At 42.5% G+C, this 1,145,842-nt stretch overlaps 8 protein-coding genes and 2 long non-coding RNA genes across 22 annotated transcripts; 5 read left to right on the top strand and 5 right to left on the bottom strand.

Annotated features, from left to right (window-relative positions):
* Nucleotides 1-2,788: 2,788 nt before the first annotated feature.
* On the bottom strand, nt 2,789-100,609 carry MYOM1 (myomesin 1). 2 transcript variants are annotated; one of them, XM_014581523.3, is made up of 38 exons: nt 100,450-100,609; nt 93,957-94,575; nt 80,525-80,662; nt 73,281-73,491; nt 71,767-71,924; nt 68,675-68,767; nt 65,893-65,981; nt 65,700-65,762; nt 65,264-65,428; nt 64,494-64,655; nt 59,021-59,162; nt 57,413-57,612; nt 54,804-54,860; nt 54,181-54,305; nt 52,220-52,403; nt 51,385-51,559; nt 47,396-47,517; nt 46,090-46,416; nt 43,372-43,568; nt 41,663-41,789; nt 39,392-39,576; nt 38,239-38,353; nt 29,823-29,979; nt 28,729-28,835; nt 28,533-28,577; nt 24,893-25,029; nt 22,949-23,093; nt 21,607-21,666; nt 21,280-21,347; nt 19,135-19,248; nt 18,386-18,473; nt 16,958-16,996; nt 16,760-16,865; nt 15,108-15,271; nt 14,269-14,305; nt 13,635-13,657; nt 11,871-11,926; nt 2,789-3,778 (listed from the first exon to the last, which is right to left on the bottom strand). In XM_014581523.3, exons 2-38 carry the CDS (start codon nt 94,511-94,513, stop codon nt 3,485-3,487), a joined length of 5,232 nt encoding a protein of 1,743 aa, XP_014437009.2. In that variant the 5' UTR covers nt 94,514-94,575; nt 100,450-100,609; the 3' UTR covers nt 2,789-3,484. The 2 variants fall into 2 exon arrangements, with proteins under 2 accessions (XP_014437009.2, XP_075777044.1); XM_075920929.1 differs by lacking the exon at nt 46,090-46,416.
* A 36,334-nt stretch (nt 100,610-136,943) lies between these two features.
* Nucleotides 136,944-148,515, top strand: LOC102459140 (myosin regulatory light polypeptide 9). Of its 2 annotated transcripts, XM_075920928.1 has the most exons (5): nt 136,944-137,411; nt 142,370-142,413; nt 144,418-144,616; nt 144,845-145,006; nt 147,997-148,515. In XM_075920928.1, the coding sequence occupies exons 3-5, from the start codon at nt 144,433-144,435 to the stop codon at nt 148,167-148,169; spliced, it is 519 nt and encodes a 172-aa protein (XP_075777043.1). In that variant the 5' UTR covers nt 136,944-137,411; nt 142,370-142,413; nt 144,418-144,432; the 3' UTR covers nt 148,170-148,515. The 2 variants fall into 2 exon arrangements, with proteins under 2 accessions (XP_075777043.1, XP_075777042.1); XM_075920927.1 differs by lacking the exon at nt 142,370-142,413 and having other exon boundaries at nt 136,970-137,411.
* Nucleotides 148,516-161,471: 12,956 nt separating this feature from the next.
* Nucleotides 161,472-170,276, top strand: LOC102457934 (myosin regulatory light chain 2, smooth muscle minor isoform-like). Of its 3 annotated transcripts, XM_006139019.4 has the most exons (5): nt 162,590-162,606; nt 164,151-164,190; nt 164,289-164,487; nt 164,653-164,814; nt 169,749-170,276. In XM_006139019.4, coding segments are annotated over exons 1-5 (576 nt in total). In that variant the 5' UTR covers nt 162,590-162,604; the 3' UTR covers nt 169,922-170,276. The 3 variants fall into 3 exon arrangements, with proteins under 3 accessions (XP_075777045.1, XP_006139083.1, XP_006139081.1); XM_075920930.1 differs by lacking the exons at nt 162,590-162,606; nt 164,151-164,190 and adding an exon at nt 161,472-161,687; XM_006139021.4 differs by lacking the exons at nt 162,590-162,606; nt 164,151-164,190 and adding an exon at nt 162,263-162,354.
* Nucleotides 170,277-218,609: 48,333 nt separating this feature from the next.
* On the top strand, nt 218,610-230,695 carry TGIF1 (TGFB induced factor homeobox 1). Its single transcript, XM_006139018.4, has 3 exons — nt 218,610-219,490; nt 227,647-227,873; nt 229,658-230,695. The coding sequence occupies exons 1-3, from the start codon at nt 219,475-219,477 to the stop codon at nt 230,219-230,221; spliced, it is 807 nt and encodes a 268-aa protein (XP_006139080.1). The 5' UTR covers nt 218,610-219,474; the 3' UTR covers nt 230,222-230,695.
* Nucleotides 230,696-240,665: 9,970 nt separating this feature from the next.
* On the top strand, nt 240,666-275,664 carry LOC142827111 (uncharacterized). Its single transcript, XR_012901541.1, has 3 exons — nt 240,666-242,608; nt 273,893-274,101; nt 275,541-275,664. It is a non-coding gene; the product is annotated as an uncharacterized LOC142827111 (long non-coding RNA).
* DLGAP1 (DLG associated protein 1) lies at nt 255,423-852,525 on the bottom strand. The gene is made up of 13 exons (XM_075920931.1): nt 852,103-852,525; nt 726,554-726,702; nt 614,175-614,282; nt 437,922-438,939; nt 420,464-420,678; nt 381,288-381,465; nt 378,972-379,212; nt 295,201-295,574; nt 290,183-290,274; nt 275,488-275,909; nt 264,369-264,460; nt 259,793-259,945; nt 255,423-256,821 (listed from the first exon to the last, which is right to left on the bottom strand). The coding sequence occupies exons 4-13, from the start codon at nt 438,870-438,872 to the stop codon at nt 256,612-256,614; spliced, it is 2,928 nt and encodes a 975-aa protein (XP_075777046.1). The 5' UTR covers nt 438,873-438,939; nt 614,175-614,282; nt 726,554-726,702; nt 852,103-852,525; the 3' UTR covers nt 255,423-256,611.
* LOC112544026 (uncharacterized) lies at nt 290,817-319,354 on the top strand. 6 transcript variants are annotated; one of them, XR_012901539.1, is made up of 7 exons: nt 290,818-291,364; nt 292,710-292,849; nt 293,816-294,508; nt 294,636-294,684; nt 295,629-295,694; nt 310,199-310,246; nt 311,575-319,354. It is a non-coding gene; the product is annotated as an uncharacterized LOC112544026 (long non-coding RNA). The 6 variants fall into 6 exon arrangements; XR_012901537.1 differs by lacking the exon at nt 293,816-294,508 and adding an exon at nt 293,321-293,381 and having other exon boundaries at nt 290,826-291,364; XR_003087329.2 differs by having other exon boundaries at nt 290,817-291,364; nt 293,816-294,684.
* Nucleotides 852,526-855,591: 3,066 nt separating the features above from the next.
* On the bottom strand, nt 855,592-858,707 carry LOC142827112 (endogenous retroviral envelope protein HEMO-like). Its single transcript, XM_075920932.1, has one exon. It carries the CDS (start codon nt 857,920-857,922, stop codon nt 856,267-856,269), a length of 1,656 nt encoding a protein of 551 aa, XP_075777047.1. The 5' UTR covers nt 857,923-858,707; the 3' UTR covers nt 855,592-856,266.
* Nucleotides 858,708-1,082,065: 223,358 nt separating this feature from the next.
* Nucleotides 1,082,066-1,083,620, bottom strand: AKAIN1 (A-kinase anchor inhibitor 1). Its single transcript, XM_075919798.1, has one exon. The coding sequence runs from the start codon at nt 1,083,423-1,083,425 to the stop codon at nt 1,083,174-1,083,176; it is 252 nt and encodes an 83-aa protein (XP_075775913.1). The 5' UTR covers nt 1,083,426-1,083,620; the 3' UTR covers nt 1,082,066-1,083,173.
* Nucleotides 1,083,621-1,116,151: 32,531 nt separating this feature from the next.
* Nucleotides 1,116,152-1,126,256, bottom strand: ZBTB14 (zinc finger and BTB domain containing 14). 4 transcript variants are annotated; one of them, XM_075920935.1, is made up of 3 exons: nt 1,125,994-1,126,256; nt 1,120,162-1,120,244; nt 1,116,152-1,119,650 (listed from the first exon to the last, which is right to left on the bottom strand). In XM_075920935.1, the coding sequence occupies exons 2-3, from the start codon at nt 1,120,162-1,120,164 to the stop codon at nt 1,118,307-1,118,309; spliced, it is 1,347 nt and encodes a 448-aa protein (XP_075777050.1). In that variant the 5' UTR covers nt 1,120,165-1,120,244; nt 1,125,994-1,126,256; the 3' UTR covers nt 1,116,152-1,118,306. The 4 variants fall into 4 exon arrangements, with proteins under 4 accessions (XP_075777050.1, XP_075777049.1, XP_006139077.1 ...); XM_075920934.1 differs by having other exon boundaries at nt 1,120,162-1,125,372; XM_006139015.4 differs by lacking the exon at nt 1,125,994-1,126,256 and adding an exon at nt 1,122,283-1,125,950.
* Between the last annotated feature and the right edge of the window lie 19,586 nt (nt 1,126,257-1,145,842).

Below are 1,145,842 nucleotides of genomic sequence, written 5' to 3' on the forward strand. Positions count from 1 at the left end.
TAGCTTCATTCAAAATGAATATCAATGTCCTGAATCTTTTGGAGAGAACCTGAACTCAGCTTCAGATTTATACCATTCTCCTTTCTTCCTCCAAGTGGATAAATGTTGCATAGTGTGGTGTTTCATGCTGAATGTTTTATAGTGTTCTACTTTTCGAAAAAGAAATTTCTCTAATTTTAATGGTATCAAAATTACACTGTTACTTACTCATACATTAGAGCTGAGGAATCAATCCTGCATCCAATGGGCTCCTCACATGAAAAAGGGCTACACATTAACTCCAAATGGCAAGGATTTAATTACCATCACTACTTACCTGTTTGATCCTCACAGATCTGCCATTTCTACAGCAAGGGGAATTTTCTGGGAAACGCAGGATTTGTGGGCTCATAATAGTTGAGATGTTATAGGAGATAAAAGTGTGTGAAAAGGTGAGCACAGAACATGCTTAAATTAAATGCTAAAAATGTTAGTTCTGCAGATTCCAGTGTGACAAATCATGGTGCTGTGAGATCTATTCTGAAAAAATATAACACGGTATATTCCAAATTATATCAAGATAAGTTTGCTCTCAAAATTAGAAATTAAGTTGATAATAGTTTAAGGTGCTGGAAATACATATGAATTCCCTTACTCCAACTCATTTAATAATGAGCAAAGGCACTTTTGTAAATCACTGACATAAATATACAGTATTACCACTGCCAACACAGAAGGCTGTTGTTGCAAAGGATCAAAGATTTAGATTAGTGGTTATATAAAGTTTTCAGCTGAAAAACATGTTGTCTAGGATTTGATGAATACCTGCTTTGTGATCTTCATAAGAACCATGAGAAAAAATTAGAGAGAATGTGAATTAAGAAAAGTGCCCACGAAAGCTCATGATACCATCTACATGTTGTGTTAGTCTTTAAAGTGATACCAGACTATTTGTTGTTTTTTAAGTTTATCCTGTACAGACTAACTCGGCTATCCCCTGAAGCTTTTGAATTGAAGAAGTAAACTAACTTCATTGGCACTACATATTCTATGGCTTCTACCCTTTCTCTATTATATTATTAGAAAAAGGTGTAGGCAATAATATAGTTCAATGAATAAATTACCAGTTCATTCCTAGTTTTCACCCACAATGGCCACACGGCTGGAAGATTGTTGCAGAACAAAGGTTCCCTTTTACCAGAGGCCCATAGGAACCATTAGAGCCTCTCACACAGATGGCACTGGGGGTTAGGTGTGTGGTTCAGTGGAACTAGGTGTTGTGCTGATCCAACACATCCAGACTACAATGTCCCCGGGCAGACTTCTGGTCCTGGCCCCGAAACAAACATAGGCTGACCTTTCCTAGGACAAAACCCAGGAAGGGCAGTGAGGTTAAGAAGACCTGCCCTTCCCCATGGGTGAATCCCCTCCTGGAGTAGAGCAGGCCTTGCTGTCTCACACTGTAATGTTAATTATGCCCCTCTGCATTTCTTTGGCTGTGTCTAGCCATTAAGTTCTCTGCATCAGTAACAGGGGCTGGTGCTTACATATCTTCAAAAACAAATTATTAATAATCATAATGTCCCTTTCAGTTAAGTAGATAATACAGGTGCCACTTTATATGGGGGAAAACAAATTTAAGAGACTTGATTAAGTCCACTTCATTGGAGTCACAATAGGGTTAAATTTAGCTAGCAAATCAATAGTAGACCTGAGTTTAAGAACTCAGGAGTACCTAGAGCCGTGGTCCCCAACCCAGTGCCCGCGGGCGCCCGGCGCCCGCCGGGCCCTTTATGTGCGCCCGCAGAGCAATCTGGGCTGGCCCCGCCCCCGGGCATGCGGCAGGTGCCAGCCCTGGGCACATGGCCGGCCCCAGGTGCGCCGCGTGTGCCGGTGCCGACCCTGACCCCCGCCCCCGGGTGCGCCACGCGTGCCCTTGCCGACCCTGGCGCTGGCCTTGGCCCCGCCCCCGGGGGCACCGCGCATGCCCTTGCCGGCCCTTGGCCCCGGGGGTGCCACGCGTGCCCGCGCCAGCCCCAGCTGCGCAGAACCTGGGCAGCCCCTGCCCGGGATCGCAGCACATGCCGGTGCCGACCTCGGGCGTGCGGCGCATGCTTGGCCCCGCCCCCAGTCACGTGGCCTGTGAGCGGCTCCACCCCCGTACGCGCAGCACGTGAGCAGCCCCGCCCACAGGCGCCCAGCAGCCCCAAAACGTTGGGGACCACTGACCTAGAGCTTATTATCACCATGCTTAGTCCACTACTAGACCATGCTGCTTCTATATGATGTAATTGGCCAAAATTTCAGTCACCTCAGCTTATATCCCTTGAAAATAAATGTATACAAAACCAGTATTGAATTTCAGAACTGCATCAACTTACTTTACTTCTAAAACTCATACTATTATAATAATCTGCTAGTTTTCTGTGGTGCTAATATCCAATAACAGATGTTAATATGCTGAACTTTAAAACATTTTCAATGGCCTCAGTTAAGCAAAATATTTAAGCATGTGCTTAACTTTAAGGTCACAGGTAAAACTGTCAAAGTCAGTGGAACTACTCATATGCTTTAACTTGTGCATGTGCTTATGTGCTTTGTTGAACTGGGGTCTGAAGCTAGTGAAGATCAGAATTAAAATGTGGAGGTTTCAATGATTTCACTCTGTGTTTTACAGTAAAGGTGAAAGTGAAGATTACCACAGTCAAAAGGACCAGTTCAGGAAGTTGCAATGGTGCAGTTGTTAATTGGAAGGTACTGTGAACAAGGACCAAACCAGTGACCAATAAAAAAAGACAGTGAAACAAGGTGGAGGTAGAGATGAAAGGAACATGTTCCATTTATTTGTGACCATTGAGGAGGAGTCATACATAGCAAACACATACAACATATTTGTTGATTTAGCATCCTAGGGCTGATACTCATTTATACAGTGTCTTTACACTACTCAAGCCTTACAGAGGGTATAAATTACATTTACACCCAATCTACACCCATTTATACTGCCAAAACAGGATAAAAGGGCCTCGATGTAAATGAGAATCAGGACCTCTGTTTCTAAGAGCTATAGTACACTGCTTTACCAAATTCTGACCTAATCTAAATTGCTGCTGAGAAAGAATGTTTCTTTTAAACCTTGATCATTCTTAATCCTTTCAACCACCTCACTGATTTCTTCCCTTGAAACTCTCCTTCACTCTTCTTGTTTATGTTGTATGGAGGAAAAGGGTCAAATTTTGGACCTGAGTCTGTGTTCCATGGGAATTTGGCTAATTTAAGGTGTGCAGGGGTAGGCTCTGTGTGGTTAGCAATAAAAGGATGGTGTTTAAATATGAATTAGTAAAGACACTATTTTGCTTGGTGCAAATAAGTGTAGTAAAAACACAAGTGAAGTGAGTGGAAGGGTGCAAGGCTATTTGCTATGCATAAAACAATTTACACACATGAATTATGCCACTATATCATTCAACCTCTCCCCCTGAACTTGTAGTTCCTAGTTTCAAATTCACACTTTCTTTTTATCTCCTTTACTGGGCACAGGCTGAGATACTTCACCTTCTCCCTCAGGTATGAACACACTTACAGTGAAATCACTTCTTTCTGTGCCGTATTTGTTTTTCACCACAATGCTGTATTTCCCAGAGTCAACTGTGTTGACACCAGTAATAGTGAAGTTGGCACATTTTCCAGATTCATATTTCAGGATGCAGTGGGCATCTGCTATCAACAGCTTCTCATTCTTCAGCCATGTGACTTCTGGGACAGGATCTCCCCAGACATTGCAAGTAAGATTAAGCGCCTACAAAAACGTACAAATGTGTTATTAATAACCATTGTTAATTTATATTTTTGCATCCATTTGGATGAATAATTCTCGAAAGTCCACTCTTAGCTTCCTGTTATTAGACAATGGATACCCATAAGCATTCAAGATCAATAATTTCTGATGTAGTCTGATCCATCATGAAGTAAGAGAACAAATACAACTAATTACAAAGCTCCATTAAAAACCTTCAGTATTTTATGGACCCTCTTCCCTCATAATCATTACCACAACCCCCTCTGCACTGTTTAATACAAAATTAGACATTAGCACAGTGGTTCTCAGCCCACACACTGCACGATGCTCAATCAGCACACAGCTGAGGCCCAGTTTTGTGCTAAAATAGCAGGCTACAGTGGTAGGATCCGGGTTCCTGGCTGCCCAGACCCCACCTGTGGTGGGGGGAGATCAGGGTTGCTGGCTGATCCCACATGGCAGGAGTCTCAGGTCAGGTCTGCTGGCTGGCTCCACACAGTCCTGGGCCCAGAGCAACTGGCCGGCCCCGTGCAGTACAGGGTCAGTATGAAAGCTGTTAGCTGGCCCCACAGGGTCAAGTTTTGGATGGCTGGTTCCATGGTTGGGATTGTTGCTCATCCCTGCACAACAGAATCTGGGGTCCTCACCACCCAGGGCTCACTCTGTTGCATGGTCGTTGGGCAGAAGTCATGGAGATAGGAGTCTGTGGGAGGTGGGGAGGGCTGTTGTTCTCAACCTGTGGCTAGCTCACAATGATAAATAGGTTAAGAACTATTGCTTTAATCAGCCTCTGAATGTTAGGCCTTAAATGAGAGTTTGAAAAACCATCAGATGAATTTGTTCAGGTTAATTCTATAAGTGCACCCCAAAAATAAAGGCATATTTCCTTAAATATAATCAATGTTAACCATTAAACAACTACAAATTAATCCCAGCTTTAAAAATGGTCTAAATTACATCTTGACCGCTTCACAAACAGATCGAGATGTTTTACAGACTCCTATAAAACTGCATAACATCTAACTGCTACTATTTTTATCTGAAATCAATACAGTTTTCTGGGCCTGTTTCTTCCCTTAGATGTTCACACACATATTTCCTTTTGAAGTTAATCAGAGCTAAGTCTGCATGAGTGCTGAATTTGGTCCTAACATTAAGGCACCATCTTCATTAGCAAAGGACAGTTGTTAGAAAGATTAATTTGACAGTTCAATAGCTGCCGCAGGCCTGCAACTCTATCTCATGCATCAGTTGTCAGAGTTCCTTTAATTTTTCCCTTTCAATGCCACCCAGAAATACCTACAGGGAAGATATTTAGACATGTAGATGTATAGCATGCCATTCACTTTAACACAAAAGATGAAACTGGTTCTTATTTATTAAAGAAAGGAATAATAAAATGAAAACTCTCATGGCTGGCATTTCCTGACCCTTCCTTTTAGGAACATATAGAATGTCCAGGAATGGAACTTTATGTATCCGAGAACGTTGCACTAAGGGGAATTTCCGCTCTTTTTGATGCTGAGTCCACCAGGCAGAACTTCAGTCCTAACATTTTGAATAGAAAAATCCATCATCTTAATACAGGTTGAACATCTGTAAACTGGGACTCTCTGATATAACAACATGTTCCAGGGCCAGAGAATCCCAGTGGAGGACTGGTGCCTAGGAGCCCTGCGGACTGGCAGAGTTGCGGGCTGCTGGCAGCAAGCTGCCAGCAAGGCCAGCAGCCTAGATCACCACATCTGAAAAGCCAGGAGTGCCCCAGCTGGGCTGCTCGGCGGGGTTGGGAGCCTGGCGCGCTGCAGCAGGGCTGCTCAGCTAGGCTGCTCAGCGTGCACCAAGTGGGCTGCCCGGAGGGGCCGGAAGCCTGGTGCACCACAGCAGAGCTACTTGGAGGATCTTGGAGTGGTGTGCTGCAGCTGGGCTGCTCTGCTAGGCTTCCCAGCATGCCCCAGCTGGGCTGCTTGATGGGGCGGGAGCCTGGCACGCTGCGAGCTGGGTTACCTGGCATGGCAGGTAAGGGGGGCAAGGACTGGCAGGGCAGCAGGGCCTGCAGCTGATCTAGTGCTGGGGGAGGGAAGAGGCAGTAGCAGGCGGCCCAGAAATAACCTTCCCTGATCCAGTAAATCCCTCATCTGGGGATGATTATAAGAGCTGCATGAATTAAACAAAAGGTTGCTCCCATCTCTCCCAAACTCATACAAACACTGGAGAAAAATGAGATGCTGCAACCCTAACAAGTACTACAGATTGAACCTCTGAAATATGGGATTCTCAGGTCCGGCAACATCCATGGACCTGCCGGACCACAGATGTTTTTGGATCAGAGAGCCCCAGCTCCCGGGAGTGAGGCGGGGAAGAAGTAGGGCCGTATGGCTGTGGAGCTCCATCCCTGGGGAGCCCCAGCCAGCCAGAGAAGCAGCAGCATCAGCAGACCCTGTCCTGAGAAACTCCAGTCGGGTGGGGGAGAAACGGGGCCGTGGAGGCTGAGGAGTTCCACCCTGGGGAGCCCCGGCCGGGAAGAGTATCAGTGGGACCGGTGAGCAGCAAAAGCAGGGCAGCTGGCAAGCCCCATCCCCAGCTGAGCAGGGGAGAAGCAGGACCATGGCAGCTGGGGAGCTCTGTCCTGGGGAGTCCCAGCAGACCAGAGCCCAAGTCCAAGCCCTGCAGGCTAGAGCGCAATGGCAGTGGGACTGGAGTGTCCTGGGAGGCCAGTGGCAGGATACTTCCCCATATCCAGCAAATTCCCTAATTCCGGATGGGTCAGCTCCCGAGAGTGCTGGACAAGGGAGGTCCAACCTGTATTTGTTAGTAGACAATTCTATCAAAATGAAAATAAGCAGTTGTTGTAATTTCATTGTAGATGATAGATTAAAAGGCCTTAAATGTATATAATTTTATTTTGATGGGCTTTATTTTATTTTTTATTTTAAAACTTCCTGGCTCATGTTATAGGATGGTGTCTAGCAAAATTATATTTTTAACCAGGTCATTATTTAAGTTATACAATTACAATCCTGCATCATGTAAAAAGGCTATTTTTTTACGCTAGCTTCCTTTCAAAATGATGAGAACAATGTGTATAATTGTGTTTTTAATAGAAGAATAGATCCTTGTCTATGACCTGAATACCAAAATTCAATGTGCAGTGTGGGGCATAGGCTTTTGGCAAATAATGTAAGACTTCAACTCCCTGGGTGTACAGCATGCCTGGCAGCCCAAAGCAGGTGATAGGATACAAACTACTCTAGTCTCCAGTCTCTAAACTGGTACAGGTTGGACCTCCCTGGTCCAGCACCCTCAGGACCTGAGCAGTCCCAGATGAGGGAATTTACCGGGCCAGGGAATGTCTCCTGCCACCTCAGCCTGCCACCCCTCCTCAAGTCTGGCTCCTTCGGTCCCACTGCTGGCTGGGCTACACAGCTGCCCAAGCTCCGCTGCCGTAACTGCTGCTACAGCTGGCATGGCAGCTTGCAGCCTGGCCCCGGCCTGGGGCACCAGCCCCATTGTTGGCCAGTACACGGCCACTATCATGCTGCTGACCTGCCGTGGCCCCAGCTGGGTTGTCGGGCTGCCCCTGCCCCGCTACCACAGCCCCTCTACCACCATTGGGCTGCTGATGCCTGGCCCTACTTCCACCAGCCTTGCCTTACGTGGGGCTCTCAGCTGCTGGCCCTCCTGTCTCAGGGCTCTCTCGTTCAGCAACAGGACCACAGATGCTGCTGGATGAGAGAGTCCCTGTTTAGGGAGGTGCAACCTGTACTAACTATACTAAAACAGTAATTACTAAAAATGACTAAAACTTAGAAGAACTAAGCACTAAACTAAAGGAACACTTGAGAGCAAGGGAACACAATTCCAATGCTGGAGAGTAAGAAGGAAGAGGGATCAGGTTGACAGTGTCATATATTGAGCACCAGAGGCGCTACTCCAGGGGGCTCCCTAGCTCTCTAAACAACCTGATGGAAGCAGCGAGGGGGAAAAGTTTCCGATGACTGTGCATGCAGAGTGCATACAACTGACTGGAATCTTCATGACCAATCACTCAAAGAAGAACAGAAAATGCAGGAATTAATAAAAATTTAGTTACTGCATAAAATCTGTATTGCCCCCTTGATCGCTGGGTGACTTTCCCATTGTCCTACTCTAACCTCAATTCCTTCCTTCACTGACCCATAACATAGCACAGAGGCTCCAGGCCTTGACCTGCAATCAATATTCCCTGTCTGGATGTGAATTAATGAAGCAGGACAGATGTTTGAAATCAGCAAATAACAAACACAGCTACCTAGGCAAGAGAAATTGGAGGCAAAGTACCACACCTATTTGGTAGATAGCTGTAGCCAAAACAAAGATTTCTCTGTTTGAGCCATTATTTTATGTAAAAAAAATTTGAACAAGTCTTGGGCAGAGACTTCTCTGGTTTTTGGACTCACTCCACCAACTTAGATGACTCAATACAAATCCTGTATTATGCTAATTATAAAAGACTTTACAACTCATCAAGGCTATGTCTAGACTACAACTCTCTGTTGACAGAGAGATGTAGATTAGGCACGTTGAAATTGCTAATGAAGCGGGGATTTAAATAAAGCCTTTTTCAAAAGATCCTGTAAACCTTGAGGCTTTATTTTTCAAAAGATCTGCGTCTAGACTGCTGGGGTTTTTTCAAAAATGCTCCGTTTTGAAAAAAAGTGGAGGCCATGTTTATGCTAATGAAGCATGGGATATTTAAATCCCCACTTCATTAGCAATTTCAACATGCCTAATCTACATCTCTCTGTTGAGAGAGAGGTGTAGTCTAGACGTAGCCCTACACTTCTTGTCTCTTAACATTGTACTGATTCCATAATTATTGGGCCAAAGATAGTCATCTTGAGTGAATTTTTTAGTAACATCCAGCCTTCCTCTATTCACAACGTCACAAATATCCTTTTAATTTTGAGTAATGAATGTGCTAGGAAGTCTTTACAGCCTACTTTGTATAATTCCAACCAATCTCTCTCCATATATCACTGCATTTTGCTTCTGAACTCTCATACTTATCTGCAGGGCTCGACAAATAATGCAATCTACTCACCTGTGGCGAGTAGATTGCAACCCGGCGGAGCCGGCTTCGGGCGATCGGCACATGCGCAGAACGATCTGCATGCGCAGATTGCTGGACAGTGTGGCTGGCAAGCGGGGCTCGCCGCGGTTCGGCAAGCCCTGCTTATCTGTATTGTTTCATTTCAACTCTGATCTGGCAGAGAATTCTCAGCTCAAATAACCACCCAAGTTTTCCCATCACTTAGCAAAAGCAACTATTTCGGTTGAAAAATTGACAAATTCACTCACTTTCCTCCTGACTTCTTCCCCACTTTGTTGCAGCTACAAGAATTCTCTGTAATAATATCTAAATACTGTACTGTTCCCTTCAGCTATTAATCAACACTACATAAAATGCTTATACCAATTCCAACTACATTGTCTCTGGCAGATTGTAGGAATTAAATGGCAATATTTGATTCCAAATAATTAGTGTTTGAGAGCTGCAACATCACAGGCATCAAAGCTTTTATGGTGAGAGTATTGCTGAAATGGTGGGGTCCATTTAGAAGAACTTAGAAGAGAGGGAATAGTCAATATGGATTCACCACGGGCAAGTCATGCCTGACCAACCTGATTGCCTTCTATGACGAGGTAACTGGCTTTGGGGTCATGGGGAATATGATGGATCATGTGATATACCTTGACTTTAGCAAAGCTTTTGATACAGTCTCTCACAGTATTCTTGCCAGCAAGTTAAAGAAGAATGGATTGGATAAATGGATTGTAAGGTGAATAGAAAGCTGGCTAGATTGTCAGGGTCAATAGGTAGTGATAAATGGCTTGTGGTCTGGTTGGTGGTCAGTATCAAGTGGAGTTCCCCAAGGATCAGTTCTGGGGCTGATTTTGTTCAACATCTTTATTAATTACCTGGATAAGGGAATGGATTGCACCCTCAGCAAGTTTGCAGATGACACTAAGCTAGAGGGAGAGGTAGATATGTTGGAGGGTAGGCATAGGGTCCAGAATGACCAAGACAAATTGGAGTATTGGACCAAAAGAAATCCGATGAGGTTCAACAAGGACAAGTGCAGAGTCCTGCACTTGAGACAGAAGAATCACAAACACTGCTACAGGCTAAGGACTGACTGACTAAGCAGCAGTTCTGCAGAAAAGGACCTGGGGATTACAGTGGATGAGAAGCTGGATATGATTCAACAGTGTCCCTTGTAGCCAAAAAGTCTAACAGCATATTGGGCTGCATTAGTGGGAGCATTGCCAGCAGATCTGTGAAAGTGATTATTCCCCTTTATTTGCCACTCGTGAGGCACAATCTGGAGAATTGTGTCTAATTCTGCCCCTCTTTCCCAATTGCAGAAAGGATGTGGACACATTGAGGAAAGTCCATCAGAGGGCAACAAAAATGATTAGGGGGCTAGGGCACATGACTTATGAGGAGAGGTTAAGGGATTTGGGTTTATTTAGTCCACAGAAGAGAAAAGCGAGGGAGGATTTGATACAGCCTTCAACTACCCGAAGGGAGGTTCCAAAGAGGATGAAGAGAGGCTGTTCTCAGTGGTGACAGATGACAGAACAAGGAGCAATGGTTTCAAGTTGCAGTGGGGGAGATCTAGGCTGGATATTAGGGAAAAATATTTCACTCAGAGGGTGGTACTGGAATGGGTTACCTAAGGAGATGGTAGAATCTCCATTCCTAGAGGTTTTTAAGTTTTGGCTTGACATCATCATCTGGCTGTGATGATTTAGTTGGGATTGGTTTTGCTTTTAGCAGGGGGTTGGACTCAATGACCTCCTGAGGTCTCCTCCAGCACCATGATTCTATGTGGTCCATATGTGAGATGGTAGAAACCCAAAGACCATCTTTTAAGAAGAATTGAACTGGAGCTCATTTTAAGGGCAGAACAAGAGAATGTTACAAAGACACTCTCAAGGGCAACTTCCAGTCTTGCAATGCTGACCTCAACATCTTGGAGTTCTTAGCCCATAACAAGATTTGATCATGGCAGCTCTGCCACCTTGGGCTGAAAGACTTGGAGAGCTTGTGGACTGCTGCAGTTGAGGAGAGACATGTAAGGCACAAAGCTAAAACAGCTCACATTTATCTCTGCTTGGCTTCAACAGTGGCACTTGCAGATGGAGTTGCAGTTCCGGAATTGGTCTCTGGTCTCATCTCAGAACTCACAATAAGAGGCTGTAGCCTATCCATCAAACTCAATGGTAAATCCAGCAACAGCAGAATAAATCCAGAATAATTAAATTGACTTCAATTGGTTTATCTCAAATTTGCACTAATATAACAGAGAAGAATTTCTCCTTTGTTTTCTTGGGATGGTGAAGTAGGAGGTCATGTAGGTTTCTACCATACTTTACTACCCAAATTGTCAAATCTGACTGGTGCCATGTCTTGAGGGGCTTAACCAACATCAGTTCAGATTAACTGGCTGTCTTGGGTGTAAGGAATTAGCATTACTCAATAACCCATTAGAAAAATGCAACAATGAAATCTGTGCACATAGCATCAATTTTTAAAGATATGGCTGTATATGAATTTTCTAAGTAAAACAGGGGCATAGGCGAAGGGGGTGGGGGGAAGTAGGCCCCGGGCACCACGCTAGGACGATCTCAGGGAGAAAGATGCAGGTGGGTCTGAGATCACCCATCCCGCTTCAGCAGACGCAGCCACATCAGACCCCCCCCCCCCCCGCGCCATTCTCCCTGCGCTCGCCCTAGCATAGCGCCCGGGGGCAACTGCCCCCCTCCGTCCCTCTCACTACACCCTGAAGAAGTACAGTGTTCACATTTTAGCCCTGACTGGTATTGTCATCTCACTTTTATCTTATGCTTAACAAGTGAAACTGCCCCAAATACATAAACCTATCTGTCTAAGCAATTCAAATTATGGATAGAAGATAGAGAATGAATAAATAATGCAGCAGATTTTTAAAATGGAACCTTTGAAATAATTCTTATGTTTCCCCCTTCTCTGAAAGCTACATAAACTGTTCAGCTACTATATAACACTATAATTCATGTACTGTACCTTGCCTTCCTGGATGGTGACAACGTCAGGCAAACCTCCAATTACCCTGGCACGATCTGAAAATACATGAGTGAAGTTTCCTTTAATGTTTGCAAAAATAACTCTGTCCCAGATTTCATTTCCCCTCCAGCACTGTTCTTTTATCTTATTTTTGTACAAGTATCTGTATGTGCAAATGAAGAGTTATTCAGTATTCCTAGCACACTATTTGCACATGTAAAATCATGTCAACCTGCTACCAAAAGCAGACATCTTTATATCTGACTGTCAGTCACCTCCTCAGTGAAATTAAAGTATGATTAAAGTATGTTCTTTATCCTTAACACCACTGAATTCAGTCTGAGTTTTTCAAAGAATGTAGAATTGGGTCTGATGTTTCTAGATTTCCAAGATAAAAAACTGGCAATTCAGTGTTTATGAAAGTAGATGAGTTGCCTGTGGAAGAGATAAGCCTATGGAAAATACTATGAAAGAGACTGATCTAAATAAAAAGACAAATTCTGATCTTTGTTACACCGGTGTAAATTTAGAATAATTCCACTGTCTTCAGTGGAATTCCTCTAGATTAATTCTGGTGTATACAAACTCAGAATGTAGCCATTTGCATTTAGTTTGAAAAAGCTACTGCAATCCTAGATAAGTAAAGTGACACTGGCATGCACATTCTCTGCTACAGCTATTCCAGGAAATGGAATTCAGTCTTTGTTAGTAGTGAGGGAGCAATGAAGAGGCTGAAAGTGGCCACATGGAATGCTCTCCTCTTCAACACAGATGCTCTTCCCCCTCTGTATAATAAGAACTTTGTGGAGAAATTTGGTGAAGTCAGAGGCTGAAGGAGGACGAATGGAGACCTAAACTATACTAAGGGCTGTGCTTTTCCCCCACCATCCATGACCACCCAAAGTCAGAGTTAAAGTACAGCTGAAGAACAACATCCAGTGGCAGCATGTTTACTAATCCTGTAATACTGGTTTAGGAATGCATGGGGATGGGGCTGCAGCAGAATTTGGAGGAGCAGGCCAGGGTCTTTAGGGTGAGGGACCCTGAATGCTGCATATCCATACTTCTCCACTGCCTTATCAGACTTCACCTTTTCCTACACTATTTCTATGCTGGTCCCAAATACATAGGGAAAGGGGAGCTGTTGCATTAATTTGTTCTACCCCATGCACTTTTAAATAGAAGGGAAGGCATGGAGAACTTAATTTTTGTGGTTAATTTATAATAGCTTTGCTCATTAATCAAATGATTAAATACGTTTTTTCTTTTTTTAAATTACTCTGCTTTTTTGTCTTCAATATAATGGTTATGACTGAGATTTTTAAATGCATCGATGTCTGAAAGCCCAGATAACCTGTGACTTGGCTTAGTTATCCACATGTAATGTTTTTGATCAGTGCTCATGTGAAGCCATTTGCTACATAAGATAATTTAAATACAACTAAATGATTTTCTTCGAACTTTCAAAAACAAAGTAACTTGTGTTTTGAGAGTAGGCATGCTAAATTTCCATTTTAAAGGTAGTTTTTAGAGAAAGTTATTTGTGAAGAGAGAAGCTAAGACTGGAAAAAGTTAACACAATCATAACTATACTGACTTTAGCTTGTTGTTATAATATTAACTATTAAACAGGTCACTTTTCCTGTTTCTTCTTGGTGTAAGGATGAACTAGTTTTATCAAATACCCACTCCCCATAATCACGATGATTAAAAAAAAATCCATAGCCAATTCATGAAGAGCATTGTAAAAGAAAGCTCACTTACTTCTTTCTGCAATAGCAGCTTGTCTGTGGGGGAGGAAAACAAAAAGAAAATTCAATTTTAGTTGAGATTAATTTAGGATGACTAACACGTGGCTAATCTTTGAGACTGCTTTAAATCTACACACCACCCTAACCTTGAAATAAGATATGCAATTTGCTCTATGCAAATTTTGTATCTTATTTTGATTGTATTTCAAAATAGCTTATTTTAAAATTTGGCATATCTACACAGTGCCAAATTTCAAAATAATGCACTATTTTGAGACATCCCTTAGCCCTCATGAAATGAGAGTTACAGGGATGCTGGATTAGTGTACCTGTTATTTTGAAATATTTTTCAAAATAACAGGCTTGTTTAAAATACGTGGGGTAGCTATTTTGGGATACCTCCACTATCCTGAAATAGCCCCGCTGTCTAGACGTACCCTAAAGGAAAATCTTTCTGCTCTGTACAGTTCATCACTGTTAATCCTACTTTTTCCTTATTAACAAAGACTCAAATCTTCATCCCATAGGAGTCAATGGAAAATTTCTCAAAGGATTTTTTTAAGCGTTAAAGTGAACATGAGTACAGTGTCTTGCTTTATTAGAAGTATATGGTATTCATAACAATAACTGTCATGAGTAATACTTACTTTAATCTTTGGAATTCTGCAAAGGCTTCATCAAAGGCTTTTAAAAGAGAAAACTGATGTTAAAGGTAGTTTTCACAAACCAGTCATCACAAGAAGGTAATTTACATTTTAAGATATAGATTAAAATGTAATCAGTGAAAGAAAGCTTAACCTTTCAGTCTTTGCTTTGATACACTATAAGACTTGAAACGACTAAAGATTTAATTAAATGAAGCTGGTCTGTAGGTAGCTGAAGGCTGAACGTGTTAATAATAAAGTCGTCAGTCTTTAACACAGAGAGAGAGGCTGAGATTATCTCACTACAGATACCTCAGGAACAAAACTGCAGTGTTTCAAATTAATTATAGATTGCAGAATTTCATTTAAAATGTTTTAACAGGTATTTTCATTTCTACTGCAAAGTTTCACATTGATGTACAAGTAATGAACTGAACAACAAGATGTATTCTTCTTGTAGATTCTCCATACTTTGTTCGATGTTGACAAGCCTCCTCTTCCCTTAAGTGAGAAGAAGGGACAAAAACTTTGCCAGGAAATGAGCAAAGGGTAAAGAAAGGGAAACAATGATTTCACTAAATGATTCCCCTGTAACCTGTAGTTGGGGGAGTTGGGGCTTTGTGGGATGAAATGGCTGTGGAAGAAAAGGTTGATCCTCAGGAGCAGCCCATTTCTGGTACATATTCTCCTGAGGATTCACCCTTCTGGGAGAAAATATGTCCCAGAATTAATCCAAACACCATTTATTTGCCCTCTCTGCCTTCTTCTGTTCTGAATGCTAGTGAAAGGTACCAGTGTTGACAACTCTGAAGAATTAGGTATTTATAACGTGACTCCTTTACCTTGTCCTGAAAGATCCACCATCCTTGTATGCGTAGTTTTACCATCAAAGAGCTCCATTATATATTTGCCTTTATCCTGTGCAGCTGGCTCATTGATCTGTAACCAGATCTGCTCCCCAGTAACACCCGTCTTAACTCTATCTGTATACTTAATCTTGGTATCACTGGAAAATAAAAAAGAAACATTAGCTCTTCCTTTTTATCATATTATGAATGTGAATAACATTTGTGGCCTCACTGGCCATGTCTGTCCTAGACAATTTTTACAAATGGTTCCCATGGTGCTAATCTATGAATCCAAAATTTCAGGTTTTTTTAGACCAAATTCTGTCTGGAGACTGGCCATTCCTGGAAAGCTAAGGACTAAAGTGGGGAACAAGACAGAATGTTTCTGTTCCAATTCTAGTTCTCTTCTCAGCCCACAGAAAGATCATGGCATGTGTCCTCGATCACCAGAGGTGAAGACCCAAAGATCGGTTGGGGAGATGTATGCACTTCAACATGTAACCCAAGCATGCACCCCATATTCATTTCTTTATCTTGCTCCTGAATGAGAAGAAAAAGGGGGTTGTATACAGGGCGATATGAATAGGTAGGACATGAACAGACAACAAAGCTTCTTTTGTAGCAACAATGAATGTCCATTTAGGGGGCAATTTGGCACAATGCCACAATTTGGTCATTTCTGTATATATGTGCATACATTAGTATACCTCTTTCCACAAAACTATCCATTTCACTGCTATCTAGTCAAAGAATTAATTATCCTAGACAAGGGAGGAAGTTCTTTGTCAAATCAGTTGCCCGTTTTCTTTTTATCCTTAAATTAATGTCTTGGAATATACCAGGGAGCAATTTACTATCACTTGGTGAATTAATGTGATCATTCTAACATAAAATTAGTTTCTAAAAATGAAACATCAGAGTGAGAGCGAGCAACAAATCTGGAGCATCCGATATTAGCTTCCAGTTTTCAAATGTGGAAGACTCCTGGCAATACAAATTAACAAACAGAGATGGCACTAAGTAGATTTAAAATAATCCTAGTCATCCACTCCTCTTGATTTCCCAGTGCATCTTATCTGCTCTGGCTGAGATTTCAATGCTGCAAAAGGGATTCTGAGGTCCAAGTCCCATTAATTTAAATGGGGTCTGGAAATCTGTCTCTGTCTTGTTTTTTTGTAAGATCGCCAAGGTTTTATGGAGGGGTTTTCTGCCTCAAGCACATGTTGGAGTTTAATAGATAAGGAGTCTGACAAGGATGTATGCATCTATTAGGGAGATTTATTGCACCTATTAGTTCTATACCTGTACTGTACCTGCAATTTGATTTATAAAAAAGTGCAATCCAGGGAGACAGACTGACTGACCTCAAGGTACACATTCTGAACTATAGGCATTCTCCAGTTTCATTGTCCTTTTGACCATGAACTCTTTACTCACGTTCTTCCTCCAGGCTGCTACAAATTAATGGGTCCCCAAATCCCTCTGACGGACTGGTGTAACTCAGTTGAGTTCAATGGAGTTACATTTGATTATGTGGGAATAAATGCAAGGATGAACTAGGCCAAGTATTGTGTCATATCTGACTTCCTGTTGACTGTGTAAAAACAAAGAATTTATAGACTGCTGGCAAGCTCTCATACACTTACTTGTGTAACCAGCTCACTCTCAGATCTTCCAAGTAATAATTAACAAAAGAGAATAATCTGATACCCTCTGCTGTGCTCTGGATTTTCAATTCTGTTGCAGATACAGCTGAAAGAAGAGTACATGTTTTATGCAACCCTACTGCTGTTTATTAAGAAGCACAATGAGCCATTCATCTGAAGAGGGAATTAAATACTTACCAATCTTTCTACATACTTCATTCATCAGATCTGCAAAAGCTATGGAAACAAAATTCATAGACTGAAACTCAATGTCCCCAGCTCAAACATGTTCAATAATAGGTTGAAAATTGACATTTTATGACTCCAGTGTTATGACTCCAGAGCATTCCCTCAAAAGAGTTCCTAACAGACATCCGATTCACATTTTTAAATGTATCAGACTCTTATATTCCTCAGTTTCAAGCACAACAAAGCTATGGATTGTTTTCAGGGAGCCTGACTCTCTATCCCATAGCTTCAGGGGGTAGCCAAGTTAGTCTGTTAGAGAATGTCTACACTTGCCTCCTACTTCAAAGTAGGGAGGCAAATGAAGCATACCAAAGTTGCAAATCAAGCCCGGGTTTTAAATATCTCACGCTTGATTTGCATGTTCCCAGCCAGTCGCTATTTTAGAAATTCACTAGCCTGGAGTAACTGCCCGCGTCTACATGCGGCAGTGAAACGGGAGTCCGATTTAAAGCCCTAACTCGAATTAGCTAGTATTCCTCCTTAATGAGGTTTACGAGCTAATTCGAATTAGGGGCTTTAAATCCGATTAGGGGCTTTAAATCAGAAAAAAACAGCAAGCAAATGGTCTGATAGAACTTTATTGACTAACAAAACATGTAGATGGCATAATGAGCTTTCGTGGGCACAGGTCATCTGAAGAAGTGGGCTGTGCCCACAAAAGCTCATGATGCCATCTACATGTTTTGTTAGTCTATAAAGTGCTACCAGACCATTTGCTTGCTGTTTTTCTCTATCCCATAGTTTCAGCATCATGGTTAAGCCCTTCACCGATGAACAAGGCAACATTATTTTTTCTAAGGGTGACAGTATTCAACTGGAACATTGGCTTTTCCATATCAATGTATTATGCGCTGAATATGAATTTTGCTCCATGTGCTGGGCACAGTATGTAGCAATGAAATCTTTAAAATATACAAAATTCTTTGATTAGAAGTATCCTTAAATACATGTTTGGCCAAACAGATTAAAAAGCGTGAAAGTACTGCAGGAAACTAATTTATATCATGTTCATAAAACAGTCTAGATCCACAATATTCTTTGGCATTAATGGAATTACTTTTAGTATAGAGATCACCCAGTTTGAAAACTGATATCATCGTGAATAACCTCAACTGGGATATCTCGAGGAAATATTAAACATGAACTAATTAACTAAAGTATGTTGTAATGCTCTGTTACTGAAAAGTCACTATCAGGATGGGCTCATGGCATCTGCGACTAGCGTTTTGATTAGGATCCTATTTAACATGCAGAAAAAATAAAAACCTCTTGAAAAAGATACTGCAATTTGCCTATGCAAAACTCTTGTGCAGAGGAAACACTGGCACTTCAGATACTTATGACCCAGTATGTGATAAACCATTCAAATGTCCTGACCTGTTTCCACGAGCTTCAGTTTGCTTTTGTCCTTTCCTCTGTCATCCTTCAGTATTACTTCATAAATACCAGCATCTTTCTTGGAAAACTATACAGCAATAACAACAAACAATAACAGTATTCAACATTAGTTATTTCAGACAGTAAAATAGTTTCTAGCCTGGTGATTTATGCAGCTGGCAAAAAAACAACAACTGGGCATCAAATTAAACTTCTATCTATATATTACTGCTCCTCACGAAGTACTGCTCCTCACGAAGAAGAGTTAATTTTTTTCCTTTTACAGTTTAGGAACTGAGACAGAGAGACTAAGTGGCTTGTTCTAAACTATGCATGAAACCTGCAGCAAAGCTAGGAATTGAACCGATATCTCATTAATTTAATGTCTAGTGCCTTAACCACAAGATGAGGTTTCCTCTCGCTGATTGATAAGAGCACACATTACTGTTTAACCTTTTCCTAGTATAATCAGGATAGTACTCTGATGTAATCTTCCAGCTCTTTAAACTAATTTAAAAGGGAAATGTGAAACTCTTTAGCTCTTTCTCACAGTTTCCTGAAAATCTGAATTCATAGGTATTTAAATAGAAATTTGCTATAGCCAAAAAATAAATACAAGTTGAGCTTTTTTATAAACTATGTCCCAGTTCCTATCTATAGTGGATATTTTGGAATATCAGATTAGCTCACATCTATGAAATTAATAAAATACCGTGGAACTGTACATCAGAAAGCCAGGAGTCACTCACCTCTGATATCAGCAGAGTACATACGCCATCCTTAAAGTCATGCTCCTCATCCACCATTATCTCCCTTCCATCTTTGTACCAAACAATGTGTGTTTCCTTCTTGATATTAGCCACCTAAAATGTATGAAAAGGACAGTAGTATTATCCTGTTCTTGAAACTCAGTGAATTGAGTGTTACGTGCCTTAGCCTGTGTGAATCCTAGGCTCCTGGACAGAACTCACTAGAACAGCAAAAGGCCCAACCTCTCAGATGAGAAAGGGGCCACAGAATCCAGAATTTAACTGATACAGGAGACAAGAATATGAGAAACAAAGACAGTACTGTAGATCCCAGGGTCAAACAAGAGATGCAGGGGCAACACAGAGTAGGGAACCCTTGACAATCTCCACAACTTTGTGAAGAAGTCATGGACACCACCCAGAGGCACTCTGCCCAAATCAGAGCACAGACTAGGGACCAGAAAAAGGCCTCAGAGCATTCAGAGAGATATCCTCCACCACATACACATCTTGCTTACTCCTCCTGGAGTGATGGATGGTTCAAAGTGATGGAGAGCAAAGCCCTTTTATCCACTCCTGGAGTGGGTTGTTCAGTCTACTTGTCCATTATATTCTTGGACTTTTTTCTGAGACAGCCAATGAGAACATACTGGTTTTGTGACATGTATATGTATGCATTGATGCATACATATCACTGATGCATTTCAGAGATGACACAAAAGAAGTGCCAGATTAGAATAACATTGTGACCTAGAGGTAAAATGCTCTGTATCCTTTTAGAACAGAGTCTCCTTCTTATTCTCATCCATGCTCCCTGGCTCTCAAGTTCAGGGTATCATTGTGCTAAGCCCTGCACATCCCTGAGGAAAGTGGAATATGGAGTTACGCCATCCCACAGGGAGCACTATGGAGCCCAAAACAGACAGAAGAGAGTATGATGATGGAATCAACCTTAAATTCCAAATTACTCAGGCCCAATGGCATGATAGGGCTCATTAGTGATAGTGCTCACTTCCTCATGGCACTAGCCAATATGCAGATGGAGCAAGCCTGTTTGTGACATCTGTTAATAGCATGTGTGTTCTCTTCTGACCTGCTCTGCTCAGTGCTGCTCCTACTTCCTTCCCAAAGATCACCCTTTAAGAGCATTAAGAAGAAAGCAGTTTATGCTCAGGACAGCACAGATACATTAACAGGAGTGTTATGAGCAAGACATGAGAAGTCATTCTTTCGCTGTACTCTGCACTGATTAGGCCTCAATTGGAGTATTGTGTTCAGTTCTGGGCTCCACATTTTAAGAAAGATGTGGAGAAACTGGAGAGGGTCCAGAGAAGAGCAACAAGAATGATTAAAGGTTTAGAGAACATGAGCTATGAGGGAAGACTGAAAGAATTGGGCTTGTTTAGTTTGGAAAGGAGAAGACTAAGAGGAGACATGATAGCAATTTTCAAGTATCTAAAAGGCTGCATATTCTCTTTGGCTTCTGATGATAGGACAAAAAGGAATGGACTTAAACTGCAGCAAGGTAGGTTTAAGCTGGACATTAGGAAAAACTTCCTAGGTGTCAGGGTGTTTAAACACTCGAATAAATTGCCTAGGGAGGTTGTAGAATCTCCATCTCTGGAGATATTTAGGAGTAGGTTAGATAGACATCTATCAGGGATTGCCAGATGGTGCTTGGTCCTGCTGTGAGGGCAGGAGACTGGACTTGATGACTTCTCAAGGTCCCTTCCAGTTCTAGTATTCTATGATTCTATAGTGATAGAAATGTAGCCGTGTTAGTCTGGTGTAGCTGAAACAAAAAACAGGACTATGTAGCACTTTAAATAGTGGAAGAAAACTATTTTGTGACTATTTTCTTCCACTATTTGATCTGAGGAAGTGGGTCTGGCCCACGAAAGCTCATCATCTAATAAACCATCTTGTTAGTCTTTAAAGTGCTACATAGTCCTGTATTTTGTTTCAGCTATGATTCTATGAATCTGTAACTGTGTACAGACACTTTAAGGAAATACAAAGGAAAAGGAAACCTTTGCACTCTTCTCCACCTTGCACACCTGTGCAGTGACTGACCACAATCTAGGCCAGTAGATCTCTTGCTTTTATAACTATCTGAACAGTATTTAAAATCCAGCCAACTCTTACCTTACATTTCAACAACACATTGCAATCAGCAGTGACTTCCCATCCCAGATACTCAACAAAATGAGGACCTGTTTAAAATGAGTTTTTATAAAATCAGAAGAACAATAATCACAATACAAAAGACAAGTCAAATTAATTTTTCTTGCTAGAAATACTGTTATTTTTCTAATGTCAGAAATATAATCTTTTATGTAAAAATGAGATAAGCAAATTACTGTAATTAGAATTGGATAGCAATTTGTCTTTCAACATACCATATTTAAACATTTAATTGGCAAAAATAATCCTGTACTCCTTTCACTTGAACATTATTAAGCTGTTCATTACCTTGTTTCCTAAACCACTCTTGCCTCTGAAAGTCTGCTTCATTCTGGAGCTTCTTGAACACTAGGGATAAAAAACAGTCAGGAAAACTAATGTGAGCCTTCTAAACAGATTATCTCATTAGTAGGGAATGGGATACTGTATTATTATATTTGCAGGGGTGGCTCTGATGAAGTCAGTGGAAATTTTGCTATTAACTTCAATAGAGTCATCATTTCACCCCAAGTCGCTGATAGTAAATACCTCATGAGTTAAGTATTTCAGCTGTCATAATGTTATTACAGCTGATGCAGGCTCTCCTAGCCACCCACAGGCATTAAGCCTTTTACATGTATTAAATCTGTTTGAGGAAGTGTATGTTATTGATGGTGGTTCATTCAGGCCTTGTGGACCTTCATAAACTCATTTATTATAGTAAATATCAATATAATGCTACAATGAATAATATTTAACTACTGTAAAAGAAAAGATGAATAGAAAATGAATTGTAAATATATATGCATATATGCCACCAAAAGTAGAAGACCTTTGGTGTCACTCATATAATCACATTTGATCGTCTGAGGAAGGAAAACAAGAGTGGCAGCAAAATCATCAGCAGTTGAAATTTAGACAGCTCCAGGCAATGTTCCCTCTAATCTTTTCCATCTGTGGGAGGATATTTTTTCATCCATGTGCAGAATACATTTTATGTGCATTGAGGCATTTGCTAATATGAACCACCAGTAGAAACAAAAAATCTAGCTATGGGCATTCTGCTAATCAGCTGGGTAGCATTTGAATCTCTCCTGAATGGTCACACAAGTGCCCAGCTAACAGGGAACACTGGCTGCAGGTATATCTGAATATCTAACTTGAAATAAGAGAACAGTCCCAAGTATTCCAACAATATTTGCATCACATCATTGTGGGACATTTTCATTGCAGATATAGAACAACTAGCTAGACAGAGGTGAAAGAGACATAACAGGTAGTAATACTTACAATTAACATGGCACCTGCCACTTTCTAAGTGCTCTGCAAACATTTATCAATCCACACAATGCCCCTGTGAAGCACTTAAGCAATAGAACTGGTTGAAAAATGTGAATATTTTCCCTAGAGATTATAATGGAAAAAATGCCCTTTTTTCTCATTAACAAGATCTGAAACTTGACAAGATTTAGCAGGTATTACTATCTACAAGTATGCAAACTGAAGCATAGATGCTAAGATACTTGCTCAATGACATGATCGATAATTAAGAACTTAGTATGAGAGCACAGATCAACACGTACGAGCCACTGGCTCCTTAGTTCATCTCACTGCACACTAGTTGTAAAAGTGAAGTTAAGGATAAACTAACCATCACCAATAAGGACAAGACTGGATTGGTTCGTTGCTTTTCCATCCTGAATTTGGAAGGTGTAAGTCCCTTCATCATTGTCCTCAAGTTTATCCATTATCATTTCAATAAGGCCAGTATTACGATCCACCTTCATCTTATATTTCTTCAGGAACAAAAGAAAAGTGAGAGTAATAGTCTTCTTCAGAATCAGAAAAGACTCATCTATCTGGCCACAATCTGTGATATTCTTTAAAAAACTCTGTATTTTCTTTATTCAGATTTGTTCACTATGTCTGTCTCAGGATATAGGCACATAATTAAATATATATATAAAATGTATTAATCAAATACAATAGAAGCATGTTTATTTTTATAACATTTCATATGTTCTGTACTGAGCATGACATTCTGTTTCGTTAGAAAGAATTTTTTAAAATATATAAAAACTATTGCTCAGTTCTTCAAAACAATATTTTCCCTGAGACGATGTGTTCATATTTTTTTGACTACAGAATGCCCTATTCCTTCTAACCAATGGAGCGGAATGCTAGAGGCTTCATATGTTTGGAGATTAAAAGGAGTTCCTTGCCTGTTGCTTAAGGGAATTTGCACTTAACATTGGCCCTGATTTTGGATGACATGCAGAACTTTATTTAGTGGTGTAGTCGGCATTCAGGGGCCTGGAGGAATGAATGAGGGAATGTGGGGATGTGATGTGCTCTGGGAATGTTGGTCTCCTAAAATGGCCTACAGAGGGATATGGAGGGTAGCTAAATTACAGTAACCCACAGGACTGCCTTATTCTGAGGACTGGAATGGTCCCTGGCTGCTTACAGAATCTGGATGCCCATAAAGGTGGCCAGAAGCAATGGGGGTTGGGGTGGGGGGTGAAGGGGCAACCAGAGTCACATGCCCCACCAGATTTCTTATGCTGCCTCTCACCAGGCTGGCCAGCAGTGGCTCCCCCTGGCTGTGGTACTCACTGTGTGTCCATTCAGTGTGAGGCAGGAGAAAGCAGCAGGGCACCAAGCTGGCTCCCCAGGGTGGGATGAGCTCCCCTTCGCTACATGGGGCTGCTTCTTTTTCCCTGTGGCTGGAGTCCCAGCATTTCCCACTGCCTACTTTGCATCCTGCCCACTGAGGTAAATTGGGGGGGACCCTCTTTGAGATTAGGAAGAGAAACTGTGACATGGTGCTTGGTGTCAGGCAGCTCTGGAGGTGCACCATGGAGTTTGAGAGCCCTGGGGATGAGTGAGGTGCTGGGGGGCATAGGGGGAAAGTGGGGTGATCTCTGCTGTTGCTGCTCAAATGAACTCCATTGACACAGCAGCAGCAAGAAGAAGGTAAATTAGAGGCGTCATATTCCTCACTCCAACAAAAGTGACTGATAATTCTCCAACTTTTTGTTCACTAAGACAATACAGACCCCAAGCACCAGCCCACTCTAGTACCCTGCACCCTGATGGTGCATAGGGGTCTGTGTCTCCTGACTGTGTTGCCCCTTTTGTTGGTTTTGTTTTGAACACTGGCTAAACTGATTGAGGATCACTCAGGAACGGAGGGATGCCTGCAAACTCTGCAGAATGCTGGGTACTCATGGGACAGCAAGCAGGAGAACGAGGAGGTAGTTGCTGTTGTATGTTGTCTACAGGGAGTGGAAACATAGGCAACATATGGGGCAGTCATATGCCCCCACAGAATCTTTCAGTTGTTGCCCCTCCCCCACTATCCACAGCAAAGTGTCACCTCTGCAGGTGGCATAAAGCCACTGAGTTCACCCTTCTGCGCTGCATCCAGCAGTGCTCAACCACAGTGCAAAATGTGGGCACTGTCTTTGCATGTTATGTTTTCCATGTAAAAGCATTAAAATAGTGAGGTCTGATTATATTCATAGTGCTTAGCTGGAACCTTGATACTCATAGCTTATAAAAGTCAGAAAACCACAAGCAATAAATGTCTTACCTCTCCATTAACAATTTCCTTGTCATTAAATACAAAATTGACCTTTGCATTGCCAGACAGCTTTTCAGCCTGCAGCCAGAATCGCACTTGTCCCTTCTCCAGAAGTTCAGCTGCCAACTCAGACTTAAGTGGGACAGCTATGAAAAGGAAAGAAAAAGCTGAAGAGGAGCTTTCCTGTATTTCATAACTGTTCTTTTCCAACTTCAAACATCCATTTCTCCCATTGATATGTGTAGAATGTACTGAAGTACTGAAGTGTGTTGTCTGCCCCACCCTCTGTGTAGACAGGACATAAGACTAGTCTTAATTGTTCTCTTATTTAAATTCACTACTAGGCCTGTATAGAAATATTCAGCATTTGAGTTATGTTTGATGCCACTCCATTCTAAACCAAAGAAAAAGTTATCTCAAATACAAACTTAAAATATCTCTGCAGCATGATGTGCATGTGTCTGGCCCAGAACCAGGCTATATGACTCATTCTGTAGTGTTATAATAAAATGTCAAAATGACTCCGCAGAAAAATAATAGCCTGCAGGGTCTTGCCTTCAAGGGTAAGTAAACAGTTGAACCCTATGCTCACACTGCATTCCTAGAACTGATCTTGTGTGACATATGCCAAACATTTCAGCAGTACACTCAGTTTTCAAAGAGATAACCAGAAACACTGAAATTATGAGCCAAATTCATTGCTGACATAAGCAGGGTCAACACGATTGATATCACAGTACATTTAGCAATGGTTTTAGTTTTCTCATTATTGACAAGTTCAAGACTGAATCTTATTTTCATTCTAATTTTTCTTTAGGCTCTAGCTTACTTGGAAAACACAGTCAATTAGACCTGGTCATATAAGGGCTGCTTTTCAAAGATGTTGAACTATCTAACTCCCGTTGATTCTTACCTAGCCTCACAGAGCTAGGCAAACAGAATATGAACACTTCCATGCCCAGCCTACAGATATACATCATATATAAGCATAAGTATATGAGGAGCTCCCAAAATATAACAACTTGTCAGATTTGTACTCTGAATTAGTGAATCACTGTTTTTCATCTGTCAGAATACTGTAAGTATATACATAGAAGGGTGTGACATTGTCCCAAAGCTACTGAGATGCATGTACAAACATCTTTGGGAGACAATTGGGGGAGAGTCTTTTTATTCATTTATATAGTCAGGTAGTGGCTGTAGATCTACATGTGAAACTTTCTTACCATACAGATATTGGTAGATATCTCTTTCTTTAATTTGACATGTGTAAAGAACTCAACAACAGTAAAGTGGGGCTATGCATACTATTTTGTGAACAGAATATCTAAAGCATAAACAGCACAGCTCTGGGTTGTGAAATGGTTTCAGATACATGTCTGCACTGCATGGCACAGAGCACCTGTAATAGCAGAGCTAGTCTGGCATGTTTCTTTTGTCCTCTTCATTGCTCAGCTGTATTTGCCACCAGCAGGGAGTGAAACTGTCAAATCATTTTCACTTTTCTTCCCACTTCTCACTTGTGGAAATGTCTCTTTTAAAGATTTTCAGTTACCTCTTCACTTGCTTGCTCCTCCCAGAACCCTAGCACACTTTTTGGAGCAGGCAACTTGCCTGAAAGCAGTTGCCTTCAGTCCAGTCCTTGTAATTTTCTCTGAATCAGGCAGTGAAGCGTGCATGTACACACAGAGATGCACAAACATACACCACCTCTGCCATTATCCCGAGGAGCAGAGAGATGGGCCGCAGCTAGCAAGCTAGCAGGAAAAGGAGAAGGTGGCAGAAAAGGAGAAAGTGGCAGAAAAGGAGTCTGCAAAGGATTGGCTTAGCAACTGAGACACAAGCAGAGTACCACTACTTTCCCCTCATTTTGACTCCTGCATGTTAGTGCAATGCTGCTATAAAAAGCTTCCTCACTTAATATGAGAATTATCTTGGATCTTAGTTAATCTCTAAAAACAAAAGGAGTGAAATGCCATCTGTACTAATGTTTGCAACAGGATGTGGGTGTAAAAGAAAAAATTAGGTTGTGCTGCTTTTGTTTTACTGTCAAGGTTGTAGCAATTTTAAACTTCTACTTTGATTTGTATGTAATTAACTAGGAACATCTCAGCTTAAAATGGAAAGAAAAAACCCCAACCTTCCCAGAGGCTATAATATAAAGGACTAAAATAATCTAAAGACATCTTCTTGGGGAAGTCACTCCCCAGTCCATAGGAATCTGACTAACAAGACTGAGTCCTCGTGCTTCCCTACAAAAATGTTAATTTTAAAATGTGTCCATAATGACGCACTAACTGGTAGCTCTATTGGGAACGTCTAGCAATCATACTTTTAATTTTACTTCCTGTTCTATATAATGACTCAGTTTATCACAAGCACTTGATTAAACATCCATTAGCAGTTACTAAATTGAAGAGCAGCTGTACAGGAAACTTCCACATTATTTTTCCTTGGGCCTGTGCAGTGGCGCATTTCAGATTTTGGTGTCGGGAGAGGAGGGTGACCTGAGCCTGCCTCAGTAGTGGGGGAGGTGGCAAATGAGGCCATGGGGGACAGATTAAGGATAGCGGCTTCAGAAATGTTACTGAACATGCTCAGTACAAGCCAAACAGTGAATTGGGGTGGGGACACTAACACTTCCCCCCTCCCCACATCACCTCTTTCCAGGGGCTATTAAGGCACTTGAAAACTCTAGATTTTTGGCAGGTAACTTAGCAGTTAGCTGACAGGAACACTGTATCAGACATCAGGTATGAAATTCAGAGATTCAAACTCTGGGGGGCTACAGACCCTTCCTAGTTTCCTCAAAAGGTGTCCATGGCCCTATGTAGCTATTACATTTATGCACTATCTATATTAAGTAAGGATTTGACCACAGCAAAGAGAAACCTGTGGCTGGCCTATGCCAGCTGACATGGGTTGCAGGTCTACAACTGAGAGACTGTTTCACTGCTGGCCAGCCATGGGTTTTTCTTTGCTCTGCAGACACATCCTTTCTGTGGATTACTCACAAGCCCACTTACCAATAAACTTACCATCTGTAGCTATCTCGCATTTAAGCTGTGATTACTATGGACGGAGTGGCCACCAGGGCACTCTAACACTGGTGTGGAAACTCATAGGGTGTGTCTACACTGCACGACTTAACTCGAAAAAAGCTTCACAAATTGAGCTATATCAAATGTGTTGCTAATTTCGAAATAGCTTGTTTCGAGTTTTGATCCTGTCTACACAGCACTTATTTTAAAATAGAGCACTCTTCCTCTGACTTACCTGACTCCTCATACAATGAGGGTAACAAGAGTCGGAGTAAGGAGTCCTCCAGCTTGACAGTATTTCGACATTATGTCAAAATAACAGCCAGCTGTATAGATGAGGACTATGTTATTTTGACCCAAATCCATTGGGATGCTTACTGCACATCCAATATATGGACTATCCTATACATATAAAGAGCAGCATCCAGGCAAGCAGGAAAGTCATCAATTAATACATTAATGTTTCAGCGTCACACACTGTTTGCTTCTCATGTAAACCAGTGGAACAGCACCCCTAGCTGATGCTGGCAGGAACACTGTAATATATATCCCAGAACCTTCACACTACATGCCAGTATCTCTTCTATGAGTATGCTCCTTTCACTTACTTGGGAATTTATGCTCATGGCTGAGAGCGAGCAGACGTTTCATCTCTAAAAAAATATTAAAAAGAAAATATTATGTATGCATCTCTGTTTTATTAGTTATAGTGATTACAGAGTTTCTCACTTTTTCATGTTGTGCAGAAGAAATGAGATTCGAAAGAGAAAGTAGGCATGTATAAGAAATAGGTTTTGTTCTTACCTTCCTCGTCTATTGTGTAGCTTGATGAAACTCCATCAGTGTCTGTGACAGCACAAGAGTAAATGCCCAAATCATCTTCCCCCAGATTTTTAAAAGCAGCTTTTGACCTTCAGACAAAAACATTTTGATTAAAAGTCTTAACCAAAACCCTGACTCAGAACACCTCCTTTTTGCCCCTACTAGTGAGTGCTGAAACTGTTGTGGCTCCGGCTGAGCAGAAGAGTATAGGGGGCATAACCAATTAAATGTGGGTATATCCCATATTGTTTATCATATACGTTGAACACCACAGACTGTGTATCTGGTACATGAATGATCTGAATAAGTTCAGCTTATTCCTGCAGAGATGAGAAATGGGCGTCTACAGGGTAGAACATATGAGAGAGGGCATGAAGATGTCAGAAATGGTTCACATGCTGGCAGTATGGTAAATACAGTCAGGCTCTAGGGAACATCTTTCTGGACTTTGTCTTCATGTGAGCTGTCAGGGATATGTTATGGTTTGGTACAAACAGGGAGAGTATGTTGCATGGTTTCTGAGGCACCCCAGTTGGCAGGGTTCATACACCTATTGCTTCTCTCATACATGTTATGTGAAACAGGTGATCCAAACTATCCTGAAAGTTACAAAATCTGGGGTCTGGTGAAGAAAAATGTTCCAGTATTTACTGAGACTGCCCCATGACCAGCTTCATCCTGATCAAACCAGAGTGTTATTTGCTCCAGCACCTCAAATGACTGCAACTGTTGCAATATAATATGGGAAAGTGTTTGTGGCAGTCAGGACCCAAACAATTTAGGTTAAATTTGTTTAAAAATATTAAATTGCACCTGCAAATTTGATAGTGCAGGTCAGAGAGCACAACTATAGTGTGCTCTTTATGTGAAGCACAAGTGGGATGCATCACTGAGGGTGTGCTGCATTTTTTGAATAGGCTGAAGGTCGTCTACCATGTAGACAGCACTTTAATAATCTAACCTTCCAGTGACAATGACATGGATAATCTTGGTGAAGTCCACCTTCAAAGGGATGGATTTCTATGATTTCTGTGATTTCTAAACATAGTAGAGTTGCTATAAGCAAGGTTCCTTACTTTCCACCTTTGGTGTCAAAGGCTAATCGAGCTTCATCCTCAATTGGTTCATAATTCTTGGACCAGACAAACTTAGAATCTGGAGACATCTGGTCACATTCAAAGTTCAGGGAAATGACTCCATTATCATCCACATCTACCATCATTTCTTTAGTTCCTAGGAGATTAAAACAAAGCATGTTTTTAATAGAAAGCAGCATAAATTATTTCCATGGACATCATTCACACAGAGTAAATTAAGCAGATGCCTTTTCTTCCTTCTGCTCATACATAAAATGTTGCAGTAGGTTAGTGTCCTTGATCCTTTACTTGATCCTTGTAAAGGATCCTTATCTAGGTGCATAATTCAACTGAAATAATGGACAAATTAAAAAGGGTTCATAGGTTAATTAGAATACCTGCACATTATTAAGAATTATGCACACATGTAGCTTGCAGCATTGGGTCCTGAGCTGAAAGAAGCCTTATCTCAGACTTGAAGATAAAATTAAATGCATTGGAAAAACTGAACAGGAACAAATGAAAGTCTATTAAAATTTGTTAAATGTTGCAAATATTGGAAAACAATACCTTCCACAGTAATGGATATTCACTATTTTCTTTACACAGGGAAAACTTCTAATATTCTAGTAAATTACAAGTTCCCAACAGAACATCACATACCCATTTCCATTTCCACATGGAGTGGAAATCCATGATACCACCTACATGTTTTGTTAGTCTATAAAGTGCTACCAGACCATTTGCTTGCTGTTTTTTTCTGTAACAGACTAACTCGGCTACCCCCTGAAGCTCCTGAACATACCCCAGCGTATACTTTGGAAAGATGGAGAGGTGAATATGAAATCAAGAAACAATGAGTAGTCCTGTTTCACAAGTAAATTACTCTCAGCAGCTCATTCACACATACAGATATTAGATTAATCAAATCTGACATATTGCCCTGAAATGGCCTATGGAACACATCCTGTGCACACCAGTAGGGAATATATTTGTGATTGGCTGTCAAATGCAATACCTTGGTTCAAACCAAGAGCTGGTTTTGAATACTGTCTGTTATTCCATTGCCTGCAGTCCACTGATAGGGCACTGAAGGGTAAATAACAAGTTAAGGGCCAGAATATACCTAGTATCTGCCCTTCCTGCATACTTGTACAGCTACGAGACAACATTTTTGTATGGGTGCAGAGGTAGCTCTTTACCCTTGTGTCAAATGTAAAGGTAATTTTTATCTAACAGCTTGTTTGGTATCCTTACTGGAGGTACTGTTCTTTACGGAGACTTGGAGAATATCCATTATTTTTGCACAGCTCTCAACTGACCTGGACCTCACACTTCAAAAATGACTCTGGTGTTAACAGTATACAGTTTGAGAGTATCTTGAACTGCCTAAACTGTCAATGACACCAATTACCTTTAAGATGTTATATTTTAAAGAAAAGGACCTCATTCACAAAAAATGGTAATACATGCTTTATTTCCAGCATATTTCTTGAGTCCTGTTCCCATAATCCTAAAACAGGACTGTGAGCAGCAGCACATTTCTTTGTAATGAAGTGGTCTGAGAATCTGTAACTGTCTTATTGCTTATTGCTTGCCATAAATATTTAATAAAAGGAGAGATCATTACTTGTTGCTATACCAGTATTATCACTTATCAGCCCTTCCTGTAATGTAATATGCAGTTCAGAAAAATATATAAAGTACCTATGAATGATGAATGAAGTCTGAGGCGTACATACCTCTTACTTAGTGGGCAATAAAGTTAATTTGCCAGTGTAATCCATTATATGGAAATTCACCAATTGACATGTCATTAGTGTTGATTTCCACTGCAGATTGTTAGTGCATGAATCTTTTGATGACAGTATTGTGCAACAAAGTGTCATAAATACAATTCAACAGGCAATATGCTTCACACTTCATTAGCTTGTATTCATTATATATTACTACTTTCATTCAGCATTTATATCCGGGAGTAGTGATGTTTATACAGTTCAGGGTTTTTTATGAGCTCAGTTTTTTCTCTATTTGCTTTAACTCTACTATAAATACTTAAACAGGTCACAAAGAAACTGAAGCCTGTTTTTAGATTATGGGTTTTATCTACCAGAGGTACTCCCTAACCTTCCAAAAAGAAACTGGGGAGGTAGACATAACAATATCAGGCAAATTTCCTTATCCTCATAGCATGGCGGTTTCAACATTTCATTTTGAGTCTCAATGAAAGGCCCCAGAGGGGGAAAATACTTGGATTATATTCAAGACAGAGACTCTCATATCAAACATTAGTAATCCCAATTTTTCTGAAAGATTCATTACAATGAAAGGAAAGAATAAACTTTTTAATAAGATGAACAATTTGGAAAGATTGGAGTCACTGGCATCATTTCAAATTGAACTGGACAGAGAAATGGGTGAAGAGGGCACTTTCATTAATTTCTGAAACTTGGCTTTACAGCTCTCCAAAATGCAGCCAAAAATCCTCCTGTCAAGTTGTAAATTATCCATTGATCAGTTGCAATTACTGGAGTGGATAATCATGTGTGTGAGACTGGAATGAAATAGGAGAAATGTACTGTCTCAGTGGGCTCAGTTCCTGAGTTTGGCAAAGCTCAGGCACTGAGGTGGCATGGAAGAAAGGGCAAAAGCAACTTTATGCTAAAAGAAACTTTATGTTATTTTTATGTGTCCCTGAACCTTAGGCTGCCTGTGGTCAGTTCACGCTCACTCAATCCTCAGCTCAGGTATAACTTGGAGCAGCCTGTTCTAAGTTACCCCTAACTGCAAAGGCTCTCAAACAGTTGTTCCAGTAGTTGAGGACTGCCAGACCACAGCAACACTCTAGATAGGACCTTATTGAAAAGCCACTCTCCCAGTTTCCCCTGAATTGGCTCAACATAAGAAGAATCCTCAGCCGGAGACAAAGGTGAGGTTTAAGGCCCTGATCCTGCAATCTGATCCCTGTGGTAAACCCTTATGTCTGGGCAGAGTCCCATTATAGTTAACAGTGCTTCATGCAGGTGCAATGGTCCATCCACACAGATAATTTTGCATGACTGGGACCTAATTCTGCTTAGCACAGAGCAGCTCCAGGGTAATGACCTGACTAAGTTATAATAAAGATACAGATTTGTTTGGGGGTTTGTTGTTTGTGTGGACCAACTGTTTTATTTTATCTTTTAAAACATTGTAAGGCTGAATTGTACATAGTTGGCAAACTGGAAACAAAAAATACAAAATATTTCACCATATTACCCATACATGCTGAGAACAGGAGATTACCTCCTGACAGAAATAGTTCCTTTAAATACATTTATTTATGTTTCTGTTCCTCTTGGCTTAGAGATTTCATTCTCCTGCTGGTATTTCTGACTTGATAGCCACCTTGTGCAGTAACTGAGGTTCTCTTGAGACGTGTGTCCCAGCGGGTGCTTCACTTCAGGTGTCAGTGTGTCTCAGCACCACTTACCAGAGACTATTGGTACCAGTACCTGGTTGGGACGCACATGAACCATAGATGCTTTGTATGCTGTTAATGCTCACACATCTCCTCCCCCCATCCATTCCTTCTCTATCATGAAGCTGTGTTACAGAACTCTGGATTAGCGGGGAGATGGATGGGTAGTGGAGCACCCACAGGGACACACATCTTGAAGAACCTCAACTATTGCACAAGTTGAGTAACCTTCTCTTCTTCATTGAGTGGTGTCCCTGGGGGTCAGTGGGTCCCTGTGGGCTACCTGCAGCCCCGTGGCCCATGTGGCCCATGAGGGTTATATGTGTGGGCCACAAAACATTTTGTGTACTGTTGCCCATGTGCAGAGTTACTAGATTCTGCTGGTTACCATCCTTGTCATTTTTTTTCCTACTGGTATTACTAAAATGACTTGCATGTAAAGCAAGGGCACATGAAGTGAGGTGCATACTGATTTCACCCACTCTGCATGCCAATGTGATCACTACAAGGAATGTTACTTTCATTGACAGGTGTAGTAGTGAGGAGGTAGCAAGGTATTCAAATAGAGCCCATGTGAGACCCTTCAGAACTGAGCTTAAATCCCATTTTGGTGTTGGTTTGAGTACCTCTGGGTATATGTTCTGAATTCCTGTAAGAAACCATTTAGTAATTGGATGTGTGAAAGCTGTGAACCCATCAATCTTATGAAATGTGGATATGGCTGCTAGCAGTAATACCTCTTATGAGTGGGTTAAAAGCTCAATGAGGCTCATAGGGTATGTCTACACTGCCACCCTAGAATCATAGAACTGGAAGAGACTTCAGAAGGTCATCAAGTCCAGTCCCCTGCTCTAGGCAGGACCAATCCCAACTAAATTAACCTGGCCAAGGATTTGTCAAGCCAAGATTTAAACACCTCTAGGGATGGAGACTCCACTACTTCCCTAGGTAACCCATTCCAGTGCTTCACTACCCTCCTAGTGAAATAGTTTTTCCTAATATCCAACCTGGACCTCTCCCACCACAACTTGAGACCATTGCTCCTTGTTCTGCCATCCATCACTACTGTGAACAGCCTTTCTCCAGCCTCTTTGGAACCTCCCTTCAGGAAGTTGAAGGCTGCTATCAAATCCCCCCTCACTCTTCGCTTCTGCAGACTAAACAGACCCAACTCCCTCAGCCTCTTCTCAGAAGTCATATACTCCAGCCCCCTAACCTTTTTGGTTGCCCTCTGCTGGACTCTCTCCAATGCGTCCACATCCTTTTTGTAGTGGAGGGCCCAGAACTGGACACAATACTCCAGATGTGGCCTCACCAGAGCCAAATAAAGGGGAATAATGACATCTCTGGATCTGCTGGAAATGCTCCTCTTAATGCAACCTAATATGCCATTAACCTTCTTGGCTACAAGGGAACACTGTTTACTCATATCCAGCTTCTCATCCACTGTAACCCCCAGGTCCTTTTCTGCAGAACTACTACTTAACTGGTTAGTCCCCAGCTTGTAACTATGGTTGGGATTCTTCTGTCCCAAGTGCAGGATTCTGCACTTGTCCTTGTTGAACCTCATCAGATTTCTTGTGGCCCAATCCTCCAATTTGTCTAAGTCACTGTGGACCCTATCTCTGCCCTCAAGCATATCTACTTCTCCCCCTAGCTTAGTGTCATCCGCAAACTTGCTGAGGGTGCAATTCATCGCCTCATCCAGGTCATTAATAAAGATATTGAACAAAACCGGTCCTAGAACTGAACCTTGGGGCACTCTACTAGAAACCGACCGCCATCCTGACATCGAGTCGTTGATCACTACATGCTGGGCCCGGCCTTCTATCCATCTTCTATCCATCTTACCGTCCATTTATCCAATCCACATTCCCTTAACTTGCTGGCAAGAATATTGTGGGAGAACATATCAAAAGCCTTGCTAAAGTCAAGGTATATCACATCCACTGACTTTCCCACGTCCACAGAGTCAGTTACCTCATCATAGAAGCTAATCAGATTGGTCAGGCACGACTTTCCCTTTGTGAATCCATGCTGACTATTCCTAATCACTTTCCTCTCTTCCAAGTGCCTCAAAATGGATTCCTTAAGGATCCCTTCCATGATTTTTCCAGGAACCGAGGTAAGACTGACCGGCCTATAGTTCCCTGGATCATCCTTCTTCCCTTTTTTGAAGATGGGCACTACATTTGCCTTTTTCCAATCATCCAGGATTTCTCCTGATATCCATGACTTTTCAAAGATAATGGCCAAAGGCTCCTCAATGATATTTGCCAACTCCCTCAGTACCCTCGGGTGCATTAAGTCCGGACCCATGGATTTGTGTAGGTGTAGCTTTTCTAAATAGTTCCTAACCTGTTCTTTACCCACCAAGGGCTGTCCATCTTCATCCCATCTTGTGTCACTTAGCGCATTAGTCCGGGAGCCCACCTTGTCCGTGAATACAGAGGCAAAGAAAGCATTGAGTACTTCAGCTTTCCCCACATCATCTGTCAGTGGGTTACCTCCTTCATCCAGTAGGGGCCCCACACCCTCTCTTATCACCTTCTTCTTGTTAACATGCCTGTAGAAACCTTTTTTGTTATCCTTCACATCCTTAGCCAGTCGCAATTGCGTTTGCGCTTTCGCCTTCCTGATAAGCCCCCGGCATTCTCGAGCTATACATTTAAACCCTTCTCTGGTCATTTGTCCAAGTTTCCACTTTTTGTAAGCCTCCTTTTTGTGCTTAAGTTCACCAAGGATTTCCCCTGTAAGCCAATCCGGTCTCCTACCATGTTTGCTTCTCTTGCTATGCATCGGGATGGTTTCTTTCTGTGCCTTCAATAAGGCTTCTTTAAAATACTGCCAGCTGTCCTGGACTCCTTTCCCCTTCATGTTAGCATCCCAAGGGGATTCGCCCATCAGGTCTCTGAGGGAGTCAAAATCTGCTTTTTTGAAGTCCAAGGTGTGTATTTTACTACTCTCTTTTCTTCCTTTGGTCAGGATCTTGAAATCTACCATCTCATGATCACTGCTTCCCAGGTTGTCACCCACCTCTACTTCCCCTATTAGTTCTTCCCTGTTTGTGAGCAGAAGGTCAAGCTGCGCACAGCCCCTGGTCGGATCCTTCAGCACTTGTGTCAAGAAGTTATCCCCAACATTCTCCAAAAACTTCCTGGATTGCCTGTGTACTGCCGTATTGGTTTCCCAACAGATGTCAGGGTGATTAAAATCCCACACGAGAACTAGGGCCTGCGATCTGGAAGCTTCTCTCAGTTGTCTGAAGAAAGCCTCATCTACCTCATCCACCTGATTCGGTGGCCTGCAGCAGACACCAACCACAACATCACTGCTGTTGTTTGCACCTCTAAACTTAACCCATAGACTCTCAATGGGTTTTTCTCCCTCTTTATACTGGAGTTCAGAGCAATCGTAGTGCTCTCTTACGTATAGTGCAACTCCTCCTCCTTTTCTCCCCTGCCTGTTCTTCCTGAACAGTCTATACCCTTCCATGACAGCGTTCCAGTCATGCGAGTCATCCCACCAAGTCTCTGTTATCCCAATTAAATCATATTTCTTGGACTGGGCCAGGGCCTCCAGTTCTTCCTGTTTGTTGCCCAGGCTTCTTGCATTAGTGTACAAACACTTCAGATAACCAGTTGATTGCCCTATCTTCTCCATTCGAATCAGGGGTCCTCTTTTCTTGCTCGTTCCTCTCTGCATTTCTTCCCGGTATCCGACTTTCCCACTCCCTTCAGGGTTTTGGTCACTATCCCCCGACGAACCTAGTTTAAAGCCCTCCTCACTAGGTTTGCAAGCTTGCCCTCAAAGATGCTCCTTCCTCGCTTCGTTAGGGGGATCCCATCTCTTCCTAACAATCCTTGTGCCAGGAACAAGGCGCAAATTCGAACTAGGGTGGCTAATGTAGGCATTCAAAGTTGCAAACAAAGCCCGGGATTTAAATATCCCGGGCTTCATTTGCATGTTCCCGGGCGCCTCCTTGCAGGAGGAATAACGGTAGTTCGAATTAGGAGCTTTAATTTGAACTACCTAGTCCGTGCTGCGTGTAGCCGTGGGCAGGTAGTTCAAACTATGGGGCATTTAAAAATGGCGACGCCCGGGAACATGGAAATGAAGCCCGGGATTTTTAGCCACCCTAGTTTGAAGAAGGGTGGCAGTGTAGACATACCCATAGAGTTTCCTCCATGTTCTTCTAATTTCTTAAGGGCTATGTCCCCAGTGGAAATGGCAGGGGTGAAATGTCCAAAACAGCAGATATCTCTACAAAACCCATGGATCCACTGGAGTTCTGGATCCAGCGGGGTGGGGATTCTTTGCCTCCACAATATTTCTTGGGCTCCCTGCTTCTCTCCATATCTTTTTAGCATTGAAGAGTCACTGGAGCCATGTTGCAATCATTTCTCCAATCAGCAGTTGCCCTGGGAGCTCTACATAAAGGAAGTCTCCATAGCACAGATGGTGTCTGTATTAACTCGTGAAAAAAAATTAACTGTTGGCATCATTTGCCAATGAAGAAAAAGAGCATTCACCTTGGCTCATTTACAGTCTGTCCCCGCCCCAGGAACACTCTGTGAGTCAAGGAACAGAAAGGATACATGCTGCAGTGGCAGCTGATTTCCCTTCTATCTAAGGAAGAGTAAAACCTAATCACTTGATGTACACATTCCATGCATTGATCTACGGGAACAGTTGGACCCGCTATGTATTGATCTGCAACTGCATGCATTTGTGTGTATTTATAGTATGGGCATCCAAGCATATTCAAAAAATGTATTTTAAAAGCAGGTAAAGAGTCACACTCAACAACTGGTATTCTTTGTAGGAAACGGGCTTGGTGCATTGGTAATACGTTGAAGGAGTCTGTTCCTTTGTGTGCATTCTCTGCTTATGAGCATGTCTGATAAATAGGAACCTGTTTTAATCAGACACAAAACCACAAGAGTGTAAACAAACCTGGTCGTGTTTCTGCGATGACAGGGTCAGTGGTTTCAGAAGGTTTCCCAACACCAGCCTGATTTGTTGCTCGCACCCGGAATACATAGCTGACATTTTCCTTTAGTCCACTGATCTAGAATAAGCAAATAGAGAAGCAGGGTACATTACTGAGAACTTCATTTTACTCTTCCATATTTGTAACACTAGTTTGGAGACTTGACCATAATATATCTTCCTCTTTTGTTGTTCTCCTTTTTCACTTGGGAAATTCCACTTTCCTCATGTCCCTTCCTCCCCTCCAGCTGAGGCTAACATGATTGTAACTTGTTTTTGTTTGCTATTTGTGTCTGCTCGCCAGCATTTTTGATGGTGTCATCAGTGATGTCAGCATATTTCTGGGAACAGGATGTTTTGAACTCTTGTGCAGTCCATAAGCCTCTGCAGTAGCAGAGCAAAAATACTGTAGGTCAATTCTTGCTTTTAAAACAAATTATAGTCAGAGTGGATAATTCAAATCATAGATATCTAGAGTCTGAAGGACATTTACAATTGGATTATAATGATTTTAACATACAGTTTAAGGCTACACAACATTCCAGTGTCCTTTTAAAAATGCACATGAAAAGATCACATTTTAAAGTGAGTTTTTTTTAATAACCATTGAAATATACAGTACAAATTTCAAATGTATGTATACATTTATGCACTCCTAGAAGAGTGTTATGAATCAAGATCAGTTCATCTCATATTTAGAAATTGCTCCATGAAATTATGTAACCATCTAAATTACAAACTCATAAAAATGAGATGATGGGGTATTATTATATTAAAGCTAGTCATCCTATTATCTTTTCACAGCACACGCTTTTGTGATTTGCCACTTTGAGTCAGGAAATACAGAGAATACACCCTGTGATACAGCACTATTTTAGGAATGCCATTTCACTTTGGTAGTGTGTTCTTTTATTTTTAGACTAACTGGGCCAAATTTTCTTACAAGTTAAACTCAGATGCAAGTCTGCTAGGATTACATGGATGTAACTGAGGGTACAATATAGCTTAGTAAGTCTAAAACTATATGGAAGCACTGCCAAAATAGAATGGCTTACATAGAACTGATTTCACTGAAATGGCACTGATGTAACAGAATTTGGATCCAAAACTGATTTACCTTCAAGAATTTATTTGCAATTGGCTTCTTATTGGCACTCCTCCAATGTTCGTCTGTTGCTTCTGTTTCTTTCACATCAACATAATAACCAGTTACAGGACTACGGCCAATATAAACTGGTGGTTTCCACAGTAAAACCAAAGAGTCTTTTCTAATTTCAGTGCATGAGACATCATGGGGTGGTCCTAAAGAATAAAAAATAAGTTAGAATTTTGTTCATTAAATAAGCCACAAGCAGGCCATTCCATAAAACAAATGAAAAATGTACCATCTCAAAAAGACTGTGGACTAAATTAAAAGTAAGTAGATACATCTCCATTGTACCTGTGAACTTCTAGGCTGTGTCTACACTGGCACCCTTTTCCGTAAAAGGGATGCTAATGAGACACTTCGGAATTGCAAATTCTGCAGGGGATTTAAATATCCCCCGCGGCATTTGCATGAACATGGCTGCCGCTTTTTTCCGGCTCGGGGTTTTGCCGGAGAAAAGCGCCAGTCTAGACGGGATCTTGCGGAAAATAAGCCCTTTTCTGGAAGATCCCTTATTCCTACTTGAATAGGAAAGTAGGAATAAGGGATCTTGCGGAAAAGGGCTTATTTTCCGCAAGATCCCGTCTAGACTGGCGCTTTTCTCCGGCAAAACCCCGAGCCGGAAAAAAGCGGCAGCCATGTTCATGCAAATGCCGTGGGGGATATTTAAATCCCCTGCAGAATTTGCAATTCTGAAGTGTCTCATTAGCATCCCTTTTACGGAAAAGGGTGCCAGTGTAGACACAGCCCTACAGTACTGATCATGTTCAAAATGAAAGAGCTCACAAAATGACCCAATTTCCTTTTTCTTACCTGCAATATCCCAATCAAACATAAATGATCAGCCTCATCAAATGACAGGGAGAGAAGTTAATTATTAAACTCATTCATTTGCTGAGAGTCTGACCTAATGCTCACTGACGTCAATGAGAATTTTCATTTACCTCAACGGGCATTACATCTGACCCTGAACTGGCATGTTTGGGACAGGTCTAATGAGGCTGTTTCTTCACTGTCTTGCACCTTGCCTGGACATTTATATCAGGTACTGAAGAGATAGACGTAATATAGAAACCTAACTCAAAAAGAAATAAACAATCAGATGCAAAATGGACATAGAGGGTATGTCTAGACTACATGGCTCTGTCGACAGAGCCATGTAGATGAGTTTACTAGACATATGAAAATGAAGCGGTGATTTAAATAATCACCGCTTCATTTACATTAAAATGGCCGCCGCGCTGTAGCGATCAGCTGTTTGGGTATGTCTACACTACCCCGCTAGTTCGAACTAGCGGGGGGTAATGTAGTCATCCGCAGTTGCAAATGAAGCCCGGGATTTGAATTTCCCGGGCTTCATTTGCATGAAGCTGGCCGGCGCCATTTTTAAATGCCGGCTAGTTCGAACCCCGTGCCGCGCGGCTACACGCGGCACGGAGTAGCTATTTCGGATTAGGCTTCTAATCCGAACTAGCTGTATGCCTCATGGAACGGGGTTCGAACTAGCCGGCATTTAAAAATGGCGCCGGCCGGCTTCATGCAAATGAAGCCCGGGAAATTCAAATCCCGGGCTTCATTTGCAAGTGCGGATGACTACATTACCCTCCTAGTTCGAACTAGCGGGGTAGTGTAGACATACCCTGAGGCAGTACAGCGAGGCAGTCTGGACGCACCGCGGTCAACAAGAGAAGCTTTTGTGGACCACTCTGGTATGCCTTGTGAAATGAGGTTTACCGGAGCGGTCGACAAAGGCTTCCCTTATTGACTGTGGCGTGTCCAGACTGCCCTGCTGTACCACCAAACAGCTGATCGGCACAGCGCGACAGCCATTTTGATGTAAATGAATTGGCAGTTATTTAAATCGCCGCTTCATTTTCCTATGTCTAATAAACTCATCTACATGGCTCCGTCGACAGAGCCATGTAGTCTAGACATACCCTAAATGCTACCAAATCAGAAGAGCAATGTTTTAACACCCACTTTGCACTGGTGTAAACAACTCTGCAAGGCAGTGGAGAGTCAAGTCCTATGTGCTGAGCAACTTTATATCTTTTGGCCTCTGTTGGAACTGAGAGCACACAGCACTTGTAGAGCAAACTACAGCAGATCTCTGGATGCAGCCTGCTGAGAATAAGGACAGAACTGTGTTCCAGTCAACAGCATTCCTCTCTCATTTTGTGTAGGGGTTTGGTATGCTTCCCTGAGTGATGTTGAGCTTTTCTATCCTGTTTAGATTTTTACCTGGAACAGCAATGGTCCATTCTTCACATTTGAAGGATCGAGTAGGTGGAGAAGGAGTGCCAACCCCAGCTAGGTTAGCAGCAGCCACTTGGAATTGGTACACCATGTTTTCCTTTAAATTCTGAATCTGCAGGATCAATAAAGTGATGCCCATTAACTTTGCTTCAAAGTTGTAGAAGGAGGTTGTATTGATGACTATGTCATATATGAAAATTCTAGAACAGTGGTGGGCAATCTGCAGCCCATTAGGGTTCTCTGTGTGGCCTGCAAGACATTTTGTTTATTGTTGCGCACACACGGGGTTGCCAGATTCTGCTGGTTTTCATCCGCGTAGTTCAGTGAAGTGTGTGCTGATTGCACACAACATTGTGAGAGCTGTGTGCGCCATCTGCATCCAATCAAAGTGCTCCTACAGTTCAATTGGCACATTCCACAAATTCTAAGTGTGTTAGTGCAGTTAGTAAAACTATCCTATCCCAGGAGACCGTCTTGGTTCATCAATCTTGCAGCCCACTGACATGAAGGAAGGCCACTCATGTGGCCTGCTCACTAGCCTAGTTTGCCCTTCACTGTTCTAGAACAAAAATCCTCTTTATAAAGCCTATACAATGAACAGGTGAAAACAATATTAAAAATCAGTTATGTATGCTTTAATTTCTTTTCAATAGTTTAAGAATAAAAGGCACCACGGAAGCTACCTGTGTGCCCTGATGCCTTGCAAATGCCTACTATAAGCAGCTACTGCTGGGCAAACTGAGGAGGGCTTGTGACTAAGGGCTTGTCTTCATGTAGTGCTACAACGGTGCAGCTGCATGATTGAGGTACTTTAACGAAGACACTACTAGATCTGACAGGGTAAGTTCTCCCATCAGCATAATTGATCAACCCCACTATAGGCGGGAAGTGCATGCTGATTGCACACAACAATTGACAGTGGGAGAAACTATCCCGTTAATTCAATGCTGTCTGTGCCAAGGGATAGGTTGGTATAACTATATCTCTCAGGAGTGTGGATTTTTCACATCATTAAGCAACATAGTTATACCAATATTGGTCTGTAGTGTAGAATGTGCTACATGTGCATGTACTGTAAAAAACCTGTCTTTACTCGTAGACATTGTGCTAGGATAGAAGAACAGAGTGTCACAAGCCATTGGATAATTGCATAATTCAGCCTGCTGATGTAGGAGTTGTCCCTGTGTAACACCAACAGGCAGAAACAAAACTTGGGACCTCTGCAGCCTAGAACATGAGCCTGTACCGCATGGCTACGTCTACACTGGCCCCTTCTTCGGAAGGGGCATGCTAATTTTGAAAGTGGGAATAGGGAAATCCGCGGGGGATTTAAATATCCCCCGCGGGATTTAAATAAACATGGCCGCCGCTTTTTTTCCAGCTTTGGGAAAAGCTGGAAAAAAGCATCTAGACTGGCCCGATCCTCCGGAATAAAGCCCTATTCCGGAGGATCTCTTATTCCTACTTTGAATATCTACTTTGAATATCTTACAATATCTGTGGCATTTAAGGAGTAAACCAAGCACATATTAGACTTGCAATTGCTTGCTATTGAGTATCTCTGTCATAAAAAATCCCAATCCAATGAAAACAATGAATTAGAAGATGTTTTTTCTAATCTTGTTTTGAGGCATTGCATTTTGTTACATACATATTTCTGATGCATTCTCAACAGTATATAATTAATCTCTTACCCTGTATGCCCTCTCACTAACTGGTTTAATGTTGGCTTCATTCCACTTTCCAGGAACTCCATCAATCACTTCACGATAGTTCACATAATAGCCAATAATTTCAGCTCCACCAATGATTTTGGGCTGTTTCCATCCTAGCACCATTGAATCATGAACACTTTCAAGTACAGTGATGTCATAAGGAGGAGATGGGGCAGCTGTGTCGAAATGAGAATCGTGTGAGTAGACAGTAATCATTCTACTAGTTAAACGAGCATTTGTCTTTCTCATTTTTTACTTCTTAGTCAGAAAAAAATCCCTCTGTAATCAATGGAAATGTTGCTCGTGTAAGGAATGCAGGATGAAGGTCCCAATAAACCCAATAAAAAAGCAGCTACATAAGCATTAGCTACATAACAGGGTTTGGTATTTGACAAACAAGCTGATGTACAGTGAAAGTGTGTATTGCGACTGCAGCTCTCATTTAAGTGAGCAAGTTTTATTTTCAATTCAGTGAAAGATGAAAAAATAAAACAACACCATAGCAGACTTGCAAAATTTGGGAGATGCAATGATTTGTTTTCTTTTGCTGAAACCAAACTTTTCCCCACACTCAAATTTTTTCCTTAGCTCCTTTTTTTTTACCCCCACACTCCTCCAATGAGAACAGAGTTAATGCAGCACCCCACCTACTTCCTTATTTTTGGTGTCTTAATGTTATAATGATCATTGCACCCTTTGGATAAACTTACCTTACTGAAAGAAAACACGGTCATAGCCACAACTGTCTGATCAGAAATGGAAAAGCCTTGTCTCTGGAGCTTACTTGAAAAATATCTGGAGCACAATTCTTTTTTTCAACCCAACATAGAAGCATGAAACTTCAGTCAGCACCTGCACCCACTCTTTCACAATATATCCTAAATACAGACTAGTGGATTATTTGTACACAGACCATATACCACTTGGCAGATGCTGGCAATACTTAGGAATTCCTAGCCTCAGAAAGAATATTGAGTGACCTCATTGCTGAATGATCTTTCAGAATAATGTATCATCCTCACAGCAAAAATGTTATTTTAATTAAGAAAGGAAACCTGCAGAAAAAAACCTTATTGCCTTTGAAATCAAGAATAACTTTATCAATAATTAACTACATTTAATTTAATATATTGTGCAGGAAACTGTTGCTGAAGTGTATTCAACTGTCTGTAGGTATACATTTAGACAGGTACTCAGGTACTACAATGATGGGCATGAATAGCTTGATATGTATAAGAAAATTCTAATGGTGCATATATTACAGTAATTCCCCTTGTTTTCTTAGGGCTTATCTAGATTATGTGGAACAGTAGAGCAGAGTTTTCGAAAGTGAAAGTGGTTTAGACACGGCTTTTTCGACAAAGGGAGGGGATTCGCCGAAAAAGCCACATCTAAACTATTTTCACTCTCGAAAGTTCCGCTTTTGAAAGTGCGATCGGACTGTTCCATGTAGTCTAGATAAGCCCTTAGGGTATGTCTACACTAACCCACTAGTTCGAACTAGCGGGGTAATGTATGCATACCGCACTTGCTAATGAAGCCCGGGATTTGAATTTCCTGGCCTTCATTAGCATAAGCGGGGAGCCGCCATTTTTAAATCCCCGCTGCTTCGAACCCCGTGCAGTGCGGCTACACGGGGCTCGAACTAGGTAGTTCGGACTAGGGTCCTAGTCCGAACTACCGTTACTCCTCGTGAAACGAGGTGTACCGGTAGTTCGGAATAGGCACCCTAGTCCGAACTACCTAGTTCGAGCCCCGTGTAGCCGCGCTGCACGGGGTTCGAAGCAGCGGGGATTTAAAAATGGCGGCTCCCCGCTTATGCTAATGAAGCCCGGGAAATTCAAATCCCGGGCTTCATTAGCAAGTGCGGTATGCATACATTACCCTCCTAGTTCGAACTAGGAGGGTAGTGTAGACATACCCTTCTTGTCCTATTTAACAGACTGTATCAGCTGATGTCAGCATACCTCTAGATAACTAGTTTGTATCAGCTGAAGATCAAGTCCAGTGTCCTTAAATTTGGTAAATGCTAAACTGTTGTTTGCATATAACATAACAGCAGTATGTGCACTTACGAATCTGATTTTTTTTCATTAAAGTATTACTGTCGACTGATATACAATATATAATATGCACTATACAATATATAATATTCACTAGAATTATGCCTTATAGTATGCAAAATCTAAGCATAAATCCACAAAAGGAACTTAGTATATCTAAAAACAGTGGAGGAGTTCCCGACCCCTATTATCATGTAACAGTTAACTCATGAGATTTTGTTTCCTTTGTGTATAACCTAGAGTCTTGAATATCAAGATTGCTTATAGAGAATGCATTGCTGGCAGGTGTCAGAGGACTACGCAATATATGCTTTGTTGCTATCCCCCAAAAATACCGCCAAAATTGAGTTATTTATCCAAAAATATGACTTCTAAGTGTAAATACAAATTAAAGTCAAGCAAGCTCTTAAATTAGTAAATGATTTAAAATGTTTTGATGTCAACAGACACAATGTGAGATGGTCCCCCCTACCATTCCATGCATAATGACCCTTAATGAAAAGTTGAGCATGTAAATGGATTTGATGAAAGATGTATCATCGGTAAGAGTGTCCACTGTGACTTGGATGATAAGAGATGAAAATTGTCTGCGATGAACGTGCTGAAGTGGTTAAATCTATTTATTAGCTCTCACCTATATCCTTCTTCTTTTTCATTTTCTCCAGTGCCAAACGTTCCCCAAGCTGAGTCTTACTTGCCTGCTTAGCTGCTCCCTTCTGTGGTGAAGGTGTAGGAACATTCTTAACCGTTTCTCTTACTTCACTGACTCCTGTACTCTCCAGCTTATCAGAGCTACTGAGTAGCACAGGTCTGTTAAATTTAGCATTGCATTTTAGCAAAGCATCTGTGTCAAAGATAGGCTGGGAGGACTCATGCATGCCTTCCCAGGAGGTAGTGTAGTCTGTTAGTCGACCAGCTTTACCACTCAGTTCAGGACACACACCATGAAGCAATCCTCCCCCTGTAATTGCCAGAAAATAACAGACATTTTGAATTAGACATCACTCCTTTTTCTTCATTTATTCAACAGAATGAAGAAACAACCACATAGAACAACACAGGCAGAACATGAAAAAACATGATTTTTGCAAACTTTATGATATGCTTTGACTCACGAGAAACATGAAAAATGTACAGTACCTCTCCACCTTCTCACTACAAGTAACTCTTTTTTTAATGGTGCATATTTTATGGCACAGACAGGATAGTCCATAATATGGAAGACTAATAGAAGTAAAGTGATTGTCATGTGCCACATTTCTTTTTAAGATTAGACCCCTTTGGCCTGAAATGATGATTGTTTCAATTAATCTTTAGAAGTGCCAGTGCCAAACCTGTCTTCTAAGGTTGGGAGGTATGTCTGTTTGATACAAATAGAGTTAGCATGTTGAACACACACAATTTATTCGGGTCCAGTGAATTCATTAGACTTCTTGTGTTAGTTCAGGCCATGGTAAAACAGAAATAACTCATGGAGTGATGGAGGAGACACAGGATTTTAGGAGGTTTAGAGAAGAGAATGACAGCATTATTAGTAGGTTTACATGTGAAAACAAATCAAGCCTTTAGATGAGGAATTGATTTTATGCAGGTTAATGTGTATTAAAAGTGATTTATATCACACTGTAAAATCAGGCTAGCATGCTATTTTCAAGCATAACTATGAAGTGAACTTAACAGTGTTTTCATACAGTGGTTCATGAATAACATCTGAGGAAGCCTGGATGATGATGGTTAACAGCCTACAAGTGTGCAGTGAATATGTGACTGGAAAAGTATGGTTGTGAAGCATTACACATGATATAACCAATGGGAAAATCATTATCTGTAGACAATACTGTAAAACAATATAATTAGTTACAAATAATTGCTGAAAAAAACTTACTGGAATCATTCAATTTTTTGTTTAGGATTGACTATGGCAGTGGAACATAGCTTACCAATAGCTGCTTTGACTTCAATAGCTTCTGATTCCTGTGAATATTCACTGAGTCCAGCCGCATTAACAGCTCTGACTCGGAAAATGTAGTTTTCACCAGTGAGGAGTCCATGGCAAATGAATCTAAAGCAAAACAGTAAAGGAACACTTAGCAAACTCTTACTGCACTGTAGTGAATGGGTATTTGGCACTGACCTGAGTGGGGCCAGCATTTCACCTGGTATACTTGTACTGCAGTGAGACAATGCACAACAGAAACTTGGATATCAGCAGGAAGGCTGAAATGAAATTTAATCTCAAGGAAGCAAATAGATATGTTTCAACAGTAATTTCTGGAAATAACTGTCAAACTGATCTGCATGTAAGTCGATCTTATGCAGATTTAAGGGTTCTATCTTATAAAGGTGAGGCTTATGGAAGTGTGCAAACAGAGGTGAAATATGGAAAAATAAAATGATCATGTTGTTTTTTGTGAAGGAGTTAATGAATATTGCGCCTTTTAAAAATGAAATATTCATTTAATTGCCATATTAGCTCCCTACTATGGGACAGATTTTACAACAACCCAGATATAGAAAAAGGGGTTGAAAGAAACTTACTGGGCCCTTGGTCAAGGTGCAGGGGGCAGCTTTGCACTCCCAGAGGGGTGGGACCTCAGACAGAAGGGGTGGGGCTGAGGCAGCCAACCCTCAGCCTCAGAGTGTGCCATGCTGAGCCCCCCACCCCTGAGAGCTGCCCAGAGTGTGTCACGCAGCACTTTGGTGGTGATTTAAAGGGCTCGGGGCTCTAGCCACTGCTGCTTCTTCAGCAGTGGCAGCTGGGAGCCCGAGGTGCCCGTTTGAATCACAAGGCCTTGGGCAACTTCCCACTTTGCACCCACCCCTGGCCATCACTGGATCTGAGTATAAATAATGACGACACAAGTATAAGTACAAAATATAATGTGGTGAGCAGGATAAGAGGTGTTTCCTAAGCAATCAATTACTTCTGCCTATCGCAGGAGAAAGGTCAAAGAACAGAAGGCACAACTAAGCACCTGATTTGCATAAGGATCACACTCCCACCCTTGTCTCCTCTGAGGTATGTACATTCTCCACCAACACCTACCACTTCTTTTCCTGAGCTCATGAGTTTGGAACTTGCTGCATGAGGGGGTAGCTTACTTCTGCTCAGTGCAGAGGAGTACATAGACTTCATCACACCCACATGTAGCCTCTGCTCACACCTGTACTTTCCAATGGCTAAAACACAAAGATTTGCAAGACCTAGATTTATGCCTGTTTTAGTGCTATGCTTATAAAGCTAGGTTGGTATAAAGTTATTTGCTTAGTATGAGTTTCTACTATAATTTGTCCTCAAACATAATTGAAAAATTACAATAACGATGAAAGTTACAGTGAATACAGAGAATAAGAACAGAAAAGATGTCAGAATTTCATCTTTAATTTCTTACTTCTAAACATTTAAATAGAGGAATCAACAATGGACAGAAGGTTAATGTACATTTTTACCCAAGCAAATCTTCATTACATACAGAATAATTAATAATTATTGGTTGTAAGTGCATCATGGCAGAGACCATTTTTCACTCTGTATCTCTAGAGTCCTCAATACAATGAAGGGTCCCCAATGCCAACTGGAATCTAGGCACCCTAGTTATACAAATAAATAATAATTCTCTATCATGGTAGCTAATGATGATATAGTTAGCAATGTTAATAAGTTTATTTACTATGTTAATTGGCTTTCAATTAAAATTAAGATTCAATAACTCCTTTGAAATCAATAGAGTTTCTCTGGGTTTACAGCAGGGGACTGATGAGAATTTGCTAATTAAGAAACTGATTCTTAAATTCTTACTAAGGAGAAATTCCTATTGGGCCAAATTTTTTATTTAATTTATGAAAGTATAAATTTAGTAACTTCTTTGCCTGACAGAATGAATTTAGTATAAAAAAGGATGAGAGTTCTGTATGTAAGGAATTAGTATATCTGCAAGGTAATATGGAATTTTCTAATGTGCTCATGAGTCTCTGATGATGCATGTGAAAGAGCAGTGACAGGAAGGGCAGTCAGATGAAAAGCAGCCATATTTCCTGGTTTCATTTTAGTTATACATTCCTAGACATAATTACTATTGCCCTTCAAGATGGAGAGCTTTGCTCCCAAACACCATGCAATCTAGCTTTCTAAGTTTGCAAGCTCATTCATTTTTTATTTTACTATTTTCCCCAAACCACTAAGTTGTACAATACAGGCAGTCCCCGAGTTACGCGGATCCGACTTACGTCGGATCCGCAGTTACGAACGGGGCCGTTCCTCTCCCTGGTCTCCAGCAGACCAGGGAGAGGAAGCAAAGCGGCGGAACACGTGGGCAGCGGACAGGGCTGTCCGCTGCCCACGCGCTCCGAGGCTTGGCTCTGCTTTGCCCCCCCCCCATCCCCCTGGTCTGCAGACCAGGGGGACGGGGGGGGGGCAAAGCAGAGCCAAGCCGCGGAGCGCCCGGCCAGCTGACAGCCCAGACGTGTCTGGGCTGTCAGCTGATCGCGCGCTCTGCGGCTTGGCTCTACTTTGCTCTGCTTTGCCCCCCCGGCCCCCCGGCCCCCTGGTCTGCAGACTAGGGGGACGGGGGGGGGGGCAAAGCAGAGCCAAGCCGTGGAGCGCGCGATCAGCTGACAGCCCAGACGCGTCTGGGCTGTCAGCTGGCCGGGCGCTCCGCGGCTTGGCTCTGCTTTGCCCTGCCCCGCCCCCCCGTCCCCCTGGTCTGCAGACCAGGGGGGCGGGGGGGGGCAAAGCAGAGCCAAGCCGCGGAGCGCGCGGTCAGCTGACAGCTGTCAGCTGGCCGCGTCCTCTGCGGCTTGGCTCTGCTTTGCCCCTCCCCCCATCCCCCTGATCTGCAGACCAGGAGGACGGGGGGGCAAAGCAGAGCAAAGCGGCGGAACACGCGGGCAGCGGACAGCCCAGACGCGTCTGGGCTGCCCGCTGCCCGGCGTGTTCCACCGGTTTGCTCCCCGTCCCCCTGGTCTGCAGACCAGGGGGACGGGGAGCAAAGCAGAGCAAAGCCACGGAGCCCGAGGGCAGCAGGACAGCCATGGCGCGTCTGGGCTGTCCCGCTGCCCCCGTGCTCCATGGCTTTGCTCCGAACACCTGTGGTACAGCAGCTGGGGCACTGCCAGTTGGTCCCGTAGCGCCGCTCTGGGCGCTACTGGACCAACCGGGCAGCACCCCAGCTGTTCTGCCCCAGGCGTCCTGATTCAGCCACTGCTGGTCAGATTCAGCAGCGGCTGAATCAGGACGCCTGGGGCAGAGCAGCTTGGGTGCTGCTGGGTTGGTCCAGTAGCGCCGAGGAGCGGCGGCGCTACTGGACCAACCCAGCAGCACCCCAGCTGCTCTGCCCCAGGCGTCCCCAAGTCAGCCGCTGCTGAAACTGACCAGTGGCTGACTACAGGAAGCCCCTGCCCCGGGCTTCCTGGAATCAGCCGCTGATCAGTTTCAGCAGCAGCTGACTTGGGGATGCCTGGGGTTCTTAAGTTGAATCTGTATGTAAGTCAGAACTGGCATCCAGATTCAGCCACTGTTGAAACTGATCAGTTTCAGCAGCGGCTGAATCTGGACGCCAGTTCCGACTTACATACAGATTCAACTTAAGAACAAACCTACAGTCCCTATCTTGTACGTAACCCAGGGACTGCCTGTAGTTGTCTATTTGTTATGCTTGTTCTTCCCTTGTTTGCTGCCTCTTCCCTCTTTTTGTTTGTTTTGCCTCTGACTTGAAATTATATTATATGATTTTTAGGGTCAGAGACTGATTTAATACAGATTTGTATTACACCTAGTGCAATGTGGCCCCAGACTTGATTCAGACCTTAGTTTGCTATCACAATACTACTAGTAGTATTATTGCTATAAACATGAAGTATGTAAGCCAGCAAACAAACTTGCCATGTTTGGGGACAAGCAAACCTGCTTTCCATATTTTATGCCCACTACCTTGTGCCTTTCACTGGATTGTTGTTGCATGGTTCCCAATGGCCAGATCCAGCTATGCTTGATTCTATGTAGTACCCAACCAATTCCTTGGAGTCTTTAGATTCTGTCCAAGTGACAACCACTGAGGTATCCGTATTCCTAGTTGGCATAATACGGCCAGGGGCTTTGGGAACATCTGGGAGGACAAAAAAAAAAAAAAAATTAGTGATCAAAAGGGTAAAATTGACCAATATAAAAATAAGGATCACATTCTGCTCTTGATTATAAAAGTGTGAATTCAAGCAACTCCATTGACTTCATCTGAGTTTCTGTAATCCAGGGTTACACTAATATAACTCTGAATAGAATTCATCCCTCAACTTTTATAGAACTTCTGAAGTAGCCAAAGTTACTCTATTGGGGCTGCTATTTTGCATTTTTCTCTACTAGAAGTCCCTGTATAGACTTTAGAAGTATAAGCATTCATTTTTTGTTTTAGATTGCATAAAATAATTAGGGCTGGTCAAATTTGGATTCCTTTCTGTGAAAAATTTCAAATGAAACAAAACATTTTTATATTAAAAAAATGCCCCCTTTTTATTATTATTTGTTGTATTTGCAGTTATTTCCATGATTATTTACAGTCTTTGATGTCCTTGGTTAGTATCTGCTACCTCAATGTATACTAAAGGTCCACAATTAAGTAACAACAAACTATGAACAAAAAAACAAATCACTGTCTGCCATTCACAGTTGGGTTAATTATGGAGCATCCATGTGTCTGCTTCAAGCAAAATAACTACTTGAGTATCTTAAAGGATAGTCACAGATACAGGATAATATGTCTGAGACTCACCGAGTTTGTCACCCACCACAGTAGCTTCAGTTGCTTCTGAGGGCTCACCGATGCCAGCTGAATTACAACAGCGAACACGGAAACGGTAGGATTTCCCTTCAGCCAAGTCAAAAACAGCAAAGCGAGGAGACTTTACAGGGATCTCAGTGTTCACTCTCTGCCAGTTCTCTGTGTCTGCAGTACACTGCATTCAAAACAAGAAATGGCCATAGCTATTCAGTACACAGAACTTAGTAGACAATTCAGACCACCAAGAAGTTCCATCCGACTGCTGACTCCACAGTTATTGTGCAATATGGAAGGAGGCACGTTCCTCTTGGCCAGGCCTCAGAATGAATAATCAGACTTCCCACTTCATGAGTTCTCCAAGTGATCACCTTTTCCAGACTCCAAACCTAGTGACTTCCTGTTTTAACTATGGCTTAGTATGTAGCTTCCTTTGTATGTAGGAAGCACAGTAACTGCTAGAACTAATTCTGCATCATTTTCTGGGATGGGCATTCCAGTCCTTGCTCTTGCTGCTGAATTTTCAGAAGGGGAAAAGAACATCTTTCTCAGAAATGCCTCCAATATCATCGGGGGGCAAAGCAGTACCATCACCCCAATGCTTTTAGGCCACTCCAGAGCTTCCTTTGAGGATGGACTGTAGCACAGAGTGCATGGGCAATGTGCAGTCTCTGCTCCCTTTTAAAACCAGAGAATGTGAGTGTGGAAGGCTTCTACGAGAGACTACAAAGCAGAGGAGGTCCCTTACACTTTCTCACTTCTCTTATGTAGTAGTTCATAGCCATCCACAAACTGATCTTTATTTTTCAGGAAAAAATAACAAGTGCATTGAATTTGTGGCTGATGTTTATGTAAGGTGGCCAGAAATAATGCATATTAGGGACACTTCTGCTGCCAATATTACTGAGAAAACACAGAATATGTTCACTCCATGTGGGTTACTTAAATGGTCCTCAATTTGTTTGAAGAATTTCAGATAGTCCTCAGAAAAATGTTAGTAGCACACATCACATCTGCTGCCTGTCACCCAGCATTCAGTGGGCTAGTAAAACCCTTTCCTGTGCAGACACTTTAAAGGGCATCAAAGTAAACAATGGAGGGAGAACTCAGCCATGCTGTGTTGCAGACTTTCTTCTGTCATGTACACCACAGCCTGCTTTACAGAAAATTAATTCTTTAAATGGGCTTTGCTAATTAAATTTGATTTACCAGATTTCACAAGCTGAATGAGAAACAACCAAGAGAAACCATAAGGCATGTCTTCCCCCCAGCAGAGACCAGTAGGGGAATGAAAAGGGAAAAAGAGCATTGTCAGGAGGGTTGTGGGGAGCAGCAACAGATCTGGAAGCACTAGAGTGAGAAAATTAAGAATTCCACTGGCCAGGAGGTACAACATAAAGGATCAGAAAAGACAGAGCATTAAAATTAAGACTGATGCTTGTGTATGTAATGATTGGAAAAGAAATATGTTGTGCTTGTCATCAGCTTAAACCAGTAAGTCAATGAAAATGTTACTAAAGTAGATAAATAGAAGGATGCAAATGAAGACAGAAAAGAAGAGATCCTCTTCAGAAACATCTCCAGTCACAGTGTGAGCCCAGACCTCCCACAAGACTAGCCCTATTTAGACAAGTGAAGTATTTGTATCATTCTGCTTTCCTTATACTGCACCCTTATTGTAAAATGTCCACCTGCCTATTTGCTAGGAGGCAGGATCATGATGTGGTTCAAGTGAGAGGCATGCTCTGCTTTCACTTTTGTGGAGATCTTATCTTTGCTCTTTTTTCCCCTCTGTGGGTCCCCTTAATCAACAGTAAAAGTCACCTGGACTGTATGCACATGCATTGCTCTTTGAATATGGAAAAGACAATAGTATGTTGGGAAGATTACATAAGATGGCAAAGCAAACTTTTAAGTAGATGACACTTCACTTTGTTTTGCTGCTGCAACTTTACCTTTTCCACAAAGTACATGACACCCTCATGACCCCGCTCTCCAGGGGGTTTCCAGCTGAGCACAACATAGTTTTTGGTGGCTTCAATAACATGGAGGTCTGAAGGTGGGCCAGGAACAACACCCTCTGTAAAACAGGAGAGAAGAGAAGGAAGTTTATGTTTGAATCAGGAAGCTAGACTAGCAGAGACCCTGGTCTTTCCCCAGGTGCTTCTGTGAAAACATCATTATATTTATTTCTGTCAGGTCAGACAATTTCAAAGCTGAGTGATTTTAAAATTCCTCAATAGGTAAACTGACTTACTTGAAATTCTGAATGATTATCCTGATGAAAGCATAAAAAAGTATTTCATGTGGATCCCTCTGTTTAGGAGTCAGATTTCTTTAAAGAATAGCGGAGTTTAAAAAAATCTAAATACTGTGTCTTAATTTGCATAAATTGTAGTTATGTTTGTTTATTTATTTGAACCTTAATAATATAAACCATGACAGCTAAGCTCAGAGGTATTTTAAGCTAAGTGATTTTAACTGTAAAGGACTTTGGACCAGATCCAAAGTCAGCATGAATCTTTCCACTGACTTCAATCAGCTTCAGAGCAGGCCTTTTTAGAAGATATGTGTTTACCTGTAGGCTCTTCCTCAGTGACAATAATCTGTCCTGTCCAGGGAGCAGAAGGATGACCTGAAATAGAGTGGAGCTAATTATCAGAGGAGTGACACGGATCAGAAACTTGTTTTGAAAATTATGAAAAAGTAACTTGTTTACTATTCAAAGAAAATGGCTGGAATGACATGAGATTTACATCTAAGATACTGAATATCCTGGATAAAACTTGTAAAAAATTATTTTAGATCTTTCGAGTGGGGTATTTTTATCATCAGACCACAGTGCTGAGTGGTAACCCTTGTGGCACCACTCCTATAGCTTTGCATACCATTTGAACAACTAAGGACTAGGTTCAGTACAGCTCCCTCACTCTGACTTGTTTTAATTATAAAATTTTCAGAGTAGAGTGGGAAGAACAGCACTTCAGGCATCTTTTTTGGCATGGAGTGCATACTAGGAAGTAAAAATAAGCATTTAAATAAAAATCCACCATCAGTGATTGGAGGTCCTTTTTGTCACTGAAAGAGCAAAACTGACAGCCCACAGGGTAAGGAGTGTGACTCACAAAACATTAACTTTCAAGTAAATTCTGAGCTTGATTCGCCATTGGCTTATTCCAGTTTCATGCTGTTGTGACTCCCTAGCTTTGATAGAAACATCAGCACCTCCCCCCCTCCCCCCCATCTGCTATACAGGAAGAGATCTTTCATGGAATCCGACCAAGAATAAAACAAAAGCAGCACTCTCCAGGCAACTGCTATGCTCCTTTTTTCTATTTCCTGTACTTTGTACTTCAGTTAACAAAAGATAAGCTTTAGCAAGAAGATTCAGCCTTTGAGATGGGGGTGGAAGTGGTTCTTGGCAAATCTAAATTTACAAAGACACTAGGGAGTGGTGCCCCCTGCTCACTACGCTCACCAACCTCCCGTCTCATGGGAGCCCTGGCCTGCCCCCTCTTCTTTCCTGCTGGCCTTCAGATAAAGGCCAAGCCAGACCTGGCTCTTCCCCCCTCCCAGACATTGGTCAGGGCTGAGACCAGGCCAGCCCTGTCTCTCCCCCTTCCCCCAGCTGTCTGGCTGGGCCAAGACCAGGTCAACCCCAGCTCTCCCTCCCCCTCTGTAACCTGCATGTCAATTTGATCCCCCGACTCCATTCCTGCACTCATCATCCTCCCTAACCCTTCCCTTCATGCCCCACACTGCCTATACCTACCCCCACCTCCTTCCTCTATTCCTACACTCCCATCCTTTCCTAACCCCTCCCACCTCCTCACCACCCATCCCCCTGCCTCCATTCCTATATCCCCCTCACTCCCACCATCCCCCCTTATTGCACCGCCAATCCTCACATAGACCCAACTCCCTTTTCTCCCTCCCTACACACACCTTGCCCCTTCCCATGAATTCATCGAGCTGCGCTTCCCTCCTCCCAGGAGCACCACAGTGCTGGGCAGCAGGAGCCACAGCCCACCCCCAGCCCAGTCTTTTCACACAGGCTTGTTGGGACAGCTTTGCTCTGTGGTAAACCCAGGGAACCTGGAGCACAGAGCGGCTGCTCTGGAGAGCTATAGAAGCAGCCGGGGTGCAAGACCTGCCCAGCTCATAGCAGTCACATGATCAGGGCTCCTGGGGACACAGAGTGATGTGATGACGTCACTCTATTATCCTGCAGGAAATGTTTTTTTTATACAGAGAGGCTGTGTCTAGACTGGCCAGTTTTTACGGAAAATCAGCCACTTTTCCGGAAAAACTTGCCAGCTGTCTACACTGGCCACTTGAATTTCCGCAAAAGCACTGACTTCCTACTGTAAGAAATCAGTGTTTTTTGCGGAAATACTATGCTGCTCCCGTTCAGGCAAAAGTCCCTTTTGCGCAAAACTTTTGCACAAAAGGGCCAGTGTAGACAGCTGAGATTTGTTGTGCAAAAAAAGCCCCGATTGCGAAAATGGAGATCGGGGCTTTTTTGCGGAAAAGCGCGTCTAGATTGGCCACAGACGCTTTTCTGCAAAAAGTGCTTTTGTGGAAAAGCGTCCGTGCCAATCTAGACGCTCTTTTCCGAAAATGCTTTTAACGGAAAACTTTTCTGTTAAAAGCATTTCCGGAAAATCATGCCAGTCTAGACGTAGCCAGAGATTTTATTTTTGTATTACTCCCTCTTGTGGAAACTTTGAGGACTTACAAAACAAATGTGCATTTATTTCTTCAGGAGTTGAAATGTCATTAGCCACTTAGGGCAGTGGTTCTCAACCTTTCCAGACAACTGAATCCATTTTAGGAGTTTGATTAGTCTTCCATATCCCAAGTTTTGCCTCACAAACAACTACATAAAAATACAAAAGTGGCACAGCACAATCTTACCAAAATAGCTTACTCTGTCATTTTTCCCACTTGGAATATAAATATTATGCTTATGGTTCAGTGTATAGTACACAGAGCAGAATAAAAAAGTCATGAAATTTTAGATTGTACTGACTTTGCAAATCCTTTTCATGTAATCTATTGTAAAACTAGGCAGATATTTAGAGGAGTTGATGTACTCCATGCTGCCAGACTTCTATGTACCCCTAGCAGTATGTGTGCCACTGGTTGAGAACCACAGTCTCAGGGAATATACTGAAAAACTCTTACTTCTAAGCCTAGCTCTATCAGCAGGATCCAAAGCTGCCACAGGCTCAGAAACCCGGGATGGTATGCTTATTCCAGCTTTATTCACAGCCCGGACTCGGAATATGTAGGAGCGACCTTCTATCAAACCCGTAACAGGGAAACGAGCAAATTTCACTGGAGTCTCATTGCATTGGGACCAGTGAGTGGTGCCAACCTCACATCTGAAAAACAAACAAACAAACAAATCAAGTAGTACTGAAGATGGAAAGAGGAAGAGGACTCTGAACACACACCCTAATACTCCAAATAGCTGTTCATGTACGTTGATGATCCTACCAGCCAGCCCAGCAGCTTCACTGTATTGTCAGCATAAAAAAAGCCTCACAAAGCAGTCAAAGCTCCAGCACATTATGTGAATGCTGGCACTAAATCCCCTGCAGTTACACTGCTTCTTTCCTGAAGTAGAGAAGGAAAGAAACTTGACTCTATTCACTGATTAAATGCTGTACAGTGTGCTCCAGGATATTCTAGGAGAGATTCAGCAAGGGAAATGAAACACACAACTCCCCTTCCTGTTTATAGGAGATGAACTCCTCAGCCTTTACACTGTACAGCCAGAGTATATATACTTGGCTTCACGGGACATAAAAACATATGCTGTGCATTCTGTGACAAGGTGTATGGACCCCACACAGCACCTAGATGGGAAAGGGTAAAAAGCCTTCTGGCATACAGGTCAGATATGACAGCACATTGAAGGCTGCCAGGATCCTCAAGATAGGCCATGGCCACAAGCAGTTCATCTGGTGCGAGCCAGGAATCAGTTGTCGCGGCTTGTGCTCAGTCCCAGAAGCTGTGCCTCTGCTTTTGAAATGTAGCAAGAGTCGTCCACGGCTCTTGCTACATTTCAAAGGCACAGGCACAGGCACAGCCGGGAACCCGACAGGACAGGCAGAGGAGCAGTAGGGAACCAGGGGCAAGCAGAGATTGCTTCAGTGCCCACTCGCCCCGGGTTCCCCACTGTGCTTCCTTGTCGTCGCCCCCCCCCAAGGAGACGGTGCTGGGAGGAGCTGGCTCCCTCCAGCACCCACTCCAGCTCCCATCCTTGCTGCCTCTGATAGAGGCAGCAAGGGAGAGGGGAAGCAACTAGCTGAGTAGTGACTCAACTACTCGATAAGCATAATCACAATGTAGGTTCAAAGAATACAATATGTTTTATCTGAAAGCTGATATAATGATTTGGTGCCTGAAATGATTTTTGGATATATGTGGTTGGTGATATGCAGAAAGAACTCTAGGTTGACTCATTAAGGGCCTGATTCTGCAAATTACTGACCACTGTCTGCATGTTAGTGAGGGTTCAACTCTCACCGAAGTCAAGGAGAGTGTAGGATAAGGAACAATTCACAAGATTATTCCTAAATATTTAATCCAACTCCCTCTAAACTTAGTGGAAATAAAACTAGTCCCTAGGAGTCCGACTCTGAAATAGAAAAGCAGTATTCTTAGCTATTAAGAAGAACTACAAGTGACAATATCACATTTTATGCCACTAAATGATTATTAGACTGCTGAAAAACAAATATCAGCAATACAGTAGTAAGGATACAGTTTAACATAAATGCTGACTTATCAATGAAGTATCCTAGGACGGGGCTTCCTCCATCAACAGCAGGTTGTTTCCAAGAAATGATGACATAATCTTTGTTAGCATCCATGCATTCCACATCAAGTGGTGAAGCAGGCGCTCCTGGGATTTCAGCATCTGCATCTATGAATACGGAGATTGTACATGTTAAAATGTGAGTTCGTTTCTTCAAGGTTCCTCTTAAAGGGAAAACTCTGCTCCCATTGAAACCAATTCAATTTTTATCACTCACTTTAGTGGAACAAGGATTGAGTCCTATGTCATCCTTACTATTTTAGATTTCTTTTTCTTTTGTCAATATTTGCTAACACCCTGCTCCTACCAGCCCAGCCTATGTCAAGTGCTCCTCCACCCAAAGACTGTCCCCACAAACTCCTATACTGAGTGCTCTCTGGACTCACTATGCCCAATGCCCCCCCACCTAGAAACTTCTTCCACAGACCCCTCCTACAACCACACAGATCCTTACACACCACCCCCCACCCACTCTGATCCCTATTGTCCAATGCCCACACTCACGGCCCCACCACCACAAGTGCACAGTGCCCCACACAGAGCCCAAACACACAAAGACCTTCCTTACCTCCCTATCCAGCACAACTTAGGGTATGTCTACACTGCCACCCTAGTTCGAACTAGGGTGGCTAATGTAGGCATTCAAACTTGCAAATGAAGCCCGGGATTTAAATATCCTGGGCTTCATTTGCATGTTCCCGGGCACCATCATTTTTAAATGCCCCGTAGTTCGAACTACTTGCCCGCAGCTACACGCAACACGGACTAAGTAGTTCGAATTAAAGCTCCTAATTCGAACTACCGTTATTCCTCCTGCAAGGAAGTTTAACTGTAGTTCGAATTAGGAGCTTTAATTCAAACTACCTAATCCGTGCTGCGTATAGCCGCGGGCAGGTAGTTGGAACTACAGGGCATTTAAAAATGGCGGCGCCCGGGAACATGCAAATGAAGCCCAGGATATTTAAGTCCCGGGCTTCATTTGCAAGTTTGAATGCCTACATTAGCCACCCTAGTTCGAACTAGGGTGGCAGTGTAGACATACCCATAGACACTCTTATGCCTTGTGCCCCAAAACACACACACTTTCCCCTTTGTCCATTGCCCTCCGCCCCCACAGACTTTCCACTTCCCAACACTTCCCATAAACTCCCCATTGCCCGATGCCTCCCTTACCTTTCTACTGCCCAACGCCCCTTCACGGTCCCCCAGAGATCCTGCCCCTAGGCTGCACTTCAGTTCAGCTGAGTGAGCAGTGCAACTAGGGCCTGTCCCAGGTGGGGGATCACTCTGGCCTCTTGGGGACAGCCCAATCACCCAGGAGTAGGGCCTTCCCAGGCTGGGCTCCTTCAGGACCCACTTTCTTGGTGGGGTTTGGCCAAGTGCCAGTGCTGCCCCTCACTGGCCAAGACTGGGCTGGCCTCTGCACCAGTCCCAGCCGGCTTAGCTCCAGGGAGATGAGTGGTGCCCTGCAGGTAGTGGGCAGCAAAGACCACTTGGAGCCAAAGCTATGCTGGGGAACTGACCAGACTCCTGGGACACAGCTCCTGAGAGCCTGCCCAGCCGTACCCACTGTCCAGCAGCCCTTCCCAGCCCATATGATGATGAAGCCTGGCTACTGCACAGTGAGCCCCAGGCAGATGAACAAGACCTGTTAGCTGAGTCACTCACACAGCAAGGCCTGGATGCTGGATTGTCCTGAGTGAGAGGGCAGACCCAGAGGTATGGATAGGTTAGATGGGTCTGTAATGGGCCCTCTTCCAGTATGGGCCTGGCACCACAGCACCATTGGTGCCAATCACTAGCCTCCCCAGGAACTGAAATTAGGGGGAGGTGTTTGAATTGACAAGGGGGAGTGTCAGGGCCAATGAGGGGTGAGACCATGAAGGTGAAGGTGGGCTGTATGGCACCATAGTTCACAAAACTGGGGGGGTGTTGGGGAAATTCAGGGGGGGTATATACCACCATAGGAGGGCATGGGGGAAATCCCTGCCATTGTAAACTCAGTACTGATGGAAGGGGTGTGATTCTGGTCTCATTTCCACTGGTGTAAACAAGGAGTAAATACATGGAAGTCAACACTGCAAAGCCAGAATAAATGGGAGGACAATCAGGCTCAAGGAATTCAGATATGCTAGGATGCTTAACAAGACCCGTGAGGTCTCCCTATTACTACTTTAGCCAGACATTTTGGAAAATAAACTGGAGAAGGTTATATATGCACTTCCTGTCAAATGTTTATTACAAGTCTGGGGCCTATGTGTCAGAGAAACCCTGACTTGGATTCTGATGGGTATGTTTTTAGGCAACCCTGATCTAAAATTTGGAATGCTGAAATGCATTCCTAGAAGTAGGGGCTTGAAACTGGATCCTCATTTGTAGGACAGGACTAGCTTGTGTAACTGTATATTTATTAGCATATTTGTGGGAAAAATAAATATTTTGTTACTTTTCCAAGAAGTCTGTGTGACAGGTTTTCATAGAAAAGGCATTGTTTCTCTCTGGATCAACATCAGTTTGTCCAATTACTGCTGGCATTTTTCCAGTATTGTTGAGAGCTACTTCATAGGACAGGGGCGTGAGTTAGAGCTAGACAAAAAGAAGCCTCGTACTTGAAGTATACAGTACACCACCGCTAGTAAACTTTTTTTATACTCTATAATCAAAAGTTTTAAAACTGCTGAAACCCAGGGTATCATAGCATTTTATATTTGTTATTATAATGGTCTTTTTTACAGTAAATTTTCAACCCTTACTCTTTTAAGCTCCAAATTAACACTAAAAGATAATTCACTCAATGAAAGTTTTGGAAAAGACCATATTACACTGCAGAATCATTCTGAAGTTTTTGAGCTGTGCAAACATTACTGCATTTTGTTTCTATATCATTCTTTTCTTTTTTCTATTACAGCATTGATGTTATCTTTAAAAAACTGCTATTTACATCAAATATAATCCATATTAAATATAATTAATTAATAAAACTATTAATAGCAATAATAGTATATTTTCAATGTACATCCAGTGATCAACACTTAAAAGCCTTTAATTGCCAATATTTGCGGCCCTGCCAAATTCATCGCCATGAAAAATGTGTCATTTCCCTCATGAAAACTGGTCTTTTGTGTACTTTTACTTTAACTTTCAGATCTGGGCTTCTGGACAGTAGCAGCTACTGGCTAGACACCCTGTTCTTAATGGAACACCAGCAGTAGTACAGAAATAAGGGTGACAATATTGCTGCCACCACCATATCATGCTACCCATACCTTTCAGATGCTGCTGGTGGGGATAAAGTTTTCAGAGCTGGTTACCCAGTCAGCAGCAATCGCTCTCTGGCTGCTCAGCTCTGAAAGCAGTGCAGAAGTAATGGTGGCAATACTATGTCCCCTCCACAATACCTTTGCACCTCCCCTTTTTGTTTGGGACCCCACTTTGAGAAATGCTGAGTCTTAAGGGTTTATATTTTACTATTTTAAAAATGACATATTCATGGTTGTTACAATACCATGAAATTCAAGATTCTTAAAATGCTACAACTATGAAATTTACAAAAAAAAAAATGAATTTGGTAGGGTCCTGCACAAAGTAGTATCTGAGGTACCACACTTCCTCACAAATAGTTAAAGAAATAACTGTGATTAAACTCCCACAGATTTCAATGGAACCAGGATTTCACTCCTACTGACTCCTAGCAGACCACTGTACAGTAGCACAAAAAGTTCCCAAAACACTTCATAAACTTTATTAATGCAGTTACAATAGGGGTCTGACCACGTACAGTGGTCAGCTCCTTACAAATTGGGGGATTATCTATAAGGGCAACCATTTGACAGATGGGACTATCTATAAGGGCAACCATTTGAGAGTAAATAAGACAGTTGATGAAATGTATGTAGCATTATTACACAACTGTTTAGGATAGGAATTTAAGTAAGCAAAACTGTAATTCAACTAATTTGAATTTATGAGGATACCAAAGTTATACCCATACTCTTACAAAAAGTGCTACGTGAGCTTTAATGATCACAGTCATTTAAGATCTCAATTCTGTGACTCATTCAAAAGACGCAATAGTGACAAAAACAATCATTTATGTATATACCAATGCACAACTTTTAAAATGTCTTTCTAATTTGTTGGACGTCACAAACAAACATTTCAATGGGTTATTTCCAGGGATGAAAGTAACGTAACTAAAATTGTACAGGTTCTGTCATATTCACCCACCGTGGGGGGTCAGGGCAGGGAGTTTGTGCTAGGACTGTGCCAGAAATGTAAATGTGGGATAGAGTGCAGGGGGCTCTGGGCAGGGCCTGGGGAGTGTGGAGGGCTCAGGGCAGGAAGAATGTGATGTGGAAGGGGCTCAAGAAAGGCAGCTGGCTGTGTGTGGAAGGAGCCCAGGGCCACCAGATCCCAGGAGCTGGCCAGGGTGGTGGGGACCCCGTTGCCAGGTTACCTGTGCAACAGGGCTGGAGCCTGGGTGCGCTATGGGTGGCAACGGTATCCAGAGCCCCACCCCCAGCTGGCCAGTCTTTTACCGGTGCACTGCACACCGTCTTAGTTTCAAGCAGGCTGTTATCTGCATACTGCCGGGTTTTGCTATATTTGGCAAAGTGGTGCCATTCTGGGCATGTTCATACAGCCAAGAATGTCCAGTGCATTTAAGATTAGCATTACACACATCAGCTGTGTTCAGCAGCTGAGACAGATATAGAATCAGTGCATGGACCAGTGAAATGTGATAGTCAAGGCTCTTCTTAAAGTGACATTATCTGTAAAAGAAATTCTAGAAAGTTTATCATTATGTAAGAATATAAAACTGAGATACAGAGAAAATTAATCTTTTAGTGGGCTGTGAATTTTAAATAACTTCTGCAGTTTATTTGCCTCTTAAATTTAATAATGTATTTTAATCTATCAAATTGTATGTTAAAGACCACCATACAGTTATTGTACAGCATCCTGGTCAAAACACTGAATTGTAGTTAGCAACAAAATGGCCAAAATAATACATATGTAATTTGTTACGCAGGTTTCCCATCTTTATCATTAGTGCTCTTCACTGTCTGCAGGTTACTATGGTCAAAGAATTATATAACTGCATCAATACACTGAATTTCTTCATCTGAATAACACTGCTGTCAGTGGGATGCAGAGACACTCAAAAACACACAGCAATGCCACCCGGGTCTGAGGCATTTTATCAAGTTTTCCATGTGATAATAATGGTAAGTTATAATGATAACAAACTGACATTTCTTCAGTGTCATAGCATTTTGTCCGTGTTTGTGAGCCTGCTCTTTTTAAGCATCTCTCAATTTTCAATAATTACACTGTTTTCTTCTGAAATTAAAAAAGGCTGAAATTAGTGGGACTTCTTCCTCCTCACTTTGTTTAGTTATTTTGCTTTTTTCATAAGGGTGCATAACCAGATCTTACCTCGAACAAAGACATATGCACTGTATTGTTCATAGTAGTCCCCCATCACCACACGCAGAGTGTAAAGACCTTCATCCTCCTTGTTAGCATGAGCAAGAGTTAATGTAGCCCGCTCCCCACTCCAATGCATCTGGACCCATTTGGATGGTGTAATGAGAACACCTAGAAATTAGAGAGTTCCATAATGAAAGATGGCTGAACTGAATCTATTCCCCAATACAATGAAACCTGTTCAAGAGACCATCCTTATTAGACAACTTCCTGTCTTATAAGAAAACCACAAAAGTATTCCTAATTCTGCTCTCATACCAATTTCACACTGACTCCAGAGATCTAACTCTATTAAGCAACTGATTTTTTTCTGTTTCTGGAGTGATCCTTTAAGAGAGGTTTCAACATGTCAATGTAACACAATCACAAGCACTGAATGGCTAATACCATATGGATACTCCAGCTTGTTGAAAGGTTTCAGATTTTAAAATGTTGAAAAGAAATGGGAACAATTCAAATATATTTCCCCAAAATTTTCCCCTCATTTTTGACCAGTTGTAATGCTAACTGATATTTTTACATTTCAAAATTTGGCAATTTTTTAAATTTTAAATCATTTTTTAAAAAAAGCCCATGAACATGTTTCTCTTGCTGTAAGCTAGGGTATAAAAACAAGAGTGTAGCCCTATGTTTCTACCTATACATCTTCAATTGGATATGAACTTGAATGAAGCTCTATGTCAGTCAAGTTCAAAGTTAATCTTGTAATATGTGCTTACCATTCCTGTACCACTGGATCTCTGGATGGAAGCGCTTAATGTCAGGATGAACGATAACTGTACAACCCAGACTCATTGTCTCTCCTTCTCTCCCAAAGGATACTTCAAACTTGTCAACAAAGTGGATTTCAAACTTGGAAGCATAGCCCTGTGGGGTAACACCAACTGTGTAAAGAAAATTATCTGATTAGTTAATATTAATACCAGAAGATCTTTTAATACCAGAAGATAACATCAGTTATTATCATAAAGGTCTGGTTTTCAGAGATACTGAACATTTTCTGCTTTCATTACAGCAACTGAAATTGCAACTGCTGACAGCTTCTGAAAATCAGACCTTTTTAGTTTCTAAACAATGTGACCAAATAATCTTCTTGGTTGTTTTGATCACAATTTTAAATGGATTAGGCCAGGCAAACACATTTTTTGAACTTACAGCTGAGGGGCATGGTAATGATTCCAGCATGGAAATAACTTTCATCAAACTCTCCCTTATATCCTATTAAAAAAGAGAAAAACTCTAGTCATTAATTGCCTAGAAGTAATCAGCACTTTGAGCCATATAAACAGAATTTTGAATGTGCCCCCTCAAAGAAAAAAATCAAAGGAACTGTGTCCCGCAAACCTACTCTTTACCACAAGGGACGCATAAGCAGAAAGTTCTCCTTTAACATTCATGGCAGAAGCACGATACTGAGCAGTGTCTTCAAAATCACATCTGAAATGATGGAAATGATTAGCCAAGGTCCTGAGTGCACTTTGACATTTCTAGGATCTATGTCTGATACCCAACATTATTTTCTAAACCTTTTCCCAACACAATGTAGCAAATAGTTAGCCAGTGTCTATTTAAATTTTTTTTTTCTGATTTAGTTAACAAAGAGTCTAAACTTTACTCAGGTAAAACTCCCACTGAAGTCGATATTAATTACACCCAATTAAGAACATAGAGTCGACTGTCATTGATTTCAATGGATTTAAAAGCAAATCAGGAATGAAGACTGCAGGATGGGGCCTTATGAGGTTTGTAAAAGCACAAACCTCCTTTAGTTACTAACTGGAAGGTAAATTGGTCTTAAAAGTAGAATTTGCTTGAACTTTTACTTATCTCCATAATGTCTTGAATTTGAATGTTCATTATACTTGGATTCACTTGTATGACTTGCTTATATCCCTCCTTCATTTTCACCAAAAACCAGTAGTGCTGCTTTCTTTCCTATGACCCCTCATTAGATCCCCATTCCTCCTTTCCTTTTTCCAGCTCTTCAATAGCACCTATTCCTTCCATGAAAATCTCCAACTGGTTCCCCAATTCACTTTTAACCATCTTTTCTGATCATGTCCAAATCTCTATCATATTCCATCTGTTTGGTCCTTGTCTCTGCTAAATTCAAATGCCAAACTCTCTGGAGCACTGAGTCCCAGAGAACACAACACAGACTCTGGTAGAGGCCAGCAGCCCACAAAAAGGATGTGGCTGAGTGGTTACTGAAGGATATGAAGCATGGAAAGGTAGAAAGGTGGTCTTTATAGGGATTCTTTGTTTCTTAATTCTTTAAGCCTTTCCTTAGGTTCCTAATTAAATTTCTAACTAAAATTGTGCCTTGTTGACATATTTTTCTTCTTAGTAGAATTTCACTATAGTTAAGCACCATTTTGTTTTGCTAGTCAAAGCATTTCAGTAAAGAATCTATTAAATTGCACTCTAAGAAGTTCTGAGATGCAATCCTGAGGTCTTTACCTAGTATTTGGTAAATATTCACTCAGCTCATGCTCACACTGGGCCAAATGCTGTTGAAATCAAATGCAAATAAGATCAGGTCCTAGATTATTGCACAGAATGTAGATTATTGCACAGATTCTCCCCTCACTAGGTTTTACATCAATACAACACCATTTAACTAAATTGTCTCCCACCTGGTGTAATAAAAGAAGAATCAGATCCAATATTCCTTACAAATGGCTTGATACTGTGAAGAGCTAAATACTTTCAGCTTTCATTAAGAGGAGCTCAGCACCTTCCCAGATGTTATTCAGAAGTCAAAGAGCCCATAGAAAGGTTTACTTTTATTCAATCAAGAAAATGTGTGAATGTTTCTGTTATTAGCGTAGTAATACTTGTATCAATTACATGGATATGGAAGAGTAAAGACAAAGAAATAGAAAAACCTTACACAAACAATTGCTTAAGATTCAAATAAGTTCTTTTAAGAAGGAAGAAATAAAGCTAAATTAAATATATGAACAGCTTAACATTGTTAGGAACATAATGTTGAACAAATGAGTATTTTAACTGGTATCGTTAGCAGATATTAAGTCTCTTCAGGACTTAAATCCAATCTATAGGAGGAATGATTATTTTCAAATGTGTCTTTGAGATCCAGGATGAGGAGCAATGAATAGAAGTAGGGGGAAAAAATTGACTGCTATTTGTCATAGCAACATTGTCCAGTTCCTATAGCCCACCTAACGTGGGAGCTGTGGGAACTGTTTGGTAGGCTCTGTAAACTCCATTTTCAAATGTGAAAGTCTTACTGTGATGTCCAAATTTTATATTTGGATGCTCCATTGAGTACTTAGGCACCTAAACTAGGCATATGAATGCTGAAGGCAGAACTGATAACCCAAAGAGCCCAACGAGTTTCAATTTTCTTGACTACAGAAAAAAAATTCCCAATTTGGATGAGTTATATTGCTAAAAACATTCTTGTGTTTGTGTGGATGGTTCCCCAAACTATTCTTTTCTGTAAGACTAGCACTCAGGTTTTCCACTATATTTGAAAACAGAGCTTAATAAATCATCAAATCAGGCCTGCTGATGCAAAAGGAGGCAACTGCCCCAGTGCCTGGCCATTCTAAAGGGCCTGGGACTCCTAGCTGTTCTGCTGCTTTTGTGGCAGTAAGTGGCAGCCAGAGCATTGGGCCCTTTAAATCGTCACTAGAGCCCCGTCTGCCTTAGGTAGGTTTCCACTCGAGGCCCCACCGCTTCTAGAACACAGAGCCAGGACCCCTCCCCACTTTGCCCAGGGGCACAGCAAGGCTGTCAGCTCCATTGCTTCAAATATTTTACTAGTCACAACTATAAGATTTGTCAATATTATTTATCATGTTTATACAGTAAATGGAGGAGAAGGAGGTGGCAGAAGTATCAAAAATAGCCCAAGTATTTGTGACTCAACTATAAATCAAACTACAGTCTAGCTGTAATTCATTTAGGAAGACAACTTATCCTTGACAGATGAAAACCAAAGCTGCTTGCATTTTTAGGAGACACACTTCTGGTCAACTGTTACTAATTTGGTAGGTCTTATCCCTTAACTCCCAAGAGATACACACACTCATTAGGCAGCTCTAAATGAACAGTAACATTTCTACTGAAATCATCTCTTAAATTATCTAGTACTCCCTTACTTGTTAATCTCCAGCGAGTGCATCCCATATCGACTTTCAATGATGTACTTGCCAGGATGAGTATGCACATTGATGGGCACATTGTTTTTGTACCTATCGAACAATAAAAAGAGAGAGGAATATAGTAATCTGAAGTGTAATCATTTACAATAAGAAGGCCAACGTGTGGTATTTGGGTTACAATCTATATCATCTTGTGAGCATCTGGATGTCTCTCCCGTGTATCTAAATCTAAAAATCCTTTAAATTCATTCAGTTCAAATTATTTATTTTCTTGTAATTACAGAGAAAGATTAAGCTCTGAGTAGGGTGTAAATAATCTTTATATTGCCTCTCAGGGTAAAGTCTAAGGTGATGGGGATTGGTGTGAAGGAATTCTATCCCTCATATTGTACATAGCACCAAACTGTTTGATGGACATTATAACTCTGCTATTCTAGTATCCTGTCTTACAGGGAACAGTGATCAGAGGAGCTACATAACAGCTAATCCACCTGTCATCACTTCTTCCTTGGACTTGCCAGTGGTGCTCCTCAGATACATTGCATAGGGATGTGCAGGGAGTTGATGCAGAACTCATCTCTGACCACATGCGTTGGCTCCCTTGATGGTAACACTCACAACCCCAAATGAGGGACTTGATCCGGCAAACTACTAATCATTGTGGCAGAGTTCTGAGCACCAAATAAAGTTTGTAAGAACTGAGGTCACTCAGGTCTCAGCACTGGGTAGTATCACTTCCTAAAAGAATTATATCAGTTTTTAGAATTCTTGCACTTGATTTTTTTTTTCATGATCAGAGTGTAGAGAAAAATAAATGATTGCATTTTTGGCCAGTTTGTATTCCTCTGCCTCACACTTTTGAAGGACCACCTGTTATTTCTAATACATTCCAGAACAGCCACATCATTAGCAAATGTTGGATTGCGGTCATCCCACAATTATTACACACCGATAATTTTTACTTTTTACAGCAAGTCTAGTTGCTTGAGTTTTTATATCTTCTTTCCAATAGAGCCAATAAAACTGCATCCATTAATGACCCTGCATCACACAGTAAGGATTTCAAGAGTGAAAGCCCGTGACGCTTTTTAATTTGTCAGCCCCAGCATTCAAAAATTCTTCATTGTTCATATAATGAATGATGGATTGGTATACATGAATGACATTTGGTTAACAAATGCTGAATGAATGCTCTTCTGTATGTCTGAGCAAAACCACCTGTTGTGAGGGCTCTGAATTCATTATTTCCATTGGCAGCCAATTACAAACTGCAGAGTACAGTAAAATGATGTACTAAACCCCACCACCCAAATTTGACTACATGACTGTTTAAATGTATTAATGAATCAGTTTCTCTTTGAATGCATGTGGGATACTCTCACTGACTTCAATGAGAGGCAAGGACATATATCTGAAAGCTTCATGAATATGTCAGTCTTTTAGAATACATTTTAAAATGGGTCTGAGCAGAAGTTAAAAAGGTTCAAATCTGATATTTTGATTTGGATCTATCTTATAGGGCCGGACTCCAGCTATGAATTTTGATCCAAAATTGGATGTTTTCCTATGTTTGAAAGGAGTCAGATCTGAAGTACTGGTTTACATAGTCTCCAGAATGAAGTTGTGTAAAATGTATACACAACTGAAACAATTTGTTCACAGAGTACTTGCTCTGAATTCATTGGAAAGACTCTTATTAACTTCAGTGGGCGTTGGATTAGTCCCATATGTAAGTTTTTGGTAGCGAGATATTTGTCAAAAAACACAACTCTAAGAAGAGGTATATGGTAAATAAAATGACAAGTACAGCAGAGTTCCTGTAGGGTGCTAAATAATTCAGGCAGCAAACCCAAAAATGTTTATAATATTTAAATTCTGATCTGAGAGCATTTTTTTCTCTACAAAGGCAATTACAGATCTAGTTTAGTGATACTACTAATGCTTAGTACTAAACTGTCAGCTCTTAGCTGTAAACATTTATGGCTTGATAGACACAATCTCAAAATATCATATCAGATAAAGGAAAACATCAAATTCCATTTAAAGTCTGAAAAAATATAATTGTATTTCCATCTAATTGTTTCAATAACTGGATTGCATATCTATGTAGCCCAGGTCAGCTCAAAAGGTGATGAGACAGAAAGGCTCCACCGCTCAGCACTAATTAAGCATAAATTAAATTCCAGTCAGGAAAGACACTAATCCAAGAGGCTTAGACTTTAATCTGTGCCCCACACATCTCTAGGAGAATATTTGGGGATCCCTTAGACTAAGGCCTTGGAAAGAAAAGATTTCCACTGAGTTTAATGGACTTTGCATCAGGTCCTCAGTCTGTGTATGGCATATAACTTTAAATAATTATGATGTGGCCTCCATGAACATACTTGGGTCCTGAGACTTCATTTACATCCAAAGAGACTGCAACTGAATCAGCAGCTAAGCAGCTGCTCTTAACCACAGCAGTCATTAATGCCCCAGGGACAACAAAGACTCTCTGGTGTCTCAAAGAAAATGTTCTCTAAGGCTACATCTACACCTGCACTTAATTGACAAAACTTTTGTCTTCATGGATGTTTAACCCCACCTCCCACCCCCCAAGAAGATAAAGTTTTGCTGGCAGGGGCACTCTGCTGCAGACAAAATGAAATACCCTCATTGGAGGTGGAAGTATTTTGTCTACAGGTGCTGACAAACAGCATTCACACATACTTTTAGTGACAGGCCTGTGTAGTGTAGACATACTTTTAGAGACAGACTTGATCGTATATTTTTTTCTTTTAGTTAGTAGGGACATTTTTATAAAAACCAGCAATTTTGCACCATAAAAATAATCTGCAAAGGATTTTTTTTTTGTAAATTGGGCTCTTTCAACTTAATTTAAAGTATGTAAATACTGAAATCAGTGGGACCACTCATAAAGAAATTGCTTCTCATTAATTCCTTTGCTTTTTTCATTGTTGTTCTACTCAGATCACATATCTACACTGCACTTTCCTCAGTATTACCCATGTTGTTTTCCTGAGAATTTACAAATTGAGAATGCATATCTGCAATCAAGAACAATAATATTGATGAAAATACAAGCCTACCATGTAAGACGGGGTTCCGGCCAGCCAGTCACAGAACAATGTAATTTGACATTCTGTTTCTCCCAGATAGTATGGGAACGAGGCTTGATAACAAACTCAGGAGCATGTAAAAGTTTATCTTCATTCAACTTTCTGTGAAATTCCTCAGTCTCTTCTAACTAGAAAAGAAATATTTCATCATACAACTCACCATTTACATATATTACTGTTCCACATCTCAATAAAATATTAGGGATTTTTCTAGTGCAATATGCAGAATGATATTTTATTTTAAAATGCAGATAATTATACTTAATATATCCTTCTTACTTGGACAAACAGACAATGTTCTTATAAAACTTGTGTGGCCACCTCCAAGGCACAGACAAAACAGCTTGTGGGCGGGGCAAGGTGTCAAGGGAGTGGGGTGGGGTGGGTTTGGTTTGTGGGCAAGGCTAGGTCCCAGGGGTGGGGTGAACCTTGGTAAAGGCCTTAACTCTTGGAAAGTTATATAAAACTTGGAAGGATTTAAGGGCAGGAGTAAGGAACTGCTTTCTCATTGGCTAATGTCTACCTCGGCATGATGTAAGCATGCACAGTGGGACCTGGGTGCTGGCTAGAAAGCCCTGAGATGATCCCAGCTGTGGCCAATAATTTAGATTGTTGCATATGCAGCTACACATGCATCTAGCAAAAAAACACAATAAAAACCTGGCAACCAGCAAAGCACTAGACAAAGAGGCCAGGATGGTCAAAAGACCAAGCAGATGGCAACTTTAAAAACTACTAAATCAATATTTGTTTTCTTAAGATTCTATTGATTAAAGCATTTTCCAAAGTTTAGAAATATGATGTGAAAACACCTAGATGTCAAAGCTACTAGTAAGTCTAGATTTCATTTCTGATGCCTTTCATACTCCCCCTCCCTAATTTCTACACTGTGATTAGAAGTCATCAGTAAACACTTTTGAATAAGATTATGCTCCCCCAACTCCACAAAAGCAGCCATACTCCTTTCCCATTCCCCATAATTGCTGGCCTGCACAACTATCTAGCCATGCAGGAGGAAATATGTTGTACCTTGAAGGTGGGTACAACAAAATATTTTCCCCTCAGAGCAAATGGAGAGCTCCCATTGTTTCTCCTGGAGTACTACAACTCCTCTCTCACACACTCAACACAAGACAAAAAGATAAAAGCCACAATTTAAGCCTATGAAAATACATTTAGGCTATGTCTGCACTGGGAAGGTTTGGCAACAAAAGTGCTGTTGACATGCAAAAGTTGGCAAAAGTGAAAAAAGGTCAAGCAGTTTTTTCTGCCTCCCACTGTCAACATTTCATGGCCACATTGCTAGCTCCCCTGTCGATAGACAGAGCAAAGCAATGTGGGTAAGCATCCCATAGTACAGTGTTGAGGGAAGGCAGAGTTGATCCCCGAGCTTCTTGGAATGTTGTGCCAGACTCAATACAAACAAAAAATGGATCCCAGGACCAAAGTTCTTACAATCCATAGATTTATTTGTGTTTTATTACCGTTTTCTTCAGGGCCAAACGTTCAGCTGACTCTCGTATTGCTACTTTCCTTGACTTCTTTTCATACTGCTCTTCCTTAGAGGATGAAGTGGCCACTCTAGTTGCACTAACTCCTTCACCTGTTGCAAAAAGGTTCCTTCTGGCAATGTATGCAGCACTTTCCTTAATTCTTTCTTCTTCTGTATCAGTAATCCCGCTAACAAGCACTTGACTGAAGGAATTAAAAAAGCACAATCACACTGGAAAGAAGTGAGAAAACATTCAATATATAACAATTTATTTTAGGTTGACCCTCTCCGTTTAATATATAATGGCCTAAGACTCTTCAGAATCTGTATCTACTTTAAGGATCATTACCTAGGAAACAATTTTGTATCATATTAACAACAGATATACAGAACAGTACAGACTGAGTATATCATACTAGATAAGGACAATATAATTTTGGTGCATTTCTCTGTAACAAGCGTGTCATGCAATTTTTCATTCTAACATGTTTCCTGTTGTGCTTTCACATTTCCATGGAGGTAAAGATCAGTGCAAGCCATACCCATAGTACAGCTATCACAATAACACTTCAAATAGTGATTTGCTGTAGAGGCACTTAACAGAAGTAGTCTAACAAACTCCTCACTTATGATTTATATTTAAAAAAATCCCCAGGCACTACAAAAAGTTCTCCACTATCAAAGCAATGTTTTATTCTTTAAAGTTAGCAAAATAATTTGTTCTTCAAACTGTTTTTTTAAAGATGAGTAGTATTTCAAAAACACTTTAATCTCTTTTTAACATGCCCCTCAAGCATTTGAAAATGAAGCATACAATCAGCATCTCTCATAATATTGTCACATTCTGTGGTGCAATCCAGACTAACGAAGAATTGTATCACTTCTTATAATGTAACCCCAAGTGCCCCACGATGCCTTGCTACTGTGGTTCACTTCTGGAATGTCCACAGTCAGCAATAAGCATGCACTCTGTTTTACGTACTGGGGAGCCCCGCCTGCAATATTACAGATTTCCAGTGGCTTCCACCAGCCTTAGTTATCAACTGGCATGATGGCTTCACATTCTTCCCAGCCCTGAATTTTCCCAGAATCATATGTCCTGAAATATCCTGCCCTGTCCTGGAAAAATCAAGAGGAATATTATGATTTTTTGCCCCTCTAAGGAGGCAATATTCAACAGTTTGCTATTTTAACTGGAGTTACCAAACAGTTCATTTTAAACACAGCACTGGATTGGTTTAGATTAAAAATAAAACATGTTTAACAAAAGTAAATGTTTATTTCAGCAGAGAGAAAGGCAACATGGAATCTGGTGATGAAGGAAGCTCCATACTCTTTTTTCCCCACTTGTGTCTGCTGAAATGCAAAATGTTCTGTTCTCTGCCATCTTCTCTCCCTTTTCTCTTGATGAGCCTTTAATAACTTCCATGTACATTAAGGTAATTGATTATTTCTTTTCCTTTTTTTTCTTCTTTTTTCTCCCCATCCCCCCTCTGCTATTTATTGATTATGTCTTTCCCCCTTTTTTTTCTTCCCCCCTTCCCGTCCTCCTCTGCTATTTATTTGAAAACTGGACCCCTTAAACTCCATGAATAAGTGGATTAGCCCATGAAAGCGCATGATACGATCAACATTTTTTGTTAGTCTCTAAGGTGCTGCACGACTCTTTGTTGTTTTTAATTTTTTTGATGATTACCTGTTCTGTTCACTCCCTCTAGGGCACCTGGCATTGGCGTAGGAAGACAGGATACTGGACTATATGGACCATTGGTCTGACTCAATATGGCTGTTCTTATGTTCTTATGTTAATATGAAGCAACAGAAATAGCAATGGAGATTTCTAAAAATTGTTTTAAAAACTCATTTTTCAGACCATATCCACACTATAAACTTACATTGGTATAACTGTGTCACTCAGGCTCTGAAAAATCCATGCCCCTGAGCAATACAGTTATTCTGACCTAACCTACAATGCAAACAACACTGTGTCAATAGAAGGGCTTCTTCTGTTAACATAGCTACTGCCTTGTATGAGATGGATTAGCTATGCTGATGGGAGAAGTTCTCCCATTGGCATAGTAGCGCCTTCACTAAAGCTCTACAGCAGTGCAGCAGCACCAGTGTCACTTTTTAAGTGCAGATCTGCCCTAATATAAAAAATATAAATGAGGCTTTCTAAACATAGCTGAATCTATAACATTTTTATTTTAAGGCAAGCTCACTTTCTTTTCTTTTTCATTACAAATGGTTAAGATACCAAAATGTAATGGAACTTGGATTTGACACTCCAAGTTCTGAGCAACTTCTGTGAGGTAAATAGGAGCTTTAGCACCTTGCAGGATTGGGCCCTGGGCAGCTTAGAAATCATTCCAAAGACATTATTTTCCTCCTTTCCTTATATGCCCAGGCAAAAGATCAGGATTCAATGTTCCCAGCAAGGATGAATCACATAAAAAATAACAGAGCATTTAGGGACTGATTGCACATTTCTTATAAAGTTAAGGCTCGCATTGATTTCAGTTGGAACTTAACCTGTGTATAGACTGCAGGTGCAAGCCCATGGGCGGTGGGTGAAGGTAGTACTAGGGGAGGCAAGCCCCCAGCTCCACCCCTATTCTCACTCCTTCTGCCAAGGCCCTGCCCCCTAGAAGCTAGGCCCTCCCTCCCCCATGGAGAGGTGGTGCAGAGCCTTCTGGGGCAGCAACACTCTGACCCTAGTATGCCCACCGTAGGCATTCTTAAGGAGGAATATGGGTGAGGCCAGGCTGGTAGTTTGGGAAGGCGATGCCTTCCCCACCTATTATACCCGCAGCCCCTGTGCAAGCCTATAATGCAGTGGTGCAAGTGGGCTGGTACAGTCTGGTATGCCATACCTGCAAGTCATTTTCAGCCTGCATGGTTGACCAGAAATATTTTTTGCAGGACACCCCCCAGTCCCTCCACTGGCTGCCATGCCTCTGTGTACAGGGCTGGAGCCTGAGGGGTGGAACTGGGAGTGCTGGGGCAGCAGAGGAGCTGCCAGCTTTCTGCTCCTTTCCCCCCCTCCTGCTCTGTACACAGACCCAGTGGCTCTGTAGAAGGGCAGGGGGAAGGACTAGGAGTTTTCCTCTTTTCCCTGTTGGAAAAGGCATAAAGGAAATGAGCAGAACACAGACTGCTCCCAGCTCCACCCCTTAGCCCTGTCAGTCTGAAATGTGGCAGCTCTGTGAAAAGGGAGCAGGGCTTGGAGTTCTGCTGCTTTCCCCACTGGGAGGGTCAGTGAGGAAAAGAAAAGAACTGCCAGCAGCTACTCCAGCTGCCATCCCAGCACCATCTCCTACCCCCCACCTTGCCTCAGGTAATATGGGTTTGGGAAAGGAGAGGAGGGGAAGAGCATGGGGGTCCCAGGCAGGGGGCAGGGCATAGTATCATAGGGGCCACTTGGGTGGTCACATGCCCTCCCCCCCTTAGCTGGTGTGTCCACCCCCTCCCTACTGGTAAGATATTTTGTTTACTTGCACCCCTGCTAAAATTATACATTTAAAACACTTCCTTCAAGTATGGCACCTACAAATTTTCATCTGACATGTGTTGTTGGGTCCAGAGTTCCTGTCTATGAGCCAGATTCAGTAGCAGTTAACTATAGCAGAAATGACCTCATTAGATTCAGTAGTAATTGGATCAGCACTTGGTACTTTATATGCTGGAACAGCAACAGGATTTCCCAAATTTTATATTCCATGACCCAAATTCTGCATTGACTTATACCCTGTGCAGTTCCAGGGAAGTTGATGTTCACTCTATGGCTACGTCTACACTGGCACCCTTTTCCGGAAATGCTTAAAATGGAACAGTTTTCTGTTATAAGTATTTCCGGAAAAAGCGCAGCTACATTGGCAGGATGCTTTTCTGGAAAAGCACTTTTTCCGGAAAAGCGTCCGTGGCCAATGTAGACGCACTTTTCCAGAAAAAAGCTCCGATCGTCATTTTTGTGATTGGGGCTTTTTTGCGGAAAAGACTACTGTGCTGTCTACACTGGCCCTTTTCTGGAATAGTTTTTCCGGAAAAGGACTTTTGCCCGAACAGGAGCAGCATAGTTTTTCCGGAAAAACACTGACAATTTTACAGTAGATCGTCATTGCTTTTCCGGAAAAGCAAGCAGCCAGTGTAGACAGCTGGCAAGTTATTCCGGAAAAGCGGCTGCTTTTCCGGAATAAGTGGCCCAGTGTAGACACAGCCTTAATGTGTGTAAGAAAAAGAGTCACATGAATGTATTTTTACAGCAGAATTTGAAACCCATGAAAGCAGAGGGTTCTAATGGAAGCATTGATACATTATTGAAACAGTATCACAGACAATATAACAGCAGTGGTTAATGGCTAGAATGCTGACCTTTTCAAGTATCTATTTCTTGTACAAACTATCTGCACATGGGAAGCTGTGCACTCATTTCACAGGAGAATTTAGGTTTGATTTATAACATACACATGGTTCAATTATCCTTCAAGCAAGAATAAATATTTGACAGTGACGCATCATATCACTTCCACAATCCTGGCACACAAACATCAATATGATGCCAACAAATTCACAAAAACAAAACACATATGCTAAAAGGCCTACTTGGACATTCTAATGACCATCATGTGCATTTTAAAACTCTTAATCTAATTCAGGATCACAGTGTGTGCCAACACAATTGCCCAAAAGCATTCACAACATTTTGAATTGTCATGTGCAGGAGCTGGGTCAACAAAAGGTAGTAGTATAAGGCATCATAATAGTACTGATGATAATATTTTGGAATTCTACTGCATATTTTATTTTAGGATTTCGAGGTATTGTACAGACAGAAATTAATTAAGCTTCAGAATTCTTTGCTGAGTTAGGTAATATTATACTAATTTTATGAACAAGTTAAGTGAAGCACAGTGTAGTCATGACTTGCCCAAACCACACTATCCACTAGTAAAGCAAAACAGGAGTCATGTGATCCAACTGCCGGACAACATTTCCCTCCAAAAGGAGGAATTGTACAAATTGCATTTGTAAAGGCTTGGCATATCTAAAAGGAGACACTTTTGTCTTGGGGAGAAAGGGAAGCATAAGAACATAAGAATGGCTAAACTGGACCCAACCAGAAGTCAATCTAGTCCAGTGTCTTGTCTTCTGACAGTAGAAGCAGCTAATGGAAAATTGCAAATGCAACATTCTTTTAAACACCCCAATTAGCTAAAGGAAGGGCTGCATTACTGCTTAAATCAAGCTAACTCTGGCAGGGACAATTGCACAATCACTCTGAATGAAGCAAGCCCATAGGCCAGGAATTTCAGAACCCTGGCATAGTGTATCTTCACCTGTAGCCAATAAGAACTTCTAGTGTAGACCTGCCCTAAATCACTTAGTGCCACAAAACATAAATAACTTTAAAGGAGCTTTATTGCAAATTGTGTATGAGATTTCAAATCTATTTATGAGATTACACACACAGTAGAAGAGATACCATTTCCAAGTGTAAATTCAGTAGTAGCTCATAATACCAGTGAATTCCACATTTTCAGCCATAGGTGAACACTTTTCACACAGCTACTATTCCACATCTGACCTCATAATCCTCATTCTCAAAGGAAATAGGCACAAAACCTTCAAAAATTGAGACTGGTAACTTAAATTCATAATTTATGCAGGTCAATAACGTAGATTTAACAGAGACATTGGTTTTTATGGCCTTTTACAACAACTTGTAACACACACTACTGCCCACTAATCCTCTATAATCCTACAACTGTGAAAGTACTAATTGCCCACTTCATTTTATGCGGTCTCCTATCACATTGTGAACCCGTTGGCTATGTCTACACTGCCATTTTGCGCAAAAAATATGCAAATGAGGCAAAGCGTGAACTATCGCTGTGCCTCATTTGCATAATTAATGAGGCTCCATTTTTGTGCAAGAGGCTTTTGCACAAAAAGGAGCCATCTATACAGCTCCTTTTTGCACAAAAAAATCCTCTTGTGCAAGAGCCATTCTTCCTGACAAAAATGTGGAAGAACAGCTCTTGTACAAAAGCCTCTTGCGCAAAAATGGAGCCTCGTTAATTATGCAAATGAGGCACAGTGATAATCCAAGCTTCGCCTCATTTGCATATTTTTTGTGCAAAACAGGGGCAGTGTAAATATAGCCTTTATGTTTAACAATCTATCCCATCTTGTATTTGCCTTGGAGACTGTAGTTTGCTTTCTCAGACCTGAAGAAGCGCTCATAAAGCTCAGAAGCTTGTCTCTTTCACCAGCAAAAGTCGGTCCCATAAAAGAAATTACCTCAGCTACCTTGCCTCTCACATTTCATAAATGTCATGTGAAAAGCTTTGCAGGAGACACAAAAGCTAAACAGAGGTGTGTGTATTTGGCAGTAAATGGGCTTTTCTCCTGATCTCTAATCACGAGTTAGCTTTCCATTACATTAACCTGAACAAGTGACTATGCTTAGGCTGTCAATAACTCATAATAAATCTTTATGTCATATACCAGGAAAGTCTCCATGTTTGCCTTGGTTTTGGCTACTATGTAAAGTTCACATTGAGATTTACTGAGGACATTGCTGCAGCTGAAATGTATCACATCAATAGTGGACATGAAATAAGTATCACCAGTGCCTGGGAGCATTAGATTTAATTATATTGGACTTGAGATCTTAATTGCTTTTATTAATATTTTTTTCCTCTTCTAGTGCAAAACATGACCAAGGCTTTTTTTTCAGTTTTGCCATATTTAACACTGATTTGATATGAGACATTTAAATTACAGAGAAAAGCTTTTAAACAGGAAAACAAACAAACTTGATTCTCAGACTTCTAGGAAGTGGGGTACATGACCCTTCAAATTCACCACAGATTCATTGATGTCAAAAACCAGAAAAGACCATTATAATCTGAACTATTACATGGCTAAATGTTCATAATTCTTTTTCCTTCTCATAGGAAATAAGGCATGCATAGTCCAAATGGCAAGAGTACAAAACTAAATCAGAATAGATTCGTAGCTTGTCATTGACTCGTTCAGTGACCTTGGGCAAAACACTTAACTTCTCTGTGTCTTTGTTTCCCCATATGTAATGTGGGGGAAAACCAACCCATTTTTAAAAAATCATTTTGATAGATTAAATAAAATAGAAAGATTATTAATTATTATAATATTAAGTAATATTTTGTAAATAAATAATAACACCAAGAAAAAGGGAAAGGAAAACAAACATACCGTCCTGTGAACACTGGTACTACATAGTCAATGGCTTTATTTTCTTTTTCCTCAGACAGTAAACTCTGCTTTGCCCTCTTTGCTCTGGGACTCAACTTATAGGATTGATCTTCTATCATTATACTGGAATCTTTTAGTCTGAAATAAAAGTCACATAATTAGACTCACAAAGAAAATTGGCAAGCTGTTGAGAAAACATCCCAAAAACTAAAAGAAATACTAGGCATTTTATAATAATTTTAAGTTCTCAGATGTTTTCTTAGCAAGCAATTATGATGTTTCAATTAGCAAGTTTCCGAAATGCATTTTATCTCTGTTCATTAAAGGTGCCAAATTGATGGGCCTTGAAATTAAATCCCTCTATGTATGGAGAATGTCCAGTATACATACTAGCAATGCACATTTCACCACTCCTGTTAGCTGAGCCTTCTAGGGTTTCAAAGCCCCCATCCATGGCTAGTCTGTGTTAATCAAGTTTGGCAGGTTCCAACTCACGTAACTTATAATGAAATTTTTTGTGTTGTGGTTACCTCTCCACTAGATCCTGGCCTGTGACTGCCATCATCTGTCACCAAGGGCCATTGAGCATCTAACAAATCCTAATGGATTTTAATCCTCTGTACTCAATTTCAGCCAGTGAGCTATGGGTGAAAAGCTCTGTATTCTAAAATCAGCCATGAAATTATCTAGTTCCCCAAGCTGGAATATTTTTTGATATGCAAAACACTTGAGTGCTAATATTTTTAAAACCAAATGTATGCAAACTATATGGTAGTGTGAATTTCAGTGACTGATGAGACTTTGTACTACTATTATTCCATGCTACCCCACTACCATATAATAAAAAAAAGCAAACACAATGAATTAGTTTGTCATTTAATGAAGAAAAAGTAGAGGAGAGAAGAAACACAGTAAAAGGAAATGCCACAGTTGCCAAATCTTTGTCCCTTAACCTTGGACAAATTTCTGAAGACAGTTGGAACACATTTAAGGCCTGGGTAGCTGTACAGCATTCTGGTTTGTTTTTAAAAGTGTAATCATTCAGTTTAACAATGGAATGCCAAATGCCTCCCTCTTTCCAAAAGCACGGGTCCTCCTTACTAATATTTTCAGTATTATATAACAACAAGCCTTGACCTTATTATTAGTCATTTCCCCCTCATATTCATAATACACACCAATGGTATAAGTCCTAAATAAGCATCAGGCTTTTCTGAACCCTTGGCCTGTCTATCCACTTGCAATCTGAACATGCCACAAGAAATCCAAGGATATCCGGTTTTTACACTGTATGTCACCAAGATCCATGTCTACACCAGCTATAAATGGGTAGCCTGAAAGGTCTTGACTAGAATAATCAGTCACATCTTAAGTCCAGCTATTTGGTATGGGAAACTGAATGAAACTCAAGATAATCTTCAAATCTATACTGTTAGTACTAATACAGGAAATATTCAGGCATATATGGGCTTGTGCACTCTGTAGTAAGAAGCCTTAATCCAGAGAGTAACATGCTTTAGAGATGCAACTACCATAATTTGTGTTCCAAGATGGAACTTCTTGATATTCCAAAATATCTGCTAAATCCCACCCTTGTGATAGTCCATAAGGGGAAAAATATTACAGGCTGACATAAGCTAGGACCAAGCAGCATTGTTCCAAGTTTGATTGCCAGGCACGGTCTCTCCATAATGCTCAAGAAAGTGCAAGTAGTATGTCAATCTGTACATCTCATTCCTCTCTTCAGAGCAAAGGCTAGCACATCCGCTGCTTCAAGCAGTACATACTAACCAACACATGGTGATCACATCAATTGTAACATAAATTTGCCCCCTGGTGTGCATGCATTAAGCCACAAACTTTAATTACATGATCACATGCTTTGGACAACCTGAATAATAGGCAGTGCTACCAGCTCTGCCTATAATGAAATGGATAGCCATATATGAGATAGGAATGACTGCATCTTTGACTAAGGATGTTAAGTATTGAGTAATGACTAATCGTGTACTCGATACAATTTGTCGATAAGGGGCTGCTGCAGCTCTGCAGTTTAAATGTAGTAGGAGCTGGGTGTGCAGGCAGCCTGGTTCCTACTACATTTAAACTGCAGAGCCACAGAGAGTACCTGGCACGAGCTGGGTGGCTCTTACTACATTTAATAGGCAGAGCAGCAGTGCTGCTGTGCCTCTGCCTCCCATGCCCTCACTCCCCACTGAAGAGATGGTGTTGGGTGAACTGGCTTTTAAGCCATCTTCCCCCTCCCCCCCAGAACTGGCTCCTGCTTCTCCCACCCCTTTGCTGCCTCTGATATATAGGCAACAACAGTGGGGCAGGGAGAAATGAGAGTAGTTGACTCGCCTACTCTTTTACATCCCTATCTTTGATGATTGGATTTAGACTCTCTGCACTATTATACTATGTTTGGACTTCTCCTAATGTTTCTCCACATATGCACACATACAAAGCGGATTTATTGGATGAAGTCATTCTCTGTAGCAGAAAAGCCCAAAGAAGAAAAGGGCTAAAAATGTGGAGAAAAATTCCCTTAATAGAATTTTCCCAGTACCATTTCCTTAGATCTGAGACATTTAGAAGCTGGTTTCTGCTTCATCCTGTGACAATATGGCTCATTGAGGAGCTGTAGTGGCATTGGCTAGATATGCTTGCATTGCTCAGCAGCTGCCACATATTAGGAATTCCAAGCTCTATGACCTTCGGCACCAAAATCCAGGTATAAAGCAAGATGTGACCAATAATCTAGACAAGGCAACACAGAGCATGAGTGAGTGTGAAACAGGATATGCAGCAGTATAATGTTAGATAATGTACTTATCTTTAGGATTTGTAGATGATATAATATGTGCATTGCAGCCAACCACAAATACACTCTGACAAGTCACAAACAACTGGCAAAAATATGACAGCAACCCCAAAGCATGCTAGTTACTGTCCATAAATGAGCACTGCTCAGAAGGAAAACTAAGGTTTTTACCCACCCAAAAAGTCTTATTCGTGTACTATTTTAAAATGGTGCAAAATGGGCATCTTGAATTTGAACCCTTTCAAATTTCCTGTGGTTCACTACAGATTTTAAAACCTGGACGTGAACTTACCTTTTGATGCTGATTGTTTCCAAATCTAGAGAGACCAATTTTGTACTCTTTCTACATTGAACTGAAACATAGGGGGGGGGGGGGAAACACTGCAATGGGTTACCTAGGGAGATGGTAAAATCTTCATCCCTAGAGGTTTTTAAGTCTCGGCTTGACAAAGCCCTGGCTGGGTTGATTTAGTTGGGACTGGTCCTGCCTTGGGCAGGGGGCTGGACTTGATGACCTCCTGAGGTCTCTTCCAGCTCTGATTCTATGATCTGTGGTAGAAATAGTTGACTCAATTTTTCAGCACTGTTAAATCCAACCCATACTTTTCCACCCTTGATTCTTCTTGAAGCACAAACACAGAACCCTTGTGTGACAAAATGTTGGCCAATACCGATCTCTAAGGTGTAAACAGAACCATAGGGGTGTGTCTACACTGCACTGTAGCTTGAAATAAGATTGCGCAATTTGAGCTACACAAATTGCATATCTTAATTCAATCTTATTTTGAAATAGCTTATTTCGTACTTTGGCGCTGGCTCCTCATGGAATGAGGTTTACAGGAACAGTGGAATAGCAAGTCCATTATATTATGAATTAATGGGCTTGCTGTGAAGAAATGGGATGGCTAGTTTGGGATACTCTGGTATCCCGAAATAGTGCTGCAGTGTAGACGTAGCCTAGGGAAGGAGCAGCCAATTAGGGGCTGAAAGAAAAAGCCATTCAGGACCTGGTAGACAAATATAAGAAGAGCTACAGGGCAGAGGAATCAATTACTCCCTGGAGCTGGAAGTGCTGGATTCCCTGCAGGCAGAAAGAAGCTAGTACTCTGGACACAGCAGTGCTGCTAGCAGGGAGCTAGAGAGAGCTCCTAGCTGGCTGCTGGGATTTGAAGGCTGAGGCTCTGAGGCAAAGGCAAAGAAAGTGCTGGCATTATGGGAAAGTGGCCAGACCACTGGCTATAACTGCCACTGGCTCAACGGCGGGACAGTTGGACTGCAGCAGTCATCCCTGGAATGGGGGAACACAGATTGTGATATGGCCAGAGGGTTGTGTCATAAAGAGGATGACACAGTTTTTGGACTGGCATGGGTCCAAGAGCAGAAATGACAGAAGACAAGGCACCACCTGGAGAGGGTGTACCATCCTGCGAAGATAATCCTCAAGACAGCCAGACGGAGGTGCCATCATAGTGAGCGTAGCCCTGTCCCAGTACCATTTCCTTAGATCTGAAACACCTAACCTAACCCTAACCTTGATTCAGAACTGAACCTAACCTCCTTAGGCTCATATCTAGTTGTAGTCAAGTCTTTTCTCAGATCAGACTGTGCACCAGACTACAAGACAGACTCTACACCCACACAAGGAATTTGAGTGGAGTAGGGGAATAAAGAGCTTCCTTACTTCCCTGTGCAGGTTATTCACACCATGTGTCACAATGTTGTTGGGAGAATAAGCATCATTGGGCTGTTGCTCCTCTTCCCATGAAGTGGGTGGGAATGGATGGCTCTTGGTGGAGCCTTGATGTGGAAGGGAAAGTAATATAATACATGGCGCATCCTTCTTAAAAAGGTTCACAAAAGGCTTTAGAGCTATAGTAAAAATCCAGATCCAATTAATCTATGACTCCAAGCATTTTGCCAAGTGGAGTACAGTGATTGTTAAACAGGCAGAAAAGAAAACAACATTCGAAGACTGAATTAAATACATTTAAAAAGTGGTAAACAATTTTAAAAGGGGTAAAAATTACCATAGAATCATAGGACTGGAAGGGACTTCGAGAGGTCATCTATCCAGTTCTCTGCACTTATCACAGGACTAAGTATTCTCTAGACCACCCCGACTGGTGTTTGTCTAACCTGTTCATTGACATCTCCAATGATTCATAGGCTATTTATGCCAGTGCTTAACCTCCTTCAGTTAGAAAGTTTTTCCTAATGTCCAACCTAAACTACCCTTGCTTCAATTTAAGCCCATTGCTTCCTGTCCTATCATCAGAGATTAAGGAGAATAATTTTTCTCCCTCCTCCTTGTAACAACCTTTTATGTACTTCAAAACTGTTATCATGTCCCCTATCAGTCTTCTCTTTTCCAGACTAAACAAACCCAATTCTTTCAGTCTTCCCTCCCAGGTCATTGCTTTCTAGATTGTAATAATTTGTGTTGCTCTTCTCTGGACTTCTTCCTATTTGTCCACATTATCTCCTGAATTGTGGTGCCCTGGCCTGGACACAATAATCCAGATGAGGCCTAAACAGCATGGGGTAGAGTAGAATTACTCCTTAAAACACTTCTGCTAATACATCCCTGAGTGATGTTTTCCATTTTTGCAACAGTTGACTCATATTTAGCTTGTGTTCCACTATGACTCCAAGATCCCTTTCTGCTGTACTCCTTCCTTGGGAGTCATTTCCCATCTTGTCCCAACCAGGCATGCCGATGGGGGTATGAGGGAGGGAAAAGAGGGCAGTTGCCCTAGGGCCCAGCAATTCAAAGGGGCATAAGGCTCCTGGCTGCCGCAACTGCTACTGTGGCAGTGGTGATAGCCAGATCTCGGGGTCCTTTAAATCGACACCCGGAGTGCTGCGCCATGTGCTTCAGGTAGCGCTGAGGGGAGGAGCCACACTCTGGGCAGCATGGAGGGTCCATCCCCGCCCCTTCTACCGGAGGGATTTGAATTTCCCGGGCTTCATTAGCATAAAGCCAGCGCCGCCATTTTTAAAAGCCGGCTAGTGCGAACCCCGTGCCGCGCGGCTACACGCGGCACGGGCTAGATAGTTCGAACTACGTAGCCATTCCGAACTATCTGTACTCCTCGTGGATAGTTCGGAATGGCTACGTAGTTCGAACTATCTAGCCTGTGCCGCGTGTAGCCGCGCGGCACGGGGTTCGCACTAGCCGGCTTTTAAAAATGGCGGCGCCGGCTTTATGCTAATGAAGCCCAGGAAATTCAAATCCCGGGCTTCATTAGCAAGTTCGGTATGCATACATTACCCCGCTAGTTCAAACTAGCAGGGTAGTGTAGACATACCCTAAGAAAATAAGTGGGATTAATTTAGATCTCTCATTTACTCGGAGGGGGGGGGGGATTCATATGGCCCGTACTTTTGTGTATCCACCTTGCTCCCTTGCACATAAATGAGAAAAAGATCTGCTGGGGGACATATGGTTCTTCCCTGGGAGTCCAAGTAGCAAATCTGTTCCAGTGTGCCTTAAGTACGCTCAGAAACGAGGGAGGAGGGCTGGGTGAACGTGATGCCAACAAGCAGAAGAGAAACTGTTCCATCCTCTCTCTTGGGACTGTGGCTCCTGGACACTGGAGTGTAAGAGTAGACCTTTTTAATATGCAAGAGGCAGGTTAGAGGTATGAAACAGCCTGCCTGAGTTCACTGAGCTCATTCTAAAGTTGCAGTAATGTAGCCCCATGCCTATTGTTCCTATAGTTAACTGTTCCCTGTCTCAGTCAATTCCCCCCAGCAGCATAACACCTGTGAAAATGTTAAAGCCTCCTACATTGCCAGAGTGATGTAAAGGACTTTCCTTATAAATGATAATAAGGGAATCCTCAGTGAAAGACTTATGTCATGGGGAAGGCACAATACGATCCATGGGTCAGATCCAGCCCATCAAATAGGGCTGCCAGGTGTCCAGTTTTGAACAGGACAGTCCAGTATTTGAGCTTTCTGTTTGGGAAACAAACTGAGAAAATATAAATGTCCAGTATTTTCTAAATAAGATGTAATGTTGTAGATTGTGATGTAACGTCAAGTGTGTCTAATATTTTTGTTGAAACCATCTGGCAACCCTATCATCAAACCAGTGGCTGGATCCAGCCTGCCATCGTGCTGCAGCCCAGCAGGAGCTTTGGGCAGACTCTGTACCGTCCGTGCCTGTGCACTGCTCAAAGCAGCTGGATGCAGAGGCCATGTGTTTCTCTCAGTGCCATGAACCAGAGGGCGAGGGGTTTGTGCGCTGCCCCCGACACAACTGCTGGAATGGAGGCTATTAGTTACCAAGTGTTTGCAACTTAACTTTTATGTGCTTAGGAAATGTTGAATTGTTATTGTGACTTTGTTCTGTATTGTAGTTTAAATAAATTATGAAATCAATCAAATTATGATTATATTGCATTATCTTGACAATTATGTATACCGAATTTTGAATCTTTTGGTGCAGAATTTTGAATTTTTTGGCACAGAATCCCCTGTAGCCATTGTATAGATGTAAGGGGCAGAGCTGGTGGTAATGCCTATGGTAAAGTTGCCTAATACATTCCATTCTAAACCTTGGGGTTTAGTTGCTCATAATCAGGGGTGAGCAAGGCTAGCTCCTGAGCTGGCCTTCCTCTTCTACATGAGGCCCCGCCCCTTCTGCTCCCCTTTCCCCACAAGTCCAAATCTGCCCTTGCAGTCACCATCCCCCATTTCCCTAGAACACTAGGTGATGTGCAGCCACTCCTGCCAGAAGACCATCGAGTGAGTGTGCACCCCCCACCTTGGAGTGCCAGACAGTTTGTAGACCCCCCTCCTACCCAGTCCTGGAGCACTGAGTGATGTAGCCCCAATATCAGGAGCCCCCCACATTGTGCAGCTACCCAAGTCTCTTCACAGAAGAAGAGTAGCCTGCTTGAGCTGGGGATAACTAGCAGCAAGAGGAGGCCTCTGGCCAGAGCATGGGCAGGTCCATGTGGGTTTGTTTGGGGAGGCATATCCTTCCCCTGCATATTAGAATGCCGCCCATGCCTGTAATTCTGATAAACTGTAACCATCAGAGTGAAATTCTCCATGCTTGCCCACTGCTCAAGGCTGAATATCTTTGGATAGTTTCAATGAAAATGATTCAGCCAGTTCAAAAAATGATGCTAGCAAACAACAGACAGTTTTGCCAGTGTTAATTTTTTGCCTCTTCATTTCTTCAAAAAGCTCTAGCACATCCATACCTTGTATCAGTAACTTGCAATTTGGTGGTGCTTGGAGTGTCACTTGGATTTCTGATAGATGTCTTTTTTGTCCCCTCAAAATCCACACAGATTTGGATGAGTTAAAAGTTTAACTGATTGTGCTGTTGTGTGGTCAGGTGTAGGGGTGGAGATGAGAGTTGAGCCAACCAGTTACAGCTGGGTCCAACGTAGGCAGAGTACAGAGACTGAAGGTCAGCATTGAAGGGACAGAAGCCAAATGACAGTAGTGAAGGGTAAACCAAGAGTCATAAACCAGAAGCGGAGCCAGGGATAGGACTGGAGACAGAGGCCAAATACCAGAACCAAAATGTCAACCAGTCTCATAAGTCAGAGGCAGAGTCAAGGATCAAAGCTATTAGTCCAAAGTCAGAGGGGAGCAGGAATTGGAAGCAAGCTGGAGCAGGCACTGGAACAAAGGCAAGCACAGCTGACGGTGAGGTATGCATCAAGCAGCTACTGGGCTGCTGTGGGATGGGAAGGGAGAAAGAGATTATAAGCAGGCTTATTAAACCAGCAGCCAATCTGAAGTTGTGGCCATTCTGCCAGTTCCAAGGCATAAAACCATAAGAATATCTTCAGAGGTCCAACATTCATTCCCACTCACCGACAACCAGGGCCTGTCACCATTACAAGTCACAGCTTGGAGCTAATGCACAAGTCTCTGTTGGCTCTTAGCCAGGCTGTAACTGACTCATCAATCTCTAAGGGTATGTCTACACTACAGCACTATTTCGAATTAACTTAATTCGAAATAGTTAATTCGAATTAAGCTAATTCGAAATAATGCATCTATACACAAAAACTATTTCAAAATAGCATTTTGAACAGACAGTTCTCAGGGTTCCCCGCTTGCTTGTCTACCTCGATGAAGGACAGCAAAGCGGTCCTGTCTTGGAGTGCTCTGAGTGCCCACACTCGGGACACCACAGCACTCGGCCACATGGAGCCAGAGCTGCCCCTGGGCACGCTGGTGCATCTTGTGGGGACGTTGCCATCAGCCCGGCTGCACTTGCTGCAGGCTGCCATCTGGGACGTCCATCGGTGAGCTGTCAGGATCCAGGAGGCCCTGAGGGAGAATGTCCACTCTGAGGAGCCCTCAGAGCCTCCCCGGTCCTCCCCACCGGGGGCTCGTGCCCCATTCCTCTCTCATGTCCTTCCGCTTACCCCTCCCTAGATCCCCTACCTGATGTCAAATAAAAGACACGTATGTTCAAAAATAGAAACTGGGTTTATTGAACAAAACTGGGGGAAGAGGGGATGAGCCTCTGGGGAGACTGGGAAAAGGAGGTGGGAGAGGGGAAGAGAGAGGGTGGGAGATGGGCGGGGGAAACCTGGGAGGAGGGAGCTGGAAGGGGGAAGCAAAGAGAAGAAGGGGGAGGGGAAGCTCAGGGTTGGGGCTCTCGCCAGACCAACCTGACTTTCATGCAAACCTGCTCCTGGGTTTGCATGTGGCCTTTGGTGGCCAGGATGGCATGTGGCCTTTGGTGGCCAGTCTGGGCACAACGAGGAAAACTATGGCCAGGCTGGTAGCTATCCTACCATAGACGGCCGTGTTCCTCCGTCTAGGGCTGAGATCATGGAAGTTGGGGGCATCCCCCCAAACCTGAATAAGGTACATGATTTCCACCCTGGACCGGGAAGGCGCCCACCTTCTCCAGCCCCTGTCAGGCTCCTGGTAGCTGGCAGACTGCTCCTGGTGAGCGGTGGAGGGCTGGCTGCCAGTGGCTTGCTGGCTCATGTTTTGGGGCCACTGGATCAGGAGCCCCAGTGGCCACTGCTGGCTCTGGGCTGGCAGGCTTGGAGCTGGCACAGGCACTGTGGCCAGGGTCTACCCCTTTAAAGGCTCCAGGGCTGGAGGAGAAAAGAGTAGGTTTTCCTGGTTGTGCCCAGAGTGGCCACCAGCGCTCCTTGGGAAGGCTGGAGGCCCCCTATTTCGAATTAAGTGTTTACACAGCACTTAAGTCGAAATAGCTATTTCAAATTTGGTGTTACTCCTCATAGAATGAGGTTTACCAAATTCGAAATAAGTGCTCCACTATTTCGAATTTACTTCGAAATAGTGGTTTGGTGTGTAGATGCTATTAAAGTTAATTTGAAATAACTGCTGTTATTTCAAATTCACTTTGTAGTGTAAACATACCCTAACTGAACAAGGTGCCACAAGAGGACAGAGCACCACACCCAGAAGGCATTGGATACGTACTTCCCCTAGCTGGGGAGCGAATTCTAAGCTTCAGAGACTTCCTAGTTGGTATCCTGTGTGGGCCGAGTCAACATACATGAGTTCTGGACCAACATACATGAGTGGAAGGCCTGCGTATTGTCAGAGCTCAAGGGGCTGGCCTATGTTTATGACACTGCTCAGCAAGGCAGCTGTCAATTCTGCTACATCAGTTGATCAGATATGAGACAGTATGGCAGTTCAACCCACATCAGTACATCCTTTACATCATCATTCAGCACAATCTGAATTGGGTGATGTTGCCCAGTCTCATTCTACACAGTGTCCACAGAAAGAAGGTGGAATTTGAGTCTCTTATTAGAGTGCTTGTCTCAGCTTCAGCTGCAGAAGCGGTTATCAAGGAGAAGTAATGTGGCCTGAATGAACTGCTCCAGCTGGCCCAAGAGAGGGCTATATTGTTCCAGAGCAGGAAGCCCAAGCCAAGATTTCCCCAGTAAGTAGACTAATGATGAGCCCTTATCAGGCCTGCTCAGTGGAAAACAATTGGGGGTGTAATAAGAAGAGGAAAATGAATTGATTTAGGAAACTTCAGAGCTGACTAAAATCACCTCTCAACTTGTCTGGGAGTGGGACCTTTGGCTGCTGGGGGCAAAAGCCAGGGTTGCTAGAGCACTCTCCTGGGCTTGTAGGGTGGCCTTGTGCTGCCCCGCTAGGGAAAAACTGATCTCTGGGGGGCCCTTAACAGTAATGTGGGCCCATAGCCTTTGTATTAGGATGGCTCAAACTACAGTAGACAGGATCATGGATGGTCAGGCCTAGTGATTAAGCAAGAGTTCAGCCTACTAGTTAGAATTGGATCCAGGATTGGCAGAGTCCATAAAACAGGCCAAAAGTCAGTACAGAAATGACAGAAGCCAATTACCAGAACCAGGTCACCCAGAGGCAGAGTTAGGGTTCAGTACTGGAGAGGTGAAAGCCAAATGCCAGAACTGGAGTGTCAACCAGAGCTGTAAGTCATGCAGAGCTGAGGATTGAAGCCAGAAGGGATAAATAACACTTCCCTGACTCAGTTTCTCTGCACCATTCATGATTTCACAGATCTCTATGGTATCCCCACTTTAGTCATCTCTTCTCTAAGCAGAACTCCTTAATCTCTCCTCACATGGGACCTGATTCAGAGCCCTAATCCTTTTCATTGCCCTTCTCTGTACCTTTTCCAATTCAAATATGTCTGCTTTGTGCCACTGAGGCAGTGTAAAGAAGCCACAGAAGGGGTGAGAATCTGGTCCTGGGGCAGGGACCTAGGTGCTCTGCTTCCCGTTGCTGTGGTGAAAAGGAGTGCAGTAGACCGGGAGAAAATGGTGCAGTGAAGTGGAGCAGGCTGCTGTATAGCTCAGGCTCCCACTGCTGCAGTCAGTGGCGGGGGGACCGACCCCTGCTGCCCTGCCATGCCAGTCCCCCAGGTAATCCCTGGGCTTCATCCATGAGAATGAGGCAGCTGCCCTGGGGTCCCCTGCAAAGTCCAAGGCTTGGGCTGGCTGCCTATGGACGGGACGGCTGCCTATGGACGGGACGTCTGTCCTATGGACGGGACGGCTCTGTGTCCTGTCCATCTTGATTAATAGTCACTGATAGGCCTATCCTCCATTAATTTAGCTCACAATTCAAACTGCATGTTTTTTACTCAAGATGGGCTTAAGGTACACAATTAAAATCTAGCGTTGTTTTTTTTTAATTTAGAAGCAGGTGTCATCCCATTATAAGAATGGGGGCTATTTCAAAATATCTGATCTAGAACCGTATTTGAGTTTGGATTTCAAGCACCTACAAAAATGTGTGCTGTTCAAATATAGGGGTTTGATTCAGGCCCATATGTACTTTATAAAGTTTCAATAGTGACTGCATAATTTTTTTTTCTGGTTTGATTTAAACACACCTCCCCTGATCACAGAGTTGAAAGCAAAAGGGTCCAAAATGCACTTGTTATTTACAGCCCAGCTAGAAGTAGGAAGTACAGTTAATTTCCCAAGAAAATTTGTTTTTGCGAGATTTTCAACTCAATTTTGCATACCTGAATTTATTTGGATTAGTTGTATAGGATTTTGTATACCATGCTCTCCTAACCCCCAGCACAGTGATATGTGCACAGAGGAAAAGGGATGTGGTTGGGCTGCTCTTCCCCTTTGCTGATCCATAGGGGTTAGAGTGGCTTTTGAAAGCTGTTGGCAACTGGTATAAAATAGAGAAGCCTGGAAGTCATCATAAAATATATGACTTACAATAAAAAAATCAAATCTATGTACTCATATGAAAAATTCAGAATAACTGGAAATATAATAAGGTTGTGTCTTTGTAAGAAAACTGTTCAATGCATTAGGCCAAATTCATTACCTCTGGTATGGCACTATAGACCTCAGTGTAGAATTCATCCCTGGTGTAAGTACACTGGTGACTTTAATGAGTTTGCACTGGTCTAACTGAGAGTAGATGTTTTCTGCTATGACTTGATCCTTTTCTCTATTGCTAACTGAAGTACTAATCTTGCTTTAATACTACTCTAGCTGCTTTCATTATCACTGAGGTTATATACAAGGTTCCTGAGGCCAGGAAATCTAGCATATTCCACTAATGTAGTTGTTTAGACCATGTTTTATTATATTATGTAAATGTCAATTAGGACATGTTCTTCTAGCACCTGACAAAACTTCACATTTCTGCTTTGAAAATACCAAGCTTCTCAACTACTCTACAGGGTGGCAAGTTGACAGGGGGGCCAACAGCTTCGCCAGGCACCTGGGCAAGGTGAGGAGGAGCCAGATCCATGCTCCATGAACGAGTGGGACAACCAGCCCTCAGTGCCACCCAAACCACAGCACACCCTCATTGGCTGGCCTGAAAGTTGAACACTAGTATGAACTAACAAAGCCATTACACCTCACAAGAACTATCTAAGTTATATATGTTCTTGCAGTGGGTCCACCACCACAATACTTTCAACAAGCAGACTAAATTTCATCCACCGCCCCAAAACTAACTGAAAGCTGTAACTATGGAAAATATATTAACTACTGATTACAGTGACTGCTCCTGTTAAAGTCAATAGGAGGGTGGACACTGATCTAAGAGGGCAGTTGAGGCAAACAATTTCCTCTATCATTGTTCCCAAAAAGTAGCTGTGTTTTGTCCTACCCATGACTGTAGGCTTCAGATCCAAGACTGTAGTCCGCAGCGCTCTTATTCAGAGATCCAGATCCAAGACTATAGGCAGCAGACTTTTTACTGAGGGATTCTGATCCAAGTTTATAGCCTGCAGACATCCTACTTAATGATTCAGATCCAAGACTGTAGGCAGCAGACCTCTTACTGTGAGCTGCAGATTCATGATCATAGGCGTCAGACATTTGACTGAGGGATTCTGATCCAATACTGTAGGCAGCAGACCTTCTACTGTGAGCTGCAGACTCGTGATCATAGGCTGCGGATCCATGACTATAGATTGCAGACTCATGCCTAGAGGCTGCTGATGCATGTCTATATGCTGCTGCAGACTCATGACTGTAGGCTGCTGCTGACCCATGGCGGTAGGCAGCAGATCCACGAGCGTAGGCTGTAGACCCATGACTGTAGACAGCAGATTTACGTTTCTCCTCGTTTTGGTACTGGCTGAGAGTGGATTGCAGCTCTTTGTGACGATACGCACGGTCATAGTGTTTGTGATGTTTCTGGTAAAAAGGTAAAGCCATCATGGTGTCTCCTAACTCAGCTTCCACTGCACTTTTCTGACTGGAAATGCTACGATGTCCACTGTCTGAAATAGAATAGATTAAACAGATGAAAACTTAATTGAGGGAAACCTCTGAATTAACAATAATATAAAACCTAAAGCTTTTCCTTATGTCAGACCAACACTTAGGACTATCTTAATACAATTCTCTTAGGCTATGTCTAGACTGCAGGCTTCTTTCGAAAGAGGCTCTTTCGAAAGCATCTTTCGAAAGAGCCTCTTTCGAAAGATCGCGTCTAGACTGCAGGTGGATCTTTCGATAGAGGAAATCCGCTTTTTCGAAAGAGAGCACCCAGTGAGTCTGGATGCTCTCTTTCGAAGACGGCCTCTTTACATTGTAGAACGCCTTCTTTCGAAAGAGGAACTTTCAAAAGAAGGCGTTCTTCCTCGTGAAACGAGGTTTACCGCCATCGAAAGAAAAGCCGCGTTCTTTCGAAATAATTTCGAAAGAACACGGCTTGAGTCTGGACACAGGGGAAGTTTTTTCGGGAAAAGGCTACTTTTCCCGAAAAAAACCCTGAGTCTGGACACGGCCTTAGAGTATGTCTACACTACAGAGTTATTTCGAAATATCTTATTTTGAAATAGTTATTTTGAAATAATGTGTCTAGACACAAAATGCATTTTGCTATTTCAAAATAGCGTGTCCACACTGATAGGATGCTGAATCGCATTTAAGGCCGGCCAGAACCGGTTCTGCCAGGGCATCAGGTCAGGAGTTACCTTGTGTGGCTGCTGTCTGAGGCTATCTAAGATCTGTGCTTAAAGGGACCCCCCAGGACAGCCGGTTCTAAGGTTTCCCTGTTTGCTTGCCTACCTTGCTGAGGAACAACAAAGCATTTTTTTCTCTGTGTGCTCTGGTTGCTTCTCCTGGATGTGTTACTGCAAGCCTGGCAGCACATTCTGCAGGCAGTAACAGTCTCCCTGGTGTGCTCCACTGGGGGCTTGTGCCTCATTCCCCCCTCATGTCCTTCCACTTACCCCTCCTTATACCCCCCCTTCCTGCTGTACAATAAAAGACACGTGTTCATTACAACAAAGCCTCTTTATTGAACAAAACTGGGGTGGGGGGAGAATGAAACTGAGGTGAGACTGGGAAAAGAAGGTGGGAGAGGGGAGGGGGAAACCTGGGAGGAAGGAGCTGGCAGGGGGAGGCAAGCGGAGGAAGGGGGAGGAGAAGCTCAGGGCTATCTGTTGGGGGTCTCGCCAGCCCAACTGTCTCCCACCACCGTGGGTGCAGGGCCTCAGTGTCTCTGGGGGTGTGGGGAGGGTGGGGAGGAAGAAGCAGGAGGGGGAAAAGGAGTGGGAGGAGGAGAGGTAGCTGGGGAGGCAGCAGGGGCTGGAGCAGCAGGAGGCAGCAAGCTCTGCCCCAGGGTCAATGACCCCCAGGATGCGGTCCATGGCATCGAAATAGGGGCAGGCGTCTGGGTCTGCCCCTGTTTGGGAGCTGCCCCCTCTGGCCCTGGCATAGCCTGCTCCTAGGTTCGCATGTGGCCTTTGGTGGCCAGGCTGGCAGCCATCCACCTGTAGACAGTTGTGTTCTTCCATTTAGTGCAGAAATCATGGATGTTGGAGGCATCCCCCCAAACCTGAATTATGTCCCTGATCTCTGCACTGGACAAGGTAGGCACCTGCCATTTCTGTCCCCTGGCAGGCTCCTGAGAGCTGGCAGACTGGTCCTGGGGAGTGGTGGAGGGCTGGCTGGCACTGGCACTGTGGCACAGCTCATGCTGGGGCCACTGGGTCAGGTGCAGTGACTGCTGGCTCTGGGCTGGCAGGCTTGGAGCTGGCACAGGCACTATGGCCAGACTCTACCCCTTTAAGGGCTCCAGAGAGGAGGGGAGGGAGAGGAGTTTTCTTGATTGTGCCCAAGTGGCCACCAGGGCACCCTGGAAAGGGCTGGAGGCCCCCTATTTCAAAATAAGTGTCTGCACAGTGCTTATTTCGAAATAGCAATTTCGAAATTGGCATTATTCCTCATGGAGTGAGGTTTATCAATTTTGAAATAAGCCCTCCGCTATTTCAATTTAGTTTCGAAATAGCGGTTTGGCTGTGTAGACGCTGGTAAAGAATAACGGCTGTTATTTCAAAATAACTTTGCTGTGTAGACATACCCTTGGGCTGTGTCTAGACTGGCCAGTTTTTCCGGAAAATCAGCCGCTTTTCCAGAAAAACTTGCCAGCTGTCTACACTGGCTGCTTGAATTTCAACAAAAGTACTGACTTCCTACTGTAAGAAATCCGTGCTTCTTGTGGAAATACTATTCTGCTCCCATTCAGGCAAAAGTCCCTTTTGCGCAAAGCTTTTGCGCAAAAGGGCCAGTGTAAACAGCTCAGAGTTGTTTTCCACAAAAAAGCCCCGATTGCGAAAAGGGCGATCAGGGCTTTTTTGCGGAAAAGCGCATCTAAATTGGCATGGACGCTTTTCCACAAAAAGTGCTTTTGCGGAAAAGCATCCATGCCAATCTAGACGTTCTGTTCCGAAAATGCTTTTAACGGAAAACTTTTCCGTTAAAAGCATTTCCGGAAAATCATGCCAATCTAGACGCAGCCTAAGGGTTCAGGAAACTCATATGTCATTCATAGGATTCAGAAATCTTGCTCTGACCCAGGGTCAACCAGGCACTCCCCAGGATTAATCATACCATGAAAAAAGAACAGAGTTTCATGTTCCTATGCTCACTGATACAACTCAGCCGAAGTCTCACAGCTATATTATACTGATAACAAAACTGACAATTTCAATGGCAAAGCCAGCAGCATCATAGAGTATTCATTCAAAAGTTCTAAACTGTCACTAAATATTTCATAAACATCTGTCCCCACTGAAGTCAATAACTGTGTTGCTATTGATTTCTCTGGGGCTAGAATGTCCCCATTTTCATTTGTACCTTCAAAATGTGGCACTGGGGAGACACTTGCCTATTGCTCTCTTTGATGAAAACGGATAAAAACAAATCACTTAGCTTCTCTCCAATGTCTTTCTTTTTCTTGACTGCTCTTTTTACTTCCTAGAAATCTAGTGAACTGACTCTTGTGCAGGATCCCCAGTTCTAATATACCTTAAGGTTTTTTTAAATTCATTATTATGCCTTTAGCAATTTGCTCTTCACAGTTCCTCTTAACCTTCCTACATTCATCATACTTTTCCAGCTATATTTTATCTTCCATTACGGATCTCTAAGACATCAAGAATTGTTAGAACCAAAATGATCATTTAAATTGCAATTATATAACCTCACTGTAGAATATTCATTCAAGAGTTCTTAACTATCATTTTAAAAACTAGTTGCTATATCAAGGGGCTAGAAGTTAGCCAATACTGTACTTGTTTTTTTTAAAAGCTGCTTTGTGTGATCCTGTAAATAATAAACCAAAGATCTAACTAGTACCAGATGAACTGGACATTAGATAACTAAAAATGAAGAGCAGTGTTATTAAATCACTAGATGAATGTGATAGAATAGAGACAAACTAGTTTCTTTAAAGGAAAATCATGCCTCTCTAATCTGTTAGAATTCTAGGAAGGACCCAATGAATTATGGTAGTGTACAAAGGAAAACCAGTAGGTATATTTTATTTGAACTTTCAAAAAATGTTTGAAGTCCCATATAAGAAGCAATTAAATAACATGTTATGGGGTAAAAGAGTAACTTCTGATTTAAAGTTAGAACTTCTTATAAGAAAGAAAATAAAGATTAGGAATACATGAAGGGCATGTCTACACAGCAGGGCTAAACTCAAAATAAGCTATGCAACCTGAGCATTGTCTACACATCAGTTATTTCAAGATAGAGCACTCTTCCCCCGACATCCCTTACTCCTCGTACAATGAGGGTTGCACGAGTCGGAGTAAGCAGTTCTTCAGCTCAACATTATTTTGACATTATGTCAAAATAATTGCTTGTTTGTAGATATGGACTATGTTATTTTGAAATAATATCAGTTATTCTGAAATAATGCTGCTGTGTAGACATAGCCTTAATCTTCAACAAGGCTGTTGATTTGTGTAAACTGTCTTCATATTCATATAACACTAAGCATTGGAGAATGTGTCTTATTCTTTTCTTCTTTTCCACCTTCATCATCTACATTCCCACACATAAAACAGGTTTAAGGCTTGCAAGCTAGAGTGAATCCATGTCCACAGAAGACAGAGATGCAAAGAGATGAGTCTTGCTCTGTAGACTAAAAGGAAGGAAGCCACTTTGATTTCCTGTAGTAGAGAGTGCTACAGTTGATCTACCTGCATCTTCGCCAACTTTTTCTCCAGAACTGGCAAGCTTAATCATTCTGGATACTAGTAGTTGCATTGTTCCTATTGCTCAAGGTATGCTTTCATCATGATTACTTCAATGTTGAGATCTGGTCAATCCATCTCAAAAACGAGATGGAACAAACAGAAAAGGGCCAGCACAGGAAATCAAAAATCAGACAGACCTCCTTAAGAGGAGAAATTCAAAACTGGAACTGTTTAATTTAGAGAACAAGACAAAATAAGAGGAGGCATGATAGAAGAATATAAAATACTGCACACAATGCATTTTAGAGAGAAGTTAAGTCAGGCATTCCTATGTAGTCTCATAACATAAGAGCAAAAGAACTGTCACTGAATGTAAAGTCAGCATTATTTAAGCTTTTTAAAAGGAAACACTTTTTTCTACAATACTAAATTAATCTGTGAACCTCATTAGCAAAAAGTTCAACAGGATTCTTAGAAAGATTATACATTAATACAGATAAAATATGGACAATTATACTAACTAGTATAAAACTTATGAGATATCAAACATCATATCATAAGCCAACTGCTAATTACCTGATATTAGCTAGAAACCAATGTTAGGCACATTACTGCATAATTGTCCATTAGAAGGGTTTTACACTGTCCTCTGAGACAGTATTGACCACTAGTAGTATTACTATACATGAGGAACAATTAGTCTGAGCTGATACGGTGATTCCTGCGTTCCTTTGAAAATGCACAAGAAAATCTGGAAACCTTGCAAGGATTTTTTTAAACTACATTCTGCCTCCATTGAAAACAATGGGTATGTTGTCTTTGACTTCAATGGAGTAGGATGGAGTCCTGTATTTTAATTTTTATAACTTACTCAGTATATCCTGATGGTGCCCAGCTACGTATGAAGGTAGCATTTCCCCCTGGAATTTGTATATGCTTTTGTGACTGCAGAACTGGGCCTAGCCATGGGTGGCCAATGGTCCATGTCATAGTACCCAAAGGTCCAGCTTTTAGGTCCCTGTTTGTAAATGACTGTGGATTCCTAGATAGATAGATATTGAATAAACATCCCATATTCATTTGTACAATATAATATACACAATAGAAAGATTTTATATGTAACCTATCCATTGAGCTAGTAACAAGCATTACTAATCTACCCAAAATCATTAAAAAAATACTGAAATAGTAAAATGAAAATGTTGACAGAAGAAAAAATGAAAATGTTGACAGAAGAAAAAATACGAGATTTTCCTCTGAGCTTAGTCACTATCATTTCATCTGCTTCAAAATTCATCATAAACCCTATACAATTAGAAAATATTTAGAAGAAATTTACACATTCTCCCATCCAAGAGGAATTTATAAAACAGAAGTCAATAATAGAAGTCAGTACCTTCAATAACTCATGCCTCATTGAAAAGTCCTATAGCTATCTGTTCATATGGCTAAGCTGATAATAACTGAATCCCTGTACCGATTGGCTTTGTCTCTGCAGCTACACATTCAGATTTCTTCAACCTGTTACCACAATTCCCTCAACTAATTGCTGAACTCAGAAGACTAAAGGGGACTACTATCAATCCTTAGTGTACAGCTTCAAAATAAAGAGAGCTTACAAGTTAGATAGGCTTCCTGTCTAAGCAAAACACTTACCGGTAGCCAAATGAACACTGACAAATATAAAAGTCCTGAAGTGGATGAATGATAGAGAAAAAAATTCAGCAAAGATGAATTCAGCAAAGAGGTGTCTGGGCTGGGGCTTAGAACTGGACTCTAAGGTCCAGAACAAAAATAATGCCTGTAGTCAGTGGAATGTCAGAGCCACAGTCCAGACCTTTTATGGCCAGGAAGGCTGATAAATATAGCAGCAAAGAGTAAGAGAGACAGAGACAGATACAGGGTAGCTATCTCTATGCAAACACATAGTGACAGTAGCTTCAAGCTAAGAGTTCTCTCTTTTAAGTGTCCTCATTAAATTCTGTACAAAATGTGTGTATCAGTTCAGAATTATTGCTATGTATTTTTGTCATTGAAACACAATCAGATTTAGAACAAGGAAGAGAATGTTCTGTAGCATGATTTAAAAGTAGAGAAGAGAAGTCTCCATATTTGCAGAAGCCATCTGTAGCCTGAATTTTATAGGGACTTCCTGGGGTTTTTTATGTCCAAACTACACTACATGATGTTATCACCATAACATATATAGCAATGTACAGAACAGATGCCAACTAAATAAATATAAGGGAATTCAGTGAGGTAATTAATAGCAAATGTCCAAAGCAGAGAGGTTTAGTTAAATAGAAAGCATGATTTATCTGATCTGTTGACAGGCTGCCACATTTTTTATATTAGTCTTTAAGATAAGATTCTAAATTAAGGACATAACCTCATGCAAGGCATTCAACTAGATATAAACACCACAGTTCTAAGAGCCAACATTTTTTTTCTAAATTAATAGAGTATTATCTCTACTAAGCTATAATCAAGGAAAACTTCCCTTAGCTTTAGCCTAGAAATAATCAAATGGGATTTTCTTCTTCCTTCATATAAATCACAGAAACTTGACACAGATATTATATACAACTGAGATGACTGAATATAACAACAGATTAATCTTTGGAAATATCTGGGTATAATATATGGCATCTATTGCCCCTTTACAACACAAACAAGTATTTTCTCCAGCACTATTTTATTTAAGATACAAGCTATTAGATTATTTTATTTTGAGCATGTAGATTTATATGTAGGCCCTGATTCTTAAGTCTACTACGATTATTTTGCATCATCCAAACAGTGCAAAACAGTTGAAAATTCTGCTGAAAATCCCTTCCTTAGGAGATCCCTTTCTGAGGTAGAATCCTTGCATGGTGTAGATTAGATCCATCATAGTGGCTTATTGTCACGTGCTCCCCAGCAAAGAGAGCATGGCCAGTAAAAAGGTGCACAGCTGAGTAATCCCTCTTTTCTAGCTATATCTGGCTACTGGAATTGCTCCTTGGAGCTGCTGTCAGCTGGGTTTCAGGGGTTGGTCCAACCCTTTGTTGGCCTGGGGGAATTCCAAGTTGATGCTGTAAAGTCACCTTTTCTATCCACCCACAGTCTTGTGCTTCCCCTCGCTGTAGCTAAACCAGAAAATAGTGGGCAGAATATATGCTAATTTAGATAAAATATGGAATTGAGTGTCAGAACTTCTCCTATTGAAGAAGTGTGTTGTGCCCATGAAAGCTCATGATAAAATATATATATATATATATATATATATATATATATATATATATATATATATATATATATATATATATATATATATTTGTTAGTCTCTAAGATGTCACAGGACTACTTGTTATTTTTTAAAAGTTGTTTTTAAAGTTACAGATTAACACTGCTGTCCCTCTGAGACTTTTAAGTATGAGGCTTAGTTAGGCCTTGTTGACAGAGGAAGTTGTTCCTGTTTAAATGCATGTGCAGACACACCTATTCCAGAGTAAGAGTGCCTTGCTCCCCTTAGCCAAAAGCATTTTCATAGCTAAAATGGAAATAGAGTGAGAGTGTCTATAAATGGAGTTATCCAGGAACAGCCATTCACTTTAAATTCATACCCTTTCTTAATCAAAACCACTTTCAAGTGCAGACTAGATCTTATATGCAAAGCACATGGGAATTTTTCAGTAAAAGACAGTAACGAAGTACAAAATATTGTTATTTATTTAAGTTTATTATATGATAAATTGCCTACATGACAGATTAGATATTAAAATCTGCAAAAGATTATATTATTTATTATTATATGATGCCTTTACTATGCATGGTGCTTTATAGATATATAAGAAAACAGGATCCCTGTCCAGAATGGCTTACATCGTAAATAAGATCCATATAGGGAAGGGCTACTCAACATGTGTCCTGTGGGCCGCATGCGGTCCACAGCCTGTTTGTTTGTGGCCCGCGGTGCAGTTTGGGTTTACACGGGGCTCAACACATGGCCTGTGGGTGGGATCCTTTGAACATGGCCTCCCATGGAAACAGGCTTCACAATGGTGAGGAGTCTCCCAGGCAGGGTGAGCAGATGCAAGTGGATGGGCTGGCTGGAACAAAGGGATATAGGGTATCAGCATTTCTAGCCCCTAGGGAGGAGGTGCTGGAAGCGCCAGACATTGTGGGAAGTGCTGGCTGCTTAACCTTGTCAGAAGAGCCTGAGAGGTGCTGACTGGCTCACACTACGTTTGGGTCCAGCGCTGCGGCTTAATCTTTGTATTCATGCCCATCACTGTGAAAGAAGCTATTTGCATATATATTTGCATGTATATGCAACCACACTTAAGTTGTGGCCCTCGGCATGTGCTGTGAGTATTATTGTGGCCTCCAGGGCTTCAGAGTTGAGTAGCCCTGATATAGGGTATTAAGAGCAAATTCCTTCCTTACATCTGGCAGTTAAATTTAGATATTTCAAGGATATATAAGCAATTTAATGTATGAAGGGATGATATTCAGGCACTAATTTCAACCCATTTAAATACACAGTGCAAATAACAGAACATGCAAGGTGTAAAAACTCCTGCAATACTGTGTGTCAACATATATTTAGTTACCTTGACATTGGAAGATCATAATCATTGGAATTTTAACTCAGCTCCCTGCTAATTAGAATTTAAAAATGACAGACACTAACATAATTTTCTGAATGGGAAAGCTGGAAACCACATTTAGCGTGTGATTTGGCAGAAAAAGCTTCCTAGGCTGCTAATGCATTATAATTCCTAAGGCTTTCTGCAGCAGTGGGTACTAATCATTATGCTGTAGAGCAGCGGATTTCAACTTTTTTTCATTTGCAGTCTCATAAAAAGTGTCAAATGGAGGCGTGGATGGACCCCTCTTGAAATCTTAGACCACAGCTTGAAAAGGCAATCTTCTCCTCTTTCACTGGCTGTGGAATATCTCATAAAATATGCTGCACGCCCATCTCCCTAAGGTAGAGTCCCAGATTCCACTCATGATAATTATCATACAAAGCCAAGCTCCTGAGAGTGTTGTCAGGGACCTCACTGAACAAGATCAAGTGGTCCCTACATAGCCAAATGTTGGGGTAGGGTTTTCCTCATAACCAGACAGCTGGAGGAAAAAGGGATTACTGCCCAGATTTGCTGTTGGTCTTTTGCCAGCCATTTGCATTTATACCAACAATTGAGAGGGAGGTAATGGCAAATTGCATAATAGTTCTTCTCTCTGAGTTCATCAAAAGATCTGCTATTCAGAAAAGAGCGGTAGCGAGCTTATGCATCGAGCAAGCCAATGATCTGGTAGCTTTTAAATTTTCCAGTCAGACAGCAGTCCGAGGACATATTGCCTAACAATTTCAGATCACAGTATATGGTTTAATCTGCCATGTATACTACTTCAGACTTGTCATGGCAAGTGTGTCATGCATAGTCAAAGCACCAGCAGGTCACTAAAACTTTCTAGGCTGTTTACTTCACTCCCAAAGGTAACAGCCTCACTGCTGCCTGAAGACATAGACGCTGTGGATCTGATTCCCCATTGCTTTGCACCTTATCACATTTACCCGTGTATAAAACCATGACAAAATTAGTTTAACACCTCAATTTACATCAAATGCATGCCCTCTTTGGAAAGATGTGAATGACGGGGGTGAAAGTAACTTAAATTTCTGACAGGAACTGTTGTATTGCTCCTCCACCAAGGGAGCACAGGGCAGTGGATGGGGGGGGATTGCAATATGACAGTATCTGTTAGAAATGTAAATGTAAGGTGCAGTGCAGAGGGCTAAGGGCAGAGGGTTGTGGAGGTCACAGGAGGGCTCAGGACAGGTGTGGGGATGTGGGGGGGTATAAGAGTTAGGGTTTGGAGGGGAATGGGGTGCCAGAATCAGGACAGGGGAGGATGGGAGGGCTCAGGGCAGAGGGCTGGGATCTGACAGGGGGAGCAGGAGTCAGAGTTGGCTGGTGTGAGGAGGGTCTCAGGGAAGAGGGTGGGGTGGGGCATCAGGAATCTCGGCAGGGGGCTTAGCGTGTGGGGGGCTCAGAACAAGGGGTTGCCGTGTGTGGGGAGAGTAGAGGGGAGCAAGGATGCCCTTTAGGGATTGCAGGAGGGCTGAATCCCCCTCCAATTCCCACTAACACTGCTTGTTGCTTGCTCTTCCCCTTCCGTCACTGTCAGGGAGAACCTTGTTGTTCATAGGGGGAGGGGTTGTTATAGAGTCCTGAATGACAAACATTTTGTTGAGCAAGTGCAAGTGCAGACATAGCCTAATACATTTATTTGGGCATGTCATGGTCATGAGGGATGGCCAGCAGCCTGGGGACTAAGGGGTTAAATGTACCAAGCCAGGTGGCAGTCAGCCAATAGAAAAAATTTCAAACTGGGACAAAGAAATTTTGGGTTTTCCCTCCTTTGTCTTGTGCAAGTTTGCTCTAGATACTGAGGGGGACAGACAACATGTCTCTCTCCAAGAAAAGACTCTTCACCATCTGTAAGTAGGGTAAAGTTTAGATAAATCCATTGGGTTTTATTGTTTTATGGTTTGGGACTGTGGATCTGATGTCTGTGCTATTTGAAATGGGTTTTCCTCTTCTTTGTAACTAAGTTTTGGCCCATGGGAGTTCCTATGAGTATATTAATTGGTGACTTTTTCCATCTAGTCATTATGCTTGTAACATGAATATTGTTTTGATAATAAAAGTTCTTTCTTTTTTTATTAACCTGGTATTGGTTCAGTTCTGTGTCCTGGAAAAATCTGTCTGTGGGATCTGCATGCCTCTGACTAGGGGATAGCAGCCACAGACTACAATTTGTATTTTCTCTTTTCTTTTTCAAGCTCTCTGAGGAAAAGAGCTTAGGGTGCCCTGGGGTTGATTTCAAGTGCACTTGATGGTGGCAACAGATTTTTATCCCCAAAATCTAGGTTTTTAAAATGGGGGGGGGGGGGAGTTTTATCCCAAAGCCTGGAGAGATAAGGTTTTGTACTTTTGCAGGCCCCCACCACTTCTGCATTTATCATGCTAGAGTGGGGAATTAGCCTTGACATGACATTAGCTTTCGTGGACTGGAACTCACTTGGTCAGGTACAGCTAATGAAGTGGGCTCCAGCCCAAGACAGCTTGTGCCTAAATAAATGTCTTAGTCTTTAAGGTGCCACTGGACTCCTTGTTTTTATCAAATGGAAGGCAGTTAAGAAGCGGCTCCTCCTATCTTTGTGCTGGTTTAACAAGGTCAGCCTGTGATACATTACAGGCTGCTGCAAGTAGTTAGCACTAAACAGCACTTCAAATATTGTGCATTACTGCTGAGTATATTAATCACTGGACAGGACTTGTGATCCTTCCGCTTGGTTGAGAGGTTGGATCTTTAATTTTGGGCAGACTTAGATGCTCTTGTCTCAGTACAGGTTGAAACTCTCTTAACCGGGATTCTCTGGTCCGGCAACATCCATGGTCTGGCATGGATGTTGCAGGACCAGAGAGGCCCAGTCAAGGACTAGTGGCAAGGATCCCTGCAGGGCTGGCAGGGCAGTGGGCTGCCCACAGCAAGTTGATAGCCGGGCCATCCAGCGTGTGGCAGCAGGTTTGCTCACCAGAGTTGGGAGACTCATGCATGACTGCTCAATGGGATCCACGGCACACAGCTGCCCTGTGGGTCCTGGAACCCCAGCGTGGTGCATGCAGCTGCCTGCGGAACCCGGAGCCCCAGCGCAGCACATGCAGCTGCCTTATGGGTTCCAGAGCCAGGGCAAAGATGACTGCTCAGCAGGGGTGGCAGGGCAGTGGATCCAGGAGGAGGTGAGGAGCCAGCCAGGAGGCCAACGGGCACGGCCGGGGAGCCAGCAGCAGAGGGTCTAGAAATGATCTCCCTTGGTCCAGCAAAATCCCACATCTGGGACCAGTTAGGTCCCAAGGGTGCCAGACCAGGGAGGTCCGACCTGTATAAGCAAAAGGTTAGTTAAGTATATACATTAGATATGTAATTAAAGGAACATCTTAACTATCTTGAGGACATATTTCTGCCTCATTATTCATTCCTCTCCAGAATCATTTTTGCATTTCAAAAGTGAAATTGTAATGTAGTAGGGTGGCTGCTCTACTTCAGCTGGGAGGGGTTAAATCAGGCTAAAGGGAGCCTGTGCAAGACCCAGCCAATCAGGAAAGGGCTTATAGGGAGCCAATCAAATGGATGCTTACTGGGGGTAGCCCTGATATAAGAAACTGCTTAGAAAAGCAGAAAGCATTCGAGTCCTGACTAGTGAAGAGGAATGACTGGTTCCCTAGAAGAAGCACCATGTGTGGAGTAGCAGCAGTGGAGGACTTTGTCCCTAGGTCAGAAGTTTCTGTGGTATCACCCATTTCAGAAATTCTTGTTCTGTGCAGTTAGTAACCTCTTGATGAAGTGACTAGATTAGCTGACTTCTCAGACCTCGTCTACACTAGCATGTACTGTCTCCAAAAACAGCCTTTTGGTGACAAAACAGTAAGTGTTTATACTACAATGCAACTTTTGCTGGGAAAACACTCAGTTTTGGTGACAAAAAAATTCCAGCCCTTTGAGAGACTTTTGTCTTTTCCCCTCCTTTTATAGTCGACAAAGAGCCAGTATGAACTCAGCTGTTTGCTTTATTGAGAGAACTGGCTTCCACTAGTATCCCACAATGCCTGCCCTGATGGCTATGTGCAGTGTTTTGTGATCTCTGCTGCCCTGCAGGCATGCACTCCTGTGAATCCTACTCCCAAAGGCACTGCAAATTCTAAAACACCAAATAAACATGATTTAGAGGAACTATGCTAGTATCCACTGTTACTGTTAGACTAATACCAAAAAAATTTCCTCACCAAAAAAAATGTAATGTTTTACTATCATTTCCAGTTTTTGTATGTTTCTATACAACCAAATTTACTTAATTTCTGCTGGAAAAACATGGCTATTTAACTGGCAAAATGTCTCTGTAATTCTTTAGCACTGCTCTCACCACCAAAATGTGAGAATCTGGGCAGTTTGCCCAGTCTATCCCGATGTTATTCCAATGTATTTGTTGGCATAGACAAAACTCTCTTTGGTTCATATTTCTTTTACAAAGATTTTACTGTGCTTTTTAGGGGTGAGGAGGAGGTCAGGTGTAGTAGTCCAGTCCTTTTCCCTCTTTCATATTTTGTTTTTTACAGTATCAAAACAGTGCACAATTGCATGGAGCTCTTTCTAAATTTTTCCATATTCCACAGGGAATTACTGTTTCAAATGATGCACCCGTAGCAAAATATCTAAATCCAATTCGCCTTCACTTGTGGTTTTCAATCAAACTTATCCCCTTATGAAGCAGAGGAGTATCTTGAGCTACCATAATTATAACCCAAGTATTTTGAGCTACCATAATTATCTATAGCTTCCAGTCTGAACTAAAATAATAAGTGGTTGCTACCTGTGCTGGATTTTATTTGTACATTTCAACAAATAGGAAGTTTGGAGTAATATTTCAGTTGTAAAGAAAGTTATCACAGACTGGAAATAAAGGAAAATAAATGTTTTGCACAAAGAAAGACTGGATCTGCAGACTCTTGCAAGATTTATCAGATGCTATTTTAGAAGTTGCTTATTGCTGAAATTTCACTTAGTCATTCTCAGTCAAATTGTCCATTACTTATTAAGGCAAAACTCCCTGTAAAATCTGTGGTAATTTTGCTTGAATAAGTACTGCAGAAATTGGCACTGGGTGTTTAGGACAATAGGATGCCAATGCTAGACAATTACGTGGCAAGATACCTGCTATTTTAATAATACAGATTTTTTGCCATTATTTCTGTCTTCCTAGCCTTACATTTGCATAAATATGCATATTATTTTCCAAAAAAGCATACTTTAAATTCATTATGCAGTAACTAAAATTGTTATTATTGATAAATTGCAATGATATGTACATTTGTAGAGCAACCTTAAAGTACATTTTCATAATATGCTTTCCATATAGGCAATATCACTACCCCTTAGTGTTCAAAAATCAAAAAGTCTGTGTCTGAAAATTATTAGGTTTGTGTAAAAGAGTGGTTTTTAACCTTTTTTCATTTGCGGTCCCTAAAAAATTTTAATGGAGGTATGGACTCCTCTGGAAATCTTAGACATAGTCTGTGTACCCTCAGAGATCTGTGGACCACAGGTTGAAAAACACTGGTTAAAAATAAAAATGTTTCCCAGTTTGTGTGATTTTCTAAACTCCTCCTAGTTCAGCCCAGTATTAGTGGCCCCGTAAGGAGCTGTGCAGAAGACAGGGGGCAGGGAAGGGAATCCCCAGGCCCCTGGTGAAATAGGGTGGGGAAGGAAAAGGAGGGGAGGGAATCTCTAGGTCCCATAAGGAGGTGCATGGTGGGGAGGGAGCAAAGGGAATCCCTACATTTCAGGTGAAGTGGTGGGGAGAGAGGGGGAAATCACTACGCCCTGGAGGAGTCTCACAGTAAGCAGGGGAATCTTCATGTGCCCATGTGGAGCGTTGGGGGAGCAGGAATATGCAGGCCCTGTAGCTGCTGCAGGGCTGGGGGAGAAGGAGAACCATAGAAGGTAGCCATGCAGAGTCCTGTCCCCAGCTGGTCAGTTTTGTGCTAGTATGGCTGTCCCCAGTGCTCACTCTGCAGTATCCCGTCCCTGCTCACTGCCTCCAATGGTGAGTACACGGATTGCATCCCTCCTCTCTCTGCCCCTCCATTTCCATGTTGTGGAAAACAGCCCCATTTTGGCCACTTCCCATGTTCCCAGCACAACCAAATATTCACCTTGCTTTAAGTTAGGATAAGAGGAAGCTGAATACCAAATTTGGTGGTCCTTACTCTTACCATTTAGGAGGATTTCTTGCACAAACAGATGGTGGTGTTTCAAAGGGGCAGCACCGTGGAAGCCCGGGATCAGCTGGGGACTTCAACTGACTCCGGCTCCACTATGCACTGCCCCTTTCAAATGCCATGGCAGCGTTTCAAAGAGGCAGTGCCACGGAAATCAATTAACTTGTTAAAAAAATTAACGCGTTAATTGTTCCCTGTGTTAATCGCAGGTGTTAACGTGTGTTAATTGACAGCCCTAGTATACATAGATTATTACTATAAGCAGGGCTCGCCGAATCGCGGCGAGCCCCGCTCGCCAGCCACGCTGTCCGGCAATCTGCGCTTGCACAGATCGCCTGAACCCAGCTCTTCTGGGTTACAATCTACTTGCCACGGGCGAGTAGATTGTATTATTTGTCGAGCCCTGACTATAAGGAGGGTCTAAATCAATTCTTCCATTACAGCCAGCTGGAATGGGAAAGGAATCCTGGGTGTGGTATGTCCACTGAATTTGCTTAGACCTACTAGATATTCAACAGTTGTTATGTAAATACAGTTCATGCTGGAATGGGAAAGAAATCCTGGGTGTGGTTATGTAAATACACTTCATTCAGCTTGCTTAGGCCTGCTTGATAATTAACTGTTTTGCCCGTAGTAACCAACTTTACTGTTGTGGGGGGGTTACAAACTATGTTAACAGTAAATGCATGAATTGTAAAATATGACCACCACTGCTTCCAGTTATTGTGGGGATGCACAATGCAGAAAAGTCAGACTGTTTTTAGCTCAGTTAAAAGGAGAAACCCTAACAGTGTAAATACACTTGGATGGAAAGAGGCTGCTATAGATTAAGCGGGGGAGGGGGCCAGCAGGTTGTATGCCATCCAGGCATGAGCTGTAAAACTGGTCCAACCTGTTTCTCACCACTGTTTCAATGGTTCAGTTAAAGAGAGGCTCCAAGAGGTCTTTTTTGTACGTAAATGTTATTCCAGGGGATGCTGGAATCTCTTTTGGCTGGACTGTGCCTTGGGCCAAGAGCTGAAATCGCTAAGGGTACGTCTAGACTACATGGCTCCGTTGATGGAGCCATGTAGAATAGTTTACTCGGCATAGTCAAAGAATTGGGGATTTAAATAATCTCCACTTCTTTAAAATAAAAATGGGCGTTGTGCTGTGCTGATGATCAGTTGATCCGGCACAGCGCAGCAGTCTAGATGTGGTGCGGTCGACAAGGGAAGGCTTTGAAGACAGCTCCGGTATGCCTTGTGAAACATACTGGCATGAAGAGTGGCCAGTAGAGCAGCAACAGTGAGGGGCAACCAATGGAGAAGCATGAGGTGCAGCCAGCAGAGTGGCGGCAGCAAGGGGTGATGAATGGCCAGCAGAGCAATGAACAGGTGGATGGCGAGTGATTGGTGGAGTGGGTGATATGCCTTCTACCCCTCCCCTCCAACTCAGAAGGGGAGGTGAACTCTGCAGATGCTCCTCTGAACTCTGGTCTGTCCAAGGGCAGCGACTGACTGGCATGCAGGGAAGGGTTGGGCATATGAAGGGGACATTTACACTGCTGGACTTGAGAGCCACAGAGGAAAGGATACTGCCCAAATTACCTGAGCTGGGATGTTTACTTGTGGTTTTGGTTATGAACTCTGTGGTGTTTTTCCAAATTTATGCTACGTTTCTTTCCTCCCCTTTTATTAAAGGTTTCTTTTCTACACTGAGACTCTGTGCTTGCGAGTGGAGAAGCATCGCCTCCCAGAAGCACACAGGGGTGTTATGTGAATTTCCAGGTTACTGATGGGGGCTTGAGCCAGTTCTGTGTTGGAGAAGAACCCCTAGATATTGAACCTGGTCCTGGCTGCTACCAGTGCTACCTGGCAGAAGGGTTACATTACTAAAATGTTTTAAAGAACTATTTTTGTATTTAATTACTTTTCTTTGCGTACCTTACTCTACAGTCTGGATTATGTGTGTTTAAATTGTAGGGCATTCTACTGCCCCACATGAAAAAAAGCTGGCCATGTGGCAATCTTACTATAAATATGGATTCAGTGACAGACAAATCCTTAGTCCAGCACCCAGCCTGAATAGTTGAACATGAAAGGAATCTTCCCCCAGGCTATGGAGCAGCTTCTATGCTGCCCTACAGCAGCCAGTGCAGCTCTGAGGACTCAATAACTCCCAGAGAGGAAGGGTAATGTCACTAGCTTCAACAATTGCCAGAGAGGATTCGGCAGAGATGGCATGGCTGATGATGGTAACGATGTAAGGGGCCTATAAATGCATAATATTGCCAATGATATCCTTAGACTACTGAACTGAAATTGCAAACTGTAGAAATAGAGAGCTGTCACAATGAAAGCCACTTCAAATGTAGAACATTCTAGATGATTAGAAATTGAACAATGTTAATCTGAAAAGTGGCTGTGTCTTCAAATTATGCCTGTAATTAAAATCTTTCACACACATCGCCCTGTATCAATGGGTAATGCCGGTGACAATACTGTGATATCTCAGATCTGCAGTAAACATTGTAACACTTTCTTCATTGGATATTTTTTTTCTTTTCTAGTGTCAAATATGAGCATAAAATGTGTTTAAAATAATGAGCTAACATTCAAGAATCCTTGAAACTAAAAGCCATTAAGCTCTTCCTTAGCCACAGTGGTAAATAAAAGTTTTATCCAGTGAGCTGCATATGCCAGTAATCAATGGCTTGTGGCATGCAATAAGGGTTATGACTACTGATAAGGAACTGGATGAAGCCATAATTCTCCACTATATCCTAGCTGTGTGTGTGGACATTGTAGAAAGTAGTGGTGGCAATGTCCCACATCCCTTCCTTCTGTCTACTTTGTGCCATCTTTTCTTATGCTGACTAGTAAGGAGGAGGCAGCTGATGTAGGAGGCAAATGTGTTAAAAGTGGCCCTAGCACACCAGAGAATCCAGCCCTGAAACATTATTGTCTGATCCTGCTCACATGAGCTACATCTACGGTGGCCATACATCCCATTTTAGCTAGGATACTCCCTTTTTTAAGCCCTACCCTGGCCGTGCCAACTTTTTTGGCAAATGAGGCATTTGTCCTATTTGCTCTGGCCAATGATCATCAGTTGGCATGAGGAAATGGGATAAATACAGTTTTGCAAAAAAAAAAAAAAAAAAAAAAAAGTGTGGTGTAACCCTATGGCCAGGTTTCCCAGGCAGCAAGGTAGCCTAATACTTAGGTCCCAGAATTAGCTGGTGGCAAAGTACAGGCCCCTGACACTGGGGCCCCAGACCTAGGAACTCCAGCCTCTTATCTGAGTTATTAAGTTTGGAGCATGGCCCCAACAGTCCAAACTTAATAACGGGGTTCCTCAAAGGTTCTCCCACTTTGTGCCAGGGGAGGGGTTGGAAGCTTACATGCTCCTGTGGCTGACACAGTAGATGTCAGGAAAACTCCCTCTTTCAGAAGCCCCCTGTACACCTTGTTTTACGAGAAATAAGGGGCCTTCTGAAAGAGGGTTTTTTCTGATATTTGGCCCTGTGTAGATGGGCCAAATATCGGAAAATCTTCTTCTGGGGAAAAAAAAGGAAGAAGATATGCAAATGCGAGTGCAATTTGCATACCTTCTTCGACCCCCTCCCCCCCCCCCCCCCCAGTGTACCCTAGAAGTCTGTGAGGGAGTGAGAGAAGGGCCTGGCAGTCCAGGGACTAAACAAAGCCTTTTTGCCCAACTAGCCCTGCCCCATTTTACCTGCAGCCAATGCCAGGCCTGGAGGCAGGATAAAAGAGAGGAGCCTGACTCAGGGGCTGGCCAGTGAAGAGACAGGAGCTGGTTCTGCTGTCTGCAGGACCTGAATCAGAGCCATCTACTGTGTCAGCCACAGGAGCATGTAAGCCTCCAACCCCTCCCATGGCACAAAGGGGAAGACTCTACGAGGAACCCTCATTGAGGAGTGGGAAATTGGACTGTTGGGGCCATGCTCCAAACTTAATAACTCAGATAAGAGGCTGGAGTTCCTAGGCCTGGGGCCCCAGTGTCAGGGACCTGTACCTCTTTGCCATAGTGGGGCAAAGAGGAAAATGAAAGAGCATGGGGAAAGCCACAATGCCAGCCCTGAGCCAGTGGAAAAGCTTTGGACAGCAGTTTGGGCTTGCCTCATGTGTGGAAAAGAAAGCAGGGCCTTGGGCCACTCCTGCAGGCACAAGACAGGGAGTACTGGTAGGTGGCAGTGTTGCAGGGGGAGGCATAAGGGTGGACGTTGGGGCAGCCCTGTGCAGTGTCCCATTTTCCCTTTGGGAAAATATGGTCATCCTATCTAAGTCAAGTTGTAGTGTTTCCTTTTTTTTATTCAAATGAACATAAACCGTAACACCGGGCAAAAATAACAAGCCTAAAACAATCAGTCAGTATTTACAGTCTCTAAACTCAAATGGGTTTCTTATTACTTAGCCACTTGTCCTCAGATCAATTCTTTATGGAGTGTCCATCCACAACTGGAGTAAGTATTTTCTTTTGCTAGTCTTTTTTCATTCATCCTATTTGACATGGCCTAGTTTTTTTTCAGCTGACAGCATTCTGTACGTGCACCATACACAGTAAGAGCCAGTGTCCTCTTGGATTTGTTCAGATATTTTCTGCTCCTCCTTTAGGGACTGTCCTTTGGAGATTATGATCACGTATGACCTTAGTGCAGCTAGTAGAGCTGTTACATTGGCAGCATGTCAATCATTTTCTTTTTGGAGTCTGAAATTCTCGTCCACTTGTAATAGGATTTGTCATTCTGATCACAGAATTCCTTCTGCTCTAGTTCCCTAGCATTCACTTCTTTTGTGACTATTTGGGGTTAACTGTCTTTAGTTCAAGAAGTGTGCATTGGCACGAGGATTTGTCCTTTTGCCTATGAGTCTCTGAATTAAGAGTTTTGATAAACATTGCTTATGTGCATTTGTCCATTTAACAAAGGATCATATCAACCTCCCACATTTTTTTTCTTCCCATTGCAGGCAAAGATTTGGACAACTGGATGGACAAGTCTCTTCTTGCTAGTTATTAAATATTTATTGGAAGATGTCAGCAAATGTCAATTGTACCATACATGCACAAACTGACAATTTTAACACTAAAAATCTGTATGTAGACAAAGTAAGGAAAATGCTATTTGAGAACTTACTAATGGCAAAATACAATTGTTTAGACTTTGGAATTGGGATTATTGCAAATGGACTAGTCAATGAATAGTAAAAATAGGTATGATTTGTTGATTTTAAGGATATTTACTTTGTAAATTTTGACATGTGATGTTGATAATTTGTGTTAACTTTTTGTAAAACTTCAACTTGTTGAATCTCTGTGCCTACTGTAATTAAACAATCATCTGATCCTTATAATTTCCCATAATCATTAAAATTTAAATAGATAAAAACTGAAAAAATACTTAAAACTCATAATGTCATGCAACTGTAAACATTTAAATTGATACAAATCTGAAAAGTGCTTAAATGAAGTGATATTATTGATGAAAATGATAAAAATATAATTCTATCAAAACTAATTATTTCTCACTATTGTACTGTTTAGTCTATCAGTTCCTCAAAACTTTGCAATCTGCACATGAGAGAGAGCTGCACCAGTAATTTAGTTCCAGGGAATTACACACAGAGGAATCTGTTCTGTGTTGATAGGCATGCATTCACACAATCCCAGAATACCTAACAGCATAACTAGAACACAGTCTCTTTATCACAAAAGATATTCATGAAAATGACTCACTACATTTTAAACCTGACAATTAATGATGGTAAAAAGATATTTTTCAGATATATTGTCTGTAACTAGACACAGTTAAGATTAGTTCAATTGAAAACATTTACAGCTAACAGTATAATTTTTTAATACAGAGTAATTAGACCAATGACTAGGACAAGTAGCACTTAATAAAATATAGAACAAAGTTTTTAAAAAAATGTTAAAGTGGAACTTGTTTGTGTTATATTAAGAATGATATTGAATTCTAATGCAAACAATTCAAGAAAGAGAAATATATGCAGCCTATGTGAGAAACATGGCATGTGAATTTTTTTTCACTATTTATAGTCACAGGCAAAAAAAGGAGAGGAAAAAATTGATAATCACATACATGTTTTATTTTCTATCAGATGGCTCAAATTTGAACCCCCATCTGTCCCCCATTTGTCACCTAATGGCAGCTCTTTGAAGCTTAGCCATTGTTACTGTATTTGTACTTGCAACTAGGTTTCCTTAGCTAAGCATCACTTTAGCTCTGGATAGAGGCCAACATAACAGTTAACTAAAAGGAAGAGGCTAAAATGAATAGTTCATAAGCCTATTTTCACATTCCGTGGTTTCCTTAATTAAAGCTTCATCTTGGCTAATTTCTTGGAGAGGTTAAAATTAAGGCTGTCAAGTGATTTAAAAAATTGTGAATAATTGCACGATTAAAAAATTTAATCGTGATTAATCATGTATGCTGCCCCTTTGAAATGCTGTGGCAGTGTTTCAAAGGGGCAGTGCTGTGGAAGCCCAGGATCAGCTGGAGTCCTCAGCTGATCCCAGGCTCAGCGCAGCTGCCTCTTGAAATACAGAGAAGGAGTTTCAAAGGGGCAGCACCGCAGGAGCCTGGGATCAGCTGGAGTCCCCAGCTGACCCCGGCTCCGTGCTGCGTTGCCCCTTGGAAAGGTTTCCCCGGCATTTCCAAGGGGCAGCTCCATGGGAGCCCAAGGTCAGTTGGACTCTCCAGCTGACCCCAGGCTCCATGCAGCGCTGCCCCTTTGAAGCACCGGAGCGGCACTTCAAAGGGGCAGAGAATGCAGAGACAGATATCACCTGGACAGCTCTGTACTGTGCTGCCCCTTTGAAGTGCCACTCCAGCACCTCAAAGGGGCAGCGCAACACGAAGCCAAAATTAGCTGAAGTGCCCAGCTGATCCCCAGTGCTGCGTTGCTGCCCCTTTGAAGTGCCGCTCCAGTGCCTCCGTGTTGCTGCCCTTTTCAAGTGCTGCTCTAGCACCTCAAAGGGGCAGTGCAATGCCAAGCCAGGGATCAGTGTTGCTGCCCCTTTCAAGTGCCGGTCCGGGGCTTCAATGGGGCAGTGCTGCACGGAGCCTGGGGTCAGCTGGGGACTCCAGCTGATCCCAGGTTCCTAATGTGCTGCCCCTTTGAGTTGCTCTTCAAAGGGGCAGAGCAGCATTAACACCTGCGATTAACACATTCATTTTTTAATGTGTTAATTCTGCCCCCATGTTAATCGTAGGCGTTAATGCAAATAAATTGACAGCCCTAGTTAAAATTTATAAATACTATTCCATGGATTTCTATGGAAACTCATTATAGCTGGTCCATGTTAGGTTAGGGAAGATTGTTAAGATTTTGGGACCAAAGATATACATTATTCCTTTTTGCCATTGTTTTCTGAATATAATTATCAGTGTTGTGTGTAATTAAACATAAGCTAGTAAAGAAAAAACTTGAAATTACTCTAGATATCTATTTTTTGCAAATATGCAAAATCCATTAAAATAAATCAAAATTTACCAATTTAGATAAAATTTCACTAATTTTGCCTACTGGAAAAACATAGCACACTTATTAATGCTACAACAGTATTTATAGAGGTTTGAAAATTTCTCTAAAGATCATGAATGAAATTCATTTGCAGCTTCATTATGAAAGATTTGAACAGGTCTAACGATCGCAAAAAGCTGAATCCACAGCTGCACCCACTAAGTAAAGAGTTGTTTGTGGTTCCCCAATACTTGAGCTGATTCTCTTCTATCCTATACACTAAGGATGTTAAATTGCAGTTACCTAGCTAATTGTATAGTCAACACAATTTGTCAACTATATGATTAGTTAGTAGGACTGCTCTGAAGAGCCGCAGTGGAGGTAGCTCCAGCAGCCAGCTCGAGCCAGGACTGAGCAGGTGCTCTTGCTGCATTTCAAAAGCTGAAGCGCCGCAGTGGGAAACAACGCGAGCAAGGATTGTTTTAGTCTCCGCTTGCGCATTTCCCCGCTGTGCCTCTACCTCCCCTGCTCTCTGCAGAGACAATGCTGGGGGGGGGGGGACCGGCTTTTAAGCTGGCGACCCTCAGCACCAGCTCCTGCTCCTCTACCCCTTGCTGCCTCTCTCTGATAGAGAGGTTTATGCTTATGATAGTCGACTAGTCACTTAGGCTGTGTCTAGACTACATGCCTCTGTCGTCAGAGGCATGTAGATTAGACACATAGGCAAAGGTAAATGAAGCCGCGATTTAAATAATCGCAGCTTCATTTACATTTACATGGCTGCCGTGCTGAGCCGAGAAACAGCTGATCAGCTGTTTGTCGGCTCAGCGCGGCAGCCATGTAAATGTAAATGAAGCCGCGATCATTTAAATCACGGCTTCATTTACCTTTGCCAAAACAAGAAATCTACATGGCTCCGTCGACGGAGCCATGTAGTTTAGACGTACCCTTACATCCCTACTATACAGCTGGTCTAAGCTACCCCAGTTTGCAATGATCCTCTTGAGGCTTGTCCACATGTGGGGGATTTGTTTGCATTGAGGTAAGGCGCACTAGTTTGGGCATAATACATAAGCTGCACTAACACCTTCTATCACTTTTTTTATCTTTGTGTACCTATGGCAGGAGCCTGGTACACACTATGCATATTGAAATATCAGGTTGGTATCTCATGGACTTTTGCTTTACTGTTGAGTTGTGTGCAGTTTGGGAATTTTTTTGCTGTGCATTGTGGGATGCACAGTGGAAATCAGGTATCAGAGGGGTAGCTGTGTTAGTCTGGATCTGCAAAAGCGACAAGGAGTCCTGTGACACCATAGACTAACAAATGTATTTCCACCTAGTGGAAATCATGTGGAAATCAGTGGGATTCTGTAACTTAGAGGTCGAACTCCAAAAATCCGATGATTCCACTCTCTCCATCTCATGCTTTCTTTCTGGTTGGACAAGCACCACATTCAAATTCCTGTCAACAAGCATGGATGGAAGAAAGCTCTGCACTGGCATGCAGGCAGATGTGAACAAGGAGAGGTTCTTCAAGCTTTACAAGAGCTCTGGATGCTGGGTGAAAATTGGGTTTTGGAAGCCAACCAACCCACCACTGGACAAATGATGTGACAGACTATTACAGCATAAAGGGGGATTTCTTGTTGGCACTCCAATGCCTGGTCAACCACAATTACAGGTTTATAAACAAAAACATGGCAAGAGGTCTGGAAAGGCCCAAAATGCTAGGGACTTTCAGAACACACCTGTGTACCTAATGGAAAGTTTGTCCCTACAATTACTAGAAATATGAATGATTTGAAGATTGGTCCAGTTACTCCATGACACCTAGCTGATTTCAGGAGACCTAGCTTCCCTGGCTAATGAATTTACAGGTCAATTGGACAGAAGAAACTAAATGTTTATCACTTCAGTAGTGACAGAGTTAGCAGTGGAGTGGTGCTGGAATGCTCTGGAATGGCATTCTGGAGTTCTTTTTGAGAGCTGGAATGGTGTTTCAATATTTCTCACAGTGGTGCAATTAATAGGAGGAGTAGGGAGTACAGGCCTCTCCCACGGGCTGGCACTGAGGGGAGGCTCAGCAGCTACCATCTCCCTTCTCAACCATACACAAAACAAACAGGACTGCCCTGCATCCAGGAATCCACGGCCTATGCAGGAGGTAGTGTGCTGAGCTGCCCACATCCCCACTCACTGGGAGACTCCCTGCTGACATTCCAATGTTGTGGGCTTGGAGGGGAAACCTGGCACTTCCCCAGAATCTGTGTCCTGGATAGGGCAGCAGCAGGGAAGAGGTTCAAACCTGTATGCCGGAGCCTCCCACAGAGGGAGCAGAGGTGCTGGGGGCCCACAGAGCTGGTGGTACCTGTCCCTCCTTTCTATGGGCTATATCTTGCTCTGGCACCAAGGGGTGGGAGCCAATTGTGGCACATCTCAGAGCTTCCTTGACTCAGTATGTCCTCATGTTTCCTGCCTTACCTAGTGTCAGTGCTGTAGGCATGCCTGTCTTCCTGAAAATGCATGGGAGCTTTCACTGACCTGCCCCCTTTTACTGCCTTTGAGCAAGGCAATCCAGACCAGTCTCAGCAGGGCTCCAACTGAGAAGTGAGTTCCAGCACTTCTATTTTTAGGACTGAGGCACTATGCAGAATGATAGATGAGTATGCATTTGGCCATCTCAGAGTTAGAAGGCACTGTCTTGTGCCTAGGTTAGAAGCTGCAGAACAAAACTTGCTTGTAGTACAAGCTACATGTATGATAGCATCCCCAGAACCCTATTTCCAGCACCTATGTTTTTTCTTTCTTCCATGCTTCCTGTGAAATGCTGTCCCCAGCACTACCTTTTTCCTTCTTCATATCCCTCCTAAAGAGCCAGTGAATTAACTATTGTTATGTTTAACCAGTTAACCACTTAAGCGGGGCAGCCAGCCAGGTTGAAGTGGTCCCTGTCATAGGTGGGGCTGCTTCAGCTGTGCAAGGCCCACCATACTGCACCACATTAACCATTCACCTCCCTAGTACGTATCACCTTATTAATAAAATCAAAATTACAATTCAGTGCTCTGCTGCTAACATTTTAACAAGGTGCTTGTACAAAAAATGTCCCCCCTCTGAGAAAAATCTCCCAATACCATACTCCTTCCCCCCGGTCCAAAAAAAGTCCTGAATCTACTATCTCCTACCTCCAAAACCCACCCAGCCCATTCAACTACCATCCTTCAGCCCCAAAGCTAGGATTGCCAGGTGTCTGTTTTTTTTATAGGAGAGTCTGGACAAAAAGGGGACCTGACAGTGTCCAGTCAGATCTATTGACTGGACACTCAATGTCTAACAATGTCTAATTACCACAAACAGGGGAGGCAGGGAAGCTCATCACCTGCTAATGATGAGGCACTACTTGGCTAAGGCTGCCTCCTTCCTTTGTTAGGCTGCTGCAGCTCCCAACCCCAACTCTGCAGGCAAGTCCTTCCTGAACTGGGTTGGGTAAGGCTGGGAAAGCAGTGAACAACTGGGAGAAAAGAGAAGAGAAATGGACAAGGGCAAAAGACTATGGGTGAAGAGGCAGGGACAGAGGTTGGAGGAAGAGGTGGGGAAAGAGCAGGGCTTTGGGGGAATAGGCATGGGGCTTTGTGGGGAGGGAAAACGGGGCAAGGGAGTTTCTGGCACTCTTTGCTAGATGTGGTGGGGTACCGAGTCCCACACCGTTCAACCCTGGGGTTGAGACCTCCACCCACAGTCCCTGAGGCCTAGTCTTTCCCAAACAGGCCTGGAGGCCAAGTCTCTCATGCACAGGCCCTGAGGCCTAGTCCTTTATAAACAGGCCTGGAGGCCTAGTCTCTCACGTTATCCGCTCCTAATCTGGGATCCGGGAAGAGAGGGTAAAGGGGCCCGGGTCCGCCCTCTCCACTGGGCCCCAACCCAGAGCCATATCAGTGGTGGGTGGTTCCCACCACTGGCTCGGCAGGGAATTCTCCCTGAAACGCGCCAAGCCCGCTGGGGCTTTTCCTGCTCCCTGCCCTGGGTTGCTTCCTACCCCATCCCTCTGGCCGGTGGAGAGCCCACCTGTAGATGTGGGGCTGACAGCAGTAGCGGCATTGGCCGACCTGGTGTCTGGTGGAGTAGCGACCGTGTCTAGGGGGTGCTGCACGTCGTAGCCGGTGGTACAGTCGAGCTCGGCCCGGGGATGGTAGTGGCAGGTCAGCCGGTCCGATGCCTCTCGCTCCAGCTGCTGCGGTTGTAGCTCTGGTGGCTGGGCAGTAGCTCCTTCTCCTCTGGAGGTCAGTCCCAACTGGGCTGCTCTGCAGGCTTTTATACCAGGGCTGCACTGGGACCATGCCCAGCAGGGCTGCAGGGGAGGGGCATATTCCACCCAATAGGTGGGCTCCCCTCCCCCTTGTTCAGTGCGGGGTTAGCAGGCCCCGTCACACTAAAGTATCCGTTTTTTAAATATCACCAAGTTGGCAACTGTACCAGAACCTCCATAACTATCTTCTAAGTGAACATCTGGCAGATTTTGGCAAGCCATGGAAGTGTCCGGCAACTCAGGCAGCAGTGAGGCAAATGATCCTGCAGTGTCTGGCTGCGAGGTGGCTGATTGGTGGGCTGGGTGATTAAATGGGAGATGGTTCCTGTTCTGTTCCTAAGGCAGAGTATCACCTGACTGCTGAGAGGTAGGAAAACTAATCCTTCCAGGTTGGAAGTCTCCTCAAGGAAAATAGGAGTTCAATCCAACATTCTTTCCATTACCAGCACTGTAGACTTGACTGGGACTGGGCAAGCAGGCACTGATGGGAGATAGCCAGATGGCAGGCTCTCATACAGTAAAGGTTGGTCCCATCTCTTGTTATCTTGCTCAAGATAGCTTGTGTGAGTGAAAGGAGGGTGAGGACTACATGATACATCCTCCATGTGCCCCTTGAGGCCGTGAAGGAATGGGAACTTATACAAGATTGGAGTTACCCTTGCAGTAGCTACCCAAAAATATCTACATATGGAAAGAGAGCTAATATTTTATCTTTAGCATTTGTGAATGGTTAAAAAAATTCACTTCTTTCACAATTTGTAATCAAATTCTGTCTGTCATTGCCATCTCACTATGCATAGGACCAGCATTATGGAAAGAGTTAAAGTACAGGTGCCATGGAATATATCACTACCCAGCCTACAGCAGAAGTTGATTTGAATTGCACATATTTTTTAATCTTATCAATCTGTTTGCAATGGTTTCTGCTCTCAAGGCTGCTTCTTCAACGAAAAGGGCCAGAGACTTACTTTTGTTGCTATTGTTTAAACGTTAGTGGATGGTGAGGTTTTCTTTTAAACGACACAAAAGCCAACCTTCTTTACAAAGGCTCTTTGAAACCTCCTTCCCTCTAGCTCATCAGTGAAAAAATCATCCTCCCTTCAATATTTGGCAATGGAATCAAATACTAAATTGATAAGAGCTCATACATTTTGACCCATGATTCTGGCTCCTGACTATGGACTTGGGTGACCATCTTTTCAAAAGACAAAAGCAGTAAGTATGCAGGAGCACCCACAGTGGCCACACTTCCTGTTTCTCCTCTCCCTCTAGACCTCAAGCCCTGATCCTCTTCATCCCCCCTAATTCCATGCCCCTTGCTCCTCCTCTTTCCCTTAAAGCCTCATCCCCCTCTCCAGGCCAGAAACTGGAGCCAGACCATGGTAAGAGCTGCCCAGAAGCCCCAGGTCTCTCCACCTGCCATGGGTGATGGGGTTGAGGTGTCCAAGAGCAGCTCCCAGTCTGTCCCTCCTCCATGTGTGCCACTAGGACAGGTGGAGGGTCAGGGTCTCCTCACAGAGGATCCTTGGGTAACTCTTACTACTGACTGGCTCCAAATTCTGGACTGGCCAGAGAGGTGGAGCCTCATGGGGAGAGAAGCAGAAGGTGGGGCCTTGTGGCAAGGGAGGGCTAGTTCCCACCTTAGCATCTCCCACCCCATTGCCTCCCCTGAGCTTTATGCTTGCATGGAGCAGCTCTACAGGAAATCCAGGACAAATACTATCTTGGAGTCATTCAGCCCAGGCCTGGGACTTGAGCTCTGCATTTCTGGACTGTCCCATGCAATTTGGGATGAGTGATTACTGTAAGTTCAACTTTTGGCTCTGGTAAAAGTTTCTGCCTTCCAGTTAGAGCCTTGGATTTAGCTCCTGATGACTCATTATGGTTCTGACCCCAGCCACTAGGCCTGGTACCCTCTCTGGCCAATACACTAGATCACCATCATCCTGGTCAGCTGACAAAATCATGCTCACCCTATTCACCTGGATACTCCCATTGAAGTCAATGGGACTACTTTGGTTATGAGAAGATAATTATAGCTATTATTCATAATAATAATTTGTTATTTAGATTGTGGTAACATGCAAATGTGTGAAGTGCTCTCCATACACAGATGAAGACTTGAGCCCTGCACCAATGAGCATACAGGTGAATAATGAAATCAACCATATTGTTTCAAGTTTCAGCATTTGTTATGTAAGTATCACACAACTGTAGTCACACAGGGTGTGTCTAGACTACATGCCTCCTTCGACGGAGGCATGTAGATTAGCCAGATCGGAAGAGGGAAATGAAGCCGCGATTAAAATAATCGCGGCTTCATTTAAATTTAAATGGCTGCCCCGATCTGCCGATCAGCTGTTTGTCGGCAGATCGGGGGAGTCTGGACGCGATGCCCCGACAAAGAAGCCTTTCTTCATCGACACAGGTAAGCCTGGTTTCACGAGGCTTACCTGTGTCGATGAAGAAAGGCTTCTTTGTCGGGGCATCGCGTCCAGACTCCCCCGATCTGCCGACAAACAGCTGATCGGCAGATCGGGGCAGCCATTTAAATTTAAATGAAGCCGCGATTATTTTAATCGCGGCTTCATTTCCCTCTTCCGATCTGGCTAATCTACATGCCTCCGTCGAAGGAGGCATGTAGTCTAGACACACCCAAAGACAGAATTCTCAGACAAAAATCTGCCACAATTAGAGATAGTAAAGTTTTATGTCTAAAATTCCTGGAACCAGAAAACAGGGAACTATCAACATTGAAGAAGAGTGAAGAAGGCTACTGTAGTAAAAGGGGTCTTACACCATCTAGAAAATTGTTCGATACATGGATAGAAACATCATGACAAATAACTGTACTTACAGTGATTATACTTAATCACTTGAATTGTTTAAGTGTGTTCTATATCCCAACCCTTAAACCTACCTTGACCTGTACGGTTTCTGTAGCACCATTTCTGTGTTATCCTTTCCTTTAGGATTTAGCCCAATATCGGTTTAGGTTTAATCAAACAATGTAGATTGTGCTAATTCCTATACCTGGATACATATTTTCTCTAATCTTATTTAAAACAAGTGAAGAGCTCCACCTGCTGGTTATGACTGATATAAATTACACACGAGTAGCCCTGTGACACATTAGAAACCAAAATATATAGAATCATGAGCTTTCATGGGTAAAACCCACTGCATCAGATGAATTTGAGTGGAAATAACAGAAACCAAGATTATATATATAACAACAGAAGTACCTGCCAATTGTAGGACCTGTGTTAATGAGGCTAATTAAGTTGTGTCCCGTACATAGCTTTTGATGTGTAAATATACATGCTAATAGGAGAATAGACTGGCTTTGTTAACACAGTGGCCTTTACAATTATATATATGTATCAGTTTGGAGGAAACAAGGAAGGAACTTTGATAATGCAACAAAGCATAACCAAGAGAGTGGACATTTTTAAAAAAATACTGTTTTCAAGTTATTTGCAACTCTGTAATGTCAGTCTCAGGGTGTAACCTGATTTGATTTTCCAGCCAATATGCCCAACCCAAGAAAGTTTTCTAGTTTCAAATTTTAGACATGTTGGTTGTAGTTTCTTCTGGCATATGCCATATATCACTGCATTATTCCAAAAACTGGTATTGGTTTAGGGATTTTTTTACACATGGATTTTCAATTCATTTATTTGTTTGTGTAAATTCATAAATTCTTAATCAGAAGAAAGAACTAACCTGGTGCACCATGCTCCCCTCAGCTAGGACAAGTACAGTGAAGCATAAAAGAAGGAAAGAAGCAATATGACTCTGAGAAGATAATGAGCAGCAACGGTGCTATAACTAGCTAATTTTGCACCGGAGGCAAGAATATAAAATTGCGCCTCCTCATGTGTATATATTCATAGTAGTTATTTCTTAGAAAAAGGGAAAATACATAAATAATAATAATACGTTTATTTATTATAGTTATGAGATCTGCATAAACAATCAATTAATACATATATACATATAATTATAAAATATCACCATGTCAAGTACTATTAGGTATTTGTTTATAATTGTACTTTGCATGCTTTTAATGAGGCAAACTTATCAATAATTGCACTGAAATTAATATTATTCGCTACTGCGACTCATAGAACCCAGGGATCATAACTCCTAGACCCCCATCTCTAATCACATACCCCTAAGACCTAGAGCCACTCTCCTGACAGAGGTGAAACAAGACCCAGGAGTCCTGGCTCCCAGCCTGACACCCCCACCTCATCCCCTGCACTTCTGCTTCTGTGTAGGGCAATATGAGCCCCTTCTCCTCTGGCCCCGCGCCTGGGAACTGTACTAGGGTACCTTAAGGTGGCACTTGGCACGGCTGAGCCGGTGCCCAGACTCCTGCGCCACTTGGAAGCATCTGACGCGCTGGGTGGCTGCCAGGGCTGGTGACTGTTGGATCGCGGAGCGGCAATGTGCAGCCTAACATGTAAACTGTGGGCTGGCCGATGCTAATGGGTGCGGGAGGGAAGCAGAGCTGTCTTAAATTTTTTAAAAACAGGTTTAAAACTAATAAAAGAAAGTTCTTCACACACCATGTAGTCAACCTGTGGAATTCCTTACCAGAGGAGGCTGTGAAGGCTAGGACTATAACAGAGTTTAAAGAGAAGCTAGATAATTTCATAGAGGTTAGGTCCATAAAAGGATATTAGCCAGGAGATAGAAATGGTGTCCCTGGCCTCTATTTGTCAGAGGCTGCAGAAGGATGGCAGGAGACAAATCGCTTGATCACTGTCTTCGATCCACCCTCTCTGGGGCACCTGGTGCTGGCCACTGTCGGCAGACAGGATACTGGGTTAGATGGACCTTTGGTCTGACCCAGTACGGCCGTTCTTATGTTCTTATGTTAAAATAAGTAGCTGTCTTAAAATAATTAGTTTTCTGTATTATTTTTCTGCGCCTCCTCAGCTATTCACCTAAGGCAAGTGCCTCACTTGCCTCGCCCTTGATACGGCCCTGAGCAGCAAGTCTGTGAACCTTGTACAGTCAGATCCTCCTTTATCTGTGTGGGTGAGGTGCCTGTATGTTCATTTTACTGCTGGAAAGCCTTAGGAATTGACCGGGTCAGACTGTGCCCTCAGTTACATGAGAGCTACTTGCTTGTTTCAGAAAAGGGATGCAGATTAGACCAGTCGGAATTTCAAATCTGCAGGGGATTTAAATATCCCCTAACTGCATTTGCATTTACATGGCTGCCGCTTTTTTCCGGGTTGGGGATAAGCCGGAGAAAAGCGCCAGTCTAGACGTGATTCTCCGGAAAATAAACCCTTTTCCAGAGGATCTTTTATTCCTACTTGAAAGGAAGGAATACAAGATCCTCCGGAAAAGGGTTTATTTTCCGGAGAATCACGTCTAGACTGGCGCTTTTCTCCGGCTTATCCCCAAGCCGGAAAAAAGCGGCAGCCATATAAATGCAAATGCCACGTGGGATATTTAAATTCCCCGCGGATTTGCAATTCCGACTGTCTAATCTGCATCCCTTTTGAGGAAAAGGGGTGCAGTGTAGACACAGCCATAGTGTTGTGCTATGTGGTAGAATTTGGATTAGTCAGTGTCATTTAGAAGAGATAATTGTATTTGCTGCTGGGGTTTGTAACAGCTTGGAGCAAACTCCTCCCTTCCTGTCTGTAAGCAGTTTCTACAGCAGAACCATAATTTTTTTGACTTATTTCATTTCAGAATTTGATGGCTAATGTAGCAATATCCTGATTAAATGTACACACAGCCTAAACACACCCTAAGGGATTGTGTTCAGCCCAACTCTATATGCCATTGTATATTGCTGCAAATGTAATAAATTCTTATTTTTAAAAAGGCTTACACAGCATGTGGAGATCCAGATTGACTGTCCTTAAGCAGAGTGAGATTCAAGACCAAAGAGCCAGACCTTCCGAGGGGTGCTAGGTTATTGCTTTAAGATAAGGACTCTGATCTTTGGTCTTTAGTGACAGCCAATAGTCCAAATTTTTAATTGAATCAGCACTTAATCATGTTTTAAAATGTGCATGGCTTAATATTGCATATGAAACACTCAAATGTCCTAATTCATACTAAATTTAAGTCACATGAAAATTCAATATGCTGTGTAAACCAGTGGATTTTAATTAAAAACAATTATTTGATGGTTGGAAAAATCCTAGATAGTTGCAGATCCCTGAGGACCAGAGTTGATAACCCCTCGTTTAGTCACACAGTCTGACAGAACAAAAGAAATATTCAAAAATTAACTGTTTTTTGTAAGGATATTAACATGTAGTCATTTACACAATTAACCGATAAGCCAGCTTTACTTGGATAATAGAGGACAGTGTCCCACCTTGTCCAAAGTTTGGTCTGAATGGTATCTTATTCTTTAGCTCAGGGGTGGGGAACCTTTTTTGGGTCGGGGGCTCCACACAAGTGAGAAGCAAAAAAAAAAAAAAACAACCAAACTCTCACTGACATGGCCCCTGACTGAGAAGGAGAAAGACAGTCCCCACATTCCTCTTACACACCACAGCGTAAAAGGCCCAGGCTAGTAGATTTTGTATGCTCCAGCCCTGTGGGGGGATGGCTGGAACACCAAAACAGCTCCCCAATACTGAGAGAGAGCCCTGAGCCTCATGGGCCGGATCCAGACAAGACACCTCTGCCTTAGATTAATCATTTATATAGCCTTTATGTTTTATTTAGTGGGAAAATTATGGAGGGGTTACCATACCCTTAGTATCAGCATATTATTATTCTTTTCAAACATAGTTTTTCCTTGAGAATTTCTCTCAAAGCTTATCATTACCCCATCATGCTTGTAAATTATTAAAAGGCCTAATCAGTAATTTTACTCACAGAAATTTTCACAGATACTTTTTAAGTTAAAATCTTAATAAGCAATTGTTCCTCAATAGTAAGCTAACATCTTGTGTAGCTGATCAAACCAGAAGTGCACATTGTTAAATATAAAAGCTGACAGACACTCATATCTATAGCATTTTGTACAGATTACAGCCTTACTAATATATCTTTCCATATATTTATTATTACCATTTTATTTTACATTGTTCCTCCTAATAATAAAATGTTAATAATTACAATTTTTGAGATGCTAAGAAATTACAAATTTTAGAAATGGTCATAGAAGTAGGAATACTTTTAATATACCACTGAGGTCAGGTTGATAGACATTTTTTGAAAGGCTAAAGCTTAGAAAATGGTTATTTTAAATTATTTATTACTAGATTTACCCAGCATTCCTTTGGTCCTTAACTTTTTTTTTTTTTAATAAAAGGAAAATATGAATGCTTCATTTGGATCATTGCTCTTAGGTGTGGCTGAGGATGAGAGGTTTAGTATGCAAGCTGTGCCGGGCAAAGAGAACTATCCCAGCCCTCTCTCACCTCAACACCTTGGGGCCAGGAAAGGCATCTCTGAATGGACACTGCAGCTTCAGTGGGCACAGCCAGGGGAGGGGTGCATGTCTCCTGACTGGGGCAGGTACAGGTTCGTCTGCTCCCTGTGCTCCCCAGCCAGAGTGAAGAATGCAGTGAACTCTGCACCTTCCCCTCACACCCTGACAAAGAGGAACAGCTAAGTGTTCCTGTATGAAATGGGGGTGTGTCTAGACTACAGGGTTTTGTCGACAAAAGTGGCCTTTTGTCGACAAAACTATACCTGCGTTTACACTACTGCCAAGTTCTGTCGACATAACGTTGACAGAACTCGGCAGTTTTGTCGACAGCAGTAAACCTCATTCTATGAGGAATAACGCTTTTTGTCAACAGAGTTCTGTTGACAGAAGGCGTTACTGCATCTACATTGTCCTTTGCATCTATACTCTCATGTCGACAAAGCGGCTTCACCTTCCTGATTATTCTTTTTTTTTCTGTATGGTTTTATGAGAAGCAATCCCATTCCAGGTACATCCCATTTTCCTGGGACAACCAAACCCTGACCTTGCTTTAAGTTGTGATAAGAGAAAGATGTATATGGAATGTGGTGATCCTAGTTCTTACTGTTTAGGAGTTCTTGAACAAACACACAGACACACAGATAAACTCTCTTAAATATATAGTAGATTTTATTGGTTGATAAAAAGACACTGTGTTCCTCCAAAATTTAATTTCCAACACTCAATTATTGTATGACACATAGGCAAGTCTCTCATGCAGTATAATGAGAAAAGTGAAATACTGCTTCTAGGGCTGTCCATAGGGGGTGCAGGGCCTGGGCCAAACTCTCCTCCCCTCCCCGCCCCATGCCTCAGACATGGGATCCAGTGCAACCCCCCGCTATAGGTCCTGTTCCCTGCCCCACTCCACCCCACCCCCCAAGTCCCAACTCTGCTCCATCCCCACCATCTACCCCTTTGTCCTAAGCCCGCTCCCCCCAAGCTCTGTAAGATGGGCGATTACTGGAAGGCCTGGCACAGGATAGCAGCAGGAGTTGGCCCCTTTCTGCATTCATCATGGCAGCAGGAGCCAGGGCTATGTCTACTCTTGCGGCTTCTTGCGCGGGAAATATGCAAATGAGGCTAAGTGTGGAATATCGCCGGGCCTCATTTGCATATCTAATGAGCAGCCATTTTTGCAGAAGAGGCTCTTGTGCCAGAAGGAGCTGTCACAACACTGCCTCTTCTTGAGCAACAAAAACCTTCTTGAGCAATGCCGCCACGCTGATTATTTTCAGGAATAATATTTAAGTTGAAATAGCTTATTTCAAATTTGGGAAAATCTATAGCACTTATTTTGAAATAGAACACTCTTCCTCTGACTTCTCTTACTCCTCGTACAATGAGGGTTACAGGAGTCAGAGGGTTACAGGAATTAGAGTAAGCAGTCCTCCGGCAGGACGTTATTTTGACATTATGTCAAAATAACTGCTTGTGTAGAGAGATGGACTATATTATTTCGGAATTATGTCTGTTATTCCGAAATAAACCACTTCCTCAGATGAGCGGAGTGGTAAGAAAGGGAAGACCCTCACAATTTACAAAAGAAAAAGAGGGGGGGAGGAAGTACCAGTTCCACTAGAAAGAGTGAGAGTGCGGAATTGACCTTCATATGCAAATTTGACACTAACTCTCATAGCTTGAACAAAGACATGAACTGGATGGGCCATTATAAAACCTGCTTTCCTTACATTCAACACCCAAACTGACATAAAAAATTAAGTATGGGACACTTCCAGCCCACTCAATTAGCCTCACTAGCACAGACACTACAATTGACGGGTACTTCCTTCCCCCCCTTCTTTTTCTGTTAAAATTGTGAGGGTCCCTCCTTTCTCTCCACTCTGCTCATCTGAGGAAGTGGGTTTTGCCAATGAAAGCTCATGATACCATATATTTTTGTTAATCTCTAAGGTTCTAGATGGCTACTCATTTTTTAAAGTTACAGACCAACATGGCTACCCCTCTGAGACTTTCTTCTCTGGAAATTACCCCAAAATCTTGGAGATCATGAGTCCTTATTTAAAGCTTCCTTCCTCATTAATAATCCAAAGAAATGAAGTAGGAAATTAAGGCAAAATAGAGATGTTTCCAGAGTCTTTTGTACTCTCTCCCAGGTGGATAGAATTTACTGTCCCAAAGCCCCCAGAATACTTTGTTGAAAAGTAAAGGCACAAGAAGCTAAAGGCATCTGCAGAAAGAGCCATCTAACCGGAATGAGTTTTTTCTGTGACCCATTGTGAGAGTTAATTGTCTTCAATGGGCATCAACACAAAGCTGTGTGACTTCAATGTAGATTTTACTAGGTGAGTGTTACAGGATCAAACACATTTGAAATACTGTCACATAGTCAGTACTGGTAACTTTAGATGCAAAAGGTACATGCATAAACATGGGGTAATCATATTTGATAGACTGTAACTTTTTCATTGACAACATACTTTCATGACATACTTTATATAAGATTTGTGGCAAATTGTCTAAGTGGTGTTATATTTCAATCATGTGGTATCATAGAAGGCATGAGGAAAGGGTGGGTTTCCAGGTTCACAACGAGGCAGATGGTCACAAATTAGGGATGTTAAATATCAGTTAATTGAATAGTCGATTAAACCTCATGAATTCTTATTGGTTAGTTAACTATTCTATAGTCCCCGGGTAGCCCCTGTCCAGGGGAGAGGGGTCTGAGCTCCTGGACCCAGAACGAGCCGGAACTGAGCCAGGCTGCCTGCCCTCTTGACTCCTAAAACACTTTAAATGTAGAGCCATAGCGGGGATAGGTCCAGGACCCAGTGCAAGCCGGGACTGAGCTAGGCTGCTAGCCAGCCTGCTAAAAAATTTGCTGGCAAGCAGGGGTGGGGAAATGAGTGTAGGCTATAACATTAACCTCTATGCTTTTGCTTATCAGGTAATCAGTTAATTGACTGTACTATTACATCCCTATCACAAATTAGGACAATTGGAATAAAGATTTCAAAATCAGAGACAAATACCTTGAAAATCTTATTGAAACACACAACAAAATGTTTCTTCATATGACAACTCCCTTTAAAAATCAATTTACAATTACTCCAAAATGAAATAATTTTCCAATGTGTGACATGTGGAAGGTCGACAGAAGTCCTTAAACACTCCCGTTGCATACATGCTGGAACAATTTGTATAGTGCGGGTGAATCGAACTGTAATCCCTGTTTATGATGAGAACTACTTCAGGCTAGAGAGTACTGCAGCATCTCCAGCACCCCTAGTTCCAGCACCTTTGTCCCCAGGGGTATACACAAAAAAGGATTTGTGAGAGCTATTTTCAGATTTCACCACCAATACAAAATAACCCTGCCAACAACACTGCTAGTGACATGGTATATGTATGTTTTTGTGTCTAAATACAGTCATGCATTTAAAAGCTATGGTATCAAAACACTGAATAACTAAGATTCTGAACAGTCCTTTGGGTTATACAATATGTATTAGTAATATACAGGTCTGCTTCACTCACTACTGAGAAACCCAGCAACTGTTTAATGACGCAATTGTTCAGGACAGAAAGTGAGGAATATCAAAATCAAATTGTAAAGAGATGTAGGCTTATACACTGGACTGCAGTGTGTCACCATTCAGAAGTTTCCATAACAGCTGAGAAGGTATTTGTTGTTCCTTGACAGCTGGATATGACAGCTGACGTTCCAAGATGACACTTGAAAAACAGTTGCAGCTTTATGACAGATGCCTTTTGGAAATAACAGTGGTGGTTCTGTTGGCAGTTGAGAATGAAAATTTCATGTCAACTGTGGTTTTATGGGAGATGGAAAAGATAGTTGTGGCTCTGATGCAGCAAGGAATGATATTTAGATGCTTGTAAAATTGAAATCTTACATGTTTAGAGTGACGCGTGAAGAGTTAAGTAAACAGGAGTCAACAAACCAAACTCTACAGCAAAATTCAGTCTTTTTTTGCATGTGGGATATCTGTGAGTTCATCACCATTTTCTTGAATGTGTTTACTATTTTGGGGTACAATTCCCAGCTCTGCCACAAAATTCCTGCATGACCCTGGACAGGTCATTTAATATTATCTGGCTGTAGTTCTCTAACTGCAAATAATACTTCCTTCTTTCATCGTTTGTCTCATGGATGAAATTCCCAATGATTATTTCCCTGAGAGTCCCCACCCTATTTGGGATTTGGGGCTTTAGCTCTGGAAGGGGGTGGAGGGAGGCACCATGACTCGGTACTTCAGTCCCACGGTCATGCCAGAGCTGAGGCCCGGGCAAATGCCACAGTGCTGAAGCCCTCACCCCTGGCTTATGTGGATTTGAAAATATTTACTTGAGTTCTGCTACAGTGGGCTCTGTCTAAATTTAAATCCTGCTTTCCCTGTGTTGTCTGTAAGCTCTCTGAGGCAGGCGCTACAGGATCTATGTACATGAGCAATTATACCAGTATATTTATATCTGCATAGTTAAACTACTATAGGTATAACTCCCCTTATGGACACATGGGCTATGTCTACACTGGCAGGTTCTTGCGCAAGAACTGTTTTGCGCAAGAGTTCTTGTGCAAAAGGTCTTCCACAACAGCGCATCCACACTACCATGTGCTTTTGTGCATGAGCGTCCATGGCAGTATGGATGCTCTCTTGCGAAAGAAAGCTCTGATGGCCATTTTAGCCATAGGGCTTTCTTGCGCAAGAAATTCATGTTGCCTGTCTACACTGCCTTCCCGTGGAAGAGCTCTTGCGGAAGAGGGCTTATTCCTCATGGGAAGAGGAATAATTCTTCCGGAAGAAGCCCTGGTTTCTGACACTGTACTGTAAGTTTACTTGTGCAAGAACGCGCATGCAGTGTAGATTCTCTGCAAGTTTTTGCGCAAGAACGTATGTTCTTGTGCAAAAAGCCTGCAGTGTAGTCATAGCCTCAAAGTCTAGAATAAGTGACTTTTCTGGTTTCAGTTAACTTCCTTCCAAAGTCATGTAAGTGTAATTCTTCTGCTGGGTAGGGCAGGCAGCAGCCAGGGCCGGGTTCAATATCTAGGGGTCCATCTCACATGGAACCGTCTTGAGCACCCACCCAGTAGCCTGGGAAATTCACACACCCCTGGGTGCCTCTGAGAGGCAATGCTTCCCCACTCGCAAGCACAGAGTCTGTGTGTGGAAAATAAAGTTTTAATGAAAGAGAGAGAGAAGTCACATGGCATTAACTTGGGAAAATACCACAAACAGAGTTCATAACTCCCCACAAGTAACCATCCCAGCTCCAAGGGATTGAGCAATGTCCTTTGCCCCTCAGGCTCACCAGTCCAACAATGTAAGGGTTCCATTCACTTATCCAAACTTTCTCCGTACCCCACTTCAAACGCCCCACTTACAGCTCTTGTCCTGTCAGTGCGGACCCCGACACATCACCCTGATGACTCCACTCATTGAGCCTGAGGCCATGACACTTTTGAGCTGCTCCTGTGGTCCACTTGCTCCACCTGCCACCACGCCTACTGGCCCACCAATCATTCCCACCAGCTGCCCCACTGGCTGCAATGGGTCTGGCTCCAGGCCAAACCAGTGACTTCAGCTCTTAATGAATTAAACTATTTAGCTACATTCTAGGCTGCCAAGAGAGTCCAGCTTCCACTGGACTAGCAAAAAGACTCCTGGGCTATGTCTACACTGGCGGGTTCTTGCGCAAGAACAACTGTTCTTGCGCAAGAATCCGCAGCGCGTCCACACTGCCCACCCGCTCTTCCACAAGAAGATTTACAGTACAGCGTGGTAAGAGAGGGCTTCTTGCGCAAGAGCTATGCTCTTTTTTAACAGATGTAAGCCCTCTTGCACAGGGGCTCCTGCGCAAGAGGGCAGTGTGGACGCTCAGCAGGGATTTCTTGCGCAAGAAAGCCCTATGGCTAAAATGGACATCAGAGCTTTCTTGCACAAGAAAGCGTCCACACTGCCATGGATGCTCTTGCACAAAAGCACATCTCACACAGGGCAGTGTGGACATTTTCTTGCGCATGAGTTCTTGCACAAGAACCCTTGTGCAAGATGTTCTTGAGCAAGAAGCCGCCAGTGTAGACATAGCCCTGATGCAGTCTGCTTTAAGTCTGTCTGTCCTTAGACCTGGGGGGGGGGGGAGAAAAGGCAGGTTGAACCAGTCTTACAGCTCACATGTGGCAGGCATGAAGCCAGCTGGCTCAAACCCTTTCCCTCCACCCCCAACTCCATTAACTTGTTACCAGAAAAGGCGCACTAGTAAACAAAATATTAATGGGGCCTGCTCTGATCTGATGTTAAAGTGCCTTTGTCCCCAGAAGGAGGTCTGGCCTGGAAACCACCGTATCTGTCATTGGCGGATTATTCCTCAGCCCCGTTAAATAATCAAGGACACATGTCAGATTTTAAATTTAAAATAAGGATGTATTGATATACAACAGGTAAGTAACAATAGCACAACATTGGATCAATAACCCAGCCCCTCACCCTCTGAAAATAAAAGAGGACAGGAACGATATAACTGGCAACAGAATGTTATACTTGGTCCGTCAGAGGCAGCTGCTGTTCAGGGCCTTCAACCCTTTAGCTAAGGTAGGTGTCAGGGGAGGAGCACTGAGGCATCCTTGGTGAAGTAGGGAGACGCTCGATGTGATGTTAGTCTCTGCTTGCATGGCTGACAGATGCGCGGTTTGTGAGATGCAACCGAAGAGCGATTCTAAACACCATGAGGGCCTTCACCACAGCTGGTGCCAGAGGCTTTATTTGGTCCTGATGATTTAGGGTAGGATATCAGGTAGCTAGGGCTCACGATGCTGGGCTATCGCCATAGCATGGGCCGAAGCACTCTGAGGGCGGCAGGAGTAAAATCAGGTAGATTAGACTGGGCCTTCACCACGGTCTCCTATGTGACACAACTCCTTCTTCTCCAAGGTGTAGTGAGAAAACTGCCGACCCGATCTCCTCAGAATTCTAGATTTTATAGAGTTCAAGGCGGAAAAACTCCAATGGTCTCTAGTGCAATGCAGGGCGTGGTGCTGGGTGCAAACTAGAGCTGGGTGCAGACTTCCGTGCTGGGTGCAGCCTTGTGGTGCAGTGTGCACGGCCATGTGCCATGTGCAGATAGTGATTTTTGTCGGGGACTCGAACCTAGACGGCCTCTGTTCGTTGTCTGACCGCAAAGAGACAGGCAACACCAGCAAGATCCAATCACAAGCTCTTTATTGAATAGTGCGCACTTACAATAGAGAGCCGCCCGTCTCCAAAGAGAACCAGCCACGATTTCATTAACAGGTAGGCTTATATAGACAGTTCCGTCGCGTCATAGACTATTTGCCCAAGCAACCCACCCTCCTTTATCGGTTAGAAACTTTTAGTATCCATGCACACCTGGCCAACTATACATCATGGCCTTAAGCAATTTATAATGCATCAGCAATTTCTTATCAGCCCAAAAGACAGGTACTGGGCAACAAGGAGACAGTTTGTTATGGCTAAAGGAGAACAGAAACAGGGAGTTTGGAACAAACGGGGGGAGGGCAGAAACAGGGAGTCTCCTTAGCAGTTCTCAAAACAAACTGTTCCTCATCACAGCAGGTATAAAAATGCAGCTTCTTACTTATCTCATTTTGCAACTTGAGCAAGCGTGTAGGGTGCACCCCTGCTTGAACCTATCTCCAGTTCTGTCCAGGGACTACCCAGAAACCTTTGTTACATCTGCTTTAGCATAACTGCACTAGGCCTAATTTTCTAGGGCCTAACACCAGGATACTCGGACACGCTGTGGCTGGGTGACAGTTGGGGGGGGAGGAGCCCATGGCAGCCGGGATACTCGGAAATCCAGCCATTGAGTGACAGCTGAGGGAAAGAGGAAGGTCCATGGCAGCTCGGACCGACGGACTCTCTGCGGCTTGGTGCCAGCTGGGACTCGGAGGCCGTTGGAAATGGCAGTTGGGCTTCAGGGAGCGCGCGGCTCTGACAGCGACGCGAGGAGACGCCTCTTCGAGTCGCCCGTTACGCATGCGCCCCGCGCCCAGTCTCTCTAGCCCGGGGTCGGGCGCGGGGAGGAGGTACGGCGGCCGGGAGACCTCAGCGCCTGCTCCAAGAGCTCGGGGTGTGGACGCTTCCGCCACACCCGCGACGCGTACGAATCCTGTGTCGTAACCGCAACCAACCGGAAACGCCCTACGCTTCCTTACAAGGGCATCAGCAGCTCCCTCTCCCTGCCCCGCCCCACCCGCTGGAATGCGGTGAGCGCACAGGACCGCACCATCACATCCCGGGGGAGCTATTGCGGTCCCAACCAAGTTCTTTGGGCGGGGGTCCGGAGCAGCCGCGCTCTCCCTGTAGGTGTCTGCGCTGCGCCGCAGCCCTGGGCCTGACTGGCGCGTTCTCCCCTCCGACGGGTTAACCCGCGTCCTCTCCTCCCCCTCTGTTGGCCGGGCGGTGGTTCGCTCCAGCGCGCTCTCTCGGGAAGTGTCGGGGCAGCTGAAGCAGTCGCCGGTTTCTGCCAGTCCCGAGCCGCTTCTCTGCTGCAGCCGCCAGGTGAGGTCACGTCGCGCGGGTCAGGGGGCGAGAGGCGGCCTAACCGCCAGGTCTGGCTGCAGCTGGGTGTTACCGGCGGGCAGGGCTGGGTCCCGCTGCCCCGCCCTTGCCCGGCCCTGCTGCCCCGGCGGGCGGGCGGGGGCGAGTTGCTGTCCCTGTCCGTGGTGGGGGCTGGCGAGTGGGTCGCAGCCGGGCTGAGCGGCCCTTCCTGCGCGGGGAGGAGGCGGCCGGTGTCACACGCTGTTCCGAGGCTGGTGCCGGTTTCACTGGTGACTTTACAAGCGCGCCTGCGCTGGCCCGGGGGGCTCTCGGGGCCGCGGCATTTGACAAGGTGGCCGGTTGAGCTGGGAGGCGGCGGAAGCTTTTTCTCAATCCCGTTGGGTTTGGTAGCTCTAAGGAGTCTGGCGAGGGATGGGTCCGAGCTGGGCAGCGCCCTGGGAAAGGGACCGGCAGGAAACGGTTGCAGAAAGCCATGGCAGGGAGCCACCCCGGCTGGTGTAATGCTGAGCTCTCCAATCGCTCGCACTTAGACTGGTGGTTGAGAAATGATACACTTGTACTCAGCAAACAGACTAGGTTTCCCCCGTATCTCTGGTATCATGTGATCCAGGCTACCTCTGCTTGTCTCGATGTAAGAAACCTTAAAAGCTTATGGCATGTCAATCTGTGACCCTCTGCATTGGCCACTTGAGTCCGATCCTGTTCCTATTGTCTACATAGTTTTTAATGAGCCATTCGTTAAAATACTGGAGGTTGTACAAAATCAATAAAATGTGACAAACATCCCCTTTTGAATTTTTTAAATAAACTAAGCTGAGATCAGTGTGATACTGGCATGAGTAAGAGGTCTGAGAACAAGGCAACGTACAACCGGGCTGTTTTGGAAGGTGACTACTGAGAAAGTAATGGGAAAGGATATTATCAGACTTTAGTAGCATCCACAAATAGTAAGCTGATGAGCATATTAAAATAAAGTAGTCAGTCATTGACCTTCTTCATGTGAAGATTGCTGTCCACGTTTCCAGTTGTGATTGGTGAGTTTTCTTGTTATGGGAATGCATATCAGAAATCTCTGTGTTTCTGCTTGCATCCCACATGTTGTCATACAGCTAAAAGGCGGCAGTCAATTTTGGTCTCTCTCACTACCTAAACATTAGATGCTACCTGATTCATTCATACCAGTGCTATAGAAATGAAAGGCTTATTATCGGTCCCTTAAACTCTAGTCACTAGGTTTTAATCCACCCACCCCTTCACACGTGAAGAGGTAAGAAGAATTATAGAAGGAGAGTAAATATACTACAGTAGTTGAAAGTCTGTATCGTAGTTTTGGCACTATGGCCAGTAAATTTGTCTGTGCAGTCTCCCTCATACAACCTAGAAGTTGTTACTTTGCAGCTAATTTGCAAGCAAGGGTGGTGATTGGCTTCTCCTGTAGCTGTACACCATTATAGGTGTAATTTGTAAAGGCAAAATGGTAGAGAACTTAAATATTGCAGTGGGGCTGACAGCCTCTGTGGGCCTTGGGGCCATGTGCGGAAGGTGGAGCTGAGGGGTCAATCAGTCTTTAGTGTTGCCCAAATTGCTAAACTTCCTCTCCTCAGCCTTAGGAGCTTGCAGTGCTCACACAGCATTTCAAAGAGGCCCAAGCTCTGAGGTAGCCAGGAGCTCCAGGCCTCCCCTTGAGTCTGTAGCAGTTACTCCCTTTGTGCTCCCCCATCTCCCCGTCACCATCCGAACAGGCCTGCTGATAGACCATGAATCCCAGTGATGACTGAAACTGATGAGCTTTTTGTAACTCTCTTTCCATTCCTGCACACTAATTCAGCAAACATTGTAGACTTCAGAGTGACATCGACAAGTGACACTCTTAGAATCTTACTACATAACCATTTCTATAACTTTTTTGATATCTTTCAATAGTACTAACATATGATGGTTAAATGATCAACATAGCTTTAGTACAATGGCACCCTCGCTATCTTTTAACTTTGTTACACCAGCTTTCAGAATTTTTGCAAAAGTCTACCTAAACAAATGTTTTCTTGTGATGACCAACAAACTCAAAAAAATTACTAGCACAAGTTGGGTCCTTCTACAAAAAGTTCATGAATGATTCCCAGACCTTCATATTTTGTAACGAACTAAATCCGGTTTAGTGTTAGGCTAATACTGCATTTATTTTTGCTCTGGTATATGCTCTTGCAATTTGGAAATAGTAAAAGTAAACCCAGGATACAAAAGCCACCCTTCCTTAGATTTATAACTGTAAGATCTAATGAAGATCTCACAATCCAATATATTCAGGGCTGGGACAGTCATCTTGTTCTATTTCTATAGTGGCCAGAACAATGGGGCTAGGACAGGGGTGGGCAAAAAGGCCACTGCAGGCTGAATCCAGCCCACCAAGTAAGTTGGTCCAGCCTGCAGAGGCCCTCCTGCTTCCAGGCCGATTGAGGGTGGAGGGGAAGCATGCAAAGTCTCCTCCTACCCTGCCCCTGTCTTGCAAGGAGTGCATGATGCTTAGAAGTGCCACGTGCTCCTGGCAAGGTGGGAGCAGACTTTGTATGCTCCCCCGCCTCCAAGCCCTCATCGGCCTGGGGGCAGGGAGAGTGTGCAAAGTCTCCTCCTGCCCATGCGAGAAGCACAGTGCTTCTAAGCACCCTTGTAGGCTGGGGGCAGGGTGGGAGGAGACTTCACATGATCCCCCAGATCGATCAGGGCTTGAGGATGGGGGGAGGGGGAAAGGGTTTGAAGTCTCCTCCTGCCCTGCAAGGGGCTTGCTCTCTGCCCTTGCCAGCAAGAGTGCCTGTGCTCAGAGTCAACTACCAGCTGAGCAGCAGCAAGAGACTTCAGTGCTTCCAGGCCCTTATTGACCTGGGGGGAGTATGCAAAGTCTCCTCCTGCTGCCAGGGGCACAGGTACCTAGAGGGAACCACCAGCTGTTTGGAACAGCTGGTGGTTCTTTGTGGTGGGGGGCAGAGGGACAAAGACTTTGTGTACTCCCTCACTGCCAGACCAATTAAGGTGTCCTGGCCTCACCCCTTCCAGGGCAGCCTTTAAAAATTTCTGAGTGGCCCCAGGTAAAAAATTAATGCCCACCCTGGGCTAGGGCTTCTAGGAGCCCCTGCAATACAGAAATTAATACTGCACTATATCCCCAAACCATCATTTCTTGGTGTTAATTCTTACCTAATCTCCAAGTAATAATCTGTTGGAGGCCCTCTTTCAATTTAAACAATAGATACTCACAAATGACCAATCTGGCAATTTACCAGATCAGCATCTAGGTTGGTATTTACAATCTATCAGTGACCAAAAAAATTAGGTAGAGACGGTTGTTGCTGTACAATAATATTGTATACCTCACTTCATAACAAGTGAACACATTGGTGGCAATGGTAGCTATTTATACTAGTGGTGTAAAAAGTTAACCACACCTTTAACAGGTGAGGTTTACCACTTCCAGTTAATGGATAGGGGCTGGAGCAGCTCTCTACCTGTATGTGATGCAGGACTGATCCAACCATGCAGGGCCCACAGGAGCAGCCCCTGTCTGGTAGGCCTGGCCACTGCTTCCCTCCACCACAGGTTATATGCTGCCTTCTTCAGGGATGTCAAAGCCTCCTCCTTGGTAATGGGCCTGCAGCAGTCCTTGGTGGCCCTGCTCCTGGGGAAGTGGCTTTGCTGCAGGCTCTGCACTATCAAGCTTATACTGCAAAGCCTGTAGTGTGTATAACTGCTAGGATTTTTACTAGTTACATAGTTATATTTTTAACCCCATTTTTGCATCCCTAGTTAATCGTAAACTTCTGATGAGAGCAAGAAAAATTTACCTAGGTGAAAAACTTTCTAAATGTTTCTATTCTGTTATGCCACAGCAAGTTTATTCCTTATATATTGTTCTGTTCAGTGTGTCAGATGATTCAATGTGTATGTAGAAACCCTCATGTTCAGTCTAAATTTAGCCTTATTTTAGTTACTCCTAAGTATACTCCTGAACACAATATTCTAGGCCTGATTAACCAGAACTGTAGAGATGTGCTATTACCTCATGAAACTTCATGCTTCTCTACCTGCAGTCCAAAATTGCTCCTGCCTTTTAGTGCCATAACTGACTACAAATTCATATTAAATGTACTGTTTGCTATTTTCTCTGTCTGTAGTGAGTTTCCTGATTCCATAATCTCTCCGAACCTGCTCCTCTCCTTCCACCCCTTACGGTGTAGAAGATTTTTCCAAACTGAACTCTAATTGGACTTTCGGGGGGAGGAGGGGGGGGGAAGAGGTTTCCTCCATGGATTATCTCTAATCTCTGCAATAGTATTTTCTTTTCCTACATTCACAACAGAATAGAGTTATAGGAGAGAGAGTGAGTCAGGGATTCCCATCTGTATATTTGATTTATAGCCCCTTACCTTGCAATACAGTCTCAGTTTTCAGGGCACATTGAAGAACTTCAGAAAATTAAGGGGATTGTCATTAACAAGTGTTGAGGGTATGACCCTGTTGTGGGCAGCAGCAAATCTGGCTGGAGGTTCAGATTAGGATGAATTATTACTAGCTTGCTACTTTAAGTGTGTCCAATTTAAGACCTTTAAAATCTTTCTTGTCTCAAAAGCAGCTTGGTAGCTTATTAGTTTTGTGCTTTGTGAGGTGTTAATTGAGAAATTAAATGGATTTCCTGACATAAAAACAGTTTTCATTGTACTCTGAACACTTATTTGAGGGAGATTGTTTTGTGGTAATGTAATGAGTGTTGCTGGGTGACTTGCACTTGAGCTTTGTGGGTTATTTTTAGTTCTGAGCATAGAAGTTTGTTTTTCATATGCCAGAAGAATATTCTATATAGAAGGTAAGTTTTAAAAGGGGAGAATTAATCAGTGGATGAAATCAGTAATGCTATTTGTAGACTGGAAAGAATATAACTTATGCAGTCGTCTTTCTTTACCCTACAGAGGTTTACTAAAGTGCTTGCTTTCTCTCCTGGATACAAAACAAGGTAAAATAATATTACTTAGTGGACAAAAGAGTTCTGACCTCTTTAGATTTAACTGGGTGGGTTGTTAACTAAATATAGCTAAGTAACTGCATTAAGCAAGCAGAAGTTCACACTTAAATAACTAGAATTTTTCTTTTTAATTGCTTTTCCTTTTGGATAGACTGACTTCTCCAATGTAACCTTATAAGCAATTTATTTGAGAAGTCACTGAGACTATTTTCTGAGACTCATTGATCTGCTCTCTTCACAAGTGCAATTAACTTTTAGAAGTAGCTTGTTTTAAAGATCAGCATTTGATAATGTAAATTAGCTGAACAGGATGTTGCAAGTAAACACAAGCTTGTGTTTAAGATTCCTTTGAAATTTAATTGCAGGCATTCCAGCTGATGCTCATTCATGGAGCAAAGAAATGTATGGCATATAACAAAACCTTGTCTAAGTATGCTGAGGAATTCTGTGGAACATCTTTAGTTGTAGGTCACTTTTAAACTAGCTTCAGATTTGTGAGAAATTATTAAATCCAAATCCTTGTTGATATGGATAGAAATATAGGTCAATGAGAGACTGTCAACTTTACAATATTTTTTAATTCACTTAAAAATAATTTCAAGGTACACCTACTCTTGAATTTATCTGACTTTTCTGGCTTTACAGCTAGATATATAAAATTTTAAGTTGCCAAAATGTTTTTCCACCTTACTGCTATGTGGGCATAAACAGAAAAATTGGCTATACAGAGTGCTAGCTATCAATCAATGCCTGAAGTAAATCTGAAAAAAGACGTTGCTCCTGTTATAATAAAGTTAGGTATTACAAATATTTCTTTAAATATTTAATCTTCTTTACCTACAATTCTTATATTTTAACTAACGGTGTAAGGCCCTGATTCTGCAGTTAGAAATGTATGGGCGGGTCTGAAATCAATGGATAGCCTAAGGGTGCAAAGGTCTATCCATGCAGATCCCATTGCAGAAATGATGCCTTAGTATTTACATTTCAAACTAGTGGATCTGTTCTAGCGTTATCAATTAAACCGGCTTTATAGAATACTAAATGTTAGTTGTAATGTTTGAGGTTACTCTTTATTTGCTTGCACATTTGAAAAATGCTTTGTGTAGTCTGTTTCACACTTGCAATATAGATGGTTGACTTTTTTAAAGTGTATTATAAAACCACATAGACTTGTATAGTAACTGAAATGATTTCACTTTCAGTATGTACTAGATTATGTCCCTTTAATGGAGACATTTCATAGTTTATAATACACCTATTGACATGCCTTATTTGTTCAGGTTTCTTGGTTTGCTAACAAAACTGCAGTGTATGGTCTTGTAACTAAACCCAGACTCCTCACTCACCCCCAACATATACCAGACCCTCTGACTGATGATCCTGAAAGAACATTTAACACACACCCAACTTTCCTGGAATGCTGTGTATTTGTTCTTAACCACCTAATCCAAACAAATATAAAAGCCATTCTTTCTGGTCTCAGACTGAGTATTTTTATGTTCTTCTACTAATATAACACAGTAAATTAACTTCAAAGTAAAGGAGAATCCTCTTTTCTAGATATCTGGGTTTACTTGTGGCCACGTTCTGGCAAAGTAACCAAAATTATATAATTTGCCAAGTTAGCCATCCCCCCGCCTGCCAAATATAAATGGATGTGTTTAACCCCTCAATGCTTGAATAATGTGCTGCAATAGACGGACGTGGATATCTGGGGGCTTCTTTTCAAGGACCAGCTTGATGCAGACTCCTGTCAAGCCACAAGAGTTTTCCTCTGCACCCCAAAGTATACATCACAGTTAAGCGTCTAATGAAAGACAATTATAATAAAAGGTGGATGGTAAATTTGTAGATATATGTATATTTGCACGTTATCCAGAATTCAAATTCTTTTAAAAAGAATAGTGACCTAATTTAATACACATCTCTAATTGTTAGATACCTGTTTAAATTTAACTTCTTACTCTTTAATCAGTTTTTTTCCTTCCCTAGAATCCAACCACCATCATGTCTAGCAAAAGGGCAAAGACAAAGACCACTAAGAAGCGCCCTCAGCGCGCAACCTCCAATGTATTTGCAATGTTTGATCAGTCACAAATTCAAGAATTCAAAGAGGCCTTCAACATGATTGATCAGAACAGAGATGGTTTCATTGACAAAGAAGACTTGCATGATATGCTCGCTTCCCTTGGTAATATTTATTTCTCAGCTATTATCTGATAACAGTGGAGGCTATTAACTAGCCCTTATATAATGGCTGTGTGCCTGTTACAATCATGCTTTTGCGATTATTGTAACTTTCATAAATCAGCTCAAATGTATTTAAAAGATGTCAGTTTACACCGGTATTAACAAATGTCAGTGAGTCAATTAATAAACACATTATAATGACTATCAAATATGAATACTTCTATTGTAGGAAAGAATCCCACTGATGAATACCTAGATGCCATGATGAATGAAGCTCCAGGCCCAATAAACTTCACTATGTTCCTAACAATGTTTGGAGAAAAATTAAATGGCACAGATCCAGAAGATGTAATCAGAAATGCTTTTGCTTGTTTTGATGAAGAAGCAACTGGTATGTAGCTGAAATATCAATGCTGAGTTGTCTGGTTTTGAATCTTAATCACTTTTTTTTATTCAGCCATCACTGTAAATGTATAATGAACTTGGGCAAATAATGTATTATGGGCTTCTAAGGATTTGTCTATATCATAGAATAGAATAATAGGACTGGAAGGGACCTCAAGAGGTCATCGAGTCCAGCCCCCCGCCCTCAAGGCAGGACCAAGCTCCGTCTACACCATCCCTGACAGATGTCTATCCAACCTGTTCTTAAATATCTCTAGAGAGGGAGATTCCACCACCTCCCTTGGCAATTTATTCCAATATTTGACCACCCTGACAGTTAGGAATTGGTGAATTGCATGTCTGCAGGGATGTAAATCCTAATGCACTCCCCTTTATTGTGCATTAGCTCTCCCATATGGACTCTGCTGGTGTGCAGTAAGGGTCCATTTGTGTACATTTAGTGTGGTACTGTTGGAAACTTCTAGTGCACACCAATAGGTCTGTAGAGCCATTCAAAAACCAATACATGGGCACTGAGATCTGTCTTAAATTTCTTACTTTTTTAAAACTTAGAACAGTAGTTTCTAGTTGGTTAATTGGACACCAGTTGCCCACAGAGAGACTTGCTGGTGACTCATAGAACTGACTTCTGACACTTGCAGACTCCTCACTTCCTGCTATTAAACCATATTGAAAAGAAAACTAAAATATGTGTAAAACCTAATTTTTTGACATAAGAAAAAGCTATCGCCATAGCAATGTTTGATCACAATAGGAGGGGGAGAGGTGTTTCACATGTGAGGGGTGGTTCCCCATAGCACTAGACTATGACACTGTAGTCCAGTAGTCACCAATTGGTCGACTGTGGTGCACCTAGGAGTCAATTGCTGCAGCCAGCTGGCCAAATGGCTGCCTCTTAGATCCAGCCCAGCTGGAGTATGGCGCAACATTGGAACACCATGGTGAGCTGTACTGGAGCAAAGAGGGGCAGCTGCCAGGCCAGCTGCCTGCCGGTTCAACCTGCCAAGGTTGAGCCATGCTCCAGCTGGGCTAGATCAAAAAGGGGCAACTGTCCCTCTTAACTTGCCAGCTTTGGAGGGTGGGGGAGAGTGCACATGCATGTATACGTGTGTCTCCCCAGCATGTCTCCTGCTGTGGGAGGGGGCAGGACTGGGTGTCTGGCACACATGGTGCATTGGGGACCAAGCTACGCCATACTGTTCCCCACGGGCTGTGTGCGGGGTCAGGGAGCTCCTTCTCTAGCGCCTCACTGAACCTAGCCAGGCTGGAGCCAGCCTTGGGCTCTGCCTGCCCCTTTCTCAGCCTCAGCCCTGGAGCCACTGCCTGCAGGCAAAGGGCTGGCCCGGACAGGGAAGAGACTTTGCCCTCCTCACTCCAGCACTACTCCCAGGAGGCTGCAAGTCCCAGAACTGCTGTCTTGCCGGTGAGTGTGCTGGGGGCACAGGGATGAGCAGGCAGGGATTGCATTGAGGGGCATGGGGCAATGCAGGAGATCAGGCTAGGTGGGGGATATGGGGCTGAGGGGAGTGAGGCTGGAGCACAGTGTGTGTGTGCACATGCTGCATTTCCTTTACTCCCCACTTTGCCTCTCTCCCAACTAGCTATTGGGCTGCATTCTTACCCTTTCACCTTTTCTGTGTTACTCCCCCCCCACCTGCCACCAAACTCCGTTCCAGACCCTACCCTTGTCACCCTGTCCTGCACCCCACCTCCCACCCAGATCCTGCATCCCTATCCCATTCGATGGCAGTCCTGTCCCACACATTGAGCCCTTCATTTTTCCCCACTCCAAAGCCTAAGGGGGCCCACAAAATCCATTAACTCTGGAATCCCAGAAAAGTAAATCTGGCCTATGGGAAGCCCTGAACCTCAGTTCTCCCTCACTGCATGTGGGCTGGAGTGCCAGAAAAGTAAGGTGTCTCCAGTTGGTAGCCACATCAGTGAGGGAGGAGTTTTTTGCTTCACTTGTGTGGTGCCCAACTGACTTATTTTTCTGTGGGTCAGTGGAAAAGTTTAGAGAGGACATGGCCTCAAGGGGTAGGGTCTTGGAAGGGATGGGGTCGATCGGGGTGGGCAACTTTTTGCCAGGTGCCACTTCAAGGCCTCAAATGAAAGAGGTGGGGCCAGGATGCTTCTGGGCTTCACCACCCACAGACCATGATTGGTCTGGAGGAACCCCTTTGGCCCCCTTCCCCACTAAGCATTCATGCCCTTGGCAATGGGAGGAGACTTCCTGTGCTCCTCTACCCCCAGGCCAATCAGGTCCTAGGGGCAGGAGAGCACTTGTAACCTCTTCCCACCCTGCCAGGAGCATGCAGGGGCAGGGCAAAGGAAACTGCGCATGTCCCAAGGCCCTGATTAGACTGCTGTAGTCCATGCTGTGTCAATGACTTAGAATTTGATATTGAATTGGTACTGATATCTTTAAAGTTTTAAAAATATTTGTATTTCCTGCACATCTTTGGCCTTGACATTTAGACTCAAGTCAGCTCTGTCACTAACTCGTGAGCTGAAGTGTATTCTCAGGAGATTTAAGTATAAAGTGTTTAAGACAAGTGAATACGATCCATTAAAACAAACCTCCATCTAGAATTTTTTTAAGACTCTCCTAAATCTAAATATAGACTTATGTCTGGCTACATGGTCTGTTTTGCTGCTATCAGACCAAGCTAAAGTGTAAAAGCCAACATGATCCAGTTGTGTTCCAGCTTGACTTTGAGCCATGGTACATTTCTATAATCTTAGCTTGTACAATTAAACATGTAATCTCTGGCAATTAAAATCATCTAACCTTGTTAAATGTAGCTACAAAATTTAACTTTGGCTTTCTGTAGTCTTACATTGACAGCTTTGTGTCTTTTCCTTCTCCCTGGAGTTAATGCTAAAAGGCTGTATTTCTTAATCAGTACATGTGTGGAAGATCCAGTAAGCAAACTCTTTGGTTTATCCTGACTTGCTGTACACATTATATTTCAGGGGTCATTCAGGAAGATTACTTGAGAGAGCTGCTGACAACAATGGGAGACAGGTTTACAGATGAAGAAGTAGATGAGCTATACAGAGAGGCACCAATTGACAAAAAAGGAAATTTCAACTACATTGAATTCACACGCATCCTTAAACATGGAGCGAAAGACAAGGATGATTGAAAAAAAAAAATTCAGGCACCTGCAGAAAGCTCTAGTTTTCACTTGCCTTTATTTTTGAGGGTTTTTTCCTGGTAGAATCTGTTGCATGAATCTAGCTTTTACAGCTTTTGCCTTTCTCAATGTATTTATCTATTCCAGGCCATTCTGGCACATTTTTGCACCTGTGTAATCAGACTGGATGTGAGGGATGATATTGTAATGAAAAGCATCTGGGAACAAAGACCAATGAATTTGAAAACCCAGGAAAAAAGTCTCAATGTTTCTGGATTAGCTGGATTTTTACATTTTTGTAATAAAAATGTCATTTTGAAAGAGATTGCTATATAAATAAAATACCTCAAACTGCTTTGTGAAGTGACAATTTCTTGTTACTAAAAGTCTTCATTTTTTTTTTTTAAAAGTGTAGGTACCCACTCTTGATATCTGGTTAAGACTCAGGCTACGTCTACACTGCAGAGGTTTTGCACAAAAACTTGCAGAGCATCCACACTCCAAATGTGTAAAGTAATGCACATCAGGGAAAAATAACCCCAACTATATGTACAGTATGATGGGGGCAAATTTGGCTACGACAAATCAGGAAAGATCTTGGAGTTATCGCGGACAGTTCTCTGAAAACTTCCACACAATGTGCAGCGGCAGTCAAAAAGGCAAATAGGATGCTAGGAATTATTAGGAAAGGGATAGAAAATAAGACCCAGAATATCTTACTGCCCCTGTATAAAACTATGGTACACCCACATCTTGAATACTGTGTACAGATGTGGTCTCCTCACCTCAAAAAAGATATTTTGGCCTTGGAAAGGGTTCAGAAAAGGACAATTAAAATGATTAGGGGTTTGGAACGGGTCCCGTATGAGGAGAGGTTAAAGCAACTGGGACTTTTCAGTTTAGAAAAGAGACTGAGGGGGGATATGATAGAGGTATATAAAATCATGAGTGGTGTGGAGAGGGCCGATAAAGAAAAGTTATTTATTAGTTCCCTAAATAGAACTAGAGGACACCAAATGAAATTAATGGGTAGCAGGTTTAAAACTAATAAAAGAAAGTTCTTCTTCACACAGCGTGTAGTCAACCTGTGGAACTCCTTGCCAGAGGAAGCTGTGAAGGTTAGGACTATAATAGAGTTTAAAGAGAAGCTAGATAATTTCATGGAGGTAAGGTCCATAAAAGGCTATTAGCCAGGGGATAAAATGGTGTCCTTGGCCTCTGTCTGTCAGAAGCTGGAGAGGGATGGCAGGAGACAAATCGCTTGATCATTGTCTTCGGTCCACCCTCTTTGGGGCATCTGGTGCTGGCCACTGTCGGTGGACAGGATACTGGGCTAGATGGACCTTTGGTCTGACCCAGTACAGCTGTTCTTATGTTCTTGTGCAAGAAAAAGTACAATAAATCATAAGAACACAGGGCTTTTTGCACAAGAGGAATAAGCCTTTTTACGCAAGAGCTCTTGCACAAAAAGACATGTGGACGGGCAACAGGTTTCTTGTGCAAGGGAGCATCCACATAGCAGTGTGGACACGCTTTTATGCACGAACTTTTTGCACAAGAACTCTTGTGCAAAAAGTTCTTGTGCAAGACACCTACAGTGTAGATGTAGCCACAATGTTAGTGAATTTACAGTTCATAAAAGGTTTGTTTCCTCAAGTATTTCTTTATACATACTCGAGGTGATACTCAATTTTATAATATTATGAAAAGGACTGGTACCTAAATTAACATTTTGCGCTAATAGCTTTAGTCTTTGAAGGGAAGCTTGATAAGCAGAAATAGACTGGGTGGGGAAGACTTGCAATTGCACAGCTACCAATTCTTTCTTTCCTTAATTGTGCTGCTGATGTGCTTTTGTAATTTGTGTTCATGCTGATTAGCTCTTTCAAGTGCGAAAGCATTTTGAATATTGCAACTTGGGGAACAGGAATTGGAAAAAATAAGATCAGTGTGATGCTGATCATTCAAGTAGGAGGTGGGCACATTTCCACGGTGCTAGCTTCCTCCTCCTCCCACTTCTTAGCCAATAATTTCATCTAGATGAGATGCCTGCAGTACCACACTACCAAATGACTGCATTGGGGAAAAAAGTTGTTGTACAGGCTGTTGATTTTATGCTTATGAAGCTACATCTAGACTGCAGGCTTCTTTCAAAGTTTTTTCCGGAAGATATCCCGCATTTCAGTTGTGATTACTATGGACGGAATAGCCACTAGTGCACCTGTGCTTTTTTCCTGGCTGCCTCTTCTTTTGGGGGGAAAAAACCCTCCTTCCTCATCCACACACACCTTTTTCCGAAAGAGCTCTTTCAGAAAAAGGCTTCTTCCTCCTAGAAAAGTTTACCACTGTCAAACTCCTCTGTTCTTTCAACTTTGTCGAAAGAATGCAATTGCAGCATTCTGGAAAAATGGCTGTTTTTTCTGAAAACTCTGCAGTGTGGACACACCCAAAGAAGCACATGGGATTTTTTCAGGGGAAAAAGCAATACACCACGTTTATTGAAAATGCAGTAGAAAAGCAGTGAGCATATGCTTCATAAAGACAAGCCCACATCCACACAGAGGTCCTGCAGATGGTCCGTAGCTACCATTCTGTTGTGACTCAAGTCATTCTTACTGGCCAGGCCAGTTGTGGTTCCTTTGAGACTGAGGCTTGGCTTCCAGGTCTGAATCCAGAGTGTAATGGCCACAGTGTCCATAGACTGAAATGGAAACTTACATTTGAGTCTATTGATATTGTAGTGTCATGCTGCAATCATTCATTCTTAAGGTGTTTAATCTGTTTTCCAGAGTTATCCTTTGATGATGGTCAGGCTTCCCATCATTGTCTGTCTCTCTCTCTTTCCAAGGGGCCTCTATCCTGTCTCTGGGATTCTGTCAATGGTGCTAATTTAATTCAGCCTCAAGACACAATGGATGTCTTCTAGTTATCTTCAAAGTTTTTATTTCTTCTTAATCATATGGGCACATCCTTCACTCACACCAAACAATTTTTGCAGTGTAAGACAAAATTAATAGCTACTAAAGGTCATCTGAAGAAAGCTGGGGCTGTGCCCATGAAACCATCTACATGCTTTGTTCGTCTATAAAGTGCTACCAGACCATTTGGGTGTTTTTTTTCTGTACAGACTAACTCAGCTACCCCCTGAAACTTTATTCAGCTATACATTCTTGGTGTGCTTATGCTAATGATCATTCATGTTTGATAAATTCAATGAAATTACTTGTGCTGCTCTCATTCTAAACAGTAAGATGAAAAAGAGTTAATCATCTATTACATTTCTTCCATGTGCACAGCCCCAACTTTCTCACAGGTAATCTTTCTTTTGTAATACATTCCAGCTGCTGGCTGACTGTCCTCCCACTTAATTAAGATGGTCCTAGGACTGTATGTGAAACTCTATTGTCCTCCCCTTGTATGAGGGTTAGGGGAATAGGGATGAAGGGTTTGTCTCCTTGCTGTTAGGAACCCCAACATGATTCCTCAATTTCTATAAATATCTTCATTCTCCTAATCCACTCAGAGTTCTGATTTGTCTGGACACCAGATGCCCCCTTAATGATTACCTGCACTCATCACCTGCCAAATTGAAATAAAAGATTTTTACAACCTAAGCTATCCACTAGCTCCTTTGGCAGCTGAGAACACTCACCTGCTTAGGTCAACCTGGCACTGAGTGGGAAATTCCTTCTTACTCCCCAAAAACACACACATGATGCTCATAGCAAATCCCAGAAATCAGCTTACATTCTTTACTTCCAAAAGGGGGAAGTTTTTATTTTGGAAGTGCAGACTAGTTGGTGTCTTATCTTTCTCACTCCTCTCACTAGAGGCATGAGAGCCAACATGCATCTGTTCCTTTTTGCTTACTGCTTTAAAGCATCAATGAATTTCTTTCAACTACTGTCCTCCTGGCCTGTCTAGGGTAGGGGAACTCAAGGAGTGTTGAAACATATTGCCCTGTTACTATTTGCAGGAACCATGCACAGGAATATTTACTAATCTTGGTATTCCATTTCCTCTAAAGCCTTATTCTTGGTAAAGGTTTTAAGTGAGGAAGGAGGAATTCTTTAAGGTGAGTATGGCACCATGAAATGTGTCCTCAGCTGCTATTTCATGTAATGTAGTTTCCTTTCTCTAATACTGCTGGGTGTTTCTATCAAGGTAATCCCTGAGGATCTGTTTTTTCTTTGTAAAAATACATAGTTTTGCCTCAAACTTTGCTTGGGTGGTCTCTTCCCTTTCTATGCTTTAATTAAAAGCAGTTATTTCTACACTTCCTAGTGTATTTTTATCCAAGTTGTATCTGGCAGCTTCCCCTTATTCACTACTTTTCTTGATCATTTTGGGTTTGGTTAGGTTTTTCCTACCTAGATGGTCTTTGTTCTTTTACAACAATGTTGCAGTTAGACTACCTAAGCAGCTCTTCCTCCCAAGTGACTGTTTTCCAATTGTCTCACTGCTCCTCAGCCTGGTTGCTATGGCACACCCTGTTAGAATGTCAGCAAAAACTTAGTTTTTCAAAAATGTGCTGCTACTATTTGCCAGATATGCAATAAATTCTTGGTACAACATCCGGGCAGGGACACTGCAGTTAGAGGAAAACAATCACCTGGACCTTTAAGAAACAGGAGCAGAAAACACTTGTTTAAAAATTAGTTTTAATTTTACAAAACAAGGAGCAATAAACCCTTAACCTTGACTATGGCATTATCCTGTCACACGTACACAACATACATATAATATATGCATGAACTATCAAGTAATTAGAATTTAAATATTTTGGTGGTTGTCTTCATTTTCAATTACAACACAATAAAGTGTACAATGTCCATTTTATACTTTTGGTTACCAAATGTTTTTACTAAAATCTGCATTGTAATACTTTTAGGTGAATTGAAATAAATCTCTTTATCATGAAAGTTGAACTTACAAATGTAGAATTATATACAACTCCTGACCCTCAATTAAAAAATAGAAATGTAAAACTTTAGAGCCTATGAGTCCACTTGGTCCTACTTCTTGTTCAGACAATCTCTCAGTCAAGTTTGGCTACAGTTTGCAGGAGATAATGCTGCCTGTTTCTTGTTTACAATGTCACTTGAAAGTGAGAAGAGACATTTGCAGTGCACTGTTGTAGCTGGCATTGCAACTGACAAGATATTTACGTACCTGATGTATTAAAGATTCATGTTCCTTTTATGCTTCAATCCCCATTCCAGAGAACATATGTCCATGCTGATGACAGGTTGTGCTTGGTGACAATCCAAAGCAGAGTGGACCGATGCATGTTCATTTTTATCATTTGAATCAAATGCCACCAGAAGGTTGATTTTTTTTGGGGGGTGGTTCTGTAGTTTTTGCATTGAAGTATTTTGCTCTCAGGAAATCTAGCCTCATTTACCACAGACACGTTGATTGACAGGAGTTTATTTTATTATTGCTCTTCCTATTTTTCTGCTTTATATATATCTGTGCCCCTTGCTCCATTCATCTGAAGAAGTGGGTTGTGCCCACGAAAACTCGAACTACATTTTGATCATCTCTAAGTTGCTTCATGACCACTTGACTTGTTTAAGTTTGTATTCATAAGCATGTGATCAGTATATTTACAAACAGGCCAGATCTAGGGGAAACCATTTCATTCTGGTGTGCCCCAGCAAAATAGGGTCAGGTCTCAAAGAACCTTTAGAGATATACAGGCAGTCCCCGGGTTACGTACAAGATAGGGACTATAGGTTTGTTCTTAAGTTAAATTTGTATGTAAGTCAGAACTGACTCCAGATTCAGCCGCTGCTGAAACTGATCAGCGGCTGACTACAGGAAGCCCTAGGCAGAGTTGCTCTGCCCCCGGCCTCCTGGAATCAGACGCTGATCAGTTTCAACAGCGGCTGAATCTGGACTCCTGGGACAGAACAGCTGGGGCACTGCCGGGTAGGTCCCCACAGGACCAACCTGGCAGCACCCCAGCTGCTCTACCCCAGGCGTCCCACAACAAAAGCCTGGTCTGTGGGGGCGCACTAGCTGCGCCCCCTCCCCCCAGCAGACCAGGGAGACCCGAGCAAAGCCGCGGAGGCGCAGAGGTCCCGCCGCCTCTGCGGCTTTGCTCCTTTGCCCCTGCACAGCAGGGAGACAGGAGCAAAGCCGCAAAGGCGGGGGACCCCGCCGCCAGTGCGGCTTTGCTCCGGGGAAAAGGAGCAAAGCCGCACGGGCAGCGGGGTCCCGCCGCCTGTGCGTCTTTGCTCGGGTCTCCCTGCTGTGCTGGGGGGGACTCCCCCAGCACAGCAGGGAGACAGGAGCAAAGCCGCAGAGGCGGCGGGACCTCTGCGCCTCTGCTCGGGTCTCCCTGGTCTGCTGGGGGGGGAGGGGGCGCAGCTAGTGCACAGCAGGGAGACAGGAGCAAAGCCGCAGAGGCGGGGGACCCCGCCGCCTGTGTGGCTTTGCTCCGGGGCAAAGGAGCAAAGCCGCACGGGCAGCGGGGTCCGCCGCCTGTGCGGCTTTGCTCTGGTCTCCATGCTGTGCTAGGGAGTCCCCCCCCCAGCACACCAGGGAGACCCGGAGCAGCTTTTCTCGCCACGGAGGACGCGGTGGTGGGACCGCTGCGCTCTGGGCGGTCCCGCCGCCCGCGAGCTCCGGGGCAAGAAAAGTTCCATTCGTAAGTGCGGATCCGACATAAGTCGGATCCGCGTAAGTCGGGGACTGCCTGTAGTTCTATGCCCTTTAGCCAATTGGCTAGCTTTAGCAGAAAGCCAGCATAAAGCAGCTTATCCTTGTTGCTTTCCCTTCATCAAGGCCTTTCTTAGCTCTTCCTCCTCTTTCTGCTGACGAACAGCTTTTTCACTGCATTTGTAGTCACACAGGTGTTACTATTAAGATAATATGGGTGTGTAGAGGATGGGAAGATCCCTGGGGACTCCTTTTAAGACTTATTTAAAACCAGCTGCTAACAGTCAGAGGCCTTTTTAGAAATTTTTCCTTATGCCATTCTTTGACCCAGACATCTCATCTACTCCATTCCTTATGGCCTTTGGCAAGTAAGTAGACAGAAGGCCTTGAAAATAGCCTTAGCCCTTCTTTACAACACATTTCCTGAACCAAACTTCAGCTAATTCTAATTCTTTAATTTCAAATTTATTCTAAGTCATAGCCCCAATGTGTTCCATTTGGCAACAAGCAAGTAGGAGCCCATGGGTTTTTCTTGTTCAAAAACCATCATTTGGAAACCATTACCTGAGAATTATCTGTAAATGTTGTTGTATCACACTGAATAGCACACAATCCAAAACCACCTACTACATTTGCCCTTTTCATAAAAAGCACATCTTGTAGGTTCTTTTGGGCTGCGATGAATATGTGTGATGCCGTTCCCTAATAGAAAGGGCAGGCAGCCAATATTCTCATATGACCTACATTTTGACAAACTGCTGCTCTGAATTTTCTGGAGTCCATTGCAAAACAAGTCTTGTTGTTTCTGCCTCCCTCTATTATGCTGATAACTGTCAGCATCTCATCAGGAAGACATCTGTCACTGAGGAGGAGCTTCCAAAGATCTTGCTGTACTACTCATGCTGCCCTTCTGTGTTAAAGGCTGTCTGTTATCTATACTGTAATGAAAGAGACTGACCAGCTTGCAATAGGGACAATACTATCCCCAAGGCAAGGTTATCAACATAGGCAGTGAAGAGACCATATAAGAACATCAGATGTATTTGTAGTAAGCCAGCCAGGAATGTCTAAACAGCTGAAGTTGGATGCCTGGGGTCATGAGGATGTCATTACTAATCTACTTCCAAAAATAAATTACTTATTCAGTCACGGAAGCACAGAGTTTGAAATACTGACAATTTAGGTTTGGGTTTGGCATTGTGTAAGGAGACAAAAAAACTTGGAAGACTTAATTCCAGAATTCAGAGTAGATTAAGCTCATAGAGTGCTCCTACATAATAGTCTTCATATTCCACCCCAAAGTAAGATTCTGCTAGAAGTTTGTTTGGGTCTTTTGCAAGCTGATGCACATTTTATTTAGTAGAGTCTTAAATATGCACTGACATATCAGTTCTCTATCCAATTCCATTGAAATGTGCAATGATTTATTTTACATGACAAGTTTATCCTGAGTCTTTACATCTATGAAGGTCAATCTTTACAAAGAGCCAGTGACACGTCATGGAAAAATATGAAAAGCATTCTATTTAGAGATAATGCTGCTGATAAACATTTCCTGAATTTCTCTCTGATCATTACTGGGATCTTGAAAGCAAGATCTTAGTTCCTTAAGGCTATATCTGCTCCTAATACTGAATTTTAATAATATATTGCACACATAGCGCTTACAACATTAAACCCATAATAGAGTGTAACAAGTTAGTAATGTCATAAAAGCAATAGCATTGAGTTTGTGTTTTGTATATATGGTGAAGGAGGAGGGTATCTGTTTTACTGTAGGTCTGAGGACCAGTTCCAGGTTGCTTTCAGGTGACCGGGTTCAACACCATAAATGAAAAGAAAATGTAATGAACCAGCCAGATCCTCAGTACTAAAATCCTGTTTACCCCAGGCTCAGTGTGCATATGTGCCATTTTGGGAGGCTTAAAATTGTATTTTATGTCACTAATATTCCATTTAATTCTTTCCTATGCAGCCTCAAAGGGTAATAATTAGTCTGAATTCTTTTTCATGGTAAAATGACTATGGGAACAAGTACAACAGGTGAGCAATATTCTGGACTAAGGAACATGTCTATCAGTGCTTAATCATCTGCATATAGTATTGCATGCATATAAATACTTCTATTCTGATTTGCAAAGATTGATTTCTGAAACTCCACTGTGCCTCTATTCATTTAAGAAATCTGCAAAGAAAGTTAGTTTTAGTAACAAAAAACAAAGGAAGAGCATCAGAGAAAGCGGGAAGAATAAAACAAAGGAAGAAGTCAATGAATACATCTCAAAATGCAATGCATTTCTTTCTCCTCTATCACCAAATAAATTATAATGAAATACCAAAATGGAAACACAGCTTAAAATGCAAAAAATACTAGTGTCTCTCTCTTTCCATTCAGATAGTTCTGAACAACTCCATTTCTCCAACATTTTAATGTGAAACAGTACGCAAAATAACTGCTATGATCATGTTAGTCTTTGCTAGAAATGCAATTTAAACTTTAGCCCCTGGAAGAAAGGCATCAGAAACAAATAACTATGAACTTGATTTAGCATCTTATCTAACTGGTATTATTTTTTTCCTGCAACACTCTGTTTCAGCATTTACCTATGATGAGGTAAATCAAAACAGAATTGCTTAACCAGACACCAAAATATTATTTTTTTTCTTACAACTTTTGTTTTCTCTAATGGTAAAAATGGAGCCGTTAAGCAGGAAAGACAAATGTATTATGTAAAAATACAAAAGCAAAGTAATGGTTAGGTAAAATATATGTAAGATATGTCTTGCAGTTTGTAAACTAATCACTTATAAAATATATGTTTTGCGAAGTCAACACTATCACTGCACAGGTGAGTGAGAGGATTTTGAAAATGCCCCATCAACCAACAAAATAGTTTAATTAGGGATGTTTGTCTAGATGACTACACAATTAACCAATAAACCTAGTCTTATCAGTTAATCCTAACTACTACATGCACGCGCGTGCGCATGTTGCCTCTGTATTCTGTGGGGCAAGGAGGCAGACTGGCGGGAGCCTGCTTAAAAGCCTGGTGCCTACAGAACCACCTGCTTCCCTCCTGCCCGCCCGCCCACAGCTCTGCTGCCTCTGATAGAGAGGGAACACTGCAGGGGCTGAGGGGGCAGATAGGGGCTGGTACACAGCTTTCAAGCCAGCTCCCTGTGCGTACCAGCTCCCAAAGAGCCACCTCCCCTATGCTGCTGCCTCTGTATCATTGGGGAAAGAAGGAAGAATAAAGCTGAAAGGAAAAACCAATGAATGCATCTGCATCAGAGGCAGCAGCAGGAGATAGGGTAGGCAAGTGGGAGCTGGTGCTTGCAGGATGCCATCTTAAAATCTGGTTCCCCTGGAGCCTGCCTGTCCCCTCTGCATGTAAAAAAGTAACTGCTGAAAAATTCAGCGGTTACATGTTCACAAAAATAAACATTTGCTAACATTCTTAAATCTAATCCTTATCTTAAATATCTAATAAATACTTATAACTTTTTATTGTTTAAACAAAGATAACCATTTCAGTCCAATTGACTCCAGACAAATTTTTGTTTTCTTACCTATTATTTTGATATATAGTATCAGATATGATTCAAGACACAAGTATAGGCCACGATCCTGCAAACATTCATGCATGTGCATAACAGCAGTTAAACGTGTGCATAAGTGTTTGTGGGATTAGGACTTAAGTTTCTTCTTTAAGCTACACCTGTCTTTATTGATATATACTTGTTTATGATTATATTTATAAGATTTTTAAGAGAACAGATGTTATCCATATTTTCTTTTAAAACTTATGAAAAAGATGTAACATGCAAAACATTTGGGTATAAAAAAATTGAGGCAGTAAAACATCACTGGCAGGATAATAAATTGTACAAAATAGTAATATAAACGGGTAACAGTTATGGGGAAACGAATTTAAAAGTCACATTTCAGTCTGATGGTTTTTTAACTTACTATTTCTATAAATAACATTGACAATTAATATAACTGAAAACAGTAGGATAAACAATTCTTCCTTTTTTTTCCAGTTTATTTGGTGTATTTGACAGAATTTAGAATTATTTTCATTCTTGTGTTTTATGTCAGTTGCACTTTCCTGTTCCCAGTACAGTTTGAACCTATTGGCTCTGTCTAGACTGGCATGTTTTTCCGCAAAAGCAGCTGCTTTTGCGGAAAAACTTGCCAGCTGTCTACACTGGCCGCTTGAATTTCCGCAAGAACACTGACGATCTCATGTAAGAAATCAGTGCTTCTTGCAGAAATACTATGCTCTCCCGTTTGGGCAAAAGGGCCAGTGTAGACAGCTCAGATTTGTTTTGCGCAAAAAAGCCCCGATCGCGAAAATGGTGATCGGGGCTTTTTTGCGCAAAAGTGCATCTAGAGTGGCACGGACACTTTTCCGCAAAAAGTGCTTTTGCGGAAAAGCGTCTGTGCCAATCTAGACGCTCTTTTCCGCAAATGCTTTTAACGGAAAATTTTTCAGTTAAAAGCATTTGCAGAAAATCATGCCAGACTAGACGTAGCCCTAGAGTCCAGCTATCTGGTCCAGCAACATCTGTGGTCAGGCATGATTTTAGTTAACTGGATGTACATTTACCATGGATTTGGCCAACTTTTCCTGGTCCCATAAAGTTTGTTTACAGCACCAGTCTGTGTCACTAGCAGACTTCCCAGCTGATCCCAGGTCCTGGGGAAATGCTGCAGGGAGCCTGGGATCAGCTGGGGAGTCCCCAGCTGACCCCAGGCTCAATGGCAGCTGCCCCTTTGAATCGCAGAGGCAGCGTTTTAAAGGGTCAGGAGGGGAGCCCGAGGTCAGGACTCCCCAGCTGACCTCTGGCTCCCCACTGCATTTCCCCAGGACTCGGGATCAGCTGAGGAGTCTGCTAGCAACACAGCAAGATACAACCCCACTCTTTTTCCTTCTGCAGCTCAACTTTAAATGTGACTGAACTGCAGTTTTGGCTTCCAAGTACTAAAATCTGGCTCCCCTAATTTTCTACAAGGTTTTCATTTGGTATCACTGGCATTAGTGTCAACATCACCTGTTTAAAACTCATAAGTCTAGAACAGGATTCTATAAATCATCTAGCAGCGGATGGGCTAAGCATTAACATCATCCCCAAGATGTATTTGTCTACTCTAACCTGTTCTAGTGAGAGAGATTCCACAACCTCCCTTAGTAATTTGTTCTGGAATCTAACAAATCTAAACTAATTCTCCTTGATGCGGTTTAAACCCACAAATTCTTGTTTTGTCCTCAGTGGTTAAGGAGAACAATTTATCACTCTGCTTTACATAGCCTTCCTACATGTGAAAGTTTATGTCATGCCAGGAGCCAGCCTTCCCCACCAAATCAGGAGACCAGCTTTAAAGCATGAGATTGTTTTCCTTTTTAACAAAAAGAACAATGGGGTCTCCTTTGCCCATTTAGAGTCCATGGAGTGCATTCAGGTGATCCCAATATGAAGCTCAGCTCTGTTAACCACCAGAGTAAGGGACTTACCTCCTATAAGTAAAGTAGCAGAGCTATTTGGCTACCCACACACTCCCAAAAGCAGACCCAGGCCCACTAGAGCTGGCCACCTTCAGGGGTCTCAAACTCAATTTACCTTAGAGCCAATGCCAGCCCTCAAATCCCCTCTATCGCAACAGCTCTGAGGAGATAGGGATCTTTGCAGGTCCATTGCGCATCTTCCAGCCCGGCCCGCCAGCCCACATGTCCCCCTCCACCCATCAATCGGTCACGCCTGCTGCCCCCTCCGCCCCCCCGGCGATTTAAAAATGCCCCAGGGGGCCCGTGGCTACCAGCACCAGCAATGCTAGGACAGCTTCTTGCTGCTGAGTCCACGCTGCTGCCACCGCAGCCCTGTGACCTGGGGGAGATGTGTGCAGCTGGCATCTCTCTCAGACCAGACCAGCTACCGTGGTGGGGGGAAGCGGATGCCCCAGCCCGCTATGCTCTTGACCTAAGAGGAGGCGGTGGAGGAAGCTGCTACATCGCTCTGCTTTCCCGTGGCCCCCGCCGCCTCAGTGAGTGCAGGGGACGCAACCCCTGTTACCACCCTGGCCCGTAGTGACCCCCAGGGGGAGCGGCTGGGGGAACAGGGGCGGGCGGAGCACGGGCTGGGCTCGGGTAGGAACAGGCGCATCCCACCAAGGGACACGTTGCGCAACTGCCCGGGCGGGGAGGGGCCGCGAGTTTGAGACCCGCAGCTCTCCCTGTTGGCGCTGCGGGCAGGGGCGCACCGTGAACACAAGCGGGCCTGGCAGCCTGGCCACGGAACCAGCCCCACGCCCTGGGCGGGAAGTCCTAGGCCCGCGCCCCGCCTCCCACGCGCGCGCTCAACACAGCAGCCTGGGCCACGTGACTCACAGGGGCTCGAGCTAGGACCCGCGCGCGACCATCCCCCCCCCCATGCAGAGGGCGCCAGAGCAAGGGGGGCGCCCTCGATCCCCCCCCCCACCCGATGCTGCCACGGGCCCGCCAGGGCAGCCCTACCCCTTTCCTGGCTAATGCTAAGGGCAGTGCGCGAGCCCGCCACGGGGCGGGGTTACCTGTGCACTGAGCACGCCGGGCTGCACCACCGCGGGGAGGGGTGTCTTATGATCCGAACCAACTCGGCTGGGCTGGGTCGCGAGCAGCAGCGTCATGAGGGAACAGGCGCTCTAGCGTCCGACTGACGCTGTCATCCCCCGAGGATGGTTTAGCCCCTGCGTCACCTGTTGCCCCCTCTGTTGGCCGGGCGGTGGTTCGCTCCAGCGCGCGCTCTCCGGAAGTGTCGGAGTAGCTGGAGCCGTCGCCGGTTTCTGCCAGTCCCGAGCCGAGTCTCTGCTGCAGCCGCCAGGTGAGGCCGCGTCGCGCGGTAGGGCCCGGCCCGGAGCGGCGGGCGGGGGCGGGAAGTCGCCCTTGTGCTGGGCCCGCGCGGGAGCGGAGGGGCGCTCAGCGCCGGTCCCTGCGCCGCACCCAAGCGCCCCACCCACCTCCCGGGGCCTTGGCACGCGCTGCTGCGCCGACCCGCCGCTGGGAGCCGAGGGGCGGCGGTTACCCGGGCCCTGCGCGAACGTCTCGGCCGAGCCCGCCCCGCCCCCTGGGCCGGGGCCCCGGGACCTGTGCTAGGGGCCCTTTCGGCTGTGACAGTGGCGGGCGGGGCGGAGGGAAACCGCTTGGAGCCGCGTCAGGGCCTGTGCGCGAGGAGAGCCGGGTCTGAGCAGGGGGGCGCTGGTGCGCCTGTGCCCGGGCAAAGGGGCCGGCAGAAATTCGTGGTAGGGAGCCGCCCCGCCCCGCGGTCGTGATGTGGAGACCTGCAGTTGGTCTCATTGCGCCTTGTTTACGGGGAGTGTTTTGGTCTGGGAAGGATCTGAACAGGCTGCATAAACTGTACCTACGTACCCAGGAATTTGCGACACTTGTTAGCACTGCAGTGCAGCTGTAGGGGGACATGGTGCGACGAGCGAGAGAGCGAGAGCAGTGATGGAAGGGAACTAATCGTGTAAGAGCAGACTTTAGAAGAGGTGAGACAAGGAGAGGAAAAACATCGATCTCATTCCAAGTGGCGGGTCGCAGAACTGAACTGAAGCGTAGATTCCAGAAAAAGATAATTTAAGAATGAGGAAGTTATGTTCTAAGCTGAGGTAACCGAGGGACTGAATGTGGGCATTCACACAGCCCTTATCTTCTTTGGCCTTAGTAGGAGACTGGCATGCTTTGACCTGCTTCTGGAATGGAACTCTCCTCTTATTTTAGTTGTGTGTCACTTTACTGATGTAAGTACAGCGACCAAGCTGAGTGGTGTTTTTTAGGATCTGATTGGTTTAAACTTGTATAACATTCATATAGCACCACAAATTACTATTTGCTGTGGAGTTAAGTGGCTGAGTGTTTTAAGAGGCAGACTGCTGGTCAGTGCTCCACTTAGTCTCAGAGTGTAAAACACTTGACAACAGACTTGCTCCTCAGGGTTGGGCAAAATACAGTCCACAGGCCAGATGTGGCCCACCAAGCCACCAGATCAAGCCTGTGGACAGAGCAGGGAGCCTCAGGTAGGCTGCCTGACTGCCCCACACACCACTCTTAAAAGGGGCTACAGAGCTCTGTTTGTCTTTAAACAGCTGCGAGCCTAAGGGAAGAGGGAGAGGCTTGGTGCACTGGCCTCACCACCAGCACAATCCCATTTGCTGGTTTTCAGCCAATGGGAGCTGCCTGTTTGAAGAACAGGAAGTGAGGGAGCACTCCTCCCTTGGGTTCATAGCTATTCACAGACCCACATGGCCCCTGCAGCAGGTGTGGGGCCATGGAAGACAGGGAGCCTGCCTGAGAAACCTGCTGGGCTGCTGTCTGGGAATTACCTCTCCTGGCCAGAGCCTACCCTCTGGCACCTAGCCCCACCATTCTTGAAAAACTTGGAAAAAAACCCTCCAAAAGTTAGGTATGGAACCTATCAGTTAATGGACCCTATTTATCCTTAATCTCACCTTTATTTACCATGTTCATCCAACTTTAACTTTATCGTTAAAGTTTTCAGAGTTTATAAGCTCCACTTACTTTAACATCAAACCAGTTATTTCAGTGTGTAAACATATTCTTCTGTTCCACCAATTTGTCATCATATTAGAAGCCATTGATCTCTATTATCATTGAAGCACCGTGGAAATATATTCCTTCAATATTGTCATTGTACATTTGATAAACTTCTATAAGCTACATTCTACAGCAGGGCTACTCGACTTTGGAAGCCCCGGGGATACTCACAGCACATACCAAGAGCCGCAACTTAAGTGTGGTTACATATACATGCAAACATATGCAAATAGCTTCTTTCACACTAACAGGCTTAATACAAAGATTAAGGCAAGACTACATAACACACAGGCCCCATTTAAGTCAGTTATGGTGATGTTAATAACATGCAATATTTACCCAATTTCAACCCATGACAACAGCATTTTTTATGAGCAATGACAATCCAGGAATTTAACATATCAACAGAAGACCATTATATTGACTAAATTTTTTGTTTTTGGCTCCCACCCGCAGGCTACATGTAGAGCTCCGTGTAAATGCAAACCGCACCACGGGACGCAAAACAATGGGCCCTGGGCCACATGCGGTCTGTTGGTCATATGTTGAGTAGCCCTGTTCTACAGCATACTTTTTTAGTCAGAACAAAACAAGAGAATGGCATTAACTTTGGGTGTGTGTTGTAAACATATTGAGGTACTAGTGATTTTAATTTTCATACTTAAATTTTTTTAATTACTTTTTTTGGTTTGAAATCTGGCTGTTCTTTATCTCTCCTTTTCCTGATTAGGAAAGGGGGTTCTGGTGATGAACTGTGGAGTAAGGGAATGGTAAACAGTTTTCTACCTATCTGAAAACAAACTTATTACTGCTGTTTCCAAAAAAACCTTATGTATCAGTCACTATATTTACTTCTCTCCTCCCTCAGAATCCAATAATCAACATGTCTAGCAAAAGGGCAAAAACAAAGACGGCCAAGAAGCGCCCTCAGCGCGCAACCTCCAATGTATTTGCAATGTTTGATCAGTCACAGATTCAAGAATTCAAAGAAGCCTTCAACATGATTGATCAGAACAGAGATGGCTTCATTGACAAAGAAGACCTGCATGACATGCTCGCTTCCCTTGGTAATGTTCTTGAGTTAACAAGAATATAACAATTTTGTAACTCAAATAAGTCAAGTAGTATGAATTTGTTAAAACTTCAATATGTGGGAACTGTGTCTTGAAAGATGAGCTTTACGCATGCATACCATGCTTTTCAGTATTAAGAAGTGACTTATTTACTTATAGGAAAGGATCCCACTGATGCATATCTAGATGCCATGATGAATGAAGCTCCAGGCCCCATTAATTTTACTATGTTCCTTACAATGTTTGGTGAGAAGTTAAATGGCACAGATCCAGAAGATGTAATCAGAAACGCTTTTGCTTGTTTTGATGAAGAGGCAACAGGTAAGTGTATGAAACACCTCTTGGGACTTCTGGTGGGTTTTCCACTGTTCTTCAATCATCAAGCTATATTTAAATTTGTTATATAGATGTGGATCTTTTTGCCAAACATGTCCGTTTGGTATCTTGATAAAATATATTATGGCACAGGGACAATTGTCCTAACTTTCACATACTATTAAGTGATAAGAAACTGATGTAAGACGAAGAATGCTGTCCTCTTGTCTGTTTCTCTATGAGCGTTATATACCAGTATTTGTCTCCTATGATAGGCTTCAAGGAAACCATGTAACTAGGTAATGTGCAGAGTCCCATAAATGGAGTATAACTGCTTGAGGAGGAATTCAACAAAGTAGCAGACTTTATGGGAAAACATCAGTTTTTGTTGCTTTTAAAATGTGAGATAGATAGGCCTTTAGCCTGAAGGTAATTGACTTGCCCTGCTCTCCAGACCTACATGTATGTGCAGCATCCAAGGCTCTTGTTCAGGCCCTCCTCTTGCATCTTAACTATTGTAATTTCCTCTTCTCTACCACAGATGCAAACTACAATTCCCCTCCTTAAGTCCACACACAATGCGCTTTTCCCTAGTTTGTCACCATGGCTACATCATCCTGAGTGAATTTTTTGGTGTCTTGGAAAAAAATAATTTCTGATATCTCAATCACAAATCCATTAAGGAAGTTAATATGCAGATAATCAGCTAATCGAGTAGTTGATAGAATTTTCATTGACTATTGATTAGTTGATGGGGGCGGGGGGAGGAGTTGCACGCCCAGCTCCTAATACTTTAAACTGTAGAGCTGCAGCGGGGTTAGCTCCCCCCCGTGTAGTGTAAGCCAGGACTGAACAGCCTCTGCTCACACCGCCACAGGAACTAACTGCCTTTTAAATGCAGTAAGAGCTGCCTGGCTCGTACTACATTTAAAAGGAAGAGGTGTAGTTGGGGACTGGGAGTGAGCCAGGAATCAGCTGGCAGCTCTTGCTACATTTAAAAAGCAGAAGTGCAGGATCTGGGACCGGGCACAAGCTGGCACAGCTGATTCCCAGCTCACACCCAGGTGCCCTCTTGCACCTCTGCCTCCCTTGCCCCCTGAAGAGATGGTGCTGAGGGGAACTGGCTTGTAAGGGGCAGCAACATGAGGGGGAGTTACTACTAGTTGCTTACATTCCTAAAATCCATGCAGCCCAGATTGAGAGAAATGAGGTGATCGCACTTCATAGAACCATAGAGCTGGAAGAGACCTCAGAAGGTCATCAAGTCCAGCTCCCTGCTCTAGGCAGGACCAGTTCCAACTAAATCAACCTGGCCAGGGCTTTGTCAAACTAGACTTAAACACCTCTAGGGATGGAGACTCCACTACTTCCCTAGGTAACCCATTCCAGTGCTTCACCACCCTCCTAGTGAAATAGTTTTTCCTAATATCCAACCTGGACCTCTCCCACCACAACTTGAGACCATTGCTCCTTGTTCTGCCATCTGTCACTACTGAGAACAGCCCCTCTCCATCCTCTTTGGAACCTCCCTTCAGGAAGTTGAAGGCTGCTATCAAATCCCCCCTCACTCTTCGCTTCTGCAGACTAAACAGACCCAAGTCCCTCAGCCTCTCCTCATAAGTCATATGCTCCAGCCCCCTAATCATTTTGGTTGCCCTCCACTGGACCCTCTCCAATGCATCCACATCCTTTTTGTAGTGGGGGGCCCAGAACTGGACACAATACTCCAGAGGTGGCCTTACCAAAGCCGAATAAAGGGGAATAATGACAGTACACTTCTCAGCTACTGTTTCAAGATTTCTGTTGACTCAGGCAGATGCCATTGCTTTTGCTTGCAGTCTTCTCGTATTTCAAAATATCTTTGAAATTGCAAGTCTAGAAACTTATTTTGTTAATGACACTTGAGTGTCTGCAGCATAATCTAGCAGAAAGGAGTGAATTCCATGGCATTCACTATACTTAGATAATATAGTCCTATAATTCGTTTGGAAACCGATCAAACCTTCATTAGCATGTTTTAGCAGTGCCATAGCACATGTCCATTACACATTCTCATAATTGTCTGCTGTAGCATTTTTAATCTCATTTGAGGATATGCAGTCTGAGCTTTTTAGTCAGCAATTTTGAACCTATATTTTAGCACCTTTTCAAGAGAAATCCCCTCTCTTCTGTAGCCTAGGTAAATAACCTTTCTTTGGTGAGGCCTTTCGAAATGTTAATTGACTACCTTACTCCCTAGAGTAATGTTCCCAATCCTCTTCTGAAAGAGGAAGTCTATTAGTAGATAAATTATTTTCTCTGCACATGAAGTCTTTCTGAATCACTATGCCTACAGTTCAGTATGTGTATCAAAAAGGGCATATAGAAAAATATTACACAGGAGTATTGTTAGTCATGCATTCTAGCCTATTTAAATTACGGTATTATCAATTGGCTTTGAAAATGCCTCTGATTCAACTCTCCTCCCACTTCCTGAGGTTTGTACTTTTGAACAGTGTGTTAAGAAACTTGTAGTTACCTTGAATCATTTTCAGCATTTATGAGTTGTCTCCATCTGCATGCATATGTATGTTCTGGGATGACTGACAGCTGCAACATCAGTAACACATGAGTTTAACTCCATGTGATGAATGATGCCAAGAAAGTATACAAAAGAATGGAGCTTTACTGGTGTGAAACTAGAGTAAGGTACTTGTTACCCTCGCTGATTTGATACAGCACAGCTTCTTACCAATTTGTTTTTCTATCTCTCTCTGCAAAACAGGTCATATCTTTCTACATTGTTATTACATATACTACTCCTCTATTAGCTGTCAACTAAATCTTTAGTGTATGTCTGAATAGTACCAGGAACTAATCTAATTGTACTGGTAAAGTTTGTTCCTCTTCTAGTCCCTACATTATCTGCTTTGTCCCTCAGGCTATGTGTAGACTTGTTCCGAAAGAGAGCATCCACATTGCCAAAACGCATCGAAAAAGTAATCTGCTTTTTTGAAAGATAGCGTCCACTCTAAATGGATGCTATCTCATGTTTAAGCTCTGATTACTATGAACGGAGTGGCCACCAGGGCACCTATGCTTTTTTCTCTTTCCTTTTCTTTCAAAAGAATTCACTCTTCTCTGTCCACACATGCCTTTTTCTGAAAGAGGTGTTTCGGAAAAAGGTTTCTTCCTCATAGAAATAGGTTTACCAATGTTGGGAAAAACCCCTCTGTTCTTTTGATTTTTTTTTTTTTTTCTTCCCGAAAGAACATGATTGCAGTGTGGATGTAAGTGAAGTTTTTTCAAAACTCTGTAGCGTAGACATAGCCTTCGTGTCTCCCGAGATTAATTCTGAATTAGTTGCCTTGATTCTTGTATTCCATCTGTCTTTGAGGCTACTTCCTGGTATTCTGTTATCTTCCCAAATGTTTCCTAGATTAGCAGAACAGGCTTTAACCCAGTACAGAACTATTCAGATTCATGTAGATGAACTCCACCACCAAGAAGTCCTGCACCCTTATGAGAACTAATCCTGTACCAAACCCTGTACCATCTCCTGTCACTCATTTACTTCTAAATATTCTACCAGTTCTGGGATGTTAATCTATGAAGTCATCACCTTCAGCTGTTGGTCCAGGTCTGAAGTGCTATGATCCATTCTTTTGAACTTCTGGCCCTGTTAATATGGATGTGGATAACTGATCAGGTTATTTCCTTTTGTTTTAAATGTAGAATATTGGGTTTAAACTCTTTAATGTTCAGATATCTTGCAAAGGCTTTTGGTCCATTTTACGTCTCTGGTTTTCTGTCCTCCTCCGGTCTTCTCTGATTTTTGCTCACTGAGGTTTGGTCAAGTCCCTTTCTAAAGCACCACTCTCTCTGCAAAACCTCTTTTTGCACATGCTGGTTATTTACTCCTTAATCATTGTGGTGTGCATTTATGGTGTATACTTGTAATAGTCCTTCATATAGCAGTTTGTCAGCTAGTTTATTTGGCTGGTTTGTCTCCTGATAAGAGTTCAGTAACTTGTCCTCTTTCCTTCAACTGGGTAAGTACTGTGCACTTGAGACAATGTAGGTCTCTTATCATGACATCAGGTTATGGCCCATCCTCTGTACTCCACTGCCTTTGTCACTTTTTTCCCCATGCTCCACTTTCTTTGTATTTTCTGAACTTCTCTGGAATTATTTGGCAACCAATTACCTGAGTAATATCCATTGATGTTAAAGTAATTTACCTTGTTTTTTGGTGTCCAAGTCATCATCTTGCTTTATCCGTGTTTATAATTTCCTCGTGTTCTTCTGCTGAATTCTATTTATTATAAAATATGTAGCTTCAGTTATCCCACCTTTCTGGATCATTTCCCTTATTCTTGACTCGTCACAGCAGGCTTTCCTGCCTCCTGATTTAATTTGCTCAGCCTGTCTGCAGGTCTCCTCCATTATAAACCCTCCTCTTGGACATGTCACATACTCTCAGTATCCAAATGAAAATTCCTATAGCAACAGAACTTTGGTTTTTTTCATTGCTGGCAACTGCTGCTATGTAGTCAGAGGCAACTATTAGATGTATTTTGTGTATCCCTATAAAATAAAGTTAGAAGAATACAGTCCCTTTAAAAATGCAAGATTGAACAGTAGAGCAGCAATGACCTTACTTATTCTTGCCTCAGTTAGCAATGTCTTTATATTCTTCCATTTTTAATCTGTTTCAAGTGCCCGTATTTCCATGTATTATCTCTGTAAAATAGTCCCTCTTCATTAAATCTTGTACTGTAAATTGTATCAAAGTAACTGCTCTAATTCATTTTCTCTTGATGCAAATACTCATTTATTATATGCTCTAATATGTATATGCCTATCTATTGCTGTTGATACGACAGTTACCTTAATGTTGATATCTTTGCATTTGAAGTAAACTTTTTCTTTCCTGATTCTTTGTATACATTACATTCTAGGGTTCATTCAGGAAGATTACCTGAGAGAGCTGCTAACAACAATGGGAGACAGGTTTACAGATGAAGAAGTAGATGAGCTATACAGAGAAGCACCAATTGACAAAAAGGGAAATTTCAATTACATTGAATTCACACGCATCCTTAAACATGGAGCAAAAGACAAAGATGATTGAACAAAACTGTAGACAACTTCTTGTTTTCACTCATGTTTATTTCTCAGGGGTTTTGTTTTGTTTTTTGTTTTGTTTTGTTTTGCTGGTAGAACCTGTTGCATGCAATTTAGCTTCACAACTTTTGCCTTTCTCCATGAATTTCTGGATTTCATGCCATTATGGCACACTTGCACCTCTGTAACCAGACTGGAAGTGGGGGGGAGATTTTATTGTAATGAAAAAGATTTTGGGGTAAAGATCAGTGAATGTGAAGGTTTAGGGGAAAATACCTATTTCTGGATTTTTACATTTTTATAATAAATATCATTTTGAAATAAAGATTGTTGTATAAATAAAATACCTCATTAAACCTTTTCTTGTTAAGAGGCTTTTCTAATAATAGGTAGAAACATTTTTCCAAGATGAGTTGTATCAACTTTTGACACTTTAGTTCAAATTGTAAACACACTTTAATTTGAACAACAGTAACCTATAGGTCTTCATTTAGATGTTTCTATTCTGGCACTTAAGTTGGGCAGTGATATTTCATTGTGTGTAATGTGGTAAGGAAGTGCCTTTATTTTAAACTCTGGTACAGAGCAAAGAAATGGTTCTAGTCAGATTTACTTGATGTTATGAAAAAATCCTGGAGCTGTGCCCAGTGTTAACTCTACAACATTATATTTGGGTAACTTAGTTTTTTGTGGTGTATATACTAGGCTTTTCCTAGGGGAGGAAAAAAAAATCTGTAAACGGAAGATTTCGACTAGATGTAACCACAACACCTATTTCATGCTTCTTATGGTTGTAGGAGTATCATTTCTGGGAAATCTCAGACACAGGTTGTGCTGGTGTTAAGTTTCTTTTTAGTTTATGAAAAAATTGTTTCTCTCCTGTTTTCTCTCCTCTTGCTATCCCTCTCTCAAAACTTAGTGTTTTGTCTTTGGGCGGGACAGAAAGTATAAACCTAATCTACTGGTTCTCTCTCTTTACAGTGTTGTTTCTATCTCTTGGGGGCAACTAGGAACAAATATTTTACTTTCAGAATGAAAGGTATTTTGGAAAGAGCTTCTGCCCACTGAGGGTAGACGGTACAATTATGGGGAAAATGACATGGTTGGATTTATTCATAGCTTTGTATTTGATCCTCGGCTTTTTGTCAGTTCTGCCTACAAAGATACTATTAAAAGTTCCTAGAATTTCATAGAGTCCCATTAAACTTGAGTCTTTAATCTTTCTTAGTTTAGCTATACATGTCGGCTATGTCTACACTGGCATGATCTTGCGCAAAAACTCTTTAGCACAAGAGTTCTTGTGTTAAAGTAGTTGTGCAAGAGAGCATCTACACTGGCATGTGCTTTTGCACAAGAGCATCCATGCCAGTGTAGATGCTTTCTTGCTCAAGAAAGCTCTGATGGCCATTTTAACCATAGGTCTTTCTTGCACAAGAAATTCATGTTGCCTGTCTACACTGGCCTCTTCTGGAAGAGCTCTGGTGCAAGAGGGCTTAATCCTGAGCGGCAGCATCATAGTTCTTGTGCAGGAAGCCCTGATTTTATACAATAGAACGTCAGTTTACTTGCGCAAGAACACACGGCCAGTGTAGACAGGCAGCAAGTTTTTGCACAAGAGCGGCCGCTTTGGCGCAAGATCGTGCCACTGTAGACACAGCCGTCAGTTTTACTTTATTTGCCTAAAGCAGCTTAATAAAATAATTGGTCTAAATTGCTGCTGGTTGGGTATTCTGCACAGTTTAAGATATTTTGCATAATTTCATCCATTATTCTGCACACTTTTAGGCTATGTCTACACAGCAGCATTATTTCAGAATAACAAAGTGTCTACATTGCAAGCCATTATTTTGAAATAATGGGGAGCTGAGGGACTTCTTACTGAGATTCCTGTAAAGCAAGGGTTACAGGAGTCTCAAGTAAGGGAAGTCAAAGGAAGAGTGTTCTTCCTGCTGTGTAGACTAGACAGTGCCAAAAGCCAAATTAAGCTATTTTGACTTATGTCATTTGCGTAGTTTAGCTCAAGTTACGTAGCTTAATTTGACTTTTGCCCTGCTGTGTAGACGTGCTTTTAGAGGGCATAACTTGTATTAGACTGTGCAACTTTAGGATTTAGCTGCGTGGGGCCTAGAGTTTGCTAAAGCCTGGCCTTTTTATAGAAAACTACTATAGCATTCCCATGTTACTATGCTAGGACAAACCAAGTACTCTTTACTATGTTTGCTAGGAAGTGACAGTCATACAACTTTTGCTCATAAGCTTTGTACCTTAAAATTAGGAGGAGGGTCTCATGTGAAATCTTGCAACTAGATCCTTCAAATATGGGGGGAAATAGAATTCAGTATTGGAATCCAAGATGTGACCAAACTCCTGAACTGAACACTTCTCCGCTTCACCCATCTTATATTGCTATATGCTAAAAGTAATAGCAGATTCAACAAAATATCCCCAGCCATTTCTTCCAGAGGCTGAATTTCTTGAGGTTCAGTCTGATAGCTATAAGAATGAGGCCTTACTTTATTTACCAAATTTCCACCTACAGACATCATTTCAACCTTAAGCAAATATTTAGCAGCCGCCATACACTGCCCCACAGATACTCAACCTATCCCAGCGACAAATTCCATTGCTAACTCTGTCTACATATCTATTCAAACAACACCATCACAGGACCTAACCACGTAAGCCACAACATCAGGTGCTCATTCAGCTGCATATCTTCTAATGTAATATATGCTATCGGCCAGCAATGCCACTTCGTCCAGTTTGGCCAATATATGGCAGTCTCTGCACCAAAGGATTAATGGACACAGATCGGATATGAGGAATGGTAGCACACAAATCAGTAAGGGAACATTTTAACTTCCCTGGACAATCAATGATAGATTTAAAAGTTGCCATTCTTCTACAAAGGAATTTTATCACCCAATTACAGAGGGAGACTGTTGAACTGGAATTCATTTACAAGTTTGACACTAACTGGTTAACACACCACATAGCCTACCTTTTGATATTCATTTATACATCAAAAGCTATGAATGGGACACATCTAGTCTGACTCAATTAGCTTCATTAACACTGGTCCTACAATTGACAGGTAACTGCTTTTGCTGTTGTATAAACTTTGGGTTCTGTAATTTCCATTCCAACTCGTCTGATGAAGTGGGTTTTATGCATGAAAGTTCATGATACATTGGTTAGTCTTGAAAATGCCACAGGACTGCTCATTAAGTTACAGACTAACATGACTATGCCTCTGACACTTATTTTAGTTACAGATTAAACCAATGGAAGTGAAGTTACAGAGCTGATCAGTTGACATTTGCTGAGGCTGTTTTTTGCTGATCCTAGAAAAGGCCACTGCTTGGATTGAATTTTAGGCAAAGATCAATAAGATGGAAATAACTAGTTTTATTTAGAGGTAAGTATGTGGTCATTCAGTGGTACTCTGAACGGTCTTGGATTCCAATTCTTGGTAAAGTAAGGACTTTATAATGCAAAATAACTTTTGAGTTTGGTATTAGCAAAAAAGTGAATGTAAAAGGGCTGATTGCAATGTTATTCCTATAAAGCATTCATAGTAGGGTATGTGGTCTTTCTTTTGCATTTAATACCGTTAGTACAGTGTTTCCCAATTTTATTTGGCCATGGAACCCTTTTAAACTTAAAAGAATTTTGCGGAACCCCTGCTAACAGTCTTATATATGATATATAACAGATGATCACACCACTGACTGCATGTGCAGCGCTGAGTAGTGAAATCATTCTCCCCACTCTGGCTATGCTGGCATTACACAGGGACACTTATCGTGGCAAACACAAATGAAAATAGTTTTCAATAAAATTCTTAAATATTTTTTGAAATCCTAAAATGTTAGTGACATGGAATTTTCTTGCGGAACCCTTATTTTCACTTCGCGGAACCCCATTTGGGAAACACTGTGTTAGTATATTGAGATGGGGCAGTAGAGAAACTGCTTATAGTAAGTACTCAAGGAATTTCTACTTGTTACAATTTCTCCTCTCTGCTGTTTATTTGAAAACTGGATCCCTTAAACTCCATCTGAAGAAGTGCGTTGTGCCCACGAAAGCTCATGATACCATCTACCTTTTTGTTAGTCTCTAAGGTGCTGCAAGACTATTCATTGTTGTTTAGTTTTTCCCGTTACAGACTAACACAGATACCCCCTCAATCTACTTGTCTTACAGTTACTGGTTCTGTTACTTTCTATATGAAATCTCAAACTTGCTACTGAACAGTTGCACTATATACTGGTATACAGTGTTTGCCGAAAGAGGCTTGGTGCTAGAATGTGTGCTTAATTAATATGGTGGAAAACATTGCATTTGAAGGTCTTATCTTTGAGGGTTGGTTTTTGTTGTTTTTTTTTTTAACATATTCCCCCAGGTAATTCTAGCCTGTGTGTAGGCTTTGGCCACAGGTGTAGATTGGACAGCCGTGTGGTGGTGAGTTTTTTGGGTTTTTTTTAAATAGCATGTTGTCTAGTTCAACTCTGACCAGAGTTAGATGACTCACAGGTAAAGATTGCAGTGGCCAGCCTATACTAATACTCCATCCCACTCACAGCATCAGCAGAGCTGCCACTGAAGGATAATGTCCCAAAAACCTCATTATCTTTGGAGTTGAAGGCATACACAGTGGGGACTTGTGACTTTTGAAGTGTCTAGGCAGCAGGATCATGACCTAGTGTACAGAAAAAAACAAAATACAAAATAAATCTCACATGCTTGAAATTCAAACCACATGATTTTCATTTATTAATCCCATTATATGAACTATTATCCTGTTGGAAAAAGTTGACTGTTTTACTGTCTTATGAAGCAAATGCTGTTTTGAGTGCATTTTTGCGGGTGGGAGTGGGGGGAAACTCGTTATTTAATGTAATTTCAGTAGCCAGTGAAATGCCCAAGAGTTCTGCCTTTCTTTTGAAGTGTGACAGCTACATGGCCATTTTATCTTTTGAAAAATATTTTCATTATCTGTATGTGGAAATCTTCTAGGGCACCTGCTTCTGATCCAGCTCTATCCCCAGAAGAAGCAGTAGGAGGGGAGTTAGAACAAGTAGAAAAACCTGCAACACAGAATGTCTCACAGGTGGCTTTCTTTGGGGAGGGGGGGGGGTAATAGAAAAAGGCTGAAAGAAGTAGAGAATGAGACATGTACTAATACACAGAAGGAAGACTCTAGAAAATTGGGTGTCTAAGTTAATTCTTCTATAAAATCTATTAAATTTAGTTTTTAATGGGGATGTGGAATCAATCTTTACCATCTGATGCATTACAGAAAATTAACATACTCTACACAGCCTCCACCATTTAAATATTCTAGCCACCCTGATTTTCATTTAAAACTAGTGTTTTACTTTGAACATTTAAAACGGTCACTAGGTGGCACTACCATTCCTAGTACTGACTTAGCTATGGAGTAAATGGCTGTACAATATAGTCATTGTCTGAGTTCCATTACTTTACTTTGTGCTGGACACTGCATAGAGAAAGATAGGGTTGCTGCCCCCAAGAAATTTCCAGTTACAACAAAACTAATCAGTATTTCTTGGCATGCACTGAAAGTTCACGCTAAGTTTTTAGTCTTTAGGGGAGAAGATATGATGCAATACAGTAATTCCTCATTTAACACTATAGATATGTTCCAGAAAATGATTGTGTTAAGTGAAAATGTGTTATGCGGGGTCAATTTTCCCACTGAAAATAATGGAAAAGGTGGGGTTGCGTTTCAAGTGATGGTGTCTGTTGGGACCAGGACATAAGGTTGGGGGAGAAAGGGGACTGGGTTACAGCAGGGAGGGAAAGATGTTTGGCTCTGGGGCAGGAAAGGGGAGGGGGATTGGGTTGGGAGTATACCCCTGTGACGGGTCTGCCAGGACCCGCATTGTGTCCGGTGGGGGGGGGGAGGGGGCGGGATCGCCGGGGAACGGCACGGCAAGCAGCAAACCCTCCACCGCTTTGCAGGGAGGTGGGGGAAACCCCACGCAGCCGCCAGCAATGAGCCGGCTGGGGAAATAGTGTTATTCCGGGGACGGTCATGTAATTCAAAAAACGTTCCCTAAAAAAATATTGTGCTATCGCAAAAACATGTTAAGTGGGCACATGTTAAATGAGGAATTACTGTACATTGTTCTGCAGTGTGTGTATTCATTTATGTTTAAAGTCCAGATTTCTGAAAGGTATCTAGGTACATTGTAGGATATTTTTAATACACTAAGAAGCTCAGTACTTTTGATAGTCTTACTTGATGATCATGTGCAGCGATAGAGGTCTAAATACCTTTGAAAAATCTTTCCTTATTTATCTACGCCGATAACCATATCTAAAGAATGTTTCAAGATTATCTTAAATCTCAGCCTAGTAAGGACAAGACTTACACCAGGTGGGAATACACTCACAACTGCCTTCTGTAGGATTTCGTTCATCTTCCTCTCTGAAAAATCTGATGCGTTATGTATCTTAGCTAGCATACTGGACCATAAGAACAATGGATATAATCCAGAACTGAAGTTCCTATGTTCCATATATCTTAAATATTAAATAGCTTTAATGAAGTACATCTATCTTGAGGGCTACAGGTTTGTCTTGGACCTATGAGGGAAGAGTGAAAGAATTGGGCTTGTTTAACCTAGAAAAGAAGACCAAGAGATCGTCGGTTTATGTACTCAAAAAGGTTGTTACAAAGACAACGAAGAAAAATTGTTCTCCTTAACAATAGGGCAAGAAGCAATGGACTTAAATTACAGCATGTGAGGTTTAAGTTGGACATTAGGAAAAACTTCCTAAATGTCAGGGTGGTTAAGCACAGGAATTTAGTGCCCAGGAAGCTTGTGGAATCTCCATCATTAGAGATGAAGAGGAGTTTAGATGAACACCTCTCAGAAATGGTCCAGGTGATGCTTGGCCTAGCCCTGACTAAAGGGAACTGGTCTTGATGACCTTTCAAGGTCTCTTCCAGGTTGTTATGAATACTGTGACTTGTTTGTCTATGGCTTTTATGGCTGTGGCTATGTTAGAATAGACACTGGCCTGACCCTTCTGCTTCACCCCCCATATTGGAGCAGGGTATTTGTCAGTTTCATAGGTGTGTGCAGCACATTTCATTAGGGTGTGCACCCAAAGAATTTTTTTAAAATGCACTTTGACCCCCATTGGCCACACCTCTGGAGGTAACATTCTCAGGGCAAGATGCAAACATGACCAGAAGTAAAAGATGCCATGTGACCCCCCCTCCCCCGACTTTTCCCACCATCCTCCTACCAATAGGGATTAATTTTGCCCTCACCAACCCCCCTCCTCCCCATGCAACTATCCTGCAATTGCATTAACCCAACATGTGTGACATTAACTCGGGGGTGGAGAGGCTGGGGGGAAGTGTTCCCTCTAAGAGTTTCCTCCCATGAGCAGAATGAATTTTGTGGGGCTTGTTTGGATGTGCCTCGTGGCATCCAAGTTATTAATAAATATCTCAAACCTCTACCTTTTCCCTCTGCTGCCATGTCTCCTCCCCTTGCTCCATCAGCTCCCCTGGTGCCTGCTGCTCCCCAACCCCTCACCCTCCTCTGCTGTCCTGACTCCTGCCCTTCTCACTGCCTTCAGCCTTCCTGAGACCTACCCCGCTCCACCAGCCCTTCTCTCCCCCATGCCCACTCTTCCAGTATCCCCACTCTGATCATGTGAGCTACCTCTCCTCATCCCCTCTCCTAACACCTCCCTCTACACACCTGCCCTGCCTCTATCCTCTGGTGCTGGTCCCTCCCCTGCAGGTGTCTGCCCTTCTGCTTTACCCCCAGAATCCCCTGGCACCTGCACCTTCCCTTACCCCTGCACCTTCCTAGTGCCTCCCCCTTCCTCCACTGTCCGTGCCCCCTTTTTCCCTGATGCTCACCACCCTCTGCCCCCGGTCCCCTCATGCCCCTGTGCCCTCACACATGACTTGCTCCATCCCTGTCTTCCTCATGCCCTCCCCTTCTTTCAAGCCTTCTCCCAGAACCTCCCTCTCCCCCCTCTAACTCCCAGTGCCCTTACCCTCTGCCTATTCTGGGCACCACCAAAAGTTATACAAACCTGCCACCCCTGTCTGTCATAGGACAAAGCCATTAAACTCCTAGTTATAAACTGAGAACTGTATTGTATACAGATGCAAACTGCTTTAGAGCCAATCTTACACACAGTTGTCCTTTTAATCCCTATCCACACTACAATTTTAACTAGAGTTATAATCTCACACAGATTACTAGGTTGAAGACAATCTGATTACACAAGAGTAACTGGGGTTGCACAGTTGAATGGGGGGGAGGAGGAGGGAGCGAGCTAGTATGGCCTGCACAACGTTTATTACTATGATGGTGTCCGGAAAGGAGATTCCATGCCGAACTTGCAAGGGTGGGTGGGACACCCTCCTTCCTCCCACCCTATCCCATTTTACTCTCCCTTGACAAGAATGTGTCATCAAGGAATTGTTTTATAAGCACTAAGATGACTTACTAGAAAATTCTGAGGCATTTGGCAAATCACGTTATCAAAATTAATGGGTGAGGTTTATTTTTTCTTCTTTTGAAACCAGCTCAATGTTAACAGCCCCATCCTGCAATCCTTATTCAGGTACAATCCTTCTAGAGTCAGTAGGACTCTGCTTATGGACTAATCTCAACGGGGCACTTCAATAGAATGTGTTCATTTCCCATATTTATCTTTACAAGGCCTGTACCTATAATTCCTTCTGATTTCCACCATCACCATTCTAGACAGCATCTGTTATATTATCCAAAAATATAAATGGTCAGCTGGCTGAGTTCCAGCCTTTAGTCAATAGTGTATTTACTGACATTCCTACACAGTTTGCCCCATCTGTCTCTCCTTGTGGCACTTGAGATTTGTGCTGAGGGATTCTCTTTCATTTGTTCATTAGTGGTAACAACCTTCTTGCATCAGCTGTACCTCTATCTGTACACTTAAATAATTCACACAAATTTCTTTCACGTTTTCCTTCCCAGATGTTATGGGGATGAGTGAGATACAAGAACTGAAATAGAGCCAGAGAGATCCCATGAAAAAATATCTAAATATACTACATATTTTACCCCAGAAAATAAACCAATGTGGTATGAAGGTATTTGCAATATCAATGCTTACAAAGCTCTCTGAACAATACTTCAACTGTATTCATTGCTTTTCTGCCCCCTGGCACTTTGTATGTAGTCACCCAGAAACCATGAGACATTTAAATACATGGAGGTACTTTACACAGGGCATTTTTATATAGTATCATAGTGTGCAGAGTTAATCTAGCCATATTAATAGCAACATAAGAAAGACATTAAAGGAAAAGACATTCTGGGTTCTTTAGTCTAGAGTGGTGTGAACTCCTGAAGTGGTTTATTTCTTTATTGGAAAAAAATGAGAGGAGACAGATTCAGGATAATTTGCTGGAGTAGTTTTTAATTTCATGAATAGTCTGCACATACCTCCTGCTATTACCTTGAATAAAGATGGGTTGACAGCAAAGGCCGTGGCAGCACTTGCAATTCACCCATGCAGCTCTACTTTCTGAGCTGCGGACCGTAAGCTCCTCAGGACAGTGATGGGCTTCTAGACTCAGCCGTGTTAAAAAATAAAATTAAATAACTAAAAGGAAAACATCAGCGGAAGTAAAAAAGGTATTTTTATCTAACAAGCAATAATAGCCAGTCTCTCTCAAATCTGGCATGAGACTGTTTCCAATCCTAATGCTAGAATGAGATAGGACTTTTCTACACAGGAAAGCTAGTCCAAATAAGTTGGGGTGTGAATTTAAAGTGCAGTAGCTTTTCCTCACTTAGCCTGTGTATGGGCACTCTTACCCCATACTCAGGTTGTGGCTTATGCTACAGGCACCATCTCAGCACAGTTATGGCACTAAAGCTGTGCTGCTGTAGCATCCATGGCAGCAGCTCTCAACCTGTTGCTCTGCGTGTGGCCCAATTAGCGCACAGCTGCAGCCCAGATGTATGCTGAAAAAATTCAAAAGTTGCGGCTGCTCTGGGCAGGCCAAGGAAGAGATAGCATCTGGCACGCTGCTGGACCATTCCTGTGAGCAGAGGGCTGGTGAGTGCTGCAAGGAGACAGGAGAATGGGTCTCTGAACAAGTTTGGGGGGGACCTCTGGGCAGTGAGGGGGAGACACTGCAGCATCCCCAGATTTGAGGTGAGGCTCCACTCCTGGCCCCACTTCTTAGGTCCTATCTGCCAGTCCATCCCAGATGCCACACTTCTGGCTGGGTGCCAATGGTCCCAGTGGCACAGCAGAGTCCAGGGGGTCCCTGCTGCCCAGCCCCATGCCCAGGGCTCCACTCCTGGCCCCACTCTGTGGACAGAAGATGCTGGGCATAGGGAACTGTGGTTGTCAATCTGTGGCTTTCATAACACATTGTAGCCCAAAATGACAAATAGGATGAGAACCACTTGTTACAATACATGTTGAACCTCTCTAATCCAGCGCCCTTGGGACCTGACCAGTTTCAAACCAGAGAATTTGCTGAGCCACAGGAGGTCAGCTGCCACCTAACCCTCCACTGCAGAAGTTCCCAATATTTCTGTTGGTCGGCATGTGCAGAGCTGGCGAAATCCTGACACTACCAACCCACTCAGCACTCTGCTCAGGGGGTGGCAATAATTTTTGAGAGGGGGAGCCACTCCAAGAGTTTAGTAAATGGCCAAGGGCTGCACTTTTCTATGGAGGAGCTGTGGGGCCTGGGACAGAGATTGGGTGCAGAAGGGAAGTTGGAGTATGGGACTGGGGTGCAGGAGAGGGTGAGGGTTTGGGAGGGAGTTTGGGTGAAGGAGGAAGTTGTGACCTGGGGTAGGGGTTTGGGGTTCAGGAGGGAGTATAGTTGTAGGAGAGGATTCTTACCTGGGGATGGGTGGAAGGGGTAGGGTCTGGGAGGAAGCTGGGGTGCTAGAGGCAGGCTGTAGCTGGAAGGTGCTTACCTAAACAGCTACCAGTCAGTAGCACAGTGGGACCATTAGAAAGAATCCCTTCCCACCAGCAGCCCCAGATTGCTCAAAACAGCTGGCTGTTCTGTGCGTCTCTCTGCACTGCAGGAGGGGAGGCTTTGCGCACTGTCCCCATCCCCTGCACAGTCTCTCAGTTCCCATTGGCCAGTTTCTGTAGGCCGTATCTTGCTCAACCCTGACCTAGCTAGTACCTAAGCCCCAACATGATCCTCAAACTATTCCCTCAAACACCCTCTCACCAGTCCTCCTTGTGATGCCTAATCCAGCAGAAGTGTTAATAGAATCTGGGGGATCATGACAGAGTGAGGTATTTGAAGAAGGGGCAAATTTTAGATTGAATAAAGAAGCAAATTCTTTGCATGTGGCTAAAGGTAAAGGCTGGGAGGGAAAAAGGTGAGTTTGGTGGGAAGACGAATTTTATTAGTATTTATTTCTATTATTGTAGTAATGGTATTGAAAAAGGGAACAAAGATTGTCAACAACTTCTGAAGTCAATAAACAACAGAAATTAAGTTGCAGCTGATCAAGAGAGCAAGTCAGGCTAGAGCTGGGTGGGCAAAATATAGCCCAGGGGCTGGATCGGTCCTGCCACTATCCTGCAATCCAGCAAAACAGCTCCTCGCCTTCCCCACCCCCACCCACGGCACTACTCAAAGTGACTAACTGCTGGGGCCATGAGCTCTCTGCGTACTGAGGAGCAGCGGCGGGGGAGAGGGGCAGGAGGTGCTTTGCACACTGCCCCAGCACAATCTTGCAGTTCCCATTGGCTGAAAAACAGCCAATGGGAGCTGCCTAGGCCACACATTTGCAGTGTAAGCAGCATACTGAGGGCCCCTCTGCCCAAAGAGTACGCGGTGCATAGAAAGCACATGGCCTGTACAGTCAGCTGCTTTGAGTGGCGCACAGGAAGGATCCCACTCGGCTGATGGCTGGGAGCCACCTAAGGTAAGTGCCGGGCATCCCAGTCCCTCTCTCCCGCCAACACTCTGTCCCCCCTCCTGCACTTCTGCCACAGAGCACAATCCCCTCCCAGACCTTGCACCCTCTCTTACACTCCTCCTCCAAGTCAGAATCTTCTTCTTGCACTCATACTTTATCCCAGACCCAGCACCTCCTGCCCCAGGTCACAGTCCCCTTCCTTGACCCAAATTTCCTCCCAGATTCCACATCCCCTCTTGCACCCCAATCCCCTACTTCAAGTTCCCTTCTGCACCCAACCTCCATTGGAAACCCTATACCTTCTCCATTGAATGTCATGGAAGAGCGCAGACCTTCACCTCTTACCAAATTCTTGAAGTGGCCCCCCATCAAAAATTACTGCCCATCCCAGGGCTAGAGTGTCTAATGGGATCAAAGTCTGCGAGGACAGTGAAATAGATGGTAATTTTCTGAGTGGTGAGGCAATGGAGAGAATGCTCAAATATAACTAAGGAGGGAGGTGAGATCATTAGCAATGTAGGGAGCACAGCAGGGAATGATCAATGATGAAATTAAGGGCATGGCCTCAAACAGTTTGAATAGGGGTGAGAGAGAGTAGTACAGACAGACTGAATGAAACTAACGAAACCAAGAACGGAAACATAATTGAAACTCAGTATGATATGATCTTACTTGATTTGGTTCATTGAAAGATTTTTTCAGTTAAGAAAATTGAGAGTTATTTTTATTTTAGTGTTTTTGCGGCCAGTTGTAGCTGCTTAGCATGAAAAATCTAATCACTTTTCTTAGGACAGATGCAGGTGACACATTGGAAATCAGACACCTTAATAGCTAAGGAATAGGAACACTACATGAATTAGTGGTGTCATCCAATTTAACACAAGAGCATTAATAAGACTGACTCACAAAGAACAAATTAAAAATAAAATTAATACTGAACCAAAGCCATATTAAATAATCAGGTACTGTGTTTTTCTCCCTTGCCTCTGCTAATTAGTAAAGTGTGTGTGTGTGTGTGTAAAAACTGCTCTTTCCTTTCTTTCTAATCACCCCTCCTCTTTTTCTCCCCCACCCCCTGCATGTTGTTTAGAGTCACATCCTTACTCCTTATTAATGGAGTAACCTTTTAGGACACACCTACCCAGGGCTAAAGCAGAGATAAACTATGCAACTTGAACTACGTCAATTGTGTAGCTTAAGTTGAAATAGCTTATTTTGGCTTTTGGTGCTGTCTATACAGCAGAAAGTCAAAGAGAGCACTCTTCCTCCGACTTCCCTTACTCCTCATACAATGAGGATTACAGGAATCGGAATAAGAAGTCCTACAGCTTGACATTATTTCGACATTATGACAAAATAACTGCTTGTAGTGTAGATGCGGACTATGTTATTTCAGAAGACCGGCAATTATTCTGAAATAACGCTGCTGTGTAGACATAGCCTTACTGTGCAAGTAGCCCCACTGATTTGAACTCGAGAGGTACAACTCACAGGGCAAGAAGCCCAGCCCTAGAGAACCAGCTAGTTCCTGCAGGGTTACGCGGGGGGAACATTCTGTGATAACAAGTACTGCTGCTGCACAGTGCACCCCTCTCGGTGCATCTGATGCATCATGGCTTACATGGGAACAATCCTTCCTCCACTACTAACAGTTGCTGAAGGACCCATGTTCCTGATTGGCTCTCTTATTGGAGAGACACTTGTAGCCACGGCTACACTACTCTGTGTTGTCAACATAACGCAGCTTATGTTGCCCTAACTAGGGAAGTGTATTCTCTGCAATGCTCTTCCTTCCATTTTAATTCACCTGCGATGGCACAAAGTCAGCTTGACAAAAGGCCCATAGCTTAAGGGGACTGTCACGGGGCCAGGTGTGCCCCATGCCCCGGGATCACTATGGCCCAGTGGCCGAGTCTTTGATCGCCCCTGTCGGGGTTCAATATGGTGTGGCGGGGTAGGGGGGTCCAGGCCCTCCCTCTCTACTGGACCCCAGCCCAGGGCCCTATCAGTGGCAGGTGGTTTCCACCACTGGCTCAGCGGGGGATCCTCCCCAAAATGTGCTGAGCTCTCCAAGGCACCTCCTGCTTCCTGCCCCGGGCTACTTCCTACCCCATCAGCAGTGGCTGGTCCAGTAGCTGGCGCAGCTGGTGTGTTGGGGTTGGGGAACGCAGCAGCAGCTGGTGGAACGATGGTGGCTAGGGTAGCTGCAAGCTGCCATCAGGACTGTAGCTCTGGCTGTTCCTGCGGTCCCGCAGGAGCTCCTTCCCCTTCAGAGGTCAGCCCCACCTGAGCTGCTCCTCTGGCCTTTATACCAGCACTGTAGCTGGAGCAAGCCCAGCAGGGTCTTGGGGGAGGTGGCCTTCTCAGCCCAGCAGGCCCGGGTAACCTCCCCTTGTCCAGTGTGGGACTGGGACGCCCCATCACAGGGACATAGAGCGATGCCGTGTCAGTGTAAACACAGAGCAAGCTAAGCAACACAGAGTGGCCTCCAGAAACAGAGACAACTGGTGAGGAGGGACCCAGGGGGCCACCAATGACATGATCCCCACTCTACCCTAACAAAGGGCCAGGATAACACCCCTCTGCCTCAGATCCTGCCTCTCCCTTGAGGCAGCCCAGTGGCAGCAGGGGTCTGCAGTACCTCCCTTCCCTTCCCTGCCTCCCCCCCAGCTCACTGGCAGTGGCAGAGGAAACAGAGCAAGGTGGGCCCAGCTCGCTTTGCTCCCTTGGCCACCTTGCTTCACTGCCCACCTGTAAGAGTGGGGGCAGTCCCACCCCCTCCCACTCTTCCAGAATGGCATGCCAGGAGAGCACAGCAAGCTGTGGCTGCCCTGCTCTGCTTCCCCTGCCATTGGCTGTCAGTACGTGTGTGTGTGGGGGGGGTGCCAAGCTCCACCACTTAGTCTCTCCCCTCTGCCAGTTACTGGCTGACCTCTCTGCCCATGGCATTTGGCGCACGTAACCTCCCCGCCCTTCTCTGCCCTCCCTCCCCCCATGTGTCATCCTTGTCCAAAAGGTATCTGACAATACCCACCATGACTGCTTGGTCATGGTTTTGAACACAGCTGCCTGGCAACCAGGTACAGAAGTGAATGCCTCTTGCCTGCTAAAGCCCTAGGAAGTTTTGAACTTGCTCTTCCTGTTTGCTCAGTGTGCAAAGCTCACATAGCAACTGCCCAGCTTAGCATGCCGGCTTCATGCGGCAAACAGCTCCTGGCTGTAGTGCATGGGAGGTGGTGGATCTCCTGGGACTGTGGAGAGAGGGGGCTGTGCAGGCTGCAGGAACATGCTTGGGGCATAGAGGGAAAGGACCATATAGGGACTTGCAGCTGTGTTTTGTAAAAATCAAAGAGCAGCAGCAGGCATAGCAGAAGGCAAGAGAGGCAATTAATTGTCTTTTATGCAGAGCTTCAGACATGCCACTTCCACAGGGAGGGGGCTGGGTCAGGGTAGTGGTGACTAGCCTCCTCCCTCCTTCCGTTGAGCACCTCTTACAGCCTTGTGTTCATAACGCACAGCCTAAGACTGAAGAGCAGTGTAGGAGCCTTTCTTTCTGACATGGACAGCTGGCTTGCAGGTTACCAAAGCAGTTGGAAACCTAATAGGATGCCCATAGAACATGCGATTGAGCAATCTGAACCCCCATGAGGCTTTGCAAACCCTGTGGCTAGTTGCATAGTTGAATAGCTACCTGATACAATTTGACCTGAGTACACAATTAGTTGATAAAGGGCTGCTGGCAGCTCTGCAGTTTAAATGTAGTAGGTGCCGGGCATGCAGGTAGCCTGGCTTCTACTACATTTAAACTACAGAGTCACAGTGGGAGTAGGTCCAAGTCCTGGCTCATGCTGGGTCCTGCACTGCACCTCTGCCTCTCCTGCCCCCGCACCATGGAGACTTTTTAAGCCAGCTCCCCCCCAGCACCAGCTCCTGCTTCCCCCACTTGCTGCCTCTGCTACAGAGGCGGGGGGGGGGGGGGGGCGGGGAAGGGAAGGGGAATGTGAGTAGTTGACTATTCAACTCCTCTTTTACATCCCTACAATGCACTACTCTCTGTGTTAATGCAAGACTATGTCTACACTAGCATGATCTTGTGCCAGAGCTATGCAAATGAGGCTAAGCGTGGAATATCGCTGAGCCTCATTTGCATATCTAATGAGCCGCCATTTTTGCGGAAGAGGCTCTTGCGCAATGCCATTATGCCTGAAAATAATCAGCGTAACAGTATTGCGCAAGAGGGTTTTTCTTGTGTAAGAAGGGGCAGTGTTGGCAGCTCCTTCTTGCGCAAGAGCATCTTCCACAAAAATGGCAGCTAATTAGATATGCAAATGAGGCTCAGCAATAGTCCACACTTAGCCTCATTTGCATAGCTCTGGCGCAAGATTGCGCCAGTGTAGACATAGCCCTATTGTGGATGCCTTCTGATGGCACAAGGAGCACAATGTGGACATGCAAAAGCAGTGGTTGTATGGTAGCATAACTTATGTCATCTTAACTGCATAATGTAGACATAGCCTTATAAGTGATGCCCAGTATAAGGGTTTCAGGACAGGCTCTACAAAAATTAATCCTGACAGCATCCCTGACAGGTAAGCAGGTATTATCCCAATTTTATAGGTGGGGAAACAAGATCAACTCAGTATGAGTCCACAAAGCACTGTAATTAGAGGAATTGAGTTCCTGTCTCCATAGCCTACGTACAGACAGCTAGTAAGCTAGAAAGGAGAATGGTTGATTTACATAGAAATGTCTTTGGAGAGAGCAGTGGAAGGACAGGCTATATGATTAATGTGGTTTTGAGCAGATATTAGTTTGAAAGTTTGCTTGAATGGAGCAGTAGCAGTATTTAAACTCCCTAAAATTTAAAATAACTTTGTTTGCTTATACAAAGATTAAAATGACATGTCAGTACTATTAGTCTACTTATCTCCCAAACCACCTCTCTTTTCTAATACTTCTCACTCGATTATTAAGACACCCACATTAAAAGAAACTTCATCAATCATTTACTACTGTTCATTCACACTATTAAGCCAATATCATCTTCTTTTGTCATTACAGTTGCCCCTTGAGCAACAGACTGCCATGTACAAGGTCATAAAAGGAACCTTAACAATTAAATTGATGTAAGGGAAGTGAGGCACAGGAACTGAGATGGGAAAAGTTATTTTTGCATGTAGAGTAATTAGTACAGTAAATTCTGTGACAAAATTCATGGATAGTGTGGTGCCCCTTCACTCTCCAGGTGGAAAGGAGGCCACTCTGCCTCATTGCCTTTGGGTTTAGCTTTCAGCCTTGGGTTTGAATCCCACTGGTGGGGTGGAGCCATATGAGGTGTAGAGCTCTGGGCCTGTCTAACTGAGGTAAAACACAGAAACAGGCTGGAGTCCTTCTCCTCATGCCCTGGGAGGGCAGCACCCTAAAGAGTCATAGGCCTACAATAGAGCTGGCAGTCTAGGGCTTTAGTCCTAGATCATGGTTGGGCTGGTAACAGGCTGTAGCCTGGGCTTATGGGCTCAGGTATCTGGCAAACAGATACACACTAGAGTTCTCACCCTTTGGCAGGACAGAGCAGGCTTTAACCCTGCCTTGGCTCAGGCAGCCAGCAAACACACAGAGTCTCGAGTTTTGGGGTGGGAGGGTTGTGAGCATCCATAAAATCTAGGGGGCTCCAGTTGTTTTCAGCATCCAGGGTGCTAGCAGGGCTGTTCAAGGGTCACAGGCCCTCTGGCCTAAAGGCAGAGAGCTAGCCACCCCAGGGTTGAGGTACCAGAGAAATGCAGGTCCAACCAATTCCACTGTTCCTTAGCCCTAGGCCCTATCTCAGTAGGGATCTAACTATAATATTCCGATTCAGGAGCATTCAATCCTGTAGCTGTCCAGTCATCGGCTAACCCTCAGCTACATCCTACCCACCTGGGATTTGGTACCTCAGGACAGATTTTTCCGGTATGTTGGGCCAGCAAACCTATGCCTCAGGATTGGAGCAGTGCATAGTTACCTTAAAGCCACCTTTGCACATCCTTTCTCCACTGGAGTTACATGAACCACACTATGACCACAAGCAAGGATCCAGACCCTTAAATTTGCATCCAGCTCTGGAGTTCAGATCAGAGGTTTCACATCTGGGATATTGGTTCGGGGCTTCATAATTGTGTGGTTTGTAAGTTACTTAGGTTCTTCATTGCTATGTGGCATTCCATACAAATACATAGTGCGTTCATCTCTGTTAAAGCATGAAATAGAATCAATAGCACAGTGAATATTTAACATGGAACATTTTAAAAAGTCTCAGAGGGGCAGCCGTGTCAGTCTGTAACAATATGGTTTTTATATAGCCATACTGAAAGGCCTGTAGCCATATTGGTAGGCCTAAAGCCTTCCTCTGCAGCCAGATTGAAGAGCTAGAGTCACAGACTCACATTCTATCTAAATTACATTAAAATAGTGTCACATCAGGCTGTGAGACCCTGCCCTAATGCTACCCATTGTCGCCAAATAAGGAAATAGATTTCAAGATGGGTAAAGAAATTTTAGTTTAACAGCATTTCGTCTGGCAAGACACTGTTTATCAATAGTGGAGGTTGTGGAATCCTCATTCTATAATTATGGTCCTCACTTTCCTATTGTCCGTATGATCTCTGTCTGGTTTTTAATTGTTTCTGTCTGCTGCATAATTAATTTTGCTAGGTGCAAATCAAAAAAAGGTGGTGGGTATGATTGGTTAGGTAATTCTGTTACTGTAGGTTATAATTGGTTAGTAAAATTATACTAATATAATTGCTTACGGTATAGCTAAGCAGGACTCATATTTCACCATATAAATGGGTCCAAAAGGAAATTCTTTGGGAACCAACTCCAGGACACAGCTCCAAAATCAGAGCTGCCAGACCTCAACCCTGGGCCAATGACACCGTGCTGAAACTGGAGTCCCCCCTGATGGACCTGATCCTGACAGGCCATCAAGATAAGTTCATCTGTCTTATTGGGAGTGGTGAGCGCTGTATGCCTGGCATGTTCACCTCTTTTTGATTATTGTTAATAAATAGAGATTAAGTAGGATATTACCGTGTAAGGCTCTTTCACTGGTAAAAGACCCCACAATCCCACAAAGTGTAAGGTTACGCCTGGGCCTGAAGAAGGGTAAGGGTGGGTGCCTATATTGGACAGGTTACATCTGAGCCCTAGGAATGAGTAAGGGTGGGTGCCTCTAGAGAGACTATTTTGTGCGGGTAACAAGTCTGTAACTTTAAAAACAGCAAATAGTCTTGTGGTACCTAAGGTTATGTCTACGCTACTATGTTATTTCAAATTAATAACTCTCAAAATAAGCTTATTCCTCTTCACAAGCAGGAGTTATTTTTATAAACTAATAAGACTATTATTTTGAAATAACAGGCATGGTAGCGTGGATGCTCACCTTGTTATTTCAAAATAAGGTGAGTTATTTTGAAATGACTCCCCAGTATAGACATGCCCTTAGAGCAGTGTTTCTTAAACTATGCTCTGCACAACACTGGTGTTCCGTGAACAATTCACAGCTGTGCCACGACCTTTTCTTTGTTTTTGTCTCTTTTTGTCTGACAATTTTTTTTAAGAACATTTTCATAGGTGTTCCGCATAAAAAAATATTATTGTTTGGTGTTCCATAGTCACAAAAAGTTTAAGAAACACTGCCTTAGAGACTAACAAAACTATATATAGTATCATGAGCTTTCATGGGCAAAACCTACTTTATCAGATGAGCTGCAGTGGTAAAAGAGGGATGCAGAATTTATAACTGAAAAAGAAGGTAGAGAGAAAAAGTCACCACTAGCAGATCCTGATTCATGATTGAAGCCTTTGGGAGGGGTTGGGGGAGAAACACCTTATCTGTTTCTTTTAAAAGGGTAATAGACAATTAAATGCAAAATTAAGTGAGGGAGACCAACCGCTGCCACATGCAAGCAGACCAGACCAAAATGACAGGACTTGCTGCCTGACTTAAGGATGCTGACCAAACCAAGACTCAGAAAGAATGAGCTCAGATTCCAGAGGACTGAAAAATAACCAAATTCTGAATGCAAAGGTATCTATCTTGAACATGCTTTGAAAGGTAAAGTGCCCATGCTTAAGAAATTCTTTTGCTAAGCCTGTTTTCCTTGCTTGCCTGCCATATTGCCCCAAGTAGAATCAAAAGCTCCTGCAGTCAGTTGGACAATGTGGGGGAACATGTCTAAGCAACTGGGAGCTCAGGAAGGATGTAGCACTGTTTCAAGGGTCTTACTAAGGCAGGCAGGCTGCAAGGACACACTGGCAAAGAGCTGTCAGACACCTGCACCTAGGGTTGCAGGTCGTTTAACAAAAAATATGGAACACCCCTTCCCCCCCCACACACAAAAAAATACCACTGGGGAAAAATTCTGATGAGGAAAAAAAAAGGGGGAGATCAAAGTTGGTGAGGGGGAAAAAAAGAAAAAAAAGGCTGTGCCTTTAAATGGCCCCGCGCTCCTCACTCCCTTCCCCTATCAGATGCAGCAGGGGAAAATTGTCTCCGCTGGGCTTCCGTCTGAGGGAAGCAGGAAATATCAGACATTTCGCATGTCTGGTATTTTCTGGGGGTTTTTTAACTGGAAGGGGAACCTGAATAACGGACAGTCCAGGCGAAAACCGGACACCTGGCAACCCTACTTGTACCCGGGTGGGGGGAAAGAGGTGCCTGAGAGACCCAGAACTAGGAACATTGAACAAGTCACTACCCGGATCCTGGTGATTTGAAAGTTTAGTATCATGTGGAGTCTAACAGTAGGGTTGATAGACAATAGACCAGTGTCTGCTCAGTGAGAGGGTGAGGCCAGAGTGTAACAGCATGTCATTATTGTGCTGGGCATATTTAGCATTTTGATTTCCTGTTCTCATTCTCCCCATTTAAAAGCAACATTTCTGGCCAAAAATCCAAACACACACCCATCTACAAAAGGTGAGGTGTCAAGATAATTTCACATCCATAGACATGTCTACTGATCATTGCTGTAGGGAAGCAGAGACCAGTGTTGTTAAGTTTGAGTAACTGTTTCTACTCTAACATCCTGTTTTCAATCCTGTCTTATTTTCTTTAGATTAAAATTTTTCCAAGTTTGGCCTGTGTTATGCCTGAAAATTTTATTTTTGCTTAAGATTGGATCAAACGTAATTCCTCCATTTCTAAGGGCAAGTAGAGTAATGGGGCAGGGGGAATTCTTTTATTTAAAAACGTATTTGCAATCTTTTTTGGAACAGTTTTACAGCCAAAGTGGATGGGCATGGATATTTCAGATTTGGTATCCAAGGAGCCTACACTAAAGAAAAATGCTTCGAAGAGTTCTTGTGAGATGTAGATTTGATTTAACCAACTTATGACCTTGAAAATGAGGCACATCATTCATGCACAGTGCAGCGTTCACATTTATTCATTAAGGCCCTGATCTCGCAAAGACTTATGCATAACATATATTTAAACTTTACGCACCATGAACTGTCTATCTGATTTCAATGGATTACACACAGTGTGCAAAATTTAAAATGTGTATGAATATTTACAGGAACAGGGCCTAAGCCAATAAAGCATGCAGCTAAGGGAGGTTCCACTGCACATACACATATGGCTGGCTAAGCTGTTGGATGTAGTGAAAAATGTACTGAAGGTGTAAAGAACAGCTGTTCACTTTCTAAAGATATACAAATTTGAATACAGCTTTAGATACCCATAGGTGGTACTGTGTATATTCCAGAAAAATATCTAAATAAAAAGAAAAGATGAGAGCAATACAATAGTGAAATTAGTGTAAGTGTTCTTTCTATAAGATAGTACTGTTAAAAGTATTTATGTCCATCTATCAGATGCAAATGTCTTGGTTTTAATGTGAGATTATATGGTGCATGAATAGCCAGAAATTTGTTTAGAAATGACTTGTGTGATTTTTCTCTCTCAACTGATGTGAATTTCAGTGGTCTCCAGAAAGTGCTAGAGATGTTCCTATGCACAAAAGATTAAACTCTGAAAAGAGAACATACAAAAAAAAGTCTGAGCTACTGTGTTTGTATTGGACCACATTTTCCTCTCATTTATACCAGTGTAACTCTGAAGCAACACAACTGAAGCCATCTTGGATTTACACCAATATAACTGATCAGATTACAATCCATTATCTTTAAGATCAGATATGGAATGAAAAATAGGATAACTGGTAAAAATTAAACCCATATCCCATGCCAGTAAATATGGAAAAAAGGTCAGAATTTGAAACTTTTTTTCTCCCTTTCCTTATGCCACATTATATCTGAAATATATTCAAATATATAGGGCCAAATGTGGCAGGTTATTTGTTGCAGGGTACATCTTTCCTGGAACATATGATTCTTGTGCTTTTGGATCTAGACCGGTTACTTATTAAGTCAAAGATTCAATTTGAAGTGTTGACTTACAGAATGCTAAATGGAATCTACTTGTCCCTTTCCTTATACCACATTGCCAAAGTCAGAGCGGGCACCTGATCTGGAGTACCATTCGTGTAAGAGGGGTCTGCTGGCAGTGCTTTTTCTGAGCCCCCCCCCCCCCCCTCCACTTCACTCACACATGATTTTTTAAATTCTAAAATGGTATCTTTGGGATGTGTCTTGTCCCTATTCAGGAATTTACAGTACTTTTAAAGAACCTAGTGTGACTAGTGCCTTTACAAAAAATATAACAGTGTCTAAGGAGATTGACCTTAAAGTGACTATGAGACTTTGAGCCAATTCCTACCACTTTCTTTTGTGGCCTCCTTTAATCAATACCAGGGTAACACAAACCAGAAGCCTTCAGACAATTTACTGTAATAATCAAAAGTTATGGCAGAACAGCAAATTCTCAGATGAATTTTGAAATGGAACCACAGAATAAGTGGCTAATTGACCCTGTTCAGGATTTCAGCCCAGAGTGAGGCAATCTGGGACACTTAACTGCTGAGTCAGCCATTTTATCTGCTGACAGTCTGCCACTCCAAAAAGACAGTTTACTCCCATGCTTCCCTGCCCAATGGCCTGGCTTTCCCTCACAAGCAAGAGACATGTCTGTTCCCTCTCTCCCTCCCTCACCAGCTGACTACTCCCTCTGCTTTGCCAAATTGCATTTTCCAGGGGCCAGGCTATACCTTTGATAGGTGAAGAGTGGGAGCTTGCCTTACTTTATTTTATTGGCTGTGAATGACTACCAAGATTAAAGTTTTTAGTTTAAAAAAATAATGTCCTAACTATGAAAAAAGAATTGTATAGCTGGTACTTTATGTAGGATTTTAAAAATCCCAGTGACACTAGAAACTGAAGATACTATCACTCCTTCAGTTCTGCAATCATTGTAAATATTGTAAGTATAAAGAACAGCCCTATTTCCAAGAAAGATTCCAAGTGAAAGAACTAACTAGGGAGTAAAACCACTTAATCTTGATTGAGATCTAAACAAAACAAACAATAAAATAGCATGGAGGCAAGGGATGCACCTCTCAATATATATATATATGTATTTATCTATATATTTGAGAGTTTGTGTATCTGTCCAGCAGGAACAACAAGTAGTCTTGTGGCACCTTAGAGACTAACAAATATGTATATAGCCAGGAGCACTAAATTTGGTATGCAGCTTCTTATCATAACTTAAAGCAAGGTATAAGGATTTGGTTGTGCCAGGACAATGGGATGTCCATGGAATGTGACTGTTTCTCATCAAACAGAAAGGGAGGGCTGTGATAGCAGGGACAGTTATACTCCTGAATGACAGCAGGGGGATACAAGCATCCCAGCCCTGGGGAACAGCCAGCAGCTGGCTACCAGAAGTCCTGGACCTGTTCCAGCAAGCAGCCAGTGGCTGGGCAGTGTGGTCCCTGCTGCCCCAGTCTGGCTTCAGGGCGTAGCCAGCAGTCACCCTCACTCCACAAACCTGACTCCTGCCCCCCCCCCCAACCACAAGCCTCTGCCCTGACTCCTGCACCCCTCACATTCTGAAGGCCTGAGCACTGCTGGGTAAATCTTCTAGTCCGTATATAAAGAGAAACCCAAAACTGGATCTCAGCCCCCTCTCTCCTGCCACTCCCCCAAAAAAGTTAAGATAAACTTCTAAAGATGAATTACTTGAGGAAAAAAGCATCATAACATAAAATACATGAAAGCCAGGAAAGTCTAACTTTAAATTTTAAAAAATATATGAAGATTCAGAAATACAAAATTAAGTTCTCCTAACTCTGTCTTGTTCTCCTTACTGCGTCCTACTATATACAACATGGATTTCTCTCATCGGGAATTATCACAATTAACTTTCAATATTTTGCCAATGTTGAAGAATTCAGCAGGCTCTGATTTATAAGGAGATTGAGATTGTGTGTAGCTTTGGGGTAGGTAGTATTTGGTCAGTGGATGGGGTCAGGGCTGAGATCTGATTTATGAATGCTAGATCTCAGACCAAGGAGAATTAAGATAATGATAGTGTATGTATATGCTGTTCAAAGAGTAAACAGGGTAGATATGACTGTACTAGCTCTGTCACCTCAGCTATGGAACTTTGAAGTGCAATGCCTCATAATACTGAACATATGAGGACTATACCTAGCAAGTAGAATGTAAACACATTGTGGTCAGTGGAATGTGAATAGCAGAAGTGGCAGGTTTCTGATCTTTTTAAAATATACAACTGCAAGATTATACTGAAGTTGAAAGACTATTGAGGCTGCAAACTCAAGCACTCACAAGTTAGAAATGTCAAAATTAGGATTAGTCACGCAGCATTAATTTGGCCTTTTTGTGCATATGCATTATGGTACACTAATTAGATGTCCACATCCTATTTTTAATAAAGGAGTCTTACTTCTTTCAGTGAATTTTGTATTTCTTATTTATCCTCCATAATGAATGGCCCTAGGACTTATTTAAGACATACCATCCAAACCCTGCACTGAATGCAAGTGGGTTTGTTTTTCCCATGAACATTTCCATAGTGTTCACACCAGAGTATCTTGGTGCTTCACAGTTTATTTTCACAGCCTCCCAGGAGAGTAGGTGATATTACTTCCATTTTAATTACCGTTGAGGAATTGAGGAAGAGGATTAAGATCAGTATTGTCAAAAGCATCCACTAATTATGAGTGCCCAACTTGTGACGTCTAGGGCCTCATTTTTCAAAATCCTTAGCATTTTTACATCACGTAATATGTCCAAAGCACAGCTCCTATCAACTCAGTTGAAGCTGTAGTATTAAGTTCTTCTGCTAATCACACCCCAGATGTCTCTCACTGGGCACCCACAAAAGGAGGAACACATAATTAATGACTACCTGTGAATATTTTGCTCTAAGTTACTTGCTTAGCATCACCCAGGAACTCTGTGACAGAGACAGGAATAGAATCTAAGTCTCCAGGGTGGCTTTCAAGTACATTAACCACGAAGAATAGTGATAGAAATGTAGCCATGTTAGTCTGGTCTTGCTGAAACAAAAGACAGGACCATGCAGCACTTTAAAGACTAACAAGATGGTTTATTAGGTGATGAGCTTTCGTGGGCCAGACCCACTTCCTCAGATCAAATAGTGGAAGAAAATTGGCATGACCATATATACCAAAGGATACAATCATGTGTTCATTTTTTTTATTGTATCCTTTGGTATATATGGTAATGCCAGTTTTCTTCCACTATTTGATCTGAGGAAGGGGGTCTGGCCCACGAAAGCTCATCACCTAATAAACCATCTTGTTAGTCTTTAAAGTGCTACATTAACCATGAAATCTTCCTTTCTATTCCTGCAGTCCCCTACCTCTTTCATTATATACCATCCAACTTCTGCAGCAAATGAAGTAGGGGTCCTACAGGACTTTTACTGCACATCTCTGAAGCATCACCAGAGCAGGTCCAGCCCAGGCATTGAATGAAACAGTGATCTTGGGGTGAGGGTGGGAATAGCATGTGATCACGTAATTTAAAGGGGGCTGAATTAAGTTTGCATAGGAAATCAAGCTAGCACTCCTGTTTCTCCTGCAGAGGGCTGGGAGAGAGGAATCTGTGTGGGAGCTACCCCTGAAGCAGATCTCTTTGGAGAGCAGGTCATTGTGGGGGGCACCTCCCCGTCCTCTGCTTAGGACGACAAAAAACTACCCAGGGGCCCACGCTTAGCACGGTAGTGTCAATATGGATTGGACTTTACAAAAGATCTCCAGCACAACCAACACTCTGTATCCAGGGGCTGCACAGGTCTGGCACCAGGGGTACAGGAACAGGAGTGGCCAAGGCATACCCATTTTTGAAAGTGGAAAAGTCAGCCCTGTTCACTTTTAACCACGGACCTGGATCCCTGCCCTTCTTCCCGCCTCAACTTTCCCCCAAAGAAGATGTAAAATAAGGAAGAACGGCTCTTGTACAAGAGGAGCGTTTTGCGCAAAAAGGAGCCGTCAACACAGCTCCTTTTTGAGCAAAAGCCTCTTGCTCAAAAATGGCCCCTAATTAATTATGCAAATGAAGTATGGCGATATTCTACTCCACGCTTCATTTGCATAAGATTTTGCGGAAGAAGGATGCAGTATAGATGTAGCCGTTGAGGAAGAACTGCCAGACAGGGATATTGGACAATATAAATGGGATTTTTATTATTTTTTGCTACAATCCTCTGGTTAAGATAAGGCCTAAATTGTGGTGGCACTGTTGGCTTCCTCCTGCCTCCTGTGCAGAACCAATGTATTGAAGATTATTCAGGCTATGTCTAGACTATGCAGAAGATTCAAAAGCGGATTTGCAAATCCCCAGGAATTTGCATATCGTCTTCCTATCCCACTTTTGAAAGCAGAGCTTTCGCAAATGAAAGTAATCGGGGCGCAGCTTTTTCGGCAAACCCTCTGTTTTTCAAAAAGCTGCGTAAACCTATTTTTTGAGGAAAACCGTCTTTTCTAAAATGGGGGGGGGGGGGGCTTTTGCCAAAAAAAGCCACATCTAGACTACTTTCACTTTCAAAAGCTCTGAGATCGGAAGAAGATATGCAAATTCTGCTTTTGAATCTTCTGCGTAGTCTAGACGAGCCCTCAGAGTTCTGAAATGCCCCATCTTACAAAGGACACTTGCATGGAAAGAAGCCTTGTTTCAGTGGATGAAGGAAGTACCGGTATCTACCAGAACTACTACCTCTCCAAAAAGCTCAGCTTACAGGCCACTTTCAGAATTGTGCAGCTCAGTTTGTTACATGGGAAAAGTTTAAATTGCTTTTCATTGCCCCCTTAAATTCAATCACAGGTAAGCACTAAAATATCCAGTTCTGAGAACAAGTGGTATTGCACCAAACAAACTGCAGTAGCATTTTTTCACTGCTCTTTGAAGAGCCATTTTAGTTCACCAGCAGGTTCCTACTTTTCCTGGGCCTGAATCTTCTCTCATTTATAGCAGGATAAATCAGAAATAATGTACACAATTAAAGTCCAATACCGTATTTTTTTAATTCTTTAAGATATGGTTTTCGTGCCTTTTTCAGCATGATATGCAGCAGACACAGCCTTAGTTGATGGCCTTAGTTTGATTTTCAGCCCCTCCAAAAAGCTTACATTTCATTCTTGTCAATAAAGGTTCTTCCAACCATTAAAACAAAAAAAGTAAAACAATTGTTCATAGGCAAAATTCTTCCTTACTGCAAAGTGGTGCCACAGCATTCAAATCAAGGTGCCATGTAGATTCACACCATCTGAGTTTCTGGTTCCATATCCCAAGGCTGGTAGCACCGATCTTATAGGTTGGGATGGGCCTTTGACAGCAAGAGGCTAATTATAGTGATTGCTTTCTGGAACAGAGGAAGAAGAGGAGAGATTCTGAACAAGCCAGAACGACTCTTGCAGCTTGCTTATCCACTATCCTACTGGGATCTATTGGCAGAGCTTCACTGTAATTAAGCTCCTGAAGTGTCTCACACCTGTCACCAATGGGTGTAGCTATACACATCAGAGGAAAGGAGATGCTACCACCCCGATGATCTCCTTGCATTGCCAGAGCTATGGATATTATTTTGAAGGCGTGTTTAGATAACACCACTGGCTTTTTACAAAATGTAAATAAAAATGGAATGCCCAAAAGTAATAAACTTCATGGTGTATGTGTGTTGCACTGAACTTGTACTGGTCTAGACCAGACAAAACTATTTTGTTACTATTTCATATTGATAACCCTATAAGTGTACGGTACAGTTTACATGGGGAAAATCTGAGACCAACAGGTCAAATGACTTGCCCAAAGCCACAGTATCAGAAGTGGCATAAGGAACCTGGATGAAATCCTGGCCCAGTGAAAGTTAATGGTAAAATTGCCAATGACTTTAGTGAGTCAAGATTCCAAGTCCTGAGCTCATATAAAAAGCTTGCCCTTCTTATTTAATTAGTTACTCTAGTTGGAATGGATCTGATCAGCAGATGGATAAAATGTAACTTGCTTTGGCAATATAAAAAATAAAGATATAAAAGATGGCTGATACGTTGGAGAATGGAAAAGAAAATTCTTAGTTGTGCTAGGGAAGAGAAATAGAGCATGTCCAAGAATATATGGCGATGGAATACCATATTTCACTGTCAGCTTGCAGGCTCATCTACAATTTACAAACAGAAGGCATATGGCCTAGTCTTAAGAGCAGGCCCAGGCAAAATACCCTTCGCAGGCCAGATCTGGCCTGCCAACCACCAGATCCAACCTATGGACGCAGCAGGGTGCCTCAGGCAGACACTCCTGCTTGCCCCACCCCTGCATGCTGCTCACAGAAAGTGGTTGCAGGGCCGTTAGTGTTTCTCAAACTGTGAGCAGGGGGGAGTGGTGCTTCACAGCTGCTCCCGTCCCCAGCACAATCCCATTGGCTGGTTTCTGGCCAATAGGAACTGCCTGTTTGGAAAAAAAAAAGGCAGCAAGCAAAACACCACTGCCCCCTCCTCTCAGGCTCTTATTCACAGATGCACATGGCCCCTACAGCCGTGCGGGGGCAGGGCAGGATCCTGCCTGAGAAATGTGCTGGGCTGCTGGCTGGGAGTCTCATAGAAAAGTCTCCCAGCCAGAGCCTGCCTCTGGCACCCTAGCTGTTCCCTCCCCCAGCTCTGTGCCTCCCACTCCTACCCCCTATCTCACATAACCCAAATCCTCTTCTCCCTTCCTGAGCCCATACCCCCTCCCAGTTTCTGCACTTCTATCCCCTGCCTCAGATCACAAACAATCTGCTCCTGCCCTAGGTCACAACACAAACCCTTGCACCCTCTCCTCCACTTCAGTTACCTGTCCTAGGTCATAACCCCTTCCTGCCTTAGGTCACAATCCAAACCCCTGTACCCCAATCCCTGTATCCCAACTGTCTCCTTCACCCAAAGTCTGTCACAGGCACTCCTGCACCTGAGTCCCTTACCCGAGGGGTGGGCAAGACAGTTTCTGCAAGCTGAATCCGGTCCAGCAATCCGGTTGATCTGCCTCGCAGCTGCCCTGCCATGCCTCCGTCCCCCAGGCCAATCAAGACCTGGGCACATGGAAGTGTGTATAGTTTCCTCCCGCTGCCAGAGGTGCACAGAACAAGAGGGAACCACCAGCTGTTCAAAACAGCTAGTGGTTCTCTCTAGGTGCTTGGGCGGCGGCGGGGGGGAGGCAAAGACGTCACGTGTTCCCCTCCTCCCCCAGGCCAATCAGTATCTGTGGATGAGGAAGCATGGGAAACCTCCAGCCCCACCTCTGTTATCTGAGGCCCCAACCCTTATGGAGCAGCCCGCAACCACTTCAGAAATTTGTGAAGTGCCCCCCCTTCAGAAATTATTGCCCATCCTTGTACAAGAGTTTTATCCCTTGATGTCATGGTAAAAACATGGTTCTGTTTTGTAGTACAGATGGGACCTAACCATGTGTTGTGCAGTTCTTCAATCATAGAATACAGTCATATCACTGCAAAACAGAACATTTTTAACCACATCAGGAGGCAGACTTGTTGTAATGTAATTACCCAAAAGCAGATCTTTTTATAGACCTGATGTACACAAGCCTCTTTGCTGTGCTGCTTTGCATAACTATTAAGATATATCTGTGTAAAGGCTTAGTCTACACTGCCGCAGGCTATCAATGCAAGTTATGCAACTTCAGCTACATAAATAATGCAGCTGAAGTCCATGTACTTAGATCTATTTACTACAGTAAGTCGACAGGAGAGCCCTCCTCCATCGACTCCACCTATGCTTCTTATTCTGATGGGATACCAGAGTCGATGGGAGAATGCTCAGTGGTTGATTTATTGCATAGATGTGATAAATTGACCCTCCCACTAGAACTAGATAGATCACAGCCCATCGAGCCAGTGCGTAGAGAAAGCATGCCCCAACTGCAATGCAGATGACTGGAATTTATTAACACCATGTCTGATGTTGACTTATTTTTTCCTCCCAAAAGAAATAATCTGGGGGGGGGGGGGGAGTGAAATAACAGACTTTTGATTTTTGTACAACACTGTTAGGAACTGTACCTCAACTTGTTCTGATCTAACCCTTGTCAAAATATGGGAGAACTTGTTTGAAGAAATTGATAAAACCTGCGTTCACTTTTAAATTAAAACAGAACAGGAAGTGAAGTTTACAAAACAAGATGATAGCTAACTGATGACAAGCCATTTATTTTCAGCCTCCCATTTCTAATGATGTCATCTTCAGTAATAGAGAACCACTTGTGAAAGGAACCTCCATTCATGCAAAGATCAAAGAGCATATAGTTTGTTTTAATATATTTCATAACTATTTATTTCTAGAATCTAAGGGAGAGGTTATTTATAGCCCTTTGCTGCCAACTGTTTCATAGCTCCCAAAGCTATATGCTATTGCTTTTTTTTTTTTTTTTTCAGTGCTTGGCATGCAGGAAATTTTCCAATCCCTCAAGACTGCCAGGGGGGTGAAGAATATTGACATCTTTTTAAAATAAATAAAAGTTAGTGTTTGCAAGCTAATTGGGGCATCTAGCTTCTCCTGCAGTTTCACAAAAATCAAGGGATTATTTTAGGCATCTTTGTCTGATTCCACTAAATAGTGGTTTCCAGATATTTAAGTTTTGGAATTTAACAAAGCAGTGCCCCATCTCTGAGCTCCAAACTCTCAAATCTGCAATACAGTACTCTCCAGGAAGAACTGCTTGAGTGTGTTTTGAGAAGTTTTTTTTTTAAAACATGATTACGATTATAGTGCTGTAATTTGAAAATAGTAGAACCACTGAGTTACAAACAGCTTGGGAATGGAGATTGTAACTATGGAATGTTTGTAAGTCTGACCAAATCTTTATGGATTTGCTTTGAAAGTTTACAACTAAACATTGGCTTTGAAACTTTACTATGCAGAAAATACTTTTGGGTTTTTTTACCATCTTAAGTTAAACAACCACAGAAAGTTTCCTTACTGTGTCAAATCTTTTTTACTTGTTTTTTACTAATTTAACACAGAATTGTACTAAGACAATACTTGCTTCTTTTTTTCCAGTCTGATTTGCTTACTTCCAATTCCAAATAAGGTGTGTGGTTGACTGCTCTTAGAGATCACACAATGCTGGTCTGGGATTCAGTTCATATCAACTTTATTTTAGGCTTTTATTTGTTTTTTACAATATTATTTGCAATAGTCATATTGAAAGCCATTTTCAGGTTAAAGCACCAAATACTTTAACATGTATAAGCTTGTATGAAGCATGGTCTAGTGGTTAGGGGTCTGAGAACTCTGTTCCTGCCAGTAATTCACTGTGTACATGTCCCCAAATCTTCCCATGTCTGTTTCTCTGGCTGCAAAGCCATGTCCACACCTGCCACTAGGGCCAGGCAAATAACAAAGAAACGTTTTCCTGGGAATGTTTTCCCACCAAATGTGCCTTAAACATGGCCAGGACCACTTTTTGGTATGAATATAGTTCACTCCGCAAGTCATTTCAGTCACTGATCTCTCTGCTGGCCTCTCTGCTCCTAGGCATTGGATGTCTATCCACTACTGAAATGGCATCACCTGGGAAAGTAATAGAGGAAAGGAGCAAGACTTGTGGTTTTCACCGTTGTGTCATCTTGCCCTGCTCTGCACATGGATGCCATGGCAGAAAGGGCTTAACTTTGCGTGTGCTATAGCTTGCATCACTGCTACCATTAATGGAACTGCACTAGTAGTGAATTATACCTTTGAATTTTGCCTGGGTAGGCACGGTTTCTCAAACTGGGGAAAAAGAGAAAAAGCTTGCCAGTGATGGTGAGTTTTATGATGCTGTATATACAGCAAGAGCTGTATACCTCATTTCATATAAAATATTCATTGGCTGTAAATACCTTTTGGCATCATTCACCTTTTATCAATTTTTATATCTTAATGTTTATTGAACATGGTTAAGAGGCCAGGGCCCTTCTAGTTTGATATAACCTCAGTTTGGTATTTGGGCACGGACTACACTGCTGACCTAATGTGATCCTAAAGTAAGTTAGTCTAAGTGTAAAGGTGATCTTATTTTATACATTATTCACTTACACTTCTCATCCCTTTTCTTCCTCTCCACTATGCTGCCAGAATAGCAAGGGGAAATCCACAGATATCCACCAGTATCCACATTTGTGGATGTAGATGCAGATATAAAATTTGTATCCACACCTGTATCCATTCAAGGCTCTAGAAATATGTATGTATGGTGAGGTGTATGATGGAAGGAAAAAGGCTATGGCAAGGGTTCTCATGTGCAACATTGATCCTTGCCTGCATTATCAAGCTCTTATAGCTGTTGCAGTCCAATGTTAACTAGAATAGCTTTTGGGCTGCTCATAAGAACATAAGAACGGCCGTACTGGGTCAGACCAAAGGTCCATCTAGCCCAGTATCCTGTCTACCGACAGTGGCCAACACCAGGTGCCCCAGAGAGGGTGGACCGAAGACAATGATCAAGCGATTTGTCTCCTGCCATCCCTCTCCAGCCTCTGACAAACAGAGGCTAAGAATACCATTTTATCCCCTGGCTAATAGCCTTTTATGGACCTAACCTCCATGAAATTATCTAGCTTCTCTTTAAACTCTATTATATTCCTAGCCTTCACAGCCTCCTCTGGCAAGGAGTTCCACAGGTTGACTACACACTGTGTGAAGAAGAACTTTCTTTTATTAGTTTTAGTTTCTCTAACACAGAAATAGAGAAATATTGAGTACAGAAATACAGCAGGATCCAGCAGGTACAGAGATGAGTTTTAAATACCCTTTGTAGGTGTGAACACACATGCTTTTGAAATTATTTAAAATTTTAATATTCTCCTTATTAAAAAGACTAAGTAATTTTTAAAGGATTAAGAACCTAGACAGAGACGCATAGCTATAGCAGGAAAATTTCAATGACTTCAAAAAATTATATTCTGCAATAAAACAGGATTAATTTTTGTTTAATTCTTTTTGTTTTATATTTGTGCAGTGCCTAGCACAGTGAAATTTTTGGTCCATGACTGGATCTATCACAAGTACACTCACAATACAAATAATAATTGAATCTGTGTTAATGTGTAATGAGGTACGAAAACCTGGTAATTAAAATTTTATCAATTTCATATGTAGCAGATATTATTTATAAAAGCTTTGAAGACAGGAACAATTAACGTCATTTCATTGATATATCATGGTATGAAAAGAATGTGTTAAAATGGTTAAAATTTAATATTGATTTCATAGCTTTTCTTTTTAAAATATCAACTCACTTCTCATGTAGTTGGAAGTCTGGCATACCCTAAATATGTGTCATTTCCCCACTGGTGAAATTTCAGGGCTAAGGGATGACAGAAATCTTTTTCGTTTTTCCTTTTTATCTTCTTTTGGCTTTTGCTGGCTTTGAAGTGCAGTTCAGGACTGAACACACATACACTCTTTAAAGCATCTGAAGTGGTTACCTCCGCTTCTGCTTTAGATCCTGAAAGCTTGCACTTTTGTTCTAAGGCAAGCTAATTCAGATCTTGAAAGCCTGTTGCCAGGATTGTTGGAGGCAATGGAGGATTTATTTTTAATGAAATGTGGACCTGCTTATATACAGCTTCTTCAGAGATGTTGCTAGCATCTATTTTGGGCAGAAAGAAACTCTTGATTTCCTCTGCAACCATCACTGGTAATTTTTGTTTTTGTAAAATCTGAACTATTGCCAGGAAGACAGATGTCCCTGCATTCCCTTAGAACAATTAGTTAGAACTTGTTACTGTTCCAGGTAAAATCTGTACCACTGACATTTCCTCCCAAGCTAAAAATGATTCTAGTTGACATTATTGTTTCCCTGCTATTTTGTGGCAGTGGTTACCCCACAAGTCTGAGTAAAATACTTCTAAATCGTAGAATGGTAAAGATTTGCTGAGTGGTGTAAACTGCACAAATGGCAGGGAAACAAAAACCCACTCAACTAATGGATAGAGTTTATCACAAACTCATATTTTGAATTCCTTCTCACTTTGTAACCTTAAGACAAAATTCAGGTCTTATCTGCTGAACATGGGCTTGAACAAAGCTATTAACTGGATGTTGCATTATAAAGCCAGGGTTCCCTGCATTTAACTTCTCAGTCACATCGAAAGCTCAGTATAGGACGCTTCCAGCTGATTCAGTTAGCCTCATTAGCACCAGTACTACCTTTTTTTTCTTCCCTTTTTCTGTTATAAATCTGGGTTCCTGTTATTTCCAGTCCATCTTCCAACTCATCTGAGGAAGTGGGTTTGCCCATGAAAGCTCATGATACCATATATATTTTGTTAGTCTCTAAGGTGCCACAGAACTGCTCATTGTTTTTAGAGTTACAGACTAGCAGGGCTACCTCTTGAGACTTTTTAATCTTGCCTAAGACAGCTTTGCTGTAATGCCTACCAGACAGGTGCCCTGCCGAGGAAAAAGGCTAGAACTACTGAGAGACCAACAGCTTTGAGGGCCATCAGCTTTGATTGTGTCTCAACTGCTGGCCCTAAGTCCTGGAACAATGGGTATTACAGGGATGCCAGCATGGCATGGGATGTCAGTCTGCAGCTGCTCAGTATAAGCACATGGCAACAGAAGAGAGCCTATATTTAAAGGAGTTTTTCCTCTGAGCAGCAAACTGTTCACTGCTACATATAACTAAGACTAGCTAGAGAGAGACAGAGAAGGATGGAGACTGAAATGCTGTCTAACTTTGGATTCTTTGAAGGAGTAAAATTAGGAGAACCCGAGGAGGAATTTTGTTGTTCAAAGATCTATAGCTCTCTGGTGCTTTTTAAGAGTAAAGAGACTGTGGTTAAGTAATTTCCTTGCTTTTCTGCCATATTGTTTCTAAAAGGGTTAAACTAGAAGCTCAGCATGACCACAGGCTAAATGGGATTCTGAAACAGCACATGTAAGTGACTACAGGGCCAGCAAGAGCCCTGAGGCACTGGTTCCATGGTTTGGCAAGCTGCACTGCTGCGTCCCACATTGCAAGAAAGGGCTCAGAGAATACTGTAGTGCATTGCTACCCTGCTGTAAAATCCTAGTGGAGATGAGGAAATGTCATTTTTACATTGTCAGTCAGTAAGTGCAGGAATATAGGGCTCGTCTACACTGGCCCCTTTTCCGGAAGGGGCATGTAAATTTCATGAGTCGTAGTAGGGAAATGCGCGGGGGATTTAAATATCCCCCGCGGCATTTAAATAAAAATGTCCGCCGCTTTTTTCCGGCTTTTAAAAAAGCCGGAAAAGAGCGTCTACACTGGCCCCGATCCTCCGGAAAAAGTGCCCTTTTCCGGAGGATCTTATTCCTTCAAAGTAGGAATAAGATCCTCCGGAAAAGGGCACTTTTTCCGGAGGATCGGGGCCAGTGTAGACGCTCTTTTCCGGCTTTTTTAAAAGCCGGAAAAAAGCGGCGGACATTTTTATTTAAATGCCGCGGGGGATATTTAAATCCCCCGCGCATTTCCCTACTACGACTCATGAAATTTACATGCCCCTTCCGGAAAAGGGGCCAGTGTAGACGTAGCCAAAGTGTTTATGTTACCTAACTGCACTACAATGAAAAGTACAAGGCTTTGTCCTCACTGCAGGGCAGCTAACCAATGCTAGTTCTCCTGGAGTAACGCACAACCCCTTTCTGGCAGTGAAGACAAAGCCAATGTATTTTATTTTCAAATAAATATATCAGGACACACAAAATACACCATATATGTGCATTATCTTTATTTTTCTGCTATGAGATGGGCCTTTAAGGATGTTTGCATTTAACTGCTACTAATCCAGGCAGAGGATCAGTATAACAGGAGGCACTCACCATGTTGATATCTTCTGCTGGCCATCCTGGGATTTAGCTCTGGCCAGGCACTGAACCCTCCCCTAGCTCTGTCTTCCACGTCCCCCCCATCCCCACCATCCTTTCATCTTGTGACCTCTCTCATTCCAGGAACTGCAGCCTCCTTTTCATGACTTACCGGTACTCTTCTGAACAGGTCACAATGTGGTTTCCCCCTTCCCGCAACAAGTTGTCCCAGGCAGTCCGCTGTCCTCTGCCTAGTACTTGCCACAACCCTAAGGACTAAATAAGGAAACCTGGGCATGCCCTCCATTCCTGGTTCCAGCTCCAGGACCTCTGGTTAGTTGCCATCACCTTCACTCCCTGTTACTCAAGCCTTCTCTTACCTTCCTGGCTTCTCCCCTCTGTGGGTTTGCCAGCCTCTCAACTCCCTCCTCCCAAAGAGCAACTGTAGGCTACCCAATACACCTCCCTCTTCTCAGGGAGTGGCAACAACCTACTTTTCTGCAGATCTCTTTAGCTCTCTGCTCCAGGGCTCTTCACAAGCTCCTCTTCTTCTTGGCTAGACAAACCTCATTTAAATCAGCTGCCGTGTCTCCAAGGGCAGCGAATTTGACCCAATTTACCCTTTCAGGGCTAGCATGAGGCACACAACCCATCACAATTACATTCTGGAGATAAGTCATTGTGATAAACATGACAGCTTTTTAATTCTCAGTATTATTGTTCAGCACTTACGTTTGAAGCACAAACTAGTCTCTCTCTACTAAGGAAGATTTCTAATCAATTTAAATTCTGGTTCAGCTAAAACTTAAACAGTGTAGATCTGGTTTTACGCAGCAATCACAGATATCAAAGTGGCTTACATGAGAAATACATTGCAAATTTTTAAGTTCTACAAATTAAACAGGATATGACTCAAGCAATGTTTCACCCTCTTTTCTGGGACTCGTTTCCAGTTTGGGATCACCCTTCCCCAATTCAAAGTGAGTATCATCCAGCTGTTCTTCCAGGCATTGAAAGAGGAGGATTGGAAGAGGCAAAGTGATGTCACTTCCTTTCTTATATTTTCTTCCAGCTTGCTGGATAACTTGAGATCCAATCTATAAATCACTCTTTTTTACTTTCATACAAATCTGGTTTAAATTTTAGTGAAAATTAGTTTTAAATTATGTTTCATTAACCTCCCCCATGGCATCTATGTGGCTTTTAATCTTCATGATGAAAATAAATACTGTGTTGACAACTGGTTGATAAATAATTTGTCCTTCCAAAAAGCCTTTGACAAGATTGCACACAAGAGGCTACTAAAGAAGCCAAATAGTCATGATGGAGAGGAAGGAGGGCAAAGTATTTTTATAGATAAAGAACTGGCTAACAAACAAAGCAAGAAGTAGGATTTCATTAAAAGGTCAATATTTATCAAGATTCTTATACCAATTCTTCTGTTTATTACATTGATTGAGAAAAGGGATGAGTAGTGAGATACCAAAGGTATTTAGGATTAGTTAAAGCAAAAGGAAATTCAGAGAGACCTAAACAAGCTAGGTGAACACTCTGCCAATGAAATTCTGTTGAAAAATGTGAAGTATAACCAAGAGGGAAAATTATACACGTTAGCAGTATGTTTTTAATTACATCAGAAGCAGGCACCCTGCCAAACAATCAGTAGGGCCCCTGAGTGATTGAGGTGCTGAAGGATCATTCAAGGAAGATAAATCTGGGGAGGAGAAGTGAAATAAATTATTTGTATCAGTCGTCACCACAGGGGACGAGATTCCCCCACCTGAGCCATTCTTTTTAGGTGACACATCTGGAAAAATGTTCCACATTGAGGAATCATTGATGTTTTAAAACAAACTGATTAAACACACAATAATTCACAGGACCTGATAGTATTCACCCAAAAGTTCTGAAGGGACTCATATAAAAGTGCAAAACTACTAATTGTGATGCAGAACCTACCATTTAAATATCTTTTATATCAGATGTTCAGAGAACAACTAATGTGACACCATTTAAAGAAAAAAAAGACTCCATAGGGGATTCAGACAATTATAGGCTTGCAAGTCCAATTTCAGTACCAGGCAAATAGGTTATAAACTACAGTAAAGAACAAAATTGTCAACCACATAAGATGAACATGATTTATTGTGGGGAGGGGTGGGGAAGAGTCAACATGGCTTTTCTAAAGGGCAATCATGCCTTGCCAATTAAAATTCTTTGAGGGGGTCAACAAACAGGTGGACAAAACAATTGAGTCAATGTAATGCACTTGGACTTTCAGAACATCTTTGACAAGGTCTCTCACCAAAGACTCTTAAGTAAGCAGTTGTGGGATAAGAGGAAAGGTTTCTTTCCTAGATCAGTAACTGGTTAAAAGACAGGAAGCAAAGGGTAGGAATAAGCTCAGTTTTCAGAAAGGAGAGAGGTGAATAGTGGTGCCCCCGGGCTATGTGTACTAAACCAGTGCTGTTCAACATTTTCAAAACATGATCTGAGGAAAGGGAGAAACAGTGAGGTGGCAAAGTTTGCACATGATACTCAAGATAGTTAAGCCCAAAACAGACTGAAGCACAGGTGCACTTTCCATTGCTCCAGGGATGCTTGACTCCAGCTCTGTAGCACGCCCCATCCCCAATCTACCCCTTTCATCAAGGCCACACCCCCACCTCACCTCCTCCTGACTCTGCTCCACCTCCTCCCCCAAGTATGCTGCATCTTTTGCTCCTCCACCCCAAGCCTCATGCATGCTACAAAATAGCTGATTACAGACAGTGGGAGGCGTGAGGAAAGAGAAGGAAGAGCTGATCTGCAGGGCTACCAACAGGTGTTCTACATCAGTGGTCCCCAACCTTTCAGGGCTGCCAGGCGCCCGGGGGAAGGGCTGCTTACGTGCCGGGCATTCGTGGCCGCTCACATGCCATACGTCCGGGGGCAGGGGCCGCCCACGCGCCAGTGCCGGCACTACCCATGCGCCGCGTGCCCGGGGCAGAGGATGCCCATACACCAGGAGCCAGCAGCACGCATGTGCAGCGTGCCAGGGCCAGCCCAGATCATTCGGTGGGCGCACATAAATGCCCCGGCGGGCGCCATGGCACCCCCGGGCACCACGTTGGGGACCACTGTACACCTACCTGTTTTTTCCCCCCCCATAGATGCTCTGGGATGGTCACTTATGCTGTGAAGTATTCCAAAGGAACAGGGGCGGCCCTAGACTAGCTGCCAGCAACGGGCGCTCTAGGCGAACCATGCAATTGGCTCCTCCACCTCCAAACCCCTCAATTATATTGTGCCACTATTTGGAGCCCATTTAACTTGGCACCCTAGGCGACTGCTTAGTTTGCCTATATGGATGGGCTGCCCCTGCAAAGAAATCTCACTAAACTGGGTGACTGAGCAACATAATGGCAGATGAAAGTCTTTGCTGATAAATGCAAAGTAATACACACAGGAAAACATAATCCCCACTACACACACAAAAATGAGGGGATCGGAATTAGTTGCTACCTTAGGGCACTAACCAGTACATAAGAATACACGAATGGCTATACTGGGGTAGACCAAAGGTCCAGCTAGCCCAGGATCCTGTCTTCTCTTCATTCCCTCTGGGGTACCGGGCACCAGCCACTGTCAGAACGGGTAATCATCAATTGATTCATTCCCTGTCACCAGTTCCCAGTTTCTGGCAAACAGAGGCTAGCAACACCCTGCTCCTCTGGGCACCTCTACACTACCCACTTATTTCGAAATAAATAATTTTGAAGTAAAAATTCTGAAATCTTATTTCGAAATAGCACGTCTACACTACAAATGCTCATCGATATAGTGCTGAGCTATGCCGAAATAGAGCATCTACACCAGAGCTACTCAACTTTGGAAGCCCTGGGGGCCACAATGATACAGCATGTGCTGAGGGCCGCAACTTAAGCGTGATTGCAAATATATGCAAATAGCTTCTTTCACACAATGTCCCAGTGCTCCCGGCGCCTCCTCCCTGGGGGCTAGAAAAGCCAACACCCTGGACCCCTCTGTTTCAGCCAGCCCATATGCTTGCATCTTTCAGTGCTCACCCCACCTGGGAGACACCTTGCTGTTGTGGAGCGTGTTCCCAGTGGAAGCCATGTTCAAAGGATCCCATCCATGGACCACATGCTGAGCCCCGCATAAACCCAAACTGTACTGTGGGCTACAAACAAATGGGCCGCGTGTTGAGTAGCCCTGGTCTACACTGATTGGAGCCTCAATTGCATTTAAAGGCCACCGAAAGTGCTTTGGGCAGGGTATCAGGACAGCAATCACTTCCTGGAACTGCTGTCTGAGGCTAGCTGAAGATCATGTTTAAAGGGACTCCCCTGATACAGTTGTGTCTCAGGGTCTTCTCCATTGCTTACCTCCTTGAGGGATAGCAAATTCTTTCCACTGCATGCTCTGGTTGCTCTTGCAGACACCACAGCACTTCAGCCATGCAGCCTGACCTGCTGGAAAGCAGTTGCTAGCTCTTAGACCGCATGCTGCACCTCCTGATGCAGTTATTGTAGGCTGCCCTCATGGCTCTGGAGGATCAGGACTTACTGCTCCCTACAGGGCACCTCCTCGCCCCACTCCATGTGCTGCTCATGCAGCACAGCCCCTCCTGCCGTCCCCTGCATACCATGCATCACTGCTTCTGGTGCCGGGACACCAGTTCTGACCGGCAGAGCTGGATCATCATGGAGCAGTGGGATGACCAACAGTGGCTCCAGAACTTCCAGAATAGTGGCCACCTTCCTGGAGCTGTGTGAGTGGCTCACCCTTGCCCTCAAGTGACGGGACACTCACACGCAACCCCCTCTAGATGCGGGTTGCCATTGCACTGAGGAAGCTCGCCACGCTGGACAGCTACTGCTCTGTTGGGTACCAGTTTGGCATGGGAAGATCGACTGTTGGTGCTGTGCTCATGCAGGTGTGGTAATCTCATGCTATTGTCCCAGGAGGGTGATGAACTGCCGGAATGGGGTTCCCTACAGAAAGGGTGGCGGTGGAAGCTCCCTCCATCACAAAGTCACAGAGTCAGTCCCATCTTCACAAAGCCTTTCCGAGGGAATGGGGTAAGTTGGGGTTGTTCTTGGGCTACGTCTACACTGCAGGCTTTTTGCACAAGAACAGCTGTTCTTGTGCAAAAACTTGTGGAGCGTCTACACTGCAGGCATGGTCTTGCGCAAGTAAATTTACAGTAAAACATCAGAAGAGAGGGCTTCTTGCACAAGAGTTATTCCTATCCCCATGACGAATATGCCCTCTTGCGCAAGAAGGCAGTGTGGACGGGCAACAGAGATTTATTGCACAAGAAACCCCTATGGTTAAAATGGCCATCAGAGCTTTCTTGTGCAAGAGAGCGTCCACACTGCTATGGACTGTCTTGCGCAAAAGTACATGGCAGTGTGGATGCGCTCTTGCGTAAAAACTCTTGTGCAAAACAGTTCTTGCGCAAGAAGCCTACAGTGTAGATGTAGCCTTGGTGTCTGGGAAGGGGGGTTGGGCTCGGGGAACTCCCAAGGACCCTGGCAATCCTGTGATTCTCTGTCTCCTTCTGCAGGTGGTGAGGGCCATCAACTCCATCCTGCTCTGAAGAGTTGTTATCCTGGGTGATTATTCAGCAGACGCTAAGCTTCTTATATCCCCCCATACTTTTGCCCCAGAAAAATTGTCATGGCTCCTGGGCATGAAAGACCCTATCTGGGAATATTTTGAAGAAATTCATTTCCCTGAACGAACAAACAAACAAAGTGTCAAGTGTAAGTAGTGAAAGAAGATGCGGGGACTAGTTCAGAGGTGGGCAATAATTTTTAATGGGGGAGGACACTCAAAGATTTTGGTAAGTGGTCAAGGGCCACTTCTGTGGAGGTGGCGTGGGGTCTGGGATGGTGGGTTGGATGTAGAAGAGAGTTTGGGACAGAGGACTGGGGTGCAGAAGGGAGTATAGGGTCTGAGGGAATTTGGGTGCAAGAAGGGGTTATGATCTGGGGCAGAGGCTTAGGGTGCATGGTCTAGGAGTGATTATGGGTGCAGGAGAGGATTCTGGCCTGGGGGAAGGATGTAGGGTGCAGGAGGAAGTTGTGACCTGGGATAAGGGGAGAAAGGCGGTGCAGAGGGTTTGGGCAGTGACATGGGGCAGGGGAATGGGGTGCAAGGTCAGGGAGGGGTATGTATGCAGGGAAGGATTCTGACCTGGGGAAGGCTGTAGAAGGAGTTGTAGGGCGTGGGAGGGAGTTGTGACATGGAAGAGATGGGAAGAGGGGATACAGACGATTTGGATGGATGTCAGAGGTAGGCTCTGGCTGGGAGGCACTTACCTAGGCAGCTCCCAGCAGGCAGCTTGCAGGAACCTGAGACAGGAAAGTTGCTTATTGGATGAAGATGTGGCTATGGCTAAGGGGATCAACTGGTTAGTACATGTTAAATCTCTCTAGTCCTGTGGTCCAGCATGATTTTAGTTAGCTAGATGTCCACTTATCAAGTTTCCCAGGATCCCATAAAGTTTGTTTACAGCCACTAGTCCTGGCCCAGAGTGTTCTGTGCTGTTGTTTAGTTCTAATTTACCCCAGGGCTACATCTACACTGGCCCCTTTTCCGGAAGGGGCATGTTAATTTCACCTATCGTAGTAGGGAAATCCGCGGGGGATTTAAATATCCCCCGCGGCATTTAAATAAAAATGTCCGCCGCTTTTTTCCGGCTTTTAAAAAAGCCGGAAAAGAGCGTCTACACTGGCCCCGATCCTCCGGAAAAAGCACCCTTTTGAAGTAGGAATAAGAGCCTCCAGAAAAGGGGCTTCATTTGCAACTCCAGTTGCCTACATTACCACCCTAGTTCGAACTAGGGTGGTAGTGTAGACATACCCAGAGTTAGTATTTGTATTACCAGAGGAAGCAGGGCCCAATCGCTAATGGAGGCCCTTAAGAAAGGTACGTTGCTTTGTCCCCACCTCAGTCATTGCCCAGGAGGCTCGAGGGACAAGCGCCTAGGGCATGTGTCTACACAGCAGGGCAAAAGTTGAATTAAGATATGTTCCTTCAGCTATGTCAATTGCGTAGCTGAAGTCTAAATAGCTTAATTTGGGTTTTGGCACTGTCTACACAGCAGGAAGTTGAAAGAAGAACAGTCTTCCTTTGACTTCCCTTACTCCTCGTGAAATAAGGATTGCAGGAGTCCTCCAGCTCGACATTATTTCAAAAATAATGCTGCTCTGTAGACATAGCCCTAGTAGCCACATTTGAGAAATGTCTCAGATACCTTTGAAGGGCAGTGGGGACTGTCCTCCCCCCAACTCCCGAGTTCTCTGCTCCATGTCTCCCTGATTTTTAACCTCAAGTCCACAAATCACTGGTAGTCTGCATTTAGAGGTTTCTCCCCATTAGCAGAGGGTGCAGGCCTTTAGTTTTGGGTGGACAAGAGCACCTATAACAGATAGTACTCATAGTATACACCCTTTAACTTCTACAGCAAAGAAGGCAGGGGGCATTTCAGAAACCATGATAGATACACAACCCTGATTCATCCTGAGAACTGTCCATTGGCAAAGTAAATAAAGGCTTCAGCAACACTGAAATATTTTCCCTTTTCTTTGAGCCTGATTCTACTAACACTTGGTTAGCATTACTCACATGAGTAGGTCCACAGAAGATAGTTACTCACATGCTTATGAGTAATTTAAGAACTTTTTGTAGAATTAAACTATTATTGCTGATGCAACCCCATAAGAAAGTGAAAACCACAGCCTCGTCAATGTACAAGATAAAAGGGCAGAAAATCATGTAGCCTCATCATACATAGCTTTCACTCTTGTCTGGAAGCCTGTCAGTGGTCAGATTCACCATGAATTGATGTGCTGACAGAAAGGTATAATGTAAATTAAAGTCATTCTCTACTCCTGGCAGATTCCATCTCAAGACATATCACCTGCCTTCACACACAGTGGCTACGTCTACACTGGCGTGATCTTGCACAAAAACTCTTTAGCGCAAGAGTTCTTGCGTTAAAGTAGTTGCGCAAGAGAACATCTATGCTGGCATGTGCTTTTGCGCAAGAGCATCCTTGCCAGTGTAGATGCTCTCTTGCGCAAGAAAGCTTGGATGGCTATTTTAACCATAGGGCTTTCTTGCACAAGAAATTCATGTTGCCTGTCTACACTGGCCTCTTGCACAAGAACAGTTGCGCAAAAGGACTTATTCCTGAGCGGGAGCTTCAGAGTTCTGGTGCAAAAAGCCCTGATTTCATACATTAGAACGTCAGTTTACTTGCACAAGAACACGCTGCCTGTGTAGATAGGCAGCAAGTTTTTGAGCAAGAACAGCCGCTTTTGCTCAAGATCGTGCCAGTGTAGACACAGCTAGCGGAGCATGTCTGAATCAACTTTGCTGAAATTGCCCTAGATTTTGACGCAAAATAGGTATCACTTTTTAATCCAAGCTGCCAAAAGCATACACTCCAGTGGCTCCAGAAGGTATGTTTTAACACTCAATACTAAAACGTGATATCTACACATGGGGTTGTTTCTACACTGGCGCGCTCCTGAGCAAAAGCGGCCGCTCTTGCACAAAAACTTGCTGCCTCTCTACACTGGCCACGTGTTCTTGTGCAAGTAAACTGATGTTCTAATGTATGAAATCAGGGCTTCTTGCTCCAGAACTCTGAAGCTCCGGCTCAGGAATAAGTCCTTTTGCGCAACTGTTCTTGCGCAAGAGGCCAGATTAAACAGGCAACATGAATTACTTGCGCAAAAAAACCCCATGGTTAAAATGCCACCAGAGCTTTCTTACGCAAGAGAGCATCTACACTGGCATGGATGCTCTTCCACAAAAGAACATCTCTTGCGCAAAAGCACATGCCAGTGTAGACGCTCTCTTGCACAACTACTTTAATGCAAGAACTCCTGTGCTAAAGAGTTTTTGCGCAAGATCATGCTAGCGTAGACGTAGCCAGGGAGGTCAGTGCAAGACAAGGCCTTCATTTTTCTCACCAAATTACTACTTGTTTCAAACACTCAAAAGTGTATTAAGATTTAAAAATGTTAGCAACACCAAAGCCAATCAGAAGCTACTGAGTGGAAACTAGCCTAGCTGTTATGTAGTATTTTCTAAAGAACTGCATCAGCTTTTCCAGATTACCATACCCCTGACAGGAGTCTAATTTGTCTCGCAGATCCCAAGTTGAACTTCAGTTAAAAGCCACTTACAAAATCAGATACAGAAATACAAGTGCCATAGCACACTTATTGAAAAAAATATGGTTTCATTTTTATCATAATTATAAACATAAGTATATTCAAAGATATTTTATTTACAGTTCAATGGAACAAGGAATCCTATGGCACCTTAGAAACTAACAGATTTATTAGGACATAAGCTTTTGTGGGTAAAACCCCCTTCATCAGAAGAGTTGGCATGGAAGTTACAGAGGAAGAGGTAGGTGTGTGTGTATTGTTAATCAGGTTAATCAACTCCGGGTGGAAGTGGCTCATTCACAGCATTTGGCATGAAGATGTGAATATCAAAAGAGGTGAAATTGCCATATGCCATGTATATTCGTCAAACTGGACAATCTCTACACCAAAGAATTAATGGACACAAGTCAGAATTCAGGAAAGGTCACATACACAAACCTGTAGGGGAACTCTTTAAACTTCCTGGACATTCTTTAATGAATTTGAAAATAGCCATCCTTCTAAAAAAGAATTTAAAAACCCAATTATAAAAGGGAGGCACCTAAATTAGAGTGGCTGCGTCTAGACTGGCAAGTTTTTCCACAAAAGCAGCTGCTTTTGCGTAAAAACTTGCCAGCTGTCTACACTAGCCGCTTGAATTTCTGCAAGAACACTGACCATCTCATGTGGGATTGTCAGTGTTCTTGCGGAAATGCTATGCTGCTCCCGTTCGGGCATTGTAGAAAACACGGTATTGTTTTACGCAAAAAAGCCCCGATCGCAAAAATGGCAATCGGGGCTTTCTTGCGCAAAACCACATCTAGATTGGCATGGACACTTTTCCGCAAAAAGTGCTTTTGCGGAAAAGCATCCGGGCCAATCTAGACGCTCTTTTCCGCAAATGCTTTTAATGGAAAAACTTTTCAGTTAAAAGCATTTGCGGAAAATCATGCCAGTCTAGACGTAGCTGAGTTTGTTTACAAATTGAATACAATTAATTTAGTATTGAATAAGGATCTCAACTGGTTAACACAGGCAATTTTCCCTCTTTTGATATTCATATCTCCACACCAAATGTTGTGAATGAGCCTCTCACTCTAGCTTGATTTATGTTAATGAGGCTATGTCTACACATCTGCCTCTAACTTCAACTCCAATTCATCTGTGGAAGTGGGTTTTACCCAGGAAAGCTTATACCATAATACATCTGTTAGTTTCTAATGTGCCACCGGACTTCTTGTTTTTGTGCATACAGACTAACAAAACTACTCCTTTGAGACTTTACATTTCAATGTACAGTATAGAAGGTAGTATAAACATATCTTTGTAGGACATTTTAATTTGTACTAACTTCATTAGTCTCTTTTATGCAACCTGTTGTAAAACTAGGCAAATTTCTAGATGACTTGATGCACCCCCCTGCAAGCCCCTTAATTACATTTTAGGATTACCCAGAGAAAGGATGTGCAAAATCCCTGTTGTGAACTGAAATCTCACAGCTGAGAGCGAGAAAACATCAAACAAAAAATCCCATGAATCATCACCAGCGCCTCTGAAGCACAGTTATTTCGTGTTAAAAATACCCACCCTTAACTGGGTCTCTTGCTTTATAAAGGCATGAACTTTTATCAAGCATCTTGAACTTTATCTCCACACTTACACTTCCCTCACCTGAGTCACAGAATTAGTCAATTAGGGTTTTTCCCCTTACCCCCTGCTGGAAAAGCTAAACATCACATCGCTAACGGGTAGGGGGAAGTACTTTCTCTCTCTCCTAAACTGAAGCTGCCCAACCCACCTAGTAACACAAGACCACTTTGAGTAGTTTTGCAAAAGGCGACCTACTCCTTTGTTGCTTTCAAAGTTACACAACATTCCCTCCTCAACCTAGACTTCAGTGTGCGGCACTTTTTGTTTTCCTCCCCCCAGTAGCCCAAGTCTCTCTGAGTCACTCTGTCTGGATTCTGATAGGCCCTGCCCTACTCACCAACCGCTTGCTCAGTCTCTTTCATACAGACACACCGGATATGAGCTACCAATCCGTGAGCCAAACCGCTCCAAGTTACATAAAAGAGAACCACTAAGAGGGCAGCAGCAAACACTGGTGCCTTGTTAACTTAAATTACTCCAAAGCCGCCCTTCTCATTCCACATATGTCCCTCATTGAGAACGTCACAGCTGTTTTCTCTTCAGCGATAGCAGGGTAATTACCCTAGAGAAAAACTACGAGGCGCGTGAGGGCATTTTAAAAAATGCTGTTGCTTTCCTTTCTGCATCAGATGCGACTGGGCTTTTGTGCACTGCTGTAGGCTACAGGATCCAAAGGAAAGGCAAAGTTCCTGTTCTGTTTCGCGGTGCAATTTAAAACCAAGTTTACTTTACCGCACTAACTATGAGTAACGTTCCTTCCTTATTTCAAACACTGGTTTATATCGGGGGGAGGAGGGGAGTTGAGAACACACAGGGGCTTGCTTTTCCTGCTAAAGTTCAAGCAGAGACGAGTCCTTCGAATCCCTCGTCTCGCATGCGCGTTCGTTTCACACTTTATGTCAATACTTCTATTTGTCCTGATCAAACAAAATCCAATTTTGGAACCGCCGAAGGAAGAGCACAAAGGAACTCCGGGAAAGCAGCCTTTGTTATTGCTGAGCTGGAGCCAGCTCCTAGTTCAGTCAATGGAAAGCCCCAGGGGAGCGGGGGGAGGGAGAGCGTGATCGGTGGGGGGTGGATCGAGCCCTACAGTCACAAGTAACTCGAAGTGTATCTCCTCTCCGACTCAGAGCAAAACAAACTGTTGCTGAACCACGTGATTACCTAAGGGCTGAGTCAAGCTGTTTTTTTAAAAGCCACGAGCGAGCATGTCTCATTGAAAAGCCCATGAAAAGTACAGGCGAAAAACACAACTTTTAAAAAACTGGTTGAAAATAACCCCCAGCCCGAGAGCATCTTCTTCCCCAGACACAAGCGGACCTAACAAACCTGGATTACGTAAGGGTGACATTTTGTTGTTTCTTCCTCTAAAACTCTGGGGGAGAGGGGAATAAACAACCCCAAGGCCACCAATCCAAAATAATCCAAGGGGGATGAATTATTTACCGGATGAGCTCCTAAGGAGACGTCGCCCCATTTCCAGGAAAGGCAGCCACAGCTGGTGGCTGGCTGGGACACGCAAGGGGGGGGGGGGCGAGTTGAATCAGAGCACGCCACGCTGCAGGCGGCGCGCACAGTGATTGAGAAGTTGGAAAGCATGTGAGAATGACAGTGTCTCTGGCTCCGGCGTGCCAGGAATTTCGAAACCCATCAGCATCATAACAAGGCGGCTCCAAACATAACAACCCCTGAGCCTGAGAAAGAGGAAAGAGCTTTTGGCATCTTGGGTTTTTTTGTCCTTTTTTTTTTAAACTCAACCGTGGGGGTGGGGCGGAAGAGCAGGGCTCGTCCCATGCTATGCTAATCTCTTAAGAGCTCTTTTCTTGCGCTGCGCTGCTTTTCTTTCTTCTCCATTCTTTTCACACTAAGGAGTGGGTGGCTCATCCGGCAGCAACAGGAGGAGGCTAAGTCAGGGGCAGCTGTCAAAATCTCTCTCCCCCCGCTTTTCCCCTCCCCAGTTTAATGATCAAACGCCTGGCTGGGAAGAAAAGCAGGAACCAGAAGGCGCAGAGGCTCCCCCTGCCCGGCACCGTCACATCACAGGCTCCGTTGTGTATGTGTGTGTAAGGCTATCCCTCTCTCCCTCCCCTCCACTGACAACCGTCTCAGCCCAGCCAGCGAGGAGGAGGAGGAGGAGGAGGCTATTGCTCTCAGTTACTCTCTCACTTACTCATTGCTGAAAGGTGGGGGGAGGGAGGGCCTCAAGTACCTTTCCCCCTGGTGCCTTTTCTCACGTTAACAAGCTGGGGCCCAGCACCGGAGGGGGGCACAAAAGAACAAAGAAAGAAGAGGAGGGAAAGCACCAAATCCGGACCAAACATCCCAGGCAGAGGGAAGCTGTCAGCGCGCTGGGACGCACCATTAGCCCGTCGCAGCGCCCGGTTCAGCCGCCGCGGCTTCGAGCCCGCAGGGAGCCCCTCCGGCCGGGAAGCGGAGTTTGCTCAGCGAGAGGAGACGGCAACTTGATTTGTGCGCGCTGTGTCCGTTGTTGGGTGGCAAGTTGTGGCCAGCTGGTGCGGTCCCGTGCTCGAGTCCACGATGAAAAGTAAAAAAGGTAGGGGCTAGGGGAGCGCGAGACTCGACAGAGCCGTGCTGTTTGCTAACCCTGGCTAGGCGAGGAGGGGAAAGCATGTTGTTTTCGCCATATGGAAATAACAAGCATGTGCGTAAAACTTCACTGCAATTTCATTTGGCTTATTAAATAAAGTGGAGCCGCTTTTCTTCTCTCGCCCCCATTTTTTTTCTTCCTAATCCGGTTCTTTTCCTTTTTGTTGAGCTCATGTCTGAAATGGCAGTTGATAATGTTTCACTTCCAGACAAAACATGAGAGGCTGTTTGGACGCTGCTTTCTCTCCATGCTGCTTGGCTCCCTGTCAAAAACCTGGTCAACTGCTTGCTTTGTGCGGAGCAAAGTTTTATTTTTTGCCTTTTTTCGCAGCTCTTTTCTTCCCTCTTCCTCTCCCCCACTTTAATTCCCCCATCCCGGTCCCCAACAACGGGACTCAAATTGTTTTCACAACTTTAAAAAGCAAATCCCAACCTAAACACTACTCTCTGAGCACGCACTCTGAACAACAGGGTGGCAGGAGCTCTTTGTTTGCGAGTTAGCATGAGGAAAGGGGGCAAAAGTGGGACACCTCAAAAGAATTTAAAGTGAGGCTTTAAAAAAACAGTACCAGATTCATCTCCTGCCTTTTGATGAAAAACTTTTTTTAAAAAAAGACCAAAAGTAAAGTGTTTTAAAAATTTACCCACCACGTGGCCGGGAAGCTGCAAAAAAGACTCCTGGAAAACTTTTCATTGGTGTTACTTACGTAATTACCACTTGGACAGACTTTATAGTCAAGGGATTGTCACTATTTCCATCAGTAGTCCTCTGTCTGAAAACTAAAAGGTGGCTACAAAGAAATGGAACACGTTTTTTAAAATACTGCTGCTGCTAAAAACGATTTTTGATGTTTGTTTTCTCGTCAGTTCCCCTCTCCCAGTGTTCAAAATGTACATGAATTATTTTTGATATTTAAAGACCTTTAGAATATCCACGATGCTGAGGGTTAAGAAAGGAGTGTACTGCGCATGTTCACTACTCGTAAAGGAGCCAGTTGTTTTTTTCCTCCTTACACGCTCTCGTAGTTCGAGTACACTGAAATCTACTTCATTGTTAATGATCCTGGAGGTAGTGGAATGTATTTAGATACAGCTATTTAAGCGTCTTTTTAATGCTCGGTATATAATTTAAAATAGGCTTTAATATAGTTTGTAGTTCTCCTAAGTAATCTTGGATTTTGCTGATTTAAAGCAAAACACACAAAGGAAACTAAGGCAAAGTTTAGATAAGTCAGTGAGGGGGATCTTGTTTACACGCTCAAAAAAGGAAGGAATTCAGTGTTCAAACCGAAACTTTGTATTTATGTAACCCATCCTCTCCTGCCTGCCAAATATTTCACTGTTCTGCTACCTAGAGTGATTTTTAGATAACACGTGTTGCATACCAACCTTCAGCCCCCTGTGCTTATAGAGGATTTTAGCCTTGAGTCTTGATTTTCCCGTGTTTATAGATTGTTCAGATTGTAACGGTTACTGGAGGTATATGGTTTTACTTAATTATTTAGATTAGTTATTTTTAGAACATTCCTGTGCTCCCTATTTGCACAGCAGTGGTGATGAGTTGGTTTCCTGTCTGCTGCTGCTTCCATTGTTCAGGCTCCTCTCCCGGAGGACAGCTGCTAGTTGTCTAAATACCAAACTTCACACACTTCCAACTGTTAATTGTCATCGTCCTCAACTAAATCTGTGTGAAAAATGCTGACGAGGTTACCATGTCTGCCTGTATATTTCTCGGTGTGCAATCTGCCCTGTGATTTGGGAGTTCTGCACTGAAACAATGAAAGGTGGCATGTTAGAAGGCAGAAAATCATTCAGAGTTTATGTGGCAGAAATTAGGAGGTGAGAAGATGCTTGCAAATATTTCAGAGTTCGAGGACAACGTTTGTTTTGTTTAATTAAAGTTTGGGCATGAAATTGATGTTTGTGGCCTGTATTTTCACACTCAAGTTTCAGAGTATGACCTGATTTTCAGGTTTCTTTCTTTTCATCTAAAAAAAAAATTTGTTTTCTATAGTTTGCCTGCTTTGTGGAACAAGTAAAGTTCAAACAATACACAGGAAAGAAAACTGGTTCCTGAACTTGTAAAAATCACATTTAAAGGGAAAGGAAAACTTTTCTAATGATCTGCTGTGCCTTACACATCACCATAGTTTCCTTGTCTGAGCTGGTTAATTATTAATCCTACTTAGCCTGATTTTAAAAAATATACACAAACCTTTAACATTCTTTTGCAGATTGGTCTATCTTAAGTTAAATTCCTGAAACCTCTTCGGTGGATGGCAAAAGTTTATTTAATAAATAATGAAATGTAGCTCCTGTTGCAATCACACTGCAGCTTTTCATGTGCCCTGCTTTCATGTCAAAGCTTAATTTCCTAATCCACAAAAAATCAGGGTGCACTTACTTTTATAGGCTGTAACGTCTGTATATATTAATGACGTCTTCATATTATTAATGACCATTAGTTCATCAACTTAGCTTGCTTTAACCATCCTTGCTTATCTGTGTTAAAGGTCACAAAATCACCCACATATCCTTTCATCTGATGAAATGAATTTTACCCACGGAAGCGTCTGTCCTAATAAATCTGTTAGTCTCTAATGCGCCACAAGACTACTCTTGACACAGACTAACACACCTACATTTGAGACACATCCTTTGTGTTTTACACATCACCTATGCAAGCTAAAGATCTCAAACATATGCCTTAGCTCAACATATGAGAGGATGTGGCCTTTGCATTATAGCCAAATATACTCTTAACTCAAATGTGTAACCCTATCATGACAAAACAAATAATTAAAGCCATAAGAAAAGATAAGCAAGCAAGACTAATCCTGTAGGCTGCATTGTTAACTATTGTAGTCTCCAGTTCCGCAAAGAGATATATAGTGTTGAAGGTTATGCATATGGAGTAGTTGAAGTCAGTTACAGGAAGACTGGGGGATTTTTTGATTGGAATGGAAATATTATCTAGAACTACATGTGTAAAACCCAACTAGAGAAATTTACAGAAACATACATGTTGAGTTAGAATATCCATGAGCTGTCCTTCTGCCAAAGGAGAGTCTATGCCTTGCAGGATACTTGTTCCATTTTAAGTGATTCAGTTGGCTTCTACCAGATCTCTTGTGAAGCTCTGCCACAATACAATAGGCTCTCTCTCCTTATATTCAGCCTAAATTTTATTTGCTTAACTTCTTTCCATTTCTCCTACTTAAAACCCTCAGCCCATCCTAAATAATTTTTCCTCCGTCCTCTGAATTCTTTCCATTTATTTAGTATCATCCAGGAATTCAGGTGCTCAGAATTTTATACAGTGTTCAAGGCATGACCTTCCTTGCAGGGAACAAGAAAGGGACCTATGAACTCTTTGGCATGTGATGTGATGCAACACAGTATGTTAAATTCTCTACATGCTGCCAGATTAGAATCTGAGAGCAGGTAAATCAATTTCAAATACGTAACATGAATTACCTCATTGAAATTTGTCCTTGTTTAAATATCAAACCAGTTTCCTGGGCAATAACAGATGACTTAATGTCTTTTTTCTTTTAAATATTTCTATATAAAGTCGATATAAAGTTGTTTTCCCTCACAATGTTATATTAATGTTATATTAAAAGAAACTTTACTTAGGAGTAGTCTTCACTAAAATCAGTGAAATTATTTTTGTATAAATAAGGACTTCTTATCTGAATTATAGTCATGGTCACTTCTTGTGTGTTGTATCCTGTTTGGATACAGATTTTCACCAATTCATTTTAAGTAGTGCAAACACTGTAAACCAGGGGTGGGCAAAGGGGACTCCGCGGGCCAGATGTGGCCTGCCCAAAGCAGGTGGATCAAGCCCGAGGATGCCCTGCCACTCCCCCGCCCCCAGGCCAATCAGGGCCTGGGGGCAGGATCCCTTGGGGCGCGTATCCCTTGCAGGGCAGTGGCAGGGAGCGAGCACTCCTCCTGCTCCTAGCCCCTGATTGGCCTGGGGTTACGGGGAGCTCATGAAGTCTCCAACTTCTGCCCTGCACAGGGGATACCTGGTGGGAACTGCCAGCTGTTCAGAACAGCTGGCAGTTCTGGGGGAAGGGGCAGGACAGGGGGCAAAGGCTTCACATGCTCCCTCACCCCCAGGCCAATCAGGGTCTGTGGGAGAGGGAACAGGAATTGTCCTGCGCCTGCCCCTTCTGCCAGAGGCTCCGCCCCTTCTGAGGTGGCCCTGGGGCCACTTAAAAATGAGTGAAGGGGCCCCCTATCTAAAACTATTGCCCACCCCTGCTGTAGACTTTCTTACATCAGTTTAAGAGGGACTTATTTCAGTTTAAACATATCAACTGAAGCTAACTGGTGAAAGCTTGATTCCTTTTAAACCAGTTTAATTGAATTCATTTAAAATTCACACCTTAAAATAAGATGGATGGATTCTGCTTGTAGACAAGCCCTTATTCTGGGGTGTAAATAACAGTAAATAGTCCACACATGGTGCTTAGGTGGGAAGCCTTTCACCTTGCTCTGTTAAAGAGGAAACCAACACTGTATACTCTGATTGCTAACAAGAAGAAAAAACACAGCTGGATTGCAATCATCATGAGTGTTCTAATGAAAACAGAGGCTTGACAGCAACAGCATGGTTACTCTTCTAGTGGAGTAGAATATCAGCTGAGGTTGTACTAGATCTATAGCCTTAACTTCCTGTTGCTGCAGTTTCTGCACATACCGTTAGAGATGTTTGTTAAAAGTTCAGAGGTCTGATGCTCTTTTATTCAAATGAGCTAATTTAAATAAGTTGCAATACTGTTTGAAAACCTGTTCTCTGTCATAAAATTGAGGGAACATGTCACACTAAGTAAGCAGATCAAAGGGCAGACTCCAGTGTTTTTTATTTTTTTTATTACTGTGTTACAGTTTGAAAACTTACAGTTGCTTGAAGGGCAACATTTATTTAAAAAAAATTGATCTCAGAAAGATTGCATTTTCAATAAATACTTTGGTGGATTTTTGGGGAGATCAATATTTTTCAAATTTTGGCAGTGGGTAAAAAACAGTTCCAAACTTAAATCTCTGTTATCAAAGCAGAACTCTGGTCTTGGTGTTTAGAAGGAAACTTGGCATGGAAAGTTTACTAAACCTTGAGAGTTTTAATCTCAAATGATTTTTCTGTAACTGCAAATTATGAATGTAAAATTACTCCTGTGAGTAGGCACACTTACTGCACATCCTTGGTTTGTGCTTTGCAGAGCCTTCAGCACCTTCATTTCTGTTTTTCATTGTCTTTTTCTTTCTTTCAAGGCCTCTGTTTTGATGAGTGTCTCTGCAGACTTAACATTCTTTATTATCGTCTTTTAAAAAAGCAAGGTGGCAGCACTTCAAATCTGTCACAAGCAAAACCAGCAATGCTTGGAACATTAGGTAAATTCATAAATTCCAAGGCCAAAAGGAACTACAGACTGAACCAACCTCTAGTCTAACACTTTAGGGATAGGGATGTTATCAGTTAATTGAATAGTCGATTAAACTCATTAATTCTTATTGGTTACTCAATTATTCTATTGGTTACTTGACTATTCTATAGACCTGGGGTTGGGGCCAGCAGCTAGTCTATATCTGAGGCAGCAGCGCGGGGTGCCAGGCAGGAGCTGGTCTGCCTAGGGAGCGAGTAAATTGTGTTCCAGTGCTTAATACCGTTGCTGTTAAACATTTTAAAATCCTTTATTTCTAGTCTGAGTTTGCCTGATTTAAACTTCAAGCCATGGGATTGTTATACCTTCCTCTGAATTCTGTAAATTAGATTTACCTAGTTATAAGTCTGCTTTACAGTTAGTGAGCTGCTAGAGCCACCGTAACTGTCTTTTCAAGCAAAATACACTTGAACCTCTTTAATCCAGCAATCCTGGGAAACACCGGATTAAGGATTTTTTTGGCGGACCACGGAGGGCAGTGGGATGAAGTCTTGGAGGGAGGAGGATGGGACACTTATGTGGCACTCCCTGGGGCATACATGGTTCCATGCCCTTCCTTTCCCCCAGCTGCTATGTATAAGCATTTTGCTACTCTGCCATTCCCCCAGCTGAGGGGGAGGCGGAGTGGTAGGGCACAGAGCCATTTTCTCCCCCTGCCAGCAGGTGGTACCATAGGTGTTCCAAGATTAGGGACACCCAGAACATACAAGTTCAGGGGTAATATTTTAATGTGAAGCTCTTACGGTCCTGATAGATTTTTTTTCCCCCCACTTTAAAATACCGTATAAATGCACTAAGAAGCAAATCAAATACACAATTCAGAATTTACCTTGAGTTGATTATTTAAATTGCAGGACATTATTTCTTTTCCTTGACGGGATAACTGATGTAACCAGTCAATAGACAGCAAATTGTATATCCAACTGTAACATTCACAGTATTGGTTAGTTACATAAATCATCCAGCCATGGAACAGAAACATTAGTACATAAGTTGCTGAAATAACCACCCAGATTGAAATGTGAATATTCACAAAGTATTAAAAAAAATTCCATGACAAATTAAAGAATACTGTGGTTTGTTCATGAATTACAGCCATGAGGCAAAAGTTGTCAAATGCTCTACTTCGTCACATCACATTTTTGTGCATTTCATAGGTATCTGAAACTACTATGTAAAAACACGATTATTTTTCTCTCTTTTGGGTCTGATATCAATCCTATTAAATCTTTAGTATGATCATAAATGTACAGTTTCATAATGGTATCATTTCACAGGTATATTTCCATGTTAATAGAACTGATTTTATTCTGGTTCAAATATAAGTTTTGAAATTTGAGCAGCTCTCCATGTGAAGCCTTTCTGTCAGAAGTTTAACTTTACTTGCTGTTACCAATGTGCAAGTTTCTTTTTTAAATAAAATGGATGTTCTAATTAATTTAAAAGTGATTTAGGGCCTCGTTTTCCTTTTGTAGTAACTAGAAAATGTTTTTACAAGCAAAACCTATTGTGGCTCAAAAAAGCTTCTGAACTGTGCTAATTGAATCTAGTAGTATCTGTGATTTAGGTTTATATATGGTTTGTAAGATTCCTAAAATTTCTGGTGGGATTAAAGTACTTCAAGCCAAAGCAAAGTTTCCTTTGTGGATTTCATTGCTATTTGTTTGGTTTCCTCAGTCACTCTGTACACTTTACTAAAAGAGCAGAGTTGCAGACTGTTCTTCAGCCAGAGAATACAAAGTATTTGATTGTTCATGTATTGTAGTTCCAAATTATTAGTAATATGATTTATTGAATTAATTATAGAAGACAGACTAAACGAGAAGCTGAAATAAATTCCTTCTCTATGGGAGAAAAATACGTCGTAAACTGCAAATATAGAGTCTTCATTGTAAACATGAGAATCTGAATAAGTACACTAATTGAAGTATGAGGAAAAATTATAAGGTTGAAAGCATAAGTAGTAATCAGGGCAATGTTGAAGTGTTGCATGTTCTCCAGAAAAATAAATGACAGCAATTCTATGTTATCCTGTGGCACTATTTGGGCACTTACTGTTACCTTGCTGTATTACACTTTTTCCTTTGAGTAGATTTTGTGTCACTTCTGAAGGTACAACTTGCTTTCTGTTCTTTTCTTGTGTCATTCTGTTTTAATAATTCTAGAAAGTACTGTTCACATTTTAAACCTATAAAGCTATCCTTAATCAGAAGGAAACGTACCAGCGTGTTAAAGTGTAATTCAATACAGCCAAGGTTTAGATTGGGTGTATATTTTGAAATTCTTGTCTCTTGGCTTTTTGCCTAGCCATGAAACAGCCTTGAAGAAAAAAGATTGTTGGAGGCATACCACAGTTGCACCCTTTGATGACCAACATTTGGCTTGATACTGACATCTGATGGAAGTTACTAGCTGCCAAATTAAAAGTAACTAAGGGAACCCATAAATGAAGTTGTGTGAAGAATTCTCCCACTAGGAATAGGTTGTTGGTGGTGCTTGTGTTACAGTACACATCCCCTACACGTGTGAATCAAACCAGCCCTCAATACAAAATGTCTTGAGTGGGCAAGAAGTGTTAATTGCAGCATTTTTCATTTCAGACTTCTGTTGAACTGAAATGATTAGTCTCACTTTTTTATGACTGTAGGTGTAGCTGTGCTGTCTGGCAGTGAAACAGAGGATGATGATACCATGGATGTCCCACTGGATCTTTCCTCTTCCGCTGGCTCAGGCAAACGAAGGAGACGTGGTAACTTGCCCAAGGAGTCAGTGCAGATCCTTCGGGACTGGCTGTATGAGCACCGATACAATGCCTATCCATCAGAGCAAGAAAAAGCACTGTTGTCCCGACAAACACACCTTTCCACACTACAGGTATTTTTTTTTTTAAATCTCCAATTAAAATTAAAATGAGCCTTTGTTTTCTCTTCTGAAGTTACCCACTCTCTAAAAATATTTTGTAATTCTCTTTATATGTTGTTATTGTTTGTGGTGGGTAGCACGAAAGGTGCTGATTAGAATTACGATCCAGTTCTAAGTAGTGTACAACACAAGCTTACAGATGATGCCTCTGATATAGTAATGTCTTTTGCACGTGCTTAATTTTGCACATTGTGACTAAAATGACTTCAGTGGGTCTACAGACCGTGCATAAAGTTAATCATGTATATTTAATCTTTGTAGGATTAGGATTTAAAATACACAATCAGGGTGATAAACACATGTATGAGTAGTGTAGTTTTCTTTACACTATTGAAATGGTGATTTCAGTTCCAAGCCTACAAAACACTTGAGCATATACAACTTTTAATCCTATGAATCCTCATGATCCATAAAGTCAGTGATACAACGAACACGTGTAAAGGTGTTCAAGAGTGTTTGCAGGATAAAGTCCTTATTTAGAAATGGTGAGTCATGAGATTTGGGTTCTAGTCCAGACTGCCACTGAAACATGTGTGACTCTGATCATGATAGTTAATATATAATATAATATATGGAGATATACCATCTCATTGAGCTGGAAGGGTCCTTGAGAGGTTATTGAGTCCAGTTCCCTGTCCTCACAGCAGGACCAAGTATCATCCCCTGACAGATTTGCCCCAGATCCTTAGATGCCCCCTCCTCCGACTGAACTCACAACCCTGGGTTTAGTGGACTAATGCTCAAACCACTGAGCTATCCCTCCCCCAGTTAGAGGAAAGAAAGGCACTGAAAGCCTATTAGGGTTCGAGTATAACTGTACATCTCTAGAAAATTTGGGAGACTTTAGTGCTTGCCTATACTAGCAAATTGACAGTGGCACAGCTGTACTGATGCAGCTGCACTACTGCAAAATTGCTTGTGTAACTGTTTCCCCACCAACATAGCACTGTTTGTATCAATGCTTCTACCTGTGTAACTTATAGTGCTCAGAAGGGCATTTTTTCCACACTCCTGAGACTTAAGTTATACCAACAAAAGTGATATGTAGCTAAGCCCTGAGTGCATGAATGTTTGTGCATTTAAAATCTTTTGATGAAAGGGTCATGGGATTGCAAAATATTAGTATTAATGGTAAATTATTTTTTTATCTTAGATTAGATTTTTATATAAATGTTGCAATTACTTAAGTAAAGTTTCTTTTAATATAACATTTTGAGGGAAAAGAACTTATATCGACTTTATATAGAAATATTTAAAAGAAAAAAGACGTTAAGTCATCTGTTATTGCCCAGGAAACTGGTTTGATATTTAAACAAGGACAAATTTCAATGAGGTAATTCATGTTATGTCTGTTGACACAGTCAGTTGAGCAGGAAAAATCAGTAACTGTTTGTAGGAGGAGTGGCTCTTCTCATAGAGAAAAGGTTTTCCTGTTGTTAATTAACCTAAAGCAGAGAACAATAGGTAATAGGTTAATATATGTTCAGAGTTAAAAGCTAAACCTTTCACTTCAGTCTGGCTGCCTCTCTTTTTTTCTCGCAAAGACTAGAGAAGAGTTGGGGGCAGAAGGAAAAGGGACAGGTTTTCACTAGGTGTGTCAACTTGTTGATCAGTCTCTTTTGTTGTAGAGTTGAGGAAACAGCTTGGAGGTATTCATTAATCTAACTGAAAGACTCTAGTGGCATGTAGTGCGGAAGTGAATGAAAGGTAAAATTAAGATATCATTATGTTCCCAGGTCTGCAACTGGTTTATCAATGCACGCCGCAGGCTTTTACCAGACATGCTGAGGAAGGATGGCAAGGATCCAAATCAATTCACTATCTCACGAAGAGGGGCCAAGATTTCTGAAAGCAGCCCAGTGGAGTGTTCCACAGGCACAAAAAACTACATTCCACTCTTAGAAGAGAACTCATTTCTTTCTGGTACCACAGGACTAAACAAGGCTGTCTCTTCTAAACCTTCTTCCCCAGAATCTGTTTTGGCTCGACCTTCAGTGATTTGCCATACCACCGTAACTGCACTGAAAGATGCCCCTTTGCTTTTGTGCCAGTCAGCTGGTGTAGGCCCGACCACCGACCTGCAGCAAGCATCAGCTAGTAGATTAACAGATAACTCTCTTGCATACCACGAGGATGCTTCTAAACTGGGACCTGGTGCAAATGCACAAAATGGCCTTTTCAACACTCCTCCTCCTACCCCCCCAGACCTCAACCAAGATTTTAGTGGATTTCAGCTTCTGGTGGATGTTGCACTCAAAAGGGCAGCAGAGATGGAGTTGCAGGCAAAACTTATGGCCTAATGCTCCACTTTTTTATTTCAGGCAGTAATTTAACAAATATGTGGTTGTGGCTGCCCATCTGATATCAAAAGACTAATTGCATTTTTTTATTATTATTATTAATCTTATTTGCACAAGGGATTGCTGAAATGAAGCTTCCTGTCACTGAGATGGTCTTCAGTGGAATATGGTCATTCCAAGAATTATAAACTTAAAGCTACTGTAGAAACAAAGGGTGTTTTTGTTTGTTTGTTTGTTTATGTTTCTTAGTAGATTTTTCATAATGTGAGATGGTTCCCAAGATCATGTGATTTTATTTTCGTTTCTTTCAGACTGTGCAATATCTAGTAATGATGTAGACTTCTTATCATTCCTGAGTGGAACAGAATATAGCAACATGCTGTCTAAAACAAATGTTCAGTTTTTTTAAACGAGATGAACCTGGATGATTATGCTTTTTTTCCATGATGTAATAAAATATTTTCTTTAAGAATAGATGCATACAGTGTGAGGTTTTTTGAACACAAGGAGCTTCACAGGGAACACCAAATTGTGCTCCAATTATAACCAAAATAGAAAGAAGCCAGCATGAGTCTGAAAAGTATGTCTTCTGTGTCAATCCAAGATCTGAACTAGCAAATTGCAGAGTTGTAAACAGGATGTTTTCAGAGATGAGGTGGACAGAGCTACTTGACTATGTCCTTTGGACTGAGCTTTTCAAGGGCCAGCTCCCATTGACTTTTGGTGAGTTTTGGGTATCTTTTTGCCTTAGAAATCCCTTAACAATCCTAACTTAATTTCTAAAATATTGCTAAGTCAATATACATGATAGCTCAGTGGAGAATATTCTCTCTATGGAGATGGCCTCAGGATATTTTTTGTGTTTCTTTTCATACACTAGTAATGGCAGGAGCTGATTTCTTGGGGGTTTTTTTCTGATGAATTGGGATAGATATCACAATAAGTTGAAATCTGTGGTGCAGTTTTCTCAGCCCACAAGTAGTGAGACACCTTTCTATTTAGGTGCTTTAGGATCTTTTGTAAATCACACCAAGTGCCTAAATATCTTTTTGAAAATGTGTCCTTTTGTCACTTTTTGAAAATGGAACTTAAGCTTCTAACTCACTTACTTGTTTAATTAAAAGTTGCCCTAAGATCAGCAGCTTGGATCTTGGTCTATTTAAATGTCACTACCCAACTCCAGTCCTCCAGCTACAAAAATCAACTTTCCTTCCTCTGAAAAATCAGTTTCCTAATAATCCTAGTGTGTTTTTTGGGGAGGGGGGGGTCAAGAGGGAGGGGCAGTGAGGACATCTTTATATAGGTCAAACCTTTTTTTTTCCTTTTGGTGCTTTGCAGTAGACTTTCCTCCTTTCACAGATAGTAGAAATGTCTGTATCCTCAGTATTTTTGGTTGGGAGTAGTGTTCCCTCTAAGCTGTGCCGGAGGCTATGGGGCTCCCTGCATGGAGCTGACTTACTGGGCGGAGCTGATTAATTGCTGGTGAAGCTATGCTGCCCCTCAGCTTCCAGGGAACAGTGGTTGGGAGGCTGGAACTCTAAAAGGTATAAATTTAATTACTGGTTTAACTTTCTTTGTTCTTCACATCTTTTGTTCTCCATTCACTTCTGTGTTAGGGGTTACGTGTGCTACAATTTTTAAAAAACAAATTCAATGGACAGACAATTCATTTGGTTGAAAATATGACATTCCAAGGTGCCCTAGTATGTTTAGAAAGTACTACCCATGTTTGCAGGAAAATAGAAGTATATAGATAAAACTGGTAACTTTCTTTGAGCATAGGCAGACATCACTGTATGCACCAGGAAAAACATTCCTTGTTTTCACAGAACTATATTTTCAGGTTCAGAAACTTTCTACACTATCGTTATTTCCTTGCCTGTCTAGACACAGTCCTATATCCCTTATGCTAATAATATTGGAATACTTATGCAAAATGTTTAATTCAAATCTTATAAAAATCTGTAAAGTATAATGTGAGGTTGACTCGCTGAAGGAAAAATCTGGTAATAGATTCTAAGGCTAAAATGGACCATTGTGATCATTCATTCTGACCTGTATAGCACAGGCCATAGAATGTCTGCAAAGCTTTTGGGGGAAACATCCAATCTTGATTTACAAATTGTCACAGATGGAGAATCCAGCTCAACCATTGGTAAATTATTCCAATGGTTAATTATCTTCACTCTTTACAAAATAATTACATCTTTATTTGTAGTTGCAGTTTGTCTAGCTTCAGCACGCAGCCATTGGATCATGTTTTATCTTTTTCTGTAAGATCAAAGAGTCCTTTATTAAATGTTTGTTCCCTATTTAGGTACTTTCAGACTGTAATCAAGTCACCTTTAACCTCTTCTCTTTGTTAAGATACTATAGACTCAAATGAGCTCAATCTTTCTTTATAAGGCATGTTGTCTAATCCTTTAACCATTCTCATGGCCTTTCTCTGAACCCTCTCCAGTTTATCAGCATCCGTCTTGAATTGTGGGCACTAGAACTGGACACAGTATTCCAGCTGTGGTTGCACTAGTGCCAAATATAGATGTAAAATATCCTCTCTACTCCTACTTGAAATTTCCCTATTAATGTATTCTAGTATTACATTAGCTCTTTTGACCACAGCATCACATTGGTTGCTTATGTTCAGATGATTATCCACCATGCCCCCCCCAAATCCATAAAAGGGGCAATTTATTGTTTTCAGTTCTCTTAGGTACAGTATTTTTAATGGTGCTTGAGGCTAATTACTTTGATCTTTGAAGTTTTACATAACTCTTTCTTGTCAACATACAAGAGGGAGTTGGTGTTTGCTGCTAATTACCTTGTCTCCCATGCCCCAAAGCTTGGGTTAAAGAGAAACTGGCCTACTGCAAAAAATAAGATGCATTTTTTCCCCTAAAGTGTGCAAACAAGCATCCTTTTATATAGCTTCCCTTGTGTTACAGATTACTTCTGGCTGCTTTCAGGGTATTATAAGTTGAAAAGTGGGATTGAGGACACAAGGTCATAAAATGACAGTCTTTTCTGAGATCTTTTTTTCATTGCCTGACAGTTTAAATGGAAAGTTTACTCAGCAGATTGAAAAATATTACATGATTCACTTGCTGACTTCTGCATTACTAGGATAGTAACAAGCATGAAGGTACTGCAGATCGAGGGAAAAAAACTATCACTCATGGCAAAAATAATCTTAGTTGTAAAATACAAATGGTGGTCTGTGTAGGCCTGATTTTCATTTATCCATATGCCCTGGGAAATGTCTCTAGAGTGATTGAGAATCAGACTCGTAATCTCTTACACATGGTACCAGTACCATTCTGGGAACTCTTGAATTTACAATCTATTTTTATTTGGGGGGGAAAACATTATGGCTATGTCTACACTCGCAGCTTCTTGCGCAGGTAATATGCAAATGAGAATAAACATGGAATATCACCGAGCCTCATTTTCATACTTAATGATCCACCATTTTTTTCAGAAGAGGCTCTTGCGCAAGAAAAACCCTGTTGCGCAATGCCGTTACACCTATTACTTTTCAGGAAGAACGGCATTGCGCAAGAAGGGGCAGTGTAGACGCTCCTTCTCGCGCAAGAGCCTCTTCTGAAAAGAATGGTGGCTCATTAGGTATGCAAATGAGGCTCGGCGATATTCCACACTTAGCCTCATTTGCATATTACTCGCGCAAGAAGCCGCAAGTGTAGATGTAGCCTATTTGTGTTAAAGAAGCATCTAGAAGCCTTAGGAGTAGAAACCCTTTTTGCTAGGTGCCACTTAACCATAATTTAAAGACACTATGCGCTGAGGAGTTTATTATTTTGTTTGTAGGTAACAAATGTGATTCATGTTGAAATGTCCACCAGTGTAATCTCAAAAGGGATTTTATTTACTTTTTGCTATAAATTACTCCCAGTAAGCTCTGGGAAAACTTAACAGACTGGAATAGTTGTCATGAAGTCACTACAATGGAACTAAGATGACTTCAGAACAAAACGATGGAGATAAATTTGGGATATCAAATGGAGCTAAAGTTTAAAACTGAACAAGAGCCCAAGTAACTAATGTGAGAGCCTGTGAGGAGAAGTGTGCCGGTCACTCAGCCTTGAGAGAACAAAAGGAAAGTTTATTTCTGAAAATACTGTTGGCTACAAAGTTTAAAAATAAAATTGGGAAAAAAAAGTGAGCTGACTGAAGCAGCTTTGACATTTTTGCTGCTGGAATAACAGGTGATAAGGCTAATTAAAATGAAAGTGTTAACTGTGAAACCTCTGCCTAAATTCAAGAGGCACAACCAGGATGACATTTCACACTGCTCACAGAACCCAGGTAGAGAAGGAGAGGACATAACACTGTTATTCACCACATTTAAATAGAGAACAATAATGTATCTGCTGTTGGAACAGAGTAAGTGACCTGAGAGACATTACAGACATTATGCCAATAAAACGTTAACTCATAAATTGTTCAAAATCCAAGACAACTTTATTGCTGACTATCTAGTGACCAGTTTGAGTAACTATGGACACAGTCTCATCTACTGGGCAAATATGATGAAACTAGACTCAGGAATCTAAGTTGGGCAGGTGGTGCCCCAGCTGCTGCTGTACTCTTCAGTTTAGTTTGGTGCACAGGCCTGGGAGTTTGAAAGTATAGGCCAACTTCATGTGCTGAAGGAAGCTAGGGTGACCGTCAGTGCTGCCCTCTCTTGTTGGTGCTGAGAGTCATTCTCATTCCACTTTCAGCATCCTTCCCTTCTAACAAGCTGCAAGAGGATGGTGGAACTAGGGACTGATATAACTCGCTCCAGGAAGACAGAGCATCTTGTCAGGCTCCTGGTGGCACTCAGCTTCTGGAGTGCTGTCTGTGCACTAGCACAGCATGACTTGATCTGGGAGATCTAGGAGTAAGTGTAGTGAGTACCGTATTTCATGGTAAGAGGTTTGAAGGAGAAGGAAATCAGGACTTGGGATCTGTAGGGAGAACAAGCAGATAGGAGTGGGGAGCATAAACGGAATACGTATGGCCTGGAGAGAGGAAAAGAACTCCCAATGTATGTGTATGAGTATTATTTATACTTCTCAAGATGGGGTATTACTCAGATTATTGTTGTGTCTTAGCATTCTGTGTTGGCTTTCTGCAGATGCTCTAACAATATTTAGAGATTAGTGTGCAATTCTTTTAAGATCCATATAAATTTTTTCTTCTGACATTCTAAGGATCATGTAATCCTGCATGTATTATGTTTGTCAGCTTTTTGCCTTTGTTTTTGCTAGAGATCAGGCCCACAACCACAGCAGATGTTCCTGGTTCAGAATGTTACTTGTTTTAAGTCTGTTTACTGAGTTCCCAAGTTCCTACATCTTCATCCTGTTTCACTGGCTTAGCTAGATCTTTGCCTGTAGCTCCAGTATTAGATTAAAATTAAAGAGCTTAGATTACCCACTCGCTAGTGCAATGTCATATAATCCTGGCCCCATTCTAGACATGACATAATAATTACATTCATGCATGCTGTATCTTCTCCACTGTCCACTTGAATAGTCTGTTCCGTGTCATGACTAGGATTTCCTCAAAATAAGGACTTCAAGCATTATCCAAAATGCTGCTGGGTATGTTGCAAACTCAAAACTCAGACTCGCTGTACCCACAAAGGCTTGTATGAGGCTCACATGAAATTTAGGATTTCATGGTATTTCAGTTTGAAATTAGATGTCAATCAACTGTTTTGCTCGTCTTACACACTGAGATTTGGAGTTCATTAGGGTTGTGGTTTTGTCACCTCCAAGCATTCAAAAGTCAGGAGAATTTCTCCTCTTCTGCCCCCAAATCATGAGATTGGTTTAAGAATCATTTAAAAAAAATTGAATCTTCCTTTTTTCATTTCTCTTCTATTTTTTTTATAGTCCAAGTCACATGATCAAGTTTTTCTCCCCATCTGTAAGGTCTAGAGGTTTACTTTGTTCTTTAGAAGGAAGCTGAGATTCTTGCAATCACATGACTCCGGAACTCGGGTTTAGGGGAATTCCCTTCACATACACAAAATATTGCAAGATTTACCAACCAGTTATCAGAGTTTGCAGCATTGACTTGCAAACCAATGGGGATATAAACTCAAGCCAGAGTTTATATTATCTCCTGTGAAGTAAAAGTGTGGGGCTGCACATAATTAGGTTATGCATATATAGCAGTGTTCTGTGGAGAGCCCTGTTTAAAAGGCTTGCACAGTCTGGGTCAGATTTACTGTGAAAATCAGACTTGTCCCACTAGCTAATCCCATGCTCAGAGGGTGTGCAGAGTTGCTGCCACCCTTCTTTGGCATTCCCACCCAGATCCTGCAAACCTTGTCTCACATGGAACAGGGGATTACTCACCTGTGTAAAGTTTGTTTTGGTGATTCCATAGGAGAGCAAGGCTGATTGGTTTCTGAGAGGATTGATTGAATTTGGTTGTTGGATGGTCTGGCCACTCCTCCATAACCCTTTGGGGTTGCCTCTGCTCCTTGGCTGGTCCTTTTCCAAGAAGGCTGATGCTACTTTTGGCCACTGCAATCTCTCCACCATTGTCCAAAGGCTTTCCATCACTGGGGCCCTATCCCTGGGTTTATGCCAGAAAAATCCAGTGTGAATACAGTCTGAAGCTGAACCTATTTCATATGCAAGCCAGGCAGGCCTGGGCTACACTATACAGTTAAGTTGTCATAATCTGCCTTATATTGACTTAGTAACGCCTGTGTCTACACTAACAAGTCTTGCGCATTGACATAATTTGCCTGCAACATTGACTTACTTATTCCTCCTCCAAGAGAGGATCACATTTAATTCAATATAGTTAGACTGACATCGTAGCACTGGGTCTTGGTGGTTTAGTGTGATTTAGGAGTGATTTTGCAGTCCAGAAAGAAAGTCCCAGCTTGCCACTTTCTGAACAGGTCTGTGTTTAAGATGCACATGATATCATGGACCTTTTCAGACCATTCCATGTTGATCTCAGCAAAATGTCCTCAGTGACTTACCAGAGCTTGCAACATCAGAGAAAAATATTCCTTTCTGTTCATGTATTCTTTGGCAAAGTGGTATTGTGAAAAAATAGGGATATGCATGCCATCTATCGCTTCAGTTAGGGATCCTCAGTGCATCGAAAAATATCCAGTGTCTCCTGCACATTGTCCAGAGTCACAACCCTACTTAGGAGAAGGCAATTAATAGCCCTATATACTTGAATCATAGCAACCCCAGGGGTACCAAAATGGGGGGTGTCAGAGGCTATAGTCCTGCCACTTTTAAAAAGTGAATGGGACTGCCCTGTTCACTTTTTGCCATAAGACCCCACCTCTTTCCCCTTGAGGCCCAACCCCCTGGCTCACAGCTGGTGGAGATCAGCCATGGACCTCAGACAGTTGTGGTCTGTGTTGGCTTTAGGCACATAGCGAACTGTCTCCATGTAGGTTCTGATGTATACATAGGCTTGGAAGCACGATCACCCACAGAATGAGGAGAGCATTACTACAGGATGACCACCACAGTCTAATTACTTTTTGATTCATGTGACTTATGGATCATAAAATTTGTTAACCGCGTCACTCTCAACCTCATTTGCAGCATCATACTTTTGTTACGCTATAGATGCAAAACTAGTTCCTGGTTTGTTTGGAGATTGAACCAATAATGTGTTGGGTATAGGATTTCAGAATTCTGAAAGTTTTAAGGAGGGGACGGAAATCTTTATGGTAATTTCCACCAACATCTGAATTTCAACCATGAGGTATTAATTAGTATTATAATTAAAGCTTGTGGTTGAATTCCATCTATTGCTAGGATAGAAGAAATCTGTTATTTTGACACATTCCAGCTAGGCTTTGTCAAATTGAAGTTGTGGTTGCTAGACACGTATTCACTGTCAAGATGGCAAATGTTGTGTAATTTCATTGAGTAAGCATTGAGCTATTTTGCCTGCCTCTGTTATTTCACTTCCCTTTCACGAGGGTTCTGATTGGCTGACCTTGTGTTACACCTCCCTTTATTTTTCCTTTTGTATGTGTGATACAATCATTTGGTTGAATACTCCCCCCTATCGTCCCTCTTTATTGTTTTATTTTTGAGTGCTTACATACTATTACATGCTGTAGTCTATTTAATAGTTTAGCATTTATTTTGCTATTTGTATTATTTTGAAAGTCATCTAATTGTGTTCTCACTAACAAAAAACAGCCAATCCCTATTTTGCTAGGAAGCAAACATAAACAACCCAGTGCTCTTATGGTGTGAAAGGTGATAGAGGAACACCAGTTTGCTCTTCTTAAACAACTTAAAACATGACTTTTTCTTTCAGCTTTTGTGCTACAACAAGGAACAGTTTAAAAACAAATGCTTTAAGAAGAGCTAGCGCTGGTAAAAATGCACTAAAAACTGTCAACTTTTATTTTGACCAACTGTTTAAAAGCTGGTTTGTAGCATCTTTGGTTTAAATAAAAAAATTCTTCCTCTGGATTGCTGAACTGCATGGCACATGTTTATTCTGTTGTGATTTGCAGCAGACAGATATGAACGCCTGCAATAAGGTATGCAATAGAAATGCCGGCACAAGCCTGACTGAAAGGTTAGTTCAGGTTAATGCTACTGATGTCAGCAAGTAGGTGCTGCTGTAATTCATGGTTCATTTTACCAGCAGATAGTTTCCATGCAGCTGAGGTGTTCTGAGCCATTTGCGGCGTAATTGTAACAAAGGGCTCCCTCAGAAATTTCCATCTTAGTTAGTTACACGTACAATGTTTGTTGGGTAAAATACTTCACTCCTATCAGAGATATCCATTTATTCCACGCCAACCCCCCACACTCTTCCTGGTGACAGATCTAGAAACCCTTTCACTACTTCCTCCAGCCCAGTCCCTCTTGATCCATTGTACTTCTTCATGCATAGCTTTTCCCTAGAGGATCTCGAAATAGCTGTGTCTTACCAGCAAGCCCGTTATTTCGGACTTGCTATTCCGATATCCCTGTAAATCTCATTCTATGAGGAACAAGGGACGTTTTGGAATAGCGCTTTATTTCAAAATTTGGTGCTGTGTAGACAGTGCCAAATGACGAAATAAGCTATTTTGAAATAGCATCGAAATAAGATATACAATTTGAGCTTCGCAAATTGCGTATCTTATTTTGAGTTACAGTGCAGTGTAGACGCAACCTCAGGGAATAAGTCCCTTTAGTTCTTTAAGTGGGTAGGCCTCCTTTGACTTCTGAAGACCTCTCTGACCTGGGAGATGGGAGGGGAAGGCCCAGCTTCCCCTCCTCCCTAGAGAGGGGGAGCAGGACTCTTTGGAGGTTGTGTGTGCATGCAGACTCTAGCTGCAGTAGCTGCAATAGACACAAGACTCCCTAGTTATTGCAATAGCATTTTGCTTCCGTATATTGCATGTGCTACTGAAGTGGCAGAGGCTGGTGTGAAGAATGCCATCCACCTACCTCAACAAATGGGAAACTCAAAGGGTGGGACTAGTGGTGATTTGGGTAAATGGGAGCGGGGAGAACACACATTGAGGGGATGCAATAGTGCCCCTCCCTTTCAGGGTCTCCAGCCACTAACTGGCTAATTTGGGCTTGGGGAAGAAGGGAGCTGATTGACTCCCTGCCCACCCCAGTCACTAATTTAAACCCCTGCCCAGCTCTCAGTCACAGGGAACTTTTTTATGCCCTGTTCTAGCAGTCACAGCTGTTCCAGCCTGTTACAGCGGTGCTTTGCAGAGGCTGCAGATCAGACCCATCACCTGTTTTGGGGTGAAAAAGGAATTTTTCTTCCTGTAGGCCAAATTGGCAGCAGCCAGGGAAGTTTTTTGCCTTTTTCCCAGTGTCCTGAAGAAGTTAAATAGGAACAGGATTAATAATTAATTAATAGTACTAGGTAAGGATGTTAGTTCATTGCAACTTATGGCTGGTTTCCCATTCAGGCACAAGGAAAGATTCCCAGAATTAAAATCCTTGGCATATTACTTGGTAGGCATTATGCTCACACAGAATAGGACAAGATCTTTTGATCTTTGTGTGCCCTGCTTTGAATACCCTTTGTACCCTCAGGGCTCGTCTACATTGCCCCTTTTCCGGAAGGGGCATGGTAATTTTTGAAATCGCAATAGGGAAATGCGCGGGGGATTTCAATATCCCCCGCGGCATTTAAATAAAAATGTCCGCCGCTTTTTTCCGGCTTTTAGAAAAGCCTGAAAAGAGCGTCTACACTGGCCCCGATCCTCCAGAAAAAGCGCCCTTTTCCGGAGGATCTTATTCCTACTTCAAAGGAATAAGATCCTCCGGAAAAGGGCGCTTTTTCCAGAGGATCGGGGCCAGTGTAGACGCTCTTTTCCGGCTTTTCTAAAAGCCGGAAAAAAGCGGCGGACATTTTTATTTAAATGCCGCGGGGGATATTTAAATCCCCCGCGCATTTCCCTATTGCGATTTCAAAAATTACCATGTCCCTTCCGGAAAAGGGGCCAATGTAGACGTAGCCTCATGGAATGGGTAGGACTCAGAAGAATGAGCTGAGTCCTAGGTAGGCTGAGGGGAATCTATCTCACATTATGGATTATATGGTAGATCCCCCGGAACCGCCACACTGGAACTACTTAAAATGCCTAGTAGGTAAGAATCTAGGTGACAGGGCAGGTAGCTCCCGGCCTGTGTTAAGTTTAGGCCACATCTACACTATAAAGTTTTGTTGCCAAAAACTGCCTTTGGGCAACAAAACAGTGAGAGTGTGCACACTGCAATGGGACTTTTGTCAGGAAAAATTTCCAGTTTTGGTGACAAAAAGCTTCCATCCCTACAAGATACTTTTTCTAGCCCCTCTCTTCCCCCTTTATTGCCAGTGTAGAGACTGCTATTTGTTTTGTCCATAGAACTGGCTTCTGCCAGTATCCCACAATGCCTTCCCTGATGGCTCTGCTCAATGTTTTGACCTCTACTGCCCTGCAGGCATGCACTCCTCCCTTTCAAAGCTCCAGGAAGTATCTGACAGCTGATTGAGCTGCTCCAGTTGGAGAAGGAACAAAGATGAAATCATTTGGACTGCCTTGCACTAGGAATACAGCAGCAGGCAGACTGCTGCTGCAGAATGAAGGGGACAAGCTGCTATGCTGCTTTGACATTCCTCAACACCGAGAGCTCACAGAGATGTTCATGATGCCACTTTCGGCAGCTGAGATGTCAGAGGGAATCCCAAGTTGCACAGCTCCTCCTTCCCACAATACTGCACTCTGGGATACTTGTCCACGGTGCATCGCTCACACTGTTTATGATGTGGGATGTGATCTGCTGACAGAAGGAGCAAGTGTGAACAACCTCTGTCGATTTTTTAATCTATTTTGCCACCTCTACAATGGAGGTTAGGTCAGCTTAATTATTATGCTAAGGGCTGTGAATTTTTTAATCTAACTTTTCAGAGTAGACCAGGCCTGAGTCTATCCTTGAACTTTGCTGGCATAGCCCTCCCCCCCCCCCCCCACTGATTCAGCCTGGGAATCAACATGGGTCATTTCCATACCTGAGCACCAACAAAAATTTAGCCCATGGCACATTACTTAATTTTTGCATTTGCTAGGAAAGGCCCTGCTGTATCTCATCCATGTGGGAAAAAATACCACAACATTTTGAGAGGCACACTTATTGATAATAATTAACCTGGGGGGATTTATCGTGTGTGGGTTTCAGTCCTTTAAAATATAATCAGTAATTACTGCATCAATAAATGCTGTTGCGAGTTGAACAAAAAGTCATTAAAGTCCATGGGGGTAGCTGCCGCTCTTCAGTTAAGATGATTCAGACTAGAGTCCGTTATTGCTTCATAAAGGTGCTTAACTATTTTTTACAGCTAAGGCTCATCATCACCAAAATATCTATATCTATCTGTCTGTCTCTCTCTCCCATGTAGGGCTAGATCCTCTAGTCCAAAAGTAAATAGGTAATATCAGTTCTGGAGACCAAATCCTAACAGTTTGCAGGTAAATGAGTTGGATTGTTGTATTACTGTGACAGGGTGCCCATTGTTGCTACTGTTTTTCTTACTGCTGATGCCTATAGTGATTCACGGTCCAATTGTACAGTCATTACTCAAATTGGTGAGCATTTAGAGGAGTAATTCAATTATGTCAATAGGATTACTCCCACTGAGTAAGGCTTGTGCATTTTGGTCCCTTGACTGCATTTTTATCCTGGGTATTGCTGATTTTGTGTTTGCGTTTAAATCCTCATGACTTGTTGACATTTGGGGATTTTTGCACTTAGGTGGGTGTATGTGATGGTAACAGACAAAACAATTTCACTGAGAACCTTGAGAGCAGACAAGGCTGCGTGGAAGATTGAACGCGGACAGAAGCTTAACAATAACATGCTAGCAGCACAGATCCAGGTCAGAGAGCTTTGGTTCCCTTTTTGAGATTGATGAAATTTCTCCCTCACCAGTGTTTTAAAAGTAAGACTGTTAAAAATGTGGAGAGCTGAGTTGGGTTTATAATGGGCAACCTGGCCGCTGCTGTATTCAAAACTGCAGTTACATAACAGCTCAAGTGCAGATCCAGTTTGTGCTAAAACTGTGAAAAATAAAGTTATTTGGTGTACAAACTCATGTACTTGCCACTGAACTGTTCACTTTTTGTTTGCACTTTAACCATCCTATGAATCTTGTCAGAAGACCAATGCTAATCAGACTATATTCTTATTTATTTAGTCTTAATTTCTCTTCCCAGCCCTTTTGTGCCTGAGGGTAGATTGTCGGTTCTATTGCTCCTTCAATAGCTAATTATTTGTTACCTTCATGCACTATGCAGAAATGTAGACACCATTCATTATATATACAAGCAGCCGCTAAACTTAAAAGAAAAAGCCGGTACTCAGGGTAGCGCTTACTTTTATTTCCCTGTTAATCATTGAAGTTACATATAATCTATGTCTGATGTAGATTACTACTTCTTGTGCTATACTACAGTAATTAAAAATGCAATAACTAAAAAAAAGTTTGGCACAGAGCTTTTCACTAAAAAAGGAACAAGAACTTTGCAGTCACATGCCAACAATGAAACTATATTCCAAATTGTCAGCTGCTGCTCACTCGTCTCTCATGTGTAAAGATACCTGAGTGTGTCTTTAGAAATCAGTGTTATGTCTGTGTTTGACAACATTGCAGTGTTTATTGGTGATCCCTGAAGGACAAAGCTGGCAGAGCTCAGCACTTTTGGATGAGCTCCCTGGTCTCTGGTTTCCCTAAGGGGAAGTGGTAGAAACAACCCTATATCAGGCAGTATGATGTGTGTGCGAGCAAAGTACATGCCGCGATGGTTAGGGGCTGAAACATTAACCAGACCTTGGGAAATTGTCTGTAGTTGCCATTTCATGTCCTCAGTAGCACATTTGAAAACAGGGAACAAGAAACATCATATTACTGTGTGAGGAGAGGGCACAGCAATGTTTGCACAAGGCAGCTGGATCTACTTTGGTAGCACATAGAAGTGTCTATGTACGAACAGCAGTAATTAAAAAGCTTGTTCTTTCCTGTAGCAGGAGACATGTCAGTTGCTGAGATTCTCTTGAGTCAGAGATTCTGGCTTTTGGCTCATAGGCACAAACTATACTTGATTTTGTGGGGTTTCTTATGCTTTACACGAGCCCCTGCTTTGATAAACATAGCTCACCTCCATGTGGAAACCTCACCCTTTTAACCCTTCTTTTTAAACTAACCGAAGCTTCCAGAGATCAAGAACAAAGATACAGAAAACCACCAAACACCAGTTGAATGCAAAGATGTTGTAATCATCTTACTACTCCTTAAGCTCAAATTACATAGCTTTTTGAAACCAGTAAACAGCTTTTGTTGCCAGCGTAGGTGACAGTATATAAATCTTAGGTGCACACTTGGGAAAAACAAGCCTTTTGCAACTTCGCTTTTGAACTTTGAAACTGTTGTGTTCAGCTGATCTATGGCAGTATTCAGCTGGGCAACGCAAGTGCCCACATATCACTCCAAAAGTGCTCTCCCCAGTTGGAGGCGATCCAACACATCTGTAAACACAGACACTACTGTAGAAATTATTGTTCTCATTACAAAGACTCACACCTTCAGTGGGGTGCTCACATTCTGCTTACACTCAGCTCCTTGGCCATGGACCATAAAGTCTCCTGGGGTTCCTATATTGCCTACACATATAGGCTGTGTCTACACTGGGCCACTTATTCCAGAAAATCAGCCGCTTTTCCGGAATAAGCTGCGAACTGTCTACACTGGCCCTTGAATTTCCGGAAAAGCAATGATGCTCTACTGTACAAAATCTGCCACTATTCCAGAAAAGCTATTCTGCTCCCGCTCGGGAATAAGTCCTTATTCCGGAACACTGTTCCGGAAAAGGGCCAGTGTAGACAGCCCAGTAGTCTTTTCCGGAAAAAAGCCCCGATCGCGAAAATGACGCTCGGAGCTCTTTTCCGGAAAAGCGTGTCTACATTGGCCACGGATGCTTTTCCAGAAAAGCAGCCTGCCAATGTAGACTCTCCTTTTCCGGAAATACTTATAACGAAAACTATTCTGTTTTAAGCATTTCCGGAAATTCATGCCAGTGTAGACACAGCCACACAGTTTGCAAGGTTGTTTTCAATGCAGCATTTGCTTGAATGGAACACTATGGAATTTTAATTCTGTTCTGTTGAAAAGTATGGTCTTGGCCACTAATGTGATGAGACAAAATATGATTATGTTGTGAGCATGGTCTGGTCATAGTCTTCTTACCATGCTCATAAAAGGGTGACTGGATTTGCACTGCTGTAGATAAATATTGATAGGAATAAAGTCATCAGACCTTTGAGGGCAGCAAGAGCGGGGAGGATGGGTACGTTATCTGCATATGATGCTATAGAAGGTTTATATGGAGATGCTATATGGAGGGAGGGGATAGCATGAATGTTAAAAATGTCATTTGCCATGTTGCGCTCAGGACTTATACTAGTGGGCCAGGAAGAAGCACGTAGCCAGATTCTCCATTCTATTGCTGTAAATACAGGCTGAATGGAATAAGCCCCCCTTCACAGAAACATGCAACTTGCTGGAAATCAAAGTTAGGAAGTTGCTTGAATGGTATTTGTACCAGGACCTAAGTTATGATATCCTTATTTAAGATCAGTAATTTCTGGTCCCAGCTATATTGAATTATTGCTACTTGGAAGTTGTATAGTTAAAGTGTAACTTGAAGCAGTTTCTCAATTAGCATGACAGACTAGGGATGTCAAGACAGTGAATAGTCATGTAACTCCACAAAATAGTGTCCTTTACATAATTATTCGTAAGTCCCTGAGGGGCGGGGCCAGCAGTCAGTGTGCTCTAGCCCCACTCCCAGGAAGCCCCCTGCCACCCTATGTTACTGACTCTCTATCAGAGGCATTAATGCAGGGTGGCAGCAGCCTCTGTCTGCGGGGGCTCAAGCTCCCTGTGGACAGAGGCTGTGTCGGCATCTCATGGAGCAGCTTCCATCAGCAGTAGTGGGGTGGGAGGGCGGACAGGTGGCTTTGTGGATCCGGCCTGTGAGGAGAGCCTGTGAGCTGATTCCCCATGTGTGTTAGCTCCCACCTGCCCCCACCCCCATGCTGTTGTCTCTGACAGAGAGACAGCAGTGTGTGTGGGGTGGGGGGTGGGGGGGGGGGAGGAGTGGGCAGTGTGCAGAAGCTGATATGCCTGGGGATCTAGCTTGAAAGCTCGCCTGCTCCCCTCACTTTCTGCACTGTTGCCTCTCTATCAGAGGCAGCAGTGCTGGGGTAGGGGTAGGGGCAGCTCCACCACTCCAGTGCATAGACTTATCAGATAATGGACAACTCCTTTACATCCCTAGTTTACAGAAATGTTGGTGGTGCCCAGAGTCTGCATCTTCATTCCCTCCCCCACACAACCTTCCCACCACATACCTGAGGCTCTGAGAAGGAGTTTGGGCAGGTTGGGGAGCAGGCTATAGGATGGAGTTTGGGTTCAGGGTAGGATTCAGGGGGCTTGGGTGCAGAGTGAGGTCTGTGTGCAGGCTCTGGGATGGAGTCTGGGTACAGTCTCTCAGAAGGAGTTTGGGAGCTGGAGGGGGAGGGAGTTTGGTGTCAGGATGGAGGGCTTGGGGGAGAGGGTGCAGGATCTGGAGGGAGTGGTGTGCAGAAGGGGTTCGGATACAAGATGCCACACATACACAGAGGCACCCCCTCTGGCAATAGCTCTGGTAATAGGGGGAGAAAGGGTCTCCCGCTGTCCCTATGCATTCCCCCCACTCCACCCCAGTCCTTCAGGCCCCTTGCCACCTCGTATGCTCTCCCTGTTGCATGGAGATGCTGTTACTCTCCCCTGAGCCACAGGGACACACATGCTGGCAGCTCTGGGGAATGAGTGACCAGCAGCCATTGTAACTCTGCTGTGCTGTTGGTGGTGGAACCAGGGGCAGATGACAATTTTGCAGGGCCCAGGGCAGCACAATTCGTGGGGCCCCATTTGACACGCCGCATGTGTGGGGCTTCTTGAAGTGCGGGGCCCAGGGCAGCTGCCCCACTCGCCCTGCCCTATACCTGCCCCTGGGTGGAACCTTGGGGTGTTTTAAGTCACCTGGGGGCAGTAGATGGGGCCAAATAGTATGCGAGGTGGCAAGGGAACTGGGAGACGCAAAGGGCAGGGACCACAGCCAGACTGCATGTTTTGGTGTAGCATGTCTCCAGGCCAAGAATATTCCTGGTGCTGGGGGCACCACGAGCCCATGTAACTCTCCCACCCTATGATTCTGTGAACCTCAGTAGTTCTCAAACCATGCGTCACTTGCAGACCAATCAGCACACAGTTGTGACCTATGTGATGTCCTCACGGCCATACAGCTAGAGTGATTGCAACCCATAGAGTGCTACATATACAGTTCACAATCTACTATATATTTTAGAGAGTTTGTCTGTCTGTCTGTCTGTCTGTTCAAGAATGCCTCCTAAATAGTAAAAGCTAGGACCAGCAAATTCAGTATATGGCTAACTCTTATCATAACTTAAATCAAGATAAAGGATTGGTTATGCCAGGAAAATGGGATGTGTCTGGACTGAGACTGCTTCTTATAAAACCATACAGAAAAGAGACCAAATCACAAGACACGTGAAAGGGGTTTCCTGGGGATGTGCTCCCCACTGTCCGGGACTGTCCCAGCCCTGAGCCTCCCATCCCTTAGGCATCCTTCAAGGACGATGGGTTGGCTGAAACTCTTCCCCTCTCTATTCATACAGGAACATTGCTGGCTATTCCCCTTCATCAGGGAGTGAGGGGAAAGTGCTGTTTGCTGCATTCCTCACTCTGGTTGGGGAGTGCAGGGGGCAGATGAACCTTAATCTGCCCCAGCTCGGGGACATGAACTTCTCCCCTGACTGTGCCAACTGGAGCTCCAGTGGCCATGGCGAGGCACTTCTCACCTGGCCCCAAGCTGCTGTGATGAAAGGGCTGGGGTTGTGCTCTTTCCTCAGGTCAGCTTGAATACTGAAGCCCTCATCCTCAGCTCCACCCCAGAGCAATGACTTAAACAAGAACAAAAATTAATTGAGTAAGGGTGTGTCTACATTGCACCGTAGCTCGAAATAAGATACACAATTTGAACTACGTAAATTGTGTATCTTATTTCGATCTTACTTTGAGATAGTTTATTTCCAGTGCTGGACCGAGCCATACTTGCGCCCCGGGCAGCGGGCGCGTGGCGCATGCGCTGCCTTGCTCCCGGGCGTGCGGTGCTGAAACACATTCTTGGGAAAGGAGTAAAACAGAACATTACATCCCTGGGTAAAAGGTTCAAGGAGCTTAAGGACTACCTGCAGTTAAAGCCCAATGGTGGCAAACATTTAGGCCACAAATGAAATGGATGTATATACCAGTGCCAAACTTAACAGTACTCTTGTTATCCATTCTCTGCCTCTCTCCTTCCCCTGTCAGCATGCTGCTCCCTTCCCAAATCTGTCATTAGAAGCTGTCTCCTTCAGCCACTCATATCAATGGCATCACTTCCCGCAATTCTAGCTGCCCATTTGGCTTCTGGCACCAGCCCTGCAATTGAACCTGGTTGCATCATAACCCTGAGGTACTTAATTTATGGTCCATCACTGGTACCAGTTTCCCCATCCAATGTCAATTAGTCAATATAGGAATTAGGCAGCCCATCCTCCGGCTTATTATATACCATGAATCTAGGACACATGAAGCTTGGCAATCACTTGCCATCATTGTCTATAGACTAACAAATGACTCAATATTTTTCTCTAAAAGGTGGAAAACTTTTCTTCCTAAGCTATCCCCAAAACTGTTGTGTATTCCATCACTGACGATCATGCCAAAAAAACAAAACAAACAAACCCACACCCACACACACCACAACCACCAGATTAAAATGGTATTAGAGGAGAAATTTATGAGCAGACTAAACCTTCCACCAAGCACTCTGCTTTTAAAAGCTCTCACTCATTTGTTTACTTAGGTTTTATAAAATAAAAAGGGAATGGTTTCAGCTATGCTGCAAGAACTGGAGTAGTTCATGATCGCTCACTTTCTCATGCAGTTACCTCAGGCAGCTTTTCTGAGACTTAGTAAAAATAAAATTGTAAAAAGTAGGCCACATTATTTCAAAGCCAAAATATTGATACAGGACTCCCACTAGGTCTCTCTCCAGAGTTCAAGGAGGGCCACGTCTCTACTTACCTGAGAATATATGTGCTGGCAATTGATTTCCAGGGTTCGATTTAGAAGGTCTAGTAAAGACCCGCAAAATCAAATGTTGAGGGAGCCCCCATTGGCACTGGTACTCCTCACTGTTGCAAGGAGTAAGGGAAGTCGACGGGAGTGTTTCTCCTGTCAACCTCCCACTGTGAAGACGGCGCCAGTCTTGGCTTAAGGTAAGTCACTCCATCTATGTTATTTATGTAGCTATAGTTGCACACCTTAAGCTGACCTTCCCCCTGCAGCGTAGACCTGGCCTGAGAGAAGGAACTGTACAAGTTAATTCTTCCTTAGTTAAAATAAATGAGTGCATAGCAATCTATAATACACGATGACAGACTGTAAATAGTTCTTCCTTATTTACCAATCAGTTCCCCTTGTTATAATGTTATGATCACCAAAAAGGTACTTCAGCAGAGATTTCACCCAAGTGACTTTTCTTATGCTGTGTGGTTTTACATGTGATATACTTTGCCTACTCATTGCATTCTGGCCTGCTCCTTTTCTTCCTCTCAAGGCCCATTCCTTTCCCTGAACATTTGTCATTTCATCCATGTACTTTCCACAGAATGGCAACCTCTGAGAGGCCGTATTGTTCGAATCCTCAAGAGGATCTAAAACTCTCAGCTATTTCTCTCTCAATGGAGCTGTGGCAAAGCCCATAATTGCTTCCTTTCTGTTTGGATAAAAAAGGCACCCAGCCATGGGGATTGTTCCTTCCTGGGTAAGAAAATGGAGGCCTCACTATGAGTCATGCACAGCAGCTTGTGTCAGTTCCACAGCTCAATTTTCCCACCTGGTTTTGCTGGGTGGAGCTAACTCACTAAAGTCAGGATTTACCTGACAGGGCAGCACAATAGATAATAATTTTGCATTGGCAGAGGGATTAACACAATGACCTAATAAAGCTTTTCTGTCTCTAATTTCTATATTTATATGGTTACTGGACCAATGAAGAGAACCATGAAAACACTATTACCAGGAAGCCTAGTTCCTTTCCTTGGCTCTTTGTCTTTTGTAGACTGTACATGTGCCTCACAGAGAAATATAAGACCTGTTATATTAATTTGTATTAGTGAGAGACTGTTGACTGAAGATCTGTCCTATGCGTGGGAAAGTCTGACTGTTCGCTGAACATGCCAATCACGTCATGATTAGTAGCTGAAATCCAAACAACTCTTGTTGAATAAAATAATAGCATATACCTTTTTTGCTATGCGCAATATCTGAGCAAGAACACAGATGGCAACTGTGAAGCTACTCCTATCTGCATAAAAGCAGCTGAGAGAGAATGTATTTGTGTTGCCTGTGGTGGGTGCTTGGAAGGACATTTTTTTTAATGTGTTGCAGCGTGGCATGTACACTCACACACACACACAGTCATTTTATTATGAGTTCTGGCATTTGAGAGTTTTTTTGTAATGCAACTGGTGTGCTATTTGTGAAGCAGAGGTTTTTTTCCTAGCCAAGGTGCATTTTTACTAACTGAACAGTTGCACTGACCCATGACTTGGTATACCGGCTCGGGTAATTTACTCTTTGTAAGTGGTTGTTACCTCATCCATTTTCTTTCAAACATCTTGAGGAGGAAGGACAGGATGCTGTGCTGTGTTGACTGAACATCACCAAGCTTAGTTACAATATACAAGGAAGCTACGGGTGCCAGTTTTCACTCATCGTTGTTCCTATTTACAGTGCATCACAGTGCACAATTACTCATAAAACTCAATAACTACAGACTTTTGCCTTGATTAAGGCCACGTCACTTTTTTTCTGAGAGAAACGTGTGACTGCTCCAAACAATTAAGCAAAAACCAAAGAATTCAGTGATAAAGGCCAGGGATGTGCTGATTTTAATATTAATATTTTAATATTTATTTTAATAATTCATATTTAATATTGTAATTAGGGTCTCTTATCAAATGTATTAACCTATAGACTGTACAGGGGGGTCCTCGCTATAAGTCTCCCCGGTATACATCTGTTCCACACTAAAGTTGTTGACGTTTGTAGAAACTGATGCATTATAAAGCCTCCCATTCCCCACTATAAGTAGTGCAAAACATTCCCCCCAATTTGCTTAAATGGAAGCCAGCTGCGGGAAAAAAATTCCCCACTTTACGTTGTTTCGCTATAAGTCCAAGTTTTTTTTGAATGTATCTTGGACTTATAGCGAGGACCCCTGAACTACCCTGCTGTATACTTGGTGGCTGTGTCTACAGTCCTTCCGGAAAAGGGATGCTAATGAAGCACTTTGGAATAGGCAAATCCATGGGGGATTTAAATATCCGCCGCGGTATTTGCATTAACATGGCTGCCGCTTTTTTCCAGCTTGGAGATAAGCCGGAGAAAAGCGCCAGTCTAGACGTGAATCTCCGGAAAATAAAGCCTTTTCCGGAGGATCTCTTATTCCTACTTCAAGCCTTTTCCAGAAGGGATGCCAGTGTAGACACAGCCGGGGAGTGTATGCTCACACAGATGATGAGTGAGGCAGCAGGATTCTATTATTTTGCTGTTTAGTGTAAAGAATAATGCATTCCTAGACTCATAACCAAAGAGGAAGCCAATAGTGTTTGGCAAATAACTTGATATTAAGCCATGCTTGCAGGAAATAATCCTAACTTGGTCTTGAAAAATAGACCAATTGTATTGTTAGCACAAGTGTTCACCTTGATTAATCAAGAGGGTGGGGTAGAGGGTAAAGACCTTGCTAAAGGGATTGCTACATTATTCCTCTGGAAAACATATTGAAAATATCTGCTATTTGGTACGTTCTGGTCCATTTTGAATGAAAAAAAAAATCTACTTCAAAAGGATTTTTAATGAACCCTAGGGATATCACCTCTAGTTCAGACAGTTTAGTTGTATCCAGAAAGGACTGAATTCTGCAAAGAACGGGAAATTCTCTCTGGCTACGTCTACACTGTGGCAGTTTTTCAGAAGAGGAAATGTAAATGGAGCGCTCATTTGCAAATCTTGTGCTCTCATTTGTATACTCTCTTCTGATCCTTTTTGCGGAAGAGGTTTTTGTGATAAAAAGCCCTGTATAGACGGGGCCATTTGTCGGAAAACCCCCGTTTTGTATAAGATCCCTTCTTCCTCAAAAAATGAGGTTTACAGGTTTACAGTGTTATTTTGAAATAACTTAGTCCGTGTCTACACACTAGGCAGTTATTTTGAAATAATGTTGACATACTGTCAAGATGGATGACTTCTTACTCTGACTCCTGCTGTAACCCTCATTGTATGAAGAGTAAGGGATGTCGGAAGAAAAGTGCTCTGTTTTGAAATAAGTGCTGTGTAGATGCTCCCGATATCAAAATAAGCTACACAATTGATGTAGCTCATTTTGTGTGGCTTATTTCGAGTTAAGCCCTGCTGTGTAGACACACCCATACAGAACACATGAGGTTAGCAAGTTAATACTGAGTGCGGGTGACAAATTTAAATGTAATTGGCTTAGCTAATATAAGGTATGGTAAATTGTGAGCTACAGGTAAAATAATTACCCTCAATATACTGACTCCACATCCTGATTTATTTTAAAATGTTGGCATTCAGTTGTATTGTTATGAAATAGAGATGATAGGGTTACAGTTCAGATGGGCATTGCTTTAAGATGTATAGAATGTCTTTGTCACATATACTGGACAAAATTCATTCTGGTGTACAGATTCCACTGAAAGGAATTCAGCTGTACTTGCTTATTCCAATTTGTCTCACCACAGTTTAGCCACAAGTGAAGGTATTTACAACATGAAGGAACCCAGTGTGGTGAAAAATGAACATATGGCTTGCCCTCATTTCAGTGAATGCAATAGTAGAACTTCTGTCATCTTCATGGGGCTTAACCCCTTGTAGCTTTGCCTTTAAAATATTTCTAAAGAGCCAGGCCTTGATCCTGGTAACACTTACGTTAGTGAGTAACTTAATATAAATATTTCCAGTGAGCTCATTGGGACTCTTCATGTGAATTGAGTTGCCCATGCAAAGTCTTTGTAGGATCAGCATCTAAATCTGCAAATAGTTAACAGTAGCATTCTGGTGGTTATGCGTAATGCGTTTATACTTGACCACATCAAATAAATCATTTTTACAGTTGTGGGATTGTGAATTTGCATTGAAAACACACAGCTCTTACAAGCAGTGCATTAATTATTTTATTAATTTGTTTTTTTACATTGTGGGAAACGTTCGACTATTTACATTTTTCTGTCCACACACAAACTAGATAGATAATCCTATGAAAACCCAATTCATAAAGCCATAAAAATGCTCTCCATCCCTCCATCTAAAGGCTTTCAATTTTGGTGCCTTTTCTCCAAATGAAAAACACTTTTAAAATCACATTTAGGAATGCAGGTAGGCCAGTGATTTACATTCCAGTTATTATTTAAAATATGCATTAAAACTTTTTTCTTTAAAAAAGAAACAAATTCACAAAGATAAAATTTAAATTAAAGTGATAGTGCACATCAGAACATTAAGGGTAGTACACCAATAAATAAACGTGAAGTATATTACAAATAAGTTATTTCTATTTACCTTTTCAAATATTAAAAATCTTTAATCCATTTCTTCATCACTCTTTACAAAAAGATTATGAGAATTTTATGGAAACATCTGCAAAAAATATAATAAATACTATTTTTTAAACTTCCAATGCAGGAGACAAAAACAACCTTTTTTCTTTTAAATTTTCTACCAAGGAAATAAAAAGCAACAATTTTGTACCAAGTTTACCAGAATATAGTCATTTTTAGTTTACACTTGGGTAGATTAGAATAAAAAATAAATAGTTACACAAAAATAAATGATAACGTATGTCTGTGGTGGTATGGAATGAGTCAGGTGAATAACTAATGGCCTCTGAGGGGGCAGAAGTAGTTTTCTGGCCCATATTTACCTGTTTCTAAATTGGGTGTACACTTCACATTTTGCAGTTAAAGTTAGGTAAATGTTATAATGGCCTGTCCACAGTCATTAAGAACCAGCAGACATTGAGCTAAGAATCGATTAATTTAAAATACATACCAAAATATCATATGATATACAAATATGATTCATAATGTACAAGACTAACGTCTTCCATTTTCTTTGTCTTCCATTTTTCTAGCCACTTCTCAAGCTAAGTCTTAATTCTTCTTTCAGAAAACTTCAAATCAAACTGAAATGTAGTTGTGAATGTGAATCCTCACCTGAACGTTGCTTTGTACATCTTAGTACAAATGAGGTCCAAATAATTTGTAATACTTAATGTGCCCATTTGAGATATGACCAGAAGTGGCAGTAGGCACTATATATACTGCAAACATTGTAATCTGTCATTGCTGCTAAAAGTTAAAGGAAGTGGGTTCTTTTCAAAACTAGCAAATACACTGGTATTCAAATGCTTATAGGGCCAACCTTTCAAAGCTCCCTTAACATGAAGCACTCAGTTGGGTTACATTGGATTTCTGGTCACTCTAGTTAAAAGTCTTTTAAATATTAAATTATTAGCCCTTATCTTGTAAACCACAGCAGTAAATATTTGTGCCCTGTTTATAAAGACATAGCTCAGAGATCAATGGCTTCAAGAGGTAGCAAATTCTCAAGTGGCTTTACAATGTTTTCATGAAACTATTTGGTGGTGCCAGAACCTTTTACCACTCCTAAATTTCTTGAAGGAATTTAAATTAGCACCTGGCTATGTTACATTAAAAGAAGCTGTCTGTCATGATCTTAGATGTATATTTTTAGAAAGCCGTTACCTTTCTGATGGGAATTTCAAACGCTTTAAGATTTGAGCTACACAATTAAGTCTACCACGCACTGGAATTTCCACGGCTGGAATGTTCATACTGTTTAAAGAATAAGAGCCTTTACAGCCAACTTTGATTGGATGCAAAGTCCACATTAGCTACCACTTGGTAGACTCCGCCACTGTACTATTTTCAGATTAGAGAGAAAATCTCTTCCTTTCTTGTAAGGGTCACAGCCTGCCACATGCTATTTGGATGTCCAAGTGAGAGAAGAGATCACAGGAAGAACCAGAGGGCAGGATTCTAATTTTGAGCTCAAGAGCACTAATAACGAGGAATGATGACTATGCCAAAAGACACACAACACTCCCAAAAGGGCATGGTCTGCTGATGATGGAGGATGGCCAGGTGGGCTCAGCCAACTAATGTTGCCTTCTGCAGCATGTGCCAGCTGTTCCATTTTCAGTGACATACTCAAGATATGTCCTGGCACAGTGGTTACCGCTGATAATGCACAGCCAAATACCTTCCTCCATCAGTCCAACATCACACAGCAAGGGCACGATTTTACCCTAAGTATCAAATAAACTGAAGACTAGGAAATGCATATTGTGTTTTCAAAAGCTAGTGTAGTGAACAAATATAGGCTCATTATATCCCACTGCTTGTGAAAAATCCTCATTTTTGAAAAACTGGGTATTTTATATTTTTAAAAAAGAGACTAAAGGAGAAACTTACTTCCAGTTATAAACCAGCTGATAGAAGCAGTCTAACCTGAAGCATACAACCAGCTGCGTATAAAACAAAATTCTTGCTTTGAAAAACATAATGGAGTCCATGTACAGTATTTCAATAACAAGGGTGGATAGGTGTGAAATCTGATAGTTTCACCAGGATTAAGACGTCAACAAAACCAAGCTTTTTTTTTCTTCTTTTCTTTTTTTAAAATCAATATAATTCATACAATACAATACAATAGGAATTGACAATACAGTACCATTTATAAAATTCTTAATACTTTGACAAAAAAGTCCCTTTTTATAATATCTTCAACCATCATTTCTTCTTATCTCCTTTCTTTTTGCCCTTTTATTGCCTTTCAAAATAGATGATTTCCCCGGAAGATCGAATTTACAATCTTCTGCTGATCAGAATGTTTAGTGGTGATTGATGAAATACAAATGAGGCAGTTTGTGCAGCTGTGAGTGTGCAGGTGTCTTTTCACAGGATCTTTTCTGTACTTCACCAACTCACCTACAGGATTTACTTCTCTCTCCTTTTCCACCACAGCACAGCTATCTTTCTCCCTGCCTTGCCCTTTGTGACTTCTTAAATTCAGGTGCGATATGATTCTGTGGGTAGAATAAAGTGCGCCATCTGCTTAAAAAATAATTAGTAATAAAAAGGGAATCCGAGCCATAGCTTCTTTAATCTTTAATGAGGAAGACGGCAGAGTCCCAAAGGATCATCCTGCATTACTGAATTTCCAAAATACTCTATAGTTTTATATTGCTGTACACCAGGTAACAGACTAACTTTAGATAAACTAAAGATCATGAATGAGTTAAATGGTGTATTTACTATACAGGTGTATGTGTGTGTGTGTGTGTGTGTGTGTTCTGTATTTATTTCTTAAACAGAAAGAAGGGTTGCACTCTCTTACATGAGGCAAGGTGGCAGCATCAATACATGTGACAAAGCAGAATAATGACATGGGCAAACCTTTAAAAAGCAAGGGTTATTAGAGGACATCTCTTGGAGGATTGACAGCTACACCACAAAAGTGGAATTCATTGGGATCATTGGGATTATGGAGAGGGAGAGAGAGAAAGAAAGAAAGAAAGAGAAATACAAATACTTAATGGTGGTTCTGAGCAGGGACCTAGAGGAGCAGATTATACAAGAGACTTGTCTTGCCAGTGAAGTCCTCCTTCATAGCCTGGTCTGAGCTTCGGGGATGTAAATCTCAATGCTTTCAGCGCTCTCAGTGGCTGAATTCTGGCGGACAGATGCGGCTCGTTTGGCAGCCATCAGCCGTTTCCGGGCCTCTTGACGCTGTGAGCTTTCCAGAGAACGTTCCCGTATGAGTGGCACCTGACCTTTCGCTGGCTTCTTTGGCACTGGAGGAGGGACCCTTCTCTCCTGATCAAAGCAGAAGGTTAATGACATTATACAGCTTCTCAGGGAAAGCTTGGAAAAACTAGAATAGGTCAGTAGTTAGAACACACATTTTACCTAAGGTTTGTTAGTTCTTATCTGCATTTTTTTCTTCATTGAACTGGCTTTTGTATTCAAGGGTTCATAAAAATAATGTAAGTTTAAAGCAAAGGGTAGTATTGATAGCAGTGCTAGTTCTCCACAGGTACGGTGTGTATTACACGCCTGGCGCTGACAGGGCCGAAGCTCCCATAGCTAACCACTTAACTGCGGTTCCCATTGGGGAATCCAGACTCCTCGTCCTGGTGCCAGGGATTAGAAAGGAGAGCATCTTAAACAGAACTTTGTACCACTATTTTAAGCTAATACAGTTTCATAAACCTAATGTAGAAATTCTACTACGTAATTAAAAAAACCCAACTCCTATCAAACTTTCAGGGTTTGTTAATAAAATTAATTTACTATAGCAGCAATCTGTGTTACAGAAGTGAAATACACAAATGACCTTGTCCCTTACACACAGTACATACATAGCACTAAATGGGCTTACAACACTGAGATTCAACGGATATATATCACACAGTAAACGTAATGTAAACTAGAGGCTCGGAGTTAGCATACCATAGTTAAGAATAAAAAAAACATGTGCTTAGTGGTGGCCAATCTTGGTAATAGCTCAAATAATCCATACTTTTCACGTCTCACTAGAAAAATTATTAAAATTTAGCACCATGCTGAATGAGCGTTAGGAATGACAATAAACTTAAAAAACAGGTGGGAATTTAAAAAAAAAATCATCGAGAACATACACTAATCATCACTTTGGCAGCCAAAGATACATGGTTAACAAAGAGAAAATGTATATAAGGATGACGGCTTTAGAAAAAGTGCGTAGTCAGCTCTGAATTTCAGGCGACTGTAAAGTTTTTGTCAAGTCAATGTAGATGCCATTACATTCCCTTCCAGTTGTGAACATGGTTTCTGAGAGTAGGGCTTTTATTACTACAAAGATTCCATTCTAGTTTTTAGTGTGCTCTCATGTTGATCACAACAGCCTTTGTTACTTGAAGGTACCTAGTTACACATATTTACACTTTGCTTTTTCTTCTACATCTAAAGACTAATCTATACTGCTTAACAAGGGTCCAATGAGGGTGGAGGTGAGTTTGGGATAAGGGAGGAGAGAGGCAAATGCAAACAATAATTCCACAGAAAGGTTTCATCCTTTCTTTCTAAATAAGGAGATGAAGAGTTTAATTGAAAGCACAGTCAAATGAAGCAGGAACAAAGTCAGTGTAATTCTTTAAAGCACATAACCTCTACCTTCCTATTGTAAGGTTGTAAAATACATATGATCCTTTCTTTAATATGGTTTCACTTTTTTAACCCGATTGTCTTCCTTTTTTGGGGAATTCCTTGCAATGTTTTCAAGGAAAATGAAAGGGACAATTTTGGAAACTGTCTTGTCTTCATGCTGGAGATCGGACACTTTCCTTGGCATTAGAAGCTAATGAAAATTGTACATTGGCACGTGCACACATGTGTATGTGAAGTTTAACAGCTTCTTCTCAAGAAAGACATATTAAAAATAACTAACCTGACTTCTATATCTTGACCTTGGAAAACAAGTATTGGCCATCCCTGATAAAACACTAACAGTTATTCCTCTGATGGTTTGAGATTAACCTATAATATGGAACTCCTAATTCAGGAACAAAGGACCTTATTTTTTTCTCTTGTTTGGAGGGAATAGGATGCTAACAAAAATCTATTTCAAACCTTCCTGCTGAAAGAGTTGTGGAAATTTGTTTTATTATTTGTCCAAAAGAAAATGTCACTTTTGCTTGTCAGCAACAAGATGGGTTACCCAGATGAGCGAGGGTATAGTCTTTTGTCTGTAAATGCTGCCTGTCTTGCTCCCTTGCCTTTTTGGTATACGTTATATCCCTACCTATATGTGATATTTATCAGCCTGTGCCTGAGCCTGATGAGGCTAATGGAAACTTAGCTGTAGAGTTGGCTGGCAGCAGGAGCACAACAGACTGGAAGCTCCTCTGGACATAGATCTGGCTCGAAGTGTTTTCTGTAAGGTTTCTAGCACATTCATGGGTTCTATAAAGTAATATATTGTGATAACAATAGATTTGGAGACCTGTACAGGGGCTTACCCAATGTGCTGTTTGATCAGCTCATCAGCTGTCCTGATGGTGAGGATTACAAATAAGAACATGTGTCAAACCAGAATGAAAAGAGGAGTGTGGCTCATCTTTGGAATCCTGGTAAATGTCTTTATGACAATTATTGAAAACTCTGTTAAAAACATTTACCACTGCTACAAATAATTTCCGGCCTCTCTTGGGAAAATGATATTTACCAGCAAAATTGACCTGATTACAAGAACTTCCATTAAAAAATACAAAAGAAAAACAAACAAAAAATGATATGGAAGATTACCGTGCAACTTTTCTGAAGTGTATTTTTAGCTCTGTATGACAGCAGTTGGTTTAGCACCGTACTTAGGATCTGGTTACCAAAGTCAGTGATGATTACAGTACTTCTCTAGTTTTCTCAGTAACAAAACCTAAAGTGTGCAAGTAAACTGAATTCTTCCTATATGCAATAATATGCACCATAAATGTGATTTATTTAAATTAAAGAATCAATATATTTGGCAGTTCCAACGGCTGATCATCTAGTATGATTCAATGTAAAGTTTAACAAAGTACTACATTCTCATTATCCAATTCACAAAGACAGATTTGGTTTTAAAATATGCCTGAAACATATTACAGATAATATCCCAGATGATTATTATGTAAACATTGCCATTACAGTGAAATTAAACTGATATGAGCGTCACTGCACATTTTCAACATCTGTACACAGAGGACTATTTAATTTGTCCAGTATTTGTGCAGGGTTTTAAATGAAGCATACAAAATCTACATTGTTCTACCTTCTTGTCATGAGGATCCATCTGTTTCCAATTATTGGCCTTTAACTGATGAAGTTCATCAAATTTCATACTAATATTTTCTATGGATAACTGGAGCATATCCCAAAACCCTGCTAAATCCTGGGAGGTCGGTCTTGGATGTGCATTAGGATTCTGTACAATAGAAGAAAAAATATTTTGGCTTTAGTATCTTTTAATGTAAAGCATTTGTACAAATATCTATGCACGGCACCAGCAAAGCACTTTACTTAGATTCAATTAATCAATGAGATACTTTGAAAAAGTTAACAGAAACAAGAAAGCACGCTCCTTATTAATATTTTTACTTATAAAGATTTAGGGCTAAATTCTGATAGGTGTGTCCCAGAAAACCTGTGCTTTCCCCTGAAGTCAGTGGCTTCAATTTGCTTTACCAACGTCCTTCTGTAACAGGAGCCACAAAGAGACATTCTTCAGCACAGCCAAGGGGTCTATCATGGATGAAATCCTGCAATGAAATCAATGGCAAGACTCCCGTTGACTTCACTAGTATCAGGATTTCATTCCATGTTTCTGCATGTGCATCTACTGATTCAACTGGGCATTAATTTACATTTGTACAGAGCTTCAAAAATATTAAGGACTATGAAAATAATACATTTTAAATAAAAATGTATGTAATACACAACTCCCTGGACAAATTATTCATGTTCCCGGCAAGAATAATCTTTGCAGAGGTAAGCATATGAGGAGTATGAATGCACACTAACTTTACTTTTGCAGGGCACTCTTTTGGGGAGAGTTATATGCTTAACCAGAATCTGCAGTTAAATTTTTTCTTCTGCCACTGGGTTGTAAGATTTTAATGCTACACATTGTTCTGGTGACATCTGTCTAAAGAATCTCTTTAAATGCGCTCAATAAGATATTGGATATACAGGCAGTCCCCGGGTTACGTACAAGATAGGGACAGTAGGTTTGTTCTTAAGTTGAATCTGTATGTAAGTCAGAACTGGCGTCAGCCACTGCTGAAACTGATCAGTTTCAACCGGCTGAATCCGGACGCCAGTTCTGACTTACATACAGATTCAACTTAAGAAACCCAGGCGTCCCCAAGTCAGCCGCTGCTGAAACTGATCAGCAGCTGATTGCAGGAAGCCTGGGGCAGAGCAATTCTGCCTCCGGCTTCCTGTAGTCAGCCGCTGGTCAGTTTCAGCAGCGGCTGACTTGGGGACGCCTGGGGCAGAGAAGCTGGGGTGCTGCTGGGTTGCTCCAGTAGCGCGGCTCCTCGGCGCTACTGCAGCAACCCAGCAGCACCCCAGCTGCTCTGCCCCAGGCGTCCTGATTCAGCCGCTGCTGAAACTGACCAGCAGCGGCTGAATCAGGACGCCTGGGGCAGAGCAGCTGGGGTGCTGCTGGGTTGGTCCGGAGCGGCGCTGCGGGACCAACCCGGCAGCCCCCAGCTGCTCTACCCCATGGGTAGGCAAGAAAAGCCTGGTCTGCTGGGGGGGGGGAGGCACTAGCTGCACCCCCCCCTCCAGCAGACCAGGGAGACGGGGGGTGGCGGGACCGCCCAAGTCCTCCACGGCTTTGCTCCATCTCCCTGGTCTGCTGACCTGGGAGAGGCGGAGCAAAGCCGCAGAGCACGCGGGCAGCGGGACAGTCCAGGCATGCCGCGGCTGTCCCACTGCGGGTGTTCTCCGAGGCTTTGCTCCCCATCTCCCTGGTCTGCTGGTCGGGAGACGGGGAGCAAAGCCACGGAGCACGCCTGCAGGGGGACAGCTCAAGCGTGCCCGGGCTGTCCCGCTGCGGGCGTGCTCCAAGGCTTTGCTCCCCGTCTCCCTGCAGACCAGGGAGACGGGGAGCAGCTTTTCTCACCCCGGAGGACGGGGGTGGCGGACCGCGGTGCATCTGGGCGTCCCGCCGCTCCTGTCCTCCGGGGAGAGAAAAGCCCCGTTTGTAACTGCGGATCCGACATAAGTCGGATCCGCGTAACTCAGGGACTGCCTGTACTGGCTTACAGTTTGATTTTTCAGAAGTGCCAAACACCTAAAATTCCACTTGAGGTAATGGGATCTATGGGTGCTAAACGCCTCTTCAAATCAGACCTGTCTCTGCAGTCTACACTTCTATGTGATAGCTGGCTCAATTGAGATTATGATTTTATGTTATATTATGTTAACACTTTATTTCTCCAGTAAAAAAATTAGGGTAATCTAGACTGCAAGCCTATTTCGGAACGCTGGAGGTATCATGAAATAGCTACCCTGCATCCAAGGAACGAGTCTGCTATTTCAAAATAATTTTCAAAATAACTGATGCACTAATCCTCATTGAATGAAGAATAAGGGATGTCTCGAAATAGTGCTTTATTTCAAAATTTGGCGCCACGTAGATGCCAAATTTCAAAATAGCCTATTTCGAAATAAAATTGAAAGAAGATGCAAATTGTGTATCTTATTTCAATTTTAGAGTGCAGTCGAGACATACCCTAAGTGTTGGTTATGAAACTGTGTCTCTTAAGAAACATCTTCTACTGCATGTTTCATAACATCAGAGAGAAATGATTTTAAAAGGAATCAAATTTGGGATCAAAGAAGCCACTCTTCTACTTGGAAAGGATCTACCAGTAGGTTATAACAGGATTCTAAGCTCTTGAGCACTGATATTATTGGGTAGTCGAACTGAAACAGTAACTTTAACATACACAGATACAAGAACAAAATACTTTTCTCATTCTTCATGTTAGTAAGTGATGGGCTTCACCACGGAGATCAGGGGTTTCTGTTGCATCTGGCAGTTTAGGCATATTTCTAATTTAGGTCCTGATCCGCTGAAGTGGTGCTTCACCTCCCTTTGCCTTCCATGAAACCCTAAGGCCATTAACACTTCACCACAGGACAGAGGATTACAAAGTAGATTTCGATATGGAGCTTTTACAATTATATGCTTTTCATTAAGGTCCTGATTCAGCTCTCCTTGAGAGACTCCCAATAGTTTGAATGAGAACTGGGTCAATTGCTGAAAACAAATGTCACATTACATGTCACTCACTGACCCATAATGTCAACTTGGCATAGTCAGGGCTGGATTAAGGGGGGGCTAGCCGGGCAGCTGCCTGGGACGCCAAACTATGGGGGGGTGCCTTATGGCAGCTATAAGGGGTGCTGCGCGCCCTTTAGAGCTGCAGTCCGGTGCCACGCACCCGATTGCAGCTGTAAGGTGAGCAGCATGCCAGGGGGTGGGGACACGCATGTGCCGTGCGCCCGAGGGAGGAGCCGTGCATACGTCACGTGCCCACTTCCTAGGGCACAGGATTGTCTCGAGCCGGCCCAGGCCATAGTCTAAAATGTGTTTTGGTAACAATGAAAAACAAAATAATTTTATCTGTAATTTGGAAAATAGTTCTTCTTATCTCAGCCTGATTGGATGTTGTAAGAAGAGAACTTACTAACAGGATGGTTCACAAACAGGAAGGAGAGCCATGAGTTCTGTGTTCCATTCTCTGCTCTCTCCTGAACCATTCTGAGCTTTAGAAGCCTCATGAGTAAATTGGGGATAATAGTGCTTTATCTACTCAGCAATGGTAAATCATTAAACATTTGATAACAGAGGGCTCTTTGATTTAGCAGAGAAAGGTATAAGAAGACCCAGTAGAAGTTGAAGCTAAATAAATTCAGACTAAAAATAAGAAGCAATTTGTACATGTGAGAGCAATTAGCTACTGGAATAACTCACCAAGAGTGGGGCTGGGTTCTCAATTGCTAGAAATTTTAAAATCAAGATTGGCTGTTTTTCTAAAAGATCTGCTGTAGCTGAAAGAGGAATTAATTCAGGGAAGTTCTATGGGATGTTAATACTGGAAGGTCATACTACATGATGACAGTGGTCCCTTCTGGCCTTAACATCTATGAATTAGTTAAAAACATGGTTTGAAATCTTGGATAAATGAAAAATATTATCGTTTTAGGTATACAGTCTACAATGTGCTGCATATTATTCAGAATAGGCATGACAAACTGATTCTGAGAAAATAAGACATTTCTTATATCTCTTTCGAGATTTGGAAGAGTTTGATTAGCTTCAATTACTCATTATTTTTCATTTTTGCGAAGTGCCATACTTCCTTGATTTAGAGGCAGATCAGCCAAAATTCCACAGTTGATATTGTTTCAAACTACACCCGTCCAACTGAAAGGAGGTAGCACTGGGAATCCCATGAGAAAGTGTGTAATTCCACAAGATTTCCAATCCAATTCTAAAGAGTCAAGAGATTCACTCAGTTTTGAATAACATATGGGTGCTTATATGAACAGAATCCAAATACTGGCAAAGCTTCCACTAAATTTCATCCAAAACCTTTTTAGTTTCTTTCTTTTTAAATAATTATGGACCTCATACTGATTTCCCACTGGGTGTATAAACTGGTGTAACTCCGTTAAGTACAAAGGATTGGAGGAAACTACATTGGTTGGAGGAATCAAGCACTTTATTAGAATAAATTGCAGATACTATAATCTAGAAAAACTTTATGCAATTTAAGGCATATTGACTCACAGAGTAAATTCTAATCTAATCTATAACAAACATTACATACCAGATTTTCTTCACACAGTTCTCTGAACTGGTAAAATTTCTGGGCCATAAGAAGCTGGGCACTGCCCACTGCAGTTCGAATTTTCCCTAGAACTGACAGGAAAGCAAACGTAAGTCAGCAATGGTAAATACTATGCCTTTCTGCAGCGATTGAACCAAATGCCCCAATGAGGAAGTTATGAAGTAGACACATCAGTCATTGTTATGAATGTTACCTCTGACTCATGCATTCTAGAGCAGCTGATAACAGTAAGTCTAGGTGGTCATTAAAAAAAATTTGCCAGACTAGTTACACAAAAAAAGCGCTTTTGTTGGTTTAGCTTATACTGGATCCCGAAATGAAAACAGTGGTGTACAGCAGGGGTGAGCAATAAGCGGCCCGCTGGTTGGAGGTGATTCACCAAGGTTAGTCCCTGGCGGGCTGCCAGTGCTTCTTGCAGCTCCCGTTGCCTGTGGGTGGCTTTTCGCAGCTGCAGGAAGCAGTATCTCAGTCCAATCCACTTTCCACAGCTCCTGTGGCCAATGGGAGCTGTAAGCGGCCATACCTGCTTCTGCTACGTGGCTATAGGTCAAGTATTGGCTCTTGTGACCAGCCTGGGAGCAGAGAGGTGTAGAGTGAAAGGTCTCTGAGCTCCTGAAGCTTATGTTGGTCAGTTCTGGTCTGTGTTATTTGGTGAGTGTTTTGTTTGAATTAATAAACTGGTCAAACACACTTCTGTGCTGGTACAACCACTTCAACACTATAGCTTTTGCTGATATAGAACTGTTGTGAAAAATCACCCTCTTTGCTGTCCCTGTTACACCTGCCAAAGTTCCTAGTGAAGACCTGGCCTCAGATGCAGAAAGGTTATGAGCTTTCCAAAAGTGTTGCAAATGTGGAACTACTCATGTACCATATTGGGGAAATATAGCCTCTACCAATACCTCTGCTCCTTCCCTGTGGAACACAGGGCCCAGTTCTTAGGTCTGGCTAACTACTAGCTGGTGTTGGTCCCAGGAAGAGGACCTCCAATCTGATCCTAGGGACAGCAGGAGGCTTTTGGAGTCACCACTGCAACTTTTGCTGCTCTCAGTTGTTCCCAGCCACTGATGGCCCTAACTGGCTACTTCAGTAGCCAACACTCACCAGAGCGTATGGTGCTCCAGCCATGTCATGTTTCCCCCAGTTGCATCCACTACACTGGTTCCCTGAGGAAGTTAGCAAAGGGACACTTTGGCAACTTTGCACTTCTTGGTGATTTTCCCACACTGGTCTGGTTTTGTGGTCTCTTTGTCCCATCACAGTGGCACAATGAGTTATAGTAGACTGGAGACTCTGGCCTATATTATTTGGTTTTACAATAGTCTGGATGGACTTAAGTTAGTGAAAGAAATGAAAAAAAATCTACATTGATTCAAACCATTATTACCATAATAGCAATGCTTGCAGGACAACAAAGATAGGGCCCCATTGTACTAAGCAGTATATAAGCAAACACAGAGACAGTCTCTGAAGAGTTTAGGGTATGTCTACACTACCCTGCTAGTTCGAACTAGCGGGGGTAATGTAGTCATCTGCACTTGCAAATGAAGCCCGGGATTTGAATTTCCCGGGCTTCATTTGCATGAAGCCGGCCGGTGCCATTTTTAAATGCCGGCTAGTTCGGACTCCGTGCCGCGCGGCTACACGCGGCACGGACTAGCTAATTCAGATTAGGCTTCTAATCCGAACTAGCTGTACGCCTCGTGGAATGAGGTGTACAGCTAGTTTGGATTAGAAGCCTAATTCGAACTAGCTAGTCCGTGCCGCGTGTAGCCGCGCGGCACGGGGTCCAAACTAGCCGGCATTTAAAAATGGCGTTGGCCAGCTTCATGCAAATGAAGCCTGGGAAATTCAAATCCCGGGCTTCATTTGCAACTGCGGATGACTACATTACCCCCGCTAGTTCGAACTAGCGGGGTAGTGTAGACATACCCTTATAGTCTTACACAAAACAGAGTGTGAAGTGAAGCATGGAGAATATAGGGTATTCAGGTGTCCGGTTTTGAACCGGACAGTCCACAGTATTTGAGCTTTCTGTTAGGGAAACAAATTGAGAAAATTTAATGAGAAAATAGAAATGTCCAGTATTTTCTAAATAAGATGTAATGTAGATTGTGATGTAATGTCAAGGGTGTCCAGTATTTTTGTTGAGTCCATCTGGCAACCCTACGGGTATGTCTACACTAGCCCCCTAGTTCGAACTAGGGAGGCTAATGAGGGGGACAAAAATTGCAAATGAAGTGCGGGATTTAAATATCTTGTGCTTCATTAGCATGTTTCCAGGCGGTCGCCATTTTTGGAAATTGACTAACCCGGAATAACTGCCCGTGTCTACACGCGGCAGTAAAACGGGAGTTCGAAGTAAAGCCCTTAATTCGAATTAGCTGTTAAACCTCATTCCAGGAGGAATAACAGCTAATTCGAGTTAGGGCTTTACTTGGAACTCCCGTTTCACTGCCGCGTGTAGATGCGGGCAGTTATTCCGGGCTAGTCAATTTCCATAATGGCGACTGCCCGGGAACATGCTAATGAAGTGCGGGATATTTAAATCCCGCGCTTCATTTGCAATTTTGGTCGCCCTCATTAACCTCCCTAGTTCGAACTAGGGGGCTAGTGTAGACATACCCTAGGAGAAGAACAGAGGCACAGATGGATGACTTGCTCAAGTCACCTGGCAGTTCAGTGGCAGAACCCTTAACTGATGTCACTTCTCCTGACTTCCAAGTCGGTGCCCTGTCTATGGACCACGTTAAACCCCAATAAATTCAAACACAGTGTTGAGGAGAGCTCAGTGGTACAAATGCCTTCCACACTCAATCCTCTCAGCACAGTGCCGACTTTATAGTTTCCTACTAGAGCACTACCACAAAATCACTGTAAACTGAAGAACCCTTCATAGTATTCACAAATGCACAGAACAACCAAGCAAGTAGGGAGAAAACTAAATTAAGAACTGAAGTAGGTTTAATTGAAGCTAGGTATACAATCACAGTTTCGTGTTTTACCTTTTTAAGGCTGGCTAACATACTAAGGATGTTAAAATGCAGTTAATTGACTAGTCAACTAGTCGATGGAATTTCCATCGGCTAGTAGACTAGTTGATAGGCACTTCCACATTCCTCCTTTGAAATGTACAAGAGCCCTCTTGTACATTTCAAAGGAGGAATGCGGAACTCTGCCTACAGTCTAGGGCCAGTGGGAAGTTCTGCTGACTCCGGGATGCATGCGGGTGCCTGCTTTGAAATGCACAAGAGTCCCCAGTGGGGGTACTTGTGTATTTCAAAGCCATGGAGCCCAGGGTCAGTGGGGGACTCTCTCAGTTCCCCGTTGAACCCGAGCTCCATGCTACGCTGCATGCCGATAGGAGCCTAGGGTCAGCTCCCAAATGCCCCCAAAGTGTGGAAGGCATTTCCCCCACTGAGCTCTCCTCAACACTGTGTTTGAATTTATTGGGGTTTAGCATGGTCCGTAGACAGGGCAGGAAGTCAGGAGAAGTGGCATCAGTTCAGGGAAATGTTGTGGGGAGCCCGGGGTCAGGTGGGAGTCCCCAGCTGACCCCAGGCTCCACAGCAGCTGCCCCTTTGAAATGAGTAGATGCGGTGTTTTAAAGGGGCAGCCCACCACGCAGCTGATCCACGGACTCCCAGTTGATCCCGGGCTCCCGGTGGCATTTCCCAGGAACCTGGGATCAGCTGGGAAGTTCCCAGCTGACCCTAGGTTCCACGCAGCGCTTCCCTGGAACCTGTGGTCAGCTGGGGACTCTGCAGATAAGCTGTGCAGCGGCTGGGTTTCAAAGTACCCCTTCCCCCCCGGGGGGGATATCAACTAGTCATAAGACTATCCAATAAGCAAATGCTTATCGGATAGTTGACTAATCGACTAGTCTTTAACATCCTTATAATATACCACAACAATTTAGCTGGCTGAAGTAAAGTTGGACTTAGAATACACAGTAGATGTTCACAGAAGAAGGGTAAAATGGTCAAAGGGGGGAGCCTTTTATTTTTTATGATTCTTCCTTCAGAGCCCACAGAAAAGAAAAGAACTCTATCCACATACAAGCACAGTTGAAGCCTTTCATTTTGCTCCCAGAGCTCAGCCCTGTTAGGAAATAGCTGTGAACTAGAAGATTCACTAAGCAGAATATTTTCAGCACGTTGCACTGAGAATTCTACAACTGACATTATTGTTAGTAAGGGTTGCGTGTCTAATTCCCTGTGCTCTGTGCTGCAAATGCACCCCTTGGAGTGTCTAGTCATTTATGCAACCCAGTGTGCAAATCACTCAACTGAAAGGAATCTTCAATGGTGGGGAGGAGCTACTTTGAGAGCTTTCATGTGTTTCCCATTGTTATGAAAACTCTTCCCACTGTGTATATTTCAGAACAGCTGCCTCATCTGGACCTTGGCCATCTGATACTTCACAACACAGCTTAGGAGTTGAAAATGGTCCCTCGTCTTTTCAGTACAAAGTTAAGATAGAATTTTAAAATGAAATGTACATTGATTGCACAGAGGTCACATTGAGAGGCTGTTTATAAGTGAATTTAAATTACACTTTTTGGTGAGAGATGGGGATGCACCTCTTAATAAGTTTAATATTCTATAGATAGAACTGGAGGAGAAATAAGTGCTTAACCCTGGCTGCCTACGACTGGCTACTTGTTTAAAACCTGTCACCCCAGCTGATTGTGAGATGCATGCTGATATTGTTCTCCATTGTTACCACTTCTGCTGTTGCTCCTGCTGTTGTATCTAGTCAAGTGTCACTGATTTCCCCACCCCTTAAAAACAAGCAGTCCATTAATGTGCATATTACCAGTCAACAGGACAAATAAAGCATGTGAAAGACTGAAAGGAATCTCTCCAGAAGGCAAACAGTCTTTTCAATAGCTAAATACTGCTTTATAATACTTGTTGCTTTTAGTTTATAAGGCAGCATACCCATTTCTCTGAGTCAAAATCTCTAGTGTCCGAAATGGACGGGCTAAGATGTACAATAGTAACAGAAATAAAAATAGGTGGATGCACTTATTTCTGGCTAAAATCCTGAGAGGCTCCATTCTTGGACACAAGTTTGAGGGACAAATACTGAGTGAATAAGGAAAAGTGACAATATAGCATAAAATGACTGATGGAGTCTTTAGCAGGAGGAAGAAAAGTACATCTAAAACATTAGAACGGACTACTTTAGTTCATAATGCTACAAACAAAAAACAACTCCTCTTGTTCATTAACTCCATCAAAATGCAGTCATAACAAACCATAGCAACCATGTATTTCTATTGTTACTAGCCTGGACCTCCTTCCTCTCATAAATACACTTGACCTTGCCGATGTGAGGAGAATTGACCATCAAAAGCTATCCCACTATCGTTAGTTTGGTATACTTTATTCTGGAAAAACTCCCCCATTTGGATACTTTCTTCTGCGAAAAAGGTAATTTTGCAAGTAAAATAATTATTCTGGAATAAAACAGATTTTATCCCTTTTATTCAAGAATAAAGCATTCACATGGGAGAGTTACTATGCAATAGATATAGTAAAATATTTAATTCAGAATAGCTAAACTGGTCAGTTTTCCAGAGAAGACATGCTCTGAATGTGGTATGTTTACAGAGTCGTCTAGTACACAGAGCTCTGGGCACAGACTCAGGAGACCAGAGTTCTGTTTCCATCTCATCCACTGCCTACTGGGTGACTGTGGGCAAGTCATGTCACCCTGTGTGCCTCAATTTCTCAGCCTGTAAAATGGGAATAATGATACTGACCTCCTTTGTAAATTGTTTCAGAGGGATAATCGTGTTAGTCTGTAACTGAAAAAACATAAACAGTGAATTGTCCTGTTGCACCTTAGAGACTAAAAAAATGTAGATGGTATCATACATTTTTTGTTAGTCTCTAAGATGTTATAGGACTATTCACTCCTTTGTAAAGTGCTTTGAGATTTAGTGGTGAAAAAAGCGAGGTTTTATTTATACCCACACTTAAGACTGTAAGCTCTTTGGAGCAAGGACTGTCATTTCTAATGGCTCTGCAAATTGCCTAGTACACACTTGGGATACTACATAAATAAACAGAGGGGGCAGAGTGAAAATGCAAAACAAAACAAAAACAAAAATAAGACAAAAAATGATTGCAAAAATTGGAGTCTGATACATCTTGAAAGGAGTTTGCCTGCATATATATCAAAGGGTAACAAGAAATAGAAAAAAAATGAGAACGAAGTAAAACTGAGGTGATAAGAAAAGCCAGTATATGGTAAGAGTTTTAAAAAATATACTTGACCTCTAAACACTAGCTAAACTATTTGTACTTGGATTATGATAGACCTCAGTGTCTAACAAAGAACAAAGGAACCATTTTGAGACTGTGGTTATAAAATGCCAGGTAAAGTATGAACACTTGAGGTTTTCAGTTGTTAGCCCTGTTGGTCCCAGGATATTAGAGAAACAAGGTGGATGAAGTAATATATTTTACTGGGCCAACTTCCATTGGGAAGAGAGTAAAGCTTGCCTTATGTCTCCTAGTCTCTCTACCGCCTGAGTCAGGAGATAACAGAAGATAGGACACTAGCTTACTGCAAGGCTGAGCACTAGGAATAAGGGAAGGGAAGAGTGGTAGAAAATAAAATGAACCAAGACTGATGTTTGTGTTGCAGATATTAGTTATGCTCTGTGCATATGAAACCCTCCTGCCATACTGATGTACAATTCATTTCCCAGTCAGGATGGACCCATGTTTAGCCTATTTGTATCAACAGATCTGCACTTAAATAACTCAAAGCATAATAAAAGCCAGGAAATTCAAAGTTAATGCTAACACTTGTGTCCTTAGTCAGCTATTAAGGAGAAGAGAAGCTGAATGGAACAAGTTAAGGAAGGATTCTACAACCTTTCATTGAGTAGCATTTATTTATGCAAGTGATCTCATTGAAGATTAATGGCACTATTTGGATGGCTAAGTGCCACACAATATGAATAAGTATTGCAGAATCAGGCCTTTGGTCCTTTGATTTATCTGGTTTTTATTAGTGTGACTGACATGTTTTCTAATCATAGTATTTAATAGACCGTGGATTTGTCTCTTTTCTTTAAATCTTTGTACACCCGCAAGAAACACATGTGGGATCTGGTTCCTCTGAGACTTTGGGAAATAGGCTAGTGTAGAGGGAGCTAATCAGGGAGAAGAATTCTATGGGAGCCGTAGGAATAACTGATGATTTTATTTGCTCATAATTAGGGCTACAGTAATACATCTGAGGAACAAGGAAAAATGAATGTTGTTTTATTTTCTTATGCATAATCACTTGCAGAAAAAAGGGTCACTCCTATCTCTCTCAAATTTTCTTTCCTTTTGTTCCTGAGCTTCATAGTCCATGTTCTGTTTAAAACAAATGACTAAAATTTTGCAAGCCCCACAATAATTTGTCATCGTTTGTTGTCTTTGTTTATCAGAAACCTTAGATTTGAATAGCAGGATTACTGCATATTTGAGGTCAACTTTTATGTTTAGAGAAACCCAAAGGGTTACAGTATACACAGTAAGTGATATGGTTGATGATGGGCACAACTCTTGTTAAGTTTCTTTGTTTTATTTCTTAGTCTTTAACTTGTTGGATCTGACTCATCTCTCTATTACAGCAGTATTACCCTAGTGTATACACCTGCCTAAATCCTAGGACTTGTGATGAATCAATGTCCTGTATGCTGTGAGTGGTCATCTGAAAGTTTATGTCACTAAGCTACACTAATTCACACAGATTAATAGAAATATTTCTTAAAATGAATGAAATCAAAATACATTTCAAATTCCTTTGAAACTCTACATGAATTCAGTAAATGGCCCAAGGATTGTAAGAATGCTTTTGTTTGTACCCACAACCAGCTGCAAATGTGCCTTTAGATCATATTTCTACTGATTAATACCAGTGTGAGAGGAGAATCTGTCTCACTGATGTTAAGAAGTCAGTCTGCCCTGCGGAAGAGTCAGTTAAGGGCCTGATCCAAAGACTGTTGAAATAAATGGGAAGAATCCCATTGACTTCAGTAGGCTTTGGATCAGGTCCTTACTTCATGCTTAGGTTTGCATCCTTACTTCCAATTCTTCCCCTTTCTGAAGAAAAAGTTCTAGAATCATTGGTGAATTCGCAAAACAGTAGGGCTGTTGAAAGTAGGAATAAAAGATCCTCCGGAAAAGGGCTTATTTTCCGGAGAATCACGTCTAGACTGGTGCTTTTCTCCGGCTTATCCCCAAGACAGAAAAAAGCGGCAGCCATGTTAATACAAATACCGCGGGGGATATTTAAATCCCCCGCGGATTTTGCTATTCCGATGTGTCTAATCTGCATCCCTTTTCCGGAAAAGGGGTGCAGTGTAGACACAGCGTAGAAGGAGTATCATGTGTCCTGACTGAAAAAATGAGTATGCAATGATAAAAGTGGTAATACTCTGCCTGCTACAATTTTATGAGGAAATGGTTTCAGATAAACCCAACAAATTTCATACAATAAGTAGTTTATTACAAGAAAGACGAGCAAAGACATATCTATGTATACTGGTATTTCTCCCTGGGATGACTGAAACCCTAACCTGTGTTTTTATACACAGCAGTAGACTGCATTCCTAGCTAGAAACATTCAGTCCCATCTGGCAGATTCATTCCCAGTTAGATAATACCAGACGTATCTATGTAACATACAAGCTACTGTCAAATAGCAACGAGCCGTCTCCCAGAGACAGCTGTTTCACACAAGGGCTGCATTGTCTGAGAGAAGCTTGTATCATTTTACTTCAAGAGCTCAGGGAACAAGCATTCTGTCAGCTGCCATGGCATTGAAGAAACCTTGCTCACTGCAGATATTCATTATTTTGTTATCAGACCAAAAACACACTGAAGACTGGTCAGAGTTGAAGGTTGAAAACAAGAGCTGCATTCCTTGTTCTTATAATTTATCAATTACAAATCCCCTCCTTCTCTGCAGAGTGTGTGAGAGTGTGTGTATATGAAAGAGACATGATTTGCTTCTGAGTTTCCAACAACAAGCTTTTTGTTCTCAGCATGAGTGAACTGGCTTATGGTGGCCCTCGCCATATGCTTTTATTTGGCTTCAGGTAGAATAGGAAACTCTGTCCTGCAGTGGAATGTGAAACACTGTCCTCAGGAAGCAGCTGTCACATTCAAGAATCACAAGTGACATCACAAAGAACCCAGTAACTCACTGATGATTGTAGAACAAGATTGACCCCTTTAGCCCCTGTAACTTCTACCAAAATCAAGAACTGACAGTTAATAAAGAAGCAGATAAATAATCTGCAGGATATATAAAATGTAATTTGTACTGTATGTGGTGGCAATGGTAGAGCCTATGTAATTCCTGCTTTACTTGTCCCAAATTAGAACACTGATGGCTAAAAACGTAAAGGTGTTATAACTAAAAAGACAATGAAATATATCCACAAAGTTCTCACAATATTAGCCTTACTAAATTATCTTATTTTTCAGTACAACCCCTACATTCCAATTCATGGGTTTTATCATCTGCATACCTGCAAGAGATAATTCTTCCATTCTGGCAAGCATCCTGTGCATATAAAGACTAGTACATTAAATATGAGAAAACCCTGGATCCAAACAGACTCAACAGCTGGGAAGTCTGGATTTGCTACTGGAAGTTGTGGATTGGCCTCCAGTTTTTTTGATAGGTTAGATGGGTAAGTTATATCCTGTAGTTAAGGTTTTGGCAACATTTTATGTTATAAACCCATTTTAGATGCTTACTATCTTGCCAAATTATAACTATTTGGTCGGAAATTTTCCAGGGTTGTCTTATACATTGGGTTGAATAGTTTCAGCAATAATAGTTCAGTCCTTCTTAGAATGAGGCTAGTAAAAAAAAAATTGCAGTATGAATGTGCCAAATCTACAGGTTATGTGCCTTGTACTCACAATGTTATATAATATTTGCATATACAAAATAAGAGGCCACATCCTGAAAATCTGCTCAAGAGAATCAGTGCATTTATGTCAACTCTGAAAGTATATCTATATAATCTATAATAACTATACCTATACCTATATCTACACACACTTTCAGAATTGAAATAAATTATATGTTTATATATAATATGAGGAGCCTGCAATATCCAGAAGACCAGGAAAGAATACAACTGCGGGAGGAAGATGGGAGGCAGGAGTTGAAAAGAGAGGGATAGGGAGGAAGGGAGGGAGGAGTAGCTTGGCAAGGAAATTGAAAATGCTTCAGTTTTGATAAGCAACTGAAGAAGTGGGTGTCTTTTTAAATTGAACCTTTTGAAACTTATGAAGTTTGATCACCACTATTCAAAAACATGGGGAAACATAATATTGATAACTGACTTTTGTTCATTTGGTTAAGAGTCTAACTGTTAAAAAATGTGGAACTAAAAGATACTTGACAGTGAACATTTAAAATTGTATGTTGAACTGTTTCTGCTGCAAGTGGTGTTTATTGGTCCTTTGAAAAACCATCTTCAAAACTGTGGACAGTGTAAAAATTAATAATCGTGGTGCTTTAGTTGATCTGATTTTTGTGTTGATGTTAAATTCTGGATATACGGTAGTTAAAGATCAGTTGCAGTAAATTAGAAGTGCCACTCTGATCTAAGCTAAAGTTTTTCATATAAAGAGGAGCATTTACCTATAAAGCCATGACTCTTAACAGCATCATGTATGATAAACTCCCCTCCTCCCCAAATTAGCCATACACTGGGGATGTATATGTAAATAAGGCCTGTATCTGTTCTCTATACACATGTTCACAAGAAAGCTTATTTTCCATCTATAACCTTTTAGAAATTTAAATGGTATCCAAGGAAACTCTTATGTCCTGACTTTCAGAGCTGCTGAACATCTGCAGCTTCCTCCTTCAAATGGAGTTACTTGTACTGAGCACTTCTGATAATTAGGCGTATCAACTGATTAGTGTACAGATAAATGGCAAATGGCCTTTTCAATCCCCGTAGGAGTTGATGGAAAGACTCCTGCTGATGTCAACAGGCTTTCGATCAGGTCTTAAATGTCTGTATCTAGCAGTGATAGTATTGTAGTCAATTACTTACTCTCCTCAGGTAAGTTGTTTTCCTGTTCTTCTCTCTCCATCTGTTGACACCAGCCCTCCATACGATCTCTTTCCGCCTGAAGAAGCTTCAGAAACCAGTGCCCATCTCTGTGACAAACTGACCTTTGAACAGCCTCCAGAGGATCTTCAGTTATAGAATCAATCCAAGGATCCGGAGGGGGTAAAATTGAAGGATCAAAATCTGTATCAAAGTCGTCATCTACTGTACAGGCATGATAATGGTTTCCTGACCCCTGTATACTAACAGTGGAGGTGCTTGCGTCTCGGGAATATTGTCTCGATATTTGCCCAGTGCATGTATTGTCCTCCTGAGGATCCACTGATATTTCAAAATTTTCATGGAAATCCAGGTCTGCTTGCACAGCTGCTGTTACACTATTAGATCGAGTAAACCTGCGGAAGCTTCAAAGAACATAAAAACCAAATGCGAAGTTAAAGAGATTTTCTTAAGACAAACATTCCAGTGATAAACTGGTAATACAGGAAAAGACAATAGTCTAAGATTCTGTCTCTGAGGGAATGGCTGTCCCTGCTACAGAATATAAATAAAAAGACCAATTTATCTTTTTCATAATATTTACCAGAATAGATAATTTTCTTAAAATAAACTCCCCGCCCCCCAATTTTGATTTGAACTTAACATTTGTGATGATTTTTGGATTGACAAGCCTGGAGTCTAGGCCAACTTTGTGTGTCCAATTAGACTAGACAGCTTAAAGGAGCCTGACTTTCTGAAAGTGTTGATCTTCCATTCTCTGAGTAAGATTTCCTTTCAGATTTCTCAAGTTGGACACCCACAAACAGAGGTAGTCACAATTATTAGTTTGGAGAATGTTGGCCTAAAGTTCTCTGCATTAAGCAGAGTGAGAAACTGTACTCCCCCAGTCAATATCATCTGTAGATGAGAGGGTAGGTCAGTGTCCATATACATTCAGTCCTTGCCTCTCTGCTGAGATTGCCAATAAGCGATTATCAGCAAGTTAATGACATAAAGCATTTTTATGAAGGAGGGGATAAGGAAAAGTATTTTCAACATAAATATTCTATATGTTAACTTCTAATTGATCTCAACCACAAATAGGTTAATTTACTTCTTCACAGGTCATTAGTGCCAGTTCTCAGAATTGCAATGCAAGTCATAAGAACATAAACATAAGAACATAAAAATGGCCACATTGGGTCAGTCCAAAGGTGCATCCAGCCTTCCAACAGTGGCCAATGCCAGATGCTCCAGAGGGAGTGGACAGAATAGGCAATCATCAAGTGATCCCTCTCCTGTCTCATCCAGGGGACAAGTCTTGCAATATTGCTTTTAAAAGGGATTCTGTGATTTTCTAATTTCCACGCTCAGTCTCACAATGTTCTGCCCATATCCACAGTGGCCACGGTCTCCCATTGCTGTTGATAGGACTAAAGCCACTGGCTACCCCTCTGCAAGATGGTCACTATGTCCTACGATTTGTAGATGACGTTGAGGCTTCCCTCAACAAATATGGCCTTCATCTCCTATTGTTTCTAATAGGACTGAAGCCAGGCAAATCTGGCTCTGAGGAAAGAAGACAGCCATTTAGTCAGAACATAAGGGGCAAACAGGAGACAGGCAAATATGAGAGATGTTAGGAACAGAGAGTGTGTTGAGGAAATAGAACAGGCAACTGTGGTGAGTCAGTGAAAGAGGCAGATTGAGGTTAAGTCTATACTACATAGTAGTGTTGGTAACGCAGGGCATGTGTAGCTACCTGCAGTGAAAAGCAGGCTGTGTTCACACTGTGGTGTTTAGCTACAGATGTCACCGAAAGACTCCAGTAGGCAGCAAGGAAAGGCTTCAGCTGCTCTTGCCACAGGAACCTTTTGCTGTGGGGAGGAAAAGGGTCTGGTGGGGAAAGGAAATGGGGAAAGCTTTTTGTTGCTGCTGTGGCAGGGAAATACTTCAATAGGAGGAAGGCAGAGGCGCACTACGTAGCTGAAAACAGCAGTGTAGCGAGGGAGGCAGAGAGCTGTGTAGGCTATGTACTCGAGAACACAGTCACAGCCTCCAAGCCTGTCTTTACCCGCCTAAGCATGCCCTGCCTGGGTACATTGCTATTTATACTCATGGTAGGTGGAGGGGAGGCTTGCGTGTATGTACACTCTGTGCTCCCAAAAGAAGCAAGAAGTGTAGACACCCCTTGAGTGGGGATTCAGGACAGCCTAGGGGGCAGGAGGAAGAGAGAGAGTACAGGAGAGTGTGAGGGAGAAGAGGCAAACTGAAGGGAACAATGAGAAGTGTCATGGGCAGGCGACAGACTGAACAAGTGTGGCAGGAAGTAACTGAGTGTGTTGCAAGAGAATGTGGTAGAATGGCAGAGATGGTACAGATATGGGATTGCAGATTGTGAAGAGAAATGGAAGGAAATACCGGGGTCAAGTGAATGTGATGAATAGGTGAGGGCTGGAGAGCTGTGTGGGAGCGCAGAGGAAGAAACTAGGGGTACGTCTAGACTGCAAGGCTCCGGTATCCCAAAATAGCTCCCCCGCGTCCAAGGAACGTGTCTGCAATTTTGAAATAATTTTCAAAATAATAGATGTGCTATTTTGGCATCCCTCTAAACCTCATTCCATAGTGCTTTATTTCTAAATTTGGTGCTGTGGAGATGCACCAAATTTCAAAATAGCCTATTTCGAAATAAAATCGAAATAAGAAACACAATTGGCGTAGCACAAATTGTGTATCTATTTTGATTTTAGAGTACAGTCTAGACATGCCCTAACTGGAAGGGCTGCCTAGCCTACTTCTTTAGGGAGGAGAACAGAGAGAGGCAAAATGATGAAATAACTAACAAGGATTAAATTAACCCAATTAAGGCCCATCAACCTGCAGTGAAAAGAGGCCATTCATATCTTTCCACACTACTAAAGCAGGCTGTCTGCAGTAGTGTCTGCCTAAATCTACATTAGTTTACATTTGGTTCACAATCTGACAATCACCTCTGCAGCCCTAAGGCTCTAGGACCGGATCCCTCATGACATCCTGGCTGTTTTGCACTGCTCCAGTGATGCAAAGTTGCCATAGAACCTCCCCCGCCCACTTAATTATCCAGGGTTAAGCCAGGTGTGCAGCTGCTCTGTTGTGGGAGAAGTGCAAAGCTGCAAGAGTATACTGTTGAATCCGGGGGCGCTGGAAAAAATTTTCTACTGGGAATGTTGTCAGCCACTGAATCAATCTGTAATCCCTGTATATAATGGAAACCACCCCCTGCACCTATAGTTACAGCACTTATGGGTGAAGCCAGCCCTTAATTTTGTTTAAGGCAAACATAGATTCTTCAGTACAAGGTGACAATTGCCTCCTCCTTCTCAGACCCTTTCGAAGACAGTATCTGCTTTCCAAGCTCCTGTCAGCTAGCCCAGTTTGATCCCTACCCTGGGAAGACCAAAACTCTATTTTCAAGCCTAGCCTTGCAATGATGAGCGCTATGCTGGATTCAGAGCTCATTTTCATTTGCTTTCATTTACATTGTCGTCTTATGCCACTGAAGAATCAGTCCAGATTTAACTGAGAGTAAAATCTGGTCAAGTGTCATCATTTAATAGTGACTATCTAGGCAAGAAACCTCACTGAGACTTCAAAGAGGATCCCCTTTCATCTGAGTGGAACAGCAGAAGAATGGCTATTGATATGAAGCTTTGAGAGAGAAAATACAAGGCAAAATGGGAGATGGGAGGGGCTTCTCAATACTACAACAGACCCAGGGATTCTGAAGGAAATTGTTAATGGTACCCATCTCCTACCCAGGAAAACAAATATGTCATATCTGCACCTGTGAAGCTTGTTATAATTATAGAGACCTTTTAAAACCATACAATAATGTTTTAAATGAGGCAGCTGTGCTTTGTGCACTTGCTTCGAAATGGTCTGTAAGGTAATTGTTAAAGTCAGTTATTCAGTTATACTTTCACATGACAGGCTCCATTTGCACTGAAACAATACAGTCTGATGTAGACAGATTTCTTCAGTTTTACGTTGTTTATTTATTCTTTAATTAGCAAAACTCTTCCTCTCCACTATCTCACTTTATATTTCTTATTATTCCCTTCTTCTAGAATGGCCACCAACATAAATATATGCATAAACCCCTTTCCCCCATACAGAGTCCCCTTTTAGTTGTTCAGTCAGCATCCACAGCTAGCAGGAAAACCAAAAAATAATACATTCCTCCTCTAATGACAATTTATATAATAGGACAGCAGTCCTGGGGGAAAGCAATTCCTTTAATATGGACAGAGCTTTTTCTCCATGCCTCTCATGAGGTTGCTTGTGATTTTACCACAATTTGTGTGTCTTAGGACTTATCTGCACTTACAGCAATGCATCAGTGCCACTGTAATACTTAGTGAAGATGCTCCTATGCCCACAGGATAACGTCTCCCATCAGTATAAGTATTCCCCGTCCCCACTGAAAGACTAGTAAAGACCCACTAAATCAACCACACAACTTTCTCATGTTGACTCAGATACCCCAGCAGAACAAGATGAGAAAGGGGATTTGACAGAGCTTTTCCTGTTGACCCCTCCAATGTGGACCCTGAGGTAAGTAGATCTAAGTTATGTCTGTCCTTGTAGTGTAGACCTGCTCTTAGATGCCAATATGCTTCTGCCTTAGCATCTGTGTGAATGAACTGAATGTCTATTTGAACTGCTGCAGTTAATATTCTGGCTTTACACAACAAATCACACATGTGAAAACATCAAGCTTTGCTTACCCAGATGATGTATTGCTAGAGGCATCTCTTAGGAGTACATCCTTAGTGTTTTCAATATGAGCTATTGCCACCAAAGACAGACTTTGCTCAACATATGACAGAGAATTGCTTATCTTTTAAGAATCTATACTATAGTATACTTCGTGCTTGCATAACAAACTATTTTTGGCCCTGAACCGAGTAAAGATATTTGCCTTCAAAAGAAAAATGACTTTTTTCAATATAGTTTACAGCATCAGCTTAGAATTAAATACAGGCAGTCCCCGGGTTACATGGATCCGACTTACATCGGATCCCTACTTACAAATGGGGTGAGGCAACCCCGCACTAGATGCTTCCCCCCAGCAGACCAGGGAGACGCGAAGCTAGCGCCCCCCCCCCAGCAGACCAGGGAGACGCAGAGCGGCTTTTCTCAGCAGTCACCTCAGCTTGAGAATAAAGGACTGAGGTTAGTAAGGTGTGGGAGAATAAAACTGAGCTCTGGAGAAATGTTTGGCTAGAGTTTCCCCTACAATATATACCAGTTCCGACTTACATACAAATTCAACTTAAGAACAAACCTACAGTCCCTATCTTGTACGTAACCCGGGGACTGCCTGTAACTCAAAGATTGTGTCTATACCTAAACACTATCGCTTCAGTGTAGACACTCACTACAGCAATAGGAAGGGTTCTCCCTCTTTGCCATAATTAATCCACCTGCCTCAGAGGCAGTAACTAGGTTGACAGAAGAATTCATCCATCACTGGAGCTTCTGTCATCCCTCCTAGTGCTGTGAGTGTGTACACGAGGGGTTAGTTTAATTTAACTATGTCACTCAAGAATGTTTTCTCACCCCCTAAGCAATGTTGCTGAGTAGCCCTAACTTTTTTAGCAAGGACCTAGCCAAAGAAATATAATTTAATTGAAATAAAAAAACCCTGTAGATGGAAGGTACTGCCTTTGTGTCCAGAGCACATCTTTATAAACTGCCTCAGCTACTGAAACTTCTGTCCGACACCCATTTCTAAAATGCTCTGTTCTTACAAAATACCATGTGTCCAAAACTTCTCTGCTTATGTCAGTTAAAATTCCATACTATGTACATGACTGCACTACTGTAATACAAATTAATAATACTATAACAACAACACAGGAGAGTTTCTACTGCTAATGTTCAACATTTACAATGTCTTTACGCATATGGAACATTCACAACTAGTTAAGTCTGTTTAAAAAAAGAGCTTTTGTAAATTGCTGACTGCTTAGGGTAAGGCCTCTTCCTCTTCTTTTAGATTCAGATCTTTCACGTTCGTTTGTGCCCTGCAGCCGTAAGGTGCGATAATTACAACTTTGGAGAATAACAACAGATAGCTGGCCTAAGGTGCAGAAAACCATGAAACCACAGACTGGATAAACCAGTATGGAGCACAATACTTTGTCTGTTCTAAACAGCAACAGCAGGATCACTTGTTAGCATTCATCTCTCTGCTGCTTCTTTGTGTTCCTTTTGAGAAACATGTTTACATTTCTACTAAGAGCAATTTTTCCATTTTTCCAAGAGGTTTCAAAGCATCCTATAGATGGCAAGTCACAAAGGCATGTCTAATAATTTCAACTGGCTTCAGTATGTATTTATCGGTTCTGTTGTCTCTTGGATTGTGCTGGTCTACCAAGGTTATGGTGATGCTAATAAACAAAACAAGTCGTGGAAAAGGCTAGCAGGTTCAATATCATTGACATGTGTGTCTTGTAATGGTAGGATCCTGAACTGTATATTTTCAAGATTCATGTCAAACAGAGGTAATAGACTAACAGAGCTATCAAATTATGGAATCTTTTGTTTGTAACTCACTTCTCTGCCTTTCAGGCAGTACTCTGCTTTCAGCTCTAAATGCCCTTTTAAATGGGATTTCTACTCCTCTGTTGTTCTATATTATTATGATTTTTTAGAAGTGTTCAGTGAAACTTTTTCCTTTGCACAGAATTAATGGGGACAGACAATGCCTGAAGATCAGAACCAAGTCAATATGAATCCTAACTCCTTAGCTTACATACAGAATGGAGATGCTTCATCTAACGATCTATCATTTGAGAAGTTAGACATGCAACAGATGAACAATAGACTACAATGTAAAACTGTAAAATCCCAATAATTTCCAGGCAAGTTAATTTTTTTTTGCTAAAGTGACACAAGCAGGAACCTTTATAAGTTTGTCTTAATGTTAGCTAAATTACAACCTAAGTGAAAAAGGCAGCATAGGAGGATTGTGCTCCACAAATTAAGAAAAGTCAGAGTAAAAAGAGGTCTCTCTTTGTTTTCTTAAGCATTTAAAGTGATGGTAAAGGTTTTGGTCTATTTTTCACAACTGGTTGAAAATATTTTACTCTGTAGTTTAGCCCTTTTAGATTATTTTATTGTTCTATTTTAGTAGGCTAAACCCCCAAATCCCAGATATTATTCCTCCATATGAAAGAATCTCAGTATGCATAGTAGGTAAAAATCTAATGTGCTAGCCAGAATAGAACTGTAGCCAGGGAAAGATAGCATCTTTCCCTAGCCTGAAAAGGTGGGAAGGCACTTATGTGGATGCTTAACATCCTGTTTTGCCCCAGGACAGTATTCTTGATCAGTGGACTATGGTTATTTCACTGACTGCAAGCCTCTTTTTAATAAATTATTTGTGGCAGACTTAACATCCAGTGAACCAATTGTAGTTATCTTAGAATGCACATGAGAGGTATGGCCAGGGCATATCATGGGAGCAAAGTTGGGGGGTGAGGGATACAATGAAGGCCTAGATTGGGCTGGAGGGGACAGTGTGGGGGTAGCAGAGACAGGGAATTACCATATAACTCTGGGAAAGGCACCCAGAGGACACTACAATTGAATCAGTTTAGAACTGTGCTGGTGAGGCTGTGGAACAACTCTTAAACCAATTCAGAATGGCTAGCATAGGTGCACTGAATTGCTTGTGCTTCCATTAATTTCATATAAATAACTGACAATTAAAGTCTCTCATGAGGACAAAGCCTTACAGGTGGTCCCTTCAGGTCAAGATCAAGTACCACATGAATGGAAAGATCAGGAGAGGAGTAGAGAAAATGAAGGACTGAAAAATAAATCTCCATGAACCTGATGGAACCTATCCAATTTTTTGGAATTTCCCGTTAAATGGGTGGGAAGGTAGAAAAATCCTCTGACGTCTAGGGTGATATGGTTAGTAATGATAGGGAGGGGGGCACGATGAGGGGTGGGTGAATAACTGCAACCAATTCATAAGGTTACACATGGTCTTTGTACACATGAAAAGATCGTCAAGGCATCTACACTAGAGTTGCATCGTATAGCTGGAGCTTGGGAGCCAGTTATGCTAATGAAGGGGAAAGAGGATACCGGGTTAAATAGAAAGTATAACAGATTTGGACCTAAGGCATTTGTGTGTATGGACAATGTTGCAGAGAATAATGATGGGCAAATTTAAAAAATACAGTGTAGCCGTGTTAGTCTGGTGTAGCTGAAGCAAAATACAGGACTATGTAGCACTTTAAAGACTAACAAGATGGTTTATTAGGTGATGAGCTTTCGTGGGCCAGACCCACTTCCTCAGATCAAATAGTGGAAGAAAATATATATTTATCACCTTTAATACCATTAGCTCACAGACATTTACCTTCCTCCCCCCCCCCCACATCCCCCTTCTGTTCTGAAATTTGATTTGTCCTTTTCATATGTGTTCCTTTTTTTAATTGTATCCTTTGGTATATATGGTTGTGACTATTTTCTTCCACTATTTGATCTGAGGAAGTGGGTCTGGCCCACGAAAGCTCATCATCTAATAAACCATCTTGTTAGTCTTTAAAGTGCAACATTGTCCTGTATTTTGCTTAAAAAATACAGATACTGCAGGAAGAGGAGGAGAGCTGGATATAAAAGGTTATATATCGAGGAGGTACATAGAGGTCTGAGGCCTTTTCTACAGTTAAAAATGAGAACATCCTACATCACTCATGGCTGTGAAAAATTTCATGCCCCGAATACTTAGGTCAATTGAATAGTTAGGTCAACCTAACCTCTAGTGTAGACACAGCTAAGCCAATGGAAGATTGTCTCAGAGAGAGATGGATTTATTACATCTAAAGAAAAATCCCTTTAGTTGATATAGGAAGCTCTTTGTGTAGGAGGCGGCCAACTCTGTTGTATCATGGCACTCATTGATTTGGCTGGTGCACAAAGGAAAATGAACTGATTAATATATTTATCCTTTTCGAGCCAGTCTTGTAGGGTTCTTTTTTTCTTTCACTGCCCTGGAAGATGTTTCCTTTAACAGGTTTATTTCTTTGTCACAAATATCCATGTGAAATAGGTTTTTTGTGTGTTTTTGCAGATGTGGTTTGGGGCCAGGAAGAATGAACTCCATTTGCAAGTCTATTCCTTTAACAGATATTCATTAAAACGTCCTCCACTGTGTTAACAAAAATGTATAGGAGTGCCAAATTGTGATGATAAGCCCTTTGTGTCTTGAGTGCACTCATTTTCTGACTATTAGGTTGCTGTCTTTTATCAGTCAGTTCATTTCTGGAAGTACATGATGGATTACTATTTGCTATTCTACTCAAAACAGCAGCAGCCTCAACTTTATCAGCCAGGAATCCCAAAACACAGCTGTCATTAGGTAATGCAGAAATAATGCTATCTCCCTATAAACCTTGACAGTCAAGCCCTATCTCTTGATTTTGCTCTCTAGAACAATAAAAACAGTAATAGAAAGAATACTGGGTTGGGTTATTTTGGGCACCTATTTCTTTTGTGCTTGCACTTGGGGGGAGTTAAATGGTTTGTCATCACCTATTTAAATGCACTAATTTACTTAACACTAGAAAAGTCCGGTGAGGGGAGGGGGAGGGGGAGAGGAGTGAAGACTCAGGATTTGAATGTAAAGGAATGTGTTCCAGACAGAGATGTTTGAACAGTTAATGAGGAACTTACTTAGCAACAGCCTAATAAGTTCACTACAGTTCACATTTCCCCCTTTGAAATGCCTTTAACCTAAGAACCACAACAGAAATGCTCAGTTAGAAGATAATGTATTCTAGTCTATTTAACTACAGTGTAAATAATACCTGATTTGGTTATCATATTAGCAAATGCGCAATGATCAAAATGAGAAAATTCGTGCTAAATAGTCTTCTTGACTCACACTCTAATACTGCAAAAAAAACAACAACGTAAAAACGAGACTAACAATATATATACATAGTGTCATGAGCTTTCATGGGCACAACCCACTTCTTCAGATAAGTGTCAGTGGGCTATACTGGAGAAAGTTGGACAGTGGCTGGACCAAGTTGGAAGTGGTTCATATTTGATGTGGGAAGGTGGAGGCTCCCCATCATGGAGGGTATGTCTACACTAGCCCCCTAGTTCGAACTAGGGTGGCTAATATAGGCATTTGAACTTGCAAATGAAGCCTGGTATTTAAATATCCCGGGCTTTATTTGCATGTTCCCGTCCGGGCGCCATTTTTAAATCCCCTTTAGTTCGAACGAACTGCCCGCGGCTACACATGGCAGTTTAAAGTTAATCCGAACTAAGTCCTCATGGAATGAGGTGTAACCGTTAATCCAAACTAAGGACTTAGTTTGGATTAACTTTAAACTGCCACGTGTAGCTGCGGGCAGTTCATTTGAACAAAGGGGATTTAAAAATGGAGCCCGGACGGGAACATGCAAATAAAGCCCGGGATATTTAAATCCTGGGCTTCATTTGCAACTCCGGTTGCCTGATTTGCCTACCTAGCTCGAATTAATGAGCTAGTGTAGACATACCCGGAGAGTCTACAGAAGGATGAATGAAGCAGTGCTGCATCGTGGCTCACTTTATGTTACACAGTAGCTGTAGTAGAAAAGAGAAAATTCTGCCTCTCATCCAACCCTCATATAATACCCATTGAATCAGGTTTGTGCAAGGACCAGGATTTGTCCTATGTCATAAATGAAAAGTACAAGGTAAAAGTCCCTTCAGCAATTTCTAGCCAGAGATGGTGCCTTGAAATGCATTTCAGGCAGGAAAAAAAAGCATAAATTCCAGGAATGGTTTTCTTTCTTTTTATTTCAAGCACTAATTTAATAAACAACTCTAGAAGATATTCAAGTTTTATAAACTAACTTTTTACTTTGAGATGTTGCATAACAATGGGTAAAAAAAACTCACTCAAGGATGATCTACTCAAAATTTTATGACTCTCTAAAATATATTGTGATGGTTCCCCCCCTCCCCCGTGCTCTATGAAACTTGGCCTATGAATATAAATATGCATAACTCGGAGATGCTTTGGACAAAATACCTTATGTAACCTATTGATTTAATTGTCGCAATCTGCTAGATCTGTATATCCTATTTTGGTGCATGTATCAATCTTGTATGAAAAGTAAAAAATACGAAATTTATAGTTTTAAATGTGCTAATGAGAGCCATTACTGGTGCCACCCCAGCATTAACGACTTGGTGATCAACTTAACAACTTGTAAACAAGCTTTGTTTGTCCTGTAAGTCCAAAGGTGATAGGACTAGTAAGACATTATCATTTGGTACTGGGATTGCATTTTGACCCTATTTTTTTTCCATGGAAGGGGGAATATAGAACAAAAGATTCCCACCCTGGGGAAAGGATTATTTAAGCAATGGGAAGCTATCATGCCTTTGTCTTTGGTTAGCCTGGAAAACCCTGAATGGATGAGCTGGAGACCCAGGTCAGGGTAAAAGTCTCTGACCTGAAGTTTATGCCCGAAATAAGAACAGCTCTCAGAGGTGAGATTCTGCCTGCAATAAGTTTTTTAGTGAAGTAGAAAGTGTGTTTTCTTTTCATTTTAACTTAGTAACTTACTTTGATCTGTCTATTTTCACTTGCAACCACTTAAATCCTATAGTTTGTACTTAATAAAACATATTTGTTTACTATCAGGCACAGTGTAAATAACTGTTACCTGGAGGGAAAGACCAGTGCACATTCATTGATAAGGAGGGTGAACATTCTTTTATACAGAGAAAAGGAAGATTTATTTGGGTTTTTGATCCCTTTTGGAGGTTGGTTTCCTGCGTGCGATGCCCAAGAACTGCATTCTCCCAGAGCTGAAGTGGTTATCTCCATTGCTCTTCAGGGGAGCAGTAACCCCAACTCTGTGCCTTGTCTGGGGTGGCCAGAGGATCTGGCCCAGTGGGACAGGGTGATGGGGAGCCCCAGAGAGTAAGGCGACAGGTGTCAGTGGTGTGATCAGCACACCAGGGAACAATTCGCACCCTATCACATATGTTTTCCATTTAACGCTCTGAAAAATCAGTGCCTGAAAAATATGACACACAAGGCTGAATCATACTGAACTTTCCAGTACAGCAACCCAACAACAGCCAATCCAGGAGATGAATTTTATCACGAGTGCAGGCACTCATGAATTTCAGCTCTGTTCCTTGCTTCACTTGTCTGCTAGAAAGACAAGGTTGGTGAGGTAATATCTTTTATTGGACCAACTTCTGTCTCATAGTGGGACTGACATAGCAACAACACTAGCTATTACCTTTGTGTTATCTTCTTGTGAACCAGGAGATGAAATGTACAAGAACCCATCTTTTGGGTCACTCTTATGTACCCACAATGTAAAGATGGGGATTTATTTTTACATTACCAGCCTCAATACAAGCAATGCTTATGGTTGCTGTCTTGGTCAACAAAGCAATAACACAGTATTATTTTTGCAATATTATTTTTAAAGTGGTTTACAAATATTACTTTATAATTAATCTACACAACATGGGCAAGAAAATATGAATATCCATCTTTTGCAGATAAGGAAACTGAGGCAGATAAGATTAATTGTCAAAATCCCCTTGGAGGATCAATCTTGAATCCAACCTTAGAACTCAAGGCTGACTGGTTCCCAGTTCTGTGTTCAGATCATGAGACCACATATCTGTGCTCACCTCTATTCACCTATGGTTTTGGACATTACAGTGTTTTACTGAGAAAACTAATGTCGGCAGGCATTTATCTCCTATGGCAGTGGTCTCCAATCTTTTTAACCACAGGATCACGTTTTCATTTTAAGTGCAATGTAAGATCTACCACAAACCTAAATATCTTTGTCCCACTTCCTCCCTGCCTCTTCGCCGAGGCCTCACCCTGCTCACTCCATCCCCCTTTCTCCACATCCTCACTCACTTTCACTGGGCTGGGGTAGAGGGTTGGGGTGCAGGCTCTGGTTTTGGGCCAAGGGGTTTAGAGTGTGGGAGGGGCTCCAGGCTTAGCCCAGGCTGGGAGATTTGGGGTCCGGGAGGGGTTTCAGGGCTGGGGCAGGAGTTCAGGAAGCAGGCTCTGGCTGGGTGCCACTTAACTGAGATGGCTTCCAGATGGTGGAGCAGTGAAGTTAAAGCAGGCTTACTCCTGCCCTGGCCCTGCACCACTCATGAAAGCAGATGACATGTATAGCAATGGCTCCATGGTGCCATGTGCTGCCCCTCCTCTATAGGCACTGAGCCCACAGCTTCTATTGACCACGGTTCCCCATTATTGATCAATGAGAACTGCAGCAGTGGTGTCTGCAGGCAAGGACAGCATATGGAGACCCCCTGCTCTGCCTTTCTCTGGGGCTGCAGAGACATGCCAGCCACTTCCAGGAGCAGCACTTACCACAGGGATAATGACTCCAGTCAGGACAGGTTAGGCATTTTAGAATTCATTACTCAAAGAATTACATTTAAGTGCAAGAGAGAAATGAAAATTATGAAATGCACAGACCAGTCAAACACCAAAAATAACACACTTTGCAAGCAAATAAAAGGAGTAACAACCACCCATGTATACGTTGGAAATGAGAGTGAAAGACAGTGTGTGTTTGTGAGAATGACAGAGACAGTGTGTGAGAGTGACAGAGATTTGCATTGCCAAACTCCCTCCATCCCCTTCTCCTGTATCCTCTCTCCATCTGTGGCCGTGTCCAGACTCAGGGGTTTTTTCGGGAAAAGTAGCCTTTTCCCGAAAAAACTTCCCCTGCGTCCAGACTCAAGCCGCGTTCTTTCGAAATTATTTCGAAAGAACGCGGCTTTTCTTTCGATGGCGGTAAACCTCGTTTCACGAGGAAGAACGCCTTCTTTCGAAAGTTCCTCTTTCGAAAGAAGGCGTTCTTCAATGTAAAGAGGCCGTCTTCGAAAGAGAGCATCCAGACTCGCTGGGTGCTCTCTTTCGAAAAAGCGGATTTCTCTTTCGAAAGATCCGCCTGCAGTCTAGACGTGATCTTTTGAAAGAGGCTCTTTCGAAAGAAGCCTGCAGTCTAGACATAGCCTGTGTGAAGAGAGGGTACAGAAGTGGGGGGAGGAGGCACACCCTAACCCTTTTCCCTCCCACACCCTAAACAGTAAGCAGGAGGCTCCCAGGGGGGCAGCTCCAAGGCAGAGGGCAAGAGCAGGATGACAGTGGGTGGAGGGGCAACTGAAGTGCCAGCGCTTGATAGCTTCCTGGCCAAACCAGTCAGGATCACCTGTCAGAGGCTCCAAGATCTACAGGTAGATCCCAATCTACTGGCTGGTGACCACTGTCCTATGGCAAGATTATATTATTTTTAAATGAGATTGTCTTGTTTATTTTTAGAAAATATTTTGAAAATGTTTTATATAATTTAAATTATGACATTCCAAATGAGCATGCATCATTTACTGTAATTGTAAACCAGGAACATAATGAATTGTGGAAACATATACATGCTTTACCTTGAGGTGTCTTTTTCACAGCTACTTTTAAAATACTAAATGTGATTAAAAACTCAAAAGGGTGCTGTTTACACGCCAGATTCTTTGGATATTTGGTATTACTGCGGTGATTTTGCTTTAAGCTACTTTTATTAAGGCACAAATAAGAAAATTGTACATGTGCATTGAGAATATGAAATGAATGTTTACTCACCACTTCTCCTCTTCTACTTGAACACCTATGGATTGGAACTTACTGGTTGCTTTATTTTCAACTGATTTGGTGGATTCTTGTGCACCATCAACCTGTAGAAATAACCAGATATAAACAGAATGTATTTTTAATAAAGATATTAAGGCAACTAAATCACTTTCCTTATTAGTGTCTTACTTAGCAAGGACTTACATATATTTGCCTATAACATAACTACTTCACCTACACAGAAAGTCTGTGTGCCAAGAGCTATGCACATTTTTTCATATAATAGTATTTTGTGCTAATTTATAAAGTGTTTCTATTAAGGCAATGATGGACTCTCAAAATGCAGATGAAGTTTATCCAGTGTATAACAGATGCTCTTTATTTTACAGAACATTTAAATTAATGTGAATGTGAAGTGATATTGAAATTACATTTTAAAAGGAAATTGTTTTATTTAAATGTCAGGATTCCGGAACTGACTGTTACAGATACGAAATTTAAATGAAAATTAAGAATATTTACTTGTAACCCAAGTTTTTTTTTAGATGACTTTGCACCAGTCGATGCACTACCCAGAAATGGAAATATATAGAACCACTTGAAAAAGAACTATCAGTTGCTCTTCATTGATAGTGTTATTTCAGTGCTCTCCATATTCATGCATGCAGGTATTCATTGTAACACATGTTCAGTAACTTCATATGACCTTGCCAGTTTAGCTACGGTTACTTTTTAAAGTAAATTGAAGTTAAAATTCAATCTAAGGAGATTTTCCAATGACTGAGCAGGATTGTCAACTCTTATGGGATTGGGCAGCGAACATCTTACTCAATGTATTTTCTCATGTTGAGAAGAGCCTTCCTCTGGACTTAGTGCTGCTGCAGTCAGTGGGACTACTCATGATATATGGGACTGCTTAATGTGCACAAATATATGTAACAGAAATTCTACTATGTACACCAAGACTGCTGACATTTCATAGCGCTGCTTCAAAGTTCTGGTTAACAGCAATATCTACAACAAAGTTAAAAAGAACTGCCACAAAAACATGTCCTTCTGACAACTGTTGGATTTCCCTCTAAAATTACTTTTATTTGAGATTTGGATGACCAGTAGACCTGGATCGGTGAAAGGTTTACGGTGCTTCCTGATGTTTTGCGAGATATTGCATCTCAGCACTGTTGCTTCAGACAGGTAAGTTCATTGGACATTGTTATGGTTTCCAAACAATTAATATTCCCACAGTATTTTCAATATTCCTGTCATACTTTGTATAAGGAATATAATTACTTGTGATCAGTAAAGTCAATATTTTAGGGGGAAATCTCATAGAATCATAGAATCCTAGGACTGGCAGAGACTTCAGGAGGTCATTGAGTCCAACTCCCTGCCCAAAGCTCAGGTGTCGCTCAGATGTGGGGTCTTCCCTCACATCCTCTGCAGTGAAGACTGATGCAAATAATGTATTTGTCTCTTCACAATGGCCTTATCTTCTTCGAGTACTGAACTAGCATTTCAATTGTTCAGTGGCCCCACTGATTATTTATCAAGCTTCCTGAATCATAGAATCATAGGGCTGGAAGAAACCTCAGAATGTCATCAAATCCAGTCCCCTGCCCAGAGCATGACCAACCCCAGCTAAACCATCCCAGCCAGGACTTTGTTCAAGCTGGGTCTAAAAAGCTCTAAGGATAGAGATTCTACCACCTCCCTAGGTAACCCATTCCAGTGCTTCACCATCCTGCTAGTGAAATAATTTTTCCTAATATCCAACCTAGATCTTCCCCACTGTAACTTAAGACCATTGCTCCTTCTTCTGCCATCTATCCCTACTGAGAACAGCCTTTCTCCATCCTCTTTGGAACATCCTTTCAGGAAGTTGAAGACTGTATCAAATCCCCTCTCACTCTTCTCTTCTGCAGATGAAATAAGCCCAAATCCCTCAGTCTCTCCTCACAGGTCATGTGCTCCAGTCTCTTAACCATTTTAGTTGCCCTCCATTGGACCCTCTCAAATGCGTCCACATCCTTTCTATAGTGGGAGTCCAAAACTGGCCGTGGTATTCCAGATGTGGCTTTCTTATAAAGGGGAATAATTACTTCTCTATATCTGCTGGAAATGCTCCTCCTCATACACCCTAAATTTCAAAGGTTGAAACAACCAGTTGTGATGTTGAAAACGTTCCCCTTAATGACTACTGCAATGGGGTATTAAGTTCAAACATATTTTACTTACAGCAACAGTTATTTTAAGAAGGGAAGGTAGACCCTAGTCATCTGTTTAAGATTCATGGTCACAATACTGTTGTCAATTCAGATTTCCTCCAATGTAATCCACATAGATTTTAGTTATTATTTCAAGAATTTTACTTCTAGCTTTGTAATTTTTTCCTGTTTAGGATGGTCTTTGCCAGCAGTAAAGTTGTTTACTTTGAAATGAGGGACACTAGATTGTGCCATTGCCTTACATAACTGATTAGGAGAGTAAGAAGAATTAAGGACTTCCTAACTTGCTCAGCCTGTCTGGATCTTGGTTTCAGGTCTAGTGCTGAGCTCAGGCCCTGGTCTCTGGATACTTCCTCCTGCAAGCAAGTGGGTAGGAAATAACTTAAGACACATGGGAGACAAAAGACTGCATCCTTTCAAGGGTTGCAGAAATTTACTCTTCCCACAGCTGAGGGTAAGTAGGCTGGACACTAAGGCCTGGTCTGCACTAAAGGGGAATGTTGGCTTAAGATACGCCCCTCCAGAATGTTAATTATGTATTTGGAGTTGAGATATCATAAATCACTGTCCACACAGCGAGTGGTCAATGGGAGTATTTGCTTCCCTTACTCCTCATGAAGTACAGGAGTACTTGTATCGACGGGGGCACGCTCTCAGTTCGAATTAGCACTAGATCCGCTAAATTGAATCCTGGAAGATCGACCACAGTGGCACTGATCTTCCACATAGTGTAGACTTGGCCTAGGTACCACCTATAGAAAACCTGAATGGCAGCAATGTTGACTGGTTTAGGGGCCACTGGGAGGGAGTCCCAGTACACTGTGTTTGCAATAAGGCAAATCCCTGACCCATTGCTGAGACAGACCTTGCCTTGTTCCTACTTCCATTCCACCTTCTTGACCGCCATTTCCTCACTTTGTTCCAGATCTGTCCCAGCCTTGCTCCTGCCTTTGACCCAGTTCTGCTCATACCTTTTTTCACTCCAGGTAATCTAGTTCCAATTCCTGGTTTGACTCAGGTTTGACCCTTGAACTGAGACATTCAATCTCTGAGTCTGGTTCCAAGTCCCTGACTGCTGCTCTGACTGCTAGCATGACTGTTCATAACCCAATTTGAACGGTGCAGTGTGCCGCTGCCTAGTACATCACACAGGGCACCATATCTGCCGAAGCAGGTCATCTGTCTCCAGACCAAGGTTCGTGCTTTGTGGGCTCAGGTGATGCAACTCTTGGCAGAAAAAAAAGCCCTTGGTGAATCCGTGGGCCACTCGCAGAAGAACATTACACTCCAGGCATGAGTGGTGGCTCCTGTACTCAAAGAGGGCCCTGTGGTGCCTCAACTCAAATACTTTGATGGAAACTGCCAAAAATGTAGGGTTTTCCTTAACTGGCACTGTCTACTTTTTATTCTGCACCCTCAGATTCACCCTACAAATGAGGCCAAGATGGGACCGATAACACTGACTGATGAGGCACTGGACTGGGTCTCGCCGTTGGTCAAGCAAAACATTCTAACACTGCCGGATTAGAACACCTTCCTTTGGGCTTTTTCGTGCCCCTCCCCTCCGCCCCCCACTTACATGGTTCTGCAGGGGAGCTGTCTGGCCCGGAGCAAGGAGGAAGGCAAGATGGCCACTGGCTGCTGGCAGCCTGTTAGGAGAGGCAAAGCCTAGCCTCTCCTGTTCTTAAAGGGGCCATCTTATTTTTGCTTAATAACTCTCTGGGTCTTTTTTTTCCTCCTCTACTTTGGTCCCTCCCCCCTTTTTTTCAACAAAATTTTTTCCCTGTGTTTTTTTTTTAAGGGGAGGGCGTATTCAGTATTTTTGGTTAAACCATCTGGCAACCCTACCTAAAGTATCAGCCTCTTTCATAACAATTAGATCAACCCAATAACACCAACATACCAGAAATCTGTGCAAGAGCATTCATGTGCAAACTTCATCTTTAGGAAAAGACTAACCAGTTTTTTTCTGGGGGAGCAAGGTTGGTCAGTTTGAGGACACTGCCCTATTTGCTTGGGATTCATTTTCACTGCAAACACCAGAGTTGATTCTTAGTTGACTCCAACCCAGACTGTCTGGTTCTAACAGCATGAATGAGCTGATAAATAATAAGTAATTGTCATCACATCATACTTCTATAGACGTCATTTTAAGGGATGCATGGGAGAGATTAATAAAAAACTTAGATCACATCCAAAATGAAAATGCATAGCTAATTTACATTTCTCTTTTCCCTAAGCTTCAACTGAGTATGGCTGGATTAGTTTTCCTGCTTCATTCCACTAGAGGTAACAGAGTTTAATTTATGTTAAATAGGGGCCAATCAGAGAAATCTTATCCCTTGCTCTTACAGCTGAGATAACAGCTAAGTAGAACAATGCTGCCTCATTCAAATGACTAACAGTTGTTTCCAAATGCATGAATAAGCAGTGACAGTTCAGCTAAGCTGTCTGAAAATATTTTTCTGGTGATAGTGTAGCGTAAATCATTGTTTTATACATTCTCTTTCAATGATTTCATTGACCCCTGCTGTAATATGATTCATAGGCTTGTGTTCATGTGTGTAGTTTAACAGAGCTGAATAACAAGTAGCAAACTGACTCAAGAAATCCTTACAATTTGATATATTTAAGATTAATTAGGAAAATACACTGAGAATAATTAAATACAACTGAAATCTCTACAGTCACTGGACAGAAATGAGCAACTAACCAAAAAAGGGATTAAAAAGAGAAAAAATGGAACACTCCATAAGTAATGTAGAAACCCACACCAACACAAACAATATGCTACTCATAATTTACCTGTATTCCAATGGATAAGCATCTGTTTTTTTTGAACTGATCCTTCTTTCTGTCTTCTACAGCAACAGTGGCAATGGTGGTGGTTGTGGTGACTGTTGCAGTATTGTTGCCTACATGCTGACTCGCGGGGCCATGGATCTGTGCATTAGCAGCCTCAATAGCAGCCGTTAGGGCCTTCATACTGTCCAAGCTTTCGGTAGAGTTGCTAAGACCAGACTGACTGATGATATCTCCCCTTTGGCCCTGCCCATCCATGTATGCATCTTGGGCCGACTCTGTGCTGCTCTGGGCCGTGATTGAAATAAAAGGTTTTGTGGTGGTCCTTGGTGGAACAGGAGGTGGTGTCTTCTTATATGTGGTAATGCAGGATGAAACTGGAAAGAGTAAAAAAGACTCTGAATTACATTTTAGTTTTTACATTTTTGCAGCAAACCAATGAGGGAAGAGAATGGATTCCAGACATGCAAATGGCAATCCATATGGATGGGGTGAAGGTGAGGAGGGCACTGCACGTCAACCTTTTGCAAAGATTTATGCGTATTTTTAATTTTACATACTGTGAATAGTTCCATCAATTGTAGACTCCAGCTAGAGAGCTGAATTACCCTACGTCATATTTCTGCTCATTCAAATGTGAATCACGTGATTATTAATACACGAAGTGGAAAAAGACGCAGATATAGACATCTAGTCCCTCCTCTGCCTGTTTATTATTTCCTTTACGGTATTCCAATTAAATGTGTCAAGCAATGGGGCGTATTCCAAAATATCATGTTTTTAAACAAGATTAACAAAGATTGGCCTCCAGACCAGGGGTGGGCAAAAGGGCCTCTGCGGTCCAGATCCAGCCTATGGAGGCCCTGCCGCTCCCCCACCCCCAGGCCAGTTAGGGCCTGGGGGCAGAGGGAAGCGCACAAAGTTTCCTCTGCCCATCCAGGAGTATGGGGCACTTTGAAATGCCGCGTGCTCCTGGCAGGGCGGGAGGAGACTTTGTGCACTCCCCTGATTGGCCTGCGGGCAGGAGGAGCGTGCAAAATTTCCTCCGCTCTACTCCTGCCCTGGGAGGAGCGTGTGGCACTTAGAAGTGCCATGTGCTCCTCGCAGGGTGGGAGAAGGCTTCTCATGTTCCCTCACCTCCTGATTGGCCTGGAGGTGGAGGAGCATGGGAAGTCTCCTGCCACCGCCAGGGGTTTGGTGCGTAGTGGGAAAGGGGCTCCTCCACCCCCCAGACCAATCATGGTCTGTGGGTGGAGAAGACCGGAAACATTCTGGCCCTGCCCCTTCAGTTTGAGGCCCTGCCCTTTCTGGTCTGGTCTGGGACCCCCTGCAAATTTTTAAGTGGCCCCCTCAAATAATTATTACTCACCCCTGCTCCAGACACTCACTCTGGCTAAACTGTACTCTACACAATGTTTTACTGCAGCCATGTTTTTATAATAGAGGCATGTTTAATATGTTTACCAGAATGGCCTCTGTACACAATGTTAGACCTAAGTTTAGGAAGATTTTTTAAGCATAGTTGTTTGGCCAGTGAAGACAGGAGCTTCGGCTATTACATCTGAGGCCTGTTCTGCATTTAAAATTTAGGTCAACACAGCTACAGTACTCAGGGGTGTGAAACATTCACACCCCCAAGTGCCGTAGCTATGCCAACCTAACCCCTGGTGTACAGGCCGGAAGGTCAAAAGAAGAATGCTTCTGTCAGCCTAGCTACTGTTGCTCAGGGTGATGGTGTTTTTACAGTGATGGAAAAACTCCTTCCATCACTGTAGGCTACATCCATGCTACGGGGTTATGTCAGCATAGTTACGCAGCCATAGCAATCCCATTACTGTCTCCATAGAATAGACAGGACCTAAAAAAATCAAAGAGCCTACTGAGTTAAAGTTTGTTATCACTAATCATATGTAAACCTAGGTCTACTGTGCATTTGAATGGAACAGATATCTCATTTTTTGCTATGGGTCTCAGGTCTCTTTGAAACATTTATTAAACATGAAAAATAGCTGTAGAAGCTACTTTAAAATTAATGCCTATCACAGTTTTCTCCTGTGCAAATAGTGGCCCCAATTTTGCAAAGATTTATGCATATTTTTTAATTTTACACATTGTGAGTAGTTCCACCAGACTTTGCAGAATTGGGCCTATAAAGAAAGACCCTGGTTGATTGGGATTGTGGCACCCTGCTTTTCAGAAAGTTAAAACACTGTCATTTGGGTGCCTGAATATGAATTTAGAAGCTTAAATTTAGGTTTTTAGGTTTGAAAATTTTGGCTGATGCATTCAAAATTAAATGTGCAATGCACTCCACCAAGAGAAAATAAATAACTTAACATCTATCTTTAAAGGCCATTTGGCCACTCTGTGTTAGTGAAATCGTGGAATGCTTTAAAATGAGAAAAAAAAGCCTATCAGGAACCAAAACCCAATCAAGCAATACTTTATTTTAAAGAAAATAAATGCAGGCACTAATCTGTGCATACTTCAGAGGCAAACATGTTCATATACATTCTTATTAACAATAATCATAAGGCAAGAAGTGACTTATCAGATCGTCTGAACTGGCAGACATCTGTGATACCTTCATGAAAGGTCATTGCACTATAGCTGTTCTGCTGTCCTGTTGAGCCAGAAGCTACAATGTCATTAATTTGGCTAACCCAGATCCACACACCTAATATCTTTTTGATGGCTGCATGCATTAATTTTATTTGCTAAGATGTCAAAGGCATCACCAGCTCACTAGATTTTTTTTTTAAAATTCCAGCGTTTCCGGTAATATGTCTGTAAATACAAAATTCTACATCAGTAGATTCAAGCATGCTAAATGATAAAGGAAAAAAAGAAAAGTTCCCTGAAGTAGTTAAAGTTTTGAAAGTATAATAATACAACCTGTGATTAATTTGTGATGCGTCTGCCAGAAACTACAGATTTTGGTATAGGGTAGAGGTTTGGTAGGGGTATTCAATAATAACCAGATCTTAAGGTTTTAAAACAAGTGCAGTAGTTTGTAATGTCAACAAAGGTCTGGTTTAAACAGAACAGGTTGGTGGTGCAAAAGAAAAGGTAACAATTTCTTAACAGGATGGAAGTTTGTATAACTCTTGACTAGCTTTGGAGCTGCTAAAAGCAGCACAGCATTTATAATGCAAAAGCTACTGATGTTCAGGGGAGTTAGCTGCTGTTGATGCAGCACATGCAGATGGGCTTAAAAAAAACTGATGGAGAATGTGGCTTGTGTGCTGTCGAAACATATCTGCACCAGAAATGAGTGAGTTGATTAATGGCCAGGAGAATGTCCTTGGAGTGTTAGTGGCAGTACTTCGGATGATCCTCCCTTGAGGCACCACAAGTTGCACTTCCCTGTATCAGAGGGAGTCATTTTGGCCCATTAAATAATTAATCCTCATAACACCTCAGCAAGGCAATATAATTATCTGAATTTAACAGATGGGGAAACCATAAAAAAAACCCAAATGGGATAAGATTCTCAAATATGGAAGGGAAGCAGTAATAACAGTAGCTGCCTCATCACTAGTCATCTTATCCTAAAAAAAAAGCCAATACACAATATCCATGGTATGTTGGTATTTACTAACATTCTGGACACTTTCCGATAGTAGGTAATCATCTGCTTTAGAGGTATTTTATTGCTGCTCAATGTATCCAACAAGGAAAACATGTCACACTATGAGAAATTTGCCTGCTTCTAGTTATAAACACGTTCTCTGAGAGGAGCAAAGAATCAACAAGATCCATGCTAGAATTGTAAGAAGAAAAAGAGAAAAGTGGTTTTAACAAGTCAATACATAGCCTGAGTCTCTGGGAGTCACATGGCACAGGCTGAGCAAATCCAGGCAGAGTGCAAGTCATAAAAAAAGCCCCAGGCACTTCATTACTGGAAATGATGTAAGCTGCTGCCACTCCTTTGCTGATACTACAACAAAACAATGGTAAACCTGCAATCTGTAGCAGCTGCTTTCTAAATGTCAACGCTGAACGAGCCCTTCAAGCCTGCAACATAATAAGCAAATGGACTTTGTGCCTCATTTTTCTTCCCAATCACTTTCAAGAACCTGGCAACTTGTGATATGGCAACCAGTAGGGTTTAAAGAGGCATTTGGCTTTTGACTGCAAAAGAGTCTATTCTTTCCTTTGGGGTCATATATAGGACCTGCTCCCACCAGTGAAGTCAATGCAAAGATTCCTACTGACTTCATTGAGGTTTGGATCAGGCCCATCATTTCCATTTGTATTACTGGACTAATGTATAAACTCTGAATCATTAGTTTTGATCCTTTCCTATTGTTATGACATGACTTCTTGTGGTATTTTGATCCCAAATACCTGGTGGGACAGAATTGTCTCCAATGGGGAAAAAAAGTGAGGGTGTTTCCTCTACTAGCTAGTGTTTCCAAAGTACTAAGTCACAGGACTGGAATTTGGAACAAGGAGTGTCAACCACCCAGGTCAGAAGGAAGTGAAATGGTTTAAAAAAATCCAGGCTTGCTTAATCTCAAGACTTGAATTCAAACTTTTCATTGCAAGAGCACTTGTGTTGTTTAAACAAGCTCACTAGGGAGATGAAGGCTAGGAAACAAACATGAGCCTGCAATCACAGGCTGGTTGTATAAACCAGTGACGGGTGCTTTACAAAACCCGCAGGCACACAGATCGAGCTGTTTAATGGGATCAGTTTCACACAGTATTTTGGACACTGCAAATGAGACGATATGTAAGCAATGCAATTCCATGTCTAATTTGACCATTTAACATAAATATGGTTAGCAAAAGGAAGAATAAGTGAATGCAGATTTAAAGTTAGGTAACTGTCACTGCCTTTTGGGGAAAGACCAATTATGTCCACAATTAACAGGGTGTGGCAAAAGGGTTCAATCAGTACTTATGTAAAACAAAGTATTAATCTATAAATTAAATATAGTTACTTGGTCACCTGCTCTCAAGATGATGGCCACTTTTCTCTTTTAACTATTGTTAAATATCTTTATTACAATAGTGCCTATATATTCCATTCAGATGCTGTACAGCACATGGGCAGATATGGGCATATTGGCCAAGATCTTACAAGCTAAGCTACCAGTGCGAGACTCATAATTCAAATTCTAGAACTCCCCAAATTCTGGGGTGGTCAGGTTTAAGGTTTAGATTTGGCCTGTTATAGAGATAGGGCCCAGACATAATATCTGGATTACAATTCAGATGTCAATTTCCATCTCTCCTGCCCACACTTTTCCTACTTTGCTCCATCCAAATGATGTGGGGAGTGCTTGGAACTGGAATTTTGGTTTGGGCCCAGCTTTGGTTTATCATAGTACATATTTTAATTATTACACACTCAATTTTGATGCTTTCTTAATAAAAAAATCCTCCTTTATTGCTGAATGGCAGATGGTTACAAATCTTTATGAAAACCGAAACTGAAGTAAAGTACTTAATCAGATATTTTAAACTGCCTGTGAACATAATATTGGTATGAATCATGGATATACAGGCAGTCCCCGAGTTACGCGGATCCGACTTATGTCGGATCCGCACTTACGAACAGGACTTTCCCACACCGGAGCTCGCAGGCAGCGGGACTGCCCAGAGTGCAGCGGTCCCGCCACCTCGACCTCCGGGGCGAGAAAAGCTGCTCCGGGTGCCCCTGGTCTGCTGTAGACTGTCTCTAGCAGACCAGGGACACCTGGAGCAAACCCGGGGAGACGGAGGGGTCCCGTGCCTCCCCGGCTTTGCCACAGCAAAGCCTCAGAGGCGCGGGACCCCTCCGCCTCCCTGGCTTTGCTCCAGGTGTCCCTGGTCTGCTGGAGACGGTCCCCAGCAGACCAGAGGCACCGGGAGCAAAGCGGCAGCAAAGCCTCAGAGGCGCGGCACCCCGCCACCGCTGCCGCTTTGCTCCCGGTGCCTCTGGTCTGCTGGGGACCGTCTCCAGCAGACCAGGGACACCTGGAGCAAAGCCAGGGAGGCGGAGGGGTCCCGCGCCTCTGAGGCTTTGCTGTGGCAAAGCCGGGGAGGCGCGGGACTCCGCCGCCGCTGCCACTTTGCTCCCAGTGCCTCTGGTCTGCTGGGGACCGTCTCCAGCAGACCAGGGACACCTGGAGCAAAGCTGGGAGGCGGAGGGGTCCCGCGCCTCTGAGGCTTTGCCAGCAGAGCAGGGAGACGTGGAGCAAAGCCCCGGGCCTGTGGTAGAGCAGGTGGGGCGCTGCCGGTTGGTCCCGCAGCACCGCTCCTTGGCGCTACTGGACCAACCCGGCAGCACCCCAGCTGCTCTGCCCCAGGAGTCCTGATTCAGCCACTGCTGATCAGTTTCACCAGCGGCTGAATCAGGACACCTGGGGCAGAGCAGCTGGGGTGCTGCTGGGTTGGTCCAGTAGTGCCGAGGAGCGGCGGCACTACTGGACCAACCCAGCAGCACCCCAGCTGCTCTGCCCCAGGCGTCCCCAAGTCAGCCGCTGCTGAAACTGACCAGCGGCTGACTACAGGAAGCCCCTACCCCAGGGCTTCCTGGAATCAGCTGCTGATCAGTTTCAGCAGCAACAGACTTGGGGATGCCTGGGGTTCTTAAGTTGAATCTGTATGTAAGTCAGAACTGGCGTCCAGATTCAGCCGCTGTTGAAACTGATCAGCAGTGGCTAAATCTGGACGCCAGTTCCGACTTACATACAGATTCAACTTAAGAACAAACCTACAGTCCCTATCTTGTACGTAACCCGGGGACTGCCTGTAATGCCAAATGAGAGTCAGTAGAGCCTTTACATACCATGTTATATATTCTGGGTATGTCACATTTTTTCCATATCCTTAACATTATAAAGTTAAGCGCCTTAATTAATGTGACATAACCCCTTATAGGATTTGGAAACAGACACAATTGGAAATGAATTGGCAATAGAAAGCTGTACATATGATTTAAAATAAGCTGTAGTATACATAATAAGTCACAGTATTAAGGTCTAATATCTCAGGTTCTTCAATGCTTAAAAGCAAGTGCTGCTTCTCCTAATAAAAAGCGGGTGCCACAGAGCAGCAATTTCTTGCCCTTCAAGAAAGCAAGAAATGACACCAGAAACTTGTCACCAGGATAAGGCTGAATATAGCCACCTGCAATTTAAACTATGCAGAGGGAAAAATTCCACATGTGGAGAGGAAAGATGAAAATATTCCCCTGGCACATGTTTTTCTTAGATGTTTAAAGTTTCTGTGATGTTCAAAAATTTAATCATTGTCCCAGTGGAGATAAATTAGTGGTCAGAGTGCAGGTGAGGACATGAAAGGAGTCTATGTGCAATTTATTACATGGATATCACTAACCATCTAATACATACATATAAGGAATTATATATGCATTAGTGTCTCACAGGAATCATTCACTTGTTACTAAATTTTAGCGCCTCCCCGTCCCGTGCTGGAACACAGCAGACAATCACACGACAGTTATGCGAGAAGCAAAGAAATACACACAACTGAAACTGCAGGGGGAGTTTATATAAATTGAATCTAATTATCTAAATTTCAACTTGGCTAAAACAAAGTATAACACCTTTCTCATGAAAAAAATGTATTGTGATCTTCAATGGTTTCAGGTAGTTACAACTTTGATTTTCTCTTCCCTGAAGGACATAGTTAAAATAAATCTGTATACTGTGCATGGCAAATCTAAAATTAATCTCAGTGAATGAAAATGAGTTTATTTGCCTTCATATGTCATCTAGTGAAGTAACGAACAACATGAGTGGCACCTGCTTCTGCTTTGAGCTGTGCCAGATAGTAATCATCTAAATAATATTAAAACTATTTAGAGAGAAAAAAAGTTTCTTCTTTACACAAGGACTTTGTGGGTAACATAAAATAAGTCAGTAACCGACATACATCAATGGACAATGGAATGGGAATTCAGGCAAGCTGACTCACTTATCAGTAACCTTTGGCTACTGGCAAACCATCGTGGGGAGGAGGAGGGGAGGAGAGGAGATGTTCAGAAAAGCAGAAACATAGAACCACTATAAAACAAAAATGTGGCACCCTTCCAGACAGATTCTCTCAAAAGGAAACTGGTTTAAAACCACCGTGGCAGGTTATACACAATACAATACAAACCTCTATTCTCAAGGAAATCAGGGTGTGTTGGGAAGGGAAGAAAAGACAGAAGACTATTATTTCTATTAGTTCGCACAAGATATGAAGTCATTCATTACACAAGGCCTGCAAGGGAGTCTGTGTGGAATCCAGCATTACTGTCCTATTTAGTCTGTCTGTAAATTATTTACCCTTTCTTTTCATCTTTACCGTGTTAAACGGAGCTAATCAGTGACACACTTTGAGCTATAGCTTAGTATGATGAGTTTTTCTAACTCTTTCTGAACTTAAACACTTCTCCAAACCCTCTTGGTTATCTGAAGAAGACGAGTACTATATAAAAATATTAGATGAAAAAGGGTCCTTGAAAATATATTATTCTATAGAAATTAAGTGTCATCACAAATATTACAGTAAGAAATTCAGAAACTTTTTTGAATACTATAAATTTGTTCTATAGAAAAAGCTTTTAGGGTGAAGAGAAGAAACTACTTTAAAAATGGCAGCTAATTATTCTTACACCAAGAATGGATAATACACTGCAGTTGATGAAAGTAATAATGTGCAGCTTAAAGAGATTTGGTTCTTTTCCTGTACATTTTCTAGGAGTTGTATATCTTTAGCAAAACACTTTATTGGACATTGGTATTCTATTTCTGTTATGTTTTTACTACAATGCACATAAACAGCAAAGAGTTCCCAGCTTTTTACCAGGTAACAATGTCAATAAATTAAAATGGACTAATTTTCAAAGAATGCACCCACAGGTATTTGTGAAAAACCTGAATTTGCATATACCCAAGGGCCCACTTCCAGAGTAACTCAGCATTGGATAAGATTACTACCAATTTTTGTACTGCTTTGCCACTTTCTGCTGAAAAGATTTAGCGTTCCCCCTTTTTTTTCTTCCACTTGGGACCGACATTCCCTGTAAGCCAGTGGTGAGAAACCAGCGGCCCACATGCTGCATGCAGCCTAAATGGAGTTCCACCTGTGGCCTGAGGACCCTCTTTCTTTTCCAATCTTCCATGCATCTTTTGTGCACTGAGGCACTGGAACCTCACACTTCCTACTCCTCTCCCGCCCTCCTAGCACTTTTGGAGCACCATGAATCTGCTGATTCATGCTCTGTCCCAGCTGCTCCCCCACCCTTCCTGAGGTGGAACACTGTGAATCAGGAGGAGAAGCAGGAGCACACGGGTCATGTGACCCGCTGAAATGAAGGAGGGTCACTGGTGCGGCCCACTCACTATAATTGATTGCCCACTGCTGCTGTACGCTGCATGCCCATGTAGCAGTCTTGTAACTTTTATGCACATCACATGATAGGAATATAGTTCTCCTCTGGCAAGCCACTGATGTGGCGCTGCAAAGAAGGCAATTACCTAGGGCCTGGTGATTCTAAAGGGCTGGGGGATTCCTGGCTACAGCAGCAGCAGTGGCGGCCAGAGCACCGGGACCTTTAGAATCGCAGGAGCGTTGCGCCTCATGCTCTAGCGCCCTGTGTCGCGGCTCCGGCTATCTCTGAAAGCCAAAAGGAGGAGTAGGAGGGTGGGGGTAGCACTGGAGGCTGGCTGTACTGGTTCTGCCCCTTCCTCCAGAGGCCCCACTCCTTCTAGGAGTGCAGAGCCAACCCACCACATTACCCATAGGGTTACCAGGTAGCTTCAGAAAAAAAACTGGATATATGTGATCGGGGGAGGGTGGGGAGGAACCAGCCAGGAGTGGAGCAGGGCTGGCCAGAAGTGGGGGGGGGGGGGGGGGGGGCGGAGTCGGGTGCAGCGGGGCTGGCTGGGGAAGATGGGGGGGGCGGCCGGTGGGAAGCAGAGTTGGTCAGGGTCGGGGGGTCCGGGGCAGTGGGGCTGGCAGAGAGAGATCGGGAGGAGGAGAACCGGCCAGCAGGAAGCAGGGCTGGCTGAGGAGGAGGAATGTGGGGGGAGAGAATCAGCTGGTGGGGAGTGGGACTGACCCAGGCACATGAAGATCCCAGGGCACTGCCTTTCCCACGTACGGTCCCAGTGGAGCACGAGCGAGTCCAGCTACTGCTCCACAATGTGCTTGAACAGCGCTCAGGGCTTCTCCTCCTCCCCAAGGAGTCACTCCTATGTCAGACGCAACCAGAGGCTCCCAGCCACTCCCCCCCCCCCCGCCAGGCTTCCATTGGGCACCCAGCCAGAAAACCAGAAAATACCAGACATTGCTTATATCCGGTATTTTCTGAATTTTTTTACTGGACAGAGGGCCCAAAAACTGGACTGTTCACTTGTTTGGTATTTTTGGTTAAACCATCTGAAAACTCTAATTGCCTAGGGCCCGGCAATCCTGTCAACTCCCCTGCTCTCTGGGGTAGTCCTCGACCTGCTAAAGTCTTGGTGGCTTGTCAGCACTGAAGACCTGGGGCTCGCCAGCAGGCATGAATAAAGAGTGGGAGGGACCAAAACGGCTCCTAGGGGAAATCAGCGATAGCGCTCTTTTTGGTGGCGATAGGGGTAGCCAACAGCTACCCTGGTTTTCTGTATCTCAGAGGGTAGCAATCCTGGGGCTGGACTTTTTTTTTTTCCAAGTGCTCAGCACCCAAAATTGGGGCCAGAAGTCAGCACCCAAAATGGTTCTGAAAATCTCGTCACCTAAATAAGAGTTGAGCTATTTTGATAATTGGGCCCATCTGGTGAGATAGCATAATGGATGTTATACTTTTTTGAAAATCTGGCCATGTGTGTCATAATGGGAGATACTTGTTAATGGAATCGAAACTGGGACTTCTGGAGCTTAGTGCATGAGCCTCTACTGCATACACTAAAATCCAACTGCCTGTCAACTATGGCTATGGAGTAGACTTATTATTCTCTCTGTAAGTGGTCTCAGTGCCATGAGGTGGGACAGTGCACCATACCCAGAAGGTGTGTGGGTTACATTTGGATGCTGAGCACAGAAAATAAACCTTATATTTTGAAAATGTGGCCCCAACTATGGTTACTGAGCACTTTTGAAAATCAAGCATATGTAAGTACCTGTATCTCTGCCGTGATATCCATTCTGAGCATGCCAATTTGGAGTTACTTTACTGCAGTGCAGTTACTTCATTGTATATTTATATATTTTTTGCAGGTGAATTTAGATGCCACTTTTAAAATGTGTACTCAATATGTGGACGAAAAGATGATGGCATTAGCCTTTTATCCCCTGCCCTCATTTACATACAACTGGAACAGAATATTTAAAATGTACAAAGAGGCCCCACCAATGCACTAATAGCCAGTGCATATCAGTACTCAATGCAATGAAACTAGATAATATACCAGGGCAGACCCTAAGGGTGTGTCTAGACTACATGGTTTTTTCAAAAACAGTGGCCTTTTTTCGAAAAAACTTCACCTAGGCTGCAGTTGCATTCTTTCAAAAGTAAATTGAAAGAACGTGGCAGTTTTTTTGATCACGGTAAACCTCATTTTACGAGGAATAATGCCTTTTTTCGAAAGTACTCTTTCAAAAAAAGGTGCTATTGAATGCAGACTATACTTTTTTGAAAGAGAACGTCTAGACTCTCTTTCAAAAAAGCGTTTCACTTTTTCAGAAAATCTGCTTGTAGTCTAGACGCTCTTTTTCGAAATGGGCTTTTTCAAAAGTATCTTTCAAAAAAGCCTCTTTCAAAAGAGGCTTGTAGTCTAGACATACCCTAAGTGAGCTCAGAATCAAGCTCGTAGTTTACTAAACTTTTCATAAAAGAAAGCACCTCTTTCACAGTTCAATTTAAGGAGTAATGTTTTGCTCTTGTTGCTCTTGTTATCTCCTCTCTACCTGATGAATCCTGATGACACAATCAAAGCTGCAATTTCAGCCAGTCATTTTAGGAATAGCTAGCTCACCCAGTAGTGAGATTGGCCTCAATATAGGAATTATTATTCCATGGCCTATGTTATTTGTGCAGGAGGTCAGACTATGAGGGGGGACTCAAAGGGTATCTCTGTCGACAGAGAGATGTAGATTAGGCACATCGAAATTGCTAATGAAGCAGGGATTTAAATATCCCGCACTTCATTAGCATAAACATGGCCGCCGCTTTCTTTTCCGAAACGGAGCTTTTTCGGAAAAAAAAAAGCGGCAGTCTAGATGCAGAGCTGTCAAAACTAAACCCTTTTTTGACAGATCCTGTAAACCTCATTTTTTGACAGATCCATGTATAGACTGATGGTTTTTTCGAAAAAGCTCCATTTTGGAAAAAAGTGGTGGTCATGTTTATGCTAATGAAGTGTGGGATATTTAAATCCCTGCTTCATTAGCAATTTTGATGTGCCTGATTTGCATTCCTCTGTAGACAGAGGGATGCAGTCTAGACGTAGCCAAACTGAGGGGTGGCGACGTTGTAAAGAGGGGGGTTGTGAGCTGACAGTCTCCACTGCAAACCCTGCTTTGCCTTCAGCATTTATGAGAGAGTTAAAGATTTAAAAAAATGTGTTATTAATTTATAAGGGGCGGTTACACTCCAATGCTTACAGTGTGAAAGGGGTCACCAGTACAAAAGTCTGAGAACAACTCAGAGGCCTTAAAATCTGTAAGTAATGCCTTTGCATATAATCATGGGAATTCATGTGTCTTTCAGGTCCTAAATTACTTGATTGAGCCAATTAGATACCATATCATCAAATTACTCACAATCAAGTTGGATATTAACATACCTATCCATTTGTGTTATAAGCATGTATTGCTCTAACCACTGCACAGCAGTCATCTTTAACTGAACTACTGATACTTTGAAATGTGATTTTTTTTACTCTTTTTTACCCACATTAGCCTTGCAGAGCCAAGTCAGTTATGATGGAATGAATATGAGTCTTTTTTATTGTGTTCATTATGAATATTATTGTTTTCAAGAGAATGGTCTACCCATTGTTTGATCACTGATTTAACTCAACTGATTTAGAAACTAATTAGGTTCAATTGGTTCAAACTCAACCTCTTTCATGGATACTTTTATTCTGGATTAGTTTCCTAAAATTTAAACGGAAGATAATAGGGTTGAAATAAGAATTTCCACACAAGAAGTTTACCCCAACTTAACTAACTCAGTTTACTGATTTATCAAACTGACAGCTCTATTGATACAACTCTTGAGTGTTGACAAGCTCTGAATTCTAATCAATTATTCCTGTGCTACCCTAGCCAAGGCTGTACAGATGTAACTGAACTTTTATTACTGATGCACCCAGGCTGAGTTTGCAGAACCGGCACATTTTTTACCTGTAAAAAATGTATTTGATCCAGAAACACAATAAAAATGGAGCTATTTTTATAAACTTACTTTTTGGAATAGAACCTCATCTTAGAGAAGTTATGCAATAAATATATTTATATTAGATACATGCAGTGAATCTAGGCATGTGTACTGCTCCATAAACAATGTATGCTCATCAGCATTGAGACTTCAGATTTTTCAAAGCAGTCCAGACTAGAATTTCTTTGAGATAAATGTAAACAACAAGTTATTTAGGATAAAGTATGTAAAATGCAGTTGAATATTTTCAGTAGCTGCCTATATTATTCTTAAGCAAACTACTTGATCATGTTGAAAGAATTTTCCTAGGGCTCCTTTACAGTGTTGAGCACTTTGGCCTTGATCCAGCAAAGCACTTAAGCAGCTGCTTAACTTTAAGCAGATGAATAATCCTCTTGAAGTCAATGGATCTAATCACATACTTCAAATTAAGGATTTAAGAGCTGTAGTGCTCAGTACCTTACAAGATCAAACTCTCAGGGAGTCAAATAGCATTTCTGCTTGGCTTGGGAATTTTATTTTATAATGTTTCATATAGAGAACTTTATGGAGAGGTTGGTCAAAATTTACTTGGATGCCAGAATGCGAAAGGACCGATATTTTCTAATCAGAAGTATTCTGGAAGAAAATTCTCCAAATGCCAAAGACAAGAAAACAAAGCTAACATAAATTAAGAAGAAAACTATTAGTTCATATAGGATAGGTCATCAGCCAATGCAAATCAACAAAATTCCATTGAAGTCCATTTATACCAACAGAGGATCTATCTCTATGTATTTATCATCTGAAGAAGTGGGTTGGGCCACAAAAGCTCATGATACTATTTATATATATTGTTTTAGTCTATAAGATGCTACAAAACCATTGTTGTTTTTTAAGTTATGTTATTTTAAGTTTAGTATGAGTTGGGCAAAGTAAATATGATCTGTGTATTTTTCTTAGAGTTCATAGGAATGCTAATAAACACATAATATACCAAGCAGCATTTTGGAAAGCAACTGCCACATGTGTGTTGTACAATAGTGTTAATTCACATGGAGAGGTATCGACTTGATTCAGGTTGTTCAGTACATCTGCCATTTTTTGGGTGTTTCATACAGTGATTAGGAATGTCTAAAACAAATATGTTATCTGTTATTTTTCCTCGTGAGAAAATGAAATGTGAAGTCTTCCTGGAGGAAGGGAAAAGAAAGGGAACAAGACAAATTAGAAGTGAACTTATGCGGCTTTTAGAGGGAGGAAGCAGGAACTAGACCTTGTCACCAGAGAGGCAGAGACCTGACAGCTCAAAGGTTTAGTCTCTTTGTAATTATGCATAACCTTATCAATTAATCAGTTAAAACAGAGTTTACCATTCTTTGTCACCTGTCTGGGGCAATTCCTTTATCAGTCAAGGGAGGAGCCAGCCTGATGGCAGTTAAAGAGAAGATTATAAAGATTTACAAAGAGAAGGAAAACTAGAAAAAAAAAAGCATAAGGCAAGAAATTGTATCTGCTTTCATTGACTTGATTTTGAGAAAAACAATAAACTTTTATCAAGCCTGAGAAAATTAACTTTGTCCTAAATTGGGGAAATAGGATTGTCTTGCTGAGAAGGTCTGCGTCTGAACACACTGTATGTTTATTCCACAGAGACAAGAACAATCAACAGAAAATCTATGCATCTGAATAGCCCAAAAGGTGTTTATAATTTGCATATTCTAAATGTACATTTAATTAGTTACCACTTCATTAAGTAGGATTCTTGAAGTAACTATGAGTGATCTCATTTTATTTTTATATATAACAAATTTGATGAGTCCTACTAATATGCCAACAAATCAGTTTAAAATACTAGCCCAGCATGAAAAATTCCTAGCCATCAGACTGAATGCCATCAGCACAAAAGAGATTATATTGACATCTCATTTACTATCACCCCAGGAAACAGATAAAACCATTTCAATAACTCACAGCTCAGAAATCACCTATTGTGTGAGTCTTGGGCTAAAATAAGGGCAGTAGCCACTCCCTGTTGTTTCAGAAAGTAAAGGATTTAGACAAGGAAAGATTGGGGTCCTGGGATCCATGAAAAGGGATAGGCTAAAACCAGCCTCAACAAGAGAGGAGTGAAAGACATTTTCCTTTTTTTTTTTAACCCCCACAATGTCCCTGAAGAAATGCATGTAAAATGGGTTATGAAATGAGCAGGAACTAGGGTCCCTGAGGAAATTCTAATTCACTGCTTGTGAGCAGCTTCACACACAAAATCTTGTCACTTCAATGCAGGCTACATGCTCAGCGCCTGCTACCTTCATAATTTTTTAAATTCATGTCAATTTCACAACAAAGGAATTTTAAATTTTCTCAACAAGATGATCATGCTCCCCTGAAGTCTGAATGTATCTCTTGCCAAAACCCAAGGTATGCTTGCCATAGTTCGCACCATTACAAAGTAGCACCATTAGAATAAGACTGTTGCTGATTTGATTTTATATTTCTCTCTTTCTTCATGTCTTCTCTCCCAAGATTCAGTTGCAACTTTCTCTAAAGCAAAGGGTTAGCAATTTTTTATTTAAGGTCTGAGCCATGATGCCCACTCATGTCTACTCAACACAACTGTTTCAGAATTTCTGAAATTTACACAAATGTAGGAACCTAAAAATGCATTTTTGTGCTTGCATAATTGAAAGTTAATGCTGGGCCATCAGTTAATAGATATAAAAAAGCCCAAATCAAAACACACTGAACGTTGACAATTTGAACTATTTAGACCATTTTGAATCTATGTAAATGCTTTTGGAGATCAAAAACTCACATACACTCGTTGCAAACTCCTGCAAAATTAATCCCACAAATCCATAGGAGCCTATAAATGCTTGTAAATTGCAGATTTTCAACTCAAGCACCTTTTTCATGATTTTATTTTTCCTTTCTCCGCAGAACTTTCTGCACTGTCTCTTTGCTTCCTCTTCCCGAGTCCCACCCCTAACATATCCCACTGCTCACATAAATGCCTTCTTTTGCAGTCAATATTTCATATTTTGGGACTTCTCTGGACAGTGGTCCCCAGAAAACAACTTGGTGAGGAAGCAAGAATACATGGAATTTAAAAGAGAAAGCCGCTCTACTCCAAGTCTGTATCCTTTGTCCAAATCAGTTAGCCACCATAACTATTCACACAATGCAACATTTCTCTTTACTTTCCTACAGAAATTATAAAACAGAAATTAGTCAGAGTGTTAATAATGCTGGTAAAGTATTGCAAAACAGTACTAGCCAACTGATTCAGATTTGATACAGCTGTTCTATTTGACCATGCTCTGATCATTTGTTGTTTGCCACTGGAAACATTTGTGTAACTTGAATTTTTGTTTGCATTAATGTTTTGGGAATGGCTGTTCTTCATATAGACACCTATATATGCATGCTAACCCTGGTATGAATTTGTTCTCTATTTGTTATTTTCATCTAATCACAGAGTGGAAACAATGCCATTGTCAGATGACCAATCGCACAACACAAAGAATAAATAGTGAACAGTTCATGAATAATCCAAACTAAAATGTGTTGTATAAACTGCTTGTGGACTAATTACAAAAAAGAAATAGAGTTATAAAAATCGATGAAGCATTTGCAAACAGGGAAAAGGGATAAATTTGCAATGAATGTTGGTCACAATGAGTAATTCAACCAGTTCTAGTTAATAATAATGATAATGTAATTTACATTTGTCTAACACCTTTTATCATAAAGGATCTGAAATGATATACACACTACATATATTGATAAATCACATTTATGTCACCTACTGCTGAAATGCAGTCATGTTTCAGGCCTGTATGAAGGACTTCCTGGGGTGGGGTTGGGGGTAAATGTGGACCACATTTTTTTTTAAATATAAAGGTATAGTTCAAAGAAGTCATGTTTATACACACTAAGACAGAGCCTGTTGCAAAGGGTTTACAATCTAAGTATGTGATAAGAGACAAGAGGTCATACAACAACCAAGGTAGGGGATGACAAAACAGGTCTCACTATTGTCAGAAACAGTGGTCACAGCACACCAGCTATTTAGGCATGTGGTGCCTCATTTCAAAGTAGAAATTAAGTCTGCTGCATTAATGTACCTACTGGTCACTCTTGACTGACAGCTCAGGGCACCTCCATGCACTGCTGCTTGACAGCCTTTATACCACCCCTAAAAGGGGAGAGGAGAGACAGCCTGCCACAACATTGCAGCAGCAAGCCTCTAAGCCCAGGTCAGCACACTTGAGATTGTACTAAAATCAGCTGTAGAGGAAATGCCTGCTTCAGCTGCCCTCGCCATGGTATCTGGTAGAACAGCTTCTGCAGGCATCTCCCTGAAACTGAAAAAAATTCGGGACAACATGTGCCACGAAACGTTCTTTCTGCCTGGCTAGTTGGACCCAGCCTGAGTAGGGGAGGGAGCTGCTTGGGGTGCATGCGCACATGGACCCATAGGGCACTTTGGGCACAGCAGAGGGACAGGCGGGGTGAGGTGGTAGCTGGTAGAGTGGTACTGCAGGCCTATGTGCAGCATGGGATAGGGGGTGCCTCTGCATACGGGCCTGTGTTTGGGCACCATTCTGAGGCACTAGTTCATTAGGGCTTGTCTGCTCTGGGAAATTTACTTAAATGAGACTGAGAAACGACAGTCTAATCTTACTTTATACTTTATAAATGTGTGCGTGTCTGTCTGTAAGTCCATTTGTTCAAGAACTTTTCCTAAATGGTAAGAGCTAGGACTACCAAATTCGGTATGCAGCTTCCTCTAATCATAACTTAAAGCAAGGTCGGGGTGGGTTATGCCAGGAGTATGGGCTGTGCATGGAATTAATTTGTTTCTCATACAATGGAAAGGAAGGGTATGGTAGGAGGGACAGTTATACTGAAGAATAGCCAGGAGGAGGCCAGAGATGGGGACCAGGACAGCTGTGGCCCCATTTGCCCAGAGTCTATCGACTGGCGAATAGTAGAAGAAAGCAAGCAAGAAAAAAAGGCAAGTTTGAGGACCCCAAAATGAGTATTACTATCGAAAATCATGCATGTTCAGAGAGGAACAACTGACAGCACATGGCCACAATGGACCAGGAATGGTAAAGAGGGACTGAAGAGTGGATGGGGTGGTTCTGCCCTTCATAGCCTCTGCTCAGAGTAGCAGAGGCACCCAGGTACAGACGTGGCCACCCCTAAGAGGACAGCTAAACTCTCCAGGAGTGGAGAATGAAACCTGCACACACCTAGCATAACGGACACTGAAGTTGGAAGGACTAATCTATGACCTTTATTTTACTTCTGTGCAAAGAACTGTTTCTTTGAATTGGTTTCTTTATATGCTCTTTTAAAAATAAATTCAGTGCATGTTTGACTCTTAAACGAGTAAATAAATTCAGGGGTGGAGTGCATGAGAAAATGAGGACTCTCGATCTCTGTGTCTTCCTCCATCACCCTGATCGTGCATTCAGTGGCCTGCCTGGTGAAGGCCTGATTGTCTTTCAGTTCTGCAGCTCCCTTTCCAAGCATTGTTCCCGATGTCTGTACTCATTCGCTAATTGATTTAACACTTCGTAAACTATAACCTTCCTGTTTCTTTTCAGGCGCTTTCTTATTTGTTGCAATCTCTCTGCCACATTCCGTGACGTGGCTGTCAAGGTCTTAGCTGTTCAGCACAATGCACAAAAAGGAGTTTCTCACTATCAAGTCCTACATTGTAGCATTTCACTGACAAACCCCTTTTCCAACATTTCCACTCAATTTCTTGCTCAACCTGACAAGGAACGCATCTCGGCAAGCACTGTAATCATGTTGAGTGAGAAGATTGGGGTGGCTGGCAGCTGTGCATACAGCCAAAAGAAATTGCAGCCGAGGTTCGAAAATTTCCTTAGCAGGAAAATAGTTCTAATTATACCACAGTTCTCTACAGGCAGGTATCCCACTGGCAGACATCTCCCTGCTGAGGGTAAGGAGGGAAACTAGAGCACAACTTCTCCAGGCTTGTGGCTTTCCCCCTGACTCCATTTGAAGCCCACTTATGTGCCACTTTGGTGTCTGCACTAGGGATTGCTGAATGGTACGGGATTGTTTCCTACACTGGGGGAGCGGCCAACGCTATACTGCTGGAACCTGTGGCAGAAATTAAAAAGTGCCTCAGGAAATATTTCAATAGCATCTCTCTGCAGGATTCCACTGAGATTACATTGAACAGCCTGCTTGGCTACACCAATTAGCTACAGAGGGACAGCCAACCTCCCACTTTTCTATGCCTTCAACACTGCACGCCACAAGCCACAGACATTTATCCTGCATCTCATCTTCTGCTTCATGGTCCCCAGAAAATGGTTGCTCAGACTGGCTATGCCCTCAGGACTGGAGAATAGTTCCTGGATGCCAGACACACTTGGCAACACCAGGGGAAGCCCCTGATCCTCGTGTATCTGAACCTCTTTGTCTGCTATTTCATACTCCATGTTAGGTACTCTGCATACTGCTTCCGTGCCCGCCAAAGCATTCACAGGTCTTTGGGGGTGGAAGTCGGGGTCACTGCTGAGGATTGTGTCCAGTTCCTTATGAAACAGCAGATCTTTGGTGAAGCACTGGAGTGTCAGTTTCCTTCACTGGCCTTATGACAGGCTTATCTGAGTTCTTTAATATTCGCTCTGCACTACAGCTTGTCTGCTTATATCCCTTTCCACCCAAGGATCAAGAAACGTGCCCATGCGTATCCCAGTTCCTATGGGTCACTCTCTGGACTGAATAGACTCCTATCCCCACACACTGATCAGATCTGACAGCTCTGTGATGATCCAAGTGGGGGAGCACGTGGTGCAAAGGCCAAGCATGGGCACCTGGGAAGGCATCATGAACCGCTGCATGTTGAACCAGTCAACTGGGAGTGGGGGTGTGTGCAGGTGCTCAGGATGCATAGGGAACCACAATTTTTAAGACAGTCAGACCTGTGTGGTGTATTTCTTCCATTGCATTAAAAGCCTCAACAAACATGTGGATGAAAACAGACAGTCACTATTCTCTCCAATGAACTCACACAGAAAAGCTGGCCACCAGGAAATGGGATTTACATTTCATGGGGCTTGCAAAGAGGTGGAGCGGTTAGTTGGTCACCTGGCTGCAGGGCAGCATAGTTCAAAGTGCTGGCCAGAGGGACTGATTGGGTATTGTGGGACACTTCCTGGAGGCCAGAATCAGTGACAAGATACTTCAAGATGTCTACACTGCTTGCTTGTTAAAAATAGAAGGGAAAAGAAAAAAGTGCCTGGTAGAGTAGGAAGTTTTATGTCCATAAAAATGGGCACTTTTCTTGACAAGAGTCATTTTACAGTGTGAATGCTCATTCAGGTTTGTCTCTGAAAGGCATATTCCTCACCAAAACTTGCCAGTGTAGACAAAGCCTTAGTCCCTTGGGTTTCTCTCACCAGGGCCAATCTGTATTTCTGCCCCTAGTTCAAAACATCCCCTCTTAAACACGTTTATCCCTCTGTAACATAGATTGAATCTAGTAAGACCCACCTTCCAGGCAAAAAGCTGTCATGACTCAAAAGAACAACTGCCTCGCTCTTCAAGTTCCCCACATTTCACATCCTCCTGGAGCATATGAGAAGGCTTTCAAAATTCATTTAATCTTTGAAAAATAAGACAATTTTCTCCTGTCACATAGAAATGCATGTATGTTTGATTTGCCCTTTAAATTCTTTAAAATATGGTTCTAGATATTTTATTTTCTGTGGATCCAGAAAGGTTGGCTGTCACAGAGGTCAAGAGGGAGAACAGGTTTAACTAGTACATCTTAATCACTAAGCACTTCTGCTGTTCCCTCCTAATGCCGTCAGTGCTCAAAACAGCAATTAACTGAGACAAAAAAGAGAAAGTTGTCAATATCAGTTCAATTTCAAACCAGGAAAACCACTGCTAAATACAAATGGGAACATTTGTAGGAAATTTAATTGTGTTTTAAAGTATTTAAGACAATGTGAAAGTGAATACAACAGCAGATGCTTGGTTTGGTGATGTAAAGCATGAGAATACCTAGCAATTCTGTGGTCAGGGTATTAAATTCCAGCAGGGCTGTCTAACTGCCTATGTGTTCCTCTGAATGAAACCTTAAAAACCAGCATCCTGTCTACTCTATATAGGTATTAAATAGCTCTTGGCAGTTTTATAAATGTAGAGATTTGCCCTTCTGGTGTCTTTCTCCAAAATTTACACAATTATATGGCTCTAACCTTCTAACCCACAGTGGCTGCTTTTTGTATGTATATGGTATTGTATTTAGTTTGCAAAGTACTTCAGGAAGAAAGACACTAATATAAATATGTTATTAATCTGAGGGAAAAAAAGCACCACAATCACATTATGTAAAGATACATGAAATGTCTTAATTAAAAATTATATGAAAATAACAGCTGTAGCAATGTTTCTGCTTCCAGAAAATCCATTTGGTTGCAGTACATGTAAGCTAATAACATGCCAATGAACATACAATCTTTTTCAGTTTTCAGATAAATGAAAATGTGTCTGGTTATTCTGGGGAGGAGGAGAGGAAGCGGCTGGGGTCTAAGAAGTGATAAGATCTTTGATGCACTAGGAAATGGGAATTTCATTTATCACTACCAGATGAGTGAGCCCTTCCCTGTGTTTTACTACCCTGGGTGTGAGAACACAAACAAAAGCTGCATCTCAATTACACATGGAGCCTGCCTACTGTGACAAGAAAAGTTCAGCTCAAGATACACATTACTTCACTGCTTTATTCTATCCCAACTCCATAATTACAGTATTCTTGACCATCATCCACATACATCCCCCGATCCCTCTTGAGTGGTGGATTACAAACTTTCCAGTACTGAATGGCATGATTACCATTTCCACAGGATGTCTGATATAAGTATGAGGTAGATTCAATTACTTGAAGAGAATTTTCTTTGCCTTTCAGACTATTCACCTGTCAAACACAAGGAAAAAGATCTCTGAAGGAAGTCTTTTGCAACTCGCTTGGTTTTTCTTAGAGACTGATATTCAAACCCCATTTTTAAAATTCCAAAGTTAGAGTGTATTTAGATTGGGCTTGTAATTTGGCTTATTTGAAAGAGGGTTGTCATTTGCAGAATTTGCATTTGGATTCAGACCTGCGTTCTGTGGTTTACTGAGTGCTCAATGACCTTTAATTCACTAAGGACTCTGGTGTCTGCAGAGAGACAAGCGGACATTTTGTATTCACTTCGATGTAGAAAGTTAAAGAAGAGACACAAACAAGCCTTGGAAGTTTTATTATTGTCTTTTTCTAAATCTAAAAAAGGTCATTTTCACTGAGAGTAAAATATCTGTTCTTGGCATACAGAAAAACATACATTTAATTTGAAACGTTACCAATATTTAAGGGAGTTTGGATATGAGGTTTTGGTTGGGGCCCATCTCTAGTTTTTATATTATTTATATATGATGAGAAGAGGGGTTTTATAATCACTTTTTAAAAAGTTAAAGGCCAGATCTTTGATATGTATCTACTGCTGTAAGGCAACACAAAGGAACCACAATCCCACCTTTACCACTAGCCTAGGTTAAACCGGGTATTGGCAAAGCAGCAAAAGGAGACTGAGCACACACAGGTGAATCTAGCCATAAGATGAGTTATGATATTGTTATTTCCAACTAAATTATATTGAGACATTTCAGTTTTTTCTTGTGCAATTTTATACCTGGTGCAGCACCACAAACCAGAAAAGGCCTCACCATTTATATGCAGCGTTCAGAAGTGTCTTGTCATGGGAAAGCAGATTTAACTTTCAAAAGCATTTTAATTCTTATCTAGATAGAATTATATTAAACAGAGTATTCCTCACATTGCTCTGATCCTGCCAAGGGCTCTGGGCAGAATTAAGGATTCACCTATGCAAAGTTCCACTAAAGTCAGTGGGACTCTGAACTGGGAGTCTTATGTTTGTAAAAATGATTTTCTACTGCAGCAACAGGAATCCCTAAGCCACTCTTTGTAAACTCTATATTCAATAAAAAAAGTTAAAAAATACTAACCAAGAGATACAAAGGAAGCTGCAGATTTCTTTTTGACATGTTTCATGATACAGAAGTGTTTATTTGACAAGTGACAGCTGACTACATTTTAAAAATAATCCGTGAAAGACTATTATTTAATTAAATAACCCCTTCTGCAAGTTACACCCAGAGAAGTGTAGAAGACACTGTGGTTAAAAAAGTATTTCCTTGTAGTGTTTTGTTAGCTTTTATGTGTCTGCAAACTGTCAAAATCTGTCAATGGGATCCAGCTACAGAGTTATGACACACCCACATCCCTTTCTCCTGATTGTTATTGCCAGGACTCTGGCTCCCCGTTCTAACAAGGTTTTAAGCAACATTAAAAAAAAAAGACTATACTTGGGCTACAACAGAAACTAGACCCTTATAATTCAATGCCACAGTCTGTTCTTAGAGATCACATGCACTGCATCTTTTCCCATGACTGCTAGGATCACCTTTATGCCCCTGACTTTCAAATACACCTCTCCTGTCTTGGCTTCTCCCTTTCTGTCCAGGCTCTTATCACTTCATTTTTCCCCCAACACCTCTTCCTGGATGTCCACTGCTTTCTTACATTTAATATGGCTAAAATTGATATCTAATCTTTCTTCCTAGATTCTTTTTCCTCCTGCTGCTAGAGTCAATGATGTTGACAGCCCCATCATTATGTCAGCTATCCAGCCTTACCTTCATCTCTCTCTCCTCCATTTACATCCAGTATGTATCACACCCCAACATTTATTTTTTACAATTTCCCCTCCCCCACCTTCAGCCCAGCTAACTCTTCTCCCTATCCCCCCCCCCCCCCCCCCCCCGCCCAAGCTTTGGTTGACCTTTTCCCCAAGCCTAATGATTACTGCAACTTTTTTTTTCTTTGACTCCCATCTCACACTTTTTTACTCCATCCCAGGTGTTGAAGCCAAAATGCCAAGATTTTTCGAAGTGGCTGGTGATTTGGGTTACTGCAGTTTTAGGGTGCTGGACTTGAGACAGCTTATGGGGGTAAAGGCAGGCCCATTTAATGTGTCAAGTGGAGCATCCATCAATGGGTGACCTCAAATTCCCACATGCTTTTGAAAATATTGGCCAGAAGTCATCTTCCTGTCCTGCCACCCTAAATATTATAATTTCAGCTGTGACATAAGGGCTGAATATATCCATTCTGTGGTATAAATAACTAGATTTCAGTGCTTAGTCAGACTGTTCCTCTTCAGAGTGTTTCAAGAGTTTTGGGATCCTTCAGGGTGAAAAGAGCTGAGAGAAAATTTAAGTACTAGCATTAATGTGCATGTATCAAGGGGAGAGAGGTTCCCAGGGATTTAGGACTAGATTCATAAAAAAATGTCGGCATGGTGTGACTTGTCAACCTTCTGAGGGAGTTTGATGACTAAGTTTGGGCTGCATGTAGGTACTTCTCTCTGCTAAAGATTATCAGTTGCAAATCCTCTTGGAGTTAGGTGCCTAGACCATTTTTGCAAGAACAAGATACTCACTGAATATTCTCTGCAGCCTAGTCAGTAAGGATTTGGGATGTTTAGCACACATCTCAACATTACTCCGGTTTTATTCTATTTAAAGCACTCAGCTTTAAAGTTTCTAAGTAGTGCACTTTTCCTGTGATTTTGTTTTTCAGTCATCATCCTAGAAACAACAATATCAGCCTTATACTGTAGTAAGAAAAGAAATACTTGTTACCAGTGACAGTAAATCAGAGTCACCTAACAGGACTTGTTTATGAGTCATGGTGGGTCAGACAGTTAAATATTCAAAATCAGTACCCTCAAATTTGTGTCCACAGTGAATTTTGCAGATGCAAGTTTGGGAGTCCAAACTGTACTTGCAAAGAAGTCTTGTATTGTTTATTTTTTTATAAATTGTAATACTTTAATTTAGCTGCACTAAGAACAAATCTTTTTTTTTTGTATTAAAAATTTGCACTTACAAAACGGTAATTGTCTGGTTTACTTTTGCAGACAGGCAGAAGTGAAACTAATTAGATGTGCCTCTAATCGATTGCCCATGCCATCCAGCAATATAGCCTCTATTGTATGTTATACATCTAGAGAGTATATATTTTATAAAAAACTTTGTAGGAAAGGTGTTATATAAATATCTATTCTATTCTATTCTATTCTATTCTATTCTATTCTATATTATAAATACTTCCACATTTTGAGATAACCAAACTTTTCCTAACCGATTTATATGTTTTAATTATGCTATATAAATTTGCTGTCACACTAAATTCACTGACAGTTAATTCACTTCACATATCCTGTAACTGCAAGTGCCCTTTTGAGGTCACAGACTATTTCCACCTCACATGACTAAATCAAAGCATTCCAGAAAACCAAAAGGACGGTTAAGTCTCTGGAATTTCAAAGCAAACATTTCTGTATGTCTGGTGCTTCAACTTCTGCCAAGTAATTTCTCCTAGTAGTTATACATTTCGTTTAATTCACTAAAACTAATACTGGTATGCTAGTAAATGAATATAGTTAAACTCATCTCGATTAATTTTGATCTCCTATACTAATTTGCACTGGTACAATTCCATTAATTTAAGTTGATTTATTCCTGGTGTATGAGAGAGCAAATTCAGGTCTGCTGCTCTCTCAGTAAAATGAATCAAGAGCTGTAGGCCTGGCTTTTACCTCATTTACATTAGGAATACATCAACTGAAATCAATAAAATTAGTGTAAATTAAGCATAAGAAGATCAGAATCAGACCCAGCATGTATAACATAGTGCACTTGCATTATTTTTTTTAACATAAAGACAGTAATGGACTTAAATTTATCCAGCATAAGGTGACCAGATGTCTAGTTTTCAACTGGAACACCTGGCTGAAAGGGGACTATGGTGGCTCTGGTCAGCACTGTGGATTGGGCCATTAAAAGTCCACTTGCCAGTGCTGCTGGGGTAAGGCAGACTAGCCCCTACCTATCTTGGCTCCATGCTGTGCCAGGAGGCAACCAGCAGATCCAGCTCACAGGCGGGAGGGCTATAGGGCGCCGTGCTGCCCCTACCTCAAGCACTGCCTGGAACCGTAGCCAATGGGAGCTTTGGGGATGGAGCCTGTGGGTGAGAGTTAGTGCCGTGCACAGCTCCACTAGCCATGTCTCCCCCTAGAAACTGTCCTGCTGCTGGCCGCTTCTGGGGTACAGTGTGGTCTGCGGTGCCAGGACAGGCAGGGAGCCTGACAGCTCCCACCCACACTGTGTTACTGACCAGGAGTTACCGGGGTAAGGTCATGCCCAAACACCAAATCCCAATTCCCTATCCCAGACCTATGCCCTCTCCAAATCTATAGCCCGCGCCTGCACCCCAAACTCCTTATCCTCAGGCCCACCCCAGAGCCTGCACCCCTAGCTGGAGCCCTCACCCCTCGACCACTCTCTAGCCCTCTGCCCTCGCCCAGTGAAAGTGAGTGAGGGTGAAGGAAAGTGAGCCAGTCAGGGAGGGGGAATGTAGTAAGTTGGGGTGTGTCTAGACTACATGCCTCCGTTGATGGAGGCATGTAGATTAGACAAATCGGCAGAGGGAAATGAAGCCGCGATTTAAATAATCGCGGCTTCATTTAAATTTAAATGGCTGCCCCGCTCTGCCGATCAGCTGTTTGTCGGCAGATCGGGGCAGTCTGGACACGCCGCGGTCGACAAAGAAGCCTTTGTCGATCGGCGCAGGTAAACCTGGTTTCACGAGGCTTACCTGCGCCGATCGACAAAGGCTTCTTTGTCGACCGCGGCGTGTCCAGACTGCCCCGATCTGCTGACAAACAGCTGATCGGCAGAGCGGGGCAGCCATTTAAATTTAAATGAAGCCGCGATTATTTAAATCATGGCTTCATTTCCCTCTGTTGATCTGTCTAGTCTACATGCCTCCATCGAAGGAGGCATGTAGTCTAGACACACCCCTGGAGGCAGGGCCTCGGCAAAGGGGTGGGTATTGGGGGTGCCTCATTGAAGGGCCAGGGCTAAAGTGTTTGGTTTTGAGGGATTAGAACATTGGCAACCGTAATGCAGAATGGTAATATAAAGCCTCTAATGAAAAAGTGGCATACACTTAAACTTGATGTGTATTTATGTCCTACAATGAGAATAATAGTTCAATATAATAATATTATTTATTGCAGGAACACATGCCCCAAAGCATATGGGCACCTTTACAGAGGATAACTAAAAATATAACTTCCAACCACAGAAGGCAACCTGCCTAAAGAACCACACAACTTGAGTAAACAAATAACCCAATGTGCCAACTCCACGTTTAGTAAGTTATCAATATTTAATGTATGAACAACAAAACCAAAATGTTAGGTCCGGTACCTAAAATTACCCAATATTTGACCCCTAGAAACGGACTTATTTCTTAAAAGTTATGTCAGCTAAAGGTGTGTGAGGAGGTTGGGAGGGGGATTAAAGCAGAGCATAGAAGGGTTTGGAAATTGAGGTGAATGTTACTGATGTCCAGAGGAACTTGGAAAGGCCTATTTTGGGGAAATGAAATGGGGTATTTTGGTGTGAGGTCACAGGAAGGGATGTGTATCTACCTGTTTTGTTAATATTAATAGAGGTAACTATTTGTACTAGGATAGTGCCTGATGGCCCTAATTAGAAATTGGGCTCCATTACGCTGAGTGCTCAATTAAAAAAAAGAGTTTCCTGCTGAAAGGGCTTACAGTCTAAACACGGGCACGTGTTACAGGGCTATCTGGTTTCCAGAGTGTCACCAGGCTGCTCAGAGGAGAAAATTTGCTTGAGTACTTGGGGGACTAAGATGGGTCAATAAAGGGCTGCTTGTTCTTCCAATCTGCCAGTGACTCCTTTCTCTCTCATCTTATGGTTCTAAGGCCTGGTCAACATTGAAAAATTAGAGCTATGTTTAAAATTTAAAACTAGCTATGTCTCTCAGGGGAGTGAAAAATTCACACTCTCAAGCATCAAAGTTAGCTAACTAAACCAGGGTATGTCTACACTACAGCGCTAATTCGAACTAACTTAGTTCGAATTAGTTAATTCGAACTAAGCTAATTCGAACTAACGCGTCTAGAACTAAAAACTAGTTCGAATTAGCGTTTTGCTAATTCGAACTAGCAAGTCCACATTGAGTGGACTCTGAGAACAGGGCTTAAGGATGGCTGGAAGCAGTGCCGGCAGGGCATCAGAGGAGGACTTAGAGCGTGGAGATGCTGTCTCAGGCTAGCCGAGGGCTGCGCTTAAAGGGTCCCGACCCTCACCCCGGACAGACAGTTCTAAGGGGTGCCCCGCTTGCAAAGCAGTCCTGGCTTGGATTGCCCGGAGTACCCACACTGGGCACATCACACCACTCGGCCATCAGCCCGGCTGCACTTGCCGCAGGCTGCCATCTGGAGAGAGGGGGCAATTGGGGGGCTGCAGGAGAGCTTCCACCCCCAGAAGCCCGCAGAGCCAGCCCAGTCCTCCCCATCGGGGGCTCGTACCCCATTCCTCCCTCACCTCCTTCCACTTACCCTTCCCTAGCCCCTCTCCTTGATGTACAAAATAAAGGACAATTGTGTTCAAAAATGGAATCTGTCTTTATTGAACAAAACTAGGGGGAGACTGGGAAAAGGAGGTGGGAGAGGGGAAAAGAAAGGCTGGGAGAGGGGAGGGCAACTAACATGATCAGGGGTTGGGAACAGGTCCCATATGAAGAGAGGCTACAGAGACTGGGACTGTTCAGCTTAGAAAAGAGGAGATGGAGGGGGGACAGGATAGAGGTCTCTAAAAGCAGGGGTTGGGTGGAGAGGGTGCATTCAGAAAAGTTCTTCATGAGTTCCCCTAAAGAAGGACTAGAGGACACCAAAGGAAAGGAATGGGTAGCAGGCTTCAAACTAGTAACAGAAAGTTGTTCTCCCCCCCCCCCAAAAAAGAAGCAAAGAGTTAACCTGTGGAACTCCTTGCTGCAGGAGGCTGTGAAGGCTACAACTAGAACAGAGTTTAAAGGGAAGTGAGATCAAGTCATGGAGGTTGGGGCCATGGAGTGCTATTATCCAGGGGGTAGGAGTGGTGTCCCTGCCCAAGGTTTGTGGAAGGCTGGAGAGGGATGGCACGAGACAAATGGCTTGGTCACTGTCTTCGGTCCATCCCCTCCAGGGTCCCTAGGGTTGGCCGCTGTCGGCAGACAGGCTACTGGCCTAGATGGACCTTTGGTCTTACCCAGGACGGCCATTGTAAGCTCAGGGCTCAGGGTCGGGGGTCTCAGTGGACCCCCTTGATTTTCATGCACACCTGCTCCTGGGTGGCCAGGCTGGCAGCTCTCCTGCCCTAGACGGCCACTTTCCTGTGCCTAGTGCGGAGATCGTGGACGAGGTCCACGATGTCCGCACTAGCCCAGGAAGGTGCCCGCCTCTTGCGGTCCAGGGCAAGCTCCCGGGAGCCGCCAGCCTGGTCCCGGCAAGAGGGGGTGGGCTGGGGGACATCGGGTGGGTGGCTCTGTGCCGTGTCAGGTGCAGGGTCTGCTGGCTGGGTGCTGGCAGGCTTGCACCTGGCACGGGCACTGTAGCCAGCCCGTGCCCCTTTAAGGGGTCCGGGGCCGGGAGGGGGGCATAGAGTTTCCCTGGTGTTGGCCAGAGTGGCCACCAGGGAAACCTGGGGAGGGCTAGCCTCCCACTAGTTCGAATTAAGGGGCTACACACCCCTTAATTCGAACTAGTAAGTTCGAACTAGGCTTAATCCTCGTAAAATGAGGTTTTCCTAGTTCGAACTAAGCGCTCCGCTAGTTCGATTCAAATTCGAAGTAGCGGAACGCTAGTGTAGCGCCTATGAATGTTAGTTCGAACTAACATCCGTTAGTTCGAACTAACATTGTAGTGTAGACATACCCCCACAGTGTAGATGCAGCTAGCTCAATGGAAGAATTCTTCTGGCAACCTAGCTACCATTGCTCAGGAAGGTGGATTATCTACATTGGTAGAAAAATCCCTTTCTGTCAATGTTGGACTCATCTGCATTATGATACTACCTCAGCATATCTGAAGCGCTCCAGCTCCCGGATTGCAGACATGGCTAGAATGTTGAACGTACTACTTTGAAACACTTGGCTAACAGAGAGCTTGTAGAGCAAGACCTTTTCTGATGGTAAAGGCCCTTGATCAGTTGTACTATTGGGCACAGTAGTTTGTCTGATTTTCAGTGGTATCGACTGATAAACCACATTCCCTAGAAGTCATGAATGTCATGAAAATGGCAATAACTGAAGCTTTCTCATAGAAACTTCAAAGTATTAGCACATTAGTCACCTCTTTACTGCTAACATGGGGAGACCATTATTTTATATTACCGTATCTCCTCTGAAACATTTGTTCAAACAGCTGCCCAAGTACACTCCCTGCTCAAAGGGAAAAAAATAATGAACAGTCTCAGGTTGAAAAGGATGCATAGCTCTCAATGCAAAGCATTCTGCATATCCCACCATATAATGCATTCATCTCTGGTTTGTTATATTCTCTAGCTTTCACATATTTCAGAAGTGAGCAATATCAGCTAGTTATTGCTTGATCAAAAACAGGAGTATTTCAGATGGAGGGTATAAACTGATTGATATTGCAAGGTGTTAACAAGGTTCACAAGCTATTACAAATTTGGACTGTAAAATGTAGAATGACTTTGGGGACTATTTAGTATGAACTGTGAATCTGAGTGAGTACAAATAAATAATTATATCTGTAAGGAGGCAGTGTCTTTTAGCCATATGCCTTCTGTAGAGATAATCATAACATATTCAACACTTTAAATATACAAGGATTTAATGAATGTGTGGACTATAGCACTTTTTAGGTTCTTTAGTTTCCTTTTGTTCATTTTTAAAAGTGCATTTTTGTGGCAAAAAAAAATGATTATTAACAATATTTGTTGAAACATGAAAGGCCAGTAAATCTACATTAAGAGTACAGCTGTGAAGACTTTTCATAAATAAATAAAATTAAATTAGTTTTCCTATTTACAAATTATGAGCAAAATACATTGCTATTTGTGTATTTGTTATTCAGAATCACTCCATGTACATTTTGTGTGGTGTGATTTTAGATTAGAAGTTACTTTCAATATATTCACTTCAGCTATCTCGTTGAGTATCTAGTATGGGGGTGGGCAAAAAGACTTCTGCAGGCTGGATCCAGCCTGCCAAGCGAGTTGATCTGGCCCACAGAGGCCCTGCCACTCCCCCTGCCCTCAGGTCAATCAGGGTTTGGGGGCGGGGAAGCACGTGAAATCTCCTCCACCCAGGAGGGGCAGAGCGGAGGAAACTTTGCACGCTCCTCATGCCCCCTCTGCCCTGCCCCCGGCCTGCAAGGAGCTTGCAGCACTTAGATGCGTCACGTGCTCCTGGCAGAGCAGAAAGAGACTTCACATGCTCCCCTGCCCCCAAGCCCTTATTGGTCTAGGGATGGGGAGAAGTAAGTGAAGTTTCCTCCCACCCCAGGGGCATGAGTGTCTAGGGGGAACCTCTGGGGAGGGGGCAAAGACTTCATGCGCTCCCCCACCTTGAGACCAAACATGGTCATGGATGGGGAGGTAGGTAATTATCCTGGCTCAGCCCCTTCTGTTTGAGGCCCCGCCCCTTCCAGTGTGGCCTGGTCCCCTCTGCCCTGTTTTTGTTATTGTTGTTGCTCAACCAATTTTTTTCCCCGCCATGTTTGGGAATTTTTGTGAAGGTATCTGGCAACCCTAGGAGCCAGAGAAACTTTGGGGTAGAGGAGGGAGCAGCCAATATCTTTTTCATGAGAGGACAAGGCAAAGGAAGGAGAAGAAAGAGCCTTGCAGTTCAGAAAGGTTCTTTTCCTTCCTCACCAATCCCCTACTGTTAAAAATGAATCAATCTGCTTTACGTTCCTCCCCCATCCATTACTGAAATTCAAAGCTGCCTGACCCCAGACTGTCCCACACAGAATCCTCTTACTGCTCACCTGCAGATGACACAGCCACTCATTGCAGGGGAAAAGGAAGTCCTCCTGTCCTCTCCTGCCAAGCTCCACTTAGGAAGGAACAATCAGTTTCACACATAGAGAATGGGAAGCAACTGTCTAGGAAGGAGTACTGCAGAAAGGGATCTAGGGGTCATAGTGGACCACAAGCTAAATATGAGACAACAGTGTGCTGCTGTTGCAAAAAAAAGCAAACATGAGTCTGGGATGCATTAACAGGTGTGTTGTGAGCAAGACACAAGAAGTTGTTCTTCTGCTCTACTGTGCTGATTAGGCCTCACTTGGAGTATTGTGTCCAGTACAGGGCACCACATTTCAAGAAAGATGTGGAGAAATTGGAGAAGGTCCAAAGAAGAATAACAAGAATGATTAAAGGTCTAGAGAACATGACCAATGAAGGAAGACTGAAAGAATTGAATTTGTTTAGTTTGGAAAGGAGAAGACTAAGAGGGGACACGATAGCAGTTTTCAGGTATCTATAAGGGTGTCAGAAGGAGGAGGGAGAAAAATTGTTCTCCATGGCCTCTGAGGATAGGATAAGAAGCAATGGGCTTAAACGGAAGCAAGAGAGGTTTAGGTTGGACATTAGGAAAAAGTTCCTAACTGTCAGGGTGGTTAAACACTGGAATAAGTTGACTAGAGAGGTTGTGGAATCTCCATGTATGGAGATATTTAAGAGCAGGTTCGATAGACAGCTATCAGGGATGGTCTAAACAGTGCCGGGTCCTGCCGTGAGGGCAGGGGACTGGACTCGATGACCTCTCGAGGTCCCTTCCAGTTCTAGTGTTCTATGATTTTATGATTCTAAGCTGGGACTAACAGCTATTTCCAACTCAGGATAGGAGTCACTGGCTGGGGCATCTCCAGCCCTGCTATGTTTTACCGCTGCACTGGCTGCTCTGGGTGCCTGAAATGATGTACCTGAACTGTTTGGGATTGGTGCATAACTGCTCTTTCAATTTCCCTTTGCATTCCTGTCAGAAAGAAGCAAAGAAATATGGGGGTGACTCAAATTCTGCATGAATTCTACACACATGCAGGAGGCAGAGTTCCCTCAGGAGTAATCTCTTATAACACCTCCGTAAATGAGTATTATGAATGAAGTACCTGATTTCCCAGACTGTATCCTATTTGTAGACATATTGACTTGTCTCTCATGCAGGACAAATATAAAGACAGAAACCATTAAAAGGACACAGTTAACAAGTTTCGGCCACAGAACTGACAAACAGCATCTTTGGAGAAAGCCATTTATGTTTTTCAAAAACAAAAAACCCATGAAAAAGCCTATCAACAGTGTGTGTGTGAAAGAGCTTTTTTAGTGTAAATGTTTATCATTGTTCATCATAAAAGCAGTTTTCCAGCATGGTATCTTCCTTTGGAGCAAGTCCCCAGTGGATTAAAAAACAAAACAAGACTCAAATGCAAATGTAGTGCTATAACCATGTTTTGTTCTTTTAGCCACTGCCTCCTTGTTTCTGGTAAAAATCAGATGCAGGAGCAGTACAGTGAGGAGTGAGGGGGTGAGGAAGTGGAACACTCAATATCTCAGCAGAGATCTTGGGACACTGTAGGTACAAAGTAAAAATATCCTCCACCATTAAGGATATAGCTAAGGGAGGGCACTGACGGAAGGAAAGGTACAAACACAACACTGGGTCAGTGGAGAGGGGAGGGCAGTGACACCTCTAGCTGCTGGCAAGGAAGGAAAGGGGCTAGGGATGCTGACAGCTATAGGGCAGCTGCTTTCCCAGCTGCACTGAGAGCCAAGTGAAGAGTCTTTGATCTCATGAGCAGGCCTGGGCTTGCAGCCAAGAGCTATATCCTTTCTCCAGCAGTGGCTGCACGCTTCCTCACCAGTTCCTCTCTGGCTGCCTGGTCAAAAAGTGACGTACCTTGGCCTGGGACTTCACTGACATTTTTCTTCTATTACTGCCATTGCAGCAGAAAACATGTGCTATAAAGCCCCCAAAGAACTCAAAATCATTTTCTCATTCGGAGGAAAAAGTATTATAAAGTGTTCTGGGTTTCATCTTGGGGAGCCTCATTAACAAAAAACCCCAACACTCAGACATACCAATGAATTTAAACAGATCCGTTGAATATAGAACTGCAGTGCTGTATTTGGATAAGTACCTTGGCATGCTAAAGGGAAGCTGCTTTTCGAGGTAATCTTAACTCTTATTATGGGTGTTTTGAATAGGCTGTTACTTCCAGGCCTACACATAAAACCACTTAATCAAGAGATTACTGTTTAACCTCATATGTTACAGGCTATTACAAGAGAACTCCCAGCAGTTTTAGAGACATAAAGTAAGACAATGGGCCAGATTCCGAGCTGCATGCCCTCAGCAGCAGTGCATAAGCACACAGTTCATGAAGGAGGAGGGCAAATGCACCACCCTTTTTGCCTCCCAAATACGTCTGATGGGCCAGCGCGGCTGCAGCATAAACAAGTGCCATGGGCTGCTCTGATTGATGATGCTTCCCAGGAGGCCGTCTCTCAGTCCAGAATAGCTGGAGGAGAAACCCCCCCGTGACTCCCAATATGCTTCTGTGTTGGGGGCTATGAAGGGCCACTGCAGCGTAGGCCATTCCTTCACTGTGGGAATTCCTGGTAGGGAGGATCTGCATGGGTTTACTACAGCTGGCCCCATATCAGAGTCCAAAAGCAGGGTCTGCTTTGTGAGACTGGGGAACTTAAATGTTGGAATGGTGTTATTGGATTCATTTTTCCTAAACAGTGTTTGTACTGTTATGTCTCACAATTACATGGACTATGATGGTTACCCTGTATGCTGAGAATGCTGAAGAATAGGATCTCATTTATACATTAGCGCCAGAAGTTTGGATGTTTCTCTTAAGTCGATCCATATCTTCTGGAGGCTGTGGACATAGCACAGTATCCTCCCTCTCTAAATAACCCCTACCGCATGCGAAGAGATGTTGGCCTCTCCCTGTGAATGTTACTCTGAGTGGCCGCAGGTTCTCTCAAGAGGTGCCTGGTTGGCAGCCTGATCAGAAATATTACTCTCGTCCAACATCTTTTCTTTATTCAGAGGGGGTAGCCCAGCACAGGGGGACTCAATTACCATTCCATTGGGCATGCTACTTTTACAGCTTTAAGGCCCAGTCCAAAGCACACTGAAATCAATAGGAGTCTTTCTTTGAGCCAGTTTCTCAGCTGGCATAAAGGAAGTCAATGAAGCTATGCCAGTATATATCATCTGAGGATGTGCCACATTGACTTCAATGGACTTTGGAGAGATTCCTACAGGTAAGGCCCTGAAATGGATTGTGTTGCTGCCTTTCATTTTGGCAGATTCAGTAGGTGGTTGCTTTTCTGTTTCCTATGTTTATTTTTTTTACAATAATTTCTGGCATTAAAACGTATGTTATGAGGAGAGCCTTCAAAAATAAAGTTATTGATTGAGAAACTGAACATCCAATATATATTGTAAACACACTTAATCTATAGAAAAGTCAGACAAAAATTGGAAATTCTCCCCTCCGCACTACAGCATTTTCTGTTACCAGCCCTATGCTTTAAAAGCTGCTGTTTTCAATAAGACCACAAGGACCAGATCTTGCTGACACTGTAGTACCAGCAAGGAGTCCAAATCACAAAATAGGAGCACCAGTAGTTTTGGAATCATAAGCCAAATTCTACCTTCTGGTGCAGGCATCCAACTCAATTGAATCCATGTAGATGCACCTGAATGCAGTATCTGGCCCAAAGTGTTAAGTCTGCACAATTTTAAACATTAAATTATCTGAATGTAACACTTGTGACACTTTCCAGAGTGGACCTATCTGACAGAAAAACCTATTTGTATGTATTTAGAGAAGCTCTTATTTGGTGTCTATCCATGCAGATAATGACTATTTGGGTCAAATCTAATGAGTTCCTTTGCTCATTAACGTGATATATGAGAACCTAAGTAATTAAACATGTATTTTACAGACTATCTACAGACATATGTGTATATAAACATAGTGACTCTTCTTCTTCACTCTCAATAAATAATTCATTTACTATTATTTTGACACTGTTACAAGCTTTACCATCACCCTTTATTTAAAATAAAAGTCTCAGAGGAGTAGCTGTATTAGTTTGTAACTTTAAAAATGAGTAGTCCCGTGGCATCTTAGAGACTAGTAAAAATATATATAGTATCATGAATGCTCAAGATAGTATTTATTTTTGTTAGTTTCTAAGGTGCCAAAGAACTACTTGTTGCATTTAAAATAAGTTAATTACAAGCTCCCACCTAAGACAAATGGTATGTGAGCCAATCCAAAAATTAGCATCATGTGGGCAGAGGATCCCACTGGGTATTGTTTGACCGGTGTAGCTAAGGTATAGTCAAGATCCAGATGCCAGAGAAACATTTTTCACACAAATAAATACAGTTATTACTAGTACACCTATGACTACTACTATGATTTGGCAGTCCTTTTGAAAGTGTCTGGTGGTCTGAATTTGGCCTGCAGTCCACCTATTGATTCCCCATGGTAAGGACCATGTGTGAAAGATGAAGGAGGAAAAAGAGCAACAATGCACAAGCAGCTGGCAACTGAGCACTGGAAAAAAAGCCTAGAAAGCAAGCTTTTGGGATATGGGGTCAAAAGGGTGCTTTGGGAGCCATGAACAGGGACACTGTCCTCTGTTAAGCTTTTTCTGTTTAAAAGAAGCAGGACTTTGTAACATTCCTCATAAATAAAGATTATTGCATTAAAAACAAAACAGAATCCAGACTCCATCAATTTCTACTCCCAACTGGAACACATTTAAGATCCTGAACTTTGACTAGCCACTCAAGTCAAAAGGGATAACAGCATGATCAGACCAAAATGCCATGTATGGTGTCCCTTCATTGCTCTTTCATTCCTGGATTATTCACATCACTGCTGACATCACTGGTTGATGCAAAAACAGAAACAAACAAAAGGGAGACATTTCCAGGACAGGAAACCCTGCAAGATAAAGTATTTTCCAAATGGAAAAGGACAAAATTGATAGTGAAAGACACACTGGTTTCCAGCTTCTAACTGTGAATATTACAAGACATGGAAAAACTGCGAATAAGAAACAGCTTTGAAAAAAGCAGTTGACACTTTCATTTTACAAGATGTAAAAGAGATCAGATGTCCTGTTGTGGAAATTCTTGAATCTTCAGTTTTAATTTGCCATTAGTAGTAAACCTGAGAGCTGTAAAACTGTCAGTAGGGTTTATATGAACTTAACACGAATATAGAGATATCTCTGCAGAGTATTAAGGAAAATACAACAGTTAAACCCTTTTCATTTGAAGAGTTAGCTTATTAATTCTTTTTTTTTCTGGGACCAATGATCCTACACATAGTAACTCAGAAATCCCAGAATCTTGTTGGCATATCAGCTAGAAAAAATATCAAAGAAGAAATGACATATTTAAAACATCCTTTGTAACAAACAAACAAACAAACAAACAATGCCCACATAACCTTCTTGGGGGCTTTACAGAGTGCATTGCATATGACAGAAATGGCCTAATTCAATAAAGCACTTCAGCATGTTAGGACCATGTGAATTCAGCATAGTACTCAAGCGTGTGGTTGACTCCTGTCCTGAACAGGAATGCTTTCTTGACATGAACAGAAGGTCACCTACTTAGGGAAAAGCATAAATGGCATAACCTGATCTTAGCAAGCAAAACAGGCTCCCAAAATGTAGAGGTGAGGCTCTCTCATATGGGAATTATGAACCAGGGATGGACATCTGTTTTAGCCATGTGGCTGTAATGAAAACCACCAGCCTGTCTTCTGTGTCCCTACTTCTGACCACTGATAGTTTTGTAGGTCCAGGCTATAGCTGGCATAGACAAAGGGAGGCAAATGTATAGAATCAGAAATCTTAAAAAAATCCCTCCCCAAAACATTGCTTCTAGCATATTTTTCACTTATTTTTGAACATAACATTTATGCAGGCCACTCAGAAATGCGATCAGATGAAATGCGTGAGAGAGATGCTCATGTTTGTATAGATGCTCGTGTTTGCACCTACCTCATTCTCCCACACCTGCTCATTTCAAAAGCTCTGCTTTTTGTAGCCTTCACACAAACATCTGCAACCATTTTAAGAAACGAAACAGTCTCACTATCTTGCCTAAGCTTTTAAAAAGAAGCCACAGTTGATGTCATTTTGGATTTTCAAAAGAAACAAATAGGTTTTGGGGCAAACCACATCACAGCACATGCCATGGTTATTAGCTCAAAGTGCCTGATCAGCTCATCTGCTGCTGCTGTGTTTCATCATGTCTCTCTAAGGTCAGAGAACTGATAGCCCAAAAATGTACATCTGCATGCACAAAAAGCATCAGGCTTGGCATATTTTCACCTCTAAAATAATCCTCTCCTTACAACAAATCAAAATGGTTTAGGGCAGGTTTGGCTCTGGGGAGGCTTTAACATGAATCATTTAAGAGTGTGTTGGTGCTGCTGTTTTTAAAGTACAAGAAACAAAGATGAGGTGCGAATGCACATGGTTACTGCACGGTCCTGTTGCTGTCATGCAAAACCGTTGCTCAGACTTATTAACTTTACTGTTTTACTTTGTTCTTTAAACTAGTCCACAGAGGCAGAAAGAGAAATATAAGCCCCAGCCCTGCCTCCTCCCCAATCAGGTCCCTGGTATGCGAAAGTAAATTACATCCATATAGATTTATTTGGTTATATGTATACCTCACTTTCTTTAAATATTGCAAAGTATATTGAACACATTTTGGGACCCTCAATGCAGGGGCAGATGAGGATTTTGCGGGGCCCAGGGCAGCACAATTTTGCGGGGCCCCCCCTTTGACACAGTGCATGCGCGGGGCTTCTTGAAGCATGGGGCGTGGGGTGGCCACTCCGCTCGCCCTGCCCTATATCCGCCCCTGCCTCAATGACTCAGTGCTGATTCAGGTCTCAAAGTGTGACAGATTAGGTTGGACATGGTACAGAAAGCATAACACACTCTGGGGCTGTTCTCAGCTAACCTGAAAATGCTTTCACTTAGTGGCCTCTGAAAGAATCTGCCCATCTTCAGCAGAAACGAGACAGCAAATCCCAAGTTGATTCTGTAGCTTTTGTAAAGGGAAAGCTGCTGTATTCATTAAACTAGTAAGATCTGATGATGGGCATAATAATAATTTATCTACCAACCATTGGTAAAGATACTTCTTGACTAAACTTACGTAGCCATCCATGTTGGAATTGTGCCAGGCACAGCGGTAGTTTAGGTGAACTAAATTTGGGTAAATCTGTGCTTTGAAAGCTTTGGGGGTACATGCACTAATTACAATCAGTCTGGGGATTTGAAGGCTTTCTGAGTTTTGGAAAATCAGGTAGCCAGATTCTTTCACTTCCTCTCTTAGTTCAACAGGACTATTGGAAAGGTATTACTTTAGTAAGTGTGTTTGAATCTTAGGCTGTGTCTACACTTGGAACTAGGGAGTTGATTCTCAGCTTGCATAGACATACTCTCCCCAATTCTCATTGAGCTAGAGCGCTAAAAATAGCAGTGTGTCCATAATAACACAGGAAGTGATAGCAGTGGCATAGGCTAGCCACATACCCCTGGGTCCCAGGTGGGTTGGGAATAGTTAGCCTGTTCCGTTACTTGTCCCTGCACATACTATCACCACTAGATTATTATTTTAGCACGCTAGCTTGCTGAGAATTAGTGTCTGTGAGAGAATCACACCCCCAGCTCTAAGTACTGATGTATTCTAACTCAGAGTTTGTAAACCAAGGGGCTTGTTTGTATTAATAAAGGGGCTTTAGGGCCTGCAGTCCAGGGCCCCAGGCTAAAAGGGGCCCTTAAAAAAAGATGTCCAGCCACCAAAAGAGCAGATCTTTTTGCAGGACTCCCCTTAGCTTGGGGCCCTTGTCTACAGCCACTAAAGCCCCTATCTTCCAGCCCTGCCTGGTGGGGGGTGGGGGAGGAGGGAATGGGAGGAGAGACATGGTTTTGCACACTGCTGTTCCCCCTTGCCCTCTCCTATGGAGCTGCAAGCATTAGAAAGCTCCGTCTAGATCAGGGTTTCCCAACCTATGGGTGGGGACCCAAATATGGATCACCATTACGTTTCCAAAGGGTCGCAAGGTGTCTCCCCAGAGGGCTCTTAAGGAGCCATTCACACATTTTTTGAATTGCCCTGGGTCACGAAGTCTTCCTGAATTGTCAAAACGGGTCCCCATCTGGAAAAGTTTGGGAACCGCGGGTCTAGATTCTTCCCTTGTCTGTAGACTCCACCCCGGCCAATGGGAGCTGCCTGCCATTTATGGCCAATGGGAACAATGGGAGCCTACAGGCAAGCACAGAGCAGCAAGCAGAGCTACCTGCCCCTTTCCTCCCCACCCCAGGGTCTGTGTTACCGAAGGGAAGCTGCCCCAGGTAAGTGCTCCACACTCCAACTCCCTGGCCCAGTCCTGAGTCCCCTTCTTTGCCTCAGCTAGACTCCCACACTTTTCCAGCTATGCATTCCAACTCCTGCCCTGAGCCCCTCCTGCATTCCAAAGCCCTCGGCTCCACAGCCTGGAGCCAAAATCTAATAGCCTTGGGCCTCCAAAAGAGTTAATCTGACCTTACAGGAGAGACATAAATAGAACATTTATAAGGGGCTAATTTTTGAAAAGTGAACATACACAAATTAAGTGAGCTAACTCCATGGTGCAAATACTTCGGCATTTAAGTACCCTCATGAGTACTCATACAAACTCCGACTTGTATGCCCAGGTTGGGAGTTGACTTTGAAAATCTGGTTTTATTTTGCTGTTAGGATTATTGCCCCTCAATTTGGGCTTCTTGTCTGACTACTGGTCATTCTGCAGATTGATTACATTGAACATTTGTGTAAGCGATGAGTGACATCTTATGATACGAGATTGGCCTTAATTCTGACAAGTGATTTTCAACATAGGCACTATAATATACACAGATTTAAAAATGTATTAGATTCTGTACCATTTTGCAAACTATACTCTCCAAAAGGGGAGGTAATCTTGTTTTCTTTTTTTTATTCCCCTTAGACATGAGGGTTCTTTTCACAATGGAAGCCTCTGAGGGAGTCGTAGAGAGGAAAAGCTCTTTAAATTCAGAATGTCCTCATTTGTCAAACTGCCCATACATGTTGCTTGGCAAAAGCTCCTGGGGCTCTCAGGTAATAATACTACAGCAGCTTGCACCTTGGCAACATCTAAGTGTTTGGAAAAAGAAGATATTTCAGTGCAAATCAGATGCGGCCCTGGAATGTATAAGGCACTTAAGATATCTGGGTGGTATGACTATAAGGAACTTCAGACATCACTTAGTGATCTGATATAGAATTTGACTTGTGACTGCTGTTTTGGTGACATTCAGCCATTTCTGGAGGAGCAATTACCATGAAGTGTGAAATAAAATTGCTCTAGTCTCTTGTCTTCAGCACTTGGTACAGGCATGCAAGACGTGGACTTCAGGAAACAGGACATTAAGAGGTTTTCTGCCTTCAAATTGAAATGCTACAGCTGCTTGCTGCATGTTAACTCTACCTCGCATGTGACTAACAAGGAGATAATTGTCCACATTTACAGCCTAACTGGAGCAAGACTGGCTATGATCAACAAGATCAGACAAAGAAAACAAGTTTGCAGGATGAGCACAGAAGAGAAGTTTTGCAGGGCCTGGTGTTAAGTGCTGGGGGTGCCTGTTCTCAGGGTAGATCAATGATATAGCTGACTGAATGGGATGCAGTATGGCTTCTTAAGGCTATATAAAGAATGCAAAACATGGAGGAAGATTGGGGCCAGGGGTTGTGTTTATTGTTAATTCACTGATGTGACTATATGATACGTTGCACTATGGAGGATGTACAATACCTATTTTAAAATATAACACATTCTTGGCATTGCCAACTGGCAATATCCCATTTTTAACTGAGAAAGTGGTTTTTACCCATGAAAGCTCATGATATAATATATTTGGGTATGTCTACACTACAAAGTTAATTCGAACTAACGGACGTTAGTTCGAACTAACTTTCATAGGCGCTACACTAGCGCTCCGTTAGTTCGAATTTAATTCAAACTAGCAGAGCGCTTAGTTCGAACTAGGAAAACCTCATTTTAAGAGGATTAAGCCTAGTTCGAACTAGCTAGTTCGAATTAAGGGGTGTGTAGCCCCTTAATTCGAACTAGTGGCAGGCTAGCCCTCCCCAGCTTTCCCTGGTGGCCACTCTGGCCAACACCAGGGAAACTCTTCTGCCCCCCTCCCAGTCCCGGACCCCTTAAAGGCGCACGGGCTGGCTACCGTGCCCGTGCCAGGTGCAAGCCTGCCAGCACCCAGCCAGCAGACCCTGCACCTGGCACGGATTGAGCCACCCACCCGATGTCCCCCAGCCCTCCCCCTCTTCCCGGGACCAGGCTGGCGGCTCCCGGGAGCTTGCCCGAAACCGCAAGAGGCGGGCACCCACCTGGGCTAGTGCAGACATCGTGGACCTTGTCCCCGATCTCCGCACTAGGCACAGGAAAGTGGCCGTCTAGGGCAGGAGAGCTGCCAGCCTGGCCACCCAGGAGCAGGTGTGCATGAAAATCAAGGGGGTCCACTGAGACCCCCAACCCTGAGCCCTGAGCTTACAATGGCCGTCCTGGGTCAGACCAAAGGTCCATCTAGCCCAGTAGCCTGTCTGCCGACAGCGGCCAACCCTAGGGACCCTGGAGGGGATGGACCGAAGACAGTGACCAAGCCATTTGTCTCGTGCCATCCCTCTCCAGCCTTCCACAAACCTTGGGCAGGGACACCACTCCTACCCCCTGGATAATAGCACTCCATGGCCCCAACCTCCATGACTTGATCTCACTTCCCTTTAAACTCTGTTCTAGTTGTAGCCTTCACAGCCTCCTGCAGCAAGGAGTTCCACAGGTTGACTCTTTGCTTTGTGAAGAACAACTTTCTGTTACTAGTTTGAAGCCTGCTACCCATTCCTTTCCTTTGGTGTCCTCTAGTACTTCTTTATGGGAACTAATGAAGAACTTTTCTGTATGCACCCTCTCCACCCAACTCCTGCTTTTAGAGACCTCTATCCTGTCCCTCCTCCGTCTCCTCTTTTCTAAGCTGAAAAGTCCCAGGCTCTTTAGCCTCTCTTCATCTGGGACCTGTTCCCAACCCCTGATCATTTTAGTTGCCCTTCCCTCTTGCAGCCTCTCTCTTCCCCTCTCCCACCTCCTTTTCCCAGTCTTCCCCAGTTTTGTTCAATAAAGACAGATTCCATTTTTGAACACAATTGTCCTTTATTTTGTACATCAAGAAGAGGGGCTAGGGAAGGGTAAGTGGAAGGAGGTGAGGGAGGAATGGAGTACGAGCCCCCGATGGGGAGGACTGGGCTGGCTCTGCGGGCTTCTGGGGGTGGAAGCTCTCCTGCAGCCCCCCAATTGCCCCCTCTCCCCAGATGGCAGCCTGCGGCAAGTGCAGCCGGGCTGATGGCCGAGTGGTGTGATGTGCCCAGTGTGAGTACTCAGGGCACTCCAAGCCAGGACTGCTTTGCAAGCGGGGCACCCCTGAGAACTGTCTGTCCGGGGTGGGGGTCGGGACCCTTTAAGCACAGCCCTCGGCTAGCCTGAGACAGCATCTCCACGCTCTAAGTCCTCATCTGATGCCCTGCCGGCACTGCTTCCGGCCATCCTGAAGCCTGGTTCAGGGTCCACTTAATGTGGACATGCTAGTTCGAATTAGCAAAACGCTAATTCGAACTAGTTTTTTAGTCTGGATCCATTAGTTCGAATTAGCTTAGTTCGAATTAACGTTGTAATGTAGACGTACCCTCTGTTAGTTTCTAAAGTGCCACAGGACTGCTTGTTGGTAATGCCATGGGTTTGTGCAGATATTATGCCAATAGAATAATAAATGTACCTGCACTGAAAAATTGACAGTGCCAGCATGGCTTACATCCACTGGTATTCTGTTTGACAGATTAATTCAACATTTCTACATGTCATCTACCACAAGCCTACTCTGTCTCAGCTCCATTCATGCCACATCCTGCCACATCATATGCTTCCAGGGCACTAGCAGCATTCAGCATGAAACTTGATTTGCACTATTTCTTTCCACCACCAATACTGTCAAACAACGTGACAGCATTCTTCACACTTTTTGAATACATAACCTTATTTGTACACCTTTAAAATACTGTTAGGGCGTGAACAATTCACATAGTTTTAACTTTCATGAGCTTCATTAGGGATCATTTTTATCACTAACTTTTTGGTTAAAAAGTTATCTAAGTCCCTACAGTGATGGAAAAATCATAGAATCATAGAATACTAGGTCTGGAAGGGACCTCGAGAGGTCACCAAGTCCAGTCCCCTGCCCTCATGGCAGGACCAAATACTGTCTAGACCATCCCTGATAGACAGTTATGTAACCTACCCTTAAATATCTCTAGAGATGGAGATTCCACAACCTCCCTGGGCAATTTATTCCAGTGTTTGACCACCCTGACAGTTAGGAACTTTTTCCAAATGTCCAGCCTAAACCTTCCTTGCTGCAGTTTAAGCCCATTGCTTCTTGTTCTATCCTCAGAGGCCAAGATGAACAAGTTTTCTCCCTCCTCCTTATGACACCCTTTTAGATACCTGAAAACTGCTATCATGTCCCCCCTCAATCTTCTCTTTTCTAAACTAAACAAACCCAATTCTTTCAGTCTTCCTTCATAGGTCATGTTCTCTAGACCTTTAAGCATTCTTGCTGTTCTTCTCTGGGCCCTCACCAATTCCTCCACATCTTCCTTGAAATGTGGTGCCCTGAACTAGACACAATACTCCAACTGAGGCCTAACCAGCGCAGAGTAGAGCGGAAGAATGACTTCTCGTGTCTTGCACACAACACGCCCGTTAATGCATCCCAGACTCATGTTTGCTTTTTTTGCAACAGCATCACACTGCTGACTCATATTCAGCTTGTGGTCTACTATAACCCCTAGATCCCTTTCTGCCGTACTCCTTCCTAGACAGTTGCTTCCCATTCTGTACGTGTGAGACTGATTGTTCCTTCCTAAGTGGAGCACTTTGCATTTGTCTTTATTAAACAAGTAGGGACCAATCTTCTGATTTTATCTCATTTATATAAAACAGGAGTAACAACTGGTTCTTAATTAGTGGACTTAGGACCAGATTTATAAAGGTACCTGGTCAGCTAAAGAGGTAGACAGGTGCCTAGTGGGGTTTTCAACAGCACCTAACCACCTAACTTAGGGTACGTCTAGACTACATGCCTCTGTCGCCAGAGGCATGTAGATTAGGCTACCCGACAGAGTAAAATGAAGCGGCGATTTAAATAATCGCCGCTTCATTTAAATTTACATGGCTGCCGCGTTGAGCCGACAAACAGCTGATCAGCTGTTTGTCGGCTCAGCGCGATAGTCTGGACGCTCCCCTGCCGACATCAAAGGGAGTTGTCGACAACCCAGGTATGCAACCCAAGGTATGAGGCATACCTGGGTTGTCGACAACTCCCTTTGATGTCGGCAGGGGAGCGTCCAGACTATCGCGCTGAGCCGACAAACAGCTGATCAGCTGTTTGTCGGCTCAACGCGGCAGCCATGTAAATTTAAATGAAGCGGCGATTATTTAAATCGCCACTTCATTTTACTCTGTCGGGTAGCCTAATCTACATGCCTCTGGCGACAGAGGCATGTAGTCTAGACGTACCCTTAGGTTATGTCTACACTGGCACTTTATAACACTGTAACTTTTCTGGCTCAGCTGTGTGAAAAAACAGCCCTGCCCTCAGAGAAGCAAGTTACAGCGCTATAAAGAGTCAGTGTGAACCACTCTCCTAGTGGAGGTGGTTTACATAGAGCAGATTTCCCAGGGATCATGCTGTGGCCACTCTTTCAGTGCTGTGGCTCCACTTTAAATTTTCAAGTGTTTAGACAATTTTGCATATACCATTCAGTACCTGTCTTCATCTTTAAGTGCCTAAGTACCTTGTAAATCTGGGCCCTCCTTTGAATTTAAATTAGGGTAACTGAGATGAGAACTTGGTACTAGAACTCACAGATTTTGTTTTGCATTGAAAGAAAGATTTATGGTATGGATATTTTGCATATGGATCTTATTTTCTAAGATCAACAATTAGATTGATGTCATATTCTTGTAGATTATACAAAAAAATTCTTTCCTGAAGATCAACTGAAAACATGTTACTTAGTTCCTCACTAGATTTGCTACCTGAGTATATTAAAAGCCCTTCTCTATTTATTTTAGTCACAAAATTAAGATGTGACTACTTTTTATTGCTATTAGCCCTGTAGAGCTAACAGTTAAAAGAATGAGAAAGCTAGGTTCTATTGTATACCACACAATGCAAATAGAATTCTTAACCAAGTGCAGAATATTTTTTCTAGTGGTGACATGTCTGCCAGAAAGAAAACAGCTTGACTTTCAGACCCCAGGCTGACTCTTAGGATAATTGTTTTGTTATTTGCAAAGGAGTAAATTTGCCATTCAGAGACAAACATGGAATCCCATAAGACCACTTTTACAAACCCCCATTTTCAAACTAGAACTGCACTTTGGGATCCTCCCTTTTGAAAAGGCAGATTGTTTGTGTAATGAGCTGCTTTATATTTTTACTTTCTCCAGGTGGAACACAATTCTATGGCTGTGGAATGTTAAGTACCTTGTAAATAATAGAATCTAACAGCCAGAGAAAAAAGCTGTAATTACAAGTGGGGTGATGTCAGAGAGAGTTTACATTTATATTATTATTGTCTTGGACGTTCAAATGGAAGCCTCCTATCAGACCTTAGTGTTGTGCAAATAGCTATGGAGATGAATTTATTTGTACATTGAAACTTACTCTAATAAACACAGATTCATCTTTGGATTTTCTCATTGCCTTGACATCTGTTTAATAACTACCGTATTTTCCGGCGTATAAGACGACTTTTGATGTTAAAAAAGATCCCCCAAAAATCGGGGGTCGTCTTATACGCCGGGTGTGCGGCTTTGCAAAGCCTCGGGGGAAGCCGGCGGCGGGACAGCCCCGGCGCGCCTGGGCTGCCCCACCGCCGGAGCCCCTCCGCGGCTTTGCAAAGCCTCGGGGGAAGCCGGCAGCGGGACAGCCCCGGTGAGCCTGGGCTGCCCTGCTGCAGGAGCCCCTCCACGGCTTTGCAAAGCCTCGGGGGGAAGCCGGCGGCGGGACTGCCCCGGCGCGCCTGGGATGCCCCGCCGCCGGCTTCCCCCGAGGCTTTGCAAAGCCGCGGAGGGGCTCCGGCGGCGGGGCAGCCCAGGCACGCTGGGGCTGTCCCGCTGCTGGGGTGTCCTCAGAGGCTTTGCTCCCGGTGTCCCTGGTCTGCTGGAGACGGTCCCCAGCAGACCAGAGGCACCGGGAGCAAAGCCAAAGCGGCGGCAGGGTGCCGCGCTTCTGAGGCTTTGCTCTGGCAAAGCCTCAGAGGCGCGGGACCTGGCCGCTGCTGCGGCTTTGCTCCCGGTGCCTCTGGTCTGCTGGGGACCATCTCCAGCAGACCAGGGACACCGGGAGCAAAGCCAGGGAGGCGGAGGGGCACTGGGGTATAAGACAAAACCCTATCTTTTAACTAAAAAATTAGGGGGTCGTCTTATATGCCCAGTAGCCTTATACGCCGGAAAATACGGTACTGGAAAATGGCTAGCTTTTAGCTGGCACAGATGCAACATGGTCAACCCCTAGGTCGGTCTCAGCCTCACGGATGAGACAGGAATGGAAGAGGTATGTCTGTAGCAAGGCTGAAGCATGTTGTACGTTGGTAATCACCAAATCCAGAGAATCAGGGAATTTTAGCTCACAGCTCCACACCTCTTGGTCCAAGTGCATCTTGGTGCAAGAGAGGATCTGGCTTGTTTGCGAACAGTGCCACAGAGGCAGAACTCCTTCACCGGCGTGGAAAATACCCCACACATGGATGGTAAGAAGATAATCTGACCCTATATTTGCAGCAATAAGAAAGGAGAGGATCATGTGGGATGTGGTGAGGGGTGGTGAGGGAGAGTGCAAGGGAGAGTAATATGTGTCTAGAATGAAATAAGTTGGAAAATATTAAGCCCTCAATCTACAGTGCTCACTGATTAAGGCCAGGTGTCAAGACTTGCATCTACATGCTTAGAGGAATGGACTGAAACATCATGTGTAAAGAGGGAGTGTGTTAGAATGGTTCGGACAATGGTCTTATTTAAATAAACAAGCAAGAAAGGTTGTTTCTTAATTCCTATTACCTGGCTGACTGCTAAAGTGACAGTGCTCTATTACCGCAATTGTATCTTAGAGTCATAGTACCATCATATAAAACCTATTGGAGCCTTATTCTCCCTCCCCAAACAGAGAAATATGCAAAATGTAACCTTTATTAATCTCCACAAAGCAATCACAAGAATGTGCATGGCAAATTGGAAAGCAGAGCTCCTTCCTCACAGCCAGAGACAGAGTTCAAACCAGACCCTAAGGTTTTCCTTTTATAATTCTTCAGTAGAACTACAACTCCCTCTGGTGTTGGCCTGCTATTGTTACTTCATCATCCCCAGCACCAGAAAATGCTGACAGGTAATTTATGTATTATAAAAATGAATACGATGCCTTCTGACTCTTGTACACTTCACCCTTCACTGAAATATTATTTGTGCACATATCAGGCAAAAACCCACCTTAAACACACACACCTGTAGCTGAACACCATTCTAGAAGTCAATTGGCAAATTTTCAAGGGAAACCTGTACTTCAACCACTTAAACAGCTCTCACCAGGGAAGGATTAACATTGGGGGATGTGAAAGGTTAGCCAATTAAATGGTTAACCATGAAGCATCACCTTTAACATGTCATGCTCATCGGTTCCGGTTAACTGGTGGGGGATGTTTGTGGCAGATGTGCAGCAGGCAGGGACTGCTATAGCCAGTTAACTAATTTAATGGGATTTTGCATCCCTAATTAACATGTTGCCAGGATTTATTTAATTATACAAATATTTGGCTAATAGTAATGTGTTTGGATACGAACAAAAACTCAACTATTTACTTTTGCCATGATGATCTCATTGCATCAATGATGCAAGTGTCAAGTATAACAGAACATCCTACACTGTCAGAAGGCCAGCACCTTGCTGACTTTCATGATCTACATATCTATTAATATTGAGCCATCATCCCTGTAGTATACAACCTCCAACTTAAAAAACAAACAAACATCCCCTACTAAAAAAACCACAAAACACCAGACATAGCCCAAACTGTGGACTCTTCTTTTCCTTCCTTCCTTCCTTCCTTCCTCCCTCCCTCCCTCCCTCCCTCAGAGGGTGCTAGAAATTCTTCTGCACCCTTCCTTCTTTCAGTGTGTGCATCTATGAGTGCATGTACTCGATTTCCTCCCCATCTGCTTTTTCTTAGCCATTGTTGTGAGAAAGCAAAGTTACAAAAGTGAACCTTGCCTTTTATTTAAAGCTGGCTTGGTCTCTGTTCCAGAAGGATTACAGATTTTTGAGCTAATGGTTGAGAAAGCTCTACCCTCAGATTTATGAATCTGACTTTTGTGGTTCATGTTGGGGTGCTGGAAAAACTTGTATAGTGGGTGGTGCTGAGAGCTATTGAACCAAACAGTAAAAAAGGGCAGGAAACCTTTTTTGGGCTGGGGCCACTGACCCACAGAAAAGTCAGTCGGGGCCACAAAGAAAAAAAAACCTCACTGACATGGCCCTCAACTGAGAAGCAGTAACAGAAGACACTCCCCTTATTCCCTTCATACTCCAGCTGCAACGCTTGTGTGGGGGGGGGGGGGGGGGGGAGAAGAGGGAGAAGGGAGGGAAGGCTGGGCTAGTAGATTTTGTGGCTCCCCTAGGCTCTGCGGAGTAGTCCAGTGTGTGGGATGGGACAGCTGGGAAGCAGGATTGGGGTCTGGAGTCTGGGCAGGAGGAATGGTACAGGAGTAGGCTGGAGGTCAGGAGCGCCTGGGAGAGCCGTAGATTGCAGAAGCAAGCTGGGGATGTGGGGTCTTGGCAGGCGGGGATGGCAAGAGTGGGATGGGGGGTCTGGGCAGGAGGGGGTACAGCAGCAGGCTTGGAATGTGGGGTCGGGTGGGAGGGAGTCCAGGAGTGGGTTGGGGTGGGGGTCTGGGGAGGAGGGAGGTGCAGAAGCGAGGTGTGGAGGGGTCTGGGCGACGGGGGGCAATTACCTACATAGCTCGCTGGGGACACATATGACTCCATATCCCCCACTGCTCTCAGGCACTGCCTCCTGCTGCTCTTATTGGCTGTGATTCTGGCCAGAATAGCAGGGGAAAAGCCTCCAGGTGAGCACATTTCCCTATGCTGCCATTTCCCATGCTGGGAGGAGGGGGAGTAGGAACAATAGTGCACAGAGCTCATGGGCTGGATTGGCCTGAAGCTTGCCTGACTGCAGCCTGCAAGGCTCCAGCTCTTCCCCATTGCTCATATCTATAATGGAAACCACTTTAAGACCCCTTGAACTCCATTCCAGCACCTAAGGCTTCATATTCTCAAGGAATGTAACTCTCAAGGAAGATTTGATCCAATACCATTGAAGTTTATGGCAAGTCTCTCAGGGTATGTCTACACTACCCTCCTAGTTCGAACTAGGAGGGTAATGTAGGCATACCGCACTTGCAAATGAAGCCCGGGATTTGAATTTCCCGGGCTTCATTTGCATAAGAGGGGCGCCGCCATTTTTAAAACCCCGCTCGTTCGAACCCCGTGCAGCGCGGCTACACGGGGCACGAACTAGGTAGTTCGAACTAGGCTTCCTAGTTCGAACTACCGTTACTCCTCGGAGGAAGCCTAGTTCGAACTACCTAGTTCGTGCCCCGTGTAGCCGCGCTGCACGGGGTTCAAACGAGCGGGGTTTTAAAAATGGCGGCGCCCCGCTTATGCAAATGAAGCCCGGGAAATTCAAATCCCGGGCTTCATTTGCAAGTGCGGTATGCCTACATTACCCTCCTAGTTCGAATTAGCAAGGTAGTGTAGACATACCCTCAAAGATTTCAATGGTGCAGATTTCAAGTTCGAACAAAAAAATTATAACTTGCTCTATATAAAGCTTAGGTTATTATCAGAAATGGGATGAGAGTGACGGAATCAGAACACTGGATGTGATCCTCCTCAAATGCTGAATAAGAACTTTGGAACTTGGACAGATTTGATCTTCAGCCCCTGGAACTGTGACCCTTTTTTGAACTTTGTGGCCGAGGGTCATTCCAAATACCAGAAAACTTCTTCGAACTCTTTTAGAATTCAGATCAAGATTATTAACCATGTTTGTGGGTCTATGGGAAAGTCTACACAGCAGCTGGGAGGTTTAATTCCCAGTTTGGGAATTAGTCTGCTTGAGCTAGTGCCTAAAAATAGCAGTGTGCCTCTGGCTGCTCGAGCTAGTTGCCTGAGAATGTACATATGTGGTTGTGGGGGGACTGTACTCTGTCTGCTAGTCTGAGCTATCGTCCATACTACCAGGGACAGGCTACGTCTACACTGTTTATTTTTTGCAAAAGAGGAAATGCAAATGAAGCACTCATTTGCAAATCTTGTGCTCTCATTTTATATTCTCTTCTGATGCTTTTTGCACAAGAGGTTTTTGCGAAAAAAAACGCAGTGTAGATGGGGCCATTTTTCGGAAAAATCCCTTCTTGCGCAAGATCCCTTATTCCTCAAAAAATTAGGAATTTTTTTCACACTGCGGTTTTTTTTGCAAATACCGTATTTTCCGGCGTATAGGGCGACTGGGTGTATAAGACGACCCCCTATCTTTTTAATTAAAAGATAGGGTTTCATCTTATACCCCAGCGCCCCCCGCCTCCTTTGCTCCCGGTGTCCCTGGTCTGCTGGAGATGGTCCCGAGCAGACCAGAGGCACCAGGAGCAAAGCCGCCAGGAGCGCCTGGGCTGCCTCCCCCCCCCCCCCCCCCGGCCGCCGGAGCCCCTCCGCGGCTTTGAAAGCCTCGGGGGAAGCCGGCGGCGGGGCATCCCAGGCGCGCATGGGCTGCCCCCCCTCCGGAGCCCCTCCGCGGCTTTGAAAGCCTCGGGGGAAGCCGGTGGGGGGGCATCCCAGGCGCGCATGGGCTGCCCCCCTGCCGGAGCCCCTCCGTGGCTTTCAAAGCCACGGAGGGGCTCCGGCAGGGGGGCAGCCCATGCGCGCCTGGGATGCCCCCCCGCCGGCTTCCCCCGAGGCTTTCAAAGCCGCGGAGGGGCTCCGGCGGGGGAGCAGCCCAGGCGCGCCTGGGATGCCCCCCCGCCGGCTTCCCCCGAGGCTTTCAAAGCCGCGGAGGGGCTCCGGCGGGGGAGCAGCCCAGGCGCGCCTGGGATGCCCCCCCGCTGGCTTCCCCCGAGGCTTTCAAAGCCACGGAGGGGCTCCGGCAGGGGGGCAGCCCATGCGTGCCTGGGATGCCCCCCCGCCGGCTTCCCCCGAGGCTTTCAAAGCCACGGAGGGGCTCCGGCAGGGGGGCAGCCCATGCGCGCCTGGGATGCCCCCCCGCCGGCTTCCCCCGAGGCTTTCAAAGCCGCGGAGGGACTCCGGCGGCGGGGCATCCGGCGTACAAGACGACCCCCGATTTTTGGGGGATGTTTTTTAACTTCAGAGGTCGTCTTGTACGCCGGCATATACGGTACTCTTCCGCAAAAAGCATCGGAAGAGAATATGCAAATGAGAGCACAAGACTTGCAAATGAGTGCTTCATTTGCATTTCCTCTTCCACAAAAAACAGAGTAAACATAGCCTCAATGCTGTTTTTAGGTGCCAGCTCAATCAGAGCTAGGGCAAGTTGGGAATGACACTTCTCAGAGGCTGGGTAGGTATACACTAAGGCATGGAAACCTATAAAGAGGGCTCCTACAGTCCTGATGGAAGACCACCATCTTTGTTAATCATTTAAAAAGACAAACGAGTATTGTATTAGGTTTTTGAAAATAAAAGGTCTAAATTTGCTGATGATTTAAAACCTGATGGAGCATGTAGTTAGAGTAAAAGCTCTGCTACCTGGCATGTTGGGGAAATGGGGTATGCCAATTAACTGAATGTTCTGGTTAACTGAGAGTTATACTTTACCAATGGAATACCAATTTGCAAATAATTAAAATATAATATAACGAATAAAGTATAAAACAGAACACTATCCACCAATCCAGTAGTAGTACAGCAATGCAGAGCGGTTGGTTTCTTTAAGCACTCGTTAAATTTTTCTATATAGTAGGTTATCTTATGACACAACATACAGCACATGGCATACACCCAGATCACTAAAAATACATTTAACACTAAAACTGCACTTAACATAATTTAATCTTTCTTTGATGATTCAGAAGGCACTTCAGGATCTTGTAGTGCTTCAGGGTCATCATTACGACCATGAATTATCACGGCAGATGTACAAGGTGTAGGTGATTGGGCTGAATCAGTAATGACCCTATGACACATTCTGGAAGCTGCTGTTTTGAATAAATCCTTGCTTCAGCTTGTTGACTTGTTTTCTGCCGCTTCTGCATAGAAGTACAGTACAGAATGTGCAATTGCATATCATACTGGGCAGTATACTCATCCTGGTTACTAGACTGAAGATTAGTATTGGGAGATATCAGAAATGCTGATTAATTGAGCTTTCTGGTTAACTGAGTACCAGATAAGCTTTTATAGTAATAAAAAAATCAGGGTAATAGATTAATATAATTCAAAATCAGCACTGCGCTTTGTTTGATGCACTTCTAGAACTTAATACCATACACCCATTTACAGCGGTCATAGTGTTTACACAGAGATATGTCAAAGGACTGGACAACAGGTCAAGGAGTCAATGAACTCTCATACAAGTTCACATCACTTCTAGGGACACTATTATAGCTTCCAGGCCTAGAATTCAATCTACAATTCATATTTTAAAGTTGCATCTGCAGGTACAGGTAGCAAAATAAAATGTATGAGAATCCTGATCTGTGTACCATTCATTGCCCGAGTTTGCACCAACACCCATTTATGTTGTGCTGTTAAAATGGTAAATTAGCAATTTTGTTGTAATTTGACTTCTCAAGTAGTTGCAAGGATCACTTGGAAAATAATGTACATGAAAAATTAAGCAAAATTCAGATGTTTGTGACGGAACCATGACAAAAATCAGGAGAGGCTGTTTGTTGGACAGACTAATAATGACTGTTCTACAAAGAGCAATGCAATTATTTTTTCCATTGGATAGTCTTCTTCCACCAATGGAGAGGCTTTTTGTATTTGACCTACATTTCTGGATTTTTTTTTAAAAACACACCAAAGGCCAGGAATCTGTAAGAAGATTATTTTTGTTGTTGTTGATTTGCCTCTGAATGCAAAGAGCTTGCAGTTTGCTTGCTTTAAATGCTGACGTATAAAGCTAAAATATAGACGAAAAAGTTAAAATGCTTTCTGTTCTAAAAGCTTCTACTTAATCCTAGCTGTCTGGCACAGTATTCTGATAAAATCACATTTGCTTTTTCAAGCTATTTCATCACCAATTTTTCAGATGCAGTTTTTTGAGTGCTAGCTACTGGCTGCTCGGGAACATATTTTTTCTTTTAGTTGACCATTATAATTGGAATTATTAAAAATGAACTCAACTGGGCTGGATTTTATTGTTGTCTGGAACTAGATTAATTTAGCAGTTTTCTATTGCAAAGAATATAGCCCCATTTTCTGTTCTGTCAAGGCTAGAGCATTATGTTTCTTGGGCAATGGGTAGCAGGTTCCAGGCCTGGTGTCTGGAGTTGACTCTAGAATTAAGACTGGGAAAGTGAATCCATGAAACTTTAGAAGGTACATGATACACAAAGGAGAATTAGGGAAGAAAGATTCAGATGAAAAAAATTCTTCAGAACAACAAAAATCTTGACATTCTTCCCTCCTTTCCTGGACCCCTGGAATACAGGTGTGATACAAAGGGCTCCATGTTAACTTCAGGCCACTTGCCAACAGAAATAAAAAACTCTGACTGTCCTAAGTTTCATTATTATGGTGTTGCATCGTTGCAGGTGTTGCAATACTTATCTTGTAAAATTTCTGAGAACACTTCACTAAAACTGCAGCACCCTGCTTAGGAAAGTAGAAGCTGCACCACCACTGTTTTCTTTTTATCCCACTGAGTATGCATCAATACTTTTTCTTCTCCCACTGGTCCAGGAAACCAGGCAGAGTGAAAGAATCATCTAGAAATTATGGGTCTGCTGTTTGGCTCATTTCAGCAGCTCCCAGGGTGGACGAATAAATACTGTTGTGATAAAGGGCACAGCTATCTGGCAAATTTGCTTGATTTGTTCATCCTTAGTTATGCATCATAATGTGGGTTGCTTGATTTTGTGACAAGGGGGCTTAAAGCTGTCTTCTGAAGATACAAGAAACTACACTATGAATGCAATTAGTACACATCGTTGAGTTCATTTGAGAACCGGTGACATCATAGAACAATTTTCAAAAGCCTTCTCAATTCATGGCTAACTTCACACACTGAACAGCTAACCTCCAGTGATCCTCAGCACATCATCTACACATCTCATGTTGGTCATTCTTTACTACAATGACATGCCACCACTCCTTCCATGATCGTTTCTCCAAGTTATTTCCACCTCCACACCTGATGCAACCAAAGTACATACATTTTTGCCTGTTGATTTCTGAAGGCAGAGTCCACTTCTCTCCAATAATACTTCTAACCTAAACATTAGGGTTTTTTTTCAATCTCATGTAGGAGTCGTCACCAGTACCAAATGTCAAAAGCAGCCTTGGAGGCCCAATGGAAAATTATATGCTGTTGCCAGCTGCTTTTCTCACCATGATCAGTTGTTGACAGCGCAGACTTGAAATGAGCCCAATAAAATGTTTTGGAATCTGCCTATTTTCTCTAGAGATGGTTATTTTGGATGGCACTGAAGGCTTTAGAGTAGTCAGTGGAACCCACAATCAATGGCTAATTGTAGACCCTGCGTTTTTCAATGATATGACAGATATTCCTAATTTGACAAAGTATGCCTCATCCTTCTCTGAAATCAGTTTGTTGTGGTTGTAGTTTTGCCTCTATCATTCACTTCATGAGATCCTGAAATATAAAAAGTGTCACTTTACTTGCCTGTAATTTCATGGAGCTGATACGATAGTTATTGTATTTTCTTTGGTAAGGGCAGAAAGATTCCCTTCATGCAGGCATCAAGCCAATTTCTAGTTATCTATACATTGCTGCAAATTTTCCACATGAGATCGATTTTGTGGTCAATAATTGCTTTTAACAATTCTGATGCGATATTATCATCTATCCCTGGTGCTTTCCCGGGCTTCATTTTCATAACAGTATGCACCACTTCCTTTCACAGTATTGATGGTTCTGTATGCTCTTTTCTGTTATGCTGTATTATAAGTGGTTCTAAGAAGGCATATAGATTGGCACAGCAATCTCCTCAACTGCATTTGATAGCATGATCTTTTATAATGCTCAGCCATGGGAAAAACTCAGTGCTATTCTGACCACTGTGAATATCTCTTTTGTGTTATTATTCTCTTTGTAATTCTCAAGTTTCTAGCATTTTGTCCTGATGTGTTCTCTCTTGTCTCATCTAGTCTGCCTTTGAGTCTGTTTTCTGTTTTCTTCCTTCTGTCTTGCGCTGCATCATTTTTTTAATGTCTTCATTAACAACTATGGTGCAGTTTGATATTGAGTTTTTTTCAAGGTGAGCTTTCAGTCATAACAGTTTTTGCATTATTCCAAAGTTTATTTGAGTTGTTCCCTTTCCTCTGTGGTCCTAACCCTAACTGTTTCATACATAGGTCATATAGTTTCATTGATTTTGTACAAATCCAGATGCAGTGAACTTACCACGAGTCTCATCTTTTTAAGTTTTAATTTTAGATTTAAGGCTAACAGTTTATGGTCTAACCCACAGTCTTCACTTGAGAATGTCTTTGTCTACCGGATGCTTGATCTCCAGCATCCCTGTATCATTTCAGATGGTACTTTGTCATGCCATTGGTGACCTCCATATGCACAAACATCCAGCATGTTGAGTAAAGATTGTGCTTATAATGACAAGATGATCAGAGCATTAAACATACCCCTCTATCATGTGATGTCTGCTTGGCATTTTGATGTGTGTCTCTTTGAACTATTCTTAGAACTCATCAATCACATCATCAGTTGCTGTTGCATGAGCATAAACCTATACGATTGATGTATCAACTTTAATGTCTTCTTGAATGAGATAAACTGAACCTCCATTGTCTCTTACTTTTTCAGATCCTGAGTGGTACATACTCATGAAATGACCTCTTCTAATGCATCGCTACTCTAAGACTCCACAGATATCACAATACAAACAATAAATAACAGAATAGCAGGGTAGCTGTGCAATAAATATAAATTATACACTGCTTATTGAGTAGTATCGCAGTACATCATATTATAAGAAAAGCATGATATAATAGTGGTGGCAGCAAAGTTTCATCAGCATGAGTCTGGGATAGTGGCATTACTCATGTGCCTCAGTTGCCATGAGTCCAGTTAGGCAGGGTCAGACTTTTGCAAAAGTGACCTAAAATTGAGTTTCTGTGCATGATATTGACAACTTAAAAGTTCTGTACCTCAGGCCTTTGTAGGATTAGAAAGAACAAGGAGCTGAGAGCCATTAGGAAGCTGGTAATCTTTCTTTTCCACTAGTATAAAACTGCAGTTTCTGGACCTGCAGGGCTGTAAAATATCAGATTTTAAAGCAGTGACATCTTAATACGTAGAAGAGCTGTCACTGGCTATCATGGGCCTCAGGGATAGTATTTTGAAGGAGAAGGAAGAATTTTTTCACATTTAGGAGGAGGAGGAAACAAATTGGAGAGACAATTAAATAATGCTTCTGTAGGAGACAAATGACTATATGCCAAAGGCAAAGCACTATCTGTGCTCTTACTCTGGGCATCCATCCGTGCTGTTACTCTAGCACCTTTCACTTTCATTTGTCAATATCTCTGTAACATCTAGCTTTGTTTTCTGTTTTATTTGCAGCCTTATGCTATGATCAGTCGCTTCGGAGACACATTGTACGCCCTTCCATATTGCACAGCTGGTTTACAAAAGTATTTTACATGTGATATTAGGCTGTGAACTCTGAAAGTATTTAAAAGACATGAATTGGAAATAAGAAGACCCCTAGTGGTACTGATCTCTCTTTACACCTTCTGTCTAGTACAGTCGGACTGGAAGAAAAAAAAAAAAAAAGAAGAGGAATGAAGAGTATTGCTCATTAGCAGACTGGCCTATTCGAAAAAGATTTCCAGGGATTTCCAGCTGGAAACGCACACAAACTTAGGACACGTCTAGAGAATAGCCTTATAGTGGGACGGCTGTATCACTGCAGCTGCACTGCTGTAAGGTGTCCCATGTAGCGTCTCTATGCTGACAGGAGAAAGCTCTCCTGTTAGCATAATAAAACTGTCCCCCAACAAGTGCCAGAACTGCTATATTGGCAGGAGAGCATCTCCTGTTGACATAGTGCTGTTCTCACCAGTGTTTTTGTCGTTGAGACTTATGCTGGTCAACGGAATATTTGTTTACATTCCTGATCAGCAAAAGTTGGGCTGACAAAACTGCAAGTGTAGACATAGACACAATGAATTTTCAAAGTGACTGTCAAAGGTCTGAAAGTTAAATATCATACATACATATGTATAATATGCATTTGGACCATATTTATATATTTATTTATCTATATAATATACATTAAAACGATTAAAAGACCACTATTAATGTGTAAAATCAAGTACTAAATATTTAGGAAAATCCAAAACTGGCAACTTACTCTCCTCCTTGTGTATATGCACGATGACACAGTCTTTAACTATTTTTTCCTACAGGATCCCTCCTTCATTCAATGCCCAACATGGACAATTCCAGAGAGGTAAAACTAGATGATAATTGTGGTTCCTTCTGATTCTACGATTCTCAGCTAATGAGCAGCTTTTCAGTATTTTTCACTGTTTGTTATGTGACTCTAGCTTTATTTACTGCACAGTATTCAAACAGACAGAATTCTTAACATCCTTAGTGGCTTTTCAATGGTTACTCAGTATTAGAGTACAGGAGCGCTTCACAAACAATTTATTTTCACAACACTGCAGTGAAGAAATAGGTAGTATTTCCCCTCATTTGACAGATAAAGAATGGAGGCAGAAAGATGGTAAGGTAAAAATACTACTAATTTTGGGTGGCCCATTGGAAATACTTTGTACCTGATTTTGCAGAATATTAAGCATTTTATAGCAGTTTATATGTTCCAAGTACAGTTGCAGATGTCAGTTGCATCTCTAAGTGCTGAGCTCCTCAGCAAATCACAGCAAAAAGTCCCACAGAAATTTCACGAGGTGGCATCATACTGACACCAATATGGGTCATCAGCAGAACTGAAACTTTTAGATTCACTGCACAGACTTCTGCCACCTGAGCTAATGGAGTGATAGGAACAGTAGGTTTTTGTCCTCTGTAAAGACCAGCATTAAAGCGGGAGGAACCACACATGTTGCCGGGGGTTTTCCAGATATTTGCTTGCAACAGAGACTCAGAATCCTGGATTCCAGTGTAGGCACTGGAGGGGCATGCGCTCTAGTGGGCCCAGACACTTCTGACCATCCCCCCCAAACCTGACCTTTTCTGTCAAGTCTTCCCTAACCTCTCCTTGTGCACCCGTCTCCAATCCCCAGTGATTCTCCCCCCCTCTCCGATAGTATCAGAGCAAATGAAGTTAGTGAAACTCTAACTCAAAATGCTGGACAAGTTCTCTTTTAAAAACATTATAAATAGATCAATGACAGCTTGAAGAATACATAAGGAGAAATGTAAAAGAGAAAAATGTGATAGAGAAGCAACCACTTTACAGTGTAGTTCTGAAATTCCTCTGCATTAAAGCATTACAGTTAAATGAAACTTATTACTCCTTATATTAATCAGCTGCTGCAAAACATAAAACAAACATTGTATTTAACATGAACTTTATCAAGCTACTGTTTATACTGTATAAACATACTTGCTATTTACTTATACACTGTCAATCACCGGTTTCAGCTACGTTTTCTACTGCATGCTTTCTTTCATCAAGATGCTTTTTAACATTAGGGTTTATAAAATCTCTTACTAATATAATTAATGATTGGATTTAAGTTACCAAAATGAATTCATCCCATAACCCCAAACAAATACCTCTCAGGTTAAAAGCTGAGAAACTAAAATATCAAATAAAATTCAATTATGGCATAAGAAAAGTATAGTGGAGAACGCGATTAACAGAACATTGACTCGATAGAATTGCTACTCAGTGGACAGATGAGCACATCCCAAGAAAGGTGAAGACCATGGTCAACAACTCTGCGCCTTTGGCACAATGGAAACCCACATAATAAAGGTAAAGCTTGTCTTTGTGGGATAGGTAATTTTCTTGGGGAACAGTCCCAGACAATGAAATGAACTTTCTCAGGAACAAAGGATCATCACAAACCTCAGCACCTTTTTTCTCCAAGTGCTCTGCACATTTCTTTGATCTTGCCTTCGCTAATTTAAATACATACTGGAAGGTCCGTTGAAAAACCAAACAAAGCAAACAACAATCCCAAGCAACAACACACAAAACCACCCTATCAATACAATACATTCTACTGCATGCTTCTCCCTCTGGAGAGAGGTTGAGAAAACACACAGCACATGACAGACTTCACTTTGCTTAACATATTAATGATGCTCAGATACCTCAGTGATGAACATGGTATAGTAGCCTAATACAGGATGGGGTAGAAAGATCCATTATCTAGAAAAATATACAACCCTAGTTTAAAGTGCTGTGGGAATCAATATGAACTACTCCTTTGAGAGAAGCTGGGGCAAACAGCAAACATCTTGCTTTCTGCTTTCTCTACTATTTGAGAGAATTTGTGTTTGTCTGTCTGTCCATCTGCCCATCTGTCGGTTCAAGAACTCCTCCTAAATGGTAAGAGCTAGAACCATCACATTTGCTATGTAGCTTCCTGTTATCATAACCTAAAACAAGGTTAGGGTTTGATTGTACCAGGATAATGTGACGTGCCCGGAATATGAATGTTTCACAGAAAATGGAAACGGAGGGGTTTGGTGGGAGGGAGTTGTACTGCAGAATGACCAGAGGGGGGCAGCAAGGGGCCAGAGATGGGGACCAGGCCAGTTATACCCAATTAGACCAGCAGGGAACAGGGGTGGAGAAAGGGTCAGTTATCTACTATATATTTCAGAGAGTTTGTCAGTTTGTGTATTTGTCTGTCCTCAAGCTGAGGTACATGCAACCCTCTCCTGGCTATGCCCACTGTAGTTGCAGCAGCCACGGACAGGTGCTTTTCACCTGAACCCAAGCTGCTGTGGTGGCAGAGGGTGGAATTGTCCTCTCTCCCTGGGGCAGCTGGCATACTGAACCCTTCATCCCCAGCCCCACCCCAGAGCAATGATTTAAATGAAGAAAGACTAACATTATTTTAGTGAAGGACCTGAGCAACACCTGGCAAATCCTCCAGTTCTCTAAATGAGGAGGAATTCTTGGGACAAAGTAACTTCCTAGAAATTAGGCATTGGCACATGGGCTGAGACTTGTGGAAGAGGGGATTCCCCGAATGCTCTTTGTGACTACTCTTTTCCAGGATGGGTATGTATGTGAAAATAGGAGTTACGTTAAGGCTACATACACACAGCTAGGGGTGTGATTCCCTTGCTGGTGTACAAATATATGCATTAGCTCACATCAAACCAGCATTAACATGGGCAGCAGGTTTCAGAGGCAAGGGAAGACATTGCCTTTCCAAACTGCCAAGCATGGCCCTGACCACGCTCCGCCCCCAGACACTCCCGCTTCAGAGTAGCTCCCTCCCAACTCCCGGGGCTGGCTGGGCTTCAGCCCCACTGAGGCTGGGACAGCACACCCTCCCTGTGCTGCCTTCCCCTACACTGGGGGGGGGCTTGGTTCCCACATGGGCTACCTGGGTGACAGTGGCATGGTGGGGCAGTTCTCTCCCTCAGCCTTAGGTTCACTCATCACCCATGAGCATGATTGTAGAGTGCAGTATAGTCATGGTACCACAGGTAATGGCCCTGGAGGCACTTCTGAGCCATGCTGAATATGAACCCATCGGAAACGGGTAGGTGAGCACTTAGCATGGTTCAGTGATGCCTCTGCTGCCGCTACACTGCTATTTATACTCACAGGAGGTCAATTAGAGGTAGCACAAATATGTATACAACAGCAGGGGAATCTCACGCCTTATTAGTAGTGTAGACATATCTTCAGACTATACATAGACTCCACACCACTAATTTCTCTCTCACTGGGATGCCAACCTGAAAAGCCAAAGAATCCTACCACTTGGCAGAAAGAGGACACAGATACTGGCTCTGGGACACTAGTTTCAGAAAAATGGGCAACACTATGGAATTTTGTTTATTGAAGTAGGACCCCTATCACTATGGATTTTGCCGTTGCTTCTAAGATAGCTCATTTCCCCCCTTTAAATTAGTAATATGCCTTTATCAAAACCACGCACAATTATACTGGACTGTCATTGCTCATTAAAAGTGCTGTCATTTATGTGGAAATTGGGTAAATATTGAGTTTTATTAATATCAGCAGAACTGACTTAAATGGGGCCTGTGTGTTGTGTAGTCTTGCCTTAATCATTGTATTCATACGTGTCAGTGTGAAAGAAGCTATTTGCATATATTTGCATGTATGTGCAACCACACTTAAGTTGCGGCCCTCGGCAGATGCTGTGAGTATCATTGTAGCCTCCAGGGCTTCCAAAGTTGAGTATCCCTGATCTAGATGGCGCTTGGTCCTGCCATGACAGTAGGGGACTAGACTTGATGACCTCTTGAGGCTCCTTCCAGTTCTACGGTTCTATGATTCTATGATATCTTAGCTGTGGCAAGCCTAAGCTACTTGCACCAGTGTGCATCAGTCTGTAAAATATTCATGACATTGGGAGGCCAGGATCAGCTTTCATGTTGCACTTCCCATCAGTATCCAGCCCACTTCTGATCACAATGGACCAAAGTCAGTGATGTATCCTAGTCATTTGCCACCTGAGCATGCTGCACATACACTAAGAAGAAGTGCTAACACTAGCGGTGCTTGCCTGATTTTGTTTTTATTTCACAGATATCCTTCCATATTTCACAGGGTTTCAAAAGACATGATGCTATATGATTTACTTCAGATATTTCAAAAGGATTATTTATTTCAATGACAAATCCATTCCACCAACTACTGACACTGTTGCCAGGGATTACTATTGTATTTCACTCAGATCATGTGTATAACAGAGAAAGGCGAGTTAATTCAGGGCTTTCGGCTCATCAGTGTTGGACATAATTCATAGGAATCCACATAGTATGGTTTACGCAGTTTTATTTAGTGTTTAAATTAAGTTGATTGCTGTGCACTTCTGACCCTTGTGATGATATTTCTGACATATAATGAAACTCCCTTTAGACAATCAAAAGAGATGAGGCAAATCCACCTTAACATGTCAGTATGCAAACATGAAGGCACATACATCCTGTGACACACAGGATATGGCTTTGAAATGTAACATAGTTTCTGTTTTCCAATTCAATCTACCTTTTTCTCAGCTTTTCTAATCTCCCAGTTGAAAGAATGCAACATATTTAATTCTACTATATTTATAACACCTTTTTCAAAAATGAGTCTCAATGAAAGGCACAACATAAGGTGGAATAGAACCAGACACATTACTGATGAAGCTTCCTGCTAAACATGCTTACGAAGGAGAATTGACTCAGCTAAGCTTGGTATAATTATAGTAAAGGTGAGACAAAACCTATTATCTTATTATTGAATTCTGTGTACCTCATGATATGAAACACACACACAATCTGTATGTTTGATCTATTCTATCAAAAAATAAGCACCAGTAGTGCCCTCTCCTTCATTGTTTGGCTGAATAACTCCTCTCACCTTTCCTAATCTCTCTCTCCTACCATCCTATGGCCACAGTTTTGAGTGATGGGATCATGACTGTGGCAGAGAGGTTTCTGGATTATCCAACAGGAATTCTGCCAACTGAATTACATTTTTAATAATTGTGTTCTGTGTTATTCTTAAAGATACTTTTCCCTACCCTAAGCTCTGCAGCATGTCTAGCTCCATTTTTATAAAAATAAAATATGGTTAATGGTGCAATTCTGAGAGACTTGTCGTAGAACAAAGCAGCAAAATTCATATGCAAGTAAGATTTAGAGGCCTCTAAAAAAGGGCGTTACGGCAAGAGTGGGGTTGGGAATGAACTTCCAAATTCCATTAAATGCCTCAAATGGCCAGCAAAACCTACCAGGCCTGACTGCCACGCTTGCTTTTAAAAAGCGAGTATCTTTTAAAGGAAACCAGACTGTTCAAGCTAGGTGGCAACAATACATTTTTTAGGAGGAAAAATTAGTGGTAAAAACTATGCCAGATGATGCCAGCATGGTATAACATCAGAAACTGACAAAGTAGTCAAGGCCTCAGGGACAACTGAAATAATTATCACATTGCCAAGCAATTATTGTAAGGAATATAAAAGCTTTTGGTGCATATTTTTAAAATAGTGATATAGAAATTCTGGAAGCCCAGGTTACAGGATGTCCACAATTGTTCTCATGATTAATCCCTTCAGTGGTTCATATCACATAGCCAGAATAGCTGCATTTATATAGTCCTAGAGACACACTATATGTTCTTATATATTCATTGAGTTAGTTAGTTATTATTACTTATACGGGGTCAGATTCTGCCCCAGAACAAGAAACTTTAATGCTTCCTGGTGGTTCTACAAAATATATTGGCCAGAATACATACTGGATGCGTCATCTTTGCTCCCTCTCCATAGATGGTAGGCTCTGCAAAGGGCTCTTCCTACCTTCTGCAGTGATCAGCAAAGTAACTTCTTGAAACTACTTCAGTGGGGGTAAAAATGAACAGGCATATTACATGTCTGCATTGAAACTGGGACAGTTTCAGACTGTAGGAGGGAAGAGTTGTAGGAGGTACCAGGAAGTGAATCTGTGGGTACGTCTAGACTACAAGCCTCTTTCGAAAAAGACAGCCACAAGATCTGCTTTCTTGAAAGAGAGCACCCAGGCAATCTGGACACTCTCTTTTGAAAAAGCTCTGTTTGTGTTCAAGAACACCTTTTTTTGAAAGAGCTCTTTAAAACAAAAAAGAGCTTCCTCGTAAAAGCAGGTTTACTGCTGTCAAAAAAACTGCTGAATTCTTTCAATTTAATTTCAAAAGAATGCGATGGCAGTCTAGATGCAGGTGACATTTTTTTAAAAAAAGGCCACGTTTTTCGAAAAAACTTTGTAGTCTAGACATAGGCTAGAAGACAGCAGGAGAATCACTGAAAATAATTCTCTTAATAAAGAGCCAGTTATGGTTCAAAAACCATCATTCTTGATGGATTATCATAGAACTAGAAGGGACCTTGGGAGGCATTTATGACAAGCCTAAGTATAGACCATCTCTGATTGATTGTTTGTCTAACCTGCATTTAAAAAATCTCCAATGATGGACATTCCACAGTCTCCCTCTGCAATTTATTTCAGTCCTTAAATAACCTGAAAGGAAGTTTTTCCTAATTTCCAACCTAAAGTGTCCTTGCTGCAATTTAAACCTCTTGCTTCTTGTCCTATCCTCAAAGGTTAAAGGGAACAATTTTTCTCCTTCCTTCTTGTAACAGTGTTCAAATACAAAAAACAAACAAACAAACAAACAATTATCATGTCCCTTCTCTTCTCCAGACTAAATAAACACAATCTTTCCAACCTTTCTTTATCGGTCACATTTTCGGGTCCTTTATTATGTTTTGTTGCTCTTTTTGGTCATTTTCCAATTTGTTCACAGCTCTCCTGAAATGGGACATCCAAACAGGATACTATACTTTAGTGAGGCCTAATCAGCACAAAGTGACTTGCTTACAACTCGCCTGCAAATGTATCCCAAAATGACGTTTGCTTTTTTTACAACAGTGTTGCACTCATACTTAGCTTGTTATGCACTATGGATGTGTCTACACTTCAGGGCTTAACTTGAAATAAGCTACGCAAATTGAGCTACGTCAATTGTGTATCTTATTTCAGAATAGCTTATTTTGAAATAGCCAGCGTGTACAAAGCACTTTTTTGTAGAATAGAGCACTCTTCCTCCGACTTTCCTTATTCCTCAGTGAAGGTTACAGAAGTCAGAGTAAAAAAGTCCTCCAGCTTGACAGTATATTGACACTATTTTGAAATAACTGCCTGCTGTGTAGATGCAGTGTTATTTCGGAATAGCACTAGTTATTTTATAATAGTGCAGCAGTGTAGACATTCCCTATGAACTCCAGATCCTTTTCTGCAGTACTTCTTTCTAGACAGTTGCTTCTCATTCTGTATGTATGAAACTGGTTGTTCCTTCTTGTGTGCATGTAATTTGCATGTGTCCTTATTGAATTTAATCCATTTCTCCAGTTTGTCCAGATAATTCTGAATGAAGTACAATTTCAAATTATGAGGCCTGACACACTACAATAGGAAGGTGCTAAAGGTACAACAGGATGGTGCTAAAGACAGGGGACTATATATGGTACCTCTGACCCAACAAAACAGCTAACTTGCACAAAATACACGACAACAATAAAAATTAACAGGGAAAGTGGTAGCAATTTGCATTGGATTTCAAGGAAAGAGCACAGGTTGAAGGAAGGAAGAGTTTGCAGAAAACAACAGGAAGTCAGCCTGTGTGTGCACATGTCTGGGAAGGCTTATTGCAGTTACAGCACCTCTGGAAATAGCTTTCATAGGGTAGTCTACACAACAGGGCTAAAGTCAAATTAAGCTAAGCAACTCAGCTACATCAATTGAGTAGCTTAAGTCAAAATAGTTTACTTCAGATTTTGGAACTGTCTACCCAGTGGGAATTCAAAATAAGAACACTCTTCAACTTTCCTTACTCCTCATAAAATGAAGGTTACAGAAGTCAGAGTAAGAAGTCCTCTAGCTTGATATTATTTTGAAATAAAGGCTTGTAGTGTAGATGCACACTATGTTATTTCAAAATAATGTCAGTTATTCCAACACTGCTGTGTAGATATACCCTTAATAAAGAGCCAGTTTAGTTTTACAAGTTTGGAGTCTTTTCCTGTAATACCCCATCAAGCTGCCCTTCCTATTCTTTTTGTTCCCCATTTGGGATTTCACAAATTTTAGGCCTCCTTCATTTATAAAAGCAAAGGGGATGATCTAGCTATTGGTCAAAAGTCAGTGTCCCTTGGTTTGCATATATTGTGGCATAATTGCTTTGCAAGAGAAGTAAGCAACAGAAAGTATACATTCCCTAAGATTTGTTATCTAACAACATAATGGATAACAAATAATTCTATTTGAAGAGACTATCCAGAAATTATGTTTTACAAATCATGCTTTACATCTCTCCCATTGAACAGAAGGAAGATAACAATGGACAAAAGACAGCTTTTAAACACTCTTATAGATCAGGAGTGATAGGAATCTTTTTTTAAACCACTGCTTTGGGAGGTTTTCTCACAGGGAAACAAGTAAAAGCTTAAAGCTAGCCTCTGAGATTTAAGCTTTCATCAGAATAAGAACTATACAAGCTAGGGCTGTATTTTTCAAAAGACATTGTAAGATGGCTTCCCACACATTTATTCCTCTGACTCAGTCTCTTCTCCTCGTAAAACTCTCTGCAGCAAAGGAGAGGGGTGAGATGCTTCTGTGTCATCAGGTATATAGAAAATATGGACCAGCCTTGTGGTGCTGTCAGTTGAGGTTACACAGCAGCACCTCATGCTATTCGGCCATAAAACAGCAAAACTTGCAATATAAATTCTAAAAGAAAAATCTAGCTCACTTTTACAGCATGACAGAGTGCACTGAGTTGCAATTTTATACTCAAGAATAAAAATATACGTAGTAAATATATGGGGGAAAGAATAAGTGTGATGGTTGGGGAGAGGGAAAGAGAAAGACAGGAAATAACTCTGCACACCTTTTGCAATGAAATTACTTTGCAGCTTTAGTCCCCACAAATTCCCAAATCCATTTAAATTTACCGCTCTGCATCCACTGTTATCTGTCATGTTTAATATTTTCCATTCACTATTTGAGTCAGTCTTTTCAAAGTAATAAGGAGCCTTTTGAAAGCATTATTTTTATGCCTACCTAATACCTTGTGCATTTCACTAGAAAGGAATCCAGGATTCATCACAACCAGAAAGCACGTTTAAATATGTGTTAGTTAAAACACATTAGCTAACACATTTTAAAGTGCACCTTCTTTTCCTGTTCTAGCCATGGCCCCTGGGGATCTGGGAGGGAGCAAGAGAGGCCCTTGTATGTCATTGTATTAGAACTGGGTGAATAAGTGATGTTTTGGTTCACTGACAGTACTGAAAAATGGAAAAGAAAAACCCAGTACAACATGAATTGAAATGAAAATTTTTCAGAATTGCCAGTAAACCAAAAAAGTTAACACAATTTTTGTTTTGGGTCAGACAAACTATTTTGTTTCCAGGCATATATGTATGTAAAACAAAACAAAGGAAATGAAGGGCTAGAGCAGGATTCTCAGGCTTCATTGCACTGCAATCCTCTTCAGACAATAGAAGTTACTATACAACCCCAGGAAGAAAAACTGAAGCTTGAGCCACCCAAGCCCCACTGCCCTTGGTGGTGGTGGGCAACAAAGCTGAAGCCCAACAACTTTAGCACCAGATGGCGACCCAGTAACTTGAGTCCAAACATACAGAGCTGAAACCCTCAGGTTTTGGCTTCAGGCAGTGGGGCTCAAGCTTTGGCCCCGGCAAGTCTAAGCCAGCCCTGGCAATCCATCTAAAATGAGTTGTGGCCCACTTTGGGATCCCAACCCACAGTTTGAGAACTGCTGGGCTACAATCACAAAGGAGATGGCAGTTGTACCCCCTCATATGTCATAGGACACTTCACATGGGATGTAGAACAGCCAAGTAGCAATCCCCACTCTGGAATAAGGATATTTAAGTGTAAATGTGTAAACGGTTAAGCAATGAGCCTGGGAGAACAGTGTTCTCAAACTGTCGGGGAGGTGGCTCCGTGGGAGCTAGTACATGCAGGGAGCCAGTTTAAAAGCAAGCTCCCCATGCACACTGGCTCTTGCGGAGCCGCCTCCCCGCCATGTGTAAATGTGCACCTGCTGACAATTTCAGCAGGTATACGTTTACCAAAATACATGCATTTTAACATCCCTACTCTGGAGCAGGTGAGAGACCCAGATCTCTCCCATCTCAAGGTAGTGTCCTAACCATTGGCTATTGGGGATAAGGCTACTGCTGCTTTCACCTCCTTCTCCGATTCTGTGAATATCTCCAAAGGCCCCTCATAAATCTAGACCAATTTCTTTGTCCATAACTATTCTACAAATTCATATATTGGTCATATAGAGTCCTTTTTAAATACCAGGCACAATTTAAAAAGAACTTCAGCCAGTCATTAGGGACAGTACAGGCAGTCCCCGACTTACGCGGATCCGACTTACGTCGGATCCGCACTTACGAACGGAGCTTTCTCGCCCCGGAAGTCGGGGCGAGAAAGCCCCGTTCGTAAACTGCTCCGGTGCCCCTGGTCTGCTGGAGACCGTCTCCACCAGACCAGGGGCACCGGGCGGGTTCCCGCGCTTCTGAGGCTTTGCCAGGGCAAAGCCTCAGAAGCGCGGGAACCGCTGCTGCTGCCACTTGGGTGCCGGTGCCTGTGGTCTGCTGGGGACCGTCCCCAGCAGACCACAGGCACCGGGACCCAAGCGGCAGCAGCGGGCGGGTTCCTGCACTTCTGAGGCTTTGCCAGAGCAAAGCCTCAGAAGCGCGGGAACCCCCGCTGCTGCCGCATAAGACCCGGTGCCTGTGGTCTGCTGGGGACGGTCCCCAGCAGACCACAGGCACCCGGACTGAAGCCGCAGGCGCGGGGAACCGCCGCTGCTGCCGCTTCAGTCAAAGCGGCAGCAGCGGCGGTTCCCCGCGCCTCTGAGGCTTTGCGCTGGCAAAGCCTCAGAGGCGCGGGACCCCCCCGCGGCTGTGGCTTCAGTCCGGGTGCCTGTGGTCTGCTGGGGACGGTCCCCAACAGACCACAGGCATCCAGACTGGAGCGGCAGCAGCGGCGGTTCCCCGCGCCTCTGAGGCTTTGCGCTGGCAAAGCCTCAGAGGCGCGGGACCCCCCCGCGGCTGCGGCTTCAGTCAGGGTGCCTGTGGTCTGCTGGGGACCGTCCCCAGCAGACCACAGGCACCGGGTCTCATGCGGCAGCAGCAGCGGTTCCCGCGCTTCTGAGGCTTTGCTCTGGCAAAGCCTCAGAAGCGCAGGAACCCGCCCGCTGCTGCCGCTTGGGTCCCGGTGCCTGTGGTCTGCTGGGGACGGTCCCCAGCAGACCACAGGCACCCTGACTGAAGCCGCAGCCGCGGGGGGTCCCGCGCCTCAGAGGCTTTGCCAGAGCAAAGCCTCAGAGGCGCGGCACCCCGCTGCCGCTGCGGCTCTGCTCCCCGTGTCCCTGGTCTGCTGGGGGGAGGGGGCGCAGCTAGTGTGCTCCCCCCCCCAGCAGACCAGGCTTTTGTTTTGGACTCTGGGGCAGAGCAGCTGGGGCGCTGCCGATTGGTCCTGCAGCGCCCGTGGGCACTACTGGACCAACCCGGCAGCACCCCAGCTGCTCTGCCCCAGGTCCTGATTCAGCCGCTGCTGGTCAGTTTCAGCAGCGGCTGAATCAGGACATCTGGGGCAGAGCAGATGGGGTGCTGCTGGGTTGGTCCAGTAGCACCCAGCTGCTCTGCCCCAGGCGTCCCCAAGTCAGCTTCTGCTGAAACTGACCAGCGCTGACTACAGGAAGCCCCAGGCAGAGTTGCTCTGCCCCGGGCTTCCTGGAATCAGCTGCTGATCAGTTTCAGCAGCAGCTGACTTGGGGACGCCTGGGGTTCTTAAGTTGATTCTGTATGTAAGTCAGAACTGGCCAGTTCCGACTTACATACAGATTCAACTTAAGAACAAACCTACAGTCCCTACCTTGTACGTAACCCGGGGACTGCCTGTATAGGAAGAGCTTGGGCGTTTGGATTTGTGTCACACCCAGGTGGCAAAATCCGTTGGGGGCACTTCTCAGCCTCCCCGAGGCTGCCCGCTGCGAAGGAATCACAGATTCTAGTAGCTAAAATCTGAAGTGTAATAAGCTCTTCCTGTACACTTATTGGGGCGCCCATCAACCTCTTCCAGGTTGCCCACTGCAAGGGACCTCGGTCTCAGCAGTTGAAGTGTCGGGTGTATAGTATACACACACACACCACTCACTGCCCTGACCGTCGGCTGACAGAAGCCCTGGCTGGTCTGAGCTGGCAGCTGGGTGTGGGGAGGAGGGGAGGCGAGCAGCAGGCCTGGACTAGAGTGCAGGACTGGGCACAAGCCACAAGAACACTGTAGGAGGGAGCGGCAGCTGGCTGGGAGGCCAGTGGCAGGGAACCTCCCTCATTTGGGACTGGTCAGGTCCCAAGGGTGCCAGACCAGGGAGGTCCTGTCTGTATGTGTTGGGACATGTGTGTGAGATATACACAGTGTATGAGACAGAGAGAGACACACACACAGACTGTATGTGTATGTGTGTGACTGTGTGGAAGACAGACAGACACAGAGTTGCCCCTTTAAGTATGTTCACAACCTGTCTGGACTCCCCAGTGGACTATAGCTGCCCGGAGGCATCCTTCAGGTAATCAATACGGCTAATTCTCAAGCTATATGGAGCTTTATCTTAAAGCCCCAGTCTGTATACACTGGCACGGGAGGATGATATTGAGGAAGGAGTGTATATATACAGCATTCCCTTGAGTTCTGGGAGAGGTGGAGTCGCTTCCTCCCATTCTGAGTTATAACCTGGGGACTACACTCAGTATATCCATACTCCCAAAGTGTGGAGTCCTGGGTGACAGCTCTGACCTGGGGCTGCGAGCCAATAAAGAAGTCAAGCTGTTGCCCCAGACCCAGGCAACATGGATCCATGGTAGGAGAATATATCTCCCAGACCAGTTTCCTCACTGAAAGGGGCCCTTTTAAAAAAAAATCTACAGACCCAGCCCTCTATCTCCATGAGAGGCAGCTCTGTGGAGGTTACTGTCATTCTGGTGTCTACACACCAATTTATGGTGTTACATCTCCACATCTGAATGGAAAAAGATAGAAATGCAGAGATTTTAATTAAAGGGCAGAATTTCAGATGATGGCAAAATGCAGCCCAAATGGTGGAACCTCACTAAAATCCTGAGCGGTACTGTTTCTTTTTAGCCCTCTGAGCCCTGGTCTACACTAGGGAGTTATTTTGAAATACCTCCCCTTATTTTGAAGTAATAAGCAGAGCATCCACACCACTAAGCCTGATTATTTCAAAATCTGTACTCCTGCTTTCCTCAGGGAATAATGCTTATTTCAAAATTGTTACTTTGAAATAGAGGTAGTCTGACACTCTGTTGCTGCTATTTCAAAATAACTACTCCCCAGAGTGATTCAAAGTAATTACTCCCCAGTGCTTCCTGTGGCTCAAAGTCAAGGTAGCACATCCACAATAAGGAAGCTTTCCTCAGACTAATTTTGAGGCTCCCCCGGGGACATGCTATTTCAGTTTTGTTATTTCAGGAGTTATTATTTCAAATGTAGTTATTTTGAAATGATTTCCTAGTGTAGACATGCCCTTATTTGTTGCTGTATGTTACTCTTTTAAATAGCCACTAGCAAGCTCCCTCCATCCCAAACCCTGTTGCAACCTATCCCTGGCTCTGCATAGATGGAGTCCGGGGCCAAGGGAGGGGGACACCCTGACATCAGCATTCTCCTCCCCCTGCTGGGTCTGCATAGAAAGCTGGAGGCTCCTGGGAGCAAGGCAGAGGGCAGGAGCATCAAGGCAGTGGGGAGAGGTATCTGAAGTGGGTGGCACTTGATAGCTTGAAGGGCATCCAGCCACCCAGTTTAGAGGGAACTTAGGTATTGAACACTTAGCACAGACAAAGACATTCCTTTTTAACATTGTCTCCATGACCAGAAGACATGATAAACACAAGTATTTGTTCATAAAGAATTCATCATCATTAACACATGTTCCAACATGATACAATTCTCTAATGTAAAGAAGGTCTCAGTGAAACATAGAGCAAAGCTAAGGCCTTGTGCACACTAAGCCCCCTCCCACTCTAGGAGTGTGTCTAGACTATAGGGTTTTGTCGACAAAAGTGGACTTTTGTCGACAAAACTATACCTGCGTCTGCATTACCGCCGAGTTCTGTTGACAATAAGTCGACAGAACGTGGCAGTTTTGTCGACGGCAGTAAACCTCATTCTACAAGGAATAACACCTTCTGTTGACAGAGTTCTGTCGACAAAAGGTGCTATTGCATCCACACTGCTTTTTCAAAAGAGAGCGTCTAGACTCTCTGTCAAAAAAGTGGCTTGCTTTGTTGACAGAACTGGCCGTAGTCTAGATGCTCTTTGTTGACAGAGGCTTCTTGACAGTATGGGTGTGTCTAGACTACATGCCTCTATCGTCAGAGGCATGTAGATTAGGCTACCCGGCATAGGGAAATGAAGCCGCGATTTAAATAATCGCGGCTTCATTTAAATTAAAATGGCTGCCGCGCTCTGCCGACCAGCTGATGATCAGCTGTTTGTCGGCAGATCGGGGCAGTCTGGACGCGCTGTGGTCGACAAGGAAGCCTTTGTTGACCGGCGCAGGTAAACCTGGTTTCACGAGGCATACCTGTGCCGGTCGACAAAGGCTTCCTTGTCGACCGTGGCGTGTCCAGATTGCCCCGATCTGCAGACAAACAGCTGATCATCAGCTGGTCGGCAGAGCGTGGCAGCCCTTTTAATTTAAATGAAGCGGTGATTATTTAAATCGCGGCTTCATTTCCCTATGCCGGGTAGCCTAATCTACATGCCTCTGACGATAGAGGCATGTAGTCTAGACATACCCTATCTGTCGACAAAGCCTCTACTGACAAAAGCTGGAAATCTAGACGTACCCTATGTGACTAATCTATGTGACATCAGCTATGTAAATAGCAAAGCTGAAGTCAACATACTTACAGTGGCTGCCCCCCTGTCCACTCTGTCTACTCTTCTTGTCCTGGTGCAGTATTGGAGTTGACAGGAGAACACTCAGAGGTCAATTCATCTCATCTAAGCAGATGCGATAAACTGATGGCTGGTGCATCGATTGCTGCAGCATCAACCCCCTGTGCAGTGGAGACGAGCCCTTAGAACAGGGGTGGACACATAAGAAAAATGGCAGCTCACAGTTTTAATCCCTGGTGGGCTGCTGCCGCTTTGTTTATCTGCACCTCCACAGGTCTCGGAGGATCGCAGCTCTGGTCGGCCGCAAATCGCTATTCATGGCCAATGCAAATGGCAGCAAGCATTGCAGACCATTGCAGCCACTTCCCACTGCTTGCATTGGCTGCGAATGGTGATTTGCGGCCAAAGAGAGCTGCAGTCCTCTGATACCTGTGGAAGCACAAGTAAACATGGAGGTGGGATCCCGCCAGGGACTAACTCTGTGGACCAGATCTGGCCTGTGGCTGGAATTTGCCTACCCCACCTTTTAAGCACAATGTTAAAGCTGATGGAGGAAGCTTAGTAGCTAATTTCTTGTCCTTCACATTATGATCAATTTGCCTTTTCCAAGGAGAATAAAATTTCAGCTTTAGTTGTGTATTAACATTTTAAGGGAAACCGAACTCTTTGTATGTGGGGAATGGTGATTATGCGCCACCCTCCTTATAGTAACATCCCAAGGAAACAAGCATTTAAGCATTGCAAAAATATTGTATTATTGGGTTTGATCCACCTCTCATTAAATTAAATAGCAACACATCCACTGACTGTAATGGGAGTTAGGTCAGATCCACAGTGAGAATATTGTGAATGGCTGTTTAACAAAGTTGAGTACCAGTTGCCATACTAAAGAGAGTGTTAAAATAGGGCACTCATATAGAAAGTGAAATGCAATGCAGTATATACACATTTTATTCTTAGAATCTTTTTTTTTTTTTTTTTTTTAAGTGTTAAACTTTAGCTACCTTTGACTTGCAGGTAAAATGCCAAGTAAGAATTCGTAGAACTGAGTGAGGTGACACCTCTTTAGAAGTGCAACATCAATGTGACAGAATTTAATAAGGTGCAAATTATTCTTCATATATTACACTAAGTGCAGGGTCTGAAATTTTCTACAGGCATTTAGAGGCAGCCAGGTTATTTTTATAATGCCTGGGCTGCCTCAGTTTTATGTACCGCTTGTTATTTTTTGACCTGCTGAAAGCATTTCTAAAATAATATTGTTTTAATAATAGTCGTTCTGACATAGTTCATTTTATCTGGCAGATTACAAAATAAAGCACCTATAAATAACACACTATGCTAATGTGGCTGGAAAGCCACAACTTTTAAAGCCCTGAAGTCCTAACTTACTTTAAAGGAAGTGTTTCATAACCATAATCTATTTTATTATAATATTTCAAGAATCTGACTTTTCGGTCAAACTTTCCTACTTAAGTTTTTTTTAACTAAACAGACATCTTATTTGAGAATCGTTACGACAAAAATAATGTGATTATCAAGTCAGGTTTCAATCTACCCGGGTCTCTACCTGATGAAAAGCTTCAGGATTAAAATTGGAAGCCTTTTGCAACAGAATAAACAGAAGATTTGTCCTATTAGAGGGGTGTGCTCCGGGAGTATTCATTTGCCTTGGTCCTTTGATAGTGTAGTTCAAATCCAACTTTGATCAGAGTGACTAGGAATTATTTTGATTACACAGTTCACCAAATTCTAAGTGGAATGCAATTTTAGGACACTCCCAAAAATTGACCAAAGCCAAATTAAATAGGAAAATAATGTCTGAACATCAGAATATCCATTTACTCCATCCAGAGGAAACTCAAGGGGAGAACAATGGTTGGAGGAGAATTAGGATTAAATACCAGCACTTACATATAACATCTTTGATCAAGCAGATACCAGGCTCTAAAAAGACAGCTAATTTTTCTCTCTACAAATAATAACATTCGACTTTTTCACATCCCTGTATTTTTAAGTCCTATTGTGCCTTGTTATCGCAAGTGAATGGAATCAGCAAGGAGCACTTAAATGAGATGACAGTATATAGAATGCAATAGCAAGTCATAAAAACGTACATTTTAGTTGGATGTATGTATGAGATCCTTACCACTTATTAAATGTGCGTTTATTGTTGCTGTTGAATTTCCTTTGGGGGTTCTCCTTTATGGTATTATAAAAATCAGCAGAGTATTAGCTTTGAGAACTGCTTAATAATGTATGTGCCACAGCAGCTTCAAAAAAGCCAATTACTATTATGAACTATTGCATAAATACATGTTTAGGAGGCTTGGAAATATATAATATGTACTGGATCATGTAAATAAATATCCAATACGGGAGCTTTGAAATGGGAATTATTGACACGATGAAGTGTAATGGCTCCAAAGGAATTGTTCTGTAGTAGAGACCTCTTGCAGGAGCTGTGCTCATTAAATCCACTTATTAAAAACTCTTACAAAAGATTTTGATTAAAAACAAAATGACTCGGTTGTTTTAAAAAATGAAGAATCTGTTTGCAAGTGCTTGCAAAGTCCAATAGTATTTCACTGTGCTAAAATTATTATTTGTGGATGATACAAACTTATGCAGGTTAGTGAAGTCTAAAGATTATGTGAAATTGTAGAAGGATTTAAGACTAAGTGGTTGGGCAACACATTGGCAGTTTAAAATAAGTGCAAAAAATGCACAAAATAATGCACAGTAGAAGGAACAACATGAATTATTCTTGTACTTTGATGAGTTCTAAATTAACTGTAATTACTCAGGAACAAGACCTAGAAGCCTTTGTAGATAGCCCAGTGACATCATCTACTAAATGCACAGCTGTATTTTAAAAAGCGAAGCTGTTAGGCTGTATTAAAAGGGAACAGAGAATAATACTGAAAATATAATGCCACTTTACAAATCTGGGGGACTTTTTCATCTTGAACACAGTTTATATTTGGTCACCCCATCTCAGAAACGCTGCAGTCAAAATAGAGAAGGTCAACAAAAATAATTAGAAGCTTAGCAAGAATTCCATATAAAAGATAAAATCGGAATGATTTTCTGATCAGTTGTAAGTAGTATCTCTGCATGGGAAAATAAATATCAGTATTCTGTTGTTTCATTGGAACTAAGCTAATCTACATATAATATTTTTGAGAATGGCAATGTAGTCTTTCCATAGTTCAAGTATAACTGTCTCACTTTTATTTTATGTTTTGCATCACAATAATTTTAGCCCAGTTTTAGCAGAGAAAATGTGTTTCCTTGAGATCTGCATTCTCCTCTTGTATCAGAACTGATGTCTATTCCCATTCACAGTTCAGGAAACCAAAGAAGTTAGTTGAAATCATATTGAAGCCAGCCTTCAGTTATTGATTTGAAATAATACTTGTCCGCAGGACCATTGATATTTCATTTTCCCACTTAAAAATAACCAAAAATCAACCCTCAAATCTGCAATATGTAAGAATATAGGCAGAGGGAGAAAGCCATTTGGACATCTTTCACTGGAGGAGACAAAGAAAGCGAGCATTTTGAGCTCTGAGTTGGATCTGGCTAAGAACTGGCCAGCCATGCTGAAAGAACAATTGTGATGAGAAAACTACTTTCAATCCTTTAGTTTATTAAGTCGAGTTTGAGTCTTGGGAACATATTTTTATGTTGTAACTATTTCTCTCAATTCTTTTTACTTGGTATCACTTAAATGTCTGTTCTTTGCTAATAAACTTGTTTATTTATTTTATTCCACAACCATCTTGGTACACTGTTTCAAACTTTCTTGTTTAACGCTTTCTTATTTGATTTTAATCCTGTCAGATTGGTAATAATGCTAACAATTAGTATTCTATAGCTAACTTTATCTATATGCTAACGAAATACACTCTCAGCAATTCAAATATATATAGTATGTATCTGAATAATATGCTTCCCCCCAAGATGATTTGGCAAAAGATATTGTAGACAAAAAGCATCTTCTAAGCATGGATGACTGACAAAGGAAATAAAAAATATCCCTTTTATATCATACAGCTATGAAGAGAACACTTAGGGTATGTCTACACTACCCTCCTAGTTCGAACTAGGAGGGTAATGTATGCATACCGCACTTGCTAATGAAGCCCGGGATTTGAATTTCCCGGGCTTCATTAGCATAAGCGGGGAGCCGCCATTTTTAAATCCCCGCTGCTTCGAACCCCGTGTAGCGCGGCTACACGGGGCTCGAACTAGGTAGTTCGGACTAGGGTCCTATTCCGAACTACCGTTACTCCTCGTGAAACGAGGTGTACCGGTAGTTCGGAATAGGCACCCTAGTCCGAACTACCTAGTTCGAGCCCCGTGTAGCCGCGCTACACGGGGTTCGAAGCAGCGGGGATTTAAAAATGGCGGCTCCCCGCTTATGCTAATGAAGCCCGGGAAATTCAAATCCCGGGCTTCATTAGCAAGTGCGGTATGCATACATTACCCCGCTAGTTCGAACTAGCGGGGTAGTGTAGACATACCCTTAGAGAGCACTTTGCCAGACTAACAAAGCTAGATATTACTTTAAAGTAAGGATCCCAAATATGCTTTTGAATTTATATTAAAATGATATTGAATTACATAAACATTCTGAATAAATGTGTTGACTTAAGTTAGTAAGGGGCTATAGGAAGAGCAAATAGGAAAGCCATACAATAGCAGACCTAGGTAGGAAATGGTTTTCTTGTCCTGTGAGGATTTTTGAGATTTTAAAAATCTCTGCTTAAAACACAAACAAAACCACCATCAAGTTATTAGTCCCTTTGTAATCTGATGGCTATACAGTGCAACATTTGTTGTAAAGGTATGGTTGCTACCCAAGGCTTTTTTTGTGTTGTGGGTCTTTTTGTTTATGGAAAGAAAATTTAATTATTATTTTAAATTAAAAAAAAATCCTTTACTGAATAGCTAAATAGGCTTTACTCAGTAGCAGCTAAATAGGCTGCTTTTATTTCCTTCTTTGAACTATCCAGACAGGACATGTTAAATGTTTTATGTGCAAATATCTAAAGGGATTGAATACCCAATGGAAAAACCACAGTTGAAATAAAGAGCTTGCAGCACCAGTATTTAGAAATAAAATGCACGTGCACACGGAGGAGAAGTTGAAACTGACTGAGCACCAGCTATTTCAAAGTTCTGTTAGATTTCTCAGTTTTTTGTCCAAGGACCAATCTGTCCATAAAGAAACAGATACTTTAGTAATTTAGAAACATTTTAATTGTTAGGATTTGAAGTCTGATTTTCAGTCAGAAATCACAGCTGGAGAAAATGGCAAGAGTAAGGCATAGTCAGTAAAGAGCTAGATAAAGCACGGTTAAATAAGGTTTTCATGAAAGATTGATTGAAACTTTAGATAGACTGGAGAAATTGAAAAAAAAAGACGTCTGCTCTAGTTAGGCTGTAAATGTATGTCTACACTAGGGAATAAGTTCGAATTAAGATCTGCAACTTCAGCTACGCTAATTACATAACAGAAGTCGAAGTACCGTAACTTGACTTTTGGCGCTGTCTACACAGCAGGAAGTTGAAAGGAGAACACTTCAACTTCCCTTACTCCTCATGGAAGCAGGACTACTGGCCTCAACCGGAGTGCCCTTCTCAGTTCAAATTAGTGTGAACACTCTTCACCAGAGGCCACATTTTTGTGGTCCTGAAAGAGTTGATAGATCACATCATTTCTCTGATTTCGTCAGATTCATTAGGTTTCACTGAAAAATGTCGGAAGAGTATCCCGGAGAAACTCAGAAGTCTAGACATAGCCCGTGTGTCCTATCTTTCCTTCTTATTCCATGGCTGCATAGATTTCTTAAGAGCCTTTGGTGAGGGAACTTTTCAAAGGCTTTCTGAAAATTTACCTATTGGGTCACCCTTAACCAACTGCTTTTGATTCCCTCAAAGAGTTCTGATAGGTTAGTTAGATGTGGTTTCCCTTTATAAAACTCTGTTGTCTCTTCCCTAAAAAATTATGTTTATCTATGTGTCTGATAATTCTGTTCTTTATTATAGTATAAATCAATATGCCCAATATTGAGATAAGACTCACCATGCCAGGATTTCCTCTGAAGAGCTTTTAAAAGTCTATATTCCATTCGCAACCTTCTTTCTAGTCACTGGCAAGGAGTCTGATTTCATTGATACGGTTACATACTAAAGTTAATAGTTCCACAATTTTGTTTTTGAGCTCCTTCAGAACTCTTGGGTGAATACCAACTGGTCCTGGTGATTCATTATTGTTTTAAATGATCCATTTGTTCCAAAACCTCCTCTACATTGACACTTCAATTTGGGACAGATCTGTCACCCAAAAAGAATCACTCTGATGTGGGTATTTTCCTAACATCCTCTGCAGTAAAGATTGATGCAAAAAATTTAGTCATCTTCTTTGCAATGGCCTTGTTTTTCTTGAGTGCTTTGTCATGTAGTGGTCACACTGCCTATTTGGCAGGTTGCCTTGCTTTTGATGTACTTAGAACTACTGTTGGTTTTAGTATGTTGCTTCTTAAATTCTTTCTTGGTCTGCCTATTACATTTTTGTAATTTATTTGCCAGAGTTTTGGCTCCTTCCTATTTTTCTCATTAGTTAGCTACTAGTAGTAATGAAAGGCTGAATTGATAGAGGCCAGTATTTCAGGAGTAGATGGAATAGGTTTCTAGTCCTGGAGTGTTAAGTGCATGCAGTGTATCTGTTTCTGATGTCTGAAGCAAATATATTTGTTACTTCACCTATAAGGAGATATACCTGAGACTCCTTTCGTCTTCCTATTATCTGTGTGGTGAGGTAGAAGTTACTTTCATGTAAGATAGTGGCAAGAAATAGGTAAATTCCTTTATACTATACAATCAGATAGCTGAAACAATAGGGGTCTGCCCAGCCATACAATCACCCGAAGCAAAGACTCATGTAAGGCATACGTGGGCAGAGGGGTTTTGCTGCCCATTATTTTGTGAAGGCCTGCATGTCTGTGAAAGAGAAGAAAAGGTACAGAGGAATTTAGAGAAAAGACAGCATGGAAATGCTCAACACATTTGCAGTAAGAGCTAGAATGTGGTCCTGAAAAAAGCCTTCAGCTATATGCCTACCACCACACTGGTGATGAGCTATTACTGCATGATGAAACAACACACATTCTATGTAAATCCCTCAGCTGTAATTGGGTGCAAAGAACATGGATAAAACCTGCACACACAAAAATGTCTTTTCACATTCCTTACACTGTAGTTTGGAAGTTATTTCTTTCTGGTCATTGGTTTAGAAGAGAACTGTACTATAACAGGTGTTAAAGATGTTTTGAAGTTTATGGTGGATTGCCAACATACATCCAGTAATGCTTACACTTGATATTTTAAATAGTACAAATTAGGCTGCACATTTTTGATAAAAAGGACTGAAAAAGTCTTTTGATGATGAAAAACAGTTGAAAACGTGGCCTTATAGAGGGACTGGGATCAGAGACAAGGAACACAAGCAACTGCAAGAGTGAGATAACACACACGAAAGGGAAAAAAATTAGGGAAGACCGTAGAATTAACAGAATGTGGGAAAAAATGGTAGGTGAAATGTGAAATGGCTTCTAGAAACTTGAATGTACAATGAAGTGATGCTTGTGTGAGACAACAGAATGGATACAGAAGAATAAGACAAAAGCAATGAGCTATTTTCAATCCTCTTCTGAAAAAAAAATTCAGGTGATATTCGTTAGTGGACATAATGGTTATTTTTACAAATCAAACAGCAAGATTTTTTTAAAAAGGCAACCATAAATAATTTTAAAGTTTTGAAAAAATTATCAACCTCCCCCCATTTTTTCTAAGATGGCTAGAGGAGTAATTCCTCATTATCTCTTGTTACCTCCAACTTTTAAAATGTGCTCACACCATTGCAAAGCGGAGGAGTTTATGCAGGTTTATTATACAGGGGGCTCCTCCCAAATCATTTGCAAGCAGAGGAATGAATCCTCACCTTGTATAAATCAGCATCGCTCCACGTTGTGCATTGGTTTACATCAGCTCAGGGCTGTTTGTGTGGAGTTAAATTATTATGAATTATTGTGACTGATATGAGTGAATGTGCTGGACACGAGTTAGGTATGATTAGATATGTTTGAATTTGCTAGAGGATTCTGGGAGCGGGACAGTTGATTTGGAAATATCAGAGACTTTATCTGTGTGTGTGTTTCAACAGCAAACTTTGGAAAATATCCTCCAATGGCCAGCTCAACAAATAAAGAAAACACAAAAACACATGATCAATGAACTTGGCACAGGCTAACCCAGGTCAAAATGTCCCGTTTGGATGGCACCATACTAAGAGTGCGAGTGAATGAGGGTGAAGGTCAATTGGCCTATGGTCTTTGTCTGTTTTGCAGTCTCTTTACAAATATTAATTAGGAAAAAACAGTAATGAAATACCCATGGGGCATATTTCAAAGACATGTGACTATTTTGAGAATAGAGGGTATAAATATTAAGAATATATAGGTACAGTTTTTAGTTCCCCAATTAACATCTGAAGAGGTTTTTGGTACTGTAAGACAGAGGATCTCAGGGTAGCTCACCCCTGCTATGAGGGACTTTTAAAGGACTTTTGAACCAGAGGACCTAAGGCTAACCAAGACCCTGCTATAGGAGGGAGAGAGAAAAGAGAAGACGTTTCCATCTAGAATTGATAGATATACCTGTTTTGTCTGCCAGTCAAGATACTGTGTAAGGCCAACATGGTTACTGAGGGTTTATGCTTGGAGAATTAAGGATTATGAGGAACATGCATTATATAACCTTTTACTGTTTGTGTAATTCTTTCTCCAGTAATCTGCTGTGCATTGAGCAAATTGAATTTGAATTTTCACTGGTGCGGGTAACTATTTGCCCAGCTGTGGGCCATTAAAGATCCATTTCAACAACACACCGTCTAGATGTAGTTGCATTCCTGGGAAAAGATGAGTAGCAAAAGTGACCTCTATGTTTTCCCTGCTTGTGTTTCTGTGTCACTGGATTTGCACTTCTTTTATGGATACTTCTGCTCTCAGGAAGAGTATGGTTCTGTGGTATATGGGGATATTTAGGTTTCCCACTGTCTGGCCCATATATGCAGAGGAAACATAGTATCTCTCATGAATTTCAGGTTGAGCAAAGATTTAACCTCTAGTGTAATGTATATTGTGCCAAGCAATGCTTTTCTTTTGTGCCCTCCTGAATTCCCTCTTTGTTACTCACCAGTACTGCTCTGGATGGTCCTCACTGTGGTGGTTGTGCGTGGGGGAGATGAGGACCTCAGTGACACGCATTCATCATCTTGGGAACAGCCCTTCTCAATTGCTCTCACATAGCTGTGGCTCCTCATGCGGAAGCAGCCTGGCATTGGCAGATCCAGAGCCTCTACAGCCTGAGACTCTAGTTCGCTGAACACGGACTCACAGACTGACTCAAACTGACCATTTACTTCCATCTCACTCACCTGCTGGCCAAGAAGAGGTAATTTAATTATGTCCCATAGATCAATCTATTCTGTAATAACATTTAAAAGAAAAATGGAGCAATAATTAAAATTTCCTCTAAAAGTTCCCTTTGAAAATGAACAGTAAACGATTTACACTTTAAAACTTATGTTTTTATGCAGTAAGAATTCATCAAGAAAAATATAAGATGTACCTATTCAGAGTCAAGAAAATACAGCGCTATGGACATTGTGGGCTTAGTCCTGATCTTATGTAACTAATCTAACTTGGGCCAACTTCAGGGATTAAACCTTGGACATCTAGCATTAAGAATTTGAGCCTCTCCAACTTGAATGAAAGGATTAATTCCCTTGGCTGGCAGCTATATCAGACTCATTAACCCTTGAGTGTGGATTACACTCAAAAGCACATGGCCTTGCTGTGTGTGTTACAAACTTCGCTAAGGGTCCACCATGATTCTATACTCAGGATTGAGCCATGAGATTGGCATTATAATTCTAACAGTCATCAGTGGAAAAATGCACATTTGAAACAATAACGTATATCACAATTTCACTATTTTTCAAGCATTCTAAAAGCAGCTACACCAAGGGAAAATGTGAATTATTTTGGTCTAGGGAGATATGAAAAATGTTATACTAGGATGAATTTTAAGAAAAAAATAGGCTGAGTAACAGGGCATACTGCTGAACAGTGAAATCTATTAGACTGTGGAATAACTTCCTAAGGGGAAAAAATTGAAAGAGATTGATCGCTTTAAAAATAACTGGTCAGAGCACTTGATATTATTTTATGAAGAACAATCCTACATTTGCATAGGATAAACTAGTTTATCAGGTGTCTCCCGTAGCTCACTTCTAGGATTTTTTTAAGCTTCCTATTTTTATTGGCAAGGGAGCCTGCACCCTTCTGAGCACAGACAGCTGTTCTTGAAGCTTCACTCATCTTACAAATCAACAAGTCTAAATTGGAGTCAAATAGTTTTATCCCACACTCACAATTTCAGTTAGCTGTTTTTTGTGGGCTTCCTTCATAACTCAGTTTCTACAGCACCTGCTTATACTTTGTGCTAACGCTGTAAACTCCTACAGCAGATAATATGCAGAGAGCTCTTCAGAATGTCCAAATTCAGCAGCCCCTGCCTGAGCAGTGCAGATTTCATCATGGATCAAAGTCACTCCATTTATCCTGCATAGCAGTCCATAGATAGAATCATGGCCCCACTGAAGTCTGAGGCAATCTTGCTGACATCACTGAGCCAGGATTTTTTAAGTCCTATCAGACACACTTTTAGGGTATGTCTAGACTACACGGCTCCGTCGACAGAGCCATGTAAAATAGTTTATACGGCATAGTCAAAGAAGCAGGGATTTAAATAATCCCCGCTTCATTAAAATAAAAATGGCTGCCGCACTGTGCCAATGATCAGCTGATCCGGCACAGCAGGGCAGTCTAAACGTGGTGCAGTCGACAAGGGAAGCCTTTGTCGACCGCTCCAGTAAACCTCGTTTATTTAAATCCCCGCTTCTTTGCCTATGCCGAGTAAACTACTTTACATGGCTCCGTCAATGGAGCCATGTAGTCTAGACGTACCCTAAGATTGCTTTGATATTTATATTACACGTACACAGAAATTTTTATTTTATGGTCCCTAGTCCTTAAATGTACATTGGAGTCTTTACTCATTTTTGCTAGAGCTCCAAAGACTATATTTTTAGAAGTGACTCAATCTTTTGAGGGCTAAACCTGAAACTCTTTAGAGGGAGTGCTGAGCAGCTGTCCTCTACAAAAATCAGGCCCCTTTAAGACATTTTATGTAGTGCAACCAAAAACTATTAATTATCAAAATTTAGACCATGACATTTTTAAAGCTTATTCCTTCACAAAAACATAGATGAAAACCAGCCCTATAAGTCCTTTAAAGTTCAAATGCTTTTGAAAAATTTAAATTTGTTATATGTCTGGCTTCATTGCACAAATCGTCAGGTTTCTGGTTCTACACATTGCATATACATTTGAATTAGCTGGTGACTGATTCTGATCTTGTGCTTAGCTGTTCATGCTTGCCACTCACCTGACTAATCGTGCTCATGGCTCTCATGTAGCTTTCATTCCGGGAACGGAATTTAGGAGAAGTTAACAGACTTGCAGGATCCAGACTGTCCAAACTCCTATTGATTGAGACTTCACTCACTGCCCTCAAGTAACTGTGGCTCCGGATCTGAAGTTTTGGGGAATGTTCGCTGGATATCCTACAAGGAAAGAGTGGAAAAGGGACATTGCATCACATTCAAATAACTGGTTGGAGATAACAGTACATTTTTCTGCAGAAAAGTAAGACTCAAACTAGAAAATATGTAACCATGGGGCATTTAAAATTAAGTACAGTACAGTAAATTGCAACTTTACAAATGTGTAATAAATCATTATTATCATCATATCCCACAATAACTATACAATAGTCTTTAAAGGGTAGCTGAAAAGCCATAGGAAACTTTGAAAAACATTCTGTTTAGCAATAAATCTGCTATTATATCATAGTTTCAAGTTTTCACTCTCTTAATTTTTACCAGAGACTTTCAACTGAAAAATATCTTTATTTCCTAAGAGATCATCTCCTTCTGTTGTTTATTCTGTATTCCATAATCCTTTTGCTTGTGACATAATTTCTGCAACAACTAACTATGATTCACCGAGGAAGACTGTGATTATGGGTAATATCTGTAACTAAAGTGAAACAGCTTAGCTAGCTCCACTAACTTCAATGTTTACAATGATTAGATGCATGAGCAGATGAACTCAACGATCCTGGAACCAACTCCTCAGGTGTGTTGCATCCTCTTTGCATTGCACTGCCTTGTCTACATGATTTAGGGATGAGCACTTAAAAACAAGAGCGGTCCTGAAGAGAGAGTCAAAGAGCTTACTTACAGGGGTCTTGTACATCAGACCCCGGTGACTAGCAAGATAGAGAGATAAGGTGGGGGTGGGGTTCCCTTAAGCTTATCTTTTATCTTTCCTTTTATTTTTGAGGGAGGTAGGATAGTACTGTACTTGGGCTGCCTACATCAAGTGCCTTGGATGACTATACTGTAATGATCAGTGCAGAAAGCACCTCCCTCAGTGAGCAGTGTAGTATCCTTTACCTTAGTGGTAAGTTGTTGTATGCTTGATATTATGTTATCTTGGGTTTGGGACAGGGTGGGGGTGCTTGGAGGATATTCAGTGCTGTGTGTGCTGGGGTCGGTACTTATAGTGTTCCAATAAATTCTCACTTGCACACAAAAAGGAGTGTAGAGTTGGGAGAATGTGTTGGCAGTGACTGACATTTTGTTGTTGTTGTTGTTGTTGTTGAAAGCTCTGACAAAATAAGTATCCCTGGGAAAATGTAAGCTGGTCTTCTGCATTTCAATGTGCACATTCATAGCACAACACAAGAGTCTTGTGTTGTGTCACAAGGGCTCTTTATCATGTCAGTATAAAGTGTCATAACTGTACAAGACAAAAGGAAATGGTGATGTGTACAGAAATATACCTCCAATAGTCAGGAAATATTTGTAATTCATCTTTTAAAAAAAAAAAACCTTGTCCTCTTGTTGGTTAAATCTCCCAGAATTCATTTTACTAGGGTACCCCTGATAGCATAGTTCCCATAGAACTAATTATTTTCCAAGCTGAATGCTCCTCCTTCCCCCAGCCTGGAGAGTTCTGTGTTTAACTAGATTTTCATTTTAGATTAGCTTTTGTTTTTAAGGAAAAAAATCATCATGCTAAGTAAAAGTTGAAGGACACTAGTAAAGAAACTGCACAGAACAATCCATTCAAGTGTATTAATCTTATTCCAGTCATGATGTGGGTCATCATATGGGTAATTTTTTATCACTGTTTCACTTGCATTATGTTAACTTTTCATTATCACTGTTGCACTTGCATTACGTTAACTTTTCATTTCAGTGTACGAGGCATTGCAGACATTGGCCAGGGCAGAATATCCACAACTTTGAGCATTTGCTCTCACAAGAAGTTTGCCACATTTTGGAGAATCTTCTTTACCATATGATTTAAAACAATAGGGCTGTGTCTACACTGGCGCGATCTTGTGCAAAAACTTGCTACCTGTCTACACTGGCCGCATGTTCTTGAGCAAGTAAACTGACGTTCTAATGTATGAAATCAGGGCTTCTTGCACCAGAACTCTGACGGCTCCCGCTCAGGAATAAGCCCTTTTGCTCAATTGTTCTTGTGCAAGAGGCCAGTGTAGACAGGCAACATGAATTTCTTGCGCAAGAAAGCCCTATGGTTAAAATGGCTATCGGAGCTTTCTTGCGCAAGAGAGCATCTACACTGGCAAGGATGCGCTTGTGCAAAAGCACATCTCTTGCACAAAAGCACATGCCAGTGTAGACGCTTTCTTACACAACGGCTACGTCTACACTGGCCCCTACTTCGGAAGGGGCATGCTAATTTTGAAAGTGGGAATAGGGAAATCCGCGGGGGATTTAAATATCCCCCGCGGGATTTAAATAAAGATGTCCGCCGCTTTTTTCCGGCTTGGGGAAAAGCCGGAAAAAACCGTCTAGACTGGCCCGATCCTCCGGAATAAAGCCCTATTCCGGAGGATCTCTTATTCCTACTTTGAAGGAATAAGAAGTAGGAATAAGAGATCCTCCGGAATAGGGCTTTATTCCGGAGGATCGGGCCAGTCTAGACGCTTTTTTCCGGCTTTTCCCCAAGCCGGAAAAAAGCGGCGGACATCTTTATTTAAATCCCGCGGGGGATATTTAAATCCCCAGTGGATTTCCCTATTACGAAGTTTAAAATTAGCATGCCCCTTTCGTAAAAGGGGCCAGTGTAGACGTAGCCAACTACTTTAACGCAAGAACTCTTGCGCTAAAGAGTTTTTGGGCAAGATCACACCAGTGTAGACTAGCCTAGGATTGTCTTGCTAAGGGCGTCACACTTTGAAGCTAAAATCTCAGTACATTTCATGGCACAGTTGCTATGGTGCCAGACATGAGAAAGAAAAACAAAAACCAGAATATCTCACACTGAGCAGAAATTTAACAGCAACAGCCCAAAAGTTGCAGCTGTTTCCCTGATTATAAGACTCCCGATTAATCAGATTATAAATCATCCTAACTGCACAAACCAATTGGCATTCATCCCCATTAATCATGTAGGGTATGCATTATTTTATTAATAATGCCCTAGAAGTCCTTTTGAGGTGTCAGGTGTCAGATAGAGACAGGGTGAGAAGGGGCAGTTATTGTAGTGTTTTTTCACTTATACAAACTTTAACATGTCTGAACAAGATATCACTTAAAAATTTACCCAAAACTCAGCTCTGTTAAATGCCACACAGCTCTCTGATATGTCTATTTTCCAGCTGGCAAATTTTGCTCTTTTTCTGTAAAAGCACACAGCGTCCTGCCAAAGAGCCCTTATTTGTTTGATAAAGAACAACAGGACCTTGAACAACTTCTGTTTGTAAACATTTTTCAAAAGCACCATTTTTTTAAAGGTACCTGTGATTGGCTGGCCATCAAGTCACTGCCAATCAGCTCAGAATCAATCTAGAATCTGTCTATAAGTACCTGTGGTCTCAGATGGTCTCATGATGGATCTTTGTTTCCAAGGTTGTGCAATAAGGACCATAGGCCAAAATCAAGTGTTTAATTTTGATACGACCCTATGCTTCTATTAATGGCTTACCTCTTATTATACAAATAAACCATATATTTATATAGTGCTTTTCATCCCAAAGGATCCCAAAGCACCATATACAAACAAAAGAATAGATAAAATAATTAGGAATGCTTTCAAGTACTACCGCATGGCATCTACCCTAAGGGTGAAACACATCGGTGTTTAACTGTGCACAGCAAAGTTATACAACAGTTATGGACAATTGAATTGAATTGAATTGAATGTACAGGAGAAAATCTAGATAGGCAGGTATTACAGAGTCAGGCTAGAAGGACACAGGAGAGTGGTCTCTATTTGGCTCTAGGAGGTGAGCTTGCGCTCGCCCACATCTGAAGGACCCTTCCCCAGCCTACGGGGAGGATTCAAAGAGCCCTAGACTCCAACTGATTCCAGGCGACAAAGAAAAAGAAAAGAGGGATGGTGTGAGGGTCAAAGGGCTAAAATGAGGGAACCGGATGGGGACACCGAGCAGAGTATCCCAAACAGCACCCACTGTCACTCAAAGGTCTCAAGAGAGCCAAAGGACGCCCAGTGGAACTCTGCCCAGATGCAGGAACCAATATAGGAGCAGAAATAGGCCCCATAGTTGCAGGCCCCTCCCTCACCCAACCCCTGCTTCCTACAGGACACTGGTAGAAGGCAAGTATATTAGCCCTAGATTAAGTCTCTGTTCCCAGGGTAAACTAATAAGTGCTAGTCCAGAACCAGCAGGAACTTGCCAGAATCAATCAGGGCAATTAAGCACCTGGAGCGAATTACGTTTCCAGAGTGAAGAGAGTCAGACTAGTCAGAACATCTGGGGCCAATTAAGAACCAGTTGAGACAAGAGCTCCTCTTCAGTTAGTTCAATGTGTACAAGGTGTTTGAGGACAGAAGGAGCTGTGGAAAGTTTCAGAGGAGAAAGTGAAAGCTGGTACCAGGAAGCTGCTGGGGAGGGTTGTGGAAAAGTGGCCTAGGGATTTGTAGCTGTAACATAGCTGATACCAGAAACAATACAGACAGCTGCTCTCACAGGGTCCCTGGGCTCCTCCAGGTTCCCCCCCAATTCCCCATTTCAGTACTAGAGAGACTGACTTTGGTACAAGGGTTTTTCCTACCCTGTACCACTGGAGGGGTGACAGAGACAATGAAGTTTGGTTTTTTCTCTTTTTCCCAAGCTGGCCAATGATGAGAGTAGCTCAAGAAACAGCAAGCTGGTGTCTAAATTGAGGGCTGCTGTGAGCCTCTGAGGGAAATAATCCACCTGAAAGTACATAACCCACTAATGTTGAGGAGAAGCTTTGTCAAAGAATGATATCATTGTCTTAATCAAAATCTCACTCAGATCCAGGAATCTGAGATCTCTGTAATCTTGTCAAAAGTGTGGTGGCTATGTAGTTTCTTTTAAATACAGTCTCATAGCTTATAAAAGAAATACTATAATACAGTATTCTGTAGTATTTATCCAAAACATTTGCAATTTCCAGTAATACCATGATGATGTGTAGGGCATTACTGTAGACTATGACAGCATTTTTAATGCCTGCCAGAAAAGAAACTCATTCTGGTTAGTCAGACTCAATCTGGCAAGAAATTACAAGGTTGCTAAGGCTTGGTCTACACCTAAAACTTTGGTCAATCTAGTGACATGACTTGAGAGTGAAAAATTCACTCAGACACATGGTTAAGCCAACCTAAGCTCAGGTGTTGACACTGCTAAGGTGGATGGAAGACTTCTGTTGTCCTGTCTACTGCTTCTCACTGGGGAAGATTTACTTGCAGAGATGGAAAACCAATTTTTTTGTTGTAGCAAGTGTCTTCACTATCACAATTCTCTGGCACAGCTGCAGTGCTGTAGTACTTGTATCGTAGGCATGCCCGAAGGTGCCCAATCATGTGAAATACATAGCTGGAGTTGCATACCTTAAGCTGACCTTCTGGGCCTAGTGTAGACCTGGCCTTATATATTAGTGGTAGCTTTCTAGCATTACACTGTAGCAAACTTCCTTTTCTATGGGTTTGTCTAAATCAGTGTTTCTCAACCTTTTTTTATAAAGTACCCCTTTAAAAAAAATTATAAGTACCCCCAGTACCCTACAGTTTTCAGACACAAAATTTTTTTCTACCGTTGCAACACATTTGTTTAAACAACTGAATTGTAGTCAGGCAGGCAATGAAATTTCCGTGTGTAAAAAGTACAAAAATAATAAAACGCAGTAAAACATAAAACAAAAATTCAGTTTTCTCCAAATTTCAATTGTGTTGATATACCTCCCCCCCCCCCAGACTTCTCTCAAGTACTTTAAGGGTACTCATACCATTGATTGAGAAACACTGGTCTAAATCACTACCCTTCCTGTAGTTCAGATGCAAAATAACACATTTACTCAATTTAGCTGGTAAAGGTGGTCCTAATTTCAACCTCATTTACTAATTTAGACAATTTCTAAATTAGATGTTCCAGCATCTTCACTGTTCCTCTCAATCTGCTTACATTTAATTTTATACTTCCACTTTACAATGTGGAAAATTGATTTACCTCTGCCAGTAGAGGGAAGTTGAAAACTGCAACTCCCTGCCAACTGCATCAACCAAGAGTACTACGCAAAGTTTCACAAATGTAGAGCAAATGCTTATGTGAAAATTTACAGGAGCAGTTCACTGCTTGTTATTCCCCTGTTTAAAACATTTCAGTCATCCATTGAATAAGCAGCATCAATATCATGTGACTTAAATAACTAACTGTACAACACACATAGCCAGGACATTTTCGTGGGAAAATTCTTACAAATGGAAGTAAACGAGGACTGGCTTGAGATCCCCTCATGAAAAACAGAGGATAAGGGCCTCATCTTGTCCATAGTTACCACTGGTTGCAGTATTTACCACTGTGAGTTGTTCCACTGATGACAGGTAAATGTCAGAAGGACAAGAGCCTAGATGCATAACAAGTACTACAAGGCTACGTCTACACTGCAGGCTTTTTATGCAAGAACAGCCGTTCTTGCACAAAAACATGCGGAACGTCTATACTGCATGCACATTCTTGTGCAGGCTAATTTACAGTAAAGCATCGGAACAGAGGGCTTCTTGCGCAAAAGGTCTTATTCCTTGTGGGGAGAGGAATAACTCTTGCGCAAGAGCTCTTGCTCAAGAAGGCAGTGTGGACGAGCAACAGGGGTTTCTTGTGCAAGAAACCCTTGTGCTAAAATGGCCATCAGAGTTGTCTTGTGCAAGTGAGTATACACACTGCAATGGATGCTCTTGCGCAAAAGCACATCTCTTGTGCAAACGCACATGGCAGTGTGGACGCGCTCTTGCGCAAGACCTTTTGCACAAGAACTCTTGTGCAAAACAGTCTTTCGCAAGAGGCCTGCAGTGTAGACATAGCCCAAAAGTATTTTTTAGAAGCCTAGTTCTCAACTCTGAGTATGCATTTCCTGGTTAACACCTGCAAACTGTGTTGAGTTATTTTTCTTCTCTTTCCCTCTTCATGGCATAATTTGAAGATTGCATATGTGCACTTTTACCAAGTAGCTATTTTCAATATCCTCCATTTTAGCTCGTTTGTGTTTTAAGAACACTTATGTATTCAAAGGGCCTATAGAGGAGTCTGCTTTTCTTTTCTCCAGGGTACTTTTTGTTAAGCAACCGGTTTGGATTTGATAAATGTTCTTTCCCTTGAACACCTGTAAACTGTGGAGTTTAATAAGGATACAGCTGCATGTGGATTGAGAGCGTGTTGAGAGCAAGTATTAGTGCCTACTGGATGTAATTACATCTAGTTTCTCTAGCTGTGTCTTAAAAAGGGGAGCTTGCAGCTCAGATATGACTTGGATCTGCCTCCTCCCTTCGGCATCAAGGCCAGCATAAAGCTGTTTAGCTGAGTTTATTGTTGACTAAGAGAAAGCATCAGCAATTTGTACCTATATATCAAGGAGGCTAGAAATACAAGTATATATAGTGTTGTGTGCATTTATCTATGATAAAAATAAATCCAGCGTATAAGTAGCTATGAAAATGACAGGGACCCTTTTGGTTCTGGTCAAGTTATCAATGACACGTAGGGGGCAGATTCTTTATTGCCCCAAGGACTTTTTGCCTTTAAAGTGACTTAAGGGGTCAAAGGCAATCTCTCCGGAGCACAGAGATTTCCTCTCTCTGCCACCCAAAGAATCTCCATAACCAGAACTATTATTTGATTAGCAGATCCACTGCTTTTCTATCAGCTTTTTCCTCTGTTGAACGAAATCCAGATAGCTCAGTTGTCTCCATGTGTTTCACAATTTACCACCTTCTTCTCTTTATGGCATTGTTTGGTGGAGGCAATACAGGACTTATTAGCTACAGTGAGGATTCAAGAGAAAGATAACCTGTTGTTTCAGATCTGTGAGAAATCTCATACTGCTTGGATAAGTCTATCAGTACCTGTAAGGGCAATGTAACAGCTTGTGGTAGAGTGTAAAGCAGGGCTGGGCCAAAGGTGTGGAGGCAGGAAAAGGGAATAAGGGAATTTGTGTGCAGCCATCTTGGTCTTGTTAACAAGAGAGCAAGAGTCAGGCTAAGTCTGTGGCCTGACAACGTGAGATCTGTAATTAGACGCTGCCTTTGCCTCCCGCCTCCATATGGAGATAAGGATAGAATGCTGACTCTGGCAGGGACCTTGAGATAAGGAGCATCTGGGTGGAACTAAAATAACTGTTAGCCATTGGTGTTTGTAATGAGAAAGAGACTAATTGTTATTGTTATTATATATAATGGACAGTATGTAAACTGCTTCATAATTGCTTGTATTCGAAGATCTGCCTCGGAGGGGGGGCTCCCTCCGAACCAGTTTTTCCCTTGCTGCAGCTCGTAATAAAACTGCCTCTGGCTACTTGTTACTTAAGCACAACGCAGAGTGAAGGCTTGTTTTCTTCCACAAAGGCTTCCACTTCCAGGAGCAGCAATTACCACAGGGATAACTGCTCCAGCCATGACAGGTTAGGCTTCCTCCATACCCTTATCTCTGTGTGAAGATAGGGTACAGAATTGGGGGGAGGAGGGAAACCCTGACATCAGCACCTCCCTCATCTCCCTCCTACACCCTGCACAGCAAGCAGGAGGGTCCCGGGGCGTAGCTCCAAGGCAGAGGGCAGGAGCAGCATGACAGTGGGTGGAGGGACAACTGAAGTGCCAGAGCTTGATAGCTGCCAGGCCAAACCAGTCAGGATCACCTGTCAGAGGCTCCAAGATCTACCGATAGATCCCAATCTATTGGTTGGTGACCACTGCCGTAGGTGATTAATATGTTAACCAAGACAAAAAGAGTGTGGAGGATAATGGTCAAAAGCTGCCTTATGGGGAAAATCTGTCCTTAGATTAAAAACACTAACTACAGACATGCTGATTTATGGAACAGTTTTGTTCAGTATTTTTGTTCATGTTGGGTTATCTTTCCTGAAAAGGTCAGTTAAAGAAAGACATGGTGTTTTAGACACTGAAGACATGTCTGTCAAATGAGGTTCTCTCTTTTGCATGGGGTCAAGCATGCCACTCTACGACACTTCCACCTTTCCTGTCCGAGCAGTGAAGGGATACTGCTTTAATGACACTTAAGAGTTAATATTGTCCTGTGCTAAGTGGATGTGATGAAATGGAAAAGGGCTGAAGGAGCTCCTTTCGCTAATTCACCCAGGCAATTCCAGGAGGTGTTTATAGCTGGGGGCTGAGTGACAATCCACACAGCCCAAATCTACCATGGGTTAAGTTTAACATCATCTGCTCAAGATGTTGTACAGACTCCTTGTGTTGAAGTATGCAGAATGTGTTAAATTAGCCAAAGTGTAGTGTTCTGCAGAATCTTAGAAATATAATAGAAGCAAACTGATAAGGTGCTCTTCTCCACATCTCTGATATTAGAAGCCTAAAGCATTAAATAGAGTTTAACTAAATTAATATCAAAATCCAAAAGCACTGTAGCACAGGTAGCCAGATAAAGATGAAAGTGGTGTAATGAAGACACGGTCATATTCAGAAACAACTCGAGTTCCCTTAGCATCAAAAGCATAAGCCCATGACAACTGAGCTAAAGAAGCAGTTCTGTTAGCTTTCAATAAGTAGCTGGTGTTATGCTTATTGGTAGTAGCTAGCCGTCAGAGTGAGAAATAATCTATTGTTACCGGTTCCTACAGTTTTATAAAGAGTTGTGATACCCTATGTTTTTCTTAAAAATCCAGCTACTGGAGGCATCAGCATCTCAACTTTAATTTAAAGAAAAAGTTTCTTGACCTTATGGTTGCAGAAAAAAAACCTTGAATGCATCAACTCTCTGGACTATAAAACCCAGAAGGCAAGCAATTAAACCCCCAAATTCATTTAAAAATATATTCTGATTTTTATACCACTTTTGGTGTTCTGAAGCCTGACTCCTGAGTATCTAGAGATGGCAATGACAATGCATACACACAAAGACAATGTACTCTTCATGAAAATGACATTTCAGCTATTTTATATCTGTTCATTTTTTCTGGTCAAAAAGGAATTGTTGCTGATGAAATAGGAGTAGCGTTTCTTCACCAGAAGCTGTCAGACCTCTTAAAATAGTAATCTGCACATGGCCGAGCAGTGAAGCTGTATGGAAGCAGAAAATGGACAGAGGCTAAGATAATGATACAGTTATGATGACAATATCTGTATTTATTATCAGTTGTTTTCATAGGGATAAGAATGCTAAATATCTGTATATAGGTATGGCAATCTGGATACACATAGGCTAGATTTTTCATATACACTTCTTCATTACTCATCCCTGTGTAGCAGCTACTCAGCACTTGAAAATATACCAGAAATGGAATATAAAGCTTTTTAGTTTTATGCCATATCTGCAGCTAAAAAAATCCAAATATGTAACGGGGGAGTGGGGGGGGGGGGGGTGTGACACTGACCTATGTGAGGAATCAGATACACAGTTTCAATGATTGATGATGGATCAAATCCTGATTCTTGACAGAGTCAGTCAATAGAGAAATCAGTTTTAAATTGGATGGCAAAATACAGTTCCCAGTTATTATTCAACCCCGACTCAGACAAATGTCTCTAGAATGAATGATGTCAGTGAGAGCGGGTTTGGCTAAGGAAACAGGCTAATACCAGTAAGAAAGAGTGGCTGTGCCAAGGAGGGTAAGAGAACTTGGCTGAGCCTGATGGCTTGTTAGAAATTTCCTGGGGACCTCGGGACAAAACATTTTTCCTTCCACATGCTATTTTGGGCTGCCCATTCCCCAACAGCATACTCAAGTCCTGGATCACTTACTATGGGCACCTTGTCATAGCGACTGAATTCTACCTTCTCCAAGGGTAAAAGCCATGTTTTGGAAGCCTGTGGATTTTCTGACAGTCTCTCCTTTGAAAATTACTCCCGCTCAGAGCAACTCCTGCTCAGAGCAACATTAATTTCCTACGAGAACACAATTCTGACTTGGCAGCTCTCTTACAATTTAAACTGTGACCCTTCCACTGCTTTACAGTGTGTGTTTGCTCCCCTCTGCATACGCATCCCAGGAAGCAGGGTCTTAGCAAAACATTTTAAAACAGAGGCTTTACTATTCCTGTTCTAAAAGAAGCCCATGTATTCCCATCTGCTGCAGTGAGGAGGAGAATAACTTCAAAGAAGATCTGTAGATAGTGGGGTGAGGGAGCTGCATGAAAGGGAACAGCATCAAGTGATCAGACCTGCTCTCCACCAACATGGATCCATCTGTGGGCGCTCTCCCTGACATATGTTAGGGTTGAGTGTGGGCAGAAGGGGTCAAGGAGGGGAAGACATGCCTAATTGGGAGAAGAATGTAGCTCTGTATTTCATTCCAACAATTATTGCAAAATACAGCATAAGATACTGTTACTCCAAACAGTAATCCTGCCTTCTGTGTCTGTTTGGGTATGTCTACACTACCCCGCTAGTTCGAACTAGCGGGGTAATGTATGCATACCGCACTTGCTAATGAAGCCCGGGATTTGAATTTCCCGGGCTTCATTAGCATAAGCGGGGAGCCGCCATTTTTAAATCCCCGCTGCTTCGAACCCCGTGTAGCGCGGCTACACGGGGCTCGAACTAGGTAGTTCGGACTAGGGTGCCTATTCCGAACTACCGGTACACCTCGTTTCACGAGGAGTACCGGTAGTTCGGAATAGGACCCTAGTCCGAACTACCTAGTTCGAGCCCCGTGTAGCCGCGCTACACGGGGTTCGAAGCAGCGGGGATTTAAAAATGGCGGCTCCCCGCTTATGCTAATGAAGCCCGGGAAATTCAAATCCCGGGCTTCATTAGCAAGTGCGGTATGCATACATTACCCCGCTAGTTCGAACTAGCGGGGTAGTGTAGACATACCCTTTGACATCATAGAAGGTGTGAGTAAGTACAGTGGATGGGAAGGCAGCCAAAGGCAGGATGATACATGTGGGAAGATGACTAAGAAATATAGGAACTAACCCCTTTTGGCCCATGGATTCTCTGCCTACATTCGTTTGAAGGCCCCTGCCCCATGCAGATTCTTCAGTTCTAACCTTCTGTATCCAAGAGAGGTGCATGTGGAGGATTTCACCTCTTCTCAAAGTCAAGCATCAGCTGCATGAGAAATATAGGGGAAGTATTCTTACATGTTGGTCTGTGCAAAGGAATATCATTGCAAGTATTCCTTTGGGACTAAAAATCAAGGGCCAAGAATATAGTATATAACTACAGGTTGAACTTCTCTAGTCCGGCACTCTCTGGTCCAGCAACATCTGTGGTCCGGCATGTTTTTAGTTAGCTGGATGTCCACTTACCATGGGTGTGACCAAATTTCCCACAATCCAATAAAGTTTGTTTATAGCCACCAGTTCTGGCTCTCGATGTTCGGCGCTGTTATTTAGCTCTAATTTACCCCAAATATCTTCCAAGAGCCTAGTAAGCAGTGGAAGTGTTAGAAATGCTCCTAGACAATATTGACCAACCTTGGATTGGCAAATTTTCTGGTTCGGCACTGATCAGGTCCCAAGAGTGCTGGACTAGAGAGGTTCAACCTGTAATAACAATAGGATGCATTTCTCTAGTCTCCTCATTACACAGTTCTCAGATTGCAGTACTAATGTTAATTAATCAATTCTCCTAATATCCCTGATGTGAAGTAGGTAACTACTATCCCCATTTTACTGCTGGGAGACAGGCACTGACAGTTTAATAGCATATCCAAGGGCATTCATGAAGCTTGTGGTAGCACTGAGCATAGCGCCATCTCCTACCTCCCAGTTCTTTGCTTTAATCACTAGACTTGCCCGTCCCCTTCCCTACTTTAACGTTATGATCCAAGTATTCTAATTCCAGGTGCACCCATCATGTTCCTTTTGAATGTGACAGATGCTGAGAAGACAAATCATACCTTGTGGTACTCCTGCACTATAATTAACCTTAGTGTATCATTTTATGGAAGAGGAAGCTGTTAAATTTGTCTGCGCTAAAAAGAGCCTAGAAGAATAGCAGCAAGATGCTGTTTTTAACAAGCAGTTTGATTTATTCATAGTAGATGTTGTCCTCTGCTTAAAGCAACCGTATTTGTATGGGGTGGGGGAGAATTGACATTTTAAAATTCAAATCTGTTTTGTTGCTATGCCCCTCCCCCTAAAACCAACCTGCAATTTAAAATACTATAGGTAATGATGCAACTCCTAAGCAATATAGTGTAGATTAAGGACAGAGGATCCAGATTCTACGTCCACTGAAGTCCCCAAGAACTTCAATAGGAACTGAATAGGATCCACAGCTTGACACTAGTTTTTTCTGATGAGTGCATATGGAAAACCTGCATCATTATTCATTCAAATGAATTTTCATAGAAAGATCTATATAATAATGGTTTGGGGTAGACTACATTCACTGGCAAGGAAACAACTTCCTCTTCCATCAAATCCAAATAAAAACATATATACAAAAGTGCAATATCATAGTGTTGTTCTCTGTGAGCATGCATCTAAATTTTTTATTTATATTCCATATGGAGGTAGATAGTGTATATACAATTGTCTTTTAAAACAGCTATTTAGATTATTTTGTCAGGGACAGGTCCAAATGGAATGCCAGATCTGATTTCTACCTTCAACTTTTTTGGGGGGCGGGGGGGCGGGTAGGGGGGAAAGAAGCAGAGAGGTTGCCTTCATACCTCCACCTCCAAAAGTGGAAGGGAAGGAGACCAGCCATCCTAATCTAGTTTCACCGCAACACAAAATTGCAGACATGCTAAGGGAATAACTTGCTAGATTAATCAAATATGAGCCATAGCTCTGTCCACTCTGAAACTGAATTTTAAGTGCTGACCTAAATCTAATCCTCCACATAGCTAGGAAAACTACTTTCTTACCCCATCTCTGAATATATGTATAATTTGCTTAAAGGACCTTCTATAGATAAAGAATTGATCTATATTGTTGATAATTTAAACCTTTTTTTTTCAATGCACTGTCAATATGTTCCAAAAAGTTCATAAACGGAGGTTTATTTTACATGGACAGTATGTTTTTTACATGGACAGTATGTTATTTTACATAGACAGTATGTTTGCTCCTATTTTTTTAAAAACAGAATACTTTTAGAAGTGATTTGACTCTCTTTGTAGACCATATGTATAAAGTATAACTAGTTTAACATCTAACCTGAAAATATCTAGATAAAACATTCTCAAGAGACTAATAACAAATTAGTCTATTATAGAAAATATTTATCTTTGTTCATTTGTATAAATGTTTAGTGGATTTTTTAAAACTGTAATTTTGGCTCTTCCCTTTAAATGAACTAGCATAAGAATTATCTGTATCATCATATTGACCTAATAATTTGCTAACAGGAGTAAAAGCAGGTTGGAAGACAACAAAAACTTGCCTAACTTCAATATGAACAAGAAAATCAAGGGTTGTTTATATTACAGACCAAGAAGAACACATGGACAAGCACATACTGAAAAAATAAGTCGCCATGGATACATAAAGGATAAATCTGCTACAACAATCTGATTGAGGAAGAGATGACAACAGTCAACAGGAATAAAGCCATGTACTTTGGACTTCAAGCAGGTTTTTGAAACAATACAGCATTCCCAGTAGTATACAAGGTTAGTAAGTATGTTACAGGTAGTGGATAACAGAATAAACTGTTCAAGAACAGGGAATTCATAAATGGGTATAGATCACAGAGGAAGGTGGGAAGTGGAGGTCCACGGAGATCAATATTAGATTTAGTTTTGTTCACATTACACCATAACAACCCTGAAGATAGGACCTACCATAAACATCCCAAAACAAATGATCAGTAAAATATCTTGCTTCAGAAAACAAAGAAATTAAGACAATCTTAAACACCACCTGTGGGAATTATACTCTACTCCACTCACATGATATTCATTCATCATTTGCACAACAGCAAATTCATTTGAACAAAAAAGCAAATAAAATAGAAAACAAAACTGATAACTGGGATGTGTGACTATGTAGGGAGGTAATGAGATCAAAATACCAGGGGTTTTCCCATGCACAAATCTTGGCACTATGTTTGAAAGAATAGCAGAGAATTAGTTAAAAATAAACCTACAAAAGGAGAGGTAGGAATGTGGATAGCCTTTGAGAAAAGTTGGAAAAGTGAAGCCTAGATCCCGAAAAGATGCATATGGTTAATTTTAAGTATGTGATTTTTCCTCTGGAGTGCAATGGGATGAACTCACATGCTTAAAGTTTGGGAGTATAAGGCTCTTCTAGTATAAGCTTGTATGACTCCTAAGAGGTGGAGGGCCAGAACCTTGTGTTGCACCACTGTAGGATTGTGGCCCTAAAGTCAGCATAGCTGGCCATAGAATTACCCTGCTGGAGATTGAGTCTACTGGTATTCAGCAGGCCTAGTGGCTTCTAAATCCCTCAGGCACCTCCTTGGTACCAGCAGAGGGAAAAACAGTAAATGGCCAGGACTTCCCTATGCTATGCTGATGCCTGGCTGCTATATCAGCTACATGGGACTGTACAGTAGGTGCAGATTTGGCCAGGGGATGGCCCTTAGGATACAGCATGCACTAAATCAGTCTAATACAAAGTCCAACTTTGTGTTAGATTCTGAGCTCTGTAACTGTGTTCCTTGGCTAGAGACATGGAATTGGGCTTGAGTTTAAAAGCGGCTAAAAAAAAAAAAGAGCAGAAATGAAACTTGGAGAAGCTCTCTCCAAATTAAAAATTGATTTCAAGAAATCGCAGGATCTATGGGCCTGTTTCATGGAATTATGTGAATGTCTGAGTAAGAAAATTTGATAATTTGTAACCTTATTTCTCAGATAAGTTGAGCCTCTCTAGTCGGGAAGTCTTAGAGGGGGTAGCAATGTTAGTCTGTAACTAAAAAAACTTAAAAAACAACTAATGGTCTTGTAGCATCTTAGGGTCACAATAAGTTATGCAATTTGTGCTACATAAATTGTGTAGCTTATTTCGAGTCAATTTTGAAATACACTGCTATTCTAAAACATCCCTTAACTCCTCATGGAATGTGGCTTACAGAGATGTCAGAATAGAGAGCCCATTATATTTCAAAATAACGGGCTTGTTCAAAAGAAGTGGAATAGCTATTTCAGGATACCTTAAAGTCTAACAAAAAATATAAATAATATCATGCGTTTTCGTGGGCACAACCTACTTTTCAGATGCAAAAAATATCTATATTTTTTGTAAGCCTCTAAGGTGCTATAGGACCATTTATTGTTTTTTAAGTCTCTCTAGTCTGAGGCTCTTGTGGCTGAACTACAGCGCTAATTCGAACTAAGCTAATTCGAACTAATGGATCCAGACTAAAAAACTAGTTCGAATTAGCGTTTTGCTAATTCGAACTAGCATGTCCACATTAAGTGGACCCTGAACCGGGGTTAAGGATGGCCGGAAGCAGTGCCGGCAGGGCATCAGATGAGGACTTAGAGTGTGGAGCTGCTGCCTCAGGCTAGCCGAGGGCTGTGCTTAAAGGGTCCCGACCCCCCACCCCGGACAGACAGTTCTCAGGGGTTCCCCGCTTGCAAAGCAGTCCTGGCTTGGAGTGCCCTGAGTGCCCACACTGGGCACATCACAGCACTCGGCCATCAGACCGGCTGCACTTGCTGCAGGCAGCCATCTGGGGAGAGGGGGCAATTGGGGGGCTGCAGGAGAGCTTCCATCCCCAGAAGCCCACAGAGCCAGCCCAGTCCTCCCCATCGGGGGCTCGTACCCCATTCCTCCCTCACCTTCTTCCACTTACCCTTCCCTAGCCCCCCTTCCTGAGGTACAAAATAAAGAAAACGCGTGGTCAAAAATAGAATCTCTCTTTATTGAACAAACTTCGGGGAGACTGGGAAAAGGAGGTGGGAGAGGGGAAGAGAGAGGGTGGGAGAGGGGAGGGCAACTAAAATGATCAGAGGTTTGGAAGAGGTCCCATATGAAGAGAGGCTAAAGAGACTGGGACTTTTCAGTTTAGAAAAGAGGAGACTGAGGGAGGATAGGATAGAGGTCTATAAAAGCATGAGTGGGGTAGAGAGGGTACATACAGAAAAGTTCTTCATTAGTTCCCATAATAGAAGGACTAGAGGACACCAAAGGAAAGAAAAGGGTAGCAGGCTTCAAACTAGTAACAGAAAGTTGTACTTCACAAAGCAAATAGTCAACCTGTGGAACTCCTTGCTGCAGGAGGCTGTGAAGGCTAGAACTAGAACAGAGTTTAAAGGGACGTGAGATCAAGTCATGGAGGTTGGGTCCATGGAGTGCTATTAGCCAGGGGGTAGGAGTGGTGTCCCTGCCCAAGGTTTGTGGAAGGCTGGAGAGGGATGGCACGAGACAAATGGCTTAGTCACTGTCTTCGGTCCATCCCCTCCAGGGTCCCTAGGGTTGGCCGCTGTCGGCAGATAAGCTACTGGGCTAGATGGACCTTTGGTCTGACCCAGTACGGCCATTGTAAGCACAGGGCTCAGGGTCGGGGGTCTCAGTGGACCATCTTGATTTTCATGCACACCTGCTCCTGGGTGGCCAGGCTGGCAGCTCTCCTGCCCTAGACGGCCACTTTCCTGTGCCTAGTGCGGAGATCGTGGATGATGTCCGCACTAGACCAGGCGGGTGCCCGCCTCTTGCGGTCCCGGGCAAGCTCCCGGGAGCCACCAGCCTGGTCCCGGGAAGAGGGGGAGGGCTGGGGGGCATCGGGTGGCTGGCTCAAGCCGTGCCAGGTGCAGGGTCGGCTAGCTGGGTGCTGGCAGGCTTGTACCTGGCACGGGCATCGTAGCCAGCCCGTGCCCCTTTAAGGGCCCCGGGGCCAGGAGGGGGGCAGACGAGTTTCCCTGGTGTTGGCCAGAGTGGCCACCAGGGAAAGCTGGGGAGGGCTAGCCTCCCACTAGTTCGAATTAAGGGGCTACACACCCCTTAATTCGAACTAGTAAGTTCGAACTAGGCTTAGTCCTCGTACAATGAGGTTTATCTAGTTCGAACTAAGCACTCCGCTAGTTCGAATTAAGTTCGAACTAGCGGAGCGCTAGTGTAGCGCCTATGAAAGTTAATTCGAACTAACGTTTGTTAGTTCGAATTAACTTTGTAGTGTAGACATACCCCCAGAGAGCAGTGCTGGGGGATGGAGCCTAGCAGCCTGGGTAGGAGGCGAGAGCCTGGCGGCTGGAGCCCAGTGGCCAGGGCAGAGGGCCGGAGCTTGGCAGCTGAGAGCAGAGCCCAGCATCTGGGGGAGGGGAACGAAGGGGCTGGCATTGACCTCCCCTGGTTCAGGAAACTTCCTGGTTCAGGACTAGTCAGGTCCCGAGGGTGCCGGATGGTCAGACTAGTCAGGGGAAAGATGGATGGACAGACTCTCTCTCTCTCTCTCTCTCTCTCTCTCTTACACACACACACATACACTTTTGTTTTTTTATCCAATTATATTCTGTTTTCCTTCAAATGCCACTGCTTGGAAAAAGTAAAACAGCAATTAGCCTATGCCCTCCTTTCCACAGGGCAGAATGTGTGTAAAAGAGAGAAAGACAGAGTTATTGCGAGGCAAGAAATTATGTTTCAGCCAATAGCAAAGGACTGAACAGCTGCGATGGAATATTCTGCTGCCGCAGATTTTCAACAAAATCTGAGCAAGTATGAGAGTAGTCCCTGAGTTCTATTTGATTCTAAAGTTGACTATACATGCATCAAAGTGACTCCGGTTAGACTTAGTGGAAATTCATGTTTGAGGTAGAATCACACTTAGGGGCCTAATTAGACAGAGCCAAAATACTACGCTCTCCATCATTTTGGACCAAAATCTTATAAGAATGGACATTTTTTGTGATATTTTAGCTACATTCCTACCAGAAAATAGACTCCTTCAGTTTTAAAAGCTGAGCTACCACTGTCACCCCATTGATTCAGACAGGTACGGATTTAAATTTTGAGTAAACATCACTTTAAACACAGATTTTATTTTGTCCAAAATCCTTGGTACCATTTATGGGATGAAATCTTGGCTCCACTGAAATCAATGGTACCAGAATTTCACCCTGGGCAATTATAGTCTCTATGCATTACTTATAATCATTTTCTGGTCTTAATACAAGTATATTTTTGACTAAAACATGGCAAAGCAAATCTCAGTCTGGAAATAAATTCTTTCGGTAAATGTGATAAAAAAACAACACAGCAGTTCCTAAGTTAAAAACAAACAAAACCAGATGCAATCAGATCCTTGTTGTTTTGTAGCTAAATGTTGTTTTACAACTGATTACATGTCTCAAATTTTGTCAGACAGACAGTGAACGGAATGGTGAATAATACTGGGTATTATTATAAGGAGAAACTTTTGACAGGCTTCTGTTTAATTAGCTGACTGCATTATCCCTACACTTGTAAGAAAAAAAAATCAAATTTCCGGGACCAGAGTACAGCAGAAAAATGAGTGCTTTTCCATGGGAGTTTTTCAATATTTCCTTTGAAGTGAGAAGATCTGGAACACCAATTGTCAGATATGAAATGGGAGAGATTTATGTGCTACACTGAAAGCTTCTGAACCTGTTTTCAGCATGATACATCACTGTCACATTGCAGACATGCACAGACAAAAAACAAACATGGCTCCCACTCCTGCTTGACTGAAGGAAAATAAAAGGATTTGAGTGCTCTAGATGTGGCTCCTGGCACTCAGAGATGACAAAATGGTTTAGGGCTAGCTAGACTCTATGGGCTTGCCACAGGCCAGGGTTTGGGCAGCAGAGATATAGTTTTATCAGGTATGGCTGTGTTTATGCACGATAACTAGAAATTACTGTGAAATTTAGCTGGGATGTGACAATGGAAATTTCTTTAATAAGCCAATGAATAAACATAATAATGATCTTGTAAATGATTGGACACAATGGTTCCATGACTTTGCAACAGCCATTTAATTAGAAACAAGCACATTTTGAGAAAAGTCAAACAGGGTCCCCCCACAAAAGAGAATTATTTACATATTCCTGAGGGAGAAGAGGCAGATCAGAAAAAGCCGTATCTGATCAAGTTAACTTTGCACTTCCTTAGATACCTGGAATAAAGAGCAATATTTGAAGCTATTCTTTTTCATATTATTCAATGTTTGTTCCTGCTGTGTGTCAGGCTCTCTCATTCTGTCCCCTCGTTCACAGAGATTATTTAAAAATTCTTTGAGTACTATTTCTGCATCCTATATAAAACCACCATGCAAAAGTATATGATATAAATTCATCAACGTATCTTCTTGCATCCTAATTCAAAGGGCAGCAGAACTTGTCACATTCATGTCTCTCTTATCCAGGGGCGGCCCGAGGCGGGCTGCTGGCAGCTGATGCCTCAGGTGGAATGTGCGATCGGCGCCCAGGCACCCCAGGCAGAATGCGCGATTGGCGCCCCCGCCTCCACAGCCCTCAATGGTGTGATATCATCATTGGGCACCCCATTTAACGTGGAGCCCTAGGTGATGGCCAAGTCGGCCTAAACGCATGGGCCGCCCCTGCTCTTATCTCAAGGTTACATTTACCCTAAATTTTAGGAGTGGTTTGGAGCTTGAGATGTAATTGAGGGTGGCATACCTGTGCTAGCCCTGACTGAGCCAGCACACAAAAAATAGCAGTGTATTTGCATCTGCACCAGTGGAAGTGTGGGCCGGCCATTCCAAGAAAAATCCTGAGAGACCCCATGTACATACTCCGGGCAGCTAGCCCATCTTGCCACCCATACAGCTGTGGCCATAATATTATTTTTAGTGTACTGGCAGGGCAAGTTCCAGTAGGTCTACCTCCAGCTCCAGGAAGACATACCTTTCGGTCAGGAGATGCCAGAATTCACAGAGTATGAGGTATGTTCACCTTTTAGAAACACGGTACAGTATTAAAAAGCCCGCCTGAAGCAACTATATAATATTTTAGATCTACTTTTGCAATTTTAATATAAAATGCTCCAGAGTTTCACAGTTTCATGTCCGCTGTGATGGGCTGGTCTAGTCCCTAACGCACCCTATAGGAGGCTAGCGGCCTTGCCATACCCCATCCCAGCAGGAGGAGTGGAGAAGAAGTCCACCAGATGCTACAGAGTGGCTGTCCTGAGGCAGCCAATCAGGACCCAGCAGAGAAGTATAAAAGAAGCTGCAGGGCTAGGGCTTGGCAGGTCCCTTCAGGAGCTTGACCCAGCCAGGTCTATATCCTGACTATGAGATTAGCACTACGTCTAGCTCCTAGTGTGAGCTGAGCCTAAATCTGGGTAAGACCCAGACCCAGGCTACGTCTAGACTGCAAGCCTCTTTCGAAAAAGTGCATTTATTCTACAACCAGTACTTTCGAAAAAGCAAGCTGATTTTTTGAAAGAGAGCACCCACCCAGGCAGTCTGGATGCTCTCTTTCGAAAAAGCACAATTTGCATTACATAGCACCTTTTTTCGAAAGAGCACTTTAAAAAAAAGGCATTCTTCCTCGTAAAACAAGATTATCCAAAGTTGAAAAAACTGCCACGTTCTTTCGATTTACTTTTGAAAGAACATGACGGCAGTATAGAGGCAGGGGAAGTTTTTTTTAAAAAAATCCTGTACTCTAGACACACCCCCAGTGGCCAAAGAACAGCCACAAGCAGAGACTTATTAGCACCATGGACAGGGCTAGTCAGGTTCTGGTTCCAGGACTTTGAGGGCAACCGGACAACCAGGCAAGGACCCTGCACAGCATCATTTGGCCGCAGCGGGGCACTCACCAGTGGGTGGACCAGTTATATGCACTTCCAGGTGCTCAGAACAGAAAATGAGCATGTTACTGTTTGCTTGTTAGCTCATACACTGGATGATAGGGCTCTTTCTACATGGCACTCTATGTAAGTGCACATCTCTTTTTAGTCCTATGAACTGCCTGCATGGCAGGTTTAATACATCAGCTGCACTCATAAAAATGTAAGAATGTCCATACTGGGTCAGACCAATGGTCCATCTAGTGAAGTATCCTGTTTTCTCACAGGGTATGTCTATACAGCAAAGTTATTTTGAAATAACAGCTGTTATTTGGAAATAACTTTTGTCTACACAGCCAAACCACTATTTTGAAATTAAATCAAAATAGCAGAGGGCTTATTTCGAAATTGGTAAGCCTCATTTCACGAGGTATAGCACCAATTTTGAAATCGCTATTTCGAAATAAGCGTGGTGTAGATGCTTATTTCAAAATAGGGGGCCTCTAGCCCTTCCCAGGTGCCCTGGTGGCCACTCTGGGCACAACCAAGAAAACTCCTCTCCTTCCCCTCGGAGCCCTTAAAGGGGTAGACTCTGGCCACAGTGCCTGTGCCTGTGCCAGCTCCAAGCCTGTCAGCCCAGAGCCAGCAGTTGCTGCACATGACCCATGGCCCCAGCATGAGCCAGGCAGCAAGTGCCAGCCAGCCCTCCACCGCTCCCCAGGACCAGCCTGCCAGCTCCCAGGAGCCTGCCAGGGGATGGAAAAGGCGGGCACCTGCCTGGTTCTGTGTGGAGATCAGGGACCTAATTCAGGTTTGGGGGGATGCCTCCAGCATCCATGATCTCTGCACTAAATGGAGGAACACAACTGTCTACAGGTGGATGGCTGCCAGCCTGGCCACCAAAGGCCACATGCGAACCCAGGAGCAGGTTCGCATGAAAATAAAGGAGCTGTGGCAGGTCTATGCCAGGGCCATAGGAAGCAACTCCCAACCAGGGGCAGACCAAGACCCCTACCCCTATTTTGATGCCATGGACCACATCCTGGGGGGCAGAATGGTCCGTGCCCGCCAGGTGGTCATCGACACTGGGGCAGAGCTTGCAGCCTCCTGCTGCTCCAGCCCTTGCTGCCTCCCCAGCTACCGCTCCTCCTCCCACTCCTTCTCCCCCTCCTGCTTCTTCCTCCCCACCCTCTCCACACTCCCAGGGATGCCGAGACCCCCACACCTACAGTGCTGGGAGACAGTTGGGCCGGTGAGACCCCCAACCCTAAGCCCTGAGCTTCTCCTCCCCCTTCCTCTCTCTGCCAGCTCTCTCCTCCCAGGTTTTCCCCTCTCCTCTCCCACCCTCCCTCCTCCCCTCTCCCACCTTCTTTCCCCAGTTTCACCTCAGTTTCATTCCCCCTCACCACAGTTTTGTTCAATAAAGAGGCTTTGTTGTAATGAACATGTGTCTTTTATTGTACAGCAGGAAGGGGGGTTAGGGAAGGGTAAGTGGAAGGACGTGAGAGAGGAATAAGGCACAAGCCACCAGTGGGGCACACCAGGGAGACTGTTACTGCCTGCAGAATGTGCTGCCAGACTCGCAGCAACACGTGCAGGAGAAGCACCAGAGTGCCCAGGGATGGCTCTGGCTCCATGCTGCAGAGTGCTGTGGTATTCTGAATGACGGCAACAGAGCACGCAGAGAAAAAAATGCTTTGCTGTCCCTCAGCGAGGTAGGCAAGCAAGCAGGGAAACCCTTAGAACCAGCTGTCCGGGAGGGAGGGGAGAGGGTCCCTTTAAGCACACGTCTCAGATAGCCTAAGGCAGCAGCCACACAAGGTAACTTCTGATCTGATGCCCTGCCAGAACCGATTCTGGATGGCCTTAAATGTGATTCAGTGTCCTATCAGTGTGGACGCGCTATTTAGAAATAGCAAAATGCTATTTCGAAATGCATTTTGTGTCTAGATGCATTATTTCAAAATAAGCTATTTCAAAATAACGCTGTAGTGTAGACATACCCACAGTGGCCAGTGCCGGATGCTTCAGAGGGCATAAACAGAACAGAGCACTTACTGAGTTATCCATCCCCCATCATCCAGTCCAAGCACCTGGTAATCACAGAATTAGGGACACCCAGAGCATGCGGTTGCGTCCCTGGCCATTTTGGCTAACAGCTCTTGATGGTCCTCTTCTAGATGAGCTTATCTAATTCTTTTTTGAACCCAGTTATACTTTTGGCTTTCACTACGTCCCTGGCAACGTGTTCCACAGGTTGATGCTGCATTGTGTAAAGTACTTCCTTTTGCGTGTTTTAAATCTGCTGCCCATTCATTTCATTAGGTGATTCCCTTTAGCAAGCTAAAACAGAGAATACATCACCACATGCTGAGAGGTAAGTATGCTATGGCTGGCAGCATAATAGAGGGCAGTTTCCAAATGCAGGCATGGGAATGCCACTTAAAATATATGAAGGAATTGTTCATGTCTAAGTGTAGGCTGAAAAACAACCTGTCCTTGATATTCATCAACAGAGAAACGGTCTCCACAACCACATAAAACCTAGAATTCACAGCATAGGATTGGAGAATTGCTTTACCAAAATGAGTCAGTGCCAACAGTCCTTAGGCCAGTTGTGATCCCTGAAAAATTACTCCCTCCTCTTTCTCCGGCGCACATACCCCTTATGCCCATTCAGATAATCGGCATTTTAGTTCTTGAAACAAATAACTAAGAGAGCAGATTACTAAGCACTATTAGCTCTTCAGTGATTGTACCAACTAGATGGGGGTTTTACAAAATTACAAGTATGGAACATGATACGTTTAGGGGGGATTCTGACTTAGAGGCATTCAGTCATAATCCCACAGATGGTAGCTTCGCCCCATTGGTTCAGTACGAGAGGAACCACAGGTTCAGATATTTGGTGTATGTGCTTGGTTGAGGAGCAAATGGGGCGAAGCTACCATCTGTGGGATTATGACTGAACGCCTCTAAATCAGAATTCCCCCTAAACGTAATGATACGGCAGCGCCGCGGAGCCTCAGTTGGCCCCGGGAAAGGGGCGTGGTGAGGAGAGCCACTCGCGTCGGGACCGGAGTGTGGACAGAAGAGAGCCGCCTCTCACCCGTTGCGCACCGCATGTTCATGGGGAACCTGGTGCTAAATCATTCGTAGACAACCTGATTCTGGGTCAGGGTTTCGTGCGTAGCAGAGCAGCTACCTCGCTGCGATCTATTGAAAGTCAACCTTTGTTGCTGCAATAGTAATTCTGCTCAGTATGAGAGGAACCGCAGGTTCAGACATTTGAAGTATGGAACATGGTGCTGAACACAATCAATAGCCTGTGATACTGGAATATGGACATGAGTGGAGGAGCTCAGAATAAATTGAGACAGTTTTTAACAAAAAATAGATCTGATGCAGAAAGAGCCACAAATCTGGAAGACCAGAACACCTGATACAGTTGTAAAACTTGACTTTGCTTAAATAATTATAGTGGAGTTTCTGAAACTATTGTCCCACAGTTCTATCCATAAGTTACAGAAATAATCATGTTACTTCTGATGGTGAATGCTTTACAGTTAGAATTCCCTACTTTGTTACTTCCTGCTTGCCATATTTACTCCACTAAACTCTAGATCTTGCAAACACTTTCCCACATCTTCAAGTTTAAGAACTCCTACTGAGTAAAGTTAATCATGTGTGTAAGTGCTTGCAAGATTAGGGTCTTAATTGTTATGACTGGGAAAAAATAAAGATATGCTGACAAGAGTAGTTGACAAGAGTTGATGGTCATATAACCCAGCAAGAACAGTCTGATGATAGAGACAGCAAATAGACATTCTATTTTCTAATATACAGCTAAATTATTCTTTCTAAAATATTTCTAGCAACTCTCTGAACTATGTCTAAGAAGGAAGTGAAGAACAGGATTAATATAGTCTCAAATCCCAAAAGAAAAAGCAAAGGCATCACAAAACACTGGTTTTTGTATAAAGAAAACGGTGATTTTTAAACGAGAAAACAAAGAATCACAGGTTTTTCTTTGCACTTTACTACTTAAATAGGAAATAAACCAGAAAGCATTAGCAGTCAATGATGCATTTCTAAAAAGCAAGCTATATTTGGTCAAAAAAACTACAAAATTGCTTTTTTCTCCAGTTAAAAACATTTATAACCACTTCAATATTTGGACAAAACTTTAAAAAATAAATTTGGGGATATTTTTGAAAAAAAAAGAGCCTATTTCTAAACTCTTTGAATGACATGAAATTTTGAAATTTTGATTTAATCCCCAATAAACTGGTTTCAAATTTTCAATCATCTCTGTTGCAAAATTTGCTCATTTAAATTTGTTCAGCGCAAAGAATCCCTATTCTATAGGAATATAGCATAGAAACACGGGTTAGTCCCTGGTGGGCTGCTGCTGCTATGTTTACTTGTGCCTCTGCAGGTATTGGAAGCCTGAAGCTCTGGTTGGCTGCGAATTGCCATTTGCAGCCAATGCGAGTAGTGGGAATTGTCACAGACCAGGACACCGTTTCCAGCCATTCTCATTGTCCGCAAATGGTAATTTGCAGCCAACCAGAGCTGTGATCCTCTGATACTGTGGAGATGCAAGTATACATGGGGGGAAGGGGGAGGAAGGGAGACGCCAGGGACTAACCCTATGGACCGGACCTGGCCCGCAGGCTGGAATTTGCCCACCCCTGATAATCACTCTCAAAAAAGGATTTTTTTTTACTATGGGATGGGGGGAAATAGTGCTGACCTCACCTAGGTACCTTACAATAAACACTGCAAGAGCCTGGTTTCTACTAAGACTTTACAACTATCACACTTTAAGGTCCCTCCCCACCCCAACACCAGTGCCAGTGAAAACAAGAGGAGAGCAGTGTTCCTGACATTCTTGTTAGTAACAGCAAGGACTAAAGATGACCAAGCATGCTTTACACCTGGAATAATTATGTTCTTCTGCCAGTGGGAAGTTACAATTGTTGATCTCCTATTACCAAGGGTGTCTCATTCTACCTTCTCACAATAAATCAATACCCCGCATTCCTTAAATATATCATATCATACATACAAAAATAAGGAGAGCTGCCATCAAGAAATCACTGGCTCCACAATTACTTTTAGCACTTAGTACTTCCCCTCCTCATCCCCCACAAATGTCTTGCCTTCAATTTTCTTTTCACTTATAAATTTGCCAGAAGTGGGGACTGGATGGATCACTCAGCAACTGCACTGTTCTTGTTCATTCCCTCTGAAGCATTTGGCACCAGTCACTGTCAGCAGGCAGGATACCAGGCTATTGATCTGACCCAGTATGGCCATTATTATGTTCTTATATATTAACCCTAATTAAGCTACCTGTAAGGCTCAAGCTCCCGAAGAGAGAAAAAAGCTTGCAAATAGGCTGAGCTCTGTCTTACAGAGAGAAGAAGTGGCTGCTATGAGCAACAAAGTAATAAGCACAGTAAAAAGTTTAGCAATGGATTACTGTGCCAGTGACTGGGGCTCAGAACATTATTGGAAACTAACTTTGTTTCTTAAATTGGAAGTCTGCCCTTCTTGGGGAGGCTGTATTATCTTTCTTGTGAGGTCCAAAAAACCCCAAGGAAAACAAGACAACAATATTTCTCTCTCTCTCTCTCTCTCTCTCTCTCTCCTTCTCTCTCTCTTATTTACTAAAGACTTGATGAAACTGAAACCTAGCATTAAATCTTACTACAGGCAGTCCCCGGGTTACATGGATCCGACTTACATCGGATCCCTACTTACAAACGGGGTGAGGCAACCCCGCACTAGCTGCTTCCCCCCAGCAGACCAGGGAGACGCGAAGCTAGCGCTCCCCCCCCAGCAGACCAAGGAGACGCAGAGCGGCTTTTCTCAGCAGACACCTCAGCTTGAGAATAAAGGACTGAGGGTATGTCTACACTACCCTCCTAATTCGAACTAGGAGGGTAATGTAGGCATACCGCACTTGCAAATGAAGCCCGGGATTTGAATTTCCTGGGCTTCATTTGCATAAGCTGGGCGCCGCCATTTTAAAATCCCGGCTAGTTCGAACCCTGTGCCACGCGGCTACACGTGGCACGGAGTAGCTAGTTCGGATTAGGCTTCCTAATCCGAACTAGCTGTATTCCTCGTGGAGTATTATTCTTTTATTTCCTCTCTGTCCCATCTGCATTTAGTAATCTTCTCATGAGCCTTTTTATTTTTTGTTTACCCTGTTCCTTCTCTTCTCCCTATTTCCATATGGTTCTAATGTGGCTTCCCACATCTTTCTTTTCCTTCCTTTTCTTCCTCTTCATCCCACCACTACTGTTTAAAGGTCAGGCCTTCCTTCCTCTCTAGCAAGGAGTAATCATCATTTTGGCACTCTTCATCCCTCCTTTCACTAGGCAGCATCCCAAGCGTCAAAATGTGTTTCTTGTGCTAATATTAAAAAATCCCATTGCAGTTGCATTACAGTGGTGGCCCGAATAATGCAAATACAGCACACTTCCTAGCAGGTGTGTGGGCTGAGTACTTGTGCACCTGCTATCCCAACTCTTCTCTCCACAAATTAATGCCAGGCAAATTCTCTGAGACCTATATAGAGTATGTAGGATGTTTTGACGCTATAGCTCCACTGGTCTGTGACCCTGGTATCTCTCTGCCCTTGTATTTCCAGTGGCCTTTTCAACCTCATAATAGCATGTTTAGTTGGTTATATTTTATAATAAAGTGGGGGTGGATTATCCCAAAGCAATAGATGCAAAATTGAATGTGGCCCCCTTGCTGAACACAACCTGTGTCCTGAAGTAAATGTCAACATGCACCAAAAGAAAGCTTGTAGTCTAGAAGAACAGGTTGCAGGAGAACAATCACCATGGAAAGAAACAAGCTTCTAAAGGAAACAAGATTTCCTCAAGTCTTTGGCCCTTTCCTGCAACCCAGGCCACTAGCAATCTGTGCTCTACATTGTACCTGTGACTCTTGCATGGTTTGAGCTCACTTACAATTTGGTTTTCCAGGGACAGACCACAAACCAACCATAGAATAGTTGTTGGGAGACTTAATTTCATGATTTGTAATCAGCTGCCTGTTTTTTACAACATATAAATATTCTGATTTGTGGCAGCGTGTGGGACATTATTTTTCTGGCGTTCATATTATCATTGCAATATTATATGCTGTCAGTGAATACTCACTATTATGCTCTGTACTCCAAAACACTGGATTTAGGACATCAGTAGGTAAAAGACCAGGCTAATCTCTGTTATAAGTCTGCTGTTGCCACTGCCATTACTGTGGACTTGATTTCTCCTTCTGTGTATCAATTGATCATTATTATTTGAGGTGGTTGTATAGGACAGGATACAGTCTCATTTCATCTTATTTTGTGACTATATCCCCCCCCCACACACACACATTATATAAGTATATAGTAAGTATTTCTCAGTAGACAAGTTTTAATGTACTGCTTCCAGCCTGACTATGATTAGTTGGCTCATCCTATTTATAAAGTACTATTTACACTGGTAAGTGGGAGGCAACAGGAAGAGGCACATTGATGAAGTAAGTTACATAACAGAAGTCTGAAAGTTATAAATCCTTCTTAACACTTTCCTTAAATTCATGCTACTACTTCTGAGCATTACTTTCTCATCACTACTGCTGTGTCTAATTTTGAAGGGACAGGTCAATAATGCTGTATATACTACTTGGTTGAATAAAATGAATGTATCCATAAAATAGCATCTTGAAAAAAGTATGGATTTATGAATTTCCTCTTACTCATTTCTTTGTAAGTGCTTCTTTACAAGACTGGTGAAGTAAAAGCATCGGTGAATGAGTTGGACTTTCTTTCACAACATAGATATGATGAAACATGAGGTGAGAACAACAATGCGAGATGTACCAAAATGTAACCCTCTGCCTCCAAATCAGTAGGGATGTTGAATTTGGGAAGCCCAGGCAGAAATCCTGTTTTAAACAGAGAGTTTTTATGTGGAGGCTGTTACAATTAAGGGCATGTGCACCTATATCTGGACCTCAGTGGTCCAGCAGGAGCAGCCATTCGCAGCTTCCAATTCCCCAGCTGTTGCCTCTCTTGGGTGGACTTGTGTCTCTGTCCCCTTGTCACCAGGCTACTCCCAGGCTGGATAGCTGCCTTTCGTTCACTGTTACACAGAGGGCTCGTCTACACTGGCCCCTTTTCCGGAAGGGGCATGTTAATTTCAACTATCGTAGTAGGGAAATCCGCGGGGGATTTAAATATCCCCCGCGGCATTTACATAAAAATGTCCGCCGCTTTTTTCCGGCTTTTAGAAAAGCCGGAAAAGAGCGTCTACACTGGCCCCGATCCTCCGGAAAAAGCGCCCTTTTCCGGAGGCTCTTATTCCTACTTCAAAGTAGGATATAAAAGCGCCCTTTTCCGGAGGCTCTTATTCCTACTTCAAAGTAGGAATAAGAGCCTCCGGAAAAGGGCGCTTTTTCCGGAGGATCGGGGCCAGTGTAGACGCTCTTTTCCGGCTTTTCTAAAAGCCGGAAAAAAGCGGCGGACATTTTTATGTAAATGCCGCGGGGGATATTTAAATCCCCCGCGGATTTCCCTACTACGATAGTTGAAATTAACATGCCCCTTCCGGAAAAGGGGCCAGTGTAGACGTAGCCAGAGTGTTGCTGGAGAGAAGAAGAGTTCTGTGTAAACTTGAAAGCTTATCTCCCTTTCCTTCATGGAGTCATTCCCCAAACAGAGATGTTACCCTAGGGTTCCATCTTGCTTTCCCTTCAGAGATGGAGCGCAGTGGCTACCGCTGCAAGGTACCACACCGCTCTTTCTAAGGAAGCCTGCTTTATTCGTAAGGTACTAAGCATTATACAGAAAACCTATACAATTATAAAAAACTACACACGATAATAGGTTTACCAAGGATGCATCCCAACTCTCACATGAGCTCTGTCAAGTGCAGTCTTTTAACACCCTATCTCAGGAGACATTCTTGTGGTCACATTAGCTCATCTCAGCTTTTGCTCACCACCAGCTCGCAGTCTTATGAGGCCTCCACTGAGTGAAGTCCTTCCATTCTTCCCCTAAGGTCTAGGGCCATGAACCATCAAGGGTCCCAGCTGTTTGCTGGAACAGGAAGAAGGCCCTGAGGCTACGACTACACTACAAAGAAAAGTCGGAAAAAGTTACACAAATTGCGAACTGCTTTTCTTCCAGAAGAGACTTTTCTGAAAGTCTACATGGGGCCAAATGTCAGAAAAAACCCTCTTTCAAAACATCCCTTCTTCCTCGTGAAACGAGGTTTACTGGGATGCTGACAAAATGCGGCTTTTCCGACATTTTTCTTTGGAAAAGTGGACACATTCCTTATAGTCTAGACGTACCCTGAGGCAGGTTAAACCTAAGGCTTTTAAACAAAAATATCTTCTTTGTGTGTTGGTCTCTGGAGAATCCAGTTTATAATATATCATATATGCATAATATGAACTAATATATGCATTTCTTCCTAAGGGAGTGTCTAATGGAGAAAGTACATATACATGAGATGGTACATACACTGTCACACCATCACATAAGCGGCTGTATTTGTAATTGTACTTCAGAGGCATTACTTCTAATTCAATACAGCTTTAAGTAATCAGCAAATCTTATCTTAATTCCATAAACTATGTTCAATATATTACATGAGATTTCCAGTCAGTCAGATGGGCAGAAGGGGACCAGTGAGTGTGGGATGGAAGCAGAGAGAAACTTCCTTTCATTCCAGGCATCAAGAGAATATATCCCCCCTCGCAGAATGTTTTACCTACACATAGGATCAGAACAGCCATGGACGATGATAAAAACTGCCTTATACTGTACACTTTTATCCTGCTTTTCTTGCCATAGCTAAAATAATTTAAAGATGGACTGAACATAAGAAAGGGAAAGGTGCTGATTCAGGGCAGATGCACCAGGAACATCAGGCTCCTGTTCTGTGCACATCCTTTGAATGTCAGATGAATACATCCTGTTTCTATCTGTTCAACAACAAAAGATAGTCAAACCTTTTGCCACTTTTCACTACCAGACAGAAAAATGCTGCTTTCTCTGGGGCCATATTTTACTAGTTTGATAATTATTAAAACCCAAGGGGACATCTCCAGCAAAGAAAGAGCTTCTCACTTCCTGGTAGGATAATGGGAGTAGAGCAGCGGAGGAGTGGATTTTGAGATCACAGCAAGCTGTGCTTTATTCACAATTCTATCCATAGCATTTGAAACATGTTCTGTAACCACACGGAAACCATGGGGTAAGGGAGGAAGACTGTAGGAGGGAGATTGTACGGTATTATAACAAAAATCAACAGAAAATAAGTTTCACATTACATAAAGGAGACATGACAGAGTTGTGCTTTTAAAAGCTTGCTACATATAGAAAAAGAATCATGGATAATCTTTTCTTAGAGAAGGTGCGTGAGCAATGGCAGGGAGGTGGGTGGGAGTGTGTGGGCCCAATGTGAGGCAAAGTGCATTTGGAGAAAAAAAAAAGCCCACATAATAAAACAGTGAAAGCAAAGGGGGATTTGGTTTTAAGTTACCAGGCTCATTTTTCTCCCAAAGATAAAGTTAAAGACCAACTACATGTCACACAGAAGAGTGGGGGTAGGGAAGAGAAGAGACAAGCAGAAGGGAATGTAAAACGTTTCTGAAGCATTACCACTGCTGTGTCTTTATAGTAAGTTTGCTCACATCCACCACATTTTCTTCTTCACTATTAGAAAAGAGAAGACTAGGGAGAGGAGAGAAGCACAGCTCTAGCACACTGGTAATGGAATTAAGGGTCTGATCCAAAGTCAGTAAAAGAGTCTCATTTGATTTGAATAGATTTTGGATCATTCCCATAAGGTCTTTTGTTCCAGTGACTAAAGAAAGTAATTTGTTATACATTACGCCACTACTATGGTAGCTTTTGTACAGTGATTTAGGACATTAGTGCAGTCTCCAAGCAGACATGTTCACAAAACCCACACTATAGATTCATATATTCCAAAGCCAGAAGGGATAATAGTGTTCATCTAGTGTGATCTTGTATAGAACTCGCCATAAGACTTCCCAAAATAATTCCCAGAGCAGAACTCTAAGAAAAACATCCAATCTCAATTTTAAAATGGCCAAAGACCCTTAGTAAGTTGCTCTAAAGGTTAAATACTCTCATGGTCAAAAATTATGCCTTATTTCCGTCAAAACTGTAGGGTTTGAAGACTCAAACTCATGGACTTTAAAAGTAACTGCACCTCACCTATCCACTGATCAGGAAAGCTGAGGAATGAACACCCAGAGAAATAAATGATCCTCAAGCTCCCTGAGATGATCTCCTTTAGGTCAAGGTTGAGTCATATTAACGGAGCAGGGTGAAGTAACTTGCACTGCCAATGATTGAGCTGGAGGGGGCTCGTTATGTGGCATGGACTTCAGTTCCCAGAGATCACTTGGATCCCTCTCTCTCTCTCTCTCTCTCTCTCTCTCTCTCTCTCTCATACACACACACACACACACACACACACACCACACTACAAAATAATGTAGAAGTATGTGTCACACATTAAGACACTGGGAATGCTATGGCATGATCTCATACAAAATATGTGGACACTCAGAATATGATTCTATTGAATGTTATTTCATACTGAAAAAGTAGATAATACTTTTCAATAGCTTAGTTGACTTGTGGCCTTTCAGATGAACCCATAGAATAAAAGTGATAGTTAAACTGGGTTCTAGTGAAAAAAACTTTAAAAACAACAAACAGTGTGCTGCATGGTTGCTGGAAATAATTTGTTTCAGATTAGGGGGTTGTCTGTAGGTGAGGAATGGCTTGTCCAACAAGGCCTTTCAACAACTTCCACCCCATCAACCTTAGCCTGAACCAGTCCACACAAGAGATCCACTTCCTTCACCCTACAGTACAATTAAACGATGGCCACATTTCCACCATCTTATACCAACCATTACCCTTATTACCTACATGCCTCTAGTTTCTACCCAAAACACATTTCTCAATCAATTCTATACAACTAGGCCCTAAGATATAATTGGATTTACTCCAATCCCACAGACAGAGATAAACACCTAAAGGACCTCTTTCAAGCATTCTCAAAACTGAAATACCCACCCGGGGAAGTGAAAAAACAGAGTGACAGAGCCAGACATCAGTTTCTTCAATATAGGACCAACAAAGAAAACAACAGAACACCACTGGTCATCACCTATAGCCCCCAAATTAAACCCCTCCAGCGCATCATTAACAATCTACAACCTATCCTGGAAAATGACCTCTCACTCTCACAGGACTTTGGGGACAGGCCAATCCTCGCATACAGACAACCCCCTAATCTGAAACAAATTATTTCCAGCAACCATGCAGCACACCTCCATCATACTCACCCAGGAACCTACCCCTACAATCAATTCTAGTGCCAACTCTTCCCACACATCTATACAAACATCATCACAGGACCTAACCACATAAGCCACCATGTCAAAGGCTCATACAACTGTATATCCAGTAATGTGAGCTATGCCATTAAGTGCCAGCAATGCCCTTCCGCCATGTATACTGGCCAAACTGGACAGTCTTTAGAACAAAGGATTAATGGACACAAATCAGATATTCAGAATGGTAACACACAGAAACCTGTTGGGGAACATTTTAACTTGCCCAGGCACTTACTAATGAATCTAAAAGTGACTATATTATTACAAAGCAATTTGAAAAACCAACTTGAGAGAGAAGCTTCAGAACTGGGTTTCATTTACAAGTTTGACACCTGGAGACAATGTCTGAAAAAGACCTGAACTGGAAGGGCAGCTACATTCCATACTCTAATGACATAAAAAGCTAAGCACTGGGTACTTAGAGCCCACTCTATTAGCCTCATTTAGCATGGACACTCTAATTGACAATTCCCCCCCCCATTTTTTCCTTCTCTTTCCTCCCCATCCCCTCTCTCTCTCTACTATTTATTTGTACTCCTCAACTCCATTCATCTGAAGAAGTGGGTTGTGCCGATGAAAGCTCATGATACCATATACATTTTTGTTAGTCTCTAAGGGTATGTCTAGACTACATGGCTCCGTCGACGGAGCCCTGTAAACTAGTTTACCTGACATAGTCAATGAAGTGGAGATTTAAATAATCCCTGTTTCATTGAAATAAACATGGCCGCCGCACTGTGCCGATGGTCACCTGATCCGGCACAGCGTGGCAGTCTAGACGCGCATCTGTCAGCTGGAGAAGCCTTTGCCGACCGATCCTGTAAACCTCATTTCACGAGGCATAAGGGATCAGTCGGCAAAGGCTTCCCCAGCCGACAGATTTGCGTCTAGATTGCCGCGCTGTGCTGGATCAGCTGATCATCGGCACAGCGCGGCAGCCATGTTTATTTTAATGAAGCGGGGATTATTTAAATCTCCACTTCATTGACTATGTCAGGTAAACTAGTTTACAGGGGTGCAGGTCAGGACTTACTGTGTGGGGCTGCTGCCTGGGGCTATCTGAAGTCTGTGCTTTAAGGGACCCTCCCGGACAGCCAGTTCTCAGGTTTCCCTGCTTGCTTGTCTACCTCGATGAGGGACGGCAAAGCATTTTGTCGCTGCGTGCTCTGGTTGCCCTCACTCAGGTCACCACAGCACTCGGCAACATGGAACCAGAGCCACCCTAGGGCACTCTGGTGCTTCTCTTGGATGCACTGCTGCAAGCCTGGCTGCACTTTCTGCAGGCTGCCATCCAGGAGGTCCATCGGGGGGCTGTCAGTATCCAGAGCCTTCCTGGTCTGCCCCACTGGGGGCTTGTGCCTTATTCCTCCCTCATGTTCTTCCACTTATCTCTCCCTATCTCCCCTTCCTGATGTAAAATAAAATACACGTATTTCCATGAATCCCAAATCTCTTTATTTAAGAAAACTGGGGAGGGGGGGGAGAGAATGAAACTCTGGTGAGACTGGGGAAAGGAGGCGGGAGAGGGGAGAAGAGAGGGTAGGAGAGGGGAGGGGGAAACCTGGGAGGAGGGAGCTGGAAGGGGGAAGCAAGGGAGAGAAGGGGGAGGGGAAGCTCAGGGCTCAGGGTTGGGGGTCTCGCTGGACCAACTTGATTGTCGTGCAAACCTGCTCTTGGATTCACATGTGGCCTTTGATGGCCAGGCTGGCAGCTATCCTGCCAAGACAGCTGCGTTCCTCCGCCTAGTGCAGAGATCATGGACATTGGGGGCATCCCCCCCAAACCTGAATAAGGTCCATGGTCTCCACCCTGGACCAAGAAGGCGCCTGCCTTCTCCCGGTGCCCTGGCAGTATCCTTGGAGCTGGCAGACCGCTCCTGGGGAGCAGTGTAGGGCTGGCTGCCAGTGGCTTGCTGGCTCATGTTTTGGGGCCACTGGGTCAGGGGCAGTGACTGCTGGCTGGGCTGGCAGGCTTGGAGATGTCACAGGCACTGTGGCCAGAGTCTACCCCTTTAAGGGCTCCGGGGAAGGTGGGAGGGAAAGAAGTGTTCTTGGTTGAGGCCAGAGTGGCCACCAACGCACCCTGGGAAGGCTGGAGGCCCCGTATTTCAAAATAAGTGTCTACACAGCACTTATTTTGAAATAGCTATTTCGAATTTGGCGTTATTCCTCATAGAATGAGGTTTACCAAATTTGAAATAAGCGCTCCGCTATTTCAAATTTATTTCAAAATAGCAGTTTGGCTGTGTAGATGCTAGGAAAGTTATTTCGAAATAACTTTGCTGTGTAGACATACCCTCAGGTGCTGCAGGACTATTTATTGTTTTTAAGTTTTTTCAGTTATAGACGAACACAGCTACCCCTCTGAAACCTTTGAACATGCTGGGTTCAAGTTGTAGTTTTGCCATCCAATTTACACAGGGATGGGGGAGAAAGGGAGCAGATAGCAAAAGTTTTCTGTTTTTTTCCAATATGTAGTTTGTTCTCTCTTTGCTTCCAACTTCCATTTCTATCATTTTGGTGTCATGACTCACTTCAGTGTGACATTTTGTTTGCTTTTTAAGCATGACACTTACATGCTGTACAGGATCAGGGCCAGAGTGCTCAGCATTTAGTGACATTGAGCCCAAGAAGATTCAAAAGCAAGAGAGCAACCCCAACTAAGCCATGGAGCCCCAGGTCGGAACATGGTTTATTGCGACAAATTTAAAAACATGTTCAGAAACAAATTCTAGTAAGGGAGTCTTCTAAGATCTGAACATAAGGTTGCAGAGAGAATGTGACCAGTATCTAGAGGTCTTGGAGAGAAGAAGTCACAGGACAAGGAATAAGAGCCATTAATCCTGTATGCTGATGAATTGCCCTGCCTACACTTGGAAAAAGTTTAGTGATTCCCCAGTACAGCTAACAGCAGCTTTCTCCATTGCTGTTAGCAATGCTGGGAGCTGTACATTCTGAATTAGCATCTGCAGACATTCCTCCTTCCTGGGAAACAGTAATTCATTAGAATTTCTTTTCACCTATTACAAATCTAGGGAAAAGATATGCTAGAGTTTTCTGACTACTACCACCAGTTCACAGTTACTCCCTTCATCTAGACACATTTAACTTAATCTAATTTAAATTTATAAAACCTGAGTTTATCATCTTTTGGTGACTGTCACCTTGGTATCTTAATTCTTAATGCCTCTGAAAATGATGAAGCATACACATGTTTTTAGTCTCCTTATTGGATGCTTTGGCTCACTCTCCTGTCTGAGCTGTTGTGTGGGCAACTGTTCCTTTCCCTTTCATTTCACTTTCAGAGTGTACTGCATAGTAATCAGTAACATGTTCCCTCAATTTCCACAATAACAACATTTTCCAAATAGTTAATTTGCATTATTATGGATTTTTACATTGGGTCCCAGCTGGTAAAATATCTCACAAAATGTTACAACATCCCCCAAAAGACTCTTCAGAATGAATGCTGGAAACATTAGCCAGCTCTAGTTAGATCAAACAATTTGCTTTTCAGTTTGGGTTAAATCCTGCTTTGATATAAACCAGTAGAAATTTTGTCACTGATTTCAGTGTGGACTCTTGTTTTTTCATTGTTGTTTTGTGTTCTGACTCAGCATACATGTGTAGGTAAACTAAATATATGTTATATTGTTTGGATTTTTAAAAATTATACATTTGGGCTACGTCTACAATGCAGGCTTTTTGCGCAAGAACGCGTGTTCTTGCACAAAAACTTGAGGAGTGTCTACACTGCACGTGTGTTCTTGCGCAAGTACATTTACAGTAAGGTGTCGGAACAGAGGGCTTCTTGCACAAGAGCTAGTCCTCTCCCCATGAGGAATAAGCCCTCTTGTGTGTGGACGGGCAACAGGGGTTTCTTGCATAAGAAATCCCTATGGTTAAAATGGCCATCAGAGCTTTCTTGCGCAAGAGAGCGTCCACACTGCCAGGGACGCTCTTGTGCAAAAGCACATCTCTTGCACAAAAGCACATGGCAGTGTGGATGCGCTCTTGCGCAAGACCTTTTGTGTAAGAACTCTTGCGCAAAACAATTTTTTGCGCAAAAAGCCTGCAGTGTAGACGTATCCTGAATGTTTCCATTGGTCTTAAAAACTAAGTCTAGATAGAATGCTATTTTAAACTCAAAAACCACATTCCAAGCAACTTACACATAACTTGAAAGTTGTTTCATCTAGCAAAGTTTTAACTACAAGCTACCACCTCCTCCAGTATACGTAGCTTCCCTATTATCTGAAGCTCCTAGAGACATTTGCCTTTGTGAAAAGAGCTACACATTTTGGACAATAATGATTTTAGGTTCTATGTGTTACTTTGTAATATTTTAAAAATCAAAGTATCTTTTAAACACTTCTCAGTCTTAATTTTTGCTCATGGTTCTCAGTTAAAACTAATGTAATTTTGGATGGCTGGGTTGAAGATATGGACTTCTTTATTTTCTGATGCTCACTGTTCAGGGTTTAATATCAAAACCCTCCTTAAGGATTTACAAAGACTGGTTTAGGGCTAATTTCACATGCCTTGTCCATGTTCAATTTTACTCACACTTGCATAATTTACATACACAGTTGAGTAAGGCTTGTAGAATATGGCATATAAGGTTCTGATTCCACAAGGTGCTTAAAGAATGTATTTTAAGCACGTGAGCAATCTTGTGGAAATCAGTGATTTTATGTGCTTTGCTGGTTTGAATCCTAAACATTAGCGCCCCAGTTCAGGAAAGCACTTAAGCATTGTTAAATCCACTCTATTTAGGAAATCATTTCTGAGGACTTAACTGAGACATAAGTACTTAAGTGCTTTCCTTACTTCAGGCCCAGAAAGTGGAAAAAGGAGGCAGGGATGGAAATGTGTTTCCTTTGAGGATCAGTGGTTCATTCTAACAACGTCTTACTTGAGGGTGGTGAGTTCCGTAAGTGATGGCTGGGTGGCCTTGAGATAGCTCTCCCTCCGTGCTGCAATCTTTGGCGATAGCTTCGGGCTGGTGTCTGAGTCCCCACTATCATCGTCCGCCATGGCTTTAATGTAACTGCCACTGCGCATCCGCCGGCATGGAATCTCATCATCTTTGCCTTGAGGAGTGTAGCCAGTCCATTCATCTTGTGGAACCTACAGTAACAAACACAATTCAGATGTTCAATATACCGTCTTCTATAACAGCCTACGGTAGGATTAGAAAACAGTCAACTACAGCTGATCTTTCATTCAAAGGACATATGACTAGGACATATGACCGGTGTGTGTGTTTTGATCTGAACCCAGCCCTAGCATTTTGGTTCAGGATACATACACACCAGAAGACCTTCTTTTCCATTTTGGATTTGATGCATGTTAAATGTAATGAAGGAGTACATATAGTGGTGTGACTCTTAGGTTATGTCTACACTGCAGAGTTTTTGCACAAAAAAGGCCAGTTTTGCGCAAAAACTCGGGGAGTGTCCACACTACAAGCGTGTTTTTGTGCAAGTAAATTTACAGTAAATCAGAAGAAAAGAGGGCTTTTTGCGCAATAGTTATTCCTCTTTCCACAAGGAATAAACATATTTGTGCAAGAGCTCTTGCACAAAAAGGCGTGTGTGAATGGCAAACAAGGGTTTCTTGTGCTAAAACAGCCTATCAAAAGAAGCACAGGTGCCTTGGTGGCCATTCTGTTAATGGCAATCAGAGCTTTCTTGCGAAAGAGCATCCATGCATGTATTGGTGACTCTTCTGCAAAAGGACTCTTCGGCAAAAAGCTTCTTGCGCATGCATTGTAGACGTATCCCTAGACTCTTTTCTGTATACTGCACCTTTCATGGTAAAGGGAACCCAACAGTCTGCCTCCAGGGATGCTCCTCCTAAGTTTCAAAAGTTCAAAATGGCTGTTGGTAAACAATCACACTTATCCAACCACCTCTCTCTCCTACAGTGATCATATATTTGTTCTTTCTCCTTGTTATTTTCTTTAATCTAAAATAAAAGTTATCCAAACATTATGGGAAATTCCATGAGAACAACTGTCTCACCCATGCCCTTTCCCCCATTCCTACTGTCCTCAGGGTACAAGCCATCATTTTGGCCTGTAAAGTTGAGAAAACACATGCCTGCCTGAATAACAGTAGAAATGAGAGCAGATGTGAAGTGGAATAGGGTTACTGAAGGAGTGGTTCTGAAGTCAGTTCTTTCATTGCAGAAGCCCAGTTTTTCCAGATTGGAGAAATGTGAGTAGATACTCCAAAATCATAAAAGCAAGTAGGGAACATTTTAAAGAAATAAAGTACCTATAATCTTTAGTTTTCCCACCTATTCTTTGCTCCTTAACTTTATTGAGCTCAACAGATTAAGGTAATTTATATTGCTCACACAGTGACTGTTATATTATACTGAATAGACACTATCAATTGTTGGAGGTCAAAATGTGACCTACAACACAGGAATAGTAGTTTCCCCCAATGGGCATTACAATCTGTAGTCCCTTTTTGTGTGGAAACTGATGCTACAGAAATTATTACATGTGATTCCACAACACACAACTTTCAGAGCAGTTTACTGAATGTGCATTGTTTCTTATATGTTAGCGCCACTTCTAGCACTAATGCAGCAGTTTGTTTAACCTGTTATAATGAAAAGTCAAACATTTCTTTGGTTGTTTGTTAAATTTAAATTAACGTTTAGTTGCTGACTCCTCACAAACAGGAACATGAGTCCTGAAGGAAGATAAGCCCTTTCAAACATAACTGTAGCCAATGCAGGTCAAGCTTCATGGAACACAAACTCTGGAAATGTTGCTATAAAACCAAACTCAACAAAACACTGCACCAGATAAAGAAAAGTCCCCAAATTATTATATTTGGCCACCCAAGCTAGCTGTAAACCACCCAGGTGGGTTTTTTTGTTCCTTTTTAAATTGTCCTGTCACATCTATGACCTCATCACATCCCGAATCCTTTCTTTACAATATTTCTAAAATTCAGTCCTTCCCTCCCTACTGCCATGACAATATTTCATGCTTTGGTTACTTCCTGCTGACTATGGCAACCTCTTTTGTTTTCACCTCCTTCTTTCTTATCTCTTCTTCCTCCAGCTCACCATCCTTCTCTGCTACTTTTCTGGTGTATTTGCCTTTCTGAAATTTCTGCATTGGTCCCTGCTCCTCTTTTGTATTAAGCTTCTGTTTCTCTTCCAAGTACAGGCAGTCCCCGGGTTACGTACAAGATAGGGACTGTAGGTTTGTTCTTAAGTTGAATTTGTATGTAAGTCGGAACTGGTACATATTGTAGGGGAAACTCTAGCCAAACATTTTTTTTAGTTTTGGATAGCATAGGGAAAGGTTAACTCCCCTCTAATGTTTGTTTTGCTGTCTGTTCCCCTGTTCAGAAGATTTCACATCTATTTCTGTCCCTGTGACAAACTCAAAGGAGTAACTCATCAAATACCAAACAGCTCTGCACCATGCTTTGAGCTAATAGCTTTATTTCCACACACCACCCAGGATTCTAGGAGGAGGGTCCTTTTTTTGCTAACACAATGAGGCCAGCACTTTGTTTGTTTTGGTGGAGTCTTTGTTTGCCCAGGGAGCCCAGCATGTATAGGGGGAGGAGGGGCGGAGAGGCTGCTTTTGTCTGCTGTTCGGCAGCCTGTTGCAGAAAAGACAATAAATTTTCTAACCTGCTCCATACCACTGGCTACAACAGCAACTGCCTCAGGGGAGGGGGCAGCCTGTTGCTGGCAGGGGGGGAGGGGGGAGGTGTGCAGGATGCGAGGCCGTGGGGGGGGGGGCAGCGGGCGTGGGGAGGCACTTTTCCTCTGCCCGGCAGCTCTGTGGGATCCCTGTCCCTGTGGCCAGCTGCTGCAGGCAGAGGCCAGTTGGAGCCGGCCGAAGAGGAGGAGAAGGTGGATTCTAGGACCCAGGTGAGCGAGCCCCGGGGACGCTGCTGCGCTCTGGGAGCCGGGCATGTATAGAGGGGAGGAGGGGCAGAGAGGCTGCTTTTGTTTGCTGTTCGGCAGCCTGTTGCTCAGGGGAGGGGGCAGCCTGTTGCTGGCAGGGAGGTGGGGGGGGGACAGCGGGCGTGGGGAGGCACTTTTCCTCTGCCGGGCAGCTCTGCGGGACCCCAGTCGGAGCCGGCCCAAGGAGGAGGAGGATCCTAGGACCCAGGTGAGCGAGCCCCGGGAATGCTGCTGCGCATGTGCGGGAGTTGCCTCACCCCGTTCGTATCTAGGGATCCGACGTAAGTCGGATCCACGTAAGTTGGGGACTGCCTGTACTCCATGGGTGCAAATCCTGGCTTCACTGAAGTCAATGACAGCTTTGCTGTTGATTTCAACAAAGTCAGGAATTCACCCTGACTCATGACAGGTCAGGTCTGGGGAATCTCAGACTTGGGGCTGGATGCGACCCCCGGCTTGCCTGGATCCGGCCTCTGAAGCTCAAGGCTCCCCCCCCAGTATTGGGGAGTCTGTGCTTACTGCAGTACTGGAACACACAAAATCTACTAGCCTGGACCCCATTAGGTTCTGGTGTGTGAGGGGAATGTGGGTAGTGTCTTTCTCCTTCTTAGTCAGGGGCCATGCCAGTGAGGGTTTTTGGTTTTTACTTCTCACTTGTGTACTGCCCCTGACTGTTTTTTCTGTGTGTCAGTGGCCCTCGACCCAAAAAAGTTTCCCCACCCTGCCATACGTCTATTGTCTGCCATATTTTCTTTTTTCCACTCAAGCATCTTTCCTGACTGCTCCTTATTCTTTTGCACACTTCTTTCTTTATGCCTTCCTTTACTGCAATCTATATCCTTGAAATAATCACCATTTACAATCCTTAAAACTCTAGTTCTATGAAGCACAACAATTCAAACAACGGCACAGCACACTGAGTTTTTCTTGTACTATTTTGCACCCTACTGTACTTACTAATGCCCCAAGAATTTAATTGTTTCATAGAGGAGACAAATTATAGATTGGGCTTAGCTCATAAGAACATAAGAATGGTCATACTGGGTCAGACCAAAGGTCCATACAGCCCAGTATCCTGTCTGCCGACAGTGGCCAATGCCAGGTGCCCCAGAGGGAGTGAACCAAACAGGTAATGATCAAGCAATCTCTCTCCTGCCATCCATCTGATTTAGAGTTTATGCCCTGAACATGACACAACTAATCACAAATCTGGAGATCCAGTTCATGACCACTTCTTGGGGTGTGGATATTTGAATGTGTACAGCTTATAGAAATATGGAGTATTTTACACTTTTTCACAGTTGTGATGCACTCTCTCCTTTTCATCGTAGATTCTTGCACCATTTTCTAAGGTTAATAAAATCAAATGCATGAATTCCGTACCCTCAGCATTTCTCAAATATACCTAGGAGCACGCAAAATCACCTTCTCCCTACCTCATGTACTGGGAGTAAAGAGCTGATTTTCAAAATTGTTCGTAAAAAAGTCTACACGAGTTTAGTAAAATCAGGACTTGCCAACATCACGAATGAAAAGTCAGGGCACTTCACAAGAACTTTAAAACAAATAAGAAACACTCAAGAAAAATAAAATGCAGGACAATGTAGCACTTTAAAGACTAACAAGATGGTTTATTAGATGATGAGCTTTCGTGGGCCAGACCCACTTCCTGGCCCATGAAAGCTCATCATCTAATAAACCATCTTGTTAGTCTTTAAAGTGCTACATTGTCCTGCATTTTGCTTCAGCTACCCCAGACTAACACGGCTACATTTCTATCACTATTCAAGAAAAATAGATTTCTAGTCACTCTTAGGATACAGATTATCTAAAATATTATTATGCACATCTGAATGCTCTGAGGCAGCGGTTCTCAAACTTTTTGGGCTCTGGAGCCCTTTACATATATAAAAATTTATGCGAAGCCCCAGCGGGCCACTGATTATATGTGTTGTACCTATTGATGTTTCTAGTTTGTCAACCTCGCGGATCCCCTGGAGATGTCTCGCGGAAGCCTGGGGCTCCGCGGAGCATAGTTTGAGAAACACTGCTCTGAGGGAATAACTTCCTCATAAATCTCTTCTGTTTAATTTCCATTCATTAGCTTTGATTTTAGTATCTATGCTTACCTAAACTAAATTATTTAAAAACAAACTATATGTATTAAATTAAAAACTCTATTTGTATTCAACATTAAGGCTAAGATTTTTAATGGGGCAAAAGTCCAGGAATTTATATCACATCACCCATATCTTAGCCAAGTTGAAGTGCTCTTAGTTTTTGTAATACTGTATGTATTGTTGGATATAATGATTGAGCATTTAGCTGAAATACAGATTAGATATAGTTGTGTGTGAACCATAACTCTGAATTTCTTGAGTTGTGTTTTAATGTCTTAAGTGCATACCGTGCCTTTGATCAGGAAGATTATCCAAATGGTTTAAATACCATTGAACAAGTTTTTGAAGCTGGTTGCAATGGGTTTGCCACATAACCTCATATTTACACATTCATAGGTATCATTACATGCACAATTGAGATCCTGTCCAGCTTTAAAAATTATCCGTGAGTGCATCTGCATGCCTTCATGCACGTGAACATAAGGCATCAGATCATCATAGCTTAGGCTCTGCTAGCTCACACATACAGGCTCATTTAGTGAAAAACTACAAACAACCTTGTTAACATCCACTTTGCTGTTTCGAGTGTCTTCTTGCAGAAGAACTACAGAGATGGGAAGATACAGACTAAGAATACAGAGGACCAAGGTTACCAAAAAGACAACTGGTTTCTGCTGTCACTGTTGAACAGATCCAGAACAGGGGAACATGCACAGACACAAATAAGGAGGCAAATTAAAACAAACCAGGTAAACATCAAGTTCCATTACTACACTGAAGCTGGCAGGAGAAAGTCATATTTGACAAAGAAAAGGAAAATATGGTGAAGAAAAAACACTTGAGTTAAACACAAGAGTTATGTGATGCTAATCCAAAGAGCAGTATCACAAAGAGAAGTCTATGATACAAGCTGTTGGAGCTTCAGTGAACAAGAAAGTACAAAAACAATTTCAGAAATATAACAATTCATAAATAAAGGGGTGGTACTAGTTACAACTTTTTTTCTGTACTGCTTGCTTAGTTTGCTTGCAACTGTTAAAGCTAATTTTCATTTCTGCTTTGCTGGTATCAATTTATAAGAAAATATTATAATATTATATCACGAACTTGATTCACCACAGCCTTACTCAAGTTTTATGACAGAGTAACTCCATTGATTTTAACTATGCACCAGGTAAAACTAAAATACAGTGATAAATCAGAGCATTTGCAAGGGGAAAATGCTGACAAAATAGTTGACATTTAAATTATTATTAGCTATATTTCTATAACACCTTATATCAAAGAATCTCAAAGTGCTTCACAAATGCTACTAAATTAAATCATACAACTCCCTTACATGCAAGGCATTATTAATTCCCCTTTTGCTGATGGGTAAATTGAGGCACAGAGCACAGGCCAACATGTTTGTACTTCATATAAAGTTATGTATCTAAATCAAAACTTAAGCTCTAAAATAAGGAATCTAATTTTCAGAGCTCATTTAGAGAGTCCGTAGTATTATTGATCTAGTACATATTTATATGTTAACTGCAGGCATCTAAATCTGATAATTTTGGTAGAAGTGATATAAGAACTGTCTTAAAAATGAGTTTGTGATAGAGTGGAAATAGAACCCAGGAGCCCAACTAAGTCCCAATTCTCTGTCCTACCTACTAGACAAAACTTCCACTACACAGCAGATCCTTATTTTCAAAATTCAGCATTATGTGTATTTCTTGTATTGCCACATCTACACATCTCAGTATAAACAGTAATTTACCACATTAAAGTATTTCAACTCAATGCTGACTTCTGTTTTGTACTTATTGTCTCTACTTGGGCTCTTATAGCAAAGAAGCTTCTGTGGATTAGTAGACCAATATCATCTGGTGTCAGAGAAATAGGGTTGCCAGATGGTTTAACCAAAAATACCGAACACTTTCCTCTCCCACAAAAAAACCACCAGGAAAAAACTCTGTTGAGGGAAAAAAAAGGGGGAGACCAAAGTTGTTGAGGAAAAAAAAAAGACCCCAGGAGCTGTTAAGCAAAACAAACAAACAAACAAACAAACAAACAAACAAACAAACAAACAAATAAATAAAACAAGCGTGGCCCCTTTAAGAAATGCTATTGAGCCTGCCAGTGGCCATCTGCCATCTTGTCTTCCTGCTCTGGGCCAGACAGCTCTCTTGCGGAACCAAGTAAGCACCTGCTATTTTTGCCTCCTGGCTGGGAAAGAATCAGAAAATACTGGACATTTTAGGTGTCCGGTATTTTCTGAATTTTTTTTACGGGACAGAAGGCGAAAATACCAGACTGTCCGGGTCAATACAGGACACCTGGCAACCCTACAGACAAATATTTTAGATTCTGGGGGAAAAAAACAACTGAGCATGCAATCCTTAAATAACTAAAAATAAAATCAACTATATAAAAACAAAAATAAAACAAACTATAATATTTCCAAGGGCCTTATTATTACACTCTCAGATGTAGAGTCACATGTTTCAGTGTTGTCCATCTAAAAGTACTATGGAAATGTTGAGGGAAAGTGGTTATGTGATCTTCAGATCATTTTTTCTGACTGGGAGGTTTGGTCACCTCTTACATCTTTATATGGCGTTGCATCTTACAAGGTCAAAGACTACGTTTCACATATGTGTGCAGATAGTGGCTGCTGCCTTTGAAGATGCAGGGGATTAATACCTATCTACCTGAAAAAGTCTTCACTTTTTGATTAATGTTTAAGCATATTATAATAGCCAGTTATGTCAACAGCATTGTTTTTGGAATATTGCACTACAGTTTAACTAAATTAAACTATCCTGCATCACAGAGAACATTTTTACTTCTAGAAAAAGGGGGAGGGGAAGAGGTTCAGAAAGAGAAATATAGAGAAAACAGTGGAAAATATTAGCCAGATCCAACAAAGCACATCCCTCTTTAACTAAAATCTCATTTTTATTATCAACCTGTTAAACAAAATAAAATGGAGACGAGAGGCATTTTATTTTGCAAGTGGCCTTTAATAAATTTTAAGTGAGATCTTTCATAGTGAATTTTCATTCTTTACTGAGCTAATAACACAAAATGTGCTTTAAACAAAAAATCTGATGAAATAGAAAACAAATTTAAGGAAGATAAATAGCACTTAACAGAGGCCTCAGAATTGGGTCAGCTAATGAAAAACACCACGTTCATTGTAAGCAAGCACCTAGAAATATAATGTTCCTTATAAGTCTGAGTGGTAATATTGACTATGATTTCTTTCTTTCTACCTAAATGCCAGGTATTAGATTTATTTTACATAACCAGACCATGCAAAACACATACAGTCAATAGCCAATCCCTTCACTAGTTTCAGTTGTATTTGCTGTGCCATTTACATGCTCTGATCTTTATCTAAATTTACTTTGCTCTGAAAGAGACTAAATTTATCATTAGCAAGCTTGCGGTGACTTGTACATTTCTTTTCACATTTTTTGTGTGTAAAAAGCTGGATTTTTTTTAATGTACATTTCTGGGTCCCTGAATAAACAAAAGACAGGTACCTAGTGGCCCTCAACCGATAAGACTATTCATTTCTAATTCACACACTGGGTGAAATTTGAAATAAACTCCAGCATGTGAGGACAAAAAAATATGGATTTTATTCAGGCTTTAAACAATAACAAATAATATTTATTTTACTTTCTGTTGCCTAGAATGTTTATTAACTTACCTTAATAGATGAAATATCAAACAGACTGTCTTTATGGCAAATTAAATTCATTATTCATCTCAATTTTGATTTGGTTTACTGCAGCTGAGAGCATAAAGCTTCTCCCTGTGCTTTGCCAATGCAATGTGGGTGACTGGAAGTAAACACAAGGGCTGGAGGGGAGTGGCTGGCCATCACTCAACAGTCGACTCGTAACTTTAGCTCTCTATTAGTATGCAAATACTTAATGAAATGAAATCACACAACTAAGAACAATACCTAATGACTGCTCTGTGCAGATTTTAAAACCCATGCAATTTGGCTCTCTTAGCAGTTATTATGGCTATTTTTTATGTTAGAGAAAATTCAATTGCCATCTTCCACTTTCTAAGTCTATTCTTGGCAATCCTTAATACTGAATTTTTAGAACAATAAAAATGAATATCACAGCATCCTTCCAATGTGCATTTTTAGGAGTCACTGAACTATGCAAGAATAGAGGTCTTATGATATAACAAACACAATATGTTTTACTTTATATAAAAATAACTTTCAGTGGCTTTCAGAAAAGCAGATATGAAGGTTATTTCCATTTAGAGAAAATTAAAAATCCTTGCCAACAATTGTTTTAGCTTGTGGGGTTTTAGCATTCAGGTTTCATTTTAAAATCAGTTAGTTTGTCTGAAATATCTGCATTCATCTTAACATGAGAAACCGATATTAGTTTCCTAACAGTCAAGACCAGTGAGACTGAATCAAATTGTTCTTAGCTTAGACCAATCTGTTTGCACTGTGGTAATGCAATCGTGGTGCTTTTTGAGCTCTACTTGGATCTACTTTTATTCTTGGAACAAGAAGCTTAATTTAAAATAGCAGAAATATTTCTTACTCCCCACTCTTAAAAAGAGAGGTTTCACTTTCAACATTTATCTCCAAACAACCGTACATGTCTCTATTAGAAACGGGCCCACATTGCAGAGTTCAAATTCAGATTTAGATCTGGATCGAAACTGACCCTACACAGTGCCATCCTTACCCATATACAGAATACACAGCTGTGTAGGGCACCCACCTGCCTCTTTGTATCCCTGTTCTGTGGCTCTGCTTCCTCAGAAAAGGATCTAGTTAAAAGTGAAAAACCCTTCCAGGCATATTAATAGAACACTGAACCTATGAAAGAGCCATTCTAGTGGTAATGAAGCCATTCAACAGGCATTTGCCAAACCCAGGTATATATTGTCAGTTTCTGAATGTACTATGTTAGACGACAGGCTCTTAATTTTAAATGTGCTTTAAAATGTTTTTAATGTGTTGCTGAAGATTATAAAATCACAGGTCTAAAAAACCATCATCCCTCTCCACTTCACAGACTATCATTGGCCATAGGAGCACCAATTTGATGGTACTTTGTAGGGCCCCATAAATGTTAAGGCCACCCCTGTCCCTGAGGATGGAGTTATCCAGATTAGAGTTTCGTTTGGGCTCATTACAAAAAGGCCCAATCCACAAAATTCAGATTAGAACATTCCCAACGTTCTTGGCAGTACTGTCTTCAAGTCATAATCGTCAAGCCCAAGTCGAGTCTCAAGTCGCTAAAGTTCAAGTCTCAAGTCGAGTCTCGAGTCCCTAAAGTCACTTTCGAGTCAAGTCCCAAGTCGAGTCTCAAGTCTTAATTTAAAAAATGTCAAGTCACTTTTGTACAAGCCATCAATATCTGCATTCTCAGACAGTTTTTTCACCAAGTCGATTTAACAAAATTAGGAAGTCTCAAGTCGAGCCTCAAGTCACAAACAATGAACCCAAGTCGAGTCACGGAGGCGACTTAAGTCGGACTCGAGTTCAAGTCGTGGGACTCGAGTCTACAACTCTGGTTCTTGATGACAGGAAGGTGTCAGAGCCAGGGTTCTGAGATTGGACCACATGTAGTTTATGTTTTTCCTCTTAGTATCAACTAGAGTTGGAGTTATTAACTGGCATCAAGTTCGATGTCTTAGATACAGTTTCCAACAAACACATCCCACAGCTTCTAAGACCATTTATGATGGGATCATTCAAACAGCTGTATTTAATTGTCCCTTTATTCTATATACAGTAAAACTCCAGCATCCAATTGGTCCGGCATCCAATGCTCCGGCACTCCTGATGGTCCGGCACCATCGGGAACCCGGAAGTGCTCCGGGCAGCCGGACAACTGGAACTGCTCTGTGCCCGGCTTCCCCGATTCAGCCGCTGCTGAAACTGACCAGCAGCTGAATCGGGGAAGCCGGGGGCAGAGCAGCTGGGGTACTGCCAGGGTTGGTCCCATAGCGCTGCCCCTCGGGGCTGCGGGACCAACCCGGCAGCACTCTAGCTGCTCTTGGGAACGCCTGGAGCAGAGCAGCTGAAGTGCTGCTGGGTTGGTCCCGCAGCTCCGAGGAGCAGTACTACAGGACCAACCCATCAGCACCCCAGCTGCTGTGTCCCAGGTGTCCCCAAGAGCAGCTGGGGTGCTGCCAGGTTGGTCTCGCAGCGCTGAGGGGCGGCACTACCGGACCAACTCGGCAGCACCCCAGCTGCTCTGCCGCAGGCATCCCCGATTCAGCCGCTGCTGAAACTGACCAACAGCGGCTGAATTAGGGACGCCTGGGGCAGAGCTGGACTATCGGAAGAGGGGTGCTAAAAGGGCTCTGGGGTGGCACCCCCCCCAACCCACCCCAAACCCCTCATAGCCCCCCCTTCCGATAGTCCGGAATATCTGATACTCCAGCACCCCCTGGGTCCTAAAGGTGCCGGATTATCGGACGTTTACTGTACTAGTATTAGACTGATGGGAGGAGGCATGGATCCAAGTGACAGAATTTGGTAAAATGTGGTCGATATGCTGTTGGAATGTAAGGATGTTCAAGCAAGATGAACAGACAATGGTACTAAAAGTCAGTTTAGAGTATCGTATTGTGTAAACCTATAGAGTCATCAACACGGAGAAGTAATGGAACTGTGAAGGAACGATCTCAAGTACAGTGTCAGATAAAATTGCAGCCATAATCATTAAAGAGCAGACATTTTCATAGAAGATCTAGCTAGGTATTAATATGGCCTGCATCAGCGAAGCACTAAGCATCTAAAAGGGGATAGCTATATTAAGGACCTGTTTTTAACTAATTTTATGAGAAAATGGTGTCTGTGAAGGCGAAATATACAATGTCGCCATTCTCACTAACTGCAATAACTAAGGTGATGGAAAGTTACTATAGGGTAAATTTAAAAAGAGCTTGCAAGAGGAAGGCAGGATTATCTAGAAATGTTCTGCTACATTTCTGTTATTTTCATAGGAAGGATTTTTCACAGCATAGCAAAGGTGTCTTGGATAGATACAGAATTAGGCTGCAGACTATGTGTGCCTAAGTTGAAGATCTGGTTGAATTATTCATTATGAATATATTTGTTGCAAAGTTAGCTCTCATTTGTGAATCATTTACAAACTCTCCCCAATTTCTACAGATCTACTCATTATTCATAAGCATTCACCAAACTGTTTGGATGAACAATTTCCATGGTTGAAAAACCACTTTTGGGTGAATGACGTTTTTCTGGTATGAAACATAGATAAATAACCAGTTATGATACAGTTCATGAAACTTTTGGAATTCAAAACTTTTTCATTAATACACTATGATAGTCCTAATACTTGAGAATAATAAAATCTCATGATTATATTTGATGTTTTATTTGCAAATATAGTAACATTTTTCTTTTCAATTATTTCACCAGCTTTATGGAGAAGTATGAAATAGAGATAAGCTAATAGGAGGCTTTAACTTCATCTGTTTTGCAAAATGGATAAGAAAATGACAACGATAAAGGATACATTTATCATTCAATGGAAGAAAAGAGTGGAGAATCAAGTCTTAAATACACTGAATGCAGCAGAGAAAAATAGCAGCTTCCATATGTATGTATGCAAGACACGAACCAACTGGGTAGATTAATTTAGTAATCACTTCATTGTGACAGAAATGCAAACAAAGTTCACAAGAAAAACAAGCAGAGAATGATTGCAAATTCAGATGAATGTGCACAGGTAAAGCCAGCAAAAGAGCTTTTAAACAAATTATTGTTCCAGAAAAATAAACAATTTACCAGGTGATTTAATGGACTAAATTATCAAATCATATGATAGCTCACAATACAGATCAACAGAGGAAATGAAGCAATGAACTCCATTTCTCCTTACAAAGAAATGGGGCCAGAGAAGCTATGGGATACCTACTGAATCTGAAGGTGCTGGGGACAAGATGTGTGGAAGAGCTTAGCTCAATGACTCCAGAAGGGGTGTAACCTCAGGGAGACAGGGTGTTAAAGGCTGTCAGCATGGCCTAAGCAGAATTTGTTTACATTGGAGTAAATTATGAACATTGCCGATGGTCTCCATCAGGGTCTAAAGCAGACATAAGACACAGGCTCTGGGGCAAATCATCCCTTTCTTAATCACACACAAGCCTTTGGAGTCCAAGTTTATAGATTTTTTCCCCTCGGTCTCTTGCTCATGGGCTTCTGGATAGAACATGATATGTTGATAGCTACACTTCCTCACCTACTTGATACCTCACTTGATACCCTGCCACAATTTTATGGCTGAATCTTCTGTGCACTGTAGCTGCCAGCAGTAAAGATCTACTTTTTCTGCTACCTAGTGCTAAGAATATGAAATTATTATTATTCAGGATCCAGCCAAGGCCTAGGTATTGTACAAACACATAAGAAAAAGATGGTCTTTACTCCAACGAGCTTAGTGAGATCTAATTAAAGCCAGGATATTAGATTGTTTTCCCTATCCTGTGGATCTGGATACAAGTGATTACAGTGTGCCATGAAAAAACACGACTGATCCAAATAAAAAAAATGGGGGAAAATCTGAAAAATAATATGTGCATTTTTTTTTACAGATAAGTGAAGGCTAGGATAACAACTGTGGGGAATATCCAGCAGGAAATATATCATTTGAGACTAACTGTGTAGTGTGAATGAACTACCATACTTGAATAAAATTAAGAATTGTAAAATATCTACACCATTTCTTGGCCAGAGAAGTATTGCTTCCTACATTACAAATTCTAGTGATAGGTCTAACTCAGAACGTTCCAATGGAGTGTTTACAATAAGCTGTCGGAAACTATCAAGGCATGGAGATTATGGATAAAATAACAATGCTCCTTACTGTCACTGACACTCCTCTGCTTGGACCACTCCTAGAGCTGAATCAAATCAGAGTATTTTCCTGAGGTAAAGAAACATTCAGAAACAGACTCTACCCATTTCTTTCTTTCTCTCCACCTCACACCTACTTCCTGGAGGAGTGATAGGATAGTTTGAATTTCTCCCATGCCCAAATAAAAGAATCTTCTATTTTCTCTCAATGTTCACATTAAGGTAAGAGCCTGGGCACCATCTCGACTCCCAGTTCTACTGCAGAACCACAGAAAGATTAGCCTAAGAATACTGTGAGATTTAAAGGAGCAAGTGTAACAATGAAAACTTCTGCCTTTCGCTACTGTAGAACTGCTGGGATGGCAAGTTTCCCAGCCCTTATAATATTTCATTTTGGACTTTACTGGAGCAGGAGTACCCGCAACATAATCCCCCTAGAAAATGGCAGAGGCAGTAGGCAAGACACTGCTAAGCAAGTGACATGAGAAGTGGTCTATCAGCTATCCTCTTAAAAATAGCACAGGGAAACTCACAGCTCCTTGTGAAGAAAATGGGAGGGAATCCCACTAGCTGCTTCTTCCTTGAACACTTAGCTTTCCCTATAACTATTGGAGAGATGAAAGATTTCATTAAGAGGAAAGAATGGGTCCTGGAGGAACATCCATAGAGGTTTGGATAACAACCTGAGGTTTGGAATCTGCTCTGAATCCACACTCCAAACCTTCAGAGATTAAAACATTTGTAATATGGACAAATGCCAATTGAAGACTATACTGAAACCAAATTGAAGATATTTTTTCTACAGAGTGAGATTGTTATTGCTTGTTATTTTTATTTCTAGTAGGAGGGGCCATAAAAGCAGGCTGGCATAAGGATTCACCTATGACTTGTGCCAGACTCAAGCCTGCAGCTTCACAGAAAAAATATAATCTTGAATATTCAGTAGAACAAAAAGATCACTGAGCCACTGTGTTCAGACACATTACAGGAACAGTTTGCATAAATAAAACACTAGGCTCATTCAAGGTTCATGTAGTCCATTTGCTGGGTCATCAATAGCAACTTAAATGACAAGTGATTTGAGAAGAACGTCTAGTAATCTGGTTAATGAGTTAAAAAAGCAGCAAAGAAATACCACATTAGTCAAAGTCATTATCAGAGTTGTCCAACACTATCATGGCTTTGTAATTAATTAGTTCTGTCTCAATTGTCCCAACACAGGAAACCAATCTACCCATTGCAAAAGGAAATATAAAAAAAATGTTAAAACAGATCTACATCTTATTGACAGCAGGATACTGATTATTTTTATTTATATTATTTATATTGCAGTAGAGTTTACAGGCCCTAATTAGGATTAGAGCCCTAATGTTCTAGGTGCTGTACAAACACAAAGGAAGACACCATATATTACCTAAAGGATTTATATTCTCAAGCAATAAGTGATATTGAAGGGGATGGAAATGGGAAGCAATCAAATATGCAAATATTTTAATTAACATATATGTTTGCTATTTTTTAAAATTGTCAAGAGATAATAGTAAGTTTCAGTTGTCTCAGGTGTCTCTTACAGTAGCAATTACTTGACTGATGTCTTATAATGCTAGCAATGTAAATTAGAGCTTGATTAAGATCTTCCTCTGCTTTTTAGCAACTTCCAAACTCTGACATTTCACCATTTTTCCATAGTAAATAATAACAACAACAACAATAAAAAAAATAAAAACAAAAAATAATAATCTGGACATAAATAGCAAGGCAGGTATATAAGAGGATATTTAGTCAGTCTAATTTCTGCACTAAAGGATCCATTTCCATGAGGATACAGATAGCGTCCTCTAATTCCAGTTATGTGCCTATGCCTGTCAATTAAACATTTTCTAGAAGTCCCTCTGGAAGTGCTTATTTGAAGCTGATGTTGGCATAGTTTTTCACTTTTTTCTATCCACCTGGTTTACACGCTAGTTTATTGATACCTGCCTGGAAATTGAATGAGTGCAAAAACATCAACAAAAGAAACCTCAAATCCATAACAACCAAGACATTCAAATTCAAAATTATTTTTTTTCTAGCTCCCAAAACTGAAACTGAAGAAAACTACTGTATCAAACATTTAAAATCTCGTAACTTAGCCATAAAGTCTCTCACCACTCTATATGCATATCTATACACATACTACGAGCATATATACTTTCTCCATTTTCCCCTCCCCCATATTACTATAAGTTAATGGAAAATACACACCGTATTTTTTTAAATATTGTAAGTGGAAAGATTCAAAGCTTGGTATTCTAAGTGACTTTATATGAGATGTAACCTACAGAGCTCAGTTTTTAAATGTGGGTGCCTTAATAGGACATCTAAATACTGCACTTTATTGGAGTGCTGATTTGAGCAACAAAATGTAGAAACTGAATGTCCCATAAAGGTAACCACATTAGAAAACCAGGCTGCTGTATACATATAAACATGCAAGAGCCCCATTATTTTAAAGCAAAACAAAGTTCTCTTCTCAAACCTCTTTTTTCCTCATGGTCTTCTCTCTTCTCTGCGTAACATTATTCCATTTTACACACACACTTAGATGTGCCATAATGGCTTCTTTTAAAATGCATAAAACCAATCCGCAGCTCAACTAAGACTGAAACAGTTTTAATATTTTCTGATCCATGTTTCTGCCACACACATTCCCTGGCAGTATGATAGCTCCAAGAGCAGACATCTGATTCTTGACATTTAAAGATACAATACTGGTGAAAAATAGTGACGCTTTATTAACTGCAAACAGCTTGTGAGGGAGTAGGTGATGTACTCTTAAAGTGTATAATCAGAACAAGCAATCATTTCAGCCTTTCAATATGATATTTTTGAATCATTGCCATAAGAAAAAGAAATAGCCAGATACACAAATCTGGACACTTTACAATAACTATTTTATCTTTTGTGGAAAAACAGCTAGTAGTTTATTTTTGTTTTTTACTGCTGTATAAAGGATTAAGACATCTGAGAGTTTCCAAAGGGTCTCCAATTTTCATAATAAAATAAGAACTAATGAAGTCAAATCCTGAAATTACAGAAACCAAAGAATTTGTAAACTGGTAACATCCTGTTGAGTGACATTGTAATGCTAAATACAAGCACAGCAACCTCCAATTCCCTATGCCCCTGCTGTGATTGCCTTTTGAATCCAACCCCCCACCACCTAGCTCTCATTCTTCCCACATGAAAAAAAAAATCAGCCTGTGGGCCACTGGAAAAGTTCACTTGAACTACTAGCTTTTAGGAATAAAATGCAATTTTTTATCCCCCTTTCTTCTTTTCTATATCCAGTGATCTCTCAACCCATATGACTGATAATCGTCTCTGAAATATCAGAGTGAAAACACATCTGCAAAATGGACAATTCAGTAAACAGCAATCTGAGCTACATACTATACCTGAAGGTACTGACAAGACCGTTCCTGTTGACATGTCTCTGATTTCACCAATGTCTGATCCGCATTAGTATTAACTGAAGCTTTCTGGTAAACCTCGCGGGCTCTGCTCACTGTCAGTGTAGAGGACCAAGAGCTTTTCTTCATTAACTGGGCATCCAGATTCACAGGTAGGTTTGCACAGGTAGAGCATTTGACATCATTATTGCTTTTGGATGACTTCACAGTATGTTGACTAACAGTATTATAGGCTTCCATAAAGTATTGAGAAGTGGAACGATCAGGGCACCTTCCCATAGTCATAACCCCACTAGGACCATGGTAAATGCAAACATCATTGTCCAAGTTGTCATCTGAACTCCACCAACCTGGCGCATTGGATCTGGATTTGCCTTCTGATCTCCTTTCTTTACTCTTGCTACGCTTCCCGTACCTCATAGACTGTGTCTCCTCTGGGCTTGCTTTGCCACCATTGACACTTCCCTTTGATGGTCCCTCAAGAGAATGGGACTTCGTGAAGAGCTTTTGAACAGAGTGAACCAAGTGGCGGATCCTCCCTGGACTATCACTGCGATGTTCCACGGCAGTCCGTTTGTATTGTAAGGTATGGTAGCCATCTCGATTGAGAGGTAGCTGCCTTTCAAACTGGTCCAAAAGATTGGCGGGAATGCGATTGGTTTTGTTAGCTGTTCCCTGGGGAACAAGAGCACATTCGTCTTTAAGTTCATGGTGGGAATTGTAATGTCGCCGAGGAAATGTGCTGCTAGCAATCTGATCATTATAAGGTACCATGCATTCTGCCTGAAAAGAGTTCCTCTGAGTATAATAAGGGTGATCTGCAGGATGAGGGTCCACTGGATTTAACAAATATGGCTTCCTGTCTGGGTGGTTGTCACATGGAGAGTCACAGGCAACCCCATGATGATGACTACGGTTGCTGGATAATCCTTTCATTGTTGATGTAAAGGGTGTCCCAAAGTCATCTAATATGTATTGTTACAGATAGATCTCAGAGAAAAGCCTAGAATAATAGAAAACAATAGAAGAGGTGAGATATTTAAGCCACTACAGTAATTAACATGCAATTTTTTCACAGACATCGCCTCTAATATCAGAAATCCTATGCATAAAATCCTTTCTGAAACCCCGTTGTTAGACACTCCTTATGCATGATGGCCTTACATTATCACTGCAAGGATCGATCAGCTAATTAGAAAGAATGAACTTGTTCTACCAAGTGAAAATTAGACAAGGGAAGATTTTCTTCAGTGAAACCCACCATTGCTAACTGACTAATAGCAGCAAAAATGCTGTCATGTATCCTATAAGGCCCCAATCCTGAAAACACTTCTGCATGTGTGCAAATCCTTATATGCATATTCAGTGGATCCCAAATTACTCATACGCACATTGCAGGCTCAGGCCAGAATTCATTAAACAAAATCAGGCTCTTTCAGAACACTTTCTATGTTACTTAGCACTCAATGCAAAACATAGTGTAGTCAATGGGAGGCTCTCCATTGACTTCATTGGATATTAGATCAGACTCCAAGTGTATATTTCATTCACTTTATGTCTTTTGTCTACTTAGATTTTAAGCAGCTCTTAGCAAAGATAAGACTTTTTCTTTCTTGTATTGCTTTAAGAGTAACATATATGCTTTATATTGTGGTAATTGATTTTGTTTCTTCATGGGAGAGAACCAGTGTGGAGGACACAGATCTTAGTTAGACAGTCTGCATCTTTGCCCAAATGCAGAGAGCAGTTGGAAAGACCCAGAAACTTCCAGAACATGGTGAAGTAATTACCAGTCATAATCAGTAGCTGTTCTGAGATCTCTGTATGATGTTCTCATTGTGGGCAACTCTCCTGCCAGGTCATAACTTAGTCAGCTTCTGAAAGCTGACTCAATTAGGGAACAAGGGTGTGTGTGGGAGAGGGAAGGTTAAAAACCAGGGAGCTAAAAATAGCCCAGAAGATTCAGCAGCTGAATGACATAGAACAGTGGTCTCCAACCTTTTTACACCCAAGATCACTTTTTTAATGGCAGACCAAGCCAAGATCTACTGCCCCTTCCTTGAAGCCCCGCCCTCTCTATTCTCCTCCTCTCCATCACTTGCTATCCCCAATCCTTATACTGCTACTTTAAAAAAAATTCCCACCATTCCTCGCAGCTACTCACCTGTGCTGTTGCTCGGTGAGTAGCTGCTCCTCAAATGAGGAAATCTAATGTAAATGTATTGCGCAGGTGCGCAGTTCAGAGAGGGCTCAAGAGCTACTCTTAGAGCCTCCGAGATCTACCGGTAGATCGCGATCTACTGGTTGGTGACCACGGACATAGAACCAAGAATTGTGCTTGCTTGTGTGTGGAGTCCCAAGCCCTTTACCACTTTGGACACAAGCTACATACTACTGTTTCACTAGGAACTGAGAGGCCTAGTCACATATTAACCCAAAAGTTAGAATGCTATTGGCTGTGGAGATCTCCAGACTGTTTGCTGACTGGGTCCTGAGGTTTTTGAAAAGACGGCGACACCACTGCTTCTCAAGCTTGGAGAATCCAGATGGCACAGTTCACTATTATCATCCTATAAAGACTGAGAACTCATCTCTGAGAGAAGATCAGAGAGGAATGTGTCTTGACACGTGCTGAAGTGTAAAAAAGGTTTTGCTGATTCCGTACATTTGAATGTTTGTAACAAAAGGAGGAATGTCTGTATGAGAACACTGGTACATTTACCAGCTAATAGCTTTTGTTTAACAGTTTTTCACTGTATTCCAAATAGGATTTACAAGGTGTTTTTGTGCACATTAAATGATGGTTTTCAGGAAGAGAGTGTATAGTATGCACTATTTGAAATCAACTGGGAACTATTAACATTCACTTATCAGGGCTTTACATAAAATAGCCATGAGCTGTAATTCTGTGTAATGCTTTTTGAAAAGTCCTGAAAAGTCAGAGCCCTGCTCTCTGCCTCAACAAGGAGTAACCCTGAGATGCAGGAAGAAGGGGACTGTCAGATTTATACAGAACATTGTCTGAATACGCCATCCCTTCCCTCGCCACGGCACAATATCAAATCAATAATAAAATAATAATAATAATAAAGGTTGCTCCATGAAAAATATCCCAACTGTAATCCTTTTACCGTAGGCAGTTTTGGAACCATTGCCTACCTATTGACTTATTCCTACTCTTTACCAGAAATATTTTAGACTTAGAGCGGTCTGGTATTTTACTGTTCAGACTTTTCTTGTACATTTTCAAAGAACGAAAGTGTTTTAGCCTCACTGCTCCCTCTGAATGGGATTTGTACAAGCAAATCCTCTAGATGGCTTCTGCAAATGTAAAAGACCATTACTTGAGAGTGGATTGGAAATATCTGGCCTCAGAGTGACTTAATATTACAGAACTACAACTGGGCACCAGATATATTCCTTTAGCTCAGATGATTCAATACAATTAGAATGTCCATGATAAATGAAACTAATAAGAATACTTAGTGCTCACTTTAAGTACTCTTTGTTTGGTTTATTATGTCATAGAATGTGGAATGTAGTGGGTCATCCAGCCAATATCTTTGTTAAGACTTCCGCTGTAGAAATCAAACTTGAAAACGAAATTAAGTTCTGTAGCTTCCCTGTCCAGTTGGCTTTTGAAATTGGTTTGAAATAATATGATGACTTTGAGATCCAGGCAAATCTGATTCCTACAGCAGAAATATAAACAAAGACATTGGCTGGATCTACATTCCACATCCTAAGGACATAAAAAAATCAAATAAAGGATTCTTAAAGTAGGTACTAAGTATTCTTATCAACTTCATTTAACATGGGCACTCTAACTGACAATTTCTTCATCCTTTTTTTCTTCTTTTTCCTCCTCTACCCTCCCCCCCATCTATTTATTTAAAAACTGGACTCCTTAAACTCCATTCATCTGAAGAAATGGGTAGTGCCCAGGAAAGCTCATGATACCATCTATGTTTTTTGTTAGTCTCTAAGGTGCTGCAAGACTATTTGTTGTTTAAGTTTTTCCAGGGGCAAAGTCAAAAGGCTAGTTGGAGTAATGTTGCTGCAAAATCAACACCTCTAATCTATGAATTGCTAATGACACAAAATACTTCGCTGCAATGTCTAAGGAGCTGGTGCACACAAAGGTAATGCAGCAGCATTGGGCTTTTGGGGAGAGTTCTTGCTGTGCCATCTTTTTGCATCTTCTTTTAACATAAATGAACTAGAGCATTGTCAGCTACACTATTGTTTCCATTGAGGCTGATAATGCATTATACCTCTGGGAACATTATTTCAGTCTGAATATTTCTTTCGGTGTGTGGAAAGACTTGCGTAGCAACTGGATGGCAAATTTCCAACAGTTAAGTATTTATGTTTTAATTATCTGTAGTGTTCACATCTACCAGAAAATCAACCATACAGACTTTCTGAAATAATACTACATTGGTCTTGATCTAGCAAAGCCTATTTTGCATTAACCAGAATATATTTTATATTTTCCTTTGAATCTCTAGCAAGACAAAAATATTTCTTGATATATTACAGAGCTGATGTGGATGTGGCGCATTTCACTCTCCCATAGTACCTCCATACAATCTAGAAAATATTCATTGTTCTGAGATCTTGAATGCTAAAAAGAGTTTTCAAAACATGACAAATGGCATTTGAAATATTCAAAGATGATGAGTTCATTGGTTTACTCAAGTAGAGGCATGGCCTAAAGCACTTTTAAAAGCACTAAAAGACTATATTCACAGGTCAGGTCTTGTCAACTACACAGTACTTACAGTATCCGGCAGTTCTAAAGAACACTTTACAGCTTTATCAACTCCTTTACTAACATGATCTATAAAGCTGTGGAACAGCTATGATTCCCAAAGGAAATGGGAGAAACTGTATTACTTGAGTCATTTAAAATGCATTCTAATGAGAAAAAAAAACCATGCTCTCAGAAACAGTCCTACAAAAGGGACCAGATGACCAAATAAGTCTCCTCCATTCTTTAATATCTTTGAATATAGGATCACATTATAAAGGTTGGCATATAATTAATAACCATATGATTGTTGACAAAAATATTTTATTAGCATCATAATGTGAGCCCTAGGATTACATAATTATTGTAATGCTAATAAAATACAAATTCAGCATACAAGAAAAAGATCCGAACAATCCCACTCCCAAAGATAGAATCATAGAACACTAGAACTGGAAGGGACCTCGGAAGGTCATAGAGTTCAGTCTCCTACCCTCATGGCAGGACCCAGTACCATCTAGACCATCCCTGACAGATGTCAATTTAACTTGCTCTTGAATATCTCCCATGATGGAGATTCCACATCCTCCCTAGGCAATTTATTCCAGGCTGTGTCTACACTGGCACCTTTTTCCAGAAATGCTTAAAACGGAACAGTTTTCCGTTATAAGTATTTCCGGAAAAAGAGCGTCTACATTTTCGCGATCGGGGCTTTTTTCTGGAAAAGACTACTGTGCTGTTTACACTGGCCCTTTTTCGGAACAGTTTTCCTGAAAAAGGACTTTTGCCCGAGCGGGAGCAGCATAGTTTTTCTGGAAAAGTAGCTGATTTCTTACAGTAAATTGTCACTGCTTTTCCGGAAATTCAAGGGGCCAGTGTAGACAGCTCGCAGCTTATTCCGGAAAAGCAACTGCTTTTCCGGAATAAGTGGCCCAGTGTAGACACAGCCCCAGTGTTTAACCACCCTGACAGTTAGGAAGTTTTTCTTAATGTCCAACCTAAATCTCCTTTGCTGCAGCTTAAGCCAATTGTTTCTTGTCCTATCCTCAGAGGCCTTCTCCTTGTGACACCCTTTTAGGAGCAGGTGTGCATAAAAATAAAAGAATTGCGGCAGGCCTATGCTGGGCCTCAGGGGGCAGCTCCCAACTAGGGGCTGACCCAGATCCCTGCCCCTATTACGATGCCCTGGACCGCATCCTGGGGGGGTCAGATGGTCCGTGCCCCCACGTGGTCATTGACCCTGGGGCAGAGGGACCTGCCCATGAAACCGAGGAGGAGGACGGCTAGAAGCCACAGGAGCCTGGCGGGTGTGTGCCCCACACCCAGGACCCCCGAGCCATCCCAGCAAGCCTGTCTCCGGTGTCATCCAAGGCCGGAGAGGCCTCGACATGTGAGTGCCATCACTGTCCCCTTATGCAGGGTAGAGGGGGAGGCAAAGGGAGACTAGGGACTGTGCCTGTGGGCCTTGCTGACCATGGAGCATGCAGCAACCTGTGCATGTGCCGTGCCACCCCAGGCATGTGGTCCCGGATGGAGGCCACACAGGGGCCCTGGTCTGTTACCCCACACACATGTATGTATGAAGGCACATGACATACTCCTGGCCCCAGGAAGGGACACTGCATGATGCCCTCCCTCCACAAGCCATCTCTATGCAGAGGCAGGGCACATCTCCCCTTCCTCCCACCACACCCACACTATATACAGCACAGGGCCAGCTCACACTCTAGGGATAGCAGGACATGATGGTGTGGGGACCTGTCGTCCTCGCCTTGCAGAGGGGGGCTGGATTTCACCCACTGTGTCCCCAGGGATAACTGACCACTTCTCGTGTTTCTCCACAGCCACAGCAGCTGCGAGTGCAGGGCTCATCACCTTGCTCAGGACATCCTCCCGCACCTGGGCCCTCAGTAGGCTGACTCGGAACCAGGAGTACCATCAGTGGAAGCACTTGGGGCTCCTGCAAAGGCAGGTCTGCTGCCAGGAGCAGTGGGTGCAAGAAGACTGCAGCTGCGGCGGGAGAACTTGAGGGAGCTGCTTGACCAGGGGTGTGCCATCCGTGACCACCTGCAGACCCTGGTGCAGAGATTGCTGCCTGCTGCCGCTCCAGCCCCTGCGGCTGCCCCAGCTCTTGCTCCTTCTCCCACTACAGCTCCCCCTCCTGCTTCTTCCTCCCCCCCGCTTCACCCTCCATACCCGCTCCCCCCCCCCCCCGGGGACACCGAGGCCCCCACACCCGCAGTGCTGGGAAATAAGTGGACAAGCAAGACCCCAACCCTGAGCTTCTCCTCCCCCTTCCTCTCCTTGCCTCCCGCTTCCAGCTCTCTCCTCCCAGGTTTACCCCTCCCCTCTCCCATCCTCATTCCCCCCTCACTCCAGTTATGGTCAATAAAGAGAGCTTATTTTTGGCAACACACGTCTTTTTATTTTTGTAGCCAGACATGAACCCCATCTTGTTTCATCCCCCCTCCAGAGAGCAAGAGAAAGGCAGTCAGCCTTTGATGTCCTGGGAACGCAGGTGTGCTGCCTGTCCCTGTCTACCATAAATGGAAACCAGACAGTAAATGGGCTAGCTGATGACCTGGGGCCTCCCGTCGCCCTGATGGCTAGTATCAGTAATTGACACGCCTGCACTGTCCCAGGAGAGGAATCTTCACCCATCACATACCAGAGGTGCCCATTGTCTGCATTTTCCCAGGTGTGAATTATGCTTTGCACCCTTCTGTGGGAAACTTGGCATTCAAAACCATTTTTCCTAATTGGCCACTTGAGCCCAGGAAGAAGCCTACGTGACCCAAGGGGTATAAAGAGGGGTTTAGTAGCCCACCCCATTTGAGCTCCAATCATCTACACCTGCTGGCAGGTATTGATTGTCTCCTGAGGTCTGTGGGATGCCCAACCTCGCCCTACTTCTTCCCGAGGGATTGAGAGAAAGACGCTGGCCACGCCAAGTCTGGAACGCAGGGGTGAGAATATATATACCTGCTAGGTGTCTGTTTTGCATGCATTTAATAAGAGCTCAGAGAACCAAAAGGGTTTCATGGTACCTGTAAGTGGCTTATGTAGAAGCTATTTTATGTTTAGCTAGAAGCCATCTTGTATATCAGAAACCATTTCAGCTTTTCTCTCAAGCACATAGACCAGAGTGAACTTTCTGTCACCCCGTGAGAAGAGGCCTACAGGATGGGCTATTGGTATGTGTTAATTGGGCTGGTTGGGACAGGAGATGTACTCCCTCGTACCTGTCCGCCATCTTGTTGATAAGGCTTTGTTTTTCCAAATTTAATTGAGGCTTTCTGTAATTGGATGCCCTGACATCAGACTGTTTGGCTAAGGGTATAAAGATAGTAGGATTGATTGTATTAGCAGCTTTACTGGTCCCGACTTTGCTGGGACCACGTTTGGCTCACTTTGCTTTACTGATCAATAAAGCAAAACAGAGAGGAGCGTGTTTTTGCTTCGACACTTATTAGTGTAATTTCTGTCCTGTTCTTTGTAGTGGCTGTGTTATCTATAACACAGTAGTAGCATTTAACAGCTAAGTTTACCCTGTAACAATAAAATAGTAACTGTTTAAGCTTTAACCTGACTCCTTCAGTTGCTGTAACAGAACCAAGCACAATTTAAAAGAACTTCAGCCGGTCATAAGGGACAGGTATAGGAAGAGCTTGGGCATTTTGGATTGTGTCACTCCCAGGTGACAGATCCGTTGGGGCATCTCTCAGTCTTTCCCAGACTGCCCATTGTGAAGGGATTTCTGTATCCTAGCAGCTAAAATCTGAGGTGTAATAAGCTCTTCCTATAAACTTGGGGCGTCTGAGAGCCTGTTGGCTGCCTTCTGCGACGGGACCCCGGTCCTAGCAGTAAAGTCACAGACGTTAAACTATTTTTCAGGGCGCCCTCCAGTCTCCTAGGCTGCCCACTGCAACGAGACTTTGCGTCTCAGCAGTTGAAGACTTGGGTGTAACACACACGCACACACTGCCCTGACCATTTCGGCTGACAGAACTGGCGTAGTCGGCAGGATTGTGCTACTGGTTCACATACAGCAGGCATGTCCAAAGTCCGGCCCGCGGGCCAATTGCGGCCCGTGTTCCGGTTTAATATGGCCCCACAGGTAATTTGGCAATATCTATCTTTTATGGCCCCCAACGAATCCATATGTATTGAGATGAATACATTGTAAAAATCTCAGTTAATGTCAGTTGGTCTAAATCAGTTATAAATATATTTGGACACAACATGTATACTTGGTGTTATGTTCCTGTTCATATTTTTTTAACTTAAAAGTTGACAGACAACCTTTATTACCAATAATATGTAATGTACTTTACAATGTTCCTGACATATATTTCAGCTTCCTGGATTTTTTTTTCATGTGGCCTTCAGATATGAAAGGCAGAGTGATTTAACACCTGTTTAGATTTGTCATCCATGTGACGAAATGAAAAGTATGCCGTTTGCAATAAACTTTGCATAAAATAGTTAATTTGCGTTTAATTTTAATGGTTCAAAGAATGTCAGGCAAAATGGTCGGCCCTCACGCATGTTCACTTCATAAAATCTGGCCCTCTTTGAAAAAAGTTTGGACACCCCTGACATACAGCAACATGAAGCCTGTCATGACAGACATGGATTTTAGTGGTATAGAGAAAGGGTTTGCCCAGGAAGGTTGGGGCAACCCAAAATGGGACAGAGAAATGTTAGAAAAGGATTGGGGAAATCCTGAGGAGTTGTGGGTGCAGTTCTGTAAGTACAGAACTGCCTGCAAGCTAAAGAATGGGACAAAGCCTGAGTCTGTGGAAAGGAGCCACTTTCCATTTAGCAAGGAAAACAGGATCAGGCCCAGACAAGCAGGCAGGCAACAGCTAGATTGAAGGCCTTGTGGCAGAACTGAGAAAAAGGCAGTAAGTACATGTACTGGAAATCTAAATCCTTAAAACAATACTTACAAGAGTAATATCTGAAACAAGGCCAGTTTTTTTTATTTTTAGAGATAAGAAAGTTTTAAGAAAAGAAAAACCCACAGAGAATTTAACTCTACAGAGAATGGAGAGAATTGAGCAGTTGTGCAAATGCTAAAAGGGTGTAGATAGAAAATTGTGGTTTCTTTGCAGCCATTCTGAAGGAAAAATGGGCCCTTTTCCCAAAGGAATGTCTGTAAATAATCCAGGCAAATTTGACTCAAATCTGTACATTTGTATAAGATGTTACCCCTTTTAAACAAAATCTTGCAAAGGTTCAGGCATAGCCCTTGGCCTGATCAAGTGTTAGCTGCTGTCCATACAATTTCAGACCTAAAAGACCAATTGGCTAACTACTTGTGGATATGTAAACCCTCAACTCCAATGAAGAGGGAAGCAGCTGCAATTTGGCTTCGATGGAAAACCTGTAATGAGGTGTTCTTCAAAATTGACTGAATATAAGAATGCAAATAAAAAAATGCAAAAATGTAAAAGCCTCTGCTGCAGATAATTAATTTCCATAACAGAATTAGATAAACCTATCTAGGAAATTGTCAGTGTCGCTAATAGCAAATGGGAAAACTGACCATGTCACGAGTAGCTGAGATGAGGAAAACTGAGTTTGTGTTGTGCTGTAATATCTTGGCCAAACCAAGACTGTTTAATCAATCATAAAAATAATAAAGGATACTTTTTGAAGATATTGCAGATTTATAAACAATGGATATACAGCTCTGTGCCTAGGAGAATAAAACCCTACTTGATAGTATAGTGATGGATGGCATAATAGAGAAATAAAACATTATCTTGCAAGGCTGGAGAAGTGTTATCTGATTCAGAATCAGTATTATGTTTGTCACTGTTATTTTAAGTATGCCTTAGGAGAGAAGGGGATAAAAATCTGTCCATACTTATTTCTGACACAGTATGACCACATATCATATTACAGCACACTGTACATATATCAGTTATATGTTGGAATGATTTAACGAGCTGGAATATTGTGCCCTAAATAATTCATATGCCACCAGTATGGATTGGAATCAAAGTGGCATACAAAACATTGGAATGTGAATTTATAATTTTTACAAGCTTTCAAGTATTCTAAGTGCATAGTCTCTATTATGACCTTTATTTGTATTAAATGATACACAACTCATCTTATTCAGTGTTTATTAACATGCAATGCTTTCCAGTAACCCATTTCTTGATTTACGTATCTCTGGAAACCCCTCCTTTTTAAAAAGATGTAGTGATACGTAGCACAGCCTCTCCAATATTATCTGAAAAGATTACACAACTACATTACTTGTATTTCATTAAAAGAAACAAATGATCAGGAAGCAAAACTCTTTAGCTACAATCATGTACAAATAATATTTATAGATAAGTCTATAAGTCTGTCATGGAGCTTAAAAATGTCATGGCCTTCTGGGACCTCCATGACTTCTTCAGCAGCCAATGTGGATGACCCATGACCTCCTTGCCTCTGACCTGGAGTAGCAGCGGAGCCCCTGGAGATCTCCTCCACAGCAGCAATAGTGCCTGGGTCCCACCAGGGCACCTAAGGTTTAGTCATGGGTATTTTTAGTAAAAGTCACGGACAAGTCAGGGGCCGTGAATTTATGACCTGTCGATGACTTTTACTAAAAATACCCATGACTAAATCATAGTCTTATTTGTAGAGGGCATGTAAAACAGCAGAGTAGTGCAGATAGTACTGTATGTCTATTTTACATGTATGTTATGTATTCAGAAATAGGTTATAGTTAGCATAGGCATCAACTTTCCCTCTAGCCAGGGGGTACTCACCCTCTCCAGACTCCTCATACACTTCACCCCTTCCTCCAAAGCCCCACCCTGCCTTTTTCCCAAAGCGCACCCAATGCCCACTTCTTCCTTACCCTCCCAAAGCTTCCTAAATGCCATGAATCAGCTGTTTGAAGCACTCTGAAAGTGTAGGGAGGCTGGGGGAGGTTGGGAGTGGGTCCACAGTGCTGCCCATGGGTGAAAGGCAGAGGAAGAGGCACCCATGGAGTCAGCACCTATGATAGTTAGTGTCTCACAAGATGCTACATTATTGGTTAGATGTTTCTTTCATGTGAACATTACATATAGTAAATGCTTATTATTTTTCAAGTAATTTCAGAATTTGAACATGCAGGAGTAGTATAAAATTCATGAGACAAACTCCACAATAGACTTACAGAGGTCATTTGAAGGAGACACCACGTAACTCTATTGGTGTGTGTATATATATATATATATATATATATATATTGCATATTTCAGGTATAGAAAAACTCCACATAGTTGAGAATTTTATGAACACAAGTGAACATGAAAACTATATTAGCAAAATACAATAGTGAGACCACATAATGACTTTGTATGCAGCATATAATAATGGCCCTGCCGTGAGAGCAGGGGACTGGACTTGATGACCTCTCCAAGTCCATTCTAGGTCTAGTGTTTTATGTTTCTATGATTTCCAATTTAAGGGTAAAAGTCACCTAAGCACACTACGCAATCCTTGCAGTAGACATGCGTTGAGAAAATGAGGGCCAGACTGCTCTGGAGGTTGCACTTTCTTTGTGCAGTGAACATAATTCTTTTGAAATATCATTCAGTGAGTCATGGTCTGTTTTTGAAATGTCGGTTTCAGACTGGGTCAGACTAAAACTATGGCTGTGATTCAGGAAAGCACTTAAACACCCTTCCTGTAGCATATAAGGATGCTTTCCTGAATTGAGACCTCTGTGTCTAAAAACAGAATAGTCTTTCCAAAGGTACTGAGTGTGTCTTTTTGGAACATATGAACACATTTCTTCCCCATCAATATGCTTTTTGATGCTGTCATCTATAACAGTTCTCACATTTGATCTTATTATATTCAACCTGGACAAATGGAAGGAGATTCTCTTTATCCTCATACTAAAACTTGAGGATTTCAATGTATCTCTAAAGGAAGTCCCCAACTTACAAATGGGTTGTGTTCCAAAAGTTCATTTTTAATTCTGTTGTTTAGAACTTGGAATGCATTTTCCCATAGAAACAATGCTATACATGGTATTTAGGTTCCCAGGTTAGCCCACAAAAGCCTATTCAACACACAATGTTGCTAAAATACTATACATTTGCTATGAAAAATAGTAGAAGTAGGTTTTTTATTTAATCTTGAATGCTGGTGCTTGACGAAAGGTAGGTTTAGTTAGAGGAGGATGAGGAGGTAGGTGGAGATTCTGAAGAGGACTTCTTGGATGCCTGCGACGCGCCCCCCCTCTAGCCTCCCACTTCGCCATGGGCTCTGTGCTGGCTTCTGCAAACCCCTCCATCTCATGGGCTGCACCCAGCCTCCGTTCACCAGCGAGTGGTGTCAGCACAGGTCAGAGAACTCTGGAGGAGCAGCGGAAAGCCATACAGCTGATGACTGGAGAGAAGCAGCATTTTCCCCTTCAAAGAACTGCTCCTCTCCTGCTGCCAGCTGCTCTATTGTCCCTTGCTCCTCCAAAGTGCTCCGGCCAGCACTTGCACTGCTTACAATGATGTGTGCCTCTTGCCTGCTCCCCTGAGGCTGGGGACATCTTTACCCATACATAGAATAGACAGCTACTTAGGACATCCAAAAATTTGGGGTACCACTGAGTCTTCCTATTCCTATTCTGTGGCTCTGCTTCCTCCAGAGAGGATCTAGTTAGCTTAAAAACGAAAAAGCTTGTCAGACCTGAACACTGAACCTGTGAAAGAGCCATTCAAGTGGTAACGAAGGCATTTGCGAACCCACGGCATATACCGCCAGTTTCTGAATTTACTGTGTTAGTCCGTAGGATGTTAGTTTAAAATTTGTTTTAAAAATATTTCATTAGTGCATTGCTGAATATTATACAAGTCACATATCTAAAAATTGTCATCCCCCCGTTTGGGCTGTCACAAGGCATAGGGGTACCCGTTTAATAATACCACGTAGGGCTCCATAAATCGTAAAAACATTCCCCTCTGAGGCTGCAGGTGAGCTTTTGTTTGTAAGTGTGGAAGTTCATAGATCAGATATTTGTAACTCAGATAGTGCCTGGATCCTTAACGTGTGTCACCAAAAAGAATAGCTGTTAATAGGAAATACCAAAGACTAGAAATCATAGAATCATAGAATACCAGAACTGGAAGGGACCTCGAGAGGTCATTGAGTCCAGTCTCCTGCCCTCCCAGCAGGACCAAGCACCATCTAGATCATCCCTGACAGGTGTCTGTCTAACCTGCTCTTAAATATCTCCAGTGATGGAGATTCCACAACTCCCCTAGGCAATTTATTCCAGTGTTTAACCAGCCTGACAAGCAGGAAATTTTTCCTAATGTCCAACCTAAACCTCCCTTGCTACAATTTAGGCCCATTGCTTCTTGTCCTATCCTCAGAGGCCAAAGAGAACAATTTCCTCCCTCCTCCTTATAACACCCTTTTAGATATTCGAAAACTGCTTTCGTGCTCCCCTCTCAGTCTTTTTTCTATATTAAAGAAGCCCAGTTCTTTCAGTCTTCCCTCACAGGTCATGTTTTCTAGACCTTTAATCCTTTTTTGTTGCACTTCTTTGGACCTTTTCCAATTTCTCCACATCTTTTTTGAAATGTGGTGCCCAGAATTGGACATAATACTCCAATTGAAGCCTAATCAGTGCAGAGTGGAGCAGAAGAATCACTTCTCGTGTCTTGCTCACAACGCTCCTATTAATGGATTAATGTCACACTACTGACTCATGTTTAAGTTGTTGTCCATTATGACTCTTATATCCCTGTCAGTGGTACTCCTTCCTAGACAGTCACTTCCAATTCTGCAGGCATATGTCTACACTTGCCCCCTACTTTGACGGAGGGAGGCAAATGAAGCATGCCGAAGTTGCAAATCAAGCCCGGGATTTAAATATCCTGTGCTTGATTTGCATGTTCCCGGCCGGTCGCCATTTTAGAAATTCATTAGCCTGGAGTAACTGCCTGCGTCTACATGCAGCAGTGAAACGGGAGTCCGATTTAAAGCCCTAACTTGAATTAGCTGGTATTCCTCCTGCAATGAGGTTTACCAGATAATTCGAATTAGGGGCTTTAAATCGGACTCCCGTTACACTGCTGCATGTAGACACTGGCAGTTACTCCGGGCTAGTGAATTTCTAAAATGGCAACGGGCCGGGAACATGCAAATCAAGCATGGGATATTTAAATCCCGGGCTTGATTTGCTACTTCGGTATGCTTCATTTGCCTCTCTACTTCGAAGTGTGAAACTGACTGTTCCTTCCTAAGTGGAGCACTTTGCATTTGTCCTTATTAAACTTCATCCTGTTTATCTCAGACCATTTCTCTAGTTTGTCTAGATCTTTTTGAATTTTGCTGCCTCAAGCATTCCAATCCCTGGACAAACATAGGAAAAATGCATTTGGACTGAGAATCAAACTGCCATACACTACGCAGTCACAACACAGAGCACTGATTTTCCATGATCTCAATATTTTACAACCAGTTATCCTGAGATGGCCTTTCTATTAGCTTTAGTAATGTCAGTATTACATCACAATAATGCAAGTATATAAATAAATAAATACAAGGATACATATATAAAAAATGTGTCCTTGTATTTTATAAAAGGTATCCAGAGTCCAAGAAAAGGAAAATAGGATTCCACATTCATTTGCCCAATTCTTTTTGGCATATGTCCTGATGTTAAATGTGTTTAGGGTAAAAGTCTGAAAATAATGTGTGGATTTTAGTGCCATGCTAATCAGTCAGCTCAGGCAAATGGCATTTTAATTATAATTATGGCTTTGAATGGCAGAAGGGAATTTTCAAGAGAAAGGTTCACAGAGGTAGAGTATGCTTGTTCAACTTTATAGCCAGGTCAATTAGGGTACGTATAGATTACAAGCCTCTTTCGAAAGAGGCTTTTTCAAAAGAATCTTTCGAAAAAGCCTCTTTCGAAAGACAGTGTCTAGACTGCAACCTCTTCTTTCGAAAAAGTGAGCCGCTTTTTCGAAAAAGAGCACCCAGGCAGTCTGGATGCTCTGTTTCGAAAAAGCCCTGTTTGCATTCCAGAACGCCTTTTTTCGAAAGAACACTTTAGGAAAAAGGTGTTCTTCCTCATGAAATGAGGATTACCACCATCGAAAGAAAAGCCACTTTCTTTTGATTTAATTTTGAAAGAACGCGGCTGTAGTCTAGACGCTGGTGAAGTTTTTTTGAAAAAAGGCTATTTTTTTCGAAAAAACCCTGCAGTCTAGACATAGCCTATATGGGAATACCTTGAAGAAAACACTCACACTGTGGTTGACCTTTGAGAAGAGTACTGAAATCAGCATAGCATTGAAGGAAAACTCACAACAGAGAAAAACAACAGGATTATGTCATTAGAAGAATGCCTTTTAACAAAAAAGCTTTTTTGTTCTTGTCTACTTTTCCCCTCTACATTAGCACACCCAACAATTTAAGTTCACAAATGACAGTGGTGAAGGGCGCCAGAAACCAATATACCCTAGAACTTGATCACAAGTGACCTACTGTATTAGATGCACCCAGTGGAAACAGCTAAGCATACCTATTGGGAGTGCAAAATGTTACATCCACGTAGGAGCCAGATTTTCACTAAAATAAGTGTTTGTGCTGAGACAGTATTGAAGTCCAAACTTATCATGTTATCTGCTTCTGGTAGTTTTTGTCTCTATAGCTAATAATAAATTAATTCTTCTCTAAGAGAGTCACTCAGATTGTACTCACTGCAAGAGCCTTCTAACACATAATTAATCTGTGAGTCACATTCAAATATCATTACTAAGTCTGCAAAAACTGCAACAGTGATACATCTCTGCGACATTTTGACATATTGAGACTGAATTTTAATCATGTTAGGTGTGCAATTATTTGGATTGCATGCACAAATCTGAGAACTGCATATAAAAATGGCAAACAGTGATAATTTTCACTCCCACTTACCTCATTCACACACACAATTGATCCTTAATGTGTTTCAGTCAGGTCCATTATGACAAATAACGATACACTATGTAATTAGACTGATTTCTGTGGTACTTCAGTACAAAATCTGTCTCTCAGGGTAGGGTGCAGCATATTGTATGTAGAATTCGTGGTAGGTCCTATCACAGACCCATAATTGCCATTTTCTAGTCTTACCTCTGAGGAAGAAAATGACCCAGCTGCTTTTGATACATTAAAATATCTAGATGAGCAATATTCTATGTTACACACATTATTATTAATTATTATTATTATTACTACATCTAATTGGAGATGTTGTCTTGTTGTGAATCTTTTACTTTTGTTACGTGATCAATTTCTTAAACGAAGAGCAAGAGAAGGATATGTATAATTAGTCTGTGTGTGATAATATATTAAATTGTACTATTTGAGAAACACTATGTGAAAATATATTTAAAGACTATATTGCAAATTATATGTATAAGGGAACCAATTTAAGGTTGCATATGAAGCTCTAACTCTCTTTTCTGACTTTGAATCCTACCCTAGCATTCTATTAACAGTGTTACATGAACTTTCCAGAGGGGTATTGAAGAAGAAGGGAAAAGCAAAATACAGTAATTTGGAAGTATTCATTTGACTGGTATGTGTCATTTACCTCACTTCAAATCTATTCAAATCTATAACTATTCAAATCTAAGGATCTGCAGATTACCTGTTTTGGTTGGTAATTCTAAAGACCTTTCACTTGCTGTAGCTGTACAGTAAAAGAAATGTAGCCATGTCAGTCTGGTATAGCTGAAGCAACATGCAGGACTATGTAGCACTTTAAAGACTAACAAGATGTTTTATTAGATGATGAGCTCTCGTGGGCCAGACCCAATTCCTCAGATCAAATAGTGGAAGAAAATAGTCACAACCATATATACCAAAGGATACAATTAAAAAAAATGAACACATATGAAAAGGACAAATCACAATGTAGAAGCTCTATATACCAACATCCCACATGAAGACGGATTACAAGCAATTAGAAACACTATCCCAGAGGACACCACTGCCAACCTGATAGCAGACCTATGTAACTTTGTTCTCACCCACAATTATTTCCAGTTTGAGAACAACTTATACTTCCAGATCAGCGGCACAGCCATGGGTACACACATGGCCCCACAGTATGCTAACATCTTTATGGCTGACCTAGAACAACGTTTCCTCAACTCCCATCCCCTTTTACCCCTTCTCTACTTACGCTACGTCGATGACATCTTTATGATCTGGATGCATGGCCAAGAAACACTGGAGATATTCCACAGAGATTTCAACAACCTACACCCCACCATCAACCTCAGCCTGGACCATTCCACACAAGAGGTCCACTTCCTGGACACCACAGTACAAATCAACAATGGAAAATTAGACACCACTCTCTACAGAAAACCCACTGACTCATACAGTTACCTACATGCTTCCAGCTCCCATCCGGAACACACCATACAATCCATCGTCTATAGCCAAGCCCTTCGATACAACCGCATATGCTCTAATCCCACTGACAGAGACCAGAAGCTTCAGGATCTCTACCAAGCATTTATAAATCTCAACTACCCACCCGGAGAAATAAAAAAGCAAATTGAAAGAGCCAGACGAATACCTAGAAACCATCTACTTCAAGACAGATCCAAGAAAACCAACAATAGAACACCACTTGTCATCACCTACAACCCCCAACTTAAACCTGTCCAACACATTATCAATAAACTACAGCCTATACTGGAACAGGATACCAAACTCCAAGAGGCTCTGGGAGACAGACCCATAGTCTCCTATAGACAACCACCTAACCTCAAGATGATTCTTACCAACAACCATAGGGCATACCACACTAATACCAACCCTGGTACCTTCCCTTGCCAGCTTTGTCCACATATTCATTCTGCTGATACCATTATTGGACCTAACCAAGTGAGTTATAAGATCAAGAACACATATTCCTGCGCATCCAGAAATATAATTTATGCTATCATGTGCCGAAAGTGTCCGTCTGCTATGTACATTGGACAAACGTCTCAGACACTTCGCCAAAGGATTAATGCCCACAAAACAGATATTAGACAGGATCACAAAGAAAAAACAATTTCTTGCCATTTCAACCAGAAAGGACGCTGTCTCAACGACTTAACTACCTGCATTCTGCTACAAAGACCTTTTACATCTGCACTTGAAAGGGAATCCTCTGAACTGTCATTCATGCTAAAATTCGACACTCTCCGGGGGGATTGAACAAAGACTCCAACTACCTTACCCATTACAAAGATAGCTTCTCCAATTATCACCTCTAATACCATTAGCTCACAGACATCTACCTTTCCCCACCTCTAATATCATTAACTCACAGACACTTACCTTCCTCCCCCCCCCCACTTCCTCCTTCTGTTCTGAAATGTGATTTGTCCTTTTCATATGTGTTCATTTTTTTAATTGTATCCTTTGGTATATATGGTTGTGAATATTTTCTTCCACTATTTGATCTGAGGAAGTGGGTCTGGCCCACGAAAGCTCATCATCTAATAAACCATCTTGTTAGTCTTTAAAGTGCTACATAGTCCTGCATTTTGCTGTAGCTGTACAGAGATTCTATGATGGTTTTTTCGTAGCTAGAAGATGTCACAAAGGGAAAGGAGAAGCTGGATTACATAGAATGCAAATGATTGGAACTACTCAGGATGACACAGAGAAAGAACCTGCCTTGCATTCTCAGCAGAGGCAAATAACAGAATAGTCCCAGGATATCCCTTCAGCGCGGAAGCACTCGTGAACATATAAGTATGCCACAAGAAGTGCTGTGTTAATAATTTGCATGCAGAGATATGAAAGGATTCGTTTTCTGTACATTATTCACTTATAAACTGTTGAAAACTCATGTTTTCAATCAGAATGTGAGGCCCAGCATTTAAAACTTAAATACAATGTGAGTAACATACAATAGTATTCTTGTAAAACTCAGGTATTTTAATGCTGTCAAATCCTAGTAATTTTTTTTAAAAAAAAGTCACCTTTAATTTATATGAGAAAAGCAGGATTCGATTGGAGGCATTCGGACTCTATACCACACTGATCCACGGGCAGCAACTGGGGTAATTTTACAGCAGAATAATGAACACTGTTGATCAAAGCTTATGTGGAACTTCAGCCAACATGATCTACACTTGCATCTGCAAGGTTATTAATCCACTTTGCACTAGCTTTTTTAGTAGTCTAAGCCTTGTGAAACTCTTTAGCACTACATTTTTGCAGCAAAAATTGGGGCTAAATTCTGACCTCAGACACTGGCCACTTTGTTCCTTTTAAGTGTGTGTGTATGGGTGAGGGCAGAGGCGGGCATTGTCCAGCTTGAAGAGAGAAAGAGAGCAGTGCTTGAGGAGGGAAGAAAATAGGTCAGAAGCTGCTGCAAAAGGCAGCGTGGATCAGTTTGGCACTGCTGACTCATCCTCTGGGACTGGAAGAGTCAAGGGATGGAAAAGCAGTAAGTCCAGGAGCAGGTGAGACAACATGTATTGGTAAAGGATTTTAAAAAGAAAGTACTGGTTAAAGGAACAGAGGGAAGAGTTTGGGACTCTTATGAATGGTACAGCAGGGAGCTAACCCCCCCTTTCATATAGCCCCCTTAACCCTCACATGAGGGGTGAGCACGTAAGGCCCCTGCGATGGGTTTGGCTGGGGCACGTGGACGGAAAAAGAGGGAGGATAACTGGCTTAAGCCCCCTGGCTTATTACTGAACAAACATGGAGTTACTTGCACTATACACTGTCATCTGCTGCATAGTCCCAGACATCTAATAATAAAGTTACAGCTTGATTAAAACTATATCAGATGCCCCTATCATTCCTCCAGTATAGCCAAACAATTGCTCGTGTGATTGTAAGAGGCTTGAGGGTGTGTCTAGACTACAGGGTTTTTTCAAAAAAGTGGCCTTTTTAAAAAAAAACTTCCCGAGTCTAGACTGCCGCTGCGTTCTTTCAAAATTAAATCAAAAGAATGCAGCAGGTTTTTTTGACCGCGGTAAACCTCATTTTATGAGGAAGAACACCTTTTTCGAAAGTGCTCTTTCGAAAAAAGGCGTTCTTGAATGCAAACAGGGCTTTTTCTAAAGAGAGCATCCAGACTGCCTGGGTGCTCTCTTTCAAATATGCGAGCTGCTTTTTCGAAAGAAGTGGTTGCAGTCTAGACACTCTCTTTTGAAAGAAGCTTTTTCGAAAGATTCGTATAAAGCCTTTTTCGAAAGAGGCTTGTAGTCTAGACATAGCCTTACTGTATGCTATACTGATATCACACTATTCACATTCACATCGGGTGCCTGGCTTTTCTTAGTCCTATGTGCAGGGGTCCACCCCGTGCACAACACATAGAATGAGACCTATGCTTTTATGGTGATGGGAGATTACATATAGGTGACATTACATGCTTTCAAATTGTGATGCACTAAAACTAAAATGGTTCTTAGATTCACATTTCTTATTATTCAAATATCAAAATGAACACTGTTTTAAATACAAAATTTCATTCTTCCTTCGCCTACTCCCCCCACACAGTTGAGAGCACAAGGCTGATTTAACTATAATAAAATATACTTTTATAAGGCACTTTCCATTGCTCTTGCTTTTAAGCATGGAGTGTTTCTATGTCTTGACCTACTAAAAAACAAATATAGGATTTTTTTGTTTCCTTTCACTACCCTTGCCAGGAAATCTTTGCTTCTTACATGGTACACTTCTAAGTCCAAGCAACATTTATATTCTATAAAAGATGTCAGTATCACATTCTGTAAGCTCTCTATTTGCTCCTTGTCCCGGGCCTGATTGTCAGCTGCTGGCACTACCTAAACCCTCAATTCTGATAATGCCATTCCTTCAGGTTTGTTGCCTGCCCTTGCCCCATTTGAAATACAAAATAATTGAGTATGTAATGGAACAGCTTCACCAGGGCCACATAAGAAATCAGAAGAGGTTAGTGACATAACAAATAAGGTAAGACCATTGATCTTAACAGCTGGGAATTCCATATGTTGTCAGTAGATTGCTTTATGATGTGGTACTGATGAATTTTTAGTTTTGGAAAAAATGTATTTTTAAGATAGGGTTCAGAGACAGCACTTTTAATGATGTGTTAATGCTTTGGAGAAATTAGAGGAATCATGAGGATTCCTCATAGAACTTTGATTCCAACTACAGGCAGTCCCCGAGTTACGCGGATCCGACTTATGTCGGATCCGCAGTTACGAACGGGGCTTTTCTCGCCCCGGAGGACGGGAGCGGCGGGACGCCCAGATGAGCCGCGATCCTGCCGCCCACGTTCTCCGGGGCAAGAAAAGCTGCTCCCCATCTCCTTGGTCTGCTGGTCAGACCAGGGTGCCGGGGAGCAAAGCCTCGGAGGACGCCCGCAGCGGGACAGCCCAGGCGCGCCGCGGCTGTCCCGCTGCGGGCGTCCTCCGCGGCTTTGCTCCGCGTCTCCCTGGTCTACTGGGGGGGGGAGCGCAGCTAGTGCCCCCTCCCTCCCAGCAGACCAGGCTTTTCTGCCCACGACGCCTGGGGTAGAGCAGCTGGGACGCTGCTGGGTTGGTCCTGCAGCGCCGCTCCTCGGCGCTACTGGACCAACCCGGCAGCACCCCAGCTGCTCTGCCCCAGGCGTCCCCAAGTCAGCCGCTGCTGAAACTGACCAGCGGCTGACTACAGTAAGCCCGAGGCAGAGTTGCTCTGCCCCCGTCTTCCTGGAATCAGCCGCTGATCAGTTTCAGCAGTTTCAGCTGACTTGGGGACGCCTGGGGTTCTTAAGTTGAATCTGTATGTAAGTCAGAACTGGCATCCAGATTCAGCCGCTGTTGAAACTGATCAGTTTCAGCAGCGGCTGAATCTGGACGCCAGTTCCGACTTACATACAGATTCAACTTAAGAACAAGCCTACAGTCCCTATCTTGTACGTAACCCGGGGACTGCCTGTAGTTATCTGCCCAGATCATATTTCTTCAATGAGGCACCAGGAAACCAGGCAAGAGACAAAGATGTGCGAAAGTTTCACTTATATTAAAGGCTTACCAACTGCTGCAGGTCATATGCATGAGCAGCCACCCCAAAGAACTTTTTGAACTACCTTCTATATACCACCTTGGATAGCAGCAAAGACAATTGTTAAAATAAAAAGAAAACACCTTTGCTTAACTCAAAACTACAGTTGCTTATTAAAATGCCCTCTTCAGAATCAGCTTCTACAAAATTATCATTCTGGAAGCGACAAGAGCCAAAATAATGCTCACTTCTATGCAAACCACAAGATCGGAGGAAGCTTGTATTTTTCCTGAGCTAGTTTCTACAAACCCTTTTATTAAAAAAATGGTAATTAATATGGTGCACTCTTGAGATTCAGTTGACCCACATAAAAGGATTATCTGAGCAAATACCTTTAAAGAATGGTAAAGTGATACTAGTAAATGTATCAGATTGTAACAAAAAAGAAGCTTAATATTCTCTTATAATTAATGAAAGGGGTTCTAATTATTTGTAATGAACTGTCAAAACTTTCCACCTTTGTTTTTGTTGTTGCTGTATTGGTTGATTTGTTACTTACATAATTTACAAGTTTAACACATGAGATTAAAACAAAAACCCAAACCCGGTATTATACATGTTATAATTATCACCAAAAGAACCATTATAAAATAAAAGAAAGCCAAATATGTTAAGGTATGAAAAGACACAGTCAAAGATAATTTTAAAATTAATTTTAACTAATTATTTTCTACTTAAATTCTTAGACAAATGCTGTCGTTTTAAGGAAAATAACCTGTATTTATAAGATTAATCTAAATCCACTTTAACTATGGACGCACTAATACATATATTTTTATCAGGTCAGGCAGAGCATCCTGCAACCTCGGAAGTGGTGACATACCACGTTTGGTGATGATCCGCTGAGCCCACTGTTAGCCACACCTTTCTCGGAGGGCTGGGAAGAAATTTTTTCTGTTACTACCAGATTGGCCAGGATAAAGTGGGAGTTATTTCACCTGCCCCTGAGCAGGTTTGGGGGGAAGGCTTAGTTAGTGTGAGAATGGAACCCCCTCTTTATACCCAACCTTAACTTAAACTTGGGGAATAATTCGGTGTAATTATTAGTAGAAACAAGTAAATACAGAATACATTCAAGAATATTTCCAATTCACTTGAGCTTTCCTGATTGGAAGCATAGTCAGGCAAACAAGGAATAGACTCAGAGACTAAGTCAGAAGGGACTGGCGTGATCACCTAGTCTGACCTCTTGCACACTGCAGGCCACGGAACCTTACCCACTCCTGAAACAGACTAGTATTCACTAAGGGTGTGTCTACATTGCGCCGTTATTTTGAGATAACAAGCACTGTGAGTGTCTACACAGCCATTCCATTGTTTTGAAATTATTTCAAAAACAACAGATGGCTTATTCTGAAATCTGTAAACATTGTTCTATGAGGAATAATGCCTATTTCAAAATAGCTATTTTGAAATAAGGCATATGTAGACACTCCACTGCTGCTATTTCGAAATAGCCCCTCACCAGGACCATTCTAAGTTATTCCTCCCCAGTGCCTCCTGGGGCTCTAAATCGAAACAGCACATCTACATCAGGGAAGCCTGCCTTGGACTAATTTTGAGGGTTCCCTGCAGTGTAGACGTGCTAGTTCAAAATAAGCTATTTCAGAATAACTATTCCGGAATAGCCTATTTTGATATAGTTGTGCAGTGCAGACGTACCCTAGCTGAATTACTGGAGTCTTCAAGTCATGGTTTAAAGACTTCTGGTTACAAAATATTCACCATTTATACTAGTTTAAATCTACAAGTGACCCATGTGCTATGCTGAAAAGGAAGGTGAAAAAACTAAACCAAACCAGGGTCTCTGACAGTCTGACCTGGAGGAAAATGCCTTCTACCCCAAATAAGGCAGTTAGACCCCGAGCATATGGGAGACATGCCATTATAAGAAATCTCATCATACTTCCATAAACTTAACAGACTGTCTAGAAACCAGTTAGGTTTTTTTGTCCCCTCCTGCTTTCCTTGGAAGGTCATTCCAGAACTTCACTCCACTCATGAATAGAAACCTTCACCTAATTTCAAACCTAAACTTGTTGATGGCCAGTTTATAACCATTCATTTTTGTGTCCATGCTGGTGCTTAACATAATAAAATAGGAAGGATAGAAAGTAAGTATGAGGCTTGATTCTGTCTCTGCTTTCATCTGTCAGTCATTCAATGATACAACTCCATGAACCTCAGTGGAATTACTCCTAATTGACAATTTAAGTAAATGAAAATCAGGCTTAGCATGAAAAGAAACAGAAAATATCTAATCTTAAACCTCTCTTATTAAGACTGAGGAGGCTCACTAGTTTGAAGATAATAATGAAAGAATGAGCATTATTTATGATATTTGGTAAGTTCAAAACTAGTAATACATGCCCTTAAGGGGTACAACATTGGTTTATCACTTAACCATATAAAACATAAATAAAATATATGTTGTAAAATGTAAGGAATTTATCAACTTTGTTGTGTAATTAATGCCATATGATCAAGTGCATACCGTTAGGATAATGTAGACTTTCCTTATATTGTGCTGTATTTGAATAGTGTGGAGAAAGTGAATAGGGAAATATTATTTATCCCTTCACTTAACACAAGAAGCATGGGTCAATCCATGAAATTAATAGGCAACAGGTTTAAAACAAATATAAGGAGTACTTCAAACAGTGTGCAGTCAACCTGTGCAACGCATTGCTGAGTGATGTTGTGAAAACCAAATGTATTACTGAGTTCAAACAAAGATTTAGATAAATTAATGGAAGTGAGGTCCATCAACATTTAATTAGCCAAAATAGTCAGGTATGCAACCCTATGCTCCAGGTGTCCCCAAACCTCCAACTTTCAAAAACTTGATGGGCCATTGTATGGCCCCACATGGTCATTCTTAAGTTTTTATTTGTAGGTCCTAATGCAGAATGGCTTGACCTGAATGTTTTAAATGATAAAAGCTAAATATAAACTGTGATCTGAAAAAAAAATGTTTGCAGCTCAAACTACATCTGTATTAAGCAGTTGCTGAGCACTCAAAATGCTTCAGGGGAACTATGCTTGTTAAGAAGTGCTAAAACCTTCAAAATGAGAAAACCATAGAAGTCAAACTAGTTTGCACACAAAACACCATGTTACATTTTTTCCATACACTTTTTCCTGTCTCCATCACATTTTATTTTGGAGGTAAGGAAAAGGATGTTCACACCACTGTTTTGAATTAATCCCTCACATTATGCATTTCCCAGAAACTTCTGAACAGGGAAAAATCAAATTTAAAATATTATGTCTCTTCTATCCTGAAGAAATCCTGCCTTTCCAATGAAAACATTTTGCATATACTAAACTGAATAACTGATTTTTAAGATCAGAAGATCTAGTTGAACTTCTGCATAAAAAAGGTAATAGAAACTCATCCTTTAATTCCTGCATCAGATCCACAACTTCTGTTCCATAATTCCTGGTTGACCTACATCACCTCTTTTAGAAAGACATCCACTTTTGACTTCAAGATTTCAAGAGATGGAAACTGTACCACTTCCCCTGGAAAGATGTTCCGATGGATAATTAACCTCAATTTTAAATATCTGCATCTTGTTCTAATTTTATCTAGTTTCAGCTTCTAACCATTTGATCTCATTATGCTTTTGTCTCCTAAATTTAAGAGCTCTCTGTCATTAGAAATCTTCTCTCTATGTAGGCACTTCCAGCCTATGATAAAGTCACCTCTTAAGCTTCCCTTTCATTAGCTAAGTGGATTGAGCTTCTTAGTTTCTGATTGTAAAGCAGGTTATCTAGACTTCAAATCTCTCCTGTAGTTCTTACTTCACTGAGACTTTAAATCAATTTTGTATTTATCAATCGGGGCCTGACAAAGGGAAAAAACCAAAAAAATACAAATGTGCCACCAAAAATCCTGTCAATTCGAGCATTAGGAAGCAGTACACCACTCACTCAAAAAGAGAACACTTTCTCAAACCATTAAACAATTAACTCCTCTATTTATATATGTAATCCCCATTTACAATAATCTGTAATTTCCATCTGTTGGCCCTTCTTTTATTATTCAATATACAAGCATAACTTCAGCCAGTGGTTGTAAGAAAATAACCACAGATGGACAGTAGTTCTGATGTGCTGAACTATCCATTAATAACTAGAGTGAGCTCAGATTGTAAACTCTGCAGAGCAGGGAACGTGTCTTTCCATGGGTCTGTTAGGGGCCTCCCCGCATCTGAATGTGGCCAGAGTGCTACCACAATATAATAAATAAATAAAAATTGTTAAAAAAACTAACTTCACAATTATTCCTTAGGTTTTGGGCACTACCATCTGGATGAGATTTTGAATTGGTGCCAAACAGTAATGGCTCTAAATTCTCTCATTAAGTATTCCTAAATCACTGAAGATAACTTGGAAACATTTACTATTTATTGTTCTTCAGAAGTTCTAAAAGCAGGAAGGTTTTCTTCCTAAAGAAACATGGAATTGGAACACTTGAAATCCAAGAAAAGTGACAAAAGTGTCAACTATATGGGCCAAACTCTGTTAAAAAATGCAGGTTCAAACAAATTACTGCATTATCCTCTATTGATAATGATAGGAAACATTACTAAAAATCCACAATGGACAAAATTAAGGTTATGGCTGTGTTGTGCAGCATGGTCAGATTTTGAACCAGACCTATGCGTAGATCAGGGTTGTCATCAGTTCTGAAAACAGGCTAAGAAATGTTTGATATTGAGTGTTAACCTAAAGCAAAGTTCTTCATATTCTTAGCATAGCATCATATGCTGGGCAACATCCTGATCTCCAATAAAGCATGTAAATCTAGACTAATCCTACAGAAACCAGTGACATTGTTCTAGATGTTTCCCACTGTAATGCACAATTACAACCAGTTTCCTGGAAAGCTACTTCTAACTTTCATTCATGGCAACAGCATTAGTGCTGATTGACATGCAGCTTGTGTGCTATGGAGAGTAGTGTAAAATGTTAAATTTCTTTTGAAAGATTCAGCTGCGTTAAATGATATTTCAGACTGCATTTTTTTTTTTGCTTAGAAGGTTCACAGTAAAGCCAGACCTAGAAAGCATCATCAAACCTCACATTCTAGGGATTTAGCCAACCATAATTAGGGCAGTGATGCATGTGTGTCCTAGTAAAGTATTCTATGCACTAGAATTATAAATTCTGAACTTTAGAACCATAGAATCTTAGGGTTGGAGGCCCCAGCCAAAAGCAGGACCAACCCCATCTAAATGATCCCAGCCAGGGCTTTGTCAAGCTGGGATTTAAAAACCTTTAGGGATGGAGATTCCACCACTTCTCTAGGTAACCCATTCCAGTGTTTCACCACCCTCCTAGTGAAACAGTTTTTCCTAATATCCAACCTAGCCCTCCTCTACGGCAATTTGAGATCATTGCTCCTCTTTCTGGCATCTGTCACTACTGAGAACAGCCTCCATCCTCTTTGGAACCTCCCTTCAGGTAGTTAAAGACTGCCATCAAATCCCCCCTCACTCTTCTCTTCTGTAGACTAAATAAGCTCAAATCCCTCAGCCTCTCCTCAGAAGTCATGCACTACAGCTACCTATTCATTTGTATTGACCTCTGCTGGACCCTCTCCAATTTGTTCACATCCTTTCTATAGTGCGGGGCCAAAACTGGACTCAGTTCTCCACATGTGGTCTCACTGGTGCTAAATGGAGGGGAATAATCACTTCCTTTGATCTGCTGGCAATGTTCTACTTCCTACTAATGCACCCCCACATGCTGTTAGCTTTCTTCCTCATGCCCACCCCTTCTTTCAAGCATCACAGACACATAGACTTAGGCCGCTGGGCTGTAATATCTGGACTAGAGGGTCTTGTATATGGACTAAGGCCATCGGGCCAGAAGATCCAGAATAGAGGGTCGTGGGTACAGACTGAGCTGTTCTGTAAATAGACATGGTGATGGTCAAGTCATTCAGTCAAAGGAGATTAAGCTCGAGTGGCCTGTCAAGATTCATAATCATTGTGAGGTGCATGGGCGGGTAATATTTAAAGGATAATGCATTTATGCTGAAAGTGTGCTTTATGGTCTTGGGGTAGAAAGTAGTCACCAGATGATAATATTTTTCAGTGATGGCTCATTCAGATAGAAGACAGTTGTCACCCGATCCCTCCCTGATTAATAAGTGATATATTTCAGGACTTAGTTGTTTAGCTTTGTACACCCCCAAGATTTTCAATGTAAAGCCATCAGAGACAACTGAAAACAATCAACACCTCCTAAAGGCATCTTGAAGAGCAAGGTGCTCTCATTAAAAATTGGACAGTGGTTCCTATGATGCCAGACAGTGCTGCAACAGACTGAACTTTGAGGATGGGGAGCCTACATTATTAAATAGAAAACCTAACTATTACGAAGTGCAGACCCGAGTTCACATCTTATGGTTTTGTTTGGTTTGGGAACCATGTGTGCCCACAATTCTCTTGTCTCTAAGTTAAATATTTATTCTTTTTATTACAAGTGGTCATACGTGCTCTGTGATTTTACAGGGATTGGAGATACAAAGTAAAATAATCAAACAGGGCACAGAAGAGTTGGGATTTCTGGCAGTAGCCAGTATCAGTAGCTGGATGTCACGGGAAACAATTCAAAGGGACTGGCTCGCACCTATCATTAACCTGCAAGGTAAAGTGAGGGCTGATATAGGCCAGAGAAGAGTGGTTGAATAGCTGGTGTTAGGGAGCTGACAGCTAGCCAAGCAAAGGAAAGACTCCCTCATGCTAGCGGCTGGAAGTAACAAGGCCACTCAGTCATGGATGCCCCCAGAACCATCACTGTCTCCCAGGAAGAATTCTGCTGACATTATTCATATATCATATCTATTTAGGGAGCTGGGTTTAAGTGTCTGCCATTCTCAGAAAAAATGAAAATAAGCAAAAATTTATTTCTACTCTGATTGAAACTCCCCTCCCACCCCGTCCTTTGTTAGTCTGAATTAGGTGAATATAAAAATAGCTATAGAAAGAAATGAAGGGAAGACATAATCGACAAAAATCTCTAGTGGTGCAAACTGACACAATTCCATGGACCTCAATGGAACTGCAGTAATAATAGCAGCTGAGCATTCAGCCACTTTTCACAGTTTCTATTTTTGTTGTTTAATTTGATTTTACTAAGCCACTTAGAAATATACGGGGATACATGCATATCTTTGCTCAGCTCTCTTCCTTCCTTTATGCTTTGGATTCAGAGAGAAATATGGATTACACACAGGGAGGGGCAAAGGCTTATTATTTTACCTCACAATATCCAGTAGAAAGTTCTTAAAAGCACCATGAATAGGGAAATCTAAAATACACAAACTCACATGTATCATATAAGCCAATGAGTCTCAACCTGTTTTTTTATAAAGTACCCGTTTAAAAAAAAATTATACGTACACCCAGTACCTACAGTTTTCAGACACATACATCTTTTTCCTACCATTGCAACACATTTGTTTAAACAACTTAATCATAGCCGGGCGGGCGATGAAGATTTTGGGTGTAAAAAGTACAAAAATAATAAAGCACTGTAAAACTTAAAACAAAAATTCAGTTTTCTCCAAATTTCAGTTGTGTTGATGTACCTCACAGACTTCTCTCGAGTACCCCTAAGGGTACTCGTACCACTGGTTGAGAAACACTGATATAAGCTACCGAAAATGTTGCCTTAAATCAGAACACGTAAGTAGCATCAGCCTACCCTGTTATTTTTCAGATTAGTGGAGATGCACAATCCTATGAAGGAGTGACCCCCAGTCTCCTTAAGGGAGAAAGGAGATTACAGGATGTTTTAGGCTGCATCCGCTGTTGTATGATTACCCAGTTGTGTTCATAATAGCTTTCAAAAAAGTCATTCATCTCTTCTCCCAGCTGAAAAGTGAATGATAGGTCAAGGCCATATGGACAGGAGGTTTGGGACACAATGTGGGAAAGAACTGTTATCAAAAGAAAAAGGATTGCTCATTTCTACCCGAATAAATAGAAAAAACCCCCTGTGAGATCCTTAAAGTTGGTTTAATTCTACAACACTATGGTCTAAAAGAAAGCTTTACATAAGACCGTTACCAACAACTCTTTGAAGACTACCAGTGAGATTCCTGATAATAAAAAAAGATTCGTTAAGCATTATTTTATGCTATGACAATTAATATACTTTGTTATTACCAGGTTGTTATATTCTGACTTTATGACATGTCTTTAAATAAATACATATGCAAAGAAAGAATTTTTTTTTCATTGAATGCATTTTTTGTTTTTAAACACAAAATGGAAATCTTGTTCTAGCAAAATTCAGTGCTCAAAGATAAAGGATGAAGGGTTTAACCCTGCTACTGTAAACCAGTGACAGGAGGACTGGATGCTGATATCAACTAGTTTAAAGGGACAAACTGTAAGTTAATTTAAAGCTGAAATTTGTCTAGTGACTGATGTACTTGACCTGGCTCAGCAACATGTGACATTGATGAAAGGGTCATTAGATGAAACATAAATTGCATTATACCAATTATGAACAAATTGTATCTAAGGGTATGTCTAGACTGCATCCCTCTGTCGGCAGAGGGATGCAGATTAGGCAGGTCGACATTGCAAATGAGGCAGGAATTTAAATATCCCGTGCCTAATTTGCATAAAAATGGTCACCGCGTTTTGCCAACTCAGCACTTTGTCAGCAAAAAGCGGCAGTCTAGAGGGGGATCTGTTGAGAAAGAAAGCCTTTTTCGATAGATCCCTTATGCCTCCTGCAAGGGAGGGATGCAGTCTAGACATACCCTAAGACACTTTCTGTAAGGGACTAAAGAGGACAGTCTGGCCTAGCAGTCACAGCTGGGCTTAGCTCAGCCCACCAGGGAACATAGTTACTGGGCAGGACACAGAAAAGCTTAAGAATCAGGTTCTGTAAACAAGAATCAGGGTCAGAGTCAGGCTGGAGACCAGAGATCAGAGGCAGAACCAGGTAAAAAGTGAGAGGCAGGCAGCAAAGTCTGTGTTGGGTTGGAGTTGGAGATTAGAAAGCAAGAGATCAGGCAAAGTCAGGCATGGCAGCAAGATGAAGTCTGTCAAGTTGCCAAGACAGTGGGTCCCTGGCCAGAGTGTCACAGAGTACTGTCCCTTGTGCCTCTTGGGTGGAACTTCATGTTATGCCTACTGTCTTTAGCTTCCTGGCTGGGCCTCAGCATGATCTACAAATAGCATTATGGGAACATGAGCTGTTCCCAAGTCCTCACATTTTCTTTCTGTGTATTTATATTTTTAAATATAGAAACATCAAAGAGAAGACCGTACGATATTGAGAAGCATTGACTTTGGACTTCTTTTGAAAAGGGGCTTGATCTAAAACCCCATTAACCTGCTATTAGAGCAAGTATAGGTATCCTTCCTTGTGTAAAGGTTACTAAACTGTTTCCATAAATAGGTCATTTTCCTTGTTTGCTTATAAATGTTATTCTCACACTCATAATTCTGAAAGCTTCATCTTTGGAGCTCAAATGTGTCAAGTGTGGCCTGTGTATATTCAAGCAAAATGCAATAATATAATATTTCCCCCTTTTTAGAATTTCGTGCCTTTGGACAAAAAAAACCAAAATGGTTATTCTTCTCATGTATGACTTGTACATGCATATCAGAAAGATGATCTGGACCACTATCTAAAACCAATTTTTAAAATGGTAATAATAACCAAAATGGAGATTAATTTCCCATGCAGTCAATATAAACATTCACTTAATAGTATTATTATAGCAAAGAGACTGTGGGCCCTCCAGCGACTGCAAAGGAACATCAGGGATAAATCTGGCATAAGATCTCTATTTTAAGCCCTTCTAATGACTAGTTAGAACAACTGGCAGAATTAGGACAACAATTACCTGACTTTTCTTTGAATTTATTCATTGAAGATTTCTTTGTTAAATATTTGGTGACAGGGGAGTTTTCAGAACTAACGAAACTCCACAATGTAGCATTTTCTCAGGGTCTGTGTGGACAAATCATCCAGGCTAGTGAGTCACTCGGCTGTCCAGTAAGCTTATTGATAGCTCTAATATAAAACAATCAACGGGATTTGAAATAAAAAACCTTCTCAGTCTTTTACTAAAGCTGACTGTATTTTGAGTTGCTAAAAGGATGAATAACTAAAACCTAGCTCTCTATTACTGAATTAGGATGCACTATGCTTTTTTAAAGGGTAGAAATAATCATATGATCATACCATGAATCTATGTGGCACAATCTTAAGTCTTAGATGATAATTTCAGCTTTTAAAATCTCACTGTTAACTTGCCTATTCATTTTTGAACAATGACAAATTCAACAGATCTTGAATACAAACAAGCACAGAGATGATTAGGCACAAAAGATTAGATGAAATATGCTACAATACACAAAACATTATTACTACCTATGTAAATAGAAACATTATAGCATTTAAATACCATTTATTATTAATCCTTACATTTACAGTGAATCCTTCTAGATGCCTGGCTGTTTCTCAGGGACATACTGAACAACAGATTTGGGTTTGGGGAGGAAATTTCCTCCCCGGTCAGATTAGCTGGGACGTTGATGGTTTTTCATCTTCCCCTGGCATGGTTTGACTGTCAAAATCATCTGGGTATATTTCACCTAATCAATTCCCTGACAATGTAGGGGTTGAGAGCACGGGGGTTCCCAGTATGTACTGTACTTTCCCTGTGGCACACAGTTTAGTTTCCTGAGGATTAGAATGCTTTAGTTTAATTAACATGTTTGGGGTTAATATAGGAGCATCTGTATGAAAAATAATGACCTGGCACAGATATAGGAAGTTCAACTAGATGATTTAATGGTTCCTTAAATGCTATTATATTTTGAATCCTTTTGTGTTATTTATTCAATATTTATATATTGTTGAAGGAGCAATAGGTACTTTACAGATAGACATGAACAAAAATTCCCCCTTCCCACAAAAGATCCCCATTAAGAAGACCATGTTTACCAGTTGTGAAGACACCACAGTGCACAGTATCTGCGGTACTGCTGCTCTTTTCCTCTTTTAAGAACAGGAGAATGGCTGAGGTACCACAATCTTCAGCAAAGAGCTCTGCCCTTTAGTGCTGTGAACATGATTTGTGCCTAGAAATATCTCCCAGGGCCTCTATGACAGCATTATGAATAACCCAGATATGGTAGTGTGCTAAATATTAATATTTACCGACAGCTAAGGGGGGATTTTCAAAAGCACATTAAATGGTGCTTAATATATGTTTCACATATAGGTGAAGATTTTTTCAAGTAGTGCAGTGGCTTTAGCGACACATGTCCCATGACCTGTAATGGAGCTATGGGTAGCAAGTCCCCTACACTGATCTGAAAGTCTCAATTGAATAGTTAGTTGGTTATTGTAATAAATAGTATTTCAATACACTATGACCTACTAATTCAATATCAAAATTAGTATAAGTTATAAAGCCAAAGAATCATAAGGTCAACAATAAATAGATGTTCTTGGCTTTTGTTTTTTAAGTGGGGAATTTTAAATCTGCATTTCTGTGCACCACCAACAGAAATAAAAAACCTAACTGTGGGTGGTCGGCTAAAGTTGGGGCGTGGGGGATTGGACTGTCTTCTGAGAGTCTGCCCAAGTGCACAGCTTACAGCAAACACTGGTATAGAGTCATAAATACCAATAGCTCCAGGACAAGGGCATTGGATGCTTCTGCAATACAATAGTGAACCTAGAAACTAATGCTGGTGCTCAAAGGCTAAACTCCCACTCTCAGAAAACTTTTCCTACTATTAAATAGAAGTATTGACCCACTATTTCATGTACAGGTCAATTACATCTCATGGGACTCCAGTTCTAGTTCTTAACTTCTTTGCATTCAGAGTATGTGACTTAGCTCCCAGTGCAGCATGAAGAAATAGCATGTGCACATCCCAGAACATCACATGTCATAAGAGATGAAGGAAAACAGTAATATCTCGGGAACATTAGCAAGTGCCAATTTGTCACCATGCCTTTGCAATCTCAGAGCACATGCGAGCATATGGATAGCTTAGGCTTTATGCCATCAACCTACAGCAGGGAAGCAAGTTCATGCAAAATCCAAGCTGGATCTGTGTCAGTGAAAAAATATTTCTGTTGTGAATGGTTTAGTGGACGGGTAAGAAGGGCCTTGCACTGTGGCAAGCTTTAGTAAAAACTGCTGCCCTCAGATTGCTATCTACAGCACAGTGTTTCTTTGGTGCTTCCCTGTGATAAATGTTGTATGTGTGACATATGATTACACATCAGAGTTTATGAAACGATGTGAGAGACAGAAAATTCTTGCCTTCTGTAGAATTAACAATAATGACAATGTTGCACAGATCCCAACATTGTGGAGGGTTTTATTTTTATCAGAATTAATGCAGGCTGTGATGTAGCAATTTGTGCACAGAGCGTTTTCAATTATCTGTATAGGCAGTTAGAGTACATCTTAGTATAGGAAATTCATTACCTTAATCCTTAAGGGGATGCTGCATATGCATAAGGAGAAATACAAAACATTGTGGCATTGTTATCAGCATGTATCAAAGTTCAATTTCCATGAAAAATATTAATCCCAGGTCTGTACAAGTACCATGAAGAGAGACTTCACAATGAATAAATGGCCTAGTCCTTCACCATGTAAGAAATTAATTCAAATCCTGACTTGTTCTTCAACTGTATTATCCACATCACAAAATGACCATACAATTTCCTATACTCGCTTAGGGGAAGATTATTAATTATTTTTTCTTTAAAAAAAAAAGACAAAATTTGCTTCCCCTGCATCTGACCCTGTAATCTAGTGCCTGACCCATAATATATTTTGACTTCTAGGAAGGGTTGCTACATGATGACCCACTGATATTTTGGTGGCAATAGTGCAGCTATAATATTAAGGAAATATCCTGGTCCATTACAAATAGAAAGCAGAAAAATATAAAATGGTACAAGTGCAGTTCATTGTTAGTTGTTAGCATAGAGCTATGATATCTGATTTTACTCCATCTACTCCTACACCAGGCTCCAATCCTGCAAGCACTTACATATGAATAACTTTACACACACAGGTAGTCTCATGTAACCTAACAGAACTACTCAAGTCACAAAATAGTGCACATGCTTCAGTGTTTGTAGGACTGAGGCCTAAATGTTTATAACGGCCTTGAAACCAACAACGTAAGTGTTTGAGAATGCATTTTTAGCTTCTTTATTCCATTTTTTGGCATTTTAATTCCATTTCCTTTGCACTGACTGACATACAGTGTGCGAGGAGAGTTTGATCAAGAACTCTTTAAATATTAATAATCAACTGGAGGTGTCTCGAAGAAGAGAATCTTTCCAGTTACAACGAAGACGCATCACTTATTTTGAGTGATGCTTAGGAGAGCCACATGGTAACTGCAACCATGAAAGCACTATGAACCAAATATGCTCTTTCTTATCTTAAATTAGGAACCTTTTCAATAAAAATAAAGAAATGCTCTTGAGGCAGAAATATTTTTTATCGCAGATCATCTATGGAGCTATTCCTATAGACGTCAATGTACTGTTAAAAGGGTTATGATTAATGGGGCACATCTATCTATAATAATGCAGCAAGGCTCATCATCTGTCTTTTCTTCATTGGTTCCACAGAATACAGGACGTTTTTCCACTATTCTTTGTATCTGATTTATCTAAGTGATTTTATATATGTTCCTTTGAAACCAGAAATGTATTACAGTAGGTTATAGTGGAAAATCTTTCATTGCTTTTCAATAGGCCAACACTTAAACACTTACCACATATTTTCATTAAAGGAATATTTGCAGAGACTCACATGCAATCTAAGTAACTCTGTTAAGTAAAATAAAACATTAAAGAGGAAACATTCCTTTTATTATCTATAAATCAGGTAAAAATTAGGTGATGCTAAAATTTCAAATATGGGACTCTGAACTACGTTTGAAAAATGTGCATATGCACTGTTGCTTGTAAAACCACATTAGCAATGGCTCCTACAAACAAGTATTTATATGCACTATTACCCACATTGAGTGTACAGAAATCTTTTAAAGCATAAATTTTGCAAAATATGCATATGCAATTTTTATGGGTACTAAATCAGACACAAGCTTTGAAAATCTGTTTCATGTATTCCAAGTATGTTATGCTAATGGGGTTATGTGCTTCATATTTGAGAGAGTTTGTCTGTCTGTCTGTTTGTTCAAGAACTCCTGCTAAATGGTAAGAGCTAGGACCACCAAATTCATTATACTTTTTCCTCTTGGCATAACTCAATGCAAAGGTGAGGGTTTGGTTGTGCCAGGAAAAGGAAGTGTTCCTGGAATGGGATTGCTTCTTCTAAAACCATACAGTAAAGGGACAGAACCATCAGGCAGGTAAAAAGGGCTGGCTGAGTGGTGCACTACTCCCCATCTGAGACTACCCCAGCCACAAGCTTTCCACTCCCAGGTGCCCGTTAGATGGGGGGGGGGGCTAAAGCATCCCCCCTGATTCATATAGGAACATTGCTTCCCCTTTCTCACAGAGTGAGGGGAAAGGACACCATTTGCTGCATTCCTCACTCTAGCTGGGGAGCGAAGGGTACAGATGAACTTGGACCTGCCCCTGCTGGAGGACATGCACCCCTCCCCTAGCTGTGCCTGCTGGAGCTTCAGTGTCTATGGAGAGGCACTTCTCACTTGAGCCCAAGCTGATGTGTTGAGAGAGGACGGTCCTCTCTCCCTGGAGCTGCTTGCATAGTGAACCCCTCTTCCTCAGCCCCAATGATTCAAATGAACCATGTACATTTTCATTCTATTTTCCAAAAAAAAACCCCAAACAAACAAACAAACAAACAAACAAAAACAAAAATTGACTTAAGGACCTGAGCAATGTTGAGTAAATCTAGTTTTTATTTAGAAACTATCTTTTGAAGCAAAAGAAAACGAGGAAAAATGAATGAGAAACTCTATTTAAAAAAAAGTCCTAACAGTCCCCGTATAACTTAGAAGTTTCATGTCAATGGGAGTAGGAATCTTACTATATAACAACGCTCACGACTCTCTAAATATTTTACAGAGGCAATAAGGAGGGGAGGGGAAGCAGGAGTTGGTGCTGGGGGGAGTTGGCTTAAAAGCTGGTTCACCCAGCACCATTTTACACAGTTCTGCCTACCCCCCCTCCATGCTGCTGCCCCTATCACAGGCAGCAGCGTGGGGGAGGATGGGCAGAGGAGGCTGCTGCAAAGCAGCCCATGCCCACAGTGGGCCAACAGGTTGCTCCGACCGGGCAGGCAGCCTGGCTCAGTCCCAGCTTGTGCTGGTCCAGGACCAAACCCTACTGTGGCTCTGCAATTTAAAACAAAGTAGGAGCCGGGGGGCGGGGAAGGGAAAGGGGGGCAGGCTGCCTGGCTCTTACTGCTTTTTAGATTGCAGAGCCACAGTTGGGTTTGGTCCTGGACCCAGCGGGAGCCAGGACTAAGCTGGGCTGCCTTCCCCCTATCGACTAGTCGATAAAAATTCTATCGACTACTCAATTAGTAAATTGACCTCATTTTAACAACCCTACTGTCTATTAACAGTCACTGAAAATATTTTCAGTCACCATTAACAGCAGGTACTAGGAATAATTCAAGTATATTGGGTCCATATTATGATTACTGTACTTTGGAAAGGTCATGTGCTAAAATACTTTTTGTATATGGTTGGGATGTATGACCTTTACTATGACACTACTCTACAAACTGAGCACATGATAAGCGGTGCTGTCTTCTGATTTTTGACCTTGCTTTACTTGGCAAGCAGAAACCTGTCTCCCCTCCAGCACAAGGGGTTCCACTTGATTTATTGTAACCAGAATGATAACATTTTGCTAGGGGTAAACTAATTTAATAATCTGACACAACAAACACCTTCTGCCTCCTGAAACTGGGGAAGATACAAGCATAACAAAAGATTTTTAAGGACATAGAAGAGATTCCATAATGCTCACTACAGAAATGCAGGAGGATAAAGGAAGTAAGAATTCTCTCTATTATTATGCTGATAAATAAATGGTCACAGATAGAGACTGAAATAAAAATAAACAGCCCATCTCACTGAATTTGGAGCAAACCATGAATAAGAACTCAGGTGAGAGTTGTCAGAATTGTAACTGAGTTTCAAATGTTTAAAAGAATGGAAAATTTTGTTACTTGCTTAAATATTTAGAGTTGGTGCCCCATATCCAACTGCCACCATGCTTTACACAAATATAAAAGCCATCACCAAATTAACGTACACTGTGACCGTATTTCCCTATGCAGAATATGGAACACCAAGGTGGGGGGGCTGCTGGCATCCGGGGTTTTAGCCCTCGCCCACCCTGCCCCACCGCACACCCCCCTTCAGCATTCAAAGTGGGGAGAGGACAGAGGCCAAGTTGCTAGTGCTTGGTGCTTCAGCAACTGAAGCCCTGGGCGCTGGCGGCGCCTCCCCTGCTCCTTGCAGGGTAAATCCTCCATTGATAATGCCCTGGTGGAGGTTGCAGAAAATTGAAAATACAAGAAAATCTTAATAAACTTCCTTGGAGGGACACACAAAAAAAGGTGATCTCTCCAACAGCTGGATCCCAAATAATTTAGGGCTTACACTATAACCAAAGGGTAGCAGACACATAACAGTACAGATGGACAAAAATATTTTTGTCCAAAAGTGGCAGATTTTGAGAATCAATGTTAATCTAGGCTGCTTTTTTAAAAACAATTCTGAAATGTCAAAAAGGTTTGCTTTGCACATAAAAAACATAACTTATCTAGCCACCGGGGCCACTGACTCACTCTGCTCCAACAAATTTAGTTCTTCTTATCTCATGCACCACTAGGTAAGAATTTTCCAGGATAAATTATGACCTCGGTTACATCCTATAGTCTTTAGTTAAATTAGACATTTCCACAATGAAACTTTTAAGTTTTTGGACTAGATTTACAAAGGAATTAAGACATCATTGACAAGAAGAGGAAGGGATTGTTGGTAACAGCAGCCTCTTTGCACCAAATAGCTCAGGGGATAGAATATTCACTTAGAATGAGTGTGAGGGTGACTACTGCTGGGTAGTCAAGGGCATTCATCTGGGAGGAGACACCCACATTACAGTCTCTGCACCAGTGAATATTTAATGTATATAAAGTGGAATAGCTTCCACAGGAGGGTTACGTCTACATTGGCATGATTTTCCGGAAATGCTTTTAACGAAAAAGTTTTCCGTTAAAAGCACTTTCGGAAAAGTGTGTCTAGATTGGCAGGATGCTTTTCCGCAAAAGCACTTTTAGTGGAAAAGTATCTGTGGCCAATCTAGACGCGCTTTTCCGCAAAAAAATCCCTGATCGCCATTTTCGTGATCGGGGCTTTTTTGCGGAAAACAAATCTCTGCTGTCTACACTGGCCCTTTTGCGCAAAAGTTTTTCGGAAAAAGACTTTTGCCTGAACGGGAGCAGTATAGTATTTCCGCAAAAGAACTGACAATCTTACATGAGATCGTCAGTGCTTTTGTGGAAATTCAAGCAGCCAGTGTAGACAGCTGGAAAGTTTTTCGCAAAAGCAGATGATTTTGCAGAAAAACTTGCCAGTCTAGACACAGCCGAGAGGTTTCATAGATTCATAGATTCATAGACTTTAAGGTCAGAAGGGACCATTATGATCATCTAGTCTGACCCCCTGCACAGTGCAGGCCACAGAATCTCGCCCACCCCTCTTAGAATAATCCTCTCACCTATGTCTCAGATATTGAAGCCTTCAAATACTTTGAAGGCCCCAACATGCAGAAAGTCCTTCAGCTGTGATCTGTGCCCAATGCTACAGAGGAAGGCGAAAAACCTCCAGGGCCTCTGCCAATCTACCCTGGAGGAAAATTCCTTCCTGATCCCAAATATGGCGATCAGCTAAACCCTGAGCATGTGGGCAAGACTCACCAGCCAGACACCCAGAAAGTTCCCTATAGCAACTCCTATCATCCCTCCATTGACCTATTTCCAACTGGTAATGAATGGTCAATTAGTTACCAAGATCATGTTATTTCATCCAACCATCCCCTTATCATAGAATCAGAACTGGAAGAGACCTCAGAAGATCGTCAAGTCCAGCCCTCCGCTCTAGGTTGAGAAAGCCCAAGCACAAACTATCCAAAGACCCTGTGATTAGGGCACTCACTCTGCTCTAAAGTGGGGATATGTCTCCTACATCCCAGAAGAATTCTCTACTAGTTACTGGGCTATAACGTATAAAGGGGATGGCATCACCTCCATTCTGTGAATGACACCTGAGCCCCCTCTTTATTCCCAAATTTCCTTTACTTTTATATAAAATGAACAGTTAAAAATGCCTGAGATGTTTCCCCTTGGGTCAAATGCAGCATTTTGTCTGACCCCAAATTATTTTTGCTAATTTCTTCGAACTGCCAGTGAATCTGTTTTTCACACCACTGTAATAACTGCTGATCACAGAGTACTTGAGTTACATGGAGATTGTGGCTCATCCCTCTCAAAAGACTAGCTGCAGCATTCTGTGTAAATGAATCATTCAAATCCCTTCCAAAGGTAGCATTGCAATAATATAGGCTGGAGGTTACAAGGACCTGGATCCTCTGTAACTGAATGACTACAAGAAGGAAAGGGCTTAGCTAATTATGAACAGAAACAGCTACGGTTGTTATGTGAAAATCTAGGAGCAAGGAGAGATCCAAAATGGACAACTGCACTAGGAATGTAGCCCAGGAGAAAGCCTTGCCTGCATCTTTCTCCATCCTTTGCCTTACCTTTGAGCATTGCCTCTGCTTCACATGAGCAGTATGCTCTCATCAACTTCCCCATCTCTGTCAACACTTGGAAAGCTCAGGCTATGTCTACACTAAACCGAAGTTCACTGCTGCCACAATGGATCTTTCAGAATTTGATTTAACAAGTTTCGTTAAGACTTGCTAAGTCAAATTCAGAGCACCCTTGCCAGTTGCTGGTATTCCTGCTTGTTAGGGACGGTGGGGAAAGATGAAACAAGGTACATAATTAATTTAGCTGGAGTCGTGTATCTGCTTCGACATTACCTGAGTGTAGAACTGACTTCAGAAACTGCATAACTATGCTCAGTGAAGAGTACATGTAGATCTGAGTGCTAGCCAGGAGTGAAACTGCATACCAACGTCCTTTAATGGCACACTGAATAATACCTACCAAACACAAGAGCAGAGACATGGAAACCCAAAGGCAGGGCTCATTATTATCCTCAAGAACCTCTCAATAGCAGGAGTAAACCTTTTGTGTATTTTTCCCACCTATTCCCACAAGACTTCAAAGTGTATAAACAAAACTAGATGGTCCACTTTATCAACAATCTGACAAATCCAGCAGAGGCATTTTACTTGTGTCCATTATTAGTAGTAAATCATGATCCACCAGTAACAAAAATGGGGAAAGTGAGGCAGAGTGGTGACATGACTTACCTAATATCACTCAGCGGGCCAGTGGCTGAGGTGGAACTATAATCCACTCTCCTGATTCCCACCATAATGGTTTAGCCACTAGGACATTCTTCCTCCATTTTATTAATACTCCAAAGTGATTTCTGGGATTATGGGCCTTACCACAATGTCTCTACTGGCAGCTGGCACCCTGCTTTCACCAAGAGAAGTATTTACTCAATCTCCTCAATAATTAGGCCTATACTTCCCAACTGTTCTTTACCAGACACAAGATACATTGATCATACTTGCAGGTAATCTAGCAATTTTGCAACACATTTAAGAGCCCCCTACCTCGCCAATATGAAACTGAATCACAGAATGGAAGTGCATGCACTGACTTTTTGACTTCTTTTCCATCACTTTCACTACCTCCTCCTGTTTATTTAGCTCACCATCTTCTTTGTTCACATTCTTGCTCCAGCACCTTTCATCTCCAGAAATATCATCTATTACCGATATTCTGAAGCTTGCCAATTTCAGTGGAGATGAGAAACTAATGAGATCATTAGTCAACATTTTTACTGTAATATCAGCTAAATAAAAATGTTTCCGAGAAATGTAAAACCACTAATCGGTTCGTTCACAGGAAGCTGGCCTTAGGCTGAGATTGGGTCAGACCAAAGGTCCATCAAGCCCAGTATCCCGTGGAACAGTGACCAATGCCAGATGCTTCAAAGGGAATGACCAGAACAGGCCACTTATCAAGAGATCCATCCCTGCCATCCAGATCCAGCATCTGGCAGTCAGAGGCTTAGGGGCACCCAAAGCATGGAGGTGCATCCCTGGCCATCTAGGCTAACAGCCATTGATGGGCCTATCCTCTGTGAACTCATCTACTTCTCTGTTTAACCCAGTTATAATTTTGACCTTTACTACATCCCCTGGTAACGAGATTCACAAGCTGACCACGCATTGAGGCTCTGTCCAGACTCAGGGTTTTTTTCAAAAAAAGTAGCCTTTTTTTCGAAAAAACTTCACCTGCGTCTAGACTGCAGCCGCGTTCTTTCGAAATTAAATCGAAAGAACGCGGCTTTTCTTTCGACAGCGGTAAACCTAATTTCACGAGGAAGAACACCTTTTTTCGAAAGTGCTCTTTTGAAAAAAGACATTCTTGAATGCAAACAGGGGTTTTTCGAAAGAGAGCATCCAGACTGCCTGGGTGCTCTCTTTCAAAAAAGCGGCTTGCTTTTTCGAAAGTTCCGCTTGCAGTCTAGACGCTCTTTTTCGAAAGTATCTTTCGAAAAAGCCTCTTTCAAAAGAGGCTTGCAGTCTAGACATAGCCTGAGTGAACAAATACTTCTTACTTGTTTGTTTTTTACCTCTCTCCACTGTGAAAACTGACCATTTATTCCTTATCCTTTAACCAGTTATCGATCCATTAGTGGACCTTCTCCCTTATCCCATGACAGCTTACTTTTGCTTGCAGGCTTTTGGTGTGGGATATTGTCACAGGCCTTCTGAAAGTCCAAATATGCTATATCTGGATTACCCTTTTCATGTGCTTGTTGACATCCTCAGAATTTTAACAGATCGGCGAGGCATGATTTCATTTTAAAAAAGCCATTCTGACTTATCTCCAACAAATCTTGTTCATCTATGTATCATCATTCTGGTCTTTCCTATAGTTTCATCAAATTTGCCTGGTACTGAAGTTAGGCCTACTGGCCTATAATTTCCAGGATTCCCTCTAAACAGGCATTACATTATGTATCCTTCAGTCATCTGATACAGAGACTGACTTAAGTGATAAGTTACATACAAATTTAGTGGTTTTGTGATTTTGTACAGGCTGAAACTCTCTAGTCTGGCAAAACACTTGGTTTGGCATGACTTTAGTCAGCACAGTGTCCACTTACCATGGGTGTGGCTAAGTTTCCTGCAGTTCCATAAAGTTTGTTTACAGTCACCAGTCCTGGCTCTCAGTGTTCTGTGCTATTATTTAGCTCTAATTTATCCTAAATGTTTTATAGGAACCCAAGAGTGGAAGTGCTGGCAATGCTGCTAGATAATATTGACCTCCCGCGGTCTGGCAAATTCTCTAATTTGGCATTGGTCAGGTCCTGAGGGTGCTGGACTAGAGAGGTTCAACCTGTATTTGTTTTCTTTCAGAACTCTTGGGTGAATATCATGTGGTTCTTGTGAATTATTGATGTTTAATTTATCAGCCTGTTCCAAAGCACCTTCATTGACACCTCAATTTGAGACAGTTCTTTAGCTATGTCACATAAAGAGAATGGTTCAGGAGTGGGAAATGATCCTCTCAGCCTTTGCAGTGAAGACAGTTGCAAAGAATTCATTTAGCTTCTCTGCGATGATCTTATCTTTCTTAAATGCTCCTTTAACACTTTGTCTGTCAAGTGGCCCTACTAATTGTTTGGCAGACTTCCTGGTACTTAAAATAAATTTTGCTCGTAGCTTTGTGTGTCTTCTGCTCGTTACTCTATATATTCTTTTTTATATTCTTAATTATACTTTTACATTTAAATTGTCGGAGTTTATGTTCCTTTCTAATTTGTTCAGTAAGATTTTACTTCTAATTTTTGCTGCCTCCAATCACCTCTTTTACTCTGTTGTTTAGCCATCATGGGGTTTTTCTAGTCATCTTACTATTCTGTTTTTGTTTTTATTTGGGGTATACATATAGTTTGGGCCTCTATTATAGTGTTTTAAAATAGCTTCCATGCAGCTTGCAGCCATTTCACTTTTGTCAGTATAAACTTCTGTTTAGTTAGCTTCCTCATTTTTGTGTAGTACCTCTTTTGAAGTTAAATGCTAACTATGTTGGATTCCTTTGTTATTTCCTCCACTTCAATGATGTTATATTTAATTATATTATGATTGTTCTTTAACTGAATTCATCTCTTGTGCTAGACCTTGTGCTTCACTTTGGACTAAATCAAGAACTGCTTCTCCCCTTGTGAGTTCCTGGACTAGCTTCTCCAAAAATTAGTCATTAATGGTATCTAGAAATTTCCTGTCTGCATCTCCCCCTGAGATGGTATATAGCATTGTTTCTTAAACTATGTTCTGCAGAACATTGGTGTTCCGTGAACAACTTGCAGGTGTGCCGTGAACTCATCTTTGTTTTTGTTACTTCTTTTTTTGTCCTTTTTTTGTCTGATAATTTTTTTTGTTCAAGAAAATTTTCATAGGCGTTCCACATTACAAAATATTATTGTTTGGTGTTCCATTGTCTCTAAAAGTTTAAGAAACACTGGTATATAGCCAATTAATATGAGGATAGCTGAAACCTTCCCCCCATTATTATTGGTTTTTCTGTTTTTGTAGCCTCTCTAATCTCCCTTGCTGTGTCTACATTGGCACCCTTTTCCGGAAAAGGGATGCTAACAAGACCAATCAGAATTGCAAATGCCACGGGGATTTAAATTTTCCCCGCGGCATTTGCATGAGCATGGCTGCCGCTTTTTTCCGGCTCGGGGTTTTGCCGGAGAAAACTGCCAGTCTAGATGGGATCTTTCGGAAAAATAAACCCTTTTCTGGAAGATCCCTCATTCCTACCTGAAATAAGGGATCTTCCGGAAAAGGGTTTATTTTCCAAAAGATCCCGTCTAGACTGGCGCTTTTTTCCGGCAAAAACCCGAGCCGGAAAAAAGCGGCAGCCATGTTCATGCAAATTTAAATCCCCGCGGCATTTGCAATTCTGACGGGTCTCCTTAGCATCCCTTTTCTGGAAAAGGGTGCCAATGTAGACACAGCCCCTAAGTATTTTACAATCACTGCCACTATCCTCATCAGGTGGTCAGTAGTATATTTAATGTTATATTTAATTATATTATGATTAATATACTCATTATTTAAGTATGGAATATCAATCCATAGACATTCTATGGTAAAGTTAGATGAATTTAAGATGTTTGCTATACTTGACTCTATACTTTCTTTCACATATAGAGCTATTCCCCCACCAAACTCTCTCAGATGAGTGCCCTGCTTTCTTCCTTGCTATCCATCCTCAAAATCCACTTTGTATACAACAACTGTTATTTCATATAGGCATTCATAATTTAAACAAACAAACAAACTAGACCATCTAAAGACAAAAACAAAACCTTTGAACAGTTCTCAGAGTCTCCTAGAATAGATAGCCTACCTTTCATATGTAAACTTCTTAAGCCAGACAATATATTTCTATTTGACTTGTATAAGGTTTGATATCAAGATACACACTTAGTTATTATAGACAGATGTATAATTCATAACAGTTTATATGAATACTTTCACTTTTTTTGTTCATAGAATGTCCACAGATTGTGATTGTCTTGAATCTATTCACAACATGAAAATGTTTGACAAAATTCTGCAGGAAGGCAGTGAATTTTTTTGCTTTGCTGTTTCAAATGTAGGCTGCATTTCTTTTCCCTGAATAGGAAAAAACAAAATTATCATCACCACCACCACCACCACAAGGGGTTGCTTCTTTTCCATGACCAGGCGAATGTAGTTCTTATCAGATTCCTAGCACAAATATTCCCAAAAAGCTAGATTAATTGGCAGTGGGATCAAAGGCAGGAGTAGAACCTAAAAATCTAGCTATTTTTTTTTCCAAATTGACGGGATTTTAAGTGTCTCTTTATGTCCTTTTATTTTGTTGCCAACAAGCTTTTGTAACCATCAGCCAATGCTGTTTTTGCATAATTTCCAAGTTAGATCTTTTGTGTTGAAGAAAAATGCTGATATTTGCTTTCCTCTGGGAAAAAAAATCACAAGATGAAGAGTGAGATGATAGGGATAATTAGACTGAATAATGGTGAAAATCACAATGGGAAATATCTTTTTGAAGACCACCTGTCTATTCATTTTTGCACATCGAACATTTTGTTTTGTTCAGGGAAACAAATTCACTTAACACAGTCCAAAACACAGTTGGTAATTGCTAGAAGAAAAACAATGCAGGATTGGTTGGTTTTAAGTCACTTGACCTCAGAATGGAACAAAAAAATGTGTCTGTTGCTCTTTCCTAATAGTTCTCTCTGTATTGCAATCTGGAAGTTCTCTGTTGCTGTGATAATTCTAATCTTGAATGTTTGGACAGAAAACTTTCTTTATGATGCTTTCAGCTCTTTCTCATGCAAATTCCATTTCATGCATTTTTCATTAGTTTGTTGTAAACATTTTGAAAAAAAAAAAACCCCAAAGCTTGAATCTTCAGCATTTTGTATAAATTGGTTAAAATGGCTGTTTATTTTGCTCTTGACCTGAAGAAACTGCTTCCCCTCTTCCATGCACGTAGATTAGAAAGAACCTATTCAGTCCATGCCGAAATGTTTGTACAGTTCAAACAAAGACATCAGATTCTCCTTCTTAGTCACACAATCCCAGGAGGAGTCATTAAATCAGTTAAAACTCAACTCTAAAGGAAATGTGAATTGGCATTTTTATCAGCTACATACAATGAACTTTTCACAAATAATCTAAAGACAAAAGAGTTAGTTACAGAAATTATTTGTTGAACAAAGAATATGTTTCAGAAATTCACATTCTGTCTCGGGAAAATTCACAAAGAAACATAAGATTTGGCTGATTAATTCTCTCTTATGGATTATTCATCCACCTGTATTCATGAGGGTCTGAAGAGGGACTTTTGATAAGGGGAGTCCTTGGTGATGACTTGATGGCAGTACAGAAGGTATATTGGCTAGCTGCACCAATCTGGTTTAAGTTCTTAAAATACATTAATCTAAATTACCTTTTTAATCTCTCTCTCTCTCTCTCCAGTCTTTTTCTCCACACTCCTGCAGCCTACAGCTGTGTAAGCTTTCCCATTTTTTTGCTTTTCATACTCCCCACCTGACTTCCTGGTAGAGGAAGCCCTGGCTGAGCGCCAGAGAAAGGTCAGTTGGCCACAAAGCTAATTTCAAAGGCCCTCAGAGAGGGATTCATAGTTTTAGAGAAGAACTCTTTGGCTGTTCTAAAGGGACAATATCTCTCCACTGCACACACAGACAATTGGAGGCACTCATTGAGTTTTCCTATCACAGGATTCCTTCCAGCCACAGAGAAGCAGCATTTGGGACCTAGAGTGGTTACAGGCTTGCGAATACAAGCATACAGGCACGCTACCATGTGCTTTTGTTAAATGGATTTTTAGGCAGTTAGATCACTCAGGAGACTGAATGGCCATAATGATGTAATTGGGAATGTAAAATAATTTAGTATATGATAAGCTAATGAAAGCTCAAAGTCCTGAAGGTATCAAACTATATCCTTACATGTTAGGAGGACTCAGCCAGATTGCAATTAACCATCTAATAGCAATAAATGAGTCACAGGGTAGAAAATTAGGATTGTTTTCTGTTCTTTAAATTCACCATAATTTAATATTGTAGCACTATAGAGTGGGATTTTCATTTCTGCTAAGGTCCCTTTACAGCTCTCTGACAGTACATCAATTTTAAGACTCCATGCATGATCAGACCTGTATAGGCCCTTAATATAAATGAGAATCAAACCTTAGACTTGTTAGAACAAATGCATATTGTTGCCTGACCATTTAGGAAATATTTAGGGCCTCACTAGTTTGTTTCTGTTAGGAGGAGACATTGATGACAGAGCCAGGTTTTTGGTGCAAATTTATGTTCAAACAATGTACACAGAATCCTGTTTCACTCTAGGAAAAAACAGCAGGTAGTTTCCTTGCTCACAGTTTCCAAAGCTGCCTCTCTAGCCATTACTCTGCCCAAAAGAAACTCTCTCTAGGAATCTCCATCACTGGAGACATTTAAGAGAACGTTGGGAAGACATCTATGAAAGATGATCTAGATCAGTAGTGTGCAGCACATGGGTCACGACCCCCAATGGGGGTCTTCTCGGGGGGTTACGGCACTTAGATCCAGGTGGCCTGGGGCTGGGCCCGGCAGTTGGCGGCTCCTGCGGTGTGGGGATTGCAGATCAAAAAAGGTTGCGCACCACTGATCAAGATGGTGTTTGGTCCCCTGTGAGTTCAGGGGACTGGACTTGATGACCTCCCAAGGTCCCTTCCATTTCTAAAATTCTATGATTCTATGGCTTCCTCCCATGGCCAACTCACACTATGTGATCACTTTCACTTCTGACACACACTGATCTACCAATCAAACCTGCAGCCACTGTTTTTTATATCTGTCCGGAGGAAACCTCTTTCATTGTCTCTGAGTGAGTTCTTGTTCATGCCTTCTCATGTGACTCTGTAACTGGGCAGTGGCTTCTCTATTGTTTCAGTTATCTTGCTCCATTGAAAGCTCAATGCTGCTTTGATTTGGCCTCAATGAAATGTGGGTAGCATGACTATCAGTTTCAGGGGTACCAGAGATTGCCCATAAATCAAAGATATGTTTATAGGTAGTCACCAGCTTGCTCCAGCCCAGCAATATTAAACTCAACTACACTAAGAAATGTGCATTGTATGGCTGTCGGCCCCAAAGCCTTTATAATTCCTGTGCTCTTAATCTGCCTGTTGGGTTTAAATTAGGGATGTAAAAATGCAGTTAAAAATGTAACTGTGTAACTGCTAAAAATCATAGTGGTTACACACACTATGGGCTCTGCAGTATAAAGTAGGGCTGTCAAGCGATTAAAAATGTTAATCACAATTAATCACATGCAACTCCCCTTTGAAACGCTGCAGCAGTGTTTCAATGGGCCAGCTCTGCATGGAGCCTGGGTTCAGCTGGGAACTCCAGATGATCCTGGGCTCCATGCGGTGTTGCCCCTTGGAAGCGCCGCGGTGGCATTTCCAAGGGAGTCCCCAGCTGATCCCAGGCTCCATGCAGCGTTGCCCCTTTAAGGCACCAGAGAAGCACTTCAGAGGGGCAGTGCAAGCAGAGCTAGTGTCCCCAGCTGATCCCCAGCTCCACGTTGCAAAGCCCCTTTGAAGTGTCGCTCCGGTGCTTTAAAGGGGCAGCGCATTAGGAGCCGGGGATCAGCTGGGGACCGCAGCTGATCTCCTGCTTCATGTTGCAAAGCCCCTTTGAAGTTCCAGAGGGGCACTTCAAAGGGCTCCACTTGTGTTGCCCCTTTGAAATGCCAGTGAAGCACTTTAAAGGGGCAGTGCACCATTAACGCCTGAGATTAACACGTTAATTTTTAAAACACATTAATCCTGTCCTGCGTTAATCACAATGGACAGCTCTAGTATAAAGCTTAAATTAGCTTTTTCCTGAAGAGCCTGCAGCAAAGCCTCCTTGGGAGTGGGCTTCCCATAGCTCCTGTGGCTGGAAATGGTGAACTGCAGCCAATGGGAGCAGCAAGGCTATGTGGCTATGGACAAGTTAAGTAAACAAAGCAACACGAGCCACCAGTGGCTTACCCCAGTGGCCCCATGACTGAGGTTTGAAAAACGCTAATCTAATCTAATCTTCTACATATTGCAGGCCACAGAACCTCACTTACCCACTCCTGAAATAGACCCCTAACTCGTGGTTGAAGTTACTAAAGCCCTCAAATCATGCACTGAAGCCTTGAAGTTACAGGGAATTCATCATTTACACTAGTTTAAACTTGCACATCTTGTGCTACACAACACCTCACATAACAAAACTAACCATACCACATCCCCTCAAGACTGTACAATTGCTCATATGCTAAGAAAAAAGACCTTGGAAGATTGCATGTAGCACCACCCCATGGTGAAGTTTCTAACAACAACATAGACACTGATTCTTATTTGCCTTCTAACTAGATATATCTATGATATAGGCAATTTTGGAGGATAAAATTTTCAGAAGCACCTAAATGACACAGGAGCCTAAATCCCAGGGAAAAAACAATAGGACTTATGCTCCTAAATCACTTAGTTGCTTTAAAATGTTGGCTTTTAATTTACTCATAAACCTTTTATATTTAAAATATATGACTGCATTAGGTCTCAATTTCATGAACACCAAAAGTCACCAAATTAAGCATCAATTCTGAAAATAACTCCTATCAAGACTTGCTAGAAAACTTAACACAGAATTTAACTTATAATTTTCATTCCTTGCCAAAGACTTTACTGAAAAGCAGCAGTGAACCTTCACTGACTACTAGAGAATTGTTGAGATTCTCCCCCTCCGTGAATTAGAAAATTAATAATTTTGAAAGCATCTTCTGAGCATTCAATTTCAATATCTAAAGAGTTCCAGCACTTTGGAATTAATGCCATGCACTCTAAATCTCTCGGCCAACTAACAAGAGAACAGAACATTACTTATCAATTTGTGGCAATTTCTGCACAACATCCATTGCTCACAAATCCTTTAGTGCTCATAGAATCCCTTGTCTTATTAAGGCTGAATAGTCAGCCTACTATTTTAGCAGATGCTGGGTGTTAATCCTGGGCATCTTTCTTTTGCAGACACTGTTCATTACAGCCTCTCAGGACTCCTTGTTGTTTTTTTCAGATACAGACTAACACAGCTACCCCTTTGAGACACTCTCTCTGTCCACGGTTCTGAATCTGCCAGATTCTCTGAGGGTTCTTTGAAGAATGAAGACGGGAGAGAAAACAGACAAAATCCTCATGATAGGCAGCAAGATCTTTAATCATCGACATTTACAACATTATTTTATCTTTCACAATGTCATTGTCATAATACATTATTTTACTGATGGAAATCTCTGACACGCATTTCCCAAGGGCCCGTGCGCGCGCGCGCGCACACACACACACACACACACAGAAAATATTTGACCAGATGAAAGCTGAGATCCTTAATCATTGAACATCTGCCTACATTTACTGTGGGTCTTTAAGCAGCACCCTTCTAACACTTGTAACAGAATAATTTAATTGGATTGCACATTGTTTTATTACACTACAACCCAGCTAGAAGGGAAGCTGACGGGAAATAAGTCTTGGTTCTGGCACTGAAGTGCACTTTAACTAAATGATACTTTGTCCACAAGATGAATCCATGTATTGAGCTAGACACTACCAGAAAGACAAACATTTCACTGGCATTGAAAATATACCCTCAATTAAACTACCATAAAAACAAAAAGACCCATTGCAGATAGTTGATTTTACTGGATGAACTTAACATCATTGCACATTGTAAAGAAAAATCATACAATCATATTTGTAAACCAAATATTTTCATGGCTCTATAGATAGATTTTGAAAAAGGTCAGAATAATTTCTCATTTAGTATTATCAAAATATTATTCCCCTCACACGGAGTAGCTAGTTCGGATTAGGCTTCCTAATCCGAACTAGCTGTACACCTTGTTCCACGAGGAGTTCAGCTAGTTCGGATTAGAAGCCTAATCCGAACTAGCTACTCCGTGCCGTGTGTAGCTGCGCGGCACGGGGTTCGAACTAGCCGGCATTTAAAAATGGCGCCGGCCAGCTTCATGCAAATGAAGCCCGGGAAATTCAAATCCCGGGCTTCATTTGCAACTGCGGATGACTACATTACCCTCGCTAGTTCAAACTAGCGGGGTAGTGTAGACTTATCCTATCATGTCCTTCCTTAATACCCTCTTTTCCAAACTACACATGCCCCCCAGTTCCTTATAAAATCTTTTACCTTACACCAAACCACCACCCACAGCATATGCAATGTATTTTACAGGAGGAAAAATTATTTCAAGCCTTCTTTTAGCACTCAAAATAGTTTTATTGAGACTCTTTTGTTGTGTCTCAGCACCTGTGAACCTTAGCATAAGTTCAACTGTACAGAACCTAGAGGAAGAGGAAAGAAGTAAATAGAACTTTTGAAACTTCCTAAAAATATCTCAACTTTAAAGTGTGATATCTAAGAAACTTCCAAGTCTGGAAACGACTGCTTTTGACACTGTAAATCTCTTCTTTACAATGACAGCGATCTCATTACCAATGCTGAAACAGCACAAAATATCAGACTTTAAATCTGCCAATCATGCTAGACCGGCCACAAACCATTCTGAACTTTGAGTCTGCATTAATTTAAGGAGACAATTCTTTTATGAGGGGAAAGAAGGAAATATTTCCCTAGCAAGTGAATTAAAGAAATGGTAGCTATCTGAATCTATTCTGTTTTGGAAAACTGGAAGCAGACCAGATAGAGATGGATTAGTGAGTAGATTACAAGTCATGCAGTCAAAGGCCCATGACAGTCATATGTCTATCACAACACCAGATGTGCACATATTTTATATTATTATAATTCTATGACCCGGTTTTAGAAATAAAAAATAGCTAGATGCCTGACACATCTACTTGGCTTATCTTTCCTAACATTCCTACCTCATGACTGCTCAGCCCACAGTCTAGATTGGGTGGGAAACCTAAGGCCGAGGGGCCAGATGTGGCCCCTGGCTTATCTGGATCTGGCCCTGGAGGCTTGGGGCTCCCTCCTCCAGCATTGAGGAGCCTGCGCTGATGCTTCAGTCCTCCCACTGTTCCCCTGTGGGGCGGAAACCCACAAAATCTACTAACCTGCCCCCCCCCCCCCCCGGCTCTGGTGTGTGAGGTGACTGTGGGGAACTTCCTTCTCCTTCTCAGTCGGAAGCCATGTCAGTGAGGGTTTGGGGGGTTTTTTTTGTTTGCTTTTCACTTGTGTGCGGCCCCCGACTGATTTTTCTGTGGGTCAGTGGCCCCCAGCCCAAAAAAGGTGCCACACCCTTAGCCTAAATACTCTCTGTCTAGACAGCCCTCCCCATTCTCCTTTGTGTCTCCATGGCATTATGAGCACCTAGCCTCATTGATGGCATGTCTACAGTAGACAGGTAAGTTGACCCATCTTAGGTCGACTTGCAGGCATTCCCAGTAATTACTATGGAGGTTCATGTCCACACTATACTCTTTCTCTTGCAGAAGCCTGGCATGGATCTATGAAATTGACAGGAATACAGCCAATAGACAATGTATGTTATGCAGTGTCTATGAGGACTCTGTGTTGCTTTTACTTCTCAGGTATAAGTCCTATGCCTCATGTGGAGGAGGAATTATGAGGTCGGAGTAGTAGGACACTTAATCAGTGGGGTGAAGGCTTAGTGTGTTCACTGACATAAGCAGGTTGACTTAAGATGCCTTACATTCACCTAACTCTGTGGAGTAGACCAAGCCGAAGACAACAGAACCCACTTAACGTTTTTTCCCAGCAGGATCAACTCCTGCATACAGGGTGAAATGTTTCATGCAAACATTGCCAATTCATTTCTGATTTACTTCAGTATTGGCATGTCTTTTGTTTTAGGTCTCTGTGGAAACAGAAGGAAAATCGTTCCCACGAAATCTTATTTCCACACTATGATGTGAGAAGCTTATAGTGCAGCTAACGCAATTCCACATGTTTAACTATATGCTCCATTTTACAGATATGGGGGAGGGAAACAAGCACATTAATGAAAGCCTGAGAAAGCATTTCCAAATTTGCACTCTGAAATTGCTGTACACAGGTTTTACTATATGCAATGTAAAATGAGAGTCAAGCATTAGAAAAACAACCATCTGTAGTAAGTCTGTTGTACAAAAAGACAAATGTCATTTTCACAGCATCTTAATGAATACCCTTATGTTTTATAAAACTTGCTCTCCTGCTGAAACAGTGCAGGCTGCATTAGTATTTGAAAGAAACATGTAAGGAAACTGCTTGAGGCAAAAGATAAATAATAGATGATGCTTTTCCCCAAGAAGCATTAAGTGCATTAAAACACACCAAAATAAAGGAAGGCCATGCTAAGAAGTGGAATGAAGCTAAAATTTCAGATAAAAAGGAAGTGCTGGTCTATTTAAATTTGTCAAGTTGCTCTTATCACCGGATTTCTCGGTCAGTGCCTACTCCTGAGGTAAAACAACTTTTGACACATTTTCAAGTTCTACTCACACTGTATCAACAGGCGGACAGGAAAAAAAATAAAGCTCTTGTGTTTATCATAGCATCTAGTCATTTTCTCTTTAAATTGCAATAGACAGGAAACCTCTGCACACTTGAAATTCTAAGTGACATGGGGGCTTAACACAGAAGCAGGCTTGACTTTATTGCAATGCAGACACTATTTCATCACTTTATACTTCTATTTTAAATTAAGTCACAGTAGTTCGCCATCATTTTGGGGTCACGCAAAGATTCTTTCATTAAGCTTCCTGTGCCCGGCCTAGATTCACTGCTTTGCTACGTGATAGATGGACTCCATATGCAGTACATAGTAAATGCCATTTTTGCTTTTAGTTTACTCTCGCATCTCTAGCCTTATTTTTCTTCTTTTTTTTAAACAGATTCTATATAACTCAATGCAAAAAATCAGACATGACAGGGCAAAACCATAAAACGATTCAGATTTCCTTGCTCTTTCAGGACTAAAAACTAGGAAGTCTCTTTTGTGTTCGTATGAAAACTGTTGTCAGAATACAAACTGGAAAGCTGATGAAGAAGAACCCTTTAGAGAGAGATTGGGAATATTTTGTGAGGAATGATCCTCTCCTCTTTTCCACATTGTGATTTTTGTAGGGTTAGAATATGATGGCTCATTGCCAACATTGCCAACAGTAAGTGGTGAGAGAAGAACTGCAGTCTGACCAACTCCACGTGTTCAAAAAGCATGACTCTGCTTTGGGTCCCTCCCAAAAAATTATGAGATTTTTAAAACCAATACATTTTGGATACTTTGTATTTGCCTTCTTGTTTTTAAGACTTTACTGTTTAAATTTACAGTGCTCATGATAAAAGACCAGCACCCTGGTTAGCTGTGCTTGAGAAAGACGAAGAAAGCTCAGTCAAGGGGGCAACATGTCAGAAGATCAGTTGTATAAACGACACTCTCCCAAGTCTTGAAGTGTGTCCTTTCAAGTACTCTTCCTATTAAATAACCTTTGCTCTCAGTGTCCAAATTTGGTTTTGATTTTTCAGAGTTGTGAAACTGCAAGTGAAATCTACAACAATGGGGAGCCCATCAAGACTGAAACCAAAGAACACATGCTCGTGCTCCTATCCAGAGCAAAGGTGCTGATCTTCATATACAACTTTTCATGTTATTCATTCTCTTGCCAGTACACTCTAGCTACGTCTACACTGGTGCGTTCTCACGCAAAAACTCTTTTGTGGAAGAGTTCTTCTGCAAAAACTCTTCCAGAAGAGAGTGTCTACACTGGCATGTGCTTTTGCGCAAGAGATGTGCTTTTGCGCAAGAGCATCCATGCCAGTGTAGATGCGCTCTTGCGCAAGAAAGCTCGGATGGCCATTTTAACCATAGGGCTTTCTTGCACAAGAAATTCATGTTGCCTGTCTACACTGGCCTCTTGTGCAAGAACAGAGTTCTGGCGCAAGAAGCCCTGATTTCATACATTAGAATGTCAGTTTACTTGCACAAGAACACGCGGCCAGTGTAGACAGGCAGCAACTTTTTGCGCAAGATCGCGCCAGTGTAGACACAGCCTCTTAGTATAAGTTGCTTTCAGTTCAATTTGAAATAGCACAAGTGATGGTAAGACTATTTTACAGTTATGAAGAAAGGGTTCATTCAGCATATTTACTATAACATAACCACTATTTTGACCCCCACCCTCCATGTTTAATACAAAGGTTCACTGACTACCTAAGATTTATATGTAATAAAGAACAAAATATCAAACCTATAAACATTAATGGATTAAAACCACCAAAAGAGCCAGAATTCGGGAGTTCCCTCCCTGACTCTGCTCGTGACTCACTCATAAATTTATCCATTTATAAAACCGAAAGTTCAGAACTGTAGGCAAGGCTTTCATAGAGCCTGATTCCCTATTAGAGCTGAGTGAAATATTTTGGCTAAAACTTTTTGTGACAAGAAATGCAGATTCGGCTATACTTAAATATTCAGCAACTCGTGCTGATTTTGTTGAATCATTGGGCAGAGGGGAAAAAACCCAACATTTTTTAAAAGAAACAGATATTTCACTTTGATATTTCATAAATTAAACCTTTATATTTTGATTTGAATGGACTTTTTTAAAGCTTCCTTTAGTTTGTTGATAACTATTGAAAAACTTTTAAAATAATCAAAATGAAAAAAAAATACTGTGATTTTGTTGGTGCGATATGTTTTGTTTGACGCCTTTCTTGACTTTTCAGTTTGCTGAAAATTGTTTTCTATTTGATCACAATAATTTCCCCCCAACTTTTCAGATTTGCCACAGGACCAAAAATCCATTATTCATACACCACAACTCCTCATGTTCTAGTCTGGGGAATACAGTTACTACATATAAGTTTTCAGTGCTGATAACACGGCATGTTAGGAAAGAGAGCTGAACATGAAGGTCATACAATAGAGTCTCAATTGTCTGACCTAAACGGGACCGGAGGATGGTCGGATAGTGGAAATATCGGATAATATGGAATACTAAACAAAAACATGGATACAAATATGTATAAACTCAATTTATTACTAATTCTAATGAAAAAATAAAATACAATATTTCAACAAACAAAAATAGAATTTACAATAATTTTCTGAATATCAAAATGTTTAGTTGTTAAAGAAATGAGTGATCGGGAGTTGTTTTGTGGCATCCTTATTTTTCTTTGTGGCAAGATCACGCCCTATCAGAGCACCCTTTTTCAATTTCATTTCTTTATCTCTACCAATTTCCAACAATAACACGCCCCACACCATATTCTGTTGCCCCTTTTTTGCATAGTTTTGCCTTTATCTAGTCTTTGTCAATTTGTCACATCAGTGGACGGCATGTGACAGCGTGCTGCACGTCAGATAAAAACGGAATGTTGGATAACTGAAGGTCAGAAAATCAAGACTCTACTGTCCAACTACACAATTAAAATTAATGCAAATGAATGATTTTCAACATTTCATGCAACAGTTGCATAACTGCATACCTCTGGACAGATTACGTTATACTGCTGAGTTGCATAGTTGTTTCACTATTTAAGGTGATATATAGCTTGCCTTCCCTTGCTTTCTTTCTATAATAATCACCTTTATTCCCATTTATAACTGAAGCACAAGAAAGGTAGGTGACTAAGCTACGACCACAGGTTCATAAGCACCAGTCTAGAGATGCCCAATGCTCAGCCCCATTCACTGATTCTCACAGCGGCATTGAGTAATTAGTAGCAATCATTATTTACAAGCTCTTAGAATGAAATGGCAATAAATATGTAAATATTTTCTCATCAAATCCCCCCTTATCGTCCCAGATATTAAATATACTGTGATTTGTCAAACACATACATTGTGAAACACTTAACCTTTAGAAAACACAACACATTATCTGACTAATCCATTAGCAAGGTGAAAAATTACAACACGCTGGAAATTTTATTTTCTCCTAGAGGAAATGTCAAAACAGAAAAAACTCTCACGATGTTTTACTGAAATTTTTTTTGGCAAAAAATCCCCAAATATTCTGGCCATAGAACAAAATGCTGGGAATTGGAAGTGCCACCACAGGGTACCACGGCAATTATAGTTTTGGTTCTTCATGCTTCCTTTCTCCTCTATGAATTGGGCTCTATACTTGGGCTACATTTCCCATGATGCACTATGGTGTTACCTCTTGGTGAAGGACGAAAATGCAACATGGGAGTCCCTGGCTTTGGTATTTTATAGAAGATGTAGTTTGGCTAAGGAGCCATCCCACTGTGAATAACTGGGACATGAGGCACCCAAACAACAACTCCCATGAGGCCTCCATAACAGCATATCTTAACTGAAATATTTTGGGTTTTGGCTAAAATGTTTCATCTGAAAATCACAATCTTATCAGTTTTCAAATGTACATTTTTTTGTCAAAATTATTTCCAAGACAGAGGACTTTTTCATGAAAACAATTGTTGAAAATACCTTTTCACCACTTTTCCAAAGGTGCAACTTATAAAGACACTTTTCAAAACTTTTTATAAAAAAAGTTTCAACAATCTATCCTCAGCAATTAAGCCATATATGAAATAGAACACAGAGCACCACAGAGTGCTTTTAACTAAATCATAATTAAATTTACATGAAAATCCATCAGCTATGCTTGGGTGTGCAATCAGTTGACAATCACAGCTGGGAAAAGTTGAACCTGTTACTACATTGCAAATTCAGCATCTAGCTCTTGTCCAGACCCTAGTCCTTCTGCTATCTTATTACACCCATTTCCCAGGTAACTTATCAACCACTCCATTGTTTTGTTTCTCCTCTCTAAATAAGGACCAAGTAGTTTGCATGAAAGAAAGTAACAGGTAGGTGTAAGTACACATGTGCTGTATCTTTATATATCAACAGTTGCACTTTTATTAATTCTCAAAGTGCATAATAGATGTACTTGTGATGACGCTAGCTATTTACAGTTCTAGTATTCTAATAAGGAACAAACAAAAACATGCTTATCTGCAAATAGTGTAGCTTATGGCAGATGATGTATTTTAAAACAATAGGGCTATGTCTACATTGCAGGCTTCTTGCACAAAAAGTTTTTGCGCAAGATCGCGTCCGCACTGCCATGTACTTTTGCGCAAGAGATGTGCTTTTGCACAAGAGCGTCCATGGCAGTGTTTTAGCCATAGGGGTTTCTTGTGCAAGAAACCCCTATTCCCATCCACACTAGCCTCTTCGTGGGGAGAGGAATAACTCTTGCGCAAGAAGCTCTGTGTTCTGATGATCCACTGTAAACTTTCTTGCACAAGAATGGGCTTGTAGTGTGGACGTGCTGCAAGTTTTTGCACAAGAATGGCCGTTCTTGTGCAAGAAGCCTGCAGTGTAGACATAGCCTAGATGAAGACATTGGGTTTGCGGGAACAATGATGACAAAGAAACTGTCATCAGGGAGGAGTGTCTTGGTCAGTTCAAGAATAGTAAGGTCAGCAGACAGCCAGGCTTGCATAACAGTTTCACACCCTTGCCAGCTAATGCTTCCTAAGCATGATAAGCTTCCAGCTAAACTGACCTACAGGACATAAAAAAGCTGTACCAAAAGGAGCTTTTACCCTGCAGACAACTCCAAGCTGGACAGTCTCACCATTTCCAAAACTGTACGATCCACTCTGCTACCACTGAGGTCACCTCTCCACTGCACAGATTTCTCACCTGTCCTTTCTAATTCCCCTTCAGTCAAAATTCACAGACTGACTTCAAGAGATGACATAATTCCAACTTAATGGAGCTGGGTGTGCCTCATTTTAATTTGAAATGAAATATACTCTACTGAATATTTAAAAGTGTGGTTTTATTTCCAATTCCAATCATCAGGACTTAATAATATAACCTTATTTTAACAATTCTGAAGAGACAGTGGAAAACACTAATAAAGGAGTACAGGCAGTCCCCGGGTTACGTATAAGATAGGGACTGTAGGTTTGTTCTTAAGTTGAATCAGTATGTAAGTCGGAACTGGCGTCCAGATTCAGCCGCTGCTGAAACTGACCGCCAGTTCTGACTTACATACAGAATCAACTTAAGAACTCCAAGCATTCCCCAAGTCAGCTGCTGCTGAAACTGATCAGCAGCTGATTCCAGGAAGCCTGGGGCAGACCAACCCAGCAGCACCCCATCTGCTCTGCCCCAGGCGTCCTGATTCAGCCGCCGCTGAAACTGACCAGCAGCTGAATCAGGACCAGAGCAGCTGGGGTGCTGCTGGGTTGGTCCAGTAGCACCCAGAGCGGCGCTGCAGGACCAACCGGCAGCGCCCCAGCTACTCTGCCACAGGCGTCCGGAGAAAAGCCTAGTCTGCTGGCAGGGGAGGGGGGGCGTACTAGCTGCGCCCCCCCACCCCAGCAGACCAGGAAGACACGGGCGGCGGACCGAGACGCACCGCGGTCCCGCCGCCTGGGTCCTCCGTGGCTTTGCTCCCAGTCTCCCTGGTCTGCTGGAGACCAGCAGACCAGGGAGACGGGGAGCAAAGCCTCTGAGGACGCCGGCAGCGGGACAGCCGCGGGGCGTCTGGGCTGTCCCGCTGCTGGCTTTCCCCACGGCTTTGCAAAGCCTCGGGGAAGCCGGCAGCGGAGCAGCCCAGGCGGCCTGGGCTGCCTCGCTGCCCGAGCCCCTCCGCGGCTTTGCAAAGCCTGGGGAAGCTGGCAGCGGAGCAGCCCAGGCGCGCTTGGGCTGCCTCGCTGCCCGAGGCCCCCCGCCGCTTTGCAAAGCTTCCCCGAGCTTCCCTGGGGCTTTGCAAAGGCTTCCCCGAGCTTCCCTGAGGCTTTGCAAAGCTGCGGGGGGGGGGGGGGGGGGGCGGGCTCGGGCAGCGGCTTTGCTCCACATCTTCCTGGTCTGCAGACCAGGGAGACGCGGAGCAGCTTTTCTCGCCCGGAGTACACGGGCGGTGGGACCGCGAGGTCCCGCCGCCCGTGTACTCCGGGGCAGCTCCGTTCGTAACTGCGGATCCGACATAAGTCGGATCCACGTAAGTCGGGGACTGCCTGTACTCTAAATAACAAAAATACTTTACATAAGCAATATCAAAGAGCCTCAAAAGCTTCTCTCTTAATGTCAATAAAAACATGCACTCCATATTCCTGGAGGCTTAAGATCATACTTGCAAAAAATAAGGACACACGTACATACATGATACTGATTCAATGGTTTTCTTATATTACATGTAATTGTTTCCATTCACTTTAAAAAAAAAAAGGATAAACTAACTCTGAAAGATTTTGGACCAGGTCTTAACTCCATAGGTATTGTAGTATGTAAAAGTTCAGAATGGTCTAGAGAGTGTAGATATGATGAGAAAACCTTTATTTTCCATTCTTAATGCGTCCTCCTTTTGGCCACACAAAGGACAAATTCTGACCTTACTGAAGTGGGAATTTTGCCATTGACTTCAGTGGAGGTAGAATTTCAGCCAAGCATTTAAGCTTGATTTTATGCACATTATTAAAGCTGGCTCAGAACAAGTTATCTTGAAAGCAGCCATATATAGACACCCATTAATTCTCAGGACACAAAAAATACCATAAGGGAAACATCAACACTGCTGATTCCAAATATGCAACTTTCTTTTCTAGTTGGAAGAGATGTAATAGTAATACATAAAAAACATGTCCAAGAAGATAAACATCTTGCAGACTAAAACGTGTTAAATAAAATTAATATGTGCATTAATTATCTTTTTCTTAAAAAATATTGTCTTTTGGTGGTGAGAGAAGTGAGTTCAAGTGATGCTTTTTAATGCTACGTAAAGCATTTTACAAGCATTTGCTGAATTACTGCATAGTTAAAAACTTTTAAAATGTTATATTGAAGCGAGGGAAATCAGAGGTAAAGCACAGCACTATATTGCTGCCAGACTCTGTGAAGCTAATGAAAATGATATATTTTCTATCAACAATATATTTCATTTGGAAACTAAGAGTTAATCTACTTTTGCTCTGTGCATGAACTTCCAGGGGTAGCATTACGATTTTTGTGTAAAAGACAAGAACTCTGTTCAAACAAACCCCAGTTGTACTCACTGCAGCATGCAAGTATACGAATTCAGAATTTTTTAAAAAACAAACATTTGTCGGTTTTATTAGTTTTTGTTCAGTTATAAAGAGATCTCTTCAAATACTTTCTATCGAGTTAACATTTACTTTAAATGCACGCTCCTTAACTTATTAGCTGAAAATGTAAAAGGAACTTTTTTGAGGGTTCAAAATATTTAGCTTCTTATTCTAATCTTTATTTTTGAAAGTGATAATATGCATCAGTTTTAGAAAAAGAATATCTCATTTAAGAATGAGAATATTTCTACTGAGAGAATTGAGGTAGCCAGAAAACAATCATGACATTTGAATTTGGCTAGGTCACCAGAACTAACATTCTTACTCTTCTAAAAAGCACTAAGGCATCTTTAATAAAAAGTGCAGCCAAAGGACATTTTTAAAATTGACTGTCCCCTTGCAGATTTAAGCTGTGTGAAATTTGCAAAAATGTTTAGTGAATACTTCTTGAAGACAGAACTTTAATACAGTACCTCAAAAGAAAACTTTCCATCAAACAGTTCATTTACTGTGATGAACACAAAACAGTAAAGCAGCATAAACAACCTGTCCATAAATACATATATACAAGAAGAAAAAAAGGAAATCCCAAATGTACATTTCAGAAAATCTAGAATTTAAACATAGGAGACAGAAATAAAGATCCAATTGACACCTAATTGCAGTTGCAGATGAGTTTGGTATAAACTGCATGATAGAGAGCTTGCTTTATTTTCTACACTTTCTAATGAGAAATTGATTGCAGATTGGTAACTGGGCAAGTTGTCAAGAAGCAACTTTCACTTTCAAGCACTTGTTACCCACCAGGATTTTCACTGAACTTGTGGGGAAATCTTCAGGCACAAAACAAAACTGGGAGGAGGGAGGCATTTACAAGGCTGAAAAACAGTTTTCTAACATCTTCCCCCCAACATCATATTACAAACCCACTGCTGACACTAGTCTTGACCTTACGTAAAGCCTGAACGAATGTACATATGAAACAATGGTGCATCTTTGAAATTATTCATTTAATCAATGTAACAATAAAAATAAATCTTGCCATTTTAGTTCTTACACAGGATATTAAAAATTCAAATGTTTATTCTTTTACGTAACTCAACATTGTCTAGCTGTGCTAGTATGCAGCCTCTGCTTGCTGGGGAGAAAGGGTGCTGACCGAACCCACGGGGGAGATTCCTGTGTTCCTGGCCAGCATGTCTGAGTGCAGCCCCTCCTTTCCATGATGGCTTCATGAAGAAGGGGTAGGGATGGTATCATATCTGACTTGCTCCCCCCATGTTCCAGTTAGCCTTAACGTGGTGACCATCTGGCAAATTTACAATTAGGGGAAAAAAATCCTTCCTACTTCATGAGAGTCTGTGGTAGCACCCAAAGCATAAAGAAACTGAGCTGGGTGGCCTTTAAAGGCTCCTCCTGGGGACAAAGTACCAGAAGGGAGAGACATCAACATCTACTTTTACTTCCCCTGGCCTTTGCTAACTGCTATAGTTTCTTTATTACCACTGGACAACTGTGCTCTGGACCCTGCCAGCAGTCTCTCAGGGTACGTCTACACAGCAATGCTATTTCGGGATACAAGAGTACCCCGAAATAGCTATGCTATGTCTTCACAGCAAGCCCGTTATTTGGGGCTCGCTATTCTGACATCCCTGTAAATATCATTCTACGAGGAGTAAGGGATGTTTCGGAATAGCGCTTTACTTCGAAATTTGGTGCTGTGTAGACAGCGCCAAATGACAAAATAAGCTATTTTGAAATAGCATCAAAATGTGATATGCAATTTGTGTAGCTCAATTTGTGGAGCTCAAATTGAGTATCCTATTTCGAGATACAGTGCAGTATAGACGCACCCTCAGGGGCTATGAGGGATTTTTCCCTTTCCTGCAAAGGTACCATGGTATGATATGAGTTTTTTATATAGGAGAACATATGTGGTTTGATTTAGGGAGTGTTTATCTGTTTTGTCTGATTTTTATTTGAGTGGTTGGGATCTCTTGATTCAACAAGAATAGCCTTCTCATAAATCTTATGCTTGGTTGGGAATCAATTGGACTTGCCCCAAATACTGATAATACTGAAGTACTCCATCTAGTTAAGGTAGATTTTAATTAAGAAAAACAAAGTGATTTTTTGAGTAGTAATAGCTGCCATCTTCAAATTATAAATAATTCTCATAACTTACACAAATTACTCAGGCTAAAGTTGTGCCACAGTGAATGTGCTGTCTCTTTAAAAACAACAACACTCAAGGGGCAGTGAACGTATCTCTGATCGTAATTTATATGTAACGTATATGGGTTTGAAATTCATATAGCAAGTGCTTCTCCACTTTCCATGGCAATGTTGAAATACCAAGTAAGGTGAAAGAGGCATTTATTATTCAAAAGTTAAAGCAGCGATCATTTAGATCTGCTACTAAATCTAATGTAAGTCACAGAACTTATTTGCCTACAAACATCTACATTCTAAACACGTGACAAGATTTTTCCTGTCTGCAACACTCATCTGTATGTTTGAAGTGAATTTGTCTGTTCCAACAACATTATAAGAAAAACATATGGCTGAGATCCTCCTTTTGCTTTTGTGAAAATTTAATCTAATGTCAAGTTTTGCAACTGACTTCAGTGGGCACTAGGTCAAGTCCTTGAGTATTTCTTTCTCAGATAACAAAGATGGCATTTCAAATATTAGCTAAGAAAAAAAAAATCACTGGCGTGATAATAGTGTCATCATCTACATTCTGAAATGAATAGGAATGTCATTCTTCTCCAGTAGTATATGCAACACAAAGAAAAGTTAGCCACTTGCTATGACCCTAAGCAGGAATTGCTTTAAATCAGCAGCTATCGCACCTTAACAGGACTTTCAAAGGTGTTTTCAATCGTCTGCAAAAACAGCCACGTGTGAAAAATGTGTATGTGTGCATACACAAAACTCCATGTCAAGGGCACTAGTGGGTATATGTGCAAACTAATGTGTTTTATGCATTTGTTCATCCTGTGCCTGGATCCATACAGGCTGCATGGCAATTACAGGCCACAGCTACAAAGCCTAGCTGCTCATCTTAAGCTGTAAAGACCAAAACTTTCAACTCTGGACTTCCCTGGTTCAATCCCTGAATGTTTCTCCCTTCTGACTTTTGAAGCATTGCTTGTAAAGCTTCAGAAAACAATTACACTCACAGAAACATTAAGACACATGCCACTTAAACCAGAAGCACCTGAAATTTACTTTTGTGATAAAATAATATAGTTTATGTAACAGTTAGACCTTAGTAAAATTTCCCATCTGAATCTGTTTACTGCTTTTTTTAGAGTGAGTTGTGAATTTAATCGAGGGCCACTTGTTTTGTTTGTCTTTGGGTGTTATTTCCCATAAAAATGAATACAAATAAGGTTTGTACTCTTTCTCTGTTAAAATGATTATTTTTCATCTTGAAATGGTGTTTGCAGACAACACATATCTGACTAACAGAGAACAAGAGGTGTATACATGTCCTAAGGGCTCCATCTAGCTGAAAATACTCATGACCTTCTCTGTTGCACATCCCGGTTCAGTGGGAATCTGGCCTATCCAGCAGAAAGGTCAGCCTGTCATCAAAATCCTCCCTTCTCTTAGCACCCTCTTATGAAATGTGTAACTCATCTACAGTGCCACATTGTGGAATCTCTGAATAGCTCATTTTGCATGCTTAACAATTCCTGTTCATGATTGCTTCAAAATTCACTTCTCACCATGTGCCCTTACATCAAGAATTACTACAGTTGTACAATCTAACCTTCATTGAAATCATTCTCCTGTGCAACTCATCATGGGGAGAAGGAATTCTGCAGTACCAAAAGAGGTATTATGCATTGCTGATAATTAGTATAACCTCTTTTGCACTTCTTCCAAGACTGGCAGTTTCAGTTCTCAGGGTATCCAAGGGAAGACAGGACAAGGAAGAAGTATAAATACATGGCAAGGCTGAGGCTTATTCAACAAGAGATTGCAAAAATTCTGGGAATATTTAGTTTGGAAAGAGGAAAATAACCTGACTGTGACCCACACTAAAAAGTACAGCGAATACTACAAATGTGCTGTGAACCAGCACTTGAAAGCAAATTCCTCCAAACTCCAAGGACATAAGAGTATGTTGGAAGCTAAACCTTGATTTAGATCCAACTCTTGCTGCTGGTCCCATTTTTATTGAGCAGAAACAATAGTGCAGATTGAACCCCCTGAGATTTATGCATTCGAAGTGTAGATAAAATGTTGATGATTTGGAGCCCATCTCCAGTGACAACTGATCAGTAATTCAATGGCAGCAAAACATAGAATACATAAAATAAAATGAGACAATCTGTGGAAATCACCATCTCAGCAGGGTAAGTCTTAAAAAAGCTATATGTTCTTTAAAACGTCAAATTAAATCTTGGGTTTTGAAATAAAAACTGACCACCTGGTGCACTGTGGCCCTTTTATATTTCCCTCCCTTACTCCTTATAAAATGAGGTTTAAGGGTTAAGGGTTATTTCGAAAGAAGGGTTTTCTTTCGAAATAACCGCATCTAGACTGTGTTTCTTTTTTCAAAACAGGGTATTTCAAAATAGCTCCCAGACCCAATTATGCAAACGAAACATGGGAAATTCAAATCCACGCTTCATTTGCAATTTCGTTCGTCTGCCTTTGCATTTCTCTCTCGAAAGAGGAATGGAATGTAGACATACCCCTACTGGGGATCCATCTGACAGCTAAATACATCTTAACAACTGAGAACACTGGGGCTATTTCTAGACTGCTTTTTTTTCCAGAAGAGGCTTTTCCGAAATTTGACCCATCTACACGGAAACTGTTCAGAAAAGCAGACGCATTCCTTGGACGTGGCAGAGCTTTTCGAGGATACTGCAGTGTAGACATAGCCGGGTTTAAAGGCATCAATTAAAGGAAATTGACAAAAATTCAGCTTTAGAATCATGTTAGTTAAGGTGAATTAAAATACTTTATAGAATTTTATAAAAATCATTTTGCAGAACTTTAGCCAGTGTCAAGTAAAATAAAAATAATAATAAAATAATATGTAGGCCAGCTTTACTCCGGCTGGTGCAGAGAAGAGCTGTTGCACCTTCATACACCTGCCAGGCCTGCCCATTGATTGATCCTGACAGACAGCAGGTAACAGTACCGCCACTGCCTACAGTCAGAGTTTACTCACACAATAATGATTTAACTTTTTGAATCTCAGCATCTCCTGTCATTAAAGGTTTATAACTGTTAAAACACAAATTGTCAACATCCCATCAAAGTAGGAAAAGTAAATAGCCTTAAATCAAAATTAGTTGTCAAGCAGCATTGTTCTTACTTTACTCATCTATGACTTTCAACTAGTATTTATGGGAATATTTATTGGAAGCATCATTTCTTTATTTAACTTTAAATGTATCTAGATAATTTATATTTTTAGAACTCCAGGTTTACTTTTAAAGCAGTTTTTTTACAGCTCATTTCCCCACTAATTGGTCAAGTAATTTTCATTCTCCTTTCTTTCCCAATCAACCAGTATTGCAGTTTTCTAATCTTATGTTCCACATATCTAGATCTCTGGGTTACATCTGATTAGACATCATTGAAATCCACTTTGGCAAAGTAAAGTAATTATATTTTATACCATCTATGAAACCAGAAGCCACTGATTTTTCTTTATCTCTAACATATCCTTGTTTTTCCTGTTAAATTTATCATCGTCCTCTTTGATTTTGCTTGAGTAAGCGTGAATGATTTCCAACAAAAATAGCAGCAGTAATGTCAGTTACGATGTTGAACAGTAATCATCATCATGCCGCCTACAGAAGGCTAAAATAATGAACCAGAAGAGGATTTTTCTTTAAAATGTAATTTAATATGATGAAAAATAGTACATAAATTCTATGAGGCACCAACTGAAGATGTACTGGATCTCCATAGTTCAAGAGGAACTCTTTCCAAAATCCAGTGTATTTTCATTATACCATCTCATAGAACTGGAAGGGACCTTGAGAGGTTATTGAGTCTAGTCCTCTGCCCTCACAGCAGGACCAAGTACCATTCCTGACAGATTTGCCCCAGATCCCTAAATGGCCCCCTCAAGGACTAAACTCACAACCCTGGGTTTAGCAGACCAATGCTCAAACCACTGAGCTATTCTATCCCCCCCCTCCCAATAACATAAAGTGAAACAACAGACCCACCCCAAGCATTCAATCTGTCCAACTCAGTGACTAAATTCCCATGCTGCATGGAAAAACAGGCGGGTCAATTTAACATAATTTACTAAGATGGAAAAATAATATTCTTCCTCTACTGGATGCTTTATCCTGCAACCCTCCAAGAAAAGGATTATTAATACCCATTGTCAGAAATTATTAATAGAAGATTATGGTTTCAGTTTAGTAAGTGCTTTTTCAATATTAAATCTTAGGGGTTTAAAAATTTCCACTAATAAGAGTCAGTCTGTGCCATGAAGTTGGCAACATTTATTAATGTGTCTGATAAAAATCAGCAGGAACTTCTAAAGGATATAGAGTGGTCATTGTTAAAAAACATCTCAACGACTCAGATAAGTAATTCATATTACCTCAGTATAAAAATACTGTCAATTGTAAGGAAATGTTACCTAATCATTTAAGTCAACATGGGAAAGATTGTAAGGCTGAGATCTACAGTTCACTACAGGCAGTCCCAGAGTTGTACGGATCCGACTTACGTCGGATCCGCACTTACGAACGGGGCTTTCTCGCCCCGGAGCTCGCAGGCAGCAGGACCGCCCAGAGCGCAGCGGTCCTGCCACCTCGAACTCCGGGGCGAGAAAAGCTGCTCCGGGTGCCCCTGGTCTGCTGGGGACCGTCTCCAGCAGTCCAGGGACACCTGGAGCAAAGCCGGGGAGGCAGAGGGGTCCCGCGCCTCTGAGACTTTGCTCTGGCAAAGCCTCAGAGGCGCGGGACTCCGCCGCCGCTGCTGCTTTGCTCCCGGTGCCTCTGGTCTGCTGGGGACCATCTCCAGCAGACCAGGAACACCCGGAGCAAAGCCGGGGAGGAGGAGGGGTCCCGCGCCTCTGAGGCTTTGCTGTGGCAAAGCCGGGGAGGCGCGGGACTCCGCCGCCGCTACCGCTTTGCTCTCGGTGCCTCTGGTCTGCTGGGGACCGTCCCCAGCAGACCAGGGACACCTGGAGCAAAGCCGGGGAGGCGCGGGACTCCACCGCTGCTGCGGCTTTGCTCCCCGTATCCCTGGTCTGCTGGGTGGGGGGGACGCAGCTAGTGCCCCCCCCCCCAGCAGACCAGGGAAACGTGGATCAAAGCCCCGGGCCTCTGGTAGAGCAGGTGGGGCGCTGCCGGTTGGTCCCGCAGCACCGCTCCTTGGCGCTACTGGACCAACTCAGCAGCACCCCAGCTGCTCTGCCCCAGGCGTCCGCAAGTCAGCCGCTGCTGAAACTGACCAGTGGCTGACTACAGGAAGCCCCTGCCCGGGGGCTTCCTGGAATCAGCCGCTGATCAGTTTCAGCAGCGGCTGAATCTGGAGGCCAGTTCCAACTTACATACAGATTCAACTTAAGAACAAACCTACAGTCCCTATCTTGTACGTAACCCGGGGACTGCCTGTATTACAGAAGAAGAGTCTGTCTTGTCCCGGGGTCTCTCTTTCTGCCCCATGTCCCCCACCAACTGGATACAATTTTGTGGTGACCTTGAGGCTTTTTTTCGCCACCTCCGCCTCCGAGAATATTTCCAAACCACTGATGAACATCAGTCTGACCTACCAGATCCCCCCTATCAACACCAAAAGAAAAATAATTCTATATGGACTCCCCCTGACGGTCGGAATTACAATCTGGATTTCTATACACAAAGCTTCCGCAACAACCCACAGACTGACATTATTCGCAAACGACAACAAGCGACACACAATCTCAGCCGCGCTGAACACCATGCCATCCAGAGTCTCAAAACAACCTGGACATTATAATCAAACCAGCTGACAAAGCGGGTGCTGTGGTCATTATGAATAAGGCCGACTATAACCAGGAAGCAACCAGACAACTCTCGAACACCACATTTTACAAACTTCTCTCCTCTGATCCCACCTTGGAATACCAAAAGAAACTACACTGTCTCCTTAAAAGCCTCCCTACAGCTACTCGGGAACAAATCCACACAGAAACACCTTCTGACCCCTGACCAGGATTGTTCTATCTGTTTCCCAAGATCCATAAACCTGGACACCCCGGACGTCCCATCATCTCTGGTATTGGCACGCTCACTACTGGTCTATCCAGCTATGTAGACTCTCTTCTCAAACCAACACCATCAGCTATCTCAGAGACACTACTGACTTCCTAAGGAAACTACAAAACATCGATAACCTCCCCAATAGCACCATCCTTGCCACCATGGATGTAGAAGCTCTATACACCAACATCCCACATGAAGACGGATTACAAGCAATTAGAAACACTATCCCAGAGGACACCACTGCCAACCTGATAGCAAACCTATGTAACTTTGTTCTCACCCACAATTATTTCCAGTTTGAGAACAACTTATACCTTCAGATCAGCAGCACAGCCATGGGTACACGCATGGCCCCACAGTATGCTAACATCTTTATGGCTGACCTAGAACAACGTTTCCTCAACTCCCGTCCCCTTTTACCCCTTCTCTACTTACGCTACATTGATGACATCTTTATGATCTGGACGCATGGCCAAGAAACACTGGAGACATTCCACAGAGATTTCAACAACCTACACCCCACCATCAACCTCAGCCTGGACCATTCTACACGAGAAATCCATTTCCTGGACACCACAGTACAAATCAACAATGGAAAATTAGACACCACTCTCTACAGAAAACCCACTGACTCATACAGTTACCTACATGCTTCCAGCTCCCATCCAGAACACACCATATGATCCATCATCTATAGCCAACCCCTTCGATACAACCGCATCTGCTCTAATCCCACTGACAGAGACCAGAAACTTTAGGATCTCTACCAAGCATTTATAAACCTCAACTACCCACCCGGAAAAATAAAAAAGCAAATCGAAAGAGCCAGATGAATACCTAGAAACCATCTACTTCAAGACAGACCCAAGAAAACCAACAATAGAACACCACCTGTCATCACCTACAACCCCCAACTTAAACCTGTCCAACACATTATCAATAAACTACAGCCTATACTGGAACAGGATACCAAACTCCAAGAGGCTCTGGGAGACAGACCCATAGTCTCCTATAGACAACCACCTAACCTCAAGATGATTCTTACCAACAACCACAGGACATACCACACTAATACCAACCCTGGTACCTTCCCTTGCAACAAATCCCGTTGCCAGCTTTGTCCATATATTCACTCTGCTGATACCATTATTGGACCTAACCAAGTGAGTTATAAGATCAAGAACACATATTCCTGCGCATCCAGAAATATAATTTATGCTATCATGTGCCGAAAGTGTCCGTCTGCTATGTACATTGGACAAACGTCTCAGACACTTCGCCAAAGGATCAATGCCCACAAAACAGATATTAGACAGGATCACAAATAAAAAACAGTTTCTTGCCATTTCAACCAGAAAGGACATTGTCTCAACGACTTAACTTCCTGCATCCTGCTCCAAAGACCTTTTAAATCTGCACTTGAAAGGGAATCCTCTGAACTGTCATTCGTGCTAAAATTCGACACTTTACAAAGTGGGTCTCAACAAGCACTCTAGTTATCTTACCCATTACAAAGACAGCCTCCCCAATTATCACCTCTAATATCATTAGCCCACAGACATTTACACCCCCCCCATCCCACTTCTGTTCTGAAATTTGATTTGTCCTTTTCATATGTATTCATTTTTTTTAAATTGTATCCTCTGGTATATATGGTTGTAACTATTTTCTTCCACTATTTGATCTGAGGAAGTGGGTCTGGCCCACGAAAGCTCATCATCTAATAAACCATCTTGTTAGTCTTTAAAGTGCTACATAGTCCTGTATTTTGCTTAAACTATACCCTGTCATTCACCGGAAGGCTAAATTTAGCTATGCACATTTTAAAGAATTTTTGAGAGACTGTCATTCTTTCAGTCAGTGTTATGCCCATGGAAGGCATTGGTCAGCTAGTAAAATATTCTCTTTTAAAATGAGCAATGTTTAGCTGAGCAAGATTCAATTATATTATTCCTAAAAATTGAGTTTTAACGCGTATGACTCCAATTAAACTGATAGCAGAAAACAAAAATACAGATATTGGCATAACAGGAAAATAGAGATGTTTTAAGAACACAGTGATGTTATAGAATCCTCTTTACCATTTCAAACTTTGCCAAATTTTGTAGTGGCAAAGTTGTTAATCTCTGGTGACCATCTTGTGGCCTGTTTAAAATGAGCATATTGGTCTTCAGTCCAGTTTCAGTACATATGTTCACATCAAAAGGCACCACGTTCGCAGACATATAGGGTATGTCTACACTACAGAGTTTTCTCAGAAAAACAGCCATTTTCCCGACAAAACCTGAGTCACATCCACACTGCAATCGCATTCTTCCTAAAGTAAATTGAAAGAACAGAGGGGTTTTTCTGGTGTTGGTAATCTTCTTTCTACGAGGAAGAAGCCTTTTCCAAAAGAGCTCTTTCGGAGAAAGGCGTGTGTGAACGGGGAAGAGGGAGTTCTTTTGAAAGAAGAGGAAAGAGGAAAAAAGCACAGGTGTCCTAGTGGCCACTCCATCCATAGTAATCACAGCTTAAATGCAAGATAGCGTCCATTCAGTATGGACGCTATCTTTTGAAAAAAGCAGATCTCTCTTTCGATGCGCTTTTTTGTGTGGACACTCCCTTTTGGAAAAAGTTTTTTCGGAAGATCTCTTCCGAAAAAAGATTCTTCCAAAAGAAGCCTGCAGTCTAGACATAGCCTTGTTTAGGGCACATAGGCAAGGCATTGTGGAGAATTTGCACTGCCACTGCCCATGCTGACTTGGTTGACAGACATTTTCAAGGCTCAAGAATACATATCAGAATTAGTAAATTTACATTTCTGAAAGATTATATTATCACAGTTTATATGTATTAGACACTCACATATTCAGATACCACAAATAGATGATATATACAGAACAATAAATATTAATAAAAACTCTGTGCAGATATGTATCCAGTCTACACCCTTATTGAAATAACACTTTAGGAGACTGAAATTAAATGCACATACAGTATTAAAAATTCTTTTTAACTGCCTTAGAACTCCTTTACTGTATTTGTGTTCTTTGGCTGCTGCTAATTCCTTTGACATTACAACAAGAGCAGGAGACACCAATATAAAATGCATAAGAAGAATTTTATTTTATCTATTTATTCTGTATAATAGTTTGCTGGTACAGGAGTACATAGTGGGTCTGGAGAACTTTCAGTTGCTTTGTAACTTGCTTACTTTAAGTGTCTTGTTGCTGTTTGCTGTCTGACTTGTGATTTTAGTTAAATTGTCTGTCTGCCAACTTCCTCTTTTTTTCCCTAGTACAGAGAGTTTTGTCCTCTTTATAAATTGACAACACAGAGTATAATGTGCTAAAAGAAACCCTCTACTGCTGGCATGCTCCAGAGAGTGATGGAGTCTATGTGAAGTGTTAAAGAGAGAAAAGAGATGAATTAGATATGGCAATTTAGGTAAATATATTCTAATTAAAATATTTAATCCTGGACCTTCCAATTAGAATACTGATTCATCTAGAGTAATACCTTAAATCAACTAACGTTAGCTGGAAATGGACAACTACTTTATGCTAGGCAAATTGAATTTTGTATTTTACAGGAAACTAGTTGTCCTTTCACTCTGTTATACATTTTTTATGCTGGTGAAATCTTACTGATATAGAATATATTTATATATTTTAAATACATACAGATTTTTTCAATATTTTTTCAGCCTTTGGTGACCTTTTTCCCTTTTATTTGTTATCATCAGGGTACTTAATCTATAGCCCTCGGGTAACTAAGTATGACATGACCCAACACAGTGATTGGATATGTAAAATGGGGACTCAAACCAAACAACAGAGATTTAGGCCAGTTGGTAGGTAGACAATGTGCACCTTTAGGCAAATAAGTAATGACAAACTACTATCTCTCGCTATGTTTGTGGTTATGCCCATTTCCCCAAACCATTTTTTATCTGTTTTTCAAGGCATTTTTTTCGCAGATCACTGCAGAAAATATTAAGTTAAATATAAAATACACGAAGAAGGGTGTTTTAAAGATGATCTTTTGTACTTTAAGTAGCTGACAAGTACCACACGATGTGGCAATCTCAAGTGTAATCTATTCATGATTCAGAGAAATGCACAGCATACAGATCTACAGTAAAGTGGGAATGGATTAAAAAATAGATTAAGAGACTGCTGTTGCTCCCATTTCAGCCAGTCAAAATTCCAATTGATTCTAGAAAGAGCAGTAATTTGATCAACATAGAACAAAGAATAATACTTATCGTAGTACCACAGGATTTTACTCTCACTTACCCCACTCCTAATCTAGTTATTTATTTTTCCTTTAGAACACATGGATTTCTAATGCATATATGTTCAGTTTACCTCTTTGGAAGTTATAAACTATTGTGTAATATGAATGAGGCATGCAATTTATGCTGAAAAGATCTGACATTTCACCTGACAATTCCAGTTAAATTCAAATAATAGTTTTAAAAGTGTGCATTTATTTCACGGAACTTGTTCTAATACAGGTTGAATCTCTCAAATCCAGGACTCTCTGTTCCAGCAACATCCATGGTCCGGCATGGATGTTGCTGGACCGAAGAGTCCCAGGAGTGGGAGACAGCCAAGAAAACGTGGGGTTTGCGGAGTCCTGGCTGGGCCAGCAGCGGCTGGGCAGGGGAACCCTGGCATTAGGGGCATCATTTCAGATTTTGGTGGGGTGGGGGCAGCCTGTGCATGCCGTGATGGGGGTAGGGTGGGGCGGGATGAGAGCACGGGGAGGGCAGACTGAGGACAGAGGTTTCAATAGTGCTACTCCACTTGCTACTCCACTGCTGCCAGGAGCCCCCCAGCAATAGCGGGGCTGGGATGGCTGGGCAGCCCTAATTAGGAAACCCCCAATGGCAGCAGGGCCAGGAGATATTGGGGAGCCTATGCCTAAACTGGGGACCACCTGGTGTCAGTAGGGTAAGACAGCTGGAGAGCTCCTGGCAGCAGTGGAGTAGCAAGGGCAGGGCGGGGAAGTATTTGTCCCCGGGTGCCACATTAGGGTGGCACCAATTTAGCTGCCAAAAGTTATGCTGACAGCCACACAGTGGAGGGAAGGACAGCACAGGCACCGGCCAGACACCAGAGAGAAGGACGGTGCTAGGACCCCACGGGCACTGGCCGGACACCGGAGAGAAGGACGGTGCTAGGACCCCACGGGCACTGGCCGGACACCGGACAGAAGGACGGTGCTAGGACCCCATGGGCACTGGCCAGACACCGGAGAGAAGGACGGTGCTAGGACCCCACGGGCACCGGCCAGACACTGGAGAGAAGGACGGTGCTAGGACCCCACGGGCACCTGCCAGACACTGGAGAGAAGGACGGTGCTAGGACCTGTGTGGGTGCCGGCCACTTCCGCACCTGAAAGAAATCGAAACTGAGTGCGAAGAGGCCAGCGGGGGTGGCTCACAGGGCAGGGGTTCAGGCTGAGCATGTGCAGAATGCAGCTAGTGCACAGGCCCCATCTGCAACTACAACCTCTACAATCCCCTTTGCCGCCAGTCAGTCTGAGACGCCGCCATTGGGCCGCAGTGTCTGGGTCCTCGCCTGTAGCCCGGCCCTCCAAGAAATTGCAGCCACAGATTGGCCAGAGGGCACATCAGTCTGGCTGGAAGCGGAAAGGCCCCGTGCGCCAGAGAGAGTCCCAAGTGGTGGTGGGACAGGCAAGGTGTGGGGGGGTCTGTTCTTTTTTTTATTTACATTCTTATTTTTGCTGACTTAGAAATAAATAACATATACATAGTAACAAATGATTGGGGGCACAAATTTTACCTTTGTCCCTGGGTGCATAATACAATCGTTACACCACCGCCTGCAGTGGGGCCGGCGGTGGCTGGGGAACTCCGGGAAACCACTAAACATAAGAACATAAGAATGGCCATACTGGGTCAGACCAAAGGTCCATCCAGCCCAGTATCCTGTCTACCAACAGTGGCTAATGCAAGGTATCCTGGAAGGAGTGAATCGAACAGGTAATGATCAAGCGATCTCTCTCCTGCCATCCATCTCTATCCTCTGACAAACAGAGGCTAGGGACACCGTTCCTTACCCATACTGGCTAATAGACATTTATGGACTCAACCTCCATGAATGTATCTAGTTCTCTTTTAAACCCTGTTATGGTCCTAGCCTTCATAACCTCCTCAGACAAGGAGTTCCACAGATTGACTGTGCGCTGTGTGAAGAAGAACTTCCTTTTATTTGTTTTAAACCTGCTACCCATTAGTTTCATTTTGTGGTCCCTAGTTCTTATATTATGGGAACAAGTAAATAATTTTTCCTCATTCACTTTCTCCACACCACTCATGATTTTTTAGACCTATATCAGGGTATGTCTACACTACCACCCTAGTTCGAACTAGGGTGGTTAATGTAGTCATTCGAAGTTGCAAATGAAGCCCGGGATTTAAATATCCCAGGCTTCATTTGCATCTTGCCGGGCGCCACCATTTTTAAATCCCCATTAGTGCAGACTCCGTGCCCGCGGCTACACGCGGCACGGAGTAGGTAGTTCGAATTAGGCATTCCATGAGGAGTAATGGTAGTTCGAATTAGAAAGCCTAATTCGAACTACCTACTCCGTGCTGCGTGTAGCCGCGGGCACGGAGTCCACACTAACGGGGATTTAAAAATGGCGGTGCCCCGCAAGATGCAAATGAAGCCTGGGATATTTAAATCCCAGGCTTCATTTGCAACTTCGAATGACTACATTAACCACCCTAGTTCAAACTAGGGTGGTAGTGTAGACATACCCTCATATCCCCCCTCAGTCTTCTCTTTTCCAAGCTGAAAAGTCCCAGTCTCTTTAATCTCTCCTCATATAGGACCCGTTCCAAACCCCTAATCATTTTAGTTGCCCTTCTCTGAACCTTTTCTTAATGCCAGTATATATTTTTTTGATATGAGGAGACCACATCTTTATGCAGAATTCAAGATGAGGGCGTACCATGCATTTATATAAACGCAATAAGATATTCTCCATCTTATTCTCTATCCCTTTATTAATGATTCCTAACATCCTGTTTGCTTTTTTGACTGCCTCTGCACACTGCAGACTGTGGACATCTTCAGGGAACTATCCATGATGACTTCAAGATCTTTTTCCTGATTAGTTGTAGCTAAATTAGCCCCCCATCAGGGGCAGCCCGTGTCTATAGACAAACTAGGCAACCGCCTAGGGTGCCAAGTTGCATGGGGCGCCAAATTCCAAACCCTGCCCTTTCCCTTTTCGGTGCCTTACCTGGAGCACGGCTTCCCCTCTCCCCAGCACAGAACCAAAACCCTCAGTCAATATCTGTCCTTGGGGTTGGGGGGGCGCCGATTGCATGGTTCGCCGAGGACGCCAGTTGCTGGCAGCTAGTCTAGGGCCTCCCCTGGCCCCCATCATATTATATGTATAGTTGGGGTTATTTTTTCCAATGTGCATTACTTTACATTTATCCACATTAAATTTCATTTGCCATTTTGTTGCCCAATCACTAAGTTTGGTGAGATCTTTTTGAAGTTCTTCACAGTCTGGTTTGGTCTTACCTACCTTGAACAGTTTAGTATCATCTGCAAGCTTTGCTACCTCACTGTTTACCGCTTTCTCCAGATCATTTATGAATAAGTTGAATAGGATTGGTCCTAGGACTGACCCTTGGGAAACACCACTAGTTACCCCTCTCCATTCTGAAAAATGACCATTTATTCCCACCCTTTGTTTCTTGTCTTTTAACCAGTTCTCAATTCATGTAAGGATCTTCCTTCTTATCCCATGACAACTTAATGTACGTAAGAGGCCTTTGATGAGGGACCTTGTCAAAGGCTTCCTGGAAATCTAAGTACACTATATCTACTGAATCCCGATTGTCCACGTTTGTTGACCCCTTCAAAGAACTCTAATAGATTAATAAGACATGATTTCCCTTTACAGAAACCATGCTGACTTTTGCCCAACAAATTATGTTCTTCTATGTGTCTGACAATTTTATTTTTTACTATTGTTTCAACTAATTTGCCCGATACTGACGTTAGACTTACCGGTCTGTACTTGCCGGGATCTCCTCTAGAGCCCTTTTTAAATATTGATGTTATATTAGCTATCTTCCAGTCATTGGGTACAGAAGCTGATTTAAAGGATAGGTTACAAACCATAGTTAATAGTTCTGCAATTTCACATTTGAGTTCTTTCAGAACTCTTGGGTGAATGCCATCCGGTCCCGGTGACTTGTTACTGTTAAGTTTATCAATTAATTCCAAAATCTCCTCTAATGACACTTCAATCTGTGACAAGTCCTCAGATTTGTCACCTACAAAGCAAGGACAGGTCAGGTTTGGAATCTCCCTAACATCCTCAGCCGTGAAAACTGAAGCAAAGAATTCATTTAGTTTCTCTGCAATGACTTTATAGTCTTTAAGTGCTCCTTTTGATCATCCAGTGGCCCCACTGGTTGTTTAGCAGGCTTCCTGCTTCTGATGTACTTAACAAACATTTAGTTATTACCTTTTGAGTTTTTGGCTAGCTGTTCTGCAAACTCCTTTTTGGCTTTCCCTATTACATTTTTACACTTAATTTGGCAGTGTTTATGCTCCTTCCTATTTAGCTCACTAGGATTTTACTTCCACTTTTTAAAAGATGTCTTTTTATCTCTCACTGCTTCTTTTACATGGTTGTTAAGCCCCTTTTTTAGTTCTTCTACCATGTTTTTTAATTTGGGGGATACATTTAAGTTGGGCCTCTATTATGGTGTCTTTAAAAAGTGTCCATGCAGCTTGCAGGGATTTTACTTTAGTCACTGTACCTTTTAATTTCTGTTTAACTAACCTCCTCATTTTTGCATAGTTCCCCTTTTTGAAATTAAATGCCACAGTGTTGGGCTGCTGAGGTGTTCTTCCCACCACAGGAACGTTAAATGTTATTATATTATGGTCACTATTTCCAAGCGATCCTGTTATAGTTACCTCTTGGACCAGATCCTGCGCGCCACTCAGGACTAAATCGAGAATTGCCTCTCCCCTTGTGGGTTCCTGAACCAGCTGCTCAAAGAAGCAGTCATTTAAGGTATCAAGACATTTTGTCTCTGCATCTCATCCTGAGGTGATATGTACCCAGTCAATATAGGGACAGTTGAAATCCCCCACTATTATTGAGTTCTTTATTTTGATAGCCTCTCTAATCTCCCTTAGCATTTCATGGTCACTATTATTGTCCTGGTCAGGTGGTCGATAATAGATTCCCTACTGTTATATTCTTATTAGAGCAGGGAATGATTATCCATAGCGATTCTATGGAACATGTTGATTCATTTAAGATTTTTACTTGATTTGATTCTAAATTTTCTTTTACATACAGTGCCACTCCCCCACCCGCACAACCTGTTCTGTCCTTCCGATATATTTTGTACCCCGGAATGATTGTGTCCCATTGGTTGGCCTCACTCCACCAGGTTTCTGTGATGCCTATTATATCAGTATCCTACTTTAGCATAAGGCACTCTAGTTCACCCATCTCATTTTTAGACTTCTAGCATTGTGTATAAGCACTTTAAAAACTTGTCACTGTTTATTTGTCTGCCCTTTTCTGATGTCACATTCTTTTTTATGTGAATGTTTTTCATCTGATCTGGCCCATACTTTATCCTCTTCCATCCTCTCCTCCTGACTAAAACCTAGAGAACCTCTATCAATAGACTCTCCTCTAAAAGACGTCTCTGTTTGATCCAAGTGCTCCTCCGCACCAATCGGCTTTCCCCCATCTCTTAGTTTAAAAGCTGCTCTGCAACCTTTTTAATGTTAAGTGCCAGCAGTCTGGAGCCACTTTGGTTTAGGTGGAGCTCATCCTTCCTGTACAGGCTCCCCCATCTCAAAAGTTTCCCCAGTTCCTTATAAAGCTAAACCCCTCCTCCCTACACCATCGTCTCATTCACAAATTGAGACTCTGAAGCTCTGCCTGTCTACCTGGCCCTGCGCGTGGAACTGGAAGCATTTCTGAGAATGCCACCATAGAGGTCCTGGATTTCAGTCTCTTTCCTAGCAGCCTAAATTTGGCCTCCAAGACGTCTCTGCTACCCTTCCCTATGTCATTGGTACCTACATTACCACGACCACCCACTCCTCCCCAGCACCACACGTAAATCTATCTAGATGCCTCGAGAGATCTGCAACCTTCGTACCAGGCAGGCAAGTCACTATACAGTTCTCCCTGTCATCGCAAACCCAGCTATCTACATTCTAATGATTGAATCTCCCATTACTAACACCTGCCTTTTCCTAATGACTGGAGTTCCCTCCCCAGAGAGGTAAGCTCAGTGCGAGAGTATACCCCAATATCTGGGAGGAGGGTCCCAACAATGGGATGGTTTCCCTCTGCTCCCGTTGACTGCTCTCCATTCCTGAGCCTTTCAGCCTCCTTAATAGCGCAGGGGCTGAGGTGGAAATATTCTACAGTGTTCCGGAAAGCCTCATCTGCGTACCTTTCTGCCTCCCTCAGCTCCTCCAGTTCAGCCACCCTGGCCTCCAAATCCCATACGTGGTCTTTGAGGGCCAGGAGCTCCTTGCACCGAATGCAGACTTATGCTACCCACTCATAGGGCAGGTAATCATACATTCTACACTGAGTGAAATAAACAGGATAGCCCCCACTCTGCCTGCATTCTCTCCTACAGCTACCTAGGTTATTGATAGGGTTTCTAGTTAAAAGGTTTTAATCAAAATTTCCTGATTTAACTAAACTATAAAGAATGGCAAGTGTACCTTGGCCCCTTCCCAACTCCTTCTCAAAATGCCTTGTTTGCTGCCCCTGTTCGCAAAGCTCCCTGGTCGCTAACTCACTGCCTTATAAAGCCCTGGCCTTCCTGATAGCCCTGCCCCCTGACTAAGGCTCAGCCAATTAACAGAGGCTTCTAGATTTCAAACCTTTAGAAGCATACAGCTTTCAACTGCTGGCCAAAGTACACGCTCCTTCAAACAAACAAACCAAACAAACAGACAGACAAACACAAGCTCAGCACACAGCAAGTAACCCCCAAACACACACTACAGACAGCCACTTATCTCAAGGGTCCCATATTTGCTCCTTCTTTACCTCAAGAACTCCCTCTCAAAACTCCGTTTGCCAGCAGCAGCCGGGTGGTCCAGGGCTAGGAAACCCCGAGGAACTGCCAGAGGTAGCGGGACTGGTAGCAGCCTGGTGGCCCTGGCTGGGGAACCCCCGGGAACTCCCAGCACAGCTGGTGGGCAGCAGGGCGGGGAGCCTCAGCCAGACCAGTTTTAGCAGGGCAGTGGCAGGGTGGGGAGCCTCAGCCTTGGGAAACCCAGGAAGAGGAGCCATCAGCGGGGCCGCCAGCAGGGGAGCACTGACCTCCCCTGATCCGGAAAATTCCCTGGTCCAGGACCACTAGGGAGGTCCATCCTGTATTCTCTTTGCTCAGTCTATCTGTTGAAAGCACTTTTAAGGAAACCCCAACAATAATAACGGGCCAAATTCACAGCTCCACTTCACACTCTCATGTAGTTCAGGCACTGTAAAAGAATGGAGATTGTACATGTCACTCACCATTCCCAGATGGTCCACTGGAAGCATTCGCAGCTGGTACAAGTTACAGCTGCCTTACAGTTTTTAACATACACTGGTTCTAAGACCAGGCAGAAAATTGGAAGCCAGTTTCAGCCCACGGTTGTGTCCCATCCTCTGCATTACTTAGTGATTCTCAACCCAGCTGAAAATCTAGCTCAAAGTAATTCTTTATGAATAGCCCAATAAACTGGATGCGGTCTTGTCATCTCCATCAGCACCTGATTTTTCTATTAGCAACAAGGCACCAGTTCACCTCAGTATTTCTATTTAAGCATCTATACATTATCTAACAATAAATGTGTAATACACATGACTCTGTTCTCCTTTATCTCAGAGGGTATTTTAAATGTGTGTTCTGATTATTTAACAGAAAACCTCTTATCTGCTCTCTGTAATGATAAAGTAGAAAAATAGCAGGCAGTGATAGAATGTATCCATGTAATTTCTTCAGAATGTAAGTTTACCTTATTTACATGAAAGAGAAGTCTGGGTCCTTTCAGACACTAACTGGAAACAGCTGTTGTAGTGCTTGAAGCATTTAAAGGTTACATATTTTAAACAGCTTTTAGAAATATTCTAAAAAGCAAACTGAAAGCAGGATTCTGGAATATGAGTGCAGAATTAAAGAGAACCACTCAGCTGTCTAATCCTCTATAATGCTACTTTGTGCAAAGTGGCACTAAAGATCCTACAAATCTTAAAGCAGCAGGCACTGTTTGAACTACACAATTTCAAATATGTGCCAGAGATAGAGTGAAAAGGAAAGAAACTGAGGGTTTGTCTACACTACCCTGCTAGTTCGAACTAGCGGGGTAATGTATGCATACCGAACTTGCTAATGAAGCCCGGGATTTGAATTTCCCAGGCTTCATTAGCATAAAGCCGGCGCCGCCATTTTTAAAAGCCAGCTAGTGCGAACCCCGTGCCGCGCGGCTACACGCGGCACGGGCTAGATAGTTCGAACTACGTAGCCATTCCGAACTATCTGTACACCTCGTTCCACGAACTAGCGGGGTAGTGTAGAAATACCCAGAGAGAAAAGGAACAAAAATATTCGTCTTCAAATTTCCCTTGTAATTCAAATATATTTTCCCCTTATGTTTATAGTCGATGTATTCCAGATATGGGCCACTATCCAGAAGAACTGATGAGCAGAACATGAGAGCACATTTCCTCTGTTTCACATCTGGAGAAAGCAGAGTGAGTTAAAAAAAAAATCTAGAAAATGCCTTGCAGTGCTCAGCTAGCTAACAAATAATCAAAAGAAATGCACCACAACCTGGGCAACACAGATCCAGTGACATAATCCCATACATTTACAATCCTAAGCACTACTGTCTGTATCATCCATAAGAGAATGAAGGTCCAAATCCTAGTTGATATCTTTCGGTATAATTGATTTGTACTAGTTGAGGATTGGTTATTACAATTAATCGAGTATGGTACTTTTGAAATATTGCAATAATGGTACTTTGAAATGGAACTTATGCAATGTACAAGGGCATATGCAAGAATGTTTCCCCTACTTTTTCTTTTTGCACTTGAACCTTATTTATATAGCAAATCATAATGAGAAGAAAAGATTAAGACAACTCCTTTGGTCCTCAGCTAACTGTATGCTCCCTAATATGCTGTACTTGATTGCAAATGAGTCAGGCTATCCGAGACATTGTAGATAAAGTACATCCAAAAGGGAGTAATTTCTTTTGCAATACTACATTACACTGTTATTCTCTAAGGAATACTTGTTAATTTTCAGATTTACCTACTTATCATTCATGTTTGAAAGATAAGCTGTTAAATAAGAACAAGGTTCAGTCGCCAATATTTTTCATGGACGCAGTAGCAAACACATCTCCTTTTCCATCTTCATTTTTCTTTTGAAGTTTCTACAGGCTTGAAAAATAGTTATGCACCATAAATATCTCTGTATGAGTCATTCACCTAAGTGAACAGCTGCCTGCTAATTAGCCAAATGTTCTTCATTTTAAATCATACAGTTAAATGAACATCCTGCAACAGGCTGTAGGATGAAGCATAGGAGCTTTGTCTGCAAATGTGAAATGCTGCAGACTTTTCATTAGTAGTAAATAGTAGAGGTCAGTAAACTGACCTATTTTCCCAGTGGCTATAACAAACAACTCTGAGGTTACAGGCTGAAAGACACATAGTAATTCTTATTACAGTAAATGGTGAGTGTGAATAGGACAAATAAAACTGGCTCATGCAGGTGATGCTGTGTTTGGTTAAGTATGTCACTGATGCAATTTTAAGGATAACACTGGCTATGTCTACACAGATAACAAAAACACACGACTGGCCCATGCCAGCCAAGTCAGGCTTGCAGGCCTTGGCCTGAGGGACTGTTTCATTGATGTGTAGACTTCTGGGCTTTGGTTGGAGCCCTAGACCTGGGAATCTCCCACCATGTGGGGATACTACAATGTAGCATATGTCTACCCATCAAGGAAAGTTCTGCAGTCCAAGTTCTGTGACCTCAAGTGGGCTGGCTCGGGCTTTTCTTTGCTGTGTGTAGACATAGCCACAATTTTCCTGAGTTCTGATAATTATTTCATTATTGTCACATGTCACTGTCTTCTGAAGAAACAGATTAAAAGTTGTTAGGAAAGATAGATGCAGTTAGGTTTGCTGGAAAATCAGATAGCCTTTTTATATAGATTCACATGGTTCATGAAATCTGGTGTCTGGACCAAGGACATGTGCTTTTCTTGAAGAAGAAAAAAAGAATGCTTTCATTGGATTTGAATGGTATTTTTAGTCAATGTAATAAAAAACTATACAATATATACTTGAGTTTCTAGCTAAAGTTAAGGGGAAGACATCCCTAGTGGATACATTTAAAACAACAAAATCTCTGATCGATTCCCCTGTTGAGTAGTATCAAAAGAACCTGACAGATTTCTCTTTTCTCCCCCACCTACAGTATATTGAACCTTTTGCTAGGCACTGTCATGACATCACTGAAATGAAACCGGATACTATTTTATGTGGATGACATTTTCATGGGTACAAGGCTAGCTGCACCTCTGCTCCCTTTCTGAGCTCTATGTGCGTGCCCCTCCATTGACAGGCCTTGTGCCTTTACTTCTCCTGGGATAGAAGTCTGCAATTCCCCTACATTAAGAGGATGCCTACACTGCAAGCTAGGGTTGTGACTCCCCGCACTTGCTCTCAGTGGGCTAGCATGCTAAAAATAGTAGTGCAGTCAAAGAAGCCTGGGCAATGGGCTACCTCAGCACTTACCCCTAGGATCAGATGGGTTTGTAACTCAGGCTGCTAGCCCCTGCTGCTGCACATTGCTGACCATGCATGGGGCCACACCCCATTTTTTAGCATTCTTAGATCAACGAGAGCTAGAACAAGCATGCCTGTGAGCTGGGAAACCCCCCGCCCCCCCGTGCTATAGTACCCTGCATATCAAATGTGGTTACTCAAGGTGTCTAGCTGAATTTGGGCATCTGTGGTCCTTCCTTTGATGAGTCTGTGACCAGTGGTTCATATAATGACTAAACAGTTTCCTTTAAACCAAAGTGATGACCCAAGAACCTCTTAACACCAATTAGCAAGAGGGTTACAGGAATATCCAGATTCTTGTATGTATATTTTGGGTCACCAAAGAATGCCATGTGAGGTCCCAAATGAAAGCTAGTGTCACACTGGTTATTATTATCATTGTGAAATGTATGTATATATACTGAAAATATGTTCTCACTGTCTAAACCAGGGTACTACTCACCAGCAAAGGTGAAAAACAGGTTTTCTGTGAGACAATAGATGTTTATTTATCTCTATGTTAGTGGGGATATCAACTAAGTATTGTAAGCTATCAGAATGGAACGGATACCAATTTGCCTATAAGGCAAATGTTAACAAATACATGAAATCAACAGGAAAGGGCACATAGGAAACAACATGCGGCAAAAAGTTGTTCTATTTGGGTACATCTTCACTAGCCCCCTAGTTCGAACTAGGGAGGCTAATGAGGGCGACCGAAATTGCTAATGAAGCATGGGATTTAAATATCCCATGCTTGATTAGCATAATCCCGGCCAGTCGCCATTTTGGAAACTGACTAGCCCAAAGTAACTGCCCGCGTCTATACGTGGCAGAGAAGCAGGATTCCGAGATAAACCCATTAGTTCAAATTAACTGTTGCTTCTTGAGGAATGAGGTTCGAACTAGGGGGCTAGTGTAGACGTACCCTTTGTGAGTAAAGACAGTGAATTTCAGGGGTATTTCAGGAAGGCAAGTAAGATACCCTGTCATCTTCCTCCAAGGAAGTAAATGGACAGTGCATTTACATTGATGAAAACAGAGTCTCAGACAGACTTAATCGAAAATGCTGAAAAGACTTTGGGTGAGAAGTTTCTGTTCACAGGTGATCAACTCATTAGTTAACTTTTGTCTCTAGAATGCATCTTTTAATTTTATTGTACATGTCAGCATTAGTTTCCAATATTCTTACTCACTATCTCTTGAATCTCTAGCCTTTGATGACAGACTTATTCTTGTTTCACTATAAATATATCTCAGTACTGTGGAGTTAAAGTGCTGATCCCGAGTTGAATCTTACAGGCTGCTGTGTATGTTGTCCATTTGGAGATAGCAGACCTTGTAATTTTATGAGCATTCAGCAGATAAGTGACTGAACACTTCAGGGACCACCCCGAGGCCTTGGCAGTTGGTGTGAGCTTGTGTTGAAGAGGATGCTGGGTACAGGGAGCTGATCCTTAGTAGGGACAGCTAAGGCTGTCTCATGCTAAAGGCAGGCAATAGTGAGGTGCCACCCAATCCTGGGGACCATTGTGGGGAGCGTTACAAAAGTACTGATTAATTTCAACAGAAGGAACAAAGAGTAAAAAGATTTTAAAACAACAAACATGTCTACCTTACCCAAAGAATTATACCATCCTTCAATGGTAGGCTAGGCAGACCTACTTCTCCCAACACTACAGTTGGTGCTTGCATCAGGTTGAATAGCTTCCCATTCTCTGCAGAGAAGGAGAGGGAGTGGGAGTTCTTTTACCCCGACTTTATTCTTGTAAGTTCCCAAACTTTTACCCTTCTAGACCAAGGCAGTGTGGTAAGGAAGCTGGATTTAAGAGGTAGCATCTTCAGAGCTAATAGGCACCATCTCTTACAGCAACTCGTAGGTGTGCATCAAAAATTGACTTATCTTGAGACACTGTTTCCTTCCAGCTTGTTTCTTCCTTACAGTACACTATTAAACTAAACCAACAGTAAACATCCTAAATACTTAGTCAACATACAGCATTCTAAACTGTTACAATGCTGTTCCACATCTGTTGCAGACAAATCCTTCTTTGTGTAAGTAAACAAATTTCCACTCCACAGCACAGAATTCCTGTTAGATAGCTTAGTGTTTTTCTAGTCTGCTCTTCTGCCTATGAACTATACACAGTAAAAAACTGTAAAACGCAATTTTTTATTTCAAATGCTATCAGAGTCATTAAATAGAGTTTCAGTTACCTCTAAATTTGACAAGAGCTATTTAAACTTATAAACTTTCCATTATTACAGATGAACAATCTTGCTCATTATAATCAGTACCCTACCCAGAGCCTCAGAGCTTTTCCAAATGAGGATTATATTACTGCCATTATCCTTCTCTGGAAGGATGAACTGCATTACTAGCTGCTGCTTCTGCTGGAAAAAATGCCCTTCACTTCTATGAAAAGTACCATTTCTGTCACCACATAGAATAGGCAAGGTTAATAATTTGCAATTACAGCACACTTTTCGTTTAAGGCTCTCACAACAGTTCAAAAACTATTTAAAAACACAACATCTCTCTTCAACAGAGAATACAAATTTGGAGGTTTCTAGTTCCTTTTTCTTGTTGAATTCCTGCATGACAGGTGGAATTTTAAGGCCCCAGGACTGGATTATAGCTAGTTTTCAGATTAGCAAATGGAAAATGAGAGAATTTTAGGATGAGATTATCAAAGGAAGGCACCTTTGGAAGTCAATAGGATTTGGGCATCTTTCTCCCTTACACTACTCTCACTAAAGTTGCAACAGGTCAGATTTACAATGATGATTAAGCATCCAAAGATGGAGAAAGACTGGCTATGTGGATTAGGCACTAATATCCCATTAACTTCAATGAGACTTAGGCACTTAAATTCCTTAGGCACTTTCATAAACAGCGCTAAGTGTCTATCTGCATCTTCAGCTATGTATATATCCCTGAAAATCTGGACCAATGTGAATCAGTGTATTGTGGGACTAGAACCCTGGAGGCCTGACTTTGAGTCCTCTTATTAAATCACTAGACTTTTGGATTTTTCTGTAAAAATCGAGGAGACAGAATTAACATAACAGAGGTTCTTAGAAGAAGACATCAAGGGAATATATTTTTCTATTACTATTCTATATTTCTGTTGCTAAATAAATCACAGTATTGATAGAGGTAAGAGAGCTATCACACTTGGAAGCAGTCTGATCTGATTTAATTAGCTTTCTAATCCTCTGCAAAGCTCTATATGCATATTTTTCTTCCATAAAAAGAGAGGTGTATTTAAGCCTTTTACAATTTACTGGGTCTACAATAGTACTAAGATAGCAGTCTACACTGAAAGTTATATGCACAGTAAATCACTATCAAACGGAACAGATCAAAGTGAAGGGCTTTAAACTGAATTTATCTACAGCATTTGCAATATTTTTCCTTTTTAAAAACCAGTCTTCAATAAAGAAAGAGATTATGAACTCAGCCACTTTTTTTTTGTACCAGGTTTCATAAAGATGCAATATTGTGGTAATCATTTATATAAGTAATGATATTTTATATATGACTATTGAATAGTTGTTAGGAAATATTCTACATTATTTTAGAATACTCATGGATATTCTTCCACTTTCCCCCATAAATCACTATCAGCCCTGAGCCATTGTTTTTCCTATGAGCTGAACTTTTACTAGTTTTTTTTTTCCAGTTCATTATCAGTGCTTCAGTCTTGGAGTTACAAATAATTAAGCACTCCTGCTTTACTGATGATTCATAAATTAAACGATCTATCTACATACCGACTTCCACAATAATTTGAAAACTAGCCAAAGGCAGACAAGATGAAATCAACCACAATGTTTTCCATTTTTGGAGCCTGATTTTCAGAGGAGCTGATTTCACAGCTCTCACTGACTTCAATTTGAATTGTGGGTTCTGGGCACTTTTGAAAAAAAAACCAAGGTCATGGTGGCTTTTCTACCCTTTAATAAGATGTGCATTACTGCTCAAAGCTTCTGGTTCATGAAAGGAAATAACAGTGTTGGATGGGCAAGAGACTTCTCGATTCAGTCTGTACTGTCACTCAGTAATACAGTCTTTTCATTCTCCCTCATTTACAAAAGTTGATAATATACTACAATAGATTTTGTCTCATCATGAAATTGCAACAGTATTTAGCATAATAATTCAGGTTCAATGTGAACAATGAATTCACAGTACACAATTTGTTATTAAAACCTGCAGGTGCCATCTGTTCATGTGGAAAATAAACTGTATAATTCACCTGATAAGTTTCTCCTCCTTGCCAATATTCATAATTCAGCTGCAAGCCTCATGATTTTATTAGAGATATTTGTATTCTACCTTGTAAATACGCAAAGTCCCTTTCCTTACCAAGGGCCTATAGAAGGACCCCTGCATCAAAAGCTGACTCTTCCGACATCAAGATTTCTCCATAAGTCAAGTACTTATCAAATCAGCTTTCTACTTCCTGCTCTACCTCTAGCAGCTGCAGAGTTCTAATTAGACAAGCACTTTAAGAGAAGTTCTGGCATAGAAATACCTTGGGAGGGTCCTCAGGGCAATCATGTAAGGACTAAGTACTTGAGTTTTATTTAATTACTATCAGATTTACCTAGCATTTTTGGGTCTGTTACTCAATTAAGTTGATTAAACTTAATTTAAGTTTTAAAAATGAACCACATGTAACATTATTTTTTTGAAAATATGGCAATTACAAAACTGTAAGAGCTAGGACCACCGAGGCAATCCCACTCCAGGCACATTCCATTTTCCTGGTACAAACAATCTCTTACCTTGCTTTCAGTGATAAGATGAAGGTATATGCCCAATTTCGTAGTCCTAGCTCTTACCGTTTAGGAGGAGTTCTTGATTAAATAGACAGACAAACTCTCTGAAATATATGAATATCTCAGACGGGTAGCCATGTTAGTCTAAGGTTTAAAAAAAAAGAAACTTAAAAAATAATGAGTGATCCTGTAGCATCTTAGAGACTGACTAACAAATATAGCTAGTACCAAGAGCTTTTGTGGGCACAGCCCATTTCTTCAGCTGAGCGGAGCGAGAGACACAATGGGACAAATTTAAAGCAGAAAAAGATGCCCCCTTTTTCTGCTCTAAATTTGTCCCTCTGTGCCTCTTGCACCACTCATCATCTGAAGAAGTGGGCTGTGTCCACAAAAGCTCATAATACTATCTATATTTTTAGTCAGTCTCTAAGTGCTACAGGACACTCATTTTTAAAGTATTTTTTCTAAAATATATATTAGATAAAAAAGGGCTTGAGCTTCAGGAGACAGGGAAGAGAACACAAAAAAGGAATGGAGAAAATGAGAGGGGGATGGTGAAAAGGGAAAGGATTCCTTCAAGAGATGAGTGATGGGGGTGTTACCTTTGGGGGGATTGTCCACAAAAAATCCCTAAAAATTCTGCACCAAAAATTTAATTCTGCAAATGTTATTTGTCAAAAATATATGCCAGTTCCTATTATTTTTGGTGATTTATTTCAAAATACATTTCAGAAAATATATTTTAAAATTCATCATTTCATTTGTGTTTCAATTTACTATATAACCTGGGTAAAAAAATTTAAAAGAACATAAGTGACTTAAGAGCCTAAGACCCATTTTCAAAAGTGATGTAAGCATTTAGATAAGGTAGGGGTGGGCAATAATTTTTGACTGGGGGACAGTTCAGAAATTTTTGAAGTGGCCCCGGGTCGCCCTGGAAGGCTGAGCAGAAGCTTGTGATTTGCTTTAGGTGCTGACTCCCTTGCAGGGTGGGAGAAGACTTTGCATGTTCCCTCCACTCCCAAGCTCTGACTGGCCAGGGAGGAGGGGGGAGCAGCACGTGAAGTCTCTCACTCTCACTGCCCTCCAGTGCATGGTGCTTAGAGTCAGCCACTAGGGTTGACTAAGTGCTGCGCACTCCCCCGTTCCTAGGCCCTGAATGGCCTGGGGGTAGAGGAGCGGCAGAGGCTCCACGGGCTGGATCAACCTGCCTGGTGGGCCGAATCCAGCTTGCGGAGGCCCTTTTGCCCACACCTATCCTAAAGGACAGATCTACAAAGGGACTTAGGTACCTACTTGTCACTTCAGGCAACTAAATCCAACATTTAGGTGTCACTGAAATCTTTAAAATGCTGTAGGTGACTGGGAAGTCTCCATGGCACCTAAATTTCTACGTGGTGGGCATGCATACCATAGGCACTAACTTCCCCTCAAGCCGAGAGTGTGGGTGTGCTCGACTCCCCCCTCTGTCCCAGGCTCCACCCTCCCTTCATCCTTTATCCCAAGACCCAACCCCATGTGTTCCCACCAAATTCCTCCCACCACCCTTTCTTCTCTTTCCCCACCTCCATTCCATCCTTTCCTCCCAAGCTCCCAATCCCACTCCACCTCTTCCAGCTTTGCCTCCACCCTAAGCATGACGTGTCTCTGCTCCTCCCCTGCTCTGCCAGAGCTTCCTGAACACCATGAATCAGCTGCCTGCAGCACCCTGGAAGCATTGAGAAGACAGACGAGTAGATGACCATCAGGGCCAGCAGTGGGTGATAGGATATGTCTACACTAGCCCCCTAGGGAGGCTAATGAGGGCGACTGAAATTGCTAATGAAACACAGGATTTAAATATCCCGTGCTTGATTAGCATATTCCTGGCCAGTCACCTTTCCCGGCCTCATTCTATGAGGTTTAACTGTTAATTCGAACTAAGGGGTTTATCTCGGAATCGTGCTTCTCTGCTGCGTGTAGACGCGGGCAGTTACTTCGGGGTAGTCAGTTTCCAAAATGGCGACCAGCCGGGAATATGCTAATCAAACGCTAAATCCTGCACTTCATTAGCAATTTCGGTCGCCCTCAATAGCCTCCCTAGTTCGAACTAGGGGGCTAGTGTAGATGTACCAATAGGGATGTTAAATATCAGTTAACTGAATAATTGATTAACCTCATGAATTCTTATCGGTCAGTTGACTATTCTATAGTCCCTGGCCAGCCCTTGTCCAGGGGGGAGGGGTCTGATCTCCTGGACCTGGCATGAGCTGGAACTGAGCTGGTCTGCCTGCCCCCTGGCTCCTAATACACTTTAAATGCAAAGCCGCAGCAGGGGTAGGTCCAGGAGCCAGTCCAAGCTGGGATTGCGCTGGGCTGCTGTCCAGCCTGCTAAAAAGTTTACTGGCAGGGGGGAGGGGAATGCCTGTAGTGTATAGCATTAACCTATAAGCTTTTACTTATCGGCTAATCAGTTACTCGACTGTACTACTTCATCTCTAGTGGATGAGAGGCCTGGGGTGGGAAAGGGAGGCTGCCAGTGAGTGCTCAGCACCCACTAATTTCTTCCTGTGGATGCTCCAGCCCCAGAGAACCCATGGAGTTGGCACCTATCATGCACTCAACCACTGAAGTCCTGATTCCCCTGAGCATCACACCCCTTACTAGCACATGCACAAACTCTGGTAAGGTTCTCAAACAAGGCATTCATCCACCTATTACTCCTATGGGACTCCATACTGGGAGCTTGCCTACCACATTGGGCCCAATACAAAAGACAGTGAGGGGTGTACAAGTCTGGAATTTTTGGGTTGGTTGACTAGTGCTCATGGGTGCTCCAGAATGCCTATTAGCCAGCGCACTTACCTGGGATGAGGGAAGCCTGTTTTCATAGCCTTAACACCACCTCATTTGGAGTATTTGGAGCAGCAAGTTAAGTGCCCGAACCATCAGGCTGTTTTGTTTTCTGTGGTGAGGTTCCCTCAACATCTCCTAGTGAAACTTCCATTTTGTATAAACAACTAAATAATCATATGGCCAGACAGAGTGACTGACTCGACAGTCCAATAGCTAAGGCATTCTTTGGGATGCAGAAGACCCAAATTCAGATTTGAAAACAGATCTTCTATTGCCCAGGTGAGTGTCTACTCACTGGTATGACAGGCTGCTTTCTTTCTGTGTTTTTTCACAAGAAAGGGCTGGCTTAAGTGCCCAGGAGAGGGTTCATAAATGTAAATCCTGAATCAAGGTAAGTCCCTCTCTCTGGCTCAGCGTTTGGTGCTTAATTACTATATAGGTTCCACCATCATCTGCATTTCTTATTGTCTAACTTAGGTGGCTTATATCTGCCAAATATCAGGCAAATGCTTAAACAAGTTGGAGAAAAAGCTTGTTCAGTTCATGAGAACAAAGATCTCACACAAACACCCATGCCCGGGATCAGCTTCTTTTCTCCCCACCCTTTACGTATTGACAGAGGTGGTGAAATCATAGTCATATATCTAATATCTACCACCATTATGCTACCTGAAACTATGGCCAACCTCAAAAATAATTATATTGGGGATAACCACTTGAAACATAATGCCTTTATCTGCCAGTGTGCTTTTAAAAAAAAAAAAAAAAAAACCACTAAAACCGCATTGACCCATCATGTTTCACAAAAGACATGAGGCACAGATTCAAGAACAATTCACAGGAGCTTTGTTATAACAAAGATGATTTAGAAATGAAGCCAAATACAGAAGATGGAGTAAGATTTGATATTTAATGTCACCACATTATTTGTTCCTCTACTGAAAAAGATACAGGTTGAAGCTCTCTAGTCTGTCCCACCCTCGGGACCTAACAACTGCCGAACCAGAGAATTTGCCAAACCACGGGAGATCAATATGGTAGCAAGTGAGTCTCTTTATTTTTATTTCACTAAGGTGAAGAAATGGATTAGCTAGCCAAAGATTATCAGCTCTCTTAATAACCAAGTGTTAGTGCTGCTGTTACACAATTTTATTATATTGGCACATGGTAATAAGTAGATAAAAATAAAAACCATGCTTATCCTTAGCGCTAATATCTAGCGACATTACCAACACTGCCACTGCTTACTGGGCTCTTAGAAGACATTAAGGCTACATCTAGACTACAAGTCTCTTTCAAAAAAGTGTCTAGACTACAACCAGTACTTTTTCAAAAAAGAAAGCCACTTTTTGGAAAGAGAGCACCCCGGCAGTCTAGATGCTCTCTTTCAAAAAAGCACAGTTTGCATTACATAGTGCCTTTTTTTGAAAGAGCACTTTTGAAAAAAGGCATCATTCCTCATAAAATGAGGTTTTCCGCGGTCAAAAAAAATGCCGCTTTCTTTTGATTTACTTTTGAAAGAACATGGCAGCAGTCGAGACGCAGGGAAAGTTTTTTCATGAAAGGGCCACTATTTTTAAAAAACAACCCTGTAGCCTAGGCACACCATTAGTGGTAAATTAGATCTAAATAACAGCACAGGACACTGAGAGCCAGGACTGGTGGCTGTAAACAAACTTTATGGGACTTCAGGAAACTTGGCCACACCTATGATACGTGGACATCTTGCTAACTAAAATCATGCCAGATCGCGGATGTTGCAAGACCAGAGAGTTCTGGACTAGAGAGGTTTAACCTGTAGTAGCCTTAAATTTTACACTATAAAGTTACTTGAGATACTAGATAGCCTAAGAAAATGACTCCCAGTCTATGAACAAGACTTCATGAGGAGCAATTTGTAGGGCTCTCTGCACACAATAGCTACAATGTAGCAACATGACAGGATTGTGCTGTGATTTTGTGATCACTGCTACTGACTGGCTATGAACTTTGCACACAGTTAATTCATGTGAACCTAGCCTGTAATATCTGTAGCTCTTTTCTCCCTTCTTGTTTGTTTCATTCATCTGTTTATCTTGTATTTTAGATTGTCAGCTCTTTGGATCACGGACAGTCATGTATTTTAAGTTTATACAGTACATAGTACAAAGGGAGTCTGCCCTTGGTGATAGCTTTAGGCACCCCTGCAATCTAAATTATAACAATGATAGATACCACAATGACTAGAAATATAGCATTCTATTTAGAGATTCTGGAATGTGACAGGAAGCATAGGCTTAAATTCTTCTTTCTTGGTTTGGGTTTTATTTGGCATGAGGAGGAAAGTATGACTGAACGCAAAAAAAATGCATGTGTTAGATTTGGAACATCACATTGTACAAACTTAATTCCATGTGAAAGCAAATAATAGTGTGTTGCCTAGTACATTAAAAGTATTGGCAGCTACTTTATTAAAATTCATTGCTATAGTTTATAGTGAATGGATTTTCTACAGGATTTGAAGAATGAAAGTGAAAAATCCATAGTAAGTACACAGAAACACACAACATGATTTATGAACAGGTTCCCAAGAATCTGGAAGAGCAACATGAAAGTGAAAGAAGGCTAGGGAGAGAGGAAGTTCTAGGATAAATTTAGGTCACCATCAGACCCGTCAATCAAGAAGAGAGCAACGAAGCAGTTTGCCAGAGAACACAGAACATTACAGTAACAAACAGGCTTGCAAGTCACATCAGGAAAGATGAACATGAGTCATGCAAAAGAGGTTCATCTCCCTTAATTACAGATATCTGATGTGACATTAAATGATTAAAAAGATCAGATTGTCAGCTTTCATCAGCCAACACCTAAATAGGTCAATAAGAAAGAGCTTTTGAAGAAATCATCTTGTGAATGAGATGGGGCAAGTCTGATACAAATAAATAAATAAAATCACTAGTGTGATGGGAGGGAAGAAGAGGGAAAGTCCTTCCTTGCAAATCCTCTCTGGACAAGGTCTGAAGATTAACACTTTCACAGACAAGCAAAATCTCTTCAAGAGAAAGAAGACAGTCGAGAAGCACAGATGAGCACAAGACCGAGGGTACGTCTAGACTACAAACCTCTTTTGAAAGAGGCTTTTTCGAAAGAATCTTTCAAAAAAGCCTCTTTCGAAAGAGATCATTTAGACTACAAGCAGATTTTTTGAAAAAGCGAGCTGCTTTTTCGAAAGAGTCTAGACACTCTCTTTCGAAAAAGCAGTTTGCATTCAATAGCGTCTTTTTTTGAAAGAGTACTTTCGAAAAAAGGTGTTATTCCTCATAAAATGAGGTTTACTGCGATCGAAAAAACTGCCACATTCTTTCGATTTACTTTTGAAAGAACGTGGCTGCAGTCTAGAGACAGGTGAAGTTTTTTCAAAAAAAGGCTACTTTTTCAGAAAAACACCCCCTGTAGTCTAGACATACCCTAAGAGGAATATAGAACGCTTAGTTCTACTTGTAACCCCCATTGACCATTTGTGTCCTTCAGCTGTGTCATTGAGTGTCCTTGTATCTTGTAACATTTTGAAAAGCGTCCACTAATGCTGTGTGTCTTAATTTTTGGTTCTCAATTAATGAAACCCAGAGCCTCCTGTGGGAACTGAGTGTGGATACTTTTGAGAAGTCTTAACCTCATTCAATTCTCTTATTTTTGCCTTCTTTGAAACTGAGATACTAACACTTATAGGGCCTTCAAGTGGTTTTATGAAGATCATCAGTTAACAGCTGAGAAGCACCTTGAAGAGGGGAAAAACTATACAAAAGGCTAAAACACTTGTATGGATAGTCTGTAAGGCAAATTTAGTTGACAGAAAAGAGAAACCTAGTAGAAATCATGGGATGTCATGCACGATTATAATACCCTTACTATTTAATTTCACCCTTTAAGTAGAATCCCTTGATAAATTCTCTCTTGTTTTATTTATCAGCTATTGTGTTTTGTGTTTTATGATTTGTTAATCAAACTTACTTAATTCAATGAGGCTGTTCACACTCCTGAAAGTTAATCATGCCATTAAATTCCTTAGAGTTTTGCTGAATCAGGGCCTAACACAACATAACCCTTCCGAAAATGCCCTTAAATTATGTTTATTTGAATTAGCAAATACTTTTGCTTATGTCTGCTATTTCTATACAGTGTAAACCATATGGGTTCCTATCAGCATTTTAAAAATATTCATTCATTCATTCATTCATTCATTCAGAAATGTGCATTTTTCTGCAATTAGTATCTGCCCATGTTTTAATCAGGCTGCATTGTTTGGTTTAATTCTTGCACACGTTCTACGGTGCTTTTAAACTTTATTTCTAATAATTACACAAACCATCAGGAAAACTATTTTTCTTTAAATCTTCATTTTGATGAAATGTCATTCCTCATCCTATTTACCTCAGACCATTTATCCAGTTTTGTCCAGATTATTTTGAATTATGACCCTGGCACCCAAAGCACTTACAGCCCCTTCCAGCTTTGTATCATCTGCAAACTTAATAAGCGTACTCTCTATGCCAATATCTAAATTGTTGATGAAGATACTGAACAAAACCGGTCCCAAAATGGACCCCTGCAGAACCCCACTTGTTATGCCCTTCCAGCAGGGTTGTGAACCATTAATAACTACTCTCTGAGAATGGTTATCCAGCCAGTTATGCACCCATTTTATAGTAGCACCATCTAAGTTGTATTTCCCTAGTTTATTGATAAGAAGATCATGCAAGACCGTATCAAATCCCTTACTAAAGTCTAGGTACATCATGTCTACTGCTTCTCCTTTCTCCACAAGATTCGTTATCCTATCAAAGAAAGCTATCGGATTAGTTTTACATGATTTGTACTTTACAAATCCATGCTGGCTGTTACCTATCACCTTATTGTCTTCCAGGTGTTTGTAAATGAATTCCTTAATTACTTGCTCCATTATCTTTCCTGGCACAGAAGCTAAATTGACTGGTCTGTAGTTTCCTGGCTTGTTCTTATTTCCCTTTTTATAGATCGGCACTATATTTACCCTTTTCCAGTCTTCTGGAATCTCTCCTGTCTTCCATGATTTTTCAAAGATGATAGTTAAAGGATCAGATACCTCCTCTATCAGTTCCTTGAGTATTCTAGAATGCATTTCATCAGGCCCTGGTGACTTGTAGTGATTTTTAACTTTTTTTAAAATTTCATCTTCTAAATCTACCCCATTCGCACTAGTATTCACTATGTTGGGCATTCCTTTATCATCAGACTTCTTGGTGAAGACTGAAAAAAAGAATTAGTAAATTCGACTTAATAATTCTCAATTTAACAAATTTTAACTAGTGTGTGCCCACTATGGGGAAGCCTCAAAATTAGTCTGAGTCAAGCTCTGTTAATATGGATGCGCTACGTCGGACTTAGAGCCACAGGAAATACTGGGAAGTAATTAATTTGAATTATCCTGGGGAGTAATTAGTTAGAAATAGCAGCACTGGAGCATCCACACTACCGTTATTTCAAAGTAACTATTTCGGAATTAGCATTACTTCTGATGAAAAGCAGGAGTACACATTCTGAATTTTGAAATAACGGGCTTGGTAGTGTGGATGCTCTGCTTATAAATTCAAGTTTAGGAGGTTGATGTAAAAATAAAGTCCTAGTGTAGACCAGGGCTCACTGCAGATGCACCAGTTCTTGGTATTGAAAGATGATCAAATGGCCAGCTTTCAATACCACAGTTGCATTTCTAGTTTCATTCTTCCCTGAATGAAACTAGAAATGGAATGGAATTTTTTAATTAACTTAAATTGCATTTAGCCATAATCACCACTTTGGCAATTTTACTTCCAGCCAAAAAAGAAATTCAGGTAGCATGTACTATTTACTTACTTCTCTCTCTTTCCAAAAGATGTCTAGGGGCATTCCTCAGACTACAGAACAGCAGTTTTAAATAGTGCCTCTTAATGACAGAACTCTTTGCAAGACCGCCAATGTCTGTGATAAAAAAAGATAAGCATCTTTATAAAGAGAATGAAAATATTTTTTGTGAAAATCTGAGAAACAGGCTTTTAAATTTGTTCCAAGTGACATGAGAAAGAAAAAATGTAGTATATCACTTATTCATCCCTCTGACATGGTACTATTTTCTCATCTAGTTATTATAATTGATGTGAATTATAAGAATTTGGAGGTTATTCTAGACCCAAAATAATTCCCAACTATCAGGAATATTTACCTGACATTGACCACATTAACCTACTCTTTTTTTTGCTTAATTTCGCCCCCTCTTAATATCCCTGTGCATCCCAAACAAGTATTCTCACACCTTAGGATTTATATCCTTCAAATTCTGTAAGGGTATGTCTACATTGCCACCCTAATTCGAACTAGGGTGGCTAATGTAGGCATTCGAACTTGCAAATGAAGCCCGGGATTTAAATATCCCGGGCTTTATTTGCAAGTTCCTGGAAGCTGCCATTTTTAAATGCCCCGTAGTTCAAACTCCCTGCCCGCAGCTACATGTGGCGCGGACTAGGTAGTTTGAATTAAAACTCCGAATTTGAACTACCGTTATTCTTCTTGCTTCATTTGCAAGTTCAAACTAGGGTGGCAGTGTAGATATACCCTAAGAGAGTTACCATAAACCACATAAACTACTCTAGAAATGCTTATATGGACCTCATCATGGTAGTAGCAGAGTGTTCAGAAACCTGAATACATTTCTTTTTTATAACCATACTGAGAGGCAGGAAAATATTATCCTCATTTCATTCCCAGAGAACTGCAGCCAAAAGAGATTAAGTTACTCGCCCCAAATCACATAGGAAATCTACTGAAGAACCAGGAATAGAACCAAGATCTCCTCAACTACAAGATCATCCTCTCTCTCATTAGCCCTCCTATAGTTATATTTAGTTCTCTTGATGACTAGATCCATTTAATCACTTCTGTTGCTCTTCTCTGAATTCCATCCAACTTTGTGGCATCTTTCTGACACTAAGATGCCCAGCACTAAATCCAAGATGCATGCTGGTTTCATGAATACAACATACAGAAAACCACATGCACACTTACAGCTGCAGAAAACATGGACTCTGTGTACCTTTTGCTTCTTTGACTGTGATTGTGTGGGTTTTGATAATGCTGCATCAAAGCATTGCTCAGCAGAGCAGGCATTTAAAAGTAACAGGAGAAAGCAGGGAAACAGCATGGCTTCTCATTTGTACAGTAGTTCCACTTATACAAGGCAAGTTTCATTGAAAAGACCACCCCCACCTGCAAAATGTTCCCCACATATTTGAAAAACAATATATAGTGCTCATGATGAATACATAGAAACCAGAAGCTTGTCAGAATCTTCTGAAAGAGCTTTGCTGAAGGTACGCTTACTTTTATTGTGCGCATCATCACCCACACAGACTTCTTCAGTGGATGGATGAATAATTCCTTTTATGGAAAAGAGGTGCTGAAGTATGGTTTTCACAAGTACAGATATCTCATCAATAATTATCTGGTTCAGTGTAAAAAAAGAGTGCTGTCAATAGTTGGATTTGGAAATATATTAATTTTGAGATAAATAATTCTAATTGAGAGTCATCCACACCAAGACATGAATAATCACTTGGCCACATGGGAATGCTGTGTTTTGCCATTCCACGTGTTACCGTTCTAATCTAGAACATCACTGCAACTATACAAAATAGTGCTGCCAAGTAATTATAAAGATTGAAGTGAAATCTCTTTAATTTGGCCATATTTTTCTGAATCAAAACTTTTTGTTGTGGTGACTGACATTAAACATGTGGTTTGGGGTCTTAATGCAGTTTGTTTATCTAAAAGTACATGATTGTATATTTGTCATGGTTTTACTATACATGGTAGGTAGGCTAGCAAAGATCAGCTAGCATTCAACACAGCCTTGTTACGCATAGGTAGAAAAGTTTTAAGTGATGCAGCAAAGATATATACTCGAGATGCAGCAAAGACATACACCTTATTCTTGGTGTAGAACTGGTACATGTAGACACAAGTGGCAGCACAAGGTTTTTACATAAATACACAAATGTAGGGGGGGGGTTTGTTTGCTTGTTACCCTTAAAACTGTGAAGGATTTTCAATTCAAGACACATTGCAAACACTTTTTATTTACTTACTCCTTCCATGAAACTGGTAGGAGATAGTATGCATGGGAACCTAGAGCTAATGGGTTAGCAGCACATTCTAATAGCAACACTAGTTTGGGTTTTATAGTATGTATATATTTTATATGTATGTATGTATTTTATAGCACTGTTATTTGTATCTAGGCATTTTTATTTTTATAAATCAAAAACAATGTTGGAGGGAGGCTGTCATTTTAATTTCTCCTAATATTAACATTCTACTGTCTGAGTCATCTAATAAGGTGCGGGAGGAGAAAAGGAAGAAGATATGTTTGGGGATAAGCATGGCTATTTTTTCTCTCTCTTGGAAGTCAGCATGGGAGGGTTTGGAGTTTTTCCTCTTTTTTATGTTAACTGTGTTTCTCAGATTATACCTATGGACCAATGCAGTTTTGCCAACAGGCTTAGCATTTTGATTAGATAATTTAGTCCCTCAATATATTAGGCTACAATATTAAATTGTACTCCTATCTGTTTGTTTAATTTGTGCTGTGTTCTGTTAATTTCCTTTTGGCCATTAGGTGTCTTTCTTTCACTTTATTAATGGTTCATTGCAATTGTGTACCCTCCTTTGTCTCTTAAATTCAGAGACACTTGGCTTACCCTTATCACTCTCTTTTGAGTGAGTTTTCTAATGGGTATCTACTACCTACACATTTTAATGCTCCTAACACCAAAGTATCTAGAACCTTGTAGGTCAGAGATTTTTCTAGTTGCATGTTAGTTAAGCAAATATAACTGTCATGTGTAGACAAGGCCTAAATAATTTTCACCATTAGAGTGGCCCTCAAATGTATGAAAGGGGACAGTGACAGAATTTTATCTATCACATTACCAAGGCTGATTTCTTTGCCTTCACTTTTTTTTTAAACTTCCACCCCTGTAACAATGAGGAAAAAATACAAAACATAACAATACACAGTGTTTCAGTACATCAGATTAAGTCAACCACCAAGAGAAAGGTGATGGTGGACTCCACTGAGGTAGAACGACACACAAGAATGCTATCTCAGAGTCTGTATTGCGTTTTTAAATGTCTAAATATCCTATCCTTTCTAATAATGCAGGTTACGTGTACAGTAAACTTCCGATAATCCGGCACCTTTAGGACCTAGGGTGTGGCAGATTATCAGATATGATGGTCTATTGGAAGGGGGGGCTATGAGGAGTCTGGGGTGGCATCCCCCCCACCCCAGACCCCTCATAGCCCCCCCTTCCGATAGTCCGGCTTTGCCCCAGGCGTCCCTGATTCAGCCGCTGCTGGTCAGTATCAGCAGCGGCTGAATCGGGGGGGGGGGGCCTGGGGCTGAGCAGCTGGGGTGCTGCCGGGTTGGTCTGGTAGCGCCGCCCTTCGGCGCTGCGAGACCAAGCCGGCAGCACCCCAGCTGCTCTTGGGGATGCCTGGGACAGAGCAGCTGGGGTGCTGCCAGGTTGGTCCCGTAGTGCCGCACCCCTGGCTTCCTGGAGTCAGCAACTGGTCAGTTTCAGCAGCGGCTGACTTGGGGACGCCCTGGGGCAGAGCAGCTGGGGTGCTGTCGGGTTGGTCCCACAGCCTGGAGGGGCAGTATTATGGGACCAACCCAGCAGCACCCCACCTGCTCTGCCCCCGGCTTCCCTGATTCAGCTGCTGGTCTGGCAGCCAGAGCACTTCCGGGTTCCTGACGGTGCCGGACCATCAGGAGTGCCGGAGCATTGGATGCCGGACCAATTGAGTTTTACTTTATGCAAGATTAACTCTATCCTGCTGATCTTGTTTCTGTCTTGTTCCTCCACTGACTTCACCTATTCTGGTGCTGGCCTAAAGGTAGTACAGTCTCTCTCACAGCATCTGGCAGCATGGCCCATGGAGAGAACACTGGATTGGAACTCAGGAAATGGTGATTCTATTCTCAGTTCTGTTGCTAACTCACTGCATGACTGTGGGAAAGTTCCTATCATAGAATCACAGAGTACTAGAACTGGAAGGGACCTCGAGAGATAATCAAGTTCAGTCCCCTGCCCTCATGGCAGGACTATTTTGTCTTGCTTCACTATCCTCATCTTTAGTAAGAGGTTATGTGTAGACTGCAGGCTTCTTTTGGAAGAAGCTTAAGGGACCTGCTCTTGTTTTCTGACAGTCTGCCCTGAGATCAGCACTCTTAGTTGAGAGCCACTCCAGATAGTGACACACAGGCATTCAATTAAAAATCAAAATTTCCAATAGAAAGCATACACTTTAAAAACAAAACACAGTTCCAAAAGAACATTTTCAACCACCCCTAGTTAATTTCTGTTCCTCATTTGTATTTACTGCATATATTTCTTTGGTGTTGGCTAACAGGTTCTCCTCTTAGATAAAATATAAAGATTAGTCTCTTAATCTAGTCTCATTTTAATCATTCTTGCCCTTTGATTATTCTTCTGATTGTTTCTAAATTGCCAAAGTACTTAGAGTCCAACCAAACACTTCAGCTGTGGTTTCATTGTAGGTATTCAGAAAGCAACTATTGGAAGATTTTTTTTTTTTACTTTAGGTGTATTTGTTTGCACATTTCCAAGATGAATTTTTATATTTTGTATATTTGGCCCACATTAACAACCTCTCTATCGCCATGCTTTAACTTACATTAACTCCATGGTTTTTACTGGTCACTTTCCTAGCTATCATATTCTGTTAATTTTATTAAGAAGGCTGTTTAGGTCCTCTTTCAAATTCAAAATAATGCTATTTATTGTTGTGATCCTTCAAGAAGTTTTCAGACTAAACGGCAGTATTTCTACTAAAAACATTTGTCTTAATTTTACGAGATATAAAATGTTCTACTGTAAATAAGACTCACCAGAGCAAATTCCGTATTGATTTACAACTTATTAACTGCTAGACTCCAAACTACTGTAGTTGCACAAGTCAGTTAAGTCACCTAGTTACAGTCAATTGTCCTGTTTATTTGCATTTAAACATTTTATATTCTTCAAATTTTACTCTGAGTGGCTTGGATGTGAGAGCTCTTGGATCTGCATATAATCCAGTGCAGTGTTTGTCCCAGTATGGAATATTGTTAGAGATGTGCATACATTATTAGTAATACTATACATCTGGGTAGTAGCATCCTGCCAGTCCAACAAGAGGATCTTCCCCTATATCCTAACATCCAGATATGCCAAAAGAGGGCTTTTAGTTGCAGTGTTCTGAAACTTGTATTGCTCAGTACAGATGATCACTTTCTATATAAATCAGGGCCTGATACTACTGAGATAAGGGAAAGCAAAGGTGACTTTAGGTCTTTACTTTCCACCTCCAGGGACTCTAAATTGCACCAGATGGGTAATGGGTTATTGCACAAACCAAACATTGCAACAGAACTGTGGCTTTGCTGCCTTCCTCCAACATTCATCATGTATAGGGGCTGTAATGAGGAGTGGAGGTGACTTTGCTGGCTATAGTCCACCCCAATGCTAAAGGAATCCCCAAGCCACCAGTTAAGCCAGTTTTATTCTGCTAGCCCTGGTCTACACTAAGGTATTCCTTTGAAATAACCACCCTAAGATCGAATTTATAAGTGGAGCGTCCACACTATAAAGCCTATAATTTCGAAATAATGGGCTGCTTATTTTGAAATCTGTACTCCTGCTTTTCTCGGGGAATAACGCTAATTTTGAAATAGTTATTTCAAAACAGCAGTAGTGCGGACACTCTGGTGCTGCTATTTCAAAATAACTACACCTCAGAAGAATTTGAACTAATTATTCCCCAGTGCTTCCTGGAGCTCTAAGTCGAGGTAGTGCATCCACAATAATGGAGCCTACCTCAGACTAATTTTCTAGTGTAGAGGTGGCTTTGGAGTGGCACAAAGCAGGAGGAAAAGGGTTTTGACCTTTGTGCAGGGTAAGGTGGATACTGAAAGAACAAAATAAACTTGGTTCTGAGTTACAGAAATTGGAAACATACTCAACAAATGTTTTTCTTGCTTTTAGTGTCATGCTGATTTTGATTGAGTTGCAAACAGCATGTCAAAAAAAAACCCCCTAAAAAACCAAAACCCCACAAAACACATTCTCAGAGAGACAGCTGGCTGCTTTCTTATTCATCTCAATAAAAACAGTGATTTCATTCTCTGAGAAACGAACTGAGATACTCTGGGGAGCAATTCTTGAAAATGGAATCAAATAGGAGGAAAGTAAAGAAAAAGAAATGACTAGTTCATGTTATAAAAACTCCAGAACCTACCTTCACTTTTCTCTTTTCTATAAGTGGTATGTTATGACCTCATCACATTAGATAGCTTCATAAACATCACATATCACTTGAACTGGCATAGTAATTTAGAAAAGCAAACAGAAACATCCCATATAGCTGCATTTGTGAGTATGACTAGTTAATATTTCAAGGAAAGTAGCAAGTGCACAAAATTAACTTCCTTAAACCTGATCTACAAATCATGTTGAAATCAACAATTAATTTATCACTTTCAATTAGAGATTTTTTTCTTAGATGAGTGGTTTTCACCTTGTGATCTATAGACCTCTAGGAGATTTTCAGATTTACATGGGGGTCTGCATCTCAATTCATAATTTTTAAGGGTCTAAAACTGAGAAAGGTTAAAAAACACTATTACAGATTATTTCTAAGGTGGTACTCACTTAATACGTCATTCAAGAACATGTTGTTACATATAACAGTAAACCACCTGGGGCAAAACTGAGTAACTTGCCAATTAAGTTCTGCTACTAGGAACAGTGCTGATCCACTTGTTAGGAAGATAAAAAGAGGGTTTTAAAGATCGTGTTTGCTTTATTTTAAGGGTGAAAGTTCCTTGCGGTCTATGAGATGAAAAGCCTTTTGACAAGGTCCCTTGGAAACACACAGTGACATTAATGCAGGCAGGGGGAAACAAAATATCACTCATCAGATGTCAATACATTTTTATAGAAATGTTCATAATTAGGTTCACTTTGAGCTACAAAAGAGGAGGATATTTAATCAGAAACTAACGTGTATTTTGACTAAATGTTAATAGCCTGACACAGGACTGTAGATTGTAAGACTTCAGAAGCAACCTTATTCCAGAACAAGTTATTATTCTCACTCCTCCACATCAAAGATTCAATCATCTACAACTGGTGCAGGAATTTAGAATGACTATATACATTCTTCTTGAACAAAGAAATAACACTGGATTGCAATACCAAAAACAACTCTCAGATAACAATTCTGATTTCTTCTGTCTTCTTGTAGAACGTATGTTCTATAGCCTGCTTTCAGGATTTTGTTTTAAGCCCCAGAGGAAGACATACATACTCTCAACTAACTTTTATTTTTTGTCCTTCTATATTATTATGTTCCATTCTAAAATTAATTAGGCTCTAATAAAAGGCAGACAGCAGACTGGGATTTTCAAAGGGGCCTGGCAGACTTTGCCTTAAGAGATGTTGCCCCTCTACCATATTTACATCACTATTAGTGTGTTTTCCCCTGAGCCATGCAGTTATAGTGACCCAACTCCAGGTGTAGACAATGCTGTGTCAAAGGGAGGGCTTCTCCCATCAGTGTAGGCAGTGTCTTTCTTTACCAAGGTGGCAGACAGTTCAGTGATGTGATGGAGACAAGCCATTAGAACAGAGTTACTCAACTTTCGAAGCCCCAGGGGCCACAATGATATCACAGCACATGCAGAGGGCTGCAACTTAAGCGTGGTTGCATATACATGCAAATATATATGCAAATAGTGTCTTTCACACTGACGGGCATGAATACAAAGATTAAGACAAGACTACACAACACACAGGCCCCCGTTTAAGTCAGTTCTGCTAATATTAATAAAATGCAATATTTACTCGATTTTCAACCCATATGACACACTTTTAATGAGCAATGACAGTCCAGGAATTTAACTACTAAAATGCATATCAACAGAAGACCATTATAGAGACTTTTTCTTTTTTTGGCTCCCACCTGCGAGCCACGTGTTGAGCCCCACGTAAACCCAAAGTGCACCACAGGCCACAAACAAACAGGCCATGAGCTGTATGTGGCCCGCGGGCTGCATGCTGAGTAGCCCAGCTTTAGAACATACATTCCACTGAAAGTCAATGGGATTTCTGCTATTAAGTTACTTCAGGACCACCAGAGCAGAAGTTTAAAGGCACAAAAGTTGAAAGGCCCGTCCTCTACAATAGTGCTGTGGGAGTGCATGTGAATAACAATGGGATCATAAAGGGGACCAAAGAGACACACTGAAGTTCCATCATAGTGATGACTTTTAACTATGCAGGGTCCAAGCATCTTGGCAACAAATGCTTAATAACAAGTGACAATCCCTCCAGTAGCTCAATGGGAATATAAAAAGCCCCTCCAGAAAACTCAGTGTATACCCAGTTAAATGTCTCTATGGCTTGTCCCTGGTGAAACGGTTGTTTTGGTTAGGCCAGCAGAAAGGAAGGTGTGTGACTGGAGTTTTTGGCACTCTGGCTATTCTGAGCCAGCACAGCAACTGATAAAGGAGCTGGCACAATTTAGAGTAGCATAAGGGACTGGGGCCAAGGCCAGGGAATCCTCCTCCCGCCCCCCAGGCTTAAAGCTACCGTTTCCCCTCTTCTGCCCCATCCTCAACATAGGAAAGAAGGAATGAAGGCATAACCAGCTAAGCAGAGGTATTGCAAAAAAGATCTGGGAATTACAGTGGATCAGAACTTGAATAAAAGTGAAGTATAATGCTGCAAACTCCCCCAACAAAAAAACCACAAACAAACAAAAAACCCAACAACAATAGAGAGGCAAATATCATTTTGGGATAATTAACAAGTAGGTAAACTGGAACTGAGGGATGGGCAGCAGTGTCCTGTTCAATTTGGCTCTAGTGAGGCCTCATCTAGAGTCCTGTGTCCAGTTCTGGACTATACATGTTAAGAAAAATGTTGAGAAATTGGAGAAAGAGCCCAGAGGAAAATGGAAAAATAATGGAAGATTTAGAAAACCTATGAGGAAAGGTTAAAAAACTGGGCATGTTTAGTCTTGAGAAAAGATTGAGAGGGCACGCAATGGCTTTTCAAACATGTTAAAAAGAAAATGGTGATCAACTATTCTCCATGTCAATGAAAGGTAGGGAAAAGAGGTAAGGAAGAGAGCTTAATTTGCAGGATTGGAGATTTAGGATTAAATATTAGGAAATGGTAAGGGTAGCTAAGATTTGGAATGTGCTTCCAATGGAGATTATAGAATCTCTGTCATTGGTGGTTTTTAAGACCAGGTTAGACAAATACCTGTCTGGAATGGCTAGTAGTAAAGTAACCAAATAACAAGTGTGAAAAATTGGGACTGGGGCAGGAGTAATTGAGGCCTGTATAAGATAAAACCCCATATATTAGACTTGCCCCTAAATTTAGATGTCTGGTCACACTAGCTAGCAGATATACTTAGTTCTGCCTTGGCACGGCGTGGACTATGGGACCTTTCAGTATCTCTTCTAACCATGTTTCTGTGATTCAGGGATTACAGACAATGGCTTCAGAAGAGTATGCCCATAATTAGGTTAAATTACAAAGGATGAATATAAGCAAACAACACAGGCATGCAGAGGCAAGATTAGAAAGGCAAAGGCACAAAACAAGCTAAATCTAGCTAGAGGCAAAAAGGGTAACAAGAAAATCGTAGAATCATAGAATAATTGGACTGGAAGGGACCTCAAGAGGTCATCGAGTCCAGCCCCCCGCCCTCAAGGCAGGACCAAGCTCCACCTACACCATCCCTGACAGACGTCTATCTAACCTGTTCTTAAATATCTCCAGAGAGGGAGATTCCACCACCTCCCTTGGCAATTTATTCCAATATTTGACCACCCTGACAGTTAGGAATTTTTTCCTAATGTCCAATCTAAACCTCCCCTGCTGCACTTTAAGCCCATTACTCCTTGTCCTGTCCTCAGAAACCAAGAGGAACAAATTTTCTCCTTCCTCCTTGTGATACCCTTTTAGATATTTGAAAACCGCTATCATGTCCCCCCTTAATCTTCTTTTTTCCAAAATGTTCTACAAGTACAGGCAGTCCCCGGGTTACATACAAGATAGGGACTGTAGGTTTGTTCTTAAGTTGAATTTGTATGTAAGTCGGAACTGGTACATATTGTAGGGGAAACTCTAGCCAAACATTTCTCCAGAGCTCAGTTCTATTCTCCCACACCTCACTTCCCTCAGTCCTTTATTCTCAAGCTGAGGTGTCTGCTGAGAAAAGCCGCTCCGCGTCTCCCTGGTCTGCTGTGGGGTAGGGGGGTGCTAGCTTCGCGTCTCCCTGGTCTGCTGGAGGTAAGCAGCTAGTACGGGGTTGCCTCACCCCGTTTGTAAGTAGGGATCCAATGTAAGTCGAATCCATGTAACCCGGGGACTGCCTGTATATTAGGAACAAGAGGAAGACCAAGGACAGGGTAGGCCCATTGCTCAGTGAGGAAAGAGAAACAACAGGAAGCTTGGAAATGGCAAAGGTGCTTAATGATTTCTTTGTTTCAGTTTTTGTCAAGAAGACAGATGGTGACGGGATGCTAACATAGAGAATGCTAGTGGAAATGGGGTAGGTTTAGAAGTTAAAATAAAAGAGCAAGTCACTAGGGCCTGATTAAATGAATCCTAGAATACCCAAGGAGCTGATAAAGGACATATCTGAGCCTTTTGCTATCATCTTTGAAAAATCATGGAAGTCAAAGAGATTCCAGAAGATTGGAAAAGGGCAAACATAGTGCCCATCTATAAAAAGGGAAATAAGAACTACCCAGGAAACTATAGACCAGTCTTCTGTGCCAGGGACAATAACAGAGCAAGTAATTAAGGTATTCATCTGGAAGAAAATAAGGTGATAGGTAACAGCCAGCATGGATTTGTAAAGAACAAATCATGTCAAACCAATCTGATAGCTTTCTTTGACAGGATAACAAGTCTTGTGGAGAAAGGAGAAGTAGTAGACATGGTGTACCTAGACTTTAGTAAGACATTTGACATGGTCTCGCATGACCTTCTTATCAATAAACTAGGGAAATACAACCTAGATGGGGCTGCTGTAGGGTGGGTGAATAACTGGATGGATAACCATTCTCAGGGTATGTCTACACTACCACCCTAGTTCGAACTAGGGTGGTTAATGTAGTCATACGAACTTGCAAATGAAGCCCGGGATTTGAATTTCCTGGGCTTCATTTGCATGTTGCTGGGCGCCGCCATTTTTAAATGTCCGCTAGTGCGGACTCCGTACCCGCGGCTATATGCGGCACGAACTAGGTAGTTTGGACTAGGCTTCCTATTCCTAACTACCTGTACGCCTTGTGGACCTAGTTCGTGCCGCATGTAGCCGCGGGCACAGAGTCCACACTAGCGGACATTTAAAAATGGCAGCGCCCGGCAACATGCAAATGAAGCCCAGGAAATTCAAATCCCGGGCTTCATTTGCAAGTTCGTATGACTACATTAACCACCCTCGTTCAAACTAGGGTGGTAGTGTAGACATACCCTCCGAGAGTAGTTGTTAATGGTTCACAATCATGCTGGAAGGGCATAACAAGTGGGGTTCTGCAGAGGTCTGTTTTGGGGCTAGTTGAGTTCAATATCTTCATCAATTATTTAGACAATGGCATAGAGAGTATGATTATTACAGTGAGGGGGAGGGGAGTTGCCTCCAGGCGCCACACTGGGGGTGAGGGGACCAATTTAGTTGCCACACAACTGCTGTCTCCCCCACAGCTTCGTTCTTGGCTCGCTCTGGGAGCTTGGCAGAAATGACAAACTGCAAAGCACTGAAGGAAAAAGGCAAAGCTGCCCGAGAAGATGTTGCGCCACCAGGCGTCAGCAGGAGCCACCAAGGGAAGGCAGAATCTCAGGCGCGTGGGACAGGAGCCAGAGTAAAAGGCGCGGGAGACGGCCGCTCGGGGGAGTGGGGGAGCACCTGTTTCCCTTAGACCAACTTCTGATTGTGAGGCATCAGGTTTGCACGAGCAACTTGTTAGCTGAAAGGTAAACCCCCGTCTCAGGGGGGAGTGGGAGGGGAAGGCACTGTTGCTGGAGCTGATGCACCAGGAGGAATAGGTAACAAATGATTGGGGGTGCAAATTTTGCTTTTACTTCTGAGCACATAACACCCTTGCTACACCTCTGGATTATTAAGTTTGCAAATGATACCAAGCTGGGAGAAATGGTCTGAGGTAAACAGGATGAAATTTAATAAGGACAAATGCAAAGTGCTCCACTTAGGAAGGAACAATCCGTTTCACACATACAGAATGGGAAGCGACTATCCAGGAATGGATTTAAGGGTCATAATGTACGACAAGTTAAACATGAGTTAACAGTGTGCCACTGTTGCAAAAAAAGCAAACGTGATTCTAGGCTGCATTAACAGGAGTGTTGTGAGCAAGACATGAGAAGTCATTCTTCCACTCTGCACTGCACTGAGTAGGCCTTAATTGGAGTATAGCGTCCAATTATGGGCACCACATTTCAAAAAAGATGTGGAGAAATTAGAGAAGGTCCAGAGAAGAGCAACAAAAAGGATTAAAGGTCTAGAAAACATGACCTGTGAGGGAAGACTGAAAGAACTGGGTTTGTTTAATTTAGAAAAGACTGAGAGAGAGCATGATAGCCGTTTTCAAATATCTAAAAGGGTGTGATAAGGAGGAGGGAGAAAAATTGTTCTCTTTGGCCTCTGAGGATAGGACAAGAAGCAATGGGCTTAAATTGCAGCAAGGGAAGGTTAGGTTGGATGTCAAAAAAAATTTCCTGCCTGTCAGGGTGGTTAAACACTGGAATAAATTCCCTAGGGTGGCTGTGGAATCTCCATTACTGGAGATATTTATGAGCAGGTTAGAAAGACACCTGTCAGGGATGATCTAGATCATGGGTTCCCAAACTGGGGGTGTGTGAAGAAATTCAAGGGGGGGGCGTGAAGTGACCCAGCCTCCCCCCCATCAAGTTCTGCTGCCCTGTTCAGTTCCTTTTTTCCTTTTGCTCAACAAGTTTTGCTGCTATTTGGGGGGGGGGGGGGGGTTTCAAAAATCAAAAAGGGGGGCATGATGCCAAATAGTTTGGGAACCACTGATCTAGACAGTGCTTTGTCTTGCCATGAGGGCAAGGGACTGGACTTGATGACCTCTCGAGGTCCCTTTCAGTTCTATGTTTCTATAACACACCATTCTCCAGTATTCAATAGGACAGGGGTGGCCAACTCACAGCTCACAAATTAAAAAATTGCGGCCCCTGACAGAACCGGGATGGAACCCAGAATCGCTCAGGTCAGCCGCTCTCACAGCTGGGCCACTGTGAGTAGCATGCATGCTCACGGCCCGCGCCATTCTGCTCACAGCCCCCAGCACACTGCGTCATATCAGGCACATGCAGGCTGAATTGCACACAGCGTCCCAGTCTCCACGTGCTAGCAGCTGGCTGCTAAGTGCAGGCAGCAGTAGCGGCTTCAGGTGCGGCGGTGGCGGCACCAGTGCTACCAGCAGCACCAGCGGCGGCTTCGGGACCTGAGCATAAGATTAGTGGGGGAGGGAGATTGGGTTAGAGTGGGGAGGGGAGGTGTCTGGATCTGGGGAAGGGGAAGGGAGAGGGACTAGGTTGGGGGGGTGCGCATGGTGTGCTGGCCGCTCAGCGAACGCACCCCAGTGCCTGGAGGGAGACGCACGGCTGTAGCTCCAGGACCCGTGAATTAGGTTAGAGCAGGGGCTGAGGGGAGGATTGGTATAGAGGGGGGCTGGTGCTTGGCTCGGGGGGGGGGGGGGGGATCGGGATTGGGTTATGGGTGAGTGTGCCTGGCTCTGGGGAATGGGAGGAGGATTGGGTTAGGGGGGGGTGTGCCTGGCTCGGGGGGGGGGGATTGGGTTAGAGGGGGCAGTGCCTAGCTGGGGGGAGATTGGGTTGGGGTGTATGTGCCTGGCTCTGGGGAATGGGAGGGGGATTGGGTTAGAGCAGGGGTGTGTGTGCCTGGCTCTTTAGACTTTGTGCACCACCCTTCCCCACTGTGGAATCAGAGCCTGGGAGCATGCAAAGTCTCTCAGATTTTTCAGAAATTTCCCTAACATGATGAAGTAAAACTATTCTTTCTATAATTTAACAGCTGTGTTGCCATGGTCTTCCAGAAAAAAAATTCTCTCGTTAATTCAGTGAAAATACTACTGTATGCCACCAGGAGCATGCTGCAAGGAACGTGGTATGCTATCAATGTACATGCCTTATAGCCAAACAAAAGATAGGTGTGAACACAACACCAAGAAATATAGTCTTAAAGAAAAAGCCTCATTTATTAGAGTATAGCACTATTATGTGCTAAGAGAGAAACTATCTGCAGTGTTTCCTCTCTTGTTATGTACATTTAAAAACAAGGGTGACATTATATGTTGATATGGTTTGTCTACACTACCAAGTTTTGTTGACAAAACTTATGTCAACATCCAAAAGTGGACGAAACAAAAATCACCAGTGAGTGTTCACAGTTCCTCTCTCTGTCAACAGATCTCGCCCACATTGGGGACAGGGTGAGCAGTGCACTGTTGGTATGTATTCCATCAGGCAGAACTGATCCCTGCACTTCTTGGGATTCCCTATGAGTTCTCCCACAGCATTCTCAGCTGTCAGGAGCAGCAGCATGAGTAGCTCTGTGAGCTCTCCATGCTGAGGAATGTCAAAGCAGCACATATCTGTCCCCTTCCCCATGCAAAAGCAGTATGTCTGCTGCTGTGCTCTTAGGGCAGGGCAGAACAGGAGCATTCCAATGATTTGTTTGTTGTTCTCCGCTAAATGGAGCGCAAATGGTGCTTTTAAGGCCCTTTTGTTCCTTGTGCCTTTTACCTGGCCCAAAAAGTCTAGAGCACATGCTGTAATGAACCAGGGTATCTGTTAGTTACTGAAGTCTATTAAAAATCTCTCTTTTACACAGATAAAACTGTTTAAACCTATGAGAGATATTATTCAAGGTAAGAAATTAAGAAATTCTGAGTTTACCATTGTAAATAAATAGCAAATGATTAGCATTTTGTAATCTTGAAGTCATGGCTCAATTCCAAGATCTCACTGGTAATAATATTGACAGTCATTAAGGGGATCACTTTAGCATCTTCAATCCATCTTCAATCCAAAGAACTTAAAGTGCTTTATCAATATTAATAGATTTATCCTCAAAATTCCTCTCAAGTAGGTAAGCATTATTGGGCCCCATTTTACAATGGAGCATGCTGAAGTATAACCGTAATAAATGTAGGCAAAAGATTTTGTATGTGGCTGGAGAAGTGTCATGACAACTTTGCAAGACTGATAAAAATGTCCTGTTGTAAATATCATGCTAAAAAAAGCATCTTTGTCAAGCTAACACAGAAAGTGTTCATTTTGTGTAGTTTCTCTAATCTGACAACAGACTGCATATAAAGCCATACCCAATTAATTGCTACTCAAATTAACTAGACCTCTTAACCTTTAAAATATTTTCTTCTGTGTAAATTTGCTGCCAACTCAAAATAATCAACTATCTAATATTTTCAATGACTGGCATATAATTGAAATATACAATATCACTCAGTACACTTTATATTATCTTTGCTTAATGAAAAATTATCCATCGTAGAATATTTTCTCCTGAAGCAATCCATTTTGTATTAAGTAAAAGCATGGTTCTTTAACAGCAACTGACATAAAACCATTCCCCACCTAAACATCACAGTTTACAGTTCCAAATGGCACCTAATAGCAATTATTGCCCATAATTCTGACACACGTTGCCACTGATTACAGGCTTAGAGGAGTCTGAATCCTACACATTTTGTATTGTAGTCAGTGCATAGAGCTCCTTTACTCTACTGTTAATCTGCTTTCCTTTGCATTGTTATTCATTATCTTCATACATTAGCACCCAGAGACCCCAACCAAGATCTGGGCCACATTGCACTAGGTACTGTGATTGCACATACAGGTTAAACCTTTCTAGTCCGGCATCCTTGGGACCTGACGGGTGCTGAACCAGAGAATTTGCCGCATCACAAGAGGTCAATATTGTCTAGCAGCATTACCAACAGTTTCACTGCTTACTGGGCTCTTCAAAGACATGTAGGGGTAAATTAGAGCCAAATAACAGCACAGAACACTGAGAGCCAGGACTGGTGGCTGTAAACAAACTTTATATAACCACAAAAAACTTGGCCACACCAATGATAAGTGGATATCTGGCTAACTAAAATCACACCAGACCATAGATGTGGCTGGACCAGAGAGTGCTGGACTAGAGAGGTTGAACCTGCAGTAGACATTCTCTGCCACAAACAGCTTATAATTAATAAAGATATGGCAGACAGCTTGACAAGACAAGGGGGAGGAGAACAAGAAAGGGAACTGAGGCACAGACCTGCCCTAGTCACACAGGAAATCTACAGCAGATCTCAGGTACAGTGATTTAGCTACAAAACCAATCTACTTCTCAACCTTGTAATACAATCTGTTAACAAATGTAGTGATAGGAAATAAGCAGCATGTTTTTAAACAAGAAGCTTCTAGAGGGTTTGCTAAATTTGGATCACACTGATAAACAAGAAATTATTTCAAACCAGCTCATGGTGTAATACCAGTGAAAAAAGCAGTATGCAAGATGCAGGTCCACTATTTTTAATCACGTTTATTGCTCAGTATGAAATGAGAATGAACACAAGCAGTATCATAAACTCAGTTTAGATTTTGTAAGATGCAATGAAAATTAAAACTTAGCATCTCTAGTGTCATCAGATGTCAGTCTCCTGTTCCTTATGTACTGAGCACCATTCATTTTCCTCATCTCACACTCACCTTAAGGGTTTATACGGCCAAAGATAAAGAGAAGTTACTGCCCAAAATTTCCAAATGGCTTCCAACCTCGAGCATAGAGATGGGAAACCATTGACTGGGTACTCTATGACACACAGTATCAAACAAAGAGGAAATTCTGTTTCCACAAGTGCCTTAGCTCCTGATACGTCTAGTAGTCTGAGTTTTCCTTTAGCAAGAAAAACATTAGAAACTCAGCAGAGCTTTAGTTCTTAGCAGCAGAATGGCCCTATTATCAACAACTGAAATCTATAACCTGGTCAGGCATTAGGGCAGTTGTCCCTGAAACTGGATGAGGGTTAAAGCTAAGGTATTATAAAATGAGCCAAACCGTTGCCATCTTTGTGAACCTATTTGCGCCCTGGGACTATCACCAGGAACCCAATGAAAAAGGCTTTAAATGGAATGGACTGATCATTATTGAAGGAAGAAACATTAGTATCTTTATCTCCATTGCTAAAACGTGCAGAAAAGACGTTCATTCTAAGCTTGTCACCACTACTGCCATAAATGGACTCTCTGTGGAGGCCAAAACCTGGATGATTTCTTTGAAGTAGGTCACCACTATGCAGGGAAAATCACTGTCAGAGTGGTTAAACACTGGAATAAATTGCCTAAGGAGCTTGTAGAATCTCCATCACTGGAGATGTTTAAGAGCAGGTTGAATAGACATCTATCAGGGATGATCTAGATGGTACTTGGTCCTGCCGTGAGGGCAGGGGACTGGACTAGATGATCTCTTGAGGTCCCTTCCAATTCTTTGATTCTATGACCTGGACATTTATGTCCCTAAAGGCAGCAGTATTTTACAAATCAAATGTAATATACTTCCCAAAGAATGAAAATAAAAATAGATCAATCTGGAGAATCAAGTTTAATAAAAGTGCATCTTAAAGTCCAGATTTTCTGCTTCCATGGGAAGAATAGAGCGCTTACATTCTTGTAAGAATGTAAGGTAGTGCACCTTACATTCTTCAGGTTTTTCCTTCTTTTATGAAGCAATTAAATATACCCGCAAAAGAAAAAAATGACAAGTAATTGAGGCATAACCTCATATCTCTGGCTATCAATTGCTTTTCAATGGGTGCCTTTTCTAAGATGTCAAACATATTGTGGTGCAGAACACATGGAACAGCTAATTCTTATCTGGGTCTCTCCCTTATCTCTTAGCAGAGTCTTTCAAAACACATTGGAAAAAAGTAACTTCATTTTATTGTTAGTTCTTATGTTTTATTGAGTTTCTTGACATGGCCCTTTATTTTGCTGAGTCCACTTCACTAAAACCTTATATAAATGCTATGCAAGGTTTAAAAAGCATTCCTATGATTCTTTTATACATTTTGACCACTAAACAGAAAACCTTCTGTCATGTCACTGTTATGAGCAATGGTAAGAAATGCAATCAGTGCTAACCCGACTCTATAGTTTCAGGACTCAGTTTGTTTGGATTAGACCTAAAATCTGTAATGGAACTCAAATCTAAACCACTCGTGGTTGTAGGCAGTTATATTTATAGCAGCAAAATGTTTGCAGCTAAAATTCAAGGAAGAAGCTATTGTCTTGGAAAGCAAGACTTACCTTTGTGAAAACTCGTCAAATACACAAGCCTTGCATGCCAAGGCAAAGTCCTGAAAACATCCTCTGTTGACAGGTGTGCTTAGGGAGAATGAAAAGTTGTTTACCTTAATGTCAACATGTATTTTCCCCAGCCTGGTTACTTGCTAAATGCTACAAACCATCTTTGAAAACATGATGAGGATGTACTTCTGTGCTGTGGCCGAATAGTGTGGCAAAATGGATCCAGTATTAGAACTGCAGCATCTATTTGTTTCTTTTTTCCTGGAAATAAAGTAACTAAATAGACTTTTGAAGTAAATAATGCATCATCTGCTCAGATATCCAATGTCATCACACACACAGGTACACGTGGAAGGTAGGACTTGTTACCAATGGCAATAGGAACGTATGGCAAAGAAATGCAATATCTCTTGCAAAATCTGGCAGTGTATTACATTAAATCTATCAAAGGAAAAATGTTAGGCTCTTCATGTTTCTGTCTATATAAAATAGACCCCTTTTTGCCTTTGTTTTTAATTCTTTCCTGCACTCCTTCCCTCACCCATTTAGACCTTGGATCAAGTTCTGCAACTACTTTCACACCATGGGTGTGTCTAGACTACATGCCTCCGTCGATGGAGGCATGTAGATTAGACAGATAGGCAAAGGGAAATGAAGCCGCAATTTAAATAATCGCGGCTTGATTTAAATTTACATGGCTGCCGCGCTGAGCCGACAAACAGCTGGTCAGCTGTTTGTCGGCTCCGCGTGCTAGTCTGGACGCGCCGCGCCGACCTGAAAGCCTTTTATCGACATCCCCTTTATGCCTCGTAGGATGAGGTTTACAGGGGATGTCGATAAAAGGCTTTTATTTCGACGGGAGCGTCCAGACTAGCGCCCGGAGCCGACAAACAGCTGATCAGCTGTTTGTCGGCTCAGCGCGACAGCCGTGTAAATTTAAATGAAGCCGCGATTATTTTAATCGCGGCTTCATTTCCCTTTTTCAAATACACAAATCTACATGCCTCCATCGACGGAGCCATGTAGTTTAGATGTACCCCATGAAACACCAATTATGTCAATGGGTGCATAATCCAACACATGCTTTTAATTCCTGTCTCTAATTTCAATTAATAATTTAACAGCAGCACCCAAAGTCCGAATAACTATTGGTTATTGTGCAGACACATTAAGTTTTTCCCTAATTTTTAATGTGCTTATCTGTATTCACATCAGAACATTTCCACATTAGAGGCTAACATAATGAAATAGCAGGGCCAACAGTCACTTCAGGCCTGGGGGCCAGGTGTGTGCGGGGGCCCAGCTCCAAGCCCCTTGTGGAATGGGTGGGGCCTCAGGCAGTGCATTGAAGCACCAGAGCCCTCACTTCCTACTCCTCCCGCTTCCTCTCAGCACTTTTGGAGTGTTGTGAATCCACTGATTCATGCTCCGTTGCCACTCCTCCCACTCCTTCCTTTCCTCCCTCCCTCCCAGAACTAGAATTCCGCAAATCAACTTTTTGTGGCTGTTCAAGTTCTGGGAGGGAGAGGGAGGAGAGAGGGAGGAGAGAGAACGGAGAGAGAATCAGCTGATTCATGGCACTCCAAAAGCACTGGGAGGAAGGTGGAGTAGTAGGAAGTGTGGGACTCCGATGCCCCAGTGCGCGAAAGGCACGTGAGGGAGAGGGGCAGACAGGGATATCACGGGATTGCAGGTGGAACACTGTCACATTATCGGCTTGTGAGGGGAGCAGCCGGGTCACTGCTGTACACATGGGGGGGAGGGGTTTGCCCCAAAAGTGGTACAAAGGGGGCCATGTTAGGGGTCAAACAAAAGCTTACTTTCTTCTGATTCTGTATCTGCTCTTCATATATCGGTATAATGTCTGTGTGTGGAGTTAGGAATCTGTACTCTGTATGGAGACTGGAAGTCTCTCTGAATGTGCTTGAGCGATGGGCTCGCCCTATGGACATGCTAATTAGCAAGGTTCCAGGGACAATAGGTCCCTTAAGTACCCAAGACCCACCCATGAAGGAATCTAGTTGCCTGGTCAGAGACCATGTGACTCTAGCCAGCTTGGAAGAGACTAGGAATGAGGGATAAATAGGCCATGTGGTCTACTCCATGTTGAATTCAGATCTGCTCCTGACCCCAGATGCAGCCTTGCAGGGGATCACGAGCCAGGAAGACCTGTGAACTCACCCTGACCTAGGATGTGCAACAAGGACTTTTAAGACAGCAGCTATAACATCTCTGCTAGAGCCTGCATCGAGAACTGGGAGATTCGATGCATGTAACGTATGATACTTTAGCAACCTCACTCTCATGCTTTTCTTTCTCGTAGTAATAAATCTTTAGATAGTAGATTCTAAAGGACTGGCTCAGTGTGATTTGTGGGTAAGGTCCAGAGGGTAAATTGACCGGGATTTTTGGAACCGGACAGAACTTGTTCGGGGTAGGTGAGATTGGGTTCTAAGACCCTCTCACCTGTGTATGAGGCCTGGGGCTATATGGGGCACGGATATTGCTGGGTGTCGGACGGGTTTTGCTTCTGAGGCTTCAGGCAGGCAGCTGAAGCGCTCTGTGCGACTGGTTTGTGGCCTGTTTGGGAAGGTCTCCAGTCTGGGGGCTGTAAGGAGCCTTGAATTTCAGCAATTGGCCCTGAGCGGATACCCTCAGGTGTGCCCAGACCCGGCCCGGTCCGTCACAGTCACTAATGGACCATGGACTTTTGCGGCCCATTACGGTGAAGGAGGGTTACTCATGCAGCCTACTCCCTATTCTTGGTTGGCCATCACTGGCCTAACCAATTAGTCTTCAGTTTGTAGTTGTGCATTTGATTTTTTTCTTCCTAAGGGAATTACTTTTGTACTTCACTGAATTTCATCTTGTTGATTTCAGATCAATTCTCCAATTTGTCAAGGTCCTTTTGAATTTTAATCCTTTCCTCCCAAATGATAGCAGTCCCCCCCCCCCCCCCCCGCCCAGCTTGATGTCATTTGCACATTTTGTCAGAATATATTCCACTCCATTCTCCAAGTCATGAGTGAAAATATTGACTAGTACTGGACCCAGGACAGATCCTTGTGGAACCTAACACCCTCCCAATTTAATGCCTTTTTATTTCTCAGTTGCTTTATAACACCTAGCCACCAAGTATGCTTTACCAAGTATATCTTTTTGTTTTGTTAATAAAAATTACCTTTTTTAAGGCTATGATTTGATTCTTGTGTCCTGGAAGGTGATAGGAGATATGTGTATGTGTCCGTAAGTCTGAGAGGTCAGATACCAGAGATTAGAGTTTGTTTTCTATATTTTTCAAGCTATCTTGTTGTAAAAGAACTTGGGGTACCCCTCTGGAAGACATTCCCAAGTGCTTTCTTCCTGGGTTCAAGAAGAAAGTTTGGTTTTTTTCCCCTCACTTGGGTGATCCCAGCATACCTCTCAAGATCAGGGAATCTGTGACTCTGGGGAATTTTTAAGCAGAAGCCTATGGAGGCAAGGAATTTTAAAACTCTCTTGCAGGCCCCAATCTTCTGCACTTGAAGTGCCAGGGTGGGGAACAGCCTTGACAGGCATGGTCCAGGATAATCTTCTTGGCATATACACAAAGTGCCTCAGATGGCATGTGACCAGGATTCATCACCAAATTTGGTTCTCTGGTTGGATCATTACCTTACAGTGAGCAAAATGAGGAATCAAGTTAAAGGGGAAATGCAGTACTTTCGCAATTATGTCACTAATTTTTAGAACAAATTAAAATGTTCATTCTCACTACCTGGGAAATACAACAGATGGTTTTACCATTGGTTATAGCATTTACAGTACTTTTATCTGCAGTATTTATTAGACAGTTAAATATAGTACAAGAAGCAATGGGCTTAAACTGCAGCAAGGGAGGTTTAGGGGAAAAAGTTCCTAACTGTCAGGGTAGTTAAACACTGGAATAAATTGCCTAGGGAGGTTGGGGAATCTCCATCTCTGGAGATATTTAAGAGTAGGTTAGATAAATGTCTATCCGGGATGGTCTAGACAGTACTTGGTCCTGCCATAAGGGCAGGGGACTGGACTCGATGACCTCTCAAGGTCCCTTCTAGTCCTAGTATTCTATGATTCTATGATAGTGAAAACAAATTTTTCATGGTGCCCACACTTTGAGATCACTAGTGTTCCTAGCTCTCTTTCTCCCCTTTAGAATAAAAACCAATGTAACCCTAGCCCCGTGGTCCCCAACACGGTGCCCGCGAGCGCCATGGCACCCGCGGGGGCATTCGTGTGCGCCCGCCACGTGCTTGGGGCTGGCCTGGCCCCAGGCGCGTGGCGCTTGGGGCGGGGGGTGCCGGCCCCGGCCCCGGCTGCTTGGAGGGGGGGGGGGGGCGCGCCGGCCCCGGGCGCACGGAGCTTGGGGGGGAGGGGGCGCCGGAGCCAGGCGCTTGGAGGAGGGGGGGCGCCGGCCCCGGGCGCAGCTATGGGGGGGGCGCGCGGCTATGGGGGGGCCCCACCCCCGCCCCCTGGCGCCCGGCGGGCGAACGGCCACGCCCCCTGGCGCCCGGCCACCACCACAGGTTGGGGACGACTGCCCTAGCCTATCTATCTACTTCTTCCCAAGCTTCCCATGAAGACTGAAGAGATCACTAGTGTGATTATACAAAGAAGTACCCCAAAGCATCTGGGCTGAGCAGCACAACAGTCATCCACCACTGGTTCCAAAAGGACACGCTTATAGTGTTAAATATTTGGAGGAGATTTTTCGTTTGAATTAATATTGTAAAATATTTTCTGTGAATAGGCTCTGGATTGTAATGATTTTGTTTTAAGATATTTGTACCTTTGCTGCATGAATTTTCAGTAAACAATAAGAGCTATCCAGATTTACTGTCATGAATACGTTCAGCCAGCAAAATTCCAAAGTTGATGCATGAGTAGTCAGAGAAATTATATAAAAATGAATGCATCTGAGAATTCCGCCTGAAAGTGGTCAGACCATTGTTTACATTAGTGAAGACTATCTCCTGCCCTGATTTTCCTGTGTGGAAGTCAAAACAGTTTGGATATGCCAAAACTGTATTAACTGTATGACTGCAGAAATGGTGGACATTGTCCATCTATCTCTGGCTACGTCTACACTGGCATGATTTTCCACAAATGCTTTTAATGGAAAAGTTTTCCATTAAAAGCATTTGCGGAAAAGAGCGTCTAGATTGGCACGGACGCTTTTCCGCAAAAGCACTTTTTGCGGAAAAGCGTCCGTGCCAATCTAGACGCACGTTTGTGCAAAAAAGGCCCGATCGCCATTTTAGCCATCGGGGCTTTTTTGCACAAAACAGTACTGTGCTGTCTACACTGGCCCTCCTGCGCAAATGATTTGCGCAAGAGGGCTTTTGCCCGAACGGGAGCAGCACAGTATTTCCGCAGGAACACTGACGATCTTACATGAGATCATCAGTGTTCTTGCGGAAATTCAAGCGGCCAGTGTAGACAGCTGGCAAGTTTTTCCGCAAAAGCAGATGATTTTGTGGAAAAACTTGCCAGTCTAGACACAGCCACTGTGTTTCTCAAGGTGGGCCATAAGCCCACTTTGAGAAAACTGCTAATAGGCTGCTTCAGTTTGTTTATCTAAATCAGGGGTTCTTAACCTTTTTACCTTCACATCTCCCCTGAAAGTGAACTTCATGGTCACACCCCCCCCCCCCCCGGGAGCCATTTTGTGCACAGCTTAGCCCCGCCCCCTCACCTGACAGGAAGCTAAGGGGCGTGGCTAGGAATATAAGAACTCTGCCAGGGAGCACAGTCGGGGCCCAGCCTCTGAGGAAGACAGAAGCCTGCCCAGAGCTCCTGGCTGACGAGGCAGAGACCTGGCCCGGGCCTCCCACAGCCACCTTCCCTCAGGCTAGTGAAGGCTTCTCTGCCTGGGCCACAGAGGCCTGGCCAAGCTGACCAGCAGGGCTACCCTCTGACCTGGAGGAACCCAAGGCTCTACTGGTGCTTGGCGATTTGGGGGACCAGCCTGAGCAAAAGGCCTGGCTTGAACCCCAAGGCCTGCCTGAACCCTGGGACCTAGTGAACCAGCTGGATGCTGGAGGCAGCCGTCTGAGCTAATTCCCAAGTCTGACGGCTGGTGGCGCTGTGGGGTGAGTGAATCCCGTTACAATGCCTATTTGAATAATATGAGCTTTTTAATTTGAACATTTTCCTAACAAATGTATGTAATATTTGAAGATGAAAGTCGGCAATGCTCACGTACTGTTATTGTAGTGTGTCATCACATAGGCCTGATTGATTCGCACTGCTATTGTAGTGTGCCGATCTCTAGAAGTAAATAAGAAATTAATGTTTATAATTTTAATTCATAATATTAATTATGAAGAAATCTAAACTTTAGAATTTTATCCAGTGAGAAGGCAATTGCAATACATTTTCTGGGAGGCACCTTACACCTCTCCTGTATCCCCTTCACACCTCCCCTGGGGAGGCGCACCTCACTGGTTAAGAACCCCTGATCTAAATGCTCCATAGCCACGGAGCCTCATGGCTCCCATTGTCTTTGGTTTGCCATTTACAGCCAAGGGGAGCTACGGAAAGTGTCATGGCCTGGGTCACTGCTTCCCACAGCTCCTCTGGCTGGAAACAACTAACCGGAGCCAATGGAAACCATGAACCTCTGTGAATGTGAAGCCTTTAGGTAAACACATTGGAGTGGCCCACTAGCAGCTCTCTGTGAGGCCGCAGCCCACTTTCAGAAATACTGATCTATGACTTTAGCATGACCAACTGTAATAAAGCCCCAAGTTTCTCATACTGAGCAAGACCCAAAGAAGCGACACCAATTTACATCAGCTGTGTTTTATAAGTGCACTTGTTCCCACACAATAACAAGTATGCTTTAAGATAATTACATCTCATCTCTGACTGAGAAGCCATTTAAAAATACCTTCCTGGTCTGAGCCTGCATAGATGTAGCCATTTCAAATGCCTCTCACCAATTCAATAAATGAGACTGTAAAATATCATTGAAACACATTTAATGGGTGAGGTTCAATAGTTTCTTTGAATGAATATCTATTCAGACCTAACTTCCACAAAAGTACATGGTGTAATGGTTTTCTATAGGTTCTATACAGATTTCTCACATCAGTTCTGGCTTTTCCTGCCTTTTAGAATTAATGAGAAATAACTGTAATTTTCTTACATTAGGTACATTGGATGAATTTAATAACTTCATGGAAAGAAGGTCAACAGCATCTCATTTCAGTGCTGCACTTGCATTATTTGTATTGTAAGATTTTCTATCAGTCTTTCCCAGGTTTAAATGAGAAGTCAAATCTAAATTAGCACTGGAAACATGACTTGTCTGGTGCTTTTACTGAAAATTGACAGCTTAGATGCATATCTCAAATGGAATTTCCCCAAGCTATAGCTTTAAACTTAGTATTTGGCACATTGCAAACTATAAAACTGATTAAAATAATACTACTAAAATTAATAAGGATTCCCATACAGTTCAATACATCAGATTGTGCACTTGCTTCTCAACTGAACTGTTGGTTAAATGTTCAGAGTTAATTCTTAAAATTAAATTTAAAGTGTCATTTTGGCCTTACAAATATGACCAACAGAACTGTTTTTTAACATTTCATATCTTATGAGAAACTCATTTCTTCTTCCCCTTACACTTTTTTTTAAGAAGCTGCTACCCTACTTCTCTCCCTTACTCCCTATTTCTCTTTCTTCCCCTTTCCAGCAGCTTCCTTTAAAAATCTATATTTTACCCTCCTTTTCTGGTTGGACCATGTTCTGCGCCTATATTTCTTTAGCGCTGTTTCCCTTTTCACTACTCTCACGCGCTAAAGTTTGCTACATCAGCGTACATCATACAAAGGCTCATAGCAACTGACCCAATACTCCTCCTTAATGATCTTTCTCCTGAGTTCCATTTGAACTTTAGTGGTCAAAGGACCTCCTAGTTCAGAATTAATCCTGAAAACAGGCTCATAATATACCAATCCAATGATTTAAAATGTGTGGTTCATCAAAATTTTGCATGTAAATATAACTAGGTTTGGACTATACAAAGGAGTATTCAGACAAAAAAGTTTAAGTGAAAGCTATTCCTACCTGTTCACCAAATTTCCACTCTGGGAGGGAGACCAAGCTCAGAGTGAGTGCATGGCTTATTCTATTTGTTGACCTAAAGTACAAGATGCTTTAGCATTCCTTAATAATATTAAGTTCATTTAGCATTTGACCACATAAAGTTATCCAGAGCTGACTCAGGTTCCCTACACATTTGATATTCACAGCTAAAGTTCATGAACCTGCACACAAGATGAATATTGCTCCTTTCCTCCCTGTTGCTCTAGAATCCATCCAGCAAATAGAGGAAATTACATTCTGAGACATTTCATGAAGGGACCCCATTTCTCCAGAAACTGGTAATATGTGGTGAGCAGAAATCTTTGCCACAGGTGTTTGTTACCCTATGTATAAGAAGTTGTTGGTCTCATTCCAGTTCAGAACAGTCACAAACACATCACAAAAACAGTAACAGACACACTTGGGCTGTGTCTACACTGGGCCACTTATTCCGCAAAATCAGCCGCTTTTCCGGAATAAGCTGCGAGCTGTCTACACTGGCCCTTGAATTTCCGGAATAGCAATGATGCTCTACTGTACAAAATCAGCCGCTATTCCGGAAAAACTATTCTGCTCCCGCTCGGGCATAAGTCCTTATTCCGGAACACTGTTCTGGAAAAGGGCCAGTGTAGACAGCCCAGTAGTCTTTTCTGGAAAAAAGCCCCGATCGCAAAAATGGCGATCGGGGCTCTTTTCCAGAAAAGCGCGTCTACATTGGCCACAGACGCTTTTCCAGAAAAAGGGCTTTTCCGGAAAAGCAGCCTGCCAATGTAGACGCTCCTTTTCCGGAAAAACTGAAAACGGAATAGTATTCCGTTTTAAGCATTTCCGGAAATTCATGCCAGTGTAGGCACAGCCTTGTTGGTATTGACATCACAAAAGTCAAGGATCAAATAGTCATGGACTATCTTCTATCATCTCAAAAGGTGTTCCAGGGTCAACACACAATTGTAAGGCAGTTTGAGGAAACTTATAGGCTGTGTCTAGACTGGCAAGTTTTTCCGCAAAAGCAGGTGCTTTTGCGGAAAAACTTGCCAGATGTCTACACTGGCCGCTTGAATTTCCGCAAGAACACTGACGATCTCATGTAAGAAATCAGTGCTTCTTGCGGAAATACTATGCTGCTCCCGTTCAGGCAAAAGTCTTTTTGCGCAAAAGCTTTTGCGCAAAAGGGCCAGTGTAGACAGCTCAGATTTGTTTTGCGCAAAAAAGCCCCGATTGCGAAAATGGAGATCGGGGCTTTTTTGCACAAAAGCACGTCTAGATTGGCACGGACGCTTTTTCGCAAAAAGTGCTTTTGAGGAAAAGCGTCCGTGCCAATCTAGACGCTCTTTTCCGCAAATGCTTTTAACGGAAAACTTATCCATTAAAAGCATTTGCGGAAAATCATGCCAGTCTAGACGTAGCCGTACTGCTACATCTATTTTGTGGCTAAAGAAGAGACTTCGGTCTCCATAGCTTTAAAAGTGATTCTAGCAAAAGTATAAAATTAATTAAAATGGTTAGATGTTTTTAGCAAGTTAACTATTTTTAGGGCATAAAGTCTTCCACATATCTAACACCACCTTATACTTTATTTATACAATATTTTCCAACTGTGTCCATCCCAAAAAGGCATAGAAATTAGTTTATTTAATGGCAATAAGCACAGAAATATGTATTTCTAACATGAAAAATATACAAAAGATCCAGATCTCAGAAAATGGAACACTCAATGTAGCGATCTTTTGTCTCGTACAGTATTTGTATAAAATTCAACATTCACCAAAGAACTTTTTATCTTCATGATCAATTTCACCTTTACATGTGGAGGGTCATCATTACAAAGTGCAATGCACCAAAAATGACCACATTATGGTACCGAAAAGTCCTCATTCTAAGTGTAAGAATATTCTGAGCTATCTTCAACATGGTAGCATGATTACAGCTGGTAAACATTCAGGCTGTGTCTACGCTGGGCCACTTATTCCGGAAAAGCAGCCACTTTTCCGGAATAACTTGCCAGCTGTCTACACTGGCCGCTTGCTTTTCCGGAAAAGCAATGATGATCTACTGTAAAATTGTCAGTGCTTTTCCGGAAAAAACTATGTTGCTCCCATTTGGGCAAAAGTCCTTTTCCGGAAAAACTGTTCCAGAAAAGGGCCACTGTAGACAGCACAGTAGTCTTTTCTGCAAAAAAGCCCCGATCGCGAAAATGACGATTGGGGCTTTTTTCTGGAAAAGCGTGTCTACATTGGCCACAGATGCTTTTCCGGAAAAAGGGCTTTTCCAGAAAAGCATCCTGCCAATGTAGATGCGCTTTTTCCGGAAATACTTATAACGGAAAACTGTTCCGTTTTAAGCATTTCCGGAAAAGGGTGCCAGTGTAGACGTAGACTCATAGTTCCAATGGTGATTATTGTAATATCAGATAATATGCAGTTAGAGAATCAGAAATGTGCTTACATATTATGGCACAGAATATGATACTATGCAAGACAATCTATTACAGAATAAGATAGAAAAATAAAGAACAAAAAGTTCTTTATGTAAAGGAACATGATGGCCATTTCCTGCAAATCACTTCCCCTTGACCATGTAACTGCCAAGTGTTCAATCGTGCTAATTGAAAGATACAATTGCATAACATCAGTGTCCATGTAAAAGCAAGCTCTGTCAGCAAATGACAGATGCCCAGCAATGACTATTCTACTATAAATCAGAAAAAATAAAGCAGAATTTGGATGCATTCTTGTACCATTTCCAAATGAAGATAACAATACTGACTGGAAACCATTTGTTCCTACAAACTAAACTCACTGCAACAGCTGTAGTACTATCAAAATCAGATGACAAGATGCTGAAATGATGCCACAATACAGCCTTTGCTGTTCCAACTATAGGTGAAATACCACCTAAAAAAAGGGTTAACAGAGGGTTTCCCAGCACTGAAAGCAATGAAAATGCAGTCCTGGGTAAGGAAAGCTCTCTTTTCCTTTATTGACCACTACAATTATTGCTCTAATTTTGAATATACAGAATCTATATTATTGATAAACCAATTTAATCTTACACTTTGGGGGAGGGAGGGATTTTTAACAGCTCCTGAGGGAGACTGATAAACAAGTACTACTGAAGTTCAACATTATCACTATTATTTATTTGTACTGTCATCATACCCAGGAGCACCAGTAAAAGACCAGGACCTCACTATGCTAGGCGCTGTACAAACACAAAACAACAAATCTTGCCCCAAAGAGCTACAATCTTAGACATAACAGAAGGATATGGAGTGGATCCAGGGGAGAATACAAGGTAAATTCTGATCAGCACAATAGGCTGTGGTCCCAGCACACAAGCTGCCTAAAATTTCCTTTTGTACCTTTGGAACATTCAGTCATGTCATAATGTTTTAAATGGATTGTTGCTGTATGGTCCATGTATCATTTGATCAGGACATAGAGGAGAATGATGACTGACACGTGAATGGATTTGAAGCGGAAGGCTGCATCATTATACATTTCAATATTAAAGAAGAAGCTGACCCCCACAAACTACCAGGCATTAATCGTGGCCAGCATGGGTAGAACGGCCTCATGCTGTACAACCAAAGAATAAGGGTTGGTGTTTTACCCAAACCGCCACCACCTAAGTTCTGATTCAGCCCATTCTGGGATATCAAGAAGCTCTATCAGCCTCTCCCAGATTGTATGCTCACATTATTGCAGGAGCTGGTTCCTAGGAGGCTCTTACCCACAGGAGATGTCAGCTACAAGCTATGACAATTAGACACTTTTATACCCTGTTCTCTCCTCCCCCCTCTTTTTTAAAGTACTCTCACCAATTCTCATTGTCCTCACCTTATCAGGCCTCCAGGGTGTTGTGAGGAATGCAGAACCATTCTGGGCCCCATACCAAGTTGTACAGAGGTAAAGAGTCCTTCCTGACTCCAAACAAGTGATTGGGTTAGACACAAGCAACCTGAAAACACATTTCTGATAATTACACCACCTATAGGGTAGCATTCTGCAGAAATAAGGACTGTTGTGCACCCAGGAATACTTACATTCCAATAATACTTTCCCCCCTCAGTTGGGAACCAATGGCTTGCAGAGCAAGTGAATCATTACTCAACTCTCTCTTGCCTCTGTTCCACACCCGCATGCATTTTGGATGAGGAGAGAGGAAGAGGGCTCCTACTGCTAGAGGGCATGTCCATCTGCCTTCTAGTAGGATGCTAAAGGGTATCCATTCCCTTGTCAGTCCAAACAGGGTTTCATCTGGAAATGAATGCTAAGATTTTTTTTTATTCTTTAGTTCCTCAAACAAATCCCCATCCCATTCCACTGCATGTCTGCCATCCAAACTGCCCTACTATTATTACCAAGTTTGCTCTCTGTATTTCCTACCACACTCAAAAAGGCACTCTCTTCTATTGTAGGAACAAATAACTGCTGATGACAGAGGAAAAGGGTCCTAAATCTTTGAAAATATACTCTTTCCTTACTGCGGCAGCCACAGTGATTTGACCTTGTCTATCCCATGGGAGGTGGTAGGGGCCCTGCTCTATGTGGCTGACTCAGAAGCATGGGATCTTAATTGGCAGGGGCAGGAGCAGGGGCAGGAGCAGGAATGAATGGATGAGGAGAGCCCAGCTTGTTAATTCCATCCCACTGCTGTACGTGAACATCAAATACTGATTCTTAAAAAGTCAAAGAACAGGAAATCTGCAGCTCTTCACATAGAAATCCATACAGGTAAGATATGGACTGCTTCATAAATGTGGTTCGTAACAATGTATTGACAGTCTATAACACATAGGGACAGTCATTCTTCATATTTAATAAAGTAACAAGATACAGATATCAGTAACGTTTTGTACAGACATTCTTCTGTCAAGCTGCCAGAGATGCTTTCAAGTGTGGCTTGATTTTGTTTTGTCACTGACACGTGTATTTTATCTTTGCAAAATAAAATCATGCAGCTTTTTTTGCCTTTTCACCCATTTTGTTCTTCAATCATTGTATCAGGTCGGCAGTTTCATTTTACTGGCTATTTTATGTAGCAATGTTAATGTAAGTGATTAAGGTGCACAAGTCTCCTCTTACCTGCTATCTCTCTTTTCTAGCATTCCTTCCAGAGTTTTTAAAATCAACACTAACTTCTCTTTGTCCAGCTATTTTTGTTGACTGTAACATGATCAAATAAAGTGCCATTTTATATGTGCACAGCCGTGCCAACCACCTGATGGTAAATGCCTTTTCCTAGATGTTTTAAACACACACAGAACATGTGATTACTTCTTAGGAATTTTGATAACTTGTCTTATTTCAACAGCATATGGAAGCACTCAGTAAGTGAACATCTTCTTCAGACATTTTAATTTTGAATGCTTGTTTTAATCTTTCAAGTCTCCACTGACAACTGTCTCCCACCCAAATCCTTTAAAAAAAAGTGAGGAGAAATGGGCTAATAATTCTCAGGTATTTCAAAGAAACCATTTTAAATGTCAGGTCATGCTGACCATGTTCCCCAGTTTTTGAGTACAATATATCATGCAACTGACATCACCTTTGGTTCTGTCCTTTCATTCACAGAACACTGTTGCCACAGTCCAGTTACTACATAATGAGTTACAAGAACCTAATTTAACAAAGCAACAAAATAAACATATTTCTGGTATTATTAGGCTAGAAAAACAGCATCAAGACCCAACTCCAATAGTCTGGAAGATAGAATTAATCATAGAATCACAGAATAGTAGGACTGGAAGGGACCTCAAGAGGTCGAGTCTAGTCCCTTGCCATCATGGCAGGACGCAGGACTGTCTAGATCATCTCGGATAGACATTTATCTAATCTATTCTTAAATATCTCCAGAGATGGAGATTCCACAACCTTCCTAGGCAATTTGTTCCAGTGTTTAACCACCCTGCCAGTTAGGAACTTTTTCCTAATGTCCAACCTAAACCTCCCTTGCTGCAGTTTAAGCCCATTGCTTCTTGTTCTAGCCTCAGAGTCCAGGAAGAACAATTTTTTTCCCTCCTCCTTGTGATGCATGAAAACTGCTATCATGTCACCTCTCAGTCTTCTCTTTTCCAAACTAAACAAGCCCAATTCTTTCAGTCTTCCTTCATAAGTCATGTTCTCTAGATCTTTAATCACTCTTGTTGCTCTTCTCTGGACCTTCTCCAATTTCTCCACATCTTTCTTGAAATGTGGTGCCCAGAACTGAACACAATACTCCAAGTGAGGCCTAATCAGCGCAGAGTAGAGTGGAAGAATGACTTCTCGTGTCTTGCATCCCAGAATCATGTTTGGTTTTTTTGCAACAGCATCACACTGTTGACTCATATTTAGCTTGTGGTCCGCTATAACCCCTAGATCCCTTTCTGCTGTACTCGTTTCTAGACAGTCACTTCCTATTCTGTATGTGTGAAACTGATTGTGCCTTCCTAAGTGGAGCACTTGGATTTCTCCTTATTAAACTTCATCCTGTTTACCTCAGACCATTTCTCCAATTTGTCCAGATCATTTTGAATTATGACCCTATCCTCCAATAATCGTATTCAATAAGACTTTAATGAACTCTGCAGCTGCACATGTCAAATATGATACAAAGTTATATACTTCTACTTTTAGTTTTGAAAGGGAACTTTGAATTATCTCTGGTTCATACATCATTTATGTTTGCATCCCAACAACACAAAATGTGCCAAAAAACCTTATTTCAAGGTCTAAAATGTAAGATAATGAGGTTAAGAACCTGAAAGATAATGTCCCATTGCTGAATGTGTATGTGACATTCCCCAGAGTACAACCTGGACTGATTGACAGCTATGTCCCCTCAATTCCAAGCTCAGGTGCCTTTTACCCTACTCTGCTGTGAGAACAACCACTCCTGGTCTGCTCACTCACAGCTTCTCACATTTTAATTATTCCCAGCTGAGTTATAGAAGTGCTTCTATCCATTTAGTCCCGAATGACATTTCAGCGTGACACCAGCAAATTCCCGGTCCCAGATGTATCCCTAGAAATGTGCACTCTAGAACCCTCATATTCATGTTATTATATGTGTTGAATAGGGTAGGTCCTGGGAGGGATCATTTTAAAAGTCTTAATCAGCTGAACATTAATTTCCTCTTGGAACGCATGTGCTGTCGTATGTCAAGTTATGAAGTTTTGCTGCATGTGGGTTACTGAAATACGTTTTGAAGTTGGGAATGCCCACAACCAGCCTTTCAGGTATAACAATGGAGGAGCCAGACACACCAATGACCTATTAAAGGGAATCCAGACTGCCAAGGACTATCCCAGGGATTATGCACTGGAGCCTTCTCAGAGATAGCACACAGGCTATAGAGACTACTTGACACACATAAGAAGCAAGCTGGAAGAAACTATATAAGAGGGGATGTGACATCATCATTTGGCCTCACTCCCACTCTCCTCCAACTGAACACCTGGAAATAAAACTGGAGGACAAAGACTGAACTGGGGAGGTGGTCCCTGACTGAAAGAGAATTCCAGCCTGGGAACTGAAGATCTGTGACCTGATTGTACCATCTATCAGGGTAGGATCCTGCTTTATTCAAATCCAGTTTATAGAACTTAGATTATACACTTCTTTCTATTTTTTTCTATATCCTTTGTCTCTCTCACAATCACTTAAAATCTTTCTCCAGTTAATAAACCAGTTGTATGTTTTACCTAAAACAGTGCATTTTGGTGGAGGTACTTGGGAAATCTCAGGAATAAAAACTAGTGCATGTTGTTCTCCACATCGAGGGAGTGACAGATTCGGTTATTAACATTCATTGGTCAGGATTCTGACCAGAGCAGGAAGGTATAGCCCTGTGGTCCTAGGCTGCAGAAATTTCCTAGAGCCTTTCGATTGTTAATTCATGAGTGGCTGGGAGAAGCATTCATGTATCCCTGCGGCATTAGTCTGTGGATGGCTGGGTAAGTACAGTCCCTGACAGAGATTTGTGGCTTAGTAATAGTGTGAGACGGAATTCGGGGACAGAGGGCTCAATGCTATCCCATTTTCAGAGTGTACTCCAAGGAATCCATCATAAGATGAACATAGAATACACACTTTCACAGTTTGTACATGCATGCATATTTTCATGTGTGAGAAACAGTAATGACAATGCATACCAATCAGAAGTCACACATCAGGTCCAAAAATCATGATATTCACTTAAAACTTCAGGGCTGTGTCTAGACTGGCAAGTTTTTCTGCAAAATCATGTGATTTTGCGGAAAAACTTGCTTGCTATCTACACGGCCGCTTGAATTTCCGGAAAAGCACTGACTATCTCCTGTAAAATCATCAGTGCTTTTCCGGAAAAACTATGCTGCTCCCATTCGGGCAAAAGTCTTTTTCCGAAAGACTTTTGCGCGAAAGGGCCAGTGTAGACAGCATAGTACTGTTTTCTGAAAAAAAGCCCCGATCGCAAAAATGGAGTGCTTTTCTAGACCTGCCAATCTAGACGTGCTTTTCCGAAAATGCTTTTAACGGAAAACTTTTCCGTTAAAAGCATTTTCAGAAATTCATGCCAGTGTAGATGTAGCTCAGGAGACTTTCAACAATAATAAAATAGGGGTTCTTTTTTTGCCATCTGGATTTTGAACCTTTAGAGGTCTTGTCTTCAAGCATTTATCCACAACCATGTAGTTTTTTAGCCAAACTTGTGAGGCCTTAAAAGCAGAGAAATGACATCTAGTTGAGCATGTATAACATAACTTTTGAAACAACCCTGCAATGGTCTACAGATCAAGGAAATGATTGATGGCAGCTATCATCACATTCCAGGATAATACTACTCCTCCATTTTAGCTCTACGTATTTTCCCAACATAGTTTGATATTGTTAACACCAAGAAAGCGAGAGAGAGAAAGAGAGAGAAAATAAGAATAGGGAGGAAAAAGAGAAATGGAAAAGAACAATGTTCTGGAATGTGTGTGGGGGGCGGGGGGAGGAGGGGGGCCAGGACAGAGGTTCTGATATGGGAAGAAGAGGAAACACAGAGCTGCTGGTATGAAGGAGACATTAGGGAGGTTGCAGCAAGGGTCCCCTGAAATAGAGTGGGAATGGGAAAGGCTTGTGGGGGGGTTAGGGAGATGCAAGGAGCTCCTGGTGTATATAAGTTCAACCTTCAAAAGCAACAAAATGTGTGATCTCTTAGTTAAAAAATGAAAGCTGTGATTTTTATATAACAACAAGATTCTAGGAATTACATCAAATTGGCTACCACTTCCTAGAAGGGTGGGATTGCAGCCTGACTTAACATACCCTGAAGAATTGTGGAGTTCTGTGGGCCCTGCCACTCCAACAAGAGAGTAGGGAGGAAAAACAAGTGGAGAACAGGGCTTGGATTTTATATTCACTGTCAAACACTTGCATCTGGTTGGATTCAAAACTGAACATATGGCTCTGATCCCTGGATAGTGGACATAAACACACCCAAGGGCTAGGCACGTTTGGATCGGGAATTCTGATGTGATCCCATCTCTCGTTCCCTCCTCACTCATTCTAGCATCTATCTCACTGTTGGCCTACTCTCTGTCTCTTCACAAAATCCCACCCCTCCGTGCCAGAGCTTTCCCCCTCACATTGTTATTGCAAACTATCCTCCTCTCATCTTTCTGCTTCACTGATTTTCCACTTTCAAAACTCATCTGGATATATTACTTTTCCCCTTGCCTACTGTGATAAATCAACATTAATCTGTCAATAATTCATATGTGATATAGTACCCAATTAATGCCAAGAGGTCAAAATTTACCCTCTGGCAGAGGGCCAGTACAAAGCCACTTTGATTCCAATTAAGCCCTGAATTTCAGCCAGATATAAATTATAAAAATTATATGAACCTTGTGCCTTTAACCACTAATACAAGAAACTCTGTGAGCTAACTTCTAGCAGACGCCTCCAGCTAGGAGAATCAACATACAAAAGTATGGCTCCGTAGGCAAGAACAAAGGGCAAAGAGCCTAGGGAGTTGTTAAGTTTACCTGGGAATAAGAGTGTGAAAGGTAAAGACAAAAAACAAAACAAAACAAAAGCAAACCAAAAAAAACCAGACTCTAAATGTTTACCCAAAGCAGCAAGTACAATATTGAAAAACTGGAAAACATACGAAAGGGCATGTAAGGTTTATGGTAATATCTACCTCAACAGATACATCAGGATGTACGCTTTTGTGGTGGGCAGAGAGATCTAAAAGGCATAATAGCACTGGAGGGTACATCTACACCGCACACTTATTTCAGAATAAATTATTCCAGAAGAAAATCTTTGAAATCGCTTATTTCGAAATTGCGTATCTACACAGCAAATGCTCATCAACATAGCATGTCCACACTGATGGAATGCTGAATCACATTTAAGGCCACCCGGACCCACTTCAGGCAAGGCATCAGGACTGCAGTCACTTCCCGTAGCTGTGCCTGAGGCTATCTGAGGTTCGTGCTTAAAGGGACTCCCCTGAACAGCCATATCACAGGCTCCTCTCTTTTGCTTACCTCCTTGAGGGACAGCAAACCCATTCCACCACCTGCTGTGGTTGCCCTTGTGAACACCTCAGTGCTTCTGCCATGGAGCCGGAGTTGCCTCTGAGCACTCAAAGGGTATGTCTACACTACCACCCTAGTTTGAACTAGGGTGGTTAATGTAATCAATCGAAGTTGCAAATGAAGGCCGGGATTTAAAGATCCCGGGCTTCATTTGCATCTTGCCGGGCGCCGCCATTTTAAAATCCCCGGTAGTTCGGACTCCATGCCCACGGCTACACGCGGCATGGAGTAGGTAGTTTGAATTAGGCTTTCTAATTCGAACTACCGTTACTCCTCGTGGAGTATTATTTCATAATAACGGACTTGCTGTGTAGACACACACAAAGTTATTTCGGAATAACATCCATAGACATAACCTGGGAATCAGAAAAATGGACATAAGAACACTTCAGGTTACTGTCTATGACAGGTCAGAGGGCAGCTGCTAGGTGCTGAGATCTTGAAAATCTGGTCATTATAATCATTTGCTATTGCTACTCATTTTCCCCAAAATATTTCTGTTCTTGAGCATTACTGACTTATTTAGTTTTTGTAATCAGCTAATGCAGCCAAGAGATTCAGTCATAAATGTGGAATTTTAAACATAATTTATGCTAGCAACCAGAATATCAAATTTTAGTATCAATAAAAGAGAGGGACCAGAACAAAAAACCTCAAAAAGCCAACCCCTGATTGTTTTACAAGTGACCTAATTCTTCATAACAAGCCAAATCAAACCCCAGGATTCACCTACATTTAGACAACTATTAAAAATCCACATCCAAAATTTCAAGTTTGGCTCATTTCTACTAAATATTTATTCTTGAAAATTTTAATTTTGATTAGGCAGAGGTTATTTATATTCCATAATTATTATGAAGATGAACATACAATTCTTATTTTAATTTCAGAAATGCAAAAAAGTATCATAGAATGAAAACAGCTTGCCTGCTAGAGACAGAATAAGGGATCAGTAAGTTCCCATGACATTAGTAGACCTTAAAAAACAAACCAAATTATATTAATCTACACTACTTACTACATATGGGTATGTCTACACTACAGTGTTAATTCGAAATAGCAGCAGTTATTTCAAATTAACTTTAATAGCATCTACACAGGCAAACTGCTATTTCAAAATAAATTCGAAAAAGTGGAGCCCTTATTTTGAATTTGGTAAATCTCATTCTATGAGGAGTAACACCAAATTTGAAATAGCTACTTAGAATTAAGTGCTGTGGAGACATTTAATTCGAAATAGGGGGCCTCCAGCCCTTCCCAGGTAGCCCTGGTGGCCACTCTGGGCACAACCAGGAAAACTTACTCTCCTCTCCCCCAGCCCCGGAGCCATTAAAGGGGTAAACCCTGGCCACAGTGCTTGTGCCAGCTCCAAACCTGCCAGCCCAGAGCCAGCTGTGGGCACCGGGGCCCCTGACCCAGTGGCCCCAAAACATGAGCCAGCAAGCCACTGGCAGCCAGCCCTCCACCGCTCACCAGGAGCAGTCTGCCAGCTCCCAGGAGCCTGACAGGGGCTGGAGAAGGTGGGCACCTTGCTGGTCCAGGGTAGAGATCATGGACCTTATTGAGGTTTGGGGAGGATGCCCCCAATGTCCATGATCTCCACACTAGACGGAGGAATGCAGCCGTCTATGGCAGGATAGCTGCCAGCCTGGCCACCAAAGGCCATGTGAACCCAGGAGCAGGTTAGCATGAAAGTCAAGTTGGTCTGGCGAGACCCCCAACCCTGAGCCTTGAGCTTCTTCCCCTTGCTTCCCCCTTCCAGATTCCTCCTCCCAGGTTTCCCCCTCCCCTCTCCCACTCTCTTTCTTCTCCTCTCCTGTCTCCTTTTCCCACTCTCTGCAGAGGTTCATTCCCCCCAGTTTTATTCAATAAACCCAGTTTCTATTTTTGAACATACATGTCTTTTATTTGACATTGGGAAGGGGGGCTAGGGAGGGGTAAGTGGAAGGACATGAGGGAGGAATGGGGCAGACTGAGGGAGGCTCTGAGGGCTCCTCTGGGTGGACACTCTCCCTCAGGGCCTCCTGGATCCTGACAGCCCCCCGATGGACCCCCGGATGGCAGCCTGCAGCAAGTGCAGCCGGGCTGATGGCAACAACCCCATGAGACTCACCGGCGTGCCCAGGGGGAGCTCGGGCTTCATGCGGCTGAGTGCTGTGGTGTCCTGAGTGCGGGCACTCAGGGCACTCCAAGACAGGACTGCTTTGCTGTCCCTCATCGAGGTACCCTGAGAACTGTCCGTCCAGGGTGGGGTAGGGTCCCTTTAAGCACGGCGCTCAGTTAGCTTCAGGCAACAGCCCCACACACTAAGTCCTAACCTGATGCTCTGCCGGCACTGGTTCCGGCCAGACTTAACTTCAGTTCAGGGTCCACTCAGTGTGGACGCGCTATTTCGAAATAGCAAAATGCTATTTCAAAATAGTTTTTGTGTATAGATGCGTTATTGTGAATTAGCTTAATTCAAATTAACTATTTTGAATTAAGTTAATTCGAAATAGCACTATAGTGTAGACATACCCTATGGGATTAGACTTTCCCATGAAAATTCCTTATAATCTTTTCTCTAGTATGCTTCACTCATATTTTTTTAATTAGCACCATTTCCTTTTTTTTTTAGTTTCTTTATTTCATTCATGTTATTATTAATATTTGTTCATTGAAGTCCTACTCATCAGACTGGGCAGAAAACAGAATGAAAAATAATTTTAGTGTAACAGACAGCCCAAGACCTATTTTTGATAACATGGCATCTTCTTAAAAATGTGTCTCATAAGATTTCATTTTTCTATTAAAATACTTTATACCATCTAGTGAAAGAGCTTATGTTCTTGTTTACCAGTAATGGTGAAGAGAGTCAACAAATGCAAACTCTGTTTTTAACCTCTAAAAAATGCCATCTTCTATTTCCTTGCTTAGCTAATTTCTTAAGTCTTCCGTAAGTCAAAGTTCTGAGACATTTTTTTTGTTGTAAACTCTAGTTCAGTGGCTCTCAGCCTTTCCAGTCTACTGTACTCCTTTCAGGATTTTGATTTGTCTTGAATACTTTCATGTTTCACCTCACTTAAAAGCTACTTGCTTATGAAATCAGATATAAAAATACAAAAGTTTCATGGCACACTATTAGTGAAAAATTGCTTACCTTATCGTGTTTATTATGCAATCATAAAACAAATAATCTAGAATATACATATTTGTACTTAAATGTCATGGTATAGTATATAGAGCAGTATAAACAAGTCATTAAATGTAAGAAATTTGTATTTACATTGCTATTATTTTTTATATAACCTGTTGTACACTTAGGCAAATAGCTAGATGAGCTTATGTATGTCCTGGAAGACATTTTTGGTTGAGAATTTCAGCCCTATTTCATTATACTAAATATTAGAAGGCAGTGCTTTAAGATAAAATTATTAAATAATCTAACAAGATCAGTGCTGATTTTCTAGCTTTTTGAAATGTGCATTGAATCTAGAATCTCTGAAGCCATTATATATAAAGTCAGTAGTGAATTATTTTAAGAACCCAAAAAAGATTCCCCGCCCCACCACACAGTCAAGAAATTTGCAGTTGCGTTATTCAAACATGTACAGCGAAAATAGGAAACACCTACTTGCAGATGAAATTCTGACTTCAGTCATTTGTTTGTTCTCTGTGTTTTGCACTAAATTACTGAAGCACACCGAAATGACACTTTGCTGTGTGTGTATAATGGAATGGCAGTCTAAATATGCAAAGGGAAAACTTGGAGCTTCCTTTGAAGAAGAAAAAATGACACAAACTAGTTTTAGAGTCTTTAAAGTGTCATCTGTTTTAAAAAACAAGAAACCAATTGTTTATTGCAGAGACAAATCTTACAAAAAGCTAAGGTGGCAAGAGGGATTGGAATTTGGGGCTTGATTAACCCATAGCAGCAATTATCTTTATCAGTAAGTGATTCAGTTATATGTTAATTAATAGTTGTTGTATCTTCATCAAGACTACATACTTTCCTTGTTTACATCAGCAGAGAACAGCAGTTACATCATCTCATGCTGCATTATAAGGCTTTTCTTCCTCTCTCCATCACAGTAGAAACCATTATCTTTGCCTCACCTCTTGGAATTAGACTGTCAATTTATATTTAGTCTAGCACTAGATTTTAAAAAGCTTTTAAATCACAGTGAAAAAATAGAGTAATTACAACAATCTATACTGTGATGTCTGCTTAGAAGTGGTTTATAAATTCTACACAGAAGAAGAGTTGATATATAATAGCTCAACTTTATATGAAATTTCTTGCTGGCACCTCAGAATATACACTTAATCTCCATTTGTAATGGTGAGCAAGAGTCAGCTCTGATCCGTTCACTGAAGCACTTCCTTTGGATAACTTCAGTATTTCCTAGGAGTTGCTTTATAAAAATCAGACAGTTTTCTAGTCCTTATGATGTTATTTCTCTCCCCCTATCCTGTATGGTTATATTTCTTTTAATTTAACTATTTTATTCTGTTTTCACCTTGAACATATATACCACAAATCTTTCTCTAAAAAGTAAAATACTTGAAACTCAATTATAAGAAGACAACACATTTTGAAGTAAATGGGCTATTCAGCACAAGGCAGGAGATAAGCAATATTCACATGTCAGTGTCATGGTCACGTTTTAAAAGAGATTTTAAAAAAGGTATCAAAATTAGCATTTAGGTAACAAAAATAATGTAAGGAATAGAAAATATAGCTCTACAACACTGTGGGTATGTCTAGACTGCATCGCTCTGTTGGCATAGGGATGCAGATTAGGCAGGTCGACATTACAAATGAGACAGGGATTTAAATATGTGCCTAATTTGCATAAAATGGCCACCGCGTTTTGCCGACTCAGCACTTTGTCTTAAAGGCGGCATAAGGGATCTGTTGAAAAAGGCTTTATTTCTCTACAGATCCCTCTCTAGGCTCCTGCTTTTTGCCGACAAAGTGCTGAGTCGGCAAAAGGCAGCAACCATTTTTTGCAAATTAGGTATGGGATATTTATATCCCTGCCTCATTTGCAATGTCGACCTGTCTAATCTGCATCCCTCTGCCAACAGAGGGATGCAGTCTAGACATACGCTGTGTGACATGAAATAAGAGCAAATACCAACCTAAGCTAGGTGCAGAGGGGAACAAATTCATGAATTCACATGAATCAGTTCTTTACATAGCTGACATGTCAATAAACGTCAAAGTGGTTAACCTTAAACTATCTAGGTCCACTATATGAATCACTAGCATGAGACCATGTTTCCTTGACATTTCTAATCTAATAAAATGCCCCACCAAGTTATATATAGCAAACAGCCTTTTAAACAACTGGGCTTAATTAGAAGTAGAGATGAGCTTCGGGTTTGCAATATGTCATTTTTTAATTCAATCTGTTTGGTACTCTTTTGCTGGAAGCCATTAATGGCTGCCATCAAGTGTCTTTGATTCACAAGCCATCACTGGCATCTTTATAGCTGTTGGGTGTGCTAGCCATCCTTCATTCACTCTACAGGGAAGAGGCAATTCAGCTCCTTTATGGAGTTCTATAGCTGAAGACAGTGGAAGTCAAAGCTCTAGGCTGCATACCAGGCTGATCAGCAGCTAATCATAACATGCAAGGGGCTTCCCTGGGGAGTGGTTTCAAACACAGGGGCTGCAGCATTGATTGGTTACAGCTAAGTGTGTCAGAGGCAGAAGGCAAAAAAAAAAAAAAAAAAAAGCCAGAGTAGCACATTAGCATGGAGCAGAGACAGAGCTCTTTGGGGTATAGGACTGGCCAGAAAGGCAGGCTTGGAAATTGTAAGCAGGTAAACTGCCTACATAGTTTGTTCCTACTGTGTTCTGGGAAATAGGACACTGGTTACATTCTTTGTACATAAAGAAGAATGCTCCAAAGAAAGACGTAACCTCTATCATTGGTAGGGTTGCCAGATGGTTTCAACAAAAATACCGGACACACTTGACATTATATCACAATCTACATTACATCTTATTTAGAAAATACCGGACATTTATATTTTCTCATATCTTCTCAATTTGTTTCCCGAACAGAAAGCTCAAATACTGCACTGTCTGTTCAAAACCAGACACCTGGCAACCCTTATAATTGATTTCTCCTTTTAAGCGAAACTACTCTAAATATTGGCTAACTTGCTCAGACCAACAGGCAATAGCACTTTCAAACTATTGTTCATGTTATGTAAAATAATGAATTTGGATGGCTACTAGATGGGCTTGGAATTGCTCATTGTACCACCCTAAACACTTTATAATTATACAATCAAAAAAGTTAAAAATATTCAACACTCAGAGAATCAAGTAATTTTTTTTCATTTATAATATCTCCTTCATTTCTCTCTACTCTATAATCTTTCAAAATTCGTGAATAATGGGAGTCACGGCTCCCAGCCTCCGCAGTGAGCTCCATGCAGCTCCCAAACTCAACAGAAGCAGCGTGAGTTCCCTGCGGCTTCCAGCAGCCACTGCTCCTCCCAGGCTGGGACAGGAGACTCCCGTGAGAACCACGAATAGCGATTCCATGAATCATGAGGATCTCCTGTACTTAGCTCTTATTTAACGGTAGTTTTATGCATATATCACAGCAGCAGCAGTTCTGAGGAGGGAAGTGAGGGAGGTAAGATGTTGGCTACATGGACAAACAGCACAGTGAACATGCACAAATATAATTGTGTGAATGTGATGAGAAAATTTAATGCAAAATATGGTAAAATGATATCTTATTTTTATTGTACATTTTTCTCTCAGAAAAGTTCAGGTGTTTTAAAATCTAGGCGTCTATGGCTACATCTAGACTGTACGCCTTTTTTGACAGAGGCTTTGTCGACCAGCCTTCATCGAAAAAGTGCATCTAGACTATGATCAGTATTGTCGAAAAAGCAAGCCACTTTTTTGAAAGAGATTCTAGACGCTCTCTTTCGAAAAAGCACAGTTTGCATGCAATAGTGCCTTCTGTCGACAGATCTCTGTTGACAAAGGCGTTCTTCCTCATAAAATGAGGTTTACCGCCATCGACAAAACTGCCGCATTCTGTCGGAACGTGGTGGTAGTGTAGACAAAGGTATAGTTTTGTTGACAAAAGGCCGCTTTTGTCGACAAAACCCAGTAGTCTAGACACACCATATGAGCAATAGAGTGTGTGTGTGTGTGTGTGATAAAGAAACATAATGCCCTAAAAATTGTTAGCTTCTGTTGTCTCTCCCTCAACTGCTCTCACGCTCCTGTGAAAAACTAAAAGCCCATGAAATGCATCATGTCCTTTACCTATTAACTAATTTTAAACAATTCACAGAAAAACAAACAATTACATATAAAGGAGTAACATTCGCCCTTTTGCAGAGTGAGCATAAGGCCCACGCAATGCTTAAATCCCATTTAACCTTGTTTTATAAACATGGTGGGAATTTTGCAACAAGAATACCAAAATATGAATATTAAATATTCTATTCACTGCTCACCGCAAAGAATTTGAGAGCAATCAAGCTTTGGACTGAAATTTGTTTGAATGAAATCTATATGCAGGATCCCATCCTCCAGACAAGAGTTAAGGGCAGGGGTGGAAATAATTTTCGCATGGGGGGGCACTGAGGGTACATCTACACAGCAAGAGGAAATTGTAGTAACAATGGTTCTTCGAGGTGTGTGTCTCCGTGTGTGCTCCACTCGAGATGTCAGGCTCATCCCGGTGCCGCATGTCAGAGACTCATCAGCCGTGGTTCAGCTGGACTGCACAAGAGCGGTGGCGGCGTGTGCTGATCGTGCCATTTGTGAGTTTACGTGCGGTCCGGCTCCCACCAGTTCCTCCTAATCAGGTCATTCCTTAAAGGTACAAAGAAGAGACTCCGAAGCAGGGAGGAGGGTGGATTGTGGAGCACCCATGGGGACACACACTTCGAAGAACCATCATTACTGCACAAGGTGAGTAACTTCCTCTTCTTCTTCAGGTAGTGTCCCCATGAGTGCTCCACTCTAGGTGAGTACAGAGCAGTAGCCTCGTCTACGAAGGTGGGATCGACATTAAGATCTTGTTGCTGTGGAAAGCACTGTGGAGGCCAGTGCTGAATCACAAGCAATTGCATCGACCGCATAATGTTTAGCAAATGTCACGTCCGAGGACCAGGTTGCTGTGCAGCAAATGTCTTGCAGTGGGATGCCTTTAAGGAAGGCCATTGAAGTGGATGTCGCTCTAGTGGAGTGAGCAGTCATCGAGGTAGGTATTGGCTTGTTTTGTAATGAATAGCACGTTGTAATACATTTTACAATTAACTTAGAAATACACTTTGATGACAATGGTTGGCCCTTAACTCATTTGCCCGTGCATAATAGGAGACGTTGCGATTGATGGAAGGGGCGCCTTCTCTCAAGCTAGAAAGCCAAGGCTCTACGGACGTCTAAGGTATGTAAACAGGTTTCATGGCTAGAGGTATGTGGTTTAGGATAAAATGTTGGGAATATTATGGGCTCGTTAATATGGAATTCCGAATTCACCTTCAGTAAAAAGTTAGGGTGGGATCCAAGTATTACTCCCTGGTTGGTAAACAGAGTGTAGGGCGGACTAGCGGAGAGAGCATCCAGTTCCCCAACACTTCGAGCTGAAGTTATAGCTAGGAGGAAGGTGATTTTCATCGTGAGTGTAGCTGTCACAGGGAGCTAAGGGCTCAAAAGGTGGATATGTGAGAGTGTCCAAAACCAGCTCCAAATTCCATAGCACAGGAGGTCTTCTGTGTGGAGGGTATAGATTTGTTAGACCTTTTAAGAGACGTTTGGTCATTGGATGAGCAAGTACTGAAAAACCTTCAATCGGTTGTCGAAATGTAGAGACTGCCGCGAGATGGACTTTGATGGAGGAAAGTCCGAGTCCTGAATGGTGTAAGTGAAGTACATAGTCCAGAATACGAAGGATTGGAATAGACATCTCGTCGAGACTACTGGCAGAACACCAGGAATGAAAACAATGCCATTTATAAAGGTAAGTCTTACGAGTAGAATCGCGTCTACTATACATTAGTATGTGTTTCACATCTTGGGAGCAGAAGATTTCTGTTCAGTGGAACCAGCTAGGAGCCACACAGTGAGATGTAGTCGATTGATTTGGGGGTGTATCTTGGACCTTCCTGGTTGCAGTAAGAGGTTGAATCGTTTTGGCAAGTGATATGGGGGTTGGATAGACATCTGCAGAAGGAGGGGAAGCCATGTCTGTCTGGGCCAGAACGAGGCTATTCTCAGAAGAAGTGGAACTGGAGGAAAGGCATAGAGTAGATGATAACTCCAGTCTATCAGAAATGCATCCCCCAGTGATTTCGGCCCCCGACTCGCCCACGATAGGCCGAAAGGAAGGACCTTGTATTGAAAGTGCTGCATGCCTATGACGAACCTGAGGACGCATCTGCGTGCTAGATGTATTGTAACGTGGAAATATGCATCCTGCAAATCAAGGGATGTGAACCAATCTCACATGTTCAGTGCTGGGAAGATAGACGCCAATGTCACCATCTTGAATTTGTGTTTCCGGAGGTAGCGACTGAGACATCAAAGGTACAGAATGGGCCTCCATCCTCCTGATTTCTTCTCGGTGAGGAAATACCGAGAGTAGAATCCTTTGCCCTGAAATTGTTCGGGCACTCTCTCCACTGCCCTGATCTCTAAGACTCGTAAGACCTCTTGCATTAATAGGGTGTTGTGAGATGGGTCCCTGAAGAGGGACGGGGATGGGGGAGAGGTAGGAGGAAGAGATAGAAGTGAAATCGAGTATCCGGATGTTATCAGTTCTCGAACCCAACTGACGGTAGTAATGGCAAACCACCTGAATTGGTAAGGTATTAGGCGATGGTGAAATAACTTTTGTGATCCCAGATGATACATGAGGGGAATGGTCCGCAGACCCTTGACAGGACCGCCAAACTGGCTGCCTGTTGTTTTGAGAATTGGGCGCCTTACCCATCTGTGGCTGACGCTTCTGTTGGTGAGGTCTGCCATGCTGCTGTTGGTCATACTGCCTATATCTAGGCCCGGAATATAAAAGGGGCCAATGTTTGTAGTAGGGCATGTAGCGCTTACGCCGATATGGTGATGTGTACATCCCTAGCGTTCTCAGGATTGTTCTGGAGTCTTTGCCCGAGTGTAGGACTTGATCAGTCTTTTCAGCAGAGACTCTGCCTGTCAAAGGGCAAATCCTCGACTTTGGCCTGCAGTTCCTTAGGCACTGAGGCCAACTGCAGCCAAGATGATCTTCTCATTACTACCGACGTTGCCGTGGTACGAGCTGCTGCAACAGCAATGTCCAGAGAGATCTGTAAGGCCATGCTTGATGCTGCGTAGCCTTCCTGGACTACTGATTTTAGAATTTGACGCTTGTCCTCCGGTAGGTATTCCAATAATGACACTAACTTTGTATACTTACCGAAGCTATGGTTGGAGAGGAGGGCAGGATAGTTTGCCATTCTCAGGGTCAGAGTTGCAGAGGAGTAGACTTTTTACCCGAATAGGTCTAATCGTTTTGCCTCTTTATCCGAAGTAGCGTTTCTATATTGAGGTGTCTTGGCTCTTTGTTGAGCTGTATCAACAAACTGGATTGTGGGTGACTAAACAAGAATTCCATCCCCTTTGAAGGGACAAAATATTTCTTGTCTGCTCTTTTGTGCGTGGCCTGAGAAGAGGCTGGTATCTGCCAAATGTTGTCTACAATCTCCAGAATTGCATCGTCCAATGGTAACGCCTTTTTTTATTTTTGTGAAAGTTGAAGATTTTTTAGGAGGCAATGTTGTTTCTGTTGGACCTCACCCAGCTAGACTTCTTGGGACTCTGCTACCCTCTTAAAGAGGTCATGAAATTGACGAATGTCATCTGTGGGAGAAGAATCACTGGGAAAAACTGCATCATCTGGTGAGGAAGAAGACTGGTCCACTGGAGACTGCACTTGCGATTCTGCCTGCTCAGGACCAGGTAGTTCTCTTGGTTCCGGTTGTTGAAGAGGGAGAGGAACATCTCCCAATGGTGTAGGCGGTCTTGTAGGAGGTTCTGGTGGTGGTAGTGCTAACCTTATAGAGTGCTAAAAGCGCCATTGGTATTGTTGTGGAGACCTCGAAGAAGAATGACCTCAAGAGTAACAGTGCCAGTAATGATAATCTCGGTGCCGATAGTACCGGTCATAGTAATACTGTCTTGGGGAATATTCCGGTGAGTATCTCTTTCTGGACCCGTGACAGTATCTAGAACATGAAGAGCGTGTAGGTGATCGGGGCGAACAAGATCTATGTGTGATGTATGATGGCGAATGTGAATGCCTGTAGTATCGCTGTGGTAATGGTGAATACCAAGGTGATGATCTGTGTTGTTGTTGCCTGAGTGTGATGTGGCTCTCCTGTTGTAACAGCACCGAAGAGACAGAAGCTGGCGACTGTAGTTGAGGAGAAAAGACAGCTGGTTCTGGGCTTGGAGAAGGGTTACTAGTCTTCGAGATTTTTGTTTGGCCTTCCCCAGCACTGAAGAGGGGTGTGCACTAAAATGGGACATGTGCTGTATCGGTGCCATTGAGTGAAGTATGGGCGGTTCCGCTACACGTGGTGTCGATGACTCGAAAGCACCCTGTGCTGTTGAAACTGGTGCAGTCAAGGCAGTCACTGCCGATGTTGACGTGAATGGGCCACTCTGTGATGGTTCTGGAGACAGCGCCGGAGATGGTGCCATGGTGACCGGTGCCGGAGCAGCCGGTGCCATGGACCCCGGTGACGCAGGGGTTGATGCTGCAAGAGTCGGGGCCGCTGTAGATTTGGATGTCGGTGCGGAGACTTTTGGTGCCGCCAATGGAGCTCCAGTCGTTGGTGTCATAGATTTTCGTTTCATGGGTGCCGGGGCAGAATCAGACCTTGAGGCTTTGGTCAGTGTCAGAGAGTCACTTCCCTACAGAGGGAAGGGCTCGGTTCAGATATGTTGCGGCTCATCTTGTGCCTGTCAGCATGTCGGGACACCATCGATCCCGAGGTACCTGGCTTGTCACCCAGGCTCTTCCGCAAAGACGAAGAGTGTTGGGGGGGGGGGTGATTTTTTGCCTGCTATCAGCCCCGAAGATGTAGGTGGTCTGGGCAGCTCGGTATCAGCAGGCTGCAACGCCTTGTTGAAAAGAAGCATTTTAAGCCGCATCTCATTTTAGCTTTCTTTGATAAGATAACGAGCCTTGTGGATAAGGGAGAAGCGGTGGATGTCATATACCTAGACTTTAGTAAGGCATTTGATACGGTCTCGCATGATATTCTTATTGATAAACTAGGCAAATATAACTTAGATAGGGCCACGATAAGGTGGGTGCATAATTGGCTGGATAACCGTAGTCAGAGAGTTGTTGTTAACGGTTCTAAATCCTGCTGGAAAGGGATAACAAGTGGAGTTCCTCAAGGGTCTGTTTTGGGACCCGTACTGTTTAATATCTTCATCAATGATGTAGATATTGGGATAGAGAGTACGCTTATTAAGTTTGCAGATGATACCAAACTGGGTGGGGTTGCGACTTCTTTGGAGGATAGGGACATAATTCAAAATGACCTTAGCAAGTTAGAGAAATGGTCAGAGGTAAACAGGATGAGGTTTAATAAAGAGAAATGCAAAGTGCTCCACTTAGGAAGGAACAATCAGTTCCATACATACAAGATGGGAAGCGACTGTCTAGGAAGGAGCATGGCGGAAAGGGATCTAGGGGTCATAGTGGACCACAAGTTGAATATGAGTCAACAGTGTGATGCTGTTGCAAAAAAAGCAAATATGATTCTAGGTTGTATCAACAGGTGTGTTGTAAGCAAAACTCGTGAAGTCATTCTGCCGCTCTACTCTGCACTAGTTAGGCCTCAGCTGGAGTACTGTGTCCAGTTCTGGGCGCCACATTTCAAGAAAGATGTGGAGAAATTGGAAAGGGTACAGAGAAGAGCGACAAGAATGATTAAAGGTCTAGAGAACATGACCTATGAAGCCAGGCTTCATGAACTGGGCTTGTTTAGTTTGGAAAAAAGAAGATTAAGGGGGGACATGATAGCGGTTTTCAAATATCTAAAAGGGTGTCACAAGGAGGAAGGAGAAAATTTGTTCCTCTTGGTTTCTGAGGACAGGACAAGGAGTAATGGGCTTAAAGTGCAGCAGGGGAGGTTTAGATTGGACATTAGGAAAAAATTCCTAACTGTCAGGGTGGTCAAATATTGGAATAAATTGCCAAGGGAGGTGGTGGAATCTCCCTCTCTGGAGATATTTAAGAACAGGTTAGATAGACATCTGTCAGGGATGGTGTAGGTGGAGCTTGGTCCTGCCTTGAGGGCGGGGGGCTGGACTCGATGACCTCTTGAGGTCCCTTCCAGTCCTATGATTCTATGATTCTATGATTCTATGATCTCGCAGTCGTGTCAGGCCAGGGCCATCAGTTTCGAACAGTGTGAGCATTTCTGAGGGATATGACCCTCGCCCAAACACTTTATGCACATTGAATGCCGATCTGATGCCAGCATTGCATCATGGCACTTCTTGAAACCGGGAGACCCCGACATTACTATAACTATAATTAAGAATATGAAGAGAAAAAGGTGTTTTTTGTTTTTTAAAACAAGAACTAGAATGAAGTATATAACTAACTATAACTATAACTAACGATAAACTTTTGGGTAACTATATACAACTTTTACAGGTTTTTTTTTCAGACTGAGGAGAAGGGGTTTGCTCGCCTGTGACTGTGAATGGTTAGGAGGAACTGGTGGAGCTGGACCACGCGCAAACTCACAAATGACGTGAACAGCACGCGTTGCTGGCTGAACCACGGCTGATGAGTCTCCGACCTGCAGTGCCGGGACAAGCCCGACACCTAGAGTGGATCACCCACGGGGACACTACTGGAAGAAGAACATTATTTCAAAATAACTTACTCTGTGTCTACACAGCAGGCAGTAATTTTGAAATAATGTTGAAATATTGTCAAGCGAGGACTTCTTACTCCAACTCCTGTAACCCTCATTGTACAAGGAGTAAGGGAAGCTGGAGGAAGAGTGCTCTGTTTCGAAATAAGTGCTGTGCAGACGCTCCCAATTTCAAAATAATCCATGCAATTTAAGTCGCTAAGCTTGCGTAGTTTATTCCAAGTTAAGCCCTGTTGTGTAGACGCACCCTTAACAAAGTTTGGTACATGGTCATGGGCCAGCTCCACCCCCGGAAGGGGCAGAGCCTGCAGACTGGCCTCCCCCCAGAGTCTGGGGCCAGAGGCTTTGAAATAAAAACACAGCAAACGGCTTGTGGCTCCCTGCCCCGCTGCTACCTCATTGCCTGGAAGCTGCCCGGGGCTACTTAAAAGATTTGTGGTTCCAGCCCTGACAGGGTAGCACAGCAACTGGCCGATGATTGCCATTTAAATTGGATCCTGCTGCCTGAGCCACCACCTGGAAATCTAATGGCATGGGCTGCAAGATATAAATAGAAAGCAGCCAGATGCAGTTTGCAGGACAGATCTAAACGTTAGGTGGGCCAAATCTGGTCCCCCGGCCGCATCTTGCCCAGCCTGGTTAAGGGAGTGGGAAAGTTGGGATTTGTCTCCTTGTTGTACAGAATATTAGGAGCCTCAACTCTACAATACTCACCTTCTTTAGGTGATACCTTCTCTTCATCTACTTCCAACTCTGATTTTTCAGGGAATTGGACCCTCAAATGACTGATTACCCAGACTGAGCACTTTTGTGTTCATGGCATGCAAAAAGAGACTGTAGAGTATTTAGGTATTTATCGTCTTTAGAAGGTTTCAGTGTAACATGATCATTTTAAAAATCCAGAACTTTAACATGAGACTCAAAGAGAGCAAAAAAGAGAGCGAGAGAAGGCTGCTTCCTGAAGTAGAGGGGCATAACTCATTCCCGTCTTGCATTAATTCTTTGCACTCTGACTGCTGAAAGACCTAGAGTGCATGCTTCCCCCATGAGTCCCCTTGCCTGGATGTAGGATCTGGAAAAAACCCTGAGAAAATGAAAGTTCACAATTTCTAGCACAATTTCAACACTCCCATGACAGGGCGAGGCAATCCCACACTGAATCTGCGGGGCCCAGCCAGGATTACCTGGCTACAGAGGCCTTTCCCCTGCAGCCCTATCGAGCATGCCCAGGCTTCAGCTCAACTATAAAAGCCTGGGGAAGGGCTCAGTTTGGGCTGGCAGCCGGAGGAGAAGGACCTATGAAGAAAGCTCCTGATCAGCACCAACCCAAGACCCCAGGAGAAGCCAGCGGAGACTCCGTGGCAAGTTAGGGCATCGCAGAGGCTACCCACCGAGGAGACGTCACCCCAGGGAGGGCAGCAAACCTGACCAGGACGTGGGAGGTAGTTCCAGCGGACCAGGTAGGAAGTGGCCCGGAGCGGAAGCCGCCTCTCCTGCTCCGGGAACCTCAGCATGTTTCGGCAGGACTTCCCTGCTGAGGGAGTGGCATGCCGTCCTGTCACTCACAGGGCCCTGGGCCGGGACCCGGACCCGGACCTGGTAGAGTAGGGTGGGTCTGGGTCCCCCTACCAAGGATGTGGCCCCACTATAACCCTGATCTGCCAGCGCAGGCCTTGCCTTAAAGGGCCATACTTTGAGACTGTGTTTATGGTCTCAGGCCGGAGCGCCTTGCCTTGAAACACTGTGTAAAAACTCATTAAAAGCAAAGGAAAGTAAAATCCTTGATAATGGACAGTTATACAGCTGCCTGAATAGAGGAGAAGGGAGGGAGAAGAAGCAATGAAATACTGCTCACAATTTGATTAAAAGATTCCCTCAAAAACGTACAGTATGGAGAATGCATGTTTACCAAGTTTGTAAAGTTACCCCTGATAATTAAAATGTACAGACTTTGAGACTGTGTTTATGGACTCAGGCCGGAGGGCCTTGCCTTAAAGGGCTATCTGGAGACTGTACTTATTGACCTAGGCCAGTGAACCAGGTTCTAGAGGAGTAGACGGTATCTGGGTTTGTGGACGCGGGATCCCTCCCCGTCCACCAGTGGAAGCCAGAGGGAGCACCCCACCACAATTCCATAGACAGTTGTAATGACATGCAGCTTAACCTACTCACCACATGGATCCCTAGGCTGCTAAAAGGAAGGTGTGCACTGGATCCCTGTCCCAGGCTAATCTGGCAGTGATGGAAAAACTCTTTCCAAGTCACAAAATGGTAACTAGCATGATGAGCACCATAACGCTCACAAACCCTCATAGACTCATAGACTTTAAGGTCAGAAGGGACCATTATGATCATCTAGTCTGACCCCCTGCACAGCGCAGGCCACAGAATCTCGCCCACCCCTCTTAGAATAATCCTCTCACCTATGTCTCAGATATTGAAGCCTTCAAATACTTTGAAGGCCCCAACATGCAGAGAGTCCTTCAGCTGTGATCTGTGCCCAATGCTACAGAGGAAGGCGAAAAACCTCCAGGGCCTCTGCCAATCTACCCTGGAGGAAAATTCCTTCCTGACCCCAAATATGGCAATCAGCTAAACCCTGAGCATGTGGGTAAGACTCACCAGCCAGACACCCAGAAAGTTCCCTATAATGAATGGTCAATTAGTTACCAAGATCATGTTATTTCATCCAACCATCCCCTTATCATAGAATCATAGAACTGGAAGAGACCTCAGAAGGTCGTCAAGTCCAGCCCTCCGCTCTAGGCAGGACCAATCCCATCTAAATCAACCCAGCCAGGGTTTTGTCAAGCCGAGACTTAAACACCTCTAGGGATGGAGACTCCACTACTTCCCTAGGTAACCCATTCCAATGCTTCACTACCCTCCTAGTAAAATAGTTTTTCCTAATATCCAATCTGGACCTCTCCCACCACAACTTGAGACCATTGCTCCTTGTTCTGCCATCTGTCACTACTGAGAACAGCCTCTCTCCATCCTCTTTGGAACCTCCCTTCAGGAAGTTGAAGGCTGCTATCAAGTCCCCCCTTACTCTTCGCTTCTGCAGACTAAACAGACCCAAGTCCCTCAGCCTCTCCTCGTAGGTCATATGCTCCAGACCCCTAATCATTTTGGTTGCCCTCCGCTGGACCCTCTCCAATGCGTCCGCATCCTTTTTGTAGTGGGGGGCCCAGAACTGGACACAGTACTCCAGATGTGGCCTCACCAAAGCCGAATAAAGGGGAATAATGACATCTCTGGATCTGCTGGCAATGCTCCTCTTAATGCATCCTAATATGCCATTAGCCTTCTTGGCTACAAGGGCACACTGTTGACTCATATCTAGCTTCTCATCCACTGTAACCCCCAGGTCCTTTTCTGCAGAACTACTACTTAACTGGTTGGTCCCCAGCCTTTAACTATGATTGGGATTCTTCCGTCCCAAGTGCAGGACTCTACACTTGTCTTTGTTGAATCTTATGAGATTTCTAGTGGCCCAATCCTCCAATTTGTCTAAGTCACTCTGGACCCTATCTCTGCCCTTAAGCGTATCTACCTCTCCCCCAGCTTAGTGTCATCTGCAAACTTGCTGAGGGTGCAATCTATCCCCTCATCCAGGTCATTAATAAACCCAGTGCTACTGGCATCCTTGCTAGGGCAAAGAACTTATACAAACTCTCCTCTGAACCTTATGTGTATGGGAGCCAAAAGGCTATACTACACCAGTGGTCTCCAACCTTTTTACACCCAAGATCACTTTTTAAATCTCAGAACAAGCAGAGGAGGGAAGCCCACATGCGCGCCCCCTCTGGGACTGAAGCCCCATGCGCGCCTCCTCCAGGGCCAACTCCCCCCACCCGCGGCACAGGGAAGCCCTCGTGCGTGCCTCCTCCGAGGCCAACTCCTCACTCCCATGGCTCAGGAAAGCCCCCATGCGTGCCTCTTTTGGGCCAACTCCCCCCTCCCACAGAGCAGGGAAGCCCCCGCACACGCCTCCTCCGGGGCCAACTCCTCCTCTCCCACATGCGCTTCCTCCGGGGCCAACTTCCCTTCCCAAAGAGAAGGGAAGCCCTGACACGCTCCTCCTCTGGGGACCCCCCTTCAAGTTCCAGCACGCTAGAGACATGAAGGAGGGGAGCAGCCAGCGCACTTCTGGAACCCCCGGAAGTGGCATGCAGCTGCAGGACTTCTGTCCACCCTGCAGGAAGCCAACGATACCTCCATTTTCGCTGGAGGTAGGTAGTGGGACTTCTTGGGAGTGGGGTGGAAATGGGGGGGGGGCCGAAAGCCTCGTGATCTATTGGTCGAGCCCTCACGATCAACCAGTCGATCGTGATCGACCAGTTGGTGACCACAGCACTACACCAATCTATCCCATCAATCAGCTTAGGAGGCCTCTTCCACAACTCAGTTAAGTGCCTAATCAGGAGAGGAGGGGAAAAAAAACTATGGGTAATTCATATATGGGACTAAGGATTTTCTTTTCCTTGCTAGCCCAGGCAAAGACTCCTCAACCCAGAGGCTGCGGAGTGCATTGTTCAGCCAGCTCTATTCCCATTCAGTGTTCATGTTCTGCATTATGCTTCCCTACAGGTATTAACTTGAAATGATCTAGCTGTGACATAGCATCATCCTTCATTGAACTCTTACCAAAGAAGTTATTACTTAATAGAATATTTCACAATCCATCACAATGAAAGATCTACTCTGAAGCAGGACAATGTAGTAGTGCTTTAAAAATGCTTTCAGATTATTTCCTTCTGTCCCTCAGTTGTATAAATTTTCTTGGTTATTAATTTGCATGACACATGCTAAAACATTCTAGAGCTACATGATTCAGTGACTCTGAATTATAATAGTCCCTTGAAACACTGTGTAAAAACTCATTAAAAGCAAAGGAAAGTAAAATCCTTGATAATGGACAGTTATACAGCTGCCTGAATAGAGGAGAAGGGAGGGAGAAGAAGCAATGAATTACTGCTCACAATTTGATTAAAAGATTCCCTCAAAAACGTACAGTATGGAGAATGCATGTTTACCAAGTTTGTAAAGTTACCACCGACAATTAAAATGTACTTCATCATCACAAAAGCTTTAAAGTATTCATTACTTCTGAAGAATGCTGACAAAACAAGACTAGAGGGTTTGGAAGGCATTTTCTTAACTGTCAAAAATGCTTTACCCTGCCAGTGAATATCATCAAGCAGACCAATTAAATTGTTACAGGCCATCAAATAGTGTAATTGATTGGGTAAAACAGTTAGAAATGGATTCTTATTGTCATTGCAGATGGAGGAGCCATACAATAAAGAGCAAGTCTTTAATGATCCTTCTCCTGACAGAAAGTCAATATGAAAAGGCGGTGTTTGGATCAGACAGAGCACTCTCACAACAGTCACCTACAACTTTATTTACAGCTGAATCCTTTAAATTAATTCAATTAAAAACCTGTTCCATAAACAATAAATTAATGTAAGATATAAAGTGGAATAAGGTATGTAATCTGAGTGTGGCACTTATCACCAACTATAGGCCATTACTGAGAATGGAAAAGAGAGAAAGGTTAACAGATGCAGTGATTTAAGAAGCACTTTATCTGCCTGTACATCAAGTTGTCTCTCTTGCCTTCCTGCCAGAGTTAGGGTGTTTTTATGGCCAAGCTGTGTATGGAGGGCAGTGGGATGGGAAGAAGTGTAGACAGCTAAGAAAGGAAAAAAATATGCTCCACTGACTTAAACCATGTATGAATTATTGTTACTGGCTGACTGATCAAAAGAGTTACAATACACCTGCAGTTAGCGCACATGCAACTTCTAATCCTGAAGGACCAGACACATTCTCAGGTCAATTTATAAATCAGATCTTACCCCAAAAATCACACTGATGCCAATCCTTTAGTATCTAAAGGTTTATTTACAAAAGAAAAGGGTGAGAGTTAAGCTTGGTTAAAGAAATTGCATGCAACACTTGCAAAGTTTTTGGTTCAGGCTTCTAGAGATGGAATAAATTGCTGGCTTAAGTCATGTTTCTGGAATACACCCACATATTGGATGGGTCATTTAATCCTTTGTTTAGTGCTTCAGTTTGTAGCAAAGTTCCTCCAGAGGTAAGATGCAAGTTTGCAGACAAAATGGAGGGGTTTCTAGTGATTTTAAAATCTGCCATGGGAGGGGAAGCCTATGGTACTTCCTGTGGGAAAGTACAGCAAAAAGATGATGTTTGGAGTTACATGTCACATGGGCAAATCACCTATCCATACACAGTTCAGTTCTTTGCAGGTGGACACCACTACCTGCATGCTAATCTGAATGTTCCCAGAAAGGCTCATCAGATGTGAATTGGCATCTCCCCCGGTCCATTGTCAGTTAAGAACTTCTATTCAACTTGAATAGTCCCTTCACAATGCATTGGCCAAACCTACATTGGTGTATCCTAGAAGCAAACATTTGAAATACAAGTACATAGCCAAAATTCATAACGTCAAATAAAAAAATGATACTAATATACAAACAGCATAATTATAATCAGCAAACCGAAAGCATTTCCTAGACACCTCACTTGGCACAATTTGTACAAGATTTGCTGCAAATATATAACGTTGGTTGAACCAATGATCTATATCAGCGGTTCCCAATCATCAGTCCATAGACCAGTGGCAGGCTGTGAACCCTTGCCTGCTGGGCCGTGGCACTCTGCCACGGCATGCCCCCAGCTGCTAATGAGCCCTGCCCACTGGGAAGCTCCTGTCCCTATAAGGCGTGTGACTGCGTGTGCACTAAAAATTCTCCTCCCACAGCAAGTGGCACTGCGGGCTGCCCCAGGGTGCCACCTCTGAAGCCGGGCACAGGTGAGGCTGTCCCTGCTAGAGAAGCCTCACCATAACCCTGGTTCCAGGTCCGGTGGCAGCCACGCAGCCCCAGTGGGGCTCTGGAAACAGGAGGATGGCATTGGGGGGTCTGGTGGTGGGGGCTCTAAGGGGGGGGCTGGCACTGAAGGGGGATTTGATGCAGGGAACTCTGGAGTCAGTGGCTGGTGCTGGGGGGGGGTAGTAGAGGGGTGAAGGATTCTAGGGGTTAGGGCTGGCACTGGGGGACTCTGGAGGCCGGGGCTTTTGGCAGACAAGAACATTTTATTTGAATATTTGTATTTTATTATGCAAATTATGAATATGCAAATGTTTACCAAAAGTTTGTGAATGGGTTTGCTGGTCCTTGGTATCAAAAAGGTTGGGAACCACTGATTTATATTAACATATTTTAATCCAATAATGGCATAACTACAAAAACAGAAAAATTAGTAAGGCTGGGTTGAGAACCCTGGAATGCCAATTGAGGTGCTAAGATACAACTGAGTAAGCCCACTCTGCCATCCTGGGCCCCCTTCCAGCCCTGTCCTGCTGAGCCAGGCACCAAACCTCAATTAACAAAGCACAGACCAGGACACTCCCAGCTGCAGAAGACACAGACACTGAAATCAGCAGCTCTGAGAAGACTCAGCTCAAGGGAACACTACAGCACCCAGATATTCACTCCCCACCCAGGAGATACAAACCCAAAGTTATCTGAAAAGTTCGCCTCCTTCCTCTCTGTGAAGGAAGGTACACACCAGCCTCTCACCCCCTCCCGAATAGAAATTAACTGGGTTGCCTTATAAACCAGAAATAAGTTTAACTGTGGAAAGGTGAATTTTAAGTGGAGAGAGAGGGAGCAAAGAAGAAAATAATACAAAGCACACATTTTAAGCTAGATTAACAAAAAAAAAAAAAAAAAAAAAAAACCAGGTTACAAATAATAATTTATCACCCTAGTTATAGTTTCAAAGGTCAGGTAGCTCATAGCCTGGTCCAGCAGTTCTTCTCCCCTCTCCAGTTATAATCCTTTTCTTTACAGGTGTTTTCAAGTATCTTTTTGGGGTGGGGAGGCAGCAGTGAAGCAAGCTGAAGATAAACATTGTTTTCCTCTCCTACCTGATACAGAATTTCCATAAGGCAGGAAACCTTTGTTTGATTCCCCTCACCCTCCAGGAGAACCATTCAATAGTCCAAGATTCAGGTTAGTATCAAGTAACCATGTACTCTGTCCTCCATTAGCATTAGTCCGTAGGAAGGCCAAGCCTATTTACAGTCAATTGTACTAGCTGATGGCCATTAACCCTGTCAGGCTTTTCCACTGTAGCACCTAAATTGTCAGCAGCGGGAATGACCCAAACTGGCAAACATGAAATACAGGTACACAGATTCCTAACTTCAGATAAAAATGATACATGCATACAAATGGGATAGTCACATTCAGTAAATCATAAACTTCCTAACTATCTTGTGAAAGGCATGTCTCAATTATGTCATATTCATATCTTAAGCATATTTTCATAAAGCATATGGAATGCCACATCACACAGTACTAAGTGACAACTCCCGTGTAACATAAATATGGTGAACGAATAGTGAATATTTTAATGTTTTTTTTCCCCAAATCTAAAAGTGAACAGCTAAGCATGTTAACCTCTCATTTTCATTTTCCATGGATAATTCAAATTGTTTTTCTTAGCTGAATACTTGCAAAAAGCACATTATGTGTTTTGAACTAGGTGAAATTCATTTTCAGGTGCAGAGCCAGCATAGGCTAATAAAACACTTCAGCCCTATTACAGTCAAATATGCGGTTTGATTTTTATACGGTTACATAATTTGCAGAACACAAATTGCATGTTTGATTGTAGTGTTTGCAATTAAAAATGAAAAAGTGATCTGCAGCCCAAGAATTCATTACAAAAAATTATGAGGGAATACTGAATCAGTGAACCCGCTCTAAGAAAAATTGTGGATCATTTCACTCTCCCACTAATTGAAAGATCACTATATGTAACTAGCTTTAAATCATGGTAAAAAATTCTTAAACATTTTTCATGATGTAGGTTAGGAGACAGGAATCAGTTCATCCCTGTAAAGCACAGGAAAGGCCCAGATTTGCAATCGTATAGCGTAAATTCTTCTAAGAAAATCAATACACTTTCTAGTTTTTTATTTAAAGTACAGAAGTCTCTTTATAACACCTTCTCCATGCTTTAAAATTGAATATTCCATTTTCTGTCAAACTATTCCCCACTGTATTGGGAAGCCTTGAATTCTGTAATGAATAAAGGTGGGGACGTGGTTTCTGAATGCCTAGAAACCCAGTTCACATGTATCCTTATTCAATCCATAGGACCTGCCTCAGTGTCATTTTATGACTGGTTATCCTAAAGAAAAACATTCAACCCCCATTAAAAACAGACTAACACAGCTACCCCTCTGAGACTTTCAACCCCATTAGTTCTTTTCCTGAGGTGAGATGTCAGCTCTGGCATTTCCGTGGTGACCTATAAACAGGAGCATTTATGGCTAGCCACAAGCAGTTCAAAATAGCCTTTTCCTGCAAGGAGAGGCAATTCTTAATATTTAAAACCTGGTCTATACATAGAAATTAGATTGACCTAGCTAAATCACACAGAGAAATGAAAATTTGTAGGTGCTATGTGTCATATTTAGTTGAAACTAATCCCAGTGTAGATGCAGCTGAATTCACAAAAGAATTCTTTGGTCAATTGATTTCCAGCGGCTGAATCAGGACGCCTGGGCAGAGCAGCTGGGGTGCTGGTGGATTGGTCCAGTAGCGCCGAGGAGTGGCGCTACTGGAGCAACCCAGCAGCACCCCAGTTGCTCTGCCCCAGGCGTCCCCAAGTCAGCCGCTGCTGAAACTGACCAGCGCTGACTACAGGAAGCCGGAGGCAGAGTTGCTCTGCCCCGGGCTTCCTGGAATCAGCCGCTGATCAGTTTCAGCAGCAGCTGACTTGGGGACGCCTGGGGTTTTTAAGTTGAATCTGTATGTAAGTCGGAACTGGCGTCCAGATTCAGCCTGTTGAAACTGATCAGAGGCTGATTCCAGGAAGCCCAGGGGAGAGCAACTCTGCCTCGGGCTTCCTGTAGTCAGCCACTGGTCAGTTTCAGCAGCGGCTGAATCTGGACGCCAGTTCCAAATTACTTACAGATTCAACTTAAGAACAAACCTACAGTCCCTATCTTGTACGTAACCTAGGGACTGCCTGTAGTTTAAAACTCTGAGAAAACAAACTTTAAAACAAATTCCAAACAGCATTGAGAATAAGTATGACATCCTGCTTCACTTCAATTGCCTGGCTTTTGGTACTGTACACAGCAGACCACTCTATATCCTCACTAAATACATGCCTTCATTCATTGTTACTGTAACTTTACAGGCACAGTGGAAGAGTGGGACAAACAGCTGAGATGAAATTCAGATTCAGTTTTCTTTATAAACTAAATACACACAACATCATCTAATGTGTGTGACAGGCCTGCAGACTGTGGTGTTGCAGCAACTGACAGGAATTCAAGGTAAATGTCCTGTACTGGGAGTAACTTTTCTGACAACTTGATGTGTCACTAAATTTGTTAATTAGTGTACATCAAAGCACATAAAATGGTAGGCTGTCACTTTATTATGGGCAGTCACATGCAACTAAAGTTATTTACACAGTCTATCAACTAATCTGAGTCTTCTTTTCTTCCTCTGTTACTTCAACATCTTCTCCACTAAACCACTTAAAACACTGAGCTGCGTGACTTCTGCCTCTTTGTGCTTTAGACAACTTCTGAGAATGGAAGGCAAAACATAAAAGTGTTTACTCATTAAGCTCTATGACCTTGTCAAATGAAATTGTAAGTGGATAGTAAGGAGCTAAATTTACACCAAAGCACAAATGCAATTGATAGCAATCAACTACTTAGCTTCACCGAAAATTATCATCTTTAATGCAAAATTATCATTTTTTCAGGACTGCAAAGAACTACTTGCTGCAAAGAAAGAAAAATATGTATTTGTAGAGAGATTTATTATGCTTCTAGGTGTATTTTATTTACATAATTTAAACAAAGCAAATTATATCATACTATAGGCAGACACTTTCACCAACCACTTTGCTGCTTTCTCTGATAAATACTACGACCAGGTTTACATGGTGCTGCTTCTCATGAGTAGATTTCAAAGTGTTCAACAGAGAAGGTCATTATTATGATCACCATGTTACAGATGGAAAAGCAAATGGGAGAACTGATTTGCTGCTTGTCCAGCAGACCAAGCCAGAAAGAACCCAGGTCTCCATTCAATACTCTTCCTTACTAACTGATGCTAGCTGACAAGCATTTTGTTCAGAAAGTCTTTGGATATTAGCACCAGAGCCATCCAACCTCCTCATTGGAAACACCCTGCTGCCAGCCCAGCAGGAGCACATCAATAAATGCTTAGAGTAAAATTATAATTGTCAATGCCTGCACAAACTATTTGGCACTTTAGGTGCTGCTGGTGGGTGAAAATTAATTGTGCTCAGTGACAGCCTCAACTGACATGCCTTATTTTCCAGGATTATTTGATTTGTACTGAATGTGGCACCTCGGGTCTTGCTGAAATGAAAACTACCAGCAGCAGTAAGGTCCCCAAAACAAAACAGGAGGCACAGCAGTGCAACAGCAGAGATACCTATAGAAGATGGGGCTCTCCAAACACCTGGAACCAACAGGATCTTGGGGAGCACTGGAATCCAGCTACATCCCACTTTTCCAACAAAGCTACAGTCACAAATATGAGACCACATTCCCATCCAATTTCAAATTCTAAGCCTGCCATCCTCCCAACTAAGAGACACTTCCTTACATTTGGGCAGTAGGTTCCAACATCTAAAAAAAAAAGCTGTCCTTCCTTAAGATAGCCTAATGCCTCCCAATAAAGAGTGGCTTTCTCTTTTGGGGTATACCCTCTTCAGCACATTACTCTGCTGCCTCACAGGATGGAATCAATTAATTAATGTATGTGAGGAGCTCCGATACTATGGTGATGAGCAGTGACAGATATGCCGAATTCCTGCAATATCTATTTCTATGGGAAATCTTATTGGATTAGTTTAAGTATCTTTAGAGTCTACAGTAATTTCTCATTTAACACTATACATGCGTTTCTGAAAATGTGCATGCTAAGTGAAAACATGCTATGCGGGATCAATTTTCCCATTAAAAATAATGGAAGAGGTGGTGGGGGGGGGAGGGTTGTTTCAGGTGGTGGTGGCAAAGTCAATTTTTTGTTGGAGCTGGGTTGTCAATGTCAACATCAGATATCTAGCAACACAAGATCTCTAGCAACACAAGTCGCCGCAGTTTGTTAAAACACGAAGATAAACACGAGTGAGCGGAGCAGTGCTGTGACCACATCTGCTCATGTGTATTACCACTGTTTTCACCAACTTATACCTCTGTGTGAAGTAGTCCACCACTTGATTATTTTTGTGTTATTTCTGGGATGGTCATGTCATTTGAAAAACATTCTCTAAAAAAAAATTGTGCTATTGGGAAAACATGTTAAGCAGGCATGTGTTAAATGAGTAATTACTGTATTGCATTAAATCAAAAAAGTTATGTATTACTATGGACTTGGATGATCAAAGGACTGTACTGAACAATGTGGCAAACAAGAATGAACTTTTGGGACAATACGTGAAGTGGATTTCCTGAGAAATACGTAGTGGGAGGCAAATTAATTTTTTCCATACATATACACAAACACTTTGTACCTTACACACACACACGCCTTGTCTCCAGTTGGGGCAGACCATTTACTGCAGTTTAGTGACCTTTAGTGAGCGTATCACCATGCATGTAGGTTCTATATTGTTTTTAATGTTTTTCTATAATACTTTGTACCTTAACAATAAATGTACTTCCTAAGAAAGGGCCATGTAGTAATTTGTAACTGTAGCCAATTACACTGCTTGCAGCCTCTTAAAGCAAAACAAGGCTGCTTAGCCAAGCTTACTTACTGGGGAGCTCACAGCTGGAGAGCTGTACAGTTTGGAAAAACCCTGTCCAGGCGAGAGCAAGATGTAGCTATCTGCCCAAAAGAGGCAACACCCGAAAAGCCAGGAGCCTAGAAGTAGGTACCCTTGTTGGACCATGGCAGAAATATAGCTGCAGTTTCTGTGACCTGTGAGAATAAGCAACTTATAAAAGCTAGCTAGCAGAGTAAATAGTTGTGATTCAATTGTTCTTCCTTCATTTCAACAACCTGGGACAAATGAGACAAACAATTTCCAATTAGAAAGTATGTTTTTCTTAAATATCAGCACTGGATAAAAACAGAGATATTGACTATTAAAGTATTTATTTAGGCTAGGATTTGAAAATCCTAGTTTTATACTTGTCTGACTCCAAACAATTGTTAAGAAAGCAGGAGAAAACAACTGAGTGCAAGAAGGCAATTCACATCAGTTTAATCTAGATTTTTAAAGTCAGTATATATAAATATATATGTTTGATATATAAATAACTTAAGTTCATCAAATAGACTATCAGTTATATTTCCTTGGTTGAGAACATGATAGTCTCACCCGATACAGCTTCTTTTTGTTTTTGAGACATTATTTCTATAAATAAGTCTATAAACTATTATCCTTTATTTAAAATACTGAAGATAAAATACTTTGAAAATGTAAAAAACTATTTTTGCAGAAGTCAAAATTTGATCAACACTGCACAGAATCGACAAAACTAAATGTTTTTATTTCACAAAGATAGAAACTCTTGTATATTTCCATAGAAAGAAAACATTGACATTTAAATCAATTCAGGATTGCACGCAGAATAAAGCTTGTGTTAGACATATTGTAAGGCTATCGAAAGCATAAACTGTTGATCCTTATAATGAAGAGGATTCTATCTCTCTAGCTCATCAACAGCTCTAACCAAGAAGTATATTGAGAAGGTACATGGTCTATTTACAAACTACCACAATATCACAACATTTTGTACCCAATCACTACATGGTATTTGAAACGGACAGAATAGCTATGATTCAAGAAAGTAGTAATCAACACAAGTAATTAACTACATTTTTCCATCCAGAATTTTCTGCAACATTTTGTTTCAAATATAAATAAACAGGACTAGACAACGTTAACAAAAACCAGAAAGTCTGACCTCATGCCTGACGTTTTTCCAATTTTTATTCACATGGTAGAAACATTTCAAAGAGGAAAAGAATATAGTTTTTAAAGTTTCATTAGGTTTTTTGGTTTAAATAAAAAGCAAAGAAAATATAGGTAGTCAAAAAAAGTACATATAAAGTCCATGTACTGTGTATTACAGTGAATTTATATGCAAGTTTAGTATATTAATACAGCTTTTTTTGATTCTCCTTATACATTGGCACCCAACCATTTATCTGACAGGACAAACCACAACACAAAACTCTGACTTTATGTGTACATCACTGTAGGGGAGCGAGTTCAATAATTCAAAATAAAAACTTATCTAAACCACCAAGATTTTTCAAGGAAACAGCAGATAGAATCTATTTATTCAGTGTTAACTGTCTGTACCCAGGGTATCAGGATATTTTGTCGATAATGATTTTTTATTATCTCATGCATTCAGGTCACATATCTCAGTATGGCCCAAATTCATCATGCAACTAGTCCCTAAGGGTATGTCTACACTACCCCTCTAGTTCGAACTAGGGGGGTAATGTATCCATACCGAACTTGCTAATGAAGCCCGGGATTTGAATTTCCTGGGCTTCATTAGCATAAAGCCGGCGCCACCATTTTTAAAAGCCGGCTAGTGCGAACCCCGTGCCGCGCGGCTACACGCGGCACGGACTAGATAGTTCGGATTAGGCTTCTAATCCGAACTATCTGTACGCCTTGTTCCACGTTCCACGTTCCACGAGGCGTACAGATAGTTCGGATCAGAAGCCTAATCCGAACTATCTAGTCCGTGCCGCGTGTAGCCGCGCGGCACGGGGTTCGCACTAGCCGGCTTTTAAATTGGCGGCGCCGGCTTTATGCTAATGAAGCCTGGGAAATTCAAATCCTGGGCTTCATTAGCAAGTTCGGTGTGCATACATTACCCCCCTAGTTCGAACTAGGGGGGTAGTGTAGACATACCCTAATGTATAAGTTTGTCTAGCCTTAAAAAGGATGTTCTCCCAAAGTTAGCAATTTCTAAAACTGCACTGCAGTTATATCTGTTATATATGGATCTGACATACTTTCCCCACTGCATAAGCATCATGGAGTCACTGCAGCACTAAGATATTAGCTATTTTCAGGATTCCTTAAGAAATTTGACTGATTAGTGTCACCAAACTTTAGTGACTCAAAGTTATATTGGGAGTTTTGCTGCAAGATTAAGGTGAGGTGATTCTTCTTTTAATTTTCCTCCAAAAATGAATGACTCTAGAGCAGTTCAATAGCCTCTGGGTAAAAGATGCCTGTTCTAATATCATACCCAACATACGTATCATATAGTAAGCTACAACACCTTCTACAAGCTGTAAGATGTATCTGCATACTCACTGGATTGCTCTTGGTCTTAAATCCAAAGAAACTCTACAGATGTTATTTAAAGGCACACTCGAACCAAGAGGTATTATTTCTTTCTTGATGTCATGTTTGCAGATTGTCATCAATTCTGTCCTGGCATTATTCTACTTGAGGGCAAACACCATATCATATTAAGGAAATATGTTTTGACCTAATCAGTCCAATTTGTACTTGTAGGAAGGATGGGTTGCCTCATGTCATATTACTCAAATTTTCAATTGTATATATTTAAAATTTCATCTTAGGAAAGAAGCTTATGGAGTTTATGAAATGATTTAGAAAACATTAGATATAGTACACAGTAGAACCTCAGAGTTATGAATTAATTGGTCAACAAAACACCTCGTTTGGAAATAGCAATACACAATCAGGTAGCAGCAAAGACAAAAAAAATATCCATAGAGATCTGGAATTTCATAGCTATTTGCTTTCCATCCATGGGTATCCGTGTCTGCAGATATGGATGTGACTATCCAAGGCTCTTTTGTGCAGATATGAATGTGGATACAAATTTTGTATCTAGAACCCTGCAAATTTTCAGATATCCCCATTATATCCACAGCTAATTTCTGTGGATACAGATGCAGATGCAGGTACAAAATTTTGCATCCACATCAGGCTCTTCAGATGCAGAACTGTTTAACTGTGTTAAAAAGTAACCACTAAAAATGAAGGGAAAGTTTTAAAAAAATTAACAAGGTAAGAAAACTGTTTCTGAGCTTCTTTATTTAAATTAAGATGGCTAAAAGCAGCATTTTTCTTCTGCATAGTAAAGTTTCAAAGCTGAATTAAGTCAACATTCAGTTATAAATTTTCGAAAGAGCTATAACATTTTTTCAGAATTACAAACATTTCAAAAGTTACAGACAACTTCCATTCCCAAGAGGTTAAAAACTCTGAGGTTTTATTGATTGCTATTGGTAACATTTTTTCCTGAAGCAATTGGCTACATCAAACACTGAATTGCTTCAGTTAATATAACGTTACTATGCTTACTTAGTATAACTATTATAATTTAATTTTTGAAAGCTATGTTCATTAAAGGAGGAGTCCCCTGGTCTGCTGCAATTAAACTTCTATTTTTGCATACACCAATGCAGACAAGTGAATTGCTCAGTCACTGGAATTCTTTTACTAAACATTCTATCATTAATGTCTTGATCACAAAAACTCATAATTTTTTAAAACCATGTTAATTAAGTTACTTGTTTTTCAAAGTCATGATTGTATCGCATAGCCTGAAATCCTTTGCTTATAGCCCTTGTATAAACTGTCCAAAGGATACACAGAAGTTGTCAGTAGCTATTTGTCTTAAATATATATTGCTGCATCTCCTTATTGGATGTGCAGAGCATCTACACAATCACAAAGAGAACTGCAGCAATCTCGTCAGTATAATTTTCAATCTAATACTGATGTATGATGCTTGAAAATGACAAATAGCCTCTGTAATACTGATATAACCACAACAATCTACAATTAGATCTTAGTTGTCAGAGAGATATGTTGTATAATCAGTCTCCCAAAATAGATTAAACAGTATAAAACATACAATTTGTTTATATTATGAATGTAAAACATTCTCACCTATGTATCTATATGAGGAAATAAATATTTAATAATGTTCTCTTCAATCTAGCAGAGAAAGGTACAGCACATTTCAATGACTGGAAGTTGAAGCTAGATAAATTTAGATAGGAAATAAAGGTATAATTTTGTAATGGTAAAGGTAATTAGCCACTGAAATAATTTCACAAGGGTTGCAGTAGATTCTCCATCTTCGACAATTTTTAAAATCATGGCTTGCTGTTTTTCTAATAGATATGCTCTAAGAATTATTTTGGGGAGGAACTGTGGCCTGTGTTATGCAGAAGGTCACATTAGAGCAGGGGTGGGTAATAATTTTTGATGGGTGGGGGGGCTACTCCAAGATTTTGGAATGTGGTCGAGGACCGCATTTTTCAATGGTATTAATGGAGGAGATGTGGGGTCTGGGTTGGAGGCTGGGTGTAGAAGGGAGCTTGGGATAAGAGATTTGGGTGTAGGAAGGAGACTGGAGTCTGGAAGGGAGTTTGGGTGAAGGAGGCAGTTGTGACCTAGGGCAGGGAACTGGGTCCAGGATTTTGGAATGTGACCTAAGATAGGAGGGGGTTGTGATCTCGGGCAGAAATTGGGGTGTCAGATCTGGGAGAGGTATGGGTGCATATGGAGTAGCGGGGCAAGAGTGGAGGGCAGAGGTTTGGGGTGCCAGATGCAGATTCTGGCCAGGAGACTTACCATCCAGCAGCCAAACCAGCCTGTCTGCCTGCAGAGCTAAAGGCTTGCAGAGTTTAAAATGTTTCTGCCTGCTTGGCCATGTGCTTGAGTGAGTAATCGAGCAGGAGGGCTGTGCTTCATGGCTGCCTGTTATTCAAACAGGCAGCTCTCACTGGCCAATTTCTGACCAGAAACCAGCCAATGAGATTGTGTTGGCAGCAGGAACAGCATCTGAATCTCCCCACTCCCCTCTGGACTCAAAGAGAGAGCGAACTGCAACCGCATTTCTGAGAGGTGTGTGGGGCTGCAGAGCAAGCAGAGGAGCCTGCTTGGAGATTCCCACTACCTCCGTGAGCTGGATCTGGTGGTTTGGTGGGCCAGATTTGGCCCGCAGGCCAGATTTTGCCCAGGCCTGCATTAGAGGATCACAGTTGTCCAATGGTCCCTTCTGCTTTGGAATCTCTGAAAATCCTAGCCTTAATCTTGACTGAAAGCCTTTAAGGGATGAAGAATCTATCACATCCTTTGCATAAAGCGGTTTCCATAGTTATTTACCCCAATGTAACAATGTGCACCTTATTTTCCATTTAAATTTTGTAGGTTCCACTTCTGCCATTGGAAATTGTTGTGCCTTTATCTCTTAGGGTATGTCTACACTACCCCGCTAGTTCGAACTAGCGGGGTAATGTAGGCATACCGCAATTGCAAATGAAGCCTGGGATTTGAATTTCCCGGGCTTCATTTGCATAAGCGGGGCGCCGCCATTTTTAAATCCCCGCTGGTTCGAACCCCGTGCCGCGCGGCTACACACGGCACGAACTAGGTAGTTCGAACTAGGCTTCCTAGTTTGAACTACCTAGTTCGTGCCGCACGGGGTTCGAACCAGCGGGGATTTAAAAATGGCGGCGCCCCGCTTATGCAAATGAAGCCCGGGAAATTCAAATCCCGGGCTTCATTTGCAATTGCGGTATGCCTACATTAGCCTCCTATTTCGAAATAGGAGGGTAGTGTAGACATACCCCTAGATTAAAAACCCCTATAGTACTGGTTCTCTTCTTCCTGTGAGGAGGCCAATTCTTAATCTGCAATTTAATAAATGAATAGATAGAGCTCCTTTAGTCTCTCATCACAAGATGTATTTTCAGGATGCCTAATCATTCTTATAGCTCTTCTAAATCTTCTTCAATGTTCCAGGATTCTTTTAAAATAAATGACACCAAAACCAGATATAATATTCCTGTAGTGGTCTTAGCTGCTAGACTCAAAAACAGTATTCAGAAGCTCAGTGATCACATTAGAACTACTGGACCCTGCTAGACCATCAGGCTAGGAGATCATACTCCGTAAGTAATTTAGCCTTACCCCTTACATTATTTTGTGAGTTACTGTTCTTACGCTATAGAATTTCCTCATATTGTAAAATGGCTTTTTTATAATTCCTAGATGTATTAACTTGTATCTGTCTGTATCACTCTGATAGCATCCATTTAATCAAGTCATCCACCTAGTTCTGTTTAAGCAACCCATCCCCATCAGTATTTACCACTCTAACAATCTTTGTATCATTTCATCATCAGTTACTTTCTAGTTTTCTCCAGTCCACTGGAATTTCCCTATTTTTTCAAGATTTATTAAAATCTACCATTAATGGCTCATTCTTTTGAAAACTTTTGGGTGCAAATTATTCTAACTGTTGAATTTTATAAATGCTGAAGTTAATGCTTTCATCATCATAATTAATAATGATAATAATATTCCACCAGAATACAGCATAGCTGAGCTTTTGTAGCTGATCACTAATTAGTGTTTATCTCTGAGTTTTTTTTTAAATTCATTTCAAAATTCCATTGTCCTGGGACTCTTGAACCTTGCCAATTTGATTTATTCATCTCACGAGAGTGGTCAGAGGTAGACTTCCAGCAGTGGATTCACTATATTGCTTATTAATAATACCAGTTCAACCACTACTTATTTGCCCTCCCACAGAGGACCAACTGCCCTAGACTAAGTCTATTCTTTGTACCCATGTAGATCACACCTGATATTAATTAAAAAGATAGATATGAATTTATTTGTAACAAAATAATATAAATATCTTCTACATTCTTCACCTTTATCTATTTAGACTGTAAAGTCTTAGGGTCAGGGACTGTGTTTGTACAATGTCTAACATAGTAGACCTCACAAATCTAAGTTGGAGATCTCTCGGTACTATGTACACAAATATTCATGTGAACAAATATCTATCTGTAATGTATTGACAATTTTTCAAATAAAGTAAGGGAGAAACAGAGAAATATACACATTTAACTATCAAGTAATTTCTTTAAATACAAATATCCATACTTTCCAATATACATAATGAGAACTACATAAAGAGAAGGCATGTCATCTCTTTCTTTCTAAGTGGTCACTCAATACTCTGAAAGCCATCCTGCAATAAAAGATTTGGTTTGAAGGTTACAAAATTCATCTCTCTCTTCTCTTATTGCAAAAAAGGGAAGTCAAATTGTAAAAAAAATACACAAAATCATTATCAACCATTTTGTGCCATTCATTCATGAATTCATATAAAAATTAATCAGTTTTTATACAATTCAAAGATTAAGCCCTACAATTCTTATCATTATGACTATTTCTTTACCTGTCAATGGAATTGAAACTCTTTGCTTCTTTATTAATCACATTTTTATTGCGGATAGAATTAAAACCCCAGCATTTACTCCCTGTAGTCTGTATTACACCTTTCTCTTGATACATTTACTTTACTGCTTTGTTATCTTTGTATGCCTACATGGTACCAGTCTTTCAGGGAGTTATGATACTTGCCTGGGAGGAAATTGGTATCATATCTAAAAGGAAATTAAGAGGATGGACTAAGACTAGTTCTATTCCTGACATGATCCCAAAAGATTAAAGCCTTGCGTAGGGGTTAGAATATTTATGTTCTAGACCCAGGTGTGTAGATAAGGAAATAAGTGATACCCAGGAAATCCAGCTGGGTTCCTCACCTTCCAACAAAAGAATCTTCCTTTAGGCTAGATCTACACTGCCCCCGTTTTGTGCAAAAAAGATGCAAATGAGGTGAAGCGTGGAATATCGCCACACCTCATTTGCATAATTAATGAGGTTCCATTTTTGTACAAGAGGCTTTTGTGCAAAAAGGAGCTGTCTACACATGACGGGATGTGGTCTTGGCGGGAGCATATTAGTTTTTTCCTCATTAGAAAGCAGTGAGCCCAAAGATCTCTCTTATCGTTCTTTCATTATACAAAGTTGTAGTGCTTTTCTCAAGTGTCACAGATTCTCAGGGTCTGCTCCCCATAGGTGTGGACTCTGTGGGTGCTTTGGGGTTGGAACACATACAGGGAAAAAAAAGTGGGTGTAACCACCGGCAGCCAACCTTCCCCCCTCCGGGTCTCTCATTTGCCAGTGCTCTACTCTCTCAGAACTTCCAGAGTTCCATGAAGAACTGATTTGTGATATGCTCTAAAAAGCTGATTTGTGGGTAACCCTCTAAATCAATCATTAAAGAGGAAACTTACTCCACTCAATAATTCTGAGAGGCCCAGTGGAAAAGTATATTGTGATAATCTAAAACTGCATTATAATGAACACAGGACCAAATAAGGTTGACGGGAAACCTTAATTTGGGCATTTCCAAATGTTGGAATTCTTGACATTGCAAACAATGTTGTTCTAATGTACTTGTTTGAGTGTAATTTTCTAGATCTTTAGAAAAGCAAATCACCCCCCCCCCCAATCCAACACGTGTCATCACATTGATATAATAGGGATGATACACATTATCAATAGTGTTGGAACATTACATATACCATAAAGACCTCTGCCACTCTAATTAACTGACAACAGTAGTAGGTTGTCCTTCTCTATGTGAATCAGCCTCAAGAAGATGAGGCATATATTTTGGCAGTGGATTTCACTGCTGTTGGCTGACAGCAGAGGGATTCTGAGACTCTGGAATCCTTTATATGATTCCAGATACTGAGAGGAGTGTATTTCTGTGGCTTCCATCTCAGGATTTCCCAGTCTGCCTTTGTTCTAGTCTCCCATCTTCTCATCTCAGTCCCTACCCTCAGCCCCGTCTCACATTCCAGCACATCTCTCCAGCACTGTTCTTCCCCATCCTGCTCCACAACCTAGTGCCAACCCACCCCTTCAAACCATTTACTCAAAGTATCTGTCAGCAACATTACAGACAACAACAAAAATTAATTTTTTTTTACAAATAGTTTCCTTACTAGGCATAACTATTACAGAACTCTGAGTTAAAATAATTCATGTAAACTACAATACAGAGCTGTACTTCCCACACCCTCAGAAGCAGTCCAAGGGTTTGGGAGAGAGTCAGGGGTACTGGAGGAGCTGAGAGAAAGAGAAGTAATTGCTGGGAAGAAGCCTGTGAGTGAGCTGGGAGGGTTATTGGGTATGGGCGGGAAAAGCATGGAACAGGTTTTTTTTAAGGGGCCTGCTGGGAGGTACTGTTTGGGAGCTTGCCCCATGCAGAGCCTGGCTGATCCCTAGCCTCTCCCATTCAGTCAGGCACACCTGGCCCTTTATGCTTGTGGCCCTGCACCCCCACTCAAAAACCACTGCTCCCATCCCTATGTGGCCCTGCACCTGCTCCCCCTGCCACCATATTTCTGTGCCCCCATTCAGCCTCTTCCGTTTCAGTATGGACTTGCACCCTCCTCCCATCTACATGTGACCTGCACCTCCCTCCCACCTGTGATCCTGGATCTCTACTAACATTCAGCCCCTGACCCAGTGCAGCCTTCCTAATTAGCCCTTATGAGGCCCTGTCTGATCCCCCGCTCCCCAGCAGCTCCACACTGCCTGTTTCCCCATATGCCCTATTTCCTGACTTGGCCCAACAGGCACTATGCAGAAGGCAGCCTCCCTCTCTTCCCTAGTGAGACAGGAGCTCATGCTCTGTTCTAGTGCCACAGTGCTCTCTGGTGGACAAAAGGGAGAACTGCAGCAGCTCTCCTGCAGAAGCTTTGTTTCTAAACAAAACAATTAAAATATGCAAGGCTAATTAATTATACACATGTGTAGTGGTGCAGAATTCCCACAGGAGTAAGTGTTAAATGTTGGGCAATGCTATTTGTAATACAGGCACACAAACACACAGCAAGACTTTTTAGATTTCAGTTTGCACTACAGTTGATGCCAAATATATATAAGCAATTAACAAAGTTATTACTGAACAATGTCTTGCTCTTTTATGGCACACTTTTCACTGGGGAAAGTCAAAGCCATTTATAAGCATAAACTCTCACTATCCCTTCAAATATGCATTATACCTCTTTTACAGAAGGGTAAAACTCAGGCACAGGCAGTTGAACTGACAAAAGTCACTGGCTCAGCCAAGCAAAGGACTATGGTATTCTGATTCTAAATCCTAACCAGCAACAGTACTTCCTTTGAGATATATACACACACAAAGGACAATTCAATATTCAAGGATATGGCATGGCAATTTCATAAATATTGCCAACAGAACTGATATTTTTATTTCCATCAAATGCACTGTAGCCTGATCTAAGATTATGTTTAAATACTAATGACCCGCCTTTAGGGTTGACAGTTCTTTGCCCCAGGATCAGGCCCAATATTCAATTATATTAAGATCGGGAACCCTAATGCGCACGGTTACAACACTCACAATATAGAAACTCTTGTATATTTACAGTTTATGAATACTGTTAGCACTGTCACAAATACCTCAATTTCATGAGACAGGGAACGTACATCCATATTTCCTTACCATATACTTACATCATTCCTTCTAGAATAATCTTAGGTGTTAGCCCATTATCTTTCTCATTATCTTCATCTTCCCCATCATGAGGGGCCATCCTTCTGGCCCTTCCAAGGACTACATCTTCTCCTCCCTCTTGCCTCTTGGCTGGGGTCCACTGGGTATGTCTACACTGCCACCCTAGTTCGAACTAGGGTGACTAATGTAGGCATTCGAACTTGCAAATGAAGCCCAGGATTTAAATATCCTGGGCTTCATTTGCATGTTCCCGGGTGGGCACCATTTTTAAATGCCCGTGGTTTGAACTACCTGCCCGCAGCTACACACGGCACGGACTAGGTAGTTCGAATTAAAGCTCCTAATTCGAACTACCATTATTCCTCCTGCAATGAGGCTTGCCAGCTGCCCCGCTTCTGCTGTGCTCCTCCAGGGAATTACTGCTTACTGGCAGCGTTCCCTCTAAGATGAGCTGCAGCACAGCTTCACAGGTGATTCAGCAGCCCTGCCCAGTCAGTCAGCTCTGTGCATGGAGCCCTGAGCCTCTGACTGGGTTGGGCTGATGAATCACTGGTGAAGCGGTGGTGCCACGCAGCTTAGGGGGAACACTGCTCGTTGGTGTCCAGGGCCAGGGCCAGTTCGCACTCCAGGGTGCCGGGGCTCTCTTTTGATTCAACAATATCTGTGGTCCTACTGGACCACACCTGCCAGACCGAACTAATATGCCTTTTGCAATCAACGGATAGTATATTAAACCTAATAACCATGTGATGGAAGAAAATCAATGGTCTAAAAATGTTTCAAAGACTGTAAAGCAGAGTATTTGAGAAATCGAGCTCAGCTGACTAAGGAAAATATTAGACGGTGCAATATAAGCATGGTACTGATCTCATTGTGACGTTCTATTGGTTACAGGTACAATATGCTACAAAACTGAATGTCCTTGATTTTTCAGATGTGCACTGAAAGAAAGTGCCTAGCGTTATTTTACAAAATAACTACACTTTTATAGCAGCATAACTAATGTTCTAGAATGAAACTCTTCTAAAAAATGGCTTGCCAGGTCAGTTGTGTAGTAATGCTAAAATCTAGACACTATACCATTAAATTTTTTATTGCTTCCATTAAATTAACACTGAGAAAAAATTCTCTATTTTATTTATAGATAGGATGTATCTGGGTCTGTATAGTGAGTAATATGCATTGTAAAGTCATTCTTTCATTTCTACCAAACAGGTATGCAACTGGGGAGGCATGCAGGACATGCTATGCATGAGGGTCCACAGCCAAAGGGAGGCATCAAATTCAAAATATTCACAAGTGAGACCTTCAGTGAAAATTATTCTGGTAATTAAAATAGCTATTCCCAACATATAAGAAATGACAAGTAAAAATATCATGTTTTTGAAAGAACAAAATGTGAAAAAGTGCTTTCTTTGGCCTAACACCTGAAATGATTGCAGTATCAAATTGCATATTAATTTTTGAAGGAGAGCAATTGCCCATTTTTTAAGATGGGGATAAGCTTTACAAATAACAGAACAGAAGAAATAGGTTGATGGAGTAAATCAAACTGGGATACATTTCACCCTGATACCAATTACCCACAATAGGGTGGAGTTTCTAGAAGCTTATTTATCTTTGACATATTTATAAGATCCATAGGTCCTTAAAAATAAAATAAAATAAAATAAAAAAAAGCTTTCACTGGAAGGAAGCTGTGGAGAGAGCAGTTTTTTCACTCTCAGAACTCCTTTAGGCAATATTCAATGTTCCTTCCAAGATGCTGTACTTCTTTTTCTGTTCTGATTTCCATGCCCCCTCCCACCCGCTCCCTCCAGGCCAAACCAATCCTTTCTCTCATAATCTGTCATTTTGCTCCACAGTTACAGTACAAGCAGTCCTTTGGAGTTTTACCCAAACAGTTCAGTTTATATAATATATTCTTCTGTTCATGCAAGTCCCATTAAAATAGTTTACTGAGATGCAATTATGTTTACAGACAACTAACAACGTTAATAATATATATAGTCTGCAAGCCTAGATATATACAGATAGAGGATCTTGACTTAATACAGATACTTTGCCAACTGAAAGACAGCAAGTCACCAGATTTAGATTAGTTTTCATTAAGGAGGCAACCAGTTGGGGTCAATTTATTTTTATGGTTGCTTGCCTAAAATGTGCATTGGTATAGACAAACATCTGAAAGAACAAATGCAGAGACAGACTGAAAACAAATCAGACTGAAAAAAAGGGCTCACCTTTAATCAGTTTTCCATTTTGGTTTGTTTCAGGGAATAAAGAGGGAGGAAAATTTTTGCACGGTTGTTAATGCAGATGTCAGTTGCAATACGTGATGCTTGACTGTTCTGAAATGTAATCAAAATGCAATAGGTAAACTACTAGCCTGAAATAAGATGAAAATTAATAACAAAAACTACTTATTCAGCCATCAAAAGTAACTGCAGTAATGAGAGATTTTCATATCTAAGCTAATTGGTGCCATACATGACATTTTTGTGCATGCAAGGAGAAATGCAAAAGTAAGTATTTATAAAACCACATTCCTGGAACTATATAAGTGACCTCACCCAAACAATACAGCAAACCAATAAAAGATAAAGATATATATGCTTATATGTGTATAGTTCCTCACACTTGTCATACAGAGTTTTCTTTCACCTCTTATTCCACCAAGCTCCCAACCCCTTTCTCCTACTGCCTTTTTCTCATAAAGCAACCCTCAAAGGGGAAGTTGACTGACAGGGTGGAGAACTCATGACAGAACAACTCTATAGATCAGTCAGCAGAAGGTAAAATCCCAGTTAATCAGTTAACCAGTTAAACCTAGCATTTAACTGGTGAATTGATTAAACGCAGGATCCCAGTGTGGGACTGCTCCAGCCCGGCCCCCAGGCCAACATGTGGGCTGCTGCTGCCAGCCCGCCCAGTCCTCCCCAGCTATGCGGGGCTTCTGCAGTCTGTTGCTGTTGCAATCCTGACAACTAATCATATACATACGAATTATACATAAAATGTGCATTTTAAGTTGTTTAAGGTAACTAAAAAATACTTCTTTTCAAGCCAGCGGCTCTAGGTGAAAAATTCCCTATTTTCAACATTTTACAGTGCTATAGATTATATTTCCCATCTAGTGACATCAAAACCATGTGGTGAAAATTAACTAAATAAATGGTCTTCTCATCGTTAAGCAGGTGAGATGAATTGTCTCAGCACTCCAAATGTATTACATGTCTCAACAAATACAGCTTTGTTCATTCACATTCTATTGTAGTTTTTCATGTGGATAATACACAACGGTGATTCAGACCAACTTCAAAGCTTTTTTCTTCAGGTTCCAGCTTCTACTAATGGGTTGATCAAGAAAAAGAGCCCTACTAACTTGATTGTGCACCGAGTATAAGCAAATTGAAAGAGTGAGAAAAATATGGGGTAGCTTAAATTTCCTTTAATTTCACTAACCTCACGTGTTACTTGTAAATCTATTAAATCTTCCAAAATAAATAAATAGTGAACAAATCCACAGGCTTTGTTCTGAAATGTTTTAACTTCTATTATTACAAATCCTTGCCAGATAAAATAGCCGATGAAAATAGTAATCATTACAACAGTGAGCTATCTACAGCAATATAAACACCGTAACTCCATTTAACCATTTATCGTATTATAGAGTAAATATCTTTATACTAACTCTGACAAAGTATTTAAAAAAACAAACCCTTGATGGTGTTGGATTCAGAGATGCCAAGGCCAGAAAGGACCACTGATGACCTAGGCCAGGGAAGGACAAACCTTTTGCCCCGAAAGCCACATTAGGGTATAGAAATTGTTTGGCGGGCCATGAATGCTCACAAAATTGGGGGTGGGGTTCAGGAGAGGGGACGGACTCTGGCTGGTGGTTCAGACTTTGGGGTGGGATTAGAGAGGAGGGGTTCAGAAGGTGGGAGGGAACTCCAAGCTGGGCAGGGGGGATGAGGGTTCTGACTGGGGGTGTAGGCACTGGGTGGGCAGAATGACAGGTTTGGGATACAAGATGGGTCTCTGGGTTGGGATCAAAGGGTTTGGAGGGCAAGAGGAGGATCAGGGCTGGAGCAGGAGGTTGTAGTTGGGACCCCTTAGGGCACAAGCTTTGGGTCGTGCTTATCTCAAGCAGTTCCTGGAAAACTGCAAAGTTGTCTGGGGGGGGAGGGTAACATGCTGCTAAGGCATTGGAAGGCAGTTCTACATAATATCCTGTCCACAGGTACCCCCGCTGAAGTTCCCATTGGCTGTGGTTCTTAGGAGCTAGAGCAGGGAAATATCCACTGCTTCTGGGAGCTACAGGGAGCAGGGTAAACCCTCAACCCCACTCCCCAGCCAGAGCTTCAGGACTGGATTAAAATGGCTGTTGGGCCAGAGATACAGCCTACGGGCCATAGTTTGCCCACCCCAATCTAGCCTGACCTCCTGCATAACACAGGTCATAGAATTTCCATGAATTAATTCCTGTTCCTAATATAGTATATCATGCAGAAAAACATCCACTACTAACTTAAAGTCCCTTGAATAGCACAGGCACTGCTTCTTAATGTTATACACAAGATAAGGAGGAAGGACTATCTGTCTGCAGAGAAAACAGAAGGTAGGACAGAAGGCCTTGGAAGGGAAGTGTAGGTATGTCCAAACTCAAGGAGACTGCAGCTTATGTTACCTAATTGTGTTTTGAATTAGTAGTAATAATCCAAGTTTCAGCCAGGGATGAATTTCAACACTGATTCAGGATCTATGTGCCCTAGTGAGGTAAGGGTATAAAGTCACCTAACTGATATAGGCAGAATCTTTCTAGTTTGTCACTCTCTGGTTTGGCAACATCTGTGGTCCAGCATGATTTTACTTAGCCAAATGTCCACTTCTCATGGATGTGGTGGCCAAGTTTCCCACAGTCCCATAAAATTTGTTTACAGCCATCTTTATACTAACTCTGACAAAGTATTTAAAAAAAAAGTTTTCTCTCAGCTCTCAGTGTTTTGTGCTGTTGCTTAGCTCTAATTTACCCCTAAATGTCTTCTAAAAGCCCAGTAAGCAGTGGAAGTGTTGGTAATGTCTGGTAGTGAAAGTGGTCTGACAAATTCTCTGGTTCAGCATCAGTCGCGTTCCAAGGGTGTAGTCAGTTTGTTGGTCCATTTTACTCTGTTTGTATGGCTTTTTCAAGGGGGAGGAAAATATTTTTAAAATAATAAATCATTATTGTAAAACTACAACACTTGTCAGGAAGACCTGTGTGGAGGTGTGGTACTGGATATCACTTTTAACTCATTTTGAAATTGAGTAGATTTCAAGGTGAGTGTACCTTTTTAAGGAAAAGACATTAAATTAATGATAATATTGACTTTACTAAATATTTTTACATTTCCTTGCCAGAATGTAATAACATTGTAAGTATATTTTTTAAAATCGCAATGTCTTAAAAATTTGTAAAAGCTATGTTATGTGGCATTGGACTTCATTGAAAGTCCAATTTATTAGTCGAGTTGACATGGGACTAGTAGGCTCCTCACCTGGTTCCATGTGGCTTCTCAGAAGTAGAAAAATGTCCCTGCTGCTCCTAGGCAGAGGAACGGCCATGGGGACTCCGTATACTGCCCTCCACCCTGAGTATTGGTTTTGCAGCTCCCATTGGTCAGAAACCATAGCCAATGGGAGCTGTGGGGTGTGCCCCACTAGTGGAGGACGCATGCAGACCCACATAGCTGTGCCTCTTCCTAGGACCAGAAGGAACACATCACCACTTCAAGGAAGCCACCCAAGATGAACACCACCTGGATCTGGCAATCCTAAACCCCTCCCTCATCCAAATTCATTCTCAGAGCCTGCTCCCTGCATTCCCTTCCTGCACCAGCCCTGAGCCTCCTTTAATACTCAAACTCTCTCCCTCTTAGGCTATGTCTAGACTGCAGGCTTCTTTCAGAAGAAGCTTTCTTCTGGAAGATCTCTTCTGAAAAAATTTCTTCTGAAAGAGAGCATCCACACACAAAAGCACATAGAAAAAGACATCTGTATTTTTGAGAGAGCATCCAGACTGATTGGATGCTATCTCGCATAAAAGGCCACCCAAAACACTTCAGGCAGGACTTTAGGTCACCAGTTGCTTCCGAGTTGCTGGTGCTGGAGCCTTGCAGAGGCACGTGCTTATAAGGACTCCCCGGACAGCCGTTTCTCTGCTTCTGCTGCATGCTTGCCTACCTCTTCAAAGGACAGCAAAGCTCTTGCAGTGTCTCCTCTGGTTGCCCTGCATTTTTGGACATCACAGCTTTTCTCTTGGTGCCATGGAGCCGGAGCTGCCCCTGGGCATGCGATAGCCCCACGTGGCCATGCTGCAGTTTTTGCAGCATTTCGTGCCAATTCTCTTTCTGGTCCTGACCACAGTTGATCCCGAGCTCATTCTTGGGACCCTCTCCCTGGGTGCAGGAGCTACACTTTGGCAACCACACCCCACAGAAGGCATTTCTGGAGGTTCAAAACCAGTTCGGACTGGTGAGACCGTCTGGTCATGGAGTGGTGGGACAGCCAGCATTGGTTTCAAAACTTCCGCATGCAGAAGGCCACCTTTTTGGAGCTGTGTGCCTGGCTCACCCCCACCCTCCAGAGACATGACACCAAACTTCAGCCCTCCATTCTTCTGCAGAAGCGGGTCACAATTGCCATATGGAAGCTCGCCACCCCAGACAGCTACCGGTCAGTGGACAATCGGTTTTGCGTGGGGAAGTCCACTGTTGGGGCCCTCCTCATGAAAGTGAGGAATTCTCGGGGTGCATGCCCTGTGTGTATGGAGGGAATTCCTGGAAAAGGGGGCTCTCGGGAAAGAGGGGTTGGGAGGTTTGGGGTGTGGAGTGAGAGTGGGGGAAGCCCCGTCCCTGGAGGATTCTGCAGTCCCACCCTCACACATTCCTGCTGCTGGATGGGTGGCCTTATAGGGGGTGGCTCCTAGGGTGTTTGCGGGGGGAGGGGATGAGAGTGGGTCGGGCACCACCCAAGGGCTCAGGCACTCCCTCTCTCATTCTCTGTTTTGTGTGTTTGTCTCCTTCTTCAGGTGGTGAGGGCCAGCTGTTCCATCCTGCTGCGCAGGGTTATCCACCTGGGACACTTGGACCTCATTGTGGCCACATTAGCTGCCCTGGGGTTCCCAAACTGCGGTGGAGCCATCGATGGAACCCATATTCCAGTCCGTGCACTGGAGTATCGAGTGGCCCAGTACATAAATCACAAGAGCTACTTTCCTATGGTACTGCAGGCTCTGGTCAGCCACCACGGACAGTTCATGGACATTTTTGTTGGGTGGTCGAGCAGGGCACACGATGTCCACATGTTTTAGAAATCTAGCCTGTACTGAAAACTGGAGGTGGGTACATTTGTAGGCATCACGAGGGGAGGGGGCATGGGCATTGCTTGGGGAAGGAGCAGGGGCATTGCAGAGGGTAGGGGGAGAGGGAATGGGCATAGCATGGGGGGCAGGAGGGTAGTAGCCAGGAGGAGCGACAGCAGGCGGGTGTGCCATCATTTCTCTCATGACAGCACACATGCTGTCGCACCGCTGCATAAGCTAGTCCCAGGCACAGTTCCACCACTCAGCGTCCTCGCGTATCTTCTATGTCAGAGTCTGCTGCATGTCATGCAGGATGCTGACATGCTGGCACATGAGATCTTTCTGGACCCTGGCGCGCCTTTGGGTCCCCCGGGCTGTGGCAGCTGGCATGGGTAGTGTGGTTCACCCCTTAGTCCCAACTGATCCGGCTGTAGAGAATACAAAGAGGGAGAGGTGGTTAGTCATCCATGAAGACACTGTCCCTGAGGCTGTGCCCTCCTCTGTGAGCAGCGACCAACAGTCCTTGGGCCAGAGGAGGGGAATGTCCTGGGAGCAAGGCCATGTGTGGTCTGCACAGCAGGCCCTGCCTCACAAGGGCCCCAGGGTGCCCAGGGGACCATGCTTCTCGCTTCCTACCCTCCCCAGCCCATGGACAAGCAGGCAAGGGAAGTGTCTGGCCACAGTGGGATCCCGTGGGCAGCAGAGGAGCCGGGAGCAGCCTGGGCCTCCCTGGTATCCACACACACACCTGTGGCTTGGAGCACTGCCCACAGGAGCGGGTGGTGCCTCGCACATGCAGTCATGCCCACATGCTGTTTTGGGCACTCCTTGGGGTGTCTGGAGTCCTGCCTGCACCCTTGTGACTACTCTGCTTCCAGCTGTGACAGGTGCTGGTAGGTGCCCCCCCAAGGCCAGACGTGTGTGTGGCCTCCCCTGAGCCTGGCAGCAGGATCCCCTCCCTGTGCTTAGGGGCTGCTGAGTCCATGCGGCTCACACTAATGCTGCACGTGGTTCCATGTGCACGGACTGCAGCACGATGTCCAGTCCAACCAGCCCCAGTGATGCTTGCACCCCAGCCCCTCTGCACCCACCTCCTCCACCCTGTGTGTGTGACAAACTGAGAGCACTCACCTGAAGATCCCTCCCCAGTGTCAGAGGAGGCCTGGGAGATGTCCTGGCTGACAGGCACCGGCTCCCAGGACAGGGTGATGATGTCCATCTCCTCCTCCTCCTCCTGCTGGCCCAGGTCCACTTCCTCCTACGCCATGACCTTTGGCTGGGCAACAACAGGGGTCTCAAGGCCGAAGTCTACGATGGGTGGGGAAATGGATTCCCAACCTCCCAGGAACTGGTGGAGCTCCTAGTAATAGGGGCAGGTGTGGGTCCTGCTCCTGAGTGCGAGTTGCACTCTCTAGCCCTAACGTATCCCTGGCAGAGCTCCTTTACCTTACTCTGGACCTGTTCCAAGATCCGGGGTGGGTGTCCGCACTCCACCAGGGACTTGGCCATGCACTCAAATATATTGGCATTCTGCCGCTTGGAGCAGAGATCCTGCAAGGTCTCCTCCTCGCTCCAGAGCTCAAGGAGGGACAGGATCTCCGCTCCAGACCAGGAGAGTGCTCACCTCTTGGTCCCCCTGGGTGGGTCCTGGGGACCGTGGGGCTACTCCCTGTGAGGGCCAGGGGACTTTGGGAGGTTTGATACTCGGCCATGAGTGGCAAGACCTGTGGCAGGGAGAGCCGCATGGTCGGGGTGCTGCTCTCAGACCGGCTTCCTGATACAAGGCTTGTCCAGGGTGCCTGCAGCTTCAAGAGCTGGCAGAAGACAGGAACTATAAAGTTGGGATTAGTATGGCGTGTCCATCAGGGCACTTGTGTTATTTCCTGGGGGCCTCTTCTTTCGAAAGAAAACCCTCCTCCCCATCTACACACACCTTTTTCCAAAAGAACTCTTTCAGAAAAAGGCCTCTTCCTTGTAGAAAGAGGACTACCAATGCTGGGAAAAAACCCTCTGTTCTTTTAATTTATTTTTGAAAGAACACGATTGCAGTGTGGACATAACTCATATTTTGTTGGAAAAACTGCCAGTTTTCTGACAAAATTCTGTAGTGTAGACATACCCTTAGTTAACTAGATTTTTTATTTACTTGCATCCCACCCGCATACTCTCAACATGCTGGATAACAAAGCTTTTACTGTATATCAATTTTAAAATAAAATCCAAGGAGAAAATACATCCTGAGTTACACACTTAATGCTTTAATTTTCAGATATACCAAATACCTGCAATTTCTCTTGACTTCAACACCACCTTAAAAAATAAGCCTCCGAATTTGTTTTGGTTTCATGTTGGAACCTTGAGAATCAATCACAACCCCAAGTCTCCGCCTTTCACTCAGCTGTCCAGGATTCACTTTGGAAGCTGTCAAAGTTTCTCTTTAAGGCAGCAAGACAGCAAGGTATTTAAGCCAGTGCCTAATTTTAAGCACCATTACAAGACAAGTGCTTAAGCAACTTGCTGAACTGAGGCTTAAAAGGATTGTTGTTGGCCAAAAGAACCCTATAGGCTACATGAGTTACCTCTGCAAACACACTACTTCCCTCCATAAGGCACAAGAAACTGGAGCCAGGGACTGAATGGATGTCATCACATGGGCATGGCTCCATGATACATGGCTGTGTACTGAATGGTACTGAATGATAAATCACTGCAAAGTACTAAATGGTAAATCACTGCAAAAGCCTAAAGCATCCATTATACTTTGCTTAAATGTTGTTCATTCACTGTAAGAATTTTCTGAAAAATGAAATGCATTTTAAATAGATAGCCTACTTTTTATAGGTAAAACTCTAATGTGTGTCTCTAATTTTTCTGCATATTTACCTGCAGGCTTGATTTTCTCCCCCAAGATGCACAGGCTTTGCCAACACTATGGAACTTTGAACCTTTTAAATATTATTTTCAACTCTTCATCCAGATGTTTTTCTGCTCACTCACATTCACTCTCTGTCCATCTCCCTCTCTCAGACATTTGCACAACTTTTACCCGAACACCACACCTTTGCCAAAGGCCTATCATTATTGGTATGACCAGAATAGCTCTCTTTGCTGTAGTTAAACAGCTGCCACATCAGCTTTTCATTCTGCCAGCCAGATGAATTTGAATTCTGGTTGAACAGAATCTGGGCATGACTAATGTGTAGATCACAAATGTTCCTAAAACTTAATCCTTTAAAAATTAGTTACATTCCTTTGAATAATGATTGACTTGCATCCTCACTTGCAAACATAGAGGTTTATGGCTTAATCAGCACCACATCAGCTTTTCAGTGAAACAGCAGGATTAATACTTCACTGAAATTTATGAATTCTCCATCACAGCAAAAACCTAAACTTGAAACTGCTCCACAGCCTGATACATCATTTTTCATAATGAACCCATTCAAAATTCAGCTAATGTAAAACTCACAACTTTATTTACCTCTTATCTAAAAGGCAGAAATCTTAAAATGAGTCATTGGTTCAATTTCAGCACATGCTGGTGACCAAAATCTTTCATATCAACTGACACCTGTTTGGTACCCAATTTATAGAAAGAAGATGATTTAAAACCAGTTCTTAGGTGACAAGTGGCCACTCCCTATTATCTCTATATGTGACTCCTGTATGTTTGGTACAAAGGGAAGTATGAGGAAGAAAGGTACCCTCATCTCTGCTATACCTACTCTACTGATTAACATTTCACAGTGCTTCCATGAGTATTGATATACTTTTCAATGGAAAAATCCAGTTAAGAACCTCAGCTGTGTTTTTAGAGTCAGCTGTGTAGCTTGTATTCTCAGTCTGCTATCTTTTGCCATTTTGAGTACAGAGGAGATATAAATATTTCAGCTAGAGACAAGCGTCTTTGTCCACTGTTACTTTATTGTTTTTCTTAATGTAAAATAAAAATAATTAATTATGCATGTGCAGGGTTGTTCTTTGTGTATGGGAAAACATGACTTCAACCACATCAAAACCCAATAAGTAATAAGAGGGGCCTCACACAATTTTAATAAGCCATTAGAGTCAGGGATACATTGCATTGCATATGACAGATACCCACGTAGAGTCAGTTATTAAAGAAAACATTTGCTAACACTTCGATACCAGATATGTACATCCAATATTTGCTGTACTAAATATAAAGAAGACAGCAGAAATTTTTGATTACTGAACGACTAAGCAGCAACTACTTGCAAAGGAGGGTTTCTTTTAAATATTACCACCAACCACCCTACTTTAGCAGTAACAGGAATACCCTAAATATAAAGCCACAAAAAGAAATAACCTCCCTCCTACAGCTGCAGTACATTCACTGTTACTGTTTCTACCCATTCCACTTCATCTGTAAAATTAACCATCTCCTTCTGACAATCAGAAATCATGCTGCATGCTGAGCGACAATAAATTACAAATATATAATTAAATAATATGAAAGCCCACATCTCTACATAAGCCTTCTATCAAGTCAACTAAGTCAACCAATTCAACCAATCCTCGCACAGAAAATATTAATGCAATACTTTATTTTCTACAGCTCAACCACTGATGTATGGTAACAATAATGCACACAGATTTTGCTGTAAGTCAAAATGTACTGATCATTTTTCCCATGACAACTGGAGTACTGCATTACTTACCAGTACTGAGCTGTAAGTCTCTTCTTTGTCAACACAACAACATTTTTTAGCTCCATTGTATTTGCCGCCAATTATACACACATGCAAGACATTATTTCAGGTTAAACTGAAAAGGAGACACCCTCAAGCTGTTTAACGATAAAGGCTCCCCCCCAAAAAATCAATGCAGATTAACATGCTCTACACAGAGTGATTTTTAATCACACTATTTTAGTAAGTCATTATCGATAATCACTTCTTCCTGTATCTAAAGTAGAAATGATTCCTAGCTGAAGAAAATGTACTGATTTCAGCATCTAGCAAAAAAGTGAAGAGGCATTTTAAATCTCTGAATCACTGAAGACTTCAGCTGTGCACTCTGAAAGAAACGAGAAGTGTCTAAAATCATGCTGACAGCTCATGTCACTTGCCAACAATATATTTTAGTGATGATACAGACTGGTCTCTGTTTACACAGAAAACAGACTAAATCTGATTTCATTCATGATTAAAATATGCATTATAGCAGCGTATGAATAGTAGACACTTTACTCTAACTATTCCATGGCAACGCTATTATTCTCAATCTGACTTCAAGTATTAATTATATATGAAACTGAATTGTTAGTCGACACATAACATTAGGAAAAAGAAACAAACATGGATCTTTGTCCTGTAGTTAGCCTGCAAGTGGAAATTTCCTATGAAATATTCAATTAAAAACAATAGGCGGTTCTGCAAAATAACTTTTGATCTATGTTAGATAGCTGCAGAACATGACTTCTTCTAGTTCACGCTTATGAAACTGAAAAAAACAAGTTAGTGAAGTCTAACTATTTCTAAAAAGGTTTCAAATGAGATTTCTCCATCCTCATGTGTCTAATTCATAGAAGAATGTTGCACCACTACATGCTGATTGTTGACTGTTAGGTCTCTAGTGCCCCATCTCTAATTTGGAAAATAACCAAATCAAACTAACAAAAATCTCTTTCCATTTATAACAACATACCTGCAATGTGATTATAGCTTACTGGTTAGTGCCTAATAAATATTTTTAAAGTAATAATTGACTCTCTATATAAAAAATTTTCATCCGGTATGACAAAGTGATGTAATCATGTCATCCGTGTCTTCATGCTGCCACTGCCACCACCTTTGTCCTCAGTCGCTTACTTGTGGCCAGCCTTGGTGCTGGCTCCTCCAGGCATGAGTTGCTCCAGCACCGGCTCCCACTTCACACCCCAGGGGGGCTGCATCACTGGGGAGGAGCTGCTGGGGCTGGGTCCCCTCCCATCCCCGGGCTGTGCAGGATCCTCATCACCATCTGGGCCCAACCCCCCCACTCTCTCAGGCCGCCCCATGTTCCCTCTGCCATCGAGACCCAATCCACCCCTCCCAGGCCACCCCGTGTCCCCTCTGCCATCAGAGCCCAGCCCCTTCCAATCCCCTTACCCCTTCCACCGAGACCCTTCACACCCAGCTCACTCCTGCTCCTCCCTCCTTGCCTGACACCTATCCCCAGCCTGCTCTTGCACCCTCATTCCTGGCCAGACACCTACCCCTAAGACCATTCCTGCTCCCTTTCCCTGGCCAGACACCCTGACTCCAGTCTGCCCCTGCCCTGTCCCCACTGGTTGGACACCTAACCCCAGAGCGAGGGCAGGGTTGGTGTGCAAAGCTCGCATGCTCTCTGGCCATGAAAGCCACTGGAGAGAGGGGGGTTGGCGAGCATAGAGAGCAAGGGGCACAGCCCCCCAATAACTGTATAAAATACATGGATTTTTTAGTATAAAGCTTTCAGAAAAAACGTGTCCTCCGTCAAAAATTCAAAACTCAAAACTTTTAAAACTCTAACAGCAATATTTTAAATATGTCTCCTTGAAAAAGTTTACTTGGATATTTACCAAGACCTCTTTCTGTTTATTTGGGAATTATTTCTACAGCTTCATGTAATTGGGGTAAAATGGTATGTTTTCTCCTATAGTTCATATATGGATAAGTACATTTTGGAGGAAGAGCCATTGAAAGTGGTCATTTATCTGCAATACTTCAAAACACTGCAGAATTTTCCACTCAGAGTATAGATGATAGTGCAATAAATATCCAATTTTAATGGCAGAATGTCCTGAATGATATTCCCATTCCAGAAGACAGAAATAGAGTGGATATCCTTTATCTATGACTATCCATTGGTACTGACCATTGTACTGAACTCAGACACACTGCAGTGGGATTAGGGGTAAGTGTTGCCTTAGCTCTGAGGAATAAATTCTACTGGAAGATATTGTTCAAATGTCCTATCCTGGATGCGGTAGAGCTGCTGAAATGTTTGTGACTTTTGTTCATTGTGGAGTAACAGACCCATAAAACACATTATTGTTTATCTAATTATGATAAAAATGTTACTAGTGGAGATTCTAAGGTTATGAATGGTCCTCATGTACCTCAGAACCATGTTAAATATGAGGTAACACATAATTATTGACTCCGCAAACTATTGCTCGATTATCTCCACATTAGGAGCTTAACAGAAGTACTACAGCCTAATGCAGTTCACAGTGCTAGGTAACACAATCAACTATACACGAGCATATGACCATTCATTTTCACTAGGGCTCATTAAAGACAGACAGATGTGAAATAGGAAACCAGAAGTCAGACCCCTCAGAAAGGCTGACATAAAAAATTTGAAAAAAAAATTACTAGAAATCTGAAGGCGGGGCCAGGAAGTCCAGTGAATATGATGGGGGAACTTGTTCCATGAGAGGAACCTGTGAGAAACTAAGGAAGGAGAGGTCCTATACTACATTTTTACCATGCACTGTTTTAACATGTTCTACATCATTCTCATTATGCTTAATGTCACCTGGTGAAGGTAAGTTTCCTAGCGATATGAAACCCTCTGCCCTTACCTTGAGCACAAATTAACAACTGTGAGCCCATCAGCAAAATGAAAGTACATCTTCTGACTACCACAGGAAAAAATCAAACAAAAGTTTGAGCACATTGCTGACTAGGTGATCTAGCATATATTCAAAAGTATCTACACTGGTAATTATCCGGACTGCCAACAGCACAGCAATAGCTATTACTGTACTAAAGAGTAATTATATGCCTAGCCTCAAGAAATGTTTAGGTAAATCAAATATCATAGTTTTCATGAATATAAAGCAAGAGAATGGGAGAAAACAAACATTTTAGATAATGGGTGGTGCGCCCCCTGCTCACTACGCTTGCCAACCACCCCCAGACAGCATGCGAGCTACGCTCACCAACCCGCCTCTTTCTGGGGGTAGATGTCTGGTCAGGGAGGAAGGGGCAAGAGCGGGATGGGGGCGGGGTGTCTGGCTAGGAGAGAGGGAGTAGGAGCAGGCTGAGGATGCGGGTTGTTGGCGGAAGGGGTGAAGGGCCCGAGGGGTGTCGGTCTTATATGGAAGACAGGATCCAGTGCAGCCCGGATGAGTGGGCTCAGATGGCAAAGGAGAAGTGCCATGGATGACCAAGGGGACCCAGCCCCAGCAGCTCTTCCCCAATGGCACAGCTCCCAGGGCTTGAAGCGGGAGCCAAAGCAACCCGTGTCCAGATGGCGCCAAGGCTGGGCCACAGCAAGCAGCTGAGGCAGGTGGCAGCAGCAGCATAAGGATGCAGATAATGTGATGACATCACTATGTCATCCCACAGGAAAATATATATATACACACACACACACACACACACACACACACACACACACACACACAGAGAGAGAGAGAGAGAGAGAGAGAGAGAGATTACTTCAAAAATATTTATTAGGCACTAATGAGTGAACTATAAAATAGTCACATTACAGGTATGGTAGTGATATAAATCTGATACAGTAATTGCAGTGTTAAGTGACCTATTATAAACCCATGTTACAAATTTATCTATCATAAATACTTTTGTTCATCTGACCTATTCACTGACTACATCCACACTGGAACTACTTGTAACATTTCAAACCTCTGTCATTTAAAAAAAAGAATTAACCCACCCGAGGAGGGAAATACCTCTCCCAATGTAGAATTTGTCCTTCAAATTGTTCTGGCCTGAGGTCCAGAACAGGCAAGTTGAAGTTCTAGACTAGTGACAGGTTTATGGTCTAATATCTCTTGACCCATCTCTATAATATTAGAAAAGGAAACATTCTAAACTCTCAGGGTATGTCTACACTACAATGTTAGTTCGAACTAACGGACGTTAGTTCGAACTAACATTCATAGCTGCTACACTAGCGCTCCGCTAGTTCGAATTTGAATCGAACTAGCGGAGCGCTTAGTTCGAACTAGGTAAACCTCATTTTACGAGGATTAAGCCTAGTTCGAACTAGCTAGTTCGAATTAAGGGGTGTCTAGCCCCTTAATTCGAACTAGTGGGAGGCTAGCCCTCCCCAGGTTTCCCTGGTGGCCACTCTGGCCAACACCAGGGAAACTCTATGCCCCCCTCCCGGCCCCGGACCCCTTAAAGGGGCACGGGCTGGTTACGGTGCCCGTGCCAGGTGCAAGCCTGCCAGCACCCAGCCAGCAGACCCTGTTCCTGGCACGACACAGAGCCACCCACCCGATGTCCCCCAGCCCACCCCCTCTTCCCGGGACCAGGCTGGCGGCTCCTGGGAGCTTGCCCTGGACCGCAAGAGGCGGGCACCTTCCTGGGCTAGTGCGGACATCGTGGACCTTGTCCACGATCTCCGCACTAGGCACAGGAAAGTGGCCGGCTAGGGCAGGAGAGCTGCCAGTCTGGCCACCCAGGAGCAGGTGTGCATGAAAATCAAGGGGGTCCACTGAGACCCCTGACCCTGAGCCCTGAGCTTACAATGGCCGTCCTGGGTCAGACCAAAGGTCCATCTAGCCCAGTAGCCTGTCTGCCGACAGTGGCCAACCCTAGGGACCCTGGAGGGGATGGACCGAAGACAGTGACCAAGCCATTTGTCTGGTGCCATCCCTCTCCAGCCTTCCACAAACCTTGGGCAGGGACACCACTCCTACCCCCTGGCTAAGACTACTCCATGGACCCAACCTCCATGACTTGATCTCACGTCCCTTTAAACTCTGTTCTAGTTGTAGCCTTCACAGCCTCCTGCAGCAAGGAGTTCCGCAGATTAACTATTTGCTTTGTGAAGAACAACAACTTTCTCTTACTAGTTTGAAGCCTGCTACCCAGTCCTTTCCTTTCCTTTGGTGTCCTCTAGTCCTTCTTTATGGGAACTCAGGAAGAACTTTTCTGAATGCACCCTCTCCACCCAACCCCTGCTTTTAGAGACCTCTATCTTGTCCCCCCTCCATCTCCTCTTTTCTAAGCTGAAGAGTCCCAGTCTCTGTAGCCTCTCTTCATCTGGGACCGGTTCCCAACCCCTGATCATGTTAGTTGCCCTCCCCTCTCCCAGCCTTTCTCTTCCCCTCTCCCACCTCCTTTTCCCAGTCTCCCCCAGTTTTGTTCAATAAAGACAGAGTCAATGTTGGAAGAAACGTTATCTTTATTTTGTACATCAATAAGAAGGGGGGCTAGGGAAGGGTAAGTGGAAGGAGGTGAGGGAGGAATGGGGTACGAGCCCCCGATGGGGAGGACTGGGCTGGCTCTGCGGACTTCTGGGGGTGGAAGCTCTCCTGCAGCCCCCCAATTGCCCCCTCTCCCCAGATGGCAGCCTGCGGCAAGTGCAGCCGGGCTGATGGCCGAGTGGTGTGATGTGCCCAGTGTGAGTACTCAGGGCACTCCAAGCCAGGACTGGTTTTCAAGCGGGGCACCCCTTAGAACTGTCTGTCCGGGGTGGGAGTCGGGACCCTTTAAGCGCAGCCCTCGGCCAGCCTGAGACAGCATCTCCACACTCTAAGTCCTCCTCTGATGCCCTGCCGGCACTGCTTCCGGCCATCCTTAAGCCCTGTTCAGAGTCCACTCAATGTGGACTTGCTAGTTCGAATTAGCAAAACGCTAATTCGAACTAGTTTTTAGTTCTAGATGCGTTAGTTTGAATTATCTTAGTTCGATAATCGGGACCACGGCGCGTCTGGGCGGTCCGCGTCTCCCTGGTCTGCTGGGGGGAAGCCCCCCAGCAGACCAGGGAGACGCGGAGCAAAGCCACGGAGAACCTGGACGGTGGGACCGCCCAGACACGCCACGGTGCTGCCGCCCGGGTCTTCCGCGGCTTTGCTCCGTGTCTCCCTAGTCTGCTGGGGGGCTTCCCCCCAGCAGACCAGGGAGACGCGGACCGCCCAGACGCGCCGTGGTCCCGACCAGGGAGCCGCGAAGCAAAGCCACGGAGGACCCGGGCGGCGGTACTGCGGCGCATCTGGGCGGTCCGCGTCTCCCTAGTCTGCTGGGGGGGGGGGAGCCCCCCAGTAGACCAGAGAGCCGCAGAGCAAAGCCGTGGAAGACCCGGGCGGTGGGACCGCGGCGCAGCTGGGCGGTCCCACCCCCCGGGTCCTCCGCGGCTTTGCTCCGTGTCCCCCGGCAGACCAGGGAGACCTGGAGCAGCTTTTTTCGCCCCGGAGGACACGGGCGGTGGGACCGTGGCGCGTCTGGGCGGTCCCACCGCCCGCGTCCTCTGAGGCGAAAAAAGCCCCGTTCGTAAGTACGGATCCGACATAAGTCGGAGCCGTGTAACTCGGGGACTGCCTGTACTTAGCTTTCATTAGGGATGTGACTATTGTGCCAAATTTGCAGATCTTTCGAAAGTGAAAGCAAGTCTACATGTACCCCGGGCTGCAAAAGTCTCTCTAAGACCTGTTCGTGCAGTGTTCATCTTGAGCTTTTATTTATAGGCTGTGTACCCATTAAGAATGTGAAATCCTGATTAGTCAGTTAACCAGTTAAACTATGTTTATCATTAACCACTTAAACAGGGGCAGACAGAGGGCTACTCCAGACCCCGACGGTCAACCCTAACCAGTAATGCTTACTGGTTAACCATTCACATTCCTAGTTCCCATAACTTTTTCCCCATACAGTTAGTCCCATTTATAGTCCACAGGCAGGAGAGAGGGGACAGGTATTCTTTCTATTTCTATTCACTGCCTTGTCCTACTCTAGCTCTTCTCTTTGCATCTCCCACCCTACTCGCCAGAGTTTTAACCCTGGCTAATGCTAGCCTGACAGGAGTGGGCAGTTTCCAGGCCAGGCAGTCTCCACTAATACCCCAACCCATTTCCCTTTACTGGGGTTGGAGTGGCTGGAGGTGATTAGGTTTTTTCCTACCATGGAGGTAAAAAGCAGAGGAAGCAGAAAACACTCTGGATTCAAGAGTTTTCTGCTTTTCACAAATGTTGTAATTGCTTATACAGGGAGAAGATAGTTGATACTAGTTAACACCTAAGGCATAACAAGAACCAACTGATGGACGCCAAATTAGAAAAATTCAACCCTAAATTAGGTTTTAACTTTAACAGTGTAAGTAACGATTTGAATAACTTACCAAGGGAAATGGTATATTCATGATCACTTTGAGTCTTTAAATTGAGATTAGATGTGCTCCAGTTGAATCACAAGTGACTGAGGAGCTTGATAATATTTATCTATGTATGAGGGAAGAACAATTCCCACCAGTACAGAAATTACTGGTTGAAATTCTATAGCCTGGGTTAACAGGAGGTGAAACTAAAAGATCATACTGGCCCTATTCTGGTGCTAAAAATCTACATATTTATCTTACTGTTCTCTTATTTGTAAATATACTTATATTATTCTTTATAGTTTATAAGTAGACCAAGAACACTATAGCTGGATTTATTTCAGCATTTGGTTTGAATTACTCTGTACATATTTTTACTTTTTATTACTCTCTTTGGAATTGTGATTCTCAGTTGCACACTTTGAAAAAGATTCAAAATCTGGTCATTTAAAAAACTAGTTAAGAAGGTTGCTAGCGTTCCTTTAGGAAATGGGGTATAATTAGCTTTCTATCTTAATAAAGTTAAATAGAAGCTTAGATACAAGAATACGTTATATGGAAGTGGAATAGATAAATTTATGCATACTTTAACTTTACTTGCTACATTTATTTATAGAACAGAGATTTTCTTAGTTGTATTGACCAACAATGACCACTTATCATGTCAGTATTATGACTGTGTTCAAGTAAGTAGGGAAATGAAACTAACAGACCATAGAAAATAGAGCTCATATTATTTCCTGCAATGAACTAAAATCCTTGCCTTTAGTTATTGTGGTGAAGTCATGTAATTATTAAAATGTACTTCAGTCTAAAACTTTGAAAGCCTGCTTTCAATTATAGCTGAAATAGCACTTGAGATGCATTTAATCAGTTTTTGATAACATGCAAACTAACAAACTGCATCCAGCTGTTGGCAAGGAAGAATTTTTAATTTCACAGTTGGTTGAAAAATACACAAGAAAGGTGAAGAAGAGGCAATTCAATAACATCCTACCTGTGCAACAGAAATATGCATCAGTCAGCTAAGGGATATTCTACTTATCCTGTCAAAACAACCACTAATTAGTGACTCATGCAATAATATATCAGACTGTTCCAGAGTACATAGGAGCATATTTATATATTTGTCTGTAACTAGGCAAAGTGTTTTCTTATACAGTTTTATTAATCTTTGAAGAACCCTTCACGCACCAAAACTGACTGGTAGAAAATAATGGAGAAAATATCCTGCCCATATGAAAATGTTTATGGCAGTTTGGATTCCTTAACATTATAAATTAAAACAACTGATAAATATATTTGAAGATTATAGGCACAAAACATTTTGTGGAATGATTTGAGCTCGGAGCAAATGAATTTAAAGAAAAAGCAAAGCAATGACTATCAAGATAACTGAAATCAAAAAGAGAATTAGATTTGTGAGAAAGCAAAATTGCTAAAAAGATTACATGCCTTCCAGGGGCATTTTTTGTTTATTTTGTGCAAATTTCAACAAAGTAGTTCAAGCTTATCACAATCTCTTCTTTTTTGATGTTCCTTCATCATTACCCATTCAAATCTATTGCAAGGACAATTCTGTGCTTGTGGCACAGAACTTCTAGAGCAAGAAAAAAAAAGCATAATTTTACTTTAAGGAGTAACACTTTCATAGTTAAAATTAAGTGTCCATTTGTGGAGACAAAAGTCTCCCCCTCTCTCCTGAAACATTAAGATGAAGCTGAAATGTTTTGGATAGGGTAATAATTTTAATTTGTTTTCATCAAAATACCCAAAGTTTTTTTTGCTAGATTAAATTAAAAACAAAGTTACGTCACTGCAGCAACAAATTTTAATTGCTATTCGGAAGGGGACGTGGTGACATGCAAACAAGTACATTAAAATGAAGAACAAAAACATAATTAATGAATGAACAATGTTTTAAAGCATTGTCTGAAAGATGACCAGACTTTAAAGTAGCAAAAGATCAAAGATGATAAATTCCAAAAAGCGGGCTCCTGGTAGAAAAGGATGTGGCTTATCTTAACCCCATCAACCTCACATGTCCCAGTGAGACAAGGGGTCAGTATGGATTAGATGTTGTTATAATCCTCCAGAATGACAATATACATTTACTAGTAAAATGATTACATTTGTATCCTCTGGCGAAGCTATAATAAGATTGATTCTTCTTTACAAGGCTAATGACAAAAGACTCCTGCTAATGTTGCCTAGTGTTTTCAGATTTATGAGTCTTCTCAAGACAGAAAACAGGCTACATTTCTATCACTATTCTCAAGACAGTTATTTGCAAATAATACACTGATATCATTCTACCTGTATAGATTAAAGGAAAGAGAATCTCACTGTACACCTCCAACTGTCTAAAGATTAAGGCATATCACTGTTGCTCAAAAGAATTAGATTCCTACTTTGTTAATTATAAACTGAAAACTTGATTAAAACTTTTTGAAAAGTAAATCAGCAAATGGATTTTTTTCCTAGCTGTGTAATATGGCATCTGCAGGGGCTTAAGGCATTTTGGCAGCTTTATATTCCACAAAAAGCAAGCATTTTACCTGCATCATGCTGAAAGGACAGTCCACACTGATCTCTCTTGGTAAGGGCTAAAAAGAGATATTATAAGATCAACATGACACTACTTCTCGAATATTAAGCATAGAATTATACTGTTGGCCTAGCTCTGATCCCCCTGAAAACATTTTATCATTGATTTAAATGAAAGCATTCAGGCCAATGGTGAAAACTTTTGAAAATCCCACCCTCATTATGCAATCAGGTTATTTTAATTACATATGTAATTATATTAAGAAGTCTCATTTAAGAAAACTGAAGAAATCTCCCAATTTGAAATTTCTCTTTTAAGCATGCTGTTCTGGATTACAGTGTACAAGACATTCCTGGATTGTACCAATGTATCAAGATGTAGTAAGATTCCTATAATTGTTTTCTGTTTTTGCTTGATTAATTAGTTTATTAACTGTTTGACTAGTTAGTTTGCACAATGTTTAGAAAATGTAGAGCAGTATAAGTGCAAATTAATAGCATTATTTATGTGAGATTCAAGTACAGTTGCAATTGGTGTGTGAATAATAAAAAATATAAATAGAAATATATATACTGGTAAAGAAACTGGCTTATACTATTTGAGGAAACTTGCTTAAAACAGACTAGAAAACACAGAGTTAGCAAATTAAAGAAAAACACTGCAAGAAGTAGTTTTCACTGTAAAGCCTTGTCTAGACTACGCTGAAGTTTCGAAAGAGGATACGCAAATTCTGTGGGAATTTGCATATCTTCTTCCGATCTCACTTTCAAAAGCAAAGCTTTCAAAAGTGAAAGTAGTTGGGATGCAGTTTTTTTGGCACTCCCCCCCTTTTTTTGAAAATGAGGTTTATGCGGATTTTCGAAAAAGGGGATGGAGGTTGCTGAAAAAACCCGTGTCCCAACTACTTTCACTATCGAAAGCTCTGCTTTCGAAAGTAAGATTGGAAGAAGATATGGAAATTCCCGCAGAATTTGCATATCCTCTTTCAAAACTTCAGCGTAGTCTAGACATAGCCTCAGAGACAGAAAAAGAGACGATGTTAATGAATGATATGTAAAAAAGTTGCCCACGTGTTCCCATTTGGGAGACCACACAGTGGAAATGAAGCCAAACAGCAAAGCAAAGTGAGAGTATCACTGGATTACAAACAAGCAGTAATAATTCCATCATGCCAGGAGAAGGGATAGTTCTATATTTTATGATGAGCTTTGCTGAACACGGTCTTGGACTCATGAGCCAGGTGATACGATATTACAATATTTAAGGCAGTGAGTCTGGAGGTGTGATGGTCCTTTTGTAGGCACTTTCTGAACACCTGATGATCCCTTTCAAACTGGAACATTGGTTATTGTTGTCACAATGACTTAGGAGTAAGGTAGTAAAGGGGAAACAGGGTATTTATCACTTTTATCAAGTCTAAGACAATACATAAATGAATGAAGCCAGCTAAACAAATAGTTCATTGATGGTGATAAAAAATGGAAATGAAGCATGGGGAAAGAAGACGACAAATAAAGATGCACTGTTTTAAAAGTAAAAGTTTCTTTGAGGAATATAGAAACTCTCGAAGAAAAAGGATGAGAAAGAAAATAGCATAAGTAACTTACACTCAATGTCACAAATTCATTACAGTAAGATACAAAAAGATAGAAATATTTTGCAATTAGAACTAAAGTCTTCTAAGATATTGTAGTATAATTTCATAGATAAAAAGTAAAAGCCTAAGAACATAAAAGTGCTAAAGTTGATGGAAGAGGACAAGTCACATCAATTTCTCCATAATCAGAAGACAAACATTGATATTCTTATAATTATTCCACAATAATTAATACTAAACTTATGTCAAATACAAGTTTTTAATTATATATGGGGTAAATTGTAAACATACATGGGGTGGGATTTTTAATGTTTCTATTTCTCTAGGCCCTCCCAATATGTAAAAGGTCTTACAGAGAGGCTTGTGTATTAGAAATTATCTTTACTAGCATTACCCATCTCATTGTGACAGTAGATGTACACTCAAGTTGGCCTGGTGTGCTTCTGCCTGTCCTGGGGTCTATACGATCTTACTGGGTTCTTTGGCCTTGTATTATATGCTGTTCTTGTATTCCCCTCTCTTTGTTCCCTTTTTCTCCCAGTCTTCAACCTACTCCGTGTTTTCTCTTCCTGTAGTTCTGATCCTATTCTTCCCTCCCCAACTCTGCCACACACTAACCCATGGCTCATCCACTAACTCACTGTTCTCCACTTGCATTTTGTTTCCACACACCTCATTGTGCTGCTTTTCAAGCCTCATGACCCGCTTTGGTGTGGAGGAGGTGCAGATGGGGGAGGAGGAAGTCTTCCAGTGTATTCCTGCGTATTCTCCAATGTGACAGATGAAGTGATGGACACCTCTCCTTTTATAATAGTGTAGATGCTGCTGCATACACAGAATAAGCTGAATACTCTACAGGATGGCCATCCTGAATGGTACATTTATGCAGAGTTAAAGTATCACCATTATCATAGCTGTGTCCTTTAATATTCCACAGAGACTACCATTAATATTTGTGTCCTTTAATATTCATTCACTTTTTAAAATGAGTTTGCTTAGCTTTCTGTCAACAAGTACTAAAGAGCTCTATTGATTATTAGCTGAAAGGAATTAATATACTTTGTTAATGACATGCACTTTTAAATCTGGAGCCAGCAGAACAAACATAAATGAGTTTTTTTGGGGGGGCCCGGGCTGTAATCAGTTTTCAAAAGACATCAGTTTTAATGTCTCAGAATAAGTGGCTGTCCTTTTGCCTCAACTTAATATGCATCATAGTGCAAGGTTTTGATACCGTGCTTGTGGATTTTAGGAAAACCTTGATAGATTAGTTTTCCTTCCATTTACACAAACCATACCCCACATTAATAGGAGATACATACCTCAGGGAGAACAGACAACTTTTTCTTTGGTTCTGCTGTCTTTGTATCTGTTTCAATGGTTTCCCTCTTTAAAGCCATCAACTATTTGTCATCTAAAACCCATAGTACTACTAGAAATTAGTCAGGTACTGGAGCTTTGAGAATTAGAAGCACGTTTCTCAAGTGTACAGAGATATGTGGAACATTTGGGCCAAATTAGGATGCCCAGTCCATTATGCACTGGCCAGGGGTGGGGTGGGGAGGAGGAGGAGAAGGAGGACACAGGGACTACTTCATCTAAAATCCCACAGCCTAAGGGAAAATGAAACGTGCTGGGAGCCAGAGGGCTGTGACCTCAAATCTTTATAGACAACTATTTATATTTTATGCTTGTCATAGTTATTGCTGTCAACCAAGACGACCTCATAACTCCTTAGTTCGAGTTAAAGACTTAGTTCGAGTTAACGTTTGACTGCCGCGTGTAGCCGCGGGCAGTTAGTTCGGAGTAAGGGGATTTAAAAATGGCGCCCAGACGGGAAGATGCAAATAAAGCCCAGGATATTTAAATCCTGGGCTTCATTTGCAAGTTCGAATGCCTACATTAGCCTCCCTCGTTCGAACTAGGGGGCTAGTGTAGACATACCCTAATATCCTAAGACCAACAAGGTTACAACAGTGCATACAAAACAGTGGTGTTACACTTTGGTCATTTGTGATACATTTCAATTGTTAATGTCATACAATGAAAGATATGAAAACAGAGATATGCAACAATTCTGCTCATAAAAACACACTCACTTGTTTATTTGTCTGGATTTATTCCTATAAAGCACTATGGGGACTTCTTCAAAGCAGTCATAAGCTCACTTTAACTGGTGGGTTCAACTGAATTTACAGCTGCTTTGCCAAATGGCCAAGGCATGCGTGTACACTAGGTACTAGTACAATGAGAGCTTCATGTTTACATCCAAAGCAGAATTTGGCCCTAATGTTTAAAAAAAACCCAATCACACTAAGATAAAGACTAGTTGAATTATGGTCACCTTGATATGCAGAGTTCAGTATGTGAAATCTCTGGGGGGTGGGAGGGAAAGTTCAAATTACTAGACAAGCCTGTTCTTTTAGAGAAAATGAGATATGCTAGCAAAAGAACTATTGTAAACATTTTTAGATCTGAGAATGTGCATCTAAAGTAAACTTTAGCAAAGATTAGTCAAATTTCCCTAATATAGTTTAACTGATTTAAGAACATCTGATTACTTCCAATAAAAGCAATTTAAAAACAAAAAGTCTTATAGGGAAAATGTACTAAATATCAGGAGATTATGAAGCTAAAAGAACTCAGCTAAAATTTTGGGCTAAGTACTTCGGTGCTTTAAACTGATGTAAACTCCATTTAAGTCAATAAAGTTATCAGTTTCCATGAGGTTATGATCTGGTCCTTCATCTCTGCTCAGTAAGAAAACACTAATTAAATCCCAGAGAAAATCTAACACATTTATATTTGTTATGATACTTGCTAATTTCTTTCTCACGCTTTTGGATATGAATAATCGGAAGCTGCTTTTTAGTTTCTCATTGATTTTATTAGTCAAACTAGTTTCTACCAAAGTTGGATAAAACTCAATTGCAAAAATATGCCTATAGCTACTACTCTATTTAAAAATCTGTTATATTTGTATTGGCAAATCCTCGAAGTCTCTGCCAACTTTGCAAATAGCTTAATGTAACATGTAAGGATGGCTACATCTGTTTTAGTGAAAAAAGAAAATCAATGCGTTTTAAAGAACAAAATTTCTTCTGCTGTCTGGACAAAGACCAATGTCTACAAACCATATTTTCTTTACCTAAACATGGCCACCTAAGAAAAATATTACAAGGTAGAGCATATATTAACAGTTTATGAAGGAAGGGAACTAAGATTAATACCACAGGTATGATTCGCTAATGCTCCATACTTTGTGAGGTGATTTAGACCTGTGCAAATTAAGAGCCAAATGTGTGTCAAATGCTATCTATCAAAATGGTAGCATTTTATATACATTTTGCCCACGGGTAGGTGACTACACAAGGTGCAATAATGTGGAGTTTCGGGTCTAGCCTGTTTAGTAGGAGAAGATGAAAGTTTTCTACTATTATCCTCAATCCCCAAGATGCCTCAGCTACAGACATGACAAGTCTACCGGAAATATCTTTTTAATGGAAAATAACAGGTTTTAAGGACAATTTTGCTCCTTCCAGGCTTTCAGTCGGGGTGGATATACGGCAGGGCGAGTGGGGCGGCCGCCCCGGGCCCCGCGCTGCAAAAAGCCCCGCGCATGCGCCGTGGCAAAGGGGGGCCCCGCAAGATTATGCTGCCCTGGGCCCCGCAAAACAGTCATCTGCCCCTGCTTTCAGTAACATCACCTCATTCTTAAAACTGTTCCTCCTTCTTGCTGTTGCTTCTGATTCTTGCTTTTCTTTAGAGATTTAAAAAAAAAAAAGACAGAGTGGTATCCAAACTCCCTGTGAAGAACTCTTCAACAAACTGTCTTAACGGGTAAAGGACTTCCTTTTATTCCCTCAGTTCTAACACTTAAAAGATGTTTCATTTCCCTACAAGAAAATCCTTGCGTAATGAATGTTGTTCAAGGGATTCACTACTATCCTGTCAGGCTCTCCTCTTAGTTAGAGTGGTTCTCTGAAAGCATGCTATTTAAAAGTGTGCTTGCTCGACCATGTTTTTAGAGATGGACAATTCAGGGGAGGTGGGAATTTTTCATCAAATGAGAAGAAAGAGATGAATCACGTACAGTACAAGCTGGACAGCTCTATAAACTAGCATTCCTAATCTATAGTAGGGCCCAGTAGCACATGGCCAGCACGCTCCCTAACTAACTCACATGACTCCTGAAAGTGGCAATATGTCCCTGTTGTTGAAATGGCAGAGGAATGGCCATGGGGTCTCCATGCATCGTCCTCATCCCATCCTGCCTCAAGCACTGGCACCTCAGCTCCCATTGGCCAGTGATTTTGGAGCTGTGGGGGTGATGCTTTTGGGCAAAGAGAGCACACAGAGCCACTTGACAACACCTCAGGGATGTGCCATCAATTCTGGGGAACCACCCAAGGGGAGCACCACCCAGATCTGCCCCCCCAATCCCTTTTTGTTTCTCATCCCCCAGCCTCTCTTCTGTATCCAAACTCCCTTTAATACCCTGGGCCCTGCACTCCCACGTGCCATGCCCCAACCTACAGCCCAGAGCCCCCTCCTGTACTCAAACCTCTCCCTCAGTTAACCAGAATCATTGACATAGAGGCATCCCCCCATTCACCCAACATGACGGATATCAATACTTTTATTTAGAAACTGGACCTTTAATAATTCCATTAATCTGAAGTGGGCTGTGCCCACAAGAGCTCACGATATCATGTACATGTTTTGTTAGTCTCTAAGGTGCTGCAAGACTATTGTGTTTTTGTAACACTTACTGTACTGGAAAAAATGCAGTTAGTGCCTCTGGCACTAGCCCTACATAGGGTAGACTAAGATATCTTAATGTGCTAATTCAATACATGTTCTCACTATGCTGGTGAATTTGATAACTGGTATCTATTTGCTAGCTCTGCTGTAGTGGAAGACTTCATATGAGAAATTTCATCAGTTCAGATTAGCCAATACAAAACACTAGCATTACACATTATTGACAGTTCTGCAGCATGTGAAGTAACTTTCTGTTATATTACTAAACTACGTATGTTAATATTTCATATGCAATAAACTTTAAATGCACTTTATTTATGACTATGTAAGACTCTTTAAACACAGCATGACTGCTTAGGTATTTAAAAAAAGATTTGGCACTCATGTCTGACAGAATTATGAACCCAGAATCCTATACTAACCTTCTGAAAGATAGTTTCCTCCTAGCCATGCTGCACAGGGAGCTTCTCCATCCCATTGCAGTCATGCCCTGGTGCTGAAACAGGCCAGCCATGAAAAGTAGACTGGAATTTTCTGTTTGCAAAGGAAGTTTATTGTAGCATGAATCCTTTAAATGGATACAGGCTATTCTGATCCAATGCATGATGAAGAAGTTTCTCCCACTTGATTATTTCAAAAAGGCTCACCAGCATAGTGAATGAAGAGTAAGAGACTCCTTTTCCACACTTTCTTTTAGAACTTCATCTGATCATTTTCTAGTTTGAATACTGCCCTATTAATTTGACATATTTCTGGTCCAATGCTGTTCATTTGAATTAATTAGCTTGGTAATTAAAAACAAATACATTCAATAGCAGCCTTCTGCATAATTAATATTCTGAAGAAAAAGAAATGTATTCTTCTAAAATAATGCTGGTATGAGAAGAAATGAAATAATTAAGCAGGCATTTGTTTCAATGTGCGTAACATTTGATTTTGCAGGATAATCACAACAAATACACAGTGTTTCTGACCAAGGAATAGGTATGAATTCAAATAATTTTTTTTAAATGTTGTCCTATCAAATACATTTCTATGATTGGCTTAAGGTATTGAAGCAGGGAATCTACCCACCTGGCACATTTGGAACCAAATTCTCTGAGCATGTCCTGCTTATTATAATCCTTATATAAGACACTGTAGTGTTGTCATGATTTTATAATTGACATTATTATAGACATCTATTACATAGGACCATCTATACTGCAGCCATTTGCTTTTGACTAAAATTTGATATAATGACATTTCACCAGAAATGTGTTATAAAATGAATCAGATGAGGATGTGTGTCACAAAAAAGCTGTCAACTTGATTCAGTTGCCATTTTGTGCCTTTCTATAATTAAAAAGGCAGCTTGGATTTTTTTCAGCTGAAGTTCTGCAGACCATCTGTGCAAAGCAAGTCACTCCTATGGGTAGTAAAAAAAACAACACCATCCTAACAAATATCAAGTTATTTCATTCAGAAAAAGGGGCTACTATTTCATCTTACATATGCACCTATAATTTCAAACTCTAATCTGGTAAATCTTGTCAGAGTGAACAATATTTGAATTTAAGTGTCCTAGATGTAGTATAAGACACATTACAGTAAGTACCTTTTGCGCTAAGTCAAAAACTTCTCTAATATCAGGTTATTTGTGGAACAAGACTAGCTTACTTAGCATCTTTAAAAATAAATGGTACAGACTTCAGACATTCCTTGAGTTCTCCGACACTTCCATAACTGATTTTTCTCCTCTTCTAACATAGATGACCCTTGTTCAGAAAAGGTCTCACAGTATGCAACATCATTACAGTGAAAATGTTATTTGACAAATAGTGCTAAGCACATGTAGTATTCAAAGAACAGTTAAATATACATTTTATTGCATAGTCTTTCCTGAACTTTAATATACTCTTTCTAATGGAAAATTTTGTCTGAGTAATATTTTTCTTAAGTACCAAATTAGCAGTAGAATTAACTAAGCTTTTTGAGCTGGCCCTTCAGTAACTATGAAAGCATTCAATATTCAAATAGGAAATGGAATAGCAATAATTGGAGTTCACCAGCTTAAGCAAGTGTTCCATGCTAAGAAAACCTTTAATAAAATGTTACCTATTTTAATATTTTAATGTTACATATTTTTGTAACAACTTATTTATTGGCATTTTACAAAACCTTGCCCCAATACTCTTTAAAACTACTGTAGTATTATAGTACCTTTCATGCCTGCTAACAACAGTAACTCCAACCTTGATTGCAAGAGTCTACATTCTTTCCAAACTCTCTCTAATAAACTTTGCAACTTATTTATAATATAAGTTGAACCTCCAAAATCCAGGACTCTCTGGTCTGGCAAAAACAGTGGATCGGCAGCATGAGGGTATTTGTATTCCATTTCAAAATGTCCAATCTAGTGTAACTGTGGCTATTCTCATTATCTAAAAAAACATCTAGGCTTCATGGATTGTGGGTTTTTTAAATTTTACTTTGCCTCAATGAATTCTCAGGTTAGTTATGAGTTCTGTAAAAAAGTTTCTCCTCAGATGGCACCTTATTCTAGCAGAGGGTCACCCAATTTACCCTCTATATGCCTTTCATTATTCTGCATGCCTCTTAAGACCCTTCCTGTTTACCTCCTCTCTTAACTGAATATCTCCTTTTCAGTATCTCCATTTATAACAGTCTATGGGCCTTAGGAACATTTAATTTTAATTACAAAGGTGCAACAAGGAAATATAATTGGGGCAAAGTCCACATTCTTACTTGAAGTGGTTAGAGAACTACTGAAATAACGGGATTTTGAACATTACAATTGTTAGAATACGAAAGATCATATTTGCTCCATAATACAGGGCTTTCCATACAAGACATTAAACTGGCCTTATGTTTATTCTCAAACCTGCTCATTTACACAATACTTCTACTGAGATGCAGCTGAAATGCATTAGCTGGCAATTTTAGTTTTAGTATTGAAGTGGAAGCTACTGAGAATGTATCATTCAAAAGCGGGAGGAATTATTAACCATACAATGAGGATATTCTTGGTAGGACAATACCTGATCAACCAGCTTATGTCATAAGTCGTGCAACATCACATCTAGCAAGTGCAACCTCTTTGTGGTACATTGATATAAGTTAAACTGCATTTAAGGATTTATTTTTGATGTGCAAAGGAAGGTATAAGAGGAGCTTCTGTTGTATCCTTGTCCATGCTAACATTTGAACGTTGTTACGCTTGTTTATAATTTTTCACAAAATCAATTAATATACAGCTAAACTCAATGTATTCTCAAATACAGAAGAGACTAGGAAAACCAATCATGTAAACAGTCAACTTGGACGTAAACCCCCCCCCCCCCCCGCCCCCAAAACAAACCCATGTACCATGATGTTCATAAAGTTGCCTTCACCTGACCTTCAAATGTAGAAGAGTACTAAGTTGTACTTTTTTCACCACCAGGTGGTACACTGGCTCTCCCTATTTAAATCTGAATTGCAGAATTCACACTTTCTCTGAATCACACCCAGAAACAATGTGTTTCTTATGTTTTGCAGAGAGTCTGCACACTACATTTTTCTCAATTACCACCATTTGCACTCTACACAGCATGCCCTTATTTATATGCCAAAGAAAGATATTCTCATTTTTAAGTTAGTCATGAGCTTGCATTCATAATGCCTCCAAGATCAGAAAAACAAGGATTCAACTGTGCATGTGCCTAGCCACTTCTTGACAGTGGGTAGTGCTTTGGAAGAGCTCACTGGGATAAGAAACAGAACTGGCTTCCCCAGGCTTTACCAGACTCTTTGAGCTGAGTGGGGTTTATATCCTGTCATTGCAGTAGGAAACCCATTCCCATGCCCCCCGAGAGTAACTGAGAGAACTCTCCTACTCTCTCTCATTCCTGACTAGTTTTGTTTTCCCAAATAGCTTTTGCTATCTCATGGTTTAATGGTGCAGCAACTCACTCTGAGCTCCAGAAAACCACATATTTAAGGGTCAAAAAAGGTAGAGTTTTTTTCTTTTTGTAGGATGGGAAAATGCAGCTAGAGATTTTATTTATTTAGTCCCTTTCTCTATGAATTCACACTGCTGCTGGGCTGTGTATATAATAGAGAGATGCTGATAGGCTCTTATTTTTTTTGGTCAGATATGCCTTTTTGGTTTTCCTTACATCCGTCTGACATCGCCAACTGTGAGCAATCTCTGGGAAGACCTGTATTTTTCTTTTGTTATTCCTATTATGTGTCTGTACAGTGCCTTGATTCAGGTTCTTAGGCACTGCCAGAATATAAAAAGTAAACAATATCAGCTTTAGAGAGGTAGAAGCCTATTGTGACAATGGCACATTAACATGAGTAAAGCTGGTACCCTGTTCAGGGTACAGAAGTAACAGGGAGCAAGATCAAGATACAAAGAATGATTTTGGACACAGAAGGGAAAGGATGGGCTTTAATTTTAGCCTGAGGTGCTCATTGGAGTGTAATGTTTTTGCATGAAATGGAGATGGGTTAGTAGAGCCTGTACTGCTATGGGGGCTAGTTGAGAGTTCCAGGTTGGTATGCTATAGCCAAAGAACTAATGAGAAGGACTGATCTGGATCGGCTTGCTACAAGGGAAGGAGAGAGAGAGTGTTTCTCCTTAAAATACATTTCATGTAACAAGGTCACTAAAAGTTCAGCATTCCATTAGATCAAGATCAATGTTATGGAGTCTATTTTTCAAGATCATTGGACACTGTACTTCTTAGGCATGCTGTGCTTTGGACTAAAATAAACATTGATTGGTATTAATACTTAGGCAGATATTGGATTTCCTCAACATTTAATATCTCTCTAACTCAGAACCAATCTCAGTTTCATTATTCCTACTGAAAGAAAATGGCATGGAACTCCACAAAAGATTCACAATGTATATATGTGGATAGGTGTAATCTCTATGCGGTTACCAACACAATACATTGGACAGTATGAACAGATTTTCAAAGTATTTAGACACCTAGTGGGATTTCCAAAAGTGGGTAAGCAGATAGGAATATAAATTCCATGCAATTCCCCATGGTATCAATGAGAGTTAGATGCCTCTCCTCGGGTACTTTTGAAAATTTCAGTCATCGCTTATCTGTACTTTTAGTTGCCTAAATACCTAACCCCCTTCTGAGATTTGGCTTTATTATAATCCCAAAACCATAAACACACAGCATAACCCTCAACTTAAGCTTCCTCACCAAGATGGACTATTTCTAGAATTTCCTCCTAGATCCAAACAAATCTCACCATTTTTATGGTATATTCTGCCTGCCAGCTTAACTCTGCAGGGTTTTTCTACCTAAACCTAGGGGTTACTCAACAGAAAAGTAACACATTTTTAGGCAGGATCATACAATCCACCACTCTATTAAATGCGTGCAAAGTGTATGCAGCAAACATATTGCTTTTATTTTAAAGTTACTTTGAAAAACATCAATGAATACTGGAAATTACCTTGAAGCATGTCTGTAGCTTTTCCTGTACAGTCAAAGGGTGAGACACTCTTCCCTTTTACCTCTCGCTTAATGGCTCTAATTCAGCTCTGGTTGGTTCTGACCATCTGCCAGTTGTTGAGCTGATGTGATGGGGGGTGTTTTTGTGATGACACTACTACAAATGTCAACACTTTGAGCAAGAAGGTGAAGCTCTGAATAGACATGCCTCCTCTCCAGATGTTTCAATGTCTAGCACTGTCTGCCAGTCATCGTTCTTGAGTACTAACATCACTTAAAAAAAACCCTACTATTCCACTGTTTCCAATGCTCCACACTTCACCACTTTAAAGTTTTAAAGGTAACCATTATTCTACCCTGTTACAAACAACTATTACTGACAGCATCTCTCCCACTCCATTATCCTTTAGAGATTAGATGAACACACGGTTAACAATTTGTAGAGGAAAGCAATAGCTGAGAGCAGTCATCAAGTACAGATACAAGTAGAAAGAGCAGTAATTCCCTAAAGTGTTGCAGCCAGCTGTACATTTAAAATAGACACCCTTACATGGATAGGGTTCAAGGAAAATTCTATTTATCTTCAGCACTGCAAATTTTTATGAACATCTTTTTCTCTCATACATACACAACGCACTTTATACATGATATTATACGCGCACACGTGTATATATAAATATACAGCCATGCATGCATCCCTGCCATAAATAAATTGGAATAAGTTTGTACTGACTGTTCTCAATAGTTTTTGATAGGCATGTTATTGTCATTTTCAAAATAGTGACATTAACATAGAAAAACAGTTACGGTACTGAGTCCATAAAAGAAGTGTCTCATTTCACAGTTGACCTTCTCTATGTGCCTGAAAGAGCAGCAGTAATGGTTTACAAATAGTACCAGAGTGATAAGTGCCTTAAAGTGGTGCCTCTGAAAATGGAAATGGAATAAAATGGGGGTAAATATGGGAAGTGATTGATACTAGGACGTTGAATAAAAATGAGTACATTTTTAGCTCTGAAGAGCAGTGGAGCTCTAGTAAGGTGAGGGAGGAGAGAAAGAGGAGAAATCAAATTTCAGCAAAGGGTAGGATTTTTAAAAGTATTCAAGGTTGACCCACATTCTTCCATAGACATTAATGAGAGGTTTACCACTGACTTTAATTGGGCAGAGATAGGATAATGCTAAACACTTTTGAAAATTCCACCCACAAGGAGCATTAGTTGCTTGAGAGACTGGAAATGAAACAGATGGGATGCTACAAGTCAGGACTAAGATGCTTTGTGAATATGGCATAGCAGCCAGGGAGCAATATTCAACTAAGGTACACAACTCCAGCTAGAAGAATAGCATAGCGGAAGTTGACGTACATTAGTTCGAATTACAATGGTGGGGACTTACACTTCTCCTTCTGGTGGAGTACTAAAGTCAACGGGAGTGCAATCAGTGATTGATTTAGAGGGTCTTTACTAGAGCTGCTAAATTGACTCCTGCAGATTGACCCTCACTGAGCCATTCTTCTGCTAAGTGTAGACAAAGCCTTAACCAAGCCAGTCCAATCCATATCACTCATTTTATAAACACAAAATTAATCCAGAAATTAAGAACAAGGGCACATTATGAAAGAATTAAAAAGATAGACATACACAATTAGTAAAAAGCCTCTGTTGATGGAAATATGAGTCCCCTCCAGAAGTCCCCATGACATATAAAGTAATTAGTGTTTTACAACAGTAACATACAGTAGAAAGAGGCAGTGGTCATAGGACTTGAATGAGATACCTTTTTTTTTTCTGTCGGGCAGCTCATTAGGTGCACACGTTAGTACTGCTCCAAGATTCAATTCACAGTTATTTCTTTTTTTATGGAATATGCATTTTGCTATGAAAGTTTCTTTTTATCAGGCTTCTACAGTGTGCACACTGCATGCCAGTTTATCTCATGCAGATGATAGGCTACATATGAGACACGGGGACTTAACGCAGCCCAAAAGTGATTCCTTATAGTACGCATACATTTTGCATACTCACTAACTATGTGTTCAGAGGCTAAGGATGCTACTTTCTTCTATAGAGAAAATGGGTCTTGACCACCAACAGATGTGGTCTGGTTCAACTGCATTGGGGAAAGGATTTAATAAGCCCACAATCATGGTGCACCACATGAAGGCTTCCTGCACATTGCCTTGGGAAGTGGATGTGGACGTGGGAAATAAGCTGGAGACGGTGCATGACTGTGTGGATCCACTGCCATTTCCACTATAGAAGGATGCAGATCAATGCAGACTATCTACTATGTATTTGAGAAAGTTTCTGCATCTGTCTGTTTGTTCAAGAACTCCTCCTAAACAGTAAGAGCGAGGACCACCAGATTTGCTATGCAGCTTCCTCTTATCATAACTTAAAGCAAGGTCAGGGTTTGGTTGTGCCAAGACAATGGGATGTGCTTGGAATATGATTGTTTCACATCAAATGGAAAGGAAGGGATGTGATAGCAATGACAGTTATACCCATGAATGACCATGGGGGGAGCAGCAAGCACCCCAGTCCTGGGAACCAGCCACTGGCTAGCAGCAGCACGGCCAGCTCACTCAGCTGGCCCCGGGGAGTAGACGCTGGCCACCGAGCAGCCTGTGCTGCCCCTCCCAGCCCCAATTCAGCCCCAAGGAGAAGGCAGCAGGTAGACAGCAGAGCTCTCACCACTCTGGGCTGGACCCAGACAATGACAGATTAGACTTGTAGTATCATATATATTTTATTACATACCAAACATATGATAAGAGAACACTAAGGCTGCAAAATTGGACACCCAGAAATTAAGAAAAAGTGGAATTAAGGTTTCATCAATCCTTTCTGGATATATTTCAAATCGAGACTTTAATTGCATTATCATATACTATTTTTCCACACAATGCCTGCCTCATTAATTGCACAAGATGGATGGTGTTCCCTGAATAGGTAGTTATTCAATATTTCTTTTTTAATCCTCATCATTCAATGTGTGACTTCAGGCCTTATTTACTGCACACCATCAAAACCTTACTCTTTAATACAGAATTATTAATTTCCTCAGTCTTTTAGGGTGCTCATCACAGTATTATGTGAATGTAAAAATATTAACTTATATTCACACTATCCCTGTGAAATAAAATGAGATTGTCACCCTTGTTTTACAGATGGGACACCGAAGCACAGAAAGTTTACATCCATATCTGTGGAACTATCCACTATTTTGGATTTATCGTGTTAAGATGCTAAGGGGTTGTCTTTTACTTAGCATGTTTGTAGCACTTCATGTGTTCAAAGCAACAGCTCTGACCAAATGCAGCTGCAGTTGGGAATGTTCATCTCTTCTGCAAATCAGGCCCCAGATGTCTTAAACTGGGCACCCAGAAAGGGGGGAACACATAGAAGACAACTTGAAAGTTTGGTTGAAGTGACTTGCCCAGCATTACCTAGGAAACTCCATGGCAGAGGCAGAGATAGATTCCACTCCCTCAGGACACATTCAGCTTCAACACGAAACCATTTCTCCCTTCCTGCATTCCACTGGCTTATTCACTATACATCTTTCAATGTGTGCAACAAAGCAAGCCCGGGTTCTAAAGGTAGGAGTCTTAGTAGCTAAATAACCTCACATTTATTCCCTGAGAATTGTTCATCTCAGGCACTGAATGAAACAGAAGACTCGAGTTAAAAGACAGGCTGTGTTCACAATGCATATACTCCAGGGAACCATGCTAACGTTGCTGGAAAACTTCAGTTCTGTCCTTTCCTAACTTGAGGTACCTCACTTTGTAATCTTAACCCTTCATATGTTGTATGTAATAAATATCCAAATCCCAGCCAATTTTCTAAAGACTGAAAAAAAACCCTTAGCTTGCCAAAGCAGTGACTCCTAATTTACCGTATTTTCCGGCGTATAAGGCGATTGGGCGTATAAGACGACCCCCTAATTTTCTAGTTAAAACATAGGTTTTCACCTATACTCGCCGTATAAGACTACCCCCCCTTAAGAGACCAACCGGCAGCGCCCCAGCTGCTCTGCCCCAGGGTCCACAACAAAAGCCTGGTCTGCTGGGGGGGGGGCACACTTGCTGCGCCTCTCCCCCCCCCCCAGCAGACCAGGGACACGGGGAGCAAAGACGAAGCGGCAGCTCTGGCAAAGCCTCAGAGGCGCGGGACCCCTCCGCCTCCCCAGCTTTGCTCCTGGTGTCCCTGGTCTGCTGGGGACCGTCTCCAGCAGACCAGGGACACCGGGAGCAAAGCCTCTGAGGACGCCGGCAGCGGGACAGCCACGGCGCGTCTGGGCTGTCCCGCTGCCGGCTTCCCCCAAGGCTTTGGAAAGCCCCTCCGCGGCTTTGCTCCGCGTCTTCCTGGTCTGCAGACCAGAGAGACGCGGAGCAGCTTTTCTCGCCCCAGAGTACACGGGCGGCGGGACCGCGAGGTCCTGCAGTCCGTGTCCTCCGGGGCGAGAAAAGCCCCGTTCGTACCTGCAAGTCGGGGACTGCCTGTATGTTTATACCCAGCGTATAAGACGACCCCCGATTTTTGGGAGATGTTTTTTAGTATAAAAAGTCGTCTTATACGCCGGAAAATACGGTATAATGTCAAAAGATGGATTAGTAGTCTTATAACAGATCTGAAACACCTAGCCTCTCTCAAATCACAACAGGTTTAAATTAGCTATTCATCTTTCCTTCCAAACTAGGATGGATAGTTTCTCGGTTACAGGCTGGTTTTCTGGACAACTCCTAAAAACAAGTTCCTGTATGTTGATTTTCATGATATGTAGTTCAACTCCAAACACACTTTAGCTTATAACAGCTGTGATTGTGTTCACAAATCTGGTGCTTGCATGAGCCATCTACATTTCTAAATGGCAAAACTATATTCAGTCATGGCATACGTACAAATGCATCATAACTGCACAAATGCACATGGACCTCTGGTCTCACTTCATGGCAAACAGATTGCAGAGACTGCATAAAGCTGGAGGTTTGCTCCCTCTTCCCATTATTGTGAAATGTTGGCTCTCTCCTTGACAGCTGCCCTCTACTCCAGAGTTGGGTAAATTTCAGTGATACCTTGTTTCCTGAGTGTATATCATTGGTAAAACACATTGTGCTATGGAAGGATGGAAGGATTTTTTTAAAAATCTCTTATTATTGATAAAATTATCTTAAATTTATGGTTCACAGATAATTCCGCAGCTAAGGATGTGTAAAAAACAAAGGACAATGGAAGTATCAAAATTAAAAAAAAAATACTCAAAGTACCCTGTACCCCAACAATTCACTTCTCTATATATCATCATTCAGGTACCTGGCTATGCAATAAAAGAAAAACATGAAAAGATAATATAGGAACTGGAGCCATTCATTAAACAAAATTTAAGATAGTGTTTACATACTCCTTTATCTAACTGTTAGTTATAATCGCTTGACACTTTTCTGGATAGCATTTTTCTATGCATTATGGTACTGGACAATTTTACAGCTTAGATGGAAAAAGATATTATCCTGAAAGCTTCTCAAATTGGAGGGAAAGGGCGCTGTATCCTAAAACCTATTAGAAACTTGGCAAATTTGAGCCTATTTGAATTCCATTGCCAAAAAATGGATGGTGAAGATATAAAACTAGACAAGATTATGCATTTATAATCACTACTGATGATTTTAATTAATTTTGACTCCGAGTTGCTTACCTATGCCAGATAATTTAGACTGAAATATCAGAGCAGTTGTAAAGTTCCAGAAAGAACAAAGTTTCCTCCAGCTCTAGCTGACAAAGCATGCTTTCCTCAATTTCCCATCAGTTATATAATCTTGGCTGAATAGAGCCTCAGCTCAAACTTGCTATCATTTATTCCCCAATTTTGCTCAGACACTAAGGGTAAGTCTAAACTACACACCTCTGTCAGCACAGGGATATAAATTAGACACATGCAAAGTGCAAATGAAGACAGGATTTAAATATCCTGTGCTTCATTTGCATAATGGTGGCCACCGCTTTTTTTTGAAATGGGGCTTTTTGAAAAAAATCCGGCAGTTTAGACGGGGCATTTTCGACAGAAATGCCCCGTTTCGAAAGATCCTGTACTCCTCATTTTTGTGGTCACCCCCGTTCTGTGGTCACCCCCGTCGTGGGTTATCTGATTGTGTAGTTCTGATTCGTGTTCTGTGAGGGAGCTGCGGCTGAGGGTATCTGCCATGATGCTCTTGCCTAGAGGCAGGCATTTTGCTGAAATGGCAATATTGTGGCAGATGCACCAATTCCAAAGCCTGATCGCCTCTGAACATAGCGACTAGGATCTCGCATCCCCTTGGCAGTTAATGTAAAACAGTTGTCATATTGTCAGTGAGGATCTGCACGGCAGAGCCTTGGATCTTAGGGTATGTCTACACTACCCCACTAGTTCGAACTAGGAGGGTAATGTAGGCATACCGTACTTGCAAATGAAACCCGGGATTTTAATTTCCCGGGCTTCATTTGCATAAGCGGGGAGCCGCCATTTTTAAAACCCCGCTGGTTCGAACCCCGTGCAGCGCGGCTACATGGGGCTCGAACTAGGTAGTTCGGACTAGGCTTCCTATTCCACGAGGTGTACCGGTAGTTTGGAATAGGAAGCCTAGTCCGAACTACCTAGTTCGTGCCCCGTGTAGCCGCGCTGCACGGGGTTCGAACCAGCGGGGTTTTAAAAATGGCGGCTCCCCGCTTATGCAAATGAAGCCCGGGAAATTCAAATCCCGGGCTTCATTTGCAAGTGCGGTATGCCTACATTACCCCGCTAGTTCGAACTAGCGGGGTAGTGTAGATACACCCTAAGGGAGGAAATGCTTGCACACATTGTGGACTGCTGTAGTAATTGCTGCCCACTGATCATAGAAGGGGTGCAAGCGGTGGTGAAATATAATATGCTCGCCTGGTACTGTAATTGGGGGCGCTTGGGCAAACCCTTGACCAAATTTTCAAATTTGCTGTCTCAAGGCCTGGGTTGCAGAAGAGTGGTTGTTTGGGGGCTCTCTTTCATTGGTTTCAAGGTCTGAAGCAGTTTTGCTCAAAGGGTTGATATTGGTGCTGTCTAGTGAAGGTTGTGTCCGTGTCTTTCATAGGGCATGTAACACTTTCTTCGGTAAGAGGGAGTATACATCCCCAGCATACGAAGGGTAGTGTGCAAATCTTTGCTGGAACGTACTGCTTCGGTATCTGCAGCGAACAATTTTGCTTTGTCAAATGGCAGGTCCTCTACTTTGGCCTGGAGATCCTTAGGGACTCCCCTGCTTGTAGCCAAGATGAATGTCTCATCACCACGGATGTCGCAGTGGGCCTAGCCGCAGTGTCTGCACCATCCAGGGCCACTTGCCACTCCGTATGGGATATAGTGTGGCCCTCCTTAGTGATTGCCGTGAGGATAGGTCTTTTATCCTCTCCAAGATTCTGCATGAGTTCTGTTAATTTCGTGCAATTGTTGAAATCGTGATAAGCAAGCAATGCTGTACAATTAGCTATTCGTAGCTGGAGGCTTGATGAAGAGTACACTTTTCTTCCAAACACATCAAGGCATTTGTGGTCCTTGTCTTGTGTATGTGTTTTGTGTTGTGGGAGCATCAACCACTAAGGAGTTTGGTTGAGGGTGTAGGTAGAGAAAGTCCATGCCTTTAGATGGCATGAAATACTTCCTATCGGTCCTTTTATTAGTTGGAGGGGCCATGGTAAGTGTTTGCCAAACTTCATTGGCTGCCTCAAGGATTGCTTCATCTAGAGGTAGTGCAATTTTGGACTTCACAGAGGGCTGCAGATTCTTTAGGAGTTTGTGTTGTTTCTCCTGGACCTCTGATAAAACTACCTCCTGACCGGTAGCCACGCTTTAAATAGGTCCTGGAATTGCTTGGTAGGTGTTGGGTCATTTGGAATAACTGCTTCCTGAGGAGTGGAGGATGAATGATCTTTCGGTGCTATATCAGATCGGTGGACAGTTGGGTCATTCTCGATCTGTCCTTCCTCTAGAGCTGAGGCCTCAGATGGGAAATGTGACTCACCTGAGTGCATGGAGGCAGTGACCTTTATGCAGGTGTAGGCGGTGCAGTGGAGGTGTGTTGTCATGCCCAGTAATGACAGGGGGACCATTGGCTGTGATGAGTGTCAAAGTAATGCCAATCAGTGTGCCATGGAGGATGTTGGTAATGCAGTGGTCTGTATGCCCCATAACATGCGTGTGCCCTATCTGGGGAAGAGTGTTGTGAGGAGAACGTGCTCCCTGTATCCCCATGGTAGGCACTGAATTGTGATAAGGATGGTGACCATGGTGAGCCCCTTGTTCGTAGTGGGGCTTGTAAACCGTGTCATGGTGAAAGCTCAGGAGGGGACAGTGTCCTTGACTCCCTGTCATGTCCAGGAGGCGCTTATGTTTTGTGACATGAGGAATGGCAATGGGATGCAGGCTTGTGACTTGTTGCCATGCTGGTCAGCACTTGTGGTGGTGGTGGCAAGGGTGTAACGGTGACCCCAGGGGATCTAGAGTTAGTGTGGGATACTACGGGGCGGCTGGAGGTAGCCCTATCAGTTTTCTGTGCCACAGGTGAATGTTGTGCCATAGCTGGCAATGTGCCGGGGATCTTGAGTGTGCCTGTGGTGAGCTAGGTGCCCTTAATGCCAGTGATGTTTCTGTCACCACAGGGCCATTGCTAGGTGACCTTTTTGTGGTAACTGATTTTGAGGGCTGTTTTGAGAACATTTTTGAGCCTGTCATCAAGGAGGCTCAAAACTTTGCTGTGTCTGAAGTGCCTGGTTCATCTCCTTTGCTAATTCTTGAGGGAAGAAAGCAGGCTGGTGAGGGCCTAGGTTCTGAGCATATTCTCTTAGGAGACGGGCTTGGATGTTTGCCCTGAGGAGAAATTGCACTCGAGCCCTTATTGCCCCCTGATAATTATGGGGGTACAGGGCTCTATCCATAGACTGCGTGCGCACTGTGAGCTCCCTTTCTTTGCAAGCTCTGGTTGTCAGGCTACAGCAATGGACACATTTCTGAGGTACATGTATGTCCCCCGAACAGCATATACATTTCCTATGGGCATCAGATGCTGGCATAAATTCTCAGCATTTGCCGCATCTTTTCTCCTTAGGAGAGTCTGGCATGTCTCCCAGAAACTATCTGTAGCTGTACAAGCAGCGGAGACTGCTTGTCGGTCGCTGGTTTCTATTTCCTTTTCTTTTGTTTTGCTTGCTGCGGCTTGCTGCTGTGCGGTGCTAAAAGCTGGCGGTGGCTTTTTTGTTTTGTTTTCTGTGTAAAGAGAAGGTAGTCCTGAATGCCTCAGGATGATCTAAGCTGATAAGGTGGTTCTACTTTGTCTTGAAGAGCATTCTGAGGAGGAGAGAACTGAGCTCCATCAGTGGCAGAGGGCAGTGAAGAAGGAACTGAGGAGAAGCGGGCTGCGTGCACTGCTTCAAAGGCGGAAGCGCCGCTCTCTGCTTGCGCATGCGCAGCCGCCTAATCACTGCTCTCCAAGTCTCCGATCTGTGGTTCCAGGACGAGCCCAACACAAACTGTGGCGCACCCACGGGGACATCACTCGAAGAACCACCTCTGTTTCCTAATTAATTTGTAACAGCTTCATAGTGTTACATACTGATCTACAGCACTGCCATTCTTCAGCAGTGACTACAAGCTAGCATTGGTTTAAAAAAGAATGGCTGCAAACCCACCTCAGCTTTGAGCAAATTCACATCTTTCAGGAGATGCTGAAATTCAATGAGAGGGAACAAGGCAGACGGTATATTAAGGAGTGCATTCTTTTGTATTTACCATCTTGGGCAGGCCTTCTATGCAAGACCGTTTTCTAAGCAAACATCAGCCTTTTTCCTCGCTTCAGAAACAATGTGTCAATTCTAATTCTCTCCAAAACTTATTCCATTTAAACCAATAGCAATGAACTCCATTGTGAGCCAATTAGCTTGCTAGATGTTTGTCTTTTATTTGCAAATAATTACAGGAAAGAGGGAGGGGAGGGACAAAAAAAACCCTTCCACAAACAGAATATCTGTATCTCAGAAAAAGCATAGAGATAAACTGATGCATGACTATGTTAGAGTCTGCTTGACTGAAACAAATACTTTTATATAATTTATCCTATTATAAAATGGCAACATTTTATTAATGGAACAATGAATGTGTTTCTCTTTGGTCTAGTATATGGTTTTCATGTATTTTATTTACTGTAGTAGTTATTAGACATAAGAGTATTTCATTTAAATTATTTTATGTAACTGTAATGCCAACTGTCCATTGTGTCCAAATTCACCTCTGATGCTTTATTTCATTAAACTTGCATGTCCTCTTTTGTTATCAATAAAGGCATTATGGTTAGAAAATGGCTTCACATTGTGCAGATACCTCTTGATCTATTTATTAAGCACATCTCTAATCTGAAAGGTGACACAGTAGGCGTGGCATAGTGAAGCCTGATATTTATTGTCACAATAAGGATTTCCATAAATTGCTACAGTTAGAAATAAAAAGTGTGAGGCTTTTCCCCTTTCTACCAGCCCTGCAAACTGGATATGGAAATTCAGATCAAGTTGGACTCTTCATCCAGCCTGACACCAGGCATGCAGGCCAAACCATTCAAACTCATCAACACTTATGTAACACAGTTGCATTCTGTTAATTTGCTTAAATGCAGATGACCAGGCCTCGGGAAACAAATCTGTAACTGTACGTGAAGGAACAGAATCTCAATCTCTCTCTCAATCTCTCTCTCAAAAACACAATATAGGCTTTTAAAAATAAAATAGCAACAAGAAGCCAAATTCTCAAAAGAGAAGATCTGTTATGATACTGCATTTTACATAATTATCTTTCAGGGTGCACAAGTGCTTTATGGTAGGACATGCTGTCAAATCTTATTTTAGAACAAACAATGTAACAGTTATGACACTTTGTACTGGAAGACCAGAGATAATATATAGCTTCCAGATCACCATGGAAAACTATATTAGTGCTTGTCAAGAAATGAGGCCACTGGATCCACATCAGTGTGGATTTTGACTTTACCATAGCCCAATTTTGTAGCAGTTTTCCATGGTAGCCTCGGTAGAAGTGCACAGCACCCTTCGTACATACTACAATCAGATTTAATCCTCCTCAATAATTTGATTCTTCCAGTGTTTTACAGGAAAAAATAAAGAGCGCTGCTTCAACTTGCTTCTTATTAAAAACCTTTTTGATCAGTGTTTGCTATCTTCTTTTAGATGGATTGGATTCAAGTCTGGAAAAAAGTAAAATCCACTGTGTATGTTTAGAGCATCTCTTTCACTTGTCTAGGTCTCAACAAGATTATCTTTACCTTATAGCTCAGAAACTTTAAATATAATTATTTTTCTATCCCCAAATTCAAAATTTTTCAGTGGTACTATTATTGTGACATGATAAGCGTTTCAAGATAAAAAGGGTCTTGTTAGATTTAAATCTAATAATTCAGGAACCGGCTGCTCCATAAACAATTTCAAGCCATCGTCACTATCTAAAAGCCCAAGTAATCTAATATTTTTACTCTGTGCTGGGCTCGACTTTGTTGCTGAGGATTTTATTCCCCTTTGTAAGTGTACTAACAGTTTGAGATAAAAATTCCATTTTCTAATTCTTTTTTTGAAATAGTCATTTTCAGCTTTAAAGTCTTTGTTGTTGACCTCATCTATCCAATTTTGTTACATTTTGCCTCACAGAATCCAATTTTCTATCCATAGCTGCAACTGTTACATGTATGCTTTGAAATATTCTATTAATTTATTCAATAATGTGTTTAAATGGATCTTTTGAGGATTTAGTTGCAGGAGATGTGGCTGGAGTGACAAAGGAGGATGGTACAAGTTTCACATTCATTTTTGTTTCTGTGCGATAATTTTCTCTTTGGGTTTGGGTATTTCAGGTTCAGTGGCTTTGTGCAACATTCTGATACAGTTATTCATGCTCACTACTATCCAAGCCCACAAACATTTCAACATTTTCAAAACCCGGTGCCTAAAGTTAGATTCCCACATCCATACTGGGCAACTAAACAACAGCCTGATTTCCAAAAGTTGCTGAATATTCAAGAACTTCCACTTGAAATCAAACATAATATCGGAACAAGAGAAGCATTTTGTTTTTACTTCTCATTGTTTACCCCGAGAGGGGATACAGGGCTAGTCAGAAGATAGGCCTAATCTGCATTCATTAAATAGACAAACAAGATTTACCATCTTGATACCAAGCTCTTTTATTACGAGTAACAGTATTTCCTCAAAAATCCAGCATTTATTGAAAACTATTAAATAAAAATCTTTGGGGGTATTTTAAAGGCCTAGGAAAGAATATCAACAATGATTTCAACTGTAGACTAGCCTTTCCTAACCCAAATGAAAAAAAAAGTAATAGATTCATTGTTCAAGCACTGCAAGATTTGCTACATGCCTCAAAAATAGTAAGAGGCATGATACTGAAGAACATGCACTAATTTCATTATGACACACAAAGTGAGAGTCATAACCTGGAAAAAAAAAAGCGAGAGAATGGAAAGAGGATGGACAAAGGTATCAGTAGTCATGTCATAAAATTAGTCAGGAGAATGTGTATGCATCTTGATGCCTCAACCACTTATTTTTTGTTTCTTATCTATGCCCCCCCTCTAGCATCTCATAGGTAAGAGAAATTAGAAGAGAAAAAGAGCATTTCTTGGGGGATTTGAATGTGGTGAGAAGGGAAATGGTTTGGCAAGCATGTTTGGGAGGAGTGTTTGAAGTATGACGGGTAATACAAAAAATGCTTAAGATACTTGAGAGAGAGAGATGCAAATGCATCATTAAGGCTGTACAGAATGGAGGGAAAACATGAGGAGATCTGCTTAGAGTGAAGCAGTAGGCAGCACTGGACAGCAGTCATTTCTTTTCCTACCTTTCAGTATGGAAAGAAAGCCCTTCATCTCTTATACTAGCACGTTTCTGTTGTGCATTGTATAAATGGCCTTGAATTCTGCCCCAACAGAATATTTTATCCTTCAACTATGAACCAGTAAGTGTATATATTCATGACAGTAACACAGTAATAAACAAGAGAATAATTCAGTTTAATTCGCTCTTCAAGAGTAGATTAAAGAATCCTATATTGCCTTGGATGATTTCTCTCTGAAATCTATTTGCAATCAATGGTATCATGGAGCAGACAACAATTGGACTAAAGAATTCATAAACTCTTGAGCATTATTCTTGTTTCTCTGACATATGGGAATATATGAATACTGGTGACACTAATAGTCTAGTAAAAAGTAGAACCTGAATCCAATCTGAGCTATCAAGTATTTTCAATTTTTCATTCTTACCTCAATTGCCTTGATGTAACCAAGAGTACAACCTTAATTTCATTGTATTCACAAGCCTTTCATCTTCACAACTGTAGCTGATAACTGCTTCACTATTATTACATATAGGACTGTAAAAATAAAACATATTAGAGACAAATAACTTTGATTATGATCCACCATCTTCCTCCTTGCACATAGGAATTCAGATTATCTCAGTCTGCCTGTGCAGGCAAACAATGGCCAGAACCTTCACATAATTCCCTGTGACATGAGTGGAGAAACACACTAAATTAGCTGGGTGGAATGATTGAATCACTACAGCTGAGTGATCAAATGCCATTCCAGAGTCAGCATCATAGCTCTCTGCACTAATGAGACTTTTCTGCTTTAGTGAATCAGTTAGTATGATTTTCTTTTCTGGCACTATTAAAGTGCTGGAACTGAGGTCACCTGACAAAGGGAGACCAAAACAGTGTACTTAGTTCTCTTAAGTTAAAAAAAAATAATACTCTGAATTAGGGCTATCAAGCGATTACAAAAATATTAATCGCGATTAATCGCGTGTGATGCCCCTTTGAAACGCTGCGGCAGTGTTTCAAAGGGGCAGCACTGCAGGAGCCCCGGATCGGCTAGAGTCCCCAGCTGACCCCAGCTCCATGCAGCACTGCCCCTAGGAAAGGTTGCCCTGGCGTTTCCAAGAGGCAACACCATGGGAGCCTGGAGTCAGCCAGAATGGCACTTCAAAGGGGCAGCAACATGGAGTTGGCGATCAGCGGGAGTGCCCAGCTGATCCTCAGCACTGCGTTCTACTGCCCCCTGAAGTGCTGCTCTGACCCTTCAAAGGGGCAGCACTGCACAGAGCCCGGGGTCAGCTGGAGATTCCAGCTGATCCCAGGTTACTAATCGCGGAGCCTGCGATTAATGTGTTCATTTTTTTAATGTGTTAATCCTGTCCTGTGTTAACCACGGGCGTTAACACAGAAAAATTGATAGCCCTACTATGAATACTGGTGCGAGGAAGACTCCTTCACTCAAATTTTAAGCAGCCTCTAAGTAGACACAGTACAGAGGATGATTTGCTCTTATACCTCATCTTGGGAAATCTTGCAGTTGGGCCTTGATGTCAGGGTGAGTACCTCAGGCAAGTTCACACTTTTTATCATGCTACAAGCAGGTTAGGGGAAATGGATGTGAACTGTGGCAGCTACAGTAGGGACTCTCCAGAATAGCTTGTTAACAATTCTGGCGATGGAGCGGGAATCCTCCCTGCACATCTCCATAAAGCTCTCCTACAGGAACTTGTTAATCCTTCTCACAGGGTTTCTGGGGAGGCCTGCCTTATTTCATTCTCCATGGTAGGACACCTTTCCATGCGAAGCCAGCAGTAAGTGCTCTAGCATCATTGCAGCACAAAGCATTGTGGTGTAAGGGCCAAGTGTCTGGCCACATTCAGTCAGAAGATTCAGAGAAGGCTGATATTGTGCATGGCAACCTGAAAGAAGCAGGGGAAGCTATTAACTGATGGTTCAGCACTAAACCTCCCATTTGCTCATTCCCAATGAAGCATGGCTTGGGCCCTGCCACCACGCCCAGACCTCCTCTCTCCACCTCCTCCTATCCTGCAGGAAGGGAAAGTTGCATTCTCCTGGCAATTGGGGGGGAGGGGGCAAACACCTGGGCACCACATACACCCCTGCCCTTCCTTGCGTTACCACCACATCTGGACCCTCATCCATCCACAGGCTCGAATCCCAGCCTGTCCCTTACCATGTCTGCCACCAAACAGAGTCCAGCTGCTCCTTTAAGTACTCTGTGGTGTACCTGCTGCATAGTGGGTGCTTAAAACCATACCAGCAGCCTTGTACATAATGCATGCCTTCTGTTTTAGACAGATCTTCCTTTTATGCAAAATTTAGGTTCTATGATTGACAATGTATCTCCTGTAAAGCCTGCCCTTCAATTTTTGTTACAGCGGGTGCAGCAGTGAGACTGCTGCACACTCCCCCAGCTCCGTCAGCTGTCTGCTTAGCACAAGTCCGGATGCAAAAACATACTTGGGATGACATGTTCAAGGAGCAAATGCAATCCGCCCACTCGGACAGAGAGTAGTAAGTGCAGGAATACACTGTGACAGGAGATGAGAGCTGAGTGTGAGAACAGGAGACTGTGCAGGGAACTGGAAGTGAAGAACCAGGAAAGAGTCTTCACAGCCATGGAGGATGTGATGGACTGCATGGAGGCCTTCCAGGACAGCTACATGCACAGGCCCCTCTCTCCAGCCCTTGCAGAACCACATACCCTCCTCATCAACTTCCACAGCCTTCTCTCCCAGTGGCCCTAGAACACAGGGTGGGGTGGGGATGTCCAGGAAAGCCTCAGACTCAACCCCTAGGGATATATCCCAGAGCAAAAGGCTGTCATTCTCACACTGCCTCCACCGCCCCTCACAGCTCCCAGCTTCAGTTCATTTTCTGTCCCTCTTGTGTTCACTGAATAACAACACTTGATTTCTGAACAGCAGTTTCCTTATTGTTTGTGTTGGGGGAGCAGGCTTACAGGGAAGCATGCTTAATGCAGGCCACCTGGTTAAAGGCAACATGCATGACTCACATCTCTGCCTGGGCATTCATAAGCTGTTTTCAAAAGACGCTCTGATTCGCAGTGCCCCTCGCTGTGCTCTCCTCATTGCCCTAATGTCTGGCTGCTCATAATTACTGGCTGGTGCTGTGCCTTGACCCGCCACTCTGCCATATAACTTTCCCCCTTGCTCTCACAAATGGAACACACAGCAGGCTGCCACAACAACGGGAATGCAGCTTTCGCTGAGGTCTAACCTAGTCAGTAGACTGTGAAAACTTTCCTTTAAATGCCCAAAAGCACATTCACCACCATTCTGCACTTGCTCAGCCTGTAGTTCAGGGGTGGACAGTAAAAGAAATGTCAGCCTGCAGGATTAGTCCATAGCGGGCCCCCACCTCCATGCTTACCCGCACTTCCACAGGTATCAGAGGATCACAGCTGTGGTTGGCCACAAATCACCATTCGCAGCCAATGAGAGCAGCGGAAGCATCACGGACAGGACACCACTTCCCGCCACTCGCAATGGCTGCAAATGGCGATTCATGGCCAACCAGAGCTGCAATCCTCCAATACATGTGGAGGCGCAGGTAAGTATGGAGGTGGGGGCCTGCCAGGGACTAACCCTGCAGACTGGATTCGGCCCGTGGGCTGGAATTTGCCCACCTCTCGTGCAGTTGACTGCTCCTTACTGCAGTCCAGCTTCCCTGTGTAGGACTTCATGAGCCACGCGAGCATGAGGTAGGCTGGGTCTTCAAGACCACTACTGGAATTTCAATGCCTCTAATGATAATTTTCCAGCCTGGGAAGAAAGTTCCATTTTGCAGGTTTTGAAGAAGCAGGAGTTCCTAAAGGTGGGCACGTCATTGCAGCTTTTCCAAACATCCCATGTTGATGTTGGTGAAAGTTTTGCAGCCACTGCTGATCATCCCATAACTGCATCACTATATAGCTTCACCAGTCTGTGCTTGTCTCCTAGAACCAGAACAAGTATTTTCCTGTGTCAAGAGGATAGAATGCCATTGGCATTTGCCAGTTGCTCAACTCAAGTGCTTCACAGAAGAGTACCTTCATGGCCTCCTGAGATTCTTCCTCATTCCAGCAGATGCTGGATATGCTGTAGATATACTCCAGCATGGGACACACCATGGTTAATATGACTGCAATAATATTTTGCTTCTGAATGGGTTTCATGATAACCAGGGGAAAAAGGGAGTGCAAAGACTGCCATTGTTTTCAAATGGGGGTGGGGAGAAGGAGAGTAGGGAGGAAATGAGTGAGTTATGGGACACTGATGACATGTACCCAGAACCACCCATTGCAGTTTGGTTCCCAGTGTGCACTGGGAGCAGAATGCAATGCGGCAGCAGAAACTGCGGGATAGCTACCCATAGTGCATTGCTCTCAAAGTCTATGGCAGCCACCCTGCTGGGAATGCACTACGTCAAACTACGTCAAATTCTTGCACACGAGAACATTTACCATCGACTTCACAAAACTGGGTGCTAAAAATCAACCTTAATGAATTCGACCTTATCTCATATTATAGACAAGGCCTTATTTAGTTTTAACAGCCACTAAGCAACAAACACATTCTGTTACTTAACATGAGCAAAGAAAATATGTATTGATAAGTGCTGCAAAGCTTCTAGAAAAAAATCCAAGATCCCTTTCATCCAAACTGTAAAAATGTCACTTGCTAGTAGTCATCATAGTCAATAGCCAAGATTTTCAACCTAATGTACTATAAGGAGGCTTGATTTTTAGCTATCCTCTGAATAATTTTCACATATATAAGGTAATTAGGTATCAGGGTGGCCACTGTGAGTCACTCAAAGTCCCTTATCACTTCTGAAAATCTTATATGTAGATGTTCACTAATTACCTCATAGGTGTAACTCAGGAAACATAGTAATTTCCTTTGTACTTTGGACACTGTAAAGGTATTTTAGATACCACAACATTAGAGGGATAAGGCAGATGAGTTACTACTTTATTTCAGACAAGATTTTAAGCTTACACAGAGCTTTCTTTCAGGTCTGGGAAATGAACCTATATCGGGGTGGGCAATGATTTTTATATGGGGGCCACTTCACCAATATGGGTAGCAGTCGCGAGCCACCCCCAGAAGAGGTGGGGCCTTAGGTGGAATGGGTGGGACTTCAAGAGGAAGGGGTGGTTCTTTCTTGGCACAGTGTGTGGGGACGGGAAGGAGACTTCGCATGCTCCCACATGAGGTGGAGAAGCACAGGGAGTCTCCTCCCCTCACACCTGAAGTGGCACACGGCACCCAGAGGGAATGGCCACTTGTTTTGAATGGCTGGCAGTTCCCCTCTGGTGCCACGTGCCCTTGGTGGGGAGAGGAGATTTTGTGCACTCCCCCACCCTCACATCTCACTTGGCTTAGCGCGGGGACACAGCAGTGGGGGCCACTGGCCGGATCAACCGATGATGGACAGGAAAAATGCTTATCACTGTAATAAAAATGCATAAATAAGTTGTCCATTATATTGATCCACAGTGACAGATGCCCAAAGGAAGATCCTTTGGGTATTATTAAAGAAGGCAAGTACACCTCACTTGAGAGCACTGGACAAGGACGACAATATTATGGCAAATATTCAAATAGTATATTGCAATTAGTTTGTGAAAGAAAAGAAAAAGAAAATGAGAAAAGAAGAGAAAAAAAGATAAGAAAAAGGAAAAAAGAAAATTTTTAATTATTTGTGATTTGCTATTGAAGAATCAGCAATAAGATACACTTCCCAAAACAATTTAAAGCATCGTCAATTTTACTAGGTTTTTAAAAATACCCGGTATGAAAAATGTTGCCATTTCATGGTATTCCTAAAGCTGGAGACTATTTCATTAAGGAAACTGGACGACAAGTTTCACAACTAAAGGAGGTCACAGCTTAGTTACAGAAATTAGCATAGTATATTGCCCATGAATCACTCCGTCAGCTCATGCACAAAGAAATGGATTGCTCAAAATTTGACTCCAGTCACAAATCCTAGTGCAAGTGGACCAACATTAAGTCTGTAATTAAACCAGAAACGCCAAGTTCCATATGATCAAATAAAATTGTGTAGCACCATAAATAAGGAGACAGATTCTGTAAGGAAAGGAAATAACACTACATACTAAAACACGGAACCATGATAATAACTCAGAATGAGCCTAAATACAATTGTGCTGCTACATGTGTAGCAACCAGAGAATCTGACAAGAAATTAGAATGGAGAGAGCATGCTAAAGACAGCAGTTTGAACCATCATATCTCAGCATTTTGATTCAATTGGGCAAAATACTTTCTGCATATTTTACTACTTTACTCATTAGTGTACTAATACCTAAGAAGTAATACCTAAATATAATATAAATTTTCAACAGCTAAGATAGCCTCTTGTCATTCACTATTTAATAGCCATTACACGCCATATTTCAAAGAGTCATAAAAGCTTGTACATTTATTTTCTGAAACTATTTTATGAAAACTCATGGGACAGACCATATTCAACTATTTGGAATAAAATGTCCGAAATGTAAATAGAAAGTTAAATGTTTTAGTACACAACAGCTTAAGAAGTTATGCAATCAAAAAGCCCAACCCTGCAAATACTTACACATATGAATGACTTCTCATACGAGTTGAGGTTTTTTTCAAACAGGACAACTCACGTTAGTAACATTAGGTGTCTTTGTGCCCATAGGTTCGAACATAAAATGTGTCCCTACTGAGCTCTTGACCACTCAATCAACCAAGAGAGCATCCTTTTTTTCTGCTGCATTTTCATGTGTCTTCCTCAGGAACTGTTGTTAATATTTGTGCCTGAATATTCATAAACTGTTTCTGAGCAAATGCCCAGTAGTACTGAGGAAGAGGGAGATAGTGAGGGAGAGAAATTTTTGCCAGAGATTTATTCCCCTCTAATAGGAGTAATTGTGCATTATAAGTCAAATATGAACGCCTAGATCTCTCACTTAATTTTTTACTCTGCCTTAATTTTTTATGTTCATTGTAAAACTGATTTTTTTTTCAAAAAGCATTTTGAAGTGTAATGTTTGACAGTTTGGATGTCAATACCACAAATTTGAGAAGCAGTTTTGCTGCTGTCACAAGGATACTGCAGCTTTTTAGCAAAATATTAAAAAGAGATGGCTGATTTTTTTAAACAAAGGAAGTTGGAAAGTGTACAAAAACTCAAATTTTGGACACACATAACAATATGCTATGTTTCTGCTAGAATATTAAATGTAATTTAGATAGTACAATAATACCAATTAATAAACAGGTAATAAGAATGATCATCTGCTAGTGCAAACAAGCATAGCTCTACTGAAGCCAATGAAGCCATAATGATTTACAATCATCTGAAGAACCAGAAGTCTTATCATCAAATCCAGTGGGAGAGAGAGCAGGGCCTTTTCAACGAGAATTGTTTTAATGCTCAGAATTTTTCATTTGCACAAACATACATTACCGTACTTACCTTTCTTTAAAAGTAATATAAGAACTAACATAAGGCAATCACTGTTTTCAAAGCTCTCATTTTTAATCCAGTTGCTTAATATTTGATTCTTTGAGTGTAAAAAAATGGAACACTAGATTTAATTACAAATACCTTTACCTTTGCTAATTATTTGAGAGGAAAATGCATTCTTTTTAACTTTTAAAAAAATAGGATTGCTATCCTGTACCAAAACTGAACTACTTTAAAAATCTATCTCTATGGCTAAGACATAGGAGTTCTATTTATATTGTTCAAATTTGAAAAGAGAGCATGTTAATCAGTCTCATTGCATGAACAACACTAGTGGTAAAAATAATACCTCAAAACAATTTCTCCACTAGATACTGTACAGTGTGTGCTCAGCTATATGCCAAATACACAGAAAATAAATTAACTAGAAATAAGTCTATGTTTTGAATTCTACAGCCTAAACAATAGCTGTTATGGATAAAAATAAAGATACAACAGAACATCAAGAGATAACAGAAACAGGAAGAAACAATTGTTAAAAGTTTGCAAAAAATGTCTTGCAGTTAATGTGGATCTGTATTCTTCCATCTTACTCAGTGCAGCTGTTATTGTAAAAAAACCTATACAAAATGAACCACAACGTCTGAAGATTATAAAACCCAACTGACAATATTACAAGGAATAAAAAAAGAGCAGAAGTGCTGCACTATAGACTATAAACATGCATTTCTGAATATAGGACATCAGCATATATTAAATAACATATTAACAGAACTCCAAGGAATACAACTATGAAACATATTGCAAAAGCATTCCATGTTGGGGTTCTGAAAATAAAACAGTTTTAAAAATGTCATGCAAATGCTCCACTGCATGCTTGTATGCTACCTCTTTGGAGTTATAGTATTGTACATTTATGTACATATGCATCTATTGTGAACAGCCATATCCAAAGTCTTCCAATCCAAGCCTTCACCATACAGAAACTGACACTAAGGTCCTTAGAGTTGTGAACAAACATCCATTAGGCTGACACTACCAAATTCTATTCCACTTACAAGGCTGAACAGAAGCCACCAGAGAGGAAATACTAGTGTTTATCCTCCCCACCTGCTCGATTCTTATGGTGGCTTCCTGTAAAAGAGAACCTTTTATCTCATGACGCTCCCCACGTTTTTATTTTAAATAAAGATGGAAAAATATTTTGTTTAACTTCCAGTGGCTGTTTTACAACAAGAGGCTCTAAGACAGTCATTCCCCCGCACAGTCTGCAGGGGAGTTTAGCCCTATGTTTACAAACACAGACAGAGTGAAAGATCCAAACAGCCAAAAGACAAACACATTATAAAAATAGTATAAACTTACATGAATGAAGTGACAAATAACATGGTATAATACACATGCTGTACACCATACAATATATTTTAACTTGCCCTTGGACTCCAGAGACAGAATGTGTCACTTTTTTCTCTTAATATGTGAGAAAATGAAAGAAAGGGAACTTAAAAGAAAAACAAGAATAAGTACAGGTAGACTTGCCATAAAGGGCCAGGAGCCAGGAATTCCCTCATTCCGGTTCTAGACGTGGCAGGCTGCCGGATGCAGAGGCACAAGGAGAAGAGACTCATTTTGGTTAGCTCAGGGGCAGTGGGCTACTGAAGATGAATGTGCCAAGAGATACCCCAAAACTGCTTTTGTTTCTCAATCCATTGGATAGACTTGTGGAAAACAGAAATGATGCCTGTGGCTGAGGGACAATGGCCAAGAATTTGGTTCCCATGACTAAATGATGGAGTCTCTTTTTAAAAACTTACATGTGCTGTGTTTAAAAACCTGAAAGATTCCTTCCAAGGTTGGTTTATAAATTGTTGATTTATGCTACTCTAAACAACCCGACCATCTCTCTTAAATCCTCAGAAAACATGCTAAAGACTTTGCTCTCCAAACTTGTGAAGTTGAGTTCAAGGTCAGTGACTTCACAGTTAAGCTAGTATACTCACTCAGTTCAAATTTAAAGTGGTACCTCTACACCAGCAAAGGAGATGATATGAACGCTAACGTGCCTGTAAAATAGGAACAGACCCAAAAAACATAGCCTTGTAGGGTACCATATTTGAAACCTGTACAATGAGGCATCAAACTTCTCTGAAAGATAAATATCTTTCCTTTAAGAGTCAGCTATATTTATTGGCAGTTGCATGTGCCCCTACATTCAATCTTGTGCAATCTATTCACGCACCAAAAAGTTCTGTCTGCAACATGGAATGTAGTAAAAGCCTCTTTACTGCTAAGAAAATGGGTGGGAGCTTATGGAGGGGAAATGGAGACACTACACATAAAAACATATAACTTTTCCATTCAGTTGCAGAGAGATAAGTATCTGATACATTCTAGTGGTTCTATTAGAATCTATATCAAATGCACTTTATAAGACATGGAAAATAAATTCCATTCCCTGATGGGATTTGCCTTGTTCATCTGACTGAGAATAAAGAATCAAGCATGCCACTTGAAAAATCTAAATGAACAAGTACCAGTACCATTCACTCAGAATTGTAACTGAAGTCAATGGTAGCTGTGCTTCAACTATAAAAAGGTACCATAGAAAACTAAGTACTCTTAGGGCCCCAAATGTCTACAATTGGGCACACAAAATTACTGTACACTTTTGATGTCTCTCTCTGTGTCTCAGTTTGCTATGTGCAAAATGCAGATAATACCCCTACTCACTTCACAGAAGGTACTCTGAAAACAAATTAACTAACGTTTGTGAAAAACAAACTGTGATGAGTCTGATCCTACTCAGGACAGGGGCTACAATGTTTTTGAAGAATGAGGTAAGAGAAAAAATCATTGTTTTAATCCTGTTAAACAGTTCTTATAAATGTTTCATTGACAATCGCTAGTGCCTCCTTTCTTTAAAGCAGAGCCAATGGGGAAATTTTGGTCAGGGGTGTGCCTTTTGCCATGCCTAACAAAATCCACCAAAACCAATTTTCAGGTATTCAGATTATTAGTATTTGAAAGCTAAATTCTTCAAAGAATCTAATAGCACTGGGCATAATCTAGCCCAGGGCTACAGGAAAAAGCCCTTTAATTGTTCCTTTTAGTTGCCAGGGGTTGTTGAGGAGCTGCGACATAACACTGAGAGCAGGGAGCTTGTCTCTCTTGTGCTCTCAATGATTCCACAACAGATACCCCTGGATCATGGAGGAGAAGGAAAAACAAATTCCCCTGCATTTGAGTCAAAGTAGGGCAGGCTGAGAAGATGCACACAATGAGGCAGGGGTATCATAATGCAACATATAAGGGGAAAGTATTAGGGATACATTGGCAACCTTAATTAGAGCATTTCCTAATTCTTGAATGCTTGACTTTATGTTAAGGTTACAAAATTTAACCTTAACGTAGAGTCAAGGCTTTCTATTAGACAGAGTAATTATTATATCACCCCAGTCCCCAAACTTTTCCAGTCATATTTCCCACCCCTTACCAGTAATAGAATATGTCTACACACACCCTCCATCTTGGCACAGCAGAAAGCAGAGGAGCTTGGGCTGAACGTAGAACTAGGGTCAGAATTGTTTAGATGCCTATGTATACTAATTTGAAAATTTTGGCCAAGAATTTTAAGAATTTTATGTTAGTATGATTCGCAGTCTCTATTAATAAAGTTATAAACATTTTACAACAGCAGAATGAAAAGCTAACATATACTGTAAAAAAAAAGGAAAATGTAATTAACAATGGTGTTAAACAATGGAATACCATTTACATTTTCAAATATATTGATTTCAATTAGAACAAGGAATATAATGTGCTCAGTGCTCACTTTATATTAAATTGGATTACAAATACTTTCACTATAAAAATGGAAGTATTTTTCAATTCATCTAATACAAACACTGTTATAGAAGCTTTTTATCATGAAAGTTGAACTTACTAATGTAATCTTATGTACAAAAAATAACCACATTCAAAAATAAAACCATGTAAAACTTCAGCACCTACAAGTCCACTCAGTCCTACTTCTTGTTCAGCCAATTGCTCAGACAAATAAGTTAATAGGAGATAATACTGCCTGCTTCTTGTTTATGTTACCTGAAAGTGAGAACTGGTATTTACATGGCACTGTTGTTACCAGCATCACAAGATACTTACATGACAGATTCGCTGAAGATTCATGTGTCCATTCATGCTTCAGTTATCATTCCAAAGGACACGCCTCTATGCTGATGATGGATTCTGCTACATAACTCAAAGCAGAGCAGACTGAAACATGCTCATTTTCATTATCTGAGTCTGATGTCGCCAACAGAAGGCTGATTTTCTTTTTTAGTGGTTCACAGTTCTATAGTTTCTGCATAAGAGCGTTGCTCTTTTAAGACCTCTGAGAGCATGCTCCAAACCTTGTCCCTTTCAGATTTTGGATGACATCTCAATTCTTAAACCCTGGATCAAATGGTGGGGTTATTTTTAGACATCTCACATTGGTACCTTCTTTGTTTTTTGTCAAATGTACTGTGCAAGTGTTCTTAAAATGAACATGTGCTGGATCATTATCTGAGACTTATCACATGGAATATATGGCAGAATGACAGTAAAACAGAACAGAAGACACACAATTCTCCCCCAAGGAGTTCAGTCACACATTTAATTAACACATGTTTAAAGCAAGCATTAGCAGCATGGAAGCATGTCCTCTGGAATGGTGTCCGAAGCATGAAAGGGCATATGACCGTTTAGCATATTTGGCATGATTTGAGCTTTGAAATGAAAGAGTGAAAGATAATTTTGCGAAGATCTTTCCATATATTTCAAAGATAAGACATGACCCCTACGATGACGACACTGACAGTTCCTAGTAATTTAATTGACTGAGGGCTAGGATTGCATGTAATGATCAGGATTTGTGCAATTTCAGCTATGGTAAGAGTCAGTGAGTTAGAAAGAATAATCAACATACTCAGGAGCTATGAACTCCACTATAACATCAACTTCAGCTGTCATATCTTTCCAGCTAATTGCTTGGCAGAGAAGACAACATGAATGTTAAAGATTAAGGAGCAGATATTTTAAAGGACATTATACCTCAATTCTTTTCCAGATGAGCTATGGAGACAGATCTTGATGAATAAGCATTTTCTCTCTATGACAAAATGATAGGTAGTTTGCATATCACCACACAATGCATCAAAATAAGAATCTGTGCATCACCTTCTGCATGAGGATTTGCCTAACCCCATGTGTGTATATTTTGAACTGAACACCCTCAAGCGAGGTGCCAATCCTGCAAACATTTAAGTGCATAATTTAACTTTAAGCCCAGGAGTAGTTCTATTGATTCAATAGCACTACTTGGATGTTTAAATATATACATACAGTATGTGAACAGTTTGCATGATTGGGGACATAAATGGATCACTTTTCATTTTATTAATTAACAAAGAAGCACCATCTGTTATAAAGAAGTGGACAAGAAGAGGTTGTTTCTATAGCACTGAATATGAAATGTACCTTCCACACAGTTTGCGTATGCTGATAAATGTGATCCTCCCACTACCAACAGTTGCTGCTATTCCTTATTTTATAGCAACCAAAAAGGTATTAGGCACTTCCGAGAAAATAGAAAAAAAAAGCATTCAAAAAAAAAAAAAAAAAAAAAAGCTTGGAGTCTAAATTACAGCCCTAACACAATGAACAATGCTGACAAACAGTAAGTGAAGAAATCATGCAGATGGACATGCTCTGGAGCAGCATGGTCACTACCAACACGGTATAGACATGTGCATAACTGGGTAGGTCAGGCTGTTGGTTCTTTTAATATATGCCCTAATCAATCATTTTGAATCTATAAAAAACATTGAGTTACTGATGGTAAACTCTACAGAAGAGGCAACCATACATCCATCAGAGGACATGATGGGCATACCTGAAAGAAACACGGAGATATTCCACACTCAGCTCTATCATCAAGCTTCAGCACAAGTTCTTTAACACACAGGAATCTTCCCACATGGAGTAAATCCATATCTAATTAGTTCCATGCCTCAGGAAAAAATGGATGCAGTGCAGGAACTCAAAATCCAGGCAAATAAATAAAATCAACTAAGAAAATGTTCACTGGAAAATCAAGTTCCACTATGCTGGCTTTTAATGACTGAACACCATGACTATGGCAAATTAGAGTGACTAAAATTTAATAATACACTAATAGGATGACTGGATTAGTCAACTTCAAAGATACCTGGGTTTGGATTATCAGATGCTATATCGTTAAAGATTGAAGAGACCAGATCACTGGGAACTAACTAACCCATAATGTATACAAATTTCTAGCCATTTCCAGGCCCTAGAGAGGAAGCCAATATACCTAAAGGTATGATACAGACCATCAATATTAACAAGCATCCTAGAAATCTATATATGAAAATCATTCTTTGCCTATGCTGCAAAAATTGAACTGTGACTTTCAAGCAAGAAGTTTATTTTACAACAAAAATTTAGAGATACTTCCTACAGAGAACAAATTCCCATAAGACTTGTACTTGGAACTGTGAGAGAGAATAATTTGCATTAATTTGATCAATTTTAGGATGCAGAGCAGATCCAAATAATAACTGGTTGAGTCTCAAAATGGTAAATATTTCAGGATATGAAAATTATTTCTTTCCTTAAATTGTTATGGTAAGTCAAACTTAATGTTTTGGGCTTATGAAATATAATTCCACTAGCAATTCTGCACAATAAACTATTCTTATATGAACTAGTCTGGTTCATTATTGAATAGTATATCCTTAGGAATTTTTTGGAGGCACATAAGGTAGAAGCATCATTTAGTGAACATGCCAAAAATGGTTAAGTTTCCCCCATATTGGTGATTAAGAGCATATAGTTTTGTACTGTCATGTCCCTAACCATGTATTTGAGTACACCACTCTCACACTGTAAAATTTAAGGAATTTTCTTTCTGGATTATAGGATGAGTTGTTATAAGGTTATTTTTATCTGATTTTTTCCAAAGTTGACAGATCCATTCTTGAACTGGCTTCATCAATTTGGGTTCTTTCATAAACATATCATAACTATCTAGAAGAATCTATCACTTAAGAGGGTAAAAGTATGTTAAAAACCTTATAAAAGGGCTTAAAACAGTTAATAAAGGTAATAAAAATGGAGAAAAAAATCTGAAATAAATAGGGTGAAATTCAATATGGACAAAGTATTCCATTTAGGAAGAAACAATAATTTGCACACATACAAAATAGGAAATGACTACTTTGGAAGGAGTACTGCAGAATGGAATCCAGGGGTCATAGTGAACCACAAAATATGATTCTACAGTGTAAAACTGTTGCAAAAAAAAGCAAATATCATTTTAGGATGTATTAGCAGAAGCATTGTAAGCAAGACTTGAGGGCTACGTATACACTGGCATGATTTTCCGGAAATGCTTACAACAGTTTTCCGTTATAAGTATTTCTGGAAAAAGCGCGTCTACATTAGAAGGATGCTTTTCCGGAAAAGAACTTTTTCCAGAAAAGCGTCCGTGCCAATGTAGACGCGCTTTTCTGCAAAAAAACCCCAATCGACATTTTCGCTATCGGGGCTTTTTTGCGAAAAAGAAATCTGTGCTGTCTACACTGGCCCTTTTCCAGAACAGTTTTCCAGAAAAGGACTTTTGCCTGAACGGGAACAGCATAGTTTTTCCGGAAAAGCACTGATGATTTTACAGTAGATTGTCAGTGCTTTTCCGGAAATTCAAGGGGCCAGTGTAGACAGCTGGCAAGTTATTCCGGAAAAGCGGCTGATTTTCCGGAATAAGTGGCCAGTGTAGACACAGCCGCCAAGTAATTTCTCTGCACTGATTAGGCCTCAGAATTATGTCCAGATCTGGGTGTCATACTTCAGGTAAGATATACACAAATTGGAAAAAATCCAAAGAACAGCAACAAAAAAGATTAAAAGTCTAGAAAACATGCCTCAGGTGGGAAGATTGGAAAAAAAGGATTTGTTTAGTCTGGAAAAGTGAAGACTGACAGGAGACATGATAATGGTCTTCAAGTACATATTAAAGTTTGTTACGAGGCGGGAGAAAAAAAATGTTCTTAACTTCTGAGAATAGGACAAGAAGCAATAAGCTTAAATTCTGGCAAGGATAATTTAGATTTGAAATTAGAAAAAAAAAGACTGGTTAACCACAGGAATAAGTTGCCCAAGAACGTTGTGCAATCTGCATAATTGGGGATTTTTAAGAGCAAGTTAGACAAATATCTGCCCCTTGCAATCCTATAGTTCTAGGAAAATATTTATCCTATAGTAACTCTAGTTCTTGAAGATGTGTAGTCCACACAGGTTCCACTCTTGGTCCGCATGTACTCTGTGCATGGGAGATCAAACTGGGGCTGTCATTGCACCTGAGAGCCTTTGTGACTTCTATAGCTGAGGGTAGAAGTGGTGAGGCATGAACAACTGCCGTTCAGTTCCCCCACTCATAAAATTCCCATGACTCCTATTAGTAGGGATGGAGAGTGGGTTGTAGAATCTGTGTGGACTACACATGTCAAATAACTTGTTAATAAAGGGCAAGTAACTGTATTTTCTTTGAATGACTGTCCACATAGATTCCACTCTTAGGGTACGTCTAAACTACATGGCTCCGTCGATGGAGCCATGTAGATTTGTTGTTTTGGCAAAGTCAAATGAAGCCGCGATTTAAATGATCGCGACTTCATTTAAATTTACATGGCTGCCGCGCTGAGCCGACAAACAGCTGATCGGCTGTTTGTCCGCTCAGTGCGCTAGTCTGGACGCTCCCCTGCCGACATCAAAGCCCTTTGTCGGCAGCCCCGGTAAACCTCATCCCACGAGGAATAACGGGGCTGCTGACACAGGGCTTTGATGTCGGCAGGGGAGCGTCCAGACTAGCGCGCTGAGCGGACAAACAGCTGATCAGCTATTTGTCGGCTCAGCGAGGCAGCCATGTAAATTTAAATGAAGCCGCGATCATTTAAATCGCGGCTTCGACTTTGCCTATGTGTCTAATCTACATGCCTCTGACGACAGAGGCATGTAGTCTAGACACAGCCTTAGTGACATGTAAGCAGAATTCCCCCTGGAGATGGCTAAGGAAACCTATAGTAATATGACTGGACAAGTGCTCTGTCAAAGCTTGCATCTGATTTGAAGGCCTGCAGTAACACACAGTGAATGGTGAATGTATAGATCAAACTCCATATTGCTGACCTACAAATCTCCCTTCAGGGAGTTTAGGGAGGCCAGTTGAAAGAGGTGACAGAAGTGATCTGAGTTCTAGTCTAAGGAGCTCTAGATGGATCCTCTGCTACAGGAACATGGCAGGTAAATATCATTCTGAAATCAGTTGGATAGTCTCTGTGAGGATACTGCCTATCCTCTTGTCCATTCTACAATTTCCATAAACAGTCTCAGACAAGTCCTACTCATGTAAAAGGACAATGTGGAGGGGGTTCTCTGGCTGGTGGAGAAGTATGGGTGGTCCCTTAAGGAATAATATCATGGTATGGTAAGAAAATATTGAGAGGCCTTGTATTGAGGGATGGTGAGTGAAAATGATGGCCCTTAATAAAACTGAGTGATAGCCACAATTGTTTCCATGAGAGCAATAGCCCTAAACAGTCAGAAGCAACCCCTGCAGGGATGACAAGTTGTCCTCTTTGGACCAAAAAAGCCACCTTCATTTAGGCTTGCTAGACTGTTTCATGGACAATTTCCTACTCTGGAAGATGATGTCCAGAAGAGACGCTGAACATTTCCACTCACTGGGCATCAGCCAACCATCATTCAGACTCTCTAATGCAGTGCCAGCTACTACTGCGCATGTAGGCCCTAGATAATCTTCTTGGACAGCAAGGCAGTCAGATTCAGTGATGGCCTCCAGGTTGAGTCTTATCATGTCTGTGTACCAAAGCAGTCGTGTCCAAGTGTGATGGTTCCCTGGGGTTCCCAGGGCTGCGAGACACTTTGTTGCAATCTGCTTTAACATGAGGAGGCCTTGTCTGTGCCTTCCATGGGTCTGTTCCTTGATTGCAAGCCTCACACAGCACAAGCTGTGCCTCTGCAGGGAAGCAATAGTCACACTCCAACCCCTGAGCCCACCAACCATCCTCCTGGACTGGCTAGGTTCTGCTCCACTGGTGACTCACAGAATTCACAGATCCACTACTTCCAAAGGAATAGCACACTTCAGCTTACCAGTTACACCTGAGGATCACCACTCCACTTAACACACAACACTTAGATTTGAACAGTGAAATCAAGTACAGGTTTATTTAACAAAGAACAGGCATTCATGAAGAATTAGTGGCAACAAATGGTTGCATATAGAATGAAATCATAACACACTTTCTAGACTCTAAACCTAACAAGTCATTCTCCCATCTCAAAAATTAGTTCACCCAAAGTTTTTCTTCTTGATTTAAACAGTCAAACTGGCTGTGATCCTCAGATCAGAAGACAAGGCCAGCTAGCAGCTTGTCCTCTAAGTGAAATGTATCTCTGCACTCCCAAATATAACATTTCAACTAGGGATGTTAAATTTAGATTAATCAGCTAATCAAATAGTCAATGCAATTTGCATCCACTAGTCAATTAGTTGATAAGGGGGCCTCCGCCTTTGAAGTGTGGCAACAGTCCCAAGGCTGGTGCTACACTTCAAAGGTGAAGGTGCAGGGAGCATGGGGCCAGCGGGGAATCAAGTAGTCCCCCACTGTCCCCATGCTTCCCACAGCATTTCAAAGTGGCAGCGTCGCATGGAGCCTGGGGTCTGCCACTTTGAATCACTGCCTCGCTCCCCCCCCCCCCGCCTGCCTCTTTCTTATAGAGGCAGCGGGTGTATGGGGGGGAAGTGACTAGTTGTTCACATCCCTAGTTTCAACCATCTATTGTCTTCACTAGGAAACAGGATAACACCAAACTGAGGCTATCATGGTGATAATCCCTGAGTCATGACTGAGCTTCCAGAAGACACTGGGGATTACAAGTATCCATGGAAGCCCACACATGAGGTCTGGAGCCCATGAGATGAGGTAAACATGAGGAAAGTACCACCTTTGGCATTTTTAATTGTGTAAATGTCACACACATCGTCTACTGTTGATCTATGAAAGACTTTCTTGGATGACCAAGAGTTGGTGTGACCTCTCAACTCTCTTGGAGAAGTCTCTGCTGAGCTAGTCCACCAAGGGTTTCTGAATCCCTAGGAGACAGTACTACAGGGTGACTGGTGCAAAATACTCCACAACCACATACTTATGGCCTCCTGGTACAGAGTGGGAAGATCAGGCCTCTCCTTGCTGGTTCATGTAGGGCATTGCCATTATGATACAAATATTTTTATGCAAAGATTTTAGAGAAGAAAGAACAGGGGACTGAGAAAGTGAACACTTAAAGTCTAACAGCAGGGTTTCTTATAAGTGTTCTCAGACTACTTGATAAATCTGAAAACTCAGAGTTCTACAGCTTCTCTCAAGAGTGCAATATAACAGAGACAGGAAGCCTCTTAACCATACCATTGTTGCAGTGGAATAGACTTCCCTTGTACCCATTCTCTAGGCAGTATATAAATAAGACTGAAACCAAATAATGTGTCATAAGGAGTACTGATCACAACTCTGAATAATCATACATTTAAGTGTTGGATAAAAAAGGAACAGAAGCAGCTCATACATATATACAGAGGTCCCACCATTGTTGTTAAAATAAGGAGAATAGAAAGAGAAGAATTATTCAGCTGTGCCAGCCTGTTGGAGAAGAACAGCCCCTGAAGTGACTTTGTGATTGCATAATGGACTTTTAAAGAGCATCAGAGAAAATGGAGGGCCTTTGTATAAATCATGAGAACTTTAAAATCAGACATGTCAGTACTAGCGGGTGTTGATAGAGAAATTGCACCCAGAGCAGGAAGAGCATTCAAAGTTGGCTAAGGGATTCTTTGCAAGTGTGGCCCATGAAAAGTGGCTTGCAGAGCTATGGCGCTGGCTGGAGATAACCAGCTGGTGTTTAAATATCTGTACCAAAGTGACTGTACCGATAGCTATGGTCTTGTCTTAAACTAATATGATAAGACATTCTGCACAAAGACTAAAATATTCCATTCCCAAGAATTCAAAAGACCTCTTCCACTATCCAATCAGAGAATGAGCATCTCTCATTTTGGCTGGACATTTCAATTTTTCATCAGAACTATAAGTCACTACCTGATTGTCTGTGCCACCATCTCCAAGAAGGGGAACCAAGTTGACTACCTAGAGCACATCTACACAGCAGGGCTAAAGCTGAAATAAGCTACCCAATTTGAGTTGCATCATTTCAGTAGCTTAAGTTGAAATAGCTTATTTTGCCTTTTGGCGCTGTCTACACAGCAGGAAGGCTGAGAAAGAGCACTCTTCCTCCGACTTCCCTAACGCCTCCTAAAATGAAGGTTATAGGAGTCAGAGTAAGAAGTCCTCCAGCTCAACATTATTTTGATGTTATTTCAAAATAACTGCTTGTTGTGTAGACACGGACTATGTTATTTTGGAATAACATCAGTTATTCTGAAATAACACTGCTGTGTAGATGTACTCTAGGAGAAATAGGATAAAATGGCCTGTCTGCTTCACCACATTGCCTCCTGAAATCAGAAGCACCTGGAAGGAAAAAAAAAAAAGACAGAGGTTTTGGGCCAGCCACCTGACAGTTCTCTGGGTAGTATCAAGTATGTTGCTCAGATGGACATCAATAACAGTCCTCTTCCTTTCTTACAATTTGGGTTGCTGTCTGGCACACAAGGAAAAAACCATAAGTCATGTCAGTCCTCTGTTCCACTTGTATTTGCACCAGTGTCAATGCCTGCTGTGAATAGTTATTGAGCCAATTGAAATGATGGCTGAGCAAAAATCTGACAATAGGTAACAGACTTTCTCTTGCACGATGATCAAATTAGTTAATGGACTATTTCCCAAAACCCGGCACTTAATTAATACGAAAGTGTACATGATTGTACACCAATGGAGTGTGCTAAAATAATAAATAGCAAAAGATAATGAGTTAGAGCAACAACTAGCCTCATGATGGTAGAAGAGATATGTATACTGCAAAGTTCTCTCTCAGCCATTAACACTAAGAAAAAACTAGGAGGTGGTTGGGCCATCCAGCTCCTTATGCCCTCTGTTAACAAGTACATCAGGATGCACACAGACACCTCTGTACACTACTATTCAAGAAGATCTTGCATGAATGGGGTACAGGCATTCCAGGAACAAAATCTATGTGGACAGTCATTGTTTAAACACAATCTAGATTGTGATAAGTGAGTGAAAAAGGAGAATAGAAGTAATTTTGGGGACTGTAAGTTAATCACTTTAAACAAATGAAACAAACAAACAAAAAACCCCTGAAAAATTCCCTTTTTCAGAACAAACATTAAAGGGATTTCTGGAGGAGAGAAATTTTGTTGCTTTGTAAGATTTATTGTTATGAATTTTTAGGGTGGATAGATATCTAGATAGTCATTTATCTAGATAGCTCAATCTATGAAAACTTCATTCTAGATCAGGTGTTTTTGCTTTCAAGAGGGAGACTCACATTTAATAGCAGATCACAGGTCCTAAATTCTGAAACTGAATAGATCGATTCTGTTGTGCTGCACTCAATCTATTGACCTGACAGTCAGCTAGTCAATCAATATTCTGAAGTTTTTAGCACTTACCCCAGATCAGCCAACACAACATGAACAGCAATACTGGCCTAGTTACTTGCTCAGCTAAAAAGTACGTTGAAGTCAGCACCAAAGGAATGTATTTTATAGTGCAGCAGTTAAAGCCTCCTACACTGAGAAAAGAGGGGGGAAATGCTTTTCAACTACCAGTATTGTCACCCCAGGAAACAGCCACAAACGCTGCAAACCTGCTGTGCAAATGGCACAAAGATTCTGAGCTTTATTGCCAAGGACTAGTTTATGGCATTATCTAGCGTACATTTTTTTATAACAAATCTTTTGAAATAAGTGGATTAAAAACAAACAATGTCAAGCGTAGCTCTAAATGGTACACACCATACTTCTATTGTTTACAATAGAAGGCTGACATCTAAACAAGATTTTTTTTATCTGCTTTGTGTAGCATCATCATAAAATATAAAGGTATTAGAATCATTAATTGGCTGGAAACTTTCTTGAAGGACCATAGTGGCAAATGAGAAAGCAGGGTGACTGCTCCAATCAAAATGACCCATTACTGAGGACATTTAGATGAAATCCAATACCAGACAAACTTCCCTATAACTTTACTCTCTTCTTTCATCATTATTAACCTCTTGGCTAAACAGCTCTCTTTTTCATAGCAGTGCACCCACATTTTCAAAGGTTCTCCTCAAAACTCTTTTGCCATCTCTACCTCTTTTACATTTTTTTGTCTATGTTAAGGACTGCAATCTCCAAGAGTGTCAAGCCAGCAATTTTCAGTAACATTACATACATTTTATTTAGAAAACAACGTTTTATATAATCTAAACTAGATGTGTATGAAAAGATCTATGTAGGCTTGTTGTCCAAAAACAATCAGAGATACATATCTACATAAAGCAGCATAAGAGGAAACAGTAGCAGTCCAGCCCATCTTAAGCTGTATCCATATATTGTCTTAAAATGGTGTTAAATATTTAATTGTTTACGGTGCACATTTGTGCGCCACCCCAGAACTACATAGGTCTAAATTCTACACTGATTTCCACATCACATTATTTCATTAACATCATGGAGTGTTAGTCGTTAGCCTGCAATCTGCTCCTCAGCAGTTACCCATATATATATTGAGAGGACAATGAAGTCCAACATATGAATACTTTTGAAAAGCCCAGTACTAAAGTAATCATGGATATTAATGTTTGTGCAAGGTCCCAGGGCTCTAATCTTCTAATACAGTTAACAGAAGAAGAGACTAGACTCTCAGTATTCACTGTCATTTTCTCTTCCTTTTGCAGATCACCATCAAAGCTTATTTTCCTATTGATTTAGATTGTGTTAATAATTAAACAGCTGATGTTTTTCCCAGTTTCCTCTGGTTGAGACTCAATAAAAAATGGTAATCCCTCTTTATTACATTAATAATGTAATAAAGTGGCTTCTTACTAACACAGTATCCGGTAAATACAGCACTGGTTCTGGAGTAGGGGATGACATTTTACTTAGGTCCAAAGAAGCCGCATTTTCCCCCATTCCACCAATTATTGCCAGCTGTACAGTAGGAAGGAAGCTTGCTAGTTTACATAATATGTGAAGGAGCTACACTATTAATAGCTCCCTTTAAACAGTACTTGGAGCCTGATTCATGGGGAAAAATATGCGTGGAGGTGTTAATTTTGATGCAGGATTTTTAATGCATGTAGGGCTTAAATGGAATGCCTGATTTAAAAAAAAAAGCCTGGTTTTATGCATATGTAGCAGCATGAGGGCTGAATGTGCACATTCGCAGAGGTATATTAAATGCAATTCAGGGAAGAGACCCTTTTTCTTGTCAGTTGAAAGGCTAATAAGGACTGTACTGTATTATAAATCCCAACTGTACTTTATGAGAACAGAGGAAAATGTGCTTGCATCTCAGAGCCAAATCTGGCCCTTCTACGGCTCAAGTATCAGATTGGCAGTATTTATTTTCTAGTATTCCCACAGCAGAACCATTACCAGAAGAGAATGAATGACCGAGAGTAATGCTCCTTGCACCTGCCAGGTGCTCTCTTTCAATGCAGTATAATCATTTTAAAGCTGCCTTTGGGATTTGATGAGTCATGGTGCTATAGTGGGAATGGTAATAAAAACTAATCACTTGTGTTTTTAAAGGAAAATGTCTTCTGCATAGCTTCAGTCCTATAGATCCGAGTTTATCCCCAATTTTAGGCCCAACTTGTTAAGATTAAATAAGGGACAGTGTGATCAAATGCAGTGTGGCCGCCTGCAATAAGAAAACTGACATATTTTGATTGCCAGGGTGAGATTTATGTGAAGTGGCGGTATATAGAAGTGATTATGTAAAATTAATAAGCAAATTACTAATCTCTGTCCAATTACAAGAAACAATAAGCAACTGAAATTGCTTTTAAAGTTCACGGTATTTATCAAAACGTCAACGGTGAAACACCTCAGCTGTAAAGGCAAAGCTCCTTTTATGGCAATGACATTTTAGAATAGTTTTCTGCTATTTTAGTAGTTAAATATATGAAAGTCTAGTAAGTCATCACTAAAATGGTACAGCTTTGCAGTTGACTAATCTATCTCGAGAAAATTTGTACATGTATTTGTTTTTCATGTAGTAATAGCATATAATGTAGCAATCCAAACCTTTGATACCTAAATATCTAACTGACTTAAAGCGCTGCCATCTTTTTCATAATTCTTTTGAAAATTAGTCTCTCTGGATGCTAGTAAATGGCAGTCCATGACATTTTAATTTTAAATAAACCATCTTATGTAATATGGACATTTGAAATATAATTGATATGTAAGGAATTTTATTCTAGATGTCTATTTGGAAAGGGTAAAATATTTGGGAAAAGCAAAGAAATTATCTACTTTTGTGCAAATAGACTGTCAGTACCATTAATATGATTATAATATAGTTTGGCACGTGGCTGATAGTATATCCTTAATCTCAAAACTTCCTAACTACATGATCTGTTCTGAATAAAAAAATCTAGCAGAATCAAGTTTGGCTAACTTTGATCTACAGCAAAGTTATTTTCTGTTCTTCTTTACAAGAAAAAAGAATGAACAGAGATGGAGACTGACCTAATACAGTGTCCCAAAGTCTTCATATCACCAGACACATTGCTCACGGCTGACATTTGAAATCACAGTGAAAGAGAAATTTCAGGAGGTATATTTAAAATAAAGTTAAATTAGAGATATGTTCTAGAAAATATGAAGTCCCTAGTTCCACATACAAGTCCCAGGGTATATTTTGCTGCCATAAAAAACACACTGGTCAAATCAGTGAGCACTGGGAACTATACTAGTGTAGACTCAAGGATTTCCTTTGAAATTTTCCTGTTTGGGGAGGGGTAAAAGTAGAAGGGAAAGTGTCACTCTCCTTGGGTCATACTCAGGGGAGTCTTCTGATGCTTAGACATTGCTAAATTTGTAGGGCATCCCTGCTCACGTCTTCACTATACTAAATTAAGTAAAACTGCAATTGAAAAATATGGGATTCCTAACTCCCCACTCAAGTCCTTTCAGTAGAACCCTTTTCCATGGTCCCTGGCTAGGGCTTCAGGGCTGCAGTACAGAATGCATAATGGCTCACCCAGAGGTTTTGCAAAAACCTATCCAGCCTAGCAGCCAGACTTAGAGGTGTAGTGAATCAGTGAAGTTCTAAAGGCATTCCTCTTAGGGGCTGGAGCCAACCTTGCCCACATCACCACCTGGAGCAGTTCTGACTGTTACCACAGGAAAGGAGAAAATCAAACTACAGAACACTTTTTCTTTTGGCATCCATCTGATTCCTGTTCCTTTCTGTTCAAAAGGGTAGAGGAAAAAATCCATCTTTCAGAAATTAAAGCTGGAAAGGATTTAAAATAAAAATTTGTCCCTTTACAAACAGAAGATTGTTCCTATGGTACATTTTCTAAACACAAGGTTCATCAAAGTCAATTAAATGTAACATCCCTGAGATCTACTAATATTCAACAAAAACACTAAATTTATAACATTTACTTAAAATAGTTAATTTAATACCTAAAATGAAAAATACCTAGTAAAACTATCTATACAGATGCCTGAAACAACTATATATAATACATATACAAACATTAGCTGTATAAAAATTAAAGTGCATGTGTCACATGTATACACATTTAAATTTTCCAGCACTATTTCTTTTTCTAGTTTTAGGAAGTATAAAATGTATAGTATGTTAGTATAAGGATATTATTAACTATATACTATTTAAAAAAAAGAGCAGATATTTTCTTTGAGTATTTGAATTTATCCTGAATCTGTAAACAATTTTTTAAAAAAAAACATGACTTCTGTTGAAAACCTAATGCTGGGAAATCTCTTTAAAGAAGCAAAAAAAAGAGAAATCTGCAGGGTAAGAATGCAAATTAACAAAAAAATAAAATATACATTTATCCCATACACATATACTACCATTTGAGGTTCTTTTTTCCTTTGATGCACAGAGCTGTCCAAAAAGCAGCACCACAGATTGGCAGGAAACTTGGAAGTTTTGATTAATCCAACATACTGGAGCTCTTGGCAACATGCCTGGATGCTTGAGATTACTGCTTCTATAGCAACTCCCTTGGGTGATTGCATTGCTTTTCTTTTTCCTTCCTCTTTCTGAAATGTTGCTCTTCAGGGGGTTTTTTGTCCTCGATAAAAGCAGTTTGCTCCATTTAGTATTGTGTGCTGCACTACCGTTCCATCCTCACTCGGTGAATGGTACAGCTACACATACAGCTATCATTACAGATCAAAGACATCATAAAAGAGTCGGCCATATGCCTTGTCATCTGGCCAAACTGATGACACAATTCTTTCACTTACAGAAGGCTGAGTAATTGGTATGAGGCATACATATTCAGAAGGTTTTAATATTGCAGTAGTACCAATAATAGATGTTTATATCTAAATTAATTTATGTTTAGCAGATTTTGTATTCCTACCTTTTTTTTTTCAAGGCACTCATGGTTTTTCTCTCAGGATGACTTAAAGAACGTTAATATGAAGCATGTGCTACTGTTCTCTCCTATATTATCCTTCAGTGGAAGCAGGGTTATGCTTCAAAACTCTTACCAAAGAAATGAGCTGATACAATTAACTCACTATTTTTTAATGGCTGAATATATATAATAGCAGGGAGTGAGTATAATGCAGAAAGGAAGGTCTTCAGTGGAAAACAAATTTAAGCAAGTGACCGTGACTTTTTCTAATAAGCAACCTATCTGTGCTTAGAGCATAATTAGGGAAAGGTTATCACAAGGTCTATAGTTAGAGAACTTCTCTGTTAGGAGATGCATTGCAAATGTAGAGTATGTGGGATTAAGTCATAAGAAATGTAAGTAGCCTCAATTCCTAAGGAAATTAATGAGAGTTGTGGATGTTCAGCCACTTGGAGGAATGTATCTTGCTGGAATGAGTGCCTAGAGAATAGACAAATGAAAAGCAAGCACAGAGCTTTATAAAATGTACTTTGCTCATTTGGGTTTTTCAGTGATAGTTTAAAACAGTTGGATTTCACTTACTCTCAGCAGTTAAGCAAACTGGTAATCTTCCATCTTGTGCTCCAGAATCATAGGCTATGTCTACACTGGCATGATTTTCCGGAAATGCTTAAAACGGAACAGTTTTCCGTTATAAGTATTTCCGGAAAAAGCGCGTCTACATTGCCAGCCCGGGAGGCAGCAAGCCGGGACTGGAGAGCCCTGACCCGGACAGACCTGAGGGGTCTCCGCCAGTGTTCCAGCACCGGAGTCGGCAGGGTCATCCAGGGAGGCCATACCGGGTAAGTGCCAGCACTGTCCCCTGCCCGGGGGGGAGGGAAACCAGGGACCGCGTGTGGGCAATGCCTTCAATGGATCACGCAACCACCTGTGCACGTGCGAGCACGTGCCATGCCACCCTTGGGCAGGTGGCTCCAGCTGCGTGACTCCCAGGGGCCATGTCCCAATAGACACATGCGTGTGTGAAGAGACCTGACATGCTCCCGATCCTGTAAGATCCTGGAAAAATTTTTGAAGGAGAAAGTAGTTAAAGACATTGAGGCTAACGGCAATTGGGACAAATTATAACATGGTTTTACAAAAGGTAGATCGTGCCAAACCAACCTGATCTCCTTTTTTGAGAAAGTAACAGATTTTTTAGATAAAGGAAATGCAGTGGATCTAATCTACCTCGACTTTAGTAAGGTATTTGATACAGTACCACATGGGGAATTATTGGTTAAATTGGAAAAGATAGGGATTAATATGAAAGTTGAGAGGTGGATAAGCAACTGGTTAAATGGGAGACTACAGCGGGTCATATTGAAAGGTGAACTGTCAGGTTGGAGGAAGGTTAATAGCGGAGTTCCTCAGGGATCAGTTTTGGGGCCAATTTTATTTAATCTTTTTATTGCTGATCTTGGCACCAAAAGTGGAAGTGTCCTAATAAAATTTGCGGATGACACAAAGTTGGGAGCTATTGCCAATTCAGAAAAGGATCGGGATATCATACAGGAAGATCTGGATGATCTTGTAAATTGGAGTGATAGCAATAGGATGAAATTTAATAGTGAGAAATGTAAGGTTATGCATTTAGGGATTAATAACAAGAATTTTAGTTAGAAGCTGGGGACACATCAGTTGGAAGTAACGGAGGAGGAGAAGGACCTCGGAGTCCTGGCTGATTATAGAATGACTATGAGCCGCCATTGTGACATGGCCGTGAAAAAGGCTAATATGATCTTGGGATGTATTAGGCGAGGTATTTCCAGTAGGGATAAGGAGGTGTTAGTGTCATTATACAAGGCACTGGTGAGACCCCATTTGGAATACAGTGTGCAGTTCTGGTCTCCCATGTTTAAGAAGGATGAATTCAAACTGGAACAGGTACAAAGAAGGGCCACTAGGATGATCCGAGGAATGGAAAACCTGTCTTGTGAAAGGAGACTCAAGGAGCTTGGCTTGTTTACTTTAACCAAAGGAAGGCTGAGGGGAGACATGATTGCACTTTTAAAATATATTAGAAGGATAAATACCAGGGAGGGAGAGGAATTATTTAAGTTTAATACCAATGTGGACACAAGAACAAATGGATATAAGCTGGCTAGTAGGAAGTTTAGACTTGAGATTAGATGAAGGTTTCTAACCATTAGAGGAGTGTGGTTCTGGAACGGCCTTTCTAGGGAAGTAGTGGGGGCAAAAGATCTATCTGGTTTCAAGATTAAACTAGATGGGTTTATGAAGGGGATGGTTTGATGAGATAACATGATCTTGGTAACTAATTGACCATTCATTATCAGTGGGAAATAGGTCAATGGAGGGATGATAGAAGTTACTATAGAGAACTTTCTGGGTGTCTGGCTGATGAGTCTTGCCCACATGCTCAGGGTTTAGCTGATCACCATATTTGGGGTCGGGAAGGAATTTTCCTCCAGGGTAGATTGGCAGAGGCCCTGGAGGTTTTTTGCCTTCCTCTGTAGCATGGGGTACAGATCACAGCTGGAGGATTCTCTGCATCTTGGGGTCTTCAAAGTATTTGAAGGCTTCAATATCTGAGATATAGGTGAGAGAATTATTCTAGGAGGAGTGGGTGAGATTTTGTGGCCTGCACTGTGCAGGGGGTCAGACTAGATGATCATAATGGTCCCTTCTGACCTTAGAGTCTATGAGGACGCCCTCCCTTCACACACACCCTCTACACAGAGACAGGGGACATCTCCCCCCCCGGCCTGCCCACACTATACACGGCACAGGGGCATGGGTGCGGTCTTGGGGCAGCTCCCAGTCCCGGGGAGAGCCAGACATCTTGACCATGGCCTCTGTGGGAGCACAGCAGCTCTGACAGTGCAGGGCACGGTTGCCCTCACATCGCGGGGCAGGGGCTGGGCATCATCCACTGTGTCCCCAGGGAGAACTGACCGCTTCTCTTCTTTTTCTACAGCTGCACCAGCTGCTTGTGCAGGGCACACCACTCCGCCCAGGATATGCTTCCGCACCTGCGGCCTGCTCCGGACTACTACCACAAGGCAGGAGTACTGGGACCAGCACCTGGGGGCCCTGCGAGCCCTGCACCGCACTGTCAAGGTCTTGATGCGGGAAGACCTGCAGCTCCGGCTGGAGCAGCTGGCTGAGGACCGAGCCAGAAACGCTAACCTGCAGGCCCTGCTGCAGAGCAGGGTAAGTGGAAGGACGAGAGGGAGGAATGGGGCACAAGGCTCCAGTGGGGCAGACAGTTAGAGCTCCCCTCGATGGTCCTCCCAGATGGCAGCCTGCAGACAGCGCAGCCAGGCTGCTGGCAACGTGTCCTCAAGATGCAGCAGAGTCCCCGGGGGCAAGTCTGGTTCCATGTTGCAGAGTGCCGTGGTGTCCCAACTGAGGGCAAGCAGAGCACTCCGAGACACAAATGCGTTGCTGTCCCTCAGCAAGGTAGACCAGCAAGCAGAAAAACCTGAGAACTGTCTGTCCAAGATGGGAGGTTGGGTCCTTTTAAGCACAGCCCTCAGCTAGCCTGAGGCAGCAGCTCCACACTGTAAGTCCTAACCTGGTGCCCTGCTGGCACTGGTTCCAGCCAGCCTTAACTTCGGTTCAGGGTCCACTCAGTGTGGACATGCTATTTCAAAAAACTAATTTGAATTAGTTTTCAGGTCTAGATGCACTAATTCGAATTAGCTTAGTGTAGACATACCCATAATTTTTATCAAATACAAAATAAACCTCTAGAGTTCATATAATTGTGAAGAAAATCTTCAAAATATTACTGTATCAGTTTATATCAGTTTCATATTTGCCTGTGTTTTCAGAGAGCCTGAAATAACTCTCAGAATGGTTCAAGCTTCTCCTGTTCTGGGCTGTTGACTCTGAATCCAAATGGGTAGAAACAGTTGCTCGCTAATGTCGCTTTGGGTACCTGTCTCAAATTCCCTATTTTCCCTGGAGCACAAGGATCATGACTAGGCTTGGCCCCTTTCACCTTTCCTTGGTGAGGAAAAGTTTCTTACACTAATCCAAGATTACCAGAAAGTGATATATTATTTAGTGAAGATCCTCCCTATCTGTTATGAACAAACAACATTGTACTGAGGCAGAAATTGGGTTACAATTACTCTGGTGAATACTATCACCTATTTTTTTCCCAGTCTGTCCACTGTGTAGCTTAGCATGAATTATTGATAACAATGCTTAATAATGTGCTAGAGGTTGACTGGGACTTCTCAGGTCTGACAACATCCATAGTCCAGCCCAGATGTTCCCTGACCAGAAAGCCTGGCAGCAGCAGCGCTGGTTGCCTTCCCAGCATCCGCAGCAGGGTCTGGCTTATAGCAGCAGCGCTGTGCTGGCAGCAGCAGTGGGGCTGGTGGGTATGAAACTTGCCCAAGGCTAGAAGCTGCTGAGCTACCAGGGGGGCAGCGGTGATCTCCCTTGGTGCAGCTTACTCCCTCAATGGTCCCGAGGGTGCCAGACAAGGGAGGTTCAACTGTAATATATTGTCAATACATGTTATAAAAATAATCAAGTCTTATCTTAATACTAAAATATGAAATACCTTTATATTGCTAGAGTAAGGAAGGAAAAACTAGAACTGGGGATATTTCAACAAATAAATATGTGTTTTGTACTTAAGAGAGATCTTCTACACCACATGGCAGAGTGGGAGATATAATTTGGCTTCCGACACCCATTTCTCATCCTCTGACTGGCATGGGCACAGAATACTATAGTGGCAGCACATTCACTCTCTAAGGGGAGTGTGGGAGTTTCATCTCTCTCTCCAGCAGACACTTCTGGATGCCTGAAGGAATTTCACTGGCAGGCTCTGAAGAGATGCACCCTCCCTGAAGGAAAGGTCACCAAAACAGAGTAAATGGGAGAGGGACAGGAGAGAGAAAAGTCAGAAGAGTGCACTCAAAATGATCAATCACTAGGAAATTTGGATTATTAAAGGAAAATGCTCAATCAAACTAGAGCAATATTAGATAGTAGCCAATTAGCCCGTCATAAGACGGGATTTTCAGGTCTCTCCTCCACGTCGGTCTTCTCTCCTGAGCCTCCGGTCTCTCGCTCTGTCGCTCTCTCTTTCTCTCTCTCCTGCCTCTCACTCGGGGGACTGCGGAGCCCAAACAGCCATTTGGGCTCCACACTCCCCGTGCTGCATGGGGAGCGCAGAGCTCAAATGGTCGTTTGCGCCTCTTGCTGCCCCGCAGCAGCCCGGCTGAGTGGCGCAGAAGTCAGCCGAGCGCCACGGCGGGAGGCAAAGGGGGGTGGTGCAGTGACGTTCATGGCCGGGGGCGGGGCCTGGAGCCGTTGTCACACCACGTGTCACCGCTCCGCCTTCCTTCGCCTCCTGCCATGGCGCTCGGCTGACTTCTGCACCGCTCAGTCGAGCCGCCGCGAGGGGGAAAGCGGCGCAAGCGACCGTTTTGGCCCCGCACTCCCCATGCAGCACGGGCTGCCCAGAGGGAACAAACAGCATTTCAGCAGCAGCACCGCCCAGAGGGAACAAACAGCATTTTTCTCACTTCACATTCTAAGCTTCAGGACATAACAATATCAAAGCCATCCTACTGCTAATATAGGGAAATTGGGAAGGACTTCCTCTTCTGGAATTCAGCAAGATTTCTCCTGACCTGCTGGATGCAGGTCCTTTTGACCACGGCCTCTCACATATTGCCCATACTGCCACACTAAAGCCCCTCACAAGAAAAACACAGGCTGCTGAGGCGGATCCAGAGACAGAGCTTGAGGTCCCTCAGGTGCTCAGCACGGTTCTCAGTAAACGGAACTTAACTTGGCAAGCACCTGGGCCAAAAAGATAAGAGAAGGGACACAAGCTGTCCCGTACACTAAGTTAACGAGCACTTAAAAAACAGGACAAGATAGGAATAAGAGAAATGAGCTGTCATATACATCAGTTAACAAGCACCTGGAACAGGAAAACAAATAACATAGCTAGCTTTCACATGTGCCAGTCATGTCTGCATCAGGCACTGACCACAATGCCTTGAGGCAGACGTGATGTCACAAGGAAGGAACCCTAATATGGTATCGGATATCAAATAACCCTAATATCGTACCGGATCTCAAAATTATAGTATAAAGCACCCTGAGCCCTAAGCTCAGGGAGGTTCCGTATCAAGATAGAAGGCATGTATCGTCCAGCCTGGCTAAGGGGTTGATCACCCAAGGCCGCCTCCCACCCACTGAATCACGAAAGGGTGTATGAATCCGGAGCATGCTACGTGTTGTTTTGTGTCTGTGCATCGTAATTGTTACTGGGCTTGTGAGTATTACTTACTATATCGTATTAACCATTTCATATTTAGAGGTTGTTAAGTATATGTAGATTAATGACTAACTCCACCAGCTGTTCAGAGATAACCATAGAAGGATTGGCTACGGGAGGAGTTTTTATTATTGCTGTATTGGTTTTATTTGTTGTATTCTTTTTTTGCGTGCTGCGCTGCCTAAGATGAATCAGACAGCAATTTAATATAATAAAACTGTAGTTAATAAAGTTTGAACAGGCAGTCCCCGACTTACGCGGATCCGACTTACGTCGGATCCGCACTTACGAACGGGGCTTTCTCGCCCCGGAGGTCGAGGTAGCGGATTGCTACCTGCGAGCTCCGGGGCGAGAAAGCCCCGTTCGTAAGCTGCTCCGGTGCCCCTGGTCTGCTGGAGACCGTCTCCAGCAGACCAGGGGCACCGGGCGGGTTCCCGCGCTTCTGAGGCTTTGCCAGAGCAAAGCCTCAGAAGCGCGGGAACCCGCCGCTGCTGCTGCTTCAGTCGCGGTGCCTGTGGTCTGCTGGGGAGGTCCTCAGAGGAGTGGGACCCCCGGCGGCTGCGGCTTCAGTCCCGGTGCCTGTGGTCTGCTGGGGACGGTCCCCAGCAGACCACAGGCACCGCAACTGAAGCGGCAGCAGCGGGCGGGTTCCCCCGCTTCTGAGGCTTTGCCAAAGCAAAGTCTCAGAAGCGCGGGGAACCGCCGCTGCTGCCGCTTCAGTCCCCTGCCTCTGGTCTGCTGGGGACCGTCCCCAGCAGACCACAGGCACCGTGACTGAAGCCGCAGCCACCGGGGGTCCCGCTCCTCTGAGGCTTTGCCAGAGCAAAGCCTCAGAGGCGCGGCACCCCGCTGCCGCTGCGGCTCTGCTCCCGTATCCCTGGTCTGCTGGGGAGGGAGGGGGGCGCGGCTAGTGTGCCCCTTCCCTCCCCCAGCAGACCAGGCTTTTGTTTTGGACTCTGGAGCAGAGCAGCTGGGGCGCTGCCAATTGGTCCTGCAGCGCCTTCTGGGCGCTACTGGACCAACCCGGCAGCACCCCAGCTGCTCTGCCCCAGGTCCTGATTCAGCCGCTGCTGGTCAGTTTCAGCAGTGGCTGAATCAGGACGCCTGGGGCAGAGCAGCTGGGGTGCTGCTGGGTTGGTCCAGTAGCGCCGAGGAGCGGTGCTACTGGAGCAACCCAGCAGCACCCCAGCTGCTCTGCCCCAGACGTCCCCAAGTCAGCCGCTGCTGAAACTGACCAGTGCTGACTACAGGAAGCCCGAGGCAGAGTTGCTCTGCCCCAGGCTTCCTGGAATCAGCTGCTGATCAGTTTCAGCAGCAGCTGACTTGGGGAAGCTTGGGGTTCTTAAATTGAATCTGTATGTAAGTCAGAACTGGCGGTCAGTTTCAGCAGCGGCTGAATCTGGACGCCAGTTCCAACTTACATACAGATTCAACTTAAGAACAAACCTACAGTCCCTATCTTGTACGTAACCCGGGGACTGCCTGTAATTGGGTAAGTGCATTTAAGTCTCATGCTTTCCTCCTTCGCAGCCCCAGTCCCTCGCCACAAACGCCACCCCTAGACAACCTTTTGAACCTCTGGTTCATCACTGGAGAGATCATTGTTCAGTTGTGGAAGGTGCTTATGACAGCAAAGGTTATAATAGTTGTATTTTATAGCACTGCCATCATTCGCAAGCCTACTGATCAAGAGACTGGGACAAGGAAAAGTAATCAGCAACTGCACCTTTTCCCAGCTCTGCAAGTGAAAATCATTAACAGAGGATCACTTCATTTCTCATAATTAAGAAAAAAAGGTTAATTCATTGCTAATTAACTATCCGCATGTGGACACATGAGAGGAAATACACAAAAGTCTTCCCCCAACTGCTTGAACTGCCATCTAACAAGCCAAGCACAATCATGGTCCTTGCACCCAACAGAAGTAAAGAATTTTGAGTCAAATCCCAAATGTGAACTCAGATTCCCCAAAGAGGAAAGGGCAAGATTATGCCCATTTTTCACACTGACCAGCAGAACTGGAATGTCGTATGTGGGAGGATACAACTATATCTTTACAGCTGCAGTGTCACTGGTCTGAGCTCCCAAAAACATGGTACTTGACTCAGGCATAGTAGCTCCATCTTTGCACCCTTCTCTTAATGGACTGTGATTTAAATCTTTTTCTATTCCAGCAAAAGCATATCCCATCTTGTTATGATGGGGCTGCTAGTCATATAATTTGTGTTCTTTTCTTCCTTCAATACAGTTATAAGGAGAAAAACTGGTAGATTAGATTTCAGGCCCAATCCATTGAATGGCATTTGTCTCAAACTTCAGGAATTTACATTTTCAGGTCTGAAGTCCCAATATTAATTGCTACAACACTGACTAAATAAAACCCAGCATGTTGAGGGCCAAATTCTGTGCATATCTCTTTTATTTCAGTGGGAACCACACACATGAAAACCTGGGTAGGATTTTGCCTTGAGAAAGTTATTCATGATATCAGTTGCAGTCGTTTACCCACCTAACAAGCCTGAAAAATAAAATCCTTTTTACAATGTAGACTACAATGATCACATAACTAGAACATCACTGAATTATACACAAATTTCCCAGACACTCTTTTCTCCTGATAGATACATCTATTTGTTCATTTGAAGCCATTTCTATCATATTTCCCTTTTTCTCAAAGCCATTAAAGTTTATCACCTATCACTTACAGCTGCTGCATTTGTGAGAAATTTAATGTCTGAAAAATAAGATGTGACATAACCATATGAATTTCTCAGCCCTAAAGGAAGGTATATAGCTGAAACATTAGAATTGTGAGAAAGGGAGAGTTTCTTCTTTCTTCTTTTTTTCAATGACAATGTAACACTTCACAGGCATCCAAAACTTGATTGTCACTAACAGCATGGCTTCTTAAAATGTGAAAGCTATATTGTATACATACTAATGAATATTCTGAGATGATCAGGATAGTGAGAAAAATTGATGATCTCATAATGGCAATGGAAGACAGAAGACAAATGTAATTCACACCCACCTCCATGCACATATAAACGAACATCAGATCCAACCTCATTCATGCAGAAATTCACACAGTCTTTCAAGAGCAGAAAAAGAACCTGGATTTCAAAAAAGCAGCACATGCAGAGGTCTGCCTGTCTGGCAGCCATCTCTAGGCTCCTTACAGAATTTCGCCTCACCTGATGGGTGGAACTACAGAAATACAGAGCTCCCTCTTAAAGTGGAAGGAAGCAACAGATGCGTCAGTCACGGAACTATGTAATAAGTCTGGCTATATTGCATCAGATCAGTTGTCCAACTAGTTCAGTATCCTGTCTTCCAACAGCAGCCCATTCCAGATGTTTCAGAGGGAGTGAACACATCATGGCAACTATAAAATGATCCATCCCATCATCTACTCCAGCTTCTGACACTCAGAGGCTATGGACATGCAGAGCATAAAATTATTAAAAAATTAGACTGTGTATTTATAAAATGTCTTTTGTCTGGCAACAAAAATTCCTCTGGAACCTAACCCCCCTACTTACATTAACGCTTAAGGGGAAATTGTAATTGCTTAACAGTGTTTCACTTAAAGTAACATTTTTCAGGAATATTTCAACATTAAGCAAGGTGTTACTGTACTTGGACTTTCAGAAAGCCTTTGACAAGGTCCTTTACCAAAGGCACTTAGAGTAAGCAGTCATGTGATAAAAGGGAAGGGGTTTTACTGGACAAGTACCTGTTTAAAAGAGAGGAAGCAAAGGGAAAGAATACATAGTCAGTTTTTGGAATGGAGAGGTAGAAGAGTGGTGTTTTCCAGGGATCTGTATTGGGAAGAGTGTTGATCCTGGTGATAAATGATATGGAAAAATGAATAAACTGTGAGGTGGCAACATTTGCAGATGATACAAAGATTATTTAAGAAATCTAAGTCCAAACCAGATTGAGAAGTTACAAAGGGATCTCATCTCAGAATACTGCGTGACTGAGCAACAAAACGTCAGATAACATATTCAATGTTGATAACTGCAAAATAACGCATGTAGGAAAACACCCCAACTATAGCTTCAGTTTGTAAGAGGTGTTGCCACTCAACAAAGAGATCCTAAGTCATTGCAGATAATTCTCTGAAAACATCTGTTCTATGTGCAGTGGCAGTCAAGAGAGTTAATGGAATGTTAGGAACCATTAGGAAATGGATAAATATAAGGCCAAAAATATCATAATGCCACTATATAAAACATATGGTATGGCCACACCTTGAATGCTGTGTACAGTTTAAGATGTCTTATCTCCAAAAGGGAGGGGTTTAAATGTATAGCTCGAGAATGCTGGGGTTATCAGGAAGGTGAAAGTGCAAATGGAATTGCGACAGGCTAAGGATGTGAAGGATAACAAGAAAGGTTTCTACAGGCATGTTAACAAAAAGGTGATCAGAGAGGGTGTGCGGTCCCTACTGGATGAAGGAGGTAACCTAGTGACAGATGATGTGGGGAAAGCTGAAGTACTCAATGCTTTCTTTGCCTCTGTATTCATGGACAAGATGGCCTCCCGGACTAATGCACTAAGTGACACAAGATGGGATGAAGATGGACAGCCCTTGGTGGGTAAAGAACAGGTTAGAAACTATTTAGAAAAACTAAATGTACACAAATCCATGGGTCCGGACTTAATGCATCTGAGGGTACTGAGGGAGTTGGCAAATGTCATTGAGGAGACTTTGGCCATTATCTTTGAAAAGTCATGAAGATTGGGAGAAATCTCGAATGATTGGAAAAGGCAAATGTAGTGCCCAATTTCAAAAAAGGGAAGAAGGACGATCCAGGGAACTATAGGCTTACCTCGGTTCCTGGAAAAATCATGGAAGGGATCCTTAAGGAATCCATTTTGAGGCACTTGGAAGAGAGGAAAGTGATTAGAAATAGTCAGCATGGATTCACAAAGGGAAAGTCGTGCCTGACCAATCTGATTAGCTTCTATGATGAGGTAACTGGCTCTGTGGACGTGGGAGAGTCAGTGGATGTGATATACCTTGACTTTAGAAAGGCTCTTGATACGGTCTCCCACAATATTCTTGCCAGCAAGTTAAGGGAATATGGATTGGATAAAACGACGGTAAGATGGATAGAAAGATGGCTAGAAGGCTGGGCCTAGCGAGTAGTGATCAATGGCTCGATGTCAGGATGGCGGTTGATTTCTAGCGTAGTGCCCCAAGGTTCGGTTCTAGGACCGGTTTTGTTCAATATCTTTATTAATGACCTGGATGAGGGGATGGATTGCACCCTCAGCAAGTTTGCGAATGACACTAAGCTAGGGGGAGAGGTAGATATGCTTGAGGGCAGAGATAGGGTCCAGAGTGACTTAAGACAAATTGGAAGATTGGGCCAAAAGAAATCTGATGAGGTTCAACAAGGACAAGTGCAGAGACCTGCCCTTGTGACGGAAGAATTCCAAGCATAGTTACAAGCTGGGGACCAACCAGTTAAGTAGTAGTTCTGCAGAAAAGGACCTGGGGGTTACAGTGGATGAGAAGCTGGATATGAGTCAACAGTGTGCCCTTGTAGCCAAGAGGGCTAATGGCATAATAGGTTGCATTAACAGGAGCATTGCCAGCAGATCTAGAGATGTCATTATGCCCCTTTTTTCGGCTTTGGTGAGGCCACATCTGGAGTATTGTGTCCAGTTCTGGGCCCCTCACTACAAAAAGGATGTGGACACATTGGAGAGGGTCCAGCGGAGGGCAACCAAAATGATTAGGGGGCAGGAGCATATGACTTATGAGGAGAGGCTGAGGGAGTTGGGTCTGTTTAGTCTGCAGAAGCGAAGAGTGAGGGGGGGATTTGATAGCAGCCTTCAACTTCCTGAAGTGAGGTTCCAAAGAGGATGGAGAGAGGATGTTCTCAGTAGTGACAGATGGTAAAACAAAGAGCAATGGTCTCCAGTTGTGGTGGGAGAGGTCCAGGTTGGATATTAGGAAAAACTATTTCACCAGGGCTGTGTCTACACTGGCATGAATTTCCGGAAATGCTTAAAACGGAATACTATTCCGTTTTCAGTTTTTCCGGAAAAGGAGCGTCTACATTGGCAGGCTGCTTTTCCAGAAAAGCCCTTTTTCCGGAAAAGCGTCTGTGGCCAATGTAGACACGCTTTTCCGGAAAAGAGCCCCGATCGCCATTTTCGCGATCGGGGCTTTTTTCCGGAAAAGACTACTGGGCTGTCCACACTGGCCCTTTTCCGGAACAGTGTTCCGGAATAAGGACTTATGCCCGAGCGGGAGCAGAATAGTTTTTCCGGAATAGTGGCTGATTTTGTACAGTAGAGCATCGTTGCTTTTCCGGAAATTCAAGGGCCAGTGTAGACAGCTCGCAGCTTATTACGGAAAAGCGGCTGATTTTCCGGAATAAGTGGCCCAGCGTAGACACAGCCTAGGAGGGTAGTGAAGCCCTGGAATGGGTTACCTAGGGAAGTAGTGGAGTCTCCATTCCTAGAGGTGTTTAAGTCTCGGCTTGACAAAGCCCTGGCCGGGTTGATTTAGTTGGGATTGGTCCTGCCTAGAGCAGGGGGCTGGACTTGATGACCTCTGAGGTCTCTTCCAGCTCTATGTTTCTATGATTCTATGATAGTCAGTAATGGATTTAAAAGTAGCCAGCCATCTATAAAAAAAAAGTAACTTCAAAACCAGACTACAAAGAGAAACAACAGAGCTGCAATTCATTTGTAAATTTAACACAATCCAATCAGGCCTGAATAGGGATTCACTACAAAGGCAATTTTCCCTCTCTTGGTATTCATACTTCCCCACCAGCTGCTGTGAGTGAGCCACTTCCAAGCTGACTGAATTGACCTCAGGTTTTTTTTTATATATATCTATTAGTCTTTAAGGTGCCACAGGATTCCTTGTTGTTTTTATGGGTTGAGACTTTCATAAACTACTGTAATTGTTAAACTTTCTCTGACAGTTAGCCGTCTGCCTGTCCTTTCAGGCACATTTAGCATCTTCACCAAGATTACTCTTCCTAAACTTGGACAATGTATAGAAGCAGCTCGAAAACAAAAAAACAAGCAATGCAAGAATTGAAATTGATAATATCTAAAGAATTCAACCTACAGTCCCACACACACTTGCAAAGATTAAAATAAAGTGCATAGAAAAAATAGTTTCCAGATTACAGCTACTGTGAAAGTTTTAATGTAACTCCTGTACATAAATTCCAGATTTTAAGAGATTTGAATGTTTAACAGAAGAATCTCATATAAAATTTAAGACAGTGACTTATTATAAAATATCCAATTGTAAAACAATACATATTAAAATATTTTATATTAGATTTGGAATATAAAACATTATGGTACTAATATGATAAGATAGCACAATAAAGTTAACCAACTTTTGAAGATGAAATGGCCTATTCATTCTGTGAGTGTCATAGTTCAGTCATCTAACCTGATTGTCTTTGAATTATTATCTTCAAAACATCTGGGTGTATCAGACTTTTCTGCTGAGTAAAATATTTGTTATTCCACTGACTGAAATGATTCATTATTTGCTCATTATGGATCTGAATAAAAATGAGTCCACAACGTTATTTATGAACTTCTGTACTCTAATAAAAGAACACTTGTTTCAATCATTTGCTTCTAGCCACTGAAATCCATATTTTTAGAAGAGTCCATGCAAATGGTGCATGCTGAAATGGAAATTTACATGTGAAAATCAAGGGGCTGCATGTCTAATAGCTCAATTTGCAAAGACAAATATAGATTTTTGTGAACACAAAATAACATGTCTTTCTCACCAACTAAGAAGATGGTCCCCATAAATATTACCTCTTCTTCCTTATTTCCCCATGCAAACAAAAACACACATGTGCTGAAGTCAATTTTGCTCTAAGTACATATAAAACAAATGTAAACAAAACAATAAAAATTCTTCATAATTTAGAACAAAATTTCAGAACAGCATAATGTTTCCATAACAAACTTAATGTATTGTTTATCTGTATACTCTCCAGGTTGAACCTCTAAAATCCGAGTCTCTCTGGTCCTTCTGGATCATGGATATTGCTGGACCAGACAGCCTTGGGGTTGGGCTGCCAGTGGGAAGCATAGGCATGCTGGGAGTGCAGCCCTGGAGGCAGCAGGACCAGTGCCCGAGAGCACAGCCCCAGCCAGCAGGAGCTGGAACTTGGGCCAGAGGCAGTGCGATTAGTGCCCAGGAGTGCAGCCTGGGCTAGCGCTAAGAAAGGAAACCCAGCCAGAGTCAGCACAGCCCCAGCAGGGTTAGAAGCAGTGGCCTGTGGCAGAGAGAAGGGCCAACAGCCAGGAGGGGAGCTTGGACCTAACCCTGACTGCTCAGGTCCCGAAGGTGCTGGTCTAGGGAGGTCCTACCTGTAGTTGATCTTTTAGTTTTAACAACTCATGATATAGTGTCTTTTGCAAAATTACCTCTGCAAAAGTTAAACAAAAACGAGTCTCATTTATTTATTCCAAACTACATTATGCACTATTTAACCTGGAGTAAAATACTAGCTCCATGGACATAGTAGTTCAGCACACTGCAGTCCTAATACTGTGATTAATGCTGAGAGCTACACCCAGCATAGCCTTCCTAATCTCTAGGCTTTCTAATTTATAGCAGAGATGGATAGGCTATCAGTAGGGAATTATAAGGATTACTAGCTGTTTATCTCTCCCTTGCAGAGACACTTTACTGCTTACAGAATTACCATAAATCCTCCAGCTACAGAGCTACTTCTATACTTATCTGGAATTCTGGTTTCCTACCGCACCAGGGTGCAAAATGTTTTGTTAGCCATTGCCAAATTATTACGAAATGGAACAGTGAACAGATGTATTTTTTATAAATGATCTCAGCACAGTGTCAAGACGAGTCATGTTCCTTCACTGGTAATTTATGTTGCCTGCATGTTATCTTATGTTCCCTCAAAAAGCCAGCACTGTGATCCTGTCCACACCAATTAGAGTTCAGCATTAAGGCTTAGAGGTTGCCTTAAAGCATCACCACAGGTGAAACTGTTCAACATATCATTTTTGAACGATCAGCAAGTTATATATCCCACCCCCCAAAGAGATTTCATTGTTATGGCCACAGGGAATATTATTGACCTTCATATCACTAAACTTAAAGGTTTGTTAGTGTTTCCATATAAAGCCTTTATTTTCAGGACCACTAATTTTTGTTCTAAGCTGAAACTAAACAGAGAATCTGCTGCTTGGAGCAGAAAGTGGGAAGGGTCTTATTTTCCTACATGATGTTTGGCGTATAAATGCTTATATTCTGTGTGTGCACAATGGTAATTTAAAAGGGAAAACAGGAGGTGCAGTAAATTTAAATAGTTGAAAATGTCTTGCAATAAGATTTTTTTTTGCATGGGGACGGCTTATACATTCAATGCTTGTGCATTATCCCACAACATTCTAATTTGATAGCATTCTAACAGCCTTTTAGTTCCAATTGTTGCCCTATCACGTACAAAATGAATTCCCATTGAATTCAATAGTATGTACACACTGGGCCTCGCAAATCAGAGACATTTTAAGCAGTGCAGAATTAAAAGCTTTGATCATGCAATTGCATGCATCTCTGCATTTGCACATATTTCTCGGATTTACAAAAAAAAGTCAGGGGAATGTTTCTGTGCTCAAAATCCCATTGTGATGAACATTCTTGCCGACCTTGGAGACACATTTTCTCATTTGCACCACTCTTTCCTTCTTAATGGCTATTCAAACAAGCAATGTACCTACATATCTTTGCACCTGAGAAAAGCTTTAGCAGTTATACATTTAAAAGTGTATTACTCAAAAACATGAAAACTTTTTTTTCTCTTCAGTCCCTATAGTTTTTCATTTCAGTTTGTCACACACACCTGAAATACTCCTCTGAAAAAGAAAACTAACCTTTTTATGGCCTACATTCCCCCCCCTATAACCTTGTGGAATGACTCAACACAACATAGATGCAGTCAGCAAGGCCTTTTCCTCGGGAGATCATATTTATAACAAGAAATCAGAACAAGTTAATAAAAAGAAAAAGAGTGACAGAAATTCCCCAGATGAGGTTCAGCTGAATTCTGCAACTCTTAGGTAAGGAGTCCTGCCTTCTACTGACATTTTCCACTCTCTAGACAGATCTTTAGCTGGTGCAAAGTGCATAGCCCTATCATATTCCTGCTCTTGAGCACCTGTGAAAATGAGAGCAGGAGGAGGGGAAAACTTAAGGTGAGACTAGTTCCCTGGGTCAGAAAGGCTCAGTCAATGCCCCCGCACCACTGTCACACTCTGTAGCAGAGTGAAAACACTTTCTTACTTCTGTCATTTTTTTCAGTGCCTGCTGAAAACGTAGAAGATTGTTTGGATTTATCAAGATGGATTTGGCTAGATTTATACAGGCAGATTTGGCAACCCTTCCATAGGTACTTGAAAACTAATCATGTATTTACATGAGATGTGACGCTCTAAACTGTACCATCTGAACAAGCATCTGTTATTGAATTAGACAGGAGTAAGAATTTTAGTAATACAGCACATTTCTCATCACCATCATCCAGGGGTTCTCAAAAGGTGTTTGGGACCCCCAACGTGTATTATGGCTCCATTTTAATTAGGTTGCTAGGGCTGGCTTAGCCTTCTTGTAGCCTGGGGCTAAAGCCAAAGCACAAGCCCGGGGCTGCGGGGCTCAAGTTACAGGCTCCTTGCCTGAGGCTGACAGCTTTGGCCTTTGCCCTTCCCTCCACACTAGGGGCAGAGAGGCTCATGCTTTGGCCTTCCCCCACTAGGGCGGTGGAGCTTGGGTGGGCTCAGGCTTCAGTCCCCCTTCCTGGGATGGTATAGTAGTTTTTGTTGTCAGAAGTGGGTTTGAGAACGCCTGCCATAGTCCCATTACAATTGTAACCAACGGTGCCCTCGCTGGCTATGTATACATTTCTCTATAGGACCGTATCCCCCTGTTGATTTCTTAAAATTGTAACCCAAGGGCATAGCCCAGAAACAAGCCACAATTTGTTTCCTTTTCCCTCTTATTTCTAGAAGTCAGTAATTTGCTTCGGGCCTAATAGCAGCAGCAAACTAGTGACTCTTGCTGGCTCAGCTCCACTGACACACTTGCTGGAAGGGCCAGGCCAACTCTCTGCCCATTCCTCTCCCTTCCACAGCCATCTGCAAAGGGAAGGGAATGTGTGCACACTACCCCTTATGCTTTCATGCCTCAACTCAAGATCTGGGTAGCTTGTGTAGTTTAAGGAAGTTATACAGGTGCTTTCAAACACACCTCTTTAGGTTTCTGTATGTCAAGGTTATAATTTAGCCTCTTACACAAAGAAAAGTTTATTTTAATTTTCCACCATAGGCTGTAGGATTTTGTGGTAGATTCTTAACTAAGAAACACCTGGCTCCAGAGAGAGCACAGAAAACAAGAAAAACACCATTTCTAAATATATTTAAATTAAATACTCCACTCAGTACATTTATTTTATTTGTACGAAAATAAATACAACTTTCATTACTGCATTGCAAGTGCAACTGGATTGGGGGAGGGAGGGAAGAAAGTTTAGGGAGGAAAAAAGGGTTACCTTGAAGCCACCTGCCTATTTTGTACTAGTTAGAAATACTAGTCAAATACTGAAAACAGTTTGTAAATGTGTTCGTATTTCACATGGCTGACCTGTTTGTACCCTTTTTATTTGTTAATAGCCACAAAAGTGGGGGTTTGTTAACATGTGTGCTTGGGAAATAATTGCTGTTTGTAGATTATTTCACCTGAGTGACATGCAATTGACTTGTACCAGGATGTAAATGCTCCAGTATTTTCAACATCCTGTAAAACCCCCCAAAACATATGCTATCCTTAAAAGAAAAAAAACAATGGGCTGACTGAGTCTTCAGGAAGACAGTGGCTCATGGCTCTCGAATGACATTTATGAGCTCAATTCAATTATGAAAAATTGTATTTGCTATCAATTTTTCTCATTATTTGCACAAAGTCAGAAACTAGTCATTGCCAGTATGAAAAGAATTAAAAAAGACACCTTCCTCTTATCCTGCTGTGCTGCGTCATAGTGCTGTCTATTTCATTTAGGACTCCATTCAGTGGGACTATAGAAACAAGTGAAAATTATCTATGGCAGAAAATTCATGGACTTACTAACAAGCCAGGGCAAAAAAATTACAATAAATATGATTAAATGCTAGTTATCCTCAAACAATGCTGACCTAAGATTGATTTTCTTTGCCATGAGCTGTAAAAATCCTCCCTTGGCTCTGACACTAAATATTGCATAAAGATCATCACCTGCTTTAAATATAAAGTACATGCACTGATCCTCCCCAGCTGAATCCTACATGAAGCTATTCTTACTTTCAGATTACTGATAAATCTTAGCACTGAAAGTAATTGTGTCATTCTATAAATATCTGTACTCTACCAAAGTATACTCAGCTGCACCTTAGGGCATACATCATCTTCTCCCTTCAGCCTCTGTCCCTCTTTTTTCAAAGACTAGTGAATAAACCTTCATAGAAGAGATGAAACAAAGCACAAAAATGCTAAAAATTTTGTATGCAAAACCCACTGGTGGAGACTATCACAGAATTGAAGTACAGAGGATGAGGTTCTCAAACTGGGCCCTTACTGTTGAGTTTCAAAGGTGCAATGGGAAGATCTGAAAGACAACTGTCTAACAATACATGACAATATGCTGATTATAAAATAAAATATTGCTGAGGGCGAAAAACGTCACCATCGTCTTCTACTGGTAAACATTCAGCAGAACCATATTAAATGAGGTATATATTGTAATCAAATTGCAATCATTAAGTCAGAAAGACTGGAGAGGGAAAGATAAATATGGAAGGTCTCTTTTAAAGTGAAAATAGCTCAGGAAAAGTACAGTAGCACTGGGAGAACCAAACCCTGGTCATATAGATTATATAAAGCAATACAGTCAATCATAAGATGGCTTTCTGAAAGTCAGAAGCATTAGTGTCCACAGATCACTCAGCTGAAGCAAAAGAGCAAGTGCCTACAGAGTGGAGGCTGAGGTAGGATCCTGCTTCCATTACCATTTAGGGATAAAAATGCTCAGGAAACTTCTTATGGAAAATGAAATTTTCATCTAAAAAATAGCACCGGAGAGCTTTTCTTTAAGGAAACAATCAGCTATACTTTATATTGCTCGCAGAAACAATACAGGCACCCTTAGAAAAATGTCAAAGCATTCCGCAGAGGTGTCTGTGATTTTTCTTTCTCTCCTCCTGACAATCTCCATGTGCAAAGCACATGCTGTATTTGCTGCAAACAAACATTATTTCCTAACTTTGAATTTTGCTTGAAAGGTATTATCTATTAATTGATGCAAGAATCAATGTGTTAAATATGCAGTGATAGGACGTCAGATCTTTGCTTGCTGCACTATGATTATTTATGAATGAGCACCTAAGGACACAGTCAATCACTGATAAAACTCTTACCTAATCCTCACACTCAATACTTCAAAACACCATGAAGTAAACTGTTTTTCACTACAGTTATACTCAGAGAACTGTCTGTCTAAACAATTCCCTCTTTTCTCTTGTGAACCTTCAGGGTTTCATAAGTCAAGATCTGCATATATTATTTGTACTAATAAAAGCTACACTATATTTTCAGTCTATTTTTTTCTCATAAGAACAATTGTAAGCAATACTGTAGAGCATGTAAATGATGCATGGCCCAGATTAGAGGTGAACTCAACAGGGACACACTGAGCCACTATGCATCATTAGTGCTTCTGAATAGCTTGATTACTCTACTAGCAAATTCCATGAGCTGTAATTGCTCGTGCAATATTTTCTCAGGAGTTTCGGACAGGTTGCATCTGTGTGGTAAAGATCTTGTACAACTCCATTCATTTGCCTTCCCATGAGAGATTGCAGGGGCCAGATTCCCAGGACTGCTCAGAGGTGATTTAACAGCACAGACAACTTGAAACTCAGCCTAAGCTGATATTTAGGAATTGCCACTTCCAAGGGGAATCACTATACTGCACTGGGCTGCTGAAGTAACTCTATAGCCACCTCTACAAAACAGTATAGATGTCTATTCCCACTTACCAGAATAGTGCACCTTTTGGGACTGTAAATTTAGAGCAGACCAAGGCTCCTCTAAAATTTAATTTGGAATTCCATTAGAATTTAGCAGCCCCAGACTATGCAGCTGACATGCCACTTTCCCACACATGACCCTTTATGGCCCCCAACTACAGCGGGTGAAAAAATGCCTGGTCTTCAACATTTGGTTCCATATAGACATCTTTATCTAGAACCTCTGCATGCACTCTGCCACGCAGACAGACAACAATGAGGTCCCCTAGTCACCGTAAAATATTTCTTTAATAACCCCCGCCCCCATGCTTGTGCACAGATGATATTGGACTGTGTTTTGTATACCTTTTAATAGGAAGGCTTTTCTTCTCTGCAATCCTTATCCTCCCCCTCCCCCCCGACTTATCCACATCTCCTCTATGGACTAGATGGGAGGATTTTCTCGCTCTCTAGATTGGGAAAGCTTCTTTACAAGGTTGACCACTCCACAGGCAGCCAATAGGTGTCCGGCAAAATACAACCACTAATTAATGTTCATCATTCGATTTTTAAAGACATAGCACTACCCTAACAGACTCACAATCACATAAAATGTAGCAACAGAAATACTTCTTGTCCATGGACATTACAAAAGTACCAGGATCCACTTGTAAGAACTGGATTTTTTCCTGGTGTCCTTTAGGCAAAATTTCCCTTCCTTCCATCGTTCACTAGGCTGTGTGGTGATTTGTTGATATGTGCTGCATGAATATAATTATAATATGCTTTTCTAGTCTTTCGGGCAAAAGCACTTCAGTAAATGTAAAGGTTTTTAATCACTCACTACTTCTGCAGATGTACAACAAACACCAAAGAAATAAAGCAGGCTCAAGTGAGGCATCAGACAGCATCACTATACGCTTGTAAAAGATCATAATTTGTTAGACATGATAAATAAGTTCTTCCATAACATTTTCAAGTCATTATGGTGGATTTGAGGATTTCAAATTTAACTCTCTTTTTAGTCCGCTCTTTGAAAAGTTATCTATCTTTGAGATAATTTGTTTATTATTTCAACTGTGTATAGTGCTAAGAATATTTTAAAGGCTTCTAGGAAAGTGAATAAAAACACAGCCAATAAAGTTAGCTGCTGTAGAAAATCATACATCATTCAAAATGTGAAAGTACCAGAAAAGATTTTAGGATCATTCCAAAGGAGAGATGTCCTGACAGAAATATTGCACAGTAATATTATGTCTATGCACAACGAAAGAGAAAAATCAAACAAAATCAACTGTAGTTTTTTTAGCTGAATTTTATTAAGACACAAGCATGTGTTTGAAGTAGCGATAAAAAAAATCCAGAATTTTGAGAGGAACGCCAGATTTTCTGTGTTTTTTTATTTCTCATTCTTCATGCTCACTGCTTTCCTATAGCATTGCTTTCTCTAATAAGATGCTGCAGGCAATGCAATGGGTAGCAGTGGAAAACATGCATTTGACAATCGTTATTTTCTTGGGGAAGCAGCATTGCAACTTCCATTTTCAATGCAGACAAGTTGTCTGAAAAGGCTGAAAAATTCCTTAGGGAGATCTTTCCCTTTGGAGTTTATCATAATACAGTCCCACATCTTGGTACACTGAATCCATCTTATCTGTGACTAATTACAGGCAGTCCCCGGGTTACGTACAAGATAGGGACTGTAGGTTTGTTCTTAAGCTGAATTTGTATGTAAGTCAGAACTGGTACATATTGTAGGGGAAACTCTAGCCAAACATTTCTCCAGAGCTCAGTTTTATTCTCCCACACCTCACTTCCCTCAGTCCTTTATTCTCAAGCTGAGATGTCTGCTGAGAAAACCCGCGGAGGACGTGGGCGGCGGGACCGCGGCGCGTCTCGGCGGTCTGCTGGGGGGAGGGGCGCAGCTAGTGTGGGGTTGCCTCACCCCGTTTGTAAGTAGGGATCCGATGTAAGTCGGATCCATGTAACCCGGGGACTGCCTGTACTTCAAAATGTAAAAAGATTTGATGCCAGAAAGAATGACTATTACATCATACATCTTAGGGGCTATTATTACATTCAAAATAAAGCAAATTATGAAGATGAAACAAAAGGCATCATCTCTCTTTTTACAAGAATATAGAAAATAAGGCAGGAGTTTTGAACAGAATAATAAATGTTACTATAAAAAGACTTTAGATTTTCATATATCAGCAGAGATTTCTGGCTGGAGGTCAAAGATATCATGCCACTAAAACTTAATAAATGCAAAGTTCTGTTTTCATTCTTGCTATGCTTTAGTTCCATTTTAGAATACTAATAGAACAAAAATCAGTGCATTACTAGTCATCCTTATAATTCTCAAGTGGTCAAGTAGCAATTATTAAGTTTTAAATCATGTGGGACCAAATTTTGTCAGGTTATTCTTCATGAACAATGCTTTATTATGCAAACAGTCAAACACCGATTGATTAAACTACTAAGGCTGGCAGAATTAGACTTGATTTTTAGCATTCTGTCTTGTAAAACTACCTCAAACAAGCTACAATTGCCTAGAAATGCTCTCTCTGTCATGTCTTGTTACTTAATTCAAGTCACTCTCAGGAATGCACTGTTACAGCCTAGGGTTTATCAGCATTTCTTGTATACATCACAAAAATCACAGCTGACATGGTAGCATAGAACACCCTCAATCATCTAGTCTAAAACCCAAAGGAGGCTATTTGAATTCATTTTTACTGAAATTTAGTGTACATGCTTGTCAGACTGGAATCTGATTTTTATTTAGTATTAGCACTGTATAGATATATGGTTTTCCTTTCTTCTAAGTAGCTTGTCACATTTTAACAAAAAGAAAACAAAAATAAAAGACATTGCATATACATAGCTGAGTATATGTTATGTCAGACAGCTCTCTCATACTTGACTTGTGTATTGAAACATCTGATTCATAAAGAATCGTTTTTAAATTATCTACAAACGGTTCTTGTTCACTTAAGGTGATAAATTCCACTTTTTTTCCCCCGGAGTTCACCTAAGTTCCTGGAAACAACCACCACTCTCACCCCTACCAGCCACTCCCCCTCTGTAAGAAAGAAAACATTTTGCAAAGATATGACCATATGTATTAAGGCCCTGATTCATGAAAGCATATGCTTAATTTTATCTCCATTGGTGTATACACATGCTTGAATACTAACCAATGGATTGGGAAATAACTTCCTTGGCACTTCCAAGCTCGAACTAAGTTCCACATATTAATATCACCACATCATGGATTTGACATTACACATCCCCACTATGTTTATTGTGTATCAAAAGTGTTCTCGGGAGCCTCAGTTACACTTGTCAAAAAGTAGCATGTATAACACTTCAGAGCTAACCTCAATACAATAAAACTCCAGTGGTCCGGCATCCAATGGTCCAGCACTCCTGATGGTCTGGCACCATCTGGAACCCGGAAGTGGTCCAGGCAGCCAGACAATTGGAGCTGCTCTGCCCCTGGCTTCCCCGATTCAGCCGCTGCTGAAACTGACCAGCGGCTGACTTGGGGAAGTCTGCGGCAGAGCAGCTGGGGTGCTGACCGGTTGGTCCCACAGCGTCAAGGGGCGCATCCCCCCCACTCCACCCCAGAGCCCTCATAGCCCCCCCTTCCTATAGTCCGGCATATCTGATAATCCGGCACCCCCTGGATCCTAAAGGTGCCGGATTATCGGAAGTTTACTGTATACCTTCAGATTTAGTAAGTCAGCAAAACACAATGTATGACAACCAAAATGACTTCATTTAAAATTAACAATCAGTAGGCCAGGAGGGAGGCATGTATTCAGAGATTTAAATACCACATCACCATGCTGCTGCTGCTGAGGAAATAAAAGCAAACAGTCACTGTTTATGCAAAATCCTATAATATGCACAACATTCAGATATATAACCAGGACCATGCCAAGAATACATCGGGTCCAAAAGTTAAAATTAACAAGAAAATAAAATATATTCCCCTATGCCATACAGAAGAAAGCAGATGTTAAGTAATTCAATCATTCTATAGATAGTCCAGAGGAGGAGGGGGGCGGGAGGAAAGCACTTTCCCAAACCCACAGCAGTATTAAGGAAGGGGATTCAGTAGGCTGAATTTCCTAGTTCATTGTAGACACTCAAATAAAGATGAAACTAAGATCGGGGCGGGGAAACTTAACGCCAGGGGCCAGACCAGGAACCTAAGGCTTGGGAGCTGGATCTGTCCCCAGCTTGCCTGGATCTGCCCCTCAACATCAGGGATCCAACACTGATGCTCCATCCCTGAGGCCACCCTGCAGTCCTCCCTCACACTATTGCTGGCTGGGGAAACAGCAGTGCAGCAAAAGCACTGCATTTCCCCCCCGCCACTCCAATTGGCTATACTCACGGCCAATAGGAGCAGGAGGGGGTGGTGCTTAGGAGCAGCAGGAGACAAGAAGCTATGTGCATCCCCAAGGAGTTGAACCGGGTAAACACACCCCCATTGCCCACAGACTCCACACTCTGCTCCTGCACCACCTTCACTCCTGCACTCGCACTTTGCTTCTGCACCGCACCCCCACCCAAACCCTCCACTTCATTTCTGCATCCACCGTCCCACTGAGACCTCCAACTCCAATCCCCAGCTCATTCCTGCACCCTACCACTCTCCCAGACCCACCAACTCCAACCCACTCCTGTATGCTCGATCCCACCCAGACCCCACACCCCAAACCCACTTCTCAGCAGCCCCCTCCCCCACACTGAACCCCTCATTTTTGGCCCCACCTAAAATCTACTAGCCTGACGCCCCCCGCCACCGCCACAGCTCTGACATGCTAAAGGAATGTGGGAAGTGTCTTTCTGCTTCTCAGTCAGGGGCCACATTAGTGAGGTGTTTTTCTTACTTCTAATTTTTTGTGACCCGAGATTGGTTTTTCTATGGGTTAGCAGACCCTGATCCCAAAAAGGTTCTCTACCCCGATCTAGATTTCAAAGATCCCAAAGTTTGTAAGGTTCTGAATCCAAGATTTTGCCCAGCTCTACTCCAGAATCTTCACATTATTGCAAAGTGGTTATTTTATTTTCAGTAGAAGCCCATTTTGTTCTCAGCCCTCTGTATATCCATCTTTGCAATAACAGCATCACAGAATTTGAAAGTGTCTGGATTATGTGATAACCACCCACCCTTTCTTCTACAATATTTTACTGTTATTAGATCGGAATCCACAAGAGAAGCTTCTGCAAAAATATAGTTGGCAGCTTAGCAATCATTTCTGAAACGGAGTTTACAAAACCATGTTGAGAAAGTTGGACGGCCTCAATAACTGCAAATACTGACTAGAAAGAAGTCCTTTGCTAGATACTGAACATTTTCACCACATTCATATAAAGGATTTGAGCTTTAAAATTAAAGCTTACTTCATTGTGCTCTTTTCCAATATCAGTCAGCAAGCTCCTGGAAAGACTCCAGTTATGAAGGGTAAGAGCAAATACAATAAGGACATGACTATACAATAGACATCCTATATTTTTAACTTTCTTCTTAACAGAGGAACCAGCTCAGGTAAAGGTACATTCTCATGATGCTGATGCACAGAACAGTTTTCAAATGTCAAAGAATTCTCAATGAGTCCTGACAATAGGGAACACTATTGCTGAAAAGCTAAAATGTGGCTGAAGTAGGCACAAAGGACCCAGTCCTGCAAAGTGCTTAAGTAAGATAGGTGTAGGCAAACTGAAAAAATCTCTATAGATCAGCAGCAGTAGTACAGATTGCCTGGAACTCTCATACACAGAGTAAGAGAAATAAAGGAATAGTTTATCTGAACTAAACAAAAAAACACCAAGTTTTGTACTTAACATTTTGTTTGTAAGCATCTGCTCATTATAGATTAAGAGAGTAACAGATTCCTAGATTCCAGATTCTTAAGGGACTACTGTGATCATATAGTCTAGACTTTTGTGTAACAGGTCATATAATTTCCACAAAATAATTCCTTTTGAACAATAGCACATCATTTAAAAATTATCCAATCTTGATTTAAAAATGGCTAGTGATTGAGAATCCATCACAACCCTGGGTAAATAGTTTTAATGATTCATTACCCCTCACTGTTAAAAATTTACAAGTAAATTGTCATGGGAAGGTCCTCATGGATTGTTAGCTGCTTAAAAGACAGGAAACAAACAGTAGGAATAAACAGTCATTTTTCAGACTGGAGAGAGGTGGTATGCCCCAAGGCTCTATACTGGGACCAATCCTATTCACCGTACTCATAAATGATCTGGAGAAAGCGGTGATCAGTGAGATGGAAAAATTTATAAATGATACAAAAGTGCTCAAAGTAGTTCAGTCCAAAGCAGACTGTGAAGAGCTTTAAAATGATCTCACAAAACTAGGGAACAAAATGGCAAATAAAATTCAATGTTCATAAATACAAAATAATACATATTAGAAAACATTATCTCAACTATACATATAAAATGATGGGGACTCAATTAGCTGTTACCACTCAAGAGAGTTCTTGGAGTTAGTGGCTAATTCTTTGTAAACATCCACTGAATGTGCAGTGGCAGTTAAAAAAGCAAACAGTGTTGAGAATCATTAAAAAATAGATACATACTAAAACAGAAAATATCATATTGCCGCTACATAAAAGCACGGTACACCCACATCTTGAATACTGTGTGCAGATGTGGGTCATCTCATCTCAAAAAAGTTATTTTGGCATCGGAAAAAGTTCAGAAAAGGGCAATAAAATTGATTAGGGGTATGGAATGGCTGCCATATGAGGAGAGGTTAATAAGACTGGGACTTTTCGGCTTGTAAAAGAGGAGACTAATGGCATGACTACACTGGGGAGTCATTTCAAAATAACTCCCCTTATTTTAAAATAACAAGGTGAGTGTCCACAATATCAAGCCTGTTATTTGGAAATAACAGCTCCTACTTGTGAAGAGGAATAAGCTCATTTCGAAATAGCTATTTCAGGAGTTATTATTTCAAAATAACTTAATTTGAAATAACCTGGTAGTGTAGACATAGCCTATGGGGGGGATATGATAGAGTTCTATGAAATCATGACTGGTGTGGAGAAAGTAAATAAGCAAAGATTATTTACTCCTTCCCATAATGTAACAACTAGGAGTCACCAAATAAAATTAATTGGCAGAAGGTTTAAAACAAACCAAAGGAAGTATTTCTTCAAACAACACAACCTGTGGAACTCCTTGCCAGAGGTTGTTGTGAAGACCAGGACTTTAACAGGGTTCAAAAAAAGAACTAAATAAATTCATGGAGGATAGGTTCATCAATGGCTATTAGCCAGAATGGGCAGGAATAGTGTTGCTAGCCTCTGTTTATCAAGGTTGGAAGGGGCATCCGGGGATGAATCTCAAGCCTGTCCTGTCCATTCTTTCTGGAGGATCTGGTATTGGCCACTGCTGGAAGACAGAATACTGGGCTACATAGATCTTTGGTCTAACTCAGTATGACCATCCCTATGTATGCTTTATTTCCAGTCTGAATTTGTCATGCTTCAACTTCCAGCTGTCAGATCTTGTTATACCTTTGTCTGCTAGAGTCAAGTGTCCATCCAGCCATTTTTTCACCATCTTATTAAGCTAAATAGAGTCAGCTTCTTGCATCTATCACTATAAAGCGTGTTTTCTAATTGTTAAATCATTCTCAGGACTCTTCTCTGAACTCCTCTCCAATAGAGTCAACTTCTTCCTTGAATTGTTGAGACCATATCTAGATGCAGTATGCCAGCAGTAGTTGCACCAGTGCCAAATACAGAGGTAAAAAACACTTCCTGATTTGTCTAGTTATAATGTAAGTTCCTAGATGCAGGGGACATCTCTGACTCTATGCCTGTACAGTGTCTAGCATGATGGAAGCTTTAATCTCTGAACAGGACTTTATAGAAGCAGCTGTAATTCAAAATAACAATAGCGAACACCATTAAAGTCTCATATACACAAGTGCTAGAATTAGGGATGCTGGTGATGCCCCTGGACTGTATATTCCCATCATATACAGGACTTAAGAGTTTGGATTCCATTGCTCTCAGCATTCCCTTCTATACAAACTGTTCCAGTGCCCCTGCACATGTACTTCAAGTTTTTCATATGTCTAAGTACTTTGCTGGATTAAGACCATGACCTAGGATAGTTTTGCCAACAATGAGAGAGCACAGACTACAGCAGCCACTGCAAGGTAGACTCCCCTGATTCCTGTCTGCCAACCTTCAAGAATGTGAAGAAAAATGAAATGGGTTCACAGTAGACACACAGGAATGACTGAAGATTGCCTTATAATCAGCATTCTCTCTAATTTTCCCCACAGATATGAGAAATGAAGTTTGTTATGTGTACTGCCACCCCCATCACCTCCATATTGGTGCACATAACAAAAATTCATGTTCAGCGGGTGGGGTGGGGCTGAGTGTTGGGGCATGAGGGCTCCGACAGGGGTGTGTGTGTACAGGCTCAGGTAGGACCAGAATGAGGGATCTGGGATATAGGGTGGGAGGACTCAAGGCTGGAACTGAGGTTTGGGGGCATGCTGGCTCTGACCAGGGTTGCCGATGCAAGGACTGGGCTGAGATTAGGGATTTGGGGTGCAGAATGCCCCAGGGCTATGGCAGGCAGAGAAGATTCACCCCAGCTTTCCCCCTGCAGCAGAATCTGAGCTGGGGGTGGGGGAAGAGGCACCTATCTCCATTGCAGCAGCTCCAAGGCTGGGACCACAGTATATAGGTGCCCCAGCCACAGCAGTTTTGTCCCTAGTAGGTTTGCAACTGAAAGAAGGGCCCTTCTCCCCAGCTGTGGCAGGACTGTGCGGATTGTGGCTGGGGGAGGGGCATCCTTTCCCTGCCCTCTCGGGTTCCCTAAGCACCTGCATGGCTAGAAATAGATTACAGTACAGCTGCACAGCTGACAGGGAATTTAGTTTATAAACTGAGATCGCAATCTATTTAGCTTAACAAAGAGAAGGTGAAGAGGTGTCTCGATCACAGTTTAACTGTGTGCTTGGGGAGCAAACACTTGTCTATTTATAATGTAAGTTGTTAGTTGCAGGGAACATCTCTGACTCTGTGCTTGTACGGCATCTAGCCTTATGCCTTCCATCTCTGAACAGAGTTTTTACAGAAGAAGCTGTAATTCAAAACAACAACAAAGAACACTATTTGCTGTTGAAGGAAGCAGACAAAGATAACAAGCTCTGATGGCTGGAATTTGAGGCTAGACATATTTAGACTAGAAAAGCACAATGTCTTAGCAATGAGGGACAGTTAATTAACCGTTGAAACAATTCACCAAGGAATATCCAGTGCAATTCATCACTAGAATTTTAAAAAATCATTTAATTGATTGTGAATAGTGTTTTGCACTATCAGAATAGCTCTGAGAGAATTAATTTGTACAGAGTCTGAGCTGCATTCAAAAGGTCAGGTTGGGAGGGTATTTGTTCGGAACAAATGAGTAAAGAAAAAAAACCTTTCTGAAAAGGCTATTGTATCATTGTGCTGAACTGCAGTACAAATAGAGTTGCTAATCTACTTTTCAATTAGTTTTATCTCATTATATCCCCTCCAACTTCAATTTCCAACTACTTTGCTACATTTGTGTTTCATTAATACAGAGGGAGTAAATGGGGGTGATTTAATTATTAATTACAAGACAGGTGATGTACAAAGAATTGCACAAAGTAGTAGATCTTCATTAGTTTATTAAATGCCTTTCATTGAAGAATCCTACAGTAGGGCCAATGGTTAGAAATTTTTTTCTAATATATATTTTTTTTACTAATATATTATGGGCTATAGGAGTGCCACATCCACAGTGCTTAATGCTTCACCAGATGTTTATTTTGTTTTGCTATGTTTAGTGGCTACAACAGATTACAAAGCAATCTCAGTAGGAACAAATTAAGTAATAACATAATTACAGATGAGACAAAATGGCCAAATATAGCCAATGCACCTATTACAATTAAATTCTCTTAAAATGGATTCTGTTGAGAACAGCTATTAAAAATACTGCTATTAATATTTTTTAAAGTAAGTTTTTGATAATAGGAATAAGACCAAAAAGAACCAATTTCATTATCGTTGTTTATATTCATTCTGCTGAAACTTAGTCTGGTTTTTTTTCCTGATTGTTTAGCCTAGAGGTTGGCAACCTTTCAAAGAAGAAGAGCCATTTTTTGTTTTTGTCTTTGACCAAAATATCTTGAGAGTCATATTACACACACAGTCAGCAGGTGTACAGCAAATGACAAACAAATTCTGAGAAACAAAATAGGTGACGGCATAAACTGGCTTCAGAGGGAGTTTGGTGCAGGAGGGAGCTCTGAGCTGGTGCTGTGTTGAGCTGCAGGAGAGGGTGAGAGGAGTGGTTCCTGGCAGGATGTTTGGTACAGACAGGGGGTTCTGACCTGGGCCAGGAGAGATGGCGCAAGGTGTAGGCTCTGGCTGGGAGGTTCTTACCACAGGTGGCTCCCAGCCAGGGGAGCAGCAGGGCTCAGGCACATCTCTGCATGCCTCTTGGGAGGAGAGGGACAGCAGGTCTCTGTGCACTGCCCACATGTACAAATATTCCCCTGAAGTGCCCACTGGCCAGCTCCCAGCCAGTGGGAACTGTGAGGACAGTGCTTGGGGAGGGATCAGTGCACAGATCCATCTCCCCTTCCCACCAGGGGTGGGCAGAGATGTACCAGCAGTCAGCCACTGGAAGCAGCATGGGATCATGGGAGGTGGGCAGCCAGCCTGAGCCCTGGATAAAGAAGTGAATGAAGTAAATTTGTTGCCCACAAGTGGGCAGCTGATAGGGTTGCCAGGTGATTGAACCAAAAATACTGAACACTCCCCCCCGCCCCCCAAAAAAATGGAGAAAAAATTCTGAGGGGAAAAAAAGGGGGGGGGGAGACTAAAGTTGTTGAGCAAAAAAAAAAAAAGAACTCCAACACTTATTAAACAAAAAATTAAATAAAAAAAATAAAACAGCATGCCCCTTTCAGAGTGAATGCAGAGTTAGAATAGGAATAGGCAAAGAGGAGAGGTTGAGCACTAAGACCCAGGAAAGGCATTGCTTCCCCTTGGTCTTTAGGCTTTTTGCCGGTGGCCATTTTGTGTTCTTGTTCAAGCCAGAACTTAGCTTCCCTGCGGAACCAGGAAAGCATGGGGTCTGCGGGCGGGGGGTGTCAGGGTCCGGGGGGAGAGGGGAAGCTGGGGGCTGGGCCCGGTCCCAGGCGCTAGGGTTGCCAGGTGTCTGGTATTTTCACCTCCTGGCTACGGAAAAAAAAAAAAATCAGAAAATACCAGACATTTCAGGTTTCTGGTATTTTCTGAATTTTTTTTTTAACCAGACAGGAGGTGACAATACCGGACTGTCCAGGTCAGTACCGGACATCTGGCAACCCTAACAGCTGAAGAGCAGCTTTGGAGTCACAGGTTGCTGACCCCTGTTTTAGCCAATACAAATTGTTATTTGCGACTTTCCACATCCCCTCCTCAGAAAACACCCTCTCTGGAAAACTAATCATCTCCTACATTAACACCTGTATGTAGCAAAAAGAAATATTAATTTATATCCTGAAACTGGGACTCTGCAAAATCCTTGTTCATTCTCTCCCCTTGGTGTCTTTTTGAACTTATTTAAAAACAAAAAACAAAAAAAGTTTTGCTTCAATAACCAAGTGTCAGGGTCATGCTTTGCAACCAGATCAGAAAGGCAAAATGAAAACTAGTCATTATATAAAAAAAAACCCAAGAGTCCATAATGTAATATTTTGTTATATTGGTATCTCTTCCTGTGACTTATAAAATACAATCTTAGGACCCAAAAATCTAGATTGGTGTTCAGAGATTGCAAACTTCTCTTTCAAAGGTATAGAGGCGGGGGTGGGGAAGGAGAAAAGAAGAAATGGCCCAAACAAGATCTTCCTATACAATGGCAGCCCTAAAGATCTTAAACCAGAAATGTTCTTATTTCAAAATCCTTCTGAAAGCTGATCTTTTGGGGTATGTCTACACTACAGCGCTAATTCGAACTAACTTAGTTCGAATTAGTTCATTCGAACTAAGCTAATTCGAACTAACGCAACCAGACTAAAAAACTAGTTCGAATTAGCGTTTTGCTAATTCAAACTAGCACGTCCACATTAAGTGGACCCTGAACCGGGGTTAAGGATGGCCGGAAGCAGTGCCGGCAGGGCATCAGATGAGGACTTAGAGCGTGGAGCTGCTGTCTCAGGCTAGCCGAGGGCTGTGCGTAAAAGGACCCGACCCCCACCCTGGACAGACAGTTCTCAGGGGTGCCCCGCTTGCAAAGCAGTCCTAGATTGGAGTGCCCTGAGTGCCCACACTGGGCACATCACAGCACTCAGCCATCAGACCGGCTGCACTTGCCGCAGGCTGCCATCTGGGGAGAGAGGGCAATTGAGGGGCTGCAGGAGATCTTCCACCCCCAGAAGCCCGCAGAGCCAGCCCAGTCCTCCCCATCGGGGGCTCGTACCCCATTCCTCCCTCACCTCCTTCCACTTACCCTTCCCTAGCCCCCCTTCCTGATGTACAAAATAAAGAAAATGTGTGGTCAAAAATAGAATCTCTCTTTATTGAACAAAACTCGGGGAGACTGGGAAAAGGAGGTGGGAGAGGGGAAGAGAGAGGGTGGGAGAGGGGAGGGCAACTAAAATGATCAGAGGTTTGGAAGAGGTCCCATATGAAGAGAGGCTAAAGAGACTGGGACTTTTCAGTTTAGAAAAGAGGAGACTGAGGGGGGATAGGATAGAGGTCTATAAAAGCATGAGTGGGGTGGAGAGGGTGCATACAGAAAAGTTCTTCATTAGTTCCCATAATAGAAGAACTAGAGGACACCAAAGGAAAGGAATGGGTAGCAGGCTTCAAACTAGTAACAGAAAGTTGTCCTTCACAAAGCAAAGAGTCAACCTGTGGAACTCCTTGCTGCAGGAGGCTGTGAAGGCTACAACTAGAACAGAGTTTAAAGAGAAGTGAGATCAAGTCATGGAGGTTGGGTCCATGGAGTGGTATTAGCCAGGGGGTAGGAGTGGTGTCCCTGCCCAAAGTTTGTGGAAGGCTGGAGAGGGATGGCATGAGACAAATGGCTTGGTCACTGTCTTCGGTCCATCCCCTCCAGGGTCCCTAGGGTTGGCTGCTGTCGGCAGACAGCTACTGGGCTAGATGGACCTTTGGTCTGACCCAGGACGGCCATTGTAAGCTCAGGGCTCAGGGTCGGGGGTCTCAGTGGACCACCTTGATTTTCATGCACACCTGCTCCTGGGTGGCCAGGCTGGCAGCTCTCCTGCCCTAGACAGCCACTTTCCTGTGCCTAGGCACTAGACCAGGCGGGTGCCTGCCTCTTGCGGTCCCGGGCAAGCTCCCGGGAGCTGCCAGCCTGGTCCCGGGAAGAGGGGGAGGGCTGGGGGGCATCGGGTGGCTGGCTCGAGCCGTGCCAGGTGCAGGGTCTGCTAGCTGGGTGCTGGCAGGCTTGCACCTGGCATGGGCATCGTAGCCAGCCGTGCCCCTTTAAGCTGGTGACCCCAGAATGGAGCATTCCTTGCAGAGAATCTCAGCATCTGTGCTGATGAGGGTATTTGATCTGAAGCAATAATTGTGGCAGTACAACAGACACAGCAAGTCCCTAGGCACAGCAAAAGCCCCTGGCATAGTCAGTATGGATATGGATGACTTCACCTCAGTGATTTAGGAGGATTGCTCCATTGAGACTGGAGGTAGTCAATCTTGCTAGTCCTTGGGAGAACTGATACAGGGAGACCTGAGACGACATTGCATGAGATAGTACCTGGGAGCAGCAAGTCGAAGGGCTCACTCTTCCATCAGTACCAGAACAGCCTTCTGTACAGGCGTCTTGCACTCTGTACTCTGAAGAGCCCAGTGCAACTTCTTTTTGCGTTTCTGGGGCTAGAACCATTCTGAAGACTTGGGCTTAAGTGAAGACAGTTCCAGTAACAGACCTCCCACAGCTCCTGTGCAGAAAAGCTGGGGGAAGCACTTTGGGAAGGAATCAAAGAACTTCCCTTGGATGACTAATGGGGTTCCAACTCCTGTCTAAGGGCAGCCTCACCGAAAATATAATGGAGATGTTCCTCCTCCTACTTTATTCTCCTGGTCTTGATTCTATGACAACTAGGCTAATGGACAAACTGACCTATCATACAGTCCTCCCTCAAATACCTGAGACAGTACAACTGAGGGTCACTGATTGGCACAGCCTCTTTGCAGCCTGAGTAAATCTGAAACCTATGGATGGTGATAAGACTCCCCCAGTAGTAGGTGGGACATAATGGCCCTTCTGACTTCAAAAAAATTACTAAGAACTAAAGTCTGAAATACATTTTTTTTAAAAAAGAATGTTTTTATAAATGTAAGCATCAAGTGACTAAAAAAAGTACCACTAGATAAACCGAATGGGTGCTATACTTTTTGTTCACACTTCTCTGTAGGGTCATGGACTTTTGCAAGATCTCAAAGAACAACTATCAGAATTTTTTATTAGATTGATGAAAGTGATCCATGTGAGGCTTGTCACAAGGACATTAAAAAGCTGCTTCTTAAAAAAAGAATCAAACCTGACAAATTACTACTCTTTAAGGTTAGGGATTTCCTCTTCTGAGCACTAAGCAGAATAGGAGACCTACTTCACATTTCTGTTAACTGTTCCATATTGAAAGTAAGTACTGAATATAATTTTGGAACAATCAAAGAGCACCTGTCTACAGTTTCTTCCTTAGTGAAATTTTAGACTAAACTCTTCCTCATTTATTTCACAGGAAAGGTACTAATTATATCTATCACATTTTCAAGTAAAGCCATAGGCTATACATCAGTCAAACAGGAAACAAAATCGTTCCAAGAAATATTTTACTTTAATAACTGCTTTAAAATAGCTGGTAACATTTGCAAACTCTGTCATTACATTTATAACCAACAGTTAGCATCACTTGTGCTAATTTGTTTGTCAGATGAAAAAGTTCTGCTCTGCAACTAATAAGGTAAAACCACATTCTGTAACAACCCTAGGGTGTGTCTAGACTACATGGCTCCATTGACGGAGATTTAACTGCCGCTTCATTTACATAAAAATGGCTGCCACACTGTGCCGATCAGCTGTTTGGTGGCACAGCGCGGTAGTCTGGACGCTCCGCGGTCAACAAGGGAAGCCCTTGTCAACTGCCCTGTTATGCCTTGTTGACCGCAGAGCGTCCAGACTACCACGCTGTGCCGCCAAACAGCTGATCGGCACAGCACGGCAGCCATTTTGATGTAAATGAAGTGGCGATTATTTAAATCGGCGCTTCATTTCCCTATGTCTAGAAACCTAATCTACATGGCTCTGTCGACGGAGCCATGTAGTCTAGACATACCCCTAGAGTAAAGAGGAACAGAAATTAAATCCCTATTTTAAGACTGGCTGGACAAGCAAATAACATTAATATACTAATGAAAAGCTTTCCTAAATTATCATTTATTCACAGAATGAGCTTTTAATTTTAATTTTTGTTATTCAAACTCATAACACAACTTAGGTAATAAGATATTAGCATGCTATCTTTTTTACTATCCATGATCAGACTTTGCAAGTACCAGAGTACACTTGTTGCACACAAGCATCTTCCTCATTTTTAATATATAAAACTTCATATAGAGAGACCTATAATAAAGATAATATGTAGTTTAAATGCAGGATTAAATTGCAACTTTTCCCCTACACAACCTATTCCAAAGTGGAGGAAAAACAGTCAGAAATGTTTTTACAGAGACAATGTTTCACACCAGATGTTAAAATATGTTAAATAAAAGATAAATAAAATAAAAGAAGACACTCTAAAGGAGTCAGTGATGTGTTTATTTGCTGGAATGTAGTGAACAGGCAATCTTATCTGCTCACTCTTCATATATCATTGTCTCTCCTCTGTATTTTAAATGTACACTGTTAAAAAAATTGACAACTACTATAACATAATAGCCACGTATAGGTGTATGAACATCCCAACCTCTACCCATCCACCCTGGGAATTTCTTATTTGCCTAGATTCACTGAGGTTATGGATATAATAGGTTTTTTAAATATAACAAAAAAGGGACATAAATATTTTGGCACCAAAGAAATAGTTACTTTGTGTGTGATTAATCCATAAGAATAAACTATTCTTAATGAAATGGTCAAGAGCCAATCAGAACAAACTTTGTGTGACTGCATCTTAAAAAGATCTTCATAATAGCGAACATTTCCCACCCAAGATCCATCTCCTATGAGTTCAGATAATCAAAATAGCAAAACCATCTTAATAGGGTTTTGCTGACTACCACTGATTCCACTACAGGTTGGACCTCGCTCGTCCAGCACCTGACTGGCCCCAAACGATGGGATTTGCCAGACCAGGGAAGGTCCCTCACCTCCTGGCCTGTGCTGCCACTGGGCTAGGGCTCCAGCCTGCCTCTGCTGCTGCCCCAGCCCCCGGAGCTCTCTAGATGTCGCTGGCCCTGCTGCTGCCTGAGTGCCACAGCCAGACTTGCGCAGCCGGGGGCATAGCTCAGCAGCCGCCTGACTCTGCAGCTGGGGCTGCACAGCCAGGGCTGGGGCAGAGATCTGGGGCTGGAACTCTGTGGCCAGGGACAGAACTCCCTGCTGTGCCCCCTGTGCCCCTCCCCACACACAAACTGGGTAGCCGGTGTCCCCTAATGCGCTCCTGTCACCACTGCCACACCTCCTTGGCTCTGTGGTCCAGGAACAGCCATGGTCCGTGCCAGACCACAGATGTTGCTGGATCAGGGAGTCCCAGTTAAGGGAAGTACATGTACTCATGCAAATAGTTTTTAGGTCTGGTCAAAAGCAATATCAACTCCTCGACTGTGTCTAGACTGGAGGCATGATTTTCCGGAAAAACTTGCCAGCTGTCTACACTGGCCGCTTGAATTTCCGCAAAAGCACTGACTTCCTACTGTAAGAAATCAGTGCTTCTTGTGGAAATACTATGCTGCTCCCGTTCAGGCAAAAGTCCCTTTTGCACAAAGGTTTTGCACAAAAGGGCCAGTGTAGACAGCTGAGATTTGTTTTCCACAAAAAAGCCCCGATCGCAAAAATGGCAATCGGGGCTTTTTTGCAGAAAAGCGCATCTAGATTGGCACGGACGCTTTTCCGCAAAAAAGCGCTTTTGCGGAAAAGCGCCAGTGCCAATCTAGACGCTCTGTTCCGAAAATGCTTTAAACGGAAAACTTTTCCATTAAAAGCATTTCCGGAAAATCATGCCAGTCTAGACACAGCCCTGAAGTTAAGAATATTGGTCTCATTTCTTACCTACAGTATCATGTTTCTTTATAGATGTGGTGAAGCTGTGACAAGATTTTTCATGCCTCCCTTAAAGGGCCCTGCTCAGACTCCGCCAAAACTTTTCTCCCTTAAGCATTTGATGGAAACACTCATAGCTGAGCATATGAGCAAACATCTCCTTCTGTGCCCAGTTTATTTCTATAGATGTGCAAGGGCTGGAAGTTTCACTTCTTGAAGTAGTGCAGTTTCAAGTCCTCACTTTGAACCCAATCTGAAGCCCACTGAAGCCAACAGGAAACTTCTTGTTCACTTTACTGGGCATTATTCAGATGCTGTAACACACCACCTGAATGGTTACTTCTCTAGTTGTATCACACTATGTCAACATGCCTGCACTGGCCAATGGGAGCTTCAGAGTAAGCACTCGGAGCAGGGACAGTGCATAAAGACCTCCTGCCCTCCCTTAAGCCACAAAGACAATGTTGGCTGCTTCCAGAAATGGAGTGGAACAAGTAGGCAGGGAACCCGTCTTAGCCCCCTGTTGCACCACTAGAAAGTCACAATACTATCACCCTTACTTCAGAGCTTTGTGGCAAGAGAGCAGCAGCTGTTGGTTGAGCATCTGGCTCAGAAGGCAGCACTTTAGCAGCAGCAGTGCAGAAGTAAGGGTGGCTATACCATACCATGCCATCATTACTTCTGTGCTGCTGCTGATGGCAGCTCTACCTTCAAGGCTGGGCTCCTGGCTAGCAAGTGCCACACAAAAGTAAGGGTAGCAGTACCACAAACCCTCATACAATGATCTTGTGACCTGCCACAATTCCTTTTGGGGACAGGGCCCCTACCATTACAACACAGTGAAATGTCAGAATTAAAATCTAAAATCATGAAATGTATGACCATGACACTGACCAAAATGGACCATGAATTTGGTAAGACCCTATTTAAGACATTTGGTGTTGTTTCAAAATGTCCTCTATCTGGAATCATGAGACTAGGTGAATCTCTCATATTTTCATTTTTTTTTTAAATGAGAGCTGGAACATGGAAACCCTAAAGGGTCAAAACCCAAGACGCAAATAAATAGGATCCAGAATTTGTTTTTTAAAATCACATGGTTTTTAATCCAAATTTATTATTGAGGAAGGGTCTCACTCATACTTGTTATTGCTTGAGTCTACCACTGCTAAATCAGGGATAAGTTAACACAACAGGGGTAAGTTTCTCTCAGAAACTCTCACCATGGCCTTAGCCAACAAGCAGTTATAGGAATCAGAAAGGGTCTGACTGCAACTTTTGCCATGAGAATGCACACTCACAAATGGATTGTGTCCAAGACTGCAGTGGTGACCCACAATTACACACCAATACATGGAATGTTACTACTGGCATGGGGTTAGGGTTTTTTTGGTATCTATTCCCCAGCCTCCCTGGCCACTTTCTCGTGTCAGGAGGAGAGAGGTACATCTCTGGCACAACTTCTGCGCTCCAAAGAGCAGCAATGTGGGAAGCCTAATGCAGGTTGTAGAAGGAAAGGGCATGTGAGGGTGAAGTGCCTACTTCCTTCTGTTCCCTTGTGAGGCAGCATAGGACCAGAGCAATATCTGGCCCAAAATAACCTGTTGTTGAACAATAAATACATTCAAATAAATGACAAACAGAAAGAGATGCTGAACTCTCCAGTGCCCTATTTACTGGGATGTGTACACTCAGCTCTATTCATAACCATAGATCACAACTATTCACACTTTTCGGCATGTTGAGGGCCTCTCTGGACTTTGGTAAGGAGAACTCCCTCCTGCTCAGCAGTCTGGAATTCAGACTGCATTAGAGCTATGCACTGCTCTTTGGAGTGTTTCTCTTTTTCTCTGGTAAAGGTTTCATGTGGACTGGTAAAAAAATCTTTGGATGCTCTCTCTTTTCAGAATCAGGAGCAAAGACTGAAAACACAGTCTAAAAACTGCAGTCTAAACAAAACAGACTTATAGGAGTGTTGCCTTCTTGAGATGCAGATCAGCTTCTGATCTTTTACCCAGTCCTAACCCAATGCTCTTAGATTGCTCCAGTGGGCTCCCTGAAAGGCCGACACGGTTCCCCTGTTTCATGTTCCAGCTGGTTAGTCCTTAACTCCCTATCCTGGAGCCCTGACCTGCAGCCCCACCTGCAGCTTTCTAACCACTATCTAGCTCCTGCCTCTCCTAACACCACCTGGACAGCTAGTATACCTTACCATATACCATATGACAAAATTCCTACCCTTGCACAGAAGTGTATATTTATTGCACTCCTGGAAATATGGTTTGGACAGATACTGCTACAGACAGAGCAGAGCAAATAATGAAAATATTTATTAAGAAGATCCCCTGATTAAACCATTCAATGAATATGTTCATGAATTATTCACCCACTCTATAATTCGAGCAAATAATGAGCAAAATATCTGAATAATTTATTTGAATATTATTATAAAATTAATCAAATAAATTATTCAAAATTGCTCAACCACTTCCAGCTATATCCAGGCAAAAGGTAACTAGACCACATTGCAGGTTTCTTGTAGGTGTATTTTATTCTTCATTTGAAAATTTCATAACGTTCATAATGTTCCAAATCCAGTCTGCTGCAATTGGATGCCGGCATACATACCACTTTTCATCTAAGATAATATGAAATTGGCCTTAATTGATACTTGACACTCCTGAGTACTGTATGACTAGAACAAGTACCTGGCCTCCAGAAACCAAAAGTCTCACTTTTTTGGGGACAAATTCAGTTTTCATCATACCTATGAGTGAGATTCACAGTATAGATAGGTTTGTTAATACATGTTGAACATCTCTATCCCAGAACTCTCTGGTCTGGAAACATCCATTGTTGGGAACGATTTTTGTTAGCCAGATGCCCACTTGTCATGGCGGTGGCCAAATTTCCCATAGTCTATCAAGTTTGTTTACAGCCAGCAGTCCTAGTTCTCAGTATTCTGTGCTGTTATTTAGCTCTACTTTACACCTAACTGTCTTTTAACAACCCAGTAAGCAGTGGAAGTGTTGGTAATGCTGTCACACAATATAGACCTCCTGCAGTCTGGAAAATTCTCTAGTTTGGAACTGGTCAGGGTGCTAGACTAGAGAGGTTTAACCTATATAGGCTTCTCTAAGGCACAATTCTGGAACTCCTGATTGCAGTAAGCAGACAGTCTTTAAAAACATACATTTTCCTTTTTGATATTCTGTATAATACAAGTTTATGGCAAGTTGTCAGTTGGATTCAGTTTTAGCACCTAGACACTGTAGTGATGTGTTCTTTAAAGCTGCTTAAAATAGATTAGATAGACTTAGTGATTACATAGCCTTTAAAATTATAGTGAAAGCACTAGAGCTTCTCTAAATTATGCCACTAAAAAAAATCAGAGTTAGAAGTTACGTAACTGTAAGGTTCCTATAAATTGCTTCTTGTTGAAAGTTATATAAAACATTTTGAAATCTGTCATGTTCCACCTCTTCTGGATTTATTTTTAAAATTTTCTCATAGAGGTACATCTGCTCAGAGTACATTAAGGGTAAAGTTGCATCAAGAACACCACTCTTTAAGGTTAGGCTCTATTCTGCATTGAAAGTAGGTGTTTAATCTCTGTCTCAGGATGCCTCAGGATTAACCAAATCAGAGTATGTTGATTCCATGGCAGATAGAGGTACAGAGGAGTCTATCACCAACCACTGCTCACTACTCCCTGTTTGCTTGCTACTCTATACTTCTTGAAAAACACTGACTAAAAACAGCAGCTCTCCATTGCAAGGACAAACATAATGCATCTACCATTTGTCTTTAAGCACTCTTTTCTATCTAGAAAAATATCCGAGAGGAGAAAAACATCCTTTTTGAGTTAGAATCCTGGAATTAGCCGATCTGATTAATTGCTCCTCAGAGAGTGTGAATAAGGAGGCTTGAATGAGGAAAAGAGATGGGGGAGAAAAGACAGGAGTAGAGCTAAAGTGCTAAAGGAGTTAAAGAACTAACGGAGTAGAGTAAAGGAAGGCCCTTGCTGCAGTTAGCTTACCTTTCATGACATTTATACAGAAGCCTTTTCTCAGGAAGTTTGAACTGGTGGTTGGGGCATCATTGTTCATTTACTTGTATCCACAAAGGTAAATGATGGCAGTTTGAAATCCTCAACAATATGACTCTTGTGACTTTCTAGAACTTTGTCTGTCAAAGGAATAAAAAAAGGACAATTAAAAACATAAATTAATTGAAGAGCTACAGCTTTTAGATTAATAGAATCTTGTTTGAAACTGTCAAAAGAAGCCCTTGAGATATACGGAATTCCTCATTACAGACAAGAATTTCTTTAAAGGTAATTAAGAATTTCTAATTAACTAGCAAAGCAGGAGACACTTTTGAAATTTGAATGATGCACTTAATTGTACACTGTCATTCCTGGATAACATAAGAATCTATTTGACCATAATGAGATATTTATACTATACATAGCATATGGTATCAAGCCATTTCACAAATGCCACCCTTATCGGTTACCTTTTTATTGACCTAGGTAATCAACAAACAACAACAATAGAGAAGGTGGGATTCTTCATGAATGATATGGAGATGGAATGGAGAAGTCTATTTATGAAGTAACAGAAAGATTAGGAATAATGCCTTTGACGGAAAAGGAAGAGATTAGCAGTTGCACATCTCTGAAACTTCAACTAGTTATTTTGTACAAAGGCTTCTGAAAAACGAGGAAGAGCTAGGAAGCACATTGCTGTTAAGACACCTCTGAATGCCACAAATCATGGTATTGCCAAGAATATCTACTAACCGAGTTCAATACATAGCAAAGCAGACAGCAGGTAGGGTAGGAAAATCACAATGAAATGAGCCAGCTATCCATCACTGACCACCCAAGTTATTAAATCCACAGATGCTGCAAAGCATTTGATTAACTCAAGCTGTACATAAAAGGGATAGTTTGACGGCAATAATTCTGTCTTCTAAAGCATATCCCCGCTTCCACTTCTGAAAATCATTCCCCTTTTTCTCCAATCTATTCATTGCTCAATCTGTTACACATTCCACACTGACAGCAGCTGATTGCAGTGGATAAATTCCTATCTTTCATACTTTGTTCATTAGTTGGAATATTTCTTCCTTTGCTGATGACATACTCAGCACATTTCAAATAACTATATAATATAGAAATTTAGGCTTTTTGTTGGATTTTTAAAAATTGCTAGTAGTTACTGGAAAAAACAAAGAGATAGATTTGGATAAATGTTTAGCTGAAGCATCCAGTAACTCAAAGCAAAATAGGCTTTGATAAAAGAAGAATAATTATAGCATTTAAAAATCTTCCTAATCTATGGCAGTTTCCTGTTCTGGGTCCAACTCAGATAAGATGACATAAATAGAAACAATGTAAATATGAACAGAAAGTTAATGGAAACAGATCCACTATCAAGAGACATAAAGAAACTATAGCAATTCATACCAGAGAGAGAGAGAGAAGGCTCCAAAGATAGGGCCACAAATCACCTCCTTTCCCACATATAATATCCCTGAGGCAACTGCAACAGTTGCTTACATGGAAAAATATCATCAGAAAAGTACTAAATGTGTATTTATCTGTCTTTTACATGACACAGAGGCTTGAAAGAAGAATCCGGACCACGTGACCAGCTACCTCTCTAAACCATGACCAAGTGTTCCACAAACCATAGCCTGAGAAGCTCTCCAGTACTACATTCTGGGCTGCTTAATTTTACCCTCATAACCACTTTTGCTGATACAGATACAGGTATTATACATTTGGATTATCTATGTAAAAAACCCTGGCATTTCTTCTAGTAATGTTATCTTACAGCTACTGTCCCCTCTTTAAAAAATATATAACATTTTCTTTCACTGAAAAGTGTTAAAGAAACATCTATCAGGGATGATCTAGATCAGGGGTTTTCAAAGTTGGGTTGTGGGCCTGTCTAGGTAAACTGCTGGTGAGCCGCAAGATACTTTGTTTATCTAAGCATCCATAGCCATCCGTAGTTTATGCTACTTTCTGCATCTCCCCTTGGCTGGAAACAGCGAACCACAGCCAATGGGAGCTATGATGCTCCATAGCTACGGATGCTTTTATGAACAAAGTGTCTTGCGGTCCATCAGCAGCTTACCTAGGCAAGCCCGCGACCCAGCTTTGAAAACCCCTGATCTCAATGGTGCTTGGTCCTGCCATGAGTGCAGGGGACTGGACTTCATGATCTCCAAAGGTCCCTTCACTTCTAGTATTCTGTGATTCTATGATTATTACTGAACTTTCCATTGATACATAGATATATCTGTCATCTCCATACATTTTCACTTGTTCCAAAATAAAATAAAATAAAATAAAATAAAATAAAATAGGGAGTTATGTGAAAACTGTGTATGTGAATTTCTTCTGGTCAAGTGCTCAAGTGTCCCATTTCCATTAATATCAGAGGAAAAGATAGAGGATTTTTATTTATTTTTAATGGAAAACATGGCAGCATTGCACTGATTGCAAAAGTGCATTCCTAAAGGTTTTCTGAACAACCCAAAAATTGAGTTAACAGGAATTTTCAGTTAGTCACAAGTATTTCAGCTTGCTGCACATTTTTAGTAGTGAAACTGTCTGAAAGCACATCAGGAAAGTGAACTTGAACAGCAAAGATACTCCGAAAGAGTAAAACTTCAGCAAATAAATTTGAATTTCACTTTGGAGTTTTGTTCCGAACATAAGCTATAGTATCAAAATCATGAACAACAGACCCATAACAGCAATTCATGAGATAAAAGATTTTCCTATGGACATAAAGAGCTTAATGAAATCCTGGATCCACTGAAGCCAATAGCAAAATTGTCATCCACTCCAAATGGGTCAGATTTTCACACTTTATCTTTAAAAACAGTCCCCAGTGAGATTTCATTCAGCACAAAAATATCTTGAGGAAAGCATTCCAATTTCCTCCAACAGACTGGGCCACATAGAGATTACTGAGGGGCCAGTAACTCTGCTCTGTAAATGAACATTTGTGGTTGGAAGGGGCAGGAATTCCTGCCTCTTGATTCTCTGGATAGCAGTTGGAGCTCCTGATCTCTCTGGAGCACAGAGATTATTCCCTCCATGCACCTTCTGGAGACCAAAAGCCTCAAAGGGAAAGATTTGGTCATGTTACTGCCTTTTCCACAATTCACCCAGCTGAGCTAGCCAGTTGTTATGAGAGAGGTCTTCAGAAGATGCTTCATTCCTTAATTCCTTCTGGGATGGGAGGACTCTGCATAACTCATAGCTCCAGGTTCTGCCTAAATGGGACAACAGAGGCTGATGTAATTCCTTAAATTAACAATGTGGCTTTCCTGCAGTCAGTGACAGATGCAGCAAGAATTACAGCATGGCCATTGATGGAATCTGCATTAAAAGGGCACAGAAATAACCACACCCCAATATATGGCACTGCACAAATGTACTGTCAGGGCAGCACGCACATACTTCTTTAAATCACACAGCTATCAGTTATTTTCAGATGTCTGGGGGATTTACGAACTTTTGCAGAAAAATTCTGAATATGCAAAGCAAGCACCTTAGTGTGAGACAAGTGAAAACTCAACTCAGGGTTATCTAGCACTTGTCTTAATTTTATTCTTACAGAAAATGTGTTATGAAAGTTTCAGTAAAAACAAAGCTCTGAATTCAAGTTCTGTTTTGCATACTGAATAACAGAAAAGCAATCTATTTGAGTGGCATACCGTATAGCTGTAGTTATTTTTCACTTCTTGATTCCATTTCTCTCACTAAATCAGACACTATAAAGATATGAATCTCCATCATAATACTAGAATCAGAACTTAAAACCATATGAACGAAGTCAAAAGTCAGTGGGAGGCAGGGGTAGATCTGTGATAAAACAGATTATCTAATCGCATAACATTACATAAAGATCACACAGAAAGCCTACTTTGAACATATTTGTAACTACTTGGTGGTAAATAATTTGTTAGTTTATGACTCTCAAACTGGCAAACTTGAAAACATCAAGGCCGTTCTGCAAATGTTTTAACAAGAACAAATAGGGAGAGGTGAAGACCTACCACACACAATGTACATTTTCAATATTAAATATGATGAATATACTTGTGCCATGGTATCAGTTTATGCATAAATTTGAGACAGGGTCTTCATTTGGATATGTATGTCTACATGCACACTTGGGTAGAGTTTGATACAAAACGCTACCAAATCAGATTAGTAGTATCTGACACCTCTTTGCACAGGTGTAAATGACTAAACAAGAGGCAAAGCAGTAGAGAATCATCCCCTAGTGTATATCTGTACTCTGCGAAGGACACAGTTCATATCATAACCCGGGACAGCACAGTAGCAATTATATCATTGTGAGTTTGAGAGTTAAGTTTCTGTAGTGTTTAAATGCTCTTTGATATCCACACTTTAATATCTACTGTTCTTTTTGCCCATATTCTCATAGCACATCATACAAACTTAAAGAGCTGTTTCCAGTTAATTCCATTCTGTGCAACACTGCTTCCACTGTGTTTATGGCTACTTTCCAAAGAGCATTTGGAGCTCTCTTCCTAGCAAACAAGGTCCCACACCAATAAACTCCATCTAAGCAGACCCCTGAGCCTGCGTGGAACCCTATTAACATCAGTGGATATACATCATTATAGAGCTCGTGACAATAGAAGAGCTGAGACAGTATTTCATTCGCAATTGAGAGTCAGTGTCAAAACATAATTCAGAAAAAGTTAACAGTGACAAGACTTATGTAGGCACAACAATTCCGACCCACCTGAAAATGTCACAAGTTGATTGACAAAAATCTATGCAAGGATCACATCTCCTGCCATTGAAATGCAGCTTTCCTGTAAGGTGCCAGGCAGCAGCCATTTATTAACAAGCAACTAGTAGTAAAGAGTACTTAGGAGAAATGCAGGCATATGGAATTTGACTGAGGCCAAGAAGTAAGGGGCCTCCTATTATTGGAATTGTTATGCAATGACCATAAGTGAACAGGAAATCGATTTTATGGCTCACACAGGTAATAGCTGTTGCTGCTCCAGCAATATAACGTCCTTAACATCTATCTTGGGAATGGTTCAGTAGTGATTCAGAGGAAAGAATACTGCAGGCTGAATCACCAATACAGTTACCTGCAGCATTTGGGTTTTTTCTCTGAGGTCTCCCATCTAATTAGGCTCGACCCTGCTTAATAGGTGAGATTAGCAAGTAACAGCCTCATGTGCTATTTCTGTAGAAGAGACATAGCAAATTAAATTGGCTGTTTTATAGCTCTAGAGGTGGTTGGTGCTGGAGAGAGAAGTCATTCTAAGAAAACACTAAGCCTTACAAATTGGAAACATTTCATTAGCATTTACAGCTTGAAACTTTCTTAGGTGTAATCTGAAGAGTTTCTAAAAATCTTCTGTTCAATCTATCACCTTTAGTCTTCAGTCACTTCATAGACAACTTTGAGATTCCCTCTCCATTAAGCCTTCTAAATTAAACACACTTTCAAGTTGAATGTCCCAATTAATAGTTTATAATGCCTACATTCTCTGTTGGATAAGATATTTCTTGTTCAATACTAATGTTTTTTTCTCTGGATGCTGGCAATTTCAGCGACAAGAGAATGAATCACCACTGCTTGCTACTGCCACTCATACTGCAGGCATGTGTAGTTATTCTCTAAGCCATGATTGCTTATCCTCCTCAGTGAGCTATGAATTACAATAGCGGATGGCCTATTCTGACGCAAACAACTCACAGCTTGTGCCTGCCAAAAAGACCAGTGAATTTTCACAGACATCAGATTCCTTCATAGAATCACAGAGGTCTTCAATGCCATTACCTTTGCTAATTTAAAGGTTAATGCCTGTGTGTACACTAAAAGCAACAATTTAGGTTATAATGCCTGCATCAGACCTGAAAGAAAGTGTTGTTCTAGCTTAAATATTTACTAGGTCTCACAACCATGGAACATGCATGTGTATTATGACACAGTCCCTTGGTATCTCCCTGAGGGTTCTGCGCTTCTTGGCGGTTACTTGAGCGCCTCAGACACTCATGGAGCTCCCATTGTTGCCCTGGGATTTCCCTAGAGGCAAGGGTCCCCGCTTCTGAGTCATTCTCATCACAGGCCAGTCCTTGGGATTCAACATTTCCTTGCTCTGCTCTGCTCTGCTCTCTTCTGTACGCCTTCCAAAACTCCCTCCCTACTTCCTGGGAGGAATCCTTTTATAGGAACCCTGGAGGCCTTAATTGGCAGCAAGTGCTTACTTAACCCCAGCTGCGAGCTGCCTCCTAATTAGGCCTCTATTTTCTAACCCGGCTGCTGGGCTGTGTTCAGGTGAGGCTAATTTTGAAACAAGAAAGCATTAACCCACCTCCCAATATGGCTGTCTTCTATACGAGTTTTGCAGTTTGCAGGCTGCGGTCTGTCTCACATCCTCCCCCACTGCCCAACACCAGGGGGTTGGGTAACTTGGGACGCCAAACAGTGCATGCAGGGCAGCCCATCCACATTCCCGTGTTGGGTTCCAGCCCTGTGCTGTACCCTAAATTGGAAAGGTTGTAGGGATACGAACCACCAGGTGACCCTAGCATTCTTTTCCCTATTCCTCTGCATCCACTGCAGTGGGACATGGTCCATTACCAATACAAAATGTTGCCCAAGGAGGCAACAGCATAGTGCTTCCATGGCCCATTTTATGGCGAGGCACTCCCTCTCAACTACCACAACGTGCGTTCCCTTGGGAGCAGTTTCCTGCTAAGATACACTAGGTGTTCTTCTTCCCCAACTGTTTGTGATAGTACTGCCCCAACCCCAGATCTGATGCGTCAGTTTGTAGGATAAACTCTTTAGAGAAGTTTGGGGATATCAATACCAGGTTGCTACAGAGAGCAGTCCGTAGGTCCTCAAATGCGTTCTCTGCTGCCTCGGACCATTTAACCAGGTCAGGCCTCTGGGCTTTTACCAACTCTGTCAGGGAGGTGGCCTGTGTTGCAAAAAGGGGAATAAATTGGGACTACTGTTGAATGGCCTCTAATTTATTTAACTGGGGTTTTTACCACCCCTTTTCCTACCACATATCCAAGGTATTTAGCCTCCCTGAACCCCACAGCACATCTGGCTGGATTTGCCATGAGGCCGGCCTGCTTAAAGGAGTCTAAAACAGCCTTTACCCTCTTCAGGTGAGTCTCTCAATCCGCTGTGTGGATGATGACATTGTCTAAATAAGCAGCAGCATAGGCGGCATGGGGCCTCAACAGCTTGTCCATGAGGCACTGAAAAGTGGCTGGTGCCCCATGGAGGCTGAACGGAAGGACTGTGTATTGAAACAGCCCATCTGGGGTAGAGAAGGCCGTCTTCTCCTTGGCGTCCTTGGCCAATGGGATCTGACAGTAGCCTTTTGTTAAGTCCAGGGTGGTCAGGTATTTTGCTCAGCCCAGGTGGTCTACCAGCTCGTCAATGCGTGGTATGGGATATGCATCGAACTGGGAGATCTCGACCGTCAGAAATTGTTACAAAAACAGGTGGTGCCGTCAGGTTTTGGCACCAGTACTATGAGACTGGACCACTGGCTATGGGATTCTTCGATACCCATCTTTAGCATCTTGTGTACCTCCGTGCTTATCTCCTGTCTTTTAGCTGCCGGGACTCGGTAGGGCCTCATCGTCACTCAGGCTCCTGAATTGGTAATAATTTGGTGGGTGGCCTCCAACGTTCAGCCAGGCTTCTCCAAAAACACGTCCCTGTTCTGGGCAATCATATTAGAAACATCTTTCCTTTGGGACGACGTTAACTCGGGGCCCACTTTCACTGGTACTGAGGATTAGGTTGGGGGATCAAGCTCCTAGGTAACCACACAGGCGTCCCTCTCCTGCCAAGGTTCCAAGAGGTTGATATGGTAGATCTGCTCTTGCTTTTGACATCCCTGCTGACATATCCTAGTTTACTTCCCCAACTGGCTCGATGACTTCATAGGGGCTCTGCCACTGGGCCAGCAGTTTACTTTCACTGGTGGGCATGAGTATGACGACGCAGTCCCCAGACTGGAATCGCCATATCTTGGCCTGGTGATTATAACAGGCCCGCTGGGCTTTTTGTGCCTCTTCCATGTGCCTCCTCACTACAGGGGTAACCTGGGCTATCCGGTCCCTCATCTGTGTCACGTAGTCCACAATATTTCTCCCTCCCTTCATCTCTTCCTCCCAGCCTTCTTTGGCTATATCCAGGATGCCTCGAGGGGGACGTCCATATAGCAATTCAAAGGGGGAAAACCCCCGTGGATGACTGGGGCACCTCCCGGATGGTGAACAGGAGATAAGGCAGCAACATGTCCCAGTCCTTTCCGTCTCTGCTCACAACCTTCTTGATCATAGCCTTGATTGAACCTCTCAACGAGGCCATTGGTCTGAGAGTGACAGACCGAGGTCCGCAAGGTTTGCACCCAGAGTAGTATGCAGAGGTCCTTCATCAATTGGGACATGAATGGGGTGCCCTGGTCAGTTAAAATCTCCTTTGGGAGGCCCACTCGGGCATATATTTCCACCAAGGCCTTGGCTATGTTCTTAGAGGCTGTATTCCAAAGGGGAATGGCTTTGGGGTATCGTGTAGCATAATTCAGGACCACCAGTATATACTGATGTCCTCAGGTTGTCCTGTCCAGGGGACCCACCAAGTCCATCGCAACCAGTTCAAACGGGACTTCAATGATTGGCAGTGGCAGTAGGGGGGCCCTTAGATGAGGGTGAGGGCTGTGTAGTTGGCACTCTGGGCAGGAAGCGCAGTATTGGCAGATGTGCTCATATAGAAATGGCATAGGATCCAGTCCTGGGTCTTTTCTATTCCTGGGACCCCGGGGGAGAAAGGACCTACTCTCCGGGGTTAATTTTCCTGGCTCATCCCCTTCAATTTGTGACCCTGTGAAGTTTCTCTCCTGCTTACCTCCTTTCTGGGGCTCCCCAGGCCCTTAGATGCTTGACCCCATGGGTTGGGGTTTGGCAGCCTCCTTCTGGGGCCAGACCTCTCCTCCGTAGGGGGAAGAACTAACTCTCTCACCACTTGCCAGTGCAACCGTCTCATCATAGGTGGTGGGGTCATGCTGGCCCACCCACGCCCGAATGTCCGGTGGCAGTTTCTGCACATACTGGTCAATAACCAGAGTCTCCATGATAACCTCTGCATTGCGGACATTGGGGCGCAGCCACTTCCAAGCGATATGGATTAATTTGAACAGCTGGGCTCTTGGGGGCCTCCCTTCTTGGTATTCCCATGTGCAATACTTCTGGGCCTGGGCGGCCAAGGTTACCCCCAGTCAGGCTAGTATTTCTTGTTTGAGTCGGGGGAAAACACTTGCGTGTTCTATTGGTAAGTTGTAATAGGCTCACTGAGCTTCTCCACAAAAGAACGGGGCAAGGATGCTGGCCCATTGTTCCTAGGGCCAGGCCTCCTGCTGAGCGGTCCTTTTGGATGCAAGAAAGTAAGCCTCTATTTCATCCTCTGGTGACACCTTGGGGAGGCAAGCTGAGGCCCTCAGGACTCTCGCACCCTCAGTGCCGGGCACTGGACCTGCCCACTCCCACAACTAGTCAAACACTTCCCCAAGGAGGGCACGATCTGCAGCAGCCTGCTCCATTATGAGCTTGTTTGTTTCTTGCTGCACCCGCACAGCTTCCTGTTGGGCTTGCACCAATGCCTTCACTACGTCCTCCATTTTGGTGATGAGAGGGAATTAGAGGGAATTACCTGGGAAGTGAAGACAAACCTCCAGATCCACACCCAAGTGCTCTCTCTCTATCTTTTTGTTTTTTGGGGTGTGGTTTTTTTTAACCTTCCTTTTTGCCATCGTGCAGTAAAGATGATCCCCCTGACACCAGTGTGAAAAAGTCCCTAGGTAGCTCCCTGGAGGTTCTGAGCATCGTGGTGGTTATTTGAGCACCTCAGAGACTCACAGAGCCCCCTTTGTGGCTGTGGGATTTCCCTAGAGGTAAGGGTCCCCGCTTACTGAGTCATTCTCATCATAGGCCAGCCCTTGGGGTTCAGCATTTCCTTTCCTTTGCACTGCACATCTTCCAAAACTCTCCCCCTGCTGCCTGGGAGGAATCCTTTTATAGGAACCCTGGAGGCCTTAATTGGCAGCAGGTGCTTAATTAACCCCAGCTGCAAGCTGCCTCCTAATTAGGCCTCTATTTTCTACCCTTGCTTCTGGGTTGTGTGCAGGTGAGGTTAATTTGGAAACAAGAAAGCATTAACCCAACTCACAATACGGCTGCCTTCTATAAGAGTTTTGCAGTTTGCAGGCTGTGGTCTGTCACAGAATACAGTGTTTAATTGTGTTAATCATGGATTTGTTGGCTGGTTATAGGAGCTACAGATTGCCATATGATTGTTAAGAGACACTTAATCATTTAAAAAAGGGAAAGCAAATATGTTCCATTTATTTAGCATCTTCCATACATGGATTTCAAAAAACTTTTTACAAATCCCAAATAAGCCCATCTGAATTAGGTATCACTAAATCTCACTCCCTAGGCAAATACATTGAACCACAAAAAGTGAAATCCTGGCCCCGCAGAAGTCAATAAGCATTTACTCGTCAACTTCAGTGAGGCCAAGATTTCACCCAGGACATGTCTACACTACAGTGTTAATTCGAGATAATTCAAATTAACTATTTCGAATTAAGCTAATTCGAAATAACGCATCTATACACAAAATCTATTTCAAAATAGCATTTTGCTATTTCGAAATAGCACGTCCACACTGAGTGGACCCTGAACCGAAGTTAAGGCTGGCCGGAACGAGTGTCGGCAGGGCATCCGGTTAGGACTTAGTGTGTGGGGCTTCTGCCTGAGGCTAACTGAGGTCCGTGCTTAAAGGGACCCTACCCCAACCCCGAACACGCAATTCTCAGGGTTCCCCACTTGCTTGTCTACCTCGATGAGGGACAGTAAAGTAGTCCTGTCTTGGAGTGCCCTGAGTGGAACACCACAGCACTCGGCCACATGGAGCCAGAGCTGCCGCTGGGCACGCCGGTGCATCTCGTGGGGTCGTTGCCATCATCCCGGCTGCACTTGCTGCAGGCTGCCATCTGCAGGATTCATCGGAGGGCTATCAGGATCCAGGAGGCCAAACGGGAGAGCGTCCACCCCAAGCAGCCCTCAGAGCCTCCCCGGTCCTCCCCACTAGGGGCTTGTGCCCCATTCCTCCCTCACGTCCTTCCACTTACCCCTCCCTAGCCCCCCTTCCTGATGTCAAATAAAAGACACGTATGTTCAAAAATAGAAACTGGATTTATTGAACAAAAGTGGGGGGGATGACCCTCTGGGGAGACTGGGAAAAGGAGGCGGGAGAGGGGAAGAGAGCGGGTAGGAGAAGGGAGGGGGAAACCTGGGAGGAGGGAGCTGGAAGGGGGAAGCAAGGGGAAGAAGGGGAGGGGAAGCTCAGGGCCCAGGGTTCAGGGTCTTACCGGACCAACTTGATTTTCATGCAAACGTGCTCCTGGGTTCACATGTGTCCTTTGGTGGCCAGGCTGGCAGCTATCCTGCCATAGACAGCCACGTTCCTCCGTCTAGTGCGGAGATCATGGACGTTGGGGGGCATCCCCCCCAAACCTGAATAAGGTCCATGATCTCCACCCTGGACCAGGAAGGCACCCGCCTTCTCCAGCCCCTGTCAGGCTCCTGGGAGCTGGAAAACTGGTCCTGGGGAGCGATGGAGAGCTGGCTGTCAGTGGCTTGCTGGCTCATGTTTTGAGACCACTAAATCAGGGGCCCTGGTGGCCACTGCTGGCTCTGGGCTGGCAGGCTTGGAGCTGGCACAGTCACTGTGGCCAGAGTCTACCCCTTTAATGGCTCCGGGACTGGGGGAGAGGAGAGTAAATTTTCTGGTTGTGCCCAGAGTGGCCACCAGGGCTCCCTGGGAAGGGCTGGAGGCCCCCTATTTCGAATTAAGTGTCTACACAGCACTTAATTCGAAATAGCTATTTTAAATTTGGAGTTACTCCTCATAGAATGAGGTTTACCAAATTCGAATTAAGCGCTCCACTATTTCGAATTCATTTCAAAATAGCAGTTTGCATGTATAGACAGTATTGAAGTTAATTCAAAATGATGGCTGTTATTTCAAATTAACTTTGCAGTGTAGACATATCCCCAGAGAGTTTAACTACTTGACAAAGATCAGACAGTGAGTCAGAAATAGAGTCAGGTAGAGAACCAGAGTGTCATAGCATCTAGCCCTCTCTCAAGTCATTAACCAGCATCCCCACATGTAAGAAATATTGATTAAAATCCTACACAACATTTAAATCATAACATGTGGAATCAAACCACAAAAACCAAAACTGCTGAAGATTAAGATTAACAATGTGTCTTGAACTTTGGCAAATTAGGAAGAGAAGGAAAAAACCCACAAATATAAATGAAAGTTAGGGTGTCTCGACAATGCAATTTTAATAACTGTGACTGGCCATGTCAGCCTATTTCATAGCAAGCTATATATATATATATATATATATACACACACACATACACACACCCAGAGCCACCCAAGTGCCCATGAGAAAATGCAAGGACTTGTCCTTTGAGTTGCTGAAGAACTCAGGCCCTTCAAAGGGTTGGTCCTCTAGCGTTATCTATACTTGGAGGAAGAATGCAGCCATAAAGCTTGCCAAATAGCCATGTTGGTGGCCACAGAACAAGCTGCTGTGTCAACTACATTAAGGGTTACTTTTAAATATGCCTGATTTTAAAAAATGAGGACTCAAAGGATATGTCTACACTACAGCGCTAGTTCGAACTAACTTAGTTCGAATTAGTTAATTCGAACTAAGCTAATTCGAACTAACGCGTCTAGAACTAAAAACTAGTTCGAATTAGCGTTTTGCTAATTCGAACTAGCAAATCCACATTGAGTGGACTCTGAACAGGGCTTAAGGATGGCCGGAAGCAGTGCCGGCAGGGCATAAGAGGAGGACTTAGAGCATGGAGATGCTGTCTCAGGCTAGCCGAGGGCTGCGCTTAAAGGGTCCCGACCCCCACCCCGGACACACAGTTCTAAGGGGTGCCCCGCTTGCAAAGAAGTTCTGGCTTGGAGTGCCCGGAGTACCCACACTGGGCACATCACACCACTCGGCCATCAGCCCGGCTGCACTTGCCGCAGGCTGCCATCTGGGGAGAGGGGGCAATTGGGGGGCTGCAGGAGAATTTCCACCCCCAGAAGCCCGCAGAGCCAGCCCAGTCCTCCCCATCGGGGGCTCGTGCCCCATTCCTCCCTCACCTCCTTCCACTTATCCTTCCCTAGCCCCCCTTCTTATTGATGTACAAAATAAAGATAACGTTTCTTCCAACATTGACTCTGTCTTTATTGAACAAAACTGGGGGACACTGGGAAAAGGAGGTGGGAGAGGGGAAGAGAAAGGCTGGGAGAGGGGAGGGCAACTAACATGATCAGGGGTTGGGAACCGGTCCCAGATGAAGAGAGGCTACAGAGACTGGACTGTTCAGCTTAGAAAAGAGGAGATGGAGTGGGGACAGAATAGAGGTCTCTAAAAGCAGGGGTTGGGTGGAGAGGGTGCATTCAGAAAAGTTCTTCATGAGTTCCCATAAAGAAGGACTAGAGGACAACAAAGGAAAGGAATGGGTAGCAGGCTTCAAACTAGTACGAGAAAGTTGTTGTTCTTCACAAAGCAAATAGTTAACCTGCGGAACTCCTTGCTGCAGGAGGCTGTGAAGGCTACAACTAGAACAGAGTTGAAAGGGAAGTGAGATCAAGTCATGGAGGTTGGGTCCATGGAGTAGTCTTAGCCAGGGGGTAGGAGTGGTGTCCCTGCCCAAAGTTTGTGGAAGGCTGGAGAGGGATGGCACCAGACAAATGGCTTGGTCACTGTCTTCGGTCCATCCCCTCCAGGGTCCCTAGGGTTGGCCACTGTCGGCAGACAGGCTACTGGGCTAGATGGACCTTTGGTCTGACCCAGGACGGCCATTGTAAGCTCAGGGCTCAGGGTCGGGGGTCTCAGTGGACCCCCTTGATTTTCATGCACACCTGCTCCTGGGTGGCCAGGCTGGCAGCTCTCCTGCCCTAGACGGCCACTTTCCTGTGCCTAGTGCGGAGATCGTGGATGAAGTCCACGATGTCCGCACTAGCCCAGGAAGGTGCCCGCCTCTTGCGGTCCAGGGCAAGCTCCCGGGAGCCGCCAGCCTGGTCCCGGGAAGAGGGGGTGGGCTGTGGGATATCGGGTGGGTGGCTCGAGCCGTGCCAGGTGCAGGGTCTGCTGGCTGGGTGCTGGCAGGCTTGCACCTGGCACGGGCACCGTAGCCAGCCCGTGCCCCTTTAAGGGGTCCGGGGCCGGGAAGGGGGCATAGAGTTTCCCTGGTGTTGGCCAGAGTGGCCACCAGGGAAACCTGGGGAGGGCTAGCCTCCCACTAGTTCGAATTAAGGGGCTACACACCCCTTAATTCGAACTAGCTAGTTCGAACTAGGCTTAATCCTCGTAAAATGAGGTTTACCTAGTTCGAACTAAGCGCTCCGCTAGTTCGATTCAAATTCGAACTAGCGGAGCGCTAGTGTAGCGCCTATTAAAGTTAATTCGAACTAACTTTGTAGTGTAGACATACCCAAAATTAGTCCCTCTGGTCTTGTGGCAGAGGACCAACAGAGAACTTTGAGTAGCTAGCATAATCATATTTTGCTAGAAGAGCATGTTAATTTGTGACTAAGTTATAATATTACCATGGAGCAGCTATTGCAGCCAAGGAGTTTGAGGCACACAAGTTCTTTGTACTGCGACATAGATCTCTGCTGGTACTGGCTGCTCCTCCATTGCAAATATCTACCAATGAGGAACGGAGACGCAAGTTACTCAAAGCCCATTGTTTGAACACAATACTTTTGTCAGCCCCTAACATCAGGCAGGTGTGCCCCAATTGCTATGGGCATATGACAACAGGGCATCATTAAAGAGACAGCAGTAGCTTGCCTTGTGAGGTACTATGGAGTCTAACACAGAATGCTAGGATTCCTGTGCCTCCTCTGGGGATCTGTAAAGTCTTGGCCACCCTCTTCATTGAGTCTTCAAAAAACTCTGAAGTCCTACAGGGAGAATGGGGATGGAGAAATTCCTACTACATTAGGAGATGATGATTTGATGGAAGAAGGTGTTTCTTCCTCAGTTTTTAGATGCTGTTCCTCTTCAAAGTCCTCCTTAGTACACGGGCTTCCTGGGGAAGAAATTGTGTAGGTCCATTGTGGCACCTCTACAACTGGCCACCGTATGGGTCTCAAAGGTTCCAAAATGCCAGGTACTTAGGAATGCTCCTGCCAAGGCTGGCAGGGAAGATAATGTCCATACCTTTGGGTTTCCTTTTCAGGGTATGGTGAAAGGAAATGGAGGGATGGAAGGGACAGGTGGCTGAATCCTGGACATCATCCCAAGTCCAATGGGGAAGCTAAGGATAGTGGTACTGGCAGATGATTTGATATCAGTGGCTGGATAGGTATGAGCAATTAAAGGGAAATGGGATTCAAGTCAGTATCAGATTCCAGCTTTTTGAGGCGGAATGTGGTGGTATTGTTGGGTAAGTCGGAGCTGCTGGGTGTGTCAATACAAAGAAAGGTTTTCTCATCTGCAACTCCCAGGACAGGGGAATCTGATTCTCTTGTGACACAGAGTCCTCATAGAAGATGAATGAAGTTAGTACTGGTGATCAGGGGCAGTACTCCTCCAGCTAAAGCAGGTCAAGCAGTCCCAGACAGTGAGAATAAGCAGTCTGCACTCTCCCTAGGCCAAAGCAAGGATGGTGTTGAATGCAGCTGCTAACCTAGTGACTTTCTCTTAGGTGAAGCGGTGGAAGATCTCTTCTGCAGTACTAGACAATGGGTGCTAGAAAAAGCTAGTATCTAGAACTGGGCCCAATGTCTCCTTATATGCCAAGTTGTGAGGAGATCTCTCCCAAAGACCTCTTATCTTTGCTCCCTGAAGCCGAAGTTAAAGAGGCCACCAGAACATTCTGTGGGACATATTGATGTATGGAATTGAAGAGGAGGGGACAACTGACCCCACAGGGTTGTATTAGAGAAATAACATGAACAGTGTGAAGGAGCACAGTTCCATTTAACCTGATGGGTATAAGCACAAGCATTCACAAGACTAGTTATGGACATAATGGGCTAGATCTGAAGCCGGAGTAAATTATCATAGCTCTATTGCTGTAAAATGGAGCTATGAATATTTACCTCAGCTGAAGATCTGGCCCCAGAGAGGGGTTTTTAGGGCAGGTATTAAAATGGCCATTCTTGAACTTTTCTGTGTATAGTTGAGAAGCTCTGACATCACTGTATGGATTTTGGAGCAGATTCATCTTAAAAAAATGGAGTTTGAGGCACATTTAAATCCAGATGTTGTAAGGTATAAAGAAGGAATGAAACCTCCAACTACTTCTGATTGTTCTTAGCAGTCTCTGAAGTCCCCAGGATTCCTGTTTGGGAGCTATTAGAAATCCTTATAATGGATAAAATCCCAAGCCTCTCTCCTCTCTTCTGGTTGGTACTATAGTACCTGAACATAACCCATGAGTTTAAGAGCTGAAAAAAGGAGACCCAGAGATTTACAGAATAGGGAGTTTTAATTCCAGTACGTAGCAACTGAGAACAATTAACACAGGCGTAAGCGTATTCATTCCAAGAATACACCCTGCTGGGGCAACAGACTCAAGTTGGCTGGGGTAGTGCTCTAAAACCAATTCAAGTCTGGGACAGACTTTGGCAATAGGCTTGCAGAGCTTTCCTATGATTTTACACAGGCCTGGTCTACACTTACTAGCTATGTCACTCAGGGCTGTGAAATATTCTGTGCCTTGAGTACCGCAGTTAAGGTGGCATATCCCCCATTACAGAAGTAGCTAGATCAGCAGAAGAGTTCCTTCCATCAACGTAGGAAGTGTGCACCTGAGGCATCGCTGAGATGCTGTGGCAGCTGTAGTGTAGACATTCTTCACAAATAAAACACTTTAGTCCAACTTTAAATATGTTGGAATGTTTCAAATGAGCTATGAAATGAGTATACTGTATTTGTATTGCCCTGGGGCCCTTTTGTGCCAGATGCTGTACAAAATGAAAAACCCACAATCAAACTAATTTCACAGACTGTTATAAGTAAAGGGTAGAATAAGAGCAGACAAGGAAGCCTAGAATTCCTCTTAAACACACGTCTTGATTTGATGAAAGGAGCAAATTACTATTGCATCTTCATAGTTCCCTACTGTGTGCACTGGTATATTCCTGTTCCAAAATAGGATAGACTAAAGCACACTAGAGAAGCATTAGTGTGGGACAGCAGGGACGACAGAGACCCTGAGTACATGGCAGGCTAGTGTGGTGTACATTTAGACACTAATGGGCCCATAATTAAATGTTCCTATAGAAAAGCCCTACAGATACTCTCTGCCCCAAGGAGCTAACATTCTGAATTAAAACGTGTTTCAGCATGTGGGAGTAACAAACAAGTTGTGTTGGGCAGTGATCTAAATGAAAGGAGTTGTAGTGCCTGTAAAAGAGGAAGGTATCACCAAAGTGGCATCATTTACCATGTCATCTAAGTTGCATCACATTTCCCCAGAACTTTCCTTTTTGTTCTATAGCATGGGTTCCCAAACTGGGGGGGCGTGAAGAAATTCCAGGGGGGGCATGAGGTGACCTAGCTACCCCCCCCCCCCCCGTCAATCCCACCCCAAATTTTGCTGTGCTATTTTTGGTTTTTGGCCCTGGTCCTTCCCCCCCCCCCCCCAACAAGTTATGCTGCTATTTTTTTGGGAGAGGGGTGTGAGGGTTTCTCAAAAATCAAAAAGGGGGCATGATGCCGAAAAGTTTAGGAACCACTGTTCTATAGAGACAATGTGTTATTAGATAGATAATGTTGCTTTTTTTTGTTTTGTTTTCTTAAAATTATTTGTATCACTGCAACACTAGAGCCCCCCAAATAGATTAGGCCCCACTGTGATGTGTTCTCTCGAAAGAGAGAGAGGAACAGGCTCTGCCCCAAAAGCTTGAGAAATTTAAATAGTTAAGATAGACAAAATATGGCCTGAGAGACAGACCTGAAGTGACTTGCCCGAGGTCAAATAGTAGGTCACTGGCAAAGCCAATAATAAAATTCAGATTTTCTTGGGTTCCTGGAGGAGCTACATTAGGAATTAGTATAATGTAGTATATTACTATTTAAAACTTATTTCAACAGTGATTTTTGAGTGACTTATTCTTATACCCTTCATGGACGTGTGAGATGCTCTAGTGGAATGTGCCAAAAGAAGACTCAATTAGCCTATTTGGATAATTCAGCAGCGTGCATATTAAAAATTTTAAATAAATTAAATCTGGCAACCTGTTAAGCCACAGCAGTGAGACTGCAGAGATAAGCATTAATTGGTTTTGACTCTTGTTACTGTTGTATCATCGCTACTGAGTGAACATGAAATCTTTCTATGAGTCACAAAGTTTTTGCACATTTCTTCAGTTTCAGAAGACAGTTACGTAAATTCGGACCACTATGACTAAGGATAGAATTTAGTTACGGAGGTCATGGATTCCATCACTTTGAGGGTACGTCTATACAGAAACATTATTTCAAAATAACTTAGTCTGCATCTACACAGTAGGCAGTTCTTTCAAAATAGTGTCAAAATACGGTCAAGCTGGAGGACTTCTTACTCCGACTCCTGTAACCCTCATTGCATGAGGAAGAAGGGAAGTCAGAAGAACAGTGTTCTATTTCAAAATAAGTGCTGTGTAGACACTCCCTATTTCAAAATGAGTTATTTTTAAATAAGCTATGCAATTGACGCAGCTCAATTCATGTCGCTTATTTCGAGTTAAGCCTGGTTGTGTAGACTCACCCTGATAGATCTCTGTGATTGCTTTGGCTTCAACCCTGTGCGTGACAGCCTTAGACACTAGTGATAGGCATTTTGTGGTTTATTGCCTATGTCTTGTCCATGACTTTTACTAAAAATACCATGACAAAATATTAGCCATAGTGAAGACCCTGTGAAACTGCAACTTACTGCACAAAAAACCATCCCAGATCTGGCTTTATAGGAACTCCACGGATATGTCTACACTGCACGGCTATTTCGAAATAAGCTATTCTAAAATAGTTATTTCGAAATAGCTTATTTAGAAAAAGCACGTCTACTTTACACAGAAGCCTCAAAAATAGTCCGAGGCAGGCTAGGCTTCCCTAATGTGGGCATGCTATCTCAATTTAGATCCCCAGGAGGCACAGGGGAGGAATAACTTAGCCCCCATTTTATTTTGAAATTGCAGCACTGGCACATCAACACACGCCTCATTTCAAAATAGCTATTTTGGAATAGGCGTTATTCCTCATAGAATGAGGTTAACAGCTTTCAGAATAAAACCGTCTATTATTTTGAAATTATTTCGAATGACTGTGTAGACGCTCGCATTCTTTCAAAATAACTCTACTTATCCGGAGTTATTGTTATTTCAAAATAACTCGTTATCTTGAAATAACAGTGCAGCATAGCTGCACCCTACAAGACCTATCTACTTACTCAGGGAAGGTCATGATAAAGGTGATTGTTCATGGTGTGAAGTGGTATTTATTTTGACTTTTTATTTTTCTTGTTTAGTTATCTGATTTTGGGGTGATGAGCAGCTGCTCTTGCAGTATTATTAATTTGGGGCACAAGGCACCTTGCTTAAAGCTTGGCATAGCTAATACGTCTGACTATAAACTAAAATAAAGTAAAGCTTCTCTACCATGGTTTTGTTCTCTTTTTTTGAACTTTAAAGCTCTTTTGAATTCAGTGTAGATGATGTAAATAGACTGTTTACATAAAAATAACCTAATGGAAGCAGTAATTCCAAAGAGTATTGTTTCTATTATATTACCTGTCTAGTGCTACACACGAGAGGCAAAGCACGAATATTCATTAATAACCGAGATGAAAGTGCCTCTGTGGCTGCAGCTTCTGACACTGTCCCAGCTGTGCAATGGATTTGCTCTACCATCCAAAGAAAGAAAAATCTCAGAACCAATCCATTTTAACACTGATAGTTTTGGGTGTGCGCGTGCGCGCACACGCACACACACACACACACACACACCCTACCTGTTTGTAAAGAAAAGAAACTAGCATAGGCACCAGTGGAAAACATTATTTCTTCTTTCACACAACAAAAAAGAAACATCTGAATGGGGAAAAAATAAGTATTAAATTATGCATTACATGTACACCACTATGTAAGGTACTGTATAGTTGTAAACTCTTTTATTGGGGAGTAACCCTCCCTAGTTGGGTGACACTTTACTTGCTCTTGATTAGGGTCTGATGAGAAGGCTTCTGTTTCTTCAAATATACAGAAAGAAATTACTCTCAATTTTGGACAAATGTATATGGACCCTGCAAATGCTTACTTTATATAATTTAATGTACAGCAGTAATTCACAAAACACATATTACTCAAAATATTCTGATCTGAGAACAGTGTGGGAATAGGAAGGGAACTATACTATAGCATATACTCAGTGTTATCCGTAAGATAACTACTATATAATATGCAGTATAATTTGCATGCACATGCATATACAGACTATTCCGCTCCTTCTCTATGCAGTTCTTCCTAAAAATTTGGAGATTTATTAGAATAATGCATTATATAGCAAATATGAACTTGAGGCTAACTACACACACATCTTCCACAACTGGCTACTGAATTTATATACTCATGTGCAATAGATGACTTACAAATATGCAGCAATGCCTAGCTTTCAATTTTAGCGCAAGATCAAGGCCTCTTTGGATGTAGGGGTTACCATGGATAACCAGCTGAACAGGAGTTCCTGAGAGATGCTGTTGCTAAAAATGTTAAATACAATTCTTGGATATATAGGCAAGGTGATACAAAGGGAAAAGCAGAGAGATGATACTATTAGGGTTGCCAGCCTTCCAGGATTGTCTTGGTATTTCTAGGAATTAAGATTAATTAAACATTAATGATTATATCATGTGATAAAACCTCCAGGAATGTATCCAACCAAAACTGGCAACCTTAGATACTATCTCTACAAACAACACTGGTAAGACAATTACTGGAGTAGTTCTGAGTTCACATTTCAAAACATAAGAACGTTGAGAAATTGGAACAGTTCAGGATAAAACTAAGAATGATTTTCAGTCTGAAACATTTTGCCTTTACAATGAAAGAATTAAGCAACTCAGGCTATTTAGACTAGTTCCAGATTATGAAAGGGACTTTAAGGGCTGCGCCGTACACTCTGAGCCCTGGACTGCAGCCAGTGAAGTCCCTGCATACACTAAGGCAAGCTCTGCGTGGTGGAGTGTGTGGGAGGTGACTTCATACGCTGCCATTCCCCCTTCCTCCCACACCATTACCCCCCCCCGAGCAGGAGTCTTATTGCTGTGAGTGCAGGGAAGCTCTGTGTCCCTGTGTTTGCCTGTAGGCTTTCTCTCCCACCACTCCTATTGGCCACGAATTTCAGCCAATGGGACTCGTGGGGGCAGTGCCTGCAAATACAGGACAGCACAGAACCACCTGCTCTTCCCGATCAAATGCGAACTGTGTCAGGTAAGTGCCCCAATCCTCCACACACAAAATCCTTCACAGACCCCACACCGCCAACCCCAGCATGCTCCTGTACCCTCACTCCCAGACCCCATGCCTCACTCGCAGACCTCTCCTGCACCCACCTGCCTTACTCCTAGACCCCCACCTCCACCCTATGACCTGGCAGCCTTCTTCCACACACTGAACCCCTCATTTTGGCTCCACTTCAGAGCCTATGGGAGCCCCACAAAAACTAGATACTATCTGGGGCCTCAGGGCCCCAGAAGAGAGTTAATCCAACCCTGAATTAGATTAACAAAGAGAAAGCTAATAAACGACTTGATCACAGTCTACTTGGGGAGAAGATTTTTGACACTGGAGTAATCTAATTAGGCAGACAAGGGCATTGCAAGAGCCAATGGCTAGAAGCTGAAGCTAGAGATAAGGTACATACATTTTTACTAATAGTGAGGGTATGTTAACCACTAGACCTTACTAAGAAAAGTGGTGGATTCACTATCACTTGAATTCTTTAAAATCAAAATTAGTTGTCTAAAATATATTCTTTTTTCAGTCAGAACTGATGCAGCAACTACTGCATGAGATTCTTTGATACATTTTATACAGGAGGTCAGACTAAATTAGCACAATGATCCCTCCTGGTCTCACAATCTATGGATCCACCTCTTAGTCACACAAAGCTGGCAGGTAAAAACTGGCCCATGAAGATTTATTAACCCTTCATGTTAGGCTAGGTCTACACTATTGCAATTTTTTTGGAAAAAAAACTACACAAATTGCACTCCACAATTTGCGTAGCTTTTTCCTATTGTTTTTCCAGAAGAGGCTTTTCCGCCATTTGGCCCTGTCTAGATGGGGCCAAATGGTGGAAAAGCCTTCTCTTTCAGCGGAGCCCTCGTGCCTCGTAGAACAAGGTATACAGGGCTCCGCTGAAAGAGCGCATTTGCTTTTCCGCAAAAAAGCAGAAGAGCAAACATGTTCCCTGGACATGCCAGTTTAGATGCATCCTAAGAGTCCAGAAAGAGGCTCAAGCCTTGTGCTCAGGAACTAAGATAATGAAATATAGATTACACTGATTTTAAATGCTACTATCATATGACTTTGCTATTATGTCAGAGTACAATAAACCTGTGCTAAACTCTTGAGCAAAAAAGGTCTTGCTGCATCTTTATTGGTGGCAGTTTCCCCACTTGAATAGCATGCTTGATATCCTCCTGCATACACTTTATAACAGAGTTTAAAGAGAAGCTAGATAATTTCATGGAAGTTAGGTTCATAAAAGGCTATTAGCCAGGGGATATAATTGGTGTCCCTGGCCTCTGTTTGTCAGAGGCTGGAGAAGGATGGCAGGAGACAAATCGCTTGATCATTGTCTTCGGTCCACCCTCTCTGAGGCACCTGGTGCTGGCCACTGTCGGCAGACAGGATACACTGGGCTAGATGGACCTTTGGTCTGACCCAGTACGTCCGTTCTTATGTTCTGCACTATGGAGATGTGGAGAACTGGAGGAAAGTGAGGGTGAGTCATTTGTATTCCCACCTTTACTGTGAATAGAGGGTGACATATTGGTGAAACTGAGTGGTTGAAAGAAAGATTCACTTCAGAACGGTGGCGTGCACCGTAGTCCAGGGTATAGTTTTGACCACACTGAAGTCTATGGCAAAACTCCAATGGACTTCTATGGGAGCAGATCTAAAAACATTAGATTGGATGCATTTTTAAAAATCAGAATAAGTTTAAGTGGGTTGACAATTCTTGGGATTTCATTTTTCTGTTACAATATAAATTGTTGGATACTTTTTAGGAAGTTATCTATTATCTTGAGAACATCTATATATTTTAAATAAAGCCTTACTGACCATTTTGCTTGTAGTTCATTATTCACAGCCCAACAGTTTTCAAGCCATCTCCCTTCCAACACTGTAAGCCTGACCCACTTCTCCATCTTTCTTCAGCACTAATACAGGGACAGGGTATTTTAGTAGCACCCAGCTGACACTGGGATCCTATTGTGCAGGATTATTATCTCCATTTTATAGATAGGGAGCTAAGCTACAGAAGATTTAATGATTTGCTCAAACTCACACAAAAGTCTATGGTGGAGCTGAGAATTTAACACTTAGGCCTACCCTAGTGCATTAAAATTACACAGCCATCCTTCCTTGCTATACTGACAACACCACAAAGTAACTCTGTGCTTCCTTTTATTAATCAAAATAACAGTTAAACTCACTGAGTATTAAGGTGGATCAGGTAATACATTTTCTTGAGCCATCTTTTGTTGACAAGAGAGAATGGGGCTTACACTGAGTTCTACTTCAGGTTGTGATTCTTTAAAGTTTGGGAAGTGTTTTGAAATCGTCAGACTGAAAGCACTGTATTAGTTAAGAGTAAGTGTCCTCATCCTGTTCATGAACATTTCTACTGTGTGTCTTTCATATATTTTCCCAATATTGTCCCTTGGAACATGTAAGAATACTAACAAGGTTTCTGACTGTACCAGAAGCACTTTCATGGACAAATCATGAGATTAGTTGCTAGCTACATGATCCACACAAATTGTGAAACAGAGGTTTAAGACTGGGTAACTAAAACTTGAAAATCCATTGTGTTTTCTAACATTATTTCTTATTTGCTGGTTTTTCAGTATATCATAATAGAAGGATCGTCTTCACCTGCAGGAAAGATGATAAACCTCTACAATACAGTATTACTATCATGGCAAAACCACAAATCTGAAATCTTGAAAACAAATCAGAATTGTGATTGATATTTCGGTAAGAAAGAGCAACAGGCAATGGGGGAAAAAAGCTGTGCTTTCATTTCCATGTGAAACTTAGCAATGGGGAAAAAAACTCTACAACTGCTCCAATTAAGAAAAATATCAAGGCCTCTGGCTAGGGAAACATTCATATATTTTTCCAGAAAAAAAAAAGAAGTTTCACCTCTTCAGAGCTTCAGCCAAGTAGAACCAAATTGTTAAGCAGCAAGACAACTTAAATAAGAGCCCTTTAGAAAGACCAAGGGCAGACTGACAGGTATAATAGTTTAATGTATTGGCTACTGCAGAGGAATTAAAATAATATACCCCAGGACACCTGAAAGTCATACATGTTCAACTAAGAAAGGCATAAAATATTTACAAAATTAAATTTGCTATTTTGTTAGTATTTTAAATAAGTTTTTATTTTTCAGAAAATGATTTTGTGCCCCCTCCCATCATTACTGTCACCTAGAATGCATAATACTAAGAAAACAAGCTTCAATAATTCTCTCATTGAATTTTTTTATTTTAAAAATTAAGTTAAGTCCACATTTACAATACTGGACTGACTGCCATGAAGACAGGAGTCCTCTCTTTTTCTGCAGAATGATTATAGATGGAGAATGGAAGTATAAGCTTTCCTAACTCTTCACATCCAGTGCCTCATCCCAGACCTAGGATGATTTCCTCTGGACAGGGCACTTCAATCGCCCTGAAAATTCATAGGGCCCTACCAAATTCAAGGTTCTTTTTGTAAATTTCATGGTGATAGCATTTAAAAAAGCCTTAGTTTCATAGTAGGCACAATATGTATTTTTAAAACAATAAAATATAAACACATAAAGCTCTCGGCATTTTGTCTACATCCTGTGGGCCCAGATGAATTGATTGCTGCCTGTTGATCCAACCTGTAGTGAAGATATGCCTTAAGACCAAAGGTGAGAGTAAGGCGATGTGACCCAGTACGCCACTCCGGTGAGAGCCAAGTAGGATGTGCTGCTGTAGGAAAAGCTGCAGCATGCTCCAGCCCAGATATTGGGTCACTCCTGAAGGCTGCAGCACTAAGCAGAAGGCAGCCAGGCAGGTTAAAGGGGTGGACTAAGGACACTCCCCACCCCTACTGTCCCAGCCCTACAAGACGCCATTTAGGGAGAGTAGAGGCTGAAGCCTCCCCTCCCCCCATTTCTACCAATGCTGATTGTAGGGAGGGTAGAGGCTGAAGCCTCCCCTCCCCCCATTTCTACCAATGCTGATTGTAGGGAGGGTAGAGGCTGAAGCCTCCCCTCCCCCCATTTCTACCAATGCTGATTGTTGTTTCCTTTCCAACATTGTCAGGGAGTGAGAGCAAAGCACACAGCATTCCTGTATTCCGCTCCCTCCTGGCCGAGAGAGAAGAGAGAGGCAGAGGAGTGAGTAACCCATGCTGTGTACTCTCCTCTTGCTCCCTGACAGTGACAGAAGGGGAACAGCAGTCAACAAGTAGCATCAATAGGAATGAACATGGCTTTAGCCCTGCCATCCCTAAGGGCTCGCTTACCCTCCCCACATCCTCCCAGCACCCCAAGTCCCTGCCCTGAGCCCCTTCCCCGACTGTCCCAGCCCAAATACTACATCCTTCCACACTTGCAGCCACCTGCCTGAGCCCCCCAACACTCACCAACCCTCTCTCCTGAGCCCCCGGCATTCCACCCAAAGCTTAATATTTCTTACAGATACTGTCATATTGTACACATCCCCGACCCATGGCCCGAATTCCTCCCCTAGGGTTCAATACTACAGCACCTTTAAGAAACGTAAGCATGGGCATCGGGTATGTTAAGCAGGGCATTGTGTACTGCTGCCAGGCATAGCCCTTCCTCGGAACACCTGCTGTAAGCATTCTGGGGGCAAAGAGTTGCTGCCCTCAGCACCTACGCTCCTGCTGCTGGAGAGGCTGGGCAGCACTGCATGCCCACCTCCCTCCCCTGGTCCTCTGGGGCAGGGGACACTGGGGCCACACTGCAAGGCACAGCACACCCTGCCTCCTTCCTCCGCCAAGGCTGTGCTGGGCTCAGCCTTCTGGGGGGGGGGGGAACCTAGGAGAAGAAGCAGGTCTGGAGGCTTGCATCTCCCAACCACTCATGAATTTTAATTACTTTCACCCTCTGCCTAATACTCAGTGTTTCTCAAACTGGGGCATCCCAATAAAAAAGGGGGCTGCAAAGCTACTTGAGGTAGGGGATTATGGTGTTGCCACCCTTAGTTCTGTGCTGCTTTTAGAGCTGAGTAGCTGTTGAGCAGCAGTTGCTGGCCAGGCACTTAACTCTGAAGGCTACGCCCCTCACACCAGGAGTAGTACAGAAGTAAAGGTGGCATGGTATGCTGGCAAGAGTATTGTCACCTTAACTTCTGTGCCACTGCTGCTCTCCAGCCCTGAAGGACAGATCAAGTTTCACAGTTCATGATGTGTATTTCACAGCCATGAATTTGGTAGGGCCTTACCCTTTCAGCTATCACCTGTGATAAAATGCTACCAGGAGTACCAGTTATGCTTGTGGCAGTCATTTATGATGTTCTGCCCATGTAATTCACAAAAGCCACTCAGCAGTCAAATGGTGATCATTTTTAAGTCATTATTTTTTACTATAGTAGCACATTGAAGCCTCAACTAGGTCAGGATTCCACTAAGATAGGCATTGTACAAGCATTCTGTAAGGGTGCATCTAAATAGCACCCTAAATTCGAAATAAGATATGCAATTTGCATTCCGCAAATTGCATATCTTCTTTCTAATCTATTTCTACACAGCGCCAAATTTTGAAATAACATGCTATTTCAAGACATCCCTTAACCCTCGTGAAACAAGGGTTACTGGATGGCAAAACAGCATACCCATTATTCTGAAAAATATTTTGAAATAACGTGTGGCTTGTGTAGATGCCGGGTAGCTAATTTGGGATACCAGAGGGATACCTGTGTAGTGTACCCTCTGTAACTTCTTTCTCTTCTCACAAAAGCTTATAATAAAAAAAAAAGGAAGCAAACTTGGTGTGAAGCAAACTATTCTCATTAGGTGCTTTTCTCATAGTAGATGTTTCTGTACACTGTACTATTGCTGCAGGCTCATTTATAATTTTGAGTTATGCCTCTTTTGTTATGAATTACCTGTCACTTGGATCATAGTTAGTTTTATTTTGATCGGATGCACAGTATTCGGATGCACAGACACAGAACTGCTGCCATTTAAAAAAAATCTTTGCTTTCAATATATTTCGCAAATCCCAGTAATAAAAATAGAAAAAGAAGATATAGGAGGAAGCCAATGATTCATTGCTGACAGTTTGAGCCAGGTTTTTAGAAATGTACCATATCAACTCTCCCCAAAAAGTTTTTTTTAAATCTAATGAAATTATTAGTCATAACTTTTGTTTTATTAAAAGGTAGACAGACAGACTATCATTTACGGACTTAGTCATTTTATGAACCAATCAGCACCTCAAATAATTGTCTCATGTAACTTTGAATTATCTGACTTTGAATGATTTCTTAACAACTTAATGTCAGCCCACAATGAAAACTTCATTAGGAAAGAAGGGTGAAAACTGCAGTGAATTGAAGTGGGTGTAAAGGGGATTGTCATTTTGTTGTTAAACAAAGAAAAAAGGGCTGTTCAGCTCTGAAGAGACAAATGGGGGGAACAAGATAGAGATCTTAAAAATCATTAACGATGTGGAAAAAATGACAAGTTACTCGATGAAATTAAACAGGCAGCATGTTTATTATAAACAAAGGGAAGTATTTTTCCACACAACATGCAACTAATCTCTGGAACTCACTGCCATGGGATGCTCTGATGGCCAAACATATAACTGGGTTTCAAAAGAACAAGATGGCTGTGTCTAGACTGGCAAGTTTTTCCGCAAAAGCAATTGCTTTTGCAGAAAAACTTGCCAGCTGTCTACACTGGCTGCTTGAATTTCCGCAAGAACACTGATGATCTCATGTAAGAAATCAGTGCTTCTTGCAGAAATACTATGCTGCTCCTGTTTGGGCAAAAGTCCTCTTTTGCGCAAAAGGGCCAGTGTAGACAGCTCAGATTTGTTTTGCACAAAAAAGCCTCGATTGCGAAAATGGCGATCAGGGCTTTTTTGCGCAAAAGCGCGTCTAGATTGGCACGGACGCTTTTCCGCAAATACTTTAACGGAAAACTTTTCTGTTAAAAGCATTTGCGGAAAATCATTCCAGTCTAGACATAGCCAATAAGTTCATGGTTCATTAATGGGTATTAGCCAAGATGGTCAAGGATGCAGCCCCATGCTCAGGGCAACCCTCAATCTCTCACTTCTAGGCAGTGAAAATGGGAGGATTACTCCATAATTTTCATTTGATATGCTCTCCGTGAAGCTCTGGTATGGTCAGACAGAATACTGGGCAAGCTGGATCATGGTCTGACTCACTATGCCAGCTCTTAGGAAGCTTCCTATTACGGAGATGCTGTCAATTAAGGCATAATTATATTATTCATTGTTATTCCCTCTACATACTTGATACACCTCAAGTCATTATTGCACTCATTATAAACCAACAGTATTGTAACCTGTGGCACTATTTAAATGGCATAATAGAATACAGATTGCTGACTTAAAAAAAACTTAAACAGAAGCATACCCAACGAGTGGGACCTATGAAAAATAAACAGAAGCTTTGATGAGATTAATTCTGCATTGGAGATGTATCTACACACCAGTTGCTGAGGCTTTCAAGTTGCTTTTGCACAAAATATTATTTACAAGCCTTATGTCAGGAAAACAATAAAAAAGAACTACAGTTCTGAAGGGATGCACTTTTAGTCAAGACATGACAAATGCCCTGTTCAGGGAACCTAAACCATAAGCTTCATTTTGGAAAAAAAAAAAAAAAGAAAGAAAATCAAAACTCAGTCAGAGGTTGAATCAAACTATTCCCTTCAAGGCTTTGTACAGCACCTAGAAGAATAAGGCCCAGTCCTGCCTTGGGTTCTTTCAGCACTTTATAAATAACAGTGCATTTTAGGAGCTAACAAATAAAATGTATATATTATCTTGAAACTTGTACTTTACGTTCAGACTCTAAATAGCTCAGATTGTTTCTTTACCCTGCATGAAATGAAAGGTCACATATTATGCACATAATAATGAAATCTCAAATGCAATTATGCTGCAGAAAACAAAAACCTTCATCTGAAGGCTAACTAGATTCAAAATAACCCAGTTCTCATCAGGGTGTGAGCACTCAATTCAATTAAGTCAATCAGTTTAACAAGCATTTAATTAAAAACAAGTTAGCAAGTCAAAGGTATTTGAAATGTATTTAAATATTTCAAACAGAATGTAGTTAAAAATCAAGATGTCTGATTGTAAATACATTGACCTATTTCTTGGCAGACATGAACCATCCCCAGCACCACTCCTTTCTTTCTCTCCCCCAAATCTTGCTTCCTAATCTTCTTCCTCTCAGACCCAATGTGTGACATGCCCCTGCTCCTTCTTTTTAAAATCCCGGGTTAGAAGTAACCATTACTCCTTGTCCTCTTCTGCTCCTATGCCACTTTTCCAGCTCCTACCTGTTCCCTCTCTCCTCCTCATATCCTGTCTGAATGACTGTGGTCCTTTGCCCCCCTGCTCCTATCCTCTTCCCAGCTCCTTTCATTGCTTCTTGCAGAAAACACTGGGCAGGAGAAGAAAGTTGCATTGAAAACTCAAGAGTTCTCAGCAGATCATTCTCTCCAGGGAAATGGTTTGTAGCAATGCAGATGCAGAACCCTCTGACCGTACAGATGCTCCAAAATCCACAAAGCAGTACTAAAGGTTTCTTGGTATAGAGTAGGGATGTTAAAATGTGTTTAATTAAGTAACTGTAGAATCACTGAAAATTTCAAGCAGTTACACGGTGGGTGGCAGTCAACTTTAAAGCCGGCTCTTTGTGCATACAGGGAGTCTGTGTGTTACCGCGTGCATGCTTACACTATCACATCCCTAGTATAGAGCCAGCACCACCACACTGTCCCTTGGTCCTTTACCCTTGGCTGCATGGGCCTCTTTAGCAGCTAAGCTGCTTTCAGTGGCCCAGCTGCAGCTGTGCATTATGCTTGCCAAAGAAAGGCAGAAACCTTGAAAGCGGTTGCTCAGAGTATTTATTAATTTCCATTGCAAGTATTTTGTAAGCAGATTGGGCCAGATTGCACCAAAGGACAGACTAAGGAGGAAAAAACTGTCCCCAGTTAAATGCATTGGCAGCTCACCTTGGGCTCCTCTCATCTTTAACTGGCCACTTTCACTGCAAGAAAGCCCAGAGAAACCCAGACATACTTGTGTTTGTATCTAGGGGCGTCTGCCATCTGAGGAGAGAGACAGAATGCCTCCCAGGTTCTGCTCCCTCTCTCTCACTTTTACTAGCGAGATGTGTAGTGTAGCTTAATTTCATCTATGCCTTGCAGCAGAGGGGAGAATAAGGCAGACAACCAAAGGTGCTTGGAGACAATAAAATGTGGTTATCTTCCCTTTGGCTTCCCCTATTTATTGCTGTCTATTTCCTTTTCTTTAACAATTAGTTCAGGAAACTTGTGACATCACTGAGCCGAGCAGGAAATGTGCCAATTTGATAAGAACATTACCTATTTCACTCTCACTCAGAACCGCAATCTAATCTAGAATGGCTTTAATAAAAACTACTTGCATTCTGAAATAGGCAGTCAATTTTAGTGGTGTTACATAGGATATCCTCCAATTCTTTTCAGGAGTTTCAGTTGTCATTCTATCTCACTTTCTTTTCCATCTCTTAGACACCCCCATGCTACAGCCTGTTCCGGTTATGCAATTTAGCAAAGCAGTGAAAAATGAGTAGGAGATAAATGCAGGCAGAGAATGGATGATTGGTGAATGTGAGCTTCATATTACTTTGAGCGTTCCCTACTTTCCTCCCATAAATGCAATCAAAGCTGATGATGTAGTTCCATTTTTGCTCCTTCACTCAAACAATTCATAGTGCCCTTAACACTTAATACTTCAACATCCATGGAAACTCAAAAGGGTGACGTATTTTTAGCATTGCTAACATTCTGGTTACTCTACTGCAGGGAGACCTTCTTCTATATCACCATCCCAACTTTCTCTGTACAAGAACAAACTCCCTTCATTAAGTGAGGGATGAAAGGAAAAGGAAAGCAATGTTATCATGCACAGCAAATACTAAAATGCATATACCATGTCCCTCACCAAGAGTTAGACTGCAGCTGGCAAGATGTGCTGCAGGGTCAGAAGTGGGTGCAAAAAGTTGTCTCCTTTGAGCTCCTTTTATAAACACAACACTCAGTTATAATCCCTATGCTTGCTAGATTTCAGGGAATGTTCCTTCCAAGTGATCCTAGCAGGAGGAGGGAACCCATTCTGGACTACATATCACATTCCCTCCCTGCCACTAGCCAGGTTGAAGGCTGGGGAACACTACAGCATTTGTGGAGGGCTGGAAGAGGGTGTGCCATATTTCTGTGTAGCATGGGAATCCAAGAAGAATTGTGCCTCCTGAGCCATGTTTCTTCCCCAATACCCACAAGGAAGGACCATGATGCTCACAATGCAGGGTAGGGCACAAAAGCACACCATCTGGCTCTAAACTTATAATATTCCTCCAGATTAATGGGAAAATTTGGCAAGTATATTCAGTTTTAGGCATGAATGTTTATAAAGTTTTACCTAAAATATTTAAAACAAATTGTCAGTGAAACAGGTGTATTTATCAATTTTTTTAGGCTTTTCTTCACTTAGCAGCGTTCTTCTTCTCTTAAATCTGTCAGATACACCATAGCCATCCTTTATAGCTGACATTGAGGTTACTTACTGATATTAAAACGGAACGTTCTGACAGTTTTATATTGTAGCAGTGTCATCATTAATTTTGGAGAGAGATCAAACAGCTCTTCTAAACATAGCAATGATTTGCATTTAGAAACCCTAAAGACCAAAAAAAAAAAAAAAAACCCCACTCCGTATGATGCAGAGACTACACAAAGTACCTGGCTAGGGGTGAAGAGACCCTAGACTACGATGGCCTCTCAAAACAAATATACTACATGTCTCCTTTTGACACAGCAGAAGTGAAACAAGATGCTCTTGTAAAAGGAGAATAATACACATTAATAAATTATTTTTGATAGAAATTGTACAGTTCCCATTGAAAGAGAATCCATGAAAGTAATGGATTAGGCCACTTGTCAGATTCAGAAAGAAAGGGTCTCCCAAAAAACTGTTTTGCTTTTATGTTTCCCCCATCTCATATTATGGTTCACTAGATAAAACAATATGCACTTTGAGAATCAAGTTCAAAGTGGGTTCTGGGGAGCAGGGCTAAAACTTCCTGAACATGTGCTGGGCTCAGTCAGACACAGGGAAATTGTTTTGCAACTTGTACCATGTGATCTATCCTAACAAATCAGACTTTAGCACAGCCTGAAAAAAGTGCAGGTAGTCAAGTGATACAAAGATGTTTTCACAATAATTGCATGGACTGTTATCGGATTAGAATAGAACCACAGAGATCATTGTTGCAACCACTGTTACATATTTGCAACAAATCTTATGTAAAATGCAGCATGTGAAAGGTCAATAGAAAGGTTATCATTTGCTTGTTATGATTATGCTATATCATTTTGTATTTGACATTATAAGCATTGGCTGTATAGCCATATTTCAAATCCTGAAAGTAGGAATAAGAGATCCTCCGGAAAAGGGCTTTATTCCGGAGGATCGCGCCAGTCTAGACGCTTTTTCCCGGCTTTTCCCCAAGCCAGAAAAAAGCGCCGGACATGTTTATTTAAATCCCGCGGGGGGTATTTAAATCCCCCGCGGATTTCCCTATTCCAAAATTGGAAATTAGCATGGCTATTTCGGAATAGGGGCTAGTCTAGACGTAGCCATAAGGTATTTACAGAGCATATGGTGAAGGAACTATTTAAGTTGAATGGCCCATGAAGGAACACTAAGCTCACAATGGACCATGAAAGTCTCCTGTCTATAATGAATGGCCTTTGCTGTAAACATTGAAAACAAAGTATGGGTAATAGCATCTTCTGTGACAAAGCAACGTTGTACATGGACATGTGACTTGCCCACATGACTCCATACTGCATTCTTTACCTGAAATTTTCCACAGTAAGAACAATGGGTTTCCCTCCATATGGCAGAAGCTACAAAAGGCCCAGAAACATCTCCATTTTGCCTCTCTCCTGTTCCAGTCTCTGGACTATAGACTGATATTAACAGGAGCATTCTAATGAAAGGACTGAATTCCTTCCAATGATTTGGAAGTAACAAGAGACTTGACTTAAACCAGCAGTTTATTGCATTAATGCTACAAGTCTGAACCAAGAACTTTGCAAATATTATATGTATTTGATTCCTTTTCCCAATTTTAACTCATTTTAAAAAAATAAACCTTTAGGCAATGTCTATACGGCTCCTTTTTGTGCAAAAACCCCCTCTTGTGCAAAAACAGAGCTTCATTAATTATGCAAATGAGGCACTGCAATATTCCATGCTTTGCTTCATTTGCATATTTTTTGTGCAAAACGGGGGCAGTGTAGACGTAGCCTTAGAGTTTAGATACTAAAGGATTGGGAACAGCATGATTTTTGGATAAGATCAGAGTTGTATATTGACCTGGGTGTGGGTGGTCATTTGGGATAAGACTGGTTTTAAATAACCACATGAGCCTTCATGTTAGCCAAAATGGTGAGTAAGAAGTTTACTTTGTGGCTGGTTTGGTATAACTTACGAGAGAGTAACCAGCAGCATTTTGGAGTGTATTTGCTTTGTTTCTCAGTTGTGTGACCTGAATTTGGTGTTCTCAGTTCTGGCCCAGGAAGGCATGATTACATGGACAGATCAGAGAGGCAAACAAAATTTGAGCAAACTATTATTGGTTTGGGGATGTAGCTCAAACAAACTAAATGTGTGTAATTTTGCGGCTCAAGACAAGGCTGATAAAATCCAATGTTAGAATTCAGCTGCCAAATCTGGAGGACAACAATGATTTAGCCTGATCTCTCATAATGAGGGGTATCATAGCTCCCATTTGAGCTGCTAGCATCCACCTACCAAATCAAGTACATTTCCATTTCCTTCACAAATCACACCGCTGCACTTTTGTAATCTAAATACCACACAAATTACACCTGAAGTGTAAACAGTCCTTAAGTCCTATAATGGTTTCCCAGAAAAGTAAATTAATTGGGTCCTCTTCCATAGGGCTTGGAATAAGCTATCTTGATGTCACTTTGAGTGGTCTGTTAGCAGAGACATCTAAGCAATCCATGAATCAGTACACATTCATTAGCATAGCATAAGGCACAGAGTTATTGGGGTCTCCCTTTTGTGAAATCAGAAAAGAAAACAGCAAAATACAGAACTGGTTTATATTAACTTCTGATATCCTGCAAAGTTAGACTGTGGAAGGGCCATCTTTTAGGGTGCTTTCCTTAATGCCCAATTAAATACATGGGGCTGATTATCATTCTTGTATATAGTGACACTCACTTTATAATGCCTGTTGTAGTGCAAAGGGATCCTCGTATAAAAGCAGAAACAGATCCTAGGGATTTATTCCTGCATAACTGATCAGAATATGTCCCAGAATGAGCAACCAGATATACAAAAAACCAATGAGTAAACAGTGTCGAACATAATAAAATAAAAAAAAACCTCATAACTACAATTTAATGTACTTTTTTTTTCAGTAAAGTGGTGTGATGCTGGCAGATGAAGTCCTTGGGCTTCACTGAACACTGACAAATGCATAGCTGGAAGCCAGTTTGTCTTGCCTGTATGTTCTTATAACTCTATTTTAATATGATATTTAGACTTTGTGACTGACGTCTTTGTAAGATGCGGCTTGTATTAATTTCATGTATAATATCCACATCCCATATTGAGGTAATATTTAAATGTTTGCTCTGTAACTATAAAAGTTTGCGCCAAAACTATAAATCCCCACAGCCAGGAGAGAAGCACTGTCAAATGTCAAATGCTAGTTGTTTACCGCAAAAGATGCCATCTCCTCTGCAACAAAAGATGGCCTATTGACAGACAAGTTATTGTAATATGACTTGGTTAATTGCCTGCTTTCATCCCATCACAGACAGAACACTAGAGGAAGGGAATAAAAATCTCTGTTAAGGAGAAAATTGTTATAATTATGCACCTTGAAATTAGGAAAGGACAATATTCCTAAAGAATAATCAAGCGGTCCCCTAGCTCCTTGTTTTGGGTTAGCCGTAAAGGATATATACAGCTTGTTCATTATAGCAACTAGTATTACCTTTTGGAATCTACTACTGTATCTAGTTTGTGTGCATATTTACCTGCTATAACCTCAAACAACTTTATTTCCCCTCTAGTTAATAAGTCTTTAGTTAATTACAGGACAGGTGTTAATTTTGGTGAGAGATCTAGTATACAAATGATCAGAGGTAAGTGAAGTCGTCCTTTGGGACTGGAAGGAATCTGAATATTGTTGTGATTTTTGGTATAAGGGACCATCTATCACAAAGGCAGGCTTGCCTCAATGGCAAAATAGACTGAAGTGCCCAAGGGGACTGTAGCTGTGATTTCCTGTTAAGTCTCAGAGGGGTAGCCATGTTCGCATGAATCTGCATAAACAATGAGAAGTCCTGTGGCACCTTATAGACTAACAGATTTATTGGAGCATAAGCTTTTGTGGGCAAAGACCCACTTCATCAGATATATGTTAAGGCTGTTACAGTGCGTTTGGAGTTTATACTTATTTCTTGGTTGGTGAAATCTAATTAAACATATAATCAACGGAATGTTTTTTTCCTGTTTCTTGACCATCTGCATTGTTGGCTACTCCTGACAATACGATAGTCTTATGCCTCTATTTTCCCTTGAAAAGTAAGTTTAAATCATTCATTAATTATTTCTGGACATGACACCTGGAGAAATTTCTATTACAGAGTTTTTGTTTGAAATTCTGGGAAAGAAAAACAAGCATACATTAGTTGTTTGTTTTCCTGACGCATTTAAAGGAATATTTACAAACAGATTTTCCCTTATAAAAGACTCAATTATCCCTTTTCTAGTTCCTAACAAAAGGGATTTCCAGGAGGTATATTGAATTTGTTCAGTTTTTATATTACTATTAATAGGGAGTTACAACTAAAAAGGCTTCCCACGGAATCAAGTACCTTGAATGATTTCTTTGTGTTTGGCTACTTAAGAGGTGCTTCTCAAAAATAAATTCAACAGGGAATTATTTATTAAAACATTTTTATGGACTTATTACAAAAAATCATAAATGCTATCTATATCCCACAATATACTAAGATTATAAAGTATCACAACTGACACAGTTTTTTAAATGTTACAGGTCTCTGTAAAAAGCAAATTAGAACATGGGTAATTAAATAATATTCCATTCTTTTTTCCCGTATTTGCTGCCTGGTTTTGACACTATTTCAGCTGTGAACAAATAAGGAAAATTCCTCAACAGAGGGATTGATGGTGAGATGTGCAAAACATCCATTAGGATTTTATTTGGAGAAACAGGAGCTGTTCTTGGGATCTGGTGTTCAAGATAAATAGCAGAAAATGAGATACCCACAAACAACGCAAAAGAAAAACTGGAGATGTAAATTAACTTATTCAAATTAGTCAGAACCCAATACAGGATCTGAGTGTTCTCTTCCCCTCTTCATCCCTCCAACTGAAACTGACGATATTTCATTCTACAGCTGGAAGATTTATAGCACATTTAATGGACTACCACCAACACAAACGGACCCTTTTACTACTAATAATCAAACACTAGGTTTGTAAACTAGTTCTTTCTTTTTTTTTTTGTAACCAGTTATCCTTAAATGGTTGCATTTCTTTTTCTTCAGTAAACTGTATGGTTTGTATATAATATTTCTACTATTCATGTTGTTCTGTTAAGTATGCATGGCCCTTGAACATAGATTAGGTCTGCCTGAAAAGGAAAAGACTCTCCAACATGAAAAAGCTCACAGTCTAGAACGGTGGTCACCAACCAGTAGATCACAATGAACGGTCAGTCGTGGAGCATCTGAGAGTCAGTCAGTCTCATCCTCAGGTTGCCAACCCTCCTGCTTTGGCTAGAAGTCTCCTGGAGAGTCTTGGGAAATTAGCCACTAACAGTCTGGTGGCACAAGGGGGTTAGAATCATAGAACCATAGAGCTGGAAGAGACCTCAAAAGGTTATCAAGTACAGCCCCCTGCTCTAGGCAGCACCAATCCCAACTAAATCAACCCGGCCAGGGCTTTGTCAAACAGAGACAAATACCTCTAGGAATGGAGACTCCACTACTTCCCTAGATAACCCATTCCAGTGCTTCACCACTCTCCTAGTGAAATAGTTTTTCCTAATATCCAACCTGGACCTCTCCCACCACAACTGGAGACCATTGCTCCTTGTTCTACCATCTGAGAACAGCCTTTCTCCATCCTCTTTGGAACCTCCCTTCAGGAAGGCTTCTATCAAATCCCCCCTCACTCTTCGCTTCTGCAGACTAAACAGACCCAAGTCCCTCAGCCTCTCCTCATAAGTCATATGCTCCAGCCCCCTAATCATTTTGGTTGCCCTCCGCTGGATCCTCTCCAATGCGTACACATCCTTTTTGTAGTGAGGGGCCCAGAACTGGACACAATACTCCAGATGTGGCCTCACCAAAGTCGAAAAAAGGGGAATAATGACATCTCTAAATCTGCTGGCAATGCTCCTGTTAATGCAACCTAATATGCCATTAGCCTTCTTGGCTACAAAGGCACACTGTTGACTCATATCCAGCTTCTCATCCACTGTAACTCCCAGCTCCTTTTCTGCAGAACTACCACTTAACTGGTTGGTCCCCAGCTTGTAACTATGCTTGGGATTCTTCCATCCCAAGTGCAGGACTCTGTACTTGTCCTTGTTGAACCTCATCAAATTTCTTGTGGCCCAATCCTCCAATTTGTCTAAGTCACTCTGGACCCTATCTCTGCCCTCAAGTGTATCTACCTCTCCCCCTAGCTTAGTGTCATTCGCAAACTTGCTGAGGGTGCAATCCATCCCCTCATCCAGGTCATTAATAAAGATATTGAACAAAACCGGTCCTAGAACCGAACCTTGGGGCACTCCGCTAGAAACCGACCGCCATCCTGACATCAAGCCATTGATCACTGTGCGCTGGGCCTGGCCTTCTAGCCATCTTTCTATCCATCTTACCATCCATTTATCCAATCCACATTCCCTTAACTTGCTGGCAAGAATATTGTGGGAGACCGTATCAAAAGCCTTGCTAAAGTCAAGGTATATTACATCCACTGACTTTCCCACGTCCACAGAGCCAGTTACCTCATCATAGAAGCTAATCAGATTCGTCAGGCACAACTTGCCCTTTGTGAATCCATGCTGACTATTCCTAATCACTTTCCTCTCTTCCAAGTGCCTCAAAATGGATTCCTTAAGGATCCCTTCCATGATTTTTCCAGGAACCAAGGTAAGACTGACCGGCCTATAGTTCCCTGGATCATCCTTCTTCACTTTTTTGAAGATGAGCACTACATTTGTCTTTTTCCAGTCATCTAGGATTTCTCCCAATCTCCACGACTTTTCAAAGATAATGGCCAAAGTCTCCTCAATGACATTTGCCAACTCCCTCAGTACCCTCGGATGCATTAAGTCCGGACTCATGGATTTGTGTACATTTGGCTTTTCTAAATAGTTCCTAACCTGTTCTTTACCAACCAAGGGCTGTCCATCTTCATCCCATCTTGCGTCACTTAGCGCATTAGTCCGGGAGCCCATCTTGTCCACGAGTGCAGAGGCAAAGAAAGCATTGAGTACTTTCAGCTTTCCCCACATCATCTGTTACTAGGTTACCTCCTTCATCCAGTAGGGGCCGCACACCCTCTCTGATCACCTTCTTCTGGTTAGGTTTCTACAGCCATGTTTTCTTGTTATCCTTCACATCCTTAGCCAGTCGCAATTCCATTTGCACTTTCACCTTCCTGATAACCCCCCAGCATTCTTGAGCTATACATTGAAACCCCTCCCTGGTCATTTGTCCAAGTTTCCACTTTTTATAAGCTTCCTTTTTTGCTTAAGTTCACCAAGGATTTCCCCTGTAAGCCAATCCGGTCTCCTAGCATGTTTGCCACTCTTGCTAAGCGTCAGGATGGTTTCTTTCTGTGCCTTCAATAAGACTTCTTTAAAATATTGCCAGCTGTCCTGGACTCCTTTCCCCATCACGTTAGCATCCCAGGGGATTCTGCCCATCAGGTCTCTCAGGGAGTCAAAATCTGCTTTTTTGAAGTCCAAGGTGTGTATTTTACTACTCTCTTTTCTTCCTTTGGTCAGGATCCTGAAATCTACCATCTCATGATCACTCCTTCCCAGGTTGTCACCCACCTCTACTTCCCCTATTAGTTCCTCCCTGTTTGTGAGCAGAAGGTCAAGCTGCACACGGCCCCTGGTCAGATCCTTCTGCACTTGTGTCAAGAAGTTATCCCCAACATTCTCCAAAAACTTCCTGGATTGACTGTGTACTGCCGTATTGGTTTCCCAACAGATGTCAGGGTGATTAAAGTCCCCCACAAGAACCAGGGCCTGCGATCTGGAAGCTTCTCTCAGTTGTCCGAAGAAAGCCTCATCTACCTCATCCACTTGATTCGGTGGCCTGTAGCAGACACCAACCAAAACATCACTGCTGTTGTTTGCTCCTTTAAACTTAACCCATAGACTCTCAATAGGTTTTTCTCCCTCTTTATACTGGAGTTCAGAGCAATCATAGTGCTCGCTTACATATAGTGCAGCTCCTCCTCCTTTTCTCCTCTGCCTGTTCTTCCTGCCTGTTCTACCCTTCCATGACAGCGCTCCAGTCATGCGAGTCATTCCACCAAGTCTCTGTTACCCTAGTTAAATCATATTTCTTGTTCATATCTGCTTGCCTGCCTTGGCCCCATGCCACTCCCAGAAGCACTTGGCATCTCCCTGCAGGGGAGTAGGGAGTCTCCACACATTGCCCTCACCTGCATGCTTCACCCACCTTCTTGCAGGGCTGAATCAGCAAGCACCGAAACAGCAGTTTGAAATGGCTTTTAACTCTTGAAATATTATAGAGAGGCTTAACACAGTTTTTATTGCAAAACAAAACATTTAAGACATGAATGATTACTGGCATTTTTACTCTAAAATTTTAACTAGCACCTTGAAAACTCAGGAAAAAATAGAAAATGTTCAGGATTTATGGATGAAAACTGAAATTTAACTTTTTCTAATCAAAACGCAGTATGAAAAATTTTGACCGGGTTTATTTGTGTTTTTTGACCTTCCCATGCTGTTTTTTTCCATGTAGTTAATAATGACAATTTATCTAAATTATAAACCTTTAGAGCTGAAACAAAAACCTGGTCAGTTTCCCCAAGTTAAAGGCCAGTTCTGCAAATACTGTAAAGTGTTGCTGAAGTCAATGGATTTACTCTCATTCATAAGCATTGTGGTCATTAGAACATAATTCTTTAGTTAGAATACTTCGTGTATTTGTCTTTGTTCAATTCACTATTGGTGACACATTACCAAAAGCTATCATTATTGTATTCTTTTCCAGGCTTTGACTATGTTCATCATTTTAGCATCCAAGTCAATTTAAAAAAAATGGTTCCAAATTTTCTAGGGAAGGCTATACTTCAATATTAGCAAGAGGAATAAGTAGTCTTGTTGTGACATTATAACAGCTGGGTTTCATTTGAAGTATCATGATTATGAAAATGTTAAAATTAAATTATCTGAATATTTATACTGAATATTTATCTGAGTTTGTATAATTGTAAAACCTGCTTTAGTATTATCCCTGCATGTCTAAACGAACAAAATATCAATAAAACAGCTTCAAATTGGCATGTATGTGTCATGGACAAATAATATACCAGAATGTGATCAATTGCGGATATATATTTTAATCTTGAGAATTAGTACTGATTAGTTTCATGGGCTTATTTGTTTTGTTTTTTTAATTAAACCTAGCATTGATCTGACTTTTAATAGTGCCTGTACTCACCTCCCCATAAAACCAGAGGGGAGTATTTCGTTTCAGTGAGGTTGACGCATTTCATTTTGACTTTATTTTATTGAAATTTTCTCCATTATACTTGTTTTGACTTTAATTTCAGTAAACACTCTGACTGTATTAAAATTTTTCCACCTCCTCCTTCCACTTTGCTTTCCTTCACCAGCCTCTGCAAAAGCAGCAAGATTGGGAAGTTGACCCAATATCATTTCTAACTATCCCTCATATGCTCTTGGAACCTGAAACCTCTCCCTTTCTTCCACTCCCTACCAAGGAATCTTCGACAAACTATTAATCATAACTGTGTGACTGCTGACTATGTGTTAGGGTTTTTCTAATGCACTGTATTGGTAACACTCACTGGAGTGCAAATTCTAGCAAGCCCCAGCATGTTTTGCATTAATTGGCTCATGTGGACCCTACTGCTGGGGCAGATTGTTTAGACAAGCCCTTAGCTTCCACCATATCCCGGGCTTCAAACTGATAGCTCTCAAGATTTTCTTCAGTAAAACTTTCAAATATTACATCATCTTACAAAGTCTCAAATATGTGAAAGTCAGAGATAGTTTAAAAACAAACTTGAAATCAAAGAACATTCAGCGTGACAATCACATTTTTAATCATGATAATTTATGTGACAATAGAAGGACTGAAAATCTCGGAAATTGAAAAGACATAACACGTTTTCTTGTTAAACCTCTTCCAATCACAGTACATCCCCTACAGTCTATTCAAAAACCATGGGAAAGAAGTCCATACATTTTAAATAATCTTACTTTATTCTATAATAAATACAGGGCTCATAGCAAAACTTTCATATTATTACACAACTGTGTGTCAGATGTTTACAGGCATACTTCTAGTCCGCCTTTCTAATCTTTAAAACATATGGTACGATTGTATGAATTAATAAACTAAGAAGCATTTCCCAGGATCTTTCCACATACTTCTTCAGAAAGGCCCATCAGCAGCATTCCCAGCATCAGATGTATAGTTGTTGCCAATGCAAAGTGGACTTGCACTATAATACTCCACCTTTCCCTACATAATTATCCATGCACAAAGGGGAAGCAGAATATCTATCTGCCTTAGAGACACAAGAAGTAAATGATACCAACAATTTTCAAAAGTCCCAGGAAAAAATACAAATAATATTATATCTACTGGCTAAAACCATTTATTTTATTTTCTATTTTTTATGTTTGAAAAATTGACCTTATACTTTTTTGTATTTTCATTGGTTGAGCTACAAATTAACTTCACACACCCAGCACTGAGTGTTTGAGCACAAGGAGAAACAGAAGGCATCCTGGATATCACGTTAGCTTGCTAGCACTATGCAATCTAAAATAGGAGAGGCATTTGGGGAGACATTTAGATCCTCACTCTCCTTGCCCCAGAAGCCTGAATCATTGATATACCATTAAAGTCTTCACAAAAATGCCCAGAAAGAACTGAAGACTAATTTATTAAATGGCCCTGATAAAGGTAGAACCTAGTTATGTATCTGCCTTTCAGAGTGGGAATCTGTGGGAAAAGTGTGATTAAAAAGAAGAGATGGGCTAGAAGTATAAAGTCTGATGTAGAGCCAGTTCACTATAGTGATACAAGCCAGCTAAAGATTTTGAATATGGCTCTGAACTTTCCCAAAGATTAAGGCAGTCAGGTTCTCCACATGGGTCTGTAACAATGACATGACTAAAATAGTTTCCATTTTTATAGAAGAGAAACTAAATAAAATGGGGGAAAACAATGCAGTGTTTGAAAGATAAAGATACATGTTCTGGAAATACATTTAAACAATTTAATGCCATGGGAACATGGCAAGGCTCAAGGTGGATAAAAATCAATGATTTTTTAAAAATAAAATTTGGATTTTTTAAATTCAAATCTGTTTTTTTTAAATCAGTAAAAAACTAAATTATCATTTAAAATAAGTTACGAATTAAACTCATAAAAAACATGCTGCACCTGCACTTCCAGTCTCATAGAAAATGAATAAATGGTTCTAGTCTGTTCAGCCTAACTACCAGCTCTTGCTTCTTAAAAGTTCTGGGCTTTGAATTGCTATTTCTCAGAAGACTAAAAAGTAACATGTGCAAAGAAAGACACAAGCTGGATAATACTGTTTTTGTTCTGTGCTTATGTGGCTGTGCACTTTGGCAAAGCACAGCAGAAGAGTTAGGTAAGACATGTCAGACAGAAAATATATAGGAAAGGAGGGATGCAGCATAGAAAGGAACAGTTTGAGTGGACTGGAAAGAAAAAGGGAAGACATTATTCAGCACACAATAGCTTCTTATATACCCTCCTCTCCCCCCACCCCCTCCCCCCCGTTTGGTTTCTGGGCATAAGAGAGATCCTGTCTAGGAATATTTTGAAGAAATTAGTTTCCTGAATAAAAAAGAAAAATGTGTCAAGTGTAAGCAGTACAAGATGATGATAGGGGACCTAGCTGCAAGAATGAAACATAATAAGGAAAACTGCTTAGTGGGAGAAAAGAATGGATGAAGATGTGGATATGGCTGAGTGGATCAACTCGTTAGTAACTTAAACAACACACTATGTAATGCAGCATTTTCAAGATTCTCCTATGCCTTTTAGTATAAGTGTGATTTGACAAGTTAATTTCCACGCTGTTTACTGTGTTGGATGTTGCTAGAGGAATGTTTCTTAGCTAATCCTTATGGTTTGTTTAATTTGTTAACTAGTTTTAGAATGTATCACTCAAGTATACGATACAGAAAGCTGCAGTAAGAGAAATCTAGAGTTGCCAGTTGCAACAGAGTGTTATTTTATTATAATACATAATGTATGCACCTTATTTTGGAACATCATGGACACAGGTGCTATAAATCTAGTCCCTATTTTACTGCAGCATAATTCATCTTTTCCAAGGGAACCTCATTCTATACTTGTTCTCAAAAAACAGAGGAGCCAGACATTTCAATGGGGCTTACTCCAAAATTAAGTGCACTCTAATCACAGTCAGTCTTTTTTTTGGGGGGGGTGTAATGATTTTTTGGTGATTTAAATAACGATTTAGATCAATGATTTAAATCAATCCACCCAGCTAGGGCTATGAAATGATTTAAAAAAATCAATCATGATTAATCACAGTGTTAAATATGATGAGAATACCATTTATTTTCTTTTGGGTATTTTCTATATTTTCAAGTAGATTGTATTCCAAGTTTTAATTGAAATCAAGGTGTACAGAGCTCACTTCATATTTATATTTGTATTACAAATATTTGCACAATAAATGCAAAAAAGAGAGCTAGTATTTCCAATTCATCTAATACAAATACTGTGGTGAAATCTCTTTATCATGACAGTTAAACTTGCAAATGGAGAAATATGTACAACAACAAAAACTTGCTTTCAAAAACAAAACAATTTAAAACTTTAGACCCTCCAAATCCACTCCATCCTATTTCTTGTTCAGCCAAACAAGTTTGACGACATTTGCAGAAGATTAAGCTGCCCACTTCTTGTTTACAATGAACAGCAAGAACAGGTGTTTGCATGATACTGGTGTAGTCAGCATCACAAGATATTTACATGCCAGATGTGCTAAAGAGTCATGTCTCCTCATTCTTCAATCACCCATTCCAGGAGACCTTGAAGGAAAGGGGGCAGCAGGCCTCTGCAGAGCTGCCTCCAGCTGCCAGAGGCACGTACAGACATGCCAGCAGCTTCAGGGAGTAACATGGGGCCACTGGCCACGGCAAGCAGGAATCTGTACACTACTCTATTACATATTCTTTGCTTCCTATGAATGGCTGATATATACGCCTACATAGAGACTAACAGCCACTACATCTTCTTCAGTAGGATTTCCATATGCATATTTTAGCTATATCTAATCAGATTACTCTTCAGATAACGAAGTCTAGTGTCTATAGCACAGCAATCACTATATTATTAAATGTGATTTTGCTGTATTTTACTCTGCAGTATATTAGAATTCAGCACAGGGAGGTAAAAAACCGTAATCAGTTAAACAGTTAATTATCAGCGGTACGTCTAGACTGCAAGGATCTATCAGAAAAAGATACGCAAAATGCGAGGCACATTTTGCGTATCTTTTTCTGATACTTTTGTTGGAAGAGGCTTTTCCAAAATTTGGCCCATCTAGACTGGGCTAAATTTCGGAAAAAAATCCTCTTTCAAAAGCCCCCTTCTTCCTCATGGAATGAGGAATACAGGGGCTTCCAAAAGAGCATGTTTGATCTTCCACAAAATAAAAAGCGGAAAAGCAAACGCATTCCCTGGATATGGCGGAATTTTTTCAGGATACTAGCCATACCCTTGGTTTAACCAGTCAACTTCTTAAACAGGGGTGATGCGGCAGGCTGCTTGGGCCTGCCAGTTAACTATAATCAGAAAGTTTCACCCAATAACCATTCACATCCCTAATGCAGCAGCATTGTCATAAGAAGCCATGGTATTTCAGGATATGAGCATCTGAGTTAAAGATCTGAATATAAAAATGCTCACCTACAGCCTTAGGGGAGCAGGCAAGAGGCACAGGGGAGGGTGAATGGTGTGAGCACAAGCCAGAAGACTGCAGCTAGCCTCAACCCGGTTCACAGGCTCAGTGCCAGCTCTGGCATCCCCCATTCCCATCCCTCAGCCATTTCTCTCACCTCTCCACTTCTCTTCTGCTCCAGCCTGCACTTGTGTCACTCATCACCCCCTAATGAGTGGGGGCTGGGTATGTGAACGTTAACCAGTGTGGAGAACAAAAAAATATAACAGAAAAATTGCAGGGAAATGTCGGAGAGTCAAGTGCAAGAAAGAGCAGCTACCCCATCTATTGATTTGCAGCCTATTTCCATCGACCTTGTAAAAGTCACATTATATTACTATGCCTCAGTTTCCCCATTTATAAAACAGGGATAATGATACGTGTTCTCCTTTGGAATGTACACTTGAATAACAAAGACTATACAAAGCTAGGTATTAATTGTTAAATAGAGCACAGAGTCAGAAATCCATTTTAACATTAGTGGCAGGATTTTTAACTGTATTTTCCTATACTATTTCCCTTAATTGTTTAGTGTTTAAACTTCATTGCATACGTATGAAAATAACTGTAGCCTTTTCTATGTTTAGAATTACCATTCAGTCCTGAACTCATCCCCACTGATCCTAAAAATTGCAGATAATCGAGAACAGTGGGTAATCTTGATGTGCTACAATTTAGAACCACATGAAAAAATCTTAAATCTGGGTTTACCTGTTCTTCTCTGTAATTCAGTTCATTATATGCAAAAAAATCTCTGCTCACTAAGTAGACATTGTGGTTCTTTTCTACTATTTAGCAGAATTCCCCCTCCTCTAACTATGTAGCAAGGTGCATATGAACAACTTGACCATAATGTTGAATGAAGATGTTGGAAAGAAGGGAGGATTGCTTGGGAGGTGTGATGGGGTGGACTAGGCCCTGAAGTCCCTGCTGGAGGCTTTATGGGCCTTCCATGCCCAACCCAGAAAGGCAACAGAGAAGTTCTCCAAGCAGGCTAGAGCAGCTGCAGGGGAAGCAGCCAATCAGGGACTAGGAAGGCCATATAAATAGGGAGCTGCAGAACAGAGCCAGGAAGTTCCCCTTTAAAGCTTAATTGTACAGTCAAGGAAATTGGTTGGCTGGGAGAGATGCAATACCATGGACAGCTCACTGTGGAGAGCTTAGTGAAGACTGGACTATGCTAGGATTTTGAGAAAGAGCCCTGAGGGAAGGGTGAAGATGGTGCATCCAGAAAGGATGCCCTGGGGACCCTCTCTATTCCCGGGTGGTATCGAACAGAGGAATGCTACCAAGGATGTTGAGATGGACCCTGTTAGATGTGTATCCTGCAAGGGGTTTGATCACTTTGACACAGGCAGTATGTGACTCGGCTGGAGGGCTGAGTCACCAAAGACTCTTTATATTAGAAAGTGCAGGCACAGTCATGTTGGCTTGAGCGGGGAGCCTTTGTGAGAGGTGAATGTAACCCCATTACAGGAGGAGATCAAGCCAACATCCAGAGATGAGCCAAAAACAACAACAAACAAATAAAACAAAACCAAAACCCATATTGCCTCCAGAACTTAGCTCCCAGATGTACTCTCCAAACTATTGTGGAGGCATTAGTAACTACTTTTTTTGGTCAATGGAGGGCATGTAAAGGAGGGGCCTTTCAGTACCCACTTGTTGAGAAACACATGGTCCTTTCAGCCACTCTGAGACATGCCAAACTCATCCCACTTACAGCCACCAGGAGTCACCCACCCACCAGGAGTTTGTGACACTGGAGTTTTTTTAAACAGAAGCATTTAGTGAAAAGGTATTTTAAGATCTTTTGTGGGCCCCCACCTTCTGCACTCAGTGCCAGAATGGGGAACAACCTTGACACTCCATTTTTTTACATCTCCACCTGTGCAAAGCCCCTAGCTACCTCTTGCCTGCATTCTGCATAGTTTTCAACCTTTTTATGCGGGCTGCGTTCCTCTCCCCCACAACCATGATAGGCTGGGTGGCCTGATAAGGTGAGTCGGGGGGTTGGCGGTGACTCCTTCCCTAAGCCTCACCAGGTGAAACATGACCCAAGGGCACCCCACCCCCCCAGAAGTCAACTATGCCTATTCTCAAGGCCTCCCCCCCCCACACACACACCCTCCCAGGGGCCAGAGCATCAAGTTCATCCTGCTGGGCCCTGAAGATTTTCAGCATGTTGCGAGAGCCTCAGAAAATGGTCAAGAACCCCTGCACTAGAACTTACTGCCAATTGGTCCACCCTGATTTTAAAAAAAAATTACCAATGGAATGTGCACCTGTATGTTAGGGCTGCATTGAAGGTTTGTGGAGCTATACAGTCTCTGAATTTGTGAACACATCAGTGCTGATTTCAGTTTGTATTACTGCATCTTTTAAAAATGTTAAAAGGAGCACAGCTCTCCAACTGCAATTCAGAATTTGGTACTCAATATGAAAACATAGAAAGTTTTGAAATTTATTGTAGTACTTTAAAGAATGCTCAGCAAAAAAAAAAAACATTAAATGGCCGTTATTTTATGCAGTCAAATGTAAAATAATATTCTAAGGAGGCAGCTTTGATGTTAATGTATTTATAATAATGTTTTATTCATGTGTTTTTTGTACTTCTGTCAGTAAGAATTGAAATCAGCTATACACAGCTCAGTTCTTCCACAGAAACTGGTGCAATGAAAAGAAATTAATGCTTTTTGATTGCAGTAAAGCCAAATGAAATATTACCTGTCTGCTCTGCTGTGATTAACAATTGCAATACATTGTGAGATATGACACGAGGGCCTATTTTTCAACCAGTAATAAATAAATAAAGGAATATACACAACTTGTTTTCATATATATGTATCCAAGTTCCCCAATGAGTTTCTAAAATATTGTACATCTCATTTTTGATGCCACATTTAGTATAGCGCCTTGCTCTACTTTCATTCACAATTATGGATCTTAGATTTAGATAGTAACTTAGGCTGTGTCCAGACTCCATGCCTCCGTCGACGGAGGCATGTAGATTAGCCAGATCGGAAGAGGGAAATGAAGCCGCGATTAAAATAATCGCGGCTTCATTTAAATTTAAATGGCTGCCCCGATCTGCCGATCAGCTGTTTGTCGGCAGATCGGGAGAGTCTGGACGCGATGCCCCGACAAAGAAGCCTTTCTTCATCGACACAGGTAAACCTGGTTTCACGAGGCTTACCTGTGTCGATGAAGAAAGGCTTCTTTGTCGGGGCATCGCGTCCAGACTCTCCCGATCTGCCGACAAACAGCTGATCGGCAGATCGGGGCAGCCATTTAAATTTAAATGAAGCCGCGATTATTTTAATCGCGGCTTCATTTCCCTCTTCCGATCTGGCTAATCTACATGCCTCCGTCGACGGAGGCATGGAGTCTGGACACAGCCTTAGTGTTGCAGTGTAGATGTACTATTTCTAAATAACCAGCACTATTCTGAAATAATTTAGTCCACATCTACACAGCAGGCAGTTATTTCAAAATAATGTCAAAATACTGTCAAGCTGGAGGACTTCTTACTCCGACTCCTGTAACTCCCATTTTACAAAGAGTAAGGGAAGTCGGAGGAAGAGTGCTCTATTTCAAAATAAGTGCTGTGTAAACACTCCCTATTTCGAAATAAGATACACAATTGACGTAGCTCAATTTGCATAGCTTATTTTGAGATGCGGCCTGTAGTATAGACAAACCTGTAATTAAGGAAAACACTGTACTATGGGCTATATGCATACAACTCTGCTAGTTGACACCAGCTGATGGTCTTGGCCCCTATTTTTACAGTTAAGCCATCACCTGAAAACTAGATTAGTTTTCAGTTTCATTGAAGCAAGGATTCAGAATGGTTTTAATCAAGTACAAGGAATGATTAAGAGTATATGATGATGAAAATTTTAAATTCTTTTCTCCCACTGAAATAGAAATTAAGAAAGAAACCTAAATAAATGACAGTCAAAACTTTTCCAACTGTTTTGCAAAGCAACTTGCTACTGGTCAGAAAACACACCAGTTGAGCACCCTTTGAGACAGCAGACAAGACAAGACAAGATATTTTCTGCACTGACTTTATAGCCTTAATTCCATAAAGTGCACTCAACCATCACCATCCAGAAATCTAAGAGAGCAGAACCCCAGGACAGAAGGAATGGTGGACAGGTACTGTGACTATACAGATGTAACAGTCAAACTACTGTTATAGGTAAGTAACCTTTCTTCCTTGTGGAAATTTAGTGAGCAGTGCAACCTCCAAGGAATGTTAGGTGAGGTTTACAAGTACAGCAAAGACTGCAGAACCATTTTCCCAAAGTGAGAGTGTGTCAGAACTAGATACCAAATTGAGAGCATGGTATTCTGGGTCTTCATTAAAAAAATAGGTCAGTTTAATGGAGTGCAGGGGTGTGAAAAATAAACACTCCTTGAATGACTTTGTTAAACAGACCTAAATTCCCAGGTAGAGACCACTTTCCATCTGTCAAATTATCTACTCTCTCTGGGAGACAAGGAATAGCTATGCCAGCAGGAAAATCCCTCCCACCAGCATAGATAGTGTTGACTCTGAAGCTCTACTGGAGTGCAGCTGTAGCATTTTAAGAGCAGACAAGCCCTACCTTTGTGAACAGAAATGCAAGGATAGCCCTGCATGGTTCTGTGATGGAAGCTTTAGGAAGGCATGCCATGGAGGCCATTCCTCCTAGTGCGAGCTTTAAAAACTTGTATACATAATCTAATCCCCTATAGCAGTCACTGCACAGAAATGGTGTTTCCTTTGCATGGTTCCCAAAGGCTACAAAACATTTTGGAAAATTCCTAAATAACTTAAGTTCTGGCCACCTATAAATTCAAAGCCCTTTGAACATCTGCAATAAGAAACCTAGTTTCCAAATGTGAACATTAGGTTTTGGGGAAAAGCCTGGAAAATTAAGGTAGGTGAGATTCATGCCACTTTTGACAACAAATTTTATGGGGCGTATGCAGAATAACCCTCTTCATTATATCTTGGGTATACTAGCATCCAACATTTAATAATCGAGCACCTTTCAAGTGAAGGGGACCTTTGTCATTGACCAACAGTCAGCAGTAAACAAATGCATTTTGGGTGACTAACAGATAAAATACTATTATACTGGAGATTGGGTGAAGGTGAAGGTTGGGGTGGGGGTGTGTAACAGCCACCCTTAATTTAATCTAAAGGTAAGGAGAATTCCTTTTGAAGGTATCAGAAATATGAGCCCATTCTTAAACCATGTAAGGTTGGTCGGGAGCTGTTGTAACAATTGGGACAAAATGTAATCTTAAGTATGAGCTCATCTATGAGAACTGAAAAAGTTTAAAAAGAGAAAACTGTCAGTGACCTATAACAACTGATGTTGAGGGGAAAGATGCACCAGGGAGACAGACTGAATTAATCCAGGTAGAAAGGCCTAGAGATAAACACAAGGACAGTGCTAAGATCATGTCTAACAAAGAAGAGAAGCATAAGATTGGAAATGGACAAGATGGATGCCAAGATATTAGGCCCAATTGGTGAACAAAATAATGAGGGGGATGAGCTATTCTGCCCATCACTCCTTTCAAGAGTCCTTAAAAAGGGGAACTTTCTAAAATCTATTTTGCTATCCGACAAGCACAGTAAACTAGGTGAAGTGTGGCTCAGGAGTGAGCTTCTCCAAGATCACTGCCACCCCAGGATCCAGTATTGCACCGTCAGGCTTTTGTCAGCCACCTAAGAAATACTCAGAGGAGATTGGGCCAGAGAGACCTAAATAACATTACCATCTCCACTGGCTATGTCTAAACCCCGAACACTACTGTGGATGTAAGACTTGTCTCCTGCTTTCAGCCTCCACTTTACCACTTCCTCGTATCCCTTTCCTTCCTTCAACCTTATTTCTTCTCTTTCCCGTCTCTCTCCTTTTGTCTTTTAATAAGAACCTGGTGAAGTCTGCCAAGACTGCATCTATTCCAACACTGCTGTAATCCCATGACCAGAGAGGTAGGTAAAGCAAGTAGCTCCTAAATAGCTCAAGGCTGGGATGAGTTTGGCAGGTCTCAGAGTGGCTGAAAGGACCATGTGTTTCTTTAACAATGAAGTTGGAAGTGCAAGTCAGCACCAAAGATGTAAGCTGCATTTTTATAGTAGCTTTTCTTTTCTCTCCTTCAGTGTGTGCATATCTTGTTTTATCTTGTGGGAACACGGGACTGTACTTTGACAAAGCAGCAACAAGAGCTAGATAGGGTTTCCTTCTTCTATAAACTTTCAAAGCTAAAGAAAAATGGAACAAGAGATGTTAAAATGAAAGCCTTGATACTTTACATTTCAAGTGTTCTGTTGTCTCTTCTTTTCAGTATTTCTAATAGAAAGTTTTAAAAGGATTTTGAATGGTGCTAGGCAGGCTGAGGTCTCTCTATTCAGAATCCCTACCCTTGTTATAAATTGTTACCGTTACGATTCTGTGAAGGTAAAGTAACATGTTTATCTGAGCCCATGTCCTTCATTAAAATTAAGGCAGCAGAACTGAGCAACGGAGGTAGAGTTTTAGTTGGGTCTGAATACAAATACAGAGGAGTGGTACTGTTTTTAGGTGGAGCAGAGTATGTGTGTGACAATAGGTAGTCAGAGAAGGCAACAAGACAGCCAGCCTAGAGAAAGCACTTGTAACATGACCCACTGAAAAAACGGATAACTTTTTGGATATAGTATTGGGTGGAAAAGGCGGGTTGAAATTCTGAGCAAAGAAACTACCCTCTGCTGTTTTATTCTTCCTGTGTTCAGGGAAACAGGACCTTATGCATACTTTGTAATTACAGACCCACACCAAAGAAATAGCCAATATTGGGGTCAGGTGTCTAAAGGACACTAGACACTTCACTGGCTATTTGTAAGTCCTGGTCATTTGTGATTAACACCAAATAAAGAAGTGTTGTGAAGAGCATCAAGAAGTCTCTTTTTTTTTTAAACAAGATATACATTTAGCTCAGTTAGGCTCAGCAGACATTCAGTGCTCTTGCCTGTATAGAAAGGAATATTAAGAAGGAATTGAATAATGCATTCTTCTGACCAATTGTTAGCTTGTTTGCTGCAGATTAAATCACTGCTATAGGTTTTTAGCATCTAGCAGCATGCACCAAGTGAAGCATCACTCATCTTTATTACCTTGCTAGCTGTGGTCTAGGGAACGCAAAATATAATTTCACCAAATTAGAGGGGGGAAAGGGTCCTAAGATTAAATAACTTCACTTTCCCAACATGCATTCTCATGGAAGTTAAATCACACAGTAATCATTTCTTTTTTATCCTAACTTATGTCCTTGACGTCATATTGAGATACTTTACTGATGAATGGCTGTGAGAGTTTAAGATGAATATGGTGAAGTGTTACTGTTCATTACCACTTTTATTATGTTTCCTATACCTACTGTGTGAAACACAGAAGAACCATGAACAATGCATTATATTTGTTAAATGTCTGATTTTAGCCTTAAAATCCTCATCATCACGGAGTACTTCAGAGGGAAGAGCTGCTGCCTTTTCCTTAGTGAGCAGGGCCAACACCTAACCTGAGAATGAAGGGCTGTGAAAGAAAGTGCTACATAGTCCTGCATTTTGCTTCAGCAAAAACTGGACTTCTCTGTTTTTCTGCATCAACTACTACTTCTTTTTATGTACCACTGAAAACATGCAGAGCAGAAGTGCTTGACTTTAAGACAAAGCCCATATTCCAACAGTTTGTGTGCTGCCACTGTAAACACTGTGCTCAAACATGCACTTTTTTTAGAACATTACACAAAAAGGACAAACCTTCCAACAAACTCATGGACAGTTCTACAGATCCAATCAATGGTACTAGAACAGGTTTTAGAGTGGAGGTGCTGAGTTGCACACACCTCCTCTCATCTCTGTCTGCACCTCTCACTGCTGCCTAGACCTGGCATGGAGCTAGGATGCCAAATAAGCTAGGATGCAGCACCCTCTCGATTCCTACTTCCCATGCCTATGGATCCAATCTGTCTCTCATCTTGTCCCTATGGATAAATAGCATCCACCTGGAGCAAGTGTCAATACCTAGATTTTGTTTTCTGCTCCCAGAGGCATGTATTGAATTCATCCTACAGTATTTCAGTTTTAGGATGACTGTAGCACCTGCAAACAGACTCAGCTTTTTAAATAAAATGGATGCAAAGAGCCTGTTAATGAGGTGCTCTCTCAAACTGAATCCCCCATGACAGCGTCATTCACACATTCTTCCTCACCAAATAGTGATAGAGATGCAGCTGTGTTAGTCTGGTCTAGCTGAAACAAAAGACAGAACTATGTAGCACTTTAAAGACTAACAAGATGGTTTATTAGGTGATGAGCTTTCGTGGGCCAGACCCACTTCCTCAGATCAATATGTGGAAGAAAAATCGGCACGACCATATATACCAAAGTGATACAATCAAAAAAAAAAAATCGGCACAACCATATATACCAAAGTTATACAATAAAAAAAAAATCACATGTGTTCATTTTTTTGATTGTATCACTTTGGTATATATGGTTGTGCCAATTTTCTTCCACATATTGATCTGAGGAAGTGGGTCTGGCCCACAAAAGCTCATCATCTAATAAACCATCTTGTTAGTCTTTAAAGTGCTACATAGTTCTGTCTTTTGTTCCTCACCAAATAACCCACATCCCACAAAAATGCTATTTCCTAGCCCAAGCTACCTGCAAGACCATGACTGACTTTCAACTTTGTCTGCTATTTAGAGTTAAGATTTTTTTTTAAATTGCTTCCTAAGCTGAATTTACTCATTTGTTTGTACACATTAGAATGCTAACTTGCATACACAATTAGCCATTTTCCATACATTTATGCAGGTGCCACATTTTAAATGCCAAATTCATGAATTTCTTTCGGTTATTGCTACTATAAAATAAAATAGCATTCATACAGTGCTCTGAGGCCCCATAATAATCTTTAGGGGGTACACTAAAGCAAAACAAACTGTCAATCAGTTAAAAAAGATCAAATCAGATAACCTAGAGAAAGACAGTTTACAGTTTAAATGTGGATGTCAATGGATACATTTAGCCCTACATACCTCATGAATGAGGATTTCATGTGAGTATAAGCAAAAAAGCACATGCAATGGCAAGAGGCTAGAGATACAGGGGCTTGGTGCAACTGTTTTGTGCCACCAATTGTTGCAATTTTGTTGTGAATTTCACAATATTTTGTGTGTTCCTTAGAACTCCAGCTTGTGAATGTGTGCGACTACATGAGAATATTAGCCTTCATTAAGAAACATAGGTTCTAGCCTTCACAATTTGGAGAAAAGCCTCAGCCATGTGATGCCCTAAGGCAGCAGAGCCTACAGCCTCCACAGGCACCAGAGCAACATGCAGGGGTGTGGAGGGCTTGCTCCATGGTCCTGGAAGAGGCGAGGGACCTGATGCTTCAGCAGCACTTTAAAGGGGTGGCAGCCAGAGCCCCAGGCCCCTTTGAATCTCCAGGCCCTGGGTCAACTGCCTACTCCCTTCCCTCCTCCCCACTTAAGAAAGGCAATACTGAAACCCTCGCCTACATAACTACACCCCATGGTTCTTCTCCCCCCCACCCTCGCTTGGGCTGTGTCTACACTGGCATGAATTTCCGGAATACTATTCTGTTTTCAGTTTTTCCAGAAAAGGAACGTCTACATTGGCAGGCTGCTTTTCCGGAAAAGCCCTTTTTCCGGAAAAGCGTCTGTGGCCAATGTAGACGCACTTTTCCAGAAAAGAGCCCCGATCGCCATTTTCACGATCGGGGCTTTTTTCCGGAAAAGACTACTGGGCTGTCTACACTGGCCCTTTTCCAGAACAGTGTTCCGGAATAAGGACTTATGCCCAAGCGGGAGCAGAATAGTTTTTCCGGAATAGCGGCTGATTTTGTACAGTAGAGCGTCGTTGCTTTTCCGGAAATTCAAGGGCCAGTGTAGACAGCTCACAGCTTATTCCAGAAAAGCGGCTGATTTTCTGGAATAAAGTGGCCCAGAGTAGACACAGCCTTTGGTGTATATGGTCATATTGCCAGGCCAGGGCAAGGCAAGATGATGCTGTGGAAAGAGATCACTCACACATGCACAGAGCAAAATGTTCCATGGCATGTCTCACCAAGCCAAAACAGCAGATATTTCTGGCTTGCCTGTAAGAGCTGACTCATGAACAGCTCTGTCATCTATGTGTTTCTCCTGTCTAAACTCCCAGTGTGGGTGCAGGGCAGGTTTATCGGGTGTGGTCATGTGCACGGAGGAGCTACATAACTGCTTCACAATCTGGCTTTTGTAATGGTGAAAAAAAGAAAAGAAAAAAGAGACATGCAAGGTGCAACAAGTACAATTACTTGACTTTAAGGGTGGCATGAATGAATATTTAAGACCCTGTGACCACTTTTTTTTTTTTTTTTTTTTTAAGAAAATCTATTTCCCATCTAGCCACGTACAGAAACAAAAATGCTCCACATTCTTGGGCATCACAGCAGTGCAGCAGCCATCTTTTAATCAAATTGTTTTTCTTGCATTATATTTGGTTACACCAGTCACCTTCATAACACAGTAGGTAAATGATTTCTTCCCATACACTGTACATGCTTTGCATGAACATGAACTACAAACAAAAAACTCCACATTTGTCGTCGTCGTCCCCCCCCCCCGGAAAATAGATCTTAATTCAAAAGAAAAAACTCAAACTATATATATGAACACATGGAGGGTAAATAAAGGGATAAATCCCCAGCACTGTTAAAATGCCAATGTTTCATATATGGCTGTTCAAGAAGCTAGTTGATGCTTTAGCTTAAGGCAAGACTAAGAGTATGACAGAATATAACCACTCCCAAGTAAACTGTTGTACCTGTGGATAACAATACCCTGGAGCTGCTAAGTGCTTTATGTTATGCCAGCAGATACCTTTTAACCATCTGCACTATTTCTATACAAAATGACCACAAATCACCCCTAGATTCTCTTTTCTCCTAGGGCAGTGTATTTCTAAAACTGTTAACACTCCCCATTTTCCTTTACGCTGCAGGGTGTACTTATTTTCTCATCATTAATAACATTCAAACTGCACTTCTTTTGCAGCATTTAGATAAACCACATTTTGTTAGAGTTAGAATTTACATTACAGAATTTAGAAAATGAAAATGCATTTACACGTCATCTTTTCTAGAATAAGGCCATGAAAAACTATGCTAGTATGAGTAGTTAATTTTAACTGGTTACTCTGCCCTTGCACCTGAGAAGCAGTTCATGCCCAAATATTATCTGGCCATCTCAAAGTGCAATTCTGCTTTGAAATGGCTCAGTTGGAGAGTATGTGATTATTGCCTGTTAATCTTTGATATAGCAAATGCACTTAACATTTTATTTAAAATTGTTTCCTGTAACAGCCAGTCCTGTAAACCCAATTATGGGTCTAAAAGTCAAGCTAGGTTCTCTTTGTTGTCCATAGTTACCCCAGGTTCTGCAGGATGATGTATGCTCTCAATCGCATACACACAGACCATATGCCCTGAGTGTATTTACACAAGTCTCATTGGATGTAACTTTCAATGGCCAATACCCAAACCCAAGGCAGATTCCAGTTCACATGCTCTCTTAATGGTACTGACTAAGATTACAACTCATAATGAACACTTTCATTTGTCACTAACATATTTGTAACAAGGCAAGTTTTCTCCTACCATGAGGTCCCTTGTAATCTTTAGGTGCCTCATGGCCTATTAAGAGCTCTTCAAGTTTTATTTTACAATACCTCCACCACTGTCACAATCCTACGTAACGCAACTATGTTCTTCAAACAGAGAGAAGGATCTAGCTTCCCCTAGCCTTCTCCTGCTTTGTACTTCTTGCTTTTAATTATCCCACCAGCTGGGGAAGCTAGTTAAAGTCCTTAATCAACCCCCATCCCTACATAGATACTCTGCTTAGGCAATTAAAAACTCCTTCTCAATCAAACCTTTTCTGGTGGAGCTAATTTACACTTAAGTGCTCAGAGTACTGGGCAACAAGCTTGCAGCACTCTGTCACCATATTACACATCACAAAAAAAATGTTTAAAATGTTCAGGTTGCAAACCAGAATCAAGGATTCCTGTATGCAATAATTTCAGGTGCAACTGTGAATGCTCAATGCTTCTGCATAAACAGACCTCATGGTATCAAGCTGGACTCCCAGAAAACAAGGAAAAACACAATTAGTGATTGCCTATGTAAAATCAGATTTAAGTGGCTTGCCTAGCACCACACAGGAACTCTGTGGCAGATGAAGGGACAGAATCCTGGGCTGTGTCTACATTGGCATGATTTTGCGCAAAAGCACTTGCTTTTGCGCAAAAACATGCTGCCTGTCTACACTGGCGGGGAGTTCCTGTGCAAGAACACTGACGTTCTAATGTGTGAAATCAGTGCTTCTTGCACAAGAACTATGATGTTCCCGCTCAAGAATAAGCCCTCTTGCGCAACTGTTCTTGCCAGTGTAGACAGGCAACATGAATTTCTTGTGCAAGAAAGCCCGATGGCTACAATGGCCATCAGAGCTTTCTTGCACAAGAGATCGTCTACACTGGCACGGATGCTCTTGCACAAAAGCACATCTCTTGCGCAAAAGCACATGCCAGTGTAGATGCTCTCTTGTGCAAATACTTTAACACAAAAACTCTTGCGTTAAAAGTATTTGCCCAATATCTTGCCAATGCAGACGTAGCCCAAGTCTTATGGCTAAGATATGCCCTTAATACCCTCATTTTTCTGCTTGCAGTTTCCTAAGTCCTCAAGTACAACTTCTGCAACAGATAAAGCAGTGATCCTACAGATAGTATGCTCCTTCCCTGCACAGCACCAATTCATCCCCAGTGGTCACAAACCTTTCTTACACTGTCCTCATCTTACTCCTGACTCTTCCTTCTCCATGCCTCCCCCCCCCACACCATATTGTTGCAATCTCTTCCCCCTTCCCCAGATTCTCATACCAGCTCCAATTTTAGTGTTCTGAGCTAGCCAGTCCCAGAGTCAACCTCTTTGGGCTCCTCATACCAGTCCCAGTCTCTTTCAGCAGTCAGTCTACAGACTCTGCTGCTGGGCTCCCCATGTGAAGCAACTGCTTCAGAAAAAGGCTCACTACTTTGAATTTTGTTAAGTTAAAGGTGTTACCAAATGCGTTCATTCAAAAAAGGTACTCTGTGTTAGAACAATAATAAAAAAAGAATAAAAAACAACTGCCGTTCAAAAAGAAAAACAAAGTTCATCATTTAATTTCACCACACAACACATGGACACGCATGACTAAAACAAGTAGGAGGAAAACCATATGCACCAAGTTGCAATATAAATCCAAATTAGGTCATAAATGGCAAGTACATCATTATAGTTATTCAGAGTGTCTTTTTTTGCCATTGTAATTGAGATTGGGGCCAGAGGACAACCAACTGGATGAAACCCAGTCTGGATAAGTGTCCATAATTTAGGGAAGCAAACAGAGGGGTTGGCAGAGTTTATTTCAGCTTCTGTGATTGGGAGATATGCCCAGTATTTGTGACACAGCTATAGCCAGGACATTCTGGAGATATTCATTGCTTCTGAATGGTCAGGTGTCAGAAAAGGCAAACTTTAATTCAGAGCTGGACCTCTTAGCAGTTATACATCTGTTTGGACTTTGAACCCAAATTACTGCAATATGCCGTATAAGGGTATGTCTGCACTGCAATTAGACACCAATGGCTGGCCCATGCCCACAGACTCAGGCTCACAGAGCTCTGGCTCAGGGACCGTTGAACTGTGGTGTAGACTTTCAGGCTAAGGCTGCAGCATCCTGCAAGATGGGACAGTCCCAGGGTTTGGGCTACAGACAGAGCCCAAACATCTACACTGCAATTAAACAGCTCCTCAACCCTAAGTCCAAGATGCTTGGCCTTGCCCACTATGGGGTTTTAATTGTGGTACAGGCACACTATGGGGATTTACCTGTACACCATTTAAAAGCTACATCTAGAAGGAAGCATTTCACTTAATTAAAAAGCACATCTTATAGAAGAGTAGTAACATGTGTGTTTGGAACCGGTTGGAATGAAAAATTGAGAAAGGGTGAAATGTAGCTTCCTTTTCTCCATCCATTTTTTGTCAACACTTTGACAGAAATTTTCTGATTTGTATTCTAATATCCACACTAGCTGTCATTTCATGTGCAATTCAAGCTTCTTAAAAAAAAAAAAAGACTTTTTAGCCCCAAATCAGTATTTACTGAAGAATTCTTACTTCACATTTAATAGCCCCACAGTTGATATCAGCAATCTATTAGTTTTAAAAGGAGCAGCTGCTGACAGATCATTTTCAGTGAGGGGCATTAAGCAATGGGACTTGCTTCCTTCTTTGCTATGACACAGCTTCAGCTTGATGGTTTTGAAGTGAGCTACAAGGAGGACATGGGTTACAAGTGAATTGTTATACAGACAATTCGAACTAAGTCGTTAGTTCCACGAGGAGTAACAGTAATTAACTCCTCATTCCACGAGCAGTAACAGTTAATTCGAACTAAGAACTTAGTTCGAATTAACGTTTCACTGCCACGTGTAGCCGCGCGGCAGTGAGTTCGGGCTAGTGAAATTTCAAAATGGTGACCGGACGGGAACATGCAAATAAAGCCCAGGATATTTAAATCCCAGGCTTCATTTGCAACTCTAGTCACCTTATTTGCCTACCTAGCTTGAATTAATGAGCTAGTGCAGACATACCCTGACTGAGGCCATATCTACACTACAACAGATAAGCTACACAACTCTAGCTACATGAACAACATAGGTGGAGTTAACGTATCTTAAATTGTGCTACCATGGTCTCTACACTGCAGGGGTTTGACAGGAGAAATGCTACCATTGATTTCCCTCAGGGTACATCTAGACTACAGGCTTTTGTCGACAGATACTGTCGACAAAGCTTCTGTCGACAATGAGCGTCTAGACTACATCCAGTTCTGTCGACAAACCAAGCTGCTTTGTCGACATGAGAATGTAGATGCAAAGGACAGTGTAGATGCAATAACACCGTCTGTCAACAGAACTCTGTCGACAAAAGGCATTATTCCTCATAGAATGAGGTTTACCGCCGTCAACAAAGCTGCCGAGTTCTGTCGACGTTATGTCGACAGAACTCGGCGGTAGTGTAGACGCAGATATAGTTTTGTCGACAAAAGTCCAATTTTGTCAACAAAACCCTGTAGTCTAGACACACCCACAGTCTTCTTGTCCTGGGTAGATTAACATGGTTGACACAGGAGAAAGTGATCTGTGGTCATTTTGGTGGATCTTAACTTGATCTGCAAAAATCAACAGCTAGTGGATAGATCTCTGAGCTTTGATCTGGGCTGTAGTGTAGATGCAGGCAGAGAAAAACCTTAGAATGCCTGTTTTACAGTTTTGAGATACAGTTTGAAAATGAAGAAAACTGTTAAATAACTCTGAAACATAGCTGTTTATAGAATATATGTGGGTGGTTGTTTCTCACATCCTTTATAAATTTCTTGGATCAAAATTATTGTTGCATGGCTAAATCTTGTAATCTCTATTCAAAGATAGCCATAGGGTGTCACTGTAATATTCAGTTTTGTTATTAAGTTCATCTGTTTCAGTTAACATTGACTTCAAGAGGACTCATTTTTATGTTGGCAAATGTGGATTCCAAGACTAATTCTGACTTATTCCAATAATTTTTACCTTTTTCCATTAAGCCATCATAAAATCTTGATTTTTGCTTCTGGCGAGAGAGGAGTGTGGGGTTCTATAAATACATTAAGAACAAGAGAAAGTAAAAGGTAAGTGTATATCCCTCTACTTAGCTGGGAAGGAGAGCTAATAAGGGATGACATCAAGAAGGATTAAGTCTTTAACGCTTATTTTGCTTCAGTCTTCACTAAAAAAAGTGAATTGTGACCAAATAATTTACACAAGGGGGGTACAATGCAAATCAAAATAGGAAAAGAACAGGTTAAGGAATATTTAGATAAGTTAGATCTAGTAAAGTCAAGAAGACCTGATGAAACTCATGCAAGGAAGTATCTTAAGCCGTCTCAAAACTGATAGCAATTATCTCATGATTGGGTGGAGTCCCAGAGAGAAGAGGGGCTAGATGAAGGCAAAGCGTACCTATATTTAAAAAGTAGAACAAATTGGAACCAGGGAATTATAGACCAGTCATCCTAGCTTTAATCATTGGAAAGAAACTGTAACAAGTTCTTATGCAGTTAGTTTGCAAACACCTAGGAGAATAATAATAGGTAATAGAATAATTAATAAGTAATAGGCAACATGGATTGGTCAAACATGCCAAAACAAAAATATCCCAAACCAACTTAATTTCCTTTTTTGTCAGAGTTACTGGCTTAGTGGATATAAGCTGTAGATATGCTATAAATTGATCTTAGTAAGTCTTTTGACGCAATCCCTCATGATATTCTCAAACAAATTATGGAAATATGCTATAGATGAAATTACTATAAAATGAATGCAAAACTGGTTGAAAGACTATACTCAAACAATAGTCAATGGTCTGTTATCAAATGGTGAAAAAGAATCTAGTTAAGTCCTGAAGGTATTTAGCCTCTATCTGGTATTATTCAATATTTACATTTATGATTTGGATAATGGAATAGAGACCAGGCTTATCAAATTTGCAGCTCGCACCATGGTGAGGAGGATTGAAAGGGTCCCAAAAAATTTGGAGGACAGGATTAGAATTCAAAACAAACTTCACAAATGGAAGAAGTAGTCTGATATCAGCAAAATATTCAGTAAAGAAAAGTGCAAAGCACTACATTTTAAAAGGAAAAAATCAAATGCACAACTAAAAAAGTGGAGAATGACTAGGTGGTTGTACTATTGAAAAGGATTGACGGGGTACAGTGACTCATTTGATCCACTAATTTGATACACTTGAAGAAAAGGCTAATATTTTGGAGTGTATTAACTGGAGTGATGTATATCAAGACATGGGAGGTAATTTTCCTGCTCTACTTGGCACACATGGTAAGTCCTTCAGCTGGAATACCGCAGCCAATATTTAATACCACAGTTAAAGAAAGATATGCACAAACTGCAGAGTCCAGCGGAAAGCAGTACAAATAAAGTGTTCAGAAAACCTGGCCTATGAGGAAAGTTTGAATGAACTGGGAATGTTTAATTTTGAGAAAAGATAATTAAGAGGGGACCAGATGGTCTTCAAATGTAATAAAAGCTGTTAAAGATGGTGACAATTGTTCTCCATGACCGTGGAAAGTAGGATGACAAACAATGCACTTAATCAGCAACAAGAGAGACTTGCTAGATATTAGGAAAAATGTTCTACTGAATCATTGGAATGGGCTTCCTGGTGATATGCTCATCATTAAATGTTTTTTTAAAAGCAGGATAAACAAGGGGGGACATGATAGCGGTTTTCAAATATCTAAAAGGGTGTCACAAGGAGGAAGGAGAAAATTTGTTCCTCTTGGTTTCTGAGGACAGGACAAGGAGTAATGGGCTTAAAGTGCAGCAGGGGAGGTTTAGATTGGACATTAGGAAAAAATTCCTAACTGTCAGGGTGGTCAAATATTGGAATAAATTGCCAAGGGAGGTGGTGGAATCTCCCTCTCTGGAGATATTTAAGAACAGGTTAGATAGACATCTGTCAGGGATGGTGTAGACGGAGCTTGGTCCTGCCTTGAGGGCGGGGGGCTGGACTCGATGACCTCTCGAGGTCCCTTCCAGTTCTATGATTCTATGAAACACCTGTCAATGATGGCCTAGATATATTCTAGGCTAAATGACCCCTCAAGGTCTCCTGCAGGGCTGCATTTCAACGAATACATTTCTGTGTTATCTTTAGGAATCCTGTTCATTTTTGAAAATGTTCTCTTAAAGATCTACGATCTGGCACTGATTCAGGAAAGGCCTAAAGCACACATTTAACTGTAAATGTGCTTAATCTATTTCAGAGGGACTATTCACATGACAGGGACCTTTTAGCAGAATTGTACCCATAAACACTTATGCTCATTCCTGAGTCATGTCACTACCATTAAAATCCCCAAATTCATGGAAAGGATTAAATACAATAAATAGAAGGCTAAAAAATATATGCCAAATGTGAGCATAAACTTTAAATCACATATATATACACAGAGATTTTTTCACTGATCTAGTATAGCTTTGCAGAGATCTTGCTGGCATCAGTCAGTATGTAGAAAGTGCTTCAGTAGGCTATGCTAGAAATTACAGTCACTAAATGTCACAAGGTTTTTCATATCAATCTAATGCCTCTAATTTGCATCCTAAACATTATCTGCTTTGTACTGTATACTCTGTACTTTTTGCCTTGGCAATACCAACCCATTAATCTTTCACATTTAGCCATTATTGATGTTCCTACTATTAAGAAGAATTTCTTTGAAAATAGGCAGCATTAGCATCTAATGGATACTTTTTTCCTTCAAAGCTTTTGTGCAACTTCCATTAACCTCCCTAAGTATACATTGGTGAAACATTTCCAGAACAAAATAGTTATGAGTTCAACTATCCCCATATTGGCTATCCCCATATTGACTGGTACACATAACCTCAGGATGGGATGCAGAGATAAAGTTTCTTGACACCTTAAATGACTGCTTCTTGGAGTAGCTGGTTCTGGAACCCACCAGAGGAGAAGCAATTCTTGATTTAGTCCTAAGTGGAGTGCAAAATCTGGACCCCATGGAAATAATGACCAAAATATAATTAAATTTAAGCATCCCTGTGATGGGAAAGACACCTGTCAACTCACAGGGCCAGGGCCCAACAGGATTATGGATTCACTTCAATCCATAGGGTTGATTAGGGATAGTTGCCTTTACTAATCTCACTTCATCACTACTATTACAGGCTTACTACTGCCAGATGGTTTCATAGCTACTGCAAAGTAATACACCAATAAGCATAGGCAGAGCAATGCATAAAAGTGAGAAACAGGCACTTGGAAATGCTTACGAACCTTCAGTCTGCAGGGAGTCCCGTTCCTGTCACCTTGCACCAGGCCGCAATGGACATGGCTCCAGCTAGGGGGATCCAGGGTACCAAATTTAACCCCTACAGGCCTATGTATGGCTTTTTATGTGACAACACCATAGCACTAAAAAACTATGGCATTTTATTTCAGAAAGGGGAACTAAACAAAACTGAGAATGTTAGTTAAACAAAAATTTTAAAAGGTACAATGCCAAAAATGAAATCCCTGCAAGCCTCATGAATACTTTTCAGATACCATAATAAATTCTCAACTTAAGTATGTACCCCAAATTTTTAAAAAAAATAGTAAGAGAACCAAAAAGTGCTACCATGGCTTAACAATCAAGAAAAAGCAGCAGCAAGAAATAAAAAGGCCTTGTTTTAAAAATGGAAGTTAAGTCCTAGTGAGGAAAATAGAAAAGAGCATAAACTTAGGCAAATGGAGCATATGTAATGTATTTAGGAAGGCAACCAAAAAAAGGGAGGGAAGGGGATTTGAATAGCAGCTAGCCAAAAAGTCAAAAAGTAATAGCAAGTTTTTTTAAAGTATACGTTGGACCTCACTGCTCCTGTACCCTCTGGACCTGACTGGTCCCAAATGAGGGGATTTGCCAGACCAGGGAAGGTCCCTCACCTCATCGCCCATGCTGCCACTGGGATCAGGTTCAACCTGTCCCCTGCTGCTGTCCCTAAATGCCACCGGCCCCACTGCTGCCGGGCCAGAGCACTATGACCAGAGCTCCACAGCTGGGGCGGAGCTCTGCAGCTGTTGGCTCTGCGGCCGGGGACAGAGCTTCCCGGGCTGATGGAGCCAAAATAGGTCCGGGGTTGGAGCTCTATGGCTGGGGCCAGAAATCACTGCCGTGCTGCCTGCCCATACACCCCTCTTCCCCCCACCAACATTGGGCTCTCAACTGAGTCACTGGTGCCCTCTATGGTGCTCCTGCCCCACCACCAGACCTCCCTGTTTCTGGGCTCTGTGGTCCAGGAACATTCATGGTCCATGTGAGACCATGGATGTTGCCAGAGCACAGAGTCCCGGTTAAGGGAGGTACAACCTTTACATCAGAAGCAGGAAGCCTTTGCATCAGTCTTCATTGCTGAGATCACGAGGGAGATTCCCAAATCTGACCCATCCTTTGTAGGTGACAAATCTGAGGAACTGTCCTAGATTGAGGTGTCACCAGGGCCAGATGCTATTCACCCAACCCTTCTGAAGGAACTGAAATGTTAAACATTGGAACTATTAACCATGGTATGTAACCTTTCCTTTACATCATCTTTTCTACCAAAAAGATGGGAGAATAGCTAATGTGATGCCAATTTTAATAAAGGGCTTTTGGGTGATCCAGGTGGTCCTGGCAATTACAGTCCTATACATCTTCAGTACTGAGCAAATTGGTTAAAACTATAGTAAAGAACAGAAGTGTTAGACACACAGATTAACATAATTTGTTGTGGAAAAGTCAACATGGTTTCTCAATCTTTTTGGCTATGGACCACCTGGCTCAATGCAAATCTTTCTGTGGATTAGGGATGTTAAATATTGACTGACTCATCGAATAGTCGATAGGGCACCACCACATTTCAAAGGCAAAAGTGCCGGGTGGAGCCTGGAGTCAGCTGGAGACTCCCCTGCTGACCCCAGGCTCCATGTGGTGCTGCCGCTTTGAAACACCGCATGCAGCCTGGGGACACCCCAGCTGGTCCCGGGCTGCATGCAGCTTTTCAAAGCAGCTGCACAATGTGGATCCCGGGGTCTGGCTCCAGGCTCCAGGCTCCACATGGCATTGCTGCTTTGAAGTACCCTCTCATCTCCCCCCCCTCTTTTAGCCAATCATTTATCACTGTATCAGAGCACCTTCTAAAGAAGGCTGATTAGTAAATATCCACAACAATTCCAATACTAGATAGTCATTGTGGCTAGATATTATAAGTCATATCTTAATTTTTTTAAATGAAAAAGTTCAAAGCACATTTTATTGTTTATTATTTTCTCTTGCCTTCTTTTTTCCAAAATATTCCCGCAAACATTATCAGGTCCCTGTTATTCTCACAATAAAAAGATGTCATCAAAACACGCTGGTAATCAGCATTCCAACACGAGGGACTGAAACACAGCCACTCACCAGAAAAGAGGATGGACACCATTCTCATGAAACATCTCCATATCACAGAAAACATCAAATGATATGGATTTAAGTCAAATAAAGAGATCAGTTTAACTAAATAGAGAGTGTTGAGCAACAGACTGGTACATAAGAGTATGTCTACACTACAATTAAACACCTACAGCTGGCCTAGACCAGGTGACTCTAGCTGTGAAGCTGTTTAACTGCAGTATAAACATTCAGGTTTAGACTGGCTCTGGGTTCTCTGACTGCACAAGGGGACAGGTTCCCAGAGCTCTGTCTCCACTTCAAGTCTAAATAGCTACACTGCAATGAAACAGTCCTGTAGCCCAAGCCTTGCAAATCCAAGTCAGCTGATATGGCCCAGTGACAGGTGTTTATTTGTAGAGCCCTGCACAAATACAAAACTGGTATTCACAAAAAATTATCTGTGGATATCCTCATTCACATCTGCCAACGCAGATACCCGCAGATATAAAGTGGATATCCTCTATTTATTTGCAGTGTAGACACACCTTAAAAGTGGTATGGTCATCTGCTCCCAATGCCTACCAGTTTCCCTGCAAAAATCATCTTCCATTTTGATCCAGTGAAAGCAGGATAGAAAAAGACTTCATACTGGAGCTGAACTCACTGCAGGGACCCCGAAAGTTGTATTAGTTAGCATACACATGTTATTTTCACTGACCCAATGGATAAGAGACCACATTTCAAAACCAGCAGTTAAAACTAATTTAACATTGAACATATGTAATACAATCTTCAACTAAACCTCCAGAAGAAAAGCATTACAGATGCATTAGAAAAGCTGTCACAGCATAATTACAGAAGCATTGGGTATTATGTCAACTCAAATGTTGTTCCTTTTTGTGAGCCAGTAACCAAAGAAGGCTCCAGTCTGTTCGTGAAAAGCTGTATTAGTGTAGGTTATCAGCATTTTCCAAATGGTCAATAGCATCACACACTCTACATAGACTCTCAGCATTACAATAGCGTAACTTCTCTACAATAATGTGAAAAGAAGAGTGGTCTTGTGGTTCAGAGAATTAGGTTCACTTCTTAAATCTAGCACTGACTCTCATCCTGGAAAAGTCATTCAGTCACTAGATAAACAAAAGGATGGCCATCCTGGAGCAGAATAGAATAGAAACTCAAAATACAGTAGAGCTCCCAATCTGAATACTGTATATTTTGTATATTTTTACCACGTCCCATCTTGTATCTTATTTCTAAATTAAAATGTCAATCTTTTTACTAACTCTTCAAATGAACATTTTTCTATGGACCTAAATATCTTCATTAACTAGGGCCCTACCAAATTCATAGCAATGAAAAACATGTCACGGACCCTGAAATCTACTCTCTCCTAATCTTGTGTGCTTTTACCCTATGCTGTATACAGATTTCATGAGGGAGACCAGCATTTTGCAAATTGTGAGCCCTGATCCAAAAGGGAATTGTAGCAGGGAAGGGGGGAGGTGGAAGTCACAAGTTTATTTTAGGAGGGTTGTGGTATTGCCATCCTTACTTCTGCACTACTTTCAGACCTGGGCAGCTGGAGAGCTGCAGCTATTGACTTGGCTTCTGTGCTGCTACTGGCAGGGGTTCTGCTGCTGCAGCATAGACGTAAGGTTAGCAGTACTGCAAACCCTCCCTAGAATAGCCATTTGAATCTCCCCTCCAATTTATTTTGGGTCTGGATCCCTACAATTACAGCACACTGAAACTTCAGATTTAAATAGCTGAAATAATAAAAATTATAATGTTTAAAATCCTGAAAAAATGGACCATGAATTGGGTAGGGCCTTATCCTGTCATCCCGTAATAGGGTTACCAGATGGTTTGAAAAAATACCAGACACTTGGTCTCAGATGGGGGGTGGGGCAGAACCGGACAGGAGGGGAGCGGGGTTGGTCGGGAGAGGCTATGGGAAAGCAGGGCTGGCTAGGGGAGATCGTAAGGGGAGGGGGAGGACCAGCCGGCGGGAAACAGGGCTGGTGGGGGGGGGAAGGGGAGAACTGGCCGGTATGAAGCAGGGCTGGCCAGGAGGGATTTAGGGAGCACGGGGCTGGTCGGGGGGGAACCGGCTGCTAGGGAGCAGGGCTGGTTGGGGGGAAGCGGAAGGGGGGAACCGGCTGGCGGGAACCGGCTGGCCCGGACGCACACAGATCCTAGGGTGCTGCCCATCCCACGCACAGTCCCAGTGGGGCGCATGGCCGAGTCTGGGTGAAGTCCTGAGGTTCTTTCTTGGGGCTTGATAATCATGTCATTTGGGCACAGTTCTGCTTAGACAGTGGGGCTTTCAAGTGAGATTGTGCTTCATGAGATGCAGCATACTGCCCACTGCACATCAATCCTGCAGCACAGCTCTGTCTCACCATTTAGAGCAGGAGTGAGCAACAATTCTCACGGGGGGGGGGGGGGGGGGTGGGAGTGGGGGCACTTCATGAATTTTGATATGTGGTTATAGGCTGGCTCTGGATCCTCTCAGAAGGGGCAGGGCTTCAGGCAGAAAAGATAAGGCTAGGGGCTAGAAAGAGAGAGCATGAGCACTGAAATCTTAGAAGCACATTCACTGCCTCTTAAAACAGGTGCTCCTCTGAGTCATTTGCCAGCCATGCTTTAGATTGGAGCAGTTCCATTGTGTGTGTCTCTTTCCCCGACACCTGCTCTGCAGAGATGGGGTACAGGAGCAGGGGAACATGTTGAATTCAGCTCTCCCCTCCCCTATGCCCAGTTAGCAGGAGAATCCTGAGAGCAGCTCCATTGCAGAATGGAGCAAGGTGTGGGGAGGGGCAGAGGAAGACACCTTGACAGCTGTAAGTATGCACACTGCTAGTCAGTTGGGGAACCTGGAGAGAAATACAGGGAGTCCCCGGGTTATGTACAAGATAGGGACTGTAGGTTTGTTCTTAAGTTGAATCTGTATGTAAGTCGGAACTGGCGTCCAGATTCAGCCGCTGCTGAAACTGACCAGCGGCTGACTACAGGAAGCCCAAGGCAGAGTTGCTCTGCCCCGGGCTTCCTGGAATCAGCCGCTGATCAGTTTCAACAGCGGCTGAATCTGGATGCCAGTTCCGACTTACATACAGATTCAACATAAGAACCCCAGACGTCCCCAAGTCAGCTGCTGCTGAAACTGATCAGCGGCTGATTCCAGGAAGCCCGGGGCAGAGCAATTCTGCCTCCGGCTTCCTGTAGTCAGCCGCTGGTCAGTTTCAGCAGCGGCTGACTTGGGGACGCCTGGGGCAGAGCAGCTGGGGTGCTGCCGGGTTGGTCCAGTAGCGCCGAGAGCGGCGCTGCGGGACCAACCGGCAGCGCCCCAGCTGCTCTACCACAGGCATCCCGAGAAAAGCCTGGCCTGCTGGGGAGGGGGGGCGCACTAGCTGCGCCCCCCAGCAGACCAGGGAGACGCGGGCGGCGGGACCTAGACCCGCCCCGGTCCCGCTGCCCCAGTCCTCCACGTCTCCCTGGTCTGCTGCCCCCCCCCCCCAGCAGACCAGGGAGACGCAGAGCAAAGCCACGGGGGACCGCCCAGACGCACCGCGGTCCCGCCACCCGGGTCCTCCGCGGCTTTGCTCCGTGTCTCCCTGGTCTGCTGGGGGGGTGGTGGGGGCAGCAGGCCAGGGAGATGCGGAGGACTGCCCCCCCCCAACAGACCAGGGAGACGCGGAGCAGCTTTTCTCGCCCCGGAGGATGCAGGCGGCGGGACCGCGGCGCGTCTGGGCGGTCCTGCTGCCCGCGTCTTCCAGGGCGAGAAAAGCCCGGTTCGTAAGTCGGATCCTCGTAACCCGGGGACTGCCTGTCCTTGGAGAGCCAGATTTGGCCTGTGGGCCTGATTTTGCCCACACCTGATTTATAGGGAGACAGATTACTACAATCCTTGGACTTGTGCAAGTACCAAATGCTACAGAACCTAAGCTCTTTCCCTCTTACCCTTAATGAAGTTGTGACACAGAAAGGGCAGAAAGGGCAAAGCAACTTGCAGACCAATATTCTAACAAAAAAATTAGGAAAGTATGTAAATGGTAATTAGGGCTATTCCTTATAAATAATTAGAAAGCCACCTTAGACAGACTAGAGCTTTGAAATGTAGGTTTGTATTGTTAAAGGACTGAAACAAGATAAACAATGATAAATCCTGTGATTCTTCATTGTTTTTGCAGAGACAGACTAACATGGCTACTCTCTGAGACTTGAAACAAGATACAAAGTTTCAGAAGGGTATCTGTGTTAATCTTTAACTGTAAAAACAATGAGCAGTCCTGTGGCACCTTAGAGACTAAACAAAGAAGAAATGCACTGTGCCCACGAAGGCTCATGATACCATGTACATATTTTGCTAGTCTATAAAGTGCTACTAGACCATTTTTATTTTTTAAGTTTATCCTGTACAGACTAACTCGGCTACCCTCTGAAGCTTCTAAACAAAATGTATTAGGCCATGGGCTTTCATGGGTGAAACCCACTTCAGATGAGTTGGAGCAAAAATTACAGAATCCAGGGTCTATATAACAGCAAAAGAAGTTACCTGTCAATAGTAAGACCAGTGTTACTTAAACTAATTAATTTGGGGTGGATGTGGCATATTCTCAGCATTTGATATCAAGATGTGAATATCAAAAGGTAGGAAAATTGCCTTTTTAGTGCATTAACCAGTTAAGATATTTATTCAAGCCTAAATTGATAGTATCGAATTTGTAAATTAACTCCAGCTCAGCTGTCTTCCTCTGTAATCAGGTGATAAAATTCTTTTAGAAGAATGGCTACTTTTAAATCCATTATTGAATGTCCAGGGAGGTTAAAGTGTTCCCCCTATGCTACAGATTTACACTATTACCATTCCTGATGTCTGATTTGTCGCCACCATCGATGTACAAGAATTGGCTGTAAGCATGTAGTTGGGTAAGATCTCAAATATTCATTCTTTTGGTGGGCAATGTTACCAATCCTTTGAGATTAGTAGAACTTTTAAAACGATGAACAAGATTTTCACTAATGCTCATCATATCTGACACGGCTGTCTTGGCAAGAAGCCCAGGGTTGGGTTGCTTAATTTAAGGGAGCTGTGTTTGGCTTCTGGGTAACCAGTAAGGTATTGGAAAAGCTGTTCTGTTTCTGGCTTGGAAAATCTAAGCGAAGGGTTCTCAAACTTCATTGCACCACAACCCTTTCTGACAACAAAAATTACTCCACAGCCCCAGGAAGGGGGACTGAAGCCTGAGCCCAGTAGAGGCCCACCTTCCTGAGTAGGAGGACCAAACCTAAAACCCAATGGTGACAGCCCCAGGCTAGGGCTTCTACCCCAGCAAGTCTAAGCCAGCCCTGATAACCCCATTAAAACAGGATCATGACCACTTTGGAGTCCCAATCCACACTCTGAGATCTGCTGATGTAAGTATTAGAAACTCTCCAAAACTGGTGGTTATGTCTGCTCCATTTTTTGCAGAGGGTTCAATTTGGGGACCCAGAGGGGCCATGTTGAGGTTGCCCTGTTAGGCTGTGTCTAGACTACACCTCTCTGTCGACAGAGAGATGTAGATTAGGCACGTTGAAATTGCTAATGAAGCAGGGATTTAAATATCCCGCGCTTCATTAGCATAAACATGACCACCGCTTTTTTCGAAACAGAGCTTTTAAAAAAAACGGCAGTCTACATGCGGATCTGTCGACAAATAAACCCTTTTTCGACAGATCCTGCAAACCTCATTTTTTGACTGCAGTTTTTTTCGAAAAAGCTCCATTTCGGAAAAAAAGCGGCAGCCATATTTATGCTAATGAAACGCGGGATATTTAAATCCCTGCTTCATTAGCAATTTCAACGTGCCTAATCTACATCTCTCTGTCGACAAAGAGGTATAGTCTAGACACAGCTTTAATGAGATTTTATGTTATGTTCCACACTGCAGTGAGAACACTGCTCTTTGCCATCAACACCTGAAATAAGAATAAATTACAAGATGATGTTATAACAATGCCACCTGGTTAAATCTATGGATTAAAATAATATGCTTGAATTTCATACTAATTGTGCTAAAATTTCAGACTCCTATGCTGTGAACTTTGTTATATCCAATTCAGAACACAGTAGCTGACCATTTCTGCTCCTCCCACCCCAGTGACAGATAAGCCCAAAATGGCTATGACCCCAGTTTGCATTAAACACTGTCCTGAAAAGGAGGTAAATGGCTCTTTGAGCGCAAATAGGGGGCAAGATCAGGAAATACTCTTCAAGGAAACTCAAGGAAACAGCTAAGAAAGCTTAGCCAAACGTTCTTCTGTGAGTATTTAATTTACTAAAATTGAAACCCTAGCAAGGGAGTATCTGCAAATTCTGATCTTTGGCCTGAGGTGTAAATTGGTCTCCTATATACCAAATAACTGAACCATGGAAACTCTTAAGAGTGCTTTAAGCTCCATTTCCGAAGATTCTGAAGGCTGATCCCAAATCACTGAATTGGAGAGCTCAGAATAAAGTATTTAAAAAAAGAACATTCTCCTCTTCCCATTTCCTTCACGTCTGACTTATCCGTGGGATAAAACATTAAAGCAATATGAAGAGAGGATTCAAAAAGAGAAAAAACCTTGCTTGAGCTGAAATGAAAATGTCTGTTGGCTGGCAGCAAGAACAAAATATCAGGTGTAGTGAGTTGGATTATTTCTATGACTCTATGATTTTCTCCTTACAGAAACCCACTGAAGTCAGTGGGAATTCCCCCACTTTCTGGCTTATAAGACTGGTCTTAAGAAAATAAATTCTTTATACAAGGTCATTAGAGACAACGAACAAACAATGCAAATACACGTATACTGACTCCCAAACCATTCTCCCGATATTCAGACTGAGGGGCTGGTCAAGATGTTAACCTTCATGGGGCAAGAATGAAGGAAGTTTCTATTGGATCTCTCCACAGCCCCAATGCTTTATAGTGCAATAGCTGATTAAAGTATATGAGCTGATCTGCCAACAATGTCCCCAATGCTCTATACTAGTGATTTTCAACCAGAGAGGTCTGGGGCCCAAGCAAGCCAGCAATTGGCTCACTGGGACCCTGAGTAGAAAGCTGAAACCTCATAGCATGGGGCTGCTGCCCAAGGCCCTGAGTCCCACCACCTGGGATGGCAGCCAAAGCCTGAGCAATGTAACTTCATGGGAGCCCCTGTGGCATGAAACCCAGGCAACTGCCCTATGCCCCAGCCCACACATTTATATGCAGAAAGCCAATTGTGGCTCAGGTGGGCTGTGGAGTTTATAGCATGTTGGGGAAGAGGGGGAAGGCTCAAAAAAGTAAAAGGCTGAAATCCTCTGCCCCACACATCAGCTGACATGGAGCCCTTTCAGGGATACATGCTACACTGCACCCTGTACAACCTTTATCATGCCTGATATTCTGGCCCTTCCTCTCATCTACTTGAGAAACACAGCTGTCTCACTTCACCAGGGAAACAAGAAAGAAATAAGTTGCAAAACACCAAGTTATCTTTGATGCTGCTCTGACATCAACTGTCTCTATCTCCTAAAAGGCACAGGAAGCCAGATCTTGTTAATCAGGCCCTCAGCATTTAAACTATTTAAGCACATGCTTTAGTCCCATTGGCTTGAAGCCAAAGGAGCTACTAACACTCTAGTTAAAATTCTTAAAAAGCTTTGAATGATCAATCAGATCCTGAGTCAGTAAAGAAGAAAAAACATCATGAAAATTACAAGCTATGATGATCTGATCCAAGCAGAAAAGCTGCTATTAACTTGTTCTTAGCAAAGAGTTCTCTGAATACTTCTGGTAAAGAGTATTTGAAATAGCAATATTTTGCTTTATGTAAACCTGGATGGAATTTTCAGAAGTGTTGATCTAACTCTTTTCCCATTGAAGTCAATAGTTTTACCATGTAAGGAGATGGAAATTCTTAAGTTATTCACTTGCATTTGTGAAACAGAATACATTTAGCTTCTCATTACCCAAAATGTAGTTTTCAAGTTAAAGATTAATTCAGCAATTAAATGTAAGCAAGCAAAATGTATTCATTTATGTTTGAATATTAGTGACATCATAGCAGAATTTTTTGGGACCCTTCTCGATCCATCTGTAGTTTCAAATACTTAGTAGGGGACCTGCAAGGTGATAGATAGCAGATCATGAGGAGCCAGCTGCTACTACAATAACCCACTATCATTCCTTCCATGATAACTTTATCCTCTCCTTGCCTGATATGACTAAAGTACACAGAAGTTTGATTTCCTACAAGGTCTACTTCTCTCATACACATTCTCTTCTTTTATCTCCAGAATATGTAAAAAGACTCAACAGAACCACTCAATAAAATTGAAGTCTCTTTTCTTAGCAGCATTAATTTCCCTTGACTCATATCTGTAGGTTGTCATTATGACCTTAAAACTTTCCACCAGACGAACCTTTGTACATTCAAGATGCCAGGGGTTTTTTTTTTCCAAGCTTTTGTGAAGAAGGCCATGGCTAAACAACCCAGTTGTGACCTTCCAATTTGTTTGGGATAGCCTCCTTTCTTGCATAAATATAATCCCAGATTACATCACCACTCACCATCAGTACTTGGAATGGGTACTGAACACAATCAACAACAGCAGATGGACAAGACAGAATATCAATTAGAGCAGTTTGAGAATGGGCCTGATGCAGAATTTAGATAGTGGCCCTGAGTGATATCTGTCAAGCTTTAAAAGAGAGAGATTGCAGAAAAAGGAGTTGGCTATATCTTCTTCTGGAGTGGCTGTAGTAAAAAAAAGAGCAATGTGAAGCTGGTGTTGGGTTTGCCATCAAGACACAGCTAGTTGGCAAGTTTATGAATTTCCCAAACAGTATGATTCATACTAGTGAGACTTCCATTGTCTGGGAAAAGATATGCAACCTAAGTTCCTGTAAGCTGCATGGCTGCAGAACTGCTTAGCTCGCACTGCATAGCTGCTCAAGGCACTCACCCAAGGTGGAGAAGAAAGCTGCCCCACCCTCAACCTAGCTTAGCTTCAAGCCTGCTGTGGCCAGTAGAGGGATGGGAGGAACCCATCACCTCTCCCCCAGCCAAAATGTAACTGTGGACTAGCCCCTGAGGCCACCACTCCCTGCCACCCCCCAGTCTGAGTCCCCCCTCATGCCACTGCACTCCACTGAACTCTCTGCCCAGCCCCACCCCAGAGCATGCACCTCTAGCCAGAGCACTTGCACCCCAACTCTCTGCCTCCGGCCTGAGCCATCTCCCACACAGAGCCACTTGGTTCTACCCTACACATGAATGATGTGTGTCACTGAGAGGGTGATGTGTTGTAAGTCACCTCCATATTGGTGCATATAAAACTGATTCTGCTCAGGGGTGGGAAAAATTAGAGGGAACACTGTGTGCAACTATGTCATCCTATGCAATCATGATCTAACCTGATGTGATTAAGGACAAATTTTACAAAGTTGTATGGTCCCTTATTGCGGAAGTGCTGAAGGTAAGACAAATTCATCACCCTTGGTGACTTCAGTGACAGAGTTGGTGCAGATTACCAAGTTTTGCCAGGCATCACTGGGAAAAAAACAGTCTTGGGAAATGCACTGATCGCAATCACCAACACAGTCTCCCACCTGTCCAATTGTAACAAGGCATCTTGGATGCATCTGCACACCAAGCTTTGACAAATGATCAAATTGCAAACCTGTGTGCCTCAACCCTTTCAGAAATCCAGGGACACAGGAAGAATTTTTATAGTGGGTGTGTGGAGAGCCACTGAGCCAAAGTGGAAACCCTGTGTATAATGGCAACCACTTCAGGCCATGGGGGTGTTGCTGCACCTCTCCCCGCCCCTCCACATCCCTACTTGTAACACCAATGCTGAAACCATTTTATCGTGTTGATAATTTGCTTCATGAGATCCTGGATTTTACAGGAGAGAACTTGACTCACCTGCAATATTCAAGAGATGATGTAATAGTTACTCCATTCAGTTAGGTCTCCCTTCTTTCATAAGGGCAGAAAGATAGTTTTTGTACAGTCATTTTGCCAATTTCTAGTCATCCATGCATCACTGAAAATTTTCCACACAAAAATCAATACCACAGTCAATCATTTTTAACAGTTTTACTGATGTTATATAACTCTGGTGCCTTCCCAGGCTTCATTTTCATAATACAAACCACCTCCATCCACAGAATTCAGACCTCCTATATTATGAGTGACTGGGGAATGCAGATAGACATAGCACTCTCTCCACCAACATTTAATACCATCACTGTCAGTGGGGATTCTACCATCATGATCTTATTATGTTTGATTGCACGGAAAAAATTGTTAAATCTACCACTGTAAACATCTCTTGTGTTATCTTTGTGATTCTCCAGTTCCAGGCATTCTGCCCTTACATAATCACTTTTGTCTCATCTATACTACCTTCAAATCTGACTGCTCAGTTCCTTTTACTGTCTCCTTTATTCTTCGGTCCCCATGCCATTTTTTCGTGCTGTGTCAGTTTCTCCAGTTCAGTCACCTTCTCTAGCAGCCATGACAGTCTGAAGTGGACTTTATGGAATGTGTGATCTGGAGGCTTCAAGCATAATAGTTTTTGGTTTATTCCCAAGTTCATTTGGGTTACTGTCCTCTTTCACTGGTAATGATGCCTAAACCTACTCTGAGCCAGAAAGCATAGTTTCTGCTGTTTCTGGACATGCCAAAATTCAGTGGACCTCCCTAATTCCTTATCTTTAAGTTTTAATTTTAGCATTGAGGTGAACAGCTAATGGTCAGACCTGCAGTCTGTCCTTGGGAAAAACTTTATCCACTGGATGTTCAATCCCCAACATGGCGTTACTTATCCAGTTTGGTTCTTTGTCATACCATCAGGTGTGTCCCTAGCTATAAGTGTCTAGGGTGCAGGGGGAAGATGGTGGTTATGAAGACCAGATGATTAAAGCAGCAGAATTCAATTACAAGCCTTCCTCTCTCATTTTGTAAGCCACAGACATTGTTCCCCTATTTATTCTCTATGAGCGTTCGCACTTTCACACTCAGGTCTCCAATTACAAGGAAGCACTCTTTTCTTGGTTTTTAAAAACCTTAGTATTTCATTGCAGTTCTGAGATGCCACATTTTATAACTTTCCAATTCTGTGAACACATTATTACACATTCCACTATTACTAAACTATTAAGTAAACAAGACTTATTTTAAATGTCTATATTTTAAGAGCATACATTTCATGTAGCCTGTCAAGTCTAATGAAATGTTTTTTTAATTAGTGACAGAAAACTGATGCAATACGTCCATATATAGCACAGTATTAAAAGGGTAATTGGGATAGCTGTATATCAGCTCTTCTGAAGTCAATCTGGTATAAAACTAAAAACTTTAAACTGCGTACAGCCATAAGAAGGCATGCAATAGCTCTTTTCATCAACCTAAAATCTAAATAAACTCACTGAACATAATGCAGTTATTTTAAAACACTGCATGTGGGCACAGGCAATAACCAGCTGTAAACTAGCTCTCTTATATAATATTCTAAAATATTTTTTTCAAGTATTGCCAATAGTTATTTTTGGCACAAACTTGTGTTTCATAAATCCATTCTCTCCTACTATCTCAATCTGGCTATTCTTCTGTTGGAAAACATGGCTTTGTGGTATATGATCCAACAGAGCTGAGTTTTAATGTTTTCCTCCTCTGTGCTGAATTTTTCCTTCACTATAGAATATTATTTTTACTAAACTGATAATAAAGGAACACTTGCTACTGTAAAAACCAAAATAACCCCATTAATTTCATGCATCAGATCCTCTGAGTTCCTTTGGATTTGTACCAGAATATGGGAGATCAGAATCCAGTACCAATATGACCAGTAATCTCTTTGACCAAGTTGATTTAGATCTGTTCCCCTCTTAATGATGGTTTAAAGAGGGCAAGGTAATTTTTATTTTGGTTTCTTTATTTAAAAGGAAGGGGATCTAGAGAGCCCCATCTAGGGAGAGCGTAGGTTGCCTTCCTCCCCCACCCCGCAACAAGGGGTTTGGTGAGCAAAGGGGGTGCAGTCCCCTAGTCCAACAGAAAAAAAAAATCAGTCTGGAAAACTCTGATCAATTCTATATTTAGGTTTAACTAGGCGATTCAGAATGCTAAGAAAAACACAAGCTAAACCAATGTACGGAATGAGACTCTCTCCCCTTTAGCTCCTTGTCTTTGGAGGACCCATTCAATTGTGACTACATCGTGAAGGTGAAAATTAAAATGTATGAAAACTCAATTTCCTAATATTTTGTAAAAAAAAAAAAGTGTGGGTGATTGTGGGGTTTGTTATTTTTGAAGTTGTGGGGGGGGTCTCTTTCCACTGTTCCCACAGCATGAGCGGTTATAAAGAGTTTATAGTGCATTGATGTATGTTACAGACTAACTCGGCTACCCCACTGAAGCTTTTGAAAAAAATTTGATTAGAATAACTTGATAAAGTTGTATCTCTCACAGTGATATGAAATAGACCCTAGGAACATGATTCCTTTTAACTCCAGACAACAGAAAAAAAGTGTAAATGTATATATGGAAATTCAACATGAAAAGGGATGTAAAAGCAGTAAGAGAAGCAGGAGTAAAATGTACTAGATAGCGAGGGGGGATTGGTCAATATTGTGAGGAGCTTTTACTTCCAGTCACTAGTTCAAATTTGTCCAGTTCCACCAAACACTGAAGATTAAATTATCCAAAGACTGTTTATTGGCCTATATAATACAAGATGCTTGTCTCAGCATAATTTCCAATGGGTATTGCTGAGGTCACAAGATCACTATCCCAATTGATACCTATCTTGTCAATTTCAACAAGAATACCAAGGCTTTGGGTGGGCAGGGGAATCTTCCCAAAAGCCCATTCAAATCAGGGATGAGGTAAATGTAAGATGTAGATGCCTATGGTGTACCTATTGAAAGGATGAGGGCTTTTGTACCAAGTGATAGAATGCTTTCCAAAAAAATCCATATTAATATGCATTTTCTTTATAGTGCAAACTAGGGCATATTACAAAAAAATCTTTCTAGGAGTCTGAAATTAAGTTCATTCTAGAAGACTGATTCACTAAGTTTAATTGAAACAGGCAAAAATTATTAATAAATTGCCCTTAATATATTGGAAATCATTTTCAATGTTCGTGTATCATAATCAAGATTAATTAATTTCACTTAGTAAAAAATGCAACTTGAAACAATTATCTTTGCAAACAAGCTTTTTAAAAGTCTATTTATATTTTATAAAGTCTTATAGTTATATATATGTATAACAAGAAAGATTACACCATTTGCCTTCATGGGCAGTTTGATCAGATGGCACGGAAGAGGGGTGACACATGGTCCTTTGAAGTTTCCTCTGAGGCTCAAATACAAGCTAATTTTCTTATGCAAATAAGGAGTAGCTAGTTACTTTTTAATTCCTACTCTATTGACTATAAAACCTTTAAATAGATTGTTCATAGCTTTCATGTTCTAGCAGTACTGAGCATATTCTCATCTCAGTGCAAAGAGTTATGCCTACAACTCTCATTGAGGATAAGCCTCCTCTCATTGAAATGAGAGTATAGCTCCAAGGGTTTTTGAATTTAATTCATGTTCAGTTATTCATCCAAATTACTTTACATTTTCATAATACATTAACACAGTAGCTATAACTTTATGGTAAAGACAGATATGCTCCTTGTATTCTACAATAAACTATAAAGACATTTACAAATAGAGTGCAATGCTAGTGAATCCTTTCCCAGGGAAAAGGAGAACTGGCAGATACATTTACCTGTGAATTTTGTTACACTTGGGGCTTTCTATGGATGCTGGAGCGGATTTGCCATTTATAATAATATCTATGCAGCATCATATAGAACAAAGAAGTAAATCTCTTCTAAATAAGAGGCATGGGGATGTACACCAATCATATCCACGTTCATGAAGAGAGGTCTGTCTGCAGGCAGACAGAAGGGAAATACAAAGCATACAAATATATTCTGAGAAAATACATTTTAAAGAGAGATGAGTCCTAAATAAGAAGTTTAGATCTAGATCCAAATGAATAAATAGTGTGGATATGGACCAAACCCTTGGATCTGAGCAACCTATTACAGGAGCTAATGTCAAAAGTTCAGGGTTCTTGATACTCTCTTTTCTAAAAACTGGAGATAATAGTACCATATAATCCATTGGGGAGTTACATTGAAAAGTTGTATATAGAGTCTTAGGCTACATCTAAACTTGCAGGCTGTGACTAGACTGGCCACTTTTTCCGGAAAATCAGCCACTTTTCCAGAAAAACTTGCCAACTGTCTACACTGGCCACTTGATTTTCCGCAAAAGCACTGACGATCTACAGTCCGAAATCAGTGCTTCTTCCAGAAAAGCTTTGACACTCCCGTTCGGGAGACAGCTAGCTAAGACTTTTGCGCAAAATCAGGCGAAACGGAAAAAAGCGGTTTGGACGCTGGGAGACCCTGTAGGAGCCCCGGACTTCCTGGTAACCCGAACTCTGAAAATAGCCGCAGGTTGCTGAGCGCACGTGGCAGGAGCGTGCCTCAGACCTCTGGCCTGAGGTCTGCCACGGTGCCCCTGCTGTGCCCAGCAGCCACCTTGCAGCCCAGCATGGCAGCTCCGGGCGCTCAGCCACCTGCACCCCCAGCGCAGGAGGCCCCCAGGGGGTCAGAAAAAAGAGCCCCATCGTGGTCCTCTGGGGAGTTGGAGACCCTCCTGGACCTGTGGCAGGAGGAGGAGGGCCTCCACGATACCCGGTCCTGGCGCCGCAATACCGACATCTTTGGCCGCATGGCCCAGGCGCTAGCCCAGCAGGGCCATCCAGCCCAGAACCTGGAACAGGTCCAGGCTAAAGTCAAAGAACTTCGCCTGGGCTATGTGTGGGCCAGCGAGGGCCAGGGGGCAGGACCAGACACCTGCCCCCACTATGACCGGCTGCACGCCATCCTGGGCCGGCCAGCCCCCGAAAACCCCGGACATGCCCGTCGACAGCAGCCTGTGCCCCCCCACCAGGATCACCGAGACGGGGGAAGGAGATGACAGCAGTGCATCAGAGGATGAGGCCAGCACTGCCACCCAGCAGGCCCCCTCCAGCAGCCCTGATGTCTCCTGCGCATCCTCCGAGGCCGGGGAAGGATCCACTGGTGAGTCTTGCACTTTGCACTCACAAGGGTGGGGGGGAGGGGGAGGCGGAGCCAGACGCCTGGAAGGGGGAGGGAGAGAGCATGTCACTCAGGCCACGTGAGCTGCACGCTGTGTAGCATTAGGCAGGAAGCAGCACGTGCAACCACATACAGCCTGGTGACTGAGCGGCATGTGGCCACGGCAGGCAGCTGCAGGGCATGTCTGGGACCGTGCTGCTCACACATATTCGGCGGGACGAGGGGGAAGGGTGGATGCCGGCTGGAACCAGCCAGGGCCCCAGGGACTCAGCCCAGAACCCGCACCTCTGCCAAGGGTGCAGCATGGAGAATGGCATCTGTCCCATGCCTGGCTGTGAGGCACAGCCAGCTGCTCCTGGGTAAACCGCAGTGTCACAGTCCTGTGGCCCCCACTGAGCCCCTCGCCTGCTCCCGGTGCCTTGGCTGGCCCCCCAAGGGAAGTCCCCACTGCAGCCACACATGTTCCTGGGCTACGTGTGTGAGGGATAGTGGGAATGAGAAGGGGGGGAAGCGCTTGGGCTTCCCCTAGGGCCGCCTGAGTTTTGCTGCAAGGATGGGACACCACCACTCCAGTCACTCTCCTGGTTCCGTCCAGGAGACATCCCACGCGATGGGGATCTGAGAGCCCAGACCACATCTGCCAGATGTGCTCCCAGGCACTGTGTGGGGATTCATCTCGCTCCCTGTCAAACACCAGTGATTAGCCCAAAGTCTCACAGCCTCCACCGGCAGGGAGTTCCACAGGTTAACGCAACACAAGCGCCCTCCCGCCCTCCACGGGGCCAGGACATGGACTGGTGGTTACAATACGTGGAGGAGGACCCTACTCCAGGGGTGGTCCTCCTTGCAAACACACAACATGGGGAGCAAGGGGGAAACCGAGTGGGCCCAAGCCACACTACTGTGGTGTCACCTAGGCTCAGGGGTGCAGGGCATGCGGTGTGGAGACAGTGGCCAGCCTGCCTGACTGACCCATCCTTTCTTCTCTTCCATGCAGTGGGACCAAGCACAAGCCGGGGACCCTCCAGTCCGGCAGCAGCAGCACCCCCAGCTGCCCAGCCACGGAGGCAGAGGCTCCGCGCATCCACCGGGACTAGCTCCTTCAGTGTCATGTGCAGGCCATCGAGCACATCAAGGCTGCGATTAGGCAACGCGTCCAGGGGGACCTGCAGTGGTGCCAGGAGGCCTGGGCCGCCTTCCAAACCCAGTGCACCAGGATGGCTGACTCCATCGCCACCCTCACTGCCCACAGAGCCCATGCCATCCATTATGGCATCGCCTTGCCCCATGCCCCCGCAATCCCTCCCCCTCCTGCCCCTGCAATGCTCCCTCCTGCAATGCCTCCTCCTGCCGCTCCTGCAATGCCCCCTCCTGCGCCTTCAATGCCCCCTCCTGCCCACCTCCCCGTGCGGCCTGCCCCCCATGTCCAGGTCCGCCCCCGCAGGAACGCTTGCAGGGGCCACCCCTCCCAGGAATAGCCCCTCCCCCTCCCAGTTGAAGGTCTCCTCTCCCTCGCCCCCTTGTAAATAAAAACATACAACTTTTCAGCTGAAAACAAAACTGTGTTGGTTATTGTGTTACTTGAGGTAACTGTAATAAATGATTTGAGATGCCAATTAGAAAACTAAATTTAAGAGGATTACAAAATGCGGACACCAAATTCTGTATCTATCACCGGTTATTCCTTTAAGTGGTCATTGGTTTGTGGTGCATAAATAAATACTGACACTTAAGTAAAATTTAAACCACAACTATATTAACATCGATAACATACAAGCAAGAAAGGTTTAAAAATGCACACAAAAGAATATGTACACAGTCTAGACGCAGGGACGATTGTAGTGTTGCTGGCAACCTCGATCCTTTGGTCCTTCCGGGCCTCGGGAGAGGAACAGCCAGGAGACCCCTCGAAGACTACTGGAATCAGGTATGCTGACTCGAGCCTTCTGCACGAACCACGAATCCTCTTCCTGTTCTTTGGGACAGCTCGGACAGGCGATGGTGGCCTAAACCCTAGCCTAAACTAAAAGAAAAACCCTAGCTACGTCCGACGCACCCGCCGAACATTTACGATGACGGCTGATGTGCTTGGAACCGACGCTTTACAGCTGGGGGGAGGGGAGGGAGAAGGGGTGGGGATGGGAGGGAGTTGTATGGGGAGACCGAGGCGACCCTACTATGGGGCTTGTGCGAACATGCCCGTCAGGGCCTCTCGGATGCGCACCCCATCCTGGTGTGCCTGGTGGATGGCAGCTATGTGGGGCTGTTCAAACGTCTGTGCCTCGGCTGCCATCCATGCAGGGAGGAAGGCCTCCCCACTGCGCTCCACAATGTTGTGGAGCACGCAGCATGCGGCCACTACCTCTGTTGCATTCCGCTCACCCATCTCGAGACAGGTGAGCAAACAACGGAAGCGGGCTTTTAAGCGGCCAAAGGCGCACTCTACTTGATTCCGGGCCCAGTTGAGGCGGTAGTTGAACCGGGCCCGGTTCTGGTCCGGCCGCCCTTTGTAGGGCCGCATTAGCCAGGGCAGCAGGGGGTAGGCCGCGTCCCCGATGACACAGATGGACATAGGCACATCCCCAACAGTCAACTACCGCCAGGGGAAGTAGATGCCCGCCTCCAGCCTGCGAAACAGTCTGGAGTTGCTGAGGATGTGGGCATCGTGTGCCCTGCCGGACCAGCCCGCACAGACATCCAGGAAGCGGCCCCGGTGGTCCACAAGGGCCTGGAGAACAATAGAGCAGTACCCCCTTCCTGTTCATGAAATGGGCTGCTCGATGTTCTGGGTCCCGGACGGGGATGTGGGTTGCATCCAGGGCTCCCCCGCAGTTGGGGAACCTAAGGGCAGCAAAGCATCCATGTCGCGCAGGCGGATCACTCTCGGGAGCAGGACATCACTGATGGCGTGGACGACCTGCAGAAGGGTGCAGAGAAACACAAGGGAACACATCACATAAGGCAAGGGTGAGTGTGCACTCCCTTGGCCCTCCCCCCCCCCCCGTGACTCCCTCTGTCCTCACACACGCACATGCACACACACACCAGATCCCCCTCACCCCACACCCCCCACCACCAGCAGGCCTGTGCAAGGAAGGGACGACCCAAACCCCTGGGTGACCCAGCCTGGAGTCTTGGCTGCCTCTGGGCATGGAGTGCAGCACCTTCCCCTCACCCCACTCCCCCTGGGACTTACCTCCATGACGATCACACCGACGGTGGATCTTCCCACCCTGAATTGCTGTGCCACCGATCGGTGGCTGTCCAGGGTGGCCAGCTTCCATAGCGCGATGGCAACCCTCTTGTTCACGGTGATGGGTGCACGCAACCGGGTGGTGGCTCTCTGGAGCGCGGGGGTGAGCCAGGCGCACAGCTCCAGGAACGTCCACTTTCACATGCGGAAATTCCAGAGCCATTGCTGGTCGTCCCATTGCCCAAGGACCAGCCGGTCCCACCAGTCTGTACTGGTGTCCAGTCTCCAGAGTGGCCTCTCCACGGTGGGGTGGAGATGCCACAGGGATGCCATGGCCTCCCTGGTGAGAGAGTCCAAAGCGATCTGCGCCTCCCGGTTCTGGAACATGAGGGCACCAGCCTGGAGCACCAGCTGCAGGCACTCGAAAATGGCCAACAGGGGCCAGAGCAGTCACATGGCCACCCGTGGCTCCATGGCAGACAAAGCAAGGCACAAGAAACCAAAACCAGGAAAAAGCACTAGGGGGCAAAAGGGTGGTGTCCAAAAGGCAGAGGGCAACCACCAAGCCTGCTATGGCTGTCAGTCCCTGCAAGAGGTGCTAACGCATGGAGCAGGAGACAAACGGCTGTCCGGCGAGACCCCTTTAAGCACGTGTCTGAACGGAGCTCCAGCCCTGCCCCCGGAAAGGGCTGGTGCCCTTTTGCCCTCTTCAAAATGGTTCCGGACTTCTGCTTTTTGCGCAAAAGCGCATCGTTCTAACGATAACTCCGGGACCAATCGAGATGCTCTTTTGCGGAAATACTTTTAATGGAAAACCTTTTCCGTTAAAAGTATTTCCGGAAAATCATGCCAGTCTAGACGCAGCCACAGAGTTTCTTGCGCAAGAAAAAGTTCAGTAAATCATAAGAACACAGGGCTTTTTGAGCAAGAGTTATTCCTCTTTCTACGAGGAATAAGCCTTTTTGCGCAAGAGTTCTTGAGCAAAAAGGCATGTGTGGATGGGTAACAGGGGTTTCTTGCACAAGAAACCCCGATGGCTAAAATGGCCATCAGAGCTTTCTTGTGCAAGAGAGCGTCCACACTGCCATGGACGCTCTTGCGCAAAAGCACATCTTTTATGCAAAAGCACATCTCTTGTGCAAAAGTAAATGGCAGTGTGGACGCGCTCTTGCACAAGAACTCTTGCACAAAAAGTTCTTGTGCAAGAAGCCTGCAGTGTAGACTTGCCATAGTGTTCAGCTACAAAGCCTGGCGTTCTAGTTCAAACTGTAGCCATATACTTTAGCTCTGAAGATCACTGGTTCAATACCTGATGACAGCAGTCATGCTTGGATCCAAGATTTTGATATAGCTCCTCTCCAATATTAAAATATGGATAAGAAAAAGTGACATTTAGATTCTGGAAATAATTTTATGTGACAAGATGTCCCTGATAGACTGGCCATTTGAGGTCTTGCTCTTAACTTAGCAGCTTCCCTCAGGCTAACTGATGTCTTAGCAATATAAGTGCAAATTAGGGACCAAAGCTAAAGCTACGTTTAGTTGGGTGTAATTAGAGAGACTAATTCCAGCTGTGGTGATGAAGCAAGAGAAGCACTATTTAAACAGAGCCGGGAACTTAGAAGAGGGGGAAGGAGTTGGAGACAGGCACAAGTAGGAGTTCCCTCTGCGAAAAAGTCTGAGTCACACACAAGGAGAAGGACAGACTCTTGTGCAGGAAAGTCTTGCTGCCAAGCCTGCAGAGAGATCCCGAGAGGTAGATTGGCTGGAGTTCTTGCTGAAGGGAAGCAGTGGGGGAATCTTGTTGAGGAAGAAGCAGTTCAAGAGAATCAGCAGGAGTCCGGAAACCGAATATTTCAGTTTAGCTTGAGAGGGGCATGAGAACAACAAGTCTGGACATGGACAACCAATGTTAAGTTGGACCTGGACTTACCTTGGACGAGATGTGAACCATTACGTGAGTTTGCTGGAGGTCTGAGTCAAAGAAGACCCAGAACAGATGGTTGGAACTGGCCATCATGGGGCCAAGGAAATGGCCCACAGGGGGGATGCAAAAGGAGAAGTCCTCTGCAATGCTATGAGTAATCATGAGGAGACATCATGAAGGTAGAAGGAAGCCACAGATTTTTGCTAATTAACCTCTGATTTATTCTGAGATGGCGGCAGGGGAGGGGAGGGGAAGAGGTGCAGTGCACGCACACAACTTCAGAGGCACATTTAGACAAGAGAATCAAAGATAAAGTTTTTTGTCTGGGTATGCGGGGGAGTCCCTTCTTTAACAAAATTCATCTTTAACAAAATATTTAGGGAGTAACCTTTATGGGGCAATCAAGCTTGGATCGAAATTAAACTCTTGTGGAGAAACAATGGCCAAATTCTTGGAAATACACTAGGAATGACTTGGACCCAATGGCTCCACATTAGCATAAATGTATGACCTTGCTTCACAAAGGTTCCAGACCTCTGGCCCACATGTTTGAGGCCAGGTCCTGTTAGATGCCAGGCTCTGGCAGTTCTGAAAATTCTCAAGTCTCACTAATCAAAATGGGGGCAGGCACTCATGCCCTTGCAAACAGGCCCCTAGCTTTGCTCATATGTTATTTCCCAGCTTTCAGTGCTTGCTCTTTGGCAATGAAGAAACAAAAAGCATATCGTATTTTGCTAACACTGCGTAAAAACAAACATCTCATACTTGATCCACATAATTAAGTTTAACAAAGATGAAACTTGCAACTAGTTGGCTTCTCAATCAAAATGCTAAATGCTTTGGAAATGATATTCACATAGCTGGGGGTGAGGGAGATGAAATATGAGAAAAATATTACCTAGAGAATAATATTCAGAAACAAATCTCATTTGAAAGTAAATATCTTCAGCAACATTAAAGTTATCTAAACTACAATGCAAATATGGCACAATTTGCCAAGCAGAAAGATTGAACACAGAATGTACAGTACATAAGTGCTTTTCATTGCTTAAATTGTAATTTAGAATGTCCAGATTTAATAACAATCAGACCAACAGAAAAGCAATGGGAATTGTAGTTGCTCAACAACTGCTCAACCTCTAATGATTTTGCACGTGCACAAAATTATTTGATTTAATATGAAAATAAAATCTTCTGCATTTGCTCTCCCTTACTGTTCATATAAAGCACCATCTAACAGTCAATACTGGATATATATATATATATATATATATATATATATATATATATATATATATATATATATATATATATATATATATATATATATATAAGTAATATTGTATCTAATGGTTTGTACCTTATTTACTAGCCAAGTTCTTAATATCTGCAAGTCATTAAGAGATGTGATTTTCAAAGCTGTCTAAAGGGATCTGGATACCCAATTGCCATTAATTATAACAAGCAAGCTGGGAAGCTTCAGCCCAAAGTCATATACAGCACAGCAGCTGTACTGCTGCAGCATATGTGGTGAAGATGCTCTATGCCTATGGGAGAGAGCTCTCCTGTTTGTATGCTAAAGCCACCTTTGCAAGTGGCGGTAGCTATGTTGGTGGGAGAAGTTCTCCTGCCAATATAGTGCTGCTGTCCACACCACTGCTTACATTGGGTAACTTGTATCACTCAGGGGGATGCTTTATTCACACCCTCAAGCAATGTACATTATGCTGACATAAAACTGTAATGTAGACCTAGCATTATTGTCAGGATTACACAAAACTGCTTTCATCATGACAAACCTAGTTTTTCCTTGAGATTTGGGCATGCAAAAGGACTGCAAATCTTATGAAAGCTCATTTAAAATTACATTACGTATGTCAGAAAATACAGTGCGTGTGTGTATGTATACCACACACTCCATCACACTTCTGTAATTTGAGACTGATCCACCTCAGTGTCACACAGTCATTCAGCAGAGAGGCAGGAAAGAGAATATTTATGGTATGTGATAAGGTTTTATTGCTATGAGTCAAGATAGTCCCATTACTCTTGAAAACATGGGACAGCTAAAATAACAGTACTATACTGACAATCTTAATATCCTACTTCACAAGCTCAGAATTTTTGAAAAATGCTTCTTTGTGGAGGATATTCTCTATGCTTGGTCTCAGCTCAAATTTTTTTTGAAAGACAGAATACAATTCCCTTCAACTGTTTTAAAAGTTGAACGTACTGTAAATGATGAAGGCATAACAATTCTTTGCTCACAGAAGACAAAATAGATCAATTTTACAATGTGAAATGAGGTGGGCTAGTCTTTACTGAGAACACTTACCTTTTTACTGTTTGCTCAAGAGTTAAAAACAAACATACAAAAGTGATGAGCCTAATTACTGAGTCAGCTGCACTGAATAAAATGGCAAAGCTACCAGAGGCATCTGTAGCTTCACAATCTGACAATTTCATCAATGGGCAATAGAAGCTTTTGCTGTGACTGGGAGCTATAATACCAGCTCCAGCACTAATTTGATTAGAAGAGATGCTACCACTGAGTACCTGAAGATCAAACCTTAAGTTAGCATAATAGAGTATGTCTACACTTCCAGCCTATTTCGGAATAGGGCTTCAAATGTAGGCATTCGGAATTGCAAATCAAGCCCGGGATTTAAATATCCCGCACTTGATTTGCATCTTCCCGGCCGGGCGCCATTTTTTGAAATTTACAAGTCCAGAATAACTGCCTGCGTCTATATGTGGCAGTGAAACAGGCGTTTGAAATAAAGCCCTATATTGAACTACCTGTTATTCCTCCTGCAATGTGACTGTAGATAGTTACATACTCCATCAGTTTCCGTTTAAATAGGTAGAGCACTTGTTTATGCTCCCAAACTGCTGGATCACAAGCATTCCCCTATACAGCTACTTCAGTGTTTTGCTGGAGTGCAGCTTTAATGTGACTGCTTTCAATCTACTCCTGTGTAATTTACTCTGTTCTTTTTATTAGGAAGCACCTGTTCCAGTATTCAATGTTTGTGGCTTTAGACTATGAATAAAACCAGCTTTATCATCTTAAATGCTAAAGAACTGATGGCCATAAAAGCTGTTTTGTTAGTGCCATGAGCATTACCCTCAAGATTACTTAAGTACAAGCCACACCAAAAACTTTTTAAAAGAACACAAGTTTTCAGCTATTGTGTTTCTAGAATCTATATTCTCTGTCTCTCAGACTTTCTAGTGTTATGTTAGAGGAAGGAGAGATGGCTACAAGGTTTAATTGAAATTAGATGTAATAAGTGAATTAATATTATTCAGTTGGAGTAAATAATGACTAGAATAGCGAAAGCAAGAGCGAGTTTGAAGGCGATGGATAAAATCTGGAAAAGTAAAGCGATTAGTTTAGGAACAAAGCTGAGCGTCTTGAAAACATGTGTATTTAGCAGCATGTTGTACGGATGTGAGACATGGGTGATAACAAAAGATTCAAAGAGAAGGATATTGGCATTCGAGAGGAGTTATTATAGAAAGATCCTGAGAATAGGATGGATGCAGAAGGTCACTAATGAGGAATTATATAGGAAGATACAGCCAAAACAGAACCTACTAAAGAAGGTTACACAACGTAAGTTACAGCTATTTGGGCATATCTGCAGAATGAACGACAAGCAAAAAGTTAAGACCCTGGTATTCAGCATAATAGATGGTCTGAATAGGAGAAGCAGACCCCACAGAGAATGGGGAGATGATATAATAGATTAGTGCAGGGCTAGTCTACAGAAACTAAGCCACTCCGCACTAGACAGGGCAAGATGGAAGGAAATAGTGAGGGAGGCATCGGACACCAATGGGCGTTGAGACCATGGTTGTTGATGATGATGAATTGGAGTAACTTCTTTTGAAAGAGGATTAATTGATACACACATTTGTTCTACGGTGGCAGTCACTCTTTTAAAGGAAAGTTGGAAATATTTATTGAAACTTGCAACATTTATAACTTCAATGGCATTTAGGGGCAAATCCTATAGTATTTAATCCCATCAAAACTCCTACTCAAGTGAATGAGTATTTTCCCTAAGTACTGCAGTATTTATCCCTTTGTAATTGTAAACATTGACTAATAAAGAGGTTGGATTAAATAACTTCAATTGAAAATTAATCTACACAAACACTAGAAAAGAAAAATCCACTTGACTAGCTAATTAAAGCTAAATTTCTGAATGCCTAATGGAATTATACATTTACTGTACAAATATTATATATAGTTTAGGACTTGGGAACCAGTCCTAGTTTTTAATAGCTGCTGGCACATGATGGTTGAAATCTGTATTGGTATTTGCACTACAGATTGTTTTTCATGATTTGATAGCTTGAATATAAAAAACAAAATCACTCAGGACTAAAAGCAAATTTTAAAAAGTAATTTTATATAATTAGAACATTAAAATAAAAAATTGAAATGGGCACAAGCTTATTTTCAGTTATGAAATACTATGGACTATTATTTCTCAATGTGGCCAATATATATGGTGGTTATGTATTAATTCAGTGTGCGCCATTTGTAGTAATATTTTAAAAAATGTTAAAATAAGGTTTTGTATAAATTGCTAAAATAATGTGGTGAAATCCTGTCTTAACTGAGAATCAACTGGAGAAAATTAATGGAACTGGAAAGAAACCTACATTCATGAACCAAAGTCTTACTTTCCACTCTATACAGTGTAATCTCTAACTATTACTTATGGAAAGTAACTCTGTTAATAAAAAAAACAAAGTTGATGTAGGCTTGGACACCAAAATTGCAGAATGTTTTCAGCAATTATTCCCTGCACCTTAACATACATTTAATAAAAGAAAGCTACATTAAAATTCTTTATTGTGATATGTAAGCTCCCACCCAACATACACACATTTAAACAAGTATATGGCATAAAAATGGGTAAATGCTGGATACAATGTAATGAAGTGGGAACATTTTTCCGTGTTTGCTGGACAGATCTAAAATGTTAAAAGAGTGACTCCTTAAAAAAACCGTCTAAAATATATATATATATATATATATATATATATATATATATATATATATATATATATATATATATATATAAATAAAAATGAGGAAAGTTCTAGAAGAAGAATTAACTTGTCAGATGTCTAGTGAGGGAAAGAAAAAAGATAGACTCCTTAAATAACTAGATAACTCTTTAGAGTTTGCTGGGAGAGGGCTACCTACCTGGCAACAACAAGGCTGAGAAATTTTTTGTAAGAATACAAAGTCAAATTCCAAGTTAAGATAGTCAAATAAGGAAAACACATAGGACAAAAAAAGGAGAAAAGCATAATATCAGAGATTTACTATAACAATTATTAACAGGTTTTACATCTAAATGTAAAACTAACCCAGAAGTTTAGACTTAAACATAAAGACAATGAAAGATTGATATTACCAACTGACAAGATAAGAGAGTAGGAAGAAGGGTAGAAAAGGATGAACCACAGTATGTTCTCAATACCTCAAAGACAAAGAAAATGGCTGGTTGCATGTCCTATAAATACAGTTTCAGGGACTTCCAAATGCCTTTTTGGGAGATATTCACTAAGTTCTTAATCTGTAAAACAAGTTGTCCAAGAACTGTTATCAAAGAATGGACCTGTTAATACATAAAGGCTGTGTCTAGACTGGCAAGTTTTTCCACAAAATCAGATGATTTTGCAGAAAAACTTGCCAGCTGTCTACACTGGCCACTTGAATTTCTGCAAGAACCCTGACGACCTCATGTAAGATCGTCAGTGTTCTTGCGGAAATACTGTGCTGATCCCATTTGGGCAAAAGCCCTCTTGCGCAAATCATTTGCGCAAGAGGGCCAGTGTAAACAGCACAGTATTGTTTTCCGCAATAAAGCCCCGATCGCGAAAATGGCAATCAGAGCTTTTTTGCAGAAAACCGCGTCTAGATTGGCCACGGACGCTTTTCTGCAAAAAGTGCTTTTGCGGAAAAGCATCCTGCCAATCTAGACGTGCTTTTCCAAAAATGCTTTTAATGGAAAATTTTTCCGTTAAAAGCATTTTCGGAAAATCATGCCAGTGTAGACGTAGCCAAAGAGAAACTGGAAAACTCTTGTTGACTCCAAGAGGGCTAAGATTTTACCCTTCCTGTTTAATTGCTACAATGAAGGTGGTACAACTGAATGACATACATGGTACGTCCTCTGAATTCTGCACTGTGTGCAGTAGGAAAACCAAGATATTTATGAGGTTCCATTCATTTAAAAACTGGAAAACTGGATGCTTATCTGAACTATTTTAGTCTTTTTCCTCCTTTTCCATGTCTCCTCCCTCCAACCAGATCCTTATACTTTCTTTCAGAATGCCATCCTTCATTTAACGGCCTCCACTGGCCATCTTTAGCATTATTCTACAGTGGGACTATGGAGTCAAGTTTCTAGTCATAAATCACAATATCACAGTCGCACATACTAGAAGGCCAGAGGGCTATTCCATGCAGTAAACAAAAAGTCAGAAAGACACCCAAGATGCACAAAAATACCTCAATAACAGGACAAAATAATTGTTTTAAGTATGGCCTTCGCATATAGATCAAACTCTGGAGTCATAAGTATTTGCTGTCCAAATTCACCAACAAGGTAATCTGTTAATGACTCGTACATTAAGTAATCAGTGCTGTTGATCTGCACTACTACAGAGGAGTAACAAGGACAATAGGAAGAGTCTAGGGTTGCCAGATGGTTTCAGAAAAAATACCGAACCAAAAAAAAAAAAAAAGGACCCCAAGAGTCGTTAAGCAAAAAAACCAACCAAACAAAAACACACCGTGGCCCCTTTAAAAAACATGTGGTGAGGCTTATTGGCCCTAACAGGCTGCCGGCCTCCCTGCACGGGGCCAGACAGCTCCCCTGCAGAACCTGGTAAGCACTAGGGTTACCAGGCTGCCTCTGTATTGAGCTGGGCAGCCCGGGATTTTCGCCTCCTGGCCGGGAAAAAAAAAAATCAGGAAGTTACCGGACATTTTAGGTATCCTGTATTTTCTAATTTTTTTTTTTAAACCAGACAGGAGACAAAAATACAAAACTGTCCAGTTCAATGCCAGACACCTGGCAACCCTAGAAGAGTCAGCTAGATAGAAATACAAGGACAAAATAACAGCTGTGTTCTTGAAAATTTAACTGTAAAACAGACTATTAGGGCACATGCAAAACTCAGCAGGAATACCACAAGTTTATAGAAATACATGTCAATGCCTCCTAAAATGTTCCCTCCCCCAGCACTAGTGCTTCAGCTCCCCTACCATCTCCCCATGGAGCTGGAGCACACAAAAATCTACTAGCCTGCTCCCACCCAGGCTCTGGTGTGAGGGGTTTTCTTTTCTTTCTTTTATGTCTCACTTGTGTGTGTCCCCTGACCCAAAAAAAGGTTGCCTGCCCCTGCTATAAAGCCTCAAGGAACCACTATGATCTGACCTCTTGAATAACATAGTCTATACAATGTCCCTTAGTCAATTCCTGTAGCTTATTTCAAGGTAATTTTGAAGTAGCTTATTTTAAAATTTGGCATTGTCTACACAGCACCAAATTTGGAAATAAAGCACTGTTCTGATGAGTCCCTTAACCCTCATGGAACGAAGGTTACAGGAATGCCGGAATAGTGCACCCGTTATTTTGAAATAACAGGTGCATTTGAAAGGCACGGAACTGCTATTTCAGGATACTTCCAGTATCCCAAAATATCCCTGCTGTCTAGACGTATCCCTAATGATACAGACTCCAAGACTCTCTCTGGTAAACTGTTCATATGGTTAGTTACCCTCACTTTTAAATTGTTTTGCCTCATTTTCATTTTCAATTGTGTCCTTCAATTTCAACCCATTGGATCATATTATACCTTTGCCTGCTAGAGTGAAGAATCCTTCAAATATTTATTCCCCAGATATGTACCCATAAACTCTGTTCAAGTCAACCCTTAACCTTCTTTTCATATATATTTAATCTATTTAGATTTACAGATTCCAGTAGCTTAGCTATTAATATTCACAACCTACATACCAGAACAAGAAAGTATATATGCCTGTTATTCAGTGTAAAACACTGAAGCAAAGAGGACAAGTTAAATGACATATCCAGGAACACAAATGGAATCATTATCAGAACTGGAACTATGACTCAGAACTGCTGGCTCCCAGATCATTTGCCTCAATCAGCACTTACAAACAACTAAGGGTATGTCTACACTACCACCCTAGTTCGAACTAGGGTGGTAATGTAGGCAACCGGAGTTGCAAATGAAGCCCGGGATTTGAATTTCCCGGGCTTCATTTGCATAAAGCTGGGCGCCGCCATTTTTAAATGTCTGCTAGTGCGGACTCCGTGCCGCGCGGCTACACGCGGCACGGACTAGGTAGTTTGGACTAGGCTTCCTAGTCCGAACTACCGTTACTCCTCGTGAAATGAGGAGTAACGGTAGTTCGGACTAGGAAGCCTAGTCCGAACTACCTAGTCCGTGCCGCGAGTCCGCACTAGCGGACATTTAAAAATGGCGGCGCCCAGCTTTATGCAAATGAAGCCCGGGAAATTCAAATCCCGGGCATCATTTGCAACTCCGGTTGCCTACATTACCACCCTAGTTCGAACTAGGGTGGTAGTGTAGATATACCAATATAGAACAGCAATATTCAGGGGTCCCAAACCAGAAACTTCACTGTTTTAATTACGTTTTTATTTTAATTAAATAAATTCAGAACTCCTTCCTTTTCTCTATTCTATTCACTTCTGTTTCAACAGAGCTAACATGTTCCTAAAACTGAAGTTATGTGAACTCTGAAAGATAAGACTCTTAAGGTTTGGTTACATTGGTGAGTACAAATTAATATTTTAAGAACACAGAATCATAGACTACTAGAACTGGAAGGGACCTCAAGAGATCATCAAGTCCAATCCCCTGCCCTCACGGCAGGACCATGAAGCATTATAAAATTGTAAGGAACGAAAATAGAATTTTAGTTAATTTCTTCTGGTCTGGCAAAATGTATTTTGGCTCATACTTGCTAAAGTGAGGATAGAGGCAAGGGGATTTGTAGGTACCACTTCAGATACATTTTAAAAGAATGATTTATACCAGGTATGTTCTATGGATTATGACTACAATGGCCCAGAAGATAGGTAGAATTTTCTGACTACCTTTGTGTCTTGTCTGTTGTGACCTACAATAATTTTAATTGCTACAATAAGTCTCACTAGTCCAGTATAAAGTTCAGGTGATCTAAACTGAGAAGAAAGCATGTATAATTATAAGTACATTTACAGGCAGTCCCCGGCTTACGCGGATCCGACTTATGTCGGATCCGCACTTACGAACGGGGCTTTCTCGCCCCGAAGGTCGAGGTGGCGGATTGCTACCTGCGAGCTCCGGGGCGAGAAAGCCCCGTTCGTAAGCTGCTCCGGTGCCCCTGGTCTGCTGGAGACCGTCTCCAGCAGACCAGGGGCACCGGGCGGGTTCCCGCGCTTCTGAGGCTTTGCCAGAGCAAAGCCTCAGAAGCGCGGGGAACCGCCGCTGCTGTCACTTCAGTCCGGGTGCCTGTGGTCTGCTGGGGACCGTCCCCAGCAGACCACAGGCACCGGGACTGAAGCGGCAGCAGCGGCGGTTCCCCGCGCCTCTGAGGCTTTGCTCTGGCAAAGCCTCAGAGGCGCGGGACCCCCCCGCGGCTGTGGCTTCAGTCCGGGTGCCTGTGGTCTGCTGGGGACGGTCCCCAGCAGACCACAGGCACCCGGACTGAAGCCGCAGCCGCGGCGGGGTCCCGCGCCTCTGAGGCTTTGCCAGAGCAAAGCCTCAGAGGCGCGGCACCCCGCTGCCGCTGCGGCTCTGCTCCCCGTGTCCCTGGTCTGCTGGGGGGGGACGGGACGCAGCTAGTGTGCCCCCCCCAGCAGACCAGGCTTTTGTTGTGGACCCTGGGGCAGAGCAGCTGGGGCGCTGCCGATTGGTCCTACAGTGCCGCTCTGGGCACTACTGGACCAACCCGGCAGCACCCCAGCTGCTCTGCCCCAGGTCCTGATTTAGCCGCTGCTGGTCAGTTTCAGCAGCGGCTGAATCAGGACGCCTGGGGCAGAGCAGATGGGGTGCTGCTGGGTTGGTCCAGTAGCACCGAGGAGCAGCGCTACTGGAGCAACCCAGCAGCACCCCAGCTGCTCTGCCCCAGGCGTCCCCAAGTCAGCTTCTGCTGAAACTGACCAGCGCTGACTACAGGAAGCCCGAGGCAGAGTTGCTCTGCCCCGGGCTTCCTGGAATCAGCTGCTGATCAGTTTCAGCAGCAGCTGACTTGGGGACGCCTGGGGTTCTTAAGTTGATTCTGTATGTAAGTCAGAACTGGCGGTCAGTTTCAGCAGCAGCTGAATCTGGACGCCAGTTCTGACTTACATACAGATTCAACTTAAGAACAAACCTACAGTCCCTATCTTGTACGTAACCCGGGGACTGCCTGTATATATGAAGTTGTATAGTCATATGTATTTCCATAATGTAAATGTGTAAGAGGAAGACTGTGTTTACTATAGTAGACTGTATTAACAAGTATCTACACCTTATTATCATTTTAATCCTTCTTGCATTATGTACTGCAAAAACAATCCTTCCCAATTCTCTCACTCAGTAGAACAGAATATAATCTCTCAATTATCCTTCCCAATGCATTCAAGCAGTCAAGACCTAAAGGAATCAAAATCAAACATAGGGGCTACGTCTACATTGGCAAGATTTTGCGCAAATACTTTTGCGCCAAAGCACATGCCAGTGTAGATGCTCTCTTGCGCGAATACTTAACGCAAAAACTCTTGCGTTAAAGTATTCGCTCAAGAGAGCATCTACACTGGCATGTACTTTGGCGCAAGAGATGTGCTTTTGCGCAAAAGCATCCGTGCCAGTGTAGACACTCTCTTGCGCAAGAAAGCTCCGATGGCCATTTTAGCCATTGGGCTTTCTTGCGCAAGAAATTCATGTTGCCTGACTACACTGGCCTCTTGCGCAAGAACAGTTGCGCAAGAGGGCTTATTCCTGAGCGGGAGCATCATAATTCTTGCGCAAGAAGCACTGATTTCACACATTAGAACGTCAGTGTTCTTGTGCAAGAACTCCCCGCCAGTGTAGACAGGCAGCATGTTTTTGCACAAAAGCAACTGCTTTTGCGCAAAATCATGCCAATATAGACACAGCCTAGCAATTTGTCACTCTGTGTGGTTCCAACACAGATACTGGACAAATCAGGATCCTTTTAATTTCAGAACTTTTACAAACACCATCAGTCTGTACACAACTAGTTTGCTACAAATAATTTATACAGATCTATGTAGACAGTTTCCCCCTAAAATTAGCCCTTTGTCCAAAATAAGTATCCACAAGGAGAACATGATTTCCAAGCATTTGTTCATTTTGCAAAATTATTCACCAAATCTTTTGTGCAGATATTACAGCCTCTGGCTGTATCTCACTACTGTGTATTAAATAACAAAAGACTTTCCTGTTCTTACATAAACTGGTTAATGCTAACTTGCTAGTATTCATCCCAAAAGATATGATTATGGAATAATATTATCAATGGCACAAAGCAACTACTGAATGATTATAGAGATACTTAATTTGGGTCTATTTTGAAATTCGTGTTACTTTGTTAAATTTTATTAACTGTTGAAGCATAAAATGCATTTATTCTCAGTAAGGCTACATCTAGACAGTGGGGCTATTTTGGAATATCAGAAGTTTCCTGAAATTGCAATTCTGAGACTTGAACCAACAGGTAATCTCTGTGTTCTGTGGGGAATAACAAGCTGCTGTAAGGTGCTTAAATGGAATGTTACAAACTTGTAATTAATCAGTCAGCAACTAGCTCTATTTGGAGTATATAGTTCAACTACATGAACAGTGTTGAACAGGTTCTCTGCTACTGGGCTGAAATGCCAATGCTGTTCTGTTCATCCCGTTAGGAAAAGTGAAATCACAGTTTAGTCTACATAAAAAGGGTTACTTTAAAATCTTTTTGAGTAGCATTAATACATACTTTGTAAAGCCATGATTTCTTACATATAGGAATAATACTGAATGAGATAGCCATTTTAAAAAAAGTATATAGTCTGCAGCAACTCCCACACTTCTAGGGATTCCAAGATTCTGCTTGCACTATTGGGTTGAATGACTCATGGCAAAAGACCAAAGGTCTGGAACCCCGGTTCAGATTGAGGTCAAGCACTATGAAGAGCATTGATTACGTTCCTCTACTTAGGCTGCAATCACAGTTCAAACCGTCGCTGTAAACAAGATGCACTCCAACAAGTAGGTCCAAATGCCTCTTACATTAAGTCAACATCTCACTTACAGGTGAAAAAAATCTCTCTGCTGAAAAAGAGTTCAGGACCTATCAAACTCGTGTACGGCTATACAATTCAAAAAGCTGGACCCTCTTACACACAGACTTGGAGTATCTAGAAGTATTCCACATGCACTGTCAGCACCGAATCCTGAGCATAACATGGCTCAACTGTGTGTGAAATGCCATAATCTTAGAGAGACTTGGCTTCCCTCCAATTGCTCATTAGGTTTGAAAGCTGCTTTGCATGCTCTTCAGCCATGTTGTCAGGCTAGACAAAAAACACAAAAACCATGACTAGCACAATGCCAACATGTGAAGGTGTGACATAGTGGGGGTGGTGTACTGGGCTCAGACACCTGGACGCCAGACATAGGAGATAACTCTTGCCCGGGAAGAGATACAAAGGATAGGCGGGGCTGCCCCAGGTTGGGGGGTATGGCTGGTGAGAGGGATCAGTCTGGTCTGGGCTAGCAGGAGAGGAGAGGCTTGGAGCAGGGAAAAGGAATGAGGGGTCCAGGAGCCCCTTTTCCCCAAGAGGAATAATGCTGCCTGCTCTCGGGGTCTGTGCTCACATCGATCCCGTGCTACACTGTGTCCTCGTGAACCAATAAAACTTTCAGTTCTACCTGCTGGCTGATAGTCACATCTGGCTGCGGATGGGGGTGTAGGGTAGAGGACCCCACCCCGATATGCCGTCACAGTGGTAGCAGAGGATGGTTCAACTGCACCCCGTGGATGGAGAATCTAGCAGTAAATGACTGGGGCACAGTAGAAGGAAGGGAGCGTGCAACATCCCGGCATGTTGGAGGTGGTGAGAAGAGGTTCCAGGAAGCAGAGGGGCAGGCAGCTTAACTCAAGTGTGCCCTCGGAGAAGTAGTGTTCCCCAGCACGAGGAGTGGCACTCAAAGAGGCTGGGCACACTGAGGGGTTCTTCCTGGGAATCGTGGGGTGCAGCATCAGCCGGTGAGTCTGCACCCCAGGGAACAGCAGGGAGATGGCCTACAACCCACTCCTTAAGGCAGGCAAATTGTGCAAAGAGAGAGGCCTGCCCATGAGGAAATTGACCAAGGCCAGCTAGTTGCCCAGCTGGAAGAGAATGATCGTTCCAGGGGGCTGGATCCTGTCCCAGCAGGCTCTGAGGTAGGAGAGAGGGCTGGAGTCTGCCTGACAGACGCGGTGTTCACCAGGCTGTGCTCAGCCAGCAGCGGTTCGTCCCAGGCAGGGTCTCCCTCGGCAGATCTGCGACAGCAGGAGATCGAGTTGCGGTTAAAGGAATTAGAGGACCGTAGGGAACAGTGGCAGCATGAATAGGCCATGCTGGAGCTGAGAAAGAGTGGGACCCCGGTTGTGCTGAGTGGGGAGTGGGCCAGGGGGGCCGGGACTGCAGGTCACTTTGAGAGGTTCGTGGTGTCCCAGTGTAAGGGTGTGGAGAATCTGGATGGATTCTTTAATTCCTTTGAGCGAGCCTGGAAGAAACACCAGGTCCCCCCAGTCGACTAGCTCCGACAGATCACCCCCTTACTGGATTAGAAGGCTGCAGGGGTGCTCGGCCATCTGGAGAGGCTGCAGCAGGGGAACTAAGAATGGGTCAAACAAGCTCTGCTGCACAAGTTCAGGCTGACCTCTGAGGCGTATAGGAAAAAGTTCCAGGATGCACAGAAGGGAGCTGAGGAGACTTACGTGGATTTGGCCTCCCACCTGACGCAGTAGTTCTGCAAATGGGTGTTCGGAGCTGAGGCCCAGACCGCAGAGGACCTGGTTAAGCTGATGATCCTGGAATGGTTCTATGAAGTATGCTCGTCAGCCTGAGGCTGTGGCTGAAGGACAAGGAAGCCAGAGGACCCACACGGTGCAGGGAAACTGGCAGATGAGTTCAAAGACAGCTGGCCCGGGGGTGAAAGCGAATCCTGGAAAGACCAGTTCTTAGCTGTGCAACTGGGGGAAGCACCTACAGGGTGAGCCCAGGAAGGGGGAGGGCAGCAATCCTCCCCCCAGAGGGCCAGCCTGGGCCCGGGCAGAGGTGGCCCGAGGGGACCCATGAGACCTGACCTGCCATCAGTGAGCTCAGTGCCCCGAACCCCCAGACAGACTCCACAGCCCAAAACTTTCCAGGGTTAATTGGGTGGAGCTGGAGGAGGAGCAGGCTGCCCTAGTGGCAGGGGCTGGCAAGCTCCCTTCAGCTCAGGTGGGGGAGGGCCCTCAGGCCAGCTCCTCCAGGAGACTCTGAAGCTGCAGAGGCAGGTTTCTCCATGTACTGGGTGGGGGCAGGGCAGTCCCAATGGAGTGAGTGCCTTGTGGCCCTGGAGGTGGATAGCAGGAAAGTTATGGAGTAGAGGTGACATTGGCCCAACCCAAACTAGTGGCCCCAGACTGCATGGTGCCCAGGTCCCAGCTGACCCTGAGGGGCATAGACAGTACCCCGTTCAAGGTACCTGTAGCCCGGGTGCATCTGAAATGGGGAGGCTAAAGAGGGCCCCAAAAAGTGGGGGTGCACCAGCACCAGCACCTGCCTACTGGGGTAGAGTCATGTAGCATATCTCCCAATGATTTGGAAACTCTAGTTCAGGATAGATTTTCCTGGCAGCAAATCACTGTACAGACTCTTTAATTGTTTTGAGAGTCAGCGTATCCAGGCATTACAGGAAAAGTGTAGGTTCTAAAAAGAATATTCAACTCCTGCAGTTGGCGGGTTTTTATGTGACATCTGTAATCAGCTTTGCTGATCAAGGATTGGTTTAGTCACTCATCAACCGTGTCATAGAAGATTAGATCCATCGATCAACGGCTCAGTCCAAGAAGGAAGACTGGGGTGCTGATGGGGAGTGGCCTGGAGGATTGGCTGGAAGGACTTCACACAGTACCCTGGTCATCATCTGTAGCCAGAGCCAGCAAGGGTCCAGCAAACCTGACCCTGGGGAAGGCATTCTGCAGGGGGCACAGAGCCCCATCCCAGCAAACAAGGGACCCCAGGGGGCGGGGCTCAGTAGAGCTGGGACCCAGGACACAGACAGTGGGGAGGGGGGGAACAAGTCCCTGTCCCTTCCCCAGCAGCTGAATTCCAGGACAACATGCAGGCAGATCCCTCCTCGCAGATGCTGAGGTAGCAGGCTGGCCTGGGTACAGCTCAAACCCTGGGGGAAAGCTGCTGGGAGAGGTTCCTGTGGGAGAGGGGATTCCTATACCAGGAATGGCTCCCCCAAGGGAAAGTGGAGTAGTGGGGGGTCCAGCAGCAGTTGGTGGTTCCCCAAAAGTTTTGCCACAGGCTGGACCATGACATCCCATTCTCGGGGCACCAGGGAATCCAGCACACCTGCCTGCGGCTGCTGCAGAATTTTTACTGGCCGGGGATCTTTACAGTGGTGCAGCAGTACTGCTGGACTTGCAACTCCTACCAGAGGGTGGGGAAAGCCCGAGACAAGAAGAATGCTGCCCTGAGGCCCTTGCCCATCACAGAGTAACCTTTCCAGAAGATAGCAATAGATATACTGGGGCACCTCAGCAGGGTGACCTGGACTGGGAAGAAATATTTCCTGCTAGTGGTGGATTTTGCTACCCGCTACCCTGAGGCCATGGCTCTGCCCTTTATCGAGGCAGACACGGTGGCAGACACACTGCTGGCCATTTTCAGCAGGGTGGAGTTCCCCAAGGAGGTCCTCATTGGCCAGGGGTCCAAGTGCATGTCTGCCTTGCTCCAGTGCTTGTGAGAGAAGTACAGGGTACAGCACACCTGGTCCTTAGCATATCACCTCCAATCTAACGGGTTGTGGGAGAGGTTCAATGGGACACTAAAGCACATGCTCAAGACCTTTATGCACCAGCACCCACAAGACTGGAACAAGTACTTGCCCCACCTGCTGTTCGCATACAGGGAGGTGCCCCAAGAGTCCACCAGATTCTTTCCATTTGAGCTGATGTATGGGAGAAGGGTGAGGGGTTCCCTAACAATTGCTGTAGTTGTGAGGTTCATAAGTTTTTCTTGGGTCAATGAGATACAACTCAAGATACAACCTGCCAGCCTACAATATCTCCTTCATGGTGTTTTCCCAGTTACAATGCCACTGATTTCCATAAAATTGTGGAAAACTGTACTGAGGTTCCAACCCACAGATTCAGTTTGTATTACCCCAACAGTTCTATTTTCTCACTGATGTGCTAGTTCTGATTAGTGCTCAAAATGTCTGCCAGTTTTGTACCCTGATATCCCTCAGTAGGAATTGGAAGCTCCTGACCAATTTCTAACCACAGGAGATGTGTGAGGATGCAGAGGTGTCTGATCTTAATGAAAAATTTCACACCATCTTCAAAGCAGTTACTGAGCATGGATAATAATTTCCTGCAATCCCTCTAATATGTTGAAATAGTAACTACTTGTCTGCAATGAGTCAAGCTTCTACTGCTACCATATCTGGGAATGTTTCCATATCAACTCAGATCTAGTAGAAACAGCAACTGTAATTACAGCAATAAGGCTTTTGGTTGAACACCAATAAAAATGGGGAGAGAGGAGAAATTACACACATATAGACCAACATAGTAAGTACCTCATTAGAAAGATCTTCTAAGCAACACTTTTTAATGTTTTTAAATAAGACCAGTCAAGTTCAAGGCCTGGTCTACTCCTAGGCAGCGTCTAGACTAGCATGATTTTGTGGAAATACTTTTAACGGAAAAGTTTCTCAGTTAAAAGTATTTCAGCAAAAGAGCATCTAGATTGGCATGGATGCTTTTGCGCAAAAAGTGCCCAGTATAGACGCGCTTTTGCTCAAGAAAGCTCCGATGGCCATTTTAGCCATCGGGCTTTCTTGCGCAAAAAATTAAGGTACCTGTCTACACTGGCCCTTTTGCACAAGTATTCTTGCGCAAGAGGGCTTATCCCTGAGTGGGAGCGTCAAAGTATTTGCGCAAGAAGCACTGAATTCTTACATTAGAACGTCAGTGTTCTTGCGCAAATTCAAGCGGCTAGTGTAGACAGCTGGCAAGTTTTTGCGCAAAAAGCGGCCACTTCTGTGCAAAATCTTGCCAGTCTAGACGCACCCCAAATGTTTATCTAGCTATGATAGACAGCAGATGTCAAAAAAGACACACACGAGGCATAGTAAAGCCGACATAAGCCGAAGTGCTGTGGAAGTCTTCCATCAACCCAGTTATCTGCTCTGGAGGGAATGGATTTACAAGAGATGGAAAAAGCCTTTCTGTGATCCGACATGCCTACACTACAGCAACAGTGTGACAGCTGTTCAGTTGTAACACTTGTAGTGCAAATCTTAGCAAGTTACAGTGCTACATACAGTTAAAAAATGTGATGTTGGCAATTTGAACTGTAAATAAGATTGCCAAAAAAGGAAATATTTCAAATGTAGAATTACAATATTTTTTATTAGTCTCATGGACAACACACTTAAGTTTTTAATTGGATTGTTTCCTTCAGATTTGACAGTCTAGAGGTCTGGAGGCTACTGCACCTGAAGGCTACATCTACACTACAGGCTTATTTCAAAATAAGCTATTAGAGTATATCTACACTACCACCCTAGTTCGAACTTCCTAGTCCAAACTACCGTTACTCCTAGTCCGAACTACCTAGTCCGTGCCGCGTGGCTACACGCGGCACGGAGTCCGCACTAGCGGACATTTAAAAATGGCGGCGCCCGGCTTTATGCAAATGAAGCCCGGGAAATTCAAATCCCGGGCTTCATTTGCAACTCCGGTTGCCTACATTACCACCGTAGTTCGAACTAGGGTGGTAGTGTAGACATACCCTTACAGAATAGTTATTCCGAAATAGCTTATTTCGAAATAGCACATCTACACTGCAGGGAAGCCTCAAAATTAGTCTGAGGCAGATTTCCCTAATGTAGATGTTCCATCTTGATTTAGAGCCCCAGAAGGCACTGGGGAGGAAAAATTTAGAATGGCCCTGGTGAGGGGCTATTTTGAAATAGCAGCAGGGAAGTGTCTACACACGCCTTATTTCAAAATAGCTATTTCAGAATAGGTTTTATTCTTGGTAGAATGAGGTTTACAGATTTTGGAATAAGCTGCCCATTATTTTGAAATTATTTCAAAATAACAGAATGGCTATGTAGGCACTCAGGGTATGTCTACACTAGCCCCCTAATTCAAACTAGGAAGGCTAATGTACGCATTTGAAGTTGCAAATGAAGCCCAGGATTTAAATATCCCAGACTTTATTTGCATCTTCCCGTCCAGGCTCCATTTTTAAATCCCTCTAGTCTGAACTAACTGCCCGCGGCTACACATGGTAGTCAAACGTTAACTTGAACTAAGTCCTTAGTTTGAGTTAACTGTTACACTTCATTCCACGAGTCATTCCTCATTCCACGAGGTGTAACAGTTAACTCGAACCAAGGACTTCCAGAAAAGCACTCTCCAGAAAGTGGCCTTTGCCACTCATATTCACCTCCCCCAATGACCCCTCACCCTCCACCCAGAAGTTCTCTCTCTGCAGGAAGCTGCCAGTTCCAGACCCAGCATGTGCAGGACATGGAAGGAGGTTGAGCTGCCCTCTCTCCTCTCCCACCTCCTCCCCACCCCCGCAGTCTCCTGGCCTGGACAACACTTTCCAATGCCTGCTTGTCCCCAGGACACAGGGGTAGCAAAGCTGCCCTGGACTGTCCGTGTCCCTGCAGGACAGTGCCCACTGTCTTAGGCAACATATGGCCTTGCTCAAAGCACATCACCATCGTCTGAAAAGAGTCCTTCAGTGTCGGCTCAGAGATGAGGGCTAGGCTTCATGCACAGTGTCTCCTAGGAAGACTGCCCTTGTAACTTTTCTTCACAGCTGGGCCAGCTACAGCCAGTGTGTCCTCCACCTCCCACGCCATCTGCATGACTGCGTGGGATCTGCCGGTGTAAAAACCTGTGAGGACCTGATGCGTGAACAGATGGCCTGCTTCCAGTCCCTCATCTAAAGCTTTGATGAGGAGCGCCAGGAGCAAGCCCCTGATCACAAGGAGTGCCGGGCTGACCAGGAGTAGAGGAAGACCCTGGGGGGAGCAGCTGTGGTGCCAGCATGAAGCCATGTGCTCTTCAATAACACTCAGTCACGGAGTGCATGGCTGTGTGTATGGAGCAGGCCACCAGCCACTTCCCTGACCCCTCCCCAGCTCCTTGCCCCCCTACATGCCCTCTCAACTCCCTGCACCCACACCCATCCCCTGGCTTCTCCTCCTAGCCCCCCAGGAGCTGCTGGGGCCCCCGAACATGTGGCAGTGGAGTCTTTCAGGTAGCTGAAGCCCCCTGAGGTACCTGAGGCAGGTACAATTCCCAGACCAATTGCCTCCCTCCTCCTCTCCCCTCCTGCATTCTAGGTTTTTTCCCCTTTCCTTCCCCTGTTGAATATCCCTCAAATAAAAAAGACAGTTGTTTTTTCAACCAAAAAAGGCTCCAGGATGGAAGTGCTGTGGCATCTGCAAGTGCAACTAGAGGACACTGCATGAATTTGGTGTCCTGTGATGGGGTAGGCAATGGAAAGTGGTGCGTGAGATGTGGCCGTACAGAGGAGCCCCTTTAAGCATGTGTCTCAGTTCATCTCAGATAGCAGCTACAGAAGGTGACTGCCCTCCTTGTGCCCTCTCTGGAGTGCTTCCAGGGGCTTTAAATGCGATGCAGGCTCCAATCAATGTGGACGCGTTATTTTTAAATATTTATTTTGGGAGTTATATTTTTGAAATAAGTTATTTCAAAATAATTTCCTAATGTAGACATGCCCTGAGAGCACCAGATGCTTCAAGATCACAAGACTAAGCTGCATGCACAGGAATGGAGCATAGAGTATTGGTAATACATACCCCAATGGCCCAACTACTCTAATTTCTTAATTGCTAAAACTCAAGCACAAGCCATTTTCTCTTCAGTCCTAAGATTTTACTGTTCCCTGCAGATGTAAACCAGTGAATAAAATGTCAAAGGGCAGATGTCCAAGGTATAAAAAAAGTTAAATGAAGTAAAAAATAAACATCAAATCACAGAATAAAGTGTGGCAATAAATAATGGGTTTACAGAAAGCCTTTGAAATGTTACAACAGACACTTGCATAATGTTGACTGTTGACAGACACCAAAATCTGAGAGGAGCATACCAACAGAGGAATTTATCTGTGATATTATTCTGTATGTGATTGAAAATGACAGCCTATTCTATTGCAATTATCTTATATTGTTAATGGAATATTAATGCAATGTTCAGTGCTCCATTAGCAACTTCTCTTAAAAGCTTGGCAGACTTTTCACCCTTAAAACACAACTGACATTGAAATGAGTTTAGTAGTTTTAAGCAGTACAGGTATAAATCCGCAATGAGAGAAATATATGATACCTTAATCTTCCAGTATTTACCCCAACCACCAGCTTTTATTGGCTATGGAAAACTTCATCTTCATATAAAAGGCATTCTATGCACTGATTAAACATTACTTAATCCCTCAATGCGTGTCTTACGTGGGGCATAAGTGCCCATAGGGCCCAATGCAGATCCACTGTACAGAGATGAATTTGACTTTGTACTTTTAGGCTTGGGATATTATGTAACTGCAGTCTCTTTCTTACAATGTTTTAATTTTGCCTATATTTTCCAAAGCTGGGCCTAACCTGTATTCCAAAATTGGTACAGCTATGCACAATATTTCAACGTGAAAAATACATATTTTGTACAAGTACCAGATTGTCTATACATGTACTGCAAGCTCAACTTAGATACAGAGTTGTAAATAGCTAGCCTTTGAAGTTCAGATTGAGAACAATGTTGTTAATGAGAAGGTGATGTCAGGACTGTCAGGAGGGTTTTTTCCTCAATATTTGTGCCTTTCTATACATTAGCACACATGCCAGAAAGTCAGATAAGAGACAGATGAATTTCCTGGTTACACAGCAGTGCAATCTCTTCAGAATCACAAGAGAGAGATCACTAAACTCCACCAGAGTTGAGACAATCATATGAAAGGCAACCCTGAAGGGACACAATAGACTTTACGATAGAATCACAACATATGCAAGTGAAGATAAGAGAAGTATTGAGGGGCTCACAAGTACTTAGATAAATGCAAAGGAAAAGAGCTGACAGCAAGGTGCTACTGTAACAGAAATCATAAATGAGGAATAAAAAATGAAGTTTAAATGCCAGTTTTTAGAAATGCTCAGCACCCAGCAGTTTTCATTGCAGGCAGAGTAAACTGCTGGGTGCTGGGCTCTTTTAAATATCTGGCTTTAGTTGTGTGCCCTCAAGACTTTTGAATAGTTGGACCTCAGCACACAAAGAGTAACGCATGAACCTCATTATCCAAAATAGCATTTAATGCAGGTTCAAAAAACCTACATTAAAAGAGTACTAAGGTTGATCAGTTAAGCACTCAAAAGTCAGGAAAGAGGAAAGTTGAGTCTGCATGCTCTGCCCATTGTGCATATCCATTATTGTTATTATTTCTATTACAGTAGCACTCGTGTTCCTGCTGGGCCCCACTGTGCTAGTCATAAACACATAATAAAGGACACTTTCTGTTCTGTGCACAATAGCACAAAACATAGCTATCAACATGTCCATATCAAAATTAAGTCCATCCCTATTTAGCAAAACACACACATGCATGAGTCCCACTGAAGTCAGAAAGACTACCGAGAAAGGCTACTGTGCATGACTTTTATTCGACTGCACAGATATGAGACATCATTTAACCTATCTTTTTGGAGGGGGTGGGGGAAATGGTTGGTTGCTCTTTACTTTTACAAGTCTGCCTTTACCTAACAGTGTTCTGAGCATGCAAGGCACTTTTAGAAATAAAATACCAGCAAGGATAATCAGCTACTTAAATAAGCTAACCCTTCCACCACAGAAAAGAGGAGTCTAGGGCCCAATATATATAGAAGCACTTCCCCTATGACTGACAAGCTGATCTGTTGGTATCCAATAATCCTGCTGCTTCCTAATAGAGCTTAGAAGGTTTTATCAATAAACATCTGCTTGTATTTTATAGATTGTGTTTTAATAATGCAATGTTTTTGCCTCTATTCATGTTCAGAATTTTCATTTGATTAATTCATTAGCTTATTAGTTTTACCTCTTTTTGTTTTTCCGTGTTTTCAATAAACACCATTTTTGATCATTAACAGATTACTATTGGAGGGTCATTTCCTATTTTTTTCAGAATGTTCTTGCTTATTTCTGTTATTTCTAACCACATGACGACAATCATTGACGCGTACGCTGTTCAGTAATACACTTTCAGTTCTAGCACTAACATTTTCACAAATATGTAATGTAGAGCCACACGAATCACTGATGACATTTTTTAAAATATGAACAGAGGGAGGGCCTGATGCATTGCTTATTGGAGTCAATGGTAAAGTTTCTAATTAACTGCAACCAACACGGATCCTATGGATTGTTCCATTTGTACTAAGCCATAAATTTCTATATTGATAAGTATTTTAAACATACATTTTACAATCAGAATTCATGACAACTCAGTGAGTAAAATCCTGGCCCATTTACATCAGTCAGAGGTTTGGTATTGTCTTCAAGATGCAAGGATTTTACTCTATATATTAATTATGACTATGTCTTTACAATTCTAATACAATCTTACCTTAGAATATATCTTACTGCAGTTAATATAAATTGATTGCAATTCAGGTTTTTGATTAGCTAAATTTTGTGATTAATGATAGATGTTAGAAATATGAGCATGCTTTCCAACTAACCCCTTACTAATTTCATGTATCACACAATTATTTGGAAAATAATGGAATTTGTTAGTTTAGCACTGCAATTTGTTTATAAATTTACCATTTTCACATTAATGTGGTGTCATATTAAGTATTTGTAACAATACCTTTTTCATTTAAGTAACTTAAGTGGTCTGAAATTGCAGAAATGAACTATTTAATTACCATCTGTGAAACAGGAAATTCACTTTTGAATTGTCATCATAAATACTAACCTCAATATTTTAAAGCTCGAAGAGACTGATTTACGTTACTTTCATGCTTTGCTGTACATTTTTATTACTTCATTTGAGAGAGGTCACTTGAACAAAGTGCTTATTTACAGTTAAGCTACAAAAGAGTAGAAATTACTTAGACTGTTTCAGTTTGATGTAATTTCTTCTGCAGTAGAAGTCATAAATTATATATAAATCCTTTTCCTTCTACAAAGTACAGTTTTGCTTCAAATTCATTAGCCTGACAATATAGTTAAGCTGAATAGCGAACATTTCTTTTAAGCTTTAAGGGGAAAAAATATTTTACCAGTTATTTGAGAGACAAGTCTTATTGACTGTGTTCAGCTTCATACATATGATTTGCCAAATTATAATATTACTGCACAGAAGATAAACAAGCATGGAAAGTGCAAAGGAAAAGGCTTATCTTAACTTCAGTCTCCTGTGACACTTACATAATATTAAGTCATGAAGAAACTAAAATTCTTTCCTGACAACAATCTATTAAAGCTAACAAATTTACATCACAGTTGAATTTGTTCCCATTTCTTTAGCCAATGATACAATACCCTGTCACACAGTCACTTTCCCCCTCTCTCCTTTTCTTTAGAAAAGCATTGGATGAGATAAGAGAATTAACTACGTGTCCATATCATATGCCAAAAATTAGAATTACAAAACAAAGAACATAATTTACTTTGCTTCATATACTTAGTTTCACACCTACTTGAATTTGGCATTAGGGCACATTCATCGCTGGTATAACTCCATTTACTTCATTGATGATACGCTATAAAAGAACCTGGACTTTGTGATTAATGTCTCCTGAGAAACAGGAGAATGATAATGTAATTTGTGCTTCTTTGCAGCACTAGGTAGGAATTTATCTGAAACCAATGGATAGTGCACATGGAAAACTGGATGAGGCCTATTTTGACATACTCTTATTTTTTTCTTAAAAAAAAAATAACGCTAAAAATATTCCTTGTCAGAACTTGTTTCCTCAGTATTTCTGGTTGTGATTTCACATTTATTTATTAAATACAAACAGAGCTAATAAAATAGTTAATAAGTCACAATTAATGTTGTGTACTCTTGAAAAAGAGTATTTATACAACTCTAAATATATCCAAAGTAATCTTACATTTTCAGCATTTTCCTTATGAATTTTACAGTGGGAGCTTAAGAAAACAACCCTTCAAACTATGTGTAGTAAATGTAAGTAAGCACAGTCAGCCCCCCCCCCCAAAATGCTTTATGAAAATTGGCTTATGAATATCAGTACACATTAACTCAAAGATTATTTAGGCAAAGTGCATCATGTGACAATTTTTTAAAGTTACAATCTGCTGAATGTGTATATTCTATTTCTGTCTATTGGTACGTCTAGACTACATTGTTCTTTCGGGATACCAGAAGTATCCCGAAATAGCAACACCGTGTACTTAAAAGTGCCCACTACTTCCCAAAATAGCAGGCATGCTATTTCAGCATCCCTGTAACCCTCGTTCCACAAGGCTTAAGGGATTTGTTGGAATAGTGCCTTTTTTTGAAATTAGGCTCTGTGTAGACAGCACCAAATTTCAAAATAAACTCTTTTGATTTAGACTCGGAATAAGCTATGCAATTTGCAGAGCGCACATTGTGTAGCTTATTCTGCCAGAAGGATGCTATCTAGATGCACCCTATGTATCATTCTTGTATGTGAAGTTAGAAATATGAAGTGTGAATCTGTTTATAATTCTAAATGCACTAATGAGGGACATTAGTGATACTCCGGAAACATAATGGCTTGATACTCGAACCAATGACCTGTGAATGGCTTTGTTTTCCCTGTAAGTCAAAACTGTGGTTAATGCTACAAAGACATGTGACCATGCGAGCTGGTGCTGGAATCTGTCTTGAATAGGGTACCTTTCCATGAGGATGGGGAGATAAAACAAAGGATTACTGCACTTGGGAAAATTCTATTTAATGATGGGCAGCAATCAACAGTTTTCTTCAGATGGCCTTTGAACCAATCTTCCCATTCAAAGAGGATAAACATGTGGCTTTCAGGCCCAAGACAGAAAAAGATCAACTCTTGTGAAGAACTGGATCTGAGATAAAATGGGCCAGCTAATCTCACCCCTTGTTTATTTTGGCTTAGTAACTCACTTTGATCTATCTGTTTTCACTTGCAATCACTTAAATCTTATTTTTCATACTTAATAAAAACACTTCTGTTTACTATCAAGCCCAGTATAAATAATTGTTACCTGAGAGGTAGGGGCAAGGAGCTGCAGTTGCGCATCTCTCTACTTCATTGATAAAGAGCGCTTATCTTAGGAGCTTTCTCTGTGTAAAATTTGTAAGATGGATTTATTTGGGGTTTTGGTCATTTCTGAGGGTTTCATTCCTAGATGCATTCGAGGCCCTATAATTGAGCCTTCCCAGAGGTGAGCTAGTTTTGCATCTGTGTTGCTCTGCTGCGGGGTCAGTTACCCTAACTCTGTGCCTTAGCTGAGGGAGACCAGAGTTTCTGATCCTGCAGGACAGTGTGATGGGGTGCCCCAGATCCCGAGGGCAAGTAAGTGGGCTAAGTGGCAGGATCAGCACACTGGGTGACAGCCCCAAGGAGACCTCTGTGATTGAACCTGTCACAAGCAGGCTGATAGATTTGAATATATGCAAAAAATCTATCCCTGTGAAAATCACAAAAAATACTCAATGTGGTTAGCAGAATTTTGTAAAAACAATAATGGAATCTAGCAAATAAGAAGGACTATTAAGGTTTTGTAAAATTGTTTGTGAGCAAAAACCCATGACTAATCTGAAAATTCAGACACCAAAACAAAGTGATATTTTTAATGATTTAATGTATCCATTTCTGACAGATTGCAACGCACTCCCTGATTAATGCATTTTAAATTTGTGTTTGCTATTCTGTGCCTTAGGTATAATTTGTCTTCAGCAAAACACACAGCAAGCAGTTAAGCTTAAAACAATACTTAGCAAGGATGAACACACCAGAAAATGACCAACTATTTGTTTACAAACATTATATGTGTCAGTATCCAACTTAGAGCCCAATTCTGCTCCAAGTGTTGTCAGTGACAGATTTGCAATTAATTTCACTAGGCACAGGAACTGGTCTTTTGATTAGTCAAACTACAACACAGGCTACTAATTTCAGCATTGTTGGATTAAAAAGTTGGGCTTCTTTCAAATATATGCAAAATGTGGTCCTTTAAATATTCCTGTATCATATGAAAGAATGCATCCAGCTATGGCTTTGAATAATAACTTACTACACAAATAAAAAACAATTTATTTGTATTTGGTAAGACAGAATGAATTGAATCTATGAACCTAAATTGTAGTAATAAATTATTGGTCTCCACTGGTGGTAGGAAAACCTTTATCATATTAGACTTTGCAGTACAGCTGTACTGTAGTCAATATTTTTAAATTCATTCATGTATCACACACACACTAAACAATGAAGTGATTGTTTACAACATGTGTAGGGCAAAACTCTGTTTATATAAAATTCTTTCAAAATAATTGCTCTACCATTGTCAATCTGCTGTGATTATTACAATGGTAAACCTTCCCATTCCATTGTAATTGTATCCATGGAGATATTACATGGTCAGTGATATTTGACTAACACTGAGATGTTAATTCTCAACAGTGTGACTTGTTTTCCAGAGTAGAATGAAAGGTTTGATCACTGAGGGCTGGATTGGGCCTTTAGTTTAGATCTGAGTAAGTAACCTGCCATACAAGCAGCCCCAGGAGGAAATTCACAACCACAATACTCTCTGAAAAGATGTCGCTTATTCTCGCTTGCATTTGCCCAGCTACTCCCAGCCTTTCTCCACACTTTGAGGAGTTTCCACAGGTAGAACAAAACTGCAGGTAAGTTTAAGAAGGTGTGGAGGTTAAGGACTCTTACCTCCTCCCTGCCTGGCTGATTAAGACAAGTGCCAAGAACCCAAATACAGTACTGAGCAAAAGTGGATGGCATAACCCAGCCTTCAGTGCCCACAAAAGTAGAAAGCATGCCAGGGATGTGGGTATGGAGGCAGAGAGCCAAGCCCTGCATCATTCTCCAAGGGTAATCACATTGTCCCGGTGACTGAAGAATTCCAAAGAAGCAGAAACATGAAGCTGGATCCTCCTTCTCTTCCTAAGGACCTTAGCTACAGACAGGTTCCCCCAGAGGCAATCTAGGCCTAGAATAAGGGGAGTATTATTGATGCAATACATGTACCTTGTTCACTTCAACCACATTCAGTAGACAAGTCTGGCCTTCTAAAAAGATGGTATGATTTAATCCCTTGGTATATACAGTCATTTCAAAAAATAGTTAAAAAAATAGCAGATAAGCAGTAGCCTAAGCATAATCAGTTAAGATGTTTATACAGCATTTGTTAAGCATTGGATTTTTCTTATATGAAACATCCCCACTGTAACAGCACCTACCTGCTATTCATATAACAAACTCATCTACTTTTGACAGATCAGGGAGCTTGTCTAGCATTACATACTTAAACACATCTCTGTGATGCAGGCTCTAGCCCAAGGTACAAATTACACTCTCATTTTGAATTGTTCTTGTAGGCCCCTCCTTTCTTTATGTAAAAGTTAATTGGGTAAATTAATTCAAAACACACTATGTTGGTTTTCTGTGCACCGGTCCTTTGTAACTAAAGGTAGTCAAATACTGCACAATATGTCTATGTTTTTGCCCTTTGTTTGCAATATGGATTTTTTGCTTAGAAGCATCATTAACATTCATATCTGTCTAGATCTCCCATTTATCAGTGTAATTATTGTTAATAATAGTACATTATTTCTAGAACTGGACAAATTACAGGTTGCAAATAAGTTACCTGATTTCATATCTCTCTTTTTTTTCCTGTTTGCAAACTGACCCCGATTTCTGTAACTTGTAAGTAGCTGCCAAATACAGGCAGTCCCCGGGTTACATGGATCCGACTTACATCGGATCCCTACTTACAAACGGGGTGAGGCAACCCCGCACTAGCTGCTTCCCCCCAGCAGACCAGGGAGACGCGAAGCTAGCGCCGCCCCCGCCCCCCCCCCCAGCAGACCAGGGAGACGCGGAGCGGCTTTTCTCAGCAGACACCTCAGCTTGAGAATAAAGGACTGAGGGAAGTGAGGTGTGGGAGAATAAAACTGAGCTCTGGAGAAATGTTTGGCTAGAGTTTCCTCTACAATATGTACCAATTCCGACTTACATACAAATTCAACTTAAGAACAAACCTACAGTCCCTATCTTGTACGTAACCCGGGGACTGCCTGTACTTTAAGCTAATAAACTGTCAGTGGATTGTAAATGCACTGTTCACTTAGCCCAGTCATTATTTATTTGTGGTGTATAATTGGCCACATGAGCTATGTAGTGTTGTTTCTGTCTGTTGACGGGATGACTGAAACACTTAACAGAATAACTACCAAAAGATGAAAAAGAATCAAAACCACCTTTTTTTGCACAAATACCCTGTTCACACATAATTTTGCTATACATCTCCCATTATAAAACTGTACAAATTCCCAGATGGCAAACACATATCTTCAGTTATAGAGAAATAAAACAGCATCATGAGCAGACTGCAGACCAGAAATCTAATAGAGTACTGTTGGGGGGCAGTTGGGAGGGAAGTAAGGCAGGCTCTGGGTGGGAGATACTTACTAGATACTTACTTAGGCAGCTCCCAGACAACAACCCTGCAGGAACCTGAGGCATGCTGGCTATTTCAGTCCCAGGCTCATGGACTGGCTGTGTGACATGGCTCTACTCTGGGCATGGGGAAGCAGGGAGAGGGAGAGAGGCTTCATACACTGCCCCGGCCCCCAGAGGGGGGCAGGGCAGCACACGAAGCCTCTCTCCTCCCTTCCCAGCCTTCAGAGCACAGCGTGAGCTGCTCTCTGCCTAAGGGTTCCACAGAGACAGCCATGGGCTGGATCCAATGGCTTGGTGGGCCAGATTTGGCCTGCTGGCAGCCTCTTGCCCACCCTTGGGTTAGACTATAGTTTTACTAATGGCAATCTAAAGAACAAAACAAATGAGTTCATAGCCTCTTAGCAGGAGATTTCTAAATGCAGGTTGGACATTCCTGGTCTGGCACCCCTGGGACCTGACTCGTCCCAAACGAGGATGTTTGCCGGACCAGGGGGAAGTCAATTCTGGCATTCTGCCTGGCTCCTCTCCCATCTCCAGGGCCGTCCCCAACCACTGGCCTTGTGGACTGGCCACTGCCACCTGCCCCACTCGGGCTGCCAGCCCTAGCTGGGCTCCTGACCAATGGCCTTTCTTGGGCTTCTGGCACCAGATGGGCTCCTGGCCCTCCTGCTCTGTTGCAGCCACCAGCCCCGGCTAGCCTCCCAGCCCCACAGCCCTGCTGGAGCCGGCCCCATTGCAGTTGCTTTCAGTCCTGACAGGGCTGTCATCCCTGGCCTGGCTGCTGTTCCTGGTCAGACTCCCAGCCCCGGCAGCACCAGCCCCAGCAAGGCTGCCAGCTGCGACTAGACTCCTGGCTTCAGGCCCTCCTGCTGTCTGACTCCCAGCCACCAGGGCTCTCTGGCTTGGGAACTGGTTGCCGGACCAGACAGTCTCATTTTTTAGAGGTTCAACTTGTACTGCTCTCTTGGAAAAGTGGACAGTCAGCTGGTTTGTTCACCATACATTAGCCTTCACTTACTTCAACATCAGTACCACTACTATAAATACTTTTATATTAGTCTTCTATTAGCAAGAAAAAATTCAGAGGGCATGAGACAAAGGCTCCATAGCATAATTTTGAGTTTATTTAGTGCAGCTGATCTCTAATATCTTGTCCATATATTAACATAGCTAACTGCATCACTAAAAATAATACCCTCTCTCACGAAGATTGACTGTTTCCCAAATAAATGTAAACATTTCTCTGTAATCTGTGAAAAATCAACTATATTCTATACAGTATAGTTTTTGGATACACAATTACTAGTCTAAAAACTGTCAGTGTTAGTCAGCATATAAACTACATTTATTAAAATTATGAATGCTAGGAACAAGAAATGTCTAACTATTCAGGTTCAATAATTCCACTTTCTATCCATTAAATTATATTATATCATATCATATTAATGTTCTTCAGCTAACAAAATTACCCCATTAACCTATGTGGCTCTGGATGAAATTAACTTGTTTTGACATCACAATGTTTTAACATTTTATTGATACAGCCAGTGTGGCTACCACCTAAGAGCTCATAAAAGTGAGTCCTATGTGTACTATTTATCCTTTGTGTGTGTTTTCCTTGTTTATTCTAATTTACTTCTTTTCCATCCAAAACACCTCTTGTCACTGGGAATAAAAATAAGAATTAGAGATTATGATATTTACTAAAAATGTTTCAGAACATTTAAATTCCTCTCTTCATCAAAGATGCCTGTACTCCATGAGGAAGGGACCTGCTGTCTCTGATATGAGGCAAACAGTTGGGTAGATGACTTGCTATAAGATCTCTTTGTAAGAATCTAAAGGAATTCACTCTCCTTGAGTTCTACAGAATTGTCCTGTGGCAGAAAAGATGAAAACGAAGACAGATGGCAGCAATACAGTTGACAGGAGGAATATCAACCATGATAGCAAATACTGGGCTAGATTATGCCTAGCTGCTGTACCAGTGCATGGGCAGAGAATGGGTGCAGACTGGGAAAAACAAGAGCCTCATTTAGCCTGCTTGTGAAGTGGTTAGCCACAGTTGCATCCTCAGTGATCCCTCAAGCTTCCAGAAACCCCTAGGCCCAGGGCAAAAGGAGAGGAAGTAGTGGGCCATGGCTCTTGTCCAAGTGTACACTACAGATGTACAATTGGCATGGGAGAATGCTCTAGCCCTTGAAGTCATACCAACAGGCATGACCTCCCCGAGTACTGGGAACTTCCATGAGACACTGTGTTTCTCTGAGATATGACGTGCCCCCAGGTCCTCCTGCTAGAGCAGTGCATCTCTATGCCAACCCCTTGCTAAGGCTGTGAGTAAAAGGTACAGTTGAATCAATTGCCAACTAATAGGAAATACGGTTTCTTTTTCTTTTCCTCGACTTTTACTATGTGTAAGACAAAGTGAGACCAGAAAAGCAGTTTGCGGCATGTTAAACCTCAAAGTGTAATGAACATTGCATAAATGGAGATCAGAATTTTAAAAAAGTATCCCAATCAGAGAGATACTTACATTCTCAGCCTATGGAACAATCAACTCCCAGTACAGCCAAAAATACAAATAAAGAATTGACTACAGAAGTTATTTTGGGGGGGCAGCTGCCACAGCAAACCATAGTCTCTATTATGGGATTTTACTTTATTTATTAAGACACTTGCTGCCTCCCATCTTGTCAGCCACTTTAGCATCTGGAACCTTCTCATTAAAAACGGTTTGCTGCTGTGGTTCCTTTCCACGTGTATGCTCTTGCTAGGTGTTAAGATTGAGCCTGGAGTGTCCAAGCAGATTCTCACATCAGTCTGCCTGAGGAATCTCAGCTGGAGTAAGAGCCAACATAGGCTCTACAACACTCTATGCCCCTCCACGGTGACTTCAGAAGTGCCTACTGGCAGCTGCTGCAAGCCTACACAAGTTAGAGCAATTGTGGTGTTAGTAAATGGTGCTGTGTGTTGGACTAGCCCCCAGTAATCCTGGGGAAGCACAAAATGGAATAAGTTCTTCTCCTTACCAAAGTCCTATACAGAATAGAATTTTATTGGACGGGAGAACATTGTGTTTGTCTGGGCATAATCTATGGGACAAATTGGCAAAATACATCTTTGAGGCCAGAAATAAAATTGAGTCGGAGTCTGAAGGAAGACAACCTATCAGTACTGTATCTAAAAGCTTACTCTTCTTCTCACACCTATTCAGAGGTCCCACATAGTTTCCAGATTGCCAGTTTTCTTGTGCATGGGAAATCAGAAAGGATAAAATTATTCTATGTGGGTCTGAGGTTGGAAAGGAAAGAACTGCAAGAAAGCATGCTCGTCTGAAATTCTTACAACATAGGAACAACTGTCACTGTGTGAAAATGGAAAAATAGTTTTTGATATGGGAAGGGTAACTGACATCCTATAGATCAGTGTTTCTCAACCTTTTTTTATAAAGTACCCCCTTTAAAAAAATTATAAGTACCCTCCAGTACCTACAGTTTTCAAACACACAAAATTCTTTTCTACCATTGCAACATATTTGTTTAAACAACTTAATTGTAGCCGGGTGGGCAATGACATTTTGGGGTATAAAAACTACAAAAATAATAAAGCGCTGTAAAACTTATAACAAAAATTCAGTTTTCTCCAAATTTCACTTGTGTTGACGTACCCACCCCAGACTTCTCTCGAGTACCCCTAAAGGTACTCATATCACTGGTTGAGAAACACTGCTCTAGATAACCCTTTGGAAATGGCTTCTCGCTGATCAAATACTGTTCTCTCAGCTTAAAAGAAATAAAATGCAGCTTTCCAAATATCAGAAAACAGTGAAAAGGGGTGCTGTTAGTAGATCATATTTCAGATGTATCTGTTTGGGGATATAGTGATGACTTCTTGAGTTGGTATTGATATGATAGCGAGAACAATTTTCTAAAGAAGGGATAATGATGCAGCTCCCATGGAAACATGACAAAAGTGGATAGTTTATGGGGCAGAAATATGTTACATGATTCCAAAGCATCCTGAAGGGTTTTAGAGAGCATATAGACCTGATGAACTTGCCATCGAGTAAGAATAGTTTGAGGAGCTAGACTTGGAATTATTTTCTGCCTTACAATTATAGGTCTGGAAGTGATGTTAGTATTTCTATTAAGGCTGGTTGCTCTAACAGATATTTTCAAATTTTCCAAAATTATATGACAGAGCCAGCAGTATAGGAAGTATGTTCAGAGAGACTTTGCAGTAGCAGCCTAAATGAACAATTTAAATAGAAATGTTGACATCAATTATCATCACAAAAAAAATTACTGCCCTCACATTAAAAAATAAGGAGACTTCCCGAGTCCTGTAAGTCCTCTGATCACCATAAGAAACTTGTGTCCAAGATAGTCTTACATAGTGAAGAAAGGTCCATCATCCAGAAGTGGAATAAAAAATTAAATATGTAAGATTTTGTGAATTCATACATATAGTTAGGGACAGCCTGTGACAGATCTTCTAACCAACTACTTGACGGGGGAAAAGTGCTTTCTTCAAAGAGCAAACAGGCCGTATTCATAAAGGCCAACCCGATAGGGTGGGAAAGATCAAAATGTGGCACAACAACTGCAGCACGGCTGCACACATTGAAAGTTTTGGAGAGACTATGCAAGACACTGTGCACCTCTTGTCTAACCACAGCTCTGTATGAGATAGCATAGAGGAAGCAAAGACACAGCTATTCATAGTCACTCAACCAAAATTCTACAAAGAAGAGGAAGAAGCCAGTGAGAGCACCTGTCATTTCTGGACTCTCTGAAGTTAATAGGATACTAAGAAGGCTGGGCAGGAGACAGCTAATCACTAATAGGGCTAATAGGAATAGTCAATCAAGGCTGACCAGGCCCATATTAGAGAAGTTGCATTCAGTGCAGAGCAATTTCAGTTATTCCCTAGAGCTGGAAGAAGGAAGTGGACTTGGCACCTTGCAGATTAATAGCAGCTCCTAGTGGACTGCAGGAATCTGCAGGCTGAAGTCCTCAGGCAAGGGCAAAGAGATGCTGAGGACACATGGAAGTGGCCCAAGAAAAGATACTGTTAGGAGTTGGAGGGAACACAATAAGTGGTAGCCATCTACAGGGTCCCTGGGCTGGTAACTGGTGCAGTGGGTGTGCCCAGGTCTCCCCTTCCCCCACTCGCCACTTTCGCTATGGCCACACTATAGAGGTTTTTTTCAGAAAAATGGCTGTTTTTCGGTTAAAACTTGCGGAGCATCCATTCCTCAAGTGCATTTTTGCGCAAAAAAATCGAAAGAACAGAGTTTTTTTTTCCAGTGTAGGTATTTCTCATTCTACGCGGAAGAACGCCTTTTTGCGAAAGAGCTCTTTCGCAAAAAGGTGTGTGTGGATGGGGAAGAGGGGTTTTTTTTTAACAAAAAGAAGAATGAGGAAAAAGCACAGGTACCCTGGTGGCCATTCTGTGCATAACAATCAGAGCTTACTTTCGAGAGAGCATCCATGCAGTCTGGACACTCTCTTTTGCAAAAGCGCATCGCTGTTTTGATGCGCTTTTGCAATGTGGATGCGTTCTTGCGCAAGAAGTTTTTGCGGAAGATCTCTTCCAATAAAAACTTATTGTGCAAGAAGCCTGCAATCTAGATGTAGCCTGAGGAACTGTAATATTGCCCACTGGAAGGGCTGTGTCAGGAAGAGGTTGCTGGGGTCTTGGAATTGATGAGGGTGGGACATCACCAGAAGAGGGAGCACTGGCATAAAAGAGCTAATCCCCAGAACAGTAAGATGCCACAGTAGTGAGTCAAACCCTATCACAATGCTATTAGAAGCTATAGCATGAATGTGCTTGTATTCTTATACTGGGGTAAGAGAAAGGTTTCCATTTCCCATGGAGATCCCCTTTTCAGGTTCCTTTGGCTGGACTTCGTGCAGCACTTGGAATTAAACAGAGGCACACAATATGTATTCCTGACAAAAACAGACTTCTTAAATCTTGAAAGATAACACTGTAGAAGCTGTAAAAATTAATTTTAATTACAGAGATTAAGGATGGGATAAAATATCTCATGATTAAGTGCTTTGAGCTCTATATTTTCTAAATGACACCACAGATTTGATGGCATTGTGTCTATTATTGTCAGAATATCCTGAGTCAAATTTCACACGGAGACCACAGCATGAAAAACACCATGTGAAATTGTGTGGAGTATATTGTCTAAAGCTATTTGTTAGGAACTGAGTTTTGTCTAATATATTATCTTATTAACTACACACATACTACAGCATCTACTGCCAGATGAAGATGTGACTAATTCAGTTGCTCTCAGCTGCAATATTATTATAGCAGGGCAATATCACAATCACACACATTTTATATATATATATATGATTCAATTGCGCATTCAACAGTAAATAGACTAGATTGCCTTTGTGTGACTATTTACAAAATGTACTATCAAAACATCAGTTAAGTTGAGGAAAAAATCCCCTTAATTCAGAAAAATATATAAAGCAAAGCACTATTATTGGTTTTTTTTGAAGTTACTAATTACCACTCTAACAAATACAGCATTTGTGCTGATGTTTGTTTTCATTAGCTGACATCTGATTTTAATAATTTGGAAGTATAAAAGGAAAGCAAGTATTAACAGTGAAGGAGAAAATAAAGAAATACAGTGGTGGTCATTAAACATTCAGTATTCACAGTTAACAGTTGTATCAGATACTCCAGCTGTTTCAAGATACTGGTGGAATAGGTAATATCTATCAAATCAGCAGAAACTTCTGAAGTGCAGCCACTATATCTCAAAGACACTATATCTCATGTTGCCTTTTTTAAATTAACCACTATTTAAAGTAGTATGTTTTCTAAAATAAAATTCATTATACAATGCAATAGGAACAGCATCTGTCATCTATTATCACCACATCTATGCTCTTAGTATTAATTTAGAAGTACATTATCAGAATGTTAGACTATTCTCAGGCTTTTCCTGCCTTTATCATATGCCAGCTACATCTTTTTAAATGAATAATTACTCTTGGAAATGCCTTTAATATAAATGTATGCATATGCTTCTAGTAAATAGAAAAATATGAACAATATTATAAAAATCTCAAAGAATTGAAGCAGTTCCTAATATATATTAATTTCTCATCAATCCCCCAGACTAAATAAGCACATCAATCTTGTTTAAAAATAAATGCCGTAGAATCATTTTTTCCCTTATCTTTGGGTATATTAAAAATAAACTCAATTATGTAACTCCTTGCTGAATGTGATATTTTTCTCAAGACACTGAAGGATTTATAAGAATGTGAATCTGTTCACAGTAGGTGAAAATAATCCTTCAAAGCAGGATATGTTCCATTTCTCCAACTCTGCCTCTTCAGTAATCTAGATTTTTTTTAAAAAAAAGATGAACATGCAAGATGTACATGTTCTCCACATTTGCTTTTGAAATGCCATAAATCCTCCCCCTGGGTACTACCAATCAAGTAAAAAAAAAAAAATCTGGTGATTGTCAAGGGAACATGTTTACATCTTTTACTTTCTGCTCAAAAATGCAAATCAAATGAAAATCCCTATTATGAATACTGAGTAGCATGGTCAGTAAAAACGTCTTCCCTAAATCCAATTCAAGTTAAAAAAAACTAATATTCCTAATCAAACAGCATAAATGAAAGATTTTGGTGCCGTACATTTTGCCAACTGTCCCTAAAGGCAACTTCAAATGCCTTGTGATCCTCAGGTCCTAGACCATATTGAATATGAGCCATTGTACCCCCCTGGAGGTGGGAGGGAAACAAGTTGGCTCTTTACAAGGTTCTGTTTATATTTGGCTGTTTATCTGTGTGAGATGTTTTGAGGAAAAAAGCCACAACACCGTAGCAAAACCTCTCTTAGTGAAAAAGGGTGGGACCATGAACTCCTAAAAGTTCATCTAAAAGCCTTGACCTTCCCCTTTCATACAAACACACAGACTGCAAGGTTTGCTGTGCCTTGACTAAAAAGCCATTGGATTTATTAGCCAGAGTCCTCCAGACATGTTGAGCAACCTCTTTAGCATCAGCTGAGCCAAACGCAGTAGCAAAACTGACAAGGAACTATGACCAGTTCATCCTTCCCAGGCTTTTCAGGCATCCTCTCTCTCTCACACACACACAGACACACACACAGATTTCCACTTCCTAAATACAGCAGCGCAGACTCCTGAATGCAGTCTTCATTTCTTCCCCCTTTCTGCCGGGAAAGGTTCTCCAGCAGCTGCACTCCCAGGAAATGAAAGTGGGATTTGTTATCTCCCACCAGCCCTGCTTGATTTGATTCATTGTTTGATTTTTAAGCCTAGCCCCGCTTACCCAATGTGCTCGCCTTGAGCTGCAGAATACAGGGACTCCCCTCGGTGCCAGGCAATGCCCCAAACCGGAGCTTTGCTGGGAGAGCACAGAATTCTCACCCTACTTCTTTCCCCAGTGGGCTGGAAGGGGGCTGCAAGGCGAACTAGGAGGCAAGCCCACGCAGCCAGCCAGCCAGCTACCGATTTGAGTAGCCTCTGCCGGGCTCCCGGGCTCGGCGCGTGTGCGCGTCTCCGTGCAAGGTGCACTGGAGGGCCAGCGCTCGTTATCATGGTTACAACATCTCCGCGCTGCCGTGAACTAGGAATTAGTCCAAGCGGCTCGGGGCTGGAAAGCGGCTCCAACCACACAGAGAGAGCCGAGCGGGCAGCGGGGCCCGGGGGAGCCAGCAGGGCACAGGCGGGGAAAGGGCTCCCTGCCTTCCTCCCAGGCACCCGCGGCAAAGCACAACGCGGAGCCAGCCACGAACTCCCCAACCCTACGATGCAGCAAATAGGGGGTGGGGGCGGCTAAGGCGCCTTCCCTCGCCCCCTCCCCCCGTGATGCCCGCCTCCCTGACAGCAATGGCAAGACCTCGCCTCCTCTGCCCCGCAACCCCCCGCAGCGGGGCCGCGTTTGCTTAAGCCCCCACCCTCCTACACCCGTGGAGCTGGGGGCGACCCCTCTGCCAGGGGAGGGAGTCCCGCCGCGCCGGGGTGCGTCGCCCCGCATGCCGCCCGTTTACACGGCCGGCCAGCCCCGCACCGACGCGCGTCTTTACCTGGGGGGTGCCCGCGCTCCGGCCGTCCGGCGCTGGCGGGCGGAGGCGGCTGCTAATCCCCTGCGGGGGGCCAAGCGGGGTGTGCGGGGCGCGTGTGCCCCGCGTGGCAGTGCGCAGCGCTCCTGGCTGGGCGCGGAGTCCTGCACCGCGCGGCTCTGCCTGCGCCCGTGGAGCGGAGCGGGGCGGCAGCCTGGGCGCTCGCACACCCGGGTGTGCACGCCAGTGCTGGGGAGGAGGGGGGAGAGGAGGAGGAGCCCCGCGCTCCCTCGCCCACCCACCACAGCGATGGCTGCAGCCCGCGCTGCTGCTGCTGCTGCTGCTGGCCCCTGCACCCGCAGGCAGCCGGCGCGGTGCCCCTCAGGAGCTGGCCACGTGCCTGGCGGCAGGGAGTCCACCAGAGGCTGCCTCCCCCTGACCGCTCAGGGAAGCGGACACCCGCCCCAAGCCCGGAGAGATTAGGCAAGGGAAAGCCCCTTCACCTGCACTCCCAGGGTCTACAGAAATGACTCTCAGCTGCGGGGCAGGGGGAATAGGGGCGATTGGAGGAACGGGGAAAGTGGCTTACACGCAGGGCAGGACAGAAATGTAACGCCAGGTGCCCTGGGAAGCAGGGATTAGCCCGCAGCAGGTTAGTAACTCGGTCGGTACAGCCATTAGGCCTCATCTGCGATGGGCAGGCAGCAGATCAGCACGGTGAAGGCTGGCGCTTGCCAGGAAGGTGCTGACATCCTTGCCCTGGCCAGTGCAGACATGGCAAAGTCAGGGCTCCGACTCCTATTATTTCATGCTTATACTGCACTTAGTGAGGAGCTGGATTCTGATTGGGGTGTCAGGGCTAGCGCTGTGCAACCGGCTGATTTTAGCTCTCTGGTCAAAACAGGGAAAAATAGCTTCCGGTCAAACTGCAATTATATTTTTCAAATTTTCGGTGAAGCAAAAAAGTGTATAGCCATCTCTTTCCACCCCCACCCCCCAGGTTGGGTCTAATGAAACATTTTGTTCAGCCTGAAACAGTTTGTTTTATTTTTGAGGGTTTTTTCTCTTTTAACAATAACCCAAAATGCTAAGCGAAAAATCATTTCCAGTCAAATAGATAATGAAAAGTTAAAAATGTTTTGTTTTGAAAGTGTTGAAATAAAATGTTTCAACTTTCTCTGCAAATTTGACTTGAATTTGCAAAATAAAAATATTATTCTATCACCAAATCTGGGGTTTTTTTCAGTTAAAAAACGTTTTGTCTAAAACATTTCACCCAGTATTAAAAGCATTAGAGACAATTGATCTCATTAACCTCTGATGATAGGACAAGAAGCAATAGGCTTAATTGTAGCAAGTGCAGTTTAGGTTGCACATTAGGAAAAACTTCCTGTCAGGGTGGTTAAGTACTGGAATCAATTTCCTAGGAAGTTTGTGGAATCTCAGTGGAGATTTTTGAGAGCAGGTTAGACAAACATCTGTCAGGGATGGTCTAGATAATATTTAGTCTTGCCATGACTGCAGGGGACAGGATTACATTATCTCTAGAGGGTGCTTCCAGTCTTACTATTATAAATATAGTAGGCTTTCCACAAAGAGAGATAGAAAATGGTTCTTCACTCAGGGTGCACTTACACAGCATCCAAAATTCAAAATAAGATACTCAATCTGTGCTATACAAATTGCATAGCTTATTTTGTCATTTGGCACTGTCTACACCATGCCAAATTCTGAAATAAAGCGCTATTCCGAAATGTCCCTTACCGCTCATAGAATGAGATTTACAGGGATGGCAAAGTAGCACATCCACTATATTTTGAAATAGCAGATGTGTTCAAAAGACACAGGGTAGGTATTTCAGGATACCTGTGGTATCCCAAAATAACTTTGCTGGGTAGACATACCCTCATGGAGTAAGTGACAACAGCACCGCCAAAAGAACAGGCTTATGGAAGTATCATTCCTGTAGGACTGACTCTGGCCAGAATGACTTTTCAGTGGTGAGGAACCTTTTTAAGATCAGGGGCCACTGACCCACAGACAAACCAGCTGGGGTTCACACAACAGTGAGAAGCAAAACCCAAACACCTAACCACACTCAGACTATATGTAGACTGAAGGCTTCTTTTGGAAGAAGCTTTTCCAGAAGAGATCTTCCAAAACAACTTCTTCTGAAAGAGAGCATCCACACTGCCAAAGCGCATCGAAAAAGCAATCTGCTTTTTTGAAAGATAGCATCCACACTGAATGGACATTATCTCACATGTAAGCTGTGATTACTATGGGTGGAATGGCCACCAGGGCACCTGTGCTTTTTCCTCTTCTTATGAAAGAACTCCCTCTTCCCTGTCCACACAAAAGACTTCTTCGTTGTAGAAAGAGGTTTACCAATGTCAGAAAACCCCCTCTGTTCTTTCAATTTTCTTTTGGAAGAACGCAATTGCAGTATGGACGTAATTGAAGTTTTTTCAGAAAAAAACCCTCTGTAGTGTAGATATCCCCTCAGCTAGCCCCCAAATGAGAATCAGAAAGGAGGACACTCACCTCATTCACACAGCTTGGGACTCCAGAGTTCCCCTCATGCTCCAGCCCCTCCAATCCCATGGGAGTGTCAGCCGACGGTCAGGGCAGTGTGTGCGTGTGTGTTACACCCAAGTCTTCAACTGCTGAGACACAGAGTCTCGTTGCAGCGGGCAGCCTAGGAGGCTGGAGGGCACCCTGAAAAGTAGTTTAACGTCTGTGACTTTACTGCTAGGACTGAGGTCCCGTCGCAGAGGGTAGCCAAACAGGCTAACAGACGCCCCAGTGTGTACAGGAAGAGCTTATTACGCTTCAGATTTTAGCTGCTAGAATTTCATAATTCCTTCGCAGCGGGCAGCCTCGGGGAGACTGAGAAGCGCCCCAACTGAATTTTGCCACCTGGGTGTGACACAAATTCAAACGCCCAAGCTCTTCCTATACTATGTGTGTACTATACGCCTAAGACTTTAACTGCTGAGACCGGGGGTCCCTTGCAGTGGGCAACCTGGAAGAGGTTGAAAGGCGCCCCAATAAGTGTACAGGGAGAGCTTATTACGCTTCAGATTTCAGCTGCTAGAATTTCATAATTCCTTCGCAGCGGGCAGCCTCGGGGAGACTGAGAAGCGCCCCAACTGAATTTTGCCACCTGGGTGTGACACAAATTCAAACGCCCAAGCTCTCCCTATATCTGTCCCTTTATGACCGGCTGAAGTTCTTTTGTTTGTGTTCGGTTCGGGTACAGCAGCACGGGTTCAAGTCAGAAGCTTGACACGCACTGGCTTATTTATAGGAGAAAGAAAGAAATAAAGAAACTTGGTTCAGTGTATATAGATATATATATTTTATAAGTGAATGAGGGCACCCCACTTGTTCCCAAAGTTTATAGCAAAATCACCTTACCAAAGGTGATTTACAATAGAAATGAAGCAGTTTGACTTTAAGAAACTATAATAAAGTAACTAACTTACAACAGAGAGACAATTAGAGTGTACACATAAAGAAAACACATTGCAGGTACAATTCTCACCCCTGCGTTCCAGACTTGGCGTGGCCAGCGTCTTTCTCTCAATCCCTCGGGAAGAAGTAGGGCGAGGTTGGGCGTCCCACGGACCTCGGGAGACAATCAATACCTGCCAGCAGGTGTAGGTGATTGGAGCTCAAATTGGGTGGGCAACTCAACCCTCTTTATACCCCTTGGGTCACATGGGCTTCTTCCTGGTCTTAAGTGGCCAATCAGGAAAAATGGCTTTGAATGCCAAGTTTCCCACGAAGGGTGCAAAGCATAATTCACACCTGGGAAGATGCAGACAATGGGCACCTCTGGTATGTGATGGGCGAAGATTCCTCTCCCGAGACAGTGCAGGCGTGTCAATTACTGATACTAGCCATCACGGCGACGGGAGGCCTCCCAGTCGTCAGCTAGCCCATTTACTGTCTGGTTTCTGTTTATGGTAGAATAAGGGACAGGCACCACACCTGCGTTCCCAGGGCATCAAAGGCTGACTGCCTTTCTCTTGCTCTCTGGGGGGGGAAAAACAAGATGGGGCTCGTGGAAAAACAAGATGGGGTGTTGTGTCTGGCTACATTCCACCCCCTTGACACGCCTCACTATGTCTCAGAACGCAAGATGGCGGTGATGCCAGCACCTTTTGCCCTTCTTGGAGGAAGCTAAAATCGCCCTATCGGCAGGGTCTGATCAGATAATTTTGGATCAAGGGATTGATTAGGATCGCTTCCCAACGCCATATATCGGACCTGTACAGAGGAGGTAGCAGTGTACACCAAACGCTTAACAATACATAGAAGCATGCAGCAAGCAATTACAACAAGTAAAACGGTTAATATAGTATTTACAATAGAGTGAAGGAATGGAGTTAACGAAAATCCTAGGTGTTGGGCTAGCCAATCTAGCCATGAGGCTTTTCCATCCTCAGTTACAGCATGTAGTACCTTAACAGCGCCCTTTATAGCGAGTACATCTTGTTCAATTTGTCCTGATTTATTTACATAGAAGCAGCAAGATTGGTTGATTACCGCACATACTCCCCCCTGTTGGGCCAAAACTGCATCCAAGGCTATTCTGTTCTGCAGGGCAAAACGGGCTACTGATTGAATTTGCTCGTTAAGCAAGCCCAGAGCATCTGCAGTGTGGTTGAGTGCCTGTTCTATTTGCCCAGATACATTTACTATTGCCTTCTCTAGCTCAGCTACTCCAAGCCAGGGCAGGAGCGCACGGACGAACTGGTGGAAGCCTGTGGGACGTATTATAAGGGGATTAGTGGAAAACCTTCGTGGTGACCGGTGTAAGAAGCTCCCAAGATTAGTAATACCAGGAGCCATAATGTGAGGGTGTACAGTGAGTCCCTCAGGGGCAGCGTGCCCCATTGAGCAGCGCCCCATCCAATTCAGTGGCAGATACTTGTAGGCTTTCTGCCCGCAAATGAAAAAGAGTCCTGGCTCCTCCTTCAGAATGGGGGAGTAGGGTCCCTTATACCACCCTGTTCCAGTGGGTCCTTTCTTTGGGGTATGGTGGGTAGCACAGTAACTATCATTAGCAGCTGTGCAATGTAAGGCAAGCAGCAAATCCTGTAGGACCTGGTCCGCTGCAAAAAGCTCTGTCCTAGCGCACTGGTTTGGGAGTAGGGTATTACTGGTTACCAGTGTGGGGTTGTATATTTGACCGGTGTTAGGAATTATGAATAATGACTGATTGTACCAGGCTTTTCCCTCCAGGTATTGGCTGAAGTTTAGGGGAATAATGGTGACATTGCTAGATAGTGGTGTGCCACTGTGGGAGATATTATATCCCCCGCACCTTAAGGGTTTTTGGTGGGTTGCACTGGGATAGACATCCCAGACCTTTAATTTCTTATTAAAACTTACTATGTGGGTGCACTGCTGATCCCCTAACCACCCGAGGTGAGGTCCTGTACCATTTTTGTTCTCAAAGCAGATGGGGTATACTTCCCTAGAGGTTCCTGTTATATACTCCAGAGGTTGACCCCATAGTGTAGGTTGCCATTGTCCATGCCACCCCCAAGTTCCCTTCCCAGAGTCATTTAAAAGTTTGTAGTCGCTGGAGCTGCTGTCATCAAACCAGGCTGGTCCCCACTTGAAAACGTTGCTCTTGTTCCACCAGTCATTTAAGTTTAAAGGGACAAATTCAACTCCCAGTCCTGTGGGGGAACCTAGCAGGGTACATATCCAGCAGTTTGTAGCATCGGCTGCAGAGGCAATAGTCTGGATAGCATTCCTGAGAGGGTGCTCTGGTACAGCGGAGATCGCAGTGATTAGGAGAAACAGCAAAGCTCGATCCGGAGTCATGCTGCGTCTTGAGTTGGGTAATGAGGTATTGTTCTCTTGTTAACTCCTTCCCTGCAACAAAACAAAAAGTCAGCCGGTCTTGGATACAATCCAAGCCTCAGAAATGGTTAGTGGCAGTTTGTTGGGGTTTGCAATAATCCAAACGCCCTTGTTTTTATAAGACTGAAGTACACAGGTATGTGTGCCCAGGCTGGGGTGTTTGACCACAACAGTATCCCCAGGGGCATATTTGGAGTCCGTTAGTGGTGTCCCTGGAGTCAGAGAGGCTTTCCTTGTTGGGAAAAATCCTTTGCTAATTGGGCTACCCGTAGGGGTTTGCCGATTGTTTAGCCGTTGAACCACGGCATCCAGTCTGCCTCCCCAGGTTCCCTCTGTAGGCTTAAGGTGGTATTTTAGCAGTCCATTCCATCTCTCAATTATGCCATTGGACTGAGGTCGGTATGGGAGGTGAAAGGTCCATTGGACTCCATTCTGGAGAGCCCACTCCTGGACAGGCTTGTTTTTAAAATGTGAGCCATTGTCAGATTGAATTTCCTGAGGTGTTGGGACAAGTGCAATTAGGCGATTCAGTCCCATAATTGTGGATAGTCCTGTTGCTAAACGAGTAGGGTAAGCGAACCCTATACCTGAGATGACTTCCACTCCTGTGAGAATGTATTTCCACCCTTGCCTGGTGGTGGACAATGGACCCACATAATCGATCTGCCAGGTCCCCCATAGCGTTTTCCCATCCCTTAGTTTGGCAAACCGTTGTCCTTCCGTGATATGCCTCCTGGTCTCAGCACATGTAGTGCAGGTTTGCACTAAATCCCTAGCCTGTTGGTGGGTGATGGGCCACCCCCTGATATGTGCCTGCCTCACCAGCTCCTCACTCCCCGTGTGTCCCAGATTTTCATGCAGCCAGATGTATAGGCGTTCCCAGTCCACCTGGGTAACAGAGATCTGTGCTGCTTCATCAGCTAGGTTATTCAATTGTGCAGTTGGGGTGTTATTCTTTTGGTGTGCTGACACATGTCCAATACTTAGGGGTTGCTGGGTGGCATGGTGGTATATCCACTTCCAGTACTCTAATCCCCATACGGATTTCCCTCCTATTTCCCAGTGGTTATTTTTCCAGTTAGTTATCCACTGGGTGGCTCCTGCCCATACAGCATAGGAGTCCGTATAGATAGTACTAGCACCTGCTTCACAAGCCAGCTTGATTGCTGCTAGTTCTGCAAGCTGAGCTGATCCGTCCACATCGGTGGTTAAGGGTGTGGTGGAATTGTCTGCTGGAACGGCTGCAGCCTTTCCTTTCCATCTCCCTTTAATCAATTTAGCACTACCGTCTGTGAACCACACTCCCTCAGGGTGAGATGGGTCAAATGCAGCGGCGTTTTGAATGGGAGAGGGCTGTGGGGGCAGGTGATATTCATTGGGCATTCCTACCCTCCACAGAGACTCCTTAATCATAGTGGGGTTCTGTGCGGAGTCTGCACCACCCACCCTGTAGTGTATGTACAGTGCCCATTTCTGGGTGGTCATTTTCTGTGCTACTCCTGGCGGCAGCTCCTTTCCTTCCAATATGGGCTTAATAATTGGAAGGGGAGTGTGTATGGTTATAGCGCGATTTTGTGTTAGCTCCTCAGTCTCCCTTAGAGCAGTATAGGCTGCCAGGAGCACTTTCTCATAGGGAGTGTAATTGGCTTGCGATCCCTGCCATGACTTTGAGCCGAATTGTATGGGGCGGCGGGGTGCAGTTTCACTCTCTTGCCATAGGGCATAAGACATTCCCGTAGCTCCTATGGTGAGATACACGTGGAATGGAGCATCGGGATGGATTGGACCCAGAGCTTGGTATGTGTGTATTTCGTTTATTAGCTGCCGCAGCGCTTCCTCATGTACAGGGGTCCATTCCCAAACAGCACTTTTCTTTAGCAGATTATACAGTGGTCGGGCAATTACAGCAAAACCGGGCACATGTTTTCGCCAAAACCCTAAAACTCCCAGAGTTTGCCTTAGTTGGGACTTGTCCCCAGGTGAAGGTGCCTGGCTCAGTTCCTGTACAGTGTCATCAGGCACTGACCTCCGCCCTCCCATCCAGACAGCACCCAGGAACTTCACCTCATGAGAGGGACCCTGGCACTTATCTGGGGGTAAAGCTAACCCAAGATTTTCTAAGGCAGTCTTTACTAAGTCCACAGCTTGCTGCACTTCTTCAGTAGTGTCCCCTCCTATTAGGATATCATCTATATATTGCAGCATTTGGATACTAGGTGGCATGGTTAAACCATCTAGGACCTTTGACAGTGCCCCATGGCAAATAGTGGGGGAATGTTTGAACCCTTGGGGCATACGTGTGAAAGTGTATTGGACACCCTTCCATGTAAAAGCAAATCTGTTCTGGTCTGCAGGCTGTAAAGGGACCATGAAAAACATGTCCTTTATATCTAGCACAGCTAGCCATTGCTTGTTCCAAGTTTGTATGGTATTTACAATGCTTGCTATGTTGGGGACTGCTGCTGTTAGGGGTCCTGTGTTACTGTTTAATTTCCTGTAATCAATTGTGAGCCTCCATTTACCATTAGGTTTCTTTACTGGCCATACCGGGGAGTTGTAAGGGGAGTGAGTGCGAATTAAGACTCCCCTTGTTTCCAGATCTTTAATTAGCTCAGTGACAGGCACTACAGCTTCAGCTGGGACATTGTATTGTTTTACATGAGTCACAGCTGATGGTGGGAGAGCAGGAGCTTGGGCTAGTAACCTGACACTATAGAGAGGAACTTTCCCCTCCTCCAGGATTGTTGTGCTGGGTTTGCAGCCAGCTCCGAATGCCCACCTTTCCCCACCAATGATTCCTTCCTTGCCTTTTAGGATGTCCATGCCCAGTATATTGGCATTCCCAAGTATTAACTCATGTTTCCTGGGCTGCTGGTAGGGGTTTAAAGGGATATCCAGTTTTACTTTGACCAGCGGGTAAGACACAATAGTGCCGTTTACTCCTGTAACCAAAACCTGCTTTCGGCCAGAAGGTGGAGGTCCGAGAAAGTTTTCTCTTTTAATCATGGATAATTGGGCTCCAGTGTCTACCAGGAAAGAGACAGTAGTCTTATCATTAACTGTTACTAAAATCCGGGGGTCGTTGTTATGATTTTCTCTCTCTGCCTGCTCAAGTTTACTTATACAGAGAGAGATTGGACCCCCGCTTGTTAGTTTCCCTGGTCAATTTCAACAAGCGGCAGCAGCTCCTGTAATTGCTGCCTTAGCTGTGCATGAGGAGGGTCAGAGCTGATGCGGGGAGCACTAGGAGTTACTGCTGCTTTCTCCTGCTCAACTCCCTTTGAGGCAGCCAGAAGCTTTAGCTTATCGGTTGCCAGCCCATGTAATAGATCTCGGGTGAACCCTAGATCCAAGCACCGTTTCCACAATTTAGTCCTAAATTCCCTCTCCTGTGGTGTTACTTCGCGTCTAGGCCTAAAGCCTTCCTGCTTGCTTCTATAATCTCCTTTTAAATTCCGCACCTTAACTTTAACCTGCGGTGCCTCAGTTTCCCCAAATTCTCGGAGATCCCGCAGCATAAAATCAAATAAGTCCTGATAGGTCATGCGGTGGTCCTGAGCATGATTTCTTGTGGCTAGTGCTATAGCCTTATAGGATCCGGGAGCCCCTTTTAGCACTGGTCTTAAATCTCCTGTCACTACCTGTTGTTCCCATGGGCTCTCTTCCTGCCTCCCATTTTGGGGACCCCCTTGACGGAGCATAGCTATTATAGCAACAGTTTGTAGGGCTCCTCTAAGTTCATCCCCATTAATCCATGGGATGCTAGTGGGTTCACCTCTGTCAGCGTGGTGAATTCCCCGAGCCCATCTACAGGCAAAGGTCCAGATAGACTTTGGACCCTCCTGATTCCTGGGGCTAAGGAATACTCCTGCACCCAGATTTACCCTGCCACACTCCCGGGAGGACAGTTGGGTATGGCCAGCTCCTGTGTCCCATATCCTAGCTAGCCACTCTATCACCCCTTCCCCAGGTCTCTTGGCAAATTCGTCCTGGATCTTTCTCAACTCTGCAGGCTCATAACTGCGAGTAGTAATTCGGGTGGGTCGGGATTCTGTCCTTTTGCTAGTGGAGGGGTTATCTTCATCAACCTCACTCTCATCTTTCTCAGTTAGGTCCTTTTGGTATGTGATGATGGGTCTCATGTGGACAGGGGGATTCCCTAACTCAGGGGAGGTGGGACACTCATCAGCGGAGGAGTCCCAGATGTCTCCATCCCAATCCTCCGGATCTACCCAGAGAGCAGCCTCTACTTTGGCTTGATTAATTTTTCGGGGCTTGCTCTCTAATCTCGCTCTCCTTTCTGCTCCCTCCCTTTTTATTATTGGAGCAAGACGTTGTTCTAATTGGTGCACATCATTGCTCAGCAAGCGCGCCCGGGTGTCTAGGTTCTGGCAGCGCCGCTCTAGCTCATCCCTCTCCCTCTGTACCCTTTCAAGCTCCATTTCCAATTTTAAATGGCTTTTACATGCTGTCTGCAGGGCACCTTTAAATAGCCAAATGCATGCTCCTTTCCCCTTTCCCCTTTTCATTTTACAAGCAGTTCTCCAGTTACAGAACTGCAACCACAGTTCCTCAGGGTTTCCCCACTCCTCTTCTAACATTTCTTTATCCCATTTAGGGTCAGCCCAACCTTCCTGGGCGAAACTCTTTTCTACCTTGCTAAAATCAGTGACAGGCTTCATGCTGCTGTATTTTGAACCGATATCACAAATCCTGCCGACTACGCCAATTCTGTCAGCCGACGGTCAGGGCAGTGTGTGCGTGTGTGTTACACCCAAGTCTTCAACTGCTGAGACACAGAGTCTCGTTGCAGCGGGCAGCCTAGGAGGCTGGAGGGCACCCTGAAAAGTAGTTTAACGTCTGTGACTTTACTGCTAGGACTGAGGTCCCGTCGCAGAGGGTAGCCAAACAGGCTAACAGACGCCCCAGTGTGTACAGGAAGAGCTTATTACGCTTCAGATTTTAGCTGCTAGAATTTCATAATTCCTTCGCAGCGGGCAGCCTCGGGGAGACTGAGAAGCGCCCCAACTGAATTTTGCCACCTGGGTGTGACACAAATTCAAACGCCCAAGCTCTTCCTATACTATGTGTGTACTATACGCCTAAGACTTTAACTGCTGAGACCGGGGGTCCCTTGCAGTGGGCAACCTGGAAGAGGTTGAAAGGCGCCCCAATAAGTGTACAGGGAGAGCTTATTACGCTTCAGATTTCAGCTGCTAGAATTTCATAATTCCTTCGCAGCGGGCAGCCTCGGGGAGACTGAGAAGCGCCCCAACTGAATTTTGCCACCTGGGTGTGACACAAATTCAAACGCCCAAGCTCTCCCTATATCTGTCCCTTTATGACCGGCTGAAGTTCTTTTGTTTGTGTTCGGTTCGGGTACAGCAGCACGGGTTCAAGTCAGAAGCTTGACACGCACTGGCTTATTTATAGGAGAAAGAAAGAAATAAAGAAACTTGGTTCAGTGTATATAGATATATATATTTTATAAGTGAATGAGGGCACCCCACTTGTTCCCAAAGTTTATAGCAAAATCACCTTACCAAAGGTGATTTACAATAGAAATGAAGCAGTTTGACTTTAAGAAACTATAATAAAGTAACTAACTTACAACAGAGAGACAATTAGAGTGTACACATAAAGAAAACACATTGCAGGTACAATTCTCACCCCTGCGTTCCAGACTTGGCGTGGCCAGCGTCTTTCTCTCAATCCCTCGGGAAGAAGTAGGGCGAGGTTGGGCGTCCCACGGACCTCGGGAGACAATCAATACCTGCCAGCAGGTGTAGGTGATTGGAGCTCAAATTGGGTGGGCAACTCAACCCTCTTTATACCCCTTGGGTCACATGGGCTTCTTCCTGGTCTTAAGTGGCCAATCAGGAAAAATGGCTTTGAATGCCAAGTTTCCCACGAAGGGTGCAAAGCATAATTCACACCTGGGAAGATGCAGACAATGGGCACCTCTGGTATGTGATGGGCGAAGATTCCTCTCCCGAGACAGTGCAGGCGTGTCAATTACTGATACTAGCCATCACGGCGACGGGAGGCCTCCCAGTCGTCAGCTAGCCCATTTACTGTCTGGTTTCTGTTTATGGTAGAATAAGGGACAGGCACCACACCTGCGTTCCCAGGGCATCAAAGGCTGACTGCCTTTCTCTTGCTCTCTGGGGGGGGAAAAACAAGATGGGGCTCGTGGAAAAACAAGATGGGGTGTTGTGTCTGGCTACAGGGAGCTAGTAGATTTTGTGCCCCCCCAGGCTGCAGGGTGGAGCAAAAAATGAGGGGTTCAGTGTGCAGGAGGGGGCTGCTAGGAAGCACGGTAGGGTGTGAGGTCTGGACAGGAGGTAGGGTTCAGGGTATGAGGTGGGGGTACTGGGTGTGGGAGGGAGGTGACGGGATTGGGACACTTACCTGGCACAGCTTCCATTTGGGAGGGTGTGGGGAGCAGGTAGTTCCATGCTATCCTGCACTTGCAGGCACCATTCCTGCCACTCCCCTTGGCTGTAATTCCCAGCCAATGGGCATGGCGGGGGCGGGGAAGGGAAAGCACAGGGAGAGTCAGAGCTTCCCTGTTCTATCGGTAATTCCTGTGGCTCCAGTCCAGGGGAAGAGGGGAAATGGCAGTGCGCAGAACTATCTCCCCCTACCCCCAAACAAGCAGAGCCAGCCTGGAATTCAGCAAGCAGAGGCAGTAGTGGCTGCATCCCAAGGCCTCTGGCTTCAATTCCTAAATCCTCTTTCTTAATCCAGCCCTGCTTCCTGCTGCAGCAGAGAGCTGGTGCTCACACTCCAGCCCCATGGGAGGCATTGAGGCACAGAGACTTGCCACAGGGATGGAGCGCAGGCACTGGCTCATCTCGCTGTGAGGGAAGGGGAAGCCCCTAGCCCCAGTATGGGCCATAGGTTCCCCGTCCCTTTAAGAATGCACAGACAGGACAGTGCTGGAGAATGATGTGTAAAAACCACAAAACATTATGGATGAACATTTGTTAGAATCTGTAAACAAATTTGCCTTGACTGCATTCCATCTTTGTGTTCTCAGCAAAATTTCGAGTGAGCCCTACAAAATATTCAGCAAAAAGAAAGTTTTAAATTTAGTTTTGCAAGTATTTCTACTAGAAACCTAATTTAGGGTTATGCTAATCCAAATCAGAGAACAGAAACACATTGTGGCAATTATATGTCCAATGAAATAAATTCAAATTTCAGATGTTGTATTTAAAAGTAATACTTGCAACAAAGAATTATTGGGACGTATAAGATCAAAGACATTACATTCAATCAGTGAATAAATTAATGTAAATTGAGATCTATTCACAGACAATTCATGAGGGGGAAATAGAGATGCTAGATGTGATGAATAAACTATTTCTGGCTAACTCTAATGCTTGGCAACATGCACTCCCCCACTATGTTTCTGTGAGTGACTCCATTAGGTATGTGAATACAGAGAAAGAATCAGTGGAAAATATGCTATCCTTCCCTTCATCCTTTTACCACAGAACACTGTTACACTTTCCCTGTTTTCATGCCTCCAATCCCTATTTTAGGAACTCTGTCTCCCATAACATCCCTAATAGTGATGGGAATTGGGAATCCTGAGCTCTGAGGTGATTTATATAGATTAAAGTTTACTTACCTCTAAATTGAGTGATTCCTTATTTATTTCCATATTTCTCTTCTCCAAATTTAAATCTAATCTTAAAACAGCATTGGACACTAAGCCAGTGTACCTTTTTAGGCTCTGTGCACAGGTATTACAACAGAGAGTGGTTTGGAAGAGTTATCTGAGGAAAGGGAATAGAAGGAGCCCCTACCTATTGGAAGATATGGGATACATTGTCCTAGGGGTGAAGATTCCGTAACCATCACTCCCAAGAGGAGGAGAGAGTGGTAATGGCTGGGGACTCCTCCTGAAGGGAACAGGGTCATCCATCTGCTGTCCAGATCTGGAAACTCTGAGTGTGCTGCTCCTGGAACTAGAATTCACGATGTGACAGAATATTTGCTGAGCCTAATCAAGCCATTGGACTGCTACCCCTTCCTTCTTCTCCACATGGGCACCAATGATACTGCCAAGAATGACCTTGAGAAGGTCACTGCAGACTACATGGCTCTAGGAAGAAGAATAAAGGGATTTTGAGGAGCAAGTCGTGTTCTCGTTCATCCTCCCCGGGGAAGGAAAAAGCCCAGGTAGGGATCATTATATTGTAAAGGTAAATACACATTTGCATAGGTGGTGTTAGAGACAGTGCTTTGGATTCTTTGACTACGGGATACTGTTCCAGAAAGGATTGCTAGGAAGAGACAGATCCACTTAATAAAGAGAGGGAAAAGCATCTTCTGGGATGCATTAATAGGAATGTTGAGAGCAAGACATGAGAATTAATTCTTCCCCTCTACTCTGCGCTGATTAGGCCTCAACTAAAATAGTGTATCCAGTTCTGGGTACCACATTTCAGGATAAATATGGAGAAATTGGAGAAGGTCCACAGAAGAGCAAGACAAAATGATTAAATGTCTAGAAATGATTAAAGGTCACAAAATGATTAACGGTCTACATAATATGATCTATGAGGGAACACTGAAAAAATTGAGTTTGTTTAGTTTGGAAAAGAGAAGACTAAGAGGGGCATGATAGCAGCTTTCAAGTACCTAAAAGGGTGTTACTAGAAAGAGGAAAAAACTATTCTCCTTAATCTCTGATGATAGGACAAGAAGCAATGGGCTTAAATTTCAGCAAGAGAGGTTTAGATTGGAAATTAGGAACTGTTGGGTGGTTAAGCATGGGAACAAATTACCTAGGGAGATTGTAGAATCTCCTTCATTGAATTGCTTGGTCTTGCTGTGAGGGCAGGAAACTGGACTTGATGACCTCCTGAGGTCCCTTCCAGTTCTAGTATCCTATGATCTTCACAGGCAAGCTTGCTACACTACCGAGAAGAGCTTTAAATGAGGTTTGCTGGGAGGATGGTAATATAAACCCTGAGGTAAATGAAGAAGTGGAATTCTGGGAAAAAACACAAGGAGGAGGGTGCAAAAGGAGAGGCCTTCTGATTCATATTGAGAAAGTAATGCAATCAGCTAGTTATCTTAGATGCCTGTATAGAAACGCAAGAAGCCTGGAAAACAAACAGGAAAAATTGAAGTCTTGGCACAGGCAAGGAACTATGATGTGATTGGAATAATAGAGACTTGGTGGGGATAACTCACATGACTGGAGCACTATCATGGATAGGTATAAATTGTTCAGGAAAGACAGGCTGGGGAGGAAAGTTGGAGGAGCTGCACTGTGTGTAAGAAAGCAGTATAATTGCTTAGAGCTGCAGTATGAAACTGTAGAAAAGATTGATTTTTTCGGTTATGATTAGAGGCGAGAACAACAAGGGTGGTGTCATGGTATGCATCCACTATAGCCCACCAGACTATGAGGATGAAGCAGATGAGGCTTTCTTCAGACACTAACAGAAGTTTCCAGATCACAGGCCCTGGTCGTCATGGGTTACTTCAATCACCCTGATATCTGCTGGGATAGCAATACAGCAGTGCACAGACAATCTAGGAAGTTTTAGGAGAGTGTTGGGGACAATTTCCTGATGCATGTTCTGGAGGAACCAACTGGGTCATGCTCCTCTTGACCTTCTGCTCTCAAACAGCGAAGAATTGTTAGGGGAAGTAGAAGTGGGTAGCAACATGGGCAACAGTAATCATGAGATGGTAACGTACAGGATCCTGACAAGAGGAAGAAAGGAAAGCAGCAAAATATAGATCTTGGACTTCAGAAAAGCAGACATTGACCCTGCCTCCTTTCCCTCCACCAGGGAACTGCTGAGCAGGCTCTCCTGGGAGTCCAGGAGAGCTGGCTGTATTTTTAAAAACGCCTTATTCATGGTACAGGAATTGGCCATACCAGTATGGAAAAAGAATAGCACATATAGTAGGCTAACATGAATTGAAAGAAGTTTTTAATCACAGACTGTTCAAAACTCATGTTTTAACACGTGTCATCCTTTAAATGAGGAAATTTTGATGAGATTTAACTCCCCCAGTTAAGGTTTAGCTATCAGAATAAAATGTCTTTGATACTTCTAGAAAAGCCTGAGAAAACCAGACAGGAAATGTCTTATATTGTTTAGGTAATAAACCAAACAGAATTAAAGCAAAACAAAAACCCACACCCCATTAGGGTTTTATACAGCATAAACCTGAACACACAGGGGCTACGTCTACACTGGCCCCTTTTCCGGAAGGGGCATGTAAATTTCACTAGTCGTCGTAGGGAAATCCGCGGGGGATTTAAATATCCCCCGCGGCATTTAAATAAAAATGTCCTCCGCTTTTTTCCGGCTTTTAAAAAAGCCGGAAAAGAGCGTCTAGACTGGCCCCGATCCTCCGGAAAAAGTGCCCTTTTCCGGAGGCTCTTATTCCTACTTCAAAGTAGGAATAAGACCCTCCGGAAAAGGGCACTTTTTCCGGAGGATCGGGGCCAGTCTAGACGCTCTTTTCCGGCTTTTTTAAAAGCCGGAAAAAAGCGGAGGACATTTTTATTTAAATGCCGCGGGGGATATTTAAATCCACCGCGCATTTCCCTACTACGACTCATGAAATTTACATGCCCCTTCCGGAAAAGGGGCCAGTGTAGACAAGCCCATACATGCAAAAGTAACAATAACTCTTTCAAGTCTCCTTTTACTGAAAGTCAGATCTGAATGTGATCTGAGCTAATTTGAATAAATAGGTTAAAAATAGATAATTTGGTTTTTTTATTTTATGCTTTTCTATGAACCAGTTTAGTACTTTCAGTAGTCAACTGATTGGCCTGTGTTTTAGTAAGAATTATCTGATCTGTCATAATGAACTGTATTTTAATTCTGGCTTCAAACCTGACATTTTCTGTTATTGAAACTTCGAGGAAACAATGTGTAGAGATCTCATACTAGAATTTTTGTAATTCTCCATATGTAGTCATGTAAAGATTTGTCCTGTCAGCAGTAGGTCTATGAAGTTATAATCCAGGTTTTAGCAGAGTTACCTATGTCAGCCTGAAAAAAATAGCTGATCGGTTAACTGCATTTCACCTATTCTATGGAATTGGATGATAGTAAGAGGGAACATGTAACATCTTAAAACGTGAATGATATGGCAGTAGAGGCTGAGTTTATGCAGGGTCCCAAGAAAATAGATGACCCCACTTTAGTTTCAAGCTTAATGGGCTATGCAAGTTGATCTGCCCCCCAAACTCTTGATTATTAAAACTGGGATGATGTAACATTTGAAAAATATGACCCATTGCTTTGTTGAAAAACTTTGAGATTAGAAAATGTTAAGCCACCTCTAATTGCTCATTTTAAGGTGCAGTATCTGCTCTATGCAGTGTAAGGACAAAGTATTCCATCTTCCAAAAATTTCCAGGTCTTCAAGATCCACCAGAGGCTTAAAGCATCCACTCAGGAACCTCTGACCTCCACACTGCTCTCTAACCCTCCAGAGGCTCTCTCCTTATCACATGGCTTCCTTTGCCCTTAGCAGCCCCCTAACACAGAAACATGCCATGTAAAGTTAATACAGTCTATTATTTTTTCAGTGACTATCTTGTTGATTGCCTGAGGAAAGGAGATGACATATCCACTGCTATATACACTTTTTCTTCCATGGGAGTATGATCCATGTGTGGGAAGATGTGGAGATAAGATGTGTGATGTCACAAAGGCATCTGACTCTCTGCAGTAGCCCCCAGGGGAGGTATCTGCCAGGTATTCATTTTCTCAAGGCATGGGACAATTTATTCAATATACTTGTCTTACCAGTAGAAAAGCAGCAGCTGCTACTTGCCTATGGCAGTTCCCCTGTCTGTGGAGCCACAGGCATTACTCTGATTCTCATAGCCTCCTCTGCTATGGGTAGCGGCCATAAAGTATTCTTCAGACATTGTCCTATCACTATTAACTACTTCTTTCCCAACAGCTGGGACAGATCATACAACTCTAAAATAACAGATCACTTTTTTAATTCCCGTGAGAAGAAAATAAGTTTGTTTATATGGGCTTCTTCCCTCCAAATTTACTGACAACAATCAGCTCAATCAGATAGTGTGTGTGTGTGTGTGTGTGTGCGCGCGTCTGCTCACGAGTACATGTGCCTGCTTATTTTGCAAACAGCACTAGGCCAGTTTTATCTCCAGTATCAGGCAACTAGTTTCCATGACCTTTCATAGTTTGTACAGCCTTGAGAAACTGCAGATACATGAAAAAAGTCTTCAGTATATTCTGAGTACATTGCCAGCATTTTCATATGAATCACCATTCCAAAATCACTATTCCAAATGCCATTCCTTGTATAATAGAGAATCTGAAAAGTTTTGTTTTTGACCCAAAACCACAACACATATGAAAACATTTCAGTGATGCAAGCAGAAGTGTATAGTCTTTAGTCTTTCAAAAATTAATTTAAAGTCTATTTTAATATAAAATGGCATTTGGTAAAAGGGGAAGGAGCAAATTAACCTCAATCACTTCACCACCTCAGTATGGCCATCTTTGGGATAGAGGACATCAGCAAGCTAGAAAAATAGTACATACCTTATTAGATAACACTGAGGGGAAGGAAAAAAAGGTTGGCCTTTTTACCATGTGAAATTCCTGACATGAAAAATACTGCCACTATTCAGTGGCTAGTCAGTAATTCTATGATTCCTTATACCCACTGGCCAGATTCTTTGCAATGTTACAACTCTTCAACCATGCTTCAGTGACAAAAGGGCCATAAAGTTGACTTAACGAACTACCATGGCCGGAAAGTAGAAGAAAAAAAGCAAATTCTATTTTAGGTTGCACAGAGAATCGTTTCATGGGCCAGGGAGGGTTATCTTTGACAGTGAGTTGAACAGTATATCTTCAACAATCGAGGGGGAATAGGATAACTAGCCACAGGCATGTAAACAGTGAAGGAGACAAATCATTTAAAGTGTAGTTAAACTCTCAAAAGTTATTAGGAATGGCACAATAGGGTCCCATGTTTGTCTCACCACAGATAGCAAGTTGAAAGTTGTCTTTGAAAACTCCCATCTTTGCAAATTCAAACGGGGATCTGACAGTTGTGCTGTATTCTTTCTGACTCAGAGAACATGACTAATAATCAATATTTTACCATTGGAATTTGGTTAATCATTCTGTTATAGTTTGGGCCAGAAACAAATCAAATTCACTTTTACTGCATAGGTTCTGCAGGGCTAACAGGAGTATAAATAGTAAAAACTTAATATTTTTCAAAAAATTAGAAGATATGATATAACATACACACAAAGAAAAAAACTGTTGAATAAGAAAGTGACGCTTTTAAAATAAAAGGGCAGCTTTTCTTGCCATAACTGCAATGCAATGTGGTTCTTGGAGAGAGAGAAAGAAAAAGGAAGAAAGGGGGAAAGAGAGAGAGGGTACGTCTACACTACAGCGCTAGTTCGAAATAACTTAGTTCGAATTAGTTAATTCGAACTAAGCTAATTCGAACTAACGCGTCTAGAACTAAAAACTAGTTTGAATTAGCGTTTTGCTAATTCGAACTAGCAAGTCCACATTGAGTGGACTCTGAACAGGGCTTAAGGATGGCCGGAAGCAGTGCCGGCAGGGCATAAGAGGAGGACTTAGAGCATGGAGATGCTGTCTCAGGCTAGCCGAGGGCTGCGCTTAAAGGGTCCCGACCCCCACCCCGGACACACAGTTCTAAGGGGTGCCCCGCTTGCAAAGAAGTTCTGGCTTGGAGTGCCCGGAGTACCCACACTGGGCACATCACACCACTCGGCCATCAGCCCGGCTGCACTTGCCCCAGGCTGCCATCTGGGGAGAGGGGGCAATTGGGGGGCTGCAGGAGAGCTTCCACCCCCAGAAGCCCGCAGAGCCAGCCCAGTCCTCCCCATCGGGGGCTCGTACCCCATTCCTCCCTCACCTCCTTCCACTTACCCTTCCCTAGCCCCCCTTCTTATTGATGTACAAAATAAAGATAACGTTTCTTCCAACATTGACTCTGTCTTTATTGAACAAAACTGGGGGAGACTGGGAAAAGGAGGTGGGAGAGGGGAAGAGAAAGGCTGGGAGAGGGGAGGGCAACTAACATGATCAGGGGTTGGGAACAGGTCCCAGATGAAGAAAGGCTACAGAGACTGGGACTGTTCAGCTTAGAAAAGAGGAGACGGAGGGGGGACAGGATAGAGGTCTCTAAAAGCAGGGGTTGGGTGGAGAGGGTGCATTCAGAAAAGTTCTTCCTGAGTTCCCATAAAGAAGGACTAGAGGACACCAAAGGAAAGGAATGGGTAGCAGACTTGAAACTAGTAAGAGAAAGTTGTTCTTGACAAAGCAAATAGTTAACCTGCGGAACTCCTTGCTGCAGGAGGCTGTGAAGGCTACAACTAGAACAGAGTTGAAAGGGAAGTGAGATCAAGTCATGGAGGTTGGGTCCATGGAGTAGTCTTAGCTAGGGGGTAGGAGTGGTGTCCCTTCCCAAAGTTTGTGGAAGGCTGGAGAGGGATGGCACCAGACAAATGGCTTGGTCACTGTCTTCGGTCCATCCCCTCCAGGGTCCCTAGGGTTGGCCGCTGTCGGCAGACAGGCTACTGGGCTACATGGACCTTTGGTCTGACCCAGGACGGCCATTGTAAGCTCAGGGCTCAGGGTCGGGGGTCTCAGTGGACCCCCTTGATTTTCATGCACACCTGCTCCTGGGTGGCCAGGCTGGCAGCTCTCCTGCCCTAGACGGCCACTTTCCTGTGCCTAGTGCGGAGATCGTGGACGAGGTCCACGATGTCCGCACTAGCCCAGGAAGGTGCCCGCCTCTTGCGGTCCAGGGCAAGCTCCCGGGAGCCGCCAGCCTGGTCCCGGGAAGAGGGGGTGGGCTGGGGGACATCGGGTGGGTGGCTCTGTGCCGTGCCAGGTGCAGGGTCTGCCGGCTGGGTGCTGGCAGGCTTGCACCTGGCACAGGCACTGTAGCCAGCCCGTGCCCCTTTAAGGGGTCCGGGGCCGGGATGGGGGCATAGAGTTTCCCTGGTGTTGGCCAGAGTGGCCACCAGGGAAACCTGGGGAGGGCTAGCCTCCCACTAGTTCGAATTAAGGGGCTACACACCCCTTAATTCGAACTAGCTAGTTCGAACTAGGCTTAATCCTCGTAAAATGAGGTTTACCTAGTTCGAACTAAGCGCTCCGCTAGTTCGATTCAAATTCGAACTAGCGGAGCGCTAGTGTAGCGCCTATTAAAGTTAGTTCGAACTAACATCCGTTAGTTCGAACTAACTTTGTAGTGTAGACATACCCAGAGAGAGGAAACAGACTGTTGCAACATTTTTCCTGATATCTTGATCTTTCACCTATACGTGTTTGATATTAGTTTGTGGAAGACTCCTGAGCAAAGTAATAAAAGCCTCATATCTTCATTATTAACAATTTGTTTGAACAAAGCAGTTGAGTCTCTGTTCCTCCACTGCCAAAGTGAAGGCTTAAACAGCTTAATGTATCTATTAAAAAGATAGATTTTGTATAAATTTACATACATATTTATATGATAAATCCATAAGCATAAAATAAAGGAAGAAAGCATAGAAAATGGTGATGATTCATAACCCGTGATTGTGTGAAAAGGAGGTCTGATTTTAGTCCATCTCAGAAGATGAGGTCATTTGCTTTTCTCCTTGTGGTTATCATCTTCATTCTGCGAAAGTGGCAGACCATACAAGCCAAACCTGCCACCATCATTCCCTGAGAGTCCATTCAGTTTAGCAGATGTATTATAAATACTTGAAGGAGTCTCAACCCAAGCCCTATGACTCTGACCCCCTACCAATACCCGTATTGATGAAAGTTTGGGAAAACTGGTGTCTCTTATGATCAAAGTAGCCAATGGGTCATTCAGGGATGAATCTTCTCTCCTTGAAAACATACTAACATGACCAAAACACTGGCAAACTCCACCCAGTTACATTGGATCTAGCCAATTACTACCTGGTGTCAAACTTAAAATACCTCAGAAAGATCACAGAGAAGCTAGCCAAAGGTCAATAACAAGCTGATCTATCTAAAGCCAAAATCCTAGGACTTGGACAATTGTTATTCAGGCCAGGACACAGGGTGAAAACAGCTTTAATGACACTGATAGGTGGGTGATCTCCTGCGCTCAGTGGATGATGCTCAGAAATTTCTATATTATGGGATCCAGGATTATAAAATTCTTACTAACACACTTGACCATAAGATTCCTGTCCCCACTCAGAGAGGTAGCAAAGGTCCAGAAAAGTATGCTAATATTTGTTTCTTAGCTCTTTGTGTTCACTTTCTATTGTCTTCATGACTAGAACACAGGCTATGTATTGCCCACAAAATTGTTATGCTTAGCTTCACTGAGAGTGGCCTTTTCAACTTCTAATTTAAATCAAAACAAAGTTCAGTTGTGTAAATCTGCCACGGTTTTGGCTCTGATAACTTTTCTGATTAACTAGAAGCAGCATTGGTTGGGGAAATAAACATAACATTCAAGCAGTTAGTTTTACTGAAAACAGTGTAGCAGCCATGGCTCTGAAAAGGTTAAGAGCCAGAACACACCACAGTCTTGGACAGTTACCCTTTAAAAAAGGACTCATAAATAACAAGGTCAATTAGTTTACAAAATGAAGGGTGTGCAAGCAGTGCAATTGAAGTTAATCAGAATTAACATCCAGACGTGTTCTTATAGCAATCCCATAAATCAAAGTGTAAAGTAAACAGGGAGAGCCATATACAGCCAAATCTCTCCTTTTTTTTGGAGGAAAATAAATCAGAGGTGGTGAGATCAGAGCCATGTCTCAGATGGTCGCTCCTTTGTAGTATCATCCTTGCTGCAATAGGAAGCCTGAAGGAATAAACATTTGGGATAGGTAATGTCCATGAAATATTTATGGAAACTGCAATTAGCAGCGATTGCAAATCTCTGTTTTACCTCAAAGCCAGCCTTTTCAATGTGAGTGTTGTGCTCTCAAAGGGCCGGTATTAACCCATATGGCCCCTTCCCCCATGCATGCTTACATTCAGTCCCTCAGAGGTTGTTGTATACAGATCCTAAATGCTTCTTGACTTTTAGTAGATTTCAAGAAGAACGCGTTGCATGGATCAATTATTCTAATTCCTCCCAGCCTTAGCCATGTCATTCTCCTGTTCCCCCTGCTACTAAGAGACACTATCAGAAGAAGGGTAAATATGTCTTAGTGGTGTTGCAATCTCTATTTAAATATTTGGTGTTCTTAAAATCTCAACTCCTGCAGCCACATTATTCTTTCTGAACTTCACGACTATAAAGTAGGAGTTCCGTGGAAAGGAATTACAGTATATGTGATCATTTGGGATTCTAGTTTTCTATTTTTGAAAATTCACAAATTCTTTTATTTTAAAAGAGGCATTTTTCTACAATGAAATGCTGAAGCTTATTTTCCCAAGCCACAGAAGGCTTATAAAATGTAGTGGAGGGGAGATGTATAAGACTCAGACAGAGGAGATCTCTGCTTACAGAATAACAGGGAGGGGATGGTTTAGAACCAGCAGAGGCAATCAGGGACAGTGAAACACCTGGGGCTAACTGACCAGGGCCTAGGCTAATTAGAACACATGGGTGTAATTAAGAAAACCAGTTCAGACTGGCTATAAAAGAAGCTTTGCCTGATGTTAGGGTGCACTGGAGCTGAGAGGACAGAGGAAAGTGTTGTTGAGAGTAGGAGGAAAGGAGACAACAACCGAACATTAGGAAAATGAACCAAAAAGAGGGAAGGTGTGGGGAAGTAGCCAATGGGTCTTGGAGCTGTCTTATAGCAAGTGTTGGGGACTCACACAGGCAGCTACTATTACAGTGCCCTGGGCTGGAACCTGGAGTAGAGGGTGAGCCCGGGTTCCTCCCAACACCTACCTCCCCGTTTCCACTGAGGGATCAGGACTGTGGAGTTCACAACCAATTCAGGTGGAAGCATTGGCAAATCAACAGTCTGTTCATTTAGGCTAAAAGTCAAGAAGCATTTAGGATCTGTATACAACAACCTCTGAGGGACTGAATGTAAACATGCATAGGGGAAGGGGCCATATGGGTTAATCTGGCCCTTTGAGAGCACAACACATTTTTTGGGGAGTACAAGATATTTCAAAAAATTGCCCCATTGTGGAAAAAACCGCATCTAAACTGTGGTTTCACTTTCAACATTGCGCTTGTTCCAAACAGCGCCATGACATGATTATTCAAATAAAGTGCGGGATATTTAAATCCCTGCTTCATTTGCACTTTTGAAGTGCTTCATTTACATCCCTCTGCTGACAGAGGGGTGTAGTGCAGACAAGGCCTTAGTGATCTGAAGAACCAAGTACAATGAGCTGGAACTTTTACTAAAAGTGACTTCACAAAAGCAACCTATTTGCTTAAAAGGTATCTTGCTAAATATTTCCTGCCAGAGTGACTATATGTGCAATGGATATGGAAACAATTTGACCACAGTTTTCAACGCATGTCATTCTAAGACATTGCTATGTAACTCATGCTGTCTGTTACAAATGCTAATATTTGATCAAGTGGGATGCTGTATTCTACCATACAAGCAATCAAGGCTTGGGAAACAGTGTCAGGATTAACCTTTCCAAGATACACTGTCCTTGCAAGCTGTGGTGTGGCAATGTCAGCATGCTTAGGAAGCTCTAACTTGAGCACCTGAAATAAAATATTGAAAACTTGTTTATTTTGTCTATCAGTTGTTTCATCACTGACAGTCACAGCAATGGAGTTTCCTTTCAGAAGAAAGTGCTGTTTTTCTTCTTAAAAAAGAGTTGGTAAGTAATGGGAATACTATTGCTTTGACGTGGAAATGGCACTGCTTCCCTTACAGTGCTTGCTTAAAACCTGCTTGTCTTACAGCAGGTAAATCCATTTTATGCAGAGGAATGTCGGTTTTCACACACATTCAAACAAAATCTGAAATGACAGGCTCATGCTGTTGTTTGGCAGTTGTAAAATGCTGGAATGATCCAGTCACAATGCATTATTTCTTTACTGTTGTCAATGGCCCTGCTGTTTCAGCATCCTGTTTTTGTTTCTTTTCCTTCTGTTTATGTTTAGTGCTTTCTGAATGTACCACAAATTGTCTGCCTTCAAATTTGATCTACAAACTCCCTGCATACAGTACAGCACATTACCACCAGTGTGAAATTTGGCCTTGCCAGATTCATTGATGGTCCTGAACTATATACATATTACATATTTATTTATCTATTTAATTATGTAAATGTAAAAGGCATGCAAAAAAATAAGCCACAAGAGTGAGAAGTGTCACACACTGAAAAAGTGACACTGTCACTTTCAGTAAAATTTAGTTAATGTTTTTATTTTTCACAAAATGTAAAAACTAAAGATTCTCTGTCACACACACACACACACACACACACACACACACACACACACACACACACACACACACAGTTTTTTTCCTGTGGCAGATGGACATGTAGGATCCTTGGTGACCTTAAGAACATAAGAACATAAGAGTGGCCGTACTGGGTCAGACCAAAGGTCCATCTAGCCCAGTAGCCTGTCTTCCAACAGTGGCCAGCGCCAGATGCCCAGAAGGGAGGGGACCAAAGACAATGATCAAGCGATTTGTCTCGTGCCATCCGTCTCCAGGGACACTATTCCTACCCCCTGGCTAAAAGCCTTTTATGGACCTAACCTCCATGAATTTATCTAGCTTCTCTTTAAACTCTGTTATAGTTCTAGCCTTCACAGCTTCCTCTGGCAAGGAGTTCCACAGGTTGACTATGCACTGTGTGAAGAACTTTCACTTATTAGTTTTAAACCTGCTACCCCTTAATCAGAGATGGTGTATGCAAGGGTCCCACAATAAGGTTGCACAAATAATCTTAGTTCTGACATTTCCTAGCTTTGAGAATTTTCTCTCTGTCTGGACTCTTTCAGCTCTTAAGACGACTTTTGGTGATAGAAGTCAAGACCTTTTAATACTGTTTCTCCTATTCTGCCTCAAAATAATCTCCTCTGAAAAAACAAATAAATCCAACCCCTCCCTTATTTTATCCTTTTTTATGGCAAAATTGTTCATAGTTTATAGATGTTTGATAAGAAACTGTAAAAATTGTCTCCAAAATCTCATTAAGAACATCAAAATAAAAATTGCTACCAAAAATCTGCTTCAACAAGCTGCAATAAGGTCAATATTTTTGAGTGACATTGTTATGCTCTGTGCTGCGGGACTGATACAGCCCATCACACATCAGGGTCAAGAAAAAACCCTGAGAACCAATCTAAATAGTGTCCCATATCTTGGGACTATGTGGCTCAGCATCTACAACAGTTACCACATATCTATAACAATCCCCTGTGGTCGGGGCAGTACAACCCTATGGCCAGAGTCAGTAGAATAATCCTCCATGGTTGGGGTAGCACGTCCTAGTGGGCAGAGTAAGTATATGATAGGCTGGACCGCCACCCCCAGGTTCAAACTGAGGGCCCTGGTGGTAGCAGAGTCCCTTGCCACCAGTTCAGTGGGGATCCACTTGAAATACACTGAGCCTCTTAGCCAGGACTGATACTGTTTCCCTCTATAGTCCCCTTGGTCTCTTCCTACCCGATCCTATAGCATCCACCATTCAGTAACCTCTGTATTCAATGCAACTTCCCTCATCAGAGTATTTGGATATGGTCCTATTCGGCTGGCCATCATGGCTTGGAGTGTTAATGGTCCACTTCCTGGAATTCATGGTGCACCTCCTTCTCCTTCAGTGGTCAGATCACACTGAGCTCATCTCAGGCCTTTTATACCCTAGTACCTGGCACATACCCAGTGGAGCAGAAGGGGTGTGGCCTCTTCGACTAACAAAGATGGGTTAACAAGTGGTGTGCCAGTGCAGGGCTGATAACTCAATCACATTATTGAGAGATAAAAAATAGAAAACCTACTTTCTAGTCCAGAAGTTTCAAGCCACTGAAGTATTAAACCCTTCAGTTCTGTGTTCATGTAACTGTCACTGACTTCAACAAGTATTACTGGTGCATAAGGGTATGGCTACATGTAGTCATTCGAACTTGCAAATGAAGCCCGGGATTTAAATATCCCGGGCTTCATTTGCATGTTCCCAGGCGCCGCCATTTTTAAATGCCTGGTAGCTGAAACTACCTACCTGTGGCTACACGCAGCACGGGCTAGGTAGTTCGAATTAACACTCTTAATTCAAACTACCGTTATTCCTCCTTCTGCGCAGCCAGAAAAATCAGAAAATACCGGACATTGCACGTGTCTGGTATTTTCTGGTTTTTTTTTACCAGACAGCGCGCACAAATATGGGACTGTCCGGTACAATACCGGACACCTGGCAACCCTATGCGGAGACCCCAAGGCTGGGGGGGAAGGGGGACGCATCACGGAGGCTGCCTGCTGAGGAGACGTCGCCCCTGGGAAGGCTGAGAACCTGGCAAGTATGAGAGAAGTGACCCTCCCCAGTCCAGGTAGGAAGTGGCCCAGGGCAGGAGTGGGAGCCGCCTTTCCCACCCCGGCAACCTTGGTGCATTTCGGTTGGGACCCAGTGGAGTAGGTGGGCCCGGGTCCCCCTACCAGGGGCGTAGTCCCACTGTACTTCTGAACTGCTGCCGCAGGCCATCCTTAAACTGTGTTTGTTAAGACTCTGCTTATGGACTCAGGCCAGGGGGCCTGGCCTTAAAGGGGCCAATCTAAAATTGTGTATATTGGTACGGGACTTATTGGCCCAGACCAGTGGGCCCTGTTCTGAAGGAATAGTCAATGTGGGGATTTGTGGACTTGGGGTCTTTCCTGGCCCATCAGAGAAGGTCCTACCACAGTGGGTTACTTCCCTCAGTTGGGAATGTTACCTTAATAAGCAGAAATTCTTTCAACTGTTTTCTCTGACTGCTATAATTATTTCAGTCTTAGCTGGCTGGAGCTAAATCCAAATAATTCCCATTTACCCAAAATCTCAAAAACTGAGTCATTTATTCTACTACACATGTGGGATCTGAAATGGTGATGTGGTGTTATGAACCATTAGCATATCTAGAGTCCTGAACCATTGGCAAATGCAAATCCTGAATATATATTTATATTATGAAAAACTCTAGACAAAAACTAAGACAAATAAAATTCAGAAAACACACAAACATTATGTACACTCCATGCAGACAGAAAATAATGTGTTATTTTTCCAGTCCCTGTGACTCAAATAGTTGATGGTATATGTGGATGTCTTATGAATTGTCAACATATTAATACCACATGGTCCTTCTGTAGCTCCTTGTCCTTCTGTAGCTCCAAAGACCTAGTGGAGTTCCTAGTGACTTGTGTGAGTAACATGACCAAGAGTTTGTTCAATAATGTACTTAAGTGGCACTCTTTAAACTGCTGACAGAGAGGTTGTCACAGCACATTGAGGAAGATTTGTATCTATTTCTTTAAAAATAGTCTTACTGACACTTTAGTTAAAAAAATTCACTTTGTTTACAAGAGAGCAGAATTTTCCAGTTTTGCTATTCAGCTATCTTTATGTGTCTCAGTAATCTGTTCATGTTCTATAGCAAATAGAGTAGGTGCATGAGGAGATGATTTAAAAGAATTAAAACATGAATTAGGTAGTCTATTAGGAGCTTAATACCCAAGAAACATAGGAGATGAATATTTATAATAAATAAAGAGGAAACACATAAAATTTAAATATTCATAGGGTATAGGCTATACTCTGCTTCTCTGAAGAACTGCAAAATCAGTATAAAATTGCCTAAAACTAATTTCCTTTGTTATTTATAAGTAAGACATCAGAAATGAATGAGCTTTATGGCTTTGCATATGTATCTCAACTCCTGATATCTTTCCAGGAAGACTCTCCAAACTCAGTATTTATAATACACAAGATACCATTAAAAATACTATTAGCATTTGTGCTAAATTAGTACAAAACTGAAATAAATTTGACCAATATTTTTTGCAGAATAAGTGGGAATATGCGGCCTGCTTTATGCAGTGTATATCTTCCCTTGCAGCCAAACAAGAGTTTATTTCAATTTGTCACCAGAATATTTAACAGTGCCTAACGGGGAGGAAAAAGGCTTGACAATGTCAGAAAATATAAGTATGATGATAAAGCACTTTACAAAGAGAATGGAATTGAATCTTAGAAATGACAGACAAGTCTCCATGTATGCCATGAATTTAGTTCTTCAAAAGTCATTGTTAGGGCAGAATTGTACTCCAGTATATTTCAGTGTCCATTTAAATAACACACATGTATGTTTTTAGCCCGCAGTTGTGAACAAAACTTGGAAAGTGTAAACCAAGTGAAAACTGAGGAAAAGTACTACTTGAAAGTAGGAATAAGAGATCCTCCGGAAAAGAGGTTATTTCTGGAGGATCGTGTCCAGACTGGCGCTTTTCTCCGGTTTATCTACAAGCCGGAAAAAAGCAGCAGCCATGAAAATGCAAATGCCGTGGGAGATATTTGAATCCCCCGCGGATTTGCCTATTCCAAAGTGCTACATTTGCATCCCTATTACGGAATAGGGGCCAATGTAGAGACAGCCTCAATGTATAAAAGCAGAAGTTACTGAAAGGAGTACAGCTCCCCTGGAAGATAGTTCCACAGGTGAGGATTTTTTACTTCTCTGCGCATGTATTTCAAGAGTTTTCACCGTGAAGACTTTCAGCTGCAGCACTGAGGCAGATTGTAGCTGTTAATATAGATTATGGAGAGGAGAAGTTTCTGGTGTATTGAAACTATTGAAAATTACAGCTATCATGTGAAGTGCCAGGGGTTTCCTGGTTCTCTTTATAACCTAGAAGACCCAACAGAGGAGTGTGAAATAAGAGTCAGTTCTGCAGGAAGCCAGCCTAAAGTAAGATTAAGTAGGTTATTGCTTTGTCTGTTTTTATGCTCAGGGTTATCATTCTGAAACAAACAGGGTTATCGTTTTAAGAAAAAAAAACAGTGTTACTTCCAAAACTTCCACTTACGGGGGTTATCATAATTTTAAATCTAATTTCCATTTATATAACATGAACCTAAATGTGTCTTAAAAAACAAGTACTATGAAGAGGAATCTGATTTTGATAGGACACTAGAGTGATGTATTCTCCGTCAGTCCGACACAGAACTCAGACTGCATACCACTTCGGCAGTCAAGTTCCTAGCAGGAGTAAATTGATGTCGTTCTTGCTATTTCTTTAAAAACACATCCCCACCCTCTTTCCTACCATCACCATCTCTGCTTTCCTTGGGAGGAGTTCCGCCCTGTTTTTTTTTGCTCCACATCCTTATTTCTTCCAGCACCTGCATAGCTGGAGATGTCAATGTTCAAGATAGATAGTTTACCAATTTCTGTGGCTAAGACATCCATTCTTTTAAGTAGTTATGGATTATAAATGCAGTTAGCAAAATTTTGTTGGCTGGGTCAGGAGTCTTTACGGTAATGATCCAAGAATGAGAATTTTTCATCAGTCCAAATTTAAAAGTCAATGTTGCAATCAGGCATCTCTGATAGAATTTATAGCACCTTAAAGACTAACAAAACATGTAGATGGTATCATGATATCATCTACATGTTTTGTTAGTCTTTAAGGTGCTACTAGACTATTTGTTGTGTGTTAAGTTTTTCCTGTTACAGACTAACTCAGCTTCCCCTCTGAAGAATTTATTGTGTAAATGAACAGCAATATATTCGTATGTCACCATCATAATTCCACCTGCATACAGAGAAATGAACACACTTGTTTCTGCTGTGTTGTGGCAGACAGCAAGGATGCATTGTCCTTTCAGGTGCTGGAGCTGCAACTCCATCTGATTCAATACTCTGGCAGATTTTGGAGGCAGGGAAGAGTGTGTGGAGAGGAAAGACATTGATGAATTCACAGTACAGTACCACTATAATTGTGGAACAGCTCCATTGCCACTATGTGGTAGGGGAAGAGCATTTCCCTTACCTGCCTCCATCCAACTACCACAAAAATCTCTGTGTCAAGCCTGTTTTTCAGGACTTCATACGGGAACCAGTTGAGCCAATATGTTTAGGAGCAAATGTAAACTGAATGCTCATTAATATGCACATTTTAGAGACATCCTTGATGTCACCATGTCAGAAATGTCAGCAATTTTTATCCAATTTATATCCTCCCCATGTCAGCAATTCATATCCATAACAATTATCACTGAACTTTAGGCCCCAATATCCATTACATCAAATTAATGCACAATTAAAGCATTTTACAACTTTGGCAAGGGTTTTTGTGGTACTGGACTTACTTCTTAACAATTAATGCTATCACGGCCATTAGTGAAAAGCAATACCACATGAAGGGAAGAATAGAAAATTATTAGTCAGTCCTGACATCTAATGTATTTGTGTAGAGCTGTTCTCTCCTTTTTCGGATTGCTTTATGTGGCTCAACGGACCAGTCATACCTTTCTTTTGATGTTACATTAACTACCAGGTTTAAGGATTATGACAGAAAAATAAATCAACACTTATAGATTGGTTGGTTCAAAGGCCTGTAACTCTGGAAGACTCTTAGTTCAGGTGAAAGTTTAATTCCCTCCCAGAAAAAGTTTAAATTAGTTACAGTGGTACATTGTAGATTAGCAAAAAATCTAAACCTTTAATCTGTACCTCATTTCATATGCTGTTTTGCCAGCTGCATCCACAGATACACTTTAAAAAGGTTTCAACTGAAAGATTGTCTTCATAAGCCATACTGGAAATTAATCAGGATGATTATATTATTAGAACATTAATTCACAATTTATTTCAATGGAACTTATCATAAATGCAATCATCCATACCAATCTATTGTGATGGCAAAATAATACAGGTAACACCCAAGTGGATTATTTATACCATCCTTTCTGTTTGCTAGGAAGAATGAAATTAGCATAAATATTAAGAGTCCAAAGCTGCCTTCCACAGGGAGGTGGAAAGCAAAGAAGCTACTGTCATGTTTGAGAAGGCCCAGTCCATAAAACATATGACTGAAGCTTCCCAAGCTTAGAAGATCTTGAAGGGCACACCATGCTGGGATGAAATGCAAATATTTTGAAGGATAGGATTAGAATTTAAAAGGACCTTGACAAATTGGAAACTTGATCTGAAATCAATGAAATGTAATTCACTAAAGACAAGTACAAAATACCCAACTTAGGGGAAAGTCACATGCACAAATACAAAGTGAGGAATAACTGGCTAGGCTTTTCAGTACTGCTGCTGAAAAGGATCTGGGGCCTATGGTGGATCAAAAATTGAATGAGTCAATAATGTGATCTTTATAAAACAGGTTGTATAATCTTGTTAAATCTTGGAGAGCTAATATTTTTACCTGAGTGGACAGTCAAAAGTTACAGGCCCTGTGAACGTTCCAGGAAAAGTAGAAATTGATTATAGGAGTCTGAAGTAGAAATTGATTATAGGAGTCTGATAATTGTTTTTAATGAAATCTTGCTTAAAAGGAATGTACAAAGCGTCTGTGAAAGCAGGAGGAACTAAAGGCAAAATAAGATGTTTCTTAGCTTATAGCCCAAAGCATCTTTAGCCAGGTCATGCCCCAAAGCAGTATCCTTAGGGTCATACCATGCTTAGAGGCTTCTGTTTGGATTTCTTCAGACTTTCTGCCACTTCGATATTGTGTTCAGCCTTCCCAGACACACACACATATTTTCTTATTCAAAACATTTAGCAAAAGCCCCTCCGCCTACACAGTTCAGAACTCCTGGGTAGGCTCACATAACCCTCCTTCCAAGACAAAAGGGCTATGATCAATTTATCCTTCCATTTATTTTAATTACAGGGTTTGTTTACACTCACTAATCTCAGTGAGGATTTAATATAACCCGTAACAAGGTTACACCTAGTTTGTAACACCAGTTCAGGTTTGCTCATCATCCCAATGAGGCTAAAATGATGACACCTAACAACCATCTTAGACCAAAAGAAAGAACAATTTAACATATTTACAGTGTCTGTCAAGATAGTTTTGTAACACTACCCAACTACATTTTATTCCCACCTATATCTCTTTAGGAATTTTTTGTCTCCCTGGATATTTTCTCAGAGTGCTCCTCAGTTGTGCTTATGTTTCTGGGGTATTTACTGGGGTTGACAATCCCCACTCATTATACGCTTGAATGTGGGCCTATACACCATCAAAAGGAATGGGATATGCTGCGCCCCTTCCTGTGGAGGGTTCACCTCGCTATCTTTGTAGGATAGCATCAAAGTTCTGTTGAACTTTTCTGCCATCCTGGGAGTGCTGTCAGTTTTGTGCATCACTAGAATCTCGCAAGCATATTACAACATTCTAGATTAAAAATGTCTCCTTTTTTTTGTATGTAGATTGCTCAGGACCCAAAACCCGGGAAGAATTCATTGACAATGACCTTTGCTCCCATCCAGCCTCTTGATTTCTGATTGGCTAAGCCTGAGGCTGTTTTGTGAAGTAATCCATAGATACCCTTACCTGTCCAAGGTAAGGGCCCAAGAAAGGCAATAACAACATGCTCCAATGGTGAGACCATGAGATACTGTTGCAAAGGGGCCCTCAGAGTTTTAGAATGAGCCTTTTTGGCAATGCAAGCTCCAATATTTCCTGCACCATTTGTCTACATCCTGCCTGCATTTTACCCGATAGGACTTTTCTCTTAGCTTAAATAAGGGATTTGCAACCCTAAAATGTTTAGCAGTTTTAAGATCATGACAACCTCTGACCCTTCTTTTTTAATGTATCAGGTACAGGCAGCTGGTACCTGTACCAATCACCTTCTGGTTTCTCCCAGCTGCTATATCACATTTCATTATTAAACACCAGGCTTTCCCCCTGTGCCAAAAAGCTTTTTCTGGGTTATTGTGAAGAGACACTACATTCCAAAATGACTCTGTTTGCCTGTTTACTTTCCAATCTCACACGATCCTGACATCAGAATCTTTCTTTCAAAATGTTTTTAGTTGTTCTGGAGTCTGGTTCTGCAATCCTACCCTCCTTGTTCCAGGAATGAATTAGAAATATGGGAACTTCAGTGAACTTGAGGAAGAAAGGCATGTCCATCCCTGGAGAAACTAATTTCTTGCTCTCCTGATTGGATGGCAGCATTTGAAATTAGCCTCTCAACAAGGTCATCTAAGCAAGGCAGTACCATGTTTGTGCCCACACTTGTGTTAGTTGTGACATCACAGAACTGTAGTTTTCCCAACTACCTGACAAATTGCCCCTCAGGATTCCTGAATCTAAAGAGCCATTTCAGAGAAGCATGGCGTGACCATAACACTTTCATCACTACTTGTATAGTAGGAAATGTATCTGGCTTTAACCTTTGCTAGAAATTCCTCTTGGGAGGTACAGTTTCAGGAAAACGTCCACGTTTGCTGTAATTAGCTACCACCCTCTCAAATCCGAATTCTTGAGTCAATACTGTCACCAAACCATAGCACTAGCATTTATGTCCAGTGCGAAAGTGGTTTTGGAATATGAATAGTCCAAAGCAAGATCAGTCACAAGAGTCAACTCTGAAAATGCTATATATCACACTTTGTTGACCACTGAACTTGTTTCCCTTTCTCTCCTAGTCTATGAAGTGATTTTTGCAATGTTGGCAAACCCACTAATGAACCTTTTGTAATAGGAGAAGAGCCCTATAAAGTTGCATATCTGAAAGAGTCTGGGGAGTAGCTCTGTACAGTCTTAAGTTTCTATAAGTGGAAATTCCCCCCTCACTAATTGTGGGTCCAAAGTGGCCTTTAGGAAAAAAATTAACATTTCTTTGGGTTCTGTTTCAAATTAGCAACCTTCAGCTTATCCGACCATTTGTAAATATTTTAGCTCTTCTGCAAATATTTTAGTATGAACCAGAATATCATTAGGTATAACAATCTGAGAGGGCCATGTCATATAATAACCTGTCAACTAGCTTCTCACATGTGTCTGGTGCACTGCAGGTTCAAGAGCAGGTTAGACATCTATCAGAGATGATCTAGACAGTGTTTGGTCCTGCCATGAGGGCAGGGGACTGGATTTGATGATCTCTTGAGGTCCCTTCCAGTTCTAGTGTTCTATGATTCTAAAAGCCACCACTTCAAATAGGCAGGTGTAGTCTTGCTATGAAAACAATGTTTTTGTTGGCAAGTGAAAGTTGATCTGTAACAGCATGGTACCCTCCTCTCTTGAGCACCTCTTCTGGTGGGGTGAATCTGCAGTCTTTAAACAGTCCCAGCCCTGGAATCGGGCCATACTTCCAGGGCTTCCTCCACAGAGGGAATGTTTTTACTCTTTCTGGTTCACCCTGGTCCCAGCTTGCCTGCTGGGAGTAGTTCAGATCCCCTTCTGGGGGTTTAGCGCTTTTAATTTTATGTCAGTGGTCTCAGGGGGAGGGAGTAGGCTAGTCTCACCCACTACTTGAGGTCTAAGCCCAGGAACCCTAAGAATAGAAGCCATGTGCTGCCGTGTTCCTTTAACAAAATTGCTTTCAATTCTCTGGGACATTTTCCAGTGGCTCCACCCTTCACTGATACTTCGCCCTTACTCAGGGTTCTATTACATTCACACCTAGCAGCCAGCCAGGAACTTACTCCTTGTTCCCCCAGGCGCTGACAGCAGTGAGCTGTCCATGGTGCTGCATTTCCCTTCAGCCAGCTGGGAGCATCATGTGCACTCCTCTGGCTACTGCAAGGACCTGAACTCTATACTGAACTCCGGCCTCTTACTGACAGGCTACGTCTACACTGCAGGCTTCTTGTGCAAAAACTGTTTTGTGCAGGAGTTCTTGTGCAAAAATTCTTGCACAAGAGCACGTCCACACTGCCACGTGATTTTGCACAAGGGATGTGCTTTTGCGCAAGAGCATCCATGGCAGTGTGGATGCTCTGTTGTACAAGAAACCCCAGTTGCCCATTCACACTGCCTTCTTATACAAGAGCTCTTGGGCAAGAGGGCTTATTCCTCATGGAGAGAGGAATAACTCTTGTGCAAGAAGCCCTCTGTTCCAATGCTTTACTGTAAATTTACTTGCACAAGAACATACATGCAGTGTAGATGCTCTGCAAGTTTTTGTGCAAGAATGGCCATTCTTGCACAAAAAGCCTGCAATGTAGACATAACCTTATAGTAACCTGCAGCCCTCTGACTGGCTAGATGTGATTGCTCTAGGAAAATGGGATATACCTGGAATGGGATTGTTTCTCATAAAACTATATAGAAAGAGACAGAAACACCAGGTAGGATAAAGAGGCTGGTTGGGGGCATGCCCTCTCCACCCTCCTGTCCAGGAATGCCTCAGCCTGCACCTCACACACCCCCAGGCACCCTTTAGGAGGGTGGGGGGAGGCTGATGCTCCCCTGGATTCATATAGGAATGTTGCTGGTTGTTCCTCTTCATTAGGAAGTGAGGGAAAAGTGGAAAGTTTGCTTCACTCTTCACTCTGGCTAAGAAACATAGGGGACAGATGACGCTGGACCTGCCTTACCTGCGGGACATGCACCCATCTCCTGGCTGTACCTCCTGTAGCTGCAGCCACCATGAAGAGATGCTTCTCACCTGGCCCCAAGCTGTTGTGGTGAAAGAGGGCTGGGGCAGTCCTCTCCCCAGAGTAGCTTGCATACTGAACTCTTCATCCCCAGTCCCACCCCAGAGCAATGAAGCATGCACATTTTCATTTTATCCCCAACCCAAATTAACTGAGTTAAAGTTCCAAGCAATGCTGTGTGAACCTTCTAATAGTCTATAAATGTTTCTTCTTTCTGGAAACTACTAGGTGGTTGTTTATTGAGTTGTTTTCCCCTATTATTATGTTTGTCCTGGACCAGTGAAGTACAACTTATATGTTTGCTGCATCAGGGGAACAACTCCTGATTCCTAACCAGAATGTCTTAGGGTATGTCTAGACTGCATCCCTCTGTCAGCAAAGGGATGCAGATTAGGCAGATCAACATTGCAAATGAGGCAGGGATTTAAATATCCCACGCCTAATTTGCATAAAAATGGCCGTGGTGTTTTGCCGACTCAGCACTTTGTCAGCAAAGTGCGGCAGTCTAGAGGGGACCTTTTTCGACAGATCCTTGCAAGGGGCATAAGGGATCTGTCAAAAAAGGCTTTCTTTAGACTGCCGCTTTTTGCAGACAAATTGCTGAGTCGGCAAAATGCCACAGCCATTTTTATGCAAATTAGGCGTGGGATTTTTAAATCCCTGCCTCATTTGCAATGTCGACCTGCCTAATCTGCATCCCTCTGCCGAACTCTATTATGCAGTGTAGCCTCTTTTTTGCAGCTACCCCCTGACTGGTTAGGCCCTTGCAGCTTCCTCCTCATTGGCTGGGGTTTTGTTTCTACTGGTGGGCACATTTGCATATGCCTTGGTACACATAAAAAATATTTCACACATGGATAGAAAAAATCTTCATACGGAAGAAAAAAGATTAAAGGGAATGAGTTTTCTAAAAAAAAAAAAGCCTATTGAATAGAGATATGAAGCAGCATAAATTAATATGTCACCATGTTATAGCTGAACAAAAGACAAAAATTTTTGGGTTTTGTCCCTTTTTCAAATTGATTGAATTCATCTGAGTTTCTCCCATACTATATAACATACTAGTATCCTATTTCAGGGTAAGAAGAGAATGGTAATCTATTTACAAACTAGCTTTGAGGGTTGTTAGAGAAGAAAAAGGTGATGCAGGAGCAGATGGGGTACACAGACCACTTTATTGCGGACGCATGTTTACCTCGGACCCTCAACACAGCATTCCAAATGGCAATGATCTGGCACCAGTTACTCCTTTATCCATTTTAGTATGTTAATTCACATGTCTATCACTACTTTCCATAAACCCTTATTTAGCAAAGTTAACTCCCATACAATGAATATTAATGAATGAATACAATTGTAGCCACCCCTGTTTGTTGTTTACTGGTTTTTAGTTGAATCAGCATTACATACTGTCTTAATCAGCAGTTTACAGGGAAGGGTAAAAGTGCTCTGACCCTGAAAATATTTTACAAAGCAGGCAAGAAGACAAAACAAGAAGATAGTGTTCAGGGTAACTATCTTTCTAGGCTGCAAGGACAAAGAAGAAAAAAACACTATTCCAGACCCCTATTAATTTTTACATATCCCAGCAAGGGTCAAAGTGGAATTACCCTAATCTCAACAGCACTTGAGCCCTTGTACATATTTGTTATAGTACTTGTCATGTATGCTCATGTCAACTTTTATTGTACTTATGCAGGGCTATTGATAAGACTTGGTGTCATGACTGGACAATCAAATTAGTTTAGTTGAGGCCTTCACTATGCAAAGTTCAGTTGTCATCTTATATTTGATTGTGTAATCAAACTTTAGAAGCAGTGTTTTGAGAAGTGGAGGCACTTACAATATTGCTACCTTATGTGATGAATGGAACATTTAAGGGGGGGGGGGAGAAGACATTCATAATGAAATATGCTCTCTAGTGAGAGTAAAGCGCTGCACGTGAAAGTACAATTATGGTATACATAAAACATTTTAATTAATGTATAAAAAATAATTGTTAGAAAACTTAAAGAGTTACTGGATTGTATAATAAAGGAATGAGATACAGTCAGTAACCAGATGTATTTAAAAGAAATATTACTGTGGGCTGTAAAATACTGCAAAGCAGCCTATGTTCTAAATAAGCCAGAATTTCCAGAACAAGAGTGTCTTTGCTATGGGCCAAATCTTGTGGTTCTTATAATTTATTTCTGGTAATCCCCACTGTGCACTAGCTACTTTCTAAACAGAAGACAGGAATGCAGGATGGAGAAGGAGTTATGGCTGCGTGGAGCACTATTATTTCCATTAATTCTCATGCAAACTTCTAATTTGAAGTCTATCACCTCTCTAGCAAAACACACCATGTAAAATGTCTGTTCCCTCCTAATAATTAGAAATCCTAATCTTGAGGAGGGAAATTAGTTACCTCCAAGGGAGGGAAAGCACACTCAGAACCAGCTAACCCCCTACCTTTGGGCACCTCTCAATCCAGAGAATGCTACCTGCACCAGCGATTGCTCATTTTCCTCTCCCCCCATTTTACCATCTTAGAATTTTATCTCAAACCCTCCCCCTCTGCTGCCACCCCTAAGCCTCATGCAGCTACATCAGAGACTTACGGAATTTTATAGACCATAGGGCCCTGGTAACAGACCTTGTGGGATGGCAACAGTGCAACAGTGAAGCAAGCTGAGGTAGGTCAGGCCATCAAGAAAGTACCTCTAGCCTCTGCCTGAAGCCAGACAAATGGCCAAGGTCCTCTCCCTGTGTAGAAAATACCCCCTCCTCCAACACCTAGCTTGGGCAGCACCTCCCACTGGTCCTTTCTGCGTGGGTTAGCACCAGCAGCCCAGGACTTGAAAGGGGAGCCACTCAGCTCAACCAAAACAGGACTTGGACACCAGAGAGCTCCCAGACTATAGGACCCAGTCAATAACATAGACCCTCCCATGACCCCACACACTAAGCCATGCAAACTGGGGGGCACTGATTCCCCCTCACAAAGGGACAGAAAGTGATTTTTCACTGGACAGAGTAGGAGTTCCAGCACCTCAGCCCTCAAACTCCTAGCCTGGCCCCACACCTGGCTCCCCTAAGCTAACATCACACCTCAGCCCCTGCACTTTGTCCCCTTAGCCCATCCCAGCCTGTCCAATGCCTTTCTGGATGAGCTCCTTGCCATGAGGCTCATAATTTGGCAGTGCCTCTGTGACGAACCAGGCTGGGTCTGGGCACCGCCAAGGGCATCCGCTCAGGGTGAATTGCTCAAATTCGGGGCTCCTTACAACCCCCAGACTGGAGACTTTCCCAAATAGGCCACAAACCTGTCCCACAGAACGCTTCAGCTGCCTGCCTGGCCAGCCAGAAGCGTCACGAGCAAAACCCCTCTGACACCCCAGTGCTCTCTGTGCCCCAAACGGCCCGGGCCTGCCCACGGGTGAGGGGTTTTAGAATCCAATCTCACCTACCCTGAACAAGTTCTGTCTGGTTCTAAGAAACCAGCCACAGATCCCAGGTCAATATACACTCTGGATCTTACCCACAAATCACCCTTTAGAATCTAACATCTAAAGGTTTATTACTAAGAGAAAGAAAAGCGTGAGAGTGAGGTTGTGAAAGTATCATACATTACATGCATCGAATCTCCCAGTTCTCGATGCAGGTTCACAGCAGAGATACTATAACTGCTGGCTTAAAAGTCCTGGGTGTACATCCTATGTCAGGATGGGTCCACAGTTCTTCCTGGCTCGTGATTCCCTGCGAGGCTGCATCTGGGGTCAGGAGCGGATCTGAAGACCAAGATGGAGTCGGCCACATGGCATATATATCACCCCCCTTCCCGGCTTCTTCTAAACTGGAGAGAGTCACATGGTCTCTGACCAGGCACCTAGATTTCTTCATAGGTGGGTCCCTGGTACTTAAGAGACCTATTGTCTCTGGAGCCTTGTTAATTAGCATGTCCATAGGCTGAGCCCATTGCTCAACCACATACAGAGAAACTCCCAGTCTCCACACAGAGTACATATTCATCACTCCACACACAGACATTATACTGATATATGAAGAGCATATACAGAATCAGCATAAAGTAAGCTTTTGTTTGACACCTCACATGGCCCCCTTTGTACCAACTTTTGGGGCAAAGTAAACGTAAACTCCGGAAACGTGACAGCCTCCCAAGCCCTGGCGCAGTGGAGCTGAAGCAGCAACAGCAGTGTGAGCCCAAAGCAATGACAGATGGGGCTACCTGGACAACAGAAGTTCCCACAGGGGCTGTATGGAGAACGCAGGTGCAGGTTGGTTGCTGAGAAGGAGCTGAAGTTCCAGCACTGCTCACTGTGCCACCACCACCACCACCACCACCACCACCAGGCAGCCCCTCTGTCTCATCTGCTGCCAGCATCTGTAGAGGGAATGGGTGCGAATCCATTGTCCTAGGGGGGTGCCTAATTTTCCCATAGCTACAGCCGAGCCTTTGACCTACATAAGCATAGGAGAACATTGACCTTCAATTAAAGCCTTTGGGATGGATTCCTTTGGATAATAAGGACATCAGGATTCAGCCCTGTATTAGTAGATGCCTGCTTCTTACAGTGTCCGAATCAGTATTTCCTGGGCAGATGAAAAGAGTAAATGCCTTCAGAAAATCTTCAGTGTCTATTAGAAGATTTCTTGCAACATCATAAATTCTAATCACATCAAACCATCCTCCGGTATTACACATGGTCAAGTGACTATTCACATATTTAGGATGTGTTTTAAGGATTTCATTAGCATGACTTCCTTACCAAATGATGACATGCACGTCACCTGGGGAAAGAAAGAGGGTGACCGAGAGAAAGTTTACACAGAACAATAGAGAAAGAAGCCAAATCCTTCAACTGGAGACTAAGAGGCCTGAAGAGTCCATCACATAAATGGAAGAAACTGGTGGTATGCATCTGATGGTGCAGAAGAATAAAGAAAAAGGTGGGATGAAATTTTTCATACCAGGCTCCTAATTCAAAAGAGTTAACGAAAGCAACAGAATACTGTAGTGGTTCCAAGGAAGATGGGAGGGAGCTATCTTAACAGCACAAACAAGGTAATAATGAAGTACAGAAACAAGAAAATAAACTCAGTAGCAGCGCAGCTCAATGAGCTTATCTTTTGAAGATAATCAGAAGTTTTGAGGTATAACAAACCCCAGTTGTAATAGACGACTCCAGTAATTTACATATTGACTTTAGAATTTAGTTCCCATGTATACCAGTAAGTAAACCCAGAGGAATCCCACGGTACAGCCCTGACTTTCTGATCTCTCATATGCTGGATTATTAATGCCCAGTTCTGGTAAAGAAAAGGAACAAGATTAAGGAGAATGGAAGAAAAATCAGCTAAATCAAGCATATCAAATGTAAAGTAGCTAATGAATAGATATCCCCTTCTAGAATACTGTGCTTCCTTTCCTTTCCCCATTTGGTGAGTATATTTCCTTTTGCACTCATTAGTTCGAGCTAGGTAGGGTACTGAGGGCAAGCGGAGTTGCAAATGAAGCCCGTGCATGGAGTTCGGACTAAGGGGGATTTAAAAATGGCGGCGCCGGGAACATGCAAATGAAGCCCGGGATATTTAAATCCCGGGCTTCATTTGCAACTCCACTTGCCCTCGAACTAACTAGCTAGTGTAGATGTACCCAAAGTGAGGCAATTACAGCACTCAATATGGTTTGAGAGCCCATATGAGAGTTTCAGCTTATTAGAGCAGAAAGAAAGGGATGATCTTAGAGGTGTTAATGAGGAAGATGTGGCACGACTTGAACACAATCCCGTGGCATTTCAAAAGGGCAGTGCTGTGGGAGCCCAGGATCAGCTGGAGTCCCCAAATGACCCCGGGCTTAGTGCAGTGCTGCCCCTTTGAAATGCAGCGATGGGTGTGGGAGCCTGGGATCAACTGGAGTCCCCAAATGACCCTGGGGGGGCTCAGTGCAGTGCTGCCCTGTTTGAAACGCAGCGACGGGCGTGGGAGCCTGGGATCAGCTGGAGTCCCCAGCTGATCCTGGGCTCCACATTGCGCTGCCTCTTTGAAACGCCACAGCAGCATTTCAAAAGGGCAGTACCACACAGCTGATCCCAGGCTCTGCTCATGCTACCCCTTTGAAACACAGCAGCGGCGTTTTAAAGGGCCAGCGATGCATGGAGCCTGGGCTCAGCTGGGGACTCCAGCTGATCCCAGGCTTCCACTGCACTGTCCCTTTGAAATGCCCATCACTGTATTTCAAAGGGGAAGCGCCACGGAAACGCCTAATGTGTGTTAAAAAAATTAACACGTTAATTGTGCTCTGCCTTAAATTGCAGGCATTAATGCGCATTAATTGACAGGCCTAGTTTGTAGCCAACAGTGGACTAGGTTATGTGGGAGGTAGAGGGGTTAAGGACTAAAGTACACAGATTCATCTTTAGGATTAATCTTGTCATGTAAGCAACTGCTGTTGGTGCTGTGGATATTATATGCAACTGTGAATAGTGAATAAAGGGGTACATGAAGCTATTGTGATGTAACTCACGCTATGAAAACATTTGAGATGTGTCTTAACTCTTGGAGCTTAGGAATACATAATGAAAACACTCCTTCCTTCCCCAAATACATGGAATGAAAGGCTGACTTCTGTCTCATTTGAGAACCTGGAAGAAAACTGCCCAGTTTTGGTATTTTTAAGTGATCTATGTGCAGCTGAACACACGGAGAAAGATTAGAATGGTGAGTAAAAGAAGAATGAGAAATAGGTAGCAGGCCAAGTCATGACCAACATAAAATGCCAACCCACTGGCGGGATGCATGCCTGAGAATTTTAATTGCAAATTCAAAATAAACAAGATTTAATTATAGCTAACATATTTTGCTAAGATGGTGCAGATAATTGATAGTAATGTCAGCAGGGCCTTGGTGGGGGTGGGGGGGAGGAGAGAGGAAAGAATAGTCGTTTACAATTTAAGAAGTAGAAAAAAGTATACTGGGAAAAATATACTAGATAAAAAATAAATGCAAGGGCAAGAAGACCTTCATATTCACATATGGAAGTAAAGGTGTTTAAACACTTAATTAGTTCATTTCAACAGATGTCATGATGAGTCATTGTAATTAACACAGTGAAAAGAGAAACTGAGAATTAGATTCTTTAAAAAGTCTTACTGTAATGTTCCTACTTCAACACAACTTTGTTTTGTTTTAAACACCATTCTTAATAATGCAACCCAACTACTTTTCACTACATTAGTGGCATGCGGTTATTATTTCTGAAGTCATATTGATGTATGTTGAATTCTATCTAGTTTTGTTGTTATGAAACAGAATTAATATCCTTGGAATTTACTAAAAAAAAAAATCACTCTAGAGCTGATATCTATCATGGTGAAACCCAGGTAAATTGCTCTGCTATTTTAAACTAGATTACTGGCCACTTTATATTACATTTAGGGATACCAGGACTATTGTGTGTCACCACTGTGCCTTCATCTTTTTCAAAGCATTCACAAGAAACTACAATAAATGCTATTTAACAATCATTTGAGGGCCTGGCTTTAAAGTCAGGCTTTAACCCAAATCTCTAATTTTATGGGCATAAATTTACATTAACAAGGCTTCACTTATAGCTTCTCATTGTGCCAGCTGGGCGTTGCCACTCCTTAGAGCCTGGATATCAGTAATGGCACCAGCATGCAATTGTGACAAATCAGGAAATAAGACAAAGGCGGAATTGTTTCTAAAAAAAAAAATCCATGTTATAAAATCAGTCTAATGAGTCCTTAACATCTTGTGAAAAAGGAGCCCTACTTAGGGCACCCCCTTACTTCAGGCTTGTCTTAGTTTCTCTTATCTTTTGGACACCTCAGTAATACTCTGTATGCTTTTGGAGTACAAATAGCCCTTTATGGGGGTTAATTTATTACAGGGCTCTCACAATCATAATCCAGCATTCTCCAACCCAATCCAACCAGTTCATTTAATCCTTCAAGTCCCACCAGTCCATCCATACAGCAAATACAGCACTAGTATCTCACCATGCACTGGCTCTCAAGCTGGGCTCCAGCATCTGACTACACCTCACCAGAGCCCCTTTCGCTAAGGTAGTTCTCCACCCTATTTCCTTTCCAGGTCTGGCACCAGTTTGTGCCTGGAGACGTCAGTGGGCTCCCTCCATCATTCCTCAGCCCTGAGCCCTCTTTGGCCCTCTGGCCTCAGCGGTCTCACTCAGAGGCAGCAAGCATCTTCCTCTGCTGCTTTCATCCCCCCACCAGCCCTCTGACCATAGCAGTTGGTAAGTGACATCGCTCTGTCCCAGCCACCTTCTGCTTTCATTACCTGATTTACCACCACCACTCCCTTGGGAGCTCTCACTGGTCCCTCCTTCAGGGGCATCCCCCTATCTGAATCTCTCAGCCTAGCTCTTCTGAGCACTCTCCCCTGAGCACTCTGGACTCTCCTCTCCCTATTGGGATGCCAGGTTCTTGAACCTTCCTGCCTTTGGACTGATTCCAATTTATAGCCCCAAGGGACAGCCCCCTGCTCTCATTACACCAAATTAGGTCTGGAAAAGGAGAGCAGAGCCCAATTTCATGTAAGGAGCCAATTATTCTGTTATACACCAGTGGCATAGTGTTTTGTTTTAAATATTGGCAAATTAGATATTGCAAGTACAGTCCCAATATTCATGCACCATTGGACAAGTGGGGTATGCATGACCCCAGTGCTTACTGGGCAGGATGGTTACCACATACCTAGTCTTGTCTGTTAATATTTTTGAACATCCAGAATTCTCTTGCATTTCCCTTTCTTTTCAAAAGATCCCAGTGCACCTCATGTATTAATACAGTAAATAGACTATACACACAGATCGCTTTTTTGCCTTGACAATCAGATGATAAGCATTAACAGCAAGAGTACATTAAAGTTTGTCATTTTCTTATCTATCGTCCTCTGTGCAATTAACTCCTCATTTGCGGACTCACTAGACTCTACTCTTTTGTTGACGTTTGGAATCCTGTGATGTTGCTTACATTACATTCAGTTCTTGAACGGTCCTCTTTATCTATCTTCAGACTTTTTAAATCCTAATTTCTGTAGGCTCTTGCATCCATTGTCTTTGAATTAACACAATTTAATTCTTTTGAAAAAAGTCAGCAGTGCAGCACTCCACTTCTTTTTATGCCATTATGGCATGGGCCAAACCCCTCATTATGCTTTCACATTAGGATTTGATAAATTTACTATCACAGCAAATTAAGCCAAATAAAATGGCATTTCCAATACACTGGAATATTTTAATCCAGGAAATGGAATGCACAAAGCAGGTTTTTATACACACCACTATGTCAGGAATTATACATTAAACATGTCACCTTTGTACTGCTCTAGTTAATTTGACCATGAATCTAATTCATTTTTTAATTCAATAACATAAGGTATTATGAAGATTTATATGAAGCATTAAGTGAGTGAACACAGCTATACAACTGAGATCACTACAGGTATAAGAACTTAGTGCTGACTTCCAAACAGTTCATGATTTACTATATCCTACTCCTAATTCAAACACTACCTGTAATCCTGAAAATGAATGATAAATACATGAAAATTAATCATAATATATTAGCATGTAAGTATTCTCCCCTAAGGAAATGATGTCTTCAAAGATTCTCATTAGTAAGTTCATCTCCAGACTGCTTTGCATTTAAGTCCTACCATGCATACAAGCACAGTATAAACTTATTTGAAATCTATTAACACCAAATATGTTTATTCCTTAGTGTTATTTTAATGAGTGTTATTTCTTAAATTAAAGCTTTATAACTGAATGACAGTTAAATGCAATTAGGCACTATCAGATAAGATGCTAACAATTCCCTTTTTAAAAGGAAAAATAACATCCATTACTATTTTAAGGTTTTTTCGGGGAGAGTGTGGGGGAAGAGAGATGGCAAAGTCTTCCATGTGACATCTAAAGTTTGTTACCTTACACTGAGACATTGAAGAAAGTCTGGCTAAAGATTAGGTTAGATTCAGCCTGTATGATAGAAATACCGTAAATATAACAGTTGAATACAAAACCAGTGCTTGCAAAGATGTCAGATTATAAATGTATATACAGGCAGTCCCCGGGTTACGTACAAGATAGGGACTGTAGGTTTGTTCTTAAGTTGAATCTGTATGTAAGTTGGAATTGGCATCAGCCGCTGCTGAAACTGATCAGTTTCAACCGCGGCTGAATCTGGACGCCAGTTCTGACTTACATACAGATTCAACTTAAGAAACCCAGGTGTCCCCAAGTCAGCTGCTGCTGAAACTGATCAGCGGCTGATTCCAGGAAGCCTGGGGCAGAGCAACTCTGTCTCGGGCTTCCTGTAGCCAGCCGCTGGTCAGTTTCAGCAGCGGCTGACTTGGGGACGCCTGGGGCAGAGCAGCTGGGGTGCTTCTGGGTTGCTCCAGTAGCGCGGCTCCTCGGCGCTACTGGAGCAACCCAGCATCACCCCAGCTGCTCTGCCCCAGGCGTCCTGATTCAGCCGCTGCTGAAACTGACCAGCAGTGGCTGAATCAGGACGCCTGGGGCAGAGCAGCTCGGGTGCTGCCGGGTTGGTCCGGAGCGGCGCTGCGGGATCAACCCGGCAGCCCCCAGCTGCTCTACCCCAGGGGTAGGCAAGAAAAGCCTGGTCTGCGGGGGGGGACACTAGCTGCACCCCCCCCCCCCAGCAGACTAGGAGGACGGGGGTGGCGGGACCGCCCAAGTCCTCCACGGCTTTGTTCTGTCTCCCTCGTCTGCTGACCTGGGAGACGCGGAGCAAAGCCGCAGAGCACGCGGGCAGCAGGACAGTCCAGGCGCGCCGCGGCTGTCCCACTGCTGGCGTGCTCCGAGGCTTTGCTCCCCATCTCCCTGGTCTGCTGGTCGGGAGACAGGGATCAAAGCCACGGCGCACGCCCGCAGGGGGACAGCTCAAGCGCGCCCGGGCTGTCCCGCTGCGGGCATGCTCCAAGGCTTTGCTCCCCGTCTCCCTGCAGACCAGGGAGACGGGGAGCAGCTTTTCTCTCCCTGGAGGACAGGGGTGGCGGACCGCGGTGCATCTGGGCGTCCCGCCGCTCCCATCCTCCGGGGCAAGAAAAGCCCCATTCGTAACTGCGGATCCGACATAAGTCGGATCCGCGTAACTCGGGGACTGCCTGTATGACAAGTGCAAGTCTACAAGAGGTACCAATTTCTACTGTTTTCTGTTGTGTACCAAGCTGTGTGCTTGTGATCTCTGTGAAGCCCAGATGGAAGGATCCAGTGGACCCCTGCCCAAGAAAAGGAGCTGCTACTTCAGCCATCGTGCCTGTATGCTAGAAAGGTAGACAGCCTGTGCATTACTGCAGTCTTAGGGTACGTCTAAACTACATGCCTCTGTCGGCAGAGGCATGTAGATTTGTTTTTTTGGCAAAGGCAAATGAAGCCGCGATTTAAATGATCGCGGCTTCATTTACATTTACATGGCTGCCGCGCTGAGCCGACAAACAGCTGATCAGCTGTTTGTCGGCTCGTGCGCTAGTCTGGACGTTCCCCCTGTCGACATCAAAGCCCTTTGTCGGCAGCCCCGGTAAACCTCATTCCACGAGGAATAACGGGGCTGCCGACAAAGGGCTTTGATGTCGGCAGGGGAGCGTCCAGACTAGCGCATGAGCCGACAAACAGCTGATCAGCTGTTTGTCGGCTCAGCGCGGCAGCCATGTAAATGTAAATGAAGCCGCGATCATTTAAATCGCGGCTTCATTTGCCTTTGCCTATGTGTCTAATCTACATGCCTCTGCCGACAGAGGCATGTAGTCTAGACACAGCCTTAGTGTTGGTGGAGTCATATCTCTGCAGATCAACCATTCCCTCCCTTGTCATGCATCTTTACCCATCTCTCCTAATCCGTAACCTCTTGCACAATGAAACTGCACCTGTTCTACTGAGTATGAAGCTCCCTGAACCAAAGAGGAAGCAGTGTTTGTCCCTGGGCTATTAGGTCTGGGTCAATAAACAAGTGTTATTTAAATTATAAACAGCCTTTTCCAGTAATTAAATCTCATCATTACTGATGATAATCACACAAGCAGAGAAATGAGTTCTCTTTTGTGCATGTGGAAGAGTTATGCAGACGTGGAGGACAACTGTGAAACACAGGATGTGTAAATTAATCTAGAGTGTGAACACTACCCATTATGTAACGTATTCTGAACCTCAAGAATATCAATTGCCTATTTAAGCAGAATTTTGTTAATCTTAACCTAGTTACTGATGCACCGTTGACAACTTAGAATGCTATTACAAGCTTCACAGCACTTTATTTATTAAATGAGATCCATATTTCTAGAATGATTACATGAGAATTTCAGCTTTTATTTATTTTTAAAGTATGTTTCTGGGCCTTATGGTGCAGAGAAAAGTGAAAATGTGAAAATCTTGAGAGCACCCTAAATGTTAAAACAACCCCAGAGGGTAAATAAAGAGTCAACAGTTATTTACTCATGTAAGAGGCCCATGATTTGAAGATGTGCCTCAGGCTCTTTGACCTCTTGGAATTGACCATGGCACTTACATTGTGAATAGTTCTCTAAAAACATCCCATCAGGCTATGTCTACACTACAGGCTTCTTGCGCAAGAAGCTTTTTGCGGAAGAGATCTTCTGCAAAAACTTCTTTGTGCAAGAGCACATCCACACTGCAAAAGCACATTAAAAAAGTGACACGCTTTTGCGTAAGAGAACATCCAGACTGCATGGACACTCTCTTGAAAGGAAACTCTGATTGCTATTTACAGAATGGCCACCAGGGAACTTGTGCTTTTTTCGATTGCCTCTTTTTGCACAAAAACCCCCTGTTCCCTGTCCACACACACCTTTTTGAGCAAGAGCTCTTGCACAAAAAGGAGTTATTTCTCATAGGAGGAGGAATATCTACACCAAAAAAACCCCTCTGTTCTTTCGTTTTACTTGTGCAAAAATGCATTTGAGTTGTGGATGCTCCACAAGGTTTTGTGCAAAAACTCTGTAGTGTAGACCTAGCCTCAGTGTATAGCAACAGTCAAAAAAAGCAAATAGAATGTTAGGAGTCATTAAAAAAAGGATAGAGAATAAGACAGAAAATATCTTATTGCCTCTATATAAAACCATGGTACGCCCACATTTTGAATACTGTGTACAGATGTAGTTGCCTCATCTCAAAAAAGATATATTGGTATTGGAAAAGGTTCAAAAAAGGGCAACAAAAATGATTAGGGGTTTGGAATGGGTTCCATATGAAGAGAGAGAAAAAAAGACTTGGACTTTTCAGCTTAGAAAAGAGAAGACTAAGGGGGGATATGATAGAAGTCTATAAAATCATGACTAGTATGGAAAAAGTGAATAAGGAAAGGTTATTTACTTATTCTGACAATATGAAAACTAGGGATCACCAAATGAGATTAATAGACAGGAGGTTTAAAACAAACAAAAGGAAGTTTTTCTTCACTCAGTGCACAGTCAACCCATGGAACTCCTTGCTAGAGGATGCGGTGAAGGCTAGAACTTTAACAGGGTTCAAAAAAGAGCTAGATAGATTCATGGAGGTTACGTCCATCAATGCCTATTAGCCAGAATGGGTAGGAATGGTCCCTAGCCTCTGTTTCTTTGGAGGTGGGTGACAGGAGGGATCACATGTGGATTACCTGTTGTGTTCCCTCCCTCTTGGGTATCTGATATTGGCTACTGTCAGCAGACAGGAAACTGGGCTAGATAGACCTTTGCTCTGATCCAGTATGGCCATTCTTATGTTTTTATGCTCTTGCAGAGTTTAATTGTTTTTTCTGAGAGTATGTAGAGTAATAAAACCCCTGTATGGTTACAAAACACTGAAATCAGTCTGGCAGTTTTGCAGTAACAGGAAAGTTGAGACTGGAATGTATACATGTATGAGTCAGAGATGCCTAGCCAAAGCCTCACAGACTATTCAGTTATACAACCAAACAGTTCTCTTGTGATGTTACGACATGACTGTCTTTCACCACATGCAACTGGATGTCATGCTTGAGGGAAAAGCTGAGTGGCACCAGGCAATGCCAGAGGAGGAAACTGAGATACAGTCAGGGTGGATGTGTCTCATTCATAGCATTTGATGTGGAGATACGAATATCAAAGGCAGGGAAATTGCCTTTGTAGTGCGTTATCTTGTGATACCTTATGGTGCATCTATATATCAGGGCTTAGCTCAATTTGCACAGCTTATTTTGAGTTATGTCAATTGCATAGCTTATTTCAAAATAACTTATTTCAAAATTTGGAGCGTCTACACAGCACTTATTTAGAAATAGAGTACTCTTCCTCCAACTTACCTTACTCCTCATATAATGAGGGTTACAGGAGTCGGAGTAGGTAGTCTTTCAGCTTGACAGTATTTCAACATTACTTTGAAATAACCGCCTGCTATCTAGACGTGGACTAAGTTATTTTGAAATAACGTTAGTTATTTTGAAATAATTTTGCTGTGTAGACATACTTGGAGACTAGCAAGATTTCTATAAAGACTAACAAGGTCTCTCTATGTTACATATATATTTCCCCTACTTTTGATATTTGCAGCTTTACATCAAATGCTATGAATGAGCCACATCCACTCTGACTTAATTAGCTTCATTAACATTGGTCCTAAAATTGACAGGTAACGTCTTTTGCTGTTATATATACCCTGGATTCTGTAATTTCAATTCCAACTCATCTGATTAAGTGGGTTTTACCAATGAAAACTCATAACCTAATCCATTTGTTAGTCTCTAAAAAGATGCCACAGGATAAATGGATTGGTTATGATTTCACTTACCCATGTTACACTACTGACTTTCACCAGCATATAAGATTGAATACCTTACTACAGGGAGGAAAAGAGAAGCTGTTGTAAGCAATATTCAGAAAGGTTCTGAGTATGGTTGCTATCTTGGAATTGCTAGTCCTCGGTTGTTATCTTCCAGTACTCTGAAGTGTACTGCTACTCTAATCTCATCCTGTACTCCCATCCCCTCAAATTATAGAAGCTACACCTTCCCCCCAAAGATAATGAAAACAGACTGAATGTTGAAACTTGGCAGGTAATATATTCCCCAGTGAGAAGTACATTCACAATCTACTTTGAGAAGTTGGCCACGTAATTTACTGGATGTACTGGATCCATTTAAAGGGACTTTCTGGAGCTGGCATGGAGATTAATTATTTTTTTGAGATATGTAAAGATCAGATTCTTGGATTTTAGAGTGCTGAAAGCAATTTTATTCTGTAGTCAGGAACTTGATTTCTGTTCCTGATAGAAAAGCTTGCAGAAGAATACACAAGAAGACACCTGCATTTATGTCTTCCAGTGTGCTTCCCAAAGCTCCCCTGGGCTGCAAATGGCACACCAAAACCAGTGGGAGAAATAAGGCTAAGGAGTTGGTAAGTAAACAAACAGGAGAGGCCTGGTAGCAACTTTTTCAAAGTGGGTCTCCGGACCACTTTGAGAAACACTGGGCTATGACCTACTCCACTTTGTTGGAACATTAATTCAGTAGGAATTCTGAGGGAAGAATGGAACCTGTTTAAACACCATTTAGTATCTGTTAAGTCTGTCAGGGCAGTCACAGTCATCACAAGCAACTGCAAAGGTGATAGTAATTTTTTTTAGTAGACCTTGTAATGAGAACTCTTATATAATCAAAGTTCCCTAAAACCAAGTGGAAACTAGGAGTATTTTCCCTTTAAAAAATAAACGGAGTCAAGGGCAGCCTGTTGTTAGCTATCCTGGATTTTAATCTGCAGAAAAGAAGAATAAGGGGGGATTTGAAAACAGCCTTGAACTACCTAAAGGGGGATGGAGAGAAGCTATTCTCTGTTGTGACAGATGACAGAACAAGGAGCAATGGTCTCAAGTAGCAGTAAGGGAGGTCTAGGTTGGATATTAGGAAAAACTATTTCAGTAGCAGGGTGGTGAAGTACTGGAATGGGTTACGTAGGGAGATGGTAGACTCTCCATCTGTAGAGGTTTGACCAAGCCATGACTGGGATGATTTAGGTGGGGTTAGTGCTGATTTGAGGAGAGGGTTGGACTAGATGACCTCCTGAGGCCTCTTCCAACCCTAATCTTCTATGATTCTGTGATCCTCCCACCATAGAAGTTGGTGTAGAGCAGGTTGTCAAAACAGGAGATATTAAGTTGCTTAGTTTTAAAGTTACTTGTCTATCTCTGGACTGATCCAGACAGTTTTGGGCTAGAAGGCTCCCTTGAGAAATGAAGTTTTAAAATTAGCATGATCTGAAGACACATGCTGAGAAGACAATATTTAAGATGATAGAATATTACACCAGGTAAAGGACACAGTCAGTTTTTTAATAATCAATTTTTTGCCTGAACCTCTTGCAAATCCACCTGAGTTTCATCAGGCACAAACTGAGTCATAAGGAAAAGCATTTATCTGCCAGCATAGCATGAACTAGTTTAACACTTGTAGGGGAGAGGAATACTCTCCACATTTTAAAACTTAGGGATGAGTCAGAACTGTTTTTCACTATATTTTTTCCTCAAAGAGAAGAGTTTTTAGAGATTGAACCCTTAAGAACAGATGCACAGTTGGAGTACAAATATTTTGATTCGACAGCATAAACGCATAGGAGCAAGTTCATTCCGACATTATGCCTGCTTCTGTCATGGCAGGCTTTGAGAATGATCCCCTGGGTCAGAAAGCTGGGTGCACATGAGAGACAGAGGGATAGAATTGTAATCATTCTCCATCAGAATAGTCTTCCCTTATCTAGCAGTTCAAGTGTAAACTAGCAGTGCTCAAACACTGGGTGGTAATGGCCAGGGAGAGAGCAGGACAGAGTAGCTGGAAAATGCCCTAGTTGAACATACATCTTCTACAGCCTCAGTCAGCAGGACCCCTAGGATGAAGGGAAATTTCAGTGACAGTGGATCAGCCTTCTCAGAGGATTTTAAAATGGTCCCTTAGCTTTTAAAATTATCACGGTTCAGGTGTGTGTGTAGGGGGGCAGGGTTGAGGAGTGGGGAATTGCTCCAACACCTTGTTACATTCTAAATTAATTGTATTAAATCAGAAGAGGGGCCACGTGGACATCTCAGTTAAGACCTGTTCAATGTGTAGCTACCATAAAAAAGGATTCCAACAAGGAAGGCTCCCAGGAAGCGGTGACTTGTCCCTGTTGCTTCTAGGTGCAAATGTAGCCAGGGAGATCTCCACTTGCCAGCTCCACTCCTGCAGCGGTCATGGTCCCTGGCCCCATCCCAGAACCCAACGCCTCAAGCTAGAGCCCTCACAACCCCCTATCCCTTAATGCTTAGCCCCAACCCAAAGACCCCATCTGCACCCTGAACCACTCATTTCTGGCCCCACTCTGGAGCCTGTACTCTCAGCCCGACCTCCACACACATCCCAGCCCCAACCCTCTCCTGCATCCCAACCCCATCCCAGCATGGTGAAAATGTGCAAATGAGTGAGCAACGGTGGGGGGGGGGAGGGGAGATGGAGCCAGCAGGGATGGGATAAGGTGTCAAGAGTGTTAGTTTTTCTGCAAATGGAAAGTAGTCAACACTATCTACATGCCAATGGTTCAAAGCACAACAATTATCCCTGTTCTACTATAATGACATGCACAGCAGAGCAGGGGGTGGAAAAGAATGCTGAGGAATCACATAGCAACAAGAAGGCATAGGGAGAGATCACTGACTTGGGCTATTCCAAACTAGGCTGCTGGCCGGTTGGGTGACCTTGGGCAAGTCATTTCACCTCTTTGGGCCTCATTTTCCCATTTGTAAAATGTGGATGCTACTCAGTTTAAGATCTGAGAAAAAGTGCTATCTAAACAGGTAGATTTTTTTTTATTATTAATCATCAGTACATCAGCTACAAACCTAGTGTCTAAATGACTATTAGATCCTACCAACAAATGTTTTTCCATTCTTTTAAAAATACTAGGAATTCAAGTGACAAAACATTTGTTAACACAGCGTTAAGGCCAAAACCCAGGCAATTTTAATGTTGGTCCCCAGGGCTGGCAGTAGCCATTGGGGGTTAGTTGCATGCACTCCAGTTGCAATCACTCTGGGAGGTGCAGCTGTATCAAATGGTGGGGGGAACAAGCTGAAGCAGCATAGGAGATGTGAGTCTGGGTCCTGCATATGTGCTCTCAAAAGAGGTAGATATGTGCATTGAGGTTCAAGCCTGCATCATTTCAGTACATAACTGCAGAGGGTTCTTCTTGCCCTGGGTGTTGTTAGTAGTGAGAGAAAACATGAGAGCAGTCTGGTTTCAATGCAAGGTAGGGGAAGTATCGGTTTGGGTGGTAGCCTGTGTAAGGGGGTTGAAAGAGGGTGGGGAATGGCTGCTGAATTTTACAGGCAGGGTATTCTGTCAGGGATGTAGGCTCCTTGTTTGACTAAGCCAGGGAAGACAGTGTTTGCCCTGTATAACGAAAAGGCAGAGTGGGAATACGTGTGTTATGGGCATTTCTCAAAGAGGGCAAAGTTAAGGTAAATATCCATGTCTTTTTTAATTCAGCCCTCAATATATCCTGTAGTGGTGGAAGTAGCCTGTAATAGGATGGAACTCCGACCTCATGAGCATCCCTGGCTGTAAGCATGCAAGCCTGCAGTTCTCTTGGCTCATGGTGCCCTCTGTCAGCTGCTGCACTTTTCAGGCCAGTCTTCATGACACAGCTCTCCAGCTGAGTCTTACTCTAGTCATGAGTGAAAAACAAAACAAAACAAACCCCTTCTAGGGTATGCAAGGTGAATGGACCCCTTTGGGATGTCACCTGATGTTCTGAGATACCACTGAACCCACCTTTTCTGCCAGCCTGGGCATCCTTTAATTCTGTCTTGCGGGGCCACGCTCTTAAACCTCCTCCTTCAGTTCTAGTCCTTTTTGTTTCTAAGTATCTCTTTGAGTGGGGAGGCAGAGAAGAAAAAACCTGAAGATCTTGATTATTTTCCTTCCCCACCTTATACAGGATTTCCATAAAGCGGGAATCTGTTGTTTGATTGCCCTACCTCTTAGTGGAACAGTTCAGCAGTCCAAGATAGAGATTCATGTCAGCTGACTAAGTCACCTAACTGTAGAATCACAGCATCCATAAGTCAGTGAAAATAAGAGGTGTGTGCAGGAAGACGAAGCCTTTCCACAGTCCATTAACCTTGCTGATGGGCAATCAGCCCTCTCCAGCTTTTTTATAGTGTTTCCACCTGAAGTGTTAGCAATGGGTGTTACCCAAAGTAGCATAGTTGAAATACAGACAGTCTATATTCTTAACTTCAGATACAAAAATGACACACGCATACAAATAGGATAATCATATTCAGTAAATCATAACTTTTGCAAGGATGCCAGACATGAGTTATCTTGCAGAAAGTACATCTCAGTTATATATCATAAGCATATTTTCATAAAGAATATGGTGGTTAACCACTGGAATAAACTGCATAGGGAGTTAAAGGAATTTCTGGATATTTTTAAGAGCAGGCTACACAAGCACGTCTCGGGAATGGTCTAGATCAGTGGTTCCCAACCATTAGGACCGGTGGCAGGCCACGACTCTCTACCTGCTAGGCCGTGGCACTCTGCAAGGCCATGCCCTCAGCTGCTAATGATCCCCATCAGCTGGGGAGCTCCCTTCTCTAAAAATTCTCCTCCCACGGTGAGTGGCGCTGGGGGCTGCCCCATGTGCCATGGCTGGAGCCGGGCCATGTTGAGGCTGTTCTGTGTCCTATCCATTGCAGATAGCATGTTCAGAACCAGGGAATGGAACCTTTGTGGCCATGAGCATCCCGGTTGATATTACTGAGGAGGATCAGGTTAGAGACCCTGGGGAGCAGCGCTGTGTGTCCGTGATTTCCGACCCTCCTCTGGCAGGGCCCGGCTTCTCCCACAGGGTCTCTCCTGCCGGCTTCAGCCTGCACCATGTGTCTGGCTGCTTCCCAACATAGCTGGCAGCACCAGTCGGAGTTGTGCGGGGGGAGCTGGGCTCCTTGACTCAAACCAGCAGTTGTCAGGGGGCTAGTAGTGCTCGGCTGTTGGGTGGGTGCTGTGAGCCCGAAATGTGCACGGGCTGAGTGACCCTGCACCTCTAGGCACTGACTGTTAACGACCGGGGGAGGAACTCTTGAAACACCAGAAACATGAGCCCGCCCCTGTCGCTTGTGCCTCAGACACTGTCGAGCCTGCGAATCAAGGGCTGGGCTATCAGCAGGCCTGGCAGGGCAGGGCAGGGGAGGGGGTCTCTTCCCAGACATGGAACAGCAGTCCACTGAGTAGTGGGAGGGTTGCACAGAGCCTGGTATGGGAGCCTTTAGAGCAGCAGCGACCCAGGCAGCAACGCTTAGCTGGCAGGCAGTGCAGGGCTAAGTGAGGGTTCTGGAGGTTCTGGGGGCAGGGCTAGTGCTGGGGGGCTCTAAGAGGTGGGGGGCTGGCACTGGGGGATTCTGGGGGCCAAGTTAGTAGTGGGAGGCTTATGGGGGCAGGGCTGACACTGGAGGGCTCTGGGAATGGGGCTAATATTGGAGGCTGGGACGGGGAGAGGATTAGAGGGTTGGGTGCAGTGGGGCTCTGGAAACAGAAGCCTGGCACTGGGGGGGTCTGGTGGTGGTGGGCTCGAAGGGGTGGGGGGCTGGCACTGGGGGGCTCAGAGGACAGAAGGCTGGCATTGGGGGGGTTGGGTTCAGGGGACTCTGCGGTCAGTGGCTGATGCTGGGGGGTAGTGGATGGGTGGGGAGCTCTAGAGGTTAGGGCTGGCACTGGGGGACTCTGGAGGCTAGGGCTTTTGGTGGACCAGGAACATTTTATTTGCATATTCATTATTTGTATAATGAATATGCAAATAAGTGTTGCCAGTCCTCTAAAAGTTTGTGAATTGGTTTGCCAGTTCCTGGTATCAAAAAGGTTGGGAACCATTGGTCTAGATAATTAGTCCTGTGATGAGTTCAGGGGACTGGACTGGATGACCTCTTGAGGTCTCTTCCGGTCCTATAATTCTAGTCCAGCTCTTCATTGGGCACCATCTCAGGTTAGCCCCCTTCTGCAGGGGGAGGGGGAAGGGAGGGGATAATAGATGCAAATTCAGTCCTTTTTCTGGGCCTTTCAAACTCCTTTTTCTTGGGGCACAGTCACTTCTCCTCAATGGCTGTTAGTGTGGGATAAGGGACCTTGGCCTGCCCACTATTCTGGGTTCTAACTCAGAGACTCTCTAAGTAGCAGCCACAACCCTTTAACTAACTGCTTTTCCCTGGACTCGTCTCTGTAACCTGTCTGAAATGAGTTTTGGCAACCCATCAGAAGCTATTCTCTCATCCAGTCTCTGCCAGCAACTACCTTATATTAGCACCCACAGCCATCCAGGAGCACCTTTTGCTTCCCTTATCCCTGCAAGTAGACTGCACTCATTCTGCCCCTGCAGCTCCTTTTATATAAGCCTGCTGGAACCTCATTGGGTGGTCCCTAAAACTGCTCTGGTTGACTGCTTTTCTGGAACCACTCTTGCCCACTTGGAGGACCTCTCAACTGCTCCTTTCCTGGGATGGGTGTGGCAGGAAGCTAAAGCCTCCAGCAAAGGGCCTTGTCTAGTCCATCATGTAGTGATTAAAGCTCTGTCTGATGAATCAAAAGAATTATTGTAATTCCAGAGAGCTGTATGCATTAACTGAGGACAAAAATGCTAGAACTATGTTGTAACTCTCAATGATTTCAGATTCAAGCTATGTCTAGACTGCAGGCTCCTTTTGGAAGAAGCTTTTCCAGAAGAGATCTTCCGAAAAAACTTCTTCCAAAAGAGAGTGTCCACACTGCAAAAAACACATCAAAAAAGCAATCTGCTTTTTCAACAGATAGCATCCATTCAGTGTGGATGCTATCTTGCATGTAAAATGTGATTACTATGGGAGGAATGGTCACCAGGGCACCTGTGCTTTTTCCTCTTTCCTCTTCTTGCGAAAGAATTTCTTCTGCCCCGTCCACGCACGCCTTTTTCCAAAAGAGCTCTTTTGGAAAAAGGCTTCTTCCTCGTAGAAAGAGGTTTACCAATGTCAGAAAAACCCCTCTGTTTTTTCGATTTTCTTTTGGAAGAATGTGATTGCAGTGTACACGTAATTGAAGTTTTTCAGAAAAACAGCCGTTTTTCCAAAAAAACCTCTCTAGTGTAAACATACCCTTAGACTCAAAGGCTATGTCTACACTGGCATGATTTTCCGAAAATGCTTTTAATGGAAAAGTTTTCCGTTGAAAGCATTTTCGGAAAAACACGCCTAGATTGGCAGGATGCTTTTCCGCAAAAGCACTTTTTGCAGAAAAGCGTCCGTGGCCAATCTAGACGCGGTTTTCCGCAAAAAAGCCCCGATTGCCATTTTCGGAAAACAATACTGTGCTATCTACACTGGCACTTTTGCCCGAACGGGAGCAGCATAGTATTTCCAGAAAAGCACTGACGATCTTACATGAGATCATCAGTGCTTTTCCGGAAATTCAAGCGGCCAGTGTAGACAGCTGGCAAGTTTTTCCGCAAAAGCAGATGATTTTGCGGAAAAACTTGCCAGTCTAGACACAGCCAAAGAGAATTCCTTAATGGCATAAGAGCAAATTCCCTCCTCCTATGATCTGACAGCTAATGGTGGAGGATTTTCAGCCTCTAGCCACCCTGGGACCAAATTTTGCAGACTGCTGTCTGCAATATCAAACAATGAAATTTTACCCCAACAGACGCAAAGTGTACAAGATTGGCCTGAGGGTTACAGGATCGGGATGATTATGGATCTGAGGTACTAAGAACCAGCGCTCACTGCCACTGGATTGTAGGTGAATTATCCCCAAATGCCTTTTTTCAGGAGGGGGAAAATATCACCTTTCTGAATAAACAAAGATGCAAACATTCCTGAATAAACAAAGTTTAGCCAGATAGCTGGATACCACTGTTCTTCCAGCAAGTGACTGTGCAACAGACAATGCCTTCAATATCTTCCACCCTACAGAACACCTTGGTGCTCTAGGTCACCACTATCCAGATAATCAGAAAATATGTGATCAAACATGGTTTGGTAACACAGAGATGCTACAGACATAGGTTATGTCTAAACTGCAGGATTTTAGCGCAAGAAGCTTTTGTTGGAAGAGATCTTCCACAAAAACTTCTTGCGCCCGAGCACATCCACACTGCAAAAGTGTACTGAAAAAGTGATGTGCTTTTGCAAAAGAGAGAGTCCAGACTGCATGGATGCTTTCTAAAAAGCAAGCTCTGAGGGCACATCTAGACTGCCTGCAGTTTTCGAAAGAAGATATGCAAATTCAAAAGAACTGCATCTAGACTGCTTTTTTTCAAAAAGAAAACCTCTTCCAAAAATGGGATTGGAAGAAAATATGCAAATCTGTGCTAAATTTTCATATCTTCCTTTAAAAGCTCCAGGCAGTCTAGACATGCCCTGATTGGTATGCACAGAGTGGCCACTAGGACACCAGTGCTTTTTCCTCTTTTTGCACAAACCCCCTTTTTTCCCCCCATCCATACGCACCTTTTCGCAAAAGGGCTTCTTCTTTGTAGGAAGAGGAATACCAATGGTGCAAAAGCTCCTCTGTTCTTTCAATTTGCTGTCGAAAGAATGTATTTGCAGTGTGGACGCTCTGCGAGTTTTTGCAAAAAAACGGCTGTTTTTCTGCAAAAACTCCGTAGTGTAGACATAGCTGTAGTTTCCTTTCATGAGTACTAGAGGGCTAGCTCGCAAGATCATACTTCTCCATCCACTAAACAGTTATGACAATGTAAGCTTTTTCACATGAGAAAAAAAAATGTATCCCCACAATTAAACTGAAGTATACCAAAGGTAATTGAGTCCTCCTGTCTATTTAAGCCTTGAGCAGTCTTTTAAGGAACAGCACTTGTTTATCAAGTTTGATTGTTAAGATCAGAGCACTTGCCCACTACTTTAACCCCAGTTTTTCCATTAACTCACATTACACACTGCTAACCAGTACCAGGTGGTGTTAGCTTTTGATCACTGTAGATGGGAGTTGGTTTTGAAGTGACCACAAAGAAGCAAATACTCTGGCTGAGGAAAAAACAACACAGAATTGGGGACTGGATATGATGTTCCTCTTCAGTTTTTAAGGGCATAGAGGGGGATTTAAAAAAATACCCACAACAAATGCTCAGCTCTAGCAGATACAGGGCACTCTGATATATTCACCTTTATTAATTACAGGTTCCCTCTCAAGAATTCTAATAATTGTTTAGCATGAGATCCTCTCCCCCTCAGCAAATAGAAACCTTGTTGATATTGATCTTTAATTTTGATGAGTCATATTTCAATCTCTAAAAAGACTGACTGAACCATCACTCAGAGTAATATGGCCAAATTATGGATAAGACATGATATTTCTACTGTCAGGACATTTCATTCCCACTTTGTTTTAGTGCTGTATATTTGACTCCTGTCCCTATAGTCAAGACATGTTCTTCCAAATTTGTCAGAATTGGGTGAAGTCTTCTGGCAATTTAAATAGTTGTTTAATGAGCCCTTCCTGGCAAAGTTATCCTGCTTATTGATTCTGGTACCCCTGCTGGTCAATCATCCTGTGTAAGCAAGCATTGTGTACCTTCCTGTATGGCATCAGTGACATCGAATTAAAGTGGGGGAGAGATCAATTACTAAAAAGGATTTGTTTGCCACATACACCGAGTTCTATGGTAACTGTACAGTTTTTAATATTAAAATTCTAATGTATTTTAGAAGTGGTATCGAGTATTTAATTTAAAAGAATTAACTTACTTTTACTCTATTTCTGTAATGAAAATAAGATATGGTTATCCTGTGGCTTTACCCCAAATTTGCAAGAAAGCATGAAATCTAACAGGAGTGCTTCTTGTTTGAGATATGACACTTAGAGTTGCATGGTTGCAGCCAGATGTCACCAGTTAATTTGCATAATCCCATGTGCCAGAGTTTACAAACTTTTTTCTTGATGAGTATTGGTTTACTCCAGATAATCCCACACAAAGCAGAGGGTGGCTCAGTCTGGTCCTACCCTGTCATTTCTGAATGCTTGTACTGTTACTATGCAACTTTCTGTGCTATGCTGCAGCTAGAACTCAATTTTTTCACATTGTGCCAACAGACAACCCCTTCCCTCGAAGCATTACCTGTAACTGAAATATGTAACAGTCTGATGAGAGAGCAGAGAAATCCAGAAAGCGGAGAAAATAGGATTAAGAAACTCCTTTAAAAATCAAAGAGAAATAGTCTGATTTAGCTTTTCTTCCACCGTCTGTTCTAACACCCTCACTGCTTCCACATCAAAAACTAACCCTCAAACAACAGTTCTGTGCCCTTGGACTGTTTATCCTCAGAGGCTGAAAGCAGCCACTCCCTCCTAGCTTGTGTATAAACTAATGTTGTTACAAAGCACTATAAAACCTCAGTGGACTGGAAAAGAAGCAATAAAGAGAAATGCGGAAACCTATCATAGAATTTCAATTTTATTTTCCAAATTGTAGTAGCTCAATAGTCAATGATGTTGTTTCCATTGCAGCTCCTTGTATTGAAAAAGATATAATTTAAGATTTCTGCATAATTAATTCATTTGAGGAATAATTTAGATTAATTCAGTAGTAATCACATCCTGGTCTAACAAAGGCAGAGCCTGTATTGTTTATTAGTCCAGCATATTGGAATTACTAAGGGCCCAGTTACTGCCTCCTGTGGGAAAATCTGTATTGGAAAGCAAAGGGGAAAGAGTCTCTAACATTTTGCTCCTGGATGTTTCTTCATATTCATGTCAAGAGACTGTGGTTTGGCCCCAATATGCCAGCTCTGTGTCCCTGACACTGAATCTTTTAGAAGGAGATTCTAGCTGAGGTAGGCACTGCAAACATAGCCTTTTCCTATATAACAGTGCAGGGCCTAGGAATAGGGCAAAGCTGAAAAGAGGCAGTCAGAAGGATAGAAATTTCCATACAGCCTTCATGAAGGTCCTAATTATAACTGGGGGATACAGTGGATACTGTATGTACAGGAACATGCTTTCCCATCCTCTGAAACAAGCAAATTTAACAGCAGAGAGAAGATGAGAAGCCAAACCAGCCATGATTTTCCTTAATAGATGAATGAAGAGATCTGAAAGCAAAAGTCAAATCAAGCCATGTCTACACTAGCAAACTTGCAGCAGCACACCTGTAATGATGCAGATGCCTGGCTGTAAAATTGCTCATGTAACCTGATGGGAGAGAGCTCTCAATGTATTAAAACCCACTTCAATGAGCAGTGGCAGCTATGCTGGTGGGAAAAGCTCTTCAGCTGACACACCACTGTGCAGACTACCACTTACGCCAGCAAACCTTATGTCGCTCCAGGGTGTGTTTTTTCAAACTCCTGAGTGACAGTGTTGCTGACATAGTAATGTAGACATGGCCTCAGAATGCAAGCAACTGTACCAGGAATAACTACAGAACTGTGAGTCAATACAGCATCCCTGAACTCCAATTGGTGGAAGCACTTTCATTTCAGGATGTTTAGGGTTGCGTTATTGACATTAAACATTTATGTCTGGGAAATTTCCATGTTTCCACCCTTGGGAGTTATGTACTTCTGTAGAAAATGGAATGATGGCTTACATCCAATTCAGCATCCCTTTTAATCCTCCACAAGTGTTAATGAATCCAGAAGGTGCCAGGCAGTGGGAAAAAAAAAATCGCGTCTAATGTACACATATGTCCTGCTACTAGAATATTGCATCAGCTTCATTAACTGAAGGACATTTCCTTTGAGCTTTGTAATTCAGAGAGTAATCTACACCTTTGAAATTTGTGCTATCCAGTCAGCCTGCTAACTCTTTCTAGTCATCTTTATAAATAGCATTTGTCTTTGTATTGTCATTCAAACATGACTGGCTAGGCAAAGAGATTACAGGCCTTGATTTTACATCTCAATGAACAAGTGACTCATTCATATCAAAAGTGTTCAGTTAAATGTCTTTGAGATATCAAAACTCTGTTCCGTCCAGTCTCCCTTTAACCTCCATTAGTTTTAGCATTTTGACTATCATCAGGTAAACAGTTCAGGCAGAAATTCAAGCCTGCCCAAGCAGGATACATTGTGCTTTGTATTGCAGCCACAAATTGGCAGACAGACTCTCTTTAGAAGTTGGCCCTGCAAGCCAACACTTTGCATCACAAAGATGCTACATCATGCTTCCGAGTGGTCAATCAATAAAATCTCTGTAATCTGAGGGTCTACTCGCAACAGCCCCAATAAGAGAAGCAGAAGAGATATTTCCAGAGCTCTAGGAGCACACGATCATAGAGTGGGGCTCCCATTTGATTTCGTAGCATTGAAGTAAAATCATCCGAAATCCATGAACTCATCTGTACGTTAGAACAGTTAGAGGAATGGCCCCAGAAGGCCAAAAGAACCCTTGTAGTATATGAGCTTATCCCTAGCTGAAAGAATGACAAAAAGTAATAAGTCTTGAGCAAAGGATAGGGATCCACATTCTGGGACCTATCACATTTTCAAAAAAATATATCTTAATGCACCTCCCACAGGTACAGAGCTCAAAGGATGGTGGAATTTGATTCAACCCAAAGTCCAAGCACAGACAAATCTTTATAACTTTTAGTACAACTGGAAATCCCCACTTCTCGTGACCTTTTGACATAGAGCATCAACCTGGCTGGCCATCACTTGCACCTGTTCTCTGTTAAAGCTACTACTACTACCTCCCTTGTCCAGCACCCTTCTCACTCCTTGCTGGAGTTGTGGAATTTGCTGGACTAGAGGAGGTCAGGAGTCTGGGCTTTCCTGGGGTTCCCCTCCTGGCTGGTGCCCCTGGAGAACCCGGAGGCCTGACTTCCTCTGGCCCTCCTTCCTGGCTCTGTTGCGCACTGCCTGCTCGTGGGCCTCTGCTTACTGCCTTTGGCTCTATGCAGTGGCAGAAGCTGCTCACAGGGTTCCTAGCTCTGACCCTGCATGCACAGGGCAGCTGCTCGTGGGGTTCCCCATGGGGAATGGGGAGAGGGAACCCCATGAACAGGTGCCACAATGCAGGGCTGGAGTTGGGAAACCCCGGGAGCAGCTGGGTGGCAGCTGAACGTAAGGCTCTCTACTCCCAGGTCACTGCCCCTGCAGGCTGCCGCAGACCAGACCACCTCTGCTCCCAGCCGCTCTCGACCTCTTTGACCAGAGCTCTCTGGTCTAGCAACATCTGTGGTCCTGCTGGACCACTGTTATTGCCAGATGAGGGAGTCCCGGACACGAGAGGTTCAACCTATGTCTTAAAATTACGAGTTCAGATTAAAGGGGGGGGGGGGGGGGTAAGTCTCCTGTGCATTACCACGAGGGAAAATAAAAACACATCTGTAAGCAGCTGCCGTCATGCTTTATTCTCACTCCTTGCTGAGGCTGAAAGACTTCCCAAGAATACATGACTTGAAATGGGATTCCTGCAAGCAACAGAAGCATCGGACAGGTCTTGCATGCCTCCTCAGAATGAAAGGTTAGAATCTATATAAAAGCAACATGGGAAATGAGGGTGAAAACAATGGGTCAGTTCACTTAATCACTCTTTATTCTTCCAGGGTGGAGGAACATTCAGAGCCAAGCTGGTTGCCCCCTGAAGGATAAAGCCACTGAGATACTCCTCCAACTGAGGACTGCCTAACACAAGATGGAATCCTCTGAGATCTGGGAATCTACTAGCATTTTGCTTTCATAATAAGATAGATCTGGCTACAGCATTTTTGCACAGCTCTGTTTACTTTTCCCGATTTTTGTAGTTGAATGGTAGGAGTGCTTCCACATCCTAGCCCAGAGGTCTTTGATCTCAGGGCCTATGGAGGAGGAAGGATGGGTCACAGGTGCATACATTTGTCCTCCCAATACCAAGATGGCAAACAAAGTAGTCTATTCTCTGTTTTTAAACCACACTGTTTAGATACCAAGTAAACAAGAGCCCTCAACTGCAGAGAAGATTACGGTATTATCTGCACAGCCGGTCAGTTTGCTACAATCATTACTTGAGTCAATTACATTCATTTCTGAAACAGAAGTACTAAATCCTAGCAAGGAAGAAAATGTGTGACTTCTAATATGCCAAATCATAGATCAATTATCAATTTTAAGGGGATATGAAAAGTAGCCAGTCTGGTATGTAAAACAGCAAACCATTTACACTCAGGTGCAGCAATTCTTGATACAGACTGAAAAGTGGGATCCTGCTGAAGTCTCCATAGTCAAAGTTTTGTTTTGGTTTCTTTCTCCTCTCTCCCTCCCCCAACATATGTCTATTCTGAGAGGCTTGCTTGAATGTAAACCAGAGGAATTTTCTTAATCTGTTGCCATAAAGATGTGCATTTCCCCAGCCAGTGAAAGCTTCCAGCTTTACATAGAGACAGTGACTCTGTGCCTCTTTGGACAAGTTGACCTACGCATGGAATCTGACAGAGCAGATGTTCAGATGTCTCAGAGGCTCCATCATTAAATTAATCAGAAACAAGCTAAATTCTTAAAAGCTTTAGGCCTCTCCCTGGTAGAAGTTATCATTCTCTCTCTCTCTCTCCAATAAGAAATAAGAATACAGTACTGTCAGTTGCCCATAGTCCTGGCAAGAGATCTTACACTGGCTGTAAAGGGAAGGGATGGCAGATCAGGCCTGCCAACAGGAAAGAGAAGGGGGCAGTTGTCTCAGAACCTACCAATTCAGAAGTCTGGGGGCCCAGGCCCTGCCCTTTATGCCCAAGGGCACACCCCTTCCAGGGTCAGAAATTAGCCTCCCCAACATCTTGCCCTGGGGCCTTTGGTCACTGTTGGCCCCACTATGGTAGATGCTTATTCACTGTAGCTCAAAAAAAAAAATCTTCCCCTTCTCCTATGGAGCCACAACAGAAAACAGAGCTGTCCACCTGTACAATTTCCAAGGGCAGAAGAGAGAAGTAGACACCCACATAAGAGGAGCATAGAAAAGAAAGTGTAAACACCCACATACACACACTCCTGTTTCCATGGCCTTTGACATCAGAGGATCCGATTTAAAAAAAAAAATCCCTTCCTATCTCTTTAGTAGCTAGAGGTGACACTTTCTCTTATTGAACAACAATAGAGCAAATCCTTCAAGTTCTTTTGTGTAAGGGAAACATTTGTTTTAAATATTATTAATTTACTTAATTCTTGTATACAGAAGATTGGACTCAAGTTGCAGGAGGAAGGAGAAAGGTGTTCCCATTTCTTATGGGAAATTTACCAGTTTTTCATTCTACTGCAGTGCGGATGTTGTTTGTAGGCAGGCACTAGAAGATGACTGTTCTTTGACAAGCTGAAGCATTCCTCGCAACACAACATGCAAATAAGTTATGCTGATGATGCATGGAAAGAGTTCTGGTTTATATCAAAGGAATTTTTCAAAGTTAATACATATCAAAAAAAGACATCTGAAGTATCTGAGTCACACAAAAATCTATTTTAAAATAAAATGCATCTACATATTGTATAGAGGATCTCTCAGCTGTAGCCAGAATATCCCTCAACTGTAATTCCTTGCTACAAGGTCTTTCACTCATTTTTAGATCTAAAGTTTCTCTCTCACACACAGCCCTAGCATTAGCTCAGTTTTCACTGTGTGTCCAACAGACATTACCTCATTCATCTTGTTTCTCGAATCTTTTATTGGACCAACTTCCATGGGTGAGAGACAAGCTCTGAAGCTTTAAATTTGATAAGCTGTGTGTAATCTCCAAAGCTTGTCTCCTTCACCAACAGAAGATGGTCTGATAAAACATGTTACCTCACCCACCTTGTATCTCTCCTCTCCTGGGGCCAGCATGGCTTCTATACTGCAAACAGACAAGACAGACACATTGGACTTGAATTGAAGGCTGTAGAAAAATTTAAACACATTTCTCAGTGAATAGTTTCTCTAGGCACATGCATGCAAGCAAGACCCCTCCCCCCCCACACACATACATAAGATGTACAATATTCTGAGAGACCACAAAAATCCCCAGCAAAGAAACTACAGACTTCCTTAGCAGATTTCTGCTTAATATATACACACAGATCTTGTCAGATGCTTATTAGAAAATAAATAATCTCTATATCCAGAATTCATTCTATGCTATGTACAGTTGGACCCCATGGGAGAATCCTGGCAGATTACTTTTTGACAAAAGACAAAAGATTACTTTTTGACGTTTTAGCAGCTAAGTAGGTTGAAAAAGTACTCTTTAGGACTCTCACCCAACAGCTATTCTATCAGTAAAAAAGCCTAATGTCTGCCTTTGCTTTCCTTAAAAGAGTCAGCACATCACCAATGTTTATGAAGAGATCTGATTAGCTTCAGGGATATTCCATTCTTCATTATTGTTCAAGCTGAGAAATACTGAAGAGAAATATTAGCTCATCTGTTTCTTCACAGTCCCTTTTGTAAATAGATATGGCTTGTTTCTTACAGTTTGAAGCTAGAGAAATATCTTCAGGCTTGTCACCACATTTATTTCCCTTTAGCTATCACCAGAAACTTTTATTAACTGAGTGAACTGATCCTTCGGAACAGCAAGATGTTTACTCTCCTCTATTGGGAGTCCTCTATGTACTTATAGTAAATAATTCTAAATTTTTGAGTTCTATAAACTTTGCAGTTAGCCTGCTTTAGTTTTATAAATAATTATGCTATGGGCCTGCTGTTTTGCAAGCACACACAAAGTTTCCAACACTGAGCAACTATGCTAATTTAAAATATCCTACTGGACATGGGACTAGAGTTCATTTCATTAGAGATTTCCCTTTCAAATCTCAGACAGGAAATTCATTTTCCAAGACTTCATTAGAAATTAGATTACATAGTTTGGATCCCAAGTCTGCAAGTACTTATGCAGATGCTAAACTTGACTCACAAGAGTGGTTCCCTTGATTGCATTAGGATTACTCAGATGTGGAAGTTTAAGGACACACTTCCGCATTTGCAGGATTGGTGCTTTTACTCTTTAATCTCGGCCTCCAATTTTATCAGATTCATACCATGTTAATATAAATGCACTTCTAAGTACTGTATCTTAATCTCTGGTTATTTGCCAAGATATGTCCCTACCTTAAAGGTTAAAAACATGAAAGGTATATGAAACATGAAAGCTCCCTGTATATCCAGTGACATTCATTAGAGTTCCCTGAAGTTTGAAAATCTCACTGGAATGTCAATACTTATTTTTCAAAAGCTAGATTGTTTTTCCTCCAGAACTATTTCTGAAGCAGAAGGAGAAAAAAACCCACCTTAAATAGTAATTTTTCAAAACATAATTGACTGATCAATTATCAGCCTTAGAGCTTTAGTGGACATATAACAACAACAACTTGTGCAATGGGGCCAAAAATAGCAGTGACCATGTCTAGGCTTAGACCAGAAACCAGACTCCAAGACCCTTCCCCATCCAGCTTTCAGAGCTCAAGTCAGCTACTGTGTCTGTGTGTTTGGAGGGGGGGGGGGGGGGGGGAAGGAGGAAGGAGATTCTGTAGACACATCCCAACAACTGATAGTCCTAGCATCTTTGACCACTCAAGCTCTCAGCAGCTCTCCCCATGCAGGTATCTTTCTGTCAGATCTCATCACTCCTCACACCCAGCCTTCAGCCCTCTCTGGCTCTGCAGCTCCACAGAGCCAACAGGCATCTCTCTCAGCCTCCTCTAGCCCCCCTTAGCTCAGAGAGATCAGTAAGCTTTCCCCTCATCTGGCTTCTTGACAGTACCTCCCTCTTTTTGCTCTCTGTAGCTTTCCCTCAGAATCTCCTGCACTTTCCTGGCTCCCACACAGCTCATTTGCCTTTTCCTCACAGAACCAAGCAGCTCTGACTTACCTATTTCTTCCCTTCCCTCCCCCTTGAGGTCCAGGTGCCCTCTTTTAAGCCAAATTAGGGTGAACAAATGAGCCATGTGTGTACTGTCCCTGTTTCCTCTGAGCAAGATCACTCAGACAATCATTAACAGTTCAAGAAAGCTACACTCACCTGATCTAGGTTAACAGCAGTTTTATTAGATTTTTCTTCAGAAATGTTCATTGTGCCTTTATTCTATTGCCTTACTCCAAGTAGATGCAACTTAAGAATAATAGGGACCACAAGCAGAGTGTGTCACTACCTCAAAGATTCCAAGAGAAATAGCATAGGGACAAAGGAATCAATAGCTGTGAGAAATCTTATCACAGTTAAAGACATGTGGAAACCAGAAAAATTCTGTGCTGTAACACATTGGCTGAACTCAGCACCATAGATCAGCAAGCTCTGCTGGGACCTAGAAGTAAAATGCCAAATGGAAGAAGTTTTGATTTGTTTTTCTGAACGGAGCAGTGTGAAGACCAAAGTGAATTGAAGATCAATTTAAAACAGCTATAAGGGAAAAGTGGTACCAGACAAGTGAATGCTGATTCATGAAAAACCTAAAGAGCCAATCGATCTCTTTTGGCTTTAGACCAAGGTGGTGCTGTCTTGGACAAATCCTGGGCATCATTAAAAATACTGAACTCTATTTATCTAAAAAAAAAAACCACCCCAGGATCTATAGTATTCTCTGGAGAAATCTTTCAAATATTCCAACAGATAGAATGAGTGTCTGTGGTAATTTTAATGATGCTTAATGTTTTATTGTCTCCATTTTACAAATTGGGAAACTGAGGCACAGAACGGTTAAAGTGATTTGCCCAGCAGGCTAGTTACAAACCCCTGAATAGGATCTAGCTGTCCTGAATAGCAGGCAGGGCTCTACTCACTAGATCACATTGCCTCATGATGTTTAATGCAGCTGATGCTTTATAATAGGGAAGTTAGATATTGGTTAATTGAATAGTCCACTAACCTCTATCAGAAGCAGCAGTGAGGGGAGTCAGTTTAAAAACCAGCTCCCCTGGCAGGCCGACTGCCTGCCACACTGCGCTGCTGCTGCCTCTGACATGGCAGCAGCTGTCCCTGTCTGTGGAGGTCTGAGCTTCCACACAGACTGAGGCTGCAGAGAGGGGTGGGAGAAGCTGTCCTGAAGCAGCATTTGTCTCAAGTGGTTTCCTCTGTGGAACCCCCATGGAGAGGGGCTGTTTCTTGACAGCTTCTCCTGGCCTCCCCCCCCCCCCCCCAGCGCTGCTGCCTCTTTCAGAGGCAGCAGCGTGGGGGAGGGGGCAGGTGGCACCACGGAGCCAGTGGTGGGGGCAATTGGCTTTTAATATGGCTCCCCACAACACTGGCTCCTGTCCCTCCTTGCTACTTCTGATACAGAGGCAGCAAGGGGGTGGGGGGAATGCACATAGTCAAGTCGATTAACTAATAAGATGAGTTGACCACTCACTCACATCCCTAACTTTATAAAGGGACAAACAAAGGTATAGGTCAGAAAAAAAGACAAGACAGCCAGAGTTACTCTCTTTATTGTATAATTGTATCCAGTCAATGAATCTAAAAGCCTCACTAATTACAATGTAAGCTCTTAGGAAGAAGCCACATGTGTTACTGTACAAAAGTGGCTTATTACTCACAAAAGGCTTAGTAATCCCATGTACTAAAGGAATGGACATCATGACAAGTAAGGGCTTTGTTTACCAAGAAATCATGCTTTGCAACCTCTGTCAGTCACTTCCACATTTTAGCAACTAACAATACTGAATTTTTCTCTGCATATGTGTAATATTTAAGAGAGTAGCCATGATTTTATGTTAAGCCCCTAGGAGGCCTTTTACACGGAACCTATACTGTGATGATTCAACAGTATATTGCATACATTTTCTTTTTTCTGTTTGGTACAAGCACTTTTAACATTTTATCTTAAACCAGTGGTTCTCAACCTTGCCAGGTTATTGTGTCCCTTTCAGGAGGCTGATTTGTCTTGCACACCCTAAGTTTCACCTCACTTAAAAACTATTTGCTTACCAAATCAGACATAAAAATAGAGAAGTGTCACAGCACACTATAACTGGAAAAATTGCTTACTTTCCCATTTTTACCATATGCTCTTACTCTACGGCTACGTCTAGACTGGCATGATTTTCCGCAAATGCTTTTAACGGAAAAGTTTTTCCGTTAAAACCATTTGCGTAAAAGAGCGTCTAGATTGGCATGGACGCTTTTCTGCAAAAGCACTTTTTGCAGAAAAGCGTCCGTGCCAATCTAGATGCAGTTTTGCGCAAGAAAGCTAGATGCCATTTTCGCGATCGGGGCTTTTTTGCGCAAAACAATACCGTGTTGTCTACACTGGCCCTCTTGCACAAAAGCATTTGTGCAAGAGGGCTTTTGCCCAAACGGGAGCAGCATAGCATTTCTGCAAGAACACTGACAATCTTACATGAGATCATCAGTGTTCTTGCGGAAATTCAAGTGGCCAGTGTAGACAGCTGGCAAGTTTTTCCTCAAAAGCAGCTGCTTTTGCAGAAAAACTTGCCAATCTAGACACAGCCAAATGTTAGAAGTGTGCATTTGTCAGGAAAGGGAGGGGAGTGACAGCAGGGACAGTTATATTCAGGCATGACCATGGGGCGGGGAGCAAACAGGCAGGAAGTGCCCCAGCAAGCAGCCACTAGCAATCAGCACCCTCCACCCTGGCCTGCCCTAGGGAGCAACTGCCAGCCATATCACGGTCCACTCACCTCTACGTCTCCCCAGGGAGTACCAACATGCAGCCGGCATGGCTCTCCCATCATTGGGCTGACTCTGGACAGTGGCTTCCCTTGCCCATGGGGTACAGCAGGTAGGGAGCCTGCCCCTCCAGGATCCTACTAGGCCGCAGAACATTGGTGGCCCAGAGGATTGTGACAGGCTGGATCTAAAGCTTTGACAGGCTGAATTCAGCCTACAGGTCACATTTTGCTCACCCCTGGTCTATCAGAACCAAGCCGAGCTGCCAACCTCTAGCCAGACTTCTTTCACTGGCCAAGAGCCAGAGGTCTGCTTTATTTCCCTCTACAGCCTCCACTGACCCAGCCTTAACCTTTTAGCTCCTTTTTTTCAGGTTTGATACCTATTGCAGGTATATCAGGGTGAGGATATCAGCCCCAGAGGTTGACTTAGCCCCTTCTTGCCCATTGTGGAGTTTGGATCCCTTATGGTTAAATGTTTGCAGAACTGGGGCTGTTAGCCAATATCATATATTTCCAGAATGATTTATAATCATGCTAATTTATATAATTATGAACTATACTCCCAGATTGCTCTGTATTCATGCTAAGTTTCTTGTGGAATGTTACTAGGATTTAAACCATTGTAATATCTGTTTCTTCTGCTTGCATAGAATCTGTCAGAAACATGTGTGTTCTGTTGGGGACTGCCAAATATGAACAGTGAGCTAAGGTACTGTGGGTACAAATGCTTGGGATAAGTGGTACAGATGTTTTTGCTGGATAAGAATTATAAAGCCTGTAAACAAGAGGAATATAAATATGAACTGAACTGAGCTCATAGTTTGGAAAAAAGTGAAGCTGTAACTGTTGCTAGTCTGTTCTCCAGATTGGTAAAGTATGAACCTCTCTGTGTTGATTTATCTGTGTTTAATAAACTGATTGCACTGAGTTAATTGATATCAATAAATGGAATGTATTCTCAATAGGGCCTAAACCAGATGGAGAAAGGGGAAAATATAAATAAAATGGTCATGGTGATAATTGACCACATTCTAGTAATGTAATAGATAAATGTATCAGCCAGAGAGTGCTTGTATAATGATAACAGTGTTTGACACTTGGGTGATCACAATTAGGCTTTAGTTATTTCCTGGATACAAAACTATAATGAGAACATACATAAGGGTTCATAAAGTAGGATCCTATGGGAAAGACGGGTATAAATCTCTACATATTAATATGAGATAGTCCTACAGTTTTGAACTCTCTCCATCTTATTCACCAAAATGCTGGGTTTAAGAAAAAGCAACTACAAAAAGCAAGTGGTTTTCTGAGCTCATGGTGCATTTCTGAAGATATGGAAAAAAGTTAACATGTGAGGCCTAGTGTCTCTTCAGTAACACATGCATAACACTCATTACTATTACATGTGTACTAACAAGAAGATTGTCCTCTATCTGAGCACTGCTGATGGGAAAAGTTTAGTTGAAAAAAATCTTTTGGAGACATTTCCTGATCTGTGAGCATGGGGAGAAATCTTTGAGGTTTCCTTTTACTTGCAGTATATTCTCCGATTAGATCACGCTTGTTACAGTCATTTGGGTTCACTGTATTTGCATAGCTGCTGAAGACTGTTTTTTTTTTCTCCAGTTCCTATAAATGTATTTTCTTCTCCTGCCATTACAGATATTTTCTCACTCATTTATAAAAATTAATACAAAGGATTTAAAAAAATCCTTATGCTTTCTGCATCTTTGTGTGGGTAGAGGCAGGCCTCACTGTGTGTGCCCAGTGGCAGAAACTCAGGCATCAAAAGAACTTTCAGAATTTAGCTATGGGTTTGGCAGGAATTTTGTGGATCACAGAAGACCTTAAAACTAAGAACAAAGGGCATGAGTCTGGGGTTTAGACCACCCAAGTATCTGTGTGGATCCCATTCAGGGTACTGGCCTCTTTAAAAGGTCCCTTCATCCGTGACTAATTAGGTGCCTCCTGATAAAGGGCACAAGGCCTTGCTAAAAAGTAATGGGAAGCAGCAGTGGTACTGACTGGAATTTTTTTGGGGGGAGGGAGGGCATTTGCATGAGCAGATAGAGAGTGAGCAGCAGGGACACCTGTATGAGAGAAGAGCTGGTAAAGAGAAATAACTGAAGAGAGTTGGTAGTGCAGGATGGGCCAGACCTGGGGAATGATGCTGTGTAAAAGATGCCTGTGGAGGTCCCTTAAACAACAGAGTGAGTCTGGAGGAACTTTTCAGCGGTTGGACCCATCAGTGAGAGTGCCAGAGGAGAGCAACGCTCTTGTAGAAACCTGGCTGGAGGAACAGTAATAAGAAGTATGAGGAATGGCCAGAGCTGTAGAGGTTTGGAATAGAGGCACAGGAATTACAGAGTGGGGTGAGGTTAGTTCCATCCCAGGTAGATGGCCAGGAGAATGGGTGCTGGAATAAGCATAGAGGAAATGGACTGGTTGTAGATTCTCTGGCTGGGGACCTGGAGATAGTGTCTTTGGAGTGGGGCTGGAATACTGCTACTTTTCCAGTGGTTTCACTTTGGGGAGTGTTTATTAATAGGGATCTTCTGTGGCTTAGAATTGTGCTAATAAATTATACAACTTGAAATGGACTTGGCATTGGAAAAGTTGATCTGTGGGGACAACAAGAGGAAATTGAGGTAAGATTTGTTTGTACTGTTGTGGTTGGCCATACAGGAGTGAACCCTGTGGCATCTGCCTTGCAGAACACTGGAGATGGTGCAAACCATGTACTGGTTTTCCACAGCAGTCCCCAGCACTGAGGCTTGGCATCAGTCATATGCTACAGACACATCGGGCTGCATTGCATCACCAGCTCCTCATGGTGTTCTCTGGAGAAAGCACATAGGCAGTCATCTCCTTTCTCCCCAGTATAAAAGGCTGTGGGAACCTTTGATCCCCTCTGCTATTCAGAACCATTTGCAAGGAACTGGAGCCCGTTTTCATTTTCAGTCTCAAATTGGGCACACTGGCTTGTCAGAGCCAGGATTTAAATTGCAAGGTGGCAGCTGTGGTTACACTTCAATTGTCTCAGTCAGATTAAGTAATTTTAGGCAACCCACAAGTTCTTTTCACAATCAACACAAAAAGATATTCAGTACATGGGAAATACCTGCTGGGGTAGTGGGGGAGGGAGACTGAAAACAAGCATAAGGACCATTAATTTCTTATTTAAATGTTTAAATCAACATTGCATAAAAAAACACTTCTCAAAAATCTCACCTTAATGTTGATTCCAGGAGAGAGAGGAGTAATGATAAAGAACCACTGAAACTCCAGCATCAGTCTTCCACTTTCTCAACAATAAAATACAGGAGGATCATAGTCTTTTTAGGAGACAGTGTCCATTTCCAGAACACCGGGCTTGTTCATATTTCCTTATCACACGGCAGTTATTCCACTATCCTATCTTCAGAGCTCAACTGTCAACCTTATCTGCTCTTCCACCAACGTCTTCCACTAATTATTCCTCCCACACAATAATTATTCCACCCATGTTCACACCAAAGTTAATTAGCCATTATTGATTATTCCCTTTCTAGGATTCTACAGTAGCTAGACTTCTTGCCTAAAGTGTGATGCAATTCTGAGGATTTTTCTAAATATTTGAGATCAAAACTACATAAGTGGTATAGTTATAATAAACTGTCAATTTTACAACATCGGTGACTTATTTCTGGAAAATTAAAAATAAGTCTTGTTAATTTTCATAATACCATGTAAGAGTATGATGAGATAATAAGAAGCATCAGAACAGTAAGGGCACGTCTTCACTCAGGGTTCCAGAGATCGACATTCTGTCATTCAATTTAGTGGGTCAAATATAGGCCTGTAAATTGAATGTTGAGGGAAGCTCTGGCCAGTGTCTGTACTCCTCACAGTCACAAGGAGTAAGGATAACCAACGGGAGTGTTTGCTCCCATTGGCCACCCATAGTGAAGATGGTGCCAAGCTTGGCTAAGGTAAGCCGAGTCTATCTACATAGTCTACATGGCTGGAATTGCATTCCTTAAGCCAACCTTCCAGGTCTAGTATAGACCTGGATTAATAGTTAACATGTACAAATGCCATTATCAAGCATTCAAAATACTCAAATAAGGCCCTCTCACAATTATGAATTTTTTTTAAAATTGTAGTTATATTTGTTTGCCTTCTGTTTTTTGGGCATTTAGGATGCACTCATTTCATGTTTTCAAACCTCTCTGAAACAAATTGGGCTAAAAGCTTACTTGCTTAAAAAACTTGAAAGCTGAGATTCTGATGTAATCACTTGACTTCAGTATCTGCAGATATTATGAAAAATATTTATCAAGTGGTTCATGAGAAAAAAAGAGTAATTGGGCTCACTGTAGTAATATTAGGTCTTCATTACTGTGGTATTATTCCAATCTGAGTTACACTAGCACAAAGTTGGAGTAATGCAGTAGTGAATCAGGCTTGTTATATTTTGGATAAAGGTTTTTATTAGGTTAATGTAACACAGAGCTCTGGAAACAAGAGTTAATGTAACAGCAGTTAAATAAGGGATAAGGGCATAAGAATGTCCATGCAGATCAGATCTATGGTCCACCTTTACCATGCCAGATACTTCACAGGAAATGAACAGGGCAATCACCAAGTGATCCATGTTCGGTCATCCAGTCCTATCTTCTGGCAGTCAGAAGTTTAGGGTTGGTGACATCATGGGATGTATCTCTGACCATCTTGGCTAATAGCCATAAATGGACCTATCCTCCAGAAACTAAAATTCATTATATTTTTTTCTTATAATCTATCCTTTGCTTAATGGTTCCTAACATTGTTAGCTTTTTTGGATGCTGATAAACATTGAACAGATGTTTTCAGGAGTCTGCCCACAATAACTCCAAGATCCTCCTTCTTGAATGAAAACAGCTAATTTAAATCCAATTATTTTGTATGGATAGTTGGGATTATATTTCCATTGTTTCCATTGCACTTACCAATGTTGAGTTTCATCTACCATTTTGTTGCCTAGTTTTGGGAGATCCCTTTGAAATAACTCTTTGCATTCAGCTTTGGACTTAATTGTTGTAAACAATTTTGTATCATCTGCAAACTCTGCCACTTTACTGTGTGTTCACTTTTCCAGATCACTTCTGAATATGTTGAATAGCACTTGTCCCAATATAGATCCTTGGATGACCCTGCTATTTACCTATCTCCACTGTGAAAACTGACCATTTAATTCTTCCCTTTGTTGCTTAACTTTTAACATGTTACTATCCCTGAAAGGACCTTCTCTCTTATATCACAACTGCTTGCTTTGCCTAACTCTGTGGTGTGGAACCTTATCAAGGGCTTTCTGAAAGTCCAAGTACACCATATCATCTGTATCACCCTTGTCCACATGTTTGTTGACCCCTTCATAGAATGCTAATATTTGGGTGAGGCATGATTTCCTTTTACAAAATCTGGGTTGGCTTTTTTTGTCAGCATATCTTGTTCATTTATCTGAAATCTCTGTTCTTTGCCAGCATATCTTCTCTGATATCTCTGTTCTTTACTATGTTTTCATCCAAATTGCTTGGTATTGAAATTAGGCTTACTGGCCTATACTTGCCAAGGTTGACTCTTGAGCCCTTTTTAAAAAATGGCATTACAGTGACTATCCTCCAGTCATCTAACAGAGACTGATTTAAATTATAAGTTACATACCACCATTACCACATACTTACTTATGTAAGAAAGTAAATGTATGTATGGGAGTAGTCCTCTTCAGAATTATTCATGCATATGAATGTTTGCTGACCCAGGGCCTAATTCATTAGCAATCATTGTTTTACAATGCCTTACATATCAAGCAGGAGTCAACCATAGTCTCAACATTACCACATGAATATGAGGATCTGCAGCTAGAGATGCAGGGGACAATCACCCTCTGCATGCGACTAGTCAAACACCTATGTACCATTCAAATCCCATTTTTATGGTATCTTGAGCATTTGTATTCTCGTCACAGGAATAATAGGAAACTTGAACAGTTCTTTTCAGGCAAGTGTGTGTATGTGAGAGAGACAGTGAGAGAGAGAGAAAGAGAGAGAGAATGCACATCCATATGATATTTAAATTTCTAATTTAGAAAGAACTGTGGAAATTTGCTGTTTCCAGCATCTTTGATCTTTTTATATTAATAAGAGTGATCAGGCTGTGATTTCTCTTGGAATAATTGTTCAGCCCCCAGGGAATACACAGCTGCCTAATTCATATCAATGAATATCTGAAATATCTTGAAACATTTTAGATAGATAGATAGATAGCAGTTTGTAGTTTCTTTTATCTTATCTTATCTTATCTTATCTTATCTTATCTTATCTTATCTTATCTTATCTTATCTTATCTTATCTTATCTTATCTATGTGCAGTGAAAATGTCTGTAGCTCTCTAAGGCCCAAATACTGCAAACACTCAACATATGCTTAACTTTATTCACATAAATAGTCTAATTGTCATAATGGGATTAGTACTCTTTTGAGTGACATTAAATAAACGTACTAGCGTTCACAGGATTTGGATAGAACAAAGTAGTGAAAATCACTTTAGTTCTCTTAACACTCTGGAGGAATTTTGGTGTCAGATACAGAGTAAGATTGAAATTGGCACCCAACTGTTATAAGCAGGTGTACACATTCACATAGGAATTGGATTCAATAGGTTTAGTCACATACATAAAGTTACACACATTCAAGTCTTTGCATGACCAGAATCATAAGTGAAGGACATTAAGAAATGAACTAGAACTAGGACTTCTGGGTCCAGATTAGAGTTACTTCACATTATTTGAACTAGATGAAAAATAAACAAATTGTTGAGGAAAAATAAAATAGAAAGTTGTCTACATCATCATTTTTCATGTTGTGCAAACAGACTACTTTTTAAAACCTGCATTCAGTTTTTGCCATAAAATATTGGGGGGGGGGGGGATTACATCAAAACCAGGTTTTGGGAAATAAAACAAATAATAATTTCAACAATGTGATCAAATAAATTAAAAATATAACTCCCATCCACATTTCCCCATAAAACTAAATAGTGGGTCTCGTTCTGAACATATCAAGTGAAACAAATTCAAAACTTTTGCAAAATTGTTTCTTTTTTGTTTTTGTTTTATAAGATCTTCCATAAAAAAATGTGTGACGTGATTATGCACCTCTGCCTGAATTTATCCTTTTATTTAAAAAGCCTTCAATACAGAAACTTCTTGCTTGAACCTACTTATTGCTCACTTCTGGGTCTCTATGGCTGTTTTATGGCAGTATCTTCCTTACCCCCACCAAAAGCTGTTCTGTATTTCAGTTGAATCACTGAAAAAGTATGCCAAGAAATCTCCGTGCTAGATAAATTGGTGATTAGAGAATCAAACAGATGACCCCATCCATTTAAAAAGACAGCTTAGGTCCTCAAGCTTCCTTCATTTTGTGATACTGTATTATGAAAATACACTTGAAGCATACTGTCAACTAGAGAGAGTAGCAATGTACTGAATCAACAGTAATGGTTGTACTTCATCTAAGTCACCTGTCAATTTTGTGCCTTCTCCATTCGATCTCTGCAGACTGATCCATGTAAATTACCCCGACCCTGTGTACAACCCCACTGACTTCTGTGGCACTCTACCTGGTCTTAGATCAGATGGATCAGATTGAATGGATGGAGCCTTGGTGTTAGCACATCAGCTGAGACAGACAAGAGACTTTGCAGGGCCCTGGAGTTAGTTAATTCTGGGCTGCCTGGAAGGGGAGGGGCCTCAAAGAGAAGGGACAGAGCTGAGGTTAGCCTCCTGCCAGCCAGCCCTTCAGTACTACCAGGGCCTCTAGAGACAATTTAAAGGGCCCGAGATAGCAGTGGTGGCTGGGAACCCCAGGCCCTTTTAAATCGCTGGGCTCCAGGCAGCTGACCCCTTTTCCCCTCTTACTTCCCCCCCCAAATTGGCATCAACACATATTAGCAATATATTCTAGTATCGGCTAACACCCCTTGTAACTAACATCACCATAATATTCACGCTGGTTGCCAAAATGTTTCCTCATAGGCCTCCCTAGGTTCCCTAAACCTTCCCATTTCCACCAAAAATCCCACAGGTTTTCCTGAGATCACTTTTGTCACCGACTCCAATCTCAGCCTCAAAACATTCTGTCCCTTTTCTCTCTGCCCTGACTGCCATGTCGTCTAATGTTCTTAACCCATTGATCCAAAATGGCAGGCTGTGGGGGATGACAATGAAAATCCCACACTTTTTGCTTTTATTTTTTCAAACACCCTTTTGACTTTGCCTCATGTGGTTTTCTCTTCTTACCCTGCTACAATTCAAAGACAGAAAAAGCCCGACAGGAGATTTCAAACATTAACCTCATTTCCACCAAAAGAGCCAGCCCCAACCCCATTCTTTTCAACAAGAAAAAGGCTCTTTTCTTGCTGCACTACAGACATGAATCGTTTGCAGTAGATAAAATGGCAAATGGGAAAAGCCCAAGTTTCTAATGTGTCCAGCAAGTTTTATCTTTTCAGCAAAGCAGGATCATGGTAAACTGCACAGCTATCAGCAGCCTTAGAACTCCATCTCATTTTATACTTTGTAGTGAACCCCGAGGGAGACCCACCCACCTCCACACATCTATTCGCTAGTGAAGGCTTTTTCTGAGTCTAATTATCACCCACAAACTGACACAGATGCGATGGGCATGGGATATAGCACATAAAATAGCATTCATCTTTAAGCAGAACAAAGTTATGCCAATCAAAAAACCTCACCTTCTTTAAACGTAACACGTAAGGTATAGCTTTTAAAAGAGAAGACTGATGCCATGGAGGAGTGTGCATGAGCAGAGCATTTCAGACACCGGTGATACATTTGTTTTAAAAAAAGGAATCCCATTGTATTAAGAGGCCAGTGGGGTGATACAGAATCTTATTGCTGTCAGTTGAACAGGTAAGCATGTGGAAATCTTACAGGCAGTAAGCCCTAATACAGAAGTACGCCTTAATGCTCATTCAGTGAATTCATCGCCATTAATCAGCAGGGGATTAGAGGTAATAACTTAATGCAAAATGGGAGGAGGTTTTAAGAGCAGTAGGAAGGTCTCTGTACCTAGTGAAAATGGGGTACTAAAAATTCCAGATGATCTGACATTTCTTCACAAACCATGTCCCTCTCCCCTTCACCTCATCCACCATACAAACACAGGGCATTTTGCCAGGGGACACATCAATAGACACTAACTTAATAATAAGTAGACTCACAGACATAATAGGACTAATACTTAAAAAGCAGAGGCTGATTTAAAGGACTCACTGACAAAGACAATTTGAGTGTCAGTACCTGATGGAATTACTATGTGCTGGAGAAAACTAGACCTGAAGTATGGAGACAGAAAATTGCACAAGTCTGTCCTTCCCCCTGCTTTAATTGTATGCAGTCAATGAATACAAAATCCTCAGCTAATTACTATCTAAGCTCTTATAAAGAATCCACATTTTACTGTACAAAAGAGGATTATTATATTTTCAATTTACACATGCCTTGGTAATCATATGTACCGTAAGACTGGACTTCATGATAACAGACAGGCTAAAATTATAAAGACCATTGTTAAGAACACATTTTTTTGGCAATTGTTTTTTACTCATAGCTTTTAGTCACTTCAGCACTAGTTGGTTCTACCAATATGCAATGTTTTAAAGAATCCTCACATTCTTTATGCATGCTTCACAAGTATCGCACACTGAAATAAAAATATTACTCATCATGCATTCATGTAGTTTGGTAATATATTTACATAGTACTTAGTAAAGTGTTTTTTGATGATTTCACATTTTTATTTTCATTTTCAGATTAAAAAGTCATTTATAAAACATATTCTTTATTGAGTGTTTAAAGTATAGAGTTAGAGAGCTCATGAAATAATAAATGGAGCAAAATCTACAAAAACCATTTAAATATTTGTTCAAGTAATAACTGTAATCTTCTGTGATGGTATTCATGGCTCCTTTAAATTATATTTATATGAGGGATTTGTTTTTGTGACGACTTAGTCACACTACTGGGATTTTCCAGAGGGTATCCTGGAAAACCTCTGCCACATCCAGGGAACTTTTTTTTTTTTTTTTTTGCAGAAGAGTAGATGCACTCTTTCGGAAGCCCTGTCTTCCTCCTTCCATGAGGAAGAAGGGCTCTTCCAAAAGAGGAGGCTTTTTTGAAATTTGACCCAATGTAGAAGGGCCAAATTTTGGAAAAGCCTCTTCCAAAAAAACTATCAGAAAAAGGTACGCAAATTGTGGAGTGCAATTTGCATACCTTTTTCCGATAGATCAGTATGGTTTAGACATAGCCTGTTTGAGAAAAACAAGGAGGTTTCACAAATCCTTCCGATCACACTTTTGAAAGCTCCGCGTTTAGACGTGGCTTTTTCGGCATATCCCCCCCTTTGTCGAAAAGCCGAGTAAACCTCATTTTTGGAGGAAGAGTGGCTTTTCGACGAGGGGGGGAGGTCGCCGAAAAAGCCACATCTAAACTACTTACACTTTTGAAAGCTCTTAAAGCCCTTAAAGTTTCTAAATTTCCATCTAACTATTTATAAACATTTCAGTTATCCAACCAGGACTAAAAATTATAACATGTAACCTAAGCAATAACATTCTATCATGAACAAATAAAAAAAACAGCTGAAAGGAGGGCCAAAATGAGTAATGAATGAACAATCCCTGAAATTTAAATATGTTCAGAGAATCTGAGTAATTATGATTCATAACAGTCAAAGTCTGTTTTGGACTATTCACAGACAGAAAAAAACTAACAAATAAAAAAGGCAGAGCTAAAACACAGCCTTTACTATGTCAGTCAGATGGCTTGTCCTGTGTGGCAAGTTTTTGGATAAGAAGATGGGAGGAGTTTGGCCAAGGGAACCAGGACATATACCTCAATTTTTTGATAGCAGCCACTAGATCTTTTCTGTCTGCAGAAAGCAAACAAGGATTTTATGTTTAAAGTCCCCTGAGAGAGATACATAATCTTCACTGCAGCTCATTTAATTCACCCTAGAAGCATGCAAGGCTGAGTCAATACCAGTAGTGGGTCCAAACTGTGGTTTCAGGGCGTCTGTGTGTGTTTCAATCTGGATTTATAGGCCATAACATAAGTCATCTGCTCCAATTTTTTTCATGAAAAACCTCCCAAAACAATGCTAAGATTTAACAGCTAAAATTTCCTTTACCTAAAGCTGATGACTTACCTAAAGCTGATGACTAAAAATGTCAAACAGAAATAGCAAATATATCAAACCTTCTAAAAAGGCTGTTTAAAACCCTCCACAAAAATCAACTCCCTGTTAATCACATTTTTTGAAGGGAGAGGGGATGTAAATACATTAGTTTCTAAGGAGTCTATTCATTCTCATTTTCACTAATGAGCTCTTACAAGGGGAACAGATCACTTCTCTGATGTAAACAGTGTTTTTTTGTTTTACAGAAAGTAAATCCTCATTCAGGAATTTACTCCATAGTATTTTTTTAAAAAAGCCAACCTACTATTAGCTATAAAACTGGCCAGACTGGTCACACAAGTAGTGTATCTAGTCTGTGACTGGACTAGGACCAGATCCTTAGCCTATGCCCAAGGAAATGGGTAGCATCCTGAAATGGACAAATATGCAACAAAATGCTAGGGAGGAGGGAGATTGGGGAACAGGAAGTTTGGCTCAAGGCTCTGAAAACCAGCTCAGACAAAGTTAAGATACATGTCATCCCCCATCCGCATAAGGCAACCTTAACTCTGTAGCTGCTAATAGCCACTGGGAATGATTCAGTAACAAATGACTATGAATTGCCATTCTGAATGATAATGAAGTCATTGACCCAGGAAAGAGCATGAGAATGATTTTACTGCCTGGTGGTTAGGGCACTCCCCTAAACCAGAGGAGACCTATGTTCAAATTCTTGATCCATCTCAGGTGAAGGGGTAGGGGGATAAGATGCTGGCTTCCAACATCTCAGATGAATACATGAGCCACTATGGTAAAGCTTATGATGGCAGTGGTGCCTCCTCCTTTAATCCCTGTGTGTGGCATGGGCTCAGTGTCTGGGTGTAGTTCCTTTTCACGTTACCTTCCTTAAATCCACGTTTTGCTTTAACACGGCAAAGGTGTTAGACTTTGTCCAACTGTGCTCAGGAATTCTATCCCCAGTGCTCTGTAGCATCTGTAAGGGTAAAGGCAGAGCTGTCCCATCCATTGGACAATTCAGGGTGACCACTCCAGATCATGCACTTTTGGGAGGCTGTGCGCTTTAGGGGGACGTGGGGCTTGGGCAGCGCAGGGCCAGTGGCAGCTCCACCAGCTCTGCTCAGTGCTTGCCAGCTCCTGGCATTGCTCAAGGAAGGAGGGATCAGGGACTTTGGGAATGGCATTGAATGGGGGAAGGGATGAGAACAAGGTATGGGGCAGAAGGATGCAGGTTGCCCTAGGCCTTGCTTCCCACTAGGGATGGCCCTTAAAGACTAGTGTATGCCTTATTGAAGTATAGGGGCATTCCTCAAAAAGGGCAGACTTCAGATTGCACTGGCATGGCGGTGTTTATCATAAGTTTGTTTCTTTGTTTGCAGAGGTTTAACTTATGTTTGCAGAAGTATTACCTTAACTCTTCATTTCCTGGTTTCCAATGGTTTGAACAGAGCTGAACTCATCGTTCTGGAAGGATATGATTCACCACTGGGCAACCTTAGTTCTCTGTTAAACTTTTTGAGTAGTTAATGCCCTTGTTAAAAAAAAAATCCTTGTGTTCTGCAGCCCTATATTCCCCTGGTTCCTTCAAAATAACTAAACCAGCCAGCGAAGGCACTAGCTACATGTTGGTTTGTTCAGTTCCCCTGCCTCATTCCCCTTGTGACACTGATAAACCAGGTGTCAGCTCATGCCAAGACCCAGAGGCTTGTCAGAATACTGACAAATGCAGAGTCGGAAACCAGTCCGGCTCACCTGTGTGTTAGTACTGTTATAATCAGCCTTAGAGTTAGAAAAATGTGCTTAAACTTTATGAAATGCTTGTGAGTTGCTGCCTGCATTAATCTCACTTAGCATATCTGTAACCCATGTTGTAAGACAATATTTAAATGTTTGTTCTCTAGCGATACGAGAGTGTGCCTGAAAGCTGTAAATCCCCAGGAAAGAAGCTTTGCCAAGTGTGAAATGCTGGTTTACCATAAGAGGTGCCATCTCTCTAACAAAACAAGGACTATAGATACCAGAAAAATCATTGTGGAACAGTAGTGGACAAAAGGCTTTGCTGATTGTTGCCACCTATCCACCCTGAAGAAATGTGCACAAATCCAGAGGGCCCTCAGACAGTGGGGGCAATTGTCCAGGGGCTCAGGCAATTTTAAAGAGCCCACGCAGCAGTGGCAGAAAGCCATGGGTCCTTTTAAATCACCTTGGTAGGTCACAGAGCCCCTATGTGCACGTGGGGTGGGAAAAGACAGCTGGGCAGGTACGTGTAAGTCATAGCCATGCTGGAAGAGGGGGCATATTTTGAAGGAGGAGCAGAAGTGGGGTGGAGAGGTCTGAGGGCAGAAGCAGAGCGGATGGCCTCTCAACCTGCCGTAACTATACAGCTCTGACCTTCCCTTTTCCCATAGAAGCAGAAGCACTGAGGAGAAAGATGAGCTGGAAGCCCCTTCCCCACTTCTGGGGGCAACTTGGTGAAGCAGGGAAATTTGGAGTTCTTTTCTGATCAAGGAGCAGTGGAAGGAAGAGAAGCCCTGTAGCCCCCTTTGATGGCCTGGCAGAGCAGCCAGTGGGAAGGGAATGTGGGAGGAGAGCACACATGGCTCCACTTGTGCCTCTCCACTCCCCCATACATACAGGCAGTCCCCGAGTTACGCGGATCCGACTTATGTCGGATCCGCAGTTACGAACGGGGCCGTTCCTCTCCCTGGTCTCCAGCAGACCAGGGAGAGGAAGCAAAGTGGCGGAACACGTGGGCAGCGGACAGGGCTGTCCGCTGCCCACGTGCTCCGAGGCTTGGCTCTGCTTTGCCCCCCCCCGTCCCCCCGGTCTGCAGACCGGGGGGGGGGGGGGGGCAAGGCAGAGCCAAGCCGCGGAGCGCCCGGCCAGCTGACAGCCCAGACGCGTCTGGGCTGTCAGCTGATCGCGCGCTCCGCAGCTTGGCTCTGCCTTGCCCCCCCCCCCCATCCCCCTGGTCTGCAGACCGGGGGGGGGGAGGGGGGGCAAAGCAGAGACAAGCAGAGCCAAGCCGCGGAGCGCACGATCAGCTGACAGCCCAGCCCCTCGGGCTCCGTGGCTTTGCTCTGCTTTGTTCCCCGTCCCCCTGGTCTGCAGACCAGGGGGATGGGGAGGGGGGGCAAAGCAGAACCAAGCAGAGCCAAGCCGCGGAGCGCGCGGTCAGCTGACAGCCCAGACGCGTCTGGGCTGTCAGCTGGCAGCGTGCTCCGCGGCTTGGCTCTGCTTTGCCCCTCCCCCCCGGTCTGCAGACCGGGGGGACGGGGGGGGCAAAGCAGAGCCAAGCCGCGGAGCGCACGATCAGCTGACAGCTGTCAGCTGTCCGCGTCCTCCGCGGCTTGGCTCTGCTTTGCCCCCCCACCCCCCTGGTCTGCAGACCAGGGGGACGGGGGGCAGGGGCAAAGCAGAGCAAAGCCGCGGAGCACGCTGCCAGCTGACAGCCCAGACGCGTCTGGGCTGTCCGCTGCCTGCGTGTTCCGCCGCTTTGCTCCCCGTCCCCCTGGTCTGCAGACCAGGGGGATGGGGAACAAAGCAGAGCAAAGCCACAGAGCCCGAGGGCAGCAGGACAGCCACGGCGCGTCTGGGCTGTCCCGCTGCCCCCGTGCTCCATGGCTTTGCTCCAGACACCTGTGGTACAGCAGCTGGGGCGCTGCCAGTTGGTCCCGTAGCGCCGCTCTGGGCGCTACTGGACCAACCGGGCAGCACCCCAGCTGCTCTGCCCCAGGCGTCCCCAAGTCAGCCGCTGCTGAAACTGACCAGTGGCTGACTACAGGAAGCCCCTGCCCCGGGCTTCCTGGAATCAGCCACTGATCAGTTTCAGCAGCAGCTGACTTGGGGATGCCTGGGGTTCTTAAGTTGAATCTGTATGTAAGTCAGAACTGGCGTCCAGATTCAGCTGCTGTTGAAACTGATCAGTTTCAGCAGCGGCTGAATCTGGACGCCAGTTCCGATTTACATACAGATTCAACTTAAGAACAAACCTACAGTCCCTATCTTGTACGTAACCCGGGGACTGCCTGTAATTGGAAGGGAAGGAAGGGCTCTTTCCCTCCTTGGGTGTCTGCTCTGCCTGAAGTTCAGAGAACAAAAGTCACTTTGATGACAATCCCTTAGTGGTTGCATAACATTAGAAAAACTATGTTTTTGTGCAGTCCAATTCTTCTGCTTGGATGATACCTTGTAGAGGTTGGACCTCCCTGCTCTGGTACCCTGGGGACCTGAGCGGTCCCAGATGAGGGAATTTGCCGGACCAAGGAAAAGAGGGTTGAAACCATCATGCATATCCATAAATGTTAGGTGTGGTAAAAAGAATCATATCAAAAAGGTTCCTTGGTTGAGTAAAGGTGGAAAGATCCTATGGGAGATCCCGATGAGAAATCACAAAAGGTACCATCCCTCTATTGTTGATCATCTGTTGAGAAGTCCATCAGACCCTAGAATATCTTTAAGGCTGTGAGTTGAGTTATAACTACAGTCTCAGTCATTGCATGGGTTTTTTGTAGGATTTACGTATGCCATGGATCACTGTAACTTTACTTATAGCTTTAATAAAACTTGTAGTACAGATAAGACTTTGTACTTGTGATTGTCTGTGGTCATTATTCTTGGACCTCATGTCCAAGCATCTCCCCCTCTGAGGAAAGAACTGGGAGTAATTTTCATCCTATAGAACTTGAAACTGTAGCAAGAGGAGCTGAAATAATATTAAATTCATTGTAAATAAAAACGATTAGAGATAGAACCCTAACATTACAGCTTCCCAAACCCTACGCTCCTTTCACTGTGTCCCTCCACCAAATATTTCCCCCTCATTGCTCTGAAACCCCCTCATATATCATTTTTTTGGGTGAAAAGGTAGTGAACAAGAATCTGAGAATGTTATCAGCAATTCATGTTGGGGGCTATGTATCAGGCACTCATTAACCAAATGGCTTGTCACCTTATTTTCTTTTGGTTATACTCAGTCCCCTTATTGAAAGTGAAATGGTGAAAGGATGAAGAGGATGAGTCATGCTTACTTTATCTTAACTGTGTACAAGAGATTTTAATCTTTCCTCTATTGAATTGATGCTATTTTCTCTGTCAATATTCCTTGAGGAAATTAAAAATTGGCATATGAACATTAGAATATTGCTTTCAGAACAGAGATTTTGGGCAAAACTTTCTGAATGAGTCCCCGCAGAATGCAGGAGTGTACACAACACATTCTCTGAAAAATTGCCATGTTTAGGACTCAAACTCCCAGTGCGTAGGTGCAGTTCAGATTTAGGGACTGCAGCTAGTCATCTTGAGCCACTGTGATAAACTGCCTCTAAAGCATCTAGCTGACACTATAGCACCAATTGTACTGCACTTGCACATTTTAGCCCTAGCATGTCAATTGACTGTATTTTGAATAATTACAACATTGCTTCTGCAAAGGGTTGGTAGGACTAGAAGTAAATCAAAGGGATTAAAGCAATTTGGGGAGGATCAGAGCCATAATCTCAGGTGTGCACTAGAGACATAAATAAGTAGTCAACTAACCGATAATCCTAAACTTATTGGTTAGTCAAGTTGACTACTCTCATGCCCTCCCCACCTTGCTGCCTCTGTGTAAGAGGTAGCAAGGGGGAAGCAGGAGCCGATACTTGGGGGAATTGACTTAAAAGTCAGTTTCCCCCCGTGCCGTCTCCGTGGTGCCACCTTCTCCCCATGCCTCCCCCACCTACGCTTCTGCCTCTATCAACCCCTGTCTACAGCAGCCCAAGCTGGGACCCCCACCCTATGAACAGGGGCTGCTGCTGGAGCAACGTCTGCCCAGCGTCTGGGTTGCTGCAGACAGGGACTGCTCCAGCCATGCAGGCAGCCTGGCCTAGTCCCTGCTCACGCAGTATCTGGGACCTATCCCCTCTGCAGCTCTGCAGTTTAAATGTAGTAAGAGCAGGGCTGCCTGCGCACCCAGCTCTTACTATATTTAAACTGCAGAGCTGCAATGGGGGTAGCTCCTGGTCCCGGCACAAGCCAGGACTGAGCATTTTTCCCCTTATCAATGAATTGTGTAGTCAATAAAAATTCTATCAACTACACAATTATCAAGTTACTCACCTCTTTACATCTTGTGTGAGCACAGGAACACCTAGACAATTTCGTAAATACATGATTTAGGAGCTGTGTATCAGAAACCTTGCTGCTCTAACAAACCCCACAGATTTCCAGATAATAAGGAGACAGCATGTGGATTTTAGAGCATTTAGAATAGTTAGGGGCCCTACCAAATTATTGGTCCATTATGGCCAATTCCAGGGCCATAGGATTTAAAAATTGGTACATTTCATTTATTTAGCTCTTTAAACCTGAAATTTCATGGTGTTGTAAACCTGGGGTCTTGACCCAAAAGGAGTTGGGGGAGGGAGGTATTACAAGCCTGTGGTGGGGGAGGGGTGGTCAAAGGATTGTCACCCTCACTTCTGTGCTGGACTCTGAAGCCAGCAGCCACTGAGCTTCCTGCAGCTGCAGGAGGTTCCAAAAGGTACAGGTGGGTCTGGTCTGTTCCCCCCCTCCCACCGCCAGAGCAGTTTGCAGGGAAAGGACAGTACCTGACCTTCCCCTGCCCATTCGGAGGTAGGAAGCCCTCCATGATGGGACACCCCTAGGAACAAGGAGAGATCAGATTTCACAGGGAAGGGCTTATATAATGGTCTGTGCTTTTTTTTTTCAAAGCCATGAAATTAATACTTTATTTCGGAGCTGGACATAAACCAGTGTCTGTTTGATCTCTGCCACTATTTTATATGCAACTATGTCACATATTATTTGCTTCTTCTTTTAGTTTAATGTATTTTAGAGATTTCTAGGGCAAGACTTACCATAGCTCTAAGCCTATGAAGTTTATAATCTTTTCCCCTATGGAGTGCTCTTTCTGTGCCTTCCCATTTTTGTTGCCTTTTTGCAATACTTTCTAAATGTGACTTGGAGTCTTTCCCCCAACATTGTAGCGCTATGACTTAGCACTTGCAGGAGGAATAACGGTAGTTCAATTTAGAAGCTTTAATTCAAACTACCTAGTCCATGCCGTGTGTAGCCATGGGCAGGTAGTTTGAACTACGGGGCATTTAAAAATGGCGGTGCCTGGGAACATGCAAATGAAGCCCGGGATATTTAAATCCCGGGCTTCATTTGCAAGTTCGAATGCCTACATTAGCCACCCTAGTTCGAACTAGGGTGTAGACATACCCTTTGGGACTAGGTGAAAAAGAAAAAGTGAATAATATTGAATGAAAAAAATGCCTCCAAAAAAGATAAGCAAAACCAAAGTCCAGTTATTATTGCAGACACAGGTGCTACAGCTAGTGGTACTGCTGCACTCCCTTACATGAAATGGTTTCCATCATACGCAGGGTTTACAGTTTGGTTCAATAGCTCTCAGCACCCACACTGTACACATTGTTCCAGTACCCTGATTACAGGACTCATGGTAGGTATAGGAGCTTGGTATAGAGAAATAGGAGTTGCCAGTTATGTAAAAAAAAAAAGAAAAGAATAGGCTGGAAGAATAAAGAGATATATAGGTACAATCACAGGTATTTTTGAAATAAAGCAAAAATGTTAGAAAATGAGAGGTACTTTAAATACCTGTGTAAAAGAATACTTGGCCGATTATAACAGAGGTCTATTAAATGCCATTTTTATAGATAAGATGGTTGACAGCATGGAAAATTTAGTATCTAGTGTTTTTTTTTAATCCTCTTCAACAAAGAAAGCTCAAATCAAGTCATCAGTTTCATGAGGATTATCTCTATGGGCTAAAACTTTACAAATGCAATGTGCCACTTGGAGGGATGAATGTGGAGAGCACAAAGAACAAATAAAAATTGTACAGTATGAAACAAAGTAAATGGAAATAAATCCTGAAAGACTGGCCGGGGTGGGCAGGAAGGAACAGTGTCTTTTACGTATTTGCAGAAAACCAAAGTAAAAACTGGCCATCATCCAAGGACTGTATTTAGTGAGTTCAGAGTTAAAGGTAAGAAATGAATGCAAAAAAACATGATGAATTAAGAACTGCCAAAAGGTGTCATTTTGGGAGATAACTGATTTAAGGAAAGAGGGAAAGAAGTTAAATGGGGCTTTTGAACAAGGCATACTTCAGTGTTCAAAAGGAATTAAGCAGTTGGGGGTTGTGGAAATGTTCAATAGTGAAAGTATTAAGGAAGTGAATGCTTTGTTTGATAATGGAACCCAGTTATGGCAGTGTAACTTGGTACAGAAGTCTTTACAGACACTCTAAAGGAAATGGGTCCTTCCCAATGAATGAGTTTGTAAATCAAGTGCGCTGGTTGCTGCAGGCTCAGAGACAATCTGATCTAAATTGTTTGACTATGGACAGTTTAGTTAAAACCACTAAAGGAAATAGAAATCCCTCTATGGCTTAACTGCTTCCAAATGTACAATCAGCTATAACCTGGGCACAGATAAGCAAGGTAAAAAATTGTAGTGCTCAGTTAAAGCAAAAAATAAATGAAGCGGCAGCTCAAGCTGTTCATCAGAAAAAAACAAGTTTAACAATGAGCTTAGTAAGTCTCGGCTGAAATACAGAAGAAAAGTAAAGCAATGAAAAAATGTAGTAAAAATAATATGTCACTAGAATAGAGCAATTATCAGAGCCGAACCAAAAAAAGTTCTTGCCTCTAAAGAACTTCTTCAAAGACTTGAATATAAAAGAGTTTGCAGTTTTAAAATGTGGGCAACTTAAAATGTGTCATCTGTTCATAACTTTCAATTTACAAAAGGAAAACTGCAGGAGGTAAAGCCATGTTAGGAAAGAAGGTGGTTCAAAGGCTTTGCTAGCAAGGCTAAGCTGAGCAAGTCTAAAATGTTTATTTGGTTCCTCATAAGAAACTGTGCAGCATAGGAGTACAGAATTTAAGAGAACACCCATGTACAAAGAAATGTATGCATAAAATGAATTGGCTTTTAAACGATTCCATTAAAAATCTATCTAAATCTTTCATTCAATGTTGTAAAGCTGAAACACACTCTTTTGGCAGCAGCAAACATCTCCTGGAAGTCTTAAATTTAGTTCAGAGACACAAGGTGGGTGAGGTAATATCTTTTATCTGACCATTTTTTCTTGGGGAGAGAGACAAGCTTTTGAACTTACCTAGACATGATTAAGAGCTCTGTGTAAGCTCAAATTCTTGTCTCTCACCAACAGAAATTGGTCCAAGGAAAGGTATTATCTCACCCACCGTGTCTTGCTAATATCCTGGGACCAGCGTGGCTACACGATACTGCACAGTGTTAACCTTTGGATGCCTCAATGCTTTTACAAAGTTAACATTTAACTTAGTTTTAAAAGTTTAAGTAAAAATTAGTAAATAAAAATAGGAACTAAAAGGGTGGCCAAAATCAGGATAGTGGGAAATGCCCTGGATCTCTTCCAGGTACAAAGAAATAGCTGAAAAAGTTTTAAAATATTAAATAAGTTCTATGAATAATATATCATTATATTAACATGGATATGATGTAATAGCAAATAAATAGTAAAACTTATAAAAAGTGTGTATTCCCACAGAACATGGGATGTATATGGTTAAAAACCAAACAAGCAAGGCATGTCATTTAATTAAAATCTTACAATGGCTCCAAAAAGGAACTGATATATTTTCTTTTTCTGATAGCAGCTTTGTGCTTCCAAAGCAAAACCCAACTCAATACCAAGGAAAAAAACAATTATCGGTAAAATTCAGACACCAAAATCCTATTCAAAAGTTCCATTCAAATTCTGTGTTCTTTTAACTGATTATTAATCATGAATAATAAAGCCCCTTTGAATGGTGAAACGTCCATTGAAAAAATATAACAAAACTTCCAACCACCAAAATTTTATCATCTGCTTACTAAGGAAGTTAAAAAAAAACAACAAAGAAACAAAAAAATCAATGTGGTAGCGTTTTGTAAGTAACAAGAGATTAAACTGTCCTCTACTGGAAACAGAGCCAAATAACGTTGGGTTAAGATCTAGTAATACTGTTCAAAAATGTTCAGTTTGTGTGTCAGCGTTACTATACATAGAACAACAAATATTCATGTGGAGATTATGTTCACATATCAGTTTTAATTTAATCTATAACAAGGTTTCATCCAGCTCCTAACAATACAATCTAAAATCTGTACAACTTTTGTACATTGGGATATTTTCATTGTTCTCAATTATACCTATGGTATACAATACCACAACGGTACAGTTAACTTAAAATATTTCAAGATGTCTGCGCTGTTCCAGTTGTGCCTTCAAAATGTGCCCTACCTGAATGAGTCTGCATTGACTTTCATGTGAATTGTGCTGCCCAGTCAATTAGCTTTGTTATATTAAAGTTTCTCACAATCCTCTCAAAAATAATTCCACACGCAAGCCACTTCTAACATTTTGGGAATCATCTAGAGCACAGGTTCTCAACCTTTTTCTTTCTGAGGCTTCCCCAAAAAAGGTTATAAAACTCCACAGCCCACCTGTGCCTCTAAAAGCCAGGGCCAGCATGAGGGGGAGAAAGCAGAGCAATTGCCAGGGACCCCATTCTACAGGGGACCCTGCAAAGCTAAGTTGCTCAGGCTTCAGCTTCAGATTCAGGTGGAAGAGCCCGGGGCCCCAGGCTTCAGTCCTTTGTGGTGAAGCTTCAGCTTTCTGCCCTGGGCTCTAGTCAGTCTAATGCAGAGCTGGGCAAGATGTGGCCCAGGGGCTGGATCTGGTCTGCCTACCTCTTTGATCTGGCCCGCAGATTGCATTTGGCTGCTTTCTATTTATATCCTGTTGCCCATGCCACCAAATTTCCAGGTGGTGGCTCTAGCAGCAGGATCCTGTTTAACTGGCTCATAGTTTCAGTGCTACCCCAGCAGGGGCCGGAGCCGCAAGCCCTGGATGCAGCGACCCCCGGTGGCTGCCCGGCAATGCGGTAGCAATGGGGCTGACAGCTACAAGCCCTTAACTGGGTATTAATTCAAAGCCTATAGTCCCAGACAACTCGGGGGGAGGCTAGTCCCCAGCCCTACCCCTTCCAACCAGGCCCCAGCCCTTACAGGGCATGGAGCTGGCCCAGGACCATGTACCAAAATTCATTAAGTAGCCTTCCTGAGAAAATTATCTCCCCCTCCCCCCAGTCTAATGCCAGCCTTGCTTGATGGATCACCTGAAATCTGCTCACAACCGCCCAGGGGGCCTCAGACTCCTGGTTGAATATTGCTGATCCAGACCAGTAAGCGGTTTTCACTGCCTTCTCAGTAACCTTCAGGCACTTTATGGTGTGTCGCTGTGACTCAGATGTTGGACACCAATAAGCCTTCTTACAGTCATAAGACTTCATCAGTCTCCACACCAAAAGCCCTTCCAGTCCTGAGTGTTCCCATATCTGTCCTATGAGTTCTGAATTACCAGGCACTCTGATTTTCTCCCCTCTAGTTCTTCACCTTTGAACATGAGTGGTGGGTAAACTCCAGACTTGGGTAGACAGTCCACTAGCGTTGTCCCTTCTGCCCGAAGCCCCAATCCTGCCCCTGAAGAGCCAGGTGGGTGGCATGGCCACAAGCTATCACTTGATTCAACGCCTTAGTCTTTGGGATTCAACCCTCCTGTTCACCCTTTGGGGTATCTGGATCCAGAGACTCCCTAGCCTCCCTGTGCTGTGGAGCAGGAGCCCCAGACCCTTTACATTGCCAGCAGAGCACTGGATGGCACACTCCTGGTAGTGCTGAAGGGTTGGCAGGGGGAGGCAAGTTCCCAGCCCTGCCCCTTCTTCCTGAGCCCCTCTCCCCTTACTAGAACATACAGTTGCCCTCCCATCTTGCCCAGGGGCCTAGCAATTCTCCCCCCCCTTCCAGCATATTTACTAGTATAAGTTGTATGTTTAAGGTCTCTTTCACATCCAGTTTTCATTGTACCACTTCAATATTAACTAGGCCATGAGAGTTTTCCCCCTTACACTAAATGGAAAAGGCATTTGGTAGACTTTCTTCCTGTGAAACTCCTGTGATTATGTAGGAATAAAATGCAAAAGATTAATTCCTGACTGGAATAACTCTCTGAATTCTTAATCAGAGGTCCTGTGAAGGCAAATTAATAGTATTAATCTTTAAACATACAGAGAATTAAAGGAAAAATCACTTAAAATTAAGCACATTACTTAAAAAACAAGGAAAAATACACAATAGGGGCATGATATGAACTCTTCAACCATTTCTACCCATGCATCTGCCGATAAAAAGTATGAGCAAAACCAATCTCAGAAGATTCTCTCTGATATGTTCTATCAGATGTAAGTTGAAAGAATGAAGGAACAGAGCATAAAAAAAGCTCAAGGAACGGTCAAAATGCAGAGTCACTAACAAATTATATGAAGCCAATTTGATCAATGCGGCAACTTTGGTACTTTTAAAGCTTTCAACTACCCAGAAACCAAAATAGAGAGAAGGAATTATAATAGATAGCTTACATCCATCTAGAATTAGCTAACATGATAATAGTTCTATTCAAGCTGGAACTTAATAGGCCAAGCAATATTTCTTTCCAGGAAGACAATGTTTAATAGAATTTCCAAATTAAATTCATCTCTCTCTCTTTATAATGCACTTTTCAGTATGCTGCTTTGAAGAGCGATTGCAGACACAGGGCCAAGTTCAGCATAACTCCTGGCAGATATCCACAGACTCCTAGTTGCAGTGGCATAAAGGCTGCAATCCCATTTCCCCATCCATCTACCTACTGCCTCATAGGGAGGTGGATTACCTTCACTGATGGGACAATCCTATAGCATTTTAGCAGTAGACAAGCCCTTAAAATTCTTTGCTCTTTTACAACAGGTAAAAAGCACATCAGGATGTTTTAGCTCCCAAGTCCTTTTGTTCAGGTTACAAAATAATCAGGGCTGGCTCTCAACACAGTGAAATATCTACCTACATCTTCTGTCCTTTTTTTCTGTCTTGGTTTACCACCATTCTGTCTGTAGGCTATAGCCAACTCTGTTCTACCTGCTATTCACAGTGCTCAGCTGAAGGCAGAACAGTCTCTGGTATTGCACGGAAGTTTATGGTACCTGAGATCTCAAGATCTCATGCATTTCTTTATACCACTCAATGACAGCGAAAACAGAACATACAGAAAAACCCAACAATAACTCTGATCCCCTTCTGCCCCCAAAGCATTTATAGTATGCTCTAGCCTTTGCCTCATTATCTAGACTAGCTTTGGAATGTTAAAGAGATTAATTGTGTATAATTGGTAACATGACAGAAGAAGCAATCAGCCATTTCTAGTTGGCATGATATTTTGTTTAACAATTGCTTTGAACTGACTGAATTATTTAAAAAACAGCTGTTGTTCATGTGTAGTAATACCAGCACCCACAGCTTTAATGTACTGAAGTACTTGTATACATATACGGACTGCGGTGAAGAAGAGTTGTGTAGATCTTTGCAATTTTAACACAATTCCAGAAGTCATGATTCTGTGACAACTGTGAACAAATTAAGGCCTGGCTTTACCTCTGTCACACCCTTCCCGGAGAGATTTCTACCAGAATGTATTTCTTCCCAGCTAATGTTTTTTTCATTAAGTTATTGAGGCCTTGCTTACACTGGAACTTTTCCCCAGACATCACTATCCAATATATTTGATCAGTACAAATCCAAAGTGGAGATGTGGGAAAGCCATTATTTGCTTGAAACTGAATTAAGCACCATTGGTAGAAAATCTAGCTTTCCTTGTCCATGACTAGGGTTTGCATGGTATAGTCACACAGGTTGCTGGGAACAGCAGACAACCCTCCCCCATCAAAAAGTTTGAATGTGACCACTATAGCAGGGTTTTAACACCATTACAAGTGTGTGTGTGTGGGTGTGTGCACGTGCTTTATAATGCTCATTTTCTCTTCAAAGGCTATGGCTACTCTACAGCTCAAGTTGACATAAATTACATTGCTAGGTAGTGTACATTAGCCACCCTCCAAGTGACATAATTTATGTCATCTTAAGCACCAGTACGGACAGCATTATATTGGCGGGAGAGCTCATCTTGCTGAACATTGCTACTGCCTTTCAAATAATTAGTGTAGTGGCTGTAAGCTTTGAGACAGCTTACAGGAGCACAGCACAGCTGTAAGCTCTCTATGTGTAGCCATAGCCTAAGAAAACATATCTGGTATGTAATTTTTTATATCTATTATATATTTGAGAGAGTTTATCTGTGAGTGAGTGCATCTGTCTATTTCTTCAAAAACTTCTCTTAAATGAAATGCAAATTTGTTATGCAGCTTCCCCTTATCGTAATTTAAAGCAAGGTCAGGGTTTGGTTGTGCTAGAACAATGGGATGTGCCTGGAATATGATTGTTTCTTATAAAACAGAAAGGGAGGACTTGGCTAGCAGGAACAGTTATACTGTATAATGACCATAGGGTATGTCTACACTACAGAGTTAGTTCGAACTAACTTAGTTCGAATTAGTTAATTCGAACTAAGCTAATTCGAACTAACGCGTCTAGAACTAAAAACTAGTTCGAATTAGCGTTTTGCTAATTCGAACTAGCATGTCCACATTGAGTGGACCCTGAACAGGGCTTAAGGATGGCCGGAAGCAGTGCCGGCAGGGCATCAGAGGAGGACTTAGAGCTTGGAGATGCTGTCTCAGGCTAGCCGAGGGCTGCGCTTAAAGGGACCGGACCCCCACCCTGGACAGACAGTTCTCAGGGGTGCCCCGCTTGAAAACCAGTCCTGGCTTGGAGTGCCCGGAGTGCCCACACTGGGCATATCACAGCACTCGGCCATCAGCCTGGCTGCACTTGTCGCAGGCTGCCATCTGGGGAGGAGGGCAACTGGGGGGCTGCAGGAGAGCTTCCGCCCCCAGAAGCCCGCAGAGCCAGCCCAGTCCTCCCCATTGGGGGCTCGTACCCCATTCCTCCCTCACCTCCTTCCACTTACCCTTCCCTAGCCCCCCTTCTTATTGATGTACAAAATAAAGGACAATTGTGTTCAAAAATGGAATCTGTTTTTATTGAACAAAACTGGGGGAGACTGGGAAAAGGAGGTGGGAGAGGGGAAGAGAAAGGCTGGGAGAGGGGAGGGCAACTAACATGATCAGGGGTTGGGAACAGGTCGCAGATGAAGAGAGGCTACAGAGACTGGGACTGTTCAGTTTAGAAAAGAGGAGATGGAGTGGGGACAGGATAGAGGTCTCTAAAAGCAGGGGTTGGGTGGAGAGGGTGCATTCAGAAAAGTTCTTCATGAGTTCCCCTAAAGAAGGACTAGAGGACACCAAAGGAAAGGAATGGGTAGCAGGCTTGAAACTAGTAAGAGAAAGTTGTTCTTCAGAAAGCAAAGAGTTAACCTATGGAACTCCTTGCTGCAGGAGGCTGTGAAGGCTACAACTAGAACAGAGTTGAAAGGGAAGTGAGATCAAGTCATGGAGGTTGGGTCCATGGAGTAGTCTTAGCCAGGGGGTAGGAGTGGTGTCCCTGCCCAAAGTTTGTGGAAGACTTGAGAGGGATGGCACCAGACAAATGGCTTGGTCACTGTCTTCGGTCCATCCCCTCCAGGGTCCCTAGGGTTGGCCGCTGTCGGCAGACAGGCTACTGGGCTAGATGGACCTTTGGTCTGACCCAGTACAGCCATTGTAAGCTCAGGGCTCAGGGTTGGGGGTCTCAGTGGACCCCCTTGATTTTCATGCACGTCTGCTCCTGGGTGGCCAGGCTGGCAGCTCTCCTGCCCTAGACGGCCACTTTCCTGTGCCTAGTGCAGAGATCGTGGACGAGGTCCACGATGTCTGCACTAGCTCAGGAAGGTGCCCGCCTCTTGCGGTCCCGGGCAAGCTCCCGGGAGCCGCCAGTCTGGTCCCGGGAAGAGGGGGTGGGCTGGGGGACATCGGGTGGGTGGCTCTGTGCCGTGCCAGGTGCAGGGTCTGCTGGCTGGGTGCTGGCAGGCTTGCACCTGGCACGGGCACCGTAGCCAGCCCGTGCCCCTTTAAGGGGTCCAGGGCCGGGAGGGGGGCAGACGAGTTTCCCTGGTGTTGGCCAGAGTGGCCACCAGGGAAACCTGGGGAGGACTAGCCTCCCACTAGTTCGAATTAAGGGTCTACACAGCCCTTAATTCGAACTAGTAAGTTCGAACTAGGCTTAATCCTCGTAAAATGAGGTTTTCCTAGTTCAAACTAAGCGCTCCGCTAGTTTGATTTAAATTCGAACTAGCGGAGCGCTAGTGTAGCGCCTATGAATGTTAGTTCCAACTAACGTCCATTAGTTCGAACTAACATTGTAGTGTAGACATACCCATAGAGAGGAAGGAAGGGGCCAGAGATGGGGAATCAGGGCAGCAGGTTGAGAGAGATCTGGGGTCGTCCTCCTATCCTGGAAAAGTCTGCACCCGGATCCCACAGTGCTGGCCCACCCACATCCCCGCGGCGCCGGACAGCAACACCCTTTCCTCCACAGCTGCGGGGCCCTACACGGCCTGGCGTGCACACCAGCAGTGACAACCGTGCTGGACTGAGCTGAGCTTGCACTGTGTGCCCTAGGGGTGGGACCTGGGCTGCGCACCAGCGGCCGTAGCTGGGCCGCACATGTGCCGTGCACCCCGGGGGCGGGCCTGAGCTCCCTAGGGGGTTGGGCCCATGCACTCTAAGGGGGCGGGTCCACTCTTCACAGGTGGGCTCGCGTATGCACTGTGCGCCCGGGGGCGATGCCGCGCGCCTGTATCCGGAGTGCCAGAATACCTCAAGCCGGCCCTGGTTGTGAGAGGGAGCTGAGGTAGTCCTCTCCCCGGGGCAGCCTGCATCCTGAATCCCTCACTCCCAGTCCCTCCTCAGAGCAATGATTTAAAAGAATCATGTAAGTTTTCATTTTATTTAAAAAAAATGAATTGCATTAAGGACTTGAACAATGCCAGGTAAATCGTCTAGTATATTTTTTATATATATAAAAACAGAGCAAGAGAGAGAAGTTAATTATCTGCTAAATAAATTTGTAAGAGGAAAGGTCTTTACACCTACTCACAGCTAAGCCTGGATAGCAGTACTTACTATTGCCTCCGCACATCTCCAGAAAAGAACAAAATCCACTCAAGCATAGATGTTGAGGTGTTTAAACGTCATAAGCTCCACTTTGAGTTGTGAGGAAAAATAAGGTTTAACCCACTCAATACAAAGGGCTGTGCAACACTTATAATATGGCAATGGGAACTGCTTCATGGGCACTAAAGGTTTCATTTCAACTAGTAAATTGTGTTAACCCAATAAGGGCATGTCACACAGCAGGGCAGAAGTTGAATTAAGCTACGTAACTTCAGCTACATCAACTGTGTAGCTGAAGTCAAAGGAGCTTAATTCAGCTTTTGGTGCTGTCTACACAGTAGGAAGTCAAAGGAAGAGTGTTCTTCCTTTATCGTCCCTTACTCCTTGTGAAATGAGGGTCACAGGAGTTGCAGTAAGAAATCCTCGAGTTCAACATTACTTCAAAATAATGGCTTGCTGCATAGATGCACTCTTCGTTATTTCGGAATAACGCTGTGTAGACATACCCTACATGAATTAATAGCACCAGTACGCTTCTAACAGGGTCAGACTAACATGAAGATAGGAGTTACACAGAGTAAAACAAAGTAGTCTTTACCCCCCAAAAGACCTTATCTATTGAAGTCAATTGAAAGCTGTTTAACAATTTAAACTGTTTGACAGTTTTTGAAATGGTTAATTTGATATTCTGTGGAAAGAATGTAAAAGGCATTGAAATGGAACAGCACCTCAGTCTGCTCCTCAGGCAGTGCCACATACAAAGTCTTGCAGCAAAGCTCTTTGGCCCTTGCATATTACAAATAAGGCACCAGGCACTTTTAGACAAACACAGTAACACTCCAAATCTCTGTAAAGAGTGGGGGTGCAGTTTGAGAGCAGCAAGAGTACGTGTAACAGTCACTGTGGGGGTGGTAGTCACTGATTCATTTGCCTGGTGCCAATTGACACTTCATTAGGTGGCGATGGGGAGGTAAGGTGCGGGTGGCACCATTTCAGCTGCAGAGAATAACTAGTTTTTCCACACTCTGTGATTTTTTCTTTTTTTTGTTCTTGCACATTGCCAGTAGTCTGGCAAGCCAATCATCCTCCGCTGATTCAGCCAGATGTCTGTGATATAGAATGCTGCCCGAAACCAGAGAGGCTGGCAGTTTTATGACTTTGACAATTGCTCATGGCAAAATTATAATTAGTGCACCAGTTTTGCTATGCATTCTAAATTGAATCACATTGCTTTTTGCTCCAATTTCTAAAAAAAATCAGTCAAGATACAATTAAAAAAACCCCGCTGAAGATAAAATAGAAAGTCCAATGGTTGCCATTAAAACACCAACATTTACCAGGCGTTAGTGTCTGGATGCTGCCATATTTTACCCAATACTTGGAATAGGAGCAACTCCATATGTAAAGCTCCTGGCTACGTCTACACTGGCATGATTTTCCGAAAATGCTTTTAACGGAAAAGTTTTCCGTTAAAAGCATTTTCGGAAAAGCACATCTAGATTGGCAGGATGCTTTTCCGCAAAAGCACTTTTTGCGGAAATGTGTCTGTGGCCAATCTAGACACGGTTTCCCGCAAAAAAGCCATGATCGCCATTTTCGCAATCGGAGCTTTTTTGTGGAAAACAGTACTGTGCTGTTTACACTGGCCCTTTTGTGCAAAAGTCTTTTGGAAAAAGACTTTTGCCCAAACGGGAGCAGCATAGTATTTCCGGAAAAGCACTGACGATCTTACATGAGATCGTCAGTACTTTTCCGGAAATTCAAGTGGCCAGTGTAGACAGCTGGCAAGTTTTTCCGCAAAATCAGATGATTTTGTTTTAATTTTAAATCTATTTTATTGAAAAAAAATCAGATTTTACAAAAAGTATTGTTCTCATTTCTCCTAATTTTCACCCTACATTTGTATTAAATATATAACAATGTTTTATTAGGAAAATACAATACATTGTATGATATATATGTATTATAATAGTGCATTAATCTATGTATATGCAAATCTTAACTGTTTCTTAGTTTAGAAAATACACATGGACACAAGGTCAGAATGCACTGATGCAGCTCATGCCCAACATGCATATATTTGAAGCTGTTAATAGACAATGTGTTTTCAAAAAGATGGCTTAAAATGATTCCTGAAATCCTGCATTACATAAGCTCTCGCAAATTACAATGAAGGATTTCACATCAGAAAGTGAGTGTTTGTAAATATTTTAAAATATTTGTCCCCAATTAAAAGCAATTTAATATACATGCAATTTATAGGCTAAATAGTTCTAAGCTTCGAACTGTAAACTCTTGATTCAAATGAAAAGTTTTATCTGGGGGTTAGAAATGTATTGTTTTCTTAAACTCAGAGGTTACACTGGAGTTTGAGTTCTGTTTTAGTTCTAAAGCAAACCACATTGAATTCTGATCATCAAAGCATTAATCTATTGAATGCTTTTTCCCTATCTTTCTATCTAGCAAAATAACCCCCCACATTTACCCAGGAAATAGTGCAAAAAAATTTCAGTTGTTTTTGTTGTAATAACGAACACTGATAAACTCCCCATGAAAAAATGAATAAAATAAAAACTAAAAAGTGAAGGGCCCAAAAGATATTATACATAGAGTGTGCTATGCATTCTGAACCAGATGTAGCAGAGGCTAGCTGGGTTGGTAAATCTGTCTGTGTTAATCTTAAAACAGTTATGGAATGACAACTAATATGGTTGGTGTGAAATTTCAGGTACAGTAATTCCTCATTTAACACGGTAGATATGTTTGAGAAAATGATTGTGTTAAGTGAAAACGTGTTATGCGGGGTCAATTTTCCCATTGAAAATAATGGAAAAGGTGGGGGTTGCGTTTCAAGCCCATGTGCTCTTGCAGCTCCAGCCTGCACTTGTTTGCAGCTGGGACCAGGACATAAGGTTGGGGGAGAAAGGCGACTGGGTTATAGCATGGAGGGGAGGTGTTTGGCTCTGGAGAAGGGAAGGGAAGGGAAGGGAAAGAAAGGACAGGGGAGGGGGCTTGCAGCCGGCGGCTGGGTTTCCCCAGCTGGCCGGTCGCCAGCAGCTGCGCGGGATTTCCCCTGCCTCCTTGCAAAGCGGCGGAGGTTCGTTGCTCACCGTGCCATTCCCCGGCAACCCCTCCTCGCTGGATACGAGGCATCCGGCCAGAGGGGGTTGCTGGGGAACAGCGTGGCGAGTGGTGAACCTCTGCTGCTTTGCAGGGAGGCAGGGGAAGCCCCGCTCAGCTTCCCATGACCAGCCGGCTGGTAGGGGAAATCGTGTTATTGTGGGGACGGGTTGCGTTTGAAAATTGTTTCCTTAAAAAAAATTGTGCTATCGCGAAACCGTGTTAAGCGGGCATGTGTTAAGCAAGGAATTACCGTAATATAATATTTCCCAATAGATGTTAATACCAAGTTTATACAGCTTCTTCAGCAAGCGGAACACTCCATGTACAATTTCCATTATGAAATAATTTTCTTCTGTATTCTCATTCCACATATGTTTTAATCACGTTAGGGCAAGTGCAGTGAGTAGGGAAATATAGAATGCCCAGGAAAAAGGTCTTGACGTTAAAATTCCTCTGCAGCCAATTTTAAAAGAACAGGAGGAAAAATAAGAGACAAATGCCGTACCACCATGCAGATGCTCTTCCCTCTGTAGTTACTCACAACTCCCCAGGAATTTGGGGGCTTTAAAAAAAAAACCTCCAATTGTGTCTCCTTTTGTCTGAGGGAGCTGTTCAGGGCAGCAGTCTCATTTTAATTAATTTCTCAGGATGTTTTAAGTCTGGACTCTCCTTTGAAAGATTCTCTGTTGTTTTGTGTCAGTTCTAGGGCAGTTAGAGTCTGCAACAAACAAAAACGCTGTTATGGACTTACTAAGGCCTGGATAACACTACAGAGTGAGGTTAGCTTAAGTTGAGTTAACTCTGTAGAGCTACGTCTTCACTGGAATGCTATTTCAGGATAGCAGAGTATCCCAAAATAGCTATCCTGTGTCTTTGCAGCAAGCTCGTTATTTTGAAATATAACGGGCTCGCTATTCTGATGTCCTGTGAATCTCATTCCACAAGGAGTAAGAGACAAAGGGCACCATTTTGGGTGTGTGGGAGGGGGAGGAGGGGCAGCAGCTGTGCACTCCGGGACGTGGCTTGCATTTCATCCTGTTCCAGGGATGCTAAGGGAGTGAGGGGAAAGTGCTTGCATTCTGTGGATGCCTCTCACACTTGGCTGGTGAGCTCCTTCACCAGCCAGGTGTGACAGGAATACATGGAATGCAAGTGCTTTCCCCTTACTACATTAGCATCCATTGAACGGGATGAAATGCAAGCCGCATCCAGGAGCACATGGTTATTGTCCCCCAGTACACGCCCAAAATAGCTCCCTTGTAAGGGACATTTCAGAATAGTGGGTTATTTCAAAATTAGATACACAATTTGCGTAGCTCAAATTGCGTATCTTATTTTGACCTACAGTGCAGTGTAGACTCACCCTAAGTGTCTTCCCTACGATGGTGCTCCCACCAATGTAATTCACTCACTACACTGACTTAATTCCAACTCTGTGAGAGGCATAGTGCTTAAGCTAACGCAGTCAGGTCCACACAGTGTCGGCAGTGCAGTGTCTACACTGACATTGACTATTGCTGCCTTTCAGAAACCATTCCATAATATCCTGCACCAGCAGTTAAAGCAGTGGTAGTGCTCTTGGTGAGGACGCACACTGCCAACACCATGATTGCAGGACGGACATGTAAAACTGATTCAGTTATTGCAATGGCTGCACACTGAAGTCATTTAGGTCCACTTAATTTTGTGGCTGAGAGACTTGCTGTTGCTGACAGAGCTTTCTCCTCAAAAAGATTGTTGCCATGGCTGCTTGGTTCTGTGTAGGGAATACGGGGAGCCTTTTAAAATGCTATAGCTCTGCAACAGTAACTACATTTTAAAAAAATCCTTGTTCCTATATAAATTTGTTCCCATTTATGAGAGCCAAGGTGATAGAGAATCTTAAGCAGCTCTAGTAGCTCTCTTATAATTGTTTCTAGTTATGGCTACTTCATTCCCTGGGGGCTATACTTTGATGCAGTAGGAAGGCTTGTGTGATCCAACAATCTTGATATGTTGGTGGGAGTTTTAACTCCTTGTACGAGCACCCCAACCAATTAGGATGCAGCTACAGAAAGGTCCTCTGGACCTCTTATGGGGGGAGGAGGGGCAATGGATAGGCCAACAACCCGTCTTAACAAACAAGTTTAAGAATAGAAGTATTACCAGGTGGCCAGAAAGCAGCATGACAGACAGAGATGGCACAGTTTCATTCATGTCCTAAGGGATGTCTGTCAGCGTAGGAAGGATTCACATTTGGAGGCCACCTACATCACTAAATCTAAACAGTGTGTATGGCTTCTGCTTCTTTCACAGAATTGAATAACTGCAGCAAAGGAAGAGCCTTTTGAAGACGAAATTGCTCCAGCAAGACACAGGTGCCTGCTGTGTTCAACAACTCTTGAACATGCTAGGGAATGTCAGAGGACATCTAAAAACGGAGAAAAGATTAGAGTCAAAGAACTAATAATAAGCACACTGAAGAGAGACCACCTTGGAGTCTCCTAGCTAAAAACTGCAGCTGTTGCAAGGAGAGTTTTTTTAGGCTAAGTCTACATTGGTATTCTACAGTGCTGCAACTTTCTGGTTCAGTGGTGCAAAAACACCCTCCCTCCCGAGTGTAGCAAGTTACAGCACTGTAAAGCACCAGTGAGAACCGGGCTACAGTGCTGGGAAGCACGAGGTGTACCGGTAGTTCGGAATAGGAAGCCTAATCCGAACTACCTAGTTCGTGCCACGTGTAGCCACGGGCACGGAGTCCGAACTAGCAGACATTTAAAAATGGCGGTGCCCGGCAATATGCAAATGAAGCCCGGGAAATTCAAATCCTGGGCTTCATTTGCAACTCCGGTTGCCTACATTAACCACCCTCGTTCGAACTAGGGTGGTAGTGTAGACGTACCCTGGGAGAGCTCTTGCCCAGTGCTTCTGCCGCTGCGCTTTAAACTTTCAAGTGAAGACAAAGCCTCAGCAACAACCACAGAGTTGGGCTAAAGAACTGGTAAGCTTCAGGGAAAGCCAGTACAGTGAAGAACATAACAGCCACAACATTTCTAGGACTGTTATTCCAAAGAAGAGAAATTAGGAAGACTCTTATATCTGGCTGTGGTCACCAGACAAAGAGGAAGAGCCCTTCTTTTGCAAAGAGACATGGCTCCCAAAAGGTCAAAAACTCTCCCAGTGAAATTCCTCCTTGTCTACCTGGACAAATAGACCAAATTGATAGCCCTATAGAGCAATACAGCAGAGCCCATCAACTGTATGTCCTTAGGCATTTGGGAGAGAGCTAAGGTAAGTGATTTATTACTTACTTGTTTACTGGCTTAATTAGATTAGGTGCGTGGCTGCAGTTTAGTTATTACATGAGAGCTAAGACAAGTGCTTTTACAGTGGTTATACCAAAACAAGTAGGAAAAGAAATGCAATCCAGTCTTCAAAAGAGAAGATTTATGAGAGTCACAAGGAACCACAGCGTCTTTCTTTTTTCCCCCCATTAAGATCTCTTGTAGTATGTGACTTCAGGATTCATGGTAACTGGTCCAGATAAAATAACCAAATTTCTCCAAAGTATATATTCCTGCTGTTACAGACACAGGCTATGTCTACATTGGCATGATCTTGCACAAATACTCTTTTTGGCAAGAGTTCTTGCATTAAAATATTTGTGCAAGAGACCATTTACACTGGCATGTGCTTTTGCGCAAGAGATGTGCTTTTGCGCAAGAGCATCCATGCCAGTGTAGATGCTCTCTTGTGCAAGAAAGCTCTGATGGCCATTTTAACCATCAGGCTTTCTTGTGCAAGAAATTCATGTTGCCTGTCTACACTGGCCTCTTGCACAAGAACAGTTGCGCAAGAGGGCTTATTCATGAGCAGGAGCATCAGAGTTCTTGTGCAAGAAGCACTGATTTCACACGTTAGAACATCAGTGTTCTTGCACAAGAACTCCCCACCAGTGTAGACAGGCAGCATGATTTTGTGCTAAAGCGGCTGCTTTGGCGCAAGATCGCGCCAATGTAGACACAGCTTTAGGGTATGTCTACACTTGCAGCCTATTTCAGAATAAGGCTGCAAATGTAGGCGTTCGGAATTGCAAATCAAGCCCGGGATTTAAATATCATTGCAGGAGGAATAACAGGTAGTTCAATATAGGGCTTTATTTCAAACGCCCATTTCACTGCCACGTATAGACGTGGGCAGTTATTCCAGGCTTGTAAATTTCAAAAATGGCACCCGGCCGGGAAGATGCAAATCAAGCACGGGATATTTAAATCCTGGGCTTGATTTGCAATTCCGAATGCCTACATTTGCAGCCCTATTCTGAAATATGCTGCAAGTGTAGACATACCCTAACAGATTATTGGAGCATAAGCTTTCGTGGGCAAAGACCCGCTTAGTCAGATGTGGGTCTTTGCCCACAAAAGCTTATGCTCCAATAAATCTGTTAGTCTAGAAGGTGCCACAGGACTTCTCATTGTTTTTGCAGATTCAGACTAACATGGCTACCTCTCTGATACTTGATTCCTGCTGTTCTGTCTCTAGTTCATTTCAGACCCACTTGCCACAAGTTTAATCTGATTGCTCCAGTGTAAGACTGCAGGGAACCAGTCCCCTCCCCAAAAGTCAGTTCTGACAATATTTTCCCCAGACAAAGAAGCTTCATTTTTTTCTCTAACTGAAATATTTATCCAAAACCCACAAACCATTAGGCCTTTTAATGCTCCATCAACAATAACATATGCACTGCTGATGTCCTGATCCACTTTGCTAGGGCACATTTAATCCAAAGTACGTGTTTAGTGACCAATGCCTAGAATTTGGAATCTAAATTCTGGGTTGAAGAAAAATTATTGCCTACTACCCAGCAATAATTATTCTTGGCTTACATGATTAAAGTCTTCTGGAGATACAGGAGAGATTCACAGGCCTTGTCTTTAAGATATACCACTACATCAGAGTGTACCCACAGTGCACATAAAGCAACACATTAGATAGCATTCATTTGGTAGCAGTACTGAAGATAAAAGTATAGAAAATACATTAGCAGCAAGCCTTCCCATACACAGTCCTAATGCTTCTATATCTGGTGAGGGAGCAAATAGATTACCAGAGCGTGAAGACAAGAGATGGAGAAATTGTTAACATGAGTTAATGGAGAATGAGGAGCTTACGGACAGATGGTGGGATGGGGGGGGGGGATATCTCCCCCTCCCAGCCCTCAAAAGAGTGACAAGAGCACTGTGACAAACAGCTTTTATCCTTTTTACCTAACTGCATATGGTCGATGTAGATTATCAATTCTTTGGGGGTGCTGACTTTGACTTCATATGTCTGTGTAGCGCATAGAACACTAGAGGCCATTAACACTATAGGCATAAAACAAATAAGAAACATTGTCAGACAATTGATATTTAGAGATGTTCAGGAAACTAATATCAATTATGTTCAAATATGGCTTGCCTCAGCTGGATCTGTTTGAACAAATGATTCCACCTGCAACCAAATTTGTCATCTTGCATTGCAGTTGACTGCAAGATGTTGAATAGCATAAAAGCATGACTAAAAGGATATCATTTCCTTTAGCTGATCTTCTTAAGCATCAACTGTTAATACTAATAAATTCCTGTCCTACCACACTACATAATATCCTTTAGTAGTCTGAAGATTTTGAAAGAAAAGTGGAAACATGAGGGGAAATTTTATAAACAAAAGACACACAGCTTCTTCAGTTTGTAAATTGGACCCCATTCTCAGAGAGGATTCTGTCCTTTCCTGGATAATTATTTTATTAAATGACCCTTTTAGTATGTTATGTGTTCTAAAACTAAGCAGATGCCAAAATTCCACAGCCAAATCCACATAAGGATCGAGAGAGGATCTCTGAAAGGATATAGATCCTGTAGGTGTTTGTCTCTGTCTGAGAGACAATCCGGTTGTATCTTAGGGCTTGGCTGTCTACAATAGATTGAGAAATGTGTCTGGGATAGAAGCAAGAGGCGTGAAGGTAAGTGTAGCAGTCAGAAGGTTTCCGGTATAGACTGGTGGAAATTTGTCCATCATTTAATTGTACTATAACATCAAGAAAGTGGATTTCTCATGTGGACTGATTCAGGCTGAAATGCTAACGATTCTTGATGTCTGTGTAGAATCTGGTGTTGGTCATCTTCCTTTCCAAGTGCAAACTAATGGTTCTTATCAGTCTCTTGCAACTATTTAGTCTTTAAGGTGCTACTAGACTATTTGTTGTTTTTTAAATTTTTCCTAAAATCCTTAGTCTATCTTGAAAATGTTGGCCTGAATCTTTCCCTGGTTGATAAAGCAGGCAGCTATTATCCTTCTCTAATCAGAAGAGGTAATTGTGGTAACTGATGATGTGATGGAGGCATTATTTGGGTTTTATAATGGAATATTAGCAGACATAACATCTGTGCAGAGAGCAAGGAAAACCTACTAACCTATTATGCAGCTTTTCTACAACTGACTCAGGGTTTACAATGAAGCCAGCCTGGCTAATTAGTCACACATCCTAAATTGTAAGGTGTGAAATAGCATTCTGTCATGACTTACGTTATCTCTGTAGTGGGGATGGTGGGATTTCTTCCCTTTTTGAAGTTGCTGATAGCAAGAGGTGATACCTGGTTAACCACATTTACAACTCCTCTAGGATCAGTTCAGGTTATGGCAAGACTGGCTTTCACCAATTCCTTCTAGTGCAGCTGCATAGTCATAGTATGTGTGTTGGGTGCAGGGAGAAATCTGTAATATAGTCTATGGATGTTATATCCAGGCAGTTTGCTTCACTGCAGATATGGTGTGAAGTGTGATTAACAGACAAGTTGTTGAATGTCATGACACTGCCGAATTTTTCTACTAACTTCAGACTCATTCTAGAGTTTTCCATGCCTAAAACTTCTAGATGGCATTTAGCAATTGGGGAGTCTGGAGATGGAACTGGTTGTGAAGAGGTTCAGAAGGAAGAGAAGGGATATAATCCTGGACTAAAATGTCACATACAAAAGACATGTGATCAACTATACTGATTACCTTCACAAAAATTATTGGCAGCCTCCAATCCATTCATGCACGGAGCTCCTCCTATAAGAGCCTCACTCCACATGCTCAGTCCATGGAAAAGGAGTAGTTGTGGACCCTGAGAAAGGCTATCCAAAGATGTGAGAACAGCCTGGGGATGAGTGGGCAGGGAGGGGGAGCTGTGCATCACAGAAGAAAGCACATATTTCCAACCCTCCATGTTTTTTTAACCCTGTTCAAGGAATCTTGCAATGATACAAAACACTCTGGCTGTCCCATTTGGCGGGGGGAAGAGGGAGGGAAGCTAACTCAGAGATTGTGAGGACACTCTTGCACGTGATACTCTGTAGTCATGAAGAAGCTGTTTTAAATTGCAAGCCTGCAAATCCTCGGGTCTCACCCAAGCTCTTCTGCTGACTTGTTAATATTTCTGTGTGCTTCACAAGCCTCATTAGGAGCGTAGGTTTCGTACTGCAACCTTCTTGGGGTATAGCCATCCCTCACTCACCTCAGATAAGATAACAGAGAGCTTCACAAGGTCACTTCAAACACAGCTGTTAATATAACGGAGCCAACTCTCATTCATTGTCTTTCAGAAGGAACATTACAAAAGATTAAGGGGGGACATGATAGCGGTTTTCAAATATCTAAAAGGGTGTCACAAGGAGGAAGGAGAAAATTTGTTCCTCTTGGTTTCTGAGGACAGGACAAGGAGTAATGGGCTTAAAGTGCAGCAAGGGAGGTTTAGATTGGACATTAGGAAAAAATTCCTAACTGTCAGGGTGGTCAAATATTGGAATAAATTGCCAAGGGAGATGGTGGAATCTCCCTCTCTGGAGATATTTAAGAACAGGTTAGATAGACATCTGTCAGGGATGGTGTAGACGGAGCTTGGTCCTGCCTTGAGGGCGGGGGGCTGGACTCGTTGATCTCTTGAGGTCCCTTCCAGTCCTATTATTCTATGATTCTATGAAAACAGATGCTCCAGTGTCCCACATTATCATGATGGGTGTGTCTATACTGCAAAATATAGCAGCAGAAAGTCAGAGCCTTTGTCTCATGCTACTGCACTAGAAATAGCACTATAGAGTTCCCATTGAGGCTCTGAAACCTGCCGCCTTCCTTGGATATCCAACCCAAAGCTCCACCTGAATGGGAACAGCTTCATTGGTATTTTTAATGCAGTGGCGTGAGTCTCATGAGCCCAAGTCTGTGGAACTGGGCTCTGAGACTTGCTGAGGTAGATAGATGTTTCTTGTTTCTTTTGACTGTGTGTTAGCATAGCTCTGTCACCTTTACTCAGCTACTGCACCTATAGGGCTACTTCTGAGCTAACATACCTGCCTCTGTATCTCAATGCTTTTACCTTCAGTGATGCCAGGTTCCATCCTCGCACCTCTCCCAAACATGGGAATTGTTACATTTGGCCATGTCTGCCTTTCACCACCAGACCACAATCTGCTCCCAGAAACCAGCAAGAGAAACCAAGAATTGTGATGCCCAATGTCCTACTGTTAACTCAAAATACTTACCCCACTGGTGGTGTGTTGTGTCAGCTGGCTTATAATGAGAATAACGGCATGTTCTGCTCTCTCCAAAACCAGTTATTCCTACAGCTGTAGAAGAAGATTCTGCTATGAACCTGAAGGTGATGAGATCAGACACAGCTGACAACCAATGCAGAGGGTGGGGATAGAACATCTGCAGTGAAGCAAACTGCCTGGATATAACATCCATAGACTATAGTACAGATTTCTCCCCTCTCCCAACACACATACTATGACTATTCAGCTGCATAATAGGTTAGTAGGTTTTCCTTGCTCTCTGCACAGACATTATGTCTGCTAACATTCCATTATAAAACCCAAATAATGCCAAATAATGCCTCCATCACATCATCAGTTATGAACAAGGGAAAGATTCAGGCCAAAATTTTCAAGGTTGACTAAGGATTTTAGGAAAAATTTAAAAAACAGCAAATAGTCTAATAGTACCTTGAAGACTAACAAACCATGTAGATGGTATCATGAGCTTTCATGGGCACAACCCACTTCTTCAGATGACAGGAGTGTAGGAAGTCCAGATCCAAGAATAAGTAAGGGAGGGGGGGGGGAGGAGAAGGGGGGAAAAAAGAGGGGAGGAAGAAAAAAGAGACAGTGAGTAGATAAGCTTCAGAGGGATAGCGGAGTTAGTCTGAAAAAACTTAAAAAACAACAAATAGTATGCTATTTAAAGGTGTTACTAGACTATTTGTTGTTTTTAAAATTTTTCCTCTTACAGACTAACTTGGCTACCCCTCAAACTTATGATTTTAGATTTGACTAATTTTCAGAAGCATAGCTCACCTGTAACTAAATCAATACAAGTTACAGAACCTTGAAAATCAGGCCTAAGATGTCCAAGCTGAGCACTCAAATCAGCAGCTACTGTCAAAAGTTGACTGTGTGCAATTTGCCCAAGGTCACAAAATTAGTCCTGTGCGTAACCACAACAGCATTTTCTTTCTTCATAAAGATCACTAGGGAATTATCAGGGCCAGTTCTATTTAGGAGAAAAAGAGAGGGTATTATTCCTGTGGCCACAATACCTATATACAGTACTGTACAAATGTACCCAGCTGCTATATAGAGTGCCAACTCCAATTTTTTAAGAAAGTCATGTTGCAAATGGTTTATTCATGGCAAGACAAAAGCAATAGATTAAGAGTGACAAAACGTGCAGTTTAAGGCCCAAATTTGCACAGTATAGAAATAAATTTTTAATCCCAGTAATTTAACCTGTTATTACAATACAGTGAGAACAATGCAATTTGTTCCCCTCTGAGAAAGCAACCAATGTGTCCAACAAGAACATCTGATAAATAGTCGTGCTAAATTGCCACATGCTGATCAAGTCTAGCAGTTTTCCTCACAGATTTTTGGGCAATTTCCTCAATGGAAAACCCCGGGTCATTCTGTGTACCAAACACTGTACACACTGAAATTTAATATGAGAGCTACTCCATTTTACTTACAACATTCTGAAGCAGTGGTAAAAATCCAAAACAATCTTATAGTTGCAGCTTTAAGACCTGATGCAAATCTTATTGAAGTCAACAGGAAGAATTTGATTGATTTTAGTGATTTTTAGATTAGGTTTATAATTTCTTCCTGTGAAAGCAATAGTCATATTATCTGGCATTAATATTTTTTCTGTATAGTTGTCTTGCTTTTGATAGATTTTACACTCCTGCTGCAATTCACACATGGCCATCTAGGAACTAAGCCAAGGCAAACATACAATACTGCAATGTACAGTACTTCCATTGTATTTTCTGCAACAGGATTTAAACAAATCTTGCTTGCATATGCAAGAAGAGAAGTGTACCTAACCTGCTATAAGTTGTTTTAAAAATGAATCATATATTACCATCCAAGAAAAGTCAGACATCTCCAGTGTGGATCAAGAATGTATGGTTGCTATGGTGACATAACAGTTGGCTGGCTCCATCAACAGCCAGCCCCTGATATTTTAGTGCTAGTTTATTTAGGATTTCACTGTTCAAGGAAATTTAAAAAATTAAAAGAGACAATGGGTTTATTAACAATGAGGAGTCCTGTGGCACCTTAAAGACTAACAAATTTATTTGGGCATAGTAATAGAAATGTCGCCGTGTTAGTCTGTTGTAGCTGAAGCAAAATGCAGGACTATGTAGCACTTTAAAGACTAACAAGATGGTTTATTAGATGATGAGCTTTCGTGGGCCAGACCCACTTCCTCAGATCAAATAGTGGAAGAAAATAGTCACAACCATATATACCAAAGGATACAATTAGTATACTAATACCATACTAATACCAACCCTGGTACCTTTCCTTGCAAAAACCCCGTTGCCAGCTTTGTCCACATATTCATTCTGCTGATACCATTATTGGACCTAACCAAGTGAGTTATAAGATCAAGAACACATATTCCTGCGCATCCAGAAATATAATTTATGCTATCATGTGCCGAAAATGTCCGTCTGCTATGTACATTGGACAAACGTCTCAGACACTTCGCCAAAGGATTAATACCCACAAAACAGATATCAGACAAGATCACAAAGAAAAAACTATTTCTTTCCATTTCAACCAGAAAGGACGCTGTCTCAACGACTTCACCACCTGCGTTCTTCTACAAAGACCTTTTACATCTGCACTTGAAAGGGAATCCTCTGAACTGTCATTCATGTTAAAATTCGACACTCTCCGGGGAGTGGAGGATTGAACAAACACCCCAACTATCTTACCCATTACCAGGATAGCTTCCCCAATTATCACCTCTAATACCATTAGCTCACAGACATCTAACTTTCCCCACCTCTAATATCATTAATTCACAGACACTTACTTTCCTTCCTCCCCCCCCCCCCCCCGCATCCCCCTTCTGTTCTGAAATGTGATTTGTCCTTTTCATATGTGTTCATTTTTTTAATTGTATCCTTTGGTATATATGGTTGTGACTATTTTCTTCCACTATTTGATCTGAGGAAGTGGGTCTGGCCCACGAAAGCTCATCATCTAATAAACCATCTTGTTAGTCTTTAAAGTGCTACATTGTCCTGCATTTTATTTGGGCATAAGCTTTCGTAGGCCAGTGCCTACTTAGTCAGATGCATGAAGTAGGGATGTTAAATTCTGATTAATCAGCTAATTGAGTAGCCAATGGAATTTCCATCGACTAGTCGATAAGAGGGGTGTTCACTATCCCACTGCACCTCTTCCTTTGAAATGTACAAGGGCCGCCCATGGCTCTTGTATATTTCAAAGGGAGAGAGGCAGTGGGAACCCGTGCCAGCAGGGAGCAAAGTAGTCCCCACTGGCATGGGGTCCCCTCGACTATTCGCTTACATCCCTAGCATGAAGTGGAATCTTTAGTTTGGCAGGGATATGAACTCACATGCAAAGAAAAGGGTGTTGCACAACTAATAGAGAAGGTTGGGTAATGGCAGTGCATCTTCGGCAATGGTCAAGCATGGCCTGAGTCACACAGAAAAAAAACCCTTCCATAGGAAAAGAGGTTGGGGAGAGAGGCAGGAGGGAGCATCATATTATGACATTCCAAGTTCTCTTACCTTTCACTGTTGCCTACACCTAACAGTGTGTCCACAACCACCTCAGACAGTTGAAACAAAAGACAGAACCATGTAGCACTTTAAAGACTGACTAAAGATGGTTTATTAGGTGATGAGCTTTCGTGGGCCAGACCTGCTTCCTCAGATTAATTTATGGAAGAAAATGGGCACAACCATATATTCCAAAGTGATACAATCAAAACAATGAACGCATGTGAAATTGACAAATCAAATTTTAGAACAGAGTGGGGGCAAGGGAAGAAGGTTAGTGTCTGTGAGGTAGTGACATAGGGGTGATAATAGGGGAAGTTTCTGTGAGGTAATGACATTATATTGTATTTTCATCAGCTTTAATTATGCTGAGATAGGATTTCTTTTGCTAGGCGGGTGGGAAGAAGGGAGAGGAGAGGAAGCCACACACACTGCGATCCTACCTTAAAAGGTCCCAGTGACATACACCCCAAATTATCCTATAGCTTGAAAATCCTTGCAGTAGCAGATGCTCACCCTCAGGCTCACCCTCTCTGAATAACTCTGATAATCCTCTAATGATGTTCACCCAAGCAACACATTTGGCATCACCAGCAACAGTGTTGTCCCTTAGCCTCCAAATGCCAGAAAATTTCTCAGATTTTTGTTAATCTGCCATAAGTATGTCAGATATATGACTTTTCCCCTCACTTTAATAAGCAAAGCTTGGTAGTTTGAAGGATTTGCAGAAGGACTATTTGCTGACATTTAAACCTAATTAAATTACATTTGTAGCCCGTTACATCATGTGCTATGTCATTTGCATTAGTCTCTTCTTTGCCACTTCAGCCTCCTTAAGCCAATTCTGGAGGGAGTGATTCTTTTATACAGAGAGGAAGTCTTACATTTGGAGCATAATGAGCACATGGAAGTGAGTTAGAGAAACAATTGTTTTCTTCCAACTTACATTGATGCATGTCAGAACAGAATGAATGAAATGAATGCCTTCTATAGATACTCTCTTTTGAACACCCAGAAATGTCTGGTAAATCTGACAACTCAAAAATAGACCAAATTACAAAAGAAATCAGTTAACTTTGTGATGAATTTTAGTGAAAAAAATGCTAAGGTGTTGAAAAAAGATTGATGAACACATTATGCCAAAAGCAAAGCCAAAGCTTTGAAAATTCCAGGAAGAATTTACAAGCAGAATTTGTAAATTTATGAAAGTCACCACATACCAATTATATATGTACAAGCGCTTTGAAGTGACTGAGCTTTCAAGCACTTAAAAAGAGGAAGAGTTGTCTGACTTTATAAAACAAGGTAAAACAGTGAAAATTCACTACACCTTTAATACAAATTCTCCCAGAATCAGGGATAGCGTCTTAGATGAAGGAGATGTGACTAATTCAGCTAGGTCCAATGAACTAAATGTAGAGAGAGTAGAGTTTACCAGATAGGGCACTAGACTTTGATACCTGGAACCTATTTTGGCTCTGCCTCTGAACTTCTGTAAGATGTTTGGCTAGTCATTGCAGAGTTACTGCTTCTCAAGTTCACCTAGAAGCCACACTGTAAAATAACTCCTGAGTGGTTGTATTATTGCTCAGAGGGACTGTGTTATCTCAAACTATAACCTATATGTAGCCAACTCAGGTTAAAGGCACCTCACATCCCCATGATGGGGTTGAGTATCAGAAGGTAGCCGTGTTAGTCTGAATCTGCAAAAGCGGCGAGGAGTCCTGTGGCACCTTATAGACTAACCGAAGTGTTGAAGCATAAGCTTTCGTTGGCAAAGACCCACTTCGTCAGATGCATGTAGTGGGTCTTTGCCCGCGAAAGCTTATGCTCCAACACTTCGGTTAGTCTATAAGGTGCCACAGGACTCCTTGCCGCTTTTGCATGATGGGGTTGTGTGCAGAGATAACTCCATTATGCAAGTATATATTTAGCCTGCTTGGATTATTTCATAAAGCCAAGCAAAACTTTTTCTAAGATTTGTGTGCTTTGATTGATAGGTGCCCAGCCAGGGACACCTGCAGCTCCCTAATGATCTCAAGTGGGTAGTGTCATAGAAATGTAGTTTATCTAGCCACACAGAAAGGAAGTGAAAGTCTGGAGAAGACATTTCATGCTGTGGAATTTATAGACATAATAGAGGGGAACAAACAGGAAATATGGATGTGCCAAAAAAACCTCACAAAGAGCTTTTAAAATGCCATACAGTAGATAATCTCTCCGTAATAGGGCAGGCACATCTCCTCCATTGAGGAGACACACAATTTAGACTGTCCACACTTCTGTGAATTTTGATTTATGGTACCACCAGTAAGCCACCGCCAGGATCCCCATGCTGTACATCTACTTCAAATGTCCTTCAATACTCAGTCCTGTCACCAGGAAGAGGCTGTACTATTCACAGGCCAAAAACCTACCTTTCACCAAACTCTGCTACTCCCTTATTCTTCCTTTTGCACATCTTCCCTTGCTTTAATTACCTTCTTAGCTGATGGGGCAATTAACCCCTTAGCTCAGTCTGATTAGGTAATTAAATGTCCCTCAGTCAGGGCTTCTCAGGGGCAGTTAGTCTTAAGCGATCATAGTGCTTGGTCAGCTGCCAGCTCTCAGCACTGTCTCATCTTCTCCAATCATACAGCAACTACATGCTCAACACTAAGGCCCAGGTTCTCAAGAGTATTTAGGCACCTAATTCCCAGACACATCAATACCTTTGAGGCTATGGGCCTAAGTCACAACCCCCAGAAAACAAAATTCAAAGGGAACCAGATTTTCTTTCCTAAAAGTGGGTTGTGCAAAGATTTCCCATACACAGCAAGTATCGTTACCTCCTCTGGTCCATTGCCCAGGCTTTTCAAGTGGAATGCGGCATATGAAGAGAGTGCTGAAAAGAAGCACCAGATGGAAACCTGTTGACACTCATCTCTCTCAGGTGTGTGGTTGTCAAATCATTAATTTTGATAGCACATGGGTTCCCCTTCCACTATTCAGTACATGGGCCACATACAGCTTTCATTTACAGAAAGTATCTTCAAAAGGGATCTCTATTTTGGAAATCTTGGATGCATATTTTTTATATATCAAGGAGATAGAAAGCTGTTTCTAAAGCACTTTCCAAATACCTTAACCAAGCAGGCATTGATGGATGTTTGAGATGAATAGATCTGTCCTCTGTCACTCACTAGGCTCCCTTTAAGGTCAATGGTAAAATATTCACAAATCCCATGGACAGAATTTGTCCCTGTGTTTTTCCAATGATGGTGTAGCATCTCTGCATTTTATTTTATCCAAGATCACTTCTCTCATCTTCTTGATCATTAGGTTTAATGCTGGAACTGAAATGTCTAACTAAACCGCAAATGTTCACATTACTTTGTACAGTGTTGTGGAGGTTTTTAATTTTTAAATATCTTGTCTGCATTGCAGTGACTCAGAGGAAGTGAGTGACAGAAGGAAACTTATTACATTAACACCAGTTTGTTGGAGGGAGAGGGGAAAATGAGTTTGCACACAGGAACAGATCCAATATTATTTTATTAACAAAGATCCAGCAGCCTGCTTCCTACTCCATTTCAGCTTATGTCCCTAATCAGTGATCTTTGAAGATGGGGTCTTTACATTATGGGCAGATGGCAGCTTTAAAGGTATATATCATTGCATCAGAAATGTCACCTATATTAGATGAAGGTCTAATTCACACAGCTCATTTATGAATGAGATTCAAGGGTCTCATTCTGTTTCTAGGAGAGAAATTTCTAACATGTCTAATAGAAAACACTATAGCACAGTGGTCCCCAACATTTACAGGCTCCCGGGCGCCCGGGGGCGGGGCCACTCAAGCGCCGTGCGCCCGGGGCTAGGGCCGCCTGAGCACCTTGTGCCGTGGGCCCGGGGCCGGCACCGCCACCTGAGCCGTACGCCTGGAGCCAGCACCGGCGCCGCGCGCCCGCATGTGCCCCGGAGCTGGGGGCCGCCCGAGCGCCATGCACCAGGTTGTCGGCGGGCGCATACAAATGCCCTGGTGGACGCCATGGCGCCCGCGGACACCGCGTTGGGGACCACTGCTATAGCATTTGATATAATTCAGTGCCAGTGGGAGCTGGTGACTGGGACTGAAATAGAGGAAGAGTGAAGGGAGTGGGTAACCAAGAGTGCTCTGATGTAAGCAATGTAAGTGAGCAATCTTGTGATGCTTCCTAGTGTATAACCACGTTTGATGAACCTGGCTAATACTCGCTATTAGCGTGATCCCTGCCAGGAATCAGCTCCCTGATTCCCCAGATATAGACAATTCAAGCACTCGCCTCTTAGCCCATGTGGACTCTACTCTCTCTCACCCAGGTTAGAGATAGGCACATGCTGACTTCCTAGCGTCTGTCTGATGTCCAGCATCTCATTTACTGGAGGTTCATAACATTCCACGTATCCAAAGGAACAGCACTCCATAGCTTACTAGTTATGCCCTAGAACACAGCTCTGCTTAATGAACAGCACTTTGATATGTTCGTAGTGAAAGCAAGTATAAGTCCATTTAACAAAGAACAGCAAACAAAGGGCTATGTATAAAATAAAAAAACATAACATGCACTCTAGAACCCAAACTCAGCTCACAAGATGCCTTATTGTCTAATACAGTACTGTGTACCCCAAAGTCTGAAATTTCTTGTCATGAGCCCAAACCCACTGGCAGATTTTCTCCCCATGATGAAGGATTCCCGGGCAACTTTCCAGGTCACTAAAAATATGAGGGTATGTCTACACTACAGCGCTAATTCGAACTAACTTAGTTCGAATTAGTTAATTCGAACTAAGCTAATTCGAACTAACGCGTCTAGAACTAAACACTAGTTCGAATTAGCGTTTTGCTAATTCGAACTAGCATGTCCACATTAAGTGGACCCTGAACCGGGCTTAAGGATGGCCGGAAGCAGTGCCGGCAGGGCATCAGAGGAGGACTTAGAGCTTGGAGATGCTGTCTCAGGCTAGCCGAGGGCTGCGATTAAAGGGTCCTGACCCCCACCCCGGACAGACAGTTCTCAGGGGTGCCCCTCTTGCAAAGCAGTCCTGGCTTGGATTGCCCGGAGTACCCACACTGGGCACATCACAGCACTCGGCCATCAGCCCGGCTGCACTTGCTGCAGGCTGCCATCTGGGAGAGGGGGCAATTGGGGGGCTGCAGGAGAGCTTCCACCCCCAGAAGCCCGCAGAGCCAGCCCAGTCCTCCCCATCGGGGGCTCGTGCCCCATTCCTCCCTCACCTCCTTCCACTTACCCTTCCCTAGCCCCTTTTCTTGATGTACAAAATAAAGGACAATTGTGTTCAAAAATGGAATCTGTCTTTATTGAACAAAACTGGGGGAGACTGGGAAAAGGAGGTGGGAGAGGGGAAGAGAAAGGCTGGGAGAGGGGAGGGCAACTAACATGATCAGGGGTTGGGAACAGGTCGCAGATGAAGAGAGGCTACAGAGACTGGGACTGTTCAGTTTAGAAAAGAGGAGATGGAGTGGGGACAGGATAGAGGTCTCTAAAAGCAGGGGTTGGGTGGAGAGGGTGCATTCAGAAAAGTTCTTCATGAGTTCCCCTAAAGAAGGACTAGAGGACACCAAAGGAAAGGAATGGGTAGCAGGCTTGAAACTAGTAAGAGAAAGTTGTTCTTCAGAAAGCAAAGAGTTAACCTGTGGAACTCCTTGCTGCAGGAGGCTGTGAAGGCTACAACTAGAACAGAGTTGAAAGGGAAGTGAGATCAAGTCATGGAGGTTGGGTCCATGGAGTAGTCTTAGCCAGGGGGTAGGAGTGGTGTCCCTGCCCAAAGTTTGTGGAAGACTTGAGAGGGATGGCACCAGACAAATGGCTTGGTCACTGTCTTCGGTCCATCCCCTCCAGGGTCCCTAGGGTTGGCCGCTGTCGGCAGACAGGCTACTGGGCTAGATGGACCTTTGGTCTGACCCAGTACAGCCATTGTAAGCTCAGGGCTCAGGGTTGGGGGTCTCAGTGGACCCCCTTGATTTTCATGCACGTCTGCTCCTGGGTGGCCAGGCTGGCAGCTCTCCTGCCCTAGACGGCCACTTTCCTGTGCCTAGTGCAGAGATCGTGGACGAGGTCCACGATGTCTGCACTAGCCCAGGCGGGTGCCCGCCTCTTGCGGTCCCGGGCAAGCTCCCGGGAGCCGCCAGCCTGGTCCCGGGAAGAGAGGGAGGGCTGGGGGGCATCGGGTGGGTGGCTTGATCCATGCCAGGTGCAGGGTCTGCTGGCTGGGTGCTGGCAGGCTTGCACCTGGCACGGGCACCGTAGCCAGCCCGTGCCCCTTTAAGGGGTCCGGGGCCGGGAGGGGGGCAGAAGAGTTTCCCTGGTGGTGCCCAGAGTGGCCACCAGGGAAACCTGGAGAGGGCTAGCCTCCCACTAGTTCAAATTAAGGGGCTACACAGCCCTTAATTTGAACTAGTAAATTCGAACTAGGCTTAATCCTTGTGGAATGAGGATTACCTAGTTCGAACTAAGCGCTCCGTTAGTTCGAATTAAATTTGAACTAACGGAGCGCTAGTGTAGCGCCTATGAAAGTTAGTTCGAACTAACGGACGTTAGTTCGAACTAACTTTGTAGTGTAGACATACCCTTAGATGCATTTTTTGCTCTGCACCCGTAAAGCAAGATCCTCATCCATCCCATCCCCCAGCTGTTTACCTCCCCTGTTAATTAAGAGATTGCAGGGACCTGAAGGAAAAATTAGCGTTTGACTCATTATTTCTATAGTAAATAGAGGCAACATGTGGGAGGGGGTATGCAGGGTCACTTGTGCCCCAGATTTGCTGCTTGTCTTGTCCTGGCTTCTTCAGCCCCCCACTTTCACGCCCTGGACCGCATCCTGGGGGCTCACACCATCCATGCCCCCCAGGTGGTCATCGACCCTGGGGCAGAGGGACTGGTCCTGGACACTGAGGAGGAGGAGCAGGAGGTCGCCGCGAGCCAGGCGCCTGCTGGGAGCCTGCCCAGGACCCAGGACCCCCGAGGAACCCCACAGAGAACATCTCCTGTGTCGTCCAAGGCTGGGGAGGCCTCCACCTGTGAGTACCATCATGCTCCCCTTATGTGTACGGGGGAGTGAGGGGGAGAGGGAGCCCAGGGACCGTGCGCCTGGGCCTTGCCCACCATGGAGCAGCAGCTGGGTGTCATGCAGGGGCCTTGGCCTTGCAGAGGGGGGCTGGGTTTCACCCACCATGTCCCCAGGGAGAACTGACCACTGCTCTTGTTTCATCACAGCTGCAGCACCTGGGACTGCAGGGCGCACCACCCCACCTGCAACAGCCACCCGCGCCCGGGCCAGCCGGCGTGCCAGAAACCAGGAGGACTACCAGCGTCGGCACCTCTGGTTCATGGACCAGCTGCTCTGCAACCAGGAGCACTGGGTCCAGGAGGACCTTCGGCTGCGCCAGCGGAGTGTGGATGCGCTGGAGGAGCACGGCCGTGGCTTCAGAGGCCACCTCCAGACCCTGGTGGACCGGTTCCTGGCTCCTGCGGCTGCCGCAGCTCTCGCTCCTCCTCCCACCTCTGCTGCCCCTGCTCCCTCTCCCGCTTCCTCCGCACCCCCGTCCCTCCTGCCCCACCCTCCACACACGCTCCCCCCCCCCCGAGGTCCCCGCACCCGCAGTGTTGCGAGACGGGAGAGCCAGCCGGACCCCCAAGCCTGAGCTTTCCCTTCCCTTCCTCCCCTTCCACCCCCTTCCAGCTCCCTCCTCCCAGGTTTCCCCCTCCCCCCACCCCAGTTATGTAAAATAAAGAGGTTTTTTTTTTGCCAAAACAGGTGTCTTTATTTGACATTAGGAAGGGAGGTTAGGGAGGGGAAAGGGGAAGGGGGGAGGGTGGAAGAAGGCCCCAGTGGGGCATGCAGGGAGAGTTCAGTCCTCCTCCTCTACCTGGAAGCTCTCCTGCAGGGCTTCCCGGATCTGGACGGCCCCCCGCTGGGCTTCCTGGACAGTGGCGGTGCGGGGCTGAGCGTACTGGCCAGCCATGCGGTCAGCCTCAGCCATCCAGGCTGGCAGGAAAGCCTCCCCCTTCCTCTCGCACAAATTGTGCAGCACAGAACATGCTGCCACCACGGGAGGGATGTTGTCCTCGGCAAGGTCGAGGCGGATGAGGAGGCACCTAAATCGGGCTTTCAGTCGCCCGAAGGCCCCCTCAATGATGATGCGGTCCCTGGTCAGTCTCGCATTGAAGGCCTGGCGGGAGGGGTTGAGGTGCCCCGTGTAGGGCTTCATGAGCCAGGGCTGTAGGGGGTAGGCCGCATCCCCCCACCAGGCAGATGGATGGAAAACCTGTCTTATGAAAGGAGACTCAAGGAGCTTGGCTTGTTTACTTCAACCAAAAGAAGGCTGAGGGGGGACATGATTGCACTTTTTAAATATATTAGAGGGATAAATACCAGGGAGGGAGAGGAATTATTTAAGTTTAATACCAATGTGGACACAAGAACAAATGGATATAAGCTGGCTAGTAGGAAGTTTAGACTTGAGATTAGACGAAGGTTTCTAACCATTAGAGGAGTGAAGTTCTGGAATGGCCTTCCAAGGGAAGTAGTGGGGGCAAAAGATCTATCTGGTTTCAAGCTTAAACTAGATGGGTTTATGAAGGGGATGGTTTGATGAGATAACATGATCTTGGTAACTAATTGACCATTCATTATCAGTGGGAAATAGGTCAATGGAGGGATGATAGGAGTTACTATAGAGAACTTTCTGGGTGTCTGGCTGATGAGTCTTGCCCACATGCTCAGGGTTTAGCTGATCGCCATATTTGGGGTCGGGAAAGAATTTTCCTCCGGGGTAGATTGGCAGAGGCCCTGGTGGTTTTTCGCCTTCCTTTGTAGCATGGGGTACAGATCACAGCTGGAGGATTCTCTGCATCTTGGGGTCTTCAAAGTATTTGAAGGCTTCAATATCTGAGATATAGGTGAGAGGATTATTTTAGGAGGGATGGGTGAGATTTTGTGGCCTGCACTGTGCAGGGGGTCAGACTAGATGATCATAATGGTCCCTTCTGACCTTAAAGTCTATGAGTCTATGAGTCTATGAGATGGGCATGTCCACGTCCCCGACCCTGATGTGACAGTCGGGGAAGAAGGTCCCGGCGTGCAGCCTCTGGCACACGGAGGAGTTCCGGTACACCCTGGCGTCGTGTGCCTTGCCGGACCAGCCCACATTAATGTCCGTGAACTGTCCCCGGTGGTCACACACGTCCTGCAGGAGGACGGAGAAGTACCCCTTGCGGTTCACGTACTGGGAGGCCTGGTGTTCCGGGGCACGGATGGGGATGTGCGTCTCGTCGATGGCCCCCCCACAGTTGGGTAAGCCGAGGGCGCCGAACCCCCGGATGACGGCATCTGGGTCGGCGAGGCAGACCACCCTGCGGAGCAGCACCCGGTTGATGGCCTTGACCACCTGCGGAGAGACACAGCAAAGCGCGAATAAGTGGAGCGCCCGGGTGGCTGGGAGTGCTCGTGCCCTGGCAGTGCCCCGCGCCCCACTCCCGAGAGCAACCCCCCCGAGCGGCGTGTAGTACGGCCGGGAGAGACTGGCCCCTCCGGTGCGGGGCAGTTTTGCCTCCGACCCTCCCCGACCCCCCATTTTCCGTGGGGCGGCCCATCCCCTCCTTGCAGCCCCCCTCGCTCCCAGCCCAGTGGCTGGCGAGTGCCGTACCTGCATGAGCACCGCTCCGACGGTGGATCTCCCCACGCCAAACTGGTTCCCGACGGATCAGTAGCTGTCCGGCGTGGAGAGCTTTCAGAGGGCGATGGCTACACACTTCTGGAGGGGGATGGTGGGCCTCATGCGAGTGTCCCTTCTGCGCAGAGCAGGGGCGAGCCACTTGCAGAGCTCCAGGAAGGTGTCCCTCTTCATCCTGAAGTTCTGGGTCCACTGTTGGTCTCCCCAGTGCTCCAGGACGATGCGGTCCCACCAGTCGCTGCTGGTGTCCAGACGCCAGATGCGGCGGAGCACGCCGGCGCCCAGGCGCCGCCGCAGCTGCTCCATGGCCCCCAGGGTGGCCAGGCGAAGAGGCAGGGGGCTGACGTGCACCAGGTGGAACCAGGCAGCCTCCAGCCATTGCTGGCAGGCTTGCAGCAGCAAGTCCATAAGCTGCACCAGAAAGTGCAGGGCGAGCTCTGGCTCCATGTTGCCACCTGCGGCGGCGTCCCCGAAGGGAAGCACCGACACAGACGGGCGCAGAGAAAAACGCTTTGCTGTCCCTTGGCGAGTTAGGCTAGCAAGTGGAAAAACTGAGAACTGGCTGTCCAGGTGGGTCCTTTTAAGCACAAGCCTCAGATAGCCTCAGACAGCAGCCACACAAAGCAACTACTGACCTGATGCCCTGCCGGAATCGGTTTCAGCCGCCCTTAAATGCGCCCCTGCATCCAATCAGTGTGGACGCGCTAGTTCAAATTAGTAAAACGCTAATTCGAACTAGTTTTTAGTTCTAGATGCGCTAGTTCGAATTAGCTTAGTTCGAATTAGCGCTAAGTTAGTTCGAATTAGCGCTGTAGTGTAGACATACCCCTGGAGCGCTTCCTGGAGGGCAGCGTGGGGCGGCTGTGGCTGCTGCTGGTGTCGCTGAGCCCGGTGGCCTCTTCTTTGCCTTCAAGTGAATGCGGCCCCCTCCCGCCCGTGTGCCCCCCAGGCTGGCCATCTCCCTCCCGTGCGCCCCTCCTGCAACTCCCCCTCTCCTGCCTCCCACCCTTGGGCCCCCCCCATAGCCTGTGTACCCCCTTGGCCGACCACCTCCCCACCTGTGTTCTCTCCCTTGCAACTCCCCTGCCTATGAACCTCCTTGCCCGGCTGTCCCCGCCACCTGTGTGCCCCTACCCTGTCCAAAGACCCCCCTCTGCTACCTCCCTCCTTTCTTCTCCTCCCCCGGCTTGGCCTCTGCCCAGCAACCCACCTCCTGGCCCATTACAACTTTGCTGGGACCCCATCTCCTTTTCTCCCCCCCCCCCCCGCCTCTCTCCTGGATCCCCCTCTCTGTCTGGTTTTCTAAACAATCTCCCCTCCCCCTACTCTCGGGACTCTGAACCCTCCCTCCCTCCGTCCCTCCCACACACACACACACACACACACACACACACACACACACACACACACACACCTGCCCAGGAACCCAGGCCCCTTGTGCTGTATCCTGACTACCTCACCCCTACCTGGGACACAGGTGATTCTCCCTCCCCCCTTGTCTGAGGAAGGGGAACTCTGGTGTTCCCAGTGCCCGTGTCCCCAAGTCCCTTCCTGTCTGGGGCAGGAGAGCTTTATTAAAATTGGACTTGTGATCCCATTTAAATAGGCTTTGTTTTAAATAATATACCTTTAAATTAAATTAAAAATGTTTATGGCCTAAATTTATCATAACCTATTTAAATATGAATTAAATTTTAAAATTAAATAGAACATATGTCCTGTCAACTTTTAAAGAAATTCTACCAGTTCATTAGTGCAAATTGCTGTGTAAGCACCCGGAACCAGTGTTTACATCAGCAGTAGCTTCTTCTGCAGGTGAATAGAGAATGTTTTTATCACTTTGGTTTATTCTGCTAGTTCAATTTTCATTCGCCATTGCAAAACCGAGAATTGACGAAGCAGAAAAAACTTGTTTTCCTCTTCTCTCAGTAAAAAACTGGTTATGAGAGCATTCTAACATCTTGAAAAACATGATGACTAGAATCGACCTGTTAAATTCACTATGGATATTTCCTTTGTTTAATAAATGAATTTTCGATGCAAAATGTGTTTGGATACTTTTTTATGATGTGTCCTTATAATTTAAGGTAGTTTTATTTCATACAAAAATGAAATGCTGGGTTTTTTTTAAATTGAATTTCCGTCCAGACAGAAGTAGATGCAAATCGTATGTTTTAAAAAAAGTAGCCACCACTTAGCAAATAATAAATGGAGTAAAACATGTCTCTTAAGTGTTTCAATTATACACCATTTTGTAATAGAATAAAAATGTAAAAATTAAGAATCCGATTACATGTAAGTTACACAATTCTTTAGGCATTTATTTAGTTGGTAGCTGTATTTAGTGTCTTCTTCTGGTTAGTAAACAGAAGAGCCAAATTTGGCATAAAGGTTATATTTAGTTGTAAATCAACATATTTTAAAGGTTGCTAATCAATGAGACTCAACCATCCTTTAGGATAATATTTTTAAAGTATAATTTAAATGATTAATTGCCCATTTAAACCAAGGTTTTCTGCTTGCCAGTTTAAATCATGATTAAAATTAGAGATTTAAACCAAAGCTATTTAAATCAATCCACCCTGCTTCAGAGGCTGTTTGCTTCAGAGGCTGTTTGCTTCAGAGGCTGTTTGGTTTGTCCCTGAAGGAAAAAGCACAGGGCTGCGCTCATGGACTAGGTCCTAGGCTAGTGGGGTTTTGTTGTCTGGTGCCTGTCTTCAGGGGCAGCCCGTGTATGTAGGCAACCTTAGCAGTTGCCTAGAGAACCGCGTTAAATGCAGTGCCCGATGATGTCATGCCACTGAGGGCTATGGAGGCGGGGGCGCTGATCGTGCATTCTGCCTAGGGCGCCAGTTGTCGGCAGCGCTCCTTGAGCCGCTCCTGCTAGTCTTGTTCTGCATAGTTGAGCTAGGGAGTTGAAACAAAAGTTCTCTTAATCCCTTTGAACTGTCTCATTGTATAGTGAGGCTGATTCTTGTCCATGGACACCAGCAGTTGGACAGCTTATGTGTTGGGGTTGAAGTCCGAGTGATTATAAGGCTTCTAATAATAAAATCCCTTTGCAGAGTGAGGAGTGGGACCGGGACCCCAGAACTAGGTGATGTGAACAGCTGCATACTTTGGAAGTCTTTAACTGACTTGCTGTGGATGAACCTGCTCTCCCATTGTCCTGACTTGGGGAGTCCCTTGTGCTCTCCTAGGAGATGAAAATGCCCCGGGGTTTGGGCTCTCCCCCGGAGCATGCGCCCCACCCCCCAGGAAGCCGCACAAGCTGAATTTGCATGCGCACCCTCCCTGGGCAAAAAAGTGGGGGGCGGCCAAAAAATTTTTTGCTTGGGGCAGCAGAAAACCTAGAGCCCGCCCTGGCTGCACGATATACAATTGTCAGCTAGGTAGAGAAGTCTCTCCCACCTCCTGTCTGGACAAGACTGTCTCGAGGCATGCTACCTCTGAGTGAGCTGCCTTTAACTACAAGGTCTTCAGAAGAGAATTTCTATCCCCGCTCCCCCCATCCTTACATATTATCTGCACACATGTTTCACAAAGATTCTAATCACCTGTGCGACATGTGGTTTCAGTAGAAACTCAACACTTCTGTTCACTAAAGAGTGCTGTGTAACTGTGAGAGCCTGGAGATCCCTGTGTGCACCCTGTGCTCTCTACCAGTTGGCAATAAGAGATGCCTGGGTCACAATCCCTGCACAGAGTGCTTCCCTGCCCACTCCATCAGTGCATGAATATTGGCCACTTACCTACCCTAAAATGAACCATAGGACTTACCTCCATACTTTGCTCCTTGCCTTCACATTAGTCCTAGATCCATTAGTCATGCTGCTAGAGAGGACCTTGACCACAGCCAGGGTGCGCAAAAAACCTCTTTCCCTCCTGCAGTCAAGCACAGTGATAGCCCCTGTAGTTCCCAATTACTACAGTCTCCCATTTCTCTGTTAATGGTATTTGCCCTTACCACTCCCAAAGTATTATATTTAATAGTACACAAGATCCAATGTATTGTATTGATAAATGCAATATCAGCTACACTTAGTTCTTGTTTTTATAACTCATTATAAATACAAAAATACAAAAAATTACAAAAGCAATGTTTCAGCATCTTTGTGAAAATGCAGATTCTGTGTGTAAGGGGACTGTTGTCCTCTTACTAAAATTCAGTGGGTTTTTTTTTCAATTGGCTAGACTCCAGTACCAAAAGAAAGGTGAAGAGTTGATGGGAAATCAGGACTCTGAGGCTATGTCTACACTGGTGGGCTCTTGGGCAAGAACAGCCATTCTTGTGCAAGAAACTGCAGAGTGTCCAACCTGCCCACGCGCTCTTGCGCAAGAAAATTTACAGTACTGCGTCGGAAGACAGGGCTTCTTGTGCAAGAGCTACACTCTTTTCTAAGAAGAGTAAGCCCTCTTGCGCAAGAGCTCTTGTGCAAGAGGGCAGTGTGGACGCACGGCAGGGGTTTCTTACACAAGAAAGCCCTATGGCTAAAATGGCCATCAGAGCTTTCTTGTGCAAGAGAGCATCCACTCTGCCATGGATGCTCTTGCGCAAAAGCACATGGCAGTGTGGACGTGTTCTCGCACAAGAATCCTTGTGCAAGATATTCTTGCGCAAGAACCCACCAGTGTAGACATAGCCTTAGAGTAAGAGTCTCCAGAAGCAATGGACAAAGGCCAATGCTTCAGATCAGCCTGATTAACAGGGCAGGCAGGCTAATGAGGGAATCAGGAGGCCATGGGGCAGAGAGCCCCATCCTCCAGGTAAGTTAGAATTTGTCCTCTATGTGAGCTGAGTTTGCCTGGGTTGGAGCGGGGCCAAGCACAAGAGAGAGCAAGGGGCCCAAGCAGAGCCATGCCAGCCAGAGGGAATCAGAGAAAACAACTCAGAGCAGATCCATGCTGGGAGGAGAGCTGCAGCAACCAGAGAAGCAGCCCAGGGAGCAGCAGAGGTTGGGACTGATGTAAGGGCAGTGGATCTGGGTGCAGTGAGCAGCTGGCAAGAGAGAGTGAGTGAGTGAGTATGTATGTGTTGGGGGCCTCTGGGCAGAGGCCCATCTTAAGGAGATACTACCAGTTAAGAGGCCTAGCAGGCCAGAGCTGGAGGGGGCTAATAACCCCGACTAGGGGGCTGATGCTGAGAGGAAGGGCTCTGCCACTTAGAACCTGAAGGCAGGTGGCCACCGCCAGCAGCATCTTTGCAGCACAGCCTGGGTCTGAGAAGGAGGCCTGGGACATGCGAGGAACAGGCTGAACTGCCTTTACATTCCAGAGACACTGTTTATGATGTCCCTGTGTCACAGAGCAGAGTGGTGTGTTTTCCTGTAACCTTTCCCATTTTCCCTTATTCTTTTAAAATTGATTGCTGTTTGATAAATGGTATTTGCTTTGACTGTATGTAATAACCAGTGAGCCAAGAAAGTGTCTAGAGCAGAGAGAGCACCCTAGAAGAATCCCAGGCCTGACCTTTTTGGGGATACAAGGACCCTGCCACACAGGAAAGCCTTCGAGGTCAGGAAGGCCTCTAGGTAAAGGAACTGGAAGCAAGGACTCTGATCCTTTTGCTAGCCGATTTCACTGGGCTAGTGTAGAAGCCAAGAAAGTTCCTCACAATATCAGGACTATTCCCCTGCTTATTTATACCTACCTAAAGTACTTTGCCTTTTAACCTTTCCTGTGCTCCCAAATTCAGAAAGACTCTAGGAATCAGAAAACTGTAGGTACATTAGCACAATCCTTGCAAGCAGGTAACGAGAATAGTTCCCCAATTGTTTCATAATGTTTGGTGGGTTAACAGATGTTTTTGTAGCAACTGGGAAAGGGATAATTGACATATCAAAGAGACATGCTAACTTGACGCATTCTGTTGCCAAGCAGCAAATATGGGCTGTATGCTTCAAATAGCCAGATACTGACAAGCATTTTAGCAAAACAACCCAGACAAGGAAAATTAACCAACTCCCCTGAAATGTAAAATGGCAAACAAAGAATCATATATAGAAATATTATAAGAGATATTTATTCCTTGTATAATTCCACTGATTTCAAATGAGTTAAGCCAGCTATAAATATGGTCCAAATTCTTTGCTGAATAAATAAAATATTAAAATAATAATAAAAATAAAAATAAACCTTTGAATGGTGTCAGACATCAGTTAGATATGTTGAATGCAATGATGGAATAGCTGTAACAATCCCAGAATTTTAGAGATAAGGTGGGTAAGCTAATGTCTTTTATTGGATCAATTCTGTTGGTGGAAGACAAGCTTTCGAATTACACATATCTCTTCTTCAGGCCCCACATTATCTGTCAGGCTTGTTGAACACAAATGTAGATATGATGCATCAAAACAAAGGAGACGAAACTGCTCGCAGTTCTGAAGCACATATCAGAATTTCCTTACTGACCCCAAACTGAATTAAGGCAGAGAAACAAATCCAGGATGGCAAGGATTGATTCATCACAGCCTCCACTGGACATTTTGTATTGAGGCATTTGTGTGCTTACTGCTTTTAAACTCTAAGGCCCAGTCTACACTAGACCAGGCAGGTCAGCTTAAGTATGTCATCCAGCTATAAAAATGCATAGCTGGATTCAGCTTACCTTAAGCCGAGCTGCTACAGTGTCTACAATGCAGGAGGCCAATGAGAGCACATGCTCCTGTCGACTTCTCTAACTCCTCACAGGATGAAACATACACAATGTCGGGAGGGGCTGCCCTCAGTGTTTGATTTGGGTGTCTACACTAGACCCCACTAAATAGAACACTGGAAGATTGACCTCTGGAGGGCTGATCTTCTCCATAGTGTAGACAAGCCCTAAGGGTATGTCTATACAGACAAGAAAAACTCATGGCAAGAAAGTGCTAGCTGATTTAGGCTTATGGGGATTGGGCTATGGGACTGTTTTATTGCTGGAGCTTGGGGTCCTGCAGAGTGACATGTAAAGTGCAGGTGTACTACACAGCAAAACAATTACACAGTACATGTCATCAGAGATACTTTTTAATTCTTAAGAAATATTCATTAAACTAATTAGAATTCATTCAGTACCTCAGAGGCAGGTAAGTATTTGTACAGACGTGAGGTAGAGAGATAAATTGAGTCACAAAAAGATTAATTGACTTGACGCACAGTGACTGTGTGTCAAACATCTGTCAGGTATTTTAAAGAGCATATGATAAGCTAGATCCACAGCCAGAATGACATTGACTTCAGAGCTTAATTAATATGATAGTTCAGGCCAGATCCTCAGCTGATACAAGATAGTGGGAAGAAAACAGGACAGACAAGTTGTGTCAAAAAATCTAAAACTGACACCTAGATTTTATCTGAAAGATTAAAAGGCTGGTACAATCCCAGAGCACCACATTTTTCTCTATAAGAAGAATGTATAATGACAAAACGTTTTAAAATTAAAGCACAACAATGCATCTAGCCTTAGGTTGTAAAAAGTCCAGCTTGCTTTTCTAGCCATTGTTAACATTACAGTTGCACATATTTTACTAATGAAGGCCCCAATTCATCAGGTTACTTAAGCATGTGCATACATTTAAGCATAAACCCTTGGAAGTTTCTAGGCCTACAAATTATGCACATGCTTAAGTACCTTGCTGAATCAGGCCTAACAGTTTTATTTACGAAGTGTTTTTTCCACAGTCTTTGGTATAGATTTTGCCCTCAGACTCCTTCAGTGCCTCGCATTTATGTAAAGGTAGACTTTGGCTCATAGTACTGTACGTTCATTTCAGACAACCTGAAAAGGAAGTTATGCAGTGCTAATCAAATTTAACAGTTTCAAACATTTTTCACAAGTCTCCTATGAGTGAGATTTAGCTTAAAGTACATTAATACGTCAAGAAAAACATCTACTGTTGGCAAGAATTATGACATTTAAAAGGTTCAGGAAAAGCACATTCCCCATGCATCAAGGTCAAGTGAACTAGCAACAAATCTAAACAATACAATGTCTATACTTTCCCAGTCTAAAACTTTTACACAGAGAAACACAGTTATTGAAGCACTACACTATAAACAGTTTAGTATACCTTAAATTCAAAATAACCTTTTTTGCTGGAGAAAAATGGTAATAGTCTCCAATTTCAATACAAATTATTTTGATCAAAAGATTATTTTTAAATCAGAAGAATGTGCAAATCATAAACTGGCCTCCTTTTTCGTATAATAAAAAGATACATGTTTTGTTCAATGGAAAGTTTCAGAAATATGTAAACTTCTCCTTGGAGCAGAGATCCCATACAAAATTCCCCACACCATTTTAAGGGCCTTAGATGAAAACTCATTCTACACTGGAGACCAGAAGTTCTATGTACCACTACACTAAGGAAAAAAAATGAGTTTATTTTGCCCAATTTATTGTATTCATGATATTTTTCACAATTTCAGTGACAGACAAATCAGTTTCATTTTTGTCTCTACTCAACTTTGTTTTTCCTTGCCAAGCACAATGTTTTATATGTTGGTTATTAATGTTTCAAGAATACATCTATATCCAGAAGGGCTGTCTTTTATTTAGCCTCAAAATATTTCTCCCTTTAATTCAGATTTTGTAATATCTTTTCAATAAAGCCAAAAGTCTAGGCTTGAACTAAATTGAGAGCATTTTAAAAGAATAGCTCAAAAGAGACTATTTATATTTAATACATCTAGAGAAGCTGTTTACTTTGTTCAAAGAAGAGACCCAATAATGCCACCAAAATCAGTCAGTCAAATTTTGATCTCACTTGCACTAGTTTAAATCCAGCATAATTCCATTGAAGACAACAGGCATTATGATGATTATACATCCTACAGATGCATCAGCTGTACAAAACAGAAGCTAGAGTAGAGCCATTAAAAATAACTCATTCATTTTCTGTAGAACAGTTGGTGTAACTTATTAATTTTTTTTATTCCTCTTGTCTTTGTCTTTTTTACATAAAACTCTTAACCTCATGCCTAGGGACTATCCTACTGCACTGGGATATGTATGTGTGTGTATTACATTGATTTGGAGTAGGACAAAAAAAATCTATTTTCCATCTAAGATTCATCAGAACTAGCTTTACCTTGTGTTATCTGTCTTGAGCTCATGAGAAATAACTGCTACATAAAACATTAATATTGTTACACAAATATCTTGCAATATTGAAAGTGTGCATTTAATAGAGTGGGACATGCCAATTGCTTTCTCCTCTTGCTTAAGTTTGTGGGAATTTTCTCCATCAAATTCATCACCATTATCTTTAAACCTTAAGAAGTCTTGAGAAAAGCAGACAGAATATATTAAACTTTGACACAAAATGAGTGTAATTTCTCCCTACATTCTTGTATCTTGGCAGATGAGAGTTGTAAAAATTCTCTTGTTTCTCTGCAGCTTGTCATATTATTAGTATTTTATGCGAAATCTAAACCAGTAATGAGACAAGTCAGTCTGAAAGATCTATGCTATAATGCCAATATCATACTAGTGCTGTATTTCAGTATTTCATAGATGTTGTGGTAATTTGGCGTGAAACAGTTTCCTTGCTTTCAAGCAGTCTATGTTCCTTTACTCAACATTTCAAAAACTCTTATTTTTCTGCTTGGTTATTTTTCTGCTTGGTTGTTCTTCTCTGAAATGTTGCTTTGCTAGATTAAAAATAATTAGTTCAGATTTTGACAAGGGCAAAACAACGGCCTACCAAAAATCTGTGTTTGTGACTGATTATTGTTTTACACTTTTGTTCTCTGAAAAGCTCAAGGAATTGGTAATGGGACACAGACCACTGTAAATCCATCCTAAGCCAGCTGTATAGCCCTAGCCTATATCTCTGTCCTCATTTCTATACTATAGTGAGTGTCAATGCTATAGTCAGAGGTGAGACTGCAGCATGTCTAGAGGCACGCAAGTTAACTCCTAGATAGATAGATAGCTCCAACATCAATAGCAGTGAAGCCACATCAACACAGGCAACAGCAAGGCTGCACCAAGCATGCCCAGGACCCTGCATATGTACCTCAATGGCTAGTCTGTACTGCTGGGACTTCATCACTATTGTTACCCAAGTGAGCTAGATCAAAGCTAGGTTGGGTATGCCTATCAATGCTACAGTCCTACTTATGATTGCACTGGAGGTGTAGACAAGGCCCGAGAGCAGGGAAGTAAGGGTGTATTAGAAAAGTTGCAGGCCTCCTCAACACCTAAAAATTAGGTCAATCTAGCTACCTTGCTCATGTTGGGGAGGAAGGGGGGGAGGAGGAAGGAAGCCAACCAAATCACACCCCTGAGAGATGCACCTAAGCTGTCCTTAGTTCAGGTACGGACACGGTAAGTTGGGAAAGAAATCTTTCATTGCTCTAGCTACTGCCTCTTGAGGGGGTGGAAAATCCCCCTTCCATCACTGTAGCAAGTGTATTGTGGAGTGTTTCTAGCGTAGACAACTTGATTTTAAACCACATAAACTGGTTTAGCCCTTTCTGATATAGCTTAATGCAGTAGTTTACCAATGCAAGCTAAGCTGATTTAAGCATACTCCTTAGCAGCTCTAATTTTCACTGGGCTGAGCTAGTCTGGTTATTGCAGGATGGGGGGACATAGAACTGGCTTCCTGATTATTTTCTCCAGTCCCTGCCTCCCACACAAACTATACTAAAGCATAATGGAGAAGAGTCAAATTAATCATTTCACTACCTCCGGGTATCTTAGGTCTTAAAAAATGCAACTTTCTAAAACAGGCTACACTGCTTCTTTGCCAGTTAATGCATATGGACAAAGTGGATCAAGTTTGTGGGAACAAACCCAAAGCTCTGACACAGTTTAATTAAGGAAGGCTTGACAATGAAGTAGATCAGAGCACATATCATGCAAGATTTTAATTTGTTTGAAGAAAATGGGCAACCACCATTAATTATGGTTACCTACATTGCAGAGGCTTATTATTCCAACATAGCTGGATACTAAGATACCACAATGACATAGCTGTATAAGTACATAACACACGTTCATACCACCTCCCACAGGTGGGAGTTTGAAATATATTTATCATCTATGATACAAAATATTCTTGTGATAAAGTTTAAAAAAGAAAAGGCTGAGAATGCGGCAATGAGTCTGTGTTTGGTAATTCACCTGGAACAGACCAGCTTGCTCATGGGAGTGCACTTTTCCTTTGAATCCTGTGTGCTGATGATGTAATCAGACTACTCCTGCATGTGGAAGCAAACCACTAGAGTAGGCTGGACATTTATCAGCTTCGGTTCTTTGCATTGTATGAAGTTTATTACAGTTACGGAACCAGTACAACTGCAGAACCTCTATGTCAGGGCATTTAAAATTAATCTTTGACCAGGATAGAATTCAATGAAGTGTTAAGCTTCCAAAGTGTACGAACTGCTATTCTTCTGCAAATCTTCTGCTACGTGTGAGGGTCAGTTTATATTGATGTTCTGAAAGCCAGGGTTTAAATGGAAAAGAAAGTTTTGAAATAAAGAGAATCTGCTCAGTACAATATTTAAAGGGGTGTTTACAGTATGCTACAAGTACAGGCAGTCCCCGGGTTACATGGCTCCAACTTACATCGGATCCCTACTTACAAACCGGATGAGGCAACCCTGCACTGGCTGCTTCCCCCCAGCAGACCAGGGAGACGCGAAGCTAGCGCCCCCCCCAGCAGACCAGGGAGATGCGGAGCGGCTTTTCTCAGCAGACACCTCAGCTTGAGAATAAAGGACTGAGGGAAGTGAGGTGTGGGAGAATAAAACTGAGCTCTGGAGAAATGTTTGGCTAGAGTTTCCCCTACAATATGTACCAGTTCCGACTTACATACAAATTCAACTTAAGAACAAACCTACAGTCCCTATCTTGTACATAACCCGGGGACTGCCTGTATACAGCAGTTGCTGTGGTAACTACACCTTTTTGAAAATCAGTTAGCAGATGACACAGTTATACAATATAACACACTTGTCACTTGGGCATAGGTGAAGGCTGCAGTGTACACACTCTTTTTGCATAAGCATTTATTTTCCTCCCATTAATATGTATATTCACACATTGAAAAATATGGTACCTCACTTCTAGTACACACAGTCAGCCCCGGGGGAGAGGGGGAGCGCGGAGAGAGAAATAGGACGAACAAGTACATATATGGAAGGAAGGGGTCCCTTGGTTTCTCTTTTCAGCTGTGGTTAGCAGCAGCTCAAACAAAATCTTCCATCCTACATTGTATTTCTTTGGCCTTCTCTTCCCCTTCCCAATATTCATTTTTTTCTGAATTACATGGATTATTTATGCCCTTCTGCAGGGAATTTCAGATGTACTATTTCATACATTTTGTTACACAGACGGAGCAAGTCAGGTTATCATTAGCCAATCTACTGATGAAACAATTTGCATAAATGTGTTGCTAAGAAACTTCTTTAACTTGGCTAATAATCAATGGATACACTTCTAAAGCATGCAAACTTGATTTCTTCCCTATTAAAGGCCTCTACACAGTACAATGAATCCTAAACACACACATTTTGGAGGATATATTCAGGAACTACACTTCACAAACTAAAAGCCAAAAATAGACTTATAGGATCTGAAGCCACTTAAAGAAGAAAATTGGAACATCGGTATATTTCCCATCCATAGGCTCACATACGGGAGCTAGTGTACTGTACTTTTGAACTCATGTATTTTTACTATCTTGGGCCTGCTTTCCCAAGAGGCTTTTGCGCAAATAGGAGCCATCTACATGGCTCCTTTTTGCACAAAAACCCTCTCTTGTGCAAGAACTGTTCTTCCTGAAAAAAATGCAGAAGAACAGATCTTGCGCAAAAGCCTCTTGTGCAAAAACAGCGCCTTATCAATTAAGCAAATGAGGCACAGCGATATTGCATGTTTCACCTCATTTCCATACTTTTTGTGCAAAATGGGTGCAGTATAGATATAGCATATGATACAACAGATTTGGAGTCTCTCTGCAATAATTTATGAATGCTATATACAGGCAGTCCCCGGGTTACATACAAGATAGGGACTGTAGGTTTGTTCTTAAGTTGAATTTGTATGTAAGTCAGAACTGGTACATATTGTAGGGGATACTCTAGCCAAACATTTCTCCAGAGCTCAGTTTTATTCTCCCACACCTCACTTCCCTCAGTCCTTTATTCTCAAGATGAGGTGTCTGCTGAGAAAAGCTGCTCTGCGTCTCCTTGGTTTGCTGCGGGGGGACGCTAGCTTCGCGTCTCCCTGGTCTGCTGGCAGGAAGCAGCTAGTGCGGGGTTGCCTCACCCCATTTGTAAGTAGGGATCCGATGTAAGTCGGATCCATGTAACCCGGGGACTGCCTGTAGTCTGCATATTTGCATGCAGTTACTTTAAACAGGGATTGGCGACACATAAGCAGGAAGGCCAGACAGTGGCTCCAGATGAAAACCCACATCCTGGCAACCACTTCAGAGCTGATGAAGAGCTTTCTACTTTGAAGTTCCTGCTGAGCTGCCCAGACTGGCTTAACCAGGCAATACAGACCTTGTGCTGGATTTGAAAAGGCAGTCCCTGAAGAGCAAAGGAATTTCAAGAGAGAAACTTGAAGTAAGATAGGCCTGCCTAAGCCTTTGGATGAGACAAGCATGTGTATAGACTGTATGCTTTAAAAAACCTCTCATACTTTGCTCTTAACAGTAGGAAAAATAGGGTTGCCAGGTGTCGGGTTTTGAACTGGACAGTCCAGTATTTTAGCTTCTGTCCAGGAAACAAATTGAGAAAATACCAGACATATAAATGTCTGTTATTCTCTAATTAAGTAAGTTTTATTATTATCATGAGTATCAGTACGTAGTTGCATACTGCCTGGCTGGTAGACACGCTCAAGCAGTGTGAGCGTGTCTACCAGCCAGACAGTATGCAACTACACAGTAGAGAGGAGGAGGAGGAAGGTGGAGGTGTGGGCAGGGGCAGGGCCGGACTCGCCTGTGCACCCTGCCGGGACCCTGCATGGGACAGGAAGCGCCCCGGGATCTGCATGCACCCAAGTCAGTCCCGCTCCCCACCAGCCGGTTCCTCCCTGCTCCCCCCTGGACAGCCCCACTCCCCACTGGCTGGTTCCCCCCGTCCAATTTCCCCCGGCCAGCCCCGCTCCCCCTGACGCCTTCCTGGCCAGCCCTGCTTCCCGCCAGCCGGTTCCTTTCCCCACTCCCCTGGACCTCCTCCCGGCCACTCCTTCCTCCCCTCCCCCCCATCTGAGATCATGCGTGTCTGATATTTTTTTGAAATCATCTGGTAACCCTACAGAAGAAGGCAAATAATGTTTTGTCTTAGGGAAGCTGCTCTGGGTCACTGCATTCACCGCTGCTCAGTGGCTCCCAAATAGAAGAATCAGATGTACTTAGTCCAGTAAGCCTGCTGAGGTCCTACTGGTTGTGTCACATGCCGTCTGGGAACAAAATAGCCTTTTGATTCTACCTCCAGTAAGGAGAGGCATGAGGTATATACCAGTGGTACTGGGCAGGTGCACTCCAAAAATCCTCAAAAGGGGTGAAGGGTGCAGTTAGGTCTGAATTGTAACAATCACATTTAGAAGACTAAATTCAACTAATTCATAAGTCCGCTCTAGAAGGCCTGGCTCCAGGTTTTATCGAAGGTGAGAACTCTGCCAGCATTAAATCTGGATGAGTTCAGGTTCTTATGCAATTGGCAAGCATGACTGTCTTAGCTCCAGGAAAATTCATAAACTTAGTTTGAAGTCGCCTGCCCAGCTGTGTCTACAGCTACTTCCTTCCAGTCAACTTTGGGATCCCAAACTTTAGATTTCAGTCAAGAACAACTAGAATAATTGCCCCATTCCAGGAGGAGGGAATCCATTTTATCCCTTCTTAGTATGTTCAGGGAGATTGGGATGGCCACACTCCCCTGCAGCCCAAGAAGCAACTTTTCAGGTCCTTTTCTGATGATCGTAAGTTGAAAATACTCCCTCCGTCAGCTGTGGGCATGGCTAAAACACACTCACTCAATAAAAGATACATCAAATATATGCTACTCGTTTCAGATAGTCTCAGCATCTCACATAGTGTTCCACCCTATTCAATTTGTTTAGGTGGAGCTGCCCTATGTCCAAGAAAACCCACACCAAGAAAACCATTAGCAGAACATCAGTACTACATACTTAGGGTATGTCTACACTACCCTCCTAGTTCGAACTAGGAGGGTAATGTAGGCATACCGCACTTGCAAATGAAGCCTGGGATTTGAATTTCCCGGGCTTCATTTGCATAAGCGGGGAGCCGCCATTTTTAAAACCCCGCTGGTTCGAACCCCGTGCAGCGCGGCTACACGGGGCTCGAACTAGGTAGTTCGAACTAGGATTCCTATTCCGAACTACCGGTATGAGGTGTACCGGTAGTTGGGAATAGGAATCCTAGTTCGAACTACCTAGTTCGAGCCCCGTGTAGCCGCGCTGCACGGGGTTCGAACCAGCGGGGTTTTAAAAATGGCGGCTCCCCGCTTATGCAAATGAAGCCCGGGAAATTCAAATCCCGGGCTTCATTTGCAAGTGCGGTATGCCTACATTACCCCGCTAGTTTGAACTAGCGGGGTAGTGTAGACATACCCTTACATATTAGTCATTCAGGAAACTGCATCTTTGAGCTTGCATGTGTAACATTGCATAACTGCACTGAGATAGAGCCCAATTACATGACTATTTACTGTGTGTCAAATAGTAAAATGAAATACATTTGAACCTGTTTAATCTGGCAACCCTGAGAAACAGGGTATAGAATCATAGAACACTAGGGGTACGTCTAGACTACAGGCTTTTGTCGACAGAAGTTTTGTCAACAGATACTGTCGACAAAACTTCTGTCGACAAAGAGCGTCTACACTACATTCAGTTCTGTCGACAAAGCAAGCTGCTTTGTCGACATGGTAGTGTAGACGCAAAGGACAGTTTACATGCAATAACACCTTCTGTCGACAGAAATTCTATCGAAAGAAGGCGTTATGCCTCGTAAAATGAGGTTTACCAGCGTCGACAAAACTGCTGAGTTCTGTCGACGTTATGTTGACAGAACTCAGCGGTACAGTAGACGCAGGTATAGTTTTGTCAACAAAAGTCCACTTTTGTCGACAAAACTCTGTAGTCTAGACACACCCTAGAACTGGAAAGGACCTCAAGAGGTCATCAAGTCCAGTCCCCTGCCCTCACAGCAGGATCCAGTACTATCTAAACTATCCCTCATAGATGTTTATCTAACCTGCTCTTAAATATCTCCAGAGTTAGAGATTCCACAACCTCGCTAGGCAACTTATTCCAGTGTTTAACCACCCTGAGAGGAAGTTTTTTCTAATGTCCAACCTAAACCTCCCTTGCTGCACTTTAAGCCCATTGCTTCTTGTCTTCTCCTCAGAGGCTAAGGAGAACAATTTTTCTCTCTCCTCCTTGTGACACCCTTTTAGATACCTGAAAACTGCTATCATGTCCCCTCTCAGTCTTCTCCTTTCCAAACTAACCAAACCCAATTCTTTCTGTCTTCCTTCATAGGTCATATTCTCTAGACTTTTAATCATTATTGTTGCTCTTTTCCAATTTCTCCATATCTTTCTTGAAATGTGGTGCCAAGAACTGGATACAATACTCCAGCTGAGGTGTAATGAGCACAGAGTAGAGCGGAAGAATGACTTCTCGTGTCTTGCTCACAACACACCTGTTAATGAATCCCAGAATCATATTTGCTTTTTTTGCAACAGCGTCATACTGTTGACTCATATTTAGCTTGTGGTCCACTATGACCCCTTGATCCCTTTCTGCAGTACTCCTTCCTAGACAGTCGCTTCCCATTTTGTATGTGTGAAACTGATTGTTCCTTCCTAAGTGGAGTACTTTGCATTTGTCCTTATTAAACTTCATCCTATTTACTTCAGACCATTTCTCCAGTTTGTCCAGATCATTTTGAATTATGACCCTATCCTCCAAAGCAGTTGCAACCCTTCCCAGCTTGGTGTCATCTGCAAACTTAATGTGCGTACTTTCTATGCTAATATCTAAATCGTTGATGAAGATATTGAACAGAACCAGTCCCAAAACAGACACCTGTGGAACCCCACTTGTTATACCTTTCCAGCAGGATTGTGAACTGTTAACAAACTCTGAGAACAGTTATCCAGACAGTTATGCACCCACCTTATAGTAGCCTCATCAAAGTTGTATTTGCGTAGTTCATTGATAAGAAGATAATGTGAGACTGTATCAAATGCCTTACTAAAGTCTAGGTATACCATGTCCACCACTTCTCCCTTACCCACAAGACTCGCTATGCTATCAAAGAAAGCTATCAGATTGGTTTGACATGATTTGTTCTTTACAAATCCATGCTGGCTGTTACCTACCTTATTATCTTCCAGATGTTTTCAGATTAATTCCTTAATTCATTGGAATTGCTCCATTATCTTTCCTGGTACAGAAGTTAAACTGACTGGTCTGTAGTTTCCTGGGTTGTTCTTATTTCTCTTTTTATAGATGGGCACCATATTTGCCCTTTCCAGTCTTCTGGTATCTCTCCTGGTGGGGTGCTTACCTGGTGTCCCACTTCTGTGGGCATATGTGGCTCCATCACCCACATCACTTCCAGGCACTCACCTCCCCCCATTGCTATGGGAGCGGTGGGGAAAAGCCACAAGGGAAACACGTCACATCATTGGCATTCCCCTAGCTAGAGGGTGGGGGAGCAGCAGTGCTCAGAGATACTTCCTCCTCCATACCATGAGGTCCTGAATTAGGGACACACAGATTACGGAGGTTCAAGTGTACAAAAGCTAGTATTAGGCATATAGGAAGAAGCCCTTCTTATCCTAAAACTTAAGTTTTTGGGGGGAGGGGGAAGGGACTTTTTCCTATACATTTTAGAAGCTCTGTCGCATATTTCCTTCACCCCTTGGACATTTTACAAAGTGTGCACGGGCATAATCAAGGGTGCTTTTAGAGCCTGTACTGTAGTTGTAAATGCTAAACACCATCACTGTAGCATCCAAGTTCCTCAAGTCCTGCACAGTTTACAAGATCTGCACAACATCTTCTGTCTTCTTCAGTTCTCCCTACTTAATCCAGCAACAGAGATGACAAGCCATTTGATAGAAAAGCTAATTTACTGTAGATCTCAGGCCACAGACCATCCAGTTTTCCTTACATGAGCATTTAATGAGTGCAGTGGGATAAAGAGTCTATCACGTCTGTTCAAAGTGCATTTTTTCCAGATATTTGTAACTGAGAATGAAAAGCCAGTTTCAGAACACTCTTGTGCACAGTTTCCAAGTCATTTCTATGCTAAATTTCTGGTTTCAAACATCAGCTGGTTCAGCTCTGGAGGTGTTCAAAATGAATAGGAGGAATTCCCTTTACACAGTCTTCTCGGTCAAAAAATAGTTGACTGGTTTATCTTCAAAGTTTTGAATAAAAACATTGCCTCTATTCTGAAGCCAAACTATTGGAAGACATGTGCCCACAAAATGAAAATACGAGAGCATTATGACTGACTAAGGACTGGGCATTATAATGGAAACTAATGCACAACTTGAAATTTAGTGTGCTACTCATAACCAGCATCCAGCTATATAAATGCCAAGAATTAACATTTTACTTCTCCAAAGAACTTTAAAATCATTAACAATGTGCGACAGCACACAGTGGCAATTCCTATACACACACAGTGCTTTTTCAAGTAACAGTACTTCAGTGATTACATAGCAATTCAGTTTCTACAATGTGCTTTGGCATCCAAGGATGAAGAGTGCTTTATAAATACAACACAATAGCATTCCAGCTGCAAGGTTGCTACCACTCAGTTTTAATTGAGTGGTTTACTAACTTCCCTTTGATAGACCAGTGGCAGATAAAGTTGTAGTAGGTCTTTTATTCTATTTAAAAATTCAGATAATTTATTCCTTTAGGAAATGTGAAAGGAAAAAAGTCCAGAGGCAATAACAGCAATCCAGCCCTAGTTTAATAAGTTGTGGGACCTAATTTGTGTGACTACCACACAGAGTTTACCAGGTAACCCTTGATCAGATCATTCCCTCAAACAATTATGTAATGCTAAAAAATGATTTGCATGTGTTTTGACAAAAGAAAGAGAAGGAAGAAAATACAATAGCAAGATATAGCTTTCAGCAAGATCTCAGGAGTAAAGGATTCCAATACAGTACCAGCTGTGAGCTGTTCTGTTCAGCCTTTCGTACTCAGCCATCATCATTTCTATAATTAGCCTTAGCACATTTTACCTAATTGGTTATTTCTGTGGCATACAGGCATGAAATATACGTGCTTCTCATCCACTTAACACTGAAGTAAGCTGACTGTAGAGGTCAAAACTGAATAATGATGCTTCTGCTGAAGCACCATTGTAAATATGAAAGTGCTCATTTGCTCCATCTAAGAATAAAAAGATCTGGAAATTCTCCTATAGTGAGAGAATGTCTTCTGGTTTTGTTTAGTCTTGTTGAACACAGGTTAGCACTAATAACTTGATAAAACTACTCAGAGGGGAAGTCATGCTAGTCTAACTTTAAAAACAACAAGCAATCCTGTGGCACCGTAGAGACTCACAAATATATTATATCATGAGCTTTACTGGATGAAACCATCTGATGAAGTGGGTTGTTAGTCTCTAACGTGCCACAGGATAACTCAATAAAACTTATTAGAGATGGGCTTAAATTGTTTTGGAAACTCACAAAGTCTGTACATGGCAGGGCTGTACACAGTGGGGTGTGAAGGGTGCAAATGCACTCTCCCCCCCCCTCCATGGTCCTCCTAGTAAGTGTGAGGATGGGGCAGTGCATTGCCTCAGCCTCCCCCGCCCCTGTGCTCCGGCTGGCCGGGGGAAGGCAGGAGCAGCATACTGCCCTAGTCTCCCTCCCCCATGCTCTGGCCAGCTGGATGGCTGGGGAAAGCTGGGGCTGATTCTCTCTCCCCAACCCTCAGGAGCAAGGCCATATGCAGAGCAGGGCGGTGGAGGTGGGGCAGCCACCAACCCCTCCCACGGCTCACACCCCACCCACAGAAATTCCTGTGTACAGGCCTACATGGGTCTCCATCTAACAGTGTGTATAGCAGTTTAGTACCACTTCTGTGCTGCAGACAGCCATAGAAACCAAGTACACTTGTTCAGATCATTCTTGGAATAGCGGAGGCCTATGATTAATATGGAGAGCTGGATCCAGGGCAGGTAACAATCTCTGTGCATCTCAGTTCCCTTTCTGTAGCTGAGTCAACCTCAGAGGACTACTACAAGGATAAAAATATGGGGAAGGGAGCTGTGAGGTGCTCAGACCCTAGTCTGATGGGCACCATGTCAGTGCCTAGATAATGATAAGAAAGAACTTCTGTAAGAGTTTCCACAACTTCAGAAACTGCTATTTCTACTTCTCTGGCACTTTTAAGGGCCAATTTGATTGCTCTGAAATCACTGAACATGTTTAACCTCTCCTGTGAGGCAGCAGACAAGGAAAGTTCTGCTACTTCCTACATGAGAACCTGTTAACTTTTTCAGAAGAGCTTTGATTGTGTGGTCCAAAAGCTTTACTGTGACAGGTATTAAAAGGACTTGCATGGATGTGTTTTTACCTTTCTTTCATGAGACTTCTGGTTATAGTAGGCGTGGATCACTGTGGTTCTGACTAAGCAGGATGAGGTTTATATATACGGTTGACAAATGGTGCAGTACCACGCAAATTACAGTGCCAGTCTATGTTTGTGTCTGCTGGATAGGGCCTTTGCATTTCATATCATACATCACTTCCTGCAACCTGGACTGATCCAACAAGGTCTTCACTACAAACGAGGCAAATGGTGTCTTCAATCCACTCAGAGGTCCTACTGAAATTTCAGATCTGCTCTTCTGAACACTCAGTTAACTGAATTTAAGTACTGGGAGACTACTGAGTAGTCAGCTGAGAGTGGTGTGAACATCTATAGCAGTGCATAGTCAAAACGAAGGAAAGAGATTAGGCTTTCATGAAAGACAGGACCACCACATGCACTTGCCATCAATTTCCTCTCCAATTTCCTTCCCCAAGCATTTGAGAGGCTGTGCAATAGTTTGCCACCAGAACAATGTCCTGAGCTATCATTTCCAGATCATCAGGCAATATCCATATTATAACACTTATTCTGACAGCTTAATAGGGTATTTCCCACAAACAAGCTGGCCATAAACCATCTTCAGTATCCATGTCATCCATCCTCATATCATGATCAATGCAGCAAAACTGTTCATAAGCACTCCTTCCATGCTCATGACGCCACACAGTTTAAAGACCTCTGTGTTAGGAATTTTGTCCCACCAATCCACATGAGCAATCTTCCTGAGGCAGAACATATGGAAATGGTCAAGTTTTGAAAGATGGTGGTGATATATAGTCCATGGCTCCAAAAATGCAGGATAGCTAGGACAACTGCCCAATAAATTGCTACCTTTGAATGAAATTTAACACCACAATCATTCCATAAGCATTTGGTCAATCTTCTGAAGGCAATGCTGGCTTTGGCTTGTTGAGTACCATCAACATAATCAATGTTTATGCTGGAGGACAGCATGCTTCCAAGGTAGCAGAACTTGTCAACAGCCTTAAGGACAGCAGCAGTAACCACTGGAGTGCGAGGCTTTTTCCAAACATACTGTGACATAACCTCTGTCTTCCTAAAGCTCACAGTAAGTCCAAAAAGCTTCTGAGCATCCTCAACTGAATGAGCCAACAAGGCACAGTCATTAGCAAACAGCAGGGTCACAGATAGTTGTTGTGAACAATTTGGTGTGAGCCTGAAGTTTTCAGAGGTTGAAAATGTTACTGTCAGTTCAGAACTGAATAGATATGCCCAGTTAACAACCCTGGAAAGCAACTCGAAAAGTAGATGTTGAACAGGAGAGGAGCATGGACACACCCAAAACGGTATCAATGTCTCTCCATTGTCAAGGATGTGACTCAGCATTCCATCCTTTCATGATGGAATTATGTCAGTGGTGGGGAAATACCATCCTGCAGGCTGGATCCAGTCTGCCAGGGTTAGCCAGCCCCCCACACCACCTTAGTTACCTGCATCCCCATAGGTCTGGGAGATCGCAGCCCCCATTGACTGTGGATCACCATTCCCAGCCAATGGGAGCTGTGATCTCCCGTCCCTGCAGAGATGCATGTAAATATAGTGACAGCGGCCCATCAGGGTCTAAGCCTGGTAAACCACTGCCATTTTATTGCCTGCCCTCAAAAATATGGATGAATTTTTCAGGAAAGCTGATTCACCCAAGTACCTTTCAAAGCCTGTTTCAGTTGACCATGTCAAATGCCTTGGTCAGCTTGATGAATATCATATAGAGAGCCTGATGTTGCTCTCTACATTTTTCTTGGATCTGCCTGGCTGTGAATATCATGTTGGCAGTGCCTCGACCAGCACAAAATCCACAGTGACTTTCAGGAATGAAGCCATTTGTGAACACATGTACTGACAGCTGATTGTAGAGGTTGCAAGTCAGGATCTTACAGAGAAAAGCCATGCAGAGAAATGCCATAGTGGTCATCACAGCATGCTCAGTCACAATCAAAGCATTTTTGTAGTCCTGTGGAACTTACTCTCTCCTAAATGGTGTTGAGTAAATGTGTGAGATGGTGCATCTCAACTGGCTGCCACTAGCTTTGTAACTATCTGATGGAATTGCATCACCACCAGGTACCTGTCCAGATTTCATTCTGCTTGACAGCTTTTTGCATCTCATCAAGAGTTTACCGTATAGCTAGCTGTGAGTTCATAAGCCCACTGAGGAATCTCTTCAAGAATACCGCTGTCAAAAGTTGATGTCTGGTTTAATACATTGTGAAAATATTTGGCCCAGTGGCCAAGGAGTTTAGTACTATCTGCAATCAGAGTGCTGCCATCAGCCACTGGTGTAGAGCCAGCATTGCACAGCCCACAGACTGCCTTCACACCATCATAGAATGCTTTAACGTCATGTCTGTCACCTGCATCTTGAAGTTTGATTGCTTTACATTTCCCCCAGTCCTCTCTCATTTGCCATGAAGATTTGTGCCTTCTACATAGCTCCAATGTATGCTGATTTCTGGAGGCATTCTCTTATTGTTGATCTAGACCAGTTGGGTCAAAAGGAACATGAGCATTTTTGTCGTTGCTGTCAATCCCGTCCTTCGATGTTTGGAAACCAAATACTTCAACAGCAGTTTCATATGTTGTTTCCTTGATGTTGATCCAGTCCTTTTCAATAGACTGACTGCTCTGAACTGCCAGCATTGATGGCTAAGGTGGCATCAAGACTAAGTTGAAGCAATGCTTATGTCACAGTCATTTCATGTTGGCTTACATCTAACTTTTTCTGGCATATAGTAAAATGATGATGTTTTGGCAGACAGCGGCTCAAGGAGATGACACTGTGTACCATGCAATGGTCAGACCAGGAGCCAGTGCCATGCATTGTATGAGTCAACTCAACATCAGAGATGTATCTGTTTTGTAATGAAATAATTAAGCATATTCCAATGCTTAGACCAAGAGTGCATCCAAATCGCTTTGTATTTGTTTGCCTACTGGAATAAAGTGATGCACACAAATTTGAAGAAGGATGGTGTAATATGAGTTCTCACTTCCAGTACAATGATCTTCAAATACCTTGTGCCATGTAGTAAAGTCTTGAATAACTCTGGCATTAAAATTGCCAAGTATATATAGCTTGGAATTAAAAGGTACTGAAGCAATCACTGAATTCCATAGAAAACCTTCTTTTCATTGCCTGCAGCAGGTAATGTGGGTGCATATGCACTAACAAGTGCAAGGAACTGTCCATGCTTCAGTCTAAGCTTTGCAATTAAGAGGCGAGGACTGATGGCATGTGGCTGGGATTTGAACTGGGGAACTAGTGATGTCCTGATGGTAAAACCAACTCCCGCTTGTCTTGGATGCCCCACAAAATAACATGAATAGCCTGCTCCAACCTCTAGTAAACTGTTTGATATCAAAGATGCGTGTTTCACTTAAGGCTGTGCCATCAATGTTATAACATGCAAGTTCTCTACCAATAATTAATGACCTGCGTTCATCACGGTCAGTAAGCATGTACGGTCCAGGATGCAAAACATAGTTTCTGTTTAGTGTCAAGATAAACAAGAATATATTATTTGGTTTTCAGTTTAAAGAAATTACTAAACTTGACTGCATGTCTAAGAGCTTTATGCTACTAACTTCATAAGACTATTTACTGAGTTTTGTACCAGCACACTACTTTTACTATCTATGCATCTTCAGAAGAGTGAATTGTTGCTCCAGTTATTTTTTATTCTAATTCATTTATTCTAAAACCATAAGGGACCTATATAATAATCTGTTGGAACTCTTGCATAATACAGGCCATAGAACATTCTTCCCTCCTCCCACCCCAGTTCTTGTTTGAACTAGACCATCTTTACCAAAAAAATCCAATCTTGAGTTAAAAAAAACCAGAGATGGAGACTTCATGACTTTTGGAAAGTTGTTCCAATTACTATTTTTAACAATGAAAATATACTTCTCATTTCCAGTATTGCTTAGTGAAAGTGAAGTGGGACTTTATGGGTGACCAGAACTGGTAAACTTAGCAATAAAAAAAAAAAGAAGAGCAGGCACATGAGAAATTGTACTGGGCCATTGGGCCATCTAGTCTAGCATTCTAACTCTCAAACAATTAATTGTGCACTAACATGTTCACTGTTGAGGTTTCTTCTCAATCAATTAACACCAAGTCCTTTGTACAAAGAAGGAAAATAGGATGTAGCCAACACATGCATAAAGGACAAGAGAGGGAACCTCCAAGCATTTTGAAGCATGATAGGAAAGAGGTCTTCAATAAATCAAACCTCCATTCATTTATAAGTGTGTCTCAATTCCATTCAGGCCATGTCACTTGTATTATGCGTTTCTCCTATACCTATAGTCCTCAAACTCTCAAATTTATCTTGCCTTACATGAAAGACTCATTGAGTACCTGACTGAAGGAAAAGACAAATTTCATCTGTATCAAGTGCCCTGCAGGACAGAAGGCATTTTAAAGATCCAAACTTGTAGCAGCTCTCAGATCATGACAGTTCAAAAACATAAACAGAATTCTGCCCATATCGACATGTGCTTAGCATCCAATGATGGCAGGGAGTGTGCATACAAACCCTGAAAACACAGATTGGTCCTTATTATAAGCTGGATCAAAATAAGGACACTTCAATACTTCTATTTAAAAACACCCTGTGCAAGTAATGCTTGATGTTCCATTAAAAAGAAATGCAACAGATCTTCCTACATCACTTTTGATTAAACAAGTGGTTCAGAGAGCGTTCCAGGTGTTACTGTTCTCCTGTCACTACATAGCACTAACTGGTTAAATGTGCTTCAGGTTTTCAAGTCCAGAGACTTACTTGTTCAGTATTATGGCCACCACTATTAATTTTTTAAATACATTTTTTATTAGAGATCTAGAAAAAAAAAGCTGAAACATTTATAATTAAGTATTAAGTAAATCTTTTATTTTAACAATGTCCCTTATTCCCTCTAGCTATAGAGTTTTTATAAGGACTTTCCCTGTCTGACATTCATTTAGATGGTATTAAAAATGATAATAACTGTCTCCATTTTAGGGAAGTGAAAATAAATTAGTAGAAAATGATCTGCGGCTTGTATTGAAGATTTATCTTGCTTCCTTTGAGACAGAGTGAGGGACAATAACAGTAAAGATAGAAAGTGCAGTGTCTATCTCTGAAGCTGACTTTTACTTGGAATTTTGCAGCTGGACAGGACAGTCATTTCAGATTTTGCAGGAGACAAAAGGGAAGCTGTAACCATGATTCCATTCCAGGACTACTTAAGCACCAGAAAACTCCTGGTATTTTTGCTGATTTCTAAATTATTATCTGCAGAAAAAGAGTTGCAGGCTTTCTACTGAATTAATAGTCCACAGTCGCTTAAGTAAAAAACTGTAGTCCAATCTATGTATATAAACAATTTTTTCCTTACCACGTTGGTCTAGATCTTTAAAAGAACCACTACTTAGAGTATAATTAAATGATGGATGGTAGCATCCATACACCTAGAACAGACAAATTTTATCAGCCAAATCTTGGTTTGGGTTTATGTGCACTGAACAGTTTATTCAAATAGTTATCTACTATATATTTGAGAGAGTTTGTGCATCTGTCTGTCTGTTCAAGAATTCTTCCTAAACCATAAGAACTAGAATCACCAAATTTCTTTTGCAGCTTCCTCTTATCATAACTTAAAGAAAGGTCAGGGTTTGGTTGTGCCAAGACAATGTAATATGCCTGGAATTCGATTGTTTCTCATAAAACAGAAAGGGAGAGCTCTGCTAGCAGGGAAAGTTATGCTGTAGAATGACCACGGGGGGCAGAAGGGAACAGGAGTGAAGAAAGGGACAGCTATTTACTACTATTTCAGGGCTCATCTAGACTACGCGGAACAGTCAAAAGAGGGAATTTGCATATCTTCTTTAGATTGCACTTTCGAAAGCTCTGCTTTCAAAAGTGAAAGTAGTTTAGACGTGGCTTTTTTGACTAGCCCCCCACCCCCGTGTCGAAAAGCCACTCTTCCTCAAAAAAATGAGATTTACGCGGCTTTTTGACAAAGGGGGGGTTGCCAAAAAAGCCGCATCTACAAAAATTTCACTTTTGAAAGTTCCACTTTCGAAAGTGCAATCGGAAGAAGATATGCAAATTCCCACAATTTGCATATCCTCTTTCGACTGTTCCATGCAGTCTAGATGAGCTCTCAGAGACTTTATCTGTTTGTGTGTGTGTCTGTCCTCCATTCGGGGGACATGCACCCTTCCCCGTCTGTTCCTGCTGCAGCTGCAGTGGCCCAAGCTGCTGTGGTGACAGAGTGCCAGTTGTAGTCCCCTCTCTGTGGGGCAACCTGCATACTGAACCTCTCATCCTCAGCCCTACACCAAGAGCAATGATTTAAATGAAAAAAAAAAAAAAAAACTTATGTGAGTTACAGAGCCGAGCAACTCTGGATAAATCTTCTAGTGAATAAATACAAAGGATTGGAAGTAGGTTCGTAGTGTGCTGTTATAAGGATTTGAGAAGGTAAACACCACTTCCAAGAAATTCATTGCAGGTACTCAAATTTGTGAGACTCCACCACCCTCAGAAATATTAAAGAGAAAGGCTCCCAGGAGACAGCAGCAAACATGAGGTTCTCTCCTTTCAGCCCATCCCTCTCCCAGTCATTTTGATCTCCATCCAAAGTCTTTACAAAAAGACCCCAAAGGGGGATAATGGGTGGAATAACGCACCCCTCATTACTTTAACCACCGATTAACCCCAACTTCCACCATCACACCAAGTTTGGTCCATTAATTTCTGGTCTCCTTTACCAGACACAATCAACAGACTCCTTGGGAAGCATCAGCGGACCTTCCCCTTTGAACTAATTCAGTCTGCCTCCCTTTTGTACCTTTTCCTAAATAATTTTGCCATTGTCTCCTGAGATCCACCATGCCATCATTGGGGTTTCAGCATCCTGATCTTGAGGGAGGTGTCTTGACCAGGACAGGGGACCCAGATGAATTCACCACATGCACCAGCTTTGCCTAAACGCTGAACAATAGCTGGGATCTGAGACAGATTCCTGCTGTCAACACCTTCTGTGGGAATCGTCTTCCTCCATTTATTTCTACCTTATTTCTTCTTTCCTTAGGATTAAGGGTACCATTTTAGGCGGATGGTGGGGTTCAGCTACCTCCACTTCAAAATTTCTTATCATCCCGGGACACTGTCTCCTGACTACCCTCATTAGTCAGGAGCAAGAGGAATGCAGGCAACTACCTTGCTTTGCTTACTCTTCTCCCCCCAGCCCTCACCTGAGCGAGAGGAATGCAGGCTCATCAAGAAGAACAAAAGGCCTAACCTGGGCTTTGTTACCTTGCACAGCTTTGATCCAAAGCAGATTTTTTCCAAATTACAGGCCAGTCCTGCAGCATAACAGAAAAAGGGAGAACTCTCACATAGTTTACAAATTTTAAACTGGACACTGTGCATGCTGGGACAGGATTTTGGGAGCTTTAGTCACTGCTGTGTAGATGTCCATGTAGTGCAGAAACTAAAACTAGTAGCTAGCAAGCTACTTTCATAAAAAGTCTTAGTGCTGTAATTAAATACATTGTTTTTCCAGTAACCTGCTCTCTACACAGAGATAACTAAATAAAGATGATGTCCAGTGGAGACTATGGGAAATTATTTACCTTAATTTACTGATTTTGCAGAAGCCTCAAATAATTGTTTCCTGAACGTATGGAGCCAAAATATTTTCAGCATCAGCAAAAGCTGTAGTACCCATTTTTTTTTATCCAAAGACGATTCTATAAACATACCAACAGTTAAATTAAAAACAGAGTTAACTTATATTCGCAACTTAAATTTTATATGGAGGGCTTGTTAAATAAAAATCATCATCAATATTGCAAGTATTACATATGTAAAAAAGGTAGAGTTTAGTGTAATCTTTTCATTGTTTTATATAAGGTCATTTTACATAATCCTCTAGAAAGTATCACAGTCCTTATGATATCCTTGAATAATGGATTTTATACAGTTTTCTTGAGAACACGGGCCAAGATGTGTGAAATTACAAGAGAATAGAAAGCTCTACTGACTGCGGATCTAAGAAAGTTCCAGGAATACGTTGCACTTATCTCACTCCAATGAGTGGAAAATTATCAAGTTAAATGAGGTGTCTACTGTGGTCCAGAGGTAACTGTGTTCAGTTCAGCCTTACTTAACATCAGTAGTGATCTGGAAAAGGCTGTGAACAGCACTTTAATGATATTCACTATGAAATTATGGCTGATTCAGTCTATGTCTAGACTGCAGGCTTCTTTCAGAAGAAGCTTTTCTGGAAGAGATCTTCCAAAAGACAGTGTTCACACTATAAAAGCGCATCGAAAAAGCGATAATCTATTTTGAAAGTTAGCATCCATTCAGTGTGGATACTATCTTGCATTTCAGCTGTGATTACTATGGACGGAGTGGCCACCAGGGCACCTGTGCTTTTCCCTCTTCTTTCAAAAGAACTCCCTCTTCCCCGTTCACACACGCCTTTTTCCCCAAAGAGGTCTTTCGGAAAAAGGCTTCTTCCTCCTAGAATGAGGATTACCAATGTTGGGAAAAAAATCTCTGTTTTGATTTTTTTCAGAAGAATGCGATTGCAGTGTGGACGTAATTGAAGTTTTTCAGAAAAATGGCCATTTTTCTGAAAAAAACCTCTGTAGTGTAGACATACCCTCAGAGACCAACCATTATCAGATTTTTTAAAAAGGAAAGTTTGCACTATCCTTATTTGGAGCCCTGTTCCATGCCTCTTGAAATCAGTGAGACTCACTCCACTCTTGGAAGAGTTCTTAGAGATGCTATCTGGCAGCTGGATGGGCTCATAGGTAAGGTAGAACAAGAGAGCCTCAGCTGGTTGGAAGTCAGAGATAGATTATTTTTCTTGAGCTCTTAATAGAACTACCCCATAGGCAACTCTTCACATCCTCCATAGAATGTTGAAGGACTGATTAAAAGGTAGGTGATATCAATATAATATTTTAAGGCTGGGATTTTCAAAGGACACTAGGGCATTCAATCCCTTTGAACTGTAAGGGGACCAGGGAACCTTTCCTATTTGTTATGTAATGGTGAATATTAAAAACATGAAAATGACAACATCCCTAATGATCAGAATATACAGATTGCCAGAATCCTCCCTAGATTATTAAGGCTTGTCTTCACTACATTGTGCATTGAGGCTGCAGCGATCAATCCACTGGCAGTTGATTTATCATGTCTGCGCTCTTCCATCAACTCCGACACTCCCCCAGGATGAGAAGAGTAGAGGCGTCTATGAGAGAGCAGCCCCCGCTTACCTTGCCACATGGAAGACACTATGGTAAGTATGTCTACTTTAGCTATGCTATTCACTTAACAGAAGAACAGTAGCTCAGATCGACATGGGGAGGAGGGCATAGTGTAGACTATGCCTTAGAAATGTTGAATTATATAATCATTAGAAAGGCAATATCCCTTTATTTATCAAGTCCAAAATTTGACCTATGATAACTTGGATCAGCACAACTACTGATTCAACACTATGAAAATAAACCACTTTTCAGACTAAAGACAAATATTCAGATTAGGTCTCCTACTGTAGTTTTACATTATCATATAATTAGATTTGCATGCCTTGGAGCAGATACCATATCATCTTTTAATTCATCTACAGTGCTCAGCACTAAAGTAAAATAATCTTACCTTTGAACCTAATGTCAAGGTAATAACTTTCGCCACACATATATTCAGGAAAACTTTATAAATTAAACAGCATTCTAGAGAGTGTAACAAAGTTCATTTCAATTAGAAGAACTCAAACATACTGAACGTATCTGTTCTCTTGGAGAACAATCTCTGTTAGTTGCAATTTACATAAGCTACTTTATAAGGATAAAATAAGAAATTGGAGAAGAGAAATCTTGTTTGTTTCTTACATTTGTATTTTTATGCTTTGCATCCTCCTTAGATAGTTCATTTTATGGTTGAAAGGTCTGATCATTAGAACCAGTGAATGCAATTTGTAGAATTACTTTGTTTTGTGTAACCTATAAGCTATGACAGAAATTGAAATGCTTCAGTGAATTAGAATTCACTTTAGAATCTATTTATATTGGTTACTAGTACAGTTTCATCATTTTCTCCTGAACCCAAACCAATTGCTATTCAGAGTTCTGTGGAAGACTTTTCTTCCAACCATAAATGGTTCCATTTGCTCTTATAAATAAGACAAAAGTATAGCACACAAATCCCTGTCAGCTACAGGATTCTCTTTTTGGAGTAAGTGAACTAACTTACATGGAATTTCCTTGGTGACTCAGAGGCCCATCAGTAGTTCAACAACTCTTAGCATGCCTGACAAACTTGCTACACCTGACATATTTGCAAAAAAAGCAAATATGATTCTAGGTTGTATCAACAGGTGTGTTGTAAGCAAAACTCGTGAAGTCATTCTGCCGCTCTACTCTGCACTAGTTAGGCCTCAGCTGGAGTACTGTGTCCAGTTCTGGGCACCACATTTCAAGAAAGATGTGGAGAAATTGGAAAGGGTACAGAGAAGAGCGACAAGAATGATTAAAGGTCTAGAGAACATGACCTATGAAGCCAGGCTTCATGAACTGGGCTTGTTTAGTTTGAAAAAAAGAAGATTAAGGGGGGACATGATAGCGGTTTTCAAATATCTAAAAGGGTGTCACAAGGAGGAAGGAGAAAATTTGTTCCTCTTGGTTTCTGAGGTCAGGACAAGGAGTAATGGGCTTAAAGTGCAGCAAGGGAGGTTTAGATTGGACATTAGGAAAAAAATCCTAACTGTCAGGGTGGTCAAATAAATTGCCAAGGGAGGTGGTGGAATCTCCCTCTCTGGAGATATTTAAGAACAGGTTAGATAGACATCTGTCAGGGATGGTGTAGACGGAGCTTGGTCCTGCCTTGAGGGTGGGGGGCTGGACTCGATGACCTCTCGAGGTCCTTTCCAGTCCTATGATTCTATGATTCTATGACACTCTGTTTTCATAGCACAACCAAAAAGTGTCTTGTAAGTATCAGATGAAAGTTGGCGACAAACTATATTGACATGCTACAACGGTGGGGACCTACAGCCTGGGAGCTGTATATGACCAGTGGCTTGCCTTGATCCAGCCTGTGTGGCTATGGGCTCAGCTTGCCAATGACGTGAAATGGCAATTTGGGGCTTCAGCCACATGGGGGATGCCGTGGCCTGGGCATCAGGTCCCGGCTGGCTCACAAAAATTCAGCCCCAAACCTTGCGGGCCCAATCAAAGCAAGCCGCGGGCCAGATTCAACAAGAGATAGATAGATTGGAGATACCTCTCTCCAATATGTAAATTAAGCATTGTGAGCCAAAGAGAGTGGGAGCTACACTTGCAAGTGAAGCAAAGGGGGGAAAAAATGAACACAAGGAAGAAAAGGCAACTTGGAGCCACCACCCATAGGAGGAAACTCACAAGGGGTGTGCAAATTCATCAGGGGAGAATACACTGGAGTCTGAATCATCGGGAGTCAGCTCCCTGTCCCCAGAATAACGATGACAACCTTTGGGAAATGTAAGGTTACAGATACACTACAAAGTTTTAGTGACTAAATTAATGTCAACACACAGAAGTCACCAAAAAAAGACACCAACGCATGTTTAAATCAGCTCCCTCATTCAACAGACCACGGCTACATTTTTAGCTCCCTCATCAACAGACTGATCAGTGCACCATGGGGAAGCATCTCAAAGGTGTGAGGAACACCTTTTGCTAGGCACTATGGGTGCATCTACACAGCACCCTAAACTCGAAACAAGATACACTATTTGCATAGCGCAAATTGTGCATCTTATTTCGAAACTATTTCGAGCCATCCCTTGTGCAATGAGGTTTACCAGGATGGCAAAATAGCACACCTGTTATTTCAAAATAATTTTAAAATAATGGGTGGCTTGTGTAGACATAGGGTAGCTATTTCGGGATACATCTGGTTTCCCGAAATAGACGTGCAGTGTAGATGTACCCTATGGAAACACAGAATGGAGCACAGCAAAACTCGGGCATGTGAAAAACATTCCATCAGGCACCACTTTGTTTCTTAGCCCTTCAGAGGCTTCTGGCTCCCTTTTGTAAAACTGAAAGTCTCTGCTGTATTTCTCCATGGTTACTGTTGAAGTTAATGGCAGAGGAAGAAGAGTCATTGCTGGATGACATTGAGTGACATGGATAGCAGCAGCCTGGCATTGCATTTGATTGTCAGAAAGTACCTGCACAGGTAGACTGACACTTTTGGACTAGGGAAGCCAGCACTGAGTGGTGGAATCGCACTTTCATGCAGTTGTAGGATAAATTCCGGTGGCTACATATGCTGGGCTGACCCCCAAACTGCAGTGCAAGGACACCCAAATGAGAACTGGCATCTCAGTGGAGAAGCGTGCGGCGAGTGCTGTGTGGAAGCTGATAACTCCTAATTATGATCTGTCTGTTGCAAATCAAGTTTGAGTGAGAAAGTCTACCACAGGGACTGCACTTCGCAAGTGTGAAGGGCAATAATTTACATTCTGTTGCAAAGAACTGTGACTCTGGGAAATGTAGGTGACATAGTGACTGGCTTTGCAGAGATGAGCTTTCCTAACTGTTGTGGGGGCCATAGATAGCACATACATTCCAACTGTTGTGTGTGGCAAGGGCCCCTCTTACCAAGGCCACCACTGGGCTGGTCTTTCGCTCCTAACCCCAGAGTTTGGGGTTCACAGCAGGTCTCTGTGGTAGGGAGCTCAGCCACGCCTCCTTGGACTCCCTCCCTAGCTGCCTCCACCTAATGCTGTTGAAGATTGTTCTCTCAAACCTCTTTCTCTCTGTCTCTCCACCACCTCCCTTCCATCCGTCCTCTCACACCCCTAGCTTCCAACTGCTGAGGCTTTTAAAGGCCCTCAGTCAGCCAGCAGAGTAGTCAGCTGGCCCCAATCTGCCTGAGCCAGCTCCCTCCCAGCTGTATCTAATTGGCCTGCAGTTCTCTGCTTTTATTTACAGGGTTTTTTACCCCTTTGGGCTGCCTTTCCCCCCCTCTCTGCAGCAGCTCCCTGGCCTAACCCTGCAACACGTGCCAGCCCACCTTGCCACCAAGTACTTCTCAAAGGTTCTTCAGGGGCTTGTGGATCACCGTGGACATTGCAGACATCACTGAGTGGTGGTTGTCTGGAAAGGCCCATAATGCAAACCTCCTCAGGAACGTGTGCCTATACAGAAAGCTGGAGGCAAGGACTTCCTTTGCAGAGCGCAAGATCACAGTGAGGGATGAGGAAATGCCCATAATGATCCTTGGTAACCTGGTTTACCCTTTACAATTCTGTCTCATGAAACCTTACACAGGGCACCTGGACAGCAGTAAGGAGCAGTTCAACAACAGACTAAGCCAATACCTCATGGTAGTGGAATGTGCCTTTGATAGATGGAAAGAGAGATGGAGGTGTATCTATGGCAGGCTGGACCTAACGGAGAATCATATCCCCATGGTTCTAGCCACATGCTGTTGTTTGCATTATATGTCTGAAAATGAGCGTGAAGTGTTTGCTTAGGGATGGAGCACTGAGGCAGAGTTCTTGAACATACAGGTTGAGCAACCAGACATGGCTGGAGAGGAGCCCATACGGCTGCCATTAATATCAGACATGCTTTGAAGAACCACTTGAACAACAAGGGGCACTGAAATGTCTCTTTTGGGATTGCTTCTCTGCTGCATCCCATTCCTCATCCCAAGTCATGTATTCCCATGAAAGAAAGGTATGAAGAGTCTGTACCTCAGACCAAAGCAAATGCAACAGAAAATAAAGTCATTGTACCATTAAAAAAGTTTGCCTTTATTGATCACTGCAAATCAGTCATACAACTAAAAATCAGTGTTTGCTGGGAAGGAAGGTTCAGATTATGGTACAGCCTCAAAATTGTCCAGCTGTTGTAGTCACGGTTGAGATAGGAGTGGAGTGCAGTGGAAATGGAGCATTCCCACACAGTGTAAAGGAGGGAGGCTTGCGGGACAAAGAATTCTGTATCTGCCGCCAGGGAATGTGAGGCCATTTCTGTTCACTCTGCATCTTGATTAAAGACTTGAGCACGTCTGCTTACTCCTCCAAAACCATGATCACATGATCAGTGGCATCTTTCCTTTCACTCAGCCATCGCTCCTCCCTTTTCTATGCTTCCAATTTGGCGTGGTTCAAAACCTCGTTCACAAGTTGCTTCATATTTCACTTGGGTCTCCTCCTTAGATGATGCAATGTCAATGGGAGAAGTTTGAGTTCTCAAGGTCACACTTGAAACATAGGACGTAACAGAAGAGGGATTGTTAAATTCCTGCTTACGGCTGAAACATTTCACTCAAAAGTGCCTTTTTTCAAACATATGCAGCCACTTTCCTACTGGCCCTTGCAATGCACACATTTCTGTGGGCACTGTAAACATGAGTTTGCTGAAATGGGAGGAGGCGTGCATAGGGGCATAAGAAAATATAGTCCTGGCTTGTGCTGTCAGTGGGTATGTCTACACTACCCTCCTAGTTCGAACTAGGAGGGTAATGTATGCATACCGCACTTGCTAATGAAGCCCGGGATTTGAATTTCCCGGGCTTCATTAGCATAAGCGGGGAGCCGCCATTTTTAAATCCCCGCTGCTTCGAACCCCGTGTAGCGCGGCTACACGGGGCTCGAACTAGGTAGTTCGGACTAGGGTGCCTATTCCGAACTACCGGTACACCTCGTTTCACGAGGAGTACCGGTAGTTCGGAATAGGACCCTAGTCCGAACTACCTAGTTCGAGCCCCGTGTAGCCGCGCTACACGGGGTTCGAAGCAGCGGGGATTTAAAAATGGCGGCTCCCCGCTTATGCTAATGAAGCCCGGGAAATTCAAATCCCGGGCTTCATTAGCAAGTGCGGTATGCATACATTACCCCGCTAGTTCGAACTAGCGGGGTAGTGTAGACATACCCAGTTTGTATGGAAATTGTTCTAATGATGCCCCACTTGTTCACAGGCTGGCATCACTCTCACTGATCTCACTCGTGAGGATAAGTAGTAAACCCGAAGCTCTACTTTCAGATCTAGAGGATGTTGCCTTGCTCCTTATGTGGGCCAAGGAAATGCTGCTTTGGTCCTGCAATACTGATTAAGAATGCAACAGTATCATACCATTGGCAGTGGGGGGAGCTGGCTGCATTGACATGTAATCTGTGAGTGAAAAAAAAAAATCAATCAATATGGCAGGCAAAGTTTCCACAGTATCTCTCTACAGGATTCAACTGACATAGTTTGTATTAACAGCCTGCTTGGGCATAAACTTCTAGCCATGCAGAGCTATGCCACCTCACAGAAACACACTCACCCTCCTTCCTTTCTGTGACCTATTCTCTTCTTCTCCCCTTCCCCCACCACTTCACTCCCCAAGCCACAGCCACTTACCCTGCATCTCTTCCTTTTCTTCCTGCTCCCCGTGGAGCTGCTGCTGAGACTCACCATTCGCCTCAGGCTTTGAGAACAGTTCCTGGCTGCTTGCCACATAAGGTGACTGCTGTGAGCTCCACATCCTCCTCCAGCTCTAAATGTTCATCTATAATTTCATCCTCCAGTTCAAGTCCTCTTTCTGATGACTCAGACCCTTTGGAAGTATGCAAAGGATTCCTGGCTGTGGAGGTGGGGCTGGCTCCCAGGATTGCTCTGACCCCTTATAAAAACAGCATCTTTTGGGAGTAGCACTAGAATCATGGTTTGCCTCTTTCACCTTATGGTCTGACTACCTCAGCTCCTTTATATTCACTCTGCACTGCGTCCCAGTCATACCTGCTCTCACATGAGGATGGAGAAATGTTGATAGATGTGTCACAGTCCCTATGGGTCACTCACAGCTGGATCTATACAGACCCATAGGAACTTTTGATAGACGGGGGGGAGGGGATGAAAGAAAAGAGTTCCTTGTGGAGGTGGAAGATTTTTGTTGCTGAAACTCAGCATTTCACAACTTTTGTTAAATTGTAGCGTGAATGCTATTGGAGTTTTGTCACCAAAAAATGCGGTTTGGTGACAAAACTTGCCAGCGTAGACATGCCCTAAGAAGAAGCAAAAAGCCATTTTTATCCATTTCACTGAGGAAAACTATGGGTGTGTCTAAACTACACCTCTCTGCTGACAGAGGGATGTAGATTAGGCACATCACTATTGCAAATGAAGCGGGGATTTAAATATCCCATACTTCATTTGAATAGAAATGGCCACTGCTTTTTGCCGATGCGGCACTTTGCTGGCAAAAAGCGGCAGACTGGATGGGGATCGGTCGACAAGGAAAACCTTTTCTGACCGATCCCTTATGCCTCGTGCAACGAGGTTTACAGGATTGGTCGAAAAATCCACCACCTTCACACCTTCAACCACAGTTTAGATCATAAACCCAGATGACTTGCCAATACTTCCCCCCTCCCCCCAAACAAAAGGGAATGAAGGAAATTCTTCTTTAGGTCTTCATGCAAAACTACCCTTTCCATATTTGCAGTGCCTTCCCTCGAGCTGCCATAACCTGTCCTTCATGAGCACATGGCCAACCTGAGACATTAGGAAATGATTAATGAGGTGATTCACCCCATACATAACCAGCTCTTCATCTCCCACTGTCCCAGCCTCCTCCTTCAGAATGGGAGCTTCACTACTGCTTTTTTAAACTAGCAATCAGTATACTCAAATTATGTTTACAAGACTTTTCAAAAGGAAAAAGAGCTAGAAACTTATTTTAAATCTAAAGCAAAACCAACGTTCCTTTATGTTTCTAGACTGCTCTACAAGTAGCAGGAACCTGTGGCCATGGGTCTCCTGAAGCTTGAGGTCCTGTTGTCAGACACTTTGGGCTTCATTATCCCCAAAAGGGATTTGCGGATCTCCCCTCTGTCATCTTCTGGTGGAGGCCAGTTAGTATTCTGTCCATTGTCCAGTGGACCAGCTGGCCTGGTCCCTCCTCCTGCTTCTTCAACAGGCTAGCCTGACTGGCTGCTTCCACCACAAATTCAATGGCTTTGAGGAATTGTCAGTCAGTCCTTCCCAAACCTCCTGTATCTGGGGAAGTGCCTCCAGCACTGGTAATGCAGTTGCAACTCTTTAACACTTGGTCCACAGGACACCACAATCTGCTAGGTCTCTTTAAACTCAGAGGCTACGTCTACACTGGCATGATTTTCCGGAAATGCTTTTAACGGAAAAAAGACTTTTGCCCAAACGGGAGCAGCATAGTATTTCCGCAAAAGCACTGACAATCTTACATGAGATCGTCAGTGCTTTTGCGGAAATTCAAGTGGCCAGTGTAGACAGCTGGCAAGTTTTTCTGCAAAAGCAGATGATTTTGCGGAAAAACTTGCCAGTCTAGACACATCCAGAGAGTGTCAGAACATTTTCTAATGGAACATTTTTTCTGTTGGAAAAGTGCTAATTTGATTAAATCAAAATGCTTTGTGGGAACATGTCACTTCCAATGAAATCATCTTCCAATGGAAGCAAAGCAGGCTGCATAGGGAATCCTGCCAGCTCCCCTTCCTCCCTGGTAGCCCATCTGGTGGGCTGTTCCTCAGCAAAGTCTGAAGCCCAGGAAAAAAAAATCCAGCTAGAACTAGGATTCAGGGCTTCTAGCCTCCCAATGCACAGCAGGGAGCCTGAATGCAGGCCTGTCAGGTCACCAGACAGTTGAGGGAGGCTATGTCTACAGTACAAGTTTTTCCTGAAAAAACGCCACCACATCCAGAGAACGTGTCTGCTCTTCTGCTTTTTTTGGCGGAAGAGCAGATGCACTCTTTCAGAAGCCCTGTCTATCCCCTCCCAGAAGGAAGAATGGCTCTTCTGAAAGAGGAGGCTTTTCTGAAATTTGGCCTAGTATAGACGTGCCAAATTTCAGAAAAGCCTCTTCTGAAAAAACTACTCAAGTTGCAAAGTGCAATTTGTGTACCTTTTTCTGATAGATCATTGTAGTGTAGATATAGCCTGAGCCTCACCGATTGGGTTTTAAAGTTAAAAGAAAACTTCATGTTGATATTTTTGAATGTATCTTCCAGAATTCATATTTAAGGGATATTTCTAAATGAAATTTGTTTGGGTATGTTCTGAACGTTGTTTTATTTCAATATTTTCCATGGAAAGGAAATTCTAGGTTCTGGCCACCCCTGTTCAAAATTCTCAAGCTCATTAAAGGTGGGTATTTTAGACAGACTATGCAAGGTATACAGATCCTATGCCAGGACCTGATGAAAAAAGAAAAGTCAGTGGCATGGAAAAGGCTAGTTGGCAGTGCACTTCCAGGCACTCAATCACCAAAAATGGGCTTTAACCAAAGCAAGTTTGGAAGGTATTATATAGTGAATAAATCCAGCACAGAAAATCAGCCAGTACTGAGGTGAAACGTGGAAGATTTTTAACAGACAGTACTCAACAATGCAGAGCAGGAAACGAGCATTTTATCAATGGAAGTTATAGACCGAATTAAACTACCTCATCTGAATGTGTCCACAACATCCAGGCTAACACTCCTCACACTTTTTGCAAAAGCTGGAAAACCATAAAGTTGTCAGGATCTTGATTTTGGCATCTAATTCAACAAGTACTTCCACCTTTAGCTACACATATGAGCTGCGTCTAGACTGGCAAGTTTTTCCCGCAAAAGCAGCTGCTTTTGCAGAAAAACTTGCCAGATGTCTACACTGGCCGCTTTGAATTTGTGCAAGAACACTGATGAGCTAATGTAAGATTGTCAGTGTTCTTCGGCAAATACAATTGACTCTCCCATTCAGGAAAAAGCCCTCTTGCGCAAATGCTTTTGCGCAAGAGGGCCAGTGTAGACAGCTGAGAACCGTTTTGTGCAAAAAAGCCCCGATGGCGAAAATGGTGATCGGGGCTTTCTTGCGCAAAACTGCATCTAGATTGGCATGGACGCTTTTCCGTAAAAAGTGCTTTTGCGCAAAAGCGTCCGTGCCAATCTAGATGCTCTTTTCCACAAATGCTTTTAACGGGAAAAAAAGCATTTGCGGAAAATCATGCCAGTCTAGACGCATCCATGCTGAAGTGTTGTACTGAGCCAAAACCTCTGCATCTTTATGCACATGGCAGCATACTGCTTACTAGAAGATGACTGAAAAATAATTTTAAAAGATGTATAGAGCCAAATGCCCTTAGAAAATAGCAATAATACATCTAGTTTCTCAGGTACATCTACACTTTGAGAGGTTTTGACTTTTGATTGGACAGGTGGGTTAACAGTCAACTCTACTTTCATACATAGACTAATTGTGGAGGAAGTGCCATATCGTATCATCTCTCTAAATTATTCACCATTATCCTCAATCAACTGCCCACAGATTATTCCCTTCCAAACACAAGAACCAAAGTCTGTTTGCTATTACCTCATGAAGAATTCACACCCTTGCATAAGCAAGCCCTGTATCTTTGTTGCCAAGTTATTGGCATGGGTACAGATCCTATGGTGATAGATAAGGTAGAGGAGAAGAATCTGAATAGAACAGGACAACATGCATTCTAACATTTGTTCTGCTAGGTTCACTGCTTTTTTCCCCGTTTGTGTACTCAAGTCCTTGATGCCCCCCAGCATGCTACACATCCTTGTTGTACGTTAAATGTATTCTTTTATTGAATATTCCTGAATGGCCTGAAATGAAATGGCTTATTTTTAGGCAGATCTTGTCTTAGGATAGGGGATACACTCAGCTACACATTCTGATAAGTAGCATTTCATCAGTGGGAAAAGGTAGCTAGAAGTAGCTTGCTGAAATGTGAGAACTTTTATTTCTTTTACAGAAGCAAGCTTTGGGACATGTAAACAATAGAGAGAAGTCAGAACAGTGGTTCTCAACTAGGAATGTGTGTACCCCTAGGGGTACAGAAAAATCTTCCAAGAAGTACATCAGCTCATGTAGATATTTTCCTAGTTTTACAAAAGGCTACACAAAGCATTAAGTCAGTACAAACTAAAATTTCATACGATGTGTTCATTCACTGAAATCAGGGCAGCATGTTTGCAGAAATTTTGGCGGTGCCCAGAATGCCCAGAGCCAGGACCCATCCCCCACTCAAACTCTCTCCCTCATACCCACCTAAGGCTTTGGGAAGGGAGTTTGGGGGCAGGAGGAGTGAGGGGGGCAGGTTTTGGCCTGGGGCAGAAAGTGGGGTTGTGGGGGAAGGTTCTGAGAGGCAGTTTGGAGTCTGGGGGGAGTTTGGGTGCAGGCTTTGGATGGAGTGCAGGGGATGCTATTTCTGTTATTAGGGACAAAAGGGGAAATAGTTAAGTGTTTCACACATTCTGTATGTGGATTCTATATTTCACTAACCTCTCAGAATATTTTGTTCCTTTGTAGAATCTTGTGGATCCTTCTGTGAAAGGGATAAGTCATGTATCAGAGCCATAAAATTAGCCACACGTGAAAAAAATAAGGTATTCCAAATTGGAGGGAGGTACTGAAAATGCTCCTTGATTGGAACACTATTAGGTCCAGGGCCAGCTCTGTTTATACCCACTTATTTTGAGCAGGTAATGATAGATGGAGAGTCCAGCCCAGAAGCCCGTCTTCTGTACATTAAGAAGGATTTCACTTTTCAGCTGTCTCTGGTTGTACTGCAAGAATGTACACATTCAGTTTTGCTTTTAAGTGAAATGGCATTTTATAGAGACATGCTCGATTGCGTGCATTGGAAGGATGGAAGAGAGATCAGGAAACTTTTTTGAAAACTCATTCTAAAGAACATCTGAGAAACTGAAAAAAATCAGTTACTGTGTAACAGGTAATTGAAATGCTGCTTCTTTTTACATTTATCTGGTGAGATGTGCTATAACACCGTGACTAAAAGAACTTGGGTGATGGGACTACCTCCATTAATCTATTCATTAAGGAAGCTGTTCATTAATTAGACTGGACAGCACAATCAACAACTGCAATTCAATTCACTGTTTGACTAGATCCTAATTAAAAATTAAGGCAGAAACTATGCAAATGTATACTCTTCTGGTAGATTCAGGTGTATACAGAGCAGTGTTTCTTAAACTATGTTCTGCGGAACACTGGTGTGCCACAAACAACTCGCAGGTGTGCCGCAACCTCCCCTTTGTTTTTGTTATTTCTTTTGTTTTGTCTTTTTTTGTCTGACAGTTTTTTTTGAAGAAAATTTTCATAGGTGTTCCACATAAAAACATTGTGTGGTGTTCCATAGTATCAAAAAGTTTAAGAAACACTGATACAGAGTTTTTGGGCATGTAGGTATAACATACTCAGAGAATCTATATACTCAGGGACCAGTTACAAGGCTTTTTTTTTAAACTCTATCATTAGTAAAAAACAAGGAGTCCAGTGGCACCTTAAAGCCTAATAATTTTATTATGGCATAAGCTTTTGAGAGTTGCAACTCATTGATTAGATGCACAAAGTCTTCATGCATCTGATGCAGAGAATTGCATCCCACAAAAATTAGCAATAGGGTCTTCCTAGTCTCAGGGATATCCTTTTGCCCTCATTTCTTAACTTTAGTGCTTAATTCTGCAGCCTTAATATTCTTTTTACATAATATTATATAATGAATCAGATTCTCCATTTTTCTATGTATATAGGAGTACTCCCATGAACTTCTAAGGAGTTACACTGGAATAAAACTGGTGTTGCAGAATTTATCGTTAATAATAAGAGAGACAAACTTTGATATACTTTCTAGGTTATGCTGGCCAAAGTTCTAGGTTGCCCTTTGTGGGTCCTGAGACAAAAGGAATGCCACAATAGAAAGACCCAGGGTAAAGTTTTCACAAAACTAGGTGACTTCTAAAGCTCCACATTAGGGTACACCAATTGTGAACTGGGAGTTGTGATGTCCAGCTTGGGAAGAGATCCATGTATTTGCCTGAGATCTGTTCTAAAAAATAGCAGCATGGCCATTGTGGCATAGCCAACAGCTTGGGCTAGCCAACTAGGCATGTACCCAGAGGGTCTGGAAGAACCGTACTTGGATGGCTAGCTCAAGCTACCATCTATGCCACTGTGATTACACAGCTGTATTTTAGGTACTAGTTTGAGCAGAGCTAGCACCTGGATGTTTAACCAAGCTGAGAATCATCTCCCAGTTGTTGCGTGGGCATACCCTTAGATAGGCACATTAGAAAAACAGCACTCACTAAGAAAGAAAGGAAGAATGAGAAGTTCAGACTTATTTTTAGCAAGTGAGCAGAGAGCCCAATTGCATAAGAAAGTGATGATGATAGTAATACAACTAAGGAAAATCATTGATAAAACTGACAGGAGTTTTGAAAAGTGAGTTTTAATGCTTTCATTCTGCACTAGCAGAAACTAGACAATTATATAAGTTACATCCTCTTCATGATGTGGTTAAAGCTTCTGTACAATTTGAACTCGCAGCAGAAGAATTGTCAGAGTCAGGTTATTGGAAACCCCTTCTCCCCCCACCCAACACCCCCCCACACACACACTATAGCAATGATTTTTACAATGTGGTAATATCAGATGTTCTGGGTAAATCTAGATTAAAACTACAGATTGTTTAAATAAACCACAGTTGATGTCTCAAAGGGAATAAATTATTTTCATTTCTATTAAATACCTATATGCTAAAGCCATTATGTGTTTGCCTTATTGCATGTGGTATTACTGTTGCTACTCCCTTGTACCTGAAAGTGAAACAGGCCTAAGAGACAACTTCTATATTCACCTCTCCTACGAAATTGGTGGTTTTCTCAATCTAGATGCAAGGGTTGCGAGCTCTCTCAACTGCCCTTTCTGAAAAAGGGAGGAAAACCAAAATCCTCAGTCTAACCTGGGTGGGAATAGGGGATTAGAAAAATCAAGATCTAGGTTGAAATTCTACAGCTCAGATGTACCTAATTGTAAGCAAATGAACAGGAAATAAAGAGCTTGATTGATTTCTGGCAGTGTTCAGGTTACTTTAGATCATTTTCTATTTACTTTTCTATTCCATGTTTGTAATTAGATCCATCCTAGGTTTTCTCTAATGAGCAGTTTAGATAGAAAAGAAATACAAATTATTCCCACTTTCAGTTCCTTGGTGGTGGCAAAGTCTGGAAGTAGATAAACATTTGTCAGGGATGATCTAGATCAGTGGTCTCCAACCTTTTTACACCCAAGATCACTTTTTAAATCTCAGAACAGGCGAAGATCTACCGCCCCGCCCCTTCGTTGAAGCTCCGCCCCTTCCTTGAAGCCCCACCCTCTCTATTCTCCTCCTGTCCATCACTTGCTATCCCCAACCCTCACTTACACATTCTGATCAACAGTTTATTTTTAAATTATGCGATACATACAATTAAAATCACGTGTTTATAGTTATGAAATAAATGGTCTGTTTTGTATTCATGCTATTTAAATCTAAAATGAAGCATTTATAATTATATATTTTGTGGGGACAGAGTACTGCGGCTGGGGGCAGGGGAGAGGGAACAGGGTGCTAGTGGGGACAGGGTTCTGCAGCAGGAGACAGCGTGCCAGTGGGGACAGAGTTCGGGGAGTGGGGACGGAAATAGGGACAGAGTTCTGTAGTTGGGGACAGGAGAGTGGGGACAGGAATGGGGACCGAGTTCTGTAGTTGGGGACAGGAGTGGGGACAGCATTCTGTGACTCGGGAGAGGGGGCTGGGGAGTGGGGTGCCAGTGGACGCAGAGAGTCCCCTGCATCTCCCTTCTCCCAGCATACTCCCCCCCTCCCCAGGGAAACCAGCGCGCGCCTGCCCCGGGGCCAACCCCCACTGTGCAGGGAAGCCCCACGTGCGCCTGCCCAGGGGCAGCCCTCCCCTCCCCTGAAGGGAAGCCCCCCGCGTGCGCACCTGCCCAGGGAGCCGACCCTCCCACCGCGCAGGGAAGCCGTGCGCACGCGCGCATCTGCCCCGCGGCCAGCACCACCACCCCCCCCCCATGCAGGGAAGCACCGTGCGCGCCTCCCTCGGAGCCAACTCCCCGCACCCATGCAGGAAAGCCCCGCGTGCGCGCCTGCCCATGGTGCCGACCCCCCGCGCTGGGAAGCCCCGCACGAACACCTGCCCCGGGGCCAACCTCCCGCGCCCACCGGAAACCTTCTGCGCGCCTCCCGCAGGGCTGACTCACCCTCCTGTACGGTGCAGAGGGCCGGCAGAGCAGCTAGCGCACTTCTGGCATTGCCGGAAGTAGCGCTAAGCCGTGGGACTTCTGAAGCCGACACTACCTCTTGAGGTAAGTAGTGGGGCTTCTGGGAGGTGGGAGGGAAATGGGGGCAGGGCGGACAGGACACCTCGCGAGCTACTGGTCGAGGCCTCGAGATCAACCAGTAGCTCGCGATCGACCTGTTGGTGACCACGGATCTAGATGGTGCTTCATCCTGCCATGAGTGCAGGGGACTGGACTAGATGACCTCTTGAGGACCCTTCCAGTTCTAGTATTCTATGGATTATATGATTCTAAATATGTAAGTGCTGGTAGCTTTGTTCTGAACTCCTTTCATTTGAAATCTAAGTATTCACTGTGGACATTAGCATGGATCAGTTAAGCAGTGCAGGTCTTTAGTGAAGGCAAAGACTTGTCAACAAGGCTGTGTCCAGACTCAGGGGTTTTTTCGAAAAAAGTAGCCTTTTTTCGAAAAAACCTCACCTGCGTCTAGACTGCAGCCGCGTTCTTTCGAAATTAAATCGAAAGAACGCGGCTTTTCTTTCGATGGCGGTAAACCTCAATTTACGAGGAAGAACGCCTTCTTTCGAAAGTTCCTCTTTCGAAAGAAGGCGTTCTTGAATGTAAATAGGGCTTCTTCGAAAGAGAGCATCCAGACTCACTGGATGCTTTCTTTCGAAAAAGCAAGCCGCTTTTTCGAAAGTTCAACGTGCAGTCTAGACGCTCTCTTTCGAAAGAGGCTCTTTCAAAAGAGGCTTGCAGTCTAGACATAGGCCAAGTGAAAACAAAAGAAATAGGATGGTAGCCAAAAGCTTTAAAATGTTCTCTTCTCTTAATGGGAGATCAAGGTCAGTAGAGTCTCACTGAAGCAAATGGATTTCAGGCTGTAAAAACATCCCGGGTTGCAGTAAATAAAAAAAAAAAAAAAAAAAAAAAAAAAAAGATTGCACAAAAATGTGTGCTGTGCTGCCTTACAAACAAGAAATCAATGGTTATTTGTATTTAATACCAGACTCTTGTAAAACAAATGCCTGTGAGCTGCATTAAAAAAAAATTCTATAGAACTTCTAATTCCAAAAAATGGTCAGAGTTAAAATGTTTTCCCTTCCTGTGCCACCGTCTGTTTCTGGAAAAGAATTAAAATGGCAGTGGGCTGATTATCACAAGTGCTGAGCATTCACCACTTCAGCAAAAGTCAACAGAAGCTGCAAGGATTTGACATATTGAAAAACCAGGCTGCTTCTCTCCGTAGCCTTTTCTGTTTATTTTCCAGATGCTTCACCCCTTTAACATATTAGTTTGAGGGTTCTCAAACTTTTTTTGCTGGCAAAATATTTCAGTCTGTTATGACACCCCCTCTCTCCAAAAGTAATAATAGCAAATTACTGTACATATTCATAGCAGGGCAGGTGATTGCGTGACCCTGGGCTATGGGTGGGGGGCTTGGCTTGGCTCTGCCCCCCCCCCCCAGAAGAAGCAGGCCTCGGGCACAAAGGGTGGGAATAGGGGCAACTAACCTTCAGTGCTGCCCAGACTGTGTTACATGGATTTCCAGCATCCATTTAAGGGGTCTGGGGCTTTGGTGGCTACTGCTGCCGCCCCCATGGTGACAAAGTGCCTCACAACCACCTTTTGGGTTGGGGCCCTCAGTTTTAGAAACACTAGACTAGATTCCCCATTTAAAAAGCAGAATGGAGCAAATGCATAAACTGAACAATAAGGCTACATCTAGACTGGCATGATTTTCTGGAAATGCTTTTAACGGAAAAGTTTTCCATTAAAAGCATTTTCGGAAAAGAGCATCTAGATTGGCACGGATGCTTTTCCGCAAAAGCACTTTACGGAAAAGCGTCCATGGCCAATCTAGACGCGCTTTTGCGCAAAAAAGCCCCGATCGCCATTTTCACAATCGGGGCTTTTTTGCAGAAAACAAATCTCAGCTGTCTACGCTGGTCCTTTTGTGCAAAAGTTTTGCGGAAAAGGGACTTTTGCCCGAATGGGAGCAGCATAGTATTTCCGCAAAAAGCACTGATTTCTTACAGTAGGAAGTCAGTGCTTTTGCGGAAATTCAGGCGGCCAGTGTAGACAGCTGGCAAGTTTTTCCAGAAAAGCGGCTGATTTTCCGGAAAAAGTGGCCAGTCTAGACACAGCCTAAGGGTTGAGTTCTGTGAGAAAAACCCCCTCATTTCATGGCACTGGTTGTTGTAACCGTATGACACATTTGAGCAGTCCTCTGTGTCTCCAACAAGAAGCACCAGCCCAAGTACACTACGAATGGATCTGGTCCCAGTTGAACTTCCACTCTTACAGTGGCAAGTCATGGCTCAGTGGCGAGTCAGAGATGTTAAGGGAGTTTAGAAGAAATATGTTTGAAAGGAAAAGAGCAGGGATGGAGCACTACCCACCTGTGTGAGAGCTTGCATTTTATTGAAAAGAGTGGCCAATAGATAGCTTGTTTCAATGAGTGGGCAGGGGAAACAGGATGATAGGAAGAAATGCTGCTGAAATACAAGGAAAGACTTTGAATCAATGTCGGGCCAGTGGTGCAATGTAAGGTGGTAAGAAAGTCCTTTAGCCCTGGATAGAAATGTGGTGTTCGCAGTATGGGGACAGAGGGAAGAATTAAAATGCTGTTAGAAAGTGGAGGATGTGTCGAATAAGTGTTTGTTACTCTATAAATATTAATTGAAATCAGTGCAAATTATGACACTGAAATTAGGATCCCTCCTTTGTGTCTATACTAATTCCACTTCCTTCAACTTTTAAAAGCACACACTAGATCAAGGAAAATAGTACAAACTACTGTGTGGTCAGTAGGAGGCTGGAAAAAGGAAAAATGTTAATCTGTTGTAAGATACCTAGGGTGACCATATTTCCCAGAGGAAAAATGGGACATCAAATAATGATAGCCCAAGACCTCCGCTTGTCATGCCTTTACTGCCTCCCTCCCCAAATCTGAGCTTTACCTCTCCCTATGCACAGGTCTGGCACTACCACTTCTCCCCCATACTCTGGGTACATTCCTCCACATCTCATTGTTTGGAAACAATGGGCATTTCTGCCATTTGCTCTTGTCAACTGATCAAGATAGCAAAAACAAATAAGACAAATGCCCACTTTTACCAAAGAACTTGGGACAGAGCTTTAAAGAGGGACACTCCCAGCCAAAATTGGATGCATAGTCACCCTAATATCTTATATAGCTAAAAAATAAATAGGAATAAATTTAAAAGGGCTGACGGTTTAAAGCTAAAGTGCAAGAAACCTGCACAGTTAGGCCTGTGAAATATATAGCTTAGCTAAATTAAACATTAGTAGTTAAATTTTCTTTACAATATGGAGGAATTATCCTAACAGTGAATTTGCTGAGCTTTTATGTTTGTATGTCAATGTATTGACAATTAACTGTTGCTTTTGAACAGCAACATCGGTTCTATATCACTAAGCACTACAAGGTGACCACTGGTAGCAAGGGTGAAAGATTAGAGACTTCCTTAAGGTATTTGCATGCTACTAGAGTAATAGGGTGACAGAGTTAAAAGAAGAACTTACAAGTGGGTTATCAGATGAAGAGCCCTAGTAGTATTTGGGTGACACTCCCAAAGAGTGACTTTAAGGGCTGTCACATATATAAATTAACTTTGATGGGCATACACATAACCCATGATAAATAGAGCATGGCTGGAGATTGCCTGTTTCCTGACCCTCAGCAAGAGCTGGCCCCTTCTACTCTTCTTCAGGATACCATATGGACATGTGCTTGAATGTGAAAGTATTGGAATTACCAATGTGGGACATTTAATTATTTTCTAATCATTGTCATTTGTGGCAGTTTTAATTGGGGTTTTCTAGGCAATATGGCTTTTAGCAAAGATACTCCTGATTAAATGTGATCATTGTTTCTCACATGTGCTGCAAGCCTCCAACAAAGATGCTGGTTCACAGGATGGCATTAGCCCTCATGTTTTAAATACTGGAGAAGCTTTCGAGATCAGACTAGTTTAACATTTAAAAAAAAGCACCAGAAAGCAGGGCACATCATGAAGACAAATGCTTTTCTGAGATTGGGGGAGTTTTGGCTTTCTTTTCATGATAAACTTTCCTACAAAACATTAGCAAGCAAGAACTAAAAACAGTAATGCCAATAGAGCAGGCCATAAACTTCATGAATCCTTCTGTTCTGCTGCATTTCTGTGTGTTAAACTTGAGACATTAAGATTCTATAAACTCTCTGAAGGACTTAGGCTTAATAACTGTCACTTATCAAATGCTCTCAAGCATAGAGCTAACATGTTGTAAGTCACCCAGGCCCTCCTGGAGCATAGTTCCACATGACAGAAACTCAAAAATTCCCACTACAGATTTCCTGCCACACAATGTTCTTTAAAAATGCAACATGCTATTCAGGCCTCTCAGCAACATAGCTTTTGCTGCTAACAAATAGCGTATAGCAGGGAAAGTGCTTCTTTGCACAACAGGTTTTTTTATTTAATTTATTTTCTTATTGAATCAAAGAAGTCACATGCTAAAGACCAGTTTTTGCACTCAGGCAAGGAAAGGGACAGAAGTCACTCGAGTCCCAACCTCATTACCTCTTTTGAATTCTTGTTTTATTTCAATGTCATTTTTAATGCAGGGACTTTGTCGCTTATAAAACTCCTTGCATAATTATATGACAAATTAGCCCCACCCCAGAGCAGCCACTGCACAGCTCTTCTGAGGAGGTGGGTGGGTGGTAACATTTTCATTGTGAACCTGCACGGGTGTGCACCTTAGAGGAAACCCTGGTCTCTTCCCGCATCTCCAGCCCAGCCAGTGCAGGGCCACCTGACGCTATCTTCTACAGCTATGGAGAGAATAGACTTTTTTTAAATATATAAACATCCTTATCCAAAGCACTTTACAATAGTTAGCTAATGGTACAAACAATATTTGTAAAGTTCATTAAGTGGCCCACCAAGACCCTCAATTTTCAAGTAGTCTGTGAAAAAAAAAAGAAAGAAAAAAAAAGTAGACTGCAAAGACAATTAAGACACCTCACTCCCCCATTTACTTTGTATTGCTTATAATTTTGAAGGAGGATGAAGAAAAAGTGAAAAATCGGAGGGACAGGAAGAGAATGTTCTTTTTCTTGGCTGGGTCCCTGGGGGACCCCAAAAAGGAAGCTGAGCAGAGGGCCCCACTAACTCTAAATCACCATTGCCTGGGGGATGCAGTTAACTAGGCACAGGTGGGGTTGAGCCCAACTCTCTTAACAGGTCAGCCTATTATGCGCCACTATCAATATGGTTTTACCATTTCAAGAGCAACTCACATCTTTTTGACTTTACTATCAATAACAATAATATGCTGCCCCCAAAATAAAATAATTATTTGTTTTAAAACATCCACATGTAATTTTTTCCATGAGTTGGGAAAAGAAAATAAAGATTGAAACAGACACAAATGAAAGATGTTAGACACGTTGTTTAATGCACCATTGGATATTGCTCAGATATCCTGTGCCCATCACCAAGGTAAGTACCTAAACAGAATGATGTTGGGACTGACTCTATAGTGACACCTTCCTATGCTTGCCTAGTGGCCTGTTCCTTAGCATGGCTTTTCCCCCAGGGAAGTGATAGTGTAAGAGGGTCAGTACTCACCTCACTCGAACACTCCCCTTTGGGAGAGTGAGGGTTCCTGCACTACCTCAGTCTTTTAAAAGCCTTGCAGCTACTTGGCCCTCTGGCCAAATCACACTCTTTTATGTAAACACAAACCCCTTCTCAGGTACATCTCTAATGGAAGCCCATCCTGGTGCCCTCTACAGAGTGTCTCTCTGGATCCAGTCTCTCACTATTTCCCCACTCAGGAACAGAGTGGTGCCTTCAGGGCTTCTCCTAAAGAGTGTCCTAAACAGCTCACCACTCTCACCTGTCCTTGCTTCTGCCAGCCCCTTTGATCTCCTCCTTTCTAGGTAAGGGCTGCAACTGAGCTACCTCTAGCCTTGTAGTGCCTCTTATATAGTCCCTCCTGCCCCTTGATTGGCTGATTTCCTCCTAGCCACTTGAGCCTCCTAGAGGATTTGTCTAGGGCCCTTTTGGCCTTAGGGCCTAGTCCCATTATAGGCAGCTTTAGCTACCATTGTCCCCATGCAGTGTAACTTATAGGCAGGGCATTCACAGGAGGGAGACATGCTCGGTGCTGCTGAGGGGGATATGCTGGGCTTCTGCTTACCTCAGCAATCCTTCCACTGCTTTTCTGCTGAGCATTAGCCTTCTGAGGGAAAAGTGGGAAGGTTCTGGTTATTTTCCATTACCAGTGGTAAAAAAACAGCCCTGTACTTAGGATTTTGGTGGTAGAAATTGCATAAACCCTGGTTAAATTCTTGACTTTAAGAGAACCTGCAGTAAGAATAACCTAGATGGGCAATTTTTAGAGTATGTTGTTCCTGTGATGAATCTATAGTTCACAGAGGGAGGGAACTAGTTACTTTCATTTGCCTTTCCTTACAGTATGGCATCATCCTTGTATTTTTTGCTTGTCCCTCATTTTTAAATGGTACATTTTTCCTGCCCGCATAAAACAAATGATTTACATTTGAGGATTATGGCTACTGAACTTTTGATACTGGATGACTTTAAAGTTATCTTTGGCTTCTCATTTGTTAAATCATAGGGCCAAAATTAGATAAAGTTTTAATGTAATCTTTGCCACCAAGATTACTCTTCATGTGATGCTACTGTTACATCACACAATTCATTTATCAAACTTTATCGCATCCACTGAAGGGCTCCTCTGACTGAGACCTGCCCCTTGCTGCCAAGAGGATCGGGTAATGTCATTTATTCCTTTAAATGAGTTTTGAATTGTTGCAGTGTGATTTGCTGGGTGTCCACAACTTGGAAAATTGTTTTAATTCTTCTTTTTCTGCTGTCATTGACAGAGTGGCATTGCTGTGCAGTCATTTCAGCATAACCTCCATTAGACCTCTCTGACTAAACAATGAACTCAGTAAATTGGAAGTATTAGGTCAAACATTACAACATGAATGGAGAATTTCAAATCTTGCTGTGGACCTAGGGATTTGGAGATGGTATTTCTCATGCCATCAGAAATCTACTTCTGAAGCTTATAGTAAACTCTTCATCTGTCATTCAGAGGGATAAAATCTGACCAATTACATCCTTCTGATGCTGTTACTCATTGGTGCTAGCCTTCTTTGGCTGACCAACATGGCACTCTGTACCTTACAACAGCACCCTGGAACCTCCATATTCAGCCCTGTCATAGAATAAAAGCATGACATGTAAGCTATCATATGAAAGGTCACCATCTGCTGAAACCCATTCTTATGTCCAAATATGTATACCGTTTATGCCCGTCCCTAGTCAGGCTCTCTTGCATCCAGCTGCTGCTGCATACAAAGCATGCCAGGGGGAGAAGAGGGTTCCTATTGCTTGGTTCCTACTCCAGAAGCCGAGCCCAGGCAAGGATCATGTTGCAGCTGCTACCACTCCCCAGCTAGATTTTGTGGTGTGATCATTAGGGATAGATATTCTTAGTTCGAGAATCTCTACTAAAAGGCAGTGATCCACCCCTGGGAGGGTGGTAAGGGACCATTAATAGGGCAGTTATAAACAAGGGAGATAATTCAGTGATGTGTGCAAGCACCACGCAATGGGGCATAGACCATCGCCTCCCCATACTGTGGGACACCAGCTAAAGGGCAGGACCTGTGACCTCCCCATACCTGCACTGCCTCAAGCCCTGGATCTTGCCACTGTGGGTGGGAAGAAGAGACTCTGTCATCCTGCTATACCAGCTGCCCCCAACACATTCAGCTGCTCTCCTTGGCAGCCAGGCCCAGAGTGGGATGGAGTCACTCCGGGTCGCTGTCGCTGCTCTGTGCAGCACAGCCAACTGCCTGGGAGAGAGTCTAGCTGAGGAGGGGAAGCAACTGCAACCTGATCCCTGCCTGGGCTCGGCTCCTGGGGTAGGAACCAAACGATAGGAACCCTCTTTTCCCCCTGGCATGCGCTGTGCACAGCAGCAGCAGTGGGCTGCAAGAGAGCCTGGTTGGGGAGGGGCAGCAGCAGCTGCTTGCTCTGTGCCCAGGCTTGGCTTCTGGGGACAAGATCTGACTCTGAGCACTCTTGAGAAGTGGGAAGGTTCCAGCTTACTCAGTCACTGTCCCTGGAAGCTGAGCTTGGGCAGGGGGCAGCCCAACACAGTAGCTGGGTACTCCCCCAGGCAGCTGCTATGCTGCACCAGGCAGCATCCCAGCGTGACTGGAAGAGGCTCTAACTCTACTCCCTCTGCTCTGACCCCATCCCTTCCACTACCCACCTGGGTGACTGCTGGGGGGCACTTGAACATTCATGCCCACCGTGACGCATCACCTCTGCAATGGGGACTGCTCAACTCTATGGCTAAGCTGCACAAGACCATATCTGGGGGACTGCTCAATGCCGTGCTTCCTCAAAGCCCACCAGGACACACCTGGGCTAGTATTTTCCTGGCACATTAACGGAGAGTATAAAATAAGGGAGAGTGGCAGCATACTTCTGCCTTTCTCCTCCCCTACCTACGCTGGAAGCAACAAGCTTGCTGGAAAGAGAAAGACTGTAACCGAGGAGACTGGTCCCAGGCTTAAAAGTGAAAATCTTTTTAGAACTGTTTAGAACTGTTACTTCCACAAAACTGCTTGACCCCAATATTGCCTAGTGTTATAAGATTGAGACTGTGCACTTACCTTTTATTTTCATTGGTAACTATCTCTGACTTTTTGCGACTGCCACTTATTACCACTTTAATCTATTTTTCTGTAGTTAATAAAGCTGGGTTATATTTGATGTAAAACAGTGTGTTTTAGTTGAAGTACTTGGGAAATCAGTTTATGCCTGCTGGAGTTTTCATTAGCTGATCAGCTGAAGGTCTATGGGCAAGGGTCTCTCTTCAGCTGTAGATCCCTACACATATGGTAGGCTTTTTTGGCCAATGACCTATTCTGGGAAAAATGTTGCCCTGTTTTGGACTTCTGCCAAGGCTTGTAAAAATCTGATCTGTGCACAGATTAATTTAAAGGAGGATTAAAGATTTTTGCAAAGAAGGGGAATTAATTCAGGTTGGAATGTAATTAGGAATAGTTTAAAGATTTATAGTATTGATTTCAGTGAGCACTATGAGGTAGAAGCTGGGAGGGGGGACCTCTAAAAAAATGGAGCCATGATTACTACAATGCTTTACATAATTGGTAAAAGTAGGCTCAACTTTTTTGGCAGTCTGCCTGTAACAAACATGTCCCACAAGATCCTACAGCAACTTCTCTAAGGAGCTCTGGCTTTGGAATCACAATATATCACTAGAACTCGGAGAACATTGTAAAATAAACTTTGACTATTTATTCTAATTTCCAAACCAATTTGTGTCATTCGGGTTCTTACATTTATGTATTCATTTTCTCCATTTCTTATCTACAAAAATTTGCAACAGAAAACTGTGATTTATGCTCATCATTTCAGGAAATACAAACAATATCATGTCACTTCTATGACCTATCATAACTAAGAAGCATAGAATTTCTGATCTGGATTCCATAGCAATAATTAAAAATCTTTATAAAATAATTTTTTAAATGTTGACATTTGTTGGATAAAACTGTGACCTCTATTGAAAACATCAACTACCACAAGATATGTAATAAAACTGAGTTGGAAGCACTGTAAATATAGTAGTGAGTGGTAGATGGGTCAAAGTTGCGGTATTTGCACCTGATTCCTCAGAGTACCACATGAGAGTTGAATGGTACTACAGATATCTGAGTTGCTGAGTACTCAGAAACTAAAATAGAAACAACAATATCCACCAACTCTAGGAGTGATATCCTGACGGTTTAAATTAACCAGAAATTTTCCATTCACTTCCATAGACCTGGATTTCATTTGAGATCTTTACCACACTTCACAACAGAAAGCTTATCCTGATTTGCTACTCAAAAAGATTCTTATGTGGAAATAATTAATAAAATCCTACAGAAGCAGCAGGAACTTTTTTGCTAAATAGTTTAATAATTTAACATAAATAGGGGACTTCATATCCAAAATGGACTCCCTTGGTCCAATATGAAAAAAAATATCAAAATGTATGGCTCTTCTCACTATTCTCTAAATTCTGAAGCTTCCTCCTCAAGCCAATCTCTCTTGAATCAGGACATTAATTTATGTGTATAAAAAGAAAGGTTGTTTTTTGAAAATGTTCTCATTTATTTTCTGAACTAAGAGCTGTGGTTTATTGTAGATCATTAGCTTGAATATCTAGCCTGTTTACTGAAGATTGTATCATATCGGATGTGTGGTCTGAGCATGCCAGTGCTTTTAGCTGATACAACTAATGGGACTTGCCCAGACTTGATAGGGAAACAACTTATTAATTTAGAAACATCTACACCTAAATCCCAGGAACTTCATTAGCACAGAAGCCAGTAAAATGCCCAAAGTTCCTTCATTATATAAGGTTTCAATCAGAAACATTTTTATAAACATTTTCCATGAATGACCTTTTCTCTGCTTAAAAAATAACCCTAGAGATTTTTTTCTGGTCTTTTGGAGTCATCAGAAGAGAAAGGAATATTTGCCTACTGACTAGATTTAAGAAAAAAAAATTCCAGAAAAAAACCCAGGCATATTACTAGAATGGTAATGGCCCGACTCCCTCTGGAAATTAGATGGCACTGGCAGTGGGGGAGAGGAGCACAGATCTTTATTTTCGTAGAGCCAAATATTGTGAGGTCTAAGTGCCCTTACTGTGCCAGCTCTGTCCACATATCTATATAAGCAACATCATCACAGGACCTAACCACATAAATCCCCACATTAAAGGCTCATATAACTGCACATCCACCAATGTGATCTATGCCAGAAATGCCCCTCTGCCATGCAAATTGGCCAAACCGGACAGTCTCTATGACAAAGGATTAATGGACACAAATCAGATATTCAAAAAGGTAACAAACATTAACCTGTTGGGGAACATTTTTAACTTCCCCAGGCAACTTGAGATCATTAATGGATTTAAAAGTTTCCATATTATTACAGTAAAACTCCAATTGTCCAGCATCCAGTGGTCTGGCACTCCTGATAGTCCGGCACCAACTGGAACCTGGAAGTGCTCCAGCCAGCCGGACAATTGGCGCTCCTGTGAACCCCATGCGCACTCACGGGCTGGGAAAGGGAAGGGGAGGAGAGGGGAAGGGGATTATACCCCTGTGACGGGTCTGCCAGACTGCATGTGTCCAGTCGGGGGGAGGGAGAGTCGGCGGGGAACGGCACGGCGAGGGGTGAACCCTCCACCGTTTTGCAGGGAGGCGGGGGAAGCCCTGCGCAGTCACCTGCTAAAGGCCAGCTGGGGCTGCAAGCGGCAGCAGTGGACTTGAGGAAGCAGCAGTGTAGAGCAGCTGGGGTGCTCTGGTCCCGCAGCGCCGCCCCTCTCCTGAGCACCCCAGCTGCTCTGCACTGCTGCTTCCTCAAGTCCACTGCTGCCGCTTGCAGCCCCAGCTGGCCTGTTGATGGTGGCTGCACGGGGCTTCCCCCGCCTCCCTGCAAAACAGCAGAGGTTCGCCCCTTGCTGTGCCATTCTCCGACCCCCTCGCAGACCCGTCATTTACAAGTTTGATACCTACAATAGAGATTTAAACAAAGACCTTAACTGGATTACCCGCTACATTCCACATCCTAATGACATAAAAAGACAAACACCTGTATTTAAGTGATAGAAATGTAGCCGTGTTAGTCTGGTGTAGCTGAAATGATATACAGGACTATGTAGCACTTTAAAGACTAACAAGATGGTTTATTAGATGATGAGCTTTCGTGGGCCAGACCCACTTCCTCAGATCAAATAGTGGAAGAAAATAGTCACAACCATATATACCAAAGGATACAATTAAAAAAATGAACACATATTTGAAAAGGACAAATCAAATTGCAGAACAGAAAGGGGATGCGGGGGCGGGGGAGGTAAATGTCTGTGAGCTAATGGTATTAGCGGTGATAATTGGAGAGGCTATCTTTGTAATGGGTAAGATAGCCAGAGTCTTTGTTGAGCCCCCCCGCGTAGAGTGTCAAATTTTAGCATGAATGACAGTTCAGAGGATTCCCTTTCAAGTGCAGATTTAAAAGGCTTTTGAAGCAGGATGCAGGTAATTAAGTCGTTGAGACAATGTCCTTTCTGGTTGAAATGGCAAGAAACTGTTTTTATTTTGTGATCCTGTCTAATATCTGTTTTGTGGGCATTGATCCTTTGGCGAAGTGTCTGAGACGTTTGTCCAATGTACAAAGCAGACGGACACTTTCGACACATGATAGCATAAATTATATTTCTGGATACGCAGGAATGTGTTCTTGATCTTATAACTCACTTGGTTAGGTCCAGTATTTAAGAGTACTTAGAATCCTCTCTATCAGCCTCTTTTAGCATGGATTTATTGACTATTCTTTTCCCATTTTTTCTCCTTTCCTTTCCCTCCCCATCCTTTCTCTTTCTCTACTATTTATTTGGAACCTGGACCCCTTAAACTCCATTAATCTGAAGAAGTGGGTTGTGCCCACAAAAGCTCATGATACCATCTACATTTTTGTTAGTCTCTAAGGTGCTGCAGGTCTATTCGTTGTTTTTAAAGTTTTTTTTCCAATTAGAGATTAACATGGCTACCCCTCTGAAACTTATGTCTGATTCAGTTGGAGAAGACCCAGGGTAGTCACCACTTTTCACAAGGTGTTGGCACTTTGCAGGATCAAGTCTTTATATTCTTCTACTCTTGGGAAACAATGGCAGCCTCCAGAGTTAGAGAAATGGTGGATTGCTAAAGGCTGATGTCTTTCCCCCACCTCCTGATCAGTCTCTGTTTAACACTCATTTTTATTAACTGACAGACACGATGATGACTTGTTAGCGCATGCTCCTGCTAATGAAGGATGCTTCTTTGTGCTACTTTGTCTAATGTAGTCGTTTTCTAATTGTCGCTAATTCTTTGCTGGTGTAAACTGGTGTTGCTCCAATGATGTACATCTATGGAGTCAACAGCTGACAGTTTACTTATCTGACTTAAATAGAAATAATTATCCCCCCCCTTAAAACTGATTTAGCAGACTGCAGAATTGTTGCTGCCATTTTTATTCTTGTATTTCTTTTTATTATATATTATGCACAACATCAAAATATAAATGCATTCCTATATTCCTCTAAAAAAATTTGGTGACCCAACATAAGTATTCCAATGCTATTAGCTTGCAATAGCTCAAGATTTTCTTGTCAAGCTGTTTCTATTTTAAACAAGCATTCTGCCAAAATATACATTCTTCCACACTCAGATTCCAGGATAAAGGTTCCATTCACTTATTGTATAATCAAAACAATTTAATGATTGGTCATTATAAATCTAAGCTTTGTGATTTATATTTTTAAAGAGACATTTATATAGTCTTACAAAATTTACATGGTCAGCCATTTCTGATTCCACTATTCTGACTCAATACTCTCAAATATCCACTTGACTCAATTATCCCACAAATCTGGAGCCTGATGTTGGACTCAAAAGAGTCCAACAGATGATGTACAAATGTTTTCCTTATGAGTTACTATCATTGCAAAGAAATCGAACCAGCCATTGTGTTGGTATTAGCCAGTCATGGAGCAGCCTTTCACCAGTAATTTGTTGCTTTGACTGATAGGTAGTGATTTATTAACTACAGTAAATCAGATTAGCAAACAAAGTCTCTTCAGACAATGTAATTGTATCACTATTTGTTCAGAAACAATTACACCAGTTGCTACCAACACAGAATTCAGCACATAGCCTTAAATACTACTACTCTAACTAATGAGACAACTGTAGCAGTCCTGAGTTCTATTGCTGGTAATGACTGATATCCTAGGGAGAAAATAAATTAAATATATCCTCTTTTAAAAAAAAATAAAAGTCTTCTGCATAAAGCAATATTTTTAAAAACCTGGGACTCTAAGGAAGTAATTGTCTAAACATCATCACAAAAAAGGTTCACATCTTTATTATTCGTTATATGCATTCATACTTTCAGCTCAGCCAAGGTGTGTATATGCAGTGGATAATTGACAACTGTTCATCCATGAAGATTAATTTTTAATTTACAGTGTGTAATTGCTTTCTGGATGTTTACCAACTATGGGGTCCAAAATTCCATTTCCATGCAGAATTCCATAAAAGGGAACTGAGAGGTTTTTAACCCGCCAAAACCCGAGTTCAAGTTTTGAGGCCAAATTCTGGTCTCGCAAACAGATGGGGGTTGAAAGTAAGAGCAAGATTTAGCAGACTGATTCTCTAGCAATGGTATGCACTTTATGTGGGGAGCTGCTTTCCTTGGAATTGGAATTGCAATTGGAAAGAGGATGTGAATAACAGAAAGGAAATCTTTCCGATTTGCAGAGTGGTTTAAAAATAAATGCCTTACTATGAACAGGAACCATGTACAAAAAATGTGAAAAAGCTTTCTATGACTCTCGCTAGCTATAGCCTGTGACTGCCCTGTCCTGGGCTTCTTTGTTGCTGCCCCACAGCAAGTGTTGCCAACCTCACAACTTGAGTTTCTGTAAAAATAGCCTTAAAATTGCAGAGATGGCAATATTGCTCCTTCCACATCTCCCTGCCAGCATCCCACCCTCTTCCTCTGCTCTGCCTGAGCAACACTATGATCTCCCTCCCCAGCTGCAGTCATCTCCCTGATTCAGACCACGTCTAGACAACATCCCTCTGTTGACAGAGGGATGTAAATGAGGCACTTCAAAAGTGCAAATGAAGCGGGGATTTAAATATCCCCCACTTCATTGCATAATCGTGTCATGGCGCTCTTTCGAACAAGCACCATTTCAAAAGTAAAACCGTGGTCTAGACGCGGTTCTTTCAAAAATAGCAGGCTATTTTTGAGAAGTACAGGATCTTTCAAAAAATCCTGACATTTTCGAAAGAACCGCGTCTAGAGTCTAGAGTGCGGCTTTACTTTTGAAATGGTGCTTGTTCGAAAGAGTGCCATGACACGATTATGCAAATGAAGCACAGGATATTTAAATCACTGCTTCATTTGCACTTTTGAAGTGCCTCATTTACATCCCTCTGTCAACTGAGGGATGTAGTCTAGACACACCCTCAGAGACAAAAGCCTCCTCTTGAAATTAGGTTGGGCTGCTACTGCCTCCTACCCTCCCTATCTCTATGGCTGCAGCATCAACATTTACCTTACAGCCCTCTCTTTCTTCTTGGTGTTCCTTGTTTCCCTTTGGTTTTCTTCCAGCCTTTTGCTTCTTTTCTTCTGCTTCTGCTACTTTTTGGACCCCAGTTTATATAATGAAACCTGAGCCCTGCTTAGCTATATCTTAACCATTTATTTTAGCATAATTTTACTGACCAATCATAACAAAATTACCTAACCAATCATACCCCACCACCTTAATTGATTTACACCTAGCAAAATTAACTATACAGCAGACAGAAATAATTACAAACCAGACAGAGATCATACAGGCAAACAATAGAAAAGTGAGGATACTTAACCATAGAGTGCAGATTCCACAACCTCAACTATTGATAAGTAACACCATTCTGTCTGGAAAGAAACTGCTTAAGTTTTCTTTACCCTTCTTGAGAGCTGTTTCTTTATCTTGTGACAGTTGGAGAGCTATCAGGACAAAACTCCCTTCTTACAACCTGGTGTGACACTATTTTAATACAATTTAGATGAAATGTGAGTATGTGACTAGGCCTTACAACTAATGGCTGCTGCTGTTCAGTCTGGCTGAAGAGGAAAGCTTTGGTTCAGGTCTACCATAAGCCTACCACAGGCCTTCCAACATGGCTACAGAAAAACCATATTGTTACACCTGCTGTTTCAATACATCCCTTATGTCTCGTAGAACGAAGTTTACATGGATGGCAAAAAGTGCATCCGCTTTACTGAAAATTTTTGTAAAACAGTATCCCGGAAAAGCGCTGCAGTCTAGACATAGCCTTAGTGTGAAGCTATATAGGACTAGATGCCGTGTGATGAAAGTAATACATTTTAGTGTATCCGCACAGATCACAGTCTAGGGAATAAAGATAGGGAATTCCTTGCTGCCCCCTTCTCTATTGTTTTTCTTTCATTTTGTGTTCTCATTCTAAATACATCACTTTCATAAGCAGTATTTTTTCTGGGAACACAATAATCGCAAACATTTTCATTATTTTCACAGTTTTCCTCTCTTTACCACAATTTGTATGGAATTCATTGTAGACATCTAAGGCTTCTATGGCTGCCCCTGTTAAGAGCAGAACAATTCTTTGCCCATCCTTCCATTTATTTTGCTCTGTGACTTTAATATATAGTTCAAATTTGTTCTTAGAACCTCTTCCAGTATTGTTCAGCATTTCCCTAGATTCTCAGGGTTGGTGGGGGGTGTTAAATATGGTAGCACAGGTTTTGTTGCAGCCATTACAATGTTATTTCATGCTGCGTCTTCCAACACATTATGCCTTTCATTGATGGCACCATGTTGTATTTTTAACAAGCAGATCAAGTTTTGTGGTCTTATCTTGTGCATCTACATACTTCTCCGCTACTGCCTGTTCTATTTTCTCTGCTTCTTTCTGTCCATTGCACCCTCATCAGTGTGAACAGTTAAAGTTGGGTAAAATTATAAGAAACTGTTTTCAGTTGCTTGCAGTGGAAAATGTCAAGCAACCTTAACCATCAGTGATGCTACCATTCCCACCTATAATTTCAATCAGGACAGCCCCCCAAAAGAATTTTTTGTTGTCACTAGATCCAGAAGATATGGCAGAACAAAGGAAGAAAGTATGCACATTACTCCAATTGTTAATTATTATTTTTATATGTATACATCTGCCTGGGAGGTATGGCAAGATGGGAGGTGGCATTCTACTGTGCTTAATGAATCAGAAAATGTAGGATTTATTCTCCTATCAATTTATATAATTGCCTACATCAATCCCATGTGCACTAATGGGAGAATAAAATCCCTTAGAATAGAAGGTAACAATGTTGTTAACAAAAGAAAGTCACCAAAAGCACATATTTTAGTATGCTTTGGTGGTAGTTTCTATAATTTCAGAGTGTCCTCAAGGGAAGTAATATAGAAAAATGTTTGTGTGCTTCAACTGGAATAAATGTTGGTTAGAATGGAAAAAGGTAATTTTTCCATTTTAAAAAGGAAAATCGATATAGAACAACTTAAGCTTGTTAAAATTCTATGTCTTCACAAATACTCCGAGCTGTGTACAAGATCAGACTGAAGCATTTTCAGATGGCTTTCTTCCACCATGCAGTGATACTGGTGTTGCCTGAAAATTATTCAGTCCTGTTTCTTTACAGTTTCTGACAGTGTTAGTGAAAGGCATGCCGTGGAGCATTAGCCAGTATTGTGAGAATTAATTACATGGCATTTGTTTAATTTCTCTTGTCATCTGTCTGCTCCTGCAGTTTTCATAGTGATTGACTCAGCTAAATGATCTCTTCTTCCTCACGCCGGTGTCTGTGTGCTGTCAGGAAACTTTCATTTTCTCATTTCCAAGGATCAAAGAAGCAGTGATATTAAAATAACCTCAAATTTACAAAATGTCATAACATATTTCAGTACAAACTCTGGGTTTTTAATCAAAACCATATGTGTTCGTGCTCTCATACCTCTCCTATGGGGTGGAATCTAACCTCTACAAATAGCCCCATACATTTCAGTCAGGCTGCTTGTGGAATAAGATGCTACTCAGCGGGAGCAAGAGTATCACAATATGGCCAATACTATTTCAGCACACTTTATTACAACTCTTTTAAATTGATTTATTTTTGAAAGCCCTACCCAACCTTCTTAGCTGACTGTCTACAGTATTGTAATTCTTATAGCTATCAACAGAATGAAGACACCACATGTGAGAACCTGACTACTGTAACCCCTCACCCAATCGCCATTATTTTCCTCACCCTTATTTTCTCCTATTTTTCTCTTCTAAGACGTACCTTTTATAATCCCAGATCATCACTCCTCTCACTGTCAGATTGCAGATAATGGCACAATGTTTAAGAAGTCGGGACTGCAAGTCCCACACTTAAGATAAGGCCTAAAACATATGGATGGATGTAACAGTCTCAGTTGGAAACCCATAAACCATGATGCCTTTGCACCAGATACTTAGATATTGTAAATAGAAATATGCCGGATTTATACCAGCTGAGGATCTGACCAATATTCCATCTATCTTTTCCATCCATGTATGGATTTTTTCCATCCATGTGCAGAATAAATTTTTATGTGCACCAAGGCATGCACAGATGTGCACAACTAGTAAAAACATAAATCTGGCTGTGGACACTCCACTAATAAGCTGAGCGGCATGTGAATCTCTAACTGGCCATGAAGCTGCAGAGCTTACAGGGAACACTGGAAATGACCTGCTATGTCCAAGTCTACAAATTCTTCCAAGTTCTCCTAGCCACCATCATTAATCTCAACATTGAGACTAATAAAAAAAATAAGACCCAGTAATAGCATAAGGAAGAGCAAATAAAATGTCTATAAACCACACCAAAGTATTTTGAGGTAAAGGTAAAATTACACTGTGGGCCATCTTATCTTTTATCACCTTGATTATTTGCATTTTGCTAAATATAATATTTCAAAATTGCTTAATAAAAAGATTATACAGAATAAGTTTGGATCCAGTTCTGTAACCATTGTTACTGCATTGTTGAGAAGTACCTTACTCTTCAGTGAGAGCTTAGTGATTTCAATGAAAATACCCACAGAGTAAATTACTATTCCATAGAAATAAAGGTGGAAAAATCAGAACAGAGCCCTTAACAATTAGATATGCAATACAATAATATTCCATGGTTTTTCACGGTGTTCAAGTGGATTCAAAATTAGGTAATACATATTCAGCCATCTCTTGCACATTACAGGCTAGATCAAAACCTCTGAATTCAATGGACTTTGGATCTGGCCAGCATACATTATCTCAGAAAATCAGTAATATACAAGTAAGTGACTAAAGCGACTCTGAAATCCATTAAGAAAAAAGCACAAACTAAGCATTAGAGATAAAAGAGACCATTTCAGGTCAGTATAATTTAAATGATAATTACCTTTTGACCAAAGCCCACAATGTCGTTAATTCTAAATATAAATCACTACTGACTCACTAGTTTCACTTGAAGTTTATTCAGCAGAACTAGCAAGCCAGTTTTTAAAAAAGTCAAAAGGATCTAATTTCTTGCCTCATGTGTATATGAGGCACCACTTGATCTGTGTTTAGTGAAAAGTGGCATCTTGCTTCTGAGGAAATTTGAATTAATAATAACTGGGGTGCAGCTAGACAGCAGTGCTATTTCGGAATACTTCCAGTATCCCAAAATAGCATTTTCTACATCTTGACAGCACACCTGTTATTTTGAAATAGCTTTCAAAATAATGGGTATGCTATTCCAACATCCCTATAAACCTCGTTCCACAAGGATTAAGGGTCATTTTGGAATAGCTCTCTATTTCGAAATTAACTCAAAATAAGGTACGCAATTTGCATAGCTCAAATTGCATAGCTTATTTCAAGTTAAGGGTACAGTGGAGATGTACCTTACAGACAAGAGGTTGTGCCCGTATATTATATTATTTTTTTTGTTGTCACAAGTGTTCACAATGCATGTATTTGGTTTTGCTACTAAATTCAGAAGTGTCATCCATACATTGAGGCCCTGCATAGGTTGGGGTGAGGAGAAGGGAGAAAAGGTTTTTTCTAGCATGCATTCTTAGGGCCAGAGAATGAGTGGGTAAATTTGACTTGTAATTTACATGCCGAGAAGTTGCAAAGTGTGGGTAGCTTACTGTCATTTACATTCTTGGTTTAACTGCTTTTTTCACTGCATCCTGGTCTTTGGCCTAAAATCCCAGTGTGATGTTTAAGAATAGATGTAAATTACACTCATTTAAACTCCCTCTACTCTTCATCATATGTAATGTGGATGTTTGTGGGAATCCAAAAGAAGGCACAAATTACACTCACTAAGATTTCTCTCGAAATTTGGCCCATAGGCTGTAATCCCAATGCTTCTCTCATATGTTTTGTGACACTTCACTGCCCCCATGAGCTCCAAAAGCCATATTGTACCACTGATTTTTAAACAGGATTTTCCACTTTTCCGGAAAGGGTGCCAATGTAGACACAGCCGAGGAGTTTCTCCTTCTTCCAGTTTGATACACACCTCATTTCTACAGATTAGAAATTAGGAGAGAGACTCAACGTTATGTATTATTTAGGTAATTTACAAAAACTAATAATGAGTACTCTTGTATATGTTAATTTCCTGAAGACAGCACCTTGATTAACCATACTATCACTAAGGAAAAGACAATGGCAATGAATTAGAAAATAAATAAAATAGCATCATGATTATTTTTATTACAGGAGTGCCTAAAAACAGATTCAGAAGAACCCCAGTGTGTAAGGCCCCATACAAAGTAGTTGACAGTCCTTACACGAAGAAAAGAAAATCTAGATAGACCGGACAGAGGGTAAGGGAGTGGGATAAAACACACAAGGAGAGTGAAGAGAGTAGTGGCCAGCCAATATCATGGTAGGTCAAGGATTTTTAAAAATGTTGGGATAGGGTTTAATTAGGAAGAGTTCAGCTAAGCAGAAAGATAAAAGAAGAGAGAGGACATTGAGGATAAAGGGCAGAGCAGGGGAGAAGAGGGAAGGAATCAAGGAAGGGGTGTACAGAGAGGAGGTGAAAAGACGGAGGAAGTGGGTAAGATACACTATCCAATCAGAACTTTAAAAAAAAAAAAAAAAAACCATTCTGCTGACATCAGTGCCAGATGGTCCCCACAGTAGGACTTGTTGAGACTGCTTTTGTGTCCGCTTCCGTCATCTTCAATTTCTTTCACCCCAGGGGGCTGGGTCTTACCTGGGATTTAATTTGTTTCCAAAGCCCACCTGGCTCAGGAGAGCAGGTATAATCTTTCCTGAGTCCTAATGCTCATTAGCAGGAGATCACCCCTCCTCAGTTCAGGGCCTGGTCAGTGATAGGGGAAGGGTTCATCACAGCTACACTTGTCTTTCTCCCAGCCAAATCCTTCCGTATTTCTTGCAGTTGCTTCTCTGTACCTACACAGAGTTTGCCATACAAACCTATGTAAAAAAAAAACCCTGAATAATTCACTATTTGCTTGTTTTCAAAGAAGTCAACTTTCTAAATGAATATTCATATGATTAATTATAATCGGTTAAAAAAAAACACCAATCCAAAAAAATCTCTTCCTCACTTTTCATTTTTCCTTCTCCTTTTTTCTTTTCCCTTCTTCCTCTTGTCCTGAAACAAAAATGGAGGCATGACTGGAACTATTAGACCATCAGAGGTTGGTGAGTGATACAACGGGCCAAGCAAAGAATCTAGACATATATGTCTAGAGTTAGAGATAGAGACAGAGCTGGAAATACAGCAATAGCTGGATTGCAATGTTTCAACGCTGCGAAAGAGTCCTCGGTTCCGTGATAAACTTGTTTTACAAGACTAAACCCTTGGGCACAAAGCAGGCTGTTGGCAGTGGTAGATGATGACTACTCTGCTAGAAAAGATGGGTTTGGAGTAACAGCAGTCAGAGTGAGAGAGTGCAACAGTGAAATGGGGAAAGAAAGATGGGAGAGAGAAAGACATCACTAAGATTCTGACAAAAGCAGTGAGGACCAAGGGTCAGGATAGGGATAAATATAAAGAGGAAAATCTATAGTGGAAAAACTCACAGTCAAGTTTCAGGCTGGGGTCAATAGCAAGCATTAGAGTCCAACTCAGGTTACAGGGCCCAAGTCAGTAGTCAAAGTCCACAACAAGCAACGTCAAAGCCAGGGGCACGAGAGTAGATCGTCATGACACCTATCCTAAATCCCCACTGTTGCCCAGACCCTTAAAGAGAGATGGCAATTTGGTAACTCTCCTCTTCCACAGCAGGCTTGGACACAGAAGATACCACCTCCTCATGCTTCCTTCTCCCACCTCTTCTGCTCCCAGGCCTCAAGGATTGATGGTGAAGGATTGATGGTGGCCCACTTACCTGATTGGGCCAGGTTACTGACCCACTATCGCTCCTTCTAGAGTGGGGATATGGGTCAGAAATTCTTACTTTTCTCTGCTTGTTGCTTTTTTTTTGTCCTCCCATCTCTCAATATTAACCCCACATATATACCCAGAAAACTGTGAAGTTAATTTTTTCCATCCATTTTCAGCTTTAATTTTTTTTTTTAAATAAATACCAATAAATTCCTAGGAAATTTTAAAGTAAATAAAAACCACAGACGAAGGGCCTTTGCTCTGTTGTACCATTGTAAATAGAAAATAGATCAATGTCCGAATAGTTTGCTTTGTTAAATACCATTCTAACCAGCACTGCATACAGAGCATTAGGCATGCAAAACATGGATGCAAAGATGAGATTCTCCCTACTTCATTTATATAATCATAGAAATATCCAAACTGCAAGAGAGTTTAAAGAAGGCTGTCATTGTATGCATAATTAAACTCATTAGTGCTAGGCTGCTGTTTACATCAACACCTTAACTCTGTAATCACATATGAGAATTCGAATGTAGAGATGGTTAAATTCAGGATCCTGACAAAAGGAAGAAAGGAGAACAGCAGAATAAGGACCCTGGACTTGAGAGAAGCAGATATTGACTCCCGCAGGGAACCTAATGGGCAGGATCCTCTCCGAAGCAAGTATGAGGGGGAAAGGAGTCCAGGAGAGCTGGCTGCATTTTAAAGAAGCCTTATTGAGGCTGCAGGAACAAACCATCCCAGTGTGCAGAAAGAATAGCAAATATAGCAGGCGACCAGCTTAGCTTAACAGAGAAATCCTTTAAAAACTAACCAATAGTCCCCTGCAGCACCTTAGAAACTAACAAAAAAAATGTAGATGGCATCATGAGCAACCTTTGGTAAGCTTAAACAAAAAGGAAGATTACAAGAAGTCGAAACTTGGACAGATGACTAGGGAACAGTATAAAAATATTGGTCAAGCATGCAGGGGGAGTAATTAGGAAGGCCAAAGGACAACTGGAGTTGTGGCAAGCAAGGGATATGAAAAACAACAAGGAGGGTGTCTACAGGTATATTAGCAGGAAGATGACCAGGGAAGGTGTGAGATCCTTACTGAATGGGGAAGGCAACATAGTGACAGATGATGTGGGAAAGGCTGAAGTACTTAATGCTTTTTTTGCTTCAGTCTTCAGAGATGACGCCAATGCCTAGACTGCTGCACTGGGCAACACAGGATGGGGAGCAGGTGAGCAACCCTGAGTGATGGAAGAACAGGTTATGGACTATTTAGAAAAGTTGGACATGCACAAGTCCACGGGGTTGGATGTAGTGCATTTGAAGGTGTTGAGTTGGCTGATGGGATTGTAGGGCCATTATCTTTGCGAACTCTTGGTGGGTGGGGGAGGTCCTGAACAACTGGAGAAAGGCAAATATAGTGCATCTTTAAAATAGGGAAGAAGGAGAATCCAGGGAACCTCACCTGAGTCCTGGGAAAGAACATTGAGCAGGTTCTCAAGGAATCTACCTTGAAACACTTGGAGGAGGGGAAGGTGATCAGAACAGTCAACATGGATTTACCAAGAGCAAGTCATGTCTGACCAACCTGATTGCCTTCTATGATGAGATAACTGACCCTGTGGGTATGGGGAAAACAGTGGATGTGACAAGCTTTTGATATGGTCTCCCATAGTGTTCTTACCACTAGTTAAAGGAGTGTGGCCTGGATGAATGGATAATATGGTGGAAAGAAAGCTGACTAGATCATTGAGCTCAACAGCTCAATGTCTAGCTGGCATCAAACAGAGTACCCCCGCGGTTGGTCTCGGGGATGGTTTTGTTCAACATTTTCATTAATGTGCAGAATAATGGGATAGGTTATACCCTCAGAAAGTTTGCGGATGACACTAAACTTGTGGGAAAGGTAGATATGCTGGAGGATAAAGATAGGGTTCAGAGTGGTCTAGACAAATTGGAGAATTAATTCAAAAGAAATCTGAGAAAGTTCAACAAGGAAAAGTGTAGAGTCCTGCACTGCTACAGGCTGGGGATTGACTGGCTAAACAGCAGTTCTGCAGAAAAGGACCGGGGATTACAGTGGATGAGAAGCTGGATATGAGTCAATGGTATGTCCATGTATCCAAGAAGGCTAATGGCATATTAGGCTGCACTAGTAGGAGCATTCCCAGCAAACTGAGGAAAATGATTATGTCCCTCTATTTGGCAGTTGGGAGGCCAAATCTGGAGTACTGTGTCCAGTTCTGGGCAACCCCACTACAGAAAGAATGTGAGCAAACTAGAGAGTCCAGCAGAGGGTAACAAATATAAATAGGGCGCTGGAGCACGAGTTAAGAGGCGGGCTCGCTGATGAGGAGCGTGGGGGGGGGGGTTGAAGAGGGCAAGAGGACAATTGCCCAAGGGCCCGGTGTTTCAAAGGGCCTCGGAGCCCCCAGCCACTGCCTTTACCGCAGCAGCACTGGTGGCTAGAGCCCCACACCCTTTAAATCGCCACAGGAGTGCCATGTGGCACATTCTAGGCAGCGCTAAGGGCTGGGGGGGGTGGATGCAGCACACTCTGGGCAGTGCCGAGAGCTGCCTGGGGGCTGGTAAGGAATGCTCTGGGTGGTGCTCGGGGCTGGCTGCCCCAGCCCCACCCTTTCCGCCCAAGACCCTGCCCCTTCCAGGAACGCTGACCTGCCCCACCCACAGAGGCTGTCAGTGCCCTTTTTATAAGGTCAGGTTGAGGGAACTGGGTCTATTTAGTCTACAGAAGTGTGAGGGGTAATTTGATTGTAGCCTTCAACTATTTGAAATGGGTTCCAAAGAGGATGGAGCCAGGCTATTCTCAGTGGTGGAAGATCACGGACAGGGCCATCTCTACCATTGCAGGTGTCCTATGCAGCCCAGACCCAGCACATCCCCCTGTGGGGGGAGTGGTCACATTGAGGGGTGGATACAGTGGAGGGGAAGCAGCAGAATTGCCAGCTCTCCCAGTCACCTTTGATGCAAATGGCATCTGGTCTGTCCAGTTGGGAGATTTGAGAACTCTAGGCAGCAGTGGAGAGTGGGTAGATGGTGAGCGGTGAAAGTGCAGCCAGACGAACAGAGGGCAGCCATACAGCCAGCCAGAGTGACGTGGCACTTTGGAGGAGAAGGGGGCAATCCAGCAGTCAACAGCTGGAGAGAAGTAATGGTTTCCCCTTCAGAGTCCTCTGGCCTGAGCAACCACTGCTCCCCACTGCCTAGTGAATAGAGGGCTGGGCACTGCCCACAGGGGAGGGGGAGAGGGGCTGGAGGCCAGAGTTGATGCAGAGTCCATGGGTAGGGGCCTGGCTGGGGGATGGGTTTGGGGGCTACCAGAGCCCATATACAGCACCCAGCTTCATGAGGCACCATGACATTTGGGGCAAGTTAGAGTCCCAAATTGCACAGCGCCATACATATGAAAGACACAGCATATTAATGACACTTTTCCCAAATATTTCACCTAAAAATGCAAACAGAATAGTTGAGAGGTTTATTTTTCATCACTCACACATTAAAATGGAACTGATGTCCCCCTGGTTTACCTCATGCTTATACCAAGCATGGGGAGTTTCAATACCAAAAGGGTTTTATATTGTCTATCTTTTTGGAAAAAGAAGTTTGAAACTACTACTCAGCTTTCACTGAAGTTTTCTGCCTGAGAAAAATACTCTAGTGAGACAGCATCAGCACTGCCTGATTGAATTGCAAGCTGGAACATATTGTATGAGAAAAGACAGAAATGGGAGTTTAAGAATGAAACATACGTATTTAATATACTGTTATCTTCAGCCCAATCATATAGTAACTTGAATGAAAAACATAACAAAATGATGGTGATGCAATTTATGAGGAAAAGATGTATATAATTATATGTTATTGATCTGTACAGCTTACATTTTAGAGTATGAATTAATGCCCCTATTCCTGGCCAGGCCCCGCCTTAGGGCAAGGTGAGCAAGGCAGTTGCCTTGGGCCCTGCACCTTCAGGGCCCACACTGCCCAGTGCCCGCCCACCCAGCTGCTCACTCGCTGCCCTGTCTGGGAGCTGCTGGGCCATGCAGTGAAGCCAGCCACAACATGCCACCTTGGGCCCTGCAAACTCTTTGACCAGGCCTGCTCCTACCTACAAATTGTAAAAGACAACAAAAAAGGGAATTTCTTCTATATCAAGAGCACAGTCTCGATGTGCACAGCGCTCTCAACTGAATAATTCTACCCTCTGGCTATGCTAACAAAATATTCGAAACAATTATGGAGAATTGTATTAGGCAACACAGAGAAATCTAACAGATTGTGGAACAATGGAGGAGCAGTAAACTAACAAATAGATGCTAAAACTAAAACTGGGACAAAAAGAACCAGTTGACCAAATGGAACTAATATAACTAAAAGGCAATAGAAAGTGGAAGGATGATTTTATGAAGTAGGACTGAGGAGACAAACTGAGCTCAATTCCAAGCTCTGCCACAAAAGACAGAACTATGTAGCACTTTAAAGACTAACAAGATGGTTTATTAGGTGATGAACTTTAATGGGCCAGACCCACTTCCTCAGATCAATTTGTGGAAGAAAATGGGCACAACCATATATACCAAAGTGATACAATCAAAAAAAAAAGGTGAACGCATGTGAAATTGACAAATCAAATTTTAGAACAGAGTGGGGGTGAGGGGCGAAGGTTAGTGTCTGTGAGGTAATGACATTAGGGGTGATAATAGGGAAAGTTTGAGTGTATCACTTTGGTATATGTGGTTGTGCCAATTTTCTTCCACAAATTGATCTGAGGAAGTGGGTCTGGCCCACGAAAGCTCATCACCTAATAAACCATCTTGTTAGTCTTTAAAGTGCTACATAGTTCTGTCTTGTGTCAGCTAGACCAGACTAACACGGCTGCATCTCTATCAAGCTCTGCCACAGACTTTATGACCTTGAGCAAGTCACTTGATTTCTGTGCCTCAGTTCCTTATCTGTAAAATTTAAAATAATAGATCTACTCTTCCACAATATGTTTTATCTATGTAGATTGTAAATTCTTCAGGTCTGGTACTGTCTCTTACTCTGTGTCTACACAGAACTGAAGACAATGGGGTTGGGAATCTCATTTTGTGTCTGTTGATAGTACTGCAGTACAGATACTAAAAGAAACTATGTAATGCCTACTAACCACTGGAATTGTTTAAAATGTTCTATAGACTACATTTACTCTCTCAGAAATGCCGAAGTTTCAATTAAGATCAACCAATAAGTGGGAAAAGTAGACGTGAACAAGGCTACTTTATTTATATATTTTAGCACTGTAAAAAGTACATACATTTTTGGGGTTAATTCTGGATAGGGGGCACATAGATCCAGGTTTCTCCCCTAGTGCCAATGTCAGCTAACCACAAGGGAGTTGTGTTACGAAAAACAGAACTAGCAAAATGAATTATCCTTTACCACCAAATAAGGCACTTTGCCCTCATCAGTAGATCAGTAGCTATGATCTTCTGGACAGAATAGCAATCTATGAAAGAATACTGAACACATTAAAAAACCAAGGGCCTAATCCTCAAAGGAGCAAGCTAATCGATAAGACTTGATAACTAGAAAGTTTATTACCTTTTATGGTCTCATAAAATTCTCTTTTATTGCATAAGAAAAAAGGTGATTACAATATCTCATTCAGGGCCTAGAAAGTTCAGTGCTTGTCTTTCTTCATTTGTATTTTGCTTTTGTTCTCTCTCTCTCATTGTTTATAATCATATGACCATTGCTATTGTAAGCTATGCTGTTAATAGTCTTGGCAATTTTCTATCAAATATAAAAATGCAACTGATCATAAATGGAGATTTGCCTATAGTGATCACAGTAAATGACAAAACAAGGACAGACAATAATGATTTCTGTGTTGCACTGAGTAATAGCATTATTAGATTATAGTGATGTAATATTTTATGGTAATACATAGGATCCTTAGAAAAGAAAAAACAGATTGGCATTTCTGGTGCTGGGCATTAGGTGGCACAATTGTTCTGTTTTTGTGTTATGTAGTCTACCAACACTCTGTATAAAATACTTTAAAATATATGAAAGTCATGGAAAAAACAGGAGATTAATTATATTAAGGAAAATAAATAATGTAAACATAATTTGTTAAATATGTACATTCCATTCCATTTTTAATTATAGATTACTAAATAATTTATAGCAAATAGTCCATTCAGATGATTTGGCCTCTATTTTTGTTCATCTGACACCCAGGAGCATCTTCTGATTCTCTTAGATTTGTTATTGGAAATGATTTTGCAAATCATTTCCACAAATAAATATTTGCCAATACATTGAGAATTGTGTATTCCAAATACATGCTCTATTGGCAGTTCTTCACAAGGCACCACAGATTGTCTGCTCCCTAAGTGGAGGCGAATAGCTCGACGTGGTTTGTAATGCAAATATTCATGTTTAAAACAGTTCACTAGGGGCGATCATTAAAAAAAATTGCAAAATTCACTCTCTCCAAACATTCTTGCCTGAATATTCATTTGCTAGAGTATTCACAGAAATCAAACATGTGCAAAGCTTCTATTCAAATGGATATTTGCAGCATACAGAGGTTTCTACCATGCTCTGGGAAGGATTCTTCTTTTTGCTGTGGCCACAGCTAAAGTGGCTATAAAATCCCCAAGTCTAGCTGGGAGAGAGTTCCTCTGGAACAGAAAACAAGTAGGACACTTAGCCTTGGTCTACACTAGGGCGTTAATTCGAAATAACCCTCGTTAGGTTCAGTTTATAAGCAGAACATTCACACTACCAAGCCTATTATTTCAAAATAACACACCATTTTTTTTGAAATCTGTACCCCTGCTTTCCTCAGAGAATAACACTAATTTTGAAATAATTATTTCGAAACAGCATTAGTTTGGACGCTCCGGTGCTGTTATTTCAAAATAATTGGCCTCTGGAGGCCTCTCATAGCTGCAGCTCTGACTGCAGCAGGAGAAGGGTTTGTCCCATGTGGCGAGCTGTGGAAGCCCTGTGTGACAGCAGCAAGCAAGGTAGCCATGAGCGACTCTGATGCTCCAGAAGATCCTCCCATGGCTGCCAGCAGCACTTCTGCTGCTTCCTCAGCTGTCACTGATCAGGGATGCAGAAGAGCTGTGACTTGGTCTGGTGTGGAGATCCTGTGCCCCATCAAGGTCTGGGGGGAAGAGACCAACCTCCAGGATTTGTGGGTCTCTGTGTTGACTAGCTCTTAGTGGTTAGGTTAAATGAGCTACAATTTTTATTGGCAGGGGCACAACCACATTGACTTTGATTTCAGAGGAGTCCCTTTGGTCAATAACATTAATGGGTCCCGCTATGCCCTTTGCTTAGGTTTCTTAGAAGAAGAGATAGAGCATTTTGATCTTAATCTCCAAAATGATTCATCCGTCAGGTTCAGTAGGGAGACAAACTAGGTAAAAAATGTTAGACCAAAGACAACATCAGGACCTTCCTGCAACTGCTTTTTTATGTTAAGTTCATCCCAGACATTTAATGATTTATTTCGGGGGGTGGGAGGGAAAGTCTTTTATAGATTAAATACTTTTATAATTATTAAACATTAAAAATAAAGACATAACATTCTGCACTAAAAATCTGTGATCAATGCATGAACAAAGGAAAATTGTTGACTTGAAATATCCCAAGATAAATATATGCATCCCTAATGAATAGAAAGACTGTATCGATGCAGAATTGTCCTAATAAATATTTGATTAAATATTCTCTATCTACTTTGTCCCTAGGTCTCTGAGATTTTAATACACTTTCTCATTCTCTCCCAGTTGTTATAAATTCTCAGAGTTCTGCTTATCTGTGATCAATCCATTTCTTGTTACCAAATTGTGACTGGCAATGTTGATCCACCTGTCATGATGTTCATTCTGAACTGTTAAAATGAAGATTAATTAAGCCATTTTTCTCTACAGAGGAACAGGCAGCTTGTCAGAGTTTCAGTAACAGAGCATAGTAATTGACATCAGTGTCATCAAATGTAGAAATCAGTCAGAGTAGAACCCATTCTTTCTTCAATGGGCCAATTATTTTTAAGGTAATGGAGTTTAATTTTCATCCACACGTGAGCATGTCCTCTGTACATCCAACAGTGTAGATACTTTATTTTTTTATTTTTACAGTGATAAGAAAAAACCCACTATACTAAATTTTGTTGAGAATAGAAGCTACCGGGTATTGAATGTTTTTGAATTTCTGATCCCATTGGCTGTTATTTTTTGCAGAACATCTAATACTTGAAGTGATATATACAGAGACACTGACCCAGCACCTTGTAATCTCCAACAATGGCAGAAGAAAGGGATACAATATGAACAACAAATTAGAGACAATGGATTTCAGGAAGACAGATGTTGGTAAGCTCAGAGAGCTGGTAGGTAAGGTCCCATGGGAGACAAGACTGAGGGGAAAAAAATGAAGAAAGTTGGCAGTTTTTCAAAGGGACATTATTAAGGGCCCAAAAGCAAGCTATTCCACTGTGTAGGAAAGATAGAAAATATGTCAAAGGACTGCCTTGGCTTAACCAGGAGATCTTGCATGATCTAAAAATAAAAAAGGAGTCATATAAAAATGGAAACTAAGACAAATTACAAAGGTTGAATATAGGCAAACAATACAAGAATGCAGGGGCAAGATTAGAAAGGCAAAGGCACAAAATGAGCTCAAACTAGCTACAGGCATAAAGGGAAACAAGATGACATTCTATAAATGTATTGGAAGCAAGAGGAAGACCAAGGACAGGGTAGGCCCGTAGCTCAGTGAGGAGCGAGAAACAGTAACAGGAAACTTGGAAATGGCAGAGATGCTTAATGACTTGTTTGTTTCGGTCTTCACCGAGAAGTCTGATGAAGGAATGCCTAACAGTGAATGCTAGTGGGAAGGGGGGAGGTTTAGAAGATAAAATAAAAAAAGAACAAGTTAAAAGTCACCTAGAAAAGTTAGATGCCTGCAAGTCACCAGGGCCTCATGAAATGCATCCTAGAATACTCAAGGAACTGATAGAAATGGCTCAGATACCTCCTCTATCATCTTTAGAAAATCTTGCAATACTGGAAAAAAAATGGCAAATATAGTGCCCAGCTATAAAAAGGGAAACAAGAACAACCCAGGAAACTACAGACCAGTCAGTTTAACTTCTGTACCAGGAAAGATAATGGAGCAAGTAATTAAGGAAATCATTTGCAAAAACTTGAAAGATGATAAGGTGATAGAGAACAGCCAGCATGGATTTGTAAAAAACAAATAATGTCAAATCAGAAAGCTTTCTTGATAGGATAACGAGTCTTGTGCATAAGGGAGAAGCAGACATGGTATATCTAGACTTTAGTAAGGCATTTGATATGGTCTTGCATGATATTCTTATCAATAAACTAGGCAAATACAACTTAGATAGGGTTACTATAAGGTGGGTGCATAACTGGCTGGCTAACTGTTCTCAGAGAGTAGTTATTAACAGTTCACAATCCTGATCGAAAGGTATAACAAATGGTGTTTCGCAGCAGTCTGTTTTGGGACCAGTTCTGTTCAATATCTTCATCAACTATTTAAATATCAGAATAGAGAGTATGCTTATTAAATTTGCAGATAATACAAAGCTGGGAGGGGTTGCAACTGCTTTGGAGGATAGGGTTATAATTTAAAGTGATCAGGACAAATTGGAGAAATGGTCTGAGGTAAACAGGATGAAGTTTAATAAAGACAAATGCAAAGTGCTCCACTTAGGAAGGAACAATCAGTTTCACACATACAGAATGGGAAGCGACTGTCTAGGAAGGAGTACAGCAGAAAGGGATCTAGGGGTTATAGTGGACTACAAGCTAAATATGAGTCAACAGTGTGACACTGTTGCAAAAAAAGCAAACGTGATTCTGGGATGCATTAACAGGTGTGTTGTGAGCAAGACACGAGAAGTCATTCTTCCGCTCTGCTCTGTGCTAGTTAGACCTCAGTTGGAGTATTGTATCCAGTTCTGGGCACCGCATTTCAAGAAAGATGTGGAGAAACTGGAGACGGTCCAGAGAAGAGCAACAAGAATGATTAAAGGTCTAGAGAACATGACCTATGAAGGAAGGCTGAAAGAATTGGGCTTGTTTAGTTTGGAAAAGAGAAGATTGAGGGGGGACATGATAGCGGTTTTCAGGTAACTAAAAGGGTGTCACAAGGAGGAGGGAGAAAAAATGTTCTTCCTGGCCTCTGAAGATAGAACAAGAATCAATGGGCTTAAACTGCAGCAAGGCAGGTTTAGGTTGGACACTAGGAAAAAGTTCCTAACTGTCAGGGTGGTCAAACACTGGAATAAATTGCCTAGGGAGGTTGTGGAATCTCCATCTCTGGAGATATTTAAGAGTAGGTTAGATAAATGTCTGTCAGGGATGGTCAGTACTGGACCATGCCATCAGGGCAGGGGACTGGACTTGATGTCCTCTCGAGGTCCCTTCTAGTCCTAGCATTCTATGATTCTATGAGAAGAAATATTAGACACACATCTTGTTTTTGGTTTATTTTTTAAAATAAATCCTCTCCTCCTGTTTGCAGTTACTCCCTATTGCTACGCCCCATTACAAAAAACAACCTATCATCTGTCTTCCAACTTTGTATACCACATTTGTATGTCAGTGAGATGTTTACACACACCAGAATAGAAAACCCAAGTTATTTGCATAGCAGATAGCAAGCTATCACTTTAAGGATGAGTATCACAGATTGGCAAAGGCACAAAGGTATCAAACCACACAACTCATAGCAAGAAAGAGATTATGGTCTGGTCTTTTCCTTTCACTTGTATGCAAATCTTGTGTCATGTATTCACCTTGTACGAGTCAAATAATTTCTTGCCAGTGATTATATACCTGTCTGAGACGGGAGTAAAAACCTGTAGTTTGCTTCTATTTTTGGAAGAGGCGGACAGATAGAACTTGCATTAGCATTTGTCAGGTGAAACTGCAAATAAGGGAGTTAATTAGTGCCATATGAAGTGTGGACATCTACACTAAGCAGTGGACTAAGGACACCGGTTTGCTTTTCATAGACCTGGCTCTGATAGATTAGAAAAGGGACAAAGCTGCAAAATTGAGATCTGATTTTACACTTCACCACCCCAAAAATTCTTGTGTGTATATAAGGCCATTACAAAACAAAGGGCTGGATTCAGATTTGTTATGGCCCACAGGCCAGATGCAGCACACCCCAAGCCTTTTCATCTGACCTGTAGCTCACCCTGTAGCATGGAGTAGCGCTGGTCAAAGTGGCTAGATGCTTCTTCTGGCTCTCTGCACCGCGGGGGGGGGGGGGGGGGGGAGGGAGGGGGAGGAGGGCCAATGGGAGATGAGAGATTTTCATGGAGGCGGAAGCAGCACAAAAACCGCCCCCCCCCCCAAACAAAGAGCCACATGGAACAGCCAGCTGGGGGCTGCTAGAAGGCAGGGAAGCCTGTTTGACAGTGCTGCAGACTGGGAGCTAATTAGATAAGCACCTCCTGGCCAGATCCTGCCTTTGGCACCCCATCCCTTCCCACATCCAACTCCCTTCCAGACACTGCACCCACTCCTATAAACCTCCCCCAGGCCGGAATCCTCTCCTGCACTTATACCTCCACCTGCACCCCTATCCCTTGCCCCAGGTCACCATCCAAACCCTCTGCCCCCAGTCACGACTCCCTCACAGATCCTGCACCAACTCCTACATCCCTCCCCCAGGCCGGAATCTCTCCTGCACCCATACTCCCTCCCAGACCCTGCACCACAGTCTTCTGCCCCAGATCACAACCCCCTCCTTCACCCAAACTCCCTCTCAAACCATCTCCTGCATCCCAGTCCCCTTCCCTGAGCTCCTTTCTTCATCTAACCTTTGTCCCAGACCGTAGAAAAGTGCAGCCATTGACCACTTTCCAAAATTTTGGAGCAACCCCCTGTAATAGTTTGTTTCAATGCGAGGCCACGCTGACGCACAACAAGCCCCCAGAGTTTGGGGCCTCAATGGCCTGACCGCAGGCTGAATATCAGTTCAAGCAGCCCACCCTTGCTCAGAGCAGGACAGCAAATAAACAGTTAAGCAGTCTCTGGTAAACCAGGCACCTGTTTAGGTGCCACACCCTTGTTCAGGGCAGGGCAGCAAATAGACAATTAAGCAGTGTCTGTTAAGCCAAGGCCCTGGGTCAGGGTGAGGCAGCAAATAAACAGTGAAACAGTAAAGAGGATAAAAGGCGCAAGTCTGTCTGCAGGCTGAGCCAGCGGTCGGGTCTCTTTGCTGGCGGAGAGCCAACAAGCTCAGGGGCTTCTTTCCCTACAGGGGGAACCTGCCACCCAAGGGATGGGGGGGAAGATGCAGGCCCAACCGCTCCACTGTCTCCCAGCCCAGGGCCCAAGGAGTGGCAGTGTTGCAGCCACTGGGTCAGTGGGGATCCAGACCGCAACCTGCTGTCCGTGTCTGTTGGTCAGCAGGGATCCGAGCCGCAACGCGTTGCCCAGCTGATCTCTATTTCCTCAGCCGCCCCAGGGTCCGGTGTCCTTGGGCCACTTCCCTGTTCCCCCTGGGGGTCTACCTGGCTCAGATGCTGCGCCTCAGTGTTGGCTGTGGATGGAGGCACCGGCAACGTGTCCATAGGCTCGGGGTCCTGTGCAGCTAAGGGTCCAGGCAGGCCAGCCCACTCAGCTGTGCCTAGCAAGGGTCCGGGTACATCTGTGGGCCCAGGCAGCAGTTTCTGCAGCCTTGTCCAGTTATCCAGGTCCATCAGCAGCCGTGTCAGTCTGGGCCAGTGCTCAGGGCCCGGCAGTGACCCAGGCAGCCCAGCCCAGCCCAGCCCAGCCCAATCCTCCCTCTGAGGGCAGCATGGCAGGGCTTTCCTGGGCTGGGGAAGAGCTTCTGCCCTGCTCAACAGCCAAGCTCTAACTGAGATTGGAGTTCCCCTTCTTATACCCCTAGCTATGACTTCCTGTTTCCTGTGGATGGGGCTGGGTGGTTCTGGCACTGCCCACCAAGGAGTTTTGGAGGGAGTTTCCTCCTTGGGAGCAGCAGGAGGCCATGCTGACTCACTACACCCCCCCATTCAAAAATTATTGCCCACCCCTGCTCTAATCTTCTGGAGTCTGGAACTGTTCACATCTAGGTGTCTGTTGTAGGGGCATTAGTCAAATACTCTCTCAATGCTAATTTGGTCTGAAATTTGAACTGAGGAGTCCTTTGGAGATGGTTTTACTTCTTTTCTATTGTTGACCTTGAAATCTATTCACTGGCTGCTAGCAAAGAGATAGTATACATTCTTCTCACTATAAATTCCTGTCTGCCAGGATTTCTATTCTAGATAAAATATGAATTATTGACATCTAGTACAGGTTGTACCTCCCTTAACTGGGACACTCTGGTCTGGCAACATCTGTGGTCCGACAGGACCATGGATGTTCCTAGGCCACAGAGTCCAGGTATAGGGAGGTTGGCCGTGGGGCAGGAGCGGCAGAGGGGCTCAGAAACTTAGCCGGGAGCCAAGGGGCAGGGCACGGAAGGGCAGGTGGTTCAGCAGGGAGCTCTGGGCCCTTTGGCCTAGCAGAAGCAGGGGCCTGGCAGCAGCAGCCATAGAACTCTGGCCCCAGCCGTGGAGCTCAGGGACGGCAGAGGGAGCTGTGGAGCTCCAGCCCTGGCTGCGAAGCTCTGGCAGTGGCGATAGCCACAGCTAGGCAGTCAGCAGCAGGGGTAGGCTGGAGCCCTAGCTGGGGCAGCAGGACATCATGGGCCATGTTGGGAGGGACCTTCCCTGGTCCAGCAAATCCCCTCGTTCAGGAACAGTCAGGTCCGAGGCTGCTTCAGGAGAGAAGTCTAACCTGAACCTCTGGTTTATTATAATTAATTGTAAACATTTATTATAAAATTAACTTTATATGATTGGATTATTAGCAGCTACTTTGTCTTCCATGCCATACACTCAGTGCACTCTCAGCCCCCAGTCTTTAAAATTTTGCTGCAGCTGCTATTGCATGAAAGCACTTGTCAGCCAAGAGCAGGAGCAGGAGGCTACCTCAAAAACTAGTCTACATGACCTTTTAGATTACAAGGCATACAGGACACCAGAAAACTGCTTTGATAAGGTCAAATGAAACAGCGGATACCACAAAAGTAGAAAAGAATTCATCGTGTTGTGTCTGCTTTTGTAAGCAGCTTCCTGGGCAAAATGTTCCTAACGACCCAATGTAGGGTTGGATGCCTGTAGTACTTATTGTGAACAGCACTACCATGCCCCCAGGTTGGACTTTATGATTCTAATTGGGAGAGATGTTCAGTACTTCATGTCCTTAACTTGACTCTAATGTTTTGCCTTGCTTCATGTCATTACCTATGACCACATCATCCTGAGCCCTGATCCTTCCAGACTGCTGCACCAACAACCTGTGTTGTCAGGGTTACCATGGTAATGCCAGCTTTGCCCGTAATGCCGATCACTGCTATGCCACTCTGACTCTGCCTAAGTGTCATCTGCAAGCCTGAATCAGTGCTAATAGCCTGCTCTGCTGATGTGTGCAATCTTAGAATTGGTAAACTTCTGCTATCCCCATTGCCAGACTGAAACTACGAAATAAAAGGTATCAAATCCAGTGCCTTTTTGGATGTATAACCAAGCTCCCTCTCAAGTCACAGAGATGGTGTCAGGGGAGTCAATATAACCATCAGCCATTTGGGCAGTCAACCTGGCAGCCACACAGTCCTTTGGTGTCAGCAGAGAAGTAAAACAATCTATGCTGCTAACTTCTGGCTTAAACCCCATGTATGGGGCTGAGGTTAAGGATTAAGAGGACCTGGACCCATCCCGCTCCATGGGTCCTAAAGGCTGGTGATCTTGCCTGTGGATCAGCAGGGAAATGTGCAGTCACTGCCTTGTGTCCCAGCAGCACTAATGGACCAAAGTCTTGTTTCCCCTGGCTACTTCCTACTGGCTCCTAGTGGCACTGCTCCATTACCTCTTGGATCTGGCTTTCAGTCTCATGGCTGGGTGGCCCTTCCTCCAGTCTCTCCCAGGGATCTTTCATCTCCTGGGGCCATGGGTAGCCTTTTCACCCCACTGCTGGTCACAAAGCTCTGCTGAGGGCTCAGCTCCCTGGGTGAGACGTTTGCCTCCTTCCCCAATCTGTCCACAACTAAACCTCAGAGTCCCATTCTTATTCTTCCTGTCCTAACCCTGCACTTCCTGGGCAGGGTTGGTTGCATCCACCACCTTCCACACTGGAGGGAGGCCAATCTACCTCACCACAGGATGTAAAAAATAAATGGATTTTACTTCAACACCCTGCTTATCTGCTATATCACAGAGTTGGCAGTTCACTATCCAAGCTTTGCTTGTCTGACAGTTCTGGCTTAAGAAGCATTTTTTTTAAGGCATGAGTTTGGAGCAGGACCTACAGTAGCACTATGCTGGGTTAGCAGGTGCACAATGGAGGAATTTGAAAATAGACTGAGTGACATTTTCATTACTGTGTCTAAAATAAATGTGCATTCAAGAAGAAAAATAAAGACTAAGGAGCTTTGCATTCCTGATTCTGTGAAGCAGCTTGTTCACATCTAATGCACTGATGAGTTTTTTGAAACAGTTTTTGTTCATATGAAGACTGTCTTGTAGTGCTGCCAAAATCTGTTAAACCCAACATTGCCTGCTGTGTAATGGACCATCATGCAAGTCAGAACACCTGTTTTATGAAGTTACACTTTTAAGGCTCTCAAAATCCAAAGTCGTGATGCAAAAAAAAGTGAGAGAGAAAATAGGTGAAGAAAAGTTCAAATCCCTCATATGGGGAGCGTATCAGTGCAGAGTAGCTATTAGGAGGTTCCCTTTCATGGATGACTGCTCTTCCCATACTCCAGTTCCTGCAACATCTCCATGTAGTACTGTAACACAGACAAGTAATATTAGAAGAGCTTTTTTTCTATATTAGTTTGCAAATTGTATTTTTAAAGTATTAGGATTATAACTAACAGAAAATCTGCACTTTCAGATCTGATAAATGTATCTGTACCCAAGCAACATTTTATTCAAGTGCCTCATCTTATTAAAAAGATTAACTCTACTGTCAGTTCCTGTTTTGCACGTTTCTAATCCCTCTGACTTCACCACTCTCTCATTTTTAAAGTCTTGGGAAAGATCTCCTTTATTCTCCTTGAGCAAAGAGCTCGGGACCAAGTCCCCACTATCCCTGCCCTTCTGTAGTGTGGAACACTAACAATCACCAACAAAGGACTGCAATCAATAGCTACAATTTGGCCCTTAGCATATGAAGTCAGATCTCCTTACACAGATGGCTGAGATGATATGTCTGGGACCCAACCCTCCTCTACCAGTGCCTCTTTTGTAACAACAATAGAAACAGCCATTCTCAGATGCCTATTAATTAATTAATTAATCAGTAGTGGTAGTATTTATTCACCAGAAAAAGGAAGGCATATTTAAACTTTCAGTGCAGTATTTTTTAGTTGGCTACTTTAACAAAAGCATAATGTCCACAATCAAGCAACATACCATGGAGGAATATACAAGCAGACTCCACAAGCATCCAGGGGAAAATGCAGAGCTGACACTAGGCATAAACAGACAGCAATTGCTTATGGGTCCTGAGCAGCTCAAGCCCTCCCCTCCCCATTTGCTTTGTATTATATACCGGGGAAGGGCAAAAATATTCCCGTTTAGGTTCCCATGAGCTAAGACTGTCTCTGGGACAATGAAAACAGTTCATACTGGCAGCCCCCTCTCGAAAAGTAATCTCTTCAAAATGGAAAAAAACATACGTCAGATGCCTTCGTGGTAAAGTGGGAAGTTAGCAGGGGAGATGCAAGAGATGGACACTAACGGTACGTCTACACAGCAAAGTTATTTCAAAATAACTTTACTAATGTCTACACAGCCAAACTGCTATTTTGAAATTAATTCAAAATAGCGGAGCGCTTATTTTGAATTTGGTAAACCTCATTCCACGAGGAGTAACGCCAAATTCAAAATAGCTATTTTGAAATAAGTGCTGTGTAGACATTTATATATAAATAGGGGGCCGCCAGCCTTCCCAGGGTGTCCTGGTGGCCACTCCGGCCTCAACCAAGAAGACTCCTCTCCCTCCCCCCTTCCTGGAGCCCTTAAAGGAGTTGACTATGACCATGTGCCTGTGCCAGCTCCAAGCCTGCCAGCCCAGAGCCAGCAGTCACTGCCCCTGACCCAGCGGCCCCAAAACATCAGCCAGCAAGCCACTGGCAGCCAGCCCTCCGCCACTCCCCAGGAGCAGTCTGCCAGCTCCTAGGAGCCTGGCAGGGCCCGGAGAAGGCGAGTGCTTTCCTGGTTCAGGGTGGAGATCATGGACCTTATTCAGGTTTGGGGGAAGATGTCCCCAATGTCCATGATCTCCACACTAGATGGAGGAACATGGCTGTCTATGGTAGGATAGCTGCCGGCCTGGCCACCAAAGGCCACATATGAACCCAGGAACAGATTTGCATGAAAATCAAGTTGATCTGGCGAGACCCCCAACCCTGAGCCTCCCCTCCCCATTCTTCCCCTTGCTTCCCCCTTCCAGCTCCCTCCTCCCAGGTTTCTCCCTCCCCTCTTCCACCCTCTCTTCTCCCCTCTCCCACCTCCTTTCCCCAGTCTCACCAGAGTTTCATTCCCCCCTCCCCCCGTTTTGTTAAATAAAGAGAGTTTGTGTTCATGAAAATACATGTATTTTATTTGACATCAGGAAGGGGGATTAGGGAGAGGTAAGTGGAAGGACGTGAGGGAGGAATGAGGCACAAGCCCCCAGTGGGGCAGACCAGGGAGGCTCTTAGTGCTCCTCAGGGTGGAAGCTCTCCTGCAGGGCCTCCTGAATACTGACAGCCTCCTGATGGACCTCCCAGATGGTAGCCTGCAGCAAGTGCAGCCAGGCGTCCACAAGAAGCACCAGAGTGCCCAGGGGCAGCTCTGGCTCCATGTTGCAGAATGCTGTGGTGTCCCGAGTGAGGGCAATCAGAGCATGCAGAGACAAAATGCTTTGCTGTCCCTCATCAAGGTAGGCAAGCAAGCAGGGAAAGCTGAGAATCGGCTGTCCGGGCGGGGGGGGGGGGGGGACACTTTAAGAACAGGCCTCAGATAGCCTCAGGCAGCAGCCACACAAAGTAACTCCTGACCTGGAGCCCTGCCAGACCTGGTTCCAGCCAGCCTTAAATGCAATTCAGCATCCACTCAGTGTGGATGCACTATTTTGAAATACCAGAACGCTATTTTGAAATCCATTTTGTGTGTAGACGTGTTATTTCAAAATAACTTATTTCGAATTAACTATTTTGAAATAAGATATTTCGAAATAACGCTGTAGTATAGACATACCCTCAGGGTGTGTCTAGACTACATGCCTCCTTCGACGGAGGCATGTAGATTAGCCAGATCGGAAGAGGGAAATGAAGCCGCGATTAAAATAATCGCGGCTTCATTTAAATTTAAATGGCTGCCCCGATCTGCCGATCAGCTGTTTGTCGGCAGATCGGGGCAGTCTGGACGCGATGCGCCGACAAAGAAGCCTTTCTTGATCGACACAGGTAAACCTGGTTTCACGAGGCTTACCTGTGCCGATGAAGAAAGGCTTCTTTGTCGGCGCGTCGCGTCCAGACTGCCCCGATCTGCCGACAAACAGCTGATCGGCAGATCGGGGCAGCCATTTAAATTTAAATGAAGCCGCGATTATTTTAATCGCGGCTTCATTTCCCTCTTCCGATCTGGCTAATCTACATGCCTCCGTCGAAGGAGGCATGTAGTCTAGACACACCCTAAAGGACAAAGTCAATGAGGCTTCCAGGAGAGGTCTGTCTCCATAGATCTAGCCTGAGAACACTACTTTGCCACAACTTACCTCCCACACAATGTTATTTACATAAATTAACAACAATGGTCTTAGATTGAAAACTTCTCTCTGTAATCAGGATATTAGTTGCCTATGGTCATTTTCTACGGATGCTTGACCAGTACTACAGCCCAACTCTGCAGGGCATATTGCTAATAACACTGAAAATAAGTTTTCCATTAGCATGAATATATGAAGATGATTTATCACATCAAAGCCTGAATTCTCAATTTAAACATCTTGCCAGTGTCATAAAGATCCTAGCATGATGTTTAAACACAAAGTATCATTTTCAGCTTTCCAAAGGGCAGACTTGCAGGAATCATCAAACTCTAAAATAAGCCAAACTGCAGCTGTGTTAAAATTATAATAATAAAATTGGGTCAGGTAATCTGAAACCTGACTGCAATCAAATTTCTTTAAAGGTTACATGATACAGACGTACCCGGAATGCTTTTCCAGTGGCTTAGATTGATTTTGCTTCTCATGTTTGCCAGGGAATAACCTTAGCAAAATTTCCAAATTGAAAATAATTCACTAGTTTCAATGGGCAAATGAAATAAATCTGTAATAAAGAGGGTTGCCTAGGGAATGAGAAGCTAGTTAGGTGAGTGTAGGGCTCCAAATCATCAGTCTATGTGCTCTGTGTGATTTGGTACTGAAAAGAGCTTGGCTATCTTCATCGAGGCTATGAAGGTGAAATTGAGATAAATTATCAAATAAAAAGGGATAGAATAGAGCAATAGCCAATGAGAAGCATGATTTATTTCCTCCTTTACAGAGCAATATATTTTATATCAAAGACCACACACCAGTGAGTGAAATTCTGAGACATGGTCTTGGCATCATCCAAATTCCTCCTCCTTTCCCACTGGTAGTTGTAGGTCTCAAACTTGCTTTAGCTGTTCTTTTTTTTTATCCCAGTAATTAAATAAAACTAGAATTTATTCTCCCTATTAACTATTTTAAACATGAAAAGATAGCCATCGCCAGGCAATATTGATTTTCTGCATCTCTAGCAAGTCACATATTTCACAAAAAGTAAATTACTAATCCTGGAGACCCAAAAGCCTTAGGATTTTCAATTCTAGTGCAAATGTGTAACACTGAACAACTACCACAGGAAGACCCCAGCTGATATATCAGTGCTAACAAATGCTTAAAGTGTAACCACCACTGAGACCTTGCCAGCTTCTGGAGTGCCAGACTCAGCTTATATAAAGGACTAGAATTTTAATGGCTACCGGAGCCCTCTAATACTATTTCCCAGCATGCTTGGAGGCAGAAGTGCTGACAAGATGGACTAGAAACTCCTGCTGAGACCAACAGAGGCTTCTGCACTGGATAATTTGGGCAAGCAGTTTCCTGGGCTAATAATGAGCCAGGGTTGGTCATCTTTTCAGTGGAGACACTGACTTACTCAGAAAAAAAGAGACTTTAGTTTCAGTTTTTTGGTTTCCATTTTGGCTGTGTGTATTGTAACAGTTCAGGTGGACTGCCCCTGTATATTCCCTTGGTAGTTCAGCAAGGGTTCCCTCCCACTCTTGGTTTTCAACTTCTTAGCTGTTGCCTTTCTTGGGTGGAGACGTGTCTCTCTCCCTTCTGACCTGGATATTTCCAGGCAAGACAGTTCTCTGCCTTCACTGTGTCATTCCCGGTTCAGACAGGTTGTCCCTAGGACACATGCTTGCTTTCTCTTCAGACTTCAATAACTGTGTAATTCAGCAATGGGCAACCTAGGCTAGTGAACAGGCTGCACGAGTGGCCCTCCTTCATCTCAGTGGGCCACAACACTATCGCAACCAAGACAGTCTTCCAGGATAGGGTAGTTTTACTAACTGCGCTTGCATACTTTGAATTTGTGTGCCAGCTGTACTGTGGCAGTTCTTTTATTGGCTGCGGAAGGAGCACACAGCTCTCTCAGTCAAAGCTGTGTGCAATCAGCATGCCCCTCCCTTCATGTGCCCTTGCTTTACGTGCATGTCACTTTAGTCATACCAGTAGGAAAAAAATGACATGGATGGAAACCTGCGTAATCTGACAATCCTGCTCATGGGCAATGGTAAAGAAAATATGCTGTGGCCCACAAATAGAACCTCAGTGGGCCGCATAGAATCATAGAATCATAGAATAATAGGACTGGAAGGGACCTCGAGAGGTCATCGAGTCCAGCCCCCCGCCCTCAAGGCAGGATCAAGCATGTGGCCTTTAGGCTGCAGGTTGCCAACCACTGGTGTAATTGCTACAAATATAAGTTACCACAACTTTCCAGCAAGCCTACACATTACAGAGAAAACATATTAAAACAATACACGAACCTACATGTATAATAATAAGTTTACCAGAATTCATCCTAACTGTGGTTAAAACTCAAAGCAATCACACAAGTAACATGTTCAGTTTCTTTTTTATGCAGTTCAGGGGTCTTTGAAGGGAAGTTTTCAGAAGTAGGTAGTTGCTATACAAAGATTCTCTGTCTCCAGTGTAGATTTTCAAATGATCCTATATATGTTTGCTAGTCTCAGCGGGGTACCTGGGTTAATCTAACTTTAAAAACAAAGAATGGTCCTGTGGCACTTTAGAGACTATCTAAAGGGTTGTTAACTTGAAAAAAAGAGAGTTATTTACAGATGAAAGCAAGCAAACACATACAAATGAGTTACCATCTGTGATTACTAAAGATGGAAGAGATGTGATCATCTGTCAATTCAAAATGTCTTTCCGGTGACCTTCAGGTAACCCGTGGGTATCTCTGTCTTCATTTGAGGTCATTGGCCATATGAAAGTTCAAACAACAAAGAGATGAAAAATCTTCACGTCAGCTATTTTTATTTTCCCCTTTCAGCATTCGACCCAATGGAAAAAGGCCATCTGCAAGTGTTTCTCCATGGGTGGCGCTGTCAATTTTTGTTTTATGATGGCCAGCTTAATTTTTGTTAGTCCTCTTGGTGGGTGGGAGAATTCCTGTACCTGGGTTCACAAGTTCAGAGCAAACATTTTCAAAGTTATATAGCAAACGTTATCAATGTCATTATTAGAGAGACAAGGTAGATGAGGTATTATCTTTTAATGGATCAACTTCTGTTAGTGAGGGTATGTCTACACTACCCCCCTAGTTCGAACTGGGGGAGGGTAATGTAGTCATACGGAGTTGCAAATGAAGCCCGGGATTTGAATTTCCCGGGCTTCATTTGCATAAAGCCGGCCAGCGCCATTTTTAAATGCCAGCTAGTTCGGACCCCGTGCCGCGCGGCTACACGCGGCACGGACTAGCTGCACGGGGTCCGAACTAGCCGGCATTTAAAAATGGCGCCGTCCGGCTTTATGCAAATGAAGCCCGGGAAATTCAAATCCTGGGCTTCATCTGCAACTCCGTATGACTACATTACCCCCCTTAGTTCGAACTAGGGGGGGCAGTGTAGACATACCCTAAGATACAAGTTTTTAAGTAACACAGAGCTTTTCCTCTGTGTATGTTCAATGCTTGTCTTTCTCGGCAACAGAAATTAGTCCAATTAAAAATATTACCTCACCCATCTTGTCTCTGCAATATCCTGGGGCCGGCACAATTACAATTACATCTCACATTTCCTTATAGCATAGAATACAGATATTGCAAGTCAATTTAATGCATGCAGCAACTTACAAGCATTTCATAAAATCTAAATGCTAACTACATTCTTGGAAGACATATGTTGAACAAAAGTAATATACAGGTGTGCTGGTTTGGTTGCTTGCTAAGAGTTTGTCAGGTTTTAGCTAAAACCTGAGGCCTTGTCCAGAGGTGGCACTTGGTTTCCAGCATCACAGACTCATAGCCTGTAAATAATTTAATTCCTTTTAATACAATAAAAGTGAAGATAGCATGTTTGTTTGTTTTTAATTGAAACAGTAGCTTTTGAGGAATCCACACCAATTGCCATTACTCCCTTCAGTTTACCAGTGGATGTTAGATGTGTGTGGGACTTAAATGAGTCCTTTTAAGGGATCCTTTGAATCCCTGATTGCATCCCTGGTTGGGAGTGGCTATATCATTTCTCTATAAGTCTGCATCTCCAGCTGCATGGTTTTGTCTGGACGGTGTACTGGGTTCCTGCTTGCCTGTCCAGTTATGATTTCTGCATGCCTCTCTAATCATTTGCTCTCTCCTCTATAAATACATGCCAGGCCCTAACATTTAGACCCCAGGCATCCATTTGTATAGGAGGCCTTATTGCCCCAGATATATACCAAGAAAACATCTTGATAGTGAGCTATGTTTGGTTTTGATCAGTCTCCCAAGGGTAATGGTTGAAACTCCACTGTTTTGTTTGGAATTTAAAATAGACTAAACAGTATACTATAGAGAAAGTGCTGCACTGAACACACCTGGACAGTCAGGGAGAGAGAGGTTCTGGACCATTTAGCCACGCATATCCATCCCTAGACTCTGTTATTTTCAATATATGAATTTCCTGGCAAAAAAATAATCAGTTTCATTGGCATATATTTTGCAATAAAATGTCATTATACCATAGCTAGACATTGACTAAAGACTGAGTGGCTGTAGTTGCAGCAGGAAATCTCTTTGTAATAATTTTATTCTATTTGTATTGAAGTTACAATATATTTCCTTATTAGGGACCACTGAAAAAATATTCTTTTAAAAATCAATTTATTTAAAAAGTTTCTGTTCTACTTTAGCACAAGAGTGCTGGAGTATCATATGAGTCAGTTGTGGATAAGGGTGCTAAGAAATTCTCAGCGTAGTCAAATGTCTAACCTTTCCAGTATAAATTGCTTGAAATGGGGGATTAAAACACTGATTTAAAATCTTAAAAACACACAACATTCACTATTAATTTTAACCATGCCACATACATTTAGCAAGATACCCCCTTAGATTTAGCTGAGCTCATTTTGCATGGCTGAATACTTTTGCTGCCATGATACACTGTAGAAATTGTATTGTACGCAGGCAGCAGCTTTATCAGATCAAGGAGTAAAAGTTTTATTAGGTGAAATCTAGGTCCCACTTAAGTTAACGGGAATTTTGCCAGTGACTTCAGTGAAGCTCGAATTTAATTTGTTAACTTAGTCTGGATTTTGCATTAGTAAGAACTGGGCAAAGATTTTCTACATGTGGAAATAACTGAAATCTTATTCAAAATATTAATCTGCTTAATTACACCTTTTGGAATAAAAATGGACATAGTGTAGGTTTCATAAGGGAACTAGACTGGAGACAGTACTCAGCCACTTGCCTTGCCAACAGCGACATCAAATACCTCTAAATACACTTAAAACCTAAACGTGTCCTATTTCTAAACATCAGCTGGTGCCTGTGGCTTTTAGGTATGTCTAGATTGATACAGGCTACTGCATCATGGATGGCTAAGCAGATTATATTTTACAAAAGCACAGGTACAACTTGCTTCCAAAAAGAGACAATTTATTATAACCCATCCTCTTGATAGAAAGTGATAGCTACATAGAACTGTATTGTTTCTGGAAGGTATTTAGAAAGATGTATGTGAAATCAAAAGCTGCTTGGATGAGATTTTAGGGTCATTGTGGATGACAGATAGCAAGATTGTAGGCAGGGTATTTATTTCTGAAGTGCACATGTGACTCAAGGTTTGTATTAACAAAACAGACTCAGTTTTACAGTTCTCAAATAAATGTTTGCTTTTCTAAAACTAACAATGTCTAAACCTACTACAGCATCTAACTCAGATCAAATACATTCTGCCTCTCTGAATTCCCTATCAATTTCAATCAAAATTTGGTATTCTTCATATCTCCATAGGATAATGGTTTTCCTCTAGCCACAAACCAAGGAAAGCTTCCTTTTTTAAAAAGCCATACCAGCAGAAGCCCAGTCAACAAAACAGTACAACACTTACTTACAAAGAGAACATTCGATAAGACCTTTATGCCACAAGCTATTACAGATTGTGGAAACAGTTCTGACATTCTACCATGTACATGCATGATGGCAAATGATATCTGTTACTGAATCACATAAGGTGTCTCAAGATGATCTCATCTGAAGAAGCGGGTTTTGCCATGAAAGCTTGTGATAATTTTTTATATATATATACTAAGTTGTCATGGCATTTGTATGTCAGTATCATAGGGTGCGTGGAGGCTCAGTGGCCTATCTGGCATAGTGGGTAGCATGTCAGACTTCTGGTCCCTTGACTGTGTCAGGGCAGTAGAAGTGCCTGTTCTTATCCCTAACCAGAGAATCTTCAGCTTTTCAACCATATCTGGGCCTTAGCCTCTGTTTTTCAGGGGCTGGAAATGGATGACAGGAGAGGGAGCAGTTGATGATTCCCTGTTCTGTTCATTCCCTCTGGTGCATCTGGCATTGGCCACTGTTGGAAGACAAGATGCTGGGCTAGATAGACCTTTGGTCTGACCCAGTATGACCAGTCATTAATATAGTTCTGAGATCATATTGATGATCGCTGTAGTTGCAAATAATTCTTACAGCATCAGTCCAGAGTTATCAATACGATGTCCATTTTGATGGTACCAGGATATCCTGGGATCTCAATCTAGTGACTTTAAGTTTTTCACATTGAGCATCCAAGCAGATATGAGATTAAAAGGATCAAGTCCCAAAGTTCTTTATATAGATTTTTCCATCAGCCTCTTGACCATTCAGGTTGAACAATAGGCAATCATGGAGACTATATGGATTAGCATAAGATGATGGCTGTCATTCACAGATGATTTGCTATAAAGAGAGATGAATACAGTATGGACAGGAATCATTTGATTACATTGTTTACCTCTAACAATATTCATGAAAACACACACAAAAACATGAACATTATCTACTGCAATATCCTCTAAGGTTGAATTGGGGTCATTTATCTGGCAGGATGCTTTACCTTTTCTTAACCTTGCAGCACAGCAACATGCTCACAAAAAAAATGATTATCCTTACACACCTTGGGCTTTAATAAAAATAATCAGACACTATACAAAGAGCATCTTAGGCCTTATCTGTACTAAAAGGAAGATTGCTGCTGCCATGATCGATCTTCTGGAGTTTAATTTAGCCAGTCTAGTTAAGACTCACTAAATCAAAATCAGAGGGTTCTCCACCAGCATCCAGTACTCCTCCTTTTGCAAGGAGTAAGGGAAGCCAATGGAAGCATTTGCTCCCATGAGACTCCCTCTGAGGGGATGCTGCCAAGTTCAACTTAAAAATAAGCTGACTCCAGCTACGTATTCTATATAGCTGGAGTTGCATACCTTAAGCCGAGCTGCCAGGTTTAGTGTAGATCTAGCTTTAGTCTGATCCACAAACCACCTACTTCCTGCAAGCAAGGCATTACAGTCCTTCCTGAGTTCCTTTTATAGATATTCACCAGGTAGCTATGTTTGGACCTATGCTGTGAATCCATGTACTTTTAAGCGTCTTTGAATCTGGGTAGTTTCTATTTTTCTGATATGTTCTCTGTCTGGTGATGTTTCTAGGGAATAAGATGCTGCACTCTAGCTGCTCTGGGGTACAGGACCACCACTAATCCCCCAAGAAACTTACATCCCTCAAGCACACCTTCCCTAGACTCCAGTGTCACAGGTAGTCTGGTTTTAAATCTTTCATGAGCAGTTGACACAAGTAATGCACAGACTTTGCAGAGAAACACACTTTACCCACAGACAATCACACAATATATGGATCTAGAAAAAATAATAAATACCTGTACTGAAGTCCCTCCATCAGAGTCCTCACTACTCATGAGACTTCTTTGGGTTTTTATGAGTGCTTTCAGGGGTTCCAAGTTTTCTCTCGTGGATCCCATTCTTCCTTCTCTTGCTTAGTCTTATTTTTTGTTGTCTGTTGTCCAGCCTCAGTGGTGAGCAACACAATGCAATAATCTACACATCATATGTTTTTCCTAATGAAATGAGACAGATCTTTGGAGGATGGAAGACTGATATGAGCCAATAGTGTCATTAGCTACAAACTGTAAGCTGCCAGTGACCTGGACTGGCAGAGACATCATGATCTCTTAAAAACTGTGTATTAACGTACATCTAACTGCAGAATTTTCCCAGGTCAGACAGGTCCAGGAGCAATATTCAACCAAGCCTAAGTATTCATATGCACTCCCTGTCATCTTTATCTAGGATCCATATTCTGACCCTTTAAACGTGTTTCCTGGGTGCACCGTGTACTCTTTACTACACAAAGCAAATATACCTTTGGCATTCCAATCTTCTGTCAGGTGGACATGCAAAGCAAGTTTTCCTGTGGACACAAATGATTGCTAACTTGTTAAAGAGTAAAGTGAAGATTAACCAAACCCTTACCAGATCAATATAACTAAAGTTGCTGGCCAGACAATGAGGGGCATGGTCTTGGAGTGATACCCTTGCTTCACTGGTGTGACATCAGTGAGACCAGAATTACCCTCCTAACAGGTTCTGAAATTACTGCAGAGCTGCAATCTCCCCATAGTTTGATCCGTGACCCTCACTGTGTTAAGATCCAAGTGTACGATAATTGCAACACTGTTAATGTTCATGCTGATGTTGGGGAATTGGAAGACAAGGGAACTTTATATGGAGGATAATCTGGAAAGTAACCACAATAAGTGTGGAGCTAACTCTGAGATTTCCCTGGGAAAGCTGGCTCAGCAGAACTTTTTGTACCCAAGCTCCTGTAAGATCCAGGACCAAAGCACAGGCAAGTCCCTTTCTGTGCTAGATTGGCTTTAGCTGATATCATCACTAGAGCTATGAAGGAATGAAGCAGTTGATTTATTACATTATATAGCCTACTCAACCCTTAGCTATGGGTTCTTTATTAGGTAATTACACTGTGAAGGGCACTTTCAGCAGTGTGTTCCTTCCACCTCATCAGGTAGTGATGAGAGATGGTGATTATATTGCACAATTCACTGGCAGGCAGCAATGTGCAAGCAGACAGGAATCTTGTTTATATGCTCACACATACTTGCTAATGCAGGTAGCCTTACTGATTTCACCTGGGGCAGTTTGGTCTGGAAGGATGTAGTCTCTCGGATAGTTTGCCCCAGGCCCTTTAGAGCTCTAAAGGCCCAAATCAACCCTTTACATTCTACCAGCTACTTCATGGGTGGTTAGCACAGGTCCAAAAGCCCAGGTGTCATGTGCTCCCAGCAAGATGTTTCTTATAGCAAGCAAGCCTCTTAATTCTGCAACTGCTTCATTTTCAGAAAGCCCATTGAGAACCCCACAGTGGTATTATCCAGGGTGACAAAAACACTTATAACAGTTGCATAGTCCATGTCCGAAAGAAACCGATGCAAACTTCTGGCTGCCTAGAAACAGAAAATAATGGATGTTGTCAGAGCTGCTACATGCACTTCCAGCAACTGGGAGTCCACCTAGACTCCTAAGTTTTACACCTTCCCACACCATATATAGAGCAAACCTCATCAATGGAAGATTGTAAAGTTTTCTGCCAACCCCTTTCAGCTTTTTCTGCAAACCAACATGCCTCACCCCAGTCTTCTCTCTATTTCAGTGGTCACCAACCAGTAGATCAGAATCTACTGGTAGATCTTGGAGCCTCTGACAGGTGATCCTGACTGGTTTGGCCAAGAGGCTATCAAGTGCCTTTCCCTGCACTGCTGAGCAGCTCCTGCCCTCTGCCTTGGAGCTGTCCCCTCAGGAGCCTCCTGCTTCCTGGGCAGGGGAGGCAGAGGAGGGTGCCAATGTCAGGGTGCCCCCCACCCTCTGTATCACATCTCCACAGAGCAGAGAGGGGACACAACAGGGATGGAGTTTGCTTTTGGGCTGCTTTTGGGAGTGATGCAGGGCCAGAGCTGGGGTGAGCCTGCCCTAGCCCCACTGCATCACCACTCAGGAGCCACCTGAGGTCAGCAGGTTCCAGACGGAACCCACACCCTGAAACTCTATCCCAGCCATGAACCCCCTCCTGCACCTCAAGCCCCTTCCCCATCCCTGAGCACCCCTGCATCCAAACACACTCTTAGAGCCTGCTCCTAGAACCCCCTCCAGCACCCCAACTGCCTGTCCCAAGCTCAGCTCAGAGCCTCTCATACTCTAGATCCCTTAATCCAAGACCAGAGTCTGCACCTCAGCCCCAGCCTGGTGAAAGTGAGGGAGGATGGAGTGTGCAGGTACGGAGGACCTCAGAGAAGGGGCACAAAGAAGGCAGGGCAAGGATATTTGGGTGTGAGGTAGATCTTCGATTGCACTTAAATTCAAAAAGTGATCTTGTGCTTAAAAAGGTTGGAGACCCCCCACTCTGTTGAATCTCAGCCAGCTAGCTTCATCCATGCCCTGATCTCATAGAGCAGGAGTCAGCTACCTATGGCTTGTGAGATCTAAATATGGATTTTTCACTAGTTGTGTGCCTAGGGGCAGGACACAAACCATTGTACTTTTGCCCATCTCCTCAACAGTAGCACTGCCTTTTTAAATTAATGGTGATTGCTTATCTCCTAGAACTGGAAGGCACCTTGAAAGGTCATTGAATCCAGTTCCCTGCCTCCACAGCAGGACCAAGTACCATCCCTGACAAATTTTTGCCCCAATTCCCTAAATGGCCTCTGCAAGGATTGAACTCACAACCCTGGGTTTACCAGGCCAATGCTCAAACCACTGAGCTATTCCTCCCCCCAGGTGAGGTGGTGCTGGTAGTACACTTATAGGAAGAGGAAGAGGGACACTAGGACCATGTGGCAGGTGGCTGCTGGTGTTTTCTAGAGAGCTCCTCCAGGTCAGGCCTGCAGTCGGGCATGGAGGGGAGTTGGTGCAGAACCAGGCTCTGGGAACCCTGCCCCCCTTCTCTCCCTTCTTTTCCTCCAGTTGTATCCTTTCCTCCAGTTCTTTTGATGTGGTCACCACTGTGCTGGCTCTGTGCACTAGTGCCCAGGGCAGTGCTATAAGTCAGTGGGACCCACATGAGGGGATAAATAGACACCCAGGAGCCACCGGCCACAGAAAAACAGGACTGAGAGAGCTGCTCATTGCCCCGCCAGGGAAATAAACCCTGCTTGGACGGCCAGAATGGGAGGGAAGTTAGGGCTCTAGAGCAGGGAGGGAAGCCTGGGTTCTACCCCAGTCCGGCCTGATTACACCGGACGCCCGCTGCCTGCCAGCCTTCAGTATGTGAGGGGCCCCAGGAAGGCAGAGTGCATGCGCACACACGCGTGTGTGAGTAACAAAATCATTTTACCAATCACTGTTTCCACTCACATTTTTCAATGACTTCTCTTATACACAGTCATTGTGTGACTATTTTGAACTCCTTTATTTAAAAAAATTGCAGTCCACATTTACAAAAAAAGTATTCCACCCTTCTACCCCCAGAAATTCCTGCACATGGGCTTGTCTTGAATAAAAATGTCTTGCAAGTCAATGAGCCCACTGTTAAATAAATATTTATGCTATTGTTAATCATGTCAATCATCAAAAATATTACCTTGTATTTTTTCAGTCATGCAAATGGGCATTATTATATGGCTCTTTGTTGACCACTTGTTCTGAATTTTGATGCAGTTTGGCTCTTTGGTTTGAAAAGGTTGCCAATCCCTGTCCTAAAGCATGGAGAACCTATATGCACTAGGTAGAAAAGGAGAATACATGTGGAAGACCCTCTTCACTCAGACTTTTGCTACTTTGAATGAGGTGCACCAATTATTCTTTTTAATTCCCTGATCCTTATGGAAGCAACAGCACAATTTGGACCTAGAACTATTAAGGAATGACAATTCTAGAATGCTCTGTTTCATTTTATTTTCATAATCCTTGTGCCTCAAAAAAGAAAAATTATGGACATTTTTTAGAAAAATACATTAATGTTAATCGGACAATCGTTTTCAAAGATCTCCTCTATGAATAAAAGCTTGACTTGGTCCTGAAATTTAAAATTATGTTTAAGGAAGTATTGAACTAGAGCCTACACTCCTTTTTCTCTCAAAAACCTATTGGCTTTGAGGAGAGTTTTGCCTGAATATCAGGTCCAAGAATCAACCTATAGCATTTATATTTCCTGTTGACTCTAGAGTTTTTAATGTTATCAGGACTTCTAAGTGATGCCATTATACTGCTTGATGCCATTTGGCTTTCTGTGGCCTATTGCCAAAGGCATTTTTTTCTTTTGTTTTTTCAATCTTCCTTATTTCTTAGACTGCCTCTTCCCAAGGGTCTGTACTGTTCCCCCTACCCTCAGTTACAAGCAATTTCTCCTCGCTGGAGAAGTGAATGATTCCTCAAGGAAAAATTTTATTGATTATGACATACTTGCTTTACCCTGAGGATATTAGAATGGAAATGTTTTTTGCAAAAGTGGTAGAGGTAACAAGGTCATTCAATAAAAAAAATTCCATGTATTTCAGAAAACTGTGATGCAGCAGAAGCTATATTTTTATGTTTGCCTCTTGAAATACTTACAGATATGAAAATTAGACATTAATTTACAGCCTACCATTCTTGATTTCACCTTAAATCACTGTGGCTATGTCTAGACTGCAGGCTTCTTTCGAAAGAGGCTCTTTCGAAAGCATCTTTCGAAAGAGCCTCTTTCGAAAGAGAGCGTCTAGACTGCACGGAGAAATTTCGAAAAAGCGGCTTGCTTTTTCGAAAGAAAGCATCCAGTGAGTCTGGATGCTCTCTTTTGAAGAAGCCCTATTTACACTGAAGAACGCCTTCTTTCGAAAGAGGAACTTTCGAAAGAAGGCGTTCTTCCTCGTGAAATGAGGTTTACCGCCATCGAAAGAAAAGCCGCGTTCTTTCGAATTAATTTCGAAAGAACGCGGCTTGAGTCTGGATGCAGGGGAAGTTTTTTCGAAAAAAGGCTACTTTTTTCGAAAAAACCCCTGAGTCTGGACACAGCCTGTGTTTGCTAGTGGAATAGGCCCATAGATATGAGTTGAATATATCCAAATTGAACTTAAAAAACCCACCTGATTTTTTAAATAGAAGGTTTTTTATTACTATTTTATCGGGTAGTCTAGGAACACTGAACAATACTACATAAGATACTTTAGCTCACTCAGCTTTGGTGCTAGAACCCTCACCACATAATCACCTATCCACATAATCACCATACAGGGAAAAACCAGGAGTCTGAGAGAGAGAGTGTCAGACTGTCTTGCATATGGGAATAGCATTTCAGAGTGAAAGCCCCTCACCTAACAAAATCCCACAAGTGCCACCCCAGTCTCATTTCTTAAATCTAGTGAGTGTTAATTCAATTACATCAAGTGATCTTAACTGCTGTGGTGACAACTGGAAAAAAGAGTCTGTTTCTCAGGCTCACATACTATAAGGCTATATCCTCCAAGTGCATATGTCATGGCAGATCCCCTTACACTCAATTCCCTTCTGCTTCTTCCAGTAATTCATTCATAAACTGAAGTATTGTGTTATTTCCCATGCTGGGGAGAGCTAGTTTATTAAGTTCTTACAGAATATCCTTTACCCCTTCAGCCCCAAATCTTTTATTTTTGTGCTCCTATTCACCTTTGATGCATGTTTTCATGTCCCAGCTGCCCCCCTTTACCCACCAACCAAGACACTCTGCTAGTCTCTTTCTACCCCCTGGATTTTCTGGGAAGTCTTTTCACTAGGTCCCCTCAAGACCCTAAGCTCTGAAACATTTTCTCCTTGATTCTAGGCTGTTACACCATTCAGGGAGGTCTCCCCACTGCAGTCTCACTCCAGTGAGCCTCCCTTGGTCCCCAGATTCACAAACTACTTCCCCTAGTTCTGGGATTATACTGCAATCCTGTGGTGGCATCATTAATCCACTAGCATCCAGGTTCTGGTTCCCTCACTAGGCTCCTCTTTCATGACCCTTCAGCTTTTATCTTCCAAACCAAATGCCTAGGAATCAACTAACACTTTATTTTCCCCTAGAACTACTACAGAAGCCTATCTGCTTCTTACAACTTTTCTAGCTCACCTGGGCTCTTTCTGGCTTTTATGAGAACCAGCTGCCCTTCATGTTATCATCACAGCATAGATTCATTCTAACCTGTGATAAATCAATCTCCCTTTTAAGCACTCATCACCACGTGACAGGGGCTTTTTAGGTTAATGTTCACACCAAATTTGAAAATCTCTCTTTCAGTATGCAAGCAGGACATGTTCTCATAATATGTCTATAATGGCAAAATAAATGCAGAATTGGAAGATCCTAAAATATGTAGTGTATTCTGAGAGAATACCTGCTAAAGATAGTTGAAAAATGCTTTCTTAGTTATTGCTGTGGCTAGTCTTGAATTAACACCTGAATAATCAGGGGGAAGGAAAGGGGAGAATCCCCACAACATCATAACATACCCTATAATTCTACTAAAGCACTAGTCAGTAAAATAAGCAAAAATAAGATTTAAGAAATACTAATTCACTTAACCGACCTCTTCTGAAGAAGTAGATTTGGCCATGAAAGCTCATGCCATATATTTTTGTTAGTCTCTAAGGTGCACAGAACTACTTGTTGTTTTTAAAGTTACAGACTAATACAGCTACCCCTCTAAGACTAATTCACTTACAACTAAGTGAATACGGTCCCTACACAATCCCCTCTAAATAAATCACAGGATGAAATATAAGCAGGATCTAGGAGAATAACAGTCTTCCATTTAAAAAAAAATTAATGAGAGTACTAGGAATAATACCTCTGCCTTTGGTAAGCCTACACTGCTCTGGGGAAGAATACATTACCGTAAACTCACTTCTTAATCCACTAAGTACATCATCCTACAAGCTGTTGTGTGCAGGTAGACCCCCTGGCAGTCTTGTAGGGTCCCCTTGTAATCAGTGAGGCTGTGCAAAGGCTCAGAGCTTTGCCCTCATGGAGTCTATTACTGAATCAGTGATCCAAGTAGGTAACCAATGGAATGTGTTCTCTTCCATATCCTTTCAAGTAGCTATTTCATCCCCAATGATTCCAATCCAACTATGTCAGTCTCCTTAAAAAAATATTTTGCATTCATACCACACTCATAACTGTAATATATCAGCATCTTCCAGTAATGCACTAATCAATGTGGCTCGCAGCTGTTTTCTGTTGCTTGTTCCTTCATCTACTCCTGCCTCTCTACACCCTCCCCCGCCCCTGCAGAAGCATGTACAGTAAAGTGCCTTGTTTGAGTAGGGGGTTTTGTTGTTGTTTTTTAAATAGTTATACCTGTTGCTACGTACTTATGTAAGACAAGGTCAAAGAAATGCACCTTGTACTGGGAGTCAAAAACAGTGACATCTGTGCTGGTCATTTTGTGAATGAATTCATACCATAGGCTTGGACCAGCCTTGGAGAAAGTTTTCTCTCCTGCACAGACAAGCTTTATTTGTATTGTATTTGGGTTGAATGAAACACTCATCTTCCTCTCATCATCTGCTATTTGTGCACTATGAGAGATTATCTAGTGAACCCGAAGTTTGTTTTCCTTCTGTTAATATATATCTAGCAACTTAATAGCATTTGTATTTCATATCACATACAAAAAAGACAATTATATATTTCACTTAAGTTCCATCAGTAAAAGGTTCTCTTAACTGATGTGTATGTTTATTATTATTGGCAATTTCCATTTTCAGATGCTGTAATGATTGTGGAAATTCAGTTAGACAAAATGATTAACAGTAACTCTAATTAAAATGTGGCATGTACTTTTTGTGATAATGCCAGGAGATATACAAGATGTTCAAACTCTAGCAACAATATTAAGTTGTCATAAATAAAATTCATATGCACTAAAATGAAAACAAGCATGTTTCCAAATTATAAATGAAAAGTATGGACATACATTACCCAGGAAATTAAACACAATATTTTATTTCTATTTCCCGCAAAATCTATAGAGGAAATGTTTGATCACAAATATTATGTGTTGCTGTTACCTAAAAATAAATTATAGAATCTAATCTAACAAGAAAGGTATCAATAAGCATGGCTGGGGATAATCACAGAAGTAGCCAACCTAACTTAGCATTTTTGGGTTTTGCTGAAATTATTCTATATCACACTTTAAATATTTTGATTGTATCAAACTGTTAAAATATGAGTGTTTGGGTTGGACACTGCATTCATCCTACCCCCATGATTTCTTATTTGTACACCGAAAACATGTCTAGTGAATATTGCTTTTCTTCTGATATTAATATACACCCACCCATTAGAGATGTGTACCACCAGAAATTTTTAGTATTGGTAAACACACCTCCATTTTATCTGTAATAATTTCTAGTCAGTTATTTTTCTCCAGAAATATAATCTTCCTACCAAATACTAAGAAGCAGATAATGAATATGCATCATGATAGGACAAATTCTTCTGTGAGCTACACACTGCTACTCAGTTACACACAGAGCAGATCATAGCTACATATTCTGAATGCAACCCATGTAAAGGAACTTCAATTGTCAACAGAAGAGATAAGTGTACAGTCACAGATACATACAATGGATATGAGACCCATCCTGAACTTCTAAGAGAAATTATACTATTTAGATAACTATCATTTTCAAGAATCTTCCTCCATGATCCATCTGTAGTTTTAATCTAATGTGACTGAAAGTTTCAGTCTGAAAAATAAGCAGATTGGACAAAGAATAAAATATTTTCCCTGTTTCTGAGAACTCAGACTTCTGTCATGACCATGCAATTGGTGGACATGAATTACCTGTCGAAAAGAGTGTTAAAAAATGACTAAGACACTGAACATAACAAAACGTGTTCTAGAATTCTGAGAGGCCATATTGCCAGTAAGCTAAGGAGGAACGTGATGCACAATGCACTTTAGTTTTGAGAACTAGTGGTTCAAAGAGGTTTTGAAACTGCACTAAAGGGTTTTGCATACATGAGAGTCAAGATTGTTGACAAAAGACAGTTTAGAAGCAACTTTGAGAAGGAAAAGTATAAGCTGGGCTGTTTTTTGTGAATTGAAAGAATATCCTCACAAGGACAATGGGCATCTCCTTTCCTTTGTACTCCAAGGCCAGGTCTACACTGGACCTGGAAGGTCATCTTAAGGTACGCAACTCCAGCAAAATAAAATCCATAGCTGGAGTCAGCTTACCTTAAGCTAAGCCATGGCAGCATCCACACTGCAGGAGGCTGACAGGAGCAAGCGCTCCTGCCAGCTTCTCTTATTCCTCACAAAAGGAGTAGTGTCAGATGCCAGCAACCTTCACAGTGTCCATCTCAGGGTTGCCAACCCACAGAAATTTCATTTGCGGACAAAATGGGGAAAATTTACAGATGGACAAACTTTTTAAGGACATAATTTTTATACTATATTAGGACGACATAAATGGCCAAAAGTGAAAAGTAATCATTGTAATTCATACATCACAAGAACAATATGCTATTTAACTCACTTTCATTTAATTAGTCATGGTCCTAGAAGTTTTCCATTTTGTGATCATACATCTGAACACGGCTGTTGTTAACCATAGCTGAAGTAATTATCCCAGATCCATTTCTGACAGTTATTAATCCTTCAAGCATAGGAGTAGAGAGTTTATTTCTTATATTTGTTTTGGTGCACAATCCATTCTTCTAATTGATTTTGACATTGCAAATTTTAACAGTAAACAATATTAAATTACATAAATTGCCAATGTGCTGACGCTAACTCGGCGGGATAATGTAGATAATAACATCACGTGAATCACCTCAACCATTGAGCTAAATAAACAACTAAAACATCCAATTTCCGCTGCTCCGCAGTAAAATAGCTGAAGCAGCACAGAAGAAATTTAATTGCTATAGAATAATTGCTGTTTTTTGAAATTTTTTTGCAAACTTTACGGACATGTTCAATTTCAGCTAATTTTTTACGGACTGTCTGTAAATTTACTGACGGTTGGCAACCCTTGTCAATTTTCCGGTAAGTAAAGACATGCCTCAGCTAAATACTTCAGTGGCTGGAAAGCATTCTCAGCCTCCAGACATGGAGTCACTCCAATCTAGCATCATATTCTAAATTGTCCTTTCCTGCCTGGCACATTCAGAATGGACCTTACTCTTGATCTACGTTTTTTAGACTTCCAGAGAAATTAATGATATAATGGCTGCTTAGAGAGAAGCCATCTTTCAGCTCACCGGTGATGCCTTCCCTCAGCCATATGTCATATGATCAAAAACAACAACAACAACACTGCCACCACCACAATAGTTTCTTCCTTCTGTTGGAGTATGTCTACACTAGCCCCCCAGTTCGAACTAGGGAGGCTAATATAGGCATTCGAAGTTGCAAATGAAACCCGGGATTTAAATATCCCGGGATTTATTTGCATCTTCCCGTCCAGGCGCCATTTTTAAATCCCCCGAATCCAAACTAACTGCCTGCAGCTACATGCGGCAGTCAAAAGTTAACTCGAACTAAGTCCTTAAGCAAAATGAAGCAGCGATTTAAATAATTGCCGCTTCATTTACATCAAAATGGCTGCCGTGCTGTGCCGATCAGCTGTTTGTCAGCACAGCACAGTAGTCTGGACGCTCGGTGGTCAACATCAAAAGCCTTTGTTGACTGCCCTGGTAAACCACATCCCACGAGGCATAACGCGATGGTTGACAAAGGCTTTTGATGTCAACTGCCGAGCGTCCAGACTACCGTGCTGTGCCGACAAACAACTGATCGGCACAGCGCGGCAGCCATTTTGATGTAAATGAAGCGGCGATTATTTAAATCGCTGCTTCATTTTGCTATGTCTACAACCTTCATCTACATGGCTCCATCGACGGAGTCATGTAGTGTAGACATACCCCAACAGCTGAACATAAAGTGAAAAAGTCACCTTCAGTTAATTTGGGTTTCGTGTATACTTAATGCACTTCTGTACCAATTTAGTATTAGCATTTAAGGGCATTTTTAAGTGTTACCACTTTAGTACATATATATAATGTCAATCTATATTAAGACTGCAAATAGTTGAAGTCATTTTAAACCCAGCAATTCGGAAACAAATGTCTACTATCACAAAATTAATTCATATGTTACCTATTATAATTCTATTAGTAGGTATAAATCTAAGCACATATGACTTTGCAAAACCAGAGGAAGAATTAGGTAGCTGTATTATTATTGACAAAATTAAAGGACGCTTTGAGGCTCACAAATTATTTTTGTGCAGAAGATTAGAAATGTACCAGCCATTTAGATCATCTTCAGCATACGTAAAAGCAGTGAACTATATGTTTATGGATAATGTACTTTGTAAAGAGATTGTAAAAGACTGAAAGAGGTTTGTGTATGAAACTTTCCAAATCCATTTTTACAGCTGATATTTTGTACAGCACAATATTTATCAAAATAAAACACAAATTCACATATCAAGGTAACCTGAAAGCAGATCTCCTAGGGTATGTCTACACTACCCTCCTAGTTTGAACTAGGAGGGTAATGTAGGCATACCGCACTTGCAAATGAAGCCCGGGATTTGAATTTCCCGGGCTTCATTTGCATAAGCGGGGCGCCGCCATTTTTAAAACCCCGCTCGTTCGAACTCCGTGCAGCGCGGCTACACGGGGCACGAACTAGATAGTTCGAACTAGGCTTCCTTGTGGAATGAGGAGTAACGGTAGTTCGAACTAGGAAGCCTAGTTCAAACTACCTAGTTCGTGCCCCATGCATTAAGTATTTTGATAAATATTGTGCTGTACTAGTGGGGTAGTGTAGACATACCCCTACATTCTACAGTATACTCTTTAGTTGATGTAGACAACCCCTAATAAAATCTGTTACTTGTGGAGATATCTGCCATTTAAATAGACACAGATGGTACACATGAGATTGATACAGAAATGCACTAACAATTAGCTTTTGCATATAAAACCATACCTTAAGAGATTGTGCTTGAAACTATTGTATAGCTACAGTATTTTTATGTTATTATGATTAAGAGGCACTGCATAAATATGAAGTTAATCACCTAATGCACTTAATAATTCTTAGTTGAGGCCTATTGCAGCTTTACTCTATGTCTAGGTGCTGATTATACTTTGGTTTGCTTTACAGTAGTAACATTGCACTGGGGGCAACACAAACTAAGAGGAAAGCTGGACATATTGCCAACTGGAGGACCAATGCAAATAGTTCACGCTTTCACTTTTTTTCATGCTTCTTGGTTAATTCCCCTCTTTCTAACTGCAGGCTCACACTGCTGTTTACTCTCTTCTCCTTTTGTTGAGTCTCCTGAGAGACTTGCTGAACAGCCTGCAGAATGGCAGTTTGCACAATCTGTTTGCTGGCATTCTGCAATGCAAGTTCTTCTTGGTCATTTCCAGATTTCTCACCTACAAAAGAAAAAAGAGTTTGGGGAAAAGAATTTAAGTATTTTTTCCATTTAAAATACATTAAATGTACCAGAGAAAAGTTCCATTAGCACATTGGTCTTAAAGGCACCTGAAGAATACTAAGCTCCTTGGACTGGAGGATAGATAGCTGAGATTGCTGAAGGTAAACTCAGAGGGAACTCATAGAAAGGGCCGAGGATTTCAAATTAAGATGTGTTCTAATATGGATCCTTGCCTCCAAAGATTGTAGCTCATAACTAGAAGGATGAGCCATGTAAGTTGTCCTTGTTGAGTGTTTTCCTATTGTAAAGTGGGACCTCTTGAATTGCCAAGGAACATGATCTGTCCTACTTATCTAGCCACTCACAAGCCATGCAGTGAAGTGAAGGCTATTGAGGCCCAGATGCAGTTTATGACCATACTGCAGTAGCAGGCACTGGCTCCAGGGAGAGGGTCACGGTGCCCGTCTCCTCCTCCTCCTCTGCCTGGCCCTGGTCCTCCTGCTTCTCCTCCGCCGAGACCTCTGGCCGAGTGATGATGGGGGTCTCCAAGCTGGAGTCCATGAGGATGGGTGAGAAAGACATTTCCCCACCCCTCAGGAACTGGTGCAGCTCATCGAAGTAGGGGCAGGTGTGGGGCCCTGCCCCTGAGCTCAAGCTGTGCTCTCTGGCCCTGACATATCCCTGGCGGTGCTCCTTAACCTTACTCCAGACCTGTTCCAAGGTCCGGGGAGGGTGTTCGCGCTCCGCCAGGGACTCGGCCATCCAGCCATAAATGTCCACATTGAGGTGCTTGGCCCAGAGATCTTGCAAGGTCTCCTCCTCACTCCACAGCTTAAGGAGGGACAGGATCTCTGGTCCGGACCAGGAGGGTGCCGCCTCTTGGTCCCCCTTGGTGGGTCCTGGGTTCCCCCCGGAATGCTCCCTGCAAGAGCCAGGAGGATTGCAGGGGGCTTGAGGCTGAGCCATGAGCGGCAAGGCCTGTGGCAGGGAGAGCCACACAGTGAGTTGCTGCTCTGAGGCCAGCTTCCTGCCACAAGGCTTGTCCAGGGTGCCTGAAGCTTTAAGAGGGGCCAGGTGACAGGAACTATACTTTGTATGGAGTGGCTACCAGGCCACCTGTGCTATTTCCTGGAGGCCTCTTTTTTCGAAAAAAAATCCCTCCGCACCATCCACCACACCTTTTTCCAAAAGAGCTCTTTCGGAAAAGGCGTTCTTCCTTGTAGAAAGTGGATTTCTACAACACTGGAAAAATCCCTCTGTTCTTTTGATTTACTTTAGAAACAACACGATTGCAATGTGGACATTCTGCCAGTTTTGTCAGAAAAATGGCCATTTTTTCGACAAAACTCTGAAGTGTAGACACACCCTAAGAATAAAAGGGAATTTGTGAGCTCCATTTCTTTGTAAGGTCAGATATTGTTCACAGTTAGCAAGGACATTTTGAAATGTAGCAATTAATGCGATTTTATGTTTTTATCATTATACTTTAAGCTAGATTTGGGCCAAAAAATAAAATAGGAATTACACTTTAAAAGAATTTAGAATGTAAAATAATTAGTGTCTGATCTGACAAAATTTTGTCCCATATTAAAAAAGCTAACTCAAACTTCTAGAAAGCCAGATTTTAGGTGGAAACACTGACATAATGGAACCACTTACATTCTTGGCACTATCTGTTCCCTTACATTCAGTTTCTTCCATTTCCAACATTTGAAACAGTGTTTTCTGGATGCAATTCAATGTTTTTTAACAATAAAGAACACAATATCTTTCTATTATCTAAGAACTAATGAACTCCTTGCTATCACAGAGTCAATTTATTCCCTTGAAGTTGTGAGGCAGTTAGAGATGTGCCAACTTCAGCTGTTGTCTTAAAGGTGATATTTTAATCAAGGATGGATAAAAAGAAGATAGAATACAGAACTAAATGTATTAAAATAGAGATTATGTAGTTTCATGTAAACTTCTAGAAGCTTGAGATGTGTCCAAAAAAACCTCTCTTCATCGACTAAAACAGTTTTATAGCTAATAAAACATACTGTACTATGCCTGATGCTGTTGAATGTCATTTCTCCCTCCAAACCCTCCCACCTTTAGAGGTACTTTCATGTTTTATTTCACATGTTTTTTCTGATTTTCTGCATTTAGATTATACTGTATAAATCTGAACTTGAATATTTCTGAACATGATGCATCAGGGATTTTATGCACAATAACACCAGAAGTTCACAGACATTTTTCACACTGTGAATAGCTACACGTGAATGCATTTTCTACCTGTGAAGTTTGTTCTCCTAATGCCCATTAAAAATTGACAAACAATTAAGTGTGATATGTTTCCCAAATCGATTAAAATATGACTTATTTTTCCCTATGATGATAGAATTTTTGCACAAGTCTGGACTGCAGCATGCATAATGTAACATGATTAATTTGTTGTTTGGCGTTTTGAAAGCATCCAGCAAATCACTGAGTTATTGTGCTGACATAACATACTGAATCAGCCTATGAAGTTTGGAAATGTGTAACAGTAAGAAATTTATTAAAACCCTTACAATATTGCTGTGTGAGTATTTGCATGACTGTTTGGCCTATTTTATACCAAGAAAATCCTGTCCCAGCCACAAGTGAGGGGATTCCATTCCCAAAGTGGTGCTCCGAAGGGCTTGGTTTATGGCACAGGTAGGGTGCTTTGACAACAGGAAAAGGCTGTAGAGTTTTGTTTTGCAGCAGGCCCACTTCCAGAAAACTCTAACTGTAATGAATGTTTCAGCAGAGTGACTGTAGTAAGGGTAGGAAGGCATGATTTGGTACCCATACATTTTAGTCTAGGTTCTTATACTGGCACCCATCATCAGAGGGCACCAACAGACTTGCTGGGCCCCTGTGCAATGTGGGGGGCCAGCTCTGTGCTCCCAGAAAGGGCGGGGTCTTGGGCAGAAGGGGCAGGGCTGGGACAAACAGCTCTCAATGCCAACTGGAGCACACTATGCTGCACTCCCCCGTCCCCTAGCATACCTCAGAGCTACCTGGAGAGCACCACACTGCACTCCAGCTGCAATTTAAAGGGCCCCAGACCCCACTCGCTGCTGCTACAGTAGTGGTAGCAGCAGCTGGGAACCTTGGGCCCTTTTGAATCACCAGGGCTCCCTTCGCCCCCGCCAGCAGGCCTACCCATCATTACGGTTCCTCTAACCGCATAACAGAAATTTCTAAGTTACCTGACTCAAGTAAAAAACAAACAAAAAAGCAGTTCTTTTGGAGCAAGGGATAGTTATATTACTAATACCTAGCGTTCCTTTAACTAGTTGTTCAATTCTTCATACTGCATTTAATTTAACTTTTACTCCAGTGGACAGAATACATGGGAAATTGTTTGCAGATTGAATAGTTTTGCACACATACCCCCAAAATAATTTGAGAGGTTCAAAAAACCTCAAACCCTAAGAGCAGATCTACACTGCAGCTAGGACCATGCTCCCCAGCTTACGCAGATAGACATATGCTAGCTCTCTTTGAATATCGTGGCACAGGCAGTGGCTCAGGTTAGCCACTTAGGTCCACGTCTATACTTACCCATGGATTGGCACTCTGGAGATCGATCTTCTGGTGTTTGACTTAATGGGTCTAGTAAAGACCTGCTAAATCAAATGCTGAGGGCACCCTCATCAGCACCGGTACTCCTACTCCTCATGAGAAGTAAGGGAAGTTGACAGTAGCATTTCTCCCATCGACCTCTCACTGTGAGGATGGCACCAAAGTTTGAATCAAGATACGTTGACATCAGCTATTCAATTAAGGTAGCTAGGGTTGCATGTTTTGATTCAAACTTCTGGGTAAGTATAGATGTGGCCTTGTATACAGACCCAAAGGGTCTGGGTGGGTTTGTATTCAGGTGGTTAGTGAAGATGCTAGCTGATGTAACCCCACTATACTGATATTTTTTAGCACACTAACTCAAGTGGATCTAGCACATGCCTTTCTACTCAAACTGGGAAACCTGTTCCCCATCTCAGTGCAGGCATACCCAAAAAATCACCAATCTTAATCTTGGTGTTCCAGTTTTACTGAAAACTGGCACTGTACATCAGCAGAGGAACGTTTGATGTATTCTAGGCTGGGATGAACAAATACTGAAAGAAATACTGCTAGTAATTTTGGGAAAATATAATATTACAAATAGATATCAAGGATTTTTTGGTTAATCAACAGAATAATTGTATTTAAAACAAAGAATATCTTGGGCTTTATGGTATTTCCTGTTCTCAGAGTACACATAGGAAAAGCTTTTGGGAAATTGGATGGTTTTACACAAGGACTGTAAGAACAGATTAAGATTTTCAGAAAGGTGTTCACCGAGTGTGCATATAGTCTCTCTCTCTCCCTCTCTCTCTCCCAAACACACACACACACACACACACACACACACACACACACACACACACACACACACACACACCACTCCATCATGCATCTTCTTGAAATCAAATGTCTGTCCCACACTTCATACTGCTGGCCAGCATTCAGATTTGTTGCCTTCAGCTTGCTATGCAAATCAGCTTTAATAATGTGAGTATGTCCCAGGAAGTGAGTTTGCAACAGTCATGCAACAGTAAGTCTCTGAATCACTCCTCTCCACATATCCATGCACAAAATGGTGGGATATTATTGTGAAGTTAACTCACTAAAGACACAAATCTTCTATTACATAGGGCAAATCAGAAACATTAAGGTTAATGAATTTTCAAAGATATGTATAATTGATTTAAGTGGCAGCCAAATCCAGTACTTATGAGGAAACAAAGAAGCAGCATTTCTGATGAACTGAAGGAGAGCAGTGACAGGATGGTAAATGAGGAATGATCATGAGGGGGGTCTTAGACTGTAGGAAAACCTGAGTAGATATCACTTCTCACTGCCAAACAATGTGGCATTTACGAACCCCCATCATATCTTCCTACAGAATAGAGCTCTACTTAAGGCTCATGAAATGAATGGCACCTTTTCCTTTTCAGCGCTAATGTTGTGACTGCTCACATGCATTGAGGATCCCTAAAATAGAGTAAATGGAGCCAGGGGCTTCTTATTTAGCAGACATATTATTCATGAACACATGTGCATGTGAGGAGAATGGCTGAGCACATGTCTCAGGCTGCATAAATCCAAGCACAGGGCATTTCAAAGAAGAAAGGCAGCCAGAGTTTTAAAAGTGTAGGTTCTGCTTTGTAGCAGCAATGCGTGTACTTTCATTTCAGCAGACATACACTAGAAACTGTTCTTTATTTAAAGTTATTTTGGCTGACTTTTTGAACTAAATCTGCATTTTAAAAGTGTGTGTCATACTTGCCTACATTCTCCAGCCTTAAAATTTACCATTTAATTGTATAATTGTATACAAGTTTTCATTGGAAGACTAATGATTTAAAAGTCTCTTTCACGCATTTGCATATTCATGGGTGCTAAATAATGTATTGTGCTATTTAGCAAAATTTTTATTTTTACACAATTAGGTTATGTCTAGACTGCAGAGTTTTTCCGAGATACCTGCAGTATCCCGGAAAAGCTCTGCCGCATCCAAGGAATGTGGCTGCTTTTCCGAAAAAAAGTCAGAAAAGTGGACACATTTTTTTTTGGCATCCCTGTAAACCTAATTTTACGTGGAAGAAGGGTTTTCCAAAAGAGGGTTTTTTCCTGAAATTTGGCCCCATGTAGGCGGGGCAAATTTTGGAGAAGACTCTTTTGGAAGTAAATTAGAAAAAGATATGCAATTTGCATACTGCAAATTGTGTTTCTTTTTCTGATTTATCTTTGTAGTGTAGACATAGCCAGACTCTAATAAAGTCTGGATATAGCAAATTAATAAAATATTACTAGCATTTATTAAAAGTTACTAAAATGAAATTTATGTCAACAACTAAAAGCCCTAGTGCAATTTCAAACTGGGATGCAAGTGTGAGAAAAGGAGACTTGTTTAGTCTCCTAGGACACTTGTTGGTTAAGTGCTTATGGACATCTTATTAGGCACATTTTTAACAGAGGAAGAATGTATTGCACAAATGTGAGTAGTAGAATGTGTACTGTAAAATTGTGACTGGCTAAAATTGTTTAAAGTAAAAGAACTAAAAATGAATCTAGACACTGAAAGTGAAGAATGAATATATCTCCTTGCAGAATATATTTATTATAGATAAATTTGAATAGTCCACAATGGCAGAGTTCTGAATCTTTATTTTTGGTAAATTGTATAGTTGGTGCAATGCTATATTTAAGATTTGAACATTCTTGTAGAATGTATTAAATTGAGAAACTTAATTTGCTTCTAGTTAATCTTATTGAAACAGTTGTGGGAATGAGTTTAAGAATAGAATATGTGCTTAAGCCTCAATCATCAACAAAAATAGATTGCTTTAAAAATTGCTTGAACTAGTGAATCCCTAATGCAAGCTGGATGCTTCATTTCTAGTGAGCATATTTCAAACAGAACAAGAAAATTCACAGCAGTCTTTTAAAAATATATAATGTTGATACAACTAACACAGTCGTGGTCATCTTGCTTGGTTAGTGAACACAACCACCATGGCCTTTTTTTATATGTGAATGGACATGTTCTTTTAATTTTATATAGCTATAACTGCTTAAGATCCTTAATTGTTGAAGGGATGTTCTACTCTGAAAATGGCATTGTGTATCAGAAGTGTTCAGTTTAAAAGCAAAAAGATTTTTTGTCTCTCAGCTGCCCACACTACAAGCTGATCCCTTAGACTACTTACTCAATTTTACTCTCACCTACTAATACACATTAAAACTAAAAACTGTCTTATCTTCACTATAATTTTTTACTTTGTGTTAGTTATCATTTGTTTGCTAACACATGCTAGAAACACATTTTTCCTTAGTGTGGATTTACCTGAGGTCATTTTCCCTTATTGTATAATGATGTAAATTAATGTCTGATTGGTTGCCTATTATTTCCTTTAGGAGTCTTTCAAGTTTGGTCAACTTAAGATGATACATAGAAAAGTATGTAGGTGAATCCTGTCTATAGGAGAATTCTCCCGCCCCTCCCCACCCCCCACTCCATCAAAAGGAGATGAACCTTTCTGATGCACAAGGAAAAATATCAGCAAATCACCACCTTTAGGGAAAGAGGCCTGGCTATTTTAGAAAGCCAGCAGAAAATTAAGCTTCTTCATGAGGTCTCTCAGTAATTCAGACTGATTATTTACAAATAAGGTCACTACAGACAATAAAGCAAATAAGATTATGTACATGTAGAGTACTCCTTCAATCAGTGAAGAGTAGGTCTGTGCACAACAGCAGCTACACTCTTAGGTGACTGTCCCCTTTTCAAGGGCTGTTGAAAACTGGGAGAAGCTGACCTGCTTCCTCTCTGTAAATCCCTTTGGGTACTACTCACAGGAAAGGAAATCATAACCAGGAAGGCCTTTTTTGGGATAACAAATGCATATCCCCATTCACAGAGACCATTTACTGTTTTCAGCAGCTGCTCTGAATTAGAAAAATAAGACCAAATCTGTAGCATTACTACATTAAAGAGGCACCTTACAAACAGTACAGTGTTTGTAATACAGTGCACCACTTCCTGCCTCTCATATTTGTGCATTCCTACAAAAGAAATATGTGGGCAGAACATGGCTCATCTTATTTCTTCAGACAGAAAATTCCAAGATCTCTTGTAGACAAAGGTTGAAAGAATCTTGAAAATTGCTACTTCAAAGATTGATGAGGTTGGATGAGAGCAATACAGAGCTCACCTGCCTGGACTTCTCAGACTGATGGATCCTGAAGCAGTGTATTGCTAAGGTCAAACTATTCATTTCTGCCAGCACTGACACAGAAGCTGCTGCAGTTATAATCTCTGAAACTATAATACATAGTATTCTGTACAAGTTTATAAACTACTAGAGAAAGTGTATCCTGATGTAAGGCTGGTTGTTTTGAAGCAACTTATTTCATCCTTTCAAACTATCTATCTATCTATTTGATTAATATATATCTATATATATGAATGATTAACTTTTAGTTTGAAAGGAACTTTGATTTGAATATTTGTACTCTTAAAGGAGCCCAAGTCAACAAGAACAAGTATATGTAGATGAATTTATTTCCCATTAATGTTGCTAGACAAACCACTGGAAAATGAAGTATCATTTATCCATAGAACAAGTACTGCAGACGCTAGCCAAGCAATTTTTTCTAGAAGAACAATTCTCATTCCTGACCTGGAGTGACTAACTGTAGAGGTAAGAAGCTTCAGGGGTTAGCCGAGTTAGTCTGTACAGGATAAACTTTAAAAACAAGTGGTCTGGTAGCACTTTATAGACTAACAAAACATGTAGATGGTACCATGAGCTTTCGTTGGCACAGCCCACTTCTTCAGATGACCGGAGTTTTGAGTTTAGGATGAGCAGACCCAAAATAAATAGGGGAGAAGGGAGAGGGGGGAAGGAAAAAAAGAATGGGGGCGGGAACCAAGGAGCAGAGGGTATGGAAATATCAAAGGGAAAAACAGGAAGGCAGAACTGGCAATCAGTAAGCACCTGAAGATTGGATAGTTAAAATGAAGCAGATAAGAATCAAAGGCAATAGATAGGAAGGGTACTAACACAGGAATCTACACAAAGAGCTCTTTGCACCTTCATTGAATGTTAGGTTGAAAATGTCCCAACCATCCCTCATCACGATTGAGGCCATCAGCATGAGAACTGAAATTGCGGATGAATTGTAATTCCAACGCCTCTCTGTGTATTTGGCCTAGTAGAATTGGTTTGTGACAAGACAGCCACTTGAAGATCTTTTAAACATTGATTAGGTAGATTGAAGTGTTCCCCAACAGGTTTCTGTATGTTCCCTTTATGTATATCTGATTTGTGTCCATTGATTCTTTCCCATAAGGACTGTCCAGTTTGTTAAATATATATAGCAGTGGGGCATTGCTGGCATTTGATGGCATAGATCAAATTACTGGATGTGCAGTCAAATGACCTTTTGATTTGGTAGCTTATGTTGTTTTCGTAATTTCATAATGAATTCATCACTGGAGCCAACAACATAAGCTACCAAATCAAAAGGTCATTTGACTGCACATCCAGTAATTTGAGCTATGCCATCAAATGCCAGCAATAGTAGACTAATGCTGACCACGCCTTAATCTTCTTAATTTAATTGTATATATCAGATACTTGTCTGGGATTGCCTGTTTAACCACTCAACCACACAAAACCCATTGTAACACAACCTTTATGTCACACCATGCCAAGCTTGTAGGGTTTGCAACACCTTCTCTTATGATCAGTAGAAATGTTTCTATACAATGGGTTTTGTCAGTCCTGAGCAAAGAAGTCATAACCCTACCCTGTGCGTGCTTTTAGATCGTACATACATCCTCGTGTATTGGCTTCTTTCTTCCTTTGTATGAACTGACTAGAATACCGGAGGAGCATTTATAACCATAACGGACTTTGCATGATAACTAGAATGTGTCTAGTACATGATCTACCCTGCTACTGCTATCCTGAAGGATCAAACTTCCTTTGGAGATAAGATAGTTCTAGCTGTGTCATGCTATGGAATTAAGACTTAGGATTCAGAATCTTACAAAAGGGTATCTTCAGAAGAAAAAGTTACTAGTATGTAATTCTCTTTGTTTTTCACTATCCTAAGGGCTTGGGTGGTGGTCTGGAGACAGAGTTTAGGATTGAGAGCAATCACCGCACACATAAGTAACCAACAAAAAACATCATTTAGAATCATGTCATATATGACTATACACCCAGACTTCAACTTCTGCATTTTTTAAATTAGACAGGATTATGATTATTCAGATCGTAAACTATTTAAGGATGCAGTGGCTATCTCTTCAATTGCATTTTAATGTCACTCCTAAAATTCCTTTGGTACAGGTCACACTCACAATCTGCAGTATTGTCATACAAGGGGGCAATGCTATTAGCTTTAATCAGTTTGGGTGCATTCTACATAGAACTGTAACTCAAAATAAGATACGCAATTTAAGCTACGCAAATTGCGTATCTTATTTCAATGCTATTTCAAAATAGCTTATTTTGTCATTTGGAGCTGTCTACACAGTGCCAAATTTTGAAATAAAGCACTGTTCTGAAACATCCCTTACTCCTGATAGAAAGAGGCTTACAGGGACATCGGAATAACGAGCCCGAAATAACGGGCTTGCTGTGAAGATGTCAGATAGCTATTTCAGGATACTCCAGTATCCCAAAATAGAGTAGACATAGTGTAGTATAGACATAGCCTTTATGAACTGTGCTAGTGACAGGGTTATTGTTGCAAGAAAATGGTGCTGAGCAGTGAATACCCTGAAGTAAAAGTCCAAGCAAATTAGAAGTTATAGAAATATATTTGTACAATGATCCTCTTTTATAGCCTTCTAATTTGATCTAACAAAAAGGCTAATTCACTCATTGGCATGAGTTAAAGTAGTCAAAACTGGTGTGATCCAGAACACAAAGGTCCTTTGCCCATGCCATCTTTGCATGGCACTGAGAGAATGGCATAGAGTAGCTACATCACCAGCGGGTGTCCACTGCAATGTAGGACTTCCAAGTACCTGTCTGAAATGGCTGTACAGTCCCGGTACATAGACACTATGAGCCAGGCTCTTTGCCAAAATGATTAGCAAGTCAACCAATGCAGTGAACCATAGTCAATTTCTTTTTTAAAAATGGAAAATGTTATAAAAATAATCTCCTCTCATTTTGAATTAGCTGCTCCCTTCCCTGGCACCCTGTATAATCATGTATATCCATCTTCATGAATTAATAGTGGGTATAAAATACGATCACCTCAATTTTACAATTTTACACAGGTGTGAACAAAACACAAGGAGAAAGTCAGTGAAGAATAAGGCCCTTTTTTGAACACTGAAAGTTGCCCCTCATTTACAGTCTAAATTACACAATTTATAATCTAATATAAATTAATGCTGTGGAGTAACTTATTCATTACTTGCAAAGCTGAGATTTTTTTAACATGAACAAAGTGACTCTATTGCTGCCTACAGCAATAAATCATATTATTTATTAAATCATATTATTTATTTTCTGGAACCAATGGCTACTGGATGTTTTTACTTTAGACATTAAGCTTAAGGAAATCACTGTATAACCATTTCCAGTTACACAAACAATCTATATGCACTGTGAAAGACACATAAATGAAAAAGTACCAGCTCATACATCATAATAAGATACATTTTCTGCTCCTAGGACAGAAGAAACTCCTATTTTAAAGCAAACATGGAAATTGTGTTGTAGCACAGCTAAGATAAGAAAGATTTCCCAACCTTCTTATAGAACTGTAACATTTTTGTATCTAAAGTACAAATAATATCCAGACTGATTTGTAGTAAGAAAACTAATCAAGAATGTAATTCATACATGCTCTTTCCCCTCTCATTGTAAGATAATGTCAAACTCCCATGATTGATTTCTAACCTCCTAGATATCCCTATTCATTATCCTATCTATAATACAACACCAGTTGTAAGGGAACATGAGCAAAGGAATTACTGACTTTTCTTACTGACTGTTTGAAACAGAATTGTTGCATAAAACAATTTCCTATTTATGGTATGTGAGAAAAAAAGTTCTGTGTAGCACAGGAGATATCAATGGAAGATTTGTTGTCAGTTTATTACCATCCTTTGGGGAAAAAATTGTTTTCATTATTTTATCTCTTGCTTCAGTACTTCAGTCCCATGGTGCATTTTTACAATGCTGTGTTTAATAGTGAGAGACATCTGGACTGTCAGATAAAAGGAGTATGAAGGGTATGCGACAATAAACAGAGTCTGGTTCAGTTGAGACAAACAACTTGTTTCCTTGGTTTTCTTTCCAATCCAAAACAGTCTGGGGGGATGTATCTAATTAACTTGAAATATAAGGCTAATATTTTGATTGTTGAAAATAGATAATTTCTCAAAATACTAAGTCTTTCAATTGTCAGTCAGATTCAACCAATCAGGCTTTTTGAGGCTATTATATCCTTCCAGCATTTCAGACTCCTATACCCTTAACTGACAGGATACAGACTTCTCTAAAGAAAGCAAAAGAAACTGGAGACTGGGAAAATGAAGACATTTAAAATTCAACCCTCTGAAGTTACATCTCTCTTACCTCTGTTTGCTACACTGGTCAGGAACATTTATGCAACTGCCTAAATTTTAGGGAAAACATGAAAATCAATATACTTCCCCTTGCATAAGCTAAGATACATTTAGGCACACCACTCTGATTTTCTTCAGTTTCTCCCTACCCCACCAAAATACATCGAGTCCAATGCAACTCCATGTGATGATCTTTTCAGCAAGGATTTACTGCATTTTAAATCTATGGGACAAGATCCTAACAAGATGCTCAGTGAAGTTTAACCGAGTAAGGATTGCAGGAGGGGCCCAGGTGAACTCTCTCATTCAGATACTTCCAGACAAAAGAGATTTAGTGTCGCATTTTCAGGACCTGAGTTACTTAGGAGCCTGGGGGAAAGCCTTTGGAGCTTCCCCTCTGCAATGAGAGGTAGGCTCGCCCTGCACGTGGGCACCTGCCCACCAGCCTCTATGAAGTACAGCTGCTCTCTTGCCTGTGCCAAAGGATCTTTCTCCTGACAGCAGCCACACAGGTGACCTTTCCCCCCAGCTTACCCAAGTTTATTCCTCGGCAGCCTCCCCTCTCCTCTGTCAAGAGACCGCTAACCCTGCTAACAAGCCTGGGGCGCTTTCCTTATCCCCACTCCCCCCCCCCTTTAGCCTGCATCCCTGATCTGCCTCGCTGCCCCACAGAGGAGCCAGGCGCCGTCAGCAGAGCATCCCCTGCCCCCCAGTCGCTTCCAGGTGCGCAGCGAGGGGATGCTCAGCTGCCCCTTCCCTCCCCTCCTCCCCACAGGAGAGCGGGGCCCGCCTCCCCGGGCGCTAGGTGCGGGGGCACTAGGGCAGCGAGTTACCTGGCGCAAACACCATGCTCGGCTGCGGCCGGGCGCCGCGGGCAGGGCGGGAGGAGGCGAGAGGGCCGGAGCGCAGGAGCGGGCGGGGGTGTCGCAGCGACCGCGGCACCTTGGACAGCTCCCAGCGGAGGCGCTTCCCGGCGGCAGGAGGCTTCCTCGGCGGCGGCGGGACGCGGGCTCCCTCCACAATGCACCGCTCCAGCGGCCAGGGGAGGCGGGGGACCGGGGCTCGGCTCATTCCTCGGTCCTTTGCCTGCTGCAGGCGCCGGCCCTGCGCAAGGAGCCAGCCCAGGAACCCCTGAGCCTGGCGCAGCAGCGGGGGAAGGGGAAGGCGGAAGGCGGGAAAAGCAGCTTCCCAGCGGGGGGCAAGCTAATTGCTCCTAATTAACGCCTCTCCGCGGCCCCACTGGAGGCTGCCTGACATTTAGGGGGTGGCCTTTCAACCGTCGTGTGCAACCCCGGCTAATAGGCTCCGGCTTCGCGGGACTTCGCGAGGCTCGGTCGAGTTCCCCTGGGGTTCAAATTGAAATGACTTCACCAGTGGCTCGCCTGCGCGGTCCCTCCTCGCCCGGGTTCTGGCCGCGCTTAGGCCACGCGAATAAGGCCAAAAGAAACGCGACCGAGGGAAAGGAGAGGGGAGAAATAAAGAAGAGGTTGCTGATGCCCCATCGAGCGACTTAAGGGCAGGAGGAGATACAGTGGTAGAGGAGAAAACAGCCCACTAACTTTTAGCTCCCGGAAGCTGTTTGTTCGGAGAGAGAACATATAGCACCCATATTTCTGGCAGAGAAATTTCTTCTCCTCCACAGTGGAATTTAGATCAACCCCGGCCAGCCAGAGATGAAGCACAACGCAGGGGAACTGCTTGTCCACGGACGCCTCGCCCTGTTTGGCATGATTGCTTCAGCAATCTAAAATAAGCCAAGTAAAAAGCAGGTGGCAAACGTGCATTTGTGCAATGCACAGTACATTTTAGCATTCTGCCTTCACCAAGCACACAGACGCCTATAAGCCTTCTCTTTTCTGTTCAACCATCTTTCTCCCAACGTATCTCCCCCCCTCCCCCCCACCACCACCTATGCTTAGAGAAGACTATGTCAAGTGAGTGGTTCTTTGGGAGAGGTAATCCAGAGTTCAAGCGCAGGCAAAGAAGTGAGACCAGAGGCAGATGGCTAATGGGATGAACAGCATGGCCACAGGGAAACTGAAGTTACTGAAGGGGAGGGTGACATCTCTACAACTATGAGGCAAAATCAGAGAAGATGATGGTTAAAAAGGAGTTTGGGGGGCTGTCAAGGATATCTCCTTTTAAACAGGCAATGTAGTTTCCTGAAAAAGAGCAGTAAGGAGAAGTGGAAGTTATCAGGGTTCATCTACACAACAGTGTTATTTTGGAACAACTGATATTATTCTGAAATAACATACTGCACGTCTACACTACCTGCTTTATTTTCTAATAATGTCAAGCTGGAGGACGTCTTACTTCAACTCATGGTAATCCTCATTTCACAAGGAGTAAGGGAAGTCAAAGGGAAAGTGTTCTTCCTTCAACTTTCTGCTGTGTAGACAACACCAAAAGCATGGTTAAGATATTTCAACTTAAGCTATGCAATTGAGGTAGCTGACGTTGCATAGCTTAATTTGACTTTAGCCCTGCTGTGTAGACGTATTCTAAGAGAATCTTGAGTTTGGAGATGCCACATTTGAATTAATTTACTACATGGTGTGAATGATTTCCTTTAAAAACGTTTATGTTAAGAACTCAAGGTTGATTTGATTTCTTTACTCACAGACACTCTTCCATTTGACCTCTCCATAGCTGAGCTCCCTCTCTTTGACTGCAACTTCTTCACCTTCAGTACAACCAGTCTTCCACCAGTTCAAATTCATCCCAGTTCTGAAACTTGTTATAGAGGACTATGTGAAGTGAGTTAGTCTTAGCTCAGTTCCTAGTAGATAGGGCCCAAATCCACAAAAGTACTTACATGCCTAAGTATTTGGTTTAGGCATTCTGGTCCACAAAACTCCCACTTGGCTGGTGTATAAGCATGTAGGCTCTTAAAATCACTGACCATGTAAAGTTTTGCAACAGAAAGTCTGTAGGCAGAAACATAGGTGCCTATAAGCATGTGCAATGCTGCCTCTAGGGCAACGTCTACATTGCACATTCTTGTGCAAGAAGATATGCAAATGAGGCGTAGCAATGAATATCGCTGCACTTCATTTGCATATCTAATGAGCCACCATTTCTGTGCAAGGGGCTTTTTTTGGGCAGAACAACTCTTGCGCAACTGGGGGGTTTTTGCACAAGGAGTAGTATAGACTGTTCCTTCTTGCACAAAAGCCTCTTGTGCAAAAATGGCAACTCATTAGATATGCAAATGAGGCACCTCATTGGCATATCTTCTTGTGCAAGAATGTGCAATGTAGACATAGCCTAGGTGTCTAGATACCTATCTCTGGGCTAAGCCCTAGAAAGCGATGCATTATCCAGGGAAGACTAGGCAGTATCATAATGACTACATTTATTTGTGTATCTGGGCCTAAGTGACTACATCCTGCACAAAAGCATATTAGTACAAGTGAGCACCTGTATTAGTAGTTTCAGCAGGAAAGTCAGGGATTGGGCAGGCATACTATCATTCCTAAGAAGTTCAGGAATCTAGGTCAATGCTGAGACACAGTCTGAGGAAAAGAGCTGCTTTGATTTATGATGTATTGTGAGGGCTCTTTCTTTGGCTTTCAAATATTTAGCAGAGATTTGACCTCAGCAGGAAAACATTCATCCAAAATCTGCTTATTTCAGAACAAGTTTCAGAGGTGTAGCTGTGTTAACCTGTTTGAGCAAATGCATCTGACGAAGTGGGCTCTAGCCCACAAAAGCTTATGCCCAAATAAATTTGTTAGTCTTTAAGATGTAACAAGATTCCATGTTTTTATTCTAGAATAGAATTATTAATTGTAGTGTTATTAACTAGACTAATAATGGGGTGTGTCATAAGGTAATAGGTTCCTGGGAGTAGAACAGGAGGAGTTGGGGGAAGGAAGGGAAGATAAATCTCTTGCTTAATTAAGCCTATTAAAAGCTTTCAAAAAAACTGTGTATTGTTTTGTGACATGAACTTCTATGAGCCACCGCTGTAACTCTGTGTGTATGTGTTGGATTTACAGAGAAACTGAAGGGTTATTGTTGCTGTTGGACACACATTATTGCTATTCCTTGTTTCTATAAGAAGTTTTAAAATCTTGTATTTGATTATTGGAATTCTATATTTATCTTCAAATTGTTCAATTAGTAGGGTACAATGGGTATTTTATTTCAGAATCTTCTTAGCATTTCTGGCTCATGTTTCGTGTCAACACAAATCAATGTTTTCTAGACTACAAAATAATAAAAGGCACCTTAGATGTTTTTTTCCTATCTAAGGGAAAAAAATTAAAATACAAGATTTATCTATCAGGAAGGATAGACAGGGAAAAAAAGGGAGACGGTGTTGCCTTATATATTAAAAATGAACACACTTGGAGTGAGGTGGAGATGAACATAGGAGACGGAAGTGTTGACAGTCTCCGGGTTAGGCTAAAAGGGGTTAAAAACAAGGGTGATATCATGCTAGGAGTCTACTACAGGCCACTGACCCAGGTGGAAGAAGTGGATGAGGCTTTTTTTAAACAACTAACAATATCATCCAAAGCCCAAGATTTGGTGGTGATGGGGGACTTCAACTATCCAGATATATGTTGGGAAAATAACACAGCGGGACACAGACAATCCAATAAGTTCTTGGACTGCATTGGAGACTACTTTTTATTTCAGAAGGTTAAAAAAGCTACTGGGGAGGAAGCTGTTCTAGATTTGATCCTAACAAATAGGGAGGAACTGGTTGAGAATTCGAAAGTGGAAGGCAGCTTGGGTGAAAGTGATCATGAAATCATAGAGTTCACAATTCTAAGGAAGGGTAGAAGGGAGAACAGCAAAATAGAGACAATGGATTTTGGGAAGGTGGATTTTGGTAAGCTCAGAGAGCTGATACGTAAGGTCCCATGGGAATCAAGACTGAGGGGAAAAACGAGGAGAGCTGGCAGTTTTTCAAAGGGACATTGTTAAGGGCCCAAAAGCAAGCTATTCTGCTGCGTCGGAAAGATAGAAAATATGGCAAAAGACCACCTTGGCTTAATCAGGAGATCTTGCATGATCTAAAAATAAAAAGGGAATCATATAAAAAATGGAAAGTAGGACAAATTACAAGGGATGAATATAGGCAAACCACACAAGAATGCAGCGGCAAGATTAGAAAGGCAAAGGCATAAAATGAGCTCAAACTAGCTATGGGAATAAAGGGAAACAAGAAGCCTTTTTATAAATACATTAGAAGCAAGAGGAAGACCAAGGAGAGGGTAGGCCTACTGGTTAGTGAAGAGGGAGAAACAGTAACAGGAAACTTGGAAATGGCAGAGATGCTTAATGACTTCTTTGTTTCGGTCTTCACTGAGCAATCTGAAGGAATGCCTTACATAGTGAATGCTAGTGGGAAGGGGATAGGTTTAGAAGATAAAATAAAATAAAAAAAGTTAAAAATCACCTAGAAAAGTTAGATGCCTGCAAGTCACCAGGGCCTGATGAAATACATCTACCTCAAACCCAAGGCATCCTTGCCCTGCCTCCTTCCTGCCCCTTCTCTGAGGCTCCACCCCGATCACTCCATCCTACCTCCCTCCCCTGTCCTCACTGACTTTTATCAGGCAGAGGGCTGGAGTGGGGGGAGGGGGATGTGGACTCTGATCTTGAGCTAAAGGATTTGGAATGTGGGGGGGGGGGGTGCTGAGCTGCGTCTGGGCAGGGAGTTGAGGTGCTGGAGGGGGTGCAGGAGGACTCAGAGCTAGGGCCAGAGCTCAGAATGTGAGCTCCAGCTGGACACTGCTTATCACTGGTGGCTTCTGGGTGATGATGCAGGGGGCTAAGGCAGGCTCACCTGTGCTCTGGCCTTGCACCACTCCCCAAAGCAGCCAGCAAACTCTTTCCATCCTGCCCTCCTCCCCACTCTGTGGAGATGGGGTACAGGGTAGGGGGAGGGGCACCCTGACATTAGCACCCCCTCCTCTTCTTCCTGTGCTCTGCACAGCAAGTGAAGCTCCCTGGGGTGGAGGGCAGCTCCAAGGCAAAGAGCAGGAGCAGCACAGCAATGCCTAGAGGGGCAGGTTATTACTTATGCAAGATCCCCATCTACTGCTTGGTGACCACTGCCCTGACCTATCAATGGATAGTTCATAGCATATGGAATTTGGGCACTGTGTACACTTTTATGTTTTTAAAGCACAGCCATAGCAGAGCTTTAACACGGCAGTGTGGTCCTGGCACCAGTGCTGGGAGAGAGCTCTCTCAGCACTCTAAGTAAACCACCTCCAAAGAAGGAAGTAACAACAGCACTGGGAGTGCGGCTCCCAATGTTGGAATCCTGTTTACACTGGTGCTTTACAGCACTGTAACTTGCTGGGCTTGAGAGGGGTATTTTTTTACTCCCCTGAGAAAGTTACAGCACAGTAAAGTGACAGTGTAGACAAGCCCTAAAAGGAGGCTCTTGTGAAGATGCCATTGGAATGCACTGTAGGTTTTAAAAACACCAGTTCAATTAACATCTTGTTAATAAAGTGATTTACATGATGTAGAAAGTAACAACTGGTAGAAGTAGTTATTTTATCACAGACCTAGATTAATTGCTCAGTAATTAAAAATAAGCACTGAAATATACAAATGTGGAAAAGCAGAACAAAGGAGAAAATGAAATCCAGAAACAACTTTAAAAGGAAAATAACAGAAGGGCCATACTAGTGAGAGCAATCGTCCATCTAGTCTAGTAACCTGTCTTCCAGCAGCAGCTGGTATTAGATCAGGGGGTCTCAAAATCATGGCCTCTAAGGCCACCTGCAGCCCAAGCAATTCCACAATCAGGCCTGCACATGGATGCTGGCAAGAGAGTCCCTGTGGTTGGGGTGGGGGTGGCTGAAGTGTCCATACCTTTTCCCCAAATCCAGCTCCTGTTCTGCCCTCACCCTGCCTCTTCCCATCCCTACTCTGCCCTCTCCCCCATCACACTCCTGCCCTCAAAACCCCCTTCCTGAGGGACACTGCCTCAGGGATTACGGGGGGCTTGGCACAGAGGGGCAGCAGGGGTTGTTCCCACGGTGGTGGAAGCTGAGGGGAAGTGGAGCAATGCAGCAGCCTCTGCTCTGCTGTCATCTCCCAGGCCAGCCCAGTTGCTCCACTTCACTGTAGCAGTGGGAAGCGGAGAACAGCAGCCCCAGCCTGGGCTGGCTTAGGAGATGGCAGTGGAGCAGAGGAGGCTGTTGGGTAACCCTGCTTCCCCACCTGCCACCACTGGGCCCCACAAAGCATAGGCCCTGTGGTGGCCATGCCGAACCATCCTATGCGTCTTGTGCAAAAAACGGCTGCTTATTACTTATGCAAATGAAGCACAGCAATATTCCACACTGCGCTTCATTTGCATAAGCTTTTCCGCAAGAAGGCTACAGTATAGACATAGCCTCGGTGGCTCTAAACTTCTGACTGCCAGATGAGCCTGGATGAGAAGGGATGGATCACTCAATGAACTGCCCTGCTCTGTTCATTGCCATTCAGGCATATAGGATGGGAGTCTCAAAGTCAATTTACTTTAGGGGTAGTGCCAATCCTCAAATTCACCTTGTCAGCCATTGGGCATCCCTTCCTGGTGGGACTCCAGGGAGTACAGGGGTCTCCACACATTTCCCACCTCAAAAAATGGGGAAGAATGGCTCTTGCGCAAGAGGGGTTTTTTGCACAAAAATGAGCCGTTTACACTCATTACACTCATTTACACTCATTACACTCAACAGCTGCTCATTACTTATGCAAATGAAGCACAGCAATATTCCACGCTGCGCTTCATTTGCATAAGATTTTCCGCAAGAAGGCTACAGTATAGACGTAGTCCCCTAGTATGGGGTTGTGTCCTTGACCATCTTTGTTAAGAGACAGTGATTGTCCTATTTTCCATGAACTTACCTAGTCCCTTTTAAAACGCAGTTTTACTTTTTGCCTTCACAACATCCCCCAGCAATCTGTTCCATAGTCTGACTAAGCGTTGTGGCAAGAGGTACTTCCTTATATTTGTTTTAAGCTTACATTTCTTTAGATGATCCCCTAGTTTGTGTATTATGTGAGGGGGTAAATAACACTTTCTTATCATTTTGTCCACACTATTCATGAGTTTAGAGCTCTCTTTCTTATCGTTCTTTAGCTCTTTCTTTTCTAAGATGAACAGTCCCAGATTTTTTAATTTCACCTCATGTAGAAGTTGTTCCATACCCCTAATCATTTTTGTTGTGCTTCTCGGTACTTTTTCCAACTATAATATATGTTTTTTTGAGATGGAGAGACCAGAACTGCAGGTAGTATTTAAGGTGTGGTGTAGCATGGTTTTATATACTGGCAATATGATCTTTTCTGTCCAAGCTGTTCCTGCTTTTATGGTTTTATGGTTACACTGTTAGCTTTTTTGACTGCTACTATACCTTGAGCATCTGTTTTTAGAGAACTAGCCAAAATGACTCAGATACATTATTGGTGTAATCTCGGAAATAGGACTTTGTGTACATTTTTGGAAAATAAACAAGAGCACCATAGAAAACAAACAAACACAGTTTCCTTATTCAGAAATCCCCAAATCTACAACTACTGTGAGCTCTGCATCTTAAGAAGTTGTGTCTCTGCTTCAAGGATCACACACACAATTCTTTCTGCTCCTTCTGAAATACAACCTGTAACCAATATGTTACCCCCTGGTTTGCAGACTGAGGGAGCTTCTACTGATTTAGCTTTGCCCTCTCAGGCTGTGTCCAGACTCCATGCCTCCGTCGACGGAGGCATGTAGATTAGCCAGATCGGAAGAGGGAAATGAAGCCGCGATTAAAATAATCGCGGCTTCATTTAAATTTAAATGGCTGCCCCGATCTGCCGATCAGCTGTTTGTCGGCAGATCGGGAGAGTCTGGACGCGATGCCCCGACAAAGAAGCCTTTCTTCATCGACACAGGTAAACCTGGTTTCACGAGGCTTACCTGTGTCGATGAAGAAAGGCTTCTTTGTCGGGGCATCGCGTCCAGACTCTCCCGATCTGCCGACAAACAGCTGATCGGCAGATCGGGGCAGCCATTTAAATTTAAATGAAGCCGCGATTATTTTAATCGCGGCTTCATTTCCCTCTTCCGATCTGGCTAATCTACATGCCTCCGTCGAAGGAGGCATGGAGTCTGGACACAGCCTCAATGAGCAGCATGTGTTGATAGTTATTTTTACTTCATAAGGGTATTGATTGATCCTTCTGTTGAGCCTATAAAGAAGCACTTACCACACCCATTAACATTAATGAGGCCTGTTAATTGTGTATCCAACACACACATCCTGCCAGTGATAGTCATTTGCATCCAGCTAAACATAAAATCCCCCACTCCATAAAGAATGGTCATACAAATATAATGAGGTACATATTATTATAACTTTTTATGGCTATAAAAACAGTAAACAAAATACCCCTTTGGCTTCAATTGGATTATCCTGGAAAGACTACAGAATCCAGGCCATCTAACAGTGGAAAATGCATTCCATGACAGATGGGAAAAGAGAAAATGTGATTTGTAAGAGTCAGCTCCTGGAAAATGCTGTTCAAGGGTGTCCTCAGTCCTTTTACTGAAAAGACAAACTTCACAACAGAACACACATCAGAGAACCCACACTTTGCAACTCACTAGTCAGGGATGAAGAGCCATTTCCAGTGCTCAAAAATGTCTGTGTGGTGGCATGTTGATTATCATCCACACATCTGTCCTTCCTCCTGCTCAGCAATTAACTGATCTCCAGTCACCAAATCAATTCTGCCCCTCTCCCCAACCTCACCTCTCTCCTGTGGTTCTTCAAACCTCTCTCCCAGGCCTGGGGATTCAGGGGTCCTCTCCTCCCTTCTCAGGAAGGACTTTGCAATGAAGTCAAGGAGTGGAGTCAAACTTTATCTTCTTCCTTCCCACTTCCTCCTGTAATAATGGCATCAGCTCCAGGGAGGAGGAGAGCTCTGTAGAAACCCTAATTGATTCCTCTTCCCCATGAGGTAGGCAAGTAGGGAACACAGTCAATCAGAGGTTTTCCCAATGTGATACTAAAGTTGTGCACTCCTCAGTGACCTGGCTCACTGCTTAGAAATTTTATTTTCCAGGTCAGTCATCCAGTTCCCCATGGCATACTTAAAGTGCTACAGTAGCAGCCACCCATCAAGTTTGCTGCCTTAGATTTGCACCTATTAATTGGATCCAGTTTCCCAAGTCTCTGTCACCTGGAGCATGAGTAAAATATTCCTCTGGGTCCTAGAGCTAGATATTAGCTGTTTCATTAGAGGAAATGGGGGAATCATAAGGAACGTCTTGTGGGACCCAAAGGTTCTTTACTGCTCAGAACAGAAGTTGTACCTGGGAAATAAGAGTCATATATTTCTACAATGCAGTAGAAATATATAGATGTAGCCTGTGTGTAAATTTAAAATACAGATTAGATTATATTTAACATTTAGATTTAGGATAAAGTTTATGGGTAGTAAAAAACATATGAACTGATTGTAGTAAACCATAGTGATTTAGCATTAAGCATCCACTAAGGTTGCCCACAATCAACTAATATGTTTTTCAGTACAAGTTGCCTTGTCTAGAAGTACAAAGTTGTGTGTAAAATTGTGTCAGTTAAAATGTGTACCTAATATGGTTTAACACATAGTCATTTCCCCTAGTCTACATGTGCCCTCACACTAGTTTAAGTAGCCTTTAAAGTGATCTATCCATTCCAACACTCCTACCTGACTTTGTTCCTTTGAACTTATATATAATCATAGAATCGTAGACTATTAGAACTGGAAGGAACCATGAGAGGTCATCAAAGCCAATCTCCTGCACTCATGGCAGAGCAAGCACCACCTAAACCATTTCTGACAGGTGTAATTATATATAAATAACAAATATGATTTGTTAGTATACAAAATGAACCAAACAAGGCACACACAAACAAAAGCATAATTGGCTAGATTCTCTGGTTTTCTAATGCAACCTTATACTCTGTAACAAAAAACAGGACTATGTAGCACTTTAAAGACTAACAAGATGGTTTATTAGGTGATGAGATTTCGTGGGCCAGACCCACTTCCTCAGATCAAATTGTGGAAGAAAATAGGCATGACCATATATACCAAAGGGATGCAATCAAAAAAAGCAAACACATATAAAAAGGACAAATCAAATTTCAGAACACAGGGGGATGGGGAGAAGGTAAATATTTGTGAGCTAATGATATTAGAGGTGATAATTGGGGAAGCTATCTTTGTAATGGGTAAGATAATTAGCGTCTTTGTTAAGACTCCGGCGTAAAGTCTCAAATTTAAGCATGAATGACAGTTCAGAGGTTTCTCTTTCAAGTCTGGTGTTAAAATGCCTTTGAAGCAGTATGCAGGTAATCAAGTCGTTGAGACAATGCCCTTTCTGGTTGAAATGGCAAGAACTGTTTTTTCTTCGTGATACTGTCTGATATCCGTTTTGTGTGCATTGATTCTTTGGCGAAGCCTCTGAGACGTTTGTCCAATGTACATAACAGACGGACACTGTTGGCACATGATGACATAAATTATATTTCTGGATGAGCAGGAATATGTGTCCTTGATCTTATAACTGAATTGGTTAGGTCCAATAATGGTGTCAGCAGAGTAAATATTACTACAAAGATAGCTTCCCCAATTATTACCTCTAATACCATTAACTCACAGACATTTACCTCCCCCCCCCCATCCTCCCTCTGTTCTGACATTTGATTTGTCCTTTTTATATGTGTTCACTTTTTTTGATTGCATCCCTTTGGTATATATGGTCATGCCTATTTTCTTCCACAATTTGATCTGAGGAAGTGGGTCTGGCCCACAAAAGCTCATCACCTAATAAACCATCTTGTTAGTCTTTAAAGTGCTACATAGTCCTGTTTTTTCTTTCAGCTAGACTAGACACGACTACATCTCTATTACTATTATACTCTGTAAGCAGTGCACCATAACCTTAAATCAGTAGGAAATAGCCAGTGAAGAATTTCTTCTGTGCTGGGAATTTTCTGTGCCTGTGCCAGCTTCCCCATCAGCGTGGAGCATAGAAAAATGGAAGGTAGATTTTGTAACCGGCATATTGGAGTAGAGCTTTGCTATAACCAATATTCTAGAGGCAGGAGGGTAAGGTCTCTGAGGCTATGTCCACACAGCAGTGTTATTTTGGAATAACTGATGTTATTCCGAAATAACAAAGAACACGTCTACACTAACAAGCTTTTATTTCAAAATAATGTCCAACTGGAGGACTTTTTACTCAGACTCATGGTAACCCTCATTTTACGAGGAGTAGGGGAAGTTGAAGGAAGAATGTTCTTCCTTTGACTTCCTGCTGTGTAGACAGTGTCAAAAGCTGAGGTAAGCTATTTTGACTACAGCCACACAATTGATTAGCTGAAGTTGCATAGCTTAATTTGACTGTAGTCCTGCAGTGTAAATGTGCCCTGTGGGGTACTTACACCAGAGGTATAAATCAGGGGTGCTCCTGTGGAGTCTTAAAAGGAGCTGCAACTGGCTCCCTATGCCCTCCAAGCTCTGCTGCTCTGACAGTGGAGAATGAAGACCTTTGTGCTTTCCCATAATGCTTCTTCCTTTGCATTTATCATCCCTTGTTATCCTGTTTTATTTGGAGCCCTATTATATACATTGTTGTTCACGTGAGTAAATGTTACCTAAAAGAATAATCTCACTGATTCTGAGAACACAAAGGAATGCTATAAATGTTGATTTTGTATTTGAACCACCTGCTTTTAACCTATGCACAGGGTATCCAGAGTAAACATATGAATGAGCCAAGTATCCTTCGTACTAATCAAACTAGAAGGTCGGCAACATAATATGTAGCCTGTACTACTGAGTAGAGTAAGTTAATTTTTTTTCAGTGAGAAAAAGACTAAATGAATAATTTAATCTTTTTTGTTTCATTTTTATCAAGGTAAAAATGTTTCAGTTTAACTTTATCTTTTCAGCTCACATAATTTTGATTTTTACATTTAAATATTTAATTACATTTACTATATTTTATATTATTTTGACATGAAACAAAATGTTTTCTCGTACCAAAATGAAATATTTTTCATTATTAAAACATTTCTGACTTGAAATTCTTCAGAATTTCCTTTCCACCAAAAAGTGTGACTTTTGGTTCTGATTTGGAACAAAACAAAATTTGAAAGATCAAAATTTCCCATGGAATGGAAATTCTATTTTCTGAGTAGTGCTACTGTTGACCTGTGATATCAGGTAAGACCAGAGCATAATAGCTGCATTGTGGAACTCATCTTCGCTGTATATTTTCAGGCACATGCAAAGAATTTGTTCCATATAATTATCTCTTATGCTCTAAATTTTTCAAACATTAGTGCATGAAAGTAGGTACCCAAATACATATTTCGATGCTTAGATAAGGTGGTGTGATTTTAAAGGTAAAAATGTCTTTGACTATAATCAGCGTGGTTTTGGGAGGCCAATGCAGTTTAGGGGGGAGGAAGGGGGAACAAGAAAGCCCCCATATCTCCCCCAGCTGTCCCAGGAAGGGGCAGGGGAGAGTCCCCACTGGCTCCTCTTGCACTTCTCATGTCCTGAATCCCTCACATCTCCAAGGCTCTGTCCTGACTCCTAAGCCCTCCACTCCACCAGCCCCCCCTGCCCTAAAGGACTCCCACATCACCAGGTACGTCTTCTAGTTTTTCATTTTTTTTTTCATTCTAGCCTGTTCGATCTAAATTTTTTAAAATTAATCAAACCTTTAACTAAATGACTGTTTTTCCTTAATAGTGTTAGATGTCTCAACATCCCTTCCAGCCTTACATTTCTAGGATTCGATATTCTTTTACCTAGAAGCCTTTAGGTTAGACCCTCAGCTGCTGCAAATCTGCATAGTTCTACTGAAATAACTTTGAAAATTTAGTCATTTTACAGGAGCTGAGGATCTGCCTCATTATAAATAAAAGCTTTGATCCTTCAAACATTTATGCGGTTGTACAACCTCACAAATTTGGATGAATGAATGAAACCACAGATCTACTCCTATGTGTTTTCAGGACATAGGCCAAAAACTTTCACTTTTAGCTATCTTGCATATATAACACACAAACTTTAATTTTGTGGTGGAGTAATTGTGCTTACTTTTTTACGGGATCAGGGTCCTTCAGTGAGACTATTATTATTATTTTTTAAATTCTGGTACCAAAGAAATATTTTAGTCATACAAGTTGTTTTTCTGTACCATGTACACAATTTTTGTGTACTTACAGTATCACTTTGTGATTTCATATATTTTTTACATTATACCCTTTTTCTGTATAACTTGTTGACTGTATTGACTGAAAACCAGGTCCCATTGAAGTCAATGGTAAAACGCATTGATTTCAGTGGGACCAGGATTTCACTCCATTAATCTGACAGTTCCAGCTCTCTTTGGAAAGGAATAAGTATACAAACTTTCAATTTATTTGAAGTATTAACTACAGCCTATAGCTATCATCTCCTACACATTTCCATTCTAAGACTCTTACTAGAATTTTCACTTTCGCTATTCTAGACTGCATCCCTCTTTCAAAAGAGGGATGTAAATTAGACATATCGAAATTGCAAGTAAAGCTGGGATTTGAATTTCCCACGCTTCATTTGCATAAAAGCATCACAGCGCTCTTTTGAAAAAAGCTATTTTGAAAGTCAAACCGCGATCTAGACACGGTTCTTTCGAAAAGAAAGTACAAGATCTTTCAAAAAAGGCTTTTCTTTTCAAAAGAAATGTGTCTAGACCACGGTTTCACTTTCAAAAAAGCATTTTTAGAAAGAACGCCGTGATGCTTTTATGCAAATGAAGTGCAGAAAATTCAAATCCCGGCTTCATTTGCAATTTCAATATGTCTAATTTACAGCCCTCTTTCGAAAGAGGGATATAGGTTAGACCTACCCTTTGAGGGCAGAAATTTTTCAACCCTCATCGTTTATCTGAGATAGAAATATTTTGCAAATTGAACAGAAATTGTTCAAATGGTATTTTTTTTGTTTTTCTTGTTTTTAAAGAAAGGAGAAAGTATACAATTCCCAATTTAAAAAAATTCTGCAATGTATTTGAACAGGTATACAGTAGAAAATATTGGAAACAGAAAGCTGAAATTTGGCAGGAAAATAGTCCTCAGGGAAGATAAATGCCTCAGGGTTCTAGTATGCATTTTTATTGAACCAACAAATCTTTTCTTTCTCACCAACACCTGCCTTTTCTCACCTTTTTAGTGTAAACTGCTTTTAATTTTGTAAAGATACCAAGTTTGAAAAAACATGCATGGGTTTTTTGTTCTGGTAAGAGATTGTACTTTTAGCTCCCAATATCCAAAAGGAAATCAAGCATGGGTAAATTACTTGCATAAAAAAATATGCAGAGAATTTGTGTCATGAGGTCTTGATCCAAAAGCTTAAAGACAAAGTTGTCTCTAATGCTAGCTTTCCTCAGAACTGCTGCTCCCTGGAATACACTCTACAATTGTAGAAATTGTGGCGTGCAGGTAACTAAAATTTAACAGAAAGTCTAGCACCCAATTGTGCAGCCCTGGCAGTAGTCCCATTGCTTTCAATGGGTGTAATGTTGTAACTGAGGGATAGCAGGATTGAGGAACTTATGTGACTACAAATCATTGGGAACAAAAAAGTTCTGTCCTTTATAAACTGTAATTCTTGGAGTATGTTTAACTGTTGTTTTTTCACTGCAATGCCATAACATATTTCAAAATTATATAGAATCAAAGAATGTACAGGGGAAAATACTTCAGCTATTTTTTAAAAGGCTTTTAAAATAAAGTTTAAAACATTTTTATCTCAGCATAGGTATTAAGTTCTTGAAAATTTGAAACACATTTGTTACTGATCCCATAATGGTGCAGACATTAGTTCATTATTTTATGGCATTTTACAAACGATGAACTGTGTCAGACACATAGATGAACATAATTTGTTGGGGAAAAGTCAACCTGGTTTCTGTAAAGGGAAATCATGCCTTCCTAGAGTTATTTGAGGAGGTCAACAAACATGTGGACAAGAAGGATCCAGTGGATATAGTGCACTTAGATTTCCAGAAAGACTTTGACAAGGTCCCTCACCAAAACTCTTAAGTAAAGTAAGTTGTCATGGGATAAGAGGGAAGGTCCTCTCATAGATTGATAACTGGTTAGAAGACAGGAAACAAGGAATAATGGAAAGTTCTCAGAATGAAGAGCGGTAACTAGTGGTTTCCTACAAGGGCCGCACTGGGACCAATCCTATTCAACCTATTTATAAATGATCTAGAGAAAGGGGTAAACAGTGAGAAGGCAAAATTTGCAGATACCAAACTGCTCAAGATAGTTAAAACCAAAGCAGACCGCAAAGAGCTTCAAAAAGATCTCACAAAACTAAGTGATTGGGCAACAAAATGGCAAATGAAATTTAATGTTGATAAATGTAAAGTAATGCACAATGGAAAAATAATCCCAGCTATGCATACAAGTGACGGACTAATTTATCTATAACTACTCAAGACAGAGATCTTGGAGTCATTGCAGATAGTTTTCTGAAAAATCCACTCAATGTGCAGCAGCAGTCAAAAAAGCAAACATGTTAGGAATCACTAAAAAAAGGGATAGAGAATAATACAGAGAATATCTTATTGCCTCTATACAAATCCATAGTATAGATGTGATCGCCTCATCACAAAAAATATATATTGGCATTGGAAAAGGTTCAGAAAAGGGCAAGAAAAATAATTAGGGGTTTGGAACAGGCCCCATATGAAGAGAGATTAAAAAGACTGTGACTTAGAATCATAGAATCATAGAATCATAGGACTGGAAGGGACCTCGAGAGGTCATCGAGTCCAGCCCCCTGCCCTCAAGGCAGGATCAAGCTCCGTCTACACCATCCCTGACAGATGTCTATCTAACCTGTTCTTAAATATCTCCAGAGAGGGAGATTCCACCACCTCCCTTGGCAATTTATTCCAATATTTGACCACCCTGACAGTTAGGAATTTTTTCCTAATGTCCAATCTAAACCTCCCCTGCTGCACTTTAAGCCCATTACTCCTTGTCCTGTCCTCAGAAACCAAGAGGAACAAATTTTCTCCTTCCTCCTTGTGACACCCTTTTAGATATTTGAAAGCCGCTATCATGTCCCCCCTTAATCTTCTTTTTTCCAAACTAAACAAGCCCAGTTCATGAAGCCTGGCTTCATAGGTCATGTTCTCTAAACCTTTAATCATTCTTGTCGCTCTTCTCTGTACCCTTTCCAATTTCTCCACATCTTTCTTGAAATGTGGCGCCCAGAACTGGACACAGTACTCCAGCTGAGGCCTAACTAGTGCAGAGTAGAGCGGCAGAATGACTTCACGAGTTTTGCTTACAACACACCTGTTGATACAACCTAGAATCATATTTGCTTTTTTTGCAACAGCATCACACTGTTGACTCATATTCAACTTGTGGTCCACTATGACCCCTAGATCCCTTTCCGCCATGCTCCTTCCTAGACAGTCGCTTCCCATCTTGTATGTATGGAACTGATTGTTCCTTCCTAAGTGGAGCACTTTGCATTTCTCTCTATTAAACCTCATCCTGTTTACCTCCGACCATTTCTCTAACTTGCTAAGGTCATTCTGAATTATGTCCCTATCCTCCAAAGAAGTCGCAACCCCACCCAGTTTGGTATCATCTGCAAACTTAATAAGCGTACTCTCTATCCCAATATCTACATCATTGATGAAGATATTGAACAGTACGGGTCCCAAAACAGACCCTTGAGGAACTCCACTTGTTATCCCTTTCCAGCAGGATTTAGAACCGTTAACAACCACTCTCTGACTACGGTTATCTAGCCAATTATGCACCCACCTTATCGTGGCCCTATCTAAGTTATATTTGCCTAGTTTATCAATAAGAATATCATGCGAGACCGTATCAAATGCCTTACTAAAGTCTAGGTATATGACATCCACCGCTTCTCCCTTATCCACAAGGCTCGTTATCTTATCAAAGAAAGCTATCAGATTAGTTTGGCATGACTTGTTCTTCACAAACCCATGCTGGCTATTCCCTATCACTTTATTACCTTCCAAGTGTTTGCATATGATTTCCTTAATTACCTGCTCCATTATCTTCCCTGGGACAGACGTTAAACTGACCGGTCTATAGTTTCCTGGGTTGTTCTTATTCCCCTTTTTATAGATGGGCACAATATTTGCCCTTTTCCAGTCTTCTGGAATCTCCCCTGTCTGCCATGATTTTTCAAAGATCATAGCTAAAGGCTCAGATACCTCCTCTATCAGCTCCTTGAGTATCCTGGGATGCATTTCATCAGGACCTGGTGACTTGCTGACATCTAACTTTCCTAAGTGATTTTTAACTTGTTCTTTGTGTATCCTATCTTCTAAACTTACCCTCTCTCTGCTTGTATTCACTACGTTAGGCACACCTCCAGACTTCTCGGTGAAGACCGAAACAAAGAAGTCATTGAGCATCTCCGCCATTTCCAAGTTTCCTGTTACTGCTTCTCCCTCCTCACTAAGCAGTGGGCCTACCCTGTCCTTGGTCTTCCTCTTGCTTTTAATGTATTTATAAAAGGTCTTCTTGTTTCCCTTTATGCCTGTAGCTAATTTGATCTCATTTTGTGCCTTTGCCTTTCTAATCTTGCCCCTGCATTCCCGTGTTGCTTGCCTATATTCATCCTTTGTTATTTGTCCTAATTTCCATTTTTTATGAGACTCCTTTTTTATTTTGAGATCATGCAAGATCTCCTTGTTAAGCCAAGCTGGTCTTTTGCCATATTTTCTATCTTTCCTACACAGCGGAATTGTTTGCTTTTGGGCCCTTAACAACGTCCCTTTGAAATACTTCCAACTCTCCTCAGTTGTTTTTCCCTTCAGTCTTGCTTCCCATGGGACCTTACCTACAAGTTCTCTGAGCTTATCAAAATCTGCCTTCCTGAAATCCATTACCTCAATTGTGCTGGTCTCCCTTCTACCTTTCCTTAAGATCATGAACTCTATTATTTCGTGATCACTGTCCCCTATACTGTCTTCCACTTTCAAGTTCTCAACTAGTTCCTCCCTATTTGTTAAAACCAAATCCAGAACAGCTTCTCCTCTGGTAGCTTTTTCAACCTTCTGAAACAGAAAGTTGTCTCCAATGCAGTCCAGAAACTTATTGGATAGCCTGTGCCTCGCTGTGTTAGTTTCCCAACATATGTCTGGATAGTTGAAGTCCCCCATCACCACCAAATCTTGGGCTTTGGATAGTTTTGTTAATTGTTTAAAAAAGGCCTCATCCACCTCTTCCACCTGGCTAGGTGGCCTGTAGTAGACTCCTAGCATGATATCACCCTCGTTTTTTACCCCTTTTAGCTTAACCCAGAGACTCTCTACACAGCTATCTCCTACATTCATCTCCACTTCAGTCCAAGTGTGTACATTTTTAATATACAAGGCAACCCCTCCTCCCTTTTTTCCCTGTCTGTCCTTCCTGAGCAAGCCGTACCCTTCCATACCAACATTCCAATCATGCGTCCCATCCCACCAGGTTTCTGTAATACCAATGATATCATAGTTGTATTTATTGGTTAGCAATTCCAGTTCTTCCTGCTTATTACCCATACTTCTCGCATTTGTATATAGGCATCTAAGATACTGATTTGATCTTGCCTCCCTGTTGTGCCCTGACCCTCCTTTCTCCTTGCCATTATAGGCCGTAGTCCCCCCCATTTCCAACCCATCTCCCAGTCCCGCACATTCAGCACTTACCTGTGGGCTTTGCTCACCTGCCCCCGACAAACCTAGTTTAAAGCCCTCCTTTTCGGCTTAGAAAAGAGGAAACTAAGAGCTCATCTAGACAAAGCAGAATGGTCGAAAGAGGATATGTAAATTCCATGGGAATTTGCATATCTTCTTCCGATTGCACTTTCTAAAGCTGAGCTTTCGAAAGTGAAAGTAATTAAGACGCGGCTTTTTCAGCAAACCCCTCCGGTTGTCGAAAAGCTGCTCTTCCTCAAAAAATGAGGTTTATGCGGCTTTTCGACAAAAGGGGTGGGGGAATTCGCCAAAAAAGCCGTAGCTAAACTACTTTCCTGTGGAATTTGCATACCCTCTTTCGACCGTTCCACATAGTCTAGATGAGCCCTAAGGGTCTCCACAGCAGTGTTATTTAGGAATAATGTCCGTTATTCTAAAATAACTATGTGAGCATCAACAGGGCCAGCCTGTTATTTCAAAATAATTTCAAAATAATAGGTGGCTTATTTCGGTGTTTGCAAACCTCATTACATGAGGAATAATGCCTCTTCTGAAATAGCTATTTCAGGATAGCAGTAGTATGAATGCTCCAATACTGATATTTCAAAATAGCTCTTCCCCCAATCCATTCAAAGTAATACTCCTCAGTGCTTCCTGGGGCTCTAAATCAAGGTAGTGTGTCCACTTTAGGGCAGTCTGCCTCGGACTAATTTCCAGGCTTCCCTACGGTATAGACGCACTATTTCAAAATAAGCTATTTCAGAATATTCTTTCAAAATACCTTATTCTGAAATAATCATGTAGTGTAGACATAGCCTAAGAAAAGATATGCTAGAGGTTTATAAAATCATGGCTAGTGTGGAAAAAGTGAATAAGGAAAAGTTATTTATTTGTTTTCATAAGATCTTGGGGTCACCAAGTGAAATTAATAAGTAGAAGGTTCAAAACAAATAAAGGAAGTTTTTCTCCATGCAGTGCCCAGTCAACCTGTGGAACTCCTTGCCAGAGGATATTATGAAGACCAAGACTTTAACAGGGTTAAAAAAAACTAGATAAATTAATGGAAGTTAGGTCCATCAATTAGCCAGGATGGGTAGGAATGGTGTCCCTAGTCTCTGTTTGTCAGAGGCTGGAAATGGATGACAGGAGAGGGATTACTTGATGATTGCCTGTTCTTCTTACTCCCTCTGGGTCATCTGGCATTGGCCACAGTTGGAAGACAGGAAATTGGGCTAAATTGACCTTTGGTATGACCCAATATAACCATTCTTATATTCTTATGTTTTTAAAAAACCAAACAAGATTAAAACTTTGCAATCACCAGGGAAGATACAGATCAAATTTTGAATCTACTATTTTTATCTACATTTACATGCAACAAACTTCAAAGTACTTTTACACTATTTAGTGTATTACTTTGTGGAAAGCTATAAAATTAAATGAGTACTTATTTGACATTGCACAAATATAAAATGGATAGTTTGTTTACAAACTAAAAGTGCTAAATGTAAAATGAAGAAACATTTAAAAATATATAGGACAAAGTCCAAAATTTACATATTCTAAAATATTCAATTAATGTTTTATTTACAGAACAATTTTCAAACTATTGTTGGTAATTTAATATAACTGCTTAAACTTCTGATTACATTAAAGTTACACAATGAAGTTGTAACAAAGAAGAATGGTCAGTTACAAAAAATGTTATTTTCAATTTATATTTAAAAATGCAAGAGGTGATTTACCACACAATAGTTTATAAATACTTGGTCTGACAACTTTTATTTCATGGGTCATCTTAAGTGACCAATTTATTCCAAACTTTTGTGCAAAAGAGTGCATTTTTGCCCATTTATAGTTGAAATATAACATTGATAATAATTATATTATTTACACTTAAAATAATGAAATGTTCATGTTCTTTAGGATCATTTTAACAATATTATGAAGTTGTGACTCTCTATTTCCATATATGGGAAACAGCTCAGTTTGTAGTATTTTAAGCTTTGTTTAGCTAGTGGTAAGAAACAATTAACAACTCTTCTCTGTCCCCTTCCTGTCTCCCCTCCTCCCCCTCCCAAAAAAACAAAATAAAAGCAAAGCAAAACAAAATCTTGTCTGAATTACTTCAAAAATACATGTCGCTGATCTGGGGAAATGATAGTTGGAAACACTGGCCAGGATCATTCCTTCCCACGGGAGATTTCTCAGACTATGTCTTCACTATACAGAAGATCGATGCTGGTATGATCCATCTTCGTTTGGTTGTTTTAGCGAGTCTAGTTAAGAACTTGCTAAATCAAAGTCAGAGGGCACCCCCATCAGCATCCGGTACTCCTGCTTTTAGAGCCATTATAAATGTGAAAAAGTCTAATCTTTAAAAGAGTAAGTATTTTATTCACCATCTAGATTAAAGAGAGGAATTTAAGGAGGTGGACAAAGAAGCAGAATAGCTCTACTTGACCAACTACTCAAACTGCCAACCCTTCCGTTCACTAACAGCTAATAAGTAGAGTGAATGAGTGAAAAAAGGAGGAAATAAAGATGTCAGGTTTCCAAAAGATTAATGTTATGAGTTCTAGCTGTACTATGTGGTCCTTGCATTACTACACCCCAAATTCTTTTAAAAAGGCGTATTTTGTTCCCATATTTATAACTTTTTCTATAAATTTCAGTTAGACATAATTTACCTAATTGGCTTTACTGGTTACAAAGGACAAGTATGCAAAGGTTGTAGTAAAACATCAGAGATTTCCTTGTTTTGTTTATAAAGGACTCTATCATTTTCTGAAATTAAAACATGTTAGTGCTAATAACAAAATTATTTTTTATTCTAAGAATACATATCTTTGAAATATTTTAAAATACCTAACCAAGCACTGCTAATATGCTCCTATGCAGTGTTCAATCCCTTTAAAAATATTTTATCCTGAAACGATAATGATCAGTCTTAACAGGTTTCAACATTTAATATTTGTTCAATTTAATTACTTAAGTTATTTTTGGATAAGTTTTCTGCTTTTGTCTTTAACTACAAGCCATAGTTTCCAGTTGCTGCTCTGCTTCAGCTGCCATAGCTGCTGCCTGTAACTGTTCTGTTTCGCTCTGGATGGCACTGGCTGTAGTAATTTGTTTCCTTTCACTGTGCATATTGTTCTCATGTCTTTTTAGATCAGATGCTTTAGCAAAAGCTTTAGTGCAAGAGCTGCAAACAAAAGGTTTCTCCCCTCTGTGTCTTCTTTCATGATCTTTTAGATGGGACTTGTGCTTGAAAGCTTTATCACACATATGGCACGCAAATGGCCTTTCATTACTATGCACTCTTTCATGCTTTTTCAGATCTGGAGCGCGAATAAAAGACTTTCCACACACCTCACAGCTATACGGCTTGTAACCTGTATGGATTTTCAGGTGCTCTTTCAAGTGAGCTTGTGTAGTAAACCCTTTAGTGCACATTTCACAAACAAATGGTCTATCAGCAGTGTGGAGCTTTTCATGTTTTCTCAATCTTGCTTCATCAGTAAATGTCTTACCACATGCTTGGCATGCAATCTGTTCCCTGTGACCATAAAGCAAATACTCAAACTTCATGTCAGCAGCTGCTGTTGTCCATCCTGGCGTCTGTTCATCTTTCACTTCACTTATGCCATCATTGAATGTTAAAGCCTGAGGGGTTTGAGATCCTAAGTCTTTTGATTCAGTTGTTTCCATGGGCTCCACTTCTTGACCATAGCAGTTTACTTTTCGAACTTCTTCACTCCCCAACTCTTTTAGAATTGCTTCTTGAACTCTTAGTGTATTAGTAGGGGATTTCCCATCTTCCTGACTTGGAGGAGTTCCTTCTACTGTCACATCTGATGGGCTATCATCATGATCTCCAATTTCCTCAACTTCATCATCTTGGTTATCATTAGATTCACCAATGGAACGATTTATTTTCAGACAATACTTACTCTTGGATTGGGCATTTTCTTCCGGACTAGATACATCACGTTTCTGAGAACAAAGTTTATCCAAAAACCTAATGCCAAGAATCTGACCAGATGACATCATCAAATTTACATCTTCCTTCTTAACTGAAATCTTTGCAGTATACATATAATTTAGAACCTCTTCAAATATATCAGAACGAAGGAAATCTATCTCTATTACTGATGAGCTATCAACCTCCAGTTTCTTGAAAAGCTTTTTGAAATAGGTGCTGCATGCAGCAAGCACACACCGGTGTGCTCTGAATTTTACGTCTTCTACCACAATAGCTATGTCACAAAATTCTCCTTCCAAACGTTGCTCATTTAATGTTTTCAGAAACACAGTTTTGTGATCATCATCATTATATTTAATGCTTTCAGACATACTGATGAAAAACTCCTGTAAAGAAAGAGAAAAGTCTTGTCTTTTTATGTGTTACTCTAAAACACTAACACATAAAATATGATTCTGTCATCTACAAAATCAAAAATAAGAATAATCAAATGAAAACTTTAGCTTAATTGGATCAGAATATGTCCTCCAGCAGCAAATAAAGACATATGGTAAACCCAATTTAAAATTATTACATATGCAAAGGTTTTCCATTTTCTACATACGCTGAAGAAAAATACAATTTTTTTCAATGACCAATTTTATTTTTAAGGAAACATAAGTTTACTCACACATTTACATAAAATCTGCTTTTGTAATCCTAACTGACATATTTCAATTTGACATATTTAGCAACTTTGTGAATTAAATTCCTGAATCTGCTGTAACATTAGTATTTCTTATAACAAAAAAGTCAATATTTACACATTTAAAACACATAAGCTCTAGAAACATACACAAAATAACCATTTACCATTGTAACCCAAACTAAATAAAAATATAAAAGGTTAAGCTATACCATGAACAATGCAGGAAATTTTCTTAATAATCGATCTCTAAACTTTTGATAGAAGACTAGTCCTTAGTATGGGTACCCCGAAACTGAAAGAAAGAACATTGGGGAAAGTAAGAATAGATATATGCTGTCTTCATCTCTTTCTCAAATTAAATAGAATTTTCAGCCATATTTAAAATTATTCGGGAACTTAAAGAGTCTAGTCCCACATTTTCAAGTAGATAAAAACAACGGAACATATTTTGATAAAGTAAAACACAAGTGAAATTAGATTTTGACTGATTTTATAGCGAACAGTATTGATCTAAAAATTGTAGAGATGTTTAGGAAAGAACCATAAAAACACACCACAGCTCCAGAATTCTGTGCAAAAGGCATAATGAAATTCACAGCCTCAAGTTAGCACGCTAAAATCCCCATACAATTCATATATTCCAGAAGGAATCATTATGATCACCTAGTCCAGAGGTGTTCAAACTTTAGGTTGAATCTCACCAGGCTACGCATGACAGGCTGAGGCACATTTTGTTTACCTGACCACAGGCATGGCCACTCGCAGCTCCCAGTGGCTGGGGTTTACCACTCCTGGCCAATGGGAGCTGTGGGGAGTGCTCCCATAGGATGGGCTCAGCAAAACCTGGCCACTGAGAGCTGTGAACTGCCATGCCTGTGGATGCTCAGGTAAACAAACAGCTTTGAAGCTTGCCAGTGGTTTACCCTAATGCAGTAGTTCTCAAACTTTCTGGCCAGTGGCCCACCTGGCTCAATGCAAACTTTTCTGTTGACCACCAGCTAATGTTAATTACATAATTACATTATGTAATTATGCCGTTATTTACATAATTATGCCCAAGCCATTTTGCTAGTGCTGCAGCTAGGGAGAACAGTTTAATTTAATCAGTAAGAAAGGACATATTAAATAATTTAAACAGATTAAGGGCTTTAACTTTGTCATGTTAGTTTATCAAACTTCATTTAAAATAAAGTAAAATATTTATTTATATCCAACACAAAAGGTTTCAATGTTTTATTTATTTATGGCAGGGATGGGGAACCTTTTTCGGATCAGAGGCCAGTGACCCACAGAAAAAATCTATTAGAGACCACACAAATGAGAAGCAACAAAACTCCTCCAAAAACCCCAACCTCCCACTGATGTGGCCCCCAACTTAGGGTACGTCTAGAATACAAGCTTCTTTCAAAAGAGATCATCTAGACAGCCACAAGGGTTTCGAAAAAGCAATGTGCTTTTTCGAAAGAGAGCACCCAGGCAATCTGGACACTCTCTTTCGTAAAAGCTCTGTTTGTGTTCAAGAAAGCCTTTTTTGAAAGTGCTCTTTCGAAAAAACGCATTCTTCCTGGTAAAAGTAGGTTTACCAATTTCCAAAAAAACCGCCACATTTTTTTATTTGATTTCGAAAGAACGCAGTGGCAGTCTAGATGTAGGTGAAGTTTTTTTGAAAAAAGGCCACTTTTTAAAAAAACCTCAGTAGTCTAGACACATCCTTAGACACCTCATTCCTCTGGCACTATAGCCCCAAGGGGGAAGGAGGAGGGACAGGGAGAACTGAGGTTCAGGGCTTCCCCTGGGCTGGATTTACTCTTCTGGGGTTCTGGAGTTAGTCAATTTTGTGGACCCCATAGGCTCTTGGGTGGGGACAAAAATCAGGGGTTCAGTGTGCGGGACAGGGCTGCCACTAAGTGGGATAGGAATGAGGGTGCAGGATCTGGGTGGGAGGTAGGGTGCAGGAGGGGGTGAGGATGTGAGGTCTGGATGGAAGGTGAAATGCAGGAGGGGATGATAGGGAGGGCACAAGAGCAGGCTGGGAGTAGGGTGTCTGGTGAGAGGGGAGAAGACAAGAACAAGGGAAGGTTAATGTGCGGCTAGGAGAGAAGATCCCGAAGCAAGGCTGGGTTCAGAAGCAGGGTGGAGGTAGGGTGTCTGACTAGGTGGGAGGGTGCAGGAGCCCGGGCAGGTACAGGAGCAGGCTGAGGATGAAGTATCTGGCCAGGGGGAGGGTGCAGGAGTAGGCTGGGGGTAAGGGGGTGTTGGCAGGGGCTGGTGCAGGAGCAGGCTGGGGGTGCAGGGTCTGGGTATGAGGGGGTGGGAAGACATTTACTTACTTTCATGCCCCACGCTGCTCACAGGCCTCCCTCTGTTATCATTGGTCACAACTCCAACCAACAGGGGCAGTGGGGAAAGCCTCCAGGCAGCACGTCCATGCGCTGCTGTTTTCCCAGCCGGAGGAGGAGAAGCAGCAGCACGCAGAGTCACTTCTGGCTCTGCTTCTTCCCCATGAACCAGATCCGGTAGGGAGGGTTGGGGTTTCTCCCACTGCCTCCCCCCCCCCCCCCAGGAAGCCGTGCTGTTGTTCCAGCCTCATGGGGGGGGAGCAAGGGTGGAGCATGCGGGCTCCCTGCTGCAGGGAGAGGAAGGGGGGGAACTGAGCTCGAGTCGTGAACCACCTGGAAAGTGGCTGAGAACCACTGCAGTTTGAGAACCACGGCCCTAATGAGGCATGCCCCAAAATTTAAAACCACTGACCTAGTCTGACCTCCAGTATAAAACTGGCCACAGAAGGTCCCCAAAATAATTCCTAGAACAACTCTTAGGAAAATATCAAATCTTGATTTAAAAACTACCAGTAATGAACCCACCACAACCCTTGGTGCATTGTTCTTATGATTAATTACCTTTCCTATCACCTTATTTCCAATCTTAAAGTGCCTATCTTCAATTCCAGCCTTTGTATTGTATTGTACCTTTTTCTGCTAGATTGAATAAATGTATTATATATTTGTTCCCTAAATAGATTCTTACAAAGGGTAGCACTGGAAACAGCTTTTATAGAGGGGGAGCTGAAAGCCACTGAACAAAACTTTAAACATTGTTTATCATGCAAAATACTTCAAGCCAGGGAGTGCTGTTACACCCCCCAAAACTCCTACTTCCAGCACCCCTGCTTACAGACTATTATCAAAGCAATCCCTTAATCTTCTCTTTGTTAAATAGCTCCTACTACTAGAAGGCACTTTTTTCTAATCTTTTGATAATACTTATGGCTCTTTTCTTAACTCTTTCCAATTTATCAACATTCTTCTTGAATTATATGGACATCAGCAATTGCACCAGTGCCAAATACAGAGGTAAAACAACCTTCCCATTCCTATTCTGGTTTCCTGTTTATGCATCCAAGGTCTCATTAAGACCTGCTAAATCAAGCACTCAGGGCACTGCCACGCCTTGCAGTTACAAGGAGCAAGGAAATGCTCCCACTGACTTCCCACTGTGAAGATGGCATCAAGGTAGGCTTAAGGTATGCTGACTCTAGCTACGTTATTTACATAGCTGGAACTACATATCTTAAGCTGACCTTGCGGATCTAGTGTAGACCTGGTCCTAGCTGCCTAGGGAACTTCGGCACCCACAGAGAGTTAGGTGGCCTCTGGGCAACAGTTCTGTGGCTCTCAAAGACACCTAATATTAGTCTGAGGCAAAGTCCTTTTATGCATCTAGCCCAGGCCTAGGCAAAATACAGCCCACAGAATGGATACGGCCCACCAAGCCACCGGATCCAGCCTGTGGAGGCAGCAGGGAGCCCCAGGCAGGCTCCCCAGCCCCAGACGCTGGGCAAAAATGTGGCTGCAAGACTCCATTTCTGTTTCGAAGCTGGAGGGGAAGAGGACAATTTTAGGAGCCACTCCGCCCCCAGCATGTTCCCATTGGCCAGTTTCTGGCAGAAACCAACCAATGGGAGCTTCTTGTCAGAATAACAGGCAGCTAAAAAGAACCATGCCCTCTCTCCTGAGCTGAGTTATTCATGAAGCACATGGCCAGGGAAGCAGGCTGGCAAACATTTTAAGCTTTGCAGGCAGGCAGGCTAATTTGGCAGCTGGCAAGTAAGTCTCTTGGGCACAGCCTGCTTCTGGCACCCCAGCCCTTTCCTGCCCCAACTCCCTGCACCCCCACTCAACATACCCAAACCCTCTGTCCTCTTCTTACACCCACACCCCCACCCAGATCTGGCACCCTAATCTCCTGTCCCAGATCACAATCCCCTCCTACCCTAGGTCACATCCCAAACCCCTGCACTTCAGTACCCTAACCCAGGTCACAACTGCCTGCTTCATCCCATCTCCCTCCTGCACCCCAGTCCCTTATCCCAAGCTCCCTTCTGCACCGAGCCTCCATTCCAGAGCCCCCACCTCTGTTAATATTATGGAAGAATGGCGCTCGACCACTTTCCAAAACTGTGTGTTCCCTCTAATTTTTTTTATGTCCATGTATGGAATGACTTCTGTTATGTGCACCAATATGGAGATTATATACAGGCTCCTGGGGCAGCCACCTGGCGCCCTACGCTGCTTCAGCGATGCGGGGCTGCTGGTGGAAACTGACTGCCACCCCACATGTAACTGTTGACATTTTCAGTGGTTAGTTACTTAAATACAAGCATTTTAACATCCCTAGGCTGTGTGTACACTGGTGCAATGTTGCGCAAAAGAAGCCGCTCTTGCGCAAAAACTTGCTGCCTGTCTACAGTGGCCGTGTGTTCTTGCACAAGTAAACTGATGTTCTAATGTATGAAATCAGGGCTTCTTGCACCAGAACTCTGATGCTCCCGCTCAGGAATAAGCCCTTTTGCACAACTGTTCTTGCGCAAGAGGCCAGTGTAGACAGGCAACATGAATTTCTTGCGCAAGCAAGAAAGCCCGATGGTTAAAATGGCCATTAGAGCTTTCTTGCTCAAGAGAGCATCTACACTGACATTGATGCTTTTGTGCAAAAGCACATGCCAGTGTAGACACCCTCTTCTGGAAGTTTTTGCAGATGAACTCTTCCGCAAAAGAGTTTTTGCATGAGAACGCACCGGTGGAGATGTAGCCCTAGTGTATACAATGTGAAAATAGAAAGCCGTCTAGTCTTTTCCAGTGCTTATTGTTGACTAGCATGCCACTGTGCTGCATACTGTTGAGTGAGTGTGCAGTAAGAGGCAACTAAAATTCCACTTTTCAAGGGCAACTACTTTAAAAAAAAAAACAAGGCAAGTACAATAATATTTTATTTTTCCTTCTAACCAGTTGGCACCTCGAGAACAAAAAGAAGAGGGGCAATTTGTCCCTAGGCTGAGCCGTGTTTTGGGCAATTCCAGGTGTCGGGAAAGCCCGCTGAGGCCAGGGTGTTTGTTGGTTCCGTGCTCCTAGCCACCGAACCTAAGGTAAAACAACAGCACAGCTGCACGAAGCCAGGCGGGGTTCCCTGCCTAGTAAAACACCCGGGTGTGAGCAGCGGCGTGCGCCTCAGTGCGGCGAGCACGGCGGGAGGGTGCCGAGCCGGGCGTGCGCCCCCCGGGGGTGGGTATCCCTGGCCCGGTGCGTGCGCCCCCGGGGCCGCGGCGGCGCCAGGCAGACACGGCCGCTGCTGCTCGCTGAGCGCGGCCGGAGCCGGGGCTGCTGCTGCTGCGGAGCGAGCCTGGCCCGGGCCCGTCCCCGCCGCCTCTCGGGGCTGCGCCGAGGGCAGGCGGAGGCGGGACCCCCCCCACGCGGTGCCCGCGCAGCGCCCGCCCCCTCCTGTCCGCAGAGCGCGCGCGGGCGGCGGCCTCGCTCCCCTTTGTTGCAGCGGGGCCCGGGGCTGGCGCGCGGCAGCGGCGCCTCCTCGCGCGCGGCGGGGGGGGACTGGCGGGAGCGGCGCGCGGCTGGCGGCGGCGGGCGCGTCTGTGGCGCCTCCCTGTCCCCGGCCGGCCGGGCTGACGGGCAGCAGCAGCTTCCGCGCGGCGAGAGCGCGCGCAGCGGCCCCGCCGTGTGGCTGCGCGCGCGGTGGGGGGGCGCGCTTACCTGCCGCCGCCGCCGCGCTACTGCCGCACTTCGCGGGGACGCTGCTGCTGGTGGGACTTGGGGGGGGACGTGAAATGGGGGGGGTCTGCGCGCGTCTCTCCGGCCGTCACCGCCGCCTCCTGCACGAGCACCCAGTGCGCGCGCGCGCCGGGGGTACGTGCATGCGCGGTGCGGGCAGGGCGCGCCTGCCGGGTGGGGGAAGGGGGACTCGCTCATTCTCGCGGGCGAGTTCTTTTCCCCCCCCCCCTGTGGGCCGCGCCGTGCGAGAGGGTGGCGCTCGCGCGCCGCGGTGACGGCGCGGCCGCGAGGCGGTGACGTCATCTCGAAGCGGGCGCCGAGAGCAGGAGCCGCTGGCTCGGGCACCCGCCCCAGCCGCGCCTGCGTGCGCGAGCCTAGCGCCCGCCCGAGCCGTCCCGCAGCGCGGCCGCGAGCGAGCGGGGCGGGGTGGAACCCTGGCGCGCTGCTCCAGCCGCTGCGGGTGCGGGGCCGCGCGCGCGCCTTGCCTGCCTGGTGCAGGCGGCTGAGCGAGCTCCCGTGGGGGCAGCTGTAGCGGGGCCGGAGCTGCAGTCCCAGCGCTGTGCATGGGCGGGCCCAGAGACCTCTGGCTGCTGCGGGGGGGGGGGGGACCTGCGGGTCAGGAACAGGAATGGGGGGGGGGAGCTGGTTCCTGGCAAGTCTCCCTTTGCCGTGCGCCTGTGTGCGAGGCCAAAGCCAGAGGTGGGGCTCGGCTCCCACAGCCCCGCTGCCTGGTGTAAAAGAGGAACATGACCACGATATCGATTTCCCCCCCTTCAGCGCCTGCCCTGTCTCCCATCTCTCAGCCAAAGCAGAGGAAAGGACCTGGCTAGGGAATCATCACCCTTCAGTGCATCGCTTTCCATTGCTCCACCTGCCTAGCTCTTGGGGGAGCTGGGACAGTTTGTGTTCTTAGGGGTGGTGGGAGCCATTGAGCCAAACTGTAGACCGTGTGTCTGATGGAAAGCACCTGAGCCAGCAGCCCTAAAGCCTAGGCTTGGGTTCCACATTTTGCAAGAATAATAGCTCTGCTAACTAGCAATGGATATTTATTTCATTGCCAATCTTGTGTTTTTGTCTACAGCTGCTCCCCCAGTTGCGAACGGTCGAGTAACAACTATTCACTTATGACCAAAGCTCCAATGGAGCTGTCGTAAAGGCGGTCCCCGAGTTATGAATGTGACCCGTGCTTCCGAACAGCGCGGTCGCGTGTAACTCAGTGGGGTCTGAGTTACGAACAGCTCGAGTTATGGCCAAGTGTTTGGTCTGTAACTCATTCGTAACTCGGAGAGAAGCTGTATTTCCAAATGGGAAAAAAATGTTTTCTTAAAATAGCAGCCAGATGGCAAAGTGTTCAGTGAAATAGTTTGTGGGTAAGTATAAATATTAAATGTTACAACATAATTTCCTTCATTTTTTAGAATAAGGCAAAATGGGCAGAAATTGATAGGGGAAAAAATGCAGTTTTGACTCAGGAGCTGTTTTTGACAAAGAATGCCAGAAAATATTTCAATAAAAGCTGCAGGTTGGACCTCTATGTCCAGACTTCTGACAACAGCTGTGACCTGACATCTCAGTGGGTGCTCCCAGGCTGGAGCACACAGGACAAGCCCGGTCCCACCATCAGCAACTCCTTCCCATGCTTCTGCAACAAATAGCTCAAGCTTCTGGAGGGAGATGGGATTTTGGGGAGGCTCTGGGGAAGAGACAGAGTGGCTGCAGAACCTCATGGCTGGGGGCCAGGAGCATGGTTGGCAGCAGGGGCTGGGCGTGCAGACCAGTGGTAACACTGATCTCCTCTGATCCAGCAAATTCCCTAGTTCAGGGCTGGTCAGGTTGTGAGGGTGCCGGACCCAAGAAGTACAGCCTACTTTGCAGTGGAAGAGGAAAAGTGACTTGATTCACTACCTTGATAAATGCTGACCCTTATCCTGGTATCTCTATGACATTTTTATGTAATGATATATATACGTTAATTTTATTTCTACCTGACCCACATATTTTAACTATTAAAGCCATATTTTAACTGTTAAAGCCAATATGTATTGCTTATTGTCCATCAGTTTCAGATTTAGTAGATATAATTCCATACTATACCACTGCACTGAATGCGAAGGTTGCCAACTTTACTATTTGACAGTGATATAGTTTATATCCAAGAAGTTGTGCTTTAAGTCTACTAAAATAATATTATGAGCTTTTTTCTGGAAATCATAAATTCTAAGTTTCTTTCTGTATGAAGGGAGCATCCTTTAAACATGTAAAATACATTTTTCTTCCTTCAATTCCCATTAAAATTTCCTGGCTGTCACACCTAGAACAATATTGATAACAGATGAGGGGATGGTGTTCTGAAACCACTGCATATTATGCTGACCCATAATGTCTCACTGTTTTTAGTGCTAAATTCATTATCCACCTGTTTTGTTCTATATTTAGCTTTAAAAGCCCTTTACTACAAGAGCAGGCTTTGATGGGTTTGTGCAGGGATAGACTAGTTGGAGACCACAATGGACAGATCCCTACAATACAAATAATTACAGTCCTTTAAAGAACTCAGTGGAGAGAAACACAATTACACAACTCAGTGACACAGCAGAAGTTGCAATTTCTTTTTCCTTTGCCTTTTGTTGAATGTGGACTACATGTTTGAATGTCCCTCTAGTGGTAATTCCTACTTAATACAAGAAATACATGCATGCTAGCTACAATAATTTGTAACAGTGACTAGGTCTACACAGCAAAAAGAAGAAAACTCAAAGCCTGCATCAGTGCAAACCTAGTAAACTATGTGGCTAAAAAACAGGGTACACATTCTAGCTGGAGCCTGTGCTTGGAGACACTTCCCTCTTCACGTCTCTGACTCCAGACAAAACCCATGTCAATTGACACAGAAACCAAAACTACTTCCTGGGGTAGGGGTTTATTTTTGTTGTGTAATTATTATTTTTGCATTTGAGTAATGAAAAATAAGGTATGGTTCATTTTTAAGATAAAACCTTAAGCTTGTTTTTCTGACTGTACAATGTTATACAAAAGTTGGCAGTGGTGTGAACGTGACCCTAAGCATCTCTTATATACACACTACGCACTGTTATAATAAATCTGTACAAAATATGCATTTTCAGGCATCAATAAGCCATTGTTCATTAATATTCTTGTGGGATATATGTATGTGGTGTGCATTAAGAGTTATGGCTATATGATCGAAAATGATTAAAATGTATTTCAATCAGGAATGTTGGGAAATTAGTAAATAGTTCAGCCCTAGACAAAGGAATGTATTTGCTTCTCTGACCAGCTCAGTCATCAGGCAAAAGATATAGGAAAACAAAGCTAAAAAGTAGGGCATAAGCGAGCCTGGCATCTACGCCTGCCAGGAGAGAGAAGTTTAATCTCCTTTATACTTTTCAAAGACTGCATTTTAAAGGTTACTAGTCTGTAAAGACAGGTGCCAAACATCAAGTGATAAGCAATAGAATCAAATGATTATGAACAATATTCCTGTGTTATAAAAAAGCACAGAACATAGGTTCTTCCTAAAAGTGAATTACACACTGGTGATATCATTGTGAAATATATGTATTACATACTGTATTCAGAAATATAGATACTTAATGACTTGCTTTCTAGTCTTTTGCCAAACAGGAAGAAATAAGTTCCCTCTCAGGACAGAAGGCAGCTATTTATCTATCTCTTAGGTAAATTAAACATGGTGGAATCAAAACAATGGAAACCCTATTTACATTCAGGAGATGGGAAATCTACAGGGCATGTCGTCATCCTTCCTCTTGGATCAGTCATTGAACTTTAGAAAATATAAGCGTAGACAGAAGCCACCTTTGGTATCCCATCACTAGGCAGGTTGCTGGGATCAGAGTTGCTGAACCAAGGCTGTCTGCATAGCACACAGATGTTCAGTTTTTTTCTGACAGCTTTCTGGTCAAAGAGTTACAGTAGCAACCATCACAAAACTTTGCTACTGTAGCTCTCTGTAGAGTTACTCTGAGTTACAGAGTAGGTGAAAACAAGCTCTTACTGGTCTAGAATGCACTCCCAAATTTATGACAGAACAAACAGGCAAAGACTTGCTGATTTCAATCTGGTGATGCTAGTGCATTGTGTGCCTGTTAGTGATATGGCTGAAGAAAAACAGGTATGTGCTTATGAACAACAGGACGTCAGGTTTTGGTTATTTACATTTAGTAGTACCACCCAATGAAACAAATTACATGGGGAACATTTATACACAGCTTAGTTTAAATTATTGGTGGGAGATTTACTCATTTCCCAGTTGAAACAGTAAGCAAATAAAAATTCTGGCTGTATTCACTCTTTAAAGTAATGATTTGGAAATGGTGAGTTTAGGACTCAAGATTTTATTTTCCACTTAATTTGTGAAATATGATTAAGCAATGGGAATGGCCAACAAATATGGGCAAAGGTAGTATATGTCACAGCAAGATCAAATGTTTCTAAACTAAATTGAAGAAAACTGAACTAAAGGAAGACAAAAAATCAAGGACTGAAGTAAAATATGTATGCTTTCCCCATGCCAACAAAAGTTAAGATCAATTAGTTTAACACATTATTTGCTAATAGAATAATAAACTTTGGTGATGAACAAATAGTATTGCTTTTAATCAGTGAAAACTGTGATTGTTCAATAGAAATGTACGTGTGCATTAAGACAATGTAGCTAGCAATGCATATGGAAAAGGCACTGTGGTATTGCTTATGAGGAAGATAACAAGGAGACACTGGCTTTGAATCTAGAACAGGGGTGGGCAGTAATTTTCACAGGGGTGACACTTCAAGAATTTGGTAAGTGATCACAGGCTGCACTTTTCTACTACAATAATGGAGGGAGTGCAGGGTCTGGGACAGAGTTTGGGTGCAGCAATATCTGACCCAGCTGGTGTCAATCATTATAGAAGTATCTGATCAGTATGTAAAGGGTGTAAGGTGTATGAGACAGAAAATATAAGCCTGTAGAGTCTCTCCATCCAAGTAATCTGTTCCCTTTGAGTAGACTTTCTGGGTGTAATTTTAATTCACTCCTGATTTATGCTGATGTAATTCCATTTATTTGAATTGACTCTATTTACAGCAGTGTGAGAGAAGAATCAGGACCCTCAGAATTTTTAGAATTCTCAGTGACTCCATCTGTCAAGGAAACAGCAAATTCCAACCAACATGAAAAGAAGTGTTTATGGAAGAGGTGGGAAGCCTTTTTTGAGGTGGGGGCAGCTGTCTCACAGAAAAAAGTCAGAGGCTGCACAAAGATGAGAAACAGAAAAAAACAACCCCTCATTGAGGCCCCCAAATAAGGAGAAAGACACTCCTCATATTCCCCCCAGACACCAGAGCCTGGGGGAGCCCAGCCTAGTAGATTTTGTGTGCTCCAGCCCCATGGGGGAGCAGCAAGTAGAACTGGAGTGTAAGCGCAGGCTTACCAATGTTGGGGGGGAGCATTGAGCCTCAGGGGCCGTATCCAGCCCCCAGACCTAAGGTTCACCACCCCTGGTTTAGGGCATCTATATTGATGGTACTCTGCAATGGGTACAGCAGCACTGTTATAACTGAAAAAAAAAGTATTTAAAAATTCAGTACATTCCAGAAACTGAAACAAGAAATGAAATCACAATGCCCATCCAGTCTGTACTCACAACTAGCCAAATGGACATAAAATAATCTAGTTAAAATATACAGGCAGTCCCCGGGTTACATGGATCCGACTTACATCGGATCCCTACTTACAAACCGGGTGAGGCAACCCCGCACTAGCTGCTTCCCCCCAGCAGACCAGGGAGACACGAAGCTAGCGCCCTCCCCCACCCCCCAGCAGACCAGGGAGATGCGGAGCGGCTTTTCTCAGCAGACACCCCAGCTTGAGAATAAAGGACTGAGGGAAGTGAGGTGTGGGAGAATAAAACTGAGCTCTGGAGAAATGTTTGGCTAGAGTTTCCCCTACAATATGTACCAGTTCTGACTTACATACAAATTCAACTTAAGAACAAACCTACAGTTCCTATCTTGTACATAACCTGGGAACTGCCTGTATTTATACCTACAGGACATGATATTCTGAATTTGTTCACATGGTCAGAGAAATTTATCTTGCAATAATAGATAATATAATAAACATTTAACTGTATAGCAATTAACTATTTTAAACCTAAGTATAAGAGATTAATTTGCGTATTGTATATAAAATGATAATAGTTTGGTTGTTTTCTCTGTGTGCTCGTGCATGTATGTATTTCTTCCTATGTAACAGAGCAGGGGAGTGGTAGGAGAATATAGTGATAAATTGTTTATGTTCACACAAAACCCATTGAAATTAATGTAAATTGTACTTGCATATCATATTACAAATTAATGGATGTTGCATCTGCATAGCTGAGGACAGACTGTAACCCTCTCTATAGTAAGGTAAATATTGAATAGTCAACCCAATAAAAATGTAATATAACAATGTCAGTATAAATTATTTTTATTATGCAAATCTTAATCTTTTCATAGTATGACCCTTGTGCATTTAAATGTGCACCGTGTTGAAGAAACATACTGTAGGTTTTTGCATTTAGTTTTCTTGAATCAGATGCTTCTCTCTACTGTGCTCAATGAACAAAAGAATACGAAAATAAACACAAGGGACCCAATGTTAATTAAAGGGGGACCAAATAGCAAAACCTGTCAACAGACTCTCCCACTGCAAACTGCTTTTGAATCTCCATGGGATGTAAGTGAATTTACTAGGGAAGAGGGGGATGGAGTCAGGGAGAAAATCCTCTATGCAGCATGCTCCCCTAGCAACCTGGCAGACTTCCCAACTGAAATCTGTGTGGGAGTTAATGATGTTTCCTACAGCATTAATTCCCCCCTGTAGTTTCTAGACTCCTCAGAGAAGATAGTGTGAAGACACATTGGAAGGGTTGAGCTGCAATACAGAGGAGGGGGAATGGCAGCACAGACCATGGTTGAGCTGTTCTACCAGGAAGGAGGAAAGAGATTTAGGAATGGAGCAGAGTGAAGATGCCTCTGTGAATTTCCAAAATTCTGCACAATTAGAAGAGCCTTAAACTGAGCACAATTAAAGGGCCATGTACCCCACTACAGTATGGCCATAAATCCTTTGATCATCCCAGAGACCTTGTTCACTCTGGCCCTACATTTCTATACTGCACTAACATTGCTTTACGTAATTTTCTTAGCAGAGGTTTATGTACGCTTTGTCCCACCAGTACACAAGGCTGTACAGTCATATGCATCTAAGACTGTGAGACAGTATACATTATATTGTATTCTTTATTCTTAATAGTTCCCATTGGTTCTATTCCCAATGGTTCATTTTTTATTACCAGCTCAAACTTTTGAAACATTTCCTAGCAAGATACCTTAACTAGCTGTTTGACATTCTTGTGTCTTTTTTCACTGTTCTTTGCCCTGTCACTCATTCATTAAACTCATTCATTTCAGTTTTGCTTTCATTTTTTTACTCTTCTTTTACATACCCATTATTTGTCTTCTCCTTTCTTAATCTTTTACTCTAAGGTCTCTTTGTCTTGGTCCAGTCCTTATCTCCCTTCCAACCCCAGTTACCTCTTTCCCCAGTGATCTTCTCTTGTCTGTTCCACCATCCCTCTGCTCTCTCTTCTCTGTTTTGGAGCTGTTTCCCTGCAACCTCATTCTGGGCTCCCACTGCCTCCTTGCCCATTCCAGCTGCACATTTCCTCATACCCTTTCTTCACCCCATGGCAAGCAATATGGTTTCTGCCTATTGCCGTAGAGATGGTAGGGAAAGCTGCTGCATCCCCTGCTTTGAAGTGGTTTCCATCATTTGCAGGATTTACAGTTTGGGCGAATGGCTCTCAGCATTTCCACTACATAGATTGTACCAACCCCCATCCCTATGTGTCCCATGCACTGTGGCCATAGGCCCTGGCATCTGATCATGCTCTTAGCCATGCCTGGCTCAAATTCATTTTCCCTATGCACACACAGGGGCGATATTCACCTGAAAGCTCTTCACCCTGGTGTTGGTGGTGCAGCCCCACAAGGTGCTGCTGGGCATGAAGAAATGTGGATTCAAGGCTGGGCAATGGAATAGATTTGGGGGCAAAGTGCAACCAAGCTAGAGCATAGAGCAGGCAGCTCACAGATGAGACAGGCAGGGTGCTGCCTGGGTACACATGCACCGTTGTTAATGTGGGAGGCAGGACAGGGGGAGGGTCAGGGCCAAGGCCAGGCCCAGTCTCTCAGTCCCATCCCCGATTGCTGGGGTAGGCCAGGTGGAGACTATGGCAGCTGGGGAAGGGAAAAGAGAGCCATGGCCCGGGGGCGGGGAAGAAAGTCAGGTCTGGGCTGGTCTCAGCCCTGCCTGATGGCCCAGAGTGGGGGAGAAGAGGCAGGCCAAGGCTGCCATGCCAGGGCTGCCTACCCCCAGAGAGAGGGGGGTTAGCAAGCATAGCAAGCAGGGGACACAGCCCCCTCATTTGGGGTTTTATTTAAATGAGAAAGCAGCTTCTGGTCTGAGACATTCATGCAGAAGACATTGCCTCCAAAGGGAGCACATTCCATGGCCAAGCAATCATGTTACTATGAAGCCCTCATCCCTTTTTCTCAAGTCTTTGATAACTGCACATTATATCATGTTTCCAATTAGACTGTAAGGTCTTTGGGACAAGGAGGTTGGGTCAGAGTTTACACTGCCTTATACTGTCATTTACACCTGGGCAGGCAAATATCAAGTGCTTTAATTCTGATTGGATAGTTTCATTCCCACAGGTGTACATGGTGAAATAAGTTGTAAGGATTCCAGTACCCTGGTGGAGTCATCTGCAGGGAATAGACCCAAGACCACTGAATGGAAACACTTAAATCCCCATAGTTAGACTAAAGGACAAGGGCCCTTAGCTAGGCATCAAGATCCAGTAGCAGATTCCTGAACCTCACAAACTGAAGAGACACAAAGAACCACATTGGATTAGGCTTACAATAATCCTGGAAGAATAAGGTTCTGTGCTTTTTATTTTTTCTGTGAAGTGTCAAGCATACTCTGGCAAGTTACAGTTGTTTTCTGCAACAACTGATGCAAGGCATGATTTTCTTTTTCTGAAGATATATGGTTTAATAACCAGGGAATCACTGGTTAAAGAAAGCACTGTAACCAAGTGCCTAACACCAGCAACTTTGTACATACACCCAGGCTGCGTCTAGACTGGCATGATTTTGCGCAAAAGCAGCCGATTTTGCGCAAAAGCGGCTACTTTTGCACAAAATCTTGCTGCCTGTCTACACTGGCCACGAGTATTTGCACAAGAACACTGACTTTGTAATGTACAAAATCAGTTGTTCTTGTGCAAATACTCTGACGCTTCTGCTCAGGGATAAGCCCTCTTGCACAAGTATTCTTGCGTAAGAGGGCCAGTGTAGACAGCAACGTTAATTTCTTGCGCAAGAAAGCCTGATGGCTAAAATGGCCACTGGAGCTCTCTTGCGCAAGAGAGGGTCTAAACTGGAATGGATGCTTTTGTGCAAAAGCAAATATTTTGCGCAAAGGCACATGCCAGTATAGATGCTCTCTTGCGCAAATACTTAACGGAAAAACTTTTCCGTTAAAAGTATTTGCACAAAATTGTGCCAGTCTAGACGCAGCCTCAGAGTTTCCATAATTACAAGGCATTATTATTAGTCACTGTTTGTACATATCGATGATTCCAAACAAACAAAAAGGTAAAATAAAGGAGAAAATCACTCTCCTCTCTTCCCTTGCTTTACTTCCTCATCAATATAAAGTCAACAACAGTTCAGAGAGAGGCATGAATTTGCAGAGATTGCAAGAATTCCTCTGGAGATTTTATTCCTAATGTCAGTATATTTAGGGAGGCTTCTCTAAATAGTTGAGGAGAGTGTTTGGAGAAGCATATGTTAAAGACAGATGGAGCACTCCACATAGATGCCAAGTTTTGTGCAGCTCCATATGTGACATTTATGAACATTTAATAAGTGAGTTGACTTCGTACAAATAACTATGAACTTCAGTCTAGGGGGTGAAAAGCATGTTTTAGTGCTAGTGAACGGCATGTTTCAGCTGGCGTCAGTCCTGATCTGATGGGAATTTCCTTCAGGGTAATAAGAGTAATCCTTGACAATGCAACCTTTAGTCTCACTGCTAAGTCTGATGGTCCATGCAAAGTGTGGTGGAGATTTTGTGATATCAGAGCTGGAATTGGGATCCACCAACTTAATCTCCTATAGTAGACAACCAAAACTTCCATTAGATGGAAAAAACTTTCAGTGCTTAATAAACTGGGCTAGATTCAAACTACAGGCAAAATCCATAGCCCATCAGCAATATTAAAATAATTGGTTATAAAGTGGCTCAGTGAATCAGTAATCCTTTCCCCATCAGGATCATCACCTACTAATATGGCAGCGTATTTCAGGCAAGCATTGGCAGGCTTTTATGTATCTACTCTTACCAGAGCTACACACAAGACATACTCTCTTTTTTCCCATATGTAACCAGTTGGAGTCCAGTGCCCAAAGACCTGAGAGCCACAGCATCACCTTTTCTGCAGCCACGAGTTTCACACGTGACCTGCTGAAGCCCAAGAGAGAAAGGTAAAGTGCCTAGGGCAATAAGAGGACTAAAGTTTCTATGAGTTGGCTCTTAATACTTTCATTGATGAGGGAATTACTGCTGCAGAATATATCTGTCCTTTTGAACACAACTGACCTGAATGTCTCTGCTGCTCAGGTCAACTTCAGCACGTCTCAACTAGTTTTTGGATGCACCCTACCTCCATCAGCATGATTATGATATTGTTAGTGAAGCCTCGAAATGTCCCAAAAGCCTCACGTGCAGCGAAGCACAGGTGAGGAAAAATAGTTTAGAGCACAGGCAGAATTGAACTGGATTCTCAATAGAGTTAAACAGCAGTCAAGATGGTTGCAAACAATTTGAGGTATACATCTTTACTGACTACCATTAAGACAAAACATAGGAGCTACGTCTACACTGGCCCCTTTTCCGAAAGGGGCATGCTAATTTTAAACTTCAGAATAGGGAAATCTGCGGGGGATTTAAATATCCCCCGCGGGATTTAAATAAAGATGTCCGCCGCTTTTTTCCGGCTTGTAGATAAGCCGGAAAAAAGCGTCTAGACTGGCCCGATCCTCCGGAATAAAGCCCTATTCCGGAGGATCTCTTATTCCTACTTGAAAGTAGGAATAAGAGATCCTCCGGAAAAGGGCTTTATTCCGGAGGATCGGCCCAGTCTAGACGCTCTTTTCCGGCTTTTCCCCAAGCCAGAAAAAAAGCAGCGGCCATGTTTATTTAAATCCCGCGGGGGATATTTAAATCCCCCGCGGATTTCCCTATTCCAAAGTTCGAAATTAGCATGCCTCTTCCGGAGAAGGGGCCAGTGTAGACGTAGCCATACAGTACTAACAGAAATGGATTCATAGCTCGTCACATCAAGGTGTTCAATCATTAAATGGTCTCTCATAGCAAGTGAGGCATAGTATTGCTGAATACCACATGCTGCTGCAAGATATTCATGAACACTTCACATTTGAAGTGCTTGCTTTAGAAAATAAATAGTGAAAACAATCACAAGGTAATGCTGCTGTACCACTCCACTTCCTGCCTCCACCCCATCAGTAGAGCTGGCTGTAGATAGATGCCTTTCTTAATCAATAGTGACATAGTTGTACTTGTGTTTTTTAAAAAAGCTTCTTAACTGCTAGTTCACTAAACATTAGTTAAAAAAAGAGGCTGACAAAATATGCTGTAAGTATTGATATGTATTTTTAACAGGTCTAGCAATGAAAGAACAATGCAACATTTCCTTTCGCAGACACATAAGCTGGCACAGAAATTGCATCTCCCTACTACTGAAATCACATAGTACAATGAATATAAAATTTACTAATTGAAAGTTGTGTACATAAGTAGCTACTGAAATAGCTACAAATCATGTGTGCTTGATGGCTCAAATCACATTTTGTGAACATTCTTCACTGACAACTGAGTCTTTTCAAAACTACAGAATGTACTCAAAATGAAACATTTCCAAATGTCACGACTTCCAAATTGTGGGAAGCAAGTCAACATTACATAATCATTATAAGTAAGAATAGACTGAATAACCATCAACTTTCTCATCAGCCACACAGTATTCACAGTCTGATTTGCCTAATAGATACTTTGGCCCTGAACATCCACTAGCTTTTCAGCCAAAGCCTTTACTGATATAGCTACAGTCTCTACTAATTGTATCTTCCAAACTTCTTTGATTGCTGTAACTAATTACTTCAAAATCAGGTAGAGTTGTATAGCATTGCATCCATCACCCAGGACAATCATGAATACAAATACCATTTATAAAAGGCTGAAAAAATGCAGTCTTATTATCACTACTCTTAGGATACGTCTAAACTACGGGGGAAAGAGGGGTTTCGAAAGAGGATATGCAAATTCTGCAGGAATTTGCATATCTTCTTCTGATCGCTTTTTCAAAAGCAGGTCTTTTGAAAGTGAAAGTAGTTTGGATGTGGGGTTTTTTTCAGAAAAAAAACCTTTTTCGAAAAAATGCTCTTCCTAAAGGTTTACACAGGTGTAAAAACAACAGTTGTGTACACATTTTTGTAACATCACTGTTATCAGGTGCCAGATCCAAAACAACATATGTAGTAATTAAAGTGACATACTAGAAATATATTTAAGAGGTTACATTGAGATTTTTTTTACTAAAATGGTTTTAAATGGTTACTAAAGTAGACTTCTATTTCAGCTATTCTGGTAGGATTTTCACATTATGCTCCTGTTACTTTGTTTACTAACCAATTTTACTGCTTCCCAAAAATATTTTGTTCACAAGTAGAAATTAAATACTTGGCTCCTTCCAGCCCAAACAAAGCTCATATCCAACAACTCTCCACGAGTTTCACACGAGCCGCTAAAACCCAAGAGAACTCCTTCAGTTCCAGATGTTCAATGAAAATGTCTTTCTCCAAACTAAAGCATAACCTTTCTATGAGAAGTCTTTTAGTCTTTCTCCTGTAATACAGGTATGTGCAGTATTTTTTTCCCAGTTCTATCACTACTTTATCACATGCATTTCACTACATATGTGTTTCTTATCAGAGTTAGCCCAGGGAGCTAAACACCCACTCTATCTTCCCCAGGTTTTCTTCGATTCTTCAGCATCTTACCTCGTGTGTAGTTATTTGCAGTTATGTAAGAGAGGACATGAAATTATACCAGATCAAAAGGATTGCATTTTTCCACTTATTTGGCACAGGTTTAAGTGACTAGATATAGCAATCACGTCCATGGTTTATAGATCAGTTGTGTCCACATGGTGGGCTCTCTGCTATGCTCTATATGCCATTTAACTTTAAAATCAGTCTCACTGACTGAAATTTGGCTTTTTAAGAGCTATGTCCAGAGGATTGTTGTACTTCTGCTGCAAATCTCAAAGCTGCTGCTGGACTTGTGTGCACTTGCATTTCTTTTAGTCATAAGAAATATACAGCAATTACTCTTATTCTAAGAATGGATAAGCAAGCACGACTGTACATTCTTATATCTAACAAAGGGGCACTCACATTAGTTGTGGACAGAATAAATAAATTACTTATTGAGTCTCGATTAGCAAGCCATGTGGTTGTAACAAATAGGGATTCTTATAGCTAGTGTGATGCAAAACTATGTCAAACTACTAATGTTGCATGCTGGATTTGTTTTATTTCACAAACTGAAATACAGGCCATGTACTGATAGCCTGGCCTAGTTCTTAACTTCTCTCTAAATAAAATTTACACCATATTAAGTTGTTATCCATAGACTCACACACTTAGGCCTGGTCTACACTGGGGGAGAAAATTGATGTAAGAGATGCAACTCCAGCTACTAATTTTCTGGGGCAGCCCCCCGGTGGGAGGTTGACATGTGAAATGCTTCCATGAACTTCCCTTACTCTTTGCAATGAGGAATACTGGTGCTGACAAGGGTGCCCTTAGCATTTGATTTAGCAGGTCTTTACTAGACCCATTAAAATGAACCCCAGAGGATTGATTGCCAGAGCGCCAATCCTCCAGTAAGTGAGATGCAGGGTGTGTCTAGACTACTGAGTTTTGTCGACAAAAGTGGACTTTTGTCGACAAAACTATACCTGTGTCTACACTACCGCTGAGTTCTGTCAACATAACGTCGACAGAACTCAGCAGTTTTGTCGACACTGGTAAACCTCATTTTATGAGGCATAACACCTTCTGTCGACAGAAGGTGTTATTGCCTGTAGGGTTGCGTCTAGACTACAGGGTTTTGTCGACAAAGCAGCTTGCTTTGTTGACAGAACTGAATGTGTCTAGACGCTCTATGTCGACAGAAGTTTTGTCGACAGTATCTGTCGACAAAACTTCCATCAACAAAACCCTGTAGTCTAGATGTACCCGCAATCTTATGCTTTGTCTATACAACACTGCTTTTACCCACATGGTTGTGTTGACATGGCTGTGTAGCTAAACATCTGGGCAGTGTAAAATCTGTTCATCAGCACTTTTGTGGGCTTTATCAGCAGGAAAGCACACCTGCCTACAAAGTGCTGAATACACTAGCACTTGCCATCACAAAACTTTTGTTGTTCTGTTTGGGGATGAGTTAAGCACCTCTGAATGACATAAGCTTTGTCACTCAGTTGTCAGTGTGGACAAAGCCTTAGTGACTTGCAAGTATCTGTGATGTGCAGCTAATTTAGAATTCAGTGATTGCCATTAAACCATGTGTTTTATACTGTCAGTGGTACATTGTGAAGAATGAACGCATTATCTGTATTTTGTATGACTAGCAAATGCACCCATAATTTATCTGCTTGTTTTTATTCTGCTTGACTGCAAGGAATTGAATCAGAGTGGGATGTTGGACTGAGGGTGCAAACAAGAAACGAAACTATGAATAAAATCAAGTACAGCCAGACAGAATACCTAGGATCCATGAAGAAACAAGGGAATTCTCTTAAATAGGAATGCCCCTGCATGGCTCCATCCAAGATAGCATGGATTAGTCTCCCCATTATAAAATGTACATACATTAAAACATTTACTCAATACCAAGACCAGATGGGACCATTGAGATACCTCAAGATCCTGCCTTAAAGAGGAAGGAAGCATGTATGCGGCATTCTCTAAGGCAGGGGTCACAAACTTCTGGCTGGCAGGCCACCCCTGGCTGCAGTGATTATGCAATCCTGCCTGGGACTCCCAATGGGCTGGAGGAGGGAGGGGCCTGTCCATTACCAGCTCTGAACCTCCCCCTTCCCACCAGTGCCCTGCTCTCTTCCCCTGCCCCCCATGGCTCATGCAGTTTCGGGAATCACTGGATGGGCCTGGTGCAGTGTGGCAGCAGCGGTTGCATCCCCCTGTGCCTGCCTAATTTGCTCCACTTCCTCTACAGCTCCTGCTGTTGTGGGGGGAGCGCAATGGCTGCTGCCACACTACACCAGCCCCTCACCAGTGATCCCTGAAGCTGCATCCTCAGGGGACAGCTGCCATGGGGGGATGGAGAAGATGGGGCAATGGTGGGAAGGGGAGGAGCTTGGGGGCTGGTAACATCTCGTCGGGAGTCCCAGGCCAGATTGTGCAATCGCTCCAGTCACAGATGGCCCATGGGCTGGGAGTTTGAGACCCTTGCTCAAAGGAGAAGACTGACAAAGAGAGCCAAGAGAATGCCCTGCAGCATCCTTTCACTTCCAGCTTTGCAGCTGGGAAGGCTTGGCTCTGTAGCATTTACCCAACTCTTCCAACACATCAATATAGCGTAGGTATGAACAGAAATACAAGCCTTTATAGTTTTAACCCTTGTCGCCGGTTGCTATGCATCTTGGGGGGAAACAAATAAATAATGCTTTGTTTTGAAAATGCTGTTTTTCAGTCACTTTAATCAGTTTCTTGTCACAGGTCCTAGGAGTAAAAGGGCTTAAAGTATATTAACATGGTTGGGAAACAGCCTAAAAATCCTTCCGTTGGCTTGCTGCCACCTTGATAAAATGAAGAAAGCTAGACTTGCTACTGAAGAATGCACTCGAGAGAGACAAATAGGGGTGTAAATCACAGCTCACTCTGTAGCAGTGATAGATATTAAATGTGGATATCATTCAGCCAACCAAACTGCCACCTACCCGCCAATGCAGTGTTTTCAATAATTCTCATTTGCATTGTGCAATTAAGAGTGGTGCAAGTGCCCAGGAGCAATTAGATGGTAGTATACAAAGTCATTCATGATGGAGCTGTAAATATGCATACGATTTGTATCTCTAGCTACATTAATCACACACTTTGAAAGAAAGACATGGAAGCAGAGGGCTCTCTCTGAAAGCCTCATCATGAATAGGAGCTGCTAAGGAGTCTGACTTACCTGAAGAGTGAGGAAATGGTTAAGCAATTCTGGAAATACACCTGAGGGAGGGGGATTTGGGCATTCAGCCAATGAAACGCAGATAGGAATTTCAAACCGAGAGAGGGTTTTTCTCTCTCTTTTGTTTGGAGATCAGAGCAGTTTTCCCCAGGTAACAAGAGAGTGGGGCTCTCCCAGGAATGGAATCCTTGAAATGTGTAAGTAGTGAAAAGTTTAGATAGTTCATCAGGTTTTATTGTTTGGGGGGTTGGAAATCATGTCTGCGCTGGTTAATTGTTTTTCTCTTTTGTAACTCAGGATTATAACCCAGGGATTTCCCTGAGTCTATTTTACTCCATGGATTTTAACACCCAGTCATTTACTGTGCTTGCAACAGTAATTTTGTTTTGATAATAAAAGTGTTTTCCTTTTTGTTTTGATTAACCGGTATTGCTTGATTGTTGTGTCCTTCAGCCTACATGCCTAAATTACCTTGGAGGAGCAGAGGCCCATTGTTCTCTGTGAATTTCCTCTGTTTGTTTTCCCAACTCCAAGTAAAATAGAGGTTTGGGGAGGGGGGAGAGTTTTACCTTAGAGAGGGGATTCCCAAGTGATCTCTTCCCTGGAAAAGGTTTTATTTTATATTTTTAACTCACTTGGATGGTGGCAGCGACTGATGGTCTCTTTTGGGTCTCAGGGAAACTGAGACTGGACAAATTTGTCTCTGGGGGAGTTACAGAGACAGGTTATTATAGAGTTTATTCTGCTAGCAGGCCCCCATACCTGCACTTGAAATGCCAGGTTGGGGAATTGAGCTATGACAGCCCTAGAACAAGGCTCTAAACATGCTTAATCATGAGAATATTATGAGATTTTTATCTAGACACATCTTCTATGATTGGCATTTTGTATTTATGCTGAGTAATGACCAAGCAGTACCATGGCATTGCTGGTAGTCTGAACATTTTAGCATGTAATAGCTGCCATTGCTGGCCTCGGTCATTAGTTTAACATTGCATGGCAGTGCTTATCAGTGCATTAGTTATACCAAGTGCTGGTTTTATCATGTTCCTCGGATATACCTTCAGCCATGCCAGCAATAAAAAATGCTTCTTTAGGTTACAGCTAATTTCCCCCGGTGTATTTGGTGCCACAGATGGATGGTACTACCCATTGCACAGTCTGCCCAGCAATGAAGACACATAGCAATGGGAAAATTTTCCAAAGTACATAATATTGTAAATGTTCCTGCTAATTCATCAAGCTTTCCATTATGACTGTGTTTATTGCTGATGGAAGCTCTATGCCAGGAGCCAGTGCTGTGTGCTTTGCAGAGACAGGGTGGCTGAGAAAGGGTTGTGCATGTCAGCCATTTCAGCAGCCATCCCCCAAAACTAAAGGAAGGGATATTCTGAGGCAAGGCTGCAGGGGTAGCAGAGTGGGCAAGATAGGCCATATTTTAAAATTCCTCATGGCCATAAATCGCAATATTACTTTCCTAAGAAAATTATGACAGAAAAGCCCCATGACAGCCTCAGCTCATGCCTTGGCCAAAGCATCAGCCAGAATAAGGGAAATGCAAGCAACCATCGTTCAGCCCTTGTGTTGATTCTAGCACTATTGCATGCTTGCATCTGGCCAAGGAGTTGAAGTTCACCTCTGTGCAGGTGGCCACCAGCAGCCCCAAGAAACACTTAATTGCTGTTATGAGGGCTTGTGTGATTTCAGATGTGCAGAGATAGTCTTGTGCTGGCCTTTTACAGAGAAGTGAATTTCAGAGCTGGTTGTGCAAATTAAGAACTAATTGTATATCAGGACTATGTGCGGCAGATGCATTCTTTATCCTAGGAAACACAAGATGGGCTTTTTTGTCAATAGCATAGCAATCACGGTTAGTTATAATCTGTATTCTACTGAGCACTCTGCCTCTATTTGTAGGCAGTAGGATGCGTATCTGAGTGACACAGCACCTTGCGAATGAGGTGAATGAACAAGCTCCCTGGAATATTGTGATACACAGCATTTTTGTTTCTGGGAAACGTGCGCCTACCCATACCAGACTGACACAGGATTCTTCAATCTGAATTCTATTTTATGTTTGAACTGGTGAGTTCTCTTATTTTAGAATCTAAAGCCTCATGTTAAGTCAGTTGGGAGTCACTAGATGCTTTAAGAGTTGTTTATAAACCCGAAGCAAGGTTATAAACCGGAAGCGTCATATGCAAATGGCTAAATGGCCAAGCATGACAATGTGCAGTAACTATTATTTCTTATAGAGAGGAAGGGCTATCTAGTGATTAGGATGCTGCCCTGGGACTTTGCAGCCCTCTTCCTACTTCAATTCCCTGTTGTAACACAGAGTTTCTGAGTGGCCTTGGGTAAGTCATTGAAGTCTCTATCTCTGATCCCTACTGTAAAATGGGGTTTTGTTAAGATAACTATATTAAAAATTGTGGGCTTCTCTGATTCACTGGTCACAGAGGCTGTAGAAATTCTTAAGAGAGTTATTTTGGTAGCCAGTTGGGGCACCACTTTGCTAGGTGCTTTCCAACCACAGAACAAAAAGATCACCTCTGGCCCAAAAGAACTTAGACCACATATTGTAAACAGTGACATGTGGCTAGTGTGGTAATTAATGTCCAGAATAGTGACCTGCTCCCTAGTTCTATGGATATCTGAAAACCCTGAGAAACCAAGATGGTGAAATGGGTGTAACCTCCATTCATATTTTTGTTGAACAATAACTAATAAGGTATCCACAGTGGGTGTATTTTTGTAAAGCAAATCCTATTATTTATCATCTTCATTTGTGCTTCTATTCCTTTAGCATTTCACTGTTAATGTTCAGCTGCCAGGGCCTTGAGTGTAGGACAATTTTGTCCAAATATTCATTTGTAGTATTATTTGACCAGGCTTGTTTTTAGCTCCAGATATTAGCTGTGTAGAATGCTGAGCATGTTTGTGTTAGATGAATTAAATGATAGTGTCGGGTAAGGAATCCAATGCATTAAGTGCAACAGATGGAGAAAATAGATCGAGTGCACTGACGGGGTACGGTGCTATTTATGATCATACGGTTTCAACATGACAGAAAATGATCAACACCTTAATGTTCTGCCATTGCAAGAGATAGTGGAAGAAAAAGTCCACCTGTATTTACTTACACTGTTCTGGTGCCAGCCGACTCTGGCAGAAGCAGTTTATAGTATTTACCACTGCAAAACATGGTGAGTAATAGGAATGCAAAAGCACATTTTGGATCATGAAGATGTGCTTTCACCACTCTGAGCAATAGAACCCCTGAAGGTTTACAGGCTATGTAGCTGAACAGCCACTTTGCACAACTTTGAGTGGCTGAGAACTCTGTCCTTGAATTATGATATCGTTGCTGCAGATAGATCATTGTTCTCCTTGACAAAGTTTTCTGAA

The sequence above is a fragment of the Pelodiscus sinensis genome, chromosome 2, assembly GCF_049634645.1.
Source record: "Pelodiscus sinensis isolate JC-2024 chromosome 2, ASM4963464v1, whole genome shotgun sequence".
Taxonomy (NCBI): Eukaryota; Metazoa; Chordata; order Testudines; family Trionychidae; genus Pelodiscus; species Pelodiscus sinensis.

Coding starts and splice junctions, on each gene's coding strand:
- MYOM1 (XM_014581523.3), bottom strand. CDS start 94,513: ATGATGGCTTTACCTTTTTACCAGAAACATCACAAACACTATGACCGT. Junction 65,763..65,892: donor TGCGTCCCTTGTGGTAAAGA/GTAGGTTTGCGG, acceptor CTTTTTTAATAG/GATATAAGGGAGAGTTTGAT. Junction 21,348..21,606: donor AGAGTGGTTTAGGAAACAAG/GTAATGAACAGC, acceptor CATTTTAAACAG/GTCCTCATTTTGTTGAGTAT.
- LOC102459140 (XM_075920928.1), top strand. CDS start 144,433: ATGTCTAGCAAAAGGGCAAAGACAAAGACCACTAAGAAGCGCCCTCAG. Junction 144,617..144,844: donor TGATATGCTCGCTTCCCTTG/GTAATATTTATT, acceptor CTTCTATTGTAG/GAAAGAATCCCACTGATGAA. Junction 145,007..147,996: donor TTTTGATGAAGAAGCAACTG/GTATGTAGCTGA, acceptor ATTATATTTCAG/GGGTCATTCAGGAAGATTAC.
- LOC102457934 (XM_006139019.4), top strand. Junction 164,191..164,288: donor AACTGTGGAGTAAGGGAATG/GTAAACAGTTTT, acceptor CTCCTCCCTCAG/AATCCAATAATCAACATGTC. Junction 164,488..164,652: donor TGACATGCTCGCTTCCCTTG/GTAATGTTCTTG, acceptor ATTTACTTATAG/GAAAGGATCCCACTGATGCA.
- TGIF1 (XM_006139018.4), top strand. Junction 227,874..229,657: donor CACACCTTTCCACACTACAG/GTATTTTTTTTT, acceptor TTATGTTCCCAG/GTCTGCAACTGGTTTATCAA.
- DLGAP1 (XM_075920931.1), bottom strand. CDS start 438,872: ATGAAAGGATTATCCAGCAACCGTAGTCATCATCATGGGGTTGCCTGT. Junction 275,910..290,182: donor CAAGTAGAAGAGGAGAAGTG/GTGAGTAAACAT, acceptor TGTTCTTTGAAG/CTTCCGCAGGTTTACTCGAT. Junction 256,822..259,792: donor TGGATCCTCATGACAAGAAG/GTAGAACAATGT, acceptor TGCTTTGATCAG/GAGAGAAGGGTCCCTCCTCC.
- LOC142827112 (XM_075920932.1), bottom strand. CDS start 857,922: ATGACTCCGGATCGAGCTTTGCTGTTTCTCCTAATCACTGCGATCTCC.
- AKAIN1 (XM_075919798.1), bottom strand. CDS start 1,083,425: ATGTATTTTAAATGGAAAAAATACTTAAATTCTTTTCCCCAAACTCTT.